Source organism: Lissotriton helveticus, chromosome 9 (genome assembly GCF_964261635.1).
Source record: "Lissotriton helveticus chromosome 9, aLisHel1.1, whole genome shotgun sequence".
In the NCBI taxonomy this organism is placed as follows: domain Eukaryota; kingdom Metazoa; phylum Chordata; class Amphibia; order Caudata; family Salamandridae; genus Lissotriton; species Lissotriton helveticus.
This window is the reverse complement of record NC_136070.1, coordinates 106,366,513-107,519,945: the sequence shown is the minus strand read 5'-3', so window position 1 is coordinate 107,519,945 and position 1,153,433 is coordinate 106,366,513. Positions and strand designations below refer to the sequence as shown.

Below are 1,153,433 nucleotides of genomic sequence, written 5' to 3'. Positions count from 1 at the left end.
AGGGTGCTGATTATACAATCTTGAGCATTGAAAAACTAGAAAGATTACCGTTGACAATGTCAGAACGACCTGTCAGTGAATGGATAATCCACGGAATCATAAATATTCCAATCTCAACCTTCAGGTTTCAATACTGCCAAAAATATATACAGGCTGGCATGTACGAGAAATTGGGAAAGGGGTACCTTAAAACAACTTGGAACCTGCCCTATTCACATGCATGTGTCAGTAACAAAGGACAGAAAGTGTTTCTTAGTGGCAACAATTGTGCTATGTCACTAAGCGGCACGCTTCTGTGTAACGGTATTAGTTTGCACGGAGCCTGTGAAGGGAATTCATACAACCTTTCATGTCACCAGCAAGGCGCACCTGCAACTGAAATAGAACCATTCTTTCAAAGACTCTATAATGGGAGTTACATTCTTATTGTAGACCGCAGATGCTGTAGTCTTATGCCCGGGACTCCTTATCTCGTCACTACGACGGCGAAGGTCAAGTGCTGTGGATGTTCTTTGTTTCCCAGCTCCTTTCCAGACAGGGAGGCAAGGGCATGGCCCGGTCTGAAAATTACTTCTATTCGAATAGACACTTTAAGCAGAATGAAAACAGTGCTTCTTCAGACGCCTACAAGGCTCACGTCATCTAAAGAAACGTATGATCTACAAGTCGCAAGGACGACTGCAGAGATACATACATTATTATCAACTAATTCCCCCGTACATTTCGCGGAAATCCTGAGCGAAATCTTAAATATTTCTGATACCACAGGGGTCTCAAAGGTATTTAAGACAGTATTTTCGATGGCATTAACACCATTCAAAGCCATACTGGGTATTTTTCCAGACTTCGTCCATTCGATTTTTGGCGGACTTCCCCTGATCCTAGGACTAATTGCAGGAATCCTATTCCTAGTCCTTATTTTTCGTTATGGCAACCCATGTCACAGATCAAACTCTCGCGACAATGGAAGATACGATCCTAGCCATTGGATACCGGGACCGGATATCAAAAATCCTGGGACTATCCCGGCTTAGAGACCTAAACATGACTTGGTTTCTATCATTTCGACCAATGTGGCAAAGGTGTGTTTTACCTGTACTAAGGTGTCTGCTATGCGGAGGAGAATGCGTGTTAGACACCTGTCTGACGCTACAATCGGATGCGCCGGTGGATGCAGATACACTGTTGGTTCCTACCAAGGTTCACGCACTGTGCTGCCCTCAAAGGCTGCCAATTCTGATGACGGCATTCCTGGAATCTTCACCACTGCGATTGAAGAGTAGTGAAGTTCAAGATGAAAGCAGCATCGAACAGGTACGACCTTCTGTCAGCAATGCAAATCAGAATGTCAATGGAGACAATCATGCGCACGAATGCATGGTTACCCCTATTTCCGACTTAGAGGAACTTTCCCATGAAGCTGTTGACAGTTTTTTCGAAAGCCTGAATGATATGATGTTCTCTCCGGAACAGAAATAGAGACTTTTGAGTAAACTCGCACACGGCGTTCCCTGAATTCGGCCTTCAACTTAAAAATAAAGTCACATGAACAATTACAATCCAGTTCACGGACAGCAACTTTTTTCAGCAAGCACCTAAAATATTTTTCTATATATTTTTTCCCGGGACACTGATTTTCTGCTTAAAGTAAGAGACTATTCCTAGAGAACTAAGATTTCTATTTTAGATACTTTATAGACTTTATAGACTTTAGCTGCCCGCTGGTATGTTCGCAATAGATTTTATGTGATGAAATGGTTTCGACTTTTTTTCTGTATAGCCATATTAAGAGCCATTTCATGTGTATTTCTCATATACCAACAATCAATAATGCATAACAATGCGTGTTCACTTTTGCATCTAATTCATAGCTTAAGTGCATACAATATATATGACTGCAATTTTTCAGTATATTTGAAAATTTCGAAATGCATTTATGTATTTTGGGGTGGTAAGGTATACACTATACTCTATAGTATGTTGTACTATGTTATACTATGCATAGATTAGTAGATATGACCATAGATAGCGTGGAGTGGGTGTCGTGTATTTCTATAGGTTCTGAATCGATCCCCCTATTCCTGACCCTATTCTGGTTAAACTTACTAGCTAGTTAACTAACAGTCAGCCCATGAGGCAAGAAATCCCCCATGATGCAGATACCGTTATCTGACGCAGTCACACTACGGCACAGGAACGTGTTATCTGATTAGGTCATAACGCTTGAGATCTAATTAGACAAGCGACATTCCTCCAGCCCCTGATAAGGCATACGACGTTCTCATAACAAATCAAACCTATGACAACCTGGATAATCCGTGCGGCCATTGTTTTGATTTCACAGAGAACTTTAGTAAAGAATGTGCTAACGAGCAAGTCGTATGACATCTTTATTGACGTACCTATGTCCATCCTTACGTCAATCTCGGCACCTTTAAGGTATAAATATTGCCGACCTTGCCCTATGCAAACACACGCGTGGTGACAAGACGGAGCAGCCATACTTGCCGAAGCCGAGAGCAGAAGCAGACCCCGCAGGCAGCAGCCCCGCCTTCCTGACGCGCTGAGAGACGCGCTGCTATCTCAAGCCGAGAGACCCAGCACCGGCGCTTCTGGGCAGCCCTCGCAGGCAGCCTGGAATATCGAGAGCAGAGAAAGAGATACCATTCCTCATTCATCCTAAATTCCAGGTACAGAACTGAATAACCCCTCCTAGAGAATTCTTTAGTTATTCACTTGGCAAAAACAAACTTAAACTAAACTGTAACTTTCTATTCCCGCCCACGCATTAGACTTAGGTCAGGTACACGGGGTAGGCGTATTTAGAAACACCAGTTGAGTACGTTTAGTCAAATGTATATGTGTATGTAAATATATTTTAATCATTTTAAACATCATATGGCTCAGAAACCATATCAATGTTTTTACAGTATTATTTTATACTATTGCTTCTAATGTATGCACTTTACTTAACTATAAGTATTGCAATAATATCGATCCATTTCTCTTGTACGAGAAAAGAGACTGATCAATAAATAACATCTTTTATTGAACACGCCCGTCTCTTCCTTTTCTCTACATTCTGATGAGACTAAGAATGCACGTACTGACTGAGTAAAATAATTGCCTTGTGCTCACACGACTCTTGAGATTGACTCTTGATTAGGGGAGAGCAAAGTTGTCATGTTCTATGGTTGTCAGAAACTAAATCCCTTCTTGTCTAATCAGGGGAGTTAAACCTTCCTTGAACATTCGAGAAAGTTTCTAGCAAACTCTGAGCTTAGCTGGCAAACCCAAAAATTAAGTCTAGTATCGACAGTAGTAGACCTAGTTAACGTCTGGCCTAGGCCTTTACTGCTGTAGGCACTATTCCAATGCGCAGAGCCTATTGGGAAAATAGGAGCTACACTACAGGATAGAGGTTCCAGGAGGGACCCAATACCAGACACAATGGGCCTACCCGGTACAGGGGTGACCCCCTTGTGTATCTTTGGAAGGGTGTAAAAGTAGGGTGTGACTGGATCATTGGTGATTAAGAATTCTGCTTCCTTTTTGGATAGCCACTCATTGGTTTCTCCCTCTAAGACAAGACTCATAATGGTAGTCGAAAGACGTTTGGTTGGGTCTTCGTTAAGAGGTCTATAGTGGGTGCTGTTTGAAAGCTGTCTTCTGCATTCCAGGTCATATTCCACGTAGTTCTGGATGACTGTGGCGCCCCCTTTGTCTGCTTGTTTTATTACAATGGTGTTGTCATTTCCTAGGGCTTGTGAAGCCTGTCTCTCTGCCTTGGTTAGGTTGTTAAATTGATGACATAGTGGTTTGTTGCTAAGGCTGTTCAGGACAGCCCGCTCAAATGTCAGGATCTCAGGGGGGACCATCCCATCGGTGGGTGTAAATGTGGAGGGTTTCCGTAGTCCTGTATCTGTGGTGTCTTGTGCTGGTTGACCATCAAAGAAGGCTCTTAGCCGTATCTTCCTGAAGAGTTGTTTAATTTCGATCATTTCTTGAAAGCTGTCTGGGGTGGGGGTGGGGACAAATCCGAGTCCTTTCTCTAGAACTTTATTTTCCATTGGAGTCAGTTCCCTGTTTGAGAGGTTTACTGTCAGACTCTTCTTCCCCGGGTCGTGCTCCTGGTTTCCACCGTCGTCTGTGGTGTTGATTGGTCTTGCCACTGGACTCCTTTCTGTCCGCCCCGCTTTCGCCCTCTTCCTCTGCCCCAACCTCTGCCTTGAAAAGGTGGCGGGTTTGAGGGGAAGAACTGCGGTGGACCCTGTTGGTAGAAGGGGTATTGCCACCGGGGTACCATGTGTGGGGGTCCGTGGAAGACTGGTCCTTGTTGGTATCCAGGTTGCCAATTGGGATTCTGTGGGGCCCTGTTGTTCCTGGGGTTATATCCTCCACTGGAATCACTGCTGGACGAGCCACGTCGGCTAGTGGTGTCTGTATGTTCATCTGAGGAGTAACTTGTCTTTTTATTCTTGAAGCCCTCCTTTAAGTAGGGATAGACTTTTTCTTTCTCAAATTTAGAAATGTCTTTCTGCAGTTTCGCCGTTTTCTGCTTCAGGAGGTACTCATGGTGATCTGCCATTTCTTGGTTGATCTCAGCCAGTTTAGTAGTAAAGTTAGCCTTAGTGTTTTTATTAACTGTACTCCTCATTGTAGCTTCTATAGCTGTAATTTTCTCTAACAATGCCTCTGACAGCCGTTTAGAGGTTTGTACGATTAGGAAGAGGAGATCTTTGGTACATTTCCAGGATACCTGTACCCAGTCGACCTTAAACTGTTTGTCTTCCAAAAAGAGTCTAGGTATGATGTTAACAATGAGGCCCTGTGGGGCGATCTTACTCCTCAGGTATTCGGTCATCATTATGCCATGTATCGTGATCCTTATTAGTTCCTTCTTCATCTCAGTAAGTATGGCCCAGTCATCGTTAGTAGCGCCTGAGGCAGCAGCCGCCGAGAAGGTGAGTAGGGTGGGTGCCGTCCTGAGAGCCTCATCGATGGCATCATCGTCAAAACTAAGACCAGGAACATCTTCCATTGTGTCCGGAGAGTGGCTTAATTCAATGTTAACTAGAAAATCAAACCGCAGGCAGCGGAGTGAAAGGTTGGGGGGGAGCGGGGGGTTGGTTTGGTAGGGAGATTGAGCAAACCAAGGGGGGGGGGGAAGAGAAAACCCAAATGAGGGGGGCCAAAGGAGTGAAAGGTGTCACTCTTGGTAACCTAAGGATCCCGTGGGGGCTACCCACGCTAAATGTTTCAACAAAAGGGGGAATGTTAAGAAGGACAGTGTTTAGAGGGGTCCAGTGTACCTGTCCAGAGAACATGTGACACAAGGGATTGTACAGAGTTCCCCTAGTAAAGGTCTATAAAGGAGTCTCGCTCTCAGTGAAGGTGGTGGAGAGGAGGGAGCCAAAGGGTCCCTTTTCGGAACTAAGAAACCTCATACAACTGCAAGGCTGGATGACATATTTCATTCAGCCCTTTGTGATGTAGTTTGCATCATCGGCTTCCTGCTCCTGCGTCAAGCCGGCGCTGCAATGCCTGACGGGTAACACTATGTGTTACTCTCTGTCGGAGTTCTTTTGTTCCTTGCCGTGATGTTTTGGTTTGTGAGGTACAAAAAATAGGTGAAGTAGTGAGCGGAATGTGGGTTAAAATAAGTTAGGTAGTCCACTAAGAAAACTTTAATGGTGTGGCTAGCTACTTTGTTAAAAAGTGAAAAGAGGGGTATAGAGGACCAAGGTAACCATTAGTATGGCCTCATTTCAACCCTCCAACATGGTCAACATGTTTCATGCCCACAGGGGGCAATTCTTCAGGACCAAAAATTGTGCTCATATACTTAAAAAGTACCCTTGGGAGGACCTCAAGAGTACGGGTAATACAACCTTGTTAGGTCAATGCCCGGAGTTCAGCCAAAAAAGTACTGTCACACCGTCGGACCTAGGGATACAAACAGGAAACAACAGAATCGTCTTTCATTAATTGCTCAGAAACTAAGCTATTTTAATTGTCCCCGAATAAACATCAAACTAAAAAGGTAACACCCAAGCCATAGTGATTCAATCGATCGCAGGACCGTTGGGTTTGTGCAGGGCGTGTGCGAGAGAACGAGAGAGAGACTCTTTATAACCAAGTGGTCCCAGGAAGGAAATTTAATTGGGATCAAGGCGCCTTTGGTGTAATTATACAAAGACAACCAGTTAAAAAACAAACAAAATACAGGGAATGTTGATATTTACAAGAGGAATCATACAAAGAAGTAATAGCGCCTCTAGTGTCAACCGCGCATAGGTAGTTAACTTTGAACAATGTAAAGAAACTCTCCAACAAGGGGGGGAAGGGGAGGGAGAGCACAATAGAGAGTTTCTATATGCTGAGTGCATCTAAATTGTGCTTAGCAGGTGGTTTATTTCGCACTGGTGCTCGCTGTAGATATGGACTTACCAATCTCAAGGTTGTCTCTATCTGCGCGGCTGGTTCCAGTGGGGCGTGTGCTAGAGGGGTTGACCTGTAGAGGCAATCAGCATCAAAACAATATATAGGATTAACCTCTCTGACCCAACTGGATGATGAGTTGATTATAAGGGTGGACGGGGTCACTAGAGGACCGTTAAAGGTAACTTCCCGGCAGGCCATGCTGGTCGGAATGGCCGAGTCCCAGCCACAGTCCGCGGTACCGCTCGCTGCAGCCCGTCCGCGCCACCCAAGGGAGCCTCAGAACGGATGGGCGGAGAGCTGTCAGGCAGCCCCGTTTGTAGTAGGAAAGTGCCTGCGAGGTGGCGGGCCCGGGCCGCGAGGCAGGCGTGACCGCTAGACCCGGCGGGGGCTGTTACCACTGACCGCAGGCGGGCGGAGAAATCCGCCTCGAGCGGTCCCCTAGGGGGCCGTCAGAAGAGTACTGAAAAGACCCATGGGAAGGGGTCCTATAAGCTTACCTTAGCCACAGCGGGACAGTGCCGATAGAAACCTACCCCCACTCGCAGCGGCGTGTGGTGAAAACGCGAACCAGCCGGTACTGCGCAGGAGTCCACACGCCGGTTAAATGTCAGAGTGGAGAAAGTAGGGAGGGCGGGCGGCGGGGTGTGTCCCATGACGTGTGGGGCAGGGAACCATTCAGGGCCATCTCAGGGAGGAGATAGAGGTGTTGCTGCATGTAAGGGAACGTGAGCAAAGAGGTGTAGGGTTTAGGAAAAGGCACGTTTCTCATCAGTGCGAAGCCTCAGTCACCCGCTATCACCCGCCAGGTGAAACCCAGTGGGTGAGTTTGCACACGGCCCTGGGGGTGAAAAAGGAACCAATGTTGGTGGAGGCGGTGATAGTGGGCGGCCCCTCGTTTTTTTCAGGGGGGGAGAGAGAGCGGGGGTAGAGAGGGGACCCATAATAGCGCAGGGCGAGCGGTGCCCCACGTGGTAGCCTGGCCCCAATGGAGGTAAGGGGGTGACGGGCTGGGGAGAGTGTAATGAATGGAACATTGGATATAGGCACATGACCAAGCAAGTCAGTCCACGGGGCAGATACCAAGGAGGCCAAACAAGGCGGGCCCCAGCGGTTATTATTAGTTGGAAGAGTTATGGTTGTCGGTGATGCCATCGAGGGGTGCGTGGACCTAGCCCATCCATTCAAAGGGAGGTGCAAGGGTACACCAGACATGCTCATATGGGTACAGACAAGGTGTCTGCATACACTGTCTGGCAGTGACGTCAATCTTAGTCAAGGTGAGAGGGACAGGTCAGAGGGTTAGTTGGCTAGTTGATTCCAAGGGACGGAGTCATTCAATCCGCAAGAGTCTAACTGTAGACGGTGCACCCACCTCTGTTCCAGTCTATACAGGGATTGTTGACTGATGGATGGGTGGCATTCCAACACTACCCATTGCATGTTATCTGCTGAATGTCCGGCTTTCTTACAATGTTCATATAGCCTTGTGTGGGTCTTGGCACAGCGAATGTTGCTGTTGTGTTCAATTATCCTTGTTTTCACAGGGCGCATTGTCATGCCAATATATCGGAGGCCGCATGGGCAAGAGAGCATGTAAATACAACGACTGCTGTTGCAATTGATGTGTTTGGTCATACGCCACGTGAAGGATTGGGACAAAGTCAACTCTTTGCTCTGTATGGACTGAGGGCAGACAATACAGCTGCCACATCTAAAGTGGCCCACAACAGGTGGGAGGCCCCAGAGTGTATTCAAGTGGTTGGCGCTAGATTTCTTAGGTCGAGTGTGGGTAAGAGCATCTTTTAGATTAGCAGTTCTTTTGAAGGCAAAGCGTGGACGTGGAATGTCCAAGCCTGCCAAATTCAGAGTACCCCAATGCGAGTTGATGGTCTTCTTGATGAAGTTAGAGTTCTTCGTGTAAGTTGTTACACAAGTGATGACGTCATCTACTGGCTTTGGATGTGTTTCCAACAAGGCTTCCCGATTGTTATTGAGAGCTCGTTTGGCTGATTGTTTTAGAAGTCTAGTTGGATACCCCCTCTCTTGGAGTTTGTGTTGTAAGATAGAGGCCTCGCGCTGGTAGTCTGTGACTGACGTACAGTTTCTGCGGATCCGCAGGAACTGCCCGAAGGGCCGATTGTCCCTTAGGGCCCTGGTATGGTGACTCTGGTATGGAAGGAGACTGTTCCTGTCGGTCTCTTTCTTGTAGAGGGTGGTAGTAATCTCCGTAGGGTCTAGTCTGATGGTTAAGTCCAGGAAGGGTAATGATACCTCAGAGATGGTTCCTGTGAATTTCAGGTGTGGGTTTTGGAGATTAATCCATGTGAGAAAGGCCTCACAGCTCGTCCGGTCCCCTTTCCAAAGGATCAGGATGTCGTCGATGTAGCGACGCCAGAGGGACAGATGTTCAAGGAATGGGTTTGTGTTGGCTTGGTAGATGTGGTGCTCCTCGAAGGAGGCCATATAAATACAGGCCAGGCTTGGCGCAAAGGTCGAGCCCATGGAAGTACCACGGATCTGATGGAACAGTTGTGACTCGTATCTGAAAAAGTTTTCAGTTAAGGCTATACTGGCCAAAGCCATGATAAAAGAGATTGGGGTAGGTGATGTCCATTCCTCCGCCCTCAGGGCCGATTCGACTGTTTCAAGGGTAGCTTGCTGAGGGATATTAGTGTAGAGGGCTTCTACATCCAATGTCATTATGAAGTCGACATTTTCCCTCCCATCCATGTCGTCAATGAGGCGCAGGACGTCTCTTGTATCCTGAAGGAAAGAGGGAATCTTCTTAACAATGGGTTGCAGAAAAGCGTCACAGAATTGGGATAGAGGTTCCAGGAGGGACCCAATACCAGACACAATGGGCCTACCCGGTACAGGGGTGACCCCCTTGTGTATCTTTGGAAGGGTGTAAAAGTAGGGTGTGACTGGATCATTGGTGATTAAGAATTCTGCTTCCTTTTTGGATAGCCACTCATTGGTTTCTCCCTCTAAGACAAGACTCATAATGGTAGTCGAAAGACGTTTGGTTGGGTCTTCGTTAAGAGGTCTATAGTGGGTGCTGTTTGAAAGCTGTCTTCTGCATTCCAGGTCATATTCCACGTAGTTCTGGATGACTGTGGCGCCCCCTTTGTCTGCTTGTTTTATTACAATGGTGTTGTCATTTCCTAGGGCTTGTGAAGCCTGTCTCTCTGCCTTGGTTAGGTTGTTAAATTGATGACATAGTGGTTTGTTGCTAAGGCTGTTCAGGACAGCCCGCTCAAATGTCAGGATCTCAGGGGGGACCATCCCATCGGTGGGTGTAAATGTGGAGGGTTTCCATAGTCCTGTATCTGTGGTGTCTTGTGCTGGTTGACCATCAAAGAAGGCTCTTAGCCGTATCTTCCTGAAGAGTTGTTTAATTTCGATCATTTCTTGAAAGCTGTCTGGGGTGGGGGTGGGGACAAATCCGAGTCCTTTCTCTAGAACTTTATTTTCCATTGGAGTCAGTTCCCTGTTTGAGAGGTTTACTGTCAGACTCTTCTTCCCCGGGTCGTGCTCCTGGTTTCCACCGTCGTCTGTGGTGTTGATTGGTCTTGCCACTGGACTCCTTTCTGTCCGCCTCGCTTTCGCCCTCTTCCTCTGCCCCAACCTCTGCCTTGAAAAGGTGGCGGGTTTGAGGGGAAGAACTGCGGTGGACCCTGTTGGTAGAAGGGGTATTGCCACGGGGGTACCATGTGTGGGGGTCCGTGGAAGACTGGTCCTTGTTGGTATCCAGGTTGCCAATTGGGATTCTGTGGGGCCCTGTTGTTCCTGGGGTTATATCCTCCACTGGAATCACTGCTGGACGAGCCACGTCGGCTAGTGGTGTCTGTATGTTCATCTGAGGAGTAACTTGTCTTTTTATTCTTGAAGCCCTCCTTTAAGTAGGGATAGACTTTTTCTTTCTCAAATTTAGAAATGTCTTTCTGCAGTTTCGCCGTTTTCTGCTTCAGGAGGTACTCATGGTGATCTGCCATTTCTTGGTTGATCTCAGCCAGTTTAGTAGTAAAGTTAGCCTTAGTGTTTTTATTAACTGTACTCCTCATTGTAGCTTCTATAGCTGTAATTTTCTCTAACAATGCCTCTGACAGCCGTTTAGAGGTTTGTACGATTAGGAAGAGGAGATCTTTGGTACATTTCCAGGATACCTGTACCCAGTCGACCTTAAACTGTTTGTCTTCCAAAAAGAGTCTAGGTATGATGTTAACAATGAGGCCCTGTGGGGCGATCTTACTCCTCAGGTATTCGGTCATCATTATGCCATGTATCGTGATCCTTATTAGTTCCTTCTTCATCTCAGTAAGTATGGCCCAGTCATCGTTAGTAGCGCCTGAGGCAGCAGCCGCCGAGAAGGTGAGTAGGGTGGGTGCCGTCCTGAGAGCCTCATCGATGGCATCATCGTCAAAACTAAGACCAGGAACATCTTCCATTGTGTCCGGAGAGTGGCTTAATTCAATGTTAACTAGAAAATCAAACCGCAGGCAGCGGAGTGAAAGGTTGGGGGGGAGCGGGGGGTTGGTTTGGTAGGGAGATTGAGCAAACCAGGGGGGGGGGGGAAGAGAAAACCCAAATGAGGGGGGCCAAAGGAGTGAAAGGTGTCACTCTTGGTAACCTAAGGATCCCGTGGGGGCTACCCACGCTAAATGTTTCAACAAAAGGGGGAATGTTAAGAAGGACAGTGTTTAGAGGGGTCCAGTGTACCTGTCCAGAGAACATGTGACCCAAGGGATTGTACAGAGTTCCCCTAGTAAAGGTCTATAAAGGAGTCTCGCTCTCAGTGAAGGTGGTGGAGAGGAGGGAGCCAAAGGGTCCCTTTTCGGAACTAAGAAACCTCATACAACTGCAAGGCTGGATGACATATTTCATTCAGCCCTTTGTGATGTAGTTTGCATCATCGGCTTCCTGCTCCTGCGTCAAGCCGGCGCTGCAATGCCTGACGGGTAACACTATGTGTTACTCTCTGTCGGAGTTCTTTTGTTCCTTGCCGTGATGTTTTGGTTTGTGAGGTACAAAAAATAGGTGAAGTAGTGAGCGGAATGTGGGTTAAAATAAGTTAGGTAGTCCACTAAGAAAACTTTAATGGTGTGGCTAGCTACTTTGTTAAAAAGTGAAAAGAGGGGTATAGAGGACCAAGGTAACCATTAGTATGGCCTCATTTCAACCCTCCAACATGGTCAACATGTTTCATGCCCACAGGGGGCAATTCTTCAGGACCAAAAATTGTGCTCATATACTTAAAAAGTACCCTTGGGAGGACCTCAAGAGTACGGGTAATACAACCTTGTTAGGTCAATGCCCGGAGTTCAGCCAAAAAAGTACTGTCACACCGTCGGACCTAGGGATACAAACAGGAAACAACAGAATCGTCTTTCATTAATTGCTCAGAAACTAAGCTATTTTAATTGTCCCCGAATAAACATCAAACTAAAAAGGTAACACCCAAGCCATAGTGATTTAATCGATCGCAGGACCGTTGGGTTTGTGCAGGGCGTGTGCGAGAGAACGAGAGAGAGACTCTTTATAACCAAGTGGTCCCAGGAAGGAAATTTAATTGGGATCAAGGCGCCTTTGGTGTAATTATACAAAGACAACCAGTTAAAAAACAAACAAAATACAGGGAATGTTGATATTTACAAGAGGAATCATACAAAGAAGTAATAGCGCCTCTAGTGTCAACCGCGCATAGGTAGTTAACTTTGAACAATGTAAAGAAACTCTCCAACAAGGGGGGGAAGGGGAGGGAGAGCACAATAGAGAGTTTCTATATGCTGAGTGCATCTAAATTGTGCTTAGCAGGTGGTTTATTTCGCACTGGTGCTCGCTGTAGATATGGACTTACCAATCTCAAGGTTGTCTCTATCTGCGCGGCTGGTTCCAGTGGGGCGTGTGCTAGAGGGGTTGACCTGTAGAGGCAATCAGCATCAAAACAATATATAGGATTAACCTCTCTGACCCAACTGGATGATGAGTTGATTATAAGGGTGGACGGGGTCACTAGAGGACCGTTAAAGGTAACTTCCCGGCAGGCCATGCTGGTCGGAATGGCCGAGTCCCAGCCACAGTCCGCGGTACCGCTCGCTGCAGCCCGTCCGCGCCACCCAAGGGAGCCTCAGAACGGATGGGCGGAGAGCTGTCAGGCAGCCCCGTTTGTAGTAGGAAAGTGCCTGCGAGGTGGCGGGCCCGGGCCGCGAGGCAGGCGTGACCGCTAGACCCGGCGGGGGCTGTTACCACTGACCGCAGGCGGGCGGAGAAATCCGCCTCGAGCGGTCCCCTAGGGGGCCGTCAGAAGAGTACTGAAAAGACCCATGGGAAGGGGTCCTATAAGCTTACCTTAGCCACAGCGGGACAGTGCCGATAGAAACCTACCCCCACTCGCAGCGGCGTGTGGTGAAAACGCGAACCAGCCGGTACTGCGCAGGAGTCCACACGCCGGTTAAATGTCAGAGTGGAGAAAGTAGGGAGGGCGGGCGGCGGGGTGTGTCCCATGACGTGTGGGGCAGGGAACCATTCAGGGCCATCTCAGGGAGGAGATAGAGGTGTTGCTGCATGTAAGGGAACGTGAGCAAAGAGGTGTAGGGTTTAGGAAAAGGCACGTTTCTCATCAGTGCGAAGCCTCAGTCACCCGCTATCACCCGCCAGGTGAAACCCATGGCTGTCATAAAGAGGGACTAACAAGCCTACAACCAATCAGAAGACATCATTTAATACACAAGCCAATGAAAATGATGGTCATAGAGTGGTCGGAGCTTCCACTAAACTTCCAAGCTATACTGAAAACTGCATGCCTTGCAAAGCGAGCAGCGCATGCACTGCAACAACAAGACTCGACCCAAAAATGAAGTGGAAGTGCAGAGGTGGAATAAGGCTATAGTGGACCAGGGAAAGCACAGAGCTAGACCTGACAGTGGGGTAGATAGAACGGCCCTATGTAGAGCATGGGGTGGGGGGCAAGCTGGCAATGCCGCAGGTAAGGGAGGCCGCTGCCTCAAAACTCGTGCAGCCGGGAGGTGGAACACCCCTCCTAAGCTACGCCACTGCAAGCTGATTGACCCTTGAGAAAAACAAAATCCAGATATTGCTGAATTTACCTGTACCTACTATAGACTCAAAACTGTAGCAAGGATTGAATATCATCCTATTAATCCCACCGCATCCATGCAAAAGCCAAATCAAACTATGATTTTGAGCCTTCTACAAAAATTCTCTGGTCTCAAATTACTATTTCTAAAAACACAAAGGTATGGTGGTAAATGAATAAGTTGCTGTTGAATGACAATGAGTGTGTAACATATATGAATACAAACATTAAAGAGTTCTTTAAAATAAATGTGAACAATTGCCAAAAATAGAGAAAAGAGAAGAGCAGAGCACATATGGGGCTGCAAGATAAAGTTAGGTAAACCTAACATGCCTTTATGGAAACGAAATTGTGCCAAAATAAAAGCGCTTGACTATTCACGAAGGGGAATACCTAGGGAAAATTCTCGCCTGCTCAGCAAAAGCTAAAAACAATCAAAATAATATCAGAATACTTTTAATACATTTGCACATTTGCCTACTCCCTACACTTATGACCTGAAACAAATCTTCATTGGTCACTATCAACAATTTAAACGCAAGAATACACAATAGGAGAGGAAGAGATCGCCAATTATGTAGATAAGCAATTGACCCAAAAATTAGACGAAACTGACACCAGTCAAACAATCTCTCCTTTTTGAGTGCAGAAAACAATGGTGGCCAATAGAGGATTGCCAAATGACAAGGCAACTGGAGAAGATGGCATTCCATCAAATGCTTAAAACATTTGTTAAGGTATTATCGCCAATTTAAGCTAAATTGCTAAATCAGCTTCGCTAAATTGCTAAATCAGCTTCTGTCCCAAGAGACCCCTCTTCTGTCATTTCATAGATAGAAATATTGTAAACTTTTTAATGAAAGATATAAATCCTGAAGTTGTCAGTTCATGTAGACCCATTGCCCTTCTCTTCACTGACTATAAGGTACTAGAAATGAGGATTTCCAGAGTTGTATACATGTTGATAGATAAAGACAGAATGGCTTTGTGAGGGGTAGGCAACTCTAAACCAATATGGACATTTTGATGGAAGCGGCTGAGTTCTTTTCCCAAAATAAGGATATTTCAGCAGCAGTAATCACTACAGTCTATAAAGGCATTCAATCATTTTGGATGGGATGCCTTATTTATCATGTTGAACTCATTTCCATTCTTTGCTCAGTTTACTAAGCTAATTGCTAACAGCAGGTTTTACAGAAAACATTAGAGGACAGGGGTGTCCAATGTTCCCTGTCTTATATGCTTTTTTATTCAACCATCCACTGTACATGTACACCAGAGTCAGGATATCGAAAACCCAATCTACTCATTAGCTAAAATGATTCTATATGCAGAGGTTATTATAAATCGCAAATATGTTAAATATAAGAACCTTTAGGAATATTCTTTAAGAAAAACCCTCTTTTTTAACAACTCTAACATTCCTCTAATCAATTCTCACACAAGGTTGATGAATATTGCCACAAAACATCCTTTCCAAACAACTACAGCAATTTTGAGGTGGCAAGAAAGTGGATTCCATAAACTGACCTTTTGCTGAAAAACTTTGGAAACCCTGGCAATGGGTCGTACAACCAGGAGTTGTTTCCGAGAGTTGGTTTTGGATTGCTTTTTCACAGCCTTGACTACATTTGTTAACTCTTTCCGTGCTGATGACGGAACCGCTCCGTCATCAGCCGCGGTGGCGCTGTGCTGATGACGGAGCGGATCCGTCATGGCCCGCCCGACGCGCCTGCGCGGCGCTGATTTCGCGCCTGTGCAGCGCGTTCTATTAAGCGGGCGGGGCCATGAGCACAGCTCAACCGCGGCTGGTGACGGAGCGGTTCCGTCACCAGCATGGGCCCCCCGCACCCTTAGCGTTGCGGCGGAATAGCTGCCGCAGCGATGTGGTTAAAATTACATTAACTAACATTGATGATTCAGGGGAACATATCCATAAGTGGATCACTTTAGGGAAATAAAATGGTGGTTTTAGTTTTAAACTTAAATGATCCATTCACAAGGCACTATCTAATCAATCAATCATTACGTATATAGCTCTGCTTATCACCTGAGAGAGTATACAGCTGCTGTGCTGAGGTGCTAGCGAAAGAGCCAGGTCTTGAGTCTTTTCCTAAAGTGAGTCAGTGAGGGTGAAGTATGTAGGTGGAGGGAAAGGTTGCTCCAGGACTTGGTGGTGAGGTGGGAGAAGTAGCATCCCCGAGTGTGGCAGCAAAGGATGCATGGTATCTGTGGGAGGACGAGGTGAGCAGAGTGGAGGTTCCTTTGAAGTAGGCGTAAATTCTAGTGGTGATTCATGTAGGTGGGTTTAGTTTTGGGGGGCTTTCTAGGAGTGGATCAGGGTCTTGAATCGTCATTTCTTCTGGATGGGGAGCCAGTGGAGGTCTTGCAAGTGCTGGGTGAAGTGGGTTCTCTTTGGCAGGTTGAAGATCAGCCTGGCTGTTGCATTCTGGATTGCCTAGAGTCTTCTCATGAGTTTGGTGGTGGTGTCTGCATAGAGTGTGTTGTCATAGACCAGCCAGCTAGTGATGAGGGCCTGTGTCACAGTTTTCCTGGTGCTGATGAGGAGCCACTTGAAGACTTTGCAGAGCATGTGGAAAGCAAGCTGAGGAGTCAGCGTTGACCTGACATTACATAGAGAGTTTGCTGTCCTGGATGATGCTTAGGTTGCGGGCGTTGGCTTTCAGAGTAGGGGAGGGTCTGAGTGCCAATTCTTTATTCAGTTGTGGAAGGTAATCTTCGTTCTGGTGGGGTCTGCTGAGACTGAGTGGACAAGCTGGGTGTCGTCGGTGTAGGAGACGATGTTGATGTTGTGGGTTCCGTCCATGGGTGGTGTCATGTAGTTGTTGAAGAAGGATGGACTGAGGGATGGGCCTTGAGGTACACCGTAGATGGTGCGCTTGGGTTGAGAGGTGAAGGGGGGAGACAGGTTTTCCTGGTGCACCGTGTGAGAAAATATGTCATCCATTTGAGCGCGTCGTCTGTGAATCCGAACTTGCGCAGTCAGTTGATGAGTGTGTCGTGGGAGACCTGTCTCAAAGGCTGCTGAGATGTTGAGCAAAATCAGGGAGGCTGAGTCTCCTCTGTCAAGTAGGGTATGGATGTCAGACTAGAAGTACGACCTGTTTTTGCATGTGCAAACAGGTCTGCAACGTCTTTGCACATGCTAAAACCCTATAGGGACATGTACAAATGCTATTTAGCGAGTCGCAATTCATTTGCGACTCGATAAATAGCATTTGCGATTCGCAATTATGAGGAGGCGTTTCAAGGGCATCCCTTCCTAATTGCAACTCTGAGCCCTATGTATGACTGTTTTGCCACGCCAATTGCGGTTGCAAAACAGTCACAAATTACCACCTACTTCAAGTGGATGTACGACGATACATCGCAAACTAAAACAACATGTGCATTTACAACGCAGTTTTTAGTTCGCTTGTACCGTCACAACACATGTCTTTACATCGCATGGCATTAGTTCGCATTTCCTTTTAAATGATTACTAAATGCCTTTACAACGGACCCAAGTTTCCCGCATGCATTTAAAAGGCAAAATATCCCCCAAAAACTAACACACTACCCTACATAACACACAGTCCACAGTAATACCCTACAGCACAAAACAGTAAAGCACTCAAAACACGACCCTACCGCTACGCACAGTCTGTCCCCTTTACCTGAAACACTACAATACTGGACCTGCTTACACAACCCTAAACCAATACCATACACTACAACCCCCTGAGACTACCCTAAGCCCTAAAACACTAGTATATACTACAACGCCCGACACTACATGAAGCCCTAAGCCCTAAAGCCTAAAATACTTGCATACACTACAACCCCAACACTACCCTAAACCCTAAAGCCTAAAACACTAAATAACACTACAACTCCCTGAGAATACCCTATACCCCAAATCCTAAAACAATAGCATACACTACAACCTCCTGACACTACACTAAGCCTTAAAGCCTAAAATATGTGCATACACTACAACCCCCTGACAATACCCTAAGCCCTATAACCTAAAACACTAGATTACACTACAACCCCCTGAGACTATCCTAAGCCCTATAGCCTAAAACACTATATTTACCCTAAAGCCTACACTACTACCACCTGAGACTACCCTAAACCCTAATCCCCCTTACCTCTCTCTCCTCGTGGTTGTCTCTGCTCCTGTTTCCCGTGTTCCGGTCCCGTTCCCAGCATCGCCGTCTGAGCTCCGACGCCATTACATCACATGCGTTTTAAAAGCGCATGCGTTGTAATGGCCCACGTCGTAATGTGTACGCGTTGTTACGTCACATGCGTTGTAACGCATGCGATGTAACAGCATGCATAGTAACAGCCGCGTTGTAGTGGCTGTTTCCCACTTCAAGTAGGTGGTAATGCAGTCGCAAATGGGAAGGGGTCACTAGGGGTCACCTTCCCCTTTGCAAATGCATGCAAGAGTATTTTTTAAGGGAATGCAGTGGTCCCAGTGACCACTGCCTGCCATTAAAAATTAAACAAAAATGTTCCCAATTTTTTTTGTAATTGCATCCCGTTTTCCTTTAAAGAAAGGGGCTGCATTTAAAAGAAAAGCTGCTTTATTTAAAAGCAGTTCGAGACATGGTGGCCTTCTGAGCCCAGCAGGCCACCATCCCTGGGAGGCCCAGCCATTCCCAATATGAGTGCAAAATGAGAGTGCCTCATGAATATTGGTGAGCCTCGCATTTTGCAACCCTATTGGGAATCGCTAACAGTGTCCCTGACACTGTTGTACATTTGGAATTTCAACGCAAATTGTGACTCGCTATTTTTCTCAATTTGCGAGTTGAAATTCCAAATGGTCGTGCATCTGGCCCTTGCTCTGTTGCAGCAATTGGAGCGGTTTCAGTGCAGTGATTGGTTCTGAATCCTGATTAGGAAGAATTCTTTAGGTTGTTTCTCTCCAGCTGTTCGGTAAGAAGGAGGTTTGATTTGATTTAAAGAGTTTTATATAGCGCTGGCTAGACCCGGAGGTATCAGAGCGCTTTACATGAGAATCAACAATGTAACAGAAAAAGTTCAACAATTACACAATAAATCCCCAAAAAAAGAATAGGCAATACAATTAGGAGAGGAGAGAAAGGAGAGAGAGAGGTAGTGGAGGGGGCAGGGGAGGTGAGAAAGGGAAGATATGGGAAGAGACAATATGGAGAGACGAAAAGAGATCTGTCTAAGGACTGGCAGGGTAAGGTGAAGACCAAGGAGAGAATCCACGGCCCATCACACCTATAGCTAAACCAGGTAGCTCCATCAAGCATCAGACAAAAAAAAGTTCAGTCTCAATACATTGAGAGAAGGGAGAATGACAGATATAAAAAGAGGGAGGATGCGGGAGGAGACAGCAGGAGGGACGAAAGGAAGTGCAACAATGTGGTTTAACAGTATAACAGAAAAAGATCAACAATTATACCTTACAACGAACAGTCAGCAATACGTTAGAAGAGGAGAGAAAGGAGAGAGAAAAGAAGTGGGGGGTAGGTGAGGTGAGAAAGTGAGGATAAGGGAAGAGACAACCGTAGAGAAGAGAGGAAGTTTGTCTAAAGACCGACTGGGTAGGTGACGACCAAGGAGGGAATCCACGGTCCGTCTCCCCTATAGCTAAACCAGGTAGCTCCATCGGGCATCAGACAAAGTAGTTCGGTCTCAGGTGTCGAGGGAAGAGGTTCGCAGAAAAACAGGATGGGAGGGAGATACGGCAGAAAGACGAAGGAAAGTCTGCCCAAAGACCGGTGGGGTAGGTGACGGTCGAGGGGGAGTCACAAAACCCATCTCCTCTATAGCTATCAGGTAGCTCCATCGGGCTTTGGCCAAATAGCTAGGTCTCAATAAGAAACAATTTAAGGAACATGGATGGCAAAATAAATAGAGCGTAGAAGGGAGATGATAGGGAAAGTGAGAAAGGCAGGATAGTGGAAGAGACAACAAGGAGAGACTAAATGAAAACTGTCTAAAGGCCGACTGGGTAGGTGACGACCAAAGAGGGAGTCCACAGCCCATCTCCCCTATAGCTAAACCAGGTAGCTCCATCGGGCATCAGACAGAAAAGTTCAGTCTCAATAAATTGAGAGAGGAGAGAAGTAGAGATAATAAATAGAGGGAGGAAGCGGGAAGAGACCACAGAAGAGAAGAAAGGAAGTCTGGCTAAAGACCGACTGGGTAGGTGACGTCCAAAGAGGGAATCCCCGACTTGTCTCCCCTATAGCTAAACCAGGTAGCTCCATCGGGCATCAAACAGATGGACATTGGCACCAATAGGACATTGGTGGAAAATGGGAGCAGTGAGTTGAGATGGTAGATCTGGAGCTCAATGGGGTCTTCAGAGGGTTTCTTGAGGAGGGGGTCTGACCTCTGCGTGTTTCCAGGTGTTGGGAAAGGTGGCTGTGGCAATGAAGGTATAGAGAATGGTGCTGAACTGATGGTTGATTTAATCTCTTCCGAAGTTGAAAAGTAATCGGGGGCATGGTTCCGTGGGTGCTGGGAAAATGAAAAGGGAATTATCCTAACTGAAAAGCAATGGGACATTACTAACACTCTTCATTTTAGCACTCTCCGGGGTGCCGATTGCCACAGTATGCATTTTTTTCAGTAAATGGCTGTCATATTTACTACCTATTTTTCTACATAAAACTGTGACCACTCCAAATTCTTGGTGCCCTAAGTGTGCATTACAAATTCAACAAGATCGGGTGCATATTTTTAATCCATCTAATCCAGACAGATCTCATCACCAATTTTATGCTCAACCATGTTCTTTGCAGTGGTGATTGCCACATTGGATATCATCCACACCCGTATCTTTGGGCAATGTAAGAGAATCTATGCTGAAAGGACATGTGCCATGAATATTTGAACTAAATTTAGGCTTTTTGGGACTCAACAGCAAATGACTAAGTAGATATTGCCAAAACACTGCTATTATTAATATTGTTCTTTTTGTTATATCAACTCTTTTCTGTTTCGTCAATGTACTTCGACTTAATGACTTGTACTCTGCATATACTTTCTAAATTAAAACATAAAAAAGAGAATCTGCTTAACATCGTATGTCATATGGTTTCTTCCTGTAATACTGATGGAGGACCATCTGAGGGTTAAAGTTTGCAGAATGGTTACTAGAGCACCTGTATTGAAGGCCTATATCTCTTCCAGCAGTCATTAGCTCTGAAGAAAGAATCAAAATGGGCTTTCTGAGCTCCTTACAGATGTTCAAACAGCTCCAGTGGTTCCTAATTTGATTCCAGCTGTCCACTCTGCACTGATCTTGCTGATATCATGTCTGTAATTTAGATGTAAAACCACTGGATAAGTTCCCACCTCCAAATAGTATATGCCAATGTCAGCCACTCTCCAACATACCAAAGGTATTTCAGGGTAGCTCATCTTTTAAAATCTGGTAGCGGCATTATACATGAAATGAAAGTATATGAGTTAAACCAATATTGTGGCCTGATATACAAACTCATTGCATAATAGTGATAGCAAATTGAGACTTATTTGAGAAATTGCCTTATTTGAGACATGTAAACAATTTTAAGGATTAACCTATATAATAAGAGGTCAGAACTTAAAATTCTGAATCGTAGTGGGTCACAATCTAATCTACCTCATGAATACTAATGAGGTAGGTTGCAAATTGCGACTCACTAATATTGGTGGCCCGCTGTGGGCAGCAGAGACCATGTCTGTGATTGCTGTAAAACAAAGCAAACTACGGTTTTTAACCCCTTCGCTGCTAGGCCTCGCCCTTGCTAAGCCTTTTTTGGCTATTTGGGGTAATTCATGCTTAAGCCCCTGTAACTTTTTGTCCACATAAGGTATCCATGCCAACTTTTTGTCCTTTTCTTCTAACATCTTGGGGATTCTAAAGGTACCAAGGGTTGTGGACTCCCCTGGAGGGGACAGAGAAATTGGCCAAAGTACAGCAATAGTTTGTTTTTTTGGGGGAAAAATTGAAAATGAATGCTGCAGAAGAAAGCATCTGGTATTTTCCATGCAAAATGTATCAACAAAGGGTTTGTGGTGATAAAATCACTATCTTCCCAGCTTTCGGGAACAGGCAGACTTTTGTCAGAAAACTAAAATTTCTACAGAGTTTTGGCATTTTACTGGGACATAGCCTGTTTTTCCAATTTGTTGTGCTTCCAACCTATTTCCAGTTTAAGGTAGAAATGTGTGTGAAAGCAGAAATGGATCCTGGAGAAGTATACATTTCTAAAAAGTAGAAGCAATTCTGAATTAGGAAAGGGGTTATTTGTGTAGAACCTTGAAGGTTTTTCAATAGAAACTAACAATTGAAATAAAGAAATATTGAAATTGAGTTGGAAAATACAGCCATCGTGGCAAAGTTTTCACCTGTAACTTCTTCTTCATCTATGGCACATTTTTAAAGCAATACACCGTTATGTCAGCTGGGCTCTTCTGGTTGCTAGGACTTGTAGGTTCACCAAGACCGTGAGGTACCCAGAGCCAATAAGTGAGCTGCATCTTGCAATGGTTTTTCATTGTGTACCGGGTATAGAGCAATTCATTTGGTGAAATATAAAGAGTGAAAAATAGGTACCAAGGAAACCTATACATTTCCAAAATGGTAGCAAAATATAGAGTTTAGAAGCAGTGCCTATTTGCACGTCTCCAAAACTGAGGGTACCCAATGTGAATTAGAGGACATTTTTCCACATTACTTCTTTTATATACATTGTCTCACATTTGAAAGGCAGAAATGCAAAGACAGTCAATTGGTAATAACACTTGTTCTACTATTCTGTGTTCCCGCAAGTCTCCCAATAAAAATGGAACCTTACTTGTGTGGGTAGACCTAGACCTCGCAAAAGGAAATGGCCCAAAACGCAACGTGGTCACATCAATTTTTTCCAACTGACCCTTTTTTTTTAATGTGCCTAGTGGTGAATTTTGGACCCTAGCAATGCCGGAACCTAAGGAAAGCTAGCAAACATGAACATTTTTGAAAATAAGCTATCCAGGGAAATCCAGGATGGGTTGACTTGTGTAGCTCTCACTAGGTTCTGTTACCCAGAAACCTTTTGCAAAGCTAAAACTTTGTCAAAAAAACATATTTTCCTCACATTTCTGTGACGGAAAGTTCTGGAATATGCGTGGAGCAACAAATTTCCACCCACCCAGTACTACTCAAAGTTTCCTGATAAAAATGTCACCTCACTTGTGTGGGTAGGTCTAGTATCCTTGACTGAAAACGGCCCAAAAAACAACGAGGAAACCACATTTTTCCAGTGAAAACTGACCCTGAAATGTCAGGGTATGGTAAGTTTCACTAGATGACTGTCGAGCCCGGGACCGAAACAGCAGGTGCCCCCCTTGCAAAACCACATCATTTTGTGATAGATAATTTGTATCTGGAGACTGGGAGGGAATGCTGGGTGGTAGGAAATTTGTGTCAGCCCGCACAAATTTCCCACACAGAAATGTGAGAAAAATATAATTTTTAAGCTAAATTTGAGATTTGCAAGGGGTTCTGGGTAGGAAAACATTGGGGGATCGAGCAAGTCACACCTCCCTGGACTCCTCAGGGAGTCTAGTTTTCAGAAATGTCTAGGTTTGGTAGATTTCCCTAGATGCCAAACAAGCCCGGGACCAAAAATGCAGGTGACTCCCTCGCAAGTCTCCGCAGTACGTTTTGGGTCATTTCCTGTTACAGGCATTAGGCCTATCCACACAAGTAAAGTACAATTTGTATTGGAAAATGTGTTTTTTATTGACACAGTTTGAGGTTTGCAGGGGATTCTGGGTAACAGAACCTGGAGAAAAGCACAAAGGTCGCCCCATCCTGGATTCCCCTGGGTGTCTAGTTTTAAAAAATGTACAGGTTTTCTAGGTTTCCTGAGGTGCCAGCTGTGTTATGGCCAAAAATCTGCAGCTAGGCACATTGCAAAAAAAAAATATCAGTCCCTAGTGGCTTTCTGCTGCCCTGGTTGGGGGTGGATCAGGGCTAATGCCCCAATACACCCCCTCGACTGTAGCCATTTTTGGGGGGGAGTCAGGGCATTGGCATGCCCATCCTGAGCAGCCCCAACCCCTGTGTTTAAAAAAAACAGCTTAATCCCTGGCACTTGGTGGGCTATTGCTCCCATCGGGCTACCAGGGGAGGCAGAGAGACACAGGATAATTGTGTGGGGGTTGGGGGCATTGGCATGCTCATTCTGGGCAGCTCCCAACCCTGAACTTTTAAAAAACGAATCGTTGGTTCCTAGTGGGCTTTCTGGCCCAGGGGGGAAGATCAGGGGCTATTGCGCCCATCTGCCTCTTGGGGCAGAAAGACTGGCATTTTTCTTGGGGCAGCAAGACTGTGGCATTTTTTGAGGGGGGCATTGGTATGCCCATTTTAGGCAGGCCCCACACCTGTATTTTGGGGGGTATCCCTAGTGACTAGTGGGCTTCCCCCATCACCCCCCGGGTGGTCTGCTTTCGGTCAAAAAACATTGATTCCTGAGATATCGATTAGGTATTTGGAAGGTGCAGCTACAATATAACCCTTCCAGATACATAATCAGTGTTAGCTTAGCTGTCAGAAACTGGGTTACTTATTTGCAAGGGGGTATACTTATCAACTTAATTAACACAAACTTGAATACTTATCAACTTAATAAACACAATCCTGTTAGTTCCGGTGAATGAAAATCTCTGTATACCACTAGTTGCTACAACATCAGCAGCAAACAGTCATGCTTAGTTGAACAATTAGCAAACAATATTAATGTTAGGAACCCAGCACATTGAAATTCCCAAACCAACTTACAAACATCAAGATCGGTAGAATTGACAAAATCTCACAAAACGGCTAAAACCAGAAAAGGGATCTGGAAATATGGACTTTGACAATTTTAAAGCAAAAATGACAAAAAACTACCCAACGGAGTAATGGAGGTGTACAACTCTCTGCCATTCTATGTACATTGCTCAAAAATGGCCACCAGGTGCTGTTCTCCATAAGGCAAAAGTGACCAGCAAACTGTCTGTGTCACAGAGGACAGGAAGCTCAGGGAACAGAGAAACTATTTTTCAACAGTGGTACACTCCAATACATTTACTTGGCACTCTTCCCTGCTCCAAGCGTGAGACAGATTAGTTTTCCATCGCTTCTTGCTCCAGTCATGAATCCCATTATTTGTTGATGCTAGGAATGGCACTCCTGGTCTGTCCAACAGCCCCCAGATCATGTGAGCAGACTTTTAGGCGCCTTGTACCTTTCCAGCCAGGGCTTTCACAAGGTCCAGTAAGCTCATAAATGGCAGCTGGATGTTCTGCACAGGATGGGGCCCTGTTATGCCTTCTGTGTCCCTATAACAGAGAACAGGAGGCCTGTCCAATAACTCTTGTGCAACAGTTCAAGAACCTGGGTGTCAGGGGAGGTTAGGATCCCTTCAGGCTTCTTTCCCCTGCAGCCAGGCAACATTCTTTAACCTTCCCTCAGTATCTTTTTTGAGTTCAAAAAAGACTTTATTAGTCAAAAATGCAAGGTATCAGTTAGCAGTACATGAAAAATTGAGGGATAACAAACAGAAGAGGGGGGGAAACAAAGGCAATCAGGAAAAGTGATACAATAAATTCAAATACATGAGCAAATCATGGGTAATAAATATAACAAGGGTAATACAACGGTACTACATGCAATCAAGTAAAAATATGTAAAAAAACAAATGATGATGAAGAGAAAAAAGAAATGCAAAGGGTATTCAGGGCGGTGTAGGAACTTCTTGTTGGGTTGGCTGTGGACAAAATGAACGGAGAGCACAATTATCTAGATACAATGTAACAGGAAGCCATAATTCTGCACGCTTTGCAGCCATGCGAATAGGGAAAACAAAAGCAGTATCCAGCCTATGATTATTGCAAACATTATACCACCATGCCTTGAAGGAAATGTTGGATGAAGCCTTCCAATTAATAGTAATTTGTTGGAATGCAACAGCCAACAATAAGTCAACAATACGAGCATCAAGATCAACATCTGCCCAACAAGGCGAAAGGCTACCCAAGAAAATGTGAGCAGGGGAGAAGGTGATGCAAGTAATAAAAATTACATTAATTTGAGCCCAAACTTGTATCCAAAAATCATGTACAGGTTTACAAAGAAACAACATGTGGAAAAGGATGGCATTTGAGGAGGAGCAAGACCAGCAAACATCTGGAATAGTGGAAAACCTCTTATTAAGGATAAAGGGCGTGAGGAGCAGCCTATTATAAATGAAGAATAAAGACTGTGTTAGGGACGCCGCTCTAGACGACTTACGAAGCTTAGTCCATATCTTGTCCCATATGGAGATAGGCCAAGAGGTGGCGAGGTCATGCTCCCATTGCTCCTCTACCTTGGACTTGGCCTGAACTGAGTCATGGGCATGAAGGTGCTTGTAGAGAGTGGAAGCTTTGGGAGTAGTGCGTAGGAGTGAATTAAGTCGTGCAATAGGTGAGGGAGAAGAGGAAGGCGCCTGTGCCTGCAGGAGCCGGGTATACGTAGTCATCACTGCTGTTTTAAGTAAAAGATATTTAGGAGCAAAAGATGAAGGTAAATCAAAAGAGGAGCAAAGAGTCGAGAACGACATGAAGGTGGAGCCTGAAAATAATTGTGAAATCCAAACTAACCCCCTATGCCTCCAGGACTTCCAATAAAAGGGTCTGTGATGAATTAGGAGATGTGTGTTATGCCAAATGGTTGAAGACAGGAAATCAGCAATAGTAACGGGAGGGGGGGGTTTAGAGGAGAGAAGGAGTTTAGTGGTATATTTATGAATGGGAGTGGAGAGTGAAGGAGGCCTACGGGAAAAAGAGAGGTATTCAGCGAAAGAGAAGGGAGAGAGGAAAAGGCGCTCGACCTTAGCCCATAGAGGACATAGAGATGTGGGATCCTGCAACCAAAAGGAAGCTTGACGCAATAAAAAGGCTTTCTGGTAGGCTGGGAAGTCTGGAAAAATCACTCCGCCTTCAGAAGCGGGGCAAATCAGTCTAGCAAGGGACATCCTGAGTTTTTGGTTGTTCCACAAAAAGGAAGACAAGACTGTGTTGATTTTTTTAAAGAATTTGGAGGGAATGGGCAAAGGAATGTTAGAAATGGTATACAGAATTACGGGAGACAGCATCATTTTAATGGTGTCAAGGCGACCCCACCAAGATAAATAAAGAGGGTGCCATCTAGTCGCGAAATCTGATACTTTTTGAACACATTTATTAAGGCAAAGGGAGACAGTATCGGAGATGGAAGGAGTTATGTGTAGGCCCAAATACTTAACATGCGAGGGACTCCAGGTCAAATTGGAAGCACTAAAGTCAGGTTTAAAAGTGAACTTTGTGAGGGGTAGGATCTCGCATTTATCGTTGTTACGTTTATAACCCGAAATTAAGGAGTAACTCCGTACTTCCTCCAAGAAAGCTGGAATTGAATCCATGGGGTTGGAAAGAAAGAGTAGAATGTTGTCTGCATAGGCAGCAAGTTTAATATGAGAGTCCCCAGTTTGAAAACCATGAATGTTAGGATTTTGGCGAAGTTTGGAGAGAAAGAGTTCCAACGCTAAATTGAAGAGAAAAGGAAAAAGGGGGCGTCCCTGGCGAACACCCCTACCGAGATCAAAGAAAGAGGAAACCTGACCATTTGCACAAACCGCCGCTCGTGGGCTGGAATATAGGAGAGAAACCAAGGAAATGAATTTGGGACCGAAGCCAAACCAATCTAAAGTATGGAAAAGGTAAGGCCACTCAACCCTATCAAACGCCTTTTCGGCATCCAAGGCGATCGCTGCAAGAGGGTGCTGGGAACGTGAGGACTTGGATAAAATATTAAACAGTAGTCTGGTGTTGTCAGTTATATAATGACCCTTAACGAAACCGGACTGTTCCTCACCTAGGAGGTCAGGAAGTAAAAGGTCAAGTCGAGCAGCTAGAGACTTGGCAAATATCTTGTAATCAATATTTACCAGGGATATGGGTCTGTAATTCTTGCAGTATTTGGCATCTTTTCCGTCTTTGGGTATCAGGCAAATGTGGGCATCGGAAAAGGATCCAGAGGAATATCCAAGGGCAGTGAATGAGCCTAGGAGAGAGTGAAGTTTTGGAATAAGAAACTTGGAGAAATGAAGGTAAAACTCAACAGTAAAACCATCTGGCCCAGGGGCTTTGTTCAATTTAAGATGTTGAAGTGCAGTAAGTAATTCTTTTTGAGAAATATCAGATTCTAAATGAGTCAAATCAAGAGGAAAGTGTTTGGGTTTCTGGATGGTGGAGAAAAAATGTGTGAGGGAGTGGAGAGAGGGTTGGGTTTCAGAGGAGTACAAGGTCTTGTAAAAAAGGGAAAACTCAGTGAGAATATCAGCATCTTTGTACTGGAGAGCAGAATTAGCATCATAAATGGATTCAATGTTCAGCTTATCATGCTTAACCTTTAGGTAATTGGCAAGAAGTTTCCCAGCTTTGTTTATACCCCCATAGAACTTGGCACTAGACTTTAACAAATACAAAGAAGCATCTTTTGTGGATTTTTGATTAAACTTCATCTTAGCAGTGAGGAAAATTGAATTGTGCCTTGTCATGTGTGCCTACGTGTTCCCCATCCTATGTTATATGTGCATGATCGATATGCATATATCCCCCTATGATCGATTAAAGACGCAATTATAGTTGTGTCCAACGTTAGTATGCCAGTTTCCAGTTCCTGTGAAAGCAACGAGTATTAGGCCTATGTTGCCCACGTTTTACATTATGCACGTTAATTCATTGAATTGTCCCCGTTTCTAGGCCTCAAAAGGGCCCGGACACCAGATTCAAGCTCCAGTCTCCTGAACCCACTCCGAGGAGCGATGCAGCCCCCACCTGCATCCCTGACCCTTCACTTACTTCCTGCCGCGCAGCGCGGTGCCCGGCCTGGCTCTGCCTGCCTGTCTGCCAAGAATATGTTATGCCTCTAGTTATCAGTTCAGCTCTCCGTCTTCACATTCCTAAGCTAACGAACCGCATAAACAGCTTCAGCTATAGTCTAGTCTTTCTGTCTCCATGCAAGAGAATTACTGTATTAATATTCATAGAAGATTCATAGCACACGCAATACACAAAGAATATATGCATGCACCAGCCTTAGTGTCAAGTAGCCTTTGCCCTGATAACTTTTAGATTCTATCAACATGTACTCCAAACACCAGATACCAGATATGCTATAGGTACATGTCGTCCTGACATCGCAGACTTTCGCCTCCTCATCTAGTGCAGAAGTCATAGCCCCCAGTTCTCCCCGGTAACACGTCATGGCCCGTTTTCGCGCACCACTAGGTTAAAGGTTCCAGCTGCTCAGGTAGCCCCCTCTATGTATCCACCCACTTTATGACACTTCTGTGACGTTTTCATCACATGTCTACGTGCACGCCCTGTGTACGCCTTCTTTTCACGCCCATGTGTTCTTATCTTACGCTTGTCACTTGTTACGCCTACTGTATGTAATGTAATTGTGATGTTCTACTATATATACCTTGTACTGTTGATGAAACGTTGCAGCTGCCTTCTATGCCATTCTATTTCAGGCTGTCCCGATCCTGTCCCTTCCCTTATGCCTGAATAAAGCCCGTTCGACTCAGATACATCGGATCTTGCCTCTTATTTATTGAGCTATCTGTTTTATTAATGTATTCAAAAATAGTACCGGTAATTAATTATTTATTTACCACAGAAATGGCGCCCGAACAGGGACGTGCCTTTTCCCCACGCGCCGGCGATGTAACGCAGGCCCCCTGACCCTTCTACAGCCGTGACGGAACTCTACCGTGCACGTGCAGATATTTCTGCTTCAAGTCTCCCTCAGGCCCACGGAGGAGATGGAAACTGCGGTCCGGCATCCAGACGAGGCGGTGTGGAATGCGGTTCGTCCCGACCCGAGCCCAAGCCGAGAGAGCAAGGTCCGAGGTATCCGGAGGCCCACCTGTAACCGAAGACAGAGGTCCGAAGCGCATGCGTAGTAACCAGACGTCGTAGCAGTCCAGTCCAGTCCGAGGCCTTCAGTTTCTGCTTCCCGGTGAGTACCGTTGCGGGGGAAGTATCTAGACAGGTTCATTAGTTTGTTCCTGGTCCAATGGGTTTGGGTACACAGATCCAGTCCGACGTGTCCATCTAGGTGGATACGGTATGACGTGTCTCTTTATGAGACCGGTATGTTCTGTACTGTTTTAGCAGTGCATCCAGTAATTCTAGTAAGTCCGTTCTCGAGAAATTCAAGTGTTATGTTTTCAGTGTATCAGGTAGAATTCTGTTCGAACTGTTATTAATGTATTTCTATGTCGTGGTATGAGTGATTTCATTACTGTGATTATTGTGTATTGTGTTCGCAAGTATAATTCAGCCATGCCTCTGTTCTCGAAATTACGTCAGATCAGAACCAGAAAGGGGTTACTCGAAGAATCAGTTCCTGTCCCTCCTAGGGACAGTCCTGGACATTTTATGTATCACAAGCATGGTTTAAATGCCATATTATATCTAGACTTATGGGTGGATTACACCAAACATCTTGAAGAGAAATATAGAAGGCCTGTATCAGGTACATGGGATGACGAGTGCATCATACGAGTAGAAGAAGCATTATGGAAAAAGAAAGCCAGACAGTCCCAGAAAGATGCCATCGAGTTATGGCGCAAAGAATCTCATAGAAGAACCGAAAAAGAATTCAGAAAAGCAGAATTAAGTAGGGAATCCTCAGAAAAAGCCCAAGAAAGGGAATTAATTGAAGAAGGTGAACAAGTTAGAGCAGAACAGTCCGACAGACAGAGAAATGCCCTTATTAAAGGTATGTATCCTCTTCTTGCCGAGGGCTTGCCGAAGGCAACCCCGGAAGCACCCTGTAATTTACCGCCACCATTGGTCCCGATTAAGCTACGTCATAAACCGACCGCAGCTGAAATTTTTCTTTCGTCCTACTTGGACGACACAGTCCCGGAATATGCAAATCCTATTCCGCCTGCTCACGCTCAGCATCCTGTAAATAATGTAATTCCTGTTCCTCCAGCCACTGGTCCCGGGGACTCTGTTAATGTGCCCGTGCCCCCGGACCAGCCCACATTAAATGTACCCGTTTTGCCAGTCACTCTGCCAACACGTACAGTATTAACTGACGATTCCAGTTCAGGAGGAGCGGGGGGGGGTGCTCCTATCACCCCGCCTCAAGTGGCTACATACGCAGACCTCAAGAGACTTCTTACCGACTGTATATATGATCCAGTCCCAGGCGAAGATCACATGGTATTATATTCAGTACGTTTAAGACGGGTTGCCAACTTTTTGGTCACCCTGCCCGACATGAAGGATCATCTAGACAGAATATATCGTTTTGTCCGTACAGGAGAGAATCCAGGAAGTATACACGAAGCTATGGCACAAAGAAAAGCCGAGATTCAACATATGATTTTACAGTTCTTGATTAACTGTTTAATAAGAGAACAAGATTATCCTGATAAAGACAAAGACGAGATGAAAGGTCTGACTAAGTGGAGTGACAATATAGCCGAGGGAAAACACAAGACACTAGGTAGTATAGAAAGTATGTACAGGAAAATTCGTAAGGAAATTATAAGTATACACCAGAAGGAGGAAGCAAAAAGAGCAACCAAGAAAGAGAATGACTCTTCCAGTGAAGAGGTAGACAGCGAGAATCCCTCCAGAATAGCGTATGTAGGTAGAACTAGACTTTCCGACCGACATTCATGTCTAGATTACAAGAAAGTTTTTCCTCCTCCCGTACCAGAACAGTGTTCTCTTGAACAAGTATTCCAGGCCACCGACCAAATTCTGAAATCACGAATAGGTTATAGTGAGCCTAGTACCATGCATGAACAAGAACTAGCCCGATCAGCAGTACGATGGACTAGTGATTCTACCACGTTTCCAGATGAAATAGTGGCCCAAACGTTTCTGAAACTGTCCCCAGCCGAGCAGCGTCTGGTGGGTACGTATATGATCCAACACCTCATTACATTGTATGAGGGTCAGCATTCTGATCCAGGTCCTTTACATGATGTGCTGAACGAGTTACTCCAATACAGATGGAAAGGTCTAGGTACCGATTTAATTAGTGTCATACTAGAACAGCGCCACAAATACAGAACGTTCTTGAATCCACATTTTGTTCCTGTCCCACCTCCAGTAAGAAAATCATTCTACATAGACAGACAGAATCCGTTACGAGAAGTACATCCAGTTAAGGGAGAGGGGGGTGGTCTAGAACGAGTGTTTGTTTACACCCCTATCACGAAAATAGAACTTCTGGAAATGAAAAAGTTAATACCCTGTCACGATAAAGATCCAGCAGGGTTCCACCGTGAATTAAAGGACATGCTCCGTATGGGAGAATACACGTATCCTGATATCATTAAAATGTTAAAGGTCCTGTTGCCTGCGGGCATATATGAAAAACTTAAAGAAAAAGAATGGGAGGTGGGAGAGAAAAAGATAGATTGGACCGCATTAGAGACTGAAGATAACACACGAGTTCCAGGTACCGGTCTTGGGGAAAAAGCTAAAGCATTGCCCGAGTTATAGATACAAGTCTTGCCAAGATTACTAGCCACGAAAAAGGAAGACTGGGATGCCATCTCAGCCTGTAAACAGAAACAAGATGAAGACACTAGTGATTTTTGTTCTAGATTTGAGAAATGTTTCATTATTAATAGTGGTCTGAAAACAAGTAGTGAATCTTATCCACATCTTTTTGTTACCAAACTAGTCGAGAATTCAAGTCCACAAGTTAAAAATCGAGTACTGAAAGTCGAAAGTACCTGGCAGGCTAATACTCCGTCACAAATGCTCCAGATGCTCCAGTATCACCAGAACAGAATTAGGGAAGAGCAGGACCATGAAAGGAGGCATATGAAAGACACAAAAATGAAAGTACTAGTTGCACAGTCCGTTCCGCAAGACAGTCAGAAGAGGGGTCCGAATCAAACTAGTCACCCTACAGCTCTCGTTAAAGGGACATGCAATTACTGTAAACAGCCAGGTCATTATATAAACAAATGTGCAGTTCTGAAACACAACATAGCTACTGGTAAGACAAAAGAGAGACCACGTCCTCCTAGACAAGAACAAGTTTCACAGACTTCCCAGCCACCGCAGAACGCACAACAGACAGTTACAGTACCGCAGCCTATAGCTGCCACACAACACGTTACACAGCAGATGTATCAGTATGCACAGTCAGAGTATCCAGATTATCAGCCGTATTCATGAAACAGCCTAGAGAGGGAGGTTGGCTTGCCTCTCATCGAGATTCCTGTAGATCAAGAGGGTCCCTATGTACATAGTCAAGTATTAGGGAAAGACAGAAAGTTTCTGATTGATACAGGGGCAAGTAGGACTACCATCAGTCATGACGAGGTTCCAGGGGCTCCACTCTCAGGCTCTAGAAATGTTTCCCTTGGATTTTCAGGAAAGCCTATTGTTAATGAAATATCGAAACCAGTTACTCTAGAAGTTGGTCCATTGTCCCGAACTACAGACTTGTTACTAACGAAATCCTGTCCAGAGAACTTACTTGGTATAAAGACTCTGAAAGACTTAGGAGAAGTTATATGCTGCTCCCCAGAAGGGGTGCGACTGTTTCTGCGAGATTTTAAAGGTCATTATGTATTACGTGATTTTGATCCACGATTATTGAATGTACCACAGCATTTATGGGCGCAAGGTCCAACTGATGTAGGTTGTATGCACATCACACCCCATCGTGTTACCCTGAAGAAAGGTGTTGTATTACCACGAATCCGACAGTACAAATTACCATCTGAGGCTGTAGCAGCCTTATCCAAAATTATTGACGAGCTCATTGCTCAAGGAGTAGTTGTAGAAACTGACTCCAATGTATGTAATTCTCCTATCATTCCGATTCTGAAACGTACTGATCCAAATGCACCTCCAGTTTATCGATTAGTGATTGACCTTCGAGAACTTAATAAATGTATCATACCCCAGTACCCAGTAGTCCCAGATATTTCTTCCCTATTGACAGCTATTGATTCCGAAGCTACGTTCTTCACTGTTATCGATCTCAAGAACGCATTCTTTAGTGTCCCCATTCATCCAGACAGCCAATTCCTTTTCGGTTTCTGTTTAAATGGAAGAAGCTATAAATTCACACGAGCTCCTCAAGGTTTCACAGAAAGTCCTAGTATTTACAGTCAAGCGCTTAAAAGACAACTAGACAATATTCACATGCCAACTGACACTGCCCTGCTCCAGTATGTCGATGATCTATTGATCACAGCCCGTTCTGAACGTGACTGCGAGCGTGCGTCACTTACAGTCTTGTATTTCCTGGCCGAGATGGGGCACAAGGTGTCCCCGTCTAAATTGCAATTCTGTGTCCAGCAAGTGGTCTACCTAGGACACTTACTGTCCAAGAGGGGTAGGCAGTTGACACCTGACCGTATCCAGTTAATAGCACATCTTCCACAGCCCAAGACTCAGAAGGAGGTACGAGCTTTTATCGGCCTCACTTCTTATTGCAGACAATGGATTCCTCAGTATGCATTTCTAGCTAAGCCACTGATACAGTTAACGACACAGGAGGCAGCCGTATCGACTGTCCTCCCTTGGACCCAAGAACATACACTTGTTTTCAATGAGTTAAAGAAAGCCTTATGCCAAGCACCTGTTCTAGCAACACCGAACTACAGTAAGCCTTTTACACTTTTTGTCACTGAACGTGATGGTACTGCATTATCTGTTCTCACACAAGATCAAGCAGGACAATACAAGCCCTGTGCTTATTTTTCTAGCACATTAGATCCAGTGGCCCAGGCGCTGCCTGCGTGCCTCAAGTCAGTTGCAGCCACAGCTCTAGCTATCAGACAAAGTGATTCCATAGTGTTAGGACATTCCCTGACAGTACAAGTTCCACACTCCGTGGAAGTTCTTTTAAACCGAACACAGACTCAGCACTTGACAATTGCACGTTTAACAGGTTATGAACTGACACTGTTTCAGCCACATATAGAAATCAGACGCTGCAACATTTTAAATCCAGCCACACTGTTACCGTCAGTTACCCCAAATCCTGCCACACATGACTGTGTGGAAGTTGTTAACACCATGACAAAACCAAGACAAGACTTGACAGACATTGCATTACCTAATCCCGACCTGACACTTTATGTGGATGGTTCATGTATGAGAACAAGTACAGGAGAACTAGTAGCCGCGTATGCAGTGACTACTGAAACTGAAGTTATAGAAACACATCATATTGACACCCTGTCTGCTCAAGCAGCAGAGCTTGTCGCTCTGACCCAAGCCTGTATGCGAGCCAAGAACCTGAAAGTAAACATATACACAGATTCACGTTATGCATTCGGAGTCGTACACGACTTTGGAGTGCTCTGGCAAGAAAGAGGTTTTATGACTTCTCATGGAACCAAGATTCAGCATGGCCCCCTCATTCAAGCTCTGTTAGATGCAATACATTTACCGACAGCTATCGCTATCATGAAGTGCAAAGCACATACGAAAGTCACTGACATCATTTCCCAGGGTAACGACCTGGCAGATCGAACAGCCAAGCTTACAGCTCAGACTTCAGACATTCCAGTTAACCCGACACAGACAGACATTCCAGATCAGACTACTTGTATGACAGTTAAGGACCCTACACAAGACGTACTAGATATACAGTTACATGCTACTCCCGATGAAATCAAGAAATGGTCTGAACAAGGAGGGGTCCAGACAGATCAAGGATGGTTGACGAAGGGAAAAGCCACATGGTTTCTCCCCGACTCTATGGTTCAAGTCATTATTAACACCGCACATAGTCCAGCACATTTAGGAGAAAAAGCCATGTTAGACAGTATTCAGAACCTTTGGTTTAACAAGCATTTACGAGCAGCAGCCAAACAGAAAGTGCGTACCTGCATGATTTGTTGTCAGTTCAATCCAGGTAAAGGTGTCCCGGTGGAACAAGGTGGATTTCATCCTCCTGACCACCCTTTCGAAGTCCTCCAGATGGATTATATTCAGATGGAGCAATGTCGAGGTTTCAAGTATGTCCTCGTAGTTGTATGCTCTTTGTCCAGATGGACAGAAGCATATCCAGTTCCAGATGACACTGCCGCGACCACTGCCAGGCAGTTGGTTCGTGAGTATTTCCCCCGCTATGGATTACCTAGGGTCGTGTATTCAGATAACGGCCAGCCATTCTCATCCGAACTCATGAAACAAGTATCCCTTCTGTTAGGGTACCAGTGGAAGTTCCATTGTGTACGACATCCCGAAGCAGCCGGTCTCGTAGAGAGACATAATCAGACTCTGAAAATCCGCATTGCCAAAGTATGCGCAGAGAAAGGCGTAGATTGGATAGTAGCACTGCCAGTCGCCCTTTTCTATATGAGAATGGTCGCTCACTCCCGTTCAGGTCTGTCCCCTTTCGAGGTAATTTTCGGTCGTCCCCCAAACATGTGGGGTACACCTAGACCACGTACAATAACTGATGTTGACAGTAATATGCTGACAGATTACCTGGCCTCCTTGATGTCTGCACTACACTCTTGTCGTTCACAGGTTGCCGCTGCTTTTCCAGACAACACCGAAGTAAAACCGCATGAGGTCATACCAGGCGACCTCGTCCTCGTGAGAAATTTTGATCGTTCAAGTCCGCTGGAGCCCCGCTGGAAGGAGCCCCGACTTGTCCTACTAACAACAAGGACCGCCGTGAAGATTGAAGGAAGAAAAGGGTGGTTGCACTCCAGTCATGTAAAGAGATTCCATGGACTCAAACCAAAGACTGTTTTCAAGGACTGCCCCGTTCTCAAGGACTGCCCAGACACTGAATCTAAACTTCCCCTGTTAGAGAAAACTCCGCAGCAGGAGTATAAAGATAAGCTTCGGTCTAGTAAGTCAGCCAGTTTAATTGTCTAAGTCCCTCTCGGGTGAAACGGTTAGACAGGTTCCTGACATGTATGAGATAGACCCACACAGTGAGAGAGTTAGTCAAAACTCTAAGAGAATACGTTATCAAAAGAATCTTCGAAGTAGATGTATTGTTACTTTATTTTTTATGCTATTTCTGAGTCTTATGGTTACCTGCATAAGTTATGCCTTACATTTATGTTTTCCTATTAATTCACATGTACATATGTTTTCTAATGTTACAGTAGAGCACACTTTTAGTGACCTGCCTCCTCACGAGTTATCCTATCGTCTTGCCATGCGAAATAATACGTTTATCCGAATGTTACACTATTCACACCAGACCAGCAATGCCACTAATTGTTGGGTGTGTGGTCGACTCCCCCCTTTCCAGACACCGAAGGGAGTTCTGCCACTCTTTCCCTATCCATTTTCACATAATGGTTCGTGTGGAGCATGGTCCACGTTAACGTCATCCTCAAATGATATGTTTCTCCTGAATCAGACATGTTTCCCAGACAAGGAAGGTCCTTCCCATAGAACAGGGTTAGATCTAGAAAATGAAGTATATGATCTAGGTAATTATTCCTCGAATTTCATGGTTTTGAATGTTCAGTCCGAGACTACTCCAGATTTGCCTGCTATTTCAGTTCTATCAGTTAAAGGCGAATTATGTGTCAGAAAGAATGGTTCCGCACATGTAGGTCATAGTGATTGTACTACTATGGTCGAGTATAGTGACAGTGGGAAATCTATTTTCAAAGCCTCACGTCATTCTTATTTTGTATGTGGCCAGACCGCATATGTTCGTCTGCCCCTCGATTGGGATGGAACATGTTACATTGCCTTCCTACTGCCACCCGTTTTTCTAGCCCCATCCGATTATCACAGAAACACACATCTAGTACACGTTAGACATAGAAGGGAGACTGAGTCCCCAATTGTCGATCAAACTGAAACTACCTTAGAACAGTATCAAGACTTCAATAAAGGTTTCTTTTTCTTCATAGGTCCTGTTCAGAATAGTAAGTTAATACGTAGGCTAACCAGAACCCTTGAAGCAGTAGTGAATGAGACTACTTCCGCTCTAGGTAACTTAACTGAAGAGCAATCTGCTATGAGATTTGTCGTGCTCCAAAATCGTCTTGTCCTTGACGTCATACTGGCCGATAGGGGAGGAGCTTGTAGAGTCATCGGATCTAGTTGCTGCATTTTCATTCCTAATAACGCACCGTCTGTTTATTCAGCTATCACCAGACTTCATAAAATTGCCCATCAGTTACACCAGAATCCAGGCACCTGGACATGGTCCGGTTGGCTCTGGAGTATAGTATCTGCCTGGGGATGGAAAGTATTGTCATTCCTGGGTATAGCAGTAATGATCATATTCAGTTGCTGCCTCTGTTTACAATGTGGCCCTGCGATTTGCGGCTTGTGCGCTACCTCTTGTATTCCTAGTCCTAAGTCCCGTTCCAAGACAATTCGAGACGAGCAAATGATGCTCTATGAACAGATAGATGGTATCATGAATATTGATGTTTCCTGATGGAAACGTAGGGCACAAGGAGGGAATGAGGAAAATTGAATTTTGCCTTGTCATGTGTGCCTACGTGTTCCCCATCCTATGTTATATGTGCATGATCGATATGCATATATCCCCCTATGATCGATTAAAGACGCAATTATAGTTGTGTCCAACGTTAGTATGCCAGTTTCCAGTTCCTGTGAAAGCAACGAGTATTAGGCCTATGTTGCCCACGTTTTACATTATGCACGTTAATTCATTGAATTGTCCCCGTTTCTAGGCCTCAAAAGGGCCCGGACACCAGATTCAAGCTCCAGTCTCCTGAACCCACTCCGAGGAGCGATGCAGCCCCCACCTGCATCCCTGACCCTTCACTTACTTCCTGCCGCGCAGCGCGGTGCCCGGCCTGGCTCTGCCTGCCTGTCTGCCAAGAATATGTTATGCCTCTAGTTATCAGTTCAGCTCTCCGTCTTCACATTCCTAAGCTAACGAACCGCATAAACAGCTTCAGCTATAGTCTAGTCTTTCTGTCTCCATGCAAGAGAATTACTGTATTAATATTCATAGAAGATTCATAGCACACGCAATACACAAAGAATATATGCATGCACCAGCCTTAGTGTCAAGTAGCCTTTGCCCTGATAACTTTTAGATTCTATCAACATGTACTCCAAACACCAGATACCAGATATGCTATAGGTACATGTCGTCCTGACATCGCAGACTTTCGTCTCCTCATCTAGTGCAGAAGTCATAGCCCCCAGTTCTCCCCGGTAACACGTCATGGCCCGTTTTCGCGCACCACTAGGTTAAAGGTTCCAGCTGCTCAGGTAGCCCCCTGTATGTATCCACCCACTTTATGACACTTCTGTGACGTTTTCATCACATGTCTACGTGCACGCCCTGTGTACGCCTTCTTTTCACGCCCATGTGTTCTTATCTTACGCTTGTCACTTGTTACACCTACTGTATGTAATGTAATTGTGATGTTCTACTATATATACCTTGTACTGTTGATGAAACGTTGCAGCTGCCTTCTATGCCATTCTATTTCAGGCTGTCCCGATCCTGTCCCTTCCCTTATGCCTGAATAAAGCCCGTTCGACTCAGATACATCGGATCTTGCCTCTTATTTATTGAGCTATCTGTTTTATTAATGTATTCAAAAATAGTACCGGTAATTAATTATTTATTTACCACACAAGAGCAGTCAGACTGTCCTGCGAGGTAAAATAGGCATTCTCCAGTCTCTTAATGTCACTAAGGAGAGTCCCAGTAAATTTGCGAGCAGCTTTACGTTTCTTTGCCACAAAAGAAATAATGAAGTCTCGTGCTGCAGCTTTAAATGCATCCCAAATAGTGTGAGTTGGGAGAGAGGGAGTATCGTTAAGTATGAAAAATTCATCAGAGAAAGCCAAAAAACAAGCAGTAAACTTGGGATCTAAGAGGAGAGAATTGTTGAAGCGTCATCTCTTAGGGCCAGCATATTTGGGGAGTATATCTATTCCAATCAAAACCGGAGCATGATCGAGAGTAAAATCGGACCAATTTCAGTGGTATTAAGGGTCTGGGCGATATGATGGGAAACAAAAATATAGTCAATACGAGACTGGGAATGGTGTATGGGAGAGTAAAAAGTGAACTCCTTTAATGTCGGTTTGCAAAGACGCCATGCGTCAATGAGCTTATGTTGGGAAATGATTTGGGTGAAGAGCTTGTGGGATTTGTTAGGGATGTAATGGGCAGTGGAATTCCTGTCCACAAACGGGTCCAAAGGATGATTGCAATCGCCAGCAAGGATAAAGTTATCATCCATGAATCGGGTAATATGTTGGGATAGCTCGGCCCAAAAGAGAGGTTCGCCTCCAGTTGGAGCATAGACATTGAGAAAAGAGACTGGAACACCCCTGAGAGATAACTTGACAAATATTCATCTGCCGTTAACATCTGATTCCTGAGAAATAATCGTGAGGGGAAGCGATTTGCGACACAAAATAGCGACACCATTGCGCTTACCATCTCCTTGCGAGTAAAAAACCTCACCCACCCATCCCCTTTTAAGTCTTGCAGATTCAGTATCAGAGAGGTGAGTTTCCTGTAGGAAAGCTACATCAACGTTCAGCCTGGCTAAATGGGACAGAATACGCTGACGTTTGATTGGAGAATTAATACCTTTAACATTCCATGAGATTAAATTCAAAGACATGCCATAAAAAGTAAAACATAATTAACAACGTAACAAAATTGAAGAAAAAAGTAATGGGAATAAAGGAAAGAAATGCTCATCAAAATTAAAGAAGAGAAAAAAAAGAAGAGAAAATGTCAAGTAGAAAGTAAGAAAAGGAAAGGAGAGGGAGAGAAGAATAAAGAGGAGAAGGCAAAACACAAGATTGGAAAGAACAGAGATAGCTAATCGAAAGCAGGAAAGACAAAATAAAAGGGAAAAAGAGCAAGTCAAAACAAGGAACATAGGGCGAAGGTAGAGGAGAAACATACCTACAAGGAAAGAATGAGAAGGAACCGGGGGGGGGGGGGTTGGGGCCACACGGGTAAGGCAACACATCCAGGGTCAGCTCGACGAGGAACCAGGGAGACAACTTCAAATGAGGAAAGACTTCCTGTGTGGATAGAAAAGGAGAACAGGGAAGTGAACTAGAGACACAATTCAAACCTGAGTCAAAAACAACAATGAACGTCAATAAAGCTGAAACAAGTAACACTGAAGTTAATAAAAGCCCCTATAAACGAAGAGGGAACAAAATATAGAAACATTATGAAAACAGGTAGGAGTACAGCTCAACCCAGGGCTGAGGAAGAAGGCCCAGAGGTGTCCGTGGTAGAGGTATTATGAGCGTTGATAAAGCTCTGCAGACGTACTGGATCCTCATAAGTGGTGGTTCTATTGTTGTAGGTGACTATAAACAAACAGGGATGATATAAGCCGTATCTGGCACCGATCGAACGAAGATCTTCTCTCATACTCAGGAAGGCCTTCCGGCGATTCTCAGTGACTTTCGCATAATCATGGGCAAAAAATAAAGTGGAACCAGACCATGTTAATTAGGGGGAAGATTTAGCAGCTGTCAGAACCTTTAGAAGATCAGTGTACTCCAGGAAGTAAAGGATGACGCCTCTTGGTCGTTGTGAAGGGGAAGCTGATGAGGGGGGGGGGGGGCGGCCCAGTCGATGAGAACGCTGAATATTGAGACTCGTACCCTCTGGCAGTCGGAGCAATTTAGGCAAAAAAGATTTGAAAAAGGCAAGGGAGTCTGAACCCTCAAGGCCCTCCGCCAAGCCGTAAACGCGGAGATTATTTCGCCTGTTCCTATTTTCCAACTCCTCCACCTGTTTCTGAAGAGTGGACACTTGGGAAGACAAATGAGTTACTGTAGAACAGGTTTCTTGGAGAGACGTAACAGAGTGTTCAACCGTGGAAACCCTTGAATCAATCTGTGACCAGTTCTCAGTAAGCGCTTGAAGCTTGACGTTGGTTTCCTCCATGAAGGGACGCAAGGTCCTAATTTCCTCCAGGAAAGGGCAAAAAGATCTTATCTCCTCCAACAGGAGTTCCATGGAGACAGTCGAAGAAGGTTTAGGTGGTGAAGGAGGGTCTTTTTTTGGTCTCTTAACACTAGTTTTCCCGGTAGTCAGTTGAAACGGTTCCATAGCTGTGTCAGAGCCAGATGAAACAAGGGAATGCTCAAGTTTGGAGAAGGCTGAAAAGACCCTGGAATTCTTCACAAAAGAAGCCTTGGTTGAATGAGGCAAGGTTGACATGGACTTAAGCCTTCCCATATATGAGAAGGAGGATGCAACAGTCACAAAGGATATGCCAAATGTTCAAAACAATAAATAGTGTCACTTAGAAGATCTCAGGGTAGCGTGAAGCAAAGGTAGAGGGTATCCTCAAATAAAGTCAATTAGTAGAAGCACCAGCCACTCACAAGGGCCAGGCAGCTGACAAAGCGGAGCTAAAATGCACAAAGTAAGGTGCATACAACAGATCTGGACCTAGCAGAGGCAGGAATGAGCATGTGCATTAAGGCAAGTATGTAGAATTAGATGTGATAAGCCTCAGGGTGAAAAACGATGTAAAATGCAGATTGAGTATGCACATTGCACTAGAAACCAAGTGGAGCGCAGGAGGACTGAATTATGCCTGTTGAACATGACCAGGAAAGGAGAAAGGCACAAAAGTAACAGCAGCAGCGATCAGTACTTTGAAATGCAGCTAAAACTCGTCCAAAATTGACGAAAAAGCTGAGAAATCACATCATGCTGAAGAAGACAGTTGTAAATCACCTAATCGCCAGCAGGATTGAGAGTAATGCCAGTCGCTATGTGGCATGCAGTAAACGTCGTTTAATTTCCAGAAAGCCCCAGGCGCCACATCCAAATGAAAAATGAGAGAACTTACAGTGCTCAAAATGGCGGTGGAGAGCCTCTATGAGGTGGAGCCAATTGAACCTGTCAGGAGGAAGGAGAGGCTTGCGAAGGTCAGAAAATGACGTGTTTAAGAAAGTTCATGCCAAAAGAAGCAAAAATTATGCAGGAAGCGGGCTAAACCACATCAAGGGCTTCGGGCTTCAACGAACGGAGGAATGCGCAGCAAGCATCACAAAATGGCGGCCACGCTATCCTCCGAAACGGAGCAACTCACTTCGTCCAAATTCTCCGTCATGAAGTCAAGAAGAAGATTCTGGGGCGTCGCGGCAATGTCTGGAATCGCTCCGGCGGGTCAGCATATCGACCACACAGGAAAAGTTGAACTAAAAGCGGAGCATCCTGTGGAACCGCTGCAGATCCTCACCCCAGCGCTGCCATCACCGTCAGGCACCAAACCACGCCCCCCTTCCCTCAGTATCTTTTCCACATTCTGACATTTGGAGAATTCCCTATTACCAGTCTTCGCAGAATTCCCACTGAAACTGTCAGGATATGGCGCAGGATTTGCTTATCACTACGTGCCAGTTCTGCATGATGTCCTATTCCATTTCTAAGCATCTGAACATATTTATTTTCTTTTTATTTTACAGAGTTTTATATAGCGCGAACTTGACCTGAATCAGGTATCAGAGCTCTGTACATGAGCACCAGTTGCATTACATGAGGACACATTCATTTTTGTTAGGCACTGGGAGATTAAGTGATTTGTCCAGAATCACAGGATGTTCAGTGTCATTGCCGAGACTCGAACCCAGTTGCCCAGATTCAAGGTCGACCGCCCTAGCCGTTAGGCCAACTCCTCTCTCCAATATGTGTCACCGGGTGCAGAAAAGGGTATAGCATTGTGCAGACTGTGGCACCACGTGGACATAATGTTTGCATCTCAGAGTGGCATATTATGTTAAAAACCTAAATTAAGAATGACTACATGTCCAATGAAGCTAATGGAATCTCGCAAGGCTTGCTAATGGTGGTGGTGACCTTGAAAGCCTAGAATATGCATTCTTCTTGAATCACAAAATTCTTTCTCGGAAATCTTGATGTACAGTTGTTGCAGCCGGCAGTTGTTGAAAATCAAAATACCTGTAAACCTGTTCTCCTGCAAAGCTGATGGAAGTCATACTTGGACTGATGGAAGGAAATTAACGTCACACCTGCCAATAACTAGAATTGCACTTGCGTTCCACAAGAGTGATCCGATACTATTTTGGACTCCATTTTGCACCTTTTGATTTTCGTTAAGAGTCATCCTTCAGATTACAAACTCTATTTTGCACCTTCTGTCTTTACACCTTCTATTTTTACGAACTCTAGGCCTCATTTACAAGCTCAGTGCCTCGCCGGTGCGGTAGGGTGTTGAAATATCGATTACAAAAATATCGTTGACAAAAATATCGTTGGAAAAATATCGTTTACAAAAATATCGACACCCTATACCTAAACAGGTAAGTACATAAATATCGACTCAAAAATATTGTTGTAATAAATATCGTTGTAAAAAATATCGAATTTTTAAATTAATGTAAATTACATTCAATATTAAATAAATATAAGTACTATTAACAAAATAAATTACATTACTTTTATTTTTTGACTATTGAAAACAAATTAAATACACTTTTTCATTATAACTTAATAAATGTGTACATATACATATATTTAACACATTACTTTATATAACAACAATAATACATACATATAATTAAAATATAAAATATATTATTAATTAAAACATTTGATAGTGAAGGGGTAAAAATTACTATTCCCACTCCAGAGGGTGCAACAGTAGGGAAAGCGTTGGATAGCATAGGGGTTTAAATTACTATTCCCACTCCAGAGGGTGCAACAGTAGGGAAAGCGTTGGATAGCGTAGGGGTTTAAATTACTATTTCCACTCCAGAGGGGATGTATGACGTTACAACGCATACTTTTACCACGCCTACCATTACCACGCATTTTTTACAACGCCGGATCCATGACAACACATACCATTACCACGCATGTATTTACAACGCATATACCTTTACAACGCATACAATTACAACGTAAGTATTGGTAAGTATATAATATTTTTTAATATTTAATTTAATTAAAATTAATATAATGTAATTTAATGTAATTTAATTTAATTAATTTAATTTAATTTAATTTAATTTAATTAATTTAATTTAATTTAATCAATTTAATTTAATGTAATTTAAATTTAATTATATTAAATTTTTACACTGTACCCTTTTCCCAAAAACCCAAAACTGAGCCTGAGCCCAAAAAATACCCCTTTTACCCAAAAACCCTAAACTGACCCTGAACCCTAAAAATACCCCTTTACCCAAAAACTAAAAACTGACCCTGAACCCTAAAAATACCCCTTTACCCAACAACTGAAAACTGACCCTAAACCCTAAAAATACCCCTTTACCCAAAAACTGAAAACTGACCCAGAACCCTAAAAATACCCCTTTACCCAAAACCCCAAACTGACCCTGAACCCAAAAAATACCCCTTTACAAAAAAAAACAAATAATATTTTTAATAAAATAATATACTTACCAATACTTACGTTGTAATGGTATGCGTTGTAAAAGTACCTGCGTTGTAAATACATGCGTGGTAATGGTATGCGTTGTAATGGATCCTGCGTTGTAAAAAATGCGTGGTAATGGTAGGTCGTGGTAAAAGTTGCGTTGTAAAGGTTGTATACCCTCCAGAGGGTGCAACAGTAGGGAAAGCGTTGGATAGCGTAGGGGTTTAAATTACTATTCCCACTCCAGAGGGTGCAACAGTAGGGAAAGCGTTGGATAGTGTAGGGGTTAAAATTACTAAATGTATTTACAATGTTTAAAAATTAACAAATCTTTATTTTTATTTAATTAATCATTAATTAAATAATTATTCAATTAAAATGTAATTAATTCACTACTTTTTCACTTAAAAATTCAACTACACACACCTAAAATTAATTAAACAATTAACATAACTAATTTACATAATTATTAATCAATTAACGAATTGAAATTAATTAACTATTATAAATTACACTATTTATATTCAATTAACACATTCATTAATCAATTATTTTATTATATTTATAATGTTTAAAAATTAACAAATCTTTATTTTTATTTAATTAATCATTAATTAAATATTTATTCAATTAAAATGTAATTAATTCACTACTTTTTCACTTAAAAATTCAACTACACACACCTAAAATTAATTAAACAATTAACATAATTAATTTACATAATTATTAATCAATTAACTAATTGAAATTAATTAACTATTATTTATTACACTATTTATATTCAATTAACACATTAATCAATTATTTTATTATATTTAAATTACTTCCCACCCTACTCCCCTATAAACCCACAACCCGCTACGGAACTATTAACACTAAATTCAACATAAAATACGGTATTAACTAATAAAATACTACAAAAAATACTACTTTGACAACCAATACTCATTAAAAACACTTAATTACTTATTATTATTTAAAAAACGATATTTTTGTAAACGATGTTTTTGTAAACGATATTTATTACAACTATATTAATGTTAACGATATTACTTACCTGTCTGTCGATATTCTTGTCAAACTATATTTTTGTCATCGATATTTCTTCTTGTCGATATTTCTGTGACGATATTAATGTTAGTCGATATTTTTACGACGATATTCCCGCTCTGTACCCGCCGGTGCATCACTAGTCAGTAGTGTAAGAAAAAATAATTTTATAATACCCCAATTAGTTTTTTTTTTCTTATTGTGGGACATGGCAGATTTGGGATGCGGGATGGGGTGGGTCTACTCTGCTGATGGAGCAGGCAAGGGGAGGAGTGGTTTTCACTCCCTATGTGTGAAAGAATGTTTTGCCGACTGTCTCAGGCCAACCAAATATTCATGCGCACACAGCATGCTCCACACCCAGGCTGAATTACAGCCTGGGTGGAGAACATGACTAGGTACCCATTCCCCATCTAAGCACCCAACTACAGCATTCAGACTAATCACAATGCTGCATGGCAGCAATGTGATTAGCTCAGGGAAGCCTGGGTGCTTCCAGGGTCCTTCCTGTTCTGGTTGGAGGAAGGAGTGGAGCGATGCGATGAGGGGGACGTGGAGAAGCAGACAGGAGGTACATTTTTGATTTTGTATTTATCCCCTTCCTCCCACCACCCCTGCCTTCCCGCCTCACCACCCCCAATCAGTATCAGCCGCCACTGCATATTTACAAGGCCACATAAAGGGATGTATGACGTTACAACGCATACTTTTACAACGCCTACCTTTACATCGTAAGTTTTACAACGCATCCCATTACAACGCATAATGCTTTTGGGCGCTGGATAGTGAATAGTTTAATTTACAATTCCAACTCCAGTCCCCGTGGATAGTAGGGAAGGTGTTGGATAGTACATTAAACCTATTCCCTATCCTAGAGCCCCCCCCAGCGCTATGCGTTGTAATGGTTTGCATTGTAAAAGTTGCGTTGTAATGGTAGTTCGTTGTAAAAGTTTCGTTGTAAAGGCTGTATACCCACATAAAGTCACCCTGCCTGACTTTACATGGCCGTGTAAATATGGGCCCTGTTTCTTGAACTATTCTGCATGAAAGGGGTGTGTCATGGGTTTTACTGTCGGTGTTGACACGCAACATCCATGGAACCTGACACACTCCCAGATTTACAATGTTTGGTAAAGCTGGGAATGCTTCAGAATCCTATGCCTCCTCAGGAGAGGCAATGGAGTGGCAAAACAAGGAGATAAACTTTTCTTTCTCCTAGTTTCTTTCTCATTCAATGCATGCTGCATTCTACAGCATGCATAGAAAGAGGAAAATGCCATCAAAGATTGTTTTTGTGCAGAAAGGTGACCCTTCCTTCTTAAAAACAATTATCCCTGCAATGGCCACACCCATGCAACATGACGCACGGGTGCCTGCATTGGTGCACGGCTGCTGTTTGTGTGCCAGTGCAGGGGTGAGGGACAGGAATGCACCGAATCTTATAGATACGCTGCATTCCAGGCATTTTATTTTGACACACGACAACACAGCAGGAAGGCCTGCTGCGCTGCTGTTTGTAAAAAAAATTGTAAATGAGGCCCTCATTGCGCTTGTCACTCCACCAGCAATCATCTCTGGGTTTATGAACTAAATCTGCACTGTATCACATTCACAGGAATGCTATTGTTAGACAACAATGGTATAAAGATCTAAGTAGTACTGAATACATTATTATTCTAATTATGGGTGAATTATATAATATGAGTTACATGATACCGATAAATGCCTTTCATCTCATAGTTGCAAAAGAGTTATATTCGATGTAAGTCACACCACAGAGATTAATTGAAAAACAATTAAGGTACGCCTCTTTAGCAATCAATTTATATCAATCCTGAGTACTGATTGTAATTATCATAACAGCTTCCATTTCCTTACAGCTCAGAAAATTTTTTGAGTTTCACTTTTAGAGAGAAAGTGGGAAATAAAGAGAATGTTAGCAGGTATATTCGATACAGTATGTAAAGCTAAATTCTGGAGTCAACACTGCATCCAAACTTAGGGGCATATTTACAATAGAAGTGGTGGAGCGTGGAATTAGCCTATTTGGCTTAACGCCACGCTCCACCACTTCTGAAATGCAGGGCTGGACCATATTTACAAAAATATGGTGCAGCCCTGCATTTCCTCGTGCACTGGTACTAAATTTAGCTGCTAGCGCCGACACAGACAACCTTGCACAATAGTGCAAGGGTGTCTGTGTTGCGGGGGAAGATTGTTGATGTGCAGGAAGGTTTTCCTTCCGGCACATAAACAATCTTGAAATGGTGTTTTGTAACTTCTAGGAGAGCTGCTTCATGCAGCACACCTTCCTGCCCATAAGCAATCAATGTCACTTTGCTATTTCCATATTTGATACTCAATGCAGCACACATGGAAACAGCAAAAACGAGGACAAATTAAACATTTCTTCTTGTTGCGCTAGGGTAAGACCAGGTTTTCCCTGGTCTTAATTTTGTCGGTGCCAAATATTTACGCCACCCTTGTAAATATGGGACAGCATCAAATCAATGGGTGTTGCGGTGGAACGCCGATCACAACACCCATTTCCTTCCCCTTTCACGCTTGGTATAGCATGAAATGGTACCTTATTTACAAGGCAGCGTTAAGCCACTTTAAGTGGCCTAACCCGGCCTTGTAAATAAGGCAAAGCCCCTATAGCCACCAGAACGTTGTGAATAGTGAAATTGTGGGGGCAATAGAGGCTTGTAAATATGCCCCTCACTGTCTCTGTTTCTTTCTCTTGCACCCGTCCCATTTCCCAGAGTCTGATGTTGAACTGTACAGAAATAAAGTGAGGTTGACTGTGAGTTGGGCGACAATAAACTCCCATTGCTCAGGTTGGAACTGGATTGCAATGTTAGTTTATCATGACAGAAACAAATCCAACCCTATTTTGCAGCACTTCCCCTTTAATTTTACTATAAACTTATAGATGGTACTACCTCATCTCTCAGGGGCATTGTCTCCTCAGGTCTCCCTGGGGGAAACAGCCACACGTGCTCCGACATTGCAAGTGTCACCACGCTTACCTTAACCATGCGTCAGGGCGGTTAAGGCAGTGCGCAGTCTAGCTGCTGGCTGCTGCAGGGATGGAAGCATGAAGACCCCGTCAGGAAGAGAGGCATAGGATGTGGTGAGCTAAGAGGGGCTGTGCTGGAGGCTGGGGTAGTTTTCCGGGCTGTGCTGGTGGCATGTGAGGGTAGTTTTCAGGGCTTGGCTGGGAGTAGGGGTGGTTCTCGGTGCTGTCCTGGGGTACGGGGAGTTTTCAGGTCTATGCTGGGGACAGGAGGTAGTTTTCAGGGCTGTTCGGGGGTAGTTTTCAGAGCTGGGGGGAGGCCTCGCCAGGCAGAGAGGCAGGGGGCACATTGAGGTAAGTGGTGCTGTGCTGGGGGCTAGTGGGGTAGTTTATGGGATTGTGCTGTGTGCTAGGGACAGTTTTCAGGGCTGGGGTGTAGTTTTCAGTCCTAGGGGAGGGTCTGGGTAGTTTTCAGGACTTGGCCATCGGGGTTATTTTCAGGGCTTAGAGGAGGGCGGAGTAGTTATTTGGGCAGTCGGTTAGTATTTTCAAATAGGAGTTAGGGCGTTAGGCCTGAGGGCAGTGGAAGCGGATGGCGTAGTTTAAAGGACAGCGTAGGGGTTGTTCAGGTAGTGTATATTAAGGGGCAGGGTTTTAAGGCTCAGGGCAGGTGGAGGGGACTGGGATGTTGGGGTCATTTTAGGGCTTAGGGGTGGGTGGGGTCGTTTTTGGGATCCGGCGGGGTTGGGGTCGTTTTTTAAATTAGGAGTTAGGGTTTTAGGCCTAAGCACAGTGGAAGGGTTTGAGTTAGTTTTAGGGTTAGTGCGGGGGTGGGACAGGGTCGGGTAGTGTATGTTAAGGGTTAGGGTCAGTGTGGGGTGGCAAGGGATCAGGGTAGTGTATGTTAAGAGGCAGGTAGGGGGTTTGTAGCTTATGGTGGGGAGAGTGGGTGGGAGTTGTGGTGACCTTAGCCATGCATACCCCATTACCATTCATGCCTTTTACCACAAAATTGCGTGATAAAGGCATGCGTGGTAAAGGAATGAATGGTTAAGACGCATATGTGTTTTGGGTTGGATGGTAGAGGCACGCTTGGTCTCTATCATACAACCTTCCCTGGAGAAGGTGCTGGTGAAGTTCTTTGTGATACCATCTCTTGCTGGTCCTTCCAGATGAATGCTTGCAGATACGTCATTGGAGACTGCACTATAATAGTCTTCCTGGCTTTAGAATTGGCTATTGTTCTCTAGCATGCTAGTACCAGCTCACCGAATTGGGATCACATGATGTAAGGCAGACTGCGGAATTGGTTCAAACCCAGTTGACTTTCAGGCAACACAATGTACTTTTAAAAGTTACCTTTTTTTCTACTCATGCCAAAATCAACTTTCACCATTAAAGTAATATTTTGAGTAAAAAGAAAAAAGGTAGAAAGAAATTTCAACCAAGATTCTAGTATTTTCCCTAACAAAAGTGTAAAAAGTGCCTTTTATTCGTAGTTAGATCTGCCCATCTACAATGTATCTAGGCCTACACAGTGACAAACAGCTTTCAACAACACTTCTTCAATGTGTAATAAACCTCAACTTTATAGATTATGCACCCAGGCCTGTTGGCTTGCTGGGCGCACCTATCTAGTGAAGAAACCTTTCTAATGAATACATGTAGGTTTCATACATTCAAACAATTGTTTCCCCACCATTTGTTATTGAAGTGTTTTTAAAGTTACAGCCCAGTGAGTTCTCAGTGTGTTTTCTGGAGCCTTCGATTTTAGTCCTACATGTGGGTGGTGTAAAATAACTGCAGCATACATATGGGTTTTCACTTCCACACCACATGTGCTTGTCTAATACAAACTCACTGTGGCCTTCCTGAAAAGTTAAATAAACCACTTGGATGTAACCAATACTAGTGGGTATGTTTAGGGGGCAATGTATTGTGCTGTGACCCTACATGGCAGTATGGTAGTGCACAGAGTCAAAATACCAACAAAAATAAGTCCATAAAATGTGGAAAGTCTGTCGAGTTCAAGCAAGAAACAGCGGTTTTCTACAGTGGGTTGGCCTGGTTCACGAAGGTAAACTTAGAGCAAAAGTCTATGGGCCATATGTAGCAAACTCCCTTTTTGCGATTCCCAATTTACGATTTTTCACAAATCGCATATTGAGATTTGCAAAACGGTATGTAAATAAAAACTCGCAAAAATTAGCGATTCCGTAAAAATCGCTATTTCCATTGCGACATGCCAAATAGAGTTTCCTTAATCCAAAAATTCACAAAATTGCAAAATTTGCTAATCTGAGAATCGGAAACTCGGAAGACGTCAGGAAGAGCTGGTATGACATGCGCCAGCGCTCAGTCGATGAGAACGCTGAATATTGAGACTCGTACCCTCTGGCAGTCGGAGCAATTTAGGCAAAAAAGATTTGAAAAAGGCAAGGGAGTCTGAACCCTCAAGGCCCTCCGCCAAGCCGTAAACGCGGAGATTATTTCGCCTGTTCCTATTTTCCAACTCCTCCACCTGTTTCTGAAGAGTGGACACTTGGGAAGACAAATGAGTTACTGTAGAACAGGTTTCTTGGAGAGACGTAACAGAGTGTTCAACCGTGGAAACCCTTGAATCAATCTGTGACCAGTTCTCAGTAAGCGCTTGAAGCCTGACGTTGGTTTCCTCCATGAAGGGACGCAAGGTCCTAATTTCCTCCAGAAAAGGGCAAAAAGATCTTATCTCCTCCAACAGGAGTTCCATGGAGACAGTCGAAGAAGGTTTAGGTGGTGAAGGAGGGTCTTTTTTTGGTCTCTTAACATTAGTTTTCCCGGTAGTCAGTTGAAACGGTTCCATAGCTGTGTCAGAGCCAGATGAAACAAGGGAATGCTCAAGTTTGGAAAAGGCTGAAAAGACCCTGGAATTCTTCACAAAAGAAGCCTTGGTTGAATGAGGCATGGTTGACATGGACTTAAGCCTTCCCATAAATGAGAAGGAGGATGCAACAGTCACAAAGGATATGCCAAATGTTCAAAACAATAAATAGTGTCACTTAGAAGATCTCAGGGCAGCGTGAAGCAAAGGTAGAGGGTATCCTCAAATAAAGTCAATTAGTAGAAGCACCAGCCACTCACAAGGGCCAGGCAGCTGACAAAGCGGAGCTAAAATGCACAAAGTAAGGTGCATACAACAGATCTGGACCTAGCAGAGGCAGGGATGAGCATGTACATTAAGGCAAGTATGTAGAATTAGATGTGATAAGCCTCAGGGTGAAAAACGATGTAAAATGCAGATTGAGTATGCACATTGCACTAGAAACCAAGTAGAGCGCAGGAGGACTGAATTACGCCTGTTGAACATGCCCAGGAAAGGAGAAAGGCACGAAAGTAACAGCAGCAGCGATCAGTACTTTGAAATGCAGCTAAAACTCGTCCAAAATCGTCGAAAAAGCTGAAAAATCACATCATGCTGAAGAAGACAGTTGTAAATCACCTAATCACCAGCAGGATTGAGAGTAATGCCAGTCGCTATGTGGCATGCAGTAAACGTCGTTTAATTTCCAGAAAGCCCCAGGCGCCACATCCAAATGAAAAATGAGAGAACTTACAGTGCTCAAAATGGCGGTGTAGAGCCTCTATGAGGTGGAGCCAATTGAACCTGTCAGGAGGAAGGAGAGGCTTGCGAAGGTCAGAAAATGACGTGGTTAAGAAAGTTCATGCCAAAAGAAGCAAACATTATGCAGGAAGCGGGCTAAACCACATCAAGGGCTTCGGGCTTCAACGAACGGGGAATGCGCAGCAAGCATCACAAAATGGCGGCCACGCTATCCTCCGAAACGGAGCAACTCACTTCGTCCAAATTCTCCGTCATGAAGTCAAGAAGAAGATTCTGGGGCGTCGCGGCAATGTCTGGAATCGCTCCGGCGGGTCAGCATATCGACCACACAGGAAAAGTCGAACTAAAAGCGGAGCATCCTGTGGAACCGCTGCAGATCCTCACCCCAGCGCCGCCATCACCGTCAGGCGCCAAACCACGCCCCCCTTCCCTCAGTATCTTTTCCACATTCTGACATTTGGAGAATTCCCTATTACCAGTCTTCGCAGAATTCCCACTGAAACTGTCAGGATATGGTGCAGGATTTGCTTATCACTACGTGCCAGTTCTGCATGATGTCCTATTCCATTTCTAAGCATCTGAACATATTTATTTTCTTTTTATTTTACAGAGTTTTATATAGCGCGAACTTGACCTGAATCAGGTATCAGAGCTCTGTACATGAGCACCAGTTGCATTACATGAGGACACATTCATTTTTGTTAGGCACTGGGAGATTAAGTGATTTGTCCAGAATCACAGGATGTTCAGTGTCATTGCCGAGACTCGAACCCAGTTCCCCAGATTCAAGGTCGACCGCCCTAGCCGTGAGGCCAACTCCTCTCTCCAATATGTGTCACCGGGTGCAGAAAAGGGTATAGCATTGTGCAGACTGTGGCACCACGTGGACATAATTTTTGCATCTCAGAGTGGCATATTATGTTAAAAACCTAAATTAAGAATGACTACATGTCCAATGAAGCTAATGGAATCTCGCAAGGCTTGCTAATGGTGGTGGTGACCTTGAAAGCCTAGAATATGCATTCTTCTTGAATCACAAAATTCTTTCTCGGAAATCTTGATGTACAGTTGTTGCAGCCGGAAGTTGTTGAAAATCAAAATACCTGTAAACCTGTTCTCCTGCAAAGCTGATGGAAGTCATACTTGGACTGATGGAAGGAAATTAACGTCACACCTGCCAATAACTAGAATTGCACTTGCGTTCCACAAGAGTGATCCAATACTATTTTGGACTCCATTTTGCACCTTTTGATTTTCGTTAAGAGTCATCCTTCAGATTACAAACTCTATTTTGCACCTTCTGTCTTTACACCTTCTATTTTTACGAACTCTAGGCCTCATTTACAAGCTCATTGCCTCGCCGGTGCATCACTAGTAGTGTAAGAAAAAATAATTTTATAATACCCCAATTAGTTTTTTTTTTCTTATTGTGGGACATGGCAGATTTGGGATGCGGGATGGGGTGGGTCTACTCTGCTGATGGAGCAGGCAAGGGGAGGAGTGGTTTTCACTCCCTATGTGTGAAAGAATGTTTTGCCGACTGTCTCAGGCCAACCAAATATTCATGCGCACACAGCATGCTCCACACCCAGGCTGAATTACAGCCTGGGTGGAGAACATGACTAGGTACCCATTCCCCATCTAAGCACCCAACTACAGCATTCAGACTAATCACAATGCTGCATGGCAGCAATGTGATTAGCTCAGGGAAGCCTGGGTGCTTCCAGGGTCCTTCCTGTTCTGGTTGGAGGAAGGAGTGGAGCGATGCGATGAGGGGGACGTGGAGAAGCAGACAGGAGGTACATTTTTGATTTTGTATTTATCCCCTTCCTCCCACCACCCCTGCCTTCCCGCCTCACCACCCCAATCAGTATCAGCCGCCACTGCATATTTACAAGGCCACATAAAGGGATGTATGACGTTACAACGCATACTTTTACAACGCCTACCTTTACATCGTAAGTTTTACAACGCATACCATTACAACGCATAATGCTTTTGGGCGCTGGATAGTGAATAGTTTAATTTACAATTCCAATTCCAGTCCCCGTGGATAGTAGGGAAGGTGTTGGATAGTATATTAAACCTATTCCCTATCCTAGAGCCCCCCCCCAGCGCTATGCGTTGTAATGGTTTGCATTGTAAAAGTTGCGTTGTAATGGTAGTTCATTGTAAAAGTTTCGTTGTAAAGGCTGTATACCCCCATAAAGTCACCCTGCGTGACTTTACATGGCCGTGTAAATATGGGCCCTGTTTCTTGAACTATTCTGCATGAAAGGGGTGTGTCATGGGTTTTACTGTCGGTGTTGACACGCAACATCCATGGAACCTGACACACTCCCAGATTTACAATGTTTGGTAAAGCTGGGAATGCTTCAGAATCCTATGCCTCCTCAGGAGAGGCAATGGAGTGGCAAAACAAGGAGATAAACTTTTCTTTCTCCTAGTTTCTTTCTCATTCAATGCATGCTGCATTCTACAGCATGCATAGAAAGAGGAAAATGCCATCAAAGATTGTTTTTGTGCAGAAAGGTGACCCTTCCTTCTTAAAAACAATTATCCCTGCAATGGCCACACCCATGCAACATGACGCACGGGTGCCTGCATTGGTGCACGGCTGCTGTTTGTGTGCCAGTGCAGGGGTGAAGGACAGGAATGCACCGAATCTTATAGATACGCTGCATTCCAGGCATTTTATTTTGACACACGACAACACAGCAGGAAGGCCTGCTGCGCTGCTGTTTGTAAAAAGATTTGTGAATGAGGCCCTCATTGCGCTTGTCACTCCACCAGCAATCATCTCTGGGTTTATGAACTAAATCTGCACTGTATCACATTCACAGGAATGCTATTGTTAGACAACAATGGTATAAAGATCTAAGTAGTACTGAATACATTATTATTCTAATTATGGGTGAGTTATATAATATGAGTTACATGATACCGATAAATGCCTTTCATCTCATAGTTGCAAAAGAGTTATATTCGATGTAAGTCACACCACAGAGATTAATTGAAAAACAATTAAGGTACGCCTCCTTAGCAATCAATTTATATCAATCCTGAGTACTGATTGTAATTATCATAACAGCTTCCATTTCCTTAAAGCTCAGAACATTTGTTGAGTTTCACTTTTAGAGAGAAAGTGGGAAATAAAGAGAATGTTAGCAGTTATATTCGATACAGTATGTAAAGCTAAATTCTGGAGTCAACACTGCATCCGAACTTAGGGGCATATTTACAATAGAAGAGGCGGAGCGTGGCGTTAGCCTATTTGGCTTAACGCCACACTTCACCACTTCTGAAATGCAGGGCTGGACCATATTTACAAAAATATGGTGCAGCCCTGCATTTCCTCATGCACTGGTACTAAATTTTGCTGCCAGCGCCAACACAGACACCCTTGCACAATAGTGCAAGGGTGTCTGTGTTCCAGGGGAAGATTGTTTATGTGCAGGAAGGTTTCCTTCCTGCGCATAAACAATCTTGAAATGGTGTTTTGTAACTTCTATGAGAGCTGCTTCATGCAGCACACATTGAAGTTGCAAAACGTAATTTTTGTGAATGATTGTTTATGTGCAGGAATGGACACCTTCCTGCCCATAAACAATCAATGTCATTTTTCTACTTCCATATTTGATACACAAAGCAGCACACATGGAAACAGCAAAAACGAGGACAAATTAAACATTTCTTCTTGTTGCGCTAGGGTAAGGACAGGTTTTCCCTGGTCTTAATTTTGTTGGTGCCATATATTTACACCACCCTTGTAAATATAGGGCAGCATCAAAATCTATGGGTGTTGCGGTGGAACGCCCATCACAACACCCATTTCCCTCCCCTTTCATGCTTAGTATAGCATGAAAGGGTGCCTTATTTACAAGGCAGCGTTAAGCCACTTTAAGTGGCTTAACCCGGCCTTGTAAATAAGGCAAAGCCCCTATCGCCACCAGAACGTAGTGAATAGTGACATTGTGGGGGCAATAGAGGCTTGTAAATATGCCCCTCACTGTCTCCGTTTCTTTCTTTTTCACCAGTCCCATTTCCCAGAGTCTGATGTTAAACTGTACAGAAATAAAGTGAGGTTGACTGTGAGTTGGGCGACAATAAACTCCCATTGCTCAGGTTGGAACTGGATTGCAATGTTAGTTGATCATGACAGAAACAAATCCAACCCTATTTTGCAGCACTTGCCCTTTAATTTTACTATAAACTTATAGATGGTACTACCTCATCTCTCAGGAGCATTGTCTCCTCAGGACTCCCTGGGGGAAACAGCCACACGTGCTCCGACATTGCAAGTGTAACCACGCTTACCTTAACCATGCATATGCCTTAACCATGCATGTGGGCGGTTAAGGCAGTGCGCAGTCTAGCTGCTGGCTGCTGCAGGGACGGAAGCATGAAGACCCCGCCAGGAAGAGAGGCATAGGATGTGGAGAGCTAAGAGGGGCTGTTCTGGGGGCTGGGGTAGTTTTCCGGACTGTGCTGGGGGCATGTGAGGGTAGTTTTCAGGGCTCGCCTGGGGGTAGGGGTGGTTCTCGGTGCTGTCCTGGTGTAGGGGAAGTTTTCAGGGCTATGCTGGGGATAGAAGGTAGTTTTAAGGGCTGTGCGGGGGTAGTTTTCAGAGCTGGGGGGAGGCCTCGCCAGGCAGAGAGGCAGGGGGCACATTGAGGTAAGTGGAGCTGTGCTGGGGGCTGGTGGGGTAGTTTTCGGGATCGTGCTGTGTGCTAGGGACAGTTTTCAGGGCTGGGGTGTAGTTTTCAGTCCTAGGGGAGGGTCTGGGTTGTTTTCAGGACTGGGCCATCGGGGTAATTTTCAGGGCTGGGAGAGCCGGGGTTATTTTCATTCATTCGTTTAATCTTTATTTCGGTTATATATAACCATAAAAGATACAATAGATAAAAACACATTACATTTTCACGATTACTCCATAAATTCCTATATGAACAGACACAGTAGACGGGGCACGGATCATAATTTAAAAAACACAGCTCAAACTACGCCATAAAAAACCTATCTAGCCCAAAGATTACGTTATATTAAAAACATGCTGGCCAACTATTTACATGGTTAAAAATAATCATTTACATCATGTATAATTATACAAAACCATAGAGTAGTTTTATCATACAATCATAGCCCCATGAAAGTGCAAGTGCTTGACTTGGCCTAAGTTATACCCTGAAAAGCAATTGTTATTCATAATTCCTTTTATAACCTTAACCCACTTCTTTTCCTTATCAAAGATACGTTGAATAAAAATCTGCTTACAGCAAAAACTACTTTTTGCGAAGAATCAGTCCTTAAAATACGTAAAGCATTGCTGCAACTCCTGGTGCCTAGCAACCTACATAAGTGTTTGATGCAACGTCGCCTTGCAGTAGTATATGCAGCACAGAAGAATAAAATGTGCTCATCGGTTTTCCATTGCTTGCATTGTACACAGGGGGCAAAGGTCACTACCTTTTCCCGCCTTCTCATTATTCCAACTAGATGTATTTACTCCTATTTGCAAAATTCCATACCTAAAGTATAAAAATAAGGATTTTGCTAAAGGAGGTTCTATCTCATCAAAGAAGGGTTCTCGGGTGGCTACATCTTTAAAGGCTAAAAACCTCAAGGTTAATGGGCCCACAGTAACACTATTCAACAAATTGCTTGCTATAAAACTCCAATAAGTCAATTTTAAATTCTTTTTGCAAAATGGTGTAAGTTTTAAAGGGTCACTCCAATAGGAAGATAGGCCTAATTTTTGCATCCAGGACATTACGTGCTTCAACCACGGAATGTCTTTGGGACGATTCACCTTCATAATTTCCTCCAGACCAACCTTGTAATGGATTAGTTTTGGGGTAACCCAGATCATTATCCAAAACAATAGTGGTCTTAGTACAGCGCAATGGTCTGTGCGCTTAATGTCCAGATCCATAATTACAGGAAGCAAGGGTGTCCTGTTGGGGAGTTTTAAAAGCTGTCTAAAATATTTGTTTTCTTCCCGCTCAAAATGTTTGGTGCAGTTGGATCCCCAAATCTCGACCCCGTAAAGGGCTGCCGATTGGGCTTTAAATTGATATACTTCCAGTGCCGGGGACACCGCCTTTGAGGTGCTAGCTTTGTGTTTCTTTAAAATGGGGATCGAATTTTGTAGCAGCGTTAACCTACTTTTTTCTAATTGGCCTTTCCAGGCCATTTTGCTTTCCAAGATAATTAAAACTTTCAACGTATTCTAGTGGCTGGTTATTTAGGATAAGATTTTTTTTAAAAGACTTATGCGGGTTCAGCGCCATGTATTTTGTCTTTAATGAATTTATTTCGAGACCTTTTTGTATGCAATAGCTATTAAAAGCATTCACCAAGCATTGTAAACCCTTGGGCGTTTGAGAAATTAAAATCGTGTCGTCAGCAAATAATAAAGCCGGTACCGCTTCATCACCGAGGTGTGGCGAATCATGCTGACAATTTAACCCCTTCGACGCTCATGACGAGCTCAGCTCGTCATGAGGTACACCTCTCGTACGCTCATGACGAGCTCAGCTCGTCATGAACCCATAGGTTTCCGTTTGCGCTTAGCGCATAGCGGAAATATGCGCTGCACTGATGCGGGTAAAAGGAATTTGGGGATATCGTTTACATAAAGTGAGAAGAGGGTTGGGGCCAATACGCATCCCTGCCTAACCCCTCTTCTCACCGGGATTGGTTTGCTTAATTCTCCCTTTGGACCCCATCTTACTAATGCATAATTCTCAGTGTGTAACCTAATTAGTTGCTTTAATAGCTCTGTTGGTACCCCGATTTCCTTCAGAGTGACCCATAACTGGGATCGGGGAACTAAATCAAACGCAGCGCGTAAATCTATAAAGGCTATATACAGGCTACCATCCCTAAAAACTACATACTTCCAATAAATACACAAGAGCCTAAAAACTTGGTCGATGGCGCTAGTTTTTGGTCTAAACCCCGCTTGGAACTTAGTTAAAATATCCTCCTCATCCACCCAATCTAAAAGTCTATTTAAAATGTGGCGAGCATATACCTTTTGTAAAATATCAATAAGGCTGATAGGGCGATAATTGGCCGGGTTATAGCGATCACCTTTTTTAAAAATGGTCACGATCTCTGCCCCTTTCCATGTGTCCGGAATCGGAGTTCCTGCAGCTATTTAATTACATAAAAGGTTAACGTAGGAGCTCCAAACTTCCAGATCGTGTTTTTTCAAGTCGCCAGGGATCTTGTCAGGGCCCGGAGCCTTCCCGGGTTTGATGGCTGCTATTGCTTTTTCTGTCTCATCAAGGCTAAAGACCAATTCTATCCCATTGTCTATTTCCTCGTCTGGGGCATTCCTCAAGGTAAATCCATCATTACTAGTATCTTGGGAGAGATTTGAAAAGTGCTCAACCCATGTTTTCTCATCAAGAAAGGTATCCTTTATACTTTTCCCTGTCCTATTTCCCTTCGCAAATAAGCTCCAAAAAGCTACCTGGTCCTTAGCTTTTGCGGCAATATTTAAGTCCGACCATAAGTCGTTATCCCAGGGTTTTTTAGACTCTACTAGTAGTTTTTTATGTTTGAACCTACTTAAGCTAATTTCTGAAGGGCTCTTTGTTTTAATTGCCTGTATTAGCTCCAATTTGCTCCTCTGCATTCTTTGTTGAACCATGGATTGGCCATCTTATTTGGGTTTTTACTACATTCATCGTCCTATTTATATAAGGTTGTCAACAGTGGATGTAGGGCTTTTACTAGGGATTGGTGCATTTTTTGCGCAACGTCATCCCCTTTCCTTAGTTCACCAAATGAGCTGATAATTTCGGAAAAAGTATTGCATATTTTTATCATTGTGGCATCTTTGGCAAATATGTAAGGCCATTTCAATGCACGTCTATTATTGCTTATACATAATTCACCCGTTGGATGCGTAATCTCCTCCACCCATACGCCCGTAGATTTAAAAGGGTGAGGTTCAAGCGAGAGTTCTAAAGGATAGTGATCACTCTCTACTCTCTTGCCCATTTTTAGATCAATAGTAATATGCCACAGATTCATTGAGGCTATAATATTATCAATCTGACTATATGTGTTGCCTCTACAGAATGTAACAACACTAGGTCTGTCGGACGGGAGGCGCCCATTACATGTTCATAATTCCTGTCCCAACGTAACTTTCATGATTTGAGCTGCCCCTACCGTACAATTTACTTCTCTAGGAGAGTCTAGGGTGGGGATTCCATATGCCATGTCTTGATCTTAGAACAGGTCATCCATTCCTACCATGGGTTCATATTTACAGTTGAAATCCCCACCACAAATTATACTTGACCCAGGTTCAATAGTGTCAAGGAGTGCATCCAAATACCCTACGACTGGAGATTCCTTGGCACTACTATTTGGTCCATTGTATATATTAAATAGGTAAATGACCCTTTTTCCTAAGGTCATTACTTTCACTCCCAATATATCTAGGGAATCAATATCTCAGGGGGTTACTTCTGCTTCTATTGTAATACTTATCCAGATGACCAGACCGCCAAATGGCCTACCCCTACCGCTCTGGCTGGCGTTTGTACTGTATGTTTTGTAGCCTAATCTATGTGGGGTTTCTAAGGACCAGGTCTCCTGAAGTAGCACTATATCGCCCCTATCTATATATTCATTCCATGACCCATCTACTAGGTTCTTGGCAAGGCCTGCTATATTCCACGAGATCATTTTTATTGTAGGGTTATGGGTTTCGCCCTTAGCAGTGCTTGTTACCATTTGATTTGGTATATCCTCATTTTATACCCCAAAATCGTGGTCAATATTTCAGACTTGAATTTGTGCCTGGCAACCCTTGTTCTAAGCCCTGGCTTTCACCTATATTACCTGTCTCCACTACTCCCAATGGTGTCCCCATCACTTCTTTGTTCTTTGTTTTTATGGGGGAGTTGGTTATCGGCCCATTGTCTTTACTACAGCCACCCAGTCAATCCAGGTCATCCAACCCAGATAATTCTGCAAATCTGTTTGATAGCGCCACTGGGGAAATCAGGTCCCAACCGATACCGCCCTTAGACGGGTTATAAAAATAACCCAATGGGAATGTATCTATATCCGTACTACAATGCGGGTTCATCTCATGGCAGCCCAGTATTCCCCTGACTAACGGTGGTCTCCTAAAATTAATTACCACGCAGTCGCCTCTAAGGTGTTTTGGGCCGTCCCCTACCCAACCCACTCTGCGAACCATGAGTATATCGTCTGCATTAGCTGGGTGAAACCGTTTGAATTTTTCCAGCCAATATACTGTTTTGTTCCGAAGATTGACCCAAGGTTCTTTTTGGTCTCGCCTCAGAACCGGTACCCCAGTCAGTACGATCACTTAGGGGCAGGAGGCCGGGGGAAGTGTTAATACAACCTCGCTCGGGAGTAGATCTGTTCCCTTGGGACTATCTTGTTTATTGAGATGACTAGTTTTAAGACCTGTAACTAGTGATGGGGCTACACTACGGCTTGCCTGTGTGGTATGCTGTTCTTGATGCTCCTTTTCTTTTTCATACTGCCTTACCCCATCGCGGTTTAGGCCCTCCTCTCGGGCAGTATTGTTGGTCCCACTTTGGGCGCCTAAATCTGTTGGCATGGTTCTACTTCCAGTAATGTTGTTTAACCCTATGTTTTTTATGGAGGAGCTATCTTTCCCTCTGGTGATGCCTCCTCCACCATTTTTCTCAAGAGGTACCCTTATATGCTCAATCTTGTTCTCCAGGTTTTTTAGGCTTGTTTTCAAATTCTCCTCAGTTTTATCTAGCCTGTCTTTTAGGACTGTCTCCACTAAATTTTTGGTACTCAACTCTTGTTCTTTAGGGGTCTTTATTTTCGCAAGTTTTTTTATACCATCCTCGATTTCACCCATCCTAGTTTCGATGCTTGAGATCTTCGTGCTAATTGGCCCCAATACTGTAGTAAACAGGGTCTCAAGCCTTTCCCAAAAGCTTACTTCCCCCATTTCAGGATTCCCACTGCTAGAATAGCCAGAATCCCCATTTTGTGCATGCGGATTAGATGTTAATTTGCAGTAAGGATGATCAGCTTTCCCTCGCTCGTTATTTTTAGTCAGGTTTTTGCTAATATAATTCTGTTTCATTGTTGCCTTTTGCCCTCTTGTTCTTACATGAGCGCTTTCCCTTTCTCCACCCTCCCCAACTTCCCCCTCTATTAGTTCCGGGTTCGATGTTAGCAAAACATTCAGCTCTACCAGGTCATTAGATAAGGGGAAGGGTTATTTTTCTATTAATAATGGTTGTAGGGTTGGAGTTAATGACAGTCTGCCAGCCAAGGGTGGAAGTTCAAGGGGCATATTTTGTTGGGTAGAATTGGACTCTTGCGTCACAGAATTTGGGAACCCCACAAACGAGGCCAACATGGATGAGTCCAGAGAAGCAACTGTGTTGTCCAGAAATATTTGATGTGATAAACCAGGCGGGAGTGATAGGCGCCTCTCGGTGGTCTCGATTGCTGTGGCCACTACGCCTATAGTTTTCTGGAGCATCTTGTCTATAGCAGTTAGACTGGGTAAGAGGGTGTTTGGAGCTGTTTTCTGTGATTTTGCAGGGGTCTTTTTACCCATTATGCTATGGCCAGGCTACAACAATAATAATAACGTTAATAATGGCCCCAATATGTGCGTGCAGGCAAACAATGATGGTGCAGACCTTGAACAATTACCTCAGGCTTCTATTATTTCTGTGTGCTAATACACAGCCCAGAGGGATGGCCCAGCCCAGCCTTGGCCAGCCCCGGACGGCCACAGACGGCCTGCCCTTTGCCTGGGCTTAGCCCGGCTAGTCTCGCGTGCGGTCCCGCGAGGCGGGGATGACGCTGCTCTTTATGCGCCTCCCGGCGCAGTTGGCTGGTGCGCGGCTTCCGCGTGGGCTGCTGGGGGTCGAAGTCCTCTGTAACACCTTGTCCCGCTCTCCGCTCGGCGGCTGCACTCTGATGGGGAGAGTGTGCGGCAGCAGGAGGCAGGCAGGCTGGCGTGGTGACTCCGGTGAGCAGGGGTCGGAGTGTCAGGAAGAGAAAAATTGACTCACGGGCCCCAAAGGTACACAGTTCGCTTCGTGAAGGTTCCCCACTCAACAGGGGATGACGCTGTTCTTTATGCGCCTCCCGGTGCGGTTGGCTGGTGCACGGCTTCCGCGTGGGCTGCTGGGGGTTGAAGTCCCCTGTAACACCTTGTCCCTCTCTCCGCTCGGCGGCCGCACTCTGATGGGGAGAGTGTGCGGCAGCGGGAGGCGGGCAGGATGGCGTGGTGACTCCGGTGAGCTGGGGTCGGAGTGTCAGGAAGAGAAAAATGGACTCACGGGCCCCAAAGGTACACAGTTCGTTTCGTGAAGGTTCTCAGTTTTCAGGGCTTAGAGGAGGGCGGAGTAGTTATTTGGGCAGTCAGTTAGTGTTTTCAAACAGGAGTTAGGGCGTTAGGCCTGAGGGCAGTGGAAGGTGTTGGCGTAGTTTAAAGGACAGCGTGGGGGTTGCTCGGGTAGGGTATATTAAGGGGCAGGGTTTTAAGGCTCAGGGCAGGGGGAGGGGAATGGCATGTTGGGGTCATTTTAGGGCTTAGGGGTGGGTGGGGTCGTTTTTAGGGCTCGGGCGGGGTTGGGGTCGTTTTTTAAATTAGGAATTAGGGTTTTAGGCCTAGGCGCAGTGGAAGGGGTTGAGTTACTTTTAGGGTTAGTGCGGGGGTAGGAGGGGGTTGGGTAGTGCATGTTAAGGGTTAGGGTCAGTGTGGGGTGGCAAGGGATCAGGGTAGTGTATGTTAAGAGGCAGGTAGCGGGTTTGTAGATTATGGTGGGGAGAGGGGGTGGGAGTTGTGGGGAGCTTAGCCATGCATACCCCATTACCATTCATGCCTTTTACCACGAAATTGCGTGATAAAGGCATACGTGGTAAAGGTATGAATGGTTAAGACGCATTTGTGTTTTGGGTTGCATGGTAGAGGCACGCTTGGTCTCTATCATACAACCTTCCCTGGAGAAGGTGCTGGTGAAGTTCTTTGTGATACCATCTCTTGCTGGTCCTCCCAGATGAATGCTTGCAGATACGTCATTGGAGACTGCACTATAATAGTCTTCCTGGCTTTAGAATTGGCTATTGTTCTCTAGCATGCTAGTACTAGTTCACAGAATTGGGATCACATGATGGAAGGCAGACTGCGGAGTTGGTTCAAATCCAGTTGACTTTTAGGCAACACAATGTACTTTTAACAGTTACCTTTTTTTCTACTCATGCCAAAATCAACTTTCACCATTAAATTAATATTTTGAGTAAAAAGAAGAAAGGTAGAAAGAAATTTCAACCAAGATTCTTGTATTTTCCCTAACTGAAGTGTAAAAAGTGCCTTTTATTCGTAGTTAGATCTGGACATCGACAATGTATCTAGGCCTACATAGTGAGTGACAAACAGCTTTCAACAACACTTCTTCAATGTCTAATAAACCTCATCTTTATAGATTATGCACCGAGGCCTGTTGGCTTGCGGGGCGCACCTATCTAGTGAAGAAACCTTTCTAATGAATAAATGTAGGTTTCATACATTCAAACAATTGTTTCCCCACCATTTGTTATTGAAGTGTTTTTAAAGTTACAGCCCAGTGAGTTCTCAGTGTGTTTTCTGGAGCCTTCGATTTTAGTCCTACATGTGGGTGGCGTAAATAATGACTGCAGCATACATATGGGTTTTGACTTCCACACCACATTTGCTTGTCTAATACCAACTCACTGTGGCCTTCCTGAAAAGTTAAATAAACCACTTGGATGTAACCAATACTAGTGGGTATGTTTAGGGGGCAATGTATTGTGCTGTGACCCTACATGGCAGTATGGTAGTGCACAGAGTCAAAATACCAACAAAAATAAGTCCATAAAAAAGTGGAAAGTCTGTCGAGTTCAAGCAAGAAACAGCGGTTTTCTACAGTGGGTTGGCCTGGTTCACGAAGGTAAACTTAGAGCAAAAGTCTATTGGCAAACTCCCTTTTTGCGATTCCCAATTTACGATTTTTCACGAATCGCATATTGAGATTTGCAAAACGGTATGTAAATAAAAACTCGCAAAAAATTAGCGATTCCGTAAAAATCGCTATTTCCATTGCAACATGCCAAATAGAGTTTCCTTAATCCAAAAATTCACAAAATTGCGAAATTTGCAAAGCTGAGAATCGGAAACTCACGTGCAGCTTGATGACAATTGGCATCACCCACCGAAGCATGAAAGACATCAGGAAGCGCTGGTATGACATGTGCCAGCGCTCAAAGGAGAAGGTTGCTGCCAGGTTGGAGCAGGCTAAGAAGACCAGTGGTGGGACCTCTACTGCCACCGCCTCAACACCACTCGAGGAAATGGTTGAGTGGACCCTGCTTCCGTAGAGGGTTATGGGAGTGGCCGACCTGGACAGCTCCGACCCCCCGGAACGAAGACAAGTTAGAAGCATGCCTTTACACCCCTGATACCTCCCTACTTGCCCCACACACCCAGGAGAGACCCAGGGGCACTACAAAACTAAAAGTCTAGTGCAGGTACACAAGCACACACAGCAATGCATTATGGAAGATGTAGTCACATGCACCAAACAGTGGAGCATTGACACCCAGCCAGTCCCAACCAGTATGTTCACATCATGAAAGGCAAATACAGAGAGACAGGACCCATGTAGCTCAAAACAGTGAAATTTGATGCAAGTGAGGACAGAAAATTAATGTGTGCATTTATGTTCACAGCACCAGCAGAAACACAGGGAACAGTCATTGGACGCGAGGATGAATCCCCCAACCCAGAGGCGACAGGGCAAGAGGAGGAGGAGGAAATGGAGGAGGAGGGCAGCCCAGTTATCCCTCCAAAATGCAGCAGGCAGAATGCAGTGCCACCATTTCCCCTGCTGGAGGAGGAAGCCCAGGACACTGATGGCGATGTCCAACCAGTCCTGGGACAGTCAGAGCCACCACACCATGCTCGAGCATGTGCAGATCTAATACCGCCAATACCATCCAGGCGCAGGGCACGTGCATCCACCAGTGCAGCAATCCCAGGAGAGGACACAGTCTTCACAGGGCTGGAGGGCCACATGTTGGAAGTCCAGCGCCTGCAGGCAAAAAACATAAGGTCAATACAGAGGCAAATCAGGGTTGGCTTCATGGGCATGATGGGTGCCCTGGAGGCACTCTGTGCTGAACTGAGGGCGGATCGTGCTGCTAGGCGGAGGGAGATGCAGCGCCTGGACCTCTACACCAGGGCGGTCAACCACCTTTCCTCAGCGACCAATGTGCTGTCAAGACGCAGCATCAGTATGCAGCGTGTGGTGGCACACTGCAGCCAGGACGTAGCAAGGATCCTGGTACAGGTGACATGTACTGTGGATGAGCTGTGGGCAGCGCGCACTACTGGCCTGGGAGTCCTCACTCTAACAGACAAGGACGCCCAATCTGGCAGCAGCAGCATTACAACCCCCGCTCCCCCCCAGATAGGCGCCTGTAGTGTGAGTCAAAGAAGGGCTTCTGAGACAGGTGAGGAGGGCGTTGTGCACCCACAACCAGGGGCTACGGGCTGACAGCACCACAGTTGAGGTGCTCAGACTTGGATAAGGAGATGGGTACATCAACCTAGTGTACACGGACACTTGGTCCAGATTGTTCATTCGCACTGTGATCCTAACATGTGCGGGGCATCGAACAATACATTGTGTGCTACACAGGCTTTGTGCCGATATATATCCTGTAATAAAGGAAATTAAACACAGTCTCGTAATTGATATTTAGCATTGTGTCATCTTTTCTTACCTAGAAATAGTTCTGTGAGATCTCATCTCGTGTGAGGCGCCCAGCAGCTGCACCAATTACAGTGCCTGGCATGCGTCCAGGCGCTGGCCCCTCCTCATCTGATGAATCCGATTCACTGAGCTCCACTGTTATGCCTTTCCTGGTGGCGATGTTGTGCAGCATGGCACATGCTACCACTATCTTACAACAGGTATGGGGGCTGTATTGTAGTGCCCCTCCACTCTTATGTAGGCATTGAAATCTGCTTGAGTATTCTGAAAGTCCGCTCAATGGTACATCTGGTTGCTATGTGGGCACTGTTGTACCTCCGCTCCCCAGCGTTGGCAGGATTCAGGTAAGCAGTCAGTATGTATTCACGGACCGCATACGCACTGTCAACTGTGGGGTGGGAGGAATATGGTTAAACACTGTCCTGCCAATGCTGTCCTTTACTAGTGTGCCAAACTCCCCACTTGTGAGTCGACAGTGTATCCCACTGTGGTGGAAGATGAAAGTGTTGTGTGTGCTGCCTGGGTTTTTTGCGACGATGTTGGTGATAATGTGCTTGGCATTACACACCACATGTATGTTCAGGGAATGGTAGGATTTGCAATTCCTGAACACATACTCGTTCTGGGAGGGGGGGTATGGCCACATGTGTTCCATTTATGCATCCAATGACATGGGGAAATTGTGCAATTTGATAGAACTCCTGCTTGGTCTGGTCTAGTGCCTGTGGTGTGCTGGGGAAGTGGATATGGTGATGCAGCCTCTGTACCATGGCATCAAGGAAGGCATGGAAAAAGCGTGACAATGCACGCTGCCTTGTAAAGAAGGCACCCTTTCACGCTGTATTTAGTGTGAAAGGGGAGGGCAATGCATGTTGCGGTGTGTGTTCCACCACAACACCCATTGATTTTGAGGGGGCCTCCTATTTACAAGACAAGGTAAATAGGAGGAAGCCAAAATTATGACCAGGGAAATCCTGGTCTTAAACTGGCGAAACGAGGAGAAATGCTTTATTTCTCCTCTATTTCGCAGTTTTCATGCGTGCTGCCTTGTGAAGCACACATAGAAACAGCAAATTGCCTATGACTGTTTATGTGCAGGTAGGTCCCCCTTTCTGTACATAAACAATCATTTAAAAAAATGCTGTTATGCAACTTCTATGTGTGCTGCATTTCAATATTGTTTTGTGCAGGAAGGGGGGCCTTCCTGCACATAAACAATCTTCCCCTTAACCCCTTCGATGCTTGTGACGGAAACGGTTCCGTCATGAGCGACGGTTGGGCTGTGCTTATGACGGAACCGTTCCGTCACGGCCCGTCCGTTTTTTAGAACCTTCAGCACAGCGCGAAAATTCGGGCCGCGCTGAAGGTGTTAACATAGGCACCCTTGCACTATGGTGCAAGGTTGCCTGCGTTGGCCCTAGTCAGCTAAAGTTAAGGCCAACACAGGGGAAAACGCAGGAATCCACTATATTCTAGTAAATATGGTGCAGACCTGCGTTTCTAAAGTGACGAAGCTTGTGGTTAGTCCTTTTGTCTTAACGACACGCTTCGCTACTTTATTGTAAATATGCCCCCAAGTATCCAACACTCGGAGCTCACTTTACCACTCAGTTTGATAATATGTGTATGGGAAATCTGGGTGCCTATCTCTGCTAAGTAGTGAGGCTGTAGGGCTTCTGGTGTTGTTCTGCTGTAAATTTATGATGGAGGCTTCCGGGAGTTTGGGGGAGCAGACTGGGGTGCAGGAGTCCCAGCTTCACTTTTGAAAGCCGAAGTGTCAATGGGTTGGTGTCCATAATGTGGGTACTGCTTATTTGAGCACCTGGAGGTAGACCTTCGAAGTTATTACATGGGGGATCTCACAGGGAGGTTGGAAAGGAAATAGGGGAGTTGCGAACCCTTTTTTCCTCTTGGCTGCTCACTACTGTCATATTCTTCATATACTTACTTTCTGGAGCATTTCACAAATGATGTCAATAACCTTTTACTGGTCTATGTGGGTAGCACTAAAGATTCAATGCATTAGGCTAACAAACTGAAGTGGAAAAAGACTGAGAAAACTGTAGTTCACTCTGTGCTAAAAAAGATGAGCTGCTGCAGCTTTCAGCCTTAGGCGACAGAGGTGAAGCTCCCAGAGAAGTGCTGAGATCCAATATTTTACACTGCAGTCTCGTTGCAGTACTGGCAGGAGGTTCAGATAAAGAAATATTTCCAAATCTTTGAGATTCCTGACTTTGCAACTTTGAATACAACTAGTGAAAGGTGACTTTCTGCCAGAAAAGTGCTTAAAAGTACCTTCAAAAGAGGAAAACTGCATAAAGATTAGCATTAAGGACATTCAACAATGTATGGTAGAAGTAGAAAGGACAGTATTGTCAGCGTTCTCTATGATGATCAATGCCATTTTCTGCTGACACAAGAGCATTATTATAGATGTAACAAATACAAAAGGCCTTTTATCAGATTGTTGAGTTTGTTTTAGATTATTCTGTAGGGTCATAAATACTTTTAGTGTAATCTTGGGCCTTGTCTCATATTTACCAGCAGCTGTCTCAATGATTGTCAGAGTCCTAATAAAGTTTGCCGTTTGGGTGCTCCCTTTCCCGCAGGAATATGGCCGGTTTTGGATCCATTTTCGGCTATCTGATGCCCTTGCGAGGCCTTTTTCGCTGATACTGCATGGACGCTGCTGGCAATGAACTTCATTTAACCCTGTCTCACCGTCTAGAGAGGACCCAAACCCTGCAACAATGCACCAGAGCTACAGGAGAAGGAAAGGAATATTCATTTGCAACAAAGGCAACGTCTGAATCCCTTTTGAAACATTTGCCCTCTGTAAATTTAATAAATCTGCTTACTGCAGAGTTGCACAAACAGTGAAAGCACGCAAGCCATATTTTAGCCGCTGCGCGACAGCTGGACCATTAGCTGTCCCTGCCAATTGTCTTTTTGGCAGAAAAACACCCTTGCAGCTGAGTCATTGTTTGATAAACATCTAGTGCACCTGAGCTGACTAAAACTGAGAAAACATCTGACGCCTTTGGCAAGCGGAAAAAATCAAGAAGTTTCCACAGGGGGAGGAGTATGCAGCTATACGCACCACACAAAAAAAATCAGAATGAGAACACATTTTGTAAGTCAGTGGACAGCTTCACTGTGTGGACTGGTGTTAAAACATTCTGTGACATCATTGCACAAGAATTGAATTATGGCCTGTGTGACACTTATCAGTTCCAACATGATTTAGAATATTAAATAGGAACTCTTTTCAGAATTGCGATTCTCAGACTAACATGCATAGAGAACCAGGATTTCATTAAAGACACAGAGGCTAACATTATGTATACTCTTCTATTTGCCACTTCTTTTAGCAGCACCTTTAAAGAACTTCATCAAACAAGAACAATCCAGAATTAGAACTCCACTATCCTTAAATGTCAGTGTAACAGAACACTATTCCTCTTTTAAATGCAAAACTGTGAAGAAAACAAACTCCTTCCTCAATCCGAAACTTTAATATTCCCAAATGCTTACGACTGTAAATCTGAAAGAAAAAGAACATATATAATAACAACTTGTCCTCCAAAGAAAGCATCATCAAAATTATTACAATAATAATAATTCTAATTTCTATTTTCTTTCTTACTTAAAGTCTTTAAAAAAAATATTACAGAATCCTTATTATTTCTATTCCATATGGGCGAGGTGGGAGGGATAATGTTAGCCTCTGTGATTGTCTATGCATGTTAATGTGAGAATTATCATTTCATTACAAGACCATAGGCTACCATTATGCATGTGGAAATTCCTTCAACTCCGCCACCGACGTGTTCAATTGGTCTACAGTATTGTTTTGCAAATCTTACCACATTTGACCAATCAGCTGCTTTGAAAATATTTTGTAACTTACCCCCAGACCAACAAGCTTTGCTGGCCATAACATCTCTACCCAAATTGAGTTTTTATCATTCCATATTCAGCCCCACTTGTTCCATTGCCAATTTAACCCATCTAGAAATTGTTGCATTACTTACCGCATTAAATGGTTTCACATTAAGTGGAGAAGTGTGGCTCAATGGTTAGAGCAGGCAGACCTTGATGCAGAGCTCTGGCCAGGGACCAGGGTTCAATTCCCGCCTCGGCGGGTCTCCGGCTCATTAATTCCCCTGACTGGATATTCTCACCTCAGTGCCTGTTCTGATCAAGGGTCCCACACTGAAACTCTGGGCAATAGCTTGCTTAGTCTCCACAATGGCCCCAAAAGCGCTGGGATGCCTGGCTGCACCTGGGGTTGCCCAGGAGTGGACATTTCCCAGGAAAGCCAGGAAGGGTTCCTAAGTGGTATACGGACAGCGCCAGGACACCTCCGGTGGAGGTAGCTGTGCGCTTTACAAATTCCGACATTTACATAAGATATTAACAATTGTGTTCTCCATCCCTTCTATTTATCAATAATCTAGACTAATATTCTCTCAAATAGTTAACCACACACAACTTTAGACTTTCACCAAACTGTGGATAAAATATTGACGTAGACATTGTCTTTGTCCTTTTCCAAATTTAAAAAGATACTCTCTCTGGACGAAACATCCTGTTATTGACTTCTAGACTTTTAACATCCGACTCTCTTCTGCAAGACACCAAACACTTCATTGTTGCCATTTTAATGGAAAGGATTTTAGTACTGAAATATTTTTTCAATGGCCATGAGAGAAATAATTTCACATCCAACAAAAAATCATACCTTGACTTTGGAGGCCTCTTCAATCTCATGCTTTTTATAATACTACTCACCAATACATTACTACCAACTGTTTTATTCCCAACTAAAACATGGCCGGCAGAAACCACAGATCAATAACAATGTTGCATCCTGCAACTCAATTCCTTTTTAAAAAGTTTCAAAAAGAAGCTTACAACTTCTACCAGAGATGCCTATGCAGGATCTATACTCCTTTCCACGCACCAACTAACCCAGATCCTCCATATTCCTTTGTATCTATGTCTTGTACCCGGTGCCCATGTGTCCTCAAGCAATTCAGTCGCCTCTCTTGAAAGACCTTCAAAGGTTCAACACTCTACTAAACACCAAAGGATGCTCTTCTCCTTCATTCGTGAGCAGACAATCCTCTGCCATAATCAACAAGGGACTCTCACAAGTCAATTACAGCACTGCTGGAAATAACACCTGAAACACACAAAAAGGATGTACCAGAACTAACTGAGATCTCTCCTTCCTCACCTTCAGAATAACTGTCTGAACCATTGCAAAGGGTGGAACTGAATATCACTTTATATCTATTCATTTCCATTGGAATGCATCTACCGGTGGCACACCTGGGTCTGGTAACCAACTTTAATATTTGCAAATCTGAAAAGTCAATTTTGTTGCTAACACTTCCAAAGGACCCAAAACATGTTCTAATCTCCTGAAAAACATCTGACCCATTTTCTAGTCATTGAAATCGTTCACATGTCTTGAATTCCAATCTACCACCAAATTCCTTACCCCTGGAAGATATTTCCCTCTTAAGCTTATCTTGTGTCAGACAGAATAACCGAAGTGTATTCACTATTTCTAATAGGTTTTTGGACCTGCAACCTCCTAAGTGGTTTATGTAAGACACCACTGAAACATTGTCTGTCTTCATCAAAACTGTCTGACCCTGTAATATATTTCTGAAACTCCTCAGGGGATATAAACCTGATGTTAATTCCAAACCATTTATATGATAATTCTTAACTTGACCTGACCATGCACCACCTGTCTCCTGCTCTCCAAACAAGCACCCCAACCAATCAAACTGGCATCTGTCTCCAGAACAATGTCTGGTACACATTCATAAATTGTTCTCCATTCCAAGTCTCCAGATCGAGCATCCACCAATCCAGGTCTTCCTTCGCTTCCTGATTTAAAGCAATTGTGTCTCCACACCATACGCCTTGCCTCAAAGCCTCTAACTTTGCAAAGCATGATCATGCAAAGGGCCTGGAAATATAGGTTGGCTCAATGATGAAAACAGTCCTAATATTCTTGCCAAATCACTGAGTCAAATTCTCTTTCTTTACAACATGTAAAACTTCCTTCTTTATCATCTTTACTTTCCTCTCTGGTAACAACATCAACTTCCCATTTGTGTCTATCCTGAATTTCAAACTCTGAGATGGAGTCATAATGGATTTCTCCTCATTTATGATAAAACCCGAACTTTCCAAAAGTTGAATGATATCCTTCAGTTGAGATACCAGCACTTTCACATCCTGTGACATCAAAGCAATGTTGTCAAGATAAACAATCATTTGGTGACCTCTTTCTCTCAAATAAGCCACAACAGCATGCATCCCCATCATAAAGTACCTAGGTGCTGATGAAAGACCAAATGGAAGACATCGAAACTGATATAACTGTTTCCTCCATCTGAACTGAAGGAATCTCTGACTGTTTACCTCTATAGGAACTGTGAAATATGCATCCTTCAGGTCTAATTTACCAACTAGTATCGACCCTGAAGCACATCCCTTAGCAGATGGATTCCCATCATCTTCAAATGCCTCTAAAGTACAGGTCTGTTTAACACATGGTCTGGGACTACCGGCCACCCCCCGCCTTAACATGCAGATTACAATTACACATTTAGCAGACCAACAACAGAATTTCTTTGGAAGGCAGGGGGTCTCGAGCTCAAGACCCCCCGGCCGTATTTATTAAAATATGAAAACAATTAAAAAATGTAATAAAATAACATTTACATAATTATTAAATGCAAACTTCAGAACATTAGATTTACATCCATTTTAGACAGGTATGATGGGTTAACCTTAACAAATGTCTAATACAGCGTGTTTCCTAACCAAATCTAACATCCTGATATTAAATTTGCATTTCTAATAATTTCTGGTCCTACGGCAAGGTCGCTAACCGGTGTCAGATCCTTTTTTTCACCTGGAAGACTTACTAAGGAGTTTATTTTTCAAAATTTACAGTTCACAAAAAGCACAAATAACAATCAAGGTGTGGCGCAATTCACATATGCAAATCACTGCACTTCATTATATACAGTATATTTAGTCTGATGCCAATTCGGTTAGACTGGTGACTTGCATCATGGCTACCGCAGACAGATGAAAGAAACTTGGTAGATCACATTGGGGTTAGCCCTCTAGCTTTTGATAGCCCTGAATTACTGAGTCATTTTCTATTAGGGGCATAAAAATTACAGGCGTTTTTGCATTGCACTAAAAAGGTGGACTACTACAGAAGGAACAAAAGACCTAGAAAACCTCCTACGGCTACAAGGGACTGGCCCAGATCCACATTTAAAACAAATTTGACTGGAACAGTCCTCGCAGCCTGAGAGCGACATGCCCACACGGAATTTCATAATGTTGAAGGGCTCAGGAAAAGGCTGGGGCCCCTAAGTTCTTCTTGATTCAAACTCTTGTTAGAGACAATGTTTCTGTCACACTCCCATAAGGCTACTTTTTTTTGTCAAAGGTGTATTTTATTAACAGGCAACAGAAAGAAAAACACTCGCGACAATCTCGCACAACTTCCCTCACAGGGGGCAATCATGGCAGGCGGGAGAGATTTAAGATTAAAGGCGAAGACCCTCATCCAGAGGCCAGGGCTCGTATGATGAACAGTCACAGATCGTGCACTCCAGGTCCAGTGTGCCCGCAGGTGTTAGCGACACAGACCGGGTAGGCTTCGTTATCATGGATGATCGCAATCAGCAGCAGCCCCTTCGTAACAGCGTTGTGTGCCTCCCGCCACAATCGAGGAATAGTGTCCCAGAGATTCAACGAAAAAAAACTAGAAAATCCACCCCAACCCCCACCCCCCCACCTCCCCTCCCGATGATGGTAGCGTCCCTCATGCACACACAATCACACAACTAGCATTCAGATCTGGAAGAGATGTAGGGCCCGCAATGTAGGCGGGTATACCGCAGATGGAAGCCCCTTAGAGAGGAAGCGGACCAGTGGACCCCAGCGGAAGGTGAAGTTTTTAAAATCCCCAAGGAAGACCTCAGCCATGCGTTCCATGCTTAACAGTCGCCACAGCCTAGCATACCATAAAGAAATTGCTGGGGCCTCCCTCTTCTTCCAGGCCGCCGCCAGGGTAGTCTTGGCCGCCCCAAAGCACAACCATAAGATCTTCTTATCCGCACGGGTCTGATGTTCCAGCAGTGGATCTCGGAGACCCAGTAGCACATGTGCCATTGAGTCTGCCACGGGGTATCCCAGGATCTCTTTAACATAAGAGAGGATTTCCTCCCAATAGGGGCGGATAGCGGGGCAGTCCCCCCGGGCGGCCCCTTTCGTGAATGGGACCGCCCCCCCCCAAGGACCTTAAATTGCTGCTCACCGATTATGACCTTACCGCCAGATCCACATAATAAATACGACATTGATAATCTAAGAGGGAAGAAAGGCCTAAGGAAAAAGAGTCAATGCAACCGCAAGGCACACCCAGAAAACATATACATATTAACATTGCCTGTAAACGTGGGAAAAAAGGCCTAAGGGGGAAAAGTTTATTCTTAACACATGGCATAGCATTACACCGTATACCTACCAGTGTTCTTACCAGAATTCTGCTACCAGGGGATGGAGGGTGGGGAAAAATTAACGGCCCCACAGCGGGGCGAGGAGTGAGCCTGGGAAGCGCAGGCACAAAGAGGCCGCTTCCCGCGCTCCACAGGCTCTTAACCCCTCCTATGCCGTGGTCCCGCCCCCCTGACCCGGAAGCGCAAAACTGCTTCCGGGGCAAGGGCGGGGACGCGCGAACCAACCAGGACGGGCGACAAGGGGGGGGCGGGCACACATGGCTGGGCCTGCCCCCCCTTCATAAGAAACATCATCCTCCTCGCAAAAAGTTCTACCCATGCTAAGATGTTTCTCATGAATAGGGCATTCCCTGACTCCGCCAAATGGACCCCATCCCGCACATAGAACTGTTCTCCCCAAATGCAACCATGAGGTATGGTCTGTAAGACAGGAGTTCGGAATAGCTTGTCTAGTTTATTGTTGACCCTCTTTACCGAGTGATTCAACGCACTGACTGATTCCCCCCCTCCACTGCAGTGTTGGTATCAACTGTGACCATACAATAGTGCACTCCGGTAACCGTTTCGCCAGCCACCCTGCTGCTGCTATGATTTCTTCCAACAAGACCCTTCTACCCAGATCCACTAAATCATTCCCCCCCAGATGCAAGATGACCGCTGAAGGTGGTGAGGTGTGTTTCTCGAGTAGATCTGACATGTAACCCCTAAGCTGACTGAGGCGAAGCCCCCCTCTGCCATGAAAGGAGACCTTGCAACCCCCGCACTCAGCCCTCCGTCTACCCGCTCCTGCAAGGAAAATAGGGTTAGCACGTTTCACATAAGAATGGCCAACTACCCACACTACCAAAGTCTTCTTTGTGCCTTCCTGCCGTTTCCATGATGTTGATGGATGGTTGTGATGATCTTTAAGTAGTTTCCGTCCTGCGTCACAGGCCCGAGAAACTAGAAGTAAACAAGACAAAAACAGCAGGCGTCAGAAACGCGGCGACTGACCCTTACAACATGTGCAACCGCACATAACGCTTATAGGCATTGGAGGACCACCTCCCAATCCTCTTAACACTATTTGCATTCAACCCCCTAGCAGTGGCTTCCGTGGCCGCCCCTATCCGGAAAGAGTGTGTCCCAAATTCTTTGTGATTAAAACCTGCTTTGGCAATACTCATGGCTAAGACTGTCTGGAACTGAAATCTGGTCAAAGGGGTACCATCCTTATGCATTAGCAATGCTCCACTCGGCTCCCCTGTGCGCTGCTTAATTAGTGCTTCAACATGTGACACCGGGCAGCACGGGTTATTCGGTGCCCGGTGTAACACCAAACCTTGACCCCTAGCCTCTTGATCAGTCTTGGATTTCCGAATGGTAACCCGCATCGTGTCGTCCCTTATGCTGACATCACGTAGCTGAAGGCCCCCTTCCCTATCTAGCTTGTTGACTGCCACCAGTTCGCCTACCCTGAAAGCCCCGTAGAATGCCAGAGCAAACGCAGCGCAGAATAATCCCACCTCTGCCGTAGAAATGCATATGTCTGGCAGGGCGAGGAGCACCGCTGACAAACGTTCTAAACCTATCGGTTTCCTACCATCAGCGGTGGGTGCCTGCAAGCGCCGCCATCCTTTCAACCCTTTTTGAACTAGGAAACTGTTTGTAGGATCCCTGGCTCCCCTGGCGTGTGCGAAAAAGGAAACTGCTGTTTTGTGTCTGCTAGCTGCCGCCGCCGTGCGCCCTTCCTTGTGTAATGTGCTCATGTACCCATTGAAACTAGCCTCCTGATCCCACTTGCTCTCCCAATCATGACCCAGAAAGTTACAATAAGACCTTAACGCCCCTTCGTAAGCTGTCCTTGTCTTTGGCGCTAGGCTGGCTGCCACGAGGTCGTGTAGTTGGGGGCACCAATCTGCCAGAGAGTCGATGGGAAGTGAGCCGGGGATGCCTCCGCAGCCGGTAAGTGTTCCCTGAATACCTGCATCTTAAAGCGAGAAAGGGCATCAGCTGCGTTATTTAAGACCCCTGGGACATGCTTGGCCCTGAAATGTATATTCAATCTCATGCAACTAAGCACAATTTCCTTCAACAGGCGTAGTATGTACTGACATCTCGCTGCCTGCTGATTAATGCATTCCACCACGGTCATGTTATCCGACCAGAAAATCACCGATCAATTGGCCAATCGCTCGGGCCACACCTTCAACGCCACCCAGATTGGGAAGAGCTCTAGAAAACCAATGTTTGCAGTCAGCCCGCTCTCTTCCCACCAGGCGGGCCATTTTTATTCCACCCACTTCTTGCCCAGGATAGCGCCAAACCCCACACTGCCTGCAGCGTCAGTCCATAAACCTAACTCTGCTGAGGACAGCGTGGGGGCACCCCACAGCACTTTGCCGTTGAAGTCCTCCAGAAATGCAATCCATATCCGCATGTCCTGGCGAACCTCGACAGACAGCCGTGTATGATGATGCTTTTCCCGCAGTCCCTTCTTGGCTTGTGCAATTGAGCGGGAAAACGGGCGTGCCATGCGAATCTCTCTCAATGCAAAGTTTAGCTGACCCACTGTCTGCTGCAACAGTTGTAACGTGACTTTCTTTGTCTGTAAGCATAGTTCGAAGGTTGACCTGAACTTTTTGATTTTTTATGTGGGTAACCTGAAACAGCCTTCCACCGAATCCAACTCAATTCCCAAAAGCACGCATGAGCACGCAAAACTACTGCAATGCCCACGCGCACTCCTGTGAGCCCGCCGGACCCAGGAAAAGAAAATCGTCTAGGTAATGCATGACAGACTGGTGGCCCGTGGATTTTCTCAGGACCCACTCGAGGAAAGAGCTGAATTGTTCAAAGTAGGCGCATGAAATAGAGCAGCCCATGGGCATGCACATATCCATGTAGTATTTACCCTAGAAGGAGAAACCCAATAGGTGCTGATCCGCCGGATGTACTGGGAGAAGTCTAAAAGCTGACTCAATATCTGATTTGGCCATCAGTGCCCCAGGGCCCAAAATCCTCAACATATCAACTGCCTGGTCAAAAGACGCATATTTCACACTACAAATTGACTCATCAATTGCATCATTCAAAGATGAGCCCTTTGGTGCCGACAAATTGTGTATGAGCCTATACTCGCCCTTTTCTTTCTTTGGTACTACTCCTAAAGGCGAGCAAACAAAATTCTGTACAATGATGTCAGGAAAAGGACCCGCTATCCTACCTAGGCGCAGCTCCTTCTCTATTTTGTTCGCCACTACCTCGGGGTTGTTCTGAACTGACAACTGGTTCCTACACTGCGGTGTTCCGGTATAACCCCCAGCTGGAATCCGGAAACCATGCGTGAAACCGGCACACCTGCAGCACCGCCAAGAACACGGATCCAGCACAACCTGCCCACAAGAACACAACCGAACTAAAGACCCTGCAATGCATCCTCCTCAACGTCCGATCCCTCCACAAACACGCCACAGAAATCTGGGACCTCCTCGACAGCACAACCCCAGACGTAGCATTCTTCACCGAAACCTGGACCAACACCACCTCGGGACCGGACATCGCCATCGCCATCCCCCAAGGATACAAGATCTCCAGGAAGGACCGCCCCATCCACCCAGGAGGAGGAATCGCCATCGTCCACAAATCCAGCCTCAGCCTGAGCACACTCCCTGACGAGTCCACAGAACTGATGGAACACCTTCACTTCAAGATACTGGCCAGCCCCACCGCCGCCCTCCGAGGAACCCTCATCTACCGACCCCCTGGACCCCGCGGACGCTTCGCCAACTCCATCACGGACATTATCTCCCCGCAGGCCATCGCATCCACCAACTACACCCTGCTGGGAGACCTTAACTTCCACCTCGACAATCAACTGGACCCCAACACCACATCCCTCCTGGACAACCTCCACAACATTGGACTCTGCCAGATCGTGACCGAGCCCACGCACTCAGCAGGACACACCCTCGACCCCCTCTTCACTACAGGAAACTCCATCACCTTCAGCCACACCACCGAACTCCCATGGACCGACCATCGTTGCGTCCACTTCACCTTCAGAACACCCACCATCCACAGACACCAGCACCTGCTTCCACAAAGAAACTGGACCAAAATCACCGATGACCAGCTCACCTCCTCACTCAACAACTCCACCCCAACCATCGCGGAAAACGATGACCCCAACACCGCAGCCCGAACCCTGCATAGATGGATCTCGGACAGCACCAACACCATAGCCCCCCTCAAGAAAAACAACAATACCCGTGCCAAGAAAGCCAGATGGTTTACCACCGAACTTCGAGAGTCCAGGCGCACATGCCGCCGCCTCGAAAAGGCCTGGAGAAACACCAAATCCACAGAAGCCCACAACAACTTCAGAGCCGCCACCAACGCCCACCATCAACTCATCAGAGAAACGAGGAAAAAAGCGATTGAAGACAGAATCTCCACCCACGCACACAACAGCAAGGAACTCTTCAGCATCATCAAGGAGTTCGCCCAACCCACCAGCGAGTCTACCGACATCCCTCCCTCACAAGACCTCTGCGACAAACTCAGCATCTTTTTCCACCACAAAATCAAGAGCATCTACGACAACTTCGACGAAGACAACCAACACACTGAACCCTCACCAACCACCCCGACACCCGGAAACCAGCGATTGATGACTGGACACCCCTCACCACCGAAGACACACTGAAGATAATGAAGTCAATCCACTCAGGGGCCCCCATGGACCCCTGCCCCCACCACATCTTCAACAGAGCCGCCAACACCATCGCACCCATCCTCCGCCAAACCATCAACTGCTCCCTGGCGACCGCCTCATTCCCCGACGACTGGAAACACGCCGAGGTCAACCCCCTCCTAAAGAAACCCTCAGCGGACCCCCCGACCTCAAAAACTACAGACCCATCTCCCTGCTCCCGTTCCCAGCGAAAGTCATTGAGAAAGCCATCAACAGCCAACTCGCCACATTCATTGTAGAACACAACATCCTCGACTCCTCCCAATCCGGCTTCAGAAAAAACCACAGTACGGAAACCGCCCTCCTCGCCGCAACAGACGACATCCGCACCTTACTGGACAAAGGAGAAACAGTAGCCCTCATCCTCCTCGACCTATCAGCGGCGTTCGACACAGTCTCCCACCGCACCCTAATACGCAGACTCTACGATGCAGGAATCCAGGACAAGGCCCTCGACTGGATCTGCTCCTTCCTCTCCAGCAGGACGCAGCGGGTCAGACTCCCCCCTTTCCTCTCGGACCCCACACCTATCACCTGCAGAGTCCCCCAGGGCTCCTCCCTCAGCCCGACGCTCTTCAACATCTACATGGCTCCACTTGCCCCCATCGTCAGAACCTACGGACTCAACATCGTGTCATATGCAGACGACACCCAGCTCATCCTCTCCCTATCCAACGAGCCCAACACCGCCAGACGCAACTTTCGAGAAGGCATGGAAGCCGTCGCCAAATGGATGAAAAACAGCTGCCTACAACTAAACACCAACAAAACAGAAGTACTCATCATGGGCCCAAATCCCGACGCCTGGAGTGACACCTGGTGGCCCACCGCCCTCGGAAACCCTCCAACCCCCACAGACCACGCACGCAACCTGGGAATCATCCTGGACTCCGAGCTCAAAATGGACCGCCAGATCAACTCTGTCTCATCCTCCTGCTTCCACACCCTCCGCCTCCTTCGTAAGACCTTCAAATGGATCCCCCTCGAACACCGAAAGACAGTCACTCACGCCCTGGTCACCAGCAGACTCGACTACGGCAACGCACTCTACGCCGGAATAAACAAAAACCTCATCTGCAAGCTACAGAACATCCAGAACGCCGCCGCAAGACTGGTCCTCAACCTGCCAAAACACTGCCACATCTCCCAGCACCTGCGCACACTCCACTGGCTCCCCGTCGAGGCGAGAATCACCTTTAAGATGCTCACCCACGCACACAAGGCCCTCCACGGCACCGGACCAGCATACCTGAACAGCCGACTCAAATTCCACGCACCCCAAAGGACCCTACGATCAGCCCAGCTTTCCTACGCTGTGGTCCCCCGCACCAGAAAGACCAGATCGGGAGGCCGCTCCTTCTCCTTCCTCGCGGCCAAAGCATGGAACGCCCTTCCGCTCCACCTCAGACAGACAACATCGCTCCCCATCTTCACAAGAAACCTCAAAACATGGCTCTTCGACAGACCCCCTCCTTGATGGAATGGAACCTGCACCCCCCCACCCCCCCCACCCCTAGCGCCTTGAGACCCTTACGGGTGAGTAGTCGCGCTTTAACAAACTCCTGATTGATTGATTGAAACCCTCTTGCAACATCCTTGCGGAAGTGTGGTTAGGGTATCTATTGAGCCAAGGGATCATAGCCGTCACCAAAATAGGGGAATGCGCCATAAGGGGTCGCGTTCTGTTATTCTGGTTTCCTCCTCCCTCTGTTACCAGACCCATTGCCCTTTGACCGGATTGTCGTCTCGGGGTGGGAAAGGTGGCCGCATAAGTTACACGCGTGCCTGAATTTGCAAGTGCCCGGTGCTCTGTTGCACGACCGCCTATTGAAGTCCCAGCATATCCCTTTTCCACCTGTACTACCTCTAGTCTTGTTGGCCAGTTCCCCGCCTTGCGCTGGTTGAAAAGGCTGCTGAAAGGGCTGCTGGGGCTTGGGAGAATAACCTTTGTTCCAGGTAGCGCTAGTACTTGCAGCCTGCCCCTTCTCAAATTGGGAATGCCAGGAAATAGAATCAACCTTGTCCCAGGCTAATGACCTGTTGAACTCCCTCGATTTCCTGAAAGCTATGTCGTATTCCTTCCATGCGTCCCCCCCATGATTCTCATGATACATTGTAATCCTGCTCTGATAGCAGGCCATCACAGCTTGCATACCTGGGAAGCGCTCTCCAATCACTGCACTATACACCGAAAATGCCCTGATCCAATTGATGAGCGTTTCTTCCACCCTAAATTTGTACAATTGAGATCGCCATTCGCTAGGCAACATCATGTCCTTCTGTGATTTCGCATATTCCCACTCCCTGTTGTCAAGCAGCAGTGAAAAAATATTTGTCTGCCCAAATCAACTCCTTCACACTCTGAGATACATGCTGCGCTAAACACTCCGCCCTGGTAGGAATCGCGCCCTCACCCAGCACTGGCAGTGCAATTTCCTTAGCACTGTCGGTGGGTTGTGTTGCGTCCAAGGTCTTGACTGCGCCCATATCGCTCGCTGGATCTGTTTGGGGAGAAATCGGTGCACCCGGCGCGCCACTCCCGCCGCTAGCCAACAATATTTGGCCAACCATTTTTTGGGCCTCTGCCGAGGGGTCTGCTGCGGAAGGTAACACTCCCCCAATCCCCAACCAAGGAAGCACTGCCGCTATCTGAGCCGCCAATTCCGGTGGCACTGGTCCCAGAGATGGAATGACCAGTGGAACGATGGCCGGCACAGGGCCAGGCGCTGGCGCGACTGGCGGTGGTATAACCACGGGGACCGGGGCACTGGGTGGCATTTATTTATTTATTTATTTATTTTTTAAATTTCTAAAGCGCGCAAATACCTTTCGGTGTCTCGGCGCTGGAGTTTGCAGATTGCAGGGGTTCCACTGACGTCTTACTGGTTAAAGAGCCAGGTCTTGAGGTGTTTGCGAAATGAGAGTAATGATGATTGATTTTTAACAGAGGAGGGGATCTGATTCCATAGTTTTGATGCTGCCACTACAAAACGTCTGTCTCCCCAAGATACTTTTTTTGTGCATGGGATTTGGAGCTGTTGGGCCGAAGAAGAGCGTAGTTTTCGACTGGGTTTGTACAGTTTGAATGCTTTTTTGAAGAAATCAGGTCCATTATTGTTTAAGGCCTTGTGAATGATACACATGGCCTTAAACTTTATCCGGCTTCTTATTGGTAACCAGTGGAGATCACGAATTGTGGGAGAGATAGAAGCGTGCTTAGGTATACCCGTGAGAATTCTTGCAGCAGCGTTCTGGACAAGCTGTAATTTGCTCAGAACTTGCTCTTGTGCGTTAAGCAGTAGACCATTGCAATAATCCACCCTAGATAACACCAGGGAGGACATTAAGGTTTTACCTGCGGTTGGGGGAAGAAAAGGGAGCAGTTTCTTCACCATTCTCAGGGTAAAGAAGGAGGCTGACACCACCGCGTTGGCATGGCTTAAAAACGTAAGCTTATTATCAAAAAGCACGCCCAAGTTTTTCACCTTGGTTACAGGTGATGGGGGAGCTCCCAACTCCGAGGGCCACCAGACCGGAGACCAAGACGGAGTCAGTTCGCCAAAAACCATCACCTCCGTCTTGTCGGAATTTAGCTTTAAGCAATTCCGGTTCATCCATGAGCTGATGGCCTTCATGCCCTCCTGAAAGTTCGCTGCCACTGCTTCACCGTTTTTGTGTATCTCCAGGACCAGCTGTGTGTCGTCGGCATAAGATGTTAAGCCAATGCCGAACGACTTGATTACCCTCGCCAAGTCCGACACGTAGATATTAAAAAGTGTCGGACTTAGCGAGGAGCCCTGGGGAACACCACACGGGAGTGTGAAATCAGGAGAGCAGAAGCATCCCATCTTAACAGACTGTACTCGGTTGGCCAGGAAAGATGCTAGTGTTGTTCTTGCCCTGCCCTGAATGCCTAGGGCGGCGACACGGTCGATCAAGATGGTATGATCGACCGTGTCGAAGGCCGCGGATAAATCTAGGAGTATCAGGATGGCTGCACCACCCTTATCCATGATTATCCTGACCTCCTCGGCAGCTTTTATCAAGGCAGTCTCCGTCCCGTGGCCCTTCCTGAAACCGAACTGCGTGTTGTCAAGTAGACCGTTCTGGTCAATAAAGGTCGACAGCTGTTGGTTCATGACCTTTTCAATTATTTTGGAAGGGTAAGGGAGAGAGGCGATAGGGCGGTAGTTTTTTGGCTCTGAAGGATTTAGAGCGGTTTTTTTTAAAAGAGGTGTCACAATAGCTTTTTTCCAGACAAGGGGAAAAACACCTGTCTGGAATACGGAAGAACAGATGTTGCTGAGTACTGGGGCTATTAGGTTGGGTACTAATTTAAGGATACGTGGGGGACATGGGTCCAGTGGCGAGCCTGGATTCCGGAATGGTAGGGTCAATGATCGTTATATTAGTAAAATTATTAAAAATATCCAGAACCTTGGCCTGAAAAAAATCTGCCACCTTGTTACAAAATATTTGGGATGGTTCGATTGGGGGGGGGGCTGGAGGATTGGCTAAATCTTTTACCACCTGGTACAATTGTTTATTCGAATTAAGAGCACGTTCTATTTGTGTGCTGTAGAAGGTGCGTTTTTCAGCAGTAAGCAGCTTTCTGTAGCTGAGCAAGGCACTCTTATAAGTGTCTCTGTCATTGTTGTTGTAGTATTTACGCCACCGCCGCTCCAAATTTCTGCAGCGTTGTCTCTCGAGCCTAAGTGACTCCGAGAACCAAGCCGCGGAGGGTTTGGTGCGGTTTGGCTGCAATTTTTTGTATGGGGCTACCTGGTCAAGAGCCATATGTAGCCATCGTTGGTAATTCAAGGAAGCCTCCTGAGGAGCGAGTAATTCTGCCGGTGACGTAGATTCCAGGATATTTTGTAGAGCCGTGACATCAATATTTTTCCAATCTCGACTTAGGATCGGAGAGCAAGGGCCGGTGGACGAGTTCTTGGAGTAGTTGGCTGAAATAGTAAATTTGACAGCTAAGTGATCCGTCCACGTGAGTGGGAGCACTGTAGAGAATGTTATATGGGCATTATTAGTAAATACGCCATCTAGCGTGTGTCCTGCTTGATGAGTAGCCATATTAACCTGTTGTTCTAAGCCAGCTGCCAGGAAGTCAGAGATAAGAGTGTGCGAGTCCTTATCATTATCGTTCTCCAAATGAAAATTAAAATCGCCCAGTATAGTGTAGTCCTGGTTAGCAGGTACTGGCTCTAATAACTGAATAAGAGAATTCAGAAAGAGAGTGCGTGAAGTGGGTGGTCGATAGAGGAGGGTTCCTTTGAAAGTTTGTATAGGGGAGACAAAAATCGTAAAAGCAAGGGCTTCCGCAGAGTTGTAATCAAGGGGTTCAGTTTTTATGGCAAACTTGTCTCGGCATGATAGGTGCCACTGGCACACTTACTGGGGGTTGCAGGGCAGGGACCGGGACGCTCGCAGGAGGCTGAGGGATAGGCATTGGTGAGCTGGGTGCGACCGGCGGTACCTCCGGAGTTGGGCTCGGGGAGCCCCCGCCCCCACTAGCCCTGGGGGGCGACCCCCAAGCTTTCTAATTCTGGAGCGTTTGGGTGGTGTTTCAAAATCCCCCCTTGGTTTGGGAGGCACTATGGTCCGCTTAGGCCTCACTGTCGGACCTGTCTGCGCATCCATCCGGGCCCTTAATTCGGCCACCGCCTTACCTAATTTGTCCACTTTCCCCAAACGCTTGTCCATTGCTGACATTCGGCGCATCATTGTTTAAAACATCAACTCAACGTTCGAGCCCCCTGCACCCCGTCTGGCAGGCATACTGTCCTTGAAGCTACACTGAGCGATGCGCTACTTATTGGCACACTGTGCCCTGTACCTGTCCAGTCGGAGGCTCACAGGCTGGCCGTAAGCACCACACTACTGTGACCGCACACCCCAGCTAGCCTGGAATGTTTAGGGGAGCAAACTTTAGCCCAGCGGCCCGCCAGAAGCAGTGAAATGCAGGCCTGCCCATGTCCTCAGGATCCGCCGTCTACCGTGTGCTCCACAGCTACCCGGTCCGCAGCGAGTTTTGTCTGTAGCTCCTATAATGAGTAAGACAATTAAAACCGAATAGCGGCAGTTCACAAATGGAAAGTCCCGTCACACTATATAACAGTTCAGTTGATGGCCCCCCTCAATGTTGCGTTACCCCTGCCGCCTTACTCCACAAATCACTATCACGGGGATAGAGGCATCAGTATGCACATGCAAATCAGGCGTTGTAGAACGTATTAAAACATAAAGGTAAAATGAGATTTAGGAGATTTGCGCACAAACATGCCTCTGAAATTTACTACACGTAGTATGTACCTGTAAATCAAGCGTTGTAGGCGTTATTGTGCCACTAGCAACACCCTCCAACCCAGCTAAGTGCAGTGCCCGCTCATATGGAAGAAAAAACGATTATTCAAAGAATCCTACTTTGCATCTGCCCCAACTGCTTCATGTAAACTTGTGCTTCAGGGCTGCCCTGCCTCCTAACAAGCCTGTTATTCAATCCCCCCAGACAATATAACCTAGTCTGCCACCAATAGCGCACGTGCTCAATTTTAATCTTGCACAAAACCTGTGGTCACCCCTCCAATCACTGCCGAAGCCGACCCTGCTTCTCTTCACAGGTAAACACCATACAAACAACAGTTCACTGCCCGCGATATACTTCCCCACAATTTATCAGCCTTCCGCTCGCTTTGTTGGGCCGATCCTCACTACCCGAGAGCCCGTCACATACCTCGCGCCTTGTAGGCTTCGCAGACCACGATATCCTGAGTACACTCGCTCCCTGTTTTGTAAAGCGCCTTTGAGCCCGTCCACAGTACGCCATCTGCTGCTCCCGGGCCTCGGATGCAATTCACACACGCTCCTGTTCCCTCCGCTCGATGCCGCTGCTGACCGACTAATTTCTGCCACCTGCAGAACAAAAAGGAAAACTCGTGCTCCCTCGGATCGATGGGGATGCTGGCCGCCGCTCAAATTCCGCTAGACCTGCAACAAAGAAAAGAAAAATTAACGGCCCCACAGCGGGGCGAGGAGCGAGCCTGGGAAGCACGGGCACAAAGAGGCCGCTTCCCACGCTCCCCAGGCTCTTAACCCCTCCTATGCCGCGGTCCCGCCCCCCTGACCTGGAAGCGCAAAACTGCTTCCGGGGCAAGGGTGGGGACGCGCGAACCAACCAGGACGGGCGACAAGGGGGGGGGGCGTTCCCAGCCATGTGTGCATGGGGGCCGAGCGGCCCCCCCTTTCCTTTCTCAGGTTTATTACTGGTTTCAATCCTTTGTCCTTTTTTTCCACTAAAAATTACATCTTTATAAATCCTTTTAAGTGATCTCATACCAAACAAATTGCTCCTGTCTCTAACATCACATTTATTTCTAAATCTGCTATTTTCTCTTGCACCTGATTTAGACTTATTTCCTTTGGTTCCTTTACCTGACTTGGAAACTCCCCAAAACATATTTTGAAACCTTGAATTGTACTCAAGATCCAAGGATCGTTTGTTATACATTCCCATTCCGTTACATGATCTCCCAACTGTCCTCCTACACTTTTTTGGGAAGAACCAGAAAAAATCTCCGTACTCACTGTGGGTAGCAGAGGTTGCATATCCTCTTCCTTGGACACTTCTTGATCTCGCAAACCGTACCCTTTGAGGAAGAATCCCATTGACCTCTGAAAGCCTCTTCCAGACCCTCTGCTACTGCAATTATATTGGGACCTTTGAAATCCCGGCCCTTCCTAAAACACTTCCAAATACCTTTCTCATAATATTCTGTGACTTGTCTAGCGCCATGAATGTGGCTATATGTTTCCCTAAACTTTTAACCATGCCATACCAATGAGTAACTCTTTTGCATTGGCGCTGGCCTCCTTATTAGCCATATCTCCTAATTCTAATCTCCAGACCAATTTCCGACGTTCTGTCAAAGTCCAGAATTGGCATTTCCTAAAACTACCATAGCACTTTGGCTCAAATCTCGCAATAACTCTGCATCCAAATGTTCATAATTTAAATCTGCCTCTTCTGCCACATCCATAATCTTTGACAGTGGACCCAAAAGACCTAATAAACAATCATGGCATTGTTTAAGTGATCTTTCCAGGCCCTTACATGGATTTCTACCCATCTTAAAAAGAAAGGTAGTCATATCGAGATTGGGTGTATAGCATACCTTATACTCCTTGAACATTCGGCCTTTAGGACATTTCTCACATCTCTCTCCAAAGGCCCTCTTAGCCACTCTTTTATTAATTTACTCATTTAATCCAAAGGCCACCAGTCTGTGTTCTTCAATGACGTATGTTTCTTGGGCCAAACAGCTCTTCTCCCATTGGGCCTTTTATTACAGCATTTACCGAAGTAGAAGCGTCAACCTTAATGTCATTGTCTAAATCATCATCTTGATTTACTTCCAAGATGTATTCATCATACATTTCACCCATTCCCTGCATGACATTATCTTCAGAATCCTTTGTCATTTTCTTCATCTGACATTTCTTGTGTGTCGCTAAGGACAGCTTTGCTCTTTATGCTGCTTCTGACAACCACCTTTTTCATGGACTTTAATCCATCTTTACCCCTCTTATTCATCCTAAGCTTCTTACCCTTCTTACCATCTATCCTACTCTCTGCTTCCCCTGCCAATGACCAGAACTCCACTCCTGAGGCACAATCCTTCCTTTTCCTGTCCATAACCAATTCCACAACCTGTCTCATAGATGCCTTTACTTCACATGGTATTAGTATCCTTAAACTTTCTTCACTCACCCTTCCTTCCACCATATACTGTTCACCACTATTTCCTTCTGAATACATTCCCCCTTGATATTTGTATAAAATCTCTCCGCTAAACTATATCTTCAAACACAACATAAATATCCACATTTTTCTTAATAATAAATGTATTTTTCACCTTTAAATTCAACTCCTAACACTTTCTCCTAATCTCCATTCCTCCGCTCCTCCGATCATCTGTTCGTCTCACAGACTCCGAATGTCATGGAGCTCTCCATGATGCATCAGCATATTCCTTGTTTTCCCTTTTGAAATTAGCCCGATCCAAGATGGCGCCGAGATCACAGGAAATAATCTCTAGGTTTTACCTCGTATGCCACATTGCGAGTGGTTAGAAACACCTAAACCATCTTGCTTCTTTGTTTCCCTTTAAAAGGAGCGGGCGCCTACCTTGCGCTAAGCTTTGAGGCTTATTAAAGGTCCTACATGCGCCAGGCTTCCAACCTGTAAACCCCAAACACGCGCCCACATTGCATCACCGAAAAAAAGCCTTAATTAACCATATTCTGCAATGAATGAAATGGGAAGACGTACAATACTCAAACACTATGTTTAAAGAAACCTGGAAGCACTCCTCTAATTAAACAAATCTTATTTTAAACAAACTTCCTCAACCAAAAGCATTTCTATTCAACCTGTCACATGCCAGCTTCCATAAATTAGAAGCCCTTCTTACATAAATGTTTCTCACAAACTCTCACTAAACATCACAGCTCTCCATGAAGCACTTATAGATAGATGAAAGGTAACTGATCAAAAACAGCATTTAAAAGAGAAAGAGTGTTCTTTTACAGTGACTTTTTTTGGGATAGTTGAGCTCTAATTCTGGATTGTTCTTCTTTGATGGAGTTCTTTAAAGGTGCTGCTGATTGAAGTGGCAGATGAAAGAGTATGCATAATGCTATGATTACGTACGGTAATCCCCATTACTCTTAGTCCTACTCGTCCTCGACCCAGTCATCACTCATGAGGTATTCCACACGACAGGAAACAAAACAGGAAACGCTTTCTGACTCCACCCACCCTCCTCTCAGGTGCTATAATACACCCCACCACCAGAAACAAATCCTGATGTACCAAGCACCAAAGGCCTGGAAAGGGAGGGCGGGCGGGTCGTATGACTGGGTCGAGGACGAGTAGGACTAAGAGTAATGGGGATTACCGTACGTAATCATAGCATTACCTCTACGTCCCTCGTCCTCGACCCAGTCATCACTCATGAGGCATACCAAAGCAACCCCACAAAGGCCTTTGGCACACCACAAACAGAAACAGAACAGAGACCAAGGAGTGCAGCAAGACACAGTTTATTAACAAAACAGAAATAAACAGAATCAAACAGATGGGGGGATCCCCACAGCTTGCAACACACCAGAACCAAAATTAGGGCGGCCAGACAGAGCACAATTCAAGCGATAATGTCGCACAAAAGTGGACTCGGACGCCCAGGAACCCGCCCTACAGATCTCCTCAAGGGGAACCCCATGGAAGGCAGCCCAGGAAGCAGACACACCCCTGGTAGATCTCGCCTGGACCCCAGACGGGCAAGGCAAACCAGAGCCCTGGTAAGCCAACAAGATCACAGCCTTGATCCAGCGACCCAAAGTAAGACGAGAGGCAGCCTTACCCCTACCAGCCAAACCAAAGGTCACGAAGAGGGAGTCAGAAGATCGAAACCCAGCAGAACGATCAACATAAACAGACAACGCCCTTCTCACATCCAAAGAATGAAGCAAGACATCAGAAGGAGAGGAAGGAGAAGGACAGAGAGAAGGAAGAACCAACTCCTGGGAGGAATGGAAACGGGAACGAATTTTCGGCATAAAACCGGGGTCCAAGGAAAGGACCACAGCGTCGGCCAGAAACCTCAAAAAGGGGGGAGAACAACGCAAAGCCGTAAGCTCCCCCAATCTCCGAGCAGATGTAACAGCCACCAAAAAAGCAACTTTGAAAGACAGGAATTTCAACTCCACAGACTCCAAAGGCTCAAAGGGAGGGGACTGCAAGGCACCCAGAACCAAAGAGAGATCCCAAGGAGGAACCGGTGAGCGGACAGAAGGAGCAGAAAGAGAGAAACTCCTAAACAGACGGGAAACCAGCAACCCGTCCGAAGGAAGAAGAGAAGCCGGATCACGAAAGGCCCGAATAGCAGCCCACTGACCCTTCAAAGTGGACAAAGCATAGCGTTTTTGAAAACCCTCCAAAAAAAACTGCAGAATAGAAGAAACACCACAAGAGGTAGGAGACAGATCCAGGGCAACACACCAAGAAGAAAAAGAAGCCCAGTGTCTCGAATAGGAGGACAGAGTGGACTTCCGACGAGATGCCTGCATCACAGTGATGAGGTGGTCGGGCAGACCCCGGACTCCAAGAGACAACCGTACAACCTCCAGACCGCCAAGGTGAGAGGAACCAACAGGGAGGGAGACGGGGAACACAGCGGAGAGGGGTAGCGGGGCAGGATCCACGGAGGGCCCACCGCCAGACCCAGAAGCAGAGGAAACCAGGAGCGGCGAGGCCAATAAGGAAGAACAGCCACCACCTGAGCCCCCACCCGACGAACCTTCAGCAGGAAAGCAGGGATCAGAGGAAAGGGGGGGAACGCATAGAGAAACCAAGGAGGCCAAAGGACAGACAAGGCATCCACCCCCCAAGCCCCCGACTCCGGGGTCCTGGAGCAGAACAGGGGAAGCAAGGCATCGGACCGGGAGGCAAACAGGTCCAGAACCGGAGTCCCGAATCTCCGGCAGAGCAACCGGAAAATCCGAGGGGCCAGGCACAGGGAGAGAGAGGACGGGAACCCCCGACTCAAGGAATCGGCAACCACGTTGTCCACACCCCGAATGTGCACAGCAGAGAGAGCCACCAGATGACACTCGGCCCAACTCGCAATTGCACAGGCCACCAAATTCAAGGCCATAGAACGCTGCGCCGCATCTGTCTTCCAACCCCGCAGCAACAAGTTCCGACGGGCAGCCACAGAGGAACCACAAGACAGAGCAGAAGCCCGGACTGAGTCAAAGGCAAAGGCAATGTCTGAAAGGAACTCCGATTGACGTTCCATAGACTCCAGCAACTCCGGACAAGTGCCCCCCTCCTGCACAGTAGAAAACAAAGTCTTGAAGTCAGCCAACAAAGACTGCGCAACATAAGCACCATAAACACCCGACCGAAGAGCCAGGTGAGAGCCAGCATAGGATTTCTTCAGCGCAGAGTCAATTTTCTTATCAACTCCATCCTTCAGGATATTATCATCAGCCATGGAAGGCCGACCCACCAGGGAAGCAACAATAGAATCCACCTGCACCGAATCAGGCAGGGCAACCTCCGAATCCTGCAAAGGATACAGCTTAGACATGAACCTGGGCAAAGAAATATGGTCCGGGTCTTTCCACTCCTTAAGAAGGACATCCATAACAAAGGGGTGGACGGGCATGGAAGAAGACACAGGCCTCCGAAACTGCGGCAGAACAGCATCCTGGGAGGTACTGGCCACAGAGACCTCAGGGAAGCCCATATTCTCCCTAACATGACCAAGAATATCAGGCAACAGCTCCTTTGAAACGTACTTGCCCTGCAGATCCACCGCACCCAAAGCGGACTCATCAGAGGAAGCAGAGGAGGAGATATCAGAATAAAGGGGAGCAGGGGACTCCGAGCGACCCCCAGCACCCTTCTTTGAAGCCTTGAGCTCGGACAGCGTCTCCAAAATCAACAGCTTCAGCCTTTTCGAGTCACCCAGACCAGCACTCCGACCAGCAGGGGCAGAATCACCACTGTCGGAAGAGGATGACCCAACAGGAGAGACATTCTTTCTCTTCCTATGGTGTTTCCCCATTATGAACAGCAAAGACACAGCAAACCAGCAAAGCAACACAGCAACTCCACAAGTGGCACTGAAGAAAAGAAAACGAAATCCCGCCATAAATAGGAGGAAAACACTCACCCCACAGCTGCAGCCGCTTGGAAACCGAGGATGTAGAAGGAGGCGGCAGAAAAACGAGCCATCCAGGAGCACCGACGAAGGAAAAACACCCCGAGTCACCAATGCGGAAAGGAGACGATGATGTCATCGCAAGGATCCGAGCAGCCAATCCAGGAAGGAAGCCAGGGAACCCGGAGCCCACCCGGGTGCCCGCTCAAGCAAAAATGAGGCCCCGAGGACGAGAACGGTATCCCGCGTCCAGCCCCTACAATGCGGATCCAATCATAGGAAGAAACGGCCCCCGCACTGCCAAGCGAAGGGAGGGGCGGAACCGGAGCCAGGAGGTGAGCGCGCCCCGCCCGAAAGGACCGGAGAACGCGGGCAGCCAGTCCGCCACCAACCGTCCAGGAAAGCGAGTGCTCCACCACATGGCCCACACCCCAGCGACCGGCAAAGTCAGGGCGCGAGGGCAACAGCCCAAACGAGCGCGGAGACAAGGAAGAGTCCAGGATCCAGGGGCAAAAACCACGGGGACCCGAGAAGCCCCGCAACCCAGGGTCCCCGCCACGAGCGAAGTGCAGGAAGCCCAGCAGCCTGCCTCCAAAAAGGTCCCACGTAGGTCCATGAGCGCCCCCAGGGCCCAGCAAAGGAGGAACACCACAGGACAACCGAAGCAGGTAAGTGCCCGGCACTCACCCAAGCGTCACCCATCAGCATCCAACCGACAGGAAACAAAACAGGATTTGTTTCTGGTGGTGGGGTGTATTATAGCACCTGAGAGGAGGGTGGGTGGAGTCAGAAAGCGTTTCCTGTTTTGTTTCCTGTCGTGTGGAATACCTCATGAGTGATGACTGGGTCGAGGACGAGGGACGTATAGGTAATGGTAGCTCCAGGTCTTGTAATGATCATGAATCTTGCGACATAGACGGCCCTTGGTGAAGTGAATTAGTCCCACGAAGTACTGTGTTATATTTCAACATTGTATGCCAAACGTTATGTTCTATATTAAATTTTTCATTATTGCAATGTGTTTGTTATGTTCTTCTGAAGTAAAGTACCCCACCCTCTTGTTTCGGGAGAATGGTAGAATCCATGGAATGCTGGGGCAGTGGTTGGGCGGTTGGGCTGACGGAGTGGGAATTCGTTGTATGACAGAGAAAAAAAAGGACCAATAAAATTGCTGTGCTCTTACTCCAGTTTCCTGTATTACTACATACTGAGTCATGTGCGAGATGACACAGAGTACTAAACTACACCACTGCACTGAATTCAGATACGAACATAGCTGTTTTGTCAAGTATTTGGATGTACTATTCTCATATTTCTTCATTAAACATTGTAACCTTCACTCATTTGTACACATCCATTAGTTATTTGCACGGTACATGAGTAAAATGATTGAACAGATGTGTGTTAAATATACACACATTTGAATCTCAATACATTTGCACTTCATCTTAAACACAGGTCATATCCACCGTCGCAGACATGGGCACCTTTCCTCGTTTCTCTCAACCTTCTCCGCACATAGAGGAGAGCGACCCAACAAATTTACAGGGACAGGTGAGCCAGATCAGAGCCAATGGTGTGGCTTGGCACTTAGAGCCTGTGCACGAGCCGAGGCCAGAAAATATTTGCAATGTAAATAAGACAAACATCATCTAAAATATGATAGCTTCACAGCACTGCACTAAGAAGTACTTATTCAAAATAATAATTTGTTTAAATGAAGTTTGAACCATTTTGCCCTGCCCCCACCCTAGTGACAGGGCCATTAGTGAACTATGAAGCATTATACTCAGTGGGCTTTTATTCAGCTAGTATTCTGAAGTCAGGTGTTTGAAGTTGTTTTCCTGTGCAATAGTGAAGAAAAGAAAATAATTGCCTAAGCTCACACGATTTGGTTATGAAGGAAGCTGTGAATAATCCAGTTTTTCTGATTTTATTTCTTACAAATCAGCCACTACATTGGTATCTATATGTCTCCCATGTTTACCTCAATTGTTAGTGTTGTTCTTAACTCTTTCTCCCCGAGGTTAAAGCGAGAGTGGCAGTCAGAAGCAACATGGAAGCTCGGCTTGTTATTGGCTCGAGATTCCAATGGGACTCTGAGCTGAGCCAGAGCCGGGCTTCAGGCTCCAGCCTGGCTCGAGCTTTCAGCAGCTCACCCACCTCTATCCACACATTATCACATTCCAACATCACCATTCTATACACAGTCACGAAACAAACCGCAATACAAGCATAAGCTCATTCAAGACATACCCACAGTGTATGACATCACAACCCACAATTATACAACACACACACACATAGTCAGGAGGACATAACAGTGCCTTGTGGGAGAAAAGAGAACAAAGGAGAAAGGCAGCTCTGTATCCTGGGAATGTTATATTTTGTAGTGAAAACACATTTTTCTATCTTGGGACAGATTACAAAGAATGCCCTAGTTGTGCAAAGGGTCTGTGATCCTGTTTTCTGCACCTCAAGGGCACTCCAGTAATACAAAAGAAGGTGAAGATGCTTGTGCACCCTCTTCTGTAATTCAGGTTGTGCCAGTGTACATGGAATCCCAGACTTGTCTTTAGTGAGCGATTCCTCTTTACTGTGGGAGCATGGCCCGTCCTAATGAGGGAAACACTTTGCCTCTGCTCCCATGACCTATTAGGGAAACAGGGTCCTCAGGAGGCACACTGAGCACAAAAAGGTGGCACACAGTTTATGTGCCTCCTGAGGTCAGCCCTCTGGAGGGTGTAAAGGAGTCCCATGAATGCTGTAACACACTGTACCCATTTAGAGGGGGAAGTCCACTCCACATCTGAAGTGAAAGTGGGTGCCACATACACAGAGGAACACAGAGAGGCTGTTCCAATTTAGCAGGTTCCCATGTTTAACTGATGCTGTGCCCCCAGGGCAGCTCACGTTTGTGACTTCCCTGAGGGCAGCACGTTTTTTGTATTAGGGCGTGCTAGCCTATCTGCAGCCTGTGCTCCTGTTTAAATGTGCACTTTTGCACAAACATGGACAGTGCCCTGTTATATAATACAGGCCCTGGTATAGTAATGAGGAGAGAATTCTTATAGGGACCAGACGATACAGACATCAAACTGTGCTGTTTAATGCACAATGAACTCTGGGATGCCGGTGCCAGTTGAGTGGAGGCACCTCTGCAGTTAATGGAATGGTGTCACCTGAGGTAATGATATGTTTCAAACCCCACCAGTCTGTAATGAAATCAGATAAGCATGAGCTAGTTTTGCGTTTAAATGTCTATGGTTGGCTTACCTGAAAAGGTTCTTCAAATTGCTTGTTTCTGTTCATATATTTATTCACTTGTACTGTGTACCTTCCTTTTGAGTGGAAATTCTTGTTACCTCCTTGGGTAACATGATGTTGTTACTGTACAGATTGTTTAACAGCCTTCTGCATTATTAGGCAGGTCCCCACTTAAATTAGCATTTGTCACTCTTTACTGCCTCCCTGTTGCTATTCTGTTGCGAAGGGTGTGCTATCACTTCCTCACAGTGATGACATCAGAATGAGGTGTCACATCACTGTTTTAACATAAAGGAGTTGTCTAGTCACTGAGTTGTTAAGTCACATTGTAAGTTTTCATACCTTTATATCGTAAGGCTTTCACATTGCAGGTAATTCAAAAAATGAATTTGTAAAAAGTTTCTAAATTTATATATATATGGAAATGGCAACATTCTATTCGCAATAAATTTGGCGCCGATTGATGAATCTTCGTGAAATTTACAAAACTAATTCTTTGTTGAGACCAGCTCCTATGTTTACAGTTTGGGGGTGATTCGTCAAGGGGGGCAGAGAAAAAAGGGGGGCCCCAAAACGTGTTGTCTCCATAGGAAATTTTAGACAAGGCTACAGGTCGTACGGGTGAACGGAATTACCCCAAATTTGGCAGGGAGAAGTGTCTTGGTCTAGAAAGCATGCTTTTGTTTATTTGGTGTAAATTCGTTCAGTAGTTTTTGATAAATATCGAAATTTACAGATATCGATATTTGGGAATTCTGCCATCTGATTGGCTGAGGCGTTACGAGCACACGTTTGTTGCTGATTAGCTGCGAGCGGTGTGAGTGGTTGCAACTAGGAAGTGTTGGCCGCCATTTTGTGATTCCGTTGAAGCGAGTAAGGTGAAAAAAGGGGGAAAATAGGAGGGTAGGAGGACTGTAACCTCTGTGGGGTGTTTAGGGTGTGCTATAGAGGGGGTGCGAAGCAAAGTATTTACCCCTACCGGTGTGTAAGTGGTGGGCTATGGAAATTGAGTGAGGTATTGCGTAGAGTCTGATGCAGGTAAGGTGAGCTGGTGTGGGACTCGGGGATTAAAGCGTAAGCCCAAATTGTGTGTCTTATGCTGTGAAGTCATGTGCCCTGGCCGCTGCACTACAGTTGGGGAAGTAGTGTCCGGATGTGTTTATAACTACTAGGATGAACTACTGAGCCGTACTGGTATGAAAGTTCTGGGGTCCGGAAAATATGTGAGGTATTGTCTAGAGTTTCATGCAGCTAAGTTGAGCTGCTGCCGGAGTCGGGGATTAAAGCGTAAGCCCAAACTGTGTGTCATATGCTGTGAAGTCATGTGCTCTGGCCGCTGTGCCACATCTGTGCAAGTAGTGTTATCATGTAGTTATAGCTACTTGGAAGAACTTTTGTTTAGAACATTGTAGCTTGTGTATGGTGCTTATGTGGTGTTTTATAGGGAGTGAGAAGGTAAATCAATATGGTATTTATGAAGCGCAAACTACTCACCCCTATGGGTGAGTAGAGCTGGGGATCAAAGTGAGAGGTCTGTGCTGCAAAGTGAGATGGTCTGGCCGCTGCGCCACAGCTGTGTAGAGAATACATTTTGGCGAGGGTGTGGGAGTTGGCGTTATATGGCCCTAAAATAGTGTGCCTAAGTTGTAAGTTATAGGGTGGCACTAAAAAGAGCCCTTGTGTTCATTAGTTGGAGCTACATATAAGTGCGTATGCACAGCTTCAAGTTATTCAGGAAAACTCGGTTTCCCTGATCTGTGAAATGTACTCCATCACTTCTGTAGATATCCGACATATCAAAACGTATGTTGTTGTTGTATATGGACCCCATTTTTTGGTCTCTGAGGTATGCAAAGACAGCTTTGTTGACTTTGTTTCCGAGATTTTTCAATCTGAGGACTAAATTGTTTGGACTATTTCCACTTCTGTCTTTGGCATATATTGAAATATACAAAGACAGTTTGAGGCAAAATTAACATTAATTGTCCAAAGGTGTCCTTCATAAGCATTTCCAAACCTACCCTAGTCAATGTACTTAGGTCGTTTCCACCACAGTGCCCAATAATGAGGTCAGGGTGTTGGAGATGCAAACAGATTTTAACCATAAGGCAACAATTGGTGCAACTTCAATCCTCTCCGCAAAAACAACAGTTGATGGATAGAATGCAGAATAATGTCATACATTCACCCCAGTACAGAGATCTGGGCCTAAATCAATCGTTTTTTGCTCACCATGCCATTCCAGTTTGAACCCAGCCAAATGCAAATCAGTCATGACCCTGTGCCCAATGGGAACAGTCCAGCCCGAACAGCCAAGCCAGGTCCTCCCTGGACTGGAAACAAGCATCCATGGCCGGTTTCGGGCTTTCAGCCCTCATCACCCAGGATAGCTTGATTCCAATGGCATGGAGAGCACGGGACTCACGTCTGAGCATACCCGTCCCACTCGGGGTGACAAATGCAAAAACACCAGTTGATGGACAGAATGCAGAACAATGTCATACATTCACCCCAGTACAGAGATCTGGGCCTAAATCCATCGTTTTTTTGCTAACCATGCCATCCAGTTTGAACCCAGCCATATGCAAATCAGTCTTGATCCTGTGCCCCATGGGAACAGTACAACCCCAACTGCCAAACCAGGTCCTCCCTGGACTAGAAACAAGCATCCATGGCCAGTTTCGGGCTTTCAGCCCTCATCAGCCAGGATAGCTTGATTCCAGTGGCATGGAGAGCACGGGACTCACGTCTGAGCATACCCGTCTCACTCGGGGTGACATATGCAAAAACAACAGTTGATGGACAGAATGCAGAACAATGTCATACATTCACCCAAGTACAGAGATCTGGGCCAAAATCCATAGTTGTTTTGCTCACCATGCCATTCCAGTTTGAACCCAGCCATATGCAAATCAGTCTTGACCCTGTGCCCCATGTAATCACATGGGCAGTACTTACGGTGTTATAAAGTGATACACTCATAGAACTCTTGCAGTTGTACCATTACCCAGGCTTCATTTGTCTAATAGTCAGTTAGATTATGTTTGGTAGGTGCACTCTAATAGTAAATAATGTTGTCCTTAAAATCTCCTACAAACAGATGATTTTCAAAATAAATAATACACAAGTGTTGTCAGAAAAAGAGGACCTATACACTCAGTTATTTATTTAAAAAAAAGTAACCTTTATTAAAACAGAAGTAAATAGAAATGTAACTTTAATAGAACAGTATATAACAAAAAAAACGTGGGTTGGACTCCAGTGGAAGCAGCGTAGGAAACCTGCAAGACAAAAATGAAACATAAATATGTGTCTTATTTTGAAGAGTTAAAGAAAGGTAGTCCGAATGAAAGGACTATGGTGAGAATGGAAGGGAGGGGGGGTGGGTGGAAGGGAGAAGGGGAGGTGAGTCAAAAGAAGAGAGGGATGAGGAGACAGGGCCTATTGCACCCAGCCCTTAGAGTTTACCCTTCGTCACCTGTTTGTCTATGACGCTGGGGTCTGCGGGAAAGAGTGTGGTTCAGCAAGTCCTTAAACTTAAATACATGAGGCCAGAGATTATGGGGCATATTATGAAGGAAGGGCGATAAGATTATCACTACTTTAGTGACAGGAAACTGCTGCTAAAGCGGCGATAAAGGGTTTATAATATGACCTTGTAAATTCCCTTAGAAGCCCAGGTTCTGGTGTGAACCTGGGCTTCTATGGGAATTCACAAGGGCATATTATCAACACCTTATCATCGCTTTAGGTGCAATTTCCTGTCGCTAAAGTAGTGATAATGTTATCGCCTGTTCTTTGGTAATATAGTCCTACATTATTAGCTACGGGAAAATCGCTTGCATGCACCTGTGCATCCAGGGTGCTGCACCTCAACCCTTTCCCCTGCATTGTGCTCAAATGTAGGTCTTGCACACCGAGGCTTCACTGCTCACCTGCCACCACTGCTGTCCCACAACATGTTGGTGCAAGCTCCTAGTCCAGGGTATGTTGGTACGGTAGACCAGGCCTCCGGTCAGGGACGGTGTCTTGATAGCAGGGTGGAATGTGTCAGAATGCCAGGGCATCATTGTGGGGTCAGCTCCCGCTCCGCCCTTCTTGTGGCAATCAATGGAATGTCTGAAAAGGGAGAAATAAGTTTGTGGTGGAAACGTCTGGAGGTAAAGGAAGGTTTATTTCAGGCGCGATAGAAAATAGGAGTTGAGTGTATCCTTAATTTTTGAAGTACGATCAACCAACTGTTAGTGGTAAACGTGGTTCAAAGAGGAGTTGGAGTGCACAAGAATACACAAGGTTAAATAATATATGTTATGCCATCCTTCACATAGAAAGGAACAGAGCGCATGCTAGAATCATAATGTGCGTGTGTAGTGCAGTTGGGGGAGCCTGTGAACATGTACACTTAGTAAGGAGCTCATTACAGTGTCCTAAAAGCCAACGCCATATGTCTGTAGGGCAGCACTGCCCGCTGGCTCAGGCTACAATATGGTCCAGCAGGTCCTTAAAATTAGACCGAGGTGACTGAATGAGGTCAGAGATCACATCATTACGCATGGCAGCATCGCTTTTTTGCACGTGCACACTCAGAGTGATGCACCCCACCCCTCTCGCAGAGCCTCCCTCAACAGGTGTCTGTAGCAGGTGTCTGTAGGGTAGCGCTGCCCGTAGACCCAGTCCTACCTTATGGTACAGCAGGTCTTTAAAATGAGACAGAGATGTGACTGAAAGAGGTCAAAGATCACATCATAACACATGGCAATATCGCGTATTCACACGTGCGCAGTCTGGCTGATGCATCCCACCCCTCCCTCAGCAGCGTGCTGAAGAGGTGTCTGTAGGGCAGCACTGCCCGCTGGCTCAGGCCTACAGTACGGTCCAGCAGGTCTTTAAAATGAGACAGAGGTGAGACTGAATGAGGTCAGAGATCACATCAATACGCACGGCAATATAGTTTCTTCGCACCTGCACAGCCAGGCTGAAGCACCCCACCCCTCTCGCCACACCATGCTCAATTGGAGGCCCTGTGCACCCAGGACGCTCTACTTACCTGGTGTCATTATTGTGTGAGCAAACACTATGGACAGTAGTGTTCACAATTCGGATGAAGTGTTGATTGCAGGAGAGGGTACACCTCATGGACACCTTTCGTAGACTATGGGCAGTAGGGCTCACAATTTAGAACCCATGTTGATTGCCAGGATGGTGTGCACCTCATGGATCCATTTCTTTTTTTTTTATTGAGCATTGTGATATGCAAGGTGGATTCAGCATATCATTTGAGGTATGTGTGGTGTTGTCATTATCCTATTAATATGTACGCAAAGTGGGCTGGGCTTGCGTACGCCAGGCCAGCGTAGGGGTGTGAATAATTATTTCGGGGACTTGGGCATTGTTCAGTTCCTGCATGGCCAGGAAGTGTACTTATGTGTCTTTCCTTTGTAGTTTTGACCTTGCAGATTGTGCAATTTAGATTAGTGTAGCATGTGTCGGGAGGGCAGAAACTATCGTTAATGAGATGGCCTGTGGTCTAGGATGTGCAGTCTGGTCGTGGCTGATGATACTGCTTAGAGCCACCAATACCCAGGCCGAAAGGCAGCACAATAATGTGCACACATACACCAGGGGCATCGTGTAACACACATTTGTTTTTTGATGGAACGTTGGAGATGCATGGCAATCACATGTGGAAGGCTAATGTACAGAGCATGAATATTGATCAAGATGATCAATGCATGTTGTGTGTGGTATAAGATATGTGTATACAGGAAAACACTTTTCAAAAAAGCTTTCTAAGCAGAAGAGGTGTCTCTCACCAAATGCTGTAGAGAGAATGAGTAAAATGGGTGGGGTCATACAACTGTTACAATGGGAAATGTTATGAACCAATCAAATGCTTTTTTTTGAGGTCACATGGCAATCCCGCACCGAGCGCGCAAGGAGGCCGCACCCGATGCGATTTTGACAAAATATATTTATCATAATTTAAGTTTATTACAGTTTCAAATATATAAACGTTTAAAATATTTTAGATTTTCGCATGCTGTCATATACGGTTTAAAGTTATTTAGATATACTATTGAGACAAAAAAAGGGGAATGGCGTACCCGGCGCAATACTACACAACTGTGACGTAACACAGGGCCTGGCAGCGCGTAGTCATCGAATACGCAACGCGCAGCAGGCGTGACCCCATACGTACATGACTTAATGCGTGACTTGGTACTACGTACCTGTCGGATACCAAAGTAGTACCTGGGGTGACTACATGCGTATATGATGTTATATGGGACGCGGTGCCACAAACTCGTTGGATACGAAATGAGCATCTTTTACGAGTTTAGCAATATGGCAGATAGGATTTGTGTGGTAATGGAGCTTGGTACGCTACCGGTATGGGAGTGCATTTTTATACCCCAAAAAGAAAATATATTCATATTTTTTGTGGAAGATATAAAACATAACATGATTTTTAAAGTAAAAAAAAAGAAGTATAATAGAGTTCCAAAATATTTAAAAATATAATAGAAAAAATATAGGTATTATAAATATTGAAATATGAAATTAACATTTAAAAAACCTTAGAAATTCACAGAAGAAAACAGGTTTTACAGACATTATAGTTAGGAATTAGCATTTAAAAAACATTAGAAATTCACAAAAAAAACATAGGTGTTAGGGACGTTATATTTAGTTGAACTTTTGACTCATATAAGACCAGAGAAATTCGCCTGTTATAGTTAGTTGAGTTAATTATAACTTGCCACCCACAATGTACTGCTGATGATGTCACATATCACATCACTCATGACATGGTCAGTGACATCACTAATGACATCACTAATGACATCTCAAATGACATCACTGGTCAAGAAAATCTCTAATTTACTTTGAGATTTTTAGGTACAGTAAGTCAGGTGGCAGTGGACTACCTGGACCTAAGAATATATGTGGAAGAAGGCACTAAGGAAGAAGATTTAGAAGCGGCTGCATGGGAAAGTATAGCCAGGTTCACTGTGAGGGGATACAATCCCACAGCACTCAATGCCACATTACAGAGAGTGAGAAGCATCCCGAGAGTCCAATTGCTAATCAGTAAAGAGAAATCCGCAGGAGAGAAGGGTAAATTCCGGATGGTAACTCCCTACTCTGTGGATGCCAATCATTTGAAAAACATGCTAAAAAAGAATTGGCATATTCTAAAAACAGATAGCACCATATGTGATGACATTCCCCCTATCCCCTTAGTGACTTTTAAAAAAGCTAGGTCACTTCGTGGCATACTAGTAAGAAGTCACTTAAGGAAAGTCCACAAAGAGTGAGCACTCTAAAACAAATGATGAGCTTCTATCCTTGCAGTAAATGCAATGCGTGTGCCAACTGTAGGAGAGTACTATCATACACAATTCCAAATTTATCATATGTAGTACGCCCTATGCAGTTTACTGCCTGGTATGCCCCTGTGGGCTACGTTATATAGGCAGTACGGTCCACCAATTACAATTTAGAATATTGGTTCACTTAAGGGCCATTGATAAAATTGACCAAGCTTACCCTGTGGCACAGCACTTTGCAGAAAAAACACCAAAGTGACCGCAATCAGCTACAGTTTTATGGTCTGGATTACGTTCCCTCCAATGTAAGGGGGGGTGATAGAGTAAAGAGGTTACGTAGACTTGAGACATGTTATATAATAGATCTACTCACTAATTTTCCACGTGGTTTGAATAGTGGAGAGGAACTATCTGTGCATATAGGCTGAGGAACTAGATCTGAGCTGGTGATATTGGTCAGGGGACAGGGAAAGTTGTGAGCCCAGTTGCTAGAGTAGATTTAATCAGCAACTGAAAATAGTGAACTTAAGAAGCGCTAAAAGGTTTTTGATAATTGATGAAAATTATGAAATAGGTTAATATCTCACGATGTAAGATAAATGATGACAAAATATAATATAAAAGTTTTTAAATTATTTTTAATGTCTTCAAACAAGGGACAACAGCCGATCCACGGCTCAATGAAATTTAATGTACCCCAAAAGGTATACTGTACAATCGATATACGAGTGGAAGTGCTCTTTAGCAATTGTATTTACTTGCTAAAATAAGGGGTGATCATGATGAAATGTATTTTGACGCTTATGAAACAAAGTGCAAATATGATTGTAAACCGTCTTATACAGATACGAGTATGGCACAGTGAAATAATTCACTAATTAATTGCTTTATGTATTTACATAGAGGAATCAACCCGTTATAAAATGGCGCCCATGTTATTTCGTCAGCGCTAGTCCTTTTCTTGTTTTGATGTAAGTGGAAATGTTGAAAAACGTGGCGTTTCCGATGTGCCATTGACATTGAAAAAGGCACTTCCGCCGAAACACGTCTGTTGCTGGTCACTGAATAAAACTTTGTGAGCACCACCCCAAGAGTGCGATATCTTCTTTTGGATTGTAAGAAGTGGAGCAAGATATTATTTGCGGAGTCCACAGCCGCAATATCACACCTGCCTGCGAGTGCCCCGGTTTTTCGAGTGGAAACAAGGAGTGTGTACATATATATATATATACATATATATATATGATTAACAATACAATGAAAAACCTCAATATTGTTACCACTAGTAAGTTGTGGTGTCCACTTGGACGTTTGTCTTAAACCACTGTCATCACTCCCATCTGTATTTAGATCTAGGTCTCTCACAACTTGATCCAAAGTAATCGGATCTTGCTCATTCTCCGTTATAGATAACAGTAATACAGTGTCTCTGATAAATACGAAGATCAAATGCTCAGCAAATCTAGCAGGCCCTATATCCCACATAATTTAACTAAAGGAGAACAGGATGCCCTTAAATATTGAGTTCAAACAATCAAATTGTCATCAAAGAAGCGGATAAGGGTGGAAATATAGTTGTGATGGGAAAAGAAATGTATGAGGCTGAGTTGTTGGGTCAATTGGAAAATGCAGAATGTTATATAAAACTGTCAAGCACTCCGATTTGTGATATTATACGAATTGTAAATTTAGAACTTAGAGATTGGAATATCAAAGGCTTGTTGAATGATGATGAACATGCTTATCTTAAGATTGTGAAACCACGTTATCCGTGCATATACACATTGCCCAAAATTCATAAAAATGCCTCTAGACCACCAGGAAGGCCTATTGTGTCGGGCATAGGGGGACCATTGGAACGACTCTCTGAGTTCGTTGATATATTCTTACAGCCCTATGTTGCTAATTTAGCTTCCTACATCAGAGACACAGGCCATATCCTTAATATTCTGGCAGACTTTAATTGGGACAATACTATGACCTTAGTTACATTGGATGTCGTATCCCTGTATACGAATATTAAACATGAACAGGGATTAGATGCACTAAAATATTTCTTGTATAAAAGACCCATTGAAATGATGGAGCACTCTGACATGTCACGTCTTATTTTGGAACATAATGTATTTTTGTTCAACCAGGATTGGTACAGACAGAAGTGTGGAGTCGCCATGGGTTCCAGATTTGCGCCATCTCTGGCATGCCTCTTTATGGGGAGGTTCGAGATGGTGCATGTCTGGGGCCCAGGGGGTGCGAAATGGCAGGAGAACATTCTATATTACGGAAGATACATTGATGACTGTTTAATTATTTGGACAGGTGATACTGAGAAACTTAATGAATTTGTTGGCCATATGAACAACAATCAATTTAACATGTCTTTTACAATGTCATCTAGTAAGGAGAGTGTTGTCTTTCTAGACACGGAGCTATTTATTGCCAATGGTACAATTAATAGTCGTCTTTACAGAAAAAGTACCTCATGCAACACTATATGGCAGTAGTGCTCACCCCAAGGGACAGATTGATGCCATCCCATATGGGGAAATGTTTAGAGCTCGAAGAAACAACAGTAGGGATGAGGACTTCCACAATTGTATTGAGGATATGGAAGTACGCTTCCTGGAGAGAGGTTATCATAAAGATACTATTTATGCAGCCAAGAAGAGATCGTTGAAGTTAAGTAGAGGTGAAACATTGAGGCCAAAGGGTGAGAAGAAAAAAACTAACATTATCAGATTGGTAACGAATTATCATCTCTGGTCCCATAAAATCTATAACATCCTAAATAAACATTGGTACTTGTTGACGTCTGACCCAAGCATAAACACCTATATGAAGAACAAACCAAGTATTTCATATAGAAGGGGCTTAACAATACGTAGCATGATTAGCCCCATCTATCCCAAAAGTGTCAACAAAGGACCCTCATGGCTCCATACTCACAATATGGGTTCATTTAAATGTGGGCACTGCAGTATGTGCAAATTTGCAGAAAATGGTATCAAGGAATTTAAATATAATGGGCTTGCGAAATAAAAGATCTTTCAACATATTGACTGCAGCACTAAGTATGTTGTGTATGCTATTAGGTGTAAGTGCCAAAAGATCTATGTAGGAAGTACAATTAGGTGCCTTAAGGACAGAATCGCAGAACATTTCAGGGCTCTAAAAAATTAGATCTTAGATATCCATTGGCCAATCATGCTAACAGTTGTCCTAGTCAGAGGGGACATTTATCGTTTACCTTTCATGGCATAGAACATGTTTTTGGTGATAAACGAGGTGGCAATAGAGAACTCAAGGTACGCCAATGTGAGGCCAGATGGATTCTCAAATTACGTGCGGTTGAGCTGGGGTTAAATGTGGATTCTGAACTTCCATATTTTCTGGGATGTTAAATCGTACTTTTTGGCATCATTGACTCGACCTCTGCTGTTATAGGCTCTAAATATTAAGATGACTTAGGTTGCATGGTACAATAATGATGATTTTTTGAATGCATTATTATTCTCATACAATTACCCAATACACTGTTTGGATTAAGCTTACTATTGGAGATTCTTTGAAATTTTGTAATATTGGAGGGCATGAACGAACTGGTTTAGAACTTTCTCTGTCCCCATGTTTTAAAGTTTCAACCCTAAAATTGTAAATATGTACAGTATTTCCTCTTTCTCTATATGTAGTTTTTTCACTATATTCTCTTTATTTTTTCGACGATTAACTAATTTCTGATCTTTTCTTTCTCTGTTCTCTTTTTTCTTTCATTTTTTCTTTTTTTATTATATAGTTTTTCATCCTTTTTATAGTTCATTCACTGCGGGACATGCGGGCAATGTGATATGTTATTTAAGTCGCATAATATGCTATATATTGGCTATTGTTGCAAGTTATAGTCCGTTGGTTTTAAATATAACGTTACTTGATTACATATTATTCTACTTATCTTTATCAGGACGGACCTACTCCAAGATGGCGCCCGTGATTTTCGGGAGCGCCGGACTGGAGTAGTCCGTTTTCTTATCATGTGCTTTTAACATGGCGGCACGGCTGCACGCCGAACGTTTTACTGTTTTCGTGGGCGAGAGGCACTACTATACTTAAGGTGAGGAGAGCGTCTATAGATATTACATTGTCCTCAGCTTATGGTTTTTTACAGTGAGATACTTGTAGGGCATTATTTGATTGTGGACATTAGCATGACATTGATTTTTGTGCATATCCGGTAAATTAAAACGGTATGCTATTTAATATGAATTGTAAAGGGCATTAACTGGCCTGCTATGACAGACCTGAGTTCAAGTTTATTTTTAATATTCGGTAAATCAAAATAGTATATTACTAATTTGAAATGTAAAGGGTATTGACTGGCCTGCTACGACAGACCTGAGTTCGAGTTTGTTTCTAAAATTGTAAGGGAGCTATTGCTGCTGTTACCTCTGATGATAGTAACCTGGACTTGCAGGTTTTTGATTGTGTTGAGTACGATATTTGGTAGTTGTGTTTGTATATTAAGGAGTTACTTTTCTCACACAGGAGAATAATACTATTACGTGTGAAGATAATCAGATGAGGAAATTAATAATATGCTTTGTTTTGAGTTACGTTTAAGGTAAGGGATCACTGATATGTTATTTGCCCTTTTTAATGCTGGTCATCTGATTGTAAATATAGGTATAATATCATAAATATTTATTATGTTTTTTATTTTTAGTTGTGCTTACTCGCCTTAAATATTTAAAAGGAAATTATTGAAATACAGATTGTTGCTCTAGGTGAGTTTTAGAAATATGTAGTTTTACTTTACTGGCTGGGATTCACGCTGCATTGCATGTCCTATCAGATGAATGTTTGGGTCGCTCTTGGTGGTTGCTATGTAAGAGTACTTTAAATTGAATTATATTATTTCACTTCTTACTTTTTATTAACACCTTTTCTTTCGTTATTTCACTTTTACTTATGCTCTTCTTTGTTGTCTACCTCTGTGCGGCATAATGGCCCTATAGGGATATAAGGTTCATATTTGGTTTTCCACCCGGTGGAGGTTAGGCTTAGCTTCCACCATGAGTGGAGAGGCACCTGATGTTGGTTTTGTTTGTATTTTGTATTTACAGCCCTGAGGAAGTCTTTATGGTGGTGATGCGCCAAAGACGAAACATGCATGTTGGCTGTTGTGTGGACATCTAAAAAACAAGATACATTTGTGTGAAGAATATTGTCTCACGAGTTCATGTGAAGAAAAAGAACTGAAGAAGAATTAAAAAATCACGGATATTCTATTCTGGACATTTATTATTGGCTGAACTGATTAATTTCTGAAGTATTGTGAAACGATATAGGAAGGGTTATATACTTCCTGCTCAGGGGGACCTACCAAATTGAGACTTTATCATTGCAATTTTCATAAATTGCAATTTGGCAGTATAGGGTGGTGACTGTCTGGACTCCCTTAGTAGCAGATTACAAAATATTTCATAGAGTAACACCTAAACCATCAGACATTGCGCAGAAATACCTTACTGCCCTTTGGTTGGAAATCATAATAAAGAGAGAGACCAAACCTTTGAGGCGGGTAATCTCAGGAACCACAGCACCAATCACAACACCCAATACAGCGTTGGAAAGGGCAGTGGCAGCAGAAGAACATAGGCTATGCAGACGCCCACCATATACATTTAAAAGGAAAAAAAACAGTGCCAGCAAAGTAGTCCCTTGTGGGCGTGCCTGCGTTGTGCTGTGGGTGTGTGCTGGGGCGTGACAAACGCTGGGGGCGTGTGGTACGTTCCACCCTTCATACCATGTCTCACATCGTGTGATAATCCCACCCTGCTCCCTTTAAATACCCCTGCACCCCATAATCATAACCCACCCTTACTCCTTAAAATACCCCAACACCCTTAAACACTAACCCATCTTAACCCTATAAATATACCCTGTACCCCAAAATCCAAACCTATCCCTAAACCCTAAAAATACCCCTGTACCCCAAAACCCAAACCTAGCCCTGAACCCTATATATACACCCCTGTACCTCAAAACCCAAACCTACCCCTGAACCCTAACAATACCCCTGTACCCCAAAACCCAAACCTATCCCTGAACCCTAAAAATACCACTGTATACCAAAACCACCCCTGAACCCTAAAATTCCCCTGTACCCCAAAACCCAAACCTAGCCCTGAACCCTTAAAATACCCCCATACCCCAAAACCCAAACCTACCTCTGAACCCTAAAAATACCCCTGTACCCCAAAACCCAACCTACCCCTAAACCCTAAAATACCCCTGTACCCCAAAACCCAAGCCTAGCCCTGAACCCTAAAAATACCCCTGTACCCCAAAACCCAAATCTACCCCATAACCCATAAATACCCCTGTACTCCAAAACTCAAACCTACCACTGAACCCTAAAAATACCCCTATACCCCAAAACCCAAACCTAGCCCTGAACCCTAAAAATACCCCTGTACCCCAAAACCCAAAACTATATCTGAACCCTTAAAATACCTAAACACCCCAAAACATATACCTCAGTACCCCAAAACATATACCCCTATACCCATACTTACCATATCCAAACATTTTAAAAAACATGCTTTTACCATTCATGCATTTACAACGAATTGCTTTGTAAATGTATGTGTGGTAAAAGCATATAAAATGTAATGCCATGCGTTATAATGGCATTGCGGAGTCATGGTACTTTCGTAATGAAAGTATGCGGAGTGTTGGTATGCGGAAAGAAAGTTGTGGAATAATGGGTGTTTACCCTCCCCGGTAAGTACATTGGTGGCACGGCGGCCCACATCTCCAGCAACATACTCAAATTTTTTCACTACCCATTTGAAAAATGCACAGGTCTCTCTCATTGATGGTCAGCACCGACATACACTTTTAGACACACCTCCCGCCACAAGTTCTAGAATTGCGAACTTTAGAGCTGGGGAGCTACGTTCGAATCTCGGCATCAGCTCAACATCCTGTGATTCCAGGCAAATAGCTTTGTCTCCCCGTGCCTACCACAAATTAATGTGTTCTTCTGTAATGTAAATTGTGCTCATGCCATGTTGTCGAGTTTGCGCTATATAATATTGCATGGGAAAATAAAGTAGGGAAACTCGAGTTCACACACTACTGAACGCGCACTCTTAAGTGCATCAGCAGTGCACTGTGAATCGGAGCGTTTCACAGGTATGTCACATATAAGAAATGCTATCAAAACGAAATCCTACAAAACAATATACTACTGGCCGGCAGCAATTCATACCCGGACAACGTCGAGACGGTCTGCTAGTATATATATATATATATATTCAGTGAAAAAAAACATAGGTTTTAGCCACGTTATAGTTAGGAATTAGGATTTAAAAAACCTTAGAAATTCACTGAAAAAAACATAGGTTTCACACATGTTATAGTTAGTTCAGCTAACTATAACTCGCGCGCCCGCAATCCACTGCTGATGACGTCACATATTACATCACTCATGACATGGTCAGTGACATCACTCATGACATCTCAAATTACATCACTGATGGTTTCTCGCATGTCGTGGCAGCAATTCATTTATGTTGTACTTGGTACGTTTAACTATACCGCCCCAAGGGTGTCTGCGAAGTGCATTTTGGTTCTTATAGTTCTTATATAAAAAATCAATCCACAAAGTCCATACCCTTGGGGCGGGATACTTAAGCGTACCACGTATAACCTAAATGAAGCTGCCACGACATGCGAGAAACCAAGCCAGTGAACAAGGGCGGCACCACGCCCGAAACGCCTATGGACATTGGTGAAATTGAGCTGTGACAAGCAAGTTTGCCTCTCTGTAACCCAACAAAATGAAAGGATGACAACACGACGACGTGTGGCACTTTCAATTGTGGGTGCTTTTTCAGTTGGATATATTGCGGCCCATCCAGGTTGCGACAGCGCCCTACTGCAAACCCTGCGGGTCCAGCGCCATGACCTATACGGCGCATCTGGAACGTCGCGCTCCGTTTGTGTGGGAGATACGAGACAGAGCTGCGGACAGGCAAGTCACAGCAGCCCACTGTGGTAAAGGAATCCCTGTGATGCATGACACTGCGCATCCAATGTGGATAGATTTTTTATATAAGAACTATAAGAACCAAAATGCACTTCGCAGGCGCCCTTGTGGCGGGATACTTAAACATACCACGTACAATGTAAATGAATTGCTGCCGCGACATGCGAGAAACCAAGCCAGTGAACAAGGGCGGCTCCATGCCCGAAACGCGTATGGACATTGGTGAAATTGAGCTGTGACAAGCAAGTTTGCCTCTCTGTAACCCAACAAAATAAAAGGATGACAACACAACGACGTGTGGCGCTTTCAATTGTGCGTGCTTTTTCAGTTGGATATATTGCGGCCCATCCAGGTCGCGAAAGCGCCCCACTGCAAGCCCTGCGGGTCCAGCGCCATGACCTACACGGCGCATCAGGAACGTCGTGCTCCGTTTGTGTGGGAGATACAAGACAGAGCTGCGGACAGGCAAGTCACAGCAGCCCACTGTGGTGAAGGAATCCCTGTGATGCATGACACTGCGGCACCCAATGTGGATAGATTTTTTATATAAGGACCAAAATGCACTTCGCAGGCGCCCTTGGGGCGGGATACTTAAACGTACCACATACAACAGAAATGAATTGCTGCCACGACATGCGAGAAACCAAGCCAGTGAACAAGGGCGGCTCCACGCCCGAAACGCGTATGGACTTTGGTGAAATTGAGCTGTGACAAGCAAGTTTGCCTCTCTGTAACCCAGCAAAATAAAAGGATGACAACACGATGATGTGTGGCGATTTCAATTGTGGGTGCTTTTTCAGTTGGATATATATATCCGGGCTATGGGAAATGCCTGTTTTCGTTTACTTATAAATTTGCCACCGTTTGACTAATCCTCACAAAATTTTGCAAAAAGTGCTAATTTTTTACTAGTTTATTCATGGAAAGTTTTGCAGTGATCTGTGATCTGTCAAACGGGCGCAGAGAAAAAGGGTGGGTCCCAAAACTCAAAATACCCATGCATTTCCATAGACTTTTTTGTACAGTGCTACTACAAAGACTGCTGAGCGGACTTAAACCAAATGGGTCAGGAAGCTGGATCTTGCTCCAGATAGTGAGCTTTTTGCTATTTAGTGTAAATCCTTTCAGGAGTTTTTAAGAAATTAAGGACTAAACATTTCTATATTTGGATGGTTGAGTTCAAGAGACTCCCCAGAGAGTCCCTCTAACTCAGTTTGAAAAAATAGAGTAGCAAAGTAACCAATGATTAGACAACCTAGAACATGCGACTTAGGACCATCTCAGGAATGGTGGGAAGTGAGAACACTCTTTTGTTATACTCTCATACCAGTCCACAACAGGAGTAAAAAAGAGACACCGCAAGGTTAAAATATTTATTTTAACGACGTGATCTCATGCGCAGTATTTTAGTCAACATAAGCAGACATATGATTAAGAATAATACGGTCAGCATGGTTACAATTCCATCAAATACAAAAGGAGGAATCATATTACAATGATAGTGCAAACAGGTTATATAGCGCCTAGTTTTAACACCCTCCCTGTATAGGAACTATGTATTATAAACTAAAGAAGGTCTCTTGGGCTTGTTTTGGGGGACCCCATTACGTTTCCGCTCAGTAAGAGTAAATTACATCTGGATCAGCAAGGCTCTCTGCATCCCTGGAATCTTCCAAGTGTGTGAAATCATGGCAAGTGTGCTATAATAAAGGCGCCAGAATCTTACTTGGCTCGCAGCTGCCAAAATGTTGTGTCTAGAATGTGTTACACGAGCATGCTGATAAACAGGCTCACATGTTATGATAACCTTGATGGCTCAGCACTCACTGTGCAGACTAGGGGCACGATGTATGTCTAGAGATGTTGAAAAACAAACCTTTTCTCATGTGTAGACCTTCGTGAAGGCTAACGTACAAAAACAGCTATGCAGTGTTGTGTGCAAAAGCAGCAAAAGGCAAACTGGCGTTTAAACTGCCAATAAGCCATGCTAACATAACATGCACGCAAAAGTAGGCACTAAACCATACTACACCCTCCCTTGTTTGGGGAATGCACAATAACCGGGGCAAGCTTCATAGAATGCAGAGTTCAAGTTCGAATGAGACAGAACCAAGTTCAGAAATTTTGCCAAACTTCAGAATTGGGAGTAAAAATCGGAATTAAAAAGTAACCAAGTCAGTGAACCCAATCACGGGTGGCCATGATGTGAAAAAAGACCCCAAAAATTAAGAAAAACATTAAGGCATTTAAAAACAATATTCACGAGTTCAGTGCGTGTTTATGAAGCAAAAGAATAAATCTGCACTTCAATCCAACAGCGTATATGCACCATATGTTGCAACTGCCTCCAATAGGAAGTCGCTGTTATCATCCATGAACATTTCAGCCATCCAATTAAGTAATGAGAACAAACAGACATGTTCCTCAACCGCTGGAACCTCTATTTACCATCAGGGGACAACTCAGGCTTACTTCAAGATAACTGCGCGCCAGAAAGTCATTGGCCGCAGTCGAAATGTTCCAATTGCATAGAACCCCATGAGCCGCTGCGCAGGCCATAATCCCGGCACTAGAACAATCTATTTCATGAGCAACCAAGGGGCTCATTAGTAGATTAAATTCCAGGTCAGGAGACACTGTGTTGCAGAGACACAAATTCAGGGCCCATTCAAATCCACAATCCAGGCAATGGAAGACAGGCTGCATGCAAGTGAAAAATGAGAACTGGAAAGATAAACCATACGCCACACTCAGAGTCGCCAAAGGCTGCGATCTATAGTATTCTAGCATCCGGTTACGAAGCTGGAGCAGCCGGGACAGATCGTCGCGGGGCACAGAGTGTACATCTTTTTTGGAGTAAATAAATTAACAGCAGTATGCCCGTGCCTAAAGCAAGAAATAACGGGAAACCGCCAAAGACACTCGAAAAAATCGAATGAAAAAATGCAGGGATCACACCAAGTATGGTCTGGAATGAGGTCACAAGGCCAGAACTTACTAATTTAAAAAGGTGCGCCAGGCCAGTGGTCGATGAGGCATTTAGTATCGTGTGAATCAAAGCACCAAAATGCAGGGGCAGGTCTGTGTTTAATAAGGCATTCACCTTAGTCCGAGTATTCGCAACTTGAAGGAAGGACGAATGGCTCACGCGCAGATGTAAGGGGGACTTCCTTCTGGGACAAAAGAGCTCTTATTCGACTCATCTTGTTGAACTCTGCTTTCAAGGTCGGAATAGAAGGACAGATGGAAACATCGAGCCTCCCATGTGGAGGAGGAAACAAGACATTCTTACAGCAAACCACATGCTGAGGAACTGTAACGATATAAGGAATACCAGCAAGCATACCACAACAATCTTCATTATTTAATAATAAATTCCTACAGTTTGCAAGTAGTATGAAAGTCGGTGGTGCACAGACATAATATCGACTACAGAATATCGAATGGAGAAAATATCGAGGAAAAAATATCGACAATATAAAAATATTGACAAAAAAAATATCGTCATTAAAAATATCGACAAAAATAATGATAAAAAATATCGAGTACAAAAATATCGACTCAAATAAATCGACTTGACAAAATATCGATATATAGTGGAAGTTAAAAATATCGAAAATATGTAGAAAAAAAGTTTAAATAACTAATTTTAATTAATAGTAATATAAATTGTAGTTTATGTTTAGGAGCGGGATGTTGGGTTAATAGGGGATAAGGGTGGGGAGTAATTTAAAATAATTAATAAATTAATATATGTGTGTAAATTATTTATATAATTAATTAATTGCTAAATAGTTATCAATTATTATTTGAATAATGTTTAATAAAAAAATGAATAGGAAATAATTAGTAATTAATTAATATTAATTAGTTAATTAATAAAGTAATTAGTTATTATTAATTAATAATCAATCAATCAAGACATTTATAGAGCGCACTACTCACCCGTAGGGTCTCAAGGCGCTGGGAGGGGGGGGGGGGGGTGCCGTTACTGCTCGAACAGCCAGGTCTTGAGCTTCTTCCTGAAGGAGAGGTGGTCTTGGGTCATGCGCAGGTCGGACGGGAGTGAGTTCCAGGTCTTGGCAGCCAGGTAGGAGAAGGATCTTCCTCCTGTTGTCGCTCTTCGGATGCGGGGGACGGCGGCGAGGGCGTGGCTGGTTGATCTGAGGAGGCGCGTGGGAGTGTAGAAGTTGATCCGGTTGTTGAGGTAGCTCGGGCCTTGGTCGTGTAGGGCTTTGTGCGCGTGGGTGAGGAGGCGGAAGGTGATTCTCTTGTTGACCGGGAGCCAGTGCAGGTCTCTCAAGTGTCCGGAGATGTGGCTGTGTCGGGGGATGTCGAGGATGAGTCTTGCTGAGGCGTTCTGGATCCGCTGGAGTCAATTGTAGTTTATGTTTAGGAGCGGGAAGTTGGGTTAATAGGGGATAAGGGTGGGGAGTAATTGAAAATAATTAATTAATTCATATGTTTGTACATTTATTATATTATTAATTAATTGGTGAACAATTAACATTAATTATTTAATTAATTAACTTATTAATTAGTTAATAAATTATTAAAATGTGTAATATTTTTTAATTAGTAATTAATTGTTAATTTATTAATGTCTATTAGTTATTTGAATAATGTTTAATAAAAAAATTAATAGGAAATAATTAGTAATTAATTAATATTAATTAGTTAATTAATAAAGTAATTAGTTATTATTAATTAATTAATGCAATTGTAGTTTATGTTTAGGAGCGGGAAGTTGGGTTAATAGGGGATAAGGGTGGGGAGTAATTGAAAATAATTAATTAATTCATATATGTTTGTACATTTATTATATTATTAATTAATTGGTGAACAATTAACATTAATTATTTAATTAATTAACTTATTAATTAGTTAATAAATTATTACAATGTGTAATATTTTTTAATTAGTAATTAATTGTTAATTTATTAATGTCTATTAGTTAATTAATTAAGTAAATAGTTATTATTAGTTTGTTAATTAAATTGTAATTTATGTTTAGGAGCGGGATGTTGGTTTAATAGGGGATAAGTGTGGTGAGTAATTACTAATAATTATGTAATTAATATATGTTAGTTATTTTTGATTTACATAAATTAGTAAATAATAATATACATTATTTAATTAATTAATAATAATTAATTTAATTATTAATTAGTAATTAATACGTAATTAATTATTATAAAATTTGTAAATATATTAATGAGATTTTTTTGGCCTATTATTTCGAAGTTATTGTTCATTAATTATTTAGGGAATATAATTATTAATCATAACAATTTTTTTATTACAACTATTTGGATTTAATATTAAATAAATTTTTTATTATTAAATAATTAGTTATACAATATTAATACTTTTATTTTTGGTAAAGGAGTATTTGTAGGGTTCAGGGTCAGTTTAGGCTTTGTGGGTAAAGGAGTTATTATTTATTGAGGGTAATTGATCAGTTCTGGGGTAATTGTTTTTTTTATTGTGGGACAGTTTTCATGTGTTGGATAAAGGAATATGATTTGTCTTTAGTGTCAGTTGTGGTTTATTGAGGAAGGATTCTTTTCTGTGTTGTGGGTTAGTTTTTAGTCTTTAGATACAGGTTTTTGTAAAGGCTTCAGGGTTAGTTTTCTGTCCTTGGGTAAAGGGGTATTTTTAGGGTTCAGGGTCAGTTTTCTGTTCTTGCGTAAAGGGATATGTTTAGGCTTCTGGGTCAGTTTTCAGTTCTTGGGTTAAGGGTATTTTTTGTGTTCAGGGTCAGTTTTCAGTTTTTGGGTGAAGGGGTTTTTTTTGTGTTCAGGGTCAGTTTTGAGTTCTTTGGTAAAGGGATATTTTTGGGGTTCAGGGTTAGTTTTCAGTTTTTGGATAAAGGGTATTATTTTGAGTTCAGGGTCAGTTTTCAGTTTTTGGATAAAGGGCTTTTTTTAGGGTTCAGGGTCAGTTTTCAGTTTTTCCGTAAAGCTTTTTTTTTAGGGTTCAGGGTCAGTTTTCAGTTCTTCGGTAAAGGGATTTTTTTTGGGTTCAGGGTCAGTTTTCAGTTTTTGGAAAAAGGTTTTTTTTAAGGGTTCTGGGTCAGTTTTCAGTTTTTGGATAAAGGGGTTTGTTTAGGGTTCAGGGTCAGTTTTCAGTTCTAGGGTAAAGGAATATTTTTGGGGTTCAGGGTCAGTTTTCTGTTTTTGGGTGAAGGAGTTTTTTTTGTGTTCAGGGTCAGTTTTGAGTTCTTCGTTAAAGGGATATTTTTGGTGTTCAGGGTCAGTTTTCAGTTTTTGGATAAAGGGTATTATTTTGAGTTCAGGGTCAGTTTTCAGTTTTTGGATAAAGGGCTTTTTTTAGGGTTCAGGGTCAGTTTTCAGTTTTTCCGTAAAGGGTTTTTTTTAGGGTTCAGGGTCAGTTTTCAGTTCTTCGGTAAAGGGATTTTTTTTGGGTTCAGGGTCAGTTTTCAGTTTTTGGAAAAAGGGTTTTTTTAAGGGTTCTGGGTCAGTTTTCAGTTTTTGGATAAAGGGGTTTGTTTAGGGTTCAGGGTCAGTTTTCAGTTCTAGGGTAAAGGAATATTTTAGGGGTTCAGGGTCAGTTCTCAGTTTTTGGAGAAAGGGTATTTTTTTGAGTTCAGGGTCAGTTTTCAGTTTTTGGATAAAGGGCTTTTTTTGGGTTCAGGGTCAGTTTTCAGTTTTTGTGTAAAGGGTTATTTTTTAGGGTTCAGGGTCAGTTTTTCTGTTCTTCGGTAAAGGGATATTTTTTCCGTTCAGGGTCAGTTTTCAGTTTTTGGAAAATGGGTTTTTTAAAAGGTTCAGGGTCAGTTTTCTGGTTTTGGATAAAGGTTTTTTTTTAGGGTTCTGGGTCAGTTTTCTGTTCTAGGGTAAAGGAATATATTTTTGGGTTCAGGGTCAGTTTTCAGTATTTGAGTAAAGGGGTATTTTTAGGGTTCTGGGTCAGTTTTGGGTTTTTGGATAAAGGGGTCTTTTTAAAGGGTTCAGGGACAGTTTTCTGTTCTTGGGTTAAGGATTTATTTTTGGGTTCAGGGTCAGTTTTCAGTTTTTGGGTAAAGGGGTATTTTTTGGGTTAAGGGTTCCTTTGGTGTATATAAAGTGTGCTACAAAAATATTATACTAATAATTAGTAGGAAAAAGTTATACATTTTTGTTCTATTTATATATTTTTGGACTACTCAGCTACAAATATTATACAAATATATGTAAATAACATTATTTAACTATTGTACCTTTTTAAGAAATTTACAATTAACTGTCACATTATACTAAAGTAGCAATTCACATTTATACATGGTCAGTGTCCAGCAGATTACCTGATATTAGCTACACTGGAGTTGAATTGAAAGTAATCATTGGTCACTATCCAGCACCTTCCCTAATATTAGCTTGACTGGAGTAGGATTTGTAATTCATTATTGGTTAATGTCTAACATTATACATTATATTAGCTTGACTACAGTATCAATAGTAAATATTAATTGATCAGTGTACAGCACATTTCCATATAATTGTAAATTATCATGTTATTATATTACAAAAAAATGCACAATGGGTGTTTTCACAAAACTTTATTACCATTTTAATATTTATTTATGTGAACTATAATACAATCACAATCAAAAAGAAAATAACTGTTTTTGGAAATGTAGTATTTGCAGATTAACACATTAATATTTATGTACATGTTATAATTTTTTACATACATTTCTTTAACAACATTTTTTATGAACATAAATATTTTTATCAACATTAACATTGAGTAACAAGTTTTTATATAAAAATAAATAAAGAATTAGTGTTCATTCTGCTTATTCATGTTATATTTAATAATGTTAATATTATATATTAATATTATTAAATATTTTTTTTTACACTTAAATTTTTATAAAGTAACATGACAATTATTATATTTGCTGAAGATATGGAAAAACAATTTATGACATTTTTGCCTACATATTTCAGACAATGTTTGTATATCACACATAAAAATATATAATGTTGTTCAGTTTGTCACTGTAAAGGGGAATAATATGTTTATTAATAATTTCTGGTATTGGAAAAATATTAATTATGCAAGTATATACTTTTATAATACTTAGAAATTATTATTAACATTTTTAAATAATTAATAAAAAAAAGTATATTATTATTATTATTTATTAATAAACTTAAACATGTATTTTTTCTTTTCAGAAATATATATATTCAGATAAATAAATATACATTATTTCAGGGTATCATTTTTATTATAAATTGTTACAAATGTTTTATTAATAACAATAAATAAGTTATATTATTTATTATTATTAATTATTCACATTAACAATTATAATGTTTAGTTATAAACAAACACAACATTATTCCTATAAATTTACACAATTACAAATTAGTTAGATATATCATTTCAAGTGTTACATTATTTTTTAATATTATTAATATATAATAATTATTATATATTATTTAATATTAAAAATATTTTTTATTTTTTTACTGTTTAATTTTTAATGAGTCTAGTTTATTATTTTGTTAAAATAACAATGTTTATGTATTACTTTTTTATACTATAACATTGTATTTTCTATAATACCTTTTCCAAAATGGTTTAAGGGGACTACTTTTTTACCGCGTAACGTTATTGTGCTTCATTCCGGACTGGAGAAGCTCGCGGTTGGGAGTTGCTTCGTGTGGAGGGAGGTAAGGTTGATTTTACATACAATTTATAACAGAGTGGTAATGTTTGATGGTATATTCTAACTGTGGAGGGTTTGTGTGTGTATGTATGAATTGTTTAGGTAGCGTTTAGGTTAAATGTCGTAGTTAGACATGCGTCGTGTATGTTTTAGTTCTAATGTTATTTTAATTGTTAAGAAAGGTCTTCTTACATGGTTAATGTTAATTGTGAATCTATTTACTAATGTTATGGGCTATTTGTGGGTGGGTTTCGTTATGTATGTTTTTTGTAGAGGTTCCGGTTCCTCGCATGAAAACTACATGGAAGGAAGCGTGTTTTTTTGATGAGATACTAATGTATGACTTTTCTAGTTATATTTTGACGTGTATCTCCTATATTTCGTGTTTGCCAGGAGCGGTTTTTTATATTTTATAACTGTTTTTCGTGTTTTTGGAGGGTTTCGTATTGAATTGATACATTGATATGTGTGACCGTTTTTTTTAGAAGTTGTGTGTATATCACTTTAAATGTTAAAGTGTCCACACTACTGTTTTCGGATTTTCATGGAGCGTTTATTTCATTTTAACATTATTTTCGGGTTCTTGATCGTTTCTTATACTGGAATTATTATACATTGCAATGGACTGTATTTTGCTTTATTACGTTTTTTTCATCAACACAAATTGTAAGTATTTTAAGTAATTTTTTTGTTGGGTGGGAAATGTTGAACTTAATGTAATGTGTATGTGTGATGTAATTATAAATATTGCATATTTGTTCACAAATATGGTACGAACTTTTGATCCGTTTCTTAAACAAATATGTATTATTTATAATTTTAACAGACATTTTTCTATTGTTATATGTATAATTATTGTAATAAGAGATTAGTATCTATTGTAGACATTTTTATAGTAGGCTTTTTGCAATTATTGACAGGTATTCTAATCCTCTAGTTGTCGGATATAGTGTGACTTGACTTTGCAGTAGTCGGAACATTTGTTTAGTTTGTTTCGTTAGTTTTGGACCAATTTGGGTCACAGATTGTTCCATTCTTAGTTCTTGATAGCTTTGTTCTTTTTTCAAAGCTTCTACTAGGTTATGGAATGTGGGTCTGGCACTGCTTGTGGTAGCTTGGAAAGCATTATGCCACCCTTCTACACTGTTGTTTGTTTTAGCCTCTTGGTTTAAAGTGCTAAGATAGACATTCCACCAAGGGATATGGAATTTGGGTTGGCGTCGATGTCCAGATCTGTGCAACCTTCCCACCCAAGTATCTTCGAAATAGTCCAGTAATGGCGTTAGTTTATCTTCATTCCTCTTGTAATATGTGCTGTCAATTAATAAATTGTAGTGTTCTGCTACATCGGTAACAGGAACGTAGGCCAGTGCAATCAATTTTTTTATTTGATAGGCAAATGTGCTATCTGTTGAGTATAGAATACTTAAAGTGGATTTCTGGAGATGTCTCCATATGCTCTGGTTGAAATGATAGTAGCAACCCTGGATTGCTGTGTGGGGAAATGTTCTCAAAATGCTATTAATCATAGCTAATTCGAAATCAATAATTATTTTTTCTGGAAAATAATTATTGATTTCATTTTTGAGAACATTTAATATTTCTGCATAAGTGTTTTGCTGTTTGTTTGGTAGCAAACAGTAAATGAAAGGGATATTATAGTTATGGTATAAACCGTGGATGGAATATAGTTGATAAAAAGGTTTTGGGCATGGTTTAAATGTTCCATCCATCATCCATTGGGGACACTGTTGGATTTTTCGTAAATTACTTGCAGTTGCAAACATTATGATTCTGTTTGTACTGCTTTCATTGTCAAAAAGGATAAATTTGTCTTTATTGTGTGTGATGGACATTTCTGGTGAAATAATAATTTCATCAAAAGTAGTAGGGTTGGGTGGGGTTGTGCAAGTGCGTCTTTTAGTGTATGCAATTGTGCGTTTTAGGGATTCAATAGAGGGTAGTTGACCGGAAGCATGGGCTGGGACTTTTAACAGTTCTTCCTTAAGGATTTGTGTTGTTGGTTTATCACTTTGTGTGCTAGCAGTTTTTATACTTTCTAAAGCATCTCTTATTTCAATTTCTGTGACATTGGGGGGATGATTGTGTTCCCTGGTAAATAACACACTAGTTTCCTCAGTTGTAGCCCTTCCATAACATTTGTTAGAGTAATATTTTGTACATTTCCAGAAAACTTTTCTACCACTTTGTCTTTCCTGATTATAAACATAACCCATATAACATAACAGTAATTTATTTTTCTGTGACATCACAAATTCTGCACCTTCTGTCATTTAGCTTAACTTGTTCTAGGAAAGAGTAGAAAGAAACAAAATTATAAAAAATATCTTTCACTTTGTGGTGCTAACATAATTAATTATGTATTTATACTTACAGTTACTAACAGTAGTAATCAGAAATCCAGAACTGTATTTTGAAGTCTTTTCTTGTATGTATTTCTTGATTTACTGTTGGTATGAGAATATAGAAATGCTAAGTTAATGTTTACACATAACAAACGATTTTTCTAGGACAAAGCAGTTTTTATTTTAGTTTACTACTACATTTGATGTGAACGTTACATATACTTACTTGATAAAATAGTTGATTTGTAGAATTGGGTGCAGTAGATCAAGGTTATAAAGTTCTGATCTGTAGAGAAGATAGAATAAATAATTGTACAATATTATTAACAATTTTTGGAATTGTTGGTAAATGGCAAATATTTAAAAGTATACTCACTTGAAAAAAAGTAGTTTTGTTTGCTGTAGGTAGAATAGATGTATGATGTATTCTGAATATCTATTGAGAAAATATAAAAAACATAACATGGTGTTAAGAACATATATTTTGTTTGATTTCTGAGGTTTTAGGCCAATTACAATTATACTTACATTTTTTACAAGGGTGGTTTTGGCTTTTGGTATAGTTGATGTTGGATGTTATAATTGGATCTGTAGGGAAGATGTAATATGCAAGATATGTTGTTTAGAAAATATGATTTATTATATTGGGGGTTTACTAACAAAAACATATATACTTACATGTTTAATGAGTCTACTTTTATAGATTTGTAGTATAGAGATAGGAAATTCTCTGATTATCTGTGAATAAAATGTTTAAAATAGAGAATAAATCTGGTGAAATAGTGTTTAAAAAAAGCAGTTGGTGTATAACACAACATTAATGTATACTTACTATCTGATTTTCCAGGTGAAGAAATAGGAACATGTATTATGTATTTATTTGTAGTACTTTCTATCAGAAATGTAGAAGGAGATAAAAAGTAAATAAGTGCAAGAGTTAGGGGATATAAGTACATTATCACACTACTAATTTAGATTTCTACATAATGCACTGTTACTTACTTGAATAATTAGCTAGTGAGCTGGATCTTTAAAGATGTTTGGTCAGGAAGAAATCTTCAGAGTTTTGGCATCTTCTTTCTAAGAGTTAGCAGCACCAAATGGTAGAATGTATGTATCCCTTTTATAGTATGTGTATTTTGTGTGCTTTCATTTAATTGGTTGCAGGGTGAAAGGAAGGATTGTATAGGCTAGTTTGAATTTTTTTGGGTTAATTGGTATGTTTGTCGATGTGAGAATGGTGGTATGTGGTGATTTCTGCATTAAAGCCAGTTATTTGTTAAATAAAATAGATATGTAAGTGGTTAAAAATCATGAAAATGTTAGTTAAATGTGCAGAATATTTTCCAAAAGATAGAACGCATTTTATAGAATGTATAGGAAATGTAGTTAAATAGGAAGGTGATAAAAGTAACAGGTATTATATGTAAAATGTTTTTTCTATAGAGCACTGACTTTTATAGACTATTAATATGGTATTTTAGACATGAAATGTAGAGAAAGCAACTCGATATTTTTTTTTTTACGATATTTTTGTAGTCTATATTTTAGTAGTCGATATTTTTGTAGTGTTTGTGGTAATTTCATGAACAACGATATATTTGTAGTCGATATTTACTAAGGCGATATTTATGTATTCGAGATTGTTAATACTCGATATTTTGTAGTCGATATTTTAGTAGTTTGTGTAATAAGTATAGAAAATCGATATTTTAGTACTCGATAAATTTTCTACGATATTTTAGTAAGTCGATAATGTGACCGTCGATAATATTTCAGTGATCCAAAGTCGGTATAGTAGCCGGGGTGGGGGTGCCTTTCAAAACACACAGAAGATTTGGCGCCTGGACATTACAAGAACCGTGCAATTGCAGATTCCTGCAGACTAATGAGTGATCTGGTGTGGTGGTGCAATCTTCGCCATTCAAATAAACTTTCTTCCTTTCCCTCAAACACCTGTATGTGAACAAAAGATTCCAAACTTCATGAAGATAAGCACCACCTAAAGGTTCAAATCTGTCTATTGCGTAGTGTTTCATGCAGGACTCAAATTTGAAAAGGTAGAGTTATTAACCCATGGATGAGCCACACTGCCGAATTGGACTCGGCCATCGGAAAAGGTAATGGTTCTAATTTCTCAATATGCAACAGTGAAAATGTGGCATCCTTCATCAACATAAATTGTTGTTTAATAGTCAAATTAAAAGGCAGAAATAAAAAACTTGTGTTCATGTAATCACACGGCACTCAGCCATTTTTCAACGTCTGTAGAGTCCCTGCAAACTGCATAACAGAACGCAATTGATTTTGCCCATGATACAGTACGGCAACATCTTATTGCACAATATCAACCGCAGATGACACAATGTTATCCAATGTGTTAATTAGGAAGAAATGGTGTTAATGCTATTATCTACAACAGCAAGCACTTTTTCGAAATTGGCCTGATCAATAGCCCAAGCCTAGAAGCAGCTTCAATTTGGGACATTTTCCAAACCTCGTTGTAAGCAGCATATTTCCATCTTTTTGATTTGCCTGCTGCAGGACCTTTAAAAAAATCATTGAAGTTAACGGTGTCAGTGAGTTTGGATAAATTATTCAAGAAAGCTCAGCACATACCCATGTATTTAGAATGGCATGAGTAATATGGTACAATCAATAATTTTCAAATCAGAGACATTATCATTCATGGTCATGACGAATAAACTCCCAAAAGAAAAATCAAATTTGCTTCTGTTTTTCTTCCTTTATTTTATTTTGATAGATGATATTTCATTCGATTACTTAAAAACGTAATACAAAATCATAGCCGACGCGGCGCGTTTCGTCTCCACGAGACTTCTTCAAGGCTATAAAAATATACAATGATAAAACTAATGTTATACAATGTTTGTACATAGAGTAAATGTAAGGCATTTAAAAAAACATATTAGCTCAAGCATTTTTAATAGTTTGAATCATACTGGGAGATTATCCTATCTACTGATAGTTATATAAATCAACAGAATGTTATATGCTAGAAAAATAGAGCATATTTGGAGACCCATATACAACACATGTACAGTATAATACTCAACCACTCATTTAATAAGTGCAAAAAGTTCAAAGAGTTCAAAAAGTTCAAAAAGTTCAAACTGTTAAAAACACAGGGATTATTTGTGATTAGTTATTTGTATTCAAATCGATCAGTGAAAAAACATGGGAAAAGAGAAGACTTTGCCAGCAACAAGAGAGTCACTTCAAATGCGACCATTTGCTATATCATATATTTAAAAAAATTATATATATAATAAGCAGAACATAGAAATCACATGACAGTATACATGTAACATTGTGATCTTACTTGTTCAACATATAAGTAAAATTCAAAACATTACACACTCAAATTCATTTAGTTTGTTATCGAAAAAGGAAACGGGGGTCTCTTTGACCAAGTGCAATATAGAATAACAACCAAAGGGCCATAATACCTTATTTATGGTCTTTTATTCGTTCTCTTAATCGAATCCTACTTCAAGGAGCGCCCAAAGTTTAAATCACATATTCTTGTTACTGATTAAATCTGAAACAAAATTATGTGGCAGTTTATAGTTTCCCACCATTGTTACAGTTATTCAATACTAGTACACTCTATAAATGCGGGGTATGTACAACTATATTGTTCATCATTTACATACCGTGTTTGTCAAGAAACAGAGGGAATGTCCTCCCAGGGCGGTGTCGTTTACCCCCAATCTATTAAAAAGCAAAATATGATATTGCGTTATCCTAGTATAGCATGATAGTAAGTGGGCATCAACAAGCCATATATCATTCCTCACTATCTTTGATTCGTATAGATTAATACGATAATCTGATCTTATAAATCAGAAAATAAGCAAATTATTACAACAAATATAACAAATGCCGTCCATAATGCGTTGTGTTTCACTATAGCTTTGGCTTAACACACACTTTCAGACAAAACATCACTGTACACACAACCGCCATAATGACGGGTGCATTTAAAACTTAACTGCATTTTGGATAATACAGCGTTGCTACATTGGATAATGCCACTTTCGATATTGTTATAAACGTACATAAAGTTCTTTTTTTCCTTTTTTTTCCTTCTTTCAGTTTTGCTTTAGGTAGGGCATGTTAGAAACAGTCGAAACCTGATGTTCATGTTTCGAATTTTAGTAACTAGCATTTGCGTACATAGCCGCCATATTGACGTGTACGTATAAAAAAAAAGGGGTAAGAGGTCTATATTTAAAAATACCTCTATCGAGTTCTTGAACTCAGATATTCCTACACTTGTATAATGCTGTTGACGATAATAAAATTATTCACATGCAACATCTGACCGCCTAGATATCAAACAGTTTAGTCAGGTAAACCTATAAGATTAAAGAATAATGACAAGATGTGGCAGAGCAAAAAATTGAAATTGCTCGGTGAGACCTCCATTATCATTTAGTTGCTATGGTGAGCTATGGCAACTCTCGCAGTATGCGTGGCCGCCATGTTGAAACATTTACATAAAGCGAAACTGCATTGTGAATCATTGCTAAGAGATGTTAACCTTCAATATCTTAGCATAAGTATAATGGTAATGTCGATAAAAATGGTTGTTGAACCCATAATGTCTACCAGCCCAAATATCCAACAATATGGCTAGAGCCGGCATATATCGTATTTACACAGAAAAATATAACACCGGATCGAGACTTTTAAAGGCTTGATAAGACGGCAATATGTTTAAAGCTCTATTTCCATCAACTTACTGTAATGTGTAGAACGAAAGCATTCGGTACGATGTCCGAATCCGTTGAAAGTCAGGCAAGAACTATCTAATCCAAAGCAGGTGGTTTGTGAAATAGTGGCATTCAGAAACAACATATGGTTTGGGATGAGACAAGCACGATGCAAAGCCTCAGTGCCTTGCACTTGACAACTTTTAGAACCCCAAACAGATTTAAGATCAATAGTATCTTTCCACAGTTCATAGCCCTCAACAGCCAACTGGTCAATAAAGGACTTCGAATAAAGGATTTAGTGTGGGTAAGTCTAACCTTGGAAGAGGACGTCTCAGTCAACCTAAAATAAAATGCATTAGGACTTGATTGGTCAAAATCAGTAAAATAAGGAAACTTTTTCAAAAGTTTTTTCGAACTGGTGCGGGACAGTACTCCCACTGTGTGTAGTTAACCACATTTCTAAATGAATTCGTATTATGCAGAAAGTGATTGCCAAAATGCTGGTAACAGTACAAATCACCATAATTCGCAGATTCCAAATATAAATATTCAGCATCGAAAGCAGCATAGTATTTCAAATCCGAAAATAAAGCCTCTACCACCTTAACGTCCCAATCATCAGAGCGCATATTTTGTTTAAACACATTTCCCATAGAAACACGGAGTACATTGGGAACATTAATAACCTCTGTGGACCCATGTATCTGGAACTTCACAGCATCCCATACAATCCCATCTAATACGGGCCAAGCAGTTATATTCACAAATGTCTGGTCCCTCTTCATGATGTGTGAAGAGGAGTGTGGAGCCAAAGTTCCATCAATCAGTCTAATTGAAGTTCTTTCTTGAACATATTGTCCATTTATAAAATGAAAAAAATACACCACAAATCCGTTGGACATGAACAAGAAAATTACAAAAAGTGTGGTTTGACATTATCAACGGAAATGTACCTGTTCCCCTTTCGCCCAGGAAGAGGAGGTAAAATGACTGTTCTTGTACCCTGCATGCCAAGCACGGCAACTGGAGCTCGATAGGAAGGACCAAATTCTTTCTTGTTGTCGATCTTCTCTCGGACCAGTTCTCCACCTTGGGGTAGCCAGCCGACTACCGGAATCTGCAATGCAGCCTCAGATGTGGAAGGTAAGTGTTCCTTTGCAAGACTGTCTCTGGTCTTTTGTAGGTTCTGCAAAACATTAGAATGTTCATCTACGTCAAAGGATGCGGCTCCCTCCGCCATGGCTAGACCATCAAGGTCCGGCACCAACATTTTGATGCCAAAGGGCATTTCGTATGGGGTACGCCCACCCAGACACCTTCTAGGGAAATTATTTAGTGCAGGTTGAATGCTATTGAGATGGGTTAGCCAGTCTCTGCCAGCACCTTATACCTTCGCTGTTAAGGATTGCTTTAAGTCATTCACTCCAAAACACTATTACCCTCAGGACGGTATGGGGACGAAAATTTGACCTGGACCCCCAATGAAGCCATGGCATCCTTCTAGGTCTTAGAGGCGAACGCTGGACGCTGGTCCGAATGGAAGGTACCACACGCAAAAATTCCCACAAAGACACGCAAATCCATTACAACAGTTCTAGAATCAGCACTCCTTCAAGGCCATACTCAGACAGAGCGCGTGCAATAGTCAACTGCTACTAAGATGTACTTATAGGCAGTATCAGAGGAGAAAGGACCGCAGTGATCTAAATAAACACACGCAAGCGGTATATTAAATATGTACAACTGAGTTTGGGGCGGGCGTGCAGCAGAAGAAGGTTTAATTTGCTGACAAATGCCACATTGAAGGACAAATTCATGTGTCTGTTTGTACAAACCCCGCCACCAATATTGTTGTTGGAGAAGAGATACAGTAGCTGATATGCCGGCGTGCGCTGAAGCTGAAGCCGGCGGTCCTCGGAAGCTTGTTTCCGGTCCAGGGAAGAATTGGCTTGGCAGTTCGGGCTGGACTGTTCCCATGAGGCACAGGGTCAGACTGATTTGCACATAGCCATGTCTGAACTGGGGTGGCAGAGTGGGCTAAAGAACGGTGATGGATTAAACCCAGATTTTTTGACTGGGTGTGAGTGTTTGATTGATTCAAATGCCCCATCCATCACCATCCCCTTTTGTACCGCTTTTGGCCGCCATAAGTGTGGCAGGGTATGCTCAGACGTGAGTCCCTTGCTCACTTTACCACTGGATTCAAGCGAAACGGGCTGAAGACGGCTGTAATGCCAGAAACCGGTCCTTGGAAGCTTGTTTCCGGTCCAGGGAAGACATGGCTTGGCAGTTCGGGCTGGACTGTTCCCATGAGGCACAGGGTCAGACTGATTTGCACATAGCCATGTCTGAACTGGGGTGGCAGAGCGGGCTAAAGAACGGTGATGGATTAAACCCAGATTTTTTGACTGGGTGTGAGTGTTTGATTGATTCAAATGCCCCATCCATCACCATCCCCTTTTGTACCGCTGAAGCCATCCCGGCATGGGCTGCTGTAATCAAAGCCTGCCTGCAGTCCGCGTTGGGAATCAACCTATCACTAACGTCATTAATTCTCACATAAGGAACTTTATCAGGACTTAAATGATACGAGTACTTAGAAGGGAAACCCCTAGGGTAATTACCTCTCTTCTCTGTTCCGGCAATAGCTGCCAAGATGTCATCATCAATCTTACTTTTGGAACGTGTAACCGCTGCCACTTCATATGTTGCAACTGCTGTCTTCGCAGCTTTGTCCGCGAGACAGTTGCCAACAGCATGAACTCCGACACGCTGATGACGAGTATGAATTACAAAGACAAGTGGGAGCCATTCTTAAAGCTCAGCCACTCGAACCCAGATCATTTTATGTTTTATTGTGCAATCCTTGGAGTCACGATAATCATTTTGAGTCCAAAAGGGTAGATTGTCATTATAAGACTGAACACAGTATTAGAAGTCACTCACAATAGGAGTAGTCACACTGGGATCGGCGTACTCCAATGCAAGCATCAGAGCCCGAAGTTCTGACAACTGGGCGGTACAGTCCCCTAATGTCTGTGTATGCACGACATCGGACTTGAATTCACAATCCACCATAGTACCAACCACAATTGCGCTGGCCGAAGAATATGCATGCTTTGAACGGTTGCCACTTGCGCGCTTCCGTCAGTGTAAATGATACAATGGAAATCATCAAGTGAGCGCATAGTCAGAGGGGCAGGATGAACAAATTCATACTGCAAGAACTCCTGAGTCTGCAAAGAGGAATCAAAAATGAACGTGACATCCGGGGATGTCAAGGATGTGGCCCATTGTATCCACCGAGGGTGTATATCTTTGGAATTCGATACACTGGCTTTCGTCACTGCCTCCAACGCAAAATACGGAGTAACAACCAAAATGTGTTTTCCCTATGACAGAGCACGTTCCTTAAGAATCGCCATTTGCACTGCTGTCACCACAACTCAGCCACAGTGTACAAGTGTGACTTGTAAGCGATAGGGACTGTGTTACCCTCATCAAAAGTGAGCCCCTGGCACGATTCTTATCACCAGGTTGGTGTGGTTATCATGAGTAAACAAGAATTTAGATTCAAGAAGGTCAGCCTGCAAAGATTGCAAGATGGTTGAATGTTCTGGCAGCCAGCACGATTTGGAAAAAGTAGGCTGTATCAATGCATAAAGTGGTTTGATACGCTGGGCATATTCGGGAATATAGGAACGACCGAAATTCAAAAAGCCCAATAAAGATTGTAGCTTTTTCAGTGTTGTCGGAGCTCGCAAACTTGCGCATTTCTCCAGGAAGTGAGGAGCTAAACCTCGACCTTCATTGTTGAGCTTGTAACCAAGGAACAACACTGTGTACTCAGCAATGTGTGATTTTGCAAAGTTAAACTTATAGCCTATTTCCGCAAAACAGCAAAATATGCGGTCAACACTGCACAGATGCGGCCATAATTTGTCGTCAGTGAGATAAATGTCATCCACATACGAACAGGCATCTGCGTCGAGTCTATCCAGGAGAGAGACAATGCGGGTGGCAAAAACTCCTGGACTATTCTTGTAGCCCATAGCCAAACGTAGGAACTGGCTCTGTTTGCCACCACTGGTAAAAGCCGTCCATTGACTACTAAGAGGGGACAGATTGTGGGCAAAAAAACCATTGGATATGTCAAGTGTGGGTTTGAACCTTTTACACATGAGACCAACCACAGGAGAAGAACTGTGAGTATTCTGCACCGCGCAAGTACGTCAATGTGAGTTTAAGTGACGGTAATAAAAATACCAAACGGTACGAGCCATCCGGCTTGGTCACAGTAAAAAGTGAGTTATTCATCGGAGACACAGGCGTTTCAATCACACCTTGATATTCCAATTGTTCAAGGATTTCTGCAACGGAAGCCTTCGCTTTACGTCGCAGGTGGTATTTGGATTGAGGCTGTGGCATAGACTGAAAAGGAATCTCATGTCGACGGAAAATTTGTCCCATCCACAGTGAGTACGGTACAATGCCAGCGCAAGCACCTTAGCCCAATCTTCTCCAAACTGCAGAGCCTGCTCCTTCGGCACTGTGTGCGCGAAAGCGGGGAGGATCACCTCATCCCCTTGCGGAGCAGCTAAGAAAAAGGGTGGGGGCCAATCGACCTCCGCCAACAAAATATCATAGGAAGTTGTTAGATTTTCCCCCAAAAACCCTTTTATGGTATGTTCTATGTCACCTTCAATTATTAGGACAATTTCGTAAAGTCTGTCAGGGTAGCCACTCTAGTGTCAGCTGTCTCAACCACAACGAAGGTGTCAGTCGCTGTCAACTTCAGTAGTGGACACAACAACTCTCGAATGATGGTAATCTCCACCGGGCTGTCCAGCAGCAGCAGCGCCCATGTCAGATTCCGAAGCTGCGTTCTCACTATCTGTGGCATATCTAGCTGTTACCGCAGCAACTTTCTTCTTCTGAAACTAGGGCCTTTGATGCGGTGTCTCGTCCGGCTTGCCTTTTCCGTCAGCCTTGCAAGGCTGCTCACAGCTCTGTTGGGCACCTTGACCTCTGCCGCCGCCTCCTCCACCGGTGGCTGTTACCGATGTTTCCTGCAAAAAGCAAGGAGAACGTTGTTCAGGAACCTGAACACGCTTGATCACAGAGGGCATGACAGTCATTGACGGGGTGCCAAAGCACCTAGTATAGACTGCCGCAAAAATCACACCCCAAGTTGTACATTCATTTACGTCCGGCACTAAGTCTTTCTGCAAACTAATGGTGAGGATCCTGTGTTTCTCCACAGGACTAGTATTCAGGAATACTGCTTCCAGTTGGTCGAATCTCTTGGCAAGCCAAAAAGGCATCTCATCCTTATCCTGGGGACGCTTGCCCATGACCGCATTAACCATGACGGGACTAAGCCTCAGCCTGCCCCCGCCAACTGGATGCGCCGCACCACCTGGGGCCCCACCAAGGAGGTTATGGGTAATGTAATGAACCAGACCCCTAATAACTGACACTGCATAGGCATATAGGGGTCTAAGTTGCAGAGCCGTTAACGCACCCGCCTGAGGGTAAGAAGCTAAAACAGGCTAAGTAGCCTCTGGGATGGACAACAGCCCTTATCTGACCGCTGGTACAATGTACACCATTAAACCAAACGTCATGCTGCCAAGCAGAAATCGGAATTTCCACTGTCCGATATGGAGCGTACGCTGCAGGAGCATCAGCAGGGGTGTAAGAGTGAAACACACCAGTACCAGCATCTACCGCGGGAAACATGACCCATGAGAAAAACAACTCAAATGGGTACGCCCCATCAGCTGAGACCACAAAAGCCACTGCCTATCCCTCCAAAGAAACGAGGTATTCCTGCAAGTGATTCCATAGAGCCACACAACTTTGTGCTGGGATATCAACCGCAGCCATATCGATACAGCAATAGAGAAGTACAAAGCAATATAAAAAGGCACAACTGGGTAGTAATTCAAATAGAAAACCGTTTTAAAATATCAATCTTGAAGAGACCTATGAAACTATAGGTAGGTTATATTCGTCACTACTGTCAACCAGAAACAATAGTGAGAGCATTGTAGACCGATATAAGCACTACTCAAGTGTCTGACAATAAGACCACACCCGTTGACGACGCCATGTTGCAAGGATTTCTGCTCATACACAGAACTGTGCACAGAGACCTAGGACATTAGTGAATTGTGGTGTACCAGAAACTCACCTCAGTACCTAGAAAACCCCAACCAGCTAGCATCAGTGTCACATTAGTTCTTCGTCCTATACCAAATGATTAGACAACCTAGAACATGCGACTTAGGACCATCTCAGGAATGGTGGGAAGTGAGAATACTCTTTTGTTATACTCTCATACCAGTCTACAACAGGAGTAAAAAAGAGACAGGGTAAGTTTAAAATATTTATTTTAACGACGTGATCTCATGCTCAGTATTTTAGTCAACATAAGCAGACATATGATTAAGAATAATATGGTCAGCATGGTTACAAATCCATAAAATACAAAAGGAGGAATCATATTACAATGATAGTGCAAACAGGTTATATAGCACCTAGTTTTAACACCCTCCCTATATAGGAACTATCAATTATAAATTAAAGAAGGTCTCTTGGGATTGTTTTGGGGGACCCCATTACCTTTCCGCTCAGTAAGAGTAAATTACATCTGGATCAGCAAGGCTCTCTGCATCCCTGGAAACTTCCAAGTATGTGAAATCATGGCAAGTGTGCTATGATAAAGGCTCCAGAATCTTAATTGGCTCGCAGCTGCCAAAATGTTGTGTCCAGAATGTGTTACACGGACATGCCGATAAACAGGCTCACATGTTATGATAACCTTGACGGCTCAGCACTCACTGTACAGACTAGGGACACGATGTATGTCTAGAGATGTCGAAAAACAAACCTTTTCTCATGTGTAGACCTTCGTAAAGGCTAACTTACAAAAACAGCTATGCAGTGTTGTGTGCAAAAGCAGCAAAAGGCAAAATGGCGTTTAAACACCCAATAAGCCATGCTAACATAACATGCATGCAAAAGTAGGCCTTAAACCATACTACAGATCTACACTCTTTTCAGTAAATCAGATTTCCAAAGAAGAGTAAGGCTGCAGAGAGAGTTCAACGCCATTGGATGCTGGTCGACGTTGGTCCCGCTAAAAATGGATTTGCTGCTGCAGAGAAGATTGTATTGGGAGATACGCCAAGTCAGGCCAATCAGCGATGCAGATTAGCAGGTTGGTCTGGGTCTGTTCCCCTGGCTAAAATCATTGAAACATTTTCTAAGTCCCATGATTGAGGTTTGGCAGGAGAAGTACACTTTGACACAAGCCAAGAGTTTTGGGAAACGTCACCCAATATTAAATGGGTTTTTGTGACTCTTGAGGAAACCCCCTTTTTTCAAAACAAACACTAGCTAGGTGTTCCAGGACTTCAGCAACACCACTTGGGTATTAGGACTAGCAGGTTTCAGTGCAGGTCCTTTTGAAACTGATCAGCTTGACTCAGTCAGGATAGTGGGCTTCTTGCAGCTTTTGTAATACTGGAGCTTAACAGGAGGTCAGCCAACTGACCCTTGGAGTCCACATCTCAGTCCTGGTTACAAGTTGGAGCAGGTTCAGCCCTTGGGGTTCTCCAAACAGGTCACAACAGCAGCTACAGTCCTTCCTCTGTCTTCCACAGGTCCAGAGGTATTCTGAATAAGGGCCTGCCCAAGCCTGTGCTTGGGGGTGAACTCTAGCCGTTCACTGACCAACAGGGAATATGTTCCTAGCACTGTTCCCGCTAACGTGCATGCGCGCACCTCTCTTAAGGTGAGCGCGCACTTACGTATGTGCAGCGCGCACACACACAGGAAATCCCACGAAATAGTTGCGCTGCTCGCTTTTTCAAATCAATAACTTCCTGCATGCGTTGTGCCGGTGGAAGAGTCGGGGGTGCAGGTAAGGCTGGCTTTGGGGCTTGGGGCTTGCGGCTGTTGGAACTTGCTGGGCAGATTTTTGGGGTTATGTTTAAGTATTCATGCTAATCCCAGCCCCTTCAGGAGCTGTGATTAACATGAGTACTTAGACAAAAGCCCACAATCTTCTCCGCAACGCATTTTACAAACAAAAGAGTAGAGTTAAAAAGCCCAGCGTGTACTTTCAGTAAGTACACGCTGTTTTTTTTTTAACATGCTCCACTCTTTTGTTTGTAAGACGCGGCTCGGAGGAAGAAATTAATATGCCTCTGTAGACATAGCTGCCAAGGTTTCAAGAATGCTATGTGTGACATTTTCATAAAATTGTAATTATGAGTGACATATCCACAAATATGAGTGACACTTTATAGCAAGCAAATCGAGCAATGAAGACAAGGGAAACATATAAATATCAGAAATTACAACCATTTAAGCACAGGTGCTAATGTTTCAAATTGCTTATGTGTGACATTTTTATGGATTCAGTGGATTTTTGGGAAACATTCAGTGACTAAATGTGTGACACTTAAAGTGACTCTTTCTTGCAACCAAAATGATGCAATGAAGTTCATGGAAAAAGACAAAAATCGGAAATCACACTCATTTGTGCAACAAGAAAGTCGAACTCTGCAGCAGGTGCTTTTAAAGCTATTATTTAATTTGTAAATAATCAGCACCCTCCACCCCGACCTCAGCTACAGTTGCGGCTGAACCACAAGTACAAAAGGAATCTCTGTCACAAAAGCAGAAACCCACTGAGCTATCCACATAAAATACAGTTCTGTAATGGTGGCAGACTTTCTTTATATCAGGCATATTAACCCTCTACACTACTTATGGTGAGAGTGAAAACTGCCAGTAGAGAAAACTGTGACCTCTCTACTGTGGGAACATTAATCACAGGACTTATCTGTGACTTTCACTAAGCAAGTCTCTTAGTGCTGCAAAATTCAAACCTGCTGCCTCGTACTGTGAAGCAGGGATATTAAATCTTTTGAACTAATAAGTCAGCAAAACTACTATTTTAATTAGACAAAACTACTGCATTAGATGGCCCTGCATTTATAGCACAGACCAACAACTTTAGTGTGCATATTTGCAGCATGGCGCTATGCCGTGCTGGAGCCACCTCCTCATTCTCGTAATAAACATTTTAACTGTCAGCAGCAGTAAATTATTATATTAAAATGTGACTTACTAAAACCCTTGATGGAATCATCCACTTAGAGGAGCTGCTGGTGTGGCATCGCTAGTCTGTCTCTTCTTGAGAGTCAGCGAGCGAGCCGTGCTGCACTGCCTTAGCCAGTGCCAACTGCTCTCACTGTGAGACTCATCCTGTAGTGGTAAGTCCGGGTACATGTTAGGCTCTGCATGGGCAGGGCACAGCAAAAGCTCATGGCGAGGTCAGGAGGAAGTGAGCAGGTGATCGGTTCTCAAACACCGGCCTCTCCTTTAACTCTCAGCCATGCAGCAAGATGACGTGCCGCAGAACAGCCAGGAATTCCTGGGTGCCTTTCAGCCCGGCTGGCGTGCAGGAAATTGAACATCCTCCAACAGCCTGGGCCCACCGGACGCGTCTCCTCCCCAATCAAAAGTGTTTCCACGTGGGACTTGGTGGAACATCTACAGAAAGCAGGTTTAGCGCTTAGTGGTAGGGCACCTCTCATTACCTTGACTGTGCACAGACAGACCTCAACAGAAAGACTATTGTTTAACCTTCATTTTTAAAACTCAAATTAGGAAACACACAGTCCTATCTGACATCTTTAAGTATGTAGACGTGTCTCCAACTGCAGAAACGAGAGAGAGGGTGGGAGGGGGCTAAAGAGAGAGAGAGTGGAAAATAGAGGAAGGAGATAGAGGGTTACTAAGAGAGAGGGGGGATGAAATGGGGGAGAAGAAGGGGAGAGAGAAGGAGAGCTGTGAGCAAGACTGCGAGGTGAGGCTGAGAGAAAGATGTTTGAGCTAGAGGCAAAGGGATTGCAGGAGAGGGAGAGAGAAGAGGCTGACAGAGTACGAGAACGATAAAGATAGAGAGTGGGGTACAGAAAACGAGGGTGTGAGAAAATGGAAGGAAGAAGGCGAGGGAAAATGCTGAGAGAAACAGGGCGAGAACGAGGTAGAAGTTTTAACTGCAAAGTTCTGGGGTAGTAGTAGTGTCAGCCATTGTTGTGATGTAGTGCCTGGGATCGGTCTGTGTGTAGCGTGTGGTAGTAGCGGAAGGCCTTATCTTAATGTAGGGTGGGTGTGGTCTGTCTGTGTTTTGGTGCAGGGCATCAGTAGTAATGACAAATATGAGGCAGGAGTCTGAATAGTGGGATTGCACTCACAAATTTACTTGAAAATGCACCATTTGCCCACTCTTTTTTTCAAAATTTTCTCTACGCTCGCTCGTCACAGTGAAGTACGACTATTGGTTTACGCCTCACCACTTTCAAATGTCACCAGCCGACATTGACATAGATGAAGACACTCAAAACATGTTTGAGCGTAGGTAAAGACTCCCAACTCCTGCTGCCAGTGCTGGATTTTGCCTTGCATGTCCAGGCCTTGCAAGACATGGATGCCCACAACATACTGAGGGTTACAATTATGCAACAGGGGGGTGGCATTATCCCAGGGTTAGGCATCATCGAGCCATAGATGCCTGGAGCTGCCACCATTATGCTTGAGCTAGGTTTATTCAAATGGTAGGCACCATCATACCATGGATTCCCTTAACTTGCATAGAATTATCAACATTATTCCAGCTATATACTAGAAATGCGCACCGATAGTCTGGCACATGCACTCTCACTAATTGTATTAGATGTAGTTACTCTGCGAAGCTGCAGTGTGTATGGTGCAAGCTGTACCCCCTCTCCCTCGTGGTACCTACAGCATAGCATGAGGTATGGTGTTGAACATGCAGAACTTGAAATCTAGCTAGTCACTTTGTGGCTTGAGACCTATAGTGGTTGGCTGTTATTTAGGCATCTATTTTATTATTTGAGGAACTCCCTTGAAGAGGCCACCCTACTGTTCCTTGTTCTATGTTTTGTTTAAACTTATCTGCAAATAAAACATGATTGAAGATTATTCCTCTTGATGCTAATTTTTTAATTTTAGGCTGAATTTTTCTTATTTACTGTTCAAAACACCCTTAAGTTCTTACAATCAAAAGCTATGTTACTCTTCCGCTCGGGTGGTCTGTCGCAGGGTTTCTGCCATTGCAATGAACGGAAATGCAACTCTTTGATAGTTAATAGCTCACTGTTCTATATTAGGATTTAAACGTATAAACTGCCAGTAACAAAAGGGGCTGTCTGACAGAAGCAGTAAAGGAGTGACATTTGGCGCTGCCCGCGCACGCGGTCTGGTTCCTGGCGCACATAGCCATGGTTGCAGCTCACAGAGACCCTCCACTGTTGCACACAGAGGAAAATAATTAGAGGGAACATTGGTTCCATGGGGTAGCCCTTTCCACCTTTGCGGCTTTTCATGTGTGGCCTACTGCAAGCAGTCCCAGAGTGTCCCTATCTACTTAATACCAAGATTGCAGAACCCTTCTTCCTTTGTGCATAGACCCTATGGATCTCTGACATATTATAGAATGACAAAATATAGACTTACCAAAATATAGTCACCAAAATATAGAATGCCAAAATATCGAATTCCTATCTACAAACAGGTAAGTACAAAAATATCGAATCCAAAATATAATCTGTAAAAAATATAGTCAGTCAAAATATCGAATTTTTTTAAATGTCTTAAAAGTAATTTAAAATTGATGAAATAATAAATATAATTAACTAAAACATACTTAAAAATACTCAAATAACCTTAAAATTAAGATATAATTAATTTAAGTTATTAATAAAAAATGTACAATATTTTACCGTAGGATAGCAGGAGGGTAACATTTAATATTACCACTCCAGTGAGTGCAACAGTAGGGAAAGCGTTGGATAGCGTAGGGGTAAAAAATACTATTCCCACTCCAGTGAGTGCAACAGTAGGGAAAGCATTGGATAGCGTAGGGGTAAAAAATACTATTCCCACTCCAGTGAGTGCAACAGTAGGGAGAGCGCTGGATAGCGTAGGGGTAAAAATTACTATTCCCACTCCAGAGAGTGCAACAGTAGGGAAAGCGTTGGATAGCGTAGGGGTAACAAATACTATTCCCACTCCAGTGAGTGCAACAGTAGGGAAAGCGTTGGATAGCGTAGGGGTAAAAATTACTATTCCCACTCCAGAGAGTGCAACAGTAGGGAAAGCGTTGGATAGCGTAGGGGTAAAAAATACTATTTCCACTCCAGTGAGTGCAACAGTAGGGAAAGCGTTGGATAGCATAAGGGTAAAAATTACTATTCCCACTCCAGAGAGTGCAACAGTAGGGAAAGCGTTGGATAGCGGGAGGGTAAAAATTACTATTCCAACTCCAGAGCGTGCAACAGTAGGGAAAGCGTTGGATAGTGTAGGGGTAAAAATGACTATTCCCACTCCAGAGAGTGCAACAGTAGGGAAAGCGTTGGATATTGGAAGGGTAAAAATTACTATTTCCACTCCAGAGAGTACAACAGTATGGAAAGCATTGGATAGCGTAGGGGTAAAAATTACTATTCCCACTCCAGAGAGTGCAACAGTAGGGAAAGCATTGGATAGCGTAGGGGTAAAAAATACTATTCCCAATCCAGAGAGTGCAACAGTAGGGAAAGCGTTGGATAGCGGGAGTGTGAAAATTACTATTCCCACTCCAGATAGTGCAACAGTAGGGAAAGCTTTGGATAGCGTAGGGGTAAAAATTACTATTCCCACTCCAGAGAGTGCAACAGTAGGGAAAGCGTTGGATAGCGTAGGGGTAAAAAATACTATTCCCACTCCAGTGAGTTTAACAGTAGGGAAAGTAATGATTTAATATATTATTAAAAATAAATTAAATATCAATTCCAATAAAACATTAATTGAAATTAATAACCAATTTAATATTATGTAATAATTAATTAAAAGTACAACTACATATTAGTTATTAAAAAGTAATAACCTATTCATAATTATTTAACAACTAATTAATTTTCAATAACAAAAACTAATTAATAATAAAAATTAATACCAATTAAAAATTAACAGTAAATTAATTATCAGTACACAAAAAGTATTTTTTATATGCAATTAATTACAATTACATTACTTCCCACCCTATTCTCCTATAAACCCACATCCCACTACAGAAAATACATTAATACAACTATCATAATTATCAAATATTTAATTAATACAAAATATTTACCAATTAATAAAAATGAATTGCCAATTAATAGAAATTAATTACCAATTAAAAAGTAGTTAACAATACATTTAAAATCAATACCAATAAATGAAAAAAATTATTTACTTAATTACAATTAAATTACTTCCCACCCTATTCCCCTATAAACCCACAACCCGCTACAGAAAATAAATTTAGAAAATTAACATAAATAACAATTAATCAATGAATACAAATTAATTGGCAATTAATAAAAATTAATTACCAATTAAAAAATAATAATAAATTCAAAATGAATACCAATAAATAAATAAAAATATTTAATTAATTACAATTAAATTACTTCACACCCTATTCCCCTATAAACCCACAACCCGCTACAGAACTAAAAAGCAAAATGTAATTAAAAATTAATAATTGCTAAAAATTCATATTTAATTTAATATAATTAAATTACTTCCCACCCTTTTCCCCTATAAACCCACAACCCGCTACAGAATTAAATTACGCAAAAATTAAATAACATAAAATTCATTACTTAAAATACATTAAACATACATTACAAAAATTAATATACACTTTTCACACATATACTAACATACAAAACAGTTTTAAAAAATTGATATTATTAAAAAATCGATATATTTAATGCCTATATTGTATACTTCGATATTTTGACTTCTATATTTTGAAACTCGATATTACTTACCTTAAATTCGATATTTTTAACCACTATATTGTGTCCATTCGATATTTTGTCCATTCTATATTTTTACTTCGATATTATGTCCATTCTATATTTTGGAATCAATATTATGACTGTTTACCAGACCCTATGGCTGCCCTAGAGGTATGGCCAGGGAAATAAGGACACCCTCGCCTGTAGTCAATCAAACCCTTTTCTAGGAGCAGCTCCCATACCACCCAGATTGGTGCCTGCTAGCTAGGAAGACAAAAGACAGACAGGAGCAGGTGTGAGATACATTGCCAGTGACAGGGTAGGCATTCTCTAAAGATAATTAAGTTCCTGGGCATAGCCCAAATGGCCATCCTGTCAGGGGAATGTCAACCTCTCCCACTTTGTCACAGTTCTGGGAGCCAAATCAGACCTATCAAGAAGCTATTCAACTACTACAAAACAGTTGTAATTCAGGCAAGTGGGCTTCTAGAGGCTTTAGGCATGTTAATGGTAACTTTATAAAAGTTCATTTGGAAAAGAATTTTTACAAATCCACCTTTACCAATGAATTGGATTAATAATAAATATTTTTAATAAATCCAAGACTGAGCATTTTGTTTGGTTTCTAGGTACAGATAACTTGACTAACTTTAATAATATACCCCAATGTTTTCATATGAAACAGCTAACCCTGCTACAGTGAAAATAGCTTTTAGGGCATTGTCACTGTAAATACATGTTTAACATTAAAGTTTTGCTTATCCTACTCTTAGATATCTTACGGCGTGCCTTTTGGGCACTCAAGGCTAACTTAGGGATGACCTATTAATATTTAAAAAGAAGGTTTAGGCCTGTCAAAAGGGCTTATTTTGAAAGCTTGAATTCGCTGTTAATACCTGTACAGCCAAGTTATGGGTGGTGGACCAGAAGTCATTTTGCATTGCCACTTTAGTGGTGGCACAATATGTGCTGCAGTTCACTAGTGACATTTTACTAATACACCCTGTGTATACTTGATTCCATATACTAGGGACTTAAAGGTAAATTACATATGACAGTTAGGATTATGGCCAATTTCAACATGTTTTAGGGCTCAGAGCACATGCACTGGGGCCTGGTTAGCAGGGTCCCAGTGCTTAATTTCAAGGAAATCAGCAGCATCCATCCAAAGAATGGGTGTGATCATGCCTTAGACTCTTTTTCTGTCATTTTCCTTCTCCTTCTTTCCTACTTTTGCGTTTTTCTCTCTCATACTCTGGATTAGTTTGTTGAGGACAAATACGTGGAAGTTCTTAAAAATGTGTGCAGTGGATCCCACCTTACAACAAACAGCTCAAATTAAACACTAAAGTTAACATGATAGGTTTACCAAGTGTTGGTGCAAATCCCAACATGCATAGTTGTTTTATCTCACTTTTGAACTTCACGATTTTTGATGATTTTAATTTTTCTTTGGAGCATTCCTACAATAAAGATTCCACCATATTAGTGGCACTTATTGCCAACTTTGGTTTCACTCTACTGGTGGAAGTCGCTAATCATAATGCATGCCACATGATAGATGACACTTTTACCAACTCCACAAATTTTAATGTAAAGAGTATTCTCCCTCTCAGTTGGATTGACCATTACATGGTCCATTTCACTTTCCCTTTCCCTCAGATGACTGTCAGTCTGAGGGAAAGGAACCCCAGTCTACAGAAAGTGGACTAAGATTAATTCAAGAGAGCTTCAATCAGTAACCGAGCTAGACTTTCACTCGAAGTTCCTGGCTGAAACAGTATCCAACTGCCTCATGGCAGCCTTAGATATAATAGCAGCAGAAAGGTTTAAGCATCCCTATAAGAAAGAAGAGCCATCCCCATGGTTCTTCAATGAACTTAGGGGCATATTACCAAGGGCCTTATCGCCGCTTTAGCGGGAATTTTTCCCGCTAAAGCGGCGATAATTTTATCGCCCTATTACCTAGCTGTCGCTAACACCAGTTCGCGACAGCTAGTAGGAGATAGCGATCATCTTGGGGCCCACTTTGCATGTCAGCCATAATTATCGCTAATGACATGCAAAGTGGGCATGCCAAGATGTTAGCGACTGGAAACAGTCGCTAACATCGCTATCTCCTATTCCATACTTTTGAAAATATTCGCGCTAAGCGCGAATATCTCCAAAAGCTAACGCCTGCCCAGAGCAGTTCTTAGCCATGTTATCCAATGGTAGGTGGATAACATGGCTAAGAGCATTAGCTCGGTAATGCATGAATATCGCTGACTTTTCAGCGATATATTCATGCATTTCAGCCGATTTTTATCGCTTTTGAGATAAACCTTGATAATAGCAAGGTTTATCTGCTATAAAAATCGGCGGAGCTCGGCGATAATGATATTCCCGCTAACCGTGTTAAGCGATAATTATCGCTTAATCTTGGTAATATGCCCCTTAGAGACCTGAGACAGCATTGCCGGCGGCAGGAGAGGAAGTGGCGCATACATTTAGAGACTAGGAAGAGGGATAAGCATAAAATCCTACTTGCCACTTATAAGGCAGAAATTTCCCAGGCTAAATATACTTACTATACATCTCAAATTAGATTAGCCAAGAACTCTACTAAGGAGCTTTTCAAAGTGGTCAAAGGCCTAGCTAATCCCCCAAATAAGCATCAGACCATTGCCTCTCATGCATTTTATGACAATTTGGAAACGTTTTTTTAGGGACATGATTCTCAGCTGTTATTCTGAGTTCTATTCTGTTGGAACATACAAGGATGAATATCTTGAACAAGATATCTCCGTTGGTGCACCATGGCTGTTGTCTTTCCCACCTATGTCTGCATCTCAGGTGAAAGAGATCCTGGTGAGTATTAAATCTGGTTCTCCCACTGACCCGTACCCATCTAAAATCTTGCAGATGTTCACCGATGTTGTGGCCGGGTTCCTGGAAATCATTTTCAACCACATTCTGAGATCCGGCGACTTTCCCAAGTGCTGGATGAAAGCTACTATCATACCCCTTCCTAAAAAGATGAATATAGATACAGATGAGTAAAATAATTATTGACTGATCTCCCTTCTTCCCACCTCTGCGAAAATGCTTGAAAAACATCTGAACAAAGAGTTAGTTAAGTCCATTACTGACCACAATATTCTGGATCCTTCTCAAAACGGTTTTAGAAGTGGTGGAGCAAGGATTCTCAGGTATAGCGCCTTGCTTGTATTTAAGAACCTTGAATAACCTTAATTCATTAATCAACTTGTTTGTCTTACTAATTTTCCCTATATTCTGACATTTGGGGTGTCCCAGTGACGCTTGCCTATGTGTTTACTAATCCTAATACGCTTGCAACCTAAAATGTCTGCTGCTACGCGGGAATTTCTTCTGCGCATGCGTCGGTCATACCCATGTGATGTGACGTACTCGCAGTTCTGGTGGGAAACCCTTTGCACTTGCGCAGTGGAGATAAGATGGCTGCTTTGTGTTCTCACATGCCTGATGCTTGCCTCGCTGCTTTTGCTATACTGTTTGTCTTGCATTAATACTAATGCTATACTTATTATGAAATAATGGGAGTAATGTAGGGATTCATGGTATACCGTGAATTCATTTATTCTGTGTTCTAAAGCTGTTTCTATTTACTTTTCATGTATCGTAAACCTTGGGCATGAGGGACGGAAATACTCCATGTTGAACTGCCTTTCTTCGCATGACAGCTTTCCGCCAGAGGATGAACTCTTTGACATTGAACACGTGCCAAGACAGAAGTCCAAGCCAAGATGCGCCTGGGAAGAGGCACCTTCACCTAGTAGAAGATGCTGATTTGTACTAAATGTATTACATTGTAATAATTGTTAAATTCACCATTGTTATGTGTAAGGAACATGTCATGGGAACCCAAAATTCAATGGGCGGGTATGAAAGATTCAAATGAGAGGCTTGAGAAAGTCAAATCCTAGGAGGTTTGACGACCTGTCCTCTCTTTTGTCCAATCAAAATTGGGGATCCTTACACTTGCAACATTTGGGGGGTAGTACACTGACCCGAAACAGTATAACTAGCCTAGGTTAGTTAGAGAATTTGTCCGAGTTGTCCGAATAGCTGACCTGTCACTGACCCTACGCACTCAATAGCTGAACAAGAAACAGAGGTGCTGCGGAGCACTCTGTCCGACTGACTCACAGACCCAATCAGGGTTTTGAGAACCTTAAGTGCTGGCGGAGCACTTTGCTGGGGAAATCGAGAACCCAATCAGGGGTTTGACTGATAGCTGCAGAGAGGGTGTAGCGCAGGCGTTGCAACTGAACTGCGGGTGCTGGTCTTACCTTGGTGGTCCTGTCCTGATCCTAATCTGGTTTTCCTGTCCTGGGTTTCCATTCTGCACCTGCTGGCTTACTGGCGACTGCATATTCCTTGGGGTTCCTACTGTCCTTAACTGACCCGTGACCAGGGTTGGTCTCCACACTGTTCTAGGTAAATATAAATCTGTGCGGGAAATATACTTACGTCTTTTTCTTGCTCATTGAAACTGCTACAAGTCTTATTTGTGCATTTGTTCCTTTTCTTACCCTCCCTATGCTGACCAATAAAGTAAGTCTTACACTTTAGCTGTTTTATTAGCATGTTCCATTTTTCTTCCTACCAGCTGCGGTCGGTAGGGGAGTACCTGCCGGGGCGGTGATGTGGGGAGGGGGAGGGGCAGGGTGGGGGGTAGTAATCTATGGGTAATGGACGTTTACAGGTAAGTAAACATATAAATAAATCAAACGAATTTCGTTGCGTGCACTGCATTGCATTTAGGGATGCAGTGCACACAACGAAATTCGTTTGATTTATTTATATGTTTACTTATCTGTAAACGTCCATTATCCATAGATTACTACCCCCCACTCTGAGCCTCCCCCTCCCCACGTCACCGCCCCGGCAGGTACTCCCATACCGACCGCGGCTGCTTCCTACCCTTTAAGGCAATTTGTGAAATACTGTTTATGAAATATAGATGTTCCTTTTCTTGACCCGTCCTTTAGTCGAATTAAAGTGATTGCTACGAATTATTAGCATGTTCCATTTTTCCCTACCCATTTAGCTACATGATTATTTCTAAATTCCTTCAGTACAAATTAAAGCTCTTTTTTTTGCCCAACCCATCTTCTAGGGGTACTCAAACTGTGATATTCTAGCATGTTCCTTATTTTTCCCGCCCTGTAGAACACTCCATACCAAGTCTAATTTCTGAAAATCTTTATTAGCATGTTCCCTGTTTTTACCTACCCTTTAGAGTTTAAATGGTTGGCATAATTTATCTCTTGCACATTTACACGATTTTCCTGATCTTGGTTATTGATAGCTTACTCACTGTGAACTTTATGCTTTATACGTTTGATGAAGATTAGATAAAGGTTTTCAAAACTTCCTGAGTCTGTGGTCATTATAAAGAGTGCAAATATTGTAAATGTTATTGTATTTTTGGTGTCTGCTTATCTTTTGCAGCTAGCTCCCTGATCCATTGTGATCATAGGTACCCGTGACAAGGATTGGTAAGTCGGGTACATTGGAAATAAATAGGAATGAACAAGGGTTGCTGGTAGTAGAGTGTTGGTTACCCGATTAATGAATATGGTGAATTGAATTTATGGGCCCAAGTGTACATATGGTAAAATTGTTGGTCGGGTGACCTGCGCGCTCTATCAGTCACAGCACATAATCAGCTCTCATCACTGCCACTGGCATGATCAGAATGCAGGTGGACTAGGGTGGGACTGCCATCCTTGTCCTATTGTACTTGGCATCATCTGATACTGTCTCTCCCTCACATATGGTTGAACTGTTTCACCAAGTAGGGGACGGTGCAAATTGCTCCATTCCTTTCTGGTTGGAATACGTCAGATTGTAAGCTGCGGTCAGTTCAGGACCAAGGCTTTTAGTCTCCCATGTGGGACCACGGGGCTCAACACTTAATACCACACTTTTTAATCTGTATGTTTCACCTTTGGCATCCTTGGTGAGATCTTTTGGTTTGCAGGTGTGGTCTAATGCCGATGACACTCAAATTATTGTGTCTTTCACTAATACTCTCCCTGAAACGGCAGAGATGTTTAAACTCTGTGTGAGTGATGTGAGCCGCTAGAAGAAGAATATCTTCCTTAAGTTAACTGCTGACAAGACCGAAGTTAAGGTCTTTGGAGCTCAGCCTATGATGGCTGGAATCATGAGGGCCCCTTCCGGCCCCGGTGAAATCAGTTAAGAATTTTGGGGTACTAATGGACACCGTTCTTAACTTCAATCTACAAGTAAATCATATGACAAGCAGTTGCTTTCTCATCATCTGCACCCTCAGGAAGATTTTTCCTTTTATTCCTGAGGAACTTTGTAAATCAGTGGAAATCGCATTGGTCACCTCGTGGTTAGATTACTGCAATAGTATGTACCTTAATATCAACAGTTACTCTCTGAACAAGCTCCAGATGGTGCAAAATGCAGCGGCACGTCTTATGCTTAACACTCCAAAATATCTTTCAGTGAAAGAAGGCCTTCGAAGATTGAACTGGCTGCCAATCATGATGCAAGTGATTTTTAATTCGCTTAGTATAGTATACCTAGTTCTTCATGGAAAAGGATAATTGGCCATCAGGTCTGCCATTCATCTGTATCTGCTGACCAGGCACATAAGAGCAGCCTTATAAAGAAAGTTATAGTTCCCACGTTTCTAAAGGCAAGATGGGGCATTTACTCCTTTTCTGTGGCAGCTGGCAATTTATAGAATACCTTGCAAGTTACATTGCTGAGACTTTGGGGTTTATTACAATGTTGGTCAAAGTTTCCTCCGACCGACAACGTGGTGGAAACTGTACCGACAGACCGACCTCTGGTCGGCGGTCCTAACCGTCTAATTATTTCCCTATGGGAGCATATGTTACAGCTGTAAACCGGCCATAGCACAAGCTTCCATAGGGAAATGAGTGGTTGTGTTAATCCCTGGTAGGCACCTCAAGGTGCAACAAGGGGGCTCCATAGGCCCCCTAGGCCCCCAACAGGAGGCCGAAATCAGGAGGGGGTCCTGCTAAGGGCCACCACCAAACACTTTTTCCGACAGGTTTTCCAATTTGTAAAGCCCAACATTGAAAGCCTACCGGAAACCGTGCATCGTAATCCGAAAGGTGTAAAGTGGATATGGATTATGGGCCGGTTCCGAATAGATGATGGGCTCCTTGAGCCCGTCGGAAGCCAGCCGGAATGACTGGCCAGTTTAAATTCCAATCGGCTGTATTGTAATTAGCCAGTCGGAATTGAAACTTATGATTTCGATGATAAAGCCTCCGACCTATAATTGAGGTCATAATAGGCCCCTGAGTCTTAAAAACTTGTCTCTTTACGTCCTAGGTCTTATTCGCCCGGGTCTCACAGTCTATTGTAATAATTTTGTTCTTTTTAGTTTGTGCATTTCGCTTTGATAGGGTTTCAGAATCCTTTGAAGCAGCGCCTTGATACCCTTGGGCTAAGAGTGCTTAATACATCTCTCTTTCATTTCATTCTTGACATGTCATGGGGATTATTGATGTGATGTTTCCCACTCCTGCCTTATGCTTGTACTAGTGTAATGGCTATAATAGTTGACGTGTTGCAGGCTCTCTTGGCTTAATGGTGCCCACCTGGTGTAGATCATTTTAACTAAGTGTATGCATTCTTGGCATGGCGGGGATGGTTATCAGCCCTGGTGTGATGCTCACCCTGGTTTTATGTTGGTAATGCTGGGCTTTTAATAACACTAACTAATGTTGTCTGAGACCTCTGCCTATATGAGTGGCACAACTGTAACCATTCATATTGACTTTCGTCCAGCCATGTTATAACGTATTCATCCCTTTATTCTTACGTTGACACATTTAACCATTACTTATCCATGGTCGACTTCAAGTATTCATCCCTAGGCTGAAGTTCATATTCACCCACTCACTCATCCATACAACCAAAGAGACAAGCGCAACAATTATTTAACAAGCACTTATGGTTATGGTGTGGCTAGACTTACTGGCTTCGTAAAACCTCGTTTTCTTTACCATGTCCCCATAACCTGATCACTTTAAGGATAATAATTTTCTTGCTTAACAGCCAGACTTTGTGGAAATCTTGACTCCTCCTCCTGTTCTATTTCTCTTGTCTTCTCATTTCCTTCCACTCAATTATCTGAAGCAATCGTCCACCCGAATGACATTTTGCTTTAAATGATATTGATTGTACTTTTAAGTGGATACAGGCCTCTGCAGAATTTTGTTAACGTATCTAAGATTTCTGTGTCCATAATGTTGAGAAAAAGCGTGCCTTGATTACAATTTTGAACTCGATTAACTGTGGTGCTACATTGTGCTGGAATTGAAAGCAATTGGAACAAAAACGAATGTGCTTGTGATTATAAACTTTGATATGCAGCTGCCTATCGAGCTCTTATTGTTGTAAGTGAGGAAATCCTACCAATGTTCAATAATCCAAATGTAAAATTAGAGTCGCACAGAAAAGCAATATAGCTCTCAGCAGGGTAAAAACTGAAGCAGACACGCTCTCTGTAACTGCTGAATTCATTATTTATTAGATGGCTGGCAAGACGTTACAGCTACAGTACCCAGCACGTTTCAGCCAGAAGACTTCCTTGCTCATTGATAACAGAAAGAGTCTGCCACTAACTAAGGAAATATAGGCAGAAACAAAATATTGTGCACACATAGAAAAACTGACTTAAATGAGTAGTATCATCAAAAATATACACAAATACTGTTGGATTTAGCCCTTTTTGCAGGGCAACCCCCAAACTTTTTGCCTTCACCTTCTTGTACTTTGAACCCGTTTTTGTTGACGCTTTAGGGCTCTGTGCACTTTACCACTGTTAACCAGTGCTAAAGTGCTTGTGTTCTCTCCTTTAAGCATGGTAAAATTGGTTTACACTCAACTGGCCTAATTAATGTACTTGTAAGTTCCCTAGTAAAGTGGTGCTACATGTACTCAGGGGGCGTAAATGAAATTAAATGATACTAGTGGGCCCGCAGCACTTATTGTGCCACCCACTTAAGTATCTCTTTTAATCATATATCAGGCCTGCCATTGCAGCCTGTGTGTGATGTTTTAAGCAGCAATTTTGTTGCCAGGCCTATACCTTCCTTTTTTAATGCATCAAACTCACCCCTACGGTAGGTCCTATACATCCCAGAGGGCAGGTGTAATGTATTTAAAACATTTGACATGTACTGTTAAGTTTTACATATCCTGGTAGTGAAACACAGGTAAACCTTTCATGTTTAGTGTCTAAGAAATAGAAAATAAAAATTCTCTTTAATGATAAAGTCAGATTTTAAGGTACAATTTTGAAGATGCCAATTTGAGAAAGTTGGCATTTTCTTGTCCTAACCATTTGGTGTTTTCAGCCTGTTCCTAGGTTACATGACTAGGCATTGTTTGCAATTAGACTTTGGTTATTCCTCCCAGACACCCACACAATAGAGGGATTAAGTGTACCTGGATGGGCTATCAACTGGCAGGAGGGGTTCGGCAGAGCTGGGTACAGCTTCATTTGCAAACGCGTAGACTGGGCTTTGCCTTTACACAAAGGACTTGTCACCACAGCATTATCCATCAAGCTAGCTTGGAGCTCAGACAGGGGAGGCAGGAAACTTCAAGAGTTTCAAAGGGAATTCCATTTAAACCTTTCCTACTTCCAAGCAGGCACCAGATATAAATATTGGACCATCAGACCCAATGCTTCAGTACACTTCTGGACCTTCTGAATACTACAGGAGAAAGACTGCACTGCTGCTTTGCTGCCAGAAGAACTGCCACTCTGTTGCCCTGCTACTCTGCTTGCTGAGAAGGAAGACTGTACCTCCACCCTTCATCGCAGGCTGAAGTGACTCCAAGGTTTAGCCAGATGAGCTCCTGTTCTGAGCTACAGGGACATAACAAGTTGCAGACACTCTCTGCAACTGTCCAGCTGACCTGCTGCCTGGACCTGTGACTGGACCAGCTCGAGCCCTGATGGTTCCAGATCCCCAAGAGGTGGCCCTCGGGTTCTGGGCACTTGGTGTGGCATCAGTTGTACTCTCTCATCAAGAAAAGGAAACAAGCATTGGAAATGCAATAGGTCTCGGATTTATTTGAGTTAGAGCTAATGGCATTGTAAATGGCAATGTCTTTTAGCCATGTGTTATGGAGTGTATGCATGTGGTGTGTAATGGAATTATGTGGTTTGGATTGGAATTGTTCACCCTTCACACTCACAAACTGTTCACCTTGCACACTCACAAACTGTTCACCCTGCACACTCACACACTGTTCACCCTGCACGCTCACACAATGTTCACCCTGCACGCTCACACACTGCTCACCCTACACGCTCACACACTGCTCACCCTACACGCTCACACAATGTTCACCCTGCACGCTCACAGACTGTTAACCCTGCACGCTCACACACTTCTCACCCTACACACTCACATACTTCACACTCTGCACTCACACTGTCCACTCACAACTCTGCACTCGCACTCTGCACTCTGCACACTCACTCTGCACACTCACTCTGCACACTCTCTGCACACTCACTCTGCACACTCACTCTGCACTCACTACTCTGCACTCACTACTCTGCACTCACTATTCACTACTCTGCACTCACTACTCACCACTCTGCACCACCACTCTGCACTCACCACTCTACACTCACTACTCACTACTCTGCACTCACTACTTACTACTCTGCACTCACTACTCACTACTCTGCACTCACTACTCTGCACTCACTACTCACTACTCTGCACTCACTACTCACTACTCGGCACTCACTACTCACTACTCGGCACTCACTACTCGGCACTCACTACTCGGCACTCACTACTCGGCACTCACTACTCTGCACTCACTACTCTGCACTCACTACTCACTGCTCTGCACTCACTACTCACTACTCTGCACTCACTATTCACTACTCTGCACTCACTACTCACCACTCTGCACCACCACTCTGCACTCACCACTCTACACTCACTACTCACTACTCTGCACTCACTACTTACTACTCTGCACTCACTACTCACTACTCTGCACTCACTACTCTGCACTCACTACTCACTACTCTGCACTCACTACTCACTACTCGGCACTCACTACTCACTACCCGGCACTCACTACTCGGCACTCACTACTCGGCACTCACTACTCGGCACTCACTACTCTGCACTCACTACTCTGCACTCACTACTCACTGCTCTGCACTCACTACTCACTACTCTGCACTCACTACTCACTACTCTGCACTCACTACTCACTACTCTGCACTCACTACTCTGCCCTCACTACTCACTACTCTGCACTCACTACTCTGCACTAACTACTCTGTACTCACTACTCTGCACTCACTACTCACTACTCACTACTCGGCACTCACTACTCACTACTCGGCACTCACTACTCAGCACTCACTACTCTGCACTCACTACTCTGCACTCACTACTCACTGCTCTGCACTCACTACTCTGCACTCACTACTCACTACTCTGCCCTCACTACTCACTACTCTGCACTCACTACTCTGCACTAACTACTCTGTACTCACTACTCTGCACTCACTACTCACTACTCGGCACTCACCACTCTGCACTCACCACTCTGCACTCACCACTCTACACTCACTACTCACTACTCTGCACTCACTACTTACTACTCTGCACTCACTACTCTGCACTCACTACTCTGCACTCACTACTCACTAGTCACTACTCAGCACTCACTACTCTGTACTCACCACTCTGCACTCACCACTCTGCACTCACCACTCTGCACTCACCACTCACTACTCTGCACTCACTACTCTGCACTCACTACTCTGCACTCACTACTCTGCACTCACTACTCACTACTCTGCACTCACTACTCTGCACTCACTACTCTGCACTCACTACTCTGCACTCACTACTATGCACTCACTACTCTGCACTCACTACTCACCACTCTGCACTCACCACTCTGCACTCACCACTCTGCACTCACTACTCACTACTCTGCACTCACTACTCACTACTCTGCACTCTCTACTCACTACTCTGCACTCACTACTCTGCACTCACTACTCACTACTCGGCACTCATTACTCTGCACTCACTACTCTGCACTCACTACTCTGCACTCACTACTCTGCACTCACCACTCTGCACTCACCACTCACTACTCACTACTCTGCACTCACCACTCTGCACTCACCACTCTGCACTCACCACTCTGCACTCACCACTCTGCACTCACTACTCTGCACTCACCACTCACTACTCTGCACTCACTACTCTGCACTCACTACTCTGCACTCACTACTCACTACTCTGCACTCACTACTCACTACTCTGCACTCACTACTCACTACTCTGCACTCACTACTCACTACTCTGCACTCACTACTCACTACTCTGCACTCACTACTCTGCACTCACTACTCTGCACTCACTACTCTGCACTCACTACTCACTACTCACCACTCTGCACTCACCACTCTGCACTCACCACTCTGCACTCACCACTCTGCACTCACCACTCTGCACTCACTACTCACTACTCCGCACTCACTACTCACTACTCTTCACTCACTACTCACTACTCACTACTCACTACTCTGCACTCACTACTCTGCACTCACCACTCTGCACTCACCACTTTGCATTCACCACTCTGCACTCACCACTCTGCACTCACTACTCACTACTCTGCACTCACTACTCTGCACTCACTACTCTGCACTCACTACTCACTACTCACTACTCTGCACTCACTACTCACTACTCTGCACTCACTATTCTGCCCTCACTACTCTGCACTCACTACTCTGCACTCACTACTCTGCACTCACCACTCTGCACTCACTACTCACTACTCTGCACTCACTACTCTGCACTCACTACTCTGCACTCACTACTCACTACTCTGCACTCACTACTCACTACTCTGCACTCACTATTCTGCCCTCACTACTCTGCACTCACCACTCTGCACTCACCACTCTGCACTCACCACTCTGCACTCACTACTCACTACTCTGCACTCACTACTCACTACTCTGCACTCTCTACTCACTACTCTGCACTCACTACTCTGCACTCACTACTCACTACTCGGCACTCATTACTCTGCACTCACTACTCTGCACTCACTACTCTGCACTCACTACTCTGCACTCACCACTCTGCACTCACCACTCACTACTCACTACTCTGCACTCACCACTCTGCACTCACCACTCTGCACTCACCACTCTGCACTCACCACTCTGCACTCACCACTCTGCACTCACTACTCTGCACTCACCACTCACTACTCTGCACTCACTACTCTGCACTCACTACTCTGCACTCACTACTCACTACTCTGCACTCACTACTCACTACTCTGCACTCACTACTCACTTCTCTGCACTCACTACTCTGCACTCACTACTCACTACTCTGCACTCACTACTCTGCACTCACTACTCTGCACTCACTACTCTGCACTCACTACTCACTACTCACCACTCTGCACTCACCACTCTGCACTCACCACTCTGCACTCACCACTCTGCACTCACAACTCACTACTCCGCACTCACTACTCACTACTCTGCACTCACTACTCACTACTCACTACTCCGCACTCACTACTCTCACCACTCTGCACTCACCACTTTGCATTCACCACTCTGCACTCACCACTCTGCACTCACTACTCACTACTCTGCACTCACTACTCTGCACTCACTACTCTGCACTCACTACTCTGCACTCACTACTCACTACTCACTACTCTGCACTCACTACTCACTACTCTGCACTCACTACTCTGCACTAACTACTCTGTACTCACTACTCTGCACTCACTACTCACTACTCGGCACTCACCACTCTGCACTCACCACTCTGCACTCACTACTCTGCACTCACTACTATGCACTCACTACTCTGCACTCACTACTCTGCACTCACTACTCACTAGTCACTACTCAGCACTCACTACTCTGTACTCACCACTCTGCACTCACCACTCTGCACTCACCACTCTGCACTCACCACTCACTACTCTGCACTCACTACTCTGCACTCACTACTCTGCACTCACTACTCTGCACTCACTACTCACTACTCTGCACTCACTACTCTGCACTCACTACTCTGCACTCACTACTCTGCACTCACTACTCTGCACTCACTACTCACCACTCTGCACTCACCACTCTGCACTCACCACTCTGCACTCACTACTCACTACTCTGCACTCACTACTCACTACTCTGCACTCTCTACTCACTACTCTGCACTCACTACTCTGCACTCACTACTCACTACTCGGCACTCATTACTCTGCACTCACTACTCTGCACTCACTACTCTGCACTCACTACTCTGCACTCACCACTCTGCACTCACCACTCACTACTCACTACTCTGCACTCACCACTCTGCACTCACCACTCTGCACTCACCACTCTGCACTCACCACTCTGCACTCACCACTCTGCACTCACTACTCTGCACTCACCACTCACTACTCTGCACTCACTACTCTGCACTCACTACTCTGCACTCACTACTCACTACTCTGCACTCACTACTCACTACTCTGCACTCACTACTCACTACTCTGCACTCACTACTCACTACTCTGCACTCACTACTCACTACTCTGCACTCACTACTCTGCACTCACTACTCTGCACTCACTACTCACTACTCACCACTCTGCACTCACCACTCTGCACTCACCACTCTGCACTCACCACTCTGCACTCACTACTCACTACTCCGCACTCACTACTCACTACTCTTCACTCACTACTCACTACTCACTACTCTGCACTCACTACTCTGCACTCACCACTCTGCACTCACCACTTTGCATTCACCACTCTGCACTCACCACTCTGCACTCACTACTCACTACTCTGCACTCACTACTCTGCACTCACTACTCTGCACTCACTACTCACTACTCACTACTCTGCACTCACTACTCACTACTCTGCACTCACTATTCTGCCCTCACTACTCTGCACTCACTACTCTGCACTCACTACTCTGCACTCGCCACTCTGCACTCACTACTCACTACTCTGCACTCACTACTCTGCACTCACTACTCTGCACTCACTACTCACTACTCACTACTCTGCACTCACTACTCACTACTCTGCACTCACTATTCTGCCCTCACTACTCTGCACTCACCACTCTGCACTCACCACTCTGCACTCACCACTCTGCACTCACTACTCACTACTCTGCACTCACTACTCACTACTCTGCACTCTCTACTCACTACTCTGCACTCACTACTCTGCACTCACTACTCACTACTCGGCACTCATTACTCTGCACTCACTACTCTGCACTCACTACTCTGCACTCACTACTCTGCACTCACCACTCTGCACTCACCACTCACTACTCACTACTCTGCACTCACCACTCTGCACTCACCACTCTGCACTCACCACTCTGCACTCACCACTCTGCACTCACTACTCTGCACTCACCACTCACTACTCTGCACTCACTACTCTGCACTCACTACTCTGCACTCACTACTCACTACTCTGCACTCACTACTCACTACTCTGCACTCACTACTCACTTCTCTGCACTCACTACTCTGCACTCACTACTCACTACTCTGCACTCACTACTCTGCACTCACTACTCTGCACTCACTACTCTGCACTCACTACTCACTACTCACCACTCTGCACTCACCACTCTGCACTCACCACTCTGCACTCACCACTCTGCACTCACTACTCACTACTCCGCACTCACTACTCACTACTCTGCACTCACTACTCACTACTCACTACTCTGCACTCACTACTCTCACCACTCTGCACTCACCACTTTGCATTCACCACTCTGCACTCACCACTCTGCACTCACTACTCACTACTCTGCACTCACTACTCTGCACTCACTACTCTGCACTCACTACTCTGCACTCACTACTCACTACTCTGCACTCACTACTCACTACTCTGCACTCCCTATTCTGCCCTCACTACTCTGCACTCACTACTCTGCACTCACTACTCACTACTCTGAACTCACTCCTCTGCACTCACTACTCACCACTCTGCACTCACCACTCTGCACTCACCACTCTGCACTCACCACTCTGCACTCACCACTCTGCACTCACTACTCACTACTCAGCACTCACTACTCACTACTCTGCACTCACTACTCTGCACTCACTACTCTGCACTCACTACTCTGCACTCACTACTCTGCACTCACCACTCTGCACTCACTACTCACTACTCTGCACTCACTACTCTGCACTCACTACTCTGCACTCACTACTCACTACTCACTACTCTGCACTCACTACTCACTACTCTGCACTCACTATTCTGCCCTCACTACTCTGCACTCACCACTCTGCACTCACCACTCTGCACTCACCACTCTGCACTCACTACTCACTACTCTGCACTCACTACTCACTACTCTGCACTCTCTACTCACTACTCTGCACTCACTACTCTGCACTCACCACTCACTACTCGGCACTCATTACTCTGCACTCACTACTCTGCACTCACTACTCTGCACTCACTACTCTGCACTCACCACTCTGCACTCACCACTCACTACTCACTACTCTGCACTCACCACTCTGCACTCACCACTCTGCACTCACCACTCTGCACTCACCACTCTGCACTCACCACTCTGCACTCACTACTCTGCACTCACCACTCACTACTCTGCACTCACTACTCTGCACTCACTACTCTGCACTCACTACTCACTACTCTGCACTCACTACTCACTACTCTGCACTCACTACTCACTTCTCTGCACTCACTACTCTGCACTCACTACTCACTACTCTGCACTCACTACTCTGCACTCACTACTCTGCACTCACTACTCTGCACTCACTACTCACTACTCACCACTCTGCACTCACCACTCTGCACTCACCACTCTGCACTCACCACTCTGCACTCACCACTCTGCACTCACAACTCACTACTCCGCACTCACTACTCACTACTCTGCACTCACTACTCACTACTCACTACTCTGCACTCACTACTCTCACCACTCTGCACTCACCACTTTGCATTCACCACTCTGCACTCACCACTCTGCACTCACTACTCACTACTCTGCACTCACTACTCTGCACTCACTACTCTGCACTCACTACTCTGCACTCACTACTATGCACTCACTACTCTGCACTCACTACTCTGCACTCACTACTCACTAGTCACTACTCAGCACTCACTACTCTGTACTCACCACTCTGCACTCACCACTCTGCACTCACCACTCTGCACTCACCACTCACTACTCTGCACTCACTACTCTGTACTCACTACTCTGCACTCACTACTCACTACTCTGCACTCACTACTCTGCACTAACTACTCTGTACTCACTACTCTGCACTCACTACTCACTACTCGGCACTCACCACTCTGCACTCACCACTCTGCACTCACTACTCTGCACTCACTACTATGCACTCACTACTCTGCACTCACTACTCTGCACTCACTACTCACTAGTCACTACTCAGCACTCACTACTCTGTACTCACCACTCTGCACTCACCACTCTGCACTCACCACTCTGCACTCACCACTCACTACTCTGCACTCACTACTCTGCACTCACTACTCTGCACTCACTACTCTGCACTCACTACTCACTACTCTGCACTCACTACTCTGCACTCACTACTCTGCACTCACTACTCTGCACTCACTACTCTGCACTCACTACTCACCACTCTGCACTCACCACTCTGCACTCACCACTCTGCACTCACTACTCACTACTCTGCACTCACTACTCACTACTCTGCACTCTCTACTCACTACTCTGCACTCACTACTCTGCACTCACTACTCACTACTCGGCACTCATTACTCTGCACTCACTACTCTGCACTCACTACTCTGCACTCACTACTCTGCACTCACCACTCTGCACTCACCACTCACTACTCACTACTCTGCACTCACCACTCTGCACTCACCACTCTGCACTCACCACTCTGCACTCACCACTCTGCACTCACTACTCTGCACTCACCACTCACTACTCTGCACTCACTACTCTGCACTCACTACTCTGCACTCACTACTCACTACTCTGCACTCACTACTCACTACTCTGCACTCACTACTCACTACTCTGCACTCACTACTCACTACTCTGCACTCACTACTCACTACTCTGCACTCACTACTCACTACTCTGCACTCACTACTTTGCACTCACTACTCTGCACTCACTACTCTGCACTCACTACTCACTACTCACCACTCTGCACTCACCACTCTGCACTCACCACTCTGCACTCACCACTCTGCACTCACCACTCTGCACTCACTACTCACTACTCCGCACTCACTACTCACTACTCTTCACTCACTACTCACTACTCACTACTCTGCACTCACTACTCTGCACTCACCACTCTGCACTCACCACTTTGCATTCACCACTCTGCACTCACCACTCTGCACTCACTACTCACTACTCTGCACTCACTACTCTGCACTCACTACTCTGCACTCACTACTCACTACTCACTACTCTGCACTCACTACTCACTACTCTGCACTCACTATTCTGCCCTCACTACTCTGCACTCACTACTCTGCACTCACTACTCTGCACTCACCACTCTGCACTCACTACTCACTACTCTGCACTCACTACTCTGCACTCACTACTCTGCACTCACTACTCACTACTCTGCACTCACTACTCTGCACTCACTACTCTGCACTCACTACTCTGCACTCACTACTCTGCACTCACCACTCTGCACTCACTACTCACTACTCTGCACTCACTACTCACTACTCTGCACTCTCTACTCACTACTCTGCACTCACTACTCTGCACTCACTACTCACTACTCGGCACTCATTACTCTGCACTCACTACTCTGCACTCACTACTCTGCACTCACTACTCTGCACTCACCACTCTGCCCTCACCACTCACTACTCACTACTCTGCACTCACCACTCTGCACTCACCACTCTGCACTCACCACTCTGCACTCACCACTCTGCACTCACCACTCACTACTCTGCACTCACTACTCTGCACTCACTACTCTGCACTCACTACTCACTACTCTGCACTCACTACTCACTACTCTGCACTCACTACTCACTTCTCTGCACTCACTACTCTGCACTCACTACTCACTACTCTGCACTCACTACTCTGCACTCACTACTCTGCACTCACTACTCTGCACTCACTACTCACTACTCACCACTCTGCACTCACCACTCTGCACTCACCACTCTGCACTCACTACTCACTACTCCGCACTCACTACTCACTACTCTGCACTCACTACTCACTACTCACTACTCTGCACTCACTACTCACTACTCTGCACTCACTATTCTGCCCTCACTACTCTGCACTCACTACTCTGCACTCACTACTCTGCACTCACCACTCTGCACTCACTACTCACTACTCTGCACTCACTACTCTGCACTCACTACTCTGCACTCACTACTCACTACTCACTACTCTGCACTCACTACTCACTACTCTGCACTCACTATTCTGCCCTCACTACTCTGCACTCACCACTCTGCACTCACCACTCTGCACTCACCACTCTGCACTCACTACTCACTACTCTGCACTCACTACTCACTACTCTGCACTCTCTACTCACTACTCTGCACTCACTACTCTGCACTCACTACTCACTACTCGGCACTCATTACTCTGCACTCACTACTCTGCACTCACTACTCTGCACTCACTACTCTGCACTCACCACTCTGCACTCACCACTCACTACTCACTACTCTGCACTCACCACTCTGCACTCACCACTCTGCACTCACCACTCTGCACTCACCACTCTGCACTCACTACTCTGCACTCACCACTCACTACTCTGCACTCACTACTCTGCACTCACTACTCTGCACTCACTACTCACTACTCTGCACTCACTACTCACTACTCTGCACTCACTACTCACTTCTCTGCACTCACTACTCTGCACTCACTACTCACTACTCTGCACTCACTACTCTGCACTCACTACTCTGCACTCACTACTCTGCACTCACTACTCACCACTCTGCACTCACCACTCTGCACTCACCACTCTGCACTCACCACTCTGCACTCACTACTCACTACTCCGCACTCACTACTCACTACTCTGCACTCACTACTCACTACTCACTACTCTGCACTCACTACTCTCACCACTCTGCACTCACCACTTTGCATTCACCACTCTGCACTCACCACTCTGCACTCACTACTCACTACTCTGCACTCACTACTCTGCACTCACTACTCTGCACTCACTACTCTGCACTCACTACTCACTACTCTGCACTCACTACTCACTACTCTGCACTCCCTATTCTGCCCTCACTACTCTGCACTCACTACTCTGCACTCACTACTCACTACTCTGAACTCACTCCTCTGCACTCACTACTCACCACTCTGCACTCACCACTCTGCACTCACCACTCTGCACTCACCACTCTGCACTCACCACTCTGCACTCACTACTCACTACTCAGCACTCACTACTCTGCACTCACTACTCTGCACTCACTACTCTGCACTCACTACTCACTACTCTGCATTCACTACTCACTACTCTGCACTCACTACTCTGCACTCACTACTCTGCACTCACTTCTCTGCACTCACTACTCACTACTCTGCACTCACTACTCTGCACTCACTACTCTGCACTCACCACTCTTCACCACTCTGCGCTCACTACTCTGCACTCACTACTCTGCACTCACTACTCTGCACTCACTACTCTGCACTCTACACTCTGCACTCACCACTCTGCACTCACTACTCTGCACTCACCACTCTGCACTCACTACTCTGCACTCACCACGCACTCACTACTCTGCACTCACCACTCTGCACTCACCACTCTGTACTCACCACTCTGCACTCACCACTCACTCAAGTCCATGCAATTAGAGGACATAACATTCTGAACAAGCACCTACCTCTCAGTGCCCTCACTGCCTTGCGAAACTTCTGGATGCTGGCCAGGAAGAGAGCAGTGATCGGCGCGCGGTGGGGACGCTGGCGCCGTGAGCGTGGCCAGCACTTGTCGCTCCCTCTCCCATTAGGATTGCTGGGCGCGTGCCCAGCTCTTGTCTCCTTTTGTCGGCTTTGGTGGCTGACATGATTACAATAGTTCTCTGCCGAGAACGCACTTCGCGCTCACTACTCTGCACTCACTACTCACCACTCTGCACTCACCACTCTGCACTCACCACTCTGCACTCACCACTCTGCACTCACTACTCACTACTCTGCACTCACTACTCACTACTCTGCACTCACTACTCACTACTCTGCACTCACTACTCACTACTCTGCACTGACTACTCTGCACTCACTACTCTGCACTCACTACTCACTACTCTGCACTCACTACTCACTACTCTGCATTCACTACTCACTACTCTGCACTCACTACTCTGCACTCACTACTCTGCACTCACTACTCTGCACTCACTACTCACTACTCTGCACTCACTACTCTGCACTCACTACTCTGCACTCTGCACTCTGCACTCTGCACTCACCACTCTTCACCACTCTGCGCTCACTACTCTGCACTCACTACTCTGCACTCACTACTCTGCACTCACTACTCTGCACTCTACACTCTGCACTCACCACTCTGCACTCATTACTCTGCACTCACCACTCTGCACTCACTACTCTGCACTCACCACGCACTCACTACTCTGCACTCACCACTCTGCACTCACCACTCTGTACTCACCACTCTGCACTCACCACTCTGCACTCACCACTCACTCAAGTCCATGCAATTAGAGGACATAACATTCTGAACAAGCACCTACCTCTCAGTGCCCTCACTGCCTTGCGAAACTTCTGGATGCTGGCCAGGAAGAGAGCAGTGATCGGCGCGCGGTGGGGACGCTGGCGCCGTGAGCGTCCGCGCGACTGAATCCGCGCGTGGCCAGCACTTGTCGCTCCCTCTCCCATTAGGATTGCTGGGCGCGTGCCCAGCTCTTGTCTCCTTTTGTCGGCTTTGGTGGCTGACATGATTACAATAGTTCTCTGCCGAGACCTAAAAACCTGATGATTTGGCTCCTCTCAAATACAAACAGGTCAGTTCGCACCAAGATCCTACTGCCCACGTAGCCCGCCAATGCTCAATTCCAGGGGAACCCGACTCTTTGCACCACAGCACCCACCATCTATGCCTGGCAGCGTTAGATTTGCACTTCGCATTGCAGCATCAACAGCTCGCAGTGAGCGCCAACTCGAATCTCCAGCAGTGATAACCCGCAATGCCCAATTGGATCTTTGAACTACAGCAACAATTAACCTGTTCTTCACCCTACATCGACAATCCTCTCTTATAAACCATTTATTTTTCTTGTCATTTTGTAATATTATTGCCTGCTATGACAAACTACCTTACAGTCGCATGTGACGTTACACCAATACTCTGGTAACAGACAAATATATGCTTATCCCAAATGTATGCTCAAGTCTTCCTTAATATTGAAACACGAAGAGGATATAGCTTAGTGTGTTTTGCAGGAGCACCAAGGGATTTCTCAAGGCAAATGAAAAAAAAGAGTGTTCCAGTCTCGTTTTAGTAATACAATACAAATTACATGACAAGTGCTCTCACAACTGTGTGATTAAACAATGATTTACTCCAACTTACTTGTGGAGCAGCATAGCATTAGTGTCCCTTAATTTTACTAATCATTTGGTAATCAATGTGATAATAAGGCTAGTTTAATTACAATTGCTGTTTTCCATTGACCTCGCAATTATCACACTGAAGCATGTTAGAATCTTGAAATGCCTGTCTTTATATTGTTTCCTGGCTTATGTTTTGGCATCCCTTTCATTAAGGGGTGCATGCAATAGGAATGTGTCTGATAAGGTAACATTGATATTACATTTAGACTATATTGCCTATAATGCATTGTGTCAAAGATCTAGAAATCCTGATATGGCTATTCAAATAAATTAAATAAACATTGCATCAGCAGTGTGCAACTTTTATAATGTGTATAATGTTTATTTAGTTTACATGATGTTTTAGGTAAGGGAGATGATGTGTTAGTCAAGGTCCCTTCAGTTACAGTATGTAGATACTCTCAGTCATTTCTTCCATAGGAGTGAGTGGAGGCCTTAGTGCTGGGGCACACGACCGTTGCTGCCTCCGGTCTCCTGGTTTCAAATGCGACCTTAGTCTGAACGAATGTTGTACGAACTGATTTTGTACACAGATTTGTTGGGCATCCCACAGCATTGATTCAGTGCTGTAGCATGTTTTAATTGTGTTATTTTTGGCTTTTAGCACAGTGAGTGAGGTTCTGCCAAAATGTGTGCCATGCTTTGTTACACATCCTTCAGAACGATCTAAAGTTCTTGATGGCTGAACGTGTGCTTTTCTATCCTCTTACCCTTCTCATGTGGCTCCTGGCTCGCCATTCTGGAATGTTGTCATGTAGAGGAATCTGTTTTGTGAATAATTATCGATTTCTCCAACTGAAGTTCTGGCACACTTCCAGGGTAAGGTGATGTCATGGTGGCTGCTTTTGTTGCTTTTAATGCTTCGCAAATTGTGGTTCCGCATTTGTGAACTGCAACTGTTAACATTTGCTAATTTTGGATACCATTAGGTACGTACATTCCATTTTTCAATTCACATATTGCAAATCCAAAATATCGCAATTCATGAATGGCTAATTAAAACGTTCTTAGATCAGGCCATACGTTTTCCGTTATTTAATTTATGGTCAAATTACCTTGCACAAACTATTTCCATTCGCAAATGGAGGGCAAGATGGCGGCCGCTGGTTTGGCTGTGTGAGCTGGCGTTCCTCCTCACGGCGATTTCACCCGGGCATGGTTAACATCCAAGGTGACAAAGACTCGGCAAAGACTCTGGGGAGATATCCGTGTGATTACGGACTGATATGCAAAGAGTGATATTGCGGCTTATCAGCGGTCAGCGATTTCCTCACCCGCTTACCTGGTCTCTGATTCCCGTTCTGCATCAGTTTCACGGCGGCTCCGCTATGGCACCAAGGCCCACATGCATCATAGTAGATTGCATTCGCAATCGGTGTTTTTCTTAGAAAACGTCCGTTTGCGAATGCAATCTAATAGAGTGAGATGCATCATTCTCTTCTTGTTTTTTCGGTAATTAGGAATTCCTAAAGTGAAGTGCGATTTCTAAAACGAAGCGCAATGGATGCGAATCGTTTTTCTTTTGGAAAAGTCCCTATGCATCAAAGCCTGGAAGATGCGAATGGTGAAGGAATCGGTGATTGCATTTCTAAAACTAAGAAGTACTCAGACATGGTGTTATTTTTTCGCTGCCATAGGCAATCTTTTGCCGTGTGTGTTTGGGAAGTTGTAAATTAATTTGAAAGTGACAGATTGCTTTTCTCAGTCGAGTAAATGTTGTCACAGGTCATGGAAAGGGCTGATTTATTGCGACCTCTGACCTTTTGTGCAAATGATGGCACAAATGTTGTGTTCCTCTAAGAAATCATCTGTTTCACAAATATACGTGAATATTGAAATGTATGCAGGTGCAAGCTGGTGAAAATCAGTTTATGAATGTTGTGGATGTTAGAGAAACTATTTTATTTATATATGTGTGTTGTTGTCATTTGCAAAGCTGTTTTTTTTCCACATAACGTTGTACAATGATTTAGGACTCCCATATCAGCCTGCACTACTTTTTTACTACAGACCAGATGATGTGAAGGCCTTCCTGATTGCCAGTTCCACAATATAAGGCAGGGTAGTGGCTGCCTCCACTGTTGCTGCTTTTCAGAGAGCAAACAGGAGCCTTTCAGAATGGCAGCACTTTTCTTCCTTGCGCGCCGCCATAGATTGAGAATAGGTGCAGGTTTGAGGGGAAGGCAGATAGAAGAGAGAATTTTTAGACTTAGGATTACTTTGCTTGGTCAAACTGAAGACCAAATTTATGATAGGTACCGGCTTACTGGTGACTTAATAATTGATTTAATTAATGATTTGGATCCCTTGTTGCAAAGGGAGACTCGCAGGACAAAGGCTATCCCTACTCATGTTCAAGTCCTGTGTTGTCTACACCTGTTAGCGTCTGGGTCTTTTCAGGGGGTGGTAGCTATTGCTGGTGGTGTATCCCAGAGCTCCTTGTCCAGATTTTTCAACTCTTTTTTGGATGCAATGTTAAGTAGAATTGGTCATTACATAAAGTTTCCTTCTTCTCAACAAGATTTACAGAGAACTAAAGTGGATTTTTATGGTATGGCACAATTTCCTCATGTGATTGGATGTGTTGATGGGACTCATGTCCCTATTTGTCCTCCATCAGAAAATGAGTACATATACCGTAATAGGAAAAATTTTCATTCTCTGAATATTCAAGTGATATGTAACTCCAAGACCATCATAACTGACATAGTAGCTAGTTACCCAGGGAGTGCCCATGATTCCTACATTTTCAAACATAGTGCAATACATGCCAGACTTTTAGCAGGACAGTTTGGAGATGGTTATTTGCTAGGTAAATTGTTTACTCCTTTTCAAATTTATATCTTGTCCTTCTGTCACACTTACCAAGTAATACATATCTAAAGTAATTGTTGCTTTATTTTGGTTGTAGGTGATAGTGCCTATGGAGTTAGGTCATACATATTGACTCCATACCTGAACCCAGCAAGTAGAAAGGAACAACATTACAACCAGTCACATAAGTCAACGCGTAATGTAATTGAGAGGACATTTGGTGTGCTTAAATCAAGATTTCGCATACTGCATAAGACTGGTGGTAGTTTGCAGTATAATCCAAAAACATGCTGTAAAATTGTTGCAGTCTGCGCCATGCTGCACAACTTGGCAACTGAGAGAGGCATACCTTTGGAAGAAGAAGACATGTTACCACCAAATGACAATGATCCCCAGCAACCCCCAGCAAGACAACATGGACCAGAAGCTGCAGAAGGACGGATGAGGAGAGCAGAAATTACACAGAATTATTTCTGAAAAGGTACCATGCTTTATTTTAATTTGTTTTCAAAGCAAGGAAATATGTACTATGGAACCAAAGACATGTACAGAATATACAAACTAAATTTTTGTTATATGTCAGGAAAAAAACACCAGGCCTCAGTCTATTTATGAGGACCTTCATTTCAGTCAATGAGTAAATGTGAATAAAAAATAATCATGAAAAATGCCTTTAACAAAGATGTTGCTTGTGCACTACTTTTTACGCCCACGCACACCCAAAGCCTTTGCATTTTTATTTCCTTCATCCATCACCGTGTTGCATGCTTCCTTAGCAAATCTAACACTTCTTCTAGACCCACCAAAGATACCTTCTGGTGGATTAACTTTTGTCCCACCCATAGCAATATCATCCTTTGGTTGAGTTATAACAGGTATATTATCACTGTTACAAGCATGCTCTAAGGTTACCTCTCTCTCCATTCCCCTTCTTATTGCCACAAATGAAGCATTAATTTTATCATGAATTTCTGCATTTTGTTTGCAAAATTTGAACAATGAATTGGAAATTCTTGATAACAGTCTGTTCTGGCCATTTAAGGTTGTCTGTTGCCTAAGGTGCCTATGAACACTTTCCTTATGTTGCAATGTCATTACTGTGCAAATAGATTCCAATGATTTTGCTATACTGTCCATTTTTTTAACAGTAGCCTCTTGGGTGCATTTGAAATCATCAGCCATCTTCTTCATAGTGCTGTGCATGCCTGCTATGTTTTTGCACATAAACTTCATGTTTCCTTTTATAATTCTAATGTCTTTTCCTTGCAGACGCTGTATTTTTAATATTTTATCCTCAACATGACTTCCAGTGGTGGAACCCTCCTCAAACATAGACACTGTGGATGTCCTTGGACGCCTTCTGAAAAATTGGCTTTGTCTCCTTCGCCTACTAGGCCTGACATTGTTGGCTGTTGGTGTGGGCTCTGGTGTTGAGACTGCATTTCTTTGAGTACTTTCATCCTCTGATTCAGTTTGCAATAATTGGCGTACTCTTTGCCTTTCAGTTAATGTCTCCTGTGCTGTTGAGGTACTTGGCATGTTGGCATCCTCATTTATTTGAATATCTAAGTTAGTGAAATCTCTTAGATCTCGCTCTATCAATTCTTGTAGTAATTCTGTGAAATAAAAACAGATATTTTGATTTGAAAGTGCTTTGCTGTGATTAATAAAAGTATTAATTGTAGCTCATGGATGTTGTGTAAATAAATTTTGGATATTTACTAACATATCTGTTGTTATGTATTTTTTTATGAGATGTAAAACTTTTGCATGTCAAGCAGTGTTTCTCAGAAACTACATTAACCATGATGCATTACTATGACCAATCTAAATTCCCTGTCAGAAAGGCAAGTTGGCTTCTAAATGTAATGAACCAAGCATGTAAATGTTGGAACAGTCTTGCTTTTAAAGGCTTCACTATGGAACTTAATAACTATATCATTCACACACTTACATTATCAAACACATGTTAACTTACCTTCAGAGGGAGTGATGAGGTCTGAAGTGTCTATGTTTATGACTCCAACTGCCTCAGTCAGAAGTGTCCCTTCCACAAGGTCATCCAAAGGGGTTGTTGGTGTGTCTTTAGGGGGGCCCCCTCCAGTTCTGTTTGCTGATTTTATTCTTTCAGCTATCTTCTCCTTAGCGCGACTGCGCAAGTCATACCAGCGCTTTTGTAAATTGCAGATTTCCCTGTGAGCCACTCCAACTGCATTCACCTTTGACTGAATGTTGAGCCACATATTCCTTTTTACAGCATCAGGCACTTTGTGAGACAGTTTCCCAAACAACTGTTCATGCCTGTCTGTCACCTCCTCAATCAGAATTTCTAGCTCTTTGTCAGAAAATTTGACTTTTCTCTTCCTGGAGGGCCCCTCTGCCTCTTGATTTTCCATGTCCTTCCTTCTCCAAAACACACACTGCAGCAATAACCAACCTTCCTCACCAAGCTCTGAGATCAACTGCCAGAGCTACATTCAAAGGGAACATCAGGTGTCCCTGATTGCCTTCTGTGGCTCTCAGGTAATCAGACTGCATCAATTCATCAACTGTGCTGTTTTCGCATTTTGCGAAATCGCAAAATGCGATTTCGCGTTATGCGATTTCGCAAAATGCGGAAAAAAGCGCGAATCGCATTTAATTGCGACATTTTGCGAAACGCAAAAAAATCGCGAAAAAATTGATGCATACCATTTTGCGATTTCTTATTTGCAATTCCTTACAAAATGCAAATAAGAAATCGCAATCTCCCACTTTGATGCATGTGGGCCCAAAAGTCGTTTCTAAATCGGCGTTAGCTGCGAGAGCACGGTCAGCTGCAGCTGTGGCCTCATTGAACAGCAAAGAGGTCGGGAACGAGGCGTGGAGCGCTTCTAAGGATGATCGGAACGGTGGGCAGAACTGCGGACACGCTCGTAATGGCTCGAACAGGAAAAATAGCCTCAAGAAAGTACCTGCATTATTTAATCAGGCAAATATCAAATCTAAAAACAGTGTGCCCGCAGCAAGACAAGTTCTAGATGGCGTAAGGAAAAGTAATGAGGGAGAGAAAGAGGGACCACCCATACTTCTGACGTCTGTGGCAGTCTGTTCTGGCAAAGATGGTAGTGTCTCCCCCTCCGGGAAAAATTCAGAGACTTTGTTAGTGTCTGGACAGGGCCTCTTGGCAGATAAGCCGGTCTTAACTGATAAAAATGAAATTTCTAGTACTGCTGTGGAGGGATCATCGAATTGCATTATGGGAGACGTAGTTCAAGGAGAAGCAGAACAGAATGGGGCTCCATGTTCTCTGGGTCCTTGCATATCCGCTGGCAATTTAAATGCTATTCTGGCTATTGATATCACTAGCCAACTTTCTAAGGATCTTGAAATTGAGAATTTTTTTTCTCTCTCCGAGCTTACTGGATCATCGGCGGAGGCTGATGAGTATGACCTTGAATGGCTAGATGATGACAGCGAAAATGGTGATTGGCGGCAGAATGGGATTCTGAATAGCGGTCGTAGTGCCTGATATTCTAGGACAGTTCGGAAGGGGATGGCTCAAGAAGGCCGGGACCTGGCAAGTGAGGACACAGAGATACGTGGGTTTTCATTTATGGATAACTCATCAACCAATGGTGCTGATTTTACAGAGGGTAATTTTGCGGCAATAACCACCAAGCAGCCCCAAGAATCTGAGCTGCCGCCCTCTGAGATCACGCTGTCTCTTATCTATCAAACGATTCTGGTCCATCGAGAAGAAGCACGCCAGGACAGTGCCCTCACTCAGGGGGCGTGTCGCAGAGTGCAGAATTCTGTCTGCAGAGTCGCAAAAACATGTTCTGAAATAGCAGATAGAATCACCGAATAGGAGGAAAGGAATTCTAGTCTTGAGGATGTACTTGCCGCACAGAAGAGCGCCAATGATTTGATCGGGGTGCAGAAGGAGGACATCATATGGAAATTGACTGAATTGGAGAACAGAGTGAGAAGAAATAATCTCAGAATCTTAGGGGTTCCCGAAGGTTGTGAAGGGGGTGACATGAGACGATTTGTGGTGGAGCTGTTTAAGGAGGCATTCCCGGAAATTGTTCAATGGGACTGGCAGCTCGAGGTACTCCGGGCACATCGATTCCCCTTCAAACAACGGCAAAAGACTGGGGATAAACCCCGTGCGATTTTGATATGTCTTAATAACTTTTTAGCTAGGGAAAAGTTATATGATTTAGCGCGGCCGGACAGGAAAAGACACGGCAAAGGCTGCGATTTTTTTGTCCGACACGATTTTTGCCCAGCGATGGCGGAACGGAGGAGGCAGCTCCATCAGCTGATCGCCCCTTTCCATGCAAAAGGGGCTCAGGCCTTTTTGCTTTTCCCCTCAAAGTTAAAAGTTATACAGCATGGCCAAACAAAATGTTTCTCTTCTGAGATCCAGGCAAAGGAATTCCTTTCCTCAATCTAAATGAAATATGTGTCTCTTTCTTCTTTCTATCAGTGGTGTATTGGGAATGTTGCCTTGAGTTGCTTAATGTTATTTTTAGGATTAAGAAGAGTCGGTTAAGTGGCAAGCGGTAGTAGGATGGCCTATCACATGTAGGATTTTTTCTTGTAATTCTTGTTTTGGATGTATGTTGCTATCTCTGATTTTTTCTTTGTGTCTCTGCCCTTAGTCGTCTTTCCTTTTTTTTTTTTGGTATGTTAAGAAAGGGTGAAGGAACCCGTGGGGAAGTGAGACTCCAGCTCTTTTCATCACAAGGACACTAGTCCTGTTTCCACTTAAGGGTGTTGTAAGGGATGGGCTAGTGAAGGGGGATGGGTATTTGTGAGGCGGGTGGGGGCGGGTGGGGGGGTGGGGGTAGAGGGGATTGCGGCAGGGCTAAGACTAAATAGGTCTAAGAATTATATTGCAGAAATTATATTAAAGTATTGTCAAAGGAATACATGTTTTTGTTATTATAGACTAAAAAGGTCAGGGAAGGCACAATTCTGGATGATTTTGGGATGCTCAAATGGGACAGGATAAACTTGTTATAGGTACATGGAATGTATGCGGTCTCAATGATGCAAATAAGCGGGCTCTATTTTCTAAAATTTTACATCTTATGCAGTTAGACATACTATGTATTCAGGAGACGCATATACCATGGGGGAGGCGGGATTGCCTCAGGTTTCCGGGCTTTGAGGTGGTAGTATGTTCCAAACAATCTTCATCAATTAGAGGTGTAGCTATACTTATGAAGCGAGGGGTGGGGACTTGTAAAAGGGTTCTTGGAGATCGAATGGGTAGATGGGCCATAGCGGAATTGTCTATAGGTGGTAAATTATTAATGTTTAGCACAGTTTATGGCTCGAACTTAGACGATCCTGAGGTGGTCAGGTATTTAAATGTTGAATTGGCTGCCTGGCCCAGTCCACTTTTGTTTTGTGGGGACTTGAATATTAATACGTTAAGCGACGTTAATCTTGTCAAAGACTTAAACTATGTCGGTAGGAAGCCAAAAGTATTTAAAGCACTCCAGGCTCTACTTCAAGAACATGGTGTTATAGATTTATGGTTTTTGCAAATCGGAAGATGGCTATACGTATTATTCGATTCCCCACAATAAAAATGTTAGGCTAGATTATGTTTTTTTTGTCTGAGAAGCTGGCAGCGGTTTCTTCTATCTCCTCTCCCCCCCGGATCATTTCGGACCATAATCATCTGATTGCTGAATGTCCTTGGCCGTGTAATAGAAGACCTCCTAGGGATTGGACATTTGAAAGGAAATTATTATTAGAAGAGGCCTACTGCGCTCACATTAAAAAATGGTTAGTCGAATTTTTGAATGTTAATAAGGGCTCGGCAAAATACCAGATAGTCTGGGATATTCTGAAAGCGGGTTTGCGAGGGGAGACTAAAAGATTTTCTGCCTATAGGTGGAAGAGGGAGCAAGAGCTGATCAAGAGCCGTTTAAAGGAGTTAAGGGATGGGGAAATTTTACTTGCTTCAAAAATTAAACAAGGTCATGAGATTGAGTCTAGTCAACAGGACGTAGCAATCTTGAAAGCCAGGTTGTTGTAGTCCTTTGGACAGGAACTGGCCTCAAAGTATTTACAATATCGCACAGAGATGTTCGAGTTCGGGGAGAATTCGGGCAGGGTGCTCGAGCGACTCCACCAGCGTAGTGTTCAGAGTCGGGTTATAAAAATTCAAGACCAAATGGGAACAATTTATGACACTGAGGAGGGTATTATTGAAGTGTTCTTGAATTACTATACCACCTTATATACTGAGCATATTTTTAGATTGGGTATAGAAACAGCAGCTGAGGATTTTTTAGCAGTTATCGACACTTCTAAGCTGTTTCAGGAGCAGGGTGAATTTTTGGCTGCCCCTATTCAGTGGGACGAGGTGGAATTTGCTGTAAAATCCTTAGCGAATGGTAAGGCCTGCGGCCCAGATGCAGTCCCACTTGAGTTTTATAAGGTATTTTTAGCTGAGATCCGGCGGGACTTGCTTGAGGTACTTAGAGCTGCTCAGAGGGGTATAGTCCCTGAATCATGGCAGTATACTACGATAGTGCTGTTTAAAAAAAAAGGTAAACGCGAGCTGCTTCCGTCTTCTTTCCGGCTATTTCACTAATAAATAGTGATTTCCTTGCATCAGCATCAGCATCAGAATCCGTTTCACTTGGGATTTCAGTGAGAAATGCGTCCATTATTTGGATGTAGAAATCCACAGAGATCGTGATGAGTGGTATACAACTATCTTTCGAAAATCTACTGACAGGAATTCCACCCTGCATTACACCAGTTTCCACCGTTTAGGGTTAAAAAATAATCTTCCCTATGCTCAATTGCTCCGTATCAAACGGATCGTTTCCAATGACAATGAAAGCAAGAAACAAATGAAAATGACTTTGGAAAGATTGAAAGCGCGGGGGTATCCCACCCCCATATTGGATCTGGCAATTGAAAGAACTGAAAAAACCAGCAGGAATGATCTTCTGCAACTGAAACCTAAGAAACATTCTGACCGGATGGTCGTGGTTTCGAAACATTCGATGATATCCAACAAATTTCAGCATATTATTCGTAAACACTGGCCTATCTTGGCAATGGAACCTGATTTCAACGGACTTTTTAGTCAACCACCCGTGTTTGCATTTACTCGAGGCAGAAATGTTAAGGAAATCCTTAATCAACCGAAGTCCATTAGTACCACGTCCACTTACACAGGACTCAAACCTTGCTACAATTGCAGTAACTGCAACAACTGCATTACAGGTAACACCACACGTCATCCCATGAAAGGACACACGATAAAACTGCGAGTCAATGCCACCTGTAACAGTGGCAACGTCATCTACATGCTGAAATGCCCTTGTGGCAAATGTTACATTGGACATACTGAATGTAAAATCCGTGTTCGCATTTTGGAACACAAAAGTAACATACGCACCCACAACCAAAAATCTAGTGTGGCCAACCACTTCCATGAACATAGACACAGCGTGGCACAATTGAAATTTTTGATTTTAGAACAAGTCAAAGTGAACTTTTGGATCCGATTCATGTCCACTATGGTACCGGATGGGTTAAATGACCGAATGGAATTTTTATGTTATTTGTAATGTATGTATATTATCTTGCATAATTCACACTGTTGTTCTATACGCCCACATATTTTTTCTCCGACATTTTGAATTTTTGTGCTTTTTTACAGTGCATTACCCGACTGGTTATGGGTCTTAGAATTTTGGTTGCCTGCCCCTTGTAGGTTTTTCAGCCTTTCCTTACTTCACGGGTTTCAGTTTGTTTACACCTCTTTCGTTCTAACGGATAGTCCGTTTTCTACTTTCAGTCACGCAGTCTTCTGTCCATGTCTATGCTCGCTCGCATTGCACTTGACCGATCACCAGCTTTGCAGCGCCAGCTACTCCTGGTCTCTGCTCTTACTTGCGGAACCTGTTACACTCCCGTTCAAGTAAGTTACCCCTCCGGGGAACGCGTCATCTCTATGACGGGACTTGTGGCTACACGCACTGAACTCTCTCAGTTGGTACGCCGTGTAGATTTGGTGACTCACATTGTTTGAACCTCACGCTGCTAGGAAGTTTATATTAAGCACCCGATTAATCTCTGTTATGCACCCGCGACCTACAGACTTTTTCACTCGTTTGGTTATTTTTCATGGAAATTCTCTATCCACATTGATCACTTATGTCGTACTTTTTCACTCGTTTGGTAGCGGGGACTATGACTTCACCCTTGATTCTTTGGTGATTTTACTTTGGTGATTCTTTCTGAGGTACGTTGCTCTTAGGTATAGGTGTATTTTTTTATGTGAATGAAGTATCAACGCTAGATGGTATGTTTTACATTTATGAGAACTGTATATTTGAACATCATTTATTTTGGATTGTTTTTGTAGAGTATTCCCCTGAGGAAGGGCGGTGCCCGAAATGCATCGGGATGTGTTAACATCACTGAAAAACTGTTTCAAATAATGAAGATTTGATATTGAATATTCTAGTCGCTGATTGGTGAATTAACCATCGTTGGAAAATAAAATGATTTGAACATTTGGATTATTTTTCCGTATACTTCAAAATTAACTTTGAGATTTAACTAATAAGACCGGTTGGTCTTCCATGTAGTGCTCGGAGTTGCTCTCTCCTTGGTGAGAGGGCTTTGTATTAGTGCTTTATTATTAGAACACTTAAGATTAGCTGTACTCTGTCCCCAGCATTGGTGAATTTTAGGTTTGATGTATGTAATAATGAGGAAGGTAGGAATACGCGATATGAATCTGCTTTCATGTTTATAGCCATGTCACAGGTGCGCTTGTGTATAACGTCACAATGGCTGTCCTCTGAAGCTCCTACTTTTTCGCATTGGCGAGCTAGATTGCTAGCCATTCACAGGCTTGAATTCTCAGCTTTTTCCTGTAAAGGGGGGAGGAGGAGATTAACGTCATCAAAGATTTGGGCTCCGGTAGCAGAATGGATCAATTGAAATGTTATGATTTAGTCGTATGTGTCTTTCTTGGTTTATTTTTTCCCGAATTTTGATATTGGAATAATTCTGCTTTCAATACAAATGAATTCATAATTTAATGTAGGTGGCAATGAATGTCAATTGAATTTGTTTTTTTCTCTTTTTTCTCTGCATTGTAATGTTGAAAATTCCCTGTCAATAAAACTTTATAAAAAAACTCTAAAAAAAAAACGATTTCCATTCCAATCCTTAATATTTGCCATTTTACCATCCATTCAATTTAGCATATACATAACTCCTTCAATCAAGCATTGCTTTTGCAAAAATGGTTTACCTAGCTTCATCCCAATGCTCTTCTTAAGATGAAGCAATTTACTTGATCCTTAATTACATTTTATAATCTCTCCCAATTACTGATCAGATCTTGTATTTTCGACCACTTATCTAAATTGTTAAATCCACATTTTACTTTTCTAACCCAGCCGCCATGTCCATCCAGTCAATATTGTCCTCATTGTCTCATAAATAAAAAAGTATTCCTTTCTTTCTTTGAATTTTACTAAGCAAAGTTGTGTTATTCCTCACTGTCTGTGTCAATCCATTTCCATAAAGTCCTCATAATTAATTCTGCACCCTTTATTTAACTATATACACTAATGTATTGTACACCCTCTATTTGTCACCCCCTTTGCAAATATCTGCAGATCAGTCTCCTTTGAACTGGTCGTCTAGTCATTTTTAGGTCAGCCTGGGCAGCGCATGCGCTGATCTGCGAGCCATGCTGTATTGTGGTATGGAATAGAAGCACCGCCCACTCTCCACCCATATTTGTCATCGGCTTGTGTCATTGTCCTTCGTAAATTCTGGCTTCTGATTCGTTAATATACTTGTTAGTCCCTCCTTAGAACCGCCTTGTCTTCATTCGTAACCTCCAATGAGGACTGGCCCTTTGACTGTGACTGTGAGTCTGTTTTAGTCTGTAATCACTATTTTTTTTTAAGTACTTTCGCCTACTGCAGGCACGACATGCTTTCCTGCAACATTCAGCGCTCCATGCATGCTTTCACTTTCTAAGAAGCCCGGTAAAATGGCAGCCGCTTCTTTGCGTACATCTGAAATTTGAAGGAACTTGAGCTATTCGAATTATACATGACAATGTCTTTTATTTATGTGTTAATTATCAAAACATATAAATAAAAAGCATTGTTGTTTACAATGCCAATAGCTGAAAGTCCCGCAAATGCGAGAGCTATAGCATTGCAAATGATTATGTGTGCCCTCTACCATATCTTGTGGCGGTGTGCATGCTTCCAATGATCAACATTAGAAATATATTGAACTAGGTGGTTACTTCCCATCCTTCCATGCTAGTAATATACCAGGAAGACTGAAAGTAAGGTGACAAAATACAGGCATATTCAAGACCAGCTGATCTCCAATCAAAACAATCATTAGCGTTCACCCAATATATCTAATTTCCCTAGGATCAGATCAGATTGTTTGAATTCTAAAGGATGATCAAGGCCTTTCCTTCTGCATCAAACGTGCAATGACAGCATATGTGTCCTGCAGCACCCCCTGATAGCTATGTTTAGTGACACTTCTAGGTGTGTTAGACTGTGTATTCGTATTCTCACTCAACTTTATTATGTCCTTAAATACATCGCATCTATTTTTCAAGGCTTGTTACTATTTCTTTTTATTTAACCCTTTTACTGTCCTTTCTTGATGGCAATATTCGTAAATTTAGTCACAATATTTTCTTCAGAATTATGCATGTTATTAAATCTTTCAATGTACTAACAATTATTTTGTGGATCCATACTTTTAAACTCAAGCAATGAATTATTTAATTCACTTACAATTTCATTCCTCAAATTCGCCAGCCTCTTGCAGATTTCGGAGCAGATCTAGTTCATACTGTACATGCTTTCAGCAAAACACCAGTAGTTCTGGACAAACAGGATCTGCTTGACTATGAATCTACTGAGTTTTCCGTTGATTCAAGGTTTGACAAACTCTCAAAAGCATTTGAATACATAAATTTCAAGACTGCAAGTCATGGCAAACCAGCACAATCAAGGGATTTGTCAAGCGCAGCTGCTCATACGAGAGGGTCTCAAGGTGCTGAGGGTGTGTGTGGGGTGGGCAGCTCCTAGAAGTTCACGGTGATCCGCCAAAGAGCCAGGTCTTTTCAGGTACTTGGTAAGTGCTGATGTCTGTCGGAAGTGGAGAGGGAGGGTGATTCATGCCTTGGCCGCAAGGAAGGAGAAGGAACGCCCTCCTGTTCTGGTCTTCTTGATGTGCAGCACCGTAGTGAGAGAGTGGTGGGCTGATCAGAGGGATCTTTGAGGTGTGTGGAACGAGAGGTGGAGCTTCATGTAGGCATGTCTGGTGTTGTGGAGGGCTATTTGGGCGTAGGTGAGAAGTTTGAAGGTGATTCTCTTCTCTACGGGAAGCCAGTGAAGTGTCCGCTTGTGTCGGGTGATGTGGCAGAGGCGCAGTAGATTGAGAACTAGTATGGCAGAGGCATTCTGGACGTTCTGGAGTTTGCTGGTGAGGTTCTTGTTGATCCTGGCGTACAGTGCATTGCCGTAGTCTAGTTTGCTGCTGAAGAGTACATGGGTGACGGTTTTCCTGTGTTGGAGGGGAATCCAGTTGAAGGTCTTTCGTAGGACACAGAGGGTGTGGAAAGAAGAGGAGGTGACGGTGTTGACTTGTCAGTCCATTTTGAGTTCGGAGTCCAGGATGATTCCGAGGTTGCCTGCATAGTCCGTGGGGGTGGGCGGGTTCCTGAGGACAGAGAGCCACCAGGTGTTGCTCCAGGCATTTGAGTGTGGGCCCATGATAAGTAGTTCGGTCTTGTCCGTGTGTAGTTATAGGCAGCTGCTCTTCATCCACATGGTGACTGCTTCCATTCCTTCGGGAAAGATGAGTTTGGAGATGATGGGTTCATTGAATAGGGAGAGGATCATATCATTTGCATACGATACGATGTTGAGTCCGTGGGATCTGACAACGGGAGCGAGCGGGGCCATGTAGACATTGAACAGGGTGGAGTTGATGGAGGATCCTTGGGGACTGCTGCAGGTGGTTATAGTGGGATCAGAGAGGAAGGGTGGGAGTCTGACCCGCTGTGTTCTGCCAGAGAGGAATGGGCGGATCCAGCTGAGGGCCTTGTTTGAGATCCCTGCGTCATGGAGCCTGCGGACTAGGATGCGTCTGAGACTGTGTCGAAGGATGCAGAGAGGTCTAGGAAGATGAGGACCACAGTCTCTCCTCTGCCGAGGAGGGAGCGCATGTCTTCTGTTTTGGCGAGGAGGGCAGTTTCGGTGCTGTGGTTTTTCCTGAGGCCTAATTAGGAGGAGTCAAGAATGTGTTTTTCTTCTCTGAAGGAGGCGAGCTGGCTGTTGATGGCTTTTTTAATGACTTTCGTGGGGTACGGGAGTAAGGAGATCGGTTTGAAGTTCTTGAGGTCGTTGGGGTCCGCCAAGGGATTTTTCAGGAGAGGGTTGATCTTGGGGTGTTTCCAGTCATCGGTGAAAGAGGCGGTCTTGAGGGAGCAGTTGATTATTCTTTGAAGCTCGGGGCGATGGTGTTGTTGGCTCTGTGGTAGATGTGGTGGGGGCAGTGGTCCGTGGATGCCCTGAAGTGGGTGGACTTCATGGGCTTCAGGATGTCTTCAATGGTGAGGGTGATCCAGCTGTCATGCGGCGGCTATGTGATGTGAAGAATGGTGGTTGTGAGTTCCGTGTGTAGGTTGTCGTCAAAGTTGTCATAGATGATCTTGATTTTGTGATGGAAGAAGGCGCTGAGTCTGTCGCAGAGGTCCTGGGAGGGTGGGATGTCTGTTATCTCACTCTTGGGTTGAGCAAAGTGTTTGATGATTCCGAAGAGTGTCTTTCTGTTATGCGCATGGGTGGTGAATCTGTCCCAGAGTGCTTCCTTCCTTGAGTGTCTGATGAGCTTGCGGTGGCCGGTGGGGGCTGCTTTAAAGTTGTCAAGGTCTACTGTGGTTTTTGAGTTCCTCCATATCTTTTCGAGGCGTCTGCAGGTTCGTCTAGATTCTCAGAGTTCAGTGGAGAACCACCTGGCTCTCTTGGCGTGTGGGTTGGGGGTTTTCTTGAGGGGGCGATGGTGTTGGTGCAATTAGTAATCCAGTTGTGAAGGGTGCGGGCAGCAGTAGTTGGGTCGTCATTCGTAGTGGTGGGGTGGAGCTGCTGTGGGAGGAGGTGAGCTGGTTGTCTGAGATCTTGTTCCAATTCCTGCACTGGAGCCGGTGTGGACATTTGCAGGTGATATTGGTTTTGAAGGTGAAGTGGATGCAGCGATGGTCTGTCCATGGAAGTTTGGAGGTGTGGCTGAAAGACATGGAGTTTCCTGCTCTGAAGATGGGGACGAGGTTGTGTCCTGCTAAGTGCGTGGGTTCTGGTACAATCTGTTTGAGTCCGATGTTGAGGCGTTTGTCCAGGAGGGAGGTGGAGTTTGGGTCTTGGAGGTTATTGTGGTGGACGTTGAGGTCTCCCAGCAAGGTGTAGTCGGTGGAGGTGAAGGCTTGCGGGGTGATGATGTCGGTGATGGAGTCGGTGAAAGGTGCACATGGCCCGGGGAGTCTGTAGATGTGGGTGCCTCAGAGGGTAGTGGTCAGGTTGGTCTGTATCTTCAAGTGGGGGTGTTCCATCAGGTCTGTGGGCCCGTTGGTGTAGGCGCTCAGTCGGAGGTTGGACTTGTGAACGAGATTGATGCCTCCTCCAGGGCGGTTGGGGCGGTCGTTCTGGATGATCTTGTAACCTTTAGGGGTGGTGATTGCAATGTGAGGTCCAGAGGCGGCGTTCGTCTAGGTTTCTCTGAGTAATGCAATGTCAGGGTGGTGCTGTCGAGGAGGTCCTAGATTTCTGCTGCTTGTCTGTGGAGGGAGCTGATTTTGAGGAGGATGCATTGCAGGGTTTGGGGAGCGATTGAGTTTTTGCTGGTGGGTGGAGGTGGGTCCTGGATCTCGACGAAGGAGAGGGAGTGGCGGATGTGTCTAGAGGAAAAGGTCAGTGGGTGTCGATAGGTGAAGAAAGCATGCAGTTGTTGTTCTTCCCGGTGTTGAGTGCGTGGAGGGCAGAGGAGCTGTAGCGCTGGCTGGTCGGAGAACAAGGGTCCCTGCTGCTGGTCGCGTTTGGGTCACAGACTGGCGCAGACAGGTTTGCCTTTGGTGTGCCTTTGGTTTTACCAACGGCGTGCCCGCACAGCGGCCACCATTAAGTAGGGGTCATGGGGAGGGTGGGGCAGCTGGGAGGCGGGAGCAGGGAAAAAAGCATTGGCCTCCATATGCTGAGAGGAAATTATAACCCTACACTGCTTTGGGAGTTTCTTTCTGTAAAACTAACACCAATGTAGAGTGGGCCTAAACATTATGGTGACTCTCTAAAGGCATCCACCTTGCTAACTATATCAGGAAAGTGAGAATTGCTAATTATCATAAGGCCTCCATTGACCCATTGAACTGGCAGGCCACCCACCAGGGTGTAAATTAGCCCTTTGGCCCTAAAGGTAAAGGCTGAATAGTTAAGTTTTCAAGTCTTTATGACACGAAAACGTTTGCATTGATTTGCAGATCCTCATATAAGGGATTCCAGAGTCCTGGTGCTTGACAGGCAAAAGTTTAATTGAGTGGTTTACATTTTTTTGAGATTTCAAGGCGCAATCTTGATTTGCTTCTATTTTTCCCCCTCCTCAAGTGATACCCAGTTTAGCATTTCAGATTAGAAAAAAGTCTGCAGAGAAGATTGATTTGAATATATGACTGGGTCTAATATGAAGAGGCATGGTGGACAAAACAACAATGAGTTTCACTTTTTGTGTTTTTGATGAAATGCCCTAGGTGGCCAAGGGTATGCCCAGACGTGGGTCCCTTGCTCACTGTGCCACTGGAACCAAGCTACATTAGACGGAAGAAGTTGATTGAGACTGAAACCGGTCATAGGTTGCTTTTGTTGCAGTTCAGAAAGGGCCTCACTAGGCAGTTCAGGCTGTGCTGTCCCCAGTGGGTCAGGGCCAGGACCGATTTGCATATGACTGTGTCTAATCTGAGGTGGCATGGTGAACAAATGAATGATGGGATGAAATATTTATTTATGTACTTGGTATAGCACATGTCTCACTCCTGAAGGATCATCTCAGTGCTTGCGCTGTAGGCCAAAGCAGAGTGAAATTCAGAACACCTGTGTTTATAGTAGCTCCTTAAAGTCTTGGAAGTTGAGCAGCTTAGTCCAGTGATAAGGGGCTAAGTACCAAAAAAGACTAGCCACCAAACCTGGCCAATTGGATGTGATGGTTCAGCAGAAAGGCTTTGTTGGAGAATCTGTAAGTGTTAGAGGGCTGACAGTGACTGAGTCTGGAGTAGAGGAGAGCGGGAGAGAATTTGTAGAATGCTTTGTGTGTCAGACAGCATAACTTGAAGACACTGAGTTTCCTGATGGGCAACCAATGCAGTTTCTTTAATAAGGGGCAGAAGGGGTCTGTGCAGGAAGATAGCAAATAAGCTGCGCTGCTGTATTCTGCACAACCTGCAGTTGGGCCAGCAGGTTGTCATTGGCAGATACCAATAGAGCATTGCCATAGTCAAGGCGACTAATTATAAGAGCCTGGATGAGGGTTTTCCTGGTGGTAGAGGGAAGCAAGGGGAATACTTTCTTTAGTGAACTCTTTGTGGTGAAGCACGTGCCACAAGTTGAGGTAACTTCATCCCTCATGGACAGTGTGTGGATAATCTCTACTCCCAGATTCCACACCAACTTCCTAGGGAAGGGAGATGGGCTAAGATCGGGGCCACCAGTCTGCTTACCATTGCTCCAGTGATGGCCGCCACAAATAAAGGGTGTTGGGGTAGGTGGAGGGAGGTTCGAAATTTACAAATAATAGATGAACAAAAATGTACCTGGAGCCGCTGACCACCTCCAGCGTCTGTATATTACAAATCTCCACTCCACACGCTCTCACAATCTGGGCCAAAGTAGGCACCAAAACACTGAACAGAGCTGGGCTTAAACATGAGCCCTGAGGGACCCCTTTATTGATGTGTGTGATTCTTAATTTGAAAGGACTTAGACAAACATTTTGTGTGTGATTGTCAAAGAAGTCCCTAAGCCAGTGTAGCACTTTGCCATGAATGACTGCTTCATGTAGTCTGTGGATTAGAGTGGAGTCGAAGACAGTCAAATGCAGCAGAAAGATTCAGTAATACAAGCATGATTGAGGTTCCTGCATCCAAACAGATGCAGATACTGCCTGTGACTGCCAGTTTAATCCACCTTCAAACTGTATCACAAATTCACAAATTTAGAATTTTTCATATTACTCTTTTTGTGGTAAAAGTTAAATTCTCCAGTGAGAGCAGGGTACAGAAGTATCTACCTGGCCGCTCTACCTGGCCTCCAGACAGGCTTTGCTCCCCACTCATGCCAGGTGGCCAACCCACTCTGTATCTATTTCTCTGTATTTATGTTCTGATGTTATTAGTGATGTCAGTGTTACTGACAGTGTTACTTGATTTTCCAGATCCTGCCTTTATGCTGTGACTCTTTTGTTCCTGTTCCTCATCTCTTATGCTTGAAAAGCTTAGTCCAATACTCCGGGATTCCTTGTTCTAGCTTGTTACAACTTCATCTTGCTCCGCATTTGTTCCCTTACTTGTTTCCTGTGTGTATTTTGCTTGCCCTTTGAGGTAGTTGGGTTGAACTACCTTCTCATTCTGTATTCTGTATTTATAGTTTTAGCCCTATTCCCTGTTACTTTGAACCCCGCCCTGTCTTTCCAGAGCTCTCTTTCACTATTCTTACTTTTGTTCCATTCCTTATTTATGATCATCCTGTCCTGTCTAACTTGAGTCCTCTTTGTGTTCTCATTTTCTCTTGACCTCTTTCCTTTGTCCTCTCCTGTGCTTTTGTTTAAACCTTCTGTGTTATTATTAGATGGTGCCATTTAGCTCACCAAGCGCTCTTTTTCCTTAGGAACCGCCAGGCGTTTCCCCACACTTTGTGAGAATAATTCTTCTCTGACTTCAATGTGATCTCTTCAAATTACAGACAGGTCTTTCCATTCGTTTAATCTATAGTATATGTTTCCTTTGTTTTCTTTTCTGCAGGCAATATCAGTTTATGCCTGTTATTCCGTTTTGTCCCTTTTCCACTTTCAGGTGCTCGCTTTTACATGCTAAACTAAACTCCTGCTCGTGCATTCCCTTGTCCCTGCAGGAAGACTGCTCTCACTTAAGGTATTTAGGGGCATATTAACAAGGGCTTTACCTCCGCTTTTTTGCCTTAAAAAAAAACAAAAAAGCAGAGATAAAGTCATCACCCTATTTTCAAGAGGGTGCTAACATGCATAATCACATGTTAGCACCCTTTTTCCTAACGCCTCCCTTTGCATCTCTAATGAGATGCAAACTGGGCGTCACTGGGAGTAACCCAGATGGACTACTGTGTAAAATATCGCTGATGTTCACATCGAGATATTTACAAGGCAGCCCACAGGATTGTAGCACACATTAGATTTTGGCGAAAACAGCGGTTTTCTCCAAAAACTAATGTCTGCTAAAACCCTGACTTAGCTATCCCTAACATAGGTGGTGGATTATGCTGATATGACCCCAGGGTCGTATTAGCAAGGTATTCGCCATTTTGCAGGGAACATTGCTGGAAAACCAGCGATGTTCCCTGCAAAACTGCAATTTCCCTGCTATCGCTGGGATTTGTATCGCCCTAGAGAAACACATTGTTAAGAAATGCGCTACCAGGGCGATAAATACCAGCGATGGACGGCGATAAATAAAAAAGCACTAAGCGCGTTTTGCGTTATTTATCGCCGTCCCTGGATAATATGCCCCCTAAGTCGTTGTTGCGGCAGGTTTTCTCGCACCATTCTAAGCTGATTCATTATTGTGGGTTATGAGAATCCTTCACATTTCTCAAACGTACTCCTTTAATTTTCGAAGCCTATACGTCCTGCAAATTCAGCTATTTCAAAATCATCTTAAATGAATTTTGCATGGACTGTTTTAAGTAAATATATTCTCCGTCAACTTCCAGCTGCTTCAATTCATTTTGAAAAAGAAGTGATTGATAGCTGTGACCTTTAATCTCCATAGCCTCACTGCCTCCTCTTGATTTGTAGGGATGAATGTGACTTGGTACTAAGCTGTGTGCAAAGGTTAGTTTGTATTATTATGACAAGTGTGGGCTAAGCCAGATAATGCTCTCAGCAAACCCAAAAATCATACGAAAGATACTTTTCTAGGCAATTGCGTTTGCTAATTTATTTCAAAATAGTGAGGGATTAAGGCAACTGTTGCTTTCACAGCCATTTTTCGATGTTAACATCAATAGAAAAGTAATTTGTGATCTAATAGTCCAATATTATTCCTTGCATTAGATTGTTCATCTGTCAAGATGGTCATGCCTGTGTCCATGCATCCGTCCATTTAATGGCGTAAATGTATCACCGATGTTGAACCAAAAATAAACACAATATGTGCTTCCAGGTGCATTATTTACATATCTTTTGTAGCAAAGTTTAAACTTGACATCCACATTTATTTTTCAATGTAACATGTCCAAATTTACACCAACCAGCCTTAGCCCTCAAATCACCTTGCATGATATGACATTGCACTAGTAAATTGTATTAACCATCTGATATCTGTTGGATCTAAATATATTTGTTGTCAGTCTGATCCGACGGAGGTACCATTCCTGCTGTTAATATTAATCTCAGCTGAGCTCGAGCATCACATTACATGGCACCTCTTCCAACGTTGACCTGCTTTGACTTTATGATTCCAATGCAGTTTTATTACCATTGTTGTTACAGCAAACTCTGGAGTGCACTGCAAAGTATGTAATCTCTAGGTGTGCACAAAGGCCGCAGAGAAACAGCAATGCAGAGCATGGAGGCTTCTTTGGGGATCATTTTTATCTGCTAATGTCAAACTGTACAGGGGTTTCCTGGCTCCAGGTTTTTTCACAGAAAAATTGAATTCGTTTGAATTTCTTGTGGCTTATATTGGTAGATTTCCTGGACCTCACCTTTCGAGTTTGGGAAGGTTTACTCTTCACTGATCTATACAGGAAGCCAACAGAACGGAACACGTTACTTAAGTATGACTTGCACCACCCACGCAGCCTGATTGACAACCTACCATACGATTGCACCCATTAACTCCCTATATCCTGTACCCACGTGGCCCACATTCAGGTCATCTTGATGCGTGGCCCTTTGAACTGTACATCTTTGTCATGTATGCTCTCTCATGTTTGTGCCATGTTTGAATTTACTCTGATCCTGCTCGCAGGTGTGCATACCATCACGTACAATCTTCATCTCCCACACTGGATGTGTCAGGGCTCTTCGACCTTACGTTCAGCAGACATGTATTTAAAACGTCACCATAACACTTGTTGTCACATTGAGAGGCACTCTGGTGCTACCTCATAGACTGTCGGTTTGCTTATTGTAAATGAACACTGTGGGTCTCAATACCATCATCCAAATGTTGAATGTCATGTACTTCTGCTTTGATTAATTCCGCACATTTCGCTCGCGGATTTATTGTACTTTTGTTTCCAAAGATTAACTAACATTTATTGTGAACAGCTACTTATCTATTGATTGTTCAGCACGTCGTTGCTCTCCTTATATGACAAGTTCCCTGGAATCTTGTGCACACACTGCGTTTGAACTTTTAATTTACACTTTAATAGACGTCCCTTACATCGCAGCTACCGCCGTCACGGCAGACAGCATTCGGCTGCTGCCTCCTACAGTGCGCGGTACCCACGTGCACGCCTGCCGGGGTAGCGTAGCAAATCTAATTAACCAGAAGTCTGTCAGTTGATCCCGAGATTGCTGCGAATCGGTCGCACAGTGCCAGGATACCCACCTGGCGACTAGGAAAAGGATTTGATTTGTTCATTCTTAATCCGGCTGTTTCTTGAACATTCCGTTCCTGCTGCCTTAGGTAAGCCCTCAATGTGGGATCCCGGCTTGCCGGCAAATAATGAATTGAAGGCGCCACTTAAGTATAAATATTCACTTCTTTCCAGATCTTTCACGACTACCTCACTCCGCCCTTCCCGAGCTTTGCTGACTACTGCAGGTAAGACTCCCGGTGGGCCATCTCACTTAATTTGAGCTTTATTATACATTACGATGGGCATCGTTTCAGACTTGGCTTGCCCCTTCTCAAAGCAATATATGCTTACTCGTAGATTTCCCAAGACAAATCACTATCGCTTGGTTAGAGTCCTCCTGTTAACCAGAGATCCCCTGGCTGCCCTTAACTTACGAAGGACGCCAGAGGCAACTCCATCTGGGTGAATCATTGCTATACTTCGGCCATCACCCTGTCTTACCTTTAATGGAACACATATTGACACATACCTCCATTGTCTTTAGGCTGTCTCCCCCTTCCATGTCCTGATGAAGACCCGCCATGACATCCGAACAAAGCCTTGTCAGGGTTGAAACGTTGACGATTCCTTATGGTTCAGACTGATTAAGTCTCTGGTTCCAAGTCAATAAGCAACTGCTCTATTTGCCAGATAAATTGTTTTGTTCTAATACTCTGACCATCTTCATTTTTCTTCCCCGTGTAAAATTGTACATGCATTCACCTTGTATATATGATATGCACTGCACCTTTATCACTGAGCACTAAAATGTCACTATAGTACACATCACTTTGCACTGTACCCTGTTTTGACAGCCTTGTTGACAGATTGCAAAGATATATATATGAATGCCTTAATTTATGTAAATATTATCCTTTGCAAATACTTATAACTCAGTTACTTGGTCTTGTGTTCCATTATGTGTGCGTCTCTTCTAAATTCCTACTTTCTTTTGGCATTGAACGCATGATTTCATTTACTCTATATAAAGCAATTATTCTCTGATTTGATCTTTTGTTTCCAAAGGAATAGTGTATCCCCGACAGAACCATTGTTGTTTTGCACATTGGATTGCTAGACAGGCAGATACAATTTCTTCGAGAAGTTATGGCCTGGCTATATAGTCTTTAACCTGTTTGTATTTTCATAGACACCTTGTAAAAAAACACCAGATTCATACAGGACTTGACTTACACCAAACGTTTGCATGAAGCAAGAATGGGGAGCTTGGAAAATAGTTAGGGAATGGACTATCAGTTGCTCGCTTTACCCTTCAAAAATTTCTGCTCCGTGTACTGGACTGGCATAACATGATTTTATGAGAGGAAGAGAGGATGGTTTGCTTACTATTTAAGATAACTATAAAATCGGTTATTAGGAAAAGAAGCTCGTATTTACTTACTGATCCCTCATCTACATACCATTCTGAATATAAAAGCATACAAATTGAGATGGCCATATAGTCCTGCCATTCATCTGTCTCAGGAGACCGCTTACATGCCAAGAGCATGGTAAATTCTTTAGCCAGCTGGATCTGTGGTGTAAGGTGTATGTGGCAATTCCCTCTGTAAACGAGGGTGGGAGAGCCTGAAGGAAACTGCCTCCCCACACCATTATGGCTGGACCTACAATGAGGATATGGGAAATAGGGGGTGTTAGAAGTGTCATACTAAGGGTGGTCTTCCCCCCAACGTTTTGCATGTTTACCTCCACTTTTTGCTGTATCTTTTTGTTGGCCGTAAAACCCTGAGACCTTTATCACTGCCAACCAGTGCTAAAGTACACGCACTTCTCCCCTAAACATGGCGACATTGGTAAATACCTGATTGGCATATGAAGTTTACTTATAAGTCCCTTGTAAATTACTATACCATATACCCAGGACCTGTATTCTAAATGCTACTAATGGGCTGCAACACTGGTTGTGCTGCCCACACAAGTAGTCTTTCATAATTATCTCATGCCGACCATTGCAAGGACTGTGTGTAGTTTACTGCCACTTCGACATGGCATTTAAAACCACTTGCCAATCCTTAAACTCTTTTATTACGTATAGGTCACTCCTAAGGTAGGCCCTGGTTAGTGCTAAGGGCAGGGTGCTGGTATCTAAAAAGTAGGACATGTACTTTTAAGGATTACATTCCCTTGGCGTGACAACCTGCTACATTTGTTTTTCGCTACTGAGAGGCCAACTCCTCTCAGAGTCTGGCATTGGGAATTTCCATAAAACACTTTTAAGATGTAATTCCTGATTATAAAGGAGCAGCTAAAGGTTTAATATGTTTGGAATGGTAATGATAAATCCTCTTTTTAGAAAAAATCTTTTTTATTGAATTTTCAAAAAATAAACAAATAAAGAAATAATGATAACGCAATTATGATGATGAATACAATAATAAAATGATAACCAATAGCAAAAATGATAGAGAACATGCAAATCATAAGAAATACGAAGTAAATAGAAAACATCAAAAATACAAACTACTCAAGTGCCTTACCATGGGAGTCACAGTGAAGCTGTAGTGACATACAAGTGGACAATCAAGCACAGTTTCACATGAGTAATAATGGAAAATACAATACCGTACAGGTGTATCAAGCAAGTACAGTTTCACAGTATTAATAGTAGAAAATACAATCCAGTACAGGTGTAACACAGCGGATATGGCGTTCTGTAAGCATTACCTTGTGGAGGGTGTGGTTCAATTTTCATGGGGGGGGCGTATGAGAAGGAAAAGGCGTCAAGGGACTTCCATAACTACCTGTGTGATTTGCACCAGAGAGAGACGTGACATGCAACATTGTCAGCTCCTCTGAGGAATTATAACCATTCTTGCCACAACCTAAAGGAGACTTCATTGGGATTTTTCCACTTATTCAGTACAATTTTACAGGCTAAAGTGAGCATAAGATCTAACAAGTATCGGTCATTCGCATCTTTGATCTTAGGGTCCAGAGCACCTAGTAGGATATAGGAAAATTCCTTTGGGGGACAATGTTGTAAGTATTGTTTATACATTCGCAGATCTTATCCCAATATGTTTGTAGGATAGGGCAATGGAAGACCATGTGGGCAAGGTTACCAACGTGAGATTTACTATTCCAGCATGTAGGGCTTTCGCTGAGATTACGTTTAAAGATCCACTCAGGGGTCCAATATGTCCTATTTATTAGCATAAGCTTGGTTTGTGATAATATTGGGTAGATTTTTTTCGAGAAGGAAGTGATATGGTTTGGATTCCCATTTAACTTCACATTTCCTGTGAGATTTGCGAGGCCTAGGGGATAGGAGTTTGTAAATGTTAGAGACGCTGTGACCTGACCTTAGTAGCTGTAGCATCTTTGAAAGTATCTAAGGATCGGAAGGTTTAATAGAGCGCATCGTGAGGAGTGACTTTAGTTTTAGGAATTTATAAAAATCTATCGGGTTTAGCCCGTGTCGAGACTGAAGCACGGAGAAAGGTAGGAGGAGGAGCCCTGTGAATAAGGTCTTTGACTAGATTTATGCCGCTTTTAGACCAATGTTATCAATGAAGCATCCCTCCATCACCTTCATGTTTGGGTTGAGCCAGAGAGAGGTCAAGTTGGATTTGTTAGTTTTTAGTGCGGAGAAGTGTTCCAGTCGTAGTAGGGCTCTTTTAGTGTTAAGCAAAATATATTTTGAATGGGGGATGGAAGATATATCCATAGTGAGAAGAGCAGGCAAAGGCATATTGTTGATGATCGATCTTTCTATGTCCAACCAGACTGGGGTGTAGTCCGCCTGAGGTAATAGCCAGTTAGATCCCTGTTTACATAGAAACGCAATTTGATAGTTACTAAAGTTCGGAAGGCCCAGCCCACCTTTTTCTTTGGGCAATTGAAGTTTTTCATAGGTATTCTGGGTCTCTTACCTTGCCAAAGGAACGTGTTAAAATGCTTTTAGATCCTATTCAGGAAATAATTTGAGAGCGTCATTGATAGCATACTGGCTAGATAGTTAACAAGAGGAGTAATCATCGTTTTTAATGTCTCGGCTCTTCCCCACCACAATAAAAATGTTGGTGACCAGCCATCGAATAATGAAGAGATTTTCTTGAAGAGAGCATTTTCATTGGTATGAAGGGTGGTGATCAGATCTTTCTAGAAGTCTAAACCAAGGTATTTGAAGCAGTTAGGTTGCCTTAGGAGACCTGAGTTGCCAATAATTTATTTCCCGCCAAGGTTGTTCAGGATTTTTACTTCAGTCTTGTCCTTAATCAATTTATAACCAGATGCTACAGCAAATTCATCTATTGAGGACATAAATGCTGGGATATCAGCTTTCCGCATTCTCGGAAATAACTAACACGTCATCCGCATAAGCAGTTATTAGGACCGGGCAGTTGTTGAAACGTATCCCTGTGATCTGTTTATTGTTCCTAAGTTGATAGAGGAAAGGTTCAATTGCAAGGAGGAATAGGGAGGGGGTAAGCAGACAGCCCTGTTCTAATTTAAAGGAAGATGAGAGGCACCCTCCCACTCTGACCTTGGCTGAGGGGTTAAATTATAGAGCCATAACCATACGCATAAAATTCTCACCCAAATTAAATGTATCAAGTGTTGCTTTCATGACGGTCCAATCAACTTTGTCGAAAGCCTTTTTGGCATCTAAAGTAATAGCAACTGTTGGTGAGTCAGTAAGTTTGACTTTCTCAAGGACGTGCTAGAATACGAATATTATCACTAGAAAGTCTGTTTAAAAAAAACAACTTGTGAAGGGTGGATGAGTTTGGGTAAACATTTTTGGAGGCACTTAGCAAGGATCATTGCATACATTTTGCAGTCTAAATGAATTAAAGAAATCGGTGTATATTTTTTAGGGAGTGTTGGGTCCTTTCCTTCTTTGGGAATTACTGCTATGATAGCTGCTGCTGGAGTCCTATAAATCCTCTTTACTGGTAAAGTTGGATGTAACATTACTATTTTAGAAATGCCACTTTTAGAAAGTGGAAATTTTTCTAATTTTAACTTAGTTCTGTGTGCCTGCAGCCTGTCTCCAATACATATCTGAAGGGAGGGATGACAGCTACACTTTGTGCTTTCCTTCTAGACTGTCACACAAACACAGGAAGGGTGAGTTGGGCAGAGAACTCATCTGCATTCATCTGTATTCTGATAGCCCTTCTGGACAGCAAGGAGGAGAGGGAGATGACACTTACATCTGAATAGGCTATGCCCTCTCCCCACACAAAGACCTGATTACCCCCCACAGATAGCCTGACAGACAGGGATGAAATGAATGGGACATCTGCAATTCAAGGAGCTGCCTTTAAAGTCACCCCCACTTCCAAGGCACATTTGGGTATAAGTACTGGGGCGCTGACCGTACCAAAAAAGTACACTGCAGGACTTGTGAAGAACTCTGCCAGGAGTAAGGACTGCTGTGCTACAAGGATTGCCACTCTGCGTGACTGACTGATCTAAGGAACTGCTTCACTGTTGTGCTGAGTTGCTTTGCTGCTTGCTTATCTCTGCCCAGCTGAGTACTACGACTGAACCCATCTCACTTGAACATAGCATGACTCCAAGGGCTTGTTGGCTTGCCTCCTGTTTTATGAAGTCTCAGGGTCATAAAATACTTCAATCAACTCTGCTGGTGCTGCTGGACTCTGCCATTTGGGAGTCCTGCCCTGGCGTGAGGGGCCTCCTCCATCCCTGGGCCTTAGAAGTGGGGTCTTCAGCTGTATTGCTACAAAATTGATGCATCTTTGCCCTTCATAGATTTGAACCAATGCAGTAATCTTCGACGCCAATGCAGTGGCGATCCAAAGACAACTCTGAGCAGATTGACGGCAACACAGGACCTGACTGTGAGGTTCGATGACAACGCAGTTCCGATCCGAGGTCCCGACTGTGAGGCTGCCCTTTGACGCAGCAACCCAACTGCCTGAATCTGAACTGACGCATCACACTCTGTACGACACCCTGCTCTATCCAAGTTACTTTGCCAGCAGGATCTAATTGAGTCTTGTAGCCGGCCTACCCTCCATCGCGGTTGTCCTGAATTTTAAATTGACCCAATTCTAGGATGACCTCAAGTAACTTTTGTGCGCTATTGACTTCTAAGCACTATTTTTGGTCTAGTATTTAAAAATTCATAGCTCTGGTTCAACTTATTAGACTGTTGTCATTTTTGTCTTGTTTTATTCAGATAAATATTCTCTATTTTACCAATTCTGTGTGGAGTATTTTGTGGTATTTTCATTGTGTTACTATGTGTGTGTATTGCACAAATTCTTTAGACATTGCGTCTTTAGATAAGGCCAACTGCTCTGTGCCAATGTACCAGAGGGTGAGCATGGGTTATCTTTTAGTGTACATCTAGCATACCCTGACTAGGATTATGGTCCCTACTTGCACATGATGCATACCTCTGCCAACTAGAGACCCAAGTTCTAAAAGGGAGCCTGTTTGACAGGACCACTGACTTGATCATCAAGGGTGGAGATCACTGGGATCAGACACTTATTTAAGGTGTGGGTATTGACAATAAGCAGATAAAGACGAGTGTGCACTGCCACCCTCTGAACCTCGGTTTCCTCCACACTTCTGAACCAGATAGTGGATTGGGGTAAATGGAGTAGGCAGACATCACGCTGAGTGGCAATGAAAGGTATTGCTGATTGACTGGACTATCACTTGGCCATCATATTAATATGAGATACAAGGTCTTTGCGGTCCATACATAGCTGATGGCAATCTTGGAATGGTCTTGAGTCTCAACCTATTTCAGGAACATAGGTTATATTTGAAAGTAACTTTTTTTGTATATACTATATGCCCGTAGACCCAGTACTCCAGCTACAATATTTCCACACATCAGTTGTTCACCCTGTTTGGTACAAAATTGTGCTGTTTCTCTTACTAGTGCACTTGTATTTTGATTGATAATGGCAATTTCAGGGGAACAATTGTTATAATTAAGACATTTTCTGATTCATCTGTAAATGTGTCTACCTCTGTAAGAGTAGGGGCTACCTTAACACTTACCCCAAAATGCGCTGGAGTAACTAATACTGAACAAGTAAAAGAAGCACCCACTGGTCTTTGAACTTGAGGGATTTGGTGTTTATGCTGGTAGATTCATTGCTTTGCTATCCAATTTAATCTCCCACGCACACACTCCTAATGCATGGAATGACCTTCCACTCAGCATCAAAGACTCCTCCAACTTTTCTTAAATTCTGCAAGAAGCAGAAGACCTGGCTTTACAATTAACCACCCAACCCTACTTAAGCTAGGACCACACACCTGTTCAGCGCCAGGAAATCCTTATGGGTGATACTTCACTTTACAAATGCACATAACTAATACTCTCAAAAGTTACATCTCAGTGACTAAAAAGTTTGTCATTAAAAGTGCTGGAGGAAGGAATAGGTTGGGATGAGATTTTGGCATTATTAAGTTGCAAGAATCAGTCAGGTGAGTAGTCTGCTACTTCAGCTCATATATCTGAATTTCTCCTGGGGTGAGCGTGACCCCAGAGCCTTTTAGCATGGTCCTCATCAGGTGCATCAGAGACCCAGAAGGCCAGTTCTCTTTTAAGAAGTGATATTGGACAAATATAAAATAGCTGCCCCAACATCTGCTGCCATGTTTGCCATTACACTAGACATCTTAATGCAAAGGCTGATTGTGATGATGTCACCCACAGCCACGTTTAAAGCCGATACAGTGATTTCTTAAGTGAAGCAAAATCTATACTTAGTTGCATAGCTGCATTCCTGAAATTGTTTGAACATATAGAAAAAACACTTGAGACAATGGAATATTAATTACTCCTATGTCCTGAAATGGGATCGAATATGTGGGATTGTCTATAGGAAGAATGTATAATTGGAGGATAGCACCAGGAGAAGAGGTGCACATTTCTACAGAATGCCAGAAAAACTGCAAGGGAACAACATGCTAAATACATCTGCAATTCACTTTTTCACTATCTGTCATAAGGGAGGACTGTCCGGTAGCTGAACCTTATTCCTTTGAAATCAATCATCCCATCCACCCTTATCAGATACCACTGCAAGAGGACCTGGCAAATGGTGATGGGTCTCCCAGGCCCATCATCCTCATGCCATAAGAGGATACATGTTGTCCATGCTCCACGCTGAAAGCAGCCTGGGAATTGCAAGTGGAGTTGAGACTGGTAAGTACAAACACTAACTCTGTTACAAAACTATTTCACACTCTCCATTCTCTGCCACCCCTATTGCAAATCTTTACACTACTTAAAGCCTATACACACAAGTAGGCTGCCCGATGTCTCCCACAAATCACTAAATTCTTTAATAATCTACCATATACTAACTCTGGCACAACATTCTCCTTTACACAACTCATATAAGAGACAAATTCAAAGAGATGTGATCTTCCATTTGAACACCAAATCACACACTCCCATATGTATCAACCACATCTTTCAAGTTATTAATAACAATCGTATCTCTATCCACTCCGATCCACATAACACATACTGTCTCTCATGATCTGATACAATATAAACATAATAATGTGTGCTGGTACACATTGGAAGAAATTAATCCATGCTACTGAGACTACATCTTTTCCATTCTGGTTTTGGAAATCACATAACACGGCATTCCTTGATTTTTTTTTTATTATTGTACACACAAGCATGCTTTTAAGAATGCCTAAAAGGCAAGGAATGGAAAAGTGGAGTCGTAATGCAGTGTAGCCATTTTGGCTAATGTGTTGCACTCTCCTGTGATTCACACAGTCATCACATATAATTGAATAGATGGGTCCTTGAAAGGTGCTACGACTATTTATTTTTCCTAAAACAACAAATACACATCCACAGACTCATCATAGAAAGGGGAACAAAGTGATGTATATATAAGCCACTCAAAAGCACTGTAAAGTGGCCTGTGTCTGCTGACCAGGGACGCTTGGCTGTCTAACCAATAATAATAATAATAATAATAATAGTTATGTTATGTTATAAATTTCTACAGCGCACGATTACCCAGAGGTGTCTTGGCGCTAGCATACCGGGAAACCAGGCAGAAAGATTAATCAGTGAATAGCCAGGTTTTAATAGCTTTCCTGAATGGTGTCAGAGAGGGAAGACTTCTAACGCTGAACGAGAAGGAGTTCTAAAGCGTGGTAGCACCCACTATAAATCTTCTGCCACCCCAATGGGACTTGAAAACTCTCCGGGAAAGTATCACTTTTGCTCCTTGTGATCTCAAGCATCTATTTGGGGGTACCAGTGTAGTGACTGTTTTAGGAACGGATGTATGTCATCACAACGCATGCTTTTACTAAGCATGCCTTTACAGCTATTCCCTATCCTACAGCGCCCTCCAGCGCAAGTCGTTGTAATGACTTGCGTTGTAAATCCTGCTTTGTAATGGTAGTGCGTCGTAAAAGTTGCGTTGTGATGGATGTTTCCCCTTAGGAACTGAGGATCGGCCCCTTGAAGTGCCTTGTACATAATACAAAGGGTTTCGAACTTGATCCATTTTGTTATTGGCAGCCAATGCAATCTTTGGAGATGAATACCCACAGACTGGAATTTGGGAATCCCCAAAAGAAGTCTGGCCGCCGCATTCTGAATCATTTGGAGCCTTTGGAGTTGTTTAGTAGCTATGCCAAAAGTTCGTTACAGTAATCTAATCTCGAAAGGATTAGAGATGTAACCACCGTAATCCTGCTTTCTGAGGGAATCAGTGGAAGAATTTGTTGTATGGCCTTGAAGTTAAAAAAACTGGAAGATGACACAGCTTTGACTTGAGCTTCAAAGTCAAGTCTTTGATCTATGACAACACCCAGGTTTTTCACCTTGGAAACCGGGGTAGGTGCTGACCCTAGATCATCTGGCCACCATATTTGTGACCAAGACGGAGAGAATGTTCCAAATAAAATCACCTCTGTTTTCCCGGAGTTTAATTTAAGACAGTGGGAGCTCATCCAAGAGCTAACTGCTGATATGCCGTCCCTAAACCTGCTTACTGGTGGTGAGGTGTTTTTAGTGATGGTAACCACAATTTGGGTATCATCTGCGTATGACATCAGTGCCAATCCAAAAGATCTATTAAGGGATGCCAGTTCCAGATAATAAATGTTGAAAAGCGTGGGACTTAAGGAAGAGCCCTGAGGCACTCCACAGGGAAGTGTGAAAGATGAAGAGGTCAGTTTCCCCAGGTCCACCGATTCTATTCTATCCTCAAGAAAGGAGCATAGCAATGTCAAGGCCTTTCCGGAGATGCCCAATGCCTTCAAGATATTTAGCAGGGTTTTATGATCAACCGCATCGAAGGCCGGCGACAAGTCAAGCAACACCAGGGTGGCAGCACCCTCTGTGTCCATGACTGTTCTAATCTCGTCGGTGGCCTTAATCAGTGCCGTTTCGGTGCTATGCTCTGATCTGAACCCAAACTGCGTCTCATCCAATAAGTCATGTTCTAGTAGGTACGTGGTCAGTTGGATATTCATAACCATTTCTACCCGTTAAGCTGGCACTGGGAGACACGAGATGGGTCTGTAATTCCCTTGATCCAGAGCATCAAGATTAGCTTTTTTTTAAAGTTCATTTGTAGAGCGCCTGGCTACCCCAAAGGTGTGTCCCTGTGCTAGAAGCACATCATCAGGAGTGGGAAAAAAGATACCGGACTAGAGTTGGTTTAGCCATGTTTTCAGGCCTCTACAAAAGGTGGGTTCAGATTTGTCTGCACAAACAAAATCGGGTATATGTTCTAATTTTTAGCCGCTAGATAGCCCGTCCTTGCCTTTCTTATCCTAGGAATCTTAAGTAAATACGCTCTTGTTGATCTTAGCTGTTGACTAGGATTGTGCAGGGTGAGGAGGTCGTGCAGGTAGCTGGGGCCTTTCCCCTGTATGCTCCGATAACTCAATTTGGCTGTCTCACTCAACTGGAGCGCAACATCTCCACAAACAACAGATTATCAGTGGCTGGAACACTTTTGCCAGCAAATACCCATAGATTTTCTGTCAGTCAGTATGACAAATAGAGAGTAGGTTATAAAGGAGGGGTAGTACTGCACCTCCATTGTTTTATATGGCTAATATACCCAACTCTACAAGAGGGGGTTGTTGAAGTGACAGAGAATCGGCTAATTTACATATATTGAATAACAAATGCATAGTGCCCGACTGACAGTTATTTTTTCTATTTTAAATCTTAGTAATATAGCACTGTTATTTGTTCTACAAACAAAAGGAATCATTGTGAATCTACATTTTCTAAATGGCCTATACCTTGAATGTTGAAATCATGTTGTGCAGTAGGTCTTCATTGAGCGCAATGAAAAAGATAGGATTGTACAACATAACAAATATTGACATCCGAGTGCATGAGGGACTGCACACAGTGTTTTGTAGGCATAATATAAGATAGATCCTGGGTAAAGAGAGCCAGGCAACCCTGGCTTTCATGGCTCAAACACACTAGGCAATCCATGGCCTGTGAAATGCTAAATAATCTCACTTCAGTCTGCATCAATCTTTACCTCTATACCTCTCCCTCTTGCAGAGGACACAAGACCTAGTACATGCAGCAGTGACTTATCCCCATTACACACATCACTACCTTCAGAAGCCCTCTGTCTCCCTAGGCCACTAAGAATTGTGGCCACATGTGTCATAGATCTGTTGCACCCACAGTGATGACACAGCATATATAACCAAGGCATATTAAACTTGTGGTCACACACACAAGGTCACAGGGTGCTTTGTAAAAGGCTGGGGCAAGACAGGGAATCATGTGGCGAGACATTATGGGCGATGTAGGATCAGCTGGGCCTGAATATTGAACTCCTGAGGTCCCATAGCAATTTCATTAGAGCCCAGAATGAGATTCACAGAAGCCAAAATAGCCTCCTGGAGCATCACACTTTACATTCTGGGGTGGTGCAGGATTCTTTCAGAGCAGTGTCTGCAGCAGTGTCCCATTTAGCTGCTGCTTGGCATGGTCAAACAGCATTTGCTTCCAGCTTCCAGCTTGATCCCAGAAAAATCTACAGCCACCAGCTCCATAAAGAGGGTCACTCTTACCCATGGAGGCATCTGTTAACCACCCCGCCATGACACTTAAGCCACTTCTGGAGGGGTCACTCATCTGGCTTGGTTGAGGACAACATCCAAGAACCTGTAACATCCAAGAACCTGTTACCAAGAGATGTAAAAAGTGATGTTCTAATATAAGCATCTGAACTATTCACCTTATTCACATATTTTCTATTCACTCATAGACTGTTGTCTTGAAAAAGGCTCAAACAATTGCTGTCTCATTCTTAATTCCTCACTCAAAATAAACATTAACTTATTTTCAGAGAATCTGAAATATATATTTTTTCTAAAGTATTAAACAATATAATAATGGACTAAAATAAGGCGTCTAACAAACTTGTTATACAATTAATTTAATGTTAAATTAATGTGTTACGAAAACCTTCATACTTCTCTATACAGTTTTTATAATTGCCAATCATTTAATATACACACACAATATACATGTCATCCTAAAAAATAGAATTACTGTCATCTCAGTATGTATATCCAAGATATATAATTATTCTAGCTATGCTGAAGATATCAAGTCAGGGCCTGATTCACAAAGGCAAACGTATGCGTTTTTGTAGGTTTACGCTTTTCCGGTATTCACATAACTGCATTTTAATAGTAAGGTTACTGGTGTGGAGACTCCACAGATAAAAAGATAGGGCTGTCCTATCTTTTTTATGAAGAACTTTCACATGTTTTACTTAGTAAACATTAAATTTGCCAGTATCTGCCCTCTGCAGGGAAGCCTACCAAAGAACTGAAGGGGGGACTGGACCCCAATTTTGTGCTTTCAGTTACCCATGTGCTAATCATACGCTTGTTATAGGTGTCAACTGTAGCCACACAAAAAAAGAAAAATGTAAACACTATCTCGCAGAATACAAGGCATTAATAGTTGACGAACAATTACAGTACTTCACTCAAAAAATTGAACTAGCTGAAAATTTCACAATGGAGTTATTCCTGACAGTTAATAAACTGTGCACCCCACCTTGTACTAATCCATTAATGTGCAGATGGACAATGACAGTGATCCTACCATCAAGACCGTTGGATGACAGCGCAGAGCCTGCACTTTCATGGAGCTCGACGATAATGTGGTAACCCCTTGGCGTAGCTCGATGACGACGCACCAGGATCTCGACATTGACTCTTGCTCAGTCCAAGGTATTTCTTCAGCGGGACCTGTCTGGGTCCTGTATTCCGCGTGCCCTACATCGCGGTTGGCCTAAATTTTGGATTTGCACCGGTCTCAAGTAACCTTTTGACCGCTAGTAAATTCCAAGCACTGTTTTCGTATTTAATCTTTAAAAATACATATCTTGAGTTCTTTTCATTTTCATTCATTTTCAATCTTTATTTCGATCTATTTGGATCATAAACGAAATACAAACAGTATAAAATCAATTTAAATTGATGCCAAATGAGACAAAGATTAAGGAGCATTACAATAAGCCTGTTAAAATAAATTACAGTATGTTACATTTAAAAATCATCAGTACATTTCATTTATCGCGAATCTATCTCTGACTTCATCTAGCGGGTACGGGTGTGCCACATCGCTGTTAAAATTTTTGCCACCGCAAACACAATCGGGGGTGATAAATCAGTCTTTAAAATTCTGTAAGCTGGGAGTTAGTGCCTGAAACCTAGATTTTTAAGAAGAGGGATGAGCCAATATTTCCTTGATCTTTGATAAGCATTACAGAAGAATATAATATGCAAATCGTTTTCCTGATGGCATGGGCATGACGGGCACTGTTCTCTCAACGATGACTGGCCCCAACGGTTAGTGAATGCCCTGATGGGGAGTGTACCGTATCGCCACTGCATAAATAATTTTCTGGTCAAAACGGGAGTAATACCATCGAGGACTTGCTCTAGATAGTATGAGTCTTTAGATTTGATAAACAGATTTGTGAGGGATCTTGAGTTCTACTTATTGGATTGTTGTTGTTCTGGTCTTGTGTTACTCAGATAAATATTCTCTATTTCCCAAAACTGTTGTGTAGTCATTTTGTGGTGTTTCGCTGTTGTACTGTAATTTAAGTGTTGCACAAATACTTTACACATTGCCTCTTAAGTTAAGCCTTACTGCTCTGTGCCAAACTACAAAAGGGTGATCACAGGTTCTAATTTAGGGTGCGTATATGACTTACCCTGACTAGAGAGATGGTGCCTACTTTAACAGGTGCATACATCTGCCAACTAGGGACTCCATTTCTAATGTTTGTACCTTGTTGCCTAAGCTGTGATTGGCAGAGATTTTGGTTTATTAATTGCATTGCATTGGGAAGCCGGATAACACTGGGGAAGGCGCAAAATCTTGCAGATTTTTTTTTTACTCCAAGGAATTCCACTGAGTAAAACTCCACGAGTTACTGCCACCACTAGTAATTATACAAAATCAAATTATGCAAATTCTGCACAGATCTAATTTTTATTTCCGGCACAAATTTGGATTGAATTTGTTGTGCTACAACCTCAATGGCGGTACAGTTCAATCTGTACTTCTCATGTTGTGTCTTACCTGTTAGGTTTCTAGATCCAGAAAAGGTGTGTACACATCTTCATTACCTTGAGATATCCTCATCTGTCTTGCCAGGGGTGGTTGGCTATATATGAAACATAAAAGTACAATGTGTCATGTTCTGGCTTTACATATGTTAGATGGACGTGATCCAAGTGTAAAACTTGCCACATGGTAAAATACACATGTAAACTGGTTCAAGAACACATATTCTTTTTACAAAATATATAAACCTTTACTGTCAATAGTACAATTTAATTTAAAAAGAATTTAAAAAGGGTAATTTAAAACAATTTTCTAGCACAACTACTGACCCTTCCCAACTCAGCCACTCAAATACCATTAAAGAGCCCTAAGCGAGTCAAGCCAGTCTAGAAAAGTAACAACCAACTAATGTTCACAAGGCAACGAACAACAATGCAAGCGATTGACTCGGCATTAACTCAAATATTTTGCCCACTGATGATAAAAGGGAGGATAATGGCAACAAAGGTGACCAAGAGGAGGAGCAAGGCACTTCTTAAGCTCTCATGAGCAAGCAATGCCAGAAAAATGTAAGAAAGCTGAATAAAACGTTTACTCGATCATTAGAGCAGTACTCCAGTTCTATTATAGCAAATGAGGCAGGGAGAAGGAAGTCCTTCCCGATCTTCAATGCAGCAGCACCAAGGCATTCTGCCACAGGCATCTTATCAAGTGCAAACAAGGCTTCATTGCTATTCCCAGAATAATCTTCAGCTACAGCAAATCATAATCTCATTCCAACATCAATCAGCGACGCTCAGGGTGATTATCGCAATAACTCAATCGGGCTTACCTCATCAAGACCTGCCCTTGAAAGACCCGTTCCTACTTCCAGGCTAATAAATCGTATACCAGAACCCGCAAAAAGTATCACTGATGACCTGACCTTGTTTTTCAAGACCCTCACCAAACTTTGTCCATGGACTGCTCAAATCACCCAACATTTACTGATTACTTAGCCTCTGCTGAGCAACCAAGCATGAGAGAAAACCATCAAAACCCCACCTGGACCTGGGGAGCAACTGATTACTTATTTAATATTGGCAAATCAACTAGCCACCTCAAGCACGCCCACAACACTGGACTGAAAAACTCTGGAGACCAAAGAGACCGACTTCTATTGCATGTATAAAACTCAAGTAAACCATGACATTCAGGGCCGGACTGGCCGTTACGGGCACCGGGCCATCCCCCGGTGCGCCGCAAGGGTGGGGGCCAGTTTTGGGCCCCTGGGGGTCGTTTTTGCTGCAGGGCCGTTTATGCAGCATAGCTGCAAATTCGGCCCTACAACAAAATCGGCCGAAAACCGGCCCCGACAAAGAGTTTGGTCGCACCCTCAACCTCCCCCGGGGGGCCGGCCGAGCACTTTGCCGGGGCCGGTTTTGGTTCCCAGTCCGACCCTGATGACATTGTGATTGCTTAGTCACTTTCTGGAACTAAAAGAAAACCAACTCCAATTACCTAATCAGTATAAAGTTCTTAGATAGGATGAACATCACCAATACCATACCGTGAACAACTTGGGTACCTGCAGCTCTCACTTTGAGAATATGAGGGCGACGCGCTGAGTTGGAAGCATTCACATGACCCCGGTTAAAATCACCAAGTATTCATTAATTCTCAAACAATGTGAGAATGCTGTGAGAAGTCGGCCAGGCATAAGCTGTCCACTTGTTATAGTGGGCACCTTGTACCAGTCCAAACAACCCTTATTGATGATAGGTTTAAGAAAACCTTTATTGAAATCTATCCTAGTGGTAGCTATGGAGAGCAGCCTTCAGGCTAAGTCTTGAAGGAGTGTAAAGCAGCCTAGTTTACCAGGTTATAACCTCTTGAAAGACCATATGAAAGGAGAACCATACCAGGTCTATATAAAATATATGTATTTATTACTAAACACTCTCTACTAGCCTCTTTATGAGATTAGAGAACCAGATAAACAATATCAACACAAGAGAACTTCAGTAAATAGCACAATATACAATGGGCCCCAAGGGGGAGACCAAACCATATATTAGGAAAGTGGTATAAGAACCACGACTAGACTAGACACAGTGCCTATAGCACGTAGAATCGTTGGGACGCCAAGGAACCACCCAAGGTAGTGACACAGGGGACCCACGGGGGATGTGTGCAGTGTGAGAACACAGCCGCGAGCTCCGTACAATCCTATGGGAAAGTCGCGGTTGGAAAATTAAAGATTAAGAACACCTAGGAGAGGACTTTGAGCAAACCCTTTCAGATCTAGAGGTTTCTAGGGCCAGCACCCACGGGAACACTGGAGTACTCGTGTTACCTCACCCAGGGAAGCTGGGTGCATAGGTGTCAAATGGTGTCGGGAATCATCGTTGTTTTCAATGGCAATCTGCTGCAAAGTGCTGCTGCCATGATGAAGAAAAGTGTCTGGTGTGATCCAAGCCTGGATCGAAGATGTGAAGAACCTGAAAGCAGAGGGGACCGAGTCTGGGTCACTTGCCAGTGACTAGGGGCACAATAGACGAATGCCAACCGATGTTGGGTGCTTCAGGTGCGAAGAGGTGAGGCTTAACTCTGCAGCCACGGGGACCAGGAGATGTCGAGGACAACCAGGATCCAGATTCGAGCTGTCCCACAAATGATGTTGAGTGCTGGGGTGTCGGTGCTCGGATTGAACACAACAAGCCTTGGCAACAGCAACCCACGCAGGAAGAGTAAAGCTGCTGCGGTGCGGACCAGCAAGGTCCTGGGGAGCAACCAGGGAAGCCTAATCAAATTTAAAGTTGCCTTCACAGGGACCCACCAGTCGACAGACCAGGTTTTGCGAAGGGACCTTGAGAGAAAACACCATGGGCTAGCTCACGGAACACTCCTGGAGTGCAGGTCGGCAAGCTACGATGGAATTGCTGTGCAGGGTTAGGGCTACAAGTAACCCAAAGCTCAGCTTCAGAGGTTGCCTCAAAGCTGATGCTTCTGAAAATGGTCACGGTGTCCAGGGGTTCAGGTTGCACGGTCTCCCCAAGGGATACAGGCCTCAGACTTGTTGAGCACACAGATCAACCTCAGCGACCACAGGAACCCACCTCCTGTTTTGCAAAATTATTCGGAGTCCTCAGGAGCTTCGGAGATGCAAACCGGACTAATGTGTCTTTGGTGCCTGCCAAGTAGGGGAGTAATTCCTTTACTCCAAGGGAGATTATTCCGTCATCTAGCGCAGTGTCGATTGTCGAAGTACTTGTTTCTTGAGCAGAGTTTAGTCCAGGTAATATCTAAGGTCCTGTAGTCAGGGGCTCCTACTTTATACCCAAGGGAGAGGTGGGACAAACTCTGCTGACCCACCTATGGAAGGGTCAGGATAGAGGGGTGGTTGTCCAGTTTAGAGCCAGAGAAGGGGCTTGTAGCCTTAGCAACCGGTTTGAGCTGGACTATGCACAGGGACAACAAATGTGCCCCCTATGCAGACATCAAAGCACTCTTGGAGTGCACCCACCCAGCCCCAATACTCTAACACCTGTCTGGGAGGTGGTTACACCTCGCTGTGACAGGAAACCTATTGCCCAGGCCTCCCCTGCCAGAGTTTTGTCCAGCAGCAGGAGGCCAGACTTGTATCTGTGGCGCCAGCATCCATTTTGGGATGCCAGGGTCCTGTTAAGCTGGTACCGGGTGTACCGGTGTAGTCATGTTTCTCCCTCTAGGAGGGTGGAATCATACCTCCCCCACCAGGACTGGCAGGGAGGTATGATTCCAAGGTGTTTGACATCAAACACAACATGTTTCCTTGCAGCCATTCGAAAGTTAGCATTTGCCGCTATGTTATAATGCACTTAAGAGTATACGGTCTGGCTGCATCACAGGACAGCCCCAGTGGATAGATTCCGAAGGCTGCAAAGGGGCCCTGCTCATGAATGGGCACCCTTTCACACAAAAACCAGCACCCTGAATTCAGGATTGATAAGGCCTGCCAGAGGGGTGACTGATAGGTTTATACATCCAGGGTTTTCATTGTTTCAACATACTATCCCAAGTTCCTAGGATGGGGAGACCCTCTGGAGGTCTCTTCTTGGGAATTAATGTGGCCGCCGGTGGTAGAGTTAAGGTAATCCCATCGGATAGTTTAGATTACCAAGTAGTTTTGTTTAAAAGAGGGATTCAATTCCATTTGATACATTTTTATAACAAAGACTTTCAGTCAGTCCCAAATAAGAGCTTCATAAAGCTCTTTGATTTTATATCGGAACTAGATAACCATTCTAATAAAGGGGATTCTCTGGGCATTATAATGGGGGGGTATTTTAACGCCAAACTTTCGGATACACACTCTGAAAACGAATCAGCCTATTATAGACAATCATTATGTAGAGGCAGAGAATTGTCCAGGTTCTTAAGATCATATAATCTGTCTAATGTTATGGACCTGGTTAGGGGGTCAAACAGGAACAACTGTCCGACCTATAGGGGAAGGGGCTGTAGTACCACCATAGATTTTATCTTTGTATGCCCACTGATAGAAAATCAATTGGCAACTGCTGAGGTGGTACCTTCTGATTTTGGAGATCACAACCCCATCACGATAGTGATATACACAGCCCAAAGGCCAACTTTTCAAAATGAATGTGGGGCCTCAAATTTAACAGTTTCATCCGACAATTTAAGATTATACTGGAGGGGGGTCGATAATTCTGAAATTTTTAGTGAATTGGCAGGGAACAACATGCCATTGATTGAGTCCTCTCTCTCACTTGATCAATCACCAGGACAGATAGTCGGGGACTTTGGGAAGATCTGTCAGATGATTAAAACTCTCCTTTCCAAACCCCGGCCCAAAGCAGCACCCAATCCTAGATGGTTCAACAAGGACTGTTCATCAGCCAATAGGAAGCTATGTAGTGCCCTCTCAGCTACTCCAAGGTGCCCAATAGAAGTTAAACTGGCCAGGAAAAACTATACGAAGGTGATTAATGATAGGAAGAAGGAGCTTCTTATCGAGCAATGGGACAAATTATTTGAGGCCGCTGCCCAGAACAAGGGCAGTATCTTTTGGGCGGCGGTCCGGGATGTCCGTTCTATTGGTCAATCTTCATCACCCATCTGTTGTACCATAGCCAGTGAGGCATAGGTGGAACACTTTTTGGGTATCTATATCCCCCCGCCCCCATGCGCCGCAACTTTTAAACCGGGTAGCCCATCCCCCATAGACAAAAGCATTTCTGAAGTAACAGAAGCTATCAATCAGAGCTTAGGCAATAAGGCTCCGGGCCCGGACGGGCTCCCAATTGATTTAATCAAGTGGAAACCGGAATTTTGGGCCCCTTTACTCCTGAACGTTTTTAATAATTTAACCTTGACCAATACACCTGCAACCTGGGAAAGAAGCATCATAGTCCCGATTTTTAAGAAGGGAGATAGATCGCTTCCATCTAACTATAGGCCGATCTCCCTCATAGACAACACCCTCAAAATTTTAGGAAGAGTTTTATATAATAAAATCCTGGAATGGACAGAGGAAAATGCTATTTTGGACCCATGTCAGCTGGGGTTTAGGGGTAAGGTAGGAACAGTTGAACAATGCCTCAATTAGAATTTAATTCTGGGAAAATATACCATCGCAAGGAGGACCCCTATCTATATGGCTTTTATGGACTTGTCCACAGCTTTTGACCTAGTTAATAGGTCAAAGCTGTGGACCATCCTTTTGGCAGGTGGGCTGGATGAAACATTGGTAAACTTCCTAGCCCACCTACACAGAGACCTTCAGGCTCAAGTAAGGATAGGGATGGGTGGTGAGGTCTCGGGGACCATTGATATCGGCAGGGGTGTCAGACAAGGGTGCGTGTTAGCACCCCGGCTTTTTATTGTATATATAAATGGTCTTAATTCCTCCCTGAAAATGGCTACCAAGGATGTTCCATATGTTGACAAAGAGCCCATCCCGGTACTTCTCTACGCGGATGACGCGGTTCTGATAGGTTGTACCCCTAACTCCCTGCGTCTTCTTGTCCAAAGTTTTAACCACTATATGAATGAATTAGACCTCCGGTTAAATTTTAAAAAATCCTTTCTTATGAGCAGTGGGCCAGGGAAGCGCGACATGGGATCAATAACAATAGATGGTCAAAAATTGACCTCGGTAAAATCTTTTGTTTATTTATGGTTGGCCTTTGCTGTGAACAGCTCCTGGAGTGAGCATTTAGCTCATGCCAGGAGCAAGTTCTCAAAGGCCACAAACTAAATTTTAAGTTTACCCCGCCCCAAGACCATGGGTGCCCTCGCAGCAGTTCAGAAAATATATCAATTACAATGTGCCCCGGTGGCAACATATGGCGCTGAGATCTGGGGATCTGCCAATTGCTCAGCAATTCAGCTAGAAGAGAATAGGTTCTGCAGGAAATTACTGTGCACCCCTATCTCTACTCCCCAATATATATGTCACAAGGAGCTTAACATTAATTTTATAATTGATTTTATTTGAGCACGACCCACACTTATGTGGGTATTAGTGTGGAAGAACGAGGCAGCACTTTTGACACAACAGATTATAAAGGATTGTCTACAGTGCGACAAAGGCTTCGAAATACCATGGCTAAGCGGTGTCACTTCTAGTTTGCGCAGCATAAACAGAGAAAGTCTTTTCCTGGATCCAACTCTGGCTGTATCGGTGCCAAAAAACGAAATTCGGGACGCTCTTTACCAACTATATAACAACGAGCGGCTAGTGGTGGAGTCCAGGAAAACCTTTGTGCGTAACTACCTGGCCATAGAACAGTATAGTCACCCGCTCCATTTGTATTTGACCCTCCCAATGAGTCGCTGGGAAAGGAGTATCCTGTTACGATTTAGAGCAGGCACAATTAGATTTGCACTCTGTTTCCCATTGGGTTATAACAAAAATGTTAATCAAACTTTGTGCCCATGTGATGATAGGAGTGAGAAAACCACCATGCATTTTATATTTTTATGTAAATATTACCGTATATACTCTAAACAGCTGATTTATCCATATTTTAATAAGCAGAGACCAATTAGCCTGGAACCAGCATATCGCCACATGTTAGATTTAGACAACGTCGATTTGATTTTTCGCACAGGCACTTTTTTTAAAACTGCTATAAGGGCACGCAGGTCAATGTCGGGTCTTTGAGCCCCATGAAATCTGACAATTGTTCTATTTTATTAATCATATCCACTGTTATGTTGACTGCCCATGCACCAGCCACTTTCGATATATGTATATTGGTATTTTTTATCTTCTAAATATTACTTTTTCTCTAGCTATTTAGGATTTATGTATATGGAATTTTATTCTTTAATCATTGTAATGTTCTATATTATGTGCTTTTATGGTTATGATTGTATCCGAATAAAGATGATTGACTGACTAACTGACATCCAGTGATATAAGGTAGATATAGGAAACCTATATCTAAGTAAGGGGTGCATACACCACCTTACAAAGGCTGCTGTAGCAGACCTGTTGTGTCATTTTTAGTGGACACTTAGAGGTGGGATAATACATGTTGCAGCCCCTGGGATATCTCTGGGGTACCTGGGGTACCTATGCCCTGGGTATATAGGATACCATACACTAGGAATTTATAAGGGTACCCTAGAATCCAATCTGTGGTGTACCTAAAGTACATGCAATAATTTTAGAGAGGAAGCAGCTATGCTGGGGTCCTGGATAGCAGGGCCCCAGCCAGACTAAAGTCGAAAAAACAGTGAAACATCAGCAAAAAGTGGGGGTAACTATAAGAAGCAGATCCTACTCTCCTACACATGCCACAAACCCCAACGAGATAGGAGAAGTTTAAACGACCTAAACTTCATTCAAGGCCCTGAATTTAGGTTGACAAAGACACTCATCAATATGAATATCACCATGTAGAAGGACCTCGGAAAACATGCATCTGTCATTGCTCCATCTGTTGGAGCTTGTGCAATATCAATTTCTTCCTATTAGTATGGGACCCCTTAACAAGGACACTGATTGCACACCCTAAATCTGCTTCTGTAACATTTCAAGCATTCCAAGACAGCTACAATTTGGAGGGGCCAGACTAACCAATTTATAATTAATCATCAAATAGTCTGTTTGTGTGGAAATCACGGGATTATGGTCAATTTCATCTAACCACCTTTAAAATGTTTGAAATTAAGGTCAGAAAATTCAGAGCAACTATGGCATTCTGACATTAATTTATCACAATATTAGAGTTACTTGCTCAGACATGGGTCCAATTACAGACTATTTGCTAATCATTTTGTTAGAGGATCAGAGAACAGGCAACTCGTAAATATTAACATGTATCTTCATTCGACTATACTAAAGGATTGGAAAGGGTCTTTAGCTATTTTTGAAGATATTGAAGATATAGAGTAATATGGAAATTCCATCATTATCTTGACAGGGGACTTTAACAAGTGCAGAGTCATTGGATAGAGCTGAAGAGGACTCACCCGATATGGCCTTCAACATACAACCACTAAAGCATTCAAAGACTAATATGAAAAGATCCAAATGTGAAAAAATGTCCTCAAAATATTAAGCGATTGGGTTCTTAGGGCTCTGAATAGCCGACATAGCAGTGACTAACCAACAAAATTGACCATTGTAACGAACATTGAATAGATTACACTTGTCTTCATTACTCCAAATTCTATTTCTGTTGAATGTTCAAAATAATCCCTAGGAAGGAGAGCAACCATAATCCTCAACAAATGTCATTATACTTCTAAAACACAAGGCTCTATAAGCTTCCATTCAATCTGTCTGAACAGACACAATCTAACTGCAATAGGAGGCTGGTCTGGAACAGCCATCTTTCACTCAAACTACAGGGAATGGAATAACAGGCTTTTCTCAAGTCCGGCTTACATACGACGTCCTGACCAGAATGGAGCAAGGGCGACTGGTTGTCTGAGTGGGAACGGTGGTCGAAGCAACTCTCCTCTATGTGACCTCTAAGCTACTTCACTCTACTTCTCACAGAGCTTCGCCACTCCTTTTGAGAAAATCCAACTGGCTTTTTGTTGAAATGAAACAACACTATAGGAAAGCCTTGAGAAAAATATTACTTTTATCTTGTCCAATTGAGTTTGGCAACCACATGAAGCAGCTCAAACACCTATACACAGCCACTATAGAAGGGCTCAAATCTACTCAGCAAGACCAGGCCTAGATAATGAAATTTGTACTATCCTGTATAAAGACACTTGGACAAGGATCACTTTGGCCAGCAAGGAAGTAATCTCCCCTAAACTTTTCAATAAAAATGGCCTAATACAGGGTAAGAAACCATTTTTGTTTTCTCTATTCATTTCATATCTGTCCAACTATTTGATTACTTCAGATGGCTGAACTCCTAAACTGGGTGTCACAATAGACTTTAAATTAACTTTTTCTAACTATATCTACATTTTTAAAATATCCAAAAGATTTAAACGATTCTCCAACACTTACAGCAGACGAGCAATCACACCTTAGCTTCCGGCCCTGAATGCTACACTACACTACACTTCTCCCACTCCTTGTTTATGCCTCAATGGAATTTCAGCCAAACGTATTAAGAACCATAATACCATTTACATGCAAACGTTTAGGCTCTTACTTAACTTAAGGTCCTCTACATGCGATTCTTCATGTTTAACTGAACTTAAACTCTGTAAGTAGCTTGTACATGAATGCTGGAATGCACAGGATGACACATTTGAAAACATGGATCTTCCAAACGTTATCTATTGATGGCCCAAAACATGGCACCTTCAATCTCTGCGAACTTTGGGAACTTCTGGATGACCGCAACTTGCCCTCCCTGAGCCATTTATCTGCTCGCCAAAGATGCCCGTGGAGAAAGTACCTGCACCAATCTTTCCTTGAGAGCAAAGTAATAACAAGTAGAGAAGCACTGAGCTACTGTTTCTCGCTTCAGATGAATAAGCAAACTGATCTACATATCTCAACATAACCTACCTCGTGCTTGACTTCTCGACAAAACTATTACCTCATTATGGCACTATGGCACTATATTTAGTCACTGAACCACACACAAGCACAGTGACTCAGGCATCTGTGTTTTAGGATGGCTTGTTTACAACAAATTCACTTCTACATTTTTTTTTTAATCAATATTTGTAATTGATGTCAATACAGTATGTATTCATTCATTTAAGAGTATGGGAAATAGTACTGTAATAGTACTCTTGTTTGTGCCTTTATGAATCGCCCCAAAAAAATTCCAAATGCTCATTAGTAAAAGTATAAAGTGTTTCCTTCTTTCGTACAAATTTTCCTTGAGTAATCCGTTAATGGTCACATTTTGTTCCCATTTTAGATGTTCTGGAGCTAATATATAAAGGAATGTAAGTGTATGTAAAAGAGTACTAAAGGAGAACTACTTTAGATACTACATATCATCATCATCAGTGGAGGAGTGTGGCTCAATGGTTAGAGCGGCAGACCCTGATGCAGAGTTCTGGCCAGGGACCAGGGTTCGATTCCCGCTTCGGCAGGGTCTCGGGCTCAATTTCCTCGGATCTGTTAATTCTCGCCTCGGTGCCTATTCTAATCACGGGCCCCATGCTGCAACTCTGGGCAATAGCTTGCTTAGCCTCCACACCGGCCCCAACAGCGCTAAGGATGCCTGGCTTCACCCTGGGGGTGCCCAGGAGTGGACACTTCACAGGGAAAGCCAGGAGGGGTTCCACAGCAGTATGAGTATCAGCGCCAGGAAGCCGCATAGGTGACACCGCAAGGTGACCGTCTGGTGACAGTGCGCTCTATAAGTACCATGACATTTACATTTACATCATCATTGTCAAGGATATTTGTTAAGTGCAGCAATCATTTTTTATTAGGCCGACTGCAATCAATATAAAGACATGAAAGCCACAGCTAGTCATGCATACAGTTAAGGAGTAACAAGCAATGGTCATTCGTTTGATGATCACACTCCTCACCTCCCAGTTCTCCCTCTGCCCCCCAAAGGAGGTACTTCAGGAAATGGTGGCTTCAGCCATTTGGCTAAAATAAAGTCAAGTTGGCTAAAATAGAGATTATGGCTATTTGGCTAAAATAGAGATTATAGAAATGATTTGGACTGACCATAAAGCCTTAAGTTTTGAGATAGGACCAAAGAAATCACCTCCATTACTGTATTTTAAGATCGTCTTCCCTATATAATAGGGTGCAGTGCTGCTTTGACACTTTTATTTCTATTGAATGTTGTACATGACTGGGACATTTTGTCATTTATCATGAGATCCATAACATGTTCATGTGTTTTTGATGTTCATTCAGCCAGGAGAACAAGCATTAGATTAGACAGATAGACAGAGACTATCAAGTTTACAGAAACGTTGTGATGTTGGCCCTTTGGTGGAGAAGGGTCCCACCTAGAAAACGGCAGAAGCACTCCCATGTTGGGGCCAGTAAAGGCAGTAGAGCAATTACACTGGTTCCAAGTTTTCATAAATTGTCAGAATTAACAAGATGGTGCCCTGTCAATTTGCTCTATGTTTTGTCCTCTCGCTTAGTTTTTCACTAGCTGTGCATCCATCAGCTGAGCTATAGTTGGTTCACTCCTTGCTTCACATTTCTCAATACATTTACCCAAAGCAGAGATTTCGGAGTCTTACCTATGATATTTCTAAACCTCAAGAGTGTGTGGTGGTGATCACAGAGTGTTTACAGCACAAGTTCCTTCTGGATACCCCGGTGTTTCTGGGTCTCAGCACTGTTTACTATTCTGAATGACGTGGAGAATTACCTACTCACTGGGCTAAATGCTGGGGACCTGAGGAATTCATTTCCTAATGGTGTTATGCTACTCAGATATTACCCAGATGCTACCATTACCTGTATCAGTGCTGAAAGCTCCTTCTGTGATGGAAGACTGATGGACCATCTTCTCGACCTGAGTATAATTACTGAACTCTAAGGATGTTGCCGCTTTAATCTTGAAATGTTTGGCACCCCTTTCCCTTGTGGGAGGGGACCATTTCTACTGTGATAGCACTGGCCACTTTGCATCAGTCTGCTTTTTTTCAGCACATGTCATTTCAGGAGATGCTTAGCCTCCTGCTCTATCTCATTGGCACTGGGTCCTGTATGTGACACAGTTTCAATGGAAAGAGCTCAAATCAATGTCTACTTACTGCTAACGTTTCTTAAACTGAAGCGATTTGTTTATTCAATGTGATAAGCAGCTTCAATACTTTCATTTTTTCGGAAAGTTACAAAATAATATAATTTTCTGTCTGAAATGATGTGATATCAAAAATGTCATTTTTGATTGCATATGGCATTGGGAGCGGCACTACGGCTGTTACGACTTTTAAACCAAAAGGCAAAGTGTGACTACTTGATTTATCACAAAATTACTTGGCACTTGAAAACTGAAAGTCAATGATTTACATAAACTAGATGTCCCTTTCGAAGCCAAAAACATATGTTGGCCCTTTTTTTATTAATAATTTGGATTAAATATATTTTTCTCTGCTGTGCATGGTTCCCCTCGCTTGTTTGTATTTTCTATAGTTTTAAATATTATACCAACTGGGCAAATTAGTATTTTTTTGAAGAGGGGCTAATTTTGGGTTTGGGACACTGAGGTCTTAATATTTTCTGATCGAAAACATTTGAAAGCTAATACTCCGACAACATCTAGGCTAACCAATGATTGGTCATGGCAGGAGAAAATGGCTGCTTCTTCTGTCCCATGGCCTGCATTTTTGGCAGGTTTTTACCCTGAGAAAGCAGTCGCCCATGCGATACACAGTTTGTCACCGATAATGATGCCCAAGACATATCCTTTGGCAATCCTGAAAAGGCATTTACCTGCTAACTGTGCTTTGAACATCTGTTGTATAGATGTGTGATGTTTTCTTAGCCTACTGAATTGTATCTTAACTGCTTATATTTGTATTATTCATGTATTTAATCTGGGTCAATTTGGCTGTTAACAAAAAATGAACACATCTTTCAGGAAAGGCAAAGCCTTGAACACATTCATGTTTATACAATATCCTGCAGACCTATCCTTTTCCTCCAAAGGCTATGGTAAGACACTACCACTGTATTACATACCTTGAGCACAAGAAGTGCTAAGTCAAGGATTTAGCAGGGCGTCTGCAAATCATGAGGGCTCAAGCTCCTATGTATCTGTCCCATTTAGAGGTGGACAACTGCGAATTGTGCCCTTGTGGTGCCTCCAGAGTCTCCCCTCATGCCCCGTCATTGACAATGGCCCATCCACAACCAGGTTGCCCCCTTGCATGGGAATCCACGTCCTATTTAGACCAGTCATTCCAATACAATTATTCATTGCCCAGGTCCACCGTGAGGGCAATGGCAACCTAGGCAAGGAAATCAACAAAGGCCCCCAATCACAGAGAGAAAACTCTCTATACATATTGAACAGCCACGGCCCCTGGAGGGAGTTTCAGTGGGGCGGAGAGGTGGGGCGGGGGAGGGGCAGGGTGGGTGGTGCTAAAAACTGGAGTATGGATAATTGAAGGTAAGTAAACAATTACATTATTTACTGATATTGAATACTGAACAAGATGCCACAACATGACAGATTGCTTTCCTTCATTTCTGACTGAAGTGCTCCTACATGTCGGTGGGAATACTTTTATTAGAAATAAGTGCCTTTATTGGCAGTGAACCCTGCTTAGGGTGAGTAGTAAGCCACTGGGTGAGATGGAACCTGAACAGACCTAGTAGCTTGGTAAACCACTTCCAGATCTAAAAGACACCCTTTGACTACATCAAGGTTTAGAATGTTTGGTGTGATATGAAATGGTAGAGTTGTAGAGGAAATATGATACCAACATTGGCAGTGGTATTACCAGGTTTTCAGTGTTGTTCTTATTAAAGCTTCTGTCTTTTTTTATAGTTTAATTGCAGGGCTCTTCCAAAAATGTATATTTGTATTGCATCTCCTCCACGTGTTCTTTATGAAAGATTAGACAGAGTCCCTTTTCCATCATTATCACTGCTCCTTTATAAGTCAAACGACTTAATTTTCCAATAGCTGGATATTAGTGGCCATTTGCAACGACCTGACATCCTGATTGCAGGTACTCTAGGAATTTGAAGCACAGACTGCTCGAACCAAGGCAGCAGGCTAATCAGCAATTCAAGATTGAAAGAAAAAACAAAGATAGACATTTTTGCTCAGCAGTTGCCAAACGTGTGAATATTCATTAGTTATTTTGGGTCCACGTTGATCCATATACGTTTGAATAGTTAGAACCACCCCTACCATCCTCTGTGTCTGGCAAGGAGCAAACCAGTCAGATTTACATTTCAAAGAAATTTCATGCAAGCCAGAAAAAAACCTTTCTAACAGCCGAGGGCTCGGTGGATGATGATGTGGGAGGTTACAGCTTTGAACACGGATGACTTAAATTCTGATCCCGTCCCCAGCTCAACTTCTTACTATTCTGGTTTAATCTCTTAACCTAATTGTGCCCTAATTTTTTTGTTATGTGAAACGTATTCTGGTTTTGTTTTAAGTGTTCCTACACACTGATTCCTACTTACAAATCAAAGAGGCTTTATTCCACAATAAATGTAATAAAAGCAAAAATGTGCACATACAATAAAAGTATTAAAATAGAGAATAAAAGTTTCAAAACAGGAAAATCTAAAATCTTCTAGAAATATGTGCAAATTAGCATGAATAGGATCAGGCCATCCTAGTACATTGATGTATAGTAAGATCTGTGCGTTGATGTGCACAACCTATTACAATTGTCATTTCATTAATTAAACACCGGTGCTTGGCTCCAAGTGTCATTGCTGTGAAAGCTGTGGGGGGTCTAGTCACGGCCCTGAAATGTTCCCACCCGAGGCTTCATTCGCCGCCTTAGGTAGATTAGCTGGCCTCATTCAGATAGATTTACAGCCAGACACATTCACAAAACTCATAAAAATACACACACATCTGCAAAAAAACAGACATCAACATTCGCAAATCTACAAATTGCATCATCATGTTTTCTCTTTTTAATCCCCAAAACTGCAACCCCTCCCTGTATTCATTGTTCAAAAATTGCTGTGCACAGTTGCCTCTTCCAGTTTAATGAAATGTTTTCGATTCTATTTGTCATGACTTTCCTGTTTTTTTTTTTTTTTTTTTTAATATATAGCATAATCGTTTCATCTGAATAGAGCCCTGGTTCCATCCGCAGGTGGACATTGTCAGAACACAAACACGGACGATCCTGTGTAAACATCTAGCAAAGCACAGCGTTGTTTCTGCTCACTTACACTCTGTGCACATTCCCAGGGCTTCCTGGCACATTCACATAAAGGTTCCTTTGTGCAACGTTATGCTCAAATAATCTGTACAAATTTAGCAAGGTGCTTTCTACAAACATTTAACCCAATGAGTGGATTCACTTGTTTGACTTGCAGAGCTAATCACTAAAAAAAAACTGAAAGACCTTTTACAAAAAGTGTACAAAATGTGAGATAGCAGACTGTGAAAATAGGAGTTATTCAAATGTGCTGGAGTGTGAGGCAGTGTGCGCCCACCCCTCTCCTATTTGAGTTATTCAAATGTCCCTGAAAAGGAAAAGTTTCAGGAGCAAAGACTTGTTAAATTAAACAAGCATCATTCCCTTCCTCTTTCTGCTCGCGCTTACAGACAGGCACAGGATGAACTAGTCTGAGGAAGGGGAGGGTCACGAGGGCTAAATAGCAAGAAGCTCCAGAAGCAATTCACATGTGCACACTCAGCTGAGCAGATAAGGACTGTCTCTGCTTGTAGTAACAATATTTAAACAGCATATTCATTATGTCTTTAAAATGGAGGTCATCATAAACACAGAAATGGAACCAGCAACAACAGAAAACCTCCTCTGGCCCAAATGTATTGCCTACAGGGCTGAGCCTCATTCCGGTTCTCTTGGTACATACCCCCCAATCTATTCAGTAGCACCTTTACCATCATTTTGTCTTTCTCTTGATGTTGGCCTCTTTTTAGGTTTTGCCTACATGGCACTCGCGCTTCCAAAATCTCTTGGAAAAGAAAATGTGTTTAAAAACCTGCACAGGGTGTGTCAGCACCCACTTTGTAATGATAGTCCTTGCTTTCAAGAAGCTTGGCTGGCAGTAAATGAGGGACTGTTACTGCCACACTTGCTTCTAGTGAGCAACAACTATAAGTAAAAGTGCATGTTTACACACTACTTGCAGGTTTTTAAAACACAAATAAAAGGCATTGTCATTTACAATGCCAATAGCTCAAACTTGCAAATGTGAGACCTATTACATTGCAAATGCTTGTTTAACTAGTAGTTGCATTTGCAGAGTGGTGGAGAAAGGGGGTGGGGTATGCTACCAACTCACAGCAATCCCGCTCTCTGAGACGTACTGGAGGTAACAGGAGGGGTTCCTGCCCCCAAGGACCTTTAGCATTGAAGGGGACATCATCCCCAAACTAGGAGTGTGCCAGGAGGCATGTTTGCAGATTGGTGGAGAAAGGAGGTGTGGCCCCTAAAGATCTCTCAGCAATCCCACGGTGTGGGATTTAGTGAAGGTAACAAAAGAGATCGGGGGCCCCCAAGGACCCTCTGGAGCCAAGGCGACTTCATTCCCAAACCAGCAGTGCACCAAAAGGCGTGTTTGCAGAGATGAAAAAAGGGACATGGCCCGGTAGTCCTCTCAGCAATCCCGCTTTTTTGTCTCAAAGGATCTCAGCATTTAAGGGGGCTTCATCTCCCAACTAGTAGTGTGTCAGAAGGCGCATTTGCAGAGCGGTGGAAAAAGGGGGCGGGGCCGCCAACCACTTGTCAATAATTCCACTGTGTGGGACTTGCTGGAGGTAACAGGAGGGGTTTCTGTCCCCAAAGGGCCCTCAGGAGGCAAGGGGGCCTTCCTCCCACAATAAGTAGTTTGCCAAGAGTCACATTTAGAGAGTGGTGGAGAAAGGGGGCATGGCCTCCGAACACCTCACAGCAACTTCACTGAGAGTTAACTATAACTTACGCCCCTGCAATGCACTGCTTATGATCTTACATATTACAACACTCATTACATGGTCAGTGACATCACTGATGACATCTCAAATCACAATACTGACTCATCAAGTGAGTGTTAGTGTTTTTAAGAGTTTATGTGTGTTACACATATCTACTAACCTACTACAAACTTTAAATTGGAATACTAGGTGCACTACTACTGAATGATACTACTTCTAACATATATTAAGTGAGTGGCTGTGTGACTGTATGTATCCTTGTGTGTATTATTGTGTAAGTGGCTGTATGGGTATATAAGTCAGTGTGTGAGTAGCTGTGTGGAGAGTGAGATGCTGTGTGAGTGTTAGCATTGGTGAGTGAGTGGGTGTGTCAGTGGCTGTATGGGTGAGTAAGTGGCAGTTTGAGGGGCTCTATTGGTGGGTAAGTGGGTGTGAAGTGACCGTATGGGTGAGTGAGTGGGTATCTGAATGGCTGTATTAGTTATTGCCTCTGCGTGTAAGTGGCTGTATGAGAGGGTGTTTGGTTAAGTGATTTGGTGTGTGAGTGGCAATATTAGAGAGTAAGTGTTTGTGAATGGCTGTATGGGTGAGCGAGTGGATGTGAGAGTGCTTCTATGGATGTGTGAATGGGTATGTATGTGGTTGTGTGGGTGTGTGAGTGAGAGTGTGAATGTTTGTACAGTGAGTGAGTGGCTGTGTTGAGATGCTGTATGGGTGTGTGAGTTACTGTGTAGGTTAATATGTGGGTGTGTGAGTAGCTGTGTGGGTGAGTGTGCAGCTATATGAGTGAACGTATGGGTGAGTGACTGTATGAATTGTTGTAAGTGTGAGTAGATGGTTATGGGATTTACTGTATGAGTGAGAGAGTGGGCATGTGAGTGGCTCAATGGAGGAGTAAGTGGGTGTGAGTGCTGGTATGGGTCTGTGAATGGGCATATGAGTGGTTGTTTAGGAGTGGGTGTGGGTGTACAAGAGGTTGTCTTCTCACTACCTACCACTCACATATGGGATTTTAGCATCCTCGACAGCTTAGGACAATCTAAAAACATCCCAGAGCTCCTACCTCACAGTGAGGGAGTTGTAGCCCTCAGTAGGATTAGGTTTTCCCATTGGGAGGAGAAGCCCATATGATGACGCATGCCTCCTATGGTGGGTGAGGGCATTCGTCCTAAAAAGGATTGCTCCCCTTTGGGGCTTTATTGAGAGACACAGATTCACTCTTTCTTTCTTTCCAAACTAGTTTCATGCTAGCATAGACCCGAGAAGTTTTGTGTTATGATGTCACTGGCCATGCCATTAGTGATGTAATATGTGAGGTCAGAAGCAGTGAATTGCAGGGGCGTAAGTTACAGTTAACTCAGGTAAATATAACTGCTTAATTTCACTGGTCTTGGGCAAGTGAAATCTGAGCCTAACTATGACGTCCCTGTAAGGTTAGTTTTGTTAGTAAATTTCTAAGTTTTCTTTATTGTATTTCCTAACTATAACAACCCTTTATCCTTTGGTTTTTTAAGTGAATTTCTATAGTATTTTAACAAGCAGTCGCATTTGTAGAGTCGTGGAGAAAGGGAGCAGGGCCTCCAAACAGCTCTCAGGAATTCTGCTGTATATGACTTACTGGGGGTAATTGGCCCCAACTACCCTCAAGAGCCAAGAGGACTTCAACTAATAGTGTGCCAGGAGGCGCGTTTGCAGAGTGGTAGAGAAAGGGGGAATGGTCTCCAACAACCTCTCAGCAATCCTGCTCTGTGGGACTTACTGTAGGTAACAGCAAGGGTAATTGGCACCCTGGGATCCTCTGTTGTCAATGGGACTTCATCCCCCACCTAGTAGTGCACCAGGAGGTGCGTTTGCAGAGTGGTGGTAAATGGAGTTAGGCATCCAGCTACTTGCTGGTCCCTTTTAAAAAAAAAAAAGATTTATTAGGAGAGGGAGGCAATGTGAACCCCCTTCCCTGGGCTGATTTCAGCCCGAGGACCCCATCCCCTGGGCATGGCCTTTTTTGAGGGGGAGAGGCGGGACTTCAGAGACCCTATCCCCAGGGCAAGGCTTTTTTTCAAGTAATTATTTTTTATTTAAAGGGAGGGGGCCACCCGCAGTCCCTGCTGGCTCCCCGCCTCCTGTGGGAGCCGGCATTACTTTTACAGAGTGGGAGCTGCTAAAATGCAGCTTCCTCTCTGTCAAAGCAATTGTGCTCCGTTTTCATGAAGAAAGATAATTTTTAATGCTCCTGCTTGCTGAAAGTAAAGCAGGTTGCTATGGCTTGGTGGGAGCAGTAAAGCTTCTGCAAAGCCATAGCAAACAGCTAAGTAGCAGGAGCCGGCCCGAGGGGGTGGTGGCCCCCTGGGACCACCCTCCTTTGCACAACATAACCTGAGTAGGTAGTGGTCCCTGGGGCTGCGGGAACCATGTGTCCCCTGACTATAATTGTAAAGAGTTGCCCCTCGGAGGTGGCAGTCTCCAGAGCTGTAAGGGTGCTGCACGAGCACCCTGCATTAATTTAATTTTAATCCTTGGGAGGTGTCGGGAACTGTGGCTGCAGAGGGACGGTGCGGCCTCCTGCATTCATGTTTTATTTTGCCCTGAGAGGTGGCGGTCTGCGAAGTTGTGGGGGGGGCATGCAGGCCCACAACATTATTTGCAGATTTTGCCCTGGGAAAGTGGTAGTCCCCAGGGCAAGTAGGCAAAACCCACATTTGTATTGTAATCAGGCCCCAGGGAGCTGGTGGTCACCTGTGCACGGGGGACTACAATAGGCCCAGCGATTTATGTTTCGCATGTAGCCCTGGGGAATGGGGATTCCTGGGTGGGTCCGAGAGCCGACCCATTTATTAAGAAATGAGCCCCAGGGAGGTGGTGATCCCTTGTGCAATAAGCAGTTCTAGAGGGGGGCCCAGGCACCTCTCCCTTATCAGAATGCCCCCAGGACATGGCCCACCCAGGGTCCAATAACTAAATAAGCACCCAAAGAGCCCTAGGGGCTCCGGGTGTTTCTACCCTGCCCCATTTTTTTCTAAAAAAACATTCTGTGACTCAGTTCAAGCCAAGTCATAATATCTCTGCCAACACTTCCTGGTTTGAATGTTGGCCCGCCAATCAGATCTCAGCCAAGTTCGGGAGGTGTCACAGATCCTCTGCATCCCTATGTATAAGAGGTCTTCAATCTTTAGCGTGAGATGCCCAGAGGGGCTGTGGAGCCATGAGAAGGGGTGAGCATTCCTCAAGCCTCTTCAGCTGAAGGGTCATTCAGGGACTCTCCGGTGCTGTAAAAACGAAGAATTGCAGACGCCTTTCTGCCAGAGTGCTGCTTGCCTAAAAGAAATGAAAATGTGCACAACAACTTAATATGCAGATGTGAAGGCAAATCTGCAAATTTAAAGGATACTTGGGAGCCAGTTCTGGCTTTAATTGATCAAATCACTTAAAGGTTCTTTTTGCAAGGTAGTGCAAGGAGTTAGCAACTGAGCTGTGAAGTGCATGCTTTTAACAGTCATTGTATTTACATAGCACTTACTATCCCTGAAGAGGTGTTGAGAACAATTATATATGAAAAAAAGCATTTCATACAGCCTAAAATCTATATTTTGGAAGCACCACTTTATCATAAAATCTTTTGCTCATTTTGTAGCAGTCTATCTTATACTGTGTGTAATGCACTTATAAAATAGTGACTTAAATACAGTGCTTTCTGTCACATGCTGTGACCTCTTAGCACTAAACATAGGCAATTACTATTCCCCACTGCACCAATCAAGATTTAACTCTGTGGCTCTCGTGTTGCACACAGACCTTTGCAGTAAATTAACTAATGGAGGTTTCATAATGTACTATGTTGCATTTCTCACTGAGTAGCAACTATTTATTGTTCATTTAAACTGCCCGTTATTTAAGATGTAGCTACCTGATGGTGAAAGACCTAAAAAACGTACAGAATATTTTGGGGCAGAATTACAAGCCCCTTGAGCCACTTTTGCGTCACTTTTCCCATGTTAACAATTACGCAAAAGTGGCGCAAGGGCCTTGTAAATAAGCCCCTTTTGTTTTTAGCCACATCTTTGCCCCGCCCCATGTTCAGACTCTCACGGCCCTCTACCCCCCCCCCCCCCCACCACATGACTAAAGTCAACAAAAGCAGCAAACTAATATAACCAGGCATCAGTTTTTGCTAAAATAGAAGTGTCTGTTTTCATAATGTAAAAATAAAACCCTTTTCAGAAATCCAGTATGAAAGAAGATTAAGGGACCACTTTGTACCCTGGAATTAAAGAAAGCACTCCTCATTGGACATCACAGTTTATCAATAATAATTTTAAATGGGTATGTTTTAATTATGATGAATGATGTTCAGCAACCTCCTGTTCCATGCATCTGTAAATGCCAAGCTGTCAGCATCCCATGAAATATAGTATGGTGCTCCTCGGATGCCTTGCACTAAAGTTGCAGCCCGGGCATTACAATCATTATACCCAGGGCCATTGAAAACATGCGATGTGTGACCACGGCGATTTAAGCATAATTATAGATTTGCTGAATTTGCCACATATGTCATCATCTGCTGCATAACCTGCTGATTTTAACAAAAAAAAATGTTCATTACTCAAATGGTTTAAAAGTTACAAAAAAGCAGTGACGTGTTGTCATGCAGTAGAAGACCCCCTACAAAGCTGGACTGGTCACCTTTGTGTTGCATATTGCTATATTTGTCTGAGCTGCAACCACAGATTAGCCGTTTCTCTGGAGAAAAACAGGCACACCCACCACATTAGTTCAGAAAGGTGTTATCATCTGAATAAGTTTTGGCAAATTATGTTTTGTTTGTGGAAAATAAAGTACCATTGTTCATTTGTTGGTAATTCTTTTTGTAGCCTTTTTTTAACTGTTAGGCCTCTGACACAGATCCACAGTCACCCACAAACCTTTGATTTGCTAAACATTATTTAATATTATTTCCCCACCATAAAAATGATTTGCGGTGGGAATTGGGGGCATATATGGCTGTCGATAGTTGATGATGAGGAGTACCAGGTTCTAGACTTTTTTGTCAGGAGGTGGTCTTTACGCCTAAATAGTTCTGATGGGGGGCCTTGGCATCAAAATGTTGGAAGACCTCTGCCATATATACAACTGGAGATTTCTTTAAATTTTGTCACAACTGCTTAACGGATTTACACCAATTCACAAAAATGGCACTTTTTGTACCAAAATCTACCGCCCTCCAAAATTTGGTGTGAATTCCGTTCAGCAGTTCGAGCTGTACCTGTGTCTAAATTTCCTGGGGAAATGAACATGGGGAAAATGTGTTTTGGGACCCCTCCTTTTCTCGGCCCCCGCTTGAAGAATCACCCTGAAAATTTCAAGACAACAGCTGAAGTGAGTGGCAAACTAGTTTTGAAAATTTCGAGAGGATTCATCAAAGGACGCCAACATCATGGCAAACAAAAAAACGCTCTTTCTATGGAAACTGCATTCTAACTATAACTACCTACTGGTGACCACCAGTAGGTAATATACAAATAATTTAATACAAGAAGAGGAAAGAAATGAGGGGAGAGAGAATGAGGGTGGGGACGTAGGTCTACTATTTGTTCCTCCGGGCTGAAAGGAACCCCTGCAGCATCATATTATTTGTTTATACTAACTCATTACATTTTTGCACATTGTCCACTTATCTGCTTTAAGATCCCTTGGTTGCTCAGCAAATACTGCAGCATTGACAGTTCAATCCTTTGGCCCTAAACAATTTTTTTAAGGCAACTTTAGTAGCTGTAGTGTGGCTCCCTTTCTTTTTCAGCTTTTTTTTCTCCATGCAGAGTGATGGTCTTGATGGATGTTGAAGGATTTGTGGATGTTGGTGATTGGGCCCATGTGCCTTTTGCTTTCTTGTACTCTTAACAAGCATTGGCATAGCCAATAGGTCTCGCCGTTGGTACCTTATAAGTGTTTAGTTATGCAGCACAATATCCTTGGTGCAACAACAACAACTGTTGCATGGCTAAACACTTAAAAGCTCCCAAGGGCGAGACATATTGGCTATGCTAATGCTTGTTTACTCTTGGGCTTTTCTATGAAAGAATGGGAGAATGCTTTTGGACAGACCCACAAAATCAGAGATTGGCAATCCTCATGTTTATTTTGGGCGTTCAAATGTGTCAATATCTTATAACACACATGGTGTGAAATGCTTCAGCTTAAATCTCAGCTACTATATCCTCATTATTAACCTGCAATTGCCTCTCCTGAAATTATTCATATTTTCTATATTGCTATGGCAGTCAAGTTCACCATTAATATTAGGCATTAGTGTGTCAATTTAACAGAAGCCAGACTATTGCTCGCAAGCAAAGAGGATTGATTTGTTCTAAAAGAGAGCTGCAGAGTCCTCTGCTTTGAGACAGGGATGAAAACGAAACAAAATAGAGTACTCCCCTGATATCAATCTTGGTGACATTAAACAACAGCACCGCCTTTGGTAGGATACCCCGCTGCTGATTAACACATGTTAAATAAGCAACAAAGATGTGACACAATCACCATATGTGAGACTGACGTGACAGGTACACTGAAGATGAATATTTTATTGGGTGGTGGCTGGACATATAGTAATAATTACAATTCAAAAAATCAGAAAGCCGTGGACAGGGAAAATCCTGATATGTTTCCTAAGCAGCACAGCCATTGTAAGGTGTTTCTAATTGCATTGAATCTGAAAGACAGCTAAAACTTCCCCCAATCATATGTAACAAACATTGGCAAAACCACTTGTTCTGACCTTGGCAAGCGTGTAAACATATGCAATATGTAAAAAAATGGAAAAATGCAGGCGTGTCCAAGCAGCCCAGGAACACCATCAGTCACTAATATGCCCTTAGACAGCTGTACACATGTAATTAGGCGAAGTGTCATCACTCACAGTGCAAGGCAACCAAAGGATGAAGTGGGCTGATCCATTGCTCCATGCTGCATGCTGTGGTGGATGGAAGCAACATGTGATTGACGCTTGAACATACCAGTGGATAATGAGTCAAACCTCCTATATTCATACATATATATGATTTTTATTGAACACACGAGACTGGAAAGGCCCTAAAGCTGTCTCTAGGCCAGCCATAACAAACTGATGGTTTGTGGAACCATCTGGACATTTATTTAATTGTTATATATTTTTTTAAAGAAAGACTCTTTATGTGAAGAGGGTTACTTTAAGGTAGAGCAAAAGTAAAAACACACTTTTTACAGCATCCCCATACTGGAAGGTCCATAGCCACAACCCATGGAAAATATTTGGGTCGTGTATAATATTGGACTATAGCAGAGTAATGTTATGCATGAGAAAACTGATTTCTTTTTTTACGAGTGTGCATTCGTTGTCTGTGAATCACAAAAGCAATTTTGGGCTCAAAAATGAAGTCCTTTTCTTGTTTAACTTGAACGAATCATGCAAATGGGTTAATGAATTTGGCCAACGTGCTAAAATAGCAGAATTTTGTTTATGCACCTACATTCTAGGTGACCCAAAAATAATTACTTGGCTCTGCAAGCAGCAGATCCTGGTGACATTTACAGGTGGAAGATCTATGCACCGAAGCGAAACTTAAGTAGGCAAAAGTTTTGATTATTTAGCGTTTCTAGCTTAGAAGTAGGGAGGGGCATTTTGGAATTTTCCAAAGCGTTAGAACTATGAGAGTTTAAAACATCATTACCAATGCGTTTTACCACTTTGAATATACACATAACACTGCACTAAAAATGGTGGCATGCAGGTGTATGAATAATATGAGTTCTCCAAACATCCTCATATTGTGAGGAGCGAGGGAGAAAAATAAGATTGTTTGCATCGAAAATGTACACGTGGAGTAAAATGTATGAAATACAAGCAAATAGACACTTTCTTTAGCTAAACATGAGGATAGTCTGCATTCGTGAGTCTGCGACACGAGTGATGGAATTATGATGTAACACAATGTCATGTAATAATACATAATGTAATATAGAAGGTGTGACGCATTAACGGGGAAGTGAGACTGCTGTTAGATTTCTTCTCTCACTCGATCATCACCGCATACCGCCACCCACCCCTAGAAGCTTCCACGCCCAAGTTCCACACCACCCACCACGCATGTGTGGTTCAGAGGTTTTCTGCGAGCTTTGTTGCAGCGGCTGATAGGAGGGCAAGAAAATCAAAAGGAAGGGATGCTAGATGCATGAATGGAGGGGAGGAACAAAGAAAAGGGTAGGAAGGAAGGAAGGATAAAAGAAGAAATGGTGCAAGGAAAGAGTGAAAAGATTTGATGGAGTGGCAGGGGAGAATAGAGAGAAGACAAGTGCTGTTGGAAGGAAGGAAGGATACTAAGGGAGAAGGGAAGTAAAATAAGGAGAGTAAAGGGGAAGTAAGGGAGGTGCTGCTGAAAGAGGAAGGAAGAAGGGAGGGAGAAGGAAGGTAGAAATTAGGAGATAGAGAATAGAAAATAAGGTCATGATCATGTATTCACGTTTAAAATTGAATCTGCTTTTGCTGCAAAATAGACCATGTGTATAGCTGGGTGCACTTGTCTTCCAAGTTCTTCTGACATCTTCAAAAACCCCGTTCTTACCCTACCGTGGCCATAGGTTATGAGGGTCTGTGTGACCGAGAAGCCACATTGCTCCCAGACTTCACTGGGAGCCTCGCGTGGCTGAGGCCTCTAGGACTGGATGCTAGCACTTACTTCCAGGGCTGCAGCTGCAGCTGCAGGGCCGGACTGGGAACTGAAAACAGCCCTGGCAAATCTAGCAAAACCAGCCCCCGTCCGACATGTAACGAGCGAGCAAACTATTAGGGGGGTTTGGGGGGTTCTCCCCAGGACAATTTGGAAAAAGACAGACCAAAATGGTGAAATTTACAGCACATTTTTCATTGCATATTCAATTGTATCAACTTTCAAAGCACAGCAAATAGTAGATGATGACCTTAAAGAGCACCACCCAGTCATATGTACCCATAGACATTCTTACAGAGTGCACCAAAAATAGACAAGAGAAGTGAATCAGAGAGAACAAAGTAAAAGCGAGACCAGCCCCCTTATGGTGTGTAGCAAGCAAGCGCAGTGAGCAACCACTACTAGGGAGAATTTGGGAGGTTTTTCCACCAAGAAAATTTTAGAGAAAGAAAGGCCAAAACATGGCCTGCTTGCCTCACATGACCATGACGTGTTTTGCTGGAAGAATGTGGGTGAGGTGGTGTAGCATTACTCAGTTACGCATGGCTCATGGATAGCACTGAGGGTGGCATATGAATATTTAGTTTAGTGCAGCGACAGGCTGATATGGGGTCTCAGATTGACATTACCGGGAGAGTTACACAAACCATGGCTCATCTGTGTCTAACAACTGCCAGTTCTACCCTTTGGACTCCGAGCCAGGGCACTCAGAAGAAAGGGCACACCAGTCATGCTTCTACCCTAATATCTGTCCTTTATAGGCTCCCAGTTATAGAGCATAGGATTTCTTTTACTTCTTATTATTATGAATCAAACACTCTGTGGCCATTTCTGCTTTTATTCGTAAATGCTGTGCCATCAACTCCCTCTTACAGATTGTCCTCTTTCTACATGCTGTCCATTCCAGGCTGATGGAAATCTTGTCTAGGAGAGCACAGATTTTCAGGTTGAAATCCTTTAAAATCACTAGCCCTTAAACCTACGTACAATGCGCTTGGTGAGAGCTTTTACAAAAGCCTTGGAACCCGGCTTTTCGACAGAGCGTTAATCTCTCTGAATTCTGGGATTCTCTGGCATCCTGAAAACTTTCTGGTCTACGTGACCTTCAACAGTGGCCATAATGTGAAATAAGGTAACAGTGGAGTCAGAATCAGTCACATTTGCTTTATTCGAGGTAAAAACTCATAAAAGCATGATACATCTAAAACCATTAGATCCACTATATTAAGTTTAAAACATATTTAACAACCTCAAAAAATTTAAAAGGATAAAGCATTGTGACTTCAATAATATTAAAATTCATCAATAAAACCTCAAAATTCATATGGTTATAGAGCCAATACCAGCCCAAAAAGACAGGGTCAAAACATTCACTTTAGCTGGTTCAAAGAACAAAGAAGGCCTGGATGGATCTCGTCAAGCCTGCTATCGTGCAAGAGATTTCCTTCTGATGGCCCATACCCAACCCAGAAATTTAGCAACTGCCACAGAAATAGTTGGCAAGGAACTGGTGCAAATAATTCTTAGAGCCACATCACTCTCTCTCGTGCCGAGCTGTTTGCACATAGCCCTCAACCAGACACGTCGAGGGATTGAGTAGGCCCCACACACAAAAAGTAAGTGGGCGATAGTCTCGGTGCAGCTATTACAGGCTGGGCAGACATGAGAGTTACCTTCTGCCCATCTTCCAGTTAGCGATCTAATTGGAAGAGACCCCACTCTAAGTTGGAAGTAAAGCTTCCTATCCTGAGGCTTGGTTATGCTGTCCCAATAGGGCTCCAGGAATGGGGAAACTTTTACCCCCAAAAAGCGTCCCTCCAAAGAGGAGGGATCTGCGTCATTCCAGTTCCGGCGTTCTACCATTTCCCAATACCTTGTTTTTATTGTATCTTTGGCAGGAAACTGAGCCTGCTCTGGTTTCTCCCACAACTCCTTCATGCCCATGGTACCCAATGTTCTGCACAAATCCCCTAACCAACCTATTCTGTGAAATTTATCGCAGTTGATTACATCCAGGAAGCCCTTTGCGTAATGGGGGAGTTCAGGAGTGACCCAAATACGCCGCCAATATAAAATGGGTCGTAGTCTAGCCATATCTGAAATGGCTTTCCTGCCTAGCTCGCAATGCAATGGCTTCATGGGTGTACTGTTTGGGAGGCCAATGAGGTTTCGAAGGAATTTGTTTTCGGCGAGCGTTAGTGGTGCCAGATTGTCATAGCCCCGGAGCTCCGCGCCATAAAGCGCCGAGCTGACGGCTTTGGCCTCATATACTTGAAGTGCTGGCACAATAGGTTTGGTCAGAGACCTTTTATGCTCAGCACTTATAACACCAGCGTTTTGGCGGAGTTTGAGAGCCGCCATTTCTGTGTGTTTCCCCCACTTTACGCCCTTAGCTATGTGGATTCCCAAATAAACAAAGTCCGAAACCATTTCTACCTTTTGGCCATCCATGAAAAAGTTCCCTTTGAAGCTGGGATGGGGATTAAATGTCATGAGCTTCGTTTTTGCAACATTTACTTCAAGCCCACAATCAGAGCAAAAGCCCTCAAAGATATTCAAGGCACGCTGCAGGCCGCTGGGGGTTTAGATAATATAAGTGTATCGTCTGCAAATAGTAGGACTGGCGTTTTCACACCACCCAAAATCGGAGCATCTGCAGAACCAGACAACATACGCTCTACTACTCCATTAATGTAGAGGGAAAAGAGCGTCGGGGCCATGGCACAGCCTTGGCGTACACCCCGCTCTACCGGGCACTCAGCAGATACTTGCCCATATCTCCCCCACTGAATTTTAGCGTAATTTGACTCGTGCAGTCTCATCACTAGCGATAGAGTTTCTAGTGGCATACCCATCTCAGCTAGGACTTTTCATAGCAGGGGGCGAGGGGCTATGTCAAAAGCTGCACGTAGATCGATAAAGGCAGCATAGAGACTGCCCTTCGCCAACTGCACTGTCTTCCAATAAAGCAGCGTGAACCGGAAAATCTGGTCTGTTGTACTGGTCAGTTTGCGAAAACCGGCTTGGTAAGGAGATAAAACATTGTTTTCTTCCACCCAGGTCATAATTTTAGCTAGGGTCATTTTGCCTACCACCTTTTGTACCGTGTCTATTAGGCTAATGGGCCTGTAATTCCCTGGTAGAGTTTTGTCACCTTTTTTATATACAGGGATTATTACGGCCCCCAGCCAAGACTTTGGTACCGGTGCCCCTAGCGCTACAGCATTGGCCAGCTTCAGGATATACTTGCCCCTGCGTGATTTCTCATGGAGGAAGACATCCGCAGGGACCCCATCGGGTCCCGGCACCTTCCCCCGTGCGACTGAGTCCAAAGCCACTGCTACATCTGCATTGATGAAAGGTGGAGCTGGGAATACAGCAGTGGCCACAGACTCCCTGATCTTATCCTCCGGGCGGCACCTATATTGGGGCCCAAAGTAGTCCAACCAGCTACTCTGGGAGACATAGTTTGAGGGTGGTTCTGGGAGACCCCCTTTCCCCCACTTAACAATGTTCCATAATAATCTGGAATCTTTGGCAGAACTGGCAGCTTTAAGATCTTGCCAGTGCTGCTCGTCCCATTGCTTCTTGGCTATGGATACACTGGCCTTATACTTCTGTCTCACCTCCCTGACGGCGACTGGATCTTTATTCTTTATGGCAATTCCCAGAGAAGTTCTAGCCGTCCTACACGCCGCGTTGTACCAGCCCGCTGGGTGAGGACGACGTTTCTTGCCCGGCTGTAGGTGAACTACCTTATAGAAGTGGCCTTTTATCGAGCTAAAAAATTTGCAGTGCAAATTAGTAATCTTTTCCATATCCGTTCCGCTCCGTAATCCTATCTTCAGTATTTCTTCCATGGCGGAGGTGGTAAGATCCAGATCTTTGCTAATGCTTTCTAGCACCTCATTGTTCATTGCAACTTGGGACCACTTAACCCGCCTCATGTCGTTCGTTGGAACGATTTCTGCTACCGCTTCTACCACAGTATTTTGCCCCTCTAGGTCCCCCCTCCCACAGGAGATGATTAATGCATAAGGGGTTGTGGTCACTCTCCTGCCTACTGACCACCTTCATGTCTTTCATCAAATGCCAAATTGCCAAATTGCAGATAACATAGTCAATCCGGCTTTGCCAACGACCATTATCGAAGGTGTTAGCCCCTTGTCCATCACTCGCTGTCCTTCCGTTCAAACCTCTAAGCCCCCTTTCACTGCATAAAGCATTCATCTGTATTATGCCTGCTGACCATCTACTTACAGGTTTTAAATCCAGCTTAGGAATCCCCCAATCGATGTCTGCGTCCTCTGCCGAGTGCCAGTCTCCTACAGAGAGAGGCTCAAAGGTCATGTTCAAGTCCCCAGCAATTAATATATTGTTCTCGCTTGGCTAAGCGCCGATCAAATGGTCAAGTGCTGCCAAGACCTGGGATTTCCCCCCATCTGGGCCTCTTATGTACAAGTTATACATGTCTAAGGGTTCCCCCGAGGCCATACTTAGCCTAACGAGCTGTATGTCGTTATTACCCGTAGGGAACACAATTATCCTATCAAAGAGTGTCTGCCATGCCCAGATGGTGAAACCCCCTTTCGGTCTGGCCTTAGGGCCCTTGACGGCTGGGATAAAAAAATTAAGTAAACCCAGGAGAAACAGAGGCTCACAGGCCCACGTCTCTTGGAAAATACAGACATCCATTCCCGTGAGTGCATTCTGGAGCCCAATCCCGCTACATTCCACAAGACTATTCTTCCACCACAATACTGCGGAAGCTAAGGACTGGTCCCCTGGGCCATGTACACTTGGGGGATCACAACCTCCTACTATCTCCTTATTGGAGACACCAAATTCCCTCCCACCATTTAGACTAACCACTTCCACCTCTACCACAAGAGAGCCTGCCAAATCCAAGTGTTCAACCCCCTCTACCCTGCTACATGTCGTAGGGTGGTTCCTGCCTTTAGGCCCCTGTTGGACAATTGTCAGCTCTCCTGCCCCACTATGAAATAGTCAATCAATGGAGTTAAGCCTGGACCTAGGTGGCCCTTGCCCAGTCTCCCTTGGAGACGTATCTGTTGTTAACGAGAAAGGAATGAGGGGGAGCATTTTCCTCAACCGGATACCTGAATAGATTGGGGGTCTTGATCTAAATTCTATCTTGAATAAGTTCTCAGCTAGATTATCAGACACCAGGGTTATTTCTATGACATCATGTGTGGCCCCAGGGTGGCTCATTCTCCTAGCTCTAACTATGTCTTCCCTAATAATTGACTGGCACCCTCTGACATGCCTTATCCAGTGGATGGCCTTGTTTGTCAAGGAATCTGCCCCCTCCCTCATTCCATGCGTTCGCATTTGACACTTGGGCACATTAGTCATATATATTATATTCGTGGCAAAAGTACCCTCTGTGTGCGCTTTGAGCCTAGATGGCTCCATACTGTGACTTGTTAGCCCTTTAGAGGATGTTAGAGTATCGTGAAGCTGAGCCCCAGATGGCATTCCTGACCCTTTCCGTGGTTGTGGCCCTAACGGACCTCTCCCCCCAATGGGTCCCCTCTGGGTCCCCTGAGCGCTAGCACTAGACTTACTTACCACCTTAGATTCTCCCACAAGGGATTCCGATGTATTAGCAATCGAAATAGGGGAAGTGCCTGTAATGATTGTTCCCCCTTCAACGTGAGCGGTCCGGGGCGACTTACTGCTTGTAACATCGTTTTTCCCTACTGCTCGATTGGTACCTTGGAATTTAGTTGGATAGGCAGTAGTGGTCTTGGAAGAAGGCCCGTGTTGTGGACAAGGGGCACATGAATTGGTATTTGAAGCAGTGGTTAAGTTTAAAATTAATTTTTTCATGCCCTCTATCTCGTCTCTCAATAAAGAGACTAAGTTAACCAGATCACTGATAGTACTACCAATTACAGCTTGTGGAGGGGAGCTATTAATGCCACAACTAAGGGTTTTTCCTTCTGGCTCCTGTTGAATCTCTGCCAAAACTGTAAACCTGTTAGTACATAAGATTGGATCATTGGCAGTGATAGATACAATCTGGGGGTTTAACACAGTCATATCACTTAGGAGCGAGTTTACCCTTTCACCCATTGGACGGCTGTCTTGTCCAGACTGATTTAAAGCGGCCGCCCTTTGCTTGACACTGGCTCGGAACATTTCGGGAATTGTAATTGATGGACCAACCACCTCTTGTACAATGGGATTTGGACCCCCTACCACCCTCGCCACCTCAACAGTCTGTGAGAGCCTCACATCAGCAGATAAAATGTCTTGGCAGTCCTCAATGATAGTATCGATATTATCCATTATGCAGTTCAACCCCGCATGCTTAGGTGGTGCCTTTGATTTCTTCTTTTTGCTCCGTTTTTGGCGTTTAGCTGCCTCTATAGCCCCCCCATCTTCCATGAATTTGCGCTTGCCCATTTCCACTCACAGCGAAATATTTAAAACCACACAGCTAGGTAATTGTCAATAGCAACACACACTGAACCTCTGGTATTAATGTGTCACGCCCAGCTTCCTTACCAATGGCTAGACAGAGGGGGCAAAGAAGATGAAAGAGTTGTTGCCCGTCCCGTCCTCTACCGTCCACGGACGGCCACAGACGGCCCGCCCTTTGCCTGGGCTTCGCCCGGCGCACCCCGCTCGCGTCCCGCGCAGCGGGGCTCGGGTGCCTTATGAGCGCCTCCAGGCGCTGGAAACGCGTTGGCGGCCTCCGCTTGGCCGCAAAGGGTGCTGGGAGTTGTGGTACGACCTCCTCCCGGTAGCCGTAGATGGATGGCGGCGTGCGGAGGGGGGTCAGCCCGGACCAGTTGTTGACACACAGGTGAGGACGTGTGCTTACACAGAGGAATGTGCCCCCAAGGAAGATGCTCGCCCGCTTCGCCGGGCTCGGGTGCCTTATGAGCGCCTCCAGGCGCCGGAAACGAGTTGGCGGCCTCCGCTTGGCCGCAAAGGGTGCTGGGAGTTGTGGTCCGACCTCCTCCCGGTAGCCGTAGATGGATGGCGGCGTGCGGAGGGGGGTCAGCCCAGATCAGTCGTTGGCACACAGGTGAGGACGTGTGCTTACACAGAGGAATGTGCCCCCAAGGAAGATGCTCTTTCTGGTCTACATGACTTTCAACAGTGGCCATAATGTGAAATAAGGTAACAGTGGAGTCAGAATCATTCGGTGGGAGAGGCAAGTCTGTGGAGATGGTTGATTTGTGGGTACGGGTCTCATGGCCCCAACACCGCCAGCTGTCCCTCAAAAGTGTCATTTGATCTTAATACCTTTGTTAAGGCGCTGGACAAGAATGGAGCCCAGCCTCCGGTGTAGGCCTTCCAGCCTGAACAGACATAACCACTGAGTGCTCTGATGGTAACTCATTCTGAAAAGGATGCTTATAAAGCCCTGAAGAACACTGCCTTAACGTCAACTAGGTCTATTGATCGTGCGGAGACTGAACGTGAGCTTGGTGTCCTAGCTGGGTTCCATGACTGACTCTGGCTGTCTGCATTGCAAGGACAGGTGGGTGACCAAGACTGACCACACCTTGGGCCTACGGTCTTCTAACCGGAGTGTGGACAGATTATCCAAAACTCATACTTTGGGTCAAACTGCGCCAGAGGGTAGGCTTACCTGAGACCCCAGAGACCACTTCACATTTTCATGCTATCCAAAAAACCACCCTGCTGAGTTGCAATGTAAGGCTCGACCAGGAATGGTCCCTCTTTCAGCACCAGGTAGCATACTTAGCAAGAAACTGTATTTTCCAGAATAAAGAGAGGATTTGTAGTTAATAACGCCTACATTTCATGTGCATTATCTACAACTCAGCCAAGGAGATCTCTTCCTCTTCAGGACAAGAGTGGTGCGAGTGTCTGGTGTTAGGTTATTTGATTGGGAGTACATGTGGGAGGGAGACTAGTTGGGTGGGGATTTTTCTTTAAATAATAAGCGTGTTTTTTTCAGGATGGTTAAATTTTTAGCATTTATTAGAGGCAGTGACATGTGCAAGGTTCCTTTGTTTTATAGTGTAATTTGTGGATTATGTCCTGTTTTTGTCTTCACGAAAGAGTGATATGTGGTTGTTTGCAGAGAGGGCACAGCCAGACAAACTCATAGAGTGTTACTCTTGGCTTCAGTGCTTGGCTAAGTGTTGGGGTCCAGATGTAAGGTGGTCTCTGGGGTCTCAGGTAAGTCTATCCTCTGGCGCAGTTTGACCCAAAGTATGAGTTTTGGATAATCTGTCCACGCTCCAGCAAGAAGACCGTAGGCCCAAGGCGTGGTCAGTCTTGGTCAACCACATGTCCTGGCAATGCAGACAGCCAGAGTCAGTCATGGAAGCCAGCTAGGACACCAAGCTCACGTTCAGTCTCCGCACGATCACTAGACCCAGTTGACGTTAAGGCAGTGTTCTTCAGGGCATTATAAGCATCCTTTTCAAAATGAATTACCATCAGAGCACTTAGTGGTATTGTCTGTTCAGGCTGGATGGCCTACACTGGAAGCTGGGCTCCATTCTCGTCCAGCGCCTTAACAAAGGTATTGAGATCAAGTGACACTTTTGAGGGACAGCTGGTGGTGTTGGAGCCATGAGACCCGTACTTACAAATCAACCATCTCCACAGACTTGCCTCTCCCACCGAATGATTATGACTCCACTGTTACCTTATTTCACATTATGGACACTGTTGAAGGTCACGTAGACCAGAAAGTGTTCAGGATGCCAGAGAACCCCAGAATTCAGAGAGAATAATGCGCTGTCGAAAAGCCGGGTTCCAAGGCTTTTGTAAAAGCTCTCACCAAGAGCACTGTATGTAGGTTTAAGGGATATTGATTTTAAAGGATTTCAACCTGCAAATCTGTGCCCTCCTAGACAAGATTTCCTTCAGCCTGGAATGGACAGCATGTAGAAAGAGGACAATCTGTAAGAGGGAGTTAATGGCAAAGCATTTACGAATAAAAGCAGAAATGACCACAGAGTGTTTGATTCATAATATAGGAAGTAAAAGAAATCCTATGCTCTATAACTGGGAGCCTATAAAGGACAGATATCAGGGTAGAAGCATGACTGGTGTGCGCTTTCTTCTGAGTGTCCTGGCTGGGAGTCCAAAGGGTAAACTGGCAGTTGTTAGACACTGATGAGCTGTGGTTTGTGTAACTCTCCTGGTAATGTCAATTTGAGACCCCATATCAGCCTGCCACTGCACTAAACTAAATATTCATATCCCGCCCACAGTGCTATCCATGAGCCATGCGTAACTGGGTAATGCTTCACCACCTCACCCACATTTTTCCAGCAAAACATGTCATAGTCATGTGAGGCCTTTCTGTCTCCAAAATTTTCTTGCTGGGAAAACCCCTCAAACTCTCCCTAGTAGTGGTTGCTCACTGCGCTTGCTTGCTACATACCACAAGGGGGCTCGTCTTGCTTTTACTTTGTTCTCTCTGATTTACTTCTCTTGTCTATTTTTTGTGCACTCTGTAAGAATGTCAATGGGTAAGTATGACTGGGTGGGTAACCTGGTGCTCTTTAAGGTCATCATCTACTATTTGCTGTGCTTTGAAAGTTGATACAATTGAATATGTAATGAAAAATGTGCTGTCAAATTCACCATTATGGTCTGGTTTTTTTCCAAAATATTCGTGGGGGGAGAACCCCCCCCAAACCCCCTTAGTAGTGGTCCGGCTCGCTCGCTGCACGTTGGATGGGGGCTGGTTTGGCTAGATTTTCCAGGACTGCTTTCAGTTACCAGTCCGGCCCTGCATTTGCAGCTTTTTCTTTTCTGCCATGCACGCGTGGTGTCACAGAACTGCAAATAAAAACCTATATATGCGTTATCAACATGACAAAATGGAATGTGACCCTTCTGGAGTCACAGAGATCTCAGCAGCAAGTAGTGAACCCACAGAGTTACCCACCTCTCTTCAATGTGTCTTACAATGCCGTATTAAGTGTTTCCCCTTTACTTCACGCCTTTGCCATACGTACTGAGCGTCCTGCCTTCTGATTGGATGCTTGGTTCACCTACGTGCACAGAACCCTGCTGACAAAGGGGAACTCTGTCCCTTCCCCACCAGCGGAGGACAGAGGGGCAGGCTTTCATGGAGTCGCATCCCTCTCTGTTCGGGGCTCCTCTGAGCTGTCTCACACCCTCTGCTCTTGTTGAAGAGCCTGCTTTAAATCGTGCACACTCTGCTGCCACCTGTGCAGGTGGCATCTTGTACCCCCCCTCACCCAGACTCCAGGTGATGGCGTCACGTGAAATCCCTGCTGGGAGTATTCCTGCAGTGTGGGGGATCTCACGCCCTGCTTACATTCACGCCTTGAGTGGTGGAAGGACCCTGAGCCCCTCCACATGTTCTACGTGACCCCCTTTTCTTCATTCTGCCACTGCAGACAATAGTTAATGATTGTACTGGTGCACGTGCATAGCGCTACGTACTCCGGGAGAGCAACGAAGCACTATACGTTTTTTCAGTTCCTGGGCGCCCTTTTTGAAATGTGTGCCTAGAATAGAGCTAGGGGTGGTAAGTGCTAGATAGGAGAGGGGTCTGCTGAGCATTCGGTTAGAAGACCTGCTCCAAATATTGTGGCGCATGTTGGCAAATTGAAAGAAAAACTAGGACTCTGACTTCAACCCGCCTGCACTGAGGATCACATTTTCCATACTTATTTTATCACTTTAATCTCTGGGTGACCGGCGAAATACTTTGTTCTAGGCCTTTATTGAGCTCCATCTCCGATGCAGACCGGCACACCTCATCTAAAGATGTGAGCATTGGAAGCTGCACGTTGATGAGGCGGCTGAAGCCCTTTAAGCCCAATGCAAAATCAATCGGCATCGGGTGCCTGCATATAGGAAACTTTAGGCGTTGAACTCAGATTTGTAGTTACATAATCGGTGTCTGGTGACGTCACGCGCGCGCTACTCACAACAGTACCTATGGTTACCCGGTGAAAAGTATTCTTTTGGCAAGGATCATTTGTGAGAAGTACCGTTGACAATCTAGGAAAAGCCACGCAAGTACATCAATACTACACATTTCATCCAACAGAAGAGTTATGTACAGAGAACAGAACCGCGAGCAAGGATTGTATTACAGCCCACGCTAAAAGGCCGAAAAAGAAAAACGTAAAGCACGAGGCAGCTTTTAAATCACAGCTTGTCTGCTGGTGTCAGAGCGGCCGGGGCTAGAAGGTGTTCAAAGGGGTGGAAAAGAAAAGCCCTTGCGTCGAGTCACGTTTAATAGCTCGGAGATGTCAACGAGTTGCAAAATTATGGGCGCACGATGGAGTCAGGCCAAAACTAAAAGACCGAGACTTTCAGAGAGACAGCAAAATATATATGTATTTTATTAAAAAGTGGGGAACCCGAGCGTGCTGGAAGAGGTGCTCATCTTGTCATATTTCTGATGAGCCAATGTTAAAACGAACGGCACACACGGAGCAGCCTTTTTTTCTGAATTACAAAAAAAAGCACGCGAGTGGTGCACGCGTACCACAGCGAGCAATCTGTTTTCATTTATCGCGCCCGTGTCTGGGCACGGTGTTTGAAAACAGATGTGGCCTGTGCGGGTAACCGACACCAATAGGCAGTGGGCAGAGCAAAGGCAGGACATGCACCCGCCTTTGCCCAATTGCGTACTGTCTTTATTTGAAAGACACATGCAAAGCCCATTAGCCTGTGAGGAAGAAAAAAACACACGCACGAGCGTGTGGTGAGCTTGGGGCCATTTCTGAAGCCCCTTACTAAAGGTTGAGCAAGCAGCGCATGTGCTGCTCTAGGCTCGACCTAAAAACGACCTATCTTCCGAAAACCTTTAGCCACCTTGCAAATCTTTTCATACCAGAATTTATGTGCAGTATATTTCTTCTTTTCATCATCATTCATATTGACTGCACATGAATAAAAAGAACAATTTAATATACTGATTAATTAAATCAAAGTATGATGGAAAGAGTACACATTCATTTCTGCCAAGTTATGCAATGAGCACTACAATGTTATCATTTGCCAATGTCAGACCACATCTGTGTGTGTGCAAGGGAGAGGTTATTTCAGATAAATTTCGACTTCCTTGAAGGAACCAACATGGCACCACTTTTTGTTAATCTCGACACATACATCATTGAAAAAGAATTTCAAGTAACATGCACTATGTGTGTGTGTTCTATTGCCATCCAAACCAGATTCAAATCTTCTATGTGCATCAACTGTTGCTGCATCATTGGCAAGTATCTAGTAATGAGTGCAGCACACATACACCACAAGAACTGACCTTTGCTTGTTACTACAGCATCATGTGGCCTTGACTGCATTACAGAATGACTTCAAGGGCCAGGCATAATAATGGTCAATGCAATCTAATACCGCAAGATACATGGATGCGGTGTGCCTTGTGAAAGGGAAAGTGGTGGAATGCCCCATATTGAGCTTTTGATGGAGCATTCCTGTTCTCTGCCTGTGCTAGTGCACAATCTGGTGCCTAGTGATAACACATACACACTTGTGGCATGGCGCAAGTATGGATACTTTACGAAGAGCATCATTCATTTATTTGAATGGGACACATGCCTGCACAAGACCAATACTCAGAGGGTCATATTCACAAGAACGTGCGATAATTACCCCAAATGTACTTAACACAACTCTTCACATCGCAGTCTATCGTGGGAAAAAAATGCGGTGTTAACGTGGGATTCTCAACAGGGCGGTACCATGCGATAGACTCACAATAACACATCAAATGACAGCATCAGAATCAACACGACGCCGAAAAAACGCAAAACACAAACGCGAAAATAGTGCAATGAGGCCAATTTGCGATACGAAAATTAGCGATAACCAGTGACAGGCCTTCAATTCCCACGCGTCATGTGGGAAAGTGCACTATAAAAGCAACAAAAAAAGGGAGAAAAAAAGAAACTGCATAGCACCATGGATGCACCAGGACCGAATGCAGAGGACAACGCGAAACCTACAAGCCCGAAAGAACACCAGCAAGGTACCCCGGGTCAGGGATGGCCAAGGAGAAGAGGTGGATGGGTTTCAGTCTGCAGGAAAACCGGATATTTGTCATGGAGGAGATAGAACACTGACAACAACTGTTCATCACCTCCACTGTGACTTTGGCAACACATACGAAAACATGCCAGTCCATCATGGACAACGCAAATGCAGTCGGAGTGTCGAGGAGGGAATAATGTAAAAAGCCAAACCAAGCAGAACCCCCTGCCAACAGGAAGGTAGCCACGCCGACTGAAGGTGGGAGTCCTGCACCACAGGAGGAGCTGGAGGAAATGGTGGCCACAGTCATCAGTGTGGAGATGGTACAAGGAGTTGGGAGTCCGGACACAGCTCCATATGACCTGACACAGCATCAACAGGGTGAGTAATGACTAGGAACTGGGGGTACGGGGGGAGATTGGCACAATGGCAGACATGCACAATCATGTGTAGCACACAGCATACCCACAATGAGCCTGGATCATGTCCCTGATCCCCGTGGCACACTGCATCACACATACAAACACTGCAGAACAGAGGACACAACTGGGTCCGCTTGTGCTTTGAAACTGACCAATCACACCTGACATAGCAGGAAACTGTGAGATGGAAATGTACGTGTACAACCTCACATCGGTCATGTAGTCCAATGTCCACTTTCCACGCACCAAATAGTCCGCTCCTTCAAAACAGTCACAATGTACATTGTCATGGAGTCTGTATGTAAACGTGAACAATGCAACATACATGTCAACACAATGTCCAAATGCATCTCCCCTTCACATTGCAGAGGGACAACCAACACCTCCAGCAGAGCAGACCAGACAACTTATCAGTGATGCTGAAGAAGACTCCCACACCTCCGACACCGACGCCCAACAACAGTTCATGGACATCTTAGGCAATTTACCTCCAGGAGCAGGGCAACCCAGCTGCATCAACAAGACCCCACCCCCTGCACAGACCACACAGCTGGAAGCACCCACCACCATGGCTTGCTCTCAGCACCGCACCGAAGCACACATTGCATTCCAAGGCCAGGTGTCAGACTGCCAGAAGGAGGTGGCTGAACAGGTGCCGGTGGCGTTCGACCTCATGGTACCTGAACTAGACCACATATGTGGGGGTCTAAGACCCAATAGGGACCCCTTACACTCCCCAACGGAGACCCACACTGCGACAGAGACACATGCATCAGCACATTTCCTGTACTGATTCATGCCCAGAACCTCGGGATAATCTATCACATCCATACGCTGGCCTGGTATACGCCAGGCCAGCCAACTCGGCTCGCGCTTCCAGGGGGGACGTAACAAGCTGCATTTCTGTGATCTTCCCCACAGGCTGGGGTAACATGATTGCGTCCACTGTCCACTACACTCCAAACAGCAGCAGTGTATGTCGACATGGATATGTCTGTGGTCTGCGCGCTGCAGTCTGTCCATCACATACACGCGACACTTGGCACTGTGTACATTCTCATTCAATCGTCACTTGCCTCCTTCGCACATGCCTGGTTCTCACCTCTCCCCACAATCTGCTTTTGTGTGACTAGGGTGCCATGCCGTTGTTGGCTCATGTACATGGCTAGGCCAGGCTACCACAGTAAGCTGTGGTGTCGTGTCTGGTGGGTGAGCATGTTGTTTGGCACGTTGTATGTGAGTTTGTAACGTGTATTCCCAGAGTTGTGAGTTGCGTGATTGTGGAGTTGGGGTGTGTGGTCTTTTCATTTGGTACTTACCAACGAACAGTATATTTCCATAGGTGCCATCCTGGAAGCGCCGGTTGATGATGGACTGTTGGAAGATGTAGGAATCATGCACACTGCCTGGGTAATTTGCAAAGACATTGATGTAGAGTCCCTGGTGGTCCACGATTGCTGCACATTGATGGAACGTGTGCTTTCTGTTGCGGTAATTGTGTGCAGTGTCAAGGGGGCACAAGTAGGATATGTGTGCAGTCAATTGCCCTCAACACGTGCGGGAAGCCAGCTATGGGGTAGAAGCTTTGCTTGGTCTCCAGCTGTTCTTGCGTGGTGTGGGGGAAGTACAGGTACTGGGGTACCAAGCTGATGATGGCATCCAAGACAGTTGTGATGTACCTTATTGGGCCGGCTGTGAGACTCCTTCGACTCAGGCGGTTGTTGGTTGGAATGTACCAGAGGCCAACAGATGCAGCACAGTCAGCAGCTTTGTTTGAGGTGGGATGTTGGTTGTCCACTGTGTTGGTACCGTTAGCCTGTGGGCAATGATGTTCAGGATGCGGAGGATGGTTGTCCTTTTGAGCCTGTATTGGGCAATGACATCCTCTTGTGTTGAGTCTGTGGGGCTGGTGCGCTTCTGAAGGTCTCCTGTCTTGGTCTGCGCTGCCTCTGTGGTAGTCCGGGGGGAGGGGCAGGGTGGATCTGGGTGTGGTGGCGGTGGGTGTTCTGGCCCTCTTGGGGCTCCGAGCTGCATGATCAGTAGCTCCATGGCATCTGTTGTTCTTCAGGTGTGGCTCTGGCCTGGGCTCCCATTTCTGGTGCAGGTTGTCGTCCAACTTTACACCAGGCCAGAGCAGTTGTTAATTTCCTGCTGCTAACGCACCTTATTGCCTGTTTTGGGATCTTATCACCGATCTGGCTGGTCGTTGAAAATGGTGTTGTTGAGGCTTTATGCACGGGAACGCCTACTCTGCATCTCATTAGCGATAGATGCCGGGGTCATATGTGGTAATGTTTTTGGCCGCTGCTCTCGCCAGTAAACTGGTGACATGGACTGTTGGCAGCAGCTTGTGGATGAGGCGCTACATTTATCGTGACTTTGGCTGCGATACAGTGCTGATAACTCAGCAATAAATCCTTGAGAATATGCCCCAGAGTGTCTTACCCTATCTTATAGTTCTACTTAATGCAGCACATTTCAGAGATGGAAAACCATGGTGAACTGGTGTTAGGTCTCCTTGATAAGCCTCTGCAGGTAAGTTGTTCCATGTGGACAAATTTCATTGTGTAACAGACTACTTACATCGGTACATGGTAAAACATAAAAATGTATGGATGCATTATAACACCCTTGCAGCACCCATGTAACGCCTCCCTTGTGCTAACTAAATCAAGCCATCACGTTGTGCTGCAATGTATGATTCAAAGTATCAGAAATAATGGAAACAATAAATCCATCAACTTGCCATGGTCAAATATATTATAACTATTACAGGAAAGTAGTTTTAGAACTTACTATACAGAAGTTACCTATAATAGCCCTATATAAGCCTCATTAGGTTGCCCGGTCTTTGACAGCCTGTGTCAAACTACTTCTCTGAATAGATGTGACGAGGCAAAACATTAAAAACAATCATTTGCAATGCAATAGGTCTCCCATCCATTTCATAACTTAATTTCGATTTCACAAAGAAATCATAAAAGTATACATCAATATAAAACACCAACTACAATAAAACCATGGTACATATCAATAGGTCTCCCATTAGGAAAGTTTGAGCTATTGGTCTTGTAAATGACAATTTTTTTATTAATGTGTTGGTTTTGAAAATAGCTAAATTAATAGCTTTGTCATTTACAATGTCAATAGTTAATAACTGAGTGATGCTGTGGTGGTGCTGAGTGGTGCTGTGGTGGTGCTGAGTGATGCTGTGGTGGTGCTGAGTGGTGCTGTGGTGGTGCTGAGTGATGCTGTGGTGGTGCTGAGTGATGCTGTGGTGGTGCTGAGTGGTGCTGTGGTGGTGCTGAGTGGTGCTGTGGTGGCGCTGAGTGGTGCTCTGATGGTGCTGAGTGATAATGTGGTGGTGCTGAGTGATAATGTGGTGGTGCTGAGTGGTGCTGTGGTGGTGCTGAGTTGTGCTGTGGTGATGCTGGGTGGTGCTGAGTGATAATGTGGTGGTGCTGAGTGATAATGTGGTGGTGCTGAGTGATAATGTGATGGTGCTGAGTGATAATGTGGTGGTGCTGAGTGATGCTGGGGTAGCGCTGAGTGATGATGTGGTGATGCAGAGGGCAGAAAGGCACAAAAAACGAGTCTAACAGAGGGCAGAAGGGCAGAAAAACAAGGGGAAAAAATGCTGGAGGTGTAAATGTAGGTATTGGGGACAACGTAACACCAGTGGTTTTTTTAATAGAGAATTACAGTACGGGTTTGTTTTTCACAAGAAACAAAATGTATTCCTTGTGAAGAAAACAAGACTGGGAGGAGGGAAGGACAACAAGCTCTAGGCATTGCTGTGGGAAGGGAGGGAGGAGAAATGCGAGACACGGCCTGGCGGCCGTGAAAAGTGTGAAGCAGGGGGCGGGGGAGCGGATCCCTTGTACACTAACATAGATGGTGGCAACTTAGAACGTATACGAGTATAGATTGCAGGACAGGAATGGTCCAAGGGCTTTTGGGAATCTAATTTGTTGTTATTGTGGGTCCGATTCAGAAGTTTTGTGTGCATACAATCCTTATTTGTGTGAGCAAAAGTCGGTATTTTCGCAATTTAGTACTGTGTGAATACTTTTCCACAGAGCTAAGTATAGTGGCTGGGGCGCGAACATGTGTATTCCTTGGAGGGGGATGGGTTGGGTGAGGGATGTGAACACAGATGAATCAACCCACGTCCGAGTTTGAGATTTGAATCCAGTGCTCACAAATGCTGGCGGTGTAAATGTAGGTATTGGGGACAACGTAACACCACATTTTTTTTAATAGAGAATTACAGTACGGGTTTGTTTTTCACAAGAAAAAAAAACGTATTCCATGTGAAGAAAACAAGACTGGGAGGAGGGAAGGACAACAAGCTCTTGGCATTGCTGTGGGGAGGGGGGGAGGAGAAATGCGAGACACGGCCGTGAAAAGTGGGAAGCAGGGGGCGGGGGAGCGGATCTCTTTGAAGTAAAGCTCTCGGAGGCAGGCGGCTCGGGGAGCATATGGTAAGCGCGTGTACAAGCACATACACTCGACGTAATCCGCCTGGTGGTTTCAGGGCTTGGTTTGCCCTCAATACTCTCGTCCTATTATCGCTTGCGCGATTAATAGGACGAGACCTAAAAAATAACACAAAAAGATTATGGACAGAATGTTGAACATTGTCAAACATTCACCTCAGTCACAGATCAGGGTTTAATCCATTGTTATTTTGCTCACCACACCATTCCAGTTTGGACTCAGCCATTTGCAAATCAGCCTTGACCCTGTTCCCCATGGGAACACTCCATCCCAAACTGCCAGGCGAGGTCCTCTCTGGACCGGAAAACAAGCATCCTGTGACCGGTTTCAGGGCATCACCTCTCATCAGCTAAGCTCGCTTGAAACAGGTGGCCTAGCAATCAGGGGACCCAAGTCTGGGCATACCTTTCCCACTTAGGGTGATAAAAGCAAAAGGAAAAAAATGATGAACAGAATGCTGAACAATGCAAACATTCACTCCCAGTTACAAAGACTTGGGTTAACTCAATCATTTTTTTTCTCACCACGCCACACCAGGTTGGACCCGGCCATATGCAAATCAGTCTTAACCCTGTTCCTCATGAGAACAGTTCAGCCTGAACTGCCAGGACAGGTCCACCCTGGACTGTAAAAAAAAGTATCCTGGGACTGGTTTTGGAGCATCACCCTTCAACATCCAGGCTAGCTTGAAACCTGGGACATAGCGAGCACGGGACCCAGGTCTGGGCATACCCCTCCCACTTAGAATGAAAATGCAACACAAAAACATGCCTGGGGCTGAAACAAGACAGCCATTTGGTAGGAGGAGATTTGCTTCCTGGAGAAGCCAGGGAGAGGAAATGGATTAGGGATATAAAATGGACTTCAAAGGCAGGAGAACAGATGTCATAGGACCCAGGCCAGCCCCAACTTCCTTGATCCCCAGTCAGATGGGGGCCCCCTTAATTAGATTAAGGGAGGGGCTAGAAGGGGAGTGTAATGAAATGTTAGCCACACCTGTGGGCTGGGCTAGCTAGACACACACTCCAAGGAGAGAATGTATCCATTTTGTTTTTTGAAGAACTGTGTAATCTGGGTCAAAAATATGCCTCACTTAGTGCATTTTGAAAATGGTTTAGTGCTTGTAAACCCTTTGATCTTCTGAACCAGTGGGGTTGAGAATACTAAAGCTTTTTGTACATCTGGGCCTGAATGTTTTGCACTACAATATAATTACATTGGAGAATAATGTAAGGCATTTTAAGGAATCTCAGGCTCATGCCCAGAACTATTTTCCTAGCGTCAGAGGCTCTGATTTACAAAATTAGAGCCTTTGAGACACCATAATAGCCTTTGGGTGTGTACAAAACTCAAACTGCAATTTGTCAACATGTTACAGAATCACAAAATAGGCTTCTGAGTGAGTACATTCCATGCCTCGGGTTGGAAGGTGCATTTTACGATGTCCGTTCCAATTTGGATTAGTTATGGTATGACCATACCATTGATATATCACAGGCACCCTCAAAGAAGGTGGTAGCCTATTCACAAATGAAAAGGTTTTCCCAAGGAACCCCTTGCAGCCACTTTTACTCCATGCATTCTATGCACATGAGGTCCCTAGTGTGGAATGAGGTTCCTCCTGTGGAACAGATATCAGCTGCTTTGCATTTCGTCGGTCGTTTGTCAAATGAATCGTGCAGACGGAACACTTGAGTGACATGCAAGTCTTTGTATCCGAGATCAGGCCAAATTTGCAGGAGTGCTGCTTTATCTCAATGTGCATTAATTATTGCTTGGATCCAGGAACATTGCCGGAGGGAGTCTAAAGAACATCTCAACTCTTATCACACAAATGCATTACTGCGTGCTGAGCATTCTTTTGCAATAAATATTAAATGAATCTTGTTAGGGTAAACACCAACCTTTGCTTATGTTTCTTGGCTCAGTTGGGGCAGCAGGCTTCCAGGCTGGCAGTCAGACCAAGTTCAGCGTTTTTTCCTGAGTGCAATCACAGAACGAACACAAATAAATGGGTGGCAGAGCAAATGAATTACTTAAAAAAGCCTCATGTCTCCTTCTAGCTGTGTCTATTGTAGATGAATTGTACTTTGTTGCTTCCAATGTGTCCTTCACTCTTATAGAGTGACACTAGCAGTTGCTTTCCAGCACTAGATAATGACTGGTGGCAATTGTCGATTGTCAATGTATGAGGTTTCATGGAATAGTCACATCAGTCACCCTCGAATATTTCACTGGTATCAGAACTGGGGGCCTCATTTATGAAAAGTGACGCATCGCTGCGTGAAAACAGCGAAGCGTCACTTTTCACTGCGCACTCCTTGCGACACCAATGATGCGACATATTTAATGTATGACGCATCATGTCGCAAGGAGTTACAGATACGTCAGTATTTCTGACGTATCTGTAAGCGCAAAAGTGACGCATTGCTGGAGTGTTTCACAAAAGTGACGCAACTCCAGCAATGCTCCCTTTCACATGGGGCAAGCCCCATGTGAAAGGGTATGCATCAGTCTTACGCCTGCTGTGAGGCAGGCGCAAGATTTTGACGCAACGGCATCCTAAAAGTGACGCAGTGACTTCTCATAGATTTCACTGCGTCACTTCTACGACCCTTCCTTGCGTCAATACGCCCCCTTGCATACATTATACCTGGCGCAGGTATAATGTGGCGCAGGAGTTTACAAAGTGACGCATCTACCTAGATGCGTCACTTTGTAAATATGGTGCAACAAGGCACATTATTTACGGTGTTGGTGCGTCAAAAAAAGTGACGCACCGGCGGCGTAAAAGTGACGCACGGCCCTGGGTATTTAGACATTGGTCCAAATCGAATGCGTCCGAGGGATGGATATACTTGCTCTAAGGCCAGTTCCCCAGAGCCTACAGAACCGAGGAGCAAGTAGGCCTTAGCTCCCTGTTCATCATGTCCCACCCCTGATCACAACCAATGGGGACTGTTCACAAACTGAATTTTGTAGTACGTTTAATCGTACTACAATAGTACTTACTATTTGTGGCTACAAAATGCTGTTCACAAACCTACATGCGGAGACCTGGCACTCGCCTCTCCTGTCTTTTGCTCTGTGGAGCAGTGCTTAATTTGTAAAATATTAAGCGCCAGGGCTATGACCAGGAGGCCACTGCAGCTTGCACCTCCCATCGCCTTTGTCATTGCTGCCAAAACAGCTACTAACTATCTCTCTTGCATGTAAATGCAACAGTTCATATTATTCAAGGTCCCCAAAGCTAAAGGAATGGCTGGGAGGCAGGTATTAGCAATTTTGTAATTATATTGTTTTCCTAAACAACTGTTATACTGCTCATCTCTAAATTACATGAGCAGCGCCACCATGTGGCAGACTGCCCTAAGTTTGGTGTTGGCAATTAGGTGCCGGTTCCGAGCACTGGAAACCAATTAAGTGCTGGTGCTCAGCACTGGAAAGCACCGGGTCAAATTAAGCGCTGCTGTGGAGATGTCTGCCCCGATTGCGGAGGTATTCGTACATGTAAGTCTACATTTTAGTAGTAAATATGGGGGAGCAGTATGGAGTGGCCAGAAAATGGGGAATACTATTATTAAATATAAGGTGTTTAAGAAAGAGTAAGGAGGGGTTTAGGCCACACTAACAAGGGGTTTTTGAAGGGACAGAGAAAGCACATTCCTGTTCACAAACTGCATTTCTAAACGTTGTCCCAAAACAGACGTAAATTTACTCCAGCTCAGACCTTCAGTAAGTTTGCCACCACACGTGGCCAACCACTGGAAATGCAACCCCCTTATTGAGAAAATAATGGAGTCAGGTACTTAAAATAAAACCTTATAGGAATTTTTTTTACATAAATAAACTTTTTGAGCTTTTCAAAAATATATATAAACTTTAGTTAATCTTAAAAACAATGTTAATAATTAAAAAATAAGTATGATTTAGTTATAATTTTTAACACGCTTTTTTACATTTTTTAAATAAATGTAGTTTTTGTTAGCAAAAAACAGGAATTAATTCCAATATATTGTTACATACCTATTAATAAATGTTAATACAGAGTAAATAAAAAAAACTTTTATTGTGGGTGGAATTTTTTTAAATAAATCTTGAAATGAAAAATTATACATTCATTATATAACTAAATGAATAGCACACTTTTAAGATAAAAGTGCTGTAACGTTTTTATGCTGGAGGTTTAACAATATATGCGTTAGTTTCTATTAATATTTAATATAAGAATATTTTTACGAATTCTACATGAAGTTTAATAAACTTTTACACTTTTTCCTATACTTTACCCTGTGGCGGAGACCTCTGCTTATGTATCAAAAGTTACTAGTAGCAACATTATGCATGTGAATTGTGCTCTACAGTCTGATTCCAGTGGAAGGAGACATATGAGTTTACACTTTAGAGTAACTTTACACTCTAAAATGGTGAAATGCCAAAATTAGTAAAGTTACTATAAAGAGTAAGAGTACATTTACATGAGTAAATCTTCACACGTACATTTGCATTTGGAAATAGGGCCCAATGTTTTTACCTAGCTAAGCCAAAAAAAAGAAAACTTACATTTGTGCACAATGCCTTATCTAGGCCCCACCCTCTTTTGATGGTAAAAATATTAGACCTACCCAATATATCTTGCACGTGTTTTCAATCTCCCAATGGTGGATGCATTTTCCATATCCCAGTAGGTCTGACTGTAATGTTATTAGTTATATGTTTGATCTGCTAAATCGATCATTCTGTTTGTTAAGAAATTTCTTCATTTGGTGCTAGAATGACCTTGTCTTGTAGGAGCTTTATCAATAAGTGTGCTCTTAGTTTTTACCATCACTGATTCCATATAGCAGTTACCTGTGTTATCCTGCCTCACTGTGCTTCCCTTATCTGCAGCTGCCACCACAAATTACACAAATGTTTATGGTGGTGCTCTTTGGATTCTTAGGGAGGATGTGGCCTTGTTGCTATAGAAGCTGCCAAACAGAAAGCACTTGTGTTCCCTGGTGCTTTGCTATTTCACCATGGAATTCAGATAGTGTTGTGCAATAAGGTGGCAGGAGGAGAGTGAGACTCCAGTTGGTAATTCTGTTGAATTTCACACTGTGGTTCTGATGCAAGGATATTATTAATAATACAGTTGTTGCATCCTTGCAGTCCAACGAGGGGGTGCCTGCTCCCAAACAACCCAGACCATACACTGATTGGAATGTGAAAGAGCTTGTGGAGGAATGCGTAAGAGAGCACAACGTTTAAAGCACAGGTATAGATAAGGTATGATGCATATTAAAACTAATGTGACTTTTACTGAAGTTCTTCTTGAGGATGAAAAAAGGAGTTTTTCAAGCAATACCAGGAAGAACCAGAAATGCTTCATATCCATGGTGACATCAAAAATGTATTAACCAGAGAATGGAAGGAGGTGGGAATAAACGGGGTAAGGTTCTTGTCCAAGAGGTATTCTTTGCAGGGGTTTCATTAGAAGTTTTCACCAGTGGGAAAGGTGTACTTTCTTATGGATTGTCCTCCAATTATTTTTACCAGGGAGCTGCAAGTCAGATTTCTATCAGATATTACCTTTGACTCTGGGTGCTACTGCACCCGCCACAGGTTCTTCTGTAGTGAATTACATACACCTATGGATGCATTCCTGGCTGGTGGGCAGCTCTCAGAAGACCCTGGTAGTGAATTTGCAGTTTTTCTCAAACTAAGAGCCAGATTTACAAGGAACTTGACACATCTGCAAAGATGCATTAGTTCCCTTGCGCCAGTGCCAATTGTCCTTGCGCCACCATGGATGCTCTGTATTTATATTACAGTGCTCCATGGCTCAAGGATTAACAGATGCGTCAGAAATACTGACGCATCTGTTGTCACAAAAGTGACGCATTGCTGAAGATGCTCATGACAGTGATGCAACTCTAGCAATGTGCCACAACAGATAGGTGAGTCCCGTACAAAAAGCCATGCGTCATTCCTTAAGCCTGGCCTGAGCAGGCGGAGGGATTTTGGTGCAGTGAAGGCATAGAGTGATGCAGTGAAATGTCGTAAATTTCATGGCGTCAGTTCTACATGGCTTTTTGAGTGGGAACGCCTAGCCAGCATTCAATATACCTGGTGCAGGTATAATGTGACGCAGGGCTTTACAACGTGACTCATCTCCCTAGATGTTTCACATTGTAAATTGGCCACATTGCTTGCACCGCCGTCCCGTCAAAAAAATTGACGCAATGGCGGCACAAGGGGCTTGTAAATCTGTACCTACATTTTTTTGGATCACAGCTGGAAACATTAGAGTAAACGGCGGTGGAACTTCATAAACTCATGACACCCAGTAAACCCATTTTCAAGCAAGGTTTTTTTTGTAAAAGAGTGTTTGTTCCAGGTTCATCTCCCAGAGGTCAAACTCAACACTTTCAGGGTCGGAGGGCGAACCCAGCTTGGGAACTGTCTCAGAAAAAGCCCAGGGCCAGCCCACCTCCTCTCCTCCTTCCTTACCGGAGACATGAATATCTACAGGAGGGAAATTTGGAAAACCCAGTAGGTGTGCGCTTGAACAACTTTTTTCCAGTCTAGAGCAGTACACTGTCAGACATATGGGTCCTCTAAACCATCTTTTAAGAATACCTGATGCAGTTTTCAGAGACCCCGGGGGATTGCGTCCATTCAGTTGCTTTTCCTTGCTGTCCAGTGCACATATTAACCCTGCTGCAGGAAATAAAATATCTACTTATGGAGAGGGCAACTTCTTCAATACCAAAGGTGGATCAAAAGAAGAGTTGTGATTCTAGTCTTATACTTGTTCATAAGCAAATGGGAGCCTTTTGCCCTGTACGTGGTCTAAAGGACATCAGTTTCTCCATTCCTTACATCATATTTAAAATGACAATGATCCAGTCCATTCTTCTACTTATAAATCCAAGGTTTATCTGGCCAAAGATTACCTGGAGTAGGCCCCAGGGCCATCTCTCCCTGTGCTGCTGCATCAATCTGGCTCCTGCTGGCATACAAGTCGATTTTAAATTAATCAGTTCAATCCATAACTTACAATACTGGACTTCGACTCCACGTCTTGTTCTTCTCCAGGCAAATGGATCTATGCTACCGTTTTTAGAATGGAGCATAAATCAAACACATCTCAATTTGCATCATCATTACATTTAATTAGTTCAGTAAATAATGAGAGTTTAAATTAGGTTTAAAAACCTTTCTTCTTCATTACGAGTTCAAAAGATTTGTTTTGTCTTTTTATTCAATTAGTAAGTCAGAAAATTTGATTACAGGAATATCAGGAAAATCGTGATTAGAATCAATGAAAGGCATAAAATTGACAAGCCTGTTCCATAAAGGAATTGGGGGCATATGTAGGTAAACTATTTTTTTGCAATTCCGAAAATGCGATTTTCTGCTAATCGCATTTTCGGAATCTCAAAACGTGATGTAGGTAAATAATCGCAAAAAAATTGCGATCACCAAAAACTCGCAGAATTAAAAAGCGATTACTCAAATAGCGATTCCTTAATAGCGAAATCGCTAATAAGGAATCGCAAAAACGGAAAATAGCAATTCAGGTGCAGAATGATGACATCACAACCAGGAAGTGTGACTGCCCATGCTGCACCTGATTGCTAGCACCTGTGTCTGACTCATTTGCTGCATGAGAGACTGTGAAGAGGGAGTGTGCTTCTGACTCTGCATTTTCAAGAAGCTGAAATGGATTCTCAGGGGGGTGAGAAGCAGCCAGAGGAACACAGCAGAAAAAGGAAACAAAAGTTCTCTGAGAGGGAGCTTGGGGTGCTAACAGAGGAGGAAACAGTGAGACATCATGACCTTCTTTTTGGGAACAGCTCACTCCGTGTTACAGAGGGAAGGAAGAGGAGAATCTGGAATGACATACAAGAGAAAGTTAACGCGATTGGCGTAACCCACTGCTCAATTGATGATTTACGCAAGCGTTGGTATGACATGAGGCAAAGATCCAAGGAGAGAGTGACCACCAGATTAGCAGAGGCAAAATCGACTGGAGGTGGGACCTCAACTGCACCAGAGCCGACGCCCCTGGAGGAGTTGGTGGAGGGCACACTTATGCCTGAGTCTGTGACTGGCGTGGATAATCTGGACAGCTCTGAAAATACAGAAACCAGTCAAGGTAAGATGCATGCCAATACCCCCAAAACATACCCATCCCACTCACAGCCCCAAACACCCATGCCTGAGTAGAAATCCAGTACATGTCTACAAGCTCACCCAGAATTGCATTATGGGAAATGTAGTCCCATGCACTGATACTTGGTCCTGTGACACATACAAAGGGTACATAGGGAAGAGTCATACTTGCAATGTGCAAAACAGACAAGTAGTAGTCATGTGATTAGTTGCATAACAATCTTTAATGCAGAAAAAAATGACACACAACTAATGTGTGTATTTAATTTTCCAGCACCACCAACAACACAGGATACAGTGGCTGAAGGGGTGGAGACAGCTACAAATGTGAATGCGGCAGGGCAGGAGGAGCAGGGTGCATCAAGAGAAACACAACTAGCGCCACCCAAACAGTGCAAAATCGTTCCACCACTGCCACTGATGGCGTCAGAGTCAACAGATGCCGATGAGGAGTCACAGACAGGTCCAAGCCAAGTGCCAAGGCAGAACACACCACAGTCCAGTGCACAAACAGCAAACGGCAGTGGTGCAAGACGCAGGGCACGGGTCACCACCAGCAATGCCTCCTCCGAAACAGACACTGCATTTGCAGGCCTGGAGGGCAGCATGTTACGAGCACAGCGCCTGTAAGCCAAAGTCATTTTGTCAATACAGCGTCAACTAGCCACACACAATTGTCACATGGCAGAGTTGCGGCCCGGTGTGAATACCATGTCTGGAGCTATGGAGGCTCTTTGTAGGGAGATCAGGAGAAACAGGCTGGGCAGGCGCAGGGAACAACGCTGCCTAAACACCCAGCTGCACCTCTTCACTAAGGCTGTGAACCGCCAATCCACCGGCATTTCCCTGCTAGCTAGGAGATGTGTTAGCATGCAACACGAAATGGCACACTGCTGCCAGGATGTGGGGAGGGGCCTGGTGCAGGTCACGCATGCGGTTGACCGAATGCGTGCTGTAGCCACCGGTGGCATTGGGACACAGGGCAGCTTGGACACTGATGGCCAGTCAAGCAGGAGCACCCCAACTCCTTCAATTCCTAATGAAAGACCCCGGAGTGGGCGTCAGGGCAGAGCAGGGGAAGACAGCAGTGAGGCCAGTGCGCAGCCCGAACAAGGGGCAACAGGGCGTGCACGCAGGAGATGAAGGGGCAGCATGCACTTATGGCAATTTGTGAGGCAACACATGCCATATGGACTAAGTGACTCTGAACAATGATAACTGTGACATCAACATGTGCAACCAACATCATTACAGTCACACTGTGTGAAATTAGTAATCCTGCTGTTAAGGGAATAAACATATTTTTGGAGCATCATCATTTGGCATTGTGTCCTCATTTCTCACCTAGTAGTAGTTCTCTGTGATGTCATCACATCTCAGGCACCCGGCAGCTGCCCGGGCTCCACCTGCCCGTCTGCGTTGGGGAGCTGGATCCTCCTCATCTGATGTGTCAGCATCTGTCCGATCCACTGGGGTGCCCTTCTTGGTAGCGATGTTGAGTAGCATTGCGCAGGCCACCACAATTTTGCAACACATCTCAGGGCTGTACTGTAGGGTACCTCCACTCTTATGGAGGCACAGGAAACGGCTCTTTAGGATTCTGATAGTCCTCTAAATGGTGCATCTTGTGGCTCTGTGGACACTGTTGTACCTCCACTCTGCTGCTGTGGCTGGATTGAGGTAGGGTGTGAGGATGTAGTCACGCACAGGATATGCACTGTCACCTGCAGGGCAAAAGTAGGTTGATGGTAAGTACTGTACTGCCAGTTCATACCTTTCCTACTTGTGTGTGTTTGTGCCATGCAATTAACTAGCAGGTATCCCTCTCCAAACTCGCCATTTGTGAGTCTGCAATGTAAACCACAGTGTTGGAAAATGAATGAATCATGTGTACTTCCTGGGAATTTTGCAACAATATCTGTGATTACATGTTTAGCATTGCAGACTACCTGGATGTTTAAGGAATGAGAGGATGTTCTGTTTCTAAACACATACTCATTGTGTGATGGGGGACAGTGCGACATGGGTTCCGTCTACGCAGTCAATCAAATGGGTGAATTGTGCTATTTGGTAAAAATCTTGTTTGGTCTGGTCAAGTGCCTGCTGTGTGTTTGGGAATTGGATGTGGTGATGCATCCTCTGAATCATAGCATCAAGAATGCATGGAAGAAACGCGAAAGTGCACTCTGGGAGACCCCTCCTGCTTCCGCTATTACTCCCTGAAAACTCCCTGATGCTTGGAGGTGCAGTGAGCACAAAACCTGTATGTGGGTGGGAATGGTGTGTGCCCTGTATGTGGGATGCTCAAGTATGGGTGTCAGCTCCTCTATCAACTCCAGGATACTATCCGGGTGCAGCCTATTGTGCACATGGATGTCCTCCTCGGTCCGCTGGAAAAGGGTGATGCGTGCTCAGTAGATCTTCTCCTGGCGTCTCCTTCACTGTTCAGCCTCTCAGATTTGCAGCCTCCTGGCTATCACACACAGGCCAGCCATTGTTAGAAGCCCCAGTGGCATTGTGGGCCTGTTTAAATAGGTTGCACCTGGTCACCACCTGGTCAGAGCTGGTGGTATTAGAGAAGTGCAAAATTGTGAATTTCGGGAAATTGCTAATAGCAAATTTTTGCTACATCTCAAATTGTGTATTTGCAATTTGTGTAAACAATATTTGCGATTTTCGCAAATACTGAAACGCACCTTGCGAATTCGCAATTTTATTAGCAGACTCCTTGTCAGGCAAAATTGCTAATCGCTAAGTTTGCGATTTGCATTTTTGCGAGGCGAAATACTTACCTACATCCGAACACTCACTTTTGCGATCACATACACCCAGGATTCTGTGAATCACTGTGTTTGAGATCGCAAAACACCTACCTACATATGCCCCTTATTCCATATTCTATACTAAATCGGGATCTGATTTGAGGTAGAGCCCATGAAGAATGCTTGAAAAAGTGTGAGATCTGTGGAGCATTCTAGAAGTCAAACTCCTCAAAAGAGCAGTTCAGGGAAACTCTGCCGAGTCACCCGATGTGAGCAGCAGGTGCGTTAAAGGGGAAATACAGAGAAGTCACTGTCACAGGTGCCTGCAACAAAAGCTATCAGTAGTAGCATATCTCCAGACTCTAAAGAAAAGACTCTGTAATAATCCAGAAGGGTTCTCCTGAGAATGGAGAAAAGTGGCTGCAAAAGGGTCTGCAAAAAGTGGCTGCACTAACTATGAATCACGCACTAATATAAAACACAAAAACAAGTATCAATCCATTTCGATATTAGGTCATATGGAGTCAATGGGAAGCAATCATCCGATGGTTCGCAACTTTTTCCTTCCTTCCCGCACCAAAATCACAATGTCAACAAGGTACAACCTAAAAGTATTAGTTAGTTACTAAACATTTATATACCTGTTGCAGTTGTTATGAGTTCACATGAGAACTCCAGGGAGTCAAAACTAACAGCTCTCCAATGTTTCACTGTGTAACAATGTACTACTCTGCAACATCCTGAATAATTCATGAAGTTCACATCTTTAGATAAGCATGATTTGTTTAATATACTATTTGCTGTTAGAACTGTATGTGTGGTGGATAAAACTATCTAAATAAGATGAGAACATGCAGCTTAGGAAAAGAAGAAATAAATGTTAATTAAGTCAGCACATTCTACAGCGATGACACATTTAAGCAAGTCAAGTTGAGGTCATCTAATGAATACATTTGTAAATGTACCAGCATTTTTAAAACCCCTGGGCCTCATTTATGAGGCCGTGCGTCGCTTTTTCGCTGCCGGGGTGTCACTTTTTGTGATGCACCGGCAGCGTAAAAAATTTGCCTTGTTGCACCATATTTACCAAGTGACGCATCTAGGTAGATGCGTCACTTTGGAAACCCCTGCCCTACATTATACCTACGCCAGGTATAATGTATGCAGGGGGGGGGCGTTCTGACGCAACACAGGGTCATAGAAGTGACGCAATGAAATCTATAAGATTTCACTGCGCCACTTGTAGGACACAAATGCGTCAATTTCTTATGCCTGCCTCACAGCAGGCGTAAGACTGACGCAGGCCCTTTCATATGGGGCTTTCCCCATGTGAAAGGACACATTGTTGGAGTTGCGTAACTTTTGTGACACACTCCAGCAATGCGTCACTTTTGCGCCATACAGATACGTCAGAAATACTGACGTATCTGTAACTCCTTGCACAATGATGCGTCATACTGTAAATATGACTCATCATTGGTGTCGCAAGGAGGGCGCAAAGAAAAGTGACGCATCGCTGTATTCACGCAGCCATGCGTCACTTTTCATAAATGAGGCCCCATGTATTTATTAAAAAGAGAAATTAGGAAAGATAGAAAAAGGATGAAGCCTAGTCTGGTTCTTGAAATGAAATTAAGATAGAAAGGAAAGCTTAGAGGAAATAGACAAGGTACACATTAGTTTTACATGTCTTTTAAAGGCACATTTTCCTATGTGTTAGTTCTGCAAAGGGAAATCACGTTAGTGGCTAGCTAACTTTCAGCTTTATTATTGGATTTGTTTAGGCTAAATTGTCCTGCTCTATCACTCCTGTCTTCTCCTTGCTTTTCCCCTGCTTTTTGAGTGCCTTCTCCTTTTTTGCCTCATTTTCACCGCTGTCTCCTTGCTTTTCCCCCTTTTTGAGTTCCTTTCCCTTGCTTTCCTCTCATTTTCATTGGTTTATCCTTGTTTTTTCCGTTATTGCCACTAATGCCTGTGACATTTTTCCTGCCTCCGCCTAACCCCACCCATCACCTCTAGCACCTCTTCCTCCTCCCAAGACTTACTCAATTGAGGCCCTACACGGCCCCATTGAGAAGGCCGTAGGTCCAGCTTTCCCCATGCTTCTGCATTGCTCTAGCTCCTGTTTTGTCCTGGCTTTTTCCATGTTTTTGAGTGCCTTCTCCTTGCTTTCCCCTCATTTTCACTGCCTTCTCCTTGCTTTTTTTCCTTTTCCCCTGTTTTTTTGAGTGCCTTCTCCTTACTTTCCCTTCATTTTCATTGCTTTCTCCTTGTTTTTTTACGTGTGTGAGTGCCTTCCCCTCATTTAAAAAAAATAAAAATCAGTTAGCAACTCTAGCACATTGAGACCCTCAAAGGTTTTTTTGCAGCACTTTATAATTCCTTGCTTGATTGATCGATTGATGGGCAATGCCTTCTTTATTGTTCTTACTCATTCAGAATCGAAAGATACTAGTCTGCTTCTACGTGATGGACAGTATTTGTATTTTGGAGCTCTTCTGGGTTCTAACAATGCGCATGAAGTATGCCACATTGCTGAGTCTCTGGATTAATTGATCAACTGAAAGAAACCCCAACCTCATCCTTTTCAGAATCTTCAGTTCACAAGGGGAACATTCAGAACTGCCTTGGAGGCATGTGTTTCTGCACTAAGCAAGAATGGGCAAATTGATGTGCACCTGAGGTCATTATTGTGGAAAAACCTGGCAACAGCAAGGGAATGACTGAAAATTTAGGGGGAAATTGTTTTATCAGTAGTAGTAGTGCCCTGTTCATGCAGTAACCAGTAGCCCCTAGTTATTCACCTTATTCATCATTGGAGGCCATCTTCTCTGAATTACAAGACCATGGTATCTGCCCATTTCCAGGTCAGGCAACCTATAGAGTGTGTCTTCTTCCCACAAATATGCATAGAAGGATGTTTATACCTCTTCCTCCATTGATGGTACTGACAACAGACACCAACCTCCAATGCTCACGTGATGTTCTGAGGAATTACATATTTAATGCCCAGTGGTCTGTAGGAGAAGGAATTAGCAACATTCACATTGCCCGCTAGAATTTCCAGGATGATTATGAAGGTAAGGTAGCCTGTGTGCAAATGGAAAACCAGAAAGCCCATTACTATATGAACTGTCAGGCCAGGCATCCCAGTTTTCCATTGCTAACACTCTTAGCAGTCCAACAGCCTAGCATTGTCGCAGAGCATCTGTCTCTGCTTCAGGCTCCAATACTGACAGAAGGAGGCTTTGATTGGGATCGAGATGTTCTTCAGACGTTGTTTTCCTGCTTCAGCAATCATGTAAAACTGAGGGGGTTATTCACAAGAACGTGTGTTAAGCATCGCAAATTTAGCCTCACGCAACTTTGCATATCGCAGTCTATCGCGACAAAATAACACCATTTTAATGTTCAATTTCCAACACGGCGGCACCATGCGATAGTAACAGGATAACGTACCAAATGACTGCGTAAAAATCAATGCGACGCCAAAAGAATGTGAAACACGGATGCCAAAAAAGATGCGATGCCCCTGTAGCGGGAATTCCGTTCTCCTACAGAACTGTGCATAGAGATTTGGAACCTCAGTGAATTAGGGTGGCCCAAAACTCACCTTAGTACCCAAAATCCCCTTACCGAGATAGCTACAGTGTCTCATTGGTCATAACAAACTCGCAATGTTTAGACAGACCAGAACATGAACTTAGAATACCTCAGGTATCGTGGAACACATGAACACTCTTTCGTTATACAATCATTTCAAACCAGAACATGGAGTAAAAGAGGACACGTGCATATTTGAAATATTTATTTACTAATGCAGGGTTCTCAAACGCAGTATCTTATATAATACAAACAAATATATCATTAGAAACAAAGTTATCAGCATAGTTACTAGTCCATAGAAAGCAAACGGTGACAGCCTACTAAAATGCTGTAATGAATAGGAGTTAACAACACCTAATTCTCACCCTCCCTAACTAGCATGGGACATTATATCTATGAAGGTCTCTTTGGGTTTGAGCAGGGCGGGCCCATACCTCAAAATCTCAGTGGCAGAGGATCACATCATCTTCCACCAGCTCTCTGCATGCGAAGCACCATCAAGTGTGTATCGTGTGCTCTAGGCAAAGCAATATAAAACGCGCGCAAAGCCAGATTTTGGCAGCAGCTGCATTCATGTTATGTCTAAAAAGGTGCGAAGATCAGACCTCACAACAACACTGTTTCGAGTTATCCTTGGAGGCTTCAGCACTCACTGTGCAGACATATGTTACCAAACAAAGCTGATATCAGAGCAATAACATATTATTCTCATATAAATCCCAACGCTCTTCTAGGTTGAAAGCTAAAATAACAATTACGTGTCGTGTGCAAAAGCAGCAAAAGGAAAAATGGCGTTTAAACATTTAATAAGCTCATGCTAACTTAACAGTGTATATAGATAAGCAGTAACTATATGACACCCCCCCAATGATCCAAGCACGGACAAAATAAGGAATGAGAAGACCAGAACAGGGGCACATCCTGAAAGCAGAGTTCCGTAATAATAAGCTTGGTCTTAGCGGTTTAAAGGCCAAATTCAGGTGAAAAGGCATTATAGAGTTCAAGTGTAAAAAAAAAAAAAATAATTTCTCAACTCGCCAAACCCAGCACACAATCCAATAGGTCTGGGTGTGTAAAAAGAATGTGTACACAAAAGGTCCAAAAAATCCTGCAATCAGGGACATGCCATTAGCATAAGTCTGGAAAGTTTTCAGAAAAGAACTGAATATGCAAAATATGCAGCAACAGCCTCCAGAATGAAATCACTGTCATCATCCGAAAACAGTTCAGCCATCCAATTCATCAGTGGGAAAGAACATACGTGCTCCTCCAGTACCGGAGCCTCTAGCATCATCAGAGGACAACTCGGTGGGTTCTCAATATAGCTCTGTGCCAAGAAATCTTGTGCTGCCGCGAGTATGTTCCAATGACCCATTAGTCCATGCATCGCTGCCAAGGCCATAATCCTTTCGCCAGAACAAATCAACTCTTGAGTAACTACGGGACTCATCAGGTGATTATAATCGATGTCAGGAGACACCGTCTTGCAGAGACACAAATCAAGTGCCCAGTCGAAATCGCAGCTTAGGCAATGAAACACAGGCTGGACACATGTAAAATAGGAAAATTGAAACGATAATCCCAAAGCCGTGCTTAAAGTCGCAAGCGGCAGTGTGCTATAGTATTCAAGCATCCGGTTGCGAAACAGTGCCAGGCGGGGCTGAGCGGCTTCTAACACAGGACGGGCATCCATTTTTAACAAAACCAAATATCACCAGAACGCCTGCAGCCAACGCGAGCAAAACCGGAAAGCCACTAAACAGACTTGAAAATATAGAATGGAAGAAAGCAGGGATGACTCCGAATATTTTCTCGAAAGAAGTCACGAGACCACTGCTAACTATTTTAAAAAAGTGCGCCACGCCAGAAGTGGAGGAGGGATTAAAGATCTGATGAATAACCTCGCTGAAATGCAATGGCAAATCAGTATTCAATAGTGCTTGCACCTCTGTGCGCGTGTTAGCTATGTGAAGGACAAATGTTTCTCGAGCCGAACTCAGGGCCACTTCTTTTTGAGGCAAAAGGGCTCTTATTCTACTCATACCATGGAAATCTGCTTTCAAGGTTGGGAGTCGCGGCCAGACGGAAACATCTAAATTCCCATGTGTAGGAGGATACAGATCGTTTTTGCAACACACCACACGTTCTGATACTGTGACCACATAAGCGATACCTTTAATTAACCCACAACAGTCTTCGTTATTCAAAAGTAAATAACTGCTGTTTGTCAGTAATGTAAAAGTAGGAACGATTGCGGGAACTGGAGTACCTTTCAAAACACAGGCTAAATTCGTCCGGTCCTGGTTACAAGAACCGTGCAATTGGATGTGTCCACAAATTAATGAGAGATCTGGTGTTTCTGTACACTCCACCCCTTTAAGATAAACCTCTTTCTCGTCTTTCAGGCATTGATAAGTGAATGGAAGCGACCAGGCCTCATGGAGAAACGAACTACCTAGTGGTTCATATCTACCAATCGCGATATATCGCATACAATTTGTAAATTTGTACAAAGCAAATGGTAATGTAATCAAGCCGCGGATAAGCCACGTCGCAGCAGTGGCTTCTGCCACAGAGAACGGCAAAGACTCCAATCTCTCAATGTGTAACATGGAAAAAGATGCATCTCGCATTGAAAGCATGCGCTGCTTGTCAGTTAAATTAAAGGGGGCAAAGAGGGAGGACACGTTCATGTATGACCAAGGCACCTTACCAGCTTTAAGCGTCTGCAGGGTCCACGCAAATTGCATAATGGAACGCAATTTATTCTGTCCATGGTATAATACAGACACTTCATCATGCACAATATCAACAACAGAAGACACAATGTTATTCAACGTGTAAATGCGGGAAGAAAGCATGTTAATACTGTTATCTACAACTGCAAGCACTTTTTCTTAATTAGCTTGATCAATTGCTCTAAGGCAGGTAGCAGCCTAAATTTGTGACGTCTTCCAGATTTCATTGTAAATCGCATATATCCATCTTTTAGACCTACCACTAGCCGGGCCCTTAATGAAATCATTTAAATCTACATCCTCAGTGATCTTTGATAGATGCTGTTTAACCGCAGCCAAGGTAGAATGATTCAGCCAATTCTGACATAATTTGCCCTCCAAATAAGTGGTGACAGAATGGTCAGCAGCAAAGCGGGGATCAGGCCTGACTTGTGTAAAACCATCAGATAGACCCAGAAAACGACGCTGGCATGAATCAGAACTTTTGTGCCACAGCAGCCAACCTTTTGGATCCAAACTGGAAATGTTAAAGGATGCATTACGCAACAGAGCTTGCAATTCATTAATGGAAAACTGCGTAATATTATTCCAACCAGAATATTCTTCCAAATCAGGGACAGTAGGAGTATTCAATTTTTTAGAAGTAGCCAATCCAAAGCATGTAGTTTGAGAAATGGTAGAATTTAAAAACAACATATGATTCGGGATGAGACATGCACGGTGCAAAGCCTCAGTGCCTTGTACTTGCCAATTTTTAGAACCCCAAAGCGATTTAAGGTCAATGGTTTCCTTCCATAGCTCGTAGCCCTCTACAGCTAACCTGTCTAGAAAGGACTTCGAATACAACAATTTAGTATCGGTAAGTCTAACCTTGGACATGGACTTCTGTGTCATTTTAAAATAAAAAGACTCAGGATTGGACTGATTAAAGTCGGTAAAATAAATGTACTTTTTTAAGAAAGTACTCGAACTGCCTTGTACAGGGGCTGGGCAATGTTCCCACTGTGTGTAATTTACAGTACCCCTTCTGGAACTTGTTTTATGCAGATAATGGTTGCCAAAATGTTGGAAGCAAAATAATTCACCATAATTAGCAGAATCTAAATATAAATCTTCAGCATCAAAGGCAGCATAATATTTCAAATCAGAGAATAACCCCTCTACGGCCTGAACATCCCAATCGTCATAACGTATGTTTTGTTTCACTACATCTCCCATGTATACCCTGAGCACATTAGGGACATTAACAACTTCAGTAGGACCATGGATTTGAAATTTAACCGCATCCCACACAATACCATCAAGAACAGGCCAAGCAGTGATGTTGACAAAATTCAAGTCTCTCTTCAATCTGTGTGCTGAATGTGACGAGGAAATGGGGGCTAAAGTTCCATTAAGATGCCGAATGCATGTTCTTTCCTCGACATAGTGTCTATCGACAAGACCAAAAAAATAAAACACAAAACCAATTGACATAAAAAGGTAAATTGAAAAAAGTACCAGCCAAATATATGTCCAAGGGGGGATCAAAAAATGTTTTTTAAATAACGTGGCATAAATTGCAAAATGTGAGGGTTTTTTAGAATTTTGTGAATCAGTGTCAAAAGAGAATCTAGATTCTGTGGCCAAACGTGTTTGCAAATCAGGCATCGATAAGTCAGTTGGGTAAGTGTAGTCAAGTTCATCAATGTGATCAACAGGTAAAGTACTTAATAAAGGACTGGAAACAGCAGGCATCTCGAGGGCCACCTCAGGCATAGGATTAGAAGCAGTGGCCAAAACAGAATTTCTCATAATCGAAGGACAGGAGACCGCCGGAGTCATACTAAGAAGAATCGGCCACTCTGTGTATCTTGACATTGTCAATTGAAATAAACCTGTTTTCCTTACGACCTGGTAGTAGAGGTAAAATGACTGTTCTTGTGCCCTTCACGCCAAGCACAGGAACTGGAGCTCGATAGGAAGGACCAAATTCTTTCTTGTTAACGATCTTCTCTCCAACCAGTTCTCCAACTTGGGGTAGCCAGCCTACTACCGGGATCTGCAACGCATCATCCGATGTGGAGGGCAAATGTCTGCAAGACTGTCTCTGGTCTTTTGTAGATCCTGTAAAACATTGAAATGTTCATCTACGTCAAAGGTTGTGGCGTGGGCCACGCCGTCTAGACCGTCAAGGTCCGGAACAAATATCTTGATACCAAAGAGCATTTCGTATGGGGTCTGCCCACCCAGAGACCTTCTAGGAAGATTATTAAGAGCACGCTGCACGCCATTGAGGTGGGCTAGCCAGTTTCTGCCAGTGCCTATAACTCGAGCTGTCAATGATTGCATTAAGTCACGGTTCATTCGTTCCACTACACTGTTACCCTCAGGTCTGTAGGGAGACGAAAACTTGACTTGGACCCCCATCGAAGTCATGGCATCCTTATACGCCTTAGAGGCGAAAGCCGAACCCTGATTCGAATGGAAGGTACCACAGGCAAAAATCCCTACAAAGACACGCAAATCTCTTATGACAGTCCGTGAATCAGCGCTGCGATAGGGCCATACCCACACAAAGTGTGTGCATGAATCAACTGCTACTAAGATGTACTTATCAGAAGAAAAAGGACTGCAGTGATCTAAATAAACACAACCTAGTGGTTTATTAGATATGTACAACTGTGTCTGTGGCGGACGCACAGCAGTTGAAGGTTTAATCTGCTGGCAAATGTCACATTGAAGGACATAGTCTCGCGTCTGTTTGTACAGTCCCCACCACCAGAAATGATGTTGTAATTGAGCTACAGTGGCCGAGACGCCCGCATGCGCAGACGCCACACCTTCATGCGCCGCTGTAATCAAAGTAGCCCTGCGATCCGAGTTGGGAATCAAACGTTCTCCAACTTTAGGAATTTTCACAAAAGGAACCTTATCGGGACTTAAGTGGTATGTGTACTTCGAAGGGAAACCCGTAGGATGTTTACTTCCCTTCTCAGTGGCAGCAACCGCCGCCAGGATGTCATCATCAATCTTACTTTTGGACTGTGTAACTGCTGCAACCAAATATGTAGATACCGCTGAGTTCGCTGCTTCATCAGCAAGCGAGTTACCCACAGCGTGAACTCCAACACGCTGATGGCCGAGAATATGAATCACAAACACGAGTGGCAAAAGAGCTTTGAGCTCAGCCACCCAAACCCAGATCATTTTATGTTTTATTGTGCTACCCTTTGAATCACGGAAGTCATTCTGAATCCAAAAGAACAAGTTTTCATTGTAAGACTGAACACAGTAGTAAGAATCACTCACAATCAGAGTCGTCACACTAGGATCCGCGTACTCTAACGCAAGAAGAAGAGCACGAAGCTCTGCCAATTGTGTGGTGCAGTCCCCTAGAGTCTGCGTGTGCACGACTCTGGACTTGAACTCATCGTTCACCATGGCACCGACCACAATGGCGCATGCGGAAACGTAGGCGTGTTTAGAGCCATGCGCAACCTGCGCCGAACCATCAGTGTAAATGATGCAATGGAAATCCTCCAAAGGTCGCATTGCTAAAGGAGCAGGATGAACGAACTCATACTGTAAATACTCCTGCGACCGTAACGTGGCGTAAAAAATAAAATGGATGTAGAATCTAACCGCCGGAGGACGCCGACAGCCATCTTCTGTCTCGGCTCTCGTTGACCGGACAAACGGCCACGTCTCGACTCGTACAGTTTGAGCATGTATCGCGGTATTCAACCACAAAGAGCGAAGACGCATTTGAGCGTACGCCCTTGTCTGTCCCGTCGAAATACCCAGAATTGTTTACTATTACATAGGTGATTATATCGAAATCCCTCCTGACATTTCATGTTAAAGAGTCCTCAGTCAATCTGTCTGGAATACGTGCTACCGACTATCTTTCGATTGTACATGGATAATAATAAAAAAATTAAAAAAGGGAGAAATCTACTTGACGACAATCGTAACGATTGAGAAGACACAACATACTTAACATTTAGAAAGTACCACTTTGAGGAAATTATATCGATAATCTGTCCTCGCTATGATCTCGTGGAGGAACCAATTTTTAAGACATTATGACCAATTTTAATCGGCAAAGATTGTGATATTTTTAATACGGCTACATCCGACTAAAAAGTAAAATCAGGCCATCATCATCACCATATTATATATTGACATATGAAGCCAATCCTTCTTCCTTTTTAAAAATATTTGTGTCTCCTGAAGAAGGCGTTCTTCCATCGCCGAAACGCGCGTCGATACTAATGATCACGACTTTTTGATTTTAATTGATTATTTGATAATTGTATATGATTTTTTGTAATGAATTGTTTGTAATTGTACTTTGTTAAATATGAATCACGTTTTTCATTATATGTATGTCTAATTAAAGATAATACAGTTTTTTTTATAGATTTTGTCTCAATTGTTCCCTCTTTGCAATCCTGTTTCCCTCAATGTTGTTTTAAAAGCCTAGGTTTGATATACACCACTATGTTTTCCCTGTGTTAGGAATTGTAATTATTCTCTACAGGGGGTCCTTGTTCTTCACATAATATGTCAAAAATAAACGTGACATCCTGAGATGTCAAGGATGTAGCCCATTGAATCCACCGAGGGTGCAAAGCTTTAGAGTTTGGTACACTGGCTTTCGTAACTGCATCCAAGGCGGGACACGGGGTAACAACCAACATGCGTTTTCCCTGTGACAGGGCAAGTTCTTTGAGAATTGCCATCTGCACAGCCGTTAAAACTTTCTCCACAGTGGAAAATCGCATTTCAGCCGAAATGTACAAGTGTGACTTGTAAGCAATAGGTACTGTGTCTCCTTCATTAAAAGTAAGGTACATGAAACCCACCGTCCCAGGGATGATTCTTATGACCAGGTTGGTGTGGTTGTCACGAGTCAGTAAAAATTTAGAAGCGAGCAGATAAGCCTGCAAGGATTGCAAAATGGCTGAGTGTTCAGGCAGCCAGCATGATTTGGTAAAAGTTGGTTGTATCAAAGCATACAAAGGCTTGATACGCTGGGCATATTCCGGAATGTATGTTCTTCCGAAATTTAAGAAACCCAGTAAAGACTGTAATTTTTTCAGCGTTGTCGGAGCGCGCAGTTGTGCGCATTTCTCCAGGATGTGAGGAGCCAAACCTCTACCTTCATTGTTGAGCTCATAGCCCAAGAACAACACTGTGTACTCTGCAATGTGCGATTTTGCAAAGTTAAATTTGTAACCCATGTCTGCAAAGTTACAAATTATGCTGTTTACGCGACACAGATGCTCCCAAATTTCGTCGTCTGTGAGATATATGTCATCCACATACGAGCAAGCGTCTGGGTCGATTCTCTCCAAAAGAGAGACGATGCGGGCAGTAAAAATGCCAGGACTATTCTTATAGCCCATAGGTAAACGCCGAAATTGTTTATGAACACCGCCGCAAGTAAAGGAGGTCCATTGGGAACTTAGACCATCCAATCGATGGGCATAAAAACCGTTGGAAATGTCAAGCGTGGTCTTAAAACGCTTATGCACTAGACTATCCACTAGGGCAGAGCCGTGAGTATTCTGTACTGCACAGTTATGGCAATGCGAGTTTAAATGCCTGTAATCCAATACCAAACGATATGAACCATCGGGCTTGGTCACAGTAAAAAGAGGGTTATTCATTGGTGACACACATGTTTCAATCACTCCTTGATATTCCAATTGTTCAAGGATCGCCGCGACGGAAGCTTTGGCTTCACGCCGAATAGGATATTGAGGTTGAGGCTGCGGCTGAGACCGTAAAGGAATCTCGTGGATCGGGGCAATTTATCCCAACCACATTGGTTGCGGTACAGAGCCGGCGCTAGAGCCTTAGCCCACTCTTCTGCAAAATGTAGCGCATGCTCTTTCGAGACTGTGTTCGCGAAACTGGGGAGGATCACCTCCTCCCCGCGCGGCGCTGCGAGCACAAAAGGTGGGGGCCAGTCAGCCTCCGAAAGCAAAATGTCATACGTAGATGAAAGATTTTCCCAAAATACCCCTTTTACAGTACGTTGTATGTCACCTTCGATTAACAGGACAATTTCATAAAGTCTATCAGGGGGAGCAACTCTCGTATCAGCTGTTTCTATCACAACATAAATATCAGTCGCTGTCACCTTCAGTATTGGACGCAGGGCCTCTCTCACAATGGTAATCTCCGCCGCGCTGTCCAGCAAGGTCAGAGCCCATGTCAGATTCCGAAGCCGCGTTCTCACTATCTGTGGCATATCGATGCGCTGTTAAAGCCGTGACTTTCTTCTTGGCAAACTGCGGTCTCTTCGGGGTTGAGCCGTCCTGCTTTCCTGCACCGTCTTTCGGGCGGGGCTGGTCACGTCCTTGCTGACCACCCCGACCCCTTTCGCCTCCTCCACCACCGGTCGGCAAGGCCGATGAGTCCTGAAAAGAACGAAGAGAGCGTTGATCAGAAACCTGAAATCAATCAGGTGATTTAATCTTCGCGCGATCGCGCAAGTCATAAACACGCTCTGTTTGTGCGGGCAATGGAGACGCAGGACGTGACTCCTGAGACTGTTGTTGTTGTTGCTGTTGCTTTCCCTGTTTCTGTTTTTTAGGCCAATTTTGTTTTTTGGACTTGGGCTGAACTTCTGTTTCCGAATTCTGCCCTTGGGGTTGCTTTTTCTCTTTGACAGAAAAAGGTTTTAGACCCTTGCTATTGCGACCCACGGTTTTATAAGCCGCCCCAATAATCCTCGCCAACTGTCGGGGTTTATCGGCATCGGGAATCACCTCCAAAGCATTAGCTACCTGAAAGTTAACTGCATCCCCCTTGACATTAGCAAGAATGAGATCGCAAACTATATCAAAGGAGCCACACAGGCGCATACCCAATTCAACCGCAGCCTCCGGTCCGTGATCATCTTGAACACGTTAAATGATCGTAGGCAGGACAGCCATAGACGGAGTGCCATAACACCTCGCATAGACCGCCACAAACGTTTTACCCCAGGTCTCACAGTCACCGAGTTCAGGGGCCAAATCCTTTGGTAAACTTAATTGTTAAAATCCTGTGTTTGTCACCAGGAGTTGTATTAGGAAATACTGCTTCCAGCTGGTCAAATTTCTCAGCAAGCCAGAAAGGAAAACCATCCTTCTCCTGGGGACGCTTGACTATCACAGCATTGACCATCACAGGACTGAGCTTCAATCCGCCCTGTCCGGCTGGAAGCGCCGCACCCCCCGGGGGCCCACCTGGAAGATTACGGCCTATGTATTGCACTAAAGCTCAAATCACGGCAATAGAGACTACATGTAGTCTACGAATGTCAGCCAGGTCAAAATTGACGTGTAGAGGGTGAGGAGTAAATCCAGCCAAAACAGGCCAATTTGCGCCTGGAATGGACAAAGGACCTAACCTCGGAGCGGTCAAAGAATAGGGTAGGGCGCCACCAAACCAAACGCGATGCTGCCAAGTGTCAATATATATATATTCAGCCGGTACAGGTGAGGGAGTGTAAGTGTGGAACACACCTGAAGTAGCATCCACAGCCGGAAACATCAATCACGAATAAAACAGTTCGTAAGGGTAAGCTGCATCCGCACTCACCACCAAAATCACGGCCAAGCCTTCCAAGGGCACTTGATAAGTCTGCAAATGATTGCGCACCGCAATGCGACTATGTTACGGAATGTCCACTGGTTGGGCCATGACTGCACAGGAATGTAGAAAAACAAAGTAAACTTTGTAGCACCACTGGGTAGTAATTCAAAGAAACCTTTTTAGGTAGATTCAAGCTTGAAAAGGCCTATTTCAAAAATAGGTAGTTTTTTTCCGACACCACCGTTTTCCGGAAACGACAGTGAAGGAGTTAAGGATTGAATGATATACTACTCGAGTGTCATGATATAAGACCACCAACGTATGGGCGCCATGTAGTGGGAATTCCGTTCTCCTACGGAACTGTGCATAGCGATTTGGAACCTCAGTGACTTAGGGTGGCCCAAAACTCACCTTAGTACCCAAAATCCCCTTACCGAGCTAGCTACAGTGTCTCATTGGTCATAACAAACTAAACTCCCAATGTTGAGACAGACCAGAACATGAACTTAGAATACCTCAGGTATCGTGGAACACATGAACACTCTTTCGTTATACAATCATTTCAAACCAGAACATGGAGTAAAAGAGGACACATGCATATTTGAAATATTTATTTACTAATGCAGGGATCTCAAACACAGTATCTTATATAATACAAGCAAACATATTATTAGAAACAAAGTTATCAGCATAGTTACTAGTCCATAGAAAGCAAACGGTGACAGCATACTAAAATGCTGTAATGAATAGGAGTTAACAACACCTAATTCTCACCCTCCCTAACTAGCATAGGACATTATATCTATGAAGGTCTCTTTGGGTTTTAGCAGGGCGGGCCCCTACCTCAAAATCTCAGTGGCAGAGGATCACATCATCTTCCACCAGCTCTCTGCATGCAAAGCACCATCAAATGTGTATCGTGTGCTCTAGGCAAAGCAATATAAAACGCGCGCAAAGCCAGATTTTGGCAGCAGCTGCATTCATGTTATGTCTAAAAAGGTGCGAAGATCAGACCTCACAACAACACTGTGTCAAGTTATCCTTGGAGGCTTCAGCACTCACTGTGCAGACATATGTTACCAAACAAAGCTGATATCAGAGCAATAACATATTATTCTCATATAAATCACAACGCTCTTCTAGGTTGAAAGCTAAAATAACAATTACGTGTCGTGTGCAAAAGCAGCAAAAAGGAAAAATGGCGTTTAAACATTTAATAAGCTCATGCTAACTTATCAGTGTATATAGATAAGCAGTTACTATACATAAATCAACGACAACTAGCCACAGGCCTGCAATTCCCACGCGCCATGTGGAAAAATGCACTATAATAGCACAAAAAAAAAGCAAACTGCATAGCACCATGGATGGACCCGGCTGGAGTGCAGAGGACAACCCGAACCCCACAAGCCCCATGGAGGACCAGCCAGGGCAAGGAGAAGAGGATGAGGAAGACAGGGTTCAGTCCGCAGGAAGACCAGATTATCGTCACGGAAGTAATAGAACACTGCCAACAACTGTTCATCACCTCCACTGCATCATTGGCAACACAAACCAAAACATGGCAGTCCATCGTCAAAAACGTGAATCCAGTCAGAGTGTCGAGGAGGTCAAGAGTCACTGGCATGATGTGCAAAGCCAGACCAAACACAAACTTGCCACCAAAAGAAAGGCATCAAAGGCGACTGGAGGTGGGAGTCCTGCGGCACATGAGGAGCTGGATGAGTTGGGGGAAATGTGGTCACAGTCATCAGTATGGAGATGGTTCAAGGAGTTGGGGTCTGGACACAGCTCGATATGACATGACCCAACAGCAACAGGGTGAGTAACGACCAGGGACTGGGGGCATGGGGCAAGATGGGCACATTGGCACACATGCACAATCATATGTAGCACACTGCACATGCACAATTATAGTGGAACATGTCCCACGTGATGCACACAGCAGCAGCACACATAGAAACTCCAAGTAGGGCCCTGTTCACAATGTGCACAAAGGGGGCCCCTCCATATCACCAATGCCACAACCCACCCATGCACATGTGCAGAATCCAGGAAAGCAGCGGCTATGTGAGCCACACTGACAATGCAAGTGACACTGCATAACCAATAGCAAGGCTGCAGCCAAAATACAGGACATAGTGCACGATTCAACATTGAAGTGGCCAAGTGTGGATCACATCCGTAAAGGAGCAGGTCACACTCTGACACATCCATGTGTACATACAACCATTGACATCAATAACATATCTGCAGACAAACAATGCACAAGACCACAAAATCTGTCCAAGAGCACAAATAACCCATGTCGCAAACATCCCAGCCCCCGAAATGCACACAAGTCAAAAGCACACCGCCTCAAAGGGATAAGGGTCCATTAAATCAGAGCTGCAGGGGCGACTCTCCCACAATGCAGCACACACACATAGCAATCACAGCACATCAACATTGACGTCAATGTGGTACAAAGTACAACACTTACACCACAGGACAGAGGACACAACTTGTACTGTTTGTGCGTAGTAACTGGCCACTCACACTGTGAGATGATAATGTACGAGTACAACCCCACATCTGCCATGTAATCGAAATGTCCACTGTCTACCATAGCCAGCTCCTCCAAAACAGTCACAATGTACATTGCCATGAAGTCTGTATGTAAACATCTACAAAGTACTCATAAACAAATGTGTGGAGGGTCAAAGGGGAAATAATTTAATGACCTGTCAACTCGTGCCCCAACACTAGATACAAAACACAAAAGAGGAGACCAGGTCAAATAGTGGTGTGCTGTCTTGAATGGAGGGAAGGATTCACAAGAAACCCCGTGTCGGTAACTTTGTTGGTCACTCTTAGCAGAAAAAGTCCCATCAGACCACCCATTAGGCGGCATATCATCATTTGGGGATGGGCAGTTTTTCAATTTACCGCCCAATGTAATGATGCGGAAAGGGAGTGCCCAAAATGAAATAAAGTGCAGTGCTATGAATAAAGTGATGGTTGTTTAAAAATGACTACCTAGACTAAGGCATTGGCTTATCGAAGTAAGTATAGGTGTCATCATTAAAAGCACGCCTGGTAGTAGATGAGTGAAACTACATTATGGCGCTGCGTGAGATGGTCGACTAGTTTCAGCTAGATGGAAAGGTGTTCCAGCTTTCATCAGGACCTTGAATATAATACGCTACTGCAACATAATCTGAAGGGTGTACAAATATGAAAAAGCAAAAGTTGCCTCAGAATGTTTTACAAAGAAAAATGTCACCCAGAATTTGGAACCTCTTTGTCCTCAGGAGACAGGAAAAGGATGTCCTACCTGTCAAGGAAAACACAAGATACCATATATATGTGTTACCCCACCGGTGTTCACATAACCCCACAACCACCAACAAGACAGAGCCACACCTGCATGAACACTTTGCGTTCTGCATTACAAACAAGCTTATTAACTTTATCACAAAGAGGCATTTCCTCACAGTGATACTTACCCAACTTTGTGTGGGTGAAAAACCTCACCTTGCCCGGCAACCGCTCGGGGAATAGAGGCCCCGCTCTAATGTGTAAAAACAAAGGACACGCTTAATACATAGTTAAAAGGTGTCCAGCCCAATCGCTATACACAGTAACCCAATAAACGTGTGATAGACTACTGAATACTCAAAGAGCACCCAAATCTGCCATTGAACCCTTGTTGATTCTTTAAATTCAATAAATAAGAACCCCTCAAACTAGGGTAATAGTAGTGCCAATGGTGACATATATCGCACCTTCACCCATGTTATGTACAGCACTAATAGGTATCAGCAAGGAGATACTGTGTTTAGAAACCCGACCCAACAACCTATTTGGGCTACTCTGTTCAATCAGCCCTCACTGAACTAACCTGTCCGCCGGTGCCTGCGCTCGCAGTCGAGCGGAAGGGAAGGCGCCGACGGAACTGCCCGTTTGATTTTAAATATCGAGGCTACCTACTTGGTCGGCCAATCGCAGCCGATACTGGGACCAATAGGTAGGTAATCTCACCTGCGTCAAATAAAGGTGAGCCCGGGACAGTCACATCTGAAACGCCCGGCATTGGTCTCACCGCGCATGCGCAGAAGTGCTCAAGTCCAAGTTAGGGAGCACTATGTTTTTGCGCATGCGCGGTGCTGATGAATAAGTACCTGGCCTGTTGGTTTCACCGCGCATGCGCAGAAGTGCTCAAGTCCAAGTTAGGGAGCACTATGTTTTTGCGCATGCGCGGTGCTGATGAATAAGTACCTGGCCTTTTATTGATGGCGTCTTAGCCACAGGAGGCTATGTAAGTGTAAAGACTGAAAAAAACCTTGCTTTGGACATATATCCACGTGCTAAGATAGAGGAATTTGATAAAACAAGGTAGAAGAATTTAATAAAACAAGGGTCCGACTTGCGACAGGGGAGGGAGTGTGGGCAGTCGGAGTCATACATAATTAAATTGGGTGAGCTTATATGATACAAACATCAAATGGATTTGTATCTGGAAAAAAGACCCGCAACAAAAAGTTGCTCAAAATACTCATAAACAAATGTGTGGAGGGTCAAGGGGAAATAATTTAATGACCTGTCAACTCGTGCCCCAACACTAGATACAAAACACAAAAGAGGAGACCAGGTCAAATAGTGGTGTGCTGTCTTGAATGGAGGGAAGGATTCACAAGAAACCCCGTGTCGGTAACTTTGTTGGGTCACTCTTAGCAGAAAAAGTCCCATCAGACCACCCATTAGGCGGCATATCATCATTTGGGGATGGGCAGTTTTTCAATTTACCGCCCAATGTAATGATGCGGAAAGGGAGTGCCCAAAATGAAATAAAGTGCAGTGCTATGAATAAAGTGATGGTTGTTTAAAAATGACTACCTAGACTAAGGCATTGGCTTATCGAAGTAAGTATAGGTGTCATCATTAAAAGCATGCCTGGTAGTAGATGAGTGAAACTACATTATGGCGCTGCGTGAGATGGTCGACTAGTTTCAGCTAGATGGAAAGGTGTTCCAGCTTTCATCAGGACCTTGAATATAATACGCTACTGCAACATAATCTGAAGGGTGTACAAATATGAAAAAGCAAAAGTTGCCTCAGAATGTTTTACAAAGAAAAATGTCACCCAGAATTTGGAACCTCTTTGTCCTCAGGAGACAGGAAAAGGATGTCCTACCTGTCAAGGAAAACACAAGATACCATATATATGTGTTACCCCACCGGTGTTCACATAACCCCACAACCACCAACAAGACAGAGCCACACCTGCATGAACACTTTGCGTTCTGCATTACAAACAAGCTTATTAACTTTATCACAAAGAGGCATTTCCTCACAGTGATACTTACCCAACTTTGTGTGGGTGAAAAACCTCACCTTGCCCGGCAACCGCTCGGGAAATAGAGGCCCCGCTCTAATGTGTAAAAACAAAGGACACGCTTAATACATAGTTAAAAGGTGTCCAGCCCAATCGCTATACACAGTAACCCAATAAACGTGTGATAGACTACTGAATACTCAAAGAGCACCCAAATCTGCAATTGAACCCTTGTTGATTCTTTAAATTCAATAAATAAGAACCCCTCAAACTAGGGTAATAGTAGTGCCAATGGTGACATATATCGCACCTTCACCCATGTTATGTACAGCACTAATAGGTATCAGCAAGGAGATACTGTGTTTAGAAACCCGACCCAGCAACCTATTTGGGCTACTCTGTTCAATCAGCCCTCACTGAACTAACCTGTCCGTCGGTGCCTGCGCTCGCAGTCGAGCGGAAGGGAAGGCGCCGACGGAACTGCCCGTTTGATTTTAAATTTCGAGGCTACCTACTTGGTCGGCCAATCGCGGCGATACTGGGACCAATAGGTAGGTAATCTCACCTGCGTCAAATAAAGGTGAGCCCGGGACAGTCACATCTGAAACGCCCGGCATTGGTCTCACCGCGCATGCGCAGAAGTGCTCAAGTCCAAGTTAGGGAGCACTATGTTTTTGCGCATGCGCGGTGCTGATGAATAAGTACCTGGCCTGTTGGTTTCACCGCGCATGCGCAGAAGTGCTCAAGTCCAAGTTAGGGAGCACTATGTTTTTGCGCATGCGCGGTGCTGATGAATAAGTACCTGGCCTTTTATTGATGGTGTCTTAGCCACAGGAGGCTATTTAAGTGTAAAGACTGAAAAAAACCTTGCTTTGGACATATATCCACATGCTAAGATAGAGGAATTTGATAAAACAAGGTAGAAGAATTTAATAAAACAAGGGTCCGACTTGCGACAGGGGAGGGAGTGTGGGCAGTCGGAGTCATACATAATTAAATTGGGTGAGCTTATATGATACAAACATCAAATGGATTTGTATCTGGAAAAAAGACCCGCAACAAAAAGTTGCTCAAAATACTCATAAACAAATGTGTGGAGGGTCAAGGGGAAATAATTTAATGACCTGTCAACTCGTGCCCCAACACTAGATACAAAACACAAAAGAGGAGACCAGGTCAAATAGTGGTGTGCTGTCTTGAATGGAGGGAAGGATTCACAAGAAACCCCGTGTCGGTAACTTTGTTGGGTCACTCTTAGCAGAAAAAGTCCCATCAGACCACCCATTAGGCGGCATATCATCATTTGGGGATGGGCAGTTTTTCAATTTACCGCCCAATGTAATGATGCGGAAAGGGAGTGCCCAAAATGAAATAAAGTGCAGTGCTATGAATAAAGTGATGGTTGTTTAAAAATGACTACCTAGACTAAGGCATTGGCTTATCGAAGTAAGTATAGGTGTCATCATTAAAAGCACGCCTGGTAGTAGATGAGTGAAACTACATTATGGCGCTGCGTGAGATGGTCGACTAGTTTCAGCTAGATGGAAAGGTGTTCCAGCTTTCATTAGGACCTTGAAAATAATACGCTACTGCAACATAATCTGAAGGGTGTACAAATATGAAAAAGCAAAAGTTGCCTCAGAATGTTTTACAAAGAAAAATGTCACCCAGAATTTGGAACCTCTTTGTCCTCAGGAGACAGGAAAAGGATGTCCTACCTGTCAAGGAAAACACAAGATACCATATATATGTGTTACCCCACCGGTGTTCACATAACCCCACAACCACCAACAAGACAGAGCCACACCTGCATGAACACTTTGCGTTCTGCATTACAAACAAGCTTATTAACTTTATCACAAAGAGGCATTTCCTCACAGTGATACTTACCCAACTTTGTGTGGGTGAAAAACCTCACCTTGCCCGGCAACCGCTCGGGGAATAGAGGCCCCGCTCTAATGTGTAAAAACAAAGGACACGCTTAATACATAGTTAAAAGGTGTCTAGCCCAATCGCTATACACAGTAACCCAATAAACGTGTGATAGACTACTGACTACTCAAAGAGCACCCAAATCTGCCATTGAACCCTTGTTGATTCTTTAAATTCAATAAATAAGAACCCCTCAAACTAGGGTAATAGTAGTGCCAATGGTGACATATATCGCACCTTCACCCATGTTATGTACAGCACTAATAGGTATCAGCAAGGAGATACTGTGTTAAGAAACCCGACCCAGCAACCTATTTGGGCTACTCTGTTCAATCAGCCCTCACTGAACTAACCTGTCCGTCGGTGCCTGCGCTCGCAGTCGAGCGGAAGGGAAGGCGCCGACGGAACTGCCCGTTTGATTTTAAATATCGAGGCTACCTACTTGGTCGGCCAATCGCAGCCGATACTGGGACCAATAGGTAGGTAATCTCACCTGCGTCAAATAAAGGTGAGCTCGGGACAGTCACATCTGAAACGCCCGGCATTGGTCTCACCGCGCATGCGCAGAAGTGCTCAAGTCCAAGTTAGGGAGCACTATGTTTTTGCGCATGCGCGGTGCTGATGAATAAGTACCTGGCCTGTTGGTTTCACCGCGCATGCGCAGAAGTGCTCAAGTCCAAGTTAGGGAGCACTATGTTTTTGCGCATGCGCGGTGCTGATGAATAAGTACCTGGCCTTTTATTGATGGCGTCTTAGCCACAGGAGGCTATTTAAGTGTAAAGACTGAAAAAAACCTTGCTTTGGACATATATCCACGTGCTAAGATAGAGGAATTTGATAAAACAAGGTAGAAGAATTTAATAAAACAAGGGTCCGACTTGCGACAGGGGAGGGAGTGTGGGCAGTCGGAATCATACATAATTAAATTGGGTGAGCTTATATGATACAAACATCAAATGGATTTGTATCTGGAAAAAAGACCCGCAACAAAAAGTTGCTCAAAATACTCATAAACAAATGTGTGGAGGGTCAAGGGGAAATAATTTAATGACCTGTCAACTCGTGCCCCAACACTAGATACAAAACACAAAAGAGGAGACCAGGTCAAATAGTGGTGTGCTGTCTTGAATGGAGGGAAGGATTCACAAGAAACCCCGTGTCGGTAACTTTGTTGGGTCACTCTTAGCAGAAAAAGTCCCATCAGACCACCCATTAGGCGGCATATCATCATTTGGGGATGGGCAGTTTTTCAATTTACCGCCCAATGTAATGATGCGGAAAGGGAGTGCCCAAAATGAAATAAAGTGCAGTGCTATGAATAAAGTGATGGTTGTTTAAAAATGACTACCTAGACTAAGGCATTGGCTTATCGAAGTAAGTATAGGTGTCATCATTAAAAGCACGCCTGGTAGTAGATGAGTGAAACTACATTATGGCGCTGCGTGAGATGGTCGACTAGTTTCAGCTAGATGGAAAGGTGTTCCAGCTTTCATCAGGACCTTGAATATAATACGCTACTGCAACATAATCTGAAGGGTGTACAAATATGAAAAAGCAAAAGTTGCCTCAGAATGTTTTACAAAGAAAAATGTCACCCAGAATTTGGAACCTCTTTGTCCTCAGGAGACAGGAAAAGGATGTCCTACCTGTCAAGGAAAACACAAGATACCATATATATGTGTTACCCCACCGGTGTTCACATAACCCCACAACCACCAACAAGACAGAGCCACACCTGCATGAACACTTTGCGTTCTGCATTACAAACAAGCTTATTAACTTTATCACAAAGAGGCATTTCCTCACAGTGATACTTACCCTACTTTGTGTGGGTGAAAAACCTCACCTTGCCCTGCAACCGCTCGGGGAATTCAAGACAGCACACCACTATTTGACCTGGTCTCCTCTTTTTTGTTTTGTTAACATCTACAAAGTGTCAACATACATGGGACACTCTATTAACCTGCATCTCCCCTTTGCATTGCAGAGGGACAATTAACACATCCTGCAGAGCAGACCATAAATCTCATCAGTGATGATGAAGAGGACAACCTACACATATGCACAGACACCCTCCAACGGCTAATAGATAGCTTCTACACCCCATCCCCAGGAGCAGAGCAGCCCAGCTGCCTCGAGGGGACCCCACCCCCTGCACAGACATCACAGCAGGAAGCACACACTACCACAGCGGTCTCCCAGGACCCTCCGACCAAGACATGGAATTCCAACGTGGTGTTTTGGGTTGCCAGTAGGAGATGGCTGATCAGCTGTGGGTGGGTTTCGAGCTTGTGGCAGCCAAACTCTATGCCATACGTGTGTGTCAGAGTCCCACCAGGGACCACTTTCAGTCCCTAACGTACTTCCACTGTCCGCACCATGCTCTCCGACAATCCTTGGCTGACATCGCGGGGTCCATTACTCGGATACAAGAACTGTCTAGTCAGACAGGCACCAGCGATGACAGCACAGAGGTGGCACAGAGGCACAGGACAATGGAGACCTTGGAGCCGATGCAGGCTGGCAGTATGGCTGCCATGGCTGAACACCAGCAAGATGTAGCTGGGATCTTCCATGCCCTGCAGATCCTCATCTTGCCGTTGCTGCCACTGAGCCTGTCCCAGATAACTACTGCGAGAACGTCGACACACACATCTCCGACCCCTGATGTGTCAGTGGCATACAGTGATGCAGCCCTATCACCTTCGCACCCTGATGCGTCAGTGGCACACAGTGATACAGCTCTATCATCTTCGCACCCTGATGCGTCAGTGTGACGCAGTGATGCAGCCATTGCACCACCACACACTCCTGACACACCGGACACAGAAGACGTATCAGAGGAGTAAGATTTGGATGGTAATGACTGTGAGGGAGGAGGTATTTGTATTTGTACACAGAATTTATAGAGCGCAACTATCCCCCAACGGGTATCTTGTCGCTATGATACATGAGTCATCAATCAGTGGAAGGTAACAGAGTGGATTTAATGGAGAGCCCTCCGGACAGTCAAGTTCTGGGAAACAGCCATGTTTTGACCTTTTTCCTGAACTGCAAAAGATCTTGAGACTGTCTAATTTCCAAAGGGAGGTTGTTCCTGAGTTTGGCGGCAGCAAAGCTAAACGCCTTGCCTCCTGACCTAGCTTTACAGATATTAGGAGCTCTCACCAGGTGGGCTGTAGAAAAGCGAAGACACCTTGATGGAGTATACCATACAAAGGTCTCCTGAAGAGGTTTGGGTCCAAAACCATTGAGGGCCTTAGAGACCAGGCAGAGAGACTTAAACTGAACCCTCTGCATTATTGGCAACCGAAAAAGTTTGGAAAGGGCCAAAGAGCCTGATGAGCAATGTGGTTTTATCAGTGCAAGTTTAGCCGCCAAGGTTTGGACTCTTTGAAGTCAATCAACTAAGAATTTTGGGGTCTCCAATAGTAGGGCGTTACTATAGTCCAACCTGCTGAGGATGACACTTCCAACGACCAATGCTCAGGCCGTCTTTGGCAACAGTGGAAGAATCTTCCTCAAAGCTCTAATCAGGGAAAAACAAACCCCCACCAACTTTTTTACGTGTATTTCCAAGGTTAGGTTAGCATCCACCATGACTCCCCAATTACGTACTGCTTTAACCGGGAACACGGTAGAAGCAGCTGAAGAAGGCCATAACTTGTCAGGAAAGGGAGGAGGAACTTTCCCCACCGCACAGTATCGAACTTCAGTCTGATCTGAGTTGAATTGAAGTGAATTGGCTCTTAGCTGTTTCCAGCATGCAATCATGAAAATTTGCCAGAGAAGTTGACTGATTCTCCTCTAGGGAAAAGAAGAATTGGGTGTCATCAGTGTAATTCACCAATTTCACACCATGTGCCTTTATATTTCAATAAAGGGTCTCATATAAATATTGAAGAGAATAGGGCTTATCGCAGATCTCTGCCGAACCCCATGGTGGATACCGGCAAACTTAGATTGAAACAGCAGGAGTGAAACTGCCTGACACCTGTTGAATAAGTAGGACCGGAACTATTCTAGTGCCGTCCCCATCACCCCAACCTCTTCTAGCCTGGTCAGCAGAGTGTCATGGTTGACCGTGTCAAAAGCGGTAGACAGGTCAAGCAAAATGAGAATGCCCCAGTCTGCTCGCAACCGGAGATCATCTAACATGGTCACCAGAGCAGTCTCAGTTCCATGGCCAGGCCGAAAACCAAACTGTGCATCGTCAAGCCTGTAGTTGGATTCCAGGAACTGAGATAGAGTTTTGTTGACCAGACTTTTGACAATTCTATTCAGATAAGGTAAGAGGGGTATTGGTCTATAATTACCAGGGGAGGTCGGGTCGAGTGTCGCTTTTTTTAAGAGCGGAGTGACCACCACAGCCCGTTTCCAGCATGCTGGTACAACTCTCGAAGTTAGGGAGCTATTATAAATCTGATGTATAATGGGAAGGAGCTCAGAGCCCCACTCCTTCCAAATTTTAAGTGGGAGAGGGTCTAAAGGGGAACCTGATGACACACCCAAGGCAATTCTGTTAAAAATCTCCTCCGATAAAGGTTCAAAATGGTTCAAGGAGGTCAAAAAGTCTGACTCTACCTAGCTTACCTTTCCTCTGTCTCGTGGCACATTAATTTCCATGGTAAGGCCATCTCTCCTGGAGATGTTATTCACCTTCAGACCCTCAATGATGTTACATATTTTCTCCATAAAAAAAGTCGCTAAACTGTCACACAACGCTTGGGTTGGCTGGCTTTTGGATTGTGTGCATTCAGGAACAGCCATATCCTTCACTACTTTAAAAATAGTTATGCAGTGATTTTTGGGAATTTAAAATGATGGTAGCAAAATATTCTGATTTTACCAAGTTAATTCCCTTCCTATTACCCACTATTGTAGCCTTCCACAAGGATTTGTCCTCATCCAAGTAGAACTTCCTCCATTTCCTCTCTGCCTGTCGGCAGATCAATCTTAAGGATTTAAGGTGATCATTATACCAACAGGCTGACAGCCTGCCGGTCTTTTTATGATTCTTTTTGGGAGCAATCTGGTCAAGCCTAGTATTAACCCCTTGGCTGCGGGGCACGTTACCCTGCTGTGCTGGGGGGAGGAGGGGTGCGCACAGCTCCCCGGTGCTCATGACGAGCTCAACTCGTCATGAGCCACGGTTCTCGTGTGCTCATGTCGAGCTGAGCTTGTCACGACCACGCCCGTTTAATGGAACACTCAGCACAGCAGGGGAATTAGCCCCGCGTGTGAGCGTTCCACGGCTCATGACGATCTTCAGCTCGTCATGAGCACACGGGAACCTTGGCTAATGACGAGCTCAGCTCGTCATGAGCATGGGATGGGTTAATCTGGTCACAAAAGTCAGTATAGTTATCCTCCACTGACCCCCCACTACTAAAATACTTACCAAAGGAGAATACCCTCTAATCTCTACCTAAATGTCCCTACCTCCCTGGTGGCTGACCGTACCTTTCTAGGGTCCAATAACTGGAATTTGACCAAATGATGGTCCACGGTTCCATCCAGCCATAGGTTAAAATCACCCAGAATAATCAGGTTGGAGTGATTAAGGGCCATGTTACAAATAACTTCCACCAGTCCCTGCATAGAGAGTGAGCTAACCGCCCCTGGGGGTCTATAGCAAATGATGCCCGCCAGTAGCAGCCTTTAGAGTCTTTTAGTGAGAAGCCCATAAATTCGAAGCCTTCAACTTTGTCAATGTCCAATTGAACGAAGTCCAGGGCCTCTTTAAATAGAAATCTCACCCTGCCTCCTCGTCCTCTAACTCGAGGTTTATGTATAATTTTATTACTGGGAGGACAGGCCAGGCCTAGTTCTAATTCTACCTCCAATCTCGAATGTGTCCAAGTTTCAGTCATGAAAAGGACGTCTAGGCCATGCGCGTCAAGTAGCAACTGGATCTCTACATGATGTTTGGGTAGAGATCTAACATTAAGCAGCCCTTCCACCAGGGCATCTTTCTTAACAAAGTCAGCCTCCAGGCCTTCCGTTTCCTCAAAATGGGGTATACAAATCCTGTCCCTCACCGACTTACCAATCTCTCTTATTGCTTCCCTGGAGTAACTTATTAATTGATCAAAATTGCCCCCTTCATCCAAACGGGTAGTATGGCTGGCGCTGTGCGTGGCCGGTGCGCAGACGGGCACAGACGGGTTTGCCTTAGGCATGCCTGCAGTGCGCCAGTGGCGCGCCTGCTGCGCGCGTATGCTGCACGTCCACACCAACGCGCAATTTATGTAAATTATGGCCGGAAAAACTGGACTGCTGACTGACCCTCGAAAATGGTGGGCATCACGAGGTCAGTCTGCAGTCTAAGCAGTCAAAAATAATTTGGTGTCAGACTCAACAATTAAAACACGGCGTATTATTAAAACCCTTCAGAGGATTCTAAAGTTGTGCAAAGCGCCAGTAACATTTCCCCACCACTCGATAAACTCACGTAGCTGTGCTGCGCGTCCACGCCAGCGTGCTCTTTAAGTAAATTATGGTTGGAAAAACTGGACTGCTAACCCTTGAAAATGGCGGGTCCGCTCTAACAGGCAGGCACCGCGAGGTCAGTCTGCAGTCTAAGCAGTCAAAAAAAATTTGGTGTCACACTCAACAATTAAAACATGGCATATTATTAAAAGCATTTAGAGGATTCTAAAGATGTGCAAAGCACCATTAACATTCCCCCCACCACTAGTAGTATCCACCCCCATCATATTGCCTGTCCATGCCTGGTTCGGCCCAATGCATCATGCTGTGGGACAACACCTCCCACTGTCCCCCTGAACACTCTGCGACATTCACCTGGACCATGACATGGACTGCCATTTCTGCTCTTGTTACCAATGACACAGCAATAGGCAGTGGACTGAACTCTTCCTCTACCAATTCACTTTTCATTCCCAAAAGGACTCTAGTTGGCCCACCACTGGGTTACCATGTAATGTGTGTTTGGCATGGCCATGTACTGTTCCAGCTCCGGCATTCACCAGACTGTGAATAAAACATTCTAAATCACACAGATGTGTTATGTCTATGTTCACTCAATTATAGAAGTATGGATGGATGAAGGGACATTTATTGCATAAGAAGGTACAGCCTGGTAAATGACATCAATGTGCATGTTTGACCCTGAGCCCCATAGCCAATTCGATGAATGTGAAGGTGCGAACTAGCTGTGGTCTCATTGCACATGAACATCAATCTCACAACCCCCCAACATAGGCACATGTCCATGTTTTTAAATAGGGCTGTGTGTAAAAATGACAAAATCAGTAGCAGGCCAGATGTGGTGTCCACCATCACATGTGAGAACTCAATGTCTCTTCCCATACCTACTCACAAACATCTGTGTGGACACAGTATGTTTTGATGTACAACATTGCTCTACACGGTCAGAAGTTGGCACCATACTCACGTTGCTGAAGACACGTAAGTGCACAGGTCTGCCAGCAACTATCCCAAACACAATGTCTGGCTCACAGAGGTGGAGCTGTCAAAAGGGACCCACCCCCCTTGTCTAGGCATCAGTCAGTCCCTCACTGTGTACAGACAATGCTCATTGAGACACATGATTTGTCATTTTAATCACAACTTATCACAGTTGAACGCTAGTGAAGTTGCGTAGACTTTATTAGCATGTGCGTGTCAGTACAGGCAAGGCAAGGGCCACAACATGCAGACATATTTTTAGGACACTTACAGGCAGCATGGGAACATGTCAAGGTGCAAGAAATGGGGAGGCAAAAAAGAACACAAATCATTATGGATGGCAACAGTCTCAGCCCATCTTGCCTTGCTGGATGAGTCATGTGATGTTTGGCGTATGTTCATTGCCCCGTGTCAGGGGACATGACTCATAGCCCATGAGATTGGCATAGTGCTGTACCTACAGACTGCGCCGACTGTCTGCTCTGTGCACAATGAGCAGGTGAAAGGGTCCTACAGGGTCACATGTCGTACTACATTGCCATGTGTGTTTTCTCCCCCATGTCCGATTTGGGAGTGTTGCCAAACAATGTTGTGCAGCTCCGCCCATGGGTCTGCATCCCCTTGCACAGGTGTGTGTACACACACGTCATTCCATGCACATGCATTCTGAGCCAAGGCAAAAGCAGACATGTCCACTGTTTTTATGGGATATGTGAGCATCCCCTAAGATGCAACAAGGTGTGGGGACATGTGCTGTAGGTGACAATCAGATGTGGCTGCAGGAACGTAGTTACTCTTCCATGAATGTGAGCGCAGTTTCATGGACAATCTGTTCCAAGAGTACATCGATGGCGAGATCAAGTTACACCAAGGAGAGCCAATCCATTAACTGGTCTGGGCAGATGTGCTCCATCCACGCCGTTTCACCAATCCGCAACACAGATAAATAAGGGAGCGCCTCGATGTGGTCACTGCATATGAGGAACTGTGTGATCTCTCATGCACCACTGCCAGCACATACGCCAAAGATCAAGGCATCCCATGCCCGGGTATTCCGGTGACACTCCTGTTTGTGGGCCAACAGGGGGTGCACTGTCAAGTCATAATCCAATTCAGCTACAGTTGCATTGGATAGACAGACCTCCAAGGGCCACTCGAATGTGCATGTTCAACAGTAGAACCAGGGCTGGATGCAGGTGACGCAGGCAAGATGGAAACTCAGACGGAAACTGATTGGCAAAATTGCCATTTGCAGTGATCCCAACACTACAGCATTTGTACACAGTACAGTTCCACATGACAAGCGTTGTGCATGTGCCCGAGATTGCCTGCCATTGCGTTTGTTGGTCTTGTAGCACCGGCACTCCTCAGACCAGTGGCAGTTTGTTTGACGATTTTCCACAGCTCTGAGCAATGAGTCGTATGTTTGTGCAACGTTCGGACGTATGTGTTGTTTTGTACCAATGTGTCAAGGGCATCCCTTGCAGGTGCAGCTCGAGCAGGGACAAGTGTGTGTGGGGTGTGGACATGTTAGTCTTTATTAGCGCAGTTCATGGTGTGGGAGTCGTCGAGTCTGGTATGGTAGCTCATGCAGGGTTTTCCAGCCGCATTCAGGACCAAGGTCGGAGGTCCAGTTGTCCTTCCGCTTTGTGTATTGAGACAAAGGAGCTTTCATACCTAATTGTAGTCTGACTACGGCTTGCATTTTTTGCATTTCTTATATGTGATGCTGACTTTGATGCCAGGCTTTAGATTTGGGGTGCACCAATTGCAAAACACACGCAGCAGTTTGCATGTATGAATTAGCTAAGGGCTCGATTGGCCTTGCACTCCTTGTTCAGTCTCTCTCTTTTGCTCTCTTTCTTTCTTATTTTCTTTCTTTCTTTCTTTCTTTCTTTCTTTCTTTCTTTCTTTCTTTCTTTCTTTCTTTCTTTCTTTCTTTCTTTCTTTCTTTCTTTCTCTCTCTCTCTTTCTCTCTCTCTCTGTCCTTTGATTATTGCCTGACACACCTTCTCATCTTTGGTATTGTATTGCAGGCTGTGACTCACAGATTGTCCAGGGGTGCCCCACCATGACTCTCCAAAATGGATGTTTGGAGCATTATTTGATTGTGATATTTTTAATGGTGAATGAATTAATCAGATTTTCTGTACTCACTTGTATGTTGATTGTTGTAAAGGTGCGATTTCAGGCGAATGCTTTTGTTCATGATTTTGTGATGTTGATGTGCAATATCTTGGTCCGGGGGAGTTGGGAGTTACCCGGGGTAGGGCCCAGGAGGGGGATGGGGGGTGGTCCTGGGTGTGGTGGCGGTGGGTGTTGTGGTCCTCTTGGGTGTCTGAGCTGCATAATCAGTAGCTCCATGGCATCTGTTGATCTTCTGGTGTGGCTCTGGGCTGGGCTCCCTTTTCTGGTGCAGGTTGTCATCCGACTTAACCCCAGGTTAGAACAGGTGTTAAATTCCTGCTGCTACTGCGCCTTATCGTGTGTTTATGATCTTATCGCCAATCTGTCTGGTTGTTGAGAATGTTGTGATGTGGTGTTGTCGTGGCTTTTTTGCACATGAATGCCTACTCTGCATCTCATTAGCGATAGTTGCCGGGTCATCTGTGGCGATGCTTTTTGCGGCTGCTATTGCAGGTAAACTGGTGATATGGGTTGTTAACACCAGCTGATAGTTGCTTGGGGATATGCCCCTGATATGTTTAATAACTGTGTTAGGCATTGGAACAACTTTGTGTTCTGGTGCTATTCTTGCTGTGTTGATTCCTCCTCTAGAAATCCTGAAATAATTTTAGTCTTCATAAACAATGGTTTATGCTTAGGTTTGCAAATCTCAATATTACAAATGGGATGCAATCAAAGCTGAGGGGAACTGGTGTTTCCTAAAATTCCGATTTTCCTTTATTTTCTCTGAATAATTTGTTTGTGAAGAGACTAATGATTCTCTCTGCTGTGCATACTGGGATCTGGTTTTGTACATGCATTACAAAATGACACCTTTGATCTCATGTACTCCATAAAGCATTTGTCATCCAAAGCCCCTTTCCTAGTGCCCATCTGTTCAGGTAGGAGAACAGCTGATTTGAAGATTTGGTAATGTGAAGGGCGTTTTCTCAAGCACTTTCAAAATAAATGTATGCAAATTATTGTTCCATATGGACACCCTTTGGGTGCCTTGAGTTGTAGAAATGTTCCATTGGTTTCCTTATCCCATACTCTAAAAGGGACATTCCTCTTCATGACCTTTCCATATGCCCTGGCTGGTGGTAGTATTTTATTGTTTTTTCTAGGGGCAGGGTGAGATGTTCCGTTCCTCCTGCAGAATTGCAGGATTTTGCCCAAGTTCTGGCCATATTTCGCCAATTGCTGCATGGTATAATTTTTCTCCTGCTAGATTCCAAACTATGCGACAGAGATTTAGTGTCCGCAGGTATGCTTTTCTGGAAAGGGCACAAGCTGTTGCTGTCAGAGGGCTGCCATTTGAATAGATCTGCTGATGCTCGAGTAATTGTCTACTTGAGTGGCAGCAAAATCAACTTGAATAGGTGTACGCTCTTGCGCAACACATGTTGCCGTCCGCGCTGATTGTCAGTGCTGCTTGCACTACCCGAGCTAACTTGCAGTGCGAGCTGCAGATATTCCGCCCTTTGGTGGAATTCCGTGGAATCTCGTAGAGTTTTCTGTAACTCTGTGAAATTACATGGAGTTAAACTCCATGAATTCCACCCAACCCTAGCTTCAGGGTGTATTATTTTCACATAAATAGCTGGGCAACTGGCTTCTCGTTATCAAGCTCTTAAGTTTGAGGGCTGATCATGCCGCTTTTGTGTTTATATTCTTTATACTTTAAAAAGGCTTGTTCATATTATGTACACAAGCTTTGCAATAATGAACGTGATCATCACAATGTGTAAGCCCTATAAATGATTCATTCTCAATATTAGTGACCCTCTTATTAAATATATCCTTAGATAATTGTAAGCATTTAATTGATTATAAGAATAGCAGTCCTCTCCGTCCGTCTTCTTTCCCTTTTCAAGAGACTGGATGGTGCAACAGGTTTACTGTAGTTAGATAGTGGCTTCTGGCATGCATTTTCGGAGGACGGCAAGGGGTTGAGTTGCCTGAAACCCCACTGAATGCACTTTCCCCGCCTGAATAATGGGATTTAAAACATTTGTGGAATAATCTCTGATTGCAACTGGGATGCTTCCCAACTGCGAAGACTTGCCAAGACTTGAGCATAAAAGGTGCGGAGAGCCCCCAAAATAAAATACCCTTTGGCACAGATCTATGTGAATCATACTGCAGATAGTGCTTCCAAAATATTGAGCTGATTGCCTTTTTCATCCTTGTAAGAAACAAGCCTGAATACTCTGTTGAACCTTTGCTGGCCTGGCCTGCTGATGGTCCTACTTTTTTTGAAACCCCCAAATAGCCAACCTAATTAGTCAGGCCTAATTTACAAAGGTAAACTTAGAACTGAAGTCTAAGTTTAGACCTGAAGTCCAAGTTCAGTATTCACAAAGGGACTTACAAGTAGTATCTTTCTGTCAGCGGAGATTCCGTTGCAAGTCTCCAGAGGACTCGGAGACCGCATCCCACAAGGGTGATTTAAATAATGAAGGTGAGGTGGCTAGGCGGTCATCCTTCCCTGAGTCATGACTGACCCCGAGGAGTCCACTGCCAGGGCTGAAGTTTCTAAAATGGGGAGGGGGCCTCGTGGCTTCCCACCCCAGGCCATGAGAGGGCCCTGGGACCCCAACCTCGGTCCGACATTTGTCAAAATCGAGAGGATATATGTATATATATATATATATATATATATACATACAAATATATGTATATATATATATATATATATATATATATATATATATACACACACACACAAACATATATATTTCCAACAATGTGCCCTTGTGCATAGGAACACACTCAACATCACTCCACCAACAGGCTCTGATTTGCAGCCCGCCTCTCTGCACCAATTTTCATTTAGTTTTTTGCCGACGCGTTTCAGAGTAGCAAGACCCCTTCTTCATGGGCTAAATCACAGAGATCAGCATTATCTGCGCCAACCTTGGCGAAACACTCAAAAATATCAAAGCGAGCTACAAGAGACTGCATTTCCCAGAATGCCAGGGGCGAACCTGAGAGGTAAGCGGTGTGCTCCCACATCCTGTTGTCTATTTAAAGTACTCCCATGAGTCATTGAGCTGACGAGCTTGTGCATGAAGCACCTGCACGCCAGTGAGAGGTACCGGAGCTGACATAATGTTTGGCAGCCTATTCAGCAAACCCAAAATACAAGACTGAGGGCCCGATGTAGGTAATCCCAGATTACCGATTCTCAAATACCGAATCATACCGATTCGGTATTTAAGAACTGGCAATCGGGGTGTAGTTAATTTTACCGATTTAATTACCGAATCGGTAAGATTCGGTAATTACCGAATCGGTATTTACCGATTCTGTAATTGCCATTCATTCCTATGGGCCTGGAGGCCCATAGGAATAAATGTCAATTACCGAATCGGTAAATACTGATTCGTTAATTGGGGGAAACATTGAAGGGTGGCTGGGTGTCACTTTGACACCCTGTTGCACCCCTCAATTGTGCATGGGTGCACATGTTGCAGACATATATGCCCTTAGGGCATGTATGTCTGCAACATGGCACTGTTTAAAAAGCAAAAAAAAATGCTTTTTAAAGGGTTTTCATTATTTACCACCAACTTCTAGTTGGTGGTAAATTACGAATTCTTAAACCCCTGTAGCACTGATTACAGTGCTACCTACATGTCAAAATACAGATTCGGTAATTTTACCAAATCATTATTTTACCAATTCGGTAAAATTACCGAATCTGTATTTTAACATGCTCCTACATCCCAAATTCCAAATACCGGTCGGTAACGGCCGAAATCGGCCGTTACCGACCGGTATTTGCCTTCCTACATCTGGCCCTGAATTCTCTACTGATGACGGTTAATAAACCAGAAACAGGTGTCTAGAGATCAGCACTATCTGCGCCAACCTTGGCGAAACACTCAAAAAATCGGAGCGAGCTACAAGAGACTGTATTTCCCAGAATGCCAGGGGCGAACCTTGCCTGAGAGGTCAGTTGTGTGCTCCCACAACCTGTTGTCTGTTTAAAGTACTCCTGTGAGTCATTGAGCTGACGAGCTTGTGGATGAAGCACCTGAGTGCCATTGAGAAGTACCGTACCTGATATACTGTTTGGCAGCCTACTTAGCAAACTCCAAAATACAAGACTAAATTCTCTACTGGTGACGGCTAATAAACCAGAAACACATGTCTAGAGATCAGCACTATCTGTGCCAACCTTGGCGAAACACTCAAAAATATCGGCGCAAGCTACAAGAGACTGCATTTCCCAGAATACCAGGGGCAAACCTTGCCTGAGAGGTCAGCTGTGTGCTCCCACATCTTGTTTTGTTGCCTTTGAAGAAGGGATGAACTGTATCCAGAAGCGCGTCAGGCGAAAGGCTTAGGAAATTGTGCTTCCACTGAGCGTTAGTCAGCGCTGCTGTCTGCTGAAATAAATGAGGGGAAAACTTGAATGACGTATGGGCGCTTCAATTGTATGAGCAACGCATTTTTTATGTTTAGTGGTCCGCTCTTGGCCACGAAGCGGCTCCCCTGCTGACGGCGCAGGTCCGGTGTTTTAAGTTGACAACACCATGTAGGAACGACGTTGCCTCTTCAGTTTGACACCAGCAAAGCAGCGAGAACAACGCAACACTGTGAATGCAACCCGAAGGAATATTATTACTAGGAAGGGAGTGACAGTTGCTACCACTACGGTTTTTACTTACCAAGAATACAAGAACCAGAATGCCATGCGGCGCTCACACCCAAGTGGGCGGGAGTCTGATCAATTTAAGAAAGTACTTAACATGAGCTGCCGTTACTTCCCCCATGGCCTGCCTTTGAAGAAGGGATGAACTGTATCCAGAAACGCGTCAGGAGAAAGGCTTAGGAAATTGTGCTTCCACTGAGCGTTAGTCAGCGCTGCTGTCTGCTGAAATAAATGAGGGGAAAACTTGAATGACGTGTGGGCGCTTCAATTGTATGAGCAACGCATTTTTTATGTTTAGTGGTCCGCTCTTGGCCACGAAGCGGCTCCCCTGCTGACGGCGCAGGTCCGGTGTTTTAAGTTGACAACACCATGTAGGAACGACGTTGCCTCTTCAGTTTGACACCAGCAAAGCAGCGAGAACAACGCAACACTGTGAATGCAACCCGAAGGAATATTATTACTAGGAAGGGAGTGACAGTTGCTACCACTACGGTTTTTACTTACCAAGAATACAAGAACCAGAATGCCATGCGGCGCTCACACCCAAGTGGGCGGGAGTCTGATCAATTTAAGAAAGTACTTAACATGAGCTGCCATTACTTCCCCCATGGCCTGCCTTTGAAGAAGGGATGAACTGTATCCAGAAACGCGTCAGGAGAAAGGCTTAAGAAATTGTGCTTCCACTGTGCGCTCGTCAGCGCTGCTGTCTGCTAAAAAAAATGAGGTAAAAACTTGAACGACGTGTGGGCACTTCAATTGTATGAGCAACACATTTTTGAGATATATATATATATACCACTTGGGGGTTAAGAGCAGCCTGAAATAATAATTGGTACTCACCTTTGCCGTTTGGAAGAGAATAAGGTGATTAAAACATTAAACATAAGAAAACCGACCTGTCCCTTTAATTTGGAAGCATTTGGACTTGGTCCCTTCTCAATGTCTAAGAAGTTACGTTACTTAAGACTCTAAACGAACCCACTGATGCAGCTGATGGCATTTGAGGAAGAGTCATGAGACTCGAAACGCGTCATGCCTTTTAATCTTTTAATAAAAGAATCTCTCAAGTATTGCTGGTGTGGCCTGGATTACGTTGCAGATGTAGCACGTGATGTCTTGATGATATATATATATATATATATATATATATATATATATATATATTCCATTCACTTCGCTCGATGCTGCTGCATCACAGTCACTCAGCTCGAACTGTTTAAAACGAACAAGTCAGACCCATTTTCTGGTGCTAATCAGTGTTTTATTCTATCATCTTAACAAATAACACCCAGCAAGTCCGCATGACGCGTTTCGCCTCTAGCCAGAGGCTTGATCACATGATACATTGCTAAACAGTGATGACGATACTTATGGAGCTCACAGACAAAAAAGGGGGTGGCGCTAAATATCAATGTCCTTCCCTGGTTAACTCTTTAACATTTTAACTGGTCACTTTAATAAACGGTGTCTGTTTGTGTTGAATAATTGGCACAGTGCCAAATTACCACATGACATGATTATCCATGACTGTGCAATATAAATGCTGTGCAAATTTGTGCAATTATAAATTAACATTTTATATACATTGTTTGTACCGTATATAAAAAACACAAATTATAGGAAAATGCATATAGAAAAATATATACTCAATTTGTTATAATTTTCATTATATATACATTATTTACAATAAAAGACAAAGTGTATATTTTTAGAAAAAAATCCTCCGATTTCAAATTACAACCTAGCAGCAAATGTAATGTGTAAATTTCAGCAATATAAATAAAATTTTCATCGAAAAGAAACCTTTGATATACGTTATGTTTTTGAAAACCGTCATAGAAACATGTTAATGCCCATTTGATAGACACCATTTTTTTTTTTTTATATATTTCAGAATTCTTATCCATTATAATGCATCTGGGCTCCAATTCTATATTACCAATTCTCATCGTGAACCCCAAACATAAGTGCATAAAAGTGCAATACTTAACATAATAAATCGAAATTTCATTTTATAAAAGTCTTTGAAGGGTGTGAAAGGAGGTTATTAATCATTTTTGTTGTTGTAGGTTATCACAACACCATATATGTAAAAACAGCTAACCTCATCATAATGGACATTGTATAAGACATTAGAATAAGGGTGATGTTTAATAAAATGCATGGTTAAAAATCACGTCGACACACTTGTTCAGGTATATTTTTTAACTACAAAACTAGAGACATGTATATAAATCTTCACTCGCATTAAGACCTCGCGGGGCCTTACTGTCCAGTTCGATTATATACCTCATTTCTAACAGACGGAGCTTTGCATCTCTGTCTCCCCCTCTCTTGAGTGGCATTACGCAGTCAACTGCATAGTATTGTAGAACTGATGGATCACTTTTATGGAAACTCTCAAAGTGACGGGCCACCGGGTATGACTGATCTTTACCCACGATGGCCCTAATGTGCTGTAATACCCGTTTGTGTACCGGCAGGCGAGTGCTGCCCACATATTGTAACTCACAAGGGCATTGCAGCACATAGACTGCAAATTCAGTTCTACATGACATACGTTTTTTGATTAGTACTGGTTTACTAATGAATGGCACCGTATATTGGGTTTTGTTACATCCATTTTTACAGGCTTTACAAACAGCGCATTTCCTAAAACCACCACCGAGGGCACCCCAAGTGTCAGAAATTGGTTTCTCGAGGAAATTGCTGACCAATCTGTCAGACATGGATATGGATTTTCTGAATGTTATGTTGGGTTTTCTCACTACATGTTCGCCAATAACAGGATCCCCTGTTATTAAATTCCAATTTTTTTAGAAAATCCGCCGGATTTCCTTATTTTGTTTACTGTATGTTGTAACGACTCTGGGCTTAATAGTTGTCTCTTTGGTTAAACACACACTAGCTTTGTCCTTAACCGCTAATGCTTCTTCCCTTGTGATAGCTAATGATCTGTTAATTGCCCGCTGTATGGTTTTTGCAGAATAGCCTCGGGACAAAAAACGAGCCTTGCTTTCCTCCTGGGATTTTTGGCACTCTATATCTGAGCTGATTATCCACCTAATTCGCAGCATTTCCCCAAAGGGAATACTGCTAATTAGGTGGTGGGGATGCTGACTAGAAGCATGCAGTACGGTGTTCCCAGCCGTGGGTTTTCTATGCATCCTAGTGGCTACTCCAGTGTCTGTTATGTATACCTCTGTATCAAGAAACACCACTGACCTGGCATCTATATGTGACGTGAACTGTAAGTTTAAATTGTTTTTGTTCAGTTCCCCCACAAAATCATGGGCTTCTGTCAGAGACCCTCGCCATATCATAAACAGGTCGTCTATGTACCTTAAATATAAGACTACGTGTTCCTGCATCTCCACCATTAGGGTGCCACCCAAGACCTGCTCCTCCCAGAGTCCCATGTGAAGACATGCCAGACTCGGGGAGAAGCATGCCCCCATCGCGACACCTCTAACCTGCTGGTACATTTGATTGTTAAATAAAAAATAGTTCTGTTCAAGGCAAGTTTGGATCATAGATAATAGCATCCTATTGTGTGCCGAAAAGTTCATCGGTCTCTCGTTTAAATAGAATTCTACAGCTCGCATTCCGTCAGAGTGTTTAATTGATGTATACAAAGAAGTTACATCGAGTGTTATCAGTAAACAATTTGAGCTCCAGACAACATTGTTCAATTTTCTGATAAAATCAGAAGTGTCTTGTACGTATGATTTTAAACATTTCACCCACTCCTGAAGAAAGAAGTCTATGTAGCGTGATATATTCTCAGTGGAACTATTTATAGCCGATATAATTGGGTGTCCAGGTGGTGCTGTTATGTCTTTGTGCACCTTCGGTATTAAATAGAAGGTCGGAATTACCGGATGGTGTTTTTTCTAAGCATGGGCGAATTTTGCGAATTGGCAATCCGCGAAATTGCGTATTTACGGATTCGCCATCCGCAAAATCCGCGAACTCTCGCAAAATATGCGGATTTTTTTTTTTTGGGTTCGCAAGTGTTTCTGCCTTTTCGCGAGGGTTTTTTACCAGTTCGCAAACGCGAACTTACTTGTCGGGTAGCAACGGTCGCGACCATGTTGTTTCTACATCTGGTTCATCACAGCACCCTCTTTTTCACCATTGCCACCCTTTGTTTCACCACTGCCACCCTCTGGCTCACCCATGCCACCCTCTGTTTCATCACTGTAGATTATGGGGGGAAAAGCACACCTGCCCTGCCTCAACTGACATGAATGAATTAGGGGCTGATTGATTAATGTGTCACTGAATTTGAACTTCCAGTCTGGCACCTTCTTTCTTATCTGTAATTGCTTTCTGTTGCAGTCTAATTTTTTTTTAGCAGGACCTTTGGCACACTTGTAGCTATTCTCTGAGCCTGCTGTGAGGGTCAGAGCAGGGTCATAGAATAGTTGCAAGTAGGCAACTGAACTCTGGAGGGGCCCCTCAGGAAGCACTAGAGGGAATGGTTACTAATGTTAAGATTGAACTTTTGCACCTGCTGAGTGCTTTCAGTTTTGCAAAAATCATTTTTCTGCAATTTTGCGCGATTCGCGGGGCGCAAATTCGTGCGAGATCGATTTCGGAAGCCACGAATTCATGCGAATACACAATTTGTTTTTTTTGCGGCGTGTTTGTTCGCGTGATTTGTTGCGTGTTCGCAAGCTGCTTGTAGCGCAACGTTTGCGAAGTTACCCTAGCGGGCGTACATGGGCGCGGCCATCTTGTTTGAGTGACGTAATTCCGTTTCCGGGCGCTATGTGTAATCTCACAAAGTGTGCGGCTCGCTAGTACATGTTCGCGTGTGATCGCGGGGAAAATCTCGCGCGAACTTACCCACGCGGTCGTCAACGGGCGCGGCCATCTTGTTTTTCATTCATTGCTATGGTTCTGGGCATGCTTTCTGTATCCTCTGTCAATCTCTGCCATCCTTTGCTTGTTTGAAGTTTCTTTTGTTCTATTTTACTTATTATCTATCCCTCTATTTTTCTAGCTCTATATTTTTGTGTTTTCTGCTACTTTGGGTTAATTTTAAACTACTTTTTTAAACTCTTTTCTTTTCTTCTTCCCTATTCTATTTCTTCTTTATTATTTACCTTCTTTTCTGCCCAGACCATGGTAAAGGGAGCCGGGCAGCAGCCCGCGAAGGGGAAGGGTTCCGCACCCCGTGCCCGGCTCCCGTGCGGGCGTTTGAGGGGGGAGCAAGTTATAGCTCGGGAGATTTTTAGTGCGGAGGAGGTGGCCGCACTAGTCTTTCATGTCCAGCGCCGCCTCCCCTAGACCATCATGGGAGGTGGCAAGATCGCTACAGGCTATGGGATCCGGGAGCGCCGGAAGCGGTGGGAGAAGGTGTGCCGGGCCATGTTTGAACACTCTGGGGTCCGGCCCACCTACAACCAGGCCACCCACCGCTGGATGGATCTCATGGACCGGGAACGCGACTTGCTGGACGTGCTCGGCATCGAGATCCCCGGGCTTGGTGAGTAGTAGTAGCTATTTCTAGCTATTTCATCACTACTCTGTTTCTCCCGCTCTGTGTGTTATTATATTGCAAATTTTTGTTTTTTACCAAGAGCAATAATGCTGCCGATTACATTGTAGGTAAATTATATTTCAAAATCTTCTGTGCATTTCAGGTGCACTGCTCTCCTTCTCAGTAGCCTTGCTACTATGCTTATTTGTTTTCTATTTTGTGTTCATTTCATTGGCCTGAGAAATTATGTATGAGTGTAGTGTAAAGAACTGCGTAATGCTAGACACTAAGGGTCAGATTTTCAATTACCGGCGCATCCCTGCAAAGTAGCAGGGATGCGCCAGTAATTGTGCGCCACGCCACCACCACCCATGGTGCGCCGTATTTACAATGCGGCGCGCCATGGGCCCAAAATGTCACAGAAGCCTTACGCATCTGAGCCGTAAAGGTGGCGCATTCCTGGAGTTGCGTCACAACGATGGCGCAGCTCCAGCAATGCTCTAGGGTGCCCTATCTCCCCAATGCTGCGTCAAGCTGTACGTCTGCTTCAAGCAGGCGCAGGGTTTGAGTCACGCATGATTGTCCTAAAAGTGACTGATTGACATCTTGTAGATTTCCCTCAGCCACTTTTAGGATGCGTTCCTGCGCAGGAACGCCCTCCCTTGCGCCGGAACGCCCCCTGATGACGCAGGGCTTTACAACGTGATGCATCTCCCATATGCGTCACGTTGTTAATATACGCCGCACCATGGCACCTCTTTTGTTATGCCTCTCATCACAAAAGTCACGCAACAATGGAGCAAAAGAGCCGCAAGGGGCTTGTAAATCTACCCCTACAGACTCAAGTCCAGTCCTTCCTTTGTACACCTGGCAATAAGAAGAAATAGTGGTGGTGGATTGATAGTTTGAATATTTTAATGACTGGTTAATGTAGTAGGAAAGTTTTTAGTGTTGTCGCTGATCTGCAGTCACGATGGAGTTTGTCTGTCACTTCGCGTGCTGCGGACTGATGCCTGCCAGCCCTAGGCGAACCTTTTTAGTAGTTTGTTTAGTGAGTTGCATAACTTTCCAAGTCGACGGTCTGCAAAGCAAGCAATACTAATATCGTAGTAGACCACATGAGATGGGTCAATATATCCCGTTGAATAGTTGTCTATTTGCTATTTCGCCAAAAGATTTTGTTATTGTTCTTTTGAAATGTTTGATTAGGTTGACAACAATCATCCATGTTTTTGGGTCTTTCTTTCTTTTATGTTGTACATCAGCTCCCCCCAGGGGCAAGAGGACATTGGAGGAGGCTGCTGCTGCTGACAAGGCCAGGATCGGTCAGGCGAGGGCTCCTTTGCTGGCCCTGGTAAGTTTTAATTTTAATATAGAGTACCTATTTTTTTCTAGCGTTCCTCATTCGATTTTTTCTAAATCGTCTTTGATCTTTTTGTAGACTGTATCTAAATTCTTATCCTGCCTCGACTATGACTCCCTGTGGTATTACTAGATTATTCTTATTAGTCTGTCTGTGTAGCTAACTAAGATTGAACATTTGGCAAAAGGTGTAAAACGAAACTCCCATTCTAGTCAGCAATAGCTCTATGCACTGAGTGCAGTCCTCTGGGATTGTCCATAATGTATTTTCAAGTCTTCTAAATGTTTATGCTTTGACAATTACCAACAATAAAAAGGTGAATCACCACCAAGAAAGAATAAGATACTACTTTACTTTTGGTTTGGATAGGAGGACAATCCATACTACTACTGTTGCAGGGACAAATCTGTACAAACAGAACTATGGACACTAAATAGTACATTGTTTATCAATTATAATAGGCGCAGGTAGACTTTCCACATACCTCAGTGATATCAGACTTTGAAGAACCCCCAATCTCCTTACTGACTAGATAGTGTAGTGTAGTTCCTATCATCCCAATAGGCTCTGCGCATTGGAATAATACCTACAGCAGTAAAGGCCTAGGCCAGACGTTAACTAGGTCTACTACTGTCGATACTAGACTTAAAGTTTTGGGTTTTGCCAGCTAGCTCAGAGTTCACTAGAAACTTTCTCGAATGTTCAGGAAGGACTTAACTTCCCTGATTAGACAAGAAGGGATTTAGTTTCTGACAACCATAGAACATGACAACTTTGCTCTCCCCTAATCAAGAGTATATCTCGAGAGTCGTGTGAACAAAAGGCAATTTATTTTACTCAGTCAGTACGTGCATTCTTAGTCTCATCAGATTGTAGAGAAAAGGAAGAGACGGCGTGTTCAATAAAAAGGTGTTATTTATTGATCAGTCTCTTTTCTCATACAAGAGAAATGGATCGATATTATTGCAATACTTATAGCTAAGTAAAGTGCATACATTAAAAGCAATAGTATAAAATAATACTGTAAAAACATTGATATGGTTTCTAAGCCATAAGATGTTTTAAAATGAATAAAATATATTACATACACATATACATTTGACTAAACGTACTCAACTGGTGTTGCTAAATACGCCTACCCCGTGTACCTGACCTAAGCCTAATACGTGGGCGGGAATAGAAAGTTACAGTTTAAGTTAAGTTTGTTTTTGCCAAGTAAATAACTAAAGAATTCTCTGTGAGGGGTTATTCAGTTCTGTACCTGGAATCTAGGTTGAATGAGGGATGGTATCTCTCTCTCTGGTCTCGATATTCCAGGCTGCCTGCGAGGGCTACCCGGAAGCGCCGGTGCTGGATCTCTCGGCAGGAGAAATCAACGCGTCTCGTTCTCAGCGCGTCAGGAAGGCGGGGCTGTGCCAGCGGGGTCTGCTCTGCTCTGGGCTTCGGCAAGTATGGCTGCTCCGTCTCATCACCACCGCGTGTGTTTGCATAGGGCAATATCGGTAATATTTATACCTTTAAGGTGCCGAGATTGACGTAAGGATGGACATAGATACGTCAATAAGGATGTCATACGACTTGCTCGTTAGCACATTCTTTTGCTGAAGTTCTCGGTGAAATCAAAACAATGGCCGCAGGGTTTTGCCCAGGTTGTCATAGGTTTGATTTGTTATGAGAACTCCGTATGCCTTATCAGGGGCTGGAGGAATATCTCTTGTCTAATTAGATCGCAAGCGTTATGACCTAATCAGATAACACGTTCCTGTGCCGTAGTGTGACTGCGTCAGATAACGGTATCTGCATCATGGGGGTTTTCTGCCTCATGGGCTGACTGTTAGTTAACTTGTTGGTTTGTTTAACCAGAACAGGGTCAGGAATAGGGGGATCGATTCAGAACCTATAGGAATACATCACACCCACTCCACGCTAACTATGGTCATATTTACTAATCTATGCATAGTAAAACATAGTACAACATACTATAGAGTATTGTGTATACCTTACCACCCCAAAATACATAAATGCATTTTGAAATTTTCAAATATACTGAAAAGTTGCAATCATATGTATTGTATGCACTCAAGCTGTATAATAATGCTTAGGTAATCACGCATTTGTATACATTATTGCTTATTTGGTATATGAGAATATACACATGAAATGGCTCTTAATACAGAAAAAAGTTCGAGACCATTCAATCACAGAATAAAATATTTAAAATATTTATGAACATACCAGCGGGCAGCTAATGTCTATAAGCTATGTCTATAAGCTATCTAAAATTTAGAAACCTTAGTTCTTTTAGAATAGTTCTTACTTTAAGCAGAAGATAGTTTCCCGAAAAATATGAAAAAATAATTTGGGGCTGCTGAAAAATTGCTGTCCGTGAACTGGAGGGAAAATTGCTCATGTGACTTTATTTTTAAAGTTGAAGGCCGAATTCAGGGAACGCTGTGTGCGAGCTTGTTCAAAAGTCTCTATTTCTGCTCTGGTGAGAACATCATATCATTTAGGCTTTCGAAAAAACTGTCAACAGCTTCCTGGGAAAGTTCCACTAACTCGGAAATAGGTGTAATCATGCATTCGTGCGCATGATTGTTTCCATTGACATTCTGATTTGCATTGCTGACAGAAGGTCGTACCTGATCGATGCAGCTTTCATCTTGAACTTCACTACCCATCAATCGTAGTGGTGAAGCTTCCACGAATGCCGTCATCAGGATTGGTAGCCTTTGAGGGCAGCACAAAGCATGAACCTTGATCGGGCTCAACAATGTTTCTGCATCCATTGGCGCATCCGATTGTAGCGTCAGACAGGTGTCTAACACGCATTCTTCTCCGCATAGCAGACACCTTAATACAGGTAAAACACATCTTTGCCACATTGGTCGAAATGATAGAAACCAAGTCATGTTCAGGTCTCTAAGCCGGGAGAGTCCCAGGATTTTTGATATCCGGTCCCGGTATCCAATGGCTAGGATTGTTTCTTCCCTTGTCGCAAGAGTTTTGTCTGTGACATGGGTTGCCATACCGAAAAATAAGGACCAAGAATAGGATTCCTGCAATTAGTCCCAAGATCAGGGGAAGTCCGCCAAAAATCGAATGGACGAAATCTGGAAAAATACCCAGTATGGCTTTGAATGGTGTTAATGCCATCGAAAATACTGTCTTAAATACCTTTGAGACCCCATTGGTATCAGAAATATTTAAGATTTCGTTTAGTATTTCTGCGAAATGTATGGGGGAATTAGTTGATAACAATGAATGTATCTCTGCAGTCGTCCTTGCGACTTGTAGATCATACGTTTCTTTTGATGACGTGAGCCTTGTAGGCGTCTGAAGAAGCACTGTTTTCATTCTGCTTAAAGTATCTATTCGAATAGAAGTAATTTTCAAATTGGGCCATGCCCTTGCCTCCCTGTCTGGAAAGGAGCTGGGGAACAATGAGCGTCCACAGCACTTGACCTTCGCAGTCGTAGTTACTAGATAAGGAGTCCCGGGCATAAGACTACAACATCTGCGGTCTACAATTAGAATGTAACTCCCATTATAGAGTCTTTGAAAGAATGGTTCTATTTCTGTTGCAGGTGCGCCTTGCTGGTGACATGAAAGGTTGTATGAATTCCCTTCACAGGCTCCATGCAAACTAATTCCGTTACACAGAAGCGTGCCGCTTAGTGACATCGCACAATTATTGCCACTAAGAAACACTTTCTGTCCTTTATTACTGACACATGCATGTGAATAGGGCAGGTTCCATGATGTTTTAATGTACCCCTTTCCCAATTTCTCGTACATGCCAGCCTGTATATATTTTTGGCAGTATTGAAACCTGAAGGTTGAGATTGGAATATTTATTATCCCATGTATTATCCATTCACTGACAGGTCGTTCTGACATTGTCACTGGTAATCTTTCGAGTTTTTCAATGCTCAAGATTGTATATCAGCACCCTTTTGTGCCATACTGATTTGTCTATCAGTAAGGTTAAAGATTTGGAATAGTGACGTTGTGTTGATTAAACGCCAAGGCACATAGCCTGAACGCAGATTTTGTAACGTCCAGCCAAGCTGTACAATAGAGCGCAATTGTGACAGACCGTGTTGTAATAACAGTAAGTCTTGCGACAATATGTCGGTTGCTGAAGACACAATGCTGTCCAAAGAAAAAATTCTGGAGGACAGAGTCATTAACCATTGTCCACTACAGAAAGTGATTTTTCCAAATTAATACGGTCAATTTCCCGTATTCTCTCTGCTGTTTCAATTTGAGTAACCTTCCAGGCCTCATTGTATGCTGCATATACAGAGGCTGCTATGAAACGTTTTTGACGCTGTTTGCGCGGTCCCATAATGAAATCACGCAAGTCAGCACCATCAGTAAGTAGAGTTAGGTGTTGTTTAATTTCTGCCAGTGTGGAAGTTTGTAGCCATTGAAGGCATAATTTGCCCACACTGTAGGTGGTTATTATCCCTGGGTGATGTCTTTGGGGATATCTAGGGTCTGGCCTGGTCATTTTGAACCCCCGTGTTTTGTTCAGGAATCTATCTTGACAGTTATTTGTATCTGTGGGCCAGATCAACCACTGTTTCCAATCAGGATGTGTTCTGTTTTGGTTTAATGCATAATTTACGTCTATCTCTTCATCTGTAGAGCTATTGCTGAACATTGTTGGCTTTGGAATAGACGGTTTATTTAAGTCTTTGATTTTGGCTAGGCCAAGACAGGTGGATTGTTGAACAGTGTCATTTAAAAATATCATTTGTTCTGGGATCATGCAGGCTCTAAACTTAGATTCTATACCCTGTACTTGCCATTCTTTTGTACCCCAAACACTTTTCAATTCAACATTCTTGTCCCAATAATCAAAACCAAAAGTATTCATTTTTTCAAAGAATGAGTCTGAATATATCAATTTTGTGTTGGTTATCATGGTCTTTGTCCCTGTCTTGTTTGACAATTTAAAATAGAATGCTTCAGCATTACTTGTGTTAAAACCTGAAAAGTATGAATATTTGTCATAGAAGGTCCTTGAGCTTCCTTTTGGAGGGGTTGCACAATGTTCCCATTGATTATAATTTAAAACATTTCTAGGTTGTGCAGATCTATGTAAAAAATGGTTACCATAGTGGTTATAACAGTACATACTATCATAATTTGTAGAACCCTGCAAATAATCATGTTTGGTAAATTTAGCAGACATTACTAAGTCAGACATCATATTATTAATGCTTTCGAAGTCCCAATCATCAGCAAATGAGCTTGGTTTTGCAAAGCCACTCAATGAGATCTTAATTTGGTGTGGATATTTCAGGATTTCGACCGGACCATAAATTTCATAGTCAGTGTTGTCCCAGGCTACCCCACCAGGTATCGGATTGGCTGTGAAGTTGACTGAAGAAAGTTCTCTTTTCTCGATGTGTGAAGATGTGTGTGGTTTGAGGATCAAGTTGATTTTCTGACTTGCTGTGTCCATTTTTGCATATTTTCCCTCAATGAAGCGTCCCAAAGTTAGTATCATGATGAGCCAAAGTATGAGGATAAATGCACCAAAACCCACCCAAAATTCAATCCATGGAGAAATCAGATATGTTTCTTTCAATTGTTTCAAAAGTTCTTTAGCTTTATCTTTAAAGGTTTTTGATGATGGCTGTGTCTTTGATTCACTGAACCCTTCAGAGGAATCATCGAAGTTTATGAAGTAGCCGGATGCAGTTCTGTCAATTGTTCCAATTGGTTCAGGATTTCTGTTTCTTGCATTTTCACTTGGTACTTCATTATAGATTGGTGTGTCTCTGCTAAATGTTTTTATTTGGGTTTTCAGAGGTCTGAGTTCTATTGCATTGTTGCATAGTCCTTGTTGTTTTTCTGTAGGCGTTTCGAATGTGATGAGCCTCTTCGTTAGGACCTCTGTACTGGTAGCAAACCTTGGTGTTCTGCTACTTATTGGGAGTCCACTTGGCCCACTGTTTGTTATCGGCCACATGTTGTGGTTTTACCAGGTCGATGGATACAACTCGGTTCTCCTTTTTTCCAGCAAGTGGCGGTAGTACAACTGATCTTGTCCCGTTGACAGACAAGACAGGAAATGCTTTTCTGTAAGAAGGCACAAATTCCTTCTTTACCGCGATCTTTTCCCTGACTAGATCCCCGACTTTTGGAATCCAGACAGGTCTTGCTGGGACAGGTGGTGGTTCTTCAGTGGTTGTTGGCTGTTGTTTCAATTTTATGTTGCTCAGGTCTTTTCTTGTTTTGTTTAAGTCCTGCAAAATAGCCAAACGGTCTTTGATATCAAAGCTTTTTTCTTTCACCACTGAAGTCTGACTATCAATGTCAGAGATCAACATCCTAGTTCCAAATATTAATTTGTACGCACTGAATCCCTTCAGAGAATTTCTTGACAAGTTATTTAGACTACGTTGGACACTTATTAGATGTTTGACCCACCCAGCTCCCGAACCTAATATCCTTTCCGTTATAGATTGCTTTATGCCTTGGTTTTTTCTTTACACCATCCCGTATCCCTCAGGAAGGAAGTGAGAAGATTCCCGCTGTGCTATGCTCATTTGGCCATGTTTCCCATCAGGCTGGAGGGCTAGAGTGAAAACAATGGTCAAACGTAGCATGCTCTTAGCGTATATGCCATTTAGACTCGCAAATCTTTGTATAACAGTCCAGACGTCAGCCGAGTGCTGGTGATCTACATTATAAGTGTAAACTAGCCTGTATATGTTAATCGCAAGCCTTCTTTTTTACTCTTGATCTTTTCTGGAGTAAACCGACGAGGTATTAAACTGTTTCTCTCCCCACTGCGATCTCTGTTGCAGTTTGGGCAGTTTTTTACAAACATGGTGTGACGCAGGCTCATGCCTGGCCACCAGTACCGTGATTGTAATTCTTCCAGAGAATTTTTTAGTGTTAGGTGTCTGAGACCCTCGCCCATATGTGCGTCTGCGATTAACAAGTTTCTCCTGTCCATGTTTGGAATCACCCTATCCCCCACTCCAGGGATTCGAGCAAAAGGGACGGAGTTTGCATCGATTATGTATGTATAATTGAGTGAATAGTTGATCGGTAACGCTGAGCAGTCGCCTTTTGATGACGTTTTCACTGCCAGTACTGTTTCACCGTCAATGTATTTTAATGTACGCTTTTTTCGAACTACGGGAGCCGATTTAGTGGCTGCCGCTGTGGCTGTCTCAGCCAATGAATTCCCTGCAACGTGAACGCCATCACGCTGATGACTCAGTGAGTGTGTCACGTGAGTCTTTGGTAGCTCTTTTTGTAAAAGAGCTATTTGTTCCCAGAGCAGTTTCTGCTTTATTGGTGCATCTGTGTCATCTTTGTAGTCGTTTTGAATCCATGTCTGCAAATCGTTGTTATATGATTTGACGCAGTAATATGAATCGGACACTATAAGTGTCGGGAATTCGCGATCCGCATTATCTAGCGCCATTTTCAATGCTAGTATTTCAGTTTGTTGTTCTGAATTAGTTTCTACTGAGTGTGTTTTTGTTAATAGAGGTTTTAGTTTACCTCCGCGCCACACTTCTTTTGTAATCCCACATGTGGGGTTGTATGCCTGTTCTCCCCAAACGGGGGGTTGAGCATGTCCGCCTGTATAAATTACACAGGCGTAATGTCGTAAAGGCAGAATGTCGATTGGCAGAGGGAATGTTCTTTCATATTCTAGATTTTTTAATTCTTCTAGTTCTTGGAGTATGGCACAATATTCTAGAAAATTGTCAGCCAGGCTATACTTGATAATTCATATCCTAAGGACAGGACTGTCAGATGGGCAATTCTGGATTTTTTAAAGTTGAATTTGTAACCCTCTGCTGTGAACCCAAGTATTATGGTGTTCACTCTTTTCAAGTGAGTCTCCAAGTCATCATCTGTTAAGTATATGTCATCGACATAAGATAATGCTTCATCATCATATAGTTGTAGTAATTCTGTTACTCTCGCTGAGAATACCCCCGGGCTGTTCTTGTACCCCTGGGCTAACCGACAGAATTGTTTTTGAGTGCCATTTATTGAGAATGCAGTTAAATATCTGCTCTCTGGTGCTATGTTTTGACAAAAGAATCCATTAGAGATGTCTAATGTTGTTTTGTATTTTTTGCGCACTATGTTATTCATTAGTGCAGCACTATGTGAGTTTTGCACTGCAAAGGTTTTGCAACATGTGTTAAGGTGTCGGTAATCCAAAACTAGACGGTATGAATTGTCTGGTTTGGAGACCGGAAACAAAGGGTTGTTCATTTGTGAGGTGCAAGTTTCAATCACCCCCTGGTATTCTAGCTGATCTAGTATTTCATTTACCTGTTTTTTAGCTTCTTGCTTAATTGGGTACTGCCTTTGTGCAGTTGGTTGTGATTTTAACTGGATTTTGTGAGGAGGGTAGTCCTCATCCCATCCCGCGTGATTTTTATATAAAGCAGGAGCTAGAGCCACTGCCCACTTTCTAGCAAGTGTGTATTTTTTATGAATAGGAATTTGATTTGAGAAGGCAGGCATAATTATTTCTTCGCCATGAGGGCACTCCCTGACAAACTCTGGTGGCCAGTCTTTTTCAGCTAGAAGGATATCATAGCCCTTGGAGAGATTATCCCAAAATAGTCCCCTTATTTTTCTAGTCTTATCCCCCTCTATACGCAATGTTATTTCGTATATTTTGTGAGGTTTGCTAACTCTGGTGTCCGCAGTTTCCACTTGAAGATATTCATTCGTGTCCACTGTCTCCAGATGATTCATAAGGACTTTGCGAGCTATGCTCACTTCTGCTGCGCTGTCTAGCATTGTCTGAGCCCATTCTCCGTTTTTCAGTTGTGTCCTCAGTATTCTCGGCATTGTTAACTATTTTAATGCTGGCTACCTTCTTTTTTGGAAATTGTAATTTCTTTTTTAGCTGAGCAGGTTCCTTGTCTTTGGACTTGGCGTGCTCTTCTCTTTGTTCTGATCGTCCTCTTCTTTCCGATTTCTGCGAGGAAGTCTGAAAAGATTGAGAGGGACGTGTATCAATGTCTTGATATCTATCAGGCTTTTTTATATTATCCCTATTCCTAAGGTTATATCTTTTCCCAGAGAGGTCACTCTGAGGTGACCTGTGTCTTTGGTTCGGAGATTTTTCTCTTCGCCTAGGAGACCTTCCTCTGGACTGGAATTTCTTTTCTTTAGGATTGGATTGTTTGTTTCCATCCCAGTTCTTTTTTGGTGATGTAGAATTATTATTAAAAAATATTTTTTCAGGACTTTCAATTAGTTGCGGTTTTACTGGTATTCCACCTAAACTATCTCTACCTAGTTCCTCATAGGATTTTTCTATGATTCTGGCAATTTCAGCTGGTTGGTCTGCTATATCTGTCTCTTTTAACCTCTGGCGGATCGCCACGTTTGTTGCTTCACCTTTTATGTTGGCTAATAATATAGCCGAGACCTGCTTGAAGTCTTTCAGTAATTTCATACCAAGAGTTAAAGCGGGTTCTGGACCATATTCATCTTGAATTTGTTTTAGCACATCTGGTATTACCGAAATGGATGGAACACCGTGCGTTTTTGTGTAGATGGAAGCAAAGACTGTACCCCAAGTGTCACAGTCCTCAATGTGTGGTGCGATTCCCATTGGAAGACAGAAAGTCAGAATCCTGTGCTTTTCTAGCGGGGTAGTGTCTGGAAACACCGCCTCTATTTGGGTTATTTTCTGCGCTAGCCAGAATGGTATTTGTTCCCGTTTAGCCGGTACTTTACCTAGGCAGGACTGGATGTTCTGTGGTGTAATTTTATTTGTGTTCCCCTGGTGAGGGGTAAGCTGTGGGAGTTTAATCGCTGGCTGCATTGTTGAAGTCCGCATCACATACTGGACTAATTGTCTATGTATTTTTATTAATTGTTTTAGCTGTGTTAGCAAGTTAGCTGCAGACATCCCGTCGATGTCTGGATGTGGTGTGTATCCGGCTAGGACCGGCCACGTTGCTCCTGGTCTACCTAAAGGACCGAGCCTGGTGATGTGATTATTATGTTTTAGGGCGCCATCAAATAAGAGCAAATGCTCTTGAAATTTGAGTGGTACTTCCACCTCCTCGAAAGGAGTGTAATTTTCAGGAGGTTCCTCTATTTTGTAATAGTGGAAGTACTTTGTTACAGGATTTGCTGCTGGAAAATTTATCCATGAATAGTATACCTCTGTCTGCCGATATTCGTGTGCCTCAATTACGAATTTGACTGTACCACCTCTAGGTGTCAGTCCATTTTCTATAAGTTTTATGGTTATAGATTTCCTTTTGATGACCGGAATGAGTATTATATCCGGGTCTGCGTCTTGCATGGTAGCATCAGCTGCTGCGAGTTCAGTTGCTAATCTAACTGCCTCTCTTTCTTCATCACTGTCTCCCATTTTACTGACAGGATGGTTATTTTTTTGTTTGTTTGCAGATCAGGTTTCTTATGGAAACAAAGATTAGATGCACAATATTTTGGAACAGTGTATCCTTCAACGTTGACTTATACCAAGAACCATACATAGGAGTTCCCTCCTGCGAGGTCTGGCGGATATAACCTTTCACCCACTCCAGACGTCTTTGGAGTATTATGGGAAAAGGGGTCTGAGTGAGAAAGCACGACTGAGTTACTCTAAATGTCTTACGTTAGTTTTATCGCCCTTTCCAAACACGTTGGGCGCCATGTAGTGTAGTTCCTATCATCCCAATAGGCTCTGCGCATTGGAATAATACCTACAGCAGTAAAGGCCTAGGCCAGACGTTAACTAGGTCTACTACTGTCGATACTAGACTTAAAGTTTTGGGTTTTGCCAGCTAGCTCAGAGTTCACTAGAAACTTTCTCGAATGTTCAGGAAGGACTTAACTTCCCTGATTAGACAAGAAGGGATTTAGTTTCTGACAACCATAGAACATGACAACTTTGCTCTCCCCTAATCAAGAGTATATCTCGAGAGTCGTGTGAACAAAAGGCAATTTATTTTACTCAGTCAGTACGTGCATTCTTAGTCTCATCAGATTGTAGAGAAAAGGAAGAGACGGGCGTGTTCAATAAAAAGGTGTTATTTATTGATCAGTCTCTTTTCTCATACAAGAGAAATGGATCGATATTATTGCAATACTTATAGCTAAGTAAAGTGCATACATTAAAAGCAATAGTATAAAATAATACTGTAAAAACATTGATATGGTTTCTAAGCCATAAGATGTTTTAAAATGAATAAAATATATTACATACACATATACATTTGACTAAACGTACTCAACTGGTGTTGCTAAATACGCCTACCCCGTGTACCTGACCTAAGCCTAATACGTGGGCGGGAATAGAAAGTTACAGTTTAAGTTAAGTTTGTTTTTGCCAAGTAAATAACTAAAGAATTCTCTGTGAGGGGTTATTCAGTTCTGTACCTGGAATCTAGGTTGAATGAGGGATGGTATCTCTCTCTCTGGTCTCGATATTCCAGGCTGCCTGCGAGGGCTACCCGGAAGCGCCGGTGCTGGATCTCTCGGCAGGAGAAATCAACGCGTCTCGTTCTCAGCGCGTCAGGAAGGCGGGGCTGTGCCAGCGGGGTCTGCTCTGCTCTGGGCTTCGGCAAGTATGGCTGCTCCGTCTCGTCACCACCGCGTGTGTTTGCATAGGGCAATATCGGTAATATTTATACCTTTAAGGTGCCGAGATTGACGTAAGGATGGACATAGATACGTCAATAAGGATGTCATACGACTTGCTCGTTAGCACATTCTTTTGCTGAAGTTCTCGGTGAAATCAAAACAATGGCCGCAGGGTTTTGCCCAGGTTGTCATAGGTTTGATTTGTTATGAGAACTCCGTATGCCTAATCAGGGGCTGGAGGAATATCGCTTGTCTAATTAGATCGCAAGCGTTATGACCTAATCAGATAACACGTTCCTGTGCCGTAGTGTGACTGCGTCAGATAACGGTATCTGCATCATGGGGGTTTTCTGCCTCATGGGCTGACTGTTAGTTAACTTGTTGGTTTGTTTAACCAGAATAGGGTCAGGAATAGGGGGATCGATTCAGAACCTATAGGAATACATCACAATAGTGTGGCAGAGTCATTTAGCTCCCAAATTCATCGATGATTGATCCCCAATGATGATTATCCAACGCAGGACAAGAGTACGGAGTCAGAGTCCAGAAGTGTCAGAGGCACGGGCTCATGCATTGCAAATTGCAAAACCTTTTGCTCATTCACTCATGACCAAAAACCACAGAGTCTATTTAAGTTTTAAAGCTTTATTAAAAGTAAAAATATTTATTAAAATCAAGCTTGTCATAAAACATAAACGGTTGATTCAAAATGGAAAAGTGCTTATAGTGATTTATTTCACACATTTATTGTGGGCGAGCCGAGCCCTCACCTGGTTTGAACTTTAATTTTTCTTTTTGGAGCTGAATCGTTGGTCCCTCCGTTCTAGTGATGATGATTTGTTCTTAGAAGTGAAGCTTCTGTCTGTTATGAGACAAATGGTGCGTGTTAAAAAGCAAGCATTCATCAGTTGTGCCAAAAAGTGCCGCAAGACAACACCCTTCCCTGGAAAAAGGGAAATTTTTACTTTAGAGTAGACAGTCACAAATTAGCAGATTGTTTTCTGTATTCACATTTCTTCATTCCTAGACAAAATACTAGTGATTGGTGTATGTCTATGACATCTAACATTCTTAAATGTACTTTGTAGGTGGAACATCTGGTGCTGGGCCCAGCGTGGAGGTGGAGGAGGAAAGTTCTGGGGAGGAGGCGGTGCAAGTGCCGGACCGAACTGCTGTGCGGGTTGCCACGGTAGTGGCGGGCAGTGGTTAGCTCTTATATTCCTTACTTATTGAGATTGCAGACTGCATAGTGTGCTCCCCGTGAGAAAACGTAAGGTTTGTCCAGATGAGAGACATGAAGAAGAATGATTGACATATAGTTTGAATGGATGGATGCCTGGATCATGGTACTATCTGACTCTTAGATAGCATATGTGTATCTCGAGAGAGTAGACGGTCACTGGATGAACTAAGTGTTACTTTGAAGAGCATGTAACACCGCACCCGCACGTCCGTCCCAGTGTAGGAAAGGCAAGGAAAAGAAGTTGAAATTTTGTCCGAATACTACCATGAATAGTAGCAGTAGTTTGTATTGCAAGCACAGCATATATCCGGCTATTACGATGGCCACTCACTACCTCTGTTAATAAGTTTAGTAGAACTCGGTCATTCTTGTGTGGATGTATCACTGTTCACTCAATAAAAAGCAAAGCACCTAAAGTCATCCCATATGTAAGGAAATACATATCATGTGCAGTGATAGATAATCAGATTATTTATCTTCTTCATTTTCCTTTTCTAGTATCTATTCATTGGCACTATAGGGTGAAAGTTAAATTAATTAAGCAGTAGCCCTTGTAACAGAGTATTCTCAGTGCCACCCGTAATAGAAAAGTAGGAGCATCACCACCTGCATGTACTGGACTGGTACAGTAACGCAAGTCTGTCTCACTCAACATGGCGGGTGTCTGTTTTTCTTGGGTGCAAGTTGACTGCGCTGGCATTATGCCGGCTTGCAGAAGTTAACGTACCAATTTTGCTAAACAAGAGAGAAGAAGAAGAATAAGACTGGTTTACTGTCATAGTCGACTCTAATGGAGTGAGTCCATAGTGCTCGTAGAATTTATTCCTTAACCCCTTCCATGCTCATGACGGAACGGTTCCGTCATGAGCGTCGGTTGAGCTGTGCTCATGACGGAACCGTTCCGTCATGAGCCCATAGGCTCATTAGAACCTTCAGCACAGCGCGAAAATTCGCGCCGCGCTGAAGGGGTTATACTCCCACTAATGTTAGAGCTAGGATGAAGAAGTGGGAGGTTAGATAGATACTGGACACAATAGTTATTTACTGCGCTTGCAAGTTGCTACTTCTACTGTGACACAACTTTCTGCTGAATCATTTTGTGTTAATCTTAAAGAACATTGGCTACAGACTATTTTTTTCTTTCTTCATATAGATGCTCCTTCCAAACCAACAAGGAAGGAGCTGGCTGAAAGGGCCCGGCAACGGTGGCTGGAGGCCACTGTCGCCGAATATCGGTGGCTGGTGGCCCAGGAGGAGGACACGCAGAGTACGTCAACAACATCCACGGCGACACCTGCATCCTCCTCCGCGCTCCCTGGGTCAGCCAGTCAGCGCAGCCGGTCTCCAGCGGTACGGAGCTGGGGTACCGCAGCCACCCGCCACCGCCGAGCAGCAAAGAAATCGGCTGCCCCCCACAGAGGTTGCAAAAAAAGGATGCACCGCCTTTCCCTGAGGGTTTCCTACCTCGAGCAGGAGCTCCTCAACACCAAAACCCTGCTCGAGACCCTCCGCAAGGAGCATGCTGACCTGGCCCAAAAAGTCAACAGCAGCCAGTAGGAGGAGACTGGCCCTTGCCCCTTTTTTAAAGACTTCTGGGGGGTGGGAATTGGGAGTTGGGTTTTCTACTTTTTTGGACTTAGTTTTCAGGGACATTCGTTGGGTTTCGGGAGTGGGGGTGGGTTGGGTCTTGCGGGAGATTTTTTATGTTACTGGATATATAAATATACTTTAAACTTAATCTTAGCATACGTGTTTTTTACTGCTTTTGAGGCTGGTGGGTGGGGGTTTAACAGTCCTGAAACTTAAGTGGCATTTTGATTCAAGTTGTGTAAGTACTAATGGCACAAATGTTTTCAAAACTAAGTGCCTCTCACAGAATAAGTGAATTCAATAGTCCTAGGACCGTCACTCTCTCGTCTCTCCTAATACTCCATTATACTACCTCCCCCTAAACGCTTATTTTACCTGTAATTTGTGTTTGGAAATAGGGCTAGGCACAGGGCTGGCTGCACGCGAAATGGCGATTAAGGTTGGCAATCCTGGGCGGATGAAATGTCATCATTGCGGTGGTACTTGTGGTGTTACACAGTGGCAGTTGCAGCATCTGAAAAAAAAGAAAATGAAACCTTGTTTGTCCTTACCGTAGCATTAGAACGGTATGATAGAGAATATAGCAGGTGACAGTACACTAGAACAGTGCCACAATGTAGCCTAACAAATGGTAAAGTATTGAAAGTATAACTTCTACTTGCGTTGAATTTCTTTGTCATTGGCTACTATTACAAGAAATAGTACTGAAGGTGAAGGACACAGCAGCGTAATAATTTCATTTGCCACGTCTAGGAGGAGGATGTTCTTGATGACCAATCAAGTTGATGGCGCACATGAAAATCTGCTTTCATTTGCCAATAGTGACTCAGTGTCAAGCTGAGTAAGAATATATCCTCGGATTCCTTCACCAGCCTGTTGCTATGACCTTATCCTCCCCAGCAAGTGTGTGGAATTATTGCTGTCATTTAGTCACATATCAATCAAAACCACACAGCCCGGGGGAAGAGGGTTAGGGTTTTGAAAATGGATGGGAATGGGGGTTTTTGGGAAAGTTTTGTTGAGAGAAGGAAAAAAAAAGCACAGCATGGACAAACAATAATTGAAGATAAACAAATCTTTGGGTACAAAGCTAACCATGAATCTTTTAAGTGACATAAAGGAAGTGCATGCACTACTGCATGCATGGTTACTGAAAAGTAAGTAGTACTTTCGACAACCGTGAATGAAAGAATGCGACAGTACAGGGCTGCAGTAATAATTATGCGTTTTCACTTGCCTATCTCTGCACTCAGAGAAACACTTCGTACATTAAATTAGGTTTGAAAAATAGCAGAAGTAAAACCTATCCAATGGCTGTAGGGATGAATTTAGAAGCAGAGATCAAAGAAATGCAGAGTCACACTCATAGAAGTTCACAGCAATAACATTACTTAAAAGATAATTAGAAAAGAACGGATACTGTATCTGTATGTTGTTGTAGTTGTCCTGTTGAATTTGGGAAGTTGTAAGATGCATCCAACCATTCCTCTTATTAGCGGGACTCCTCCATTCCATCTGACGCTCCGTCCATCAATGTTGGTGACCAGAAGACACCCTGTCCACTGCCTGCCTGGCGGATGATGAATTGCGGCTCGCTAATGTGAAGCCTGACTTCATCCTTTTCCCATTGCACAGGCTGAAACCCGGCCTGTAATTATTGATGGAAAAACAGGAAGTGATATTAGAACACCACTGACAAATAAATATAAGGTATGTATGCTGTGTAGTGCAAAAAGTCACACTTTGAGTTTCCTAATAGACAGTAAAATATTTTTGAAAGTGCGTACTCTGTCTGAGTCTCCTTTTGATGGATAAATAAGTATGGGCGAATTAATTTAGCGGATCTTTCCCCTCAAGCTAGGTGTACTCTAAACTGTGTTTTAGAACAAAATTAGACCTTCCCAGCAGTGCTCCAAGACCCTTACTAAACCCAGTCGCAAAAATGTAGAAGACCCCCAATCAGATCTCAAAAAACGAGGCCTAGTAGAAAATGGTGACAAAACGTACTTTGAAAGTAAAGTAGGCCCAAATCCCCCCTTACCCACCGTGGATTGTATTCAAACCACTTGCAAGCAAGCAAAAGTATCCATACCCAGCATCTCTCCAAGACTCGCAAACCCCCCCATAAACAGCCCCCCGCCCAAACACATGCAATACAATACTGCTAACCCTAACGAGCCCTAAGTTAAGAATAGTGGCAAACGCTTTCTTTAACTAGGCCAAATCCCCCCTTCCCCACCATGGATTTTCTTCAAACCACTTGCAACCAAAATTACACATTCCCACGAGTGCTCTAAGACCCCAAAACTCAGTTGCAAAAATCTAGAACACCCCAAAACACATGCAATCCTGCTGCTAGTGCTAACCATAATGAGCCCTAAGTTAATGTGCAAAAACGCTTTTCCTCATGGATTTTCTCCAAAACCCTTTTATCCAGTATTAGACCTTCCCAGCAATGCCCCAAGACCCGCCAACCCACCCGCAAAAAAGCACAACACCCCCAAACAGGCAAAAAGCTAAAATGGAAAATCTCATACTTAGAATATTTTTCGGCCTTCTTTCAATTCTGTCCAAACGCGCTGTGCAGCAAGGTCATAACTCCACTTTTCCACCATGGATGTCCTGTAAAACAAATGCAATCAACACTAGACTGTTCCAGCGTTGCACCCAGACCCTAAAACCCACCCCCAAACACCAGGAACCCCCCAAACAGGCCCCAGACCCGTCAACTCACCCGCAAAGAATTAGAACACCCCCACAAATGCAGAGTCTTTCTTCATTGGGCGTAAGCCAACCATCTGCTTTGAGGGAAATAGGAGTCTGGTGGAGGAGGATAGAGGAGCATGTTCTTGTGAACTTGTGAACCTGAGGAATAGACTGCGGCACCTTCAAATCAATTATCAAATGAGTGAATACAGTTCTGCTGATGGGCTTGTTTTTGTGATTAGATGATTACATTTTTTTTTATTTAGATTTTGCAAAACAAAGAAAGACAGACACACAGGAATAAAAGTGAATAAGGACGAAAAAGAAAGTTATTGATTCATTGGCTCATTTTCAGGGCTCGGTGTCAGGGAAGAAGAGGTCGTCCTCATACTCTCGAATTCAGGCGGGAGTACGTCATCTAACAGAGAATAAATTCCCTCACCTAAGTTGGTGTCCTCCTCGTCTTCTTCCTGCGTGTATTCTCGTACTTTGTAATCTGGTGGTATGAGGTGCTGATTCATCTTGATCATTGTTAACCTCTCCACATTTTTGGGCGAGAGGCGGGTCCTTTTGCAAGTTACAATGCCACCAGCAGCACTGAAAACGCGTTCAGAAGACACGCTTGCGAGTGGGCAAGACAAATAATTTATAGCCAGGTTGCTGATCTCTGGCCACAATTCTTTTTTCCCATGCCAATACGCCAATGGGTCATCATGAAGAGAGACCTCTGTTGAGTCATTCAGATAGTCCTGCACCATCGACTCAAGGTTCTCCACGGTTCCTCCACTTTGCTTACTTTTTCCTGGGACCTTTTCAGAAGCAAACCCAAGCTCAGTTAGCCAATCCTCTTCTTCACACAATGTTACTGTTGTGTCTGGTGCAGATGATCCGGTTGCTGGTGTCTTTAACGGCTGAGAGGGAAAATCACTCAATTCTGCCACAGCCACAGATGGAGAAGGGGATTCCATTTCTTTTGACTCCGGATGGCCTGCTGATGCTGATGCTGATGTACTGCCTTTTCCTTCAATTTCCTGCCGTTCTCTTTCAAACCGAGTGGCTGACATAGCTAGCCAATGTTTGTACTTTGTAACTTCTGCATCATCAAAAGGAAAGAATACTCTGCCTGCCAGTGCCTTTTTGTACCGTGGATCCAGAATAGTAGCACAAATGTAATGCTGTTCTGTGTGGATCTTTTGAAGACGTTCATCGCAAAGTAGGCGCTCTAATAATTTCTCCGCCAAATCAAAAGCTTCTTGCTTTTCTTCATCTTTTTGAAACCTAGAAGACACCGCCTTCAGTTTGTGTTCTAGCATGCGCAACAATGGGATAGCTTTTCCCAAATTACAGTCCTCCCTGCTGACTGCACGCGTGAAGACCTAAAAAGGACGAAGCATGTCTGTCGCGCTTTGAACTAGCTTCCATTGCTCCGCATGTATCCTCAGGTCCTTCATAGCTGCACCCTGTGTAAAGAAATACTGATCGACTACCGCTCACTGCTCAAACAGACGCTCAAGCATGTAGAAGGTTGAGTTCCAACGTGTTGCCACCTCCTGGATTAGTGCTCTCACTGGCAGGTTACGATCATATAGCAGGCGCCTCAGATGCTTCCGGGCCTTAAAAGAATGGTTGAAATGTGTGCACATTCTTCGGCAGGTAGTCAGTAACTCGCGCACTGGACTTTCTTAACTCAAGAATTTTTTGACAACCAGGTTTATACAGTGCGCCAAACACGGCACTCTGAAATAGTTACCCATATCCATGGCCTTAACTACATTGGTGCCATTATCCGTGGAAACATAACCAATCTTGCGTTTTATTGGGGACAGCCATTAAACCATCTTTGTGTTAAACTCCTTCAAAATGTTTTCTCCTGTATGACTTGTCTCCATGCCAAACATGGCTAGTGTTGCATGTTTCCGAGCAGCTTTAAAAACGTTGTCCGGGTCAACACCTGCCCTTAGCTTTGCTGTAACCCCTGAAAAAGATACCCATTGTGCAGTGATGCACATGTAATCAGTGCCTGCGGAACTGGTCCACATGTCTGTTGTCAGATGTATAGTGTGAACAGCACTCTTCTTCAAACCTGCCCCAATCACCTCCAGCACATCTTCATATAGTGCTTGAACCGCAACTCTGGCAAAATAGAACCGGCTAGTAACCTTCCATTTAGGGCAGAGCGTTGCCACTAATTCAAGAAAACCAACCCCTTCCACAAAAGAAGGTCCAGCGCTAGCATTTTAGCCAGCTTAGTGTTATACAGACGCACCATTTGGTGGTTACGTTCAAATGGCGCATCTGAAAACAACATGCTTCTAATGGTGGGCTGGACCATTTTTTTACAGGAAGATGATGTCTTCTTCGACCCAGTTACGCTCGGTGATGATGAACTTTTTCGCATTGGTGTCTCACTCTCTCCCACACTCTTAGTGTGGCTCATATATCTTGCAGGGGGTGTGCTGCTTACAGGGGTACTGGGTGTGAAGTGAAGAAATGTTTGACGCTTCTTCCTCCTCGTCATCATCAGATGAAACATCAACGGATACAGTTTGTTGACTTCCAATTCGGGCTTCCTTGATCTCCTTTAGGTGCGCAAGCCATTTGAGAGTGTGCTGTCTCTTAAGATGACCTCTCTGGCCTCCGGTACCATAGTTGGTACCAAGCTTACCACGACTAACTCCAAGCTTACAAATGGTACAAATGGCTATGTTTTCCCTTGTTGGGCAAACACTAAAGAAGTCCCAAACTGCAGACTTCAAATTTCGGTGGGGGGCGGAAGAGGCGATACTGGTCAAGCTAATGCCAGATGAAGTGGAGGATGTGTGTTGCCGAACTTTACTACGTTGTGCACTTGCAGCACTACTAATTGAGGAAATGGAGGTCGAGGTGGATGGAGGTCCCTTCTGACGAGAAAATATGGAAGCGGTAGGTGGTGGTGTACTAGTAGTTAACTGCAATGGTGGTGGTCCCACTCCCATTGCCTCGTCGACAACTTCACGCTCAGCAGCTTTTCGGCCTAGGGTAAAAATGTCTGTTTGCTGCATGCCCGCAGGGGCTTCAGTGACGTTTGTGATGACTGCGTCGTCGTCGTGAGAGTCTTCACCAGCAGTAGTATACGCCACTTCTTGTTCAGCGTCATCCTCACACTCCATAACTCTGAGACTTTCGGGGACCTTCCTTTTACGCTTAGTTACCTTTGTCAGATCATGGTGTGCCTCACTCTCAGACGGCCGTGGTGGTTCCCAAGTTTCATCCATATCATCAGAAGGAAGGGGGCTTGAAGAAGATGTAGACACCATCCTTGATCTTTTACTTGCTAGGGATCTGGAAGACAATGAATGATCAGGAGGAGTGGCTTTCTCAAATGATACCTCGGCTTCAATGTCGATTTCCTGATGTGCCCCTACTTCGGGAGGAACAACTATTGTGGGCGCTTGTGCCGCTCCATGCACCTCTGCTTGCGCATCTCCTTGCGCTGCCTCTCCTTCCACATGTACTTGGGCTTGTACTACTTGCACAGGTGGTTGTTGTTGCGGCTCTGGTTGTTGAACACTCGTCAGATGAGTTACAACTACCTGTGTTGATTTGAGGGATGCTGCTACTTTCTTGCGATGAGCCAACATCACTGGTCGATGGTGATTGAACAACTATACTGGCTGCCTCTGCAGCACTCAAGGGTTTGGACTTAAGTTGGCATGGTGGTAGTGGCACTGAGCCCAATGGAGCGCGGGTGCTGCTCCCAGCTTGGTCCCCAGCAGACCCCGCTGCTGCTGCAGGCGTACTTTTTTTCCCAGAAAATGTGGCGGGCGGCACACCAGTCCCCTTGGTAAGTGGCGCCACTTGCTTCTTCTGCTCCTTTCTGGCAACTTTCTTGGTAGAGGAGCTACGGGGAACTTTTTTTGGGGCCATCTTCTTCAGATGTCAGAACCGCAGGCCACAGTTGCACGAGTTGCAGAGTTGTCTTGTCTGTGGCCACACGTGACTTCGCGTGACGTTATGCTGCTAACACCGCTGCAGGACTTCTTCCTGGCACTGGTGGTTCTCTTGTGCACCTAAAAGCAATGGAAGACAGAGGAACATCAGTTATACACCCCAAAAAATCGAAAAACACACAAAAATCAGCACAATCCCATGCCATCCATGCCCTCAATGATGTTTAAATTCAAGACACCCCACGGAAAGACTAGGCCCATGCACCACTCGCTACCCCTGGGCATAATGGATGAAAGCTAGGCAAAAAAATGGGTGCAGGCCTGAGAACACTGCCTGCCTTCAAAATGGCCCCTTGCACCCCAAGCACATGGCCAGGGCCTGCCTGTACCAGCACTCAAAATGGCCCCCACCCACAAGACCAGTCCCCATCAACACCCCAAAATAAGTTAAAACACACACAAATCACCACAATCCAATGCCATCCATGCCCTCCATGATGTTTACATTAAAGAGACCCCACAGAAAGACTCAGTCCATGCACCACTCACTACCCCTGGGCAAAAGGCCCCAACAGCAGCCCCAAAAATCGAAAAACACACAAAAATCTGCACAATCCCATGCCATCCATGCCCTCAATGATGTTTAAATTCAACAAAACAGTTGTATCATGCACCCATAACTAACCCATGTCCTACTGGATACTGTGGCTACCCACAATATATTTTATTTAATGTTCTGAAAAAGTTCCAACATTGTAGTTGCAGCAACTGTAATGCCCCAAACAAACTTACTTGTGAAAGTTGATTTCTAATCCAAAAGTGATCCAAAGAAAGTCAAAAAGGCCTCAAATCCAAATATCCAGCAGCATCCACAAAAAGTAATCCTTCCAGGTCAAGATCCAAATGAAAGTGACCAGCACATGAAGAAAGCACTGGGAGGAGCCTGCTGGACAGGAACAGGAAGTTGGAGACTGTGGGGCACTTCCTTTCTCCCACCCCCCCCCAAAATGGACTCCTTGCAAAAAAAGTGCAGGCAAATGTCAACCGTAGGAGTTATTCTGATAAAAATCATCATTTTTGGATGGTGTATGCTGCTTGCTGGTGGATTCTTGTGCCAAATTGCAAATTTTGAAATTTCGCGAGTGCGAGATTGTTGCTGCTCGCCGCATCTACGTGTTCGCAATTGCGAACTCTCGCGATGCGTGCTGTGCAAGGTGGCAAGCCGCGATGACGTAATCGTGGTCGCCAAACTCCCGCTGGATCCCGCAGCAAGATCCAAAAAGGCGCAGCACACGCAAAATATGGAGAAAAACAACTCCGCAAACGCTGAATGACGGTAAGTGAACGCCGCGCGCCGCAATATTGTATCACCAAGCAAAAAAATCCGCTGCTTGCGAATTTGCGGATTTTCGACAAATTCGCAAGAGTTCGCGGATTGCGAATTTGCCTAAAATCCTCACGTTTCTTATTTGTGCTTGTGTACAGCTGCTTAAGCTCTTTAATAACTAATTCATGGTACACATCGATATTGTCATGTGTAAGAGTCGGCTGGAAAGTTGACTTGGGTTTGAAAGGAGTATTACTTATGGCTTGGTCCTCCCTTGATGTAACTAAAGGTAAGTCCATAGATGTTTCTCCTTCCCGTTGTAAGTCCCAAATTTCATCACACACAAAGCGATCCCCCGCCTCCAACAATGAGGGACTAGTCTGCGCCCCTATCTGTTTTTTTCTCTTTGGTTGGAGAAGGAAGAATTTGCTCAGTTTCAACTTCCGTACAAAACGGTATGAGTCCATCCTTGTATCCACATAATTAAAGTTCGACGGCGGACAATAAGATAATCCCAATCCTAGGATCATTTCATCCTCAGGTGACAGGGTGATCTTGGTGAGGTTAATAATAGATTTTGCTTTTAATTCGTGGTCGTTTTCTTGTTCAGTTTGTTCCAACGACCTTTGGCTGCTTATATATATTTATATGCAATACATGCAAAAAAAGAAGAGAACTCTGGGTAGTTCCTAAGTTTAGGTGGAAGGCAGATCCTGTATAGAACATCCTCAAAAACAGCGACACTCTAAACCTGCTCACCTCAAATGTCTTCTTTTCTATCAAAGTTTTTAAGCATAGGATTAGCACAGTGCTATCCATGCAGAGATAGAAAGGGACTAAGGGCCAGATGTAGGTAGGCAAATACCGGTTGAAAACGCCCAAAATTCGATAATTTCGGCCGTTACCGACCGGTATTTGGAAAATGAGATGTAGGTGGGCATTTCACTGATTCGGTAATTTACCGAATCAGTATTTTAAGGAATCGGTAAATTACCGATTCCTTAAAATACCGAATCGGTAAATTACTGATTTTGCTATGTAGGGAGCACTCAAATGAGTGCTTTTCCCCTTTTAGGATTCGTTATTTACCACCAACTAGAAGTTGGTGGTAAATAATGAAAACCTTGGAAAAAGCATTTTTATTGCTTTTCCAACAGTGCCATGTGGCAGACATACATGCCCTTAGGGCATGTATGTCTGCAACATGTGCACCCATACACAATTGAGGGGTGCAACAGGGTGTCAAAGTGACACCCTGCCACCCTTCAATGTTTCCCCCTTTTACCGAATCGGTAAATACCGATTCGGTAATTGGCATTCATTCCTATGGGCCTGGAGGCCCATAGGAATTAATGGCAATTACCGAATCGGTATTTACCGATTCGGTAATTACCGAAACTTACCGATTTGGTAATTTTTTCGGTAAAATTACCTACATCCCATTTGCCTGTTCCTAAATACCGAATCGGTATGATTCGGTATTTAAGAATCATTAATCTGGGATTACCTACATCGGGCCCTTAAGTCTTTTGCCATATATATATTAGCTACTGGTAGTTGCCAGGGGGTAGTTATAGTTAGGACCTAGTATCCATAGGAAAAGCATTTTTTGACTTGGCTATAACTTTGCGATCGTTTGACCAATCTGCCTAAAATGTTCCTAAAAAATTTCACAGTAGGTACTATTGTTATGGAAAATTTGGGGGTGATCCGTGTAGTGGGGACTGAGAATTTTGGGTGCGAAAAAAGGTTGCATTTGTAATGTTAATTCCCTTAGGAAAGTTTAACCACACCTACAGCCGAAACCACTGAACAGACTTACACCAAATCTGGCAGGTTGGTAGATGATGGTTCAAAGAAGTAACTTTTGCCTATTTAGTGTAAATGCGTTCAGTAGTTGTAGAGCAATTTAAGTTTAAAATTGTAGTGATAGCACTGGCCACATATCTTTTGTGAAGGTTTCACAATGAATCACGAATGCATGCGCCAATGGGAATGCTCTGATTGGCTGGATGCAATCTCAGAAGAAATTTGTGGCCACCATTTTATCTATCTGGAATGGTTCATGGGGATGGAAATCTGTGTGAAAGCCCACATAAGGGGTCAGGGTAGAGATATTCTGACCGCGCAGTTGTGAAATGTGGGTGTTAGAGACACAAGTAATGTGTACAAATCACGCACGATATTCACAATCACGCAGTGACCACCAGAATGGTCCACGTGAGACGATCAATGCCATCGCTAATTTTGGTGGGAATAGAAAAAAAATCAATGAATCGTTAATATCCATTGTTATAGAGATATTGAGATGTTGATAAATGTTTTTATAGAGTTATTTATGTAATGAGTTATCTACGGTCATGGTTAGAATTATTTATATAGATATCATTTTTTAATGTGGTGGTTGCTATTGAAGTCCTGCTTTTGCTTTCTGCGTTCACGACGTACAGCGGTGATCACGATTACCGACTTCATTGCGTTCTCCAGCCTCACCACTAAATTGAAAAATAGGTTTTAGAGATGGCTATTCTAGAAACACACTAGAAAATGAGTTTGAAGTGTACAGTAATAAACCTGAGTATGTAAAATACTGTAATATGTGTGCATATATGTGTTTTAACTTTATGGAAAAGGCGCGATTATTACGGTTATTGACATCATCGCATCGTCCTAAATAACCGGGAAAATGAAAAATAGGTCTGAAAGATGGTGTTTGGTGAAACTTAGTGTAAAAATATGAGTTTAAACATGCTGTGAAAGAAGTATGTATATAGTAAAAAGTTTAGTGCAATCTTCAGAATGGATTTTTTTACATATTATTTTTGGATGTGTTGTTGGCAATTGAATGTCTGCTTTTGTTTTCCATTTTTGCAAGTGTCCACTGGTATCATGAAGTTATCGCGAAGATTGTCAAAAATGAAAGGAAAAAAACACTTTAGAAAAGAACTTCACAATATTTCGGGTAAAACGGTGGCTCTGTCAAAATCTGTTGCATTGGTTGAGTGTATATGGCTGCTATACATAAGACTGGATGCAGAGTTTCAGGTTACTTAGACACACCCTGTTGCCTTCATCTGTAAAGTGGTCTCTGAGGAATGCAGAAACAATTTTATTAACATGTTTCCTGGATTTGTCAATTTGTGGACTGAATTGATTTGACCACTTCCATTTCTGTCTGTTGCATATATTAGTACACCAAGACAGTGTGAGGGAAAAGAGATATAAGCTCTCCAAAGGTTTGTTTCATTAGGATTTCCAGTCCTACCCCATTCAATGTGCCCAGGCCATTGCCAACACAGAGCACAATCACGGGGTAAGGAGCTTGGGAATTCATAATGGATTTAACCAAAGCCAGCAACTGATGAAACTTTAACTCTCTCTGGCCAAACCAAGTAATCTGCAATGTTGCAGCCTCTGTAGCCCAATAGACATAGCTGTGGCCTACAATCCATACTCCAAGCATTTTGAAGTAAAGGAGCAATAGTAGTAAGGAGAAGGCTGGAGCTATCTGAGGTATTTTTCCAAAGTAAAAGCAGTAAAAACAGAGTTGTTGTTTTTTTATTCATTGGATGCTGTCAGCATGAAAGTGAACAAAATTAGGTAGTGTGTTGGATGCCTTAGCAAGAAGTCTTATTATTGGCCGTTGTTTAAAAAAAGAAATGAAATACAGACATGGATATGCTTTTGAATCGGTGGAGTAAAGCACACCTGCTGTATCTTATTTGGAAGCAGCACGTTCTTTCTAGAATGTGCTGTGAACTTGTGACATACTAGTTCCACTGGGTTGCAAGGTACACTGAGCTAAGACTCTATTGGGGGAAGGGTGTTAAATAGACAGAATGTTTTTTTTGTAAGTTGAGGAGTGATGACACAATGTAAGTAATAGCAAGTTTTAATTTCCAACTCAGGACTATGCAATAAACTGATGTGCAGTATTTTAATTTGAAAAAAAACTAAAGCTGATTATTGGTTTGGTCTCCCATTTCTTTCAAGATTACTCCCCAATCCTCACAACTACACTGCGAAAATCTGATGACAGGAACCTAATTTTGAAAGAGAGGGAAATGGTTAACAGATGCTAACCATTCACAAGTGGAGATGCAATAGTCTAAAATGAAAGACGTGATTTCAGTTGCTGCCTTTCTCATGATAATAGAGTGGACAGTTGAAGAGGTTTATCTTTTAGAGTTGCTTTGTATGAGAGAGGTGTACTATTCTTGTGCTTACTTTTTACAAATCTTAACAGTATCAAAACTATCCAGAAAAAGGCTAAAACAGCAATGTAATATACAAAGTCAATTCACTGGTATGTATATAACTGTTTAATTATATAAAACTGTAAATTAGAAATCAAGATGTATATGGGAGTTTGATTAAAAGGAGTATCATAGTGATGTGCAAAAATATATGAGGTGAACTGTACCCATTAGAGGTTCAATTCAAAATACTATATTATGCTTTATAAATTAAAACCATAAAACGTACACAAATCCATATAACAGTTAAAACATACAATGGATAGCATTAAAAAATGAGGGGGAAATAATCCCTTGGTGTAAAATGAGTAAAAAAAAGCAGCAATGTATACATCTGGAGCAGAGACTGAGAGGACGGAGAAAACACACTATAGGGAGTGCCTGTCAGCGTTAGGGGTTTACTAGCTCTCCATACAGATCCTGGAGCGCAATGAGGACTTAGAAAAACCTACTATAAAGGATACACATTCTGGTTTAATCAATTGTAAATAAAACTTACAAAAAACCATGCAGCAAATCCTGAGGAGACAATCTATTGCAGCCACAGAATGCTAACACCGGACCTCTGCAGCTCCCCTTAGGGACAGCAAGCGATACGTGAAAATAATCTAGTCGGATCCTTATCAATAAAAACCGTTCATGAGATGAAAATGGCCACAAGAGATAGGGCTCAATGAATGGAGTTGTTGTGAGCACCATAGGTTTGTGGACACTAGATTTTCCAATTTCGGATTCCTCTCTGCCCAACTTTTTTAAGGCAGTGAAAGTTTTTTTTTACGAATTCCACGTCCTTCGGAGTAATGGAATCAGGTTTTGTAAAAAGGTTCGGCCGCCTCAGCTCTTCAAAACATCTCTTAATATAATTTAACCATGGAATACATGTCATATGTTCAAGGCTCAAGTTTTCTCTTAAAATCTGGTGATTAGGAGCTAAATTTTTATTTAGCCAACACTAAAGCCAGAACAAGAGAGGGCGCATAGCCAAACTATCATCTATAAATGGCAACCCCAGTTCTTCATGTACCAAAAGGTTTGATGTTCCACGGGGCACTCCTAAAAGACGTTTTAAAAAAACATTCTCCTTCACCTGCAAAACATCAGTTGGTACGGAGCCCCAAATTTCGCTCCCATAGCTGGCAATGAAGGCACTTTTAGCTTGGTAATTTTTAAGAGGTTAGAGGTGAATGTTTTAGTAAGTAACAGAAACATGAATTAGTGCCTCTTTATTACATTGTGTATTTTATTGAAAAATACCAGTATAGTCTTATGGAAAGTTGCAATGACGGACTAAGAATGTTTTAAATGTATAAACATAATGTGCAGAATAGATACGTCTGTTATTTGCATTCTGGGAGTTGTAGTACTTTTAGTAACATTATTACACAGCAATAGTGTAGTGAGAAATAAAAGATGAGAACATGTTGTCTGCCTGTAAATGAATTAGAAAGAAGTAATACTCGTTAGGTATCTATTTGGAAGTGTTTGTCAATGTAGTTTTTAACTTATATGACCACTTTGCATGTGCTTAGATGGTGAGATATGGTTTTTGTGCTTGCACATAGCTATATATATGATGGGACTTTTGACTTTACTTAAAGAAGCAGAGAGGTATTTATTTTTGGAAAGATGGCTTGAAGATGTACGTCTATTAAGAAATCGCATATATGTTTACATGGTGATGAATGTTCAGTAAGAGTGATGAAAATTTCAAGTATATGGTGAGAGTAGTGCTTTTCTTCAACCATGGTTTATTTAAAATGAAAAAGGATTAATCTTGTGCTAGCTTTATTTTGAGTGTAACTTTTATTTGAGATATGCTCAATATATGTTTTAGAAGCAGAAGAAGTATTTGATAAATGAGGGACGCTATCATTAGGCTGATATTTCACTCGTACAAATCAGGAGGAATTCAGCAGTTATAGTTAGCTGAACTAACTATAACTCATGCCCCTGCAAAGCACTGCTTATGATCCAGAATATTACATCAATCATGACTTGGTTAGTGATGTCATTTGAGATGTCATCAGTGATGTCACTGACCGAGTCATAAATGAGGGAATATGTGACATCATCAGCAGTGCATTGTGGGGGTGCAAGTTATAGTTAGCTCTATTAACTATAACGTCCGAATATCTTTGGTTTTGTACGAGTGAAATGTTCAACTAACTATAACATCCCTGAAACCTAAGGTTTTTTCAGTGAATTTCAAAGGTTTTTTAATTGTTAATTTCTAACTATAATGTTGAATATACCTATTGTGTTTTCAGTATCTTTCAGTTTTTTAGTGATTTAGTTTAATAGCCTAAAAATAGTTTTTTTTGTTAATAAAATTATATATAATGTCTTCTATTTTCTCAAATAATAATTTATTTTTTTAGAAAAAAAGTGGAGTTGCGCACCCATTGCGTACCTATCTTGGTGGGTGCACGCATTCAAGGAGCCATTTTGGTAAAGTCGTGAAGAATGCCCGTTTGGTTGGCAACTGGTGCGCGGTGCCTGGCCCTGCGTAACGTCATATACGTATGAGGTGCGCGCCTCCCGTAAATATTTTATGTTTCAGAACTATATATATATATATATATATATATATATATATATATATATATATATATATATATATAGATAGATATCATAAATCAAAGAATCACGCTGGCACCGACATTCAGAGTTCCCTCTGCGACGGGTACAAGTGTGAGGAAATATATATATATATTACCTACTGGCGGTCGCCAGTAGGTATATATAGTTAGGATTTTTTCTCTATGGGTTTTTTGAAAATTCTATGTCTAATAACTTTGGCGTTTGTGGACGGAATTGGCTGAAATTTTCAGGAAAATGGCACATTTTGTTTCTGAGCAGCCCCTGAAAATTGGGGGGGGGGTTCGTCCAGGGGGGGTCGAGAAAAAAGGGGGGTCCCAAAACGTGTTTTTAACATTGAGTTTTCCATAGGGCGGTTGGCCTCACTTTTAGCCCGAACGGCTGAATGGATTTGCACGAAACTTGGCAAAATTGTAGGGACTGGTAGCCGATGTGCCTTTTGTAGGTCTCAATATATGTGCTACAGTGGATTTTGAGAAATTAACGTTTAAAAAAAGATATATATCTGTAACAGCGGACCGGGCAGCGCTCCAGGACGCGTACTTTTCGCGCAACGGAGCTTTGTGAAGCGAAGCTGATTGGTTCTCCGGCGTCTGTCAACATTCCAAACAGTCCGTAGCGGCCGCCATCTTGTCTCTCGGTAGGATCGAGAGACAAGAGGAGGCCAAAGCGAAGGGGCAAATGACCATAAGGGGGAATAGTAGATCCTCGCTGACCCCCTAGGTTTGATGTGGAGGTTTTAAAAGGGCCCCGCGGGGCAAAAAAAAAAAATAATAATAATAATCGAACGGCTGAATGGATTTGCACGAAACTTGGCAAAATTGTAGGGACTGGTAGCCCGATGTGCCTTTGCTAGGTCTCAATATATGTGCTTCAGTGGATTTTGAGAAATTAACGTTCAAAAAAAGATATATATCTGTAACAGCGCACCGCTTCGCGTACTTTTCGCGTTACGGAGCTTTGCGAAGCGAAGCTGATTGGCTCTCCGGTGTCTGTAAACATTCCAAACAGTACGTAGCGGCCGCCATCTTGTCTCTCGGTAGGATCGAGAGACAAGAGGAGGTCAAAGCGAAGGGGCAAATGACCATAAGGGGGCATAGTAGATCCTCGCTGACCCCCTAGGTTTGATGTGGAGGTTTTAAAAGGGCCCCGCGGGGCAAAAAAAAAAAATAATAATAATAATCGAACGGCTGAATGGATTTGCACGAAACTTGGTAAAACATTAGGGACTGGTAGCCCGATGTGCCTTTGCTAGGTCTCAATATATGTGCTTCAGTGCATTTTGAGAAATTAACGTTCAAAAACAAGATATATATCTGTAACAGCGCTCCGCTTCGCGGAGATAAAATTATATCTGTATTACCTAGCTGTTGCTAACACCAGTTAGCGACGGCTAGTAGGAGATAGCGACCATCTTGGGCCCCACTTTGCATGTGAGTGATATTTATCACTAATGACATGCAAAGTGGGCATGCCAAGATGTTAGCGACTGGAAACAGTCGCTAACATCGCTATCTCCTATTATCAACTTTTGGAAATATTCGAGATAAGCGCGAATATCTCCAAAAAGTAACAGCTGCCCTGAGCAGTTCTTAGCCATGTTATCCAATGGGAGGTGGATAACATGGCTAAGAGCATTAGCTCGGTAATGCATGAATATCGCTGAGTTTTCAGCGATATTAATGCATTGCGGTCGTTTTTTATCGTATTTGCGATAAACCTTGATAATAGCAAGGTTTATCTGCGATAATTTCTGACGGTAAAAAAATCTTTGCAATGCATCGTTAGGGATAAATATCGCTTAACTTTGGTAATATGCCCCAACGTCTGTTAACGTTCGATTCGAAGGAAATCAGGAAGTGTTGAAAAACATTGTCTGCGCCATCTTGTCTTTTTTCAAATGCCACACTTTTGTCATGCACGGCAGCCATTTTAGATGCCTTGACCAGACCCACTCTGTGCACGCTGTCGATCCTTAGCATGGCTCCCCACCCTCACAAGCATCTCACCCAGGCAGTGGTCACCCCCGCTCTCTGTCTTATGCATGGGTAATAAACCTCCCCCCATCTGCGCTGCTCTTCCCTGAGAATCACACCCTGTGCCCGCCCGACACCTCCCTTTCGCCCTATTCACTACCGCACCCTCTGACACTCCTTTTCCTCTGTGTCCGATTGTCCTGGCCGGTCCTAGGCTATCAGCTAGCCCTGCAGATGTAGTTTATGGCCACAGCTGTAAAGAATCACCCCTCTTCAAAGGAGTTATAGTAGATCAAGGCCCACACTCGATGAGATCCGTCACAGCAGAAGCGTTGCTATTATCTGAAAACCATCCTGTATTGTGATTGGGGAGGGGACCGAGCGTGAAGCGGAAGATTCCAGGGATGACTCTTTGTACATCAAAGTTTTTACAATTATGTGTCACATTAAAAATATATAGCACTCCGACAAAGTAGTAAGATTATAAAACTTTAATAATTTATAAATATATACAAGAAAACAAAAATAGTAATAACATATAAACATTTTTAGGGAAAAACAACGAAGTAGCGGTCGGCTGTGCGAATAGTCCCAACGCAGCACAACGTCCAGATTTCCGGCGTGGGGCGTCGCGGGGGGTGGGTCATCAGTAGCAAACTGTTGTGCGAATAGTTCCAAGGCAGCAGAACGCGCCGAAATCTAGATGACACGAAAGTGATGTCTAGTAAGTTGCCACCCAGCAAATAACGGCGTGGGGCGTCGCGGGGGGTGGGTCATCAGTAGCAAACTGTTGTGCGAATAGTTCCAAGGCAGCAGAACGATGGCACCAAGGTGATGTCCAGTAAGTTGCCGCACTGGTTTTGGTATCCTACAATGCTGCTCCGAATAACGGCGTGGGGCGCCCCGGGGGAGGCGGCGTGAACGGGCCTCTCCAGGTGGAGTGTCATCTGTTGTAGTGGGGCGCCCCTTTACCGTTTCAGTTGCCATTCCGTCCGTTTTTGGTCCACTGTGTCAAAAGCCGCAATTCAGCTGAGTTGCGCCCACTCTTGCGGTGCAGCGATAGGCGGCTGTCACAGGACTCTCAAAATGGCGGCAGGCTCTTTCCTTTTTGGGCCTGGTCCACTGAAATGGCCCTGGGACACCTTGGAAATCGGACGCTTGTCTGCTAGGTCTTGGACCCCATTCTCGAAAGCGTCCCCTCCGCCTTGAGAATTCATCAAAAGTTTTGGGGGCCCCGACTCCTGCAGGCTTCTGGTGGGGAGCGGCTGCCATGATTGCTCGCGGAATGACCACGACGGAGCTACGAGATGGTGGTGCTCTCATGCTGACGCCAGTTTAGTCTGAAACATCCAGAAACAAGGTGGGGCTTTCATCGTTTGGGAAAAAAAAAAAAGTTTTCATCCAATGAAAAGTGTTGTTTTTAGGTCATATGATCAAGCCTTCCATCATTAGGAAACCAAAAGTAAAATGAACCAATGAAAAGTTTTATAAACAAGTCACATGACCTGTTATGCGGCATAGGGTATAAAATGCGGAGAAAATACGTTGGTACGTGAGGCGGCGTCAGTAGCGGACCGATGTGCGAATAGGCCGAAGGCAATACAACGCGCCAAGATCCGGATGGCACCGAGGTGGTGTCCAGCAAGTTGCAGCACTGGTGTGGCCATCCTACAATGCTGAAAGTCGGCGTGGGGCGCCCCGTTGGCCTGTGAGATGGCGTCAGTAGCGGACCGATGTGCGAATAGGCCGAAGGCAGCACAACGCGCCAAGATCCGGATGGCACCGAGGTGGTGTCTAGTAAGTTGTCGCACTTCTGTGGCCATCCTACAATGTTGAAAGTCGGCGTGGGGCGCCCCGTTGGCCTGTGAGATGGCGTCAGTAGCGGACCGATGTGCGAATGGGGCCAAAGGCAGCGCAACAATATTTTCTGACTGACACCACAAGGCGCTGAGATGCCAAGATCCGGATGGCACGAGGTGATGTCTAAGTTGCGGACTGATGTGCGAATGGGGCCAAAGGCAGCGTAACAATATTTTTTGTATGGAAGATACCACTAGGCGTTGAGATGCCAAGATTCGGATGGCACCGAGGTGATGTCTAGCAAGTTGCTGTACTGGTGTGGTCATCCTACAATGCTGAAACTCGGCGTGGGTCGCCCCATTAGCCTGTGAGATGGCGTCAGTAGCGGACCGATGTGCGAATAGGCCGAAGGCAGCACAACGCGCCAAGATCCGGATGTCACCGTGGTGGTTTCATAGTTGAAAGGCACTTCATCTGCAGTGGGGCGCCGAGATCCGGATGGCACCGAGGTGATGTCTAGCAAGTTGCTGTACTGGTGTGGTCATTCTACAATGCTGAAAGTCGGCGTGGGGCGCCCCATTAGCCTGTGAGATGGCGTCAGTAGCGGACTGATGTGCGAATGGGGCCAAAGGCAGCGCAACAATATTTTCTGAAGAGAAGACACCAAAAGGTGCTGACATTCCAAGATCCGGATGGCACCGAGGTGGTGTCTAGCAAGCTATGCAGTTGAGTTGTGTGCGCACTTGCGGCGAATAGGTCGAAGGCAGAATAACAATGTTTTTTGAATAGAAGACACCACAAGGCGTTGAGATTCGGTTACCACCGAGGTGATGTCTAGCAAGTTGCCGCACTGGTGTGGCCATCCTACAATACTGCTCCGAATAACGGCGTGGGGTGCCCGAAGGGGGGGGGGAGCCGGCGTGAATGGGCCTTCCTAGGTGGAGGCTCGTCTGCTGTAGTGGGGCGCCCCTTTACCGTTTCAGTTGCCATTCAGCTGAGTTTCGGCTGCTCTTGATGCTACAGCGACAGGCGGCTGCAAGAGGACTCTCAAAATGGCGGCCTGTTCTTTGGATTTGGGCCTGGTCCACTAAAATGGCCCTGGGACACCTTAGAACTCGGACGCTCGATTTTTTTTCCTTTCCTGTACATGCAAAAAAAGGTAAATGCCCGGTACGTTACACGCTTCATCTGCCACGATGAACTCTCCAGAGGAACCGAAAAAAAATATAGTTGTGGTAACTATACCATGCATCGTCATATGGAGAGGTGGCACCAATTAATTATAGTGCTGCATAAAAGAGAGATTTGGAGGAGAACCCCTGACCTGCTAGTACATTCATCAAAGAAGTGGCACTGAGAGCTTCAGAGGCAAGGGAAACGGTCCCAAATATTTAGAAGAACTTTGGAAAGATTAAAATGACATGTTTAGATTGTGGCAAATTAATTTCATGTGGACAGATGAGTGTTACTCTAATAAATACAGCATATGAACATCATCATAGTCGATGGTTGGTAGAGACATTTTGACTATATCCTGGACCTGCCCGTCCTCGCCCAAAATGGCGCCGGAATAAATGGGACTCGTAACTCCTTGTTGTGTACTGGTTGCAGAACCTTGAAATCACGAGATACGTATGCAGTTTTGAAGCACATGGTGGGCGGGGACGAGAATTGATTGACTATTTCGACATCCCTATTGATATTAAGTTCTGATGTGTTATTGATTACTGTACTGTTGAAAGTTCGAATTAACGTCACCCATGGTACTTGCCCGCAAATGTATATCTAGATAATTTTATTGTAACTGGCCCTGTCGTATTTTAATTATAAAATGTACGTCCACCGATTCCGTAACTGTTAGACACCTTAGTTCTTGCAACCTAATGGCCCGCCCGTTACGTTCCTCTACAGTGTAAATGTCTATTCATCATATACGATTACAGTTTGCTCTGTGGCAGGCCCACGTGGTTATAGGCTCGTATTTGTATAATGAAATTTTCACAATAAAGGTTTTTAAAAGAAAACATGGTAGTAGTATATACATTGGTAAAGTTTTTAATAATAGTGACTGTTTTAGAATCATTAAAAGGCAAGTGAAATAAAGCAGACCAATTACATGAAGGGTAAAAGGTATAATACGAAGGAACGCAGTAAAGATAAATGGTCAAGGGCTGTTGTGTTTTCTATTCCTGCAACATAAAGTGATCGATAAGAATCTCATATTCAGGCGTATCGGCGACTAAGACAGCAGGTCGACCCTCTTTTGCTCAACGGCTCCGTCATGGGACGAAGAAACGCTCTTTTTCTCGAAAAAAGAATATATTTTACTTGCAGGACAGTTGTAAAATTTCCGGGAAAGTACATTAGCCTGGAACATTATAACATATATTTAAGAAAAAATAATGTTCGGAAGTAATGAAAAGCGTAATTTTTAGGTCATATGACCAAGCCTTTCATCATTACAATAAGAAAAGTAAAATGAACCAATGAAAAGTTTTATTAACAAGTCACATGACTTGTTATGCTTACGTTACGCGCTGCGCGCCCCGGATGACTTCCGGATGCGCTAACGCGGCACGTCATATGACGCATTACGCGACAACGCAGGTACAGAATATAGTCAAAATGTCTCCACCAACCAGCGGTCGGAACACAACCCCTTTCAGCAGGCTAAATAGTTCTGTTAAATGACAACAGAAGGGACAGGCAACAAGAACCATCAGTCAAAGAGGGGAGGGCTAGTTCTTCTCTACCGGGTTACATTGGGGCGCTACCGGAACTGATCGAATTGGTAGTCTACAGTGTTTCTGGATGTTTCAGACTGAAGCTGGGGTTAGCATGAGAGCAGCACCATTTCGTAGCTCCGTCGTGGTCATTCCGCAACCAATCATGGCAGCCGTTCTTTATCGTTATTTTGGGCGGGGTGGGTGGCGGAGCCGAGCTGTTTTGCAGCCATCATTGTGTGGAGTTCAGTTCATCTCACTAGTTTTGTATTTGTCATGAGGGGTTGTTCCTAATGTTTCTATTTTAGCGAGGTCAAAAAGAGATCCCATTAGTGGCCTACTGATTTTGCTCGATTCCTTTTCTTTTTTTTTACACGATTTTTCGTTATCTGCAAAGACTAAACAGAGTATTGCGACTCTGTGTTTGTTTGTAAATAGAGAATGAACCAAAGAGAACTAATTCTAAAACAGTAAATACTTGGATAACAATCAATCAAATGGAGAGAGAAGCAGGCACGACGGATTACAACGGGGGCAAAGGCCTGCGTTAACTACCTTTCACTATCTGCAAAGAGAGAGTACTCCTAATAGAAATGAGGGGGGGGGCACCATTCAAAGCAGATCAGTGTGCATAAACACGAAAATGTTTTCACTTACCACGTACTTGACATTCGACAGCTTATGATATTTGCTATTAAAAAACCATTGAAATTCACTGAAAAAACCATAGGTTATAGACCATATATAGTTAGGAATTAGCATTTACAAAACCTTGAAAATTCACTGAAAAAACCATAGGTTATAGACCATATATAGTTAGGAATTAGCATTTAAAAAACCTTATTTTACTCACACAAAACCATTGAAATTCCATATATAGTTAGTTGCACTAACTATATATCGCGCACCCGCAATCCACTGCTGATCATGTCACATATTACATCATTCATGACATGGTCAGTGACATCACTGATGACATCACTGATGACATCTCAAATGACATCACTGATGACATCACTGATGACATCTCATTTGACATCATTCTTGTGCTAATACGATAAACCTCTTCAGACTCTAATATAACCTTAGATACACTCAGTGTATACAGACACTCACACACTGCCACTCATCCATGGAGTTACTCACACACCCAGTCAGTCATGCAAAGAAACAATCTCACCTCCATTTCTTCAACTATACAGTTAAACACACCTTACTTATTGAAACATATACTAACACATATTTACTCTCTTATACAATCCCTGATACAAGTTCACAATGATCGATACAACCACTCACTCATTCAGTGGCTCTCATGCACAGTTATTTATATAAGCCAACTCTCACATGTACTGTGTTTTACATATGTACTTACTATGACATGTAGCATTGAGATATCCATTCACTCATCAATACACTCATGCACACAGTCAACTGCCCATGTAGCTGTTTCCACATGCACTCTTGAACTCATACACCTAGTGAATAAACTGCTCACACATCTATGCATAGAGTCACACACCTTCCAGCCACCCCCACACAAACTCAATCTCCCATAGAAATACTTGGGCAACCAATTAATAACACATATAGCCTCTCGTATAGCTAATGATCAACACATGCAGCAGTTTACAGAACAACAGACATAATGATGCACAAATTAAGACAGTTTAGTCACTAACCCATGCATTCAGTGAGACACATTTAATCACTCACTCATACAGTCAGTCACGCACCTACTAAATCCTTCATCCAGACACTTATACATCCACTCATTCTTCAATATGTAAGACATATTTTAACTTTACAGAAACATACAGTCACTGGATGTTGTCATCAGTGATGTCATCAGTGATGTCATTTGAGATGTCATCAGTGATGTCATCAGTGATGTCACTGACCATGTCATGAATGATGTAATATGTGACATGATCAGCAGTGGATTGCGGGTGCGCGATATATAGTTAGTGCAACTAACTATATATGGAATTTCAATGGTTTTGTGTGAGTAAAATAAGGTTTTTTAAATGCTAATTCCTAACTATATATGGTCTATAACCTATGTTTTTTTCAGTGAATATATATATATATATATATATATATATATATATATCTTTGATGTTTATTTGAGGGCAAGACATTATCTAAACCATTTATAAGAATAATGTATTTGTACTTGTAATAAACTTATATTATTGTTAAATATATTTTCGTGAAGTCGCACCTCGTGCGTGCTAGTTGCGCTTCGGGTGCACGACTCCCATGTAACTGTAAAAGAAAGCATTTCATTGGTTCATAAGTGTTCCCATTGTAACAATTGAAGAACCCCACCCATTTTAGTCATTCTCTCTGCAGCATCACTGGACAGACACCTCTTGTGGTTTTGCAGCTATTCTGTACCTTTTTTGGTGTTTTTTACTATTAAACTATTGAAATGGCTTTTTCAAATCCAGATCCACAACTTCCATCTGATGATGTAGATCCATTGTCTGGAAGTTTTTCACCATCCCCGATGGTGAATGCAAAGTTAATACTCGGAAGGTGAGCTGTACTCCATGTCCTCGGATTTTGTGAAGAGGAAGTGACAAAAAGTACTCATGTGAGACATCGAGTATGTACAAGCACCTGCAGACAATTCATCCGAGACATTTTGCACGAGAGCAGCTGCGACGTGCACAAGCAAACATGCAGCAAGTTGACTAGGAAGCTGATCTCAGTACTTCTGGAGCGTCAAGCACCTCATCTCGAGGTCCGGAAATTCACACCAAGTTTGCCAACTTGCAACAGCACTGCATATGTTATGTTATGTTATGTTATATGGATTTATATAGCGCACGGCTGCCCCAGCCAAGGGGCGTCCCGGCGCTTGCTGATCGTAACTAAGAGAGGCTGCTGCTGATGGAAACTGCAGGTAACATAACATAACTAGCCAAAGAGGTGGGTTTTTATGGCCTTTCTGAAGGACAGAAGATCGTTAAGTGCACGTATCTGAGCTGGGAGTTCATTCCAGAGTCTTGCTGCTAGGTATCTGAATGAGCGACCGCCCATCCGGGCAAGTTTGATGCGGGGGACAGTGACCAGGTTCTGTCCCTCCGACCGCAGGGTGCGTCGGGGAACATACGATGAAAGGAGTGGGCAGAGCATGGGGGGGAGGCAGATTTCAGAATTTTAAAAGCGAGGCACAAGGTCTTGATGCAAATGCAAAGCCATATTATGTTGTGGTGAACAATATGCGGATGCTGTTTGTTCTGTAGCAAGGCATCATTGCTGAAATTTTTTTTTATTGGAATAACTTTATAATTCCAAAAGTTAAGACTTTAGCCTGTTGCTTTTTTCAGTTTTCTAAAAACAAAATAGTTTTAAAACAACACAAAAAAATGTAAAAACAAAAAAGAGGAAAAAAAAGAGTTCTTTTCAGAACTACCTTATCTGGTTAAAAAAAGAGAAATAACTGCATGCTAATATTTGGGTGATTACATGAGTACAGCTCCGAGACACCTTCGGGTATTTGTGCGCTTTATAAATTGCATAAATAAATAAATAAATACATGTATAGGAATTAGTTGATTCAAAGGTCTGCATGTGCAGTGCACAGATAATTGGAGCACTGCATGTTTTACTACATGGGTAGTAACTGGTTGATCAGAGTACTGCAAGGAGAGTGCAGGGTGAATTTATAAGTGCTTGGGTATGGCGTAGTGATTGGATAAGTACATGGTGTTGCCTCGGTAATTGGAGGAGTGCATGGGAAGTGACAGGGAGATAGCTGGACTGCATGGGTACTACCTGGGTAATTGGAATAGTGAATCAGTAGTGTGTAGGTGGGTAGAGGTCTGCATGGGTAGTGCATGGAAAATTGTACTGGTGCATTAGTTAGTGCCTGGGTCTTTCCATGAGTACATGTATAGTGACTGGATGATTAGAGTGCTGCAAAGAGAGTACATGATGAATTTATAAGTGCTTGAGTATTGGTGGAGTAATTGGATAACTACATGGTGTGTAATGGGTGATTGGAGGAGTGCATGGGAAGTGACAGGAGGATTGTTGGACTTCATGGGTACTACCTGTGTAATTGGAGGAGTGAATCAGTAGTATGTAGGTGGTTAGAGGTCTGGATGGGTAGTGCATGGAGCATTGTAGCAGAGCAGGAGTTGGTGCCTGACTCATTGATGAGTACGTGGGAAGAGACTGGGTTGTAATGACTGTGGGAAGATTGAGGAAGTAGCATTCATCCCCGCCAAATGGCCTGTCCCTGCCTGGTTCAGCCCTATGCATCATGCCCTGGAACAACACCTACCACTGTCCCCTGAAACACTCTGCGACATTTACCTCGACCCCGACATGGACTGCTATTTTTACTCTCGTTGCAATGACACAGCAATCTGGCTGCAGACTAAACTCTTCCTCTTATGTGTAACTGTTCATTCCCCCAAGGACTGTGGTTGGCGCACCACTGGGCAAACACGTAATGTGGGCTTTGCATGACAATACACTGCTCCAGCTCCGACACACCACAGAATGTGAACAAAACATTCGGAATCTCACAGATGTGTCATGTCTATGTTCACTCAAAGTTGAAATATTAGATGAATATAGGCACAAAAAAACACCCCGGTAACTGACATCAATGCACATCTATGAGCCTGACACACATGGCCAATTGGAGGACTGTGAATGGGTGAACTAGCTGTGGTCTAATTGCACATGAACAACAATCTCACAATCCCCCAACATAGGCCCACGTACATGTTTGAAATGGAGCTGTGTGTAGAAATGTCAAAGTCGGTAGCAGGCCTGAAGCAGTGTCCCCCATCACATGTTGCAACATAACATCTGTTCGCATTACCGACTCACACACATCTGTGTAGATACTGCCTATTAAGATGGATCACATTGACCACAGAGCAGGAAGTGGGACATCATACTCACATTGCTGGGGACATGTAGGGGCACAGTTGTATCAGCAGCTGTCACAACCAAATCTCTCTTGCACAGAGGTCGGGCTGGCTAGAGGGTCTCACCCCCAATATACATGCTCTGTCAGTCCCTCCCTGTGTACTGACAATGCTCAATGAGGCACACAATGTATCATTCTCATCAACACTCATCACAGTTGGATTCTGGTGAAGTAGCGTATGTTTTTTTAGCATGTGCGTGACAGTACGGGCAGGGCAAGTGCCAGAAACTGCAGACAAATGCATCAGACAATAACAGAAAGCATAAGTACATGTTGAGGCGCACTATATGGGGATGCAAAAATGAAAACAGATCATCACGGGTGGCAACGCGCTCAGCCCACCTTGCCTTCCCGGATGACTTATGTGATGTTTGCCGTCTGCTCATTGCCCATGTCAGGGAACAAGAGTCACACCCCATGGGATCTGCATCACCTTACAAAGGTGCATACCAACACGCATAGGTACACGCACATGCATTCTGAGTCTGGGAGAATGCTGACATGTCCACTGTTGTGATGGGATATGTGACCATTTCTCCGAGATGCAACAAGGTGTTGGGACCTGTGCTCTGGGTTACAATTAGTTGTAGCTGCAGGTACGTACTCATTCCTCCATGAATGCGAGCGCAGCCTCATGTGAAATCATTTCCAGAACTACGTTGTTCTTGAGTTCAACGAACATGAGGGAGACACAATCCATTTACTGGTCCGGAAATATGTGCTGCGTGCAAGCCATTTCACCAATCCGCACCACAGCCCAATAAGGTAGCGCCTCGATGTGGTCACTGCACATGATGATTTGTGCAATCTCCCATCCACTACTGCCAGCAGATAATCCATATATCAACGCATCCCACGCATGGGAATCCCGGTTACACTCCTGTTCGTGGGCCAACAGGGGCCACAGACACAGGTCATAATCCAGTTCAGCTACTGTTGTGTTGGATAGGCAGACCTCTATTGGCCTCTCAAATGTGCATGTTCGACAGTGGAGCCAGGGCTGGACGCAGGTGACGTACGCAAGGCAGAAGCTCACACGGTAACTGATCCGCAGCACTGCCATTGGCAGAGCTCCCAACAGATGCAGCATACTTGCACTGTACAGTTCCACGTGGCAGGGGTTGTGCATGTCCCCGGGATTGCCTGCCATTATGTTTGTTGGTCTCCTAGAGCTGGCACTCGCCTGGCCGGCGTCAGTTATGTGGATGATATGCCACAGCTCTGAGCAATGTGTCCTATGTGTGTGCAAAAATTGGACTTATAAATTGCATTTATTAACAGTGTTAAGGGCATCCCATGGAGGGGTGTCTCATGCAGTGAATACTGTGTGTGGGGTGTGGACAAGTGGCTCTTTCGTTAACGCAGTTCGTCGTGTGGGAGCTGTCAAAATGTGGTATGGTATCTGTTTCCTGGGGTAACAGCCTCATTCACGACCAAGGTCCCAGGTGCAGCTGTCCGTCATTCTTGGTTCAGAAAGCCACCTTTTTTTAATGATGTAAATCCATACAGTAGTTGCTGAGAAATTGAAAAAATAAAAGTTTCAAAATAAATTTTCCATAGGAAACTTTAGCCAAGGCTACAGTCCGAACTGCTCAACGGAACGCCTTATGTATGGAGACAAAGCAGCTTTAATTCCTTATGTCGGTCTGAGTATTGCTTGCATTTTATAAATGTGATGTGGCCTTGGCACTGCTATTGATGCCAGGCCTTCGAATTATGTTGCTCCAATAGTGATAGACTCACAATATTTGGGATGGATGTCCCAAATGCCCGAGCACTGTTCCGCTCATTGTACGTTCTTTCTCTCCCTCTCTCTTTCTCTTCCTCTCTCCCTGTCTCTCTCTCTGTGCATTGATGAGGGCATGACACACCTTCTTATCTTGGATTTTGTCTTGCAGGCTGTGACTTACAGATTGTCCTGGAATGAGCCGCCATTAGTCTTCCTAATAGTTTTTTTGAGTCACATATGAATCTGATATTTTTTTGGGACTTTCAACGATGGATGAATGATTCTCCTTTTTCTGCACCCCCTGCATATTTAATTAAAGCCCCGGGGGTGCCGATCCCTGAGGCTTGTAGAGGACTCGGAGGGTCCCCAAAAATAATTTAACAAACCCTACCGGAGGTTTTTAAGCCCTTCTGCACCTAATTTACATAGACCAGGTGAGGTGGCAGTCCCCAGACCTGGGGAGGCCCAACACTCCCCCGTAATATAATTATAGAACTGCCCCCGAACCTGCCACTCCCGGGGGCACATTTGAATGAATTGGGGGAATCCACTTCATTTTTTTTTCTTCGTCCGGATTTGAGCACCCAGCGCACATTCTGAGTTAAAAAAAAAAATTGAGCATGGAGCTCCTTGCGGGACCCCCCTGAGCAGGACATGGGGGTCATGGCATTTCGACCTTGCCCCCTTGTCTTGTTTATTATGTTTGTTTCACTGTTTCCTTCTGACTTGGTTCTACCAAGTCACAAGATGGCTGCCAACACTTCCTGGTTTAGAGTGTTGGCAGCCAATCACAGTGAAGCTCGTAGTCATGACAGCCAATCACAGTCAATTGTGTGGTCGGAAGGGTGTTCGAACCCACCACTGTCCCAGATATCGAAACTTTTAGCAACTACTGAACGGATTTACACCATTTAAAAAAAATAGACGCTTTCTGAATCAGGCACTACGTTTTTTGCCAAATTTGGTGTCATTCCGTTTCGCAGTTCGAGCTGTAGCCTTGCCTAACGCTTCCTATGGAAAAATGATTTGATTTTTTCACTTTAATTTTTTTTATTTTTCTGCAACTACTGAACGAATTTACACCATTTAAAAAAAGGTCGCTTTCTGACCCAAGTTCTACCTTTTTGCCAAATTTGGTGTAATTTCGTTCAGCATTTCGGGCTGTAGCCTTTAATAACATTTCCTAAGGGAATTAACATGGAGAAAACACTTTTTGTAAACCCACTTTTTTCTCAGCCCCTGCTTGACGAATCCCCAACAAACTTTCGGGATTGGAGTTAGCCTGGATAGACCTTTTTTGGGAGAATTTCACGAAGATTCGTCAAACGACACCAACGGTATTAGCAAATCAAAAAATGCTTTTCCTATGGAAACTAGGTTCTAGCTAGAACTACCTCCGGCGATCGCCATTAGGTAATATATATATATATATATATATTACCTACTGGCGATAGCCAGTAGGTATATATAGTTAGGATTTTTTTCCTATGGGATTTTTAAAAATTCTATGTCGAATAACTTTGGCGTTTGAGGACAGAATTGGCTGAAATTTTCAGGAAAATGGAACATGTTGTTTCTGAGCAGCCCCTGAAAATTTGGGGGAGTTTCGTCAAGGGGGGGCCGAGAAAAAAGGGGGGTCCCAAAACATGTTTTTCCCATGCAATTTTCTATAGGGCGGTTGGTCTCACTTTTAGCCTGAACGGCTGAATGGATTTACACCAAACTTGGCAAAATTGTAGGGACTGGTAGCCCGATGTGCCTTTGCTATGTCTCAAGATATAGGCTCCAGTGGTTTTTACGAAAATTTACTTTGAAAAATATATATTGGGCTACATTGGGCTATATATATGTTGGAGCCCAAATGTAGCCCAATGTAGCCCAATGTAGCCCAAAGATGGCCACCAGAGACAAAAAAAAACAAATGTAGCCCAAATATCAGCCAGATGTAGCCCAACTATAGCCCAATGACAGAATGTCCCAGAGTGTTCTAAAGAACAACTAGAGTGCTAACAGTCCTACTTATTACAAAGGTATGGCACACCTGAAGCCATCTTGATTGGAATAAAGTGGTAACTCTTAAAACATTTAATTTAAAAAGGAACAAAATGAGGGGGTTCATTTTGCCATAGAAAGTATGATTAGCGAATATATGACGAAATCCCGCATACCATCAGTCCGCAAAAAAAATCCCGCATGTACTATTAGGCCGCAAATTAAAATAATGAAAACTTTTAGAACGAATATGCCTTTAGCATACACAAACAACTAAACTACCCTAAACCCTAAAACACTACCCCCAGCATGACCCTACACTACACAAACAGTACAACACTACCCTAAACCCTAAAACACTACCCCCAGCATGACCCTACACTACACAAACACTACAACACTACCCTAAACCCTAAAACACTACCCCCAGCATGACCCTACACTACGCAAACACTACAACACTACCCAAAACCCTAAAACACTACACCCCAGCATGACCCTACACTACGCAAACACTACAACACTACCCTAAACCCTAAAACACTACCCCCAGCATGACCCTACACTACACAAACACTACAACACAACCCTAAACCCTAAAACACTGCCCCCAGCATGACCCTACACTACGCAAACACTACAACACAACCCTAAACCCTAAAACACTACCCCCAGCATGACCCTACACTACGCAAACACTACAACACTACCCTAAACCCTAAAACACTACCCCCAGCATGACCCTACACTACGCAAACACTACAACACTACCCAAAACCCTAAAACACTACACCCCAGCATGACCCTACACTACGCAAACACTACAACACTACCCTAAACCCTAAAACACTACCCCCAGCATGACCCTACACTACGCAAACACTACAACACTACCCTAAACCCTAAAACACTACCCCCAGCATGACCCTACACTACGCAAACACTACAACACTACCCTAAACCCTAAAACACTACCCCCAGCATGACCCTACACTACGCAAACACTACAACACTACCCTAAACCCTAAAACACTACCCCCAGCATGACCCTACACTACGCAAACACTACAACACTACCCTAAACCCTAAAACACTACCCCCAGCATGACCCTACACTACGCAAACACTACAACACTACCCAAAACCCTAAAACACTACCCCCAGCATGACCCTACACTACGCAAACACTACAACACTACCCAAAACCCTAAAACACTACCCCACAGCATGACCCTACACTACGCAAACACTACAACACTACCCAAAACCCTAAAACACTACCCCCAGCATGACCCTACACTACGCAAACACTACAACACTACCCAAAACCCTAAAACACTACCCCCAGCATGACCCTACACTACGCAAACACTACAACACTACCCAAAACCCTAAAACACTACACCCCAGCATGACCCTACACTACGCAAACACTACCCAAAACCCTAAAACACTACACCCCAGCATGACCCTACACTACGCAAACACTACAACACTACCCAAAACCCCAAAACACTACCCCCAGCATGACCCTACACTACGCAAACACTACACTACCCAAAACCCTAAAACACTACCCCCAGCATGACCCTACACTACGCAAACACTACAACACTACCCTAAACCCTAAAATACTACACCCCAGCATGACCCTACACTACGCAAACACTACAACACTACCCAAAACCCTAAAACACTACCACCAGCATGACCCTACACTACGCAAACACTACAACACTATCCTAAACCCTAAAACACTACGCCCAGCATGACCCTACACTACGCAAACACTACAACACTACCCTAAACCCTAAAACACTAGCCCCAGCATGACCCTACACTACGCAAACACTACAACACAACCCTAAACCCTAAAACACTACCCCCAGCATGACCCTACACTACGCAAACACTACAACACTACCCTAAACCCTAAAACACTACCCCCAGCATGACCCTACACTACGCAAACACTACAACACAACCCTAAACCCTAAAACACTACCCCCAGCATGACCCTACACTAAACAACCACCACAACTCTACACTACACTAACACAACACTACACTACACAACACTACACTACACTACACAATCACTAACCCACGAAAAAATTAACACAAACCCACTTACCTCTCTCGTCATCGTGGTTTTCACAACGCAAATGCATTTACCATACATGCCTTTAAAACGTAATTCTTTGTAAAGGCATGCGCGATAAATGCACATGCGTTTTGAAAAAATGCGGGATAATGGTATGCGAGGTCAATGACCTTGCGGGATAATGGTATGCGGACTGAAAGTCTGCGGGATAAAAAATGCGGGAAAATGGCTGCAAACCATGATTAGCAGCAGACTTCCCTGGTGAGCACTAGCTTTACTACAGTGATCTAATGAGCAACTAGAGTGCTAACATTCAGAATTTATGGCAAATGTGTGACACATCTGAATGCCTTCTTGATAGAACCAAAGTAAACAAGCATTGAAAATGCAATAGATCTCGCCCTCGTTTAAGTTAAAGCCATTCTGTTTGTAATGAGGTGGCTTTTTAGCTTTGCTTTTATTAGTGTTTTTAAAACTTTCATGTAAATAACATGCATATGTATGCATATATGTATATGTATGCATGCATTTATATTTATATAGATATGCAGATTATATATGTTTATATATGTATATTACCTACTGGCGATAGCCAGTGGGTATATATAGTTAGGATTTTTTCTCTATGGGATTTCTGAAAATTCTATGTCTAATAACTTTGGCGTTTGTGGACGGAATTGGCTGAAATTTTCAGGAAAATGGCACATTTTGTTTCTGAGCAGCCCCTGAAAATTTGGGGGGGTTTCGTCAAGGGGGGGCCGAGAACAAAGGGGGGTCCCAAAACACGTTTTTCCCATTCATTTTTCCATAGGGCGGTTGGACTCACTTTTAGCTCGAACGGCTGAATAGATTTACATGAAACTTGGCAAAATTGTAGATATGGTTTGCCCGACGTGCCTTTGCTATGTCTCAATATATGTGCTCCAGTGGATTTTGAGAAATGAACGTTTAAAAAAATATATATATCTGTGACAGCGCTCCGGTTAGCGCCCCGGTTCGCGCACCTGACGCGTAACGGAACTTCGCGAAACGAAGCTGATTGGCTCTCCGGTGTCTGTCAACATTCTAAACAGTCTGGAGCGGCCGCCATTTTGTCTCTCGGTACGATCGAGAGACAAGATGTGGTGAAAAACGAAGGGGGAAATGAAGGAAAGGGGGCAAGGTAGACCACTCCTGACCCCCTAGATTGATGAGGGGGATATTAAAGTGCCGATTTTACGCCGTAGAGGCGCGTCCCGGTACGCGAACCGGGCAGCTCACCGGGCAGCTCACCGGGCAGCTAACCGGGCAGCTAACCGGCAGCGTAGCTGTCAACATTGTAAACAGTCCGGAGCGGCCGCTATCTTGTCTCTCGGTAGGTTCGAGAGACAAGATGTGGTGAAAAAAGAAGGGGGAAATGAAGGAAAGGGGGCAAGGTAAACCTTGTCCCCCGCGATTTTTCGCGGTAGAGGCGCTTCCCGGTACGCGAACCGGGCAGCTAACCGGCAGCGTAACGGGAGTCCGCCATCTTGTGTTTTTGGAGCGTCCGGTTCGCGTACCGGGTAGCGTCCCGGTAAGCGTAACAAGGGGAAAACCAAGAGAAACAGTAAAAAAATAAATTAAGGGAATAGATTTCCAGCAAACTTGGCAAAATTGTAGGGACTGTTTGTTTGATGTGCCTTTGCAAGGCCTCAAGATATGTGCACGTGTGGATTTTGTCTAATTAAGGTTAAAAAAAAAATATATATCTGTAAGCGTGCTCCGGCACGCTTACGTTACGGGTTTTGTTTGCGCTGCGCTCACTGATGACATCTCAAATGACATCACTGATGACATCACTGATGACATCTCAAATGACATCACTGATGACATCATGACACACCAATACCAGTTACTACATACGCACTCACTGATTCCTACGTCTACACACACATTCACTCATTCACCCATACAATCACTCATACATACAGTCACTCATTATTACAACACTATCATATGCACTCATACACCTAGTCAGTCCTGTGAAGAATCAATCACACTTCGATTTCCTCATCTATACAGTTAAACACAGAACACCATACTTTTCACACATATACTAACACATACTTACTCTCTTATACAATCACTGATAAAAGTACACATTGATATGCACAGAGTCACACACCTCCCAGCCAGCCACACACACACTCAGTCTTCCATACATCCACTCATTCTTCAATATGTAAAACATATTTAAACTTTACAAAAACACACAGACACTAGATGATGTCATCAGTGATGTCATTTGAGATGTCATCAGTGATGTCATCAGTGATGTCATTTGAGATGTCATCAGTGATGTCATCAGTGATGTCACTGACCATGTCATGAATGATGTAATATGTGACATCATCAGCAGTGGATTGCGGGTGCGCGATATATAGTTAGTGCAACTAACTATATATGGAATTTCATTGGTTTTATGTCAATAAAATGTCCAGCTAACTATATATGGTCTCTAACCTATGTTTTTTTCAGTGAATTTTCAAGGTTTTGTAAATGCAAATTCCTAACTATATATGGTCTATAACCTATGGTTTTTTCAGTGAATATATATATATATATATATATATATATATATATATATAATCTGACTTTGTATGCATCATACTGCTTGGCAATAAATGGCTATTTTTACAAAATAATCTGTGTGGCAGATTGCAGTCTGTTCTTGTGTATAGTCTCTTGGCACATTCACCAGCTGTAGTGATGTGGTGAAAGAGGTGAGTCAGCGCAGGACAAATAATTAGAGCTGATGCACGAACCCCACCTGGACCACTCTAGAAACCTCAGTGGCCGCAAGACTCAGCGACTGCTCTTTGTTCGTGCTGCCAAAGATTAGAGCATGCTATCGTTTGCCTTAGACTCCAAATTCCATAAAACTTTGCATCTTCTTTGCAAAGGAACTGAGACTTTCTTTCTATCATGTTTTTTATTGTTTCTAGTGCCAGGACATCCTACAAGGTAACAGTCACAAATAAATAACATAACATGTTGTATTAACCTCTATTAATTCAGAGTTATAGTATTATTTACAGAGTGTGCAACATTCAGAAATATCTTTGCAATGTTGCATGGTAAGCAGCTCTTCTCATCGTTGAATATTCTTTTGGGGGCAGTCAAGGGTGTCTCTAAATATAATGTCTGGTTCATGGGTAGCTGCAAAGTCAGAAATATTCTTTCATAATACTTTCTAGTCATTAACGTGTTCCCTTTTTTTCAGAGTTTCATTAATACTTTAAGTTTCAGCCATTGCTGTACCAATGTGAAGTGGCCAGATGTGTTTTAACTCTGCTAGTCACTGTAGTGTCCTGCTGGACATGTTCTAGTGTTCTGACTGTTTGTACCCCACACTGTACACACACCCATCACAGGCATCACTGGTCAGGTGACCCTGCAAATAAAAGCTGTCGGGCGCTCATGCCCAGGGTAAGTTCCAGTACCCAACTACAGTGTGTGTGTGTGTGTCCATAATTGGTAGCATGTGGGATCCGGGCCACACCACCACTGTCACTTACCATACTGTGCTAAAAAAACTTCTATTTAAAGGTACCCCACTCCCTTCCCCTTCTTTCATCGAAAGCTGCAAATGGGGTACTGTGCCCCTGATTCTGCCTACCATGAGGAACAGGGTAAAGAGAGCAACCAGACCTTATCAGGCACCCCTAGAACATCCCTTTCATGCCACCATAACTAGTGTCCAAAAGGTTCTGGAAGCAGACATGATTCTCCTGTTTTGGGACTGGAGCTGAGCCTCTACTCCATGAAAGTCTACAGGCTGGGTTAAAACGTGTCTTCTCTAGACCCCAATGGAGAGCAGACAGAGTCTACTGGCCACCATCATCTAAAGATGCAAGTCTTTACAACTTCAGAGTTTGTCTGCTTAATTGTATGGAGGTTAAGTTTGTCTGTTAAGTTCCATTTGAGATTGTCCCAAGAGGCTTTCAAAAGATGTGAGTGTGCAGGGAATACCCGCACCAATGTGGTGAACACCAACTCATGTGAGACAGTTTGTAAGTGCATTATTTTCCAGGTCCAATATGCACACTTATTGTACAGCTGGAAGTCCAGATGTGTGCCGAAAGTGAGAGAGCGCACCAACCATAAAGGGGCAGGGTTTTGAAGCAATCATTAAAACTAGAAGATCATAGTTATATGTGACAAGAAAGTTTTATGAACATATTAAGAAAATGAGTTAATTTACCTAAACTGCCTTATTTTACTCAAAGGGGCAGATTTTCTAAGATTATATGACGTGTACAGCAGGGTTGTGTGCTGCTTTGCATTACTTGGCGTCAAGGGTGCGTACCATGGGCGTTCCCATGCACCCGATCAAGGTGCCTGACGCTAAACTCAATTTACAAAAAAAAAGTAGACAGAGTTTAGCATCAGAAAATAGTGCACTTTTGAAGCAGGTGCTGAGAAGGAAAAAAATGTTTTTCCTTTTTTTCCAGGTTTGTGCTCCACTGTAAAGCACACATACAAATTGGGAACATGTACAAAATTAGTCTAAGCATAGTATGTTGTACTGGAGGGGTACCCACCAGTACAAAACCTATTCTAGACTCACTGAGACACCCTTGAACTATGGCGCAAAGGGGTCTCCATGGCGCATGGCAGCTGATTTGAGCACCAGCACTGGGGAAAGGGGAGGAGAGTGCCCTATTTCTGTAAATATGGCAGTCTCCTCCTCTCTCCTGTTCAGTAGAACAGCATTTGTGTCTGCTGTACTGAGCTGCTCGAGATACTTTTAAATCTGGCTCAAGGTATGGCACATGCAAACCTAGGGCTCGTAAAGCTTGAATGCATATTATTTACAGTAAATCTCATACAGATCAATGTAACATAAATGTGCCACCAACATTTGTGCCTTTAAAAGAGAAGCAGCCCTAACTTGCAGTTTATGTAGGTTGCATCTATTTCAGTCTACGAGCCCTAACATATATTTCTAATGAATGCATATAGTAATTTTCTCTTGGTTGCTGGGCACGGGTCTCCTCGACTGAGAATTGAACTCATGGATTTTAGATGCTGAAACTCCATTTGCCTGCATCTGTGTCAATCTGACGTACGGTTTATTGTCCTCTGGCAGAAATCTGCAAGGTTAGTTATAACTGGGTCTCCATCATGGAAGTGCTGTCTATCAATATTGCCTACCCAGAGGACATAAACCTGTTGAGGACAGAATGTCTAATGGGGATCTCTTAAGATGGCTCTCGAGACACTTTCATAGGAGATGGAGAAATAAATTAAACTGCTCTGTGAGATATGAAGAGGCTATAAAAACACTTATGTGTAGAACAGGGTTTGTGATGATAGTATATCTGCTTACGCAGAGCATGCAATAATGTTTATCAGCAGGATGTAAAGGCAAAAATGATGAGGGGCTTTTGGACAGGCACAGTACATCATCACTCTCTCCAATACTTGCATTACAGCTCCTTTGGAATATTCGAAGGTAATCACTTCTGCAAGACAGATGTTCCCTGCTTAAAATACAATAACGTGTTCATCTCTGTCCCACAAGCACACAACAAGCGTTAGTACTGTTTCACTGGGAATCAGTGCAAAAGGACACGGATTGCAATATGGTTGAGAAGTGGCACGAGGTTTCATTAGCTGCATTGGATTGCCTGCAATAGATGTCATTGCTCTACTAATAAACATACAGAAGTCACAGATTGGAATCAAGTTTATTTCAGCTACTGACAAAGCTTAGGTGGCCAGTGGAATCAACAGAGTCCGACTAAGATAGGGAGTAGGGTAGTACTTAATTTGTGTAGGTGCCCGAAGCTATGCTCAGAAGGCCGCGGCCAGTGGAATTAAAAGTCTGCACGCTGAATACATAGGCTGATCTTAAATCCACCTCCTTCCTCTTTAATCCACCACCAGACACTCTCTACCCCCTTATCTCACTCTTGCAGGTTCCTGCTTTCTCCCTTTTTGACGTTTTTTTCTTCCTCCCTCTTTTCGATCTGCATGTTTTCCCTCTCCTGCTCTTGGTAAATATCTCATGTGGGATAATAACAGTGGCTCCTCCTCCCTATGGGCGAGGAGCATCGCTCCACTGCTTTCAAGCAGTGCGAGAAGAGGAAACATAACATGATAATAACTTTCAGTTATTATCATGTTATGTTGTCTTTGCGGGCAGGAGGGTGGGTGGCGCTGCTCTGCTCTGCTCATGGAGCAGGACTGGGGCGGAGTGGTTTGCCCACTCAAGTGTTTAGTCAGCACACTTGGGCCACCCAAAGCAGTCGTGCGCACTTCCTGTTCACAATGCAGCCTGCATGGAGAACATGCCCACCCATACAGCACCTGGCTGAGGGCCATGTCACGGCACTCAGACCAAACAAAACGCTCAATTGGAGAGTTGTGATTGGCTTAGGGGTGGGAGCCGGCTGCCTGCTTCCTGTTCCTGGAATCGGCCTCAGGAGTGCAGGAGCACAGAAGACGCGGGACCAGGCCTCGAGGTAATTTTTTTTTAATTTCTAAAGCCTGCTTCCCCTGCGTGACACCCCTGCGACACCCCATCTAGTGAGCCATTTTGGCAGCCCCTGGATAATAAGTGCTAATTGCCAAAAATAAGTGCTGCTGGCACTCACCAGGAACCACTGGCTCAAAATAAACACTGGAGGAAAGAAGATATTACAGTGTAGTTTCCTGTGTCCCCTTTCCTGGATGAGTGTTGTTTTGCATGGTTATGTATCTGTGTTTAGAATCTTCCCTTTTGTTGATCCAACTAGCAACTGTTGAAAGGGCAAATGGGACAAGTAGGCTGATCTGGAAACATCAATAGCTCCTGATGGGATTCAGTATTCCTAAGTACTTCAACATTATGGGCCTCATTATGATGTGACTCGGAAAGCCTCTGAAATACAGGTTGGAGGCTTTCCGGAGTCCCATCGTAGATTTCAATTTTGCCCATCACATTACAATGCAGGCAGTTACAAGTGAAACCAAGCGGTCATTCCAGCTGGATACTGACGGGCTCAAGGAGCCCCACCGTAATCCCTATGGACGGTGTTTCCGCCATCGGGATCACGATGTTGGTTTTCAACAAGCTTTCCATTTTGGGCTTTCCAGCATGGAAAGCCTGTCGGAAAGCGACTTTGAGGGCCCTTAGCAGGGCCCCTTTTTCGCTGCGGCCTCCGGTTGGGGGCTGAGGGGGCACCTATGGCCCCCCTGTTCATCCCTGCACCATGTGACAGGCACCATGATGTGCCTGCCACACGGTGCAGGGATTAACAGAAACTCTAATTTCTCTATGGAAACTTGTGCTATGACCAGTTTACAGTCGCAGCACAAGCTCCCAAAGAGAAATGGGAGTATGCAAACACACCACGTGCGGTAGCATTGTTATAGCGGAGTCGGGACCGCCGACCAGACATTGGTCGGTCCAGAGACCGCATTGGTCCACCCAACATCGTAAAAAGGCCCTATATGTACCATGTTAGTACAGAAGACCCCACTCTATGTTGTACCTAATGTGGAAAGAAGACTTCTTTCTACCAATACAACAGTGATGCCAAGGAGAACTAAATGGAGTGGTAAAACAATAAATTAAGGAATCAAAATTAAAGGAAACAAGAACAAGTTTGACAAGAAAACAAGAACAAATTACAGCTATGCATAAGAAGGAAGTTGTCTCCATGTCGATGAGAATAGTGCCTGGAGCCTTCAAGGCTGCTCTGTGATCCAGTAGGTAGAAGACCTGCTGAGGAAAGTAGAGTGGAGAAGCTGTCTTGTTGAGGAGGATGGAGATCCTGGGTATGGTCAGATGAAGCAAGGAGATACCGTGAGTCCACTGAAAAGCAACTGCGGTGTTGTATAAATATGATAAACTGTTTGAAGAAGACATCTGTTCTGTTGTTCCTGGTTTGGTGCGCAGAGAAATGTAACAACAGGAACTACTGAGTGAGTAGATTTACTGTAAAGCAACTTTAACAAGAGTTAAATTCAGTTGTTGGCAATAATCAGAGGAACTGTGGAGTGTGCAGAGAAAGGAGAAAAATAGCACACAGAGAAAAAGTGCTGGAATGAGAATTTGTCGTCCAAAAGGGATGTTTCATATATTTGTCATTTTGTGGGTAAGTATTCAACAGATGGTGTGAAGGTGAGAAATGCCTTACATGTTTTGAATGGAATTCATTTCATGCTCAGGGACGAGCATCTCACAAAAGCATTTAAGCTTAGGTGTGTTCTTTACTGGGCAGCCGTGGTCGGTAGTGGGAGTTCCTGCCGGGCGGTGACGTGGGGAGGGGGAGCGGAATGTTTGGGGGTAGTAATCTATGGATTACGGAGCTTTACATGTAAGTAAACATATAAATAAATAAAACGAATTTTGTTGCACGCATTGTATTGCATTTTGGGATGCAGTGATCGCAACTAAATTAGTTTTATTCATTTATATGTTTACTTACATGTACAGCTCTGTAATCCATAGATTACTACCCCCCACCCTGCCCCTCTCTATCCCCACGTCACCACCCAGCAGGTACTCCCACTACCAACCACGGCTGTTACTGGGTCTAGAAGGTTCTCATATGATATATCAAAAGGAAAAATGATCTGCATTGTGCTGTGATGTCGTGGTCCAGGTGGCGGCACTAAGAAACTGCTGGATACTGATTTAAGCTCCATGAATGTGCAATATTGGCAAAAGGTGCTGCTGCTCTATTTGGCACCAAAGTGGGAAGAGGGAGTATAGCAGGGAGAGTTGATGACTTACCAGCTTTCAGAGATTTTCCTAATGGTTCTACCGGCCTGGACTTCCAAGGGGGTGAGAGAGCGCAAACTGACCTAAATGTATGAGTGCATCACACTTACCCGTAGTAAGCACAAATCATGAGGAGAAATGCCATGAGTGCTAATAGTATCTGAAATTATATTCTGAATGTATAGCTAATGTAGAGATTTAAGTAGAAGTGGAACTAATACAGAAATGTGTGACACTATATGATTTTATTAGATGTGATTATTTCTGAATCTATGTCGTGTAGCTGTTAAAATGTAAGATGGTAGGTGGTTAAACGCAGAATGTGGTAGGCCTCAGGGCCAGAGCTAGAAGGGAAGGGGAAGGTGTTTCTTTTCACGACATAGATTGTACTAATGTTTTGGTCATTGCATTAATGGGCCATGATTTATAGATGTGTTTACTGAATAATAGAATAAGAGTATTAACATGCTTTAATTAATGAAGAAGTTGAATGCTATAATCATTATGAGAAATATTGTAGGCCTGAAATGTTTTAACATTGATTTACACGTACATGTCTGGGCCAAGAAATGTTGCGAACCTTTTTGGAAGTCTATGAGAGTTGGGATCTTGGCTGCAGATGTCTGTCTGCAAGAGAAAAGGGGGAATCCAATTATAAATAAAATGAATAGAGGTCTGTTCAGTAGACGGCCCAGACATGGAGGAGGGTTCCGGAATGTTTAAGGGGTATCAGCGGGCCGGAGAAGAGTCTGAGAAGCAAGGTCAACTCCAACGTATGAGGCCCAACACAAAGCAGCATGGAAAAAGCCAGAAGCTACACCACGTGAGGGGCGTCTCGCGAGGGGCGTCTCAAATGTTGTTGACTGTTTTGTATTAGGGACAGCACCCTTGGGTGGAGTTAGAGCAGATACCTGAGGACCCTTTAGAGAGCGGATGGGTAGGCAGAGAGGGGTCATGACTGGAGAACTATAGGTTTTCACCAAGAGACTTAGAGTGAGTGACTTCCCTTGGGGTCATTCACTGCTGACACCTTTGTTAGGTTGGGATTTGGTTAAGTAGGGATACCATCTAGAGCAGGGTAGGGACAGCCTAACCTGTGCGTTTTCCTCCAACTTAAATGAAGGAGAGATATGCGTCAATGCTGATAGCTTTATTATTCTTAGAACTTGTGTTAGTAATTTCCGTTGCTCGTCTGAGGGCTTTCAGAGAGCACATGTATGTAGTTGGACCTGTGTATCTCGTGAATCTCATTCTGAGATGCCTGTATTTGCAGCTTATCCTATCCTTACAATAAACTTTTGAAAGCTAGAAGTTGTTTGTGATCTTTTGGAGCGGGGTCCTTTATTGGGTGAACTGGCTTGGTAACAGGGGCACTTTCTTCCTCAAAGACAGGCAACAAAGGTTCAGTCGACCAGATCGAGGTTTGGATCAATAGTGATAAGGTATCGATCAAAATCTCGCCCTTCCAGTTGGTAGCTATAGAGGATGGTTGCCTTCTTGAGGACGGTGACCTAGGCCAGGTTAGCTTACCCCAAGGCCCCTAGAAATCGATGATCGGAAGAACCGCCCGCTGAAGAAGATCCGGATGACGTGAGACAGAAAAAGCAGCAGTATCGGTCGAGAGTGAGTATAAAGGGTCATGCGTGTTAGATTGCGGTGTTTTTGTATTGTATCTATGTTGTAATGTCTGGCGGAGTTGAATGTCTGTAGAGTGACTGTGGAACAGGTTGTGAGCGCGCGCAACCGGTGGAAATCTTAAGTTCAAGGAGAGCTTAAGTGGTTCGGGTGTATCGGACACCCAGAGTAATTGTTAACTAGTGTGAAGGGGGTCATGAGGTACCATTGATCACCCGAAAGACCGAGATAGGGGGAACGTAAGAGTGAGTGCGTGAGTAACGGACGCTGGTCGGAGGTTACTGTGTGTGTAAGCAACCTATCAGAGAGACGATAGACATTTCGTCAGTTGTGTTGACAATTACATATAGACTGTGGACGTACAGTCGAGGGAAGTGACCGCTTGGTCGGAAGTAGTCATTTTTCGGTGTATGAATGGGACGCATGCATGACCGGGAGACGAGTTGAGAAAGGAGGGGTGCTGCTGCGAAGCGGAGAAAAGTGACGTCAGGAAGTGTCGCGCAGTGATTGGCTGACCGGAGAAAGACCGCGCCGTGATAGGCCAGCTAGCAAAGACGTCAGAAAGTGTCGAGACGTGATTGGCCGACCGGAGAAAGACCGCGCTGCGATAGGCCAAGTTAGCAAAGCCGCGACAGGATTGGTGGATTGTCATCAGGAAGTAAACAGAGTAGCGAGGCTGGATATTGTGCGCATAATTATGAAGTGTTTTAAATGGCTGAGAGCGGTGTTTAAAAAAGAGAAGCGGGGATCGTATGAAGGGGAAGAAGCCCCGCCGGAGGGTACGCCGGCTCGTTACATGGCAGTGAATGTTGGGTTGCATACGATCCTTTGGATATCAGAGTGGAGTAAGATTACGGAAGGAAATGAGGAACTGACGTTCCCGAAGTACGGGACGTTCAGATTAGAGGTGTTACATCGATTAAAATCAGTCATGACCTCAATGAGACCCTTGCCTAGACCGACCCAGTTTGAAGCCCTTGATGCATGGATTAGGGCAGCGCATGAAAAGAATATGAACAGACGACAAGAAAGGGTGAAACGATCGGTAAGGGCAGTGCAGGATGCCAGGTGGGATGCGGATGCTAAAAGATGGAGAGTGCATAACATGGAAGTAAATAAACTGTACCCAGTGTTAGAGGTGCCCGGAAATAAAAGCCCCCTAGAAGAAGATGATGAGAGCGAAACAGAGGATAGCCTGATAAACAGATTATTGACAGACAGGCCACCCCCGTATAATAGAGCAGGGGGAGAGGTCGAGCATAGTGAAGGAGAAAAGGGGGGCAATGCAGGAGAGCATGGACCGCTTCCCAGTTCAGAATGGGATCCTGAGGCAAAGAAAGAGCTGTCCCAGCCTAGTCAGGTGCAACAGGTAGTCGGGAGGTTTGTGGTACAAAGAGCGCCGGAAACGGAGAGCGCCACATCCTACGCATTACCAGATGCACTACAGGTACCTGTTACCATAGGTCCTATAATATCGATATATGACCAAGAAAGAGCAAGAGGGGAAGAACGGGTACGGAAGGACAGAGAAAGAGCAGGGACGGCAAGGAGGAACGATACGATTAATTCCCCAAGTCAGATGCCGATACCAAGAGAGTGGAGCACCCCGATGCACGCAGCAGGGGATCCAGGAGGGGACCCTGGGGGCCCTAGATGGCCAGTGGATCTGAGGGGATCTGGACGAAAATCCTTTCAAGAGCTAAATGAGTACATGAAGAAGTGGGATGAGGCAGTGGAGGCTCACAAGAGCATCATAGCTGCAGAAGCTGAAAGGGAAAGTCAGGACAGCAGAGCTCGGACTCACTGCGGGGCTGGGGAGAGCAGCCCGGAGTGGGACTGTAGAGAGAGAGATAGTAGGGGAGTCACCCATTGGGCCCGGAGTGGAGGTAGAACAGACCTGGAAAACGGGGGCCCCGGGAATGGGAGGGTGGCGCGCCCAATACTCAGTGAAGAGGAGAGGAGAACGATTGGGCTGAAAACGCACATAAGGGAACTGATCACTGGAATAAGGACATGGAGGGCACTAGATAAGTGGGAAGAGAGGTGGTCCAAGAAAGGGACCGTCAGGAGAAGCACGCTTGGTATGACACCAGGAGGACTGCAGGGAATAGAAGCATACCCTTTGCGTGAAGTCGCAAATGGGAACTATGTGCATGTCCCTTGGAGTAGGGGAGATTTAGCTGCTTTTACCACCTCCTTCCCCAAATTGCGGGAAAACCCAGTGGAGTGGTACAAGCAAGTTGAGAGATTTGTAAAAATCTCAAAGGTCCTATGGATAGATCTGAACACGCTGTTTGACATTGTAGTACCAGGAGATCTGTGGACAGCATGCAAGGTTAGCGCTGAGTGGCCCACAACGGAGCCAGAGAGAGATGCTAAGACTAATGGGCCGTCCGAGATTGTGATGGCAAAATTCGAGAGAGTGATGACTTGGCTGAAAGAGAAAGTGCCAATGCAAGACATAGATTGGGTCAGAATAGACCGAACCAGACAGGAACCCAAAGAGACCGTCCACGAATATTACGAGAGATTGCTGAAGGCGTTTAAACAGTATAGCGGCTTGGATGTAATGGATCCAAAAGACATAGGGCAATTCGTGTCCAAGTTCGTCCTGGGACTGAGACCGGATATTAGTTTAATGATTCAGCAACACTCGATTTGTTGGCAAAGTAAACCCCTAGACGAAATACTGAGATATGCCAGGTACTGCTGTGATGAGATAGACTCCAAGGCTAAGAAACTAAAAGAAAAGTTGATGGTGGTACAGATGCAGGCAGCAGGAAAGGGGGGACAGCAGCAACAGCAGCAAGGAACAGGTACAGGAGGAAAGAAGCAGTACAGTCAGAACAAGGGCAATGAGGAGAGTTCCACCTTTAGACCCAGAATAGACATAGCTGCCTTGAAGAAAACGACTAGGTGCCACCAGTGTAACGAGGTGGGGCATTGGAAACGCGAGTGTCCCTACAATGTAGAGATAGGAGAACAAGAGATAGAGGAGGAAGAGGTCCAGAGCGCGCCTACAAGAGGGGTGACGCCATACCAGGGAAAGGTGCTCAAAGGGGGGGGGGCTCCTCCCCGAGCCCAGTTCCCGCAACCTCCTCGAGTAGGGACTATGGGTAAGACCTATAGACAGATGCCCCTGTTTGTAGAAGGAGAAGAGTGCTATTATGTGGACCCATTAACCGGACAGAGAGTGGAAAGAGAAGACTGCACCCTCGGGGCAGCCTTGGAGGTGGACCAGAGGGGACCCTATGTCGAAGCAGAAGTAGCAGGGTGCCCTACGACATTTCTGGTGGACACAGGAGCCACTAGATCCACGATCAGATCAGCTGCAGTTCCAGACCTGCCCATGTCTGGAGAGACCATACAAGTGGTAGGGGTCGCAAACAGGAGAATAACCAGCCAATTGACAGAACCGGTACAGGTGAAAATAGGGAAGTACAGCGATGAGCACCAGTTTGTGGTTTGCGATTCAAGTCCTGTGTGTCTGCTAGGCAGAGACCTGTTGTGTAAATTGAATTGTACAATATACTGTACACCTCAGGGAGTGGAGGTATTGACCAATGATGATGACGCAGATTTCAAAGTTGCAAACTCAAGAATATGCGTGGAGCTGTACCCTACTTTGACAGTAGATGAGCTCCCCTGGGACTTGAGAGAGACAGTGGCACCAGAAGTATGGGATTTCACTGGGGAAGAGATAGGATTGGTCAAAGGGGTGGACCCAGTGAAAATTGTAGTGAAACCGCATGCTGAGTTCCCAAGAACACCCCAATATAAATTGACTCCAGAAACGATTGCAGGCATAAAACCCGTGATCGAGTCCATGATTAAACAGGGAATACTGAAAGAAATCGTGGGTAGTCCATGCAACTCCCCGATTATGGGTCTGCAGAAACCAAATGGGAAATTTCGGATAGTGCAGGACCTCCGAAAGATTAATAACATAGTCGTTTCGTGTTGTCCAGTGGTGCCGAATCCATCAGTGATACTGTTTCAGATTCCATTCCAAGCTGAGTGGTTCACTGTGATTGATCTTTGTCAGGCTTTCTTTTCGATCCCTCTGGACGAAGAAAGCCATTTTCTTTTCGCATTTAAGCTGGAAGGTCGCGTCCTAACATGGTGTCGCATTCCTCAGGGGTATACAGAGAGCCCATCGATCTTTAACCAGCTTTTGAAGAAAAATCTTGAAAGTCTAGTGCTGCCCCAGAAGTCAGTTCTGGTCCAGTACATAGACGACCTCCTCGTGGCGTCAGAAACAGAAGAAGCTTGCAGGGAGGACTCCATTGCTTTGTTAAATCACCTAGCTGCCAATGGGCACAAGGTGTCCCCGGGAAAATTGCAGTACTGCCTGACAGAAGTGCAGTACTTGGGACACAGAATAGAGAAAGGCAAACGAAAGGTGTCACCAGACTGGATAGAGGCGATCATGAAAATGAATGCGCCTAAGACACAGAGAGAGGTCAGGATGTTCCTAGGGATGGTGGGTTATTGCCGACAGTGGATCGCGAACTTTTCACTGAAAGCAAAGCCCTTGCAAAAACTGACGCACAAGGAGGTGAGCGATCCGGTACCATGGGACAAAGACTGTTTGATGGCATTCCTACAGCTGCGAGAGGACCTGTGTCGTGCTCCGGCATTGGGAATGCCTGATTACAATAAACCATTTTTGCTTTACTGTTGTGAGAGAGAAGGTTGCGCGTTGTCTGTGTTAGTCCAAATCCATGGGAATGCCCGCAGACCAGTTGCTTATTTCTCGGCTACTTTAGACCCAGTAGCCGCAGCGTTGCCCGGATGTCTCAAATCCGTTGCTGCAACGGGTGTCAGCATTGAAAAATGTGAAAATATCGTCATGGGGCACCCGTTAGAGGTGTGCGTGCCCCATTCTGTTGAACTGTTGATGACCAGGACCAAAACACAGCATCTGACCAACAGCAGGCTCACGCGCTATGAGCAAGTTATTCTTGCTGCAGAGAATGTGACCCTCAAGAGATGCTCTGTTTTGAACCCTGCCACCTTGATGCCACTCCCAAATGATATCGAGGATGATGATGAATGTACAGACCATGACTGCCTCGATGTGACTGAACTATGCACCAAACCCAGACCCGACATCGTAGATGAGCCACTGACCGACCCAGACGAAATTTTCTTTGTCGATGGCTCATGTGTAAGAGACGAAGTTGGGCAGTTGAGAGCAGCTTATGCTGTTTGTACAATTACTGGAGTTGTGGAAGCTGGGTGCCTGGAAGGAGTACACTCCGCTCAGGTAGCCGAGATTATTGCCTTGACACGTGCTTGCTTGGCAAGCAATCAAATTCGAGTCACCATATACACCGACAGCCAATATGGTTATGGGGTGGTTCATGATTACGGGCAGTTATGGTCTCAAAGAGGGTTCATGACCTCTTCAGGCTCTCCCATTCGCAATGGAGAGTTTGTGCGCCTGTTGTTAGAGGCGTTGCAATGCCCAGCAGGTATCGCAGTTGTAAAGTGCACCGCACATACCAGAAATGAGGACTTCGTTTCGAAAGGCAATAGATATGCTGATGAAGTTGCGCGGTATTGCGCGGAGCAAGGGTACTCTTTCACAGAGGTGGAAGTGGGTGGAATAAATGTAAGAACTGAATTAGCCATGATACTGGAAACTGTTGATACTTGGGATGAACTGTCAAACATGCAAGAAAATGCTCCTGATTTTGAAAAAGAAACATGGGAAAAGGCAGGATGTGTAATGGGTGAGTCCCATTTTTGGGTCTCAGCAGACGGCAGAGCAGTGTTGCCCAATGAGATGGTGAGTCCAATGGCCAGACTCATACATGGTCCCGTACACTTAGGGAGAGATGCTATGCTGAGAGTGTTTAGACAGACTTGGTACAATCCTAAGTTTAGAATAGCAGCAGAAGCAGTGTGCCAGCGTTGTGTGACCTGTCAGCAGCTGAACGTAGGGAAAAGAACACCAGTTGCACTGAGTCACATAGGAAGGTCTGGAGGTCCATTCAATCGAATGCAGATAGATTTCATTGAAATGCCAAGGTGCAACCGCCTCCGCTATGTCCTGGTGGTTGTTTGTGTATTCTCCAGATGGGTTGAGGCATACCCTACACGTAGGTGCGACACCCTCACAGTGGCCAAGTTACTGCTTAGGGAACTCATTCCGCGCTTCGGGGTGCCGGCCTCTTTGGAATCAGATAGGGGAACGCATTTTAACAGCGAGCTTGTGAAAATGATTTGTGCAGCTCTGAATATCGATCAGAAGTTGCATTGCAGTTACCGACCAGAAGCCTCAGGAATTGTGGAGCAGATCAATGGCACGATCAAAGCCCGAATTGCAAAAGTGTGCTCCTCAACGACCCTGAGTTGGCCTGACGCCCTGCCATTGGTCCTCATGAGCCTTCGTAGTACCCCAGACAGAAGAACGGGGTTGTCACCACATGAGGTGTTAATGGGGAGAGCAATGAGGCTGCCATCTGTCCCAACTACTGCACTGTTAAATATCACAGATGATATGATCCTGGACTATTGTAAGGGGCTGTCTGACGCCATTCATTCTGTGTCCCTTCAGGTGCAGGCTGCCGAGGTTCCATCGTGCCAGGGCCCGTGTCATGACCTGTATCCTGGGGACTGGGTCCTGGTGAAAAAACATGTGAGAAGAAGCTGCTTGGATATTCGTTGGCGTGGGCCCTTCCAGATCATCCTGATCACGAACACGGCTGTGAAGGTGGGAGGCCTGCCCAATTGGATCCACGCGTCACATACGCGAAGGGTTCCAGCACCTCGGGAAGAAACAGCTCCTCTCTCGGATAGACGTCCAGTAGAGGACCGAGAAGCCATAGAGGGGGCTAGCCAAGCTGTAGAGGTGCCAGCGGAAGCAGGGAACGAGTCTGACCAAGCTGAGGACGGTCAGTACAACAGCGAAACAGACGACGCTACAGAAGGAGAAAGTAGCTGGGAGTACGAGTCAGACACTGACAGGTCTGACAGAGAGCGAGAACAGACAAGAAGGAGAAGGAGTAGAAGGGCACGTGGAGAAGCTAATTGGCCGCAAAGAAGGAGCTCTAGCCTGAGGTCAACTCCAGAGGTAACCCTTCCTCCGATATCAGAAGACTCAGACCCGGAAGAAGGTGCTCAGGGCGCTGAAGCACCGGACCGAAGAAGGTCAAGAAGAGTGCGTGTGCCTAACAGAAGATACTCCACACCTGAGTGGACATATCTGGCGACAAATGTCTGTGAAACAGGAGACAGGGAGGATCCGAGCGGTGGTGGTGTCCAGTTCTGAGCCCATCGTCACCGTGGAAATACGACTGTTGGTACCCGGAGTCGAACAAGAAGGGTCACTAACATTCATGCTCCCCAGACCTCCCCGCCTCAGCAAGTTAAAACACATGTTTCTCTCAGAATTGCAATTCCCCGACTTTGGTACAACGATAACAGCACATGAAGAGCACAATCTTCGTTTGGAAATACTGAACTTTGCTATCGAAGCTTCAGGCACAAACTTGATAGTAGACTGTTAAAGGACTTTGTAAATAAAGCGAGCAGAAAAAGAAGATTACCTAGCGCCCAGGAAGCAGAGAATATTAGGGAACTTCCCTTGAGTTGATGGAGAAGGGCTAGGGTTGTCTTTATTGAACTGTTAAAGGACTTTTGCGAAGAAGGTTGTCAGCTTCCAGTTGTGTGGATTCTAAAGACAAAAGGATTAAAAAGAGACTGTAAAGGAACGAGAAGAAAAGAACTTTTTGCTAAGATAAGAGAGAGCCATATTGTCTGACGAAATGGAAGCCGGCACCCAGAACCGCAGAGCTAAATGTATAATAGGTACACTAATAGTAGGAGTGATAATATTGATAGCTTTAGTGGTAACAATTTCTTATGTAAAGGGACATGAGGAAGAGGCAAAGGTAACTGATGTGAAATCTGTAGAAACGCTTGCACCCACTGTTGCTGGTGAGAAAAGGGAAAACATTCAAGAGAAAGCGTTATTAGCTGCAGAAGCCCGCAGGTTACACGTAGATGAGTCCCAAGGAGACTTTAGGTCAAATGCTTATGCTAAACTCTTATATGAATACGTGGATGCCATGGAGGTTAAGGACTGTTACGTCTGCATGCAGTTGCCGGCGTCTGTAGATGAAGGCATTAGATATCATCACCTCCCGCTGACATATGGCATTACATGTAGCTTATTGCTTAGTATATTTTATGAGAGAGATAGTTTTGAATACTATTTCTCCAACTATGATTCAGTGTTGCCGGAAGTCCCGAATTATAAGCAGATGAACAAATGGGACTACTGGAAGAGTGAAGACAGATTGGCCAAGTTCTTCATTCCTTGGATTACCTTAGATACTTCACATGCCCGTAGAAATAACCTGACATGCAAGGTGTCAGAAGTCGAGAAGAAGTTCATAGGGCAGGTGGATGATCGTTACAGGAGACAAAAGATTTTGAAAAAATCAGGACAATGGAAAACAGATTGGACCGAGGAAGAGAAGGCACACAAAAGAAAGGGTAGTAGTGGTCCAATAGCTTTAGATAAGACACAGAGAGGAAAGCTATGTCTTCACCGAGCCAAAACGTATTATGAAAATGTATACGTGGGAGAAGTCGACTGTGAACATGCTTTCAATATAGAGTACTATACTAAAGATTTCCTGAAGGGAATGCAAGTGATTCCAAATGTGTATTTTGTATGTGGAAGAAATGCCTACGTGAGACTACCTGACAACTGGTATGGATCATGTTACCTAGCAATTGTCTTCCCCAAAATATATCATGCACAAGACTTAGTGATCATCGAGGGCAAGACATCATCGAGGGGAAGGAGAGATGTAGGAGATGCAGAAATGGTTGGAGATGTCTTTGGAGCTATGTTCCCTCTTTTGGGTCTAATCCTTAATGATGTTAAAATTAGACGACTGGCAACAGTCGTCGACAGGTTGTCTGCCAGCACTGCTCAGTCCTTAATGCTGGTAGAAGGAGAGATGCAATCGATAAGGGCTATGGTTCTTCAGAACCGTCTTGCGTTAGATGTCCTACTAGCAAAAGAGGGCGGAGTCTGTAAGGCTTTGAAGGTCCAGGAATGTTGTACTTACATTCCAGACAATTCGAAGCCCCTTGAGAAAGTTATTAGGAACATAACTGATATTCACAAAGAGATTGAAGACTTGAGTAGAGAAAATGTCTGGGAAAAGGTGGGCCACGGAATGAGTGAAGTTGGAGGGTGGATTTCCACCTTAGGCAAAAGCTTTGTGTGGTATATACTAAAACCTGTCATCATAATATTGATCTGTGGGATCATATTGTGGGGATTGGTGAGGGTATTCAAATGGTACAGAGCAAGAAGGTCAGAAAGGGCCCAAAGAGAGCAGCTGCAGAGATTGGCTGCCATACAAGATAATCAGTACAGGAGTCTGAGGGCTCTGGAAGCGCAGAGACAAGTTATGCTAGCAATAACTGCAGTTTAAATGTTAGTGATGACCCCGAGAGGTCATCAAAGGGGGGAACTGAGAGAGCGCAAACTGACCTAAATGTATGAGTGCATCACACTTACCCGTAGTAAGCACAAATCATGAGGAGAAATGCCATGAGTGCTAATAGTATCTGAAATTATATTCTGAATGTATAGCTAATGTAGAGATTTAAGTAGAAGTGGAACTAATACAGAAATGTGTGACACTATATGATTTTATTAGATGTGATTATTTCTGAATCTATGTCGTGTAGCTGTTAAAATGTAAGATGGTAGGTGGTTAAACGCAGAATGTGGTAGGCCTCAGGGCCAGAGCTAGAAGGGAAGGGGAAGGTGTTTCTTTTCACGACATAGATTGTACTAATGTTTTGGTCATTGCATTAATGGGCCATGATTTATAGATGTGTTTACTGAATAATAGAATAAGAGTATTAACATGCTTTAATTAATGAAGAAGTTGAATGCTATAATCATTATGAGAAATATTGTAGGCCTGAAATGTTTTAACATTGATTTACACGTACATGTCTGGGCCAAGAAATGTTGCGAACCTTTTTGGAAGTCTATGAGAGTTGGGATCTTGGCTGCAGATGTCTGTCTGCAAGAGAAAAGGGGGAATCCAATTATAAATAAAATGAATAGAGGTCTGTTCAGTAGACGGCCCAGACATGGAGGAGGGTTCCGGAATGTTTAAGGGGTATCAGCGGGCCGGAGAAGAGTCTGAGAAGCAAGGTCAACTCCAACGTATGAGGCCCAACACAAAGCAGCATGGAAAAAGCCAGAAGCTACACCACGTGAGGGGCGTCTCGCGAGGGGCGTCTCAAATGTTGTTGACTGTTTTGTATTAGGGACAGCACCCTTGGGTGGAGTTAGAGCAGATACCTGAGGACCCTTTAGAGAGCGGATGGGTAGGCAGAGAGGGGTCATGACTGGAGAACTATAGGTTTTCACCAAGAGACTTAGAGTGAGTGACTTCCCTTGGGGTCATTCACTGCTGACACCTTTGTTAGGTTGGGATTTGGTTAAGTAGGGATACCATCTAGAGCAGGGTAGGGACAGCCTAACCTGTGCGTTTTCCTCCAACTTAAATGAAGGAGAGATATGCGTCAATGCTGATAGCTTTATTATTCTTAGAACTTGTGTTAGTAATTTCCGTTGCTCGTCTGAGGGCTTTCAGAGAGCACATGTATGTAGTTGGACCTGTGTATCTCGTGAATCTCATTCTGAGATGCCTGTATTTGCAGCTTATCCTATCCTTACAATAAACTTTTGAAAGCTAGAAGTTGTTTGTGATCTTTTGGAGCGGGGTCCTTTATTGGGTGAACTGGCTTGGTAACAGGGGCACTTTCTTCCTCAAAGACAGGCAACAAAGGTTCAGTCGACCAGATCGAGGTTTGGATCAATAGTGATAAGGTATCGATCAAAATCTCGCCCTTCCAGGGGTCATCATCAGTGGGGACTCCTGAAATGACTGCAGCCTTGTAGTTCCTCTGCTGGGCCTCCACAGCCCCTCCCACCCCCAACACAATGCAGGACTCTACTTAAGAGTGTGGGTGCAGGGAGCATTTAGTTCTGCTGCTGCCTGGGGTATGTGTGCGTATATGGTATGTGGTGATGATGATGGTGAATATTGTGACTGTGTGCGATTGCAAAGTGTGTTCCGTAAGTTTGAGTGCAGGGCGAGCAATGCGCAGGGTGAGTAATGAGAGCCCACTGGTTGAGTAGTAAGATTGTACGAGTGAATGGTGTGCTTTTGTGAGCACAGAGTGAGTTGTGTGACTGTGGGAATGCACTGGATGAATGGTATGCCCTTGTGAGTGCTGGGTGAGCGGGATTCTGAAGTGAGTGTAGGATGAGCGAAGCAGTGTGTGCCTTTGATTGAAGGTGAGTGAAGCAATGTGTCTGTGTGAGTGCAGGCTGAGTGATGTGTCACTCTACATGAGTTAGGTTTTGCGAGTTTATTAGGCCCTTTTTTTTCAACCACCCCCCAATGTTTGATGGAAGGTTGCTCGCATGCACTTTATACTCAACTCAAACCTTTCTGCTCACCACTTTCAAAAAGTACCAGCCACCACTGGTCGATGTGTACCCCCACATAGACTTTCAAGGGGGATTTGGCAGTATTGTGCCCTGTTTGGGGGACACGAATTCTGGAGTTGTCCTTCATAATTGAAGGGGTGGGATCTCCAACCCACGGTGCAGGGTCTCAGTTCAGTCCACACACTGAGTTACCGATGCCCAATGGACCTCAGTCCTAACACGAGCCCATCAAAGTATTCTTTGCGCAGACAGTATTTCCAGGTTGCTTATCAAAAATCCCAATAAATGAGGTCAGGGACACCGTGGTAAGAAATCGGGACTTTTCGTTTAAGCATTTATTTTAAGAGTCTTGATCTTGTGCAAATAAAATTCATGATAAGGGCACAAATTGACAAGAATAAGATTGCAGTTAAAATTGTTACTATTAACGAGAAAAATACAAATATTTCAAGCATGTTTGCAAGTTAGATATTATCCTAGACCCTAATGCTGTTTCGGAACCATACACTTATTTAGGAGGCTAAAACAGTGGCTCCTAACCTTTTGACTGCTGTGTATCCTCGCCAAATCATTACTGGAATCTGGGGATTATTGAAACTGGGGACTCTCACTGAATCATTATTCAAATGCAGACATCCCAGCCTAAGCTATTTGCTTATTTGAACTGCAAAACAGTACTCATTTTCTATTAAATCCACAAACAAATTCAAAGAAAGAACAACATTTAAATTTTAATGGGAAGGTTGAAGCTTTTCAGAATTCAATTGAGGCCACTTACTGTCCATACTAAATTCTCTTTGATACATTTGATCTGGTCTCACAAATCAATATCAGGATGCTAACTCAGGGGCATATTTATGAGTGAAGTTTCATCGCTCTTGCACCACACAAAGGGGTGCAAGAGCGAAGCAAGTCCTAAATGAGATTTATGAAGCCATGCAAAGCCCTGAGTGGACCCATAAATCTGGAGTGAAGCAATGCAGTACAAATCGATGGGTTGCCTTACTCTGTGCAAGATAGGCATTCTATGGCACTGCATGGATGTTCCCATGCAACTCCTATTGTGTTTGATTCATTTCCAGATTTACTAGAATTGGTAAACTTGGGAATTTGCCAAAATGATATATCTACCTAGGGTAGCGTAACAAGGAGAAATATCTTTATTTCTCCTTGTTACTTCCTCTTTCTATGTGTGCTAAATTCTGCAGAAAACAAAGAAGGAGGACTATGCCTCTTGTGATTGTTTTTGTGCAGGAAGATGTCCCTTCCTAAACAAAACCAATCCTGCTTCAAACACTGGCACCCTTTCACCCTGGTGCAAGAGAGTCTGCATGTGTGCTACGCTCCCTAAAGGGCACCAGTGCCGGGGAAAAGGCAGGAATGCATATTAACTTGAATATGGCGCATTCCTACCCTTTCCCTGTCACACACTACAGCGCAGCAAGGTGACTTGCTGCCCTGCACTGCGTGACAAGTTCCTAAATAGGCCCCATCATTTTTAGCCTCCAATTGCCAATTCCTGTTCATTAAAAAAAATGTTTTAATGTTAAGTTTTACATTTTGCTTCTTTATTTGTTTATCCTGTATTAATTTGTTCATATTATTTAATTTTGTAAGCAGTCGCGTATCCCCGGAGTAGATGTCACGGAATCTTAGAGGTCCCCAGCCACAGGTTAAGAACCACTGGGCTAAAACATCAGATAGCATCCCTGTCTGTCAAGCATTTGATATGTATGGCAGAGCTATCTTTTGAAACAGCAAGTCTGGCTGTTTGTTATCAGAATTCTGCCACTGAAGGACAGGCTTATGCTCCAGTCAAGGGCAGGAGTCCAGCCCAGCTGCTCCCAGCTTCTGATCCAGAGTCTTGATCAGAAATCAGCAAATCGGAATGACCTCAGTCAATGATCTGTAGTGCAGAGAACTCTCCTGATCAAAGATTACAAAAAGGCTTTTTATAGGAATTTGGCCTTTAAAGGCTTATTCATAATATGAGCTTAATGCAATGGTGTTGCATGGGAGTCCTCTATATTCTGTGACATTAAATGTACATTTCATGGTTACATTTCATGGTTTGAAGTGTGTGACTGCTTTCTGTGCACATGCCCATGTACTGAGACATATTGTGGGTTCCTTTTAGATGCAGCCCTATGTTTTATTTAATGTTCATTGATGTGTTGGTATTGCTTAGACCGTTCACTTTTATGTGTTGTGTATTATGGGCATGTTTGGCATGTGTTTAAGTGGTGGCTCCTCAGTTAAGGTGGTGGAGGGTCAACCCTCTGCAGTGAGCACAGCCTGTACAAACCGAATAATAAAATGGTTATTGCCATTTTATTATTCTGTGTGCCAACTAGCATGCTAGCGCAAGCTTGATGGGAAGGGGGGGCAGACAGATTCCTTCATATTGCAAGATTACTGCTCTGTGAGCATGACAGTTTGGCCGGCTGTCTACAGCTGGCCAATCTGTCATGCGCACTTCAGAGCCTGCAATCCCAGTGCTGTACAATAGCCGAGGGTTTGCATTCACAGGCCCCCAGCCCTCAAAATGAGCGCTGGATTAGCCTGCTACACCAATCCTGGAGCTGCTGCATTGGTTGGATTCGTATGCAGAAAATAAACCACTTTCCTTCATGCTCGTCGTCGTCTAGAGAGGGGAGAGGAGAAAGGCCACATATCGGTGAGTTTTACGTTGAGCAGCGCCCACCGATTTTCACAGATGCCAGCCATCCCTGATGTAAATTATAATGGAGTGAGTTTTCATTTTGGTGTAGGGAGCTGTGCTTATGTGGGAGTTGATCTGAAATGTGTGAGTTGTGTGTCTGAATATAAAACAACGTCTTAGCAAGGTGTTGGAGCTGGCTTCAAGGCTACAGGTTTTGGTCTGTTGCAAAGGTTGCAATTTACTACTTTTTTTGTCATGACTTTTGTTTTCGAATGAGGTTTGGAGAACCATATTGTCATTGAAGGATTGCAAGGTTTTCCTCAACCCAATGCAGAGTTAAAGAGAGTCATTTCTTGTCCTTTTGATCTGTTTGTTTGTGATGGAGAGTGTGAAGATTTATTGATGGATAACTAGTGTTTGATGATTGTTTAGCTGATATGCAAGTATTTGTGGTTTTGTTTTGTAGTCATTTGTTTCTGGGAGTAGCACATCTTTTTCATTCATTAGCATGAAAGGTAAGGTGTGCAATATTCCTGTGTGGTCCCTACCCAGAATGAATGTTCTACTACATGGAATGCTGTCCCTGTCTAGAGTGTTACCTTTCCATGAATCCATGTGTGTCTGTGGGAAGGTTCAGAGAGGACATGAAGGCTAACTTGGAACCATCAGTAGTTCCTTGTGGGGTTTACTGTTATCAAAGTACTTGAACCTTATATGTGCCCTGTTACTGCAAATAAACTGCAAGAAGAGGCCCACTTTCTGCCAATGCAACATACAGACAAGTGTAAATTAATTGTGCATGTGAAGTCGATATACTTGGTGGAAATAGTGGGACTTCAGATGTTTGCAAAATTATCAGATAATTTCTTCGGAGGTTAGAACCCTGATAGTGATGTGGCCTGCCCATTATACTCTGGGGACATCGTGAGAATGGGTTGAGAGATTTATCTTAGGCATCTGGTTAAGCAGTATGTAGTCAATTATTGGGAGAGGCAATCCGAATTGTGCATGTGAAGATGTCAAAGGACTTGTACATGCAAAGTCATGCAACCATTTAAACAGGTTTGAGCTGATAGACACTGATGACCATCAAAGTCAGTCCCTGATTCTTCTGTGAAGTCTGATTCATTCATCCAGTCCCTTTCTTAATTGTGTGCCTAGCAAATGTTAGTAGCACTGCAACACTGGTTTTGCCACCCACATGAGTAGACCTGTCAGCTTGACCCAGGCCTTCCATTGCAGTGTCTGTGAGTGCAGTTTTAGACTGCCATGTCAACCTGGCATGTGCAAGCACTTGCCAGGCCCTAACCCTCTCTTTTTAGGTCTCGCCTAAGCCATCGCGTTAGCGTTGCTTTGGCAAGCTATTTAGTGGGGCTTTCAAAAGTGCTCCCAAAGTCTGCAGGCGGATCGGTACAGTGCATGTGCGCTGGGCGCTCGCACCAGTTGTCCGCCTGCAGCCTTAGGAGCACTTTTGCGGCCGCTTTGATGTTCTCAGTGAGCCGCGTGGCCACTGAGAACATCAAAGCAGCCGTGAAAGTGCTCACCATTTGCCACCCCCTCCCTTATCCCACTTCCTGCTTGTTTTGCAGGCTGTAAATCTGCATTCACAGTATGTGTCATGTGCCCCAGCAAATTGCGACCCACAGATGCCTCGCTGCAGTGTGCTATGCCAGACCCACCCAATATTGTCTAAGTCTCCCATTTCCCCAAGGACTTCTATACCCCCCGCAAACCCCCGCAAACCCCCACCACTATTCATCAGTACCATGCATGTGTAATGCCAGTCCTCCATCAGTTTTTCGGGCTTCTGTGCCCTCTGTCCCTTCACCCAGTGAACTCCACCATCTTAACAACTATAACTGTTCAAGCCCCCCCCTTCAAATCCACCAGTCAGCACAACCCCCCACAATTTCACAATATGTGCGTCCACGTGTGGCCTTTTTTCATGGTATTTTGCTTGTCTTTACCTTTCACCATGCCAATCGCCTCACTATTTCACCACGGTCTCTCGTGACTCCCCACAAGGGCACATCTCAATGTGAGAGAGCGCTGTCTATTTTCTCTGTCTTCTGACCTAGAAGATGCCCTCCTCCCCAAACAGATTCACATCAGTCCGCCCAATCTAAATATTAACCCACATAGTATTGTATTTCATGTTTTTAACATAAACTGTCAAATGTCTTTTTAATGATTTGTCTTATCATTAGATTGTGCACTGTATTACTGGAGGCCTTTCTCTTAATTTGATAGAATATTATCATTGTTTTTTTGTCTTTGCACTTTCATGGATATGCATTTTTATCTGAATAAAGTTTATATTGATTGATTGAATAACCCACATATGCACAATGTACTGCATGTCTTTATCTGTTAACTTGTGTCCTAGAGATCACGTTTGTAAATATTTGTGAAACGAGGTATGGGGAAAACCAGCTATTTATTCGCCGGGTATAACACAATTTGGTCAAATAAAGAAAATTGGATTATTATAATTAGGTTTCCACGCTAGGCATAGAGTTGTAGCCACTAAAACTCTTAGATGTAGCACAAAGAAGCGGTCTGCCTTTGTCGCGTCAAGTGCTATATTATCTTAATTGCCAGCTGATTCTGTTTTCAGTGGTGACCCTTTCTCCACGCAGCTCTTTGAAACTAAGTGGCCTCCCCTCCTCCAATTCACCAACCCCTTTCCCCACTACCACTTCCCACTCCAACTCATGCCCGGCACACCTCGGATGTGTGACACTGTGACGTGCGCTAGTGTCAGTTCTCAGCTTGTGTTTTCCATGGCTTGGCAGTCACATGTTCCCGAATATGTTGTCAGTTGCTAGGAGACTGCAGGAGGGCAGTTCTCGCCGGGATGCTGCAGACACACTGAGGTTAAAATCTCACTTTTTCACTTCCCGAACAGTTTTCGTTTCCTACTTTTGACTCCCCTTCTCCGAAACGCACGTAAACCTTACATTTGCTTTATCACGGGGCCAAATTAGATCTGTGCAGCACATGGTGCTGCCGATGTGTGCTATCATTATTGCTGCCATTGTGCAAGGTTTAAGCTGTTGCAGGACATCGGCGATCCACCCCATTACGATTTCTGGCGGGCTCTTGGCATTTAATTGATGCAGCTTGTAGTAAATAAACCTCAGACTGGGCGGAAAGTAATACAGCGTTGACACCATGTGCGTGCTTCTTAAAGGTGCACTAACCTATTCCTGGTCTTCAGAAGAACACTAAAGATAGGCAGCTGGGTGTTGAGAAAAATGCACTCCTAGGTTATTTTAGAAACAAAAATCACATTTGCGGTATTGAATGATGTTTTGAGAAAATACACGTTTGTTCACCGTTAACTGTTCAGACTTGTGCTTTTATTTATTTTGAAAAACCAAAGGTGGTGATGGACGGAGCGTTGACAATACAAACACTCACCCCAGTCAACTGATCTGAGTTTAATCCATCACCTTTCTTTAGCTCATTCCGCCACCCCAGTTCAGACATGGCCATATGCAAATCAGTCTGACCCTGTGCCTCATGGGAACAGTCCAGCCCGAACTACCAAGCTATGTCTTCCCTGGACCGGAATCAAGCTTCCCAGGACCGGTTTCTGGCATTACAGCCGTCTTCAGCCGGGCTTGCTTGACTCCAGTGGCAAAGTGAGCAAGGGACTCACGTCTGAGCATACCCTGCGAACTTAGGGCGAACAAAGAAAAACCAAAGGTGGTGATGGACGGAGCGTTGACAATACAAACACTCACCCCAGTCAACTGATCTGAGTTTAATCCATCACCGTTCTTTAGCTCACTCCGCCACCCCAGTTCAGACATGGCCATATGCAAATCAGTCTGACCCTGTGCCTCATGGGAACAGTCCAGCCCGAACTGCCAAGCCATTTCTTCCCTGGACCGGAATGAAGCTTCCCAGGACCGGTTTCTGGCATTACAGCCGTCTTCAGCCGGGCTTGCTTGACTCCAGTGGCCAAGTGAGCAAGGGACTCACGTCTGAGCATACCCTGCCAACTTAGGGCGAACAAAGAAAAACCAAAGGTGGTGATGGACGGAGCGTTGACAATAGAAACACTCACCCCAATCAACTGATCTGAGTTTAATCCATCACCGTTCTTTAACTCACTCCGCCACCCCAGTTCAGACATGGCCATATGCAAATCAGTCTGACCCTGTGCCTCATGGGAACAGTCCAGCCCGAACTGCCAAGCCATGTCTTCCCTGGACCGGAATCAAGCTTCCCAGGACCGGTTTCTGGCATTACAGCCGTCTTCAGCGGGCTTGCTTGGCTCCAGTGGCAAAGTGAGCAAGGGACTCACGTCTGAGCATACCCTGCCAACTTAGGGCGAACAAAGAAAAACCAAAGGTGGTGATGGACGGAGTGTTGACAATACAAACACTCACCCCAGTCAACTGATCTGAGTTTAATACATCACCGTTCTTTAGCTCACTCCACCACCCCAGTTCAGACATGGCCATATGCAAATCAGTCTGACCCTGTGCCTCATGGGAACAGTCCAGCCCGAACTGCCAAGCCATGTCTTCCCTGGACCGGAATCAAGCTTCCCAGGACCGGTTTCTGGCATTACAGCCGTCTTCAGCCGGGCTTGCTTGACTCCAGTGGCAAAGTGAGCAAGGGACTCACGTCTGAGCATACCCTGCCAACTTCGGGCTGCACTGTTCCCATGAGGCACAGGGTCAGACTGACTTGCATATAGCCATGTCTGAACTGGGGTGGCTGAGTGAACTAAAGAATGGTGATGGATTAAACCCAGATCAGTTGACTGGGGATGAGTGTTTGATTTGTTCAAGCGCTCCATCCATCATCCCCTTTTGTATCGCTTTGTTTGCCCTAAGTGTGGCAGGGTATGCTCAGACATGAGTCCCTTGTTCACTTGGTCACTGGATTCAAGATAGCCTGGCTGATGAGGATTATGAATCCGAAACCGGTCCCAGGATGCTTGTTTCCGGTCCAGGGAAGACATGGCTTGGCAGTTCGGGCTGCACTGTTCCCATGAGGCACAGGGTCAGACTGATTTGCATAGAGCCATGTCTGAACTGGGGTGGCTGAGTGAACTAAAGAATGGTGATGGATTAAACCCAGATCAGTTGACTGGGGGTGAGTGTTTGATTTGTTCAAGCGCTCCGTCCATCATCCCCTTTTGTATCGCTTTGTTCGCTCTAAGTGTGGCAGGGTATGCTCAGACGTGAGTCCCTTGTTCACTTGGCCACTGGATTCAAGATAGCCTGGCTGATGAGGATTATGAATTCGAAACCGGTCCCAGGATGCTTGTTTCTGGTCCAGGGAAGACATGGCTTGGCAGTTCGGGCTGCACTGTTCCCATGAGGCACAGGGTCAGACTGATTTGCATGTAGCTATGTCTGAACAGGGGTGGCTGAGTGAACTAAAGAATGTTGATGGATTAAACCCAGATCAGTTGACTGGGGGTGAGTGTTTGATTTGTTCAAGCGCTCCGTCCATCATTCCCTTTTGTATCGCTTTATTTATTTTGAGGCATAGACTTTGTCATCCTTAAACATGCACTCAGAGGACTGTTTGAGTTTTTGGTTTGCATATTTCTGTCCACTGCTCACGAATACCCACTTTAAAGCCTTCAGTGGCATGTAAATAATTTAACCGTATCAAGTTGATACCTGTTAGTATGAGAGGCCGGTTCATTTTCTCTCGTACATTGAGCGCCTAAAATGTGTGGAATTTCGGTCATGAAAAATTAATTGTATGCTTCCCAACCTGCAATTCGAGCATTTTCAGAAGAAAAATGTTTAGTGCACAGAAACTTATCTCAAATAATAAGCCAAAACCGTTTTTTTATATAGAGTTTTGTGGTTGTTGTGAGGTTGAGGGGGTTGTGCCAGGTTATAGACCTCACCAATTTTGGCGTTTTGGGCAATCGAAGGACTGAGCATGTCATTTGTTGTAGAAATGTGCAGTTTAGTTGGGAAAACCTGGGATTACAACTGGTATCCTGGTTTTGCTGTGGACTCTTTGACCCTAGATCTCATATTTTATGTTGTATGTTCTGTACCGTTTCACCCTCATTCTCACCCTCCCACGGTTGCACATTTACATTGAATAACCAGAGAAAGGCACCAGTAAATCGGTTAACCTTCTCCTCACAGAACCTGAAAAACTGTTTCAGTTTTTCAAGGACTAGTTTCTGATTGACAATGTATGCTTACGATGCAAATCTTATCTGATTGAATATTGCACAGTGTCATATATGGTGAGACCTCAAAATATACTGAGTGTATTGTTATCCTTTACCGGGCTACTGACCCCTCGCCCACACTAGGTGACATGCATCATCAATCATATGGGTTGCTTCTTACCAGCAACGGAGTTGCTCAGCGGGCTCATCCTGAGTTCTTTTCGGTTTTGTTATAGGATGACTTGGTTCTAACAGTCTCTATGCTGTTAAATTGATATCCAGTTGTGACTTCAGTGTTATTTATTATTCATTGCCACTAGTACAAAAATATATTGAGCTACAGATCGCCCTCACTCTATCTATCTGTCGCTCTCACTCTATCTATCGCCCTCACTCTATCTATCTATCACACTCACTCTATCTATCTATCTATCTATCTATCTATCTATCTATCTATCTATCTATCTATCTATCTATCTATCTATCTATCTATCTATCTATTTATCTATCGCCCTCACTCTATCTATCTATCTATCTATCTATCTATCTATCTATCTATCTATCTAACTATCTATCTATCTATCTCCCTCACTCTATCTATCGCCCTCACTCTATCTATCGCCCTCACTCTATCTATCTCCCTCACTCTATCTATCACCCTTACTCTATCTATCTATCTATCTATCTATCTATCTATCTATCTATCTATCTATCTATCTATCTATCTATCTATCTATCTATCTATCTATCTATCTATTTATCTATCGCCCTCACTCTATCTATCTATCTATCTATCTATCTATCTATCTATCTATCTATCTATCTAACTATCTATCTATCTATCTCCCTCACTCTATCTATCGCCCTCACTCTATCTATCGCCCTCACTCTATCTATCACCCTCTATCTGTCTATCTACCGCCCTCTATCAATCTATCGCCCTCACTCTATCTATCTATCTATCTATCTATCTATCTATCTATCTATCTATCTATCTATCTATCTATCTATCTATCTATCTATCTATCTATCTATCTATCTATCTATCTATCTATCTATCTATCTATCGCCCTCACTCTATCTATCTATCTATCGCCCTCATCCTATCTGTCTATCTATCTATCGCACTCACTCTATCTATCGCCCTCTATCTATCTATCTATCGACCTCACTCTATCTGTCTATCGCCCTCCCTCTATCTATCTATCTATCACCCTCCCTCTATCTATCCCCCTCACTCTATCTATCTATCTGTCTATCTATGTATCTATCGCCCTCACTCTATCTATCTATCTATCTATCTATCTATCTATCTATCTATCTATCTATCTATCTATCTATCTATCTATCTATCTATCTATCTATCTATCGCCCTCACTCTATCTATCTATCGCCCTCCCTCCCTCTATCTATCTTTCACCCTCCCTCTATCTATCACCCTCGCACTATCTATCTATCGCACTCACTCTATATATCTATTGCATCGCCGCAGCATCGCTCAGCACCACATCAGCATCACTCAAGGCCACCATTACATCACTATGCTCTACCACAGCATCACTGAACGCCACTGCATCACTCATCGCCACCACAACATCACTAGCCGCCACCACAGCATCAATCTGTGCAACCATTCAACAACTACTGGTTCAAATATGTTCTCTTAACGTTTCAAGCTTTATTAAAAATGTCACAAAAAGATGTTAATATTTCACTTCTGTTCTTGGATTTTCGTCACAATAAAATACACTGAACATAATTTTCACAAAAGTTATTTACAAAAGTTTAAGCTATTGCCATTATACATTCCAATAGCTTTTATTTAAGTATTAATTATTTTATAAAAATTAAAAGCCATTGTTATTTGTAATATCAATCCATCTAACTCATGTTAAAACAACACATATTGCATTACAAATGCTATGGTTGTCACATTAGCAAAAGTTACAACTATTGGCATTGGAAATGACAAAGCTATTAATTTCGCTATTTTCAAAACCACCACATAAATAAAAAAATGTTCATTTACAATACCAATAGCTCAAACGTTCCTAATGCGAGACTTATTGCATTGCAAATGCTTGTTTGTACATGTAAATAACCCAACGGTAGGCCCAAGGTAACCCAATGGGCAGGGTGCAGTGTATGTGAAAGATAAGACATGTACTGGTATGTTTTACATGTCCTGATGGTGAAATACTGCCAATTTCGATTTTGGTTATTGCAAGGCCTGGCTCTCCCATAGCTTATCATTGGAGGTGCCTTGTAACATCTTTCAAGTGCAACTTTCAATTGAGAAGAGATAGAAATTTGGAGTTTGGACTCATTGAACTCAGAAATTAAAGATATATCAGGTAGTGAAGATTGTTTTTAAATTGTGTGTTTTAAAATGCCACTTTTGGGCATTTTCTTGTTTAGCCATCCTGTGCCCCTGCCTGCCTGTGGAAACAACATCTGATTTAGACTGACAGGGGCTTTGTTTGTAAATTCACTCTAGACAGCCACACAAATGGAGCTGAGGTGATCTATCCTAATGGGCCGTCATCAGGCTAATGGGCCTTCCTGAGCTAGAATGGTGGGAGGAGTTGTCACTAACACCTAAATAGGGCTGTGCCTGGCCTCTCACAATGCTGTCTCCAGCCACCTGTAGTGTGTCTGGAGTCAAAGCAGGGACAGGCAGGATCTTGTTGACATCAAAGCCTTTCTTTTGAGGTTTGCCTACTTCAAGGGCCAAAGGTGTATAAGTATTAGGCTTGTAACCCCATGATTTTAGAACACTTCTGGATCAAGAGGAGGGCTAAAGCAAATAGTTGAAGAGCTGTAAGGAGGAGTACTGTGCTTTGCTGGGTTTGCTACTGCAGTTGCTGATTCTGTTTTGGAGAGGAGAATGACTGGACGTTGCTGTACATACTGCTTGAGAAGTTTATCCAAGGGCTTGTGTGTTTGTCTCTTTTTAAGAAGTCTCAGGGTCATCCAAGACCTCACATGCAGCACCCATGAACTACACTTCTGGGAGTTTTGACCTGCCTTGTGGTGCCAATTCCATTGGGGGCTGTTCTGCTGCTAAAATCTGCTTGAAGACCTTGGATTCGATGCATCGCCCATCCAGCACTTGTTTTTCGAGTGCAGTACTCCAGTGCGGGAGAAATTTCCACACTCTGCCGCTGTGCGGTTGACGAAATCGACGCAGCACATGCCCGCTGCAGAACAAACTACCACAGCCCGAGTTCAGCAGACAGTGTCTCCGAAGTCCAAGACCACTGCACCGACTCCGTCGTAGGCCCTGCTTTGCGGCTGAATACATTGACACATTATGCAACCTCGGCTGAAGAAATCGATGCAGCACCTGTTTGCCACTCCCATGTTGACCTTCAAGGCCTCCAACTTTTCCGACACATCACTCGCAGACCAGCTATCTTGGATTTTGATGCATTGCTTCCACTCACTGTCCAGATTCAACGCAGCAATGAGGAAAATTGAATTTTGCCCTGCTATGTGTCCCTACGTGTTCCCCAACATGTAATATATATATGCATGATTTCTATGCATTTTCCCTCCGTGGCCGATAATAAAGACGCATTTACAGTTGCGTCCAACGTTAGTATGTCAGTTATCCAGTCCTCGTGAAAGCAACGTGAATTAGGCTTTTAGGCCTATGTTGCCAACGTCTTTACATGGTGCACGTTAAATCATCGAGATGCACCCGTTCCTAAGGGGCTCGGACACCAGATTCAGGCCTCAAGTCTCCTGAACCGCTCCGAGAGAAGCAGCCCCGCCCGCATCCCTGACCCTTCCCTTACTTCCTGCCAAGCAGCGCGGTGCCCGGCTCGGTCTGGCCTGCCTGCCAAGAATATGTTATGCCTACAGTTATCTGTTCAGCTCCCCGGTTTCACATTCCTAGCTAACGAACAGCATAAACATATCCATCTACAGTCTAGTCTTCCTGTCTCCATGCAAGTAATTTACTGAATTAGTATCCATAGAAGATCCATAGCTCACGCAATACATGAAGAAATATATGCATGCACTAGCCTTTAGTGACAAGTAGCCTTTGCCCTGATGACTTTTAGAATCAAGCAACATGTACTCTAAACACAAGATATCAGATATGCTATAGGTACAGGTCATTCTGACATCCCAGACTTCAGTCTCCTCTACTAGTGCTAGGAGTCAGCGCCCCCCAGCTCTCCCCAGTTACACGTCATGACTCGTTTTGCGCGCACCAGTAGGTTAAAGGTTCCAGCTGCCCATGTAGCCCCCTCCATGTGTCCACCCACTTATGACACTTCTGTGACGTCTACATCACACACCTCCGTGCACGCCTTGTGCACGCCTTCTTTTCACGCCCATATGTTCTTATCTTTCGTTTGTCACTTGTTACGCCTACTGTATTCAATGCAACTGTATGGTTTTACTATATATATTGTATGATGTCAAAGAAATGTTGAATGTCCCTTCCTGAACCTTAGTAGGTGATGGAACCCGATATCCATTGGCTCGAGCCACTTAATTAAAGCCCGTATGACTCAGATACCACGGACTCTGCCTCTTATTTATTGAGCTATCCTTTTCATTTAATGCATAGAAAAATAGTACCGGTAATTTATTTATTTACCACATAATGGCTCCCGAATAGGGACGAGCCCCTTCCCCACGCGCCGGTGATGTAACGCAGGCCCCCTAACCCTTCTACAGCCGTGACGGACCCCTTCTGCGCACCTGCAGGTTTTCCTGCTTAAACTCCCTCAGGCCCACGGAGGAGACGGAGACTGCGGTCCGGCATCCAGACGAGGCGGTGAGGAAGGCGGCGAGTCCCGACCAGAGCCCAAGCCGAGAGAGCAAGGTCCGAGGTATCCTGAGGCCCACCTGTTTCCGAAGCCCGAAGCGCATGCGTAGTGCGTAGCAGTAACCAGACGTCGTAGCAGTCCAGTCCAGTCCAGTCGAGTTTCCGAGGCCTTCAGTTTTGCTTCCCGGTGAATACCATTGCTGGGAACGCATCTAGACGGGTTCATTAATTTGTGCCCGGTCCAGACGGGTTTGGGTACACAGATCCGGTCCGACGTGTTCACCTAGGTGGATACGGTATGACGTGTCTCTTTATGAGACCGGTATGTTCTGTACTGTTTTAGCAGTGCATCCAGTAATTCTGTTTTTCTAGTATAGTCTCTCGAGATTTCCAGTATTATGTTTTCGATGTATTATGTTTTCAATGTACTAGGTAGTACCTGTTCGAACTGTTTTTAATGTGTTTTGATGTCGTGGTATGAATGATTTGTTTTGCTATTTATTACTGTGTTTTATTGTGTTCAAGTTCAAGTACGTTCAAATATGCCTCTGTTTTCAAAGTTACGTCAGATAGGAACCAGAAAAGGGATACTCGAAGAATCAGTTCCTGTCCCACCTAGGGACAGTCCTGGACATTTCATGTATCATAAACATGGCTTAGATGCCATACTGTACTTAGACTTATGGGTAGACTATACCAAACATCTGGAAGAGAAATATAGATGGCCTGTTTCAGGAACCTGGGATGCCGAGTGCATCATGAGAGTAGAGGAAGCATTATGGAAAAAGAAAGCTAGACAATCTCAGAAAGATGCCATAGAATTGTGGCGTAAAGAATCGCATAAAAGAACAGAAAAAGAATTCAGGAAAGCAGAACTAAGTAGGGAATCATCAGAAAAAGCCCAATCAATCAATCAATCAGTGACACTTGTAGAGCGCGCTACATACCCGTAGGGTCTCAAGGCGCTGGGGGGGGGGGGTGCCGCTACTGCTCGAACAGCCAGGTCTTCAGCTTCTTCCTGAAGGAGAGGTGGTCTTGGGTCAGGCGCAGGTCGGTCGGGAGGGAGTTCCAGGTCTTGGCGGCCAGGTAGGAGAAGGACCTTCCTCCTGTAGTCGCTCTTCGGATGCGGGGGACGGCGGCGAGGGTGTGGTTGGCTGATCGGAGGTGGCGTTTGGGAGCGTAGAAGTTGACTCGGCTGTTGAGGTAACTCGGGCCTCGGTCGTGTAGGGCTTTGTGTGCGTGGGTGAGGAGGCGGAAGGTGATTCTTTTGTTGACGGGGAGCCAGTGAAGGTCTCTCAGATGTCCGGAGATGTGGCTGGTTCGTGGGATGTCGAGGATGAGTCTGGCTGAGGCGTTCTGGATCCGCTGGAGTCTCTTCTGGAGCTTGGCGGTGGTACCGGCGTATAGGGCGTTGCCGTAGTCCAGACGGCTGGTGACGAGGGCCTGGGTGACGGTCTTCCTGGTCTCGGTGGGGATCCACCAGAAGATCTTCCGTAGCATGCGTAGGATGTTGAAGCACGCCGAGGAGACGTTGTTAACTTGCCTGGTCATGGAGAGGGAGGAGTCCAGGATGAAGCCCAGGTTGCGTGCATGGTCTGTCGGTTTGGGTGCGGTGCCCAGGGCGGGAGGCCACCAGGAGTCGTCCCAGGCGGAGGGTGAGGAGCCCAGGATGAGGATCTCCGTCTTGTCCGAGTTCAGTTTCAGGCGGCTGATCGTCATCCACTCGGCTACCTCTTTCATCCCTTCGTGCAGGTTGGCTCTGGCGGCGGCGGGGTCGTTGGTCAGGGAGAGGATCAGCTGGGTGTCGTCGGCGTAGGAGATTATGCTGAGGTTGTGTTTGCGTACGATGGCCGCGAGGGGGCTCATGTAGACGTTGAAGAGGGTGGGGCTCAGAGATGATCCTTGGGGGACGCCGCAGATGACTTCGGAGGCCTCTGACTTGTACGGTGGTAGGCGGACTCTCTGTGTTCTTCCGTCGAGGAAGGAGATGATCCATTCCAGAGCCTTCTCCTGAATTCCGACGTTGCTGAGGCGCTGCACTAGGGTGCGGTGGCAGACAGTGTCGAATGCCGCGGAGAGGTCCAGGAGGATGAGGGCCGCTGTTTCTCCATTGTCCATCAGGGCTCGGATGTCATCGGTGGCGGCGATGAGGGCGGTCTCGGTGCTGTGGTTGGCTCGGAAGCCGGACTGTGAGGGGTCGAGGGATCCGTTCGTCTCGAGGAAGGCGGCCATCTGCTTGTTGACGGTCTTCTCGATGACTTTGGCTGGAAACGGGAGAAGCGAGATGGGGCGGTAATTCTTGAGGTCGGTGGGGTCCGCTGTTGGTTTCTTGAGTAGAGCGCTGAGTTCGGCGTGTTTCCAGCTCTCCGGGAAGATGGTGGTGTCGAAGGATGTGTTGATGATGTCTCGCAGGTGGGGTGCGATGACAGCGTCGGCCTTGTTGAAGACGTGGTGAGGGCAGGGGTCGGTCGGTGATCCGGAGTGGATGGAGTTCATTGTGCGGATGGTGTCTTCGGTGCTGATCGGGGTCCAGGCGTGGAGGATGGTGGTGGGGGGTGGTTGTTCGGTCATGGTGTGCGTTGGTTGGTTGTTGAAGCTGCTGTGTATGTCCGTGATCTTGTTGTGGAAGTATGAAGCGAGGGAGTTGCAGAGGTCTTGCGATGGGGTGACGTCGTTGTTTCCTGCGCTGGGGTTGGAAAGCTCTTTCACGATGTTGAAGAGTTCCTTGCAGTTGTGTGCGTTGTTGTCCAACCGGTCCTTAAATGCTGTTTTCTTGGCGGCGCGGATCAGCTGGTGGTGTTTCCGGGTGGCAAGTTTGTAGGAGGTCCTGTTGTCCGGTGTCGGTTCCCTTTTCCAGACTTTCTCGAGGGCTCGGCAGTTCTTCTTGGAGCTCTTGAGTTCGTTAGTGAACCATGGGGCCTTCTTGCTGCCGGGTCTGCTAGGCGGGGTCCTCAGAGGGGCGAGTTCGTCCGCGCAGTTGCTGATCCACTCCGTGAGGTTGTCGGCGGCCTGGCTGGGGTTCGCTGAGCTGGCAGGAGGGTGCTGGCTCAGGGAGGTGGCGAGCTGGTCTGCTGTGATCTTGTTCCAGCTTCTGCGGGCGGCCTGTTGCTGGTGTTGGTGGGTCGTCGTTCTCTTGAAGGTGAAGTGGACGCAACTGTGGTCCGTCCATTGAAGCTCTGTGGCGTGGCTGAACTCGATGTCTGTGCTGGAAGAGAAGACAGCGTCGAGGGTGTGTCCGGCGAGGTGGGTGGGGGTGGACACCAGTTGCTTGAGTCCAAGGTTGGCGAGGTTGTCGAGCAGGGTGGTGGTGTTGCGGTCGTTGTTGTTTTCCAGATGGAAGTTGAGGTCTCCCAGGAGGATGTAGTCAGCGGAGGGGAGGGCATGCGGGCTGACGAAGTCGGCGATGTCCTCGCTGAATTGTGTGCGTGGTCCAGGGGGTCGGTAGATCAGTGTGCCTCTGAGGGTGGTGTTCGGGTTGGTGTGGATCTGGAAATGCAGGTGTTCGGCGCTGGTCAGGGTGTTGTCGGTGCTGGTCGTGAGACGGATGGTGTTCCTGTGGATGATGGCGATGCCTCCTCCCATCTGGTTGGCGTTTCGGTCCCTCCGGACGATCTTGTAGCCCTCTGGGATGGCGATGGCGATGTCGGGAGCTGAAGAGGCGTTCATCCAGGTCTCCGTGAGGAAGGCAACGTCAGGGGCTGTGGTGTCTAGGAGGTTCCAGAGTTCGATGGCGTGTCTGTGGATGGAGCGGGTGTTGATCAGGATGCACTTGAGGTGGGTGCTGCTGGAGTTCGACTTGGCGGGTGTTGGTGCGAGGCAGGTCCGGGTGCAGGAGAACTTGCAGGCGTGGCAGCTGAAGGGTCCCTGGGTGCGTCGTGGTGTGGCTTGGTGGCACTCTGGGCGTCGGCCGGTGTTGAGTGCGCTGAGGGTGGCGGCTGAGTACGTCCTGCGGGTCGGTCCCAAGAAAGGGAATTACTAGAAGAAGGTGAACGAGTTAGAGCAGAACAGTTAGACCGACAAAGAAATGCCCTTATTAAAGGCATGTATCCCCTTCTCGCCGAGGGCCTGCCTAAAGCGACCCCGGAAGTACCCTGTAATTTACCGCCACCATTGGTCCTGACTAAGCTACGTCATAAACTGACCGCAGCTGAAATTTTCCTTTCTTCCTATTTAGACGACACTGTCCCAGAATATGCAAATCCGAATCCTACCCCGTCTGTTCAACCTCACAACCCTGTTAATAACGTAATTACTGTTCCACCAGCCACTGGTCCCGGGAATCCTTTTAATCCGCCAGTAACCCAGGACCAACCCACATTACGTATACCTACTGTACCAGTCACATTACCAGCAACGACACATCCGGTATTAGTTGATGATTCTAGCTCGGGAGGAGCAGGGGGAGGTATCCCTATCACCCCGCCTCAAGTAAAACGAATGACGCTGAGAGACGCAGCATTACAACGTACGCCAAAAATGGCTACATACGCAGCCCTCAAACAATACCTTACTGATTGTAGATATGATCCAGTGCCAGGCGAAGATCACATGATATTATATTCCGTTCGTCTACGACGAGTTGCAAGTTATTTGACTATCATGCCAGAAATGAGGGAACATTTAGACAGAATATATCATTTCATCAGAACAGGAGAAGGACCAGAAAGTATTCACGAGGCTATGGCACACAGGAAAGTCGAGACTCAAAATATGATCTTGCAGTTTTTGATAAACTGTTTAATAAGAGAACAAGACCAGCCTGGTAAAAATAAAGACGAGATGAAGGCCCTGATAAAATGGAGTGACAATATAGCAGACGGAAAACACAGTAAACAAAGTTGTATAGAAACCATGTATAGAAAGATTTGTAAAGAAATTCTAGGCATACACGAAAGGGAGAAAGCAGCAAGAGGAACCGAGAAAGAGAATGACACTTCAGACGAAGATGTAGACATAGAGAACCCAGAAAGAATAGCCTATGTAGGTAGGACGAGACCTTTTGACAGACACACCCGCATAGAATGTAAGAAAACTTTTCTTCCTCCCGTACCAGAACAGTGTTCTCTTGAGCATTTATTCCAAGCTACCGATAGAGTTCTGAAACTACGAATAGGTTACAGTGAGCTTAGTACCATGCATGAACAAGAACTAGCCCGATCAGCAGTTCAATGGACTAGTAATTCTAGCACATTTTCAGACGAAGTAGTGGCCCAAACATTTCTGAAATTATCACCAGACGAACAGCGACTGGTGGGTATGTACATGATCCAGCACCTCATTACACTGTACGAAAGTCAGCATTCTGATCCAGGTCCCCTATATAATGTATTGGACGAACTACTCCTAAACAGATGGAAAGGCCTAGGTACCGACTTGATTAATGTCATTTTAGAACAACGCCACAAATACAGAACGTTCCTGACTCCACATTTCGTTCCTGTTCCACCCCCAGTAAGGAAGACATTTTACATAGACAGACAGAATCCCTTACGAGAAGTCCATCCTGTTAAGGGAACGGGAGGTACGCTCGAACGAGTATTTGTTTACACCCCTTTAACGAAAATAGAACTACTGGAAATGAAAAAGTTAGTGCCCTGTCACGATAAAGATCCAGCAGGGTTCCACCGAGAATTAAAAGACATGCTCCGCATGGGAGAATACACGTATCCTGATATCATTAAAATGTTAAAGGTCCTGTTGCCTGCGGGCATATACGAAAAACTTAAAGAAAAAGAATGGGAGGTGGGAGAGAAAAAGATTGACTGGGCAGAATTAGAGAACGAAGATAACACACGAGTTCCTGGTACTGGTCTCGGGGAAAAAGCCAAAGCATTGCCCGAGTTGTTAATACAAGTCTTGCCAAGATTACTAACCACGAAAAAGGAAGACTGGGATGCCATCTCAGCCTGTAAACAGAAACAAGACGAAGACACTAGTGATTTTTATTCTAGATTTGAGAAATGTTTCCTTATTAATAGCGGCTTGAAAACGAGTAGTGAGTCGTATCCACATCTTTTTGTTACCAAATTAGTAGAGAATTCTTTACCACAAGTTAAAAATCGAGTACTAAAAGTCGAGAGTACCTGGCAAGCTAATACCCCGTCCCAAATGTTACAAATGTTACAGTATCACCAGAACCGAATCAGAGAAGAGCAAGAACACGAAAGGAGACGTATGAAAGACACGAACATGAAAGTACTAGTGGCACAGTCTGTTCCTGTGGATAGTCAGAAGAGGGGTACGACTCAGACCAATCATTCTGCGGCTCCCGTTAAAGGGACATGCAATTACTGTAAACAGCCAGGTCACTATATAAACGAATGTGCAGTTCTGAAACACAACATAGCTACTGGTAAGACGAAAGAGAGACCGCGTCCTCCTAGACAGGAACATGTTCCACAAAATACGCAACCACCGCAGAACGCACAACAGACAGTAACAGTACCGCAGCCTATAGCTGCCACACAACACGTTACCCAGCAGATGTACCAGTACGCACAGTCAGATTACCCAGAATATCAGCAGTATTCATGAAACAGCCTAGAGAGGGCGGTTGGCTTGCCTCTCATCGAGGTTCCTGTAGATCAAGAGGGTCCCTATGTACACAGTCAAGTATTAGGGAAAGACAGAAAATTTCTGATTGATACAGGGGCAAGTAGGACTACCATCAGTCATGACGAGGTTCCAGGGGCTCCTCTCTCAGGCTCAAGAAATGTTTCCCTGGGATTTTCAGGAAAGCCTATTGTTAACGAAATATCGAAACCAGTTTCCCTAGAAGTTGGTCCATTGTCCCGAACTACAGACTTGTTACTTACGAAGTCATGTCCAGAAAACGTACTTGGTATTAAAACATTGAAAGAACTAGGTGCAGTGATTTGTTGTTCTCCGGAAGGAGTGAGATTGTTTTTACGTGATTTTAAAGGACATTTTGTGTTAAGAGATTTTGATCCAAGATTACTGAATGTACCACAGCATTTATGGGCGCAAGGTCCAACTGATGTAGGTTGTATGCACATTACACCATATCGTGTCACTCTGAAACAAGGAGTTGTATTACCCCGAATCCGACAATACAAGTTGCCACCTGAGGCTGTAACAGCCTTATCAAAAATTATTGACGAGCTCATTGCTCAAGGAGTGGTTGTAGAAACTGACTCCAATGTATGTAATTCTCCTATCATTCCGATTCTTAAACGTACTGACCCAAATGCACCTCCAGTTTATCGACTAGTGATTGATCTTTGAGAACTTAATAAATGTATCATACCCCAGTACCCAGTGGTTCCAGACATCTCTTCCCTATTGACTGCCATTGATTCCGAAGCAGCGTTCTTTGCTGTTATCGATCTCAAGAACGCCTTCTTTAGTGTACCCATCCATCCAGACAGCCAGTTCCTTTTCGGATTCTGTTTAAATGGAAGAAGCTATAAATTTATACGTGCACCTCAAGGGTTCACAGAAAGTCCTAGTATTTACAGTCAAGCACTGAAACGACAACTAGACAGTATTCACATGCCGACTGACACTGCCCTGCTTCAGTATGTCGATGACCTATTAATCACTGCCCGTACAGAACGTGACTGCGAACGTGCGTCACTGACAGTCTTGTATTTTCTGGCAGAAATGGGGCACAAGGTGTCCCCTTCGAAACTGCAATTCTGTGTCCTGCAAGTGGTATACCTTGGACACTTGCTGTCCAAGAGGGGTAGACAGTTGACACCTGACCGTATCCAGTTAATTGCACATCTTCCACAGCCCAAGACACAGAAGGAGGTACGAGCTTTTATCGGCCTCACTTCTTACTGTAGACAATGGATCCCTCAGTACGCATATCTAGCCAAGCCACTGATACAGTTGACAACACAGGAGGCAGCGACATCGACTGTCCTCCCTTGGACCCAGGAACATACACTTGTTTTCGAAGAATTAAAGAAAGCTTTATGTCAAGCACCTGTTTTAGCGACACCAAACTACAGCAAACCTTTTACACTTTTTGTCACTGATGGTACAGCATTATCTGTTCTCACACAAGATCAAGCAGGACAACACAAGCCTTGTGCTTATTTTTCTAGCACATTAGATCCAGTAGCCCAGGCTTTGCCTGTGTGCCTCAAATCAGTTGCAGCCACAGCTTTAGCTATCAGACAAAGTGATCCCATAGTGTTAGGACACTCCCTGACAGTACAGGTTCCACACTCCGTGGAAGTTCTTTTAAACCGAACACAGACTCAGCACTTGACTATAGCTCGATTGACAGGATATGAACTGACACTGTTTCAGCCACACATAGAAATCAGACGTTGTAATATATTAAATCCTGCTACACTGTTACCCTCGATTACCCCAAACCCTGCAACACATGACTGTGTGGAAGTTATTAACACCATGACGAAGCCAAGACAAGATTTGACGGACATTGCATTACCTGACCCAGACCTGACACTTTATGTGGATGGTTCATGTATGAGAACAAGTACAGGAGAGTTAGTAGCAGCATATGCAGTGACTACTGAAACTGAAGTTATAGAAACACACTGTATTGACACCCTGTCTGCTCAAGCAGCAGAGCTCATCGCTCTGACCCAAGCCTGCATACGAGCCAAGAACCTGAAAGTAAACATATATACAGATTCACGTTATGCATTCGGAGTCGTTCACGACTTTGGAGTCCTCTGGCAAGAAAGAGATTCAGCATGGCCCCCTCATTCAAGCTCTGTTAGAAGCAATACATTTACCGACAGCTATAGCGATTATGAAGTGCAAGGCACATACGAGAGTCACTGACACCATTTCCCAGGGTAACGACCTGGCGGATCGAACAGCCAAGCTTACAGCTCAGACTCCAGACATTCCAGCTGACACAACAAAGACAGACGTTTCAGTCCTGACGACTTGCATGACAGTCAAGGATCCTACACAAGATGTACTAGACATACAGACACATGCTACTCCAGATGAAATCAAGAAATGGTCTGAACAAGGAGGGGTCCAAACAGATCAGGGATGGTTGACGAAGGGAAAAGCCACATGGTTTCTCCCCGACTCTATGGTTCAAGTCATTATTAATACAGCACATAGTCCAGCACACTTAGGAGAAAAAGCCATGTTAGACAGCATCCAGAACCTCTGGTTTAACAAGCATTTACGAGCAGCAGCGAAGCAGAAAGTGCGTACCTGCATGATCTGTTGTCAGTTCAATCCAGGTAAAGGTGTCCCCGTGGAACAAGGTGGATTCCATCCTCCTGACCACCCTTTTGAAGTCCTCCAGATGGATTATATCCAAATGGATCGATGTCGAGGATTCAAGTATGTCCTCGTAGTTGTATGCGCTTTGTCCAGATGGACAGAAGCATATCCAGTCCCAGATTATACTGCCGTGACCACTGCCAAGCAGCTGGTACGTGAGTTTTTCCCTCGATACGGTTTACCCCGTGTCGTGTATTCAGATAATGGACAGCCATTCTCGTCCGAACTCATGAAACAAGTATCACTTCTGTTAGGGTACCAGTGGAAGATCCACTGCGTACGACACCCCAAGGCAGCTGGCCTCGTCGAGCGACACAATCAAACTCTGAAAATACGAATAGCGAAGGTCTGTGCAGAAAAAGGTGTAGATTGGATGGTAGCCCTGCCGGTTGCCCTCTTTTATATGCGAATGGTCGCTCATTCCAGATCTGGTTTGTCACCATACAAAGTCGTTTTTGGTCGTCCCCCGAACCTGTGGGGTACACCTATGCCTCGTAAAATCACCGATGTTGACAGTAACATGCTGACAGATTACCTAGCTTCCTTGATGTCTGCACTACTCTCTTGTCGTTCACAGGTCGCGGCTGCCTTCCCGGACAACACCCAGGTGAAACCGCACGAGGTCGTTCCCGGAGATCTCGTTCTGGTTAGAAATTTTGATCGCTCAAGCCCTCTGGAGCCCCGCTGGAAGGAGCCAAAACTCGTTCTGATGACCACAAGGACCGCCGTAAAGCTAGAAGGAAGAAAAGGTTGGCTCCATTCCAGTCATATCAAGCGTTTCCATGGACTGTGTCCAAAGACTTTTTTTAAGGACTGCCCCGATACTGACTCTAAACTTCCCCTGTTAGAGAAAACTCCGCAGCAGGAGTATAAAGTCAAATTGAGGTCTAGTAAGTCAGACAGCGTTTAATTGTTTAAGTCCCCCTTGGGTGAAGCGGTTAGACAGGTTTCTGACATGTATAAGATAGACCCACATAGTGAGAGAGATAGACGAAACTTCAAGAAAACGAAATATTGTAAAAGTCTCCGAAGCAGATGTATCGTTACATTATTGTTTATGTTTATTCTGAGTCTTACGATCACATGTATAAGTTATATGCTACATGTATTTTTTCCTCCTCTTGGTTCACATTCACACTTTTCCTCTAATGGTACTGTAGAGCACACATTTAGTGAACTACCCCCTCACGAGTTGTCCTATCGACTTGCAATGCGCAACAATACTTTTATTCGTATGTTACACTACTCGCACCAGACCAGCAATGCCACTAATTGCTGGGTATGTGGTCGACTCCCCCCTTTTCAGACAGTGAAAGGAGTTCTGCCACTTTTTCCCTATCCGTTTTCACACAATGGTTCGTGTGGAGCATGGTTTACATTGACGTCATCTTTAGACGATAAGTGCCTTCTGAATATCGGTATGAATGAAACCTGTTTCCCAGACAAGGACGGTCTTCCCCATAGGACGGGGATAGATCTAGAAAATGAAGTATATGATCTAGGCAATTTTTCCTCTAACCTCATGGTTTTGAATGTTCAGTCCGAGACCAATCCAGACTTGCCTTCTATAACAGTTCTACCAGTAAAAGGCGAATTATGCGTTAGAAAGAATGGTTCAGTACATCTAGGACACAGTGATTGTACTACTGTGGTCGAGTACAGTGACAGTGGGAAGTCTACTTTCAAAGCCTCACCTCATTCCTATTTTATATGTGGTCAGACCGCTTATGTACGTTTGCCCCTAGATTGGGATGGAACCTGTTACATTGCATTCCTACTGCCACCAGTTTTCCTAGCCCCATCCGATTATCACCGAAATACCCATCTAGTACACGTCAGACATAGAAGGGAGATCGAGTCCCCAATTGTCGATCAGACTGAAACTGCATTGGAACAGTATACGGATTTCAATAAAGGTTTCTTTTTCTTCATAGGTCCTGTCCAGAATAGTAAATTAATACGCAGGTTAACCAGAACCCTTGAAGCAGTAGTGAATGAGACTACTTCCGCCCTAGGTAACTTAACAGAAGAGCAGTCTGCTATGAGATTTGTTGTTCTTCAGAACCGCCTTGTCCTTGACGTCATCCTGGCCAATAGGGGCGGAGCTTGTAGAGTCATCGGATCTAGTTGTTGCGTTTTCATTCCTAATAACGCACCGTCTGTGTATTCAGCAATAACAAGACTTCATAAAATAGCTCATCAGCTACACCAGAATCCAGGCACCTGGACTTGGTCCGGCTGGCTCTGGAGTGTAATATCTGCATGGGGATGGAAAGTACTGTCATTCCTGGGAGTAGTAGTAATGATCATATTCAGTTGTTGTCTCTGTTTACAATGTGGCCCAGCGATTTGCGGCTTGTGCGCTACATCTTGTATTCCACGTCCACGATCCCATTCCCAAATGAAAAAAGACGAGCAAATGATGCTGTATGAAAAGATAGATGGTCTTATGAATATTGATGTTTCCTGAAGGGAACGTAGGGAACAAGGAGGGAATGAGGAAAATTGAATTTTGCCCTGCTATGTGTCCCTACGTGTTCCCCAACATGTAATATATATATGCATGATTTCTATGCATTTTCCCTCCGTGGCCGATAATAAAGACGCATTTACAGTTGCGTCCAACGTTAGTATGTCAGTTATCCAGTCCTCGTGAAAGCAACATGAATTAGGCTTTTAGGCCTATGTTGCCAACGTCTTTACATGGTGCACGTTAAATCATCGAGATGCACCCGTTCCTAAGGCTCTACAGGGCCCGGACACCAGATTCAGGCCTCAAGTCTCCTGAACCGCTCCGAGAGAAGCAGCCCCGCCCGCATCCCTGACCCTTCCCTTACTTCCTGCCAAGCAGCGCGGTGCCCGGCTCGGTCTGGCCTGCCTGCCAAGAATATGTTATGCCTACAGTTATCTGTTCAGCTCCCCGGTTTCACATTCCTAGCTAACGAACAGCATAAACATATCCATCTACAGTCTAGTCTTCCTGTCTCCATGCAAGTAATTTACTGAATTAGTATCCATAGAAGATCCATAGCTCACGCAATACATGAAGAAATATATGCATGCACTAGCCTTTAGTGACAAGTAGCCTTTGCCCTGATGACTTTTAGAATCAAGCAACATGTACTCTAAACACAAGATATCAGATATGCTATAGGTACAGGTCGTTCTGACATCCCAGACTTCAGTCTCCTCTACTAGTGCTAGGAGTCAGCGCCCCCCAGCTCTCCCCAGTTACACGTCATGACTCGCTTTGCGCGCACCAGTAGGTTAAAGGTTCCAGCTGCCCATGTAGCCCCCTCCATGTGTCCACCCACTTATGACACTTCTGTGACGTCTACATCACACACCTCCGTGCACGCCTTGTGCACGCCTTCTTTTCACGCCCATATGTTCTTATCTTTCGTTTGTCACTTGTTACGCCTACTGTATTCAATGCAACTGTATGGTTTTACTATATATATTGTATGATGTCAAAGAAATGTTGAATGTCCCTTCCTGAACCTTAGTAGGTGATGGAACCCGATATCCATTGGCTCGAGCCACTTAATTAAAGCCCGTATGACTCAGATACCACGGACTCTGCCTCTTATTTATTGAGCTATCCTTTTCATTTAATGCATAGAAAAATAGTACCGGTAATTTATTTATTTACCACAGCACTTCTGCTCACAGCAGAACTGATTGTTCAAATGAGTAAAGGGATGCACACCGTATTTATCCTGTTTCTTTTGTTTTTCCTGTTCCTCTTGCCTTTGTTCAGATTGCGTGCAGAACGGTTATATTAGGCCTACCCCACTGCCATCTGTTAAAATGAACTGTTGAGGGATGGGGCTGCATCTAGCCCCATGAAACCAATCGCACAGCGTCATGCCTTTAAAAACCCAATGCATTTCGGGCCATTCCGTGCCCTTCCTCGGGGGTCACTACAATTAATAATAACAAAATTTACATTAGCACTATTATTCATAGATGTACACATGGTTACAATTTCTTTCCTAAAACTGCTGCTGACTGTTCTCGGATGGTACCAAACTCTTTACCTCCCTCCGACCTATTCCTCCTCCAGTCCTTCAATTTCCGTGCCGAAAGTGACAGTTGGAGACAGTTAAGGTGGAGGAAAGGGCGTGCGAGGGATATAATATAAGGGGGAAGATGCAAGACGTGAATAGGCTATGGTAGAAAAGTGCAGTAATGATGAACTCTAATTGTAACCATGTGTACATCTATGAATAATAGTGCTAATGTAAATTTTGTTATTATTAATTGTAGTGACCCCCGAGGAAGGGCACGGAATGGCCCGAAATGCATTGGGTTTTTAAAGTGAAATAAAGACTGCTTGTGATGAACAACGCATTACTCATATTCTTTTAAGAGGCCCGGATCGGCACAATCAGAATATTAGAAATTTGGAAATTGGCTAAAAATCGGTTTCTGTGGATTTGGACAAAAAACTGATGAAAATGTTTAAACAAGAAGCTTAAAGTATGGAGAAAAATATGGAATAAACACTGAAAAATGGTTAAAGAACCTTCGAATACATATGCACGCCAAGGGCGGCATGACGCTGTGCGATTGGTTTCATGGGGCTAGATGCAGCCCCATCCCTCAACAGTTCATTTTAACAGATGGCAGTGGGGTAGGCCTAATATAACCGTTCTGCACGCAATCTGAACAAAGGCAAGAGGAACAGGAAGAACAAAAGAAACAGGATAAATACGGTGTGCATCCCTTTACTCATTTGAACATTCATACTATAACCCCACCAAGGGAGTGCACCCACCGGAGAGCAACAATAAATGGAAAGAAGATGCAATAGAACATTAATACACAGAAATGGACGGAAGACCTGAGTTCATCGCAAGTGGGACCAAACTTGTACATATTAATTTATAACATGCAAAGATATATTGTGGCAACTTTTTTTCAAAAACATCATGGTAAAGAATCGAGGCACTTTTTTAATCGCGGTTTTGCATGTTGGGAAATGTAGTTTTGAAAAGGTCTAACGCACGACAGGGCGGGAGGTTTGAAATACGGTCGATTGGGAGGGAAAGCACGTGAGAGATACGATTTAAACAAGTGGGTGGGAGCAAGTAACTGATTTACAGCTCAGAGAAGTAGGCGAAGATCGCAGGTTTTAACTAACGACCACAGCAGGTATGGAGGAAAGCGGGGTGAGGGAAACATTGCTAGATTCGTAAGGCATAAGCATGGGGCATACACAGGAGTTTGGTTCCTTTAGACTCTCAATTAATTAGTGTAAGAAGGACGTAGGATACGCATGTTTAATAACCTTAACACGCTTTCACAATCCCTTAGAACAGTGGTAATTTTTTTGAGTAAACTCGAGTGCAGAAGGAGAGTTTCGGCACGGAAATTGAAGGACTGGAGGAGGAATAGGTCGGAGGGAGGTAAAGAGTTTGGTACCATCCGAGAACAGTCAGCAGCAGTTTTAGGAAAGAAAGTGACAGTTGGAGACAGTTAAGGTGGAGGAAAGGGCGTGCGAGGGATATAATATAAGGGGGAAGATGCAAGACGTGAATAGGCTATGGTAGAAAAGTGCAGTAATGATGAACTCTAATTGTAACCATGTGTACATCTATGAATAATAGTGCTAATGTAAATTTTGTTATTATTAATTGTAGTGACCCCCGAGGAAGGGCACGGAATGGCCCGAAATGCATTGGGTTTTTAAAGTGAAATAAAGACTGCTTGTGATGAACAACGCATTACTCATATTCTTTTAAGAGGCCCGGATCGGCACAATCAGAATATTAGAAATTTGGAAATTGGCTAAAAATCGGTTTCTGTGGATTTGGACAAAAAACTGATGAAAATGTTTAAACAAGAAGCTTAAAGTATGGAGAAAAATATGGAATAAACACTGAAAAATGGTTAAAGAACCTTCGAATACATATGCACGCCAAGGGCGGCATGACGCTGTGCGATTGGTTTCATGGGGCTAGATGCAGCCCCATCCCTCAACAGTTCACAGCAGAACTGACACATCACCTCCCCAGGGACCCAGGAATGAAAGCATTGCTATGTTTTCTGCTGATTCTCTCCTCTGCGGCTGTTTTGTGAACATTTTACGCATCTAAAGGTAGTTTGTGTAAAATCACCACATCGATAGAGTTCAATGGACAGAATTGCTAAATCCATCTAAAAGTGATATTTTGCATTGTGTACATTGGATTTTTATTGTTTTGTTCTTGTTTGGTTTATATAAAGATTGTTTATTTTTCTAAACTTGTTTGATATCCATTTGTAGTGTTTTTACTGTGTTACTATGTATGTAGTACAAATACTTTACACATTGCCTCTGAGATACGCATGACTGCTCGTGCCAAGCTACCAAGGGTGTGAGCAGGGGTGATCTTGGGTGTGTAGTCCCCTTATCCTGACTAGAAGGAAGGGTCCCTACTTGGACAGAGTTCAAACCTGCCAACTAGTGACCGCCATTTCTAACAGTGAGGCACAAGCTAACCCTAATTTAACCTGTGCTCAAACCTCTGGTAGCTTGGCATAGAGCAGTCAGGCGTAACATTGAGGGGACGTGCACATTATTTGTGCAACACTTCAAACATTTATGAAGTGAAAACACTACACAAAAAGGTTACCACGGCACGTTGGAAAAAAAGGATCCCACGCCAAGTTAGTCATGAATTTTTAAAGATCTAAATGTAAAATAGTGCCAAAAAGCACAAAGCACCAACCACAGCTATCTGGCCGAGTTGGGCCAGGTAAAAGTTACACCAGTCACCAGGTTAGGCCCTCAGAAGTTTACCTTCTTAATTCCATTTCTAGAGTCCTGTTTGTGATGGAGAGGACCGTAAGGAGCAGGGACAGCGTTGCTGAAGACTATTGGAGTAGCACAGACAGGCATTGCTCCATCTTCGCGTTGGTGGTCCCCTGCCAGCAGTTAATGCCTTAGTGGGAGCATCGGATGCTGTGGGTGCACTGGTATGTGTGCCGGCACACTGAGGTCCATTTCACCCAGAAGTAGTTGACGCACCACTCGACGGACATACTGGAAAAGGAGCAGGACCTTCTCGATCTGCTTGGTGTTGAGGTTGCGGGGCTCAGAAAGTAATTATTTATTTGTTGTGTTCAACAACAATAATATTTTTTTTCGAATAGTATAATGCTCTACTTTTTCTCCCCTCTCTTTCATGTTGGATTTTTCGAAATAACAGCAAAGGGTTTATCCTCTACTAAGTAAACATGTTCTATAACATTCTCATGACTATGAGTGTACAGGTTGGTAATCAATTGATACCAGCTCCCCCATTCCAATCCCTTAGCTAGGGTAGAGATAGATTTTCTCTTTGCTAAACCACCCCAGTCCTGATGATATACCATGCATCCCTCCCGAACTATTAGGGTATGAAACATGTTGACCCTCTTCATTTGCACTTACCACTAAATTGTGTTTCCTCATTGATGGAAATTTACAATTTAGAAACAGTTTTTTTCCTTACCAGGGGGACCCATGATTAAAACTCACACTCAGGTTGATCAGTAGTATTTTTAACCCACGTTTTCACTTGTTCCACACACCTGCACTCATCGTCATGATGTTCTACCGAAAGATCTCCGATCAAGAGACCTCTCGTGGGGCCCGTGCCAAAAGATCTCTGACAAAGAGATCTCTCGTGGGGCCCGTGGGGTATTGCACCACTGATCCCATGAGGAACAAAATGCCCAGTGATGAAGCACAACACCTTCACAATAGGGGTGGGAGGAATTTGCGAAATTGACTTTCCCAAATTATCGCAAAAGTGCTCAAAATTTCAGCGAGCATGCGGAACTTTCGCAAAGATGCGGAGATTGCTTTTCCCACCTGTTTGCGATGTGTTTTGGCGTGTTCGCAGGGAAATTTATCTCTAACTTGCCCATACGGTCGCTAATGGGCACGGCCATCTTGCTTGCGATGCTTATTTCCTGTTCCGGGTCGAATGACTTGTTAGCGATTGCAATCTTTCGCGGGATAGCGTGACCGGCTACCAACAATCCAACACCTCGTAGCACAAGCGAACGGATAGGAAAACTCGTCGGCGAATGCAGGGACCCGGTAAGTCGCTGTCGCGTGCGCGAGAGCCCATTTTTATAGTGCAAACAAGAAAATATTTCAGTTTTGACATTTTCGCACTCTCTACGGATCACAAAAAATGTCAAAATATCGCAAATTCCGCGAGCAGAACAAAATTCATCACCCAGGCATACTTCACAGGTGTGTGAGGGCACTAATTCCTAATAAGGAAGATCCTCCCCTCAGTACAAACTATCCACCTGTATTACATCACTCTCTTAGGAACAGCTACTCCCTTGTGTGCTACAGATGAAGGGTAGCATTGAGAAGCTCTGGACCCTAGTGTAGAACACCCTTTTTTTGGGTGGGGGGTTTGTTGGGAGGGATGTTTTGTTGTAGGTGGAGAGGGTGGGAATTGGGATGGGAAAGGGATGAATTTGAACTTTTCTTTGGACATTGGTGGGGACAAGGTGATTTGTTTGGGGAGAGGGGTGGGCCTGTTTGTTATGTTATATTGGTACAAAATAAAATAAATTAAATGAAAAAGTATTCTTCTACTTAATGCCAGAAGTGTTTTACTTTTACTTTGCACAGCTGCCTTTTTGAGCAGCCTATTTGTAATCAGGTTATAAAATGTGTGTATACCAGTTAATTATAGTTAGTTGTAACCATTTCCTATTATCAGCTGTAACAATGTTATTGAGCGCCCATTAGGTAACTATATCATTTATTGACCATTAGGGGGGTAGGACATGCTGCCATTGCCAATATTGCCTACAACAACCTAGATAACCAAAAAAAGTCAAAACCATCAACTTTAGTCTAGTATCAGGCCATCATCTGGTCATTCCACCAACATTACTAAAAATAGTGTGCAAAGTAAGAATGTTCAAGCCTGGAATAAAATTATTAGAACAGACTTGGTAGATATTTTAGACAGATCTCACTCCACAATCGTGAATTTTCGGAAAAGAGTCGCAGACATCATATATGGGGCCTGCTAAAACCATTAAAATCCACAGAAGAAAGCCCTCAGCCCCCTAGTTCTCTCCTCAGCTTAAGGAATTAAAACAATAATATAGAAGGTAGGAGAAAGTATGAAGGAAAACTATCTGAGGGAAAATAAGTCAATATATTCAAGATTATTAAATAACAGATAGTTATCGAGAATACTAAATAGTTCTTGGAGAACATTCAGCAAAAAACTCCACTAAGGAACTTTTTAAAACAGTTCAGATTCTTCCAGACCTTCATTAAATGTCACTATGGCTCCCTGTCAACTTTTCTGTGATCAATTAAGGGAATTCTTTAAAAATAAGGTGGAGGAATTTAATGGCAAATGAAAAGTTAAGGGTAGGCCCGCAGCTCAAACATCTGGGTTAACAAGTATAGCTCCTGTAGAAATCACCTATTGTAGGTTTTTTCCATTCACAAAGGAAAGAGTATTTGAACTTATTTGCCAAACAAATTCTGGGGCTCCATCAGACCCCTGCACCCCACAAATCGACCATGATATAACTGGGGTGGTTGACCATCACTCACTGTTGACCCTCACTCACTGTGCTATTTAATACCATGATGGATTCTGGTCTTTTTTCTTTAGAGTGAGAAAAGGCCTCTATCCTTCCCTTGTTAAAGAAACCCCCATTAGATCCAAAAGAGGTGAAGAATTACCGCCCTATAGTTCTCACTTATCCTTTTGGGCAAACATTGTTGAAAAGCACATAAATATAGCACTTTCTAAATCTTTTGAGAATAATGAGATATTGGATTTGCTGCAATTTGGGTTAAAGCCAAATTGCATCACCACATCTGCTGGATCTATCGGCAACCTTCAATACCATAAACCATGCAGTCATACTGTAATGTTTGATGGAAATTACAATTGGTGGTTCAGCTCTTTAGTGGTTCCACTCTTTTCTCTCAAAAAATGTCAGTTGGCCTGGAGAACTTTATATCTAAGTCCTTCTTACTGCCATGTGGGGTCCTGCAGGGTTCATTGCTGAGCCCTACACTTTTAATATTTATGTGGCGCCCTTGACAATACTGATCCTTTCCATTGGGTTCAGCCCAGTGGCACATGCAGCAGCCGCGGTGCGTCCATTGGGGCGTAGGGGCATAGCCCCACTAAGCCTGCCCTGGACGCACCGAGGCATTGTCAAATTCAATGTCTTCTAGTTGAAACAATCAATTTTATTATAGCCGGAGGCCGAGGCAGCGATAATTTATTATGGTGCGGGCCGCCCGGTCCGGACTCGGAGTGCGCAGGGGGTGGGGGCGGGTCTGCTGCTGTGAGTGAGTGACAGTCTGTATCTGACTGCAGCAGGCAGGCACTTTGCGCATGTGAAATATTGGGCTTTGACTTGCCCGAGCATGCGCAGTAGATGTGACAACAGTGTGAGGCATTACTGGCATACTAGAGGGGCCGGGGGTGCTGTTTCAGCCGGGCCCCGGGTTTTGCAAGGGCCGCCAGGTCGAGTAAACAATGTGCCCCCCAAGCAATCCTGGTGCTGCATGCAGTGCCAGGATTGGCTGGTCCACCGCTCAACATCCATTATTGGATGCCGGGCGTGGGTGGGGGCAGATGCTCAGCACTGTGGAGATCTGTGGCCAATCACTGTGTGACTTCAGCATGAAGCCAGCAGTGATTGGCCATTATGCGCCGTCGTGACGTTGTTGTGTAGGTTCTTTGACTGTTTCTGTTTCTATTCTTTCTGACTGAGTGACTAAACAGAAACTAAACTGCTGTTGCCGATGCCGATGCCGCCACGAGACTGCAGACAGAGTGTGACTAGAGCGAGCCACTGAGCCAGCAGCCGCCCCTGGTGCTGTGTTTCAGTGCTTGATGTTGCCTAGTATGGCTTCGGTACCTCCCTGTGCACAAGCAGATCTGATTCGTGCAGCATCCCCGGGACCCGCACGTGTCCGTGTTTGTCTCTACGGTGGTGTGCGGTTATTTCCTTGGTTGGAGAGTGCATTCGGTACAGCCAGATTGTGGGCAGAAAATTATGCGGCAGGGGTGAGTAAGTTATGCGGCATAAAAAGCCACATTATGCAACATAAACTGCAGGTTATGCAGCAGATGAACAAATGTGGCAGCTTTATAATTATGCGAAAATTACCGCAAAATCACATGATTCGAATGGCCCTGAATATGGGGCGTATGAGATGTCCCATATACATCTGAAGTGGAGCGGGCACGTGTGATAAGGACAGTCTGTAATGTACAGACAGGGGTGATTGATGTGTGCAGGTGCGTGTGCTAAGGACTACAGACTGTGTTTTTCACTAACCCTGGGCGTAGTTCGCGAAGTAGCGCTACGCGAAGCTACGTGAAGTGCACTTCACACTACGCGAACTTCATGTAGCACTACGCGAGCTGCGTAGTAGCATGTTCGCACTGTGCAAGATGCATTTTCAATGATTGCACAGTGCGAACAAGCATCCGGCACTGTGCAATCATTGAAAACGGCATCTTGCACAGTGCGAGCTGTAGTTTTCTGCCGCTCGAGTAGATTTTTACTCGAGCGGCAGCTTTCTCAACGCGAACTGGTAGTTTCTCATTGCGAGCGGTCGCGACCATGCACGGCCACTCGCAATGAGAAACCTGACCTACCCGCGTTGAGAGTCTCGCCGGGATGTCATTTTGCTTGCTCGCAGTCGCGAACATGATGTTGAGGACCGCGAACAAGCAAAAAATGACCGCTGCACTACGCTACGCTGCGCTATGTGTGTTCGCACTCTGCTACGTGCAGCTCGCGTAGTGCGAAGTTGCGCAAACTTCGCAAACTACGCGAGCGTAGCGAAGTGCTTCGCCCAGGGTTACTACAGCAGAGGAGGACTGTAATTGTCTTTTAGCCCCCCATCTGAATTAGTGTGTTTTAAAGTCTTCCGTTTTTTAAAACAATTTTTAAACATCTTAATTATTAGTATAATGTGACTTTCATCTCCGTTACATTAAATATACCTGTCTATAAAGATAGGCAGTGTATCTTGCTCTCTGTAACAATCTCTCCTCTGTGCAGAGCGGACTAACCAATTAGAAGCTTTTGCCTGGTTGAATTAACATATTTATATCATTCCTAAGAGTGTGTATGAAAGACAACAATTTGTGAATTTCAGAACTCGTAAGCAGTTATTTGGAGAAAAGTGGCTCAAATTCCAAAATCTATTTAAAGCTGGTATTGGCATTTGGGGAGGCCTAATCCTGGCTTTATTATTATCGGGTCGGGGCATTGCAGCCATCGCCGTGGTGTAGTGCCCGTGGAAAGGCAGTCCAGAGTGAGAACGCCTGTTGTTACATGGCCACTGGTACCGTGTCTGATTCATGGAGGTGGTCCCTGCTGGTGACCCTGCCTAAAGTGGCCATCAATGGAATCTTGTCTGTGGTCACTATTATTGCACTAGCATTCGTGGCTCGGGGTCATTTCCTCTGACCGTAAGTAGCCCCTATTGCAGAGAAGGCTGGAGACCCCAGGGCTGCTCTGGGGAGCAGAGAAGCTGTCTCCTGGAGTGTAAATGAGCGTCGGCTCTGCTGACTAACATTAAGTATTGTGCACCCCTTGCACTCCACATTGTGGAGTGCCTAGACTCGCCACAGACCGTGCTGCGCGCTATAGATCTTTGCAGTTCACCAGATTTTCCTACATTTAAAACAAACTTCTGAAACTAAAGCCTGGCTGTTCTAGTCAGTTGTGGGTTTCTGTGTTGGCGAAGCACCGTCGCAGCAGCAGACGTGGTTCTGGTTCACCGTCGTTCACCTGACCTCACCTTTGACCAGCGGAGTGGACCACACACCCCCCGGCCAACACACAACAAGAAGACAACTCTAGAGAGACTAGAGTCACGTCGTCCGACTCGTCCGTCGACACATTTGCTCTGACTAGCTTGAATGAGCATGGGTGACTGCTTGGACCCTGCCTATGCTTGCACCCGACTCGCTTTGCTGACTTGAATGATAAAATAAAGCAATAATCACGGTTCAGGGGGCTGCTCAGGCATGTGCCCCAGTGCTACTGCACTTGCTGCACCAATGGAAGCCACGACACTGCTTGGAGGCTTTTGGTCTAATGGCGACATGTAGCATTGGTGACTCTTGGGGGAGGGGTTAGAGCGGCCCCAGGGCGGTGCAGCCACGGGATGGTTGTGTCTGAAGTTGAGGCCATGTGACGTGGTTTGTTTCTGATGTGGGGCAGGCGATGACTTATCAGGAAAACGGAAGAGGGTGGGAGTGTGAGGTGAAGGGCGGGTATTTTCCAGGTCTACTGGGCAGAGGCAAATAGACCATCAGGAAGCATACTGGCTATTGCTGCGCCATTTCACGTACGAGGAGCTGTGCAGCCATTTGCCCTGCTTGCAGAAGAGTTATCAGTCTCTTGAATTGGAATACTCCGGCGATGAAACCTTTTGAAATGCAAAGCTTGCTTTGTACGATTGTTACAGTGGCTGCGCCACACAAGTACATTTTGTTTCACCTTAACACTATCATCTGTGTGGAAAGACATGCGTGATAGTCGCATGCGTTCTAATGGTAAAGGTAAGGCGTGGTTCCCAATGCTTTGTGAAGGCTGTTTCCCAACTGCTGTGCAACTTCTTCTAATCTTAGAGCTGAGATTTTCATGAAAGTCTTATAGTCTGAATTCAGCACCTGAGCGTAATAGGACGGAATGTATGAAGCTCCGTGGAATATACTGAATAAGCAGCTACCTATGTTATGCCATCTATTAATGTAATAACTGCACTTTCACAATTGCTTTATTAACCTTCCTGCTTTCTCACATTTGCTTGAAAATGCACGATTTTTCTTCTTTTTTTCAAAATTTTCTTGGGGGGGGTAACCCCCCCAAACTCCCCTTTTGGGGTTCGGGCTCGCTCGCTGCGCTCGCTACGGTGCAGTATGCTAATCACTTTGCGCCCACCACTTTCAAATGTCACTCACCGCCCCTGACATGCAGATGATACATAAATTGTTGTGTCCATCTCAAATGATGTTGACGAGACTGATCGAGGCTTTAATAACTGTATGGGCGCTATCGGAGAATGGATGAGAAAAAATAGAACGTATGTTGAACTCAAACAAACTGAGGTTCACCTCTTTGACTAGAACCCAGCTGTCTTGGATCATTTCTAGTGGCCTCCGAACATTTGGTTCTCTTCCCATTTCGGTATCCTTGGTCAGGAATCATGGAATCATTTCTTATTCGGACTTGTCCTTTAAAGCACAGATTAACAAACTTATATTTTCCTGCTTTTTCCTGTTATGAATGATGAGGTGTCTTCTTAATGGCATTGGTAGTAGAAGCAGCCTAGCCATCACAACAAGTGGGGTCCCACTCTCAACTAGTTGACCAAAAGGGTTATCCGTCACAGGCAACTAAATTGAAAGAAAAACACAGAGTTAGTGGGATATGTATTTATATCATAGCTTTACAAAGACCAAGACCAGACTAAAACCACCATGACACAACAACAAAAGGAATACCTGAAATAATAACAAAAAATCACAATAGTTGCCTCTTTTGAGTAACAGGTACCTATTTAATTAAAACTAAAGTTACAATATCCTCGAGTCAAGAGAAGCGGGCTCATAGTCAGGAGTGGAGTTGTCAAGGTTAAGCATTTACGCAACATAAATGCCTGAATGATTATGTTGATGAAATATGTTCTATATCTAAATCCCATTTATGCATGGGTGAGCTGCTATGGGATATCGCTCAGGTTATAAAAGATCCTGATGTGAGTTGGTGCGCTTTCACCACATCCGCCCCACAAAGTATGTGATTCATTTATGGTGTAAATGTATTCACCTGAAAATTATAATATAAATAAAATAATTAATTCACCTGAATAAATCACACAGCCCGGGGGAAGAGGGTTAGGGGTTTGAAGAATGGATGGGAAGGGGATTTGGAGAAAGGTGTGACAAAGACAAACACTAAACAACAATAATATGAATTATCATCAGGTTGACGATGAGCAGCAGATCAACACCAGTCTGTTGTAGAAGGAAATGAAGAAATTAATACAACACAATTTAGTTAGATCCATGGCAAACAGTCCTTCAGCTGCAGAAACACAAGTTATACATCTTAATGTTTCTGTCTTTAAAGTTCTGGTGTTAACATGGGCTTAATTCGAATAGAAGTCCATGTTCTGATGTTAACATGGGCTTCTTTTGGAATTCTCTACGGCATATCATCAAGCCCATTATTGTCGTTTTAGCAACAGTTTTCTGCCGCTAAAGCAGCGATCATTTTAATGCTGTTCCTTCATAATATGTAACTGAGTTAGTTGCACCAAAATGGACAGAGTGCTCCGGGCATTCTGACACCTTCCATCGTGGTATCAAGACACCGTCCCTGACTGGACACCTGCTGTGCCACCCTGAGAGAGGCAACCTGGAGTCGGAGCTCGCACCGGCACGTCGTTGGACACACCGGTCGTGGCAGGTGAGCATTGAAGCCTCGGTGCCCAGGAGATGCAATTGAGCACAGTGCGGGGGAAGGGACTGGGGTACAGCAGCCTGGGTGCACAGGTACAGGCAAGCGATGTTGCTGTAGATAATAATGAAATCTCTGGCCTCATTCATATTTCAGTTTCATTTTAAGGACTTGCTGGACCGTACTCTTTCTCGCGGACCCCAGAGTCCCAGACACACGGGTGACGGGAGGTGAACAGTGAGGGCTGGGTGCAGTAGGCCGATGCTCTGTCTCCTCCTTCCTCTGTTCTTTTGACTCTCCCTCCCCTTCTCCCTTCCACCCACTCACTCCCTGTCCCATTCTCACTTTCCTCCTTTCATTCTGACTACCCTTCTTTTTCTCTTGGACATGGCACACATACTTAAGTTTCTTTTTTGTCTTGCAGGTTTTGTACGCTGCTTCCAGAGGAGCCCCACCCACTTATTTCATGTTATACAGTTGTTTCTTCGAATGAAGTTGAGTTTCCATTTATTTGTGTTGTTTTAACACCATCGATGCTCATGATAAGCTGAGCTCGTCATGAGCGGTGGAACGCTCGCATGCGGGGATAATTCCCCTGCTGTGCTGAGCGTTCTACGGGAACGGGTGTGCTCATAGCGGGAGCGCGCCGTGCCTCATGACGAGCTGAGCTCGTCATGAGCATGGGGGCGCCCCACCCCCTGCCCCCCGCATGGAAGGGGTTAATAAAGGTTATTTTTTTACCAATAAATAAGTGAGTGTATGGGTCTTCTTTTTCTGACAACACTTGTCTGTAGTTTATTGTGAAAATCAGCGGCTGATAGGAGGTTATGAGTGAAAACATTGGTAATTTTGTGGTGCACCTTCCAAATATAAACCAACAGACTATTACATAAATTAAGCCTGGGTAATTGTACAACTGCAAGGTTTCTATGAGTGTATCACTTTATAACACGATGAGCACTGCCCGTGTGATTACAGAACCAATAAGGCACTTCCTAGGATCACCGAGGCTTCAGGGATTGGCGAGGCCCACCCTGCATATTTAAGTAAAGCCCCGGAGGGTGGCGATCCCCGGACTTGAGTTGGCCTCGAAGCCCCCGAGCAATTAGTAAACAATACCCAGGGAGGTGGCGATCCCCTAGGCTGCGCAACATCTCTGTGCCCTCCCGCGCCTAATTTACATGTGAGATTAATGTCCCCAGTACTGCAGAGACCCTGCAACATAATAATAGGATTGGCCCTGGAACATTACCCACCACGGGGCTCATTTAAATGAACGGGTGAGACCCCACTTCATTTTTTTCTCCATTTTTACCATCTGGAACCACTTTATTGAAGTGACACGAGGTTTTCCTCCTCTCGCTTCAATGAGCAAACAAGGATTTGCTATCACAGGGTGAAAGCCATACTCCCGCCCTGTAATAGCAAACATAAATGTCCTGAGGATGCACACCCCGGGACATTGTATGAACTACGCCTGGGGGATGGCGCTCCATAGGGCCATGATGCATTGGTTACTGCATAACTACAGAATTAGTATAAATGCATAACTGTGAAGTCATTCAGATATGGACTTCAACAAAGGCCCCAGTGTGACATCTGTCTGGGACAGGTGCCTTTTTCAAGGTCATATAACATCCATAGCGAAAATAGTGTAGTCTGAATTGATGTCCTCTCACCTCATATGTCCATAACGAAACATTTGAGAAGCACATAACCTATGTCAGGCATTCCTCATTTTATGTCAGAAATTCCTATCTCTGAGAAGATTCAGTATGTAAGGGCTGTCACTTTGTCATGTGAGAAACTTCACCCAAGTCTCAGACGCAGATCGGGATGAGCACAGCAATAAATTTCATTGCAGCAGAAAGAGCCTGAAGTAAGACTCCCAAAAGCCCTGCAAAGCATTACAATTTTGAAGCCACAAACTGGTGCCAGGATTGTGCTCTCTGGTAGAGACAATCTCCTATCTCTTGCACTCGAAATAGCTGACAATCCATTCTAAGCAGATAAAAAACTGTGTTGTCCAGGTGTGCACACCACTTACAAATCTCAGGCTTATTATTAATATTCATTCATCTGCTAGAACTTGCAGTGGCCAGAGCGTCTGACTCCGGAGTGCGGGCCACATAGTCTGATACCCTGTAGCAGCTCAGCTCAGCATCATGTGACTCTGGGCAATAGGTCACTTAAACTCCCCGATGGTCCCCCAGTGCCTGGATACCTTTAGGGGTGATAAGTTTGCACTTTACAAATGCGGAATAATTATTAATTTTATTATACATATAACTCTCCCCTATGGTAGGCCCGAGATAACCCAGAGGGCAGGGTGCAATGTATTTAAAAGGCAGGCCATGTACTTTTAAGTTTTATATGTCCTGGTACTGAAAAACTCTTAAATTCATTTTTCACTGCTGCAAGGCCTATCTCATCCATAGAATAGCATTGGGATTACCTTATTGCATTTTATATGTGTAATTTCCAATTGTAAAGAGATCGACTTTTAAAACAAGATTTAAAATCCAAACTTATGGTGAAGTCATATTTTAAATTGCAATTCTGAAAATGCCACTTTTAGAAATTCTACATTTTCTTACTTTAGCCATTTGGTTCCTGCTGCCTGTCTCTGATCACATGTCTGGGGTGGGTGACAGTCCTCCCAGACTACCACTCACAATGGGAACTTACTTGTGACTTAATGGGCCATCCTGGCAGGATGGGAGGAAGGAACCGGACCCAGATTCACTTACACCTGAATAGGATGTGTCCTGTCACCACAAAAAGGGCTGCATACCCCTCTTTAGTGAGTCTGGAGCCAGGGCAGGAAGGGAGGACCTCTGTGCACTTGAAATGCATGTTTTTGAATTATCTCCTACTTCAAAGGCCCAATGAGGTATTGGTACTGCACCTCTGCCACCACCACTTCAGTACACTGTTGGACCTGTGAAGGTCTGCTGGGCTGCCAAAAGAACTATCACTCTGCTAGACTGCTGCTTTGCTGGACTCTTGCTTTGCTGTGCTGGACTCTTGCTTTGCTGTGCTGGCCTTCTGCCCTCCTGCCTGGGTGAGAAGGACTGGACCTGCATCACCTGAACCCAGAGTGACTCCATGGGTTAGCTAGCTGCCCTCCTGATCTGAAGTCTCAGGGACATAAAAGACTTCCAACCAACCTTCTTCTGCACCTAAGACTCTGCCATCTGAGAGTATTCCCTGCCAAGTGGTGCCACCCTGTCCAGGACCCTTGGAAGTGGGCATAAGGTATATCTGCAGCATAAATGGGTGATTCTTCCACCAGCATAACCGACGCATCTCCTCGACTGTGCGGCTGATTTTCAAGCAGGACTGATGCGCTGTTGCATGGATTGGACCCATTGCAAAAGACTCAAATCACCACTGCATCGCGCATCTGGGACTTGCACATCGCCTTTGGAACTGACACTGCGTAATGCTCTACCTAGCACAAGCTCCTCGCATCTCTCATCAACTGCAACCTTGACGATGATGCTGAACCTCTGCATTGTAGCTTCACCGCTCATCTGAAACAAAGCATCTTCTCCATAGCTCCTCCCATCATCAACACAGGCCTTCCAATTGCAAGCCCCATCAGCAGGTTTCTCAAAGCTGACGTATCAGAATCTTACACCGCAGCCTCTGCGCACCTCAAAACTTATGCAGTGCCTCTGCTGTGCGTCGCATCTTTGACACGGATCCACGCAAGTACTCTGCAACCAGGATTGGTTCACTGGGCCTAACTAGATCCCTGTAGCTAGCCCACACTCCATCTCCATCAACCTGTCATTCTGGGACTTTGTCCCAGAATGACATGACCAGATATTCACATTTTTTGCTTCTAAGAACTGTCTTAGTTTATTCTTTAAAAATGAATATCTCAAGTTCTACTTGTGTCTTCCTCTGACTAAGATTGTGGTTGCTGCTTGACCAGGGCTCCCACCCCAGTCAACCAGGGGCCAAATTTTTAACAGTACTACATTTTCCACACTCCCCTCTAATATCCATGTACTACCTCTCCCACTCCATCTCCCCCTCTCCATCTGTTTCCCTCCCTCCCCACTCCCAACCTTCCCCTGCTCTTCCCCCCAAATTGATCACCTCACCTCTTTCCTCCTCCCTCCTGTCCATCCCTCATACCCCCAATCTCTCCTTCTAATCCTACTATTTTTTTGTTTCCCCCTCCTTTATCCTTCACTTGCCTCTCCTTTCTCCTCATATCCAATCCCTGATAGTGAGCTGGGATTATCTATCACAATGAGCACTCACTACACACCAAATATATCAGCCTTACCTCCAACTATCTCATACTGAAAGTTATATTAAGACTATACAGTATATCTCTTTGGTGCAACTTATCTTCACCACCATACCCTGTTGCTCGATAGATCATCTTCACTTCTCCTTTTGATTTGCCTCTGCATTGTTTTTTAACATTTTCAATAAAAATTATTAGAATTTTCTTTTTTTAAAGAACTGTTTTTAAGGGACGTGATAAGAATACCCTGCATGCAGAGGGTTATTCTGCATCCCCTAGGTTAACAACACAAAGTTCCCTGTTACCTCTGTGTTGCAGGATGCACTGGAATTCTGAAATAAATGTTGAAATTCCCTTATGTATGAGCATTTATCAGGGGAATTTGTAATACCCAATCAATCAATAAAGGATGTGTAAAGTGTGGTATATCACCTGTGATGGTCTCAAGGTGTGGAGTTGCTAGCTTCTTCGTGGAGATCTGGTTCATTCGAACAGCCAGGTCTTGAATCCTTTCCTGAATTGCTGGAGCGATGAGCCAGTCCTGAGGTGCAGGAACCAGAGCGTAGTTTCTTGAGGTGGGTGTGATGTGGATATATCTGGTGAGGAAAAGGATTAGTCTTGCTGCTGATTGTTATATTCTCTGTAGTCTCTTTAGGAGATGTGCAGTGATTCCTACATAGAGTGTGTTTCCGTAGTCCAGCCTGCCGCTTACGAGGGCCAGTGTGATGGTCCTTTGGGTGTCTATTGAGATTGATAATTATTGCCTATTCCCAGTTGTACCTGGAAAATGAAATAACATCCTAATTGTGGGTCTCACTGCACTGAAATCTGCAAGCCCCGGTATTTACTGGGCATTTCCAACCAGTAAATACCAGCAGATTTCACCTGCTGAAATTCACCCAGGGCAAATTATGGGCTTGTAATGTACTAAAAAACTCATAATTCTGATATGGCAGTGTTGGACCTGGCCCATTTTGCAGGGTCACTGCCAAATGTTTGCCTTCCTCCTCCCTTTTTTCAGTCTTCATTTTTTTTGGCTTTAGGACTCTGGACACTATACCACTGCTAATCCAGTGCTAAAGTGCATATGCTCTGTATTTAAAATACGGTAACATTGGCTTAGACACGATTGGCACATTTAATTTACTTATAAATCCCTAGTAAAGTGCACTATATGTGCCCTGGGCCCGTAAATTAAAAGCTGCTAGTAGGCCTGCAGCACTGATTTTGCCACCCAATTCGGTAGTCCCTTAAACATGGCTCAGGCCTGCCACGGATGAGTGTGTATATGCAGTTTAAACTGCCATTTTGACCTGCCAAGTTAACCTAGTTGCCATGCACAAACCTTCCCTTTTATAACATATACGTCACCCCTAAGGTAGGCCCTAGGCAGCCCTTTCCCCAGGGTGCAGTGTATTTAAAATGTAAAGAAAGTTGTGCATGCATACATATGAATGCATCCCTGTATTGAGGCACTCCGCTGGGTTCATCAAGGACTCCCAAAATAATGTTCATTAAATGTTGAAAGGTTTATATTTATTTATCCATAACATTTGATATTTTCAGCATATCATGTGTACGACACAGTCATCATGGCATCATTCTGGATGATTGTATATATTTCCTTTAACTCCAATGCATTTCGGGCTGGCAGGCCCTTTTTCAAGGAGTTCTATAACAAAATGAAGAAGATATGGCAATCAGAGCAACTAAAGTATATGGTGCGTAACAATAAGAAAAATACATATATGGTGGTCAAAGCAAAAATATTACATACTAACTACGTATTGCGTGCCAGAATATATGTGACCGCGTGAGGTGATTAGTGAATGAAAGAACATGCATGCTGAAAACTCGCTGTGAACATAAGTGATGCCAGAAAGGTGGTATAATGAAGAAAAACCAACGATCACCAGAGAATAGAAATGAAAACCGAGTCCAAGGTGGGTGAAAAACGTAAGCAGAATGTGAAGGTATAAGAGCTACTTACACCAACGATCACTAGAGAATAGAAATGAAAACCGAGTCCAAGGTGGGTGAAAAACGTAAGCAGGATGTGAAGGTATAAGAGCTACTTACAGCTACGCAGTTATAGAGAAAAATATCAGTACGCTGTGGAGGTAAACGGAATAATGTGAGAAACTGTGCAAAGTGAGACCAAAGTCTCATACCACTCATTATTTTGCGAGATAGTGCAGGGTGACTTACTGAAAAGTTAGATCAGCGTGTTCCTGTAACGGGTCTGTCGGAAACAACGTCCTACGCGAACGCCGCAAACGCGGTGATGTGTCAGTTTATGTGTTAGGTGATTAGTGAGGTTAATCACGTGTCGTTAGTAAAAATGAATGACGGACTATAGTGGCGGCCATCTTAAGTGGGTTAAGGTACGAAGGTGGACGTAGTGAACATAGAAGAATAAACATAGACATGACTGATAAAGTTGAGTATAACTGTGAAAAAGTGGCATAAACTGTGATACATGGGGGTGAAAAGGAAATGAGGATGAAACCTAGCTGGTATAAACAAAACATACATTGCAAGACGATAAATCATACTAAATGCAGGTAAACAACTTGATAAACAGGCCTCAGCAAAGAAAAGTATCAGGGGACCACATAATGTGGTTAAATTGCCTGTAGATGGTATATCTGACCATAAGTTATAGATAACAACTAAATTCAGTTCTATCATTTAACCCAAAGGTTTTCATTGATTGTAGACGATAAATCAATGTCATCTCACGTTGTAATAAAAATTTACGGTTGTCTCTGCCCTCTATTTTCCGAATGGTTTCAAGTACCATGAATTTTAGTTGAGCAACAGTATGTTTGTGTTCATTGAAATGAGCAGCAACGGTTGATTTCTCATTTTTGGTTCTTATATTAGATTTGTGCTCATTTGTGGAAGAGGTGTGGCGCCGCGGCCAGGGCGACTGACGCTGGAATCTGGGGACCACGGTTCGATCCCCGGCTCCGGCGGCAGGTTAGCCCAGCACCATGTGACTCTGGGCAATAGCTCGCTTAATCTTCCCGACGGCCCCCAGCGCCTAGAGACCCTTACGGGTGATTGTGCGCTTTACAAATGTGGACTTTACTTTACTTTACTTTGATTTTTCTCTCAGTTTTCCCCACATAGATTGTACCACAGGGGCATTTTAATGAGTAGATGAGATTAGTGGAATCACACATGGCGTTTACTTGCAACTTGATGTTATTTCCTTTCATCGGATGAGTGATGGTATTCCCTTTAATGATGTTATTGCAGTTGTTGCAGTTCATGCAAGGCCGTGTGCCTTTATTTTCAGTGATAGTCATGGGTTGTTTATCCAAAATTTCTTTGATGTTGTTACTTCGCGTATAAGCGAATATGGGAGGATCCTTGAACATGTCTTTGAAGTCAGGCTCTAGTTCCAAAATCGGCCAGTGTTTTAAGATGATTTTTTTGTACGTGGTACTCATGGTTGAAAATTCGGATGCTAGTACCATTCTGGTATCTTTTGGTTTAATGGTTTTTTTGAGAGCTTCTTGTCTGCTTATCCCTTGGACTCGTGTTTTTGCATTCTCTAAAATTGTTTTGGGATATCCTCTTTCTGAAAATCGATAGCTCATTTCGTTGATGCGTTGTTCGGCCAACAGTTCATCAGATGTGATGCGTTTGGCTCGCAACATTTGCGAGAATGGCAAGTGTCTTTTCAGTGATCCCTGGTGAAAGCTAGAGTAGTGGAGAGTGTTATTTTGGACTGTTGGTTTGCGATACAGGTCGGTTTTGAATCCATCGGGTGTTCTGGTGATAACTACATCTAAAAAATTAATGGATTCCTCGCTCATTTGCCAAGAGAGTTGAATTCTTTTGTTTTTAGTGTTCAAATCAGTAAGTGCAAGTTGCAAATTATCTTTGGAATCTTTCCACAAGATGAATAGATCGTCTATATATCTGATAAATAATTTGATTTTGCTATTCCAGTTGTTGTCTCCATAGATATGCGTCTCTTCGTATTCAAACCTAAAGCTGTGCATCCTCTTACATACCGTTTTTTTTTTAATTTTAAATGTAAGACATCTACTTTTGAGTTTTATATGACCTGGTGGTGAAAAAAAGAGCTACATTCATTTTTCACTACTACCAGGCCTATCTCTCCCATAGGTTAACTTTGGGATTGCCTTAAAACATCTTTTAAATGTCATTTCCAATTGGGAAAAGATAGAGATTCGTAGTTAGGTGTCTTTGGACTCACAATTTAAAATCACAATTCATGGTGAAGTCAGATTTTGAATTGTAAGTCTGAAAATGGCACTTTTAGAATGTTAGCATTTTCTTGGTTTAACCATTCTGGGCCTCTTCCTGTCTCTGAATACACGTCTGGGTTGGGTGACAGCTAGGCTTTTGTGCATTTCCGCTAGATAGTCAAACAAAGGGCACTGGGGTGTGACATTTGGATCCCGATGTCCCATCACCAGGTTGATGTGCCTTCCTTAGGTAGATTTGGAGGGAGGAGCTGACACTTGATGGCGTTTTTGATGTCTCTCCCACATGAAAGGCACATTTGGGTATAAGTACTGGTGCCTTGACACCACCAAATAAGAACTCCATTGGATCCAAGGACATTCTGCCTGGGAGAAGAGCTGCTTTGCTAAAGGCAGGACTGTCACTTTGCTAACTGCATTCCTGTGTTTGCCTGTTGCCTGCTGTTTGCTCTGCTGTATGAGGGACTGCCTGCAGTAATGCTGTGGTTTATGTATTGTTATGTATTCACTTTGGAATTCACTTGGGTACTTACAAGTGGTCCTCATGACTCCTGGGTGGTGGTTGAGGGTTTCAGTTCAGTTCGTTGCTGGGCTAGAGTCTAACTAACCAGTCTGGGCACTCCGAGGGTGACTTGAAGAATAAACCCTGTTATGAACTGTGGTTGTTAGCTTTGTCAATTACTTCTACTTAATAGCGACAATCGGACTCTTTTGCGGATCCCGTTGTTGCCCACCTACGCAACCTTTTCAACTTTTTCAGTGTCTGTGAGACCTGGCTGGCACTTCCTCAATCTTCACAGATTGGCTCCGTTATCGTACCTTGCCAGAGTCAGGTGCTTTTCAAAACATGCATGTGGAGTGCTTTTGTGGGTACCTGTGTTTTCTTATGACCGCTGTGCATGCATTGTATTGAGTCAGAGAGAGGCGTGAGCTGACACGGAAATCCCGACGCGCGACCCCTTTTCCAGCAATAGACACAAGTGAGGGGTGACATGGATAGCACGTGGCTATTGTGCTCTATTTCTTGAGTGATGGTGACTGTGGTCTACTACCATCTTAGTATAGTGGATAAATCCCTATTTGTAGCTTATTCTTAGGGTTTGCCTTTTGACTTTAACATGATTCAGTGCCCCTTTCATTGTCCCTGGGCCTGAAAACTTATATTAGGGGATAGATGCTTCATTCCTGACTCAATATTACCTATTAGTAGGGCTTGCCTATGTGCTTTGACAGAGCTGTACGTCTCTTTCATCTTTTTCGGGGCCTGCAAGGCCCAAACGAGAGAGACTCCACTTTCCTTTTCGCCTCGGCTGTCCGAGGCGCTTGTAGGTCAAAAGTAATATTTTAGTTATGAGCTGTTGTTCGCTGGAGAGGAACCGGTCAGAGCTGGCCCTTATCGGAAGAATGTAGACGGGGCTCGAGTTCAAGACGCAACAACAGGTGGCCTCTGTGGGAGCGTCGAGAGCTCGGGGCCTGGTACAGAAGTCTGGTGGGCGGTGGGTTACTGTCTGGAAATTTCCACGAACGAAGGGCTCTCTATATTATCGAAATGCAGCAAGGTAGAGGAGGCAGACGATCTTTGGAAGAGAGACAAGACAGATGAATCTTATCCACACAGATGATCTTTTGAAAAGGCCGAAGTTATATCAATCGGTCTGTTAGAGTAGTTGGAGTTAGTTTTATGGCTAGCATTGGCATAAATAGAATGAAGAAGTTAGTCGACAGTTGGTTCTCAGAATAGTGGAACTTATATCCGTGGAGTGAAGCTTGGAGGTGAAGACAGTTCGCGGGAGAGAGGAGAAGTTAGTGCAGATTGGACGGTGTAGAGCTGAGAGACAGAGACGAAGACCAGAGAAGGGTTCCAGTGCTTTGAAGGGGTGACGGAGGTGGAGGTGCATAGCGGTGCAGACGTGTATCCGTGAGTGCAGAGCTGAGTCTGAGATGAGCCAAGGCAAAAATGGGAGAGGGACCCAGAAGACAGCCAGAGTCGGACTACGTAATTATAAGGTGAAGTCTTTCCTGCGCAAATACATGCTAATTCTTTCTTTCCTTTTCAGGCTGTGCTTAGAATTGTTAGGTGCTAGTATGAATGCAATGTTGATTCTTATTATTTAATAAAGGGACCCCAGTTCTTAACGAACGCATTTGAATATTATTGCTATAATAAAGTTAACCTCTCTTCGAGCCAGATGCCGATGGACAGAAGGATGGGGACATTCCCTTCTGTAAACGCAGCTGTGACGGGAGGGGCTGTGAACTGAATTAAGTTGTAATGCCCCAATGTGGTGATTTGGCCACTTTTGTGTGTGAGGATTGGATCTCCTGTCCTGCATATAATAACAATAATTTATATGAGATAGATACTTCCAGTAGATATCAGATACTTAGAAAATTCCCCAAGAGAGAGAGAGCATGAGGTATTAATAGGACTGAAGAGCTGCCTCCCTAGACGCGAGGGGGTAGAGTAGTTCAGGCAGGAGCCGTGGGGCTACGAACGGAGATATAAGAGAGAGAGAGCTGCTTCCCGAGAAGCGAGGAGGTAGAGTAGTTCAGGCAGGACCCGTGGGGCTACCAATGGAAATATAGAGAGTGCTGCCTTCCGAGAAGTGAGGAGGTAGAGTGGTCCAGTCCGGATTGTCGTGGGGCCACAAGTGGGGACACTATAAATCAGCTGCCCCCAATACGAGAGGGGGTAGGTCAACCCGGGCCAGAGTGCTGTGGGGTTGTACAGGTAAGATAATAGGACATGGGATGGAATTCCGTAGTTTCTTTAGGATTTAGTAGTATGGTAGTAGTATAAAAGTGTATATACAGTGGGTTCCCCATTCCCAGGTAAGTACCCCAGGTACTGTTGTAAATAGGTACTGGGAAGGGATGAGGTTACATAATGGCTGGGTTTGTGGTATTTAGGTGAGCTGCTAACTTGGTCAGAAAATCCGGTCATTACATTTACTGACATCATTTGAAATTCAACGTGGCATCCATCTTAGTGCAGTCTGTGCCATATACACACTTGAATACTTGTTTGTTTGTTTTGTAACGGCTCATTAATTTAAATATCGCAAGCAGTTACTTCACTTCCCCATTCAGCAACTACTCTGCAAATTTTCAGCAAGTCATTCTGGTGAGCAATACAATAAAATAAAATCCTCTTAATGCATATACTGTGTTTCACCTTTGGTTTGGCACACCACAATTGAACTCATTCCTTAGGATTTTGTTCTTTCCTCTTCTTTAACATTTTGGAACTTGACTCTCTCTCATACTACATACCATGACAACCCTACAACAATTCACCCAATCGCCTCCTTTCTGAACCACGCCACGCCAGGCAAACCGTCAATCAAATGATCAGAATGACTCAGACTAGTTGGAACTCTGGTGGCAATTGATGCAGACAATTATAACCCTAAACGGAAATTTCCATTATTAATACACAGTCTTGGGTGTGCTGCACAACAGATATTCGACAACTTACCACATGTTCACATGGAACATTTATATTGAAGCTCTTCAGTGATTAAAAAAGCAGTTTTCAGAGGAACCCAACATTATGTTGGAGCATCATAATTTCTTCAAGCACAAACAGGCAGAGGGTGAAAGTGTGGAGGAATATATTGCAGAACATAGAATTGTAGCATCCACTTGTGAGTTTGATCCTAACATACATGATTCAAAAGAGAATACTAAGTTGCGGCAAACCCACACTCGAGAAGGTCATCATCTTAGCAAAAAATCAAACGCTCACTTATATCAACTAATGTTTTACATGGCGAAACTTCTGTGAGCGCTGTGACATTTAGAGATGAGCTACAGGCAGAACATTTATGTGCTGTGAACACTAACTAAAATAATTTGAAAGGTCCTCAGCGTAAACTGGGGACTATATGCTTTAAACGTAGTTCTAGGAGTAGTTTTGCAGGGTGTCCAGTTATAGGGAAATGCTGTCTTTATTGCAAAAAGATGGGCCTATTTTCAATTACTTTGTAGGCACAAAAAGAGTACAATAAGGGTCAGCTCTTTAGATACAGAAGTGGACAAATGCATTGATTCAAACAATAATGTGATGTTGACTGTGGAATGCAATTCAATATGTATATTGGTCCCACCTGTGAGGGTACGATTGATGGTTTTACATTGCAAGTTATGGTAGATTCAGGCTCTCCTATAACCATATTAAGAGGTATCACATATCATGAGCATCGCAATAAAGAATTAACACCTAGGGATGTCAATCCAAAGGCATTTGGTGAAAAAGATATAGAAAGATATAGAAATGTTAGGCTTCTTTTCGGCTTCTGTTCTGCTTAGGTAGAGAGACTATACCAAAATATCTGTAGCTATCAAAGGCAAAACCAATACTGGATAGCAGGATTTAGCTAAGATTGGCGTATTGTTAAATCCTGGGGCCGAGAATCCTATAGTTTTAGGATAACTACCTGTTGATTATGTTTGTAACCTTTGAGATCCAGTACAAGGTATTCCGAACCAGTTTAAGAATTTATTTTGTGAGGAAGTAGGCAATATAAAAGGTTTTCAACATTACATAAGACTCACACCTCATGCACAACCTGTGGTTCACAAGGTGAGATTGGTTCCTCTGAGTATAAGAGAAGAGTTAAAATGTATGCTTCAACATCTGTGTTCCCAAGGTATCATTGAATCTCGTGATTCTTCACTTTGGGTTGCACCTATTGCTGTGGAGCATAAGAGATCTGGTGAGATTAGAATCTGCGCATATATTTTAGAAGTCTTAATGCTAACATTTTTATAAACTGCTATCCTCTCCCTAAAATCCAAGGGTTGTTGGACAGCTTGGTGGGTTCTAAATCATTTTTTTTTTATTTATTTGTGGTTGGCCTACCACCAGGTGGCTCTAGCTCAAGAGATTCAAAAAGGGGGGTGGTGATGGACAGAGTATCTGAATTAAGCAGAACACTCATACCCAGTCAAAAGATCAGGGTTTGATCCATCACCGTTTTTTAGCTCACTGCACCATCCCAGTTCAGAACCTGGCTACATGCAAATTAGTCTGGCCCTGGCCCAGTGCATCATGGGAACGGGGCAGACCAAACTACCAAGCCAATTCTTTACTGGAAAAGAAAACAAGCTTCCGGGGACCGGCTTCTGGCATTGCAGCCATCTTCGGCCCGGCTTGCTTGAATCCTGATGGTGCAGTGAGCAAGGGACTCACATCTGAGTATACCCTTCCACACTTGTGGTGGCTAAAACGATTCAAAAAGGGGGGTGGTGATGGACAGAGTATCTGAATTAAGCAGAACACTCATACCCAGTCAAAAGATTAGGGCTTGATCCATCACCATTTTTTAGCTCACTGCACCATCCCAGTTCAGAACCTGGCTACATGCAAATTAGTCTGTCCCTGGCCCAGTGCATCATGGGAACAGGGCAGACCAAACTACCAAGCCAATTCTTTACTGGAAAGGAAACAAGCTTCCGGGGACCGGTTTCTGGCATTGAAGACGGCTGTAATGCCAGAAACCGGCTTCCTTCAGCAATCTGAATTACCATCCACTTCAGGTTCTACCTTGATGTCTGCTTCTGCTAACTCAGATGAGGTCAAAGTACCTACCAAATTTAAAGAATTTGTAATGTATTGATTTTGCAAATATTGATATTTTGTTCCCTGAGTTTCCCTATTGTTTTTGTTTTTAAGGGGGGAAGGTGATGTAGGAGTGCTGTTGTTTATGTACTGATATGTATACATTCTTCTGGACACGCAGAATCCCCGCATGCTCCCTATTTACTTGTGTACTTAAAAATGATCCTCGCAGCTCCTGAGTGCATTGACCTGGATGCTTGAAGTGCAACCAATGCAGAGTCCAAACGCAAACGTTTGCTCCGTACAAAGTTCTCTTTCAGCTGGCCCTCCGTGGGTCCTGTAGCCAGCCTGCCCTCCATCCCGGTCAGCCGGAGCTTTGGATTTACTCGAGTCTTGCGGTACCTCAAGTAATCTTTGAGCGCTATTTATTTCTAAGCACTGTTTTTGGATTTCATCTTTAAAAAAATCATATCCCATGTTCTACTGACTGGATCGTTTTGGTCTTGTTTTACTCAGATAAATATTCTTTAATTGTCTTAACTGGTGTTGAATCTTTTAGTGAAGTTTTCTCTGTGTTACTGTAATTAAAGTGTGCACAAATACTTTAGAAATCGCTTCTTAAGTAAAACCTGACTGCTCTGTACCAAGCTTCTAGAGAGTGAGCACAGGTTAATTTAAATTGTGTATCTAACTTCCCCTGACTAGGAATGTGGTCCTTACTTGGACAGGGAGCAAACCTCTGCCAACTAGAAACTCAATTTCTAACAGGAAGTAACAGGAGTTACAGTATGTATAGGGATTTTCTGGCGCACTCTTCATTTGCACCAAATAATGCAGACATTACTGAGACGTGGCTAGGTGGCTCGTCTGATCCTGATATTATAGAGACCATGCCCCCTGGATATTCCCTGGCCAGACTGGACAGGAAGGAGGGCAGGGGAGGGGGGATTGCTATCGCCACTAGAATGCCTTTACAGTGTTCCTTAGTGCCCCTGACTATTGATCACTCTGAAGCTGGTGCCTTTACTATCAACATAGGACCTCAAACTTCTCTCTCAGGCATCCTGGTATACAGACCCCCTGGCAGGATGTTTGATTTCATTTCCAGCCTGACGGAGGTCACTGCTCACCAAGCGATTAGGAAAAAGCGATTTTTTGTGCTTGGTGATATGAATGCTCATTTCAATGACCCGTTGGATATGGAAGCGAAGGATATTAGTTCCAATCTCCGCTCCCTACAACTAGATCTCATCAATCAGGACCCCACTCACAGACTAGGGCACCTCTTAGACCCCATTTTTGGAAACCGCTCTGGAGTACAACCCTCCACTCCGATCCCGGTTCCTTGGTCCGATCATTCCGTGATTCCGTTTCTGATTCAGACATCAGAGGCTGAGTCAAAAAAAGACTCTGAGCAGCGGTATCAGCGGCGGAAATGGAAATGTTTCTCCCAGTCTACTTTTAGTGAACTACTTACAGTAGGAGGACCTTTGGGAGGCTGTGACTGTGAAATGGCCTATAGTGAGTTACAAAACCGCATTCTAGGAGCACTTGATAAAACGGCCCCCATTCGTAGTGAGAGAAGCACCAAGAACGCGAGGAAAACTACTTTATGGTATACTCCTGAACTCCAACTATCTAAATCTGCCTGAAAGAAGTTGGAACGTGAATGGCGTGTCAGCTTCTGCCCGGTGATTAAAACACATTATAAAAAAATGCAAAGGGAGTACTACAAAGCAATACGGATCTCCAAAGCCGCACATTACAAAAATCGTTTTGGTGAGGCAGAAAACTCCTCTAAGGAACTTTTTAAAATCTTTAAGGAGATATCTGTACTCTCAAATGATAATGTGCCCTCCAATGATTCAGTGGAAACCTGCAATAACATTGCTAAGTACTTCTCCGGGAAAATTACGGACATCTATGCCAACTTTGCGGGCAATCTGACTGCTGACCCTGATCTTGGCAATAGTAGGGAGGTGTGTCTGATAGATTCAGATCTGCCCAGTTTTCTGGTACCCTCTCCGGAAATATTGGTTACTGTCTGTAAAAGTGTCAAATCAGGCTCCCCCCGTGATCCGGCCCCCCCCAAAATACTTAATGCCAGCTTAGAAGTATTGGAGCCCTTTTTCAGACACATTATCCAACTGTCTTTCTCCTCGGCCGCCCTTCCAGGAGACTGGAAGAAAGCAATAGTTCTGCCGATAAAAAAGAAACCTAATATAAGCCAGGACATACTGGAAAATCTCCGACCAATTTCCCTTTTACCCTACCTGGCGAAAGTGACTGAAAAACTTGTAAATATTCAACTTATGGATCACCTAGAGTCGAATAATATGTTTCACAGCTCTCAGTCTGGCTTTCGAAAGAACTATTCGACTGAGACTGCCCTGCTGAGAGCGACCGAAACTCTGCGGATCGGAGCTGATGAAGGTAACATAATGGCACTCATTATGCTGGACCTCAGCGCTGCGTTTGACACTGTGGCACATTCCACCTTGCTACAGTGTCTGAGCAGTGCTGGGGTTACCAAGGCGGCATTGAGATGGCTTAAAGCCTTCCTCTCGGACCGTAGTTTTCAGGTTCAGAGAGGTATGTTTCTCTCCAACAGCATAGCCTTAGAACAGGGGGTGCCTCAGGGCTCTGCCCTGAGTCCCACCCTGTTCAACCTGTATATGGCTCCGTTGGCAGCTGTGGTCCAGTCATACGGCATAGATTTAGTATCTTATGCCGATGACACGCAGCTGCTCATCTCCCTGTCACAGACGCCCACGTTAGCAGCGGCCAATTTTAAAACCTGCATGCAGGAGCTTGCTGGCTGGATGGACCAACATTGCCTGAAGCTCAATGGCTCTAAAACGGAGGTTCTAGTGATAGGGGGTAATGGGGCGAGCTGGACTCAGGAATGGTGGCCTCCTTGTCTTGGCTCTCTGCCCATCCCTTGCAAGGAGGCTAAGAACTTGGGGGTCTGGGTTGATCCCAAACTCTCTTTTGAGAGTCATGTTGACAAACTCGTGGGGAAAAGCTTTGGGGTTATGAAGACCCTAAACCGCACTCTGGACCTATTGCCTCTAGAGGCCAGACGCATCATGACCCAAGCGCTGGTCACGTCCCGCATTGACTACGCTAATGTGTTGTTACTAGGGACTACTGAGAAGAACTTAAGAAGGTTGCAGGTGCTGCAAAATACGGCAGCCCGATTAGTTCTCAGACTCCCCAAAAGAACGGCATCTAAGCCTACTTTGGCTGCCCTTCACTGGCTTCCTATAAAGAAAAGGATCCTGTTTAAAGCTCTTTTATTTTGTTATAGGATAACATCTGCAAAAGCCCCGGAATACTTGAAGGATCTAGCTATCCCTTATCTGCCCCAAAGAGCACTTCGCTCTATGGGTATGGGTCTTCTTACAGTTCCTCGTGTAAAAAGGGCCAGGATGGGAGGTCGCTCCTTCCGTGTGTTGGCAGCCAACCAATGGAACACCCTGCCAATTGAGATTAGACTAGCTAAGACTGAAACAACGTTCAGGAAGCTTTTAAAAACACATCTGTTTACCCTCTAGGTCATCTGCTTCTGCTTTTTTTCTGCTACTCTCTCCACAGCGCGGGGATATGCCGGGATGGCGTCACCAGGCGCTTTATAAACCCCTTTATTATTATTATTATTATTACATGTATAGCCAGATTTATGTCTGAGTCACGCAAAACAGTGCACAGCACAGCAAGTCACCGTGCTGCGCTGCTTGACAGGGAAAGAGCAGGAATCCCCATATGCCTATGCTGCAATCCTGTGTTTTCCCCTGTGCTGACATCGTTTTGGATGCCTGGTGCCAACACCCTTGCACCATGGTGCCGTACACAGAGAGAATATCGAGTTTTAAATGTCACAAATATCGAGTTGGAAATATTGTGATGCAGAAATATTGACAGCAAGAATATTGTTGCCAAGAATATCGATTGGAGGTAAGAAATATCTTTTTTGAAATATCGAAGTTTTACTTAGTGTTATGTATTTTAGTATGTATTTTAAAAGTAAGTGAACTATTTTTTTTTATGTGTTGCTTTTGTTTTTTAATATATGGGTTACATTTTCAGTATTTATTAATATTATTTTAATTAAATTTTGCGTTTAGAGAGTAAATTAATTTGTATCTGTTTTAATTTTTTTTAATTAATTATATTTCTTTAATTGATAATTAATTATGTTAATTATAGAGGTACATTTTTTTAAATTTAGATGCGAGTTGTCAATTGTGTGGTCTCATAGGGTAGCAAATAAAAAAGATTACATTTATGTATTAATTAATATTTTTGATTATATTTAATTTCTATTAACAATAGTTATTTGTTTGTAAATTATTTTTAAATTTAAAAAAATCTTTCTAGGTATTTGATAGATCTTTTTAACATTCTAATATGTTTTTATTTTTTGTAAATTTTGAATATTTTTACATATATCTATATTTTTTTTACCTTTTGTGTTGTAGTTGGTATTTTGTTTGTTTTTAATTTTGAACTGACTCCTGGTAATATTAATTTTTACCCCTCAGCTATCCAACACTTTCCCTACTGTTGCACTCACTGGAGTGGGAATAGTAATTTTTACCCCTCTGCTATCCAACACTTTCCCTACTGTTGCACTCATTGGACACATTGGAGTGGGACTAGTATTGTTTAGCCCACTCTATAGAGTGCACAATTTAAGTTTAAAGACGATTAAATAGTTGAATGTTTTAATTTAAAATATAATGTTTTTATTAGCTTTTATGTTATAGGTGTATGTCTGTATGTATGTATATATATATTTATTTGTACATTGTTATATATTTATCAAATGTGAAAATAAATTAATTCTATATACATATATTACATTTTATATAGATATATTTAATTTTTTTAATTAGATTTTGCGACAAATTTTTCCCTCACTTGGGATTTCCACACAAGGTCCAAGCTACCATCTTCCTTGTTCTGTCCAAACTCAATTAGTCCAATAGCCTCTACCAAGGATCACCTTTAACGACCATGAAAAGACTACAACGGATTCAGAACTCGGCTGGTAGACTACTCTTGCACATCAAACCACGAGACCACATCTACCCTGCCTTGAAAGCCCTGCATTGGTTACCGGTTGCCAGAAGATCCACGTTCAAGCTGATTTGTATCACTCACTAAGCAATACATGGAATGGGACCGCTCTTCATCAGGAATAAAATTACCAAACACATTCAACAAAGGAACCTTCGCTCTAAAGGAGCATCTCGCCTCAAAATCCCACCATACAAGAAAAAAAACATGGGTGGCACATCCTTCTCTGTTCAAGCAGCCAAACTATGGAACTCTTTACCCCCCAACATAAGGTCCACTGACAACAACCTTATCTTCAGAAAACTACTCAAGATTTGGATCTTCCCCACATAAGCACCATACGCAAACAGAAATTTACTGCATATCCCTCTGTATACAAGCATTTCTTTTTACTATAGATATGTACCTATCTTTGTGTATTACTTGTATAAACATGTAAAATAATTATGTTGTTGAGAGAAAAAATAATAATAATAAATAAATAAAAATCATCTTTGGTCTACATGTACATACGTCCATGGTGCATCTATGTACCTTCAATGTACTTAGATCTGTGTGTCTGTTACTTTTCTCCTGAAAAAGCATATCCAATGCACTATCCTATTTCTCATCCTGTGCCTCTATAAATATCTTTAATCTACATATACTTACCTCCTTTTTGTATCTATATCCTTTCAATGTAATTATGGATCTGTACATTTATCACTTTCTTCTATTTTAGCATTTCCAATGCACTACCCTATTTCTCAGCCTATACTTCGCTCAATATATCTTCTAGCCCAATCTTCTGACTCATCTCAAACTTCTTCTACTATTCCTTCCAATGCACTATCCCATCTCTCATCCTATACATCTATCAATATATCCTCTACATCCACTCTCTCATTTCTCCCAAACCAGATACCACTACTCTCACAGACTCTCTCCTATTCTACCCCTCCTTGCATCATCTGACACCTCTTTTACTATACCGATCCCCTAAAACAAACCTTTCTAAACTCTTTCCTTTAAGTCCTCACCTCCAAAACTACTTTCTACTCATCCAAAAGCCTCCTCCTATTGCTAAGACCTAAAAGAAAATTAAATAAATACATTTAAAAAAATCTTTCACTCTTTTATCTCTCCACTATCCTTTTCAATCGAAATTACCAGTCTAACATGTTCACTTATCAAATTCCATATTAAACTATAATAATATACTACCCAAATAACTGAATAACATATCCACTACTCAAATTATTTCATTTTCTTTTTTACTATACTAATTTTCAACAGTAATCCTTTATGGGTTCCGGAGTGGCGTGCTACTCGCCAGAAAAGCGATTCAACACTCATCAGGGGTAACAAGTGCTATATGCATACAAATCTTTCTTCCCCTTTTATCCTTCCGCTATCCTTCTCACTCCAAGTAACTGACTAATATCCACCACTGAAATTACTTCATATTTCACCATATTAATTCACCACTAATCCTTTGTAGGCTTCCTGAATAGCGTGCATAAACTAGCGCTATGTAATTACAAACCTTTGTCCTCCTCTATCCTTCTGCTATCATTCCAAATCCAAATAACTGACTAACCTATCCACCACTTAAAATGTACTTGCATGTTTCACTATACTAATTCAACACTAATCCTCTATGAGTCCCGGAGTAGTGTGCTACTCGCCGAAAAAGCGCTTTGACGCCTCGTCAGGGGTAGTTAAGCACTATATAAATGTAATTACAATTAAAATTACAATAACAATTTAATATTTTTAACATTATTTTTTACATATATTAAAAAATCGATATTTAGTATGATAGAGCAAGATTTCGCATATTACGCGACTTGCTTGAGTCATGAACCTCGAACTATGTATAATTCTGTAATCCAATTGTATGTCTTACTAATTTTCTTTATTTTGGATGTACGTGTATATTAGTGATGCTTGCCTATGTGTTTTACTAATACAAATAACCCTTGTACTTAAAATGGCCGTCGCTTGGGAAATTTCTACTGCGCATGCGTTAGTCACACTCATGTGACGTGACGTAGTTGCAGTTCTGGTGGGAAAATGTGCGCATGCGTATTTGCCTCTAATATGGCTGTCTGAATACTCACATGGTAAAGCTTGCGCAGATGCTCTTGTGTTATTGTCTGTTGCACTAATTCATAATCGCATAGTATATTTTAATAGTAAGAAATATAAAATAGCAACTCATGATATGTAGTGAAATCATTTATTTCTATGTTTTCATTTGTTTTCGCTTAGTTTTCATGTACCGCGATAATTGGGGGGTCTGAATGAGACGAGAACCATCTTGAAGGTCCCTTCTGCACATGTCGCGCAGCCCGGGAGAAGGCAACCTTGAGCAGTGGAACTCAGCCAGCTGGCAGACACAGTCAAGATGCTCCTGAGAAAATGACCTGCGACCCAGCAGGATTGAGTTGTCTGTACCCAAGTTGAAACATTTGTTAATATTCCATTGTATTCTAAAGATTTGTCTCATGAGAACCCCAAATTCACTAGGCGGTCCCTGAGTATGTAAATTAGAGCTTGTAGAAGTTTGTTCTGATTGGTGTGTTAACCTATCCTACGTGGGGACCAATCGAAATTGGGGATTCTGACACTTTGCAACATTGGGGGGTGGTACACTGACCCGAAAACAGTATATCTAGCCTAGGTTCAGCTAGAGAAATTGTCCGACTTGTCTGAATAGCTGACCTGTCACTGACCCAACGCACTCAATAGGTGACTGAATACAGAGCGCTGCGGAGCACTCTGTCCGAATTTGACCATAGACTCAAAGGTTTTACTAAACCTTAAGTGCTGGCGGAGCACTTTGCTGGGGAGTTCGCTAACCCAATCGGGGTTCTGACTGATAGCTGCAGAGAGGGTGGAGCGCAGGCGTTGCTTCCGAACTGCGGGTGCTGGTCGTGTCCTGGTGGTCCTGTCCTGATCCTAATCTGGTTTTCCTGTCCTGACCTGGGGTGTCCATTCTGCACCTGCTGTCCTATTGATGACTGTCCTTCCTTGGGGTATTTCCTGTCCTTAACTGATCCGTGGCCAGGGTTGGTTTTCACACCATTCTAGGTAATTATAATACTGAAAACTCTATGCTGCACCTTCTATTTTTCTGTCTTTGCTTCAATAAAGACATACCTTTGCATTCGTTAAATTTTCCATGCTTTCCGCAAACTTCTGAATGAAAAGTCAATGCATTTATTTCCATAGCATGTTCCTATGTTTCCCTACCTTTTAGAGAATATTTTCTCCAAACTGTCTATGACTATAGATGTGGTTTATAACTTTATTCCTGCAGTCTGATTGAAATAGCATTGATAGATTTATAGCATGTTCCAATGTTTCCCCTTCCTATAGATGTATAGGATTCCTAAGATTTCTACTCATTCTCATGAAATACGTCCCAATAGTGTAATTCTAGTACATGCATAAGATTGTCCATTTATAGACGTCCATTGTTGAGTTCCATTTAAATCTGCTTAGTGTATTTCCCCTTTTCTCATCGCATTGTTAGAGCTCATAAATGGTTGCTTTGATTTATTTTCACGGTTACGTGTTACTCGTTATCTTGATTATTGATTTACCTTTTGACTGTAAAGCTAATGTTTTCCGAAACTGAATCTTAGATAAACCTCTTTAAACTTTTCAGTTGTCCGTGGTCATTTTATGAATATCAAAGTTATATGAAGTTGGGTTTGTATTTTGCCTGCCTTCTTTCACAGCGAGCTCCCTGATCTATCGTGGTCATAAGTACCCGTAACGGTGGATGGTAAGTCGGGTACACTAGAATTATATAGGAAGGAACTCAGGGTTACTGGTAGTAGAGAGTGAAAGGTCACCCGATTAATGTATGTGGGTTTAATTGGAGGAAAGTACGTGGGCCTAGTACGTGTTTGGTGAAATTATTGGTCGGGTGACCCGCGATCTCTATCAGTAATTTTCTGTTAGCAGAGGTAATGGTTAGGGACTAGTTAAAGTTAGGTAGGACTAGTTAAGCTAGATAAGTTGGATGCTGCTAAAAGGTTTTTTTTTTTGTGTTTATGCTGCTAAAAGGTGAACATTGGTGACCTGATCACTCACGTGAAATGTTTGCTTTGGAAAAATTATGAAATGTTTTAAATTGTTTTTCTTATTAGTGTACTGATAAATGTACTAATCCATTCGTTAAGTAAAGCGCTATATGTTTGTTGGGAATCCCCGGGGAATTGAATAGCAAGTGGTGAAGAGAATCCACTTGTTTTGAGGTCACTGGCTCCAGGAAAGTTGGTGCAGGTTAGGCAGAACTGGAAGCACTAACTAGGGTTTTTCTGAATGTATGTTTGAATAAATGATAGCAACGAGATCACTGGCAAAACTTCTATCATGATATAACCTAGTAAGGGTCACAGCGGAAGGAGAAGCAGGTTCGTCGGGGCTTGAGTGATAGCAAAAGGGTTCGCTGGTGAAACTTTGGGCTTGGAATATATCCCGAAAAGAAGTGGATGAGTCAAAGGAGTAACAGGTTCCCTAATGCTTGAGTGAAGGATAGGCAGAAGAGATCTATCCGTAGCGTGTGAAAATTAGACAGAAGGGGACTTATTTATGAAGGCCTTGCGCCGCCGGTGAGTCACTTTTTCCCATGTAAAAATTACGCACCAGCGGCGCAAGGCCTTCATAAATCTGCCCCAAGGAGTTTACTTGCAGTGAAACAAATCGTTTCTGTCTAGACACTTGAGTACAGTGTCGAATGTGTATTCGTTGTTAAATAACCAAGCACAAGCACTTTAGAGAGAAATTAAGTTTCCGTTACCTTGTGAAGGAGGGAGTCAGTTGCGAAGCTGCTCTGACGTCACTCTGTGCCGCACTGGGATTGGTAGACGCAGCGGGTGTGTAGCGGAGCTGAAATTGTAAAGGAGGGGTGAGTGCCGAAGCGTGAGAACTTGTCTCGCGAAAAAGGCCGCGCACCCATTGGTCGAGATTATTTGAATTCGTGCATTTCATTGGTCGCACGAAAATAAAAGACGCATTGGGATTGGAAGTGAGTTTGTAAACAAAGTCACTCGTAGAAATCGTATGTGGCATACGTACAGACCACATACTAGACCCGATCCTCGACACTTAGGGTTTGAGAACGATCAGTGGAAAGGGCAAAACACCAGCATTATGTACGGAAATAAGAGAAAATTATCTCTTGTAAATAAAGTAAAGAATTATTTCAAAAAAGACAAACCGATTAGAACCAGAGAAGGTGTTGTCATTCAGCCACCGAATACTCCCGCATCTTTCATGATGTTTGATAAAGGGTACCACTCATGTGTATGGTTGGAAAACTGGGCGGAATACACAAAGGATGACGGAGTTTTGGCTTTTCCGTTAGAAGGTACATTTAACGGCAGGATTCTATTTAATTTAAGTACCCGAATGAATGATTTACATCCCAGACCTAGATTAACGCAATACGAAGCACTAGAGGAATGGGAAATTGAGGCTTTTGAAAGGGATAAGCCCCGAATGGATAAAGGGTTAACAAAATGTTATCCGAAATTAAAGCAGGAGACCCGAGACAAAAAGATGAAACAGTGGAGACAGAATATGATTGTAGAAGGACTGTTTCCAATGATGCCGATGGGTGGTCCTCCTGGGGGGGAAAAGAAAACAGAAAAATGCAAACACTGGGTGCCCATTGGAGAGTCGGATGATGAGTTGTTAGATGACATGTTTATAAGAAGTCTGCCTCCTTATAATGAAGGACACCGACCTTCTAGTGAAGGGGATAATTCTCGAAGACCTCCGCCCCAGGATGAGGCCAGATCCGCAAGTGTAGGAGGGGGTTGTCACATACCTCCCTATACCGAAAGTTTAGGACCCATAGATGCGAGAGATATATATCCAAGAATACCCGCTAGTGGAGAGGCGAGATACTCACGCGAAAGAGACTTTTTCCCTAGACCTCTCCACGAAAGTGAGGCAAGACCATCAAGCTCAGGAATGCCGTTCTTAAAACCTCCGTATGAGGAAGAAACAAGATCCCTAGGCACAGGAAGTTTGTTCCCAAAACCTAATTATGGTGAAGGGCCAAGTGAGACACATCCCACTGCCCCGAGTTATGCCCCAACTTTGACCCCGCAGATATTACACGAAAAATCCTAAAACAGGTTATTAGAGGAAAAGGAGCGAGAGGCCCTAGCAAAACAGAGAGCTGAAATAATTCAGAAAATCTCCCAGTTAAATACAAGCCCTGAAGCATTGACAATCCCGGTAACTATGGGACCAGTGGTTCCGTTGTATGGGGACCGGCAAGGGAGTCCAAAAACTCCAGTTATTACCCCAGTTATAGCACAGCCGAGACCAGAACCCTTGATCGTAGATGACCAGACAAGTGAGTGCGAGTCCGAGGTCTCGCTAATGGATCTGCCCATTAGGGACGCAGGGAAAAGGATGCAGAAAATACATAATCCTTTCAATACGAGGGAGATTCAAATGGAATCGACTTTGGGTACCAAGAGTGTCACATTAGTGACTCCAGAAGAAATTGAAAGATGGAGTCGAGAATTAGAGAAACAAGTTCCTCAGTCTCTACAAACTGAGAGTAGAAATAGAGGAACTGATGGCAGGAAATGTAGGATTAGACAGACTAAATACCTACTCTGAGGAAGAGCTGCTGTTTATTTGTAAGAGCCTTACCCGGAATGCAAGAGTACTCCATGAAAAGCTGACAGACTTTGCAGCTAGTATGGGAATAGACATTTCAAAATCAAAACCTTTGCAGAAATCGTACAGGGCAGATTTCTCAGACAAAGATTTGGAAAGCCTGAATGTGTCAGGGAAAAAGGCACAGGTCAAGGAATTATTGACTGTGTTGCAAAAATGGGGAGATGTAGAAAAATGGAAAGCCAGATGGGCCAAAAAGAAAGATGAGGCTAGATCCAAACAGGCGACTCCCGAATTTGTTCTAAAAGAAGCTGATAAGCCAGAACAGTTATACCCTATGCGTGAAGTGCCAGGTGGAAAATACGTGCACGTTCCGTGGTCCAGACAGGATATTGTGTCCTTTACCAATGACTTTCCAAAATTACGAGAAAAGCCTGTGGACTGGTACAGGCAGGTGGAAAGATTTGTAAAGGTGCAAAAATGCTTATGGAAGGACCTGGATGGGTTCTTCGATATAGTGGTTCCTGTGGATTTATGGACCGAGTGTAAGATTGCCATTGGGTGGCCTAGTGAAGAATACCCGAGGGACCCTAACACAGGGGCACCCTCTGACGAAGTGATGAAGAAATATGATCAGGTAATTTTACACCTGAAGCAAAAGGTGCCTGCGAAGGAAACTGATTGGACCAAGATAGATAGAACCACGCAGGAAAGGGATGAGACTGTGCACTCCTTCTATGAAAGACTGTTACAGGTGTTCAAAACATACAGTGGTATAGATAACATCAAGATGAAGGACATGACCCACTTCATTTACAGGTTTGTAAACGGTTTAAGACCCGAAATTTGCCAGTGGATAAAAGATAATAAAATTTGTTGGCAGTCTAAGAAAATGGATGAGGTCCTACGGTACGCAAAGTACTGTGAGGATGAGATGGCAGAAAAGCGAAAGGCTTTGAAGGAGAAGGTCATGTGGGCACAAGTAAAGTTAGCCGAACAGCAGGAAAAGCAATTGAGTAAAATGAATAAGAATACCCAAAATCAAGGCTCTGGGGGTGGAGGGAAGCCCAAAGTAAAAATGAGCAGAGAAGAAGCTAAAAAGAAATTTCCCTGCCACCAGTGCGGAGAAATCGGGCACTGGAGAGACGAGTGTCCATATTTACAGCATGATAATACCCAAACCCCTGATTTAATTCCACAGACGCAGAATGAAAAGCCAAGAAAGACCCAGCAACAGGTAAAAGCAAGTCATTTGCCCCGAGCTCCAAAACCAAATTATAAGGGAAAATCACCACAGGGTGACGACATAGAGATCTGGGGTGGCAATGAGAATAGAAATGCAGCAACTTCGCAGTTTCTGTTGAATGACACTTTTCTCTGTGATGACCAGTACTGACGGGGCCTGAGAGGGGAGGACGAGGAGTGTGTACTTGGCGCCTCCTTGCCGGTAGACCAGTCAGGGCCATACATTGACGGAAAGGTTGATGGAAATGATGTCACCTTTCTATTGGACACTGGTGCTACCCGTTCTACTGTGAGAACAGCGGACGTTCCAAACCTACCCCTCTCGGGAGAAGCAATCCAAGTAGTGGGTGTATCTAATCAATTGATTAGTACCCCAGTTACCGAGCCCATGGAGATCACAATAGGGAACTTCAAAGAAATGCATAGATTTGAAGTGTGTGATACCAGTCCAGTAAACTTACTGGGACATGATTTGTTGTGCAAAATGAACTGTACCATCTTTTGCTCACCAAAAGGCATCGAAATTCAAACTCCAGACGAGGATGGCATATATAAATTAATGTTAATCAGACCTGACTCAGAAATTAAACGAATGACTATACAAGACTTACCCGAAGAACTCCAAAAGACAGTGAAACAAGAAGTATGGGATTTTACTGGAAAAGATGTAGGATTAATGGCAAATGTAGACCCAATACAAATAGCCATGAAAGAAAATGCAGTTTACCCCAATACCAAGCCATACAAAATGAGTGCCGAAGTGAGAGCAGGAGTTGCGATTGAAATACAAAAATTGCTAGAAGCAAACATCATACAAGAAGTGATGAGTAGTCCGTGTAACTCACCCATAATTGGAATCAAGAAACCTAGTGGCAAGTGCAGAGTAGTGCAGGACCTGAGAAAGGTAAACAAAATTGTAGTTCCTTGCTGTCCAATTGTTCCAAACCCAGCAGTGATCCTGTATCAGATTCCCTGGGATGCTGAGTAGTTCACTGTGATAGACCTATGTCACGCATTCTTTTCGATCCCATTGCATCCAGACAGCAAATTTCTTTTCTCATTTGCTTTCGACAGTCACGTGTATGTTTGGAATCGTGTCCCCCAGGCGTACACAGAAAGCCCCTCTATCTTTAATCAGATTCTGAAAAAGTGCCTTGAATCTTTAGTCTTACCTGGAAAGTCTGTCTTGGTGCAATATATCGATGACCTCTTGGTGGCGTCCAAAAGTCATAGAGATTGTGTGATTGACACCATTGCTTTACAGAATCACCTAGGTGAAAAGGGACATAAAGTGGCCCCTGAAAAATTGCAGTTCTGTTCAAAGTCAGTGAAATATCTGGGGCACCAGATAGAAAAAGGCATCAGAAAAGTCACCTCAGAGAGAGTCAGAATAATTCAAAAGATGCAGTTACCCCGTACTCAGAAAGAGGTCAGAATGTTCCTTGGGGTTGTAGGTTACTGCAGGCAATGGATTGTGGGATTCGCAGTCCTGGCAAAGCCTTTGATAAAAATGACAAAGAAAGGAGCAAAGGACCCAGTGGAATGGGATGATGAAAGCTTAACAGCATTCACTAAATTACGAGATTGCCTGTGTACAGCCCCTGCTTTAGGGATGCCTGACTATCAATCAATCAATCAATCAAGGACATTTATAGAGCGCACTACTTACCCGGAGGGTCTCAAGGCGCTTGGGGGGGGGGGGTGCTGCTACTGCTCGAACAGCCAGGTCTTCAGCTTCTTCCTGAAGGAGAGGTGGTCTTGGGTCAGGCGCAGGTCGGTCGGGAGGGAGTTCCAGGTCTTGGCGGCCAGGTAGGAGAAGGACCTTCCTCCTGTTGTTGTTCTTCGGATGCGGGGGACGGCGGCGAGGGCGTGACTGGCTGAACGGAGGTGGCGTTTGGGAGCGTAGAAGTTGATGCGGTTGTTGAGGTAGCTCGGGCCTTGATCGTGTAGGGCTTTGTGTGCGTGGGTGAGGAGACGGAAGGTGATTCTCTTGTTGACGGGGAGCCAGTGCAGGTCTCTCAGATGTCCGGAGATGTGGCTGCGTCGGGGGATGTCGAGGATGAGTCTGGCTGAGGCGTTCTGGATCCGCTGGAGTCTCTTCTGGAGCTTGGCGGTGGTTCCGGCGTAGAGGGCGTTGCCGTAGTCCAGTCGGCTGGTGACGAGGGCCTGGGTGACCGTCTTCCTGGTCTCGGTGGGGATCCACCGGAAGATCTTCCGTAGCATGCGCAGGATGTTGAAGCATGACGAGGAGACGGCGTTGACTTGTCTGGTCATGGAGAGGGAGGAGTCCAGGATGAAGCCCAGGTTGCGTGCGTGGTCTGTCGGTATGGGTGCGGTGCCCAGGGCGGGGGGCCACCAGGAGTCATCCCAGGCGGAGGGCGAGGAGCCCAGGATGAGGACTTCCGTCTTGTCTGAGTTCAGTTTCAGGCTGCTGGTCGTCATCCACTCGGCTACATCTTTCATCCCTTCGTGAAGGTTGGCTCTGGCAGCGGCGGGGTCGTTGGTCAGGGAGAGGATCAGCTGGGTGTCATCGGCGTAGGAGATGATGTTCAGGTTGTGTTGGCGTGCGATGGGTGCGAGGGGGCTCATGTAGACGTTGAAGAGGGTGGGGCTCAGCGAGGATGCTTGAGGGACTTGTACGGTGGTAGACGGACTCTCTGTGTTCTTCCGTCGAGGAAGGAGATGATCCATTCCAGTGCCTTCTCCTGAAATCCGACGTTGCTGAGGCGCTGCACTAGGGTGCGGTGGCAGACAGTGTCGAATGCCGCGGAGAGGTCTAGGAGGATGAGGGCCGCTGTTTCTCCGTTGTCCATCAGGGCTCGTATGTCATCGGTGGCAGCGATGAGGGCGGTCTCGGTGCTGTGGTTGGCTCGGAAGCCCGACTGTGAGGGGTCAAGGGATCCATTCGTCTCGAGGAAGGCGGCCAGCTGTTTGTTGACGGTCTTCTCGATGACTTTGGCTGGAAACGGGAGGAGCGAGATGGGGCGGTAATTCTTGAGTTCGGTGGGGTCCGCTGTTGGTTTCTTTAGTAGAGCGCTGAGTTCGGCGTGCTTCCAGCTCTCTGGGAAGGTGGCGGTGTCGAAGGAGGTGTTGATGATGTCCCGCAGGTGGGGTGCGATGACAGCGTCGGCCTTGTTGAAGACGTGGTGAGGGCAGGGGTCGGTCGGAGATCCGGAGTGGATGGAGTTCATCATGCGGATGGTGTCATCGGTGCTGATCGGAGTCCAGGCGCGGAGGGTGGTGGTGGGCGGCGTTGTTTTGGGCGTTGTGTGCGATGGTTGAATGCTGAAGCTGTTGTGTATGTCCGCGATCTTGTTGTGGAAGTAGGAGGCGAGGGAGTTGCAGACGTCCTGCGATGGGGTGATGTCGTTGTTTCCGGCGTTGGGGTTGGAGAGCTCTTTCACGATGTTGAAGAGTTCCTTGCAGTTGTGTGCGTTGTTGTCCAGCCGGTCCTTGAATGCAGTTTTCTTGGTGGCGCGGATCAGTTGGTGGTGCTTCCGGGTGGCAAGCTTGAGGGTGGTCATGTTGTCCGGTGTTGGTTCCCTTCTCCAGACTTTCTCGAGGGCTCGGCAGTTCTTCTTGGAGCTCTTGAGTTCGTCGGTGAACCATGGGGCTTTCTTGCTGCCGGGTCTGCTGGGCGGGGTCCTCAGAGGGGCGAGTTCGTCCGCGCAGTTGCTGATCCACTTCGTGAGGTTGTCGGCGGCCTGGCTGGGGTTCGCTGAGCTGGCGGGAGGGTGCTGACTCAGGGAAGCGGCGAGCTGGTCGGCTGTGATCTTGTTCCAGCTTCTTCGGGCAACCTGTTGCTGGTGGTGGTGGATCGTCGTTCTTCTGAAGGTGAAGTGGACGCAGCTGTGGTCCGTCCAGTGGAGTCCTGTGGCGTGGCTGAAGGCGATGTCTTTGCTGGATGAGAAGACGGCGTCGAGTGTGTGTCCGGCGAGGTGGGTGGGGGTGGTCACCAGTTGCTTGAGTCCGAGGTTTGCGAGGTTTTCCAGCAGGGTGGTGGTGTTGCGGTCGTCGTTGTTCTCCAGGTGGAAGTTGAGGTCCCCGAGGAGGATGTAGTCGGCTGAGGGGAGGGCGAGCGGGCTGATGAAGTCGGCCATGTCCTCGCTGAATTGTGTGCGTGGTCCCGGGGGTCTGTAGATGAGGGTGCCGCGGAGGGTGGTCTTGGGGTTGACGTGGATCTGGAAGTGCAGGTGTTCGGCGGGTGCGATGGTATCGTCGGTGTTGGTCGTGATGCGGATGGTGTTCCTGTGAATGATGGCGATGCCTCCTCCTGTCTGGTTGACGCGGTCTCTCCGGATGATCTTGTAGCCGTCCGGGATGGCGATGGCGATGTCGGGCGCTGAGGAGGCGTTCATCCAGGTTTCCGTGAGGAAGGCGACGTCTGGGTCTGTGGTGTCGAGCAGGTTCCAGAGCTCGACGGCGTGTCTGTGGACCGAGCGGGTGTTGAGCAGGATGCACTTCAGGTGGTTGCTGCTGGTGTTCTGCTTGGTGGATGCTGGTGCAGTGCAGGTCCGGATGCAGGAGAACTTGCAGGACTGGCAGATGAAGGGTCCGTGGGTGCGTCTCGGGGTGGCTCGGTAGCATCCAGGGGTTCGGCCGGCGTTGAGTGCGTTGAGGGTGGCATCGTCGTACGTCCGGCGGGTGGGCTGGGGTCTGCGGGGGCCAGGGGTCCTGGCACTGGGCGCGGTCCAGGCGCGGACGGGCGCAGGCGGGCTTACCTTAGGCTCACCTTTGGCGCTCATTCGGTGCTCCCGCTGCGCGCGTCCGCTGCGCGGTCGCTCTGGGGGCGTCATAAGTAAGGAGCCGGGTGGGCGGGTCAGCTGGGTGGCGGGAGCGGGCCGTCCAACTATTCTAAGGAGTTTGCTCTGTTCTGTGACACACGTGACAATTGTGCATTGTCAGTCTTAACTCAGGAGCATGGGTTGACTAGACGCCCGGTGGCATATTTTTCAGCCACTTTGGATCCAGTGGCTGCTGGATTACCTGGATGTCTGAAAGCAGTAGCTGCAACTTGCACAAGTTTAGAGCAGAGTGAATCCATTGTAATGGGACATCCTGTCACTGTGTATGTTCCTCATGCAGTTGTGATTTTATTAACCCGAACTAAAACTCAGTATCTCACCCCTAGTCGGCTGACTAAATACAAGAGGATTCTCGTGGGTGCTGCAAATGTAGTCATTACTCGGTGTAATATCCTGAATCCAGCCACCCTACTCTCTGACTCAATGGTCGTAGAAGACGAGGGAGCGAATGACCATGACTGCATTGATCTGACAGAATTCAGTACTAAACCCCGCCCAGACATTAAAGAAATGCCTTTGCCTGTTAATGATGAGGAGCTGTTTGTGGATGGCTCATGTATGAGACACGAACTAGTAGGTCTAAATGCTGCTTATGCTGTGGTCATTTTAGACAGCATTAAAGAAGCTTCCTGTTTATTTGGAGTGAAGTCTGCACAAGTAGCCGAATTGATTGCATTGGTAAGAGCCTGCAAAATTGGGAAAAACAAAAGAATAACAGTATATACTGACAGTCAGTACTGTTATGGGGTCGTGCATGACTTCGGCCAATTATGGCTACAAAGAGAATTTTTGACTTCATCAGGTACACCCATTCGAAATGGAAGGGTGGTACAAGATTTACTGGAGGCAATCCAATTACCAAAAGAATTGGCAGTGGTCAAATGTGCTGCTCATAAAAAGGGCCTTGACCATGTATCTTTGGGAAATAACTTTGCTGATGAAGTGGCCAAACATTGTGCCAGAAATCGCATGTCTGTAAATGTTAAACTGGGAGGACTTGGAAACAGCTGCCAACTTATGGTGTTGAAGAGGTGCCTACTTGGGAAGAGGTGAGAGATTGGCAGCATGCTGTGCCATCGGAAGAGAAGGAGAAATGGAGGAAACTTGGTTGTCGACCGAGAAGTGAGGATGGTGTCATTGTGGGCCCCAATGGTATGCCTGTGTTGCCTAGACATCTGCTTGCTTCCATGGCCAGACTGATACATGGAGATTCACACACTGGTAGGGACGCCATGGTTCTGGTTTTCCAACAAACATGGTACAATCCGAAGTTCAGGAAGGTAGCAGAATCACTCTGCCAGAGGTGCTTGACATGTCAGCATTTCAACGCTGGCAAAAGAACAGTAGTTGAACTGGGGAAAATTGGGAAATCAGGGGGTCCCTTTGTGAGAATACAGATTGACTTCATCACCATGCCTCGTTGTGAGGGAAAAAGATATGTCCTTGTCATTGTCTGCCTGTTTTCAAAATGGGTGGAAGCCTACCCTGCCAAACAGAGTGACGCCATAACCGTAGCCAAATTGTTACTACGAGAATTGATACCTAGGTTCGGGGTTCCGGTCACAATTGAATCAGATAGAGGAAAACATTTCCAGAATGAGGTAATCGATCAGCTCTGTAAAGCATTCAGGATCACCCAAAAGCTGCACTGTGCATATCGTCCAGAGGCTTCTGGAGTAGTAGAGCAAATAAATGGCACTATAAAATCGAGATTAGCAAAGATGTGTGATTCTACTGGCATGAACTGGATAAATGCTTTACCTCTTGTTCTGATGGGACTCAGAAGTATTCCAGACCGAAAAACAGGCCTGAGCCCTCATGAAATCCTGATGGGAAGAGTGATGAGACAAGCATGGGTACCAGGATACAAACTGTTAAACATTTCTGATGATTTGGTACTTGAGTACTGCAAGCAACTAGGTGACCAAGTGCGTTCTATCTCTCGCCAGATTGGGGAAGACGCCGTCGCCAATCCAACAACTCCAGTCCACAAATTGGTTCCTGGTGACTGGGTTAGAATCAAGAAACATACTCGTTCAAGTTGCCTTGCACCGAGGTGGGGAGAAAAACGCCAAATAATACTGGTGACCACGACAGCGGTGAAGTGTGCAGGCGTTCCCAAGTGGACCCATGCCAGCCATACACAAAAGGTGATTCCAGACGAAAAAAAAGGCGCTGAAGGTTGTCCAGCTGAGGGGTCTGCAGATGTTGGTCCTGAAGTAGCTGATGACGAACAACCGAGCACCCGCCAAGACGATTGGATACCCCTAATCGACCTGACCGAAGACCCAATCAGAACAAGAGAGCGAACTTACGAAGATAGAGAGTGGAATAGAGAGGAATAGATAGGCACAGGCGAAGAGCCTCAGATTATTGAGATTCACGTCAAGTCTGAGGAAGAAGAGGAAGGTCAGACAGGGACAGAACAGGTGATTGACACACCTCCACTAACTCCTGAAATTGAAAGGGGTCAGACTAGAACTAGTGAAAAGGTTCGAGCAGAAGAAAATCAAGGGATCGAAGTGCTTGAACAGGATCAGATAGACTTAGAAGAACGTGTTCAGGACACAGAAATAGAAACATTCAAAAGCCAAAACCAAAGTTCTCCTGAACCAGGCCAGCTTAGTAACCAGGCAGAAGAAATAGATACAAGACCTGGAACTAGTCAGACAGGAAGGGAAGAAACAGAAGCAGAAGTGCCACAAACAAATGAAAATAAAAGAGCATTAGAAGAAAGCCAAATCACAGTGCCAGCTAAAAGACTCAAGAAAAAGAAACATATCGAACCAAGATATATTAAGAGACTAAGACTGAGAGTAAAAACAGTAGAAGAAAAACTTGCAGAAAGAAGGAAAAGTCCACGAAGTGCAGAGCAAGCTGGAGAAAGCTCCAAATAAAGGAGTGCTCGAATAAAAAGACTGAACGAAAAATACCAAGATCCTGAATGGACATACTTAGTGTTGGAGGAATTTGGGGATCTTGATATCTCTGACGAAAGTGACGAAGAACAGATTGTTGATCTGTCTGCCGAAGAAGACGAACTCACTTGAAGTTGCCCAGTGTAAGCTACCTGTGTAAAGTTACAAAGAGGGGTTGAAAACTTCTTCTGAGCGAAAATGTCGGATTCAAGTGTGAATGGAAGGCCTAGACGCAGTTGTTGCAAAACATGCTGCAAAATATGTATATGTAGTGTAGCTATAGTGTTAATAGTTTGGATAGGACTAACAGTTTTCATTCCATATATGATAAGCAAAAACACTAATATTGATCCTACACAGACTGTGACCACTGATACTGAAGAACTGACAACACGAAGTGTAGAAAGACGTGAAAAAGCACTCAGACAAACAAAACGAGACTTAGAAGCATCAGATGAGGAAGGACTACATTACCATGGAGTTAAGAACCGGACTCATTTAAATGTTTTCGCAAACCTGTTAGTGCATTATGTAGAAACTATGGAAATAGAAGACTGCTATGTCTGCATAAAGCTACCTACTTCTGTAGCTGAAGGCGTGACTTATCATCACCTACCCTTGACTTATGGAATCTCCTGTAGTATTTTAGCAAGCTTATTTTACAAAAGAGGACCGTTACAGTACTACTACTCTAATTAAGACGTGATATTTTCTGAACTTCCTATACGTGGAAATCTGAATCCTGTACATACCAAAAGTGACGTTACACGTTATATGGGAGAATACTTTCTGACTATAGGTACCATAGACTTAAATGAAGCACACAGAGACAACTTGACCTGTTCATTGCATGAGCAAGAAAAAATGTTTTTAAACATGGCAGAGAAAAGAAGAGAGAGTTTCCAAAGTAAGGCAAATGACAAAAGACAGAAAACTCCCGAATGGGCTGAAAACTTGGAAAGCACCTCAAATGGTGGGGCTGGTCCTGCTTTGTTGCTGGATTTCGAAAGGAAAGGGAAACTCTGTCTTCATCGCGAGAAGACTAGTTATTATAATAACATTTTCATTGGTTCCAGTCAATGTGAACACAATTACAAGGTAATTGGAGGTTGGGGTTACAAAAATGGGTCAGAACCTGTGTTTCCCCGGAATTTATTATATATGTGGAAACAAGGCTTATTTCAAATTGCCGGATCACTGGTATGGAAGCTGCTACTTTGGCATTGTCTTCCCGAAAATATACCATGTGAATGAAATTGCTGGAAGCAATGAAAACACTAATGGCTTAGTGCGTAGTAAAAGAGAAAGCGTAGGTGAAATAATGGGTAGTATTTTTAGTGCACTGATACCTGGAGTGGGAGTGGTTCTGAACACACACAGAATTTGCAAATTGTCCACAATAGTGGATGTGCTGTCTACTGACACAGCTCATGGATTTCTATTGGTCAATACCGAAATGGTTGCGATCAGATCAATGGTTTTGCAGAACAGACTTGCGCTTGATACCTTATTAGCAAAAGAGGACGGAGTATGCCGGATGCTGAAGGCGCAACATTGTTGCACTTACATACCGGATAAAAGTGTACAGATCAAAAGATATGTGAAAAACATTACTAATTTGGAAAAGGAACTCAAACCACTGGAGGTTGACAGTGCCTGGAAGAGACTGGTTGATGGTCTCTCCAATGTAGGTCATTTGTTTGCTAATTTAGGTAAAAGTTTATTGTTTAAGGTACTGATGCCAATTGGAGTGATAGGTTTCATCGTTTTCCTCATATTTGTCTGCTGCAAATGTCGCAAACACACAAAGAAATACACTGTGAATCGAAGAGGCGTGAAACGGAGTGTGGATGAGCTTGAATTGGAAAAAATGAATAATCAAATTTACAAAAAGGTGAACAATTCTCACCCCAGCAAGGATGTGAAAGAGAAATTGAATCGTCTGTTAGAAGAGATTGAGATGCACAAAGTTTGAGAAAAGTTGGCATCTGGTTCCATTTGTTTGTGATGATAGTAAATATCATCAAAGAGGGGATTGATAGAGCAAGATTTCGCATATTACGCGACTTGCTTGAGTCATGAACCTCGAATTATGTATAACTCTGTAATGCAATTTTATTTCTTACTAATTTTCTTTATTTTGGATGTACGTGTATATTAGTGACACTTGCCTATGTGTTTTACTAATACAAATAACCCTTGTACTTAAAATGGCCGTCGCTTGGGAATTTTCTACTGCGCATGCGTTAGTCACACTCACGTGACGTGACGTAGTTGCAGTTCTGGTGGGAAAATGTGCGCATGCGTATTTGCCTCTAATATGGCTGTCTGAATACTTGTATTGTATTGTATTGTATTGGGATTTATATAGCGCTCGGCTGCCCCAGCAAAGGGGCGTCCCGACGCTGCGAGCGAAACTAAAAACAGAGGGGGAATACCAGAAAAGAAGAGGTACAATTACTGAAAGAGGTGGGTTTTGATGGCTTTTCTAAAAGCCAAAAGATCCTGCATGCCACGAATAGTTTCCGGAAGGCAGCTCCAGAGCTTAGCAGCGAGTGAGCTGAAGGAACGACCGCCCATTCTGGCTAGATTGGTACGGGGAATGACCACCAGATGCTGTCCTGCTGAACGCAGTAGCCTCCCAGGGATATACTTCGTCAGGAGGGGGCACAACATCGGTGGGGAGGCGGTTTTAAGGATTTTGAAGGCGAGACAAGTGCCTTAAACTGAATCCTTTTTCCCACCGGGAGCCAGTGCAGTTTTTTCCGAACTCCCGCCACTGGGGAGTGGCGGGGAAGACCTACCAACGCTCTGGCGGCAGCATTCTGCACTCTCTGAAGTCTGACCACTTCCGCCTGATTAGCGCCCAGTAAAAGGGAGCTGGCATAATCCAGCCTTGAAAGGATAATAGCTTGGACAATAACCTGGCGGGTGTGACAGTTGAAGAACTTCAGCGTAGGTCTTAGATTTCGCAGGATGCCAAAGCAGATAGCTGCAACTTTTTTTGTATGATGAGTAAATTTCAATGCAGAGTCGACCCAAACTCCCAGATTTTTTACACAATCCTTAGGCTTAGGCGGTTGGCCTAAACTATCAGGCCACCAGTTACCGCCCCAGGCTGCGGTGTTTTTCCCCAAGAGCAGTATTTCCGTTTTTCCAGCATTGAGCTGGAGGAAATTCGCCGTCATCCAGTTGGTGATGTCAGTCAGGGTCTGCTTGAAGTGATGGGCCTCCAGACCGTTGTTACCATTGAGAGCCACCACCAACTGGGTGTCGTCTGCATAAGATACTAACGTCAGACCACTCTGTTTGGCCACTTCGGCTAGTGGTCGGACGTAAACATTGAACAGGGTGGGGCTCAGAGAAGACCCCTGAGGCACCCCCTGTCCGATGTTGTGCTCTTTTGAGATGTAAGGGGGGGTGGACACTTTAAAGGATCTATTAGCAAGGAAGTCTTTAAACCATCCCAGGGCCTTACCTATGATTCCAGCTTCCTCCAGTCTCATTAAGAGGACCTCGTGTGACACCGTATCGAAGGCAGCACTGAGATCCAACAGGATCAGTGCTGCCGTTCCGCCGGTGTCAAGAATGGTACGGAGATCCTCTGTAACACTAAGCAAGGCTGTCTCGGTGCTTTGACCGCTCTAAACCCGTGTTGAGAGTCATCCAGAATGTTATTGGTTAGGAGGAAGTTGGTGAGGATGGTGTTAACATGTGCTTCCATGATTTTAGCTGGCCAAGGAAGAAGGGAGATGGGCCGAAAATTTTCAGGAAGGGTAGGATCCAGAGTGGGCTTTTTCAAAATGGGAGATACCCATGCCTGCTTCCATTTAGGAGGGATTTTGGCCATAGAAAGAGACCGATTAATAATATTTCGTATTGGTTCCGTGATAAGCTCATTGGCTGCACAGAAGGTCTCAGGTTTTAAGGGATCGGCCGGGGAGCCAGATTTTATTTTTTTACAGATTTTATCGAAGCTCACACGTTCTAGTGCGGGAAGGGAGGACAGACAAGGTCTACTAGGGTCTAACATAACGGAAGGCTGAGGGTAGTGGGGGAAGGTCTTGTAAATTTTCTTCATTTTGTCAGTAAAAAAATTGGCCATGTTATTACATAGATCTAGAGAGGTGACAGCAGAAGTGGTGGCTTTCTTTGCAGTAAGATCTTTTACAATTTTGAAAACAGTTTTAGAGATATTAGTGCTGTTATTGATTTCAGTGGCGTAATAAGCCGCTCTCGCTCTACAGACCTGGCGATGATAGGTTTTCTGCAATATAGCATAGGCATGCTTGAGGTTGGCATCATAATTTTTCCTCCATCCTCTTTCCGCCTTTTTACACTCCTTTTTCAGCGTGGCTAAGTCTGAGTTGTACCAGGGGCTAGCCCCGTGGGCGCGGGCTTTAACCCACTTAGCTGGGACCAAGGAGTCCAAAGCTTGGATTATCCATTGGCAAAACTGATCGTACCCTAGGTCACTGTCGTCACTCAGAGGAGGAGGATTAATCCTTAAAAGGTCATAAAGCTCCTCCAGGCGGAGTTTTCTCCACGGACGCTTCTGGACTTGAGGGGTACGTGCCAATGCAAGGGCGGATTTGCAAGGGACTGTCATGATCACCAAATGGTGGTCAGTCCACACCATAGGGATAGGGGCATCGACGATCCCATTCTCAATGTTAGAGAAGATGGGATCAAGAAGGTGCCCCGCTCTATGGGTGGGGCCACTCACAAGTTGATTAAGCTGGAGGGCGGAAAGGTCCGCCAAAAAGGTGGAAATTTTAGGTTCCGTGTCCCGGTCGAAGTGTAGGTTAAGGTCGCCTAAGATCGTAAAATTGGAGGATTTAGTGATGCTAGTGCCCAGGTGATGTAGGAGCGAGTTGGTAAAAGGAGTGTCCGGGCCAGGGGGTTGTTCTGCTCGATTTTCCCGGCCCTCTTTGGAGGAAAGGTGATTGATGGTGACTTCAGTCTCTTATCATTCCAGTGCAAGGGTTAGAGTAGTGGATAGAGCCTATTTACAAGGCACTTTGACATGATTCTGTATCCTCCTCCCTAGATTAGGGCTTATACATATAGGCTAGGGGATAGATTCGCTAGTATTAGGGATAATTTGTCCTTTAGTTAGGGTATTAGTATACTTTCCATGGAGTTATGCTGAATTCGGGCCTGGTAGGCCTCAAACGGGAGAGACTCCATCTTTCTTTCTGCCCCGGCAGCTTGGGATGCTTCTAGGTCAAGTGTAATGTTTTAGTTACGAGGTGTTGTTCGCTTGGAGAGAACCGGTTCAGGCCGGCCCTTGTCGAAGGATTGTATTTTTCTTCATACCGAAAACACAACATCAGGCCGGCCGGCTGGGAACGTGTCCTTGGTACGGGGAGGTACAAGAATTTGGTAGGCGGCAGGTTACTGGCTGGAATTTTCCATGAAGAAACACGCTTCTATATTAGTGAAAGCCCGAGATAGTTGTGCAGTCAGTTTTGTAGGCGGCATCTGGCCGTTAGTAGAAAGCCTATCACTTATTCCAGGAAAGACAGACGCCATTCTAAAGGCGTAGAAGAATCGAGAAACATATACTCTCCTAGCAGACCAGCCAGGGAAGGAGAGTAGCTGATGAGAGGAAGGTCCCAGGGGCTTGGAGAAGGGTGAAGGGAACAGCGCATAGCGGTGCAGCCGTGTATCCGTGATTGCGGAGGTGTGACTTCAAGACGAACCAAAGCCCAGACGAGAAGGGAACCTAGATGACTGCTGACTGTGGACTTCATATTAATAAGGTGATGTCGACCCTTTCTTATTAGAGTGTACAGCCTAATCTTTTACTTTTCTTTGCAGGCTATGTGTTGTAGTGTGGTGTTATGTGTTTGTTTATAACGATGGGAAATAAAGTACCCCAGTTCTTAGTGAACCGACATGTGCCGTGTGTTCTTGTATGAGAGGGTAACCTCGACATGTGCCGTGTGTTCTTGTATGAGAGGGTAACCTATTCTTCTAGTCAGATGCTGCTATGTGAACAGATGCTAATCCTGATCAGGTAAGTGGTAACTGAATAAGGGAGAGAGGAGCCCCTTGAATTAACGACCATACTGCACATTATCTAAATTGGCAACCCTTGTGTGTTCGGGAATACTATGGTTCTATACCCCTGATGAATAGTAAGATCGATCCATTTGTATAATGGTAATCATAGGATAAGCTGCCGTCTGGGAAGGTTGTCTGGGTCTGTATAGGACCGCGAGATCGCCGATTCTGATACTGTTGTCTGGGTAGAGAGGTCTGGGTTCGAATGGGACCGCGAGGCCGCCGATTCTGATACTGCCGTCTGGGTAGAGAGGTCTGGGTTCGAATGGGACCGCGAGGCCGCCAATTCTGATACTGCCGTCTGGGTAGAGAGGTCTGGGTTCGAATGGGACCGCGAGGCCGCCGATTCTGATACTGCCGTCTGGGTAGAGAGGTCTGGGTTCGAATGGGACCGCGAGGCCGCCGATTCTGATACTGCCGTCTGGGTAGAGAGGTCTGGGTTCGAATGGGACCGCGAGGCCGCCGATTCTGATACTGCCGTCTGGGTAGAGAGATCTGGGTTCGAATGGGACCACGAGGCCGCCGATTCTGATACTGCCGTCTGGGTAGAGAGGTCTGGGTTCGAATGGGACCGCGAGGCCGCCGATTCTGATACTGCCGTCTGGGTAGAGAGGTCTGGGTTCGAATGGGACCGCGAGGCCGCCGATTCTGATACTGCCGTCTGGGTAGAGAGGTCTGGGTTCGTATGGGACCGCGAGATCGTTGATTATAGGAGGTGCAGGGTATGTATCTTAGGAATTCCCTGTCCTTAGGGGGTAGATACCTGTTGTGAATAGGTCCTAGGGAGGGGCAGAGGGTAACGTTCTGGCTGGGTCAGTGAGGCTCTGATGAGCTGGTTCTATCTAATCTGAGAACCCAAGCAGAACAGGGGTCTATAAATCAAGAGGCCTGTAGCGCAAAATTGAGGGTTGGCTTTAATGGAGAACCTAGCACTTTCGCTGCCCCTAATGTCAGCTTTAGTTAATTGACAGGCGAGGTACGCTTTAGCTATAAGTGCGAGTCCACCCCCTCTAGAATTTCTGTTAACGGTATATGTAGTGAACACAGTAGGGGTGGCAAGGTTGATGACCGAGTCCATGTCATCATGGAGCCACGTCTCAGTTATGAACAAGGCGTCAAGGGAATAATCCGCTAGAAGGTCATGTATGTCAAGATGATGCTTCTGCATCGGTCTGACATTGAGGTGACCCATCCTAAGCGTAGTATGTGTGGATTGAGGGGGTTTTAAGTTTGGTTCAGTAAATGTACACAACTTGGAAGGGTGGGGCAGTGGGTGCAAAATATGGGCAGGGTTCCGCCTGGTACAGGTGCAAGTCTGATGTTGTAGGTTCCATAACTCTTGCTTAGACTAGCGCATCTTACCCTGCAAATTTGCAGCCCCAAAATAGCAGGGGGTCTGGCGCCTGGCACGGCCTTAGCGCGGACGGGCGCAGACGGGCTGACTCTGGCCAGACTCCGGCGCTAGGGACGGCGCTCCCGCAAATGCGACCGCTAGCGCGGGAGACTGCTGTTTCCTTTTATGGGGACACTAGAGCGCTCCCACCGCTCTTGCCCTCACAAAGATGGCCACCGTGAAAGTAACTTCCTAGCCCTTCAAAAGCCCCAAAACGGCCGATAGAGCCGTGCAAATGCGGGGAAAATGAGTGCAGGTAGGCTAAGAGAATGCTGTCTGCAACACAGTATGGAAAATACAATTTTTAAAATCACGGTAAAAACGAGCAAAGTGACTCGTAAATAACACACAACACACTAGTACACATCAGTGCATTGCAGGTCGCGTTTTTAGGATGCTACTCGCCAAGAATCTCACGAGCACGGTCAAAAGGGCTCCTTTTATGGGGACACTAGAGCGCTCCCACCGCTCTTGCCCTCACAAAGATGGCCGCCGTGAAAGTAACTTCCTAGCCCTTCAAAAGCCCCAAAACGGCCGACAGAGCCGTGCAAATGCGGCGAAAATGAGTGCAGGTAGGGTAAGAGAATGCTGTCTGCAACACAGTATGGAAAATACAATTTTTAAAATCACGGTAAAAACGAGCAAAGTGACTCGTAAATAACACACAACACACTAGTACACATCAGTGCATTGCAGGTCGCGTTTTTAGGATGCTACTCGCCAAGAATCACATGGTAAAGCTTGCGCAGATGCTCTCGTGTTATTGTCTGTTGCAATAATTCATAATCGCATAGTATATTTTTATAGTAAGAAATATAAAATAGCAACTCATGATATGTAGTGAAATCATTTATTTCTATGTTTTAATTTGTTTTCGCTTACATTTCATGTACCGCGTTAATTGGGGGGTCTCAATGAGACGAGAACCATCTTGAAGGTCCCTTCTGCACATGTCGCGCAGCCCGGGAGAAGGCAACCTTGAGCAGTGGAACTCAGCCAGCTGGCAGACACAGTCAAGATGCTCCTGAGAAAACGACCTGCGACCCAGCAGGATTGAGTTGCCTGTACCCAAGTTGAAACATGTGTTAATATTCCATTGTATTCTAAAGATTTGTCTCATGAGAACCCCAAATTCACTAGGCGGTCCCTGAGTATGTAAATTAGAGCTTGTAGAAGTTTGTTCTGATTGGTGTGTTAACCTATCCTACGTGGGGACCAATCGAAATTGGGGATTCTGACTCTTAGCAACATTGGGGGGTGGTACACTGACCCGAAAACAGTATATCTAGCCTAGGTTCAGCTAGAGAAATTGTCCGACTTGTCTGAATAGCTGACCTGTCACTGACCCAACGCACTCAATAGGTGACTGAATACAGAGCGCTGCGGAGCACTCTGTCCGAATTTGACCATAGACTCAAAGGTTTTACTAAACCTTAAGTGCTGGCGGAGCACTTTGCTGGGGAGTTCGCTAACCCAATCGGGGTTCTGACTGATAGCTGCAGAGAGGGTGGAGCGCAGGCGTTGCTTCCGAACTGCGGGTGCTGGTCGTGTCCTGATCCTAATCTGGTTTTCCTGACCTGACCTGGGGTGTCCATTCTGCACCTGCTGTCCCATTGATGACTGTCCTTCCTTGGGGTATTTCCTGTCCTTAACTGATCCGTGGCCAGGGTTGGTTTTCACACCATTCTAGGTAATTATAATACTGAAAACTCTATACTGCACCTTCTATTTTTCTGTCTTTGCTTCAATAAAAAAAAAAAAAAAAAAAAGAATGGTATCCTGAGCACTCTTCTTAGGTGTGAATTAATACTATTACTTTTGGTCTCCCACGTCGTCGCACACAGTCATGAGCGTGCCTTGTAAACAGTAACAATTGTTGAGTTTAGGCTCGCTAAACTCCAGACGGGTTCCCAATTCACAATGAAAACGTAGTTTTCTATGGTAAGTTCATTAGCATTTTATTTCGAACATTCAAGTTTGCCATGATTCATTTGTAGATTTATACAATTTCCTTCGTTTTATAGTAACATAATCCAGTTCTTATGCTACTGCATCAATGTAAGTAATGCGCTTTTTTTACAACACCCAATGCATTTCGGGTCGAAAATACATGACCCTTCGTCAGGGGTCTGTTGAATGAAAACAAAACAGGACCAGATTAGTCACTCTCCATGCTGTCTAGATGTAAAATACATTTAACACATACCAAGCTAAATGCACAGTGAAACATTCGTCTTACAAAAAATCGTAAACTGTGTTCTCTGATAATCAAGGTCAATTGTGCTCACATCGCACTCCTCTATAATTAACAGCAAATTATAGGTCTGAACTACCTGTTGATTACGAGAGCGTTAGCATTAAACATATCAAATATCAAAAACACGCCATGTTAACACACTGAAGTAACACTCACGTTAAGCTTAGCGCGGTTGCGCTTCCCGGTGAATTCAAAACTGTTTCCTAACTGCGAAACAAGAAAGCTTCTCATAGGTTTGCTTGAATTACACGTGATCGCGGCATCAACCAATGGCGTTGAAATGCCGTGGTCATGTGATATGAGTACCATGGCTTCACAATCTGAAGGCGCCGTGAAAGGCGGCTAAAACTACATTTCCCATGGTTAGTTCACTCGATTATCGTTAGAACATACAATGATAATAACTGAAACAATGATTAAAATGCAAACGCTTAAATAAATATCAAAACAAAAGAATAAACAACAGCATCAAATATTGAAACGAACATATAATATTATACATTGATCAATAACATAAAGTGCTTGAACAATCAGAACGAGAGAATCAAGTTCACTTACACTGTCTCCAAAGCAACGATAGCTTTTTTGGATGTGAGTATTACCATTAACAATCAAGACATTAGCACCAAAGTCTTTCATAAACCCACGGATAGAAATGCATGCTTGGCATTCCAAAGTTTTCATCCAGAGCCATTGAAAAAACATTTGCCAATGTCCCAGTATATACGACTGAAGAGAATTATATCCACAGAACAAGAACTAGTTAAATCCTTTGAACAACAGACAACAAAGTACAAACTAAGAGGTTATCCACAAGATGTACTACAGCACGCTTTGATGAAAGTAGACAAAATCCAGAGAATAGATCTCTTAACACAGAGAAAGCAAAAATCTCAACAACAAAAAACCGTGTGTGTACTTAAGTATTCATCAGACTCGGCCAGAATCAAAAAATGTATCATCAAACATTGGCATTTGATACAGTTGGAACCCGAATTACAAGGATTATATGATGATCACATAACCTTTGCATATCAAAGATCAAAGAATTTAAAAGAATTGTTAAATGCACCGATTAAAGACAAAACCAAATGGAAAGGTATGATGAAATGTTTTAATTGCATCCACTGCAATAATGTCATCTGCGGTAAAACACTTACTCATCCAACTAAGGGTTTTTCAATTGCATTGCAACATTCCAGTACGTGTGATACATCTAATTGCATATACATGATCAAATGCCCATGTGGCAAAATATATATCGGCCAAACTGAGCGTAAAGTCAAAATCCGAATCACGGAACACAAAAGCAACATTAGACAATGCAATCTCAAGTCATCAGTTGCAAGCCATTGGAATGAGATGAATCATCAGATTTCGCAACTAAAATTCATGGTCATCGAGTCGATCACACAGAGCCCAGACATGGATCCGATAAAACAGAGACTGAGAGCGGAATTTTATTGGATAAAGAGACTCAATTCCACCCTGCCTTGGGGTTTAAATGATCGTATTGAGCATGCATGGGTATTATAGCATAATTCAAATCACAGCTAGTGTTTCAGCACAGTTTTGTTCCCCCAAAGAAGGTGGTAATGTATAATATTATATGTTCGTTTCAATATTTGATGCTGTTGTTTATTCTTTTGTTTTGATATTTATTTAAGCGTTTGCATTTTAATCATTGTTTCAGTTATTATCATTGTATGTTCTAACGATAATCGAGTGAACTAACCATGGGAAATGTAGTTTTAGCCGCCTTTCACGGCGCCTTCAGATTGTGAAGCCATGGTACTCATATCACATGACCACGGCATTTCAACGCCATTGGTTGATGCCGCGATCACGTGTAATTCAAGCAAACCTATGAGAAGCTTTCTTGTTTCGCAGTTAGGAAACAGTTTTGAATTCACCGGGAAGCGCAACCGCGCTAAGCTTAACGTGAGTGTTACTTCAGTGTGTTAACATGGCGTGTTTTTGATATTTGATATGTTTAATGCTAACGCTCTCGTAATCAACAGGTAGTTCAGACCTATAATTTGCTGTTAATTATAGAGGAGTGCGATGTGAGCACAATTGACCTTGATTATCAGAGAACACAGTTTACGATTTTTCGTAAGACGAATGTTTCACTGTGCATTTAGCTTGGTATGTGTTAAATGTATTTTACATCTAGACAGCATGGAGAGTGACTAATCTGGTCCTGTTTTGTTTTCATTCAACAGACCCCTGACGAAGGGTCATGTATTTTCGACCCGAAATGCATTGGGTGTTGTAAAAAAAGCGCATTACTTACATTGATGCAGTAGCATAAGAACTGGATTATGTTACTATAAAACGAAGGAAATTGTATAAATCTACAAATGAATCATGGCAAACTTGAATGTTCGAAATAAAATGCTAATGAACTTACCATAGAAAACTACGTTTTCATTGTGAATTGGGAACCCGTCTGGAGTTTAGCGAGCCTAAACTCAACAATTGTTACTTTTTGCTTCAATAAAGACATACCTTTGCATTCGTTAAATTTTCCATGCTTTCCGCAAACTTCTGAATGAAAAGTCAATTCATTTATTTTCATAGCATGTTCCTATGTTTCCCTACCTTTTAGAGAATATTTTCTCCAAACTGTCTATGAACTATAGATGTGGTTTATAACTTTATTCCTGCAGTCTGATTGAAATAACATTGATAGATTTATAGCATGTTCCAATTTTTCCCCTTCCTATAGATGTATAGGATTCCTAAGATTTCTACTCATTCTCATGAAGTACGTCCCAATACTGTAATTCTAGTACATGCATAAGATTGTCCATTTATAGACGTCCATTGTTGAGTTCCATTTAAATCTGCTTAGTGTATTTCCCCTTTTCTCATCGCATTGTTAGAGCTCATAAATGGTTGCTTCGATTTATTTTCACGGTTACGTGTTACTCGTTATCTTGCTTATTGATTTACCTTTTGACTGTAAAGCTAATGTTTTCCGAAACTGAATCTTAGATAAACCTCTTTAAACTTTTCAGTTGTCCGTGGTCATTTTATGAATATCAAAGTTATATGAAGTTGGGTTTGTATTTTGCCTGCCTTCTTTCACAGCTAGCTCCCTGATCTATCGTGGTCATAGGTACCCGTAACTGTGGATGGTAAGTCGGGTACACTAGAATTATATAGGAAGGAACCCAGGGTTACTGGTAGTAGAGAGTGAAAGGTCACCCGATTAATGTATGTGGGTTTAATTGGAGGAAAGTACGTGGGCCTAGTACGTGTTTGGTGAAATTATTGGTCGGGTGACCCGCGATCTCTATCAAGTACATCGATATTCTTTACATCAATATTTTTTCCGATATTTTTATACTTACCGTTATAAATATAGGCTGTAGATATGTTTGACATCGATATTTATGACTTGATATTTGTGTATCGGGATATTTTGGGCATCGATATTCTATCAGTGAACCCCATGGTGCAAGGGTGCCTCTGTAGAATGCAGAATTGTTTTTGTGCAGGAAGGGGCACCTTCCGGCAAAAAAAACAATCCTGAGAGGCATAATGCTCTATCTATGTTTGATGCGAAATGCAGCACACATTAAAAGAGGAAGTAACGAGGAGAAATACAAATATTTCTCTCTATTATGGCTCTCCTGGGAAGGCGTATCTTTGTGGCGCATTCCGGGTTTCCCAGTTCTGACAAATCTGCGAATACATTAAAAGCCATGGGAGTTGCGTGAAAACACCCATGCAACGCCCATGGAACGCCTCCCTAGCACAGAGTAAGCAAACACAGCGATTTGCACAGCATTGCTTTACTTGAGCTTTATGAAGCCACTCGGGCCACAGAAAGTAGCCTTGGGTGGCTTCATGCACCTAATTTTCCAGTTGTGTCAAGCATGTACCACGATGCCTGGTGCAAGTGCAATTCAACTGGGGTTATAAATACGTCCTGCAAATCATTATAGCCAAGCCAAAATTGCAAACTCATCTTTCCAAACTTGAAGTTGTACGGTGTTAGCCGCTTCCACGCTGATGACGAGCTCAGCTCGACATGAGGTACACCTCTCGTACGCTCATGACGAGCTGAGCGGGATTCCGCGATTCTCAGTGCACAGCGGGAAAACGTGTAGCGCGCATGTGGTTAAATTCAGCAGCATGAAATATTGAGATTGATATGAAGTGCAGCTGAATCTCACCGTTGTTTCTGCGCTGATTCTATCCTTCCCCTACCCTTCTCCAGCTAACTTTTTACATCATTTTTTGATGGAATGAATTTTCAGTCCTTTCACTACTAGTTGCCACTGGATACAAGACCTTCCCTCCGCCCAAGGTATGCGAAAATATTTCTAAACAGAGACATTAGCAAACAACATGCAGTGTCACAGGTAACATATGATTAACAACTTTGTTTGAGTAACACATTAATCCTCATGCTTTGCCTAGCAGTGCAGTGACTCCAGTCCATAACTGTAGGGATTTCCATATTTCACTGGCCGTCCTTCTGCCTTCATACTCTATCATGAAATTAACATTTATTTCACATCAAATATGGTCTCGCCGACAGGTTATTTCATTTGCTGTCACTTGACATTTCATTACAATTATTCATTCGGAAAGCGGCCGCCATTATGCAGCCGCGCAGGGTGGGATTCGGTAATTGTGATGAATTGAACGTAACAGGGCAGTTACATTCTGTATGCCTGATACTTTGCGCACGGTAATCACAGCTGGAACACTTTTAATCTACTGCGAAGTGTTCAGTTGCAGCTGTGCTAGCCTGCAGGGAAAAAAAACTTAAAATCTGCAGTGATGTTTTCAACAATCTGTGGACAAAAAGTCAAGCCTGTACAAATCAGCCAACATGACAATCAAAATGTAGACTTGTATTTCTCTAAATAAGAAAAAAGTGAACTATTTTTCCCGAAGCTTAGTGTATTTTTTTTTACATTTAAGATCTTATTTACATGCCCATTGCATAGCTGGTGCAGCACTTTTCTGGACAGGCCGGTGGCGCAGTATGTATGTGACTTTTCATGGCCTTGTAAATATAGCCCCGTTTCACACATTACTCTGAGAGAAAGGGGCATTCCATGAGTTTTCCTGTAGGTGTTCCCATGCAACATCCATGTAACCTGACAAATTTGCAGATTGTGAACATGGGAATGTGTCAGAATCCTACGCCTTCCCTGGCGAGGCGTAAGAGTGGTGTGATGAGGAGAAATACTTTTATGTCTTCTCGTTTTTTTTATGTGTGCTGCATTCAGCATACATAGAAGGTGCAAAAAAATCATCCCTGCAACGCAAGCACCCTTGCAACAAGGCGCAAGGGTGTCTGTGTTGGCACACGGCTGCCGTTTGTGCGCCAGTGCAGGGGAGAAGGACAGGAATGTGCCATATATTGCAGATGCGGTGCATTTCTGCCCTTTTTCTCAATGCACAGCAGGAAGGCTTGCTGCCATGCGTCAAAATATTGTAAATGAGGGCCTAAATGTTTAGAGGAATAAATGTATACAACAGATTTTGGTCACCTCTGCGTTTCCCACACACTGCCTCCTTTATGACACTGGAGTTATGCGATTTTGTGGCTGTGACGTTTCTGCGTGATTATGGATTTCTTGCATTTGCTACAAAATATGCAGATGTTAACCATATTTTTTATTGTAAATGCAATGACACACTATGCTACACAGTGGAAGGCTCTTCAAAGAAGGCTACCTTACTGTTGCTTATTGCTGTATTTCAGTGGCAAACTGGTGCTAACAAGGTGAACCTGTTGCACAAACAGTGTTACCATGTATAAAAATGACAAGATAATGGAGTAATGCTATCACAAAATGCGCCGCATTATGCTGTATAATTTGCCTTTTCTTGCCGTTTCATTTAGTAAACCCTGCCCCATAATTTGTTCCTCCCCTGCTGCACAGTTCTAGTAGCCCAGCCTTCAGTGGATACTCACATTTGGACAGGCTGATAGTTATCACTGCTACCCCTCTTCACTGTTTCAGACATTCCTCCTTCTTCTTATATGTTTGTGTGTGTGTGGTCTGTTTGGCCATAGATATAGTTAGAGAAAATCAGTAGACAGAATGAGAACAATCGGGGAATCATTTCCAATGTCTGTTGCAGATTTAGGCAGCACTTTTTAACCCCTTGGGCGCAGCCGTGATTCTGCGCCTGTGCGGCATTTCTAAAGAGTGGGCGGGATCATGACGGCCCCCAGTCGTCATCAGCACACGCCCACCGTGTTGCATGACGGACGGGGGCCGTCATCAGCATGGAAGGGGTTAAAGAAGCAAATGTTTTTCATATAATTTGGCGAGCAAATAAATGAGTTGGAGAAGATATGTCAAGGAATATTGGAAGTCCACGTGCGTCCTCAGACTCTGATCCGATTAGTGGGCGATCAATATAGTACCAGCTATATCTCATGTAATTGATCATAGATTTAGAATAATTTGCTGCTTGAACAAAGTATCTGCAATAGAAAACTGTATGGGAAATTTAGGTCACAGGGGTGGAGGGATCAAAAATACCACAGTCAAATCATCGGGCTGCAACAACATTGCATTAACAGCATCCCCTACCACTTTATAGTCAAGGGACATACATGTGGAGTAAATCTATATTTTCCTATATATACTCGATATTATGGATCAGTACTAACTTCTGTGGATATTTCTATTCTATTCTACTTAAGAGATTTATAGAGCGTATGGCTACCCATAAGGGCCTCCCAGCGCTAGCTAAATACATGGGGGCATATTTACAAGCCCCTTGCGATACTTTTGTGTCACTTTTCGCATGTTAAAAATTATGCAAAAGTGGGCAAGGGGCTTGTAAATAACCCCATGACATGTATCTTGCAGAAGCTATTCAAACAGTCTAGTCTTTAGTAGTTTCCTAAATTTCAGTTCTTATTCAGTTTGTCTTGTGTGCAGCAGAAGAGAGTTGCAAAGCCTTTGGGGCGATTTGAGCAAAAGAGCGATCTTTGGCTCTAGCTCTCATATTTCGACTGGGGGACAGACCAGGCGAGCAGCTCTTTCTCTGTTTGTTGACAATGTGATGTCAGAGCTCGTTCAGGGGACTACACAGCAGCTAGGGCTATTGGTCCCCAACTGTGGTAGTTGTGGCCACTTGACACAGGTGTCCTGGGGTCTCTTCTACTATGGCTCTGCAAAAAGGCCAAAGTACAGCCCTTTTCACACTTGACCCTCACAGTAGTGAGGGTTAACTGTCCAAGGGTTGGTAGGTAGATAGTGTGCGAGACGGTATACATCCTTTACAACGCAACTTTTACCACGCAGTGCCTTTATGACGCAACTTTTACAACGCAAACCATTAAACCGCATTGCGCTGGGGGGGCTCTAGGATAGGGAATAGGTTTAATGTACTATCCAACACCTTCCCTACTATCCACGGGGACTGGAGTTGGAATAGTAAATTAAACTATTCACTATCCTGCGCCTAAAAGCACTATGCGTTGTAAAAGTATGCGTTGTAACGTCATACATCCGTGCGAGACAAGACTGATGTATTGTCAAAGACTAGTGCTTATTCTTAAATAAAAGACAGTGATTTTTTCTTACAACACTAATAATCCTACACAGCTCAACTGCAGGGTTGTTGTTTCAGTTGAGCTCCAGTAAGGCACCATCCCTCTATTCTGGTATTCGCCCTTCCTGCTATAGCCGATAACATGATTGGTTAAGCACAGGTGCAGATTAATTCAAATGCCTCACTGATAAAATGAATAACTCAAGTCGGCGTCTTGTGTTTAATTGGTAAAAGTACTAAATCCATGCTTCAAACTAATCTGTGCATTCTAGTCTCACGTTCCTCTTGCAGGCTAGGCCCTGTTTTTACCTACTGGTTGGCTTCGCAGCTCTAACAGTGTGGCGAGTGTGGTAAAGGTACCCAGTCTCCCAATGACTGCTTCGCTTCAGCTGGGGCCGTGGCAGCAGCCTCAGATTGAAACAGGCCAATCATTATAGATAATGGGGTAACCCAACAAGTCAAAGCGGACCTGGGTACAGTACGGGAATACAAAGAGAGTCAGTGACTAATTTGCCATGAGATTAATTCAATTATAAACAGTCTGCGTTGTGTGAGATACTACAACACTAGTAATCAATAATTTCAGAACTCTTCTCATGTATGCAATCAATATCCGATTTATGAATACATGCACTGAGAAACCACACAGAAAGGAGTGCCCCAAAAACCAATATTATTTGCAAATAAGATTGGTTTTTGGGGCGCTCCTTTCTGTGTGGTTTCTCAGTGCATGTATTCATAAATAGGATATTGATTGCATACATGAGAAGGGTCCTGAAGGTATTGATTACCAGTGTTGTAGTATCTCACACAACACAGACTGTTTATAATTGAATTTATCTCATGGCAAATTAGTCACAGACTATCTTCAGATTGGAACAGGGATCTCTGGATGATGTTGACGTGGCAGGCCTGTTCAGCAGTACTCATCTTCAGCTGGAGCAACTTCTTAGATGACTAGGTGCAGGCAGGTACTGAGGTACAGCAGCGATTCAGTTCCTTTCCCTGATATCAGCAGCTGCAGTACAAGTCTTGAGGTCTCATGGGAGATTGCCCAACAATGTAGCGATGCTTGTTCTTGACAAGGCCTAAGCAAGGTTCAGAAGGGAACTGTTCAGCAAGGCCAGGGAATCCCATCACAGGACAAGTCACTCCTGGCTTCACTTTCTATGGTAGTTAACATTCTCTGGATGCTCCCCGCGACGGGAAAAGATTGGGCTTCTCCTGCAGTGTTAGTAACACTCCTTTATCAGCAGGTAGCCTGGCTTCTAGGCATTAATTTTAGGCAGATCCTCAGCTCCTCTAACAGAAACTGTAGACTTTAGGGGAGATGCCCTCCTTTCTACAAGGCTGGCTGTCAGACAGACACCATCACTGGTCACACAGCAGCTCTTCGAGTATGTTGCACAAAACTCCCTTCCTTGTCCATGAAAAACTTGGAACTGGAACCAAGCGAGGTGGTTTGGATTCCACTTATATACTCATTTTCCAGACCGGGGAAGTGCATCCACTGTCTAAAGCTTTAGAATTGATTTGGAACGGTGCTCTTTCAAATGTCATTTTTTAGTGTGTTCCAGACACAGCCTTTATGCAAAGTGATTGCTTTCACAGAAGTTTGCAGTGAAGCCACCTCTAAGAAGAAGACTCAACAAATTGAGTTAATGGTTGAACGGAATGGAAGCCCCCCTCAGGAAACAGCTACAATCCTTGTCAGAAAGATTCCTAGCTAGCAATGTTTTTTCTTTAATATGTCATTTAAGGGCCAAATGTAGGTAGCCCAATTGCAATCGCAAATGCTGAAATTCGCAGAATTTCAGCGTTTGCGATCGCAATTTGGGCAGTGTGCTATGTAGCACACAAAAAGCCACATGCAAAATAAGGAATTGCAAAATTTACGGTTCCTTATTTTGCAATTGCATTTAAGGAATTGCAAATTGCGATTCCTTAAATGCAATGTAGGATGCACCCAAGTTGTGCGAATTGTGGCTTAAGGAATCGCAAAATACCACCAACTTCAGGTTGGTGGTAAATTGCGATTTCTGTGAAAAATTCTCTTTATGGCATTTTTCAAAGTGCCACGTGGCTCACATACATGCCCTTAGGGTATGTATTTGGGCCACATGTGCACACATGTTAATTTCAGGGGTGCAACAGGGTGTCCTATTGACACCCTTGCAACCCTGAATTGCATACTCAATTTGCGATTCTCTAATTGAGAATCGCAAATTGAGAATGCCTTCCCATTCATTCCTATGGGCCTTCTAGCCCATAGGAATGAATGAGAAGGTATACCTTATTTGCGAATCTCAATTTGCGATTCGCAAATAAGATATAAGTGGGATTCACAAAAAATGTTGCTACTCCTACTTACATTGCATTTTGCGATTCTCTAATTGCGTTTCCCTAAAAATTGCAATTTGAGAATCGCATAACACAAATTACTTACATATGGCCCTAAGTTTTTTAATTTCTTATGAGTAACTTGAATCAACAGCAACAGTAATCAATCAATCATTTGTAAAGCGTACTACATACCTGTGAGGGTCTCAAGGCGCTTGGGGGGGGCGCTACTGATCGAACAGTCGGGTCTTGAGTATCCTCCTGAAGGTCAGCAGGTCTTGGGTCTGTCGTAGGCTCAGTGGGAGGGTGTTCCATGTCTTGGCGGAGAGGTGGGAGAAGGATCTTCCACAGGTGGTTGTTCTTCGGATGAGCGGGACAGTGGCGAGTGAGAGGTCGGCGGAGCGTATGTGGCGGTTGGGGGTGTAGCAGGAGAGCCTGTTGAGGTACGCTGGGCCGGTCTTGTGGAGTGCCTTGTGTGCGTGGGTGAGGAGCTTGAAGTATATCCTCTGGTTGACGGGGAGCCAGTGCAGGTTTCTCAGGTGGGGCGTGAAGTGGGCGTGGCGTGGTATGTCGAGGATCAGTCATGCCGAGGCGTTTTTGATGCATTGTAGTCGTTTGATGAGCTTGGTCGGGGCTCCCACGTAGAGAGCATTTCCGTAGTCTAGTCTGCTGCTGACGAGGGCCTAGGTGACTGTCTTTCTTGTATCTGTCGGGATCCATCTGCAGATCTTGTGGAGCATGCTCAGGGTGTTGAAGCAGGAGGAGGAGACGGCGTTGACTTGCTTGGTCCTTGAGAGCGTTGAGTCGAGGATGATTCCCAGGTTGCATGCATGGTCGGTGGGTGTCGGGGCTGCCCCCAGTGCTGGTGGCCACCAGGAGTCGTCCCAGGCTGAAGGGTTGGAGCCGAGGATGAGGACCTCCATCTTGTCCGAGTTCAGCTTCAGACGGCTGGTCTTCATCCAGTCGGCGGCGGCCTTCATTCCTTTGTGGAGGTTGGCTTTGGCGGTGATGAGGTCCTTGGTGAGGGAGAGGATCAGCTGAGTGTCGTTGGCGTAGGAGATTATGTTGAGGTCGTGCTGTCGGGCTACGTGTGCGAGCGTGGGCCATGTAAATGTTGAACAGCGTTGGGCTGAGGGAGGATCCCTGGGGTATGCCGCAGATGATCTTGGAGGCTTTGGAACGGAATGGGGGAGGAGGATGCTCTGGGTTCTGCCGGAGAGGAAGGAGGTGGTCCAATCCAGAGCCTTGTTTCAGATCTCTGCGGTGTGGAGGCGTGCGTGTAGTGTGCGGTGGCAGACGTTGTCGAAGGCGGCAGAGAGGTCTAGGAGGATGAGTGCTGTGGTCTCGCTGTTGTTCAGCAGGGTCCTGATGTCATCAGTGGCGGCGATGAGGGCAGTCTCGGTGTTGTGGTTGCTGTGGAACCCTGACTGGGAAGGGTGCAGGATTCTGTTTTCTTCGAGGTATCGGGTTAGCTTTCTGTTGACAGTAATGTGGTTTCCACATCCAAGGAGAAGGTGGTGCCTTGTTTTGGAGCAAAATATCTCTGCACAGTTGCGAGGTGGACATACAAAGCTGGAATCAACAGTGAAGCTTACACATAGAAGTACTAAGGTTCGAAGGTAAAAATCTCACTTCATTGATGACTATATTCTCTTACTTGTAAAATGCAATAGGACAAACGGAAGGGATTTCAACATTAAGAGCCAGATGTATGAAGCATTCATCAAAAAATACTGAGCGCAGTTTGAGAAGAGTATTTTTATAACTAATGTGCTAATTTGCAAATAAACCTATATGCTAATAAGTTGTTTTGCAAAATACCGATTCCTAGTGGGTCGAAATTCGACCTACCTCATGAATATTAATGAGATAATCTGCAAATTGCAAACCACTAGAATTGCATCCATCAAAGTGATGAAGACTGGCTGAGGTCAGTGGACCACCCCATTTGTGACTGCATTTAAATAGAGCAAATTGTTTTCTAAATACAACCCCATTTCCTTTTTGAGTAACATTTTTTTAAGAGTAGGCATTCGTCCCTGGGACCAATGCCCTTTCCTAGAAATGTTTTTGTCAGCATTCAGAAAGGCGTTGTGGTCGCAAAACATTAATACATCCTGTTCCGATTCTGTATTTGGAAAGGTTGCCCTAAACATTCCCCCTTCCAAAATACTGAATAGGTATTTGGTTGCAAACCCAAATTATAATTCGGTAACTTATAGAATTGCAATTTCGTTTTTCATACGTGACAAAAAGCTTTTTTGCTGTCGCAAATGGCCAGATTCTGTGAATCAGACCTTTTGTGAGCGCAAAAACTCTTCAAACATCTGGTCCCTAGTTCCTCATTGCACGTTCTACAACCACTCAGCATGGAAAATCGTGTTGAACCCTTTTATCAAATATATTCTTTATCAGCTGATTGAACTTTGTCCCGCAGTGCTCAAAGAAAAGTCTGACCTCCCTCTGAGAAGGTACCAGGGTGTGTCTTTCCTAGATACCATTCCATTGAAGGAAAATGTTCTTCAACCTGGTTCAATGGCTTTAGGAGCTTTAAGGATTTGCAGTGGCCGCTGACCACCTGTCAGAGCTTGGCAATATACTCTGGAGATTACTAAGTACTGCTTTGGACATAGACCTCCATGGGTTCCCTGAAGTTGATGCTTATAGAACACGGAGCTGAGTTTTCTCATAGTTGGAAAGTACTGAGAAGGTCACACATTCTTTAACAAGGATGATCCTCCCTGAGTGAGGAGTCATTCACTCAATGCCTCTACAGTCCTCTGGTTGCAAACTATGTCCATTTCGAGGAGCCAAGAACACTTGACGCTATACAGAGATACAGGCAGTCGCGGTCAGTGCAGGTAAGCGCAGTGGTGTTGTGTGGTAGATCAAGGCGGGGGAGAGTCGACAGATGACGGAATAGGCTGTATTTATTGATTTATTTTTACCTACACCGTCGTCTGTCGACTCCCCCCCCTCACCGCACTTACCTGCGCTGGCCGCCGCCGGAGACAGTATTATCTTCCATCACTATAGCTCACTTTTCTAAAGTTGAGCTGCTGTTGTAATATATTTTAATTGCTGCTTCAACAGTGGCAAAACAGGGGGGGCATTCAGCCCTGGGCGGCATATGTTTTTGGGGCAGGGGGCCTCCCCCAATCCCCCCGCTCGTACCTGTGGCTGTCGTGGACAGCAAAACAAATGCAGAAATCGCCAGCTTGAATCCAATCAACTACTCCATGACTCTCAATCTGGATTCAGAGCCGGATATAGCACTGAGACCACTCTTCTTGAAGTAGCAGAAACGGTCCGGGAGACTATGGATAAGGGGAACTCTGCAATGCAGGCGGCATTCGACACGGTGTCCCACAAGACCCTCCTAGACAGACTTAGACAACTGGGAGTGACTGGGACCACATTAGCTTGGTTCACCTCCTTTATAGAAGGTAGAACACAGAGAACTCAATTACATCCATACACCTCCTCCTCTCGCCCCCTGAAATGTGGAGTGCCTCAGGGTTCGGCTCTCAGCCTGACCCTTTTTAATGTCTACCTTGGCCCCCTCGCCCCTTTAGTAAAGCAACACGGTGTCGAGGTTGTTTCCTACGCTGATGGCACGCAGCTTGTGTTCTCATTCCAAGACTGCTCTGAGACCGCATTCTCTAATTTTAGGCAGTGTCTCATGGACATCTCCACATGGATGACAGCTAATTGCCTAAAGTTGAACACGGATAAAACAGAGGTACTGTTTTTTAATCAGCCCTCCCCCCTTCACCCGACCTCTGGTGGCCCGCAGAGCTCAACCCCCCCCCCCCCAGTCTCGTCTGCAAGGAATCTGGGTTTTAAACTTGACACCAACCTGTCATGCAGGGCCCAGATAAACCATGTCACCTCGTCCTGCTTTTGGAAATCGAAGGCCCTACAGAGATTCCTTCACTTCCTACCCATGGACTGCAGGAAAACAATAGTACATGCATTGATCACGTCACAGCTCAACTACGCAAACAGTCTGTACTTAGGGCTGCCAACCTACCTGTTCAGGAAACTGCAGATTGTGCAGAACTCGGCAGCAAGGCTCATCAGAAACGTCCCGCTGAGGCATCACATCTCCCCTCATCTGCGTAACCTTCATTGGCTGCCTGTCAGGAAGAGAACTGAATTCAAGGCACTGACGTTAGCTTACAGGGCACTTAATGATATCGGCCCTCAATACCTCAGGAAGAGAGTCCGCAAATACCGTCAGTCTAGAATCCTAAGATCTAACCTCCTTGAACGCCTTGTCACCCCAAGTTTCTCAAAATCCAGAACAGTTGGATGATCCTTCTCCGGCAAAACCGCAACCTTGTGGAACTCCATGCCAGAACACATCAGAAAGGCCAAATCAGAAGTCACCTTCCGAAGGCTCTGAAGACCTGGCTCTTCAGCCACCCCTAACACCCTGTGGCTCGTTTACTCCAACTCACCCTCGTCCGCACCCGACTCCGCTAGCGCCGGGACACCCCGGTTGGGGGTTGCTGCGTACTTTAGAAGACTGATTACATACATACATACAGCATCCCCTCACCCCTACATTCAGATGCCCCGGGCGGCAAATGAAGGGACCACCATGGGCGACAAAAGGGCTAGTTACGCCACTGTGCTGTGCAAAGGTGTGTGAACCTGATAAAAAGTGACTTGTTTAGGAAGAAGGATTGTGATTCCCCATTTTACAGTATGGTGATGTCAGTGGACAGAGACAAGTAACAGTACACTTTTAAGAATATTGTCTGAACCATTCCAAACGCACAGTAACCATTTTGAAACAGTGTTGTGTTTTCCTATTTTCAAGAATGCCAGGAGTTCACAATCATTTAATGACTGTGAAAACATCTGGGTGAAATGTTATTTCTGCTGAAAAAATGTGCAATATTCTCAAATGTCATGTTTTTCAACATTTATGAAATATCCCAAAATGTAGCATTAACTAATTTCGTGTAACTTATTTTTTAACAAGCATTCACCGCGTATGAAAAGTTTCGTGAGCTTCCAGTGAAAGACTGGGCTGTGACGTTTTGGAAGAAATATGTTCTGCCCCTGATCAATCCCTTGGCCCATGATGGCTGCAATTTTGGAGTAGATGTTACAAATTTCGGCAGGAAAGAAATGGAATTCCAAGTATGTCTTTCTGTTTAGTGAAGGGGAAGTTTGCTTGGCAGTGTGTGAAATTTATAGGTTTTATATTACAAACAGTGTCATTGGAAAGGCTTTAGGGGCCCTTAAAGTTGACTATGATGACATATGTCATTTTCTGATATTTTTCTATTGAGTTTTGAGGTTGTCTTCATTATTGTATTTAACTGAATTATTCTGTATGAAACGTTTAGTTTAAAAGTTCAATGCAGCAGCTTTCTGAACATTAAAGTTGGGCAAGTTAGTGGAGCAAAAGTGTCACTTGCATTTGACTGTTGTTCTAGCAGGTTTTCACGAATGTGTTAAGCTTTGTTAAGATGTCATTTTATTTATTTTATTTAATTTATTTAAAATATTTATAAAGCGCGACTGTCACCTGGCAGGTATCCTGGCGCTGATAGCTACTTCTGTGGTTTATTGACGGGGGGGGGAGCTGGAGAAGGCCAGTTATTTTATTTTATAGGGACAGGGGAAAGAGCCAAGTTTTGATACGTTTCCTGAATGGGAGGAGATGAGGGATATGGCGAATTTCGGCAGGTAGACTGTTCCATAGCTTGGCTGCAGCTACTCTGAACGATCTTCCTCCCATCCTGGCCGTCTTACATCTGGGCACTCTCGCGAGGCAAGCAGTAGTGGACCTAAGTGTTCTGGTGGGGGTATACCAGGAGAATAGACGTTGGAGGGGTCTGGGTCCTGTTCCGTGCAGTGCCTTGAAGACCAAACAAAGGGCCTTGAAGGCAATGCGTTGCCTCAAAGGCAGCCAATGTAACTCGGCCAGTGCGGCAGTGGCCGATGATCTCCTGGTCCATCCTAGAGCCAGTTTGGCTGCTGCTGACTGGACTCGTTGGAGTCTGTCCAGTAGTGTCGCCGGAGATTCAAGCAGCAGGGCGTTGCAGTAGTCAAGGCGACTAAGAATAGTACACCTGACTACTAGTGCTCTGGCCGAGGATGGGAGCAGAGGCAAGACTTTGCGCAGTGAGCGCATAAGGCCGGTGCAGGTTGCGACTGTTCTTGAGACCTGAGTCTCCATGCTCAATTGATGGTTGAGCATGACGCCCAGGTTACGGACGGTGGTAACTGGTGGGGGGTTGTTGGAGTTCTCCGGGGGCCAGAACTCAGCGGGCAAAGGGCGGGGTATGCGACTCGCAGGACAGTACATCACCTCAGTCTTTGCGGAGTTGAACTGAAGAGAGTTCTGGTGCAGCCAGCGTGCTGTGTCTCGTAGGCAGTCATGGAAGGCTTGTAGGGAGATGGAGTCTTCGCCTTCCCACGAGAGAAGGAGCTGTGTATCGTCCGCATAGTTTACTGTGGTCATGTTGTGTGACTTGATTAACGTGACCAGAGGTTTTAAGTAAACGTTAAAAAGAATCGGACTGATAGAGGAACCCTGGGGGACACCGTGAGGGACCGGGGAAAAAACCGATTGAAAAGGGGGAAGGGAGATAGCTTGTTTTCTGTCGCTGAGGTAGGAGTGAAACCAAATAAGGGCCGTGCCGTCAATCCCTGCCGCTCTCAACCGCTGGAGCAGGATTCTGTGATTGACAGTATCGAATGCGGCAGACAAGTCAAGTAAAATGAGGGCCACAGCTTGGCCCCTGTCTGCGCGCATTCGAAGCTCCTCCATGGACGTGAGCACCGCGGTTTCAGTGCCATGGGCTGGGCGAAACCCAAATTGGAATTCGTCCAAAAAATGGTGCTGCTCAAGGTAGGTTGAGAGGCATTTACTGACCCAGCGTTCGAGCACCTTCACTGGGAAGGGCAAGAGTGATATGGGACGGAAGTTGGACAGACAGTCTGGATTGAGCGTGGGTTTCTTTAGCAGCGGGGTAATAAGTGCTTGCTTCCAAGAGCGGGGAACGACGCCACAGCTCAGGGATTGGTTGCATATCAACCGAAGGGTGTGAAATAGTTGGGGGCCACAGGCTTTCCATATTTTCGGTGGCAGAGGGTCAAGGGGGGATCCGGAAGTAATGCCCTGTGCAACTGTTTCAAATTCTATTTGAGAAATAAGAGGGAAGGCCAGCAATTTGTTCGTGGGAGGACAGGATGGCCTCAGGGAATCAGGGTTAGTGGAAATGATTTCGGGAAGGGTGGAGAGAGTGGTAGGCGGGGGTGTTGCCAGGTTATTAATAATGGTCTCAATTTTATCAGTGAAAAACTGAGCAAGATTGTCACAGAGGGACTGAGGGGGGGGGATGGAGTTTTTGACGCAGTCGGGGTGTAAGATATTGTCCAAAATCTGGAATATGCTTTTTGGACTGTTGGCTGCATTAGTAATGGTGGAGCAATAGTAGTTCGCTTTACTTTCTGCAATAGCGGACTTGTAGTCACGGAGTGACTTCTTCCAAAGGATTTTATTGTTGTTACAGTATCCGTGTCTCCACTTTCTCTCAGCTTGTTTGCAGGCTGATTTAAGGGGTTTCAAAGAGTCGTTGTACCAGGGAGCCGGGGCTCTTCCTTTCGGTTTACAGAGCTTAAGAGGAGCAACAGCGTCCGTAAGAGAAGTGATTCTTGAGCTAAAGGACCTGTAGTTGTCTTCCACTGAGCTGGTAATAGCGAAACTGTCTTCCACCTCAAAGGTTCCGGTGGAGGTACTGAGTTTTTCAAGCGCTTTCCAGTTTCGGTACGAGAATTGTGGGGGTGGGTGGGATTTGATTTTGCTTGTTGTGGTATTCTTAATGTAGAATTTGATGAGCGAGTGGTCTGTCCAACTCATGGGCAGAATGTCGCCTACTTGGGTTAGACCTGGGCTCGAGAAGATAAGATCGAGTCGGTTGCCTGCGGAGTGAGTGGGGCCCTTTATCAGTTGTTGGAGGCCTACATTATCACAGGACAGCCGAAGGTTGTCTAGTCCTGCATCAAGACTGCCATTTGGCCAAAGGTTAAAGTCTCCTAGAAGTATAAGATTACTGTGAGAAGTTGCCATGTTGGTAATAGTCGTGAGGAGGGCTTGCTGTTGCGGGATAGAAAAGGCCCCAGGCGGGCGGTAGCAGACGATTACCGTGAAGGTTTCGCCTTGATGGCAGTTTATAGACAGCCCAAAAAGCTCGGTTCCAGGGGTCGGGTCTATGTCTAGGATGTTCGTTTGCCACGAGGCTTTAAAGATGACACCAACTCCGCCACCGCGGCCTTTAGGTCTGGGGAGGTGGAGGATGTTAAAGTTTAGCGGACAAGCAGCTGCTAGGTCTGTCTCACAGTTTGCATGTGTCCATGTCTCAGTTAAAAAGAGTACATCTAGATGGTGCGACTCGATAAGAAGATTAATTTCAGTGGCATGTTTAGGTAAGGATCTTACGTTCAAAAGGCCTCCTACAATTAAGTTCCGTTGTAGGAAGTCAGTTAGTGGGAAGGCCGATTCTTCAAAGGAGAGCTTACCTTCCTGCGCACACCCCCGAAGGTCGAGTAAAGCATCCCGAGTGGAGCCAGGGGATGAAGGGCTGTGCCGGGCAGGGTTTGTGGCGCTAGGCGCGTCCTCGTCGCGGACGAGCGCAGACGAGCTTGCCTTAAGCGCGCCTTCGGCGCGCAATCGGCGTGCCCGCTGCGCTCGTCCGCTGCGCTTCCGACAGTGACACATAGTAGTAGTGGTGACGGGTAGCGTAGGAGGGGGTGTGGCCAACAAGAAGTGGGCGTGGCTGTCGTCTCCCTTCGGCGTTCTATGGCGCCAAGAAACGAGTGGTTTCCGTGTCCCAGCAGCTAGTGATCAGCTGTTATGGGATCAGGTGTATTTCAGGTAGGCAAGTATTTTAAAAGCAAAACAATTCACAATCTTTAAAAAAACGAGTGAGTTACACCTCCCGGCTTTTCGCCTCAGGAGTAGCAGCAATGGAGCAGCGTTCAGCGGCAGCGCGCTCTATTTATATCTGCGGAGGGGGCGTGGCCAACAAGAAGTGGGCGTGGCTGTCGTCTCCCTTCGGCGTTCTATGGCGCCAAGAAACGAGTGGTTTCCGTGTCCCAGCAGCTAGTGATCAGCTGTTATGGGATCAGGTGTATTTCAGGTAGGCAAGTATTTTAAAAGCAAAACAATTCACAATCTTTAAAAAAACGAGTGAGTTACACCTCCCGGCTTTTCGCCTCAGGAGTAGCAGCAATGGAGCAGCGTTCAGCGGCAGCGCGCTCTATTTATATCTGCGGAGGGGGCGTGGCCAACAAGAAGTGGGCGTGGCTGTCGTCTCCCTTCGGCGTTCTATGGCGCCAAGAAACGAGTGGTTTCCGTGTCCCAGCAGCTAGTGATCAGCTGTTATGGGATCAGGTGTATTTCAGGTAGGCAAGTATTTTAAAAGCAAAACAATTCACAATCTTTAAAAAAAACGAGTGAGTTACACCTCCCGGCTTTTCGCCTCAGGAGTAGCAGCAATGGAGCAGAGTTCAGCGGCAGCGCGCTCTATTTATATCTGCGGAGGGGGCGTGGCCAACAAGAAGTGGGCGTGGCTGTCGTCTCCCTTCGGCGTTCTATGGCGCCAAGAAACGAGTGGTTTCCGTGTCCCAGCAGCTAGTGATCAGCTGTTATGGGATCAGGTGTATTTCAGGTAGGCAAGTATTTTAAAAGCAAAACAATTCACAATCTTTAAAAAAACGAGTGAGTTACACCTCCCGGCTTTTCGCCTCAGGAGTAGCAGCAATGGAGCAGCGTTCAGCGGCAGCGCGCTCTATTTATATCTGCGGAGGGGGCGTGGCCAACAAGAAGTGGGCGTGGCTGTCGTCTCCCTTCGGCGTTCTATGGCGCCAAGAAACGAGTGGTTTCCGTGTCCCAGCAGCTAGTGATCAGCTGTTATGGGATCAGGTGTATTTCAGGTAGGCAAGTATTTTAAAAGCAAAACAATTCACAATCTTTAAAAAAACGAGTGAGTTACACCTCCCGGCTTTTCGCCTCAGGAGTAGCAGCAATGGAGCAGCGTTCAGCGGCAGCGCGCTCTATTTATATCTGCGGAGGGGGCGTGGCCAACAAGAAGTGGGCGTGGCTGTCGTCTCCCTTCGGCGTTCTATGGCGCCAAGAAACGAGTGGTTTCCGTGTCCCAGCAGCTAGTGATCAGCTGTTATGGGATCAGGTGTATTTCAGGTAGGCAAGTATTTTAAAAGCAAAACAATTCACAATCTTTAAAAAAACGAGTGAGTTACACCTCCCGGCTTTTCGCCTCAGGAGTAGCAGCAATGGAGCAGCGTTCAGCGGCAGCGCGCTCTATTTATATCTGCGGAGGGGGCGTGGCCAACAAGAAGTGGGCGTGGCTGTCGTCTCCCTTCGGCGTTCTATGGCGCCAAGAAACGAGTGGTTTCCGTGTCCCAGCAGCTAGTGATCAGCTGTTATGGGATCAGGTGTATTTCAGGTAGGCAAGTATTTTAAAAGCAAAACAATTCACAATCTTTAAAAAAACGAGTGAGTTACACCTCCCGGCTTTTCGCCTCAGGAGTAGCAGCAATGGAGCAGCGTTCAGCGGCAGCGCGCTCTATTTATATCTGCGGAGGGGGCGTGGCCAACAAGAAGTGGGCGTGGCTGTTGTCTCCCTTCGGCGTTCTATGGCGCCAAGAAACGAGTGGTTTCCGTGTCCCAGCAGCTAGTGATCAGCTGTTATGGGATCAGGTGTATTTCAGGTAGGCAAGTATTTTAAAAGCAAAACAATTCACAATCTTTAAAAAACGAGTGAGTTACACCTCCCGGCTTTTCGCCTCAGGAGTAGCAGCAATGGAGCAGCGTTCAGCGGCAGCGCGCTCTATTTATATCTGCGGAGGGGGCGTGGCCAACAAGAAGTGGGCGTGGCTGTCGTCTCCCTTCGGCGTTCTATGGCGCCAAGAAACGAGTGGTTTCCGTGTCCCAGCAGCTAGTGATCAGCTGTTATGGGATCAGGTGTATTTCAGGTAGGCAAGTATTTTAAAAGCAAAACAATTCACAATCTTTAAAAAAACGAGTGAGTTACACCTCCCGGCTTTTCGCCTCAGGAGTAGCAGCAATGGAGCAGCAATGTCAGTAGTGTGTTTGGCACAGTGAGAGAGTAAAGGCATTGAAATTGCAGGTTACATTGTTTTGTCAGGGACTTTGGCTTTGCATCACCTTTGATTAGCATTTTGCACAAGAACAGATGAGGTGGTGGCTGAAGATGTTATGCTTGAGGGAGGGTGTTGTCGTTAGTTTAATGCGTAGATCTCTTTTATATGGTCAGAGAGGGATGAGGACTAACAATTACAGTGAAGGTAGTGAAGGTGGCTGCAGCGTCATTGTCCATCCATATTACCCATCTTTGTATTTGCTCTTTTGAAACTAGTCGGAAACAGACAGGACCTAAACCTAGAAACTGTCCTCATTTTAAAGAAATGACCAAAGCACAAGTCAATTTATGTCACAAAGATATGGTCATGTTGTCATATACTGGCATAGTCATCGTTGGGCCCTCATTTATAACTCGATGTTTTTATTAGTAATGTTATTAGTAATTGACCAAACATTCGTCCTCAGAACAATTTTGAAAACAAATTTAAAAAAATTAAAAAATCCTAATATGAGAATATCTAACAAAATCTTGTTTTTGGATAACCCGATGACTGATACCTTAGAAGACCCATCTGCAAGCTTGAATTATTTAGAGCCAGGATTAATCTTGGGTTCTCAACCCCAGTTTTAGGAAAGACCTTATTCGACTGATATGTTGTAAACACAGAACAGATTCACTCCCTCACGGGAATGTTGTGTTAAGTCCCAGCAGAATTCAGGTGCGGAGTACCTCGCTAATCCGTGTTTTCATTGTGTCTGTTTTTTTTTTTAGAAGTCGTCCTTGGTTTAGAACGGCCCTTATAGAAAACCATATACACGTGTTGTTCGCATTTTTAATGTGCTGGATTGTGACGTGAACAGAAGTCCATCAATGTCTTCTGTAACATAGTCTCCCAATTTTGTTAGGGTGAGCTGTGAGCACTGGCATTGCTTGAGGAACTCTGTTGTGTAGGAGACTTACCTGAATCTGTCCTCACATGCACCCGTTCCCTTAGCCTTAATGAGCATCCTACAGTGAAAGGAAAGTGTCAGAAATGTCTGAATAATGGTTCGTTTTTGGACTTGAGAACTTTGTAATTCCTTAACGCAAGCACAGTTTTTTTTATTTTTTGATTAAATGCTTTCGTTTGCCATTCGCTTTCCTGTTCTCATGGCATCATTTTTATGAGACAGTCTGCAATACGTTATTACGGACACAGTGCCCTTAAAACAGTCTCCCAAAAAAAAAAAGTACCAACAAAGCAGGAGGCCAAAAAAGCAAATTAGGACAAAAGCACAAAATCCACTAAAATCAAACCAAAATGACAACAGAAATAAATTATTTTCGACATGTTTCCTTTTTTTTTTTAATTCAAGTGCAACGGACAGTTTTTCATTGCTCCTCACATTAATATAAAAGAAAACTCTACAAAAAATGAGATTGCTGTACACATTGTTGCATTCAAAGCTGCAGCAACAGAAACAAACCTGACATTTTTAGTTTCATTTTAAAAATTAGAAAAGGGCCTAAGAATGCTTTATTTATAAACTTGGAGGCTTCCTTAAACTAGCCCGAGGTGAGTGGGCAGTTCCAGCTACCTCAGTAACTGGCACATTGGGATGGGCAGAAATGACAACCAATTAACCCATTTAGAAAATGCACGCCCACCCAAATGACTGCATTGGCCAGAACCTTACAAAGTTTGTATTGATGTTCGATGAAAGGTCATCTGAGGAAGTCCTTCAACTTTCTTTCGGTATGCACATAGTTGCGGACAACTAAAATACATTCTACCAAGTTGTCTTAAATGACTGCTGCTTACTATACCCTGTCAAATGCTCATCCTTGAAGAGATACCTTAGTGCAGCTTAAGCGGGGGTGTCCAACATATGTCCAGGAGGGCCAGATCCAGACCAGATTTTCAGGATAACCACATAACATATTTACAGACAATTAATCTAATTCACATAGTTAGTGGAGATCTGTCAAAAATGGAAGTACGTTGGACACCGGTTCGCTAAATATACACATTTCCACATACAACAGGCATTGTTCTAGATATGTTCTTTTTTCTTGCTTCCTATCACTCACAGAATATTTCACTAGTTGAGATCAACAGTAAGGAGTATGTATATATTTAAAAATAACAACAGAACCATAGACAGGTCAGACAGTGTAGGAAATTATTCATCACTGCATTAAGAAACAGTAAACCAAGATTTAAAACAAGAATTTAACAGTTCACTCAGTTATCTTTGATCTGGGTGATGAATATAAGAAAATCCAAATTTCCTCCTAGGATTACAAAGGCTTCTGTTGAGCAGTGAAGTGGGTCATATCTCATCAACAGGAAAATTCAAGGAAAATTTGTTTGAGAGAGAGCTAAAAGGAGCTTTAATACATTTTGGTTTTACTGAAATGATGCCTAGGGTAAAAGGGTTTATACCTGAGGTGAAGAGGTCCAGGGACACTCCATTGCTTTAGTAAAATATTCTTTTTGTGCCTGGAAGCGCTCCAACTGGCAGGACAGGCCCATTATGTCTCTGATGGTGGTCTCTGTGGCCTGTCCAGTGCTAGAGCTGCACCCTACTCACGGTCAGGCTGAGCAGTCACTACAAACCTGGGATGGTGTCATGTGTCCAGTATTTCACGGGATGGAGACTGCTCTTGAGAAACCCCCTGTGTGCTGTGAATAGTCTGATTGTGGGAAATTGAGTTCTGTTGCAGTTCCAGAGCAATGGCATTCTGAGGAAACTCCTTCACCTGCTTCTTGTACTCCAAGAACGTGCACGCCTTGGTGGCGATAGCAATGATGTTCTTGCCAATGAAGATGGTCGAGACTCTGCTGTCCTGAAAAAGGACCATGTTGACCGCCCGAATGAAAATAGTTACGACATTGATGGTGACGAGGCTCAAGACAGGGTACAACATCATTTTCTGTGGGGCGATGTGTTCACCTTGCATACTAATCTCACTCAAAGAAACACAAGGTAAAATCAGGAGCAGAATGTAACAGTAGAAGAACATTAGACCTTCAGCCCAGATAGGTAGGCCTGTCTTGTGGGGTTCCCACAAGTTAGCCTGGATGTCCAAAATATCTAAGAGGTCCAATGCAACCCAGAAGAGACGACCTCTCAAATCCTCTTTTTTTCTAAACGTTCTTACGTACTCCATGCTATCGAGAGCAACCAGCACCAGGTAGAGTCCTGGCACACTGATGGACAGGAGTAACGTCAATGCTTTTCTTGCAACTGTATCTAGATTTTTTTTATCTGTTTTGTAATTCTGAAAAATAAAATACAACTTGATCTCCAGGACAAATATGTAGAGAAACCATAAAATCATGGCGTATCCCCGCTTAGCAGTCTTCACTTCGGCACCCACCCAAACAGCCACATAGCGGAGCACAATCAGAAAACAGATGTCCCCCACCAGCACTATGATGCAGACTCCAATTTTCCTTGGACCTTGGTTCTGCTCCACAAGATAGGCGTCCATGAAGGCCATGCTGGTCATGATTACTATCGTCGTAAGACACACGTGACGTTTGTCTGGCGGAGGCAGCACCATCTTTAGTATCACCAGCACAGCTCACTCAATCGGCACTCACTTGCAGGCCTTCATTAGGGAGGTGCAGTCGACCTTTCTCAACTACCTCTCATCCCAAAATTGTCATGGACGAAGTGCAAACTGGGATTTCTTTCTGGGTACATAAGTGATGTGTGGAGGTATAGCGGGAAATGGTCTCCGTGAGGCTGAGAGGCCAAAAGCCACTTGTTGCTGCTAACTTAGCCCATATATGATGAGCATTTGTGTTCTTGAAGAGTCAAGCAACCCCATAAAAATAAAAGATAGTGCCACTCACTTGTTTAAACAATGTATCCTTACATTGCCTTTGCTACCGTCAACTTAGTACTGCTTTTAACTTTTTATTCAGAGTGAAATCAACACTATTTTAATAAGTTCTGAGATTTTTATCCAACACAGCAAACTTTTATAAATGCTGCCTCTCTGCTCATTAATCACTGCCATTCGCCTCTGTTACCATAATGCTGGATCAGTCAATGTAGCTAATGTGCCTTTGGGCAGTGGGCTAACTCTTGTGGTGTAGATCCTCACAAATGAACAGTAATTGCTGGTTGGTCACTCCAATGCATTCAGCGATGCAAACTCAGGGAATTAGAAAGGAATAAAAGCTCAGGAAAAGATGCATCGCTCTCTGGAAGTTGCTCACAAGAGTGAGAAAGTTGCAACCGGCTGTTGGCCTTGGGATGAACTCCAATCTTGGGGAGTTTGTTGTTGGCTCATTTTATGAGGTCACTTGTCTGAAGGAAGCCGGTGGTTTGAGTGCTGAGGGTGCATATTTATCATCTTTGACTTCTTTGCTTTTTTAGTTGGTTGAAGAGATCTAAATGAGACAGAAGCAAAAAAAAGTATAATGAGATAAGTAATTGTACATGAATTCAGAAAACAAGTTTGTCAACATTGCTTAATATTAAAGTGTGGTTAACCCCACAGTCTATCCCAGTAGATTTATCTTGAAATAAATCCAGTGGTCCAGGAGGCCCTTGAGCCACTCGTTAGAAAAGCTCCACATGTCACCTTGGTATGCCTTTCCCAATGTTTCACTACAAGGCAAGATCTCGTCATCAAACTCGGTTGGAAATTTCAAGCCAGTGGTGGAGAATGCTAACCTGAGCATTCATGGGACACTCTTACCTGCCTTACCATGGACTAGCAGAACAATGTATTACGAATGCCATCTAGACAACCCTTGAGATTCTTGCAGCGATTCCTGCAGAAAATATCACACATCACAACAACAACTCCACATCTTATTAACCAAGCCAGTAATGAATCCTGGGGTTCTATTAAAAGAACATCAGATAGTTTGTGTAAAATACAGAGGTCAATATAAACGGGATTTGAACATGGGTGTTCTCAATGATTTTAGGATTCCTTAACCCCTTCCATGCTCATGACGAGCTCAGCTCGTCATGCAGTACACTGCTCGTGTGCTTATGACGAGCTGAGCTCGTCATGAACAAGGGGATCCAGTAAATGTTAGCACAGAGGGGGAATAGCTGCAGCAGTCAAGGTGTTAATTATAACCAACAGAAGACAGTCTGTTGAGTATGGCACATCCACAAATGCTGGCAAGCTTGTGAACCATGATTACAACCATGCCTGGTAGACCTGGGGGGTAGGAGAAGGCAGCATTCCTATCTCTTTTGCTAACAGTCAGTTTAGTCTTTGGTTCATTTTTAAGACAAAATGTTACAATATTTATATGGAGCAGCTTCTCCTCTAGTAGATTTCTCCAACAATTCACCTCTGAACATAACTGGGAGTGTTGCACACTTGGGGGGACCATGGGATTGTCAGTGGGCCTTACATTGGCTTCATCTAATTTAATTAGGATATGTTGCTCTTGAAACTGTGATGCCACCTTGTCCCCAACAGGTCGGCAAAAGTTTAAATAGATATATTGGTAAGACAGCCATAGTACGCATAGGTATGTGTTGATTAAAATGGGTGCAGCATTTTGTTTTCCCTTTAAACAAATATTTCACTCACGTTAAAAAGCTACTTGAATGTGACATCACCAATGGCCAATACCACAGGCATTCAGAATTTTCTGTCACTCTGTCTTGTGTATGTTATAGCCATAAACATAATTCAGCTATCAGATCTCTATGCTTACGTTAACAATTGAATAACAGTAGAATCACATATAATGCTGTATTGCACACAAAAGTAGTTAATTTATAACTTTCTTAGAATATGCCCAGGTCGCCTAACCAGTAACCATAGGATGAAACACATGTTCCAAAGTTAAGGTCCCACTCATGTGGTATTCATTACTTTCAGTCCGTTCCTGCCACTTCTTGCAATTCCCACGAATGACCACGTGTGAGTAAAAGTTTATCAAAAATATTATTACATTTATTTAATTTTAATTGTAAAATTTCACAAACGTTCTACCTCTACTGCTTACAGCTAGAAAATGTAATACTATGGTAAAACATTCTTAAAGAAATTATGAAATACTGTCTCCATAGAAGTGTTTTACAATTTTATTCCACTGGACTTAGAGTACAACTGTGTATGAGAAAATGGCCTTTCTGGTGCCAATTTTTTTTCTCTGTGGAGAAAGCCCTTTCACCACAACCTTTCCACTACTGTGTATATTCTAAACCTACCCTGGAAAACAAATTATCTTTTTAGGAATATATTTCTGCTTGTTCCCTGGGTCAAGTGTAGGTTTGAGCATACTAGGTTATATGGATGATTGAGGATGTGCACAAATATTCAGAGCATTTCCATTCTCAAAACCCACTCCAGCACCTCACAAGGGATTTACTCACACAAAAATTTTTGTGTGAGTAAATCTTTTTGCCACTACAAAACTGAAGCCCTGATTCAGAACCTGCACTTTTGAGTACATTAGCACTTTTGACTAAGTTTGCTGCTTTTCGGTCTTCACAAACTGCACTTTTGTAGTGACTTACACTTTTGTAATAACTTCCCAATTCACAAAGGTAAACTTACACTTTTGTGTAAGTTTACTACTTTTCAGTATTCACAAAGGCAAAATTAGACTAAGAGTCTAAATTTACTACTTTTAGGTATTCTCAATGGTAAATTTAGACCAAAAGCCTAACTTAACTACTTTTCAGTATTCACAAATGTAGGTTACCACTAGATCTAGCCAAAGTGCAGACATAAAGATACTTCTCGTAAATGCCCTTCGTGAATTCCAAAAGTTGTGAATTTAGATGTTTGGTCTAGGTTAAGAGCAAACGTCTACGTTTACCTTTGTTAATTGGACCCTTAGACTTATGGTGTACGTTTATCTTTGTTAATACCGAAAAGTTGTAAAGTTAGACTTTTGGCCTAAGATTTCCTTTGTGCATACCGAAAAGTAGCAAAGTTAGACTTTTCGTCTAAGTTTACCTTTGTGAATACTGAGAAATAGTAAACTTATAGGAAAGTGTAGTTTACCTTTTTGAATTAGGCCCTTACACTTTTGTAGTAAGCCCAACAAGGCATATGGTCAACCACTGGTATTGCAACTCACTCAGATATAAAATAATGGAGGTAGGCACTTACAATTTCATACATTTATATTTCTTTCAGGTGGCAGGCACCCTGGCAAAATGACTTATTGCTTATCATTTTTTTTTTTACAAAAGCTTTTTATCGTTTGTGTTTTTTGATGAGGGACAATTGTAGCATGACCATCTCCCTAGTCCACCATCATTCTAAAATATAACCACCAGTTGTCATATCTGCGCAGTACCCCATCATTTAATAACAACTGTGATCAACAAGTTCACCATATATGCAGCTCACATCTATCACAAGAAACATGTTTAATTAACTTATGAATTCCGCTAACATAAGGTGACTCAAAATTGCTACAAAAACGCATTATTGTGCAACAAAATGTTCTTTTTGTGGCACAAAATGTCCTAATCCATGGCCCAGTATCCTGGGGGGCTATGGTTTATACATTCTACCCAGCATAAGGGCCTTAATCCCAGTTTTCATCTTGTTGTACCACCCCAGGCTGAATACAGCATACAGACAAGACAGCAAGACACAACACATCCAAAGTTGCTAAACTATTATCAAAAAGTTGCAAAAAAGGCCAGACATATAGGCCTTGCAAAGGCATGTTTTTTCCTGTTTTCTAGGAAAACATTTTTTTTAGTCCAATGCTTTCCTTCCCACACTTCGAATATGGGTGATTTTAGTGCAGTTTTCCACACCCTGGGAAATTGTGGGGCACTCTCCCACGCCTAGAGCCTGGTTCAAGACTGCGTTTGCTTAGACTGGTCATTGACATTCCATTTCTTATACCAGTAATGTTGCCTTTACTGAAAAGATCAGTATTGCCAGCTGGACTAAAATTGAGCATAAGCATGTGTTGAATGAGCCCCTGTACTCAGACAAATACTCACTATTACAAGTAGTAAAACAGGCCCACAAGATACTGAACACGATTTGAGGAATGAGCCCCACTGACTCGTTGGAAGATGCAAAAGGTAAAACAAGAAATAGTCAAAACAATGTCATACATATTGGATGGTAAAATATTACCACCCATGCTACAAAACAAGGACTTTTTCGTTGCAAACACCAGCTTCATGGCTTGGCAAAGCATATCCCTTATATGAGATTCCTGCAGGGAATGATGGTCAAAACAATGATCCCATTCCCTATTAACCCATTCATTAGTGTATCCTGGGAATCCATTAAAAGCAAGTGACAAGTGAAAATGTAGACATCAGTAAAATTCGGCCTGGATAGGGGTTTCCTAATGAATTTGTGCATTTCTTAAACCAGACCAATGGAAGACCTTCTGTGGAGCATAGCGCACTCTAAGCATAGAGATTCTGGCATGCTTGTGAATTAAGGATTACAGATGAGGCCAAAGAAGTAGAATAGGTAGCGGGGAAAGGGAGAAATGTAAAATAAAATAGTAGGGAAAGGTAGGATAAATAATGGATGAGCCTAGAATCGCATGCATCACATCTTCGATTGTGCCATTAAATCGGACATTCAACATGCATGCCAGAAATCAATTGTCTATGCTTACAGAATAAACTGTTGTTGTATGATGAACTCTCTTAACACACAGACTCTAATAACTTTGCATGTCATAATATGTTACAACAAACTTTCATGAAAATGTGTCAACAAGACATTTCTGAGAAAGAAAAATAAAGCATTGTTTACCACAATCACCTGCATCAGTTCTACAGTGAAAAATAGGATAAACACATTTAGATTTCTAGGGAAGAGATATCTAGATGTAGCAGTCACTAAGGTTTAATCCTGTGAGCCTCAGGCGACACGTGGATGTCTACAATCCACATGTTTACAGACAGGTGCCTGTAAAGTAGTGCTCAAAGGTCCAGCTCCATTCAAGGGTTACAATGACCCATGCTGCTGCTTGAACTGGTCTTTACTGCTTCAAGGCACTATCATATTTGATGTAGATTTAAAAGAAATTTGGTAGTAAAAGGCAGAACGCCATTTCCCAGGATGCTTCAGGTGAGGGTGTCAAGTACTGGAACTCCACATCGAAACAACTTCTTTCACAGCAAATGCCTTTTTGCCATCTGTACAACATTTGTGGTTAAAAGCCAGATTTTGGCACCACCATACATTACAAGATGTACTAACATAACATTTCAGCCACTGATAAAGCGTTATTGGCCATTAAAAGCCATTTTCCAAGTAGTAGGCCCAAGCCGCATGGTAGGGACTACAGAGAGAGAACATTCAATGACAAGATAGAGTGGGATGTTTTACACCGGAGGGTTCGGATCGATAGCAAATAGAAAACAAGAGCGAAGCTCGAGTTGTCTATGGTGTTTTCTCAGAACCCCAAGGTGAAAAGCATCCCTATTACTTACTTTTTACCCATCTATAATTTTATGTTATCTTTGGTCCCAAAAATCATCTGCTTCCCTTTCAACTGCTGAGCATGGGCAGGCGAGAAATGAGGAAGCCATATATAACATGCACTCAACTCTCAAAGATAAAAAAAATACCTGGTCTCCTGCCACCCTCTTTTGCCACCCTCTCTGTCATCCATCTTCCCCCTCCTAAACCTGTGCTCTATTCTCTCCATCGAGCAGGGTGCCAGCGCTGCACTGACAGGCTCAGAGAGTGTCCTGTAGGCGGCATCCAATTTACGGCTGAGGTTATAGGCTAAACAGAGCATACAGAGCTTGAGCTGTCCTTTTTAGGTCAAGCCTGGGCAACACATGCGCTGCTCTGCAAGGCATGCTGTATTAGAGTATGGGCTTGAAGCCCCGCCCACCCTCCACCCACATTTTTCATTGGCTTGTGTCATTGTCACTCCTAAACACTGGCTTCTGCTTCGTTAATAGGCTTGTTAGTCCCTCCTTAGTACTGTCTTGTCTTCATTAGTAACCTCCCATGAGGATACCCCATTTTACATGTGTTGTTGCTCTGTAGGCTTTAAATATAGCCTCCGGGCACTATTTAGTTTAATGGACACACTCTCTCCCAATGTATTCTTTTTCTTTACATAGCACAGCACACCACGCTGATAGTAGCGACTGTGCCTTTGCTTTACTTGCTGCGTCAAATGCAGCTGCATTTTTAATAACTATTTAATTAATTTTTTTCAATTGCCCCATGCCACACTTACACTTTAATGTTGGCCACGCCCCTTTCCTTAGAGGAATTGTGTCTAAGCAAAGGGGCGTGTCCACCATTAAAGTGAAAGTGTGCTATGGGGCGGTTTCACAAAAAAATGCATTTGTTTGTCAAGTTGAAAACTGTGTCGTATCCAGGCAGTGGACACACAGCATCTTTGCAGGTAGGAACGTTTTTACAAAAGAGGCTTGCTGTGCTGCCCTCTTTTTTTTACTATGGTTGCCAACGTTGATAATTGTTTTAATTTCGGCAGGTCGCCAACAAATGATTCATAATCAGGAGACGACAAGACAACCCCACGCCAGGTATTCTTGTAGAGTCTAGGCAGTTAAGCCTTACGCTTACGTTTGAAGGAGAAAATATGGAGCATGAATAACAGCAATATTGTGTTTAATAGTGTTCTAGAGAAATCATCATTGCACGTAGGAATGAAGCACAGTGCGATTCTAGAAATTCAGAAGCCCTGACGAGAGTCCTTGTACCGTGAGGATCAGGACTCGAAACGCGTTGGCAATTTTTTCACACAGGGACTTAAATCGGTTATTCGCAGACACGGAGGGAGTTGAACTGTTTCCCCCATTTGCAAAATATTGTTCCCTTTGATCGCAAAAGATGATTCTGAAGTTCTGATGAATTATACACTGTGAATATTAATTGTGAAATCGTGTAGAAAAAAAAGTTGCTTAATGTGATTTTTGTTGTTATTAGTATGTTTCTGGTTTTTCATTTCGTGTAATGTTTAATGTGTATTGTTTACTATGAATTAGATTGTTGACTGCTCTTTTGATTATTGTATGTCATTTTCTTGATATGACGACAAGTCTTTCTCTATGAATTTTCAGAAAACAAATGAATTATTCAGAAAATAAAACAGGTTAATAAAAACCTGATCAAACAAAAGTTTAAGTTGTTGATCCTTTCAGCTTAAAAAATATATGCTGAAAGCTGGTTGAAGGCTCAGGTAATCACTTTTTTCTTGTTAAATTTATAGCCCTACCTGACCATTGTGCCATCGGGCCTAACTCCCTTGTTTTTCATAAACTTTCTGAAAGTGGCATTTTCAAACACACAATTTAAAAACCACCTTTACTAGTTCAGGGAGCCTAAGCTCCATTTCTCTATCTAGTCCTAATGAAAAGTTACACTTGTAAGATGTTACAAAGGAAACGGCCCTCCAAGACAGAATCAATACCAACCACACAACATCAAAGAACACTTTGCCATCGTCAAGGAGGTTGCAAGGCCAAACAGCGAGACTACAGACAGCCTCTAAAGACCTCTCCAACAAACTTGGCACCTTCTTCCACCACAAGATCAGGCAGATATATGAAAGAAAGCTTCGACACTCAAGACCCTCCCATAACGCCCAACGCCACCACTTGTAACCACGCCGCACTGCAACAGATCCTGCTCAATTGGACTCCACTCACCACAGATGACATATTCAAGAGGATGAAGAGCATTCACTCTGGAGCCTCTCAAACTGTTGCCCATATCACATCTTAATAGAGCAGCCACCTGCATCGCCCCTGAGCTTCGCAGCACCATCAATTGCTCTATTGAGTCTGCCATCTTGCTCGGTGACAGAAAATATGCTGAGATCAACCCCCTGCTAAAGTAGCCATCCACTGACCTGACAGACCTCAAGAACTTCAGACCCATCTCCGGGCTCCCCTTCACAGACAAGGGCATCAAGAAGGCATCAACACTCAACTCTCCGAGTTTATTAAAGGGAACCATGTCCTGGACACCTCCCAATCCAGCTTCCGAAGCAACCGCAGCACCAAGACCACACTCCGATCATTTCTGGAAGTATTGGAAACCAGAAGGGATTTGTACATAAGCTTGTACCAAGGAAGGAGTTACCCAGCGAGTCACAAAGTGAGAAACATTCACTTAACAGTTAAAGATGAGGTGGTCAATGAGTTGAATAATTTGTAACCGAAGGGAATAAAAGAACCAATTGAAAGTGCTGAGTGGATGCTCCCATTGGTGGCTGTTAGAAAAGCTAATGGGTAAATAGGATTATGCATAGATTGCGTGACCTAAAGAAAAACATAGTAGTAGAGACATTTTCTCTCCCCAAAATAAATTAGTTATTAGCTGAGACAAAGTGAGTCAAGTGGCTTTCAACCATAGATCTATCCTCAGCTTTCCATCATATAGCTCTTCATCATTCCAGTAGGAATCTGACCGCATTCATCACACCCTTTGGATGTTACAGATTTATTTGTTTGTCGTTTAGGTTAGCCTTAGTGGCTGCAGTCTTCCAGAGGTAAATGTACAGACTGTGCTAGGGTTTAAAAGGAGTGATGTACTTCCAGGATGATATTTTTATGATGGGTAGGAGCAAGGAAGAGCATGATGGTAAGCCGAGGGAGATTCTAGAAATCCTGAGCAAAACGGACTTACAGCAAAGTTGAGGAAATGTAAATTCTGTAAGAGATTTGTCACTTACCTTGGGCATGAGATCAGTGATGAGGGAATTTTTTTCAAAAAAAGAAAACATAGATCCAGTGTTTTATTCTGCGTTTTTTGAAACTTTGCATAAAAAGTCCTTTGAGTTGAGGCAATTACTTACTCTATTCTGAAGTTCTTACATCGCAAGTGGCTACCCGAAGGCCTCCCATCACTCAGCAGACATCGATTGCTGGTGGCAATAGGGGGTTAATCGCTGAATACCCAGGTCTCCACGGATTTGTAGAAAGGAAGTTCAGGCTCCAATAGGCACAAAACACAAGGCATATAAATGGAATGTGGAATTACAGAATGAGTTTCAGGGTATAAAGGAAGACAAATGTACATCCTTAGCTTTGCAAGGCTTTGATCAAAATGCTCGCACCATTCTCACCACTAATACCAGTGGTACACAAGTGTCAAGGAAATGAGGAAAGTGGAGGCATTGTCAAGTTAAAAGAGGAAAGTAAAGAATTCATGTTGGTGACCTGGTGTGGATTCGGACATGGAAAAATTGTAAGGGACTGTACAAAGTGAATGAATGCTGACAATTTGAGGAAAGTTTTTAGATCTCCTTTAGGTTTGAGAGAAATGCCTGAAAGCCACCGGGTTGCTTCAGCTGTGGATATTTTAGGTCCCATTCTGGATAGTGAAGGGGTGCTGAAATATATCGCAGTATTTATGGATTTGTATTTCAACTGGTCGTACGTTTGCATTCATTCCAAAGTGGATGCAACTGTTATTATTTCATTTTTGGAAACAATTTTCTTAAAGGAAGGTATTCCTACAACATTATTACACAGTGACAATGGGCCACACTTTACGTGGAAAAGTAAAAAAATGTAATGTCCAGGAATGGAGTTGAGGCAGTGCACACAGCAGTGTACTATCCCAGAGGAATTGGCAGTATTGAAAGATTCAATCAAGTAATCATGGGAAGTATGAAAGCTGTGATTAATGCAGGCAACAATTGGGAAAAAAGAATTAGGTAAATTAATCTGCGATTACAGAATTACACCCACAGTGACGGGTTACAGTCCTTTTACATTTTTTGAGAGGACGTGAACTGTTTACCAAGGATATCAAGGCTTTGATGTGATTGGAGCTTGAAAAGAAATGGTCACTGGAGGTGGCTGAGAAAAATTGGGAACTGGCTAAAAAGACATACAAGGAGTACAATGATAAAAAGAATGAAGTAAGGGATGTTGATTTGCAAACGGATGAGAGGGTGTGTGTAAAAATGGATAGCAAGGTGTATGACTGTTCTGCTAACTTGTCGGATGGAAAGATTTGCCCTTTCAGGAAGTTGCCTCAATGTAAAAAAGGATTGTCATTAAGCAAGGAGATGAGAAGGAAGAGAGGAGAAGAAGGAAAAAACTTGTGATAATGAAAGGATCAGGATGTTGATAGAAGGTGTCTGGATTGAAGGAGAATTAGGATATTCTTGGTGGAAGGAGTCTAGAGTTGGAAGTGAGGGAGAGTAATACTATTGAGAGTGATACAAGCAACAATGACGATTGGGAAAGGTTAGAATCTATCAAAGGTGTAAGTGGCAACAGCCTTATAAGAGGCAAGTTAACTGGTTTTGACTGAGCACAGAGCCTCTCTGCCACAAGAGAACAAAGGAAAGTGTTGTATAAATATTGGGGCCAAGACCTCAGAACTTCATAATACTTCTGGACTCAAGAGGAACCTTTGCCAAGGAGAAGAGCTAGGAAAACTGAAGGAGAAGTACAGCACCTTGCTGTGTGCTGTTTGGGGTTAGCCTGCAGTGGCTGTTTCTGCCAAGGAGAGGATAAAGACTTTGTTGTGTTCTGTGTCTCCTGCTGGAAGAAGATCTCCAAGGGCTTGAAGTAGAGCTTGCCTCCTGGTCTGAAGTCTTAGGAACACAGAGACTTCACCACCAGCTCCCCTGAACTTCCTTGCTGGGAGTTTTGACCTGCCAAGAGGTGCCTGTTGCTGAGTTGGGCCTCTGGAGGTTGTTCCTGCAGTTGGGAGCTAGAAAAGAGATGCAACTACGAGAAGAGTGACATATCCACACCTATTTAATGCATCGCCAAAGAAACCGATGCAAGCACAATGCATCCGTACCTGTTTCTGATGCATCGCCGAAGAAACTGATGCAGCGCCTGCCCTCTGCTGGAGAAATCGCTGCATGACAAATCCTGTGCACTGATCTCAGAAGTCTGACACCACTGCATTGTTTACGACACATGCTCGGCTGTGCGGCTGTGAGAACCAACACATCGTGGGACTGCGGCTGGAGAGGCCATCACAGCGCTATTGCTGCCGCATTGAGAACTGCTGCATCCCCGATCCCCATGCATCGCACTGGGGCGCCAAGTCTACAGGGACACAAAGGGCGCAGTAAGAAACTGACGCATTACTATCCCGCACAGTAAGAAACCGACGCATCACATCCCCTTCAGTAAGGAACCGATACATCACATTTCCTGGGCGTAAGGAACCGACGCATCACCTTCCCTATGGCTGTTTTTTTTTTACAATTTTGACGAATCCAATGTACTTTGTGTTGAAAGTCTTGCCTCTATAGTTGGCTATGGACAGAACTGTTTCTACCTTCTAAGAAGTACATTTTGATTGCTATATTTTGGATTTTAGTCATTTTGGTCTTCTTTGGTTTAGATAAAGATTACTTATTTTTTAAACTGGAGTGGTGTCCATTCGCAGTGTTTTCACTGTGTTACTAAATGTGTGCACAAATGCTTTACACACTGCCTCTGAGATAAGCCTGTCTGAAAATCTACCAAGAGGGTGAGCAGGGGTTATTTTAGAAGTGTATCCCCCTTACCTTGACTAGGAAGAAGAGTCTCTACTTGGACAAAGGTTCAAAACATTGCCAACTAGAGACTCCCATTTATAACAACATGTTAACATGATTAGAATTATTAGTATTATTTGTTAACCTAAGAAGAAGAATTGTAAAAATGTATTAGTATAGCATTTAAAATGTTAGTTAGTTACTAAAGCGGAAGGGTGTGCGGTATCTGGTTCAGCCTAAAACCATGGGCAACAGTTACCATGGAAGTGAGGATTCCAGAATATGTTGTAATGGCAGTTGGGTGAGTGTTTAGTTGAAGGGCAGACATTACTGCTTGCTCTCCTGGAATAAATATCTAGTAATTACCACTGGCTCCTGTCATTGATGGAATGGACACCCCAGCAAGGCCCTGAAAAGTATCCAGTGCAATGTACAAGCAGCTTTAGTATTTTAATATAACACAATTACCTTCATTATGGGTGCAAAACACCTGCTGACTCACCCTCAGAGATATAGATGTACTGATTTCCAAACTATGCAGCCATTCTGAAAAGAAGGGTGATGTGACCTGAGTTTCCACTCAGTCCACTGCCGTAAGTTTATCATGACAACCACAGTCCCCATCCACACAGTGTCTTATTAACGCAAGGGAACGTTGAACTATGTGAATGTGTGTGATATGTGAAGACTGTCTCTGTATGTATTATTGTTTTAAATTATGTTGCTTTTCTTCTTCCCTTTGTGTTTTTCACTTTTGTTTAGAAGTTGTGTTGTTTAGCTGCTGTTCACAGTAACTTTTTACGTAAGGTGTCTTGGCAGGAATTTTTATATACATGAAGTGGTTGTATGAAATCCATGAAAATCTATAGCAACATGTATTAATTTATTTGGGTGTGGGTACAATATTTTTTTTATCTTAGGAAGTGTTGTTGTCCATCCTGAAACTCAGGTATGCTAGTTCCTTTTTCACAACCTTTTTTAAAATAGATTGTCTATTAACAATGCAATTGAATCAGAAAATTCTAAATTGTTCAAACTAAGGACTAAGGACTGGGGCTGGTTCCTTCACCCTCCCTGAGGAACAGTTAGGGGAAGACCTGGACTTCTGTGCCTCAGCAGGAGGAGAGAGGCACCAAAAACCAAGCAAATGAGAAAGCGGGTGTAGGGAGCCAGTGAATCAAGCTTCTTGCAATTGTTCAACAGAGCACATGCCGCTCCGTCGCATCTTCTATTAGTTTCCTCATGGAAGGCCAAGCTCTTGGAGGACACCGCAAGACACTTTACAACATACCATGAGGAGCGGGGATAAGTGGGGCCCATACTTGAAAGCCCCTGGGGGCCCCGATCACCCCGAGGGTAGACATAAGAAGACCAGGATATCCATTCCCAGGCCCTGAAGAGAAAGAAGATGGTGCGTTTATCGTTGGAATCTGGATTGCATCCCCGAACTGCAATGTGCTGGTATGCCATGCATATTTCCCACCTGTTCCCAGTCTGGGGGGCCCTCAGCCTTCCTCCCTGTGCTTTTCATGGGCAATGGGACAGTGATGCTCCTGCTGCTAATGAGAGCGAGGAACCAAATGGCTCCCACCCTGCGGGACCAACAAGGAGAATGCAGCTGCCTCCCAAGCAGCAGGGGTGTCAAGGGAGCCCTATGGACCACTGGGGCCCTAGGACTTCTCCCACAGCCCCCTATGCAGGATCTGCCTTGGAGGGCCTGTGTATGACCAGGCACCCGAAGAACAAAAGAAAAGGAAGAAAAAGATGTGTGCGTTAGGCCACACGCTTTTCAAGAAATTGTCCAGACCTCTCATTTGAAATTCCTAGTTCCACTGAAAGAGTTCTCCATAGTGCCTGGTTCCGCCACACCTCAGAAGGGTTTTCAGTAAAATGACCCTAGGTTTCCAGGGTGAATACATCTAGGACCATTTGTTCTACAGCCTGAGAGAGCAGGACTTTCTAGTGGTTGGTCCTATGGTTGCATATTCTGTGGTCTAAAGTGGCAGATGAGAGACATAGATGTGTTACTTTGTTTGGCAATGCTTTATTTAAACTGTATTGTTGACAGTGATTTTTATAAAGACTGCAATGCTTTGTTGACGAGGATGATTGCATGTAAACCTGATTACAGTGACAGAGAGATCATTTTTAGCATGTGATTCTTGGTTTTCATTGAGGTGACCCTGACAAAGCTCTTAGGCCTGCTTTATTTGGTTACACACCCCTATATTATAATGTGCTACCTGCTATAGATAGGGATGCTTGTGATTTTAGGGGGACAAGAGCCAGTAGGGATCAAATAGTATTTCAGAATGTCACTAACATTATTTCCACCCACCATATGTATATATTTGGAACTCACTGCATGGTATTTACTAGTGTGTGGGTGATAAATGTACTTTTCTTTTTTCTAACAAAAAGCACAAAAAGGACAATCTTTTATTTAGTGATGTTTTCGTTTGCCGGGGAATGCTGATTATTAGCCTACACCACCTCCCCTGAGTAGGCTTGGTCTGCTCTGCTTTGCTACCCTAAGAGAGTCTAGCTCTATAATGGAGTCCTCTGTACCCAGTGAGGGCATAATTGTGGACCTATTACTTCTGCAGGGCTCACATCCTGCACAACCATTAACCCGATTTCCTTACAGTTAGGATGTATTTGGAGCATCATTTGAGACTACCACAAATATGAATATAAGCATATCCAATTTAGCGAATACATAATTATCACCAGTTTCAGTCCATGTCCATATCATTTGGAGCTGCAGATCCTTTTAGAACATAACAGCACCTCATACCTCTAGGAGAGAGAACAGAATATGGCAGTGGAGGAGGCGAATGACCAAGGCTGTTTGCTACTGCTAGCCACCTTGCCCACCCAGTTCCTCGTCAACTTCTCAGATCTCTCACTAAGAAGAGTGTCACCTGGAGAAGTGCAACATCTAATGTAATATGCTGTACTGTTGACATTCTGTGAGGTTATGTCACACATAGCAGACTCATAAAAGGGACTTGATTTACAAACCAGATTGGATTGTACAGACTGCCCAGGAACTGGGATCAAAGGAGATGCCTATGGAAAGGCAGAAGGAAAATTAAGGATTAAAAAAGTAGAGTCTTTTCAACTGTTGACACCTGAATCAATACAAGCTGTTTACACTGGAGGCCATATGCCACCAAGCAAATCACTTTAAAACTGTAAAACCACGTGTTATACAGAGGGCATCACCTATCTTGCCCTGATGTGATGATAATTGTCTCATTTATTTGTAAGGCCAACCAGAAGACTGGCACCACTAGCTATGGCCAACAAGAAGAATGAAAGGCCTAGAATGGTCGGTAATTCCTGCTTCTTGAAATTGGTCCTGAACTACATTTGAAAACTAGCAGTGGATCACAATTAATACTCAGTAAAAGCCTCATACTGTAACACATTATGTGTTTCTTGAATCGTATATGTGGGGTGCGAGCAGTCTATAAACTCACAAGGCATCACCATGCATAATGGCAATCTGTGACAGCTTCTCATTATTAGTAGCAGAGTCCTAAAATGACATAGTGGGCAGTGGAGCTGTGCAAGTCAGTGTGACTAGAAAGGATAAAAGAAAACTGAACGGGCATGTTCTGGTGTGGTACTTTGGGTCAAACTGAAGGAGGAATATCAAGCCAAATGGCTTGTAGATGTTACTAAATAGGTCGGCAGATGTCAACATGGCTCACTGACTCAAAGTAGAAGCCATAATACTCACTGGTGGCATGGTCAGAAGCCTGAGTGGGTGGAGTGAATTTCCATTTCAGAGCAGGAGATATTGCTAGATATTTCTGGAACCTCTTGGGTCCAGGTAGGCATACCTAGAATTTATTGCAGCACACCACATTGTGGAAGGATGTCCAGGCAACCCATCCATCAGAGGACAGGCTGTAGTGGGCCTCTAGCTGAATAAATAAAAGAGTTGTGGAGGAAGGGGAGGAGGGTACGAGGACTCCCATCAGGTGAGGGAATAAAAGGACCTGTCTCCATAATTGAAATCCTCCGTAAAGTTAGTTAAATCTCTTGGGTGTTACCATCACAGGAAGCATTGGAAGTGGGAATAACCCCATAAACATGTGGAACCTTGTGGGTGCAAAAGTGAGGGTATCAAGAGATAGAGAGTACAGTGCCTGGTGCGCTTACAATATACCATTCACTCTCCCTGATGTGCCATAGAATATACAGATTTTTTTTTTTTAAATGAAGACACTTGTATATACACATAGGGCCCGATTTACTTCATTTTGTAGTATGTAAAATAATACAACGGTAGTACTAATTACTACAAAATGCAATTTACAAACCTACAAGTGTAAATCCCCACCTTTCTTTTCTATGCGGAGATCTTCACACATATTAATGTGCTACATAGTAGTAAATTTGGCAGGGGCGGGGGGGGGGCTGGCTGAAAAAGGGAACTTACTAGCTACTAAATGGAAGGGTTTTAGGGATGGTGAGGAAGAGGTTTAGGCAAGGACATAAACCCACCCACAAAAGAGTAAGCCCATTGCTACCCACAAACTGCACTTCAAGAGTCACTACAGCCAAACATGACCCAAAACAGTAGCAAATGTAGTTCAGCTCACAGCTGGAGAACATCTATGACCACACATTGCAAACCACAGAAACTATAACACCCTCCAATAGAAAAAATAGAACGATATAGGAAATACCATCTGATGATGGTGCATGGGGAAAATCGACAGTGATACACAGTTATCACAGTTGTAATAATGTACAACTGTTCAACAATACACTATAAATAAAATCTACATATATATATATCATGCATTTTTTAGTGCAAATAGTAACAAGAAAAACTGAAAATGCACACAATACCATATTCAGATATGCAACAGAAAAATCATACCTTGAGCTGGTGATATGACAATGAGAACAGTGATATCATGTAAAAACTGGTGTAGCTAAAGGAGATGTTAATGCACTATACTGCAATAATTTCAAAGTCCATGGCTCCATAGGTTATATAATGTTTCAAAAGCTTTAGTGTTTGCTGAGGTCAGAAAGCACTAAGAAAGAAAAGGCACAGAACAATACTATACAGCTCTGAAATAGACATGGATGTGAAGTTTGAAAAGAGCTAATGTTTTGAACCTTGAAATGGTTACAATTCAATTGAAGGAAAACAATTGCCCTACTGAAAATTGGATAGCTTGTGCCATTCAGTAGCCCTTACTACAGATTACAGTTTGTGATACCAAAAGTTTGCAAACATTTAAAATCAATACAGAACAAAACAAATACAGAGTAAATTCAGTAGTTGTACATTAATTATCCGTTAAGAAAAGGGGCAACAGTCAATCTCCAGACTACACTCCTCCCTATCTGGTGAGTGGTTTTAAGAGCTCGGTGATGTTTGAAAATACATTGTCATTGAGATACAACTGGATTTAGGTTTAACTATGCCAACTCCTTATTTGCTGGACTTCGAAACTGTCCTCTTCAACTAATAAAGGTCATTCAGAAATCTGCTGTCTGATTGGTACTAGTTGCCCCTCGATTTTGTCACTCCTTCTCTCTACTTCGAACACTACCCTAGTTTCCCATCTGCAAATGGATCCTCACTAAGGTACTTTGTACTGTTCTGAAATGTCTGAAAAGACTTGCACCTAGATGCTTCAACAATAAACAAATAAAGGGATAGGATCCCCTAAGAGTTTAATTTTAATTCACAGCCAATATTTTTATTATTCCTCAATTCATCAAGTGCAGGCTGGATGGTCGCAACTTTTTGGTCTGGCTGGCAAAACTTTATGATACTCTACCAGGCAATCACGGCTTGATCTTGTCTGGGTATATTTAGACACTATTCAAAGTCATGTCTATGCTCCCAAGCATTTTAAACTTTTTAATGTAGACCAAGTTATCTTCTTAACGCCACAAAACCTCTGCTAATCAAGTGCTTTATAAATGCACCAACACTAAGGTTCATCCTTCAGCAGTCCACATCTGCTCTTATGTTAGAGGAAAAGATTGGGCTTTAAGTGTGCTCCTCTAGTCTCACCTAAGCTCCCTTTGTCCGGTCCCGCGGGCAGCTGCTAAAGGAGGAGGGGTATTTGCGAGGCTAGATATCCCACAGCCGCGACCCCTCGAGGGAGTTCGGTGGGGCAGGGAGGCGGTGCGGAGGAGGGGCAGGGAGGGGCATGGTAAACAACGGAATATGGATAATTGAAGGTAAGTAAACAATTTAATAAATAAAACAAATTTCGTAGCGGGCGCTGCATCGCATTTTGCAATGCAAAGTGCGCTACGAAATTCATTTTATTTAGTAAATTGTTTACTTACCTTCAATTATCCATATTCCGTTGTTTATCACCACCCACCCCCCCACGCCCGCACCGCCTCCCTGCCCCACCGAACTCCCTCCACGGGCCGCGGCTGCTATCCCACCATGCAAAAAAAATCTTAGTTGCAGAGACCTCAACCAAAAGACATCCCAGCCTTGGACGAAGGTGGACTCTCCTTCATGGAGAGCTACAACACTTTGTGGTGAAAGCCAGAGATACCTGGAAGCCCAAAAGTATCACCATCTGGACATTGAATGTGCGTCCCTTGTACAAGACAGAGAAGACAGCCAAAAAAAAATACAACCTTGCCCTGCATGGCATCAGCAAGATTTCATGGACACACTCCAGACAGAACAGCCTGCCTTCAGGAGGAATGCTGCATTATTCAGGACATGAGGAACAGAATGGCCAACATACCCATGGAGTATCACTGATGCTAATGCCAGCAGCCAACAGAGCTCTATTTGGTTGAAAAGGTCATGGTCCCAGAAACATCACAGCAACCTTCTGAACAGAAAAAAAGAGTCTCAACATACATGTTATCCAGTGCTATGCACCTACAAATGACAGCAAAGAAGAAGATAAAAAATGTTTTTCAAACCAACTCCAGTCCATCCTAGAGAAATGACTTGAGAGAAACTTCACCATACTGATGGGGGACCTTAATTACAAGACTAGAAGCGACAACACGGGTTATGATGAAAGCACTAGGTATTCCAATTAGGCAACAGGGAGTGGTAAGGAATACACTAAGCCAACAAGCACAACCGTACAACTGGTAGTAAAGGGCAATATGAATCCATGTAACACAAAAAGACATAGGCACAGATTTACTAGCAATTTGTGCCACAGCAACATTATGCAAAATGATGGAAAGAGATGCACAGAGGTATTCTGTGCTGTGAATGTGCTCTTTATATCCCTTTACATAAAGGGGCGTCTAGGTGAAACAGCTCAAACAGCCATGTGACACAAAGCCTATTCTAGTAGCGGGCTTTACTATTTTTAAAACAAACTATACCCCGCCCCGTAAACCACCCCCTCCCCCACACCTTACCCACCTCCCGTTGAAGTAGTCATTAAGCATGGAAAATAATGTCATTATTTTCAAAAAATAAACCACATAAGTGATGAAGTGTGTAGCACATATCCAGTACATGGGGAACTTCTGGGTAAGAATACAAATCCTATGTTAGACACCATACACTCAGCTCTTCACTTGGTGCAAGGCTATGCATCATTCAAGGCAGTCTAATCAGAGCATCCATACAGTGGTTTGACAACAGCAGTCTCAGCAGATATTATTCTGCACTGTTTCCCCCCCTTACACAGTGCAGAACAGCATGTTTGGTTGCTGTGCTGGAATGATGAGTGAAGAGTACCACTGAAGTGGCAATACGAAAACGTAACTGTTCACAGTGCTACTAAACTGCAAGACTGTGGGCACACAAGCTATCAAAAAAGAAATATAAATCTGGGTGTGAATGCATAAACATATGTTCACTAGAATAGTGAGACCTCTTAGTTCGTCTGACCAACATTTTTCACTCAGTTGCCATCAATGTAGAGCAGTAGTCTGCATCCTGGCCTAAAACTGTTTCATAGGCTTCTGCTCACGTCACCATCCTGAGTCTTAGGCCTGACTTACTGTGATAACACTATTGTAGTAAAAACATGCAAGCACTATTTTGCCCTTCTAACTTGCCATGCAGTATGTACGTAAGCCCAATAGAATAAGTTAGCTATAAGCCACGGTGAAACTACACACAAACACAAATATGCACGTTCAACGTACCATTATTAAGAGGGGTGAGTTTGTGAGGAGAATAGCTCTGCTTGGTCTACAGAACTACTAGTTATGTGGCTGCTCCATGGGAATGCAGGCAACAGTATTGTCTACTGAGGCATGTTTACTTGTAAAGAGCTATGCATTCTGCATGTACCTGGCTCCATATATTATTGCTAAGGGAAATGGCAAAAGAGATTAACATAAAATTAAATTAATGGTTTGCTTTGTTCATGTCAACTATATTCTCAATACAAAATTATATTTAGTTAGGGGTTTCTCAAAGGCAAATGGCTCTCATCCACATATGTTAGACAACTTCATTGGTTATAGAAGTCACACATATTTTGAGGGGCCCTTAAATGGTTATGCCAGAAAACCTGTTTTGAACAGCAGATGCTCTTTATATGCAACCTCTCCAATGTGACCTGGATCTTTCTTTGGTCTGCGTCAGATGTGATAATCCAGCATGTTGCAAAAAGGCCATAAGCAAACGTTTATTGAAACCCTGACACATGGTGTTAATGATTCAAGATTCACTCTGCAAATCCCACTGAATACGCATCAAGAGACTGTTGAACTCCGTCCTTGCAATGGCATTTGCAAAATGCTATTAATTCAATCTCTGTTCCTTTAATGGTCACAGGCTTCAGTAGAATAAAAATGGAGGCACAATGAGAAGGGGCATTGAGAAGGGGCTCCCATGGAGCAGTGGATGTCCCCCTGTTGCCTGCGTGTTGACATTCACTAAGTTTTAGATCTGGCATCCTTGGTGTGGTACTTCCCTAACATTCTGCCTTCAATCCTTCTGTTTTGCTGAATTTGTCTTTGCTGGCTTTAGGACTCTGCACACTTTACCACTGCTAACCAATGCTAACGTGCTTGTCCTCTCTCCCTCAAACATGGTAAAATTGGCTTACACCCCATTGGCCTATTTAATGTACTTACAATTTCCTAATAAAGTGGTACTACATGTACCCCAGACCTGGAAATTAAATGCTACTAGTGGTCCTGCAACACTGATGATTGTGCCACCCACTTAAGTAGCCCTTTAAACATGTTTCAGGTCTACCAGGCCCAAACCTTCCTTTTTTATAACATCTAAGACAACCCTAGTGTAGGCTCTGAATAGCCCAGAGGGGAGGGTGCGCTGTATTTAAAATGTAGAACATATGCTTTTAAGTTTTACATGTCCTAGTAGTCAAAACTCCTACATTTATTTATCAGTACTGCAAGGCCTAATAGCTCCCTACAGGATAACATTGGAGTTCCTTATTACATTTAATAGGCTGTAACTTCCATTTGGGAGAAGATGGACAGGTCAAGTTGGTGTATAAAGAATTTTAATTAAAAGCCCACTTTAATGCTAAAGTTGGATTTTCAATCGCAATTTTTTAAAATGGCACTTTAGAAAGTTGCTATTTACTTGTCCTAACCATGTGGTGCCTGCAACCTGAACCTGGGTCACATGACTAGGAGTAGCTGGCAGTTGGTCTTTGTGTATTGCTCCCGACAGTGAGGTAAAGTGAAGATAGATGTTCATAGGATGGGCCAATCTGAGTTAACGAGGGTGTAGAGATATCACTTGCACATCACAAAGGGCTCAACACTGGTCTATTGTGAGCCTAGTGAAACAGGAAAGAGAGGAAGGGGATGACTGATACCTCAGGGGGTGAAAACCTCTAGAAGCATCCTCCACTTCAAAGTGGGCACCAGGTATAAATATTGGACCCTTAGGCCCAACTCTTTAGTACACTTCTGGACCTGGGGATTCCCCCAGGAAGAAGGACTGTTGCGCCGCTATAAGGGCTGTCACTCTACTGGGCAGTTGCTCCAAAGGACTGTCGCCCTCCTGTTCTGACCCCTGCCCTACTGTCCTTTTGCCTGGGTGAGAAGGACTGGACCTACATCTGTTGAATTCAGGACCCCAGAGTAATTCGGGTTAGTTGGTCGGCCTCCTGACTTGAGGCTCAGGGAAAAAAGCCTTCAACAACCTTGAACTCGACACCTGGACTCTGCCATCTGTTATTCATACCCTGTGAAGTGCTATACCCTGTCTTGACCTCTTGGTAGTGGGCCTGGGGGTTCCTCTGCCGACCCATTTGTGGATCCAGCAGAACCAATGTAATTTCTCTGCTGCGTGGTGCAACCCGAGCAGAACTGACACATCACCCTTGCAGTCCACAGCCTCCTTGGAACTGCTGCTATGTGACACATCCTCAACGAAGGCCCTTGGATCACAAAAATCTTGTTGACTGTAAGCTAGGCAACAGCACAAGACTCCATATCGTAATATCGCATCTTCTTTGGAACCAATAGTTCATCCTCAATGCCAGACTTTGCATTGCAAGCCCACTCGTGATGACCTGCTCGACAACGATGCATCACAGCCCCTTGGAACCGACGTGACAAGATGCATCTCAGACCCAGACCTCGCATCGCCTTTTCTGCACAACGCATCCTCGACTCAAGACTCTGCAACTTTTCGTCACCAGGATTTAAGGTACTCTTTTTCAGAGGGCCTAGATGGGCTTCTGTAGCCGGCCAGCATTGCTACATTGTCCTGGTTTAGCGAGACCAGATAGCTACAGTTGGCGCTTTGTGTTTTTTGGTGCTATTTTCATTTCAATCTTTAAAATTGCATAGTTCCAGTTCTACTGATTAGATTTTTGTTATTTTGGTCTTGATTTATTTATTAAACTTTACTCAAGTGTTCTAAATTGGTGTGGGATTTGTCTTGTGTTGTGTTTTCACTTCATTACTGTTGGAAGTGCTGCATAAATACTTAACACATTCCCTCTAAGTTAAGCCTGGCTGATTGGGTGCCAAGCTATCAAAGGGTTGAGCGCAGGTTAATTTGGGGGGTTGCTTTTGCCTCTCTCTGAAAAGGATTGTGGTTGCTGCTTGAGTAAAGAATCCACCCCCTCAACCAATAGCTGGGCCTCATGGAAAACTTCAGGTTTGCAAGAACTTGCAATGTGAACTTTTTAAGGCACAAAGCCATTTGTGGGTCCCAATGCCGTCCATACAAAGCATCTTGGGTTCTTGCACTTGCATAGCCTGCCATTTAACACAGCACAGACTTTGCAAGTGCAAAATGTTTGTTTCCCTGGCCCTTTGTTACTTACGCTTCTTAGATATGCCTACGTCATAGGCTACTCCTCCCAAAATGGCGTTTTGTGATGTGTCAGGTCCTTCTTTTATTCGTTCCTTCATTACCATGCTCTGTCTCTTCAAGACATATTGGGGCACATGCATCAACCTATTTAGTAAGTGCAAACGGTGCGAATCGGTAAATTCGGCCGTTTGCGCTTCCTAAATACGTTTTTGGGATGCATCAAACACTTTTTCAGAATTCGCATTTTTTTGCATTTCTTAAAAATGCGAATGCATTTAAGGAATCGCATTTGTGCGATTCCTTAAATGCAATGCATCAATTTAAAAAAAAATGCGAATTTTGAAATTGGAAGTGCAAATTAACACGAGGTTGACCCTTGTGTTAATTTGCGAAAATCTTTCAAAATGCAAAAAAAAGCATTTTTTACAGTCATGTTACAGACACACATGTCCTTAGGACATGTGTGTTTGAAACATGCACTTTCAAATACAGTTCAGGGGTGCAGGGGGGGGGTCCTTTGGACCCCCCCCCCCCCTGCACCCTTGGAATGCATCAACAAATTGCGAATTCGTAAATGCCTTCCCATTGACTCCTATGGGCCTTTCGGCCCGTAGGAATCAATGGGATTTGCGAAAAAGCAGTTAGGAATTCGGTATTTATTTGCGATTCGGTAAAAATTGCGATTTTTTCCGAATCACAAATAAATACCGAAAAAAATGATGCATAGCATTTTGCAATTCTTAATTTGCGATTCGGTAATTTTCGCAAATTAAGAAATGCAAAATGTATGAATGATGCATGTGCCCCAGAGTTTTCTAATAGTGGGCTTGGAGTCAACACATTACTTTCTAATGGATGGCTTCATTGGCACTCTCTCTTCCTTGCTTCTTATTGGTCAGCTGCCAAAGGCTTCCTTTCTCTTTGTTAGTGTGTCCCTCCCCTACAGCATGGATGCATCAATGGCAACCTTCTACTGCTTATCTTTTTAGCTGCTACTTTTTTATTTGTATTATTCACTGTACCATAGTGTGTCTTTTGTGCCATATTTCTCTTGCACTTATTCTCCTCTGTGTTCCTTCTGCCTGCTGACCTTCTGCTGTCCTCCGGCTTGCCCTCAGCCCCTTCATCCCATCCTCCATTGTTGTCAGCTTACCCCCAGCACCTCCTATCCTCCATTATCTGTGTTATCCCTTCCTCTGTCTGTATGTTTTCCCTCACAGGTGCCCTGCCTCCTTGTTGCTTCCTGAATACTTCCCGCCTTGCCAGCAGAAAAAAGTGTTTTTGTTTACTTTTGTTTAATTTGTACAATGGTGTACAGCAGCCACACTGCTATACAACATGGGTAAAAAAACACGTTGACAAAGTTAAAAGCTCTCTCGTGGGCGAGACCTTTTGAATTTCTCAATGCTTGTGTTCTTCTTGGTGCTCCATTAAACACAAAAGGAAGTCTATTTTCAAACAGTCCTCGCAGATGAGAAGGTAGACTCCTCGCAGAGCTGGCCATATGTTCTGGGATTGAAGACAGCAAAAAGTCAGACAAAATGTGGTGTTGGCTTTATTCAACACAATGGGCTCGATCAAAACAGGGAACATCTGAATTTGCTGCATGTGGGTGTTGGCTACATATGCACTCAGGTTAATGCACCTCACATTCGTCTCACGTCTAGGATGAAGAAAAACGTGCACTTAATGCCTGTGGAAAAATATCATTTTGATTATGATAAAAAAAATGTACTTTTAAGATCCTGCATTTCAGGTCCCCTTTTGCATGATGACCTTTATGACTTTCCTCTCTTCTCCTGCCCTTTTGCTATCTATAACCTCTTTGGGTGTTTCTCTGACTCACTTTGTGGTCTCTGGGTTGGTCCAGTGTGCTGTCTTTGAACTATTTGATGCTTCTCCTCCCATCTGCCTTTTCTCCGTCACACCATCCACTCACGCATTCCCATTGTCTCCATAGCACCTTTACTTACCATCCTTCTATCACCTACGGTCTTGCCTGCCCCATCCCTTGTACTATAATTCTGTAGATGTGACACTCACCCCACAGTTTATTTTTCTGTAAATCTCATTCCTGATGTTTTCTTTCCGTTCATTCCTCATTTTCTGTCGGCATAGTCTTCTATGCTCCCATGTGGGGGTTATCCCTGTGTATTGTGTCTTCTGAACGTCATTTACATTATTGTAAGCTTAGAGAAACAACTTCTCATTGGGTGTTCTTCACTCCGTGCTGTTTATTCCAATTGAAAATGTTTCCTATGGTCTGTTTGTCTTTTTATTTCGATCAAAGATTTGTGACAAAAGTGGTCACCGACATCTCACTCTACTGCATCTTATCTCGACATTTACATTTGAATTGATCATGCAATTGAAAGGAGGGTGACTTTTTCCAAAAATGACTTTCGAAAGCACAGTCAAGCAAAGCAGAATTGAGATGTTACTACATAGTACTCTCCACAAGTATTATATTGCACTACTTTATTCTTAGGTCTCACCTAGAAAGTGCAAATACTGTCTCTTCGAATCCTGTACTAACAGTGGGTGAAGAGACTGCCCATTTCTTACCATTGGTTTGCTTCATTGTCACTTTCATTTGCTTTCTTATTACTAGTCAGCTGCTGTAGGCTTCCTTTTGCTTTGTGTGTGTGTGTCCCTCCCCTGGAGAATGAATGCATTACTTGTGTCCTTCCACTGCTCATTGTTTTCAGGGCTATTTTTTCTTTGTGTTTAAGTACTTTACCAAATAGCGTACTTTTCTGCTGCCTTCCTTGTGCTGTTGCTTTCCTTCACCCTCCATCCCACCTTCCGTTGTTGTTACTTCACACCATCCTCCATCCCACCTTCGGTTATTGTTGCTTGCCCCACGCACCTTCCCTCCTTCCCTCATTTTTGCTTGCCCCCATCCGCTCTCTATTGTCCATGTGTTGTTACCATACCCCTGCCTCCCACATGTCCCCGCAAAAAAATGCTATGATGTGCACAGTTTTGGTTGGGTCATTGACTTTTTCACACACTTCCAAGTGTCTTCCCATTCCACCAGCAATAAAAAAAAAATTGCTAGAACGTTGGCTGTGTCCTAGCATTTTTTTTTCTTTTAGCTGAGCTTGACAGCAGCCGAGCAACTGCACAACATGAATAAACTACATTGACAAAACCCAGTAGCTCTCTCCTAGGCGAGACCTATTGGATTTGCCAATGTTTGTTTTTCATTCACCTTACACTACCGCCTAGCTATCAGGCTCGCGTTGAAATCTCACTCCTAGAAACAGAAATTGCCTGTTATAGTTGTAGATAATACGTTGGTTTTGTAGAATGCCAAGGACACAATTGGTTCTGTATGAAATCGCTAGACTATAGTGCTCTGGCATTTCAGGCAGGCTGATTCAAACAGTGACCCTCTGTTGCTTCTGTCATTAAACATATGAACCTCTGATACGTCATCCAAATGCCAGAGGCTTACAATGATAATATGACAGACGTCCTCCGTTCCCTTTTAACTTCCGGAACCTGCGAGGTGCGTTCGAGCTGTTTTGCATCCCAATTTACAAGCAGCGGCCGCCTGCAGCAAAGCTTTGAAGGAAATTTGGGCATCCCGGGGCGCTTGGCCTTGAAGTGGGCCTCCCGACAGCCGCGGCGAACAGCTGCTGCATTAATCAGCACACATTTTCCCGCTCATTTTCTGGCGCTCCCCGATCCGTGGGCTCGTGAGCAGACTTTTCTCCGACTGCATTAGACTGGGGGGTGCAAATAGGTCAGTCGGACGCCCGTGGCAGGCAGACAAACAAGGCTCGTCAGCTGTGTCGGGGTTTATCTGTGGCTGTTGGGAAAGAGGCGCACAGGTGACTTCCCCCCTCCCCCCAAAAGGTAGGTTTCAGACCGACGTGGCGCTTATCCAACAGAACGTACACCTTATTTGCAGGCCAGCTGGGCCGTTGAAACACGTGCGCGTATTGGGACGAGATGTCTACCTGGGCTGAGCTGGTGGCGTGCTGGCCAAAAGATAATACTCAGTAGCCACTAGTACAATGAAGTGATAGATGGGTGTAGGTCATGCAATGTTATTGCCGTCTCGTGCATTGCATAGAATATAGCGGTCCACCACCGAGTTTACTGTGCCCTTTTGCCACTGTGCTGGGTTATTTCCTCACAGAAAAATATCACTACTAAGAGCAGTTTACATGGTGCACCCCCTTACTCCACACACCCTCAAGCCCAGCAGAGTTCACCCAACATATTTTCCCGTACCTAGAGGAGGATGCGCTGCTCCTAAAAGTCTTTGAATTGCAGGCTTCCATCCCACGCATCAGTAACTCCCCAGGCTCAATGTGCATGTGCCAGTAGGTAAATGAAAACACTCACCAGCATCACAGGCCAAGCAGCCCAAGGCAAACAGTGGGCAGCACCTTGCTTCACCTCTGTCCTAGCCTTCCACCAAGCCCTAGGCAGACCCTTCAGGATATTGAGGCATAGATTTGCAAATTTAGTAGCACAAAAATGTAAATTTAGCGGCACAAAAATTGAAATTTAGCGCCATCATTGCGGCACTTTATTTTACTCGGAATCATTCTTTTTCAGCCTTAAATCAATTAAACTGTTTTAGCAGAGTAATCCACTTTCAAATAGGCATGTTTAAAGTGTCTGAGAGTATTTGTTTGCTATGCTAAGTCCCCGTGTCATGTAATGACTGTCAGCAAAATTTTTCTCATGTTGCTGGCAGCCAGTCAGAGATCTTGCGAGACTCTGACTTCCGCAGGGACGAGATGGCCCAAGGGGAAATAAAGATCCCAGGGCCAATCATAACTCTCTACTTTTAACCGAGAGTCTAAGACACTCTTGCAAGCCTAAATGCACCCCGCTTGGGTCCCGAAACAAGAGGGGATGCCTTGGTGCCCAACTCTGCTCCCAGCTTCCGGTCTACTCTCACCCCAGAACAAGTAAGGTAATCTTCATTGTACAGTTAATTAAAACTCAAAATTTAAACTCACAATTTAAAACATTCAAACATTAAAATAGATAAATCAGCCTAGCCTCTCTTTAAACATTAGTGATACATTAGTGATTAAGTTAGCTGGAGAAGTGTGGCTCAATGGTTAGAGTGGCAGACCCTGATGCAGAGGTCTAGCCCGGGACCAGGGTTCAATTCCGCACCTCGGTGGGTCTTGAGCTCAAAATTCCACGGACCTGATAATTCTTGCCACGGTGCCTATTCCAATCATGGAGTCCCACTCTGCAACTCTGGGCAATAGCTTGCTTAATCTCCACAACGCTAAGGATGCCTGGCCTCCACCTTGGGGGTGCCCAGGAGTGGACACCTCACAGGGAAAGCCAGGATGGGTTCCACAGTATTTGTACAAGCGCCTTGAGACCCTTGCGGGTGAGTAGTGCGCTATACAAGTATCAATTTACATTTACTTGTTGATGTTGTATTATCGACGCGAGTCCCAGCTCCATTATCTATACTGTCCTTCCAAATATATAAGTCATGGACGTAGCGGGTTATGCTTCGGATTGCCTATTCAGGCCACTTTAAAATGAACAAGAGAAAAGACATAATAAAGTGCTTGTGCTTCATGGTGCAAAACTTGGGTGAAACAGTCCCGCTTTGAGTTGGCTGTTAACGTGCTCTATAAGGTATGCTAGCTGCCTGCTATTCTGCTTTTATTCTATTCTGTGTATTAGATCCTCGTTTCCTGTTCTACTCTCACCCCAGAACAGGGTGCAGGCACCCCTACCCTGACCAGTGGCATCAAATCTTCCACTATCCCACCACCGACCCTCCTTGCAAGACTACAACATGGTTTACTGTAATTCGATTCTCTCCCACCTGCTCATGCAACTAAAACTGCACAATAAACAGCAGGTTGCACACATCATTATACTGAGTGACCCCACTCGCCATCACCTTCCACCTACCCCCACCCCCTCCTCAAGGGCACAAGTCCTAAAAAAAGAAGTGGGGGGACTAACCAAGTTAGGTAATTTCAAGTGATATCATGGCGCTTGCCACCATAGCACATGACGCCACAACGCATGTCATTGCATGTGGCATCACAGGAAGTGATCTCTCTGGAAGTGACATCCGATATTAAGACCTCACAAATATGTTTATCTGGAATATCATGAGTAAATTTGAGTGTATTATGAGATTTAACAAATTATATTTTGCTTTGGGCTTGTGCCAAAACAGTGGTTCAATCCTAACGCAAAATCTGGGCCACAAATAATAATATGTTTTTTTAAAGCCTTGCCACAAAGAAATTGGCAACAAGGAGTAGCATGGCAGTAAACCGCTTCTGCTTCATTGGTTGCAAAGTGTGCATTTTAAAATATTTTATGGGGTTAAGACATCTGCTACAGAGATGCCAAGTAAATCAAAGGGAATAGTAATAATGGTGAGATAACTCAGGAGGTTAAAGCATTTATTGGAGAGATCTGAGTTTTGTGTAGTTCCAGATTTGCATCAAAGTAGTATAGAAGGTTAATGTGTCTCCTGCAAAGCACATCACCTAACATGTAGATGAGAGAATTTTTATTTTATGTAGCCAGGTAAGTAAGTTACTTCTTAGAGCACAGAGATCCTTTTGTTCATTGCAGTTCATAAATTATAATCCTTCTAATACAGCACAGTGAGCTATGAAAGACATTTGCCTCTCTGTGGAGATGGCTATTCATGCTGTGCAGTGTGTGTCTACTGCACATGTGGTGACCTGGAGAGGAAAGACAGGCCTAGAGCGTTCTAAATGTAAACACTAGAACAAAGGGTGTTATGGCTATGATGATTCAGTACTATGAAAGGCCAGTGCTTTCCCAGACTGCCAAATATGTTTCAGTGCCATGTATATGGAAGGGCGAGATTTTGATCGATACCTTATCACTATTGATCTAAACCTCGATCTGGTCGACTGAACCTTTGTTGCCTGTCATTGAGGGAAGAAAGTGCATCTCTTACCAAGTTAGTTCACCCAATAAAGGACCTCGCTCCAAAAGATCACAAACAACTTCTAGCTTTCAAAAGTTTATTGTAAGGTTAGGATAAGCTGCAAATACAGGCATCTCAGAATGAGATTCACGAGATACACAGGTCCAACTACATACATGTGCTCTCTGAAAGCCCTCAGACGAGCAACGGAAATTACCAGCACAAGTTCTAAGAATAATAAAGCTATCAGCATTGACGCATATTGAGATCTCTCCTTCATTTAAGTTGGAGGGAAAACACACAGGTTAGGCTGTCCCTACCCTGCTCTAGATGGTATCCCTACTTAACCAAGTCTCATCCTAACAAAAGGTGTCAGCAGTGAATGACCCCCAAGGGAAGTCACTCACTCTTAGTCTCTTGGTGAAAACCTATAGTTCTCCAGTCATGACCCCTCTCTGCCTACCCATCCGCTCTCTAAAGGGTCCTCAGGCATCTGCTCTAACTCCACCCAGGGGTGCTGTCCCTAATACAAAACAGTCAACAACATTTGAGACGCCCCTCGTGAGACGCCCCTCACGTGGTGTAGCTTCTGGCTTTTTCCATGCTGCTTTGTATTGGGCCTCATACGTTGGAGTTGACCTTGCTTCTCAGACTCTTCTCCGGCCCGCTGATACCCCTTAAAACATTCCGGAACCCTCCTCCATGTCTGGGCCGTCTACTGAACAAACCTCTATTCATATTATTTATAATCGGATCCTCCCTTTTCTCTTGCAGACAGACATCTGCAGCCAAGAACCCAACTCTCATAGACTTCCAAAAAGGTTCGCAACATTTCTCGGCCCAGACCAATACGTGTAAATCAATGTTAAAACATTTCAGGCCTACAGCATTTCTCATAATGATTATAGCATTCAACTTCTTCATTAATTAAAGCATGTTAATACTCTTATTCTATTATTCAGTAAACACATCTATAAATCATGGCCCATTAATGCAATGACCAAAACATTAGTGCAATCTATGTCGTGAAAAGAAACACCTTCTAGCTCTGGCCCTGAGGCCTACCACATTCTGCGTTTAACCACATGCCATCTTACATTTTAGCAGCTACACGACATGGATTCAGGAATAATCACATCTAATAAAATCATATAGTGTCACACATTTCTGTATTAGTTCCACTTCTACTTAAATCTCTACATTAGCTATACATTCAGAATATAATTGCAGATACTACTAGCACTCATGGCATTTCTCCTCATGATTTGTGCTTACTACAGGTAAGTGTGATGCACTCATACATTTAGGTCAGTTTGCGCTCTCTCAGTTATGTTGCGTAGTTCACCCCCTACTCAGTAAAATGAAAGAAACATAGAGGGGAAAGTATCAGCTCTCGGCGGGCCAATCCAGGTCCCCATTAGGGGCCTCATTTATGAGGCCTTGCGTCAGTTTTGCACTTCTGATGCGTCACTTTTTGTGACGCATCGGCGGCGTAAAACATGCCTCCTGTTGTGCACTATTTACAAAGTGACACATCTAAGCAGATGCGTCACTTTGTAAACCCCTGCGCTAGATTATACCTGCGTCAGGTATAATGTATGCAGAGGGGGCGTTCTCCCGCAAAAAACCTCGTAATAGTGACGCAGTGAAATCTATGAGATTTCACTGCGTCACTTTTAGGACGCTGTTGCGTCAAAATCTTGCACCTGCCTCACAGCAGGCGTAAGACTGACGCAAGCCCTTTCACATGGGGCTTTCCCCATGTGAAAGGACGCATTGCTGGAGTTGCGTCACTTTTGTGACACACTCCAGCAATGCGTCACTTTTGCGCTTACAGATACGTCAGAAATACTGACGTATCTGTAACTCCTTGCGACTTGATGCGTCATACATTAAATATGACGCATCAGGAATGTCACAAGGAGTGCGCACTGAGAAGTGACGCATCGCTGCTTTCACGCAGCGATGCGTCATTTCTCATAAATGAGGCCCCCAGGCATTTAAAATCTGGCAACCGCTCCCTTAAAGCAGGCGGAGCGCAACTTCGTGAACTGAAGCACCAACAGAAATAAAGCGAAAATAATATTAAACCACCTGGGAAACGGGTGAGTCTTGCATCTTGTGTGGTGCACGCGAGCCATCATTTGAGAAATGCAACAGACGGTCAGATGGTATCTGTTACGGCCAGTCGGTCTGCGTACATTACAAGAATGTTTTCATCAGTTCGGCGGACAGTTTGAACTGTATTATAAAGCGCGACCTTTCCCCGAAGTTGTCTGAGCGCTTTACAAAAGGACCAGTTACATTATTATAAAAACAAGAACACACATGCCGAAAGACACCCAGAACATTAGAAGAGCCCTCATCTTGAAGGAGTACAAAACATGCCGCCCAGCCACCAAGCCCTGATTTTGTGGGCACTTTTGTAAAAAGCGCAGCATTTAAAAAAAAAATCTGATTCCGCGATTATTTAGCAAATTGCAAAATCACAAAATCCTGGAGGGTCTGCCTAGGGATCCTCACTCTCGCTTATGGCCGAAATAGGCAATAACAAGAATTGGTAATGCATCAGTTTCACCTCTGTAATAAATAAAGAGCTGCTTTCATCAAACATCTTCTTGAGGAAGTAAAGAGCTCCTTGACAGATAACAATGGAGTAGAGAGAATGTGGCAACAGACAGAACTGCTGACTCACGAGCTGGGGATCCCCGTTCGAGTCTCCGGCGCTGCCCAACATCCTGTGATTATATGCAAATCACTTAATCTCTCCAGGTGACAAATTGTTATCTAAATATGTTGCAATAGTAAAAGGCAACACTTTATGAAAACATAGTTCGACCAAAGCAATGTTTACAGTATTTCGGCTGCAAAAACTGATGAGAAGCAGATGAGGAACAAGCATTGGTAAATGCAGGAAAATATGAAACAGCCAATAGAAATGGAGGAAAGGTAAGTGGGAGGTACAGGAACCAATGAGAAGCCAGGAAAGAGAGAAGGCTGGATGTAAGTCCCTCTTAACTTTAAATTAAAAATGTAGATTTCTAAAGCGCAGCGCAAGCGCTGTGCAGGTGAAACCTAAAAAGTGCTACTGGCAAATCTGCCTGCTTGAAACTAACAGCTGTACTTTTTCCTACCTTCAGTGTCCCCTCTTGAAACCTGACAGGCTATACAATACCCTACCTCAACTGTCTGCTGAGTCAGCCACTCACCGTCTCGCCTCCATGAGGACAAATAGGACACCAGGTACCCTCATCTGGCTTTGAATGACAGGAATGTTCCTCAGAGGCCCTTTGGAGTCAGGTCTCACACTCACCATTGGCCTTTAAATCACACTCTCAGTGTGACCAGGAACTGGTCGAATTAATTGGAACAGACCCGTTGTCCCCGCACACGCACAAGCTGTCACTAGTGCAACAACTCTATTTACCAGAATGCAGCTTGAACCTTTGTGCCATTCAGTCTTACTTCACCATCTCAAATCCTTCTACTGAGCTTTGGACTCACCCCCTGAACTCTGCTTTCTCAGGGCAAAAACATGTTCTTTACATCTGCTGAACCAAATGGTCTGTGAGCTGACACAAAGAGGGATAAAAAGCAAAGGTCAACCATAGTGCATAAATTGTGGGAAAAGCACAACATGTGTTTACACTTATTTCCTTATGCATGGGTTTTGTGAAGTTCTAAACGCCACCAGTTGCGAACAGGAATACCCCCTACGTCTGCACGTCCTGCCATTTTCCATATTTACGCACTTTTCCACAGGTTTTTGTTTTTGTCAACAATTTGTTGCGTTCATGACCTAGTAGGACTCCTCACACTCCAGCCCTGTGTATCTCTGGACACCTCTTTGTGTGCCCGGGGCGGTGAGACCCTTCATTGCTTTACCCAGGCTGAAATCAACGGGTTGTCCCCTTATTTACTGATGTTCAAGTCCATGTCTGGGAGCTGAACGTTATCCTTTTTGGGATGCAACATCTGCACGCAAGGGTTACTGCCTACTGACCGATGAGTCCACATTCATGGACCATTCATGGATCAGGCACCTTCTTGTTCATTTTGTGTGTTTGGACAGTTTGCAAACAATAGGGCATACGTTTTGCAATATTGATCATGACCATTGGAGGGTGTAAACGTTAAATTGTTTGAAAACACTAAGGGTACGCTTATTGTGTTTATCCTCAGCTAGTCACAATTTTATTTATTCATATGGAATTGTGAATACAAGAAGGAATAATAATGCTCATCACAGAGGACAAAGACAATTTCATCCCCTATTTCATCTACTGCTGTTTCATAGTTCCAGGGCTGAGGGAATAAACATGGTTTCCCATCGCATCACGCCTTAGTCGTATGCACACAGATAGCGGCTAATTAAATGGTTTCTGGGAAGACGGGCTTTCTAGAAACCTCTATGAGCAGAGGAACTATGCCCTGGCTTTCATTGGCAGCACGTCAAGCTCAACTAACTAATCTTGAACTTCTACATTTAAGATTGAGCTTTCGTCCAGTGTGATGGATACCTCAAGTTACAATCATAAGTAGACTCTGTTGCTGATACAGGACATGGAGCTGAGAACTTCCCATTTCATCCTTACCAGAACAAGCCTGTCCTGCTGACCTTGTCTGTGGGGAAGCCCACACCTAACCCCAATGACTTCGCAGACCAAAGACTTCGCAGATGGTGACCCAGAGAATGAAGTAATTAAAACATCTGTAAACATAATATATTTCTAGTGGTATTAGTGTCCAGAAACATTGGTGTGTGTGCAAGTGGAAGGCAAATTGCAAAATTCTCTTTGTGAAAATGTCGTGTGCTAAAGGGAGGATGGCGTTACCAATCAATATTAAAGAGACAAAACATCTTCACTTTTCCTTCTTCAAGGCTTATTAGTGATGACATAAAATGTTTCCCACCAAATCAGCCCATACGGCCATCTCTTCTCATGATGTCATGATGCACCAATCTCCTGGAATGGGGGTAAGCTTGCTCTACGTACTTACTCTTTAAGAGAAACCTTACCCCGGCAGGCTGGATTAGTAAACTCTATAAAGGCACCTAAATTGATTGGCAGTTGACTGTTGCTCATTTGCCAATAACTGTTAATCTGATCTGGAGCCACACTCTATGTGGAGCCTGTGATGGATCTTTCAGAATATGGAGATGAATAATCTGTGTTTTCCGAAGGATTAAGCATCATGCCCAGCTGAAGGTCTGCTGGTCTACTCTTCTGCTGCTAATCTTGCCTCTGTGGAAGATCTTTAGCCAACCCAAGGATTACAGAGAAGCAGCCTAGAGTACAAAGAAGGTATCCCGAATCCCTCAACAGCGACTGGAGAAAGGCTGACCGATATCCATCCACTAGTGCAGTGATCTGAGTAGTGACGGGGCAGGGTCATCATGCTACCTCCTCAGGCTAATGCTTGGCTTAGGCAAGTGTGTGAAGCTTCTTTTATCTTGCCTTTTCCATGCACTCTACCAGGCATGATTTTGAGCAAAGACAAATTGATATTCTAGGTGGCTCGCTCGCAGAAGATTAGTCCTGGAGCCTCACTAAGGAAGCTACTTTCATGGCTAGGCAGATTCCGAGCATGTAGAAGGTTCCACGTTATCTTTGTTTGCCCGTGTTGCCGGGTTGTACCCCATTTGCCTTCAAATGCTGGAACTATTTATCCCCCTTCAGCATCTGTTCCGAATAGTTGTTAAACCATTGAGCTGCTGTCACTAAAATACTTCCTGCATTAAACTATGCTGCTAAACATGATTTTAACATATTAGAGCTATTTTGAGTCTCCCTACTGATATTGGGTGTTCTCTCACTTCTTCTAGCCCCAATATACAGCATGTGATTTAAAATTGTGTAGCATGGTGGGAAGTTCGAGTATGGTGGGAGGATCACTATTCACATTCTTCTCACATAAAACCACATGTCGATCACAGTCACAACACAGATTGCCAACAGTGTAGATTGATTGTAACCTGGGTACCTTAAGGTCTTAATATGTTCTTTTGTGTTTTAGTTATATAATACTTAACTCTACATTTACTATACACAGATCTTTACATATTTGAGGTTTTATTAAAGTGATATTCTTTTGAACTTGAAAAAAACCCTGCATGGAGAGTCAATCTACAATGTGACATGACTGAGATAATGATTAAATTCAGTATCTAGTCTGACTGTTACCACCAACTACTTTGAACAATCACTTGACTGCTGGACCCAAATACCTCAGAAAGTAAAGAAGGTTTACAAGGTCAACTTTCCATTGCAGACCAAATAACTTCCACCCGGGCTCATAAAGGACACCTGTGATCTTTACTCTGATATTGCTTTGTTGCTCATGGAAGCCTTGAGAAACAGTGGAAGAATGTGATGGAGGAAAGGAAGAGATGAGCAAGTCACAGCCAAACAGAGAGTATCCGTCATAAAGGAGAAATTAGTAATCCAGCATACAATTACAAAATACGAAAGTGGAGAAGGAATGAAAAGAAGTTGGCCTTTAGAGGAAAACAATTGATAAATTTAGAAGCTCAACATGAGATGAACCAAAGGAAATATTTTTCAGAAGAATAGAGTGCTGAAATGTAACCTGTAAAGAAAGAATCTCGTATATAGCTGTGCCAATATAACATGATGATTTCTCACCTGCTCAATCAATTTTCCTGGAATAAAAGAAATAAGGATCAAGTAAAAGGACCAGGAATTTATGTATGTCAGAACATAGAGCAGAAAACACCATCTTGCCCCAAAAAACTGTAGCCAAAATGTTGATTACAAAATATGGTGAAGGCAAGCATAGCTTTACTATTCTCAACCTCGAATTTATGTAATTATATATATATATATATGTATATATATATATATACATATACGTACCTTTCCCTCCCCCAACCCCAACGGGAATCCCCTTACTGAACTTGAGAGCACAGTTTTTTCTAGCAAGAGACAATGTTTAGGGACGCACAAGAGTCCCTGTGGGTTCAAAAGGGATGACTCTTTTTTTTTCTTTTCCTTTAATGTATAAACTTGTGCGGACAGAATTTGTGTTGTTGTTGGAATCTGCTGTGTAATTTGGGCGGAGGGTTGCCCTGAACTTAAAAAAGGCCACTTGGCCACTACAATGCAGGTTTTTGGCAGTGAATAACAATTAGAATAAGACCGTGGCCTTGTGGTGGGTGATCGTTTACTGGTTGTGACTGTGACCCAGTCTTAAAATGTGCTATAGAGAAGCATAAGAAAACTGTCATGCATCACTGTAAATCTAAAAAAAAACAGGAGAGTTTTTTAAGGTTTCCGACTATGACGAAATGTAATGGTGGAATATTTCTCTCACAATCAATATGAATTATGTTATCATCGTACAGATAATCTGGTGTTTATTTATCCATTTTTTCACTGTCGAGCTAGTAACCCTAAGCAGGCAGTAAATCTGTCTTTTGCACTACAAACCTAGAAACTACAAGGATAGTTTTTTTTCCATGTTTGTATGTCACAATGGTCCTTCTTTTATGTCTTGAGAATACACTTTAAAATTGTGGTCACTAGTGGTGAAATGTTGGCTTCTGAAGAAGATTGTTTGATCGAAACGCGTTGCTAGTAAAAATAATTAATTACATTCACCCTGGAGTGCGAGTCCTTATTTCCTGTCCGCGTGAGAAGAACAGGATACTTCGGAAATATATATATATATATTTCTGCTTTTGGAGGAATAAAGCACTGAAATATTTACTTCACCGTCTGTGGTCCGTTTCCTGATTAATGCCTGTGGGAGAGAGAGAGGTGCTACGCAGCCGGGAGCTGTGTGTTTATATATATATATATATATATATATATATATATATATATATATACATATATATATATAACGCTCAAAGACTTCTCCGTTTTAGAAAAAGAAAGAGCAGCACTCCGGGGAGCTACTTAAACAGCGTGCAGTTTATTTAGCACAACAAACGTTTCGGCAAAAAGCCTTCATCGGTGTCACAACCCATTCTCCTACGCACACATTTAAATAAGGTCATGTGGTAATTCATAGACAACAACAAGGGACTCGACCCTCCAGCATTACCATGAGCGCCATCTTTGAATGGTTCTCTAACATCAAAACCATACAGATTTAATCCATGGATTGGTTAAATCAAAATAGGCAGAGGGCAAAATTCAATAATACATTCCAATAATTGTACAAAAGATACAGCCGTTGATCGGCAGGGGTCCCTTGAGTGAAGAAAATAAGTAAAATTCATGACCACATACAGTAATGTGCTGGAAAATATATATAAATATGTGCAAAATGGATGTAGCCTACTTCATATATCAGCAATCAAGACGAAAATATCATATGCTATAAATCCATCATGAGTAAGTAGTATAAAGAAAAAAGTAATAAATCCTACAACACAGCAAAGCAACCGGCTAGACGTCCGTCCAGCGGGGTACGTTCGCTACATACTATATACAACTGATCACAACTGTACAAAGGAGAATGGTCATATCCATGGAATCCATCCAGTCATAAACTTGATTAATGTAGAGAGTAATCAGAGTCAGAATATATACACAAACATACAGGTACTGGGACAATATAAGAGGCGTGAGAATCTGATGCGAGACATAAAGTATATACATAATGATGATATTGAAAGAAAATACTATGCTTGAGGAATCAAGTGATCACCATAGGTATGAGGCTTGACCATGTAGTCTATACACTATATACACTATATACATTCATAGATTGACATTACTTTCAAGTATTCAGACGTGGTAGTATAGTATACGGATGATATTGAGACTAGATGGGATATCAGATGCCAATAACATTGTACTCGCATACAACCCTTCATTTCCCCAGATGGACCACCATATCTTCACCACTATTCATGCCCTTGGGGAACTTGGTAGACAGATCGATTATGTATCTAGATTCGAGGCGTCTAAGCCTTCTCAGTCTGTCTCCATCCCGTGGATTGAATGGGACATAGTCCAAGCCAAAGTAGCGTAATTTAGTTCTATCCCTTTTATGATGTTCGGCAAAATGCCTCGCTACTGGGTACGCGGGGTCCACCTTTTCGATAGCCCTCTGATGTTCAAGCACTCTCAGTTTAAGTTGGTTGATGGTACTACCAATATATCTGAGACCGCATGGGCATATCAAACAGTACACAGCATAGGTGGTGCTGCAGGTAATGAATTTATGGATTTTCTTGGTCCTACCAGCATCGGGAATGTCATATTGCAGAACCCTACGACTGTTGCTGCACGCTTTACATTTCCCGCATGGGAAAAAGCCACTCATTGTTTTCAGGGTGTTAGTATTAGTTTGAGTGGGTAGGGGTTCTAAATGACTGTGTACTAGCACATCTCCCAGAGACCTAGCTTTGCTAAAGGTCACTAGAGGATGCGGAGGCAGATCTTCTCTAAGTACTTCATCTGTAAGCAAGATGTGCCAATTTTTGCGCATCAAGCTCCTCAGTCTATCGGCACCAGCAGAGTAGGGAGTGATCATTCTAAAAACATTCCCAATGTTTTTGTCTGGCCTCCTCGCTTTCTCAGCTAATAAATCAACTCTCGGAATCATTCTCACTTTTTTCAGAGTTTGGGACAGAAGTGGCTCATCATAACCCCTGAGTCGGAAGCGGGATAGGCTTTCCGAGGCAGCCGCCTCGAAATCCTTATCTTGGGTGCTGTTTCTTTTTATCCTCAAGAGTTCACTGTACGGGATACTCTTGATGAGCTTGGGTGGATGGGCACTCCTAGCAAACAGAATGTAATTTCCTGCTGTCTCTTTGCGATATAGGGACGTTTGGACTCGACCATTCTCAATGTAAACCCGTAGGTCCAGATAGTGTGCTGCCACCCCACTAATGGTACCAGACAGGTGCACATTGTAGATGTTATCATTGAGGATATCAATATATTTTCTGTCCGTTTCCTCTCTACCCTGCCACACGATGAACAAGTCATCTATGTAGCGGTACCAATGTACCACCTTCCCGCTTTCACCCTCTTCTTCATAGCTCCTGGGCACATGCTCCTCCCACCAGCCAACGAACAGGTTCGCATAGCTGGGAGCGAAGCATGTGCCCATCGCTGTCCCAGAGGTTTGTCGATATAGACTATCTTCGAACAAAAAAATGTTGTTCGTTAAACAGAATTGCACAAATTCCATTAACATTGCATTGTGTTGTGCAAACCGAATTGGACGTTTGTTGAGATAATGTTCAACAGCAGATAGTCCATGTACATGCTCAATGATGGTGTATAGGCTGGTAATATCCATCACTAAGAATAGGTAATCGTCTTGCCAGTCCATATTGTCCACTCTCTTCAAAAAGTCCTTAGTATCTTGGACATAAGAGTCTAGTCCCAGAACCAAAGGGAAGATGTAATTGTCCACAAATTTGGACATGTTCTCTGTTAGCCCGCCGATAGATGCCACAATCGGTCGGCCGGGAGGAGTGACATTGTTCTTATGCAGTTTCGGCAAATGATAAAAAGTAGGTGTCATTGGATTACTACTTCTTAAAAAGATATGTTCGTCTTTGTCAAGCATAGAAAGGTTGTACCACTTGAGGATCAGATTATCATACTCCCTGATACTTGCATCATATAGATCTTTAGTCGTGATGACATAGTATTTTGTGTCCGAGAGTTGCCTTGTTGCTTCCTGATGATAGTACTCTCTTGTCATTAAGACGACATTACCTCCTTTGTCCGAGGGTTTTATGATTGTTTGTTTGTCGCTTAATAGTTCCTGCAAGGCTCTCTTTTGGGATTGAGTGATGTTACTGGGAATAGAGTGGGAAGCCTTTCTTTCTTTGACCAACTCCATCATCATGGCTTCCGAGAAGGCATCAATTGCTGCCTAATGTAACCTCTTGCATTCTGGTATTATTTAGATATCTTTTGTTAAAATGAATGCGCCTGGAAACATTTCATTGCATAAACCATGTTTGCATATGTGCAGAGTATAATTTGCTCATGCAGGGACACATGCAGAGTAATAATATTCTTTCTTGTACCGTTGTTGGGAGGGGGTAGATTGCATCATGACACACTCTAAGACAGTAGATCCCAGACATTTTTTAAGTAGTTTGCAGCCTTGAGTTCATTTTTAAATAAGCACAGGGTCACAGCTTTCTTTCAATGTTAAGGGAAGGCTTGTTTACTGTACATTATTATCACCAGGCTCCAGATAGCAGAACCTGATAATGAGTAGTGCTCAGTCAGATTTATGAGCCAGGAAGGATCACAGAGGATAAAAGTCCTTGTCACTTGTGAGAAGAAAATGATGTTTCTGAATGCTATTAAATGGGGAAAAATGAAAAGTTACCTTGATGATTAACTCTTCATTTTAATTATTTTCCTTTTCTAAGAGTTACATTTACTAGAAGAATGCCTTTTGCTCCCAGAGCCAGCAGACACTGTGCCATATTTATTGCTGAAAAGTAGTCATTTTGTTTTTTAAATGGTAGGAATTTTAAAGTGAAGAAATATTTTTCCATGAAACATTATTAATGTCTTTTTCCACTTCCAATTAAGCCAGATACATATTATTGGTTTGTGAAGCATGTTCATTCAATTAAAATTCCTCCTATTCAGATAAATATATTTTTTATGTTATTAATATGGCACCATGGCAACAGGTCACTAGGAGAAAGATGCTTGGTATTTGTAAATGTGACACTTCTCAATACAGTGCCTCATTTATAAGTGAAAACAACAGCAATTAATTTAAGTTGGAGAAATTTAAAGTGCAGAAAAATGTTCCATATTCTGAACATTTTTGCAGAAAATGTTTTTGCACTTTAAATTTCTCTGAGGCCACATATGTTGAAAGGTATGTCCTGTGCCACAAGTGCATACAACACAGTCTCTCAGTCATCCGTCCACATATATCCAATTCATTTGCACACATGTTCATAAATACCCAACAACTGGGCTCTCACTGACACGCATAGCAACCCTGCCATAGTGCCCCCTATTCGAAGTATGTTGTTCAAACCATAGCAACTGGCTATATGGACGATTAGGCTTAAAGTTAATTAAGCTGGGTGTAGGGGTGTCTGGTAACAATGCACAAGTTGCTTACTTTCAGTAGCTCACGATGACTGTCACTGTTCAGCAGTAGCTCTCACTACAGAGGAGGTTGGAGGCCCCTGCCCTAGGCTTTGCCTTTAATGAGTCATGCCCCTCTGAAGAATGCTAATAAATAGCATATAATACTCTGGACATGTGTGGGCATAATGTATGAGGATTGTGTGCCACCAGAACGTCACTTTTTGTGACGTTCCATGGCTCTGGAGCCCGCCCCTTATTTATGAGGCAGCACTAAGCCACTTTTTTTTGGCTTAGTGCTGCCTCATAAATATCCTTCCATTTAATTCAGTTTCCTGCGTTAAAGGGGCGTGCAATGGGTGTTGCTGGGGCGTTCCCAGCAACATTCATAGTTTTTTGACACTGCCTAAGATTTATGAGAAATCATAAATCTTAGGCAGCGCAAAAAACCTACGCCTCCCCAGGGGGTAAGGGAGGCATAACAAGGAGAAATTTCTTTATTTCTCCTCATTTTTCCGTTTTCTATGTGTGCTGCATTCTGAAGCACACACAGAAAGAGGAAAAAGCCTCTTGTGATTGTTTTCGTGCAGGAAGATTTTCTTCCTGAACAAAAATAATCACCCTTGCACCATGGTTCAAAGGTGCCTGCGTTGGGACACGGGAGGCTATTGTGCGACGGCGCAGGGGATAAGGAAAGGAATGCACTGTATCTGATAGATACGGCACATTCCTGCCCTTTTCTTTTGCCTTAGGGCAGCGCCGCACAAATGAGGCCCTGTGTTTAAATGTTAGAACGGTCACGCTATAATGCCGTACTTACCTGTGTGTGCTTACCTTCACAATTTCACAATATCTATTTGGATCTGATATTATCACAGACCAATATTAAAAACACAATATTCTTGGTAGAAACCCCTGCAGTAAGTCACAGCTGGAGAGTGTCAAGAGCAGAAAGACATAAACAAAAAGGTAAGAGATTCATCAAGAATTTGGCAAAGCACTTAGCAGCCAATTCTGATTGGTGAACTGGGACACCAGAAGAAAGTATGTTACGAGGCTAAAAAGAGGGAGTGAATGAAGGGGAAGCATTAAGACAATGAAAGAGGTATGTAAATATGGCCATGAAGGAGGTATGGTGGGGCAACCACTAGTAACTCTTAAAGTTAGGGCACTACTGGTGTACTCGGCCAGCAGAAACTCTGGTCTTCACAGCTTACTAGCCTCTGGGCCACCAGTGACATTTTTTCTGTCCTATTTATTGTGGGCCACTGCTTTTCCATGCCCGGACCCATCATGCTCTGTAAGGCAGACCTGAGAATGGAAACCAATAATTGACCTCTTCTCCAAGTGAGAAACTTCTCTGTACGTCAGGGCCATTGGGCTTTCTCTTTCAAAAGTAGACCACCTAAGTGAGGGCTTATTTCTGAAATAAACAAAACAAATGGCAAACAGAATGGAAAAGAATATGGTAGACCGCTTGGCATAAAGCACATCACCATGCCTGTAGAAGCCATAGTGCCTGTAGAAGACCTTTTATCGCAGAGATCCTCCCCAGGCAAGTAGGGATCTCTAAATATGACCAGCAAGTCATCCTACGGAGCCTCAGCTGACCTGGTGGCCTTGATGGACCCCGCTAAACTTTAAATAAATACCCTAACCTTGAAATGCTCATCCCTTAGGTCACTCAGGCCCAAACCCCTACTAGGATCTGCGGGGATGGCGTCAGCAGGGTCTGCTCTAGCAGTAATGCAATTTGAAACCTCTCAGTTGGTAGTATCAGTGTTAACATGATTTCTGCATGGGGGCGAAGATCCCAATGTAGTTTCTGAAAGAAACGAGCAGAAACCATGAGTCATTATTATACAACACGACAAGTGGGGAACATCCTTTACAACGCGGTAATGACACCGCAGTTCCATTACAACGTGGGTTCCACAACACAAGTCGTTACCACGACTTGCGCTGGAGGGCGCTCTAGGCTAACGAATAGTAGATTTACTATTCCAGCACCTTCCCTACTGTACGTAGGCTGGTGTTGGAATAGTAAATCTTACTATTCCTAAGTCCAGCACCCTACAGCGCAAGTCGTGGTAACGACTTGCGTTGTAAAACCTGCGTTGTGATGGTCTGCGGTGTTTTATACCGCGTTGTACTGTCATACATCCCAACAAGTGTTCTGATTAAATATTTTTTCATTTTTTCTGTAAGCTAGTATGCCGACTTAGCAATTCAAATTCCTGATTATTATTGATTTCAAGATTGATTTTTTAGAAAACATATTTGCTTATGTTTATTAAGTAGTATTGTATATTACTCCTCTGTATATATGAGATTTGTCTCGAAATAGACTTTATTCATGATTTACTGCAAACTCTTCTAGAAACTGTCTCTGAAGGCGACGACCCTTCCACAATACATGGAATAAATGCAAATTAAATACATCTTAAATGTTGAGATCGCGGTTTTCATGGTAGGTTTCCCCTGCTATTTAACCCTTCTTGCTGATTACAAAAACAATTCTCTAAACCCTAACAAAAGCACTTCAAATATTTTAATACCTAGACTTGTATTTTAATTTTATGCTAACTCTATACAGGTAGGAGCATTGTGCAGAATGTAATGTAAAACATCTTTTCACAAAATGCCGCCCTGACACCATGACTGTAAAAAGAACTACGTTCAATGTCACTTAACAACAGACATGAATTAGAAGCTGGCGGGTCACATACAAATGTATCATTTGATGCTTGGTTACTTTGTTTGCTCAAATATACTCTGCCATTATCAAGGGAGGATGCTTTATTTGACAATTTTGACAAAACTTAACTTTTCTCTTTTCTGGTTTTCAAAATAGACATCTGGGTGCAATTCTGTTATCCAACTTGTGTTTTCTATTGGTCTGCCTAATCAATGCCTGAATGATTGCCTGGCCTTTTTGTACTTTTAGGACATATTAGTTCTACAGTGTGCTCTATTCAGTATCTGTGTGACTGATCTTGGAAGCCAATTTCTGGAGGATGTAGTGGAGTTATGCAGTATCAATGTTATTTGCGCAGATTCTTATTAGAATCTTTTTTAACAGCCAGACCTGTTAGGTTTGACAATGCTTATTTAATTTGACTTTGCCATTGAGTTGTCAGAAATACAGTAGGGGTTGTTCATAGAAACTCCATTGTTGATCGATGTCTTACTGGTATAGTAAGAAGCCACACAGGTTATACAATCATGGTGACTTCTATTGATTGCTTCCATGTCCCTGTATCTCTGTGTCTGATTCTTTTACATCACAGAGAGCCTAAGTGACCTGAAACAGGCAGCTTCAGTAAGCAGCAGTCCCAGGAATTGATACTCAAGTAGTCCCTGAGCTCACACCTTCTTTCTGAAAAGTCAATGCCACTTTCAAACTTTCAAAAGAGTCATGCCTATCATCCCAATGAGTCACAGGAGGACTTATATGAGCTAAACAATTTGTGAGTGTAAGAAAGTGAGTTTCAGTACCCCCCCACTTTTTGCCTGATACCTGATGCTCTTTTTCCTTGGTGTGCCCTGGGTCCCTGCCAATCAGGTACCCAGGGCCGGTGTTCGTTCCCTAAAACTGTGTTAAAACTAAAACCCGATTGGCATCTCTGGCCACCTGTCAGCCCCTAGTAAATGGTACCCTAGGTACCCAGGGCATGTTGACCAGAGAAGACCCCTAGGGGCTGCAGCACTTATTGTGCCACCCTTAGAGGCCCTGTACCCTGGCACCCACACACCAGAGTGCCTAAGTACAGAACTAACCAAAGACTCGACATGGCACACATCTTAGTGTGCCATGCCCACAAACCCACTGCCTACAACAATGCACAACCTGGGCGAGGTGCTAGTCTCCTCCCCCAGGATGGGCAGGGGGAAGCTTCAAAGGCCTGCCGCCTCTGTGAGCTTCTCCAAACCATTTGCTGTACCTAGCAACTGGCCTCCACCAGTCCTGACCCCCACTCTGGCAGGAAGACTGGCGGGAAAAGCTACGTCAGGAAGGGGGCGTGCCAGCCTGTGCCAACCCCACCCCTCAGGTGGGGGAGACGAGTTGAAGCACGACCCCCGGGCTCTGGCCATCTTGAAGATGGGGAGCCCTGCCCAATCACAGCTAGGCTCCTGCCCCCCTCCCAAAAGAGAGGAGCAGGCTAGGGGGGTGTACCCACCCCAGGACAGGGACCCATTGGTCCCTGCCCTTGCCCTACCTGTAATGCCCCTAAATTTAGTATTTAGTGGCACCCTGAACCTTTTTCCAAAGATCCACATTCCTAAACAAGAATGATGAACAATTAACATGAAGACCTGCCGTGCAGCTGCTAAAAAGAGGAAGACACCAACTGACTTGGCCCTAGCCCTACCGGCCTGTCGACCCTCAAACCTGCTCCTGCTAAACCCCGGCGTCTCCAGTGGTCAGCAACCTCAAAGACCCTGGAGGACTTGACTGCCTTGTGACTCTGACTACCTGGGTCTCCCACGAGCAGTGGCACTGCTCAAAGCAAGTAACAAGCCCTGGCATCAGCCCGGAACCGCAAACCCTGCACACTCTGCACCGGCCAAGCCTGGCCTGTACCGGAGTGAATCAAGACATTGAGGACGTCCCCCCGGCGATTCTGACCTGGAATCCAGGGCCCAAGGACCCTCTTCGACAACTCCGACAACGCCTGCAGCCTCAGGACAAAGGACCACTCTGACCGGGACCAGCAGGGGGTAAGATTTCCCGACCTCAAAAGACACCCCTGCACCCGGTGCCCCACGGCCCCCTGTGCCCAACTCCTGGGTGTCTACTCATCCTCCAAGATCCCAACTTACCCCTCGAAGTGTTGGTCGCTCCAGAAGATCCACCGTCCCCGAGCCTGCAGCCTTTGTTCCCTTTTCAAGATCCTCATTAAATAACATTGAGTGCCCAACAGCTCAAAAGCACTCTGCACCCAGCCTCCCGAGTGCCCCTGGGAGTGCAACCTTTGTCCTATCCTACTTCCCCATTCGCCCTGAGCAAGTGACCAGGAGCCCAGCTCCCACAGCCGCGTGGCCTGCTAGCCGGCAGCCACCAACCGAAGGCCCCCTGCCTCTAATTGGATAACATTGGGCCTAACTACCTCTGCACCCGGCCGCCCCTGTGCCGCTGAGGGTGTACCAACTGTACCTGAGGAAAATCAGAAAAATGGTCAGGCGATTTAGTCGATGTTTCTTAAGTAATTTTGCCCGGCGTTAAACGCCTCTAATACCATACGAAGTTTATCAAATAAAGAGGCAGGCGCTGGAGACAGGAAGACAGGAAACAAGTTTTATTCCGACGGAGCAGAACACATCAGATCGGACAACAAGGTATCGTCTCTGAGGCCTGGCCTTTTATACACTGGTTTACGACATGTGACCGCTCTTTATTACAATAAAGACATTGTGAAGTAATGAAAAAGACATCCCCGGTACCCCCCAGTTCCGGCTCATTCCAACACGTGGCTACAGTAGAGGTCCTCACCCCCCATACAATAGGAGGGGGCTATCACGCAGCTGAGTGTTCCGCCGATTCCTTTGGAATGTGTGCGCCTGATCGAATCTCAGGGGGTGGGGAGGTCATGATCAATAGTAGCTCCTTTGAAGAGGGACGAGTGCATACAGTAGTGGGCAATAAACTGTATCCTCAGGCTAAGGGATGACCAGCGGTCCGTGCAGACAATCGGGCTCAGAGGAAGGGGTCATCAAAGGAGAGATATTCATGAAAGGAAGGATCGGTGTGGACAATCGAGCGTAGAGGAAGGGTTTATCAAAAGAGGGGTATTCATGGAAGGAAAGGAGGTGTTGGTCAGGCGCGGGGTGTGATTCCCAGAGACAGAGTCATGCGGAAGGGGAGGGCTCATGACTTGTGCATGTGAGAGCGGGGGCAGCCAGGGTGCATGGGGGATGCTTGCAGGGTCAGGGAAGTGCGCTGACGAGCGATCGTGAACAGGGAGACCATGGTACCTAAAATGGCTGTCGTGTATGTTCATACGTGAGTCTGAGGAATGGGCAAGATGGCGCAGATGATGTTCAGTTCACGAACTAAAATTCCACAGTCCTCCCTTTTAACATGTCTCACCAGCTTGTCAATTCGGATCTATCCCCATAAGACCACGTATTTCTATCTCATAGAGGGGACTCATTTGCTCAGTTCTAAAGTCCAAAGTCTTAGGGTACATACAGTTAGAAATGAGTGAACACAAAGGTGGCAAACATTGAATACCTAAGCAACACCCACACAGTACCACGACTGGTATCAGTATAAATGTAAACAACCTCCATCCCCAGTCCTTCAAAGTGTCCCAAAACCAGCTTCCAAGCGACCATCCTTCTTGCTCCTGGTGAACCTCTGAGGATAGTCTGTGGAGGTGTTCGATTGCTTTGTAGACTGAAGGCGAGTTATCTGGCACGTAGGTGCAACAGCTGGAGCCGATGATGCGGCATGCTCCTCCACGGTCGGCCAGAACCACATCTAGAACAAGGCGGTTTTGAAGAGCCACCAGGCGGACTGCCTGAAGCTCAGCCGTATTGTTAGCGAGGATGCCAGCCGTGATGTTAATGGTTGTTTCTACTGCCTGAGTCAGGTGTCGGATAGCGCGGCTATTTGCCATTGGGCCCCACAGAGGAACAAGTCCCTTCACCGCATCCAGGAACTGTGCTCCGGTGGAGTCGGCTTGTCCAATGTCTTCGGCGCGCTTTTGCCGGTGATGGTAGGCTGGGGCCACATATGTGGGGGGAAGAATGAAGGCGATGTAGCACGTACCCCTCCAACCTTTCGGGAGCCAAGTGTAAGCTTTGGTGCCACAAACAAAGTACATATTCGGAGAAGCAACAAAGGAGGGGGGATCAACTGAGACCAATGTTCTGGTGATGTGGCAGGAACTGTGACCCACCAGCTGTGTTCCCTGGCCTTCGAGGCACACGAGACCTGTGACATTGATGACAGACAGGGCCACAGTCAGAGTGGCAGCCGTTCGCTTCCGCAGGTAGGAGAAGGTGGGTCTAGCTGGATTGTGGAGCACTTGCATTTCAACTCGTTCTTTGGCAGGGATGTTCATATGGAAGGCGGAACCTGAGGTCACAGGACAAAAGGGGGCAGACGTCCTTCCTGTTTTGTTCAGCCAGAACCCATAGTAGAAGTGTGACACTGTTTGACCAGAAGCGGCGTTGTCCTTGTGGCTTTCCTGCAAGAGGATCAACCAGGCGAGGCAGGAGCCGTGAACTGAGAAAGAAGAAGGGATGAAGGGGATGGAGTGTCCAGTGGCATGCGGGAGCAACCCGCAGATCCAGCAGTTCGTGGCAATTGCAGCAAGGTTGTGCTGGTGCAATAGTTGCACGAAGGAATTGTTCCAGAACTCCTTACGCCTTTCTCGGAGCTGAGGCGAAAGGGAGATCAGGTGGTGCTCTTTCATGGTGGTTGGCTGTGCAGTGGTCGGCAATATCTGATGAGCGGGTGTGCTTTCCTCCAAGATCCAGAAGGAAGTCATGAGGAGGAGGCAAAGGAGGAAGACAATGAAGAAGGCGATTGTCTTTGATTTGTGCAAATTGTCAGCCTTTGGGTTCCTGTAGTGGGTATTTCCGGTTGCTTCCATCATCTTCTTATCTGGCGCTTCCATCATCTTCAAGGTGCTCGGTAATGGGCAGAACCATAGACTTTGTTTAGCTTCTCTCCGGGTAACCCGTGGTTGTTTTAGGCCACCGTTCTGAGATTTTAACTTAGTCCGTGGTCTACTTAGCCGAAGCTCCCTCCTTTTTGACACAGGAAATACCCTTCCCGGGATGGCACAGTGGGATCAGAGAATTTTGCAAGTTCAAGTGCCTCGGTATCAGGATAGCAGTTCAGTGATGGCCGGTCTTTGTTCAGGAGCTCTTCTTGGGTGTCGACGTTTTCTGTCGTGGCCAGGGTCGAGGAGACCTTCTTGCAGTGGTGTGCGTGCAGCCAGTGCCTTTTCCCCTCTACTCGAAGAGCCGTCCGAGTGGTGATCAGTACTTGCCTGGGGCCCGTCCACCGGGGTTCCAGACTCTTTGCCCGTTGAAAATTCCGGACTAAAACATAGTTTCCCGGTTGGATATCGTGACCGGGACCCCTGGAAGCATCGGGGATGGCCTGCTGCACCTGTTGATGAATGACAGACAACGTTTTAGTTAATTTGTATAAATAATCTGACAGCAGGACGTCGGGGACGTCGTGAATGGAGGTCGGTTTGGGGGCAGTCCAGAGGTTCATTGGTCACCCAAACACAACCTCGTAGGGGGTCAAGTGGTGCTTAGTGGGAGTGGAGCGCATCGATAGCAATGCCAGTGGGAGGGCATCTGGCCACTTAAGTCCTGTGGTGGCCACTATTTTTGACAGTTTCAGTTTCAGTGTAGCATTGTGTCGCTCAACTAGGCCAGCGGATTGGGGGTGGAAGACCGCATGAAACCTCTGCTTTACCCCCAGCCCCTTCAAGATTAGTTGGATAACTTCAGCTATGAAGTGGGGGCCATTGTCGCTCCATAAAATTCGACAAAGGCCGTAGCGAGGGAAAAACTCTTTCAGTAGTACTTTGGCAGTAGTCATGGCAGTGTTATCACGGGTTGGAGAGGCTTCCACCCATTTGCTGAAGGCGCATACAATGACTAATACGTACTTCAAGCCTTGGCATCTCTCCAGCTGGATGTAATCCATCTGGAGGACCTCAAAGGGGTGGTCGGGGATCCCAAACCCTCCCCGGGGTACCACAGTTCCTTTCCCAGGGTTGTGTTGTAGGCAGATAAGGCACTGCTGGACCAGGCGTTTGGCTGAGTCGGGGATTTTGTTGTTGTGCCAGACTTTGAAATGAGTTCAATCATGGGGGCAGAACCTATGTTTGCAGGGGAGTGTGCCATAGTCAGTATGGGAATCAAGTATGAGTCAGGCAGCAACCATTTGTTTGTGTCTTTTGTCCGCCAGCAGCCTTCATCGTCCTTTAGACCCACCCGTGCCCACTCAGTCAGTTCGTGAGGTGTGCTGGCCGACTGGATGTCCCTAATCGTTTCCCTAGCGTCAGTCCATTTTTCTGCTTGTGACCTGGTCACATACATGCGTGTCGTCGTCCTATTCTCAGCTGTGGTTCGGGCAGTGATGTCGGCCAGTGCGTTTCCCTGTCCAACTAAGTCCGTCACCTTCTTGTGTGCCTGGCATTTGATCACTGCTAATCGTTTGGGGAGGAGAACTGCTTCAATCAGGGCGGAGACTAGATCTCCGTGAAGGATGGGCGTGCCGTGGGACGTCAGGAATCCCCTTTCCCTCCACAAGAGCCCAAAATGATGAACCACCCCGAAGGCATACTGGCTGTCCGTGTAAATGTTCGCCGTGGTTCCTGCTGCTATGATACATGCTCGTGTGAGGGCAATTAGCTCTGCCGCCTGTGCGGATCGTTGCGTGATGCGGGCTGTTTCAACTACTGTTCGGGCTGTCGTCACCGCATAGGCAGCTGAAGTGGTGCCGTCTGGGAGTTTGATACAAGAGCCGTCTACCCATAGTTCTCCATCTGGGTCTGTAAAAGCAATGTCTCGGAGGTCAATTCTACTCCTGGTCTGTTCGTCCGTGAGGGTCACACAGTCGTGTATAGGGGGCACATCGGGGTCATTTTCAGGCAAGGGCAACAGTGTAGCAGGATTCAAAGTCGTGCATCTCTTCAGAGTGATGTGGGGTGCAAGTAGAGTCAATTCGTACCCCGTCAGTCGTGCACTAGTCAGGTGTTGAGTCTTGGTCTGGTTCAAAAGGGTGTCAACTGCGTGGGGTACTAACACCGTGAGAGAGTTCGAAAGTACAATTCCCTCACTCTGACGGATAGAGACAGCAGCGGCGGCTACTGCTCGAAGGCAGGCAGGTAAAGCTCTGGCGACTGGGTCAAGAGTGGCAGAGAAGTAGGCACAAGGGCGTTGTTTGGAGCCGATGGGCTGAGTTAGAACAGACAATGCGCATCTCTCCCTTTCGTGAGTGAAGAGGGAGAAGGGCTTGGAGTAATCTGGTGTTCCTAGGACGGGTGCCGAGCAAAGGGCATCCCGCAACTCCTTAAAGGACGCTTGGCATTCGGGGGTCCAAGGGAGTGGGAAGGGAACATCTTTGGCCAACAGGGAAAGTAGGGGTTTTATAATGAGACTGAAATTTGGTAACCATTGTCGGCAAAAAGAGGTAAGGCCCACCAATGAACGGACTTGCTTCTGTGTTTTTGGGATGGGGTGTCTAGGATGGTTTGGATTCGGTCGGGCGTAAGTTTCCTCCCTTCTTTGGACAGGAGATGGCCTAGGTATGTCACTTGAGGCTGGCAGAACTGCAGTTTCTTTTTGGAGACTTTGTGGCCATTCTCCGCAAGAAAGTGCAAGAGTTGGATAGTGGCCGTGATTGCAAGTGGAGTGGTGTCGGCCGCCAAAAGGATATCATCGACATATTGGATCAACACCACTCCATCTGGCAGCTGGACGGCGTCCAGCTGTCTTTTGAGGGCCTGTCTGTAAATGCTGGGACTTTCAGTGTAGCCCTGGAGAGCTCTACAAAATCGGTACGAACGGTTTTTTAAGGTGAAGCCGAAGAGATAACGGCTGTCTGGATGGATGGGGATAGAGAAAAATGCATTCTTGAGATCAATAAAGGTGAAGGTGGTGGCAGTGGACGGGATGAGGGTCAGAATGGTGGTGATGTCTGAGACTACGGGGTACTGTGGCACCACCACTTTGTTGACTTCTCGCAGGTCGATGATGAAGCGGTACGCTTTCTCATCTCCCTCACCTTGCTTCTTAACAATGGGTAGGATAGGGCTGTTGCAGACATTACTAACCACTTCCTCTACCACTCCTGCATCTACCAGGGACTGAATAATCGCTACCAATGCCTTCTCGCCTTCGGGCGATATCCGGTACTGTGGGAGTTTCGGGAGTATTGCGTCTGGTCGAACAGTTATGTGCACAGGGTCTATCATCATTCGTCCTACATCCGAGTCGTTTCTGGCCCATAGGTACAGGAGTAGGGTGTCGAGCAAGGATAGGTCAGCATCAGTTATAGAGTACATATGTCGTGCGGGGCGGGATCTGGACATGCTCGGGTTGTCGTACAGGATGACTCGGACTTCATCTGGGGAACACCTAATAGTAGCTCGGAAATGTTTTAGTAAATCAATACCCATAATGGCGTCAGGGGAGTTGGAGGAGAGCAGAAATGTTGTGTCAGTGGGGTTGTTTCCTAGGTCAAAGGAGATAGGTACAGACAGGGGATTAGTGGAGGGCGTTCCATCGAAACCTATCGATGTAATGTGTGAGCCAGACAAGGGTGCCCTTGGAATCAGTCGCTTTGATAATACACTACGTGTCGCTCCAGTGTCTACCAAGAATGGAGACTTTGTACCCAGGACCTTAGCGGTGACGTAAGGACCTTGCTGGTCAACACAGAGCTCGACTGGATACCTCCCTTGCCCCTGGCAGTCCTATGCGAAGTCGGGAGTGTTCTCACTGTCAGATAGTTGGTACTGGTTCTGTCGGGGACGGTCAAATGTGTTCGATCTTCCTGGTCTGTCGCTGTTGGTGTCGTTTGTGTACCCCCGCCCCTGCCCTCTAGTCCTGGGGCCATTCGTCATGTCCCTCGTTTCTTTATTTTTAATTAGTTCCAGAAGAACCGGACATTGAGACTTCCAATGCCCGAATCCTTTGCAAAATGCACACTGATTATCTTCTATGTCCCTACGTCCAGAGTAGGGAGTGGGTGTGCGGTCCTTTGGGGGTGGATTTCTAGGGGCGATTGATTGGTAGCTCCCCCTGTGTAGTTCTTTCCCGACTGCCACCCCTTGTATCTGGGCTATCATCACCCTTTCTTTCAAATCTTTCTTCTTTCTCTCGGTTGCCCTATCATTCTCATTCTTTTGGTGTTCGTAGTACTGAGCCATTTGGAGGATAGCGGCGGGTTTGGAGGCCCCCCAACTACTCTCGCTCGTTTGTAACTTTTGGGAAACCTCTCGTGACAGACCCTTTACGTAGTTTTGCACAAATAGGTGTTGTCCGGTTGCGGTTGTCATGTCTTGGCCACTGTAGTCGGAGAACACCGTTTCAAATCGGGAGAAGTATTCTGATACGTCTTCCTGGGGTTTCTGACGGCAAGCCGTGACTATTGACCAATCTACCTTTTTCTCTGGGATCAAGGTTTTTAGCTTCTGAACTATTTTGTCCGGAAGTTCCAGTATGTCTTTTATCGGTTTCCTTCCGGGCTCTCGTCGTCTATCTAGCTCACTGAGTTGATTCCAGGTATGTCCGAACAGATCTGTGTGATCGGCTTTCCGGATTTGCTTCCACACATCAGCCGGCAGACATAACCCGAAAAACAAATCAATGTCTGCTAGAGTCATTATCGTTGAGCCCAAGGCTGTGCCTAATTCGGTGTAAAATGCTGTCGGGTTCTTCCTTAAATCAGGCAGGGTTTGCCTAAAGGTTAAAATATCTTGTCGATCCCATGGTTGGTAAACCCAATTGTACACAACCCTCCCTTTTGCATCTGCGTGGTTGATATCGTCGTTTGTTCCCTGACCTCTTGGGGGAACCCAGTAGGGGGCGGCTTCTCTAATAGGCATCATAGTGTTGGCTACTTCTAATGGGGACTCAGCCGTTTCAGGGACTGTGATCTTAACCTCCGGTTTCTGTTCCGTGAGGTGGCGGAAGACTTCAAGCGTTTGCATGAAGAGGTCCGTCACATCGCGTTCAGTCCCATCTCCAACATCGACCTTTCTATATAGAGCCGTCAGCTTAGCAAGACCCTTATTTTGATACCTATGCTCATATGCGTTCAGGGTGTGGTAGCTGAACCGTAAAATAAAATGCCGTCTGTGGCTACCGGCATGTGAATTGTGCATATCCATCGTATATTCTTCGCTCTCCTTCCGTTCTACCAGTGTCTTTGCTATCTTGTCAATCCCATCCCGCTCGTCTTTGCTCAACCTATTTGGTCTGGCTGTTGGCTGCTTGCTAGTCTCGAGTTCATCTGATGTTGTTACCAATGTGGCCGGTGCGAAGGCCGTAAGAGCCGGGCACTAGCGCTAGGGTCACCCTCGCCCGCACTCAGAACTGGTAGGTGCTGTGCTAGAGGCTGGCAGGGGGCATAAGGAGGGGGCATGTAGATAATCGGAGGACCTAGCAGTAACTCGTCATTTGCCCGTTGTTTGGAGGGCATCTCCGGGTAGAGCGTAGAGGGGGTCCTAACAGGGCATTGGCCTGCCGACCCTGATTCTTGCGTTTGTCTAACTTCCTCTCTCCTTCTTATTTCTTCATCTAGTTCCTTAGCGGCCAGGTGGGCTGCCTTTCGTAACTCTTTCCCTATTTTTGCTTCTTCTCTTTTCCTTCGTTGCTCTGCTTCTTTGCGCCACATGCCGATACTATCGAGCATGGTGGGCGTTGCCTTATTTGTTCTAACAGCTGCTTCTAACGTTTTTATTTTATAATCATCAAAGGAACCGGTCAGTGGCCACTGACTTTCGGGGTCCTTTTTTGTATAATTATGCCATAACTTACTATAAGCTATAGCGACTAGTCCTTGCTTAGTGAACATGTCCTTATTAGGGGTGCCTTCCAATGGAGCTGGATGGTTCATCTCTAATAAGCGGTCCGGGTTGTACCAACTACCAATCAGTGGGGAGAAGACAGGCATGACAGATTACAACGGGGGACAAAGGTCCGCACTACCTATCTTTCACTATTTGCAAAGACTAGACAGAATATTGCTATTCTACGTTATTTGCAAGCAGAGAACCTCAAAAGAACTATACTCCAAACAATCTATGTTCGGAAAATCAATCAGTGGGGAGAAAAATAGGTACGGCAGATTACAATGGGGGACAAAAGTCTGCGTTACCTACCCTTCACTATCCGCAAAGGGAGATAGAATATTCCTATTCCTCCCCGTTTGCAGGCAGCGAATATCTCAAAGAGCGACAAAGCAAATACTAGTATTTCAATCAATCAAACAATTAATCAAATCGCAATTCGTCGTGTGTCACGACCTTACCCGGACCGCATGGACAGTTTCTCGTCTTCCGCTTCCAGCGCCCAATCGTTCTCTACTCTCTGTTGCTACCGCGGCACTCCTGATGGTTCCCAGTCAGGACCGTAGATCACTCGGGAGAGGTCTGCTCGGAACCAGTGAAGTTCGGATGATCGGCTGTCAGACGAGGGTCTATCGGACAGGAGCTCTCCCGATCGTTGCAGTCGTTCACTCTGTCGTCGGGACCTCTCCCACTGGATCCACGTGTCGCTGATGGGCCCCACGCTTGGGACGCCAATTGAGGAAAATCAGAAAAATGGTCAGGCGATTTAGTCGATGTTTCTTAAGTAATTTTGCCCGGCGTTAAACGCCTCTAATACCATACGAAGTTTATCAAATAAAGAGGCAGGCGCTGGAGACAGGAAGACAGGAAACAAGTTTTATTCCGACGGAGCAGAACACATCAGATCGGACAACAAGGTATCGTCTCGAGGTGCTCTCTAACAGCCTCTCTGAGGCCTGGCCTTTTATACACTGGTTTACGACATGTGACCGCTCTTTATTACAATAAAGACATTGTGAAGTAATGAAAAAGACATCCCCGGTACCCCCCAGTTCCGGCTCATTCCAACACGTGGCTACAGTAGAGGTCCTCACCCCCCATACAATAGGAGGGGGCTATCACGCAGCTGAGTGTTCCGCCGATTCCTTTGGAATGTGTGCGTCTGATCGAATCTCAGGGGGTGGGGAGGTCATGATCAATAGTAGCTCCTTTGAAGAGGGGCGAGTGCATACAGTAGTGGGCAATAAACTGTATCCTCAGGCTAAGGGATGACCAGCGGTCCGTGCAGACAATCGGGCTCAGAGGAAGGGGTCATCAAAGGAGAGATATTCATGAAAGGAAGGATCGGTGTGGACAATCGAGCGTAGAGGAAGGGTTTATCAAAAGAGGGGTATTCATGGAAGGAAAGGAGGTGTTGGTCAGGCGCGGGGTGTGAATCCCAGAGACAGAGTCATGCGGAAGGGGAGGGTTCATGACTTGTGCATGTGAGAGCGGGGGCAGCCAGGGTGCATGGGGGATGCTTGCAGGGTCAGGGAAGTGCGCTGACGAGCGATCGTGAACAGGGAGACCATGGTACCTAAAATGGCTGTCGTGTATGTTCATACGTGAGTCTGAGGAATGGGCAAGATGGCGCAGATGATGTTCAGTTCACGAACTAAAATTCCACATACCTACCTGACCCTGGGAGACCCCTGAGTTTATGCCCGGAACCTTAACTTCACCAGTCGAGTACTCACCTGAAAACGGATGACTCACTTTCCTGCCATAGGATAACATTGACTGGTTTGACTCGAAATTTCTTCTGTGTGAAGTTTTGAAACTTTAAAATATTTATCTAAAAATCAGCCGAATAACGAATTCCGAATTACTCACCTGTGATCAGGAGAGAAGCCAGTACTGTACCTTGTAGCCCAGTACTGAATCACAAAAGTAATCACAACTGTGTTTGCTAGTAATCTAAATTTCTGCCATAGGAAACCATTGACTGTTTTTCTGTGAAAATTCTTTTAAGTGTGAAGTTTTGAAATGTTAAAATATTCATCTAAAATCAGCCAAATATCGAAATCCGAAGTACTCACCTGTAATCAAGAGAGAAGCCAGTGCTGTATCTTTTAGCCCAGTACTGAACCGCAAAAGTAATCTCCCCGTTACTAGTAATCTAAATTTCGTCCATAGGAAACCATTGACTGTTTTTCTATGAAATTTCTTCTGTCTACTTTTGAAAAGTACGAATATTCCTTAAAAATCGGACCAACTATTAAAATGTAATTACTTACCTGTCTTAGGTAGAGACCCCAGTGCTGAACCTAGGAGTCCCGTACTGGATTACACAAGTAACGAGAATGTACTTTACCTGTGCTTTGAATTTCCTTCCATTGGATAACATTGCTGGTTTTTCACTGAAAAGTTCCTGTCAACCTTTAAAATACCTTTATATTCTTTAAAAATCATTGCAATAACTAAAACGTTTTTACTAAACTGTTTTCAGCTTAGACCCCAGGACTGAATCTAGGATCCAGTTCTGAAGTTACAAAAGTAATCTATAAAGTAATCAGCTGCATTTATGTAGAAAAACCTATTGAGCTCAATGTTAAATTGTGTTTAGAATTTTGTTGCCTACTGCAGCCATTGTATCTATTGTGTTCCCAAAGTTTATTGCCTCTTTGCAAAGTAATTACATGAGAGTACTCATATCGAGAAAAGTATATTTTGATACCTGTTGGTTCTAAAAATAAAACCACTATATCTTTGGATATAAACACAATTGGCCTAGAGTTCAGTTCTTGAGTGTGTGAAACCTTTTGCTGACTGAGTGTGTACAACAAATGCTTTACACTGCCTTACTGCTCGACCAAGCTACCACTTTGGAGAGTAAGGCCACGCCTTGCTTTAACCTCTGTTATACTCTATACTCTATACACACTGTACCTTATTCTGGTCCAGTATATATAGAGCCACTTTCTCACAGTAAACCACAGAAAAGCTGCACAATGCAGCAAATGAAGTGAATAAAGAAACAACAGCCAGGACTTGAATGGGACAGATGGAATGTGGGTGATATCAGTCACAGACAGTATCACACATGTTAGAAATTGGGCTTATAGTTGGATGAGGTATGCACCCTGTCAAAGCAAGAACCACAATCCTATTCATGGTAAGAGTAGTACACACTAAGGGGCAGATTTATGTAGGACTTGCGCCACGTTTACGCCGCCGTTGCGTCACGCAACAGCGCGGAAACGTGGCGCATCCCTGCGACCTATTTACAATGTGACGCATCTAGGCAGATGCGTCACATTGTAAAGCCCTGCGCCACATGAAACCTGCTGTCAAAGGGTGGGCGTTCCCTCGTAGGAAAGCCCCGTAAAACTGACGCAGTGAAATCTACAAGATTTCACTGAGCCAGTTTTATGACGCTGCTGGGTCAAATCCTTACGCCTGCTTGAAGCAGGCGTAAGGAGTGACGCACCACGTTATGTATGGGTGGCCTCTGTACATTGCAGGAGTTGAGTCGCACTTGCGACGCTACACCAGCAATGCGCCACCCGTACACCACAAGATGCGTCACGCATCTGCCCTTCCTTGCACCATGGTGCGCCGCATTGTAAATGCGGCGCATCTGTGGTGCCGCAAGGAGGGAATTGCGTGACGCATCAGTTCTGGCGCATCCCTGCTGATTTGCAGAGATGCGCCAGAACTCATAAATCTGCCCCATTACGTATAAAAGCCCTCACCCTCTGGCAGCTTGGCACAGAGCAGTCAGGCTAAATTAAAGAGGCAATGTGTAAAGTATTTGTGCACACACACAGTAACACAATGAAAACACCACAAAAGTATTTTACACCAGTTTGAAGAAATAGCCAGTATTTTGTCTGAGTAAAACAAGACCATAGTGATAAAAATCCAACATACACTAGCTCAGTTATGGATTTTTTCAAGATTAAATCAAAATGGAGTGCTTAGAAGTCAATAGCTCAAACTGGGGCTATCTGGTCATGCTTGACTGGGGCAAATTCAAAGCTTCTGTCCGACTGGGATGGAGCGCAGGCTGGATACAGGAGTAATGCAGACCAACTGACAGTAACTTGGGCATATCAATCCTCGGGTACGATGAGTTGAAAAATGGAGGTGATATGTTGCTGTCACAGGCAATTTGCCAGTTCCGAAGTCGGGAAACGTCATAGATGCGTCGATGTCAAGAGACCATTCATCGGTTCCGAGGTGTTGATGTCGTACCACTGGGCTGTAGGAGATGCATTGGCGTGAAGTTGCGCAGGGCCAGGAATGCATCAGATTCAGGGAAGGGTTGTCCGGGACTCACTCAGCAGCAGTGATTCAGAAGCACTGCGTTGGACAAGTCGGGCCGCATTATAAGTTGAGGTTGTTGCGTTGTGCACTCAGTGATCAGTGTCCACGGCTTTGGTGCAGGCAGTGGTGATGTGTCAATATCGCAGGGAATGCGCTGGTCTGAACCACGCTTCTATGACAAAGCATTGGTTTCTTTGTTTGCAGTACCAAACACTCCCTTCCAAGGGCCCACGACTGGATTTTGCACCACTTGGCAGAGCATGACTCACAACAGAGGTGCCCACGTGTTGGTAGCAAGATGCGGGTGAAGTTTTTGATATCCCCGAGACTTCAGTAACAGAAGGTAAACCCAAGTAGCCCCTGGAGATCCATCAGAGATGCAGGATACAGAGAGTCAAGTCCTGTCTTCTCACTCCCAGGCAAGAATCCACAGACAGCAGGCCAACACAGCAAAGCAAGCGGCAAAGCAGAGTCTCTCCTGGCAGAACAACAACTTTTCTTTCTGGTAGAATATCCCCAGTTCCAGAAGTGTTCTGAGTATATTGTGTCAAAGGTCCAGTACCTATGCCCATTTTAACCTTTGAAGTAGGGAGATTTCAAAGAAATGTATTTGCAGGACTCAAGAACCCTGCCCTTCCTTGCCCTAGCTCCAGACACACTACAGCTGCAACTCTTCGTGTGGGGACAAGCACACCCCCATTCCGTTGCAAGTGCCAGCTCATCCCTCTCCCTCTAGCTTAGGAAGACCTATCATCCTGGTGATGGGCCATCAGGAAATGCGGAGCACACCTCAGCTCCCTTTTTTGTGTGACTGTCTAGACGGCTTGCACAAAGCTCAGCGTTCAACCAACCCAGATGTGTATTCCAGTGACAGGGCGGAGGAAAAGAATGCTTAAACTTTCTAAAAGTGACATTTTCAGACCGGCAATTTAAAAACCAAATTTCACGATATGTTTTTAAATTGTGAGTCCATAGACACCAAACTACCTAATGGTGAGAAAGGCCTTGCTGTAGTGAAAAACGAATTTAGCAGTCTTTCACTACCAGGACATGTAAATCTCCAAAGTGCATGTCTTACCTTTTAAATACACTGCACCCTGCCAACTGGGCTACCTTTGGGCCAACCCTATTGACTTATTTGTTATAAAAGAGAAGTTTTGGGCCTGGCAAGTAGGTGAGATTGACAGGTCGAAATGGCTGTTTAAAACTGCACACACAGGCTCTGCAGTGGCAGGTCTGAGACAGGTTTGAAGGGCTACTCGTGGGTTACACAATCACTGTTGCAGGAACACTAGTAGAATTTGATTTACAGGCCCTGGGAACATGTAGTGCAGTGTACTAGGGACTTATCAGTAAATCAAAAAAGCCAATCATGGAGAAACCATATGCCATTACATTTTTGACACAGCGCACATGCACTTTAGCACTGGGTAGCAGTGAACAAGTACACAGAGTCCTAAAGCCAGCAAAAATGACATGTGGCGGCCCATGCAGCCCCATCTGCCCCGAGGACCGCCACCTCCCCAGGGTTAAATTGAAAACTAATATGTGGGGGGGCCTCAGACCCCCATGCAGCCCTGGGACCACCACCTCCCCAGGGCTAATTCACTGAACTGCAGGGGGCCACATGGCCCCCCACAGCCCCGGGGACCCCCTCCTCCCCAGGGAAACTGTATACTAAATCATATACGGGGGCTGTGCTGCCATATTGGTCTTTGAGACCGCCACCCCCAGGGTCGGCTCCAGCAGTTTCCCGGGGTGCCCACCACTGGGACCTTGCAGTTTGCTATGGCTTGGTGGGAAGCCATAGCAAACTCTGCTCTGTTTCATGGAAGTGTGAGAGCAGTAAAAATGCTCTCACTTCCATGAAGCGGAGCAGAATTGTTTTGGAGGTGGGGAGCCAATAGGGACCTTGGGGTCTTTGAGACTCCCACCGCAGTCCTCAACATGGTGATCATGCCCCGGGGGATGGGGGCTATATTGGCCCAGGGAGGGGGCCACGCATGACCTCTTCCCCATTTGAAACAAAAAATGATGAAGGCCTGGCCCCGGGGTTAAGGTCCCCGGGGCCGAAATAGGCCTGGGGAGGGGGGCCACATGGCTCCCCTTTTAAAAAATAAAAAAAATAAAAGCCTGGCCCCAGGGAATGGGGTCGAGAGGCCAAAATTGGCCTTATGAGGGGGCCGTGCGGCCCCCCTCCTATTTAAAAATAAAAATAAAATAAAGGGCAGTCCCCAAGGAATGGCATCCCAGTGGCCAAAATTGTAAAAAAATAAAAATTACAGGGAAAAGCCAGGCCCTGGGGGTTGGCGTCCCCAGGCCGTAATCAACCCCACCTCCAATTTACGAAAAAAGACTGGACCTAGAGGAAGGGATCCATGGAGCCGAAATCGGCTCAGGGAAGTGAGGCTACGCAGCCCCATTCCCTAAAAAAAATATTTAATAAAAAAAAAAAACTCCAGCAGGTCACCGGAGGCCATGCCCACTCTGCAAACGCTCATCTTGGTGCAGTGGTGGTTGGAGAAAGAAATCCCCTTGAATGCTGAGGATCTTTGGGGGCCAGCAAGTCTTTTGTTACCTCCAGTAAGTCCCAGAGAGCGGGATTTCTGAGAGGAGTTTAAGGCCAGGACCCCTTTCTCCACCACTCTGCAAACACGGCTCCTGGCATGCTTCTGGTTGGGAAATAAATTCCACTTTACTCCTGAGGGCCTCAGGTCTAAAGTGGACTACTTCCCCCAACATGTAGTTCCTCAGGAGGCAAGTTTGCAGAGTGGTGGAGAAAGGGGGCACGGCCTCTGACGACCTCTCAGCAATCTAGCTGTGTGGGTATTACTGGAGGTGGCAGGAGAGGTAGTTGGCCCCCAAGGACAAGAGACAAAGGGACACCATCCCCCAAATAGTAGTAAGCCAGAAGGTGCGTTTGCAGAGTGGGTGAGAATGGGGTCATGGCCACCGAACATCTCTCAGCAAGCCCACTTTGTGGGACTTACTGGAGTTAACAGGAGGTATAGCTAGCCCCCAAGGATCCCTTGGAGCCAAGGGGACTTCATCCCTCTACTAGCCAGGAGCCATGTTTGCATAGTGGTGGAGGAGGGGGGGTGGTGTCCCACAACCTCCTAGCAATCCTGCTGTGTGGGACTTACTGTAGGTAATAGATAGGGTAGTTGGCCCCCAACTACGTCCTTGAGGGCCAACTACCCCTCCTGTTACCTCCAGGAAGCCTCACACAGCGGGATTGCTAAGAGGTCTTTGGAGGCCATGCCCCCTTTCTCCACCACTCTGTAAACGCAACTCCACTTGTGGTGCTCTACTGGTTGGGAGATGAAGCCCTCTGTACTCCTGAGGGACCTTAGGGGCCAAGAAGACCTCTTGCTACCTCCTGTAAGTCAGACACAGCGGAATTCCTGAGAGCTGATCGGAGGCCCAGCCCTCTTTCTCCACCACTCTGCAAATGCAATTACTAGTTAAAAAACCTTAGAAATTCACTGAAATAAACAAAGTTACAGGGACGGTATCATTTGGAGTTCACTTTTAAAATACCTTAGAAATTCACTGGAAAAAACAATGGTTACAGGGTTGTTATAACTAGCATATAGAATTAAAAAAACCTTAGAAATGCAGTGAAAAAAACAAAGGTTACAGGGACGTTATAGTTAGAGTAAGATTTCACTCGTACAAAACCATGAGTGGGCGTACAAGAGGTTTTATGGGGGTGTGAGTAGGTGTGTTAGTGGTTCTGTGGATGATGTATTCAGTGATGTCATTTGAGATGTCCTCAGTGATGTCACTGACCATGTCATGAGTGATCTAATATGTGAAGTCATAGCAGTGTATTGCTGAGGCGTAAATTATAGTTTCAGTGAATATATATATATATAAGGTGAGATCTGAGTGGCTATTAGCACTTCAACCAGAAAGTGATGCAGCCATCTTGGGACTAATAGACATGATGGCACCCCATTGAAATGCATTGTAGTAAACTGCAGGTTTTGAGGGTCACAAAAAGGAGAGCGTATAAAGAGTTATAATTACAATATAGATCACTTGTTGCTAAGGTAAATTTACCCTGTGAAAAAACTTTCTGCTGGGATTTCAAGAATCATGTTTGAGAGAAAATAGTTTTCTCATGATTTTCTCATAGAGGTTATAGAAGGTGCTCCAGAAGCTAAAATTATATTTTCTGTAAATTCCCACTTTTTCTCAGCAATGTGAGAATGAAGTCTTACAGCCTCCCCGAGTGCTCCAAATAAGAATTAGAGTGCTAAAGTCTTATTTATGACAAAAGTATGGCAGCCCTGAAAGCCATCTTGATTGAATCAACTGGTAAAACTTAAAACATTTAATTTAGAAAGGAACACAATGAGGGGATTATTTTTGTCATAAAAATTAAGGTTAGTGTTGTAGAAAGAAAAGTTAGGAAACTTTTTAAGTGAGTTCTAAATATCTTCATCTATTTCATTAAAACATTCTGACATGTAGACTAAAACATACACTTTCAACACCAGCAGCAGAATGCCAGTTAACTCCCCGGTGATCAGCAGTTTACTCAGTGGGGCTTGTTACATTGGAAATAAGTATGGCATAAAAGGTAAGGCTGAGTTTTACACGGAGAGTGCATGAAGCAAGAAAATCCTGTTTGACATAAGGAGGGTTCTTGGTGGATCGTCCGTTTAACCTACTGAGCTAGTATACCCTCAGCCTAGTGCCATTAAAATAACATTCTAATGCACAGCACCTTTAATTATTTATGATACCCTTATGGCCCACCTTCAGATTTTTGACTGTAAACTGTGGGCCCCAGATCCAGCTATCGGCAGGGATGACTTTTCCTTCCATTATTCAGAAGTCCATAAGTATACATGCCTGTGTTAAATAGTAATCAATTTTTGGGGGGAGTTTTATATAGCATCAACACAGAAAGGAGCAAAGGGGGAACAAAAGTCAGGCCTCCCGTCACTCAACACATGATCAACAGTCAAGACCTGACTTAATGGACAGATCCCCTAAAATCCCAGACACTAGAGGGGTCTATAAAGTTTCCCTAACGACTCCCCCAATGGTGCGTTTTAATACCGCTACTTCAAGTGTCTATATGTCCAAATTTTAAACATAAAGTCAGTATACTGCAGTTGTGGAATTCCCAACAAGATTTGAATAGAAATAAACAGAAAAAATGTGAGACTGGGGAGAAAGCACCTCACAGTAGTAACACCAATGGGGGCTTGCTAGTTGGTACTCGCTAGCACACCCACTTATCATCATCGGTTGCTTTCTCACCATGAAAAGGAAAAGTGTTCCAACATGAATTTTCACAGAAGTGAAGGAAAGAAACAGTGAAAGAAAATGGAGTATGCACTGTTAGTGCTAATGTCACACAAGTGTCCTACTGGTCCCCGTGAAAAGGGAAATGAAATGAAATTCCCAACATGAAAAATGAGGTCCTACTCACTGGCTAAAATGAAGCTTTATTCAGTGCTGTGAGCATCCTCAGTTAAAAAATGGTTCAACTCAGACCATTATTATGTCCAAAGTGCCTAATTTTTTATTTAGCTCAAACTTGACCTGACTATCAGGTATCAGAGTGCTTTACATGAGGACCAGTTGCCTTACACAAGGACACATTAATTTTTGTTAGGCACGGGGAGATTAGGTGATTAGCCCAGAATTATAGAATGTTGAGGGTCATTTCCGAGACTCAAAACCGGTTCCCCAGATTTGAGATTGACCGCCCTAGCCATTAGACCACATCTTCTCTTCATCCTCAACAAAGCTCCGAGACATTTAGTGTGAGATATGCAACCAGTTGCACGTGTGCCAAATTATTCAGTGTGTTTTTCCTAATAATAACTGGGCTGTGTTATTTTCCCTCATGGCATATTGCCAAGTTTACTATTGACACAATACTTGCCAGGAGAAACCTCTCAGACTTGAGAAGTGCTTTGATTTTTCAAAATAAATATTGTTGCTCATTAAAGGAAAGCCATATCATCTTCCTCTCTGGTGCAATATAATCTGCTGTTCTCTCTTGGGACCAGTCTCCTCTTTCTGACAACGTTAAGCCTTTCGTCTGCATTGCCCTAGCATACTCTTCTTCTCACTACCATCATACAATTCAATGTCGTTTTATAATATTATTATGACACAGGTGACAATCAAAGTACTGTGCTTTAATCATGCTGGAACACTTCTGAGCCACAATAACACATTTAAATTACCTAGTGTGCATTCTGAGATTGATAATTATCAGGCAGCCTCTTCAGTGATTGGATGTTACACTGTGCTGCTGTCAAGTCTCAAAAGTAAACAAATAATACAAAAGCATCTCCTCACGAACCACCGGATATTGTTTCTCAGGTAGTTTTTTATAGCATATAACCCAAGTGTGGATGTGAGGAAATGTATATTGTATAGGAGCAGCCGAACCTGCAGGTCTTTATTTACCATGTGCAGTAGGTGTTCTCATATATGGTTTTATGTGGAGGCACAAAACAACCGACAATTTTAATAAGTGACTCTGAAATGAAATATCACTAGCCCCTTATATTAAATAGAACAATTTCATATTTTGGTGTACCTCATGTCTCTATCAAGACCTGTGACAGAAAAGTTATGTTACAAAAAGCTTCTCATGCGCCAAATGGTAAAGTCAAGCATCAGGTGACAGAGCACCCCCTTTACTCCCCACCCTACCCCCAACACGTAAACGTGTGCTTTGTGACGCCCCTTAAAGGTGCAAGGTTGAAAGAGCACCCCACAAGGATATTAAAACAACCCAAAGGAGTGTCACACCCTTCCCCCCAGAGCAGCCAGGAGGGGGGACCTCTTTGATAAATTAAGGGCAGTTGGCATTACTGATCCTGCAGATAATCCCATTAGGCCTGACCTTCTCCAGTAAATTCCCCTCCTTCACTGTGTGTTGTAATTCTGCGGCTTCTTCTCACTGAGGTAGATGGGTATGTGGCCTATTGTGCTGTAGTTTATGCAAAGAGCGTTCGTTTGTGGGCAGTTGTGAAAAGGGGGTCCCGCCTTCAGTCACAAAAGTTCTATTCGCTGTAGTTTGAGTTTGGAGACGACATCTGAAGCACCAAACTTGAAAAGCTGCAGCCTGGACCAGTTGGCGTCACAAGGGTTGGTGTCACCCGGTGCGGGTAACTCATGGTGTCACCCCTCACGACTTACCGCATGGACCTCCTCCGCTCCGAGTCTGCAAGTGGACACAGATGGCAAATAACGGGACCATACGGAATCCTTAGTAACGTTTGTAAATGTAGTTCCTATATTTACAAAGGCCTTAGAAGAAAATTTTTATTCAACAAGGTCGGAGGTAAAAGATTGTAAGAAGTTAAGAACTAAGAATTACATAGAAAATATGTTACTGTCTTTTTTATTTTTATTTTAACATTAAACTTAAAATGTTACTGTTACAGGAGATAAGGTTGTAACCGTTCTGCATTGGGTTTGCACAATCAGCAACTGCCAGAATAGTATGCAACAGTACAAATTACAATGTCACATAACATAAAATTGGCTCCTCCTACATGGCAGAGGTATTTTGCCCTACCAGGTTTCACTACAGTGCATTGAGGCTGCAACCTAGGAAGAGCATGGTGGTTCTCCTGGCAGAAATATTTTTTGTCACCTATCTGGGTGGTGTAAAAAATATAGACTGTGCCCCTCATACGATATTTGACTTTCCATGCCACAGGACACTATAGGCTGTTTACAATGGATGTAGGTAAGTTAAATACGCCACATGGGGAGTTCTAGTATACAGCATGCCTTAGAGACGAATCATACACTTTACTACTGTTTAGTAGTGACAAAGTGCACAGAGTCTCAAAGCCATCAAAACTAGGGTCCAGAAAAAGGCAAACAATCTGGGGTGACCATGCAGTAAACAAAGATTATCTACAGAAACGTGCTGGAATACCCATTTTTGGTTGATTGTTAGCAATATAGATCTGTGTAAAGAGAACTGCTTTTAATATTCTCTATGCGAGATAGATACTTTAAGAAGTACCATCATTGCCTTCCTTATTATGGATTGCTGACTTTTAATGGCGCCAATATTTGAGGTGCAAAATATGGCCACATAAACCTAGGTAAGGCATACATTTCTCCCTGTCATAAATTACAGGCACACTCGAGTACTAGCCAAGCTCATCCAAAAACTCATTCAGGAAGATGGCTGACAGGTTTAACACCTTCCCTGCTGGGCACATTCCCCCGCTGTGCCGGGGGGGGGGGCGCGCACAGCGCCTCCGTGCTTATGGCGAGCTCAGCTTTTCATGCAGCACAGTGCTAGTGTGCTCATGACATAGCAAATGACCTTCTAAAAAATACATATACATATATGTATATATATATATTTTTATGTATACCTATCTTCATATATTATAATATATATGTAGGGTTTCACTTACCTGATGTATACTTACAATTTTATTGTAAAGGCATACGTGGATGCATGGTAAAGGCATATATGTGGTAAGGACCTGCATACTAAAGGCAATGCATTCTAAATGCATTGCGTGACAAAGAATGCACGGTAAAGGCATTGTGTGGTAAAGGCGGCTTTGTTAAAGGCTGTTTCCCATCTCATACACGGGAACAGTATGAGACAAATGGGTTTCAATGGGAGCTGGTAAAAGACATTTCTGGTTCTTGTCACAGCTTCCCAAATGGTTCTGTGTCAGAAAGATTTGAATCATTGTGTAAAAGAGGAGGCACCTTCAGAAAGGATTTGTTATAAGTCACTGGGAACTCTGTGTAAACCAAGGTAGCTGGTTTTACACGGAAATTTCCACAGAATGCTCTGCTCTAAATACACTTTGACCAACTCTTTTCCTATTGTTTGCTTCTATATGCTAGAGCAGCGTGTCAGAGAAAAATATAGGCTCAGATTTGCCAACGCTTTGTGATGTCACAAAGTGACACAAACTGACATGTTGGTATTTACTTTCAAGTGCAAAAGGTATTTTGTGCTGAGCCCTTTTCTTAATACAAAGAGTGTTTTCTGCTTCTTTTTGTCACTTTGCATCAAGGGGGTGTTATTTGAGTATTACTTGGGCAGGTCTGTGAATACGCAGCTTGAGCTACTAAGCCAGTCAGTCCGACAGGGCCAGCTGCTGAACTTTCAAGAGAGTGGGGCGGCTGGTGAACTTTCAAGAGAGTGTGAAGTAGAACCAATAACTAAATTTGCTTCCATGAGGGATCATAGCCAATGCGTGAGAAGCTTCTTGAGACCAGATATTTGCTAAGAATTCTGGAACTTGTAGTCCCAATTTTATAATGGGCTAATTTATAAGCCTATAAGTTCAAGAATGCAAGTAAAAAACCTGAACTGGATGAGCTGCTCAGTCATGGGCCTTGAGAAATTGAGTCATTCATTTGGTCACGTCCTTATCCTGCTTGCAGATGTAATTAGGGAGAATGTACCATGCGCAGCACCATAAAAATGTATGGTCCTGCTCTTAAATGGGACTTCAGCACCTTTTTTCTTATGCACATTGTTACTCTCTCCTCCCCAACCCTCACTTCAGTTTCACATCACACTCCGCCTCAGAGGGACAATAAAAACAAAGGCATGCAGCTCCCACTAACACTGCAGTGTGGTACACAGACATTGGACGGAGTATTGTGCATACCCCTAAACTGCATCAGGGAGGAAAAGGTGGGAGGGAATATCAAGCTCCTCTGCCTATTCCAGCTGAGCAAGAAAACAAACTGCAGACTGCAAGGGAGTTTAGTCAAAGGAACATCTGTTCACAACACCATGTTCACCAGTGCCGGCTTCAGCACTGGTGGAGCCCGATGCAACAGTCTTTTTGGGTGCGGTCCTCTCCTGTGACTTCCTGCTACATGGATTCCCTCACTGCCACCCTCCACTAAGCTATCCACATAAAATGCAGTTCTCTCATCTTCATGGTACAGGTTCTTTGCCGCAGGCACATTAACCCTCTATGCTACTAGAAAACTCCATCTCCCTCCTGCAGGAACATTATTCACCAGCCTTATCATGGCATGGTTATTGTTGCTTGAAAACGGATGGACACATAAGGAACTCTGCAGTGGGTGACTTTAAACCCATAAGTTATTTCTAAGGACAACACCAGAGCTCAACACCAGTCGCGGTAAAGCCGGGCCTGATGTTCACTCACCATAACGTTAAATGATTAAAACAAATGTATACAGACATGAACACTTCTCAGACTAATCAAAGGTCTGTGAAGCTGCAGCACATTTGTCCAGTGTGAAAATGTGTATGTAACAGTTTTTAAATGGTTTATCTTTGTGGTGAGTGAACATGGTGCAGCAATGCATCCAAGAATAGCAGAAAACACACAAGAATGCTCTCAACTCTGTAACTCTTCCGCTGGGGCCCATTAGGGACCCATTTCAGGGCCTGGTAATTTTTGGTTTTTTCTTTGCCCAAACGTTCCTCATACAATTTGCAGCAGCTCTATGCTCCAATCTGCTTCTCCGCAGCCTCGTGTGCATCTGACATATTTCCAATCCCAACTTCTTTCAGGACATGGTGGAGCCACAGAGGTTTGTTCAAACCCCACCCTATGACGAGTTTGGATATGGGTGGGGTTTGCACTGGTACACAGTGCAGCCTAGCTGATTGACAAACAGCCTCGGGAAACCCAGGGCTTAAGCTTAAAGTGCTCAGGCTGTCTTCAATAAGCCAGGCTGCACTGCATCACAGGGGGTAGTGGTCCTGCAGCCATACGAGGAACAAGGCTGAAAAGTAGTAAGTCCTGTAAATCCTGTGACGGCAGGCACCTGCCCCTAGCGCGGGTGTCTTTCCAAAGAGCCTGCTTTTGTCTGACCTCGCACAGGGCGACGGTCAGAAGCTCTGAACAATTCAGTACCTTCACATTTTTTAAAATACGTAAGAGGTGAGAATTAAGGCAGAGGAGGAGGACGCATCCCTTTTTCCCTAATAAAGCAACCTCCTCTGTAGTCCAGGCTTTGCTTAAAAAAATGAATGCTTCTCTGCAGCAAGCGTTAACAAGGGGAAATGTTTTCATATCTCAAAAAAACAGCAGTGCACAACACACATCCAATTCTTGGGATCCGTCGGAGTTTGACTAAACCCGGGAAGTTGTAGTGGATGAATTCACATCTAGTACAAAGCCTAGGCTAGACAGCGCACACACAGCTCTAGTGTAGGTAGTACCAGGAGATTTTGCTAGATTCCCATACCATTCATAACTATCTTTGACAGCTCTATTGAATCCCCATTCTAAAAAGAATTCTGTGCAAATCAGCATGTACCGTCCACAAAATCTACCACAACCAGAACCACAAATTCATGTTTCAGAAATGTGTGAAGAAAAACCAAAGTGGATGATGGGCGGAGTGTTGAACATTGCAAGCACTCACCCCCAGTCAACTGATCTGGGTTTAATCCATCATCATTCTTTAGCTCACTCCGCCACCCCAGTTCAGACAGGGCCATATGCAAATCAGTCGGACCCTGTGCCTCATGGGAACAGTCCAGCCCGAACTGCCAAGCCATGTCTTTCCTGGACTGGAAACAATTCATCCTGGGACTGGTTTCTGGCTAATCAGCCATCATCAGCCAGGCTAGCTAGAATCCAGTGGCAAAGTGAGCAAGGGACCCACATCTGGGCATACCCTGCCAACTTAGGGCGAACAAAGCAAAACCAAAGGGGATGATGGACCGAGTGTTGAACATTGCAAGCATTCACCTCAGAAATGTGTGAAGCAGTGTCTAGTGTGCAGACTTCATTTGGGCATTCAGTTGATAGTTGTACCACTCTCTACTTGCCTGAGGAAATGGGGTAGAAGAACAATTTGATCATAGAGAGCTATTTTCTGGAACATATTTCCCTTGAATTTATAGGTTGAGCCAATATTGATTAAATTCGGAAAAAGTGTAAAAACATTCTTAGCATACAACCTTGAGTCAAGATAGCTTCTACAGCTGCAAGGATCTCTGCATATGAGTGTGCCTTGCACTTTACAAATACCCATAAATAAATGAAATAGAAAATAGAAACTACCTGCTGTTTCATGTTCTCCTTCTTGCATTTCTTAATCTCCAGTCTGGCAATGTCTTGGCTATTTGAAGTGCTTTCCACTTAAGCTGTTTTATTTGTAAGCCACATTGATGTAGCGCAAAATTCATTATAATCAGACAAGTAGAACGCATCTGCATATAATCCTTTATCGTGTAAACCCAAGTGTTAGGACCTTGTAATATAATAACGTAAATGTTATGTATTTAGGCCATTATATAGAATATGTTAAGCATTTATGTGGAATAATCAAAGGTAACCAGCAGAAAACACTAACAGAAGCACTCGTGTTGTGCAGCTGCCAATCATTCATTATTAAGTGTACTTATTATTCATGTAATTTTATATGTAGGTAGGAATTAATCAAATGCCCCTTATTTTCTATGTAATTTCATAAAGCTCATGCTCCATTTCTCCTATGTTAGCAGAATCTTGTAGTCCCTGAAAAATGTTTTCCCGGAAGCTCTCATATTGGAATTAACAGTTTGAATTTCCTGTGCATGGTGGATTTTGTTCTTTCGAACGTTTGTGTTGCAGGTGGAAGAAGCGCCCTTGTTTGTTAGAAAAATGTCTTTTTTTAGGAGTGGGGCATGGAGAGAAGAGTATACATTGGGAGTTGATGCCGATAAGGAGAACTGTTGTATTTTCTCACCAGAGAAGGCCTGGGAATCTAGGTCATCTTGTTGCTGCTCGGGATCATCACCGTCCTGTAGAAAACTACCTATGACAATGTGGTGTGATGAGATGGCGTGACCCGAAAGGAGTAATGGGAAGATACCTGTAATATTGGAATGATGCAAGTAGGGAAAGAGCCCCACTTCTTCTCTGCCTTTAGAGAGAAAGCATCTCAGAACAAGCTCTGTCTCAATAGCGTCATGCTACCTGACCCACTGGTGTGGAGAGACTTCTAAGGAAGACTCCAAATGCTGACACCTTTACCTATCCTGCCCCAAAGGATGCTTAAATAGGGATATTATGTTAGTGTTAGTGTAGGAATAGATTAATGCTTTATATCCATCAACCCTTGAGACAGGGGAACTTGGGCTTGTGCTTTTTGATTCTCCGCATCCTATTTCTTGAATTAATTGTTTTGTGCATGTTGCAACCACTCAACTTTATTCACAGATTTCGCTTTATGTTGATTCCCATGTATTTCTACACCCTTGTCTTGAGGTGTCTTTATGTCCAGTTATTTTTGGCTTTGTAATAAATCAACTAACCTTACTTGGTGGTCTGTGGTTACTATGGGTCTAGAGAAACTGCAATTGAATTGATTGACATTGTTAACGCTTTCATGCTGAGAAATAGTACCATTGACCTAGGGTTCTATAACAGATCTGGAACATACGGGCCCAAATACTGCAGTGATGTTGTTAAACTTCTTCAAGCCCCCAATGAGACATGATGGAGCAATCTAAGATGCATTTCAGGGGAAACACTCCAGTGGATTTCCATTCCAATACGGGGCCAGGGAGTTAACTTTATAAGTCTATATGTGTTGGCTGTGTTCAGGAGTTTTACATATTGACATCTTGTGGACCTCACCATCTTTGGATTAAGAACTGGACAATTCATTTCCCTTACATCACTGTGGTTAAGCATCTTTGGGGTTAGGATCGATGACACACCTAAGGATGGATCAAAAATTGAAGAAAGATAACAGGAGCCTCACGTCAACCAGCTTGAAGACACAAGTTTACCACACAGAATCTCACACAAAGTATCTCACACACCATTCAACTCTTCCCACATAGGACATATTATAACTAAACATACTGCAACAAAACATACAAGCATGGCTGTAATTGGTTCTCATAGTTTGGGTGTTACAATACCACACTAGCAGAAGTTACACACTTTACAAACCCTAAAGAGCATAACATAACACATGGCGGCTAAGTTCCTTGAACCGCAACTTTGAGAACTCAAATTTCCTTAAGTTTTGCAGAGTGCTTGGTACAAATGCATTCGGTATTCATTGAATATTCACATGTATGTGAAAACCTAGCTTTTATTTGGCAAATTGTTAGGGCTGTTTATTTGAAAACTAATCTGACTGATTTGCTTTGTGTGACTGTGGCAGCCCTAGTATATATGGAGTCAAAAGCACAGTCCATGGGGAACCAATGAAGCACGTCTTCCACTTCTTTCCCCATGCCTAAACCTAACATACATATGCACGCTGTGACACCAGTGCCAGTTTAGTTGTATATTTGTGAAGCACACAATTTGTTTATTTGCGGTTCATAAAATTTCCAAACTTCTCTAAATAAACCAAACTTTCAAAACTTATAGTGCTCACAATTTGATATAATCACGTTCTGCCCACTCATCAGCATGCCGATTTCGGCAGAGATCAGCACATATAAAGTGCACATTACAAAAACAGCACATACCAAGGTCTCCAATTGATTTCACTCTTTGACAGCACTAAAACCTTTGTAATTGCTCCACTATCCTCTTAAAACCCTTTTAAGAATATTACGTGAGCGGCAGCGATTCCCTAAAGGTATAATGGATTAACTAAAAATTGCATACATGTCAGTCATCATCAGTGACCTGATTTTTAGCGGAAGAGCCACAAACGGGGAACTCATACACTAAAGTGTGCTATAGCAATTTCAAGCTTGCAACCCACCATCCACATACACACTGTCTCTCAATTCCTCACCAGTACTTGAATAGGGTAAGTAAGCAGACTTTATAGTAGATTGCAATCCATACCAGACTTCTTCAAAAGAACTATTGAGCAGCTATTTTAATGTTCACTATTAATCCATGCTTAACTGAGCTTTTTTTTATTTCACCTTTCTTTATTCAGGTTTACCATAGAAGGAAAATAAATAACAGGATATACCAAACAGTACAATACAGTGGCATCCCACCAAAACCATTAGACGCATGGGTGCACTAGATATATAACACAACATCACAGCAACACCATGGCCCGGAGCATCTAATACAGGCAGGCAAGCCAGGGACTAAGAGAGGATGGGGGAGAGGGGAACCGGCATGCCTAGGGGGAAAACTGGCAGAGGCAAGGGGGGGAGTGAAAGAGAAGAGGGATAATGAAGTGAGGGAATGGAGGAAGGAGGAGGAATGGGGAGAGCGGAAAAGGGAGAGAGACAAGAGGGAGGCAGATGAAGGCAGATGAAGAGGGAAGGACATGAGGGGGAGGGCCCAAGGAGGTGGGGGAGAGAGCGGGGGCTCAGAGGGTGGTCCTTGGCAATAGCAGCGGACCAGGCCTGAGGAGCCACTGTAGCGCAGCAGACTCAGTCACCGGACAGCCGTCGCCGATCGCTTAATGCTCGTCGTCCCTTACGAAGGGTGCCCAGGTTTGGAAGAAGATCTCCACCTTGAGGTTGCAAATGAAAGAAATGAGGGGTAGGGCTCAAGGAGGTGGGAGAGAGAGCAGGGTACCAGAAGGAGTCCCTAGGCAATGGCAGCGGATCAGGGAGCGAAGGAACGACTTGAAAGGGCGGGACCAGACCTGAGGAGCCACAATAGCGCAGCAGACTCACTTAACGCCCGTCATTCCTTAGGATGGGTGTCTAGGTTTGATAGAAGATCTGCACCTGTAGGATTAAAATTACTCATTAGAGGCTGCTTGGTACATGGCTTCTCGTGTATGGTGGGACGATGGGAGCGCCAGCGCCGAAGGACTAAGTTCTTCCACATTGCAAGTGCTGGATGGAAAAGCTGTCCCTCATGTCGGTACTGGGTTCAGGAGTCTAAGAGGTCGTGGAGTAGGATCGAGCTAGAAGCACAGGGATAATCATGATCTTACTCAGAGTGACACCGACCGCCCCCAGAAGGGCTGGGTAGTGGGGCCGTTGCAGAGTTTGTGGACCAGGTAACACTGACTACTTTCACAACACCAGCAGTTGGAGTGGGGCAGGAGCCCCACAGTCTGTAACTTCTTCAGGGTCCTCTGCCAGTCATGCAGGGATTTGAAGAGCCAAAATTTCAGCCATGCTTCGCTGGCTCTGGAACCGAGCATCTCCAGCAGTTCCGCCCAGTCCTTCGCCTCATACTCCAAATGTAGGCAAGATTGCCATCTGGTATACAGGAACTCCAGCAGGGGGTAAGTAATATCGATGACAAGCCAGGAGGCTGTAAAAGTCAGGAATCACTCCCCGAAATTGTCCCCATGCCTTGAGATAGCAAACTTCTGGTGAAGGCGGGAGGGACCAGGGTTGTGGGCCTAAGCAGTGGGTGAGGATGTGATGCAACAGGAGTTATGGGCAGTACTTGCGAGGTGGGAGGCCGTACTTCTTGCGCAGTGCTGCAAAGGATGGGCAATCATGTGGTGGAGTGTGTGGATCCCAGCATTCCCCAACGCACCCAGGTTAAGCAGTTCTTCACTGATCCGAAGGCCGGAATTGCCCCATGAGGGCACATGGTGGGGCAGGCGAGCATCCACTGAGAAAAGGAGGTGGGCTCTCAGCAAAGATTTAGCCATTGCCTAAAGCTTCAGGTTCTTTGTGCCAGATGCAGAGGCCTCATACCGATAGACAGGGCCGAGCCCCAGAGAGAACTCCAGGATGGTGCACTCATTCGTGACCCATAGCGGTGGGTCCGGATACTCAGCAGGGTTTCCATCCTGACCACCTGCGTCCTGCCCGCCAAAGAGAGACCGGGATGGGACCACTTATTGTAATCAATTTGCTGCATGCCAGCAGTGGCTAAAGATTGTCTGCCACCATCCCGTCCAAGACCTGGTTGACGTAGATTCCCAGATATTTAAGATGGGAAAACACGGCTGCACAAGTGCTGTCTCGCGAAATTGGCAGATCTTTGCTCTTACCCCAGTTTATGTATTATCCTGTGAGGGCCGTGAAGTCAGATATGATGTCTGGCAGGTGCAGGAGCAAACGAGGGATGTCTGAGAGCATAAGCAAGATGTCATCCACTTAGAGGTATAAGGTAGACACCCCGAGGGATAGGGATGCCTGTTATGCATCCAAGGACCCCATGGTGAGAAGGAAGAGAAGGGACAACAACAAGCAGCCCTGCCAGGTCCCTCAGTGGACCAGGAAGGACTCAGAGAGAAAACCCCTGCAGTTGGCCTGAGTAGTAGTGGAGTAATAGAGCCACCAGACCTTAGCAACAAAATCTTCACAGAGGCCGAACCTCTGGTGTTTCACAAAGAGGAACCCCCATTCGATTCTGTCAAATACTTTCTCAGCATCTAAGGCATGCCTTAGCAGACCATATGTGTGAGCCAGGTGCAGAGGTGTTTCTGAGATGACTGCCTGAGGTCAAACCCCATCTGTGAGTGGTGAATCAGTGTCAGGATCCGCAAGCTTGGGGAGTATCTCAAACAGAGCTTTCGAGATAGAGGTGAGAGATCCACCTCCCGAAAAGTCTCATAGAGGGAATTCACAAGCTCCTCAACCACCCGCTTTCAAAACTCTTCCTCTGTTGACTTTGTGGTAGGGGAGGTTAGAGATGGCCTGTGCTATTTCTGCAATGCTGATCTCCCCTCAGAGTAGGTCTTTGCCCGACTTTTTAAGGCAGGGGAGGTGCATGCCTTCAAAAAAGGCGGACAGGGTCCGTTGCCACTTCCAGAGTGTACACGTCTCAGTAGAAAGCTGCAGGCTCATTCACAATGTTCTGCGAGTGGCTGATGATGGTGCCTTCAGCTGACTTGATGGCACTAATGAGCCACCAGCAACCGCCCTGCCTTCTCATCTTATTCGTAGTGCCGGACCTTCAACTGTAGCCCATACCTTGTCTTGGCAGTGTAAAGTGCACTCAAGCCTATATTGACCTTTTTAAGATGGCACAGGAGGGGACCAAGGGGTTAGTGCTGTAGAGGCGGGTGAGAGATGCAACGCCGTCCTCCAGGAACTTCTGCTGTGCCACCCTATGTTTGTGGGCGAAGGCAGCATTTTTAATTTTTCATTAATTGGCCCTGAATTGTCACCTTGGAGGCCACCCACAGGGTGGATGGCGAGGTGACGGACCCCTTGTTGTCCTCCAAGTAGGAGAAAGTGTGGGACTGCAGCTACATTTTGCCCAGGGGAGAGCAATAGCGTGAGATATTAAGACACCATGATTTATGGCCTGGGGTGTACTGTCCCAGGTCCAGGGAGAAGAGAATCGGGGAATGGTCAGATGGTCCAAAAGTGCACCCTCAAGGAATTGTGTGTTCCATAAAACAGCAACCACTGGTTGTGTGGCTAAAAAGTAATTGAGACGGGATTGAGTAACATGCACCAGTGAGAATAAAAGTGAACTCCCTTTCCACTGGACACGAGAGTCGCCAGATGTTTACAAGACCATTATCTGCAATTATGTCACCTAGATGAGCCCGGTCCGGGTAATTGCCCACATTGAGCAGGCCTCTGTGATACAAAACTGCATTGTGGGCCAGGTTCCAGTCACCCCATGAGCCATTGAGTGGCATAAATTTCCGTAAGGAGGTGGTTGAGCTGCACGGAAAAACTGACCTTTGTGCCTCTTCAGCACATATACAGACCCTGTACACAGCATTCTATCACCAAGATGGGGCTTGACAAACACATAAAGGCCGTCCAGGTCTATCCACATCCTGAGGATGGTAAGGGGCAAGGATTTACACTGGAGATTCACTACGCTGCAATTCCAAGGCTGTCTGGTCCCGTCAGCTACTGGCGGGGGGCGGCTGTTGTAGATCACTCTCCCTACCAAGTCTCAATGCAATTATTCCACCTCCTTGGGAGAGAGGTGAGTCTCCTGGAGAAGGGCAACGCCGACTCGCTTTGACTTGCTTGGATTGGAGGTACGCCAGTACCTTCTTGCGCTTGATAAAATGGATGAGACCATTCACATTCTTGGAGATTGCATGCTGGGGCTTGGGGGGGCAGAGTGTACTGGCAGCCATCTAGGAGCAGAAGTGTTAAGGTGGGAAGAAGTATGAGGGGAAGGGGTGGAGAAGGGAGGGTGAGTTGCACAATAGGGCAAAAGAGGACAGGAAAAGAAGAGAAGATAAAGAGGAGACCAGAAGGGAGAAGGGAGTGGGGAAGGGGATAAAGAGGAGTCGAGGGGGAGAGGGAGACACCACAGGTAGATGGGAAGGTAGGTGGGGGGATAAGAGTGGGAGTACCCCTCCCACGGAAAAGGGGAGACTGAGGAGGGAGGGTGGGGAAGGCAGGGAAGGAGAAGAGGGGCCGAAGAAGAAGCCCTAAGTGGAGGGCAGGGAAGTATAAAAGGTTACAAGGGAAGAGGAAGGAATTTGAGACAAACCTACGTCCGACGCCTCAGTGAAGTCTAGGAACCTTAACCACTTGGCTGCTAAGGGGTATGCATGTAGGTCCATTGACTTTCCATTGAAATCAATGGGAACTACATGACGAGTTACCCTTGTCATTAGCACTGAAGGGGTTAAACTGCAGACTCAAATGTAGGGTCCCATGTAGTGCAGGAGGCCCTGGGGTATAGGGGAAATCCAGCAGAAACATCAGAGGAGCCACAGCAACCAATGGGAGGTGAGTTTGGAAAGAGACCACTGAAGCCAGGGAGGGAAGGAAGCAGATGTGTAGTGTAGTTCCTATTATCCCAATAGGCTCTGCGCATTGGAATAATACCTTCAATAGTATAGGCCTAGACCAGACGTTAACTAGGTCTTCTACTGTCGATATTAGACTTAAAGTTTTGGGTTTGCCAGCTAGCTCAGAGTTCACTAGAAACTTTCTCGAATAGGCAAGGAGGAGTTGAACCTCCCTGGATAGACAAGAAGGGATTTAGTTTCTGACAGCCATAGAACATGACAACTTTGCTCTCCCCTAATCAAGAGTGTATCTCTAGAGTCGTGTGAAAACAAAAGACAACTTATTTTACTCAGTCAGTACGTGCATTCTTAGTCTCACCAGATTGTAGAGAAAAGGAAGAGACGGGCGTGTTCAATAAAAGATGGTATTTATTGATCAGTCTCTTTTCTCATACAAGAGAAATGGATCGATATTATCGCAATACTTATGGTTAAGTAAAGTGCATACAATAAAAGCAGAAGTATAAAATAATACTGTAAAAACATTTATATGGTTTCTAAGCCATAAGGTGTCTTAAAATGGATAAAATAGATACATACACATATACATTTGACTAATCGTACTCAACTGGTGTTTCTAACTACGCCTACCCCGGTGTACCTGACCTAAGCCTAATACGTGGGCGGGAATAGAAAGTAGCAGTTTAAGTTAAGTTTGTTTTGCCAAGTGACTGACTCAAGAATTCTCTGCAAGGGGTTATTCAGTTCTGTACCTGAAATCTAGGATGGTTGAGGGATGGTATCTCTCGTCTCTGGTCTCGATATTCCAAGCTGCCTGCGAGGGCTGCTCGGAAGCGCCGGAGCTGGATTTCTCGGCAGGAGAAAGCAGCGTCTCGTTCTCAGCGCGTCACGAAGGCGGGGCTGCGCCAGCGGGGTCTGCTCTGCTCTGGGCTTCGGCAAGTCTGGCTGCTCCGATCTCGTCACCACCGCGTGTGTTTGCTTAAGGCAATACCGGTAATATTTATACCTGTAAGGTGCCGAGATTGACGTAAGGATGGACATAGATACGTCAATAAGGATGTCATACGACTTGGTCGTTAGCACATTCTTTTGCTGAAGTTCTCGATGAAATCAAAACAATGGCCGCAGGGTTTTTCCCAGGTTGTCATAGGTTTGATTTGTTTTGAGAACTCCGTATGCCTTATCAGGGGCTGGAGGAATATCGCTTGTCTAATTAGATGGCAAGCGTTATGACCTAATCAGATAACACGTTCCTGTGCCGTGGTGTGGCTTAATCAGATAACGGTTTCTGCATCATGGGATGGCTGCTAGTTAACTTGTTAACCAGAACAGGGTCAGGAATAGGGGGATCGATACAGAACCTATAGGAATACATCACAGATGAAGACACAGGGCAGGCAGAAAGGTGTTCCCAATCCAGGCCTGCAGGGATGAAAAGGGGAGAAAACAGAGAGGGCAGGAGAATGGTACAGCTGTGAAGCCAGTAGCTTGGGTGTCCCGGGGTCAAGAAGTGGCAGAACACAGTCAGGAGTAGCACATGAGGGAGAGACGCAATAGTCTATCACGAAATGCAGGTAGATGGCATGGAATACAACAAATGAGCCTAGGCTAGGCAGGGGTGGGTAACAAGCTACACCTTCACCAGCAACAATCAACAATGCATACAAAACCGCATCAAAGTCAATAAGCAGAAAAACATTAGCACAGGAGACAGTCACTCTGACAAAATGGCAATACTCATCTATACATCCGGAGGGCATTGAAGGCACAGGTAGGCAGAAGTTGAAACGGGTTGGAACCTCAGTCCACTTCCAAACCGGGTTTCAGCAGGGAGTGGGACTTCTCACACACTTGGTCCTTTGTAAGCTCTGCCACCGTCCGAATAGCTTTGTTCTTGCGAATCTGGGACCTGCTTGAGTGGTTCTTCAGTCTGTCCTCATGGTGACCCCTCCAAGGGACTCTGGTATTAACTCACCAAGCGGAGGGCATCCACTGGCTGAATAACCATCGACAACTCTGCAGATGCAGTGTCCATCCCCTGGTCCAGGAGGCCCTCCAGAAGGATGCAAATCCACCGGATCAAGGAAGTCCTTGGATATGCTGTTCTTTGTGATTCACATGTGCCCTGGCTTGAGGAGGTTGAACTTGATTGCACAGTTGGGGTCACAGGGCAAGTTTGCTGATTCTCTTTTCATGGCCTTAGGAGTCAGGGCAATTTCCACTGTACTGCAATAGGAAAGCTCTCGCGCCCTTCCTACCCATGCTAGGAAGTGGTGCTTGCTTGATTGGTTTTGGTGTTGTACTTGTTAGTGCCCTATAAAAAGATACACCACATACCCAGGGCAGGCACTGCACTGGCCAATGGTGGGATGCAGCACTGATTGTGCCACACACCAGAATAACCTTTCAAACATGTATCAAGCCTGCCATTGAGGCCTGTGTGTGCCTAGTTGTGTCTATGCTCAGTTTGGCATTCAAACTCATTAGCCAACCCTGAGTGCCACTAGAGTACCCATAGAGTAATCCCTGAGGGTTGGAGCAAGTGGTAGGTGAAAGAAAGGGCAGGCACACATTGGTGTTCCCTACCCAGGTAGTGAAGAATCCCATGTGGGTTTTACCTACCTAGGAGGTCGGCTCTTGCCATAGGACAACACCAGGGTTTTGCGGATTCTATTTTAGTGTCTTTAGGGCTCTGGGCACTTTCCATCTGTAAATACAGTGCGAAAGTGCACATGTCCTTTCTACACACGTTAGGAAGTGGTGCTTACCTGATGTGTTTAAAACATGTCTCAAGCCTGATATTGCAGGCCTGTGTGTGCACTTGCACCTATGTTTTTTAAACATGTTTCAAGCCTGCCATTGCAGGCCTCTGTGTGCACAATTGCACTTATGCTGAGGTTGGCCTTTCTTAACCACGGACTAGTCCTAAGTGGACCACACACCACTACTAGGATATCCTGGGGTACGTCTTAAGGGGTGAAGCAAGTGGTACGCAGGTACTCATGTGTGTTCTCTGCCAAGATAGTGAAGAATAACCATGTATGTTTTCGCAACCTATGAGGTTTGCTCTCCCCACTTTTTAACATGGAGAATGGTTGAAATTACTTCAAGCTGCAGTAGTGGCTTACACTGAAGCAACCTCATAATGTTTACTGTCATTGGATTCACAATGTCAAACCCTCTCCTGTGGTAAAGAGGGATTTGTCATTAATTGTTTAGAAATGCCACTTGTAGAATGTGGGCATTTATCTGCTCTGAAACTATTTGTGTGCCTTTTAGTTGGACTCCATTGCAAACTGGAGGCTGGGGAAGCACATCTGTGCATTCCCCAGAGACAGATATAAACATTAGGCATGCAACTGGAACAACAGACAACTGTCATTTGAGGGCTTGGCTGGATAGATCGGAAGGAGAGATTTTCACACTTGGCCTCCGGGAAGCCAGATCATTGCCCCACTAAAGATTAAGATCTGCATTCCATGGCCCCATGGCAGACAGGACTGAAATTTACATGCAACATTTTTGGTTCAAAGGGAAATTCTCTGAACCACCCCCCATTTCAAAGGCACACTACATTCTATGTGCACAAGGAGGATTACTGCCATTGGAAGGTACAATACACCTTTTCTGAGAGTTGCTGGCCTAGGCTGACTACCTGCTGCTGTGTGGCACCCTGAAGAGTGTTCTCCAGGAGCTTGTTGGCTTGCCCCCAGTTCTCTTGTAGGGGGGACCTTCCATGAGGGACCCACACCATCTACTTGTGACACGAGGAGATCAGTGCCCTCCTAATTGCCCACATCTTCTTCTGAATCTCAACTGGTAGCGCTGCATGAGCGTGGAACTAAGTATTGTGCCTGGAGAATAGACTGACTTGTGCAGAGCCCCAAAGGTACTGCCTGCATCTAAGGAGGGTGGCCCCTGCATTGTGGGGCCTCAACACGCATGAGCATCTTCTTGGTGGTGAGTGGATTCACTGGTTGCGGAACCCCACGTGGGCCGAGTCATTGATCATGCCGCATCGCTCTTGTGTGACATGCAGACTGCATGCTTATTGCATGCGGTATCTGATTCACAGGTTGCGACCTTCAGAGGTGATGGCGCACCCTAGTACTGCCTCATTCTACCTCATGCGGAACTGCTGAAATTGTGCCTATGTGTGTGACTGGAATTGTCTGGTGCGACCCTTATCAACGCTTACCAGGCATTGTGCCTCATTTACAGGGAGGTACAGAATTTGTAGCTCCTCGTTGGGTGGGATCAGAATTATCTGGTGTGACCCATACTCATCGCACACCAGACATTGTGCCACATTTCCAGAGAACTACGGAATTTGCAGCTCTTCGTTGTGTGTGACAGAAATTGTCTGATTCGGCCATATCAACACAAACCTGATTTTGTGCCTCATTTCCAGGGAGGTATGGAATTTGCAACTCTTCGCTGTGTGTAACTGCAATTGTTTGGTGCAATCCATATCAACGCGCACCAGACGTTGTGCCTCATTTCCAGGGAGGTACTGAGTTTGCGACTCTTCATCGTGTGTCCCTGAACTATCTGGTGTGACTCGTATCAACGTGCTCCAGACATTGCACCTCATTTTCAGAGAGGTGTGGAGGAGCAGATTCGTGTTCTGTGGTGCCCAGATTACCGGGGTGCTGCTTTGATCGAAGTGTGTCTGATGAGGTGCCACCTACTTCTAAGAGGCTATCCTGCTTCATCCCCCATTCATCAATTGTTCCTTTAGTGCCTTTCATAGTGGCAGACCAAATGCTCTGTCCTCACCCGGCCCGACGACATCATTTTGCTTGATAGTTTTGCCTGGATCGGGCCTAGGTGGTGAGAGTAATTGACTGGGCTAAGGAATGCTTCCAAGAGAGGTTGGAAGTGGTTCAAGAGACTGCGTGACCCCTCCCCCCTATGCTTTGCACAACTGAGCTGGTGCCAGTAGGCACAGTGTGGAATCCTTTGTTTGGAAACAGAATTTAAAAAACTTTAAAATTCACTGATAAAAACAAAGGATATAGGGATGTTATAGTTAGGCTCAGTGGAATTCAGCAGTTAGAGTTACCTGAGCTAACTATAACTTACACCCTCGCAATGCACTGCTTATGACCTCACTTATTACATCATTCATTACATGGTCATTGACATCACTGATTACATCATTCATGACATCTTCCTCAGAACCACTCACACCACCATGCAACCTCTCATACACCCACTCACGCACCCACACAACCACTCACATACCCATACCACTACTGACACCCACACCTACTCACTCATATAGCCACTCACAGAACCACTCACTCACCCATACAGCCACTCATACAGCTACTCAGAGACCCATGCAGCCACTTACACACCCACAAAACAACTCGCACACCCACTCACAGACCCATACAGCCACTCACTCACTCACACATCCATACCACCACTCACATACCCATTCACATACCCATATAGTCACTCACACAACCACTGACCCATCCATACTGCCACTCACTCATCCACACAGCTACTAACAGAGCTACACACTCACCAATGCAGCCACTAACACATCCATTCACTCATCCACAAAACCACTAACATACCCATTCACACATCTATACAGTCACTCATTTATCCACTCACTCATCTAAACAGTCACTCACACAAAAACTTACTGTGCCACTCACACACCAGTCACTTACCCATATACCCAGGCAAACAGCCACTCACTTACCCATACATCCACTTACACACCCAGTCACTCACCCACAGAACTTTCACACAGCCACTCAGTCACCCAAAGAGCCACATACACATCCACTCATCCACTCATAGAGCCACCCACACAGCCACCACAGTCACAGATAAAGCCACTCACACACACACTCACCGACCCATACAGTCACTCACACAGTTACTCATTCGCTGATACAGCTACTCACACACCCACATATTTACCCATACAGTCACTCAAACACCCGCTCACACACCCATACAGCCACTCCCAGACTGATATAGTCACAGTCCCCTTCAACTGACATATATTATAAACAGTATCACTCATTAGCTGTACAAAAAGAATAGTAATATAACTTATGCATTAGCTTAGTACATATCTTTAACTTTCAGAAACATTTACGAAACACTTACACTCACTGGATGAAGTCATGAGTGATGTCATTTGAGATCTCATCAATGATTTCATCAGTGACGGCACAGACCATGTCATGAGTGATCTAATATGTGAGGTCATAAGCAGGGGGAGTAAGGTATAGTTTGCTCAGGTAACTATAACTGCTGAATTTCACTGGTGTGTATGAGTGACATCTAAGCCTAACTATAAAGGCCCTGTTACTTTTGTGTTCTTTTAGTGAATATGTAGTAAGTACTGTAAACTTGAATTACTTCAAGTCGGTCAGCTCGTTGAACGCACATACACAATGCACTTCTCCGTGACAAAAAAAAATGCTTCTTTTGTCTAAACCGCCAAGTGAAAGGTATGGACTGTGCGTGTACTTCATGGCCACAGAGACTGCTTCTGTGAGTAGGCCAAGGGAGAAACAAGCATTAGCAAGGCCAATATGTCTCACCTATGTAAGAGCTATTGGCTTTGCCAGTGTATTATAGCCATGTTGTACACCAGTGTTGCTGCTGTTCAGCATGGCTGAATGTTAGTGGTGTAGAGTAGAGAGGAGTTTGGAGTAGAGTCGAGTGGAGTGGAGTGTCGTGCAGTGCAGTGTTGTAGATTGGAGTGGAGCAGAGTGGAGTGGTCTAGATTGGAGGGGCCTGTAGAGAAGCAGCATAGAGTGGAGGGACATATAAAGCTGTGGGGTACAGTGGAGAAGACTGGATTAGAGTAGAGTGGAGTGGGATGTTGTAGAGTGTTGTACAGAGAAGTATCATAGAGTTGAGGGTTGTTGAGTGGCGTAGAGTGGAGCGTCATAGAGTGGAGTTGTGTAGACTTGCCTAGATCGAAGGGGCTAAGAGTGGCATTGAGTGGCGGAGAGCAGAGTGGCATAGAGTGGAATGGCATAGAGTGGAGTGGCATACAATGGAGTGGCATACAGTGGAGTGGCATTGAGTGGGGTTTTGTAGAGTGGACTGTCATAGAGTGGACTGTCATAGAGTGGACTACATAAAGTTCACTGCATAGAGTGGCCTACAGTGAAATGGCATAGAGTAGTGTAGAGTGGATAGAGTTGAGTGTCGTAGAGTGTCAAGAAGTGGAATGGTAAAGGGTGTTGTAGAGTGGAGCATGGTAGAGAGAAGTGGCATAGAGTGGAGTGACATTGAGTGGAGTGGCATAAAGTGGAGTGGCATAGAGTGGAGTGGAGTAGAGTGGAGTAGAGTGGAGTGGAGTGGAGTAAAGTGGTATAGAGTGGAGTAGAGTAGAGTGGCGGCAACTAGAGTGGAGCAGAATGGTTTACAGTAGAGTAGAGTGGTACAGGATAAAATAGAGTGTCATAGAGTGGAGTATCATATGGTGGAGTGGCATAGAATGTTGTAGAGTGGAGTGAAGTGAAGAGGCATAGAGAGTAGTTGTATAGCTTAGATGAGACTAGAGTTTTGTAGAGGGTCATGGAGTGTTTCAGAGTTGGGTGGTGTAGAGTGGATAGAGTGTCTTCGAGCAGAGTTGGGTGGCGTTGAGTATGCATGGCGGGGTAGTGCACGGCCATTACAGAAAACACATTTTACAGTGCAAACAAGAAAATTTGGGAAGATTGCATCGTCTAGTCCATAGATTTGTTTTGATCGTATTAAAATATTTGTTTCCACCACACTTCAAAATTACAAAAAGGGCTTCATTTGTGCTTTTCTCATTCTGATATATTCTGAAATATTTGCACAGTTCATTTACAGACATTTAAATGTTGTTGTGTGCTAGAAAAAACATAACATCCTACAACCTTTCCTCCAGCACAATTCCAGTTCTAAGCAGGGTAGTCACATAAATCCTCTCGCTTTGAAGTCAGAGAAGAAAAGTAAACACTAATCTCCCTTATAAAACAGACCCTGACATTTGACCTCTGCCTTTGAATGCACAGCAAATGTGACAGGATAAGAAAATGATTAAAGGTCAGTTAACAGAACACAAGCACTTGTGGAAGAATACAGTAAACAGGAAAAGCTCCAGGAGAGGGACAGAAATATTTGGACACCCTAAAACAAATAAAGCCAGCCAATAGAAAGCAAGCAAATTTGTGTTAAAAACCACAAAGCAAATGGTAAGCAATGGGCGCAATGTTTTCCCAGGGACGTTCTCAGAATGTCCCAAGAAGTCAGCCCAAACCAGAGGGATGCGCTGTCTGCTAGGTTTTAATCTAAAAGCACAAATCCTAGAAAATTGAGCTATACATAAAACGAAAGTGTCTTTAAATCAACTCCGTCCATCTTCTTTCAACCGCTGGGTATGTGAGGTCAAGCCTGGTAGCATTACTGGCCTCTTCATTAAATTAAAAAGAAATACAACATGCATACACTCGCGCTCTCAGGCACTGACAACGGAGACATAGTGGCCTAGCTGAACTCTGTAAAGATTTCCCAAGTGGTACTGCCTGTAAAATGCTGGGGGAGCCGGGGTAGAGTCAGTCATGCGTCTGACACAATTGATTCCCGCCCAAGCCTCCAGACCTCTGGGATTCAGTGAGTACATCTGTCTAGCAGCTGCACAGCCGTCTCATGCTCACAGCTTCATTGACGCTTGAAGACTCATCGATACACCACTGCACACAGGACATCGCCAAGAAACTCATGCTGACCGCAGCTCAAGAACAGAGGGCTCTGCAACTGCTTATTCAATCTGAGCAAATACACCACAAAAGAACACATTCAAGCACTGGAGGGCCTGCGTTGGGCATCGGAGTGCTTACCGTACATTGGTGTCTATATTCATCATACCCATTCGCTCCTTTATGAAGGAAATGTAGGGAGTGCGTTGAGGGGCATCAGAGGCAGTATAGGGTTTTGGCATACCCTTCCGCTGTCAGTAGCCAGACGAATAGCGTTGTTAAAGATGGGGGCCCTCCCGCGGCTGCTTTACTTCTTTCGCACACTATCGGTGTGGATTCCGACTTCCTTCTACAGGATGCTACGGTCGATGGTAATAGGGTTCATCTGGGGATCCGGCAGGAGACGTGTGGCATTGAACACCTTGCTCAGATCACGGGAGGAAGGAGGATTGGCAGGACCAGATTTCGAGTGGTACTACCTGGCGGCGCAGCTGCAGTGGCTCAGGCAGGTGGTGGCACGGGAATTTAGAGGTCCAGACGGTCCACAGGGCAGAATTATTCAGCGCCATGTCCTGTCCGAGGAGCGCACCCTTCGTCAATGCTGGCTGCGTAGCCAGAAACGGGCGGGAATCGCCGTCCCGTATGCCCCGGAGATCCCTCTGGGCATGTGCACTGCCATCCCGCATGGCGGGGATTGGTCGGCACTGGCCGGCTGGGAAGAACGTGCGGTCCACATGACAGGGGACCTGTATAGAGATGGTATTTTGCTGCCATTTCACGAGCTGCAGAGCGCCTTTGATTTGCAGAGGGGTGACTTTTTATTGCATACGGCTTTAGTGTCGGGAATCCAGAAACATTGGAAGATGGGTCTGGTGGAACCCCCCACGTCATTAGGCTACCAATACGTCACGATGGCCGCTGGCACTTTCAAGGCTATCACCTGCTTATACAGGAGACTGGCATTGGAGGGACTGCCACCGCTGGATGGGTTGAAGGTGCGCTGGGAGGATGATGGATCAAGCCCTGATCTTTTGACTGGGTAGGAGTATTCTGCTTAATTTAGATACTTTGTCCATCACCACCCCCTTATATGAATCGTTTTAGCCACCACAAGTGTGGAAGGGTATGCTCAGACATGAGTCCCTTGCTCACTGCACCACCAGGATTCAAGCAAGCCGGGCCGAAGACGGCTGTAATGCCAGAAACCCGTCCCCGGAAGCTTGTCTCCTTTCCAGTGAAGAATTGGCTTGGTAGTTTGGTCTGCCCTGTTCCCATGAGGCATGGGGTCAGACTAATTTGCATATAGCCAGGTTCTGAACTGGGGTGATGCAGTGAGCTAAAAAACCATCAAGCCCTGATCTTTTGACTGGGTAGGAGTATTCTGCTTAATTCAGATACTCTGTCCATCACCACCCCCTTATGGGAGGAGGACCTGGTCCGGCCGATACCGGAGGCGACCTGGCCGCAGCTCGTGCGGAGGGCCTGGAAGGTCACACGCAATGTCCGGTTCAGTTGGTCCAATATTTTACGCTACACAGGGCTTATTTGACGTCGGTCAAAATTCAACAGGTCTTTGGGGGAGCTCATTCAATGTGCCCTCGATGTAACGCGGACGGAGCTGACTTTCGTCATATGTTTTGGTCCTGCGCAGGGCTAGGTGCATACTGGACCGATGTTATGACATGTCTGAATGGGGTCACGGGGCGTCAGATTGAAGTAAGCATGGGGACTTGCCTTTTACTTTGGTTTCCGCACACGCCTGCCACAAAAATCACAAGCAAATTCTTCGACCTGGGGCTGATTATGGCCAAAAGAGAGCTCACCATGCACTGGAAGTCCAGGGGGGGGCCAGCTTTCTGAGATGGCGAGGGAGCTCCCAACAATGGGCGAGTAGCGAAGGGACTCTTAGACTACAATTAGCCAGACGCACTTCTAATGACAAAGCGCTGGATGCGGCCAGGGCATGGGGCGCGCTGGTGGCGGACCTTCAGTTAACGGTGGAGGCTGATGAGGGAGATGGGGCGGATGCGCCGGCGAGTCAGACACTAGAGACTGGGGTGGGGAACACGGGGGTACACACGGGAGATGGGACCAATTAGACCCTAGAACCCCATTGCGTGTGCTGGTTTCCGCGTTTTGGGCCGGAAGGGAACGAAGAACCCGATAGGGACACATGGACTGCTTTGCACACTTACCTGGGCTTGCCGGACTCCTGAGGGATGTCACTGTGAATGTCCTCGGAAGGAGTTGGGTGTTGCAGCACAAGGGTTTATGCCTATCCGTAGGAGGGAAAGTGGAAGGCACACTGACATGGGGGGGTGGGGGTACAGAGGGAGATGGGAGGGGGACTTAAATAGGGATGTGGGATACGGAATAATGTTGATTTCCATCCTGAACAACGGACTCCCGATGGTGGTGGTCCTCCTATGCTGAATGTTTGTTGGATGATTGAAGAAAAGTTAATAAAAATCTGTTAAAAACAAAAAAAAAGAACACATTCAATCACCCCTACTCATGCACAGGTGACATGGTTTAGAGGTCTTGTTGTGACATCTGGCTCGGCCCTGGAGAGGTCCTGGAACAGTGTGGATGCGCGCCCTAATTAACTATCACACAGGCTCGCAAAAACAGCAAATATACAGAAGCCTTTGGGACCATCTAGCTGCCATATAACTCATGAACCCCCTATTCTCGAAAAAAATTGAGATTCCGTAATCCCTTTGAAACCCAAACGGCTTCCAAAGCCACAAAAATGTAATGTGTGCTCCACACGAGAGACAAGACAATCTATGGTGTCATTAGCATAGCTAGGATGCCAGGGGCCATGGGGCAAGCAAGGAAAATGGCTCATCTGACTCCTATTGGGATAGTAAGGTCCAGCACAGTACTGGGTGCAACGGGCACCTCAGGACTCTGAGCCCGGGTACACTGCTCCTGCTGCACCAGTGGTAGCTGTGCCCCTGTCTGGTGACGGCGTGGGACTTGGAGTGAAGCAGGGAAGCAGGGATCCTCGGGTGAGCAGCACAGCCTGTCCTGAAGGTAGAACACTATGACTGACAGAAATTGCAAAACAAGGGACTCAGCAGCGCCATCTTGAAAAAGGTCTTTTCATACCTGTGGTGTGTGCCCCGAGATCACATCTATAAAGTACGGGGGGAATGTGTATGAATTGCAGAAAGAAAGCAAGTGGAAAGGTGAGGTGGAAAGAAGAGAAGAAAGGGGGAGGACAGATTGGAAGGAAAAGTATAGACGGAAAGTAAAGAAGTGACGCCAGAACTAGGGAGCTGGAAGTTATGAATGATGGTCATATACAAATAAAAGGTGGACGACTGCTTGAAAGCTCGAGCCAGATGGTCGGCTCTGGCTCATCTCGGTCTCTACTTGGACCCTCGAGCCCAACACGAGCCAAGCCCAGCATTATCATTCCCTCTTAGAGGGGTCAGCTGTCAGAGGCTGTGAAAGTGGGACACCCCTGCGCCGCACGGCCACCAGCTGCTGCGTGTGCCCCTCAGCCCGTCCCAGCCTCGCTGCCTGCCTCGCTGCCGGCCGACTCGGTTGTCATTTGTTTTGTTTTTGTTTTGACCGTCATTTGTGCTTGCTAAATTGTTTCCTTGTTTCCTTGCCCGTGTTAGCGTTTTCTTCTGTTTTTTCTGTATTTTTCTTTTTCTCAGCCTGTGTCCTTCCTGATTGCCCGCCTACCCTCGCCGCCCTCCGTCTTCCCGCCCCGCTTCCCGCCACCACCGCAAGCCCCGCCCCTTTTTTCTTTCTGTTCCCTCCCCGCTCCCGCCTCCCAGCTGCTCCGCCCACCCGCGCACTTGGCCTTTATATGGCGACCGTGCGACACAGGTGAGTGTGACCCACTTGTGGGACACCCCTGCGCCGCACGGCCACCAGCTGCTGCGTGTGCCCCTCAGCCCGTCCCAGCCTCGCTGCCTGCCTCGCTGCCGGCCGACTCGGTTGTCATTTGTTTTGTTTTTGTTTTGACCGTCATTTGTGCTTGCTAAATTGTTTCCTTGTTTCCTTGCCCGTGTTAGCGTTTTCTTCTGTTTTTTCTGTATTTTTCTTTTTCTCAGCCTGTGTCCTTCCTGATTGCCCGCCTACCCTCGCCGCCCTCCGTCTTCCCGCCCCGCTTCCCGCCACCACCGCAAGCCCCGCCCCTTTTTTCTTTCTGTTCCCTCCCCGCTCCCGCCTCCCAGCTGCTCCGCCCACCCGCGCACTTGGCCTTTATATGGCGACCGTGCGACACAGGTGAGTGTGACCCACTTGTGGGACACCCCTGCGCCGCACGGCCACCAGCTGCTGCGTGTGCCCCTCAGCCCGTCCCAGCCTCGCTGCCTGCCTCGCTGCCGGCCGACTCGGTTGTCATTTGTTTTGTTTTTGTTTTGACCGTCATTTGTGCTTGCTAAATTGTTTCCTTGTTTCCTTGCCCGTGTTAGCGTTTTCTTCTGTTTTTTCTGTATTTTTCTTTTTCTCAGCCTGTGTCCTTCCTGATTGCCCGCCTACCCTCGCCGCCCTCCGTCTTCCCGCCCCGCTTCCCGCCACCACCGCAAGCCCCGCCCCTTTTTTCTTTCTGTTCCCTCCCCGCTCCCGCCTCCCAGCTGCTCCGCCCACCCGCGCACTTCGCCTTTATATGGCGACCGCGCGAACGCGCAGCGGTCACGCGCAGCGGGCGCGCCGATTGTGCGCCGAAGGCGCGCCAAAGGTAAGCCCGTCTGCGCCCGTCCGCGACCGGATCGCGACCAGCGCCAGGACCCCTGGCCCCCGAAGACCCCGACCGACCCGCCTGACATACTCCGCCGCCACCCTCATCGCTCTCAACTCCGGCCGACTCCCAGAATGCCATCAAGCCACCCCAAGACGTACCCACGGACCCTTCAGCTGCCACGCCTGCAAGTTCTCCTGCATCCGGACCTGCCCCGCACCAGCACCCGCCAAGTCGAACACCAGCAGCACCCACCTCAAGTGCATCCTGCTCAACACCCGCTCCGTCCACAGACACGCCGTGGAACTCTGGAACCTCCTAGACGCCACAGCCCCTGACGTTGCCTTCCTCACGGAGACCTGGATGAACGCCTCCTCAGCTCCAGACATCGCCATCGCCATCCCAGAGGGCTACAAGATCGTCCGGAGGGACCGAAACGCCAACCAGATGGGAGGAGGCATCGCCATCATCCACAGAAGCACCATCCGTCTCACGACCAGCACCGACAACACCCTGACCAGCGCCGAACACCTGCATTTCCAGATCCACACCAACCCGAACAACACCCTCAGAGGCACCCTGATCTACCGACCCCCTGGACCACGCACGCAATTCAGCGAGGACATCGCCGACTTCGTCAGCCCGCATGCCCTCCCCTCCGCTGACTACATCCTCCTGGGAGACCTCAACTTCCATCTGGAGAACAACAACGACCGCAACACCAGCACCCTGCTCGACAACCTCGCCAACCTGGGACTCAAGCAACTGGTGTCCACCCCCACCCACCGCGCCGAACACACACTCGACGCCGTCTTCTCATCCAGCACAGACATCGACTTCAACCACACCACAGAGCTTCAATGGACGGACCACAGCTGCGTCCACTTCACCTTCAAGAGAACGACGACCCACCAACACCAGCAACAGGCCGCCCGCAGAAGCTGGAACAAGATCACAGCAGACCAGCTCGCCACCTCCCTGAGCCAGCACCCCCCTGCCAGCTCAGCGAACCCCAGCCAGGCCGCCGACAACCTCACGAAGTGGATCAGCAACTGCGCGGACGAACTCGCCCCACTGAGGACCCCGCCTAGCAGACACGGCAGCAAGAAGGCCCCATGGTTCACCGACGAACTCAAGAGCTCCAAGAAGAACTGCCGAGCCCTGGAGAAAGTCTGGAAAAGGGAACCGACACCGAACAACAGGACCTCCTACAAACTTGCCACCCGGAAACACCACCAGCTGATCCGCGCCGCCAAGAAAACAGCATTCAAGGACCGGCTGGACATCAACGCACACAACTGCAAGGAACTCTTCAACATCGTGAAAGAGCTTTCCAACCCCAGCGCAGGAAACAACGACATCACCCCATCGCAAGACCTCTGCAACTCCCTCGCTTCATACTTCCACAACAAGATCACGGACATACACAGCAGCTTCAACAACCAACCAACGCACACCATGACCGAACAACCACCCCCCACCACCACCCTCCACGCCTGGACCCCGATCAGCACCGAAGACACCATCCGCACGATGAACTCCATCCACTCCGGATCACCGGCCGACCCCTGCCCTCACCACGTCTTCAACAAGGCCGACGCTGTCATCGCACCCCACCTGCGAGACATCATCAACACATCCTTCGACACCGCCACCTTCCCTGAGAGCTGGAAGCACGCCGAACTCAGCGCCCTACTCAAGAAACCAACAGCGGACCCCACCGACCTCAAGAATTACCGCCCCATCTCGCTCCTCCCGTTTCCAGCCAAAGTCATCGAGAAGACCGTCAACAAGCAGATGGCCGCCTTCCTCGAGACGAACGGATCCCTCGACCCCTCACAGTCCGGCTTCCGAGCCAACCACAGCACCGAGACCGCCCTCATCGCCGCCACCGATGACATCCGAGCCCTGATGGACAATGGAGAAACAGCGGCCCTCATCCTCCTAGACCTCTCCGCGGCATTCGACACTGTCTGCCACCGCACCCTAGTGCAGCGCCTCAGCGACGTCGGAATTCAGGAGAAGGCACTGGAATGGATCATCTCCTTCCTCGACGGAAGAACAAAGAGAGTCCGCCTGCCACCGTACAAGTCAGAGGCCTCCGAAGTCATCTGCGGCGTCCCCCAAGGATCATCTCTGAGCCCCACCCTCTTCAACGTCTACATGAGCCCCCTCGCGGCCATCGTACGCAAACACAACCTCAGCATAATCTCCTACGCCGACGACACCCAGCTGATCCTCTCCCTGACCAACGACCCCGCCGCCGCCAGAGCCAACCTGCACGAAGGGATGAAAGAGGTAGCCGAGTGGATGACGACCAGCCGCCTGAAACTGAACTCAGACAAGACGGAGGTCCTCATCCTGGGCTCTTCACCCTCCGCCTGGGACGACTCCTGGTGGCCACCCGCCCTGGGCACCGCACCCAAACCGACAGACCACGCACGCAACCTGGGATTCATCCTGGACTCCTCCCTCTCCATGACCAGACAAGTCAACGCCGTCTCCTCGTCGTGCTTCAACATCCTGCGCATGCTACGAAAGATCTTCTGGTGGATCCCCACCGAGACCAGGAAGACCGTCACCCAGGCCCTCGTCACCAGCTGTCTGGACTACGGCAACGCCCTATACGCCGGTACCACCGCCAAGCTCCAGAAGAGACTCCAGCGGATCCAGAACGCCTCAGCCAGACTCATCCTCGACATCCCACGAACCAGCCACATCTCCGGACATCTGAGAGACCTTCACTGGCTCCCCGTCAACAAAAGAATCACCTTCCGCCTCCTCACCCACGCACACAAAGCTCTACACGATCGAGGCCCGAGCTACCTCAACAGCCGAGTCAACTTCTACGCTCCCAAACGCCACCTCCGATCAGCCAACCACGCCCTCGCCGCCGTCCCCCGCATCCGAAGAGCGACTACAGGAGGAAGGTCCTTCTCCTACCTGGCCGCCAAGACCTGGAACTCCCTCCCGACCGACCTGCGCCTGACCCAAGACCACCTCTCCTTCAGGAAGAAGCTGAAGACCTGGCTGTTCGAGCAGTAGCGGCACCCCCCCCCCCCCAGCGCCTTGAGACCCTACGGGTATGTAGCGCGCTTTATAAGTGTCACTGATTGATTGATTGAAAGTCCACATTCTGTTAAAACTGGGGCATTGCTTTTTGGTATCTCTGACCAATAGACAATGCGTCCGGGCTAGTGTGCAAACCATTATTAGTTTAGAACTCTAAAAACGCGATCACCAAGCCCAAAGACTCTCTTTCACAGCAAGGAAACTACACGCTGGTGGCACCTGGTGCGACAATTATTTCTGGCACCCCCTACACCCCGGATTCTCTCACTACTGCTGGACAAAAGTACCCCTCATCTCTCCAATCATATGTTATTGCTAAACACAGTGCTCCCCCCCCTCCCTGAAGTCAGCACCCCCTCCACAGGTCAGCGCCCAGTGCGGCTGCACCAGTCGTACTGCCCTAAAGCCGGCCCTGGCGGGGAGCAAGGGTAGGCAGGGATACAACCTTTGCTAAGAAGGCCCCACAGTGGGAGGAGGAGGGAGGCGTTCAGTGGGGTACTGAAAGGGAATTTTTTTATTTATATGCAAAAGCTGCAAAATTAGAGGTGAGAGGCCGTGTGGGTTGAGGGCGAGAGGTTGAAGGAAAGCACTTAGCGGGACAGAAAATGAGGGCGATTAGGGGAAGGGACGAAACAGCAAATATTGATTAGCCAAGCCGGTTTTAGAACAATGTATTGTGAGTTACCCAAAAAAATTCTTGGTTCCTATGCTGATTTGGCTCAGCTTGTATTTCGGCTCTTTGGCATAGATGGATCAAAGGAAAATCTTGTCGCAAAGGGGCAGATTCTCAGAATCTGCCCCTTTGCGACCGGTATTTTTGCATTTGGGATGCACCATCCCAAATGCAAAAATCGCAAATTGAGAATTCGCTAAATTGCGATTACTTGCTTTTAAGGAATCTCAAATTGAGATTCCTTACATGCAATGCATTAAAGTTTAAAAAAATAGCGATTTCGCTAATAGGGCACGCAAATTACCATGAAGTACAACTTCATAGTAATTTGCAAAAACTTTGAAAAATGAACTAAAGTGCATTTTTCAAAGTTTCATGTTGCGCACACACTTGCCCTAAGGGCATGTGTGTGCGCAACATATGTGCACAGATCAATTTCAGGGGTGCAACAGGGTGTCCTTTGGACACCCCTGCACCCTTGAAATCGCATTCTCATTTTGCGATTTGCTAATTGCGATTCGCAAATTGAAAATTCTTCCCATTCATTCCTATGGGCCTCTAGGCCCATAGGAATGAATGGGGAGGTATTCCTTAATTGCGACTCGCAATTTGCGAATCACAATTAAGGAATTTTAGGAAATCTCTATTTTTAAAGTGATTTCTTCTTGCATACCATTTTGCTATTCCTTATTAGCGATTCCTTATTTTTCGCTAATAAGGAATCGCCAAATGGATGCTTGATGCATCTGGGGGTTAGAGCCTAACTGGACCCTTAGCTCGGCTCTGGCTCCATTAATTGTCTGTCTCGCCAACCTCTAAGGCGGCCTGAAACTGCTATGTCCAACAGCTTGCGGTAGCTGCTCACTGTGGTGCCCCAGTGAGGCTCTGGGGGAGGGGTGCATGCATGGACGTCATTTAGGGGTCGCTACTGTGACCTCTGGCTTGCCTCTTGTGACCCCTGGCATTGCCTTTGTGACCCCTGGCCTCAAAGGTGGCGAAATCAGTGCCAGGCACACAGGGGCAGCTTCACTTTCCTTGTTTTTGGTCAATTCTTTATTACACAACTGGTGAATAATATTTTATTATTCCCAATTATTGTAAGAAAGAAGGAATTGCAATTTGCTGGCATTTGAACCTCTCTGGCAGCCGAGGTAAGAAAAAAAAGATTTTTAATGTACGTTGTGTGCACTCTTGCGGGTGAGAGTGTGCTTATGTGAGAGTCAACAAGTGTATGTGTAAGTGTGTAGGTGGAGAGGTGTGTTGCAGCGGCCAGGGCAGCTGACTTTGGATCACAGGGTTCATGGTTTGATCCCTGGCCCCGGCGGCAGCTCAGCTCAGCACCATGTGACTCTGGGCAATAGCTCACATCATTTCCATGACTGCCCCCAGCACCTTGAGACCCGTAAGGGTGAGTAGTTCGCGATTTACAAATACAGATTAAAATAATATATACATATGTGCATGTGTAAGCATGCACCTGAGTGAAAGTAAAGGTTAAATGGTGTGTGATGTCACCTCCGCGACCCCTGGCATTTTGGTGAATTGACGTTCATGGGTGAATGCCTGCTCCGGCTGTTGATGAAGAAGATGGCATATACAAGTCTGACCATGAAAAGGTGGTGGGGGGATGTGAGCAGACAGCTAAGGGGAGGGGCTTACCATCAGCGCGTGGACCGTCTCGGCTTCCAGTCCACGCGCTGCCCCGGCCCAGCTCCTGGCGACTGAATGAAGCCCTCAACGACGCTCATGCCCCCTACCTGAAGCGGAAGGTGTGGGGCACCTGCGGGGCTACTCCGATTGCCCCTGGTGCCGCTGAAACGGCTAGATCTGCGAGGAGACGCAAGGAGAGGACGGCAGCGGGCAAAATGGCGGACGGAGCCCTGATGAGAGCGCCGATGACTTCAACCCTCAGTGGGAGGTACGCTTAACGGGCGAAATTTAAGGGACGCAGTGGCTGCCTCTAGTTGAGGATAATCTCGGGGGGCCTCTGTAGCAGCAAGACACCGGGGGCGGCCCCCGTCACAATCTGCCTTCCCACGCCTGCCTGACCTTAAAATGGCGGCCGGGTGTGACCCACAACTACCGATCGGCGCCTCTACTTGACCATCTGGCCCCAGCGCTTACTGCCTCTCCCATAACAAAAGCTGCATCTGTTGCCACGATATGGCGGTGCGGCGGAGTAGCTGTAAGTGACTCCGCAAGCTCTCTCTGTGTCTCATGCCTGCGGGGGTGAGCCCTCTTCAAGGATCCTTGGCGGTGACTTGAGCGGAGTGCTCTGCTTCTCCCACTCGCCTGCACCCCAGCGTCACACCATGCCCCAACAAGCCCCAGCTTTGTACCGGCCAGCATGACTCAACAATGGTGGTGGTTGAGGAACCAGCCAGCGAGATGTGCGAGGCGAGAGTGGCGAGGAGCGCCACGAGATCCGTGACAAACGTGGTGTCAGCGAGGAGACTACCACACTGATGTCACACTGCTCCACGATCTACCTGACATTTACAGTGCCTTAATGTGAGGTGCCCACCCGACGACAACAACCCACCATGCCATGGCGCCTGTGGTCTTTCTTCTCATCTCCCACCTGGGCAACATGCTGCTGATGGGTGACGGGCAGCCGTACCACACCACCACCTTCTCTCCTGGACTTTTTTACTTTTTGTTTTGTCCTGGCTGCCTTTTTGCTGCTGATTTCGGACACTTTTCTATGGACTCTGACCCTCCATCCATTCCCTCGTCCTTTAACCCTTTTCCCCGTTGATGATCCTCAAATGTTTCTTCCCTTTTCTGCTTTGCCTTTTCTCCATACCCTTGCATCCCTTTTTAAATATAGGTTTTTTAAATGAATCCCAATTTTTTTAAAGGAAACAGGTCTGTGGTTAAAAAAAACTAACAGTTAGTTTGAGGGTACAAGTGTGTTTCCCTGACACTATCTACTACCCAACAAACTTCTTTTTAACATTTACAAATTTACCTTTTTCAATTCAGTTACTGGTACCACCCCAACTCTGCAGCTTTTCAATATTCTGCAATCAGATTACGGATGCAAAACATTGATACATTGCATTGGTTTGCAAATCACAATTTGGAAGGGATGCCATAAGCAGCCCATTTCAAATGGCAATTTGTTATGCATTTCTAAACTCATTTTGCGACTCAGTAACCATTTCATGCAAAACAGGTTTAGTACAAAAATACATTTTCAGGTTGCAAGCCCTGTGATTTTCCCTATTGCAGGCTTTGTGATCACAAAATGAGTTTGTGCTTCAGGATAAACAGAATAAAGTTGTGGGGTGGAGTGCATTTTGTGACCTGAAAGCATAACTCCGCACTAAAAGATGACCCTCAACCAAAGATGGTCTGGAAACCATAATCAGTCCTAGCAAAAATGTTCAAAGCATCTGTTGCACTGCAGGAGGCCGCCAACGGAATGCACCCACAGGGGCCTGCTTGGGTCTTGGTAGCCCCCTCTGCTCTGCAATCAGCCCTGCATTCTGGAGTACACTGGGAACATGCCAGAGTGGCAAAATGGCCAGCCCTCAACCTCTAAACATGGCCTGGATTGAATTCCCCGTTTCGCCTTTCTTCTCATTCTTTTCCTGATGGTGCAGTTTCAAAGACCACAACACTAACTGCATAATTTGCTCATCCATTGATTTGTTTTACTATCTCAATTGGAAAATTACCTCCTGAAGTTTCTTGAAAGCACATTGTCCTGATCCTGCGGCAAGCCGCAATCGACTGATAATGCTGGTCTGTCTGGGTTTCCCTGTCCAGACACATAATGCATTGGCTTGAAAGATCCCCGAGTCACTTTTTCAATAAGCAACAAACATCATGGAACAGCACTGTCAAATGGCTTCTTTTCTCCCATTTTCTTCGGCCTTAATGAGTGCTTTCAGACTTCCAAGGCAGAATAATTTAGGCTGAGACGGCAGTCATCGACAAAGGACTGGTAGAGAGGAAATGATTAGCTTATCTTATTCACTCGCAAGCAAATGATGGAACTTTAATTCTAAAGTCCCAACTGATATGTAGTCACATATTTTTGCCTCATTAAAAACTGGTAACTGTGTGTCTGCAACAAGTAAAAAATAGGCAAAACACACCAAAATGGATCAAAATCTGCCCAGTTTTTTCATTACAAATAAAAGGTGTACCTGTGTCCCTAGCAAGTTTTTTTTTTTTTGCAGAGTTTTATATAGCGCGAACTAGACCAGAACTGAATCAAGTATCAGAGCGCTTTACATAGCACCAGTTACGTTACATGAGGACACGCATTCATTTTAGGCACGGGGAGATTAAGTGATTTGCCCAGAATCACAGGAGGTTTTTGGCGTCGTTACCGAGACTCGAACCCAGATCCTCAGGTCCGAGGTTGAGCGCCCTAGCCGTTAGGCCAACCCCTCAACCCCAGTTAATAACCATAAGTAACTATCCCCCAGATGCATCAAGCATCCATTTTGCGATTCCTTATTAGCGAAAAATAAGGAATCGCTAATAAGGAATAGCAAAATGCTATGCAAGAAGAAATTACTTAAAAAATAGCGGTTTCTTTAAATTTCTTAATTGCGACTCGCAAATTGCGAGTCACAATTAAGGAATACCTCCCCATTCATTCCTATGGGCCTAGAGGCCCATAGGAATGAATGGGAAGACATTCTCAATTTGCGAATCGCAATTAGCGAATTGCAAATTAAGAATGCGATTTCAAGGGTGCAGGGGTGTCCAAAGGACACCCTGTTGCACCCCCTGAAATTGATCGTTGCACATATGTTGCGCACACGCATGCCCTTAGGGCATGTGTGTGCGCAACATGAAACTTTGAAAAATGCACTTTAGTGTATTTTTCAAAGTTTTTGCAAATTACCATGAAGATCAACTTCATGGTAATTTGCGAGCCCTATTAGCGAAATCGCTATTTTTCAAACTTTAATGCATTGCATTTATGGAATCTCAATTTGAGATTCCTTAAATGCAAGTAATCGCAAATTTGCGATTTCTTAGTTTGCGATTTTTGCTTTTGGGATGATGCATCCCAAATGCAAAAATACCGGTCGCAAAGGGGCAGATTCTGAGAATCTGCCCCTTTGCGAGCGGATTTTACCTTCATGAATCTATGCCAATAGTTCCAAATGTGTGTTTTGAATAACATGTCAAAACATATCTAGCAAGAAATAGTCAAGTCGAAACCTCGAGCAGCTTGTTGCTTCCATAACTGGCATACTGAAGACAGCAGCCCAAATACCTTAAGTGTCGACATTTAGAATATTCAGGCAGGCAACGTTTGTCTCCAACCAGATATATACATCTCTCCAGACATGAAAACGCTCCTCTGCCTCCCAGAAAAGCAGCAAACAACACAGACAATTATTTGCCCTGCAAACAAAGCTTAAAGTGGTAGGTGATACGAATAGCTACAATGCTGAACCTCCAAGTACACCCAAAGCAGAGCCTTTTAATGCATTGAAAGCTTAGCACCAAAATCAAGACATGCACCCATTCAGATCACTCCACTCAAACAACCTTAACCTCCTCGTGGTTCTCATGGTTCCTAAAATAAAATGCCAGCAAGAGGAGACAGGTGTTTGTGGATAGACTGCACCTTTAGAACAACCTATCTCTGCTAAAATTCAACTCCAGCACATAGGCAATTCCAACATTCTACTTGAATTCAGGAAAAATAAATTGCAAACCGCCTACCCTAACCGATAGATCCCCTCGCTTGTCTCCTGAATCCCTTTGCTACATCGGGCTTGTGGTATATAAATAAATAATACCGGATCTAGGTTTGACTAGGCATAACAATAACAGATAGCTCAATAAATAAGAGTCAAGATTCGAGGTAGTAGGAGTTTGCAGGTTTATTACAGCATAAAGGACAGGAACAGGACAACCTGCATAGGAATAGGATGGCAGAGCCCGGCAGCTGCCGGGGCTGGATCTGGGATGAGCGCGCTAACATTTAATAACAATACACGATCATATATACTAAAACAGTTGCATTACAATACATACGATAGGCGGAGCAGTGGGTGTGGTCAATAGCAGTCGCGAAAGATAAGGGTGAAAGTAGGTGTAACAGAGGCGTATACATAGACATGTGATGTAAACGTAACAGAATATGTCATGAATGGGGCGGAAACATGGAGGGGGCTACCTAAGGAGCCGGGACCTCTGACCTAATGGTGCGCGCAAACTGACAATGACGTGTTACTAGGAGAAGCTGGGGGCTATGAACTCTGTGCTAGGAGCAGAGACTGAAGTCTGGAGAGTCAGGGCGACATGTACCTAAACAGTATCTAGTATCTGATGTTTAGAGAACATGTTGATATAAACTAAGAGTCAGGAGGGGAGAGGCTAACGGACTCCAAGACTGGAGCATGCATTATTCTACATGTAGTGCGTGATGAAGAATATTAAATGACCATTAAATGCAGTATTTCTCTTACATGGAGACGTAAAGGCTAGACAATGACGGAAACTATTGATACGATTCAGTAGCTTAGGAATGCAGAGAAGGAGGACTAACTGATAACTGGAATCATAACATACTCTTGGCAGACTCAGAGGCAGAGCCAGGCTGAACCGGGCACTGCAAGGCAGGAAGTAAGTGAAGGGTCAGGAACACAGGTGGGGGCTGTATCGCTCCTCAGCGAGGGCTTCAGGAGACAGAAGCTGAATCTGGTGTCCAGGCCCTTTTGAGGCCTAGAAACGGGGACTCTACAATGGAATAACGTGCACACTGAGAAACGTGGCAACGTAACTTTACATAGGCCTAATACTCGTAGCATTCACGAGAACTGGAAACTGACATACTAGAGATGGACACAACTGTAATTGCGTCATTAATCGAACATGGGGAATACATATGCATATTAATCATGCACACATAACATATGATGGAGGACGCATAGGGACACAGAACATGGCAAAATTTACTTTTCCACATTCCCTCCTTGTCACTACGTTTCCATCAGGAAACATCAATATTCATGATACCATCTATCATTTCATACAGTATCATTTGCTCGTCTCGAATTTTCTTGGAACTGGATTTAGGACGGGACTTGGGACTAGGAATACAAGAGGTAGCACAAATGCCGCAAATCGCAGGGCCACATTGTATACAGAGGCAGCAACTGAATATGATCGCTACTGCAATACCTAGAAAGGACAAGACTTTCCATCCCCAAGCGGAAATTATATTCCAGAACCAACCGGACCATGTCCAGGTGCCTGGGTCTTGGTGTAACAGATGGGCAATTTTATGGAGTCTGGTTATAGCTGAATAAACAGACGGCGCGTTATTTGGAATGAAAATGGCGCAACTAGATCCGATGACTCTACAGGCCCCGCCCCTATCGGCCAGTATGACGTCAAGGACGAGACGATTCTGTAAAACGACAAATCTCATAGCAGATTGCTCTTCAGTTAAGTTACCTAGGGCAGAGGCAGTCTCATTAACTACTGCTTCAAGGGTTCTGGTTAACCTACGAATTAGCTTACTATTCTGGATAGGTCCTATAAAGAAGAAGAAACCTCTATTGAAATCTGTATACTGTTCTAGAGCAGTTTCAGTATAATCGACAATGGGGGACTCCCTTCTATGTCTAATGTGTACTAGATGTGTGTTTCTATGATAATCAGATGGGGCTAGGAAAACAGGTGGCAGTAGGAAGGCAATGTAACAGGTTCCCTCCCAATTGAGGGGCAGACGAACATATGCGGTCTGACCACAAATAAAATAAGAATGACTTGAAGCTTTGAAAATAAATTTCCCACTGTCACTATATTTGACAATAGTAGTACAATCGCTATGTCCTACATGTACGGAACCATTATTTCTAACACATAATTCGCCTTTGACTGGTAGTACTGAAATAGCAGGTAAGTCTGGAGTGGAATCAGACTGAACATTCAGGACCATGAAATTCGAAGAATAATTACCTAAATTGTAAACTTCGTTTTCTAGATCTAACCCTGTTCTGTGGGGAAGACCTTGCTTGTCTGGGAAACATGTACTGTTAAGAAAAGACATATCTGTTGAAGATGACGTTAACGTGGACCATGCTCCACACGAACCATTATGTGAAAATGGATAAGGAAAGAGTGGCAGAACTCCCTTCGGTGTCTGGAAAGGGGGGAGTCGACCACACACCCAACAATTAGTGGTATTGCTGGTCTGGTGTGAATAATGTAAAATGCGGATAAAAGAATTGTTACGCATAGCGAGGCGGTAAGAGAGTTCATGAGGAGGCAGATCACTAAACGTGTGCTCTACTGTAGCATTAGAGGACTTATTTACATGAGAAACTGGAAAATACAGATAAAACGCATAACTGGTGCAGGAAATCATAATACTGAGAAATAATATGAAACATAGAAAAACGATACATCGGATTGAGTTTTGACTAACTCTCTCACTATGGGGGTCTATTTTATACATGTCAGAAACCGGTCTAACCGTTTCACCTAGGGGAGGACTTAGACAATCAAACTGGCTGACTTATTTTACTAGACCTTAATTTCTTCTTATACTCCTGTTGCGGAGTTTTCTCTAACAGGGAGGGTGCAGTATCATTGTCTTTTGCGGGACAGTCCTTAAGAATAGTACTTTGGCAGTCCTTTAAATCCTCGGAAATGTTCTTTGAAATTGGTTTCAATCCATAAAACCTTTTGATATGCGAAAGATGCACCCAGCCTTTGCGTCCCTCCAACTTCACGGCTGTGCGGGTGGCCAGGAGGACCTGTCGGGGCTCTTTCCAGCGAGGCTCCAGCAGACTTGAACGATCGAAATTTCGCACTAGGACCATGGATCCGGGAACGATTTCATGCGGTGCCACCTCGGTATTGTCTGGAAATGCGGCGGCAACCTGTGAACGACAAGAGTTGAGGGCAGACATCAAGGAAGCTAGGTAATCTGTCAGCATATTACTTGAAACATCGGTAATACTTCGGGGTCTAGGAGTACCCCACATGTTAGGGGGGCGGCCGAAAACGACCTCATACGGGGACAGACCTGATCTGGAATGTGCGACCATGCGCATATAGAACAGGGCGACCGGCAGAGCTATGAGCCAGTCCACACCTTTCTCTTGACAAACTTTTGCAATTCGAATTTTCAGGGTCTGATTATGTCTCTCTACGAGACCGGCTGCTTCAGGATGGCGTACACAATGGAACTTCCACTGGTACCCTAACAAAAGGGACACGTGTTTCATGAGTTCGGATGAGAATGGCTGGCCGTTGTCAGAATATACGACCCTAGGGAGTCCGTAACGGGGGAAGAACTCACGAACCAACTGCTTGGCAGTGGTCGTGGCTGTGTAGTCTGGAACTGGATATGCCTCCGTCCACCTGGACAAAGCGCATACAACTACAAGGACATACTTGAAACCTCGACATCGCTCCATCTGAATATAATCCATCTGGAGGACTTCAAAAGGGTGGTCAGGGGGCTGGAATCCACCTTGTTCCACCGGGACACTTTTACCTGGATTAAACTGACAACATATCATACAGGTACGGACTTTCTGCTTGGCTGCAGCTCGTAAATGCTTGTTGAACCAAATGTTCTGGATACTGTCTAACATTGCTTTTTCTCCTAAATGTGCTGGACTATGTGCGGTATTAATAATGACTTGAACCATGGAGTCGGGGAGAAACCATGTGGCTTTACCCTTCATTAACCATCCTTGATCTGTCTGGACCCCTCCTTGTTCGGACCATTTCTTGATTTCATCGGGAGTAGCATGTAACTGGATATCTATGACATCTTGAGTAGGGTCTTTAACTGTCATACATGTAGTCGGATCTGGAGTGTGTGTCGGTGTCTTATTAACTGGAATGTCTGGTGTTTGAGCTGTAAGCTTGGCTGTGCGATCTGCTAGATCATTACCTTGAGAAATAGTGTCAGTAACTTTCGTATGTGCTTTGCACTTCATGATAGCAATGGATGTCGGTAAATGTATGGCATCTAACAGAGCCTGAATAAGGAGACCATGCTGAATCTTGGTTCCATGAGAAGTCATGAAACCTCTCTCCTGCCAGAGCACTCCGAAGTCGTGTACAACTCCAAATGCGTAACGTGAATCGGTGTAAACATTAACTTTCAGGTTCTTGGCGTGTATGCAGGCTTGAGTCAGAGCAACTAGCTCTGCTGCTTGAGCAGACAGGGTGTCAATACGGTGTGTCTCTATAACTTCGGTGTCGGTAGTCACTGCATACGCGGCGACTAGTTATCCTGTACTTGTTCTCATACATGAACCATCCACATAAAGCGTCAGGTCGGGATCATGTCTTGGCTTTGTCATGATGTTAACAACTTCCACACAGTCGTGTGTGGCAGAATTCGAAGTAACTGATGGTAACAATGTAGCAGGATTTAAAACGTTGCAGCGTCTGATTTCTATGTGTGGCTGGAACAGTGTCAGTTCATAACCTGTTAAACGTGCAATTGTCAAGTGCTGAGTTTGTGTTCGGTTTAAAAGAACTTCCACGGAGTGTGGAACTTGTACTGTCAGGGAGTGTCCTAATACTATGGAATCACTTTGTCTGATAGCAAGTGCTGTGGCTGCAACTGACTTAAGGCACGCAGGCAGAGCCTGGGCTACAGGATCTAATGTGCTCGAAAAATAAGCACAGGGCTTGTATTGTCCTGCTTGATCTTGTGTGAGGACAGATAATGCTGTACCTTCGCGTTCTGTGACGAAAAGTGTAAAAGACTTACTGTAGTTCGGTGTTGCTAGAACTGGGGCTTGACATAGGGCTTTCTTTAACTCATTAAAACTAAGTGTATGTTCAGATGTCCAAGGGAGAACAGTCGATACGGCTGCCTCCTGTGTCGTTAACTGTATCAGTGGTTTAGCTAGAAATGCATACTGAGGAATCCATTGTCTGCAATAAGAAGTAAGGCCAATAAAAGCACGTACCTCCTTCTGGGTCTTGGGCTGAGGAAGACTTGCTATTAACTGAATACGATCTGGTGTCAACTGCCTACCCCTCTTGGACAGTAAGTGTCCTAAGTAGACCACTTGCTGGACACAGAATTGAAGCTTCGAAGGGGACACCTTGTGTCCCATCTCGGCTAGGAAATACAAGACTGTAAGTGAGGCTCGCTCGCAAGCACGTTCAGAACGGGCTGTGATCAGTAGATCATCGACATACTGGAGCAGGGCAGTGTCAGTTGGCATGTGAATGTTGTCTAGTTGTCTCTTGAGTGCTTGACTGTAAATACTAGGACTTTCTGTGAAACCTTGAGGAGCGCGCGTGAACATATAGCTCCTTCCATTTAAACAAAATCCGACAAGAAACTGGCTGTCTGGATGAATGGGGACACTGAAAAATGCGTTCTTGAGGTCTATGACAGTAAAAAATGAAGCTTCTGAATCAATGGCTGTCAATAGGGAAGAGATATCTGGGACAACTGGGTACTGGGGAATAATACATTTATTAAGTTCTCGAAGGTCAATCACTAAACGATATACTGGAGGTGCATTTGGATCAGTACGTTTCATGACAGGAATGATCGGAGAATTACATACATTGGAGTCAGTTTCTACAACTACTCCTTGAGCGATGAGCTCGTCAATAATTTTGGATAAGGCTGCTACAGCCTCAGGTGGCAATCTGTACTGCCTGATTCGTGGTAACACTACACCTGGCTTGAGAGTCACACGATGGGGTGTGATTTGCATATAACCAACATCAGTTGGACCTTGCGCCCATAGATGCTGCGGAACATTGGACAATCTGGGATCAAAATCTCGTAATACATAGTGACCCTTGAAGTCGCGTAGGAACAATCGTATTCCCTCTGGGGAACAGCATATAACTGCACCTAGCTCTTTCAGTGTTTTAATGCCTAATAGATTCTCTGGACATGACTTAGTAAGTAACAGATCAGTAGTGCGGGACAATGGACCTACTTCTAGAGTAACTGGCTTTGATATTTCATTTACAATAGGTTTTCCTGAAAATCCAAGGGAAACATTTCTAGAGCCTGAGAGCGGAGCCCCTGGAACTTCGGCGTGACTTATAGTGGTCCTACTTGCCCCTGTATCAATCAGAAACTTTCTATCTTTCCCTAATACTTGACTATGAACATAGGGACCTTCTTGATCTACAGGTATCTCGATGAGAGGCAAGCCTACCTCCCTCTCTAGGCTGTTTCATGAATATGGCTGATACTCTGGATACTCAGACTGTGCATACTGGTACATCTGCTGTGTAACATGTTGTGTTGCAGCGATAGGCTGCGGTGCTGTAACTGTCTGTGGTGCATTCTGTGGCTGAGAAGTCTGTGAAACTTGTTCTTGTCTAGGCGGACGTCGTCTTTCTTTAGTCTTACCGGTAGCTATGTTGTGTTTCAGAACTGCACACTCGTTTATAAAATGACCTGGCTGTTTACAATAATTGCAGTTTCCTTTAACGGGAGCTGCAGGATGACTGGCTTGATTTGGTCCCCTCTTCTGACTGTCTTGAGGAACAGATTGTGCAACTAGTACTTTCATTTTCGTGTCTTTCATACGTTTTCTCTCGTGATCTTGCTCTTCTCTGATTCTATTCTGGTGATATTGAAGCATCTGTAACATCTGGGACGGGGTATTAGCTTGCCAGGTACTTTCGACTTTCAAAACTCGATTCTTAACTTGTGGACTTGAATTCTCGACTAATTTAGTAACAAAAAGATGAGGGTATGATTCGCTACTTGTCTTGAGGCCACTGTTTATAATAAAACATTTTTCAAATCTAGAGTAAAAATCACTAGTGTCTTCGTCTTGTTTCTGTTTACATGCTGAGATTGCATCCCAGTCTTCCTTTTTAGTTGCTAATAGTCTGGGCAAAACTTGTATTAACAGTTCAGGTAATTCTTTACATTTATCTCCAAGACCGGTACCTGGTACTCGTGCCTTATCTTCGGCTTCTAGAACTGCCCAATCGATCTTTTTCTCTCCCACCTCCCATTCTTTTTCCTTGAGTTTCTCGTATACCCCTGCGGGCAATAAGACTTTTAACATTTTAATAATATCTGGATACGTGTATTCTCCCATACGGAGCATGTCTTTTAATTCTCGGTGGAACCCTGCTGGATCTTTGTCATGACAGGGAATTAATTTTTTCATCTCTAAGAGTTCCATCTTTGTGATAGGGGTGTAAACAAACACTCGTTGCATTTCACCACCCTCTGTCTTAACTGGATGCACTTCTCGTAACGGATTCTGTCTGTCTATGTAAAAGGGTTTACTTTCTGGAGGTGAGACATGAACAAAATGCGGGTTCAGAAACGTTCTGTATTTGTGGCGCTGTTCTAGAATGACACTAATCAAATCGGTACCTAAACCTTTCCATCTATACTGGAGTAACTCATTCAGGACATCGTGTAACGGACCTGGATCAGAATGTTGACCCTCATACAGAGTAATGAGGTGCTGGATCATATACATACCCACCAGTCGTTGCTCGGCTGGGGGCAATTTCAGGAACATTTGTGCCACTATTTCGTCTGGAAAAGTGGTAGAATCAGTAATCCATCGGACTGCTGATCGGGCTAGTTCTTGTTCATGCATAGTACTTAATTCACTGTAACCGGTTCGTGATTTCAGAATATGGTCGGTAGCTTGAAATACTTGTTCTAGAGAACCTTGTTCTGATGCTGGATGGTGAAAAACTGGCTTGTATTCTAGACGTGAATGGCGATCTGGAAATCTAGATTTTCCTACATACGCTATTCTGGCGGGATTCTCGTCCTCTACCTCTTCAGTATCAGAGTTACTTTCTTTCTCGCTTACTTGTGCTTCTTTGCGTTGTTCGTGTATCCTTATTATTTCTTTACGAATCTTCTTGTACATACTCTCTATACTACTGATGGTCTTATGCTTACCCTCGGCTATATTATCACTCCACCTTGTCAGGATTTTCATTTCGGCCTGATCTTTAGTCGGGGAATCTTGTTCTCTTATTAGACAATTAATCAGGAACTTTAATAACATGAGCTGGATCTCAGCTTTCCTTTGAGACATGACTTCACTAATACTTTCTGGATCATCCCCTGTACGGATGAAACGATATATTCTGTCTAGATCTTCCTTCATATTCGGTAAAGTGACTAGATACTCGGTCACCTTTCTCACGCGTAATGAATATAAAACCATATTATCCTCGCCTGGGACTGGATCATAGCCACATTCGGTAAGGGCTTTTCTTATTTCTGCAACAGACTGATATCTGGGCGTACGCTGTGACGCTTGTGCATGTAATTCGGCTAACGTTAAACGCTTGTGTGGCGGCGGGGTTCCTGGAGGACCTCCCCCTGCGGCCCCTAAACTAGAGTCGTCTACTGATGCTCTTCGTCCTGGCAGAGTGGGAAATGGAAATGCAGGCTGGACTTGTATGGCGGGCTGGACCGGGGGTACCGTAACAGGTACTCCGGTGTCTGGAGGAGCGGGAAGTGCCTGATTTACAGGGACTGGCGGAGCAGGAACAGGATTTGCATATTCTGGGACTGTGTCGTCCAAATAGGACGAAATGAAAATATCAGCTGCGGTCGGTTTGTGACGTAGCTTGGTCGGAACTAGTGGTGGCGGGAAATTACTGGATGCCTCTGGGGTCGCTTTTGGCAAGCCCTCGGCAAGAAGAGGATACATACCCTTAATAAGAGCATGCCTCTGTCTGTCTGACTGTTCGGTTTTAACTCGTTCACCAATCTCGATTAGTTCCCTTTCCTGGGCTCGTTCCAAGGATTCTCTACTTAGTTCTGACTTTCTGATTTCTTTTTCGGTTCTTTTATGAGATTCTTTGCGCCATAACTCGATGGCATCTTTCTGTGACTGTCTGGCTTTCTTTTTCCATAATGCTTCTTCTACTCTCATGATGCACTCGGCATCCCATGTACCCGATACGGGCCATTTATACTTTTCTTCTAACTGTTTGGTATACTCTACCCATAAATCTAGATATAGTATGGCACTTATGCCATGCTTTTGATACATAAAATGACCTGGACTGTCCCTAGGCGGGACAGGAACTGCTTCTTCTAGCAGACCCTTTCTAGTTTTTAACTGACGTAATCTCGAAAAGAGGGACATTGCAAACTTGAATCTGAACACAATACAATACACGAGGAACAATAACAATTGAGAAAACAATTCAGGCATACCACGACATTGAAAATACATTGAATAACATTATGAAGCAACAGTTCGGACAGAATACTACCTGGAACACTGAGAACAGAAACACATGAATTTCTCGAGAACGGAACAGACTAGAATTACTGGATGCGCTGCTGAAACAGCACGGAACATACCGGTCCCATAAAGGGACGCATCAAGACCCGTATCCACCTAGGTGAACACTTCGTTTCAGATCTGCGTACCCAGACCCATCGGACCAGAGACAATTTAGATTGACCCTGTCTAGATACTACCCCAGCAACGGTACTCACCGGGCAGAAAGAACGGAAGGCCTCGGACTGGACTGGACTGCTTCGACGCCGGACGGACGAACTTCGGACTTCTGTTACGGGTGGGCCTCCGGATACCTCGGACCTTGGACTCTCGGCTTGGGCTCTGGTCGGGACTCGCCGCGTTCCTCCACCGTCTCGTCTGGATGCTGGACCGCCTACTCCGTCTCCTCCGTGGGCCTGAGGGATACTTAAAGCAGAAATATCTGCCGGTGCGCAGAAGAGTTCCGTCACGACTGCAGAGGGTCAGGGGGTCGGCGTGGCTTCACCGACGCGTGGGGAAAGGGCAAGTCCCTATTCGGGCGCCATTATGTGGTATATAAATAAATAATACCAGATCTAGGTTTGACTAGGCATAACAATAACAGATAGCTCAATAAATAAGAGTCAAGATTCAAGGTAGTAGGAGTTTGCAGGTTTATTACAGCATAAAGGACAGGAACAGGACAACCTGCATAGGAATAGGATGGCAGAGCCCGGCAGCTGCCGGGGCTGGATCTGGGATGAGCGCGCTAACATTTAATAACAATACACGATCATATATACTAAAACAGTTGCATTACAATACATACGATAGGCGGAGCAGTGGGTGTGGTCAATAGCAGTCGCGAAAGATAAGGGTGAAAGTAGGTGTAACAGAGGCGTATACATAGACATCTGATGTAAACGTAACAGAATATGTCATGAATGGGGCGGAAACATGGAGGGGGCTACCTAAGGAGCCGGGACCTCTGACCTAATGGTGCGCGCAAACTGACAATGACGTGTTACTAGGAGAAGCTGGGGGCTATGAACTCTGTGCTAGGAGCAGAGACTGAAGTCTGGAGAGTCAGGGCGACATGTACCTAAACAGTATCTAGTATCTGATGTTTAGAGAACATGTTGATATAAACTAAGAGTCAGGAGGGGAGAGGCTAACGGACTCCAAGACTGGAGCATGCATTATTCTACATGTAGTGCGTGATGAAGAATATTAAATGACCATTAAATGCAGTATTTCTCTTACATGGAGACGTAAAGGCTAGACAATGACGGAAACTATTGATACGATTCAGTAGCTTAGGAATGCAGAGAAGGAGGACTAACTGATAACTGGAATCATAACATACTCTTGGCAGACTCAGAGGCAGAGCCAGGCTGAACCGGGCACTGCAAGGCAGGAAGTAAGTGAAGGGTCAGGAACACAGGTGGGGGCTGTATCGCTCCTCAGCGAGGGCTTCAGGAGACAGAAGCTGAATCTGGTGTCCAGGCCCTTTTGAGGCCTAGAAACGGGGACTTTACAATGGAATAACGTGCACACTGAGAAACGTGGCAACGTAACTTTACATAGGCCTAATACTCGTAGCATTCACGAGAACTGGAAACTGACATACTAGAGATGGACACAACTGTAATTGCGTCATTAATCGAACATGGGGAATACATATGCATATTAATCATGCACACATAACATATGATGGAGGACGCGTAGGGACACAGAACATGGCAAAATTTACTTTTCCACAGGCTGCTAATTCTATAAGAGCACTTGGGAGCAAAGGTACATTTTTCACCTGGACCCAACATTTCACTCAAGCACACATAGGTTCACTCTAAAACTTGTCTGCCCACGGGGACGATACCCACATACAAGAGCCACAAAGGAGTTTTGTAATTTATCCGAATGATCTTAGCTTACCCATAGATGTGGTTGCCCCTTTCAAACTTACATGTTAATGCCTGTCCTCTCTGACTCTCACTTAAATGCATATAGTATTTATCCTATTCACAGTCATAAATACAATATGTGAACTCCAAGAGGGCCCTGAATGTTTTAACATGATAGTCATTGCTATTATAGTTGTCTATCATCCACAGAGGGTCCATTTCATTAATATCATTCAATATTACCTTTGAAAAGAGCCTATACTTTACAAGACTATGTAAAGAAAATGTGTAAATGGCAACTCTCCAACCACTAATTGGAAACCAAGGGCCAGATGTAGGTATCCAAATAGCGGTCGGTAACGGCCGAAAATACCTATTTTCGGCCGTTATCGACCGGTGTTTGGATACTGAGATGTAGGGCATTAAAAAATACAGATTCGGTAATTTTACCGAATCAGTAATTTTACCGAATCGGTAAAATTACCGAATCTGTATTTTGAAATGTAGGTAGCACTATTAGTTGGTGGTAAATAAAGAATTCCCATGTAAATGCAAATATTTGCATTTACACCTGTGCCATGTGACAGACATACATGCCCTTAGGGCATGTATGTGTGCCACATGGCACACAAGCACTAATCAGGGGTGCAATAGGGTGTCAAAGTGACACCCTGCCACCCTTGACTTTTTCGGTATTTACCGAATCGATAATTACCGATTCGGTAATTGACATTCATTCCTATGGGCCTCCAGGCCCATAGAAATGAATGGCAAATACTGAATCAGTAATAACCGATTCTGTAAATACCGAATCTTACCGATTCTGTATTTTTTACCTGATTATTATCTACATCCTAAATACCGATTCTGAAATACCGAATCAATAAAATTCGGTATTTTAGAATCAGTATTTTCAGATTACCTACATCTAGCCTCAAGTGCCTTTCAGAACACAACTTTCCACCATTTCCAGTCACACAGCTCACATACATAGAAATACATTAGAAATCCCCCACTAAACTGCTTTGTGTTCCAGCCAACAGGCACCACAAGATGAAAGCACTCCCTGCTTCCATCTTGTGATGAGTGCTGGCTGTAAGCCATGCATGGTCTAATCCTGCATCATCTACAACTGAGAGAGGAGCAGGACACTGACACCCTGCAAGCCCCCTCCTGCCTCCAGGGCATTCATTACTGCTTATGTGCAAGATACTGGGTTTGGGTGCTACCGTAAAGGGCACACATCTAAGAGCAAACATATTGAGGAAACTAAAGGGGCAGAGCTTGTCCTGAAGATTAACTGGAAGGAATACTTGGTGCTCTCCCTGCCTACAATTACAATCTCTATGAAAAAGGTGAAAAATATGCCTCACAATGGTTTGTCTACTAAAGTTTTGCATCAGTCTTTTTTCAAACAAAATATGCTCAAGCTCTACCTCGGAAATTCTTGAGGACTTTCCTATTGACTCCATTTTGTGTTAAAAAAAGGCGTGTAAAATATATTTAATATTTTTTTCATTTCTTTTGTATTTATTAAGCACAAGCCAATACAAAAATTAGATACCAGTCTATCAAGAAGGCATGTGCTTGATCAAAACATTTTACAAATATTTTTAAAGACTAAATTGGTGGACATGAGCAAAATATAGATTGCAACAACATTCCAGGTCTTGGATACAGCTAAAGATGATGGCTATTTGTAATTTCCTGACCTGTGGGAAATCTGGCTGGGTAATAGACCACTTCTTAAGCTCAACTTTCCAGAGAAATTGTGAGAGCTCAGCTAAAATGTATGAGACCATTAGTTGTTCGCTGAACAGTCCAAAATCTTACCCACAATAAATATCAAAGTTTAAAATTGGGAAACTACAAAAGACGCTATTAGGTAACGCAGTTTTCAGATTTGAAGACAAACAGGTCATATTTTGACCATGGTTTCCTTAATTTCCTGTTACAGGCAAACCTTTTTTTCTTTTTATTTATCCATCTAAGGGCAACCACTGCAACAAAATGCAGAAGCAAATAATGTTATGTGTTTACTTCAGATTTTCATCTTTAAATCTGCCCACAGGAACATTGTGTTCTCTGCCATTTAAATCCAGGGACATTCAACATATGCAATCTTCTGCTAAAATGTTTTCCACTCACTTCGTAATAGTAGTAGAAAGCCTTCCAAAACTAATTAAGAAAAGACTAAAAGACTGCTTTTGCAAGAAATTCTCTTCACAGAATAAAATCTCAGGGGAGCAAGTTTGCCAAGCACACCTAGAATTTGGCAAACACATTAATTCTCGTCTGTGTATTTCTCCTGCAGTTCCACGTCTAAGCTCCCGAACAGCTCGATGCAAGATAACTTTCCTATTTATTAATTTTAGGAAAGGAAAAGGGAAAGAATTAATACATGTAGTTTTTGGTGCACATGACTAAATGCACCTTATTGGGTAGCACAGTAAGAGAACAAGTAGATACACCAACTGAAAAAAACATGCACTAACTTGTATTGACCCACGGGTACCTAGCACATGCCCACTCTCAGTGGAAGCTTTCAAGCGGTCTCTTCAGGTGGCAACAGGAATGTTCACGCTAAGTTCTTCTTGAAAAAGTCACCTCCTTCATTGTATTATTTATTTAATTCTTGAAAAATATATATAGCATGTAGAATGCTATAGGTATATGTTATATACAATGTACATACACGGTGTTAGGATTCCAATGTGCGCCTCAGACCGTAATCATCCTGCCGAGTGTCAATACGGATGGAAACAACTACATGTCCCAAGATGCTTAGCGTCTGTTGAGGGGCGGTTCTATATAGGAGGAAACTTCCTGTTGCTCTTGTCAGATATTTTGGATTCAGCCGACCTGATCATAGCTCTCCTGGTGTCCGTGTCGGACCTTTCTTGTCGATTCCTATAATCAAGGAAAAGCTTTCTTTCTTAATCGTGGGGATACGCGGAGCTAGCGTAACCGGCAATTCGGCCGGTTGTAAAAAGCCTCTGCGGTTCCTCCGTTGGCGAGCCGTTTACCCCGGCTCAGTGGAAGAATACAGGCTTACTCGAATAGGGAGGAGCTGTTTACCAGATGTTCTTTGCCCTCTGTTGGTGAGCCTACTTGCATCGGCTCGTGCGTAGGACGGAGTTTGATTTGTGTGGAGTTGATCTCCACAATCATGTTTATGTGCCATATTGCCCTCCGTTGGTGAGCCTCTTTGCATCGGCTCGTGCGGATGACGAAATCTCGTGTTTCAAATCCTTATTTTTACCGTGCATGGTAAGTCGGTCCTCTGTTGGCTGAGCCTGCGTCTTGCGGCTCGTGCAGAGGATCATTTGGATCTCGCTTACATATAAGCAGTGCTCTTCAGGACCAATTAATCTTTGGCGAAGAGTATTTGGTGTGACAAGTACAGCCCAACGTTACCAAGAGAAACTTACCGTGGGACAACTCAGGTACTGTACTGCTCATATCTACTGGGTGACATAACCCGTTTATGTACCTTATTGTGTCTATCATGTACAATGAACCCAGGGGTCGTAACGATACAGCTCAAGACTCTCCCTCATTTCCCCTCATTATGAAGAGTTATGGGGTATGTACAATTGCATAGTAAATCATCCTTCCACTAAATAATTGCAGAATTGTAGAGTAAGGCTGTTCTTCTTCTGTATTGCAGGGGAGGGGAAGTAGCACCGTTCGTATCCTTCCAGGGCTTTGATTATGGTGAAGAGGTGTATCTTCTATATTACAGATCGTTTAATTTCCTTTACAGGTAGATGGGAACAGCATTTGTTTGTTGAGTTTGAATGAGACAGAAGTTATAGCAAATGGTACCAACATTATTGTCATTTGTCTTGTTCTGCCCTCACCTGATCCTTCCTTAACCGACGGCTAATGCAGCATTCTGGGTTAGGTTAGATCTGGAGGTGGCCTTGTTTTAACATCACGCTGATCCCCAGGATGGAGACGATAACAGAATATCCGACCCAAGAAATAACATCCTCCTGGTCAGCGGTTGTTGAAATGGCCACTCTAGATGATGTGCTAGCTGCTCTCGTGTAAGTACAATCAGAGTTGCTTTCCTCTAGGCAGGAGACAACAGAATTGCGTAATTGATTGGATACCATCCAGAGGAATCCATTTAATTCAGGGGCCTCAAGTACCACCCCACCTAGTCCGGTGGTGGTAGAAATGCCTGTTATCATCCCTCTAGCTAACCCTGAACGCTTTAAAGGGGATGCCGGCTCGGTGCAGGTCTTTCTCACGCAGGTCATGCTGCATTTTTCTTGTAAGCCTCGATCGTTTCCAACCAACCAGGCTAAGGTTGCGTTCCTTATATCCTACTTAGCAGGGGACACAGCACAGTGGGCGGTCCCACTGATCCAGAGAGACGACCCTCTCATGCATTATTGGGAAGCCTTTAGAGAGGAATTCGCGAAGGTTTTCGATAGAAGGGCTGATTCATATACTGCTGATAGAGAGCTGTTGGAGCTCCGACAAGGCAATCAAGACATCCTGACCTATCTGAATTCTTTCAGGCGGCGTGTTACTGAGTCAAAATGGCCTGAGGTAAAGCAAGCATCCTTGTTTCATCAGCGTTTGAATGAAGATATGAAGGACATCATAGCGCAGATTGATCGCCAGCCAGTCATGTGTGAGGACTTAATTAATCTGGTTTTGCGCTTGGACCATAGATTAAGGGAACGCAAAGGAGACCACAAGACTAAGGGTAGAACGGTTCCTTCGTATGGGCTTTCGAAGGCCATAGACAATAACCATGCCACTGGCCAGGAACCCATAAATATAGGGGCGGTTAGAGCCGCTTTCACTACTACAGAGAAAGAGCTGCGTCGTAAAAACGGGCTCTGCTTATATTGCGGCAAGAAAGGGCATTTCGTTAGAGAATGCCCTGTTAAACCCAAGATGTCTAGGTTCCGCCCTAATAGAGGGGCATCAGCAGCGACGGACAAACCGTCGGAAAACTAGAGGGCTCTAATGTGAACAAAGGGGTTCCTTGGAGTCAGGTTTGCATCCCTTCATTGTTGAAGAGTGTCAAGGGGGCGCAGCATTTGTTTATTGAAATCCTGTTATACATACAGGATAAGTGGATTACTATGCATGCTATGGTGGACTCAGGGGCCACAGGTATGTTCATGGATATGACGGAGGCAAAGAGAGTAGGGATCCCTGTGATTCCCAGAGACACCTGTGAAGAGATATATACGGTAGATGGGAGGAAACTGGACATAGGCCCTATAGGTTATCATACTGGTGAGACGGAAATGCTGTTTGGGTGTCATAAGGAATGGATCACGTTTAGCATTATCAAGGCACCCCAATATGGTATCATTTTAGGTATCCCTTGGTTGAAACGTCACAATCCTGAAATAGATTGGGGTACGGGCATCATCACAATGAATTCCTCTTATTGTTGGGAAAATTGTTACGAGGTCAGCAAGAGACCTTCTTCCGCTTTGGCTTGCGGAGAGTATGTGGCCACGGCTGCAGAAAAGGAAGTACATTTGCCCGAGTCATACGGGGAATACAAAGGTGTCTTTCATGAAGTTCAAGCGGAAGTGCTCCCACCACATAGGCAGTATGACTGTCAAATAAACTTGGTCCCTGGGGCTGTTATTCCGAGTGGACGGCTGTACGGATTGACTGAACCAGAGAAGGTGCATCTGAGGGCCTATCTGGAAAAGCTACTAGAATTGGGATTCATTCGTCCCTCCAAATCCCCGGCAGCCTCCCCTCTTTTCTTCATTCCCAAGGCAAACGGGGAATTGAGGGCATGTGTGGACTTTAGGGCCCTAAACGCTGTGACGGTGAAGAACAGATATCCCCTTCCCTTGATCAATGTGATACTAGAGCAGGTAAAGAAAGCCACCATCTACACCAAGTTGGATCTAAAAGGCGCATATCATTTGGTAAGAATGAGAAAAGTGTCAATACGGATGGAAACAACTACATGTCCCAAGATGCTTTACGCCTGTTGAGGGGCGGTTCTATATAGGAGGAACCTTCCTGTTCCTCTTGTTGGATATTTTGGTTTCAGCCGACCTGATCATAGCTCTCCTGGTGTCCATGTCGGACCTTTCTTGTCCATTCCTATAATCGAGGAAAAGCTTTCTTTCTTAATCGTGGGTATACGCGGAGCTAGCGTAACCGGCAATTCGGCCGGTTGTAAAGAGCCTCAGCGGTTCCTCCATTGGCGAGCCGTTTACCCCGGCTCATGCGGAGGAATACAGGCTTACTCGAATAGGGAGGAGCTGTTTACCAGATGTTCTTTGCCCTCCGTTGGTGAGCCTACTTGCATCGGCTCGTGCGGAGGACGGAGTTTGATTTGTGTGGAGTTGATCGTCACGATCGTGTTTATGTGCTACATTGCCCTCCGTTGGTGAGCCTTTTTGCATCGGCTCGTGCGGAGGACGAAATCTCATCTTTCAAATCTTTATTTTTACCGTGCATGGTAAGTCGGTCCTCTGTTGGCTGAGCCAGCGTCTTGCGGCTCGTGCAGAGGATCATTTGGATCTCGCTTACATATAAGCAGTGCTTTTCAGGATCAATTAATCTTTGGCGAAGAGTATTTGGTGTGACAAGTACAGCCCAACGTTACCAAGAGAAACTTACCGTGGGACAACTCAGGTAATGTACTGCTCATATCTACTGGGTGACGTAAACCGTTTATGTACCTTATTGTGTCTATCATGTACAATAAACCCAGGGGTCGTAAGGATACAGCTCAAGACTCTACTTCATTTCCCCTCATTATGAAGAGTTATGGGGTATGTACAATTGCATAGTAAATCATCCTTCCACTAAATAATTGCAGAATTGTAGAGTAAGGCTGCTCTTTTTGTGTATTGCAGGGGAAGGGAAGTAGCACCGTTCTTATCCTTCCAGGGCTCCGATTATGGCGAAGAGGTGTATCTTCTATATTACAGATCGTTTAATTTCCCTTACAGGTAGATGGGAACAGCATTTATTTGTTGAGTTTGAGTGAGACAGAAGTTATAGCAACTGGTACCAACGTTATTGTCATTTGTCTTTCAGATCTCCCTCCCTGCTGTTCCCTTCCTTCCCTGCCCCTTTTTCTGCCCTCACCTGATCCTTCCTTAACCCACGGCTAATACAGCATTCTGGCTTAGGTTAGATCTGGAGGTGGCCTTGTGTTAACAACACGCTGATCCCGAGGATTGAGAGGATAACACACGGTATATATAAAGTTCATGTATATATAGTAACTAGAGATATCAGCTAGACAAATAGAGATTCACATTAATTAAAGAGAAAATGAACACGTCCCATTCAAGATATTAACAAAATCAGAAAGAGGTTCACTAAATCTCCTCCCTTACATCAGTGTAAGGTCTTACTGAGTCCAGAGCGACTTAAGAAACCATCTCCACCTCTATTGTTCTATCTGCAGAGTGGTTTACTAATACTTAGATTTTGGTGCCTTAATAGTGAAATGTCTACAATTTTGATATTATGTCTTGAACTCCATAAATTCACTTAGAAATAAACCCCATGCTTTAAGCTCAATGATGTTGTCAGTGCATCTAATTTACTCTTCGACAGTTAAAGAGTAGAATCCTGAAAAAATACAAGAAGTTGCCTAGAAGCATTTTTAAGACATAAAGGGGCCGATTCCGATTCGGGAAAAACCGCTCCGAACAGCCGTTCGGAGCGTCATTCCCGTACGAATCGTACCCTACAACGTGCCCCGTACGTACGACGAAGTACGATTCGTACCAGGAGCCGTAATCCGTACGAGTCGTACAGAGACCGTACGACTCTAATCTCCATACGATTCTCCCTCGGAACCCGCTGTACGCGACATCTGTACGGTTCGCGGCTCGTTTTTACAACCCAGCAAGTACGATATGTGTCGGGTACGCACCGTACGACCCTTTTTCTATGGGAGCTGAAAACAGCCGTAAAAGCAGAGTTTGCGCCAAAACAGGTACAGAACGCCCCCCCCCGGGTACGGTTTGTACCCCCCATGATCGCAGGGGTACGGTGCATACCCCTGCGATCATGGGGTGTATGCACCGTACCCCATGTACGATGGGTGTACGCACCGTACCCCATGTACGATGGGTACACCCAGCGTACATGGGGTACGGTGCATACATCTCATGATCGCAGGGGTACGCACTGTACCCCTGCAATCATGGGGGGTATGCACCGTACCCCTGCGATCATGGGGTGTACGGACCGTATGGTGTGTATGTGTTTGTGTGCTTTTCTGTACGACTCGCCCTTACCTGACGTGGACCGTACGAATCGCGTCCTCATACCCCGTTCCGGATTGTACTCGTCGGGTCGTACGGCATGTGTACGAGTCGTACGGCATGTGTACGAGTCGTACGGTTCACGGTTTCAGCCTTGCAATACGTACGGATTGCGACGATTCGGACAGATTCACGGAATACGGATCGTACTATGCGACTTGGATGGACGGGTACGATTCGTACAGAGAGGGCTCAGGATACAAATCGTACAGACGTTTTTTTATCGGAATCGACCCCAAAGAGTATTCTTTTTGATAGTAGAATTCCCAACGTAGGTCTAATATGGCTACCTATATGTTTTCCTTTCAAGTTCATTATATGCACTATTACATTATTGGGTCGTTCTACACATCTTGCTGGGTTTCGGCCACCCTTGACCTATGTTGAACACCCCTTCTTTAATGTCTTGCTGTACAGTTAAATAGTTAAAGAACAGGCTCCATATAAAAAGCAATGTGTGTCTGTGTAAATTTCTTTTCTCAGTGGTGATTACCCCTTCTATCTAACTGGTAAGGAGCTTCTCAGACATAGTTCCCCTGGTCGATAATGCAAGAAGATCACTTTGCCAAGAAGTGAAGATGTGATACAATATTTTACCAAAGATCCGATCACCCAACACAAATGTCCTTTGTTGTACTTGATCTCTGCCCTCTGACCAACAAAGAATGCAATATCGCAAAATGAACAGCAACATGTGATATGTATCACATACGGCTCTACTCATGGGTTTGTGCCTTGCTCTGTACCTATTTTTGGGGGGTGGGTGTTGTTGCAACATTTATGATATCCGAGCTTTGTCTAACTATTTGTGTGGGTATAAATATTTTTTGCCAAGTTGTCATGTTTTTATGGTCTGTCTTTCTATGCAGTATTGCCGTTTAAACAATTGCTAGAGGGCCACATGCATGAAAGTATCATTTTGTGATTACCAATTAGAGATTTTTAATAAATCGCTATTTGGTAATCGCAAAATGTAATGTAACAAAGCAGACAGGAATGTAGATTCCCTAATTGCAATTTCCCTAATGGCAGTTTCTTAAAAATAGCAAATACAATTAGGAAATCGCTATTTGTATTTGCAACTCCATTTGTTCCTACAGGCCTCAAGGCCCATAGGTGAGAATGGTCTCACATTACCTAAATGGCAATGACCCAATTGGTTATTGCAAATTAGGTTATGCAAAGTCAAGTGTGCCAGGGGGCCTTAAACCCCTGAAGCACCCCGAACAAAACAATGTGCACATGTAAGAGACACACACATGCCCTTGGGGCATGTGTGCGCCGCATGGCAATTTGAAAAATGCAGTTCTTTGCATTTTCAAAAGTTTCCATATTGTTACCATCAACTTCAAGTTGATGATAATAACGTTTCCTAAATTCACAGTTCGCATTTTGGAAAGGCTTCTTACATGTGCATTAGGGAATCGCAAATTCCAAGTCCTTATTTGCATTCGCAATTTAGGTAATTGCTAAAAATTGCGATTTCCTAAATTTTGAATGGCAGAGCCTTTCATACGTAGGGAAGGGCCATTTTGCATTCGCAAACAGCTGAATTTTGCGATTCGCACTGATTGCGAATGCAAAATAGCTTGATAAATGTAGCCCAAAACCTTTTAAAAAATAAAAAATCTTCACTCTCACTTTATAGCTGAAAGAAATTGGTAGTATTAGTTGAGGAAGGTGAGAACGTACTTCAAATATTATTCACAATCCTTGTCACAGTGAACAACAAAGTGACTAAATAAACCTCTGCTTAAGCATCTGGTAGCTTGGCACAAAGCAGATCAAGCTTAACTTAGTGACAATTGTTATGTATTTGTGCCACACTCAAACACTAATAAAGTCAAAACAAAACACAGGGCAAATCCCAAAATAATTTAAAAAAACCTAGAGTATGTTCTAATAAAATAATAATAATAAAATAACAACACCAACACAACAAAAATCCAATAAGTAGAACTGAAGATATACATTTTAAAAGTTTGAATTAAAAATAGGACCAGAAAGCACAAAGAAGAAATAGTCAGTCATGGTTATATGGTCGCTAAACCAGGTCAAAGTCAAAAGTTAAGTTACATTCAGATGGAGCATGGGTTGAATATAGGGACCAGGTTAATCCCAGTGGAAATTTTCCATACTTGGTTTAGAAAATGTTCTGACTTTTTGGAGAAAATCAGTCATCAACGAGTCATCGGCAAGTTGCTAACTGGATCCAAAGTGGGGCTGGATGAATGCAGGTTGCTAAGAGCGGGATTCCAGTGTAGTTGCAGACAAAGGTGGGAAAACTACGAGTGAGTGATGTTCAAGGTCCATCCCAACGAAGGAGACCTTGACTTTGGAAGGTTGCTGCTCAGCGTCAGTCATGATGAGACCCTCTATTTTGGACTAAGTAACTTTTCTGGAATTCCGATCTCCTTCAGCGAGGCAGACCAGCAAGTTGAATCCAACTAGCAATTCCATGTTGACAAGTTCGGCTTGACCGCAGTTCTGGTCTTCTGCCAACTCTGTGAAGAAATCTTTTTTAAAAAGTTTCTAAGTCCATGCTTTTGCAGTTTAGTCAGGAGGAGTACTCTCTAACACCAGAGAAGAGTCCAGACCTGAGAGGCACCACTTTGGGGTTAGGATTCACTCTACCAGAGAACAGCAGTAGGGTCCAGGTCAGGTCTTGCTGTAAATGATCTGCTGGGCAGTTGCAGCAAGAAAGGCCTCTAAAATCTTGTTCTGTCCCTGAAGCTCAAACAGGAGGTCAGTAAACTGACCCTTGGAGTCAATTTTGGGGTCATGGGTTGGAGGCAAGTAGGTCCAGTCTTCCTTCAGGATTCAAAAAGCAGGGTAGTCCTTCTTCTAATCTCCAAAGGTCCAGGAGTGCATTGATGAGATGTCTGGGGCTGCCACTTTTACACCCAGTGTTCACCTGTGGTAATGGGCATTACCTTTGTCCACCACCATAACCAATTCTGTTCAGTTCTTCTCCTCCCTATGGGTTTGGTGCCAGCCTGACTAAAAAGAAAAAGGAGAGGCAGGCCTAGGTGTGAGTTATTTATGTCAGTGACAGGAAGTCATGAAGGGGCTGGGCACAGCCCTCAGACTAACATGTGATGCTCATGCAGTGATGGGGTTTAACCACCAGGCCATCCGGCTCAGGAGAAGAACACCCCACCCCACACCCAAGACCCTTTGTAAACTGTCTGGGAGTAACCCACATTTCACACAAGGGGAACCATTCACAAGCAGGGGATCATGGACACTGGCAGAAATGCCCTTTTTGCTTAGTTATAGAAATGACAGCTTTTCAATAGTGTCATTTATAAAATAGTAATATAAAATCCGGTTTGACCAATTTAATTTTAAATTACTATTAAAATGAGTCCTTGAATATGGTTCTAGCTGCTCCCAAATGGCAGCTATGCATTATAAATTGTTATACTGTAACCCAATGTTTTCACATTTCGGGACATCCTAAGGGGTGACTTATAGGTATTAAAAAGGAAGGTTTAGGCCTGGCAAAAGACTTGCTTTGCCAGGTTGAAATGGCTGTTGTTAAACTTCACATGGATCACTCACAAAATATCGGAAATAGAAACATTGTGAGGACATAATATCATGTCAAAAATATCAAAGACCAAAATACTGAGAAGGTAAATGAAAATAGGTATAGATTTACTATTCTTGTTTCCACTTCTACGTAGCTTGAAGATATATATCTTGTCAAGGTACATATGTGTGGAGCTACATATAGTACAACTTTGCTAACATATAGAAACTTTCCTTCACGATATTAGTGTCCGCAATATTCTTGACACATTATTTTGGTACACGATATATCTGTTTCCAATATTCCGTCTAAATACCACTTCTCACTTAGGCTGCAATACCACATCTCACTTAGACTGCAATGGCAGCTCTGAGCCATGTTTTGCAGTGCTACTTTAGTGGGTGGCACAATGAGTGCTGATTTAATTGACAGGTCCTGGGTACATGTAGTACCATATATAGAGACTTATAAGTAAATTGAATAATACAATCAGGTGTATACCTATTTTGCCATGTTTAATAGGGAGAGCTGAAGCATGTTACTACTAGTTAGCAGGAGTAAAGTGTGCAGGGTCCCACGGCCAACAAATACTAATTCATTTAAAGAAGGCAAACAAATCTGGGGGAATACCACACAAAAGATGATAATTTCCAACAATAACATAGAAGTATAACTACTTACATACATGATGAACATATGTCCTTGGTATGATATCGCACAAGTCAGCCAGAATGTTAGAAGTTCCTACTGTGGCTTGATCTGTTGTAATAGCATGTAAGTCTGTTTAAACATAGAGCAATAGTTGGACCAGTTAAGGATTAGCTGTATTCAACAATGTATATGACTTTGATAGTCAGGTTCACATCTCATTATTGCATGATTCTTAGTGACACAAAAGCAACTTACCCAATTAATGTTCTTGGGATAAAGTGCAGATTCTGTAACTTCAGCTATGTAACAGATCAGTGCGCCCCTGATCCGATCTCTGGATTTTGATCTTGTTGGACATGGCCCTTGTAGGGGATTTCCCTAAAATGTTTTGTGTTTTTTCCTCCTGGATTTTGCTTAGGACTCTGGGCGCTTCCAACTTTAATGCAGTGTGAAAGAGCACGCACCCTTCCTACACATGCTAGTAAGTGGTGCTTGCTTTATTGGTTTAGGTGTTGTACCTGTGAGTGTCCTGAAAAAAGGTGCACCACATACCCAGGGGAGGTACTGCACTGGCTAATAGAGGGATTAAGTGTTGATTGTGCCACCCACCAGAATAGCATTTCAAACATGTATCAAGCCTGTCCTTGCAGGCATGTGGGGGCGCAGATGTGCTTATGCTCAGGTTGGCATTTCTAACTCATTAGCCAACCCTGAGTGGGACTTCCACAACCACTAGAGCACCCCTAGGGTAAGCCTAGAGAGCCAGTGCAAATGATAGGTGAAAGGCAGGGCAGGTACACAGGGGTGTTCCATGCCCAGGCAATAAAGTACTCCCATGTGTTTTTTCTCTTTCTAGTAGGTCAGCTCTTCCCATAGGAAAAGACCAGGGTTTTGCTGATTCGCTTTTAGCCGCCGTAGGGCTCTGGGCACTTTCCCATTGTAAATGCAGTGTGAAATTGCATGCACCTTTTCTACACATCTTAGGAAGTGGTGCTTACCTGATGTTTTTAAACATGTCTCAAGCCTGCCATTGCAGGAATGTGTGTGCACACTTGCACCTATGAGGTATTTAAATATGCCTCAAGCTTGCCGTTGCAGGCCTATGTGTGCGCATGTGCACTTATACTCAGGTTGGCCTTTCTAAACCTCTGACCACTTCTAAGGGGACCTTTCACTACCACTAGAGCACCCCTAGGGTAAGGTTTGAGGGGTGAAGCAAGTGGTAGGTGAAAGGCAGGACAGAGACACTTGTGTTCCTGCCCAGGTAGTGAAGAATACCCATGAGTGTTTTCACTACATTTGAGGTTTGCTTTTCCCATAGGTTAACATGAGGGAATGTTTGAAATTACTTTGAGCTGCAATAGTGACTTACAGTGGAACAGCCTCAGCACATTTCCTTAAATTGGATTTACAATCACAAACCCTCTCCTGTGGTATAGGTGGATTTGTCATTAATAGCTTTGAAATGCCACTTCTGAAGAGTGTGCATTTCTCTGCTCTTAAACTCTTTGGGCCCGATGTAGGTAATCCCAGATTACCGATTCTTAAATACCGAATCATACCGATTCGGTATTTAAGAACTGGCAATCGGGATGTAGGTAATTTTACCGAATGAATTACCGAATCGGTATGATTCGGTAATTAATGAATCTGTATTTACCGATTCTGTAATTGGCATTGATTCCTATGGTCCTTGAGGCCCATAGGAATCAATGTCAATTACTCAGTCAAAATGCAGAATTTGCAAAGGGGACAGGGTGTCACTTTGACACCCTGTTGCACCCCTGATTCTGGCTTGTGTGCCATGTGGCACCCATACATGCCCTAAGGGCATGTATGGGTGCCACATGGCACAGGTGTACATGCACAGATGTGCATGTACACAGGAATTCGTTATTTACCATGACATAGTATGTCATGGTAAATAACGAATTCTTAAGGGCCGGTGGCACTGTATTCAGTGCCACCTACATCACAAATGTGAGATTCGGTATATTTACCGATTCGGTAATTGACAAAATCTGTAAATTTACAGATTCTGTAAATATTCCGAATCGGTAAATTTAAGGCCCCCTACATCTCAATCACCAAATACCGGTCGGTAACGGACGAAATCGGCCGTTACCGACCGGTATTTGGTGACCTACATCTGGCCCTTTGTGTGCCTTTTAGTTTGACTCTAGCCCACACTGGAGGCTAGGGAAGCACATCTGTGCATTGACCAATGGCAGCCATAATCACTGGGCATGTAACTGGAATGACAGACCTCTGCCATTTGAGGGCCTCACTAGAGAGATGGAAGGGAGAGGTTTTGACACTTGGCTTCTGGGAAGCAAGACCATGGCTCCACTAAAGATTAAGATATGCATTCCACAGCCTCGTGGCAGACAGGACTGAAATTTAGGGAAGACATTTGTGGTTCAAAAGGAGCCCTCTCACCTGCCCCTCACCTCAAAGGCACACTTCACTATAACTACTGGTGCTGTACTTCAGCAGGGGAGAGATACACTTGTGGGTATGCAGGACTGGATATCCTGGAACTGCATGGTGCACACTGCCAGAGGACTCTGTTGTGCACAAGGAGAATTTCTGCCATTGGAAGTGACGGTGCACCCTTCCTAAATTGTGGCTGGCTTGGACCGTCTACCTATGGCTGTGTGGCACCCTGAAGAGTGCTCTCTAAGGCTAGCCCCCCTGGTCCCTTGTGGAGTTCTCAGGGACATCAAAGACCTCCCACAAGGGACCCACTCAATCTACATGTGACACTTGGAGAGCGGTGCCCTCTTAAGTGCCTACATCATCTGCTGAATCCTAATCGGTAGCTCGGTATGAGTGTGGAACTAAGTATTGTGACTGGAAACCGGATTGCCTTGTGCATAGCCCCTAAAGTATTGCTCTCATCTAAGGACTGTGGCCCCTGCATAAGCATCTTGTTGGTGGTGAGCAGATTCACCGGTTGTGGCACCCTGCTTGCCCCACTTCGTCGATCGCGCCAAATCTCTCTTGTGCAACACGTCAACAGCATGCCCATTGTATGCTTTTTTTCTAATTCACAGGTTGTGACCATGGGAGGGAGGGCGTATACTTAGAGGTGCCTCCTTCTACCTCATGCGGCACTGCTAAACTTGTGCCTGTGTGTGTGACTGGAATTGTCTGGTGAGGCCATTTTCAACATGCACCAGGCATAGTGCCTCATTCCCAGGGAGGTACGGAATTTGCAATTCTACTTTGTGTGTGACCGGTATGGTTTGGTGCGACTTGGAACAATGCACTCCAGACGTTGTGTCTCATTTCCAGGGAGGTTCTGAGTTTGCAACTCTTCATTGTGTGTGACCAAAATTGTCTGGCGTGACTGGTATAAACTCGCTCTAGACGTTGTGCTTTATTTCCAGGGAGATGCGGAGTCGCAGATTTGTGTTCCATTGTTCCCTGATTGCCTGGGTGCTTCTTTAATCGATGTGTCTGACTGGGTGCCTCCTTCATCCGAGAGGCTCCCTGCTTCAACCCCCATTAATCGATTTTTTTTGTGCACTCAATGTGGTGGATCAATCAATCAATCAATCAATCAATCAATCAATCAATCATATCATATGTAAAGGGCACTACTCACCCGTGAGGGTCTCAAGGCACTGGGGTGGGGAATCCTGCTACTGCTCGAGATCAATTGCCCTCTCCTCACCCAGCCCCAATAACGTTGTGTTGCCAGCTAGTATTGCCCGGATCAGGCCTAGGTGGTGAGAGTAATTGACTGGGCTGATGAATGCTTCTGAGAGCGATCGGAAGCAGGTCAAGAGATTGCATGCCCCCCCACTGCTTTGCTAAACTGGGCTGGTGCCATAAGGCAAATTGTGGAATACTTTGATTGAACGGCTATCGCCCTCAGCCTGCTTCTGCTCTGCTTCTGCTCTGCATTCTGTGGGTGAACTTCACGAGTGGAGGCCAAACCCCCATTTGTCTAATGGTGCCTAATTAGCCCTGCTACCTACCCCCACATTCTTTCCGGGGACCCTGACTAAGCTTGACTCCGGCCGCATTTGGCCTAGTATCAGGGGGAGTTTTTTAACCCCTTCCATGCTCATGACGAGCTCGTGTGCTCATGACGAGCTGAGCTCGTCATGAACACACGGATTTAAAGGAGTTCAGCACCAAGGGAGAATTGCTGTAGCATTGAAGGTGTTAATCTCCAACCAGTTGGTGTAGGGTAGTTGTGCTTAGCTGAAAGAAGGAGGAGGGCTTGGGCCATGGGGGTCTGCATTTGTATTATCAACTGACCTGCCAGATATCAGTGGCACCACATTACAGTGCTGTGTGTTTGTGTATGACTGCGCACCATACAGACCTGCCTGATATCCGTTACACTGCATAGCAGTGCTGAGTGAGTGTGTTGGAGTGACTGCAAGAGGACCGCCTGATATTAATTACACTGCACTGTGGAGTTGCTTTGCAGGTTGATTCCTTGCCAAAAGAATATTATGTTTGACAATGATTTTTACCCGTACGGACTTGGCCCACGGTGCTGTTTAAAAGTGTTGTAAGTAGCTGTGTGTACACATCTCTGATATCATTGTGATCTGAGGTGCACCCTATAACTGTATCGTATTGAACTGTTATAACTGTCAGGTGGGGCTAGTTCTGACAGCGTCTTGCACTGCATAAGGTTGCTGGGGAGGGGAAAGCAGGATCTTTTCCAAGTGTGCATACTAATGATGTCAGTTTAACATGGTTAGGCTTAGTACTGCAAGCAATATTTCCAAAACCGATTTATGCCCAGAAATACATGATATTCATGTTGTGTTTACTAAAGTATGTGTTGAATACAAACTTTATTTATATACACAACATGTGAAGTCTCTATTGTGATGCACAGTTTACTTATTGTGTGAGTGCTGTGCCAATACGTTATAGATTGCCTCTGTGATAAGCTTGACTGCTTAGTGCGAAGATACCCACGGGTGAGTGCAGGTTATAAAGTTAGTGTAATCACCTAGCCCTGATGTCAGTGGTAGGCTCTGCCTGTCTAGGGCACTGCTTCAGCAGCAAGAAAGTGCCAGTTCCAACTGATCTCTAAAGAAAAACATTTTTTTGTTTTGTTGTACATGAGAAAGGATATAATTTTCTTCAAAGTATACTATTTCCTGATTGCTTTTGGTCACACCACCCCCACATATAATCCTATAGTACACTTACAATTCATCGATCATACCCTCTTAAATAACACCTCCCAAAGCTTGAAGTTAAGCTGTATTGAGTTCACTGTGGAATAATTAATAATATTCATTTAATCATTCACTAGTGGATACAATCAGTAGCTATGTTGCTGTGGTTCCAATCTGTACATGATCTTCAGACAATAGTAACACAGTATTATTCTATGTTGTAAATTGGCTTTCAGTAGCAAACTGCATATTATATACTGTATCTTTTACTGAATCTGTTTCCATGTGCCTAAATATGTGAACAACAGATTATTACAACGGCTAACACCCCCAGTGAAATTTTAGTGTTAGAACTACAAAAGTTTTCTTTGTAAAGGTGTCTGTTCATGTGCTCGAAATCCTTTATAATGGTATAAGAATTTATGACCCAGAAGACATGCAGCAAAATGTTATCATAATATGGAGGTGCCCTTGGGAAACTCAATGCTATATAGGCATTTACCGTCATTGATGAAATAAAATGACTATAATATTATACACTTCAATGCTGGCTGTCAGTCAGTCAGATAACTTTATTCGATTTGACAGAGCAAATCATAAAAGAACAATGAAACAGGTGAAAATATAAAAACATTTCATAAAATTGCCATTCGATCACACAGAAAACGAACCAGTTCGAGAAAGATAAAAAAAGCTTTTCATTGGATAATATATATCCATATCTCCAGGTAGATTTTTACTCTAAGGTTGAGTCAAGACGATATCTACCAGACAACCAAGGGAGATCTAGAAAACAATTCATTTCTTTCTATGATACTTCATCTTCAGGTACAGACAGTGACACAAGTGGTAATTATACCCGTCCCAATAGGAATCGCAATTGGAATCCCAACCAACAACAGCAAAATCAATCACCAAATCCTTTTTTATCGAGAGGCCAGACACGCCCCAGGGGCAGGGTGAGATACACGATCCCCTGGGAGATGAAAACACGACGACAACACTACAAAAACTAGGAGTGTCATCAATTTTTAACCTCTCTCAAAAGGTTCTTACCCCAGAAGAAGAAAGTATTTTAGCTAAGGGACTGTCGTTTGTTCCTTCCAAAAGGACAGACTTCGTGAAAATAAAGTCCGAATTCATTGAATTCTGTAGAAAACTGAGACTCACCTTATTCTTCAGTGACAATCCCATCCAAAACACTGTTGAAGTAACGGGTCTAAGAAATAAATCGACCTTTTGCCCACCTGCCAGTAAGATCCCGAAAGACCTGGTGATCTTCGAAAAAAGTGTTCTGTCTGCAATCTCGGCGATGGAACAGGAAAGAAAATTTGTCAAATTTAATACCACCAAAAATCAGATGACTGCACTCAATAATTTAAGAAATGACACCTCTATTATAATTAAGCAAGCTGACAAGGGCGGGGCTATAGTGGTATGGGATGCCAATGACTATACTATTGAAGTCATGAGGCAACTGGAGGATTCCAGTTGCTACCGAAAAATAGGTAGAGACCCGACGATAGACCTGCAGAATGAACTGTTTGCTTTAATACAAGAAGGTTTCGAACAAGGGTTTGTGGGACCAAAAGAACTTGAATACCTGCAAATCAAACATCCAAAAATTCCAATGTTCTACATACTTCCTAAGATTCACAAAAATCAAGACAATCCGCCAGGCAGACCCATCGTGGCAGGATGTGGTTCTCTGCTTGAGCCGATTTCGAAGTACGTAGACTCCTTCCTCAAAGAATTTATGAGTCAGGTAGTTTCCTACTTACAGGATACTACAGATTTTATTAATAAACTTGAGACAGTGAATTTTCGTGAAGAGACGGACACTTTGGTCACCTTAGACGTGACGTCTCTATACACTCAGATTCCACAAGATGAGGCAGTGGCGGTGCTCTCATTCTTTTTAGATTCGAGACCCAGACCCACGCGAGTACCCACTAAATTCCTGGTAGATCTTGCATCATTCGCACTAAGAAAAAATTACTTTTGCTTTAATAAGGAATTTTATTATCAAGTCAAAGGGGTGGCCATGGGCTGCCCATTTGCGCCGGAGCTAGCAGTACTTTTTATGTCCATGTACGAAAACACCTATGTACACAACAATAACCCGTTTGGCCACCACATTGAGACGTGGCTGCGATTTATTGACGATGTGTTCCTGGTTTGGACAGGAGACAGTAACACCTTGTCGACGTTCCATCAATGGTTGAACTCAAGGACACCGGACATACAATTTAGCCTCTCCCAGTCAGCCATCAAAATTCCATTCTTGGATGTAGAAGTCTTTCCCAAATCAGGCAAACTCGCTACCACTTTATTTGTTAAACACACTGACCGGAACAACGCTTTACTATTTGACAGTAACCACCCTAGAAGTCTCAAGGAAAATCTGCCCTACGGACAGTTTCTGTGTGTCTGCAGAAACTGCACGTATAATGAGGATTACCACCATCATGCAGACAATTTGGTGTCCAAACTGTGTGATAGAGGCTACCCTAGAAAGCTAGTAAAAAACTGCATGAAGAGGGCAAGATGGACACCCAGAGAAACACTCCTGGAACGCAAGAAGAAACCAGAGTTGAAACGCCAAGTGTGCGTCACCACCTTTTGCCCAAATGCCAATCAGTTAAAACGGGTCATTAGACAAAATTGGCACCTGGTAAAGAACCTGGATACCAGCCTAAAAGAACCCCCACTATTTGCTTTTAAGAAAGAGAATAGTGTAGCCAATCACATAGTGCGAGCAGCTATGCCAATTTAAACACAACCGACACTACGCCAAATGATGGGTATGCCCCCAGTGACAGGACACCATAAATGCGGGACTTGTCTCTGCTGTGAAACTACACTGGAAGGGTCATTGTTCCAGCACAATGGAATTTCATGGAAGCACGAGGCTTTCAGTAACTGCAAATCGAAATTTGTAGTATATGGTATAAAATGTCCTTGTGAACGCCTCTACATCGGCAAAACAAACCAAGAAGTAAGACAGCGCATTTCGCAACATAAATCAAGACCGAAAAGAAAAGTGGAAAATGCCCCCCTAGTATACCATTGGACAAGAATGCAACACCAAATCAGCAACTTAAGGTGGACAGTCTTATCCAAGGTTGAAAATGACCCCCGCGGAGGAGACTTGAACCTTAAACTTTCTAAAAAAGAGGCCTTCCTTATAGTCAAGTTCGATACTGCAATATCAGGCCTTAATGAACTGAGTGAAATCTACAAACTATAAGATCATTACTGCATCTAACTGGTAGTGTCCCTATTCATGTAATGTCCCGTGGTTTATGTCATGTTTATACCTTGACGTAGAGATCAGACTCTGTCTCCCATGGTTGGTGCACTTATGATCCACTCTATGCAGTGGACCCGTTCTCCACTTCCGTTTGTAAATAGTACTGATTTTTGTTCTGTAACATCTTTGGGTTTGCTTCAGATCCTGATACATCTCGAGCTTTCTCCAATCCCCACTACTCCGGGAGTTGTGTAAGTCCCTCCTCTATTTCTGACCGTCTCCGAGCGTGGTGATTACTTGACACTCCCCTTCTGGGTGGGACTTACAATCTGGCCCGCTATATAACTATACCTCCCTGATTCTGCTTCCCGACGCATGTGCGAGTGAATAGTGCCGATTAGAACGCCACCGGTCCGTGTGACCGCCGAAACTATAAGTAAGTCCTTAGACTATATTGAGTGTTAGTCTCAGCCGTCGTGCCCTTAGAGTCATAGATACTCTTGTTGTTTTCATAGATCATTACTAGACTACCGGCGAGTTGATGCCTGCCGCTCGATTGCGCAACTAAGTGAGGGTCACATTCTAACGCTGTACCCGCCTAGGTAAGAACTGGTTTCTCTTCGATTCTTGGCAGCATAATAATTTTTTCCAAGACTTTGTGCCTCACAGGGCTTCCCTTGTTTTGTTCTAGTGAGTTGGCTACAATGCCCCGCCTGCGCTGTCATTAGTTGAACCCCGTATGCACACACCGCATGTTTGTTGCACTCTGGTAAGACGACCCTGGGCTCTGTAACTAACCTCATTGTGGATTTTACACGTTTCAAACATGTGACGGTGAAATATTTCTTCCACTATAGTATGGATTTTTCCAACCCCTGCTGGTGGACTAGTGGATCTGTCTTCCGTTTGGGTACCCAAACTCTGAAGACTGGTAAGAATCGCCAACCTTGCCAAATTTAGATAGTACATCCATTAGTGCATCTTGTTGCACATTGATTTGTTCAATTTTATATGTTGCAGAATAGAAACGGTAGACTGAAACCTTGTGCCCTGTAACCCAACATATCGACAGTAGGGGTGAGACTCTTATGACATTTTTGATTCATTCACCTTAAAGCTAAGGTTGAACAACAGCTTACAATTTTACTTTTCCAAGCAGGCAGCCCTCTTCGCTGTGATGCTCAAAATAATCCCCTGACAGTTTGATCTGAATTGAAAACACCCTTCCAGTACTATACATTTTGAACAGGTGAGTATGATGACACACCGTGAGCGCAGTCTCGTTAGCTCTCTGTTTCAGCCCTTCTGACTTCCCCATGTATATCCTGATTAGGATTATTCTTTAAATTCCCAGGTTTAGGCTAAATCTTGAAAAAGCCTCTGCTCTCATTACACGTCTAGGACTCTCAACGTTTGGTAAGCCGATGTAGGGACTGTTGGATCGGTGGGCGGGTCTCTCTGTATGTTGTCCATAGTTGAACAAAATTTTTTGTCTAATATGCGTCACTCACGTTTGTCCCATTCCTTCACAGATACTACAATAGGCCCTGAAGAGAATCCCCGACGACTTCTGTGGGATTCGAAACGCGTAGGCCCTGCCACATTTGGTCTGCGCCAGCATCTAGGCTCCCAAGTAGTTGAGCCTTGAGCTTGAATGTGTACATTACCTTGCAGTAGTAACCACAAGGAGCTTTATTTTGTTTTATTAGAGACATAGGAATGCACTAAAGAAAAACTGTGTACTTCATTAGTATTGAAAAGACGTGCAGACCGTGGCCCCTTTCTCTAGTCACCTTGTATATATATTGTATTATATTCACTGTTCTTTTGACTGTGTGAATGTGTTTTGGTTGGTTGTGATATGTCTGTGATCCTGAATGTATGATTTTATGTAGAATTATACATCTATGTCCCACGTGTGTTTTTAGAAAAAAAAAATTCTGTACTGTGTATCAAAATTGTGTAATATATTTCTTCAAAAATGTTCAAATAAAAAAGCTATTGATTAGCAATTCCCATTCTCGAATTTCTGTTCTGGATTTGGATGAATATTGGTTATTGAAATCATTCACATCAGTATTGGCACTTCTGTTCTGTTTTATAATTACTGTGGCTCAGCCTTACTGATTAGAGCCAGCCTCTAGTTGTTTCTTGCTTCCAGAAGACATGCAGCAAAATGTTATCATAATATGGAGGTGCCCTTGGGAAACTCAATGCTATATAGGCATTTACCTTCACTGATGAAATAAAATGACTATAATATTATACACTTCAATGCTGGCTGTCAGTCAGCCAGATAACTTTATTCGATTTGACAGAGCAAATCATAAAAGAACAATGAAACAGGTGAAAATATAAAAACATTTCATAAAATTGCCATTCAAAATCATAAATCATAAATGAGCGTGAAGCACCCCCATGAAACAAAACAGCACACATTGGAATTCTCCAAAAACTGCAAATACAGTAAAGCTGGCTTAGCTTGCTTAGAATTCAAAGGCAAAAGAAGGGGCGGATGTACTTGTCGTAAATTCGCCCACCTAGGACAAACCAGAATAATATGCCAAGTGGCATGCGCAGCAATCATGTCACATATACTGATCATGGGGTCAGAGGGCTTATGCCATCCTCTTATAAGTTGACGGAACATATTTAGTGGAAATACGTTATCAATTTTCTATGAGCGATTTGTATATCCAATGTGTGGTATGGTTCTATAATACTCGGGAAGGACATGATTGTGTGGTGTTACAGCTACTTTTAGTCTGTGCACCTTTATCCCTTTCCTTTTTATTGTGCGCCAGAAAGGCCCCCTTGACCATGGCGATGTCTGCATTGGAAATAGACCCTGGATCACTATACAGTTGAGGTTGACCCAGATCACCCAACATAGACTTAATGTACCTGAACCATGGTATGTGTAAACAATGGTCCATGCAGAGACAGTCCCTTAAATCTTCCTATTCAGCTCTATGTCACTTTTTAGCCAGACTGAAAACCACAAAAGCTTAAGGTCTATGGACACTGGGTTGGTCCTTCCTCCCAAGATGAAAAGGGTCAGTTGGGGAGGTAAACGTTTCTCATTCTTGGCAGCCAAATTATGCAACTCCCTCCCCGTCTCGCTCCGACTTCAGCCCTCTCGTATCATCTTCAGGAAAGCTATCAAAACCTGGCTTTTCATACAATGCTAATGTCAGTGCAGCTTCCAGATCACTCTACTCAGCGCCAAGACGCCTCGACATAAGTGCGCTCTACAAATACCCTCAGTCAGTCAGTCAGGAGGCATTCTTATAAGATCCTCTATAAAACCAACACCCAGCTCCTCATGTACAGTCTCTGAAGGAACACTCTGGGGCATCCTTGAAATCCTCCTAAAACATTTCTTCTCTGCTGTTTGCATCAGGAAACAAGACTTACCCCCATATCTCCGTCCCAAATGATACAGTGGGCACACACTTTGCTTTATAAAGGAATAAAATAGACTTGACATGACTATAGCCTAAACGGCTGGAGAAAGCATCAATTCTGTGGGCTACCCTGTTAAGTGATTAAACGCGCACACTCATCGAGGAGCTCCAACTCAATTTATGATCTATCAAAATGCCAAGATAGCACAATTTGTCCACTTTGCCAATATGATGATCCTTAATTATGTATGACCTAGTTTTAGCTTTTTTCGGGCCTCGGGTCATCATGAATGATTTAGCATAATTAATTTTTAGCCCTAGGTCATCCATCAAATCATAAAAATGATCTAATAAAAGCTGTAAACTGTTCTTCCGCACACAGCAAAGCTGGTACCAGTTTTCTTTCCCACCGTAGGTACATGTGTTCCAGAACCACTCAATAAAAACGGCTCTAGTCGGTTAATATATAGAATAAAAAGCATCGGAGACAATATGCAACCATGTTGAACTCCCCTACCTAGTTTAACGTGGATTGTGCATTGTCCCATGGACCTTATCTAACAGAGCCTTGAAGCCCCAATAGCAAATTATGCAAAAATCCTATGAGGACGTTGTCCACCCCCATGTCCCTCTGCGCAGCCCACAGTTTTCATCTAACCACTGTATCAAATGCTAAGCTGAGGTCTGTGAAGGCCAGATGAATGCCCTCCCTCCATCAACAGTATATTTGCTAATTAGTAAAAATAAATTTAGGTTGTGTTCCACTGTGTCTCGTTCTGCTCTAAAGCAGTATTGAGTTTCAGATAAAATGTCTTGATTATCTGCCCATTCCTATTAATATGATGAGCAAGACACAGCCCGCTACTTTCACTTCGGTGTCTATCAATGACATCATTTGATAGCGCGCTGGGTCTGCTTGATTCACCGTTTTAATAATAGGGATAATTACTGATTGTTTCCATGAATTAGTAATTAGACTATGTGCAACTCTGTTAAGGTGCAAGGTGATTATTGGGGCCCAGAGGTCAATGCATGATTTAAAAATATCCTCTGGGACACCATCCGGTGCGGGAGCTTTCCCGGCTAGTAGCGCATTATGCCTTCCCTTACTTCAGCCAGCTCAAAATGTAATGTATGCTCTCTGTCATTAGGTCCCGTTCAAAAGGTGTCACCAACTTCCATTGATATTTTCAAAGTGGTCAACCAACTTTTGACCTAGAATAGTCTGGCTGAGACCTGGTACTGGAATCGCATTGAAAAGTCGCTACTTGCCAAAAAGCAGAACTATCTCACTACAAGCTTAAGTTCTTCTCAAGCTTCTGTTTTGAGAGCACCCAACCTGTTCCTACACGCCAATGCAGATAGCCCTCTGGCCTCCTTAACTGCTTCTTTAGACCTAGGTTTCAGATGGAGGGCCAATTTAAGTTCTTTATACGCCTTGGTAAAGCTCTTGTCGAACCATTTCGCATCACCTCCATAAGATATTTCTGGTCAGAGCACTCTTTACCACATTGCAAATATGAGAAAAGGAATTCATAAAGACTTGGTCAGGAGAGTCTACTTGCAGACGTACTTCAAAATCCCTTTTACATCTCAACACCAAATTCTGCAAAAACTTATCAGGAATAACCTTAGCCCAGCATCTTACATGCTGCTTAGGGAGCAGGGTTTCTTTATATGTACTAATGCTCTTATCCTTAAAATCATACCAGCCAACTCAGCTATAAGAGGATTATGAACACAAAAAATATTCCATACTGCTTTAAACTTAATAAGGGAGAGGCATGAACAAGCAGATACAAAGATAACATCAATAGTTTAGTTAATACCTCAACCCTTAAATATAGGAACTATGTCTGAGGAATCATAGTCTTCTTTTGTCAAAAGATTGATATCAAATTCTGCTAACATATTATTTAAATTATCCCCCTGATGAGTATGGTTAAAATGAATCTGCTGACATTGTGTTCTATTTGACTTACATGGCGCACATGCATGTAAACTAAAATCACCTATTACATCAATTATGGGTGACAACGACCAAGCTAAAAATGTCACTTCCCAAAGATTCCTTAACTCTGCTTCCAGTTCTACTTAAGTCAGTGGTAAGTTATAAATATTTATTACCAACACTCTCACTCTATATGGGACTTCATGTATTTTGTATGTTTTGCTGCTATCTTAAACGAGAGTTTTGCACTTGGGCACTTTACTTGATTCTGCTATATAGCAATATATCTGAAAGTTGGTGATGTCTTGGGAAATAATGCATTTGTGCACACTGCCATGCAAGTATTGCTGCTGTTGCTAATGAAATGGAAAACATAACAACGTTTTTATCTTATTTTTAATGTTATTTTATCATCATGACCATGTACGTGATTATGTGTGTACTTTTATGGATAATGAAGATTATTGACTATTGACTATTGACTATTGACTATATGGGAAGGATAGGAGAACATTCAATACGTTTCTTGAAATAAAGGGGACCAGTTCCAAATCACATTCCTGCCCTAGGCTCAGAAATGTTTTCAGTCCCCCTTTTGCACATCTGTGAGGGGAAACTTTGGCTTTAAACCCAAATGCTGTATACCCATCTAAATAGAAAGCACGTCAGGATTCCAAGGCACACTATTCCGCAGGTCTAGCTAAACTCAATGCCCTGGGCATCAGCCAACAGGGTTATTATCCCTGCTGCATTCCAACTGATTACACCCAATTTATTCTGTGACAGTCCAGGGGTCCCCCATAGTGACCTGCCACTACTTAAATAATTAATTCCTACTGCAGATTTTAGGGTTCACACTTTCTCCTATATCCGTACTGGGAGCACCAACCTTCCCCTGAAAAGTCAGCCTACATCTGCTAAACCTCAAACCGGTTACGGGTAGGATTGTTGAACAGACTGTGTCGACCCAACTATTTCGCAGTCTTATTAAGTAATTCTTTGTGTGTCTCCTTTTGAACTTTTTTTCAGACCAAGAACCCTCGTGAAGATTATAACATATGGGCAGGGGGTAAGCCTATAACTAGTTGATGTTCCTCCTCCATACCCCCTCCTCCAGCATTATCCCTTTGGCTTCTCCCTCGCAGGTTATTAGAAGGTTCCCCTCATCCTGACCTCCATTGCAACCGACAGCATCGATTTCTTGGATTGGGTCACTGGTTTGGGTTGGCCTAATATTAGGGCCACAATTGATCAGCCTGGTAAGGGGTGTGTAATAGAGGTAGGTAATTGGCTGAACCACGGCATTTCGAGATTGCAAGCCTGAACTGCTGGACTTTCCTGCATCAACCCTTTCTGCCAGAGCAACTGTCCAGCTCTGGAGCTTCCCTTATCTTCTTAATAGCACAATCTATAGAATCGAATGCCGAAAAGTATTGGCATCAATTCAGCCCACAAGTGTTCAGTCCCTTTAGCCAAAACCTCGTTAACCTGGCTTCTTATGTCCCATTTCGCCTGATTCTCCTTATCTACCTCACACTCCTCTGTCAGCCTCGGATAAGCCACCTAGGTCATAATTCAGCCACTTTCCCTCACAGGGGGGCTGAGAGTGCCGGGACACCCTTTTATTTACGGTGCATCTGGATGAGCACTTACTGTGTTTGGCCTCCATCAGAGGTTGAGGGCTCTCAGGTGGGCAGACACTTGGTGCCAAAATCAGAATCTCTGATGGATCAGAGAGGCCAAAAGTGATTGATCAGGGTCATTCAGCAGAGTATCTCAAGAGGGCAAGAAAATTACTATTAAAGCTCGACCCAACCGTTGCTGTAAGTGACAGCCTCCTTTCTGTATGTTCAATGTAATTGTTAATCACAGCCCTAGCTCTTTGTAACATTTTATCAAGTGAGGTGGGTACGGGGGGGTATCACCTCATTTGGTCCCCTTCCCAATTTCCTCTTGCCCATAAGTCCAGTCTTTTCCACGCTCTTTGCTAAAATGGTCAGAGACAAACAACAACTCTCGCAAGAAAATCAGCACGCCAAGAGGGGTCTCCCAGCCAGTCTCCTCTGGTCTCTGACTGGTTCAGATGGACCCACTCTTGACCATGGCTTTGCCTGGGAAAGCCTGTGCACATCTCGCACTGCGGGACCTGGGCTGGCCTCCTCCTCAGCCCTGCAGAATCCTGGGACACTGACTCCCTTTACTGCTGGGACACTGACTCCCTTTGACAACTTCCCTCGCTGCGGGACATGGTGTGGAACTTTATAGTGATAGCAGTGATGCACTGATATTGATAGCACGAGTAAGAGGCACCATTTCCTGAGTTTATTCGTAAGCACTGGTTTCAAAATGAACACATTAGTGATATCACCAAAGGAGCAAACTTCCATTTAAGCTTGCTAAGGAAAATAAAACCGTTACTTCCCCACAACAACCTTAAGACCGCAGTCCAAGCATTAGTGATCTCTAAGCTGGATTATGGTAGTGCAACCCTTTGTGGACTTCAGAGAGTGAAGATGGCTCCACTTAAGGCCTCTGTCAATTCCGCTGCAAGGCTCCTTACAGTCTTCAAACGTTATCATCATATCTCGCCCGAGTTAAAAGCTCCTAATTGGCTGCCGTATGAAGCAAGGATACATCTGATAATTGCCTGCCTGACCCACAAAGGTCTACACTTCAACACCCCACTATATCTTGCACAAAATATGAGCTCTCAGGAGACTCCAGATTCTCTAGAGGCTCCAGCACCTTACTACTTAAACCACAGAAATTCCATAAAAAGAAAACTTACAATCGAGCATTCTCAGGTATTGCACCTAGAATTTGGAACTTCTTACCACCAGAAATAAGACTGAATAATTCCGCAGCTTCCTTCAAAAGGGAAGTCAAACAGATTCTGATGAAGAAATTATTGGGCTTGCACCCTAGCCCACCTGAGAACGTGCTACATTAGTAGGGGTGGGCGGAATTTGCGTAGTCGTGCTACGCAAAGCTCCGCGAAATGGTAAAAAATCTGCGAGCACGCAGAGTTCCGTGAACCTGCGGAATTGCTTGTTCCGCCTGTTCGCAATGCTTTTTTCCTGTTCACTAATGCTGTTTGCGTGCTCGTGGGGGAAATATCTTGCAAACACGCATTTTGAAAGTGCAAAAATGCAAAACGTTCCGTGTAGCCGCGGATCGTGGAATTTTTGGCAATTCCGCATTCTCCCCGGAACGCAAAATTTCCAAAATTCGGCAAATTCCGCAAGTGGAATTAACCCCTCAGGCCTATATATTACCCTTGTCTCGAGTGAACTGCAAAGATTGGTATTATCTGTTTTGCCCTGTCCTGTTCGGTTGTGATATTAATTATTGCTCCCTTTTTAAGAAAGTCAAAGGGTTCCCCTGAAGAAATCACTGTTCAGACCTTCAGTCTTAACCAAGAATTTGCTCTCTTACGCGTCTTTTTTTTTTTTTTTTTAAATGTTTTACTGTTGTGACCAATGTCCTTTTCTGGTCCTTTCTGCGCTACTGTTGTATATTTCTTGTACTCTTGTAACTATCCTTCTCTAAAGGGCTCTGATACCCCCTGTGGTCTTGTCCGTGCTATATACAACTCTTTAAATAAAAATAAATACAATGTACTTATTACAAATCCAGTGTTGATTGCACCGCAGGTGGAAATATATATACTAATACATTTTTGTACTTGAAAGAGTGGTTAAATGAACATGCATGTTTTCAAATTAGGGGTGACATATACGCAAAATATTGAGGAATATATGATTTAGTTTGTACTTTTGGATAAGGCATTACAATGGTGACTTACTAAGACATATGTTGTTTATAGTGATTGAATATGTAACTATAGAAGGGGACCTTGCGAACACACACAAGGCAGGCACTATAAGGTAAGCTGAGGGATCTGTGCAGGCTGCTGTTGGGTGGTTAGTCTTTTGGCATGCACTAGTAATACAGCTTTAATAAAGATTGTAGGAATTGAATTGCCATATACCGGAGTATTTGGACATTATACACAGCCTTGCAGGGACACTGGATTAGGTGAGCTCTTGTACGAAGACCGTTGGACTATGTAATTTGTAACCTATTACACTGTTTGAGTGAATCTAAACTTGCATCTTCTGTGGTAATAAGTTTGGTCATTAGCACTTGTGCCTAATTTTGTTCAAGCAGAATACGTGACGAGTACTATCTGTCTTGATAGATCACGCCAACAATTTCTGTACACATGGTGATAGGGTCAGTGTTACCCATGTGATGGCTCTCTGACCACACATTATTTAGGTACTTTTCCCTAAAACATGTATGTTTGTCATTATAGCCCAGAGAAAGTCTGCTGCCAAATCGGCTGCAAAGACAAAAGATATGATGCCAGTGAACTGAAGGCAGTGAACTGAGAAATGCTTTTTTTTTTAGAGTTTTATATAGCGCGAACTTGACCCGAATAGGGTATCAGAGTGCTTTACCTATCACCAGTTGCATTACATGACGGCACATTGAAACGAATAAAGGCTTTTGAAACAAAGAACTCAACGTTGATTCATTTTGAAGTGCTCAGATATCTTTAGTTTGTAAGGTAGTGTATGTTATAGTGAGGTGAATATGTCAGTAACGACATTAATGTTTTGAACTAGAAATTCACCAGTAATATTAGAGCTAACTATGACTTGCATCTCCTCCATGCACTGCTTAACACTTCGGATATTACATCATTCATGACATGTTCTATGACATCATTTGTGATATCAATGATGGCATTTCAAATGACATTTTAGATCACAACATTGATGACATCAATGATGACATCATCCAAGCCTCTTTCGTACGCATTACTCTATAAACTAGTATGACATTAGAGTACTGAAAGTAAGTAGCTCAGAATATTTTAAAGCATCATTAATGCCATCACAGATACAACTCCCTTAGCTGTAGCAAGCATGTATTATGTGCAACATTGACACTATACCATACAGTTCATGAGTAGCTTTGTTCACATTAACTATCAACCACAGATATATGGGAAACCCTCATTGCACATGGTGTTCAATATGTATACAGCTATTCAGAGAAAGCCAAGTTACTCAAGACACTCAAAGTCTGTTCCAAAAGTAATGCCCTACTACAGACAGCTTTTACCTGTATCAAACTTATATGAGTAGAAAAGTGGGTAGTGTAAACAGTGTTTACTCTATGGAGGGAGTTTATTCTGTACCACACTGTTTGCAGACAGTGAAGACCTCAAGAGAAATACACCATAGACTATTAAAAAGTATCTATGAAGAACAGTGCGCACTCTATGCAACACTTGTCACTTAAAATAAACAAGCTCTGTAGGTGCTAAAGATTATACTAGTTGCAGCCTTGATACCGTGGGGAAAACTCTGCAGAAAGACCATCTTTTGAATCACAAGAAGCACATGTGCATAGGTTAGTACCCAGTTCACGCAGTCTTCAATGTTATCTGGAAACTGTCAAGCTGAGACAATTCTGCCTACTAAGTCAAGGCAGCTTACAATGCTTAGTATGTTTTGCGTGGAAATTTTGCCTTGTTCATAACATTGTCTGCCAAAAACTGTGTGTGGAACATGCTGATCACGAGTAGTTAACACTCACCTGCAGACAGAGTTACCCTTCAATGCAAAGATTTATAACATGTTAAATACCTCTGCACACTTATGATGCATTAAGAGCAAATGTATTTTGTTAACATTTACACTCATTAACTGAACACAGGCTGCCAAAAGTTAGGTAGAAAAGTAATATGGTAGTTACCCGTCACTATGTAAACTATAAAACGAACTAACACACTCATTGGATGATGCCATCAGTGATGTCATGAGTGATGTCATAGAACATGTCATGTTTGATATAATATGTGAGGTCATAAACTCGCTTACAAAAGCCCTCCACAACATTGGACCAGTATACCTAAACGACTGCCGACCCTTCCACGCACCCAATAGACATATCCGATCAGCTGACCTCTCTCTGGTCACCATCCCACACATCTACATGACTAGAATGGGAGGGAAGTCCTTCTCCTACCTCGGAGCCAAGGCCTGGAACAACCTCCCCATCCGGCAACCCACCACACTGCCCCAGTTCAGGCAAGACCTCAAGACCAGGCTTTTCGGATGTCCCCAGCATGCTACGGAGTCGCCCTCCCCATAGCACCTTGAGACCCTCGCGGGTGAGTATCTGTGCTTTATAAACCCCTGATTGATTGATAAGAAGTGCACAGCAGGGGTACAAGTTATAGTTAGCTCTGATAAATCAAATTGGTAAAAATGTTGTCTTTTTTTTAGTTAATGTTGTCACTGACATATCCACTTTACTATAACGTTACTTTAACCTTTTATTTTTCAGTGAATTTGTAAGCAATGGTTGTTTTTACAGAATGACAGATCTTTTTATCAAATCTAATGATAGTGTTACTTTAACCTCGCTGTTTCAGTGCATTTCTATTTTTTTTGTTGAGGTAAAGTAATATTTTATTATCATATGTAAAGCCATACCCCGCCGCTCATGGCAGCTCGGCCCTGCAGCAAAACCCTCCCTCAGGCAGCAAACCCCACACTGCACTCGACCTTTGGACAGGAAGGAGCTGAAGTGAATATGCATTGAAAAGATTTGTGAAGATTTGTCTAACCACGTCAAAGTTAATAGCAGAGCTAACTATAACTTGCATACCCGCCGTGCACTGCTTATGACCTCACATATTATATATTATTATCCAAATTTGGCTTTCTAAAGGTCATCATGTGGTATTACATCCTTGGTAAAGGCATGCGTAGTGATGGTATGCATGGTAATATCGTAAAACCAATCCGATTAAGGAAAGCAATAGCGAATAAGCACATAAGCAAGTGAGCTCTCATATCCTCACCAATTAAGTCAATCAGATTAGATTTGGAGGTCATTATACCAATTTCAGGGAGATTAGTTGTGCCTATCTATCATAACAAAGATGAATAATAAAGCAATCATACAGTTTCCTGTGAGACTCGTTGGAACTGGGATGGCTACTTGCAGTTGATTATGATGTTTTTTGAGGGGGTGGGGTTGACAACAAATTTCCATTAGATAAACTCCAGTAACTCTTAGTTAGACTGATTGAAAAGAGTACATGCTAAGATGGTACTATGTAGGCTTTCTGAGACCCGCTATGTAAAGGGGATTACATGTACGTCTTCCATAAACATGTTTAGCAGACATATGTAATTTGAGTTGGCCTGTGATAAAATAAGTAAACCAATAGTAAACTGGTTAGGCATGGCATGCTGCACCAAGTGAACACATCTTATCTACATTGCAACAATTGATGAAGAAAGACCCAGACCTTCGACAAAAAATTGGACAATTGCAATTGTGGAACGTGAGCAATGTGGGTGCTTTTCTTAATGTGCCAGGGATTACATTACAACAGCCCTGATGTGTTCGCCAACCAAAATGTTCTCACATTCCCTGGACAAAGTGAAAGACTAACCAGTCCCATTCTCATGATGTAAATGTGACTGAGACACTGCAGGGAATACATTGTGATCACAGTGTGTCTCCGGGTTAAGTAGTGGCTTCCAGCCCATGTATCAGGTGTCTCATCTTAGTTTTGGAAAAGAAATTGTTGATAAACTTTGGTTATGGTCATTCGGCTAATAATAATGGAATCATCAACAGTAAAAGTAATAATAAAAGTAACCACAATAGTAACAGTAATAGTAAAATTAAAAATGTGGTGGTGCCCTACTCATGCTGCTGGAAGGCCATACACAAATGCTTATATCATCTTAATGATGATATCTTGTGTTTATTAAAGAACATAAAAGAGATATAAATAAGGTGGTTGTGGAAAGATAAATCAGGTATTCACATACCTCAGTTCTCAAGATAGTGCTGCATTTACATGCAAATCAGTGGGGCATGATGCCATCATATCTATTAGAGTTTTAGGGCCAGCATTTCTTTTAAACTGAGCTTATAAATTCTTGTGTATTGCACGTATGCAAGTCTTCCCTTGCCTTCACTAAATAGGGAGGGGGTAAAGTAAGGTAAGGTTAGATGAGCTAAAACGACAAATGCTAAAGTCTGCACTTATGCTTTGTGTAATGCTGAACCACCGATGTTTCTGTTTTGTGATTATTAGAAATGGGGGGCACTAGTTGGCACAGCTAGGTACCGTTGACCAAATAGGGGCCCTTGCTTCTAGAACAGTGTAACGGGGAAACACACTGTAGATAACCCCTGCTCACCCCCTCGGTAGCTTTGTACGAGCAGACAGGCTTATCCCCAAGGCATTGTGTAAATTATTTGCACCAACATCCACAGTAACACAGTAAAACACCACAAATGGATACCACACAGGTTGTTATAAAACATAGTTATCTTTATATAAGTTAGGCAAGACCAAAACGACAAAATTCCACATACACAATTAGCTCTTCTTTAGAAATGTCTTTGGTAACGTTCTTTTTAAGAAAAAGACAATAAACTTGTAGATGAGCTACTCCTTTAAAACGATGTAAAAACAGTTCCAAACGTATGAAAGGTTACTTTGAAAAAGGCTGTTTGCTTTAAGGCGTGCTGTTCTGAATATTAGGCACTTGTCCTTGGTGCACGGGCCCCTCTTACCCTTTGATCGGTTTTAGGCAAATTACTGACTCCGTGGTCAGTTGCGGTAAAAGGGTGCCCCCAACTGTGTTGTCACTAAGCACTGATCAACTATGGACACAAAACCTCTAATCTGACCTATTAGTCTTTCAAGAGAGAATTAATCAAAACCTTTTAACAGGGATGCAACATCAATAAAAGATATTCAAATAGACATAATATTCTTTAGTGTTTCATTTATTTTCATTTTCAAAATTTAGGATAGAAAAAACGTTTTTTAACATTATTTGATATTTTTTAACATAAGACAAATAAATAGTTCAGTACTAGAAAATCATTGTTTATAGTCAAATGAATTATTTTGAACCCCACATAAGAACCGAACAGTGCTGCCTATCTTTCTATCACTCATACTACATCATTCACTCAAGTTACATACATACTCTTATTAGTGGCTAAATACAATAAAAAACAACAGAAAACAACAATACATCTGAGAACCTCATTTGATCTTTTATCATTAAATATCCATATCTTTTTCTCTTGCTGAGTTCAATTTATATGTTGTTTTTCCATTTAGTTCTTCTTCTTTTTATGTTTCTTTATGCAAGGGTCCCAGATGTATAGGGCCTACGTATGTTTCGGTGATCTATATAATTTGCATCACCTTCTTCAGGGCCAGAAAAGTACATACACATACATGTAATAAAAATGGGGGGGGGGGGTTCTTCACATTTGATAAAGTGAAAGAGGCGGTTTGCAAAATGTGATTCGCAGAAAGGCGATCTCATATGTATATAGCTCTAGACCAAGTCCTGTTAGTTGTTTTAGATCGTGTCTGTATAACAGCATGCAATCATCACTTTTAAGTCTGGTGGGGAGCAGGGTGGATATATGGTCAAAGTTCTCATATACAGACTAAGTCCTTAAAACACTTAAAAAAATTATAAGTGCTTAATGTCCTTCTTCTTCAAATAGTCGTAAGACTAGGTATAGCTTTGCTTAGTTTGTATTATCCTGTGCCATAATTCCAGTGCGACTTGTAAAAACCGAACTGCTCCCTCGAACATCTCTGCACTGATGACTCCGTTCTCAGATTTGGTAAAAGTATGCCCCCACTGCGTTTACAACAGAAATGCTGACTCCGTTGTCAGATTTGGCAAAAATATGCTCCCACTGCGTTTACAACAGAAATGCTGACTCCGTTGTCAGCCACTATGTGAGAATGCCCCCAGCTGCTCTCTGAGCCCACAGGAATGAGGTAAAGTAAGGCCCTCCGGTATCGGAGCAGTTCTCAACCCGCCCCAGGCAGTGCCACTCGCAGCCATTCAGATTACACTCTGAACGTTACCAGGGGAGGTTGGTTTCTTCCTCTCTCATGCTCGCTGACGACATCCGGCTGGAGAGTCCTGAATGCTAGGCAAAGCATAGCACCGGTGTGGATCCCAGCGGGCCAGCGGCAGTGAAAACACACAGCACTCTGGGGCAAAGCAGACTCCCTACATGTCTTCGGCTGCGTGCACACCACATTAAAGAGACGATCCTGGGGGCAGATCACGGGCAGGCAATGCGTGTCCCACGAAGGGCACCAGCATCGTCCTGACACACACAGCTGTTGTAGAGGCGGTATAAAAAAACTAAGCACTGTTCAGTAAGTGTGAGCCTCACGATATTTGAAAACTCTTTATATCCCTGTGTGTCAGCAACAGGAGGCCAGCTCTCCTCAGGCCCTTGGAGACTTGTTCTTCTTTCAGGACACAACACACAGCAAAGTCCTTCTTGTAAGCAGGGGGGACACATCACACAGCACAGTCCCTTGACCTCTCCTTAGTAGAAACAGCAAAGTGCAGGCCAGCCCCAGACACACAGCAAGGGCAGTCCTCCTCAGTCTCTACAGCTGATCTTCCTTGGCATAGGTTCCTCTTGAACACGAAGTAGTCTGATTTACAGGGGTTTCAGTTCCTACATTTATACCCAAAATGTCTTTGTTCTTTATGTGTAAGGGGGTCCTGGAACAAGTCCAAACCAGTTCTGCGTGCACTATGCCAGTGCACAACTTCTTCCTTTGTGAAGGTAGGCCAGGGTCTTCAGACGCACCGCAGGAGGTGGAGCACGTCTTTTGTGGAAAGCAAGCACAGCCCTAGTCAGGGACAGATACTACTAATCCCACCACTCCAAATGCAGATTGGCCTATTCAGCTCAGGCTGACTCATCCAGCCTCCTGGAGCCACTCCAGTCCCTGTCACCCCAAAACCAGACAGCCAATCCACAACCAGGCAGAGGCACACAGAAAGATTGAACAAGAAAATAGCCACTTTCTAAAAGTGCTGTTTTCAAATACAGAATTTAAAATCCATCTTTACTAAAAGACGTGTTATCAAATTCTGAGTTCAGGGATACCAGACTCCAATTTTCTATCTCACTCCTATGGGAAGATATGCAGGTAAACATGTTACACAGCTTTCCCCATTCTGTCCTATAGGCAAGATAGCGTTTCAATAGTGACAAACTAAATTGGCAGTATTTCACTATCAGAACATGGTACACACATCAATAGATGTCCTACCGTTCACGTACACTGCACCCTGCTCAGGAGGGTACTTTGGCCCTGCTATAAAGGTGTCCTACGTGCACAGAAAGGGATGGGTATGTCCTGGCAAGTGGGTGCACTTGTTTGGGTGACATGGCAGTTAACAAATTGCGTGCAGGCACTGTGGTGGCAGGCCTGAGACCTCTTTTTAGGGCTACTCATGTGGGGGGCAAAATCAGTACTGCAGGCCCACTTGTAGCATTTGACTTACCTGCCCTGGCACACTTAGGGCACTTTACTGGGGACCTACTAGCAAATCAAATATGCCAATCAGGGAGAACCAATCATATTCACAATTTACACAGGGGGCACTTGCACTTTGACACTGATCAGCAGAGGCAAAGTGCCCAAAGCATCTAAGCCAGCAAAAACGAAATCCAGCATACCATCAAAAACACAGGGGTCGAGGCAAAAAGTTAGGGAAAACCATGTCAAGGATGCCAGGTCTAACAGTGATGTGTTTATGAATTCAGGGAGTTTCTGGCAAAATGTTCGAGTAATTGATCTCCTGGGTTCTTTGGAATTCCTGGTGTGCAAGTCTGCTATTAAAACTACTTCAGTATATGTGGTGGGGGGAAGGAAGGTGAATGAAAGGTAAGGTATGTCAATGTGAGGTAAGTTATTCCAGCACTCAGCACAAATTCTATTTGGTGCGCATGGTTCGTGATTTGATTTCATTATTTTATGCAGTTTCCAGCAAGCGTATGTGACTTCTAGGAAATTCTAATGGTCGAATTGGAACTGGCATCCAATTTCTCATCCCTGCTGAATATTTGTTATAGGTTCTTGTTCCAAGGCTTGATGTTACGTAATCACCATGAGTACTATGTCGGTAGCTATGGATTCAGTCATATCACTATTAAATGTACTATTTAATTACCAGGATTCACAACAAGATGTTTTGCATGAGGAAAGTTGTTCTTCTATGTCCTCTCATTAATCTTAAGTGCTTGCTTCATAAACTCAGTCTGTACATCTTCAATAGTACATTGTTCTATTCACTTGTTTACAAATAATCTTCAGGTTCCATTGCCATGCTAAAAGCTATTAAATGTTTCATGGTGCCAAGCATTTGCTCCTTGATGTTCACATTTTCTGTGCAAAATATCTTCCACTGACAAAGAGTTTTTGTAAGTCTGAAGGTCATAGTGACTGATGAAGATGTCTATTGATTTTTCTAAAGACTCTCTGATGGCAGGTAGACCTTTATAAATAAAAAGGTTGCTCTGTAATTTTCCCTTGAGTTGTGTTTCTTCATCATGGTGGGCAGAAGTAAGTTTCCATTCATTTTATAGCAACTGAGGAAGCGAAGACTCTTGCATAATTGCACTTCAATGATTTTTATGTGATTAAATTGAAAGGAACTAAGATTGCACAAGAAGTGAGTTTTATTTGTTTATATTCGTTGAATAAAATATGTATCGGGTAAAGGCAGGTTTTAGTAATTTACTGGAGGAATGGGATCAGTAAAGATGTGTACTTTTATTTTATCACACCATCACGAATAATGTTGAAATTAAATGTGTTGCATCCTGTTCAATGTTGTTAATAACCACTGCCACACATTTGTATTCAGTGCAAAGTAAGCAATTATAGTATAAATATTTCTACTACAGAATTATGAGGCGTCCTCTGTGTTCATGTTTGTGGGCATCTGGGAGCACAAATAGCCAGGACGTTGGGTTGCCTGGTAATTGATGTTGAATTGTGTGAATGAACAGTGTTCGTGGTAAGTGTTCATGGTAATAACTTACAGAAATAAAACGCAAACTGCAGCGAGTAAAAAAACTCAGCCGCGAGACTACTCTGCCGAGTTCCCAAAACGGTTTCTACGTCCAGGTCTTTGACCGATCTCCACTGGCTTTCAGTGGAGAATCGAGTCAAGTTCAAAGCCCTCACGTACATGTACCGCATTAAGCATGCTAAGGCCCCCGACTACGTACAACGGCTGACCGCCCCTTATGTCCCCTCCCGCACTCTCAGATCCTCTACACAAGAAAAATTCAGAGTGCCGAGAGTTAGACTGTCTCCTATGGGAGGGCTTTCTTTCTCCTACCGTGGCCCCATTTTGTGGAATGCAATTCCATTGTCCCTCCGCTTACAATCTGATTTTCTGTCTTACCGCAGATCCCTTAAAACTTGGCTCTTCAGCCAATAGGCCCTTCTTCCCTCCGTTGTTCTCTGTCGGCGCCGGGAAGCCCCTTGGGGTAGCTGCACGCTGTTATATACATTTAAATAAATAAATAACTTACATCCAGGAGTCCTCTGAATGATTGCCTCCACTTCCGGAACACATTTGTTAGTTGTTTTATTTTATGTGGATTCTTTCACATTTTTGGGATTGTTCATTGCCCTACTTTCTTAGAAGGTGCAATTTTCTCTCATTTCTGCTACTAGGTTTTATGATAGTTTTTTTATTATGGGACAGTTCTTTAATGGCACACCCAATTCAATGACAACAAAAGCATGTTTACAGTTTTGGATTTTAGCCAAAGTTGAAGGGGCATGGTGGCAATCACAAACAAAGGATGGTGGGGAAGGTAGAGGGAGTGTGGGCAGGGGAGGGGCTGTGTGGGGAGGTTTTAATAATAATTTTTTAAAAATTGAACTTATCTTAAGCTGCCGGCTGTCTCCTTTGTTGCGCCTCCGTGAGCTCTTCCTGGTCCCAGGCTCCCAGCATACACTGAGACAAGACTTCTTGTGCAACCCCCACGTCCTCTCAATGAGAGCAGCCGGGAGTATTGGCTTCAGTGGGCTAAAAAGACACTCTGCTCAGGACAGGGAGTCTGTGCAGTTTCTCGAGCCTGGCTGTACAATACAGCCATACTGGAGAAACCTAAGTGTGCATGTGTGTTTGGCCGGCCTGACATGGCTGGCCAAACGCACACGAGCACTTAGAAGTACAGATAGGACTCCTCCTCCCCCATCCCATGCCCTGTCCCTGCCTCGCCCTGCACACGCTGGCTCAGAGCCGGAAAATGAAAAATAAAATGATGTTATACCATCATTTTTTTATTCACCTGCTGGCTCTGAGCCAGCGGGCCGATGCTTCTCCGCCATTGTGGAGGAGCCGCCCCTGTGGAGGGGTACACTATAAGGATTTTGTGTAGCTGCTGTATTCCTGATCTGAGCAACAGACAGTTCACTAACAGGTCAAAGCAGTACAAAACAAGCGCAACACAAAGATCAGTAGCTGCAGGGTAATCAAGCACTCGAGGATCTGAAAACATGACCTTGGATACATTCCAAGACACTGGCCTCCTGGGCCCATCCACTGGTCACCTCCCAAAAAGAAACCCACTGCCCCCTCTGCCCTTGTGCATTAACATTAGTGGGGCGTCTGCTTCACAACACCGACACCATCAATCCTTTTCTGCCTGATAAGAGCACTTGTCCAATACAATTAGGTAGTGATTGGCAGCTTGAGCCTGTAATACACTGAGGCTGCCTGCAGGAAGTAGGTTGCTGTATTCCTGCCTTTTATTGGGAGTCGGGCTGCAGGGGCCAGTGCTAATGGGAAGATTATGCAATATGCAAAGTGAATGTGTCTATAAATATGCTTTTAAATGTTAGAAACTGGAGAATATTTTGTGGCTTGTTAGAAGATTTTGAAAGGATTCCTAGAAGTATATGTTGCAAAGTTTTTGGTCAAAGACTGCACTGAATACACTGCAGTAATTTCAGAGGTGCAATCTCTGTTAATTGTTGTGCTCTTACATTTTTTGAGGTAGGGTGGTCTCAAATTAGTTGCATGGCAGAACTAACTAAGCACTTTGATTCCATGTTACAGGTTTTTCATTGTACAAGTTACACTAAAGGATTCATGTTTATGTTTCCTACTTTGCCCAAATGCAGCTCAGTTTGGCGGGTGAACGCCCAACCATAGGGCTTAAAATTTGTGCGAGGCCTTTCCTCCAGATCTTAGCTTATTTGGTGTTTTTTTACAATTGTTTTCCTAGCCCTCTTCTGCTCTTGCACTGCTGGAAAGTACCAAAAACACCAATTTTAGTCTTGACTGTCTTGGTGTGGTGAGGTGGAGCAGACACAGCTTATTCTAGGAGGTAGATATGGGTTTAGGAATTTAAGAATTTTGTGTCCAATCTAATAACTTGAAATAAAGTTCAATATTCAAAAAGGATCTGTATGTCTTTCTTAAAATGATAGATCAATAAATCAGTAAAAATTACAATCACCAAAGAAAAACTAAATGCACTAGTACCTGTAGCACCGAGATACTGCAACATTCAATGTTATAGCTATAAGGAAATACCTCTATTTTGCATGATCACCCCCAACGTTTTGGACTGATGCTGCTGGTCTTTTAACTCAGAGTGCTAACCAGACCTCAGTGCCAGTACTCTGACCTATAAAGGTATACATTTGATTGGCTTAACCTTATTAGTGTAATTCTACTTACCTATAAGTCCCTAGTATATGGTACCGGAGTACCCAGGATCTATACGTTAAACTGCCCCACCACAGCTGCAGCACTTATTGTGCCACCCTGGATGTGACAATGTGAAAACAAGTATTTGAGCCTGCAACTGAAAACTGGCAAGGCCGTTATTAAAATGATAACTTGACATTTGCCACTTAAACTAATTACAAAGGCCATATCTCCCCGTTTACTATATATATGTTACCCCTACAGCAGGCCTAATGACTCCTCAGGTAGGGTGCTGTATATTAAAAAGTTGGACATGTATTCTTCCATTATCTAACAGTAAAAATCTCAACTTGTTGTGTTTACTGCGGGAAAACTAGTAACCCCATTGGCGAGTGCAGGGTTACACACTGACAAATCAGCGGTGCTAATTTCTGAATGGGACTACTAAAGTTGGTACTTCAGGGTATCCAAATAATTGTTACATTAAAGCCGACTTGATGCCCAAGTGGAATTTAAGGTAATTTTTAACAAAGTTGCCGATCTGTTGCCCAAGTTTTCCAGTGGTCGTTAACAGAAGCAGGCTACAAGGCAGCCTTTTGCCCACCTGAGGAGAAATGTAGACTCCTCAGAGCAGGAACAATAATGCCTGAAGTTGGAAGAAGTGTTACTTCTCCCTGGAAGGAAGCCACACAGGGTGTGCGCCCAAAAGGTGAGCTTTAAAGGGATTCTGCCTTCCAACGGCAAATAGTGGACACACACGAGAGGGGCTACTCTTCTGTTCAGGTAAATGTGTTGACCTTGAGGGCAGGGAGTGGAGCCCAGTTGTCAAACTATTTTTTTATAGGTGTTTAGCCCTCAGGTAGCCACACCTCCAGGGTAGGCTACCAAGCTTCACATGCTGAGAGATGATTCAGCTATCTGGGGAGTGGGCAGAATAGTGCAGTCTGGTATAGTTAGATGCCACACATTGCAGGAAGTAACCAATGCTTTCCAAGAGGGCACTTTCCGATCATACACATGACAGCCCTGGTACCAAGACCTCAGATCGCACCTGAACTGGAGAGAGTAACAGAAAAGACTGCCCTGCTGCTCCCTGGACCCGGCAAGAGAGTCTGCACCACCCTCTGGACTTCACCTTCTGATCCTTGGGCTAGAAAAAATAGAACTGTGCCTGTGGTGCCTGACTCATGGAAAAGTTGCTCCCTAGCCCCAAACAGAAGAGGTGATCTTGTCGAGTCAGTTGGGTGACTTCCTGTTACAGCACCAGGGCCACAAAAGCTGAAGAAGCCCATCTTGGCAAGCCAGTAGCCACAATCGCCTGGTCACCACTGACCACCGCCTTGCAGCTGGGGAGACCTGATGTTCAAATCTCGCACCAACGTCTGATGGACCAGGGAGATTTTCCGGAGTGCAGTTTGACAAGACAGACCCGCGTTCATCAAAAGGGAACTGCTCGTTTCGCTGTGACTGGAGACCAGTAGTCCAGTGTCAACTGGAGTTTTGCTAGAACAAAGAGGAAATATAGAGACATGAACCCAGTGGCCAGAGTCACTCCACCAGGATTGTGAACTGAGGAGTAGTCCCAGGAAGACCCTATTTGACCGCACAGCACCCTCAGAATCTTTCAGCATCCTGTATCCCTTGCATCCGGACCACTCTGCTAAAGTCTATGGTGGTTCACCCACAGAAACTGTAACAGGACCTGAGATTGCTTTTGGTGACAAGTTAATTGTCCTAAAACTCCTACTGGCCCCTTGACCTTCCGTCTGCTGTAGTTGGTCATCGAAAGAGGGGTAAAGTATCCAAGCACAACACTTTAAAAGTTTTACAAAGTTTCCAAAGGTTGCAGTTACCAATCCTGATGGAATTTGCAGGTATTTTCGATTTACTTAAAAATGTATACTTCTGGAAACCTCATATCAATTTTGTACATTTTGTTATGTAAAAATTCATAAAAATACATTGGTGTTGCATTTTCATCCGTGTGTCGTTTTCATATTCCGCTGTTTTGGTGATTCTATATGCTTTACACTTGTTTTTTAGTTTAAGTATGACTGCTCAAAGCCACAGCTACCATGGGTGGAGCAAAGGTTTAACAAATGATCCTGACAGGACCTACATCAGTATCGTGCATGTACTACACAGTGAGGTCACACAACCACAGCAAATAATACACCACTTTCCTCACAATAGCTCCTGGACATCTAGGCACTGCAAATGCAGTAGTATCAATAACCTAAGTTAAAAACATAGAAACACTGCTTGCAATCAGCAATCTCTATGTAATGTCCCTTCGGCACAGCACTGCTCACAAGTATACGGAAACCATCTCTAAATCACATCTGTTTATCCGGGAAGAAATATAAAGTCTCACTCTTTGCTCCACAGTAAATGTATCAATGAATGTAAACATTTTATAATCTACTCCTTTGATCAGGGAGTAACACACAGATACCTTTGATTAGGGAATAGCACACGGGTCCATGCTTCCAGAGAGTAACATTTACAACAGCTTTATCTCAAGTGCGCATGTTTCAAAATTGTAGCAGGTACAGTTGCAACTGGGCTCAAAGGCCTGAGGGGCCTTCTGCACTCACATTCTGACTGTATTTTAAGACCTAAGTGGAGAAAGGTGGGCACATTTTACATGGTTGCATTATGGCCACTGCTCCGTTACTAGGCCTGTTTTGTTTGCACTCAAATCTTGGCGGGGGCGTTCAGCACTCAGGGATAAAGCTGAGGAGGCTGATTTTGGGATGGGCTTTAGGAATTTGGGTTAAAAACACTGGGATGACCAACCTTAGGAGACTTACAGCCAGATTCATCAAGCCAAAATCAGCTCGCAAAGGGCCAGATTCTGAGAATCTGGCCCTTTGCGAGCGCTATTTTTGTATTTGGGATTCATCATCCCAAATGCAAAAATCGCAATGTTAGAAATCGCTAAATTGCGAATTATTGCATTTAAGGAATCTCAATTTGAGATTCCTTAAATGCAATTCATGAATCATTTTAAAATTGCGAATTCGCAATCTGGGGCCGCTATTTACCGCAAAGTCTAACTACGTGGTAAATAGCAAAAACTTCAGTGCATTTTTCTAAGTTGTATGTTACACACACACATGTCCTTTGGACATGTGTGTGCGCTACACCAGTGTACCTTACCATTTCAGGGGTGCTACAGGGTGTCCTTTGGACACCCTGGCACCCTTGAAATCGCTTCCTTATTTGCGATTCGCTAATTGCTAATCGCAAATAAGGAATGACACCCCATTCATTCCTATGGGCCTTTAGGCCCATAGGAATGAATGGGAAAGCCATTCCTTATTTGCGATTAGCAATTACCGAATCGCAAATAAGGAAGCAGTAGAAATCGCAAAAAATATTGCGATTTCTACATGCATCCCATTTTGCGAGTCTTTAATAGCGATTCCTTAAAAATCGCTATTAAGGACTCGCAAAACGGGACTTTGATGAATCTGGGGGTTTATCTCAGAACGGGCATGTTGCTATTACAAAGGTTTGGATCGCCTGTCCACCCAACAAAGTGTTTGTTGGGTGGGCAGGCGACCGGTTGCAAAAGGGCTTACATTAGTCCAATACTAGATATGCTGACCCGGAGAGGGAGATGCACTGAAGACTCTAAAGATGTTCCTTTTCCATCTCCGCCCAAATACTGCACCATAAATTTAGTTTGCCAAAGGCCAAACAACAAAAGGGTTGTTCAAATGCGGATGGGGAGGGGCAGATGGCTCACCAAGCTGGCATCGTCCTTCAGGGCATATCTCTACCATGCTAGAGTTCTTGTCACACTGCACGCCCTAGTGAGACAATCACCCGGCCTTGGGCTCGAATTGTGTCTTCATGCAAGTCCACACAGCACGTCTCTCACAGATGGTTCTTATGTCTGGCCTGGTGCATATGATGACATTTATTTTTTTCTATCCTCAGAATATTCCTCTGTGGCAAAAGAAACAATCAAGACGATCACTCCTTCAATTTTGAAAGTGAAGATTGGAAACTTGCGTCATAAACTGAATCCAACATGTATTTTGAAATCTCCACCTACTTAAACAAAGCTGTTGGACTTTGGCCCTTAGGGCAGGTTCACCCCAAGACTTTTTGCTTGAAATGGTGACCTGGAGATGGTGATTTTGGGATTCTGCGCACTTTCACTGTGTCCCAGTGGAAAGTGCGTGCGCACTCTGAGTGCATGTGCTGAGCTAGGCCTGCCCGCCCATAGGAATGCATGGGGAATGTATGTGTCCCTGGTAGTTCCTGATGCGTGGGGTGTACAGGCTTGAGTCTGGTATGTGTGAACTCGTGTGAGTGAATGCTGCGCAACGGTGTATGCAGCATGTATGTGTCTAGTAGCGAAGCGCCATTTCTAGACATGGCTGTACGTGTGCTGTGAGGGTGCTGGCGTGTGATTGGCTGGAGCTGGCTGGCATGCCAGGCTCCAGGAAGTCTGGATGGGTCTGCCCGGTGGTGAGTGGGAGATTAGCATGAGTGATGTGTGGGAGGAGTGTACCTGTGTCCTGGATGGGCTGGGTTTTCCCCACACAATGCTGGCTCCGCCCCCCTGTGGTGTGTCTAATGACCCAAGCCCTGCCAGTGAATAGAGAGGGTGGTTGAGGTAAACAGAGTACTCAAGAACCAGCTGCGACTGGTTCCGCCCCCACTCTACACCCTTGAACAAAGGAATGCACTGTATAAAAATGGGGCTGTGTCCCCACTGAAGTTGTTCTCTTCCAGGATCCTGAGGGGGCTGTTGCTGCTGCTGGGCCAGAGGACCGCCACTTGGGGTGTCTCCCTGCCTGGAGACCCAGTGTGCTGGCTCTGGGCCCAGCCTTGCCCCCCGTGCCTTGCTGAAGGACCTTTTTTTACTGGACTTTGTTGTCCTATAGCGTCTGGGGGCGCTGTACTGGATTGATAGCGCTGGGAGCGCTTTGCTTTCCCCTTCTAGCGCTTACGAGCGCTTTATTTTGCATTTAGCGCTGAGGGGCGCTTTACTTTTGGAAAGCAGGTGCCCACCCTGCGTGTTGTGGTGTGTTTGCGGCTGCCCACGCCGCACCTGTGGCCGTTTTTATTGTCCAGAGCGAGTGCCTACCTCGCGTTATTTTAAAAATGCCGTTCTGCTCGTGAAAAATCACCGCCGCAGCCCTGGTGCGCGGAGAAGCCGAGGAGACGCCGAAAGAACCACCGCTGACGTCACCCGGGAGCCGCGCTGCCATTGGTTCAGGCTGCGGGAGGCTCGCCGGGCGACCTGTGCGGTGATTGGGCAGAGGAGTGAGGAAGAAACCAGGAAGCGGACGGGAGGCCACCCCGCGCTCCTGCCGAGAAGAGGAAGGAACCGTCCTCCGGCGAGGCTCTCCCGAGGAGAGAGCCCTGCCACCGCCCCCAGAGGAGCCCAGCAGAGAGGAGCCGACGCCACGAGGAGCCGCCGCCTCAGACAGCCGGTGAGTGCGGGCGGGCTCCGGGTCGCTCCTATGCCCAGAGGAGTGCAGTGGGCAGGTTGGTGTGCTTAGGGCGGCCCCGTTGGCAGCGGGCCGCTCCCATGACCTCGGGGGCATCCCTAGATTGAGCCTGAGAGGTTCTTGGGCCCAATTATTGATTCTGAGTCCCCCGAGCGGGACTCCAACGAGTGGGGCATATATTGCTTTAGAGCCCACGAGGCTCCATCCCCGCAATTTGTTGCAGAGCCCAGAGAGAGGCTCGGTGCCAGTTCTTTTTGCTCAGAGCCCGGAGGGGCTTAGGGGGCACAAGTGATTTCTGTGGAGCTTGCGAGGCTCAGAGGCAAGTTGTATTCACGAGCCCCAGAGGCTCAGAGGGCATTTGGTGTCTGTGGGGGAGTGGCCCCAGAAGGCCCCACCTTGCCCCCACCTTGTTGTGAGCCCGGAGAGAAGGCTCGAGGCGCCAGATTGGTTTGCGAGCCAGAGAGGCTCAGGGGCCATTTATTTCACGAGCCCAGAGAGGCTCAGGAGACAGTCAGTGGGGCAGAGCCTAGAGAGGCTCCCACGTTGGCCCCATCCTCATCTCCAGCTGCCCAGCACTTCGTGGGCAGCTGCCACGTTTAGGCCCTGACATTGGGACACATGGACAGTCACAGGTGGTGACTTGTGAGATTGGCGCAATTGTTATTGCTTACACCTCTGAATGTATTGTGATGCATCATGTGTTTTCCCCCTTACACCTCTGAATGAATGTTATGCATTGCATCATGTGTTTTCCTCTTACACCCCTACAGGTATTGTAATACATAGGTGGTTGTTTTCTCCCTAGTACAGGTGGTGCTAGTGAGGTCCTGGTTACCAGTAATTACTGGTTGTGTGCTATTTTGTGCTATATTCTAGGTACTAAGTGCTATTTCTGAAAGTGCTATTTCTGATTCCTGACAGTGGTCCAGGTGGCCCTGTCTTGTAAATATCCCCCTGTAAATTCTGCCCGTGCCTCTGGCACATTGTAAAGTGTGTGTTTTATCTAATGTGTTTTTGGTGTAATACAAAGGCTATTTTTATATAACCTTGTGTGGAGTTTCCTTTGTGGTGGGCCTTTGGGTGTTGTTGCTGGGGTGCGTGCGCAAATACTTAGCCTACATCGCCTCCAAGTTTAGCCTTGCTGCTCGCGCCACGTTACCTAGAGGGTGAGTAGGGGTTATCTTGGCGTGTAACTCCCTTGCCCTGACTTGGGTGTGGTGGTCTCTGACTGACTTTGGCGAAAGCCCTGGCCAGCCGGGGATCCCACTTCCAACATTAAAGCCTACGCGAGAAAGAATAAATAAAAATACATTTGGTTTCCTGGGTAAGATCTTAAAACTAGAAACACTTGGTGTTGTCAATTAGCTCGAAATCAACTGAAACGTACTTTGGGTAGATTATTTTGATCAATTCCGAAACGGCAGCTAATTCTACACATATGTTACAAATTATACACATTGGGGCAGATTTAAAAGCCCCTTGCGCCACTTTTGCGTCACTTTTCCCATGTTAAAAGTGACGCAAAAGTGGCGCAAGGGGCTTGTAAATTTGCCCCATTGTGTTTTTGAGTGAATTCAGAAATCGCACGCTGTCCCTGCTCCTTTCTACAAAATTTAAGTTTATGTCTCAAAACTCTTGTGAGTGCTCACTGAATTATTTATTTGCATACAAAAACTACTTAAACTACGTAAGCCTTGAAAATTCTAAAATTATAGTTATAACTAACATTTTAAACTTTTCGCTACACCCAAAACTTGATATAACTTGTGCACCTCCATGCAGACTAATTGAACTATAACTCGCACCATCTGTTTTATACCCTTTCATATTACATAACTTATAGTATGTTACCTAATAGCAATCATACAACACTCATGCCACCTCAAATAACACAGTTTATGAGAACACTGTGCCTAGTAGCAAGACAAGGTATAGTAGAGTGGAGTGCCATTCAGAGGAGTAACATGTCATAAGGCGGAGTGGCTGTCGTGGAGTGGTGTGATATGTCGTACAGTAGAGTGAAGTGGCATGTCATACTGTTGGGTGTCATAGAGTGTCTAGAATGGGGGTGCAAAAAGTGGAGTGGCATAGAATGGAGTGACATGTCGCAGAGTGGAGGGGCCTGTCAAAAAGTCAAGTGGCCTGTCGTAAAGTCAAGTTGCGTGTCGTAGAGTGGACTGGAGTGGCATGTCCAAGAGTGGAGTGGTGTATTGTACAATGGAGTGATGTGAAGTGTCTTACAGTAAAGTGTCGTGTCGTGTCGTGGAGTGGATGGAAGTGGTATTTCGTAGAGGGGAGTGGAATGTCGTAATGTGGATAGTGTGTCATAGAGTGGTATAGAGAGGAGGGGCATAGAGTGCAGTAGAGTGTTGTAGAGTGGAGTGGTGTAGAATGGAGAGCCGTGTCTTAGATTGGTGTGTCATAGAGGGTGTTAAAATGGATGGAAATAGAGTAGAGAGGAATAGAGTGGAGTGGCATGTTGTACAGTGGAGTGGCTTGTAATAGAGTGGAGTGGCATGTTGTACAGTAGAGTGCTGTGGAGTGTCATACAGTGGAGTTGCATGTCCCAGAGTGGAGTGGTGTGCCTTAGAGAGCAGTGGAGTGGTGTGTCATAGAGTGGGGTAGAATTGAGAAGCATTGAATGGAGTAAAGTGTTGTAGAGTGGAGTGGAGTGGTGTAGAGTGGAGTTGAGTGGAGTGACATGTTACAGAGTGGCGTTTCATAGAGTGTCCTAGAGCAAAGGGCCATAGAGTACATACAATGGAGTGCCACATCGTAGAGTGGAATGAAATGTTGTAGAGTGGTGTGGTATGGCGTGTTGTAGAGTGGAGTATTGTACAGTGGAGTGATGTGTTTTAGAGTGGAGTGGTGTGTTGTAGAAGAGAGTGGAGTGGCGACCTAGAGTTGGGTTTCGTAGAGTATCTTAGAGAGGGAAGGGTGTAGAGTGGAGTTCTGTAGAGTGCAGTGTAATGTCCTTGATAGGAGTGGCCTGCCATAGAGTGGAGTGGTAGGTCATAGAGTGGAGTAGGCTAACATAGAGAGGAGTGCCATGGAGTGTTTATAGTGGAGTGTCGTGGCGTGAAGTGGTGTGGCTTGGTGTTGCATGTTGTATAGTAGAATGGAGTGGTGTACAGTGGACTGGCGTGTCGTAGAACAGAGTGGAATGGTGTCATAAAGTGGCCTATAGTAGAGTTTCTTAGGGCTGAGGGGCGTGGAGTAGAGTGGCAAATATTGTAGTGTCATGTCATAGAGTTGAGTGGAGTGCCGTGTCACAGAGTTTGGTATCATAGAGTGTCTAGAAGAGTGGAGTTGCACAGAGTGCAGTGGTATGTCATAGAGTGGAGTGGCCTGTCATACAGCGAAGTGGTGTGTCCTAGAGTGGAGTGGCATGTCGTAGAGTGGAGTGGTGTGTCGTAGAGTGGGGTGGTGTGGAGTGTGGTATACTGTGGTGCAGTGTCGTGGAGTGTAGTGGCATGTGGTAGAGGGGAGTAGCGTATCGTACAGTGGAGTAGAGTGGGACAGAGTGGAAGGTCATAGAGTGGAGTAGAGTGTTGTAGAGTAGAATGGTGTAGACTGCAGTGGCATGTCGTTGAGTAGAGTGGAGTAGCGTGTCACAGAGTTTGGTGTTGCATAGTGTCTTAGAGTGGAGTTGTGTAGAGGGCAGTGGAATGTTGCAGAGTTGAGTGGCCTGTCGTACAGTGGAGTAACATGTCGTGCAGTGGAGTCTTGTACTGCAGAGTGGAGTGGCAGGTCATACAATAATAATAATAAAAAAATAATTTATAAAGAGCATGGCTACTTCAACAGAGGGTCCAAGGGCTGATACGGTCTACCTACTGAGGAAAACAGAAAATCTAAAAGGAAACCAGGGATTACATAAAAAGCCATGTGTTAGGATTTTTACAGAATAAAATCTTCTTCAATGGAGTGGCGTGTCATAAGGTGGAGTGGTGTGTTATAGAGTGGAGTGATGTTGAGTTTCGTAGAGTGAAGTGTTGTACAGTGGAGTGACATGTCATATTTATTTATTTATTTACTTCATAAAGTGCCTGAATCACCCCTGAAGGGGTATGTCCGCGCTGTAGGAAACATAGCAGTGGCATGTTGGAGAGTAGAATGGAGTAGCATACAGTGGAATGACGTGTCACAGAGTAGAGTGGAGTGTCATAAAGTGGCCTGTCCTGGACGGTAAACACACATTACAACGCATTTTTTACAACGCACTACCATTACAACGGAACTTTTACAACGCAAATACCATTACAACGCATTTATTTACAACGCATGTTTTTACAACGCAGGTACTTTTACAACGCATACCATTACAACGTAAGTATTGGTAAGTATATAATTATATTTAAAATGTTATATGTTAGGTTTTTTTTAAAGGGGTATTTTTAGGGTTTAGGGTCAGTTTTGGGTTTTTGGGTAAAGGGGTATTTTTAGGGTTTAGGGTCAGTTTTGGGTTTTTGGGTAAAGGGGTATTTTTAGGGTTCAGGGTCAGTTTTAGGTTTTTGGGTAAAGGGGTATTTTTAGGGTTCAGGGTCAGTTATGGGTTTTTGGGTAATGGGGTATTTTTAGGGTTCAGGGTCAGTTTTGGGTTTTTGGGTAAAGGGGTATTTTTAGGGTTCAGGGTCAGTTTTCAGTTTTTGGGTAAAGGGGTATTTTTAGGGTTCAGGGTCAGTTTTCAGTTTTTGGGTAAAGGGGTATTTTTAGGGTTCAGGGTCAGTTTTCAGTTTTTTGGTAAAGGGGTATTTTTAGGGTTCAGGGTCAGTTTTCAGTTTTTGGGTAAAGGGGTATTTTTAGGGTTCAGGGTCAGTTTTCAGTTTTTGGGTAAAGGGGTATTTTTAGGGTTCAGGGTCAGTTTTCAGTTTTTGGGTAAAGGGGTATTTTTAGGGTTTAGGGTCAGTTTTCAGTTTTTGGGTAAAGGGGTATTTTTAGGGTTTAGGGTCAGTTTTGGGTTTTTGGGTAAAGGGGTATTTTTAGGGTTCAGGGTCAGTTTTGGGTTTTTGGGTAAAGGGGTATTTTTAGGGTTCAGGGTCAGTTTTGGGTTTTTGGGTAAAGGGGTACAGGGTAAAAATAAAATAAAATTAAATTTAAATTAAATTAATTAAATGAAATTAAATTAAATTAAATTAAATTAAATACAATTACATTACATTATATTAATTTTAAATAATATACAATTAAAAAAAAAATATATACTTACCAATACTTACGTTGTAATGGTATGCGTTGTAAAGGTACCTGCGTTGTAAAAAAATGCGTTGTAAATACATGCGTGGTAATAGTATTGGCGTTGTAAAAGTCCCGTTGTAACGGTATGCGTTGTAAAAACATGCGTTTTAACGTCATATATCCGTCCTGGACTGTCTGAGAGTGGAGTGGTGTACAGTGGAGTGGCATAGAGTGTCATAGCATGCGTAGAGGGGAGTGGTTTGTTGTACAGTGGAGTGGCGTGTCATAGAGTGGAGTGGGATGAAATGGTGTACAGTGTAGTGGCGAGTTGTAGAGTGGAGTGTAAGAGTGGAGTAGCATGTCATAGAGTTGAGTGGTTATGTCATAGCTTTGAAACAAGAGGGGTGTCATAGAGTGTCATAGAGTGTATTAGACTGGCGTACAGTGGATGGGCATAGAGTGGACCAGTGTTGTAGATTGGAGCAGCGGTAGAGTGGAGTGGCTTGGTGTAGAGTGGAGTGGCATGTCATAGAGTGGTGTGTAGTGGAGTGTCTTAGAGTGGAAGGGCGTAAAGTGGAGTGGCATGTCATAGAGTGGTGAGACTTGTCGTACAGTGACGTGGTTTGTCAGAGAATGGAGTGGCATGTTGTACAGTGGAAGGCAAGTCATAGAGTGGAGTGCTTCTGTCATATATAATTTTTCTATTACATTTTAATAGGTACTCCAGTACTTTCTAGATAATTTTATGAAAGCAATGTGGTACATCGTAAACCTTTTAAAAGAGCTAAATCGATAAAAAATACTTTCTCCTTACTCTACAGAGTTTGCTAAAATGCCTCATGTCTTCCAATAGCTTATAAAACAGTAGTAAGCTATATTTCACATGAACAAGCACAAAGGGTCCTATTACGATACCGACCGGCATCCTGTGACAAACGGGACTGCCTGACAAAGAGTCAGAGGTCCCGCATTCTGAATCATGATGCGATCACCTTCACGGCGCTCGTAAAGTGGATGTTTACTATTGCAGCTTGTGCTGCAGGCCGCAGCAGAAGCAGCAATAGTAAACATCCACTTTTTAAACACCCCTGCACCGTTTGGCACAACAGGTGCACCTCAGGCCTCATAATGGAGGCCGCAGTGGGACAGAGCCCTGCTAGGGACCCACAAAGTCCGTTTTTGTCTGCCTTTCTATGGGGGTCGGTCCACCATGGAAAGGCTGATCGAAAGGGACATTGGAACTCCTACGGGGTGCCCTTATTTTAGACTATACATTCTGGCCACTGGGCTGACTAAAGCACTACACAAGAGTGCATGTGTTTTCCATCTGTCTCCCTAGTGTGCTTCTCTTCCCCTCTCCGCACTCCTCTTTCCCGCCACTGAGCTTCTCTCATGTAACTCTCTGAGGTGTTATTGACCTTGTGTGCTTTCTCCCGCATTGCTTTCTGTCACCCTGAGTTGCTTCTATGCCCCCATTGTTTCTGTCCCCTAAGTTGATTCCTCACCTACCAGCATTAAAGTGTGGTGCGCATACCTACAAAATGACGTGGGTGGTCGCATCATAGTTTTTTTCCCCTTTAGCCATGCTGCACGGAATCTGGTATGCACCACAACATAACTACTGACCAGTGGCAAATCCATTAAGCCCCAAAGGATGAGACCTTTGCCAATGCTCCTCTCTTTCATTGTCCTCGCCTCCACCCACCCCTCTCCTTCCCCATCCTTTTATTAGGTCACTTTTCTTTCGCACATGTCTTTCTCTCCTCTTTTAATTTTGTTCTCTACTTTCTTCTTTTCCTCCCTTCCCCAGAGAAATTTCAATCCTATTGGCTTTGCAGTACTTGTTTCTTTATAATTTTCATTCATAGAAGTATCATGTGTTTTGCTAATAATCCTTTTACTAAAAATAAAATGAACAGAAATGGTGTAGAACGGCAAGATTATTACTTACAAGCAGGTCATTGTGGAAGAGTCTAATACTACAATGAAGGTCACCAATACCTCTGGGCAGGAGTACTCTAACAGTAACTGAACCAAAAAACTAACGTTTCTCAGAAAATATATCATTTTTTTTTCCCTGGTGCCCTCTCATATTTACTGACTCACTCAGTGCAAAGTGTGTAGCTAGCTTTTTAAAATCATGTATAAAATATCGCTGTAATTTTTGATTAACGCAGTTTTAATTTCTCTAACTTTCTCATAGTGTGTCATTGAATTTTACTTTGTAAGAATATCCTATGCAAAATCTGTTTTTAAAATTCTCCGTGTATTGATTTCTCCGCTGTCCTTTTAAAATGTTTTTCATTGTATTATTTACTGTTATATGCACTTTTTATGGTTACAAAAAATAAGGTAATCGAATAAAAGTTTTATGACTGACTGACTACTGACTCACTCTGAGTTCCAGGGGACGACCAAATTTCAAGATTAGAGATGAGCAAACATTGGCCTACCTTTTGGGGATGTGTTGTGCACAGACCCTTCTAGCTGGAGACAAACACAGATGTGATGTTGTGATAGTATGTTTACCTCTTTTATTAAGTGTATAGGGGTAGTCATATGTACAATTATAGGGCCAAAATGCTACAGGGTTGTTTATAGACTCTAGATAATAAAGAATGAGTCGAAGGCCCAGTAATCAGAAAATTCAAATGCCATTTTTCGACCCATATTCCAGCTTACGCTATTTGTTTTTTGAATGTACCTGTAAAAACCGAATGCTATGCAATCTATATAATAGGTCAAAAGGATCTAGCCGCACAGTGTAAGAAATTTGGGGGGCCTCCTTATGAGCTAGTTTGCAACGATATTCTACCACGCAACATGGTGCAAGAGTGATGCCAACCTTACATGTGATTTATAAAGCCACACAAGGCTACTTTGGGTGGTCCTGAGAGGCTCCATAAATCTGGAGTAAGGCAACGCAGCACAAATCGAAGCGTTGTGCTACTCTGTCCTGGGAAGGCTGTCCATGGGCGTGAGTGTTCCCATGCAACGCCAATGGTTTTTGATGCATTCCTATATTTAACAGATCTGGTAGACATAGGAAAGCACCAAATGATACGTCTTCTTAAGTGAGGCATAACAAATATATTTATTTCTCCCCTTTACTTCCTTTTTCTGTGTGTGCCATGGAAAGAGGAATATACCTCTCAGCTTTGTTTTTGTGGAGGATGGTGTACCTTCCTGCACAAAAACAATCCTGCGTGCAACGCAGGCACCCTTGCACCATGGAGAAAGGGGGCCTGCATTGGCACTAGGCTGCAAAAAGAGCGCTAGCGCAGGGAACAGGCAGGAATGCGCTGTACTGCCTTCAATACACTGCATTCCTGCCCTTTCGCCTGTCACGCAGCAAGGCGACTTGTTGCGCTGCACTGCGTATCATTCTCGTAAACCGGCCCCTTGTTCATTATGGAAAATTGGAATTTCCCTCTATACAACTCATAGAAACGTGTGTTTAGGCCTTTGTGTTTTTTCTATGTATATCACAGATTTAACCCCTTGACTGCGGCGGCTATTCCGCCGCAGTGCTAAGGGGGCGGGGTGGCCGCGCGGCGGCCGCATGCTGGTGACGGAACCGCTCCGCCACCAGCCGCGGTTGAGCTGTGCTGATGACGGAGCGGTTCCGTCATGGCCCTGCCCGCTCAATAGAACGCCCAGCGCAGGCGCGGAATCTGCGCCGCGCAGGCGCGGCGGCCGGGCCATGACGGAACCGCTCCGTCACCAGCACAGCGTCACCGCAGCTGATGACGGAGCAGTTCCGTCATCAGCATGCAAAGCGTTAAAGAAGGTAAGAAAGAGTACATGAACTCAACTGCACTCCTAGGACAGTAGGAAAGGCTGCGCTGAACACAATAAAAGCATTTATTAATTAAGAGGCGCTGTCACCTCGCAGTGGCAAGTGGAGTCTGTGAAGGCTTTATTTACGGTAGCTCGCTGCACCTTCGTGATGCGCAGAGCGGTTCAGGGCGCTCGGTTCAGCAGACAGCCACAGATGAAAGTCCCTTTCAGACACACCGTATGTCTGAGCCGGCCGCGGCTGCCGGGAGGAGATGTGCAGATACCGCCGTCTCCCTGGGAAGGACGGCCTTTGTTTCCATTCCAAGCGAGCTCTTGCTTCCTGTGATGGGCTGCGCTGGCTGAGCGAAGAGACGAGCGCCTGCTTTAATGCGCGTACCGTGTGTAAAATGAATTGAAATAATCCGATATTTTTCCTGTTTAGAGCTTGAATTTCAGACAGTGCAGTTCATAAACATTAAGCAGAGTTTGTCTCTTTCTGTTTCTGAACTGTGCTGGCTAAAATACTGCATTAACTCAGACACATATTTGGTTAAATTAGTTCACTTCACATAGTGCTTAACATGGAAAAGAATATGTGATGGGCACAAAGTTTTGTTCAGAGGCTCAGGTATTTTTGAAGATCAGGGTGCTGAATACCAAGGCTGCAGAGTCTTAATTCCTGTCAAGCCTCTGTAATCCCTCAACAGACACTTCTTCAGTGGCGGCTGATCCCTTTTAGAAGTAGAGGGGCGATCAGACGGACACTCCAGAATGCCCTCAGACGCAAACCCAAAGCTCTCAGTCGTGGTCTGTTATTAACAGTGTTTGTAACGGGCCAAGATTAAGAGCTCTGGAGTTAAGGCTGAAGGCAGTGAGTGTTTCTCACACTGCCTGGCAATGTGTGAAAATCAATTAAACATCACAATAAATAAAAATAAAAAATAAACTCACTTACCGAATACAGGGGCATATTACCAAGCCTGGCGAAATGACATTATCGCCGCTTTAGCGGCCGTTTTCGGCCGCTAAGCGGCGATAATATCATCGCCCTATTAGCAAGCTGTTGCTAACTGATGTTAGCGACAGCTTTTAGGCGATAGTGAGCGGTTTGGGGCCCACTTTGCATGTCAGCGATGTTTATCGCTAATGACATGCAAAGTGGGCGTACCCAACCTGTTAGCGACTGAAAGCAGTCGCTAACGTCGCTATCGCCTATTAGCAAGGCAGGCGCAGCGATGGAAATATTCCCGCTATCCCCAAAAACTAACGCCTGCTCTGACCAGTTCTTAGCCATGTTATCCAATGGGAGGTGGATAACATGGCTAAGAGCATTTCGTCGCTAATGCGTGAATATCGCTGTATTCTTAGAGATATTCACGCATTCCGCCTGATTTTTATCGCTTTTGAGATAAACCTTGCTAATAGCAAGTTATCTCAGCGATAAAAAACGGTGATGCGCGGCGATAAAAATATTGCCGCTAACCCTACTTAGCGATAAATATTGCTATTTGTTGGTAATGTGCCCCTCAGTCCTCTCCAGTCTGCAGTTTGGCAGTAAGGGGTCTCTGAGCCAACTCCCCTAACTAATCCAGATGCGGCTCTGATGCTGTTAACCAGCAGGAGAGCAGCGCTAGGATTGGCTGGAGCGGGCTGGCTCAGCGCTCCTACAGGCACTGGAGGCCTGTGCCTGCTCTCCACCCAGATTTCTAACACAGCTCTGGTGGAGGTGTTGCAAGGCATGCGCACTTTAAACTTTAGGTGTGCACCATTCCTCATCCCCTGCTGCCAGTCAGGGGTGCTGGCTCCACCCCCACACTTAGATCAGGCTGCACTGAAAAATACAACTGTAATAAAATCATTTAATTACTTTTTTATTTTTTCATGTTTGCTGCGGTGGCAGCAGGGAGGACGATACTTCTGCACCTTAGTGGACACATCACTGCTGCACTTCCTGCCTCTTTATGTTACACTCAAAAGTTCCTTTTTTAATCCCTTCTTCCTCCCTTTGTCATGTTTTTTTCAGTTTTTCGCTTCGTCCTTCCCCCTTATGTTCTCGTTCTGGGTCAAACCTGACAGTGCTTAATTTGAGTCGGTGCTGGCCACTGGCCCTCTTTTTTGAGAACCGGCAATTATTCTTCCAAATCAGGCACTTTCTGAGTGCAAGAGAGTGAAAACACACGTACTAGAAGAAAGACAGAAGAGAAGGACAGGACAACATCAGAGACCTGTAGGAGTAAGATAAAGGGACATGTAATACCTATCAGTGCATTAAAGAAGCCTCAGTTGGATTCAGGACTTGACAGTTGTGGTCTTTGGCATGATGACATTTATAAGTGCCTGTTGAGGGCATCTGAGCAGTGCTTTGGGCACCAGCACTCAATATTTTTTTTAATTAGGCACCAATTCAAAATAAGGAAAAATCATGGTACATCCCAAAAATGAAGTGCACTGTGACTCACCAGCAACCACCGGCGAAGTATTGTTGCAGACACACTAAAACAAGCACCCAGCTCTGCACAGTCAGCGCAGCCAATCATGACATCGTCCGAGGTGGATCTGTGCATCCTTGGAGTGTACCGAGTGTTCTCAATGCTAATGGTATCACTTTGTTAGTTATGTTTTTGTAACACGGTGCATGGGGCTGTCCTGTGCACAGAGTTTCTGGCGACTATAAACTAGCAGTATTGTCTGGAATTCGTTCAAGAGCACCATAGCTACAAAAAAAAAAATGGTTGCTCAATGCTCCTGTCACTAGGCGTCTGTTATTGTTATTTGCTTCTGAGCTTGTGTTCTTTGTTATGGATATCTCGGTCTAGGGTTCTCAGTCTAAATACACCGTTGCCACAATAACCAATCGCCTTGAGACTGCTGATCCTACCGGACGCTCAAGGTGCCACTGAATATTACATGGTTTTACCTACTACCTTAAACAGGATTGGAAGTTTTACGTTTTTAATAGTTTTTTCATACATTTTGGGCCTTGAACACTCGACAGAATGTGCTCAGTGTGTGTGAGTGGTGGGAACTGACATTCAATTATGTGGACCATGAATTATTTTTCATCCTCAGACATTGACCCAGAGTAGAGAAAAAAGGAAGGAAAGGAAGAAACGAGGAAGAAGAAGAGATAGAAACACAGAAAGTAAGAATGCAAAGTAACATACAGATAGGAAGTGTAGGGTGCTGTAAGAAAGATGCATGATGTAGAATCAAGACTAGGCAAACTTGGTATTCAACAATCCTGACATTCAGCAGCACTGCCAGTGGGCACCTGACAAAAGGTTGGTCCCTGTATTTTATTACTAATTAAAAAACATTTACAGCCCATAACTCAGTGCTACTTCTCAAAGTTTCTGAGGGATTTAATGCCCCCTTACATTTTTTGGTTGTCTACGATACTGCCCCTCCCGCCCCACTCCTTGTAACTTTTCTTTATCCCTTTGCATGCTGATGACGGAACCGCTCCGTCATCAGCTGCGGTGGCGCTGTGCTGATGACGGAGCGGTTCTGTCATGGCCCTGCCGCCTCGCCTGCGTGGCGCGGATTCCGCGCCTGCGCTGGGTGTTCTATTGAGCGGGCGGGGCCATGACGGAACCGCTCCGTCATCAGCACAGCTCAACCGCGGCTGGTGACGGTGCGGTTCCGTCACCAGCATGCGGCCGCCGCGTGGCCGCCCCGCCCCCTTAGCACTGCGGCGGAATAGCCGCCGCAGTGAAGGGGTTAAATTCAGGCCCTCACTTTGACTGTGAGTTCAAACATAGCCAGCGTCTACAACTGTCTACCCACTTGTTGGGAAACTTTGATAAACTTTAGAGTAACTTTAAAATAGGCCTTGGATGTTGTCTGATAGATACCATGACTCTACATTTCATGCACATCAGCAGTCTCCTGTTTTTGTACATATACATGGCTTACTCTTTGTGCAAAATCCAGAAACCACTGTTTGATGTATTAAATAGTCTTTTGATATCCCTGGTATGGGCCGGGGTGGGGGGGTCGAGGGCAGAGTTTAGTTAGAATTGATCAAGCAGGAATTGAATGCGAGGGCCTGGGGTTGCCTGATCTTCGGCTATACTACTTAGCGGGTCTTTTACAATACGCGGCCCAATGGTGCATGGAGGAACGTACGGTAGGCAAGGAACTATTGGGTGACTGGAATCAGGGGACATAAGTACTGAGATACCTCATGATGGGGTCCAAGACCCCAAAAAATACCCATTATGTAGTGCGGTGTCAGGCTGGTTCTCCGCAGGGTGCCATATGCTACAGCGCTTCTGCTTCGGTGGTTGAAGGGGTTCCAAGACATCCAGGATAAGATGGATATGTCCAAGTGGTATGATGGAGTATGTGAAAGGGCTGGGGGTCTATATCAGAACAGGACCTTCCTCACTTTCGAGGAGGCACAAAACTGTTTCCAGATACCGGCAACCCATTTCCTAGAGTATGCTAAGGTTTCCGGAACTGTCAGGGAGATATAGACCACATTCCCGGACGAGCCGTAGGAGTCACATATACTAGCGACACTCCTAGATCCGGGCTCCAGTCGTGGCCTGATCTCATGCATATAATTAGCAATGAAGGAAGACCGGATGGCCCACATGTCTGCAGTTAAGGGGAGGTGGGATGAGGACCTGCCCACTCCGCTGACAGATTGGGAATGGAAGAAAGCACTAGCACAGGTGGCCGATGCCACTAGTAACGCTAGGTTTAAATGAATTAAATGTCACTATCTATATCATACATATGTAACACCACAGCATAGAGCGCGGTTCACACTGGGAGCCACACCAGACTGCCCGAGATGTGGCACTGACCCTGCCACCTTTTTACATATGACGTGGAATTGTGTACGTTTACAACCATACCGGAACCAGATGGTACAGTCCCTCCGTGCAGCAACAGCAATAAGAATAGAGATGTCCATAAAACAGTGCCTATTGGGAGACCACCCAACCCCAAAAAAGGAAACACAGATTAGACAACAGTTCTTACTGCTGGGTCTGGTACCTTCGAAAAGAAGGGTCGCGATACACTCGACTAAGTCCGCACCACCAAAACTCTGTAAATGGAAGGCTGACATGCGTGAGTGGGGGGTGGTGGAAAAGTGCCGCCTATGGGTGGCGAGAATGGATGAAAACTTTGAAAGTTATCTGCTTGAATGGGGACAAATGTTAACAGCAGTGACAGTTACAGAACTCCAACTAAATGACAACACAATGCCGACGCAATCATCTGTGGCTAACCCACAGGTATTCAGCACTGAAGATAGCGACAACTCCTCCACGCACAAACAATTTTAAATCAGGTACATCATCCAACCTGAATGCCTAAATAATGACTAAACAGAATAGCTGCCAGCTTCCTGGAGGGAATCGGGGTGGGCAGGAAAAGTCCATGTTCTCATATGTTCACAGGGGCTTATCATGCAGATCCTGTGGTTAATTTGTAAAAATATAAGTGCCGGGGCTCTCGCCAGGTGGAAGCTTGCAACAGCCCATTTCTCATGTTAGAGCTGTCTAAAATAGAACAACCACGAAAGTGGGGAGAGTATGTGGTGTAATGGCCAGAGCTGCCGACTTGGCAGCGGGTGCTCGAGTCTCGGGTCGGCTCAACATCCTCTTTCTGGGCAAATCAGTCCACCTCCTTGTGCATAAATGTTCTTAACTGGTGCCCATGAAAAGAAACGGTGCTGAGCACAAAAAAACACCAGCTCAAATTAAGGAATTACCAAAGGCAAGAAAGTTGCTTCCTCTAAGAATGCACATTGTCAGTGCGCACCTTGATGCTGTCCTGCCCACCAATGTAACCATCAGAACACCCTCATCTGTTATCTCAGCTAAACTGCAACTGAAGAGCACTGCACACAGAGAACAACACCGTTCTCATTATTTCCCGTATTTTAGGGTTGCCAGCTTAACTCTACCGTTTCAGATCCTACACTCAGAACATTTAGTGCTAGAAATGCTGCGTTGTCTTCAATCTATTTTACTGTCCGCGCACTTAAAGCTTGTTGCTCATTTTTTCCTACACAAAGAATATGCCTCTGGCTAACCAATCGTGCTTACTGACTTTTTTGATAACTGTGGCTTATTGACTGTTGACAAATGTGGCATACTAGTGCTTAAGGCCTGACCTGCTCCATAGTGCTAGACAGGTTATCAAAGGAAGCTAGGGCTCACCAGTGTATGCATACTAATAAACTTACATGCATATGCATTATGTTTTTCTACACTGCATGGCTACTCACGGTGGTGAAGTTCACAACGCCACATTCGTCATTGCGGTACTGGCAGCAGAGCAGCATGATCTCCATGTTGTGGCCAGTGTGCATGCTGGAAGAAGTCCCACATGCTCAAGTACTTGTCGATATGGGGGGGTTGTCGGGCAAGGCCTAGGGCCTGTAAGTTATCACCGTAGCTCTCCTCATCCCTTAAGCCCAGGAGCTGGCCAGCCCACAGCATGTCATTTTTGGTGACGGCCGAGGAACCGGTTGTAGTTGCAGATGGCGATGGCGGGATGATCATCACAGTGCTCTCTTTCTCGTCCAGGGTGGTGACGTGGTGGAACTCGGAGTAGTTCTGCGGCTCTTGTTGCTTTTAAGCAGCAAGTAAATTCAATATATAAAAATGAAACCTGTATTAATTGCGCGCGCCGGCACTCATGTATATTCACTTCTCCTGGACGTTAAAACGTTTATTGACAATCGTGCACACTTCCAGCATGCCATGCCCCAGCCTATCCAAATGGCTGCCCTTGGCCATACTTCAACGGAAATTAAACAATGTTCCATAAAACGAATACGCAATATCCTGATGTGACATCACTAACGTGATGACGACGACGCTCTTGCAGTATGCATGGACCAGGGTGGGACTTCCTATGAGGACATACCAGGCAGCATACCAGGCAGCAGCCACAGAAGAGGAGCATAAATTAATTTTAATAATTACTGGGCCATTGATCTGCCGCAGGAAAATAATCATTTAGACCCGGCCCGGTGAAATAAATGCCGGTGCTGAGCAACGTAAAGCACCGGCACAAATTAAGCACTGTGCAGCTCACTAAATCGAAAAGATGTTACTAATATCCAGTATATAGATAGGTCGTGAATGAGGATGCAGGTTATTTTACAATATGATATTGTAAGGACATGTACGACATATTTTGTGGTGTATTATGAAGCAGCGCTATCAATAAAAGTAGTTGACAAAAACACATACATGGCTTACAACAATAATTACTCAATGTAAACTAGGTTTCTATCTAGGCACATTACTTTCTGATTTGTTGACACAAAGCAAGGTTGTCCTTGTTTTGACTTTAACTATATTCAACACATCTTTATTGTACCTCCTGTAATGTTGTGTGAGTTAGCAATGACAGAACCCTTGTGGCTCCTGATAGACTCAGTAGATCTGTGACGTAAGCGTTAGAGCGTAGCAAAATGAATGCAGGTTTAGAATGTTGAGTTTGTGGTTACATGCAGATGAAAAAAGACGTGTTACACTAAGCTCTGTGTGTGGCGTAGTCATTGGCGAGTACCCAGGTAGGGGAAGATGCTACACCTTTCAGAGTTACTGTATGGTTGCTTACGTTTTTTTTATTATCACCTTGGAATCCCTATTCCAGCTACATAGTTGTGCCAACTCTGATTTGCAAAATTAATAAATACGATTCGTTATTTTATTTATTCGCGCCCTATCTTGAGTTAGTCCTTTTGAGCGTTTTTCATGTTTTTTTGTGTGTAGGTTTTATGGACGTTACTATCTCTATGTCAATAGCAATTACACTTTGTGTAATATTGGAAATTTCCAGAATTCTAAGCGCAATATATCATCCACTTTTTGTATTAGAGTGCTATGCACACTGTTCTGAGATTCTAACCCATGGAGTTTGTGATATATAAAAGAATTAATAATTCAAAAATAAAAACGATCAATATTACTTGAGTGGCAGTGAAGGCAAGCGATTCGTAATGACCCTTGCATAGAGTCAAATAGGCACTACAGGGAAAGGTAAGCAAGTATTAAACAAGTGTATAGGTTTGGCTTTGAAATACTGCATGCACATTAAGAGATGCACACATAACGCATAAATCCATGAGCACATTCGTCAACATAAATGGGTGCCCTGACTTTTTCAATTTCCTTTTCTATCTAACACACTCACAAGACTGCCCACCCTATTCAAACACATAAGGTAACACTAATGTATAGTAAGGGGGGGAGGGGTAAACGGGCTAAAATTGTAATTGTGATTGGTTATCCCTGATTGGCATATTTGTATTACCAGGAAGTCCCTAGTAAAGTGCACTGAGTGTGCCAGGGCAGGTGATTCAAATGCTACTAGTGGGCCTGCAGCACTGATTGTGCCACCCACATGAGTAGCCCTAACATGGTGTCTCAGGCCTGCCACCGGAGTGCCTGTGCGCAGTCTGAGAACTGCCATGTCAAACTGGCCAGTGTCCCCACTGACCAGGCCTAACCCTTCCCTTTCTGTACAGCTTGGACACCCCTAAGGAAGTCCAGGGTACCCCCCTGGGCAGGGTGCAGTGTATGTGAAAGGTACAGAATGTATCAATGTGGGTGACATGCTCTGGTAGTGATTTACAGCCATTTTCGTTTTTCACTATTGAAAGGCTATCTTGCACATAGGCTATAATGGGGTATGCTGAGTATAAGTGTTTAACTGCATATCTTCCCATAGGAGCAAGATAGGACAGAAAGGTCTGATATCCCCGAATTCAGAATTTAATAACACATCTTTTAGGAAGGATGGTTTTTAAATCCTGTGTTTGAGAACAGCACTTTTAGAAAGTGGCTGTTCTTTTGTCTGACCTTTCTGTGTGCCTTGGCCTGTTTGTGAATTGACTGTCTGGTTTGTGAGTGACAGTGGCTGGGTGGCTCCCAGAGGCTGAATGAGTCATCCCTGAGCTGAATAGCTCCATCTGCATCTAGAGTGTTGGGAGGGGGTAGCACTTGGGCCTGAATAGGGCTGTGCCTGTCTTCCACAATGCTGGCTCCACCTCCTGCTGGGCGGCTAACGGCCCTGCCCCTCTCTCTGAAAGGAAAGAAGAAGCCAGAAAAACAAAGTGCTCAAGGACTGGCCAGAACTGGTTCTGTCTCAGCCAAAGCCTCTCTGCCCCCAGAGAACAAAGAAAGACTGGTATAATAAGGGACACCCAGACTACAGAAAATTAGATCATGATGGAATCAAGAAGGAACCTCTGCCAAGGAGAAAGCTGGAAGACTGAAGAAAAGGGACTGTCCTGCTGTGTGCTTGTGGGCTGACATGCAGTTGCTTTGCTGCCAAGGAGAGGGGAAGGACTTTGTTGTTTCTTTGTCCCCTTGCTTGAAGAGATCTCCAAGGGCCTGAAGTGAGCTGGCCTCCCGTTAAGAAGTCCCAGGAACAAAAGGACTTCACCCTCAGCTTCCCCTGAACTCTGCTGAGAGAGTTCTGCCCTTCCTGAGTGCTGAATCTGACTTAGGGGCATCTGGAAGTTGTGGCCTGCTGTTTGGGAAGCTGCAGAACCACAAACTAAGACAATCTGCAAGTTTTCACGCATCGCTTGCTTGCGGAGCGCATCCCCGACAGAGCGAGGAAATTCCCGCTGCCGCAAAGGCTGAGATCGTCGCAGCGCCTGTTGCCGCTGCAAGAGCTGACACATCCTCCGCTTGCGGAACGCACCGGTCCGGTGCGGGAAGATTACTGTCGCTGCAAACATCGTCGCAGAGCCTGTCATCACTGGGTGAGATCGCCGCACCGCCTGCTTGCGGACCGCATCATGTCGCTGCGAACATCTTTGCAGAGCTATCGCATCGAGGGGCCATGAGAGGAGATCAACGCTGCGCCGCGCATCGCCGCCGCTCCTGAGATCGTCGCCGCCCCGAAGATCGTCGCTTCGTGCCTTTGCGAGACGCTTACTACGGAACCTACGCACCGGAATCCATACAAGGTATCGCCTCCCTCCCCATACAGACCGGATTCGTCGCAACACGTCTGCTGCGTCCAGCGGGGCTGTCGCATCGCCTCCCCAGGGTCTCAGGAGTGACGCATCGCTTGTTTTCCACCGTACCAGCTTCTGTACTGTTGGCTAAACGTGACTCATCTGTGGATTATTTTGACGCAAACCTTAAGAACTCTTTGAAAATCTCTTGAACTGTGTATGTTGGATTTTTTGTTGTTTTGGTCTTCTTTAGGTTAGAATAAATACGTTTATTTTTCTAAACTGTTGTGGAGTCCATTTGTGATTTTTTCACTGTGTTACTGAGTGTTGGTACAAATACTTTACACATTGCCTTTGATAAGCCTGACTGCTCGTGCCAAGCTACCAAGGGGGTGACAGGGGTTATCTAAAGAGTGTATCCTCCTTACCCTGACTAGAAGCAAGGGTCCCTATTTGGACAGTGGTACCTACCTCTTCCAACTAGAGACCCCCAGATCTAACAACCATGAAATATGACAACTTTCCTTGTGAATAAAACCGATACCACTAGTTTTCAGGGAGGAGGATTACAATTTGCTGATGCTGATATAAGCACAGGATATTATGCAACACTACATACACAGAAAAATGTCTTGCCTTGCTGCGCAGTCTAAAAGGGTATGATCACATACCAGCTATATGGTAGAAGGAAAGTTTGAGAAACACAAACAAAAATTACCACTAATCTAGATTACTCCGAGTCCAACTCTTCCTCGTCACAGTTTTAAGTGTGGCTTGCCACGATTAGAGAGAATTGCCTACCCAAACCCCGTGGTTCTTAACCTTTTAAGGACTCTGGACCCCCACATATTCATTGCTGAACCAAGGACCCCAAGCCTAAGCATTTTCGATGATTTGAACAGCAAAACAATACAGAAAAATACAGATACAAGCCTTCATCAAACAAATACACAAATGATGAAATATTTTATTCAATTCATAAACACATTTTAAAAATAAAACATTTCAATTTTAATGGGAAGAATGTAGCTTTTCTAAATTCTATTATGGCCACTCATCATCAATACTATATGCACTTGCACTGTTCCAAAGAATCAATTTGACAACATTAACTTAATTTGTAGCCTCCAATTTAAAATTCCTTCACGTTTGAAAATGTTAAGTTTCATATTTTGCTTCTTAATTTATATACACTTTATTAATCTGTTAATAATATTTCATTTCCTAAGCACTCCGGACCCCTCTGCTCCTCCCTTTTCCGTCTAAAATCGGACTGTTGCTCAGTCCTGATCTTCAATGATGACTCACACCGAAAGACTTGAAGACCTACTATTATTACTTTTTAAAGAAACTTCCTCCCTTAGAGGAAGGGATTGAGGGTCACCCTATAATCAGTAGTTCTGTTTTTCCTCCCCATTGTGGGGCAGATGTATGCCCATCAGTTGCAGAGAGTTCACAGGGACATGTCATATCTGTCCCTGGCATATCTTTATAGCACAGTGGGTCCTGTTCTACTGGCTCAAAGCCATGGTGCAGCACACCTTCTCACAATTGGCTTTGTGTTACCGGACTTCGAAGCATCAACATTTCTTGCTCTCTAGTGGTTTCTTAATCAGGACAATCTGCTCAGTGAAGATTGCTAAATGTCTCACAGTTTCACTGGTAGGCATGTAATGAGAGATGCCAGTGTAATGGAATAGGAAATGGTCTTGGCGCTGCCGTTCTCACATGGTCTGGCATCGTGTCAAAGGCAAAAAGAACCTATTTGAACTGGAAGAAAACCTATCAATCATTCTGGCTTTATCTTCCTCTGCACCCTACCTGGGGGTCAAGTGTGACTAGCAAGGACAGATAATTCTGTGACAAAGATTTTAATCCAATCTCTCTACATGACAGTTCATTGAATATGTGAGTGTTATCTCTGGCTGATAATTCCTTTCTAGGGGTGGTGGATCTTTGGACCATCCACCTCTGTTGGGCATTCCCTTTCTTGACAGATTTAATCTTATTTGTGAGGGTTTGCATTAGCGCTGGTTTTACCTTGATGATTTTTGTTTGCAGACCAATTCCCACTGCTCTTTGCCAGAATAAAGAACCACAGAGTGAAAGGTATGGATGCAAATGTGTCCCCCCTCACCCATCTATCTTCTCCACGCTTTCCCTCTATTTCCACTTCTATAGAAAGTTCTCCTCAGACTCAAGAAAAAATCAATTAATATTTTTTGCTGCTCCAGACTGGCCAAGACAATGTTGATCTCCACTCCTGACCTGCCACTGGCTCAGAACTGTCTTTTATTATGTGTTCCATTTCTCCCTCAGATGGCTGGTCCTTTTGCCAACTTCTCCAAGCAACTTCTCGGACACCATTAGCTGATGGCGTTGAAGATGAGAGGATAGAAGAGTGCAATCAGGTGGTGTCCCAAGAAGTGGCATTAGTTATCTACTCCTTCTGCTAACCTTAAAACACCAAATCATAGACTTGGCCTAGGGTTCTTATGTCCAGTGCTGTTTTTTTGCATTTAACCATTCATATCTCCTGCAAACCTTGGCTGGTCCTAGAGTTTAATGGAATGGCCGTAAGTTAGGGTTTTCTGTCCATAGACCGCACAGTCAGCTGTCTGTGGTGTGGGCTATTTGGGCTCCAAGGGGGAAATTTCTGCTGTTGAGTCCCAGGCTTCCAACTTTTGTTGACATCTGAACATTCCTGCCCCAACATTCCTACACTGTTTCATCTTGGAATCTTCCCCTTGTTCTCAAAGCACTTCAGGAATTTCACTTTGAGCTTGATCATGTCAGCTTTTTGAAATTGCCTTAGGCAGTAGATGTAATATGTATGGTATCAAATTCTTTTTGGATGATCTGATTTTGTTTTCATCCTCTAAGCTTCTTCCTATGACTCTTTCTGATACTAATTTAAACAAAATATTGTACCTCCCTGTTGTGGTCCCCAGCACTCAGATCAGGAATACAGGCTTCTTTTATTGATGCTCATTGACACTTGGGAGTTCTTCTTCAGGTTACCAATGCTATCCTATCCTAAGATGCTTCCTTGGGTACAAAGGACAGATACCTTCTCCTACCTGGCAAAATGTATTTTTTAGTAGAAGACTTGCAGCTGAAAGATGCATCGCTTGAAGGTAGGGGTTGAAATTCTGGAAAGGCTCTCATCCTTCTGAAGGTCAATAAAATGAGTACCTTTAAGATGGCTAATAGTAGCATCTTTAGCATTAACATGTAATGCTTCGAACATTAAAAGCATTAGCAGTTCCTATGCAACACCACCTTTTTATATTAAATATTACTCCTTCCCCGTTAGTTATGTCACTAACTCTTTAGTTACACTCAGGAAAACTTTACTCCAACTCCTTCAGGCTTGGACCTCTCTATTAGGCATAAGAACTACACTACTGTAAGGTCAAGGCAGAGGTCAGATGAATTTCAATCATGAGCTGAATGCTCAGAATTCTTTGGACTTCTTTTTAATGCATTGCAGTCGTCAGGTTTGTGTCTCTTTGTGTCTGCTCATTAAATGTGCAGTCAACCATTTCCATTTGCTTTTCCTTCAATACCTCCCTGACTACTACATCCTCATAGATATGCACTATCATGAGGAAGTGTAGGTTTCAGTGTAACAAAGGCTACTGGTAAGTAATGGTGGCATTTCTCAATAAACATTTATCAAAAGGGTCTTTGTGTCTTTTCTACAAATTTACTGGTCTAGCACCGAGTGCATGGCCGATAAGTCTGGGCAACGTATGATGTGTATTAAAGGTAGCACCTACAATTGACTGATCTGCCTGTGTGACAACCCAAAGAATAATATTTACCTTACGCAGTGGATTGCCAATTAAAATGGAAAGGTGGTCATCACTGCAGCTGCTTGTATTCTACCTGTGCGTGGTTTTAGACAAGGAAACAGAATTTTTGGAATATTCTAAGGGCATGTTCCAGGATATTGTTTCCACCATTCTATTCTGGACCACTTCTGGCTGGTCATATTGACCCCACCAATGTATTCCTCCAAATCATATAGACAGCTGCTGTTCTCAGAGGTCTGAAGTCTGCCCAGAAACATAGCCCAACCGCTGTACCAGCTTCAAACATGACGGATGTTACTATGGATAGCCTGATACAAGAATTGACTAATTATGCCACAGAAGTGAAATTGATCTGAAGGGACATCACATAATTTCAGAAAAGGCTGGATGCCTCAGAAAGGAAATTGCAGGTGATGACCACCAGTTTGAGATCCTAAAAAGACCTAGGGTAGGAAATCTGCAACATGCAATAGAAACTAGTGGGCCGGACAACTAAAGCAGAAGCAACACGTATTTCATGGTTATCCCAGAGGGGCTTTAGCATTCAGACATAATGCTGTTTTTGATGACGTTCATATAGGAATTGTTGCAATCTAAATTTCCTCTGCTCTTTGAGTTTCAGAGGGCCCACAGGATTCAATCTAGATGGAGCCAAAATTAGGAAGAGCTGTTACTCATAATAGCCTGGTCTATTAGGCACCGAAGGCTAAACAGGTCATCTTGATAGCAAAAAAGCAAAATGTCTCATAGCAAAAAATCTAAATACAAAACCTTTATTTCTGAAGAATTTTTGCAGACAACAGAGGCTATTTGGAATATGAACCCAGTTGAAGAAATGGGATATCAGATATGGTTTGACAGCTATAAAGTTGGTCATGATTGACAGCAAGAACAAGGAGCATGCTATTGTGGGGCGGGAAGGCGTGAACGATCTGTACATCATGCAGGCAAGTCAAGTGGTTGGGCTGGGCAATGGTGGATGCTTGACCATCACTGGACTGCAATTATGTTTTGTTCAGGGGAGTGGGTGAGGCTGAGTAGGGGAGGGTGATGAGAATGGGGGCCACTGACAATGCCCCTTTTTATGTAGATGAGCTCTATAGTAATCAGATCTTACTACTTCGCACATTCCTAACCCCAGCACACAAAGTGCTGCAGGCTAATACAAGCACCACTACTAGACGAGATGTCACATAATATGGACATACTTCTTATGTGCTGAGCCTTGCAAAGCCCTGAGCGCCCTTCGGGGTTAAATCTGACAGAAAACCAATTTGCTCCATGGCATCCTTCTGGAAGGGAGTTTCTTGGCCCATCAAGGACCGCTCAGGCTTGAAGAGGTTATGTCTCCATTATGTGTCGTTCAGAAATACTGTATCCTTCTGAAGCACCTCCCAAATATAGAATTGCAGTGCAAAGCTGATTTAGGCAATTAAAAATGAGTAATCTTGGCATGAGGGCTAGTAGACAAGTGGCTGCCACATATGTGCAAATAAATATTAAACAGACTGATGCAGATGGCAAGGCAGAGCCAGATGTCCCACGTTACTTTATATGAAGCTTTTTATCGACTTCTATTTTATGCATAGCTAGGTAAGGGCTACATCCCTAATATCAACTCGATCTGTGGCTGCAGAATCTGTAAATCTCCCCATCAATCGAGTCAGGATGCTTGCACTGCTGGGAAGATACCATGCACTCTGCCTCCTTCTTCTTCCTTCTAGGCTCCCTGCCCCCCTCTTCTGAGCCCTACCTCTGCTTTTTTAGGTTTTGCCTGCAAGTGCGCACGTAGTGCGCATGCGCTAAAAAACCTTATGAGTCTTATGTGGGATCGATGACCCGCCCCCGGCTCCCATTGGCTAGCTCCATAAATGGAGGCTAGCCATTGGGAGCCGGATCTGTCCGTCAAGGCCGGACCAGATTCGGGGGCGTTCCCGCGTTTTTTTCCCTGGGCGTGGTTCCGTTCGTCTTGGAGGCGGCCTCTCCTCTACCGGGCCGGATTACACTGCTGCAGCCGTCGGAGTTGGTAAATGTGCGGTGGGGGGAGTTTCGTTTGGGTTTGTTTTCTTGAGTCCATGCCGACCGCCGCCAGAAGAAGTCCAGGTGAGTGTTATTTTATTTTATTTATTGCCTTCCCGCCCCCCTCCCGCTGTCCGTGTGTTCCCGTCCCCCCCCCGTGCCGAGGGGTTTCCCAGAGACCGGAGTGTTTCCCAACTTAGGGCTCGCACTGCACGGATGGTGCGCGCTGAGTCCTCGAGGCCGCTTTCTCACATCACTGGCGCATTGGGCTAAAGGTATATTATGTTTCATTGTATGTGCTTTCAGATTGCGTTGCTCGTTCCCAACTGCCGGTGACCGGGACACAGCCCTGGTAACTTCCTTTTTTTTGTGCAAGGCATTTACACTGTAAGTATTCCAGATACCCTAATGATTTGGCATGGAGAACAAAAAAAACCTCTAGAACATCATGTTTGGATGACTTCAAATGATCTCTTGTGTTCGTTTCTGTGGAATCACCGAGGCTTGATGAACACTAAGTGAATCTGATGCATAAACGCAGCTTCTACCTCGATTCTGATGAGTGCCAGATGTGGGGCGCATGTGATGTGTGTGTCTTTGTGATCAGGCAAAATCCATTGCTGTTTTTAACCTACCGTAGCGCTGTCATGTTGATTGCCCCCACTCAAGGGCTGCTGCAACGGGGTTTGACTGCAAGGGGCTGGATCTTTTCAAAGGTGGGGTGCTTTGGTCGTGCTGGAGGCAGCAATAGGGTGAGAGAAAGGTGGGGGTCGGGCTCATTAAAAGCTACATCTCAGAATATACACTCAGAAAGAAAAACAGCAAAGCGCACACTGCAAAAATAGAAATCATGCAAAGCACCAAGTGCTTGTTCTCACACTGGAACAAAAGCAGTGATTTAATTCACTTTTAAAATAGATAGGAAGTCGGGTGGGCTAGATTTCTTCTTTTATTTCACTGAATGCACAGTTTTTTAGTGGCTGGTGTCTTTCTATGGACTTTGCCTTGCATTCGTAACAAAGTTAGGCAAAATGGATCATTTGCAGGCCTGGTGAATTAACATTATTACGTGTCTGTTGATTCGATCTTGAATGTAGAGCAACATTTATTTGAAAATGTTACTTTAAGAAAAGGTAACTCCTCAGACTTCTGTAGGCAGTAGTGCTTCATTCAAATAAGCACACACACTACTATCGAAGTGACAGATTTTGTATGTACATGTCCTCCATTTACACTCACGATTACAAAAAGTTACTTTCCGTGAATTGCTTCGAATAAGTCAGAAGCGGCCCATGGTCTTCCGGTGAGGTCGTCAGACACCCCAGACTGAGAATGAAGAGAAACGGAAACACAACTTCTCTAATGCACCCCAGGTGTGTGAATGTGTGAGAGCCGCCCATGGTAAATGGAAGACCAGAGCTGTAAATACTGATGGGAACCAGGAGATGGTATAACAGAAGCACATTACGAACGTCGGCTTCTAATCCTGGTTACAGAATCAAAACTGGTGGAATGTGATGGTCGTAAAGTGCACTTACGCACCGGCCTCCAAGGCAGAACGGTGGCTTTCACACATTCAAGATCAGGGGTGGGGTTCTAGGCGTTCTTTTGTGTGGCAACCTGAAAAAGTATTTTACACCCACAAACTTACTCCTGTCAAAGCAGGGAAAAGTTCATTTTCATAGTGTGGCAGCCTGATTTACACCCACAAACCTACTCCTGTCAAAGGCAGGGACACCTTCATTTTTTTTAATTAAAAAAAAATTTTTTTTTGCAGAGTTTTATATAGCGCGAACTAGACCCGAACCAAATCGGGTATCAGAGCGCTTTACATAGCACCAGTTACGTTACATGAGGACACACATTCATTTTTGTTTGGGACGGGGAGATTAAGTGATTTGCCCAGAATCACAGGATGTTTGGCGTTGTTACCGAGACTCGAACCCAGGTCCGTTGGGAGGGGGCACGCAGATATTTAATAAAGGAATTAGCCCCTGGCCTCACGTGTCTCATCTCCAGATGCAAAGCACAGACCAGAATCAGGCAGCCGGCACTGTACTGACTGAGCCTTTCCGGCACGGTGTGTTAGATAAAATGAACCTACCTACTACACTGTAACTGGGGGTACTGGCAGGGACCGCATGAGCATGTGAGGTGCAATAGGTGTGCGCTGGTATGACCGTAACTCCATGTCAGTGGAGGCGGGAGCCTGGCACCCCGCCCCCCGCTTTATAGTGCTATAAGCAGTCCAGTCTCTGCGTAAGCAAACCAAGTATTTCACATCACTTAGAGCGCTCAGCAGAGAAGCCAAAGAGACAATGAGCAAATAGTCAGAACCCTTTTACAGTCCGGATTATTTCATACGCTCAGCAACAAGGCCAAAAGGTGTGCTGTTTTAACATTAAGCACCTAATGTTTATTAACTGCGAAACGTTTTAACCACTCACGATTGTGTGCCTGGTCGGTATTACGCCCTATCACGTTTGTGAATGTGTATATATTTTGCAATGTGACCTATGTACTAATAGATATTTATTACTGTGTTTGGTACTGTGTACAGACAGAAATGAAGCTGAAACTTGAGGACCTATAATAACAGAGTTGCATTTCTGGTCTGCTTGTTTTCTGGCTTAATTGTAACTCCACAAACCCTTTCATATCTCATCGGCTTTTCCCATCCTCTCACTCATTGTGTTTGTGTTTAGAATTTGTATTTGGCATCCTATCCCTGACGAGGCCCTGAAGTGCTTGCAAGTGAGAGGCTCCTCCATTTGTTGTGCATTGTTAGTAGAGTGTAGGTTTACTGTGTAGCTTTCATGGGATGCATTCTGTGTTGTGTGTATGGTGATAGAGGCGTGCTGCAATCATATGGCAGCAAAATTGTGGCTCCACTTATGCATGGAGTGAAGCTGAAGTGTGAGGGAGAGATAGTAATGTGATGTCCTCTTGTGTTTTTCACATTGTTCTTAGAGATCTTTTTACTGACGTTTGCAGAAACATTATGTTTCAAGTTCCATATTCAATCACATAAATTCCTAGACCCCTCTCCCTCCAGAAAAGACCACAGGGTTGATACAGTGATCAGTTATCCAGTATTTGTTTATGCATAATACAGTCTCATTAGACTTGCTGCATTTGTTTTCCTCCTTACTAGGAATTGTTCATTTGTCTCTCCTGTTCAGTCAATTTCTGTGTCACAAAAATGTAACCAATGTTCATATTTTTATGAGCTGCCCCTGCCCTTATTCATTGGAAGATGAAGAACCCTGCACATATCTAAACTTACCTTATATGTTTCAATTTCTAAGGGCGGATACACTTCGCCAGGCCTGTGTGATATGTCACTTTACTAGGACTAATGCTAGTTGGGATTCAACCATTACAACGCGGTCTTTACACCTCGCTACCAGGAGGCGGCCTGGGGCCCCGCTGGTAGTGAACTGTGGGGGAACCAAGACCCCCGTGATAGCAGTACTTAGCGGATTACGGCGGGCGGGAGGGGCACTCCACGCAGCAGTTGTGACTGCTCCCCATAACATTTGTAATATGGGCAATTCAAGTCACCATAACATTTGTAATATGGGCAATTCAAGTCACCAAGGAGCATTGTGACCTTCTAGGGGAAAGAGTCCGAAAGCGGGTTACTTAAAAAGGTCTTGGAACTGCAGGTGTCTTGCAATATCATTTTAATGTATAGCTGGGAAAGAATATATTCTTTATAATGAACAGTTGCAGAATAACTCTCTCCAAAGCTGTATGGAACTCTGAGGGCCTGATGTACATTGCCAGACAGTGTGTGGGGCTTGCAGTGTGTGTAGGGCTTGCAGAGTGTGTGGGGGCTTGCGGCGTGTGGGGGGGCTCTCAGTGTGTGTGGGGGGCTCTCAGTGTGTGGGGGGCGCTCTCAGTGTGTGGGGGGGCTCTCAGTGTGTGGGGGGGCTCTCAGTGTGTGGGGGGGGCTCTCAGTGAGTGGGGAGGGCTCGCAGTGTGTGGGGGGCTCCCAGTGTGTGGGGCTCGCAGTATGTGGGGGGCTCGCAGTGTGTGGGGGGGCTCTGTGTGGGTGTGTGTGGGGGGGCTTTGTGTGGCTGTGTGTGTGGGGGGCTCTGTGTGGGTGTGTGTGGGGGGGGCTCTGAGTGTGTGTTGGGGGGGCTCTCTGTGGGTGTTTGTGTGTGTCATTTGCGAGAGATAAAGCTAGTGGCATTGTAAATGACAATGCCATTTATTTATAAAAAAAAAAAACATAAATAAAAATAATGTCAAGAGCAATGCCAATAGCTCAAACTTTAACAAAGGCAAAACCATTGCATTGTAAATGCTTGTTCTCCTTCCAGACAGGACAATGGAGAGGTGTGGCGCCGCGGCCAGGGTGACTGATGCTAGAATCTGGGGATCATGGTTCGATCCCCAGCTCTGGCGGCAGGCTAGTCCAGCACCATGTGACTCTGGGCAATAGCTTGCTTAATCTTCTCGACGGCCTCCAGCGCCTAGAGAAGACCCTAACGGGTGATTGTTCGCGCTTTACAAATGTGTAATTTTATTAATGCTCTTTTACGCTATAACTTTGACACGCTTGGTCTGTACCCCACACCAAAAATATGCAGGTGTTCTCGCTGGATCCCTCACAACTAACACCCACATTTCAGGGGAAATTGGGGTACTAGAGAAACCGCCCTTCCCCCTTACAGTGTACAGGACGATTCACTCCTCACTTTCTGACATAGCCAGACCTCAGTGGCTAAAATCTAAGAGCCTGATTTAGAACAGATGATTGCAGGAAATTCTCAAATTTTTGGGAAGAAGTGGTAAATCCGCCAGTAAGGAATGTTACAGTTTCAAGACATTCTCTCCTTCCCCTCACTCCTGAGTAGTGTTGCATGATGCCAGGGAGATCCCGCTGGAAAAGCTGTACTTTACTGCAGAAGCAACTGCCCACTTCTGCTTGGATTACCACTTTATCCACTAATTAGAGGAATTTTCCTTAACACCTAACTCTTAAGTGGGCCTTGAGTGTTATTTCAGCCATATGTTTGCCTCTTTAATAAATGTTGCTATGCATTACGTTTGCCCAGTATCTTCTCTAGTAAATACTTACATTGAAAGAGTCATCCTCTGGCCTGTCCATCAATGTTGGGCTGACAATTTACACATCCTTAGCATACTTCCCATTCCTTCCCCCAGTGCTTAATTTGTAAACAAATAAGTGCCAGGGCCTTCGTGATTGGGGCCACCGCAGTTTGCACCACACATTTCCAGTGCCAGCGTTGCCAATAACAGAAAGTGCACAACTACTAACCATCACACTGCTACAAGTGTGAGAATTCAGACTGTTCAAGGCCCCCACGCTTTAAAGATGGTTTGGGTGGCTTGTATTAGTTGTTTTAAATATGCATTGAATAATTAAATAACTGTTTTCCTGCTCATCTTTAAATGAGCAGCTGTTCCAAGTGCCGGTGCTGGCAATTTAGTGCAGGTGTCGAGCACCGGAAAGCATCGGCTCAAATTAAGCACTGCTTCTGTTCTCCCACCCCCCCTCCCCAGTCCTTCCTAAAAGAAGTGTCCAGTCATGAGCTGTCCTTTCACGTTCTTACATTCAGGGGAGGATATAACCGCTGGCGGGGGCTTTATGGTAGGCCCTTGCTGCTAAGATAGCCCAACATCCTTTGTCAGCCCAAAAAATGGTCTTATAACTATGTGATCAGGATCTCGCCAGAAACAATAGTCCAATCATCCAATTGGCAGATGTGTTCAGGGAAATAATCATCATCTCCACTCCCAGTAAAGCAGGCAGTCAGTGATGATGAAGATTCAACATATGCTTCACAATTTCAGATTTCCGACCCAGAGAACATATCCTACCATCGGAAATGTAAGTCCAAGATCATCCAATAATATGCAACAATGCACATGTTGAACTTCGGACCTCAACAGCGTATTTAAAAACAGGGTAGCCAGTGAAAAAGAATGCTCCCCATTGAAACACTGGATGCTAGCTCCAGAGTGTGGCTGTGATTTACTGAGTGTGGTGCAGAAAACTACTCCCAGCTTCTTTTTGGAGTGCAACTCCCCTGCTGAAGGGCAGAGGGCTGTTTTTTTCCGTAAATTAACATTATTGTTGCAAGCCTGGCTCCTGAGGTACGAACTAAAATTGGCCATGCTGATGAGCAGTGTTGCAAAACACCAAAGTACTGCCATTGGAAAAATTGAGATTTCCTTCATAAAGCAACTGCTCACTTCTGCTTCCCTTTTTCAATCACATTAGGCACCAAACCGTCCAGTCTGGCCTAATTTTCAAACAACTCAGCTCTGATCCTAATTCTTATGTAAATGAGTTTTGTGATGCAAGCAATATGTGGAAAAAGGAGCTTCACGTTACTGTCCTGGCATTCCACATGGCAATTTTAGACCTGTGAGAGAACATTTTATAACTAGGCTTTTCTGCAGAAATGCAATGTGAAAACATGTTTATATTACAATTGGGGAATGTTTGACAAGCATCTCATATGGATAATGCTGGCCCCAGTGCTTAATTTGAGCCAGTGGTTTCCGGTGCTTGGCACCGGCACTCAATTGTCAACACTGGCTCTTATAGAGCAACCTCAACCCAAAGGTATTGGAGCGCTTATCATGAGCACCAGTTCAGGACACATTCGTTTTTTGTAGGCATGGGGAGAACTTGGATGCTAATGACAAGGGTAACTCGTCATGGAGTGCCCATTCATTTCAATGGAAATTACATTGAAGAGCCAGAGGTGGCCTTAGCATCCAAGTGGTTAAGTACTTTGCTCAGAATCACAGGAATTGGAACCTATGCCGATAGTCGAACCTGGTTCCCCAGCTACAAAATCTGCAGCTTTGGACATTATGCCACATCCTCTCCCTACCTTGGGTTTCATGATTGGTAGTTAGCTCTGTTATAGGCAGCAGTAATAGGAGCAAGGGCTGGTGCGAAGTGACTTCTGACGAGAGGCTTGACACTTATTTTTCAAAAATGAACTGCTGGCTCGCCATTAGGGTGCAGAGTTAAAGGTAAAGAGATGGGTTTCAGTTTTTTGTGGTGGTAAAGAGGTGTCTTTAGGGGCCGTGGAATACAGATCCCCATTAACCTATAAATAATGGGACAAGGAAGATTACCCCAGGAGTCATGAAGATTACCAGTAATTAATCCATCCATCCACAATTGTTTTGAGTGCTCTACTGTTTACAGCAGAACTTTGGCTCCGGGTCTCTAAGAGAGTTATTTCAGACCCTTGTCTTAGCAGTATGTGGGCTGAGAATAAAGTAGTGTACGTTTTGATACTACAATATCTTTCCATCACCTTATCTCATGGTGGATATCAGGAACTAAATTATTATATCCTAAATCACCTGCAGTTTAAATTCAATTCAAAGAATGACGTTGTTGAGAAAACGTTTGCATCCTCTCACTATGAAAACATAGAATGAAAAATTGTACCTATGAAGACCTAGGAGAGAATTGTTGTGTGATTTACTATCATATCATATCATATCATATCATATCATATCATATCATATTATATCATCAGCATTTGTAAAGAGCTTCGTTACACCAACGGTGGGTCCCCGCGCTGAGCAGAAACTCAGAAATTACACAAGATAGGTAGGAGAGCCCTAGCTGTAATGTTTCACGGTCTATTCAGGTTTATAGGTGGGAAAAAAACAAGTTTTCAGCAGATTCACATGGCTCTTTCCTCAAATCCATTGGTAATGAATTCCAATTACCAGTGTAGTACTACTGCATTGCTAAATGTCAATAAATATATATATATTGGTTCAGTTTAGGGAATTTGGGATGAGATGGGAAGGCAAACAACTGTGCTTGAGGTCAGAGAAAGCACAAGTAAGGGAGCTGGAGAATCTGAATGTTGCGGCTGGCTTAAAATCGAAGACACAAGGGGTTCACTTCACAACACCATGCTAATAAAAGTTGACGGCTCCCATAGTGTTGCATACATATTTGGGTAACATTTTTGATCTCCAGGAGTTCACAAAACATGTCCGGCAAATACCCCAAAAGCTTTAAGTTTTTGAATGTTTACCAACTTTTGCCTCTGAAACCACTAAAATTCCCACAAACCCACCTCCTAAGAAACAGATTTGCCCAGACAGAAATTACACCCCACTGGTGGGATTGTGATGTGAGCAATTTCTATTTATGATGATACAGTCCCACCATTCCTGAATCTCACGGTCCTGAAATCGTGGGTGCAAATAGATTTATGCACCAGGCCCATCGTTTGTAATGATCTTTTCTGCACATAAGTATTGACTCATCCTTGAAACTGTCTGTGATCTGCAACAACTTACATTTGCTTTTTGTTCCCCGTCGACTTAAACATCATTGACTAAAGGAAATCAGTGCTTTACGCAGTATGCAGCGGAAATGCAGTGTAAGATAACTTTTATGTGGTCAGTTCAACAGTTCAAGAAGTCTTTATTCGATTAGTTCATCATAAAAGACATAAAATACATAAAATACAGTATATACATATAAAACCTATAAAACAAGTATTAAATCATTTATAACTAATCAGCTTCTTGTACAAATATAAGAAGTTTTTACAAAGGGACTCTGATACAACCATAGGTCAGCAGGTTACAGAAAACTATACAGTCACCATTTGGTTATATTTAATAAGCCTATATCTAAGCGCCCAGGCCCACCCAAGGAATTTAGCAACCCTCACAACAATAAGGCACTCCAAGTTGGTTTTTAACAGTCTAGTAGCTTCCACAGACGATCTTGTACCTAAGTGTCTACAAACCGGTCTTAACCATTTAGCTCTGGGGGCAGAATATAGAGGGCACACATACAAAAAGTGATTCAGACTTTCCCCGGTACCTTGACACCTGGGACAACACCCCGACCTTTCTGTTCCCCACTTTTTGGTAAACTCCCCAATGGGAAGCGAACCGCATCTGAATTGAAAAAATAATTTGCGGTCCAGGGGTTTAGATATGGTATCCCAGTACCATTCAAGCTTGGGCGCATCCTTGTGTACAATAAACAGACCAGTGAGGTTGCTTGAGCTCGTTTTCAGGTACATGTTATGAGTCACCCAATCCCAGTAACATTTTTTGAGTTCCTTTTTAGAGGGGAAAATGGCTGACTCAGGCGAGGACCAAAGATCTCCAAGACCCAAAGCTAGTAAAATGGCCTTGAGGTCTCTGAACCATCCGATGTTTGTGGCTCCAGGGCTATTTTTGACCTCCAAGCATGCGGCAGCATAATGATGAAGTTCTGGGGTTGTCCACAGACGGCGCCAGAAAGTTAGTGGACGGAGTCTAGCTTGGTCCACCACCGAATGGCACCCCAGGTCGTAAAGAAGGGGAGTTAGTGGGGTCGACTGTGGCAATCCTGTAGACATTCTCAAAAACTTATTTTGAGCATGTTTCAATGGATCCAAATTGCTGCCACCCCATAGTTCCGCACCATACAGGACTGCAGATAGAACCTTACCACCATAGATCTTAATAAGCGGGGAAATCGGCCTCGTAAATGACCCTTTGTGTTCCTTAATCAGTGCCCCGCCCAGCTGTTGGTGTTTCAGGGTCATGAGCTCGATCTGATGGGTCCAGCTCAAGGTGTCACTAAAAGTAACTCCCAGGTAGGTGAAGTGCTTGGTTTGCTCCAGGGGGATATCCCCCATGGAGACCCTGGCGGTTATTTGTTTATGCCCCCTTAAAACCATAAATTTGGTTTTCGACACGTTCACCTCCAGCTCATGTTCGCTGCAGAACCTCTCAAACCTAGACAGAGCCTTTTGCAGACCCTGTCTGGTACGTGAAACCAAGAGAGTATCGTCAGCGAACATGAGCAGGGGGATTCGCATGCCCGCCAAACTTGGAGCATCCGTGGAAAAGTTGTCAAAATATTTAGTGACCCCGTTGATATATAGGGAAAACAAGGTTGGTGCCATAACACAACCCTGTCTGACGCCTTTAGCCACAGGAAAGTTCTCCGTCACCTCACCCGGTTTGCCCCAGCGCACATAAGCAAATGTCTGAGCATGGAGGTTCACTATGATACGAACCAATATGGGGGGCATACCCATATCCAATAGGGATTTCCATAAGCCTGCCCTCGGGACCAGGTCAAACGCTGACCTAAGATCCACGAAGGCCGCATACAGGTTGCCCTTACCCAGGATAACTGTCTTCCAGTGTAAAAGCATAAATCGGAAAGCCTGGTCCAAGGTGCTCACATGGGAACGGAACCCAGCTTGAAGAGGGGTGAGAATATCATACTCCTCTATCCATGCCTGGATCCTAGTGAGCACAAGACGGGTTATGATCTTCTGTACCGCGTCTATTAGACTGATCGGCCGGTAGTTGGATGGAACCGACCGATCGCCCTTCTTGAAGATAGGCAGTATTTCAGCACCAGCCCAAGACTCGGGTACTCTGGCGTCCGCTGCCAATGCATTTACCAAACGCACCAGGTATGGAACCCAGAGATCATGATCCTCCAGAAAAATATCCGCTGTGATACAGTCTGGACCAGGCGCTTTTCCCCTAGGGATGGCTTTCAGAACTGCTTCGACTTCATTAGCCGAAAACACTAGAGTGTCAAAAGATAATGGCCAGCTAATGGGTGCATACGCAGTATTGCCACATCTAAATTGTTCCACAAAGTGGGACACCCATTTTTGTGGTTCAACAGATGCGGGGCATGGGCGATCATCCTGTGAACTACCCCACCTGAGGAGGTGCCAGAACTGCTGTAGGTTCCTAGAGCCACAGGCCTCAGCTAGAGTTGTCCATCGCTCATCGTCCCACTCGGCTTTGGCCTGACGTTTGGCTTTATTAAAAGCCTTCCTACTTTCTGTAATTAGGGCAGGGTTCTTTGATTTTAAAGCCTTAAACAGATCTGCGTGGGACTTTCTGCAGACTTCATTAAACCAATTTAATGGTTTCCTGCCCTTCCCTTTCCCTTTGTTAGCAACATACTTAACGAACAAAGATTTTAGGGACAGAAACAAACTGGCATGTATGGTTGAAAAATCTGAGTTCTGTACATCACACCTTTCAATTTCAACCAGAGTGTTTGAGACAAGAGCTCTAATCTTTTTGCGTGCTTCCACGTATACCGAAACCTTTGGCCAGCGCACCCTCCTCATATCATTCGTGAGTACTACCGCCTCCTGAACAGGATTAGGCTGACTCGAGCCCGTCCCTACAAAACTAAAATCCTTCAGTTCTGCCAACAAGGGTTCGTGGTCACTTTCTTGGCGCGGTTTAACAGTCATATCTAAAACCACCTGCCACATTTTCATATCAACTAAAATGTAGTCAATACGACTACTGTGCCTACCATTTAAAAAGGTGTGATTACCCATCCTGTCCGAGCTGGTTCGACCATTGAGTGCTCGGAGCCCCCAGTTCAAACACAGACCTTTGATATATGTGGCTGCTTGAGACCATTTAATTATCGGGGGAATTTCAAGTTGTGGGATCCCCCAGTTCTGATCCTCTGCTTCAGTTAGTAAACCATCATCATGACTTAGTGGTTCAAAGCAGGTGTTAAGGTCACCCATCACCACTACATGTCCGAAATTAACATTAGAACTTAAAAAGTCGTCTAAACAAGTAAGGGTGTGCGAAACTCTCCCACCCGTCACTCCCCTCGCATAAACATTGATCAACATTATAACCAGCCCACTACATGTTTGAATGCTAACTATCAGTAAATCAGGACAATCAATAAAAATTTCTTTGACAGTTACACCTTCGGCTTGCCGAACCCATGTTGTGAGGCCACCCATAGCCCGGCCTCTCGGACCTTTGGTCGCAGGTTTGTAAAAGTTCAAAAAACCTTGGAGATACACTGGGGAGATTGCCCAAGTCTCCTGCAAACACCAAATATCTCCTTGAGAAATGAACTCCACCCAATCAGGAATACATGTGCAAGATTCTAACCCTGCAATGTTCCAACAACCCATGACTGTACCCTTATTGTGCATTAACTCACACGGATTAGTGGTCTCAGGGGGGTGGGAATCATTAGACAGGGGGGCGGTTGCTTCAGGCACAGAGGCAACCAGGCTCGTACCTGACAACAACAAACCCCCAGGCCCGGCCTGAGGACAAGGCTCTGAGTTTACACCCACTGTAGTAACGCTCTCTGAGATAAAAGGGGTTAATGCTATTTCCTGTGCGCCTATCTCCACTCGGTTGGCCGTGTCCCCCTTATTGCAGTTACAGGGTTGTATGAATAAACTTCCATCAATGAGTGGTAAATTGAACAGATCAACCCCCCCTCCCATATAATCCGAGTTAGATACATCATCCCTTATCAACACTACTGGTCAATCATTAGTTGATAACCCTGATAGGGGATCATAAAGGTTCCTCAGCGGTATATTCCAGTGGTCCTTGGGGTTCAGACTAGATGGATTATGATAAGCTGGATAAAAGCTAGGGAGCTGTTGGGCCTGAGGAAAGACATGGATTGGGGGAGCTATGGGATACAGAGTATTATTTGAAGCAGGATAGTTCGGTATGACTGGTGGGCCAGGTGGTTGAATTTTAATATTAGCCCACCCTGGTGTTTGCGGGGGGCAGTTGTAGTTAGATTGGTTGTAGGAACAATACCGTTCCTCGGGGTTAATTTGGGGTCCATGGAAACTAGTTGTAAAATTGGACCATTTGAGGAGGCTTTTGGTGCTTTTAACATGGGGTTGTTGTTCAATTGGGTTAATCAGGGTCTCGGGATAAAAATAACTAAGATCCTGGTACAAACCCCTCCCTCGTGTTTTCCTACATACCAATCTGAGATATGGGAAACTACTCTGTTGTCCCTAAAGTTAATGATGACTATATCTCCCTCTATGTCTTTTGGGCGAACCCCCACCCATTGGCATCTTCTGACCGAGACAATATCCCCATTAAGATGTGCAGGAAGTGGTCTATTTGTCTTTAGCCAAAAGATGACTTTATTTTTTAGGCTTTCATAATTTTCCCGATCCCCTTCCGAGACTGGTGGCACGCCCGTCATTACAATAACAAAATTCATGGAATCCGGTGGTAAGTCCACATTATGCCTCCTTGGTGGGGGTTTAGAGGGTTTAACATTTAAGGGAGCCGATTTACCCTCCCCTTTCTTAGGTTGTTGCACTGTTCCCTGTAGAGGGGGTTTAGTAACGACAACCCTGGGATTCGCGTTTGCCGAGCTAGGTGGTCTTGGGGGTTTAACAGCTACAGCAGTTGCTTTATTTAAGTTTATCTTACCTGCCGTGTTTGAAGAACTTTGTGGGTTAGTGGGTACCCCATTGCCCTTAGCTGAGGTAGAGGGTTGTGTTAACTCCGAGGACACCAATAGTCGATCCAATTTGTCACTCAAAATCCCAACACGCTCCAGCAACGGTATCATGTAAGATTTAATGAGCTTCTCTATGAAGACACAAGACGCCTCACTAAACCCTTCAGTAACTAAGGCATGAGTAGGCGAATTTTGTGGTTCTAGCGCCGGTAACTCTACATGAGGGGGGATTAGTTGGTCAGGGATTACAATCGGTGGGGGTGATAAGACTATCTGACGATTTTGACCTTTCCTTTTTACCCCACCCTTTCTCCTTCTTTTTCTCGGTGGGGAACGCACCACCCTCTTTACCTCATCAGACTTAGTAACAGCGTCACCCACACTCCTCAAGGGTATGTTCACACCGGGTTCTACACAGACCAGTGAGGAGTTGGGCAACGTGAGACAGGGCCCAAGGTCCCTGGGTTGGCTATCTGGAATGTTTGCATCAACAAAGCTCGAGTGATCAATGGGAGTACAAGCTAACTGAACACCACTAGTTGCACTAATACAAGGGGGCGAAATGATAGGAAACCTAAAAATACTGGGGATTTGGTCGATATCTGTACCATCATCCTCAAAGGAACTCAGCCCTCGGGCATCCGTGGCCTGGGTAAGGTTTGAGTCTGAGGGAAAGGGCAAATGGCTTCTCTTCAGTTTCTCAATAGAGCGTCGTCGATCAGCTCTTCTCTCAGCAAGGAGGAGATCCCTATCTACATCCTTGGTGGTTTTTTTGAAGAATTTATCAAGAGGGCCAAGTGGAAAAGTGCCCACACCAGGGGGGGCTGAGTGGCTCATATCGATGGAGACACAACAGGATATATTACTACCCGATGATATTGTCTTATTACGATATAAGCAACGGCACAACAATGGGCAACCAACAATAAGATAAATAATTAAAATAACATCAACTTTAAAAAGGAAATGTCAGTACCCTGGCCCAGCCCGGCCTCCAGCGGCCCCGGACGGCCACAGACGGTCCCGCCCTTGTCCCGGGCTTCTCCCGCGCGCTCTCCCGCGCTGCGGGAGTACTGGTGGCTAATATAGGGTATGCACACAATAGGTGGAAGGGGTAGGAGGGGTCGGGGAGAGCGGCCCAGGTGTTGCTGCTCCGGGCTGGCGGGCGCTCCTGGGAATTGCAGTCCCTGGTGAGCACACGCACTCGCTCGCAGCCCCGTGAAAACACTTCCCTCGGCTTTCCCTTCAAAAGGCTGCAGACAAGAACTCCACACGCTGCGGGACCCGCAGAGCGGGTTCCGCGAGAAGTAGGTCTGATGGCAGGTCAGTCCTGAACGGGTAAATGAAGATTCTGCAAGGCGTCCCACTCGCCGTCTCAAATGATGTTGTTTATGAGGGCTCGGTGGAAGGGTAGGAGGGGTCGGGGAGAGCGGCCCAGGTGTTGCTGCTCCGGGCTGGCAGGCGCTCCTGGGAAATGCAGTCCCTGGTGAGCACACGCACTCGCTCGCAGCCCCGTGAAAACACTTCCCTCGGCTTTCCCTTCAAAAGGCTGCAGACAAGAACTCCACACGCTGCGGGACCCGCGGAGCGGGTTCCGCGAGAAGTAGGTCTGATGGCAGGTCAGTCCTGAACGGGTAAATGAAGATTCTGCAAGGCGTCCCACTCGCCGTCTCAAATGATGTTGTTTATGAGGGCTCGGTGGAAGGGTAGGAGGGGTCGGGGAGAGCGGCCCAGGTGTGGCTGCTCCGGGCTGGCGGGCGCTCCTGGGAATTGCAGTCCCTGGTGAGCACACGCACTCGCTCGCAGCCCCGTGAAAACACTTCCCTCGGCTTTCCCTTCAAAAGGCTGCAGACAAGAACTCCACACGCTGCGGGACCCGCGGAGCGGGTTCCGCGAGAAGTAGGTCTGATGGCAGGTCAGTCCTGAACGGGTAAATGAAGATTCTGCAAGGCGTCCCCCTTTGCAACTCTTTTTATCGTACTTTGTGAGCACTAGGAGCACTGATCACCTTTGCTTCTAATTAAAAGTAAATTATACTCTTTCCACTTGTACGGTTATAGTTGTTTCTGTTGAAAAACATGTGATGCTTGTCAGCTCATAAATATAATTGTGCAAACATAAAAAAAAAACACTAAGAACCCCATGTGGCTTATCTGCTGTTATGTGTGAGAGGCAAGCGTGCGCTATGGCTGCTGTTCTGTGTTTGAACTCTGCTATGGTGTGGGGTTTTTTCTGTACACGAGGGAAGCTTGCACATCAGATTAGCAATACTTCACATGATCTAAGCGCAAGGGAAGCTGACTATGCTGCTGCTATATTGTGTTATTTGTTTTTGGAAAGCTTGCCCTGCTCCTGTTTTAGTGCAGCGGTCAGCACTGTGCCAGATATGTTAGTAGTAGGGGACGTTTACGCTGTTAGTGATCCGTTGTACTTGTTTTATGTGCTAATTTGCGCTAACCAATTGTTACTGTTCTGGGTCAGTGAAGCTCCACAAAACCTTTCGCTATAGGACCTAAAAACGTGACGCAGTCACTACTTATGTTTTTTGTTAGTGCATCTCATTTAAGGTCCCGAACACGCCAGTCTGCGTGTTCTCGATAATCGAAGCTGCTTAAATGTTGAAGTGATCACCCCGCAGCAGTCATTACAAACCCACCTTTGAGTCTCCACCGAAAGCAACAGCAGTGTCCCTTTTCTAAGCAACTCTCGGTCTAGGTTTTTGGCGGCTTCAATATATGCCTTTCTGCGCTGGCCGCACTGCACATGGATGTGGAAAAAGCTCACTGACTAACTAACCTCCTCCTCAGGGCTCCTGTGCGTAGCGCTGCGAAGAAGCGGACAGTCATTCAGGCACTGGCGTCTACGTCACAAGGGGGCGCTCTAAGCGCGTGAGTTGGGTCCTCTGTCAGAAAGTCCGCAGCACAACAAGAAACTACTCCGATCGATCCATGTATTCTCTATGGTAGTGTCCGACCTCTTCAAACCGCAAAGGTAACTTCCGGGGCACTAGAAGCAGACACTTCCGGAAAAGGTGGTCTTTATCTGTTTATATTTATATTTGTCTGACAACTGAACTGTGGAGGTGATTAGTCTCAGATGCATTTGGGTCCAATTGCCTGTTACCTGGATGCCGTGATGTAACTTGATGGCTATGCTCATTCTTTCACATATAAATGCATGAGCTTACCTGTGCTGCAAAGGACATGACACCGGCCCAAGTACTTGCTTTACAAAAAAGCTTTTTATTAAAATAGGCAGCAGCGTCACTGAATAACAGGAAACATTGGCGCTCCCATCATAGGTGTTATTATTATAGACTAGTGGAAAACTGGAAAATAGAATTAGAATAGTCTTCCCTAGCCTCAAGCCCGGTGTTAGAAAGTTAATTATTGGTGGGTGTTAAGTATGCAGCTACCACTAGCAATAAGGCCACCAACGCAATATAAGGTCCAGACATAATAAATGATTCCCTTGCTCAACCCTTGGTAGCTTTCAACGAGCAGGCAGGCTTAACTTGGGAGACAGGTGTGTGAAGCATTTAAAAACACCAATACATAAAATAAGTAACACACAACACAAAATAAAAATTCAAAACAAATTTGTAATAATAGAAAATAATGATATTATTAAAATGACACCAAAACAATAAACATCCAGCTTAGGAAACCGGAGATATGATTTTTTTTAAAAACATATAGCACTAACTTGGGACGTCTGGTCAGACTTGACTGAGACAAAGTCAAATTGTGAGACTGACCGCGAAGGAGCCCTGGTCAGATACACTATCTAGGAATCCCAGGGCATAATTTAACCTTTTGCACTTAGAAACTTTTCTGAAAGGATTTTCTCTTGTCATAGACCGAGGCTCCTCTTCAGGCTGGGATTCGATTTGACGACTGTGGCTTGTCTCAGCGCAAGGTATTAGTGAAATCCTGGAAGAGTTAAGCTTTCAGTGGGATGAGCCTGAATATCAGGCCAGGTCACGGTTCAATGGTGGAGGCCTGACTGTCATTGATGGGTCAGTCACCTTATTAAGCTTTTTCCAAAAGTTGCTCCAAACCTCTGGAACTTCTTCCTCAACTTCTTTGTGAGGGTTGAAAGTGTCCAAAACATAAATCCAAGGGTCTAGAAACTCTGAGATGGTCCTTTTAAGTTTAGGACTATAACTTTCACAATGCGCCTGGCCAAATTCTTAAACGTCGACTCAACGCACTCCAGGCTGGGGACTTCTTGGGGGAGACGGTGCAAGGAAGCTATGTATTCCTGTTGCTTTCAGGGAGTTTACTCCTTAATCCTTTCTCAAGCAAGGCACAGCCCTCAGTACTGTAGTTAAAAGTGTGCAGCAGGCGCAGTCCTTCAGAGTTAACCTCTCTCTCTATGGAGGCAACTTATAACCTCATCAAAACAATTTGGCTAAGCCTGTTAAGGGCTGGCCAGTCAGGAGAGACTGCTGGACTGCTGGATTTTGGCCCAGAGAAAAGAAAGTTCTGTTACTTATTTTCTGTATTGTTTGATTTATCATTACCAATCTTTGAAGTCCTTAAAATAATATTTTAGCTTACTTCAGCCAATACTTACACTGTATTTCAGTATCCTTATGTTACCCTATGAAGCTAAAGGTGTTATAAAGGGGAAAAACGCAATTGGTAATTTTTCCCTCACCAGGGCATATAAACCATGTTTTAAAATGCCCCTGCTTACAGGGCACCCTACCCTGGAGGCACCTAGGGTGCACCCTATGGGGGTGACATATGTAAAAATAGGGTGGTTTAATACTTTGGAAGTACCTTCAAATCCAAATTCTAATTTGCACATAATTTCAATGTAAAAGCAACTTGCAAAGTAGGGTTGACTTTTAAACTTAGAGCATGCAACACAACAGTGCACACTTAAGCGCCTCAAAGCTGCTGGGCCTCTAAACCTGGAAGCACTACCATGTACAAGGGACCTACAGGTAGGTTGTCAGCGTGAATTGTAATTACATCTAATCATCATATACCTTTTTAATCAGAGCACTGGCCTGTGCCTGGTTAGCAGAGCCCAGGTCGCACACAGAGTCATTTACCACCAGTATCAGTCAAAAAATGGGGATGATAAGGGCAAAACGGATTACTACTCACACCTGTGTAAAATAGAAACAAGATTTTTCACATTAGGGCCGAGATTTATTAAAAGTTCACACAACGCAGGACATCCATAAAATAGCTGTGTTGCATGAACTGAAGAGATCAGAATGGATCCATGTTGAATAAGGAGTGGCACACTTCGGGTCTCTCCATGCTTTGGCCCACTTTGTGCAGCCATGTCACAATGCAAATGCAAAAACAACAGTTGACAGAATGCAGAACAATGCCATACATTCACTCCAGTACAGAGATCTGGGCCTAAATCCATTGGTTTTTTGCTCACCATGCCATTCCAGTTTGAACCCAGCCATGTGCAAATTAGTCTTGACCCTGTACCCCATGGGAACAGTCCAGCCCGAACTGCCAAGCCAGGTCCTCCCTGGACTGGAAACAAGCATCCTAGGACCGGTTTCGGGCTTTCAGCCCTCATCAGCCAGGAATTGCTTGATTCCACTGGCATGGAGAGCAGGGGACTCACGTCTGAGCATACCCGTCCCACTCGGGGTGACAAATGCAAAAACAACAGTTGATGGACAGAATGCAGAACAATGTCATACATTCACCCCAGTACAGAGATCTGGGCCTAAATCCATCGTTTTTTTGCTCACCATACCATTCCAGTTTGAACCCAGCCATATGCAAATCAGTCTTGACCCTGTGCCCCATGGGAACAGTCCAGCCCGAACTGCCAAGCCAGGTCCTTCCTGGACTGTAAACAAGCATCCCATGATCGGTTCCGGGCTTTCAGACCTCATCAGCCAGGATAGCTTGATTCCAGTGGCATGGAGAGCCAACATCCCCTTTGGTATCGCTATGTCACAATGCAGGCACCATTGTGTCATGTGCAAGGGTCTTTGCATTGTGGTTTGTATACTTTCTGTGCAGGAAGGGGGGATCCCTTCTTGCACAAAAACTATGCTATAAGACTCTTTCGTCCTTGTATGTGTGCTTCAGAATGCAGCATACATGCAGAGAGTCAAAAGAAGGACCAATAGAGATATTTCTCCTTGTTACGCCAGCCTCAGGTATGTAAAGGATTTTGGCGTAAGTCCATATCTACAATTATTTGTGAATATGAATTTCACACCTCCCTGATTGCGCTAACTTGTGTCACGTTTTGTTCCAAACTAATGTGAATTGCTATTTGCAATGGTTTGTAAATGCCAAACAGGATTTTGTGTCAGGTCTGCATTAAAAAGTAAAGCCAACCCAATGAAAAACCTTTGTAAAACTGGGCCACGATTTTCTTGGAATTTCTTCCCTCTGTACTGGGTCATGCACCTGAAATGCATCATTTAGAACTGTAACACTAGAAGTACAAAACAGCCCTCCAAACAAGCCTAAAGTTAGGACGCTGGTGCAAGTGCTGTAGAATGTGTTCATCCACAGTTAAAAGGAAATGAAGCATGAAGAGGGAAGTACAAGAGCACTGGCTGGGAGGTGATTCAATCCTGAAGCAGAACTGAGATACATGGGACTGATTTCAGAGGCTGACTTCTGAAGGTAGTTCTTCCCCGCCAGCGCCTGCTAATCCCTTCATCCTTTCTGATCCCACAAGGGATGGAACAAAAAGCAAGAGTGCTCAAGAATGCAAGGCACCACCTCACTAGTACAAAGAGTGACATGAGAGAAGAGAAGCAATATCCTGATGATCCAGCAAAATGACATCTTGACCTTTCTGCACGTCATACTGTGGTTTAGATTGAGATCTTAACAGTGACTGTATCTAAGCTGCCTGTGAAGCCAGCCTGGCGCTGCTGATTTTAAAATAGCATCACTGAGGACCAGATATTTAAAGTAGATGAAGGATGCATGTCACGGGGCAAAAGGCTCTCCCTGCGTAGCGAAGATGGGGTGAGGTGCGCTCTACTGGTTCAAGCACTGATGTGCTCAGAGTTAGCAGTTCTCAATTAAATCCACAGCGTACAACAGACAGTACTAGGAGGATGCTTGAAGCAACCAGCAACTAACTTACTGCGCTCTTCACATCATGTTCAGAAAAAAAGACTGAATACTTTATCAAAGAATACTATAATGGACAATGTGATGATTGAAGCACCAGGAAGAGACAAGGTGCTCCGTTGGACTGTTTACGGTTGATAGAACAATCGAATGGCCAACTACTGAGAGTGCTCACAGCAGGAGTTTGACATTCTACTCATCCTCTTCAGCGGGTATGAGACACATGAGCTGATTGAGGTCTAAAAGAATTGGGTGCCCAACATTGGTGCTGTGACAGAGTGTCTAGCCCTGAAGAACTTGCCGCAATTTATAAGGCAGAGAAACATGTTGGCAGTGGGTATTGGTATGCGAGGTTAGCTACCGACCTGTTTTAATTTGACAGATTACACCAAAAAAATAAGAATAAAGGTGTTATAGAGGTGTGTCTGCCAATTTTAATATCACTTTTTGTCACTAGTGGATGGTGATTCTAGACCATTCCACTGCACTTCACTACTTTTCCTTGTTTGGACACTTTCTTTGTTCTTTCTTATCTGGGACATAAAATGCCCGCATATGATGAGAAAAGGGGCCTAATCTGGTGAGTACCTGCCAGTTACCCTGATGGTGGTGCGCCCGTGAGGGGTCATTTTGTCCTCCACACTTTTTTCACCGCTACATAGAATAAGTGAGTTCCTACCACTTTTGTGGTTCTTGTTGATTGTCTATTGAAAATGGTTATATTTTGAATAAAAGGCATTGAACAGTGCATACAACCATATATAAAACATAGAGCATAATGGGTTTATTGCAGTAGAGGAAATAGATGGGAGGTATTTCCTTGGAAACTCTGATATTAGGTTTGCCTAAGAGATAGGGTTCGTGTTGTGTTGATGTTCATTGAGTGGAGGGCAACCCTGTATCTCTTTTTTCCCCTCTTCCCTCCTTTTTGGAATAGAAATAAAATAAACAGTGAAAAATCAGTATGAAAGATACCTATGTATTGATAAAATGGGAAAAAAATATAGGGTTCAGAAACAGTAGCTCTTTGCACATCTCTGAAATTGTGGGTACCCGTACTTGCGTGTGAATTATAGGACATTTTTCAAAGTGACTTCTTTTTTACAAATTGTAAATGCATCGAAAGTCAATAGGTAATAACAGTTGCTCTACAATTCTGTGTTCCCCTAAGTCTTCCCATAAAAATGGTACCTCACTTGTGTGGGTAGTCCTAGTGTCCGCGACAGGAAATGGCCCAAAACGCAACGTGCACACTCCACATTTTTACAGTGAAAACAGACCCTTTTTTTGCAAAGTTCATAGCTGTGGATTTTGAACACTAGCTTACCCGGCACCTAGGGAAACCTAGCAAACCTATACAAAAATAGACACCCAGAGGAATCCAGGAGGGGGTGACTTGAGTGGCTCTCACCAGGTTCTGTTACCCAGAATCCCTTGTAAACCTCAAACTTTGTAAAAAAAAAAAAACATTTTTCTCAAATTTTGGTGATGGAAAGTTCTGGAATTTGCATGAATCCACAAAATTCCTCCTAACCCGCATTTCCCAAAGTCTTGGTACCTCACTTGTGTGGGTGGGCCTAGTGCCCGCTACAGGAAACGTCCCAAAACGCAACATGGACACACCACATTTTTACACTGAAGTGGGACGGGTATGCTCAGACGTGAGTCCCGTGCTCTCCAGGCCACTGGAATCAAGCTATCCTGGCTGATAACGACTGTTAGCCAGAAACCGGTCCTAGTATGCTTGGTTCCGGTCCAGGAAAGACATGGCTTGGCAGTTCGGCTGGACTGTTCCCATGAGGCACAGGGTCAAGACTGATTTGCATATGGCCATGTCTGAACTGGGGTGGTCTGGTGAGAAAAATAACGATGGATTAAACCCAGATCTGTGACTGGGGGTGAATGTTCTGCCATTGTGCAACATTCCGTCCATCAATTGTTGTTTTTACACTGAAAACTGTCCATTTGTGCCTAGCTGTGGATTTTGAAACCTAGCTCTGCCAGCACCTAGGAAAACCTAGCAAACCTATACATTTTTTAAACCTAGACACACAGGGAAATCTAGGGTATGGTGACTTGTCTGGCTCTCACCAGGTTCTGTTTCCCAGAATCCCTTGCAAACCTCAAACTTTGTAAAAAAAAACCACACATTTTCATCACGTTTTGGTGATGGAAAGTTCTGGAATCTGTGTGGATCCTTGAAATTTCACCCTCCCCGCATTCCCCAAAGTCTTCCAATAAAAATGTTACCTCTCTTGTGTGTGTAGGCCTTGTGCCCACGACAGAAAACGGCCCAAAACGCATTGTGGACACAGTATTTTTACAGTGAAAACTGACCTTTTTTTTGCAAAGTGCCTAGCTGTAGATTTTGAACCCTAGCTCTATCGGCACCTAGGGAAACCTAGCAAACCTATAAATTTTTGTAAACTAGACACCCAAGGGAAACCAGGATGGAGTGATTTGTTTGGCTCTCACTAGGTTCTGTTACCCACAATCCCTTGCAAACCTCAAACTTTGTAAAAAAACAAACAAACTTCCCATATTTCTGTGAGGGAAAGTTCTGGAATCTGCCTGGGTCCACAAAATTCAACCCACCTGCATTCTCCAAAGTCAACTGAAAAGAATGGTACCTCACTCGTGCGGGTAGGTCAAGGACCCGCGACAGGCAAGGGCCCTAAATGTATTGTGAAGATTTCAAAATTACCTATCATAAAGGTTTGCAGGGGATTCTGGGTAGGGAACCGTTAGGAGATGCATGCAAACCATACCTCACTTGTTTTTCCCAGGGTGTCTAGTTTCCAGAAATGTGTGGGTTTGGTAGGTTTCCCAAGTTGGCCGCTGAGCCTGGGGCCAAAAACCAGATGCCCTGGGGAGTCCAGGGAGGTATGGTTTGCATGGATCCCCCAATGTTCCTACCGGGGATCCCCTGCAAACCTTTAGGCAAAACAAAAAAAATCGCCTGCTGCTGTTATTATCACCTGTGCTGGCAAACCAGAAAACTGCCTCACGCAATGCTTACACATCGGATGTCTTCTGTGCATGCAGCACACACGCAATATTGTTTGGAAAAAGTAAGGTATTTCCATTTTAGAACCATGAAGGTGTTATTTTCGGATTCAAAGTTTGGTCTGCATAACTTAGTAGATTGGTCTTTGCACCCCAAAATATGGATATTTGCACTGATTTTCCCACGTTACACCCCTTTCTTGGCCCCTTGATGCAAATTGCAAGGCACATTTTCTATAACTTTGTACGAATTTGCTTGGCTTGTTTTTGCTACATTGCACCGGCACAAACCTTTAATAGATCTTGGCCTAGGCTTTTTGTTTTTTATTTTTGCGATGAAACATTCATTTCATATAATGTGGTATGTGGCATATAATCGGGACTAGCACCAGCCACATAGAGTATGTATGAAGCCACCAAGCGCTATGTACTTAATAATGGCACATGTAAAGTATATGTACAAATTAACGGGCATTTACGTGTGTGCACGTACAAGTATTGGCAAAATGTAATAACAAAGTACTGATGGAGCAAAAAGTACATGACCAAGTTCTCTAGGATTAAGTAAGTCACTGTTCTATGGTGTATCTATTTTTAACAGCTTTTAGAAGGCACACAAATGCAGACTCACAGAAATCAAACAGAGAACTGAGCAAAGAAGTATGATTATTTTATCAAGTTTGTATCTACACGCTTTAACACTGTACCTACATTACTTGGCTATACCACCCAAGTGTTTAAAGTATATCTAATATAGGAAAATCACTGTTTGTGTTTCAGCATGTGTGCTTGTGTTTGTCATTGTAAATATGCATAAACGTGGCACTTTGTAACAACTTGTTCATCTGAGCCTCTGAGGAAGAAAATTCAGAGACTGAGGTGACTGGGAAATGATTGACATTTAGGAAAATGCATTTTAAACTTGAGGCTCAGATTTTCCTACATTTTGCGCTGGGTTTGCATTACAAATTGTCGCAAACCACTGCAAAAGTATTTTTTAATCTTTACTTTCCAGCAAAACTCTTGTTTTGCACTGGAAACGATCTAAAAGTAACGCAAACGTGAAGCACTTCAATTACTCAGTGTCAAGGGGTTGTTACATGGGTGGCACATGGTCGTTGCCATGAAACCATTTTTGCCGCAAACACCTATCTATCAAAAATTTGAGACAGTGCTTTGCATCAAATATGAAAGCAGGTGTTAAAAGGAGAAATGTTTTCATTTCTCCTTTCGCCTTTGCATGTGTGCTGCACTGTACAGCACACATTCAAAGTAGGACACATTTTAAAGCTGTCTAGGCATAGTATTTTGTACTCGAAGGGTAATCCTCCAGTACAAAACCAATGCTAGACCCACGCATGCAGCCTTGCACTATGGCGCAAAGGTGTGTGAATTGTACTTTGCAGCTAAATTCTGTGCTAGGGAGTGGGGAGGAGAGAGCCATATCTCTGTCGATATGGCGCTCTCCTGCTCTCTCCTTCTCACGCAATGCAGCTTTTTTGCCTGCTGCGGTGCATCGCTTGAAAGTTTTGTAAGTCTGGCCCTGAGTATCTGGGCTCACCAGGTCTGTGCTACAGCGAGCACATATCAGCACCTCCTTCCACCGTACGTGGTTGTGAGCTAGAAGGACGCTCTAGAGAAAGGTTTATGTACCTATTTTCATATTTTTAAATTGCACAGCTCTACCCAAGATGGTGTAAATGCGCCCTACAGACTAACAATTAATACAGATACACACTCTTTATAATGAGTTTGAAAGTGTAAACTAGTTAAAGTACATTGAGTCAAGAAAGGGAACACCAGATTGATATTAGGGATGGAGATTGGATGACATTAAACATAGTACTCATACAATTAAATGCACTGTCACATTAGGGACAGTGGGCAAGGGAAATTTAAAGGAATAACTGGGGCAGGGGGAGATATAGATGTTCACATAAAAGTCCAGTTGAACAAATTAATTTTTACTAAACTGAATGAGATCAACTTGCTACCTACCGTACTACAGCAGACATATTCGCAGGATAGAAGCTGAGAATGCTTATGGCACAGTCTGATGAAAATGATTTCCCTAGATTTCAAATGTTAGATTGTCTCCACTTCTGTTTTTCTTACATCTTGAGATTTTCAAAGCAAAGACAAGGTGTGATGGGTTTTGTAGATGTACTGCCTTGTACCTTACAAAAGCTAATTTGTAATCCATAAGGGCTTCTATAGGAAGTTAGTGAAGATCTTTGTACTGAAGGGATTCGTTATCAAAATCTTTCTTTCCAGACATCAATTTGGTCCTTCTGTGTGGCACAGCTTTAAAAGCTATCAGTGACGCTTTGGCAGTCCTAAAAGGGCAGCATATCGGAAAACCAGCAAAAACTGACACACAAAGTGGAGCCGGGTCTTTAGGAAACCAAAGCACTGAAAACGTTTTTGCTTTGCACACAATACAGAGCAGCTAGAGTGCTTTTTAGAGACTGATCAATACGTGCACTCATGGAAAAAGGCCCATCTATCCAAAAGCCAAACGATTTTCCGTTGGTGGAGGGATTTTGGGTGAAGCCATTAGTGTTGAATTTGAAGAGTCATGTTTTATTTAAGTTAGATTTGAGTTGGCTGCAAAGTAGGAATGTTTTTTACCAACTTGAGCGCCTGCTTTGTAAGGTCTGGCTTGACAGTGCGGCTGACAACAATTATCAAACAATTATCTGAGAATCACCTGGAAAGGAGCTTTGGCTCCACCCCCACTTTGGGGGCTAGAAGGACATGTTTTGATTGGGCATATGATCGTGCTTCCACAAAAAAAGTGCTTGTTCTTCAGGCACCTCTGATCATTTTATCTATTTATCCAGCTGCCTGAGATTGAGAGCAGTCCTTAACCTACATGGAGTTTTAGGTCTAGCTATTCGGTGCAACTGTCACCTGTAATCAACACAAATTAGCTTTCAGAGTTCTACTGAGAAAGTAGCTTAGGCTTCACTCATATGATGGTTCCTCTGAACACAGGATTTGATTAGACTGAATGTGTGTGCTAGCTAGCTAGGCAATTTGGTGCTGGTTACCCGATCTGACAAACCATATGTATAGCAGATATGTACTGTCAGAGCCCTTGCTAAGACTAATTAGGAGACATACAGCCAGATTCATCAACGGAAAATCGGCTCGCAAAGGGCATTTGGCCCATAGGAATGAATTGGGAGTCATTCCTTATTTGCGATTAGCAATTAGCGAATCGCAAATAAGGAAGATGTAGAAATCGCTATTAAATTTGCGATTTCTACATGCATCCCGTTTTGCGAGTCTTTAATAGCGATTCCTTAATAATCGCTATTAAGGACTCGCAAAAGAGGAGCATGATGAATCTGGGGGATAGTATTTTGTTCTGCCAAGTGTAATTTTGTGTATTATGTAATTTGATTATGATTGTGTGTCTGATGTTTGTCTTGTAGGAAAGCTGCAGGCTTGATTGGTTCACTAGTAAAACATATTTCCATAGCCATAGGTCTGATCTGTTTATTATGAAAACTTATAATAAACACATTAGGTGTGATATATTGATTGTGAATAGGATGTGTTAAAATCAACAGGCATTTAAAGGTAGATTGTTATTTCTCTACATTAAAGCTGACAGTTAGGTATTAACTTCCTTTGTGCGTAATGATTTTGGTGCTGGTTACTTCCTCTGACAAACCCCAGGGGGAGAAGTGTTGCACTGTAATAATTCTCTCTAGAATCTCTTCTCAGATGTCTGCAAGGGCCTTGTAATTAAAAATGTGTTAAATAATATATACATGCATATCCTATAGAAGCATAGAGGGCCTTTGGGTCAGTGTCAGTGTCACTGCTCTCCCCCACGCAGCTCCACCAAAAAGGATCTGACCTTGAGGCCCTCCAGGTAGGTGTTTGAGGCACTCCCCCACTCGCAGCCACCTGCCTTTGCCTCATCTCTAGTGGTCAAGTGGAAGAGCACCCTGCTTTCTGTTATTTTGCTCCGTCCTGTTGTCCTTGCTGTCTGCCTTTTTTTGTCTTCCTCTTTGGGTGCCTTTTTCTCTGTTTCTATGCCCTTTCACTTGTCTGCCTCTTTGTCATTGCCTTTTTCCCTTTTTTTCATTTTGCCTTTTTCTCTTTTGCCTCTTCCCTTTTTTCGCCCTGCTCACCCCCGCCCTGTCTTCCCGCACTCCCCTCAGCTGCTGTCCCCAGCGACCCCTTCCCCCCAGCGTGTCACTCCCACCTCCAAGCTTATCACCCACCCAACCTTTACTTAACGGCGCCTGCTGCGTGGCAAGAAGAGCAAGTCCCTTGACCTCCTTGGTCAGTGTCACTGCTCTTCCCGCACAGCTCCACTGTTAAGGCTTTGACCTTGAGTTCCTCTGGGTAGGTGTTTGAGCTCTCATCCACCCACAGGCTCCTGCCTGCACCTCATCCCTGGTGGGCTTGTGGAAGAGCACCCTGCTCTTATGCTATTCCACTCTGTCCTGTTGATCTTGCGTCTCGCTGTCTACCCTATCACCTGTCTGCCTCTTTTGTGTGCCTTATTCTCTGTTTCTCTGCCCTTTCACTTGTCTGCCTCTTTTTCATTGTCTTTCTTTTCTATTTGCCATTTTTTTGACTCTTTCTCTTTTTGCCTTTTTTGCCTTTTTCTCTTTTGCCACATCCCTTTTTTCAACCTGCTTGCTCTTCCTGCGCTCCCCGTCGCTGCTGCCCCCACAGCCCCCAGCGTGTTGCTCCCGCCTCCCAGCTGATTGCCCGCCCGACCCCTTCTTAATAGTGGTGACTGGTGCACCGAAGGCACGCCAAAGGCTAGCCCGTCTGCACTTGCCCGTTACCTGACCGGACCATGACCCGACCGTGACCAACGCCAGGGAGCCTGGTCTCTCGACCCTCACCACTACGACCCCAACACTCTCCTCGCACTCAACAACAATTGTCAGCTCTCAACGACAAATAACACCCAAGGCCTGATCTCCTGCTGACACTGCCACTGCACCTTCACTCACCTCCAGACCACAGCAGCAACCCCAGCCCACCAGAAGTCACTGCACACAAACCACTTAACTGAATCCTCCTCAACATACGCTCCCTGCAAAGACATGCCGTAGAAATCTTGGACGTCCTCAACACTCACATGCCCAACATCGCCTTCCTCACGGAGATCTGGACCAATGCCAGCTCCGAGCCTGACATCGCAACTGCCATTCCCAACAGATACAAGATCCAGAGAAAAGACTCCTCCAACTGCCCAGGAGGAGGCCTTGCCATCGTACACAAACCCTCCATCTGATTGACAACAACCAACTGAGGCAACGCCTCACCCCCCCATGGAAAGCATCCTCTTCCAGATCCAGCCCAATCCCAGAACGATGCTCCATGGAACACTCACAGACCACCGGACCCTGCGCCCCCTTCCCCAACCTCATCGCTGACCTCATCACGCCCCACGCCCTCATCTCCACAGACTAAATACTACTCGGAGACCTGAACTCCCACCTGTACAACCACAGCGACCGCAACACCACCACCCTCCTAGAGAACCTCAACAACATATGACTAAAGCAACTTTTTTCCACCCTCACCCACACAGCAGGACACACATTTGACCCTTTCTTGCTGGATGAAACAACATTTTCTTCAGCCACTCCACGGAACTGCTTTGGACCGACCTCCACTGCATCCATTTGTCCTTTTCGAAACCCACTGCACACAAGCACATGAGGCGCCTCCCATGCAGGTACTGGAACAAAGTCTAGGTAGAACACCTCACCTCTGCCCTCACCTGCACTCCACCCCCAAATACAACAGATGCAAACACAGCATCAAACAACCTCCACCAATGGCTCGGCAACTGTGCCAACACTCTCGCTCCCTTTCAGAACACCAAGAGGCAACACAGCAAGAATGCCAATTGGTTCACCATGCTACTCCAATAATCCAAGCACTCTTGCTGAGGACTGGAAAAGATGTGGAGAAAAAGCAAAACCCTGGCAGCACACTTTGCCTACAAAACAGCCATCACAGCACACTACCAACTCATCAAATCCACAAAGAAGAACTTCCTCCAAGACAGAATCCTCTCCAACACCCACAAGGAACTCTATGCACTCATACAGGAATTCGCCAAACCCAACAGCAAAACAACAGACGTCCCTCCCTCTCAAGACCTCTGCAACAGACCTCAAGACAACTTTGAAGACCAAGATCCCTGAACCGTCACAACCCCACTACCAGCAATGCCACTTCACTGATTGTTCTCAACTGGACCCTCTCATGACAGAAGACACCATAAAGAGCATCCACTCCGGAGCACCCTCTGATCCCTGCAAGCCCCACATCTTTCACAAGGCCAACACTGCCATCGCACCCGAGCTACGTCAAACCATCAACTGCTCCCTCGGGACAGCCACATTCCACGACAACTAGAAGCACGCCAAAATCAACCTCCTCCTAAAGAAGCCCTCTGCAAATCCGATGGACCTCAAGAACTTCAGGCCCATCTCACTGCTTCCATTTGCAGCATTGAAAAGGCCATCAACACCCCGCTATTACACTTCATAGAAACCAACAACATCCTAGATACCTCTCAATCCGGAATCAACAGCAACCACAGCATCGAGACCGTCAACCTCGCCACCAACGACAACATCCGCGCCCTCCTAAATCAACGCCATATGGTAGCCCTCGTCCTCCTGGACCTATCAGCAGCCTTCGACTCGTCTCCCACTACACACTAACCACAAGGCTCCAGGATGCCGGCACCCAAGGAAAGGCCTTAGACTGGTTACGATCATTCCTCTCAGGTAGAACACAGAGAATAAGAGAGATCAGATGCGGAGTACCCCAAAGATTCTCCTTCAGCCCCACCCTCTTCAATGTCTACATGGCCCCCTAGCAACCATCGTCCAAAACCATGGGCTCAACATCATATCCTACACCGATGACACCCAGCTCATTCTCTCCCTCACCAAGGAACTCGACAGCACCAGGCACAACTTCCAAGAAGGAATGAAAGTCATTGCAACCTGGATGAACAGCTGCCTGAAACTCAACTTGAAGAAAACAGAAGGCCACAACCTCGGCCCTACCCCTCTGCATGGGACAACACCTGATGGCCCCCGCCCTCGGAAACCTATGCCAACGGACCATGTACACAACCTTGTCATCATACTGGACTCATCACTCACCATGAATCGCCAGATCAACGCCGTCTCCTCCGTAATGCTTCAACACCCTACGCATACTATGCAAAATGTTCAAGGGGATCCCCCCACTCCAGGAAAACCGTCACTCACACACTCATCACCAGCAGACATAGAATACAGTAACATACTCTATGCCGGAATCTACAAAAAACTCCTCATCAAATTCCAGACCATCCAGAACGCCAGAGCCAGACTACTCCTTGATATACCACAGCACAACCACATCACCCAACACCACCGTGACTTTCACTGGCTCCCTGTCGAAAGAAGAATAACCCTCAAGTTGCTCATGCACGCCTACGAGGCTCTCCACAACACCGGACCCCAAAACCTAGGTGACAGAATCTCCTTCTACACCCCCAAGAGAAACCTCTGCTCAGCCGACCTCTCCCTTGTAAGTATCCCTCGCATCTACAGGAACAGAGCAGGTGGCCACTTCCTCTAAACCCGGAGATTAGTATATAATGCTGTTGTACATAGCCGCCCATTGTTTTACTATTACAGGATGCCAAAACCTTTCTAAATGCGTTGGTCATGCTGGACATTTAAAACAATGATAGTCTAGTTACAATACCTTTGCAAGACAGACATCCAATGCTGTGCTTAGTTTTGTTATTGCTCGCATATGCCCACCACGTATAGAAGGCAGCATGTTTGCTTTTTTCTACTCGTAGTCTCTTAATTTATCTGTGGACTGATGAAAGGATGCATGAGTGCAAAGATGAGAGACAGAGTGATTGTATGATGACTTATTGAGTGTCTGCACTAGTAAGTGACACCAAAGTCACTTTCATTCATAAGCCAAACCTAAGGGTATTGCCAATGCTTGTTTTTCCAGCAGCCTGCATTATGAACCTTTTTGATGATCTGTAGAGTTGTAATTCCTTTTCCTGATTTTGAGGTGTCTTGTTTCATTTCCTGTGGTTGCGTAGCAAAAAAGTCTGCTTTCTACACATGCTCCCTTATCTCACATACTAATTGTTCAGGTTCTTGTTTCCTGTGTTTCCCTTGTGCAGCATTATGCTTTATCTTTGAATAACTATAGCTCAAAGTCTGATCTTTTTTTTTCTGATTTTTCTTTTGCCCTATATCTTGCATTTCTGTCTTGTTTCTGTTAGGCCTTTATGCAAAAACTCACTTGGCAGTGACAAATTCTTCTACATCAGGCTAAGTTTCCTTTGTATGTTATCTCTGATCTGTACAGTCTTGAGAGCATGTACAATATTCTGTGTGCCCAGTTCTAGTCCCCACGTGCCAGCAAGACCCTAAGGGCCTCATTACGATGTTGGGTGAAGTTTCATCTGCCTGACTTTGCCTCAGTCAAGGGATCGACCGACACCTGGTCAGCAGTCCCGACCGACTAATTAGGATGCGACCAAATACTGTTCTGTTGGATTCCTATACTTTACAATGGGAGCATCCTCCCATTGTAAAATGTGAGGTGCAGTTCATCTGGAGACCCCGTGGCAGGCAAGGTGCAGGGATAAACAAGGGGGCACCTCTGATGCCTCCTCGGCCTCCAACCGCAGGACGCGCACCAAAGGGGGCCCTACTGAGGGCCCCTAAAATTGAGTTCCGCCAGCCTTTCTATGTCGAAAAGGCTGGCACAGAAATGTTGTGTAAACCCGACATCGTAATCCCTTGGGCGGAAAGAGGCGCACTTGGGATTACTGGCCACATTCCACCTGGCGGACGGGCTCTCCGGCCCATCAGATGCCAGTCGGAATGACCATTCGCATTCCTTTCCGACCGACTCCATCGTAATGGTCAGTCGGAAAGGAATCTGACTGGCACATCACGATGCGGTTGGAACAACTCTGACTGATGCTCAGAGCTGTTTCCGACTGCATCGTAATTCTGCCCTAAGAGCTCTGGTGCCTGCTGGAAACAATATGTTCTTGATCTCTGGATTCGTATTTATAATGTCTGTAAGTCAATAACTGATTTCTTGTTTTGATTTTCTCCTTTATTTAATACAATCTATACTCTTCTCTAGGAAAATATAGTTCCTGTCCTTTTACAATGTCTGTTCCCTCCTGTTTTCGTTCTGTGCTTGATTTTATTTTAAAATCAGTCCCCTCTTTACTGCAACTCTGTATCTATTCATAATGTAACCTCATATTTGGTCTTCATTCAGATAAGATAAGTGAAAGACTTCAGACCTCATTACATTTTACTGGGAACTGTGCCGCTCAGAGGCCTGACCTCTGCCCCTCTCGTGGCGCACCACCTAGCAGACAGTTCAGTTCACAAAAGCATTATTCAATTTATATCAAAACATAAAAGCACACATAAAATTACAAACAAATGATAAAGCAAGAATAAAAATGATTAACTTAATATAAAACACAAGCAGATAAAATGTCTACATATATTTAAACCGGCATAGCAGTCCATCGCCCCCCTACGTGATGTAGTACATGGGGCATAACTTTTTATGCGGTGTCAAGATTATGTCTGACGCAGGTGGACGTTCGGATGTAACTAGAAAATATACTGGGTATATTTAAATATAAACACATTCCCTTCCCGACAATTCTCCTGCGTTTGACTACAGAGACAAAAAATCTATAGATGGTATGGCACACAATGTCAAACGGCAGCAACAGTAAATGCTCTAATGCCGCTTTACATTTCCGTGTGTATAAACTTTACAATAAAGGTCTCAGAATGCGGGTTCTTTGTTCTCTATATAACTCACAAAAGAAGAACAAATGAAGTTGTAACTGCATTGCTACTGAATTACAACTAACTCCCAGTTTCCTCTAATGAACAGCTTGGTATGTAGCTTCTCTTGTTACTAGGCTAAGTGTTACCTCGTGTATTGTCTGTCTCTGTCATCCATCCCTGACAGTGGAGGACAGTCAGTGCTTGATTTGTAAAACATTAAGGCCCCGATTATGACTTTCAGGGGAGCGGAGGCACGGCTGTGCAAACCAGCAGAGCGATGGCGTAGTAGTGCAAACCACTGCGCCACTGCCCTGCTATAGGTTGCCAATGCCCTACTGCCAGATTACGACTTCTAGGGAGTCGGGAAGGTTCCTCGTTTAAAGCCCACTGTGCCTTTGAAAAAGGCAAAGCAATAGGACCGCATTACAAGGTTCCTGCATGGCATAGACTTGAGAGTCCATGCTGTGCAGGGACCTATGTGCGTGCACACAGGGGGGCACATTATGTGCATCAACATATAACAGGATTGTCCTAATTGAATCCACAGACAAGAACCTGGAACTACTAGACAACCTTTTCCCCAAGTTCAAAGAGCACCTTTCCAAGCCCAGGACCTCCACCCATATCTCCTCCAGCACTATCACTCCTGACATCTCAGCCCTCACCCACAACCCCCCTAACCTCGCTCAACATCAGAACGACACACACCTCACCTCTACCTCCAACACCCTAGTCAATCACCCACCTGCTGCTACCACCACACATCCCTCAATCACAGTCACAAATCTCTCCCCCTCACACACTAATCGCCCCCCTAATTTCAACACTTGAACCCCCACACATGCCACTCCCACTACTCTCTCCCCTGACAACACAGCTCCCACCCACAATCCCGCTAACCTAGATCAGCACCAGAATGACACGCATAATGACAATTCCCACCCTCTGTCCCTCCCTACTCTCAGTCCCCACTAGCACCCGCTAATTAACCACACAGAGCACACCACATCTATTATTATAACTCCCCCTCCCCACAACAGGACCATCTCCAACACCATTTCCCCCTCCCCCCACTCTCAGCCCTCACTACCCCTCAGGCTCCCCCATCACCACCAACATACACTCCACCTCCACCCCGCTCTCTCCGCCTGCCACCAAAGCCCTCCTCTACGCCACCAACCTCCTCCGCACTTCATCCACTCCCATCGCCCCCATACCCTCTCTCCTCCCTAACACCAACTCGTACGCCGGCACCACGGAGCCCTGCATGAACACCAACCCACCCCCCCACTCGCATGCTAATGCACAGGTCAGCCACTCACCCATGACTTCCTCCCCCAGCACTAACACCTATCCCACGCTGGACAAGATTATGTCCTCCCTCCTCCAGCTCAAAGAAGACTTTCACACCATCAAAGAAGACATTCACACCATCAAAGAGCTACTCATCACACCCCCCAGACACACCCCACTCACCAACACCCGCCCTCTCAACTGGCTCCCCACCCGTCCCGATGACGCTCCCAAGCTACACCCCTCACACAGGACCGCGATCCATGCCCACAATCGCAACAACCGCACCCGCCGCCCACATTGGACGGCGATCCCTGCCCACAATCGCAACAACCACCCCTGTCGCACATGCACCCCTCTTTCGGATCTCGACATTCTCACCCTCCTCCGCTCCTACGACCCAGCTCCCCTAAATCACACAACCGCCACGCACCTCCCCATTCCCACGATACACTCAAAACCCCGTAGACCCCCCACACTAAACAACAGAATCTCCGTCCCGAATAACCTTAGAAAAGTCCCCCTCTCTCTAGTACCCTCTACCTCCCCTGACACACCCCGTCTCAAATGCACTCTCCTCAACTGTAGATCGGCTTCTAGACACTCCTCCGCCATCGCCGATCTCATCCTATCATTGGACCTGTTGAAAATGGCAATGTATATGTACATAAGCGGCGTTCATTTGTGTTCACTGTACCCCTTGTTGTAAGCAGAACGGATATCGCTAAACACTGACTGTGTTATCCCGCCAGCATAGACCGATGCACACACGTACACGACAGCCATTTTAGACACCATGGCCTCTCTGCCCATCTGTTCCCGGCACCCCTCCCCGCGCGCACTGCTCATGCATCGGCCACAAGACCCTCTCCCTCTGCGTGACCCTGCTCTAGAAGTAGCACTCCTGCTTGACCCACACCCCCCCCATTTCCTCCCAAGAACACCCTTCCCCTCAGCTGACAACCACCCCCGGCTGCACTTGGCCTCTCGACCCGGTCCCAAGTCCTAAGACCAAGCCTCGTGGATGTACATCCCCCTTTTCCCTGCCCAGCATAACAAAACCGTGATACACCAGCCGAAGTGCACGATCTTATCGCCTGCCCAACCTTTGACCTGATCATCCCCTCCTGCCCTCGTGTCCTGTAGGAATGTCCGGCTGAGAGATCACAATCTCTCTTGTTACATTCAGGAGGGGAGGATGACATCTGAGCGACTGGTATGGGAATAGGCCTGAAGCTGGGATTCCAAGCATGCCTTTTCTTACTTCAAAGCGTCTTTATTGTAATAAGGAATGTTTGTGCATCATAAACATGTGTATAAAAGACGAAGCCTCAGAGAACTTGTTAGAGCACCTCCTGAAGACACTATGCGAGTGTCCGAAATGACAGGCTCTCCTCATGAGAAATAAAACTCTATTCTTGTTTTCCTGCTTCCAGCGCCCGTCTCTTTATTTGGTAATTGTTCAAGATGGGAACTAAGAGGCGTCCTGCGCCAGCAGCCTGGGCATCAGGTGCGTTATGGGCTGACTTTTCCACAATTGGCGTCCCAAAGCGGGGTCCATCAGCGACATGAGGTCCGGTAAGAGAGGTCCAGACGATGGGGTGAACATCTAAACGATTGGAGTATACCTGCCTTGAGAGGGCCCTCGTCCGGCTGCCGATTGAATGAACTTCACCGATTCCGAACGGACCTCTCTCAAGTGACCTACTGTCCTGACTGGAATCCCACAGGAATGCTGCGGTAAAAACATGGAGAAAAAGAACGATTGGGCGCTGGAAAAAGGAAGGCGAAGAATTGCCCACATGGTCCGGTCCGGGTAAGATTAAGTAGGACGTCTTTACGTCCGATTGGTAGGATGGCTTTATCCATCTGATTGATTGATTGTATTTGAAGTATTGGTTCTCTTTGAGACATTTTCTATTTGCAAACAGCGATGAATAGGAACGTTCCTCTCTCTTTGCAAATAGTAAAGGATAGGTAATGCAGACGTTTGTCCCCCATTGTAATCGGTCATGCCTATTTTTCTCCCCACTGATTGTTTGATTATCGATTTTTATCGATTATTGCTCTTTGAGATATTCTCTGTCTACAAACAGGGAAGAATAGAAATATTCTGCCCCCCTTTGCAGATAGTGAAGGATAGGTAATGCAGACTTTTGTCCCCGTTGTAATCCGTCATGCCTGTTTTTCTCCCCATTGATTGATTGATTGTCTGGACATTTATTGTTCAAGGAATAGTTCTCTTGAGGTATTGTCTGTTCGCAAATAACGTAGAAAGGAAATATTCTGTCTAATATTTGCAAGTAGTGAAGGGTAGGTAATGCGGACCTTTGTCCCCCGTTGTAATCTCTCGGGCCTATCTACTCCCCACTGATTGGTAAAACTAGTTCCACCCGGACCATTTATTAGAGGTAGGTCATCTGGCTTGATCAGAGGGCACCCCTAATAAAAAGGACATATGCAATAATAATGAAGTAATCACCGTATCCTGTTAACAGAAACTTTAGCATGAAACACGATAGGAATAAAAAGGGAAGAAAGAAATAAGAAAGCAAAATCAGTAGGCCACTGATGAGTTTTTGATTTCGCTGCAAATAGAAAAACGTTAGAAAAAAGCTCACGATAAAACACGTGATTTCGCTAGAAATAAGAAACGTTAGAAATAAGCCCGTAATAAGAAACATGACAATGGTGAGAGAAGCTAAGCTTGACATCACGGCAGCCACGAGGCAACAAGGCTTCGTCACCCCTCACTGCTCCAAACATGTCTGCCCCACTGCCTGCCACGCCCCAATAACGGTAACATGAGATAGATACAAGTCAACAGATACCTACCCCCATTCTGGAAACTCCCGAAATGCAGCAGGTTCACGGCTACGCCCATCCGGAAGACGAGATCTTCGGCAAGTGTAGGGCGGGTCCTGCTGCCAGCCGTCGGCCGGAGGTCATCGAGTAAGGTGGGCCCGAAGAAGAGCCGAGGCCGACAGGGTCCGGCCGTCCCCACTTCTTCAATAATGGCTGCGACAACACTGGGGGGGGGATGTCTTGCTCGTGCCACCGACCCCCCCCTCGCATCTGCTGGTCCAGCCACGGCTTGGTAGAAGCTCCCCGGTCGGCCCTGAAGCGGCGCCTTGCAGGCCAATGGGGGGGGGATGTCTTGCCTATGCCTCCGACCCCCCCCTCTCTCATCGCCTGGTCCGGCCATCATGTATATTAGCACCGAGGAAAACGCCGTGGGGTGCGCTGGGAGGGAGAGGCGGCGCGAACGAGCCTCTCCCACCTCCCCAGGTGGAGGCCCCCAGAGGCACCCCCAACGCTCCACTCACCCGACAGGGGTTCGCCCACTCGTAAAATGGCGGACGATCCTGCTGGAGCGGGCCCGGGGTGAAGAGATGGCCCGGTTGCTTGTTGATTAAGAAACGAGTCCCACCATCATAAAAGTTCTCCTCGACCTTGAAGATTCTATAGGAGCCGCGGGGGTCCCCAACCCCCGCAGATACCCCCGATGGGGAATGACTGCCATGATTGCCCGCGGAACGATGAAAATGTAGCCGCGGGACGTCGGCACTCCCATGCTGACGCCAGCCTCAATTTGAATGACTAAAATCCTGCAGACTACAGTTCGGATCAGTTCCGGTGAAAAAAAACCAGTATGACCCGGTAGGAAAAAATGTTGCCTCCCTCCCCCTCTTTTTTGACTGATGGTTCATACTGCCGATCCCTTTCTGTTGCCCTTTAACGGAACTTTTTGGACTGCCGAAAGAGGCTCTGGGCCAACCACGAGTTGGTGGAGATTTTGACTATGCCTGGATCTGCCTGGCTGCACCCAAAATGGCGCTGGTACAAATGAAACTTTCAACTCCTTGTTGTACCCCGATTGCTCAACCTTGGTGTCATGAAATATGTATACAGTTTAAAAAAAAAAAAAAAAACAATGAATTGATATGGGATGGGTACTGATTATGTGTTCGGACAATGAATTGAAGTGAGATAGGTGCTGATTGAACATTCGGACAATGAATTGTTGTTAAGTTTGGCGCATCATGATTATTGAAAGTTCGAATTTCAACACTTATGATACTTGCTCACACTGAAGTTTCGATATGATTTTATTGCACTTGTCGCACTTTTATTATGAAATCAACGACCACCGACTCCATTAGGTTTTCCACTAATAAGTATCCCCACATGTACAGTTCTGGCCGGCCCACGGGGTTGTAGGCTCGTATTTATGCACCGACATTTTTTATTAAAGATTTTTGGAGAAAACGTACGTAGTTGTCACGTGTAAATTGGTAAGTTTCGAATAAATGACCACTGTTTCCGATATAACTGAATTACAGGTGAAATGGCTCAGCTCGATTAGTTAAGGGTTAAAAAGTATAGTACGCAGAAATATTGCAAATATGAATGGTCCAGGTTCTTGTTGTATGTATTTTGCACATTCTTGTACAACCTAAAGCAACCGCTAAAAGATCCTGGTATTTAGCCTATACTTTATATGCCACCTGTATCAGGAAGATTGTGCTAAAAATGCCCCTAAGTCGCCCCGAAGGAGTGCCACCTGGCCTCCCTGCATACGATCCATAATACCACACTTGGGTGACCTATGCTATCCACCGGCTTCCGATAATCATCTCTCCCACACTAAAAGGTCCACCTGGGCTCAAACGCCAAACTGGCAAGGACTGCGTTCTGTGGAGATAGGCCGAGTATGTAGTAAGTAAAAGCCTTTTCGGGTTTATGCGCGCTAATATGTTTCTAAATGCTGCCCCCGCCCCCCTTCTTTTTCCCTCTTTCTGCAGGCCACATTGGAACGTCGATTAACATACGAAGAAGAAAATGGTGATCTAGCGGACGAAGAGATGGGAAAAAGGGGTTCGATTATGGTGCCTACACACGATGAGCGAACAATGCCCTAAACTTAGTGCTTGGGAGGACAGCCTGAAGCGAAAAATACAAAATGTGACTTCGCTTGGCACCCCGAATAATACAACCAAAAATGACGTGCACTTCTGATTAAGCATTCTACACTTAACTAAATAGGGAAAGTTTAAAAAAATATTCTGAGGTGAGGTTTACTCTAGTACCCTCCGCTTGGAGGACTAGGAATGTTGTCAGTGTTTGGAAATTACTACATCCTTTCCGCACCCTCATGGACCGGAAACTCAAAGCTGCCCTATTGTTCCCCCAACTGACACCCACTGTTGCCTCAGCCTGAAAACACATTGGCCCGACCAGGTTAGTTCTTGACCGGTTGCCAAAGGCGTAAGCGTGTACAACCACAAAGACCAGTAAAGGCAGCCGACAATAAAAGAAAAGAAAAAGGGTAAAAAGAGATTAGATGCTAAGGATGCGCAGCATACAGGAAGAGATCATTATGGCCAATAACGGTTATATGTCTTGTCTTGGATTTTTGTATATAATACGTGTACTGTCTCCCTCACCTGAGTATGTGTGTACGTAATGTATGGATCTACGTCATCCCTCTGCCTGTGTTTCCGTATTACTTAACCCCTGTTGTTCTGTGTTGTGTGTGCACTGAATGGCCCATTATTGTACACGTCTCTCTCTCTCTCTCTCTCTTTCTCTCTCCGTGTCATACGTGTACAGAATGGACCATTTAGAGTGCGCTCTCTCTCTCTCTCTCTCTCTCTCTCTCTCTCTCTCTCTCTCTCTCTCCCCCCTCTCTCTCTCTCTCTCTCTCTCCCCCCTCTCTCTCTCTCTCTCTCTCTCTCTCTCTCTCTCCTCTCTCTCTCTCTCTCTCTCTCTCTCTCTCCCTCTCTCTCTCTCTCTAAAGTCCCCCTGTTCCCTCCTTCCTTGTATGGTAACGATTGTGCCCCCCCGGCACAAACGTAATTGGGCCTCCTCGAACACAAAGGTGTTCGGCAAAATTGACAGGAACTAAAACGATTGTGACTTGCCATATTACTACCTCTCCTTTCTGCAAAACGATAGAACCCGAGTTGGTAATGAAGGAAAGGACAGGTAAGACGACTGATGTCCCCTAATCTGGCCTTTTTATAGGGGGACTATAACGTCAATGGTCTTCTGTTTTTCAGTTCGTCAGAAATGCAATTCCCAATGCCCAGATTACCTCACCCCTCTGCACTTAAGTGCGGATGTCCAAAGCGTCCCCGCTTCCCCCGATTAACCCCAGCTTCATGTCAGCTACCCTCGAAGCGTAATTGATGACCTTGATTAACGGTCACTCCCCAAGAAAAGCATGTTTTACATCTGCCCCCCTCCCCCTTCTTCATGACGATAACGCCCCTGCTTGCCAGAGTTAGCCGACCCCAAAGGGAAATGTAAGATTGTCGGTACTTGGGTTAAAAAAAAAAAAAAAAAAAGGCGAGTCTCTACATAAGGACTCGATTTTGAGTTTGATATAATACACTGTGTATAAAAGTCCAATTTCTCTCCACATACATCACGAATGAGCGCCAAACAGGTTTATGAATTCAATGATAATGCCCTCCTACATACTCCATAAGTGATGACTTCTGACTGTGACCGATGAACTTATCCCCCACCTACTTAGGAGTGGGGACGGAATTGAAATATATAAATGTCTTCTCCTGCCAGTTTTTCTAAAACTTGTTTTGTATCCATTCAAAGATACAAGCACCGGAGGAGAGGAGCTGGACGTGACGCACAGCCTGGCCACAGATCATGAAGCACGTGTGACAGCGACCAAAGGTGGAGTCACAGAGCAACGAGACGCGGGACGAGGCACCACTCTCAAACTCGGCAGACTAAGGAATGAAGGGCTGCCTTGAAGCCCTCGGTTTGCTGACCCACTCGTGCCTGAAGTCCCCATCCCTTTTTGAGCCCGACTGATGGGCCTGCCTGCTCGTCGTCCTTTGCTCCTTTGGTCCCTTTGGTGTGCTCAGAGATCTGATCCCACTCCTCCCTCTCTTCCCTTGATTATTCAACAACATCACCCTTTTCGCATAACTTTTGACTACAGAATAAGGTTTTTGCCACGAAAGAAGAAAGACTCGCAGGTGCCCAGCATGAGGCACCCCTAAGAAGATCAGTTAGGAAACAGGACTGTGATCTAACAGCAGAGGACTGATCGCACCCTGCAACGCGTAAGGATGAATACGAGCTGGACCTATAGCTCCACCGCCGGTGCTCAACAGCGCCAACGAAAGAAGACGGACTCTGTTAAAAAGACATTGTGACGAAGACCCCCCCTTCCTGAACTTTCTACTCACCCCCTTGACTAATTGCTTTATCAAACTGAATTCCTCCCTCAACCATTTTGTATTGCTTTCAAAAATGTTTCATCGGTCACTCATGTATTTAGTTTTCCAAAAGTCTCTTATTGCACTGATAAGACCCGAAGGTATCAGAGTACTTTTACTGTATGTTGATGTCACCGGAGAGAAAGTCTGAACTTGATTCTATAATGTTTCGGAACATTTTTCCTGATTGACTCCAACTAAGTATTATGCCGATCTCTAGACTTGTATGAATAACCCAACAAATGTAAAATCATATGTACCGCATTCCGCCAATCGTATCGACTGTTTAGAACTGAACTAGCTTATGTAAAAAAGCGGCGACTGTTGAAAATGGCAATGTATATGTACATAAGCAGCGTTCATTTGTGTTCACTGTACCCCTTGTTGTAAGCAGAACGGATATCGCTAAACACCGACTGTGTTATCCCGCCAGCATAGACCCATGCACACACGTACACGACAGCCATTTTAGACACCATGGCCTCTCTGCCCATCTGTTCCCGGCACCCCTCCCCGCGCGCACTGCTCATGCATCGGCCACAAGACCCTCTCCCTCTGCGTGACCCTGCTCTAGAAGTAGCACTCCTGCTTGACCCACACCCCCCCATTTCCTCCCAAGAACACCCTTCCCCTCAGCTGACAACCCCCCCGGCTGCACTTGGCCTCTCGACCCGGTCCCAAGTTCTAAGACCAAGCCTCGTGGATGTACATCCCCCTTTTCCCTGCCCAGCATAACAAAACCGTGATACACCAGCCGAAGTGCACGATCTTATTGCCTGCCCAACCTTTGACCTGATCATCCCCTCCTGCCCTCGTGTCCTGTAGGAATATCCGGCTGAGAGATCACAATCTCTCTTGTTACATTCAGGAGGGGAGGATGACATCTGAGCGACTGGTATGGGAATAGGCCTGAAGCTGGGATTCCAAGCATGCCTTTTCTTACTTCAAAGCGTCTTTATTGTAATAAGGAATGTTTGTGCATCATAAACATGTGTATAAAAGACGAAGCCTCAGAGAACTTGTTAGAGCACCTCCTGAAGACACTATGCGAGTGTCCGAAATGACAGGCTCTCCTCATGAGAAATAAAACTCTATTCTTGTTTTCCTGCTTCCAGCGCCCGTCTCTTTATTTGGTAATTGTTCAAGATGGGAACTAAGAGGCGTCCTGCGCCAGCAGCCTGGGCATCAGGTCCGTTATGGGCTGACTTTTCCACAATTGGCGTCCCAACGCGGGGTCCATCAGCGACATGAGGTCCGGTAAGAGAGGTCCAGACGATGGGGTGAACATCTAAACGATTGGAGTATACCTGCCTTGAGAGGGCCCTCGTCCGGCTGTCGATTGAATGAACTTCACCGATTCCGAACGGACCTCTCTCAAGTGACCTACTGTCCTGACTGGAATCCCACAGGAATGCTGCGGTAAAAACATGGAGAAAAAGAACGATTGGGCGCTGGAAAAAGGAAGGCGAAGAATTGCCCACACGGTCCGGTCCGGGTAAGATTAAGTAGGACGTCTTTACGTCCGATTGGTAGGATGGCTTTATCCATCTGATTGATTGATTGATTGTATTTGAAGTATTGGTTCTCTTTGAGACATTTTCTATTTGCAAACAGCGATGAATAGGAACGTTCCTCTCTCTTTGCAAATAGTAAAGGATAGGTAATGCAGACGTTTGTCCCCCATTGTAATCCGTCATGCCTATTTTTCTCCCCACTGATTGTTTGATTATCGATTTTTATCGATTATTGCTCTTTGAGATATTCTCTGTCTACAAACAGGGAAGAATAGAAATATTCTGCCCCCCTTTGCAGATAGTGAAGGATAGGTAATGCAGACTTTTGTCCCCGTTGTAATCCGTCATGCCTGTTTTTCTCCCCATTGATTGATTGATTGTCTGGACATTTATTGTTCAAGGAATAGTTCTCTTGAGGTATTGTCTGTTCGCAAATAACGTAGAAAGGAAATATTCTGTCTAATATTTGCAAGTAGTGAAGGGTAGGTAATGCGGACCTTTGTCCCCCGTTGTAATCTCTCGGGCCTATCTACTCCCCACTGATTGGTAAAACTAGTTCCACCCGGACCATTTATTAGAGGTAGGTCATCTGGCTTGATCAGAGGGCACCCCTAATAAAAAGGACATATGCAATAATAATGAAGTAATCACCGTATCCTGTTAACAGAAACTTTAGCATGAAACACGATAGGAATAAAAAGGGAAGAAAGAAATAAGAAAGCAAAATCAGTAGGCCACTGATGAGTTTTTGATTTCGCTGCAAATAGGAAAACGTTAGAAAAAAGCTCACGATAAAACACGTGATTTCGCTAGAAATAAGAAACGTTAGAAATAAGCCCGTAATAAGAAACATGACAATGGTGAGAGAAGCTAAGCTTGACATCACGGCAGCCACGAGGCAACAAGGCTTCGTCACCCCTCACTGCTCCAAACATGTCTGCCCCACTGCCTGCCACGCCCCAATAACGGTAACATGAGATAGATACAAGTCAACAGATACCTACCCCCATTCTGGAAACTCCCGAAATGCAGCAGGTTCACGGCTACGCCCATCCGGAAGACGAGATCTTCGGCAAGTGTAGGGCGGGTCCTGCTGCCAGCCGTCGGCCGGAGGTCATCGAGTAAGGTGGGCCCGAAGAAGAGCCGAGGCCGACAGGGTCCGGCCGTCCCCACTTCTTCAATAATGGCTGCGACAACACTGGGGGGGGGATGTCTTGCTCGTGCCACCGACCCCCCCCTCGCATCTGCTGGTCCAGCCACGGCTTGGTAGAAGCTCCCCGGTCGGCCCTGAAGCGGCGCCTTGCAGGCCAATGGGGGGGGGATGTCTTGCCTATGCCTCCGACCCCCCCCTCTCTCATCGCCTGGTCCGGCCATCATGTATATTAGCACCGAGGAAAACGCCGTGGGGTGCGCTGGGAGGGAGAGGCGGCGCGAACGAGCCTCTCCCACCTCCCCAGGTGGAGGCCCCCAGAGGCACCCCCAACGCTCCACTCACCCGACAGGGGTTCGCCCACTCGTAAAATGGCGGACGATCCTGCTGGAGCGGGCCCGGGGTGAAGAGATGGCCCGGTTGCTTGTTGATTAAGAAACGAGTCCCACCATCATAAAAGTTCTCCTCGACCTTGAAGATTCTATAGGAGCCACGGGGGTCCCCGACCCCCGCAGATACCCCCGATGGGGAATGACTGCCATGATTGCCCGCGGAACGATGAAAATGTAGCCGCGGGACGTCGGCACTCCCATGCTGACGCCAGCCTCAATTTGAATGACTAAAATCCTGCAGACTACAGTTCGGATCAGTTCCGGTGAAAAAAAACCAGTATGACCCGGTAGGAAAAAATGTTGCCTCCCTCCCCCTCTTTTTTGACTGATGGTTCATACTGCCGATCCCTTTCTGTTGCCCTTTAACGGAACTTTTTGGACTGCCGAAAGAGGCTCTGGGCCAACCACGAGTTGGTGGAGATTTTGACTATGCCTGGATCTGCCTGGCTGCACCCAAAATGGCGCTGGTACAAATGAAACTTTCAACTCCTTGTTGTACCCCGATTGCTCAACCTTGGTGTCATGAAATATGTATACAGTTTAAAAAAAAAAAAAAAACAATTATTTGATATGGGATGGGTACTGATTATGTAGTCGGACAATGAATTGAAGTGAGATAGGTGCTGATTGAACATTCGGACAATGAATTGTTGTTAAGTTTGGCGCATCATGATTATTGAAAGTTCGAATTTCAACACTTATGATACTTGCTCACACTGAAGTTTCGATATGATTTTATTGCACTTGTCGCACTTTTATTATGAAATCAACGACCACCGACTCCATTAGGTTTTCCACTAATAAGTATCCCCACATGTACAGTTCTGGCCGGCCCACGGGGTTGTAGGCTCGTATTTATGCACCGACATTTTTTATTAAAGATTTTTGGAGAAAACGTACGTAGTTGTCACGTGTAAATTGGTAAGTTTCGAATAAATGACCACTGTTTCCGATATAACTGAATTACAGGTGAAATGGCTCAGCTCGATTAGTTAAGGGTTAAAAAGTATAGTACGCAGAAATATTGCAAATATGAATGGTCCAGGTTCTTGTTGTATGTATTTTGCACATTCTTGTACAACCTAAAGCAACCGCTAAAAGATCCTGGTATTTAGCCTATACTTTATATGCCACCTGTATCAGGAAGATTGTGCTAAAAATGCCCCTAAGTCGCCCCGAAGGAGTGCCACCTGGCCTCCCTGCATACGATCCATAATACCACACTTGGGTGACCTATGCTATCCACCGGCTTCCGATAATCATCTCTCCCACACTAAAAGGTCCACCTGGGCTCAAACGCCAAACTGGCAAGGACTGCGTTCTGTGGAGATAGGCCGAGTATGTAGTAAGTAAAAGCCTTTTCGGGTTTATGCGCGCTAATATGTTTCTAAATGCTGCCCCCGCCCCCCTTCTTTTTCCCTCTTTCTGCAGGCCACATTGGAACGTCGATTAACATACGAAGAAGAAAATGGTGATCTAGCGGACGAAGAGATGGGAAAAAGGGGTTCGATTATGGTGCCTACACACGATGAGCGAACAATGCCCTAAACTTAGTGCTTGGGAGGACAGCCTGAAGCGAAAAATACAAAATGTGACTTCGCTTGGCACCCCGAATAATACAACCAAAAATGACGTGCACTTCTGATTAAGCATTCTACACTTAACTAAATAGGGAAAGTTAAAAAAAATATTCTGAGGTGAGGTTTACTCTAGTACCCTCCGCTTGGAGGACTAGGAATGTTGTCAGTGTTTGGAAATTACTACATCCTTTCCGCACCCTCATGGACCGGAAACTCAAAGCTGCCCTATTGTTCCCCCAACTGACACCCACTGTTGCCTCAGCCTGAAAACACATTAGCCCGACCAGGTTAGTTCTTGACCGGTTGCCAAAGGCGTAAGCGTGTACAACCACAAAGACCAGTAAAGGCAGCCGACAATAAAAGAAAAGAAAAAGGGTAAAAAGAGATTAGATGCTAAGGATGCGCAGCATACAGGAAGAGATCATTATGGCCAATAACGGTTATATGTCTTGTCTTGGATTTTTGTATATAATACGTGTACTGTCTCCCTCACCTGAGTATGTGTGTACGTAATGTATGGATCTACGTCATCCCTCTGCCTGTGTTTCCGTATTACTTAACCCCTGTTGTTCTGTGTTGTGTGTGCACTGAATGGCCCATTATTGTACACGTCTCTCTCTCTCTCTCTCTCTCTCTCTCTTTCTCTCTCCGTGTCATACGTGTACAGAATGGACCATTTAGAGTGCGCTCTCTCTCTCTCTCTCTCTCTCTCTCTCTCTCTCTCTCCCTCTCTCTCTCTCTCTCTCTCTCTCTCTCTCTCTCTCCCTCTCTCTCTCTCTCTAAAGTCCCCCTGTTCCCTCCTTCCTTGTATGGTAACGATTGTGCCCCCCCGGCACAAACGTAATTGGGCCTCCTCGAACACAAAGGTGTTCGACAAAATTGACAGGAACTAAAACGATTGTGACTTGCCATATTACTACCTCTCCTTTCTGCAAAACGATAGAACCCGAGTTGGTAATGAAGGAAAGGACAGGTAAGACGACTGATGTCCCCTAATCTGGCCTTTTTATAGGGGGACTATAACGTCAATGGTCTTCTGTTTTTCAGTTCGTCAGAAATGCAATTCCCAATGCCCAGATTACCTCACCCCTCTGCACTTAAGTGCGGATGTCCAAAGCGTCCCCGCTTCCCCCGATTAACCCCAGCTTCATGTCAGCTACCCTCGAAGCGTAATTGATGACCTTGATTAACGGTCACTCCCCAAGAAAAGCATGTTTTACATCTGCCCCCCCTCCCCCTTCTTCATGACGATAACGCCCTGCTTGCCAGAGTTAGCCGACCCCAAAGGGAAATGTAAGATTGTCGGTACTTGGGTTAAAAGAAAAATAAATAAAAAGGCGAGTCTCTACATAAGGACTCGATTTTGAGTTTGATATAATACACTGTGTATAAAAGTCCAATTTCTCTCCACATACATCACGAATGAGCGCCAAACAGGTTTATGAATTCAATGATAATGCCCTCCTACATACTCCATAAGTGATGACTTCTGACTGTGACCGATGAACTTATCCCCCACCTACTTAGGAGTGGGGACGGAATTGAAATATATAAATGTCTTCTCCTGCCAGTTTTTCTAAAACTTGTTTTGTATCCATTCAAAGATACAAGCACCGGAGGAGAGGAGCTGGACGTGACGCACAGCCTGGCCACAGATCATGAAGCACGTGTGACAGCGACCAAAGGTGGAGTCACAGAGCAACGAGACGCGGGACGAGGCACCACTCTCAAACTCGGCAGACTAAGGAATGAAGGGCTGCCTTGAAGCCCTCGGTTTGCTGACCCACTCGTGCCTGAAGTCCCCGTCCCTTTTTGAGCCCGACTGATGGGCCTGCCTGCTCGTCGTCCTTTGCTCCTTTGGTCCCTTTGGTGTGCTCAGAGATGTGATCCCACTCCTCCCTCTCTTCCCTTGATTATTCAACAACATCACCCTTTTCGCATAACTTTTGACTACAGAATAAGGTTTTTGCCACGAAAGAAGAAAGACTCGCAGGTGCCCAGCATGAGGCACCCCTAAGAAGATCAGTTAGGAAACAGGACTGTGATCTAACAGCAGAGGACTGATCGCACCCTGCAACGCGTAAGGATGAATACGAGCTGGACCTATAGCTCCACCGCCGGTGCTCAACAGCGCCAACGAAAGAAGACGGACTCTGTTAAAAAGACATTGTGACGAAGACCCCCCCTTCCTGAACTTTCTACTCACCCCCTTGACTAATTGCTTTATCAAACTGAATTCCTCCCTCAACCATTTTGTATTGCTTTCAAAAATGTTTCATCGGTCACTCATGTATTTAGTTTTCCAAAAGTCTCTTATTGCACTGATAAGACCCGAAGGTATCAGAGTACTTTTACTGTATGTTGATGTCACCGGAGAGAAAGTCTGAACTTGATTCTATAATGTTTCGGAACATTTTTCCTGATTGACTCCAACTAAGTATTATGCCGATCTCTAGACTTGTATGAATAACCCAACAAATGTAAAATCATATGTACCGCATTCCGCCAATCGTATCGACTGTTTAGAACTGAACTAGCTTATGTAAAAAAGCGGCGACTGTTGAAAATGGCAATGTATATGTACATAAGCGGCGTTCATTTGTGTTCACTGTACCCCTTGTTGTAAGCAGAACGGATATCGCTAAACACCGATTGTGTTATCCCGCCAGCATAGACCCATGCACACACGTACACGACAGCCATTTTAGACACCATGGCCTCTCTGCCCATCTGTTCCCGGCACCCCTCCCTGCGCGCACTGCTCATGCATCGGCCACAAGACCCTCTCCCTCTGCGTGACCCTGCTCTAGAAGTAGCACTCCTGCTTGACCCACACCCCCCCATTTCCTCCCAAGAACACCCTTCCCCTCAGCTGACAACCCCCCGGCTGCACTTGGCCTCTCGACCCGGTCCCAAGTCCTAAGACCAAGCCTCGTGGATGTACATCCCCCTTTTCCCTGCCCAGCATAACAAAACCGTGATACACCAGCCGAAGTGCACGATCTTATCGCCTGCCCAACCTTTGACCTGATCATCCCCTCCTGCCCTCGTGTCCTGTAGGAATGTCCGGCTGAGAGATCACAATCTCTCTTGTTACATTCAGGAGGGGAGGATGACATCTGAGCGACTGGTATGGGAATAGGCCTGAAGCTGGGATTCCAAGCATGCCTTTTCCTACTTCAAAGCGTCTTTATTGTAATAAGGAATGTTTGTGCATCATAAACATGTGTATAAAAGACGAAGCCTCAGAGAACTTGTTAGAGCACCTCCTGAAGACACTATGCGAGTGTCCGAAATGACAGGCTCTCCTCATGAGAAATAAAACTCTATTCTTGTTTTCCTGCTTCCAGCGCCCGTCTCTTTATTTGGTAATTGTTCAAGATGGGAACTAAGAGGCGTCCTGCGCCAGCAGCCTGGGCATCAGGTGCGTTATGGGCTGACTTTTCCACAGACCTTGACCTAATCATCTTGACTGAAACCTGGCTAACTGAATCTTCTACACCTATAATGGACATTCTGGTTCCCCCCAACTACCACATCATTAGGCTTGACAGGTCTGGCAAGATAGGTGGTGGAATTGCATGCATATACAGGAACAACCTCTCTGTTCTGAAAGTCTCTGCACCTTCCCTACCCTCCTCAACTTCCTGCGAATACATTTGCCTCGATATTATCAGTGAAGGCAAACCGATATGCTCTCTTCACGGCATTTACCACCCACCCAGAGACAACTTCACCTTCGCCCAACAAATCATGGACATGATTTCAACTAACGCCGGACGACAGCTCACCCAAATATACCTTGGTGACTTCAACCTCCACTGGAACGATCACAATGATGCGGTGGTAAATAGTCTCAAAAATGTCCTCAAAGCCCTGGACCTCACACAATTATGCAACAGCCCGACCCATGAGAAAGGTTCTATCCTCGACCTCATCATCGCCAAAGAGGACGCTATTCAACTTGAATCTATCCAACCCTGTGACTGGTCAGACCATCATATCGCCACATTCTTTATCAATGAAAAAATCAAACTCAACACGACTCAATCCTCCAGACCAATAATATGGAAAAGAGACCTGAAAAAACTCAACCCAGACTCCCTACACCGAACAGCCGCGACCTACTGCTCCCTCCTACGGGCGCTACAGATGTCCAATCTTTGACTGACCACTATCTCAACGCCATGACGTCAATAATTAATGAGGCTGCTCCCATGCAGCTAAAAAGATTCTCCGCTAAAATATCCAATCCATGGTACGACGGGAGTCTCAATGAAGATAGACGAGCCATGCGAATGGCAGAGCGCACCTGGAGAACAGCTCCCTCTGCACTGCACCTGAAAACCCTGAAGAAAAAGAGAAACGCCTACTTCAGGAAAATAAAGCGCTCAAAAGCAAACTTCTTCAGCCTCCAGCTTGACCAAGCAAAAAACCGACCAAGAAAACTGTTTGAGCTAATCAGAACACAAGCCAAGGAACAACCCCAACCTATCAGCTCTTTGGACAAAGCACCCTCCTGTGAAGACTTCGCTGCTTTCTTTACCCAAAAAACTGACAACATAAAGAGTGATCTCAGCATTGACGCAAGCCTCTACACCACTTCCAACTGCATAACACCCACCGAACTAAAAAACAATGCTACATGGTCATCCTTTGACACCTACTCCGAAGAAGAAATAGGCAAACTGCTCAGCACCTTGAAACCGTCCAATCACCTCACGGATCCCCTCCCTGACAATGCTGTCAAAGACTTCACCCCATGGCTCCTTCCACTGTGGACTAAAATTATCAACAGCTCGCTCCAACAAGGATTCATCCCTGACTCCCTCAAAGTTGGACAAGTCACACCTTTACTAAAGAAACCTACTGCCGACCCATCCGACCTAAACAACTACCGTCCCATTACCAATATTCCCACTCTCGCCAAACTATTGGAAAAATGCGCACAACTACAGCTGACTAAACACATTGATCAGTTTGATCTCCTCAACGCTCATCAATCAGGCTTCCGAGCAGGACACAGTACTGAAACTGCTATGACCCACATAATTGATGACGCTCTACAAATGCTAGATCAAAATGATGCCTGCCTCCTCATCCTTCTTGATCTCTCATCAGCATTCGACACTGTTAAACATGAGAACTTACTCGAACTTTTGAACACAAGAATGGGTCTATCTGGGACTGTTCTCAAGTGGTTCACCTCCTTCTTACACAACAGGTCGCAGAAATTCAAGAGTAACAACCTGATGTCCTCGCCAATACCTGTTTCGTTAGGTGTCCCCCAAGGATCCTCCCTATCACCAACTTTGTTCAACCTAGTTATGGAACCCCTCACCACCTTGCTACAAGCATCCAATGTACTTTTTCACATGTACGCAGATGACACCCAATTATATCTCAAACTACAATCTCCCAATGACATTTTACTCCTGAACTCAACGATCAGAAGCACCCAATCTTGGCTTGCAAATAATCATCTCAAACTCAATGCTCTGAAAACAGAGTTCCTTTTGATCTCACCTCCCGCGAAGATCTCTACCACTCAAACGTGGCTTAAACAGCTAACTGCACTCAATGTCCTACCCACCATCGTGGACTCAGAAAAATCTCTAGGCATAACTCTCGACTCCAATCTCAACATGCAGCATCATATCAGCAAGGCTACTAAGGGTGCGAACTTCAAAATCAATACCCTGAGGAAACTTAAACCCTTCCTACCAGCCAAAGACTTCCAAACCGCAGTACAAGGCCTAGTAATCCCGCGAATTGAATACGGCAGCATCGCCCTCTGCGGTCTCCCGTTTACCACTACTGCACCCCTAAGAGCCTCTCTAAACGCTGCAGCGAGACTCATCACTGGGTCAAAAAAACACTCGCATATCTCCCCTGACTTGAAATCCCTGAACTGGCTGCCTTTTGAAGGCAGAATACATCTGAAAATCGCCTGCATGACACACAAGGCTGTACACCTGAGCTCTCCCGGATACCTCACTCAGAAGCTGTCAATCTCTGGCGGCTCTAGATACACTAGAGGCACAAACAATCTACTGCTAAAACCTCGAAGATTCAGGAAGGAAAAAACGTATAAGCGCTCTTTCTCAGGAATGGCACCCAGGATCTGGAACTCACTCCCTCCTGAAACAAGGCTCATCTCCTCAATCACACTTTTTAAGAAAGAAGTAAAAGCTCTTCTCATGGCCAAATACACTTGAGCTTTTAACTTGGATCTGTAAAGTATCTGCACCGATCTATATTACCCAGCTCGATCCCGACGACTATGTGTTTTTCCTGTATTATTCTGCTAGATCCCTACGAATATGTGTTGTACCTGTATTATTGTTTCACTTACCTGGCTATTTACTTGCATTATTGATTTACCTGTACTATTATGCTCCCTCACGTATTCATTCTCTTGTTTGGTATTCCCTGCTTTGTAAAGCGCTCTGATATCTGCAAAGATCTTGTTCGCGCTATATAAAACTTTCAAAATAAATAAAATAAAAATAAATAAACATGTGGTTGAGGCACAGGGGAGTCCTGGAGGGCCCCCTTTGTTTCCTCTCCTCCAAGGGTTACATGGAGAAATAGCCTCCCTGTAAACCCTGGATGAGAGGAAACTTGTAATATGCTTGGCAGAAACTTGGCGGACCGGCCAGGCATATTGTGGCCTCTGACCACTGCTCCAATGCCAGGGAACAGTAGTTACCTGGCAGAGCCGGTGGCCCCTGGGCAGTCTGACCATCCAACTCCTAATGGGGGGATTGGACCGCGAGTGCGGTGGTGCCTGGATCCGCCACCGTCGCACAACCAGGAGTCTGACGGTGCTGGGACTGCCAAACTCGTATTAGGGCCCTAAGTACTATAGGACTTCTTGGTAGGCCACTGCAACCTGCACCTCGCATAAGCCCTGCTAGCGCTGCCAAATAAAGTGACAAAATAACACTTAACCATGGCGCACCCACAAGTGTGACAATTCAGACTATTTTAGGCCACATAAAGCTAAAATATTCACATGAGAGGCTCGTATTATTGATTTTGAATGCGATTTTACTTAATAAACACGGTTATTGTGCTCAACTCAATATTAAACAGACAGCGCCACCATTTGGCGGACTGCCACGATAGCTGGTTCTGACAATTAACTGCTAGCGCTGAGCACCGGAAACCACCAGCTCAAATTAAGCACTGAGGACAATGTGGCATGAAGATCACAGCAGGAGGAGTTGGGAGCGAGAGGTCAATCTGATCATTGACTTCTAGTGATGATCAGATGATCAAGTGCATCAGTTGTAAAATGTATGGTTGTATTATAACAAATACCAGGTGTTCTTTATCAAGCTGTAAAACTAAGTTTTGCATCAAAAAAGGATATTTGAAAACACTATACAAGCTTCAGGCAAACTATAGCTTTAGAAAATGTTGATTCCTGAAGAGTAGTTTTCCAAAGTTAACAAACCTTTTTTTGCTGTTAACCTTTCATGCAGAAATAGTGTTTGTGGGAGACTTTTCAAACAAAGTCTTTATTACTGGAGAAATCGCTCACAAAATACAATGCTCATCTTATCACCCACAAAAACTACTCTTCGTGGGAGTTTCCAGTGTAATTTATCTCCAAACGTTGTCAACTTTATAAAGTTTCCAACGTTTTTAAAAACTCCACAGATTTATTTCAACCATAAATAGTACCTGAAACTAATAACAAAAGACTAAAAGCACAAAGTAAGACCTATAGATCTTGATTATAAATCTAATCATATAATAATTAGCTTTTCCTTTTAAATCATGTCGTGGTCATACATCTACATTTAATTTATAAAAAAAGACATATCTTTCAGTCGATGTGCCATTTTGAATAGGTTACAAAAGACGCAGCAGCACTCAGACATAAATATACATTTAATTAAAACAAATATCTGAAAATGGTAGGGACTCCAGGTGGTAAGGGTACCTGCTTTCTTCAAGGCAATGGACCCATAATAATGCTGCTGATGGTTGGTATGGGGATCACAATGAGGGCACATTCTGAACACTTCCTAATAGCCTCCTATGCTATTGGTGGTCCACTATGCACATTGCAATATTCATCAAGCTAGTTTAGTATGCTTTGTGAGGAGCTGTGGTATGATTTATGGCTATGAATAAGGAGCACTTAAAACTGTAATCTTGGAGATAGTACATAAGGATTGATTTTTGCTTTGGACTAACTGGATCGAGGATGGAAACCTTGACTTTGTCCTTAAGTTCGAATTGAACTTGGTGTACATGGAGCTTTGAAATTAACTTGAAAATGTCTTGGTTAGAGCACGTTCTGGGATCAATTTCTATTTACACTCCGATAAAATCTAAAAAGAGACAAATCACACCATGCTATTGATTGTTGTCACGAACTCTGAAATAAGATTAAGTTTGGCACACAAGGACAACGGAACTTGTGACCTTAAGAATTTTGAAGGGCCACAATAAATCAGTGCCTTTTAATTTTTAAACTTCACAAACTGTTCATCATAAACAGTACTTTTTTATATCAATACAATACATAAAATGAAAAAGTGGATATTTTCTTTGAATGTTTATTTCTGAGGGGGGTACAGTGAAAGACAAAGTTATCCGAGAGGGGCACAAATTTAACTAGGATTGCTTATAGCCCCCTTGTCCTCTACTCACCACCAGCTACAGGAAATTGAAGATGTTGCCTCATGCAATATTGTTGAGGACTGGGTCACAGTGAATAAAGAAATATTAAACATGTTTATGTGAGTGCAAAGTAAGTGTGTCTTACTGGGCACCCTCTGTGATCTTACGGTCAAAGGTGGTTCATAATAATGTATATAGAAATACTGTGTCCTTAATAGTGTTTTAAAAAATATCCCTTTGGGTGTATATGTTACATTGCTAACTCGAATACAGCAAACATTTTGTAGATGATATTCCGACAAAAAAAGTTTTGGTTTTGCATTGTGTGGGGGTTGTTTGTTTATTTGATAGTGTATGTGTTTATGACTATGCGCATGTGTGAGTGCAAACAAATGTGCGCAAAATATTCAGTGCTAGTCTGTACAGTACGAGGAAGTTTTAGAAGACAAAATGAAGAGCTGACTTATTTAACAAATACTAGAAAAAACACATATTCCAAAAACCTTAAGAATGTTTGATCTTTTAATTATTTTCATACAAAAAAATCACTAGACAGTTCCCTTGTCAACCCATGCTGGCATGAGGCCTAGACCAGAAGGAAATAGCTTTTATTGACCGCAGCGCGCACGCATACTTTGCTTTACTGCTGAGCTTTTAATCTTTTAATTCACTTGAACGATCGCGCTGCTGATCTTGAATACAGGCGCTTGCTTCTTACCTTTGCTACCTTGGGGGTGATAATTAGTATTAGATTCTGACCTCGCACAATAATTGTTCCTCACCCAGCATTTTGTGGGAATCAGGGCGATCTAGGTCTCGTTGTTCACCGCGTCACGGCGATTCAGGCCGCCATCTTGGGTGGGGGAAATCAGGTGGGTGCCGATTTACGGGCGCCATCTTTGTTGTGGGGCTAGAGGTTCCCTCGTAGGACTCCTGCGTTTACGGCTATTTTAGATGTATAGTTTTCAAGCGTGCAGCGCTGGCGCGCAGCGAACGTGCCGATGGCGCGCCGGAGGTGCCCCAGAGGTAAGCCCGTTTGCGCCCGATCGCGCACAGGTCGCAACCAGCGCCGGCAATGCTGATTCTTCTGCCTGTACCCGCCTAGTATATTCTAGAGATGAGCTCACTCGACTCGATCATCGCTCTAATCTGAGCGGTCAATCTGATTCCACTGCCAGTCGCTCGGAGACGCTGTCCTGCGGCTTGCTTAATGTTAGATCTCTTAGCAAGCATCATGTGGAAATTGCACTCCTCATCGAACTACATGAGCTTGATGTGCTATTCCTGACGGAGACCTGGACCAGAGCTGACAGTGTGGTGGAACTGGGCCTAGCCTGTCCCCCGGGTTATAAAATTAGGCATAACCCCCGTGTAGGGAATAGAGGTGGTGGTATAGGTTTCATTTTCAGGGACACACTGGACCTTTCTCAGTTGGAGATTAAGGAAGTCCCGGGTTTTGAACTGATAGGCTTTTCCTTAAAAGGTCAAGGAGGAGTCTTGCACTCAGGGCTGTTGTGTTACAGACCTCCTGGCAACGCTTTGTCAGCCTTACCTGAGCTGGTTGATCTCATTTATGATCTCTCCAATACTCATGCTAGGCTACTAGTTCTGGGGGATTTCAACTTGTGGCCTAATGGGCCCTCGGATTCATCTTATAGAGACCTGTGCCAGGCCTGCTGCAATATACACCTACAGCAGCAGGTGCTCTCCCAGACTCATTTAAAGGGTCATGTTCTAGATTTAGTTTTTGCGGATGATAATCAGGTTATGATTAGGGACATAATTCCCCAATGTTGGACGGACCATGCTCTTATTCTTTTCACCCTACTCCTTCCTGCTGACACTTTGAAGAGTGGCAACATGGGAGCTACTGCCAAACCTAATAGGCAATGGTCCAGGCTTTTGAAACATTCTAGCCTACCAATCCAGCTATCAGGGGGATTTACCTTGGGAGGAAATGTGGAAGAGAGCTATGCGAGCCTCTGCCAACAAATCACAGATTCTTTGGATAAAGTGGCCCCCTTGGTATTCCAAAGACCTCCTCCAGATGAAACTACGGGGTAAGCAGGAAAGAGCCTGGAGGAAACAGTATCTCGAGCCTGACAAAGTCTTCTTCAAACAGGCACACTTCTGGAATACAAAGCGCAAATCAAGTGCGCCAAAGCCAAGTTTCTTGAGGAGACGTTGACGCAGGCAGTGAATAAGTCTCAGACCCTGTTTAAAATCGTTAAGAACCTCTCTCATCCTGCCTGTGCCACTAATAACATCCGGTCTCCCAGTCCTTATGTGACTCCTTGGCAATGGCCTTTGAGGATAAGATTGCCACTATTTTGAGCAGCCTTTGTGATCCAGCTACTCCTCGCTCTCAGCCTCTGTCTGACTCGGCACCTTTATCTATCTCTGGGGCCTATGAGGAAGCCGGGAGGCAGGTACGGCTGGATAGTTTTCCTTCCCCTTCCTATGAGGATTTCTGCCTCTTGGCTAAAGGCGTGTCCTCGGGAACTCCCATGGACCCGTTGCCTCACAGACTTTGGAAGGAGTTCCATGAGGAACTCTTTCCCCCTCTCTATGCTATCTGCTGCAAGTCCCTTGGGACCGCCATGGTTCCCGAATGCTGGAAATAGGCTGTGGTCTCCCCTCTTCTGAAGAAGGCAACGTTGGACCCTACATGTTCGGCAAATTATCGGCCAATTTCGCTGCTTCCCTTTCCCATTAAGATCCTGGAGAAATTGGTTACCAAACATCTGTCCAGCTTCCTGGAAACCAATATCTGTCAGGACGTGGCCCAGTTTGGCTTCAGGCCAGCTCATGGCACTGAGTCCGCATTAGTGGTCGTCCTGGATGATCTTCGCTCGCGAGTCGACTCTGGTCGGGCGGCCTTTTTAGTGCTGCTCGATATGTCGGCCGCGTTTGATACAGTCAGTCACGCTATCCTCATTAGTAGACTGGAGGAAATCGGGGTGGCCGGCCTGGCTAGGGACTGGCTGGTTTCCTATCTTTATGATAGACACCAGGTAGTGGCCTTGCCGCCTTATAGATCTGGCATTAAAAAAGTGGGGCAAGGGGTGCCTCAGGGGTCGGCTATTACCCCTATTTTATTTAATCTTTATCTCCGCCCTCTGGTCAGGCTGATCAAATCCTTTGGTATTTCGGTCATCAATTATGCTGATGACACTCAGCTTATTTTTTCCTTTGAAGGTAGTGAAGCCGTGTCTCAGGAGACTTTCCATCGCTGCATGACAGCCACTGCGGACTGGCTGCGTCGAAACTCTCTTCAGTTTAACAGCTCTAAAACCGAGGTGCTGCATTGTTCCATGGATCGTACCCCTCGTCCTCTGCCGGCGGACTTTTGGCCCACTTCCTCCAAGGGTACAGTTGCGGCGGCAGAGTCTGCCCGTAACCTGGGAGTTATGTTTGGACCAAATTTACAGCTGGACGCGTTTGTAAATAAAACAGTCGCCACATGCATGATGCTGCTTCGCACGCTGCGCTAGATCCTTCCCATGCTTCCGGTTCAAGCCACACCAGAGGTAGTGCGCAGTATCATTTTAAGCAGGCTTGATTACTGCAACGCACTACTTCTGGGCGCTCCTGGCACCTTGATTGCTAAGCTGCAGCGAATACAGAACATGGCAGCCAAGTTGGCCCTTTCTCGGTTACGCTCTGCCTCCTCCTCCTCCTCTTAGCGCTAATAGATCTCCACTGGTTGTCTATCCACCAGCGCATTTGTTTTAAAGCTTCTTGCATAGTTTTTAGGGCCCTTCATGGTCAGGGGCCTGTCCCGCTGCAAGAGCTTTTTTCTTGGTACATGCCAGCCAGACCTCTGCGATCTTCGTTGGCATGTTTGGCGGCAGTCCCTAGAATTCAGAGGATTCGGATGGGAGGTCGTTCCTTTGGATTTACTGCGGCCAAACTTTGGAACTCCTTACCTTTGTTCTTAAGGAGCGCTGGGGAACTTAGCTCCTTTAAAAAAGGATTGAAATCCCACCTTTTTCCTAGGGCAGTTTAACATCGTGAGAGTGTAACATCGTGTATGGTCTAGAAGAGTCAAAGCGCAAGGATACCCTTTGGGTGACAGTCAGCGCTATAAAAATATGCGATACTACTACTACTACAAGTAAACAGAAGCAAATATTGTGAAAAGCAACAGTTTTACCTTTCTTCCGCGTAATGTTTCTTGGTGCTGTACAATTGATGTCTTTGTTTTGGACTATAGACACTATATATCCAACGAGTTTGAGAACATCAGCTTCCAAGATGTTAGAGTAGTGGAGATCCCGGATCATCACCTGCCAGTACAACTTGAAGCGGCCATTGAAAGCTGGATGGGAAATGAAGAACACCTCGGTGTAAATTTATATCAAGCCATGAATTTGAGTGACTTAAGAGCCTAAACTCATCCAAAGAGAATTTTCTGCATAATCAGTGTATGAACTCCAACCATGAAATAGGACTCACACCTGACCACGATCAAGTTTTAATTATTCTAGTCATTCATTTTGCTAGGTGCTCATTTATTGAATGTAAATCAATGGATCCTTTATCCATTAAAAACCTTTGCATTGATAAATACAAGATCATTACATGTTAGAAACTAAGGGCCAGATGCATTAATACATTCATTGCAAAAACTGGACCAGTATGGAATTTTGCAAACTGACTTGTACACCAAAAGTTCGGTTCTCAAAATTCCAAATCGGAGTGAGTGAAAATCTGGCTTACCTTATTAATATTCATGAGGTATGCCTCAAATTGCGACTCAGCAAGGGTCAGCAGAGCACCATGCCTGTTATTGACTTAAAATAAAAAACACTACTTTTTTTTTAAGCAGCCAGTTTTTAAAACTTTTTTATTTTGAACAGCTGCCTACTCAGATGAAACCTTTTTCAACATTCAGCAACGTGGGAGGGATCCAAAGTGCACTTAAATACATTGTGACCAGAATTCCAGTTGCAAACCATTGATACACAGAATATACTGATTCGCAATTGGAAGAGACTCTTACCACACACCACTTCCAAATTGGAAATCGGTATCCATCTGCAACCTGTTTGACGAGTTGGCAAATGTTTACTGACTCCTAAAATTGGATTTTGTGCATTAGGAAACTCTATTTGGCAGTCGCAAAAGCTCTGAAAAGGCTAAAAGAACTGTAGTGCAGCCAACCATTGTCTGGCATGACTAACACTGACTAGACCTATATGTTTTTCTGCAGCATTAAACTGCTAGGAAATACATCAATTTCCATGTATTCCTGCTCATCTCTTACATCAAGATACAGTGTTTCGAATAGCAAATTCAAAAATTAGCAACTCTGTCAGCAGGCCAGTGCCTCTGAGAAGAAGGGTTGTAGCACTCACATGCCAGGCTCTGCTTGTCTGACTACCGGAGTCCTCCAGGTGTCTTAGTTATCCTGTCTGTCCTGTCATGAAACCTGCTGTTTCACAGTAGATCTGACAATAGACTGTATACACTCACACATAGGAAGCCATTATGAGCTGCACAGTACTGGAAGGGTGCAAGCTCTACAGCGTAATTAGTGTTATTTTACAGTAACATCCCACAAGTGTGGTGCAATTACAAGCTAAACCCCTTGTCTCGCGGAATAACCTGTGGACACAAAATTACCGTGTGGTATTTCTGGGGTTTTTGTGGTAAGTTATGCTTATTGCTTTCATGAATCCTGTCTATGTAATTTGTGTTATATGTTCTAGAATGTGGAGTCTTCTTGGCATTTCTGGTCAAGCTCCTGTTCTAGCCAGTCGTGGGTCCATTTACTAAGAATAAACTTTCTTTTAGATTTTATATACATTTCTTTGCATTCTTTAATATTGCCACACTACATTATTTGGCGACGATCCTGTGGCTACCTGCTTACTTTTAAGAAGTTACCCCTTAGAATAAACTTTCTTTTGGATTTTATATACATTTCTTTGTATTCTTTATTATTGCCACACTACAATTACCCACCCTATATTGAGGGTTTTAAGGCACACATTTAGCACCTGATGTCAGCAGCAGGTGGTAAATGTATGCAATGGTTTCTGTATAGGGCAGGGGTGCAGGTAGGCGCTAGGGACAGTATGGAAAGGAAGAAATAGTTCTGGCAAGGGCAACTATACCCTTGACTGAGAAAAAGGGTGGATGTGGCAAGGTTTTGGCGCCTGGCTGCTCTTGCTACTAAAGCCTCAAGCGATTTCTGCAGCCCAAATGTCCATCCTTTTAAATCAGGTCCTGTGTCAGTGGTGTAACAACACCCCCGCAGTCCCTGCGGTGTGGGGTGGGCCAGAGCTTTGGGGACCCTCTCTGGCAGGCTCCTGGACTGGGATCTTCGGACTGGGACAGCGTGGGAGGGGCCGGCATGTACTTTCCAGGGGAGCCCCCTCAGGTTTAGTTATGCCACTGTCCTGTACTCCAACACCAGGCAAAAACGGGTGTAAGAACACCCGGCAGTCATGAGCAGGCAGAGTGGAATTCTGTACAGGCATCTTCTAAGTCCAGATCAGGGCCATAATGGGGGACATGTAAGATTGACAAAACAATGCTCATAACATGCAGCGGCAGTCTGGCCTTTTGGGAAATCCTTAATATATCACGTCAGTTCACTGAAGACATATTACAGCTTTCACTGATATCAATCCAATAAAACATCAAATGCCTTTCATGACAGAAATACTAAAAGTATCAATGTTATTTCAACATTGCCTGCGACTGTATTCCATATTGTATCAATAAATCAAATATGAACTGTTTATATCTCTCCGGCACGTGCCCGACACACAGCACCACCTGCCTTTTGTGTATCTCTTTCAGCCCTAGATAAATGTGGCTCAGGCAGCTGGAGCTCCTGTGCGCTCGTGCCAAGGGCCAGGCAACTAATCATATTTATTGGCTTGTTTGTGGCTTGTTTGCTGATTGTGTTTTTGGGAGGACAGTGACAGGTCTGGCAGGTCATCATGAGTGTTAGGAGTATCCTGGGGCTCAACATGAAACAGATACTTGGCCCAGGAGATGATGGAGTCAAAAGGAAGCACGTGCACTGTGCAGACTCAGCAAAGGCACAGCATCTTTTCTGACCAGTGCATCCCAGACAGGCTACCCAGTTGTCTTACGTGATCGACAATATGAAGCATGCTGCCTGCAATCCCTTACATGAGTCTGTCCACTCTGGATTACCGAGATTGCCTACTTAGGCCCTAATTACGAGTATAGGCGGTATGTATTGTACCTGCTAAATAACGATAGCAATGGGTAGTTTATTTATCGAGGGCGATAAATACCACCTATTACAGGTTGTTGGGGAATAACATCCGGAATGTGGTGTTTAATGCACGAAATATGCAGGATATAGTAAATACTGTATGGGTTTCCCACGTTAAATTTTGGCAGATTTAAACTGCTGAAATGTATAAAGTTTGAGTTATGTAATCCATCCGATAATTATAGAATGTAATACAACTAATAACAACTCATAATTCCAACCCGTGCATATACGGGAATTCACCGTCAAACTCATAATCAGGCCATTAGTAAGCGTTTGCAGTCTCACTGTCATTTCAATAGGTAGAGTGCACTTGTAAAAACCTAGATCACGTATGAGTGGCTATCGATATTTATGGTTTATCTACTATGTGATTTTTCATATGCAAGCTTGACAAATCTAAATAGATAACGATAAGAAACCTTTGAACGATTCACATAAGTGGTCTCTTGCTTCCCTTGTAGGAATATGTAGATTTTAGTGTTGTCAGTCCTATAGGAGCTCTCTCCTCTACCTGTGCCAGAAAGTTCCAGCTGAGTAAGGGAGTCATTGTTATGTCCTATGAGCTAAATGAACTGACACTTATGAGTTCATTTTTTATTAGGAGAAAAGTGGAAATATAGGAGAGGAAGGTCATACGTTGTTGATTTCACTAGCCTTTCACTAGTATATGTGAGCAAAAGTTTTTTTTTTTACTAATCTTCAAGGCATTATGGGTAGGAGGAAAATGGTGAATCATTAATGCAACCACTCTATGGATTTCCCAGAGGCCTCAATTTATGCAAGAGTTGCATTTGCGTGGGGGTGGAATAAATTGCAAAAAATGTTCTCTCACGAAATAGCCGCAATCATCACGAAAAGTGGGAACAATTATGCATATTATGCAAAATACACTTGGTATTTTCCATGAAAAGTGAATTAAGAGCCTAAACTCACCCACAAGAATGTTCTGCATAGTCAGTGTATGAACTCCAACCCTGATATAGGAGTCATACCTATATCAGGTACAACGGTGATAAAAGTTTAATTATTCTAGTCATTTATGTTCCTAGTTACTCATTCATTGAATGTAATTAAATAAATACTTTATCCTTTAAGAACCAATGGCTTTATAATGATAAATATCAGATTACATGTTAGCAACTAGGGGCTAGATGTATTAATACATCCACTGCAAAAACTGGGCGCAATTTCTGACTGTATTTTTGTGACCTCTATGGAATTTTACAAACTGACCTTTACAGCAAGAGGTCGGTTCTCAAAATTCCAAATCGTAGTGGATGACAATATGGCTTACCTCATTATTATTCATGAGGTATCCATCAAATTGTAACTTGGCAAGGGTCAGCAGAGCACCATGCCTCTTATTGACTTAGAATAAAAGAGCATACTTTTTTTTAAAGGGAGGAGGCAAAAGACATTTTATTTTTTTAAAGCAGTCAGTTTAAAAAAAAAAAGAATTATTTTCAACCGCTGCCTACTCCCAGAAACCTGTTTCAACATTTACAAAAGAGAAGTGATTCAAAGTGCACATTTCAATCCTTTGTGACCAGAATTCCAGTTGCAAACCACTGATAAAATGAATGTACTCATTTGTAATTTAGAAGAGACACTTACAACACACTACTTCCAAATTGCGAAGTGGTATCCATTTAACAAGTTGGTACATGTTGACTGACTCCTAAAGTGAGATTTTGTGCATTAGAAAAATCTATTGTGCAGTCGCAAAAGCTCTTAGAAGGATAGAAGAACTGTAATAGAGCCAGCATTTGTCAGTCATATGACTAACACTGCCTAGACCTATTTGTTTTTCTGCGGCATTAAACTGCAGGTAAATACACCAATTTCCATGTATTCCTGCCTATCTTTTACATCAAGGTACAGTGTTCAGAATGGCAACTATAAAAATGGGCAACTTTGTCAGAAGGCCAGTACCTCTGAAAAGAAGGGCTGTAGCAGTCACATGCCAGGCTCTGCTTGTCTGCCCACCTGAGTGCTCCTGGCGCCTTAGTTATCCTGTCTGTCCTGTCATGCAACCTGCTGTTTCACAGAGGATCTGACAATAGACTGTATACACTCACAGAGAGTAAACCATTATGGCCTGCACAGTACTGGAAGGGTGCAAACCCTACAGATGTAATTACTGTTATTTTACAGTAACACCCCCCGCGGCGGTTGGCACAGGTAAACAGGGTGGAGCGGGGTAGGGGGCGGGATCGGGCTGGGAGGAGGGTGAAGTCGACCGACAATGGACTAGGTATAACTAAATAAATAAATAATACCTATTCCATTGTCTGTCGACTCCCTGCCCCACCCCACTGCGCTTACATGTGCCGGCCTCCACTGAACACCCCGCGTGTGCTGTGCAATTACAAGTTAAACCCCTTGTTTTGCAGAATAACTGTGTGGACACGAAATTACTGTCTGGTATTACCCACTCTTTATTGAGGGTTTTAAGGCACACATTTAGCCCCTGGTGTCAGAAGCAGGTGGTAAACGTATGCAATGGCTTCTGTGTAGGGCAGGGTGGCAGGTAAGGGTTAGGGACAGTTTGGAAAGGAAGAAATTGTTCTGGCAGGGGCGGCCATACGATTGACAGAGAAAACGTTGGGTGTGGCATGGTTCTGGAACCTGGTTGTTGTTGCAAATAAAGCCTCAAGCTATTTCAGGAGCCCAGATTCCCATCCCTTTAACCCCTTGCATGCTCGTGACGGAACCATTCCGTCACGAACGATGGTGGTGCTGTGCTGGTGACGGACTGCTTCCGTCACGGCACAGCCGCCGCGTCTGCGCGGCGCTGATTTCGCACCTGCGCTGAGCATTCTATTAGGCGGGCGGGGCCGTGACGGAACCATTCCGACACAAGCACTGCGCCACCGCGCCTCGTGACTGAGTGGTTCTGTCACGAGCATGGCGGTGCCGCGCGGCCCCCCTCCCCCCTAGCGCCACGGCGGAATTACCGCCGCGGCCAAGGGGTTAAATCAGGTCCCGTGGCAGTGGCGTAACAAAAGCCCCCCGTAGATGTGCGGTGTGGGGAGGGGGCTGAGCCCTGAGCTCGGAGGGCCCCCTCTGGCACTGGCAGGCCCCTGGCCTGAGATCTTCGGACTGCATGTACTTTGCAGGGGGGCTCTCAAGTTTCGTTAGGCCCCTGTCCTGTGTGCCAAAACCAGGATAAAACGGGTGCAAGAACATCCGGAGAGTCATGAGCAGGCAAAGTGGGGTTCAACACAGAAATCCTCTAAACCCAGATCAGGATCATAATGTGGGGCCTTTAAGTTTGACAAAACAATGCTTATAACAAGTAGAGGCAGTCTGACGTAGTGGGAAATCCTTAATACATCACGTCAGTTCACTGGAGTCAGGTTACAGCTTTCATTGATGTCAATCCAATAAAACTCCAAATGCCGTCCATGACAGACATACAGAAACTACCAATGTTATTTCCACATTGCCTGCAACTGTATTCCATATTGTATCAATAAATCAAATATGAACTGTTTATATCTCTCCAGTACGTGCCCGACACACAGCACCACCTGCCTTTTTGTGTATCTCTTTCAGCCCTAGATAAATGTGGCTCCGGCAGCTGGGGCTCCTGTGCGCTCGCGCCAAGGGCCAGGCAACTAATCATATTTATTGGCTTGTTTGTGGCTTGTTTGCTGATTGTGTTTTTGGGAGGACAGTGACAGGTCTGGCAGGTCATCATGAGTGTTAGGAGTATCCTGGGGCTAAACATGAAACAGATACTTGGCCCAGGAGATGATGGCGTCAAAAGGAAGCACGTGCAATGTGCAGATTCAGCAATGACACAGCATCTTTTCTGACCACTGCACACAGGCAGGCTATCCAATTGTTATTATATGATTAACAATATGGAGTCTCTCCACTTGGAATTACCGAGATTGCTTACTTAGGCCCCCTAATTACGAGCATAGGTGGTATTTATTGTACATGCTTAATAACGGTAGCATGGGGTAGGTTATTTATCGAGGTGATAAATACCACTTATTTCAGTTTGTTGGGGAATAACATGTGGATTTTGGTGTTTAATGCACTAAAGTATGCATGATACAGTAAATACGGTATGGTTTTCCCCCTGTTACATTTTGGCAGGTTTAACCTGCTGAAATGTAACGAAGATGGAGATATTTAACGCATCCAATAATTATAGAATGTGTTATATGCCTAACAGCTTGTATATTTCCAAACAATGTGTGAACAGGAATTCACCGCCCAACTCATAATCAGGCCATTGGTTGTCATTTGCAGTCTCACTGTCAGTTCACTAGGTGGAGTGCGCTTGTAAAAACCTAGATCACATATGAGTCTCTATAGATATGTATGGTTTATCTACTGTGTGATTTTTCACATGCAAGTATGCACATCAAAATCAATAACAATATGAAACTTTTGAACGATTAATATAATCTGCACTTCTAAGAATATGTACATTTTAGTGTTGTTAGACCTATAGGAGCTCCCTACTCTACGTGTGCCAGAAAGTTTCAACTATGTAACGGAGTAATTTTCATGACCTATGAGCTAAATGAACTGACACTTATGAGTTCATTTTTTATTAGGAAAAAAGTGGAAATACAGGAGAGGACAATGGCAGCTCCTCCGCTATAGCAGAGGACCGTCACGCTGCCTGCTGCGGGTGAAGCAGGCACACACATTAAAAAAATGGTAAAAAGTTCTATTTTTTTAATGTTTCCCAGGCTCACGCTGTTGAAGCGCGAGGGCCGGGGGCCCGGGTGATTAGTGTAATTGCACTATTTCTTTAGCCCCAGCTGACCAAACTCACATGCGCACTTCAGAGCCTGCAATTCCAAGGCTGAAAAACAGCCTAGGGACTGCAGCCGCATCCCCCAGCCTCAAAATGAATGCTGGGCTAGCCTGCTCCAGCCAGGATTGGTTTGTTTCACATTGTACAAGAGAGGAAGTCCTTCCCAGTCATTGCTGATGGAGGAGAGCGCCAGGAAGAGAGAGACAGCAGCCTGACCAGGGCCGGACTGGGAACTACAAACGGCCCTGGCAAAGTGCTCGGCTGGCTCCCCCTCCCCACTCGGGGGTGTTGGAGGTGCCGCCGAGCTCTTTGCCGGGGCCGGTTTTCAGCCAATTTTGTTACAGGGACGATTTTGCAGCTATGAAAAACCGGCCCCCACCCGTGTGGCGCACCGGGGGAATGCCCGGTGCCCGCTACCTCCAGTCCGGCCCTGAGCCAGACCCACCAGCAAAGGCAACATGTATATGGTGAGTTTTTTGGGCATTACGCCCCATCATATTTAAATGTTGCCTGCTGCTGCCGGGTGAGGACGATCATAAGTTGTAGATTTCAGTAGCTTTTGTATCTGGTATTTGTAAAGGGCAAACTAATCATACGTAGTGGTCTGAAAGCACTGGGGGCCATCGGGGAGAGTAAGTGAGCTATTGCCCAGAGTAACAGGGTGCTGAGCTGAACTGCTGGCGGCGCCGGGGATCGAACCGTGAGTCCTCTGCTCGTGAGTCAGCCGCTCTGGCCCCTGCACCATACCTTTTCACTATTATATGTAAGCAAAAGTGTTTTTTTAGTAATCTTCAAGGCATTATTGGTAGGAAATGTGTGAATCATTTAGGCAACAACTCTATGGATGTCTCAGATGCCTTAATTTTCTGCAAGAATTGAATTTGTTTGGGTGCTGCGTAAAGGTAGAATATTGGAAAGGATGGAATATTGTTTCAAATATTTTCTGTCACGTAAATCATCACGAAAAGTAAGAACAATTATGAATATTATGCATAATACTCTTGGTATCTTCCATGAAAATTTAATGTGAAGGCATGTCTCACATACAAAGTTAGGCAAGATGCCAACAGGAGGCTAGTTTGAGCAGGAAATGTCTCTAGGCCGCATCACAAATCAATTTTACAGTTACCGCAGGACATTTTCTGATTGCACTGGTTTCCCAATGGTGACATTTTCATGAAATATCATGACTGCAAACCTGGAACAAACTGAGTATAAGTCATGTAACGTGGATTTAGTGAATATTGCAAGAATTTGGCCAAATAATTAAAAGTTAACCCAGGCCTAAAGCTGGGCTGCACCATGCCAAACACTGCAGCACAGTTAATGCACTTAAAATACATATCTGTAGTGTCAGCTTTCCTAGCTCTGGATCTCTATCAACGCAGGTAAGCCAGATATCGTCTCCATTATCAGAAGCTTTGACATATCGTGTGGTACGTCAATCAGCACTACTACCGGCAGTAGATGTGCATTTTTTCTTAGATGTAAATCTGAGCACATTGTGTTTGCCGAAAATATATTGCAGATTGTTGTGAATGAGAGGACCCAGTTTTCTATATCGTTCCCAACTTCTTAAAGCTATTTTTACAATTGAATGCAAATTACTTTGTGAGGAGTGAATTATTAATATAAATAAATGAATCAAATTACATGCATTTTAATTAAAAAAATGGCAAACTCTCGAGATATATTTAAGAAAGATGCAAAATCAACACAAATCGCATCACATTCTAATCCCAGAGCTGATTTACTAACATTTTAAGCAGATTTTGCATTGCAAAAGTGATGCAAACCTGTGCAAAATATATATTCGGAATTTACCAGTGCAAAACTTGCTTTTTTGAGCTGGAACGTTGCCTGAAAGTAACACAAAGCAGCAGTTTGGCCTGCTGTGAACTACTTTGCGTCAGAGGGGCATTCCAATGGTGGTGCAAGGGAGTTCCCATGCATCTACCCATGGTTTTTGATGTAAAGCTCTATCTACTAAGAATTCAATACCATACTGATATCTCCAAACATTTCTCACGTTTGCATGTGTACAGTGTACATCCAAAGTGGAAAAAGTTTTAAACTTTCTCTAGACATCGTATTTTCGTCTGGAAAGATACCCCCCCTAGTACAAAATCTATGCTACACATGATGCAGACACCTTTGCACTATGGTGCAATGGTGTGTGGGTAGCTATAAACACCCTAATTGTGCACCAGATTTAGGGAGAGAGCAGGAATGTGCCATATCTCAATAGATGTTACATTTTCCTGCTCTCTGTCACACAAGCAGCACAGCATTTCATGACATCTCTGTAAATCTGTCCCTAGATATTCTGATAATCAGACAAGGGTAAACTGGGATGTCAGTGAGGATCGACGCTACCAAGATTTGCCTTTGGAACCCCTGAGCCTTTACCTTCTATAGTTTGCAATCCTTTACTGCAGCAAATCAAAGTCTGTTGCAACACTAGCTGTGAGTCAAGAGGGCCTACTTGGAAAACGTCTGAAAGAGTGTGATTTCAACCTGACTGAAGAAGTAGCATTTTACATGAAGATTATAAAAAAGTTTCTTTAACACTAAATGTGTCATATAATCACATGTTGTTAGAAATGGGGGTCTCTAGTTGGCAGTGGTTTGTACTCTGTCAAGTAGGGACCCTTCCTTCTAGTCAGGATTAGGGAGTTACACACCTAGATAACCCCTGTTCACCCCCTTGGTAGCTTGGCACCAGCAGACAGGCTCATGTCAGAAGCAATATGTAAATTATTTGTACATAACACATGTAGTAACATAGTGAAAACACTACAAATGGACACCTCACCAGCTTAGAAAAATAAAGTGTTTTTATCTAAACCAAACAAAACGAGAAAAAACCCAACATACACAACTCAAAATATTACTACAAGCAATTCTGTGCATAGGAAACTATGGATGTGTGATTTTTAGACAAAGTGCCTCAAAAACTTCAAAATATACAAGGCAAAATGAGGAAAGAAGCGTTGGAAAACACAGCAAGGAGTAATTTCCTAAGTCTTCAGTTCTTTGCAGCAGGAGCAGCCTCCAAGGGGATTTTGTACCACAAGGCAGCCTAGAACTCCCAGCAGTGGAGTTCAAGGATGCTGCAGGTGAAGTCTTTGTGTCCCTGAAACTTCTTAACAGGAGGCAATCTCTACTTTAAGCCCTTGAAGAATCTTCTTAAGCAGGATACCACAGCAAGGCAAAGGGACAGTCCTTTCCACTGCCAACAGACAGAAGCAGCAGCTACAGGCCAACCCAGCAAAAGGGCAGTGCTCCTCCTGGCAGCTCTTCGGCGCTTCTTCTTGGCAGGGTCATCTTAGTCTAGAACTAATCAAAATCTGGATGTTGCAAAGTCATCCTGTGCCCTGGGCACCCCTCAACCTTTTGCTGTCTGGTACTGGTGGTAACTGACTCTCATTGGCCATGGGCTCTGCCTAACCAGGGCCAGGGCCAGTGCTATGCTGAAAGAGACACATTTAGAATGCAGTGAAAACACCTACATACACTAGGGTACACTATGGGTTGTGGTACCCCTGCCATTGGCATGACCTACCCTATAAGGCCCTAGTACATAATGGGGCAGGGGATTGAAACTACCTCTCAGTCCCTAGTAAATAATAGGGCATGGCAGTTTAGAGGCCAGCAGCCCTTTATGTACTTGCATGTGTGCACTGCTGAAGCCTGAGGTCAGTTTAAAAGTGGCGCTATGTTGCAGGACTGCTTTTAAAAAGTAAATTGTGTCCAGACTCGACTTTGGTTTTTGGGGCACTTAACAATGGTTGACATACAATATTTGGGCATATTAGTTACCCCCAGCGTCTCCCCTAGGTGTCCCAGGGGTGGGGGATCAGGTATTTATAAGGAGAGCCCTTATAAAATGAATTTTATATGCACAGGGTTAAGTGAAATTGCACATTTTACTCCCCACATTGTGATAAAGTGCTGCCCAAAATCGTCTTTGGTGGTAGGAGCACTGTGCAGGGAGGATTTGCAATATTTTTACATATTCAGAACCCCTAAAGTCTCCCCTAGCTGTTCCTGGGGTGGGGGGCCTGTAGATATTTTGTAGAGTACTTATAAAATATGTTTTTATAAGCCCTGGTGCTGGAAAAATGACCCAAGTCCTTTCTCCTGCTGCAAATCCACTGCCACATAGGTTAACATTGCAGGAAGTTATTAACTGATAACTCTTGATAGGAGAAGGCTAAAAGTGCCATTCAAAGACTTCCCAGAATAGTATTAATAAACTAAACAATATGATATTGCTGAATTTCTCCTAAAATGTACAAATAAGAACAGGGCCGGACTGGAAACAGCAACCAGCCCTGGCAGGTTGCTTCTCGACCTGCCCTGGGAGAGGGTGGGCTGTTTGCCGTGCAGCACCAATCCAGCTTTTCTTGCAGAGGGGCAATTTTGCAGCACTGCTTCAAAACCGGCACCCTGTAAGAAAAGCTGCCCCAAGCAGCCACAAAACTGGCCCCCACTGCGCTGACCTACCAGGGAAATTCACGTTGCCAGCTATGGACAGTCCGGCCTTGTATAAGAAGTTATAAGACTTTCTTGTTTGTAAGTCCAGATTCAGCCTTCCAGTGGTCTGTCCTGATTGGTCAGTGGATTAAGAGGATTAGCCAGTCTGCTTTGAAGAGGTGATAAAGAGCCCCTGGGGTTGACCAGCTCTGCAGGGAGAGCAGTGTTCTGTTACACAGGAATGCCAGAGCAGGGGGAGGAGTCGTAAACAATTTACTGCATGGGAACAGGAAGACATCAGTGTCATTTACAACTCTACTCTTTTGAACCCAGCCAGAGCTAGGATTAGGAAAGGAATGAGTAGATGCAAGGGGGAGAGACTATGACGTTTAACCACCCTAGGGGTGTGTTTAGCTCGCTCTTCTCTCCCTGCTGAAATCAGCTAGTATGAATTTGGAAGAATTGGTGCACTCTGGGACAAAATAGTGCCACACTCTGCAGGTAGTGGTCAGACCTTTGGGTGGTACCCTGCAGCCCATTGGACAGGAGTGACCTCCTGCTTGACCCAGAGAACTTGGAATAAGTATCTGAGAGGGGCAGAGCCTCTTAGATCTGCTTCTTGAAATGTAAGAAAGCAAGACGGGCCATGATGTGAATTTCCTAAGGCCTGCACTCTGAAAACTGCACCTTCTGCACCATCTGAAACTACAGCCTGTCGACTATCCTGTTGTAAAAGGACTAAAGAGTGGACTCCCTGCAAGCTACAGGTTAACAGAGCTCACCTGGAACATCACCACCAAGGATCCTCAACCTGGAGAACTACCAGTGGATTTGTAAGGGTTTTGTCCAAGTGGATTGTGGGAACTGAAGTCCTCAACTTTCAAGGACCATCTTGGAGATTCCAGACCCTTGGAGGGAGTTTGAGACACTGTGGGACCCTTTGGGGGAATTCAGGAAGAAGTTCCAGAAGATAGGAGAACTTTGGAGCCACTTTGGAAAAAAGCTCCATAAGAGGACCGACTCAACCTGGCCAGCCAAGCCACCTGCCTTCAACCGCAAGTCGGCCTGCAGTTCAGGTTTGTCCCTCTGAAAAGCTCCGTAGGTCTTACTTCCAAATTTTGACCGGAAGGAGTCAATGTCTGAGGCCGGCGAACCCTCACCGAATACAGCCTTGCGAAGAGCATCGAGGGACCCCATGAGAAAAAGCTCCGTAAAAGTTTCTAAGTCCGAATGAAGAAAAGGTGACCAGGAGCAACCGTGACAGCCAAGCCGCCTGCCTTCAACTGCGTGTCGGCCTGGATCCTTGGTTCGCTCCGCTGGAACGCTCCAGAGGTCGCACTACCATAAGTTTGACTGGGAGCTCGTCACAAGGCAATCCCGCGAACTCTCGCTGAATCCTGACTGGCTGAGAGCTTCGAGGGACCCTAGGAAGAAAAGATCCAGAAAAGTTTCGAAGTCAGAAGGTAGAAACTTTGACCGAGACTTAGCGCTTGGGGTAGCAACCCAAGGCTGCATCACGGTCGGGCTGAAACTTTGACTTTGACCCGATCTATCGCGACCAGATGACCTAACAAGGCATTAGAGGTTTCTATGTGCTAGAAATTGCTAAATATTTGAAAATTCATATCTCCGGTTCCCAACATTGGATTTTTGTCATTTTGGTTTAATTTTAAAGATAGAAATACTTCCTATGTTTATAAATTGGGATTAGATTTTTATTCAGCACTGTGTCTTAATTGTTTACTGAAAAGGTGTTTTAAAATTCTTTACATACCTGTCTTTGAAGTTAAGCCTGCCTGCTAGCAACCAAGCTACAATGGGTTGATCATATTAATAATTTTCTTAGCCCTGTTTTGAGCCCTATACTATGTTAGTGGCCTTATTGCCACTGGTAGATATACATTTGCCCCTACTAGTAATCCACTTTCCAACACTGGGGTTTTATTTCTAATACTTATACCCCTTTTTTCCCCTTTAAAGTCTTCGTAAGAAATTCTCTCTTGCTTAGCAAAAGCCAGTTTTGTCCTCCCTGGCCAGCCATACTACAGGGGGTGGAGACAGCATTGTGAAAGGCAGCAACAGCCAATTCAACTGTTAGTGACAACTCCACCCACTAGCGCAGGAAGGCTCATCAGCATATGCAGGGCACACCTCTATTCCCTTTGTGTGAAAGTTTGGAGTGAATGCACAAACAAGCTCCTGCCAGTCTAAACCAGACGTTGATTCCACCGGCAGGCAGAGGCACAGGATGGTTAAACAAGAAAATGGCCACTTTCTAAAGTGCCATTTTTAAAAACACAATTTAAAAACCAACTTTACTAAAAGATGTGCTAATAAATTCAGAGCTCAGGGAGCCCAAACTCCAAATCTCTAGCTGTTTCCAATTAAAAGTTAAACTTATAAAATGTTACAAGGAAGCTCCAATGGTAGCCTTTGGGAGAGCTAGGACTTGCAATAGTGAAAAACTAAATTGGCAGTATTTTAATATCAAGCTATATAAAATACACCCAGACATGTTCCACCTTACATATACACTGCGCCCGGCCCGTGGGGGAACCTTTGGCCTTCCTTTAAGTAGATTTACATGGAGGAAAAGGGAAGGTTAGGGACTGTCAAGTAGATGCACTTGCCAGGTCAACATGGCAGTTAAACACTGTGCATACAGATACTGCAGTGGCAGGTCTGAGACACATTTGATAGGCTACTTGTGTGGGTGGCACATTTAGTGCTGTAGTCCCACTAGCCTGGCTGATGAGGGGTGATCCTCCGAAACCGGTCCCAGTCCCAGTCCAAAGAGAATTTGGCTTGGCAGTTCGGGCTGGACTGTCCCCAAGAGGAACAGGGTCAACACTGATTTGCATGTGGCTGGGCCAAAACTGGGGTGGCGTGGTGAGTAAAAGAACGATGGATTAAACCCAGATCTCTGTGACAGGGGGTGAATGTTTGCATTGTCCATCATTTCTTCCCTTTGCATTTGCAGGCCCACTAATAGCATTTGATTTACAGGCTCTGAGCACACACAGTGCATTTTACAAGGGGCTTACCAGTAAACCGAATATACAAATCCTGTATAACTAATTAAAATCATAATTTCCACAGAGAGCATATGCGCTTTAGCACAGATCAGCAGTGGAAATGTGCCTAGAGTTCCAAAGCCAACAAAAACAGGTCAGAAAAAATAAGAGGCAAGAAGTTTAGAAAGCAGCACACATAGAAAGAGCAAAATATAAGGAGAAATTAATAATTTCTCTCTATCGCCATCCAGGTTTTACCTGGCCTTAGTTTTTGGCGCTGTCCTATCCTTGTAAATAGGGGCAGCATCAAAAAGCAATGGGTGTTGCAGCAGAACGCCCACTGCAACATCCATTGCACGCTCTTTTCACACTAAGTGAAGCGTGAAAAGGGTTCTTTTTAGATCTCGCCTAGCGTTACAGCACGCATGCGCTAAACGCTTTGGCAAGATATATTGTAGATGAGGGGTCTCGGATTTGAACTGAGCCTTTTTGGTTGTCACCCTTTCCTCTTTTCCTCTGGCCCATCCGGACTGGATCGTCTGCTTCAAGGCTGTCATGAAGCAATTTTGTTATCTTTAGGGGGCCATCTGTTTTCACTCAGCCACGTGTTCATTTTTGCATCGCGCTTTCACTTAAAGTGAAAGTGAAAGCGCAATACAAATATAAACAAGCGGCTGCCTCCCGCAATGGCGAGCACTTGTTTGTTTCCTTGCTGTATAATTCCCCGCCTCTATGCATGCTAGAAAGCATTTTGTTGTACCGCGGTTCCGCTTAAACTACTATCGGACTCTCGAAAACTTTAGCTATGTGACAACATAGTCCAGATAATTGTTAATCACTCCAGTAATTTCAATGACAACAGCGAGAGATAACCGAAAAAATATTAGACCGAATACATAAATATACCGATGCAACTAATGGTCACCAGATGCCACCCTTTGCACAGTAATCCGGCACCCACCGCCCGCTCCCAGGCTATGCTGCTCCGGGCCTCCTGTTCTGTCCGGCTGCAGCCTAGTCTAGTGCTGCTTTTGTTTAACCCACAGCACATTGCATTCTGTACCATATCTTTTTGTTCTTTAAGAAATGGTTAGCAGGACTTGATCAAGTTATCTGTATCAGAGTCATCTCAGGATGTACAAACATGTGATATTATTAAAGGTTAAGACAAGCAGCCAAGCTCAGGGGTTGCAGGCCGGTACTCAAACTATTGAACCGTTTGGGTTTCACCAACACTGGTAGACAACACAAGAGATGGCCCAACCCGTTCCAGGGAACAGGGCTCTTAAGACCAATAAGCAAAGAAAAAGATCACATACACTTCCACTCTAGTCTCATACACTCAAAAGGCTCTATGTTGCCCCTGTTTGCCAAAAGTCGGCCAATACTACTCTTAAATGGCAAACAAATTAAACCCCAAACTGAAATGTAATGCTTGCACAGTTTTTAATAAAAAGATAATAACGTTTTCCTCCTATCATATATCTGTTAAAAATCTCGGATATTCCATAGATATGCACAAAACAATAAATTAAAAATCACAATTTATACGATACAGTGTCTTATGTCAACATATTAAAATACAAGAAACAAAGACCCAGAAAAAGTACAGTCATTATCATCTGTTAAAAATCCATATGATCCAAATACAATACATTATACGTAGGAAGCCTTTAGTAAAAAGATGTTTTTCTTATCTAAATGTCCCTTGTTTTTTTGGGACTCTTGGTTGGTGAATGCGTCAGCACGTTTCGGTGGTATAACAGCTTGTAAACAAAAGTCACCTTCTTCAGGACAAAAAAATGGTAAAGGGTCACTTTTCTCCACGTTATAGATATTATATCTATACAAAAAGGAAACAGATATCAATCAGGATGTCAGATATACATATGCCTCCACCACCTGATGGACGGTGGACATTGTGCCATACTCTAAATCAGGCTCAAAGCCACAAATCTTCAGTATCACATAACCATGGCCTTATGTGAAAAGCGGTACACAGTTGATCAATATATGCATTCTATTAACAGAGCAGGGAATTTTAACTTTAAACAAGCATTTACAAATGAAATAAGTTTCTCCTTATCCTGAAAGCCCCGGCACTGGCAAATAAATATCTATCCTACTCCTTGAAGGGAAGTTTTGCTAATCATATACAACACTAGACTACATGTTGCATATGTGTATTTGTACTGGATCCTCTTTTCTCTTAGACTGCTGTACAGAATTCACATTCGTGCCTTGGCTCAACCATACCATAGCTACCCAAAAGATGCCTGGAGGAACCACCATTAAGCATTATTAGGGTGGGCATGTATACCTGTCAAGCGTAATTGATTACCGCCATATGCAGCAGCTAGGGACGGCATTATAAAAGGTGTGGATGCATGCATCTCCACCTTTGTTTCATGGATGCCCATAATATGGTAAGATGTGACACCATACTTTCAGAGCCACTGTATGTCAAGCATGTTCATCGTTCTCTCAGGAAGAGCATCATGCCAGAGGCAGACACTATCCTACCATGAATACCCGCAATATGTCAGAAATTACCAGTATGATGTTTCGGCCAGCATTTTTCAAGCATTTGTCATAGATGCCTAACCATTGCCAAAAATGACCCTATTATGTCAGGACCAGCATTTTATCAGATATCGTCATGCCATGTATACCTGCAAGTTAGCAATGGGATTCACGGAATTAAAATCTGTAAAAATGCTTCTATATAGAATCTAGTACCTACGAATGTATGTTCATTTGGCAGACTTTTCACAGTTCTTAGCTGTGGACCATGGCGGCTAGAAAGGTGTTTCTCAGGGGGATGCAAGTTGTGGCATTCGGGAGGATAAGAATCATACATAGAAGGGTGTTACCATACTTTTTCCACCCTATTCACAGACATCGATTAACAATCAAGCAATATTACAGATAGTGTATAAAAGTTGTCAGAACACTTCGCACTACACAGGGGGAGGTGGTAAGACAAGGGATTTACCCAAAAGTAAAAATATATTTCTAACAGCATATTTTCACCATGAATTGTATGTAGCAGTGGGAGTACTGGAGCTGTATGAAAGGAAACGTCAGACTTGAAATAATGCACGTCCCTAAAAAAGGTTTTTGGTAGTCTGCCAGAAGTCAACTACCTGTTAAATCTTAGGAGTTACCCTGAGGGATGTCTGATTTAAAAATAATAAAAGAAATTCACTTTCATAGGCTTATGACTACATTTGCAGTACATTTCAGACATTTTACAAATCTAGAGGGGATTTTCTTTGAAATTCCATCGAAGCTGTGAGATTCAGAATGTCCTACTCTAGAATAGTTCTAATTCTCTTTTAAGTTACAGATTTCTCACATGCGTAAATTTAACATTACATGTGTACAAATATATATGTGCATGTCTGTAACTACTATGTGTAAGAAGATGGCTTTGTATAAACTATACCAAAGTAAGGTATAGTGTGCACAGAGTACAGGGTGTCCCCACAGGTATAGCAGAGGCTAAATTAGACAAGTAGTAACAGCTCTCTTTGTGGTAGTGTGACCGAGCAGTTAGGCTTATCATGAGGGTGTGCTAAGCATTTATTGTATTCACTCAATCAAGGCTGATGGCACATACTCGGAGACAGAATCCAAATCAATTAAGGAAGTATGAAAAAGTAAACTTATATTTTATTTTCTAGAACCAAGCAGGACTTGGCACAGGCAAGTAGGAAATACTTTCAAATGCAAAGCTGTACACAGAAATGCAATTGAGGATTGTATTAGACTCGATTACAGATTTTTATTATTTATTTATTTATTTATTTAATGTTTTCTATAGCGCGAACATGACCCAGTGTAGGGTATCAGAGCGCTTTACAGTAGCGTATCATCAAAAAGAGTACATTAGTGGAAAAACCAGAACATAAGAGGACAAAACCAGTCATTACAGATTCACACTTCAGTATAGCATATCAACATATATACAGTCAATATTTGAGTGACCAAGGCACATCTAACTACTTTTAACAAAGTTCAAAATACAGTAAGATTACTTGTGATTTCTCTTAGAATACTTTTCATTTACTTTAAGTATTTGAGGGGATATGCTGAGATATCATACACTGTAGCTTGTCACATACAGGTAAGTATGACAATTCTTAAGTTGAAGCTGTTACTTTCTTTTCAAATAAAACAGTAGGTATACACATTTTTTAGGAACAAAACTTGTAACATTGGTTCCCATGGGAAAAGTGTGTTATTGGTTTACAGGTAAGTAAATGTCTTTTGGGGGTTAGGACCAATGTTCTCCAAGGTCCAATTAGGCACTCAATTTGCACCATCAGTGACACTTTGGCGACCGGGTGCAGAGTCCAGAGGCCCAATGTTAGCCAATGGGGCTAGGTGACACTAGTTGGGGGCTACTCATGGGTAGGCCACACAGTCTTGGGAGCCAAGCTCCTATGGTTAAGGTCAGGTCAAAGGGGGTCCCAGGTGGGCACCAAGTCCACACCACCAGTGGCGCAGGGGCGACCGGGTGCAGTGTGCTGAGGTGGGTAGGGAGCCCAATGCGATTCAATGGAGGTTGCCGGTTTTGGTTTTTGGCTGCAGGCTGCAGGCTCGGTCTAGGAAGTCTTCTGGGAGGAACCAACAGCTGGGCAGGTAAGTTGCAGTCCTCGGGGACATAGGTGCAGCTCAGGTTCTCTTCTCCCGGGTGCAGGTCAGCAAGATACAGCAAGGCCTTTTGAGGTCAGATTTCACCTTACTGGGCCACTTGTGCTTAGGAGGGTCCCTGTGCAGAGGCAGCAGGCGATGTTGGGGAGTCCTAGAGGGGTCAATGCACAGTAGCCTCAGAATCAGGACCACTGGGGGAAATCTCTGGGGCAGGTGGGCCACTTGCACTCGGGCCATAGGCGACAGGTACAGTGGTGGGTCCATGTGTTGAATTAATTTGCCCTCAGCAGGTCTGTCTTGGGAGTTTCTTTTGAACAGAGCTGCTGTTTGCAGGTGATACGGTCTTTGTTGAGGGCAGTCAGTCTCCCAGGGGTTCTGGAGGTCACTGGCTGCAGGACAAGTTCACTTTTGGCACAGAATCTTTCAAAACTGCAGATGGGCTGGTAGGGTTGGGGCCAAGACAGTTCTTCACTATAGTCTCCTCTGCTGTGTGAATTCTTCTGTCCTTCTTCTTGGTAGGTTGCAGGAATATAGAGAGGCAAGGTTCAGGATATCCCAAAATACTAAATTCAGGGGCATTAAAGGGGTGTGTAAGTCAGGACTTATTAGTCCAGTGGAAGGCGGCAATGAGCCTCTCTCTAATTGGCTGGGTCCCCTCATCTTCAATATGGAGGGGACTGAGATGTGTTTTTCACCTCACCTCCACCATCTGAGGGGTGGGGTCAGCAAAGGTGGGCACATCTCTCTTCCTATCTTGATTTACCCATTGATTCTCCCACTCAAAGTGGGGGTCAGCACCGATAGGAGTCAGTTGCTGGGGACAGCAAAAGGCAGGAACAGCTTACAAAGGTAGCAAGCCTTTTACAGTTCCCCTTCATGGACTCAGTCCATCCTGGGGCAGGAGGGATGACATCTCTGCCCAGGATGGGCTCTGTCTATGGACTCAGAGGTCAAAGGGCCCTCTACCCAGGGGTCCAGAAACCTGTCTGGTGGTGGCAAATGGCGAGTAGCCATTCAGGAACCACACCAGGTGTCTGTGAGATGCTCTCTGAGTGCATTTTACATTAAATCCATCATTGGCATTAGTGTCGGTTTAATATGCTGAGAGGTTTGCTATCAAACTTCCCAAGTTTCAATAAAGCCATAATAGAGCTGTGGAGTTCGTAATGACCAACTCCCAGACCATATACTATTCATGGGCTAACTGCACTTACAATTTCTAAGAATGGACTTAGACACTGTAGAAGTACAACTGTACCCGCACCTGGGGCTAGTGCACCTTCTTAGAGGGGTGACTTACCTAGGCCCCAGGCAGTTGGTTGCAGGCATGCCACACAGGGAGGTGAGACATGTCAACTGTTCACTTTTCTCTGCACCAAAACACGCAACATGCAATGGCAGTGTGTGGGTGTGAAGGCACAGGGCATCTAAGAGTGGCACAATAGGTGCTGCAGCCCTTAGAGGCCTTCCCTTGGCACAGTGCCCTTGGTACCCATGGTACCTTTTACAAGGGGTTTACTAGTGGCCAGAGATGTGCCAATTGTGGGTACAAAGGTACAATTTTTGGGAAAGAACACAGGCCATGGGAACCGGATTGGGAGGTATCCAGGGCACATGAAGTCAAAGTGCATCAGAAACCTAGGGGGAGGGGGGTTAGTGCAACATAAACCTACTTACCTACACAATGCAAAAGTGCCATTAGACTTTTGTTTTTATCCACACACAAATGTATTTTGTCCCCTGACAAAAATAATCCCCAGATCCTATCCATGGTGGAACGCATTACTTTGTGACTGTAGACCTACTTTCCAAGACATGCCTGACTTTTACTATATATTTCCCTAAATGTAATAATACAACTTACTGTCACAGGTAAATTCACATTTGTGATATGATACATGAATTTACACGTAGTTTGCAGCCTTAAGCTTAGCATAGGCATTAAAAAGAGTTTGAGAATCCTATCTCTGATGAACAGATTTCCGAGAACGGAAAATAAGTTAGTGAATTAGGCCCTCAGTTACTGGGGCCTTAACCTATTGAGTTGCTTCCTGGCCGAGATGCCCAGATATGAATCTACACGAATGGAGAGTGTCAGACGGATCCCCAGGAGACTTCCCTAACCAAGAGAAAAAGTAATTAGTTTATGCAGATGGCTGAAAAAATAGACATCATCTTGCTTATTATCTTTAATTATTTAAGTGGCTGTTGCGTTTCATTTTCTGAAATCTAATGATGCTGCCATAACCCACGGAATAACATATGGCACATGGAGAACTTAATGGAAAGTGTGTTTTTAATTGGCATGATTTGCAGCCTGCCATTAGGAAACAGGAAATGTATTAAATGGATGTCTTCGGATTGCTCGTTGTGCAGCAGGGAATGAGTGAGCTCTTCTGGTGTGCTTTGCTGCATGAATATTATGAGGGGGACTCATTTGTGAGGATGCTGTATTTACTTTGTCTGGGTGGTTTGCCTGCACTAAGGAATATTGAGCATGGTAGTGGTATCAGAATATTGCAGACAAAATATAGAGCACAGAACATCTAAGGTAATTGCATGTATAGGAAGTATGGACTTATTCTTCTTAACTCCACATCTATGCACCCTGAAGATATATATTGTCAATATATATATATATATATATATAGTTTTTTTTTTACTGCTCCAAGTTTCACCATGTCCGCGAACTCACGTGTGGGTGCTCTCCGCGGGTGGTGCGCCCGCATCTATTGCAGCTCCATTCCTCACGCAAATTTCATAAGCATAAAGAAAAGCACTCTTGGGGGCGAGTCCAATACTTTATTACCGTCTCACGGTGACCAGACGCGTTTCGGCAGTCGCCTTTCTCGATGATGATGTAGAGTGCACGAAACAGCCCTCTTTTAGGTCTATTACTTTAATTAACATGGAGATGGACATTTACAACAAAAAATGGCAGACATGTTGGAATGTGCAAATTGATAGTTATAATACATTAAACCTTACATGAACATGCATTGTATGATAACAAATGTGATTGCCGAACCATATGATCTATACAGGTTCAATTTCAGACTGTTTGATAGTCATTACAGAAACGGCGGTCGTGTTGATGTAAAGGGACTACAGTTCCCAGAACACCCGCGCGCCACCGAGCAGGAAAATTATATTCCCACATCCAGCCCTCTAATGGGCCATTTGGCATGTCACTTATCGTGCCCTGTATGGGCCTATTCCTCCAACAATGACATAATGCACATATCCACATTAGACTCTCCCCAACATTCAACACCTAAGTCAATTTTTTAACCGATATCGGATTAAGATTGAATATTCAATTAATATATAGACAAATTCCATCGTAAATATGGTGGAATTTGTCTATATATTAATTGAATATTCAATCTTACATCAACGCGACCGCCGTTTCTGTAATGACTATCAAACAGTCTGAAATTGAACCTGTATAGATCATATGGTTCGACAATCGCATTTCTTATCATACAATGCATGTTCATGTAAGGTTGAATGTATTATAACTATCAATTTGCACATTCCAACATGTCTGCCATTTTTGTTGTAAATGTTTATCTCCATGTTAATTAAAGTAATAGACATAAAAGAGGGCCGTTTCGTGCACGCCGCATCACCATCGAGAAAGGCGACTGCCGAAACGCGTCTGGTCACCGTGAGTCTATAATAAAGTATTGGACTCTCCCCCGAGAGTGCTTTTCTTTATGCTTATGAAATTTGCGTGAGGAATGGAGCTGCAATATATATAGAGTTAGGTATAGAAAATCTCTGCTTGCTTACTTTTCTATATTTTGGTCTTGATATTCTGGTCAGGTTATTTGAAGCCATCTAGATTCCCACATTGATATTTCAGGGGCGCACCCTGTGAAATTGGGTCAGGACTCATGTAGATGCCTGCTGTGCCTGTCTCTTGAGGATGACATTCAGCCGATGCTAGATTTTCAGGCTTGTATGAGCACTGTTCCAATCATAAGTGCCAGACTAGAAGTCATGTTTTCAACAAAGATCTATAAATGTGCCTGTTGTTAAATGTGTTAATGAGCTTCAAGGAATTAGGATGACTATGAGGGAGTCATCAACAGTATGATGAGTAGCTAGAAAAGGGGGCACTTTAGAAAAAAACAGCAAAGAAGTGATAGCTGGAGGGCCTGAAATTGTGTATTTCTACAAATTAATAGGGGACCCTCAACATTTCATAATTAAAATAGCCACAAAAACGGTGTAATCCAAACACCTTTGGTGCCCCTTGTCCCACCCTGGTTAACCCTAATTTCAAGGATCATGAAGGCAGTGGTAGGTACATAAAGTACATGGATAACCCAGAATATTAAAATTATTGTGGTGAATACCTGATCGGTATTGACTGGGCAGAAAAAAAACGCTGCCTAGAGTAAAAAATAAACCATATGCTGGATAGTTGTAATGATGTATGTGGTTGGAAAAGAAGTTTATCCATAGAGTAGCCTGAGAGGTATTAGGGCCAAGGTGTGAGGTTCAGTTGGGTATGGGCCGTAGAGATGTGGTCTGGAGACTGGCCTCAGAACTGGCTGCTTCTGAGAAGTGTGATCAGTAGCATGATCTGTAGATTTGTGTAGGAGAAAAGTGTTATAGGAATTGCCTACAAGAACGTTGCTCAAGATAATGCATGTGGAATCTGGATAGTGGCCCAGAGGAGATGCATGAACTAGAATTAGTGAGGCATCGTAGCTTGGCTTAGGGGAAGAGGTTCCCGGAGTGTAATATTGTCTGGGGAGGAGTCTGAGAATTTGAATTGACTGAAGATTGGTCAGGGAGCTATATGCAATGAGAAGCAGCAAATGTGGTCTGGTGTGGGTCTCAGTGTGACCTGGGGTTTGGCATGGGTTTAGTGTTAGTTGAGGAGGGGCCTGGAGGATGTGTGGTGTGGTGATGGGCTGTAACTATTGTGGACTTGTGAATGGGCTGTGAGAAGAGCAACCTGCAGAAGTAGAACTGGAAATCTTGGTAGATGCTTTCATTTGTGTCAATAACCAAATTAGTTGAATTTGTTTTCTTGGGTTGAAAATGATAGAGGGCTAATCAACCTCCAAAACTGTGTAGTCACTAAGGGGGTGTGCCTAATGGTGCAGATATCCTGCTTAGTTAAAGAAAGCTAGAAATAACACATGGGCACACATCGAGGCTCAAACTGTGTTGTTCAATTACTGTGATGTGAAAGAATCTTGTTCAATGTTAACAGTTTGCTTATGAAATATACTCCAGGCAGATTAAATCTGTATACATTAATAGGTACTATGGTTTCGCTAGAAATTTATTAATTTACTGATACTTAGATTGTTTCATTTACAATATCATGAAACGGAAACTGTAATAATTTCTATATAAAAAGATGACTTCAGTTCTAACACAGATGGGTGATTTTGAAAGTCGTGTGTTGTTTACATAGGAATTGACTAGATACTGGTCCTAAGAAATCAGTTGATACTGATGTGTCCTGCATTTTCTTATAACTATTTAATCAATACAGCCATGCATATATGTGGCTATATCCCTTTTAAAATTGTGATCCAGTCTCAACTTCCCAGGTTTGATTCTCACTGAGTCACTAAACACTTCCACAAAGGGAACTAAGGGATGCCCTAAAAATCCCTATATTCAAGGCTTTACATATATTCTCTGCAACAGTGAGGACACTTGATTCCCTACTTGTTAGTGCACTACATTTTTGCTAAACTTGCTTGGCTCAGAATTTATGTGCCAGCTTCTGTTCCATACACTTTAGCTCCTCCCTATTACTACACATTGCTTACTTTGAGCTGGTGGTTGCAGGTGAGGACTATGGGATTGAATGTTGAGGACTGGAACTTACTTTTCCTTGTAAGACTTTCACCCAGAACAAGTGAGAGAAAAACACAAAAAGGAGAACAAGCTGAAGAAAAAGACAGAAAAACAGTGACAAAGGAAGAAAGCAGGGATAAAAAAAAAACCAACATGCAGGAGCAGTGCATAATTTGTAAAAACAAAAACAAAAATAAGAGGTGTCAGGGCTATCATACAGAGACTACTGAAGCTTGCACCACCCGTTGTCCCCTCCAGTGCAGCCAGTGCTTTTAACAACAGAACTATTATCCATCGCACTCCTACAGGTAGGACAATTCAGTTGCCAATAGTTATAAGGAGAGCTGGGGCAGCATGTATTAGTTGTTTTTAGTGTTTATTGAGTTAATAAATAACTTTTGTTTTTCTCATCTCCAAATTCACAAACAGCGCCATCATGTGGCAAGCTGTCATCAGTGCCGATGTTTACAATTAAGCACTGGAAACCACAGGCTTAGCATTCTGCAGGGGTGAGATACAGAGGTAGGGCATGTCTGGTACTGGGTTAAAAAGGCATAAGGTGGAATTAGTACTACACAGGCTTGATGATATGCACCGACCCTTGATAGCACCTCCACAGGCTTCTGAGCAAATCTTTGGGACCTGGGACTTATTATTTAACAAACTAAGCTTTATTGCTACACCAAGAAAAAACATGGAATGTGAAGCCATCTGGTACATTTTGTGGATCATTTGTTGATAACAAGCGGTTATAAAATATTAGTAAACTGAAATGCGTCTTATTTCTCTGCTCAGGTCAATGACTCTTTGCCATTGTTTAAGAGAAGATTAAGAGATGTGTTTCACATTATCACAATTTCTATCTTTGTCAGGCAATATGTTAAATTCATCAGTTGTGAAAGTCTCATTAGAAATCAAAAATCAACAAGTAATCAATAAATCACAATAAAGTGCATTAACCATGTTCCATAATGGAAAGTAAATCCTTATATTAAGAATGAGAAGGAAAAGGTGTCAGTCTCAGAGAACCATAAATAGTTCTGATATTGAGAGAAATCATAAAGCATGAAGCTTCAGCATTAAAAGTTAGCTCAATAAATCAATATCGATCCTTTCTCATTAAGAGAAGTTATAGAAACTCAGTAGAGTCTTAAAGCATCGTAGACCACGTGTAAATGGATATGGATGTGTGTGGTGGGGAGAGCTAAAGAAGGGTGTCTCTACTCTAAGAAAAAACACTATTATAGACAGACAAAAATATTGTTTCAATCTTCATGTAGCTTCTTCTCTCTTCTGTCGACCAATTAGCTTCCGATACCCGCTTGGAAATGCATTCACTCCCAGTTTTCTGTCAGGAAAACAGTGTTCTGTAGACAGTAACTTCTGATACTGCAACTATGTCTCATCAGCTCTTAGTTCCTCACAATTCATTCTCCCATTCAAGTCCACATACCCACATTAGAAACTTAATTTCAAACCTAAATAACAAGTTTATTCATGAGCTAACAATGGTCTATTTGGAAGTTGAAACATCTATATAAATGAAAAGAATCAATTTTGCACAGTAACATTCACTGTAAAGTCAAGTCTGTTTAAAAGATCAAGATCAAGTTTAAATGCTGAATTTACAATTTCTTAGCTCTATTATCTTTAATATGACCATGTCCCAGCGTTTTAGGCCTAGTGTGCTTAAGTATGATTGCCTAGTGCCATTTAGCATTATTTTTGTTTTTAACTCTTTAGCTTTGCAGATTATTTAGCATTATTTCTCAATGTTTTTAAAAAAACTTCTCCAAAAGTAACCAACCATTACAGGGCAGCTCTCATGTCCCACTGCCTTCCATAGAACTCACCAGGCATAGAGTTCCTGCAGAACCCCGCATGCTTCTGGAAGGTAGATGGCAACATTAACTCTCCAATATCATAAACCACAGCACCTTTCTTTCAGTGACAACATGAAGAAAAGCAGACTATCTTTTCACATGTTTTAATGCACCTTTCATGATCGCTTGTTGCGAACTTGTAGTGAGAACTGGTTGCTCTTGCGCACTATTTGCTCGAAGAGCTAAAAACTCAACCTTATTGACATCCTGCTTTCCCCAGGGTGACTTGCCTCAGGCACTTTACTCCTCGGCTTGGCTCACATTTTCTTTCCTGCCAGACAAGATCTTTGTCATTTCTGCATGGATAGGATCACTCTGTACAATCCACTGATTTCTAGCATCACTGCCCGTTCTGCAAAGAGGTGAATCTCATTTGTATTGCACTGCATTGGCTCTCATTTTGGAAATTATGGAGGTGAAAAAGACCTACGCCTTAGTCTGCGGGCAGAGTATGGAAAAACAATCCCATAAAATATAGGGGCATATTATCAAGGGCCTTATCGCCGCTTTAGCGGGACTTTTTCCCGCTAAAGCGGCGATGATTTCATCGACCTATTAGCAAGCTGTCGCTAACAGCAGTTAGCGACAGTTTGCAAGCGATAGCGAACGGTTTGGGGCCCGCTTTGCATGTCATCGATATTTATCGCTAATGACATGCAAAGTGGGCGTACCCAACCAGTTAGCGACTGAAAGCAGTCGCTAACATCGCTATCGCCTATTATCAACGTAGGCACAGCGATAAAAAAATTTGCGCTAAGCGCAAATATCGCCCAAATCTAACGCCTGCTCAGACCACTTCTTAACCTATATATCCAATGGGAGTTGGATATTCAGGTTAAGACCCTATTGGCGTTAATGCCTGAATATCGCTAGTATTTCCAACAATATTCACGCATTGAGCCACTATCGCCGGATATTTGATCGCATTTGAGATAATCGTTGCTAATAGCACGTTATCTCTGCGATAAAATACGGCGATGCGCGGCGATAAAAAAATATCGCTAAGCTCATTTAGCGATAAATATCGCTAGTTGTTGGTAATATGCCCCATAATTTCCAGTGCTGATTAACGTGAGAAGGTCAAACACTTTACAACCACCTGTGCCTCTCTGGCAAAATATATAACTAATTAAAAAAACAAATGCAAAAGAAAATAATCTATTCAGAAGAACTGATATCTAAAATCTTCTGGTTTCTAGGTCTAAACTCTTTTTCCTGCTTTTCCAGTTAGGTCTTTGGCCCCTTCTCTCTTTTATTGTAGAAAATATGGCACTGTAGCAACCCAACATGTAAAGCACATCTTATTTCCATTTTTCTTGTTAAATTATATTGCATTACACCATATACATATGCCATTGGGAAATCAACTTTACATGTTTTCAGTTTCTTTTTTTACAGTTATTTTTACTGCAAATATCTGTACTTTCACGTGGTAAGAGTTAGCACTTTCGTTAGATAGCTGTTGCTAACCCGTAAAATAGGTCAGCAAGATAAGTGCTCGCTGCTGTGATCTACTGGTGCTGTGATCTACTGGGGTCACAGATTTGAATTCCAGGAGGAACTGAACCATCCATTTGTTTTGATATTACAGAAATAAATGATATAGAAAACATGTGTTTCTATTATTCATACTCGTAGCATTAGGGCCCGCGTACATAAGTTGCCCTGGAACTTTCACTGCCTTTGTTGCAAAACCAAAAACTCTTAAAATGTGTTTATGCTATTACGGAAAAGGCCACATCGTCTCTTCTATATTGCTCAGCCAGAAATCAACTGCAGTCCTCTCCCCTATAGGTGTGCACCATTTGGATGGGAGGGCTTCTTCAAAATAATTAGGAACTACCTGTTTCCCTGATGCTTGTCCTTCTTCTGGGAAAGGTGACTCAACTAATATCCTCCTATGTGAAAAGTGCAATACCCGCAACACACTGTGCGGCATATTACCAACAACTAGCGATCATTTTTGTCTCTAACTTGTTTAGAGACAAAAATTATCGCCGCACATCGGCGATTTTTATCGCAGATAAACCTTGCTATTAGCAAGGTTTATCGCAAATGCGATAAAAAACGGCCGCAATGCATGAATATCGCTGAAAAGTCAGCGATATTCATGCATTATCGAGCAAATGCTCTTAGCCATGTTATCCACCTCCCATTGGATAACATGGTGAAGAACTGCTCAGGGCAGGTGTTAGCTTTTGGAGATATTCGCGCTTAGCGCGAATATCTCCAAAAGTTGGTAATAGGAGATAGCGATGTTAGCGACTGTTTCCAGTCGCTAACATCTTGGCACGCCCACTTTGCATGTCATTAGTGATAAATATCACTGACATGCAAAGCGGGGCCCAAGATGGTTGCTATCTCCTATTAGCTGTCACTAACTGGTGTTAGCGACAGCTTGGTAATAGGGAGATCATTTTATCTCCGCTTTCTTGGCTTTTAAAGCCAAAAAAGCGGAGATAAACCCCCTTGATAATATGCCCCTGTGTTTTTGCACTCTCTTCTACCAGTAGGCTCTGGGTAATTCCAGTTACAGTATACCAAATACTTCCAAAGAAAAGGGGCAGTGTCTTAGTGTTTTTGTATGTTATTTTAAGGATACTAGGGAGGTACATCGACTTCAGCGCTTACAATAGAGTACAAGGGTCTCCTAGGTTAATGCAGTGTCGAAATTAAGGAGCTATAAATAATTACAATTTAGTGTAGTGAGGATAGTGCTTAACAGGCGGGGAAAATCCTTTACATCGCAACTTTTATCCCGCACTACCATTACAACGCAACCATTACAACGGAAGTCATTACAACGACTTGCGCTGGAGGGCGCTGTAGGATAGGGAATAGCTTAATTTTCTATCCAACACCTTCCCTACTATCCACAGGGACTGGAGTTGGAATAGAAAATTAAACTATTCCACTAACCAACGCCCCCCAACGCAAGTCTTGTAACGACTTGCGTTGTAAAAACTGCGTTTTAATGGCACGCGTGGTAAAAGCATGCGTTGTGATGTCATACAACCTTAACAGGCACTACACCACCCATATGGCTGGCATATTTTAGCAGCAGATCTCTCAATAGACCTCCTCTTTTCCATGCGAGTGGTTCAAGAGTTTACAAACATCTGCATTTGTCGAATTAGATACTTCCACAGCTCACGGCGGTCACATGGTGAGGGGTGAAAAGCTTCAAAGGTCTGGATAATCAGGGTGGAGCAATCTTTCCTCTCCCCAACGCAAAGTAGAAGTCCTTGTCTACATGCTGAGGATGTCCACCTGCATGAAGGTGCTGTGGAATGAAACAGCGTGGATACCATCCAGACAAGAATCTAACAAGAATATTTCACAAGAAGAAAGTGAGGGATGTTTCTGTCTTCTGTGAGCAGCACTTATCCTCCTTCTTCCAAAGGTAATTTTTCTAGAAAAGGAATTGCTCAGAAACAATGAATGCTAGTCTTATTGGCAAGTTACCCTTCATGGTTCACAAGCCTTTCACCATCCTCTACTGTACTATTGTTCATGAAGTGTTATTCCAATGACAACTGTTCAACATATTCACAAACATTACATTCATCGTTCAAAGTCAAATAAATACGAAGATGCCTCCAGTGCCGGAACCTCTGGAGCTAATACATAAGGAGCCCTGGGAAAAGACTGGTGTAAAAAACACGTTTTATGTGTCACATGGATTTTCCCTGGAAATGTATACGCACACGTCTACGGTCCAAATTATGGGCTTGGACAATTCCACATGATTTTTTTGGTACCCTAATTGAGCTACATATTGAAAATTGGGATGAGGTCCTGACAGTGTCAAATAATGAAGCTATTACTAAATATATGCCCGCCTAGAACAATAGTTCTCCATATCCGATGTCATGATGTGTACGGTGCAGGTTCACCACAGTAAAACTTAAGTTATGAAGGCCCAGTCATTGCTAGAAAATAGCTTTTGAATGGATACATTCCAGAGTTTTTCAGAGAGTATCAGGATTGGGGAATGTAAGTGTCAGATAATCTGACCAGGAAATTACATCTATCTTCCCGGTGGACAGGGCAACATCTGTAATGATAGCTTTGCTTCGTATTGGGAAACAACCATTACAATGGAGCTGTTTCCACGCATGTGTTACAACGCATGATCCATTACAACTTGTAGCCTTTACTATGCATTTTATTACTATGCATATGCTTTCACCACACGTGACTTCACTAGGAATTTTGTTGTAAATGTATGTATGGTAAAGGCATATGTGTTGTAGTAAGGACATATGCATGGAAACAGCCGTGTTGGTAGACAATCCACATCATAGAGGAAATGAATAGACTCTTCTATTTACTCACAATGACGTGCAAAGCCCCTCAGACGAGCAGGGATTGGGCCTGGGGCGGGGGAAACTATTTTAGGAGTTGGGGTTAAAGAAGGGCTGGGGGACTCAGGGATAGTATTTTAGGGATTAGGGTAGGGGAAGGGCTGGGGAATGGGAAGCGCAGGGGTAGTTATTCAGGGTTTAGGGTAGGGGAAGGCCTGTGGGTCAGGAGGGATCGCGCAGGGGTACGGTTTTAGTGTTCAGGGTATGGTGAGGGCAGGATCCTGGGGTGGGCGCATAGGGGTGAGTTTTAGGGTTTAGGGCAGGGGAAGGGCTGGCGTTCAGAGGGGTTGCACAGGTGTAGGGTTTTAGGGTCTAGGGCAGGAGAAGGGTATTTTTTTCATAAGGATTTGGAGCCGGGGTGGGGTGGGGTGCACCAAGGACCCTGATTAGCAATTAGGGTAGGGGTCAGGGAAACATGCCACAAATATGAAAATTCATTGCAAAGGCATGTGTTGGTTAGGCATATTCATTGAAATAACATGCATGGTAAGGGTTTGCGTTGTAATGACATTCATGTTGTAATGCATGCGTGGTAAAGGCATGCGTTACAACAGAATGCAATATAACGCCATACATCCTACTTATTCTACTATTGAGAAAGGTAAGAGTGATGCACTATAAAATGCTCACTCTGCCAAAATCCTTGCCATTGTATACACTGGCTTGAGAGGTCTTTGGGTTCAGTATCCTAATTACCTAGTTAGAGGTAAACTGGAAGGTGATTTTATCGGTAACATCAAGTGTGAGAGGAGGAATCATGTTAGACCTAGGAATGGTTCGAATAGCATTAGGATGAGGGCTGTAATAATGTGCTTTTGGTGTTCTATCCATTGCACCTCATCTGGATTTATAACAAATCTTTTTTCTGAGTCACACACTGAAGCAGACATGTTTTTTTGTTTTTTTTTAAATAAAAAGATTTCATATCAATGTTTGACAGAAGTGAGCAGTAAGTGAAATCAAAACATATACCATTATATTTAAAATATGTGACATTGTAATAGTGTGGAGTGGTATGAAGCTTGTTGGGAGGTATGTTTTATTCTGTTGAACTTTACTTTAAAAAGAAATGAGAGGGTGGTCAGTATACAACTCCCCCGCGGGTGCCACTAGGCAATCCGAGGCTATGCTCTATGCTGGCCTCAGACGGAGTTTAAGCTGACGAGGTCGAGGACCTAACCCCTTGAGAATAAAGATGGGAAATGTGATTGTGGGTCAACCCTTGAGAGCACAATCTACAGTCTGGGGGGTCATTAATGATTAGGGGCCAGGGCCAGCTTTAGGGCAGTGCGACTGGTGCGGTCGCACTGGACGCTGACCTGCCTAGGGGGTGGTGGGATCATGGTGGGGGGTTGGGTTTAGCAATAACGTGTGACTGTAGAGATGAGACGCACTTTTGCCCTGTGGTAGTGAGGGAATCCGAGGAGACGGTCAAGGGGTGTAGGGGGCGCTAAAAATCATTATCGTGCTGGGCGCCACCAGCACTAAAGCCAGCCCTATTAGGGGCTCCACTAACCCATGCCAAAAACCAAAACATATGTGCACCTTTGGAGACAAAATAATGCATTGTGGGGATGATACAGCTGCACACTCTGTTAAGGACTTTTATTTTGTGAAAAATGCCCAGTTCTCATATTCGAGTCGCCTGCTGTCATTGTTACACAAAATGCATTGATTTGAACTGAAATGTGTTCCCTGGCTAGAATTCCTACAAAGGGGACTAAGCGAAACAGTTAATTCTTACGTTCTCCTATATCTATAGAAATATACCTCCTAATTTAAAATTTGTGTTTGCCTAAACAATAAATTTTTCACGTTTACAATCAGTTATTTCCCCTGCAGATAATCTATGGTGATCAATGTTTAGTGAACAGACGGCCAGATTCATCAATGTACCGTTTTGCGAGTCCTTAATAGCGATTAAGGATATTAAGGAATCACTATTATAGACTCGCAAAACGGGATTCATGTAGAAATCGCAAAATAAATTGTGATTTCTACAGCTTCCTTATTTGCGATTAGCAAATTGCTAATCGCAAATAAGGAATAACTCCCCACTCATTTCTATGGTCCTTAAGGCCCAAAGGATAAGGAATAACTCCCCATTCATTCCTATGGGCCTAAAGGCCCATAGGAATGAATGGGGAGGTATTCCTTATTTGCGATTAGGAATTTGCTAATCGCAAATAAGGATGCGATTTCAAGGGTGCCAGGGGTGTCCAAAGGACACCCTGTAGCACCCCTGAAATGAAAATGTAGACTGATGTTGCGCACACACATGTCCAAAGGACATGTGTGTGTGTAACATACAACTTAGAAAAATGCACTAAAGTGCATTTTTCTAAGTTTTCGCTATTTACCACGAAGTGAAACTTCGCGGTAAATAGCGGCCAAAAATTGCGAATTCGCAATTCTGAAATGGTTCATGAATAGCATTTAAGGAATCTCTAATTGAGATTCCTTAAATGCAATCGCAATTTGATAAATCAAAATTATTTGCGATTTTTCAAATTGCGAGTTCATGAACCATTGATGAATTTCAAATGCCATTTTTGCGGGCGCAAACGGCCGAATTTTGCGATTCGCACCGTTTGCGCTCGCAAAAATGCTTGATGAATCTACCTGTATGTTATTCACTGTATATACATATATGGAAATTGATTGAGTGTGCAAAAAACATAAGGGCAGATTTACTAGAACTGACACATCTCTGCATATTAGCAAAGATGAGTCAGTTAATTTGCGTCACGCAAAAAAGTCCTTGCGCCACCATGGATGCGTTGCATTTACAATGTAGCACACCGTGGCACAAGGATTGACAGATGCACAACGCATCTTTTGGCGTAAAGGCAACGCATTGCAGGAGTCGTGCCGAAAGCACGGCGCAACTCCAGCAATGCCTATTCCTGTTATGCTGCATCTCTCCTTATGCCTGCTTCAAACAGGCGTAAGCTTTTGACGCAGTGACATCATAGAAGTGACGCAGTGAAATCTAGTAAGTTTCACTGCGTCATTTATATGAGTTTTTCTTGCCTCAGATCGCCCACCCTGCATACATTATACCTGACACAGGTATAATGTGGTGCAGGGCTTTACAACCTCATGCATCTCCCTAGATGGTTTATGTTGTAAATGTGCCCCATCGTGCCGCATTGTTTATGTCGCAAAAGTGACGTGACGGCGGGCATAAGTGTTGCGAGGGGATTGTTAATCTGCCCCATTAAGTGGCTTTTCTGCACTCGCATCTGTTGCCAATGCCCCTCCAGTTAGCATGACAATGTAGATTGTCTCAGACAGTGAAGTGACGGTCGCCAGAGGCAACCATCCTGCAAGAGAGATAGGTAATGCACCGTATTTGATAGACAAGAGGAATAATATTGGATCCCAAGAGAACAATCTCTCGTCTTGCTAACATTTATATATGAAGGTCAAGTTTTGGGCAGTCCAAATGTGCGGTAATGCTAGGTCACAATTCCCTCTAGGAAATACAATTCAATAAAATACGAATAAAACAGACGCCTAAAGCTTCTTAAATTCAATTCGTGCAAATGTGCACATTTTGCCACAGGTTTGGCTCATCGCCAACAATTAACAAACAAGGCAAAACCAACTCATTTAAATTGATTCTAATGCAAATTATTTTTTTCAAAAAGGAATAAAATTTTTAAAAACAATGGATTTGAAACACGATTCTGAGAAAAATAAATCTAAATTAAATGGAAATACTTTCCAAATTCATTCTTAGGTAAATTAATTAATTTTTCAGACTTGAGCAGAACCTACAGTTTTTCAGAATTTGTGCTAGTAGATATAACAGTCATATTTTTAGAACTACAAGAAAAAGTAACTCATATTTTCAAACAGTGGAGTAGTCAATACTTAGCAATTAGCAGCTTATGTAGTAAAGAAATATCTCAACTATTACATCTAAGAGAAGTCAGGTCCATATTTTCACAACTATTATCTATATCATACCAAAGGCAAAAAACAATAATGCTGGAGGCTGTAGAGGCTAAATTGGGATAACAGAATGTGGACAGCCATTTTGAAAGGCAAAAGCCAGCTACGTAAACGCGTGGAGCAATTGGAAAAAGAGGAGAATCAGCACGATCACCCAAGAACTTCGTTGTCGCACTCGTACGTTTGAATAGGCCCTTGAAATAAAAAAATCATTTGACTTTATGAATTTGGGTGCACTTGATAGCAAATTTGTTTCAACCATTTCATTATCATTATTTGTAGCCCTTGCAGATGTGTAGTTTGATGCCAAAAATGTAAACATACCCAACTGGATTTAGTTGGAACTACAGGATAATTTTAAAACTAGAATTTCTAGTTGAGACCCATCATTATTGGATAATATTCCTTTCCTCCTCCCCTTTACACTTCTTCTTCCCTTGTCCCTTCCTGCATTTCTGTTCCCCTCAGTCTTTTCCTTCAGGTAAACTTCTTCTTTAAATTGCATGTCCCTTCCAGACTCTTCACACTTTCCATCACTCACCCCATCCTCCACTGCTCCCTCCCTCCTTCAAACTCTCTCTCTCTCTACACATATAACAGCAAGGGATAAAGAAGGTACACAAGGTCTGGGTGACGTAAAGCACTTTCATGATGAGGGATTATTTCAGTTTCCGATGAAAGTTCTTGATAGAATTAGCATACCATACCAGTCTCCTATGCTGGTAAAATATAACTTTCATTAATTACCACATCTTGCTACAGCCGACCACTGAATGCCAGAGGTTAAACTGCAGACAGAAGACATTAGAAGGTTGACACCCTGTGTGAAGTTGATGCAGCCTGCATTTGGTTTTGATATTACATGGATGCGGTGCTTTTTGTATTGCTAATGTTTGTCAGTCGGGATTTTTAGAGTTTCACTGAGTACCGCCCACAAAATATAAACAGTTAATAGGTCAATTAATGCAGGGCCTTCGTCCTCATTAAGGGCTGCCATTGGAAGTATCTGCTAGCCATGATTGTGCCGCAACACCAGACCTTACAACCCTAATCTACACTTTTTGGCCATTTGGGATCTAAAACTCTGGCAATTTCAGGTAAAAAATTGTTTAGATTTCTCTGGGTGTTTAATTTGATTTACTTAGGGATTAGTAATGTGGAATTGTAAGTTTCTCTTTGTAGAGAAATAAAAGCTGGAAAATAGACATGGAACTGACTGTATGAAATTCTGTATCCTTCACTGTGTGAACTGGATCAGTGGAAAGGCTTTAGTACATGAGTGGTAGAAACTGGTAATCAGTGCCTGACTGAAATTTCCATAGTATGTGAAAATAAAAAAAGAGTTGACATGAGAAATGTTGTGAGATCTGAATCAGGTAATGTGTCAATCATGGTCCGCTAGTCCACCAACTCTAGCATGGATCTCAGTAGAAGTTCCACCTTCTTTAATCAGTGGGAAGACGGGATTGTTAGGGTTCCAATGGCAATGATTGGATGATTCTCAGCTCCAGGTTCAAGATGCTTTGACGCCCAACATTGCACTGAAACGTGAGTCCCAGTGGCACCCGCTAGATTTCGCTTCTTCTCTTGATGCCACCAGAAATAAAAAATGCCACCTAGTGCCCTCTTCTTTATTACAGTACCATCAGTAACCATGGAGATGCAGAGATCTTGGGGAGGAAATTTTGAAAATCAGTAGTGGCTGAAGACATTTTTCCAGCTCAATCTGCGCACAACATTTTTGTACCACTAGCGCCAAGAGGCCAGTGGTATTTGTGCACTATAGAAGTGATATTAACATTAACTTAATCTCTCTCATTCTAGATTCTCTCTTGGCCACAGCCCATAGGACAACAGACCTAGGCCCTCTTAACATTAGCTCTGGACACCCAGTTTTCCACTTCAACCATTCAAGGAGCCTTTTGCTCATGCAAGAATTGAGATGGAGCATTATCTCTTTAGGACCATGCATAATTTACTCTGAACAGGAAGATAGTAAATTCACTTACAGCGTATTTCATAGGTGGAAGGACTGGTTTTATTCGACTGGCCCTGCTCAAAGGTGTTCTCTGGGTTTCCGATCCATGCCATGTAATCTAGATATCCACATGAGGAGCTATTTTATTTATTTATTTATTTCATTTGTAAAGCTGGCTGACAGTGCGTCACCTAGCAGGCATCCTGGTGCTAGCAAACTCAAAGTGCAGAATAAAAAAGTGTGCCCCAATGCCAACAGCCAACTAAGTCTTGGGAAACAACCACTTTTTAATCCCCTTCCAAAGGAAGGAAATCACTGACTTGTCTGAGCTACAAATGGAGGTCATTCCAAAGCTTAGCGGCTGCTACAACAAAGGATCTACCACCTGACCTAACTCTCCTGAATCTAGGTATCTTGACCCGTCTCGCCAATGAAGAACGAAGACTTCTTACAGGAACATACCACTCAAACTTTCTTTGCATTGAGACAGGCCCCAGCCCATGATTAAACTGAACTCTCTGTCTCAATGGGAGCCAGTGCAGCTCTGCCAAGGCTGAGGAGGAAGAGGACCTTCTGGGCCAACCCTGGGCTAACTTGTCTGCAGTTGACTGAATCCTCTTCAGTCTATCCAGCAGCAATTTCGGGGACTCAAGCAGCAAGGCATCACAATAGTCTAGTCTGCTAAGGATAGTGCTAAGTGCTACTAACGCACGCGCATGAGGGGGTAGCAGAGGGAAGATTTTTCGCAATGATCTAATAATGGCTAAACAACAGGTCACCGTTTTTGTAACCTGAGCCTCCATAGTAAGTTTGTTGTCAAATATAACGCACAGGTTACGGACCGTCTTCACTGGCTGAACAACGGTCGAGGTGTCGGCGGGCCAGAAATTACAAGGCATCACAGAGGGAGCCCTGTCCCTTGAGCAATAGAGCACCTCAGTCTTACCCGCATTAAATTGCAGCGAGTTTGCCTTCAGCCAGAGCGCTGTATCATGAAGGCAATTATGAAACACTTCCAGAGAGGTCGACTGATCTCCCTCAAGGGAGAGGATCAGCTGTGTGTCATCAGCTTAATTTACGATGTAAATATTATGTTCTTCGATGACCGCAATCAGGGGTTTCATATAGATATTAAATAAAATGGGGCTGATAGCCGAGCCCTGTGGTACGCCATGCAAGATATTGGTATAGGCAGATTGATAAGGGAAGAGGGACACTGCTTGCTGTCTATCCAGTAGGAGAGACTGGAACCACCCCAAAGCACAGCCCGTCACCCCCATCTCTCTCAGTCTTCTCAGCAAGATCCCATGGTTACCCGTATTATCGAAGGCGGCAGACAGGTCAAACAGAATAAGCACAGCTGTCTGACCCCTGTCTGCCCGCATCAGAAGCTCGTCCATCACGGTCACCAAGGCCATCTCTATGCCATGGGCCGGCCGAAAAAGAAACTGAACCTCCTCCAGTAAATTATGTTTTTCCAAATGCTTAGACAGAGTGCAGCTCACCACTCGTTCCACAATTTTGGCCTGAAAAGGTAGAAGCACGATGGGCCTATATTTCTTAGGGCACTCCGGGTCAAGAGAGGGCTTCTTTAGCAGGGGTGTCACCAGTACTGGTTACCACTGGGACGGTATCACCAGTACTGGTTACCACTGGGACGGTACCACTCCGTTAGAAAGAGACTGATTACAAATCAAACGGAGGGTGGGAAACAACTCTTCCTTAAACTCTTTCCAAATTTTGTGTGGCACAGGATCAAGAGGAGACCCAGAGGGAATATCACATGCTAACCTTTTAAAGCCCTCCACTGCCAGAGGCACAAACTCAGATATGTAATTAACGGCCACATATTCGGAGATGGTACCAAAAGCCTCTGAGTCATTCTCCGCCATATCATCAGTGCCCATAGTCTCTGTAATTACAGCCCCAGATTGTTGATGAACCCCTCCCAGATCATCAATAATGGTTTTATTTTATCGCCAGGTTCTCACAGAGTTCTTGAGAGGGGGTATCAAATTCTTTGAACAGGCTGGGCTGGTCAAGCTATTCAAGATGTTAAAAATACTTCTGGAGCTATTAGGGGCTTTAAGAATCACAGTGGAGAAATATTCCGCCTTGGCCCTGTTAATCTCCTTCTTTTAGCCCACAATCTTAGATTTCCATGTGTGCTTATCCTCATCCTTAAAGCCTCGTCTCCACCTCCTCTCTGCATGCTTACATTCTAGTTTCATGTTTTTTAGACCATCATTAAACCAAGGGGCCGAATGTCTATACCTTCTTCAGTGATTTTTTAAAGGGGCTAGTAAATCCAAGACCAAAGTAATCTTCGTACAGAGAGATGCATAATTCTCCTCTACATATTTAAAGAGAAGCAATCCTCTACCTGGAACAGCGGGACATGGCCCCTCTTACGCAGAAGAGCCTTCCAGTCTCTACTCACATATTCGCACCTAGATTTGGTTGCCTGGATATTGTAAGAAGCAGAGTTCACAAAAAATGTAATCAAGAAATGGTCTGTCCAGTCCATAGGCAACATTTCCCCAATAATAGGATGATTGGCCTCTGAAAAAATTAAGTCAAATAGGTGCCCACCCTTATGAGTGACCTTAGACACCTGCTGGAATAGGCCAAGGCCCTCACAAGACTGGAGAACATTGGCATAGCCTGACTCAAGGGATCCATTTAGCCAAAGATTAAAATCACCCAGAATCACCAATCTGCGGTGAGTGGCGGCCATATTAGTGAGAGTCTCCAGCAATAGTTGCTGCTGCAGCACACTAAAGACCCCAGGGGGTCTATAGCAGATAATCCCAGTTAAAGTCTGACCATGGTCATTCCTAATGACAAAGCCAAGTAATTTGAATCCTACGACCACATCTATGTCAATGGTGACCAGATTCAAGGTATCTTTATAAATGACCCCAACCCCGCCACGCCTCCCACTCAATCTCAGTTTATGACAGATTTTGTAGCCGGGTGGACAGGCCCAGCCGGGGTCAACCTCGCAATCAGGATAGGTCCAGGTCTCTGTCATGAACAAAACATCAAGTTCATGAAATTCTAGCATCAGCTGAATTTCCACATTGTGCTTAAGCAGCGATCTGACATTTAAAAGCCCACAAGATAAAAGACCTTTATCAAGAAAGTCAGACAATGGAAAGGCAGACTCAGCAAAGCAAAGAACCCCCCTATCTTTTCCCACCTCATCAATGTGGTGAAGCTCTTCACTGGAGTAGTTTAACGGGCAACACCCCCTGTCAGGTCCCAGGCAAGCAGAAAAAGGGGCAGTATGGCTGGCGCTGAGCGCGTCCTTGGCGTGGACAGGCGCAGACGGCTTGCCTTTGGCGCGTCTTCTGCGAGCTCGCGCCAGCATCGATTTTTATATAGCCCAGGCAAGAAAGACTGGACTGCTAACTCCAAGATGGCAGGTACGCTCACACGGACGTACCCCGCGAATCAAGGAGAGCAGGAAAATCCTAGCGGGAGGGAGGGAAATGAGCGGAGTGACACCCTGAGCAACCCTAATGTAGGTAAGGAGGATTAAAAACAAATTTTAAAAAAGTAGGACCACCGTAGCCAATCCCTGTAGCACACAGATGCCAAAGCCTCTGAGCAGTCAATCGAACCCTGCACTCTTGCATCAGCATTGATTTTTATACAGCCCAGGCAAGAAAGACTAGACCGCTAACTCCAAGATCGCGGGTCCGCTCACACTGACGGACCCCGCGAATCAAGGAGAGCGGGAAAATCCTGGTGTATGGGAGGGAAATGAGCGGAGTCACACCCTGATCACCCCTTATGTAGGTAAGGAGGATTAAAAACAAATATAAAACAAAGTAGAACCGCCATAGCCAATCCCTGCAGCACACAGGTGACAAAGCCTCTGAGCAGTCAATCGAACGCGCTAACGGTGCTAGTGATGACATTAAAGTTAAATAGTAGTAATTTACATAGTTATTAACATGATGCTTTGGCAAGGATGGGACCTCATGGAACAATCCTGGAAAATCCTTCATATCAATACAACCACCTGATTGTAGGCCAGCATTGGCCAAGTCACAGAAATATGCGAGGCCATATCATCAGCAGTGGTCTTCAACCAGAAGAAGATCAGGTTTGGAAAATGGTTTGTGATGAGCATGGAGATGGAACAGGCTGCATCTTACAATCACATGGAGTATACTTAATGGAAATAAGGGACCTGAATCTATTCAGAATAGAGTACAGACTAACAATACCATATTAACTTGTATATTTATTAACATTTTGTGTAACAAAGTGAACCATCTAAAGTAGCTCTGTTGTGCTGCATTGAACAAGGAGGAGAAAACTGTACAGAGCCACATCTAAAAAATTATGGTGCTACTTCCCTCTTCCCCAACATTGGAGCACAAACTGTCTGCCAAACACCATGCCCATACCTTTGCACCACATTGCAAAGGTGTATGCTTGCTGTCAAACATAGGTTTTGTACTACAAGGGTACTCTTCCACTGTACAAAATACTATACTTAGACATACTTTCAAACTTTTCCCACATTGCATGTAAATGCCACATGATGTGTTTGCTGTAGAGTGGAGCACACAAGTAATGTGGGAAAAAATAATGAGAAATATTAACGGTATTTGTATTACATTGAGGGCTATATTTCACCACAAAAAAAGCTTACAAAGGAAAGTAAGTAATTCATCAACATTTTGTGTTGATGAGCGTCACTTATAGTGACATTGGGCTGGAGCAAAGTTTTGAGAAATCTCCATCTACGTTTAGGGCAAACTTTCCAGCAGTTGTACACAAAGTGATAAGGGTCAATCGTATGGTAATGGTGCATTTTCGCTCTATTTATTATTATTATTATTATTATTATTATTAAAACCATTTATTAAGCGCCTGGTTACCCAAAACAGTGTGTCCCCGCGCTGAACACTACACAAAAAGCTAAGAGGACAAAGCTGAGGGGGACATAGGAGGAGCTGAAGAGGCACATAGGTTAGGCCTGAGGGAAGAGAAAAGTTTTAAGCTTTCTTCGAAACATACTCTCGGAGGGCTCCATCCGGAGACCAAGCGGGAGCTCGTTCCAACATTTAGCCGCTAAAAATCTGAACGAGTGTCCGCCCATTCTGGCTTTAGTAATTTTCGGAAGTTTAAAGATCATCCTGCCGACTGATCTAAGATCTCTAGTGGGGCGATGTATCGACAGTAAATTTTGAAGATAGGCTGGGCCTTTGCCTTGAGCTATACGATGAGCGTAACAGAGGGACTTAAATTTGATACGCTCCCTTATCGGAAGCCAGTGTAGTTTGGATAGAGCAGATTTACCTGATGCTTTGCGAGGAAGTTTGAGTACTAGGCGAGTTGCGGCATTCTGTGCACATTGAAGTTGATGCAATCCTTTTTGGCTCAGACCTAGAAGCAAAACATTTCCGAAGTCAAAGTGGGGAGTTACCACGGCATGGACAATGGTCTTTCTCGAGTTCATAGGTAGGAGGTCCCGAATTTTAGGCAGGACCTTTACTTTTATTAACTCTAGTATTCAGGCCTTATTTGCTTTCTAACCAATAATTGGCTGGCAAGGGCCAGTTTTTATCATATGTCCTAGACTCTGAAGTGCAAGTTAGGGCACTATCAAGGAGTAACCCTGGGTGAAGCACTACGCTACGCTTGCGTAGTTTGTGAAGTTTGCGCTAGTTCGCACTATGCGAATTGCACATAGCACAGTGCAAACTCACTTAGCGTAGTGCTGTGGTCATTTTGTGCTTGCTCACGGTCCTCAACAGAAAGTTGCCGACCGCGAGCGAGCAAAATGACATCCTGGCGAGACTTTTTCCTCGTTCGCGATCAGCAACATCAAGTTGCCGATCGCGAGCATGGAAAATACACATCCCTGCGAGATTCTCAATGCAGGGAGGTCAGGTTTCTCATTGTGAGTGATTGCCTATGCTTGCGACAGATTGCGATGAGAAACTACCAGTCTGCGTTGAGAAAGCTGCCGCTCGAGTAGAAATCTACTCGAGCGGCAGAAAACAACCGCTTTCTGTGTGCAAGATGCGGTTTGCACTGATTGCACAGTGCGGACAAGCATCCGGCACTGTGCAATCATTGCAAACAGCATTTTGCACAGTGCTCTACACAGTTCTGGTAGCTCGCTTAGTGCTAAGTGCACTTCACGTAGCTACACATAGTGCTAGTATGCGAACTACGCCCAGGGTTATCAAGGAATTACTATTGAACCAAATATGGGCGTTGTACATTGCACAGACATGTGATATACTTGTAGACAATTCAGTTCAATTCAGTTGTTTTTATATATTGCATGGCTACCCAACCGGTCCTCCCATCACTAGTTGAAACAACCTCACAGAGCTACCGTAATGAACCCATTGACAGAAACCCAATCTTCAGAAACGGTGTGTTTTTAAACCTATTCTGAAACATAGTTTCACTTGCTGACTACTAAGGGGGGCAGGAAGGGAGTTCCAAAGCACAGATACAAGGTAAACCTATTGCTCTTTTGGTCATAGGAACTGACAGGAGTTCCTGATTACTGGAATGCAGACATCTCCCTGGAATATACTGGAGGAGTGAATTCTGGATGATGCGGGGGCCTTTTCCACGGTTGGCCCGATGCACAATGCATAGAGTTTGGTGGTTGGAGAGTGGGATTGCCCTGCTCTCACACTGCCAAACCTATGTTTAAACCGGGCCCCTGATTAGTAGTTTTCTCCTATCTTGCAGGCAGTTCTTTGGCGTTCCCACGGCGGTGCCTATGAAATAGACAGCTTAATGGGAACGTCAAAATCAGTGCCTGCATGGTATGGACTGCTGCAGTCCATGCCGTGCAGGTACTAGTGTGCTTTCACACACGAGGGCACAACATGTGGCCTCCTGCATGCAACCCATGGCACAGAGGCACAAGGGGACCCTACAGGGCCCCCTTTGTTTCCTCACTGCATACTTTTCATGGTAATGAGAAAACATGTGATATGCTTGGTGGGGTCGCCGTGGGCCTTCCAAGCATATTGCAGTCTCAAGAGTGCTGTGCAACCACCAGGGTTGCAAGGGTTCCAGGGGGTCATTATAAGGCAGTCGGAAGATCGCCAATGTCGCACACGCATGAGCCTGGTAGCCCAAGGACCACCAGACTTGTATTAAGCCCCTTAAACAGAACTCTGCTTTGGACAGACAGTCAGGGTAGGGCTGCTAGAGTGTGCTTTGCTGATTGGTGCTTGAGATTGTTTAGCAGGATTCTCAAAGAGACGTTCTGTACCACTTGCAGCCTTTTTATCACATATTTAGGACTGCCTAAACTGAGGGAGTTACCATAGTCTAGACGTGAAATTATTAGAATCTGTACCACTACTCTTCTTGTTAATACCAGTAATATCTGTAAAACTTTCCTGAGTGACCTCAGAATGGAAAAACCGGAACCTGTTTCTCCATTGTAAGCATGTCGTCTATCCGGACACCTAGACGTTTTACTGCTTTGGCTGGTCCTGGTAGCTTGTCAAGTTGTTCTGGTCAGGACAGTTCCTGCCACATTGAGCTATTATTGCTTCCCACCACTACCTCTGCATTGTCGCCATTCAGTTTCAGACTGCTTGCAGACATCCAGTCCGTGACCTCCCTAAGACATGAGTTCGGTTGGGTGGCGGTATGGCTAAAATTTGGTGTGACTGCCATGTTGATCTGATTATCATCTGCATACAACACTAATGTGAGACCAGAATACCATACAATACTACTAGTGAAAGTACATGCCAATTAAAAAGTGTGGGGTTCGGTGTGAATCCCTGTGGGACTCCACACTGCAGAGAATTCATAGAAGAAGAAAATGGACCTTTGCACAATTGGAAACTCCTATTACCCAGGAAGGCTTCCAGCCACTTGATAGCATCCCGAGTTATGCCAACTTCTGCTAATCTTGCAGGCGGAATTGAAGGTTTTATCCTAAAATGATTGAATTTACATTCAGAGAAGAAATTCAGAGAAAACCAAACTGCTATTAAAAATTAGGTTACAGACCCAAATGAGCGCTCATACTTATGGGTTCAGTTTACACAATTTTAAGCTTGAAGATAATAGGCCAATATGTAGCGCTCAGTTATCGTATTGGAAGTTTAAAGACAAATTTGGTGCAAGTAAATGTGTTAGTCAATAATTTATGAGTTTTTTTAAATTTCAATCCATGAATTTAATTTCATTGACTGATAACGTATAATGCAAGCAGTGATGTGAAGAGTTTATAAACGTGCAAATACCTTAAATGTGCCCTGCTGCTGCGGTACTAGTATCTATCCATCTGCAGCTAACGCTAACAAATACCCAACAAGCAATCAACTCGCATCAAGCAACACACATCTGTTAGGAAGAAGAGAATACCAGAACCTAAACAAAAAACAAAGCAGCTGAAAGACCCAAAGCCAACGTTCTCTACCTGGCTTTGTAAAATTATTATATACCATAAGCTCATACAGATCCTGCCATGCACTGGTCTGGTGGCGGGTCATAGGTTTTTGATTGAGGTCATTGTTTAGAGATTATGGTACATGCAGAGCCACAAATGCAATGATTCTGTCATTTTCGCTCTCAGAATGTCAGATTCCTTTGTACCTGATGTGGCAATAAAAAGTTTAAAGAGGTGGTATCTCAGGCAGTAACTCTTATACTTTATTGATATTGAAAATCGAACAAGAATGGAAAGGTATGATTGTTAGAAAAGGCAGGTACAATTACAAACATTTCATTTTCTCTACCACAAGGCCATAATTTTTATTTCTGAAGATTTAATCTATCAATTGTTTGAATATGATTGTAATGTTTTTTATTAATTGTGCACACATTACATTTTAATATGGGAAGCATGAATATATGTTCTTGCAATGATTGGTGTCTGGCAGGAATCTTTGATGTATTACATATATGTGCTTCTCCTGCCAATGCAGACTAGTTTCAGGACTTTAAAGTTATTCAAAGAATGTGACAAGCCTGCTCAATGTAGCATCACAGCTATTATGTGGGATAGCGGGAGTATTTACTTCTCGCATCAGTATGCAAAATTGAATTTGTTAATATTTCAATGCAAGCTAAAGTTAGAGCTTAAATATGACATCAGAGTGCTTGATAATAGGATGATAGGCTTTCAGTGCACGTCTCCTACTCAAAGAGGGATGTCAGGCTTCTGTCACTTTCCACAGTACATGCAACCTTTCAAATTGCCTGAGAAAATGGAGCGAATCCCAGGAGAGTGATTAGTTACCAGAGAAGGAAATCCCCAGATCAACATCAAGAAGTAACAGCGCAGGAAGTGATGTTGGAGGCCACTTATCCTCCTGCCTAGAGAGTGTTCAAATTGTATCATCACATGAGCACATTCATGCAAAGTGACTGTAGAAAATGTGGCAAGGCAAATCTAGCCTGCCCTTTTTCTTATTTGTTGAACATCTGAAAGACTGTATTAATTAAATAGAGAAAATTCAGAGCTCGCTAATTCCTTGCCGGGATTGGTCTTTGCTACTTTTTTGTGTTGGTACTAATGACGAACATGGAGCAGGGAGACTGTCAGGCAGGCTCAGCATCCAAACCTTTAAAAGGTGTGCGGATTACTGAAAGAGCTGACAGAGAAGTGATCAGCAAAAATTCTAGGTCGCCATCTTCTGAATCTCTCCACCAAGAGAAAGAAAAGCAAGCTGCAGCCCCCATGGGATAGAAGGAGACAAAGAAATAAGCCCTGCCTTATTCAGGGGCGGAAGTAGTAGGTAGGTGAGGGGGTATTACACATAAAGAATCTAGGAATTCAGCAAAGGGAATTAACAGTTGGGGTAATGTGTTACCCAGAATTCTCCAAGTTTCCAAGTTCTAGTAATTTGGTACTGCTTTATGCCTCATAAATGTTCCCAAATGTAGATGTGACTTGAACTATGCTACTGAAAATAGGTGTGGCTACTAGTGGTGGGAGACCCTTGACTTCCTACTCTGTGGGCAAGGACTGCTTGGCCTGAATAGGATCAAGCCTAGGCCAGTAACACCTTATGTTTTCACCATCAAAGCACATGTGTTGCAGCAAGTGGAGACACATAGAAAAGTCTATGGCTTAAAGAAGACTCTGACAGACTCCACAGGATGGTGGCCCTGAGGTGTACTGATAAAGAAAAGGATGCAAGGCAGGGGTGGCTCCTCCATTGCCTCTCAAAGCTCCAAAGTTGAAAAATAAAATGGTGAATTATTACCCTTTTATTTTTTATCGTCACATCTTGTATCAAGCATCAGGACGGGGCGGGGTCTGCTGAGTGAAAGCATGGAGGAGTGGTGGGCACAGGGCTGCTTTTGCACTGTTAAAGTGTGCATGTCCTTTGGCTGGCCGGTTTGTGACAGCTAGCCACATGTGCACACTTTAAACCTCTCAACACAGCAGTCTTAAGACAGCTAGGTTGAGAACAAGTGCAGACATCCAGTTTTCCCAGGAGCGCAGACTGAGGCCGCTCGCACCTATCAGGGCCCTGCTCACATGCTAGTTAACAGCACGTGAGAAGGCCAGGACTCACTGAGGGAGTTTGCTGGGGCCTGCACTGCAGTCCCTGCAGAAGAGGTTGGAGAGACAGGAGGTTTTATCAGTCCCCTACCACAGTAGATGCCAGCCGCCACTAATTCAAAGTCTAAGAGAAATCTGACAGAAGTCAGGAGAAGCCAGTCAAGGTCCCTACCTGTGTTTCCGATTTCGTAGAGACAATATAGGACAACAGCCAGAAACAGGTCTAATGGAATGAGAACAATACTCCTGCAGTTATCTGTAATGGAGTAAATAAAGACTGTTGGCTTCTGGATTTTTAGGTCAATTCCAATGTCCTCACACACCTCTCCATTCACTCGACCCCAGACGCAACAACAACTGTCAGCTCTCGACGCAGAGCAACAGTTAGGGCCCAATCTTCTGCCGACACTGCCGTCGCACCTTCACCCATCTCCGGACCCAGGCAGCTACCCCCAACCCACTGGACACCACCGCACACAAGCCATTGAGCTGCATCCTCCTCAACGTATGCTCCCTGCAGAGACACTCAGTAGAAACCTGGGACCCCCTCAACACTCGCCCGACATCGCTTTGTTCACTGAGACTTGGACCAACGCCAGCTCCTCACCCGAATCGCAACCGCCATATCTGACGGCTACAAGGTAGGTACATTTACTCACCCTGCTTCATCACTGAGTCCATTCGCTTATCTTCATGGATGGGTCATAATAGGTATTACCTGCTATACCTTTCAGTGGAGACAGTTTTGACTCCTACGGGGTATAGAGGAAGGACTCGTTCTTTACAATGTCCTATCTGCGCTTGTGCTGACTCTTCCCTTCGTGCCCGGAATGTCAGGGCACGAAGGGCAGTGTCAGCATACCCATACATGAAAATGAGCGTATGGGCTCAGTGATGAAGCAGGGTGAGTCAATTTACCTACTCTCCATAAGCTACCTCGAAGGTAGTTTACTTTGATTTGGTCCTGAAGAAGGCTCACTGACCTGTGAGGGCTAGCAAGGGCTGAAAAGTGTCGACCTATTAAGACCTACAATGAGGCGCAATGGGACACTGACACTTCCATCACAGCGCCACCAATTTACCATTTTAATCTTGCCCAATCCTTGGCAATTAACCCCTTGGCCGAGGCGGTAATTCTGCCGCGGCGCTAGGGGCTAAGGGGGGCCACGCGGCGCCGCCAAGCTCGTGACGGAACCACTCCGTCACGAGCCGCGGTAGCGCTGTGCTTGTGGTTCCGTCACAGCCCGCTCAATAGAACGAGTCGCGCAGGCACGAAATCAGTGCCGCGCAGGCGCGGCGGCCGGGCCGTGACGGAACCATTCCGTCACCAGCACAGCACCACCGTGGCTCGTGACGTAATGGTTCCGTCACGCGCATGCAAGGTGTTAAAATATTTAACCGAGGACAGGAGGTCATTTTAACCTCACTCTTCACAACACACCTTCGCACTTACTTTTCACAACTGTTGAAAAACCAAACGGTCTACCTCCAGGTAGAGGATAAGGAGATCACTTGGAGAACCGAACATTCAAGTGATAAAAGACCCAATAATGATACTACTTACTTAACAACAGAGCGAAGAATCAAGATATACCGCACTGTATGCTTAATGTGAATGAGGGTCTTCACCATACAAGAACCCTAGACCGTGGTAAGAACAGTACATGTGATTAATTCTACTTTGATTTGTGACTAAATCCAATGGAAGCTGAATGAATCTCTGCTTCTTCCTTGCTTCTCTGATTAAACAATGGTAAATATTTGAGAGCCACAGAAACAATGCGTTATTTCAGAGTCTGATGAATGATGGAACAAGCCCAGTGTCACCTCCAACAGCTCCAGCACATACAACATGCATCAATGTGGTATGATTGCTGCTCTTTCTCCTTCAGCAGAGCCACATCAAGTTGGAAAATCCTTCCCTAGCTTCCTGTAGGCCATGCATTGGTGACCTTGCCTTTTCTGTCATGCCCCCTTCTGTTGGAAAATGGCCTTCTCTGAAGGGTCACTCCAAAAGTGTTGCCTTTCTCCTCCAATTTTTCGGACCTCTTTTTTGTTAACTTCAGGACTCTGAGTACTTTACCACTGCTAATCAGTGCTAAAGTGCATGTACCTACTCGTCTAAACATGGTATAATTGATGTACACCTGTTTAGCATATTTGATTTACTTGTAAGGCCCTTGTAAAGTGATATACCATATACCCAGGGCCTGCAAATTCAATGCTACTAGTGGACCTATAGCACTAGTTGTGTCACCTGCAGAAGAGGCCTTTCAAACCTGTCTCAGGCCTGCCACTTGGACTTTGCATTTAAAACTACTTGCCAGACTTGAAACGTCCCTTTTATTACACATAAGGTACCCTAACGTAGACTCTAGGTAGCCGTAAGGGCAGGGTGCTGTGTTAATGAACGGTAGGACATGTGCTGGTATGTTTTGCATGTCCTGATAGTGACAAACAGCCTATTATGTTTTTCACTACTGTGAGGCCTACCCCTCTTATAGGTCAGCATTTTAATTCCTTAATTCACTTTTAAGCTGTAATTTTTGATGAGAGAGTAGTGGCTTTTTCCTAGTAATGACAAATCGTTCTTACTGATGAAGTTTGATTTAACATTATTATTTTAGAAATGCCACTTTTAGAAAGTGAACATTTCTCTGTGCTTATAGCTTTGTGTGCTTTGTAACACGTCTCAAATACACTTCTGGGTTGGGCGACAGCTACACTTTTTGCATTTCGTCTAGACAGCCACAAACACAAGAAAGTGAGGCTCGTCTGCATTCTGAGCACTCCTCTCCTCTGCATTCATCTGCATTTTGATGGGTCTTCCTAGGCTATGAAGAATGAGAGGCGCTGACACCTGCACTTTAATGGGTAGTGTCCTGTCCACACACAAAGCACTGATTTACCTCCCCTCTGGTCTGTCATATGGAAATGGATTGAAAGGGATCCTTGTGCACTTCAAAGAGTTGTTTTGAAGTCACCCCCTACATCAAAGGTACTTTTGGGTATACTCTGATCTCTCTACAATCAGACACTTCTGGATCTTGAACTGAATCTCTGTCAGAAAGACTGCTGTGCTGCTTAAAGGACTCAACCGGACTGCTTTCCTGGTAGGACTACTTTTATGCTTGTTGCCCTGCTGTCTGCTGTTCACTGATACAGTTATAAGTACTCTGCCTTCCCTCCAAGTGATCGCAAAGGGCTTGCTGGCTTGCCTTCTATTCTTCTGAAGAATCAGGGAAACAAAAGACTTCCAAGTCATCATCTATAGCTCCAGGGCCTGTCCTTAACTTTCTTCTGACCCGCAAGAAGCACCTCTACAGTCGTGGGCCCTTCTAAACATTTTTGGGGCCCTGAAATCAAGCTTTTGAGCTATTTGCAAATGGGACATTTCGCTCTTGGACTGTTCGCTTGAAGGATCAGTGCAAGTCACCGCAGCACTGTCCCCACACACAGCAAGCATTGGCACCTGCGAGAATGAGGCCCCATCTGCTATCCGCTATGCTCGCCTGACTCTTCGTGCCTGCAGGATTATCTCTAGTGACGGTCTACTTGCTCCTTGCGACCATCTTCCACGCGAGTAGGGCTCCTGACTCTGCGTGAGAAGGTTAAACTACAGTGGGACCTGTTTGTAACTGTATCTGACAAGCTCTCGATCATAATTGGGTTGAACATTGGATTTACCCTGGTCCAGCGCAACGAACCGTAAGTAACCTTTTAGGCCTATTGACTTCTAAGCACTGCTTTTGGTTTAGTCTTTAAAAATGAATATCTTGGCTTTTACTTGTTTGATCTTTGTTGTTTTGGTCTCATTTTGTTCAGATATGCATTCCCTATTTTTCGAAACCAGTTTAGAGTCTTTTTGTGGTGTACTCATTTGTGTGTGTTGCACAAATACTTTTCACATTGCATTTGAAGATAAGTCTGAATGATCTGTACCAAGCTACCAGAGAGTGAGCACATGTTATCTTATGGTGTATCTAGCTTACCCTGACTAAAGTAGTGGTTTCTGCCGGTCCTGGGTGCATACCTCAGCCAACCAGTTATCCCATTTCTAACATCCTCTTTATGGGATGCTCTGCTTTTTAAACCTTATCATGGATTCTGACAGTTATTGATAATACAACTCCAGTTTAAGACATTCAATAATGATTATCACTCAACTGGCTGAACATACACTTCCAATAAAGCCTCTTATAAAACTAGTTATTCAAGAGGAAGTTTATCCTACTGATGAACACAGAATGAAAGATCACTGAAAAGTTCTCAGCAATGATCCTGTTGGGTATGGCAACCCCCTCCCAATGAGGAGCAGAACCCAATGATGAAGCATGTCATCTAGTTGCGCAAGGGTTACTGTATCCTGAAAAGGGATTTCCCAAGTAAGGATTACCTTAGTGCTCATGAGCAGATTGTGGCTTTCCAGACAAAGCCTGCCTTCATGGAATGTCAAACTTGAATTTGTTTAATAAAAATACCAGCCTCTAGATTTCTTTTAAGTAGCCGGTGTAGTGCCAATGAAGGTGCAGTGTTGGTCTCTTTCAGGAAGTGAATATCACAAGAGTGGCTAACAAAGCAGACTAGACTGACCCATTCCTTTTCTCAAGATCTCAGCTTACCAAATTAGGGTCCAGATGTATTGAGTGTTTAAATGGCCGCACACACTCGGATGTATGACGGTACAATGCGTGGTATTACCAGGCGTACCGTTACAACGCGTCTTTTACAACGCAAGTCCTTACAACGACTTGCGCTGTAGGGGTGCCGACTTAGGAATAGTTAAATTTACTATTCTAACACCTGCCTACGTACAGTAGGGAAGGTGTTGGAATAGTAAATCTACTATTCCTTATCCTTGAGCGCCCTCCAGCACAAGTCGTGGTTATGACTTGCGTTGTAAAAGACGCGTTGTAACGCTACTGCGGGGTAACATCCGCTTTGTAAAGGATGTTCCCCCACACACTCCAATTCAGCATTTGCAGCTGTTAAAATGCTTTTTCTTGTGCACTAATCGAGCCAGAAACGTTGTTGTGACTACCAATATGGGATTCCTAATGGATACCAATTTGGTATCAGTAAGGGGCATGCTGAAAATGCCTCATTCAAATACTGAATTGGTATCTAATGTATTTAATGTATTAATGTTTTGTGGCCAAACTCCTGTTGCAAAACATTGATATTTTATCAACTAATCAAATTAAATTTTAACACAATATCCAAAGAAAAAAGTTTTCTTGGGACTACTTTCCCTTTGTAAATGCAAAAGAAAGTTTGTCTAAAGGTAGGCAGGGGCACAGTGGTTCAGTGATCCTGCCAACCCTTAAATAAACAAAAGAAAACCAACTTTTGATTTTAACACAGTCCCATCTCCTTAAAGGCAAAGGAGTTGCTTTAAAAAACATAGTTCACTTTATTAAAAAGCAATCAAAGACTTGGGGCCAGATGTAGGTAATTCCGATTTACCTACTCTTAAATACCGAATCATACCCATTCGGCATTTAAGAGTAGGTAAATTGGAAGTAGGTAGATGTAGGTAATTTTTCTTTTACTTTTACAATTACCGATTCTGTAAGAATCGGTATTTACCGATCCGGTAAATACCGAATCGGTATTTCCCATTGATTCCTGTGGGCCTTGAAGCCCTTAGGAATCAATGGGAAATACCGATTTGGTATTTACCGAATCGGTAAATACCGAATCCTGGCAGGGGGAACGGGGTGTCACTTTGACACCCTGTAGCATCCCAATTGCAGGCTTGTGTGCCATGTGGCACACAGACATGCCCTAAGGGCATGTCTGTGTGTCACATTGCATAGGTGTACATGCACAGATGTGCATGTACACTGGAATTCGATATTTTACCGCCCAATAGGATTGGGTGGTAAATACCGACTCCTAAAGGGTCTGTGGCACTCTTTGAAGTGCCACCTATATATTGATTTGCAGAATCAGTATATTTACCGATTCGGTATTTTACAGAAAATGTAAATTTACCGTATCGGTAAATATACCGATTCTGTAAATAAAATGCCCCCTACATCTCCATTTGCAAATACCGGTCGGTAACGGCCGAAATCGACCGTTACCGACCGGTATTTGCCGACCTACATCTGGCCCATAGTGTCTGCTGACTCAGCAAGCCATCATCAATGTGATGGCCTCCAATCATAGTGAGTCGCAATTTGCAACTTAACTCATCAATATTCATAAAGTGGTTAGATTCTGACCCACCACAATTTGAAATTTTTAGAACCGACCTATTATTGAAAATAGTAGTCACATATTTCAACCAATATATTGTGACCAGTATATAGTGCACCTGGCTCATTATTTCCTCAAATTGCCAGGGCCCCACAAGGATCTATTCAACCACCATACCCTTTCAACTTCTGTATGGAACCACCAACTACAATAATGCATGCAAAACATATTTTATACATCAATATGTAGACAACACACAGCTATATTTAAAGGTCTCAAACCCAGCCAGCGTAGCCTATTAGTTCTCCCTTGAGAAACTAACAAACAGTGTGCTTTCTTTCTCTATGAAAGGGAAATGGACAACAACAAAATATAAACTCCACCAGCGATGGATCAGCTCAATACATAAGTGGTTCAAAACTGTACATCTTTCAGGTATATTACCTTCTCTGGCTCATTAGTCAAATGTATTGGCTTTATCGTAGACCAATATCTCATATTAACAGATCAGATCACCAAGCTGACTACGGTCTTCTCTTATAAATTCCCCCTGCTTAGAAAGCTAAAATCATACATACCAAGTCATACTTCAATCAGCTGTACATTCCCTTGTTCAAGTCCATTTTGATGGCTGAAATGCAATCTTATCAGGTCTACCCAAATGTATGTTGGCACCACTTAAACTCATCCAACATGCAACTGCATGCCTGGTAATGGGAGCCAGAGAATCAGGTCACATCACAACCATTTTAAGACACCTGCATCGGTTCCCTGCATCAAGAACCAGTTTCAAGATAGCTTGCTTTGCTCATAAAGCAACCCACACTGGCCTACCATTCTCTCTGAATGACAAACCTCAGCTCGCTGGAGGAACACCTGAAGAAGAAGTTATTTAATTATCGGAATCCCTAAAGCCAGAAAGGTCAAAACATTTCAACAGGTTTTCTGTAGCTTAACATTCATGGTATGAAATTCCATCCCTGATCCAATTGCACTGAATACAGATTCCCTACCATTCCAAAACTCACTCATTCAGAATGTACCTAGTTAATTAAATAAATATGTGTATTCTCTTCTACCCTTTCTATTTAATGTACATTATACTTTATTTGCTTGAACTCTTTTCTGTAATGCCCTCTGCTGTTAACCTGCTAAACAGTTTAGTGAGTGCATGCTGTCCACCTCCCTGCCCACAGCTTCAGAGCTAGTGGCACACTGCTTGTCCTGACAATTACAGTAATCTACTGACAAACCTCCAGACCTGAGCTGGCCACATAAAACAGTGTAGGAGCAGCTACTAAAATGCTATCCCACAAGTAAGTCCAGATGGACTGTTCTTTTGTGCTGCAGCACCAGCCATGCCACTGTTCCTTGGATGCTGAATTTAATGGGCGGATCCATCTGGTTTGTTGTTCCTGTCACGTGCTCCAAGAAGATGTCAAGCTCCAGAAGGAATGCAGCACTGAGGTCTAGCTAGTGATGCACAACCCTGAAAGTCAAGAATACATTGAGACTCAGGCAGTCTTGATTTACATTCACTCAAAATGGGCATGGTTGGAAGTGTATATGAGTGGCAGTACATGGGATCACCACAATGTGCCCTCCTTATTTTGTCTCTCCTCCCAAAATAGCTTTAGGTATTTTGGGGGTCAGCTCATCTAGCACATCCCAGAATAAAACCTAAAAATGGATCTTTGTGACAAATGCATCTGAGTCATTGCTATTTCAGAGGTTTCTACCAACAGGATTTTGTTTAGATGGTAAGTGCATTGACATCCTGCCCTCTCTCCACATGGCTTATGACAGCAATAGGGGTAGCAGGAGGGAGTTTGTAATCATGCCGACATTTGTAAGTTCTGGGAGGAAATCATAGAATGGTCATCCAATACAGCCAAGTAACATTCCCTGCAGCTGGGAGCCCTGCCAAGCATGGATGCGACCTTAGGCTACAGAGCTACATGAGTGGCACCGGGTTAACACAACAGATACTTCTTTGCTACTCCTTTCCTCGCTGTCTAATATTCTGCCTGTGTCCTGAGCTGCAGAGAAAGGAGATTGCTTATAGCACAACAGAAAACATATATGCAGTTGCCAAGTGGGGCCCTCATGGCACTGGGTAAAATCCCCAGTCTTCTTTTTTTATTTTTTATTTGCTAGCTTAGTGACTCAAAGAACATTTTGTGATGTAGCAAAGTTTGGGACTCTCACCCCTAAGCAGAATGGCTTGTAGAATTTGCCCTTAGTAACAGAGCGAGAGGCTGCTGGCCTAACAGCCGATGAGATGTCATGTCAGCCTTGTCAAAGGAAAAAATACAGAGAGGAAAGAGGGTGATAAGAGCGAGAAACAGTACAAGATGGCGCTGGACTTGTGATTAGCAGTCATTTGAATGCAAGGCATTTATTAAGCAATTTGTATTGCGCATACTCAACCCGAAGGTGTCAAGGCATGACTTTGGAAGAAAGGTAATAACGTTTGAGGTGAAACTGGAAGATGATTTGCTACATCCTGGGACCGAGTTTTTCTTTAACAATATTTTTCGCTTGAAAGCGACGGATTTTAGTAAGTCCTGTGAAGAGGAAAGTTAATGGACTAGGAGTGCAGTACAGAAAAGCCTGGGGATCAGAAAGCAGGTACCAGCCCGGGAACGATTATCCTCAAAGGTGTGTGACCATGATTCGATGAGAAGGACAACTGAATCATGTAATACAACCCACGCTTTGTGTCCTGACCTCTGCGAGAAGTGCAGAGTGAAGCTGATGCTGGGGAGGGAAGAGGAAGGCAGAGACTCGTAGCTAAGTAAAAGAAAGACTGGCACATGAAAGGGTACCGTGTACCGGATACAAATCCCGTCCAGTCCCCGCGGATAACTGCAGGCATATCAGTGGCGGCTCCTCTGCTACGGCGGAGGGGTATGGCCCCTCCTTGCCTGCTGCCTCAAAACGGCAGGAAGGGAAAAATAAAATGATAATAAATACGTTTTATTATTGTTTTATTTTTCCTTTCCTGCTGAGTCTTGGGGTGCATAGGGATGATAGGCTGCAGGAGGAGTGGTAAGTGTACTGTGATCAGTGCGCATGACGGTTTGGCGAGCAATCTCAGACCTGCCAATCCGTCATGTGTACTGAAGCTGTCTCCACCCCGAGCTGTGCTGCTGGGTTGGAGGCAGCAGGCGCAGGCTCCCAGTCCAGCTGGGAGTGCAAACTTAGAGCGCTAAGGACAATGCTGATGCTACTTCCAGCAGCATGAGAACAGCATCAGGATTGGCCGCAGTGGAGACTGGGAGCCTGTACCTTCAAAGGAGAGGTCAAAAGAGCGCCAACGCGGCCAGACGCAGGTAAGTTATTTTTTGTATGTATCCTGTCGTGTGTTGTCCGTCATCGCCCAACCCTTCCTCCATCCCCTCATGCCCCACCACTCTTCAACAACACCAGCTGCCATTGCATATCACCGAAGGCCTGACTCACCCTAGTGCAAATATGAGGCATTGATGTAGAGCCTAAAGTAAAGTTGATGTTTCTACCTAATGATCTAATAAAATAATGATGATGACAAATGATAAACAAATGATGCAACAGCAGCAACGACAAGAACAACAATGAAAACTATGCCAATAGCACCAACACAAATGACTACAACGACAAAAATAACAAAAAAAACAACAACAGTTTTTGTAATGTTTATATTATTATTGTACATGGGGGAAAGTACTTCTACGATATATAGGGACGCTATTGCAAATCTACCGTCAGTTCTGTGAGAAAATAGAGGAACATTCCAAATTTCAGGTTCCTCTACAAGGTCAGAGTTCTCAGAGGTGAGGTCTAATATCATGTTTTGGGTCTGGCAAAATCTTAAGAAAAACATTTGCACATGCGCTTTCAATCACAGTTTTTCACCTATGGTGCTGTTGAATTGTCATTCATATTTTGCTTCCGCCCACCATAGCATGCAGCATGGCACAATGGCTCAGCCCATTTTGGCCATTGGTTCCTTTCTGGGACAGTGATAACATTCCGCTCAAGCACAATGTGGCCACAAACACAGGAAATACTACACTTTAATATAAGGGCTAATGGGATAAACTTTGCTTCAGTTTTTATGACTTTTTTCTTATTTTGTTTCAAGAATAGAAGAGGAAAAGGAGAGGAAGAAGAAGGCAAAGACAAAGAAGAATAAAAATAAGTAGCAGGAGAACAAGAAGAAGTACAAAATAAAAAAAACAAGCATTTGCAATGCAATCGGTTCCAGATTTGCTAGAGTTAGAACTATCGATGCGGTGTATGACAATGTCTTTTACAGATGTGTTATGGTTTGTATGTATGTGGTGTGTAGTGGAGTTATGGAATTCTTAGTTGTAGAATTGAGTGATGTGGAATTTTGTGGTGTGGAGTGGAATGGACATATGGACAGCTGTGGAGGAGTAGATCAGCCTGCCAACTTCCTGCAGACTCAGTTGACTGGCACCAACCATCGGGTGGCTTAAAGCGCTTTAGAAATGTTTTTTTTTTTATTTAAACCAAAAAGACACTTGTGGGCAGTACACTGATGGAGCAAGAGTAAGACACAGACGATATAGGAAAAATGCCTCGGGTGGCTTAAAGCGCTTTAGAAAGGTGTTTTTTTTTATTTAAACCAAAAAGACACTTGTGGGCAGTACACTGATGGAGCAAGAGTAAGACACAGACGATATAGGAAAAATGCCTACACCTTTTACACTCGAGTATACTATTTATACTTAAGTATTTTTATTTGGAAACATTAAATGCTGTAAATAAATGTGCAATATCACCCCCATCACATTTCTTTTATCAGCATAGCACATGATCTTAAAGGACTGCCCGATGACATGAGAAAGCTAATCTGCACTGCAGAGTAGTGAAACTGCAATAATGGCTGCCTATGTAGTCTATACAACGCCATTATGTGATGGGTGGGTTGGCGAGCTTGTGTTGCTAAGTAGCCCCATATTGTGTGCTGCCTTCAGTGAGTACTAGGACTTTAGCAACACGAATAGCAAATAGCACTGTAAGACTTATAAGTTCACTTTTTTATCAATGCACGTATGTGGGGCCACACAATTTAAAAGACAGAAATATGTAAAGTTAAGGGCAAGCAACAGTAGGTACCACACTTTAAAGCATTATTTAATATTGATTGAGTTGCTCTTCAATCAGCAATATCAATAATTTGTAGAGAAATATAATACCATTATTGTGGGCAGCTGCAAAAGAGAGTTCAATTATATGTTTCAAAATATACAATTTGTGTTTTTTGGTTATATATTGGCATAATTCAGCTTAAAGTAGTTCGCTGCCAGCATTTAATCATTGTGAACCACTGACTGAGGCTAACTGAAGTATAACCAGAGCCACTGGAATTATGCAACGGCAAAGGGCTAAATTATGCAGCAGGATTGACTGAAATAGCCAGCAAGAAAAAGCTAATTATGCGGCATAATGTGGTACTTCCTGTGATAGTGTTTATTATTTTCTAATTTGTACACTAGTTAACAGTGTTTGGATATAGGTAGCACATCATTAGTGCTTATTTATCTCCAAAATATAGTAATAACCAACAGAAAGGCAACTAGTAAATATTTGCAAAGGGCATTCCACTGTGCAGCAACATGGTTTGCTGTGTGTTTAGTAACTTTTGAGCCATTTAGGCTAGAAACATGTTTTTTCTGTTCAAATCTGTAGAATATATAGTAGATGATAGATTATGTAACTAATGCAGCAGATCTTTAATTATACAAAAAATGCGTGCCCTCACAAACGCCCAATTTCAGTGGGCCTGAGTATAGCTGACAAACCCCCGGTTTTCTATAAGCATTGTCATTTGATGTTTGGGGATATAAACTTGGGCAGGTCTTAAAATATCCCTTGGACCCTATACTCTCGGTCAGACATTTTACAGTGGTGAGGCGCAAACTAATTTTCAAGTGCGGGCCCCAGGCCACTCAGGCCGGCAGCGACCCCCCCCCCCCACCCACATACACAACACTCAAAGAAATATATTCACACACGCATACACACAAACACATCCATTCACAACACTCTCCACCAAACATTCATGCATACACGCACGCTTGCACCAAACACTTTAAAATAAAAGAAAAACACACACTCTTACCTTGCTCCCGGTCCGCGCCACCTCTGGGCTCTGCTCCCCACTCGTCACAGGCTCACAGCGCCCCTGGCCAATCCTGGCGCCAGGGGCACAGGTACCTTCTCGCCCGCAGCACGCCCATTAGGGCTCCTGATGGGCATGCGCAACGCCGCAAAAACACAAGTGCACATGCGTGGGCACGGGTAAAAAATTCACCCTCCGTCCCCACGCATGCATACTTGTGTTGCCGCCTGTACAATGTCAATCAATCAACATGACGCCCGCCCGGGCGTCTGACGTCATGTTGATTCATTGACATGATTGTCATGAGGGAGCTGCGGGCGGCGTCGGGCAGGGGGGCTACGCCCCCACGCCCCAATGGACGAACCGCACCTGCTCTCGGTGGTGTTTTGGGTGTAGCTGACATACGGCAGTGCAGGACAAACAATAGTGCTATGCTCACCGCCACTGCGCCTTGTTATCAAAGTGCAGGTGGCCCCTGGAGGGGATGCTCAGGGATGGAGAGAGGGAGGATTACCTTTGTCAGTACCTGTGAAACTGCTGCCACTCAGAATCACAGTGGACTGATTGGAACACATAATATTCAAGTTGTTTACTCACTTTAAATGGTGAAACATTACTATGGCAGTTGTGTGTGCAAGTCATTCTGCTCTTTACGGGGCCACTGTTACACATATGCTGCAGTCCCTAGAGCAATGTGTTCAACTTGGGCTCAGCAGCTGGAGTCTCCCAATAGGGGAGCTTTCTCCTTGTTGCGTCACTGAGCAGCAAACCTAAAGGCCAGCTCTCGGTGAGTGGGCAGGCAGGAAGCCTGTTGAAGGCATAGGAAGCTTCCTTCAAAATAGAGGCTTGGCATGGCTGGAGACATAGATAAGATCAGACATGCACCAGAGTTGTATTCCATATAGAAAAGATGTGTGTGGCTTATTGAGAGCCTCCCCTCAAATCCCATGGTTCCCAATCTGAGCACTATAGACTGTGCAGTCATTTCGGGACTCACTACTGGAGGTTTGACCAGCACGTGCAAATCCAGCGCCACACCCGAGTACTGAGCACTGCAGAGACCAGTGATTAGAGGCAGGCCCGGACTGACTACGGGGCGTTTTGGAATGCTGCCGAGCTGGGGGCTGATTTCACTGCAGTGGGGACTGATTTTGTTCATGGAGACCTGCGTGTGCTTCGAAATAATTAAAGCAAAACGAATTTTGTTCAGTACACGCAGGTCCCGATCAACAAAATCAGCCCCCAGCTCAGCAGCATTCCAAAATACCTGGTAGCCAGTCCATCCCTGAACGAAATTCGTTTTGCTTTAATTATTTCAAAGCACACGCAGGTCTCCATGAACAAAATCAGCCCCTCCGCAGTGACATCAGTCCCCAGCTCGGCAGCATTACAAAACGCCCGGTAGTCGGTCCGGGCCTGATTAGAGGGTGGGCGTAGTTGAAAGGTAACAGCAAGACACTCAACACTTAACCACTCAGGGAGCTCAAAACAACAGGACACAGTCAGCCAATACAGAAGATACAGAGACATGTAAAGGGCAATGTCCAAAGCCAAATTATACATTGTTCCACATTATCCTGACAACCCCAGCCATCAGCAGGTAATGCAGACAAATTGACAGGCCGTATCTGAATAGCATGTAATGGAAATAATAATTGTATAGATGCGGTAAGGCAAGAACACCTGCTCTTGAGGTGGGAGCTCTAAATTGTGTGACATAAAGGGGCCAATGCGGGAATACGGGGCTAATGACTAATTCGCGTATGCTTCAGAGTTGAGAATGTGCTGGTTTATTGTCTTTGCACAGATTCTGTTAAATGTTATCTAAGAATTGAGGAGAAATGACACCTAATTCACAAATGCTTTTTGAAGTTACGAGGCAGGACAGAAGTGAATGCCTGCTTGTGCCCCGGGGGAACTGCAGGGTGCGTGCTCGATCGGAGCTATGAATGCTTCTTTTAAAGCTTTTTCCTGGTGCTTGTATAGTCTTTCAAAGCACCATATAAAAAATTTAAATGCTACTTAAATAAAGAACACTTTCGGTCGAGTTTGCACTAAATACAAATGTCAAGGCAAGTAGAAATAGTACCTCATTCACAGCGCGAGCAGTGGAGGGACACTAATTAAGGTTAATTAATCAGTACATGAGCGATACTCCACACAAGCCACAGGAAGTGACGTATCGCAAGTTGTGCCAAATTAAATGGCAGCAAAGGAGAGAGATTACACTGTCAACAAATGGTGAGTGTGGCTGGGCTAAAAGTTCCTTTTGAGGTTTTTTTCCCAAACACAATAGATCATCGCTATAGCAACAGCGCATGCTCGATGCCTAGGCTCGACCTAACAAAGAATAGGAAGAAAAATTAGAAATGCAAGGGTATATATTATTGGTCATTATAGTCCAACTCAATAATCCTAGTTTTAACAACTAACAAGATAGAGGTAAAATCAATCTGTCGGCCTTATAGACTTTTGCGTTGATGTCACAATTACTGATTATTTCCTTTGGAAAATTGACGTGTGACATCATTCGGAGACATAGTTGGCTGACTTGTTAAGTGACACATGCACTCAAGCCACCAAACAATGGACCTAATTTGCAAACTTTTGACACACTGCATCAAAAGAAAAGGGCAGGAATGGGCAGTATGTACAAGATATGGTGCATTCCTGTCCTTCGCTCCTGCTCCGCCTCACAAACAGCAGCGGTGAGGCAACAAAGACGTCCTGTGTCAATTGCAACGGTGCCTGCATTGCGGGGTTGACTGCTTTTGTGCAGAAAGGGACACTTTCCTGCACAAAAACAATCGTTGATGGCATTTCCCTCTTCTATGCATGCTGCAGCATGCATAGAAAGAGGAAAAAATTAGGAGAAATAAAGCTATTTCTCCTTGTTGCACCACTCCTACACCTCCCCAGGGATCTGAAGCATTCCCAGGTTTACGATTCCTCGTAAATCTGGGGATGCTTCAGATTCCATGGGTGTTAGGAGGGAATACCCACAGCAGCACCCATGGAAAGCCCCTTTCATGCAGTGCTCTGCGTGAAATGGACACATAACCCATGAAAAGGCATGTAAAGAAGCTTTATGTGGCTTTGTAAATATGGTGTGGCACATTGTGTCACAGGAGCGTCAGAAAAGTAACACTCCGTCGGCGCAAAAGTGATGGTAGGGCCTCGTAAATTAGGTCCTATGGCTCCAGTTTTGTTATGCTCAAGCACAGATGGCATATGCAGTGGTTCAGTTACAAAGACTGGTGCAATAGCCCACTGAAGCAATCACGAGGCTTAGGCTACATTTTGAATAAAGAATTGACTCGAGCTGCAATGCAGCCCTTTCCCAAAGCAATGATGCCAGTCAGGTTTTCCAGCTAGTAAAAATCTGGGGCCAGATGTAGGTAATCCAGATTTACAGATTCTAAAATACCGAATTTTACCGATTCGGTATTTTAGAATCGGTAAATTGGATGTAGGTAACCATCGGTATTTTTTACCGAATCGGTAATTGCCATTCATTCCTATGGGCCTGGAGGCCCATTCTAAGTTATTTGAAAGTTAAATGCACATATTTATTTAACACCTGTTATTGCAGAGGGATGCTGGTGTGATGCAAGTTATAAGGAGGGTTTCCAAGGGAAGGGTGAGCATGTATCATGGTTGGGATAACTGAACACCTTCACCTGTGCTTCAGAAGGAGGTCGGATTGGCTGAGGACAGAGATGGGCTGCACTTCAGTCCATTCACAACTGATTTTACATGCCTGATTTTAGTGTCCTGCACTCAGGTACTCTACCCAGGAATAGCACTCCAGACAGCCCATAATTAGGTCATATGTGAGTTAAACCAGTATCAGAAATTGCATTCTGGTGGATGACATAATTCCAGCAGGGATGTTTTTCATGGAGATATGAGACATATTTATATATTCTCCCGGGATGTCATGTTGCACTATCATATACATGCAGCTCTGTAAAGAGTCCTTCTAAACTTCTTAACTTGATCCTGGAGTGATTTTGCAATACTGAGCACTGAGAGGTAAGAAGCAAATTCATTGCCTTTTAACCTGTGGTCGTTATATCTTGTATCTACTGAGGAATTCAATTTGTTGCAATCACTTTCTCAAGTTTTGGAATTACTTCACCATCAGACATTGATTAGATTAATTCAATGTCTGTGTACTTGCTATAGTTATTACCTTCTTCAAGGAGATGTTAACTGTCTGGTAAACTTTCAAAGCCTAAAAGTAGGTGTGACTTCAACAGTGAAGGAATGACCTCAGCTGCAATGGGTGCAGGTGGCTTATTTGACCACATTACTTGACAGAGCAGGCAGTCACCCACTAGTGTCCCTACTTGCTGCGGTACATAAATGATGTGAAACTAGACATTTTTAGTGGATCCGCATTTAAACTTTAGTAGCGCCCCAGCATCTGCATTCTGTACGAAGTCCAAATGCGATTTTCTCTGAGTAGTTGCCCTTGTGGGTAACGTAACATTGTGAGCTGCTTGCAGCATGGTCCTGGCTTCAGCTGTGATATTATTGCCTTTGCAGGGAAGGGAATGTTGCCATTGTTTTTTGCATTCTTCACATTTTCTTTTTTCGTCAGTAAGAGTACCACTCCTACTTCATAAAGGCACAGAGAGGTGCATACCCATGTGTCTCTGGCTTGTGCAGCTTCTTTCTTGGTTGTCTTTCAAGGAAAATTCAAAACGTTGTCAGAGGTGTTCCTCTGCCTGGTTGTTCCACCACAAATGATTGTTCCTGGAGCAGCAGTACCACTTGTCCTTGCGTGGTGGTAGTTTAGGTGCAAACGTAGAGAAAAGTGCCACTACTGGTTTATAATCAATTCATACACAAGACTGATTGTCGTATATATGAAAATGACGGCTTTCCCACTATAAATTCCTTTTCGATATAAGAATAGCATTAGGTCATGCTAGTAAGTGTACAGCTGGCAGATGAGACTGGTGCCCAGTGGTAATTTTTCTGCTGCTGGACAAGGACTGGTTCTACGCCAGTAGAGCTAACGTCAACACATAATTCAGTTGTCCTGGATGGTTTACAGAATTCGATGGATGCTGAAAGGCAATTCTTTTTGTTCTGAAAAGCAGCTCAGTGTTCTTAAAACCATGTCCAACATCTTCATTATGTCTCTCACTGGTTTTGCAAGCAGTGTTGGATTCTGTATAAAACACCCGGAGATGGTCACCTTCCCCAAAAACAGCAGACTTTGGAGAGGGTTTGTGGTTGGGGTGCAATTCTGATATCCCCGTATTTCTAGGGTTTCGTCGCAATACCTAAATATCAGTGTTTTGATTTTTGACATAAAAAATGTGTGCTTACTGCGATGAAACATCAGTCAATTTTCTTCAACGCTTTGAGGCGTTACTGAGTTTGCTTGAAGGTGGTTGCATACACCAAAATGTCATCATTGACCTTTATTTCGCCTGACAGTCTGGCCAGTAATTCGCATACACAATTTCAGAAGCACTTGATAGGCCAAACTTTAGGCTCTTGTATCTAGTCTCCACGCATTACAACAAGGGTGTTTGGATATGCATTGATTTTCCATTGATGATTGATTTTCCCATATGCCAAACAGTCTTTTCTGAACAGGATGGTTCAATCATAATGGAACTGCAGTAGACACATTCCCAGGAGAACATTCTGATGGACATTTTCTTCATTGTATTACTCAACTCGCCTTGCTGTGTTGACTGTTTTAGTCTTGATAACATGGATCGGTAGCAGGACCTGCATATGAGAAGACCTATGTCTCCGATAGTTCATGAGAATGCACTAGGATGAGTAAAGCAATTAATGTTATTTTAGGCTCAATTTTTCAAGTTCAGTCTTCTTGGGAGCATATTTCTACTTTGATCTTCCAGTTTCCCCATGCTAAATAGGCCACTGAGACATGCGCAGAATGCACCAGTGGGACCTCGTTTGGCTTCTTTTTAAATGAAACATTTCTAATCAGGGTTTGAATCTGTTCCACATTGTCTATTTGGCGAAGGCAAAGCAGCATTGAAGTCACCTGCTTGACTAGTGGTAGGGAGAGTTAGGTTATGAACAATTACTGACCTTCTTCTCCTGCCACACATCCACGGCACGTGCAGGTATGAGCAGTGAGGCCGGGTGGAGGCTATTTCGACAGACGACGACAAGGGAACAATAATTATTTATTTAATTTCCCCTCGTGGTTGTCTATTGAATCCCCACCCAACCCGGACCCACCTCTCCACCGCTCCTACCTGCATGGGCCGCGGCTCCTGCCACATGTACCAAGATTATGTAAGATGAGGGAATGCACACCCTGTTTTTAAACCACGTTTTTTCCATTTCACATTTATCAATCCTTCGGCGTGATTGCGTGCAGATTGGTTGGAAGGCATGCCCTACTGCCACTAGTTACGAAAACTTTGAGAGATGAGGGACTGCGTAGCCCCAAAACCAAATGCACAGCTCCGTGCCGCTATTTTAGCGTGCACCTCTTATTTGAACAACTATTCACTTTAATCTGTATTATTCCAAATTCTTAACCATATTTAAACTCTTGTGTTTCCAATTTTAATTAGCTCCATTTCATCCAGAGGTCCAACACTCGGGGTATAATGCCAATTTACAAGTTTCTTATATTCAAACTGTGCCTATCCAGGCCTTTTAGAAAGAATATGATTGATGCAAAAAGTCCATCGCAAACAGTCTTTAGTGTTTCATGTAAAAATACCCAATGCATTTCGGGCTGCCATGTGCCCTTCTTCGGGGGTCACTACAAGTAAATCATAACACGAGTGAATTAGTAACAATTCTCTTACTGCATGAACAACGCTGCAACATCATTTCACAATTTCATTCCCTTCGTTTCTTTTAAAAAAACATCATCACAACCTGCATAGTCTCACTAGGTCTCCCTCTCAGTTATTCAAGCATCCCGTTCCGTGCCTTCATGTTCAGGGTGTAATCCAAATTTCCCAAACACGCTGTTTATTAAATAAATAAATTAGTCCCGATGGTACTCCCACCCCTCCAATTTCTAACCTACTGTGCTCATGACACCACCGAGGCACCGAGATCTAGACTGCAGGTATTTTTAGGATGCGCGTAAGAGGGATTTTGAGCTGGAAATGGGATAATGCCAGAATGAAAATAAACGAAGCAGCGCACGTGTTCACGAACCAACGGACTTGATGATGATAATAAGGAGGGGATTTCCTTAGAAAAACATCGGTGGTGTCATGAGCACAGTAGGTTAGAAACTGGAGGGGTGGGAGTACCATCGGGACTAATTTATTTATTTAATAAACAGCGTGTTTGGGAAATTTGGATTACACCCTGAACATGAAGGCACGGAACGGGATGCTTGAATAACTGAGAGGGAGACCTAGTGAGACTATGCAGGTTGTGATGATGTTTTTTTAAAAGAAACGAAGGGAATGAGATTGTGAAATGATGTTGCAGCGTTGTTCATGCAGTAAGAGAATTGTTACTAATTCACTCGTGTTATGATTTACTTGTAGTGACCCCCGAAGAAGGGCACATGGCAGCCCGAAATGCATTGGGTATTTTTACATGAAACATTAAAGACTGTTTGCGATGGACTTTTTGCATCAATCATATTCTTTCTAAAAGGCCTGGATAGGCACAGTTTGAATATAAGAAACTTGTAAATTGGCATTATACCCCGAGTGTTGGACCTCTGGATGAAATGGAGCTAATTAAAGTTGGAAACACAAGAGTTTAAATATGGTTAAGAATTTGGAATAATACAGATTAAAGTGAATAGTTGTTCAAATAAGAGGTGCACGTTAAAATAGCGGCACGGAGCTGTGCATTTGGTTTTGGGGCTACGCAGTCCCTCATCTCTCACATGTACCAAGATGGCAGGGACGGTACCTTTGGTCAACAAAAGATAGTTTTGAAGCTTGGCAAGGTACAACTTCCACCTTGCGGTTATTTATGAGGAGTCAAAAGGCATTGTAGATGATGCTCTGTTTTGTAAGATGATTATCACAGTTTTATGTACTCACTGCACACTTGGATTTTTTGTTAGTGCAAAAAGTCTTGAGCTATGTATCAATGACAGCAAAAACATCCTGTACATGTATGTCAGCTGTGGACAGTAGAAAAAATGACTGTGTGTTGAGGTGCCCTATGTCTCCAGGGACAAAGGTGCTTAGGGATGGACAGAAGAAGAGGGAGGAAGGAGTCTTCCACAAACTAAAAAGAAGAGTCATATTTTTGGGCATGAATTACCAGCAGCAGGATCACTGAGGAGGTAAGGCCACCTCCTTCACAGCTTCTGCGCTAGGGGAAGGTTGAAGTTGCTCGAGCCTGAAGAGCAGATAGATGCAGTCAAACTGTGTACAAAGAAGGACGAAACTTCTAGGTTCTGAGGTGCATGTGTAGGCAGCAAGAACTGTAAACAGCCGAACAACAGCCGATGTTGTTGCCTTCATTTTTCATTGTTTAGCAGGCTCCACAGAATGGACACCACAAGGGGATGGGCGAGGCCATGGAGGCAGGTCGTGATTTGAACCAGTGTATCAGCAGGACCTTGCTGTGCACTAACAAGAGGGCAAGGAAAGTGGTATAGGTCCTCGCACCACTATGAAGCTCCAGTGGATTGTTCACTTACCCTAGTGCAAGCACCGTAATGGGTGTGCAAAGACAGTGAAGCAAAGCTGCTCATTGTGTCACATTACCAGTTGTACCACCTGCAAGAGATTGGGTCCTGGCCTGATATGTTTTGCTATTATTGCAGGAGGACGTATGCATAGGAAGTGTAGTGGGTTGAGTCATAGGCTCAGGGTGAGTAGGTGCGTTATCGTGAAGTAAGGGGGTATGGGACAATAAAAGATGCAATGGTGAGGCCACTCACAGGAATGGATGCAACAGGCATTCTCAGCCCCTGTATTTGGTAAACCTGTGACACCATGTAGGTTAAGCGAATATTCTATATTGACTGATGGATGTTTCACACACTAACACGTCCCAAAAAAGCATGCATGGAAATGTCTACATTGCAGCTCAAGCTCATTCTTCAGTACCCCGACCCTCAGCCAAGGCAAAGGCGGAGTATTCCATTCTCCACCCCTACCAGACCATATTCATTCTACCCTACGCCCCCAACTCTCCACTTTCTTTCCTCCTACCCCATAATTCACAGGAGTCATTGTAGAAATATACTACTTGCCTACCTCAGGTGGTAAATGTCTGCATTAAATCTCCCCAGAATCAGGATTATATTTAGGAATTCCATGCAGTAAATACTGGTCAGCACAGATATTCCTCAGTGCGAGAGGCTCTCTCGTAACTGCAGAAATTCTGAGTAGACACTCTACTGATGAGCGTATTTCTGGCCACCTGGAAACTCCAAACATAATTCTCCATTACTTGTAATTGCTGCCATATTTGTATAGTATGTGTAAGAATCTACATGTAGGGGGCACTGAGGGAAAGTGAACAATTACTCAGTTCTCAAAATCAAACAATAAACAGCAAAACTATCCATTATGTTAGGTAGGTCTCACCAGTTCAGACACTTAAGCCTAGGTTATAGATTCCCTAAATGTTTATAGGAAGCAGACATACCCAGTAAGTTACACCAAACTTTAAGGTCCAGGCAGATAGCAGTAGTGATTATAGGGCTATAAAATGCTTTATCGATAAAGAAGTTGAAAGATGTCAGTGTGAGTCAAGAAATAATAGCTATATGTGGTACCAAAGAGACTGCATCTGTAATAAATGTACTAAACTCTAACAAGGATTATCATTCATATATCACCTTAAATGTATTATGAAAATGCAATTTAGCCTCAAATAGGAACCTTTCGTATTCAGAATAGTAAAGTTTTTCTTAAGTATTAGCTTGCCATGTCTTTGCTCTCTCATTCCAGCATTTTATTTAAGGTTAATGAACAGTATTCCTCTAAACAGAACCTTACATTGCCTGTAAATAGCCCTATTTCCCCTTATACCTCCTTAGATTTGTAGTCAGTACATGGACATTCTCCCTAAATATCAGTTTCTCTTTGTCATCAGGATCTTGGATGCACTACAGCCGCATAGATAAATGCTCCCCCACCAGCCCACACCTCATGATCACTAATAAGTATTGCCCACCATAAGGCAAGAGTAGACACCATAAGCCGGTCGTGGCCACTATTGCACTAGGTACTGACACAATAGCTATTGCCACCATAATGCAGGTGTATCAAAGTATGCCAAGAACATTACTTATATGAGCTGTAGCCACAAATGGGCTATGCCACCATTATACCCAGGAGAACCACAATATGCCAGTACTGTTGGGGGTCACAGTATATCACAGCCACCATTATCACAAGCATAGCCATATAGTTGCAGATGCCACCTTTATGACAAGAATGGCCACAGTATGCCAGTGCCAACATATTGCCAGGGGTGAACCCCGTTTATGGCAAGATGGCCATATTACGCCAGGGCTACCATAATGTTATGTGGTCACAATATACCAGTCCTACCATTACTCCAGGTGTACTCATTTGATATCAAACAAATCCATCATACAAAAGTGGGCAGCCACTGTTATGCCAGGGCCACCATAATGCTAATTAAGACCATATTATGTCAGAGTCTTAATTACAAAAGATGTAGTGTGTCCTTCAAGCTGCTAATGTGCCAATGCATGCACATTACATCTGGGCGACCATAAAGTCAACACATTAATGATTTGCAACACTTACAGTGATGCCAGGTGTAGCCACAATATGCCTGCCAGGTTTGTCAATATATCAGAAATGGCAGTTATTGGGCCAGGGCCCCCATAATGTCTTGGCTGTGAAAAATCTGAAAAGCCAAGACTTATGTCTGATGGGGTCACCATATTTCAGGCTTAGCCAAAATTATACCAGGGGAGGCTCCTTAATTATTGGGAAGCTACACCCCAGGCACAGACAAAAAAGATGCACATGTCCATACTCACTTACACAGGCAGAGACAAGCTCAAACTGGCATGAAAACATCCACACAAGGACGCTCATACACATATACATGTATGCATCACACAAACACACCGCTAGTCATACTTGCATCTGGCCTGCAGCCTGGAAGACAGTGGGCATCTTGTCAAGCCCTGTAGTGCCAACTACACAGATTGGTGCAATGCCTCTCTGTGGGACAGAAGACAGAAAACCTCCATCTCCTCTTACTGGCAAAGCATCATATTCTCAGAGTGGGGAGTTGGGGACCTGGGGGCTGGCTAAGGCTTGGTCAGAGAACAGGGCAGGAAAAATGCTAACCCTGAGCTCTGGCAAAATGATCTTATCCGGCTGTGTGCAGTGCCTCACAAGCACCATGCGCATGTCATACTGAAAGCACCCCACTATCATGCATAATGTATGTGACCACTAATGATATCTATAATAGAACTTCCATCAGCAGTTTTCAAAAAAGCGACTAGCGCTGTCCACATCATTGCGCTTTTTTAAAAGACCTTTCAGCTGTGCTACAGTGCAACTTGGCTAAATACTTTGACAAAGCCAATAGCGTGCATAGGCGAGACTTATTGGCTTTGCCAATGATTCTTTTTGAAGAGCTGCTGACTGAGCAGCTCTCTCCTGCTCCACATCAAAGTGCATTCTAAAAACACTCAAATTTAATTATCTCAAACAGGCCATACCTTCACGTACATAACATTATATCATAACTACCAGAAAGCAGGCTGTGTTAAAAAAAAAACACAATGTTAAGTGCTTTGGCAACCTCATCCATAAACAAAACCCATTGCAAAGATCTCTTGCAGGACAAAGCTCATTCTACTTTCACATTCACTAACACAAAACAGACAATAAACAAACATCTACCAAGCTTACGCATCCAAACCACCAAGGCTACTGCATAACAGAAGAACAAGTCTCCTAGGAAAAGGGAGACAGTACTAGAGAAGGTATTTGATGCCATATTAATTGTAGAGGTGCTATAAAATGCTGGTAAAATAATATCACCTAATAAATGTTCATGCAGTCATTGCTCTTTCAGGCATGCGCTTACAGCAGACAGACATGCAGAAAGACAATACACTCTGCAATAACTGTAAATCTTGCATACTATAGGGAGTGTGTTAAACAAGTTTACCAAGGAAACCTGGATATGGGAACACCAGATCAGCTATAATTGTGCAGAGTGGTGGAGCAGCATAATTGTGGCTCCACCCTTTCATGACTGATTGAGCCTCATATATATTGACTTAATTCCTCATATATCCATATGATTTGATATCATTTATGAAGTGCATTTATCAAGTGAACTCGACATTTGTGTGTGTGTGTGTGTGTGTGTGTGTGTGTGTGTATGTGGGCATATTAACGTTTTCCTTTATAGTAACAAGGAATTGCAGTTCTTATATATATCTGCATATGTGTGGTTTGAATAACATGGTTATTCTTCATGTATTTATGAACTTATTTAAATAACATTTTGCATCCATTATATAAAGGAAAATGTACTTATTCGATTAGCCTTTTTTTCATTTATAATGTGACTGTCCACGTATCTGTAATCATGCAGGTACAACACTTATTGGAATGCTTGCTTTACGAAAATTAAACAAAGGCCTTAAGCATTTGGATTGCACAACGTTTTAACCTTCAATGTGAATATCTTCTTTGGGTGCAATGTTCTTCTCTCCTCTGCAAAGAAAAGCACATTTGTGGTTGAGATAGGGAAGCCCTAAAGGTGCAGTCTTGGCAAGGATGATAAGACTAACCAATGAAGGAACGACTACTGTCTGTGTGGAATGAGGAGATGGGATTCAAGAACGTTCCTAATGTGTGATCAAAGAAGGGAGTCACGAATGTAGCTGCCAAAAAGTATTGTTTGAGGGTGGACAGTAATAGTACTTTTGATGTGGAATTCTGATAGGTTCTTTCTGTGGGTATATTTACGTAACCGTTCTTTCTCTTTTTAAGATTCTTTGCAAACCAGGATTGGCACAGACCTCTATGTGCTATCTCTGTTGTGTGTCTTTATGCTATGCAATATTCTTTAGTTGGAGAACCTCTACTGAAGTCCTGCTATGCTGACACCTTTCTACTTTATTGGATCTAATTAGAGTTCTAGATTGGGTGTTTCCTTCTAAAAGTGATTAATGTAGGTTAGTTAATGAGAATTAATATTTCCTCATGCATCACAGGCAGGAGGATGGAAACATTCTATCTGACCATCAAACCGTATTTCTTATCTTTTGTACTGAATCCCTCTTTAGCTTCCTACTATTGAGAATAAACTTTCTGCCCCGATTTAGCTTTCCATTGATAATCCTGTACTATTATACTATGTTTTTGAGACTGATGTATTTTACCTTGGCTCTACATTTTTTTTATAAATCTATACTTAGTCCCACTTAGTGACACTGAACTTCACTGTGTGACCAAGTGTGTTACACTGTAATTGTAAATCGAAATTGGCCCTAACCTTTTTTGTCCCACAGGCACTCAAGAATGTTCCATCATAGGGGGTGTGTAAAGGGGGCCTCAGTAATGTGTTTTCTCCACATAGGAATTCAATTCGCATAATGTATAATTGAGGCCTGAAATTCATGCTAACTTTGGTTTTCTTATCCTCAGATCATGGCTCCAGTGTAAATGCAACGCGCTATGGTAGTGTTCATAATGTGGTTTCATTATGCGATTTCTTGAGTTGGTATACTTGAACACAAAAGGTCTTCCTATTTAAATATATTTGTTTAAGATTAACTATCAAATCATATACTCAATGTCATAAATGGTGTACACCTAACATTTTGAAAACAAGAGCAACATATGGGCAATACCAATAGATACACAAGGATCTAATAGGTGCATTAATGGAGCTATGTCTGCATCAGCTAGTGGTAGTTGAGCCACTAAAAAGCCTGAGCCAGGCTCGAGCTTGAAGCCTGGCTCTGGCTCACCTCGAGGTCCTGTTAGAACCGAAAGCGAGCTGAGCTTAAACATGGCTTCTACCTGCCTCCCTCCATGTACCCAGGATGTGGCCTTGAGTCCACAGCTGGCGACTTTGGAACGGGGAGAACTTTGTTCCAGTCTCAGCATGTGATTCCAGGCAAATCAAATAATCTCCTCAGCCCTATAAGCAATGAATGGTGAACTTGTGTAATGTAACTGCTGATTATGTAAAGTGTTTCAATACTTTTGGTTCAAGTTTATCCATACTAATATAATAAAGAGAGAGCCCTAACCTTTCAGGCGGGTAATCTCAGGAACCACAGCACCAATCACAACACCCAATACAGCGTTGGAAAGGGCAGTTGCAGCAGAAGGACATAGGCTATGCAGACGCCCACCATATACATTTAAAAGGTAAAAGAACCATGCCAGCAAAGTAGTCCCTTGTGGGCGGGTCTGCGTTGTGCTGTGGGCGTGTGCTGGGGGCGTGACAAACGGTGGGGGCGTGTGGTACGTTCTGCCCTTCATGCCATGTCTCATATTGTGTGCTAATCCCACCCTGCTCCCTTTAAATACCCCTGCACCCCATATTCATAACCCACCCTTACTCCTTAAAATACCCCAACACCCTTAAACACTAACCCATCTTAATCCTATAAATATACCCTGTACCCCAAAACCCAAACCGATCCCTAAACCCTAAATATACCCCTGTACTCCAAAACCCAAACCTAGCCCTGAACCCTATAAATACCCCTGTACCTCAAAACCCAAACCTACCCCATAACCCTAAAAATACCACTATACCCCAAAACCCAAACCTACCCCTGAACCCTAAAATACCCCTGTACCCCAAACCCCAAACCTAGCCCTGAACCCTTAAAATACCACTGTACCCCAAAACCCAAACCTACCCCTGAACCCTAAAAATACCCCTGTACCCTAAAACCAAACCTAGCCCTGAACCCTAAAAATAACCCTGTACCCCAAAACCCAAACCTACCCCTGAACCCAAAAATACCCCTGTAACCCAAAACCCAAACCTACCCCTGAACCCTAAAAATACCCCTATACCCCAAAACCCAAACCTAGCCCTGAACCCTAAAAATACCCCTGTACCCCAAAACCCATACCTATCACTAAACCCTAAAACTACCCCTGTATGCCATAACCCAAAACTATATCTGAACCCTTAAAATACCCAAACACCCCAACACATACACCTCAGTACCCCAAAACATATACCCCTATACCCATACTTACCTTATCCAAACATAAAAAACATGCTTTTACCATTCATGCATTTACAACGAATTTGGTTGTAAATGTATGCGTGGTAAAAGCATATAAAATGTAATGCCATGCGTTATAATGGCATTGCGGAGTCATGGTACTCTCGTAATAAAAGTATGCGGAGTGATGGTATGCGGAAAGAAAGTTGCGGAATAATGGGTGTTTACCCGCCCCCGGTAAGTACATTGGTGGCACGGTGGCCCACATCTCCAGCAACATACTCATATTTTTTCACCACCCATTTGAAAAATGCACAGGTCTCTCTCGTTGATGGCCAGCATCGACATTCACTTTTAGACACACCTCCCGCCACAAGTTCTAGAATTGCGAACTTTAGAGCTGGGGAGCTACGTTTGAATCTCGGCATCAGCTCAACATCCTGTAATTCCAGGCAAATCGCTTTGTCTCCCGTGCCTACTACAAATGAATGTGTTCTTCTGTAATGTAAATTGTGCTCATGCCATGTTGTCGAGTTCGCGCTATATAATATTGCAAGGAAAAATAAAGTAGGGAAACTCGAGTTCACACACTATTGAACGCGCACTCTTAAGTGCATCAGCAGTGCACTGTGAATCGGAGCGTTTCACAAGCCTGTCACAGATAAGAAATGCTATCAAAACGAAATCCTACAAAACAATATACTACTGGCCGGCAGCAATTCATACCCGGACAACGTAGGGACGGGCTGCTAGTGGTATATAAAAAGTGAACAAAGAGGTCAAATGAAAGCCTTAACATAAGGAAAGACATATAGACACCCATTTACTGGCTGATTTACTCAAAATGAAACTAGAAAACCTAGATATATCACAGCTTCCCCATTTAAAATGTGTGATATTATTTCTTCACTATTGCGTATGCAGACACTTTCAGATATGTGAGTTCAAATACCAGTTATACAAAAACCTATTGTGGTTGATTTAATAGACTATAATGTTCCTCTCTAATAATCTGAGCCACAGGCATGGTTAAATGACAATTATTCTGCCTCTCAGTTCACTAATAGTTCATGTTTAAAAACTGTCACTTTTAATAAAGTACTTCTCAGTGCAGTGCTATAATGTGACACACAAATGTCAAAGCTTCCACATGTTAAAGAAATTAACTTTTTTGAATTTGGAACAAGTTTTATCATATTTTACCTGATATTTGGTGTATAATTTACATAGCAAACATTTTCAGGGCTCGGCTCGTGCACGGGGTCCAGACCTTTCGCTCAGCTCTTAATTTGTTGCCTCACACACCTCTAGTATCAGCTCTTAATAATAATAATAATAATAATAATAGGAAGGTTTGTAAAGCGCCTGGTTACGCACACCGGCGTGTCCCTGCGCTATGGTAAGTGGCAACAGCACAGTCACAGCAGCCCAGAGAGGCAATCTACTGACCAAATAGGTGGGTTTTCAACTTTCCCCTAAATCTGGACTCGGACGGTTCCAGGCGCAGTTCCAGCGGGAGCTTGTTCCAGATTCTGGGTGCAAGAAACCGGAAAGACCTACCCCCATGCGTGCCTTTTTCACTTTGGGGGTTATCAGTAGCCCAGAGCCAGAGGATCTCAAGGCTCGGGCTGGCCCGTAGCGAGTAATAAGGTCCTGTAATGGTTTAGGTGCTTTACCGCCCATAATGCGGTGGCACGTGCACAGAGCCTTAAACTCAATTCTACTTCTCACCAGAAGCCAGTGAAGTGCCTGTAACGCGACCTTCGAGGCGGATCTTCTGGGCAGCCTCAAGACCAAGCGAGCCGCGGCATTTTGTAACACCTGTAGGCGGTCAAGGCTCTTGCTAGTGGCACCCAGGTAGAGAAGATTGCCATAATCCAATCGTGCGGTGACAAGGGCATGCACCAACGTCCTACTGGCCTCCGTAGGGAGGAGCTCAAGAACCTTCCGTAGGCCTTTCAGGACGCCAAAGCACACCCCCACCACCCGGCTGATCTGGGGCACAAATGTTAGTTCAGCATCGAGCCATACACCCAGATTTTTGGCTTCCTGACATGGTGTTGGAGCCGACCCTAAACAGGAAGGCCACCATGCCGATGACCAAACCGACGGGCCCCCCCCACCACGAGCACTTCGTCTTGCTGCCATTCAGCCTCAGGCAGTTGGTCGACATCCAGGAGGCAAGCTCCTGCATGCATGCTCTGAACCTGTCCGCAGCAAGATCGGGCGCACGCGATAGGGAGATGACCAGCTGCGTGTCATCGGCATAGGACACAATGCGCAGCCCATGGCTCTCAGCTACAGTTGCTACTCGGGAGACATATAAATTAAATAGAGTTGGGCTCAGGGACGAACCCTGTGGTACGCCCTGACCCAAGTTGACCGTTCTAGAGTAATAGTCCCCCTGTCTGACCTAAAAAACCTAGTCCGCCAGGAAGGATTGGATCCATTTCAGTGCACCACCCGAGATCCCACCTTCGTTCAGACACTGTAGCAAGGTGACATGTGCTACAGTGTCAAATGCTGCACTTAAATCCAGGAGGATCAGGGCCACAGTTTGGCCCTCATCCACCCCCTGCCTGATGGTCTCGACCGCCATGAGTAGAGCCGACTCCTTAGAGTGTCGGGATCTGAATCCGAACTGAGTAGCGTGAAGGTGGCTCGCTTCCTCCACATATTCCATCAGCTGGGTATTCACGACTTTTTCCGCCACTTTCGCCATATAGGGTAGTAATGAGATGGGGCGAAGGTTCTCCAATTTCTCAAAGCTGATATTCGGCTTCTTTTGAAGGGGGAGAACTACCGCCTGCTTCCACCCCATAGGCACCGTGTGAGTACCAAAGGATACATCCAGCAGATGTCTAATATGATTCAGGATCGTGAGGCTTTCAGCCAGCTGCTTGGGCGAAGCAGGATCCCTAGGGGAGCCTGACTTTATCGATCTGCAGACCTGTATTAATGCCTCTGGGGAGGGGGTAGTAAAATTCTCAAGAGCGTATCGTCCCCTAACTCCCCCAACCGCTTCTACAAACTCAGACCCATTTTTGGTTTGTCTCGGAAAGGATGAGTACATTTTAGCAACTTTTTCAGCAAAGAATTCCGCAATCCGATTGCATGAGTCTACTGAGCAATCCACAGGCGCAGCGGCGAACTTGGTTACTGAGATAGTTTTGTAAATTTTAAACAATTCCTTTGTGGAGTTATCCACGTCCCTAATCCTCTTTGCATAGTAAGCTGCCTTTGCCTTTCTAATCAGCCCATGGTAGGCCCTCCTCTTAGCTAAATACTCCTGTTTAGCCTGGGTCAAGAAGGCCACCCTCCACTGTCTCTCAGAGCGTTTGCATTGTGCCTTAGCTAGACGCAGTTCATCGTTATACCAAGGAGCCGTTCTCTGTGTGCGGCGCCCAGCATTGGTCAAACAGAGAGGGGCAGTACAGTCCAGTGCCTCTGTTATACGCTTATCCAGATTACTACTAGCCGTTTCCACATCTGATCCGCCCGGCCTCCCTCCCTTAGTGAGTGCTTCCTCAAACCTAGCCTGAGAACATTTCTTGAAGAGCAGGCAGCTCTGCAGACCAGGATGTGGGTGCTGTGGCTGATTTGAAAGGAGGCGATGTACGGGGGCACTACTGCTCATGGCTCAGTCTCATTGACAGAGCTGAGTGGGGTCCACAATGCCTCTGTTCTGGCCTGTATCATACAATGGTATGGCCAATGCTGAGATGTCCAAAGACATCTCAAGGTGAATGTTTACCCTGCACTGCATCAGTGAATGCTTTCCAAACTATGAGATACCCACACAGGGCACCCAAAATGCATCTTCAACCCAACATGTTCAAGGTAATGCTACCTCAGTGTGGGGACATCCATCGAGCTCTAACAGGGCATGAATATCCCAACTCCTGTAACTCACTCAATGTATCTCTGTCCTGATCTGAATAATGCAGCAGTGTACCAGAACTGAGACATGCTCAGAGCTCATGACAAAACCCCTCTATCCTGATTTGCAGTTGTCATACTAGTGCTGAGATATAGGCAGAGATCTCGAAACACACCTTTATCTGTACCTACATGATGTACTGCCCATCAGCGGCAGCTTATTCAGCGAGCTCTAACAATGGCTGTGTATTTTGATGAGCACTAGGCACCATTCTCACACTACTGAGGCAATCACAGATGTCTCACAAGCTATATCTGTCGTCTTTTCACTTTTAGCAGGATAGTTCAGGTAGTCAAGGCACCAAATGAGGGTTCTTCATCTGGCCAAGTCCCCTGATGCAGAAATCGTTATAATCTACAGGTCCAGAAGTTTTAATCCTGAATGGGTTACAATCATCAATTCATCCCTCTGAGGTCAATACAAACTGGAGCATTTAGTTGGTAGTATTAACAACTCTTACTTAGCATGATAAATAGTTTAAACATTATAACAATCATTTATACTCTGTCTACATGTTCAAGCACATCTATAAATCTCTGTGTATAATCTTAAAGTCATCCAATACCCCCATCCCCCAGAAATTGTTCCCTTTTTGGCCAAAGTAGTAATAACTATATATCTGGCTTGATAGCACCACTATCTGCAAAACATATCATAAAGTGTATTTGTAAAGTGCACATTCACCCAGAAGGGTATCTTTGTGCTGAACAAAACAAGTTTATTGTTACACAACACAATGGTACTTATTTTATTGACCTCAGAAGGATGAAAGGCTGAGGGAACCTGCTGGGATGTGAACCTGTGACCATGCCATCTAACACAAGCCCCGCCAGTGGACACATTAATCCAGTAAGCCACCACACCACTAAGCCATCAGACCCAGGCAAAGACATAGTGTTACCACTTCTTTAAATTACACATAGAGCTTACTTTGGCTCCACCCAGCAGAGTATAACCCTTTCGATGCACTCTGTTGGTTGATTGGTGTATCATGCCACTTTGCAAGAAATGTTTCCACTGGAATGCACAATACACTATTTTAACTCTGAAAAGTGCACTCAACAATCACTTTGTCAGATTCAGGCCCTTATTTATGAGGGCCTGAGCGCCATTGCGTCACTTTTTGAGACGCTATGGCAGCGTAAAAAATGTGCCACACTGCGCCCTCTTTACAAAGTGACACATCTAGGCAGATGAGTCACTTTGTAAACCCCTGCGCTACATTATACTTGTGTCCGGTATAATGTATGCAGGGCGGGCATGCCCACGTGAAAAAGGCTCGTAGAAATGGCGCAGTGAAATCTATGAGATTTTTACGGCGCCACTTTTATGACTTGACTTTGTCACAATCCGTACGCCTGCTTGAAGCAGGCGCAAGGAGTGGCGCTGTACCTTTTACATGGGACTCGCCCATATTAATGACCCCATTGCTGGAGTTGAGTCTGTTTACAGACACACTCCAGCAATGCATCATTACTGCGCAACCAGATATGTCAGGATTCCTGACGTATCTGGTCAATCCTTGCGACATGGAGCGGCGTACTGTAAATACAGCGCATCCATGGTGTCGCAAGGATGGCGCTAAGAAAAGTGTTGCATCGCTGTTTTTGCCCAACGATGCAACACTTTTCATAAATGAGGCCCTGGATTCTTTGTCTTGTGTATCCATTCCATACTGAAAGCAATCAATGTTTTTTAGGTTTCGTAACCTGGCGAGGGGCGAAGCCCCTCCCAGATCGAAATCTGTTGTTTTTAATAGTGAGGTTAGGACAGCCTCTGTTTCCAATTGGCTAGCTCCATAAATGGAGGCTAGCCATTGGGAGGCAGAGGCTGTCAATCGCGTTTTCTCTCAAAAACGCGATTCGGGGGCGTTTCTGGTGCTTTTTTTAAGCCCCGCCCCTTTGTCCCGGGCCGCGCTGCCATTGGCTGCCGGCCCGGGACACCCCCGTGACGTCATTCCAGGGCCGCGCTGTGATTGGCTGCCGGCCGGGACACCCCCGTGACGTCAGCCAATCACAGCGCGGCCCGGGACCTGACTCGTTTCCACTGTGTGTTGGCATCTCTTCTCTTCTCGAACTTTACTGTTCAGGGCTGCCCCATAAGGCTGTCAATCAGTCTCTGTGTGACTTTATCAAACACGAAATACTGGTCAGCTATTTTTCGGGCTGATCAGATGTAGCCAAGTTCTACTGCTGCAAATAAAGTTTCGCTGCGGAGAGACAGAGGCATGAATGGTTTGTCTGGAGTTTCAAGAACTTACCACAGTTCTAAAGATTTCACTGCAAAACCGCAAACTTCCTCCTCAATCAGAGCCCGCCAGTGCATTAGCAGCACCGCGCGTTCCCACACATCCCCCCCGCCCCCCATTTAAAAGCACATCCCTCCTTCTAACGTTACCGTAAACGAAGTCTGTTTATTGGTTTTACATATCCATAATTCACGTTCGCAACATTCAATAATTAATATTTTAATAACATGGGAGGCGAAGGGCATCCCGTGTCAGTGGAGGCGGCAGTTCCCGTCGGCCACCGCCAGAGGCCGCCTTGGTGCCGGCGAGCCCTGGGATACACATCCGGCTGAGCCCGGGCGAGCGTCCTTCAGTGGCACACACGCACAATTGGGAATTGGAGACGACTCGCAAGCACTTGTTCCCATAACAGCCTGCACCGGCTGAGCAGAGTTTCCTGAACTGCCGGCTCCGGCCTGGGAATTGAACCAACCTGTGCGTCGCAGAGGCGTAAATATATGTAACTAGTGCGCGTGAAGGCAACAAGCCAAGCGCTTCGGCCGCTGGAGGAGGACGTGCAGCCGGGCCCCCAAAAACCCTGGGTGGGAGAGATGTGCCAGCAGCCGGGCATGTTTGTGTCGGTATTCTGAGGCGGTCAGCAGAGGACACCGGAAGAGAGGGCTTCCCGTGCTAACAGGGTCGACTGGAAGGGCAGAAACCGTCGCTGTTTTCATAAGATTATTGTTTCCAGTTTACATCGGATCGGACTCACCAACAAGTCGTAAATCTGTGTTTTTCAATCCGATCGCGCACAGCCCCGGGATTTTGGTGTCTGGAGGGGCCCTGGCTGGCTTCAACCTTGAAAAATATGTCAACAGCCCCTGCGCATCACCCCCCACAGGCGCCCACCCCGGAGCGGTAAGTCTGCAGTTTTGGGGCAGGGTGCGTATAGCGTGACAGCTGTTTGACCATTACATTTAAGCCGCGTTGCTAATTCCCAGACCCCGACCCCTGGCCCCCCAGACCCCGACCCTTCAGCCCCCCAGACCCCGACCCTTGGCCCCCCAGACCCTGACCCCTAGCCCCCCAGCTCCCGAACCTTGGCCCCCCAGACCCCGACCCTTGGCCCCCCAGACCCCGACCCTTGGCCCGCCAAGACCCCCAGACCCCGACCCTTGGCCCCCCAGACCCCGACCCTTGGCCCCCCAGACCCCGACCCTTGGCCCCCCCAGACCCCGACCCTTGGCCCCCCAGACCCTGACCCCCCAGCCCCCGACCCCTGGCCCCCCAGCCCCCGACCCTTGGCCCCCCAGACCCCGACCCCTGGCCCCCCAGACCCCGACCCTTCAGCCCCCCAGACCCCGACCCTTCAGCCCCCCAGACCCCGACCCTTCAGCCCCCCAGACCCCGACCCTTGGCCCCCCAGACCCCGACCCTTGGCCCCCCAGACCCTGACCCCTAGCCCCCCAGACCCCGACCCCTAGCCCCCCAGACCCCGACCCTTGGCCCCCCAGACCCCGACCCTTGGCCCCCCAGACCCTGAATCGGCACTTCATAAAACAATCCAAAGCCATTTATTTAAAAAATAAAACGGAGTGATTTATTTGTCCCGGTGTTTCTCTTCCACAGCGCGGGTGCGAAAGAAGGGGTTTGTGGCCAGAATTAGAGAGGCGGAGAAAAGAAAACACCTGAGCAGCCGACAAGAGACTTGAACAACGAGTCAAGGAGAGGATCTGAGGGGAGGGGGCCTGGAGCAGCAAAGATGCCCCCTCCCCCCTTTCAGGCATGGAGACATCCCCGCCCCCCCCCCCCAGACATTTTCTTTCTTTGAGTTCCCCTGGCGCTGGCTGGACCCGGGGGTGTCAGGGCGCTTTACATGAGGATCCGCAATATTACAACATTGCATCAGTTACAAGAAAATATTTCCGGAGGCGATGAAAGGAGGGGGGGGGGGGGGTGAAGAGATCTCGTCCTCAGCCGGTGTCGCCTCTGCTCGCCTCAAGTCCTTTCTTTCCGCCTCGTTTTACAACGGACGCATTTTCAATCTGCGATACACAAAGCCGTGGCTGTGGCTTATGTATTTTATGCAGCCAACAACCATTGCCAAAGCCAATAGTCCTTGCTTGTTGTAAGTGTCCTGCTCCGGGTTCTATTCTATATCTGATGCAACGACAGAAGCAGCAACATAGGAGTTGACGCGTTTTTAAGCAAAACCCTGAATTCCATCTTCTGCGCCCCTCAGAGACCCCCAGTGTTTCCATTTCACGTACACCCCCGGCCCCCCTGCCCTCTGCTTGGCGAGCTGCGGGCCTGGGGGGTTGGGATTGTTTTCATTTCAAGCCGGTGCTTCGCTGAGGGAACGAACCCCAAGAAGGCAGGTCACCGAAAAAGAATCTGGGGCGAGCATTGAAACAACCCCTCATTTCCCCAAAGCGGGCGTGGCTTTTAATGCATCCAAAACATATTTAGAGTGAAAACCGTCCTACAAATGCGCATCATAATCCCACCCCAAAAGCACCGCCCCCCCATCACTGTCCGCGTCACACCCCGGAGGGCTCCCTCCAGCATCTACGGATCTCTGCCGCAGGTGCCTGAACCCCCTGAGCTATCTCACATACAGCCGCTCGGAGCAGCGCTCCTCGCACAGGCCGTTCACGGGTTCAACGCTCGCTGCTGACACGTGCAGTGCTCCCCCCCATCTACAGATCTCTGCTGCAGGCGCCTCAACCCCCTGAGCTATCTCACATTCAGCTGCTCACGGGTTCAACACTCGCTGCTGACACAAGCAGTGCTCCCTGCCATCTACAGATCTCTGCTGCAGGCGCCTCAACCCCCTGAGCTATCTCACATTCAGCTGCTCACGGGTTCAACACTCGCTGCTGACACGAGCAGTGCTCCCCGCCATCTACAGATCTCTGCTGCAGGCGCCTCAACCCCCTGAGCTATCTCACATTCAGCTGCTCACGGGTTCAACACTCGCTGCTGACACAAGCAGTGCTCCCTGCCATCTACAGATCTCTGCTGCAGGCGCCTCAACCCCCTGAGCTATCTCACATTCAGCCGCTCGGAGCAGCGCTCCTCGCACAGGCCGCTCACGGGTTCAACGCTCGCTGCTGACACGTGCAGTCATCAGCATGTCCCGAGCTCGAACCCCTCCTTACAATGCAGCCCCCCCCCCACGAAGACACGGGCATTATTTACTGCATTTTAAATGCAAGTTGATTTTTCATTAATTCTTTAACTGAATCCCGTGTTTTTCTTTACTTCCTTTCTATCTTTAATGTTCAATTCGTGGCGCTAGTTTGCGCGCTGATCTTCCACTGTGCGTGCACCCCCCCCACCCCCGCGTCCCCCCTCTCCTGGCCTGATGACCCCATCAGAGGCGCTACTTACGATGAAAGTACTCCGTTCAGGGCTTCTGGGCGCTGAGAGGCTTCGTTCAGGGCTTCTGGGCGCTGAGCCTGACATGAACACGGACACACTCGAGGCGCTACTGAGGGATCAATTCCGAGGGCAGCGGAGCCGCCACCTATGTACCTGCCTCATTTGCATAATTAATGCCAGGTGAGTCACTCTGAAAGGCCCAGTTTGAACTCTTTCTCGTGCTTCCATTGGCTGGGCCTGCACTGTCATCACTTCCTGCACTGAAGGATTGTATTTTTTTGTGCCTTTAAAAGCAGCAGCTGCAGCCTTCGCGAATTAGTTGTTTGAAACGGTTGTGGGGGTTTATGATGTGATGGGAATTCTTTTTTAGGTTTCGTAACCTGGCGAGGGGCGAAGCCCCTCCCAGATCGAAATCTGTTGTTTTTAATAGTGAGGTTAGGACAGCCTCTGTTTCCAATTGGCTAGCTCCATAAATGGAGGCTAGCGAAAACGCGATTCGGGGGCGTTTCTGGTGCTTTTTTTAAGCCCCGCCCCTTTGTCCCGGGCCGCGCTGCCATTGGCTGCCGGCCCGGGACACCCCCGTGACGTCATTCCAGGGCCGCGCTGTGATTGGCTGCCGGCCGGGACACCCCCGTGACGTCAGCCAATCACAGCGCGGCCCGGGACCTGACTCGTTTCCACTGTGTGTTGGCATCTCTTCTCTTCTCGAACTTTACTGTTCAGGGCTGCCCCATAAGGCTGTCAATCAGTCTCTGTGTGACTTTATCAAACGCGAAATACTGGTCAGCTATTTTTCGGGCTGATCAGATGTAGCCAAGTTCTACTGCTGCAAATAAAGTTTTGCTGCGGAGAGACAGAGGCATGAATGGTTTGTCTGGAGTTTCAAGAACTTACCACAGTTCTAAAGATTTCACTGCAAAACCGCAAACTTCCTCCTCAATCAGAGCCCGCCAGTGCATTAGCAGCACCGCGCGTTCCCACACATCCCCCCCGCCCCCCATTTAAAAGCACATCCCTCCTTCTAACGTTACCGTAAACGAAGTCTGTTTATTGGTTTTACATATCCATAATTCACGTTCGCAACATTCAATAATTAATATTTTAATAACATGGGAGGCGAGCATCCCGTGTCAGTGGAGGCGGCAGTTCCCGTCGGCCACCGCCAGAGGCCGCCTTGGTGCCGGCGAGCCCTGGGATACACATCCGGCTGAGCCCGGGCGAGCGTCCTTCAGTGGCACACACGCACAATTGGGAATTGGAGACGACTCGCAAGCACTTGTTCCCATAACAGCCTGCACCGGCTGAGCAGAGTTTCCTGAACTGCCGGCTCCGGCCTGGGAATTGAACCAACCTGTGCGTCGCAGAGGCGTAAATATATGTAACTAGTGCGCGTGAAGGCAACAAGCCAAGCGCTTCGGCCGCTGGAGGAGGACGTGCAGCCGGGCCCCCAAAAACCCTGGGTGGGAGAGATGTGCCAGCAGCCGGGCATGTTTGTGTCGGTATTCTGAGGCGGTCAGCAGAGGACACCGGAAGAGAGGGCTTCCCGTGCTAACAGGGTCGACTGGAAGGGCAGAAACCGTCGCTGTTTTCATAAGATTATTGTTTCCAGTTTACATCGGATCGGACTCACCAACAAGTCGTAAATCTGTGTTTTTCAATCCGATCGCGCACAGCCCCGGGATTTTGGTGTCTGGAGGGGCCCTGGCTGGCTTCAACCTTGAAAAATATGTCAACAGCCCCTGCGCATCACCCCCCACAGGCGCCCACCCCGGAGCGGTAAGTCTGCAGTTTTGGGGCAGGGTGCGTATAGCGTGACAGCTGTTTGACCATTACATTTAAGCCGCGTTGCTAATTCTTCTGCAATAATGCGATTTATGTGGACAGGAAATGGATGTCCGCGTCAGGCTGTGGGCACAGAGGGGAAATTAGGTTGATATGGGTGGCATAAAGTAAAGGCCCGATTGGCAAGCACTTGAAAGGTAATTACTAAACGTGGTGTTCACGTACAAAATAGATTCCAGCTCCAAAAACCCATCCCCGGAGTCCAGCCCTCCCTGCCCATGCCATAGGAGTGTCACACTTGTGGCTGCATGGAATTCCTTACATATGTCTGCTTGTGGGTGGGGAGTTCAAAGATTGTCCCTGTAGCTGCATCCTTGATTGACGTAGAGTGTCACCTGCCCCGGTTTTAATTGGGACACGCCCACCTGTTTCCAATGCCACCACCCTATTCAAAATTCCGGTTGGCTTGTTTTTAAATCTTGAGTCCAAAATGTGATTTGAAAAATCACTGAAAGGCGCGCTCATTTAACATGAAACTGAGTCAGTTTCTTCGGAAATTATTGTACTTGTACGAAAAAATAAATAAGATTGAATAATAACATGAGAGACTTCTCATTCCTCTACTTATGATATACTGGATATTAGAACTTTTTTCTGGACTCGCATTACAATTTTTTAATTTTTTAATTATGTTTATGCAGTATGTTTAATTGACTAATCACATTATGGATCATCGTTCATCATGTATTAGCGTTCATAGTCAAACTTGAAATGTGCAACTAATTACCGTTATGCCGTAAATTAAGTACCATTCACAGTCTTACATAATTAATGCACATTCACCCACCTCTGCTCAAGCTATATGTGTCGCATGCGCTTAGCCATGACCGCATGAATTAACCTTTTACTTTTCATGAGCGTTTGTTTACCTACAGACGCCTTATCTCATGACCCGACCACTATTATGAACTTTCACGAAAGTTTTGTTTACTTCCAGACGTCCGTTCACGTGACCTTGCATGAACCTATCCTATCACTTGTTGCATCCGCACTACGGGTCTTTCTCCGTGCATTTAAGTTTATTTATTTTCCAACCTATCACATTCACATCTTAATCCTTGATATTTTCTCCATAACCAGTAATGTTTTTACGTTTTCGTGATTATTTTACCTTAACTTGAACTCCGTTTATCTGACACCCGCTATTGCCGATCACGTGACCCACCCACATACCTATAACAAGCTCTCACATTGGTCTTTCCCTAAACCCGACCGGCTCCGCGTTTGGAACCTGGAATTCACTACACGTTACTTCTCCGGTAAGTCTCGAAAGAACCGCTGCATTTAACCCTGCCGTATACTTTAGCATATTATCTTTACCTCCACAGTTATATTTGTTATTTACGCTTGTTCTACCCTCGAGTGCGTTACATGCACACCATACACTTTGATTGTAACATATTCCACGCATATATTAGAATGTCTCAGCTGACTTACAGATGGTCTTATTTAGTAAACTGATGCAATACTAAGTTTGCAATGTTATTTTTGTAATTATTTTCATATGATGACCCACCGTTAATGTATTGACATACTCTTGCTGTATAAGATTTAATGGTTCTTTTTCTGACAGCTAAGGCCCTGTATGTTTACATTTCAGTCCCCTGACGAAGGGTTATTCCCACTAACCCGAAATGCATTGGGCAAACATGAAGTAATGTTATGAATATTCACGATGGATATAATTTTCAATTATGATTGGATGATGAAATATCCTTTTGGAATGACAATAAATTCTTAATCAAGAACCCAAGGATTATTCAATCTTATTAATTTTTTCGTACAAGTACAATAATTTCCGAAGAAACGGACTCAGTTTCATGTTAAATGAGCGCGCCCTTTCAGTGATTTTTCAAATCACATTTTGGACTCATTTCATAAGGCACTATCAGGCATAGTGTGACAAGGAAACGCGCCCAAATTGTTTTCTATTCAAACAAATTAACCGTGTGCAAGGAGATACTTTAACCAGATTGTTTTTAAATCTTGCCTTCCCGCCCCCTCCTCCCCGTCCCTGTGTGCCCGTTCCCTCCCCTTTCACTGAAAGTGCCGTGTGTCTGTTCCCGCCCCCCCTCCCGCTGTCCGTGTCTTGGCTCCCGCTCCCCGTGTCTCGGCTCCCGCCCCCCTCCCGCTCCCCGTGTCTCGGCACCAGAGTCCGAAACTACCACTGCTTCATTGTCTTAGCAGTGCACTAAAAAGCTGCAACGTCTGAGCGATATTCCGTTAACACTCATTGGTTAGGATCTCGGCGTCACTTCCGGTAGGTGAGGCCGCATTTCCGGCCGCCATTTCGGGCTGCGCTAGGGGGCGGTGGCGCCATGTCCGGGCACTTCGATGCAGAGGACCGCAATGCTTGGTACTGGGGGCGACAGACCCGGGTCGAGGCAGTGGCCCTTTTGCAAGGCCAGTGCCACAGGACGTTCCTGGTCCGCGACTCGGCCACAATCCCCGGGGACTATGTGCTCTCTGTGTTCGAAAACTCACGAGTGTCCCACTACATCATCAACAGGGGGAGTAAGTGCTGCTGGGAATGAAGGGAACGGTTCGTGGAGTCTCTGGGCGCCTTTCGGCAGCAGCTGCATGAGCCCTATCAATTCTAATGCAACTTTATATACATTTACATAAGGAGTGAGCTCTGGTGGTTGGAACTAGAATGGAAAGTTTGATTGGGAGGGGGCAGCTACTCTAGACGCGTGGACGGTATAATTACTGATTTTTGTACCTGGGCCCATTTATCGCCTTAAAATTGCAAGGTACAATACTGATTAAGTCGCCAAAAATGACTTTAAAAATCCTTATGGCCACCTAAGTCCACGCTGCAGGTCCCGTTTATATTTTACTTCATCCTAGAGAATTTGTGTGTTCCAGATGTTTGTATTTTTTCGTGCAATATATGGCACATATAGGGTATACAATGAACTGAGTCACCTGTAGGTCCCTGGGTGAGTTCAACTTGTGGGTGTTCATATCTGGGGTACACAGATCTCTGCAGTTTTAAGGTAGTGCGAACTCCCCAGAGTGCAAGAGAAACGAGCGTATTCAGCCTACATGCTTATTCGGTTATCTTTATAATAATTTCCTGTGAAAGGGGTGTGCACAGGTGTAAAATATTGACAGCGCCGAAGGAAGATAATTGTGATAGGTGTGTGTTCGTGAGAGAGTAAAACAAAGGGGAGCGATGAGAGGCAAACAAGTGAATGTACGAGTATTGTAAAAAGGAGGATATTTTGTATGAGAAAGTACAGATATGCGATTTCAAAACAATGAGCGAAAAGTGTCTTACAGTGAGAGCGTTCTGGACAATGAGCGAAAAGTGTCTTACAGTGAGAGCGTTCTGGTCTAGTATAGCAGAAGGTTTTATTCTAGCCTTCTGCCTAGGGCTATAGTGTATGTTGAAGGCCCTGATCTGCATAGTGTGTGGACCACAAAACACCCTTCTGGTAGGATAGAACTGCTGATTCTTCACTTTTATGGTGTTCGTCTGAAACTATTAATGCCACTTTAGCGGTTCCCAAATTAGTTCCTTTCATTTTTGCCATGGGACATTCTGACGCACGCACTCCACCTGTGACTTCTGCGGTCAAAGGCCGCCTAATCATGTTAGTATTTACTCCTGACTTTAATTGCCCATTGTCCACCTCTTTCCCGAACCTACTGTAGGTTTTTATTATTGATTTGTGCTGCTCTTTCACAATTTTTTCATTCATGTTTTACTTTTAAGAAGCACGCCGCAACCAGGGTGTGTGTTAGCTGCTCATTTCAGCGCCCCGCGTCTCTGCTGGGTAGAGATATATATCATCCGACCCACATTTCTTTTCCGTCGAGGGGGTGCTCCCTCTTTTCCCAACTGTATGTCCTCGCTTGCTCAGTGTAATCCCGTTGTGTATAGTGCACACAGTGAATTCTCCAGCAGTGAAGAGTATGCAGCTTTAATTCTGCATGCTTATTACATTTACCTATTTTGTGTCTATAAGCCTAGATTGTTGGCTGGAATAAAACAGATTTGTATCTCAGACCATTTGTATACGGTCAAAATGCTGCATTTTTATCGCTTTCCCGTAGGGAGATATTTAGACAGAACATTTATAGTAAGAATGCGAGTTGAAATAACATAGTCGCAGCCACATATGTTACACGTTGTTAAAATACACGATTCCACTTAACAATGTCGTGGCTGTGGTCCAGCCTTCAGCCAGCATTTTGTTGCATGGTGAAATAAGTCCGTTTTGACAAGCAGCGTTCCTTATTGTTAATATTATAATTAACTTCGAATGTAGTAATTTAAAAAGTATATTTTACATGCAGGAATGCATTTTAATATAATTATTTGCATACAGTGACACTTTCTTCAGGGAGTTCTGAAATTAAGGTATTCGAACAAAAATTGGAAGAACCGAACAAGCATTGACAACGCCAGTAGAATCCAGTTTAAAAGACCATGTCATTTGGCTTTACTATTGCTTGTTCTGAAAGTGTTCTTGATATGAAAATCTGTCTGTGCAAGGTTTGCTCCCCCCCCCCAGTTCTTACTGTGTGCCTTTCTCCATTTAATCAAGCTTTGTGTACTTGCTGTGTAACCTAAATACCCTTTCCCACGCGCACCCATTTCACATTGCTTGGATGCAATGGTACCTTTGTGCTGTGTAAGTATCAAGTCGTGATTATTGCAAATAACATTTCCCCACTTCTGAGACATAACCTGCACTTTCTGTGACGAGAGTACCAGCACAATATAAGGTCTGTATATGAGGCATTAAGGACAATTTAGGACAGATAAGGGAAAATGCTGTTCAGGTGGAAGAGGGAAGCCAGGTAATGGAAGGGGATATGTGGAGGATTGAGGGAGGGCATGGTCACAGATAGCAAGGTGAAAACAGGATAGGTCCAATTGTTAGTAAGAGAAATACAAATTGGATTAGTTTGCTCCTGGTCCAGTAGGCTACACGGAGAGATGATGAGAGAATAACCTAAATAGCGAGACAAGTGATTTGTCTTAAGGCGCTGGTTAGTTCAGGTACGTCAGGAAGAAGGTTCATGGTTCTTTCCATGCTACATTTTATTGGTGATCCAGTGTGATTGAATACTTTTCATCTGTCTCCCTCTTGGTCCACCTAATTAATCATACATATTTCAAGAAGGGTGATCGTGAAGAACCTCGCTGTTAAAGCCCATCTCCCATATTGAGTCCTCTGACTATTTTCTTGGCAGTTATTTTTTATAGGAATAGAACTTGGACAAATGAACACAATATTCTTAGTTCTTGTATGTTCCTTGCCTGTTCTTCTATATTTGAAAACACCAACGATCTCACCCGCTGTCTACACATGAGGGATCCCGAGTGTGTGCGTGTGTGACTGCTCCATTGTGTGTGTATGTGACTGCTCCAGTGTGTGTGTGTGTATGTGACTGCTCCAGTGTGTGTGTGTGTGTGTATGTGACTGCTCCAGAGTGTGTGTGTGTGTATATGTGACTGCTCCAGAATGTGTGTGTGTGTTTGTGACTGCTCCAGAATGTGTGTGTGTGTTTGTGACTGCTCCAGTGTGTGTGTGTATGCGACTGCTCCAGTGTGTGTGTGTGTATGTGACTGCTTGCGTGTGTGGGTGACTGCTCCAGTGGGTGTGTGTATGTGACTGCTCTGGTTGTGTGTGTGTGGGGGGGGCTCTGGGTGTGTGGGGGGCTCTGGGTGTGGCTGGCTCTGGGTGTGTGTGGCTGGCTCTGGGTGTATGTGGCTGGCTCTGGGTGTGTGTGTGTGGCTCTGTGTGTGTGTGTGGGTGGTAGTAATTGCTGTCTGCTGAGCTCATCCGTAGGGTACAATAGTTCTCACATTTGCGAGAGATTAAGCTATTGGCAATGTAAATGACTGCCATTTATTTATCTGTTTTCAAAACCAACACATAAATACAAATTTTGTCATTTACAATGCCAATAGCTGTAACTTCTCCAAAGGCGAAACCGTTGCATTGTAAATGCTTGTTTTACCAGCATTCGCAAACCCAATAGTTAAAGTGCTACATAACACTATTTATGAATGTCTGCGTTTGCCCCATTTTGTACATTAAAGCAAGGCCGAATGCTTTTGCCAAAGCTTATTAAATTGAAAATCGGCATATCAAAACAATAGAGCAGCCTTAGCCCATGCCATTTCAGACTTCAATTGTTATTTGTGAACTGTGAGAAACACACATTATAAAGTAAAGTGTACCCACTTTCAACCAAACATCTGACATCACTGAGTCGACAGCTGTACCAGGTGAGAGGGACCTCTAAAACCGTGAGTAGTGGAGCATATGCGAGCCGCTCAAGAGGTTTTAATTTTTTTACGCCTCTACACAGCCCCACCTCGACCCACAGGTACCGGATAGCTTTACATGAGCACCAGCTTTATTACACAAATACACATGTAACTTTTGCAGGCAGGGGAGATTACGTGATTTGCCCAGAATCACCGGATGTTGAATCTGCGCCGAGACTCAAACCCGATTCCCCAGCTCTAAAGTCGGCAGCTCTGATTGCTATGTCACATCATGTGTGCATGCGTTCAATGCTGCTGGTAATATAGTCAGGTCCTCTTGCAAGCCCCCCAGGCCACATCCCAGGGAGGCCACAGGTAGGTGCGAGGGACCGTGCCAGCACTGACAGGTTCCAATCGATGACAAGGAGAACCGCTCGCCCCTAACGCGCGTCGGAAGCATCGCAAGGTTAAATATAGCCGTCCACAGACGTCATTGGACTCCGCTCTCGAGCGATTGCATTTGAAACCGAGTTGCAAACGAGCTGTCGGCGGGACTGATCATCCTGCAGGAGATCTGGAACACGCTGCCAAGAGCAAGATAAACATTTGCATTCTTGCGATTCACTGCGTGCATGCATGCCTAATGATGCCGCGCGCCGAGCGGACGAATCCAATAGCCTCGCCGTTCAGGGGTTCGACAGCCAGACGGAGAGGCAGGGCCTACAACCAACACAGATGGACAGCCATGAGAAGTACAAGGCGCGATAAACAGCTCTTTACCGTATTGATCCAATTAACTTTTTTTCTGTGAGCATCCGTTTGCCAAAGTGTCTGGTGTAGCAGATGCAATATTACAAACCCCATGACCCCACCTCGCCCCCATGAAATAATGGAGTTGACCACTTAACTGCCTATTACTTTTTGCTGACGACTGGTTAGTATAAGGACATACAGCCTGATTCATCAAGCTAAATTGCACTTGCAAAGGGCAAGATTCTCAGAATCTTGCCTTTTGCGAGTGCAATTTTTGCATTTGAGATTCATCATCCCAAATGCAAAATTCGCTATTAAAGAATTCGCACATTTGCGAAGATTTGCAATTAAGGAATCTCTATTTGAGATTCCTTAAATGCAATTCATGAATCATTTTAAAATTGCGAAATTGCAATGTTGGGCCGCTATTTACCGAGAGGTCAAACCTCGTGGTAAATAGCAAAAACTTAGAAAAATGCATTTAAATGCATTTTTCTAAGTTGCATGTTACACACACACATGTCCTTTGGACATGTGTGTGCGCAACACCAATGTAGATTACATTTCAGGGGTGCTACAGGGTGTCCTTTGGACACCCCTGCACCCTTGAAATCGCATCCTTATTTGCGATTAGCTAATAGCTAATCGCAAATAAGGAATAACTCCCCATGCATTCCTATGGGCCTGTAGGCCCATAAGAATGAATGGGGAGTTATTCCTTATGTACATGTACATGTAGGAATCGCAATATTTTTTGCTATTCCTACATGAATCCCGTTTTGCAAGTCCTTAATAGCGATTCCTTATGAATCGCTATTAGGGGCTCGCAAAACGGGAGATTGATGAATCAGGCTGATAGAGTGGGAACTACAGGAAATAAACAGGATTCTAACAGCCTGATTCATGTAGGTAAATTGCACTCGCAAAGGGCCAGATTCTCAGAATCTGGCCCTTTGCGAGTGCGATTTTTGCATTTGGTATTCATGATACCAAATGCAAAAATCGCTATGTAAGAATTCGCATATTTGCGTGGAATGGCATTTAAGGAATCTCTAATAGAGATTCCTCAAATGCTATTCATGACACAAAACAAAATAGCGATTTTGGACTTTTGGGGCCGCTATTTACCGACAGGTCAGACCTGTCGGTAAATAGCAAAAACTCAGAAAAATGCTTTTAAAAGCATTTTTCAAAGTTACATGTAGCACACACACATGTCCTTTGGACATGTGTGTGCGCAACACCTGTCCAAAAGTGCATTTTAGGGGTGCTACAGGGTGTCCTTTGGACACCCCTGGCACCCTTAAAATCGCTATCTTAGTTGCGAGTAGCAAATTGCTACTCGCAAATCCCCATTCATTCCTATGGGCCTCTTGGCCCATAGGAATGAATGGGGAGTATTTGCGAGTAGCAAATTGCTACTCGCAAATAAAGAACATGTAGGAATCGCTATTTAAGTAGCAATTCCTACATGAATGCCGTTTTGCGTGTCCTCAATAGCGAATCGCTATGATTCGCTATTAGGGACACGCAAAACGGCCCGTACATGAATCAGGCTGTTAGTTCCTAATTCAAGGTTGGGAGGTAATTCCAATTCGGCTGGTAAATGGGTCTACAAGATTTAAAGGATAACCACCCTTCTGATTTTTTTATCAGAGCCCAGTCTGGCAAAACATGTGTGGGGACAATGGCCTCAAATGATGGAAGACATGTGGGAATCAAGGTACAAACATTGATTTCTGTGTTTATTTCCCATTCTTAATTCAAAAACGTGCAATGGTGTGGTCAGGGCTTTTAAGTGGGATGAAAAAACTGCGGGGGTCTTTCTAAGGGGCGTGGCCAATTTAAGGGCTTGGTTTAAACATGTACGCTAAAAAATATGTGCTTGGCATAGTGTGCTGCACAACTAGTATTTTGCTACTTCTGTCAGTGCACACAGATATATAATCAGGGCCGGACCGGCCGTGGCGGGCACCGGTCAATACCCCGCTGCACCGCAAGGGTGGGGGCCGGTTTTGGGCCCTTGGGGGCTGTTTTTGTTATAGGGCCGTTTATGCAACATAGCTGCAAAATCAGCCCTCTAACAAAATCCTCCGAAAACCGGCCCCGGCAAAGAGCTCAGACCTCCCCCCGGGGGGGCCGGCCGAGCACTTTGCCGGGACCGGTTGTGGTTCCCAGTTCGGCCCTGTATATAATACAAGTAACAATACACCTACAATAAACCAGGACTGTTGACTTTGTCAGTGGTTGTTAGTTGAGTATGCTAAATAAGCAGTAACTATGGCTTCTTTGTGTATAATATTGAAATTGCTTCAGTTGTGAAGTTATGAGATGGTGAAAGAACTATGACCTTATATCAGAGGCAGTGAAGGGTGGTACTGCTGCGGAGTTAAACAACACATTTCCACTGTGAGGATGAGGGCAAAAAGGAACAGCCCGATAGAGACCTATCTTGGCAACTGCTTTTTAGAACTGCTGGTACGGTGTACCGGCAGGACCCGGAACACTTAAAGCCCTGGGTGTGATAATACCACACCGGGTAATTGCCACTGCAGAGTAACTGAATTCCCCTGAGTGTAGTATCACCACATGAGGAGTACCAAGGACCTTTAAATGATGGGCTTTTTTACTGTCTCTTCAGGTTGCTGCCTTTTGAGAATTGATACTAGAGGTAGCAAGGGCAGGGCCGGGAGTTCCAAAGAGCAAGCAAGAGTAGCAGATATTATCCTTCTCTACCCTTACTTTAAAATCCTTTAATAAAGATCACCATGGCCGGACTGCCCAATTATATGGAGTTGGTATTGTGGATGAGCGAGAAGGGATTACAGAGGAAATCACAATCTGCAAAAATTATTTTGCACCTCTTTTTATTGCTTACATAGAAAGTCAAAGATGACCCTTCCATCTCGATCAAGAGATGTTCAGCTGCAGTTCTCGAGGATAGAATTCATGCCATGTTTTCAGGATATCCACAGAGCATAACATGGATGGCACACAAATTAGCAGGCACAATCGCCGTCTTTAAGGACCATGGTTTACTGTAGGGCTCTCCAGTGGTCCACAGAAACCACAGCAATGCCACATTTTTAGGATTACAACTATGTCAATGTTTCCAATTGTGAATTAGTGTACGTAAATTTACGTGTATCCAGAAAATAAAACCTGCCATGTCCCTGGGCCTCATGTTCTAATATTGGCACACTGAATAGCAGGAAACACTAAAAGAGGAGAGGTGTGCTAATTGCGCTCTACCCAAGCTTCCATGGATCTTGGTTTCGATAGGTACAGATGAGCTACAGGCTGTCTCGATCCGCCTTGATCTCCCTTGAGGTAGCATGAGTGAGCTTAAGGTTTAACCCTGTAAAAGAAACACGGATCCAACGGCGGACTCCAAGTTCCGCACAAGCCTCAGTGTAATCGCCCAAAGTGTAGTCTAAGTATCAGTTGAATGCATGGTGTGCACAATTTGCTCCTGCATCCGCCGTTGAGGGATGCACCCCGCCCGCTCAGGAAACAAAACTGGAAACACAATGGAGCAGTGCATTACCAGGGTCTAGTGTCATCTAATAATGAAGCATGATCAGTTCCTTCATAGGTACCATCTTTATTTAAATATATTTAAATATATCCAAATGAAAAGGTAACAAACATCAACCAACGCGTTTCGTTCAGGAGGTGAACTTCGTCAGGGCAAAATGTATATGGTAAATAGAGTCACTAGGTGTAACATATGGTCCAATAACCTTGAAGTTGTAGGAATCATTGAAGTACCATATGGGCCTCCATAATAAGGGCCACCAGTGAGAAACCTGCAGTAGCGGTCTAAGCATGTCAGCACTTCTTGAGAAGTGCTGACACGCTTTGACCGATGCTGCAAGTTTCTCACTGGCTGATGCGGGAGGGGCCTTAGAGGCCATGGAGTTCCCACGTGTCCCCCAACAAACCCTTACATTGTGGCCCCTCCTGGATGGGTACAGAGGTACTCACAACATAAAAAAGTATCTGGCTCCAACAAAGGGAGGCAGCTCGGACAATAGAGGCCCTGGGGTGATCTCAGGCCTCCCCAACAGACTACCATTGTGGATGCCATGGGTGGGCACCAGGGCACCCGCTTAATTTAGAAAAATGCCTGCACCTGCTGCGTTCTGGCTGGGTACCCCGAAGCCTCCAAATAAAATAAAACATGTGGGTGTCCTGGGTGGGCACCAAAACATCCAGAACAAAAATGTAAACACAAAAAATGAATTAATGAGCGCAGGAGGAGCTTAAATATTATCCACTGCTCCATGAATGACTGCCCCATATGCACTGCAATGGCTTTTTATTTTTATCTTTTTTGATTTGGTGCTGTCCTTACAAGAGACAGAAGCACCAACAAGCATATGTTCAATGCTGTAGAGACTATTAAGGAGTGTAGCAACCTACCCAGCAACATCAAAAAAATATTACGTCTCTGGGATCATTAAATCTATGACCCAAGGAGAACTTACCATACTTATTTATGCTTACATTTGTTTTTATTTGTTGCATGTAAACAAGCAATGATTATCAGAAGAGCTATGATGACTCAATAGTTCAGCTTTACCATAACAAGTGGCAACTTTTCAATAACTTCCCCTTAAACCCCCACCCAACACACCTCCCTCCCCTTCTCACCCCGAGGGTGCTCATCAAACCTAAAACCATGAAAGTGTCCAGATGCTAGCAAGAATCCATGTAGGCGGGTTACCAGAGTTGCTCATTCTGCAGGTCCATTGAATCAGTTTAACCTAAGGTATCTGGGGCAGGTCAGTTCTGTAAACTCTTGAGAAAGGAGCATGAGATATGGTTGCCACATATCCCTTTATGAGTTCCCTTGCTGTGTATGTATCAAACAGAGCCTCTCCATACCCAGCACATGCCAAATACGGTGTAACCAATTCTGCTGGGTCGGTAACTTATCCGTTCGCCAGAGAGCTAGTATAGACTGGTGCACCGCTTCCAGTGCAAGGGCTATATGCTGACAAGTTCGAAATTTAGGGATACGTAAGTGGTTGGGGGTGTCCCAATATAGTATATGTGGGGATTCTGGGTAACTGTGTATCAAAATGGGTATCTGTGTTGGTCTAGATAAAGTTCCAGAATTGTGTTAGTATAGTGCACGCCCATAGGACGTGTAACAAGGTTCTAGGAGAGTCACAATGCCTCCAGCACCTATCACAGCATTCCAGGTTACCTCTATGCAATCAAACAGGGGTCAGTTACCAATAAGTGGCGGTTTTCTTTGCTGACTCAATGCTTGAGGTGTTTTGTGGCTGTGTGTGGCGTTCAGTAACAAACATCCTTCCATTTCTGGGGGAAAAACTGTCTGCCGAGTTCGGATTCCCACCTGACCTGCGCTGGGGATTTTGGCCTGGTCTCATCGTGTAGCATTATTTCCTATAATTCAGTAATGAGGCGCTTATTGGAATCTTTGCTAAGAAGCCAGCATTCGAATTTCCCCAGGTGCCATTACACGGCCTCCCTGATTACCAGTTGCATCAGCCAATCTGAGGCTGTTTGCCCGCCCACACGAAATGGTGAAGCGCACCTTACAGAGTATGTAGCGACCCTGCCGGGGGCTGTAAGGAGAAAGTTTGGAAGATCTAAAGAATCTTGGGAAGAATCATCATTTTTAGGGCAGCAATACGTCCCAGCAGAGAGAGGGGATATAGCTGCCACTGTGCAAGATCAGCCTTCACCCTCCTAGTCAGGCCTTGGTAATTAAGATTCATGACCCTGCCGCTAGTTCGAGCCAGCTGAATGCCCAAGTAAAAGATAAATCCCAATGCACGCGGTATCGAGTGGCTCTGAGTCAAATAGGCTTTGACGTTTGGCGAGTCTGTGAAATCCAAGGCCTGTGATTTAGCAAGATTCCTATGGAATGCCGAGGCCTACCTGAATTGTTTCACCTTGTCCAGGAAGCTGGGCAGCGCTTTTGAGGATCATAAAGGGACACAATAATGTCATCAACGTATAATGTAATGACATGCTCCTCACCCCCGAAGCGCACCCTTGTGATGTTTTAGTTATCCTACACACACTGGGAGAAGGGCTCCATTTAGAGTGGAAATAGTAAGGGTGACAAGGGACAGCCCTGCCACGTGCCTCTGCATATTGGAAATGAGGCAGAGCTTCTCCCATTGCCTCTAACAGAAGCATTAGGAGCTCCGTACTTGCTGAGATACCAGAAACAGAGCCCACCTAGGTCAAAGTTTCCCAGAGTCTCAGCTAAATAGGGCCAGTGACTCGGTCGGAAGCCTTTTCCACATCGATGGAGAACAGCATAACTTCTCTCTGGGACTGATTGGCCTTATCAATAAGATGTAAAATTCGTTTTACCATACTTATTTAAAGCACTCCTCTATTCTCTTCAGATGGAGTAAAAGGTTCTCATATGGTTATTTTTCTAATTGCATTTTGTGGGCTGAAAAATGTTGAAAGAAAGACTCAGAGACATGTTTGCTTTATTTAAATATATATATATATATATATGTCTCTGAGTCTTTCTTTTAAAAAATTTCAGCCCACAAAATGCAATACAAAAACTATATTGAAAGACTCACATTTTTTTATTAAAACTCTAATAAAATTTTTTATTATCAAACATTGCATTGTGTGAATTACTTAAATGTACATTAGATTCAAATATTGGTGAGTTTTGGAGAAAGATGATAGATCAGCTTGATATATATTGATATGCTCACCCCTTGGGCTAGCCGATAGGCTCACTTTTTATATTTTGGTGTTGTGACTCGTTGACAAAGCCAGTATGTCTACCTAATGCCAGGACCTGCAAGGTCAACCGCACGCTGCACATGCCAGAAGGCTGGGCATGGCATGGGGTTGCTTGCCTGCGAGGGGCTGGATGCAGGGCCTCACAGCAGGCAAACCTCACAACCAACCCCACACCGTGCATGTCCTTTGGCTTTAGTTAGCTTTACGTATGGTAATAAAATATTACTTTCCATTTAAAAAACCCTAGAAATTCACTGAAAAAAACCATAGGTTATAGTCATGTCATAGTTACAAAGTGTAAATATATCTTATTTTACATTGAAAAAAAGCCTTAGAAATTCATTGATAAAAACAAATATGAAAGTAACAATATAGTTAGGTGAAAATTGTTATGACCATGTAGTGTTTCAAACTAAAAAAAGACACAGACATTTGCCAGTTATAGTTATTGCTAGTAATTATAACTTGTGTCTGAAAGGAACTATAACTCGTGCCCTTGCCATGAACTGCTAATTACCCCACGTATTACATCACTCATGACATGATCTGTGACATCACTGGTAACCTCACTGCAACAATGAAAAGATATAATTGATGACAAGACTATGCATGGTGAGGGCGCGAGTTATAGTTACTTTAGGCTATGAGTTATAGAACTGGAGATAACTAACTACCCCTGGCAATTTCAATCTTTTTTTAGTTTAAACGTTAAGTTCTCATTGAAATTTTCACCTAACTTTACCTTTGCTGTAACCTTCGTTTTTTTCAGTGAATATAGATTCAGATAGATAGATAGTCACACCACTGAGGTAGCTATCATTAATGGCCCAATGCACTAGCCTTTTACATGCACATGTACATTGTTGATTCTAGGAATTTCTGAACTTTGCAAATTATAAATAATATTTAAAATAGTTTCATTTTGAAAGTGTCTACAAGTAAATAATAATACATTGGTAATATCCTTGTTTGTTCATTTACTTTCCTTCCCCAAAGATATTTTATTAGTTGATACATTTTTAAAGTTTAAAAGATGGAATCCTTATTAAATTTGCATAAACTTTCCTCTTCCTGAAAATAAAAAATGAGTGCCAGTTTTGATGGGCAATAGCAAGTATGTAGAAAATAAATGTAGTATTATATGGAGCTCTTCAATAGCATCACTTATCAAGGAACAGGTGCCAGTTAATGTCTGTTACAATCCCTTCTAAGGGCAAATGGACTATAAATGGTCTGAAAAAAAATGGAATTGCATCGCAAGGCAGATTTAATTAAAAGTATCAAAGGGAGAATGGCCTTCAAAAGAAATGTAACAATGTCTGTGATCTTACACTTCATTGAAAATCACTAATGGTCTCAGCTAAAAGGGGTTGTGAAACAGAGGACCAGGGTCAAGCATAAAAAGCTTACTGCAATAATAGATGCTACGCAGAAGGTTTATATTATTGGGTTATTCATCAATCTGGGATGCCCTACAGTATCTTAACTCCGAATCTCAAGATCCATATTACTTTTAAGTCGATCCATCAAAATCAGTTGTGATTCCCAGTGCATAAAAAGGCTTTGCCATTAGTATTGCAATTTAGGATTATGGCAGGCTGACTGGTTTGTGAGTTAAAAGTGTGGGTTCTTCCTTTGCGGACACACCTGCTGCAGTTATGTGGAAGTTTAATGTACAGTCCCCGGCTGGCATCCACCGCACAAGCAAGTTTGTTTAATGTGCCTGCTTAAGGTTTCCATAATATTCTACACTACAGGACTCAATTTCAGGTCAATTATAAGTGTCCAGTGTTCCCACACTTGATTTTCAAGTAGTGGAATGCTGTACCCAATTTTATCAGCCAGAAATTCTAGCTGGTAAAATTGCTCTGGGAATGGACTGCAAAAACAGGTTTACCAACTCCCTGCTCCCCAACTGATACCATTCCAAGGAAATGGAAGTATGTAATGCTCCATCCTGCCAGGCCACATTCTCTCCTTCCATCAGCCATTCTCCTGATCCTCTCTCTCTACCCCTTGCCCTCCATCCCTGCCCGGCCCTCTTCACACATTTACCACATGCTTGTAGCAGGCAGTAAATGTGCGTGCTTATGCCTAAGGAATTAGGAAGTCTGTTCAGAATGGTGCCTGATAAAACTGGGTCTGCGCAGTTATTCCTCATTCAATGGGCATTCATTCATAAAATTCAGCTTTAGGTCAGGTGCAGAAATACGACCGGAATCATAAAACCTGGCCACTAAATCTGCTCCACTCTTAAGTTTAAAGAAAATGTTATTATATGTTAGATGCAAAAACAGCATTAATTAAAGAGCAAGAACATTAGAAAAACTGGTTGATAATTACATAATATTCATAAAAGAAACAGAAAGTAGAGAGGGGGAAAAAAGAGAGAGGGAAAGGGGGAGTTAAGGTAAAAAAGAGTAAGAAACTTAGCAATCAAATACAATAACAGTTAACTAAGCAATCCTCTAATAGGAATTTGTATTATGAATACAGAAAATAAAATAGAACAGCAAATCAAACAAAGAAATATGCATATCAAGGTGGTTTGGAAATTTCTTCAATACGTGGAGAATGTAAAGGGAGGGATTAAGCGGAGAGATCCAAAAAATTAGTAATCGGTAACCATAAAAGATCCCTTTTAATAGCAAGAGTAATAGGATAAACATAAACTCTGTCTAATCTGTGATTATAACAAATGCCATACCACCAAGCTTGGAAGGAGACATTTGAGGCATCTTTCCAGGATTTAGTGATCTGTTGGAATGCAACAGCTATAAGCAAGTCAACAATGGTTGTATTAGTAGTAGAATGAGACCATATGTCAGAGAGACTACCTAGAAATATGTATGACAAGGTAAAGGGAAAATGTGTAGAGAAAATCTTATTAATCTGATGCCAAACTTTGAACCAGAATGTATGAATGAGAGGGCAAGTGAATAACATATGCTTGAGGTCTGCATCAGCGGTTGAACAGGACCAACACGTGGAAGGAATAGAGGAGTCTATTGCATGTAGTTTAGCAGGAGTAATCAAAAGTCTATTGTAAATAAAAATAATGTCTGAGTAGTATTGGCCGCTCTAGAAGATTTCCTTATTTTAGACCAAATTTTGTGCCAAGTCAAGATGGAAAAAGAGTCATTTAAGTCCGATTCCCAGTCAAGTTCAGTCTTAGATTCATCTCTAGTGATAGAAAACTCTCGTATTGTTTTGTAAATTTGAGAAGCAGATGAAGAGGAATGTAAAAAAAGAGAGAAAATCTTCCCGCTCTTAATGGGACCTTATTGTCAGTCAGAGCCAGCTAATCTGTTATCTGATTGGCACAATTTGAGGTCTTTTAACACATCAAAAAGGGTGCAAATAACATTATTAACGTTATTCTCAACTTGATGAGCACCAAGGTGTAAATAGTGTACACAAGCACACCAGGTAATATGCTCTTTGTGCCAGGATGTGTTTGCAGTTAGCTTTGTGAAGGGGGCTGAAAGACCCCTTCAAGTAGATTACACAACAATGAACACTTTGTGATCTAACCCAAGATTATAGTGTGGGAACGTTGATGTGGGAGGAGATATTCATAGTAATAATGATGCTGGAAATTCCTAAGGGAGTGGAAAAGAATAAAAATTATGGGCCTCATTTACAATGAGGCTGCGCCAACAGAGCATCAATTTTTGCCACACTTCAGTGACGCTGTGTCCTGCTCCATATTTACCAGCGTGGCATAGCGTGGCCTTGTAAACATGGTTTCCTATAAGGCAGTTTTCTGCATTAAAGGGGCATGCAATGGGTGTTGCTGTGGGCATTCCCAGCAACACCCATGTCTTTTTGACGCTGCCCCAGTTTTAGGAGGAATTATAATTCTGATGCAGTGACAAAAACGTTGGAGGCGTAAGGGAGGCGCTTTGAGGTGAAATAACTTTATTTCTTCTCGTTTTTCATTTTTCTACATATGCTGCATTCTGCAGCACAAATAAAACAAGCAAATAGCCTCTTGAGATTGTTTTTGTGCAGGAAGGTTGGCCTTCCTGGACAAAAACAGACATCGCTGCAATGCAGGCACCCTTGCACCACAGCGCAAAGGTGGCTGCGTTGGCTCATGGTGGCCCATTGTGCGCCAGCGCAGGGGAAAAGGACAGGATTGCGCTGTGTCAGATAGATACCGCGCATTCCTGTCCAATTCTTTTGCCGTAGGGCAGAACAGCAGGAACCCTACGGCAAAATCTTGTAAATAAGGCCCTAAAAAAACAGTGAAATTGCCACATATATCTTGACCACTGATTAAAGACCAAATCTCTTTTGGACAGTGTTTACCACTACCAGGCACACATAGCAATATCAACTAGCAGCAATGAAATGAATGCTAAGGTCTCAAAGCGAGTGATTCTGATTCCTTATAACACAAGGTTTGCAACGCAGTCCAGGTGAGCAAATTCCACCCTTTCCAGTACTAAATGATAGCTCAGGAAAAGAAAATGCAAAATGTACTATTAACAGCTATATCACAAATACTGCGTATGAAAGTAACCGTATTGTCAGGGGAGGAGTTGCAGGAGTGCCATCCCCGCCTAATTTCCTCCACAGGGGAAGAAAAAAATGCAAATGTGCAAATGCACATTTTGGTGTGATTTACTCATTCATATTTTGTACAAGGTAAGAGGAATATCTTGAAATGTATGCAAGCTTCTGAATATCTATTCCCGTCGCAGATTTTTTTATGCGCAGTCTTGAGATTCCTAAAAGCAAAAATCTACTCCAAATGTAGGAGTCAACATTTAACCTTTGGCACACCTGGGGTTTGTGCATCATCTCATATTCTTGGACATACTAAGGTATAATCAATTTCACCTACTTGTAACATGTATTGAAGTAATGGGCACAGTACATACCGATTTTCCCAGATGAATTTGTAAAGACATCTGATTACATACACCAAACACCACTATCCAATAAAACAGAACATACAACCAACAGCACACACAAAATAGCAAATTATCCACAACCACATCTAACAGCTGCCAGGCTGTTAAAGTTTCTGAAATCTGACTGCTCTACGAGCCATACTAACGATTGCCATACGAATCTTTATAACATAACATTAATCCTGGAAAATAATTGACATATGCAATATTTCTATGTACATAATATATTTTACATTCCTCATAAGGAAGTGATAGCATGTACCATGCTGGCTATCAGAAAAACTGAATAAGATTCATACATTTTGGATCACATGAGGATTCTTCATCCAGTGTTTAAATGTTAAACATTCCGACAAACGAATTCTCAAAACTGGGAGTTGGCATAGCGCATGCAAATTTCTGTAACATAATTAAGTGAAATTACAGCAAAATTAAGCAAGATTGTGTGGAATTATGTCCAAAATGGAGCCAAGGATGCATTGTGTGCTAAAGAACAAACAACAGCAGCCAGCAGTCACTCATGCCTGCTAAATTCATTGCTCCTGTGCCCCTGCTCCAGGATCTTTGTGCGGAATTACTCAAAATGATGCGAATGGGCATAATCGTAAAATATTCCAAAATTTTGCATCAAAAGAGTAATGCCAAATTAACTACATGAGTCAAACTGCTCTGTGTAAGTAAATTTCGCCCAGCATTAGTAAATCCACTTTTAATGGGTAGTGAGATTGTCGTCAGACTGCTAACAAACCATATCTAATTGGAAGAGATCCAGTTTGATTAGCCTGTTGTGATGAACCTTTTTCTCTTTCAGTTGTACATGATTACTGGATCTCATTGCTCTGGATTTGGCATTTCTTTGTATGGAGGCTGCTTCTAAAGGGATAACACTGTGTTCCAGTGATGTTGATTGGGTCAGCGGATGAGCATATGCTGTGGGCGAAGTATCTTATAGCACAAATACACTAAGGGAAGCAAGTGCTTGGTAACAGGGACTTCTTGATTTTGGAATATAAATATACTTTGCAGGTTAAGTCAAATATGGTCATTCTAATAATACTACCAATACCAGTACTACTACACCAGCTATCACTGCTATTACTATTAATACTACTGCTGTTGCCAGTACTACTCCCACTGCTTCTACTACTATTACTACTACTACTATTGCTACTAGTATTACTACTGCTGCTACTGCTATCACTACTACTGCAGTTAATACTAACAATACCAATAATAATACCAACCATAAATATAAGCTAGCACCCAGGGCAAGGCAAGTATCTTTCCACTTTTACAATTTTGCGCCCCTATTATCATTGTATGGCCCTAAAAAAGCCCATAAGAATTTTTTACCTGGAGCAACTGCCCCTGCAACCCCACCACGCTACACTACTGACAATAATACAAAAAAAAACATCAACAATGTAGACAACACTATTATTATCATTGTTGTTATCATTACTGTTAGTAAATATATAAGTAGTAGTACAATTAGTATTAATATACGTAACATTAAAGGCAATAAGAATTATAGTTAAATCTAGGAGAATGCTGACAGTATGCTGTTTTTATTGTCTTTATAATCATCATGATCATCATTAGTATCATCATCATAATGGCAAAAGTGTGACTAACTACTGTTGTAACTATTATTATATGTGATGTGTGAATAACTACTGTTCTTTCACGACTATTATTATTATTTGTATCATTATTTTTTTATACATATAATGATTTCTAAGGTTTAATTTTAGGATATCTAGTCTGAATGCAACGCCTTGGATCACTGTACTTGATTGTCCTCAGGGATGTGCCTGACATTTATAGTCATTAAGTGAGATGAAACACGTTGAAGGTTACACAGGTTGCAATTATATGAGGGAGGCTTTAATGAAGTAAGGATGTTTTAGCTTTACCCATGTTTAGTGATTAGTCTAGGTCCAATAGTGTATCAAGGCAATCAATAGTCATTCGGGGAAATTAATAGTGTGACTCATGTGTGTCCATTGTAAAATACATGACAGAGATAGAGTGTTCCATGTGTTGGTGCCCTTGCTAGTTGATGCATGCCACACTATGTAGGTGAGGGTTGCATGTCCTGTGTGACATACCACCTACCCTCTCATGCTTATAGGTAAAACAGGAGAATACACATGTGAAGTAGACAATCATCAGGACCCACCAGTTTGGGTTAATTGATGCAACAGGAATTGGTCCACTATGGGGGTTAGCTAAACAGAGAGCCACCTCTTAGGCAACTAACCCAACATTAGCTATGCCATACTGTGATCACAGCACCAGTGATATCCCTTGATAATACAGCTCCTTGCTGGGTATGGGTGGGTAGCTCTAGTATATTGTCACAGGGATTCTGCTCATACACAGAACTGTGCATAGAGACTTGGAACCTTAGTGAATTAGGGTGTGCCAAAACTCACCTTAGTAGCCAAAATCCCCAACCAGACTTGCAATCAGTGTCTCATTGGTTCTTCCATACCCCCAATGATTAGACAACCCAGAACATGAAACTTAGAACAGCTCAGGAAACGTGGAACACATGAACACTCTTTCGTTATACTCTCATACCAGTCCAAAACGGGGAGTAAATGAAGACACGTGCAAGTTTGAAATATTTAGTTCTAATGCCGTGTTCTCAGGCGTAGTATCTTAGCTAATACAAGCAGACATATTATAAGCAACAAGGTTATCAGCATAGTTACTATTCCATAAAATACAAAGGGAGAAAGCATGTTAAAAGGCTAAATGGAAAAGGGCTAGATTGCACCTAAATCTTACCCTCCCTTGCCTATAAGAAAGCGCTGAATTCTAGCGCATTTTACTGTAACCTTACCTCTGAGGCGGAAGCCGGAGGAATTTCTCGCTGTATTTTAAAATTGTGCTTTTGTGTTGAGACATATTTTAAAACTTTGTTTCCTGCCCTGAGCTCTCTGCTGGGCTGCTTGCCACACAGGTTCCCACTTTCAGCGGACTTAGCGCTGCTTCGTGGAGTTTGTTGGTGACAGCCGCCATCGCCAGTCGCGAGGCCACGCCCACCTGACAGGCCACGCCCACCCCTCCTCTCCTCAAATGTGTTTTCCACGCAAGCGCAGCGGGAGCGCCGTTTGCGCGCCGAAGGCGCGCCTAAGGCAAGCCCGTCTGCGCCCGTCATCGCCAGACCATCGCCTCTCGCCAGTCCCCCTGCTCAATCCGTACCACACAAACTATGGTATGATAGAAAGTCCCTCCTCGCACTGAAACCAGACTCAAGGTGCGATAAACTCGAAGGTTGCCTTGGACAAACAGGTCTGTACTGCAAGCCCTGCAGGTATCTGATACCCTCACCCGGGCTAGCCAGCCACAGTACTACTGCTGATAAGCAACACACCCTTACCATCTTTCAACTTAATGTTAGATCCCTTGTGAAACACCACGCCAATGTGTTCACCCTTATAACAGAGGAACGCCCAGACATTATGTTTATTTGCGAAACCTGGCTTCACGACGACCACAACAGCATCCTAAATCTCTCGTTGCCCGAGGGCTTCTCTATAAAGACCATCAATAGAGATTCCAGGGGGGGGGGGGATAGCTGTTATTTACAGATTGTCATACAACTGCACCTTTGAAAAGGAAGCCATCTGGGGTTGTGAAAGCGCACGTTTCAAAATCTCCACTAGTCCCCAGTTCACCTTATCCGGCCTTTATATCTACCGGCCCCCCGGCCCCACTGCCAGGTTCATTGAGGAACTCCTAGATGTCGCTCACACTCTAGTGATATCCTCTCCCAATTTTACCATCCTGGGAGATCTAAATTTACATTTTGACTCCCTGATCGATCCTACCATTAAGAACCTTCAGGCAGATCTCTCAGCTCTTCAGCTAAACCCACTCATCCAAACCCCCACACACTCTGCCGGGCATTTATTGGACCCGGTTTTCTCCAATCTCGCAGATGCCTCGGCTGTCCCCCCTAAACCCATGGGGTGGACTGACCACTTTCTTATCAAATTCTCCCTGAAGGTCAGAGACTTGATGGTGAAAAACACCACCAGTTCCCGATACAAGAGGCCTTGGCATAAACTGGCACCTAGCGATCTTACTAGTAAACTAGGCAACCTTCATCTCAACCTTGCAGACGGAGATATTAACTCTGCCTACGCGGCCTTTCAAAAATGGATCAATTTAGGACTAGATTCCTTAATCCCAACAAAATGGACTAAAACCCGTAATACTCCATCTAACCCATGGTACAATGAAAATCTTCTAACCATGCGGAAAGACTGTAAAAGAGCTGAACGCCAGTGGAGAAAAGAATATAAGGACACCGACAAAGCTGCCTACTTGCAAAAATTGAGGTCGTACCACAAGGTGGTTCGCACCACCCGTGCCTCCTTTTATGCGGAAACAATCAGTTCAAGTGCGAACCCCTCAAAAACTATCTTTGAACTGGTTCAAAAACTTAAAGATAGTTCTAATCCTGCCCCTGGTATTACCTCCGCACAACAATGCGATGAACTTGCCACCTTCTTTACAGAAAAAGTAAAGAAAATCTATACATCCTTTCCTCAGAACCTTCCGGACACTTCCAAACCACGTGAGTTTTTGCCAGACAGTCCCAGTCTGTCCCTCATCCCCAGCTTAACCCATGATGAACTTGCCAAACTGTGTATTAAAGTTAAATCTGGCTCTCCCACAGACGCCATGAGACCCGCCAAATTCCTAGAATCTCTCGAGTTTTTCCTTCCTTCTCTAACTACCCTACTTAACCTATCATTCTCCTCAGCGGTGGTTCCCACATGTTGGAAACAGGCTTGGGTCTCTCCAATCATAAAAAAACCCACCCTAGACCCATCAAAACCTGAAAATTTTAGACCTATTTCAATACTTCCATGGGCCTCAAAATTGGCAGAAGCCCATGTGAACAAGGTTCTAGCCAACTACATGATGCAACATCAAATCCTAGACCCCTCTCAGAACGGCTTCAGGCCAGGATTCAGCACTGAATCCGCCCTGCTGACCACCATTGAACATCTACGGGACATCCTGGACGCCGGTCAAAGTGCTGCGCTGATTCTGCTCGACCTTAGCGCAGCCTTTGATACGGTCTCCCATTCTATTCTGCTAAAACGTCTCGAAGCCATAGGTATCAAAGATCTTGCCTTAGAGTGGTTCCGATCGTTTCTGACAGATAGATCTTTCCGGGTCTCTGCCCCCCCGTTTATTTCCCAGTCTCATTCCATAGAGCAAGGCGTCCCCCAGGGATCGGCGCTCAGCCCGTCCCTGTTCAATCTTTATGTCCAGCCTCTCGCTGAAATAGCAAAAGAATGGGAATTGACACTGGTGTCGTACGCTGACGACATCCAGCTGGTCATCTCCCTGACTGAGGGCCCCTCGACCTCAGCGACGAGATTTAAGAACGGATTAGAAGCAGTCGCACACTGGATGTCTTACAACTGCCTCCAGTTGAACGCAGGCAAGACAGAGGTGTTGCTCCTAGGCAAAAATCCCAACTACTGGACTGAACACTGGTGGCCGCCCGCACTGGGCTCCATCCCCCCCCCAAAACCGTGGTAAAAAACCTTGGTGTCTGGGTGGACGCATCTCTTAACTTCCAGACCCACACAAAGAAACTAGCTGCCACCTGTGTGGGCCTGTTGAGGAGCCTTCATCCGATTCTTGGTTTCTTTGACCACCATACGCGCCAACTGATAGTCCAGTCTACCATTTTGGCTCGACTGGACTACGCCAATGTCCTTTTTCTTGGCCTTAACAAAGCCGAGATGGCACGGTTACAACGCATACAAAACTCTGCTGCCAGGGCAGTTGTAGGCCTGCCACGTAGGTGTTCTGCAAGAAACACCATCCAGAAACTTCACTGGCTGCGTATGGAAGCCCGAGTTCAGTTTAAAGCCCTTACTACTGTTTTTAAAATTCTCAAGACTGACTGTCCTGGTCTCCTGCGTCCACTCTTAGAGCCTTATATACCTCAGCGAGCTCTACGCTCCGTGGGTCAAAACTTGGTTGTTACCCCACGTATAAGGCTAAGCAGAATGGGCGGTCGCTCTTTCAGAGTCCTAGGGGCAAAGCTCTGGAACTCTCTGCCACCTCATATCCGCTCTATGACCAACCTGCTGGCTTTTCGCAAAGCGATCAAAACTCTTCTATTTTCCCCATCCTAATCTCCTCCAGTTTTCCCTTTCCTCCCTCTCCCTCAGGTTATTGTTATGGTTCAGCGCCGGGACGCCTCTTTGCTGGGGCAGCTGTTCGCGCTTAATAAAACGTTATAAGTAAGAAGAAGTATATTATTTTATATCTATAGAATGTCTCTTGGGATTACAAGGGCGGCCCCATACCTCTGGTCCTAGTAGAAAGGGATTACATCATTCTCTACACCAGCTCTCTGCATGCAAATATTCTCCAAAGTGTGTTCGAGCATGCCTGCGCAGTGCATTATTAAACGCGCCAAAATCAGAGGTGGCCACAGCTGTACACATGTTATGTCTAGAACGTGCGCTGATGAGACTGAACAACAACCACTGTGTTGAAATAACCTTGAAGGCCTCGGCACTTACTGTTCAGACAAAGCTTACCAAGCAAGGCTGCTAATATTGAAAAACATATTCTTCTCGTGTGAAGCAAAACATTATGCTAGACTCTAAACATTTATAATAATGTGTGCCGTGTGCAAAGGCAGCAGAAAGGAAAAATGGCGTTTAATCTTCTAATAAACTCATGCCAACTTAACACAGTGTAAATGCAAGGCTCATCCCCATGACAATATGAGCGTGTCTAATATTGTGTGTGGTTGAGCCTGATTCCACCTGCTTCACAGTTTCACCCAACAAGTTGTCATGTTGGCTAGATATTTTCACTTTGTATAAATTAGGAAAGGAAGAGCTGTTCGTTGTTTAGACCAGGTTATGTTATTTTATCATTGCTTTCTGTAGGATGACTGAAAAGAGATGGACTTGAATTTGTTCTCATTTTTCCATTCCTGCTGTAGACCTCAACAGCTTCTGCTCTGGTTGTTTAGGGTCATGTTGTAAAACCAAGGTTGGAGATGCAGAGTCCAACACTGTGCGCAAGACTGTCAAACAATAGATAATATGATAAAATGCTTAAAAACAAGTAAACTGCCAGTGTTATATGCAATAAAATACTGCATCTTCTTAGGAGACAACGTTGGGAGGAGAGGATGACAGGAGCTAGAAATCAGTGGGAAGTGAAAGAGGACAGGCAGAGTGCCCACCACATTATGTAAAAGTGCTAATCCTTCTCTTTTTCATGTGAATGTGTCCATAATGACTTCTCCTGATCTCCCTCCAGAGAATTTCACAGAGAAGATGAACTGGGGTCTAACGTGTGTACACCTTGTGTATGACCCTTCGTCCAGTGGTGTCTCGGAGTACAGGGTTATCAGACCCCATGCAATAGTCTCTCAAAAGTACCACAACCTCATGCTGCACACACTGCTCACCCAGTGGACTGGTCTAAAATCCAAAATATTCTGAGTTATTGATTGGGTGGCTGATCTGGTAAGGCCCACAGTCTTGTCCAAATAGGTGCTTCGGTCAGGGACTCCAGAACATGTATAGAAATGAAGGGGCCATACTCTGCCATTCCAAGGAAACAGTAACACATTTACAGTGGCTTGATCTTCCACTCGTACTGTTGATTTAACAAATAATGGTAAAACGTGGCTTTAAAAACGTATGTTGCGCATAGACAGCATACAGCCACATTTCAAGGTCTGTCCTCTCTTTCGTATAGAAGCTCACTCACCTGTTGCTAGGGCATCTTCTCACATCTGCGTGATGGAAGCTTTTCTGCTGTGCCTGCCTTCAACAGCCAATGCCTGGGCTCATCCGATGTAAGCTAAAGGAATAGAAGTTTAGAGTTTGTGAGGAGTCTGTGATGCTATAATCCTAAAAGACAGTCAGTTATGGAGAATGCTTGAAAGACAACGAGAATGCTACACACCATTTGTGCCTAGAAAGAAATCAGATTATAATTAGCAGAAGGCACATGCCATGATCTTGGTTAGGTGGAATTTAGTGAGGAAAGCCCAAAGTACATTGTTTGTGTTACCTTGTTTTCCATGGCTAAAGAGAATTGAGAGATCAGCGAGGTAAATATATGGTGCTAACAAACTAATAGTTTGTATTCCTTGATTTATTCAGGAAGCATATATGGGCAGTAATAGATTCAGGTTGCCAGCAAACATATTATTGGAAAGTGGATTATTAGTAGTGCTAAAAATATATGTACCACTGGCAATAAGGGTACTAGCACAGTCTAGGCTCAGAACAGTTCGTAAACAAGTATACCCATGCTCAAACCTTGGTAGCTTGGTTGCGAACAATCATTTTAGAGACAGGAATGTAAAGCAATTAAACACACCAATTCAGTAAATAACTAAGACAAAACACAAACTAAAAATCCAACACCAATTTGTAAGAATAAAAAATATTTGTATCTCTAAATTGACACCTAAACGAAAAAATCCATGGTAGGGAACCGGCGATATGAGTTTGTAATGATTTTGCACTATATAGCACATGGAAACCTATAGTGCCTATTGGGACATCTAGTCACGTTAGACCAAGACAAAGTCAAAGTTTCAGGCTGACAGTGATGGAGCCCTTCACGGCTACCCCTGTGGTAGACCTTGGTCAAAGTTTTTACCTTCTGACCTAGAAACATTTCTGAAGCTTTTTCTCCCAGGGTCCCTCAAAGCTCTCTACTAGTCCGGATTTGATGAGGGTTCACCGGCTTGCCTTGCGATGAGCTCCCAGTCAAACCTATGCAATCATACCTCTGGAGCTTTCCAGCAGGATGTCCTGAGTTCCAGGTCGGCTCGCGGTTGAAGATGGGCGGCTTGGCTCTCGGGGTTGGTCGCGGTCAACTCTTCTACCTTCGGACTTAGAAACATTTACTGCGATTTTTCTTGCGGGGTCCCTTGATGCTCTTCACCAGGCCGGATTCAGTGAGTGTTCACCGGGTGTTTCCTCCAGCACCCGGTCAAACTCTTGAAGATGGACCTTCAGAGCTTTTCAGCGGGAGGAACCAGGAGGGCAGGCCGTATCACGGTTGAGGGTCGCCGACTTGGCTGGCCATGTTGAGTCGGAACACGTATGGAGCTTTTTTCCAATGTTGCTCCAAACTTCTTCAAACTTCTGGAACTTCTTCCTAAAGTTCCTTTGAGGATCCCAAAGTGTCCGAAACTTACTCCAAGGAACTGGAAGCTCCAAGACGGTCCTTAAAAGTTTTTGACTTCAGTTCCCACAATCTACTTAGACACAACCCTTTCAAATACACTGGAAGCACTCCAGGCTGGGGATTCTTGGTGGTGATGGTCCAGATGAGCTCTGTTAACCTGTAGCGTACAGGAAGTCTGCTTGTTTCAGGTTTGATCACAGGGCTGTAGTGACAGATTGTGCAGCAGAAGCAGTCAGTCTGAGTGAAGAGTCTGGTTGGTGCAAATCAAACTTACAGCATGGACCTTTCTTCTTCTGTAGTTTGATGCAGCAGATCGGAGAGGCCCTGCCCCTCTTAAATACTTATTCAGTGTTCTCTGGGGTCAAACAGGATGACACCCCTGCCCAATGAGGTGAAGGGCACCACCCCAGAGCATGACCGTTTGCTCCAAAGTGTCACCCAGAGAGCACTGGTTCTACAAACTTCACCATGGCTGAAGTCTCGGCAGAGAGGCAAGAGCTGGCTAAACCAACATCCAGGATGGCTCATCTCCATACTCTCCCTCACCCTGGCATCTGCACATTCCTTTCTTTTTTTTTTTTTTTTTTAAAAACCTTTATTAAGTCAAACAGATCAATACAGGCACTGGCCTACAACCACTGGGGCCGGCCGCAAAAATCAGGAGCGAAACAAGAGCAGTGTAAATGTTTACGATAAAATAGAAGCACGCTATAGTCATAGTACGTGGTCGTAGCACAGCGAACACAAGGATAATAAAGGTTTCATTTTACAATACGGAGAAGGAGGCAACAGCTATATCAACAGAGGCATTACACTACACAATAGTCAAAAAGAGACGGGAGGGGTGTATCCCCTCAAGCAATCAGAAATGCAATGATAAGCAATAAGGCCAAAAATACCCTATGCCCGCCGAAAGCAGGCCAGGAGTAAAGATCGAACAATGGCAAGCAAAATAGCAAAAACATCATGTGGAAAACCCACCCGCACAAGACAGAAAGAAAGGACAAGTGCAGATGCCGAACAGAAAAAGGATGTAACTAGAAGAAATAGCCAACCCCCTAAGATGAAGAGGAAAAAGGGACCATAGAACAAAACAAACTAAAATAACAAAACAACACCCGCCACCCTACATCACCGTAATGGCTATGGCCTACCCCACTAACAGCGTGCCTGTCGCCCCAGAGTCACCCTAAAGGAGAAGGAAGGAGAAAAAGAAAAAGACAAGAGAGAAAAAGAGCGAGGAGAGGAGCCAGCGATGCAGACACTAAGTCCCCCCCACTCCCGCAATCAAAATCGTAGAGACAAAGGCCATAGGAAATACAAAGAGCAGCGAGTGCACTAAACGCAATCAGCAACAGCCCCACAAAACGTGTCCATAAATCACCAGTAACCGGCAAGACGTCCCTCCAAGACCCAAGCGAGGTCACCCCTGGCCACTTCTGTAAATAGTAGAACTGCTAAACAGTCTTGCAGTCAGGAGACAGGTCGATACTAAAAGTTCAATCCGTCCAGGCGGGTAAGGCAGCGCCGCCGCACCACATCGTCCCAGCCACCAAGGAACAACCAGGGATGCGCGGCGGCAGCCAGATTGCAGCAATACACCGACCACCAACAAGTCCAAGTCCAATAACAGGTCTGCCAAGCACAGGAAGGAAAGTAACAGATGCGGGAAGCACCGCAGCACAGGGACCAGATCCATTCGCACCCTCGAAACTGTAGATTCATCCGGGGAACCTGACACAGCAACAGAAGGAGAGTCAGCAACACCAACTCGGGGGGAAGCCACCACGCCACAAAATGGCGGATCAGAAATGGCAGCGATCCGTACCTCCAAATCCCGGGAGTCCCGGAGCAGAGCAATCCGTAGGGAAGCCAGTGCAACCATCACGTGACTGTACGTAAGCGGCTCTCCATACCGCCGAAGTCCAGGGGTCTCAAAATCAGTGGTGTCTCCGTCCCCGGGAGGGGTACACTCCAAGGCGCCATCCGCCATCTTAACCATTCCGTTCTCCGCCACTTCCCCTCCACCTCCAAGGCCAGCCCGGCCACCGGAGGCAACAGGTCCCACGGCTGATCGGCAGCAGTTGACGTCCGGTGCGGAAAAGAGAGTCACCAAAAGGCCTGGCGTGCTCCCCGCAGCTCTCCGGGAGCCAACCGCTGGTTCCCAGATGGGACTATTAACATGAGCGGGCGTCACACCCAAGGGGAACCAGACGGTACGGCTGCTCTCTGGCTCATCGACGGCTCAGGCATATGGGGCGACCCACTATTGGGAGTGGGTCAGCACCACCTCTCACGGCTCGTGGCTCTCAGGCTCCCACCGACCGGATTCTCACCCAAACCAGGGCCGCCAACACTACGAACACCGTCGGGCAATCTCGGCAATTGAGGTCCCGGCGTCAGCGCCACGGAGGCCGGCAAACAGGCGAGGGCAGTTCTCAGGATTCACTGCACGGTGGAGCCCCGAAACTTAATGATAAGTGAGCGTCTGTCTCGAACAACGTAGATCAAAAAGCCTCGTTCAGGATGATCAGCAGGATAGGCGGGCGGGGAGGAAGGGACCTCAGAGCAAAGCGTTCATGCGACTGTTCCGATCGCCATCTTGGCTCCTCCCTCCACATTCCTTTCTTAAGCCTGCCAGATGGCTGGGATGATAGGTTATGGGTGTAACTGGATCTGGCTTCTTTTGCCTGTGCCCTCCTTCCTTTCAAAATCATGGTTTCCGACCCCTCCCCCTTGCTCTGGCATTCCTATGCAGCAGAACCCTCTCCTTCCAGAATGGCTTTTCACCCTACGTGCCACTTATCACCTCATCAAAACAGCCTTGCTAATCCACTTAACTCTGTCCAATCAGAGCAGACCACTAGAAGGCTGAATGTTGGCTTACAGACAAGAAAGTCATAACTTATTTTCTGTCCATTGACGGATAAATTCAATAACAGCATGTTGTTGGTTTTATCAATAGCATTCTCTTAAGTCCTTGATAGATATTTTTCTGCAAAGCCTAACGTTAGTTATTAATTATTAACTGAATGGCATGTTAACCTATGTGGCTAGGGATCTACAATGGGGAAGATAAACTGGACAATTTCCCCAACACCAGATCTTATAAAACATCTTTTATAAGGACCCAGCCTATATCTACTGAACCCCCAACCCTGGAACACTTAGGGGTGACTTCAGGGGTTCGGAATATGTAAATATATTGCAGATCCTCACTCCACAGTGCTCCTTGCACAAAGCCCATTTTGAGAAGCTAGAATGAGGGAAGTGAAGGTACAATTTTACTAACCCCAGGGCATATAAAACCTATTTTATAAGGGTCCTCCTTATAAGTACCTGACCAGCCCGCCACTGATGGGACACCTAGGGGAGACCTTGGGGGTACCTAATATGCCAAAATATTGTAGTTTAGTAATTGTTAAGTGCCCCAAACACCAAAGTAGTTTTTGGGTACCATTTACATTTTAAATGCAGTACTGCAACACAGGGCTGTTTTTAAACTGACCTCAGGCATCAGCAGTGCATACATGCAAGTGCAAAGGGGATGCTGGTCTCTAATCTGCCATGCCCTATTATATACTAGGGACTTAAAGGTAGTTATGATCCCACTGCCCCATTGTGTACTAGGGCCTTGTAGCGGAGTTCATCCTCAGACTATTCTAGTCTATCAGCTGGCTTAGAAAGTGGACACTAAAACACTAAATGACAACAAAGGCCTGCTGTCCACCAGTCTAAAACTTGTTATGTAATAGGGGTCCTCTAACCCATAGTTTACCATAGTGTATGTAGGTTTTTTCACTGTATTCTACATGTGCTTTCAGCATAGCACTCGCCCTGGGCCTCGTTAGGCAGAGCCTAGGGACAGTTAGTTCCCACCTGTACCAGTCAGCAAAAAATGGGGGTGCCCAGGGCACAAGATGACTTTGCAACACATATCTTTTTATGGGAAAGAGATATAATATATGTATGTTGAAAGACAAGTGAATGGTTACATATTGTGGGCTCTCTGTGGGTGCTGTGTGTCCCATATTGTTCTTAGTCAATATGTTTATTTAATTTTCTCTAGCCAATTATTAGGGCTTATCCATTTTTTTAAATTGTTCCTCGAAGCTGAATTGGAGAGCTACATCTCTGTACAGAGTGAACCTGTTTTGAAATGACTGTTCATTTCATCCCAAATTGGCGGACCAGGCCTGGACTCCTAACCATCAAATCTGCAGCAATTGAGCTAACATAGCGGTTTGAATCCTGCACCCATTGGACGGAGCCCACACACAGGTAGAAATGCAGCTGAATGAATTCTGTGGGACTAGCTGAAGCATTTGAAGAGCTTTATGGACTTGATATTGCAGTGAATGCAGGAAAAGGAGTGTTCAGGTGGGAGTCTAGGCATCTTAGAATGGAGGAGGATTCTGGGGGAGGACAGACCATTAGCAATGTGAGTTATTTGACAGAAATCTCAGAAAACGCCAACACATGCATGATGTGTGGCTGTTCTGTGATGTGCACTAGTTGGGGTCTCTTAGTGTTTTCCAACATTATGATAAAAAGAGCACCACTGAAAAATCTAAATACTACTATCTGAACTGAAAACAACGTTTGTGTTCATTCTACGACTATGACATTAGAAATGTATTTGAAAAGAAATAGCACCAAAGATCCCTAAGAGACAGTTTCCGCACACATATTATGTACAAGTATGCCATTTACAATGACCCAACCGAAACAAAATTAGGATACCATTACATCAGAAATTGCATCATTTCACCAAACCAAAGGCTAGCACAAGTTCTCGTTGACTCACTTATCATAATAAAGGATGAGATGTCACTTGGCAACTGATGATCCAAGTCTGACAAAACCTCAACCCTGCTGAAGGTTGTTACAAAGTGACAATTGGCACAGCATTCAATAAAAGCAAGGCCAAGGTCTCTCTTGCAACACAGGAGTCAGAATAGTTACAGAACTTCTGTTGCCAAGGTCTCCACAGTGATTGCAAGCAGCAACCTAAAAAGGGGATATTGTGTTGACATGTTGTGTATGTTGTTTGTATGCTGTCACTACTGTGTTGTATTGATGTGCTGTTGTATTATTGAGCTGTGTTTTATTATTGCACCGTCATGTATTGGTTTGATGCATTTTGGCCAGCCAGGTCTGGTGACTTAGGGCCAGATGTATCAAGATACACTTTTGCGCATCTCAAATAGCGATTTTTAAGGAATCGCTATTTGAGAATTGCAAAATGGTATGTATGTAGAAATTCGATATTATTTAGTGATTTCTTAAAATTCCTTAATTGCGATTAGCAAATTGCTAATCGCAATTAAGGAAAAATTTCCCATTCCAGGAGGCCCATAGGAATGAATGTGAAATTATTCGCAATTTGCTAATCGCAAATTGAGAATACTTTCAAGGGTGCAGGGGTGTCCAAAGGACACCCTGTTGCACCCCTGAAATAAGCATGGGTGCACATGTGGTGCACATACATGCCCTGAGGGCATGTATGTGCATCACATGGCACTTTGAAAAATGCAAACATGGGCATTTTTCAAGAAATTCGCAAATTACCACCAACTTGAAGTTGGTGGTAATTTGGGACAATTAGTGACAATTAGCAATTTTGTTTTGCATCATACATTGCATTTAAGGAATCGCAAAATTGTGCGATTCCTTAAATGCAATCGCAAAATAAGGAATCGCAAAATTGCGATTCCTTATTTTGCACTGAAATTTGCTACATATGAGTTCGCAAATTTCGACGTTTGCGAACCCATTTGAGCTTCATACATCTGTCCCTTAGTGGACTAATGCATCCACTGTAGGGGCTTGTGTTTGACCTTATGGTCAGTTCAAATCCCAGGGGTACACTCATCCTTCTGAGTTCAATAAAAATTAGTACCATTGAGTTTGGTGACAACATACATCTGTTATTCAGTGCCAAGATGCCCTTCTGGATAAATGTGCAGTTTACAAATACACGTGTTATGGTATTTTGTCGGTTTGTTGCATTATGTTCTATATTTTTTGTTTTGTTATTGTTGGATTTTTGTGCTGTTACTGTGTTGGAGTGGTTGTGCTCTATTGCTTTTATTGTTTCTGACTTGTAAATAGGGTGCTGTTGTGATTCTGTATTTCAATTGAAGATTATTTGCAGAATGATGGGCAAATATTTTTGTTACCCATTAGCATCGCCCATAACGACTTTCATAATGTGAATGGAAAATGTTTGCATCAAGCCTTAGGTACTGCCACTGAAATGTAATAACCAGCTGAAACTGATTGATGACCAGGCACCCAGTTTCAGGTTAGAAGTTAAAACATTCACTTTAAAGGTTCCGTACTGAGATTGCAACCTCCTACTAGCCCTGTTGATACCACAGCATGGTTTGAATGAGTTACAATATCCACAGTGAAGTCACATTACGCTATGGAGCATATTTGCAATGCCCCTACGGTGCTTTTATGCCGCCTGAGCATCACTTTTATGTCGCTCTGGAGGTGTAGTAGGCAGGTTCATACTTACAAGGCCACACAAAGCCACCCTGCGTGGCTTTTCATGGCCTTGTACATATGGAACTAGTCAATGTCTACTCTACAACCTCCATGGCTTTTGACACTGTTCCAGATTTACAATGTAGCGTAAATCTGGGGCAGTGCCAATACTAATGCCTTCCCAAAGGAGATGTAACAAGGAGACATTTTTGCATTTCTCCTAGTTCTTTCCTATTTCCACATGTGCTGCATTGTGCAGCATACAAAGAACAAGGAGAGGGCCTCCTAGCACCAGCGCAGGCAATCTTGCACCATGGTGCAAGGGTGCCGTTGTTGTGCAGGAAGGAACACCTTCCTGCACAAAAACAATCATCAATGGTGTTTTGCTCCTTCTATATTCTGCAAAAACAACAATTGATGGACAGAATGCAGAACAATGTCATACATTCACCCCAGTACAGAGATCTGGGCCTAAATCCATCGTTTTTTTGCACTCCACACCACCCCAGGTCAGACATGGCCATATGCAAATCAGCCTTGACCCTGTGCCTCATGGGAACAGTCCAGCCCGAACTGCCAAGCCATGTCTTTCCTGGACCCGAATCACGCATCCAAGGACCGGTTTCTGGCTATCAGCCGTCATCAGCCTGGATAGCTTGACTCCAGTGGTGTGGAGAGCATGGGACTCACGTCTGAGCACACCCATCCCACTCGGGGTGACAAATGCAAAAACAACAATTCTTTATTCTGCAGCACACATAGGTAGAACAAACAACGAGGAGAAATGAAAGTTTTTCTCCTCATTGTGCCATATGTTTTTTTGGCACTGCCACACATTTACAGATCCTTGTAAATATAGAGCAGTGTCAAAAATCAATGGCTGTTGCATGGGAACGCCCACAGTAACACCCTTTGTACGTCCCTTTGCCGCAGAAAAATGCATCAAGGAGGACCATATTTACAAGGTGGCATTAAGCCATGCAAAGTGGCTTAGCGCTGCCCTGTAAATATGGAGCTGGGCACAGCGCCTCCTGATTGTCACAAAAAGTGACGCTCAGGCGGCGATATGCCCTTTCTAAATATTCCCCAGAGTGTCAGAGGATAACCAGGACTCACAACTTCTGAATCTGAGCCTGTTCCTTGCTGCTCCTTCTACTGGAGAGGTGTTTTTCTGATGCAAGAATCACTTTTCCCCGCCCTGTATGCCGACACTGCATGGCTGCTCTGGGAAGAGTCATTGATTCATACCAGATTACTGTCGGAAATCTCACACACTGTACTTTGCACGGTAATCCTTCACAACCAAAGGACTGAGATACCGTGCCAAAAATAAAGGCATGAAAGAGGCTTGACGAGTACGAGGCTGCGGAAGAAATAATCACCTCTGCAGTGCACTTCAAGTCTTGGCTTGGACAGGGTTGGCAGGCAGAAATATCCCGCAGTACCAATGTCCATCACATCAAGCAGGGACTGGAAAGAAACTCAGCATTTATTGAAGAGAAGCAGAAACAGTCAACAGTGGACACGCTAACCACTCGAGCGCTGCTGGTATTGTGCTCCTGAGAGCAAGGAGTCTGGTGTGATGCTGACGTTGAATTATCCAGAGAACATCTATGCATAGATTCCAGAATTGCAACATCTGGCTCTGCGAGATTCAGCTGCACCCACACTCTGCTGGCCTGCAACCACAGTAAAATCTGCAATTAAATGATCAGGCTATTCTAGACTATCAGCTCACTTGGAAAGTGAACACCAAATGACAATAAAGGCCTGCTGTCCACCAGTCTGAAACTTGTTATTTAATAATGGTTCCCCACTCAGTCAGGATGTTACTGAGCTTCTCTTACTGCTTAGTTTTTTTAAGTTACTCACTGTGATGTCGTCCCTCACTGCCTAAATGTAAATGGACAATTTGTTTAAGTATGATCGCCAAAAGATCCACATGACTCTGTTCAATTTACATTAATTAAACTTATAAAGGAGATCACCTTTGAGAAAATGTTCCATCACAATTGGACTTAGCATTGACTACCAGGCAATGGATTGCTGTGCACTGTGGAGAGGAGACAGATAAAGATGCTTTCACTGCATATAGAGTGTGGTGTTGTGGGGTGTCTGCAAGATGGGCCATTTGCTAAAAGTATGTTTGGCTTGAAAATAAGGCTTATGTGGCAAGCAGTTACCGCTAGATAATTGTCACTAAAATAGTTGTTAATGTTAAATCACAGCACTAGGAAAATTGGGATAGACATAAGGTCGTACTGAAGCTTGTTCTCTTGAGCACTTTAGCTTGACATATGAATTAGATAATATAATGGTGCTTCTGATTGGCTCATGTAGCTCTCTCCATAGGATCTTTTATCCAAGTGCATAGTTCTAAACTTTCTCTTTGATAAGTTTATTAGTTAATTTTTTATTTCGGACTGTTAAGCCTCCTACTTAAACCAGTTAACTCAGGGGTTCTAGTAGTGTAATTATTAAATATTCACCATTTCGTACAGGTGCGCTGGCATGTTCATAAACTTTCTCTATGGTGTTTCTGAGTCACTAGCTCCATGTTCACTAACTAGTACAAAAAATCCTATAGCTTATATTTATGACAGAGTTTAGTGTAAATTTCAGGGCAGTCTCCCCCAACAACAACTTGGGGAACTGAATACCCCATCTTACATGAAGAGTATCTTCCCTTATGGATATTCATTTAGCACAAAATGTCTGTTTGATAATTACACACGTTCACTAACGTCTTTGAGAACAGTAGGTTTCATGATAGTCTATTTTTCAAGAAATAAAAAGCTCCTATGGTGAGTTAAAAAATTGCTCAGTCCTGAGAAATTATGGAGGGATGTCGCAGGGCTGTATGACATTACAACGTGTTGTTATAGCGCACATGTTTTTACTTTGCAAGTTCTGCCACGCTAACCATTTCCAAGCGCTTACATTTGGTCATATTAAAAATGTGTCTACCATGCAAAGAACTAGCATACAGACATTTACCATGCCTACCATGACATCGATTTTTTTCCCGATATTGGTTTTATTTGCAATTTTCATATGTAGTGCTCTTTAAAGCACCAATGTTTGAAAACTCAATTAATGCAAGTATGAATGATATTGTGATACATACACACACATTGTTATCAATTAAATAATTGGTTGAATTGCAACCAATATGCCTACAATCTGTAATTGAATATTTTTTTACGTGCAACAAGTTATCTAAAATGTTTGTATATTACGCAACTCAACCTCCCTCCCGCTGTCTTTGCTGTAAAGGTATTGAATTTGTTTTAGAATGTAAATTAAACTTACCTTTTGTACATTGTGTTTATTTTGTGAGCAGGAATGTACTACCCCTACGGTCAATTTAATACTCAGGTATCAATAAAAGTACCTGAGTATTATCACAGTTACCCACCTGTTGCTCCTAAACTCTCTGCATACCATCCCAATATTAGTTTGTTATTTACAAGTAATTCTCGAGCAAAACCATACTTAACCACACAGTGCCCCTAACCCCCCTGCATTCTGTTCTGAGAATATATTATCGTTATTACGACATATATTACTATTAAGTTAAGTAATACATTAATATTGTTGTTTACTTATTTAACAGTAACCGGGACCCCCATGCGCGCCCCGCACTAGGGCGCGAACTGACCTTGTGTGACCCCCCCTCTTCTCTCCACAGCCCCCGCATTCCTCAATATGGACTGGACAAGAAAGATACAGTTGTGACGAAGATGAAGACGGGCCCTTTAACTGGACCGAAGGTGTGATGGAGGAGGAGGAGCCGGGTCTTCGGATAAAAGGCGAGTCCGATAAGCAACAGGTGTGTTACTACACCGGAGGAGTGGTCAGTGAGGAGCAGGGCGGAGTGGCGGGAAGCAGCGAGGACGAGCGGAGAAGTGGAGGACGGGAGAGCGGCGAGGAGGAGTGGAGCAGCAGAGGACGAGGAGACGGGAAGAAGGACTGGAGCGACAGCGTACGGTGGATTAGCGAAGTCTGCCTAGCGGAGGAGGAGGAAACCCCGACCCCGGACCGGAGAGTATATCCGAACGCTGGGTATCCCACGGACATCCAAGAGCAGACGGGAGGACAAGACGGGAGAGCAGAGGATGAAAAGGACACGCCCGGAGGCCAACACCACGATCCTCCCAGCCGTACGCCAGGAGGGGTACGGCTATCACAGGTGCGTGACCGCTTCCTGGGTTGGTTTAAAAAGAGAGCACGACGCCCAACTTAGTTAGTGATAAGTCCCCTAGTACGAACCCGGGTTACCTACACAATCACATCCCCTCCATGTTGCCGTAAGGTTGTGTCCCCGACTGGTGTAAATAGCACTGGGTGTTTCCCCACGGCCCCTACCTTGTGAAATATTGAAAGCCTCTCCTGTCAATCTGATACCCGCCTCTCTTCTGTTTCCCCTTTTCTGTGCCGGCGAGGGTGGACAGCACGGAGCCTCCGGAGCCCCGGAGAAGGAGGAGCCCCGTCCGCAGAAAGGAGGAGGGAGTACTCCGCAAGACCCGAAGAGAGCGGAGCAGATCTCCCCGCAGAGGAGCGGTCCGAAAGACCTGTACAGTTTCCTTGTATGAGCAAATAAATACTGGCATAACAAAGACACGACTCCTGCCTTTTCCTATTCCCGCCGTTACATTAACATAATGGTTTCTCAAAGGATAACACTGCAACCTACTGATTTTGTTGTAAACAAAAGTGCGTGGTAAATGGAGTACTGTTAAAATGAGTGATACAGTCTTGTGGGGTTACGACTAGTGTGTCAACAGTTATTTTGTTGTGAAAAATGTGTGGTAAATGTATTGCAATGTTAAACTTTCGGATTAAAGGTGTTTCTCATCTTTTTCAGTTTTGTCTACAGACAGCTTTAGTTATCAAAGATCTAATGTCATCAAATTTTCAAATCTATAAGAAATGGTACAGTGCCATAGTGGTCGTTGGGCCAGTCCCCTTCTGTCAATGGTTTTCATTTGTTTTACATGGGTTGCCATTGCTTAAATGGGCTGTTCTATAAGACCATGTCAGCTTGTGGATAGTTATATTGTTCCTTTTTTGTAGCAGTTAGAATTTTGTGATGTGCACTCAAGCAGTCCTTTCATTATACCGCAGATACAACAGCACATGTTAGTTTGATGCATTTTGTTTTTGACTTGGTGGCATTTTCATGGCAGATTTTTTTCTTTTTTTTAAGGAAGTGAAGTCTGTTTAGATGTCTTAGTTTGACATAAACACACAGAGCCCTATTATGTTGTCGGATGAGTTTCCTCCGCCCGACATCCACTCGGTCATGGGACCGACCGACACCTGGTTGGCGGTTTCAACCGACAAATTAGGATGCGACAGAACACTGTTCGATCGCACTCCAATACTTTACAATGGGAATATGTATTCTACCTGGAATGCATCTTCCGATTGTAAAATAGGAGAAATAGGAGATGCAGTTAATTCCTGCACCTCATGGCAGGCACCTCACGGTGCCTATGACGGGGTGCAGGAATCAACTGGGGGCAACATAGATGCCCCATTGGCCTCCAACCGGAGGCTGTAAACCCCTGGGGGCCCTGCTGGGTGCCCCCAAAGTCAAATTCAACAGCCTATCTGTGTCAGAAAGGCCAGCACAGAAAGTCTGCCGAAACCCAACATCGTAATCCCAAGGACAGAAATAGCCACTCTTGGGATTACAGACAACATTCCGACTGAGGGACGGACTCTCCGAGCCCATTGGAAGCCAGACGGAATAACCGGTTGGATTCCTTTCTGACTCACTCTATTGGAATGAAGCGGGTAGAAAGGAATCCGACCAGCAAATTACGATGCTGTATGAAAGGCTCCAACTGACTGTCGGAGCCTTTTCCGAAAGCATCGTAATAGGCCCCATAGTGGCACTCACTAATCGACCTGAGTGTTCGTTTGCATTGATTTGCTGTCATGATAAAGTATTAATGGTTTTACTTATTTCTTTTCACGAAGTAAAGCCATGCATGCACGCAGGTTTCTTAAAGATGCAACTTAAATGTGTCCTTTTGTAAAAACAAACACTAGTGTGCAAAATATCAATGTAAATGCATGCCTTTTAGGTTTACTTCATACAACACAAATGTAGTCTTTCTAAACACTTTCTTTTAGGGCAAAGCTTAAACTTCGAATGCAATTTTACTTCATTATGGTATTTTCTTTCTAGCACAGCTTAGACACACACAAAAGAACACAACTATTATATACACTTCCCCTACCAAAAGGCCAGACCTATTGGCTTTATTATTTTTTGTTCAAAATGAGCAGCGGATCATCTAGCAGGAATTGCATAAAACTGCTCGCCATCAGAGATCTAAGGTATGAAAAAATCAGATATTGGCTTGGAAGGGCGAGATTTTGATCGATACCCTATCACTATTGATCCAAACCTCGATCTGGTCGACTGAACCTTTGTTGCCTGTCTTTGAGGAAGAAAGTGCCCCTGTTACCAAACCAGTTCACCCAATAAAGGACCCTGCTCCAAAAGATCACAAACAACTTCTAGCTTTCAAAAGTTTATTGTAAGGATAGGATAAGCTGCAAATACAGGCATCTCAGAATGAGATTCACGAGATACACAGGTCCAACTACATACATGTGCTCTCTGAAAGCCCTCAGACGAGCAACGGAAATTACTAACACAAGTTCTAAGAATAATAAAGCTATCAGCATTGACGCATATCTCTCCTTCATTTAAGTTGGAGGAAAACGCACAGGTTAGGCTGTCCCTACCCTGCTCTAGATGGTATCCCTACTTAACCAAATCCCAACCTAACAAAGGTGTCAGCAGTGAATGACCCCCAAGGGAAGTCACTCACTCTAAGTCTCTTGATGAAAACCTATAGTTCTCCAGTCATGACCCCTCTCTGCCTACCCATCCGCTCTCTAAAGGGTCCTCAGGTATCTGCTCTAACTCCACCCAGGGGTGCTGTCCCTAATACAAAACAGTCAACAACATTTGAGACGCCCCTCGCGAGACGCCTCTCACGTGGTGTAGCTTCTGGCTTTTTCCATGCTGCTTGGTGTTGGGCCTCATACGTTGGAGTTGACCTTGCTTCTCAGACTCTTCTCCGGCCCGCTGATACCCCTTAAACATTCCGGAACCCTCCTCCATGTCTGGGCCGTCTACTGAACAGACCTCTATTCATTTTATTTATAATTGGATTCCCCCTTTTCTCTTGCAGACAGACATCTGCAGCCAAGATCCCAACTCTCATAGACTTCCAAAAAGGTTCGCAACATTTCTTGGCCCAGACATGTACGTGTAAATCAATGTTAAAACATTTCAGGCCTACAGCATTTCTCATAATAATTATAGCATTCAACTTCTTCATTAATTAAAGCATGTTAATACTCTTATTCTATTATTCAATAAACACATCTATAAATCATGGCCCATTAATGCAATGACCAAAACATTAGTACAATCTATGTCGTGAAAAGAAACACCTTCCCTTTTTAGCTCTGGCCCTGAGGCCTACCACATTCTGCGTTTAACCACATACCATCTTACATTTTAACAGCTACACGACATGGATTCAGAAATAATCACATCTAATAAAATCATATAGTGTCACACATTTCTGTATTAGTTCCACTTCTACTTAAATCTCTACGTTAGCTATACATTCAGAATATAATTTCAGATACTATTAGCACTCATGGCATTTCTCCTCATGATTTGTGCTTACTACAGGTAAGTGTGATGCACTCATACATTTAGGTCAGTTTGCGCTCTCTCAGTTCCCCCCTTTGATGACCTCTCGGGGTCATCACTAACATTTAAACTGTAGTTATTGCTAGCATAACTTGTCTCTGCGCTTCCAGAGCCCTCAGACTCCTGTACTGATTATCTTGTATGGCAGCCAATCTCTGCAGCTGCTCTCTTTGGGCCCTTTCTGACCTTCTTGCTCTGTACCATTTGAATACCCTCACCAATCCCCACAATATGATCCCACAGATCAATATTATGATGATAGGTTTCAGTATATACCACACAAAGCTTTTGCCTAAGGTGGAAATCCACCCTCCAACTTTACTCATTCCGTGACCCACCTTTTCCCAGACATTTTCTCTACTCAAGTCTTCGATCTCCTTGTGAATATCAGTTATGTTCCTAATAACTTTCTCAAGGGGCTTCGAATTGTCTGGAATGTAAGTACAACATTCCTGAACCTTCAAAGCCTTACAGACTCCGCCCTCTTTTGCTAGTAGGACATCTAACGCAAGACGGTTCTGAAGAACCATAGCCCTTATCGATTGCATCTCTCCTTCTACCAGCATTAAGGACTGAGCAGTGCTGGCAGACAACCTGTCGACGACTGTTGCCAGTCGTCTAATTTTAACATCATTAAGGATTAGACCCAAAAGAGGGAACATAGCTCCAAAGACATCTCCAACCATTTCTGCATCTCCTACATCTCTCCTTCCCCTCGATGATGTCTTGCCCTCAATGATCACAAAGTCTTGTGCATGATATATTTTGGGGAAGACAATTGCTAGGTAACATGATCCATACCAGTTGTCAGGTAGTCTCACGTAGGCATTTCTTCCACATACAAAATACACATTTGGAATCACTTGCATTCCTTTCAGGAAATCTTTAGTATAGTACTCTATATTGAAAGCATGTTCACAGTCGACTTCTCCCACGTATACATTTTCATAATACGTTTTGGCTCGGTGAAGACATAGCTTTCCTCTCTGCGTCTTATCTAAAGCTATTGGACCACTACTACCCTTTCTCTTGTGTGCCTTCTCTTCCTCGGTCCAATCTGTTTTCCATTGTCCTGATTTTTTCAAAATCTTTTGTCTCCTGTAACGATCATCCACCTGCCCTATGAACTTCTTCTCGACTTCTGACACCTTGCATGTCAGGTTATTTCTACGGGCATGTGAAGTATCTAAGGTAATCCAAGGAATGAAGAACTTGGCCAGTCTGTCTTCACTCTTCCAGTAATCCCATTTGTTCATCTGCTTATAATTTGGGACTTCTGGCAACACTGAATCATAGTTGGAGAAATAGTATTCAAAACTATCTCTCTCATAAAATATACTAAGCAATAAGCTACATGTAATGCCATATGTCAGCGGGAGGTGATGATATCTAATGCCTTCATCTACAGACGCCGGCAACTGCATGCAGACGTAACAGTCCTTAACCTCCATGGCATCCACGTATTCATATAAGAGTTTAGCATAAGCATTTGACCTAAAGTCTCCTTGGGACTCATCTACGTGTAACCTGCGGGCTTCTGCAGCTAATAACGCTTTCTCTTGAGTGTTTTCCCTTTTCTCACCAGCAACAGTAGGTGTAAGCGTTTCTACAGATTTCACATCAGTTACCTTTGCCTCTTCCTCATGTCCCTTTACATAAGAAATTGTTACCACTAAAGCTATTAATATTATCACTCCTACTATTAGTGTACCTATTATACATTTAGCTCTGCGGTTCTGGGTGCCGGCTTCCATTTCGTCAGACAATATAGCTCTCTCTTATCTTAGCACAAAGTTCTTTTCTTCTCGTTCCTTTACAGTCTCTTTTTAATCCTTTTGTCTTTAGAATCCACACAACTGGAAGCTGACAACCTTCTTCGCAAAAGTCCTTTAACAGTTCAATAAAGACAACCCTAGCCCTTCTCCATCAACTCAAGGGAAGTTCCCTAAAATTCTCTGCTTCCTGGGCGCTAGGTAATCTTCTTTTTCTGCTTGCTTTATTTACAAAGTCCTTTAACAGTCTACTATCAGGTTTGTGCCTGCAGCTTCGATAGCAAAGTTCAGTATTTCCAAACGAAGATTGTGCTCTTCATGTGCTGTTATCGTTGTACCAAAGTCGGGGAATTGCAATTCTGAGAGAAACATGTGTTTTAACTTGCTGAGGCGGGGAGGTCTGGGGAGCATGAATGTTAGTGACCCTTCTTGTTCGACTCCGGGTACCAACAGTCGTATTTCCACGGTGACGATGGGCTCAGAACTGGACACCACCACCGCTCGAATCCTCCCTGTCTCCTGTTTCACAGACATTTGTCGCCAGATATGTCCACTCAGGTGTGGAGTATCTTCTGTTAGGCACACGCACTCTTCTTGACCTTCTTCGGTCCGGTGCTTCAGCGCCCTGAGCACCTTCTTCCGGGTCTGAGTCTTCTGATATCGGAGGAAGGGTTACCTCTGGAGTTGACCTCAGGCTAGAGCTCCTTCTTTGCGGCCAATTAGCTTCTCCACGTGCCCTTCTACTCCTTCTCCTTCTTGTCTGTTCTCGCTCTCTGTCAGACCTGTCAGTGTCTGACTCGTACTCCCAGCTACTTTCTCCTTCTGTAGCGTCTTCTGTTTCGCTGTTGTACTGACCGTCCTCAGCTTGGTCAGACTCGTTCCCTGCTTCCACTGGCACCTCTACAGCTTGGCTAGCCCCCTCTATGGCTTCTCGGTCCTCTGCTGGGCGTCTATCCGAGAGAGGAGCTGTTTCTTCCCGAGGTGCTGGAACCCTTCGCGTATGTGACGCGTGGATCCAATTGGGCAGGCCTCCCACCTTCACAGCCGTGTTCGTGATCAGGATGATCTGGAAAGGCCCACGCCAACGAATATCCAAGCAGCTTCTTCTCACATGTTTTTTCACCAGGACCCAGTCCCCAGGGTACAGGTCATGGCACGGGCCCTGGCACGATGGAACCTCGGCAGCCTGCACCTGAAGGGACACAGACCGAATGGCGTCAGACAGCCCCTTACAATAGTCCAGGATCATATCATCTGTGATATTTAACAGTGCAGTAGTTGGGACAGATGGCAGCCTCATTGCTCTCCCCATTAACACCTCATGTGGTGACAACCCCGTTCTTCTGTCTGGGGTACTACGAAGGCTCATGAGGACCAATGGCAGGGCGTCAGGCCAACTCAGGGTCGTTGAGGAGCACACTTTGGCAATTCGAGCTTTGATCGTGCCATTGATCTGCTCCACAATTCCTGAGGCTTCTGGTCGGTAACTGCAATGCAACTTCTGATCGATATTCAGAGCTGCACAAATCATCTTCACAAGCTCGCTGTTAAAATGCGTTCCCCTATCTGATTCCAAAAAGGCCGGCACCCCGAAGCGCGGAATGAGTTCCCTAAGCAGTAACTTAGCCACTGTGAGGGTGTCGCACCTACGTGTAGGGTATGCCTCAACCCATCTGGAGAATACACAAACAACCACCAGGACATAGCGGAGGCGGTTGCACCTTGGCATTTCAATGAAATCTATCTGCATTCGATTGAATGGACCTCCAGACCTTCCTATGTGACTCAGTGTAACTGGTGTTCTTTTTCCTACGTTCAGCTGCTGACAGGTCACACAACGCTGGCACACTGCTTCTGCTGCTATTCTAAACTTAGGATTGTACCAAGTCTGTCTAAACACTCTCAGCATAGCATCTCTCCCTAAGTGTACGGGACCATGTATGAGTCTGGCCATTGGACTCACCATCTCATTGGGCAACACTGCTCTGCCGTCTGCTGAGACCCAAAAATGGGACTCACCCATTACACATCCTGCCTTTTCCCATGTTTCTTTTTCAGAATCAGGAGCATTTTCTTGCATGTTTGACAGTTCATCCCAAGTATCAACAGTTTCCAATATCATGGCTAATTCAGTTCTTACATTTATTCCACCCACTTCCACCTCTGTGAAAGAGTACCCTTGCTCCGCGCAATACCGCGCAACTTCATCAGCATATCTATTGCCTTTCGAAACGAAGTCCTCATTTCTGGTATGTGCGGTGCACTTTACAACTGCGATACCTGCTGGGCATTGCAACGCCTCTAACAACAGGCGCACAAACTCTCCATTGCGAATGGGAGAGCCTGAAGAGGTCATGAACCCTCTTTGAGACCATAACTGCCCGTAATCATGAACCACCCCATAACCATATTGGCTGTCGGTGTATATGGTGACTCGAATTTGATTGCTTGCCAAGCAAGCACGTGTCAAGGCAATAATCTCGGCTACCTGAGCGGAGTGTACTCCTTCCAGGCACCCAGCTTCCACAACTCCAGTAATTGTACAAACAGCATAAGCTGCTCTCAACTGCCCAACTTCGTCTCTTACACATGAGCCATCGACAAAGAAAATTTCGTCTGGGTCGGTCAGTGGCTCATCTACGATGTCGGGTCTGGGTTTGGTGCATAGTTCAGTCACATCGAGGCAGTCATGGTCTGTACATTCATCATCATCCTCGATATCATTTGGGAGTGGCATCAAGGTGGCAGGGTTCAAAACAGAGCATCTCTTGAGGGTCACATTCTCTGCAGCAAGAATAACTTGCACATAGCGCGTGAGCCTGCTGTTGGTCAGATGCTGTGTTTTGGTCCTGGTCATCAACAGTTCAACAGAATGGGGCACGCACACCTCTAACGGGTGCCCCATGACGATATTTTCACATCTTTCAATGCTGACACCCGTTGCAGCAACGGATTTGAGACATCCGGGCAACGCTGCGGCTACTGGGTCTAAAGTAGCCGAGAAATAAGCAACTGGTCTACGGGCATTCCCATGGATTTGGACTAACACAGACAACGCGCAACCTTCTCTCTCACAACAGTAAAGAAAAAATGGTTTATTGTAATCAGGCATTCCCAATGCCGGAGCACGACACAGGTCCTCTCGCAGCTGTAAGAATGCCATCAAACAGTCTTTGTCCCATGGTACCGGGTCGCTCACCTCCTTGTGCGTCAGTTTTTGCAAGGGCTTTGCTTTCAGTGAAAAGTTCGCGATCCACTGTCGGCAATAACCCACCATCCCTAGGAACATCCTGACCTCTCTCTGTGTCTTAGGCGCATTCATTTTCATGATCGCCTCTATCCTGTCTGGTGACACCTTTCGTTTGCCTTTCTCTATTCTGTGTCCCAAGTACTGCACTTCTGTCAGGCAGTACTGCAATTTTCCCGGGGACACCTTGTGCCCATTGGCAGCTAGGTGATTTAACAAAGCAATAGAGTCCTCCCTGCAAGCTTCTTCTGTTTCTGACGCCACGAGGAGGTCGTCTATGTACTGGACCAGAACTGACTTCTGGGGCAGCACTAGACTTTCAAGATTTTTCTTCAAAAGCTGGTTAAAGATCGATGGGCTCTCTGTATACCCCTGAGGGATACGACACCATGTTAGGACGCGATTTTCCAGCTTAAATGCGAAAAGAAAATGGCTTTCTTCGTCCAGAGGGATCGAAAAGAAAGCCTGACAAAGATCGATCACAGTGAACCACTCAGCTTGGAATGGAATCTGAAACAGTATCACTGATGGATTCGGTACCACTGGACAACACGAAACGACTATGTTATTAATCTTTCGAAGGTCTTGTACTATCCGAAATTTCCCATTTGGTTTCTGCAGACCCATAATCGGGGAGTTGCATGGACTACCCACGATTTCTTTCAGTATTCCCTGTTTAATCATGGACTCGATCACGGGTTTTATGCCTGCAATCGTTTCTGGAGTCAATTTATATTGGGGTGTTCTTGGGAACTCAGCATGCGGTTTCACTACAATTTTCACTGGGTCCACCCCTTTGACCAATCCAATCTCTTCCCCAGTGAAATCCCATACTTCTGGTGCCACTGTCTCTCTCAAGTCCCAGGGGAGCTCATCTACTGTCAAAGTAGGGTACAGCTCCACGCATATTCTTGAGTTTGCAACTTTGAAATCTGCGTCATCATCATTGGTCAATACCTCCACTCCCTGAGGTGTACAGTATATTGTACAATTCAATTTACACAACAGGTCTCTCCCTAGCAGACACACAGGACTTGAATCGCAAACCACAAACTGGTGCTCATCGCTGTACTTCCCTATTTTCACCTGTACCGGTTCTGTCAATTGGCTGGTTATTCTCCTGTTTGCGACCCCTACCACTTGTATGGTCTCTCCAGACATGGGCAGGTCTGGAACTGCAGCTGATCTGATTGTGGATCTAGTGGCTCCTGTGTCCACCAGAAATGTCGTAGGGCACCCTGCTACTTCTGCTTCGACATAGGGTCCCCTCTGGTCCACCTCCAAGGCTGCCCCGAGGGTGCAGTCTTCTCTTTCCACTCTCTGTCCGGTTAATGGGTCCACATAATAGCACTCTTCTCCTTCTACAAACAGGGGCATCTGTCTATAGGTCTTACCCATAGTCCCTACTCGAGGAGGTTGCGGGAACTGGGCTCGGGGAGGAGCCCCCGCCCCTTTGAGCACCTTTCCCTGGTATGGCGTCACCCCTCTTGTAGGCGCGCTCTGGACCTCTTCCTCCTCTATCTCTTGTTCTCCTATCTCTACATTGTAGGGACACTCGCGTTTCCAATGCCCCACCTCGTTACACTGGTGGCACCTAGTCGTTTTCTTCAAGGCAGCTATGTCTATTCTGGGTCTAAAGGTGGAACTCTCCTCATTGCCCTTGTTCTGACTGTACTGCTTCTTTCCTCCTGTACCTGTTCCTTGCTGCTGTTGCTGTTGTCCCCCCTTCCCTGCTGCCTGCATCTGTACCACCATCAACTTTTCTTTTAGTTTCTTAGCCTTGGAGTCTATCTCATCACAGCAGTACCTGGCATATCTCAGTATTTCGTCTAGGGGTTTACTTTGCCAACAAATCGAGTGTTGCTGAATCATTAAACTAATATCCGGTCTCAGTCCCAGGACGAACTTGGACACGAATTGCCCTATGTCTTTTGGATCCATTACATCCAAGCCGCTATACTGTTTAAACGCCTTCAGCAATCTCTCGTAATATTCGTGGACGGTCTCTTTGGGTTCCTGTCTGGTTCGGTCTATTCTGACCCAATCTATGTCTTGCATTGGCACTTTCTCTTTCAGCCAAGTCATCACTCTCTCGAATTTTGCCATCACAATCTCGGACGGCCCATTAGTCTTAGCATCTCTCTCTGGCTCCGTTGTGGGCCACTCAGCGCTAACCTTGCATGCTGTCCACAGATCTCCTGGTACTACAATGTCAAACAGCGTGTTCAGATCTATCCATAGGACCTTTGAGATTTTTACAAATCTCTCGACTTGCTTGTACCACTCCACTGGGTTTTCCCGCAATTTGGGGAAGGAGGTGGTAAAAGCAGCTAAATCTCCCCTACTCCAAGGGACATGCACATAGTTCCCATTTGCGACTTCACGCAAAGGGTATGCTTCTATTCCCTGCAGCCTTCCTGGTGTCATACCAAGCGTGCTTCTCCTGCCGGTCCCTTTCTTGGACCACCTCTCTTCCCACTTATCTAGAGCCCTCCATGTCCTTATTCCAGTAATCAGTTCCCTTATGTGCGTTTTCAGCCCAATCGTTCTCCTCTCATCTAGGTCTCGATCTGTATAATGTAGCCTGTGGTTACCCTGTAATGCTTTGGTTCTTGACAGGTCCACCATATATTTGCCTGCTAGTTCGACTAACTTCTCATGGATTGCTCTCGCTTTTCGAGTAATGTCCTTTGCCATATACAGTATTTCATCTTGCTCATACATTTCCATTCTTTCTAAAGGCAGGGTACCATCTATCATGTCATCCAGGTCTGACCTTAAGCTGGCGACATCAAGTCTCTTGGCTTTTATCTCAGCTCGCAATATGTCTTTCGAAGGGGGCTCACTAGTCTCCCTACCATCCCAACTTCGAGCTCTACGTTTGGGCTCGGGAGAGTTAATGAGTGCCTTCCCTTGCTCCCATCTCTCCAGGTCCCATGCTCGGCCATCCGATCTTGGAAGGTGATGGAACACGGGCCTGTTACCCCCACTCTTGCTCTGCCCACTCTCTTCTTCTTCTCTCCTTTCACCGTACGCCTCTCTGTTATTTTCCCTCTGGTCGCTACTCTCTCTTTGCCTCGTATCGCTCAGTATCCGATACGATCCTTCCTGGTTCCCCATATTCCCTGGGCTGCGCTCATTTCCGTCATCACAGGGACTATGGTGCGACCTCTCACAACTCCCATTCAGTTCTCTGGTGCCGGGCACACAGTGTGGACACTTAAAGCTGTTTCTGTACTCTTGCGCTCTCCTCTCCTCTTCACTGAGTATTGGGCGCGCCACCCTCCCATTCCCGGGGCCCCCGTTTTCCAGGTCTGTTCTACCTCCACTCCGGGCCCAATGGGTGACTCCCCTACTATCTCTCTCTCTACAGTCCCACTCCGGGCTACTCTCCCCAGCCCCGCAGTGAGTCCGTGCTCTGCTGTCCTGACTTTCCCTTTCAGCTTCTGCAGCTATGATGCTCTTGTGAGCCTCCACTGCCTCATCCCACTTCTTCATGTACTCATTTAGCTCTTGAAAGGATTTTCGTCCAGATCCCCTCAGATCCACTGGCCATCTAGGGCCCCCGGGATCCCCTCCTGGGTCCCCTGCTGTGTGCATCGGGGTGCTCCACTCTCTTGGTATCGGCATCTGACTTGGGGAATTAATCGTATCGTTCCTCCTTGCCGTCCCTGCTCTTTCTCGGTCCTTCCGTACCCGTTCTTTCCCTCTTGCTCTCTCCTGGTCATATATCGATATTATAGGACCTATGGTAACAGGTACCTGTAGTGCATCTGGTAATGCGTAGGATGTGGCGCTCTCCGTTTCCGGCGCTCTTTGTACCACAAACCTCCCGACTACCTGTTGCACCTGACTAGGCTGGGACAGCTCTTTCTTTGCCTCAGGATCCCACTCTGAACTGGGAAGCGGTCCATGCTCTCCTGCATTGCCCCCCTTTTCTCCTTCACTATGCTCGACCTCTCCCCCTGCTCTATTATACGGGGGTGGCCTGTCTGTCAATAATCTGTTTATCAGGCTATCCTCTGTTTCGCTCTCATCATCTTCTTCTAGGGGGCTTTTATTTCCGGGCACCTCTAACACTGGGTACAGTTTATTTACTTCCATGTTATGCACTCTCCATCTTTTAGCATCCGCATCCCACCTGGCATCCTGCACTGCCCTTACCGATCGTTTCACCCTTTCTTGTCGTCTGTTCATATTCTTTTCATGCGCTGCCCTAATCCATGCATCAAGAGCTTCAAACTGGGTCGGTCTAGGCAAGGGTCTCATTGAGGTCATGACTGATTTTAATCGATGTAACACCTCTAATCTGAACGTCCCGTACTTCGGGAACGTCAGTTCCTCATTTCCTTCCGTAATCTTACTCCACTCTGATATCCAAAGGATCGTATGCAACCCAACATTTACTGCCATGTAACGAGCCGGCGTACCCTCCGGCGGGGCTTCTTCCCCTTCATACGATCCCCGCTTCTCTTTTTTAAACACCGCTCTCAGCCATTTAAAACACTTCATAATTATGCGCACAATATCCAGCCTCGCTACTCTGTTTACTTCCTGATGACAATCCACCAATCCTGTCGCGGCTTTGCTAACTTGGCCTATCGCAGCGCGGTCTTTCTCCGGTCGGCCAATCACGCCGCGACACTTTCTGACGTCTTTGCTAGCTGGCCTATCACGGCGCGGTCTTTCTCCGGTCAGCCAATCACTGCGCGACACTTTCTGACGTCTTTTTTTCTCCGCTTCGCAGCAGCACCCCTCCTTTCTCAACTCGTCTCCCGGTCATGCATGCGTCCCATTCATACACCGAAAAATGACTACTTCCGACCAAGCGGTCACGTCCCTCGACTGTACGTCCACAGTCTATATGTAATTGTCAACACAACTGACGAAATGTCTATCGTCTCTCTGATAGGTTGCTTACACACACAGTAACCTCCGACCAGCGTCCGTTACTCACGCACTCACTCTTACGTTCCCCCTATCTCGGTCTTTCGGGTGATCAATGGTACCTCATGACCCCCTTCACACTAGTTAACAATTACTCTGGGTGTCCGATACACCCGAACCACTTAAGCTCTCACTTAAGATTTCCACCGGTTGCGCGCGCTCACAACCTGTTCCACAGTCACTCTACAGACATTCGACTCCGCCAAACATTACAACATAGATACAATACAAAAACACCGCAATCTAACACGCATGACCCTTTATACTCACTCTCGACCGATACTGCTGCTTTTTCTGTCTCACGTCATCCGGATCTTCTTCGGCGGGCGGTTCTTCCGATCATCGATTTCTAGGGGCCTTGGGGTAAGCTAACCTGGCCTAGGTCACCGTCCTCAAGAAGGCAACCATCCTCTATAGCTACCAACTGGAAGGGCGAGATTTTGATCGATACCCTATCACTATTGATCCAAACCTCGATCTGGTCGACTGAACCTTTGTTGCCTGTCTTTGAGGAAGAAAGTGCCCCTGTTACCAAACCAGTTCACCCAATAAAGGACCCTGCTCCAAAAGATCACAAACAACTTCTAGCTTTCAAAAGTTTATTGTAAGGATAGGATAAGCTGCAAATACAGGCATCTCAGAATGAGATTCACGAGATACACAGGTCCAACTACATACATGTGCTCTCTGAAAGCCCTCAGACGAGCAACGGAAATTACTAACACAAGTTCTAAGAATAATAAAGCTATCAGCATTGACGCATATCTCTCCTTCATTTAAGTTGGAGGAAAACGCACAGGTTAGGCTGTCCCTACCCTGCTCTAGATGGTATCCCTACTTAACCAAATCCCAACCTAACAAAGGTGTCAGCAGTGAATGACCCCCAAGGGAAGTCACTCACTCTAAGTCTCTTGATGAAAACCTATAGTTCTCCAGTCATGACCCCTCTCTGCCTACCCATCCGCTCTCTAAAGGGTCCTCAGGTATCTGCTCTAACTCCACCCAGGGGTGCTGTCCCTAATACAAAACAGTCAACAACATTTGAGACGCCCCTCGCGAGACGCCTCTCACGTGGTGTAGCTTCTGGCTTTTTCCATGCTGCTTGGTGTTGGGCCTCATACGTTGGAGTTGACCTTGCTTCTCAGACTCTTCTCCGGCCCGCTGATACCCCTTAAACATTCCGGAACCCTCCTCCATGTCTGGGCCGTCTACTGAACAGACCTCTATTCATTTTATTTATAATTGGATTCCCCCTTTTCTCTTGCAGACAGACATCTGCAGCCAAGATCCCAACTCTCATAGACTTCCAAAAAGGTTCGCAACATTTCTTGGCCCAGACATGTACGTGTAAATCAATGTTAAAACATTTCAGGCCTACAGCATTTCTCATAATAATTATAGCATTCAACTTCTTCATTAATTAAAGCATGTTAATACTCTTATTCTATTATTCAATAAACACATCTATAAATCATGGCCCATTAATGCAATGACCAAAACATTAGTACAATCTATGTCGTGAAAAGAAACACCTTCCCTTTTTAGCTCTGGCCCTGAGGCCTACCACATTCTGCGTTTAACCACATACCATCTTACATTTTAACAGCTACACGACATGGATTCAGAAATAATCACATCTAATAAAATCATATAGTGTCACACATTTCTGTATTAGTTCCACTTCTACTTAAATCTCTACGTTAGCTATACATTCAGAATATAATTTCAGATACTATTAGCACTCATGGCATTTCTCCTCATGATTTGTGCTTACTACAGGTAAGTGTGATGCACTCATACATTTAGGTCAGTTTGCGCTCTCTCAGCTCATGTAATGCTATTTTGTTTGTCTGAATCTTAAGGCATTGGAATAAGTGATTAATACATTTTTGGTGTTATGAAAAACACCACGGAGAAATATATTATTTTCTATTGAAAAGGATGTCAATTAAAAATTAAAGTTGCAATAAATAAAGGTCCTAAAAAAGCAGAGTATCAAATGTTATTTTTTTCTTTTTACCAGAGTGAAGACAAGATCTTGATTTCAACCTAATAAAACCTGATTTAGCAATAGCTATATTTATTGACTAAAAAAGCACAGCTCTCCATTACAGCTAATTGTTACAAATGATTACAAATGATTTTGAGAAGCTAACATATCTGGCAGTCATTCAGTTAAACCAAATCCTAAATTGCTTAAATAAAATCTTAAATTATTGATCAAGAGTGGTCATATTTATAAATAACTAGGTTACTGCTGTGTGAGGTAAAAGAGCAGGAACAATTGGAAGATGTATCAGGATTAACTCTTCCGAAGAGTCCCTCATTGGTGAATGCTTGAAAAGGAATGAGTTTCTTAATTTTCAGAAGATGCATGCAAAGGTGCTTCAGAGGGGGTAACAAGAACTTGGGATGCAATGACCCAGGTTTGCAGAGTTTTTTTTTTAATTGCTGCTAAATGATTCTTCTGGGAAGAATGACACAGCATATATGCACAATTAAGTGAAATTAAATTAACACATGCCCCGTGCTGAAGTTCAGAAGGGTAATTGAGCAATAAAGGATTTTATCTTGTCTCATTTGAAGTGCTTTTAAAGACAGAGGTCAAATGCCAAGCGATATCTATTGAAACAATGTTGCTAATTATTTTAACATGGAGATTGGTGTTGTCTTTTCTTTCTCTGACTGCAAAGTGAGAGCATTTTGTTAATCAAGTTATGTGACAATCTTGCTGGAGTATAGAGTCAGAAATAGAAAGGTACAGAATGTCTACTTTCTTCTAACACCCACAATTAAAACATGTAAATGAACTCTGCACCTATTTAAAAATGTATCAGCAGTTAGGTCAGCAGAAAAGACGCACATGTTTGAATGGAATCAAATATTTTAATCGATTAAAACAAATTAAGACACTTTACTTGGTGATGCAGAAAATGATAAACATTTGCTGAAACCCAACACATTATCTTTCATTTGAATCCTGTATAGTTGTTATCAGTAAAACCGCATATCTTTACACATGCAGTTGCAATTTCAATGGAAAAATGTGCTGTCTGTACAGGCAGTGTGCTACCATGCCAGGGCTGAGTATGATATTTACAGCAGTGTGTCCTATAATGCATGACTGGCTACATACTACACCTTTATCACTGTCCTGGTGAATAGGCGTGGCTCATCTACTACACTTGTTCTTTGTGTGACACTTAGGTTTATAACAATCCCTTCAATAATCCAACATTAATGGCAGCACCCCACTCTGAAAATTATTCCAGTACCACTGCTTTGTTGTGCATGACCCCTTTTCACTCAAGTAGGTACAAAGTGGAATCATGAGTGGAAGTAACATCCAGGGCCTACTTACATGCCCGCCAGAGGGCATCACTATGGGGGGTGGAGCTCTGAAAGACTACAAGTTGTCTTATGTTCGCTCATATGAAATTCCTGGGTTCAAGAATGTAAGGCCCAGTTTATCTGTATTTGGCAACACATGGCTGGAGCTGCAGGTACTGGCACCGCCGAGCCCCTGCTGGCCCCAGCTGCCACCACATATGCAGCATGCAAAGCTCCCTCCCAGCTCCCTCACATCCCACTGATACCCTCCTTGCCCAGTGACTAGCACTATCCCCACTGTTCTTAGTTACCACTTGCTCATAGCAAGCAGTATATGGGAGCAGAAAAGGTCTTCCATTGGCTGCACAATAGTGGTTGTTAATGCAGATATTGACCCAGGTCAGTGTGTTATCGCCCATCTCATTATGGTGCCTCCTGTCACTGACATTGAGTAGTACATACACAAGTGCAGAATCGAGCATCCTAACACTGAACGGATGTCATTGTTCTTATGCAGCTCATGTGCATCATTGGCAGAAAGGCTGCAGATCATGGAGAGGACAGACCGGACTCTCAGTCACGATGTGCACAAACTCACAAACCTGGGTTTCAGAGCTGAAAAGTTTTTGTCAAAGCAACGTTCGTCAGAGCAACTATGTCCTCGAATGGCTTCACTGTTTCCTATTGGCATCACTTACTCACTAATTAATTTTTGCAAGGTTTTAAATTTGAATTATTTCCACCTTGATAAGTGTTCATCAAGTTAAATCTTAATTTTGCCCTGAATAAGTCTGGACCTCTTCGATGTTAATTCGTTGTTGTTTTAATATCTGAATTCACCAACTTTTTTTTATTTACAGATATCCAAGGGGCGCTGATCCTAGCTATATTCTGCTTTGTTATATCTGTTTTCTTTATCCATCCTCTTCTCCCATTCAACTGCAAGTTCTTCCCTGGCTGTCTCAGTACAGCCCGGGTATCAGAAAGAGATGGTTGCATCAGCATCATTCCCTCCTGGTTGCATAAGTATCTTTTGCCAGCAGTGTCTAAATCTCATGCCTTAACTTGTAGGATTTATGAGTTACGTTTATGCACGTATGCACATAAGACCCCTGGGTGGATGTTGGACAATGTATTGCACATATCAACTATAAAGTATTGAGTGTGGGCTCGAGCACTAATGATAAACTGGTGTCAACCAAGTACACCACATGGGGGGTAAGAGCAAACTGCAGTGATAGACTGTGGAAGCGAGAGAACACATTAACTCTACATAACTGGTCTTCTGCCTCTGCCAACCCCAAAACCAACCAAAGCCTTTGGTCACTTGAACCGCACTTTGTGAAGCAACGTGGTCAATGATACAACCTCAAAGAGGTGGGGCATCCCTTGGAAAAGACCCCAAAACTCTTATACTGCATCTCCCAACAGGTCAACTGGTATTTCCCCAATGGGCAGTATATGCGCACACAGCAGCATCAGTGGATACATTATGATGCCAAAACGCTGGGGTCTAATGTCAAATGTAATGTTCTTTATGTTGTCTTTGGATACTGACCGAGTACAAAATGTGCCTCATGCTAGTTCGGTACCCGGATACACTGAGCCTCCAATCTGTGATGGAAGTCAACATAAACATGCTGGTGAGTCACACCTGACACATCAAACACAGCATAGACACCAGAGTGAGTGAAGATTGAATTGCATGCCTTTGGACAAGAGCTCCCAGGCCCCTTTCTTCTTCCCGCTGTGCGCCCTCCCGCTCCCGCACCCCAGCACGTGCTGCACACTTATGCCTTCCTCAATTACCTGCTGTCTTTGAGATAGGGATGCTGTCTACCTTCTGCACCAAAGCTGACAGGAGTTGAAAGAAACTAATTATCCATCAAACAGACTTTGTGACCCCATTTTTTCCAAGGACCACTAAAGAAGAAGAGCAAGGCCTACATGTTTGCAGGCAGGTAGCAAAAACGTGTTCCTGTTCGCGTCTCTTTAAGGGAGGCAAGCAAGTCTGCTTTTTCACGGTGATGGAAAAATTAATAGGTTTGCAGCGTTTTCCTTATTAATTTGAATAGATACCATAATATTTATTCATTGCGATTTCCAGAAAAGTTACATTGCCCAAAGTTGTCTGTATTCAGCACAGTAATGCCAACTAATTCATATTATTTGCAGTGATATAGATAGTGTAATTATCATAATAGCAGGAATGTAAAAATGCTCCTTACCTATTTTGTTATAGACAGAGGAGGCAGGTTTCATATAGAAATTTAACCTAATTTAGAGAAGGTTACAGTGTTTTTTTCCACCATAAAACAGGTCGCCTCTGACCATTCCAGCTGACCACACACCTAAGGTTAAGTTCACTGAACCTGCTGTTCTACAGTAAAACATGGTACTACATGGTAAAACAGACTACAAGCCGCACAAGCTTTATGGGGTAAGAGCTCTACACACCCTTGCCTCCCCACTCAGGACTTCCATTCCAGCTGGCCTCCACTAGGAACCATTCAGGTACCACCAACCAGAAGCACTTCAGAAGCCACCTCTACCACTCTGCCTATGGGCTTCAATGTTCCTGGCCAATGACCTCCAATAAACTTCAAAAACCATTAATTCACCTATCCAATAAAATAAATAATTACAGAGTGCACCAGAATTATCCTGATTTCCATTCACATACTCGCAGCCAAGCTGTTTGCTAAGGCTGGTTTCGGACGATTTAGTTATATTGCCGACCCCCGGTAACAAAAACGGCCTTCCAGGGACTGGGAAAATGCCCATTGCCCGCTACGGCCGGTCCAGCCCCGTATGGAAGACTTCGAGTCCTCATCATTTATGTTACGCCACTGAATACACACAAGACACTCTGGAAAGTTGGAAACAGACATAGAGGCCTGTTGTAACACCACATTTGGCTGCATAGGACAGGAAGGAAGCTTTAGTTATCTCCAAAATATTATGCTTTTCTGTCCTCTCTGACATCTGAGCCATTGCCAAAACACTGAAGGCCTGATTCACAAAGGGGAATGAGCACATTTGTGTACGTTTGTTCTTTTTCAGTATTCACAAAACTGCATTTTAATAGTAAGTTTACTAGTGAGGGGACTCTGCAGTCAGGGTGGAGAACTCAGCACATAAAAAGATAGGTCTGTCCTTTAATATGCCGGCAGCCCTTTTCTGACGAATAAAAGAGGTAAGTGTGAATATAGAAAACGCTCTCACTCAGCATCCAAAAACGTAAAAATTAACCACACCTTCCGGTGATCTGGTACAGTCATTTTCATTTCAGCAGGTATTCCATCATGACGCATTTTGGCTCACCCAGGCCCTTGATCACATGACTCATGTCAGAGAGGTGGAGATTTGTTTCTAAATAGAATGCCCACTGGCTGCATAGGTAAAGCCCAGCATGATACCAGAGTGGATGACAGAAATTTGTAATATTCAGAGGAGGTCTGTTCCGGTAGGCGGTGAGCCTGCTTTAACATCCTGAAACACGGAATGACAAAGCCTTTGTTGTGCTTCATGGAGCACACGAGATACTGACATTATTGTACAGAATATGAAACTGATTTCTTGATGCACAGAGGTGATGTTCATGTTTTAAATGACTCCCATGAAGCGTTGAAGATACAACAAAGCCTTTAGAAATCGAATTAAGTGAACAGAGGACACTAATTTGAGCACAGTAGTGCAATGGATTATGGGCATTGTATTGCTCTGAACGAAGTGGAGATGTGAAAATTACTTGTAAAGGAATGAACATATTAGGCTAGTGTGTTTTTATATATAATTGGACTGTGAGAAACATCTGATAATATTTACACGAATGCAATTGAATACATTGCTGTACAAAAGGGGGTGGTGATGTTGAATACATTGCTGGGATAACTCTATTGTATTTTAGGCCACACGTGCACTCATCTCCACTTTTGCTTCAAATCATGTCCACTTGTAGTCTTTCCTTACTGTTTATGTGCCTTCCTGTCTTATAAAGGTAACTTGCCACTCCCAAATGTCATGTGATCAAGTCCCTGGAAGGGACAAAACACATTGGAGCATATTCGCAAGGAACAATCGCCGCGTACTTGGCACTTTATCGCAGCCAAAGTTGCAATCAAACTAACGCCCCATTCACAAGCTGGTGCTAACAGCCCATATTACCAGTTTACCTGCGATAGCAGCTGTAAAAAAACATCGCCACAGATGACGTCGGCAACTATCGCTAATGAGATGCAGAGTAGGCATTCCCGTGCCAAAAGCCATGACAACACCACTCCGCAACATTCTCAACGACCAGCCAGATTGGTGATAACAACCAAAACAGGCGATAAGTTGCGTTAGCAGCAGGGATTTAACACCTGCTCTAACCTGGTGTAAAGTCGGACGACAGCCTGCACCAGGAAAGGGAGCAGAGCCCACAGCCACACCTGAAGGCAAACAGAGGCCATGGAGCTACTGATCATGCAGCTCCGAACCCCACAGGGCCACAACACCCACCGCCACCCCCCCCGGACAATGACAGAGGCAGCGCAGACACAGACAGTGGACCTTCAGAAAACGCACCAGTCTCACAGACTTAACACCAGAGTATGTCATTGCCCACTACAGGCTCAAAAGGATAACCGTCCTCCGCATCCTGAACATCATTGCCCACAGGCTGACGGTACCAACACAGCAGGCAACATCCCACCTCTGACAAAGCTGCTGGCCGGGGCTTCACCTGTTGGCCTCTGGTACCTTCCAACTAACAACCACCAGAGTCGCCGAAGTCTCACAGCCAGCCCTATCAATGTTCCTCAAACCTGTCCTGGATGCCATCATCAGGTTGGTATCCCAGTACCTATACTTCCCCCACACTGTGCAGGAACTGCTGGAGACCAAGCAAGGCTTGTGTGCCATAGCTGGATTCCCGCACGTGTTGGCGGCAATCGACTGCACACATGTACTACTCGTTCCCTCTTCCAACATTGCACATAATTACTGCGACAGAAAGCACACGCATTCCATCAATGTGCAGGCAATATTGGACCACCGGAGACTCTTCACCAACGTTGTCGCCAACTACCCAGACAATGTGCATGATTCCTACAACTTCCGACAGTCCATCATCAACTGGCACTTCCAGGATGGCACCTACAGAAATGCACTGCTCGATGGTAAGTACCAAATGAACACACCACACAACTCAAATTCACAATCATGCAATTCGCAACTCTGGGTATGCACACGTTACAAACTCACATACAACATGTCAAACAACATGCACACCCACCAGACACGGCAGCACAACTTACTGTGGGAACCTGGGCTAGCCACGTACATGAGCCAAAAATGGCATGGCACCCCAGCCACACAATAGCAGAATGTGGGGAGAGGTGGGAACCAGGCATGTGCGAAGGAGGCAACTGACCTATGAATGAGAATGTACACAATGCCAAGTGTGGCGTGGATGGGTGGACAAACTGCAGTATGCAGACAACAGACATATCCATGTCGACACACACTGCTGGTGTTTGGAGTGTAGTGGACAGTGGAAGCAACCATGTCACCCCAGTCAGTATGGGAGATCATGGAAATGTAGCTTGTGACATCCCCCCTGTAAGCTTGTGTGGTGTGCTGGCCCGGCGTACTCCAGGCCAGCGTTGGGGTGCGAATAAAAAGCACATAACTCTGGGCGTGGTTCTCTTCAGGAATGCCCAACATATCTGCCAGGGCGGCGCCTCTCACCCCGCCGCGAGCAGTTGTGCCTGCGATCCCATGCGCCTGCTGCACACCGTGCCGCTGGTCCCGAAACCTGTCTTGCCCGCCCCTGCGCACCCAGGCCTCACTGCTCACCAACCGACAACGACGTGTGTCACGGAGGGCCCACCACATGCCGGTGCAAGCTCCAAGGCCCTGACCATGGCAGCCTCATCAGACCATCACGGCCTCCACGACACAGGCCCGCAGTACTCCTTTCTTGTTGACGTACTCCACCACCTGACACAGCGTACCTGTAGGTCGCACATTTGGAACTGAGTCTTGATTTCTTCATGGCAGTGTTCATGTCACAGTACGCAAGGGGATGAGTAAGAGGAAGACGCGCCTCAGTCCGGACGAGCAAAGGGTCTTCGTTACGGAGGTGATGGGACACTACCAACTACTGCACTGGTGCCACTAACTGTGCAACAGAGGCCTACGACACATGGCTGTGAGCCACTGCTGACCTCTGACTCCGGCACATACAGGGGTGGAGTAGGTCACACAATTGGAACTGAGTCCTGCTCTCTTCATGGCAGAGTTCATGTCATTGTACCAGCCTCATCCCAGACTGCATACTCTTCCAGCTCTGGTGTCACTAAGTATGTGCCCCGAAATACATGGCCACTGTCTGGTTGAACTTTGGTGGCATCTGAGTCCATGGGCTGGGGGTTGTCTACATCATCATGTAGCTGATACTGATATGGTGGTATAGAGGAGTCTGTAGCATTCAACTCTGCCATTTGCCTGTTTCTGCTTGCTTCTGCTCTCTGCATCATGCCCAGGAGGACTCCTTCCACTGTCCCCCGCAACTCTCCACGACATTCACCTTGAACACTGACGAGGACTCACGCAGCTCGCGTGGCCCCACCTCAGTGCAGCGCTAGTCACTGTCCCGTGCTGGTGTGCCTGCATGCCCTTGGAATGCGGGCTCGGCCGAAGGGTTACATGAGGGTGGGCATGCATGCTCGGGTACAGGGATCACACATGCCAACTGTTGTGTGTTGCTATTAGCGCAGCATGCGCCAAATGTCTAACCACAACCGCATGGCAAGTTCAGCCAGGCAGGTGCTCTTCATCTGTGTCAGTTCTGTCCTTACAATGGGCCAACACATACGTGGCCAGCCACCTTCAGCGCACATCATCACTGTGTCGTGATGAGGCTTGTGGACATGCGCAGACAGGCATGACAATGCTGTGCCGTAGGGGTGCAAGTGATGCAACCGTGCTGCGCACACGGGTGACTATGCTCGGGGGGAGGGAGGAGCAGCAGTGAGGCTACGTAATACACATTGATGGAGCTCATTTGCAACAGGCAGTTAATTTCATACAGGAATCCCTATCTCACACATATCATGAACCAATGAACCAGTGAGCCTGCCAACACATCACACACTGTGTAGTCTTGACTCATGTCTCTCTGCACTGTCACAGGTGACCAAGGATATGCACTTTGCGCATGGATGATGACACCCCTCGGAGCCCCGAACACACAGGCTCAGAGGCACTACAATTTGGCCCACAAACTTACCAGGTGCATCATGGAGCGCACATTTGGCGTGTTGAAGTCACATTTCAGGTACCTGGACGTCACAGGTGGAAGGCTTCTGTACAGCCCAGACATCTTGTGCAAGATGATCGTTGCATTTTGTGTGTTGCACAACATATGTGTATGCAGCAATGCCCCATGGATACGAGTGTCAGATGCTCCGGACGATGATGATGAAGATGAGGCAGGAGGGCCACACCCCAATGCAGCCACAGCAGGAATTGCCCGTAACAACACCATCATTGACAATTTCTTCTCATGTTGATGTCACATTGTGACGGTCCTTAGAAATCATGGGACAGTACAAAATGACCACAGGCACAGCATGTGCAAATAAAGCATTCTAAAAAATATTCCCGACGTGCATGTCACTCACCTGTACAGGCACATCACTCAGACAAGTATGAGTGCGACATGTAGTGCTAGCAATTTTGGGAATTGGTAATGGATGGTGGGTGTGTCACCTCTGTGCAGTGAGGCTGTTTAGGGTGCCACAAATTCAAAATGCCCGTTTTCTGTGTCACAGATAGTACGGAATCCCACTCTTCGGTGTTTCACATGTGTCCCAATTCATTCAATTTTTGCTGTCATTTATGGACTACAAGTGACAACAGGGCTTCTTATGGGCTCTGATATGTGCCGCCATGATGCAGGGATGCACCCTGTGACTCAAGTCCCACGACATGGACAACATGTACGTAAGGGGGAGTCACTGCCCCTACATTAGTCCATACTTTCATTATTGTTTTGTCATGGACATGGAACCTCTGTGTGCAGGGGGTGTTTGTCCCTCTGCAATGTGAAGAGTAGATGCTGTTTCACAGTGTGTCCCATGTATGTTTCTGCATGTCACTGTACATTGTGACTGTTTGTGAGGGAATGCCTATCCAATGGTCATTGGTTCTACGTCGCGGCTGTGGGGTTGTGCTCGTATGTTGTAATCTCACCGTATTTTTCACTCTGCTTTTATGGGGCATTTTACCGCATAAAATACACTAAAGGGGGTCTAAGGGAAATTTAACGACCTAAATGCTACATCCCTTAAGACTACTGAACACCAACTAACAAGTAGCATAAAGTCAAAAGAACCCTAACACGTGAGGGTTGAGTGAATGCATGTGCTGATAGCAAAATCAATCATGGGGCACCTTCAAGTTTGTTACAGTGTTCCCATCAGAGTCCATCCTGTACCGCCCTACATCATTTGGGAAGGCTACCATAGGTACACAAGGAGAGACCCAGTGTCCGATTTGGCACAGCGTAAGCCTGATGGTAAGAAATTGCCCAATGAGATATATCTGACAGGTAGGGATCAGGATGTGACTACTAAGCAGTGCTGAATAATAAAGAAAATAAAGAATTTTTCAAAAGGTGGTAGTTAAAAAATGGGTCGAAGAAGGAAAATGAATTTATTGACAACCTTCTGCTCCCACTCTCTAAAAACAGTGCAAGAGGTAGTGTCAAACAAATAACTACCTAGACAGTTCACATGGTCAGGGTCGACATGTTTCTGCAGCTTTACCTGTGCCCCGGGGTCACTTACTGCTTCGTCAGGACCTATGTTGCTACTGCTTAATTAGTGCATGGTAAACAAGAAAAATCAAATGAATTAAATGTCACCTTCGATTCTCCTGGTGAGAGGACCGTTGGATTTCACACAACAGCACATGCATAAAAAGAAAAAGAGAACATGCCAATTAGCAACACTCTCTGGCGAGGCGTCAGTCTATACAGTATCTCGCTAACAATGATGAATAATTCATTGCTTGTAGCACTTATCTTGTTCTTACAAATATTCACAAGAGAGCCAAGTTTTCACTCGTATAAAAACACTCACCCTATTTTAAGGAGAATGTTGCCCCACCTCACCCGGCATTAGCTCAGGTACTGCGGAGCCCCGCTCTGTGCAAACAACAAACACACACAATGAACCAGTTAAAAGGAAGTACTCTCTGGCCAAAGCAAGCCACTCAACATCACATGGTTCTAAGAGATCTTACTTCGTATCTAATAACTCACCTAACCGTCGGTACTCCAGACGTCCAACTGGGCTGTCTGTGGGAGGTACCGGCGGTGTCAGTAAGCGGGCTTTTATAAGTCTCAATTTACATACCGGGTGGTGGACGCTGCGCTCGTTACCAGGAGCGTCGTCTGTCCATTTCCGGATATTCTGTGTTCTTTCCCCATTGGTCGGCGCGGCGCGATGACACTCATGCGTCGCGCTCAGACTCATGGGTAATGTAGTTTTACCGTGGCCCGTTTTGACTGTAGTCACGGACTACTCGATCTCCGTTCTAGGGTTCACAGATGATTTGATTACAGTTATGGGGTGAAGACATCACTCTACATGGTATGCGAACCTCTGAAAATTTAGAGGAAACGTTTAAAACGAGTGTTTGTAAAAAGTTATTGAAGAACGATAATTCCCTACAAGTGCTCCCAAATCTACCGTCTCAATCTAGACAACAGCGCCTCACTCATCTAAATTTGTATTGCGCTTTATCATTTATCCAATGCACTACATGCTGGTTACAGTGTACATTCAAGAGGGCCACCTGGTGTCACGTGACCTTTGTTAGTGGAATCTAATGGGCAATGTAATCCCGCTCTAAGCGTTTACCCATAGCGAACGTCTACCTCTCGTGTCATTTGCCACTCTGACTACTGCTAGAACACTACTTGATCGTATCTAACGTCAGTGGGTAATCACGCCCCTCTGGCATGAAGTCATCAAATAGGCTATGTGTAGAAGAGTTATTGTGATTCCGTCACATGACACTCATGACAACGGGAAGACTCATTAATGAGGTAATGAAAGTGCATTTTTCGGATATATAGCTCATGGATGTCAAGGCACTGATTTTAGATGCTGTTAACTTCAGAGTGACATCCAAGGAATATCTTCATTCAGTCCTTGCCTATCTGTCCCCAATTTGTAAACCCATCTCTGTTCACGTCGGAACAGGAAACTCTTTATGTCTGTGATGTGGGTCGGTATCAATGGTTGCTCTATCACAGTCCAATGCAGATCAGACGGAGTATGCTTAGTTAATAAAAAATGATTCGTCAGTCTGGTTGACTGTCTAGAGCATCGGATGGAGCTTTTGTGTTCACAAATACGTGTCTTAATTTTGCGGGTGGTCATGCCCACGTATCTCTTATTGCAAGGGCAGCTTATTAAGTACACCAAATTGGAGCTGTTGCAATTTGTGAATCTACGTTGCTCCCACGGTCTGTCGGTCCCTATGTCGATGCTTTGTGATCTAGTTGTATTGGGACAGGCTGCGCAATTCCCACAGGGATGGTGTCCTGTGGCCGCAGGCATGTTCCACAATGTGCCAAGAGCTCGTGGTAACTCTCCTTTGGGACGCGTGTGGACCAGTCTATCCTTTAGATTTTGCCCTCTTTTGAAGGCGAACAACGGAGCTGGGATGGTATCACCTCCAGTATTGAGAATACTCCAGCTTTTTTTATGATTCTCTGAATTTCGTTGGACTGTGTGGTAAAAGTGCTCACACAAGTCATCCGATTGTGATGAGGTTTAGGTGGTAAAACTTCCAGTAACCCCTCGCGGTTGTTATTGGAGGCTCTCTTTTTTGATCTCCTGACCAGGTGTTTAGGATAATGTTTCTGGCCAAGATCTTTTTCAAGGCATACGGCATGGTGTTCAAAACGATCTTTGGTGGAACAGTTTCTTTGTATGCGCAAGAATTGCCCATATGGCAAATTATCCCGAAGAGATTTCGGATGACAGCTGTTATAGTCTAGTAATGAATTTCTTGACATCGGTTTGCGATATAACTCTGAAGACAAACCGGTGGCTGAAGGCGTTATCAAAATGTCAAGGAACGCTAATTTGGATCTACTGTGCTCCATCGTGAAGCGTAGAAAACAATTCCTCCTATTGAGCCACTCATGAAATGTTGTTAATTCCTCTTCACTCCCTCTCCAGACCACCAAAATATCATCAATATACCGCTTCCACAGACACACCTTGTCTGTGAAAGGGTTGGTGTCTGAGAAGATGTTGTCTGTTTCAAATTTATGAACATACAAATTCGCTAACGACGGAGCAAAAATGCTGCCCATGCTCGTCCCACTGACTTGGAGATAGAGCGAATCTTCGAATTGGAAAAAAATTTCCGTCATGGCTATAGTTGCCAGAGTCATTATGAGCCTGACTGGGGTGATGGAATCAAGATCTCTCTCCAACAGGAGTGCTTCAATTACTTCTAATGTCTCTCTCTGTGGGATTGAGGTGTACAAACTCTCCACATCAAAAGATACTAGGATGTCAGTTCTATCATCAAATTCGATGTCTCTCAACAGTCTTAGTACATCCTTAGTATCCTTGAGATAAGTAGGCATTTCACTCACCATTGGTTTTAAAAACACATCAACAAATGTTGACAGGGGCTCTAAGAGAGAGCCAATCCCCGAAATGATGGGGCGACCAGGAGGTGGACGCTGGGGCTTGTGTATTTTTGGTAAGTGGTAGAAGTAGGGAATTCTTGGGTTCGTAGTGCATAGGAACTGCCCTTCTTTAGCTGTAATCCAGCCCTCACTGAGGGCCTCCTCCACTATAAGTGCTATTTGTTTAGTCAATCTTACAGTGGGGTCTGAGGTCAGCTTTTGATATGCCCTAGTATCCTCTAGTTGGCGAAGACACTCACGCCTATAGGCATCGGAGTCAAGTAGTACAGTTGCCCCACCTTTATCGGCCGGTTTAATGACCAAGGACGGATTGTTGGCTAGATTGGTAATTGCATCTTGTTCTCTGCGTGAGAAGTTCTGGAAAGGTCTATGTTCTTTCCGAAAAAGTTCTTTTAGATCTTGGTCTACAGCTTCTTCAAAAGTGATGACTTTAGCTGGAATCCCCATAGTAGTAGGATTGAAAGTAGAGTTTTTTTTTAACCCAGTGTTTCTGATTGTCGCAGTCGTTTGAGTTGTAGCTTGTTGTTTATGCGCAAAAAGGTAGTGTAGTCTTATCTTTCGATAGAACTTACCCATTTCAATTTGGGTAATGAAGGGATCACTCCTATTAGTGGAGACAAAGCCTAAGCCCTTGTTCAGAGCTTTCTCTTCTGTCTCTGTGAGTTGATGCGAGCTTAGATTTATCACGATGTTTGACCGCTCGATGTCCCCGCTTGATCCTGACCCACTACCTTCCCGCTCCTCAGTCCCATCGCTTGAGGCGGTGGTTGTGGCAGATTCCAGCGCACATGGCCTTGTTGCGCTGGCCGTTGGCGTCCTCGTCCTCTCCGGCCAGACCCTAAAAAAGGCTGCTGACCATATGTTTGAAAGGATTGATGTGGATCGTACAACCCCATCATAGGAGGATAAGCTGGAGGTCCCCATGGTGAGGGTTGCCACCAAGGTGGTGGTGGTGGTCCAAACTGTTGACCATAGCCTCTCCAACTCCTCCTATTGTTACCTCTACCCCTCTGTTTCTTAGAGGAGTCTCCCTGTTGAGGGGTGTCGGAATCGCTCGAGTCGTTATCTGAGCCAGAGGAGCCATAATTGGAACTTGCTTTTTGGTTATTTTTATTGTATGTAGGGGGAGAGTAGTCATCACTTGTGTAAGGGTAGACTTTACTAGTACTGAAATTCGCCAGATCTTTTTTGAATTTCTCTAACTTCGTGAACAGAGTTGAATCCCGGAAATCTTTACTAGTTTTATTTCCTTCTTCCTGTTTCTTCGAGAAAACTTTGCCAGAGGATATCGTAGCTCTTATTTGTCCTTCTAGGGTCTGTATCTCAACCAGAATGTTATCTGCTGTTTTTTTGGCCGTCTTGATAATCAAGACTAGCCAGTCGCGTGTGCATCGCCACGCTATGAGATACCAGTCCCTCAGGAAGTCTTTATCATCTAAGAATAGGCGGGGTACGTTGTTAACTATCAACCCACTCGGTGCGCAATTGCTACGCAAATATTCTGCCATTATGGTGCCATGCACACATACCCTGGCTTGGTTCTTTTTAAGCACGAGAACTTTCGTCCATCCTTCATCGGTGTTAGCTTGTGTGGCTGGTACCAGATCCACTATACTGGGATTCTCTAGTAATATGCTCTGTATTTCGTCTTCATCAAAGGCCAAGCCCAAATTCATAGCCATATTTAAAGAGTCACGGTGTCTCTAGGCCTACTGCCTCAGCCAAACTCGTACCTCAACTTCCACTGAGTCTATGTGCGTGTGTATATAAAACCGTGAGTATGCATGAAATTACATGTACGCACTATCTTAAAGAAAAGAAAATTACTGACCCGCAGCCGTGCGGCTGCTCTAACTACAAAATACACTAAAGGGGGTGTAAGGGAAATTTAACGACCTAAATGCTACATCCCTTAAGACTACTGAACACCAACTAACAAGTAGCATAAAGTCAAAAGAACCCTAACACGTGAGGGTTGAGTAAATGCATGTGCTGATAGCAAAATCAATCATGGGGCACCTTCAAGTTTGTTACAGTGTTCCCATCAGAGTCCATCCTGTACCGCCCTACATCATTTGGGAAGGCTACCATAGGTACACAAGGAGAGACCCAGTGTCCGATTTGGCACAGCGTAAGCCTGATGGTAAGAAATTGCCCAATGAGATATATCTGACAGGTAGGGATCAGGATGTGACTACTAAGCAGTGCTGAATAATAAAGAAAATAAAGAATTTTTCAAAAGGTGGTGGTTAAAAAATGGGTCGAAGAAGGAAAATGAATTTATTGACAACCTTCTGCTCCCACTCTCTAAAAACAGTGCAAGAGGTAGTGTCAAACAAATAACTACCTAGACAGTTCACATGGTCAGGGTCGACATGTTTCTGCAGCTTTACCTGTGCCCCGGGGTCACTTACTGCTTCGTCAGGACCTATGTTGCTACTGCTTAATTAGTGCACAGTAGATCCAAATTAGCGTTCCTTGACATTTTGATAACTTCTTCAGCCACCGGTTTGTCTTCAGAGTTATATCGCAAACCGATGTCAAGAAATTCATTACTAGACTATAACAGCTGTCATCCGAAATCTCTTCGGGATAATTTGCCATATGGGCAATTCTTGCGCATACAAAGAAACTGTTCCACCAAAGATCGTTTTGAACACCATGCCGTATGCCTTGAAAAAGATCTTGGCCAGAAACATTATCCTAAACACCTGGTCAGGAGATCAAAAAAGAGAGCCTCCAATAACAACCGCGAGGGGTTACTGGAAGTTTTACCACCTAAACCTCATCACAATCGGATGACTTGTGTGAGCACTTTTACCACACAGTCCAACGAAATTCAGAGAATCATAAAAAAACGCTGGAGTATTCTCAATACTGGAGGTGATACCATCCCAGCTCCGTTGTTCGCCTTCAAAAGAGGGCAAAATCTAAAGGATAGACTGGTCCACACGCGTCCCAAAGGAGAGTTACCACGAGCTCTTGGCACATTGTGGAACATGCCTGCGGCCACAGGACACCATCCCTGTGGGAATTACGCAGCCTGTCCCAATACAACTAGATCACAAAGCATCGACATAGGGACCGACAGACCGTGGGAGCAACGTAGATTCACAAATTGCAACAGCTCCAATTTGTTGTACTTAATAAGCTGCCCTTGCAATAAGAGATACGTGGGCATGACCACCCGCAAAATTAAGACACGTATTTGTGAACACAAAAGCTCCATCCGATGCTCTAGACAGTCAACCAGACTGACGAATCATTTTTTATTAACTAAGCATACTCCGTCTGATCTGCATTGGACTGTGATAGAGCAACCATTGATACCGACCCACATCACAGACATAAAGAGTTTCCTGTTCCGACGTGAACAGAGATGGGTTTACAAATTGGGGACAGATAGGCAAGGACTGAATGAAGATATTCCTTGGATGTCACTCTGAAGTTAACAGCATCTAAAATCAGTGCCTTGACATCCATGAGCTATATATCCGAAAAATGCACTTTCATTACCTCATTAATGAGTCTTCCCGTTGTCATGAGTGTCATGTGACGGAATCACAATAACTCTTCTACACATAGCCTATTTGATGACTTCATGCCAGAGGGGCGTGATTACCCACTGACGTTAGATACGATCAAGTAGTGTTCTAGCAGTAGTCAGAGTGGCAAATGACACGAGAGGTAGACGTTCGCTATGGGTAAACGCTTAGAGCGGGATTACATTGCCCATTAGATTCCACTAACAAAGGTCACGTGACACCAGGTGGCCCTCTTGAATGTACACTGTAACCAGCATGTAGTGCATTGGATAAATGATAAAGCGCAATACAAATTTAGATGAGTGAGGCGCTGTTGTCTAGATTGAGACAGTAGATTTGGGAGCACTTGTAGGGAATTATCGTTCTTCAATAACTTTTTACAAACACTCGTTTTAAACGTTTCCTCTAAATTTTCAGAGGTTCGCATACCATGTAGAGTGATGTCTTCACCCCATAACTGTAATCAAATCATCTGTGAACCCTAGAACGGAGATCGAGTAGTCCGTGACTACAGTCAAAACGGGCCACGGTAAAACTACATTACCCATGAGTCTGAGCGCGACGCATGAGTGTCATCGCGCCGCGCCGACCAATGGGGAAAGAACACAGAATATCCGGAAATGGACAGACGACGCTCCTGGTAACGAGCGCAGCGTCCACCACCCGGTATGTAAATTGAGACTTATAAAAGCCTGCTTACTGACACCGCCGGTACCTCCCACAGACAGCCCAGTTGGACGTCTGGAGTACCGACGGTTAGGTGAGTTATTAGATACGAAGTAAGATCTCTTAGAACCATGTGATGTTGAGTGGCTTGCTTTGGCCAGAGAGTACTTCCTTTTAACTGGTTCATTGTGTGTGTTTGTTGTTTGCACAGAGCGGGGCTCCGCAGTACCTGAGCTAATGCCGGGTGAGGTGGGGCAACATTCTCCTTAAAATAGGGTGACTGTTTTTATACGAGTGAAAACTTGGCTCTCTTGTGAATATTTGTAAGAACAAGATAAGTGCTACAAGCAATGAATTATTCATCATTGTTAGCGAGATACTGTATAGACTGACGCCTCGCCAGAGAGTGTTGCTAATTGGCATGTTCTCTTTTTCTTTATGCATGTGCTGTTGTGTGAAATCCAACGGTCCTCTCACCAGGAGAATCGAAGGTGACATTTAATTCATTTGATTTTTCTTGTTTACCATGCACTAATTAAGCAGTAGCAACATAGGTCCTGACGAAGCAGTAAGTGACCCCGGGGCACAGGTAAAGCTGCAGAAACATGTCGACCCTGACCATGTGAACTGTCTAGGTAGTTATTTGTTTGACACTACCTCTTGCACTGTTTTTAGAGAGTGGGAGCAGAAGGTTGTCAATAAATTCATTTTCCTTCTTCGACCCATTTTTTAACCACCACCTTTTGAAAAATTCTTTATTTTCTTTATTATTCAGCACTGCTTAGTAGTCACATCCTGATCCCTACCTGTCAGATATATCTCATTGGGCAATTTCTTACCATCAGGCTTACGCTGTGCCAAATCGGACACTGGGTCTCTCCTTGTGTACCTATGGTAGCCTTCCCAAATGATGTAGGGCGGTACAGGATGGACTCTGATGGGAACACTGTAACAAACTTGAAGGTGCCCCATGATTGATTTTGCTATCAGCACATGCATTCACTCAACCCTCACGTGTTAGGGTTCTTTTGACTTTATGCTACTTGTTAGTTGGTGTTCAGTAGTCTTAAGGGATGTAGCATTTAGGTCGTTAAATTTCCCTTAGACCCCCTTTAGTGTATTTTGTAGTTAGAGCAGCCGCACGGCTGCGGGTCAGTAATTTTCTTTTCTTTAAGATAGTGCGTACATGTAATTTCATGCATACTCACGGTTTTATATACACACGCACATAGACTCAGTGGAAGTTGAGGTACGAGTTTGGCTGAGGCAGTAGGCCTAGAGACACCGTGACTCTTTAAATATGGCTATGAATTTGGGCTTGGCCTTTGATGAAGACGAAATACAGAGCATATTACTAGAGAATCCCAGTATAGTGGATCTGGTACCAGCCACACAAGCTAACACCGATGAAGGATGGACGAAAGTTCTCGTGCTTAAAAAGAACCAAGCCAGGGTATGTGTGCATGGCACCATAATGGCAGAATATTTGCGTAGCAATTGCGCACCGAGTGGGTTGATAGTTAACAACGTACCCCGCCTATTCTTAGATGATAAAGACTTCCTGAGGGACTGGTATCTCATAGCGTGGCGATGCACACGCGACTGGCTAGTCTTGATTATCAAGACGGCCAAAAAAACAGCAGATAACATTCTGGTTGAGATACAGACCCTAGAAGGACAAATAAGAGCTACGATATCCTCTGGCAAAGTTTTCTCGAAGAAACAGGAAGAAGGAAATAAAACTAGTAAAGATTTCCGGGATTCAACTCTGTTCACGAAGTTAGAGAAATTCAAAAAAGATCTGGCGAATTTCAGTACTAGTAAAGTCTACCCTTACACAAGTGATGACTACTCTCCCCCTACATACAATAAAAATAACCAAAAAGCAAGTTCCAATTATGGCTCCTCTGGCTCAGATAACGACTCGAGCGATTCCGACACCCCTCAACAGGGAGACTCCTCTAAGAAACAGAGGGGTAGAGGTAACAATAGGAGGAGTTGGAGAGGCTATGGTCAACAGTTTGGACCACCACCACCACCTTGGTGGAACCCTCACCATGGGGACCTCCAGCTTATCCTCCTATGATGGGGTTGTACGATCCACATCAATCCTTTCAAACATATGGTCAGCAGCCTTTTTTAGGGTCTGGCCGGAGAGGACGAGGACGCCAACGGCCAGCGCAACAAGGCCATGTGCGCTGGAATCTGCCACAACCACCGCCTCAAGCGATGGGACTGAGGAGCGGGAAGGTAGTGGGTCAGGATCAAGCGGGGACATCGAGCGGTCAAACATCGTGATAAATCTAAGCTCGCATCAACTCACAGAGACAGAAGAGAAAGCTCTGAACAAGGGCTTAGGCTTTGTCTCCACTAATAGGAGTGATCCCTTCATTACCCAAATTGAAATGGGTAAGTTCTATCGAAAGATAAGACTACACTACCTTTTTGCGCATAAACAACAAGCTACAACTCAAACGACTACGACAATCAGAAACACTGGGTTAAAAAAAACCTCTACTTTCAATCCTACTACTATGGGGATTCCAGCTAAAGTCATCACTTTTGAAGAAGCTGTAGACCAAGATCTAAAAGAACTTTTTCGGAAAGAACATAGACCTTTCCAGAACTTCTCACGTAGAGAACAAGATGCAATTACCAATCTAGCCAACAATCCGGCCTTGGTCATTAAACCGGCCGATAAAGGTGGGGCAACTGTACTACTTGACTCCGATGCCTATAGGCGTGAGTGTCTTCGCCAACTAGAGGATACTAGGGCATATCAAAAGCTGACCTCAGACCCCACTGTAAGATTGACTAAACAAATAGCACATATAGTGGAGGAGGCCCTCAGTGAGGGCTGGATTACAGCTAAAGAAGGGCAGTTCCTATGCACTACGAACCCAAGAATTCCCTACTTCTACCACTTACCAAAAATACACAAGCCCCAGCGTCCACCTCCTGGTCGCCCCATCATTTCGGGGATTGGCTCTCTCTTAGAGCCCCTGTCAACATTTGTTGATGTGTTTTTAAAACCAATGGTGAGTGAAATGCCTACTTATCTCAAGGATACTAAGGATGTACTAAGACTGTTGAGAGACATCGAATTTGATGATAGAACTGACATCCTAGTATCTTTTGATGTGGAGAGTTTGTACACCTCAATCCCACAGAGAGAGACATTAGAAGTAATTGAAGCACTCCTGTTGGAGAGAGATCTTGATTCCATCACCCCAGTCAGGCTCATAATGACTCTGGCAACTATAGCCATGACGGAAATTTTTTTCCAATTCGAAGATTCGCTCTATCTCCAAGTCAGTGGGACGAGCATGGGCAGCATTTTTGCTCCGTCGTTAGCGAATTTGTATGTTCATAAATTTGAAACAGACAACATCTTCTCAGACACCAACCCTTTCACAGACAAGGTGTGTCTGTGGAAGCGGTATATTGATGATATTTTGGTGGTCTGGAGAGGGAGTGAAGAGGAATTAACAACATTTCATGAGTGGCTCAATAGGAGGAATTGTTTTCTACGCTTCACGATGGAGCACAGTAGATCCAAATTAGCGTTCCTTGACATTTTGATAACGCCTTCAGCCACCGGTTTGTCTTCAGAGTTATATCGCAAACCGATGTCAAGAAATTCATTACTAGACTATAACAGCTGTCATCCGAAATCTCTTCGGGATAATTTGCCATATGGGCAATTCTTGCGCATACAAAGAAACTGTTCCACCAAAGATCGTTTTGAACACCATGCCGTATGCCTTGAAAAAGATCTTGGCCAGAAACATTATCCTAAACACCTGGTCAGGAGATCAAAAAAGAGAGCCTCCAATAACAACCGCGAGGGGTTACTGGAAGTTTTACCACCTAAACCTTATCACAATCGGATGACTTGTGTGAGCACTTTTACCACACAGTCCAACGAAATTCAGAGAATCATAAAAAAACGCTGGAGTATTCTCAATACTGGAGGTGATACCATCCCAGCTCCGTTGTTCGCCTTCAAAAGAGGGCAAAATCTAAAGGATAGACTGGTCCACACGCGTCCCAAAGGAGAGTTACCACGAGCTCTTGGCACATTGTGGAACATGCCTGCGGCCACAGGACACCATCCCTGTGGGAATTGCGCAGCCTGTCCCAATACAACTAGATCACAAAGCATCGACATAGGGACCGACAGACCGTGGGAGCAACGTAGATTCACAAATTGCAACAGCTCCAATTTGGTGTACTTAATAAGCTGCCCTTGCAATAAGAGATACGTGGGCATGACCACCCGCAAAATTAAGACACGTATTTGTGAACACAAAAGCTCCATCCGATGCTCTAGACAGTCAACCAGACTGACGAATCATTTTTTATTAACTAAGCATACTCCGTCTGATCTGCATTGGACTGTGATAGAGCAACCATTGATACCGACCCACATCACAGACATAAAGAGTTTCCTGTTCCGACGTGAACAGAGATGGGTTTACAAATTGGGGACAGATAGGCAAGGACTGAATGAAGATATTCCTTGGATGTCACTCTGAAGTTAACAGCATCTAAAATCAGTGCCTTGACATCCATGAGCTATATATCCGAAAAATGCACTTTCATTACCTCATTAATGAGTCTTCCCGTTGTCATGAGTGTCATGTGACGGAATCACAATAACTCTTCTACACATAGCCTATTTGATGACTTCATGCCAGAGGGGCGTGATTACCCACTGACGTTAGATACGATCAAGTAGTGTTCTAGCAGTAGTCAGAGTGGCAAATGACACGAGAGGTAGACGTTCGCTATGGGTAAACGCTTAGAGCGGGATTACATTGCCCATTAGATTCCACTAACAAAGGTCACGTGACACCAGGTGGCCCTCTTGAATGTACACTGTAACCAGCATGTAGTGCATTGGATAAATGATAAAGCGCAATACAAATTTAGATGAGTGAGGCGCTGTTGTCTAGATTGAGACGGTAGATTTGGGAGCACTTGTAGGGAATTATCGTTCTTCAATAACTTTTTACAAACACTCGTTTTAAACGTTTCCTCTAAATTTTCAGAGGTTCGCATACCATGTAGAGTGATGTCTTCACCCCATAACTGTAATCAAATCATCTGTGAACCCTAGAACGGAGATCGAGTAGTCCGTGACTACAGTCAAAACGGGCCACGGTAAAACTACATTACCCATGAGTCTGAGCGCGACGCATGAGTGTCATCGCGCCGCGCCGACCAATGGGGAAAGAACACAGAATATCCGGAAATGGACAGACGACGCTCCTGGTAACGAGCGCAGCGTCCACCACCCGGTATGTAAATTGAGACTTATAAAAGCCCGCTTACTGACACCGCCGGTACCTCCCACAGACAGCCCAGTTGGACGTCTGGAGTACCGACGGTTAGGTGAGTTATTAGATACGAAGTAAGATCTCTTAGAACCATGTGATGTTGAGTGGCTTGCTTTGGCCAGAGAGTACTTCCTTTTAACTGGTTCATTGTGTGTGTTTGTTGTTTGCACAGAGCGGGGCTCCGCAGTACCTGAGCTAATGCCGGGTGAGGTGGGGCAACATTCTCCTTAAAATAGGGTGAGTGTTTTTATACGAGTGAAAACTTGGCTCTCTTGTGAATATTTGTAAGAACAAGATAAGTGCTACAAGCAATGAATTATTCATCATTGTTAGCGAGATACTGTATAGACTGACGCCTCGCCAGAGAGTGTTGCTAATTGGCATGTTCTCTTTTTCTTTTTATGCATGTGCTGTTGTGTGAAATCCAACGGTCCTCTCACCAGGAGAATCGAAGGTGACATTTAATTCATTTGATTTTTCTTGTTTACCATGCACTAATTAAGCAGTAGCAACATAGGTCCTGACGAAGCAGTAAGTGACCCCGGGGCACAGGTAAAGCTGCAGAAACATGTCGACCCTGACCATGTGAACTGTCTAGGTAGTTATTTGTTTGACACTACCTCTTGCACTGTTTTTAGAGAGTGGGAGCAGAAGGTTGTCAATAAATTCATTTTCCTTCTTCGACCCATTTTTTAACCACCACCTTTTGAAAAATTCTTTATTTTCTTTATTATTCAGCACTGCTTAGTAGTCACATCCTGATCCCTACCTGTCAGATATATCTCATTGGGCAATTTCTTACCATCAGGCTTACGCTGTGCCAAATCGGACACTGGGTCTCTCCTTGTGTACCTATGGTAGCCTTCCCAAATGATGTAGGGCGGTACAGGATGGACTCTGATGGGAACACTGTAACAAACTTGAAGGTGCCCCATGATTGATTTTGCTATCAGCACATGCATTCACTCAACCCTCACGTGTTAGGGTTCTTTTGACTTCATGCTACTTGTTAGTTGGTGTTCAGCATTTTACCGCATGCCACTTGGGAATCACACGCCTGTCGCTGGTTATCGCTGATGTTTGTATCACGATTGGCCTCGTCACTACTATTTTCTCTTTCGTGTTTCGCTTTTTTGCGGCGTCGCGTTGACTTTGATGCAGACATTTGACGCGTTGTCGTGGGCCTATCGCATAGTACCTCTGTGTTGTGAATACTGAGTTAACACAGCATTGTTTTCCCGCAATAGACTGCGATATGAAGAGTTGCGTTAAGCTAATTTTGCAGTAATTATCACACGTTCTTGAGCATATCCCCCATCATGTTGGAATATCTGCTGAAAAAATGCCTGTACCAAATTTCCAGAAGGTGTGGCTCATTTTTACGCTTTTAGATGCTGAGAGCGTTTTCTTTTGGGACATATTATGCAGTGATGCGTGCACACGAGCCCCAGCCACAAGGAAGGGCATTTCTAAAGCGTCAGAGGTGGATATATATATATATATAAATAAATATATATATATATATATATTATTTTTTTTTTTTTTCAGCACAGGTCCTCCACCGCCGTCGCTCCACAACGTCCCGGGTGCTCAAAGCCAGCGCTGGGGAGCCTTTCTGTGCCTTTACCTGGGATCACTGTAGCAGCGGAGCGTGACATTTCGTCTCTTCCGGCCACTTCCCCACGCATTATGGACGGTGTCACTTGGGACAAGGATATGTTATCAATAACATTGGATGTTGTAAATCTATACACGTGTATTGACCATGAAAAAGGGATAAGTGCCACGAAGTGGTTCCTGGACAGGAAACATGAAAAGTTTCGGGCACATAGTGAAATGCTTGTGTGTATGATGAGATTTTGTCTCTATAACAATTTCTTTTTGTTTTCAGGCCAGCTGTACAAGCAAATCAGGGGTACATCTATGGGCTTGTGCTTCTCTCCCAGCTATGCAAATCTATTCGTAGGCTGGTGGGAGAAGCACGAGGCCTGGGGAGGCGATAATGAGATCTGGATTGAGAGAATTTTGATGTGGATGAGATACATCGATGATCTCTTTATTGTTTGGCCCGGAGATAGAACCTCGGCTGAGGAGTTTGTATCCGCGCTCAACAAGAATGACCTTGACTTAAAATTCACGAGTACCATCAGTGATAGTAGCGTATGTTATCTAGATTTAGAGGTATTTGTGGAGAATAACAATCTCCATACTAGACTTTATAGGAAACCTACAGCGGGGAATGCCGTGTTACACGCGGCAAGCCACCACCCTAGAAGTCTAATCAGTAATGTCTAATCGGAGAATGTCTGCGCCTCAAAAGGAACTGCTCAGTCGAAACAGACTTTAGAGATGTCCAAAAAGATGCTTACTAGGGCATCCCTCATAGAGGGAGCCCTCCTGAACGTAATTGATGGCAACAGCGGCAGAATGGATTTGAGAGTTATATCAGACATTGCAATGGGCCACTGAGAATATATGATGTTGCATATCTTTTTCTCTTGTTTACAGAAATCTGTGATCAGCATAAAGCTCTGTGGTTTGTCATGAACTTCCTCATCAGGTATTACATCTGTGTTTCTTTTTTTTTGGGTACCAAGCATGCATCCCTTGTATGTGCATTTGCTCTACTGAGAGCCTAGTGTAGCTCTGCACGTTTGTACCCCGAGCTAGAAAACAATTGAATGCTTCCTGTTGGCACTGAGTCAAATCTGTATCTAGGCTTCAGATACGGCGTATCCGTAGGAGTTCACCATACGGTATGCTGTGTATTAAGTGGCGAGGGTGAGAACTGCTGGCGTGGAGAGTCTTTTTTATGTGTAATTTATTCTGGATTCTCCCCTCAGTAATCTGTACATTTAAATACTCCATGCTTGTGTCACTGATTTCTACTGTAAACCGTACATTTTGTTCATTGTCATTAATTGAAGTCACAAAATCATTAGTTGCCTCCTTAGTACCCTCCCATATTATACAGACATCATCGATGTATCGCCAAAAATGTCTCACATGTGCATCAAATACCTCTTTGTTGTGTTGCCGGAGGACATGCTCCTCCCACCAGCCCATATTTAGACATGCGTAGCTGGGGGAGAAGCATGCCCCCATAGCCACCCCTCTTAGCTGCTGGTATACCTCCTTATTAAAAAGGAAAACATTGTTATTAAGACATATGTCAATCATTTTCAAAATCATGCAATTATGTTCATACAGATGAATTGATCTGTTCTCAAGAAAGTGTTTCACTGCAATTAGACCATTTGTATGGTGAATACTTGTGTAAAGTGATGTAATGTCCATTACAATCAACAAAAAATCCTGATGCCATTCTAACTCACTGATTTTCCTAAGAAAGTCACCATTGTCTTTTATGAACGAAGGTAACTTAATTACATGATCTTGCAGAAAATGGTCCACATACTTGGATATGGACTCCATAATGCTCTTTCTCGGTGAGATGATGGGCCTCCCAGGGACAGGTGAAAATGCTTTGTGTACTTTGGGTATAAAGTAAAGGACAGGAGTGATAGGATGGTCTACTTTTAAAAACTTGAATTCATTATTGGATAACAATCCTTGTCTTTCCACTGAGAAAGATGTTGGAACACTCTGTCCTTTACTGACCGTAGATCTTGTCTTGAGACTTTTTTGTAACAATTCAACTCAGATAAATGTCTATTGGCCTCCGCTAGATATTGATTTTTTGGCCATAAAACAATGTTCCCTCCTTTGTCAGCTTTGTTCACTATAATATCATGATTATCACTTAATTTGTTCATGAGGGCAAAATATCGACCTTGTATATGTTTTCTCCGATGCTTATTTCGATTGGTGGTGATGTTCAACTGTTTTAATTCTTCCACCACTATGTCACTAAAGACATCTATGGCGTATTTAGGTATTAGTGGAAGAAAGGTCGATTTTAAACCCCAAGGGGATTTACTATTCAACTCAATGATGTATTTAGTCTCTAGCGCTCTGAGGATGCCCTCTCTATCACCACCTCTTCTCAGTGGGCCTACTGCATCAATTGCAAAGTACCTAAGGAGTGCACTGTTGTTATTGTGACTCTCTTTAAAGTGCCTTGCAACTGGGTACGTGGTATCATTCGTGTTGATAGCTCTGATGTGCTGGAGCACCCTCTTGTGGACCTGCAGCTTAGTGCTCCCCACATATTGCAGGCCACATGGGCACTCCAGCACATACACCACGTACTCACTTTTGCAAGTTAGCTGCTTTAAGATTTTCCGGGGCGTGTCTGAGAACGGAACGGTGTATTCTGTTTTACTTACACCATGCAAGCAAGCTTTACAGCTGGAGCATTTCCTAAAGCCCTTGCTGCCAGACAGCCAATTTGTCGTCGATATCACCTCAGGACTGGATTTAACTAACGCGTCCTGTAAGGAGTGTGCTTTCCTATAAGTGATAGTGGGTTTCCTTGGCATGTGTTCTCCAATCACCGGATCAAATCTTATGAGATCCCAGTGTTTATTGACAATTTTTCTTAAGGCCCCAAGCTGCCTGTTGTAGGTCCAAATTAATCTGGTGGGTTGTTTATCACCACCAATGGTGGGTTTCAAGGTTTTCTTGTGAATGAGGGCAGTATCTCTGGATATAGCATTTGCTTTAATAATAGCAGCATTGATAATGCTATCACTATATCCCCTAGCCAGGAACCTGTGCTTGCTAGCCTCTTGTACCTGTTTGCATTGGTTTTCTGTACTGCAAACCCGCCTGATTCTGAGCATTTCCCCGTAGGGGATGCTCCTAATCAGGTGGGGAGGATGATGGCTCTTAGCGTGCAGTACAGTATTACCTGCAGTAGGCTTCCTGTACATGGTTGTTTCCAACTGACCATCAATCACTTCAATTGTGACATCCAGAAAGTGGGCTTTGCTGCAACTTACTTCTGAGGTAAAAGCCAGATTGTAATTGTTACAATTTAGTTCCTCGATGAACTGAATAGCTTCTGTCTCTGTTCCCTGCCAAATTAAAAAAACATCATCGATGTATCTGTACCATCGTATGATATTTTTCATGCAGATATCATAATGTTCACCAAAGAGGACCTGTCTCTCCCAGTAGCCCATGTGCAGACAGGCATAACTGGGAGAAAAACAGGCCCCCATGGCGACACCTCTCACTTGTTGATAATGCTGTTTGTGGAACATAAAGTAATTATTGTGAAGACAGAAACTAATCATAGAAACAAGCATTTTGTTACGTTCTAACAATTCAATCGGTCTCTGCCCCAGGTAAAATTGAATCGCCCGTATTCCATCCACATGAACTATGCTGGTATATAGTGATGTAACATCTAATGTTACCAGCAAATATTCAGAACTCCATTCTACCTCTTTGATTTTTCTTAAGAAGTCACTCGAGTCCTGAATGTAGGATGGAAGCCCACAGACATATTCCTGCAGGAAGGAATCCACATAAATTGTAGTGTTTTCTAACAAACCCCCGCAAGCTGATATTATGGGTCTCCCTGGAGGCTTGGTAGCATCTTTGTGGACTTTGGGGATCAGATACAGGACTGGGGTGACCGGGTGGTCATTTTTCAAGAATTTCGGTTCATTCATGCTGATGAGACCTGATGAACGCCATCCCATCAGCATGGAATAAAACTCACCCTGAGCTTTCCTGACCATCCCCACATCACAGTGCTTGTAGCAATTATCATCATTAAGTTGCCGGAGTGCTTCCTCCAGGTATAAACTCCTTGGCCACAACACGACATTCCCACCCTTGTCTGATTGACGGACAATCATGTTGCCATCTTTCTGGATTTTCCTCACGAGGTCAGAGTATATTTGATTCTGCCTGTTTTTGTACTTGTTGATTTTAAGTGTTTCAACATGTAAATCTTTAATCTCCTTAATCGCCGCTTCGTGAAAAATGTCAATGTTGTCAAAAGCCATGAGTGGTGTGAAAGTTGACCGTGGTTTGAATTTAGATTGGCAAGATAAATTGGTAATGGGAATGTCTTGTGTACTTTGAGAAATTGTTTGTTCTAACCTCAGTTCCTCCAAGTCTTGTAACAGAGGTGCATCATTAACAGAAACTCCCATTCCAACTGATGTGTTACTAGGTCTCTCATGCCCCTTGCGAGTTTTGCTGCCAGAAAAATGTTTTCTTAGTTTCAACTTACGTACAAATTTATACAAATCTATACGTGTTTTTGCATAATTGAAATCACTCGGTGGGCAAAATGAGAGGCCCATCGACAAAATGCGCAAATCAGAGTCTGATAATTTCGTTGGGGTAAGATTTAATACAGAGAGACCATTGTCCACAGCTGTTGTGCCACTCATTATTTTTTGGTGTTCCATCCCTTCTTTTGTTTTTTCCATTTTGGTTTTGCGCCTTGTGTTAGCTTTTCTTCGCTCTCTGCGCCTGTGGTTGAGGATTTTGCTTTTGATTGAGGCTTGACCCTGGGACGGAGAGTGTCGCGTCTGTCCTGCCGAACACAGTCCAGTTCCTGTGCCAGGGTAAGCCGGGTAAACCCCAACTGAGATCTATTTGCACCAGCCTCAGATTCTGACCCACTGTCCATATTTGAACTTAATTCAGCATTCGATGAACTCTGGGATAGCCTGGAGGACATGGTAATATGATTGTCGGAGGACACTTGAGACAAACTGGGTTTTGCTGCTTTAATCGCATCGTATTTCCGCGCAAACGTGAAAATGCGTCCCTTTAGATAATCATTTTTGTCTCTTTGAAACTTATATTGTTTCCTCTTGATGATAATGTCCTCCTCCTTTTGAACACGTAACATCATTTCCTCTCTTAATTTGGTGCATTCCGTTATTAAATCCGCACCCAATTTGTCTATCTCCTCATTGAGTTCCGCAATTAATGCTTGGATTTTCTTACGGTCAGATTCTGCATATCGAATCAAGATATCCACAAGTTTGCGGGAGGAATCAAGGTTGCATTCAGCCCACTCCCTTAACATCTCCGGGTCTGGTTGTTCGTAGCTGGGAGCCAACATAATTCTCAATCCCCGTGGGATTCGGTTCACTTCCAAATATCGGCTCAATGAGCGGTGTTCCCACCATTTGGACTGCTCACGTTTAGTGAGCTTCTCCAACAATTTAAATTTGTCACGAACAACTGAACCTGCGCCTGTTGTATATATATATAAAATCTTTTTTTTGCATATATATATATATCCCTGAACTTATGTTAGTGATGTGAATTGTAAAATAACCTCGACAAAATAACCTTTTCCATCTCGAGCTCATGCACTAGTGCTCACATTACAGAAGATTAGTGTCTGGTTTTTGGCAATCTGCGTTAACTCGTTGTGTGTTCAGGACGGTCCCCGGCCGTCGTACGTCACAGTAGGCATGTGCTCAGGATGGCCGGGCGCTGTCCGAACGCCGTCGATTCTCCAGCGCAGCGCAAATTCCATGCCTGTGTGGAAGAATTAATTAGTGGGCGGAGTTCGGACAGCCCCTGGCCGTCCTCCGCACACGCCTACCATGAAGTAGGACGGCCGGGGGCAGTCCTGAGCACACAAGGGGTTACGACCCGTAATTAAATCCCCATACCGTGGCGGAATTTGCGCCGCAGGGAAGGTGTTAAATAAATAAAAACACAACTAATTTGCTGTTTGCCATTATAACAATAGTGGGTTTATTCACAGTGAGGTTTCTCTTAGTTTATTGTTCAGCGTCTGTAAAGACTGATTAAAATAATACAAAATGTGCATTATTTTACAGTGTTTCTGGAAATCAAAAGTTCTAGGCTCAGCAAAGCTAACTCACCCTTCTAGCATTTTGAGCATACCATTAAATTGAATAATAGTAGCGTTTAATGTTTAACGTGCTTTGAAGTGACGGAAGATCAGTGCTATATTAATGACAGTTTAATATTTGCTAACGAACGCAAGCAGCCCCTCTCACCTTATCAGTGGTGGAAAGAAGAAGAGATAAATTGTCCTGTGTTTGATTCGTTAGTTCTACACTTCAATGCATTTTAATTGGCCACTGGATTGGCCAATCAGGAGGCCAGAATCGTTTTGTTCTGGTCTTGTACTTGGCAGGGCATGAATTGACAACAGAAGGGGAATGGGTAGGTAGGGCAGAAACGCCCCTCTACGTTTTTCACCTTTGGGCTAAAATACTCTCCTGCCATAAACACATTCTCTGCCTTCCGCACAGCCTTCAGCACAAACAGTACAGGTTCAAGCAGGGTCAAGTCTGTATATCACCCTTGAATAAACGAATCATGGTACTTGTAAAGAGCATGCACATCAGAGAAACCTTGGCACAAGGAGCACACTTTTAAGTCCTAATGAAGAGCAAATTGTATTTTACCTAAAATTTGTATTTATTTAAAATAATAAATTATATTCGCTCTGTCTTTTTTTTGTGGACCGCTAATACACTCATAACATAGAGCAGTTGAGTGGGTGGCTGGCGCAGAAACCTGTTTACAACTAGTAGGTCAAATATATGACAGGTGGTAGAGACACTTCAGTATCAATAAATTGCCATATTCATAATTCATTGTACACCAAGAGGCAAATGCACTTGTGGTGTGTACTGTATAAACTAAGGTTATTATCAGAATGACATATTCACTGGAATGTTAGAAGTGGTTCAGCCAATCAGATTTTCTGGAAGACAGTCAATAACTAGCAGTAAGAGACCAGCAGGTGAGATTCTCACACAAGACAATTGATTTTTTGAGGGACAGGACCAGGAGGTGAAGACGTAAGTGGCACGCCGTTACAGACTGTGAAGTCAGTGAATTACTCTACTCATGCCCCTTACACGGCTCATGCACCTCACCTGTGGCCCAAACCTGTTAGATGGGCCAGGTCTAATAACCTTAATTGTGAAATGTACTGTTTCTATGGCCTTCAATGTTGTAACAGCATAATAATACTGCTTATCACCACCACCACATCATCATCATCATCATCATAATAATAATACATGAATCAGTCTCCTTATCGTCCTCGTGTTCCCTCATCTGGGGCCCAAGCCTAGCAAATTGGTCAGGGCTAATAATGTTAAAAGTGTAATTTACTGGTTACTGCTTCCATGGCCTGCAATGTTGTAACAATTAATATAATACAACTACTACTGCTACAAATACCACTACTGATACTACCATGACTACTAATTATAATACTAACAATAATATTAAAAACAACATGTATTTTGATTAAGAAGACTTAATAATAATGATAATAATAATAATGAAAAGAAACGTCATAGCAATTAATATACTACTACTACTAATGCTACTACACATAATAATAATACTAGAAACAACATTATTAGTAGTAGTAGTAGTACTAATAGTTATAGTAGTAGTAGTAATAATACACAAAAATAAATGTTATAACAGTTAATACTACTTCTACTGCTACTAGTACTACTACTGCTACACAAAATAATATTATTAACAACAACATTATTATTATTATTAGTAGTAGTAATGATAATAATAATAATTATTATTAATATTATAATAATTGTAATGAAAAGAAATGTTATACCAGTTTTTAAACTACTTCTACTACAACTAGTACTGTACTACAACTGCTACACATACTAATAATATTAATAACAACATTATTATTATTAGTAGTAGTACTAATAGTTGCAGTAGTAGGAGTAATAATGAAAATAACTGTTATAACAGTTAATATACTACTGCCAGTAGTACTACTAATACTACTACACATAATAATATTCCTATCAAAAAATGATTACTATTATTAGCAGTAGTAGTAGTACTAATAGCTGTATTACTAGTAGTAGTAGTAATAATAATAATGAAAATAAACGTTATAGCAGTTGATATACTACATCTACTACCAGTACTACTACTACTACTACTACCACTACCACACATAATAATATATTAATATCAACAACAAAATAGTAGTAGTAGTAGTAGTACCAATAGTTTCAATACTAATAGTAGTATTAGTAGCAGTAGTAATATTAATAATCATCATAATAATGAATGAATTAATCTAATTACCCTCCTCACGTGCGTAAATTGTGGCCCAAGCCTATAGGATGTGTCAGGGCGAGTAATGCTAGTAGTGTAATTTATGGGCTCCATGGCCAGCAATGTTATAACAGTTATATTACAATTGTACTAGTACTAAAAATAATAATAATAGTAATAATGTTACTATCATCATTCTTAATACGACAACATCAAAGGCCATGTAATTTGAAAGCACAAATGAAAATGGCAGAGGTTAACGAGAAGGTAAGGCATGGAAGAGGGGGAAGAATTCATGAAGGCAGTAACGATTTCAAGCTAGAAGCAGGGCAGGTGCACATGGGAACAGGGGTGTAACACAGGCCCCCACAGCCCATGCGGTGCGGGGGGGGCCCTAGCTCCAAGGCCCCCCCTCGGCACTGCACTCTGGCCGGAGAGCTCCTGATTGAGCCCGGAGGGAGCCCCCCGAAGTACCGTGCAGGGAGGCCCCCTCACTTTTCGTTACGCCAGTGCATGGGATACTGACATTGCTCAGCACAGTTCTCTTTCTGCCGCTGAAAAGCTGTAGTTTCAGTAAAAAAGTGCTGTCTCGCTTTGGAAGCAAAATGTTCACAGAGAGCGAACAATCCGCTGGGAAACAGAGCTGCAAAACTCCTCTGCTGTGCGAAAGGTCAAAATATACAACCTTTTCATTCTGGAATCATCACGTGTGTTGTAGGGAATGAAGATATTTGTTGGACCAAGAAAACAAGTGAAAGAGGCATGAGAGCCGCAGCCGCTGGGAACATCTGCGCACAGCAGGGAGGGCGCTGGCTGGGCTCCAGAGGCACTCTCATCTGCTTCCCTCATCTCCACCCTCCTCCATGGCAGAACAAGCATTTCAGTTCTTCCTGACACTGCAAAACCTGTCAGACCTCAGGGAGGAAGCTAAAGCTGAACTGAGCAAGGAGAGGAGGAGAGGAGAGACGAGGCGGGAGGTATGCTGTTAACCCCATCCTCACAGTCATGTAAAATCAGAGGCTTTGCCCAAGGTACACTCTCAAAGTTCTCAAGTCCAGATGTACTAGCCTCTCACCTGAGACCGTTCTCCCCTTTGTGCGCTGTACCTGTCTACCATGGGCCGGGAACAGACACCAGGTTTCCTCAGACCCGCCTCCTGGTCCCTTATCCACTTCTTCCGATTGACCTTCAACTCTCCTCTCTCAGAGTAGCTCAAACTCTTAAGTAGCCCATCATCATGTTATATGACAGCTGCATCTCTATCCTCTTCCTTCCATTGATTATTTGTCTTGCTTTCCTGTTTTAGGGCTGGCTACAGACAGACAGCCTTATCGGCTTGCCGGAGCTCATGTCAACACAACATATAACATACAATATTGGTTAGGTGGGCCTGCATCAAGCATCAGTGGGATGTCTAGCACTTTCTGGTATCAGCTCATGACATTTTAGGGATGGTTACTTTTTGCATTTAAAGTCTGCATATTTGATTACCAAAATCATAGCTCTTTTTGGTGATATTCCACACTTTCTAGTGACTATCTACCAGCACAAATCATATTGTACTAATGTGCTCCCGCCATGCCATAGCAAACTGCAATGTCCCGGGTTGGGCATCCTGGGACATTGTTGGAGACGGCCCCGGCGGTGACAGTCCCCAGGGCCATCTAGGGCTCCAGGAGGGGGGCCGCTTGGCCCCCCTCCCATATTAAAATGGTCTCCAGGGAGGCAGTGGTCCCCAGGGCCGGGGTCTGCATGGACCACCTTCATTAATGTATTGGTGCCTCTAGGAGGTGGCGGTTCCTGGGGCAGGGGAAGATGCCCTATGGCCTGCGCTTCATTACTCAATAGAACAGTGTGCCCTGTGGAGGTGGCAGTCCCCTGGGCAGGGGTGATACGTGAGGCCCCCATTAAATATTGAGATTAGCCCCAGGGAAGTGACAGTCCCTGGGGCGGGGGCAGGTGATGTTCCCCATAGTGTTTTAATTAGCCCCGGGGAGGTAGTGGTCCCTGTGGCAGGGGGGGGTTTCACGAGACCCCCACATAAAAGGAAATAGCCCTGGGAAGTAGCTGTCCCTGGGGCTGCCGGCAGGTTCAGAGGGCCAACCTGGTTTCATAATGAAAATTGCCCTGGGGAGGTGGCATTCCCCGAGGTTTGCATATGCCCTAGGATAGGGCCCCATGCACCCCTCTCCAATATTTATTTTAAGCCCCAAGGACCAGGTGCTTGCTTTGTTCTAAAATGTTGCCAGGGATTTGCATATCCACAGCAAAATAAAAAATAAATATGCTTTTTACCCCCCGGCTGGGGTCAGGGTATTGCTATCCTGACATTTTGTCTTTTTTTAAACTTTTTGTCTGGGGCTTAGCTTCAAGTTGAGTCCCAAGATGGCTGCCAACACCTGGTTGAAGTGTTGACAGCCAATCAAATTTTAGTAGGATTCACAAGTCCACTGCAAGGACTCACATCCCCAGATATCTTTATTATTTAAGTATAGATATCTCAAAAACTACTCAACGGATTTACACCAAATCACACAAGTCACGCTTTCTGGACCAACATATACATATGCATACATACATATACATACATACAGCATGATGACAAAATAGAGTGTCAACCAGTTATTCAGTTATGTATTACATTGAAAGACCTCACCATTCTTTAGGAAGCATTCAAGAGCTGTGACTTAGAAAAACTACCCTGCACTTGAAGCTGTCCTTAAGGCCTGGATGGGGAAATGAACAGTACATTTTTAACTTAAGTGTGAACATGACGCATATATAAAATCATCACAAGTGATTCATGGCATTTTCTCTCAGTGCTGAATATCAAAATAAAACTTAACAGCAGGTGACAAATTACTAAAACTAAGAAAATCTAGATACACATGCAAGGGCGGGAAACAGGATTTCATTTTCTTGAGGTGTGTGTTTTTATACTTGCTATTTACTGTACTCCTCCGCAGTTATTGCTTTCTCCATATTGCTTGGCACAGCATGAAACAAAATTACAGCCAATATTCCCTGATAAAATGATAAAAGTGGCTGTCGCTCCTGCCTCGTCTAATTTTATATATTTATATCCTAGTTTATATTTGTATATATACTTTGATTCTATTATCTGCTGCACAAGAAGCAGAACCTGCAAATCTACACTAAGCAAGAAAATGATAAGTAGCAGTGTGTTTCAGCACAAAATTATTAGATATCCTATTCATGGCAAAAAATGTCAGTGCAAATGAGTGTTTCCTGAGAGATGAAACCATGAAGAATGCAGGGAAGAATTTACCCCACTATACTATATCCATGGTGGAAGAATTTAAGTTAGGTTTTTTCCTCTGGATATAGCTCTTGCTCCAGAAATTAGAGGTCATAAACCAACTTTAGATCAGGTGACCCCTTGGCCCCATATCACAAGTGGGCAGTAAAAGTTTGATTCCAGTGAAAACCAGCAGGGAACCAAATTACAATAATAGGCAGTTTACATCAAGTATTTATGGGATGCGATAAACTCCACATCAACAACATTTTCTCCAGGCCCATTTTTGCAAACATGCTAAAATGTACTGGGAAACAATCCCCAGTAATTTACATCTATATATATATCTAACAATAAATTATGTAAAGATAGATAGATAGATAGACAGATAGATAGATAGATAGATAGATAGATAGATAGATAGATAGATAGATAGATAGATAGATAGATAGATAGATAGATAGATAGATAGATAGATAGATAGATAGATAGATAGATACCCCCGCGCCGCACGGCCACCAGCTGTAGCGTCTGCGGTCCTCCCCCGCTGCTGTCCTCAGCCTCGCTGAGCCCGCCGCGACGACCCCGCCCCCGCCATTGTAACGCGATTGTGCTTGCCTCTGTGTGTTTTGTTTTAATCTGTTTTGTACATCCTACTGTACTGTCCCCCAGGTTGTTGTTTAAATTGCCTGTTTCCCTATTGCTGCTCTGTGCCATTTTCCTCGCTGTCCCTGTGCCCCCCGCCCGCTCCCCGCTTCCCGCCGCCTGCGTGCAGCCACGCCCACTTTTCCCTCTGTGCGCTCCCCGATCCCGCCTCCCAGCTGCTCCTCCCTCCCTCACACTTGGCCATAAATGCCGACCGTGCGTACGCGCAGCGTTGACGCGCAGCGGGGGTGCCAACTGTGCGCCGAAGGCGCGCCAAAGGTAAGCCCGTCTGCGCCCGTCCGCGCCTGGACCACGCCCAGTGCCAGGACCCCTGGCACCCACCGGCGGAAGACGACCCGTCGGACCTACGACGCCACCGAACTCATCGCACTCAACACCGGCGTGATCCCTGGATGCTACCGAGCCACTCCGAGGCGCAGCCACGGACCCTTCAGCTGCCACTCCTGCAAGTTCTCCTGCATCCGGACCTGCACCGCACCCGCACCCACCAAGCCGAGAACCAGCAGCAACCACCTGAAGTGCATCCTGCTCAACACCCGCTCCGTCCACAGACACGCCGTCGAGCTTTGGAACCTTCTCGACACAACATCACCAGACGTCGCCTTCCTCACGGAAACATGGATGAACGCCTCCTCAGCGCCCGACATCGCCATCGCCATTCCAGACGGCTACAAGATCATCCGGAGGGACCGCGGAAACCAGACCGGAGGAGGCATCGCCATCATCCACAGGAACACCATCCGCATCACGAGCAACTCCGACGACAACCTCACAACCGCCGAACACCTGCACGTCCAGATCCACACCGACCCCAAGACCACCCTCAGAGGCACCCTCATCTACAGACCCCCGGGACCACGCACACAATTCAGCGAAGACATCGCCGACTTCATCAGCCCACGCGCTCTCCCCTCCGCTGACTACATCCTCCTCGGGGACCTCAACTTCCACCTGGAGAACAACAACGACCGCAACACCACCACCCTGCTGGACAACATCGCCACCCTCGGTCTCAAGCAGCTGGTGACCACCCCCACCCACTACGCCGGACACACACTCGACCCCGTCTTCTCCTCCAGCAAGGACATCTCCTTCAGCCACGCCACCGGACTCCACTGGACGGACCACAGCTGCGTCCACTTCAGCTACAAAAAGAACACGATACACCACCACCAGCAACAGGTTGCACGCAGAAGATGGAACAAGATCACAGCCGACCAGCTCGCCACTTCCCTGAGCCAGGACCCCCCCGCAAGCTCAGCGAACCCCAGCCAGGCCGCCAACAACCTCACGAAGTGGATCAGCAACTGCGCAGACGACCTCGCCCCACTGAGGACCCCGCCCAGCACACACGGCAGCAAGAAAGCACCCTGGTTCACCGACAAACTCAAGAGCTCGAAGAGGATCTGCCGAGCCCTCGAGAGAGCCTGGCGCAGAGACCCAACACCAGACAACATGACCACCCTCAAGCTCGCCACTCGAAAACACCACCAACTGATCCACACCACCAAGCAAACCGCATTCAAGGAACGACTGGACAACAACGCCCACAACAGTAAGGAACTCTTCAACATCGTCAAAGAGCTCTCCAACCCCAGCGCCGGAAACAACGACATCACCCCATCACAAGACCTCTGCAACTCCCTCGCCTCCTACTTCCACAACAAGATCGCGGACATACACAACAGCTTCAGCACAGAGCCGACGCACCCCACGACGGCACCTGCACCCCCCACCACCACCCTCCGCGCCTGGACCCCGATCAACACCGAGGAAACCCTACGCACGATGAACTCCATCCACTCCGGATCTCCAACCGACCCCTGCCCTCACCACGTCTTCAACAAGGCCGACTCCATCATCGCACCCCACCTGTGGGACATCATCAACACCTCCTTCGACACAGCGACCTTCCCGGAGAGCTGGAAGCATGCCGAACTCAGCGCTCTACTGAAGAAACCATCAGCGGACCCCACCGAACTCAAAAACTACCGCCCCATCTCGCTCCTCCCGTTTCCGGCCAAAGTCATCGAGCAGACCGTCAACAAGCAGCTGGCCACCTTCCTCGAGACGAATGGATCCCTCGACCACTCGCAGTCCGGCTTCCGGGCCAACCACAGCACCGAGACCGCCCTCATCGCTGCCACTGATGACATCCGAGCCCTGCTCGACAACGGGGAAACAGCGGCCCTCATCCTCCTGGACCTTTCCGCGGCTTTCGACACTGTCTGCCACCGCACCCTAGAGCAGCGCCTCAGCAACGTCGGAATCCAAGAGAAGGCACTAGATTGGATCATCTCCTTCCTCGCCGGTAGGACCCAGAGAGTCCGCCTCCCCCCGTTCAGATCAGAAGCCACCGAAGTCATCTGCGGTGTTCCTCAAGGCTCCTCGCTCAGCCCCACCCTCTTCAATGTCTACATGAGCCCCCTTGCGGCCATCGCACGCCAACACAACCTCAACATCATCACTTACGCCGATGACACCCAGCTGATCCTCTCCCTCACCAACGACCCCGCCACCGCCAGAGCCAGCCTACAAGAGGGGATGAAAGACGTAGCCGAGTGGATGAAGAACAGCCGCCTGAAACTGAACTGAGACAAGACGGAAGTCCTCATCCTGGGACCTTCGCCCTCCGCCTGGGACGACTCCTGGTGGCCCCCCGCCCTGGGCAGCGCACCCAAACCAACAGACCAAGCACGCAACCTGGGCTTCATCCTGGACTCCTCCCTCTCCATGACCAGACAAGTCAACGCCGTCTCCTCGTCATGCTTCAACATCCTGCACATGCTACGCAAGATCTTCCGGTGGATCCCCACCGAGACCAGGAAGACGGTCACCCAGGCCCTCGTCACCAGCCGACTGGACTACGGCAACTCCCTCGACGCCGGAACCACTGCCAGACTCCAGAAGAGACTCCAGCGAATCCAGAACGCCTCAGCAAGACTCATCCTGGACATCCCCCGACACAGCCACATTTCCGGACACCTGAGAGACCTGCACTGGCTCCCAGTCAACAAGAGAATCACGTTCCGACTCCTCGCCCACGCACACAAAGCCCTACACAACCAAGGCCCAAGATACCTCAACAGTCGCCTCAACTTCTACACTCCCACATGCCAGCTCCGATCCACCAACCACGCCCTCGCCGCCGTCCCCCGCATCCGAAGAGCCACCACAGGAGGAAGATCCTTCTCCTACCTCGCAGCCAAGATGTGGAACTCCCTCCCGACCCACCTCCGGTTGACCCAAGACCACCTCGCCTTCAGGAAGCCGCTCAAGACCTGGCTGTTCGAACAGTAGCGGACCCCCCCTCCCAAAGCGCCTTGAGACCCTCCGGGTGAGTAGCGCGCTATATAAATGCTGTGATAGATAGATAGATAGATAGATAGATAGATAGATAGATAGATAGATAGATAGATAGATAGATAGATAGATAGATAGATAGATAGATAGATAGATAGATACTTGCCCTGGGTCTCCCTAGATGAACCCACATCACCCCCTACCTCAGGGAACTTCACTGGCTCCATATACAGAAAAGATTCTGGTTTAAGCTTCTGACCCATGCATACAAAGACCTACACAACTGTGGACCCGGTTACTTGAACCACTGCCTTAACATCCATCAGCCCACTAGACACCTTTCTCTAACCCTCACCCCCACATCTAATGTAGCAGATGCGGAGGTCACTCCTTCCTCTACCTAGTAGGGAAGACATAGAATGAGTTACTCTTTCATCTACGGGCCTCCCTATCTCTTTCAGAGTTTCAAAAGTCCCTGAAGACCTGACTAATCAACTGGACCCTGCAAGTGCCTGGATACCCTCATGGGTGACAAGAAGCACTCTACAAACCTGCTGTGCCTTACTGCCTCGCCGCCGGCCTCGCGGCCGCCTTGCGTCACCCCTTGTGTTTGCTCCAGCTGTTTTTGACGTAATTTGTGCTTGTTTTTTTGTGGTATTGTATTTTGCTGTGCTTACGTTTTTTTCCTCCTGTTCTCGATCTGTTTCCCCCCCATCTGTGCCTGTAGTATTGTAATTTGTTGTTAACTCGGCTCCTTCCCCTTTTCCCGCCGTCCTCGCCGCTCTCCCTCCCCGCTTCCCGCCACCGCCATTTGACCCGCCCCTTTCTCTTCTGTTCCCTCCCCGCTCCCGCCTCCCAGCTGCTCCGCCCACCCGCGCACTTGGCCTTATATGGCGACCGTGCGACGCAGGTGAGTGTGACCCACTTGTGGGACACCCCCGCGCCGCACGGCCACCAGCTGCTGCGTGTGCGCCTCTGCTCTGCTGTGCCTTACTGCCTCGCCGCCGGCCTCGCGGCCGCCTTGCGTCTCCCCTTGTGTTTGCTCCAGCTGTTTTTGACGTAATTTGTGCTTGTTTTTTTGTGGTATTGTATTTTGCTGTGCTTACGTTTTTTTCCTCCTGTTCTCGATCTGTTTCCCCACCCATCTGTGCCTGTAGTATTGTAATTTGTTGTTAACTCGGCTCCTTCCCCTTTTCCCGCCGTCCTCGCCGCTCTCCCTCCCCGCTTCCCGCCACCGCCATTTGACCCGCCCCTTTCTCTTCTGTTCCCTCCCCGCTCCCGCCTCCCAGCTGCTCCGCCCACCCGCGCACTTCGCCTTATATGGCGACCGTGCGAACGCGCAGCGTTGACGCGCAGCGGGCGCGCCGATTGTGCGCCGAAGGCGCGCCAAAGGTAAGCCCGTCTGCGCCCGTCCGCGCCTGGACCGCGCCCAGTGCCAGGACCCCTGGCCCCCACCGACGGAAGCCGACCCGACGCACCTACAACGCCGCCGATCTCATCGCACTCAACACCGGCCGCATCCCAGGTTGTCATCGAGCCGCCCCGAAGCACACCCACGGACCCTTCAGCTGCCACGCCTGCAAGTTCACCTGCATCCGGACTCACCCTGCACCAGCACTCCCCAAGCCAAACATCAGCAGCAACCACCTCAAGTGCATCCTGCTCAACACCCGCTCCGTCCACAGACACGCCGTAGAACTCTGGAACCTCCTCGACACCACCGCCCCTGACGTCGCCTTCCTCACAGAGACCTGGATGAACGCCTCCTCAGCCCCAGACATCGCCATCGCCATCCCAGAGGGCTACAAGATCATCCGGAGGGACCGCACCGCCAACCAGACGGGAGGAGGCATCGCCATCATCCACAGGGACACCATCCGCATCACGACCAACACCGACGACACCCTAACCACCGCTGAACACATGCACTTCCAGATCCACACCGACCCGAAGACCACCCTCAGAGGCACCCTGATCTACCGACCCCCGGGACCACGCACACAATTCAGCGAGGACATCGCCGACTTCGTCAGCCCGCATGCCCTCCCCTCCGCCGACTACATCCTCCTGGGGGACCTCAACTTCCACCTGGAGAACAACAGCGACCGCAACACCATCAGCCTGCTCGACAACCTCGCCAACCTCGGACTCAAGCAACTGGTGACCTCCCCCACCCACCTCGCCGGACACACACTCGACGCCGTCTTCTCATCCAGCAAAGACATCGCCTTCAGCCACGCAACAGGACTCCACTGGACGGACCACAGCTGCGTCCACTTCACCTTCAAAAGAACGACGATCCACCACCACCAGCAACAGGTTGCCCGAAGAAGCTGGAACAAGATCACAGCCGACCAGCTCACCGCTTCCCTGAGCCAGCACCCTCCCGCCAGCTCAGCGAACCCCAGCCAGGCCGCCGACAACCTCACGAAGTGGATCAACAACTGCGCAGACGAACTCGCCCCTCTGAGAACCCCACCCAGCGGACCCTGCAGCAGAAAAACACCATGGTTCACCGACGAACTCAAGAGCTCCAAGAAGAACTGTCGAGCCCTCGAGAAAGTCTGGAGAAGGGAACCAACCACGGACAACATGACCACCCTCAAGCTCGCCACCCGGAAACACCACCAACTGATCCGCGCCACCAAGAAAAATACATACAAGGACCGGCTGGACAACAACGCACACAACTGCAAGGAACTCTTCAACATCGTGAAAGAGCTCTCCAACCCCAACGCCGGAAACAATGACATCACCCCGTCGCAAGACCTCTGCAACTCCCTCGCATCCTACTTCCACAACAAGATCGCGGACATACACAACAGCTTCAGCAACCAACCAACGCAAGCCACAACCACAACAACGCCACCCACCACCACCCTCCGCACCTGGACTCCGATCAGCACCGAAGACACCATCCGCACAATGAACTCCATCCACTCCGGATCTCCGACTGACCCCTGCCCTCACCACGTCTTCAACAAGGCCGACGCTGTCATCGCACCCCACCTGCGGGACATCATCAACACCTCCTTTGACACCGCCACCTTCCCTGAGAGCTGGAAGCACGCCGAACTCAGCGCTCTTCTCAAGAAACCCACAGCAGACCCCACCGACCTCAAGAACTACCGTCCCATCTCGCTCCTCCCGTTCCCGGCCAAAGTCATCGAGAAGACCGTCAACAAACAGCTGGCCGCCTTCCTCGAGACGAATGGATCCCTCGACCCCTCACAGTCTGGCTTCCGAGTGAACCACAGCACCGAGACCGCCCTCATAGCTACCACCGATGACATACGAACTCTGATGGACAACGGAGAAACAGCGGCCCTCATCCTCCTGGACCTCTCCGCGGCTTTCGACACTGTCTGCCACCGCACCCTAGTACAGCGCCTCGACAACATCGGAATCCAGGACAAGGCACTGGAATGGATCACCTCCTTCCTCGACGGAAGAAAACAGAGAGTCCGCCTACCACCGTACAAGTCAGAGGCCACCAAAGTCATCTGCGGCGTCCCTCAAGGATCCTCACTGAGCCCCACCCTCTTCAACGTCTACATGAGCCCCCTCGCGGCCATCGCACGCCAACACAACCTCAACATAATCTCCTAAGCCGACGACACCCAGCTGATCCTCTCCCTGACCAACGACCCCACCACCGCCAGAGCCAACCTGCACGAAGGGATGAGAGATGTAGCCGAATGGATGACGACCAGCCGCCTGAAACTGAACTCGGACAAGACGGAGGTCCTCATCCTGGGCTCCTCGCCCTCCGCCTGGGACGACTCCTGGTGGCCCCCCGCCCTGGGCACCGCACCCAAACCGACGGACCACGCACGCAACCTGGGCTTCATCCTGGACTCCTCCCTCTCCATGACCAGACAAGTAAACGCCGTCTCCTCGTCCTGCTTCAACATCCTGCGCATGCTACGTAAGATCTTCCGGTGGATTCCCACCGAGACGAGGAAGACGGTCACCCAGGCCCTCGTCACCAGCCGACTGGACTACGGCAACGCCCTCTACGCCGGAACCATTGCCAAGCTCCAGAAGAGACTCCAGCGGATCCAGAACGCCTCGGCCAGACTCATCCTCGACATCCCCCGACGCAGCCACATCTCCGGACACCTGAGAGATCTGCATTGGCTCCCGGTCAACAAGAGAATCACCTTCCGGCTCCTCACCCACGCGCACAAAGCCCTACACGACCAAGGCCCGAGCTACCTCAACAACTGGATCAACTTCTACACTCCCAAGCGCCTCCTCAGATCAACCAGCCACGCCCTCGCCGCCGTCCCCCGCATCCGAAGAGCGACAACAGGAGGAAGGTCCTTCTCCTACCTGGCTGCCAAGACCTGGAACTCACTCCCGACCGACCTGCGCCTGACCCAAGACCACCTCTCCTTCAGGAAGAAGCTCAAGACCTGGCTGTTCGAGCAGTAACGGCACCCCCCCCCCATCCCAGCGCCTTGAGACCCTACGGGTGAGTAGTGCGCTTTATAAATGACTTGACTTGACTTGATTGATTGATTGATTGATTAATTCCGACAGTAGATAGATAGATAAATGGATGGATGGATGAATGAATGGATGGACGGGTGGACGGACAGACGGATGGACAGACGGATGGATGGACGGATGGATGGATGGATGGATGATGGGTGGATGGGTGGATGGATGGATTCAACTTACTCTGGGAATGTTTGCTTTCAATATGGTACTTTACTTTTCGAATTTCGGTAATGCTTATCTTTCAATTTATTATAGTATGACACTATGCCGATTTGTAATATGCATTTCTATTTCAGAATTCGTTTTTTTAGCACAGCTCTTTGCATGTTTAATTTCTGTATTTTATAAGCTTGTTTGACATCAGAATTAGCCATTGTGGATATTTTACAGTATGAATCTATGACGATCGAATTTCAATACGTCACTATGTTGGAGTTCAGCATTTGGGTAAGCTAGTTCAATAGCAGTATATTTTGTGAGTCTATAAATATTTCGGGATATTAAGTTTCATTAATTTAGGATGTCTTTAAACTTGCAAATTTCAATCGGTCTTTCATTTTGAGGTGACATTACGCTGACTACTTCTGACATCTGTGACTTGATGCTTGATTTCTAGTTGATACTAAGCTGGTCTGTTTTCAGGATGGCACCATGATCGTTTGAGTGCAGTAGGACACTGTGATTGCCCGTGGCTTGATTTTAATAAGCCCTCACTTCTGAGTTGCTGAAGTGAATGCGAGGTCGGCGCACTAGAGGTAAAAGGGCACGTCAAAGGGAAGGATTTTGATTGTTTCATTATCAGAAAGTATTGGCTCACCCACAGATTCGACTGCATCCTTTGTAGTGTTGTGGGCCACCAGGCCCACATGCGAGCAAAGGACAACACAGACACAGTAGGATAGTACTGGAACTGGCCTCGAGCATGTGCACCCGGGCCCTTTTATTAGCAGGGTCACGTCACCTGTGATGCTTGTGATGGATGGGTGTGGGGTTCATGTGTGTCCAGCCCTTGAGGGAGTGGCTGGAAATACCAGTGCCTACTGAGACACTAGAACGTGTCCAGCAGGACACTACATTCTTCTCAACATGTTGTGGATTACGAATTCTATGTTGTGGAAGGATGATGGTGTCGAACACCAGGTTGTAATGCCAGCCAGAAACTTATATGCTCATTGCTGACATCTGCTATGAACTGCAGGTCACTTAACAGTCGTAATTACGGACAGCAGTGCTGCATTTGTAACAAAATGAAGTGCCAGGGCCCATGGCATTATGCACTGCTGCACATGCACCCTTCAACTGTAGAAGCAAATACTAGTTTTAACAAGTAAGAGATGTTAAGTAGTTGAATGCTCGATTAATGAACTTTGTTTAAAAATACAGACACAGTACTGCCTTGTGGTAGATTTTCATAAATGCTTGATTACGATTAGAAACAAGCCGGGTCCAAGCACCAGCAAACACTGGCACAAATTAAGATTGTCTGGCAGCCTTTCATTTTGAGGTAGGTAAACAGAGTCACCTTACACTGTGTAATAGTAACAAGTATTCTCACAAATTGCAGCACTTAGAAGCAGCAGACGTGTGATATGAAGCACTCTGTACAAGACAAGTTAGTATCAGCATTCTATGTATGGACTAGCTTGGATAGTCTAGGCTTTAAATACCCTGTGTCCTTCCACCTATTGCATGTGTCCTTATTTCTTAATCTCTTTCGGATTAAAAACATAGACCACAGCAGAACATCACTACACGAGCCTCTATCGGTTCTTATCACCACTTCTACAACTTACAAACTCTTACTCCACTGAGTGACTTCAATCCCTGTCCTAACATTCCTACGAAACATCGATTCTAGATAGCACTGCCATGGCAAATCTGGTCGATGGTCAGATCCCCTTTTGAGGGTAATAGTCAGAGCAAAGGACGGGCAAATACATTTAAATATACCGGTCCATTGCCACGAAGACATCACTCTGAAGTTTATTTAGAAGCCAGTTCCTCGAAGGTAGCTTCAACTTGAACTAATGTGAGCTTAATATTGGTATTATTATTATTATTATTAGTAGTAGTAGTAGTAGTAGCAGAAGTTCTAATACTACTACTAGCATTAGCAGTACTATCATGAATATTATTGTTAACAGCCATAACATTCATCATCATCATCATCATCATATGATACTAATTCAAATATCTAATATATTGGACCTATCATACAGAAGTTGAACCCACCTTTGAGCCCGCCGTTCATAATCTGCTTACGAGCTTGGTGTCCAGTGCCTTCTTCCTTGTTAGTAAATAATAAATGTAAACTGCAAAAACAACTTGTGCGCAAAAGCAAAGCAAGATGGTGTATACATAAAAGCCATTAGGATTCTTTACAAGTAGCTGAGATTTGAAGCTAAGCATTCCTTCCTATCTGTGAGGTGTCAATCAGGTAAAAATCATACCAAACTCTTTAACACGTTTCGCCCCTTCTCTGGTATTATGAAAGGACCTTCTCAACAATTCTGTTAGGCCCACATGCATCAAGCATTTTTGCAGTCGCAGACGGTGCGATTCCTTAAAATCGGCCGTTTGCGAATGCAAAAGTGCTTGTTGGGATGCATCATGCCATTTTAGAAGTCGCATCTTTTTTACGATTTCTAAAATTGCATTAGCATTTAAGAAATCGCAATTGTGCGATTTCTTAAATGCTATGCATCATTATAGAAAAATATGCTTTTTTTAAAATTGGAAGTGCAAATTACCACGAAGTTCAACTTCGTGGTAAATTGCGAAATTGATTAAATATGCACAAAAATGCATTTTTTAAACTGTAAAGTTACACACACACATGTCCTTAGGACATGTGTGTATGTAACTTATGCTGAAAAGTACATTTCAGGGGTGCATGGGGGGGTCCTTTGGACCCCCCCCTGCACCCATGAAATTTTCTAAGTGCCACTCGCAATTTCCATTGACTCCTATGGGCCTTTTGGCCCATAGGAATCAATGGAAATTGCGAAAATGTAGTTAAGAAATCGGTATTTCTTTGGGATTCCGTAAAAAATGCGATTTTTACCGAATCCCACAAGAATACCGAAAATATTGATGCATATCATTTTGCATTTCTTAATTTGCGATTCCTTATTTTTCGCAAATTAAGAAATGCAAAAAGACACAATGATGCATGTGGGCCTTAATGTATTATGACCTCAGTTTTTATTTAAGGAATGTGATTACTAACAGGTTGGTCCAATGTCAGAATCGCATTCTTCGTCATCATCTTCAATAGAACACCCTTTCTAGGTCTGGGTAGACAACACTGCTATCTAGCGACCTAGTGTTGACAATATTTTCAACCATATATAGAGTGGATTTTGGATCCTCCCTGAGGAATACTTCTCTCTAACCTCCTGGCATTGACTATTTGGTGTATCATTCGACCACCTATATTGTGCTTACGCCCTAATGCATGAGTGACTATTTTCAAACTCAAAAGTACACTGAATCATCAAACATTAAACTTCCTATCTCATAGGCGCTTTGTATAGAAGGTGATTGTGTTTTTTTATTGTTTAGCCGGGGTTCAAAATGCAGCCAGACCTATTGGCATTTGCAGTGCATGTTTTCATAAAGAGGCAATGACATTTTTATCTGACTGCACTTTTTTCATATTTTAAAATGTCAAGTTTATGTTTCAGTGCTCATTCTAAAGAAATCTTTATGGGATCCTAAATAGTTTTCTATCAATCCATTTCCAATCTACCAGTGTGTTCTAATTTTTTAGACACTGTGGTTGCTAAACTGTTCTAGATAGATCTGGATGCCAATATGTGTCACTCCATCCAGTGAAGCTCCAGACAGAGACACAGTACCAAGACCATCGTCACATGAGTGTGGTGTGTTTTGCTCAAGATTTGTATGGTGGGAGGAGAACTGTGCTTGCCCCTGTAGACCTCTCAGTCTTGTTTCTAAGGTGGATAATTTCATTCTCAAAAACCTAAGGTCACTGAAGACTAGAATGCTCCTCTTTAATTCACATCTCTTCTTGATATGCAAGCCTCATCTATTCCACACAGACATTTTAATTTCTAAGGCCTCTAATTTGACTTGCACTTTCTCGAGATGCTATGCTTGATTTTTCTGCGATTGCATGCTTGCTTAATTTGAGTCTAATACTACGCTTGATTTCAGCATGAAACAGGCCTTGGTTTATTCCAATGTGATACTATACTTTGTGCAAGACATGTTTGGTTTGATTTCAGTGTGCAACCATGATTGTTTGGTGTCAGTATGACAAGACTTGAAGTTGTATTTCAGTACAATGCGCATTGCCTACTTATTTTACATGTTACACCACACATGATTCAAGTTTGAAAGTACTGTAGTACTGCATGTGTAATTTCAGTTTGACACTATACTTGATTTTTATTCAATTAGAGTAAGCCACTGTGCTTGTTCCTAGTGTGATGTTCTGCTTGTTTAATTTCCCGAGAAAGCAATACAACCCCCTGGCAGCTCTCATTGTTCTGGGGTTTTCAGATCCCAGAACATCTAACTAGTTTTTGGGGTTTAGACCACGCCCACAAAGACCAGGACAGGCGCTGCAGGGCAGAGGCACAGACAGGCCCAGCCTGATCCCTCAGAAGCCACTGGAAAGCAGGCAATTTGCTCCCAGAGTGACCACTGCGCCTTCGACGAGGCCTGGTCACCCCTCCTGCCTCCCACGCCTGCCGCTGTCTCCTGCCTGACTCCTGCCTGCTGAAAGCGTGACCCAGCCGCCGCTGGGCTGCCCGGATCACCCCCCTGCTGCCACGCTTGGAGTGCCCGCCGCCCAGGGTTCCCGCCGCTGCCCCCTGCGGACCCGCCCACCACCAGCCCATTCGCCGCCCAGCTGACCCGCCCTCCCAGGCTCCTTACTTATGACGCCCCCAGAGCGACCGCGCAGCGGACGCGTGCAGCGGGAGCACCAAATGAGCGCCGAAGGTGCGCCAAAGGTAAGCCCGTCTGCGCCCGTCCGGGCCTGGACCGCGCCCAGTGCCAGGACCCCTGGCTCCCGCAGACACCAGCCCACCCGCCGGACCTACGACGCCACCGAACTCTACGCACTCAACGCCAGCCGAATCCCGGGATGCTATCGAGCCACCCCGAGACGCACTCACGGACCCTTCTGCTGCCACTCCGGCAAGTACACCTGCATCCGGACCTGCACTACTCCAGCACCGACTAAGACCAAACGGGCAACAGCAGCAACCACCTGAAGTGCATCCTGCTCAACGCCCGCTCCGTCCACAGACACGCCGTCGAGCTCTGGAACCTGCTCGACACCACAGCCCCAGACGTCGCCTTCCTCACGGAAACCTGGATGAACCCCTCCTCAGCGCCCGACATCGCCATCGCCATCCCAGACGGCTACAAGATCATCCGGAGGGACCGCATCAACCAGACTGGAGGAGGCATCGCCATCATCCACAAGAACACCATCCGCATCACGACCAACACCGACGACACCCTCGCACCCGCCGAGCACCTTCACTTCCAGGTCCACATCAACCCCTAGACCACCCTCAGAGGCACCCTCATCTACAGACCCCCGGGACCACGCACACAATTCAGCGAAGACATCGCCGACTTCATCAGCCCGCACGCCCTCCCCTCCGCTGACTACATCCTCCTCGGGGACCTCAACTCCACCTGGAGAACAACAACGACCGCAACACCACCACCCTGCTGGACAACCTTGCAAACCTCGGACTCAGCAGCTGGTGACCACCCCCACCCACTACGCCGGACACACACTCGACCCCGTCTTCTCATCCAGCAAGGACATCGCCTTCAGCCACGCCACCGGACTCCACTGGACAGACCACAGCTGCATCCACTTCAGCTTCAGAAGGACCATGACTCACCACCACCAGCAACAGGTTGCACGCAGAAGCTGGAACAAGATCACAACCGACCAGCTCGCGACCTCCCTGAGCAAGAACCCACCCACCAGCGCAACGAACCCCAGCCAAGCGGCCACCAACCTCACGAAGTGGATCAGCGACTGCGCATACGACCTCGCCCCCCTGAGGACCCAGCCCAGAAAACCCTGCAGCAAGAGAGCCCCATGGTTCACCGACGAACTCAAGAGCTCCAAGAAGAACTGCCGAGCCCTCGAGAGAGCCTGGCGCAGAGACCCAACACCAGACAACATGACTGCCCTCAATCTCGCCACCCGAAAACACCACCAACTGATCCACGCCACCAAGAAAACTGCATTCAAGGAACGACTGGACAACAACGCACACAACAGCAAGGAACTTTTCAACATCGTTAAAGAGCTCTCCAACCCCAACGCCGGAAACAACGACATCACCCCTTCGCAAGACCTCTGCAACTCCCTCGCCGCCCACTTCCACAACAAGATCTCGGTAATACACAACAGCTTCAGCACTCAACCGACGCACGCCACGACCCAACCACCGCCCCCCACCACCACCCTCCGCGCCTGGACCCCGATCAGCACCGAAGACATCGTCCGCACGATGAACTCCATCCACTCCGGATCTCCGACCGACCCCTGCCCTCACCACGTCTTCAACAAGGCCGACGCTGTCATCGCACCCCACCTGCGGGACATCATCAACACCTCCTTCGCCACCGCCACCTTCCCAGAGAGCTGGAAGCACGCCGAACTCAGCGCTCTACTAAAGAAGCCTTCAGCCGACCCCACCGACCTCAAGAACTACCGCCCCATCTCGCTGCTCCCGTTCCCTGCAAAAGTCATCGAGAAGATCGTCAACAAGCAGCTTGCCGCCTTCCTCGAGACAAACGGATCCCTCGACCTCTCGCAGTCTGGCTTCCGGGCCAATCACAGCACCGAGACCGCCCTGATCGCAGCCACCGATGACATCCGAGCCCTGCTCGACAACGGAGAAACGGCGGCCCTCATCCTCCTGGACCTCTCCGCGGCCTTCGACACTGTCTGCCACCGTACACTAGTGCAGCGCCTCAGCAACGTCGGAATCCAGGAGAAGGCACTAGAGTGGATCACCTCCTTCCTCGCCGGAAGGACACAGAGAGTCCGCCTCCCCCCGTTCAGATCAGAAGCCACCGAAGTCATCTGCGGCGTCCCTCGAGGCTCCTCGCTCAGCTCAACCCTCTTCAACGTCTACATGAGCCCCCTCGCTAACATCGCACGCAAGCACAACCTCAACATCATCTCCTACGCCGACGACACCCAGCTGATCCTCTCCCTCACCAACGACCCCACCACCGCCAGAGCCAACCTTCACGAAGGGATGAAAGAGGTAGCCGAATGGATGAAGAACAGCCGCCTGAAGCTGAACTCAGACAAGACGGAAGTCCTCATCCTGGGATCCTCACCCTCCGCCTGGGACGACTCCTGGAGGCCCCCCGCCCTAGGCAGCGCACCCAAACCAACAGACCACGCACGCAACCTGGGCTTCATCCTGGACTCCTCCCTCTCTATGACCAGACAAGTCAACGCTGTCTCCTCGTCGTGCTTCAACATCCTGCGCATGCTACGTAAGATCTTCCGGTGGATCCCCACCGAGACCAGGAAGACGGTCACCCAGGCCCTCGTCACCAGCCGTCTGGACTACGGCAACTCCCTCTATGCCGGAACCACCGCCAAACTCCAGAAAAGACTCCAGCGGATCCAGAACGCCTCAGCACGACTCATCCTGTACATCCCCCGTCGCAGCCACATCTCCGGACACCTGAGAGACCTGCACTGGCTCCCGGTCAACAAGAGAATCACCTTCCGTCTCCTCACCCACGCACACAAAGCCCTACACAACCAAGGCCCAGGATACCTCAACAGCCGCCTCAACTTCTACGCTCCCAAACGCCAGTTTCGATCGACCAGCCACGCCCTCGCCGCCGTCCCCCGCATCCGAAGAGCCACCACAGGGGGACGGTCCTTCTCCTACCTCGCCGCCAAGACTTGGAACTCCCTCCCGACCCACCTCCGCCTGACCCATGTCCACCTCGCCTTCAGGAAGCAACTCAAGACCTGGCTGTTCGAACAGTAGCGGAGCCCCCTCCCCTAGCGCCTTGAGACCATCTGGGTGAGTAGTGCGCTATATAAATGCTATGATTGATTGATTGATTGACAGCCTCTCCACCCCCAAATCCCCTATATAAATCCACAACTACAAATGCCCCGCCCCTCCTCACCGCCACCTGCTTAGAACAAGTGATACATACATCGGTTAAGAACACAGAATCTGTGCAAACCTGCACAAAAGAATCTGCTAGTTACAGAAGGTTATTTATAGACAGTGGGTGGGAAACTCCGCACCTGGGGAAGTTCGAAGAGTTTTGCTCTCTCCGTACCATGGAGCATGGAGTTTCAGAAACACAGCGCAGCTGGCAGAGTTTTTTCTTGCATTCAGCTCGCCAACATTAAGTTGGGGAGTGAGAAAATCAAGTGCTAGGCAGCCTCCTGACAAGACATCTCAAGACGAGCGTTCGAGGTGTGTCTCAACAGCTCCTGCAGAGAAAGCTACCGCTCGTGATGAAAAAGCTGCCTCTCAAGTAGAAAATCTACTTGAGCGGAAGAAAGAAACAGCACCCTCCAGTACGCAGAGTGGTACCGTGCATGCAGATTTTACAGTGCAGGACAAGCTCCTGGTGCTAAAACGCAGCACGAGAAGCACAACGTACTGAACTCCGCTGCTAGTGGAACTACGCAAAATCTCACAAAGTTTTTAGATAACTCCACAGAATTCTACGGAGTGAAACTCCATGAGTTCCGCCCACCCCTAGTTATTCCCTATTCTAGGGACTTTAACTTGTGATCCATTTTAGCTCATGTGTAGGCAATACTGGGAATCGTGGGCGGAGGACCATGGCGGTCGGGTAAACGCGACCGCTGCCTCTCACCTCTCCGTTTGTACCGCGAAGCACTTCCAGCCCGGACCCAGGACGGCACCCTAGGTGTAGCACTCGTGACGGTCGTGCCACTCACTCAGTCCGTTTCTAGCTGCCAAAAGTTGACCAGAAGAGAGGGCAACAAGCCCTGGAATCTCTTTCCGCCATTCCATCCTTGCAGCAGCCCTTCTGCCGCGGCGACCAGTGGTTGCTACTTGCTCTACAGCTCCGCCGGGATTCGCGGGCATCAGCACAGCTCCACTTCCAGGTCACTGGGGGCAGCTTCAGAACAAGTCCCCGGGCACGTGCACCATTACATTTACCGGAGTTCCAGGCACCCCAGCCTAAGTGCCCTAAAATGACCCCCCATATTGCTACAAGGGGTAAGGGACATAAAACAACAAAGGCTGACAAGGCAGAACAGACCTCAGATGTGCCACCGAAGCTTCCAGGTACTTTTAGATATACTCTGAGGAATTCAAGGGTAGATTTCTCGTTAGGTCCACCCAGGGAGGAGGAAATAGTAATATCGCCCCCAAACATTTCTCCTATTAAGGTACCGGCACATAATGGTATAACATCTCCCAGTCTAATTTCTCATAAATTAACCTCAGCATCTAAAGGGACATTTTATGAGCATAAGCAGAAAAAGAAAAATGAAAAAACACAGGCAGCCCCATATGATCCACCTATTAGGAAAACACAAATTACTCCCTCATTAAGATCTTATTTTAAGGTTCAAGAAAGGGAGGAAAAGGAGGGGCGACCTACACCACCTTCCACTCACAATACCCCTCTTCAAGTAACCCCCTGCAAGGAAATGGCACACTCACTTAAAGAACAGAGCAAACATATGGGGCAGGGGGGAGTCCCTCTCTCTAATAAATTCCAAGTGCTTGGGGAGAACTTATTAGATCCTGAGATCAGACTAGGAGAGGACTCTGTGGCTCCAGCTTGGGAGACAACAATCGAAATCATGGAAGCAGGGAGTATATCGCAAGATACAGGGGATCTTTTGCGTGCTCTCTCGGAAGAAATAAAAAATAGGTCCACGCTTTCGGATGGAAATCAAAGCAAAGATATGTGATGTTTGTGAAAGCCTGGAAAGTAAACTTACAAACCTTTCAGAAAGTATAGGAAGCTTAGAAGTTGCCTTAGAGACGGTACAGGAGGAAACTCAGATATTTCAAAACAAATAGCAGAGCAAAAAGCGAGCGAGAGACTGCTACAGGAGAAGGTCGAGGTGTTAGAGAATCATTCCAGGAGGAACAACTTAAGGATCCTAAATATCCCTGAAGGGAAAGAAGAGGGAGACCTAAAAGAATGTGTTATAGCTCTGAGATGAGAGTTAATACCTTCTGCTAAGACTTTCGACTTGCACCAAGATATACAACGGGTGCATAGGGATCCGTTCAGGACGAATCCCAACATATCTAAGCCAAGGAAAATACGAGTAAATTTTAACACCTACATGATAAAAGAGAATCTGCTTGCTGAAGGTTTAAAAGTGGGCATTTACACAAAAGACGATTGGTCTTTTAGAATCCGATCAGACCTAGCCAGGGAGACTCAGAATCAACAGTGGGAACTAGGGAAACGCATCCAGGAGTTGAAAGCTTTAGGTGCTACGGTTCAACTAAAATTCCCTGCCACATTAAAAATAATGTGGAACAACAAGATGTTCAACATAAAGGATCCAGTTAAAGTTGTAAACCTAATAGAAAAAATGAAAAGTTAAAGGGCTAGGAGTAGAAGATAAATGAATAAATCATGATTAATACGGAGAGGTGAGGGCAAAGGGCAAATCAGAATGCCCTATTTGGTTAAAGGGAGGGTTCCTCGGGGGAGGGGGGAGAGTCAATGCACATGCGCTAATGTATATAATTCACAGGGTGGGGAGCAGTGGGAAAAAAAGAAGAAAAAAAAAGAGGTCCGTATATGCAGCAAAAAACACATTGTGATCAAAGCATGCCAAGGATTTGTGCCCCTTTTAGAAAATTAAAATGATTAATAATAATACTACCCTCAGCCTTAAGATATTAAGTTAGAATGTGAATGGGTTAAGGGTGCCAGCTAGAAGAAGAAGAATTTTGCTCTTCTTAAAACAATCAAAAAATGATATTATTATGCTTCACCTTCGGAAAATGGAGTGGGAAGAGATAGTCAAAGGTCAGAGCTGGATTAATCAGTATGCATGCACAAATCAAAATTGTAATGTAAAAGGGGTGGTTATCTTAATAAAGAATTCAGCACAAGCCAACATACTAGAAGTCATTGCAGACCCTAGGGGAGATGGTTGATAGTGATCCTGAACATCAGTTCTATAAAATACTCGTTGATCACATATTATGGACCAAATGTTGATGACTCCTCCCCACTAAATGATTTAATTCAAGTTCTGTTAGAAAATGTAACTACTATTATAATGGCCGGCGATTTTAATGCACTATTGGACCCGGTCTTAGATAAATCCTCCACACGTCCCACGGTAAATACACCGAAAATGACCCAGACGATAAAAAATGTAATGAAGACTATGGGTTTGATAGATCCGTGGAGGAATATGGCGGGCAACAACAAGGTTTTACCTTCCATGACAGAAAACATGGGCATGCGTCCTGCATCGATTATCTCTTGATCGACATCAGGTTGGGAAATAAGGTTGCGATAGTCACACACCAACCTGACCATCTGTCGGATCACTCTGCAGTGAGACTTGTTTTACCTTTAGATAGCCCCGCTTCAAGTATGAGATGGACTCTAGACAGATCCATCTTAGAGGACCAGAATATAATTACGAGCTTGAAAAAGGACACTCTAGAGTTTTTCTCTATAAACAAAAACTCTGCACAGCCAGGTACAATTTGGGACACTTACAAGGCCTATCTGTGAGGGAAACGAATAAGCCATGCCGCACAGAAGAGGAGGGAAGCCAACATAAAAATAACAGAGCAAAAGAAGTTAATGTCCGATGGACTCATTAACCTTAATAACGCAACTATTGAAGAAGAGGTCACCAAATTCCAAAAGCAGATCGGTGAAGCAAATAAAAGCTCTCTCAAACCATCTAGATGAGATTTTATTACAGAAATGGAATGCTAGCCAACTGGCACACTACGAGTACGGGGAGGAGTGTGGGAAGCTACTCGCGTGGAAGGCAAGACAGGGACTAAGCAGAAATAATGTCAAAGAAATCACAGTGGAAGAAACAGGGGAACTTTCTTAATGTGATCAAGACATAGGGAAAGCCTTCATTGACTTCTTTGAAAACTTCTATAAGGAAGACTGCCCGTTGACAAAATTTCAGATTGAGACCTGGTTAAGCTTAGACACCGCCCCTAAACTTTCAACAGACAGACAACATTATCTTAATAGTGAAATAACCCCAGACGAAGTTCGTAAAGCCATTAAAGACTCAATGAGGGGGAAAGCCCCAGGCCCAGACGACATTCCATCAGAGATTTATTAACGTCTTAGCAGAAGAAATAACTCCAGAGTTAACTTTGCTGTTTAATTACATCTATATAGGCAGCAACACTATTCCTGCTACGTGGAATTACGCCATAATCACTCTGATTTTAAAACCAAATAAAAACCCCACAGTTTGTGAATCCTACAGACCTATTTCATTATTAAACAACGATTATAAGTTATTCACAAACATCCTGGCCAAAAGATTGGGGGCAGCCATAGGTGAATTAATTAACGTTTCTCAAAAAGGGTTCATGACAGGAAGATATTTACATGAGCTGGTCCATGACTTGGTCGGCGTGATTGATTTAGCAAATGCCCAACAACACCCGTTAGCTATAATGATGGTGGATGCCGCTAAGGCTTTCGACTGTGTAAGTTGGCCGTATTTATATGAAGTCTTAAAGTTTAGCGGCGTGGGGGAACATTTCTTGCATGTTATTCAAAATATATATAGGTCTCCAAAGCAAGAATCCTAGTCAATGGTAAATTAACTCCTGTAATGGAGATAGGTAGAGGCACCAGGCAGGGTTGCCCCCTTTCACCATTATTGTTCAACTTATATATTGAACCATTGGCCAGGAGAATAAGAAGGGAACAACAAATCACTCTTTTTCAATATCAAGATTAGGTCAAGAAAGAGGCTCTGTACGCCGACGACCTCATGATATTCACACAAGACCTTGTAGGGCCTACACTATCATTATGGATATGCTTACAGACTTTGGGAAAGTGTCTAATTACTTAATGAGAATAAATCTGAGATAATGGCATGGAACACCCCCTTAGACACAACATTGAAAAAGCTAGAGAAGACTGAAATCAGATACTTAGGTATACAAATCACTAAAGATATAGATATTATGGCAAAGACTAACTGGACAATAATCGCTACAGAAACATGCAAACTCCTTAAACTCTGGTCCCATCTTCCTTTATCGATTATAGGTAGAACTAATTTAAAAAAAAAGATGTTGCTTCCTAAATATACTTTTCTGTACAACGCGCTCCCCCTGCCCGTCTGCGCCCGTCCGCGTTAAGGACGCGCGGGCCGTGGCTGGACTCTGCGAGTTATTTTTAGCATGACTTATCGATATTCTAGTCATGCCCTTTGTCAGATTAGACGTAATCTGCCTAGTTGCTCGCACTCGTCTCACCATCCTCTGAGTGGTCCCCATACCTGCCCATGTGGTCGGTGGGAACTTTCGGCACCAGTGATGGCTCCTAGTCAGGCATTATTACATCGGAGGAAGGAACTTCCTCCTCCTAATGCCATTAAAATCTGGCACCATAATGTTAGATCCCTCCCAAAACATCACCGAGATATTTTTGAGCTTATCTCGCTAGAAGGCCCTGATGTCTTCTTTATGACGGAGACCTGGCTAGGAGATGAAGATTCAGCCATTATCAATCTGGCCCTTCCCCCGGGTTATGCAATCTATACACTAAACCATAAGGGGAGAGGAGGAGGCATAGCTGTGGCCTTTAAAACTTGCTATGCCTGTATCTGGAAGCCCATGGACCTGGCTGGCGCCGAGTGCGCCCATTTCTCCATCAGCATCGGTCAGACCCAAACATTGTTGGGCCTCTTGATATACCGTCCCCCGGGAAGGGACTGCGCTTTCAGGAAAGCTCTCCCTGAGCTGGTCAGCTCTCTGTCTTTGTTCTCCTCCAATATCACCATCATCGGCGATCTTAACATCCACTTCGATGCCACGGAGTCACCAATGGTCAGAGGTCTGCTTGACGATCTTGAAGCAGTACAACTGCTCCAACTGGTCCGTCATCCCACCCATGAGGGAGGTCATATTCTTGACCCGGTTCTTCCAAATCTTCAACTGGCCGAAGTCTCTCCCCCCAGACCTATGGGTTGGAGCGACCATCACCTCATTGAGCTTTTTGTTACAATGGCAACACGTTCTACAGGGAAGCCCGATAAAACAACTTTCAGGCGACCCTGGAAAAAGCTCAAACTGGAGGACTTCCATCGTCTTATGGCCATTTCACCTCTGGTTCTTATGGATGACGTCGCAACGGGGTATAACGCCCTGTGCGATTGGATCGTTCAAGCGCTTGATGCACTTATCCCGGCCAGTTGGAGTAGAAACCGTTCTTTTCAGCCTACTCCCTGGTATTCGGAGACGCTTAGGAGGGCCAAAGCCATCTGCCGTCGAGCCGAAAGAGCATGGAGGAAGAACTATGACAGTGATCTGAAGGTGCGTTATCTTGCTGAGGTAAGGGTGTATCACAGAGCTGTCTGCCGGGCTCGAGCTGACTATTATGCTTTGGAGTTCCAGGCGAGTTCCAATCCATCCAAACTGGTTTTTAAAGTCTTGAAGGAGCTCACATTGAACAGACTTCCTAGCACGGAGATTTGCTCCCTTGCTCAGTGTGAGTCGTTAGCCAGCTTCTTTGTGGAAAAAGTAAATGCTATCTACCGCTCTTTTCCCAAAGTCGATCCTGACAGTACGTCTTTTACACTTCGTACCTCACAGTGCTTGGCCTCGTTCCTTTTACCTTCAGAACAGGAGTTCAGTCTCCTTGCGGCCAAGGTTAAGTCTGGTTCACCAGATGACCCTCTGAGACCAGTCCAGTTTTTGGACTCTGCGTCTGTTATCCTTCCTCCTATTCGACATCTTGTGGATCAATCCCTTACCACCGGGGTGGTCCCACCCAGCTGGAAGGCCGCCTGTGTCATGCCCATCATAAAAAGCCTGGTCTGGATCCGCTTAAACCGGAGAGTTATAGACCTATCTCCCTCCTTCCATGGGTGACAAAGATCACAGAGGCTCACGTAAACAACATTCTAACAAAACATCTGACCTCTGCACACCTACTGGATCCAACACAGAATGGTTTTAGATCTGGGCATAGTACAGAGACGGCACTCCTTTATATGGTTGAACATCTCCGCTCTGTACTAGATGCAGGTCAAACGGCGGCACTGGTCTTGTTAGACCTTAGTGCCGCCTTCGACACTGTTTCCCATGCCATTCTTATTCAAAGGCTTGGTGAGGCGGGCATATCTGGCAAGGCGCTGGATTGGTTCCAATCGTTTCTCTCGGATAGATCCTTTCAGGTAGTGGTTCCACCTTTCAGATCTAAGTCTCATGCCATCACCCAAGGAGTTCCGCAGGGATCGGCGTTGAGCCCCACTCTCTTCCACTTATATGTACAACCTTTGGCGGTAGTTGCGAAGAGTTGGGGTCTCACAATGGTATCATACGCCGATGATACCCAGTTGGCGGTGGTCCTCAATGGGGACCCTGATCCATTGGCATCTAACTTCGCGGATGGTTTGAGGGCTGTTGCCAGTTGGCTTACAGCCAATTGTTTACAGCTTAACGCCCTCAAAACCGAAGTGATGGTAATAGGGAACCGCCCTGATCTGTGGGGTGCGAGTTGGTGGCCTAATGAATTGGGTCTCCCCCCAAAACCCGTTACCGAGCTAAAAAACCTCGGTGTGTGGCTAGACTCTAAACTAACCTTCGCATGTCATACTAAGAAGGTAGCATCCATGTGCTTCGGCATCCTGCGGGGTTTGAGGCCTATCCTCAAATTTTTCGATGCCCCCACACGCCAGATGGTGATCCAAGCTAGTGTTTTATCGAGGCTGGATTATGCTAGCTCGCTGTTTTTAGGCGCCAACCAGGCGGAGATTATGCGACTCCAACGGGTACAGAATGCGGCCGCCAGGGTTCTGGTGGGCCTACCTCGCTTCTGTTCAGCCTGCAGTACAATCTCTAAACTGCATTGGTTACCAGTAATTAGACGCATAGAGTTTAAGACCCTTTGTTTTGCGTTCAAAATTCTTATTACTGAGACTCCCACCATCCTCCAGCATCTTTTGACTCTGTACATCCCTTCATGCAGTCTGCGCTCTGCAGGTCAGAAACTAGCTCTTGTCCCACGTTTCCAAAAATGTAGATTAGGTGGTCGATCGTTTACAGTGCTGGCTTCCAAGCTCTGGAACGCGCTTCCTGTCCACATTCGATCTCTAGAAGATCTTTTTTCATTCAGGAAAGCAGTTAAAACCTATCTTTTCCCATTGCCCTATTAAAAGCCAGCTTATTTCCTAGTTGTTGTCTGTTGTGTTACCTGTTTGATATAGCGCCGGGACGACCCTTTGCTGGGGCAGCAGCGCGCTCAAAAAAATTGATTAACATAACATAACATAACATATGTTAAGCCCAAATGGATGAGGATTGTACAGGGCAAGATAAGCAGTTTCATTTGGAATAATAAAGCCATCCGAATCTCCTAGAAACAGTTGCGGAAAAAGAAATGCGATGGAGGGCTAAACTTGCCAGAACTTCAGATATATTGTTGGGCCTTTCACTTAAAACCTTTTAAAGCATTATTATCGGACAACTATCATCCAAAGAGGTCTTGTTATGGAGCTCTAACTGGGGACTTGGCAGACCAGAGCTCTGGTTTTCCTTTCAAGGTTTGACATCCCAAATACTTTAAAAAGATGCGCCTTAGGGTTCTGATCACAGCATGTAGACTATGGTCACAGGTCAGAAGACTTCTTGGAATTCCTTATTACTGTCAGCTGGCCTCAATTCGGAATTCCCCTGGAACTCCAGCATGCCTTTTAGACTCACTGTCATTGCCTCTTATTCAATCTGGGATAGAAAAATGGGGCCAACTGTTAGGGGGAAAGCACACTATCTCTTGGTACCACCTTGCTCAGGAAACAAACAACATGCTATCAAGGTTTAAATATGTACAACTAACACGTTGGGCCCGTGATCAACCATACGCAGAACAGGCCATGGACTGGGTTAAAAAAATCTGCCATAATAACACACAAAAAAAAGAGATCTGAACCTGGTACTGGATGCTGATAGAGGCAGAAGACGGCCCCAACACTCTACTAAAAGAAATATGGAAGAGAGATCTCTCGCAGGCCGATATACCATCTCTGTGGCAAGTATCAATGGCTACTCTATGGTACTTTGTCAGGTATGCTCCATTAAGAAAGAACCACTTGTATACCTCCTACAGGGTATATTGGTCGCCTCTGAAGATATCCAAACTAGGAGAAGGGAACGAGCTTTGTCCAAAGTGTGACAACGACAAGGCCGACACACATACATATTTTTTGACAATGCCCGGGAATTACACGCTTTTGGCAAGAAGTGGGTAAGATACTGTCAACGCTATTGAAAAGAACAATTGAGGTATGCCTACCAGTTATTGTTTTTGGGGCTTTTGTGGTAAATAAATAAATAATACCTCTCTTTTTGACTAGACATATATCATAACAGATAGCTCAATAAATAAGAGTCAAGATTCGAGGTAGTAGGAGTTTTGCAGGTTTAATACAGCATAAGGACAGGAACAGGACAACCTGCATAGGAATAGGATGGCAGGGCCCAGCAGCTGCTGGGGCTGGATCTGGGATGAGCGCGCTAGCTTTTAATAACAATATAAGAGCATATATACATAACGCAAACACATAGCATTACATTGCAGTAGGCGTAGCAGTGGGTGGAGCAGAAGGCGTGACGCGTAGCAGTCGCGAAAGATAAGGGCGAAAGTAGGTGTAACTGGGCGTATACATAGACATGTGATGCAAACGTAACAGAATATGTCATGAATGGGGCGGAAACCATGGAGGGGGCTACCTAAGGAGCCGGGACCTCTAACCTGATGGTGCGCGCAAACTAGCAATGACGTATCACTAGGAGAAACTGGGGGCTATGAACTCTGTGCTAGGAGCAGAGACTGAAGTCTGGAGAGTCAGGGCGACATGTACCTAAACAGTATCTAGTATCTGATGTTTAGAGAACATGTTGATATAAACTAGAAGTCAGGAGAGGAAAGGCTAACTTGATTCTAAGACTGGACCATGCATTATTCTACATGTAGTGCGTGATGAAGAATATTAAATGACCATTAAATGCAGTATTTCTCTAACGTGGAGACGTGAAGGCTAGACAATGACGGAAACTATTGATGCAGTTCAGTAGCTTAGGAATGCAGAGAAGGAGGACTGAACTGATAACTGGAATCATAACATATTCTTGGCAGACTCAGAGACTGAGCCAGGCTGGGCCGGGCACTGCAAGGCAGGAAGTAAGTGAAGGGTCGAGGATACAGGTGGGGGCTGTATCGCTCCTCAGCGAGGTTTCAGGAGACAGGAGCTGAATCTGGTGTCCAGGCCCTTTTGAGGCCTAGAAACGGGGACTTTATAATAGAATAACGTGCACACTGAGAAACGTGGCAACGTAGCTTTACATAGGCCTGATATTCGTAGTATTCACGAGGACTGGAAACTGGCATACTAGAGGTGGACACAACTGTAATTGCGTCATTAATCGAACATGGGGAATGCATATGCATATTTAATCATGCACACATAACATATGATGGATGACATGTAGGGACACAGAACATGGCAAAATTTACTTTTCCACATTCCCTCCTTGTCACTACGTTTCCATCAGGAAACATCAATATTCATGATACCATCTATCATTTCATACAGTATCATTTGCTCGTCTCGAATTATCCTGGAACGGGATTTAGAACGGGGCTTGGGACTAGGAATACAAGAGGTAGCACAAATGCCGCAAATCGCAGGGCCACATTGTATACAGAGGCAGCAGCTGAATATGATCGCTACTGCAATACCTAGGAAGGACAATATTTTCCATCCCCATGAGGAAATTATATTCCAGAACCAACCGGACCATGTCCAGGTGCCTGGATCTTGGTGTATCAGATGGGCAATTTTATGGAGTCTGGTTATAGCTGAATAAACAGACGGCGCGTTATTTGGAATGAAAATGCAGCAACTAGATCCGATGACTCTACAGGCCCCGCCCCTATCGGCCAGTATGACGTCAAGGACGAGACGATTCTGTAAAACGACAAATCTCATAGCAGATTGCTCTTCGGTTAAGTTACCTAGAGCAGAGGCAGTCTCATTTACTACAGCTTCAAGGGTTCTGGTTAACCTACGGATTAGCTTACTATTCTGGATAGGTCCTATAAAGAAAAAGAAACCTCTATTGAAATCTGTATACTGTTCTAGAGCAGTTTCAGTATAATCGACAATTGGGGACTCCCTTCTATGTCAATGTGTACTAGATGTGTATTTCTATGATAATCAGGTGGGGCTAGGAAAACAGGTGGCAGTAGGAAGGCAATGTAACAGGTTCCCTCCCAATCGAGGGGCAGACGAACATATGCGGTTTGACCACAAATAAAATAAGAATGACGTGAAGCTTTAAAGATAGATTTCCATCACTATGTCCTACGTGTATGGAACCCTTATTTCGGACACATAATTCGCCTTTGACTGGTAGTACTGAAATAGCAGGTAAGTCTGGAGTAGTATCAGACTGAACATTCAGGACCATAAAATTCGACGAATAATTACCTAAATTATACACTTCATTTTCTAGATCTAACCCTGTTCTGTGGGGAAGACCTTGCTTGTCTGGAAAACATGTACTGTTAAGAAAAGACATATCTGTTGAGGATGACGTTAACGTGGACCATGCTCCACACGAACCATTATGTGAAAAAGGATAAGGAAAAAGTGGCAGAACTCCCTTCGGTGTCTGGAAAGGGGGGAGTCGACCACACACCCAACAATTAGTGGCATTGCTGGTCTGGTGTGAGTAATGTAACATGCGGATGAATGAGTTATTTCGCATGGCGAGGCGGTAAGAGAGTTCATGGGGAGGCAGATCACTAAACGTGTGCTCTACTGTAGCATTAGCAGACTTATTTACATGAAGAACTGGGAAATACAAGAAAAATGCATAACTGGTGCAGGAAATCATAATGCTGAGAAACAATATGAAACATAGAAAAACGATACATCGGATTGAGTTTTGACTAACTCTCTCACTATGGGGGTCTATTTTATACATGTCAGAAACAGTCTAACCGTTTCACCTAGGGGAGGACTTAGACAATCAAACTGACTGACTTATTTTACTAGACCGGAGTTTTAGCTTATACTCCTGTTGCGGAGTTTTCTCTAACAGGGGAGGGGTTGTAGCAATGTCTTTTGCGGGACAGTCCTTGAGAACAATATTTTGGCAATCCTTCAAATCCTGGGAAATGTTCTTTAAGACGGGTTTCAGTCCATTAAAAAGTTTGACATGAGAAAGGTGCACCCAGCCTTTGCGTCCTTCCAACTTCACGGCTGTACGGGTGGTGAGGAGGACCTGTCGGGGCTCTTTCCAGCGAGGCTCCAGCGGACTTGATCTGTCAAAGTTGCGGACCATCACCATGGATCCTGGAACGATTTCGTGCGGTGCCACCTCGGTGTTGTCTGGAAATGCGGCAGCAACCTGTGAACGACATGAGTTGAGGGCAGACATCAAGGAAGCTAGGTAATCTGTCAGCATATTACTTGAAACATCGGTAATACTTCGGGGTCTAGGAGTACCCCACATGTTAGGGGGGCGGCCGAATACGACCTCATACGGGGACAGACCTGATCTGGAATGTGCGACCATGCGCATATAAAATAAAGCGACTGGTAGAGCTACTAGCCAGTCCACACCCTTTTCTTTACACACTTTGGCAATTCGGATTTTCAGAGTCTGGTTATGTCTCTCTACGAGACCGGCTGCTTCAGGGTGGCGTACACAATGAAACTTCCACTGGTACCCTAGCAAAAGGGAAACATGCTTCATGAGTTCGGATGAGAATGGCTGGCCGTTATCAGAATATACGACTCTAGGGAGTCCATAACGGGGGAAGAACTCACGAACCAACTGCTTGGCAGTGGTCGCGGCTGTGTAATCTGGGACTGGATATGCTTCTGTCCACCTGGACAAAGCGCATACAACTACAAGGACATACTTGAAACCTCGACATCGCTCCATCTGAATGTAATCCATCTGGAGGACTTCAAAAGGGTGGTCAGGGGGCTGGAATCCACCTTGTTCCACCGGGACACTTTTACCTGGATTAAACTGACAACATATCATACAGGTACGGACTTTCTGCTTGGCTGCAGCTCGTAAATGCTTGTTAAACCAAATGTTCTGGATACTGTCTAACATGGCTTTTTCTCCTAAATGTGCTGGACTATGTGCGGTATTAATAATGACTTGAACCATAGAGTCGGGGAGAAACCATGTGGCTTTACCCTTTGTTACCCATCCTTGATCTGTCTGGACCCCTCCTTGTTCGGACCATTTCTTGATTTCTTCGGGAGTAGCATGTAACTGGATATCTATGACATCTTGTGTAGGGTCCTTAACTGTCATACATGTAGTCGGATCTGGAGTGTGTGTCTGTGTCGGATTAACTTGAATGTCTGGAGTCTGTGCTGTAAGCTTGGCTGTGCGATCTGCTAGATCATTACCTTGGGAAATAATGTCAGTAACTTTCGTATGTGCTTTGCACTTCATGATAGCGATAGATGTCGGTAAATGTATTGCGTCTAACAGAGCTTGAATAAGGAGACCATGCTGAATCTTGGTTCCATGAGAAGTCATGAAACCTCTCTCCTGCCAGAGCACTCCGAAGTCGTGTACGACTCCAAATGCGTAGCGTGAATCTGTGTAAACATTAACTTTCAAGTTCTTGGCGTGTATACAGGCTTGTGTCAGAGCAACTAGCTCTGCTGCTTGAGCGGACAGGGTGTCAATACGGTGTGTTTCAATAACTTCAGTGTCAGTAGTCACTGCATACGCGGCGACTAGTTCTCCTGTACTAGTTCTCATACATGAACCATCCACATAAAGTGTCAGGTCGGGGTCTGGTAACGGAGTATCTGTCAGATCTTGTCTTGGCTTTGTCGTAATGTTAACTACTTCCACGCAATCATGTGTGGCTGGATTTGAATTAACTGATGGTAACAGTGTAGCAGGATTTAGGATGTTGCAGCGTCTGATTTCTATGTGTGGCTGGAACAGTGTCAATTCATAACCTGTTAAACGTGCAATTGTCAAGTGTTGAGTTTGTGTTCGGTTTAAAAGAACTTCCACAGAATGTGGAACTTGTACTGTCAAGGTATGTCCTAAGACTATGGAATCGCTTTGTCTGATAGCTAGGGCTGTGGCTGCAACTGACTTGAGGCACGCAGGCAGAGCCTGGGCTACAGGATCTAATGTGCTCGAAAAATAAGCACAAGGCTTGTATTGCCCTGCTTGATCTTGGGTGAGAACAGATAATGCTGTACCTTCGCGTTCAGTAACGAAAAGTGTAAAAGGCTTACTGTAGTTTGGTGTCGCTAGAACTGGAGCTTGGCATAAAGCTTTCTTTAACTCATTGAAACTAAGTGTATGTTCAGATGTCCAAGGGAGGACAGTCGATACGGCTGCCTCCTGTGTCGTTAACTGTATCAGTGGTTTGGCTAGAAATGCATACTGGGGAATCCATTGTCTGCAGTAAGAAGTGAGGCCGATAAAAGCACGTACCTCCTTCTGGGTCTTGGGCTGAGGAAGACTCGCTATTAACTGGATACGGTCTGGTGTCAACTGCCTACCCCTCTTGGACAGCAAGTGTCCTAAGTAGACCACTTGCTGGACACAGAATTGAAGCTTAGAAGGGGACACCTTGTGCCCCATCTCGGCTAGTAAATACAAAACTGTAAGGGATGCTCGCTCGCAAGCACGTTCAGAACGGGCTGTGATCAGTAGATCATCGACATACTGGAGCAGGGCAGTGTCAGTTGGCATGTGAATGTTGTCTAGTTGTCTCTTAAGTGCTTGACTGTACATACTAGGACTTTCTGTGAAACCTTGAGGAGCTCGTGTAAACATATAGCTCCTTCCATTTAAACAAAATCCGAAAAGGAACTGGCTGTCTGGATGAATAGGAACACTGAAAAATGCGTTCTTGAGGTCTATGACAGTGAAGAACGTGGCTTCGGAGTCAATGGCCGTTAATAGGGAAGAGATGTCTGGGACAACTGGGTACTGCGGAATAATACATTTATTAAGCTCTCGTAGATCAATCACTAATCGATATACTGGGGGTGCATTTGGATCAGTACGTTTCATGACTGGAATGATCGGAGAATTACATACATTGGAGTCAGTTTCTACAACCACTCCTTGAGCCATGAGCTCGTCAATGATTTTGGATAAGGCTGCTACAGCCTCAGGTGGCAATCTGTACTGTCTGATTCGTGGTAACACTACACCTGGCTTGAGAGTCACACGATAGGGTGTGATTTGCATATAACCTACATCAGTTGGACCTTGCGCCCATAGATGCTGCGGAACATTAGACAGTCTTGAATCAAAATCTCGTAATACATAGTGACCCTTAAAGTCACGTAGGAACAATCGTATTCCCTCTGGGGAACAGCATATAACTGCACCTAACTCTTTCAGTGTCTTAATGCCTAATAGGTTTTCTGGACATGACTTAGTAAGTAACAGATCAGTAGTGCGGGACAATGGACCTACTTCTAGAGTAACTGGCTTTGAAATCTCATTTACGATAGGTTTTCCTGAAAATCCAAGGGAAACATTTCTTGAGCCTGAGAGCGGAGCCCCTGGAACTTCGGCGTGACTAATTGTGGTCCTACTTGCCCCTGTATCAATCAAAAACTTTCTGTCTTTCCCTAATACTTGACTGTGAACATAGGGACCTTCTTGATCTACAGGTATCTCGATGAGAGGCAAGCCTACCTCCCTCTCTAGGCTGTTTCATGAATACTGCTGGTACTCTGGATACTCAGACTGTGCATACTGGTACATCTGCGATGTAACGTGCTGTGTTGCAGCAATAGGCTGCGGAGCTGTAACTGTCTGTGGTGCATTCTGTGGCTGAGGAATCTGTGAAACTTGTTCTTGTCTAGGCGGACGTGGTCTTTCTTTAGTCTTACCAGTAGCTATGTTGTGTTTCAGAACTGCACACTCATTTATAAAATGACCTGGCTGTTTACAATAATTGCAATTCCCTTTAACGGGAGCTGCAGGATGACTGGCTTGATTCGGACCCCTCTTCTGACTGTCTTGAGGAACAGATTGTGCAACTAGTACTTTCATTTTCGTGTCTTTCATACGTTTTCTCTCGTGTTCTTGTTCTTCTCTGATTCTATTCTGGTGGTATTGAAGCATCTGCAACATCTGGGACGGGGTATTAGCTTGCCAGGTACTTTCGACTTTTAGAACTCGATTTTTAATTTGTGGGCTTGAATTCTCGACTAATTTAGTAACAAAAAGGTGAGGGTATGACTCACTACTTGTCTTGAGGCCACTGTTGATACTGAAACATTTTTCAAATCTAGAATAAAAATCACTAATATCCTCATCTTGCTTTTGTTTACAGGCTGAGATTGCATCCCAGTCTTCTTTTCTCGTTGTCAATAATCTGGGTAAAACTTGAATCAATAATTCCGGTAATTCTTTACATTTATCTCCAAGACCGGTACCTGGTACTCGTGCCTTATCTTCGGCTTCTAGAACTGCCCAATCGATCTTTTTCTCTCCCACCTCCCATTCTTTTTCCTTGAGCTTTTCATACACCCCTGCGGGCAGCAGAACCTTTAACATTTTAATTATATCTGGGTATGTGTATTCTCCCATACGGAGCATGTCTTTTAATTCTCTATGGAACCCTGCTGGATCTTTGTCATGACAGGGAATTAATTTCTTCATCTCGAGGAGTTCCATCTTTGTAATTGGAGTGTAAACAAACACTCGTTCTAGTTCGCCACCCGTTCCTCTGACTGGGTGGACTTCTCGTAACGGATTCTGTCTCTCCATGTAAAATGGTTTACTTTCTGGAGGTGAGACATGAACAAAATGCGGGTTCAAAAACGTTCTATATTTGTGACGCTGTTCTAGAATGACACTAATTAAATCGGTACCTAGACCTTTCCATCTATACTGGAGTAACTCGTTCAGGATATCATGTAACGGACCTGGATCAGAGTGCTGACCCTCATACAATGTAATGAGGTGCTGAATCATATACATACCCACCAGTCGTTGCTCGGCTGGGGGCATTTTCAGAAACATTTGTGCCACTATTTCGTCTGGAAAAGTGATAGAATCAGTAATCCATCGGACTGCTGATCGGGCTAGTTCTTGTTCATGCATGGTACTTAACTCACTGTAACCGATTCGTGATTTCAGAATGTGATCGGTAGCTTGGAATACTTGTTCTAGTGAACCTTGTTCTGGTGCTGGAGAATGAAAAATAGACTTGTGTTCTAGGCGTAAATGGCGATCTGGAAATCTAGATTTTCCTACATACGCTATTCTGGCGGGATTCTCGTCCTCTACCTCTTCAGTATCAGAGTTACTTTCTTTCTCGCTTACTTGTGCTGCTTTACGTTGTTCGTGTATCTTTATTATTTCTCTACGGATTTTCTTGTACATACTCTCCATAGCACCGACGGTCTTGTGCTTACCCTCGGCTATATTATCACTCCACCTTGTCAGGGTTCTCATTTCAGCCGGATCTTTAGACGGGTAATCTTGTTCTCTTATTAGACAATTGATCAGAAACTTTAATATCATGAGCTGGATCTCGGCTTTCCTTTGAGACATGGCCTCGCTAATACTTTCTGGATCATCCCCTGTACGGATGAAACGATATATTCTGTCTAGATCTTCTTTCATATTCGGTAAGGTGACTAGATACTCGGCCACCTTTCTTACGCGGAATGAATATAAAACCATATTATCCTCGCCTGGGACTGGATCATAGCCGCATTCGGCAAGGGATTTTCTTATTTCTGCTACAGTCTGATGTCTGGGCGTACGCTGTGACGCTTGTGCATGTAATTCGGCTGTCGTTAAACGCTTGTGTGGCGGCGGGGTTTGAGGAATACCTCCCCCTGCGGCCCCTAAACTAGAGTCGTCTACTGAGGCTCTTCGTCCTGGCAGAGTGGGAAATGGAAATGCAGGCTGGACTTGTATGGCGGGCTGGACCGGGGGTACCGTAACAGGTACTCCGTTGTCTGGGGGAGCGGGAAGTGCCTGATTTACAGGGACTGGCGGAGTAGGAACAGGATTTGCATATTCTGGGACTGTGTCGTCCAAATAGGACGAAATAAAAATATCAGCTGCGGTCTGTTTGTGACGTAGCTTGGTCGGAACTAATGGTGGCGGGAAATTACTGGATGCCTCTGGGGTCGCTTTTGGCAAGCCCTCGGCAAGAAGAGGATACATACCCCTAATAAGGGCATGCCTCTGTCTGTCTGACTGTTCGGCTTTGACTTGTTCACCTATCTCGATTAGTTCTTTTTCTTGTGCTCGTTCTAAGGATTCTCTACTTAATTCTGACTTTCTGATTTCCTTTTCAGTTCTTTTATGAGCTTCTTTGCGCCATAACTCGATGGCATCTTTCTGTGACTGTCTGACTTTCTTTTTCCATAATGCCTCTTCTACTCGCATGATGCACTCGGCATCCCATGTACCCGATACGGGCCATCTATACTTTTCTTCTAACTGTTTGGTATACTCTACCCATAAATCTAGATACAATATGGCGCTTATGCCATGCTTCTGATACATAAAATGACCTGGACTGTCCCTCGGCGGAACAGGAACTGCTTCTTCTAACAAACCCTTTCTAGTTCTTAGCTGACGTAATCTCGAAAAGAGAGACATTGTAAACTTGAATCGGAACACAATACAATACACGAGGAACAATAACAACTGGGAAAACAATTCAGGCATACCACGACATTGGAAATACATTGAACAACATCATAACATAACAGTTCGGACAGAATATTACCTGGAATACTGAGAACAGAAACACAAGAATTTCTCGAGAACGGAACAGACTAGAGTTACTGGATGCACTGCTGAAACAGTACGGAACATACCGGTCCCATAAAGGGACGCATCAAGACCCGTATCCACCTAGGTGAACACTTCGTTTGTGAGTCTGTGTACCACCAACCCACGGACCAGAGTCAATTTAGATTGACCCTGTCTAGATACTACCCCAGTAATGGTACTCACCGGGCAGCAAGAACGGAAGGCCTCGGACTGGACTGGACTGCTACGACGACGGACGACGAACTTCGGACTTCAGTTACGGGTGGGCCTCCGGATACCTCGGACCTTGGACTCTTGGCTTGGGCTCTGGTCGGGACTCGCCGCGTTCCTCCACCGTCTCGTTTGGATGCTGGACCGCCTCCTCCGTCTCCTCCGTGGGCCTGAGGGATACTTGAAGCAGAAATATCTGCCGGTGCGCAGAAGAGTTCCGTCACGACTGCAGAGGGTCAGGGGGTCGGCGTGGCTTCACCGACGCGTGGGGAAAGGGCAAGTCCCTGTTCGGGCGCCATTATGTGGTAAATAAATAAATAATACCTCTCTTTTTGACTAGACATATATCATAACAGATAGCTCAATAAATAAGAGTCAAGATTCGAGGTAGTAGGAGTTTTGCAGGTTTAATACAGCATAAGGACAGGAACAGGACAACCTGCATAGGAATAGGATGGCAGGGCCCAGCAGCTGCTGGGGCTGGATCTGGGATGAGCGCGCTAGCTTTTAATAACAATATAAGAGCATATATACATAACGCAAACACATAGCATTACATTGCAGTAGGCGTAGCAGTGGGTGGAGCAGAAGGCGTGACGCGTAGCAGTCGCGAAAGATAAGGGCGAAAGTAGGTGTAACTGGGCGTATACATAGACATGTGATGCAAACGTAACAGAATATGTCATGAATGGGGCGGAAACCATGGAGGGGGCTACCTAAGGAGCCGGGACCTCTAACCTGATGGTGCGCGCAAACTAGCAATGACGTATCACTAGGAGAAACTGGGGGCTATGAACTCTGTGCTAGGAGCAGAGACTGAAGTCTGGAGAGTCAGGGCGACATGTACCTAAACAGTATCTAGTATCTGATGTTTAGAGAACATGTTGATATAAACTAGAAGTCAGGAGAGGAAAGGCTAACTTGATTCTAAGACTGGACCATGCATTATTCTACATGTAGTGCGTGATGAAGAATATTAAATGACCATTAAATGCAGTATTTCTCTAACGTGGAGACGTGAAGGCTAGACAATGACGGAAACTATTGATGCAGTTCAGTAGCTTAGGAATGCAGAGAAGGAGGACTGAACTGATAACTGGAATCATAACATATTCTTGGCAGACTCAGAGACTGAGCCAGGCTGGGCCGGGCACTGCAAGGCAGGAAGTAAGTGAAGGGTCGAGGATACAGGTGGGGGCTGTATCGCTCCTCAGCGAGGTTTCAGGAGACAGGAGCTGAATCTGGTGTCCAGGCCCTTTTGAGGCCTAGAAACGGGGACTTTATAATAGAATAACGTGCACACTGAGAAACGTGGCAACGTAGCTTTACATAGGCCTGATATTCGTAGTATTCACGAGGACTGGAAACTGGCATACTAGAGGTGGACACAACTGTAATTGCGTCATTAATCGAACATGGGGAATGCATATGCATATTTAATCATGCACACATAACATATGATGGATGACATGTAGGGACACAGAACATGGCAAAATTTACTTTTCCACACTTTAGAAGATAATGACCTTGTGGGGAGAGCAAGAAAACTCCAAGAGCAACTTTTACTCACTTTAATAATTATAGCACGTAGGGAAATTTGTATTAAGTGGGTCTCAAAATTACCTCCGACCTGTGCTGAATGGTTAGCAACCGCAGAACGTATAAGCAACTTTGACCGGCTTAGTGGCTCATCAAATAGAATTAAAACTTGGGAGTCATTAGTTATATATATAGGAAGACTAGCACACACATAGTCATGGTAAGATTGGGGTCCAGTGATTAAGACACTCGCCTCCAGAAAGATCTTAGAAGGGTGACCCTTATATCTTTCGCAATGGAGCAGAAGGTACATCAGGAGTAAATCTGTCTTGCAGGATGCGGGCACGGGAGAGTTGGTACCATTTAACACCTGATCACATACCTTGCAAGATGTCATATATGAGGACCTTAAAAAAAATAATACTGGGAATCATTCATTCCAGAGGTATCTACTTGCAGAACTAACGACTAACCTCATGGAGGCCTTATTTTTTTGCATATGAGTATGACACTGTGCTTGAGTGACTCCAGCATGACGTTGTGCTTTGATTTCAAGGTTTATCACCTTGAATTCAGCTCAATTGTAGTGACTCGTTTCAGTTTGACGCAAAAGGCCCTAGAATGTTATTCTTGTGTAATAACAGGTGATCATCTAACTTTGTCTTACACCACAGCAGAACTACAGCTAGTAAGAAGCAGCATTGGGCTAATTCAAGATGAATCGTTCAAAATGAAGGCAATCATCAATTCATCAAAGAAACCGCAGCCGATCATACATTATTCAATGATGTTTTCTCTCGAGATAATTGCATAAATGGGACATTTCTTGCCTTCTGCTCCCAGATTACACAGGCCCTGAAATACTCAATCCTCAGGGGAAATCAAATTCTCAGAGACTAATTATCTCAACTCTTTTTACGTATGAGTTTATACAGCACCTGTTACCCGAACAAAAAATATAATCATAACCTTTCATTCACCAAACAGCAATTTCTCTTCTTCAAATCCTCCATCAATCCTGGCGACGCACGCCTTATTAAAGCCTAATAGCTAATAAAAACTCTCCAGCTAGTGTTTAATGCAATTTCAGCTTCCGTGAGCGGCCCCTGATGGAAAAAGACCGGACTGAGTCTGCACGAATAAAGTCTCAGACAGCCGGCCCATTAAAATCTGTTAGACTTCCGGTGCAGGAGCATGGGCCAATTACCTTTCATTATAGTGGCGCGTTCTTTTACACACCCCAGTTCTCACAGCAAGGCCATGTTATAAAGTTGCCTGCGCATTACAAGGCTTATTTATGAGATTCCTACGTCACTTTTGCACCAAGTAAAATGGTACAGGCGTGACACAGGCTCTCAATCCAAATTAACCACTTGCACGCTAGCGGTTTTCCCGCTGTGCGCTGGAATTTCAAAATCACCATGTTGAGTGACGAGTTCACCTTGTCATCCGCACAGGGTAGGTAATGCTGATGACGAGCTGAGCTCGTCATCAGCATGGAAGGGGTTAAGAAGCCGCGAAAAGCCAACCCGCTTGGCTTTGAGTAGCTTCATAAATAATAAGTGAGGTGACCTACCACGAATCGATGCCTGGGAGGCGTTCTTTCGGCATTGCAGTGGTTGTTCCCACACAATACCCATGGAATTTGATCTGCCCCAGATTTATAAAAACATGCAAACCTGGGGAAGTGACAAATCTGTAAGCTTCCAAGGTGAGGCGCAATGATGAGTAATATTTTTATTTCTCTTAATTTTATTTATCTTTCTATGTGTGCTGCATTTTGAAGCACACATAAAAACAGGAAAACACCTCAGAAGATTGTTTTTGTGCAGTAAGGTGCCCCTCCCTGCAAAAAAAATCTGGCTGACAACAAAGGTTGGTGCTAGGCTGCCAAAACGGCTCCAGTACAGGGAGAAAGGAAAGGAATGCACTGTATTGCTTAACCCGTTGTGTGCTTATGACGAGCTCAGCTCGTCATGAGGCACGGTTGAGCTGCACTCCTGACGAGCTGAGCTCGTCACGGCCGTTGGAATGTTCGCACACGGGGATAATTTCCCCGCTGTGCTGAACGTTTCAAAACGGGTGTGGTCATGACGAGCTCAGCTCCGCTGTGCCTCATGATGAGCTGAGCTCGTCATAAGCACAGCGGCACCGCGCGCGGCCCCCTTTCCCCCGCACAGTGGGGGGGAAAACACCGCGCAGCGAAGGGATTAAATACGGTGCATTCCTGCCCTTTACTTTGGCGTAGAGCACCAGAGCAAGGTGACTTGCTGCTCTGCTTTATACCAAAATCCCATAAATTAGCCCTTACGTGTATAGCCCTGTATATCAATAGACCTGCCTTTTAAAATACTGCAATCAATTATTTTTCCATCAGATGCTAGAGCAAGGGAAGAGACATCTTCCATTTTAAACAGTTGGAGCCAGGGGCGCAACTTGACTCAGAGTAAAATGGGGAAGGGGACATGGGGGTGACGGGTGGATAATGCTTTAATCAAAGCGGTCATAGCCATTTTTGAGACTTGGGTCACAATGACTAGCTGAGGCTCTCTTTACTGTTGTGGTGTGCTATGCAATTTGGGCAGCAATATAACACGAAGAATGTTGAAGATGTATGGAATTCCAGTTTCCATCGTGTATTCATTCTTTTGATATGCGTGGCAAGTACCACAGCCTGAAGCAACATATTATTTGTAAAGACATTGGTGATATCTTCACAACAAGCACCAAAACTAAGCATAAAGTGTGATTATCCATAGCATAAAAAGTAGTTATCTAGCGGATTCAGCTGCTACAGCTGTCAGGCCATTTGTTAACCCTGGCAGAGTCTTTGGTATTACTGCTTTTGGGGTTTATCAAGGCATTTGCTGGATTAGAAATTAAACATAGCTCTAAATGTTCTGTTTTGAGAGGTCAAATAGAGGGTGTTGAGGGGCTCAAGGTGAGTCAAAGGATTAAACCTAAACATAAACATTAAGCATCTATTGCCATTTATACTTTAGTCATTTGAAGTCCATGACTGCACAGAACCACCAACTTAGAATGCATCACAAGCATGAACATTACTGCAGGAGCATAACAAATAGTAATGTTTTCTGAAAATATTTAGAAAGCGCAAATAGAGGAAATGCTACTGCCTTAAATCTGTGGAAATTCTACAAAATGTTTTTACAGATAGTGTGGAGCATATATTTAATTACAAACCTTGAGCAGGAGAAAAATTATTATGAAATGTGACTTATTGCAGTAATGCACAGTAGCAGCAGCACAACAATGTACTTTTAGAAACAAGTGTAGCTGACTTCTTAGAGCAGTGATGAGGTTAAATCACAACTGAGAAAAAGGCTTCTGATAGACAAAAGTGATTTGCATGGTCCCTAATGTGAATCTAATCGGATTACTCCTAACTCTTAAACAACTTCTAAAGACTTAAAATCTCCAAAGCATATGGCCTCTGTCCTCCCAGATCAGATCTTTCTCCACCACTTCTTCAGCAGTGGGTTCACAGGGAAATGTAACTATTAGTAGGATTCTCTCGAGAAGTCGAACTTTATTTATTGTGGATCAACTGGGCAGTTCCTGCCTCAGGGGGACTCTATCTGACCTACCTTAGTATTTCTTCAAGATTTACAAGGTCTGTCAGCATACTATTCTTCTCACCATCACCCCAACAGTTCAAGACCGCCCTTCACTCTGCTAACCCCTTCTGCCACCCATTACTTCTAGTTTTTGGGACTGCATAACTGTTGGTAGATGCTTAAAGCTTTTTACCCATAAAAAACTGCTGCCTTTCTGGTGGGAGGCCAACATCCTAGATAATGCCACTTCGCACACAAGGCTTTTTCTCTCTGCCTTGTGTCCTTTGTTTCTCTCTGATTGCCAATGTTCTATTTTCTCTCCCTCTGTGCTTAAAAACTCAAAACAATCAAATGATGGCTTAAAAAGCTATACAGACACGCCAATATCATCTTAACACAAACAGAGACAAAAAAGGTAAAAAAAACTTCTGAAGACAACCAGAGATGACAATTAAAGTTCTTTTGCGCTACTATTCATTGTTTTTCACTTTCAAACACTGTTTCTCTCTCTCTGGGTATCTATCTCACAGTCTGTTAGACCTGACATCATTGGCGTGAGTCTCCCTTCCATTTTTGACGGATTGCCTCCTCTGTTTTGACATTTTTTTGCTGGTTGTATGTTTTGGGCCCTGTGCCACTGCTAATCAGTGCCACAGTGCAAGTGCTCCCTATGTTAAATTGATATACTGATTGGATTCCATGATTGGCTTATTTGATCTACTGTTAGCCCCTAGTACAGTGCACCATGTGTGCCCAGGGCTTGTAGAACAAATGTTGCTGGTGGGCTTGCAGCACTGGTTGTGCCACCCACAGAAGCAGCTTGTAAAGTGTGTCTCAGGCCTGCCATCGCTAGGCCTGTGTGTAGTCTGTGGCTACCATGTCGACTTGGCCAAGTGCACCCACTTGCCAGTCCCTAAACCTTCCCTTTACTTCATATTAGACACTCCTATGGTAGGCCCAAGGGCAGGGTGCATTGTAAGTATAAAGTAGGACATGCTCTGATGTGTGTAGCATGTTCTAGTAGTGAATTACAGCCATTTTCGTTTTTCACTATTGAAGGCTACCTGTTCTCATAGATTAGAATGGCAGTGAAGATTGTTACATCCCTACAACCTTAACTGACTCAGGGAACATGGTAGAAGTTCGAGTTTAATATGCCTGAACTCATAATAATAAAATACATCTTTTAGTAAAGTTTATTTTATTATTCTGTGTTTGCAAATACCACTTTTAGAAAGTAGGTATTTGCTTGCCTAACCATTTGAGCCCGCCTCTGCTGACTTGTGTATTCCTTGTCTGGGTCTGTGTGTGACAGGGCTGGGGAAATTCCAGGAGACAGTCTGGGACAGCCCAGTGGTAAATAGGGAGATTTACCTCCAGATGGGAGGGGGAGAGTGCACCTGGGACCTGAATAGGGCTGGGCCTTCCCTCAACAATGCTGGCTCCACCCCCTGTGGCTTGTCTGATGTCTCTGCCCTGCACAGTGAAAGGAGAAGGGGAATCTTGTCAACAGAGTACTCCAGAGCTGCATCTTCCCTCCCCTGTGCTGGCTCCACCTCCTGTGGGGCGTCTGATGTTTCTGCCCTGCACAGTGAAAGGAAGAGAAGAGTCATGTAAACACAGTGCTCAGGAACTGGTTTGAACTAGGCAGAGGCCTCTCTGCCTTCAGAGAAAAAAGGATTTTTTGGTATAAATATTGGGACCCAGTCCCACAGACTTTAGATAATTTCTGGAACAAGAAACCTTTCTGCCAAGGAGAAGAACCAAGGAAGCTGCAGGAGTTTGGACTGCCCCTCTGCCCGTGTGCTGTTTGCTGGGTTTGCCTGCAGTGGTTGCTTCATTGCCAAGGGAAAGGAGAAGGAACTTTGTAAGGACTTTCATCTACAGAATATTCTCCAAGGGCTTGAACTGTGCTTGCCTTCTGCTGAAGTCTCAGGGCCAAAAGACTTCACCTCCAGCTCCCTCCTGAATTTCCTTGCTGGGGATTCTGACTCCAGTCACTTGCGTGCCGCTGGGAGCTCGAAGCGCGACGCATCGAGTAGAAGCGTGGTGCCGCTGCAGCTGAAATCATCGCAACGCCGGAGAAGCGAGAGTTCGTCGCATCTCCCTGGAAGCATGTGTTCATCGAAGCTGACTGCTGTCGCATCGCCGGAGAAGCGCGACGCTTCGAGAGAGCTGTCATCGCATCACCGGAGAAGCGCATCGCAGGGCCTGTCGCGGCTCCAAAGTACAGAGTCGTCGCAAGGCTGCCAGGGCGTCATCGCATCGTCATTGCATCGCCACATCAAGGGCGCCATCTTCTCACATCGCAACTGGATCATCGCATCGGCATCGCATCGCATCAAGGCGCCATCTTGCGCACCGCAACAGGACGAGAATCTACGCACCACCTCCGCACCGGTAAGGCTCACGACGAGTCCCCTACTCTGCACAAGCATTGAGGAAGGACACAACCGTTCCCTTGGGTCACGGAACTGACGCATCTCCCCTTCTGCGAGCCTTTTGTTCACTTTGCGTGCCGCATCCCAGAGCTTTGTTGAGAACTTTGTCGCATTTACCATCAACTTGAATTAAGAGACTTTTATCATCTTTTAAGTAACCTTTAGTATAGTATTGTGGATTTTTGTCGTTTGTGGTCTTGTGTTTAAGTCTATATAAAGAATACCTATTTTTATAAAACCTGTGTTGTGTCCATCTGTAGTGCTATCACTGTATTACTGTGTATATTCACAAATGCTTAACACACTGCCTCTGAGATAAGCCTGTCTGCTCGTGCCAAGCTACCAAGGGGGTGAGCAGGGGTTATTAAGGAGAGTAATCCCCTTGTCCTGACTTAGAAGTAAGGGTCCCTATTTGGACAAAGGTGATATCCATTGCCAACTAGAGACCCCCAGATCTAACACAGTCTTACATTTTGTCCAGGTTTTTGTTGCTAACTTTTGATCTCGCTTTCTAGAATTCTTTTCAATCTCTCTCTTTCTCTTATTCCCTTTCTCATCCCCTCATCCTTCTCTGAGTTCATCCTCTGCTTGCCATCCTGCTACCAGTTAGAACCTCCTCTTCCTTTTTCCTTTTCCCATGAGCCACTGGTCTCACTGGTCTACTCATTCTTCCTTCTTCGGATCCACTGAAGTGACTTTCTTTCACGTTCTCTAAGCCATTCTCATCCCATCACTATCTGCATTCTTAACAACTTCAAGATTTTTTCATCCTCCACCACAGTCACTTATAATCATCTCCCCCTGACTTTCCTCCCTTCCTCTTCTCCCCCCCAAAATATTTTTGATCGCTTCATCAATTTACTGTCTGCTTTCTCTCCCAGTCTTCCATCACGGGCCCTGCTGGGCTTGTTACAAAACATCCCTAAGGAAGATGTCTCTCAGGTGAGCTTCAAGTGCTATTTGCATTGAATAGATGTGTCACAAAGGCAGAAATGTGGACAACCCAGATGGAGTGGATGCATATTCCCGGAAGATCACCATGCCCCCTGCCAGCAGTCTAGTCACAGCGCTATGTTATTTGTTTGGTTGAGCTCAGGAGCCACAATGGCCATCAGTGGGCTGGCTATCTCTTTAGCAATGCTGCTCCAAAAGCTTTTGATTTAGAATGTGTTTGAAGTGGTCAAGGGCTAACATTTTATTGGAATGGTCTTCAAACATTTTTATGCCGAACCTCCCAGGAGTTAACTTGCCCACTGTGTCCCAACATGCTAGAATATTTAACAGTGAACATTGAATACTAGAGGTGTTTGATATTAGAAGTTAAGGGTTAAATGTTTGGTATAAAATCAAAGTAGTAGAACAAATGTGTAGACAGGAGAAGTCAGAAATCTCCTTTAGGAAACTACTGAAAATCCATCTATTTGTGTGACTCACATATCCTTATCCAGTGCAAAGGTCTTTACAATTATTGGGAGGCAAGTTGGGTAGCCATGCACTATATGAATCCTGGAAAATAAATAAATAAATGTGGTACATTGATCCACTCCACCCTCCAAACATGAAATGTTACTTCAAAGATAGTAGCAGCATTGCACATTTCAACAAACACACTAAACTGGAACAGCATAGGTACCATTTATGCATGAGTTTCTCCCACACAAAATATGTACATCCTTGGCAACAGCAATACATGCTTGCCTCACAGACAGAACAAGCAAACCATGGGCACCAGAAAGATTAGCATAAAGGCTTTTTGACTTCAACAGTGTATAAAGGCTTGTGTGAGGGGCAAAGCTGTGTTATGTGGATCAACCCGGTATTGTGTTTGAAGTAGGTTAAAAGGGTAACTGGAGAAATCTGCTTCGAAGTTTCCAGCAATATATGCAGAAGGGGGGAAAGTGCAAGCATGATGTTTTGGGTCAGTGGATCCTGCTGATACCACAATCATCCCCCAGAACTCCTCTGTCTTCCATCAGTGCTGATCCCCAGATTGTGTAATTTTATTATTCTGGCCACTAGGAGACCGACAGCCAGCTGGGAAGTGTGAGAGAAAATCCCATCATATGAAATCAGTTGGTACTTAGTCAAAGTGGTAAAGACAGCCAAAGTGGGAAGGTTATCAGGCTCACAGAAAGCCACAAGGTAGGAGTTTAACCCCTTCGACGCTCATGACGAGCTGGGCTCGTCATGCAGTAGCCTCCTGCTACGCTCATGACGAGCCCAGCTCGTCATGTAAAGTGGTATCTGCGGATTCCCAGCACAGGAGAAAAATCCCCATAGCGTTCAAGGTGTTAAACACCTAGCTCATAGCAGATGGTAAATTCTCTACAATCAGCACACATTTCTCACTGTGTGTGAAAAGTGAAACAGAGTCCAGAAAATGTAAAAGACCAGGATGTCACTTCAGGCACACTTGCACCAGAAATGCCGGGATACAAACTCCATTATATCCTTGCAACCTCTGTTATTTAAAGAAATATATGATGTTGTGTTTTACAACAGTGATTACTACAGCAGATTTTGCAAACAGCAGAAAAGGGTGGGATGCAATGCTTGAATGAATCTCAATTCAATTGGTAATTACTCAGTACCACATTCTAGTGCATTATCTTTTACCCACCATCCCACCTCAGGCAGAAACAAGCAAATTAGCTTTGGTCCTCCCCCAATAGGAATATTCAAGCACTAACTGCCAGGCCTGGACCCCTCTGAGGTTTTTCCCCATTTGGCTTGGTCAGTTGTTTGGTTGAGTCCTATGACGTAGTTAGCACAGGACTCAGGTCTGAGCACACCCGCCTTTCTTAAAGTGTGGCGCTAAAGAAAGCAAAAAAGCAATGGGGAGGAATGCTTGAATTAGGGCCTGATTAAGAGCATGGCAGATGGATTACTCCATCACAATGGTGACGAATATACCGTCCTCCAAAATATAAATCCCATTATATCCTAAGGGATTTATATTTCTGTGGATGGAATATCCGTCACCGTTGTGACGGAGTAACCCGGAGGCCCTTATTCTCTGCAACTGGTAACTAACTACTTGAGCTAGCATTACAGTCAATAGTGTTTTTTTACCCACCAGGCCACCTCTGACATGAACAAGCCATATGCAAATAAGTGTTGGTCCTGTTCCAATTTTGGCATCACTATAAATGATGTGTTTGATCTTTATCCCAGTGATATCCATTTTATCAGCTTCAGAAAAATGAAAAGTTGGACACCTCTGATTGAATTTAAAATCTCTTCTGGTTACACGTAGATGTCTTCAGATGGCACACAAATAGCACACATATCACATAATTACACCCAGCTGCCCATAATCAGCAGTACGATGGATTATAGATTAACTCTTTTTTAAATGATGTCAAAGCGGGATCTTTCTTTTTTACACTTTACATTTAAATAGTGCTGCACAATATTACCTGGTTTCAGAGCACCAAGAAATAAACAAAAAAACTATTAAAATATATGTTATCATTCAAGACACTGGGCCAATTGTATAGACTTTTCTTTGGAAGGCAAAATTCTTCCGGCATAACACTGTCTTTAATCACCATGTGATGGGTAATTCTTCTGGCTCATATGGTGAAGTGGAAGTATTGCTGGTTACCTGTGCTGTTTATTTGTTGGTGGGTGATGGTGTTATAATGGCACTTGTGACCTCTGCTGACTTCCATCTGTCCACATTAAACAGGATAGGTCATGAGTTTTTGTTATGGAATTGAAACAATCATGTCATATAATGTAAGAAAGTTAGCAGTGATTATGGAAAGCAATAAGAACCCTCAGGACCTGATTCACAAAGGTAAACTTACAATTTTGTGCAGGTTTACTATTTTTTTCCATTCAAAAACTATGATTTAATAGGTTTGTTACTGCAGAGATTCCACAGTCGGGGTGGTTAAACTACTATAAACTCGTAGTTTGTGACTAGCGAAAACAAATTCGTAAAAAAACGTGTGCATTTACCTTTGTGAATCAGTTCTGGCTGCTGCTTGTAACACCTGAAGTCAGCATTGCAAGGAATAATTTATATGTGGCTGAGGGAGAGGCCAACAGCATTAGCACATCCACCATAATTGAAATGAATACATGTTGTTACGCAAACTGTGCTTGTGCTAATGTTAGTCAATGTAAGACTCAAATTCATAATGCAAACTTTGCTTGTAGCAATCTTTCAGCACACAGTCATCTTTTCACTTCTGTCTCTCTCTACACATAGAACATTGATGCACTAGTACCCTTTTATATAATGTTTGAGATGTAATGTCTCTTTCCCAGCCACAGAATGATGTTTCCTTACTTTAGAACTCTGTAACACACTGCTTTACTTTATTGAGAGTGATTGTTTCCAGGGCTTCATCTTGTGAATTTCATGAGAACTTGACCTTGTACAATAAGTGGCAATACTTCTACCAACTATTGAAGTGCCTGAAGAGGACCAGGGATGGGAAATGCATTATGTGCAATTGTAGGACAGTACTCAATATGATTTCAGAAAATGTATTTTTCTTTCTTTGACATGATTGGTTAAATTCGTGTGATTCTATTATTATTGTATTTATCTATGGATTTTATTTTACTTTGTATTATAAAAGAAGCCTGTTTTTTTATAGTGTTCAGCTCACGTTCCGTTCTGACCTCTAATTTATGACATATTATTTGAGCTGATCTATACTTTGTTTTGCTATTTGACTATTTCCATCTTAATCTGAGCTTCATTCTCCTTTTTGATTTAAATGACTAATTGACTGCCTTCTTATTATCCCTGTAACATTTAATCATTTAATAAACCCCTATGGTTATAACTATATTATTTGTGCAGTGTTCATTGTAAGCCTATTGTGCCTTACTTTAGTTATTGAATTGGTACTTAATATCGAAATAAATTGTGGGACAGGTCCAGTTGAGGAGTAGTGAAATCCTTAGGAGATTAACACCAATCTCGTCCCTTTAGAATATTAATAGAAAAAAGCACTTACCTGGATAATACAGGCACTTTAGTTTTTAGTGGTATGGTACATCATTTTTAGAACAGAATACACATTTCATCTATATTTGGGCTTGGGGATAAATGCATACACATGTGGGTGATTCACTAAAGCATTTATGAGTACAGGAAGTGCTGCTGCAAGAGTAGTCTTTTACTTACGCTTACTTACCTTTGTATATCAACCCCAAAATGTGTATATAGATTAACCCTATGTCCTCTTCTTAGGTCTGTCCACGACCCTCATGGAGATAACGTGTGCCCTGGGACACAAGCAACCCCATCATCATACGAAACCGTTCTGTTTCAATACATGAATAGCCTTATGCAATTGCCGCAAATTGCCATTTTTTTTATGACATCTCATGCATTGTGTCAGCAGTGGCAGCTCCTCAACTAAGGCAGAGGAGCATCGCCCCACTGCTCAAGAGGAAAACTAAAATTATAATAATGGATCGTTATTATCATTTTAGTTTTCCTATTGTAGTCAGTGGCTCTCGGGTGGGGTGGGGCTGGTCAGAGCAGGGAGAGCAGCGGTCTGCACACCCTAAGTGAGCAAGACTGCTTGGCCGGCCCTCATGGGCCAGCCAAACGGGCCAGTCACTAACTTTGCATCTTCCCCACCAGGATGTAATGCACAGCCTGGTGAAGAATAAACCCAGCCTCCCATTCCCCGTCTCAAAACAGATTCATGGCGCTCAGACCAATCATAACACGATTGGCTCAGGAGACCGGAGGCAGGAAGAAGAGGATGGACGAGAGGCAGCCGCCGAAGGGCGTACCAAGGTTAGTGGTTTTTTTCCCCTTTTTTCGTCCCTCCACCCCGCCGCGCCCTTCCACCGGCATCTGGTAGCAGCCGCTACTGCATGTCAGTTGATATCCAATGTGTTTCAGCCACCATGGCCTTCATCACAGATACTCTTACATTACCAAATTCCCTTGAAAAATATACACAGTGCTAAACATCAAAGACAAACAATGCCTGTTGCAATCGAACCCCTCTTGAAACATGGATCATTCAATGTTTTAAGCATACTTCTAGCTATTTATATGAAATTCTTGGCGAATAATGTCCCCGGCGGTATATTACAAAATGCAAATTATATAAATGTATGCATTTAATAGATGAACATAGTTTATTCTGTTATACACATTTATTTGATTATACTTGTCACAGTCCTACAGTGTCATGTATCTTAAATTGGAAATTTCAATGTTATAAGAATGCCCCTAAATTTGAGTTTACAGAATAACCTCCAGGTTAAGTGTTTAAATACAGTTTCCAGACTGTGGGTGCGACCATTCAGGAAAATCAAATTCCAATTAATTGCGTATAGTAAACAGCGGTTTGTCCAAAGGGCATGGTTTTGGTCCAATTCCTGCACCCAATCCTCCAGGGACCCCCACATCTACATTCAAAAAATAATTGACCCCTAACTACCACCTTAAAGGCCTCCCATTTAGTGAGAACCGAGTAGGTGGTACCGGTATTAAGTGCAAAATAACTAGCTATCGTTGTTTCCAGTGAGCTTCAGAAGAGGGGGTCCTCCAGAGCCGCGGTCTGCAGGCACCAGGCCTGCAGACCGCAGGAGGGGGTTGCGCCGCCCAGGCCAGGTGCATCACCAAGGGATTATGATCCGAGTGCATCCGACCAAGATAATCAGTCATCTGTATCAAGGGGAGGAGGGCTGCGGATGCAAGTATACGTTCCTGCCTGATGTCCAAAAGAGCCCAGTTACCCAGACAGGTTTTTAAAAGGTGAGCATTAGAGGAAGCTATAGTACTAGTGAGAGGAGGGAAGGAGCGGTCACAGGAGACAACAAGTACTGTGTTAAAATCACTGCCCAGGAGCCACGGGACATCCCTCCACCGGAGCAGAATCTCTGAGAGCTCATTCAGAAAGATACCCTGTGCTATATTGGGGGCAATTGGGTGCTTATAAGGAACCTAGTAAAATCGGATGGCCATTCAGTCTGCCACTTATCAGGACGTAGCGCCCCATCGGGTCTGTCAGGACTTCATTGTCCTCCCATGGAACTCCTGCCTTAAACCATATCATCACCCCTGTAGCTATGGATGAGTAGTTGCTACTGTATACTTGGCCATGCCATAGTCGGCGTAAGCGGGTGGCTTCAACAGCTGTCAGGTGCGTCTCTGGTAAGAGCGCAACACTCGTCTTGTGATGCTGCAAATAGGTGTAAATGGTGTATTGCTTAGAAGGTGTTTGGATACCCCGGACATTACAGGTTCTGACGATAAGGTCTGTCATCGGGACAAGTGAGAATAGTGGGCCCTGCCTGTGTGCTGTGGGGCCCCGTTTGCGGTGGACCTCCTCGGATGGGAAGGACGCAGAGGCAGCAGGTCTGTAGGGGTGGCAACTAATACAGGGGGAGAAAAATAATAACTTGGAGTTGTAGGAAACCAGGGAACAGGGAATGAGTGGAACCCCAACATGAGGAACTGCCCAAACAATTACGCCAAATCATGGCAACTGAACTAGTGTTGTGTAGGACTTCGGGAGGAAAAATGGACCAGTGAGAGAGAGGGGTCAATGAAAGACTGTCCCCTTCAATTATTCCAAGAGAGCAGGTGAAAAAGCATCACAAAGTACTAAAAGAAAAACATGCCCTGAAGCAGGGTGATGGTCTGATATGAACACAAATTAAATGTTGAATAATGCCATCTGCAGTTTGCGGGGTGACACCTCGGAGTGGGGGAAAGTCCGCATCTAAGGATCATTCCAGTGTGGATTCGGAAGCTCTGGACCTGGGTGGAAAGACAGCAGAGTCAATCGGGGACGGGGATCTAGCGTGCTGGAGGGCCGCCATTGCCTGCAGGGCCCCTTGACATTCCAATCTGATTTGGCCTGGACTAAGTATGGCCACTGTAGGTCCCATGCTCCTGGCTTTTCTCCCCTGCGTCTACCCCCACGGGGGTGCTAAGGAGGTCGGGACTCATCAGACGATTTGGGTGCCGTCGCCAACCCCTGTTCCTCAAGCCAGTCCCATGTCTCCAAAGGGGAGTCAAAGTACTTCGTATTGCCATCTCTGATAACTCGCAGGTGGGCCGGGAAGAGTAAGGAGTAACAGAGGTCCAGATGACAGAGCTGTTTCTTTACTGCAGTGAAGGTGTCTTGTCTCCGTTGTACCTGAGCAGTATAATCAGGAAAGAGAGAGTAGGTGACATTTTGTACCTTAGCGCCGGGGTGTTTTCCCAGCTCCCGTAGAATAGCGTCTGTCTCTGAAGTTCATGACTCAAAATAGGAAGGGGCAATGGCGAGCCCCAGGAAGGAGCCTGCAAGCAGATATTCTGTGGGCCCGTTCCACTGTGAATTGTGAGGAGAGCGATCTGGGGGGCATGAGCTCTTTCATCCAGGTTTCCGTAAAGGTCATCCACCTTCTCCACCAGAGTGCAAACCTGGTCCAGTAGATCGCAGATTGCAGAGGAGCAATTCTGGGATTGGGATTGGAGGTCTGCTAACGCGGCCTCTGCGTCATGAACCCGGTCTGAAAGTTTGTGTTGGTCGGCCCAGAGGAGCATGCAGACTGACGTGATAGTGTCCATTCGGCCTGCCAAGGAGGTGCAGGTCAAGTCCAGGGCGCTGCCTATGCGTTCAACAGCCACCAGTACAGAGTCTAGTTTGGTGGCAATGTCAGGAAGATTCATCTCAGCTGTTGATCCAGGGGTCATGAGTAATGTCCCAGCCTGGCCCCCAAGGGGCACATCGCAAGGGGTGTTGTTACGGAGGCTGCCCATGACGATTTGCTGAGCGCTTCTCATAGGGAGTGAGGCTAGAAAATCAACCCTCCATGGTCTCCCCAGTGTAGAGGCCCCGTCGGTGACTAGGATCAGTCTCTCCACAATGTGGTCTCGCTCAAACCAATGATGGGTCCCACCGTGGGTTCAGTGACTACGGGGTCCCTCCAGGCGACAAGACTCTCCCCACAGGGGCCACAGCAGAGGCAACAGACAGAGAAAAGGAAGAAAGCACCCCCTCTTCGCAGATATGTGGTGTTACAGCCCCCACTCTGGCTTCAGGAAAGATCACCGAGAGCCGTCGTCGGTAGTCGAAGAAGAGTAACTTCTATGGCAGTTCTGCGCAGAACGTACACGCCTGCACGGCGTTGTCCTGGTCGATAGCACGCAAAGTGTGGTTAGGTGAGATGCCCTAGGCTTGGCCAAACCCCAGTGACTTTCACCTACAAGATGGGCCCCACCGCTGGCTCTACAAAACCTTTCGCCACAGTGGTCACCTCCGTCAGAGGTGGGAGAATGTGAGGGACTCATAGGGATAACGTGGGCTCGGGCCCACTGCCCCTCAGCTCACCATCAGACGTATGTCATGTATGCTGGATGTGTCGAGGCGCATTCCCATCCCCACTCCGAGGCTCCAAAACACAGGAGAGGGCCACAGTGAACAGCATAGTGGGCAAACCACCACTCAGGTGGAAGGAGCACACAACACCAGCAGATCCTCAATGTCGATGTGGAGAGAGCTGGACCCTCTTGCGGTGTCTGCAGCTGTTTCAGGTGAGGGGCCTTAGGTCCGACCGACCCACATGGCCATCCTCCTCATGGCAGCCGTCGCGACTCTCCCAGACAGTTCATAGGAGGTCCTGGGCCCGACCGACCCCGATGCCCTCACTAAGGGGAAGATGATCCGGCTCGCCAGCCTGCCTGGACTGCTAGGGCACACAACATACTCCAGTAGGGACCCTAGGCCTGACCAACCCTCGTGGCTCCCCACCTCAGACGAGACAATTCGGCCACTGGTCCGACAGGCTCGCCCTCCCATGTGCTGTGCTCCGGTGGGGGCCCTAAGCCCGACCGACCCCAGTGGCCGCCCACCGCAGGAGCGGATATCGCCGCAGCTGTTCAGGAGCTCACCCACAGTGGTCGTGTGGCTGTCACCGCGCTGTAGCCAGGCAGGGTCCCTAGGTACGATCGACCCCTGTAGCCCCGGGCACCGGGCAGATGCCGCCAATATATCTATAGGGCCTACCTTTGCAGCGGAGCCTTCTCCAGGCGTCCCCAGGCAGTAGATAGCAGCAGTCTCAGCAGCGGCGGCCCAGCGCCGCGTGACAGGCACTCCCCGCTAGCAGTCCGGAGCCACCTCTACCACCATTCAGGAGATCTACAAGTGGCGCCGCAATTGCCGCAGATCCACCAAATCGGGGGCAGCAGCGAGCGGCAATCCCGAAATGATCACTGGGACCACTACATCCGAAGTTCAGGGTGCTGGGCTGCCTCACAGTGGTTGACCATACGGCCGGGACCGGGCTCCCACTACACAGCAGGCCGCACCAGCCAGGGCCACCACGAGCCATCTTCAGGGTCTGGACGTAAACCTCGCCGGGCATGGTAGGTGTGCATAGGCATGGAGGGTGTGCATCAAGACAGAAAAATCTGCCCTTCTGCCAGGATTCCCAGGATAAAGAGGGGATTCAGTGTGGAGCATTAGTGAGAGGCATCCGCCATCTTTGGCACCTGGCCACGCCCCCCAACTATCCAAAATATCTTTTACTTGGTTTTTCATCTCATGGCGAATCACAAACACCATTTTTCTACCATTTGAGTATCCTGCCAACTTATTTCCTTGATGTAATCAACATGTTTTATTTAAACTAAGATGAAAAGAACGTACTTACAAAAATTAGAATCTGTAGTTATAAAAACAATACATGCAACATCCCTTAAATATTTTCTTAAGTTAACATTACATAACAAGCGCTCTCAACTAAAAAGAAGGTAGTTATCTCTCCAGGAGCAACAATCAAAAGAGGAGGAGTTCTCTGTGAAGGATCTATTTATGGACTATGGTGTTCATAGTTCTAGAGTTATGTTATTGTTATAAGATTCTTGGAAGGTGCTGCAGGAGGGGAATTAAAGGAAGTGATGCATAATGGTAGCCTCCGGTCTGAAATTAAATTAACTGACAGGCTGCTTCTGCTGTTGGAAGTACATGCTTCACTCTGAATGTCAGACTTTACGCTCACATGGCTGAAGAAAACAGAGTGAACCTACAGATAATGTGCTCTAGTTCAGTCAAAATCACTTTATTTGGGTAATTAAAACCATAAAAGCATACTACAAAAATTTATTTTCAAACAACAAGGCAAAAACAGAAATCAAAGTATAAAAAACATGCATCTTGCACCTAATAAACAAATTCGCCCACCCAATTTCCTTCAGAACATGTAGATTTTATAATTACTATTGTAATGATTACATTACAATAGTAATTAATAAATAAGTTCTGCCTGGCTTGCTTTCACTTAGGTAACCTTGTGGCAGTGTGTGTCTGAAAGCCAGGCACTTTTCACGGACATATGTGCTAAGTGCGCATGTGCCCACCTCTACAGTAATGTTGGATTAAACCAGGGCTTACCGTGTTCTAGCCCTGGTTTGCTGATCTTCAGGCTCTCATGGGAACAACCATTATGACGCACTGCAAGCATCACTTTTTAAGGTAACCACGGATGTGGTGAGTTTCATCCCTGTCCTGCCCGGGGCTGGGTATCAATCACTGAGGGCTTGGGTGGAAGAGGCAGCCAGTGTGGGAGGGAGGAGGGTGGATCAGGCCTTCACCTTGTGTCCATGCAGTAAAAAAATACACTGCACAGGTGTGAATGCACAATGTATCTGTGTACTGTCACTTTCTCCTTTGTCAGAGAATTGAAGTTTGAGAAGCCTGGTTGACGCCAAGCCTCCTTTCAAGGGTAAGTCACCTCTCCTGTCCTGCCAGCCTTTTTCCAGGCATTTAGTCTCTCACATGACCTTTGCTACCTCCAGCAGAGGTCATAACATAATACAGAGAAGTAAAATGATCTAATTAAAATAAATAAATTGGCCTGGTCAGCGCGAGAAACAGATGCATTATTCCATTTAAATAGAATTGGCGTGTGTATTGTGTAGTAAGATATGACGCGTAAGTAAGTGGCTGAGGTTTTTAACTCGTTGTGTTCAAGGTCACTAAGCTTGAGCCCATCTACTACTACGAGTCTGTGAGGTAGTGTCGTGATTTAGGTGAGCACGACCTGTCCAGTATAGATTTGTGGCTGACGCAGTATATTGAGCTTGGTATGAGAGAATGCAACGTGTTTGAAATACGTGCAAAGAAAGCTTTATGTTTATGTACATGTAGTGGGATTTGCTATCAGGTTAAGTGTGTCTTTGTGTGAGTTTCGGGCTAGCATGGTGCATATACATTTGAATTTATTCGATGTGCAGGTTCCTGTTGGTCACGGTTGCAGGGTTTCAGCTCCACCATTCAACACGTCACCATGCACAAACAGTTGAGTAGCCAAAAGAAGACTGCAAGGTAAAAGTAACATCTTACGGTTGTCTTGCTCGCACAATAAAAATATAAACAATCTGATCATTTTCAAAACAGTATTTATACTGCTGTGCCCTTGGATGCTAATGACAAGGGTAACTCGTCATGGAGTTTCCATTGATTTCAATGGAAATTACATTGAAATCCTCGACGAGCACTAGCATCCAAGTGGTTTAATAAGAAAATAATGTACTTTAACATTGGATTTCGGCATCTCTGTAAATTGATATCAACAGCATGGCTATTGGTTGTTATGCACTGTTGAAAGCATGCTCAAAACTATATGTGAATGAGAGGTGAAAAATCAGCTGCAATTCCAAAGTACTTCTTTATTGGTTCAAAAGCTTCAGAAACCTTTTGTTTCTAGTATTGCAGAATGTGGCTCAGGACCTTTTGATGGCAAGTCATGTGGTGTGTACATTTGATTTCTCTGTTTACACACAGCTGCAAGCCTGTGTGTTTCGGCTTCAGTGTGCGTACATCTTGTCTTGCCCACAGGTATCCACATTAGTAATTTTGCTTCATACCATCATATTTTGCACAGGCCGCGTGAGGACAATGCAGGCAATATATCACAGCAGCCTTGTCTTCTCACTCCCCTCTTTGTGCTCAATATGACCGCTAAACGTTGTATGCACAATGATACAAACTGCGGAAGACAGGGGGAATCGGAAGGGCACAACCGTCCCATTTAAAATGCTTCAGCCGCAGTGTAAGGCAGGGAGGGAAACCGAGGGATGTCAGACAACTAAAGTAAGCCTTCTTGCCAGTTTGCCGGCTTCCCAGAAAGAAATGTAAATGTGCGCAACTGGTCAATCTGCAAATGTAAAGGGTGTCTGGCAGGTATTGACTTTAATTGATGGAATAAATTGAAGCCTCCTAATCAACTTCATTCTTTTTGCGGGGTATTGTAAGGTGGTACCAGGTAAACTGTAAAGTGTGTGCTTTTAAAAGACTGTTAGACATTTTTTTTATTACATACTTTGCAAAAAAATCTATATTTTGGTACCAACTTTTTAATAAAACATTTTTGTGCATTCTGTAGCAGTCTATTTTATACTGTGTGTAATGCAAGTTTAAAATAATGACTTGCATGGTCACAGTGCTTACTGTCGCAGACTGGAACCTTGTACCACTAAACATATACAAGTCACTATTCTCCACAGCACCAACCTGAACCCCTCTTATGCTGATCAGGCTCACTCGCTACGCTCATTCGCCACAGTGCACTCATCTCATTCTTTGCGCCTCCCTACTTTTAAATGTCACCAGCCGTCACTGGTGTACTGCAGAACACCTTGGGAGGCGTAAGGGTTTGGTGCATTCCCAGGTTTATATGGTCTTGTAAAACTGGGGAAGCATAAAAATCCATGGGTGTTGCATGGGAAAACCCATCACAACGACCATGGAGGCCTCCTGAGTGCAGAAGAAGGCAAGGCAGCGATTTGTCCAGTCATGCCTTACTCCATATCTATGAGGTCATTCAAAGCCATGCAAAATGATTTCAAAGTTTGCTTCGCTGGAGTGTCACAAAAAGTGGGTCCTAAATATGTCCCTGTGTCCTTCAATATGAGGGCCAGTTGTTGTCCTATTCCTATGCTGACTTTTGTTTTCATAGGAATCAGAATTACTTGTTTTGTAGTAGTTATCATATGCCTCACAATTTTCCTCAGGTAAATTTACTCATGTGAAACCTGCCTAATTTTACCTGGCTAAAACTGGTTAAGACGTGATATTTATATACATTTTAATATTCACCCTAAAGGGAATAAATCAAATACCACCTTTGAGGCTAATAGGAGGTCGCTTTTACATCATGGATAGTCTTCTTTTATTCAAAGAATGTATAACAATTTTTGATAGCTTTTAATATTGACATCATAATAATTAATCTCTTTAATGAGTCTTTCTTGATAATTCTAGAAGATCCCAGTAGCCGGATCACTTTCTCCACTATAAATTGTGAGTATCGCTCACTGAAGTGCGGTTGCACCGGTGAGTAAAAGATTGATTGTAGCGATGTATGATATATGAGAGCAGTATGTCGGATATGTGAAGCAGGGATACCCTTAATTGTTGAATAATTGGAGCACTTATAAATAGAATTAGAGCATTCATCATGATCATTATACATATATATCTAAATGCTTGTATATTAAAACTGCTGTGAACAGATATAGATATATATATGAACCAGTGGTAGGTTGGAATGTAATAATAAGATTGTTGTTGTTTATTTTTTCACTCACATTAAGTGAAATTTAGAGCCATGTTTAGAATTATTTGTAAGGATGAAATCTATTAAGAAGATCATCATGTTTTGTTTGTATCTCATACTACGTGAGATTAAAGCCGGCTGAGAAGAAAATATCTTTACTCGTCCTGATGAAGGTGGTCCTATTGAGAATGTACCACTGAAACGCATTGACGCCCAGCTTTGTTGTTAAATTTGGATCATTCAGCAGTCAAACAGAGACAGTGAATCAAGACCCATGCCCTCTGCTGTTCATAATTGATCCAAATTAACGTTTATATGACAAAGTTTATTGTCTATGTTCATTCTCCTTCAGGGATATTGTAATCATTGAGAATTGTGTTGTTTGATGTATGTGTTTTGTTAAAGTGTTTTTAATATACTGTCATGATATAAATTGTGCGAATAGACGGGTTTTTATCGATTAAAATACATATATATTTTGTATAATTTAGTGTTATATAAGTGCTTTAATACATCCAGAGTGAAGAATGATGCTTGTTGGTGGGTTGAGTGTTTTTGTGACATGAATGGTACAAGATAGGTCTTGACCAAAGGGAATCTTTTTTTTAACTTTATGGTTATTGGGAGCTCCATCCTTTTGTTGTATAGAGCCCCCTCTCCTTGATTTCAAGGTGGTTATAATGTGCCTCACAATATCCCTCAGGTAAAATTCCTCAGGTGAAACCTGCAGAAATTTACCTGGCTATTATGCCTTATCAATACCTGCCCATGTGGATTTTGGTGTCCATAGTACCAAAATCCTCATGTTATGCATCACTGTATAGGGCATAACTTGTAAAAGGTGATAAATATCACACATTTCAAATTCTGAAACCCTGTGCTATCAGATTCTTGGTGCCATACAGGAAAACGTGCCACACGCATGTGTAAAGAATAGAATAAAATACGCTCAGCAAGCACATTTGGCCTTTTAAAAAAAAAAGTCATCACATCCAGACCGGTTGTGGGACACTGCAGAGTAGCAGATGGACGACTGACTCACTGCTTTTTAAAAATAGGAATGCAATAAAACAGTGTCTACCAGACGTCAAGGAAGCGTACTTATACGCCATAAATTAAAGCTTTGCTTGGTTCTGATAAGCCTTTGAAGGATAAAGAGAAGGATTTAAGATTTCTTAAAAACATAACATAACCCCCTCCACTATTTGAGACTCATTTTTTTTACCAATATGGTCCTGAGGAAGGTGGTTGTAAAGCCTCTCCACTGAAACATTGGTTGACCACGGTTGTTCATTTAGGAAATCCTTTTCAAGACAACATATCAGTGGAAAGTTTTCAGATTAATTCAAACCACATAATTATGCAAGAATTGTATGTTGCCTACAAAATAATAGGATTTCCCCACGCAATGGTATTTCCTTGTGTATGAGTGCTAGTGTGTGTGAGACTGTTTGCTTGGTGAGAGTGATTGCTTGATGGTTCATAGTTGAGTTATTGTTGATTTTTGCAAATGTAATTAATTGGCTCCTGTATGTTAGGTTTGACTTGTGTTATACAATACTATGCTGACAAAGAAATTGGTGATCTTGTATTTGTGCAATGTTATTGGTTGTTTATCTGTTCACATATACATTGCGTAACATATGTACAAATTTGCTAACAATGAACTGAAATAAACAAAAATTACAGAAAACTACTTTACATAAAAAACATTTCATGTATAAAAAGTTATAAATAAAATGGATTTTTGAATAATTTGCTGTGTATGATACATGGGCTGGGGATCTGTCTAATGTTTGAGCCCTTAGGAGGCAGAACATAAAGAGGTATAGGTCTGACAAGAGTTCTCTTTTATAGTAATCAGATTTTGCCATGGACATGCACCTGCGTGAGAGAGACCGAGGGAAATACTTTGTAGATTGTGAAAATTCAAAATATTGTCAGGTTGAATTGAATTCTATTTAAAAAACTTCAATGCATTTTCACTGAGTTCTTCCGGTCCATGCAATGAAGAGCAATGTGGTCTCCAGCAGGTGGGGGAAAATCGGCAGTGACTCTGTTATGACTATAGCTTGGCTACATATTAACCACTTCGGCGCTCATGACGAGCTCAGCTCGTCATGAGTGACGACGCTCGTACGCTCATGACGAGCTGAGCTCGTCATGTAACGCGGCTTTTAAAAAAACGCAGCGCACAGTGGGAAAACCGCTAGCGCGCATGCGGTTAAATCACAAGCGTTTAAGGGTCTGATTTAGATCATGGTGGACGGTTTACTCCATCACAATGGTGACAGACATCCTGTCCTACGAAATATAGATCCCATTGAACCCTATGGGATTCATATTTTAGCATACAGGATTTCCAATTATTAGTGCCAATTTTTCTCTGTTCTCTCGATGTCAGCAAAGAAACATTTAGAATTTATATTTAGGCATTAAACACATTTACTCTGTATTGTGCTAAAAGTGGAACAGGTAGCAAACGTCCTATTTCCATGTGAGCAGATTTTAATAAAACTAGGTATTTCTGGAAGCAGTTTATCATTTCTCTTACTGTGTTCCCCTGAACTCCTGCTAAAATATTTTTTCTATCAGACATTCCTGAACTTAAATAGTTTCCTTAAATGTATCTTGTTTTCCATCATTGTATCCAGTTTCAATTACTAAGCCTTCCCTAATGGCTGCAGTCAGGCACAGTGAGAGTTTGTTTCCGATTGGGACAAAGCCTTTTGAATCATGTTTCTGGGGTGTCTTGTTTGATAATGATGTCCCTTCATTAAGATTCCAAACCAGGTCTTCCTTTTGAGGGAACAAACCAGGCTTGTTAACATTCAAAGGTCCGCGTGTGGAAGGGACGGATACGCGTCTCGCAGGGGCCCGCTGATGGGAGATTCCATCGCTGTGGTTACAGGCACAGGCGGAGTCTGAGCTCATTAAGGTTTGTATCTCAACAGAAGAGGTTGAAGGCTCATGCGTACCTGCAGTAACACTCTGATTATTACTTATGTCCTCATTACAAGTTTAGGGCTAAACTAGAATTTGTACACGGATTGAAATTACAATGTATGTGATAATTATCACACCTCTTAGAGTTTTCCACTGATAGGTCCTGGTAGTTCAGACCTTCATAACTATATGGATGGGTGGTGGGGTAGCGGAGGAAGGGAAAATGCAAAACATGGACTTTGGTGATCTAAATACCAACTCATCAAATTATATCTCATTTTCAAAGTAGAACACTCGAATTAGGCAGTATTTAACGCTTCCAGTAAATACTTCAGTCTGAGGTAAACAAATTTACCGAATATGGTAAATACATCTCCCTTTTCTGTTCAACTTGTAATGGGGGCCAAAAGGATTAATTACCGTAAAGGTACCTGGCAAGCTAATGGTTTATTTACAGCCATATAGCATTGATAGGAACGTTCAGTAATCAGGTTAGCGCACATCCGTAACACTGCAGCAGATTTAGAGTGCTATTCAGGGTTATCGCAATACAGAACTATTCTGCTGAACTTACCTCAAAATAACTTTAAAAAAATGTTGTTAAACGTGATACAGCAATTGCCATATTTACAACGCAACCCACTGGAGCTAATATAAATTGTGTGCAGTTCAGGGTCCATTCTTCATTTCCGAAAAGGGAACATTATTACAACAATAGGGTACAACCACTGGACCATAAAGGCGCATATCAGTGCATTCGGAGATCATTGAAATCAGTAAAAAAAAAATTAATTTATTTTGCACAGGTGCCGTATACTCAGGGGATGTAAAAGTATTTTTCAGGTTGGTAAAGTGTGGCTGTTTAATCCTGTATGTCACATTAGTCCCATGGTGCTGTCATGGTGTTGTACATTTCAGTCTACTTGTAGTCTTTTGTGGATTTGGTGTATGGTAGCAGGTGAGCAGCAGGTCAATGTAAGGGAAGTGGGATGCATGCAAGATTGTAGAAGGTTTTAGAATGTGCCAGTCATAAGTAATATCCAGAATCATGAGATAATTTCACTTAGGATAATGGATATGCAGTGCTTTAAATGTAAATATAGAAGTGTTGGTGCTCACTATGCAGGGTACCTGTTTTTTACTGAGAAGTGCTGTTACTCTCCTATTAAATGAATTGAAGCAGTGCTGAGAAGTACAGGTACTTTCCCTTTCAAATTAAAGAAGTGTAGGTGCGCAGTACCGGACAATACCTCTCCATTTAAAGCACTGTGTATATGCGTAGAGCTTGAACTAAGATGAGGACATTTCCTGAGTTGTGTCCTTCATGAGACTCTCAAACCTTGAAAGAAGAGGTCTCCAGGGATAAGCTTACCTACCCCAGAAGAGTGAGCCTGTTTGTGAGATGTAGAACAAGGGATATTATGCACAGAGCATTTGGTGCTTAAGACAAGGTCTTTTGAAAGTCAAGCATGTCATTATCTGTAGCCCTTAGATTTGCCCTAAAGTTCAGTGCCTGTGCTCCCACTTCCTTCCTCCAGTATTGAAACCTATTGTTATGCAACTTGCAGGTGGATTGGAATTACCATACTCTGCAATACAACAACACAAGGCGCTGGTGTGACTATCATTAGGCGTGCTACCTTTGTAGAGAGGACATTTTATCTAGAATTGCAGTGTCATAAGACCAAGCTCTTTGATACTGGGCTACAGGAGACAGAGGGATCAACACTACACCAAACCCCGCCCTCAAAAAAAGAATGACATCCGAGTCAAAACTTTCATCAACCCAGGAACCAAAAAGGATAACATTGGCAGTACTGGAAAAGTTGTTGATGCATAACCAACACTATGGATCAGAGTTCTCTCACTCTCTGTGAGCAGACCTGGAATTGGTTGCTCGGTCTGCATTGTATAAAGCTTTCCAAATAGGTGTACTTAGCACTGAGGATGGGTTTGTAGAAAGTAAATTATGGCATGGTGGAAGGGCTAGGCGGCTTGTACTTTTTTTACAGGAAGCACGTAATATTTATGAGTTGTTGGCATTCTTCCGACTGGCATTCCAGAAAAGGAACACATTGTACTTCTTTCAAATCAACGACACCATCAATCGTAAGGAGCACATAATTCAATTTAATGTTTTGAGTTTTGAGCACGCAGCAGCACAGGAAAATGGCTGCCCAGCCATCAACAATGAATCTGCCAGAACACATACACTAGCCTTATTATGTAAAACAGATAATTTACTAACGGGGTAAAGAAGACTGTTCTAGAAGATCTTTGAAGCAATTTAGAAAATGTAAGTGGAAATACAACTTTCTAATGAAAAACATAAATCACTCTTTGGGTCAAGCACCATAGGGCATAAAGTGGAGAAAGAAAGAAGAAGGAAGAAGAAAGAGAGAGGGATAGATAAAAACAACTCTACTTAATGTACGTGCAGCAGAAAAGTGTAAAGATGAGTGACAGGCAATGTGAGAAAGTAAGAGAAGAAGCATTCCACTTGTTGTGCCTGCAGAAGTAAAATAGGTGTAAAGATGACTGAGAGGCAAATGTGAGAGAGAAAGAGAAGAAACAACTCTTCTTGATGCATGTGTAAAAGTAACATAGGCATAGAGATGAGCAAGAGGGACATGTGAAGGAGGAGGAGAAGAGACAACTCTACTTGCTGCATGTGCAGAAGTAACATAGGAGTAGAGATGAGCAAGAGGGACAAGCGAAGGAGTAAGAAAAGAGACAACTCTACTTGATGCACGTTCAGAAGTAACATAGGAGTAGAGATGAGCAAGAGGGACATGCGAAGGAGGAAGAGAAGGAACAACTCTACTTGATGCACGTGCAGAAGTAACATAGGAGTAGAGATTAGCAAGAGGGACATGCGAAGGAGGTAGAGAAGGAACAACTCTGCTTTATGCACGTGCAGAAGTAACATAGGAGTAGAGATGAGCAAGAGGGACATGCGAAGGAGGAAGAGAAGGAACAACTCTACTTGATGCACGTGCAGAAGTAACATAGGAGTAGAGATTAGCAAGAGGGACATGCGAAGGAGTAAGAAAAGAGATAATTCTACTTGATGCACGTGCAGAAGTAACATAGGAGTAGAGATGAGCAAGAGGGACATGCGAAGGAGGAAGAGAAGAAACAACTCTTCTTGATGCATGTGTAAAAGTAACATAGGAGTAGAGATGAGCAAGAGGGACATGCGAAGGAGGAAGAGAAGGAACAACTCTACTTGATGCACGTGCAGAAGTAACATAGGAGTAAAGATGAGCAAGAGGGACATGCGAAAGAGTAAGAAAAGAGATAATTCTACTTGATGCACGTGCAGAAGTAACATGGGCATGAAGATGAGCGAGAGGGACCTGCGAGGGAGGAAGAGATGAGACAACTCTTCTAGATGCATGTGCAGAAGTAACATAGGCGTAAAGATGAGCAAGAGGGACATGCGTTGGAGGAAGAGAAGAAACACCCTACAAGATCTACGTGAAGAAGTAACATAGAAGTAAAGATGAGCAAGAGGGACGTGTGAGAGGAAATGAAGAACAATTCTACTTGATGTACGTGCAGAAGTAACATATGTGTAAAGATGAGTGACAGGCAAATGCGAGGGAAGAAGAGATGAGACAACTCTTCTTGATTCACCCGCAGAAGTAACATAGGCACAGAGATGAGAGAGAGGGACATGAGATGGAGGAGGAGAAGAGACAACTCTACTTGATGCCCGTGCAGACGTTAACATAGGGGCATAGATGAGCGAGAGAAACATATGAGAAAGGAAAAGAAGAAACTACTCTACTTGATGCACGTGCTGAAGTAACATACATGTAGCAATGAGAAAGAGGGGCATGTGAGGTAGGAAGAGAAGAGACAACTCTACTTGACGCACGTGCAGAAGTAACATAGACATAGAGATGAGCAAGGGAATTGTGAGGGAGGAAGAGAAGAGATAACTCTAATAGATACACACATTGAACTAACATAGGCATAAAGATAAGTGAGAGGGACATGTGAGCAAGCAAGAGAAGAAGCAACTCTAGTTGATACATGTGCAGAAGTAACACAGGTGTAAACATGAGCGAGAGGGGCATATGAGAGAGGAAGAGAAGAAACAACTCTGCTTGACGCAGGTTCAATAGTAACAGCTGTACGGATGAGTGAGAGGCAAATGTGAGCGGAGCAATGTTTAAACAAACATGCAGCAGTAATGTGTTAAAGATAAACGAGAGGCAATTGTGAGAAAGGTACAGAAGAAACAACTCTACTTGATGCACAAGCAGAAGTAAAAGGTGTAAAGATGAGTGAGTGGAGCATGTGAGAGAAGAAGAAAAGAAGCAACTCCATTATTAGAAGCTGTAAATATGAATTAGAGGCATAAGCCACATAATTGTAAAGGTGAGTGAGGCAAATGTTAGAGGAACCGAAGGCCAAATTGCTCATCCAACACATGCAGAAGGAGCAGATGTGTTAAGCTGAGGAATGATTATAAATCCAAATAACTAGGGAATATAATAAAGGAGCTCGGAAACAGGATATGCTAAAAATGTTGTAGTGCCAGATGAAATAAAGGACGTCTCTGGGAATTTTGGGTTTCTAGACTATGCCCAGTTTTTGTATTCCTTCACCTCCTTTTCTTTTAGTCTTCATGTAGGTGTCCATTTATTCTTCATTTTTCCTATCTTCCTTTCTCTGAAACTCTCTGAATCAGTTTAACAAAACTTTGCTGAAGTGCATCTTGAGGTTGCTACAGATAAAGTATCTTCAGATACACTCCAAAGGCAGTAAAATGGATAGGGCTAGGCTGAAATGCAACAGGGGGGTCTCCTAATTTGCTCAAGTGGACATTTTTGGGAATTTAAACCCAGTGTTTTGAAGACAGATGTACAAAGAATGCAGTTGGTAAAAGCTGTTGCAAATTGTGCACCAACTTTTACCGAATATGTTCCGTTTTTGCTAGCCACATGTACCTGATTTGTAATGGGTCACTATCTCATGAATATTAATGAGGTTGGTCACAAATTGCAACCCACTATGAATTGCTGCCACCACAGGGATGATGGCCTGCTGGGGTTAGCAGATCTCCATGTCTGTGATTGCTTTTCAATAAAGCAATCTTTTTTTTAAATGCAGTCCATTTTCCTTAAAGTAAAACAGGATGACTTTAAAAATAAAACATATTTTAAAGTAACATTTTTTAAGATTAGGCAGTGGTCCATGTGACCAGGGGTCCGATGTAGGTAAATGACATTTACCGATTCGTAAATACCGAATTTTACCGATTCTGTATTTACAAATCGGTAAATGCTATGTAGGTATTTTTACCGATTTTTTTACCGAATCTGTAACATTCGGTAATTACCGAATCGGTATATACCTATTCGGTAATTGCCATTGATTCCTATGGGCCTTGAGGCCCATAGGAACCAATGTCAATTACCGAATCGGTAAATACCGATTCGGTAAAATTACCGAATTTACAAGGGGGACAGGGTGTCACTTTGACACCCTGTTGCACCCCTGATTCAGGCTTGTGTGCCCTGAGGGCATGTATGTGTGTCACATGGCACAGGTGTATATGCACAGATGTGCATGTACACAGGAATTCGTTATTTACCATGCAATAGCATTACATGGTAAATAACGAATTCTTAGGGGCCTGTGGCACTGTTTCCAGTGCCACCTACATATAGATTTAGCGATTCAGTAAATTTACCGATTCGGTATTTTACAGAATCGGTAAATTTACTGAATCGGTAAATTTACCGATTCTGTACAATATAGGCCCCCTACATCTCAATCACCAAATACCGGTCAGTAACGGCCGAAATCGGCCGTTACCGACCGGTATTTGGTGACCTACATCTGGCCCCTAGTCTTAAAACATCTTTTTCTCAACATTCATATTTGCAAATGCTGATATCAGTCGTAAAATATTAATACATCCCACCACGATTTGGTAGTTCAAAAGGGCAACCTAAACAAGCCTCTTCCGAGCACCGAATTGGTATGAGTCACAAACCCAAATTAGGATTCACACACATGATACCAAATCGCAATTTGCATTTCTTATTTCCCCAAATTACTTTTTTTCACAAATGTATCGATTCTGCGAATCAAGACATTTGCGAATGCAAAAAGGCTTGATTCAACCCCTTGGTTCTGGCCAGTTTATTTAGCATGTCACTGTTTAAAAGTGGGTAGGATCAACCAGTATTTATAACTATATGTGTAACAATAAAATGAAAAAAAATATTGAACATTGGATCTGCTTAGACGTGTCCAAAGAATAAAATGTCCTATTTTTTAAAATAATGTATTTGTCAATCAACACCAGTGCTGGCAATTCCCCACAATGCAGTCTTGATTATAAAAAAATACATTATCGAGGAATGCTTCATATGACCAAGAAGTAGCTCGGCCATCTACATAATTCAGGAAACACATATTTTTGCTTTATAGACAAACATCCTTTGGATATCTCCCTGCCCATTAGGTGTACATAAATCCCAACTATATTATACAAACTTCTTCAAGGGCTGTATAAGGATTCTATTTTCTGTGCTGTGCTGAGTAGAAAGGACCTATGCCTTTCTTTTTGGTTTTTTGAGCGCATACAGTTACTTTGAGTTAGTGGATGTTTTGCTGCCAGCACAACGTTTCCTATTGCTGTGTGATTACTTTGGGGATCCAATGTATAACTCGCACTGAGGTACTATGCTTGCAGGAAATTATTTTCTCTTTGGTCAAGTTAAAGTTGGGATCCAGTGATAGAGGTACATTAGTGAATATATTACTTTGCAAGGTACACTTGCCACATTTAATTTGCAAGTAAATGCGTGCACTATATTCTGCGAGTGATTTTGCTAGCGACTGGTCTTTAGAAGTATGCAGAAAGTGAGCCTACCTCAATACTTAATTTGCGCCGGTGGTTTCCAGTGGTCAGCACCAGCACTTAATTGGCAACACCTGCGCTTGTGACAGTCTGCCACAAAGTGGTGCTTTATGGCTAATTTAGAGATGACCACAACCACAGGTAATTATTAATTCAATATGCATTAAACATGACTGTTACCTGCCGCACAGCCCTTCTTACAGCTTTGGAGGCCTGACATAGTTCGAACTGTAACACTTGTAGGAGTTTGATGGTTACTACTTGTGTTGTTACTATCATTGGCAGGATGGCAGGGGCAATGTGTGGTGTAAACTGCAGTAGCCTCCTCACAGGAGCCTGGCACTTATTTTTTTACAAATAAAGCACTGGCCTACCTCACAACCTGTACACAAATTATACACAAGGGGGCAAACCATTCTGATCAAAAGGCTTGAGAGATTAGTTGAGCACCTGCTTCTTGTGACAATCATTATCCCAAAAGTGATATGAAGCCTTTGGAAAAAAATAACACAAATGGTTTGTCTGCTAAATTTGTTGCTCAGATTTCGAAACTGCTGGTGTTCGGGATTTCCAACACAATGACCCAGATTAACATTTTTTTCATGCAACACTGAGCAGCAACCACATTTGCTGTGTTGTATTGTGCAAAGGGGAAACCCCACTACAGAGCCATATTAACTAAGATTGGCCTGCAGCTCTGCTGTTGTACTATGAAGGCTGATTTGAACAATCCACTGCCTCACACCTGATGCACAAGCGAGGGTGCACTTTCTACCTTAGGATTTCTACAGGAAGCATACATTCCCAGTACAAACTCCTATGTCTAGACACACATATAAGGATCACAGGCATGTTGAATCAACAAGATTGACTGGACAGAATATCGAGGACAAAATATTGAAAATAAAATATTGATATGTTATGTTATGTTATAGATGATTTGTGGTGTGCACTGAGAGTCCTGGCGCGTAGGAAGACTGAGGCTGTAAAAAGAAGAATGAAGGTGCTTAAGAAGGCTGGTTAGAAAGGTGGGTTTTGAGCAGTTTCTTAAAGATGCGGAGGTCCTGAGTATGACGCAGATTGTCTGGAAGGTTGTTTCAGAGATTGGGGGCTTTTGCCGAAAGAGACTGGCCCCCCAACCTAATGCGACGGAAGCGTGGCACGACCATCCGACGATGAGAGGCCGAACGAAGTGTGCGGCTGGGTGTATAGAAAGCAAAACGCTTCCGAATGTAGGAGGGTCCATGGTCATGCAGTGCTTTATGAGCTAGGGTAAGGACCTTGAACTGAACCCTCTGGGCCACGGGGAGCCAGTGCAGATCACGCAGATGTGTTCTCGCACTAGATCTCTTAGAGAAGTTGAATATGAGCCTGGCCGCCACATTCTGAATCAGATGAAGTTTAATCAGCAGATAGCCGGGGATGCCGATGAAGAGGGCGTTGGCGTAATCCAGCCTAGAGAGGATGAGGGCACGCGCAACCATTTCCTTGGCCGGCATAGGAAGCAGAGGGAAGAATTTTCTCAGGGACTTCAGGGTAGCAAAGCACACGCCGTTAAGTTTATTTATGTGTTCGGAGAACCGGAGCTCTTGTCCGAACAGCACACCTAGGCTCTTTGCTGGGCCACCCTCATGGGAGGGTTGTGGAAAGTCAGGGGGCCATAAGGTTTCTCTAAAAAATGGGGGAAACTGATCGTACAGCAGTACCTCAGATTTTTGCCCATTACACTTGAGTTGGGCCGAGCCAGCCAGGTGAATACAGCTGACAGACACCTATGAGCGATGCCTACATCTAAATCAGGGCCATTCCAGGTGAATAATTGTTGGGTATCATCCACGTATGCCATAATTTTCGTGCCCAACTCCTCAGCCAGAAAGATCAGGGGGGTCCAATAGACATTGAAGAGCAGAGGACTCAGGGTCGAACCCTGAGGGACTCCGGTTGCTAGTTTCCTGTCAGTGGATGAGAAGGGGGGCATCCACACCTGCTGGGAGCAATCGTCTAGATAGGATTTAAGCCAGGCCCACACTGACCCCATAATACCAATGGAAGATAGACGGGCAAGCAAAAGCTCATGAGGCACCACATCGAAGGCGGCAGAGAGGTCAAGCAAAATCAAGGCTGCTCTGCCGCCCCCGTCCAGGCACTCTCTAATGGCCTCCGCCATTTCAACTAGCGCAGTTTCGGTGCTATATGCTTACCTGAACCCTGATTGAGCGGGATGTAGAACCCCTGTCATTTCTACAAAAGTCTCCAGCTGGCGGAAGACCACTTTTTCACATACTTTGGCCAAGGCTGGCAGTAAGGAAATCAGGCAGTAGTTGGAAAAAACGGACGGGTCCGCAGTGGGTTTTTTGAGAAGAGGAAGAAGTTTGGCCTGTTTCCAGTGTGCCGGAACCCTGGCCGACACAAGGGAGAGATTGATAATGGCAGCGACTTCCAAGTGCACCTTCTCTGCCACTTCTGCTAAAATTCTTGCAGAGCACGGGTCCGACGGGGAGCCATATTTGAGGGATTTCAAGATGGCAAGATGTCGGATCCCTTCGCAGATGAAAACTGAGGGAGCCCTGACCTGAGAGGCTAGGAAAGCAAGAGGGGAGTGACAGAGGGGAGCAGCTGGGCTGCCGAGGAAGAGCCCAGGCTGTCCTGAATGGACAGTATTTTACTAATAAAAAATGACGACAGCTCTTCACACCACTGAGTGGAAACTGGGAATATGTAAGTAAGTCTAGATTTTGTATACTTGACTCCACATCAAAGTAATATAGAAAAAACAATGGTCCTAAACCTATATGTAGAGCAACCACAGCCAGTCTGCTCTATTGTACTCCAGTTGCTTAGTACCACGAGATAAACCTACACCACGGTTAAAGAAAATACTTTCAATTTTTGATTTTCAATTTTTGGCAGTTCATTTTATACACAATATATCATTTCAGAATAGATAAAAACAGAATGGTTTCCCAAAAGAGCGTGCAAAGAAAAGCGTGATAAGGAGTGTGAGACAGATAAACAGAAAGGAAAATTCACAATAGTGATCAGAAAATATTCACATTATTTGACAAGCAATACCGGACCTATAATTTGCCGTATTGAGTACCTGGCCAAACCTTTTTAACTTTTTGTAATCAAAACATTATTGCATCCAGACATATAAGTCCTACGGTTTTTGCACTATATACAAAGTTTTTAAATAGTTGGTCCAAGGTTATATGAAGGTAGCGTCGACGTTTCGACTCGTCTTATGCCCAAACGGTGATTTGGACCTGGGGATTGCGAGTCTTCATCAGGACTGGAAAAACATCCAGGGAAAGCAGTCTCCCTGACCTACAAAACAATTATGAATAATAGATCGAACACACTAGCGGGCCTTCGAGAAAAATGGGAGCATGAAGTGAGTGAGATGGATGAGGTAGATTGGGGGGTACTGATGCACCCTAGATAAGTAGCAATCAAGTCACGCCTACGCCTAATCCAATTTAAGATCTTACACAGACTATATTACGACAGAGTAAGGCTCTGTAAAATGGGGAGGGTGTCGGACCCCAGCTGCTTACACTGCAGACATAAGAACGGGACTTTCTTACACATAATTTGGTCATGCCCAAACATACAGGTCTAATGGAGTGCGATCACCACGGAATTGAGTAAAATATTGGAGACAGACATACCACTAGATCCGAAGCTGGCTCTGCTGGGAATGACCAATGACATAGATCTGGCCCGCCCACTGCTAATCTTTTTGGTGCTAGCCTTAGTAGTGGCTAAGAGAGACATAGCTAGGAAATGGGGAGCATCTGACACGCCTCAGCTAGGGGAATGGAGGAGGGGACTGGACACCTACATGGCAGCGGAGAGGGTCACATATAAAGCGAGAGGCTGTTCGAGGAAATTCCGTAAAGTATGGAGTAAATGGAGACGTTATCATGGTCTAGACGGGGGTCTTTGAAGGGGCTAAAGCAACCACGAGACAGCCAGCAGGGGTGGGGAAAAATACAAGAACCAAAAAGATGGGTGGGAAATACGGGGAGAACTCTTACGGATGAACAATCGGGCTGTGATGATGGGACTTTACACTTTGACGGAAGAGGGCGAGATGTGGGGTGAGGGACGCGGGGTTGCTACCTGATGATGACATGCATGTTCTATGTATTGCCTTATGACAAAACAATAAAAATGTTTTTAAAAAAAAAAATATCCACACAAATGGCACTGTTGACTGCTGCCCCGGTAATGTCTCTTGAAGAACCCCTGCTCTGATACACCTCAGTGGCCCTCTCCGTAGAACTGAAGCGCTTTACCCCTGTGCATTCTAAATTCTCTGCCTGCCACCTGATAATCCTCTTTTAGGTCTACTATTTACTTTCTGGTGTGGCCACCCTCCACCAGTCACTGCCAAGATTCTCTTTTACCTTTTTCTTGTTTCTTTTACTACAAGTATATTAGCTAAAACTGCATGTATTCCTTCTTTATGGGGACTCTTCTGTATGCCACACAGATACCATGAAGTCCAGCAATGAGGCTGCTGACTCAACATCTATGAGCCTTGAAAATATATGTAACAACACTAAAATTATGAATGACATGCTTGAATTAATTTTAGCCACAAGCAATTGCTTGGGCAGCATCCCAATCCATCATTTTTCAGCCACCATGCCACATTAATTTGGCCCCAGCCACATTCAAATCAGTATTGACCCTGCTCCTTATGGGAACAGCAAGATGATGAATGGAATGCTTGAATTATTCTCAGCCACTGATAATTGCTCACCCACATCTACAGTGCCACTGGAAACAACATTTACTCAGAGAGGGTTAAAGAAAAGACCACCAGTTAACATTTACTCCAAAGTAGCAGTGCATGGTGTCACAACGTTCTGCATGTATGCCCTTATGCTCCGCTCAGCAGCTTCATTGCTGTGTGGCATACAGAAGAGTCCCCCTAAAGAAGGAATACATGCAGTTTTAGCTAATATAACTAAACGAGAAAAGAAACAAGAAAAAGGTAAAAGAGAACCTTGGCAGTGACTGGTGGCGGGCGGCCACCCTAGAAAGGAAATAGGAGACCTAAAAGAGGATTATCAGGTGGCAGGCAGAGAATTCTGAATGCACAGGGTTAAAGCTCTTCAGCTCTCCGGAGAGGGCTACTAAGGTGTATCAGAGCGGGGGTTCTTCAAGAGACATTACCGGGTAGCAGTCCAAGACAGTGCAGTTTGTGGCGATATTGGTACAGGTCTGCTATGTCGGGACCCCATTGGTAGCATGCTTGGGAAACTGTCTCAGTTGCCTTCTGCCGAACCTACAGCACGAGTCGTCAGCCCACCCCATTGTTAGCCTAACCACCAGCACTGTGGTGAACTCATCCCACACCAATACAAGCTGTACAATGGCCCAGTCAGTAAAACATGGGGCCATCCTCCAAGGTCGACACAGGGATGGTATGGCCCTGCATCTAAATGGAACCCTCCACCCCCGTGCCCCGATCCTTAGCCAACTGCAAGCTCTCCAGCATATATCCCCACGTTTCCAAATCACTCTCTGAATTCTCATCATTTGGGGTGATGTTAGAGACGCACCTTTGTTGTGTCAAGATTTCCACCACTGAGATATCTTTCTAGCACTGTTTGTTACAGCAACTACGCAAGTTTCTACGGTTGTATATTGAAATATTAACTACAGAAACTCATGATGCAAAAATAGTATAGCCAAAATATTGAAGATCAAAATATCGTATATAAGTACAGTTATCCTTCTTAACTCCACATCAATGTTTGTTTAGTGTATCTTTATCTATCCATCTATCTATCTATCTATCTATCTATCTATCTATCTATCTATCATCTATCTATCTATCTATCTATCTATCTATCTATCTATCTATCTATCACTGATGACATCATCCAGTGACTGTGAGTGTTTTAACCCCTTCCATGGTGGTGACGAACCCCAGCCGTCACGCTCCACGGTGCTCGTGTGCTGATGACGGCTGGGGTTCGTCACGGCCCCGCCCTGTTCGTTCGGCGGCCGCACACTGGGGGAATCGCGGCCGCACGGAAGGGGTTAATAAAGTTTATGAGAGGTAAATATATATACCAAGGTGTATTGGTGAATCAGTGGATGTATGTGTTTTACTCGTACAAAGCCAGTAAAATTCCGCAGTTATAGTTAGCTGACCTAACTATAACCCCCCCCCCGTATTGCACTGCTTATGACTCACATATTACATCACTCCTGACATGGTCAGTGGCATCACTCATGACATCTCAAATGACTTCATTGATGACATCACTCATGACATAATCCAGTGACTGTGTTTTTAAAAAGTTTATGAATGTTAAATATATATACCAAGGTGTAGTGGTGAATCAGTGGATGTATGAGTGGCTGTATGGATGATTCAGTGGGTGTGTGACTGGCTGTATAAGTGAGTGATTAGGTGTCTCAGTGAATGTATGGGTGTGTGAATGTTTATATCAGTCTGTTAGTTGGTGTCTAAGTGGCTATATGTGTGTGTGAGTGGGTACGTGATTGGCTGTATGGGTGATGGATTTGTTGTCTCAGTACATGTGTGGGTGTCTGAGTATCAGTGTTGGTGGATGATGGTGTGTATGACCACCTGTATGGATGAGTGAGCAATTGAGTCAGTGGCTTTATGGGTTAGTGAGTGTGTGTGTGAAAGGCTGTATGGGTGAGTGAGTGTGTGTATGGCTGTTTGGGTGAGTGGATGTGTCAGGGGTATATGGGTGAGTAACTCAACACAAAGGTATTGGACCGCTTTACATGAGCACCAGTTACGCTACACAAGGACATATTCATTTTTTAATTTTTTGGGTAGGCATGCAGAAATTAAGTGATTTGCCCAGAATCACAGGATGTGAAGTCGACCCCGAGGCTCAAACCTTGGTTTCCCAGCTCCAAGGTCGGCAGTCTAGCCATGAGACCACATCCTCTCCCAATGTATGGAATGTAAGGTATGTGAAAGGCAGTATAGGTGAGTGATGGGGTATATGAGTGACTGTATGGGTGATTGTGCACATGTGAGAGTGGCTGTATGGGTGAGTGTGTGCTTGTGTCAGTGACTGTATAGGTGAATGAGTAGGTGTTAGTATCTGAATGAGTGAGTGAGTGTGTGTGTAACTGTATTGGTGAGTAAGTGGCTGTGTGACTGCATGAGTGAGTGAGTAGGTGTGTGCAAGGCTCTATCAGTGACTGACTCAGTGTGTGAGTGACTGTATGGTTGTACAAGGGGATATGCCAGTGGCTGTATTAGTAAGTGAGTGGGTGTATGAGTGGCTGTATGGGTGAGTGAATGGATGTGTGTGTAGATCTATGAATCAGTGAGTGGGTGTGTAAGTACTGATATGGGGCTGTGAATGGGCTTCTGAAGGGTTGTGTGGGAGTGGGTGCATTAGTGATTTTGTGGATGATGTCATTAGTGATGGCATTAGTGATGTCACTGACCATATCATGAGTAATGTAATATGTAAGGTCATAAGCAGTGCATTGCAGGGGGACACGTTATAGTTAGCTCAGTTAACTATAACTGCTGAATTTCACTGGTTTCGTACAAGTGAAACCTGATCATAACTGTAACGTCACTGTAACCTTTGTTTTTTTCAGTGAATTTCTATGGTATTTTCATAGTAATGGCATTTGCAGAGTGTTGGAGAAATGGGGTGGGGCCTCTGACCAGCTCTCAGAAATTCCGCTGTGTGGGACTTACTGGAGGTAACAGGAGGGGCTGTTCACCTACAAGGACCCTCAGCATCCAAGATGACTTCATTCCCCAACCAGTAGTGCATCAGGAGATGCATCTGCAGAGTGGTGGTGAAATGGTGAAGTGGCATCTGAAGACCTCTTAACAATCCCGCTGTGTGGGACTTACTAGAGGTAATAGGAGGGGCTCTTCGTCCCCAAGGCTTGGCTACAGAGGGTTGTTAGGGGCCAACAAGACCTCCTGTTACCTCCAGTAAGGCCCACACAGCGGGATTGCTAAGAGGTCTTCATAGGCCATCCCCCCTTTCTTCACCACTCTGCAAACACACCTCCTGGCACACTGCTGGCTGGGTGATGAAGTCCCCTTGGCTTCACAGGGTACTTAGGGGCCAACTACCCCTCCTGTTACCTCCATGAAAGTCTCAAACAGCGGGATTGCTGAGAGGTCTTTGGAGGCCACGCCCCCTTTCCCCACCACTCTGCAAATGCATCTCCTGGCACATTACTATTCAGGGGATGAATTCCGCTTTACTCTTGAGTGTCCTTCGGGGCCAACTACTCCTTCTGTTACCTCCAGTAAGCCCCACAAAGCTGGATTGCTAAGAGGTTGTTGGAGGCCATGCCCCCTTTCTCCACCACTCTGCAATTGCACCTCCTGCTGTACTACTGGTTGGGGGAAGAAATCAACTTTAGTCCTGAGGCCCTCAGGAGTAAAGTGGAATCTATCACCCAACCAGTAGGGTGCCAGGAGGCCTGTTTGCAGAGTGGTGGAGAAATGGGGCAGGCCTCCTGACTTGCTCAAGGAATTTTTTTTAAGAAAGGGGACATGTGGCCTTCCTCCTCAGACTAATTTTGGGCCCAGGGACCCCATTCCTGGGGCCCAGCTTTTTAAAAATAAATTAATGGGAGGAGGGCTGTGCGGTGTCCCAAACGGCCCTCTGCATTCTGTCTATTTAAAACCTCAGTGAGGTGGAGGCCCCCGGGGCTGTGGGGGAGTAGTGTGGGCCACTGGCATTATATCTACTAAATTCCTGGGCAGGTGGCAGATCCCAGGGCTGCAGGGGGGTCCATGCAGCCCACATATTATTTTTCAATTAAAGTCCCTCGAAAGTGGTGGTCCCTAGGGCTGGGGTGGGTCCATGAGGCCTCCATTCATAACATTTTAACCCCCACGGGAGGTGGTGGTCTCCAGGCTTGCAGGGGAGGCCATAAGTGCCACCTCGGCATTTTTTTAAGAGAGAAGGCCTGGGGAGGTGGTGGTCCCTGGTGCATTAATAATCCCCAGGAGGGGGGCCTGTGTGCCTCCCTCCTATATCTGCATAATGCCCCCGGGACCTGGCTCAACTGGGGATCGATAATGAACAAAGCACAGGAGCCCACACTCCATTCTTTTTAAAAAGTTTGGCTAGATCCACGGATCCTACAAAATTATTTTGTAAAAGATTTTTTTTGCACTGCGGGGTCCCAGTGAGACCACCCCCAAGAGGCTTAGGGGTCAGGGTGTTTCTACACTGCCGCATTTTCTTTTTAAAAAAAAGTTTTTATGGGACTCGGTTCAACCGAGTCCCAAGATGGCTGCCAACACTTCCTGATTGTAGTGCTGGTAGCCAATCAGATTTCAGTAGGGTTTCTGTAGGATTTTGGGCTCCCAGATAGCTATATTTATTTTTAACTTTAATATCTCTGGAACTACTATATGGATCTACACCGAATCACAAAAAGAATGCTCTCTGGACCAACAACAAGCTTTCTGGCACATTTGGTGAAATTACGTTTGGAGGTTCAGGCAGCAGTTATGTTAAAAAAATTAAAAATCCCCTTAGACATAACATGTGGAAAACTCTTTTTGGGACACCCCCTTTTTCTCATCCCTCGCTTGACAGATCACCACCAAACTTTCAACACAGCAGCTGACCCAAAAAGGGGAAATTTATTGAAAATTCGTGAAGATTCGCCAAGCAGCGCCAAAGTTATTGGCAAAATAAAAAATGCTATCTATCTCTCTATCTCTCTATCCATCTATCTATCTATCTATCTATCTATCTATCTATCTATCTATCTATCTATCTATCTATCTATCTATCTCGCTATTGGAAAAATCCAAAGGCTGAAGTAACATTCTAGTTTGGTGTGATAAGGGTTCTGTTTTTTTTTTCCCATGAAAAATTCCAAGGTTAATGTAACGTTTTGGCAATTTTAACATTTTTAACTAAAACAAACACTGAAATTCAGCAGTTAGAGTTGGCAGCGCTAACTATACCTTGCACCCTCACCAGGCCCTGCTTATAAACTGACATATGACATCATTCATGACATGTTCTATGACGTAATTTATGATGCCACTGATGACATATCAAATAACATCATTGATGCCCTCACTGCTGTGCGCAGCTTGGGGTTGGGCAGGTCCTGAAGCCTGTTGACACCTGTCTCTTAGAAGACAAGAGTGCATAGTAGCGTGTGGGGTGGGATTCTCTGCTCAGACCTCTCTTTTGGATTATGGGTGCGCGTAGTAGGGTGTCAGGATAGACTACCCTCTCCTTTCACACCTCTCTCTGATATGACGGGAGTGCATAGTAGTGTGTGGGGATGGACTGGCCTCTCCTTTCACACAAGTCTCTCAGATGACAGGTGTGTGTAGTAGAGTGTATGGAGAGTGACAGTCACCACCTTTGAGACATCTCTCTCAAATGACAGGTGCGTGTAGTAGGGTGTGTGAATGGACTGTCCTCTCCTTTCAGACCCTTTTCTTAGATAACAGGTGTGCACAGTAGACTGTGGGGAGTGACTGGCCTGTCCTTTTAGACCCCTCTTTCAAATGATGAGTGTGCATAGTACAGTGCAGGGAGGGACTGGCCTCTCCTTTCAGACCCCTCTCTCAGGTGACAGGTGTGTGTAATAGGGTGTGAGGAGGGACTGTGTTCTCCTTTCGGACCCCTCACTTAGATAATGGGTGTGCATAGTAATATGATGGGTGTGCATAGTAATGTGAGGGGAGAGACTAGCCTCTCAGCTGAGACCTCTATTTTGGATGATGGGTGTGCATAGTATGGTTCAGAGAGGGGCTGGCCTCTCTCTTGAATCTATGACAGAATATTGAGGGTCAGAATATCGAGGGACAAAATATCGACGCTGGAATATCGAAGGCAAGTATATCGACACCCTATCTACAACATGGTAAGTACAAAAATATCGAAACTAAAATATCGATGTTAAAAATATCGTAATTAAAAATATCGGTTTTTTTGTAAAATAAAAAAAGTTAAATTAAGTTAATAATACTTATATATAATTTAAACGTATTTAAAAATATGTTATAATGTTTAAAATGAATAAATAATACATATTTAATATTAAACATTTAATTAAAATTAAACATACACTATTTAATATATATTTAATAAATAATAATATATATATATATTTTTGATTAATTAAAAATTATTAACAAATACTATAAATTACAAATACATCAACACTCATAAAATAATAACATAAATATTAATAAATAATTATATTTAATAAATTAAAACAATTAAATATACTTTCAATATTTTTAAAATTAATTAGATACAACATTATGTAACATATTAAATACATAAATAAATATAAATAATATTGGATAGCGTAAGGGTAAAAATTACTATTCAAACTCCAGAGGGTGCAACATTAGGGAAAGCGTTGGATAGCGTAAGAGTAAACATTACTATTCCAACTCCAAAGGATTCAACAGTAGGGAAAGCGTTGGATAGTGTAGGGGGAAAAATTACTAGTCCCTCTCCAGAGAGTGCAACAGTAGGGAAAGCGTTGGATAGCGAGTGGGTAAAAATTACTATTCCCACTCCAGTGAGTGCATCAGTAGGGAAAGCGTTGGATAGCGTATGGGTAAAAAATACTATTCCAACTCCAGAGGGTGCAACAGTAAAAAAAGCGTTGGATAGCGTAAAAAGAAAATTTACTATTCCAACTCCAAAGGGTGCAACAGTAGGGAAAGCGTTGGATAGCGTAGGTGGAAAAATTACTATTCCAACTCCAGAGGGTGCAACAGTAGGGAAAACGTTGGATAGCGTAGGGGGAAAAATTACTATTCCTACTCCAGAGAATGCAGCAGTAGGGAAAGCGTTGGATAGCGTAGGGAGAAAAATTACTATTCCAACTTCAGAGGGTGCAACAGTAAAAAAAGCGTTGGATAGCGTAAAAAGAAAAATTACTATTCCAACTCCAAAAGGTGCAACAGTAGGGAAAGCGTTGGATAGCGTAGGTGGACAAATTACTATTCCAACTCCAGAGGGTGCAACAGTAGTGAAAACGTTGGATAGCGTAAGGGTAAAAATTACTATTCCAACTCCAGAGGGTGCAACAGTAGGGAAATCATTGGATAGCGTAGGGGTAAAATTACTATTCCAACTCCAAAGACTGCAACAGTAGGGAAAGAGTTGGATAGCATAGGGGGAATAATTACTATTCCCACTCCAGAGAGTGCAACAGTAGGGAAAGCGTTGGATAGCGTACAGGTAAAAATTACTATTCCAACTCCAGAGGGTGCAACAGTAAGGAAAGCGTTGGATAGCGTAGGGGGAAAATTTACTATTCAAACTCCAAAGGGTGCAACAGCAGGGAAAGCGTTGGATAGCGTAGGTTGAAAAATTACTATTCCAACTCCAGAGGGTGCAACAGTAGGTAAAACATTGGATAGCGTAGGGGGAAAAATTACTATTCCCACTCAAGTGAGTGCAACAGTAGGGAAAGCGTTGGATAGCGTACGGGTAAAAATTAATATTCCAACTCCAGAGGGTACAACAGTAGGGAAAACGTTGGATAGCGTACGGGTAAAAATTACTATTCCAACTCCAGAGGGTGTAACAGTAGGGAAATCGTTGGATAGCGTAGGTGTAAAATTACTATTCCAACTCCAAAGAGTGCAACAGTAGGGAAAGTGTTGGATAGCGTAGGGAGAAAAATTACTATTCCCACTCCAATGAGTGCAACATTAGCGAAAAGATTGGATAGCGTAAGGGTAAAAATTACTATTCCAACTCCAGAGGGTGCAACAGTAGGGAAATCATTGGATAGCGTAGGGGTAAAATTACTATTCCAACTCCAAAGACTGCAACAGTAGGGAAAGAGTTGGATAGCATAGGGGGAATAATTACTATTCCCACTCCAGAGAGTGCAACAGTAGGGAAAGCGTTGGATAGCGTACAGGTAAAAATTACTATTCCAACTCCAGAGGGTGCAACAGTAAGGAAAGCGTTGGATAGCGTAGGGGGAAAATTTACTATTCAAACTCCAAAGGGTGCAACAGCAGGGAAAGCGTTGGATAGCGTAGGTTGAAAAATTACTATTCCAACTCCAGAGGGTGCAACAGTAGGTAAAACATTGGATAGCGTAGGGGGAAAAATTACTATTCCCACTCAAGTGAGTGCAACAGTAGGGAAAGCGTTGGATAGCGTACGGGTAAAAATTAATATTCCAACTCCAGAGGGTACAACAGTAGGGAAAACGTTGGATAGCGTACGGGTAAAAATTACTATTCCAACTCCAGAGGGTGCAACAGTAGGGAAATCGTTGGATAGCGTAGGTGTAAAATTACTATTCCAACTCCAAAGAGTGCAACAGTAGGGAAAGTGATGGATAGCATAGGGGGAAAAATAACTATTCCAACTCCAGAGGGTTCGACAGTAGGGAAAGCTTTGGATAGCGTAGTGGGAAAAATTACTATTCCAACTCCAAAGGGTGCAACAGTAGGGAAAGTGTTTAATAGCGTAGAATTTTATTTTAACATACTTATAATTCATGTTTATATTTGAAATAATGTATAATTAATTTTTCAAATACATCAACATCAATAAAAAACTATTAATAATTAATAAAACCAATAACAATTGAATAATTAATCGACAATAAATTAACAACAAACACCAATAAATAATAATTATTAAATATTACTCACCAAATAATAAATATAAAAAATTTAACTATTTATCATAAAAATAATATATATTTTTTAAATTTAAATCACAATTAAATAACAATAAAGAAACAATATACAAAATAAAAAAATAAAAAATGTTTACCAATTAATTGATGAATTTTTCTACTGATTAAAATATAATTACAAATTACAAATATGAATTGCCAATTAAAAAAAATATTTATTTATTCAAATAATTAATTGCCATTTAATAATTAAATAATACATTAGTTATCCATAACAAAAAATGTATAAATAATTAAATATTTACAATTAAATTACTTCCCACCCAAAACCTCTATAAACCCACAGCACGCTCCAGTACTAAAACATAACATTTAGTAAAAATTAACATTAATTACCAATTAAATAATTAATTTATCAATTAAAATAATTAATTGCCAATTAATAATTAAATAAAAAATTATTTATACATAAAAAAATCATTAATTATTTACAATTAAATTACTACCCACCCTATTCCCCTATAAACCCACAACCCGCTCCGGTACTAAAACATATAATTTACTTAAAAATTAATTTTTTAATATATAAAAATAATACACATATAATATAAATTAATTAAAATATTTAACAGAAACATATAACACATACATAATAAAAAACATAAAAATAATACAAATATCGATATTAGTGACATCGAATTTAGTTACATCGATATATATGCTATCGATATTACTAACTTCGATATTACTTACATCGATATAAATAAATTCGATATTACTTACCTTAGGGTCGATATTCTGTCCTACGATATTCTTGACATCGATATTCTGTACCTTCGAAATTTCAAACACGATATTTTGGTAGGTCGAAATTTAAAACTCGATATTTTGACTGTGTACCCTCTCTCTTCAGACACCTCTCTTAGATGACGGGTGTGTATAGTAGGATGCAGGGAGGGATTGGCCTCTCCTTTCAGACCCCTCACTCAGATGACAGGTGTGCATTCTAGAGTGTGGGAAGGGACTGGCCTCTGCTTTTAGCAGAGACCGCTCTCTTGATTGACGGGTGTGCATAGTAGGGTGTGAGGAGAGACTGGCCTGACTGTTGAGACCGCTCTCTTGGATGATGGGAGTGTGTAGTACAATATGGAGAGAGACTAGCCTCACCACTGACACCTCTGTCTGGGCTAATGGCTGTGCATAGTTTGGTGTGGGGAAGGACTGGTCTCTCCATTAAGACCTCTCATCAGAATGACAGTTGGGTGAAGTAGGGTGTGTGGAGGGATTAGCCTCCCTGCTGAGAACCCTCTTGGATGTCGGGTGTGCATAGTAGGGTGTGCCCTTTACTTTTAGTCTTCTTTCCTGGATACTAGGTGTATGCCATAGGGTATGTAAAGGGACTAGCCTCTGTGCTGAAAACATGCTTAATTTAAGCCAGTGGTTTCCCGTGCTCAGCACTGGGGCTTAATTATCAACACCAGTGCTTTTCATGAGCACCAGTTAAGGATATTTATGATAGCGTGGGGATATTAAGTGATTTGCCCAGATTCAGAGGATGTTGAGCCGACGCTGAGACTCGAACCTGGTTGCCCAGCTCCGAAGTCTGCAGCTCTGGCCATTACACCACATTCTTTCCCCACTTTCATGGTTAGTAGTTGATTCTGTTTTAGGCTGCACTAACAGGAGAAAGGAGCTGGTGCAAGCTGCCTCCTGACAATAGCCATGGCACTTATTTTTTTTTACAAATTAACCACTGACTGAACCCCTCTCTTGAATGACAGATGTGCACAGTAGAGTACTGGGAGGGACTGGCCTGTTGCTCAGACCTCTCTCGGATGATGAGTGTGCATAGTAGTGTGTGGGGATGGACTAGCCTCTGCAATGAGACCTCTCTTTTGTATGACCGATGTGCGTAGCAGTGTGTGGGGAGGGACTGGGCTCTCCGCTGAGAACCCTCTCTTGGACGATGGGTGTGAATAGGAGGGTGTGGGAAGAGCCTTAACCAACAACCTCAACACTGAAGCACATAGGAGCTTATCATCTCCATTGCAGTGGGACTCCATATTTTGATTAGAGAGACTGAGACTTCTTGGCACATTGGCTGGTGGTTTCTGCTGCATGATTATACACTTTATTCACAACCTGAATTTTGTTTACAGGACATAGTACCACAGTAATACTACTCATGTACTACAAAATGAAATTCACACACCTAAGTGTGTAGACCTTGCTTACATCTATCCTATCTTTTCTATGCAGAGATTGCTGCTATGAGCACAGAGATCTCCACACATATAGATGCACGTGTAATAAATATGAAACCAATGCATATAAATAGGGGGAGGGGGTTAAGTAGGGGGAAAAAGTGGTTTATAGAGGGACATCCAAGTACAAAAAACATCTACTGACTCAAGATTATGCCCAATGCTATTCACAAACTGCACTTCTAATGTTACCACTGCCAAAGAGGTCCCACAATAGTTGTATATGTACGTCAGCCTAGTCTTTGAGTACATTCAGCACCACACATGGCTTCTCACATGTACTGCAATAAACTCCCATAGAATATAATGGAGGCAGGGACCTAAAATACCTAAAATACCATCCCATAGAAAACCATGTTTAAATAAATAAAATTACTTTGACTTTTAAAACAAATATGTAGTTTTTTAATTGGATCATGCAAAAGGGATTAGAATGAAGGGGTATGCTACACAAAGTACTTTTAAATTGTACCTGGAATATAATTTAAGCACAGGATTCCCATCATACCTTACATTTGTCAGTATTAACTCCCATCGCTTCGTTCTGGCACGCCTGAGGCTGGGTATAGTCCACCATCTGGTGGCCTTCCCTACTGTAAAGAAGCCGGGGTCTTGCCCGTGCCCATGCGATGGGAAATCGAAACAGAGTATCTGCCACTTTTTACTACTTTGTAACTTTTATACTGGTTTTAGAAAGTTTTACCTAAAGCAACTATTTTTAGAATATAGTACGTGTGACATAAGAGCTGCAATGCATCTGTTGTTTGACCTGTCGTCCCCAAATGTGTGTTACCGTGTAGCCACCTATGTTCTTAAATGCATCGGGCACAGGAAATCAATCATTATATGATCTCTGTTGGGAAAGACACCTATTGACCAACTGTGAGCTACTGCCAAACCTTTTGCATTTCTCTTATACATGAACTTTGGTTATTATTATGTTTTTAGATCCGGGTATCGATTGTTCCCTCGGTTCTGTACCTCTCTGGACTTATACTTTTTAAACTTTTTGTACATAATTGCTGCTAAAATACGTAAGAGATTTTATAGACATTGCACTTTAGTTACCCTTGCATATTTTTGCACATACTATTGCACTTTATGCCCAGCTTAGGCCTCTCTTCGACTTGTACTACCTCACTTGGCATGTTTTGCACTAGACTTTAAAATTGCTGCTAAATACAACGTTCAATTTTTGCATATTTTGCACATACTATTGCACTTTATGCCCAGCATAGGCCTTTTGTCTAGTACCATCTTACTTGCATGCTCTGCATCAAACGTTTAAAACGGCTGCTACATATAAGTGATTATTCTACGGTATATTAATGTGATATGCTTTGCACTAATTTGCTAAATTGCTGCTAAATACTATGTCCAATTTTTGCATTTTGCACATATTACTGCACTTTACGTCCAGCATAGGCTTCTTGTTTAGTACTATCCCACTTGGCATGCCTTGCACCTTACGTTTAAATTGACGCTACATTTAGTGATTATTTTCTATTTTAGGTTTTTAACTTGATTGGCTGAATTAATGTAATTGTTTTAGCAAGTTTCATCATTCTTTAATCTTTTATAAAAGTGACTTCAATTGTATCCATGAATGTTGCTATATGGTTGTACTTGTACAAACCGAATAAAGCATTTTGAAACTACAAACTACAAATTGTATTATACATAAAAAGATTTGAAAAATAATCATATATATATATATATATATATATTCACTGAAAAAACCATAGGTTATAGACCATATATAGTTAGGAATTAGCATTTAGAAAACCTTATTTTACTCACACAAAACCATTGAAATTCCATATATAGTTAGTTGCACTAACTATATATCGCGCACCCGCAATCCACTGCTGATGATGTCACATATTACATCATTCATGACATGGTCAGTGACATCACTGATGACATCACTGATGACATCTCAAATGACATCACTGATGACATCACTGATGACATCTCATTTGACATCATTCTTGTGCTAATACGATAAACCTCTTCAGACTCTAATATAACCTTAGATACACTCAGTGTATACAGACACTCACACACTGTCACTCATCCATGGAGTTACTCACACACCTAGTCAGTCATGCAAAGAAACAATCTCACCTCCATTTCCTCAACTATACAGTTATACACACCTTACTTATTCAAACATATACTAACACATATTTACTCTCTTATACAATCCCTGATACAAGTTCACAATGATCCATACAGCCACTCACACATTCAGTGGCTCTCATGCACAGTTATTTATATATGCCAACTCTCACATGTACTGTGTTTTACATATGTACTTACTATGACATGTAGCATTGAGATATCCATTCACTCATCAATACACTCATGCACACAGTCAACCGCCCATGTAGCTTTTTCCACATGCACTCTTGAACTCATACACCTAGTGAATCAACTGCTCACACATCTATGCACAGAGTCACACACCTCCCAGCCACCCCCACACAAACTCAATCTCCCATAGAAATACTTGGGCAACCAATTAATAACACATATAGCCTCTCGTATAGCTAATGATCAACACATGCAGCAGTTTACATCACAACAGACATAATGATGCACAAATTAAGACAGTTTAGTCACTAACCCATGCATTCAGTGAGACACATTTAATCACTCACTCATACAGTCAGTCACGCACCTACTAAATCCTTCATCCAGACACTTATACATCCACTCATTCTTCAATATCTAAGACATATTTTAACTTTACAGAAACATACAGTCACTGGATGTTGTCATCAGTGATGTCATTTGAGATGTCATCAGTGATGTCATCAGTGATGTCACTGACCATGTCATGAATGATGTAATATGTGACATCATCAGCAGTGGATTGCGGGTGCGCGATATATAGTTAGTGCAACTAACTATATATGGAATTTCAATGGTTTTGTGTGAGTAAAATAAGGTTTTCTAAATGCTAATTCCTAACTATATATGGTCTATAACCTATGGTTTTTTCAGTGAATTTTCAAGGTTTTGTAAATGCTAATTCCTAACTATATATGGTCTATAACCTATGGTTTTTTCTGTGAATTTCATTGGTTTTTTAACAGCTAATATCTGTAGCTGTAAAATGTATTCTTCTTTAAATCCAAAAATATATTTTATATGTTTATGAATAATTTTTTTTTTAAATATTTTTTTTTCTTCGTTCCCGCTTCGCGAATCGGGAAGCTTCCCGTTAGCTGACCTTGATGCCGCGAAATAGACCGCGAGCCGGTAAACGTTTCTTTACCGCAAGTGCCGCGTTAGAAAACAACATCGTGACGCCTCCCGTCCGCATGACGTTTCACGTTGTCGCGTGATACGTCATATGACGTGCTACATTAGCGAACTGGTACGCGAAGCGAGTCGCAAAGCGCAGGTTTCTGGAAGCAAACCGGGAGGCCCTGCAAAGCGCTTAACGTAAACACAGCAAGTCATGTGACTTGGTAATAACACTTTTCATTGGTTCATTTCACTTTTGGTTTCCTAATGATGTAAGACTAGGTCATATAATCTAAAATGAACACTTTTGATTGGTTGAGAACTCTTGTTTTTCCCAAATGATGAAAATCCCTCCTTCTTTCCTCACTCTGACTTTCATCATTGTGAGAGAAAGACCCTTTGTGATCACTGAGCAATGGCTTCTTTAGTAGCTTCAGCTGGTGCTTCCCCACCACCTCCACCACATCCAAGGAAGAGTGGACCACCTGCTCAAGTTGTAATTCAACAAGAAGAAGAAGAAGAGGAACAGGAGGACGAGCACGAAGAGAGGCAGTTTTTGCCTGAGCAGCCCAGGACGTCTCACCGGAAAGAAAACTTCATTTGGCAATTTTTTAAAATTCCCAAAGGTCAGAAAAAAGTAAATGCAAGATACGTAACTTGCCTTATATGTCAAGATAGACTGTCCAGAGGGACCGACAAAAAATACAGTTTCGGAAACTACACAATGCATCGCCATATGACTAGGTGGCATCCTAACAACTACAGTGCTGCACAGTTTCGGAACGACCTAGATAATCTCCCTATTATGGCCAGAAGATCTGTTGTACCGGAAGTAACGGGACCAGAGGGCAGGGAGATGGTGCCAAATATACAAATGAGATTTGGTGATGTAAAACACACCTGCGCATTTTGCGATGGATTCATTTCCTACGGAGAAAAAAGCATCACTCTGATCAACAGAGCTATTGACTATCATATGCAAGTTTGTCCGAAACGCGCAAAATAATAAATACTTCTTTTTTTTGTTTTGTTGCTCCTGTTGAGCCCTTTACAATGAATCGTTTTCATTGCCCCCTCCAAGAAAACCCCAAAAAAATATAAAACTGTTCCGAAAAATTCAAAAACAGTAAAAAAATGTTCAGAAAAATAAAAAAAAAAGTTCTTTTCAGAACTACCTCCCCGTTATTAAAAAATTGGTACAATATTTGGAACTGTGCCAACCTCTATTTCTCTTAGTTCGCTTCCTAGTTCGCTCGCTGGTACGCGAACTGGAAGCGAACCAAAAACAGTAAGTATAAGGGAAGGAAACACACACTTATGTTAAAAGAAAGACAGCTATAGGGGAGTAAACTAGAGATACCATTACCCGTAATCCACTGCTGATGATGTCACATATTACATCATTCATGACATGCTCAGTGACATCATCAGCAGAGGATTGCGGGTTTTTTGGCAACATGCCTTATCCACGGTTTAATAACGCTGCCTTTTGCTTTATATAAGTTTTCAAATTGTATGAAATATATACCAATAGGTCGTTATGAACCTTTAGGTAGTGCTTTTCTTCATGAGGTCTGGTCGCTTCCATACACATACAGATGTTTCAAAGATGATCAAGAAGTTTATCTGAATGGAGAGGAATGCACTGAGACGCCAGATCATTCACTAATGTGTAGGCACATACAGTTACACGATTCATGCAACAAACACCGACCAAATATGGCTTGCGTGTTGCAAGGCACGCCAGTTCCTGCTATCATCCCCACGTTCAAGTTGTTGGAAAATGGTAGTTATTTGATGCTCAATAATGAAGATTGTTCTGAGTTAATTAAAAGTATTCCTTTTATCGTAACAGTAAGTGAACGGGTTATTTGCTGCAGAAATGTTCTATTTCCTCCCACACATGAACATAGGGAGTTTTCAATCTGGCCACAAATACCAACCTTGGGACACGTTTCAACGGCATGGCAAGAATAAGAGCTCTTTTGTCTCAGAGAGAGGTGGCCTTGAGTTCGGCCCGTGAAACTTTCGTACTTCACATAGCGAACACCCGTACACAGGTTTGCCTTTCAATTTCAGCAACATGTTTCCGACTATCTTTAACGCATCCTCCACAAAATCCCTGGCACACTTTTTTAAAGTTGTTACCAGTGGTCTCGTGACTTCATTTGAGAAAATCTTTGGAGTCATCCCTGCTTCCTTTCATTGTATTTTCTGCACTCTGGTTCGTGGATTGGCATTTTTACTTGCATTACCAGCGGACGCTCTTGTGCTTTTTTACATTTTTAAATATGGATGTCCCTCCTATGCAACCTCCGACCCTGCAGCTGCTGACACTGTTCCGCAATCGCATGCTAGAATATTATGGCACAATGCCGTTGGCGATATTAAGCACGGCATATGGATTATCTTTTCGGTTCTCCTACTTCACCTGTGTCCAGCCTGTATTTCACTGCCTGACCTGTGATTTCGATTGGGCCATTGATTTGTGTCTCTGCGGACCGGTTTCTCCTGACGTCGACTTTAATCAGCTGATGACTCCTATCATTACTCACGAGTTGGTTTGTCCTGGCGAAAGGATTATGGCTGTGGCATTGATGCATGGACTACTTGGTCCCTGGAATTTACTGGCGGCAGCACAGTCTTTCTTGGAACAGAGCTTTCTTGAAAACCCACCGAGCTGTCCTCTGATGGTGATAGAGGATCCGGTGCTGGGAGAGCACGTATGTTCTTTTCCGCTTTTAAATTGGATGGCTGAACTGTTTTCGGATGAAGACGGTGACTTCCTATTGGAGGCTGTTGCAGCTTATTTTGCATACACAGTTATGTCATAGACCTTTTTCATGTTTGATATGCTGAGTACTAGCATTTCATTGACAATTCATTGACTTATTTGTCAAGTTTTTATTATTTACCTTGCCTATTGGCTTAAGACTCGATAAAGTACTTGGCTGTTTTATTTTTCTTTAGCATTAAATTTTCCTAGTTTTTAATGCTTTACCTTGCGGACCGTCCACATATAAACTTGCAATCTGCTCTCATGAGATGGCACTTCTATTATCTTATTCAGTTCGTTTCCGGATCATGAGGAGGTGTCATCTAGGTCCTGGATATCTTTACACCGTGTTAAGTTAGCATGGGCTCATTACCGGTTTAAACGCCATTTTTCCTTTTTTGCAACTTCTGCACACGACACTTAGTTGTTGCTTTAGCTTTCCACCTAGTAGTTCATCGTGGTTTACATGAGAATAATATGTTATTGGTCTACTATCTGCTTTACTTGTTAAACTATATCTGTACAGCGAGTGCTAAAGTTTCAAGAACAACACGATACAGAATTGTTATGAGGTCTGATCTCCACGACTTCATACTCATAACATAAGTGCAACTTCTGCCAATTCTGGGCATGAGGCGGGTTTTATATTGCTTTGCCGAACACACATACACAACAGTTGATGCGGTTCACATGAAGAGAGAGCTGGTGTATGCTGATGTGATTCCTTCAAATCTAAGACACTAAAGTATGGGCACGCCCTAAACCAACACAAAGAGACCTTCTTAGCAAATAATATAATATGTGTATTAGGGAGGGTGAGATATAAGCAGCCGCGGGCCGTGGAGGGAGTTACGATGGGGCAGGGAGGCGGGGAGGGGGAGAAGCAGGGTGGAGCCCTCTCTACCTTGCCCCTCCCCCTCCCCGCCTCCCTGCCCCACCGTAACTCCCTCCACGGCCCGCGGCTGCTTATAAGTGTTGCTAACTCTTATTCATTTACAGCATGTTAACATACTGTCACCATTCGCTTTTTATGTACTAGTAACTATGCTGGTAATTTTGCTACTGATAATATGTGTACTTGTATTCTCCACCCTGCTTCTCCCCCTCCCCGCCTCCCTGCCTCACCGTAACTCCCTCCACGGCCCGCGGCTGCTTATAAGTGTTGCTAACTCTTATTCATTTACAGCATGTTAACATACTATCACCATTCACTTTTTATGAACTAGTAACTATGCTGGTAATTTTGCTACTGATAATATGTGTACTTTTATTATCTAAGGTACTACGCCTGAGAAGACGGCATTAGTAAATAAACATTTCAAATACACATCTGTTCTTCTTAACTCCATGTTCTGGTTTCTAAGAAATCTATAACGACCGACTGTTCATGAGTTCCACGTATCCTGAGGTACTATAAGTTCATATTCTGGATTGTCTAAACATTGAGAGTTTGTTATATCCAATGTGACACTGTACCTAGCTTGCTAAATAGTTTTTGATTACTAACGTGAGTTTTGGGACACCCTAATTCGCCGAGGTTCCAATCCTCTGTCCACAGTTCTGTGTGAGAACAGAAACCCTGCGACAGGGGCACCCCCGACCCTTGCTGGAGCTTCATCACACTTGCGATACAACTCCAGCAATGCATTCGCCGAGGTTCCAATCCTCTGTCCACAGTTCTGTGTGAGAACAGAAACCCTGCGACAGGGGCACCCCCGACCCTTGCTGGAGCTTCATCACACTTGCGATACAACTCCAGCAATGCGCCACCTTTACGGCACAGATACATCACGCATCTGTGCTGTTTTTGCCCCATGATGCGCCGCATTGTAAATGCAGCACACCATAGGTGACGGAACAGCGGCACAGAATGACTAACACATCCCTGGTGATGCGCCAGTCATCATAAATGTATCCCTATGCTTCTTATCTTGTTAGAGATGAACCGCCATATGTATCATCAAAGTTATTTGCATTTCCTAAATAGCGAACTTTAAGGAATAAATAGCGATTCTTTACCATTCCTAGTTTGCGATGAGCTATTTGCTAATTAGCCGAATGTAGCCCAATGAAGCCCAATGTAGCCCAATGTAGCCCAAAGATGGCCGCCAGACACACAAAAAAACAAATGTAGCCCAAATATCAGCCAGATGTAGTCCAACTATAGCCCAGTGACAGAATGACCAATCAGCTTCGCAAACCTCCGTTACGCGAAGCGGAGCGCTGTTACAGATATATATCTTTTTTTGAACGTTAATTTCTCAAAATCCACTGGAGCACATATATTGAGACCTAGCAAAGGCACATCGGGCTACCAGTCCCTAATATTTTGCCAAGTTTCGTGCAAATCCATTCAGCCGTTCGGGCTAAAAGTGAGGCCAACCGCCCTATGGAAAACTCAATGTTAAAAACACGTTTTGGGACCCCCCTTTTTTCTCGGCCCCCACTGGACGAACCCCCCCAAATTTTCAAGGGCTGCTCAGAAACAAATTGTGCCATTTTCCTGAAAATTTCAGCCAATTCCGTCCACAAACGCCAAAGTTATTAGACATAGAATTTTCAAAAAACCCATAGAGAAAAAATCCTAACTATATATACCTACTGGCGACCGCCAGTAGGTAATATATATATATATATATATATATATAATACATAAAGTTCTATTAATACTAAAATTATAATAAACTTCAAAACGTTTTCTATTTTAGTATTTTAAAAAAAGATTCTAAACATAACATTTAATACATTTTATTACATATTAAATTAATGAAAATGTAATGTAATGGTATTTTTTAAAGGATTTTTCTGAAATATCATTTTTAAATTAATTAAATATATTATAAATAATTTAATATTCAATCACAGTTAAATTCATGTGCTGTAACATTTTACTTTTTAATTCTAGGTTTGAAATAATAAATACAACTTTTTTTTAATTATATAAATTTTAATAAATGTTCTTGTATTTTACCATAGGTATATGTCTGCTCTCGGGACGGGGTCTTAGGCGTATGTACGAAAATTTACATGTTGAAACTTTAAGGTTAATAAAACGTATAAAGTGCGCTGCTACCCTAAAGTGTCCTGGCGCTGAAAGAGCTGCCTACTTGGTTACTGGTAGAATGACCAATTCAGGGAAAAAACTGGTTTTCAGCCCTTTTCTAAAAGAGCTCGGTTGCAATTCTGAGATGGAGGGGACGGCCGTTCCATGCTTTAGCCGCACAAAAGAAGAAACTCCTGCCCTCCCAACTGTTTTTTTTAACTCGCTGAATTTTTATTAGGGTTGCGTCGGGGGAGCGCAATGCTCTGCCGGGAACATACCATTGGAGGTGTTGTCTCATGTAGGCCGGGCCAGAACCCTTAAGGGCCTTAAAGACCGTACAAAGGGCCTTAAATTCCACACGTTGTTTCACGGTAAGCCAGTGGAGGCTCCGAAGTCCCTTCATCACTGAAACAAACCTTGGTTTGCCCAAAAGGAACCTGGCTGCTGCATTTTGCATGACCTGAAGTCGGCTTAGGTGTCTTTTTTTAATGTTAAGATAAAGGCCGTTACAATAATCAAGTTGAGATGAAATGAGAGCAGTGACTACTGTCCTGAGGCTATCCTCCAGAAGAAGAAATGTAATTTTCCTCATGATCCTGAGAAGATGGCAACAAGAAGAGACCACTCGGCTGATCTGATCCCCAAAGGAGAGTTTAGAGTCCACGATCACTCCCAAGTTCTTCCCCTTGACGGTAGGGACTGGGGGCGGACCCATGATTTCAGGCCACCAGTCGGGTGACCAAAGGTTCAAGAGGTTACCGAAGAAGATCACCTCAGTTTTCCCAGTATTTAGCTTGAGGCAGTTTGCTGATATCCAGCTTGCTATGGCTTGCATGCAATCGTGGCAGTCTCGACCTATCTCAGCCTCTTTGCCCTTCTGTACTGACAACACTATTTGTGTGTCATCGGCGTAGGAGGTCAGCTGGAGCCAAAAATATCGTATAAGGGTGCCAAAGGGGATACGTATACATTGAATAATGTAGGGCGGAGCGCTGACCCCCGTGGAACCCTGCAGGGCAGGGAGAAAGGCCTAGATCGTTCATTGCCCAGGTCCACTGTTTGGGTTCTATTGGTGAGAAAAGATTTTAAAAGGGCGTGGGCTTGCCTTGAACCCCCTCTTTCGACTAACCGGTCCAACAACACTTCGTGGTGGACCGTGTCGAAGGCCGCCGACAAATCCAACATAATCACAATTGCGGCACCTCCCTGATATAGTGCCTATCGGATTTCTTCAGTGGATTTAATCAAGGCCAACTCTGTGCTGTGTTCAGCACAGAAGCCAAATTGCGTTGGGTCCAGTAGGCCATTGGTCTTGAGAAAGGAGCTTAGTTGAAAATGTATTTCCTTTTCAATCACCTTAGCCGACAGCAGAAGGCGGGAGATGGGTCTGTAGTTGTTTGGATCTTTCGGGCCTAGGCTGGCTTTCTTCAGGAGTGGAAGAAGTGAAGCCTTCTTCCAAGCCTTGGGAAACAAACCAGACTTCAATATAGTATTGAAGACCAGGGCGAGGTCCAGACCAATAGTATTCGGGACGAGTTTGACCATTGATACGGGGCATGGGCCTAGAGGGGAGCCGGATTGGATAGCAGACAGGAGCTTGGTAGCGTCTTGAGCCTCCAATGTAGCGCAGCTGTCTAGAATGGGGATTGACTTGGTGTTGTGATAGTGGTGGTATTGGTGGTGGTGGTATTGGTGTTGGTGGTGGTCTTGGTGGTGGGGTATTGGTGGTTGTGGTGGTATTGGTGGAGGTTTTGGTGGTATTGGTGGTATTGATGGTGGTGGTGGTATTGGTGGTGGTATTGCTGGTGGTATTGGTTGTGGTATTGGTATTGGTGGTGGCGGTATTGGTGGTGGTGGTGGTATTGGTGGTGCTATTGGTAGTGGTGGTGGTATTGGTGGTGGTAGTGGTGGTAGTGTTGGTGGTGGTATTGGTGGTGGTATTGGTGGTGGTGGTATTAGTGGTGGATTTGGTGGTGGTATTTGTGGTGGTATTGGTGTTTTAATTAGTTTCAGTAGAAAACCACAATAAAACATGCATCTTTTGAACAATTTAGGCACGATTTTTGCAAAGCATCGTGCATTTATTTTCCGCTCAGCAATGATTAAAACCACAACATTTGTAAAGCTGCTGTACCTCGTTTCAAGAGAAAATTTGAAACATCTTGACTCAAATGTTATCACGCACAATAAGAAACTAAAAATGTTACTGGATTTTGTGATTCCGGAACCCGATTGAAGGCCACGCGTTGTGACAATGAATGGGCTCTGCAGACTGGTTTCTCTTGGCAACATTGGCACTGCTGCTAGAAATGCACATTCTTGAGAAGTTACAATCGGCAGAGGAACGCAGCATATCAAAAAGGACTACAATCTGAAGAAACTAAGTTCTGCCAAAGCCAATAGGTCTAGCTTGCATTTCGAGGTCTGGCTGTAATGTTAAAAAATAAGTCAGCTGAAGGGAAATAAAAAAAATAAAAAACAATTGTTTGTCTGCACCTACACCCTTGCTGCTTCAGAAATGTTGCTCCCCTGCTCTGACTGCAAGTGGTGTCCAGCCTCACAATAGCTTACCCACCAATTATGCCTTATGCAGGAAGTCCATTTTGTAAAAGTGCAAGTTGGGTGTACATTAAACACAGATAAAGGGGCATTAAGAGAATGGGCCAAGATTCTGCATTTGTACTCTACACTTTCACGAAAGAATGCCCTTGTAAATAAGGTAGAAAGTGTCTCATATTGCCGGCGCTCCCTCACCTTCCACTGAAAATCAACACATTTTGTGGGTCACCTGTGTGACACCCCTAGTGCAAAAAAGAGGTTTATAGTTAGTGGGCAGGGATGGGTGGGCTTCTGACACTGACGCAGCCAAAAGGCCAATCTGTACAACCACCATTAATAAGTCTCATCAGGCCCTCCTACCACTGCCGGACTTCATTCCTTGGCAATAAGAGGAAAACTGAAATTTTGAAGATTTTATGGCTATTATATTCTCAACCACCGCAAGGAAACTTTTTATTCAGTGGAGGTTTGGTACACTGCCCCTTAAAGTCTTCACAAGTAAATGGACAATGTTGGGCGATAAAATCTGTCCTGGGTGCAGTACGACCGAGGAGGACGAACTACATGTGCTGTTCTTTTGCCCTGCCTACAATAGACCAAGAAAGTACTGGCTAGCGCCACTGTGTAGGAATTTGGGCTTTAGAAATCATTTACAATCGTACAGAATCCTAACAACAAGTACCCTGCACTATATTGTTTTTGCGGTAGCCAAGTATTTAATGGCCATGTGGCAGATAAGGGGAAAAGTACTAAAAGGAAAACCTTCTAACACTGTGTAAATGAGTCGTAGTTAAAGGGGTCCTCAGCTTCTCAGACTTTTATAGGCACTGAATCAACTAATCCTTCGCTTCCTTGTCTTGTTTTTACATTGTATGTTTTATGTGTTTTAAATGTTTTAATGTATCTTTTATGGTCTCAAATGGCCGAAATAAAGAATTTTTGGATTGGATTGGATTGGTATTGGTGTAATGGTGGTATTGGTGATGGTATTGGAGGTGGTATTGGTAGTGGTGGTGGTATTGGTGTTGGTAGTGGTGGTGGTGGTAGTGTTGGTGGTGGTGGTATTAGTGGTGGATTTGGTGGTGGTATTGGTGGTGGTATTGGTGGTGGTGGTATTAGTGGTGGATTTGGTGGTGGTATTTGTGGTGGTATTGGTGGTAATGGTGGTATTGGTGATGGTAGTGGTATTTGTGGTGGTATTGGTAGTGGTGGCGGTATTGGTTTTGATGGTATTGGTATTGGTGGTGGTGGTATAGGATTGGTGGTATTGGTGGTGGTGGTATTGGTGGTGGTGGTATTGGTGGTTGAGGTGGTATTGGTGATGGTGGTGGTATTGATGGTGTGTTATTTGTGTTCGTATTGGTGGTGGTATTGATGGGGGTGGTATTGGTGGTGTTGGTATTGGTGGTGGTGGTATCAGTGGTATTGGTGGTGGTGGGATTGGTGATGGTGGGATTGGTGGTGGAGGGATTGGTGGTGGTGGTATTGGTGGTGGGATTGGTATTGGTGGAGGTGGTGGTGGTATTGCTGGTGGTATTTGTACTGGTATTTGTGGTAGTATTGGTATTGGTGGTGGTATTGGTCATGGTAGGGGTGGTATTGGTGGTGGTGTTTGTGGTGGTGCTATTGGTATAGGTGGTGGTGGTATTGTTGGTAGTGTTGGTATTGGTGGTGTTTTGGTGGTGGTGGTATAGGTGGTGGTAGAGGTATTGGTGGTGGTGGTTTTGGTGGTAGTGGTATTGGTGGTGGTAGTGGTGGTGGTGGTATTGGTGGTGGTGGTATTGGTGGTGGTATTGGTGGTGGTGGTATCCGTGGTATTGGTGGTGGTGGTATTGGTGGTGGTGGTATTGGTATTGTGGAGGTGGTGGTGGTATTGCTGGTGGTATTTGTACCGGTATTTGTGGTGGTATTGGTATTGGTGGTGGTATTGGTCATGGTAGGGTTGTTATTGGTGGTGGTATTTGTGGTGGTGATATTGGTATTGGTGGTGATGGTATTGGTGGTGGTGGTATTGTTGGTAGTGGTGGTGTTTTGGTGGGGGTGGTGTACGTGGTGGTAGTGGTATTGTGGTGGTGGTTTTGGTGGTAGTGGTATTGGTGGTGGTGATATTGTGGTGGTGGTATTGGTGGTGGTGATATTGGTGTTGGTGGTATATGTGGTGGTATTGGTGGTGGTGGTATTGGTGGTGGTGGTATTGGTGGTGGTATTGGTGGTAGTATTGGTGGTGGTGGTGGTGGTGGCATTGGTGGTATTGGTGGTGGTGGTATTGGTATTGATGGTGGTGGTATTGGTAGTGTTGGTGGTTGTGGTATTGGTGGTGGTGGTATTGGTATTGGCGGTGGTGGTATTGGGGGTATTGGTGGTAGTATTAGTATTGGCTGTGGTATTTGTATTGGTGGTGGTGGTATTGGTGGTGGTGGTATTGGTGGTGGTATTGGTGGTAGTATTGGTGGTGGTGGTGGTGGTGGCATTGGTGGTATTGGTGGTGGTGGTATTGGTATTGATGGTGGTGGTATTGGTAGTGTTAGTGGTTGTGGTATTGGTGGTGGTGGCATTGGTATTGGCGGTGGTGGTATTGGGGGTATTGGTGGTGGTATTAGTATTGGCTGTGGTATTTGTATTGATGGTGGTGGTATTGGTGGTGGTGGTGGTGGTAGTGGTCTTGGTGGTGGTATTGGTGGTATTGGCAGGGGTATTGGTGGTGGTGGTATTGGTGTTGGCATAGGTGGTAGTGGTATTGGTGGAGGTGGTGGTATTGGTGGTGGTAGTATTGGTGGTATTGGTGGTGGTGTTGCTGTTAATAAAACAGGCATTTGAAAACAACCGGGCAGGTGGGTTTAGTACAGAGTACATGTAACACAGATGTGCTGTTGTCAGCTTCAGCCCATTAGCACAGGATTATGAGCTATCTGGAATTCACATGTCTTAATTCGCTAATCATTTCTAAATCCACTTTACTTAGGGGGTTGAAACAGACATGAGATAATGCTTGGCTAAATTGATTGAAAGCAGGCGCCTGTGTTACTGGGGCGGCAAAGCTCCTTAAAAAAACACAAGCAGTTTCAGCAAAAGCAGCACATGTCTGGCACGCAGGAAGAGAAACTCAATAAAGTAAATAGTGCTTACAGACTAAATACCAGGTCCTGTGTAACAATTGAAGTAAAAGGGCCAGTTGCCATGGGAGGGTACAAATCGAGACAAGGCAGTACTAAGGAGGGACTAAGAAGCCTATTAATAAATCAGAAGGTGGCATTTTTGAAAGACAATGACATAGGCCAAAGAAAAATATGGGAGGTGAGTGGGTGCGGCTTCTCTCCCATACTCTACTACAGCAGTCTCACAGAGCGAGCAGCGCATGTGTGCTGCCACTAGGCTCGACCTAAAAAGAGGGAGAAGCTTCACCAGTTATCTACCGCTGAACTTTTTGTCTGCAACACTTCTGGGGAAGAATAGAGCGGAAGGGGCAAAGGTTTTACCCACACTACTAAGATACCCATTTCCTTCTACCCTCTTCACACTTGAATGTGGGCCTCTACAAAAGGACCTCAGAAAGGCTCTGTGCAGCCCGCATAGCTACTTGGACTATATTTAAACTCCCCCTTATGTATCCTCAAATAAGTTTGATCCAATACATGCTTGACAGAGGTCTTGGCTAACTACTTGAAGTTGCCGAACCCTATACCATTATAATGTTTATTTTTCCAACAGATAATCTATGGATGCTCATGTTAGTACATTTGTGTGGACTTTTACAAAAGATGCTGTGCAGTGAGAAAACAGAAAAGCAGTTATCACGTTTTTAATATTTTAAAAAACAATATATTTTATTTCCAGTATTTTATGTTTTTTATATAAACAAATTGATTGGAATGCCCTCAAGCCAGACTTGAGGGATAAAGCAAGATATATGAGTTTCAGAACCAAACAGAGCAACATGTTGAGTAGGATTGGGTAGGGTTCACCACTGAAGAGCATGAATCATGAGTCAAATGAACCATTTTGCGAATGCCACATGGTGTGTTACAATGTACTAAATCCACTTTGGTAGCTACAAAGACTCGCAAAATGTTTTAGGGAGCCCATAGCTTCGCAATTAGGAAGGGGTGTAAAAGGACGTTTCCTTCCTCATTGTAATTCAGGAAGGCATGTATCAATGGTTTGTGACATTAAGGTGAAGATTTTTATTAAAACCACAAAATAAATAACTAATAGCTAAATACCTCAACAAATAAAGTCCACTTTGCTAACACAAATTCACACCACCCTATTTTTTTGACCCAGGATTGGGGAAATATTGAGAATTTGTCATTTTGCCCACCTAAATTCAAGTTGGGTGTCAAAATGTTTTGTGAAAATGGCTCATACTGGCTCTATGTTAAAAAATGGTTTACCTTTATATTTCTCAGCTTACTTCATCTGTTGGCTAGATTTTTCGTTTCACTATATTTTATCTTGCATGTTGAAACTTTGAGGTGATTCATTGTACTAGCTGTGCTGCCAAATAAACACGTCAGAACCATTACATTCAGATCTTTCTAAGGGCGCGAAAATTGCAGGACTTCTGAGTGGTGGGAGGTTGGCCCCTCCCCCGACCCCACCTCTAGTCTCAGCAGAGAAATCAAAGTCCTGTTTGATGCTGATTGCACGAAGCCCAAAGACTGCTTCAGCTCAGACATAACAGATGTCTGAAAATATTCTTTTAATAGCTGAGGAATCGACAGGTCGTCTGCATACATAGAAGGAGCCTCATTAAATCTGTTCTGTGGAGGGAAGAGAGGTGGGCGTACTGCATCATAGCAGAAGAACGAGAGAGGCTCCACGCGCCTAATGCCTCCTCTCCCAAGTTATAAAAAAAACACCCCACTGCCTCCTTAAACATAAGGCTGATTAGGCGCCTCTCCAGTAACTGCATCTGTCAGGGGGGTGTCTTACAACCTGTATATATTTATTTGACTGTTCTTTTCTGGTGCTGTCTTTTCTTCAGAGTATATTCATCAGTGTATTTTCCCTTCAGACATTTAAAAGGAAACAGCAAAAGTGATTTCTTACTCAAATTGAACTGAAATTGAATATTTTTTCAACAATTCGCTAGTTTCATTCACCAGGAAATATTTTTTTACGTTGCTTTGTCTTGGGTATCTTTTTGGAAGTTACATATAAGGCATTTACACTCTCTCCCACTGTTTGATCAGGCATTCCCTCACTTGGATCATGGCCAAATGATGCCAGTGCACTAGGCAACTCCTACAAATTAGAGGCAGTTTCTGGGAGCTATGAAGATATTATCTTCACACCCTCTTTGGGATATGCGGGACAGATTCCTTCTGCTAAAAGCAGCCATGATAAAAATGTGGAGGTGGGTGGTGGTAATAATATTGTTCACAATTTTATCTGCCATGCTCTAAAAGGTGGTCACAATAGCTGCCAGTAATGGTATGGCCATCACTGCTGCTAACAATATGTTTACTGGGGTGCTCTCCTGTCCTAGATGGAAAGTGCCTCTCACAATATTCATTTTTGGTTCATATGCGGTTTCATCTACACAGTATTTGTTAAGCTGAGCCCAGGCTCTATGGTTTGTCTACTTCAGGTGTAGATTGAGAGCCAGTTTCTCAGTTCTCTGAGGGCTTCAATGGATATTGGGCAGTATATGTGGTTGGTACTGTTATTCCAAGTCCAAGATTGTATGGTGTTATTGCAATACAGTTAGGTAACCAAATAACTTCTTTTCTACACATGATTTTCCAAAAATAGGTTTGGTGAGCAGTGAACGATTATGCCTAGAGGTTGCCATAGTTTTATCTCTTTACAGTACGAAAGAGTAATCAAACAAAATAAACTCAAACAGCAAGATATGGTTTAAAAAAGCAAATATGTATTGTATAATTAAATGGGGTTCAAAAATTGTTGAACAACAAAGCAATCCTGGAATTACTAACTCTGTGGGGGGCCGAAAAATGAATCAAGGAGCTGGTGTATCAATTCGAGGATGCAAACCATTTAATTCATTATGCTTCATACACAGATTCTACCACCACCCAAAACAACGCTGCCTAGCTCATCCATGTCATGTCAGCTTTCGTGGTAACTTCATTCAGAGTACATACTGCAGCTGAAAATTCCAACAGTACATTCAACTTGTATCAGTGTCGATCAGCTACTCTTAACCCTACGACAGATTTTTAAGCTGCCAACCTTCAGGAAAGCCTAGAAAAGCTCCTCCTTCTGTGAACTCCTGAATTCAACTCCATCCGATGTTGCAGCTAAAACCCTTAAGGCATCAAGGAGCTACACAGTGTTAGTTTGCATTATAAATTCCAAATCAAATAATCAAACCAGCTGTTGCTGTAAAGACTGTATGTCAGAATATAATTTACAAAATTGCATCTCAAAAATATTGTGTCCTGATTATAGTTCACAAAAACATTGCTCCACTGAGTAGCTTTTTAATTATTGACTCCAGTGGGACGATATTTGGGTCCCAATATCCCTGTCAGGTAGTATTTTGTTAATATAGTTTGGTATAGCAAGTTTTGAACACACTGACTGGTTCATGACCTAGGCATTATTTAGTGAAGCAAATAATATAGGAATCTGTCATATCACAAAATGCATATTCACAGAAGGTTACACAACTTTCTGCCTCATTGAAATTTATGAGGCAGGAGGCATTTAGCAACTTCCATCAAATGACTCTGAATGAACAGTTGGAGGCCTCCAAGGTACAGTAGATCTCCAGGCCAGCATTTGCGCCATTTCTTCATGTGAAAATAGTTTTTGCAAGCAGATCCTGATAAAGAGGGAGAATGCAGTGGTTACCCGTGACCACCCCCTCCTCCCCTCAAGGCCACCCAACACCATTTATAAAGAGAAAGGTGTCCGACGTGTGCTAGGTGTAGATGGCATTTTACCTTTGTGTATTTCTCCCAAACAGCCACACAATTGAGGGAATGGTTTTTGGTAGGATGGGCCATCCAAGCCAGATGGGGCGAGGAGCTGTGCCCAGCCCCACTTACATTTCAAAGCCACTGCCTCAGAACACAGACAAATTGCTTCACACTAGGCCATTGTGACTCTAGACAACATCCTGGGACTGGAGCAGGGAGGCAGGAAATTCCAGATGCTTCCGTTGGGGGAAAACTCTAGATGTTTCTTCTACTTCAAATCTGGCACCAAGTACACTTAAAATAGGGCCCACAGACCCACCTTGAGTACACACCCAGACCTGTGAATACGACAGAAGATGGGTTGTCCTGCTGCCAGAGCCTGCCTTGCTGCCTGAGGCCTTCCCTCCTATCTAAGACGGAAGACTGGACCTGCTCCCTTCATCCTAGGCTACCTGAAGTGACTACAAGAGTCATCTGGTTGATCTCCTGTTAAAAGTTAAAGAGACATAACAACCTCCAGAGGCCTCCCTTCAACTGCCCAGCTGAGTTGCTGCATTGGACCTGCCTGGATGTGCTACTGGACCTGCCTGAGCTCTGCTGGAATCTGGTGAAGTGAGTTCCTTATCCAAAAGAGGTGTTTCCCAGATTCAGGACACTTGGGGGCGAATTCTCATGGCGGGCGAACTTGGTCCGCCCGCCATAGCCACGGGAAATGGGAGCATCCGCAATGCATGCGATGGTCTCGCACATACAATTAGGATGCGCCCGCCACACCGGCGGGCGCATCCCGCATTTTTAAAATTGAGGCGGGCGGTGCTGAATGCACCGTCCACCGCAATGCCAAAAATGCAAGTTGTGCATTTGAATGCACAACGTGACAGGCACTGCACGGTGCCTACCACGTTGTACATGCAAATGCAGGGAAGTACCTTAGGTACCTCCCCATGGGCACCCCCCAAAATACCTGGGGGCCCGCTACAGGCCCCCAATGGCAAGGACCACATGCCTTTTCCATGGCGGCGTTGCCGCCACAGAAAGTCAAATCCCCGCCTGTGTCCTAATATGGATGGCGGTGTCTACCAGACACCGCCACCATATTAAAACCTTTTCCTCCCAGTTGACGGTCTTTCTGTCCGCCGGCGTGCCCCTCGCCATATTACTATGGCAGGAGGAAATGGCATGCGGGCGGGAGAGAATGTCAGGCGGATCGCCACCGCGATCCGCCCGACATTCTAGTGGGCCCCTTGGTGTGGCTACTTTGATTTCTTCCTGGAAGACAAAGTAGACATCCTGAAGTTTTGACCACTGTCACTCACTACCAAGGGTGACTGTTACCAATCTAAAAGGTTGGCAAATCTACACATAAAAACAAAAGGGTCAAAAGGAGCACAATCCTAAATACATGTAAAACGAATGACGTATTAATCACAAAATTTATATAGAAGAAATGGCAAAGTCCAGTTCATAGCATCAATGAATCTTCTTTTTTGAAAAGGATACAAAAGCAAAAAAAGTCCATGTATGCTTATTATTCCGTTTATTCAAAAGGTTTCATAGAAGATAATCAGAGCATCAACAGAAACAGCCAACACGTGTTTCGTCGGTACAACAAATCCGTACCATGACTTTTTCAAGGCTAGATGGATGAGCTTATTGCTTATGAAACAGAATTCGAGATATCTTGTCTTGGACCTATAATGTATTGTATATGAGCACTGAAAAGTAGTCTTCAAGGTAAAGATTTTTTGAAGTAGATAATATAGCTCTCTTGCAGGAGGACGGTTCCAACCCAGCCAATGAGAGCCACTGGACGGTCATTCTGTAGTGGTCGTAATCCACCCGACAAGTAAGTAACACAACAGTCCCCAGTAGACGAATGGCATCAAAGAAAGCAAGTCCTGGAATCAATAATAGATGGCCAAGCCTCAAGGTGTCTAAGGGCTGTGTACGAGCATGGAGGTCTGCATGATAACGCGACCAAAAAGTCCTGAAGTTTTGGGCTGTTTGTAACTGTGAACAGACCAGTTTTACGTCAGCCCATGCTGACCTCCACTGTGAAGCGATGACTGACAATGCAAGACCTGCATTTTGCGTTAAAACATAAATAACCCTCTGTGACCACCAACACGAACCTCCAGCGACAGCAAGCAGAATTTTCACACAATTGTGACAACCATCTCGCAACCTCTTTCACTGCAAACTGGACTCTTTGCGCTGGACTTTGAGGAGGTAACTTTTTCAGCTGGCAAGCTGTGTTTTGTGCTTTTTGGTGGTATACCTACCTTAAATCTTTAGAATTGCATAGCTCCTGTTTTACTGATTGGAGTTGGAGTTCTATCATTCTGGTGTCAAATTATTTATCACATTTTAATCTACTTTTCCAAATTAGTGTTGGATTTTCCATATGTTGTGTTTTCACTTTATTACAATTGGCGTGCTGCATAAGTTCTTTAAACATTGCCTCTAATTTAAACCTGATTGTTTTTGCACTAAGCTGCCAGGGCGTTAAGAACAGGTTAATTTTGTGACTGTTCTTGGTGCACCCTGACAAGGTTTGTAGCTGTTGCTTTAGCAGAGTTTCACCCCCCTTAACCAGCACCCCAATTTCTCACAGTAGGTTTTTGTGTTTTCCTAGTTATACGCATACATGGGCAGTCCTTCATAGTGAACAATAGTGCAAATGGAAATTCCCTCACAGTAGTGTAATTACACTTTCTATTTCTGTTTTATCCATGAGTACATATTTCACACTTCCTCTACACGCCCAATAATTTTGAAGGTTTTTCCTTCTGATCAAGAAACACACAATAACCCACACTCAAACTGAGGTGGGACATGTGAGTGTGGACAAGTGGGACAGCCATCCATTTCAGGCAACTGTGCTTTTAATGCTGACCTGTAAACCTGCCAAATGTCTTCACATATACATGAGTAGAGCAAGACAAGAAAACAAAATAAATCCTGGTAAAAATGTTCCAACCTGCGCCAAATTTTGACTTGAATGTGGCCAGGAGGCATAGCTGGGTGATGCTATCCAATTCATCTCTGAAAGCAGCCTCTCTAGCCTGCAGCCCTACAGGAAAGGGGCAGAAAAGGCAGAATCAGGGGCGGCTCTAGGCGGCCCTGGGCAGGGAGCATAGGTAGGTGATCCCGGAAGAGGAGGTCCGGGCCGGGCGGAGCCCCCCAGAGCTCAGGAACCAGGAGGAACGCAGACCAGTGAAGAGGGGGGGGGATCGGGGTCAGGGTGTTTGGAAATGGAACAGAGCCGGAGGCCGCCAAATCCCTGCCAGGGGCCGCCACGCAAATATGTATCTATCCTCAGAGGATTCTTATATTGTAAATGTACAGGAATTTATATAGCGCAAATCACCGAGCAGTTTCTAAGCGCTTGCTTAGGGAACCCGTCCTGGTATTCTCCTGTGAGATAACCCCGGCATGGTATCCGAAAGGTGAAAGCCAGGCATCCCGCCGCGAGGGGCCGTTGTGGAGATTAAGCAAGCTATTGCCCAGAGTCGCAGAGTGTGAACCCGTGAATCGCGTAGGCACCGGAGCGAGAATTGTCGAGTCCATGGACATTTTAGGACTCAAGACCCCGCCGAGCCGGGAATTGAACCCTGGTCCCGGGCTGACCTCTGCTTCCAGGTCTGCCTCCTCTAATCAGTGAGCCACACTTCTCCACTGGAGGATATATATTGGCGTGGAGGCCCCTGGGGTTTGGTAGCCCTGTGCAGGTGCACAGCTTGCACATGCCTAAGGCCGCCGCTGGCAGAATTGCCAGTCTAGTCTTACAGATGATTGGTTTCGTTATTGAAATGTGGCACTGTTCATGGATGCCAATCGTGAAACTAGTTTTATTTCATTTACACATTTCCAGTTACATACGATAATTAACCTTGTGACCGCATGTTTTTGACTCTAAGACAACAACTGGTGTTAATATTCGCAGGGGAATGGCACTTGATTTAGGGACCTCAGAAGGATATAAGTATGAATTGGCTCTGCTAGAATTCATGACGCGTAGGTTGCAGAAGTGAGAAGCAACTATAACATAACATGTGTGTTGCTAAATGCACCACCATCGTGCAGGGGCGGCTTTAGGGCAGTGCGACTGGTGTGGCTGCACTGGGCGCTGACCTATGGAGGGGGCGCTGACCTCAGGGAGGGCGGTGTGTTTAGCAATCACTTATGATTGGAGAGATGAGGGGTACTTTTGCCTGGTGGTAGTGAGAGAATCCGAGGAGAAGGTCATGGGGTGTGGGGGCTGCAAAAATGATTGCTGCGGCGGGCGCCATCAGCGCTAAAGCTGGCCCTACTTTAGTGTTACCCAAGTCAATAGTACTAATTTTTTCGACCTCAGTAAGGATAAAAGGTACCTGAGTGTACCTGCCGGGATTTGAACCTGTGGCCATGAGGTCGCACACGGGCACCTCAGTGGGCACATTAATCCACTGAGCCACCAGCCCAGATGAACACATGACTAAGTTATGTTCCTAGTCAGAAGTACAAAAAGCAAGATCTGACATCGTGTTAATGGGAGACAAGTTTTTTGACATCAAGAGATTTGGCTAAACAAATAAGCATGTCTGAGGGAGTTCCAATAGCCCTTTCTGACGTCCAGCAGTTTTGGGGTGTTTTGAGTGAGAGATTTGTCATTTGAAATGAACTTATTAAAGATCTTTCATTGAACGAGCCTGTCACATCACGTGATTCCACGTTCCATTTAGATTCTGCGTCGGTACATTTGGCTAATGTGGATAGCCTGCAAAGCTGGCAGGGATGCAGGTTTGCTAAAACAATGCTAAATAACGGATGTTAGATAGCAGTCTTGATCATTAACCTTCAGAGATACCAAGGTCCATTTTAGGATTCTAATCTAAAGCCTACTAAATTTACTAGATCTGGTGTCCTTTATTTTGTTTAGAAGCTCAGTATGAATGGTGAGAAAAAGTGCATCATTCATTGTACCATTTTGTATCTCATGTTATACAAATAGAGCAAAAAACATTTCTCCAGGGAATGTGACAGAAAGGTTTTTCTATAGGGGGGAAATCTAGAAAGTGTATTGTGAAATAATATGCTACAAATGCACTGTTGATTAATAAAGTAAGTGAGGCAATGAAAATGTCAATAAGAAATTGTGTTGCAAAAAACAGCCTCTCCTTAAAAATAAACTATATGATAAACCATAGACTTATAATTCCCATTTGGAGAAAATATATTTTATAGGGTAGCCATTTTATGTATCTAGCAATAATAATGTAAAATCAGTTAGCTCCATACTTTTCTGTGGTTGCAAACAACATTTGCTTCATTCTGTATTACTTAAACAGCAAAACTTGATTTGCTGCTTTTTTTTTGCAACAGAACAATGTTTCTATCACGTCACCACCCCTCCCTTGCCTCCACCCCCACCTCGAGTTATGTGAATGAGATTCTAGCACGGGCGTGGATGCAGCAAAATGCCTGGGGCCTCATTTATGAAAAGTGACGCATCGTTGCGTGAAAACAGCGATGCGTCACTTTTCACTGCACCCTCCTTGCGACACCAATGATGCGTCATATTAACAGTATGACGAATCATGTCGCAAGGAGTTACAGATACGTCAGTATTTCTGACGTATCTGTAGGCGCAAAAGTGACGCATTGCTGGAGTGTGTCACAAAAGTGACACAACTCCAGCAATGTGTCCTTTCACATGGGGCAAGCCCCATGTGAAAGGGCCTGCGTCAGTCTTACGTCTGCTGTGAGGCAGGCGTAAGATTTTGACGCAACAGCGTCCTAGAAGTGACGCAGTGAAATCTCATAGATTTCACTGCGTCACTTCTACGAGGCGTTTTGCGGGGGAACGCCCCCCTGCATACATTATACCTGACGCAGGTATAATGTAGCACAGGGGTTTACAAAGTGACGCATCTGCTTAGATGCGTCACTTTGTAAATAGTGCGCAACAGGAGGCATGTTTTACGCTGCCGATGCGTCACAAAAAGTGACGCATCGTAAGCGCAAAATTGACGCAAGGCCTCATAAATGAGGCCCCAGGGATCTCAAGATTGAAATATTAATTCACCCATTGACCCTACATGACGTCACATGGTTTATCCTTATCTCACCCTGGGCCCTTCAATAGGCTTTTGTTGCTCAGGATCCGGGGGGGTGGATAAGGAGTGGAAACTACAGAAATAATGCAAGACTCTCACAGCCCTGTTAAATGTCTTATTCCAGCTGCTGCTCTTATGACCTAGCACGAGCATCACTTCTTCTGGATCAACATTTCACAGTTCCCTTATTTCAGAAGCATCCAATCTCGTGCACCATGGAGATATATCTGCCACAAAAACAAAAAAACTTTACTCATGCAAAAGTAATGAGTGAAAAGCCTTTCAACAAGAACACAGAAAACATAAAAGGAGAAAAATGTCTTCCACATTGAAGCGTCCGCCAATCTAAAGGCACGTTTTGGGCCAAAAGTCAAATATTCAAAAGAATATAAAAAACAAAAAGTAGCGCCCAAGGGCAAGGGTAGCGCTGTCTAATTTCTCTTAGAAGTAGGAATGCGATGTGATTGACACGCAGCAGTAATGGGGAGAAAATATAGGGAATTCAGCCTTGAAAGTTGTTTCTGGCGGATGACTCATTCCTTTTGTGAAGAGAACACTATAGTTAATCATTTATTATTATTTTTGCAGGAAATCTGGCCCTGTAAAATGCTGCTAAATCCGGCGATGCAGAAGGTTTACACAGTATCTCTCGCCTTAGGGATAAATCCGGTGTATTTCTTTTCTCCGTGGCCATTTTTTTCCTACCGCTTCCATTCTGCAACATTTACAGCTGACCTCAATTGATTTCTCCACAATATTTCATGTTTGAGTTTCACCAGACCTTATTTGTTCATGATCTACACTACACAGAGAGTTGACCTCCGTTTAACCTCACACAATTGACAGGCTCCTCTTTCAATCGCAAACTGTATTACAACCCAGGCTGCTTTGGACTCCTATTCTGTTTAAAGTAATACAGGCAGGGGAGGGAGACTTATTTTATGTGTATATGTATGTATGTCTTTATGTATGTATGTGTGTATGTATGTATGTATTTATGTATGTTTTAGAATTAGGGGTCTCTTGTTGTCAATGGTTTGCACCTTTTTCCAAAAAGGGTCCCTTTATCCTAGTCAGGGTAAGGGGGATACACTTCTAAAATCACCCCTGCTCACCCCCTTGGTCGCTTGGCATGTGCAGACAGGCTTATCACAGAGGCAGGGTGTAAAGCATTTGTGCACACATACATTAATACAGTGAAAACACTACAAATGGACACCACACCAGTTTAAAAAAAAATAAGTAATCTTTATCTAAACCAAACAAGATCAAATAGACAAAAATCCAACATACTGTTATCAAGATATGACTATTAAAAATGTAAAAATAGTTCTGTTCATAGCAAACAATAGATGCATCACTTTCCACACAAAGTACCTTGGATGCGTCAAAATCATGAGCAAAAACAGCCGCAGGGAAGGTGATGCATCGGTTCTTTACGCACAGAGAAGGTGATTCGTCGGTTCCTTGCTCCAGGGGCGGTAATGCGTTGGTTCCTTACTTTCATGCAGGGGAGGTGATGCATTGGTTCCTTACTGAAGAGAAAGTGATGCATCAGTTTCTTACTGTGTGGGGAGGTGATGTGTCAGTTTTCCCAGCTGCGGTCAGGCGCGGTGTCGGTTTCTTCTGCGGCATGTTTCTATTTTCCCAGCAGCAGGAACAACCTACAGAGGCCCAACACAGGAACAGGCACCTCTTGGCAAGCCAGAACTCCCAGCAAGAAAGTTCAGGGGAGCTAGTGGTGAAGTCTTTTGTGTCCCTGAAACTTCAGAGCAGGCACCAAGCTCTACTTCGAGCCCTTGGAGATCTTCCTCAAGCAGGATACACAGCATACCGCAAAGTTTTTGTCTTCTCCTTGGGAAGTGAGTGCAGGGCAATCCCAGACAGCACACAGTAGTAATTCTCCATCAGCATTCCCAGCTCTTCTCTTTGGCAGAGGTACCTCTTGAGTCAAGAAGTATTCTAAAGTTTTGGGGCCTGGGCCCCAATATTTATACTCAATTTCTCTTTGTTTTATTGTGGCAGAGAAGCTCTGTGCTCAGTCAGAACCAGTTCTGTCCAGCCTCCTGGCAGGAGGTGGAGACAGCATTGTGTAATGCAGACCTGGCTCATTCATGTGCAAAGAAATCTCCTCCCCCAACTCTAAATGCAGCTCAGGTCTATTCAGCCCAGCCCTCACTCATTCAGGAAATGCAGGACACACCTCAACCCCTTCCCCCCAGTGAATGTCTACAGTGAATGCACATCCCCAGCCCCTGTCACTTCAAAGCCAGACAGTCAATCCACAAACCAGCAGAGGCACACGGAATGGCTAAGCAAGAAAATACCCACTTTCTAAAAGTGGTATTTTCAAACACACAATATAAAAATCATCTTTACTTACAGATGCATTTTTTTATTTTGAGTTCAGACATACTAAACTCAATCTTTCCATCTTGTCCAAATAGGAAGTTATACCTATAATATATTAGAAATACACTCCCATTCTATCCCGTGGGACAGATAGCCTTCTAATAGTGAAAAGCGGAATACACTGTATTTCACAATCAGGACATGTCACACACATCAGTACATGTCCTACCTTTCATATACACTGCACCATGCCCCCAGGGTCTCACTCACAGTAAGCTTTGTTTAAAATGGTTTTGACCTGTGACCACAAGTACCAACCTTTTAAAATAAGGTATGCTGCTATTGGACTGAGGTAACCAACTCTCTGTTACTTATGAATGTACATTTGTGTGCAAGCACAGGAAAGAGGACTATTGTCTGACTCAGCCTGGTATCCACGCACGGGTCGCACTGTCATAAATAGGGGCTGGAATAAATTACTTATAACTTGCTAAGGCATTATAACTTAATTGGGAATCTAAAAAAAAATGTTGCCATTATTTTTGTCTGATGTGTAAATGTGAAATGTTTTAACTGTTTTTGCACTTTAGTTACAAAGTACCTAAAATGCAAGTTTTTTTGTCAAAATGTTTTTATTGTATTTTTGTAAGGGTATCAACCCATACAGCACAAGATGGCATCACTGTAAGCCAAGATCATCATATAGCCATAGAAGAACACAGCATGTCCACAAGGACATAAAATTGGTAGGAGAGAATACTGCTTTACGAATCTCCTTACAATACATCTCTAATTATCAGCATGTGCCCTTTTTACCCGTCGGAGGAAAAGAAAGAACAAAGACAAAGAAAAGAAATTACAAACTTGTATGACTCATTCCGCTTGTCTAGATCTGGCGTAGGAAAATGAGTAATAATCGTTCTCCTAGCAGGGGGCTGGGTAGATGGAGGTACCAAGAGGGAGCAGCTCTGCTGGGCAGGAGATAATACCCGATGAACCTCCAGTGTCTCTAGCGGGTCTGCCGTAGGGGCAGAGTCTGGCTATGTCTGGAAGAGGTGGAGAGCCCATAGTCGGGTTTGACAAGTGAAGAGACGAAGACCTTCCGTCATGAACTCCATCAAGGTGCCCCCAAATATAGTCAAACCTTTCGGCGAGTCCGCCATAATATCAGTCATACGTTCAATGACCAGGGCCTGCCATAGCTGGGAACTTGGAGAGGGAGGGTTCTCCGGACTCTTCCACGCCACAGCCTCCACCACATTGGCTGCCCCCAAGTACAACCACATAATGGATCGGTCCCCCAGAGTTTGATGTTTCAGGGTAGGGGCGTGCAGCCCAACAGGATATCCTCCGGTGATTCTAACATCGGGTACCCCAGTATCAGTATCTTATATGTGACAGGATTTCCTTCCAGAAGGGTTGAATGGAGGGGCACTCCAACCATATGTGGTGGAAGTCTCCCAACATCCCACAAACCCGCAGCATCTGTCTGATGTGTTTGGACACAGTATGTGCAGCATCTTGGGGTATGGATACCAGTTGTACAAAATCTTGTAAAAAGCTTCCCTTCAGGTCATGGAGCAAATATACTAAGAAATATCTTTATAGATTGTAACTCATTGTTTTTCTATTAAGGAAATATCTACGTAGTTTCCCAGAAGGACATGTGCCGGGGTGGCGGTGAGGGTCCAGTTGTAAGTAGGAGAATATAGAAAAATTATATGCAGCCCCTGGCCCTTCCCCCATTCCGCACAAAATTCTCAATCGGAAATTAGTCCCTGGTGGCTGCAAGCGGTATGTGGGGCTGCAGCAACCAGTGTGTTAACTGGATATAGTGGAATTCCTCTGATTGCAGTAACTTGAAAGTGCAGCAGCAGCTTTCACAAAGGTGCTCACTTCCCCTCCCAGAAACATGTCTGAGGTCATCAAACAACCTCCCCCCTCCACTTGTCAAAGGGGCCCTTGGAGAAAGCTGGGGGGAATGTAGGGTTGAAATGAATTGGTGTGTATGGGTAGGGGAATGTCGTTAGAGCCTGCGACTTAGTGATGATATCCCACACTGCAAGGGTAGTGGCTGTGAGTATGCTAAAATAGGCATCCTTTGGTCTGTCCTGTTTAGGCTTCCATGGTAGATCCCATATGGTTCTGCCCACCACTGCCCTGTGCATATGGAGACAATGTTTGTCTGACGCTTTAAGGGATCATTCGTAATGGCTCTGAGCTGGGCTGCCCTGTAATAAAGAGAAAAAGCTGGAAGTCCCCCTGCTAGTCGTGGTCTGGTCAATAGTCGGTGGGATAAGCGGGCCCTGCCAAACAATTTGTGTGACCATAGACTTCAGCTCCAATAGAACTCTCTGTCTATCATGATTGGGAGTCCCTGGAACAGATACTATATCCGGGGCAGTACCATCATCCTAATCGTATGTATGCAGCCAGTCCAGGTGATGTAAGATGTCGCCCATCTCTTGAAGTCTGCCTTAAGCTGTCGTGTAAGAGGAGGGAAGTTGGCTTTATATATATAATAATAATAATAATAATGAATAATAATAATAATAATAATAATGATAATAATAATAATAATAATAATAATAATCATAATATATAGGTCAGTTATCTTGGAGTGAATTTGGTGCCTAGATAGGTAATTTCCTTTTTGATGCATTGGAAGGGTGACACGGCTGCAATGTCGTCCATCTACGTTGTGGGCATTGAAAGGTTAAGTACGAAGGATTTCAAGAGATTAACTTTAAAGCCCACCACCTGTTCAAAGCCTCGGAGTTCAGACTGCAGAGCTGCAAGTAAGGTGCGTGGAGCTCTAATAGGGAGCAAAACATTGTCTGTGAACAGTGAAATGTTATGTTCATCCGAAATGGATGCCCTGGATCTCTGAGGTGGCCATTATTTGTCTTGCTAAAAGTTCTATGCAGAACGCAAACAACATAGGCAAGAGGGGGCATCCCTGCCTCGTACCCTCGTTAGGTTGAATAAATCCAATGCCACACCATTAACCAGCACCAGGGGTCTAGGTCCATGATAATTAGCCTTCACCATTCCCAAAAAGCGATCCCCAAAGCCAAATCGGCGCTTAGTGCTCATCAGAAAAGGCCAATCCACGCGATCAAAGGCTTTCTCTGCATCCAGAGAAAGCAAAACTGCCAGGGATTTTTTTATGTACATTATCCATTAAATCGATTATCTGACGGCCCTTGATAAATCCCGATTGGTCGGGGTGGATCAAGTCTAGGAGAATCACCTCCAATCTGTTAGCTAGTACTTTTGAGCACAGTTTGGCATCCACATTTAGGAGCACTATTGGTCTGTATGAGGCGCAAAGGTGTGAATTTTCCCAGCTTTGGGGATGACTGTAATTAGTGCTTCACCCATCGATTGGGACACCTGCTAGGAGACCACAACTTCATTGAAATGATTGGTCGAGTGGGGCGTCAGATCGTCTCCTAACGTTCTATAGAATTGGTCATTTAAGCAGTTGGGCCCCGGGCTTTGTGGGGTTTCAAGGAGTCTATCGCTTTTTGGACTTCTTCTCTTGTGATGGGCTGACTAAGGGTCTCATTGGTGGGGGGGAACCTGCGTCAACACAAGTGGATCCAGATACTGAGATTGGTTGCACTCATCCAATGATTCTGCTGTATACAGACGTTGTAGAAATCTCGGAAGGCCCGAGCCTTCCCCTCCTCACTATAGTGGCACCCTCCCACCCCATCTTAAATCTGTCCAATGTATTCCTTCTCCTGTTTGGCCCATAGTTGAGGTGCCAATAGGGAACCAATTTTGTTATTACACTCATATCCTCGTGATTGGAGGTGTAGAAGGGTGTTTTCTGCCCTATTAGTTTAAATTGCGTGGAATTTCCCTTTCAGAGCCGTTACCTTTCTGTGAGCCTGGTAGGGTAGGTGCAGCCTTGTGAGCCCTCTCAGCCTGTAAGAGTTCCCCCTCGTGTGTTAACCTTTATTTATTTATTTATTTATTTATTTATACAACTTATATAGCGTGCAAATACCCTAGGGTGTCTCGGCGCTGCTGGATCTAAAGCTCAGGAGGGGTTCTGATTTATTATTGAGTAAAAAGCCATGTTTTTAGCAGTTTCCAAAAAATCATTAAGGATGGACTAATTTTTATATATAGAATTCCAGAGTCTAGATACAGATACTATGAATCGTCTATCACCCCAGTTCACTTTTTCTGTTCGCGGAACTGAAAGCAGGAGAGCTGCAGATGAACGTAGAGTTCTTTTAGGCAAGTATGTGCACAAAGCTTTTTTTTTAAATTCTGGGCCTATATTATTCATAGCTTTATACGCAATACAGAGCGCCTTAAACTTAATGCGACTCCTGACCGGGAGCCAGTGGAGTTGGCGAACAATAGGGGTAATGGAAGAAAATGTTGGTGTGTCAGTCAAAGATTCTGGCGGCTGCATTCTGAATTAACTGCATTTTATTCAGCACTTGTTCTTGGGCGTTTAATAACAAACCATTGCAGTAATCAATTTTAGAAAGTACTAAAGTACACATTAGGGTCTTGCCTGCGCCAGAAGGAAGAAAAGGTAATACTTTCTTGACCATCCTCAGAGTGTAAAAAGATGAAGAGACTACTGCATTAGCGTGGTTCAAAAAGGATAACTTATTGTCAAATAGTACCCCTAAGTTCCTGACTTTGGTAACAGGTTTTGGGGGGGCTCCTAGGTCCGATGGCCACCAGACTGGGGACCAAGACGGGGTCAGTTTTCGAAAGACCATGACCTCCGTCTTGTCAGAATTTAATTTTAAACAATTGTGATCCATCCAGGAACTGATAGCCATCATGCCTTCCTGAAAATTAGCCGCAACTGTTCCTCCGTTGTTATGGATGGCCAGTACCAACTGGGTGTCATCTGCATATGATGTCACCCCTATTCCATATGATTTAATGACCCTCGCCAAGTCCGACACATAGATGTTAAATAGTGTCGGACTTAGCGAGGATCCCTGGGAGACACCCCATGGTAAGGTAAAAACGGGGGAGTAGAAACTACCCAGTTTAACAGACTGAATGCGGCCAGACAGAAAGGAAGTCAGAAGAGATTTGGCTTTACCCTGGATGCCAATGTGGGCTACACGGTCGATCAAGATGTTGTGATCGACCGTGTCGAAGGCCGCAGACAAGTCCAATAAAATCAGGACTGCTGCACCTCCCTGATCCAAAATCAATCTGACTTCATCTGCTGCTTTAATCAGTGCTGTTTTCGTCCCATGCCCTTTCCTAAACCCAAATTGAGTTTCATCAAGAAGATTATTTTGATCAATGTGATCCGTCAGTTGACAATTCATAATCTTCTCAAATATTTTAGAGGGAAAGGGAAGAGATGCAATCGGTCGGTAACTTTTGGGTTCTAAAAGATCCAAATCTGATTTTTTCAGTAATGGTTTTATGATCGCTTTCTTCCAAATTGACGGGTAAGAGCCCGACAGGAACATGGAATTACAAATATTTGTAAGAGTTGGGGCGATCAGATTAATCACTGGTTTAAGAATCCTCTAACTGCAGTTGAGAAATTTGCTTAAATTCATTAAAAGTTCTATTAGAACCAATGGGATCGGTGCTCATTTTGGCCGCAAAATTAGAAAAAATATCATTTACCTTGAGTTTAAAGAAATCTGCTAGGTCATTACACAAGTTTTGGGACGGTTCTGTAGTAATACTTGCTGGTGGAATGGATAATTTTGTGACAACTTGATAAAGTTGTTCAGTAGAATTTTTAGCTAATTCTATTTGCTCAAGATAGAATTTTCGTTTTTCTATCATTAGAAGCTTTCTGTAATCACTCAAGGCTTTTTTATATAGATCTTTATCGTTGTTATCGTAGTCTCGGCGCCAGCGCCTTTCTAAATTTCTACAGTGTTGCCTCTCTAGCCTAAGGGTTTCTGTGAACCAAGGGGCAGAAGGTATGTTACGATTGGGTAGCATTTTTTTTGAAGGTGCTAGCGTAGTAAAAGCGTTGTTGAGCCAGATGTTATAATTCTCTGAAGCTACATTGGGATCTGTTATTTCCTTTGGTTGAGTAGAAGCCAAAGTTGATAATAGAATAGAACCGTCTATGTTATTCCAGTCTCGGAATTGGACATAAGAACGATTAGTAATCTGTGAATTTTTATAATTTCTAGTTGCAATTGTAAACATTACCGCTGCGTGATCTGTCCATATTAACGGTTTCACTGAAGACAGAATGACATTAGAATTATTAGTAAATATACCATCAAGGGTATGTCCCGCCTGATGGGTGGAAGGAGTAATCATTAGTTTAAGACCCGCCGAGGCGAGATCCGAGATAAGGGCTGAAGAATCCCTATCATTGTTAGCTTCTAAATGTAAATTAAAATCTCCTAATATTGTATAGTCAGTGTTAGCTGCTATGGGTTCTAGTAAAGTATTAATAGATGCCAAGAATGGAGAACGAAGAGTCGGTGGACGATAAAGAAGAATACCTTTAAAAGATTGCACAGGGGAAAGCATAATAGAGAAATTTACTGCTTCAGCAGAAGCAATGTCGATGGATTCTATCCTTGTTTCAAGGTTTTTTCTATATACAATGGCCATACCACCGCCTTTCTTCCCTGAGGATCTATCCTGCCTGACTACATGGTATCCATCCGGAACAGCTATACAGAAATCTGGCCCAGAAGCTTGGTCCGCCCAGGTTTCGGTAATGAAAAGAATATCTATATTGTGACTGGTTATTAGGTCATTAATCTCCTCTTTGTGCTTGATAAGAGAACGGGCGTTGATGAGTGCACAGTAAGTATGTTTGGTCTTTAATTTTTCTGGGAGTGTAGAATGCGTATTTTGAAGAGGAAGCGTTAGTTTAAATGGACAATTTAAGCATTGAGAGGACTGTAGATTAAAAAGAGAGTCAGAATGAAAATGAGAGCAATGAGAACCACCCCTGGTGTTTCTTAGGTCTCTTAGTTGGATGCTGGAATAAGTAAGTACCTCATTTCCGTAGTGAGATGAAGAGGGGCCAGGAGTAATGGCGCCAGGCGCGTTCTTAGCGCGGACGGGCGCAGACGGGTACCCCTTGGCGCGGCTTCGGCGCTCAGACGGCGCGCCCGCTGCGCGCGTCCGCTGCGCGTCCGAGGAGCCATCTCTCTTTCTGTAGTCTGTTGCTGCTGCAGTGTGATGGCTAGGGAGATATACTTGCCTCGCATTACTGACTTAAATACATCCCAAGTCTTTAAATTCGAAGTCTCCTTGAGGTCGTTAGTCAAAAAGTAATCTTTTATCGTCTTCCGGAGTTTGATCCGCAGGACAGGTCCCTCCCGCATACTCCTCCTTAACCTATCAGCTCGGCCCGCCTCTATCCTGCTATATGCTCTCGGGAATAGGACACAGCCGCCATCTCCTTCTCACTAGCCCACTCCGACTTCAGTTCAGGAAACCAATTTTCCTTCTCGGCCTGGTCATTGAGGATGCCTGGGAAGGTGTCTGCTGTGATCCGCATGCCTTCCGCCTACATCTCAGGTGGCCCAGCCTCGAATTTAGTACTGAAATGCTACTACTTAGGGGGCAAGGCCAGGAGCCTACACAGAATGCGTGCACACAGCCATGATGGTTGGCCACGTCCCCAAAATGTAAGTTTTAGTTGACCATACATAGAGTAGCCACTGACATAACTTTTTCTATGTTTTCCAGGAGTCTCAAAATCATATTCTGTCTCGGTATAGTCCTATATATATTTGTTTATGTTTTTTGCCATTGAAAGGGTGTAGAGGTGATGCTGCATCTCTGGCTTGACTAGCGGCCTAGCGGCCTTGAAACCAAGGAGAGGGGCTCATAGAGTCCGAATGGGACAGAGCACCGATAACTATGTAGTTAAAAAGATTTACCCTTTGGACTGCAGAACAATTAATTAAATAAAATGCACATTCACCACATGCGCATACTTAGAACAACTCCAAAAGGGGGTACAGTCTATAGTAAAAAAGTATTTTATTTGTTATAATAACAGAATATATTAAAAAAATACTAACATAACAGACCACAAATCATTGTAACACAATGTTAAAAATCAATGCCTAAGTTATCACAATTAAAATTCATAATTCTCACATAAAGTATACAACATCATGTTGCCGTAGCAAAACAGTGGAAGTATTATGCCTAATAAAGTAAAGTAAAGTAAAGTCCACATTTGTAAAGCGCACAATCACCCGTAAGGGTCTCTAGGCGCTGGGGGCCGTCGGGAAGATTAAGCGAGCTATTGCCCAGAGTCACATGGTGCTGGGCTAACCTGCCGCCGGAGCCGGGGATCGAACCGTGGTCCCCAGATTCCAGCGTCAGTCGCCCTGGCCGCGGCGCCACACATCTCCCTAATGGAAGGAAAGAAAACTAGAGGCGGCCTCCGTCCACCTTTACTCACTTAATCTAGATATAACTATAGACAGGGCAAGGGGCAATACAATTTGACCTCTTTGCGCCTTGTCCTGTTTTAGATTTAACAAAATCAGTGTGCGTCGACGCGTTTCAGTGGAGACAAATAAATAAGTCCACCTTCTTCAGGACAAGAAAACGATATTTCCTTCCAACTGTGTTCCACTATAAATATCTTCACGTGAGTCTTTCTTTTATTGACCCATGTAATACATCTTTTAAAAAAAACAAGGGACAAATGTGTACCAAATGCGGCTGGCAACCTTATGAATTAGTTGTGACCTCACAGAGGATATGTCCCTTCAAACGAAATTGACCTCTCTCTGTACTGTATTTCAATAATTCATAAGTTCAGTGCACTATCCACCTTACAGATAGCCATTTGATCACGCACTTTTCAGGAGTTTCAATGTGTATATCATTCACTTTATTATAGAAAAAGTGGCAGCTGTATTAAGTTTAAAAAGCCCGGTTTCTTTACGTGCACACAAGGCTGTATTGCTCTTGTTCGTCACTCGCCTCTGTCGGGATCTGGCGTTGCGTATCAAATTGCCGCCAGGTAAACCTGACTAGCGGCTCCAACCTTCTAGAACTCTCCACCTCAGTTTTTAAACACCTTCTCTTGGGAAAAAACTTTGACAAGAGCTGAACCACCGAAAAGGAAGGCAATGGACTAGTTTGCTGAACAACCACTGTCTGGAGTGGAATAACAGTCTGGACTGGTAAACTTGGACTTTGGTGGGTCCTGATTCCAGCTTGTGACACTACCTTCTTCACTCATTCTGGGGGCCGTAGAGGGTGAACTTGTAGGGATCTATGAGGGAAGGTCAACAGATGTCACAGTTGTGACCCCTATCTTACCCCTTTTGACACTTGGAACTGCCTTTGTGACCGTTGGCCTCAGAGATGGCAAAATCAGTGCCAGGAAAACAGGGGCAACTCGCCCTTATGGCTGTTGGTCAGGCTCCACTCTCTTTGGTTTGTGCCATTTTGTGTTCACTGATAGTGAATAATATTAGATCTGTCACTATTGGTGTAATAGCCATGCTATACAGTAGCACTGATGCTTTGCTGTGTGTCTTAAACTAATTTGAAAAAGCTCTATGACACAGTCATGGCTAAAGCACATAAAAAAAGATTTGCTCTAGATACATCATAGTCCTTTAAAAAAAAAATGTTTTAGCCATGCTAAAAAGATAAATTAATGGACAGAATGTGAACAATGTCAAACATTCACCCCAGTACAGAGATCTAAGGGCCTTCATTGTTTTTTTGCTCCCCGTGCCATCCCAGTTTAAACCCAAATCATATGCAGAGCAGTCTTGACCCTGCTCTCCATGGGAACGGTCCAGCCCAAACTACCAGGCCAGGTTCCCTGGATTGGAAACAAGCATCCTGCAACCGGTTTCAGGGTATCACCCCTCCTTAGCCAGACGAGCTTGACTCCAGTGGCATGGAGAGCACGGGACCCACGTCTGTGCATTCCTGTCCCACTTGAAGTGACAAAAGCAAAAAGAACAATTGATGGACAGAATACAGAACAATATCAAGCATTCATCCCAGTACAGAGATCGGGCCTAAATCTATAATTTTTTTGCTCCCCATGCGGTTGCACTTTAAACCCATCCATATGCAAATCAGCCTTGACCATGTTCCCCATGGGAACAGTCCAGGCTGAACTGCCAGGCCAGTTCCTCCCTGGACCGGAAAAAAGCATCCTGGGACTAGTTCCGGGGTATCACCCATCATCAGCCAGGCTACCTTGACTCCGGAGGCATGGAGAGGAGGGGACCCACGTCTGGGCATACCCATCCCACTTAGGGTGACAAATGCAAAAGAACAATTGATGGACAGAATGCTGAACAATGCCAAACATTGACCCAGTACAGAGATCTGGGCCTAAATCCATTGTTGTTGTGCTCCCATGCATTTCCAGTTTAAACCAAGCCATATGCAATCAGTCTTGACCCTGCTCCCCCTGGGAACACTCCAGCCCTTTTGCACATTGTGCACCGCTACACTTCACATCTCAGTCCCGATGCCGGCGTTTCCTACTTCAACTGCACGGAGTTCGACCTGCAAAGCATCTGACTTCAAGGGCTCGACGACTCCTGCACCTGCATCCAGAACCAATGCCTGCTGACCCAGGCTCTTCACAACCCATCGCAAAGTCTCCGACAACCTATATTTCTAAAGGTTCTGTTTTGAGGGTCTTCCCGACACCGTAGTTTGCCCGCGATGCCGCAGTAAGCCAGAACTGTTGAATTTGTGTGTTCACAACACTGTTATAGCCCCGGAGAGAGCTATTGACTTCAAGAAACTGTTTTTAAAGTCTATTTGTGCCTAGTGATATTTTAGAATAACTGTATGTTGGATTCTTGTTGGGTTTGGTCTCATTTTACACAGGTAAATATTGGCTACTTTTACTAAAACTGGTGTGGTATCCTTTTGGAGTGTTTTCACGGTTTTATTTATGTTATGTGCAAATGCTTTACACACTGCCTCTGAGGTAAGCCTGACTGCTTGTGCAAAGCTACCAAAGGGGTAGCAGGGGTTATTTTAGAAGTGTAATTCCCTTATCCTGACTAGGAAGAAGGGTTCCTCCTTGGACAGGAACAACCTGCCAACTTGAGAACCTCATTTTTAACAGCAGGGTGAGAGGGAAAGAGGGCAGTGAGGTGCAGAGAGTGATGGTATGAAAGATCAAAGTCAGTAAGAGTATCTCAAAGGTTTGTGATACAAATGATACATAGCTTTAGATGTTTGACTATGAATCTCACCACCCATCAGTGAAATCATCAACCTACATAGATTATTTGAACAAAACCTAAGATATATGAAAGTATATGGATTTCTCAGTTTTGGTTCTATCAATATCTAAACACTTACAAAATACATCCATATTTATAAAAGAAAGTGAAAGTGTATTGCATTATGTTAAGTTATCTGTATTTTTATAGCATGCTGATCACCCGCGAGGCTATCCAGGCACTTGTGGTAGGCGTGTGAGGCTTGCTCAGAAGGCTTACTCAAAGAACCAGGTATTTAGCTTCATGCTGAATTCAAGAAGGGAAGTTGGGGCTCGGATGTGTTGAGAGAGATTTTTCTTAGGCTTTAGGAGCCAAGTATGAGAAGGCACAGCCCCCGGTTTGCTTTTGCCTATGTGTAGAATATGTGCTAGTGTGAGTCCGGTAGAGCGTAGGTGTCTGGAAGGTTGGTGAAAATAAATGTGGCTGTTCAGGTAGGCAGGGCCTATGTGCTGGAGTTCTTTGTAGGCGAGGGTAAGACGCTTGAAGTTTGCATGCTAATGTATCAAGAGCCAGTGGAGTTCCTTAAGGTAAGGTGGGATGTGGACTCTGCTTGGGAGGTTGAGGACAAGTTTGCCTGCTGAATTCTGGATTGCCTTTTTTTAAGCTAGTTTGTTATTCCTGCATATAGGGCGTTCCAGTAGTGCAGGATGCTGGTGATAAGGGTGTGTCATCTGCGTTTATGAGGATGTTTATAAAAAAGTCAGTTCCCCGCCTGCCAGTAGAGTCATGTATGAAGAGCGTCTGGCTGAGTGCGGAGCCCTGCAGGACTTCAGAAATTAGTTCCTGTGCTTCAGAGGCATAGAGTGGCATGTTGATGGTTTGTGTTCTTCCAGTGAGGAAGGTGCAAATCCACTCAATGGTGTGGCCCTGATGGCCCACCTCACGGAGTCGTAGGACCAGAATGGGATCAGAGATGGTGTTGAAGTTGTTGATAGGTAAAGCAGGACCTATCAACAGGTAGTTCTACCCCCATTAAGGATGATCTGGATGTCTGTTGCTGTTATGAGTTTGGTTATGTTCTATGATTGAGTCTACATCCTGATTATATGGCATTAAGAAGCTTATGGTTGGTGATGTGGTTGAAGAGACATTTATTGATGGCTTTTCCAGGACCTTTGCTGGGTAAGGAGGGATATCGTTTGGTAGTTGGTGAGTTTGATTGGGATTGCTGAGGGCTTCTTTAGGAGGGCATTAATAACGGCATGATTCCTTGGTTCCTTAAAGTTGGCAGTGTTGATGTATGTGTTGCGGATGGGGGTGAGGGCCTCGCTGATGGGGGTCACTCCTTTGACAAAGGAGTGATGGAGGAAAGGTTACGCGGTACAAGGGGTTTCCAGAGTGTATGGTCTTCAGGATTGCTATAGTTTCGTCTGTGTTGATGGTGTCCCATGTAGTCATTGTGCTTTCTTCGTTTATAGTCGGGAAACTTCTGGTGAGAATGAAGGGGTCCGGTTGTGGGGCGAATTTGCTTTACTATATATGGTTGTGATCGTTCTGCAGGAGCAGTTTGAGATGTTGTTAAATAGGTTTCGAGTTGGGCTAATGTTTCCAGCAGCTGCAGTAGGTGTGGTGAAATTCTTTAAGTCTGCAAAGATTTCTTTGCTGCCATTGGACCTGGCATCCATTTGTTTAGCTAGGGCCTTCCTCTTAGTTTATTGGATTAGGATGTGGTATTTTATCCAGGGTGGCTTTGAAAGTATCTTTTTCTACTGCTACTTGGCTTGTTCTCCATTTTCATTCCAATTGCCTGTAATGTCGTTTGATCATTCTAAGGTCTTGCGTGTACCAGATGGTTTGTGCTGTGCGGCTTCAGCTGTGGGGGGCCAGGGTGTCAATGCAGTTCGTGATCCACTTGTTGAAATTTGCAATGTTGTATACTAGGTGGCCCGTGGGTTCTGATTTGTTCTTGTGGAGCTCAGAGGCCCAATCCACTTGTGCTACTTCTGCTAGGTTGTTCCATTGTTGTTTCAGATTCTTCCGTGTTGGTGGAGGTTATTTGGGAAGCTGACTATGTTATGGTTGGTCCAGGTGATGAACCTGGGTGTGATTGTGGTGTTGTTGAAGGATGTGAAGACTGGGTCTAGGATGTGTCTGGTAGGCTAGGGGGTCCCTGATGCATTGGATTAGTCTCAGATTGCCTAGGCTTTCTATTGGTGCGGCTGAGTTAGGGTCAGTCTAGTCGTGATGGATATTTAGGTCTCTCAGGAGGATACCTGCATAGGAACTAAGGACTAGTGGTGTGATGAAATCAAAAATGTTGCTCATTAAATTGGCTTGGAGGCCTGGGGGCCGCTAGACCAGGGTTCAGCCTGGGGTGAGGTTAGCTGTGATCAGTATTTTACAGCTGAGATGCTCAATATAGTTTGTTCTGGCTTGTGTGAAGGTGGTGGAGCTTAAAGTGTCCTTACAAATCATGGTGATTGCTCCTCTGGTCTTGTTTGAAATTTTTGTCTGTCGAATCAATCTTGTAGCCAGCAGGGATGGCGGCTGTGATGTTCATGTAGAGGATTTTGTCAGCTATGTTTCTGTGAGGAAAAAGAGGTCCCGGGCATCATCCAGATTGCCTTGGTGTGCTTGCTGAGCAATCAGGTGTTAAGGAGCATGCATGATACTGGTGTTGGGGATGTGTTTGTTTGTTGGCAGGTGCTCATGTGGGTGTGTTGTTTTGTGTGTGGTGGATGTGTTCTTTAGGGTGTTGGAGCTCTGGGTATGGTGGTGCAAGTGAAATGGCATGTCAGCAGAGTACAGTAGCATGGTTTAGAGACATGAAGGATAGCGGTGCGGTAGCCATGGGTCAGTGGAGGACCAAGTTTCCTGGTGCTGGGCGTGGTCCAGGCACAGATTGGCATAGATGGGTGTGCCTTTAGCGTGCCACTGGCGCATCTGTGCAACAGCCAGCATTACGTAGGTCCTGGGAGTGGAGAGGATTGCAGGGTGTGATAGGGTGGCTGTGGAGGAGCGTGTGAAGAAGCAAGAGGCATGAGGTCAGGGAAGGAGGGAGGGGTGAAGAGAGGCAGGAAAGAAGCCTGGGAAATGCCACCCAGAGGCAGAGAAAGTGGGTACAAACAACAAAAGCAGAGAAGCACATCTCTGATAGGATAATAAAGAGTGAAAAAGAAAAGGCGCAAATGGTTCTAAATAAGTGAGAGCAAAAGCACAAAAAGAAAGCGAGTGAAGGGAAAAGCAGCACAACAAGGGTGAAAAAGAGAGATTGAAAGACTGCACCACACATCATCAGAAAAGAGTGAGGGGATAAGCACAAAAAGGTCAGCGAGACTGAGTGAGAGGAAAGTGGCACAAAAAGGTCACAAAGGCGTGAATGGAAAAGCGGCACAAAAAAGATTGAACAGAGAGAGTGAAAGAAGGCACAAATGGAAACAAAAGAGGAAAAGCACAAACATGTCACAGATGGTGGCAGAGGGACATATGGGTGGGAGACAGATTGAGAGAGAGAGTGGGAGAGAAATGAGGTGAGTGCCTTGAGAAGCTGGAGTCAGGTCCACAAGGGTCTTGCCCAGGCAGAGGACTGGTCGCAGGTAAGTCGGATGGGTGGAGGGGCTGTGCATATGCACCTGCTTAATACAATGAGATTGAGTCATATAGATGGACTAAAATGAATGGTAAATGTAATGAATACATTCATAATAAATTCAACCATCAAACAGTGAAAATTAATTTGGGACTTCCAGAAATTCTTCTCAAAACTTATACCTAGATATGTATGTCCTATAATACGTTCCAATCATTCAACACTTACAAAGCAATAATATTTGTCAATCTTTGGTCCAACTTTTGAGACCAGGTCCATCTTAAGGGAGAGGTAGCCGGGGCTGTTTACACATTGTTTCAATGCCAAAATCAGTCACTGCAACATGTATTTATACACTACAAAAGCAGACAGTGGCAGATTTTGTGATAGATTGAAGACAAGACAGGAATCGTGAGCCAGCATTAGTGGGTGCTGTTTGCTCGGCTGCCTACAAATCTTTCCACAATCAATTTTTAGGTCTCGCTGAGTCAGCATGCAAGTGCTGCTCGGAGAGACATTTAGTAGCTGCTTCAAAAAGTGATACTTTGCCGGCCACCAGCTTGCTAGAAAGTGCAAAAGTGCGCGCGACGTGCACAGCACTTTTTTCCGTCGCGCACGCATTCACGTAATAGCAAGCTGGTGGCCGGCAAGGTAGCACTTGCGGTGACGTCGTGCTCACCACTCACGTTTTTTTTTGTATTTCATCTTTGCGATCGTGTTGACTTTCGCGACGTTTGTATTCCATAGTGCATCAAAAAGAAAACATAAATTGAAACGTTCAATCAAATGAACAGCACCCCCTGCCGGATGGACGATTAACCCAAGTGCCAGCATCAAAGTCCCAATGTACCCACAGAGCATCCGTAGTCATGCCAAGAAACGTCACCCATTTCAGCAAGCCAAATTGTGTCGTACATGGACATGTTGCTTTTCGGTTCTATTCCTCCATGTATTTCTAGACGGACAGGCTTATTGCTGAAATGTTCCCTCTTTCCTCTCACCTGGTACCGTTTCCCAGATCCTCCAGCACGTATGCCAAGATGGGTTGGTCCATTGTTTCAAGTGCCGTGCCGCAGCCATTTTTGCCACTGACGACAGCTGATGTTCTAATTTCCAGGACTAGACATTCATTAACCTCTTCCTATCCTGCCCGGCGGAGACCCAAGATAATCGTAGCTGTGCTCTTTCCTGTCGAGAAACTATCATATCTTTAATGGTGAGTGGCACCTTCTTTTCAGTATGTGCTCAGGAGTAGTCATGTCAACTATATGTGGAGCTCCTTACACATGCCTCCACAATCCCTCCAACATTTTTCTTCTGTTTCAAAGTTTATTTTATTCAGCTTGTCGGGTGTTGCCACCCCCTACTTCACGATTATCAGCGCTGACTCCGTACGATGCACTGTCTGATATGCTATTTGTGTCATCTCTCAATGACGTATCCCCATTCCTTCTCACATTGTCTCTGTTCAGATCTCTACTTTACTTTAAGATGTATTTCCACTCATTGGACTGGAAGGGTGCAAGAAGTATGTTGTACACACTTGAGACCCATCCCTTTGGCCTCTAGTTAATTGCCAGTAATTTCTCTTACTGTACATTTTGCCATGACGGTACTAAGCTTTGCCAGCAGTCTCTGGAAATGGCGGCTGGTTATGTTTGAAAATAGTGAGGCATAATACTTGTGCCACATTTTAAAGAGCGAAGCAAGTGAGTATTAGTATTTTTTTGCAAAGGTTTTTGAAAATATTTTTTTTAATAGTTTATTTTTTAATTGGGTCAATAGGTGCATTTTAGAGCACATTTTTCATATACATTTGCTAAAAAGCCATGCACTGTGAAAGCGCAATCACAAAATATTTGAGTAATTTCGCGGTGTGCCAATGCCCCCTGACATTCCCTGAAGGTTCACCTAATTATTTTTCCCCTAAGTTTCTGGTGTCCTCCATATGTCAGAAATTACCTGCAGTATTGCCAAGACCAGCATTTTGTCATGGATGTCATCTTACTCCAAAAATTTCCTTCGATATACCAGTGCCTGGATTTTGCTATTGATACATGCTTATATATCATGGGTACCGTTATGTCAAAAATTACCTCCAGTTTTTCATAACCAGCGCTTTGTTATAGTTTCCAGGCACCCCATATGCCAGGGTTATCCTGCCTTATTCCAAGTATTAACTCCATTTCGCCAGGGCTTACATTTGTCCATTGGTGCCACCATATGCCAATAATATTCTCCCACATGCCAGGGCCTTCATTTTGCCATGAGTGCCCTCTCTTTTACCAAGAATAGGCTGCAACATTCCATCGCCAACTTGTTAACATCAGTTCCTCCATAAGCCATTCTTTCTCTTGCTCACTCACATGCTATCACTCGTACTCACTCATTCAGTCCATCTCACTCTGTCACTCACTTTTGCTCAAACATACGTCCTCTTCCTCTACTCACACACTCCTTCTCACTCATGCTTACTCTCACTCATTTGTACTAATTTATTCACACTCACTCACTCATTCTTGCTCATACTCGCGTTCTCACTTACACATGCACAGAACAGTAGTAAAAATGCTTTTTGCACACCTTGCTTTCTCTGCTGATGACCCTTCCATGAAAGCAGCAAGGCAGTAATCTTGTGTTGCAAAAGAGGAGCCAGACAGAGGAGAAGGGGCAAGATAACCAAGAGAAAGGCCGACTTCACTCCCTTTCCCTATTTATGATCAAGGTGGAAGCACAGACCTTTCATATGATAGGACAGGCATTGAGATCCCGCCACTGCTGCTCTGTGCAGATCGTAATTTGGCACAGGGATATGCCAATAACACTCTGATAGCCACATTTTAGCCAATATGCTCTGTTGCTTGAGGCATGATGTGCAGTATATCTTAAAAGAATATATGGATTCTGCTTGTTCTTATTATTATTGCATTCTGTTACCACTGCTGTCTGAGCCTTCTTTCTGTAAGATTGGTAATCGTCTGCATACACTCTTGCACACACCCATTCACTCACCCATCCATACCTGCACTCACCTATTCAGCAATTCATCCTAAAATAACACTTTATTTGTTCGCCCAATCATACACTGACCCATCCTCATAAGCATACACATCATTTCACTAATGAATGCAGATGCACCGTCCTGTAACAAGCCAGATCTCATGGTTTTGCCAATGCTTATTTAATTTTGCTAGCCGTTTGTTAATACATCGATTTCAGGGCAGTGGTTAGACACTCGGTGTGCAGTCCCCTGTAGTTTGCAAGTGGTGGGCTTTCCCTCTGCATGAAAGGAGAAGATCTGGCCTTGTGAGGTTCCACCTAACAATCAGTGTAAACTGTATCATTTTTATTATGTTTGGCATGTCTATAGTAATATTTTTATCATCTCACTGTACAGAAGTTGACATCTGATGAGTTTCTTTATTTACGGGTTGGCATAGTAATATTCTTTTTGTTTGTTAGAGAAGCATTTATTTTGAAACTCTGTTTAGGTTTCACCTACAGACAGCTTTGGCTATGTGTTGTTGGACAATTTGTAGTGTACAAAACCTCTTGTACCACTCTACCCCTCTTGTACCCCTCTACCCCTCTTGTACCCCTCTACCCCTCTACTCTTCTACCCCTCTACCCTTTTTCTACCCCTCTTCTACCCCTCTAACCCTCGTCTACTCTTCTACCCCTCAACCCCCTTCTACCCCCTTCTACCCCTCTTCTACTAACTGTAACTAGCAAAGACACTGTGTCATGGCATTTTCACTCTGCACCAACACAGCATCCCTCTGCACCATCACAGCATCACTCAGTGCAACAGCAGCATCACTTAGCGCCACCACGGCATCACTCAGCGCCACCACAGCATCACTCAGCGCCACCACAGCATCACTCAGCGCCACCACAGCATGACTCAGCACCACAACAGCATCGCTCAGCACCACAACAGCATCACTCAGTGCCAACCTCAGCATCACTCAGTGCCACCACAGCATCACTCAGCGCCACCACAGCATCACTCAGCGTCACTGTTACTCTGTGGCTGTTCATCTCTTGAGTGGTCGTGTTCGCCTCCGTATTTGTGTGACCGCTCCTCTCTATGGCTGTGACTCTGCACTGCACCTGTGTGTGCTGTCCGGTAATACAGATTGTGTGCCTGCAGTTGTATATCTTTTGTGCCTTGCATTTCACGTATGCATGTGTGTGTCTCTGCTCAGCACGTGTGTGTGTACCTGCGATTCCCAGCGTGATCTTGCTTTTGCGTAGCTTCCATTTCCGGTGTGTAGCTGTGCTTCTGTGACGTCCCCATGGCATTTGTTTGTTTGTGTCTGTGATCCCCTGTATGTATCCGCAGTGTTTTCATGACTCACTGTGTGGGGTTGTGTGCCTGTGATTTTGTCTTTAGATGTGTTACTCTCTGGGTAGCAGCGTGTCTAATGTATCGCCCTGTGTGCTTGTCTGTGTTTGCAGTTGTATGGCTGTGCCTTCCTGATTAATGCTAGCTGCCTGTCGTCCTGTGGTTTAATGCCACACCTCCTCCCTCGTGTAATAAAATACTTGTACGGCTCCTCAAAATGTCATGTTTTCACAATTATGCATACAATTGTCAGCTCTAATAATATTAACAATGTAAACATTACAGTAATGTTCATTTATCCATCAACACTCGTTCTCTGGTTAAACACCAGCTGGACATCTTCATGTTGCTAACCTCAGAAAAACCAGATGTTCTGCTGGTTATCGAAACCTGGCTTACTCAGGAGTCTACGCCAGACATCTTAGCGGCTCTCCCCTCGGATTATTATATCCTGACTGTTAATCAACCCTTAGGGAAGACGGGCGGGGGTGTTGCGGCCATTATACATAAAAACCAAAAGTTTGCCACTATGATCTCCCTTGAATTGCCAGAGGTAGAGAACCTGGTCATCACACTGAGCACTAACACTGGGTCTTATGCATTGTTGCTTATCTATCGCCCCCCCCCAGCCCATGCTCTCCTTCTCACTTACTTTAAGTGAGCAAATGGACAACCTCGTCATGAAACACGCTAGGCTCTTACTTATCGGTGATTTGAACTACTGGTTCAATTACGACCTTGGCGGGCCACATGCGGTTGAACTCTCCGAATTGCTTTCCAACTTAAATCTGTCCCAGCACTTATCTTCCCCTACTCTTATAAAAGGGCATACCCTGGACCAAATTTGGACCCATAACCTCACTCTGTCAGTCCCCATCGATCTCTCCCTGCATTTGATCTGATCACCATTTGATCGAATTTACGGCCACTTTTAGTGGCAGGACTAAGACCCCCATGGTGGCGGGAGGCGTGTCAAGAAAGTGGCGAACCCTTGATAAACTGGGTTTCATTAACACCTTAGCCAGCTCCATACCTATTTTTAACCCCAATGTTAATGTCATGGAAAAGGTCATTGCGGGCTGGCTAGTGTCGGCCAGTGACATACATGCCCCTCTTACCAAATTTTCTCGTGCTAGATACTCTGATGCCCACAAATGGTTCACCAGCGAATTAAAAGATCAAAAACTCAAGCTCCGTCAATCAGGGAGGAAATGGAGGCTTCGCTATTCCAGCGTAGATAGACAGCAGTACCTGCTAGCTCGCAATGATTATAAAAAACTGTATTGACAGCTAAAGCGGCCTATTTTTCCACAAGAATACTGAATCTAAGGAAATTTTCAAGATTGTGAACAACCTGAGTAGTGATGAGAGAATTTTACCTAGCCAGGCTCCCACCCAAGAGCTGTGTAACTCTCTAAATAACTTCTTTTTGGATAAAATCACTGTCATCAAGGCTAGTATCCCGACCACTGTCAACATGAAACCACTGGATGACATCTCCAGAAACCCATTTTGCCTGAACCACTTTACAGCCAAATGTCCTAATACATTATTAGATCTCATAACCCGTGTTAAATCCGGGTCCCCCAATGACTGCTGCCCACCTCCTGTCCTTAGGGACACTTTCTCTGCACTTCCTCATAGTATTCTCCCTTTCCTGAATGAGTCCCTCAGTAAGGGGGAGGTACCTAGTGCTTTCAAAAATGCTATGGTATTTTAAAAAAAACCAGGGGCTGACCCCATGAACCCCTCAAACTATCGCCCTATTTCCCTTCTCCCTTTTTTGGCCAAGATCATGGAGGCCCAAGTGGCCAGGTGCCTCTCTAACTTTATCGAACAATCAGAATACTTAGAGCCAAATCAAGCTGGCTTCCGGCCGGCGCACTCAACGGAATCAGTAATCCTTGCGGTACTTGATACATTGAGAGCTCAGGCTGACATGGGGACCCCCCAGGCTCTGGTGCTCCTGGACCTGTCGGCTGCTTTCGACACGGTCAACCATAACATCTTGTTGAACCGTGTCGAACAAGCAGGTATACAAGGACCTGCTTACAACTGGATCAAGTATTTTCTTGTAGGCAGAACTCAAGCAGTACACCTTGGCCCTTTTACTGCCCCCAAAGTGTCCACTTCTTGTGGGGTTCCGCAGGGTTCTTCCCTCTCCCCTCTGTTGTTCAATCTTTACCTTAGGCCCCTGATCCACTCATTAAAAAACAGAAAGGTAACCATCTTTAACTACGCCGACGACCTCCAGCTTGTTTTTCCTCTGGACTCTCCTAATTCCGCTGCGGAATTCAAAACTACTATGCTCCATATTAGCGTTGAATGGACCGTAACCATCTGAAGCTCAACCCGGGCAAGACAGAACTTGTGTTGCCCGGGAAAAGCGATGTCTGTTGGGGCCCGCACTTCTGGCCAAGCGAATTAGGCCCCTCTACCCCTTCCCCCTCTGGGAAAAGTTATGGGGTCATTATAAATGCAGATCTCTCCCTCAGAGGACAAGAGGGTGCAGTGATCTCTACTAGTCTCTTCCAATTGCAAAAAATCAGGAAGATCGCTCATTTGCTGACCCACCCAGCCCTTGTACAGGTGGTGTTAGAGTTGGTTCTCTCAAGCCTTGGTTTTTCAAACTCTCTCTATGTTGGTCTGCCGCTGTTTCTGCTTAATCGTCTACAAATAGTTCAGAATCAGGCGGCAAGACTAATCTGCACACAGCCAAGATGGCAATCGGCAAGGCCTTGTCTGCAAAAACTTCACTGGCTGCCTGTGGCACAACGGGCTATGTTTAAAATGGGTTGTCTTGCCTTCAAGGCGCTGCATTGCAAGAGCCCTACGTTCATCAATGACATGGTCAAAAAGCATGTCCCTACGCGCAATTTACGATCAGCCCATCTACACCTACTGACCATCCCAGCCATCAAACTCAAGCGGCAGGGAGGCTGTAGGTTTTCCTACCTTGCCCCTAAACTTTGGAATTCTCTCCCATTGACAACCAGGAGCTGTGATACCCTCTTGGGTTTTAGAAGGGCCTTGAAAACACGATTGTTTGAGCAAGCCTACTAATAGTCCGTCGCAACAATATTACACAGGACCAGCGCCATGAAACCTTTGGTGACCGTGCGCTTTAAAAGCTTTTGTTAACATTAACATTAACATCAAACAAGTCATTGATAGCATGCTACTGGCAGCCTGGGCACCCTGAAGTCCACAGTATCCACGGGGAGCTTCTGTATCAGAAATAAGGCATGGACTTCGGGGTTGCTTGGATCATTCCCCCCCCCAAACATACAATAGCAGTGGACAATGCTTACCTCACGTTTTACCATCAAAATTACATCCACACACTAAATACAAAAAATATTTTTTGCTCAGTCAATGACTTCTGCAGTCCACAGCACTGGCTGTTTGCCCTTCCACATCCCCGTCAGTGAAAAACATAGGCAGACACACGGACTCTGTCCTGTCACACTTCAACCCCCCACGTTCACAAGGTAGAGGGAAGCGCTTTTGTCAACCACACGCAAATGAGTTAGCAGAAATGCTTCTCTGTCCTTGGATAGGACCTAAGAACAATCACTCTCTGTACATCAGCTATATGCTAAATCACTGGCCCTTCTAGTTGTCTCTTAAAATAAAATGAGTGTTCAAACCAACTACCATCTCAGTATTCTGTATGTATGCCGACTGGAGCTTACATTTTACAACTACCGGTATGATTTGTTCAGGCATCCCCAAAACAAGGCTTTGCATTACTGCCGCGCAGCCAATTTAATATTCACTTCATCCACACGCCTTTGGTCTAGACCCCTACCAGCATCCCCCTTCTACTTTTTTTTTGTACCGTACTACATACATCTTCTTCGGCTCAACACACAGCGACCACCTATCCTATCTCCAAAGTCTTCTACTCACACCCCCTCCCACTCTCGTTTCAATATCTCTTCACTATCCTGAGGCTTTTTCTTGGTCCTGTTGTTCAGTGTTGCCCCTTCCTGCCCGCTCGTCCCTTCAGTGCCCCCACCCCAAGCGGTACTCTGCCCCCTCCCCGCCTCTCACTACAGTTCAAAACCGCTCTAGCAACCGCGCTCTCTCGCACCTCGTCTCCAGGGGGCATTATCACGTCGCTCTGAAGTCACAAACAATACGTTTTGCCATCTTGAAGAGGTCAAAAAACTGTCGGCCAGATAGCGGCTGCGTGAAAAATAAGCTCAACTCCCGCTGAAATATATCATCAAACAAACCCCTGCCCATTGAACGACAACGATGTCTTCATGTGTTCAATGTTGTAATAAGAAGACTTTTGAATTGAGAGGCTTAGTCTCATTTAATATGCAAATTGTTGTATTGAATCTGTTTACTTCGTTTGATTTCACTTATTATGTTACTTTTTGTGTCGAATCTGCCAACTTCCTTTGCTTTCTGGATCTTTCTGAGCCGAGCGCTAAAATATATAGAGGTAAGTTTTTTTTTCTTTTGTTTGACTTTTGGTTTTTTGGTACAGTATATCTCTTTTCAATATTAGTGTTGGGATCTTTGTGGCCTTTTTGAATTTTGATCTATTTTTAAAATTGTATAATGTCCACGTGTTTAGGATCTCAAGCTAATTTTTTTAGTTTTTACGTTTTTTTGATGTTTCATTCGCGGACAGTAGCAGATATGAACACACAGTGCAGTTACAAATAGTTAAGTGTTATTTATAAAATATATTACGAAAGTGCTTATTGTATGCTTTGTATATGCGTTTACAAATGGATTATGCTTATTATTATACTTTTAATTTGGGTTTCAGCATAACTAGTATTTGTGATAAACAAGCATGTACCTTTTTCAGTGGGGGAACTTTTTGTTAGGGGTATGTATCATGGCGCATGTAGCATTGAGAATCAATGTAGCACTTTGCTTTTGTAGGCATTACGTTGCAGCTTGAAGTAGGGGCACCCACTAGATGTGTTTTTATGTAGCGTTATTTTTTAAAAATATATTTTATTTAGCACTGATTCAGGTAGTGTATCTTAATGATGTTTACAATACTGAACATATTTAGAAACAAAACTACACAAACAACCACAGACACACACAACTCCACCCAAGCACACACACACACAACCACACATAAACACAACCACACACACACACAACCACAACCACACACACAACCACACAAACAACGACACACACAACAACACACAACCACACACACAACCACACACAACCACACCCACGCACACCGAAATACACATTCGCACACACACCCGCACCCACACCCACAACCACACACACACACAACCACACAAACAACCACACACACAACAACAACCACACACAACCACACACACAACCACACACACAACCACACACAACCACACACACACACAACCACACACACAATCACACACACACAACCACACACAACCAAACACACAACCACATACACAACTACACCAAGCATTGGCATAGCAAACAGGTTTCGCCTTTGGGACCTTATAAGTGTTTAGCCATGCAACAGTTGATGTGGTTGCCCAAAGGATATTATGCTGCATAAATACATACTTAGAAGGTCCCAAAAGCGGGAACTATTGGCTATGCCAATGCTTGGTGTGATTGTGTGTGTGTAGTTTGTGCTATATAAAAAAAGAAAAACACAATTGCAATGCAATAGGTCTCACATTACTGAATCTTTGAGCTGCTAGTGTTGCATTATTATTAGCAATGCCAATAGCTCAAACTTTTATAATGCAAGACCTATTGCATTGCAAATGTTTGTTCTATTTTGAAGCAGGTGCAGATGCTGCAGGGAAACCACAGAAGGGCCAGAGATTACATTTTTCACCAGGACCTCTGACAAGTCTGTTCAAGAACTGCAAGATTGTTAATAACCAAATGATGTTTAGTCCCAAAGGACCTTATAATCAGAATAAATTAAATAGTTGTATTACTCTGATTAAGTACAAATGCACTTGCTACAATGCACCCTTGTTTTAGATTATTTTACACTAACAGCCCATCCTGACGTTGTCCGGGTATGAATTACTGCCGGCCAGTAGTACATTGTTTTGTAGGATTTTGTTTTGATAGCATTTCTTATCTGTGACAGACCTGTGAAACGCTCCGATTCACGGTGCACTGCTGATGCACTTAAGAGTGCGCTTTCAGTAGTGTGTGAACTCGAGTTTCCCTACTTTATTTTTCCTTGCAATATTATATAGCGCAAACTCGACAACATGGCATGTGCACAATTTACATTACAGAAGAACACATTCATTTGTGGTAGGCACGGGGAGACATAGCGATTTACCTGGAATCAAAGGATGTTGAGCTGATGCGGAGATTCGAACGTAGCTCCCCAACTCTAAAGTTCGCAATTCTAGAACTTGTGGCGGGAGGTGTGTCTAATAGTGTATGTCGGTGCTGGTCATCAATGAGAGAGACCTGTGCATTTTTCAAATCGGTGGTGAAAAAATATGAGTATGTTGCTGGAGATGTGGGCCGCCGTGCCACCAATGTACTTACCGGGGGAGGGTAAACACCAATTATTCCTCAACTTTCTTTCCGCATACCATCACTCCGCATACTTTCATTACAAAAGTACCATGACTCCGCAATGCCATTATAACGCATGGCATTACATTTTATATGCTTTTACCACGCATACATTTACAAAGATATTCGTTGTAAATGCATGAATGGTAAAAGCATGTTTTTTTTTAAATGTTTGGATAAGGTAAGTATGGGTATAGGGGTATATGTTTTGGGGTACTGAGGTATATGTTTTGGGGTGTTTGGGTATTTTAAGGTTTCAGATATAGTTTTGGGTTATGGGGTACAGGGGTAGTTTTAGGGTTGAGGGATAGGAATGGGTTTTGGGGTACAGGGGTATTTTTAGGGTTCAGGGCTAGGTTTGGGTTTTGGGGTATAGGGGTATTTTTAGGGTTCAGGGGTAGGTTTGGATTTTGGGGTACAGGGGTATTTTAAGGGTTCAGGGCTAGGTTTGGGTTTTGGGGTACAGGGGTATTTTTAGGGTTCAGAGCTAGGTTTGGGTTTTGGGATACAGGGGTATTTTAGGGTTCAGGGGTAGGTTTGGGTTTTGGGGTACAGGGTTATTTTTATGGTTCAGGGCTAGGTTTGGGTTTAGGGGTACAGGGGTATTTTTAGGGTTCAGGGGTAGGTTTGGGTTTTGGGTTACAGGGGTATTTTAAGGGTTCAGGGCTAGGTTTGGGTTTTGGGGTACAGGGGTATTTTAGGGTTCAGGGGTAGGTTTGGGTTTTGGGGTACAGGGGTATTTTTAGGGTTCAGGGGTAGGTTTGGGTTTTGGGGTACAGGGGTATTTTAAGGGTTCAGGGCTAGGTTTGGGTTTTGGGGTACAGGGGTATTTTAGGGTTCAGGGGTAGTTTTGGGTTTTGGGGTACAGGGATATTTTTAGGGTTCAGGGGTAGGTTTGGGTTTTGGGGTACAGGGGTATTTTTAGGGTTCAGGGGTAGGTTTGGGTTTTGAGGTACAGGGGTATTTATAGGGTTCAGGGCTAGGTTTGGGTTTTGGGGTACAGGGGTATTTTTAAGGTTTAGGGATAGGTTTGAGTTTTGAGGTACACGGTATATTTATAGGGTTAAGATGGGTTAGTGTTTAAAGGTGTTGGGGTATTTTAAGGAGTAAGGGTGGGTTATGATTATGGGGTGCAGGGGTATTTAAAGGGAGCAGGGTGGACACCCGGAGCTGGAATGTACAGAATCTGGGAAGAAAAATCTATGAAATATTGGGCACAACACTTGCTTTTTTTTCCCGTAATCCTGCCCGCCGCACAGACCCACGCCCCCAGCACACGCCCACAGCACACAATATGAGACATGGAATGAAGGACGGAACGTACCACACGCCCCCAGTGTTTGTCACGCCCCCAGCACACGCCCACAGCACAACGCAGACACGCCCTCAAGGGACTACTTTGCTGGCACGGTTCTTTTACCTTTTAAATGTATATTGTGGGCGTCTGCATAGCCAATGTCTTTCTGCTGCAACTGCCCTTTACAACGCTGTATTGGGTGTTGTAATTGGTACTTTGGTTCCTGAGATTACCCGCCTCAAAGGTTTGGGCTCTCTCTTTATTATATTAGTATGGATATGGATAGTAATACATTGGGAGTAGCTACCCTCAATGTTCTGCCTAATTAATGCCAACAAATCCAATCCCATAAAGTATTGTGTGCAACCAAGTCAGACACTAGTGAAGTGTCTGTGAAGCCTTCAACACTACTGACCAACTCATCTTGAACAATAACCTTCTCATGGTGTATTTAGATGATATGAGCTTGAACATTAGTAAATTCATTGTGAATGAGAGAAGTCAAGTCATTGCCATGGCTCTTTATCAGTCCTCCGCTGAGCTCATAACACATGAGGTGTCCAAGGACCTTTCTGAGTCATGCTTCTATTTAACCCCTTGGCCGCGGGGGTAATTCCCCCGCTGTGCTGGGGGGGGGATGGAAGCGCGCACAGCGCCCCGGTGCTCGTGACGAGCTCAGCTCGTCATGAGCCACGGTAATCGTGTGCTCATGACGAGCTGAGCTCGTCACGGCCACACCCGTTTCTTTGGAACGCTCAACACAGCTGGGGAATTAGCCCTGCGTGCGAGCGTTGAAGCCGTTAGGGCGATCTCAGCTCGTCATGAGCACACGGCAACCATGGCTCATGACGAGCTGGGCTTTTCATGAGCATGGGAGGGGTTAAATGTTTTGTGTGCACCCTTCATTACATTATGAACGTTTTGAAGAAACCATTACACTTTTAATGCCATGAATACTATGGGTGAAAAATGCTGCAGTCTTCACCCCTAGGGATATAAGAAAAGAGGGGTTATACCTGCAACCTGCACTGCTTAAAACTGATGGTGCATAACCAGATCCGTATTAGTGTAGGTGCTCGGGGAGGCAATTGATAACCATGTATGGTGTGTATGCGGCAAGCTGTTTATTTCAGAGATCAATGAGCATGATAGTGACCAGTGAGGAGACAGGAGTGGTTCACTGATAGTGGCTATTTGAAGTCCTCATTTGCAGCTTTACAGAAAATACATGGGGGCATATTACCAACGTTAAGCAATATTTATCGCTAACGATGCTTAGCAACTAATTTTTTAACGCTAAGCATCGTCAGAAATTATTGCAGATAAACCTTGCTATTATCAAGGTTTATCGCAAATGCGATAAAAAACGGCCGCAATGCATGAATATCGCTGAAAAGTCAGCGATATTCATGCATTACCGAGCTAATGCTCTTAGCCATGTTATCCACCTCCCATTGGATAACATGGCTAAAACTGCTCAGGGCAGGTGTTAGTTTTTGGAGATATTCGCGCTAATATCTCCAAAAGTTGGTAATAGGAGATAGCGATGTTAGCGACTGTTTCCAGTCGCTAACATCTTGGCACGCCCACTTTGCATGTCATTAGTGATAAATATCACTGACATGAAAAGTGGGGCCCAAGATGGTCGCTATCTCCTACTAGCTGTCGCTAACTGGTGTTAGCGACAGCTAGGTAATAGGGAGATAATTTTATCTCCGCTTTCTTGGCTTTTAAAGCCAAAAAAGCGGAGATAAACCCCCTTGATAATATGCCCCATGCTTCCCCTCTCTCCAATGAGCCTTTTGGTAGGAGGACTCAAGGTGGCTCTGGCCTCCTTGAGGAGTCTTCAGTCCTCTGGGATTGATAGTGTTTTTCAAGGATCCATGGATCTGCAGCAGATCTCATAAATGTCTCTGACAGCAGGGAACCAACTTTTTCCAACTTCCGGGTCACTGCCTTCTTCTTTCTTTGTGATCATGGACCCCAGATCACATGTTCTTGTGTCCCAGCCACCTTCAGTGGCAGGATTAGAGTGTGAGCCTTTAGAATGTAAATGTTGGTGTTGTTTTCTAGATTAAGCAAGTCAAGAGGCATACGGATATTCTCCCAATGCCTGATACAACAAACGGATCACTGACAGAATATTGGTACAAAAATATTGTCCGAACAGAATATTGAGTCAAAAATATCAAGCTAACCAAGGAGCAGGTAATGTGTAGCTGCCTTCATGCACGAGAAGTTGCAGAAAAGTGTGAGATAGTTACAACTGTCTTTAATGATACCTACCTTTTTATTCGTTAGGACACTTCCGCTTCATCCGAATGCGTGGATGGGAAAACTCTGGTTTGAAGTGTTCTCTGGATTCAAGGTTTCTCAATTGTTCTTACTCTTGCATGAATCAATTTTCAGATCTTAGCAGCATATCCTAAGAAGGAGCTTCCCAGTGGGATCTGGCTTGGAGATCGGTATGCAGTTTATGCTGAAGGAAGAGTGGACCAGGGCTTTGAATGGGTCAACGTGCAATGGTCATTGCCTTTTACGGCAATGCACCTAACTACAGGCAGCCAGTGTGAAAATACTGTAACTTTTCAACAAAATGTACACTTCGCTTACACATTTTTATGATTGGATTAAGTGAAATGCGCAATGCAATGTGTGTTTAAGCTGTAGATTTGATGTAAACATTTAAGCAGTTTATGTGTGTGCTCCAAAAGTTCATTGGACAGATTGTGGGTTTCAAATCTGATATGCGTTTTAAGATGTGATTTTAAATTTTCGCTTACGCTGGGTTTGCGACATAGGGCTCTATTTTGCTAATCACTCTTCCATAACAACCAGCTATCTACCTTGAACATATTAATAGATGGATTCAAAGATAATAGGCTTATGCCGCATCTAACTTATTGACAAAAGGCCAGTTGAGAAAAGTTGGCACTTTATATACGCCTTGTAAAAAAGATGTTGTCTGGCTCCAGATTCTGTCTTGAGCTTTTTCATTGTCTCCACAGTTCTATGACACCACCACTCCCCAAAATTAGGTCACACATTGTTGTTTGAAGCTTTCGGATTTTCAGTGGGAAGACTGTAATGTTCTGACAAGTATGACAGCTTGTCAGAGTTCTGCAAAGCATCATTTGACATGAACAGGCTGGGTCAGCTAGAATTTCAAATGGAAAATCTTTTGAACAGGTAATTGTTCAAGTTTAATAGAGCACAAAAGAATAGTTCAATCAATCGCTCAATTACATTTTATACAGCCTTACAAAACGTATGGCAACCAAGTCCTGTGGGAAAGTGCCCCTTTTTGACATGGTAACCCCTATTTTCGTACTGGTATTTGATGCAATATTGGCAGAAAGTGCACTAGGTTCCAACTAACTAGGACCCCTAATTAGCAAAACCTTTAGCACACCATGTAAGCCCCTAGTAAATGATACCCCTGGTACCCAGAGCATGGGGTACTAAAGAGGGTCCTTACGGGCTGCAGCTTGTATTGTGCCACCCTGAGGGACCCCTCACCAATCCCATGCAGACTGACAGTGCAGGCTGTGTGTCGGTGCAGTCAAAAGTGAAACTACATACACTACATGCAGTATAGGTACGTCACCCCTACAGAAACCCTGACAGCCCTAAGGCATAGTACACTATACTACATGTGTGGGCATAACTGCATGAGCTGATATGCCCCTGTGCTGACAAGTACAATCACTGCCAGTACAAGTGACCAGGGAAGCCATTTTTAGTACATGTGCTGGACACTGGTCAAAAACGAGTTCCCCAGCTACATGGTGGCTTCACTGAAATCCAAGACGTTTGATATCAAACATCTTGCATTAATAACCATCATTGATTCCAGTGATGGATTTATTCATGCATGCACCCAGAGGTCCCCTTACAGGTGCCCCCTGAAATCCTACCAATTAATAGTGTGCTAGCTGACTGATTCTGACCAGCCTGCCACCACAGATGAGTTTCTGACTCCCAGGGGTGAGGGCCTATGCTCTCAGGAGGTCAGGAATAAAGCCTGCCCTGGTAGCAGGTGTTTACTCCCCCTTCCAACAGGATGCCCTCTAAATTAGCCTTCCAAGGCAGGAAGCTTCAGAGAGCCCACCACCTTCAGTATGCAAATCTGGCTACCCTCAGAGGGCTCTGATCAGGGCCCATTTGGTGTCACAACAAGTGGGAAAATTATCAGTCAGGGAGGCAAGTCCATCCTCAGGTTGGTTCTACCTCCTAAGGTGGCCTTCCTGATGTAGATACAACATTTAAAAGTCTGCCATCTTGGTGATAGCAGAATTAAGAACTCTGGGGGTATGTCCACTTCCATCAACTTTGTTCACCATCAGTCACTTTTTTCACCTATAATTGAAATTGAAATGGAATGAAGTAATTCCGGTGTTTTAATGTGACTTTGCTCTTTCATATAAACATTTTGAATTATATTTGTTGTCAGAGAGTTCTTCTCTTTTTATTTGTTATATTTTGTTATGAGCTAATCTAGCCTTTACGTAAAAGCAATTTACTCACCCGACAGAACCATTTTTACATTCCTCCAAGGTCACTCTGAACGGTCATCTCCAGATGAGTTATTTGAAAATACATCCAATGCATTAGACTACTGGTTAGACCAGGAACCTCCGCTTACACCGGAGGAGGAGGAAATAGCCAGAACTGCGACCCTGTGGGTCTCTCAATATAAGATATATGACAATGATCTCATAGCCCAGCTTTTTTTAGCATTACCACGCTCACATCAAAGATTAGCAAGTCTCTACATGGTACAACATCTCATCACACTCAATGACACTCATTTTAAACATGATCCAAGACTCGAAGATTTTCTGTCTGACTGCGCTGATAACATGTTCCTCCACAATAGTTCAGTTTTTCTCAACACATTTATAGATTTTAGACAGAAATACCAGAAAAAGACTGAATATAAATCTTTCAATAATACGTGTGGATCAACTAATAGACTCCCTCAAACACGCCAGTTTCCCATGAGAGAGGTCCACCCCAGAGCTGACACAAATGGAGCGCTACACCGCGTCTTCATTTATGTACCCTTGACAAAACTTGAGTTACTAAGGATGAAAGAGATGGTTCCCTCCCACTCAAAGGATCCTGCTGGATTCTTTAAGGAATTAGGAGATGTATTAATGATGGGAACATATACTCTTTCTGATATCACAGCAATTCTGAAATTATTGTTGCCATCAGGTATATATGACAAACTAAGAGAAAAAGATTGGGAAGTAGCAGGTGAACACATTAGATGGACTGAACTTCAGAATGACGAAAATACTAGAGTAGCAGGTCAAGGTATAGGAGACAGACTAAAAGCACTTCCTGGCACTATTTTAAAGGTGCTACCACAGTTACTAACAGTGAAAAAGGAGGACTGGGATGCCATTTCCTCCTGCAAACAGAAACATGGTGGAGACATAGGAGATTATTACACTAGACTTGAAAAGTGTTTTGCGGTAAATAGCGGCCTTACGCCGACAAGTGAAGCTTACCCGCATCTGTTTGTTTCCAAATTAGTAGATAACGCCTTGCCAGCCATTAAGGACAGAGTACTAAAAGTAGAAAGTACCTGGCAAGCACATACACCTCCACAGGTGTTACAAATGCTACAATATCACCAGAATCGCATTAGGGATGAAGAAGAAAATGATAAGAAACGCATGAAAGACACAAAGATGAAAGCATTAGTAGCCCAAACTGCACCCCAGCGTCAACAGACACCAAGTAGCCAGACAAATATAAAAAGCACTTGTAATTATTGCAAAAAGATGGGACACTTCGTTAAAGATTGCCCTGTCTTAAAGCACAATTTGGCTACTGGTAAGACCCAGCCACGCCCATATCAGCCAAAACAGAATGGTTCCCTAGACAGTTCAACACCTTCAGTTCCACTGACAACACAAATGGCCCAAATGAATATTATAGACAGCGCCTACACTGAATATTACCCAGATTTCTCATGATGTTGCCCAGAGAGAGAAGATGACAAACTGCCCCTAATCCCCATTGCAGTAGATCAGACAGGTCCATTTATAGAGGTCCGACTTCTTGGGGAGGATGGGAAATTTCTACTAGACACTGGGGCCAGTAAAACAACAATAAGCCATCAAGAGGTCCCAGAGGCTCCTCTCTCGGGTTCAAAAAGTATTTCTCTGGGTTTCTCGGGACAACCTGTGACAAACGTCACGTCAAAGCCACTGCCCTTGCAGGTTGGTCCCCTCACGACAACTACAGATCTTATATTGACAAAATCATGTCCAGAAAACTTGCTTGGTATAAAAACATTGAAAGAATTAGGAGCTGTCATTGTTTGCTCACCTACATATGTCAGACTACTTCTGCGAGATTTCAAGGGCCACTACACAAGTAGAGAATTAGATGAGCGTTTGAAAGATTTGCCAAACACCCTGTGGGCCACTGATTCCACCACAGTAGGATGTATGGAAATAACACCTCACAAGGTTACACTGAAAGAGGGAGCCCAACTACCACGCATAAGGCAATACAAAATTCCACCTCAGGCTGAACAAGCATTAATGTTAATTATTCAGGACCTAATACAGTCAGGTGTGATTAAGGAAACAACTTCTAACATTTGCAATTCCCCTGTTTTACCAGTCCATAAAAAAGAGGAACCAGGAACACCACCTGTCTACAGACTAGTGGTGGATTTGAGAGAGCTAAATAAATGTGTCATTCCACAACACCCTGTGGTTCCAGACATCTCCACCCTACTCACAGCCATAGATGCGGAAGCAACGCATTTTTCAGTCATTGACTTGAAAAACGCATTCTTTAGCATACCTATTCACCCAGACAGTCAATACCTTTTTGGCTTCTCCTTACAAGGACGAAGTTTCCAATTCACAAGAGCTCCTCAAGGTTTCACAGAGAGTCCAAGCGTATATAGCCAAGCATTAAAAAGACAACTAGATACTGTTCAAATGCCCACGGATACAGCCATACTACAATATGTTGATGATATCCTCATTACGGCCAGATCTGACACAGCATGTGCTGAAGCATCACTACTAGTACTAGAATTCCTAGCTGCAAATGGCCATAAAGTTTCACCTGGTAAGCTCCAATTTTGTTTACAGCAAGTGGCATACTTAGGGCACTTGCTGTCAAAGGAGGGTAGGCAGCTTACACAGGAACGCATCCAGCTCATACTACAAATACCACAACCAACAACACAGAAACAAGTTCGAGCCTTTGTTGGTCTCAACTCATATTGTAGACAGTGGATCCCACAATTTTCACTCATTTCTAAACCATTAGTGCAGCTGACAACACTCGAAGCTGGCGCTACTCCACAATTATCCTGGACAGATGAACACACGCAAGCCTTTCAGTCTCTTAAAAAAGCTATGTGTCAAGCCCCAGTGCTGGCAACACCTAATTACACCAAAGATTTTACATTATTTGTAACAGAAAACTCAGGTACAGCACTATCAGTTCTGACCCAACTTCAAGCAGACAAACATAAACCATGTGGTTATTTTTCAAGCACATTAGATCCAGTAGCACAAGCATTGCCTGCATGTCTAAAATCAGTAGCAGCTACTGCACAAGCTATTAGACAAAGCGATTCTATTGTATTGGGACATCATCTGATAGTTCAGGTCCCACACGCTGTAGAACTTCTGTTAAACAGAACACAAACACAGCATCTGACAATAGCCAGACTCACCGGATATGAGATGACACTTTTTCAGCCACACATTGAGATTAGACGCTGCTTCACGATTGTATTGACATAATTGATTTAGTGACCAAACCAAGACCAGATTTACAAGATACTCCCCTTGCTAAGGCAGAAATGACACTCTTTGTTGATGGTTCATGTATGAGACTATCCACAGGAGAATTAGCAGCAGCCTATGCCGTCACAAATGGTACAGACACTTTAGAAGCACACAAGATAGAGATACTGTCGGCACAGGCAGCAGAACTCATAGCCCTAACACGAGCATGTCACTTAGCAAAAGGAAAGTCAGTTAACATCTACACTGATTCACAATATGCCTTTGGAGTTGTACACAACTTCGGTACATTGTGGAGAGAGAGAGGATTTCTCACATCACATGGGTCCAGAATACAGCATGCTACACTCATCACTGCCCTCTTAGAGGCCAGTCAGTTACCAGAGAAAATCGCAGTGCTAAAATGTAAAGCGCACACAAAAGGAACAGATGAAATATCAAAAGGAAATGATTCTGCACACAGTGCAGCCAAGTTAGCAGCAAACACAGAATTAAGTATACCACACCGCCAATATACAATACGAGACCCCTTTTCTGACATCCAGGATGTCCAAAATCATGCCACACCACAGGAACTGCTAGAATGGAAGGAAAAAGGAGGGGTACTTACAGATCAAGGCTGGATGACACCTGAAAGAGCAGTATGGTTTCTACCAGATGCCATGGTACAGGTTATGGTAAACACCATACATGGACCAGCGCATCTGGGAGAAAAAGCAATGTTAGACAGCATACAGAATATATGGCACAACAAACATTTGAGAACTGCAGCCAAACAAAAAGTTAAAACGTGCATGATTTGTAATCAGTTCAACCCAGGAAAAGGCACAAAGGATTCCAACCCCCTGACCATCCATTTGAAGTTCTCCAGATGGACTATATCCAGATGGAGAGATGTAGAGGTCACAAGTATGTACTAGTTGTAGTGTGTGCTCTGACCAGATGGACAGAAGCCTATCCCGTCCCAGATTACACTGCAACGACAACTGCTAAACAATTAGTTAGAGAGTTTTTCCCGAGGTATGGGTTGCCCCGTGTCATCTACTCAGATAACGGCCAACCTTTTTCCTCTGAACTCATGAAGCAAGTGTCTCTTCTGTTAGGGTACACTTGGAAGTTTCACTGTGTAAGACATCCTCAGGCAGCAGGTCTAGTAGAAAGACACAACCAAACTTTGAAGACAAAATTGGCCAAGATATGCACTGACAAAGGCGTGGACTGGATGGTGGCCTTACCGGTTGCCCTCTTTTACATGCGTATGGTAGCCCATTCCAGAACTGGCTTATCTCCATATGAAGTGGTCTTTGGCAGACCACCAAATATGTGGGGTACGCCAAGGCCTAAAAGAATAACTGATATTGACAGTACTATGCTGACTGACTACCTGGCTTCCTTGATGTCTGCACTCCAATCTTGTCGTTCTCAGGTTGCTGCCACCTTCCCTGACAAAACCAACCCGGAAGAACACGCCATCCGACCCGGGGACTGGGTCCTCGTGAGGAACTTTGACCGGACCAGCCCCCTCCAGCCCAGGTGGAAGAAGCCAAGACTCGTACTACTAACAACACGGACAGCAGTGAAGGTCGAGGGCAGGAAGGGCTGGCTCCATGCAAGCCACTGCCGGAAACATTTTGGACAAAAAGACACTGTTGCTGATGGCCCTGCCAATCCCACTGACATTGTGACTGAACAATCTTTATTGCCTTTGGAACTAACCCCACAACAAGATTACAAATCAAAGTTAAGGTCTGCCATTCGGACTCTGGCTAATTAAGTCCATTGGGCGTCGGAGCCAGTGGTGAAGCGGTTGGAGCATGGGAATGGATTCTAACACCTTGACTATGTGGGAGAAAGAAAAAAATGAACTCTAGAAAAAGACATAATGGTCCTACTATATGTTTGACAGTATTATTTTTCCTCATGGCAGTTATGACGTGTCTTGGTTGGATTCTCCACACTGTTTTTCCTCCAACACAACACACCTCTCATACACCCAACAGCACTCAGGAACACACCTACCACGACCTACCCCCTCATGAACAAGCCCATAGACTAGCCTTGCGAAACAATACCTTCATACAGATGCTACACCACACTCAGCAGGCCAGTAATAGCACCAATTATTGGATATGTGGCCGCATCCCACCTCATCAGAAAAAGGGAGGGATGCCTCTTTTTCCTTTCCCATACTCTTATAATGGAACTTGTGAAGCCTGGTTCGCCCTAATAACAGCTGACGATACTACCCCCACCTCCTTCCCTGACGGAAATAATTCATGCAAGAATGGGTGGCCTTGGGGGGATTTAAACAAGGTACTCAATACTGCCTGTTACCCTAATAAGGAGGGAGATCCTCAGGCGACAGGTACAGTCATAGAAAGTGAAGAATACAAGCAAGGAAACATGACCATGTCCTACAAGATGTTAAATACCAAACCTAAAAAGAATGCTGGTCCCCCTTCCATCTCGGTCTCACCAGTAAAAGGACACCTGTGCATCCAGAAAAATGGCTTGTTCCATTAGGACACAGTGACTGTCATACCACTATAAGTTTTGAAGACAGAGGAAAGTCCTCATTCCTAGCATCTCGCCATACTTATTTCATCTGTGGCCAAACGGCCTATGTGCAGCTGCCCTTGAACTGGGGGGGAACTTGCTATATAGCATTCCTGTTACCCCCTGTCTTTGTGGCCCCATCCACTTACCAACGAGACCTCCTAGTGCCCCATGTCAGATCGTCCTGGGGATGGCAACTGCTGTCAGCAGCAGGTATAATATTACTGATAATAACTGGATGCTGCCTTTGCATCCAATGTGGTCCTGCCCTGTGCGGTCTATGCGCTGAAAAATGCATTCCTAAACCACTTGTCCAGCAGAGAGAAAGGGAAAGAATCATGTTACAAGAATGTATAAATGATCTCATGCAAATTGAGATATAATGTAGGTACACTCTGGGGCAAGGAGGGAATGTGGAAATAAAATTGACAATTGTGCCCCATCATTTCCCTGTTTCTGCCTGACAGCCATTTTTCTCAGACAAACACCCATTTTGTGTGTGACATGCTCTCAGCAAACTTGTCTGAAAACTGTCCTTCACATCCCCATTGAATCTTGCACAACCCTCTGCTCCTTGTGGTTGAGCCAATTCCAAGAAGCCTGTCTGTGTGCCCTCCCCCAGTTGTGCCAGAGACTCAGCCACATCCTGTCCATTGTTGGTAACTCAGCCTGTCACACCAACTGCCCTGTGACCACCCCCAACTGAAAGAGGAAGCACGAGGTTAGGCCCTGAAACCACACCAACTAATAGAGGAAGCACAAGGTTGTACACTGTGAACACACACATTTCTGTGGTTCTGCCAATTCTGGGAACCAGCAGCAGATAGTTCCTGTTCTTAACTGTAAGACACCCTGCACCTGGCATCTTAGTTCATTGACCACCCCTTCCTGTGTTTCAGCCAATTCCCAGAACCAGCAGATAGTTCCTGTTTTAAGAAATAGTTACTGCAAGCCAGAGAGCATATGGTCTCTGTTTTACACAAGATAGTTCCTCTTTTTGACATGAAGCATGAGCACAAACCCCAAGTGAGGAAGCCTCCCCCTTCCAACTGTCAGACTATTTCACATCGCAAGTCCCCTCACGAAGCCTAAGACACGCCCCCATTTCTTCACAATCTGCCCCTCTTGCTGATTTTTGTTCCTCTATCTGCCATGACATGTTTGTTCCTCTATTTTGCCTCATGACCAAGACTGTATAAATGTCCTGCTGTTGAAAATAAAACCCCCACTTCAAGAGAGGGACTTGAGAGATTGCTCCTGTGCCCGCTTGGCGCTGGAAGCGCTCCCCTTAACTCGAGTTATTGGTCTCCTCCTCCTTCATTTTAGCACCACGGACTCGTCGCTTTGCATTGACAAGAAATTATGATTTATTAAGCATGGAAATTCAGAAATGAGGTAATAAGTAAATTTAATTTACCACACTATCTAAAACTCTGGCCAGGGCTTGACAAAACAAGTACTTCTCACTGGAGAACTAATTTTACCCTAATCGAAAATAGGATAGAAATAACATAAATACATACATTAGTCGTGTATCATTATACATGACCATTCATTGTAATTGAGAATCTACAAACCATCTTGTCATATTGGGGGGATTAATATTTCTGCATTTCCCAGCTTTTTAATGTGTTGTTCTAGAATTCATACCAAATGACCCCCATGTGAACAATACTGCCATGTTCCAGTTCTTTGCTTTCCTTCAACAACCTAATGCATCTTTGAAATGGTCGCCATGGTTCTTTTGAGCTGAAACAATTGAACTAACACACGTGAAAAGAATGACCACCCAGGACAGGAACCTGGCGTCCCCAATGACAAGAAGCCATCTGGAAGCCTTAGATATATATCCACATTTCCTCCTCTGGCTGAATTCACAGAACTATAATATCTCTGGAAACACAACTCTGTTAACCTTATATTAACAAATGTTTGATGTTTGGATCTTACATTCACATTGAAGAGGTATCTATTAAGAATAAATTATTTTTATATTTTTCCCAAAATATTTTCTAAATTTCATTGCCTTTGCACATTTTTTTGGGGGTGGGCTTGATTGTTTTTACTCGGAAATTATTTGTCACTTTTGCCTTTGTAGAACTACTCTCGTTATACTTTTAGAGATGTTTCCTCCTTTCCCACTATGGATACTTAATTGACCTTGACAGTAGTTAATCTCTGACCCTATGCAAGATTGGAATGGACTAGCCAAATGTTTGTCATTATTTCCTGTCTCCTTTTTGGGTTGAGCATAAGCGTTCGACCTCTTGTATACTTTTTAGGTCAAGCGTAAGTGTACGGCCTCTTGTATACTTTAGTATGGCCAAATGCCATTCCATGCTTCTCATTTGTTTGTTTCAATGTCCTTTAAAAATCCTTGCTTACTAGCGGCCAGTCCTGCCTCTTTGTCCCTCCTTTTTGCTCCAAGGAGCAGGGACTTAGTACAATATCATTACACTGTGTTCTGTTGATCTGCTTGTGGGGGGGACTATTTAATTAAGTTTTCAACCTCTTGTTACACTCTGAGTGCTCAGACGTAACTGCTTAAATTTGATTGCAGCATTCATGTCTTGTCCTTTCAGTCTGAAGCTAGTAGTAGCCAGCCATGCTTTCTAGCTACTGCAGCTCTAAATCATGTAAAAAGTTAAACCAAAACTTAAACACAGCTTAAAATTATACTTTAATATGCATGCTGCTTGTGTTTTTTCCTCCTGTCCAGGACTTGTGCTTGGCTGCTGGATGACAAGTAGGACATTTTTCCTCATCAGTTTTGCACTGAGGTCAAAATGTTTCCTTCTGGAAAAATGTCCCCTTTAAAATGTGTGTTTGAATGTATTACATTAAATAAAAGCAGAACAAGAACACAGGGCCAGCACACGGGCTGTGTGATGGCACTTGATACTGATTTCAGAGTGGCAATGTTTCCAAGCCTCCTGCAATTTCCAGACAATAAACATGTCAAGATAACTCCAGTGATTGATGTTCTTGCTGGAGAGATCAGAGTTGTCTAGTTGCAAGGTAGCCAGAGGGTTAATATGCCAGCTGTGAAGAAAGTGTACCATGCATATTACAAAGTGCATAAAATGTAAATAGGTCAATCGGTTACTGCTCTTCTGTTACTTGCAGCTTATAAATTAAAATCCTAACAGAACAGAGAATTTATAACTGTCATCAAAGAACTGCATGCACTGCAAAGTAAAGATTAGAGGAGATATTAAAGTTGCAAAAAGGGTTCATCTGAATGGAAGTTGATTCTTTTTATTTAGGAGAACCAGTGGTAGAAGTGGGAGGGAACGGAAGGGCACGGCGTGCCCCTACTTCTAAAAATTATTTCAGTCTGTTCCCCTACTTCTTACTTTCAAAAAAGCATCCCGGGAGGGCAAGAATAGTCCGACTTAAAAACAATAACTTTTTTCATTAGATTCCAGGGGTTGCTCGCACTTCTCTGTGAACTCCAGAGGCTGCAGCAGCGCCGCCCTCCCTGAGCTTGCACAGACCGAGGGCAGGCCCATTGTCATTCCGTTGAGGCAGATTATCCCCTTTTGAATGACAATGTGCCCGCCCACTGCCTTTAGCATATCAAGTGACAGTGAGATCGGAGTTGGTGATTAGAGGGGAGCTTTCCCCAAACCGAGTACTGTGGGGAACTTGACACCTTGTGTAATTTGTTAATGTTGTACACAGAGTGAATTGGGCAGGAGCAGTGACCGGACAGAAGAGGCAACTGGAAAGGAGAGGTAATGGGGCAGGAGAGGTGACCGGGCAGGAGAAGTAACGGATAGGAGAAGTGACGGGGCAGCAGAGTTGATGTGTCAGGAACAGTGACGGGACAGGAGAGGTGACAGGAAAGGAGAGGTGACGGGGCAGGAGAGGTGACGGGGCAGGAGAGGTGACGGGGCAGGAGAGGTGACGTAGCAGTAGAAGTAATGGGGAAGGAGTGGTGATTAGGCATGAGCATGAGTGGTAACCAGGCAGGAGCAGTGAACGGGGCAGGAGCAGTGAACGGGGCAGGAGCAGTGAACGGGACAGGAGCAGTGAATGGGACAGTGACGGGACAGGAGAAGTGACGGGACAGGAGTGCTGACTGGACAGGAGCAGTAAATGGGCAGGAGCAGTGAACGGGGCAGGAAAAGTGACGGGGCGGGAAAAGAGACGGGGTAGGAAATATGACGAGGCAGGAAAAGTGACGGGTCAGGAGCAGTGATGGGGCAGGAGTGGCAACAGGAAAGGAGAGGTGACGGGGCAGGAGCGGTGACTGGGCAGGAGAGGTGATGGGGCAGGAGAGGTGATGAAGCAGTAGAAGTAATGGGTCAGGGGCGGTGATTAGGCATGAGCAGGAGTGGTAACGGGGCAGGAGCAGTGAACGGGGCAGGAGCAGTGAACGGGGCAGGAGCAGTGAACGGGACAGGAAAAGGGACAGGGCAGGAGAGGCGACAGGGCAGGAGAGGCGACAGGGCAGGAGAGGCGACAGGGCAGGAGAGACGCCAGGGAAGGAGAGGTGCCAGGGAAGGAGAGGTGACCGGGCAGGAGAAGTGATGGGGCAGGAGAGGTGACGGGGCAGGAGAAGTGACGGGGCAGGAGAGGTGACGGGGCAGAAGCAGTGATTAGGCATGAGCAGGAGCAGTGACCGGGCAGGAGCGGTGAACAGGGCAGGAGCGGTGAGCAGGGCAGGAGCGGTGAACAGGGCAGGAGCGGTGAACAGGGCAGGAGAAGTGACGGGCCAGGAGAAGGGAGGGGGCAGGGGAATTGATGAAGCAGGAGTGTTGATCGAGCATGAGCAGGAGTACTGACTGGACAGGAGCATTGAAAGGGCAGGAGCAGGCGTTTCCCAGGGCGACTTGAAGGGTAGGGGCCAGTTTAGTTTGGGGGGACCGATTTTGTACAAGTGCAGGAGTTTTAAAAACACTGCAAAGTTATTTGTATATTCAGCAGGTTTCAGTCAACAATACAAGTGCCAAGATAACTTTGGTGATCAATGTACCTGCTGGAGAGAGATGGGAGCATCTTTTGTCTAGTGGCTGTTTTACTCATCTAAGGTAGTGCAGAGGGGTAATATGCCTGCTGAAAAGAACATGTACCATGCATATCAAAGAGCAATATGTTATGTGCATAGTTCAGTGGGTACTGCTTTGTGTTCTCTTCCTGAATGAAAGGACACTTGAATACATATGGCCTGGCAGTTCGGGCTGGACTGTTCCCATTGGGCGCAGAATCTAGACTGATTTGCATATGGATGGGTCCAAACTGGAATGGCATGGTGAGCAAAAAACGATGGATTTAAGCCCAGATCTCTGAACTGGGGTGAATGTATAACATTGTTCAGCATTTTGTCCATCAATTGTTATTTTTGCATTTGTCACCCCGAGTGGGACAGGTATGCTCAGACATGAGTCCCGTGCTCTCCATGCCACTGGAATCAACCTATCCTGGCTGATGAGGGCTGAAAGCCCGAAACCTGTCCTAGGATGCTTGTTTCCAGTCCAGGGAGGACCTGGCCTGGCAGTTCGGGCTGGACTGTTCCCATTGGGTGCAGGATCAAGACTGATTTGCATATGGCTGGGTCTAAACTGGAATGGCATGGTGAGAAAAGAAACAATGGATTTAGGCCCAGATCTCTGTACTGGGGCGAATGTATGATATTGTTATACATTCCTTCCACCATTTGTTCTTTTTGCTATATTATGATTGAGCAGCTAGCTGGCTGACATGATTATGAAGGAGCCTTTGTGGGTTTCCGTGAGTCTAGATTCTCCTGTAGAGTCCCTTTCTCTTCTGAGCCATGCTTAACTCATGTGTACAGGAAGAGCCCTGTATTCATGACCTCAATGTTTGAGACAAAAAAATAATCATGGATTTCTGAACAATGAGAGTAAAAGCATTAAGGTAACATGTTGTTCCTGCTTATATTTCACACGCTTTACATAAACCAGTATTCCCTATGAGTGTTTGATTTTTCCTGAATTAAACCTCAAATAAACATGTTTATCCAATGTTTTAATTAAATAACGTTATAAGCTGTAACTGGTCAGTAAAATGCTAAACGTACAAAAAATTGGTATTTTTGCTATTTCTAGCCACACCCCTGACTCTGCCCACTGATTCAATCTTCGGTTATTCCCGCCCCCTCATTCTCCACCCACAGTTCCCCTACTTTTTTTCCCCCACTTCGACCACTGAAGAGAACCCCCAACTATGGTATTCTATTCTTAATTCTGAGTTTGTGCTTCTCAGGCCCAGGCACTCTTTAGCAATGCTGCCTACCAATATTCGTGACTTGTGACTCCTACACCCTGTAGACCTCTGTGGTATGTAACATTTCCTTTACACTCATTTATACACTTATGATTGTCTCTGTGTCATTTGTGTGTGATACAAAGTGCTCTAACACCCTACACTGGTTTGTGTGGCACTTTATAACTAATTAAATGCATCTGAACATTAGTGGTTATGGAGCCTTAAGGGACACTGTTAAAGAGTGGTGGTGAGGGAATCGCATCACTCAGCCTTACCTCAACATCACCTGAGCACTGTCTCAGCATCAACACAGCACCACCTCCTCATCAGTGCATCACCAACTCAGCATCAGCGCAACACCACCTTACCATCAACACTGCACAGCAATATCTCAGCATCAGTGCACCATCACCAACACAGCCCCACCTCAGCATCAACGCACCACTGCCTCAGCACAGCATCAACTCAACATCACTCAGCACCACCTGGTCACCAGGTCAGCACCGATATCAGAGACAGTGCAGCACCACCACCTCAGCATCACTCAGCACCACCTAAGCATCAGAACAGCACATCATCATCAACACAGCACTACCTCCTCATCAGTGATCCACCACCACTTCAGAAATAACTCAGCATCAGTGCAGCACCAGTGCAGCACCATCTCCTCATTAGCGCAGCACCATTTAAACACCACCACCCCAGCATCAGCACAGCCCCATCTCAGCACCAGCACAGCACTACCTCCGGATCAGCCAGCACCATCTTGGCATTAGCACAGCACTACCTCCTCAGTGCACCACCAACTCAGCACCAGCGCAGGACCACATTAACTTTAGCACAGCACTATCTCTGTATAAGCACAGCACAATCTCTGCATGAGTGCGCCACTACCAGCGCAGCAGGAACTTAGGACCCATGCTGCAACACTTCAGCATCAGCGCAGCACCAACTCAGCATCACTCGGCACCTCCTCAGCACCAGCGCAGCACCACCACCTCAGCATAACTGAACAGCACTCATTTTCACTCAGCACCGCCTCAATATCACTCAGCACCACCTCAATATCACTCAGCACCACCTCCTCATCAGTGCACCACCAACTCAGCATAACTCAGCACCACTCATCAACACTCAGCACCACCACCGCATCACTCAGCACCACCTCAATATCCCTCAGCATCACCTAAATATCACTTAGCACCACCCCAACACCACTCAACACCACCTCCATATCACTCGGCACCATCTCAATATCACTCAGCATCACCTCAATATCACTCATTGCCACCTCCTCATCGGTGCACCACCAACTCAGCATTCGCACAGCACCACCTCTGCATTTGCATTGCACCATATCGACAACAGTGCATCACCACTTCAGCACAACACCACATCAGCATCACTTAGTTCCAACTGAGCAGCAGCTCAGCACCACCCGAGCACCAGTGTAGCAGCACCACCTCAGAATTAGCACAGCACTATCTCCACATCAGTGCATCACCACCAGATCAAAGCAGCCTCACCTTAGCAGCAACTATGTGCCAATGCAGTACAACTTCAACATCAGCGCAGCATTACCTCAGCACAGCACCAACTCATTACCCAGCATCACCTGAGAACCAGCTCAGCACCACCTCAGGCCCAGCACAGCACCAGCACCTCAGCCTCACTCAGCGCCACCTCAGCCCTACTCAGCACCACCTCAGCATCGTTCAGCACCACCTCTTCATCACTTCAGCAGTTCACCACCAACACAGCAACCAGCGCAGCACAACATAAACTTCAGCACAGCACCATTCCTGTATCAGCGCACCACCACCACCTCAGCAGCAAATCAGCACCCAATATCAGCAGAGCATCCCCTCAACACAGCACCACTTCAGCACCAGCATTGCACCACCACCTCAGCATGACTCAGTGCCACAGTGCCACTCAGCACCACCCCAGCATCACTCAGCACCACCTCAGTAACATTCAGTATCACCTTCTCACCAGCACACAAGTAACTCAGCATCACTTAGCAATACCTGAGTTTCATTCAGCATCACCTAAGCATCACATCTGTACTAGCACACCACCACTTCAGTATTACCCAGCACCACCTCAGTCTGCCCTCAGAATCTGGCATCTGTTAGTTCTCTTCTAGTGCACGTCCTCTGCTCATGTTGTAATTCAGGTAGTATTTCTCAATCTCCACCCTCCTATTGCTTATGTCCCTGCATAACAAAAAAAGCTATAATAAACAAGCATTACAACCGGAAGGAGGAGATTGCCAGCATTGCAAGGACAAAAAAACTAGAAGACATTTTTTGATAATTCTTTTTTTAAAACAGTCATTCAATTGTACCCAATGTCTTCTTTAAACTCCACTATATAACACTCCACAACACAAAATACCACTACACATACTTGCACTCCATTACACACAATCTCTCACCACATAATTCCAATACACTCAAAAATAGATAATTATGATCCACATAATACAACTGTACACAATACCACATAACTCCACTACACAAATCCACACCACACAGTTTCACACCACACAACCTTACAACGAACAAGTCCAATCCAACCCACATAATTGGTACACACCACATACATCCACTCCAATCCATAACACATTTACATTTACAAAGCCGATAGCTCCAACTCTTTCCTTTTTTTTAACTCATAGATTTGATGCTTAGCTCCCATCTATTGCTGTCACCAAAAATGCAAAGCTATACACAAGTTTCCATGACACGCAATTCAGCTCCACACATTTCCAACCCACACCCCATAATTTAACACCAAACCACAGAATACTACTCAACAACACAATGACACAACACCACATACATCCAATCCACACCACACAATTCTACATTGAGCCCGAAACTGCATACCGCATAATTAAACTGCACAAGTTACCACTCCACACAATCCCACTACACATAATGCCACTAAAATTGCTAACCATATATTTCCACAGCAACCCATGCCACATAATGCTAGTACACAAATCCACTCCACACCACACAACTCCACTCCACGCAATTACACAACTAACTAATCCAACCCACAGTTCCACTACACACCACATACACATACTCCATAACACATACGTAAAATACAGCCATTTAGAATGCCAATAGCTTCAACACAAACAAATGTGAGACCAATTGCATTTCCAATGCTTGTTTAAAGATGCTGTTATGATGTTTTCGTGTGCAATTCTGGCAGTACAGCTGCATATAACATGAGCACTCTGATGGGTGATGACTTATGCCTGGCACATTCATAAAAGGAAATGGTAAAAACATCATGGCACATCTGAAATGTTAATTTTTTTCTAGTAAAGGAGTCATGTCATCAAGTTTGTTTTTTGATTTGACATATTTATTGCACGAATACTGTTAGCACATATATGTGGGCAGTCTGTTTCAATTTCTTTTTGTTTTACCTTTGTGGCATGAACTTGTAATAAAGTATGTAAACAAAGAAAGGAACCCTTGCACCAGAATGCTAAGTGCAGACTTTGTATTAGCTTTGCCAGTGTTTGTTGTATACTGTAAAGTAATTGCTGTTTTCTTTTTTGCCTCTGTTTGTTATTGAGCGCTCCATACGCCCCAGCATGGTTCGTGTTTTATAACATTTTAAACAAATGAACAACTATAGAGCAACGGTGAGCACCCCAACTAGAAAACTTTATTTTGCTTTAGAATGGTGAACATCTTTGCACTGCTTTTTATGGTGAGAAGGAAAGCCCAGGTAGCAGCAGATATCTGGCCATGTGGTAGCAAAATGGCTGGCATTGCTACATCAGTAAGAACAGATATGTAGCTATCGATTTTGAATGTGTTTTTCTGTTAACTTAATGAGGAATTGGAGCAAACAGATGTTACCCTAGTTATGGTAGCATAGCAGCACTTAAAAAATGAGCCACAGCTGTTTTCTCCGTTCCTCGTTAAAGGCACAAAAAAACTGATACATATTTCTCACACTGCACAATGAGGACCACAGATTTCAATGTCTCTTGACGTGTGACATTTTGTGCAAGGCAAAACGCAATATGTGGCAGGAAAGATCGCGCCTAGTAGAAAAGAGTGCACAATGATAGTGAAATGGTGATTTTTTTTTATCCTCGACGAATGGGTGTGCAGTCAATGGGAGAAAATTATTCACATCGCTGGAGAGTAAAGTAAATAAAATAAATCAGAATAATTGAGTTCACTGGATAAACACTCGTCAGGAAAAAATGTCACAACATGAAAACACGAGTGACTTAGATCCATTGGCAAAAAAAAAAACAACCAGAAATAGACAATTGAAAATAAACATCACCATTTTGGCTGTTGTTTTCATAAGGGTTACATTGTCAATTCCTACATCAACATCACACTTATAAATCACACCCCAATTCTATTTTTATCCAATGTACCTCCCAAACAGTGGCTCCTCAAAACAGGGGATTTGCTTACTTAAAAAAATGACTGGTGCAAAAAGGAACCAAATGCTATTTTGGACGTTTTTATTTTTACTTGAATAATGCGGAATGGAGAAAACTAAGTTTGATGCAGTACATACTCTATAAAGAGTTTGCACCCTGTCTGACAAGCATTGGCAAACCCAATAGGTCTGGTACTGGCGGTCAGACTGTTGAATTTGTCAATTCCTGTTTGGTCATTGTTTTTGCAAATCTTTATTGCAGAGGGGCCCTTGTCAATCAAAATACATATTGTAGTATTCAGTGTGTTCCCATTCTTTGTACGTCTGAGTTGGTGTCTGGAGTGCTGAGAATGAATACTATAATACAGAATGCTGGTGTGTGCGGTGGAGTGCAAGCAAGGAGGCAAGGACACTTGTTGGGAGACTGGAGCCCTGACAGGACCTACCTGCTGTTGCTGTGACCTAAGGGCCAAACGTGAAATAAAGAACTTGCGTCGCAACTGAATGTCTTCAGACTCTTGTGTAAAGACCCTATCTTCCAACTGTAACATTTTTGGGAATGACTTGTTAAAGGACCTGCCTGAAACTGCATTTAACTTTGGTGGAAGTTGGGAGCCCTTTCTGGCAGTGGAGGAGGCCTGTTATGAGGAGGAAGACGGTCATGTAAACACGGAGAACTTGTCTGGGAATGTCCATTCTCCAATCTACCGTCAAGTGATGCCAACTGGGCAAGAGGAGCCTAGTGAGGAGAGTAGACAATGTCTGGCAAGGGCCTGAAATATGTTGAAATAAACAAATCCATCAGATCATAGGTAGTAAGTCTCCTGGATCATTGAATCCGTGAGTTATATGCTCTCCAGCTGGAGTGCAGGGACCATTAAAAAAAACCACACTCAGAGACTTGTCAGTGGTTTAAAAAAAAATGCTTTATTGAAAATAATTTTTGACAAGAAATATTAGTAAACATTGGAATGTGTGAATTTATAATATATATATTTGATTTGAGTTATTTGTGACTTTTTAACAAAGCCAATAGCTCTGCTGAATATGTTCATGTACTGACCCCTTGATAAAGCCAATAGGCCCACTTATTAGATTTTGGCGTTCCGACCCTTTTACAAAGCCTGTAGGTCAGACATTCTTAAAATGACACCCTTTATATTGTTTCATGGCATAGCCCAGCACCCAACCCCCATGGCATGCACTGAGATAGACATCTTAATTTAAATAAGATAGAGATATAGAAAAAAAGACATTATAGTTAGGGTTTGTCATAATAATTTATTTTACAAAAAAAGCCTAAAAATCCACTTAAAAACCTATTTTTAAGTGAGAATGTCAGTTAAAAAATACAATTTTAAACAAAAAAAAGATTGAAGTTCACCAATTATAGTTATCTCAATTACCTATAACCTGTACCTTAAAGTTAATATAATCTGCACCCTTTTTCGGGGTGGGAGCCCAAATATTCAGTTCTGTCTTGTACGTCCACAATACAAAAGCAGCAAAATGGAGGAAATAGATGTGTTCTGTTTTTTTCTTCTTTTGTTTTATGTCAACATAAACTGCATGTAGACCGGTCTAACTGCTGTGCCTCTTTTTTTTAAAGAAAGAGTCCAATTGAATCTTGGGGCCCTATGACGTTGTAAGGCAGAGTTTCCTCTCCCCGATTTTGTCTCAGTCATGGGACAGATCGACACCCAGCCAGCAGTCACAACCGACTAATTAGGATGCAACCGAACACTGCATTCCTAAACTTTACAATGGGAGCATGTATTCCATCCGGAATGCATGCTCCCATTGTAAAATAGGGGGGCAACCCCTTAGCCGTCAAGGGGGCTCTGCTGAAGGCCCCCAAAGTTGAGTTCTGACAGCTTTTCTGTGTTGGAAAGGCCGGCACTGATGAAACCCGACATTGTAATACCAAAGGCGGAAAGAGCTTTCCTTGGGATTACAGGCCACTCACTTTTCGGGATACTTTCCGACTGCCTCCATTTTAATGCGGTGGTCAGAAAGGAATCTGACCGGCATATTATGATGCAGTCGGAAAGACTCCGACCGATAGTCAGAGCCTTTTCTGACCACATCGTAATAAGGCCCTCTGTACAAGACTCAACTGAACTCTTTCTTTAAAAGAAAAAGTCATTTTTGTAAGATGTTAGCATGAAACCTATTCTTTGTGCCTCTACACTTTCTAAAGGTTCTTTTCTTTTATATTGTCAAAGCTAATTTGTTTCCCTTTGACAATGCTTGTTTAAAGCAAGTAGTGGCTTTGTCAGTGCTTGCGGAATGTGTCCCAAGCCCTGGAAAAATCAATGGCAGCATGCAGCCATCTTAGTTTGTTATGCTCTATGCATCCAAGACGGGGGTCATTAAATGTAGATGGAATGTGACATCCATCTTCTAACAATAACAGGTCCCAAGATGACCGCCATATTGTGTATATACGTTATGTGGCAGCCACCTTGGAAGTATTGAAAGTAATGTTCTGAGATGGCCTTTAGACGATGTACATTTTTCAAGTGTTTGTGATGAAATATTAAAATCAATAACAGGCACTAAAAGTTTCAGGGGAAGTGGAAGGAGAGATAGACACCTCATGGGGGCAGAGACAGGCAGGAACAGGGAAGTGGTAGCTGCAGAGAAAGAGAGAGGAGAGAGAGAGAGAGAGAGAGAGAGACTGAGTTGCCGCAATGATCAGTGTCAGTGGAAGGCGAGGGTGGTGGTCGGGGATAAAGTGAGAAACTGAGACAGTGGGAGAAATATAAAGATCACTGGGGAGATGAGAGTGGGGGAAGATAAAGAAAGAATAGTGAGAAGTGAGTGCAAGGGAACTTGAGAGAGAGAGAGAGAGAGAGAGAGAGAGAAAGACTGAGAAAGAGGGACTGAGAAAGAGAAAAGACAAACACTGCGTTTGAGTGCAAAAGCTGAAACGCCTGAGATACATACAGATAGAAAGAGAGTGCCACAACATCAATAGTGGAAGGATTAATTTATCCACTCAAAAAGAAGGTAGCTCCAGGGAAAAGACAAACACAAAAATATGGAGAAAATCCATCGAATTAGGAGCAGATAATCAAAATAGATAAGTTAATATTCAATCAACTGCAAGGTCCAGAACAAAAGCCTGCTCTAACCATATATGCTTGCAGTTCAGTCCGCTGTTTGCATATATCCATACTAATATTATAAAGAGAGAGACCAGACCTTTGAGGCGGGTAAGCTCCGTAACCACTGCGCCAACCGGAACACCGCATACAGCATTGGAAAGGTCAGGGTAAGCAGATGGACATAGGCTATATAACAGCAAAACATATACTTTAGAAGGGCAAAGTACGTTGTTAGACAAAGTAGTCCCTTGGAGGTAGCACCAGCTCTGAGGTGGGCATGTGGGTGGGCGTGTGCGTTTAGCATTCACCATTGTAACGTCTGAGACACCTGCAGCATGAGAATAGCGTTGTATCACCGTGAGAAAAGCGTTCAAGCACGTCGTCAGGTGTGTTCTGCGAGGGTGGGCGTGTGCGTTAACCATTCAGCATTGTAACCCATGGAGACGCCTACAGCCTGAGAACAGCGTCCTATCACAGTGAGATTAGCGGTCGTGCACGTCGTGAGGTGTGCATGCCGTTCAGCGTTGTTGTGGGCGTGTGCATTCTGAGACGCATGCTGCATTGTAAAGCGGGGGGTAGCGTGCGGTAAGGTTTGCCGTCGGACGTTGCCGCCATGTGTGGCGTATCTGTGCACCATGCCGTCTTTGGTGAGTACGTCAAGCGACCAACTTTGTGCACTGTCTATACCTATTTCAACCATAGCAGACATTCTTTTTTATACACATGTATTCGAAACACATCTGACTGTGGCTTAATAAAATAAGACCTGCTGAAACCACGCAATTTTGGTGTCCGTTTCCCATTTTCCCGGCGAGTCCAGCTGGAGCGCAGGAGAAGGTTTGGGACAACACGAGCTCAATATATATATATATATATATATCCTGCACTGTGTGATATATATATATATATACTCCAGGATACTCCATTCAAGAAGGCCACTGGAAGACAATACTTCACATGATTTATTGGCGGCATGCAGGCAACCAACTTCGACAGGAAAACACATCTCAAAGTGAATGCCAAACGCGTTTCGGGAAAGGCAAAATCTCTTCTTCAGTGGCATGTTGGTTATATATATATATATATTGACGAGTTTGGTTTTTCACACATAGAGCCTTCGACCAAGACAGGAACAAGTACAGAACAAACATCAATCACAAAGAGCAGAAGGAGGAAAAACAGACGATGGCGGAGACATGGCACAAAGAACAAAACCAACATAGAGTAGGAACAGACGGAGATAACAGACTAAACAGGGACAACAAACACAGTAATTAATTTAACAAACATGGCGTTAACACATGAAGAGGAAAAAACACTTGCCCTGGGGCTAACTTTCTGCAGGGAAACAAACTTTGATTATACCCAGACTAGAATAGACCTGTACCATTTCACGCGCAAACTAAAATTATGTAAATATTTCTTCAATATGAAAGAAAGGACCAATGAAGGAACATTGGAGCCAATGGCATGGGCAGCATCCAACTCCCTGAGTGTGCCAGACATGAACTTTCTCAAGGACATGACAGAATTAGAAGTTGGAGATGAAACAGGCACATTCACTAACAGCCAAACAGCAGTGGATTCGGATATCAATATCTTTGCCACGTTGAGAACACGGTTCCGGCCAAAATCAGTATTCAATCCGCCAATGCCAAAGGATAATATTGATATACTTGCTGACAAAGTAATTCAAGACTTGAAAGAACTAGCTCAAACAAGCAGCAATGATTTCAACAAAAATGAACACAAACAAAGGACCAAGTTCTCCAAGGTCATACAAAAAATCAAACAACGCCCTGACATTGTGGTGAGGTGCTGTGACAAAGGGGGCAACGTGGTACTCTGGCCACTTGAAATGTATACCAAGAGAGGCCATGTCTCAACTTCAATATAAAGACTGCTATATTCGCATTAGCACAACTAACATTATCAACATCAAGGAAAGATACCACACATGCCTTTACGAATGGAGAGGGAAAGGTCTGATCACAAGACAAGAGCTAGATTTCCTGTAAAACGACTATCCTGTGACACAGCAACTTTACCTAATCCCCAAGGTCCATAAGAACGTTTAGTGTCCACCGGGCAGACCAATCATATCAGCTATTGGTAGTCTGTTTGAGAACACGAGTAAATTCATTGATTACTTTCTCCAACCTTTTGTCCAGGCGTTACCTGCATATACAAGAGACACCCGAGATTTTCTATCACACATTTTTGACTGTAACTGGTGTAATGAATATGTATTTGTAACTCTAGACGTTCAGAGCCTGTACACAAGTATAAGGCACAGAGACGGCCTAAATGGTCTTAAACACTTTCTGGGCACGAGGGAAATAAAGTTTTACCAACATACCCTGATGCTTCTACACATGGCCGAATGGTGTTTGGAGAACAACACGTTCATATTTGACAAGCTACTGTACAAACAGACACAGGGCACAGCCATGGGTACTTGCTTCGCCCCCAGCTATGCAAATTGGCATATGGGCTGGTGGGAGGAGCAAGTACTCATGAGGACATACTAGACTGAAATGACCAGCAATGTGGTTTTATACCAGCGCTACATAGACGATATCTTTATTCTATGGCATGGCTCGGAACAAAGTGCCCTAGAGTTTACAAACAACATTAACAATAATGCTTTAAACCTCAAATTCACCTGCACCACCAGTACAGAATCCATAGTGTTTCTTGACCTTGAATTGTACCATGACAACACAAAAATACACACGAGAACTTTCAGGAAAAAAACATCAGGGAATGCCATCCTCCACGCCCAAAGTTTTCACCCTACCAGCCTCATTGAGAGTATCCCATATGCAGAATGTTTAAGAATGAGAAGAAATTGTAGCGCTCAGAAAGATCTGCAAGTATCGACAGAAAATCTATGTCTGAGACTAAGAAAAAGAGGCTACAAGGTACAATAAATACCACTCAAATCTCCTTAGGATATTGTACAGGCACTGGCCTTTAGTCCATTGCGATCCCACCTTTGGCCCGACTTGTGCCAAGTTGCCACAGCTAACCCTTAGACGAGCTAAATTGATGCAACAGGAATTAGTAACCAATGCACCCACACAGGACAGAGGTAACAATTGATTAAAAGCCCAGAAAGGTTTCTTCAAATGCACTAAGTGCAAAGCCTGCAGACATGGGACAAACACCAAAACGGTGATCACCCCTCTCAGGAAAACCCCGCTAGAAATCAAGGACCACTACATCTGCTAGACAGATTATGCAGTGTACGTTCTGCAGTGCACATGTAACAAAATGTACGTGGGTAGCACCATTCATCCTGTACACGTGAGGATACTACAACACCTTAGGGCCATCGCAAACGATGACCCAACATTTCCTGTGGCCCGCCACATCAACACACAACACAATGGCAGAGCGGAGGACCTAACACATTTTGTTATGGATAGTGTAAAAAAGAACATCAGAGGGGGGAACAGACAGTTGACACTAAGACGGCTTGAATCAAGATACATAATCTTGTTTGATTGTAAAATCCCACATGGCATGAATGCTGATGAGCGTACATCTCTAAATATCAAGAAATAACAGCACGGAGATAGTCACTCCTGCCTCCTTGTAACCCGAACCCAATCCTTTCAACATCTGATTCACAACTGTATATACTTCTATTACAATGTACTCATTGAGGCACATGCATATTTTTTCTTCTTTTTCATCTTTCAGAACGTTTTTGTTATAGAAACATTGTTTCCGAGTTCACCCTTATGTACATTTATGTATGAATCCATTTAATTACGGGGATACAGTAAAACTGGTTCTTAAGGCTAATAACCCAGCAGCAAACACCGCACCAAGGCCCACTTGGCCAACACATGCGTGCCACTACAAATTTGACCCGACCGTCCCTCGTGAGATTGTCTGCATATGCAAACACGCATCAGCATCACATTTTTAAATGCACAGAATACCATGAACAAACGTAGTTGACAGGTGGGATAAATATACAATCGCATGAGATGTACACAACAGACCTGACAGGCAACACACCTGCTTCGGGTCCTTAGACACACAACATCGGAGAAGGATGCGCATGCACAACACATGAACCATAACAACTTGAATGGGGTGTTTTGTTTCTGTCAACTAATGTGAGTTTCGCTGCCCCAGAAACTGCGACTTTTTTTAAATTAACTAGTTACCGCTTTTTGTAAATATACATATTGTGATATCATTTTGCGTGAATTCTAAGACAGTCACATTATATAAGTTTGTTCACAGAGCATGGTGCATGACTTGCAAATGTGTCATGAACTCTTCTATGTCTTTAACTCCCCACCCAGTTGTCATGATGACTCAATGCTCCTGTGTGTCACGAGTTTTACATGATATAATGCTAACTCACTGTAGAGAATCCAGATGCAGTGAGCAAGGTGGACTCGTCCATCGAAACGTGTCTGGCTGTACCGCATGTAATAAATACTTTACTTTGATCTACATCCCACGGAGTCGGTGCCTGGTTTTTGATTTCGAAAGCAGGGTTGGAAAAGATATATATATATCAGCATTTCCTGCCGTACTTATTACAAAGGACCTGCCCCAGTGGGCGGGACCATCCCTGTGGATTTTTAGCGGCTAAGCCCAGCCACGAGGTAAGCCCACCGCATGAAAAGCGGGACCGTGATGAAACCATGGCGGCGTCATCAGCATAACGGGAGGCGGTGATCGACATTGCAGCTGATGAAATGCGTCAGTGTTTGAAACTTGAACTTCATCATCCCCCTGGGGTAACACATATATATTTATTGCCTGCACATCGAATAGACTCACAGGAGTTTGAATTTACCCTGCACTATGAGGACCAAAAGGCCACAGGGATAGTCCCGCCCACTGGGGCAGGTCCTTTGTAATAAGTACGGCAGGAAATGCTGTTGGGTGTCGACAAGAACAATGCCACTGAGGAAGGGAACTTAATTCCTGAAACGCGTCTGGCTGCATACCTGATGAACTTTTTGTTACATGCCTGCTTGCAAGCTGCAATTAAATAAATCGAATATAACCACGTACCTGCTGGCTTCTCTCTCTGGGTCTAACTCAGTTTGTGGATTTTTAGCGGCTAAGCCCAGCCGCGAGGGAAGCCCTCCGCATGAAAAGCGGGCCCGTGATGAAACCATGGCGGCGTCATCAGCATAACGGGAGGCGGTGATCGACATTGCAGCTGATGAAATGCGGCAGTGTTTGAAACTCAAACTTCATCATCCCACTGTGGTAACACATATATATTTATTGCCTGCATACCGAATAGACTCACAGGAGTTTGAATTTATCCTGCACTACGAGGACCAAAAGGCCAGAGGGATGGTCCCGCCCACTGTGGCAGGTCCTTTGTAATAAGAACGGCAGGAAATGCTGTTGGGTGTCGACAAGAACAATGCCACTGAGGAAGGGAACTTCATTCCTGAAACGCGTCTGGCTGCATACCTGATGAACTTTTTGTTACATGCCTGCTTGCAAGCTGCAATGAAATAAATCGAATATAACCACGTACCTGCTGGCCTCTCTCTCTGGGTCTAACTCAGTTTGTGGATTTTTAGCGGCTAAGCCCAGCCGCAAAGGGAGCCCACCGCATGAAAAGCGGGCCCGTGATGAAACCATGGCGGCGTCATCAGCATAACCGGAGGCGGTGATCGACATTGCAGCTGATGAAATGCGGCAGTGTTTGAAACTCAAACTTTATCATCCCACCGGGGTAACACATATATATTTATTGCCTGCACACCGAATAGACTCACAGGAGTTTGAATTTATCCTGCACTACGAGGACCAAAAGGCCACAGGGATGGTCCCGCCCACTGGGGTAGGTCCTTTGTAATAAGTACGGCAGGAAATGCTGTTGGGTGTCAACAAGAACAATGACACTGAGGAAGGGAACTTCATTCCTGAAACGCGTCTGGCTGCATACCTGATGAACTTTTTGTTACATGGCTGCTTGCAAGCTGCAATGAAATAAATCGCATATAACCACGTACCTGCTGGCTTCTCTCTTTGAGTCTAACTCAGTTTGTGGATTTTTAGCGGCTAAGCCCAGCCGCGAGGGAAGCCCTCCGCATGAAAAGCGGGCCCGTGATGAAACCATGGCAGCGTCATCAGCATAACGGGAGGCGGTGATCGACATTGCAGCTGATGAAATGCGGCAGTGTTTGAAACTCAAACTTCATCATCCCACTGTGGTAACACATATATATTTATTGCCTGCACACCGAATAGACTCACAGGAGTTTGAATTTATCCTGCACTACGAGGACCAAAAGGCCACAGGGATGGTCCCGCCCACTGGGGCAGGTCCTTTGTAATAAGTACGGCAGGAAATGCTGTTGGGTGTCGACAAGTACAATGCCACTGAGGAAGGGAACTTCATTCCTGAAACGCGTCTGGCTGCATACCTGATGAACTTTTTGTTACATGCCTGCTTGCGAGCTGCAATGAAATAAATCGAATATAACCACCTACCTGCTGGCTTCTCTCTCTGGGTCTAACTCAGTTTGTGGATTTTTAGCAGCTAAGCCCAGCCGCGAGGGAAGCCCACCGCATGAAAAGCGGGCGCGTGATGAAACCATGGCGGCGTCATCAGCATAACGGGAGGCGGTGATCGACATTGCAGCTGATGAAATGCGGCAGTGTTTGAAACTCAAACTTCATCATCCCACTGGGGTAACACATATATATTTATTGCCTGCACACCAAATAGACTCACAGGAGTTTGAATTTATCCTGCACTACGAGGACCAAAACGCCACAGGGATGGTCCCGCCCACTGGGGTAGGTCCTTTATAATAAGTACGGCAGGAAATGCTGTTGGGTTTCAACAAGAACAATGCCACTGAGGAAGGGAACTTCATTCCTGAAACGCGTCTGGCTGCATACCTGATGAACTTTTTGTTACATGCCTGCTTGCAAGCTGCAATGAAATAAATTGAATATAACCACGTACCTGCTGGCTTCTCTCTCTGGGGCTAACTCAGCTTGTGGATATATATCGCAGGCAGCAAAAGGGTTCTTTCCTATGTTATCAAGGACACTGGTAAGAAAATGTATATAAACAAATTCATTACCTGCAGTACCCAATACGCAGTATATTGCCTACAGTGCCCGTGTGGCTTACGCTACATTGGGAGCACAATTAAAGAAATCAAGCTCAGAATACTCGAGCATATGAGAGCCATCGACAAAGTTGATCAGGTATATCCGGTGGCTCGCCACTTTGCAGAGGCCCACAATCGAGACAGGAATAAACTCCAGTACTTTGGCCTAGACGTTGTACCACCCAATATACGTGGTGGTGATCGCCTACGCAGACTAAGGAGACTGGAGTCTCGATATATTATAGACCTTTCCACGAAACATCCCAAAGGTCTTAATAGTGGGGAGGAGATGGCTTTCCATCTAGGGAAATAGTTCAGGAGGCAGGACAAGAACAACAGTCTGGTATAATCCCAAGGTGATGGTTTATTTCATAATACTGTAATTAGACCTGTTACTATCACTTTGGGTTATTATATTTGAGTACTACTGTATATAGTAGCTCTGGAGAACTCCAATATTCTGAAACTCCTAAAAAACTTTAAAAACTGGAATATTTCCACAAGCATGTATGATCCAAGTCATATAGACATAACGGTGTGAGAGACCATTTACACTATATGAACCATAGCACCTAATCTGATTAACAACATTTGCATGCGTATTTACTGATCATGAACTTGGCATGTCATTGTGTGCTATAGAGCTATACAATGCTTAATAGGACTTGGATCGATGATAACATGCACACCATGAGAGGCTCTCATGGAATGGTTATTCTTCCACTGTATTTATATTTGGAGTGGGATTTTCATTTACGATGATATATGTATATATGTATATATAAGAGAGCATTTCATTACATCCTTTTGTAGATTGATTTGTAGAAGGAAATGCGAATTGCTGCTTACCCCTAAAACGAAATGTGGATGGTAGCTTATATGTATCTTTACATGATTATTTCCATATGAACTTTGCTGCTGCACGTAACGCACTTCACTGTAAATATTGTTCACTCCACTTGAAAGTTTCTTTGCATTTGAATGATCAATTGTATATTCTTTAATTTTGGCTATGTACACTTCGATCAATTTTCTCATGAGGGGACACCAGCCGATCCACGGCTAAATGTCTTTGTCTAATCCAAGACTGAAAATATATGATACACCATGCTGCGAATTAAGAGGCAGCCCATTTGAGGGCTTGAGTAACTTTGTTGCATTATTGCGTTGAGTGATGTTAACTAGCGTCACGATAAATCACCACTCAAAGATGGCCGACACTATTCTGGGCATGGTGTGAGTCCCCTCTCGATGTCGACGCCACTAGATGTGTGGGAGTGAACTGAAATGTAATGTTTAAAACTATGTCGAGTTTCATTACAGTGCATCACACACTGACGAAGGCAGACCGCCGAAACGCGTCTGTGTGCACCCCCTCCGCTGAATAAAATCAAGCGTGTTTGTTAACTCTACCCTCGAGTGCTGTGTCGTCCTTTCTGGGAGTATCTGAAGGGACTTTGAGCGATATATATATATATATATATATATATATATATATATATATATATATATATATATATATATATATATATATATATATATATATATATATATATATATATATATATATATATATATATATATATATATATATATATATATATATATATATCTTTGCTAATAATTTAGAGTGTGATTTAGTAAGTTTAAACTTTCTTTTTCGTTATCTTCCGTATAAAAAAGGGAAAAGCCTATCAGACGTGGCAGTGCACGAGAGATCCGTTTAAGGGAAATTATCATTCACATGCCCAGCAAGCTTCGATAAAGGAAGTACTTCAAAACACTTTAAATTAAGGACACTTTTGACTTTGTAGCACATTACTTGATGTGTGAAGAGGAGCTGAGGGCCCTTCTCCAACGCATACTAAAACCCTATTCCACTGAGAGCATGGCTCATGTGCCAAATGTGCCCATCTAATTATTAGAACAAAGCCCACGAGGACTAATGAAGGTCTCTTCGTCAGACAAAAATGTTTGCTTTTGAAAGCCTCATCTGTAATGCTAATGTCCTCCTGGCATTTTCTACAAGCCCCATGTGTAGGATTACTTTAACAAATAGAACAGAAAACAATCCCTTCCTGCAAGAGCCTCTGCTGTGCCAGATCAGGAAACGCCGGTGTACTATAGGGGCCCATGACCTGCAAATTAAGGAAATACTCCTGACATTGACACTAGCGCTTGGATACCCTACTGGCTGAGATGAGTGTTCTACAAATAGCAATGACATAACATAAAACCACTGACATGGCAGGAATCAGAAAGTCCTTCACTGACAGTTTTTTTATCCTACACAAGATCTCTGAGTCTCATTATTCCTCTATGCCCTTCAGGGAAGCTAAAAGATATTCGACAAAGAGCAGACTTTTACAAACTTTAGCCCTTCCACTCTCTGACAAACCTATGGTCTATGCTCAAGGTTCTCCTCCTCATCACAAATAAACAGATGGTCTCTTAAAGTTAAGTTATTCTTCAAGTAGCACTTGACTAATCACCAACCTAAGAAAGTTGAACAACATCTCAACAAAGTTCAATCACATTTACCCTACCTTCAAACAACAGAACGGGCTCCCTGCCAGAATTCACATTCAATTTTGTTGTGTGCTCTATAAGGTAATGCCCATGAATAAACAAGACTATCTTGGTTGGAAATTGGGTTTCTGGATGGTAGAGTTATGCACCCTGTCCAAGGAGGAATGACAGTCCTTGTCAGGGTAAGTCACAAACAAACCCTAATTTAATCCTGTGCTCATCCCCTGGTGGCTTGGTACAGAGCAGTCTGGCTTAACTTAAGAGGAAATATGTAAACTATTTGTACAACACTTCAAACAGTAAAACAGTGAAAACCCCACACAAAAAGGTATAACACCTGGTTAGAAAATAGAGCTTAATTTAATAAACAACACAAGCCTAAAACAACAAACATCCAACAAGTAGAACTGTGGTTATAACATTTTAAAGAATAACATGAAGTGTAGTGCTTGAAGGCATAAAGTGCCAACCGAGGCTATCTGGTTGTGCTAGATTGGGGCAAATCCAAAAGTTCAGACCGACCATGATGGAGTACCGATTGGATACCGGACCATCCCTGGCCCACTGAAAAGTACTTTGGTTGCATCATCGACGAACATGAGATGCCGGGTGCATCGTGTCGGGTCACAGAGGAAAGCGATGCGTCAGTGCTGAGCCACCACACAACGGTAGTGATTCATAGGGAATGAAGTTGATGCACTGCGGAGTCGGAGATGTACTGGAGTCAACCCCCGCAACAGTGGTGATGTGTCTGAGGTGGAGGAGATGCTCCAGCTCTGAGTCATTTGAGTTAATGGCGATGTGTGGATTCTGCTGGAGCAGCTCTTTAAACTCACTTCCAATACTGGATTGACACCAGTTGGCAGGGCAGACTCACAGATGCAGAGTTCCAGTGCTGAGGTGAGGTGGAAGTATTTTATGTCCAAGAGACTTCAAAGCCCCTGGAGTCACTCTGGTTCTGGGTTAAAGTGATGTGAGTCTGGTCCTTCTCACACAGGTAAGGAGGGCAGCAGGTCAGCACAGCAAGAAAGCAGTGCTTCCAGAGCAGCAGTCCAGCAGAGTGGCAGTCATTCAGCAACACAGCAATCCTTCTTCCAGACAGAGTATCCACAGTTCCAGAAGTGTACCGAAGTAGTAGGGCCTGAAATTCAGTCCTTATACCCACTGGTGTCTTTGAAGTGGGGGAGACTTCAAAGAAGGGCTTTAAAGTGCACAGAGGTCCTTCCTTCCTGCACTGTCTCCAGACTCCCTACAGGGGCTTATGCAGTATTTTGTGTGGGGACAGGACACAGCCTATTTAGGTGTAAATTTGAGGCTGTGCACAGCTCCACCCTCCCACTTTTGCCAAGGATAGCCCATCAGGATGTGGTTGGCCCATCAAGTTACACCTAAGCTCTTTGGGGCAGATTTACATGCCCTTTGCGCTGCCAGTATGTCACTTTTTGTGACGCACTGGCAGTGCATTTCCCTGTCCCATATTTACAAGGACAGGAAATGCCACCCTCCGTGGCTGTTCCTGTCCTTGTAAATATGGCCCGTTTACACGCAGCACTTTGCATGAAAGGGGCATTCCATGGGTGTTGCTGTGGGTGTTCCCACACAACACCCATGGAACCTGACACACCTCCAGATTTATGAGGAATCGTAAATCTGGAAAGGCGTGTGAATGCTACGTCTCCTTAGGGGAGGCCTAGGGAGGCGCAACAAGGAGAAATGTATTCATTTCTCCTCGTTTTTGTTTCCTGTTTCTATGCGTGCTGCATTCTGCAGCACACATACAAAGAGGAAATCACCTTTAATGATTGTTTTTGTTCAGGAACAGTTCCCTTCCTGCACATAAACAATCATTGAAACAATGCTGTTTTTTAACTACTATGTGTGCTAATGCAGCACACATATAAGTTGAAAAACGGCATTACAGATTGTTTTTGTGGAGGAAGGGAACCCTTCCTGAACAAAAACAATCTCCCCAGTCCCCATAACGCGGTCATCCTTGCACCATGGTCCATGGGTGCCTGCGTCAGTGCATGGCAGCAGTTTGCACGCCAGCGCAGGGGGAAGCACAGAGATGCTACATATTGTTGTAAATATGTCGCATCACTGTGCTTTCCAAACTAACGCAGCACGTCACAGCAAAATGACTTGCTGCATTAGTTTATTGTAAATCTGCCCCTTGTGTGGTTGTTTATGGGGAATGCACAAAACCGTACTGTTACCCACCCCATATGTGGATTGGAGACAGGCTGCAGGCACACAGGGGTAAGAGCAGTAAAATGCCATCTTTCTTAAAGTTTATAGTAAAGAGACAGCGGTTCTTATAGACACGATGAATGATAATGGAATAATGAACGCACAATGGCAATACATTTGTAAGGAAGGGGATAATGCAAGAGGGAAAATAAACTACTACACATTCAATGTTTATATTTGCAACAGAAAAAAAAGATATTGATATGTGAATATATCATTTTTTAAAAAAGATTTTTAACAGTTTTAATATTTTGTGCAGTGCATCCCCAAGTGAAACAAGGAACCAGTGAACAATTATGTACAGTGATTTAGTGAGAAACGGTTTCCATATGTACAAGAAAAGAGCCAATAGATATAAAACAGGAAAGATGTCTGATAACACCAGCTATTTGAGGTCTTTTTGTACTCGTGTCAACGGCGTTTCAACCCCTTGGTGGATGTGGGGTTTCTTCAGGACAGTTGGTATTGGGGATATCTGCACAAAAACGCATAGTGTTAGGTTGCAGGCAAGTATTGGGGCTCAAGAGGGTACAAACGTGAAAGGCAGGGACAGTATGGTACCTGAATTATGGGAACAGCCCAGGTAAATGTGTGATCTCCAGTGTTTGTGGAAAAATAATCAAAAGGCACTCACGTGAGTACCCAGCCGGGTGCTGCGTGGCTTGTAAGGGGGAGAAACAACAATCTGGTAAGTTCTATATTATATAACAATGTCCATTGTCAATAAAGTTTATTACAAAAAAGCTCTCACCTCACGATCATGAGGTGTGGGCTGCCTGCTGCGAATGCTCCACGATGAAGTGTGCCTTAAAGGCTTGATAGTAATGACACAAGATGGTGTCTTTATTCTAAAACAAGAGTGAGCGTGATTTAGTGCTAGATAAGGCTTTAAAGAATTGCAGGAAACTGGTGACACTTACTTGGATATTAGCGAGGTCTCGTACAATGAGGTATTGGCGTATGGCCGAGTCAGACTCTATCCGGTTCGATGACTGTGTGTATGTGCCCCGAGTCCTTCTTTTAACCATGGCTATAATCGCGGTCGTCATAATTTTTTGGCATGACAAAATTGTGACGACCGTGATTATAGCGGTTTCCGAAGCACACACGGGCTTCCAAGTAACGCTGACAAATGTTACCATAGCTACGTGGTTTGACCGCGGAAGTCTCGCTGCTTACTCCACCACCGCGAGACTTCGCGAACAAACGCGGAAGCCAGCAAACTAACGAGTGCGACCATAGAAGCATAGCTCTGAGCAGCAGATTGAGCCACACCTCACTTACGGCTGCTCTACAGCACCCCTCATGGTTAAAAGAAGGACTCGGGGCACATACAAACGGTCATCGAACCGGATAGAGACTGACTCGGCCATTCGCCAATACCTCATTGTAGGAGACCTCGCTAATATCCAAGTAAGTGTCACCAGTACTTCGGTTTTGTGCAGTTTCCTGCAATTCTTTAAAGCCTTATCTAGCACTAAAAGCTAAAACTAAACTAAACTAAACTAAAATGCAAAAAATACCCCTGTACCTCAAAACCCAAACCTACCCCTAAACTCTAAAAATACCCCTGTACCCCAAAACCAAAACCTACCCCTGAACCCTATAAATACCCCTGTACCTCAAAGACTCAAACCTACCCCTGAACTCTAAAAATAGCCCTGTACCCCAAACCCCAAACCTAGCCCTGAACCCTAAAAATACCACTCTACCCCAAAACCCAAACCTACCCCATAACCCTAAAATACCCCTGTACCCCAAAACCCAAACCTAGCCCTGAACCCTTAAAATAGCCCTGTACCCCAAAACCCAAACCTACCCCTGAACCCTGAAAATACCCCTGTACCCCAAAACCCAAACCTAGCCCTGAACCCTAAAAATACCCCTGTAACCCAAAACCCAAACTTAACCCTGAACCCTTTAAAATACCCCTGTACCCCAAACCCCAAACCTACACCTGAACCCTAAAAATACCCCTATACCCCAAAATCCAAATCTAGCCCGAACCCTAAAAATACCCCTGTACCCCAAAACCCACACCTATCCCTAAACCCTAAAAATAACCCTTTACCCCAAAACCCAAACCTACCCCTGAACCCTAAAATACACCTCTACCCCAAAACCCAAACCTAGCCCTGAACCCTAAAAATACCCCTGTACCCCAAAACCCACACCTATCCCTAAACCCTAAAAATAACCCTGTACCCCAAAACTATATCTGAACCCTTAAAATACCCTAACACCCCAAAACATATACCTCAGTACCCCAAAACATATACCCCTATACCCATACTTACCTTATCCAAACATTAAAAAAAAAACATGCTTTTACCATTCATGCATTTACAACGAATTTTGTTGTAAATGTATGCATGGTAAAAGCATATAAAATGTAATACCATGCGTTATAATGGCATTGCAAAGTCATGGTACTTTCGTAATGAAAGTATGCGGAGTGATGGTATGTGGAAAGAAAGTTGCGGAATAATGGGTGTTTACCCTCCCCCCGCTAAGTACATTGGTGGCACTGCGGCCCACACCTCCAGCAACATACTCATATTTTTTCACCACCGATTTGAAAAATGCACAGGTCTTTCTCATTGATGGCCAGCACCGACATACACTTTTAGACACACCTCCCGCCACAAGTTCTAGAATTGCGAACTTTAGAGCTGGGGAGCTACGTTCGAATCTCGGCATCAGGTCAACATCCTGTGATTCCAGGCAAATCGCGTTGTCTCCCCGTGCCTACCACAAATGAATGTGTTCTTCTGTAATGTAAATTGTGCTCATGCCATGTTGTCGAGTTTGCGCTATATAATATTGCAAGGAACAATAAAGTAGGGAAACTCGAGTTCACACACTACTGAACGCGCACTCTTAAGTGCATCAGCAGTGCACTGTGAATCAGAGCGTTTCACAGGCCTGTCACAGATTAGAATTGCTATCAAAACGAAATTCTACAAAACAATATACTACTGGCCGGCAGCAATTCATACCCGGACAACTTCGGGACAGGCTGCTAGTATGTAATAAAAGGGAAGTGTAATACTTGGCAAGGGGCTATAAATGCAGAGTCAACATGGCAATATAAACTGCACACACAGGCTCTGGCAGGCTTGGGACATGTTTAAATTGCTACTTGTGTGGGTGGCACAATCAGTGCTGAAGGTACACTAGTAGCATTTAATTTACAGGCCTTGGGCATGTGTAGTGCACTTTACTAAAGACTTATATATAAATTAAATATGCCAATTGTGGATAAGTCAATCAAATCATGTTGAGGGGAGAGAGCATGTGCACTTTAGCACTGGATAGCAGTGGTAAAGTGGTCAGAGTCATAAAGCTAACAAAATCACGGTCCGAAAAAGAAGAGGAGGAAGGCATAAAGTTTGGGGTCACCTTTCAGTGATTGCCATTTTCCAACACTAGGCATATCAATGAAGCTGGTTTATAATGGTGAAACTTGTGCATGTAAGCCTAAGGCACAGTATTCGATCAAAGCTGTTCATTGTCTTGTGCAAAATTAGCATTAACATCTGTATGTGGGAAAATTAATTGAGACATTTTTAATCTATGGTGAGGAACACAAACATGTGACACATCATCACTTTTGCAGGAACAGAACCGGGGCACAACACTTAGGACCAGAGCATCGCCATTGGTACTGACGCACAGGAATCACAGCATCGCCGCCACTGCAGTGAGAGACGATCAACTCATCCCCTCTACCAGCGCATCATCTTCATTACATGGAGAAAATCTGTGCATCGTCTTGACTGCGGAATCGACACAAATGCATCACTTGGCTGCACCCCTCATCTTGCTGTTGCTCCCAGGATACAGGTACTTTCGTTAAGCATGCCTTGCGTGGTTCCTGTACCCGGCCCGTGTTCCATTGGGGTCAGCTTCAACTCTTTACTTTGCCCCGGTCCAGTGCGACTTAGTGTTTCTGCGCAATTTGTTTATTTTACTCTTCAAAACATCATATCTTGACTTATACTTACGGGATATTCGTCATTTTAGTCTGTTTTATTTATTTATAAAATCATAATCTATTTTTCTAAACTGATGTGGAGCCTTTTGTGGTCTTTTCACTGTGTAACTGAATGAACACTTTATACATTGCCTCTTAACCCCGTCACTGCAGGGGTAATTCCCCCCACGGTGCAGGGGGGGGTCTGCGGCGCCGCTGTGCTCGTGATGAGCCCAGCTCGTCATGACTCACAGTGGAGCTGTGCTCATGACGAGCTGGGCACAGACCCGCCCACTGATTAATTCTCCCGCACAGGTGGGGAATTAACCGCGCGTGGGCGTGCCGCGGCAGGTATGACGAGCTCAGCTCGTCATGAGCACAGCTCCACTGTGACTCATGACAATCTGAGCTCGTCATCAGCATGGGAGGGGTTAAGTTAGGTCTACCTACTCTGTGGCTGCCATAGGTTCTCACATTGTGTTCCCTAGAATTAGGCCTATCATTGCTCAAAGAACAGGACCACAAACTTTTACAGGAACCGAGTCCTGAAGCATGGACCTGCCCTCAGCTCTAGCTGCACCATCACAAACTGATGATATGTGTGTTGTGGCAACAGTTGAGGATCCCCAAGTAAGATCAATAAGGGTGTTGACAAGAGAAGGTAACTTTCCCAAGGGGCTCGGCAAAGCTATATCCGAAGCATCTTTCCTAGATTCTGTCTTAGCAATTTCCTTCCCTAGAACAAGAAAATTGTGTTCCAGAACAGAGCTGCAATGAAGGATTCTGTATTCACATGGTACTGTCCAGAAGAAGAGTGGTTCCGCATTGAAGGTGGAGAAAGCGGTGGAAGATTGTCCACACATCTCCTCAAGATCTGCTACCAGGGCATTTAAAACCCATAAAACGTATTTACGTGCACATAGTGTGTACAAGTTCTCTAGAAGGAAATATTTTTTGTGTAAAACTTTCAAAGCAAATACTACAACGTATACTTTCAAGGTAGTGTTACATAAAATGTTTGTCAGCTAATGATAAAGCATCGACCCCCGGACCAATCATACTCCCTGATGCTGCGAATATGATTTCCAAAGGGAAAGGGGTCCCTAGGAGGCTCTATCCCATTTGCGAACCAGTACCACTTATTTTGAGTTGCAAATGCTTAATGGTTTGCATCGCAATACACTGATACAATGCATATCAATTTTTATTTTGGAAGAAAGACCCCTTTTATGCCCCTTCCAAATTGCGATCAGTATGGGTCAAAAACTAATTTTGTGAGTCCGAAAATCATTCCAAATCGTAAAATTGGGTGTGTACAGTTAAAACTGCCATTTTTCTGTTACAAAACCAATGATTTTGCAGAGTTTAAACATGCAAAATATCTTTTGACTCCAGGACCAAAGTGTGAACTTTGTAACCTAAAACAAGGCACAAATGGAAAGTAGCTTTCTCTGTCATCAAAAATGTAAAATCTACATTTATTAATTTATGCATATATGTGTGGTGTTTTGTAGAGCTTCAACATGTCACCTTTAAACAGTTTTAAAGTACTCAGCCTCACGGTATAAATGAAAATCACCACACTATGGCAGCAAGTCAGCATGTACCCAATCTGCCTATTAAATCTTTGAGTTTTAATTTTAGTAATTTGTGCAAAGTTATAAGGTATCTTCCAAGCGGGCGTGACATCAAGATGCTATGTATTTAAAAAGGACCAGCAATAACTTAAAGGGGCGCCTGTTTTAAAGAAGTAACTTAAAAAAATAATTTGCCAAATCAAACGTACACAAGAGCACTTTATCAAGATTGAAGCGGCCAGGTACTAAATTGAAACTGCAGTGGCTGCTCCAAAAACATATTAAACAAATAGGACAAGGAGGTGCGAGGAGCAATAGAGAAGTGTGGGGGTGGCCTGGCATGAAAGCAGTCAGGCTTCACTCATGGGTAAACTATTTTTCCAGCAGTCAAACACTAATAATGAAAAAACACAATAAAAAAAAAATCCCACACCAATTTGGAAGAATAGACAAAAATGTAATAAATAAAAAGACATCAAAGTGAATGAAATTCAATCAGTAAAATCTTAGTTATGAATTTTTACATTTTCCATGTGAAATAGTGCCTAAAAGATAAAACCATTAACTATAAGTATCTGTTTACGCAAGACCATGGCAAAGTCAAAAGTTCAGGCTGATCGTGATGGAGCACGGGTTGGATACACAAGGTGGATTGGGCCCTTTCCTTCAGACTTAGAATACATTTTGAAGAAAGGTAATTGAAAAGGTAAAGTTCAGCAGGGCAAAGTTGCTGGCGGCATCCAAGGAGGTGGCCTCATCGCCAACAAGCCGCTAGATAGGGTTGCAGTGAAGATTTCTACTTTTGGATTTTGCCACTTTTAGGGAAATCGAAAATCTCCAGTGGGGCAAAGCTGCAGGCTTAACGTGACAAGGGCTCCACAAAGCTGTATGCCTTCACCGAGAGGTTCTAATGAACAGGATTTGCTGCTGCTGAAATAAATGTACTGGAAACTACCATGAAGTCAGGTTGACAGGCCATGCACTTTGTGGGGAGTGCGAGCAGATAGGCCCTGATTTTCTATCGGTTCTCAGCACACTTTATGGTAAAAGCATTTTAAGTCCCAATTTTATCGGTTAGGTAGGAGAAGCACCTTCAAAACTACTACCAAGGGTCCAGGTCTTAGGATGGTTAGGACACCAGCAGATGTAGCGTTCTAGGTCTCTGGAGCTTATTATATCCATGTAGCTCACACAGGAGACCAGCCAACTAGACCTTGGAGTTACTCTGGTAGTCCTGGGCTCAAGCAGCAACGCACACTTCTAGAAGCAGGGCATTCCTCTGGGGAGCAATTCAGGCCTTAAGCAGTAGGGCAGTCCTCTAAAGAACAAGACCGGCTGTTAAAAACAGAGCAGTCCTCTGGGGATCCAGGAAGTCTTCTGAAGTGTTTCACAGGTCCAGGAATGTACTGTAGAAATGTTCTAAGGAGCCAATATTAATTTCAGGCGCCAGCTTTTGAAGGTGGGGATTCTTCTAGGCTACCACAACATCTCTTTATGGAAAATTCTTCCCTGTCTTTTCAAGGCTCCAAGACATCTGGGATAACAATAAACTAGTTCAGATTCCTTTGTGTGAATTCTGGAAGCAGCCCTTTGAAATGTAATTGGGTCAGGGGAGAGCTCTGTATGCTGCAATACAGACAGTATTGCCCATCCTGCCTATACCCAGTCCCCTTTGTTTCAGTGTCTGGGAGGAATGCACAGAACTTAGTTACAGAGCCATTCACATTCATGTGACTCAGGACAGTGCCAGAGGCACAAAAATGGTTAGTACAGGGAAAAGAGCAACTTTCTAAAACTGGATTTTTCAAAATTGTGATTTAAAATACGATTTTACCATTAAAGAGGATTTTAGAGTACAATTCATTTGAGCCTAAAACAAGATATTCCTACTGGCTCCCAATCCAACGTTAGCAATGATTAAATGTAATACGGGAACCCAATGTTATTCTATGAGAGAGGTAAGCTTTCCACTAGTGAAAAACACATTTAGGAGATTTTTCACTAGCAGGAAATGAAAAACTTAAAAACACATGCCCTACTTTTTATATACAAAGCTCTCTTCTCTATGGGCTCTTTAGAGCCTACCTAAGAGGTGTCTATATATATATTTCCTCCAATAGCTATCCCTCTTCTAGAACACATCCTAGGATACAGGCTGCAACCTTTAACCACCGTAGGATTTTGCCTTCAGTTTCAGAGACTACACCCCGTAAGTAAAGTTTTTGACAAGAACAAACCTTGTTTGTGTATCTGGCCCAAGCCCCATTGTGCTCAGTCTGAAGTTGCACCTAGATCCTGGTCTATTGCAGCTATCGACGATCAGTGGCAATTAGTGCTTTTTCCTTAAATGTTTTAAAATTCATATCTCTGTGTTAGACCGGTCATCCTTTGTGTGGTCTTGCCCCCAACTTTTTGACTTTTACCTCCCATTTTTGCTACATCATTTTGTTGGTGTTAGGACTCTGCACACTTTACCACTGCTAACCAGTGCTAGAGTGCATGTGCTTCTCCCCTAAATTTGGTAATATTGGTATATACGCAATTGGCATATTTAGCCTACTTGTAAGTCACTTGTAAAGTGGTATACCATATACTGAGGGCTTGTAATATCAATTTTACAAGTGGGCCTGCAAAACGTATTGTGCCACCCATACATGTAGCCTTTTCAAACCTGTGTCAGGCCGGCCATTGCAGGGCATGTGTCTGCTGTTTACTGCCACTACGACTTAGCTTTTAAAGCCCCTTGCCAAGCCTCAACTCCTCTTTTGGGTGCACATCAGTCCCCCTAAGGTAGGCCCTATGTGACCCTAAAACAGGGTGCTGTGTACCTAAAAGGAAGGACATATTCTTTTGTGCTTTACATGCACTGGCAGGGATGAACAACTAAATTAATTTTTCATCGCTATGAGGTCTACTCCTGTCATAGGCTAACTGTTAGAAATGGGGGTCTCTAGTTACTCCATTCCCCAACAATGCGACAAACTTGCACCTCGATGTGATGGGATGATCCAGTAGGATGTGTGAACTCTTGCAGCCGCACTGCAGGCCTTGCTTTAAAATCGATGCGAAGGTCTCTGACTTCTGAGATCGGAGCACTTGATGAGGTGTGCAGCGATTTCTCGAGCCACGGCAGGTGCTGCGATGGCTTCTTCAGAGATACGTTGGAAACTGGTGCGGATGCGTCTCGCTTTTCCTTGTTGCATCGATTTTCCAGCTCCCTGCGGAAAACAGTTCTCTAGTGGCCCAAAACAACAGCAGGTCAGAACTCACAGCAGGGCAGTTGAGCAGAGCTGGTGGTGATAAGTCTTTGTGTCCCAGTGACTTCCGAACAGGAGGCAAGCTCAGTTTCAAGCCCTCAGAGATCTTTTCTTCAAGCAGGTGACAAAGCAATCAGCAAAGCTATTTTCTCCTTTCCTTGGTAGCAAGCAGCCACTGCAGGCCAACCCTAGACAGAAAACAGCACAGGGGCTGTTTTCCTCCTCAGGTTATCCGGCTCTTCTCCTTGACAAAGGTTCTCTTGATTTACCAGAAGTGATCTAAAAGTCTGGAGTCTGGTACCCACTTTTTATACACACAAATCATTTGTTCTCTGAAGGCAGAAAGTGTTTGTACCCAGCCAAAAGCAGTTCTGTCCTCACTGGTGCAGCTCTCTGGCAGGAGATGGAGACAGCATCGTTGAAGGTAGACCAGGCCCAGTAAGGTGAAAAGGAAATCTCCTCCCCCTACTCTAAATGTACCCCAGGTATATTCAGCCCTGACTCTTTCAGACTCTTTGGAACCACTGCAAATCCCCAGCCCCTGTCACCCAAAAGCCAGACATGCAATACACAAACCTATCAGAAGCACACTGGATGGTTAGGCAAGAAAATACCTACTTTCTAAAAGTGGTATTTTCAAACACAGAATGTAAAAATCACCCCCGCTAAAGGATGCATTTTAACATTTTAAGTTCAGGCATACTAAACTTTATTTTTCTACCTGGCTCCAAGGGTCAGTTATGTTTATAAGATGTTATAAACAAACTCCCCATTCTGTCCCATGGGAACAGGTAGTCTTGCAAAAATGAAAAACAATATTGGCAGTAATTCACTATCAGGACATGCCACACACACCAGGGCATGTCCTACCTTTTACATACATTGCACCCTGCCCACAGGGGTACCTCTGGCCTACCTTAGGGGTGACTAACATGTAGAAAAGGGAAGGTTTAGGGACTGGTAAGTGTGCACACTTGCCAAGTCGACATGGCAGTCCCAGACTGCACGCAGGCTTTGCAATGGCAGGCCTGATGTAACTCGGGCCTGCAATTGCAGAGCCTATGTGTTACGAGCTGCTTCTGCGGGGGGGCATTCAGCACTGCAAGCCCACTAGCAGCATTTGATTTACAGGCCCTGGGCACACACAGTGCACTATACTAGGGTCTGACAAGTAAATCAAATATGCCAATCATGGAATCAATAGTCCATAACAACAATTTACAAAAGGAGCACTTGCACTTTGGCACTGAACAGTAGTGGCAAAGTGCCCAAAGCATCTAAACCAGCAAAACAGAGTCCAACGCACAGTAAGAACACAGGAGGCAACAGCAAAAATGGAAGGGAGACCCACGTCAATGGTGCCAGGTCTAACACTCACATTGAGAATCCCCCTCTACCTCTTTGAGTGGTAATCCCTGATCAGAAATGAGTAGCTTTATCATGTTTGGTATGGTTGGAATAATAATGATACATTCTCCTTAATGGAAATGTTGGATTTATGGCTTCCATTTTAGAAATGCCACTTTGGTACAGTGATAAACCACAAAATTGACAATACTGACTAGTTAGTTATATATACTGAATTTCTTTCATGACCACTCTATTCAATGATAGTGATCTCCATTTATTTTTTCGTCATTAGTCATATGACTTTGAAAGTCATCATACACAGAAGCTTATTACGAACAATTCACACATACACAACACATTTAACCCATACAACATACATGCACAAAAACATTACATAAAAAATTGAATACACACATAAAACAAAACAGTACAACTGAAATTCACAGTTCTGAATTAAAATTGCCCAAACAGGAGAATTTGATAGCTTCTGAAACTGAAAAGAATTTCCATACTCCTAGATTAATGGGCCAAGCAACCTAGCAATGCACTGCTCTTGTAACCAGGGATTTATATATCAATCACCAGGTATTTAGATATCAATATCAATATTCTTATCGCTCTAATTACAACTCTACTTTTATCTGCTTGTAAATTGCACTGATGTCGACACGTTTTGAACCCGTAACTCTATTTGCAGGTTCTCTTCAGGACTCAGAACTGATAACCAATAAAAAGGAAGAGAACAAAATCAATTTCACTACATTACAACTCATCCAGGTGTTCATACATATTGTATCTCAATACATATGATTACAAAAAACTTTGTACCTTGGATTCAGGAAAGTGGACATTTCTCTGCCCTAACTTTGCTCTGTGTGCCTGCCGCCTGCCTTCAATCCACGCCTCACCTGGGTGATAGCTACACTTTGTGCATATTCTATAGACTGGAGATACATTGACATCCTTCTACATACTGATAGCCTTCTAGGGCAGGGAGAGAGGGAGGTGGTTCACACTTACATCCGATAGGTTGTGGCCTGCCCTGACACAAAGGACTGATTTACCCCCTATTGGTAGTCTGGAGCAAGGGCTGGGTTGAAAGGGATCCTTGTGCACTTAAGAAGACACTTTTAAAGTCACCCCCACATCAAAGGCACTTTTGAGTGCAAGCATCAGAGCTCTGGCCCTACCAAATTAGTGTACTACTGGACCTGGAAGAACCTAAGCTGGAGTAAAGGCTGCCGTGCTGAAGGATTGCTATCTTGCTGTGCTGTTTCAAGGAAGTGCTGCCCTGCCTGTGTGAGCGTCTCTGCCCTGCTGCAAGGACTACTATATCCCCAGAGGAACTCCAAGGGCTTGTTGGCTTTCCCCTGTTCTTTCCTGAGGTCTCAGAAGCATATAAAAGCTCACACATGGCTTCCTTCCATCTCAGCGTACCATTCATCAATCACTTACACTACGTGCCATGAGAGCACTCTTGACGACTGTCTGGGACCGAAGCACAGAATGAAATTACTCTGCCTACCCCGCCTGGTGAGAGGTGAGCCATTTCTCTCAGGATATTCCTGGCCAGCGATGCCAAGCCTTCCTGCCCTCCATCTGACTGCCGTGAGCTTCTCTGACTATTTTGTGGGAACTGCTGGGAAAGGCCCCTTGACTTGTTGTCAAGGTTCCTCCGGCACCTGCAGCTAGCAGGGTATTCTGTCATTTTGGCCCACTGCTGCCATGGTGTGTACTTAACTACTGTCCCAACGTTAGTGCACAGTGCACCTCACCATTGGGAGGCATACATCTTCTTTGTGCAATGAAACCAACTACTTTTTTGTTCCAGACTGAGGCCACAGCTGTGTGCAGTTGACTAATTAACTTGGACCCGAGCTGTCCCAATGTCAGTGCGCGGTGCACATCACCATTGGGGAGACACAGAGGTGTAGTTAACTAATTAACTTGGATCAGAATGGTCCCAGAGTTGGACCTTACTTTCACCTTTATCTGGGCTGTTAGACCAAAGTGGAGGCATCCTGGCATCCCCATTCCATGCCCCTTGGGGTTAGGGCTATGAACTTTGGCAGCATGACCCCCAGTGAAACTGTACTGGTCTCCAGAGAAAGTCGTCGGTTCTTGGGGATGTAAATGATGAACTCTCTATAAAAATACTGTAAAGGCTCTAAATGAGGCTCGCTGGATTTGAAGCACTGCTTTTGCCTGAATACTGATATCATTGCATGTCTCTTGAGTCATTGTTTGGATTGTTGTCTTTCTTGTCATATTTTATCTACATAAAGATTACATATTTTTATTATTCGGTGTGGAGCCGTTGTGTGGTGTATTCAATGGGTTGCTGGGTGCATTTTGCACAAATACTTAACACATTGCCTTTTAGGAAAAGCATGCCTGCTCTGTGCCAAGCTACCAGAGGGTGAGTACAGGTTATCCTGATGTGTTTCTGACTTGCCTTGACTAGAGTTGTGGGTTCTGCTTGACTTAGGTGCCTAGCCTAGCCAACCCGAAGCCCCATTTCTAACACTCTGGATGTCCTAATTAAACCTTTGTCATTTGACATAAATTTGTTTATTAAATACTACTCACTTTTTTTTTAAATTGGAGCAGGATTTTTTTGTTTTGTTGTTTTTTGTCTTTGTAATTGGTTGGGTGCTTTTAAATGCTTCACACATGTTCTCTAAGTATATGTGCTCTAAATTAAGTCTGCCTACTCTGTGTTATTCCTACCAGGGATTAATCTCAGGTTTAAATTATTGAAACTTTATCCTGGACCCAACATATAAGTGACTTTATTCCTTGTAGTGAACTACCATCCACCCAAATAAATAAATATCTTTCTTACAGCTGCTTTAAAGCTACACTCCATAGCACCCCTCCACAGCGGTAGCTCAGGGCAGCTTTACAGTTGCTGTCTTTAACATGGCTCCATTAACCAGCTCTGCAGGGCTAACTCATATCTAGTTTACAGCAACACTTCATAGCATGGGTCCACAGTGCTTTCTTACTTCCACTTTACAACACCACTCTATAACACTACCCCACAGCGCTAATTCACAGCCACCTTACAGCAACATTTTAAAACACCACTCCAAAGCTCGAACTCATAGCTGCTTAACAGCATCATATCGTAACACCGTTGAACAGTACCTCACAACTGCTTTACAGCAGCACTCCATAACATCACAACACAACACTAATTCACACCAGTTTGGATAGCCTGCTGGCATTTCGAAAGGCTACTAAAACATAACTTTTCCCCGTGGTCTAGACTCTAACCTCTATGTTTCCACTGCTTTCAGCGCGGGTCGCCTCTTTGCTGAGGCAGCTGTGCGCTATGTAAGTCAAGCTACCATAACATAACATAACATAACATAACATAACATAACATAACATAACAACGGCTTTACAGCAACTCTCCAAAGCACCACGCCATTTCACTAAACCACAGTGCTAACTCATATCCAATTTACACAACTCTCCATGACACATCTTTATTACTCTGATTCTTAACACCGCTCTACAACGTTAACTCATTGTAGCTGCAACACGCTATAACATCACTCCACAGCGCTAACTCACAGCCGCTTTACAGCAACACACGATACCACTGCTCCACAGTGCTAACTCACAGCTACTTTGCATCAACACTCTATAGCCCAATTCCACTCCATAACAAAGCTCCACTCAGCTAACTCACAGCCACTTTAAAGGAAGACTCCATAGTAAAGTTCCATAACACCGGTCCATAACACTGCTCTAGAGTGCTAACTCCCAGCCACTTTACAGCAAGACTCCATAAAAAAGCTCCATAACACCTCTCCATAAAACTGCTCCAGAGTGCTAATTCACAGACACTTTAGAGCAGCACTCCATAACACTTCTACAGAACACCACTCTACAACACCGCTCCATAACACTGCTCCAGAGTGCTAATTCACAGACACTTTACAGCAGCACTCCATAACACCTCTACAGAACACCACTCTACACCACCGCTCCAAAACACTGCTCCAGAGTGCTAACTCACAGCCACTTTAAAGCAACACTCCATAACTCTTCTCTAGAACACCACTCGACAACACCGCCCCATAATACTGCGCCATAACACATCCCCACAACGTTAACTCACAACTCTTTACAACAACAATCCATAATACTTCTCTATAACACCTCTCCACAGTGGTAACTCACAGTCACTTTACAACAACACTCTTAACATGGCTCCACAACGCTTTCTCACAGCCGCTTTACAGCAATACTCCACAGCACTACTCCATAAAAACTCTCCATACAATTGCCAGATAGCACAACTTCACAGCCGTGTTATATAGCAGCACTTCATTGGGTAGGTAATTTCCAAAGGACCACTCATAGATTAACTCCCCTGGAATATTTCCTGGTGTCACACCACTGAGGCACTCTATACCACCATCCAAGACCACTCCAAGAGGTCATCACCTATCATCTCCATTGCATTCTTCCACTATTAGGCCGCTCCCCTAGCCAATCATATTATTCAATGTCGTAAGGTATTTCTATCGAGTTACTCAATTGGATCCCTCTAGGAGACCAATTTATGCGGTCATTCAATAGGGTCATACTCTGAAAACTCTATTCTGGAACATTTACATTTCACAATCTGTGTAAAAGGCAGTGCTACCCACATTAATATATACCAATTCCAATTCCAAAAATTCTTTATTTCGGCCTCATGGGCCATAAAAGATGCAGTAAAAATACATATAAATAAAACACAATATATACAATAAAAACCAACTGGACCTGCAGTGTTAGAAAATACAAGGTAATATGAATTAACCAGACATTTTCTTCCTAATTATCCATGCTGCCATTAAGAATTTGGAAACCGCAAACACAATGTGGCCCAGGGTATTGGTTTTCATAACCCTGTAGGCCTGTAAATAGTTCCTGAAGCCCAGGTTCCGACATAGAGGGGCTAACCAGCGCCTCCTCGGGCTCCGATAGACGTGGCAACAGAACATTATGTGCAAATCGTCTTCATCATTAGCTTTACAGCATGGGCAGAGCTTGTCACCCCCTAGCGACCATTTATGGGTAAAAACTTTAGTAGGAAGCGTGCCAAACCTCCATTGCAGGAACAATTTCCTCGCCAAGAGAGGATAGATAAAATCCATAAAAGATTCAAAGACATAAGAATTTTTGGATAATATAAAACGTCCCGTCAAGGTGCCGCTGTCATAAGCATTGTCCATATCAGCAAGGCTTTTGTTCTTGCAAAGCTGTGCGAGGGTTTTGCGCGAAATCCTTCTACAGCCCAGAGCTGGATCATCCCATAGGTCTGACAATTTCAGGCTGGACAATTCCGACTTGATGAATGCCAGCCAAGGGATCTTACCATTAACATCCAGCCTCATGACGTGTATAAGGTCCTGCCTATAGTGATGCGGTTCCTCGGTGGTCCATATCCGATGCCAGAACTTCACAGGTTTCGACCGTAGGTCCTCTGCAATTGACGGAAGGCCCAGGTCGAGTCTTAGGGGGAGGAGTGGTGTGCCTTGCGGGAGAGCAAGTAAGCGTCTAAGGAAACAATTTTCCACCCCTGCCATGACCTTCCCAGCTTTATGTCCCCACAGCTCACTGCCGTACGAGGCAGCTGCCTTCGCCTGGGTCCTATACGTTTCCAGGGCCGGACTAACAGGCTTGAAGGTGGACTTATTGGACACCCTCAAGAGTGCGCCCGATAGCTGGGAGAGTTTCAACCTAGATCTTGCTACCTGGGAGTCCCATGTCAGATTTTCTTGAAGTGAAACCCCCAGATATATAAAGGTAGAGACCCTTTCAAGGCTAGTTTCCCCCAGTTTTGGATTGGGTCTGGTTTTGGTGGGGGGGTTGAAGATCATGAACTTAGTTTTTTCCGTGTTCACCTCCAACCCATGTTGTCGACAGAAATGGCCAAAACCATCCACAATCCTCTGGATCCCCATAGGGGATTTGGAAAGAAGGAGGGTATCATCGGCAAACATTATTGCCGGAACCCTCCTTCCTGCCAAAACCGGGGCGTCATTGTCCCCAACAGCGTCAAGATGTTGAATGACGCTGTTAATGTACAGACAGAACAGTGTCGGAGCCAAAACACAGCCCTGTCTGACACCTCGGCGGACCGGGAATTTACCCGAGGGCTTACCATCCCTCCCACACCTCACTAGCGCAAAGTTGTTCTCATGCAGCCTAATGATGATTCTAAGGAGGTGGGGGGGCACTCCTAGCCTCTGCAGAACCTCCCATAACTTCCCCCTCGGGACCAGGTCGAAGGCTGACCTCAGGTCCACGAAGACCATGTACAGTCGACCTCCCTCTAGCGTGACCGTCTTCCAATACAGGAGAAGGAGGCGAAAAATTTGGTCCATGGTCGACGTGTTCTTCCTGAAGCCAGCCTGGAGGGGGCTCATGATATCATTGTCCTCGACCCAGTCTAGGAGATGGTCCAGGATGAGGCGCGCAAAGAGCTTTTGGGGCACATCTATAAGGCTTATAGGCCTGTAATTAGAGGGGAGCAGAGTAGAACCCTTCTTGTGGATGGGCACAATCTCTGCCCCCAACCACGACCCAGGGATCGCCATACCTCCAAGAATGGCATTGAAGAGAATGAGAAGGTATGGGCCCCAGATGTCCGGGTGGTGCCTAAATAGATCCCCGGGTAGCCTATCCAGGCCTGGCGCCTTCCCCACTGCTAAGCGTTCAAGGGCAAGCTCCACTTCCCCCAGGGATAGTTCCATTCCAGACTCCTGAGAACCCAAGGGCAGTTGCAGATCTGCGGCCGGGCAGGAACTAGTATCTTGGTAAAGAGCCCCAAAGTGGGCCTCCCAGACCGCGGGGGCTATATTGGGCTCAGTCGCTTTACTGAGTTCCCCTGACCCATTGTTTACTAGGGCCCAGAATTTCCGGGAGTCCCTGACTTTTAGGGCATCATACAGATCCTGCCAGTGATTCCAGTCCCACTCGGTCCTTGCAGTCGCCAGCACTGATTTATAGTGCTTCCTAAGGTCACGTACATTGGCCTTGTCTGACCCCTTTTTTATTGCTGCAATGAGCTCAGATTTTGCTGCCCTGCAATCTGGGGTGTACCAGGAGGGAACAGGGGTCCTTTTCTTTCGGATTGGGACCTCCGGATGGAATACCTCGGCCAGGTCCCTCACTAAATCCTGGTGAATGTTTCCCAGTTTCTCATGGTAATCTGGGGTTCTTCGTTCGTTCAAGAGAGCATCCACCTCCATAAAGCTGGGGAGTGCCAGCTCATATAATTTCTTGATGGACTCTTCCGAGCTCACCAGCTTTCCCCACTTGACCCGGCGCCTGTTTGTGGTGAGGGACAAATCCCCCAGATCATCCCCTTGGCCAACTGGGGATGGGTCCGTCATGGGCAGAGGGCACAGGATATTTAGGCAAAGGGCATTGTGATCGCTGTCTGACCTCTTAATTACCCTAAAGTCAAGCACTTTAGGCCAGAGTGTAATGTCCACCATGATGTAATCTAGCCTCGACTCATGGCCCCTCCTGTTGAAAGTGCACACTGAGGGGGTATCGGAGGGGGTACGACCATTACACGCCCTCAGTGCGCAATTCAGGTTAAGGGACATGAGTTGTAATGCTAGAGGGGACCAGGCTTTAGGGTGAGGAGAAGATGAGGGTGGAACCCCCCAGTGGTCATCCTCGGCCGTAAGGACACCATCCAGTAGACCTTCCAGAGGTTCAAAGTGGCAATTGAAGTCTCCTCCAAGCACCACCTTGAGGTCACCCGGAAGTTGGCCCAAGAAGGAGGCCAGATCACTTAGGGTAGGTGATTCGTTTGGCGAGGCCACTGGGCGCGAGTAGACGTTGACAATGGCCCACGGAGTTTTTCCAGGCCAAGTGAGCCGCACACACTGGATGTCCTGCGAACACGTGTGAACCTGCTCCGCCTGGCACCCAATGTGACTCGCAATCCAGATTGCCAAGCCACCAGATGGCCTCCCCCTCCCAGCCCATTTGGCAGGGATTTCGAATACATCAAACCCTCTCCTGGATTGAGCGGCCCTCGCCCAAGTCTCCTGAAAGAGGAGTATGTCACACCCACCTACCAGGCAATCCCATTCAGGAGAGCCTTCCTTGTTCGCGATTCCTGCCACATTCCAGGATAGGATTCTCAAACCTGGATCAAGTGGCAGGGTGCCCTGAGCTCCAGCAGGAGGTTGCGTGGGTTAATATATACCTATGAAAAGGTGAACATGCGGTCTTTCATCCAAGGAGTTCTTGTGGTTCCAGTGACTCCATGAAGTCTTTTTCTTCTTAGTTGACTCAAAGTTTTTGTTCTTAAGGCCTAGATGTATCAAGCCTTTTGCGAATCGGAAAGGCCGAAATTCGCAGAATTTCGGCCTTTGCGAGTCGCAAACGGTCTTTTTGCATTTTTTGGCATGCATCCAAAATTCGCAAAATAAAGAATCGCAAAAATTTGCGATTACTTAAATGCTATGTATGTAGCATTTTTAAATTGCGAATTTTGGTTTAGAAATCGCAAATTAACACCAACTTGTAGTTGATGTTAATTTGCGAATTCTTTTAAAAATGCACAATTTGGCATTATTTAAGGTGGCATGTGACGCACACACAAGCCCATAGGGCATATATGTGCGCCATATGCACACACATGTACATTTCAGGGGTGCAGCAGGGTGTCTTTGAGACACCCCTGCACCCTTGAAATAATTCTCAAATTGCGATTAGCAAATTGCGAATTCGCAATTTGAGAATTATTTCACAATCATTCCAATGGGCCTCCTTGCATGGGAAATTATTCCTTATTTGCGAATTCGCAAAATGCGAATTCGCAAATAAGGAAGATTAAGGAATCGCAAAAAATTTGCGATTTTTTACATACATTCCATTTTGCGAATTCTAAATAGCGATTCCTTAAAAATCGCTATTTAGGAATCGCAAAATGGAATCTTGATACCTCTGCCCCTAAATGTCGATCTGCGAACCTATATAAATATTTTACATGTTAAAATGCTGTTTTATGAGGGGCACACGCCTTCAAATATTTGTTTCCCGTTCATTGGTAGAACAACCAGCAGGCTGTGTCAGTTTACAGAAAGAGACACAGAGTTTGATACACATTTTTAACAGCTTAACTTGTATTATGGTATTTTTCAGAGAAAGAAGATAGGTCTAGCTCACTTGTTTGAGAAATTGACAACATCAGCACTTTTAACAAGCCCCATATCTGCGTTAATGTCTGACCCAAGGTTTGTAACACCTCATTTACCCTAGCTGACATTCTGAAACCCCCAATTCATAGATGACAAAGGAATGTGCACAAATAAATGGAACTTTGCCCAAGCTCACATTGTTCATAACCCATGACATGCAGTCAAACTTGTTCAATGTCCTACAAGCAGGTCCCATCATTTTGCCTTCAGGGTGCCGCAGTGAGTTGCATGCTCACTGCTGAAACATGCGATGACCGGCAGGTCAAGCTTTAATCCGAGGGCGGTCAACTCCCCTATGTCCTGCCAAGGTGAGAATTAGAGTGCCATTAAACTGGTTAACTGTATTACCTGTTAATTACAGTGTTAAGAAACAGCAGTAATACTGTATGAAGCGCTTTCAAAACAAGTTCTTACTACTAGGTTACAGTAGAGCTGACAATGTCAGAAAAGGACGTCTCCTCCCCAGTACCGCACATTTCGTCTCAGTACCTTTGAATCCGGTGCAGTACCAGTGGTGAAGAGAGAGCCTCGTTTGCAGACGCCGGTGGTTGGCTTTAATCGATGCACGCGCTGTGCTTTCTTTTTTTCATCTCTTGCAAAGTCAGATTAATTTACGCCCCAGTGAACCCGACACGAGGTTCCTCGCGGTGGCCACGGAGAGTAATGAACGCGCATCTCTGATTGCATTTCTCCTCCATCACGGTCAGCCCCGTGTCTCTCTCCTGCCAAAGGTTAGACAAAGGAAAGATGGCGGTCTTTGATCCCTACATCATCTGTCTCGCGCGCAGGATGGCCTCGCGCCTCTTTCAAGCAGATGGGCTCTCGGCTAAGTGTAGGACGATCATGCGTGGCCTCCAAGCCGTACGTCTGTCTATTGTGTCCGGGGTGGCACTGCACGTCATGCGGTCCATGGAATGCTCTGTCCTCTTCGGGGTGGCACTGAGCTTCCTGGGTCCATACAACGCTCTATCCTCATTAGGATGGTAGGCGCTTCTTCTACGCCATTCACGTCTTCAGGATGGCACTGTGATTCCTTCTACCCATGCAGTGCTCTATCCTCTTTATGGTGGCACTGCGCTTCCTGCAGTCTCAGACTCTCTATACTCTTCATGGTGGCACTGCGCTTCCTGCAGTCTCAGACTCTCTATACTCTTCATGGTGGCACTGCGCTTCCTGCAGTCTCAGACTCTCTATACTCTTCATGGTGGCACTGCGCTTCCTGCAGTCTCAGACTCTCTATACTCTTTATGGTGGCACTGCGCTTCCTGCAGTCTCAGACTCTCTATACTCTTCATGGTGGCACTGCGCTTCCTGCAGTCTCAGACTCTCTATACTCTTCATGGTGGCACTGCGCTTCCTGCAGTCTCAGACTCTCTATACTCTTCATGGTGGCACTGCGCTTCCTGCAGTCTCAGACTCTCTATACTCTTTATGGTGGCACTGCGCTTCCTGCAGTCTCAGACTCTCTATACTCTTCATGGTGGCACTGCGCTTCCTGCAGTCTCAGACTCTCTATACTCTTCATGGTGGCACTGCGCTTCCTGCAGTCTCAGACTCTCTATACTCTTCATGGTGGCACTGCGCTTCCTGCAGTCTCAGACTCTCTATACTCTTCATGGTGGCACTGCGCTTCCTGCAGTCTCAGACTCTCTATACTCTTCATGGTGGCACTGCGCTTCCTGCAGTCTCAGACTCTCTATACTCTTCATGGTGGCACTGCGCTTCCTGCAGTCTCAGACTCTCTATACTCTTCATGGTGGCACTGCGCTTCCTGCAGTCTCAGACTCTCTATACTCTTCATGGTGGCACTGCGCTTCCTGCAGTCTCAGACTCTCTATACTCTTCATGGTGGCACTGCGCTTCCTGCAGTCTCAGACTCTCTATACTCTTTATGGTGGCACTGCGCTTCCTGCAGTCTCAGACTCTCTATACTCTTCATGGTGGCACTGCGCTTCCTGCAGTCTCAGACTCTCTATACTCTTTATGGTGGCACTGCGCTTCCTGCAGTCTCAGACTCTCTATACTCTTCATGGTGGCACTGCGCTTCCTGCAGTCTCAGACTCTCTATACTCTTCATGGTGGCACTGCGCTTCCTGCAGTCTCAGACTCTCTATACTCTTCATGGTGGCACTGCGCTTCCTGCAGTCTCAGACTCTCTATACTCTTCATGGTGGCACTGCGCTTCCTGCAGTCTCAGACTCTCTATACTCTTCATGGTGGCACTGCGCTTCCTGCAGTCTCAGACTCTCTATACTCTTCATGGTGGCACTGCGCTTCCTGCAGTCTCAGACTCTCTATACTCTTCATGGTGGCACTGCGCTTCCTGCAGTCTCAGACTCTCTATACTCTTCATGGTGGCACTGCGCTTCCTGCAGTCTCAGACTCTCTATACTCTTTATGGTGGCACTGCGCTTCCTGCAGTCTCAGACTCTCTATACTCTTCATGGTGGCACTGCGCTTCCTGCAGTCTCAGACTCTCTATACTCTTCATGGTGGCACTGCGCTTCCTGCAGTCTCAGACTCTCTATACTCTTCATGGTGGCACTGCGCTTCCTGCAGTCTCAGACTCTCTATACTCTTCATGGTGGCACTGCGCTTCCTGCAGTCTCAGACTCTCTATACTCTTCATGGTGGCACTGCGCTTCCTGCAGTCTCAGACTCTCTATACTCTTCATGGTGGCACTGCGCTTCCTGCAGTCTCAGACTCTCTATACTCTTCATGGTGGCACTGCGCTTCCTGCAGTCTCAAACTCTCTATCCTCTTTAGGATGGCACTGCCCTTCCTGCAGTCCATACAGCGCTCTATCCTCTTTAGGATGGCACTGCCCTTCCTGCAGTCCATACAGCGCTCTATCCTCTTTAGGATGGCACTGCGCTTCCTTCTCTTCATGCAGTGCTCTATCCTCTTCATGGTGGCAGTGCGCTTCCTGCAGTCCATACAGCGCTTTATCCTCTTCAGGGTGGCACTGCGCTTCCTTCTCTTCATGCAGTGCTCTATCCTCTTCAGGGTGGCACTGCGCTTCCTTCTCTTCATGCAGTGCTCTATCCGCTTCAGGATGGCACTGTGCTTCTTTTTGTCCATACAACGCTTTATCCTCTTCAGGATGACACTGTGCTTCCTCCTGTCCATGCAGCTCTCTCTCCTCTTCAGGATTGCACTGCGTTTCCTTTAGTTCAGGCATCTCTCTACTGTCTTCAAAATGACACTGCACCTCCTGCAGTCCATGCAGCTCTCTATCCACTTTAGAATGGCACCGCGCCTCCTGGAGTCCATGCAGGTCTCTATCCTCTTCAGGATGGCATGTACTTCCTGCATTCATGAGGTACTCTATCCTATTCAGAGTGGCACTGTGCTTCCTGCAGTTTATGCAGGTCTCAGACTCTCTATCCGATTCAGGAAGGCACTGTGATTCCTTCTGTCCATGCATCACTCTATTCTATTCAGGGTAGCACTGTGCTTCCTGCAGTCCATGCAGATCTTAGACTCTCTATCCTATTCAGGCTGGCACTGCTTTTCCTGCATTCATGAAGTGCTCTCTCCTCTTCAGGATTGCACTGTGCTTCCTTTGGTTCAGGCATCTCTCTACTGTCTTCAGGATGGCACTGTGCCTCCTGCAGTCCATGCACGTCTTTATCCTCTTCAGAATAGCACTGGGCTTCCTGCGGTCCATGCATTTCTCTATCATCCTGAGCATGGCATCGCGCTTCCTGCGGTCCATGCAGGTCTCTATCCTCTTCAGGATGGCACCGCGCTTCCTGCGGTCCATGCAGGTCTCTATCCCCTTCAGGGTGGCACTGAGCTTCCTGTGGTCCTTGCAGCGCTCTATCCTATTCAGGATGGCAATCGAGCTTTCTGCAGTCCATGCAGCTCTCTATCGTCTTCACGATGGCATGTACTTCCTGCATTCATGCAGTACTCTATCCTATTCAGGTTGGCACTGTGCTTCCTGCAGTTTATGCAGGTCTCAGACTCTCTATCCCCTTCAGGGTGGTACTGAGCTTCCTGCGGTCCATGCAGCACTCTATCCTATTCAGGGTGGCATGTACTTCCTGCATTAATGCAGCACTCTATCCTATTCAGAAAGGCACTGTGCTTCCTGCAGTCCAATCAGGTCTCAGACACTCTATCCCCTTCAGGGTGGCACTGCGCTTCCTGTGGTCCTTGCAGCGCTCTATCCTATTCAGGATGGCAATCGAGCTTTCTGCAGTCCATGCAGCTCTCTATCCTCTTCAGGATGGCATGTACTTCCTGCATTCATGCAGTGCTCTATCCTAATCAGGTTGGCACTGTTCTTCCTACAGTTTATGCAGGTCTCAGACTCTCTATCTCTTTCAGGGTGGCACTGCTCTTCCTGCATTCCTTGCAGCGCTCTATCCTCTTCAGAAAGGCACTGTGTTTTCTGCAGTCTGTGCAGGGCTCTATGTACTTCAGGATGGAACTGACTGCATGTCCTCTAGTCAGTGGAGGTCTCTATGGTTCCCTTCCGTCCATACTGCTCTTTATCCTCTTCGGGATGGTGGGCGCACCCAGCATGCCAACCAGATCTCTATCCTCTTTAGGATGGCATGTACTTCCTGCAGTCATGCAGCGCTCTGTCCTCTTTATGGTGGCACTGTGCTTCCTGCAGTCAATGCAAGTCTCTATCCTCTTCAGGGTGACACTGCACTTCCTGCAGTCCATGCATGTCTCTATTCTTTTCAGGATGGCACTGTGCTTTCTTCTGTCTATGCAGTGCTCTATCCGCTTCAGGGTGGCACTGCGCTTCCTGCAGTCTATACAAGTCTCATACTCTCTACCCTCTTCAGGCTGGCACTGTGCTTCTTCCACTCCATCCAGCACTCTTTCTGCAATTGACATGAATCTCTGCTGACTCGTCCTCCTTCTTTGCACCATGAAGAATGCAGTGGTGCTTCTTTCGAACCAGCGAACCTTCATGACTGCCCTATACAAATGACGCTGGGTGATTTCGTCAATCTAGGCATCTCTTGAATGCAACCTTAATGGCCATACCCTTATTTCCACCAGTGCAACTTCTACTCTCTGTGCAGGAGTGTGAGTTGGCATGGTGAGCCCTTCAAACTATTCATCATGGGCCTCTTGCGTTCCTGCTCAGAGGGGATGAGGCTTAGCTGTTTGGGATGGACTGTTCCTTTTGGAGCTAGACTAGGTTGATTTGTATCTGTTTAGTCCGTGTTTGCAGCATCACAATGAGCAAAATAAATGATGGACTGGAATGAGGCCCAATTTAATTATCAGTGGCTAAAATTGAATACATGCACTCCGCCTATCACTTTTTCTCTCCCGTCTATATGCAGGATGGTATAGAGCTTCTTTTAAACCATGCCACTTTGATGAAAAGCAGCGAGACTCCCAAGACTTTCGATGCCGCTTGGTGCAAACCACCTCTTAATTCACCTTAAGATTAGCGATCAAAATAACGAGGCAGGCACTGGAACTTGGAAGGCGAAGAACAAGTTTATTGCTCTAGAGGAGAACACATCACTTCAGACACCGGGGCTATCGTCAGGAGGTGCTCTAACTGCATCTCATTTTGGCTCTTCCTTTTATACAGATTTTACACAATACATTGTTGTCATGTCAGCCCACCTTTGTTATATCAACATGTTTATACAAGATTTGAGTCCCCGCTCTGAGCGTGTTGTCATACAAGCCCCACTGTTATTCTCCTCCCACCCTGGTCAAACAGACAATATTATGGTATAACAGGGCCTTGCTTCAGTGTCTAAAACATGTGAAACCAGCCAGATCTAAGAGTCTGTTCCGCTGATAAAATAGGTCCCATTGTTGGTGAAAACAAGTCTTGCTGTTTGCGGTGCAATAAACCATGTCTGCAAGGGTCATCTTAGTATCTGAACTCTTTGGTTAATACACAAGTGTGGAGAGGGGAGAAGAATGCAAAAGTTCATAAGTTCATTAGTTATCGAGGACAGGAAGAGGTGGTTGTGTAGCCAAAGGGTGCTAAGGGTTGTTGTGGCAATAGAATGTCTCTTTGAAGATACCATCAAAGGCATGCCTGTTAGTTATGGCCTCAGCACACATACCAGGTTTGGTCAGAGGGCCAGATGGGTGCTAGTGAGGGCAGGGTGAGAAAGAGGTGATCATCAGAATACAAAATGGCTGCGGTTGATCAAAATGACTGCGGCTTGTGTTAACAAAAGAACTTTCGCCAGACAAGATGGCGCAGGTAATGTTCATAATTGTCGTTTTGCTTTTAACAACTTTCTCCTGCATTCAGGATGGCCACATAGTTCTTTGTCATCATCATGCTCTCTCTGTCTTAAGGACCAGAAATTCTCTCCTCCAGTATGCAGGTTGGCACTCATGGCCAGACTGAGGACCTGAGTGTGGTGACTCCGGCAGTGCAATGGACTGTTGTACTCCGTCCCCTTGACAAAGTCTCCGCACTCCAAATTTAGAGATGTCCGTTGCCCCCTCCCCTTTTAACGTATATGTACGGCACTGGTGGATCGGGTTCTCAAGGCCTAAAGAGGCCCTGGGAGGGAGGCCACGCAGCCCCCCTCCCATTTAATTTAATAAAACGAAAAGGCCCTGTGGGCAGTGGTCCCTAGGGTGTAAAGGGGCTTGGAAAGGGTGGCCGTGTAGCCCTATTCCCCTTTTACCTTATCTGTATGGCCTGGAAAATGGGGTCCTTAGGGCCTAAAGATGCTCAGGGAGGAGGGCTACATGGCCCTCTGCCATTTTTACTTATATCGAGTGCCCTGGGAGCTGGTGTCCCCAGGATCTTAAGAGGCTCGGGGAGCTGGGCCATATGGCCCCCTCCCCTTTTAACTATATACAAGCCTTGGGGTTAAGGTCCCAAGGCCTAAATAGGTTCAGGGAGGGGGGCTGCACGCCCCCTTCTCCTTCTAACTTATATGTATGGCCCTGGGGGATAGGGTATCCAGGGCCTAAAGAGGCTCTGGGAGGGGGCTGTGTGGCCCCCCCCTTCCCGTTCATAAAAACCCAGAGGCTGATATGGCTTGTGGATTGGGACAAGCCTCTAAAAAACATAAGGCCCTGGAGTCTCCTGGGCATATTGAGCTTAATTTGGCTCAGCTTCTCCTTTAAAAAACACAAGGCCCTGCGGTCAACTCTTTGCCGTGGATGGCCAAAGGCTTTACCTATTGTAATAAAATATTATTTTACGTTAAAAAAAACAGAAATTCACTGAAAAAACTAAAGGTTAAAGTAACTTTATAGTTAGATGCGATAAAAAGATATTTTCTGTTGTAAAAAAGAACCTTAGAAATTGACTAAAAAAAAGTGTACAAGAGTGGCATACGTAGGAGGAAGCGCCAAAAGGAAGACCAGGTAAATCCTGGTCTTAAGTTGGCGAAACGAGGAGAAATGCATTATTTCTCTTAGATTTTGCTTTTTCCTTGTGTGTTGCCTTGTGCAGCACACATGGAAAAAGCAAAATGCCATTGTTTGTTTATGTACAGGAAGGTGTACATTCCTGTATATAAACAATGCTTACAAACAAAACAAAAATTGTCACTTTAACGTGTGCTGCATGAATCAGCACACATGACAGTGTGGCGTTTTAGGATTGTTTATGTGCAGGAAGGAACACCTTCCTACACATAAACAATCCTCCTCCGCACTCAGACACCCTTACACTATGGTGCAAAGGTGCTTGCGTTGGAGCTAAGTTGCTAAACTTAGCACCATCGCAGTCGGAAAGGGAAGGCTGCACCACATTCTTGTGAATATGGTGCAGCCTAGCGTTTCGGAAGTGGTGGAGCATGGCGTTAAGCCAAGGAGGCTAACGCCAAGCTCCGCCACCTCCCTGTACATATCCCCCCAAATATTTTTGACATCTTTTTGAGCTTTGTGTTAACCGCAGCTCTGCCGCAGTGTCACAAAGTAAATTTTCCCTGTCCCCGAATCCGCAGAAAAGGTTTTAATAGTCCTCTAGCTTCAGATGTATGAATGCTGTCCTCAAGCAACCCTGTTTTATGCACATTTCTTATGGGTGCGCTGTGGTGTCTTTCCTGGCATCAAAGCTAGGGCTGACATCAGACGCTACTAAAAGGTATTCATTTAAAACTCCCAGCGTTGGCTGAATTTCCTATGTTCTGTATGCTACAGTGTTCTGTATCTTTCACACTCCTCTGCTGTCAGATCAAAGGACTTGTAAGGGAGTTGATGAGGCAAGGCTGGTGAGTGCTCAAAGGCCTCCTGTGCAGAGGGATGGGCTGGTGCTGTCTACAATTGGGGTTTCGTACAGAGTCTGCAACGGTAAGTCCTGGATCAGTCGCTTTGTAAACTGTGTGATCCTCAACAGCGCATTTGTTTCTTCAGCTCATCTGCTCGCAGTCACGTGACTGCGATCAGGATAGGAAATGCGATACCAATGAGTAGTTATTGAGGCATACGTCTGGAATTAGTGTAAAAGATTTTGCACTCTTTTTATGTGTGTTTCCAGGGCAAACACACTGCAGCTGTAAGTATAAAGGAGAGGTAGACTGGAAATTCAAATCTTGCTTAAACTTCCATGCATACTCCTGCAGATTTCTGTGGATTTCCCGAAGGATGGAAATCTTTCCATATAATAGGGTAAGCCTTCAAGATACACAACTTGTTATTGTCAATTGTACTTTCTGTGTTTGTTTTACTGACTGAGTACCGGCAATCCTGTGGCCTTTTAAATTTCTCCTGATGTTTGACTACTAAAAAAACTTTCCTGACAGCCAAAATTTTTGGTTTTTAATTTTTGTCGTGAAACCCTAAGCTCAATTAAATGTCTTGTGTGAGGTAAGTGGTAGGCCTCACTCCAGAGAATATGCAATTCATCTGAGCGCCCTGCATGCCTCAGGGCGGGAATAGCCTTTGATTCTTAGTCTCTAAGATAATACTCTTTCTATAAAATGTCTTTATTAGAGGAAGGAGGGGATGGAATTGTTTAACCCTTATCAATGGACATTGGTCAAGTCTATGGCAGCTGCTTCAAAGACACTTGCTGCTCCCTCTTTTGGAAAACAACGGTGTTTTTGAAGCTGAAGATACCAATAAGAAAACAATGAAAACCAAACAGATAGAATTATTGGGTAAAAAAAAAACATATAGTGTGAAACTCAGCTGTCTGGAGGTATTGGGGGACAGAACATGAAGCTAGGCCTTCAGAAAGGCTGTACAGGTAAACATAAGCGCCAAAATTAATATGCTGGGGTAGTCTGAGGGGGAACAGTCCCTGTTACATTGAGCCCAACCAGTCAAGGAGCTTAAGGGTCTCCAAGTGCAGCAGATATCAGTAATGTGTCTGAAAACATATGTGCATCCATTGTTACACTCTAGGAAACAAGTCTGGAGAAACTTGCTTGTGAGGCATACAGTTGGAAAGAAAGATATTTGGGGGGTTCATTACATCATAGGAAATATGTCTCACACGGCCCTCAAAAAAGCACAGAGAGGTGTCTCCATATTGTATCAGAATGTACCTTTCCAGACGGTTTGGGCATGTGAATTTAAACAAGTTAATCTTGGAGCATTTATTGGTTGATGAATTGTGCTAGATGAGGGCTTGTGCATCCAGAACTCCGGTTATGAGATAGTCGGCTGTTTGCACGATGAGTTGTTCTGAACGACTTGAAGGAAGGGTGGTTCCCATGGGTTTATTCTGCAAAGATGGATCGAGAATTGTTGAGCTGAATCCCCTGGTCCATTCTTTGCTGAACCATCACAAAGTCTAACACTAGTCTGTATGGTTCTAAATAATGGGCAGAAGGCTGATATAATGATCATAAAGAGTTGAGGACAGGCGGGTAAGGCTTTGTGAATTGTCCGTGTGATAGCTTGCATCAGAGTACTGAGACCAGAAGACTGGACAGGATCATCTCCAGCTTGCAATTGAACTGACCTGACGAGTGACTGTCAATTCTCTCTAGTGTTGCGCTCTGCTAACTTTTTAGTAGAGCCCCAATCGCTGCCGCTACAACTTTTCATAGGCAGTACAAGCCTGTCTGGTGACTGATACTTCCCAAACCTAACCAGATATCCAGAAACTCAAACTAACATGTGACATACTCCGTCCCAATCTTACTAACCTTCTTAAGTTACACTGGATATGTGACTAGAAGTGGTGCTACACTTATCTAATATTGGTGTCAATCTGCTCAAGTCTACCTTTCAGTGATAATGACCTGACATATCGCTGACTCTGCTCATAACTCTATCAGATTTTCTGAGAAAATGGCTTGACATATGACTGATATTCCCCCAGTCACGGTTTACTGCATTGTAAAACAACGTTTTATGCTTCAAGTATATTTGAGTAAATGCTTGCTGTGAACATGCATATCATATAGGAAGAAGTGAGATGTCTGAAGATTGTATTGAAATTAGGTCGCTTGAAATTTTACAAGGGAGCAAACAAATAGTGCTTGCTCTTTGGCTTCTATGCGAGGTTTAAGGTCAAGGTTTTCATCAGAAACTTGTAATACTTCTAAAATAGAACAGAAGTCCTTTCAGAAAGTATTAGACCTGCTAGCTGGCACGTGATTAGCATTTCAAACCTCTATCTCCCTCTCTTCAGGACTGCTCTGTACTATGATCTGTAGCTCTCAGATTGCACAGTTGTTTAGGGCAGAGGGAATGCAGTGGCTCTGATAAAACAGGATTTGTGAGCATTTGGAGGCCATCTGGACAGGAGGAAGGATCCGTTCCCTACAGGACTACGTTTGCATTTAGAGTTTGTATTCAGGAAGTATGTTTCTATATGTTATTTCTATAGTGCAAACCTAGCCAAAAGGCAGCAGACGCCATTGTTGCGTGGATTAGGATCAACGCATTGCTCCAGTTGCATGGACAAGAACCAAAGCATCACTAATGTTGCGTGGACCAGAAACGGCATTGCTTCTGCTGTGTGGACCGGCCCAGAATCCTCACCTTCAGAACCACCACTGCACAACGCTCTGCCTGGTGCAATGCGTTGCATCCCCGATGAAGGCTTCCTCGACAACGAATATCCGTATCGCAGCTCTTTGATCCTCGGAGCTGACGCATTGCGCTGCTGCATGGATCACTAATGGCGCATCACCACCACTGTGAGGAGCAACACCAATGCATCACTTCAGCTGCACCCTGCTTCTTCGACGCCTATGTGATCCAGCGGGCTATAGAAAATATGTCATAAACAACGTTACCCAACTTCATAACCTATTAACAAATTCTACACTAAATCATGGACCCATTTATAAACCTGACATATTCGGGCCTACTGAATCAGGTGGTCAGATTAAACCTATATACACCCAATTTACAAACTATATACAATATTATACATTTGCAGAATGAATATTGTCATAATGACACATCCTTACTATTTAAACGACCACCATTGGCGACGTGATCTAGCTAATAGTAACCTACACTTCTGAATAATCAAGACCAGCTTGTTTGTCAAAAGTAAGATTTTATTTACTAAATTATGGTATTTCAAATTGTAGTTTTATAAATGTAATTTTATTAGCATTAAAGTAAGCATGTTTGTAAAGAATCATGAAAAAGCAGTTTAAGCAATTAAATCAAAGTTTAAGAGAATTATTAAAAGTTTAGCATTTCTAAAACCTAAGTCCCTAGCTAAGCTAAATAATAGAAATTAAAGTAAAGTTCTTTGAGGATTCTTACGTGCTCCACGCAAAGTCCGTCAGCACTTCGCCCTCATCGGAAAGTCAGAAAGCAGCAGCCAGCCCATCCCTAGGGGCATGACTTTTTATACCTTTCTACGCTAACTAAACTACGCAAAGGAAAGTTTTCAGAAATCTTCGACGTCCCATTGGCTGAGAGTGACAAGTGACATGTCACCCACATTTCAAATATTCCATTAAGTCATTTTTCTTAGAGACCATTGTCTCTTCCGAATGCAACCAGGAGCTTCCTAGGTTTGCAACATTTGTATAAAATTGTTCTCGCTGCGTCCATTGACTTCCGCGGATGCCAAGTTAAGACTGACAAAATGTTCTTTTTCGACCTTGGCCACGTCCGACAGAATGATGACAGCACATCAGTTTTTGCTTTGTGAATGCAGCTTTTGACGAACACTTTAATTCTGAATGGGCGTCTCGTGACTTTTGCAGAATCAACTCGAGCAAACTAGGCCCAAAAGCAGGCAACTTAAGCTTTCTAGTATAAAACAAACACAAGAAAAGTATTAATGTAAGAAATAATGTAGATTCTGTATCCACCCCAGGATTCACTAATTAATTAACCCACCCGATTAGTCAAATGTTACCTAGCAAATGCAAACAAATAAAGCAGCGTTTATATCTACCAGTCTTCATTACTCCATGAGACTTATGTGCACCTAGAATAGTAGAAATGACATCACGTAGACAAGGAAAAGCAAAATAAGCACATGCTTCTTTTAATTTTGCAGCAGTTAGTAATGACAAAAACGAAAACAATAATTTATTTTATTATTTTGCACGAACAAAAAGATGCAACAATTATGCACATTTATGAGCACACATGTTAGTTCCCCCCATGTGTAAAGTTTAATCTAAGTTGTATTAGCACGACATATCACAAATCATTAATATTATTATTCATGTTATGGAAATATGACTTCGCGAGTTTAAACAAAATTTTGTTTTCTATCTCGCTCCATCAACTCCCTCATCTGGTGATTAACAAATCACCACACCAGCACCCAAAATTTTGTAATTTCAACTTCCGAGAAAATGATTCAAATTCATTTATGTCAGTAAATTCTAAAAACCAGTATCTGCAAAATCCTCACAATTTGCAAAACGTTCTCTATGTAATTCCTGTAACTCAATCTCCCTTTCTTCTTCTTTTCTAAGCTTATAGATCCTTTTCTTTTCTTTCAACTGTTTCTTTCTTTTATGCAACAAACAACCTATTTTGGTCAAAATAAAAATGAATATTATTATAATCAAAGGTGCCAAAATCTTGCCAAGAATTGAACTCCCAATGTCATGAAACCAGTTTTTAATTGCTTGGAATCTTTTAGAAAGTTTCCCTGTAAAATCTTCTTCTTCTAAAGGAATTATCTCGGAATGCATTTGTGTAATGTTCTTAATGTACATTTCAATATTCTTACTTTCATCAGGTATATACGTACAACAATGTTGTACATGTAAAATGCCACAGACTCCTCCCTCTTTTGCTAGGATTATGTCTAAAGCAAGGCGATCTTGAATTACCATGGATCTAATTGCAATAACTTCAACATTCACTAATTGGAATCCATCAGCAGTATCAGTTGATAATCTATCAACTATAGTGGACAATTTTCTGATTCTCCCCGCATTTAGGGTTATACCAACAAAAGGTATCACTGCTTGAAAAATATCTCCCAGAACTTCAGTAAAAGTTTCTCTTTTAACTCTATTTACATAATTATGAATTTTAAACAATCCTTCTGAATCTCTGTCAACATGAAACACTTTAGGAAAAACAATTCCCACATAACAAGTTCCATACCAGTGGTCTGGAAGGTTGTAGTAGGCTTTGTCACCACAAACAAAATAAATCCCAGGAAAGATTGGATCCTTTCCACCTTTGAATCCCCAACCTCCCAAAATCTGATAAGTATCTTCACAGTTACTTGCACCAACAAAATAATTATCACAAAGTGTATTATCTCTTCTAATGCAAAGCTTTCCACTAACTGGTTTGTCTATGTGAATTGCAACATTTTCAAGCATTTTGCTATTTAACTTTTCATCCTCTTTCTGCCAGAAGTTGGACTTTGTCTGCTTGACTAATTCATTCCTTTTATAAATTGCTCTTCTCTCCTCAACCATATTCAAAAACTTCTTTCCTTCAGCACTTAATTTGCAAGTTAGATTATTCTTATAAGCATACTCATATGTAAGTTCATTAGTAACAAGGAAAAATTCTCTCATTTGTTTTGCCTTCTTATGCTTGTTTAAAACATTTTCAATCTTAATATTTGCAAAAATCTCGTCAAAATCTGAATAATAATATTCTAAGCGTCCAGTTTGATAAAACAAGCTAGTTAACACGCTACATGTTATACCATAAGTGAGAGGAAGCATATTATATGTTACTCCCTCAGAAACAGAAGCAGGTAACTTAACGCAGACGTAGCAGTCTTTTGCATCCATTACCTTAACATATTCACTCAAAAGCTTTGTGAATGTATTGCTTGAAAAATCACTAATTGATTTATCTTGATGAATGTTAGGCTGATGATCAATAACTTTTGCAGATGTACTATGTTTAGTTTGACTAACCAAAGCTTTGCTTGTTTTATTAACATTGTGTAATTCTCTATTCATCTCTAAAGGGATAATCACAGCTAAAATCAACCAGAGCAGAATTAAAATGAGCAGACACACCAGAGTCATCTTACAGCATCTCTTAAAAACAGAACACTTTGAAGTGCTCTCCTTAACATAAGGCATTTTTGGTTATTTTAGCCTCAAAATAAAACAAAATAAAACAAAAATAAAAATTTAAAAAATCTAAATTTATATTTACACCCCCCTTTTAAAATATATATATATATTTTTTTTTTTTAAAACCCTAAACAAGATTTCTTAGACCTTATGTCATACATAAGTTTTCTTCAACTAAACAGTTTTTCTTCGACCTTGTGTCAACTAACAAATTTTCTTCAGCCTTTTGCCAATTTAATATTGCTGTATTTCAATCATCGTCACTAATTTCTTGGATATCGTTTTCTTCTTCACTACTATCATATATGTCAATAACAGGTGGAATTACTAAATAAGTCCACTCAGGAGACTTGTATTTCTGGTTTGGTCTCACTATTCTTTTTCCTTTTCTCGACACTACTTCAATTTTCCTTCCAACTCCAACTTCCTTTCCAGGACTCTTTTGACTACTGATTTCTTCAACTTGCTCTTTTGGTTTCTTATTTAACCTGACTCTCAATCTTCCACCAGGCCAGTAGTCTGCTTTTCTCACGTACTTTTCTTTTGGTTCAGAATTACTCGATTCTGACTTCCAAGTCCTTTTCTTTCTGTTTCCACTTTCTACGTCACTTTCTTCAGTTTCGTAGTCCGAAATTTCAATTGACTCAGGAACTTCTCTATTCGGCAATTTCACTCCTTCAGGAACTTCACTTTGTTTTCCATCACTGGTACTCGGTAATTCGTCTTCCTCCTCTTCTTCAATTACCCCCAACTTCCCAGATTTTGGATTTCTGTTCCTTACTCCAGAGCTTGCTCTCTGCCTTTCGATACTCTCCTGGTCTGAAACTTCTTTCTGTTTTGCTTCTTTGTCTTCAATGGAGACAACCGAATCCTCAGTTGTCTTTCCCTTTAACAGATTCTCTTCACCTTCAGAATCTATTTCAATGATTTCCAAGTCTTTTCTTGTCAAATTTCCATTCACCGGCACAGCTTCCAAATGTCGACTTTCTTGTCGATCTTCAGAATCTGGATTTACTTCGCCTTCTGTTTTGTCTTCTGCTTCAGAATCAGAATCATCTGTGGTATCACTTTCAACATCAGAACTCTCAGGAGTCGGTACTGGAATAGTATGACTAGGATGAATCCAGCGTTTCAATCCTCTGCACTTTACAGCATTGGTAGTGACCAAAATTATTTGCCTAGGCTTCTGCCATCTAGGAGGCAGACAATTTCTTCTCCGATGTACTTTTGTTCTGACCCAATCGCCAGGTCTCAGATCATGTGTCAAAACTTTTTCATTTGATTGTGCTTCAGTTCCCACCTGATTAGACACAGAAGTTACCATATCAGATAACCTTTTACAGTAATCCAAAATAGCACTGTCATTTATGCTCAACAGTTTGCCTACAGGTACAAAAGCCTGCCTCATAACTCTGCCCATCAAAATTTCATGAGGACTCAAACCTGTCTTTTTATCTGGTGTACTTCTTAATGACATCAAAACAAGTGGAAGAGCATCAGTCCACTTTACACCTGTTTCAAGACACATTTTTCCAATTCTGTTTTTAATTGTTCCATTAATTTGTTCAACCACCCCAGATGCCTCTGGTCTGTATGCACAGTGTATTTTCTGCTCAATGCTCAAAGCTTCGCAAATTAATTTCATCAGTTTGTTATCAAAATGGCTTCCTCCATCACTCTCAATAGTGACTGGAAAACCGTACCTTGGGATGATTTCTCTGAGCATCAGTTTTGCCACTGTAATTGAATCACAATGTCGTGTAGGGAAAGCCTCTACCCATCTTGAAAATAAACAAACAATTACAAGCACATATTTCAAACAATTGTGTAAGGGCATTTCGATGAAATCCATTTGTAACCTGGTAAAGGGACCACCCTCTCGACCAATTATTCCTGTCCCCACCACTGATTTTCTGTTTGGATTCATTTGTTGGCATGACAAACACCTTTGACAAAAAGATTCTGCAATTGTTCTGAACTTAGTGTTGAACCATGTTTCTCTGAAAAGTCTAACCATAGAATCTCTTCCAAGATGTGCTGGACCATGATATAATCTGGCCATGTCAGCAATCAAGCAATTTGGTAAGACCACCCTACCATATTTGTAAACCCACACTCCATCTTCTTCACGTGGTCTACAATCTGATCTTAACCACTGATCTTTCTCATCATCATCTGCTTCGTTTTGTAAATCTCTAATCTCATGCCATGTTTCTACAACTGTTGTTAGCATTAATGAATTTGAATCAGTTTCTTTACTCCTTTCCCGATTGTATGCATAACCTTTTCTTGCACAGAATTTAGCCGTTTCATCAGCAAAGGCATTGCCCTTGGAGATATAATCAACTCCTTTAGTGTGCGCTGCACATTTGACAATGGCGATTTCTTTTGGTAATTGTATTGCTTCAATCAATCTCTTAATAAAAACTGCATTTTTAATCGGAGACCCTGCTGATGTCATGTATCCTCTCTGTGACCAGAGTTGTCCATAATCATGCACAACTCCATACCCATACTGACTATCAGTAATGATGGTAACTCTTATATCTTTTGATATTTCACATGCACGAATCAAAGCAATCAATTCAGCCACTTGTGCTGAACGAACTCCTTCAAGACATGATGCTTCTTCGACATCTTTAACTGTACAAACTGAATATGAAGCTTTCAAGACACCTCCTTCGGATCTTAAGCATGAGCCATCTACAAAGTAGACAAAATCCGATTCAGACAAAGGTCTGTCTTTGATGTCTTTTCTTGGTTTTGTGCAGAATTCCATGACATCTAAACATTCATGTTCTGTTTCAATGTCATCAACAATCTCAGAATCAGGCAGTAATGTAGAAGGATTCAGATTTAAACATCTTGAAATCGAAACATTATCTGCCCCTAGTATGATTTTCTCATACTTTGTCAATCTGCTACTTGTTAAATGCTGTGTCTTACCTCTTGTCAGCAATATTTCTACAGAATGAGGTACAAAGACTTTCACAGGAAATCCCATAATGATCCCTTCACTTTGTTCAAGACTAATACTTGTAGCTGCAACTGCTTTTAAGCAACCTGGTAATGCTTTTGCAATGGGATCAAGAACTGCAGAGAAGTATGCAATAGGTTTCTTTAGATTTCCATGTCTCTGAATCAACACAGATAATGCACATCCTTCTCTCTCACTGCAATACAGTTCAAAATCTTTCTCATAATTTGGCATACCTAAAGCAGGAGCTTGGCATAAACTCTTTTTCAGGTTTTCAAAAGATTCCATCTCAGCATCATTGAGAATAATTGGATCTTTTACATCTGACTTTGTCAGTCTTTGTAGTGGTTTTGCAATTACTGAAAATCAACTTATCCATTGTCGACAGTAACCAACCATTCCCAAGAACATTCTGACTTGTCTCTGTGTTCTTGGAGGCAACATTGCTTGAATCATTTTTATTCTCTCAATTGTTACTTGTCTTTTTCCCTTTGCAATTCTGTGACCAAGATATTTTACTTCTTGTTTGCAAAACTGTAGTTTCGCTGGGGACACTTTATGTCCCTCTTCTGCAAGGTGATTTAACAGAATTATTGTGTCTGTTACACAATTTTCTCTTGTCTTAGCAGCTATCAACAAATCATCAATATACTGCACTAACGTAGACCTACCAGGTAAGTCTAGGTTTTCTAATGATCTTTTTAACAGTTCATTAAAGATTGAAGGACTCTCTGTATAGCCCTGAGGGATTCTGCACCATCCGAGGGTCGTACCTTGAAATCTGAAAGCAAAGATCTCATAACTGTCTGGATGTAAAGGAACCGTAAAGAAAGCATTGCAAAGATCAATGACTGTGTACCATTCAGCATCATGTGGGATTTGGTACAGAATTACTGCTGGATTTGGAACCACAGGACAACATGGAACGACAATTTGATTAACCTTTCTCAAATCCTGTACGATTCTAAATGTTCCATTTGCCTTTTTAACTCCCATAATTGGTGAATTACAAGGACTACTCTCCATTTCCTTTAATACGCCCTGTTTAATGAAATTCTCAATAATTGGTGTAATCCCTTCAATTGTTTCTGCTTTCATTTTATACTGTGGAATGTTTGGAAATTCTATTCCCTGTTTCAAAGTAATTTTTACTGGATCAATCCTTTTCATTAGACCCATTTCTTTCCCATTAAAATCCCATATCTCAGATTTCACTGTTTCTCTGAGCTCTTCAGGTAAATCTTTCTTTTCCATTGCAGGAAACAATTTCGTTTCCTCTGCTTCCATCATCATCATTGTCATTCTGTACAAACCATCTTCCTCCATTGTTTGTAACTCAACTCCATCAGGAGAACAATATATTCGACAATTCATTTTACATAGGATGTCTCTGCCCAATAAATTCACTGGACTACTATTGCAAACCACAAATCTGTGTTTGTCTCTGTAATTTCCAATTTCAACTGGAACTGGATCAGTTAGGTCAGTTTTAATTTGCTGATTACTTACTCCAACAACTTGGATGGTATCCCCAGAGAGAGGTAGGTTTTCAATTTCCACTGATCTAACAGTAGAACGGGTAGCACCAGTGTCCACTAGAAAAGTGATGTCTACATCATTAACTTTCCCGTTTACAATAGGACCAGACTGGTCAACCTCAAGAGTGGCTCCAACAACACACTCTTCCTCCTCTCCCGGGCACCGTCAGCAATAATCATCAGAATCACTGTCCTGACTTTCTGCTAATAAAAACTGTTGTGAAGCATTTTGCATTTGAACTCTTTGCTGTTTTTGCTGCCTTTGTGGTTTTATTACCTGTTCACTTCCCTGAAATCCCACGTTTGGATTATATTTTTGAACTCCCCCACAATTTGGAAAAGGTGGTTGTGGCAATTGATCTTGACGATTATTCACCTGTTGCTGTTGCTGTTGCTGCAACTGTTGCTGAATGTTTAACTCGTTTAAACCTTGTTGTATCTGTAGCTGTCGCTGCAGGTCAACACCATTCTGCATCTGTGGATTCAATAAGGGATTCTTTAAGTTTTTAGGAGGATGAGGACACTCGTCCCTCCAATGTCCAATTTCGCCACAATTAAAACAAGGTAATCTTTGTTTCAACTCCTCTATCTTTGGGCTAAATTTCTTTGGGAAATTATTACCTTTAAACTTTCCTTGTATCTGGTTTGTATTTCCAGTTTGAACAAAATTGGTGTTCTTATTACCCATGCTGGCAATCTGTTGCTCAGCTACTTTTACCTGAGCCCACATTGCTTTTTCCTTGAGCTTCTTCTGTCTTACCTCTAATTCATCGCTGCAATATTTTGCTTTTCTCAGAATATCATCCACAGAAAGTGATTGCCATCCTACAATGCTATTTCTGATCATGTCTCCTATTTCAGGTTTTAGTCCATAAACGAATCTGTAGACAAAATGACTCATATCTTTCTCATCTAGTTTTTCATAACCACTGTATTGTTTAAAGATTAACAATAGTCTTTCATAAAAAGAATGAACTGATTCTTTTGTTTCCTGCTCTGTCCTTTCTATTTTAACCCAATCAACTTCTTTGGGTGGAATTTTGTTTTTCATCCAAACAATTACTTTTTCATAAAAATCCATTACAAGTGGATTTGGAGCACCTGTTTCTTTGATTCGTTCAGGTTCTGTTTTTGGCCAACTAATTGATATTTTACATTCTGTCCAAAGATCTGATGGAACGACAATGTCGAAAAATCCATCTAAATCAATCCACAGAACTTTTGACACTTTGATAAATCTATCGACTTGCCTGTACCACTCAACTGGTTTCTCCCTCAATTTCGGAAAATCATTTGTAAATAACAGAATGTCCTGTCTCGACCAAGGGACATGAACATATCCTCCACCTGCAATCTCTCTCATTGGAAATTGTTTTGACAATTTTTCCAATCTTTCATCTTCCTTCTTTTTCGTCCATTTCACTCTCCACTTATTCAGTTCTCCTAGCTTTTTGATATAAACAATTAAATCTTTTATATGTACTATTCTTCCCATTGAGTTCAAACTCTCAATGTCACTTTCTGAAAAGTCTAATCTGTAATGTTTTGCAAAATTCTTTTGTTTACTCACATCGATTTCAAGTTCCGCTGCTAGATCCTCTAGTTGATCATATTTATTTTTCGTTTTCCATTGAATGCTTTTACAAATGAACAGTAGTTCATCATCTCGATAGTAATTTAAACTATCTGGACCAATTGTTCCAATTATTAATTCTTCGATATTTGCTTTTAATTTAGCCACATCAAGTTTTGGTGTGGTTACCCTGACTTCAGGACTCCCTATATCTGAAACAGCACCCATTGGTGTTTTTGGAGATAAATCCTCATTAAAGGTTAAATCAGGCATTCTCGATCTAGAAGAGTTTATTTCAGATAAATCTGAATAAAATTTTTCAGCAACCCTTTGAATTTCGGCATTTAAAGGAATATTTAAACCTGTTTTGCTTAATTCTTTTTGGTCAAATACAGGCTGAACAGGACCAATCGTTACTGGAACTGTCACAGCTTCCATGCCTTTTGTCATTCTCCTAATTAATTCTTCTTTAGATCTTAAATATTCAGCAGAATCGACATCTTCAATATTTCTTGCCTCTCTGTTATAATCTTTAGGAGCTTCTCTTGTCCTTGGAGCCATTGTAAAATGTCTACCTTCATTTCGAGCATTATCAAATTCTGGTCTTCTAGGAGTTTCAATGATTTCACAATTATTTGGATAAAGTTTTGGAGCTTCATTAATTGGAGGTGCACTCGGTGAAGTTTCTGTAGAAACCACCGGAGTAGACCATGATCTAGGAGGTCTCAAGGGCTGTTTCTTTCTAGCTGTAGTATATATTTCTTCCATAACTGCATCTTCAGATTCACTTTCCATAGATTTCCCTGTAGGAGTACCCATTACCATTTCCTGAATTAAATATAATCCTTCACTCATGTTTCCCTGTCTCCACATTCGCAACCTGTCTTCATGAGTATCTCTTCTCCAAGGTGGATTTTTAGAAGGTCTTTTAATTCCACTAGCTTCTCTTTGTAACTGATACATCTCATCTTCCCACTCAACTAAAGCTTCAAATTGAGTTGGTCTCGGTTTTGGAACAAGAGCATTCATTTTCTCTCGTAAATTTCTCAAGACTTTTACATTAAATGAACCATCATCAGGCCAAGTTAAAACACCGTCGTTCTTAGTATAGCGTTTCCAACTATCAAACCATAAGACAGTATGATATCCATATTCACCTTCCATGTACGCTGCAGGTGTTTTATACTTATGAAGTAGTTTACCACCTCGCGTTTCGATTTTCTTGTCAGGTGAAAATAAATTCTTAAATTTCTGAAATAATGTCGGCTTTTTCTCAACATGTTTAAAATGATAACTCATTTTTAAGAGTTAAATATAATTCACAAAATCGTTCGTAAATTATTTCCGGGATGTTCCGCAAAACAACCAATCCGTGCGCGAAACACACCAACAAGCCAATGACAGTTGAGCTACGTCACTATTCTGCTCAACCAATAAATTTGGAGTTTTCCTAAAGAACCAATTAGCTTACGGACCATCAGAGACTCAAGAGCCAATCAGAGTACAGTTTGTGACGTAGGTCACCCAATCCCAGCGCGGCTCTGTGACGTACACAGCAGCTGCGGTTTCTCGTTTCTCACTCCTGGCGCTTACCCCTCCTTCACAAAATCTTTTCACAGCGCCATTTTAAGAACACTTTTCAGTGTAAATTAATTCTTAACAATGACAATAAGGACTCATCTGTTTGTTTCACTATTTAGGATAGTTTACATACATTCAAGTATCCACACTTCGGAATAGACGGCGCTATTCACACTAAGGATAATTTTCAATTGTCAGCAGAGTAACCCTTACCCCACCCTTCTAACACGTATAATTATGAACTCGCTTTGCTCTGAACGCACCGCGAAGTGACAGTTCTAAGAGTTCCACTTGAACATAAAATACAAATCAAACTCGCACTTTCACACGGAAAATTCCCTAATTTCGAACACACATGAAATCCGTACAGGACTCTCACCTGTTTATAGAAATCATGCACCGTTAGCAAAATAACGACGTTATCTGTACAGGGCTCTCACCTGTTTTTAGATATAAAACATGTACCCGTACAGGACTCTAACCTGTTTATAGATAATCATGCACCGACGCTACCTTACCCTTCACTCAAGCTCGGATATAACGAATACTTTTATCACAGTGAGTTTTATGGAAGGCGCTTTGTCCCTATTCTCATGCTGCTCTAATTTCTTAGAAAACCCTCACTATACAAGATTCACACCTAGCCCTAACACTGTGCTGCACGGCGACAACACTGTATTGCACGGCGACAATACTTCTGGTACACGGCGATACCACTTGTGATACTCGGCGATATCACTACAAACAGAACAAATGATTTGCGTGACTAATTTCTCGCCACACAATCTATACCGGTATAGCTTACAGATAGCACGAATAACGGACTCAACAAGTGTTAAAACATCGATCCTATTTCCATACCATAATCTTAGTAACCCTTAGCAACCAACATATTACCTTGGTTACCCTTAGCAACCATCAATTTCTGCTACCAGAGAATTGATCCAGCGGGCTATAGAAAATATGTCATAAACAACGTTACCCAACTTCATAACCTATTAACAAATTCTACACTAAATCATGGACCCATTTATAAACCTGACATATTCGGGCCTACTGAATCAGGTGGTCAGATTAAACCTATATACACCCAATTTACAAACTATATACAATATTATACATTTGCAGAATGAATATTGTCATAATGACACATCCTTACTATTTAAACGACCACCATTGGCGACGTGATCTAGCTAATAGTAACCTACACTTCTGAATAATCAAGACCAGCTTGTTTGTCAAAAGTAAGATTTTATTTACTAAATTATGGTATTTCAAATTGTAGTTTTATAAATGTAATTTTATTAGCATTAAAGTAAGCATGTTTGTAAAGAATCATGAAAAAGCAGTTTAAGCAATTAAATCAAAGTTTAAGAGAATTATTAAAAGTTTAGCATTTCTAAAACCTAAGTCCCTAGCTAAGCTAAATAATAGAAATTAAAGTAAAGTTCTTTGAGGATTCTTACGTGCTCCACGCAAAGTCCGTCAGCACTTCGCCCTCATCGGAAAGTCAGAAAGCAGCAGCCAGCCCATCCCTAGGGGCATGACTTTTTATACCTTTCTACGCTAACTAAACTACGCAAAGGAAAGTTTTCAGAAATCTTCGACGTCCCATTGGCTGAGAGTGACAAGTGACATGTCACCCACATTTCAAATATTCCATTAAGTCATTTTTCTTAGAGACCATTGTCTCTTCCGAATGCAACCAGGAGCTTCCTAGGTTTGCAACATTTGTATAAAATTGTTCTCGCTGCGTCCATTGACTTCCGCGGATGCCAAGTTAAGACTGACAAAATGTTCTTTTTCGACCTTGGCCACGTCCGACAGAATGATGACAGCACATCAGTTTTTGCTTTGTGAATGCAGCTTTTGACGAACACTTTAATTCTGAATGGGCGTCTCGTGACTTTTGCAGAATCAACTCGAGCAAACTAGGCCCAAAAGCAGGCAACTTAAGCTTTCTAGTATAAAACAAACACAAGAAAAGTATTAATGTAAGAAATAATGTAGATTCTGTATCCACCCCAGGATTCACTAATTAATTAACCCACCCGATTAGTCAAATGTTACCTAGCAAATGCAAACAAATAAAGCAGCGTTTATATCTACCAGTCTTCATTACTCCATGAGACTTATGTGCACCTAGAATAGTAGAAATGACATCACGTAGACAAGGAAAAGCAAAATAAGCACATGCTTCTTTTAATTTTGCAGCAGTTAGTAATGACAAAAACGAAAACAATAATTTATTTTATTATTTTGCACGAACAAAAAGATGCAACAATTATGCACATTTATGAGCACACATGTTAGTTCCCCCCATGTGTAAAGTTTAATCTAAGTTGTATTAGCACGACATATCACAAATCATTAATATTATTATTCATGTTATGGAAATATGACTTCGCGAGTTTAAACAAAATTTTGTTTTCTATCTCGCTCCATCAACTCCCAGCCAGGATTATGGTTCTTTTATTCAACGGGTCTCACTGGGTCCCTGGTTCAGGCCGAACTCCATTGCAGTCTGCCTGAACTTTTGCCTTTGTCCCGGGCCGGCACAACCAGATATCCTAAGTAAGAGCTTATTGCTTCTAAGTGCTATTTTACAGTTTATTCTTTTAAAAAATCATATCTCAAGCTCTGCGTATTGGATTTTTGCTGTTTTGGTCTTATTATATGTATTAAAATACGTTCTATTTCTCTACTCTAACCACTGTGAAATAATTTTGTGTGGATTTGTCACTGTTTTACTGTTTGAAGTGTTGCACAAATACTTTACACATTGCCTCTAAAGATAAGCCTGACTTCTCTGTGCCAAGGTACCATAGGGTGAAAACAGGTTAATTTAGGGTTTGCCTGCCTCTTACCCTGACTAGGATTATGGTTGCTACTTGACTGAGGCTCATACCTCAGTCAACCTACAACCCAATTTCTAACACTTAGGTCTTCTAGAAGTTGTTTGTCATTTGCATATAATCGTCATGTAAGACCTTTCATATTAATCAGCTGGGAGAATGGGCAGAGGAATAAGTTGAAAAGGAGTGTTGCTCATTGGGGATCCTTGGAGATCATATACCCCTATGGTTTATTCTGAGATATACCAATCTAGTTTTATTGCTGCTTTTGTTCTTGTAAGAAACAATTAAACCATGCCCATGCTTTTCCCGTAATATTAAAGTTACATTTCAGGTGGTTTAACAGTGTTAAGTGGTTCCAGCCGAGAAGTCCAATAGGATGAGAGTCATATGGTGATTTTGGTCTACTAAGTATAGCGCTTTTTCTCTGATGCTCATCACTGTGGTTTCAGCACTTCTTAGCAGATGGATTCTAAATTGTGTGTCGACAAGCAGATTGTTGGATTCTATGTAGCTCTGGAGTTGGTTGGCTATCTCTGCTTCAATGATCATCAACAGGAAACGGGGGTGTCACGAGGGGTCAGTAGTTGTTTGGAGAGGAGGCATCTAGGTTTGGTTTTCTGTACATGTTTAATCAGGTTTAAAATAATGGTGTATTTTGAGTGTTGTGGATTTTCTAGGGAAGGATTAGACATGCATGTGGTACCTTCAGCTAAGGCTGCAATGTTTGCTTTTATTAATTTGGCAGGCCATGCATCTAGTATTGATCCCTATGGTCTCATTTTTTATACTCTCATAATGATGTATTTGGGCGGGATTAGCTTGAAAGAATTGAAATTCCAGTGGAAGTTATATTTGGTGTAATATGATGTACAGGATTGTTTTTCTGATTCCTTGTGAGTTTTTACAATCATCTTGCATTTAAAGTAAAATTGGCATGTGATATGGTCAGAATTGTTTGAGATGTTTAATTGATAAGGGGAAATGTAATATGATAAACATAGAGCATCTGGAAAAATGCTTTTATAGTTTTTTGTAGAAATATTCGAGAATGTGGTGGTTCACTTGGGAAGTGGAGGTTGTAATAGAGAAACTTATTAGTGTATGGTCGATCCAAGATACTGGAGTAATGGAGAGATTTAAACGGGATGGATTGTAATTTAGGTTGAGGCCAATTAGGTGCAGGGCTCAGTGGATTGGGCCTTTGGAATGTTGGGTGAAGCTGAAGGTGTGGATTAGTGAAAGTAAGTCTTTTGTAAGCAAATTATCTTTGTCCATTTGAATTTTGAAGCCACCCATTTTTAGAATTGTGCTAGCAGTATCTTGTAGATTTTCACTCACGCTGTGAAATTTTTACAGAAAGATAGAAAAGCGTTTTTGTGGTTGATAGTGAACTCTTATGATAACTGAGAAGTTTAATGTTGTAGTGCATTTCACTGAGAGATATTCAAAAGATCATAAAGGAGGTCCTAGAATATCTATGAACTTGAAAATCAAGGAAACGTGTAAGGAACTAGAGAGAATAAGGGTAGAGAGGGAGTAAAAGTGTAGAAAAGTGAAAAAGTACCCAGTACAGTGTACAAGGAGGGGAAGAAAGTGGCAAACAGGAAGGGCAAGTGAAGATATAACTGGATAAAGGTAAAAAAACATTAGATGAAGCAAAAGAGGTAATCTTAAACTTGGCATATAATGTAATATAAGGTAAACTTCCTGTGCTTGTTTTAGGTGAAGGTGTTCTGGGTAGTGGGCTTGATTTTGACAGTATGAACCGAAGGTGGCTAATGGAGGTACCACTTGCACCCTGTCACAAACACAAGAATGCTTCATAGCATATCCATGGATGCTGCATATAGAAGCTCTTAAATTTAACTGCAATAAAAACTCCACCATTGTTTCTCACACAGGATCAGAGTTAATTATTCCGAATTGTTCTGCTTCCTGCAGATTTGTGTTGTCTTTTTGAAAAACCTACCTAGCAGGGAAAAGGCATGTATTTGTTGATTTTCCTGGTAACACTACTTAAGATTGTTAAGATTTTCGGCAGCTAACAATTGTACTTTAGCAAACCAGAAGGTAGAGAGTCTGCGGCCCTGTTCCTAAAATATTGCATACATTGTGTTAAAATAAAAAAAATAGTTAAGCTCACAGATGTGTTTTTTCTTTTTAGCTTAGCTAATATTTTCAATTTGTTATAGATCCTGAAATTCCATTGAATCTGGTACCACTTAAAACCAGTGTTACTGCTTCTTTTGCATTTCTGGGTGCCAGATGATAAGCTGAGAATGAAGTGAGGAATTATCATGCTACAATGTTTAGCCTGGGCAGAGTTTCAGTTAGACAGTAGTAATTGTTGTGATTTTGGTAATTCCGCATTACTCTTTGACACAGAATTACCAATCATAACGTGATTACGCGTAATTAAGCGTCATTTGGGGGAAATAATCCTACTGCAAGAGCACATTTAGCCAGCTCGAGCAGGCACTTGCACTCCCTTTTCTTTGTCTGTTGAATTTAGTGCTATTCTTTAGCGCAAAATGCATCCTTGCATCAATTTTGGACACAAGGAGGAATTTGGGGGGAAATCCTATGGCAAGTGCACATTTAGCAAGCGTGAAAGGTTGTTCTCACTGGTTATTCATGTTCTCTTGCATTTTGAGTTATTTCTTCGCGCAAAATGCAGCCTTGCATCTATTTTGGACCTGAGGGGGCATTTTTGAAGTAAGAAAAAGAGCTAAATGAAGAATAGCTTTTCTCACAAAATTCCACGTAATCTGGCAGAATTTTGGGATAATTCCACATGATTATGCAACAGAAATTACACGAGCTGTGCACACTTAATAATGTTACTGAATTTTGGCTGACTAGCTAATCAAGTTTGTCATTGTCTAGAGGGTACAGTTGTTTGCCACATCACTAACTACAATGCAGGATTGTAATACTTATTTGGATTGGCAACAATAAAAACACATGCCCTACATTTACGGGGTGAGGGGCATGATTGTAAATTATCAGTATGATGGATCTGACAAAACATTACACAGTGACATTGTGGATGGTAAATTATCTCCCTATGTCCATGTCCTTTTCAGGCAATGGTTACTGAAGGTGTCGTGGATTTAAACTTTCCTCTTTCATTGAGTCATAGTTTTTATAAATCCACTAGCAGCCCGTCCCGACGTTGTCCGGGTATGAATTGCTGCCGGCCAGTAGTGTATTGTTTTGTAGGATTTCGTTTTGATAGCATTTCTTATCTGTGACAGGCCTGTGAAACGCTCCGATTCACAGTGCACTGCTGATGCACTTAAGAGTGCGCATTCAGTAGTGTGTGAACTCGAGTTTCCCTACTTTATTTTTCCTTGCAATATTATATAGCGCGAACTCGCCAACATGGCATGAGCATAATTTACATTATAGAAGAACACATTCATTTGTGGTAGGCACGGGGAGACAAAGCGATTTGCCTGGAATCACAGGATGTTGAGCTGATGCCGAGATTCGAAAGTATCTCCCCATCTCTAAAGTTCGCAATTCTAGAACTTGTGGTGGGAGGTGTGTCTAAAAGTGTATGTCGGTGCTGGCCATCAATGAGAGAGACCTGTGCATTTTTCAAATGGGTGGTGAAAAAATATGAGTATGTTCCTGGAGATGTGGGCCGCCGTGCCACCAATGTACTTACCGGGGGAGGGTAAACACCCATTATTCCGCAACTTTCTTTCCGCATACCATCACTCCGCATACTTTCAATACGAAAGTACTATGACTCCGCAATGCCATTATAACGCATGGCATTGCATTTTATATGCTTTTACCATGCATACATTTACAACGAAATTCGTTGTAAATGCATGAATGGTAAAAGCATGTTTTTTTTTTTCATGTTTGGATAAGGTGAGTATGGGTATAGGGGTATATGTTTTGGAGTACTGCGGTATATGTTTTGGGGTGTTTGGGTATTTTAAGGGTTCAGATATAGTTTTGGGTTATGGGGTACAGGGGTAGTTTTAGGGTTTAGGGATAGGTATGGGTTTTGGGGTATAGGGGTATTTTTAGGGTTCAGGGCTAGGTTTGGGTTTTGGGGTATAGGGGTATTTTTAGGGTTCAGGGGTAGGTTTGGGTTTTGGGGTACAGGGGTATTTTAAGGGTTCGGGCTAGGTTTGAGTTTTGGGGTACAGGGGTATTTTAGAGTTCAGGGGTAGGTTTGGGTGTTGGGGTATAGGGTTATTTTTAGGGTTCAGGGCTAGGTTTGGGTTTTGGGGTACTGGGGTATTTTTAGGGTTCAGGGGTAGGTTTGGGTTTTGGGGTAAAGGGGCATTTTAAGGGTTGAGGGCTAGGTTTGGGTTTTGGGGTACAGGGGTATGTTTAGGGATAGGTTTGGGTTTTGGGGTATAGGGTATATTTATAGGGTTAAGATGGGTTAGTGTTTAAGGGTGTTGGGGTATTTTAAGGAGTAAAGGTGGGTTATGATTATGGGGTGTAGGTGTATTTAAAGGGAGCAGGGTGGGATTAGACACAATATGAGACATGGCATGAAGGGCGGAACGTACCACACGCCACCAGCGTTTGTCACGCCCCCAGCACACGCCCACAGCACAATGCAGACACGCCCACAAGGGACTACTTTGCTGGCATGGTTCTTTTACCTTTTAAATGTATATGGTGGGCGTCTGCATAGCCTATGTCCTTCTGCTGCAACTGCCCTTTCCAACGCTGTATTGGGTGTTGTGATTGGTGCTGTGGTTCCTGAGATTACTCGCCTCAAATGTTTGGGCTCTCTCTTTATTATATTAGTATAGATTTTGGTACAATTTTTCGTCCATCGCATTGTAGTTGTTATTTTGGCCACTTTAGATTATATCAGAATAACACTGGGCTCGCTGGGTCTTGCTCCCATGGTACTTTTAGATCCACATCTCATCCCACTGTACTCTCAAGTCTAAGAGAAATTGGAGTGGAGAAATTGGTGATTGCTCTCTTTATGGTAGAGCATGTTCAATGGTCACTTTGCCACCTTATCACTCGAAGGTTTGTGTGCAGCATGGTAGTGTGCCTCGGGGCTCTGGCCACACTATTTTTCCCCTGGCTCCTCTCAGATGCTCATGTAGATGCTCATGTAGGTTTCAGTTTTACTGCTACATAGATGACACTTAATTAAATCGTAGAGTGTAGTCTGTGATTCTCTGCAACAATTATTTATGCACTGGGGAACCTTTAGATGTTGTGGTGAGAATTACAAATGTAGTTCATTCTTTCATACATTACATGAGAAGCAGACATTCTCATGATCCAGCAATGTAACTCTCAGTCCTCCTACCACCTGGCAACACAGAATGCTTATTACAAAATATTATGGAGTCAAGGATGGAGGTTCCAACTGGAAAGGAAATGCCACTGACATTAGCCTATTGTAATGATTGTGGAAGTCACTGTATAAGCAAGAGAAAGTGTGTCCTGCATGACCACTGGAAGCTAATACTGATTTGTTATTACATCCCTAGCAGTGGCAGAGCAAACACCACCTACATGCACCTACATGTAGACCAAACTTTACTAATATAATTGTGGATGTTGTGTGGAAGGGGCAATATTTGTTCTTCAGAATCCATCAGAGTATGAAGGATCCTGTGCATTTCAAACACCCGAGGGAAGGAGGTCACAGAGATCCCCTTCCTTGTAAAGGGGACCATACACTCCACTTTGAACAGTGAAGGCATTTTTGCCCAGCAGTCCAGTGGACAAGCTGGCAGTCAAATAGTCTGTTTAGACATTTTTAGGTTTCGCCTGGTGATCCGTAGAATTTTTCTCTTTTTGCCCACGTCATGCGGCGGTGGGCGGGTTTTTTTTTTTTCTTCGTCATCCTTCGTCACACCAGCCGGACGGCTCTCCCTGTGAGGACGCAGACCCGACCCGCTCCCTACTCCGAGCCGACTCCCGGAGGTACGTTTTTTAATTTTCCTACACGTTATGACCGGCCCCACTTGTAAATGCTTGTTGCTCATTCTGCCTCTCCGACCTGGTTTTGATGGTCACTTTTTGAGCAGCAGGAAACCACAAAGGAGCCCGGCGATCCATTAGGGGCTCTTTGTCCTTGATTGCACGGCGCTTCGCTGGCTGATTAGCCCCTGACTGCCGCGAGGCCGGCGCCAGGATTGCATAGAGCATTATCCTGAAAATAGAGCAGCCTCGCTCGCACCGAGCAAGTCATTAGCAGCGGGGGTCCGTCCGCCGAGTCACCGAGGAGCAATCGCTTAGTTACCGTCAGCTGATATTCGTGGCTGCCTGCCCAGCTGAGGGGACTTCTGCACTCGATCTGCCACCGCCGACCCCCGGCCGCCTGGGGAACTTGCGCCCTCGGGCCCAAGAGGCCGCCTGGTCTGGTGGCACGAGGGTCACGCGAGGTGTGGTGCTAGCGAACTGGATCCACATACACCCTTCACTGTTCACTCCTACAATCTGGCCTAAACCTTACCCTTTGGAGAGTGACACCCCACCATGCCTGCTTGAATTGCTAATGTGAGCGCGAGGCATGCTGAGAAACCTCCACATAACAGGAAGTTCTTAAACATACCTTTCAGTATCTTATTGTGCAATTTTGGCACTAATCGCCCTCCTCTCAATGCTAGAATGTACTTCAAGTTGGAAGGTCTTTGACGGGTCCTTATTGTCATAAAAAAGAGGGTCCGGATTCAGTAATTGCCTCCCTTTGTTATGTTTCTGTGTTCTGAACACATATATGTAGAGAATATACATGCTGCATTTTTATGTGGCGTGGCGCCAGCCTAGAAAACAGCCTTGTAAGCAGCTTGCCTCCTGTTAGACAACACGTGTAGGCTATGCTACCTGTTGTTATCGCTGCACGGGCCACACCGCTGCGCCTGTGTTATCTGCTCAGCTAGGATTTCCTGGCAGGGAATGATAAATATTATGTAGTCCTCGAACTCCAAGGCGGTGGTAACTAGACTTAATCTCATTCCCTCTTACAAACTCCAGAAAAACGTCCATGTGTTATGAAATATTAATCTGGCCTTCACTTCTGTTCTTTCATATGATAGGTCTGAGAGCGGAAACGTATCTGGAGTGGGGGGGGGGCTCGCAGTGTGTGAGGGGGCTCTGTGTGGGTGTGTGGGGGGCTCGCAGTGTGTGGGGGGCTCTGTGTGGGTGTGTGGGGGGCTCTGTGTGGGTGTGTGGCGGGGGCTCTGTGTGGGTGTGGGGGGGCTCTGTGTGGGTGTGTGCGGGGGCTCTGTGTGGGGGGGGCTCTGTGTGGGTGTGTGTGTGGGGGGCTCTGTGTGTGTGTAGGGGAGCTCTGTGTGGGGGGCTCTCTGTGGGTGTGTGTGTGTGGCATTTGCGAGAGATTAAGCTATTGGCATTGTAAATGACAATGCCATTTATTTATCTGTTTTCAAAACCAACACATAAATAATGTTCAAAACCAACACAAAAAATGTTGTCATTTAAAATGCCAATAGCTCTAACTTTTGCAAAGGCGAAACCGTTGCATTGTAAATGCTTGTTCTTACTTGCACTGGCTTACAGAGATAACTTCATGTATTTCACCTACGTCAAGGCTTTGAAATACCAGAAGATTTACTTCCAGCTTTGAAAGCCTATAATCATTTTGTATTGGGGTTTCTCATCTTTACCATATTAAAATTGGTTTACATCATACCTCTTCATTGAAGCCAGTGACCAATGCCTCATTTCCTTACTGCACTTCCTCAAAAGTGACCAGCTACTCCCCTTTTAATTCTATGTCCCTGTTCATGCACTGTCCCTCAACTTTCTTTCCACATCCCAGTTCACTTCCCTTGTACATACTTGTAAACACGTTAAAGTTAAAGGATAGTCACGTAATTTCAGGAATTTCATGTTATGCTTGATAAATCATGCCATTACTCCCTTTTTGCATAATTACGTACCATTTGTAGTAAAAACGTACTGCGAACACATGAGTACAACAGAACATGAGTGGCTATTGTTTGCGGTATATTGTTTAAATTCACCCACAACCAAAATTGACGTGGGGATGCATGTCCCACTAATATACAGCGTGGCCTTGACTGCAGTCCAATTATGAGGGATACGAACTAATAAAATCCTACCCAGCAGCACTGGGCTTGTTTACTCAACATGCTGAGTGGCAAGAAAAAGAGGCCACTTACATTTTGAGGTACTCTCTTTACTTTCAGAAGCTCGAGGATTCCAATAACCATTAGACCTCTTCCGTAACTTTGAAAAATAGCAGAATTGTAAACAATGTTATGATATTCCTACATAACTAACTTTTGCCATAACTAATGGCCTGAGGAATTGCTCTTGAGCACAAAGACAATTAGCAGGCACGCAGCATGACGGCATCAGCATTAAGGCGCTAATGATGTGTCGCCATCCATACAACTCAAAACACATAGCAATGTTAACTTACATATATAAGGAATTGGGAAATACATTTACATAAAAACCTCACAGCTGTAACACTTATGCATGACTAAATTATTAAAACTGGGCTCTTATGGCTAACGTGCTACCTATTCACAAAGTGCTTCAGTGTCTCGAAGAAGGTGGCAAGCGCTATCTAAGTACTCATAACACCCATAGCAAGCTTTTGCCTAAAAAACAGAGGAATAGAAAGCACCCTTCACATAAAACAGAGTACATTTCTCTTGGAGCACCTTTGTCCATTAAACTCTCAATCAGGAACAAGACAACCTCTTTTTCAGTTGTGCAAACGGTGTGCTTTTTTATTCGACTGGGTAGAATAATATTTATTCCAGCATGGACCAGCGCCCGGAATGTGGCCCGAGGACTCTCATTTACTACTTTAAAATGGACTACAGCAGCCAAGGTTTGGATTGAATCGGCATATCACGAGGTTAAATGCTTAAAACACACATTTGATTCCAATTTGATAGTTCCAACCAACATTACCGCACTCAGAGTCACATGCAAGAAGATGGAAGGACACACCATATGATCCTACCTGAAGGCATGAGAAAAACCTGGATGGACTTATAAAGTGTAAACCTAACTACATAGCAATAGAAAAGTGTACAGAGGTTGTGGTTACAGCACAGGGGAGCCGGTTTAGGGTGGGACAAGTAAAGGCGAGCAGGAAGCAAATGGGTGTGCGTTCAATGCTGCTGGTCACTGAGTGGTTTTATGTTCTTTCTGCTTTCCTTGCCTGCCTTCGAGTCTGTCCTCTGGGAGCAATAAGCCTGGTGTGTGTCGTTTGCTAATGTGTGTGATTGATCGCTGCTCCCACTGAGACCCTGCAGTGCTGGCCTTCATGCACTTCACTGGATGGGTGCTCTTGATTACAGCTGTGCAGAGGGGGCCTTTATGACTCTGGCTTCTGTTGGACGCTGATATGAGGGTCTGGCTTGTATGGTGGTGGACAGGCATGAAGGGTAGCAGATTGTATCGAGACACTTTGTGTTACGTCCACGTGAGGAGTGATGACACGAGGGATGGCTCTGCTGTAGTGCTTTTCCCTCACAGGCTGAGCTGATGTGTCAATAGAGTAAAAACATCAAAAGAAGTGCACTTGATACTTTTTTCGTACTATTACAAACATTCACCTAATACATCCAGCATTTAAAAACCTTCTTATTACAACATCAGTCTCTTTGTCGTGTTACACGTTCAGGACCATTTTCCCTTCTTCACACCTATGATTCTGCGCTCTTTGTAAAAAGAGGCCACTGCTTAAACCTCATACATACACAAAATAGGAAAGGAGATCATAAAGTTACAAGTCTCTCTTATTTATCTTCCCAAGACTGAAAGAGTTGGCCTATGCCCATCATATAAGGACTAAATATCCCCAACAATATATAAGGTGAGGCACAAAGGAGTTTTGAACTTTGATGATGACAGCGCTGCTCAAATGCCTTCAAAAGGGCAAACTCTGCAGGGGCCTGCAGTATCCCTTTCATGTAACATTGGGGTCATTTATTTCTTATAGTTTGTAGTCCTCGTGTGGGTGTGTTTGAGGTCGTGGCACATTTGTCACTTTCTAACTTCTGGTGAAATGTGGTACTTGTAAGCTATCAATGTCTAGTGCGGGAAATGCTAGTATGATGCTACTTGTTTCAGTTTCACTTCAGAAGTAAGGGACCTGTAGATATTATCAGTACATAGACTTCGACCTAGTGTCAATGCTGCAAAGAGGGCCCTCATACATCAGAATCCTGGGACAGAGAGCACTTCCTTTTGACACTTTAATTAAGGGTGGATTTTGCAGGTGTACTTACTTTAACATGGAAATACAATGTATTGAGCAGCAGTAATTTCAGCAAGTGATTCTGCTTTGTTTCAAAACCCAAATGTGAGTTTCAGGGATGTGGATAATGTCCTACTCTAAATTATAGGACTCTTGGTGCAAAGTTGAATACAAACTGCACTTTACGGCCAGAGCCTCTAATAAAAGAAATGTAAAAACTCAGATTACACTTCTCAGAGCAGTGTGTATGTTGTGTTTTTATTTTACATTATGGAGCAGAATTAGAACTTGGATGTGGAGAAAAACCCTGATTCTTGCAGCAGGTGAGACACAGTACATTGCAGGACTTCCATCGATTGTATGACTATGGTGCTCACTCAGCAGTGAGCTAAGCTGTAACCGTAGTTTCTGTTAATTTTCTGACTCCGTGCAACAGGACTGGTCACTGAATACCTGTTCTAAATTATTACAGGCACCTAGTGACATTGCTTTCCCATTACAATCAACGTCTGAGGTAAGGACTTGCTGTAATAAGAAAATAAGGAGCATGAGTAGATATATATAATTACATTTAAGCATGCATTGTGCCTGCATAATACATGTCATGGGAGACTGCAATGCCTGCATAAAATCCTCTAGATAATAGGCCTATTAAGGATTACTTGTGAAATGACTACTTATGAGTAATAAGAAAATGACATTTAATAATGGATTAGACTGGAGCTGTGATATCGCAATTCCTGCAGTATAAAAAAGAGCTCACTGAACTGAACACCCAAAGGCTTTTAATTAAAGGAATTACTACCTTTTCGTGTCTTTTTCTTCCAAACCTCCCCTAAAATTCAAAAGCCTTTGCTTAAAAGTTGGCATTGTTTATTAAGTGATTTATTTAGTCCACTACTGGAGGGGAGTGCAAGAGAGGTGAAATATATGTGCTTGTTACCACACAAATAAAGCATAGAGCCAACTTATAAACTGACTAATGTTAGTCTGCGTAAGAGATCTGCATACAAATTAAAGGTAAATACTCTGTGTTTATTTCCTCAGCACAGATTACAGATTCTGGACATGATTTAGAGTTTGGTGATTAGCAGTGGCGTAGCAAGGGGGGATGCAGCGGTCAGGCCCGGGTGTCACAAGTTTGGGGGGCGGCAGCCTCCCTCCAACCCCCCGCTCTTACCTGCGGCTGTCGCAGGGAAGCCGCTTCAAGAATCGCCAGCATCACCCCTCGCTCTTTCATATGGCCGCCGTGGGGCGGAAAACGCAGGGGCCGCCATGGATAGCCGAAGGGCTAGCTACGCCACTGGTTATTAGCGGGAAACACAGGGGCTGCCACGGACAGCCAAAGGGCTAGTTATGCTACTAATGATTGGTGGCGGCGGCAGCAAAAGTAGGGGCCATCACGGATGGCGGAAGGGCTAGCCGCGCCACTGGTGATTAGCAGCAAACACAGGGGCCGCCATGGACGGCTAAAGGGCTAGCTACGCTACTAATGATTGGTGGCGGGGGCAGCAAAAGTAGGTGCCATCATGGATGGCGGTCGGGCAAGCCGTGCCACTGGTGATTAGCGGCAAACACAGGGGCCGCCACGGGCAGCCAAAGGGCTAGCTACGCTACTAATGATTGGTGGCGGCGGCAGCAAAAGTAGGGGCCATCACGGATGGCGGAAGGGCTAGCTGCGCCACTGGTGATTAGACAAAATCCTCCGATTCATGATAGAGGGCTACACCTGGATAATCTACTGGTGGATTTTCCTCCATTACAGGAAAGAATGTTGTTAGAAATTCCACTAATGGATACTCTCCTGACTTTTGAACTCCCTTTAGAACATTTATGGCTTTCAGTTGCCACACACCTCTAAATCAGATTTTATTATTTTCTGTGGGCATTGGGGTTGATCAAGACACCAAATGCTGAAGGGTATAAGGGCTGTTTCACAAGGTGCATGTGATAAAGAATACAATTCTGCAAGCTCACAGTTTGCGACCTTATAAAGCTGCTCAGTTTTCAGCTTCGTTCCACTGTATGCTCATGAAGTCCTCGATTAATTGTGATATTCCAATAACATACAGTGGGGGTACTTAGTGCCATATATTTCATCCTAGGTATGTTAGCCAATTAAGAAGGGTAAATTTGCTTCACTAACAAGTGACTGAGTTGGAAATTTCTGTACCCTTAAAAGTTAAACAGGGTTGAGTTTTAAAAAAAAAGAAAATGTTTTTGAATTTTTTTTTAAGACTGGGCATTGGTTCCATGGGCCACTTCCCATGATTTTTTGACAATTCACAAATGAGTTTGCAAATGGGTTACCGCTATCTTTCAGTAATTGGAACAATATTAATGTTTTGCGCTCATATTTTGGTTGCAAAGCATTAATGTATATCATAAAAAATCACTATTTGAAGACACACCCTAGATCCTCCCCTCGTTCTAAACAGCAATTCCTAACAGTTTCCTAAACTCAATAAGCGTTTCAGTAACATGTCACTGAACCACTAAATGGGTTTAGTACATTCGAAGAAAACATTTTCCTGTTGCAAACTCTGCAATTGACCAAATCACGGGGTTTGCAACCAGGAAATGCGTTCACACATCTGGCCCCTTGCATACACACATCTGGCCCCTGATTTCTATGGCAGGATCTCTCCATGTTTTTCATGAGCAGCTAAACTCCAGTTCAAGCCTGACTCCTTGATGTTTAAATGGCATCAAAATCTTACCCCACCTACCTCAAAAGCAGAATGTATATGTATGCATGTGAGTGTACGATATATAAGACGATCAAATGCTACGTGTGATCCCATCCGTCCTCCGTACCGCCAAAGGTGTCAGAATCATATCAGTTAAAGTACAGTAGTAGTAGTAGTAGTAGCAGTCGTAGTAGTAGTAGTAGTAGTTAAAGTATCTGTTTAGGTGGGCAGGATAGCTCTGAGTTGAGCTATTTTCTGCTGGAAAATGCAGTTGATCAGAAGATCACGGGTTGGAATGGTGGCAGGGTAGACACAGCCATCCATCCTTCCTACATCCATATTTTGAGTACCAAAAACTGTTTTTTTTAATTACTGCAGTTTGCTCCTTCAGGTGACCCAGCAGTCTTCTTCACTTATTGTCTTTAGAAATTACCAAATGCCTAATTACTTTCATGTTAATATGTAAATGCTACCAAGATACTCTACACTATGGTGTGTATTTTCTAAACGTTTTTAATCAATCAATAGATCAACATCTTATCCGTCCTATATGCTAAAAAGTCTGCATTACCAATAATTTATTACATCAGTATTGAGGTCACAGTTTTTTGCCACTGAAAGGACATGCTAATGATACTCAGAAACATACGGATTTTAGTGATGAACATGATATATTTTCTTTCATTTTCTGATTATTTTCTTGCTATTGTGCAACAGAAGGACACATATTTACTTTAGCCGTTCACTAACAAACGATTGGGCTTAAAATCACAGCGGTGTTCCTCTTTGCTCTTGGCTTTCATCTTACTATGAAAAAAATACTGCTCAGAGTACAGTGTTTGAGTTAACAAAGTTCCAGATGGAAAGGTTTACATTGACTTAATATTACGCCTGATAATAATTACAGCTTAATAATCAGTTCAGTTTCCTGGAGAAAAGCCTAGCACAGTGCCATTATCAATCCCACGGCTATCTCGGATGAAATCCTTCTGTGTATATCTTAATGTGAGTTCCAATCTGCTCATGGTGGGAATGCACACAACTGGAGTCGAATGGTCTAGAATGCCCCATTGACTCCTCACACTACTACTACAGCGGCACGTACCTCTCGTCCCATGTTTGGGATCTCTAAACTAGGACAACCACCTCTGGACAGTCCCTATGTCTCACCATGTGAACTTCAACAACTGCAAAAGGCTTCCAACTCAGATAGCCACAGCTATTCACTACAAATCCCAGAATGCAATGGTTAGGCTCAATGTTTTGACTTTTACAGGTCGCTATTTGGGTCTGCAAATGTTATAGGCAAACGCTTCCACATGTCAAACTAAAATACACTTTTTTGAATTTTGAAGAGACTTTACCATATTTGTACATGGTATTTGCTGCATCATTTACTTGCCAAATATGTTGATGGTTTGGCCCAGGTTATGGCTTTCAGACATAAACTAGAACTTTGGCTAGGCTCTTTTCTCCTTATTTGTTTCATGCCTTACTCACCTATATTCACTACACCACATACATGTAAACAGATTACAGTGGTACTGGCACGTGTCTGGGATCTGCCCACTGCAATCACAGGGCCTGACTGACCTGATAACCCGGAGGAAGAAGTGATTCAATGATGAGCCAAGTGCAATCCCTCCTTTCCTGCAAGGGGGGGGGGGGGAGGGGGCAGTGGCTCATAAATTACAACAACACATTAGCCTCCAGTGTACTTAATTCCTGGTCCTTCAGGGGTGTTTGATTCATAACATGAGGTTTCATAGGCACGCACACAGCAATGCAGAGGCAGAGAGAAAAGCACTTACTCTGCTGTCTGAGCGCGCGCCAGTCCTGCTAAGGCGCGCAGCTGGGGACTTCTTCTAAATGGAAGCTTTTTTTCCGGAAGTACCGTCGAGGCAGGAAGCACGCCCAGCCGCCACAACGTCGGTTTCAAAATCCACCAAGTGACTGCAACCAAAAAACAAATACACACAATTAAATCCAGACACAGTTGGACGCCTGTCATGAAAAGAAAGAGATGTTAGAAGAAGGTTCCATTGATAAATGTATCTTTTCTAGTGGCCTTTTTTGCTCTTTCTCTGAAAAAAGTGGCAGTCTAAGAACGCAGAGTTGGTGTTCATAAAGGTTTAATTAGCATAAAAAGTGAGGTATTTTTCATTATTGATGCCATTTATACAAGGCACTATATTCGAGAGCCCTTTTGTCATCATTATGGGCGATTTATAGGAAATAATTCTCCACATTTCAGAGGGATGGAAAAAATACTACACAGTATGAGCATGAGTGGTTAACATAGGTGCAGCTAAATTGTGTGCAAGCCAGATTTTTGTGATTAGCTCTAGGTAAACGAGACCGGTAAATTGAATACAAATGTATATGTTGAAATCCTAAACATTTGGCTAGGATCTGGCCCTTCTGCATCTCAATGACACCTGTAGGGCTATTTAGGCACTACTTATAATGTTGCAGCTTATACTATGTGGTAAGGAGGCTAGATGGAATTATTTTGAGTGGGATATTATGTATATAGTGGCACCATTAATCACACCCTCGTTCATGTAAAAGAATATGTCTTAACACCTTCGCTGTGGCGACAATTACGCCGCAGCGCTAGGGGGGAGGGGGGCCGCGCGGCGCTCCCATGCTCGTGACGGAACTGCTCTGTCACGAGCCTCGGGTGCTCTGTGCTTGTGACGGAGCGGTTCCGTCACGGCCCGCCCGCTCAATAGAACGCGCCGCGCAGGCGCCAAATCAGCGCAGCGCAGGCGCGCCCAGCCGGCCGTGATGGAACCGCTCCGCCACCAGCACAGCGCGACCGAGGCTGGTGACAGAGCGGTTCCGTCACCAGCATGGAAGAGGTTAAATGAATGTGATGCCTATGATAATCTCATTCAATAAGATAATGAGCCTATAGTTGGCACTCCTAAATGATTTGAAGAGAAAGGAGCTCAAATCAAGGGGCTCAAGAATTTAGTCATGAATAATTGAAATATGGAAGCATTCCTTAACTGTCCTAATGTTCAAAACAGACATGGAAAGCTGGATATGATGGTATAGCTGTTAGACTGAAAAACTGTTCACTTTGGGATAGAAAACTGAAAATTGGTAGAGACATTCACCTTTGTACTAATAGTAATCATAAACGAGCAAGACCCCATGTGGATCTTGCCTATGATGTCATATAGTCTAATTAAGATCCAAGATGGGCAAGAAATATAAAAAATAATTTTAAATCTTCCAATTTGCGTCACATTTGGCAGATAGGTTTATATGTACATGTCAGAGCATGTCATGTGCATGCCCACGTTGGATCTAGACTGCCACACCAAAAATGTAGAACTAAAATGGCCAACACAATCATGTAGAAAACTATCAAATTGAAATCTGCTATAAATCCGATTTAAATATTCATAATTATTGACATGTATCAACATGTATTAATAAGTATTATATATTGCTATGTACCTTTCTTTTTCTTCAGCTTCAACATTTCTTCTGTAATGCCTGAAGATGAGTAGCATGTTGAAACAATACCTAATTGCAATACCCACAACCAGTGGCCAAGCGGTCTAGCACAATGAGGTTGTGGCACCAAATTGATCCATCTGTGTGATCTGTGACAGTGGTTCCTGTCAATTCTGAAAATGTCCACTAGGCCGGTGGACATTTATAAATTTGGCAGGCGGTACCTTCATCAGGGTGATTGATACATTTACTCCGATTCCCTGGCAGAGAAACAGGAAGTCTGCCAATATTTAAATAGGGGACCTAGTGTGTTTTGCTGACTATAACCTTAAGCAATTTCAGTGAGCACGAGACCTGGAAGGGCTGTGGCTTGTATCTGGTATGCAAGAGAACTTCACTACGGCAAGCAAAAAAAAGATTGATATGAGGGATCATCTAGACAAGTAGCTAACAGTCTTCCCCATACTGGGTAGAGGGTGAAAAGAAAGTTAGAAAATAGGATTGGGGTGTCCATTAGTGGTGTAGAGAGGCTGCTTACAGATTCTACCCACTGAAAGGCCTAACATGGAGATGCAAGCAATGAAGGCTTTGCATCAGTGAGTTGTGTACTTGTTGTGTAATGACTAGAATCCTAGTAGAGGCATTCAAACCGAGGTGATCATTTGAAAATGGTGACAAGGAAGACAAAGCAGAAGGGAGTTATGGGTGGCAAATACAGGATACATCCAATGGCAGTGTATGAGAGAATGAATTAATAATCCCTGTTCAATTCTGTTACAGTGAGAGGTGTGGAGAAAAACGATTGCCTCAACTTGCAATACTGGTTATCAATGGATTGGGCTTTATAAGTTTACCATATTTTTAGGAGCCTTGAGCTGAAATATCCAGTAAACATATGTGACTATGCTGCCATAAAAACTAAAGGCCTAATTCACAAAGGTAATTTACACTTTTGAGTAAGTTTACTACGTTTTAGCTAGTCACGATATCCAAGAGTACATTTACTACAAAAGTATAACTTACATGTCTCCACCAAATTGAAGGGCCTGCGACTATTCACAAATGTAACTTACACTTTTGAGCACTTTACATGTGCAATTGACTCTTACACTTTAACATACACTCAGATTCTATGAATAGCCAAAAACTTGTAAAATTACTTGAAAGTTTAAATTACTCAAAAGCGTAAATTACCTTTGTGAATCAGACCCAAGCTGTGATTAAAAAGAGGTTTGCAAACGCACATTGAATTTGCGACACCAGGAGCCATGGATATTAGTTATGGTTAGGCAGGGTTGGCAGCAGCTACTCCTGGCTTGCTCTTTATCGTGCTTGACACTTCCCTTGCTACCCCTAATGACAAGGGCTATGGTGGCAGCACGTGGAACAGAAGGTAAACATGAATTCACCTGTGCAGTTTGCTTTCTGTAGTTCTTCTACTTACCATCCCCTAACTTCTCAGCCAGTATCAAATAAAAAGCTGTTGAAGGGGTAAGCAGTGGGGAACAGATTAAGTCTCTACTAGTGGTCAAAGAGCGTATGATCTCTAGTGTTATCTCTAGTGTTTTGATGAATTCAAGTCCATGATAAACACATGACCCAAAGTGGGGAATCATTAAGACACATTCAACGGAATTCAACTCAAAGGGCAGTTCTTACAACACTGGTGAATTCATTTTTTGTTTAGAAAGTTATATTTGAATATCCACAGTGATTCTACAGCACAAGACTTGAGTAACGTACTGCAGTGTACTTTAAATGAGACTGATACCTTTGCATTTCACCTGCCTCCCCACCATGGCCCGGTTAGAATCTTCACAGCCTATTTATGACCTGCATCAACAGTACTTATTGGTACCCAGGATACCATTAGGCAGTAGGCACACAACACAGCTCCGAACCATGGCATAATCTAACAGTGTCTCACTGCAGAGGCCCATCCATGTTAAGCTATATTCATGCACCCATGCTACAACCTGATGCAAAAAAATATTGCATCATAACTACATACTTGAATTGGGATGTATATGTAGAACACCTTACTCAAGCTGAGCAAAGACAGCCGACCACCTAATGCAAAGAAACTTAGAACAGTCCTTCATCACACCCATCCACACTCCTTCACCGCACTAAGCCATACATTCAAGCGACTACAAAGATCTTCCAGGATTGCCACATTTTACTTTCACACTAACTCAAATAAAAAAACAACTCTAAACTAAAAATTGAACAAACTATCATCTAGCCTCACACATCCTAATATTAGTAAACTACGTACAAAATTAACTGATGTCACTTCAAGTCCACATGAAAGGGCAACCACATTGGCAATGCCCTATAATGTCATGTTGTAAGTGCTAAATAAGTGGCAATTAACATAATATTCCCTAACATATTTCTTCCTACCTCATCAGAACACATTAGTCACAAACACTTTAACCACGGAGTGCACTACTCAGCCTCAAGCCATATAGTTGACTAACGACTTGTCACCTTAGTAGCCCATTAATATATTCTAGGGCCATTTTCTTGATGCATTTCTTGCAGCTCTGACATAGGAACACTCTCTGTAACCAGCGTCTTCTGCTTATCCATTCTGGTACTGCGCCTGCTCTTCTCTCTTTTCCTTTTATCTTCTGCTCACATGAAAGGTTGAAAGATTTAGCAAGTGACCTTTCATACATTTAAATCATTTTCACAGAGTGGGCATGTGAAGTACTCGTGGAATAAGTTATTTTTCCTGCAGATGTGGCCCTAGTGCAGATGACATCAACATCCTCTTTTTCAGCTGCACCCTGAGGAAAACCACCTTGCGTGGACCCATTTTTACATCTGATGGTGACAAATTTGGGTAGATTCATTCTTTCTTCTGCCTTAATAAATCAAGATTTGTTTAGATACTACATTTGTATGGAATGTGTGGATGGTAATAGGTTAGAATGATTGTGTAAGTATGAGTGGTATTGTATTTATTGCATTTTTACAGTCCAGGTTTCTTCTCTTTTTCTCGTTTTGTAATAATTTTGTGATATTTGCCAAAATATGTATTTTGTACAAGAAAGTGTATACTTTAAAAAAAGATAAAAATATTTTTCAAGCAATGAAAATTACCAAATATAATGATGAATTTATAAACAAAAGAATGATGAAATAAAATATCAAAAGAAATGAAACTCATTAGTTTTGATGTTATTGTTGTGCATGACTGAAGTAAATGTATGCAAACTAGGCTATTGATGAAAAGTATATAGGTCTTGAGGGAATTTCGCTAGTACTTGTTATTTTTTCCCCTCTTTTCCTTGACCTGAAAGTAACATTAGAGGGCTCCCCTCCTTTATGTATCCGAAAACCAGCTCTCTCCACCATCACTCTTTCTTCTGGTGGTGTGGACTCACCTCTCTCATTATCCTGATGGCTTCCTGCCTGGTCTAACATATCAGCCACCATGCTCACCTTCGTCACAGTATGCACTATGTGTCACAAGGCAATCACACATCACAAGAAACATATGGTTAAGATACGAGACATAATAACCTCAGGGAAGCAACATTTGAGACCTCACTGTAAACAGTAATGTTTTTCACACAATGCACTGTTTATGACCTCACACAACATATGTCATCATCAATGGTGCATATTGTGACGTCATCTGTAATATTAAAACTACCATACCGAGCATGAGATGCTGTCACAGAGACTATATAGACAGAAACAACTTCAGTTCAACTTATCAGATGGCCTTATACTGGCTGCATGAACACTAAAGACTTTTGTGCAGCCATTTTGTCACTTTTTGTGACGCACCAGAGGCGTATAAAATGTGCCACGTTGCACCCCATTTACAAAGTGACATATCTAGGCAGATGCAACACTTTGTATACCCCTGCACCACATTATACCTGCGCCAGTTATAATGTATGCAAGGTGGGCGTTACTCCGCAAAAAGCCTTGTAGAAGTTGCGCATTGAAATCTATAAGATTTCAGTGCACCACTTCTAGGATGCTACTACGTCACTATCTTATGCCTGCCTAATAGCAGGTGTAAGACTTACGAAGGCCCTTTCAAATGGGGCTTGCCCCATGTGAAAGGAACATTACTGGAGTTGTGTCACGACACAACTCCAGCTATGCATCAGTTTTGCGACCACAGATATGTCAGTAATACTGACAGATCTGTAATTCCTTACGTCATGATGCGTCATACAGTAAATATAATACATTGATGGTGTCGCAAGGAGGGTGCACTGAGAAGAGTCGCATCGCTGCTTTGTCGCAGTGATGCCACACTTCTCATAAATAAGGCCCTGCGTAGGCACAGAATGCGAGCAGATGTTCATGCAGAGATTAGAAAGAAAAGACAGACAGCTGTAGCTATGTCCAGAAGTTAAAGATAACGTTAAAGGCGTTAAATGGTAAAATGGTAAAAGGGAAGCATGGGGAGTCTTGCATTTACAGAGCTTATATAAAGGAGTGCAGGGAAGGTACATTTTTTCAAAGGTCATTCTTTGCTGATGGTAATGTTGGGCATTGACATCAGTTTAGCTCTATTCGTTACTTTCTAGAAAGAAAAAAACATTTCTATCTTTCTTGTAGTTTGGCAGTGGAGATGGCCTCACACTGTAGAATGGTCATAAAGATAAGTTAATGGATGAAATATATCCTCTCTACAATATATCTTGGCTAAGCTATCCACAATTTTCTCCAGTTCAATGTCAAATTTGAAATTGCTGCAGCTATTAGTATGTCAAACTGATTTTCCTGTACTTGGAGAATTATTACCATTGATTTTAAATGCATTTATGAATGAGATATGGTCTTTCATCTGATGAATGTCTGATATTACTTTCCATATCTCATGCAAACAAAAGTGTAACCTAATGCAGTCACATAGCATGTATAAAAATATGTCTTTGTTTTGATTTCATTACAAACCAAGGCTGTAGATGTTGAGTTTCATCTTATACCCCCATACGCTCCGGTGCCACAGAAAGGTATTGGCCTGAGAATCCGATGGTACTGGCCTGTTGGAAAAGCTAGTAGCTAACTAGAAGTGGTACAGACTGCACCCTAATTTTTTGATTACACACTGTTTAAAGGAAACACTGTCACAATTTGAGTACAATTGTGCTTTAATTGACTTTGAAATTAGGTGTTGGTCAGGACTCCTTGGGCCATATTATCAAGAAAGGGTGATACATTATCGCCGCTTTTATCGGCAGGAAACTGCAGCTAAAGCGGCAATAATGGGCTTGATGATATGCCCTTGTCAATTCCCATAGAAGCCCAGGTTAACACCAGAACCTGGGCTTCTATGGGAATTCACAAGGGCATATTATCAAGCCCATTATCGCCGCTTGGTTCTTAATTGCAGGTTACACTCCCTGTTCAGACTGAGTTGCTAGCCCAGAAATCTGTTTAGGTTTATGATTTGTTTGGGCTGGCAGGAGTGCTAACGCAGCAGGAACCAGTTTTGGGTAGCAGAATATTGCAGGCTCCTCAATGTTTATGAAGGCTTCTTAAACACAAAAGCAAGTATCACAACAGTGGTCTATCAGCAACGGTTTTAATTTCTTTCATTGAGCTATTGATTAATGCTGAATGAATATTGCATTATTTTTCAACAACTTGCAGCCCAATAATTCATCAATAGTGTGAAACATTGTTTGGCAATTTGGCACTATCTGAAGAAATGATTCCTCGTGTTATTACAACCATATGCTAATACTTCTGACTCCTCAAATTTCAACTGTGCCATCAGTGACACAACTATCGTAATTCCCAATACAATGGTAACACTCAAAATAAAAACAAATGAGACTTTTGTCAGATCTTGGTGGGCAGCCGCAAAAAGGAATCCAAGACCTCATTTACAAGGCCCTTGCGCCACTGGTGCATCCCTTTTTTTTACGCACCTGCAGCGCAATGGGCTTGCCCATATTTACAAGGCCATTTAAAGTCACCTTGTGTGACTTTTCATGACCTTGTAAAAATGGGCTCTTTCATTTTGCATTACTCTACGTGTAAGGGCATTCCATGGGTATTGCTTTTATTTCTCCTCGTTTTTTCCTCTTTCTATGTGTGATGCATTCTGCAGCACATACAGAAAGAGGACAATTGCATCAATTACATTTTTTTGTTTATGATATTTTTTGGGGAGTTTTATATAGAGCAAACTATACCCAAAGGTATCAGAGTGCATTACATGAGTACCAGTAACAGACAGATACATTCATTTTTGCTAGGCCCGGGGAGATTAAGTGATCTGCCCAGAATCACAGGATGTTGAGCATCGCAGTCAAGATTCACACCTGGTTTCCCAGCTCTGAGGTCGACTGCTCTAGCCGTTAGCCACATCCTCTCACTGAAGAGAGTCCCCAAGAGGAAGGTGTCCCTTAATGCACAAAAACAATCATCCCCGCAGCACAGGTACCCATGCAACATGACGCAAGGCTGTCTGCAGAGGAGCATGGCAGCCAGTCATGCGCCAGCGAAGAGGAAAGCACATGGACGCATCATATTATTGTTAATACGACTCATCCCTGTGCTTTTAGAATGAACCAGCTTGGTGCAGCAAATTGGCTTGAGGCACAGTGGCGCTTCATTTTTAAGTCAATTAGGCCCCCAGTGCCTTGTTAGGTACATAGAGATTCAATTATAGCTCCTGGATTTACCCCCTAATGGTTATGGCACAAAGCAATAATACTTCCTCGGAGAAATGAAATAAAGTATCTAGGCAGTATCAAATGTAAGAAACCACCCAGTAAAAATGCCAAACCCTTTTATAAAAATAAGAAAATCGCAATGACGTAACTACAAGAATTGGCTACATGAATGAGAAGATACACATTTTTGAAAAAAACAAATCATTAAATGGCTACTGGAAACAATTGGGTCATAAACGTTGGTGTTAGCTTATGTGCTAGGTTCATATGGTGACCAGAGGCCACTCTTGCACCAACAATGAAAATGCATTTACTAAGAACCATGAGAATGCTAGAGTAAAAGGGACAGACAGAGAGATGTCTCAGTACTTTTCTACTGCAGACACAGATGGCATAGTCTTCCTCTACTGTTCTTCTCCAAGTCCAGTTGGGTTCAGAGGTGCAGCTGGTGAGAGTTCTAAAAAATTTTAGAACTTGAACACGGTTTGGTATAGGGCCATAACCTATCACTGATGAATTCTCACCCCAGCTAGTATCTTATCTTTGCTGCCCTTGACTTGAGGTATGATTATCCAAGAAAGCAATATCCTGGATGCTTTCAAAGATGGAAGGATCAAAGGTCCACTTTGAGAATCTCCCTCAGTCCTCTAAAGAGTGAGCATGAGAAAAGGAGAGCTTCAATTCTCCACCAAAATAATTTTTTGGTTTATATAGCGCTAGCAAGACCCGGGGGTATCAGAGCACTTTACAAGAAGTGATCAAAGGTTACTTCAACATACTTGTGTGGACATCTCTGGGTCAAACGCAGTCAAAGGGAGTAAACACAGAATGGCAATAAAATTGCGAGCAGACCAGAGAGATACATAACAGTACAGCATTAAGATAATGACACTTGTGCCAAAGTAGGGACAGGGCTAGGTCTCAGACTGGTGCTGGGAGACAGGAGTGAGGCTCGTTGTAACAAAGATGAGCTTCAAAGACCAAGTCTCACCAGAACCTTGTTGAGTGTAAATGTGTAAATAAACACACACATTTGACACACTACCAGGTTTCTTGCCTATTATTGTTAAATTATATGAGTTTTCACCACCGCTCATAGTCCTAGTTAAGTATAAGTAAATGCTTGCTTCCCCAAGCCTTTCTGCAAGAGTTCAGACAGCAGGCCATCTGCTCCTCAAAGTAATTTGCTTTGGTGAGAAACACTTTTTACCTCTAAGCTGGGGAAATCTAATTAGTGTCACTCGGGGTGCATGAAGGGAGGTAGTTCAGTTGTGTCAGAGCCAGTTTTGGGGACTCTTGTCTTTAGATAGAATTGATGAATTTTGATACCAACATCATGCAGGCATACTTACTGAGAATCTGAAAGAATTTTTGATTCATTATATAATTAAAATAAATTTTCTCTTTCCTTTCCCTCAAGTCATCTTTGGAAACAATAACTAGCTTTAATCATAAAGTTGACTCTTATGATATGGAAAGTCTGCTTCAGCCTTTAGCATATTTCAATTTAATTACTGGTAAGCCATTAATATCTCATGTTGTCATTGTTCACTTCTACCCATTTTGCACCCAAGTCTCAAATGGTCTAAGGCTTTACCAACGACGGACTTAGCAAATGTTAAAAACAGACCGTTAAACTTGTCAAAAACTATATATTTTGCAATGTGCTTACTAATGCAATGACCGTCCTGAAGTCTTCCTTTTAAAGTCACTTCAGTTAGTGGCCTGGCACCTGACTGCAGCCTATACATGACTTCTGATTTTTCTTCCTTTAGTGCAATATCTCCATCAATGTATTAAAGCAATATTTCAGAGTTGCTGATTGGATGTAACTGTTTGCTACCATGTGTGTTATGTTATGTTACCGCAAATTTATAACGCGCTCAGTGACCCGGAAGTGTCCCGGCGCGATAGACCAGTGCAGGGGTGAGCAGGAGGGAAAGTAGAAGCTACGCCATCTAATTAAAAAGTAAGGTTTTCAATTGCTACCTAAATATCCTCAGATCATAATTATTTCTAATCTGAAAGGGCAAGCGGTCCAGGCCCTGGCTGCCCTTACGGAAAGGGAGGTCCCTCCCGTTCTGGCAAGGCGGTAGCGAGGGACGGCAACAAAGCATTGACCTGTTGACCGAAGAAGCCTGGGTGGCATTTAGAAGTTAAAGCCCCTCCTAAGATAGCAGGGCCCAGACTTGTAAAGGGCACTATGAGTGATAGTTAGTGCCTTAAACAAAATGCGCTTGTCAACAGGAAGCCAAAGCATGTCGCGTAAAGACTGCTTAATACCATAGCCGCGTGGAATGCCTAACAGCATTTGAGCGGCCGCATTCTGAACGGTCTGGAGCTTTTTTATCTGGTAGCAAGGAAGGCCAATATAAAGGGAATTGGCGTAGTCAAGGCATGACAAAATAAGAGCGCGGGTCACCATTTCTTTGGCCACTTTTGGCAGGAGCGGCAAGAATTTCTTATGAAGCTTCAATGTGCCAAAGCACACTCCTGCCAGCTTATTGATCTGAGCACGAAATCCAAGATCTTCGCTAAACCAAACTCCCAGGTTTTTTGCTGGACTACCCTGGGTTGTAAGTTTAGAGAAGCCCACTGGCCACAAATCATCTCGAAAATTTGGCGGGAAGGTCCCATAGAGAAGGACCTCTGATTTTTCCTCATTACATTTAAGATGAGCCTGGGACAGCTAATTAAAGACTTCCATCAGGCAGTTTCTAGCTGATTCCACAGAAGTCTCATCTTTCTTCCAAATGAAAAGCAGCTGGGTGTCATCAGCGTAAGCTATAATTTTGGCACCCAATCCTTCCGCCAGATATATCAATGGGGTCATATATACGTTAAAAAGCAAAGGGCTCAATGTGGAGCCCTGGGAGACACCTGTAATAATTCTTCTGGGAGTGGATGAGAAGGGCGGGACCCACACTTGTTGAGATCTTTTGTCCAAGAAGGATTCTATCCAGTCCCAAACACGTGGCCTGAAATTCCAATATTAGACAGGCGAGCTGCAGAACACATACATTTACTAAGAGTTGCATAGCAGACTCCTAGTACCCAGAGCCACGATACGGCAGTGAGGCAAGTCCCATGAAAAATCCTAGATCATCAAACAAAACAGTATAATTCGCTACTGCCTTTAAAACTTACACAATATTGAACTTAAAAAAGGACAGTGTTCAAAAGACACACAAAACAAATACACTGCTAATGTCATCTGCAAAATGTCAGGAGAAGAAACGGGAGAAAGATGATGCATGATCATTAAATAACCTGCACCAAGAATATAGAGGTAGCTCTAGGGATAATAGACACATAAAAAGCTAATTTAATAACTGCAAAATGTAATTCACAGCACTTCAGAAAACAACAACTGCAGCTCTGAACGTGTGGTAACAAACATCCTTTAGCAATAAACAAGATTTATTTCCTGAAAACACATGAGACGCTTTTGAAACTGTAGTCAACAACAGCATACACTTATTGTTGTGCTACCCAAAGGAAAAGAGAATGATAACTGCATAAAGTATATAGAAAATACTCTTCTTTGACTACTTAGAATTATAAAATATCCGAAAAAGCTTCAAAATGCGCATTAAATAGCATTATAGGACAACACCTTCCATCAGTACCCATTAGAAAATACATTCAAATTTTATTTAACTATGGACATGTTTTAGTGGCTCCGGCCATAAAATCTCTCTTAACAAACATGTATAGACTACCACCTTGATTAATGGAACAGAGAATCATAAACATCAGCCAATACTGGGAACAGCGCTTGCCTGAACCACGCATGTGAGTGGTTAAGGCAGTCAGCGCTCCAGATGCAGGGTGGATGGGCGGGGAGAGGAACAGGAAGGATCGGGAGAGCAAGGGCCGGGATGCCGCTTGGTAAGTGGGGCTGGGGGGTAGTTTTTTGCTGGGGGCCGGTTTTATGGCTCAGGTGGGGGTAGTTTTTAGAGCCTGGGGACAAGTTTTATGGACTGAGGGTCAGTTTAAGGCTCAGTGTGGGAGGACGGGGGTCGGGTAGTTTTTTAAGCAGGGGACGGAGTTTAGGGCTTGGGGGGACTAGGGTTAGTTATTAGGGCTGGAGTGTGTGGATTGCAGGGTTGGGGTATTGGGTTTTTAGGCTCGGGGGGATATGGTTTGATCTTTACCAATCATCTCCCTTTACCAATCATGCCTTTACAACAAAATCCATTGTAAAGGCATACGTTGTAAAGGCATGCGTGGTAAAGGCGCTGTGGTGGTTCAAACCGGGTTATTTAGGCATGTGTGGTTAAGGCATGCATTGTTGTATCATGCAACCACCAATACTATCTCATTCATCTGAATTGTGGGGCATGCCATATTATAGATCAATGTAGCTACAACAGGAAAAGGTAGCAATTGAAAAGATAGAGAAAGGACTCCGGCTTTCTTGATAAACCAGTCCACGTTGGAAAAATCAACTCCCAATCTAAGAACACAACTCAATAAAATTGTGATATGCATTTAAAGCTCAATTGGTGTGCATTTGTCTCTCAATCACTGCACGGGAGAACGATATTCTCAATTTCAAAATTCAGATTAAGGAAATACAGGTTGCATGGCTGGCAAAAATGTATGTATGTTAATGGGTGACACTCACATGATGTTGCAGGGATTCTGCTCAGGAAAAGAACTAAGCTTGGGACCATAGAACATCAGTATGTAGGGTACTGAGTCATCATACCACAGCATTATCTATGAGCCCGAGTCCAACTAGTTATAGTGCTTCACTTGCCCTCCTCAACTTTCCAGAGAGACAAGTGATTTGGCATGCCAGAACACAACCTTCTTGACCCTCTCAGGGATCATGGTAACCGGACACACCCTTTCTCTCTCTTACGTGTACTTGTCCACAATAAGATAAGAAAGAGACATGAAGAAAGCTTACAATGTTTATCTAAACTATCGTGCTCTAAGATGTAATAATTGCACCACAATTAGAAAACAAATACATATCAATATTATCATCAGCATGGTTAATAAACCGGACACCTTGAAAAGTCCTGTCATGTAATCTGACACATCTGCCTAACCCCTCACATACTATTGAAGCAAATTGGTCATATAGTATATATCTCTGGGTTTAGTGGTGGACTCCTTAGCTTAACATAATTAAGTGGATATTCTACATCCCAGCTGACGGCTCACTCTCATCTCAGGACATTCACTCTGTGTGTGTTTTTTCAGAACCCCTGTCCTCAGTTATAGGACAAGATATGTGCATTCAAACACCGCATCTACATACCTTTATTATGTCTAGGTGCTAGTGTCTGACCAGAGAGAATAACAAGGAGCAATGTTGTTTTAACTTGTCTGGCTGTTCAGACTGAATCCTCGGAAAAGAATGAAATACAAAAACGTGCTAGTTCCGTGTGAAAAATACAATGTGGCACAAAGGCAATTGTGATATTTAGCAACATGTGCAAAACCAAAGTGGCCTATAACATGCATGATTAAATTAAGATAGGGAGAATGACAAAGGGCCATATGAGAAACACACTGCAATGTCACGCAAGCTATGGTATCTCCAATGGAAAGCAAACATGGCTTTAAAGCCATTTACAGCAAAAGGACACTGACTAACTCTGTTCACTTAAAAAGAGCACAAATCCCAGCATCCGAAAAAGTAAACATACACCCTCACCAAGTATAAAGAAAGTAGGCAAAAGTTTCAGGAAATATACCTGCATCTATATAAAAAAAAGTAAACCATTGCTCAAGCAATTAAGAACCTGCTTAATAGTCTTAAATTCCCATCTCTTTCTCATGAAGGCAAAGATGATTTAGAAAATGCAATAACTTTGAAAGAAGTAAAATAATTATCAAGAAAATGCAGAAAGAGTAACTGACCTTAGCAGGATTGTGAGAAGCGTACATGAATAATTTTTCTCCAAATCATACAGAGTACTTTCTCAAACACTTGCACTCTAAGAGGATCTTTGCTCAAACTGACCTACATTTTATCCCAAAAACAAGGAATGAAAACACTAATGTATCCAACTACAGATCAATTTCCCTCATAAATTATAACTTTGAAATGCATGTTAGAGCTCCATCTGATAGTCTCTTTTGTTATAGTCCTTCCTGGCTACATCTACATAAAGCAGTTTTTAAACAGATTTTCTTCTGACACCACTAGATTAGACATCAAAATATCTTTATTTGCACAACACATAAAATCACCCATCGGCATACTTTTATCAAATGCAGAAAATGCTTTTGATTATATTTCTCGACTAAAGAAATGTGGATCTTTTCAAAGTACCCACTGTTAATCAATGCATCCTATTTCAATCCAAAAATCCGTACACTGTTTATACTAACCTTGTCACCACCATTGAAATTAAAATGATGCTATGCCAAGGGTTTCCACTTACATCTATTCTATTCCACATGTACGTTGAACTATTGATTACTTATTTTCTTATTAACCTGTAATATTAGTGTATTCAAAATATCAACCACTTACATATCTCTAAGGTAATCATGATCAGGTAAGTGTAGATTTACTATTATTAACTCCACATTTGCTTACCTCGATGATCTGTGCATCTTGTCAAGGTTACGAAGGTGTGGATTTAAGGAGAGTACATTTATACTTCAATAGATATACTTACATTCACAATATATTGGAACATTAAATTATTGCTGGTTGATATCAAAATTGATGTTGTGGTAGATCACTTCTATTTCCTCTTTTGTCAGAATCACTTTTGAACCATCTACAAATATCAACAGTAAACAAGAAAATTGAGTGGAAGAGCCTGCAGATGTAGGTTTATTGACTCTGCAGATGACATAACCATAATCCTCTTTTTATTTCAACTTAGAGGTCACATCACCAAACTACAATACAACAGAAGTATTGATTTGTTTCAGGCTCCTAATTAAATAAAATGACACAGAATTGTTCCCCACAAGTAGGTCATCTATAATGCATGACATTAATACCAAATTGTTACTTTAATACTTTGCTTGTTAAGCATGACTCTGACAATCTTTTTTAACTTGCTGCTTGAAGTCATTAGAAAATATCATCCCAACTATTTGAAAGGTGTAAACAATAGCAATAAGATTTAACAATCCATCTATCTATCTATTTTAGAAACAAAAACCCTGCCTAATTTTAATAAGTGAAGTAATATTTTTTACAATGAATGAAAGAGTTGCAACATTTTATTGCAGTCTTCATATTAAGCCTCAAAATGGGGTACTTCTATTATAGCTTGGATGATGAACATGTCTAGAAATATTGAAGGATCTGCTCATTAGAAGGCACCAAGGGGCATATTATCAAGGAACGGCGTTAAAATTATCGCCGCTTTAGCGGCAGGAAACTGCCGATAAACTACGATAATGGGCTTGATAATATGCTGTAGAGAATTCCAATAGAAGCCCATGTTCACACCAGAAAATGAGCTTCTATTGGAATTCTCAAGGGCATATTATCAATCCCATCATCACCACTTTAGCGTCACTTTCCTGCCACTAAAGCGGCGATAATTTTAATACCGTTCCTTGATAATGTGCTCCAGGGTCATTATAATAACACATTTTGAATGATGACCCTGAGCCTCAAAATAATTAATGAGGAGGAAATAATGTACTCTAAATAGTACATGGCTCTTAGCAAGTTTCTAGTTATTTAGTTTTGCATTCTAGTTCAAATACATGTTTGGATGAGTTTTGCATGTTCCTATTCCTATGGTGAAAATTCAAAGGCATAACCTGCAAATGCTTTGGGAATTCTAAAAAGCTTTAAATCTGCATACATTTTATTTAGTAAACCTTAGGGTGCAAATGTATGACTTTTTCTAATAACAGGATCTCTGCCCTTCAGGGTCATTTAGCAGACAAAGATGTCCCTTGAGAGGTAATGTTCAGGTCTTCAAAGTCAGTCTTCAAAGTGAGCCACTTTCCCACCATTGACATTCAGAGCTGAACACCAAGATAGGAGAGATTTCTGTCGCGAGGTCCAAAGTGACTGTATGGTAGCATGCATTGGTGGCTACTCATTTCCAATAGCCTGCATACATACAATTTGGACTGCATTCCATTCCAAAGGTTCTTTATTGCTGTGCAGCAACCGGTTGCTTTCAGTAATACAAGCATTCCATCCATTATTGTTTGTGCTAACTGAGGCTCCTACGTAAGGCATGCCCACAAGATGATTCTAAGCTTGTCAGGCTTTAAGACTCAAGTTGCACCTCATTGAGGAGGACCAACTAGGCCAAAACAGGGGCGACACAGCTTAGCAGTTAAAGCTGAACTGCTCATTTTATGCTATAGTCGAGCCTGATTTGCATATGGGAGGTCGCATCTGCAATGGCAAAGATGAGCTAAGAAATTATGGTAGTATTTGCTCACATCATAAATGATATGATACCACTTAGCAGATGTAAGTAAACTATTACCAGCATGCCAGAGAACTGCAAGTAAATTGTGCCCTCGGCCTGGCTGACCCCTCGCTCCCCGCCTGCTGCCTGCCACTTACCTGCTGCCTGCTGCCGATCCATCCCGGCGCCCCAGCCGCCGCAGGGCCGCCCGCCTGATCGCCGATCCAGCCCGGCGCCCCAGCCGCCGCAGGGCCGGCCGCCTGGATTTCGCGCCGGTTTTGACGCGACCCCGCCCCCCCGCCTACTGATAGGCCCACGCGCTCCCCGCCTGCCGCCTGACCCGCCCTCCAGGATCCCTTCTTAAGGGGACCCCGACCCCACTCTTGCAGCGACCACTGTGCCCTCGGCCTGGTTGCCCCCTCGCTCCCCGCCTGCTGCCTGCCACTTACCTGCTGCCTGATCGCCGATCCAGCCCGGCGCCCCAGCCGCCGCAGGGCCGGCCGCCTGGATTTCGCGCCGGTTTTGACGCGACCCCGCCCCCCCGCCTACCGATAGGCCCACGCGCTCCCCGCCTCCCGCCTGACCCGCCCTCCAGGATCCCTTCTTAAGGGGACCCCGACCCCACTCTTGCAGCGACCACTGTGCCCTCGGCCTGGTTGCCCCCTCGCTCCCCGCCTGCTGCCTGCCACTTACCTGCTGCCTGATCGCCGATCCAGCCCGGCGCCCCAGCTGCCGCAGGGCCGGCCGCCTGGATTTCGCGCCGGTTTTGACGCGACCCCGCCCCCCCGCCTACCGATAGGCCCACGCGCTCCCCGCCTCCCGCCTGACCCGCCCTCCAGGATCCCTTCTTATGACGCCCCCTCAGCGACCGCGCAGCGGACGCGCGCAGCGGGAGCACCGACTGAGCGCCGAAGGTGCGCCAAAGGTAAGCCCGTCTGCGCCCGTCCGCGCCTGGCCCGCGCCCAGCGCCAGGACCCCTGGCCTCCGCAGACCCCAGCCCACCCGCCGGACGTACGACGCCGCCACCCTCATCGCACTCAACGACGGACAAGCCCCGGGATGCTACCGTGCCACCCCGAGACGCACCCACGGACCCTTCATCTGCCAGTCCTGCAAGTTCACCTGCATCCGGACCTGCCTCGCACCAGCACCCGCCAAGACGAACACCAGCACCAACCACCTGAAGTGCATCCTGCTCAACACCCGCTCAGTCCACAGACACGCCATCGAACTCTGGAACCTCATCGACACCACAGCACCAGACGTTGCCTTCCTCACGGAGACCTGGATGAACGCCTCTTCAGCTCCCGACATCGCCATCGCCATCCCAGAGGGCTACAAGATCACCCGGAGGGACCGCACTGCCAACCAGATAGGAGGAGGCATCGCCATCATCCACAGGGACACCATCCGCATCACGACCAGCACAGACGACATCCTGACCACCGCCGAACACCTACACTTCCAGATCCACACCGACCCGAAGACCACCCTCAGAGGCACCCTGATCTACCGACCCCCTGGACCACGCACACGATTCAGCGAGGACATCGCCGACTTCGTCAGCCCGCATGCCCTCCCCTCCGCTGACTACATCCTCCTGGGGGACATCAACTTCCACCTGGAGAACAACAACGACCGCAACACCACCACCCTGCTGGACAACCTCGCCAACCTCGGACTCAAGCAGCTGGTGACCACCCCCACCCACCTCGCCGGACACACACTCGACGCCGTCTTCTCATCCAGCAAAGACATCACCTTCAGCCACGCCACTGGACTCCACTGGACGGACCACAGCTGCGTCCACTTCACCTTCAGAAGAACGACGACCCACCACCACCAGCAACAGGTTGCCCGAAGAAGCTGGAGCAAGATCACAGCCGACCAGCTCGCCGCTGCCCTGAGCCAGCACCCTCCCGCCAGCTCAGCGAACCCCAGCCAGGCCGCCGACAACCTCACGAAGTGGATCAGCAACTGCGCGGACGTACTCGCCCCACTGAAGACCCCGCCCAGCAGACCCGGCAGCAAGAAGGCCCCATGGTTCACCGACGAACTCAAGAGCTCCAATAAGAACTGCCGAGCCCTCGAGAAAGCCTGGAGAAGGGAGCCAACACCGGACAACATGACCACCCTCAAGCTTGCCACCCGGAAGCACCACCAGCTGATCCGCGACACCAAGAAAACTGCATTCAAGGACCGACTGGACAACAACGCACACAACTGCAAGGAACTCTTCAACATCGTGAAAGAGCTCTCCAACCCCAACGCCGGAAACAACGACATCACCCCATCGCAAGAACTCTGCAACTCCCTCGCCTCCTACTTCCACAACAAGATCGCGGACATACACAACAGCTTCAACACCCAACCGACGAACGCCACGCCCGACTCAACCGAACCACCGCCCCCCACCACCACCCTCCGCGCCTGGACTCCTATCAGCACCGAAGACACCGTCCGCACGATGAACTCCATCCACTCCGGATCTCCGACCGACCCTTGCCCTCACCACGTCTTCAACAAGGCCGACGCTGTCATCGCACCCCACCTGCGGGACATCATCAACACCTCATTCGACACCGCCACCTTCCCTGAGAGCTGGAAGCACGCCGAACTCAGCGCTCTACTCAAGAAACCAACAGCGGACCCCACCGAACTGAAGAATTACCGCCCCATCTCGCTCCTCCCGTTTCCAGCCAAAGTCATCGAGAAGACCGTCAACAAGCAGCTGGCCGCCTTCCTTGAGACGAACGGATCCCTCGACCCCTCACAGTCTGGCTTCCGAGCCAACCACAGCACCGAGACCGCCCTCATCGCTGCCACCGATGACATCCGAACCCTGATGGATAACGGAGAAACAGCGGCGCTCATCCTCCTAGACCTCTCCGCGGCCTTCGACACCGTCTGCCACCGCACCCTAGTGCAGCGCCTCTACGACGTCGGAATCCAGGAGAAGGCACTGGAATGGATCATCTCCTTCCTCGACGGAAGAACCCAGAGAGTCCGCCTACCTCCGTACAAATCAAAGGCCACCGAAGTCATCTGTGGCGTACCCCAAGGATCCTCGCTGAGCCCAACCCTCTTCAACGTCTACATGAGCCCCCTCGCGGCCATCGCACGCCAACACAACCTGAACATCATCTCCTACGCCGACGATACCCAGCTGATCCTCTCCCTTACCAACGACCCCGCCGCCGCCAGAGCCAACCTCCACGAAGGAATGAAAGAAGTAGCCGAGTGGATGTCGACCAGCCGCCTGAAGCTGAACTCGGACAAGACGGAAGTCCTCATCCTGGGATCCTCGCCCTCCGCCTGGGACGACTCCTGGTGGCCCCCCGCCCTGGGAACTGCACCCAAACCGACAGACCACGCACGCAACCTGGGCTTCATCCTGGACTCCTCCCTCTCCATGACCAAGCAAGTCAACGCAGTCTCCTCGTTGTGCTTCAACATCCTGCGCATGCTACGGAAAATCTTCCGGTGGATCCCCACCGAGACCAGGAAGACTGTCACCCAGGCCCTCGTCACCAGCCGACTGGACTACGGCAACGCCCTCTACGCCGGAACCACCGCCAAGCTCCAGAAGAGACTCCAACGGATCCAGAACGCCTCAGCCAGACTCATCCTCGACATCCCACGACACAGCCACATCTCCGGACACCTAAGAGACCTGCACTGGCTCCCGGTCAACAAGAGAATCACCTTCCGTCTCCTCACCCACGCACACAAAGCCCTACACGATCAAGGCCCGAGCTACCTCAACAACCGCATCAACTTCTACGCTCCCAAACGACACCTCCGATCAGCCAGTCACGCCCTCGCCGCCGTCCCCCGCATCCGAAGAACGACAACAGGAGAAAGGTCCTTCTCCTACCTGGCTGCCAAGACCTGGAACTCCCTCCCGACCGACCTGCGCCTGACCCAAGACCACCTCGCCTTCAGGAAGAAGCTCAAGACCTGGCTGTTCGGGCAGTAGCAGCACCCCCCCCTAGCGCCTTGAGACCCTCCGGGTAAGTAGAGCGCTCTATAAATGTCTATGATTGATTGATTGATTGATTGATTGCTGTATGCAAAACAATACAAATGTAATAGTGTTAAAACCATTGGTCTGCTAGTGAATTGAAATATTTACTGTACAGAAAGATGAAAACAAGGATGTAAAACACAAAAAAGAGCTGCCTTAATCACCATGTTCTGTGTCACAGCCAAATTATGCACTTTCTTCCTTATAAGCTACACATAAATTGCTTTCTTCAACAACTTATCAAGATGAACTTGTCAGCACAGCCTCCAGAATTAGTGGGAGACTAATTCACAAAGCCATTTTCTTAACTAAGCTAAACCTAGGCGTGTGTTAGGAGAGTACAATGGTGTTTCTTATTAAAAAAGGTGGAACTTATTTTAGTTTTAACAAAATTGCTCAGAGGGGGAGAACAGTGATCATTCCATGGGCTCAAATGCCTTGGAAATTTGGAGAACAAATTGAGTGGGCCTATTGCAAATATGTGCAAGGTGCAAGCTGGATACCATTGGAGATTTACTCCTGTCAGGGTCAGGAGTGAATCTGAATCAAGGGGTATTCAGGGTGAGAATGGGGACAGACCATTCCTAGGTGGGATGTAGGAGGAAGGATTTTCTATTGGGAAATATTTTTCCCTAATAGAAAAAAAGATTTAAGTGCAATTGCACTTTTAAATTGCAATGACACTGGCACAACTATCTATACAATGTAGTTTTATAAAAGCATAACAAGTAACGTGTATGAGTAACATGGAATTTGTAAATTCATCCCACAACAGCACCTAGGAATATATGATAGTCGTTCATTGCCAGGAGCTGCTGTGGCACCTGTTTTAAACTACATGATAGTTTTGATCTTAACACAGGATAAAACCCCATGAGTACATTTTTTGTACAATTTAGAGGATCAGGCTTTACATCTGCATATTCCACTCAATTGCACGCAACCCTGGGAATACACGGTTAATCCTGAACACTCCATCTCCTTGTACCTTTGGTTTTGATCTCCAACGGGCTGCCCCACACCACTTGAAGTCAACAGAGAAAGTGAAAGAGAAAAATACAGGATCCTCAAGTCACTTGATCATTTGATTGAGATAAGTTAAAGCAGACTTGGTTTGCCTAAGACTAATATTAATAGTTTCAACATCCACCTTATCAATCACTATGGTCTTCTCTGACTCTCAGTCACCTAAATTTGTAAAGGATACTTTTAGACAATATGCAACACAGAAGATACTGAATAAATCTTCAAGTGTTTGTTTACGCCCATGCACAGGAGAGTACCTACCTACTGGAGGTTGTACTGATACCAAGTAATTCGAAATTTCATAATAATATTTATCAGTTTTTTACAGATTCGTCTTAAAAAAGTAAGATGTTCATCCTTTTGAAACTTCTAAAATACACTCCCTCTTAAATGTGCTACTTATAAATAGGGTTAGGCAAAACAAATATTTAGAATGGGAGACAGATTGTAAAACTATTTGGCCACTTCAATTATGAAGATGTATTGTATGTGCTGCTAGTAGTACCCAAACTATGTATCGCCTATGTAATAGATTATTTTGTACTCCTATAACACCTTTGAAGTTCAATAACTATTTCTGAGCTTTTTTGGTCATGCCCCTCTACCATTGACATTTTCACTCATGTGGCTTTTTATTAATTTGCTGTTGCTCAGTTTTTTTCTTTATGTGTGATAGACTGTCTACACATGATATTTGATTAGGATGAATGGCCACTCTACCCATAAAAGGAAAATATATTATATAATGACTGATGCAACTACTTACATTTAACTTTACACTGGAAAAAAGGGATACTAAATCAGTCTATATATTATGGTGGGGTCAAGGTTGTTTTAATCACAAACTTGCTGGGACTTCCCTGCAACAAAATAGGAATAGGGCTGCCTATTGTTGAATGCGCAAGAATAATATGTGAAATGATAAAGGTCAAGCATCTTTGTAATGTGTTTTCTGCAAAACTGTTCTTTGTTTAATAGATAGTCATCAATTTCTATGGTTATAATTTGTTTCTTTGCTTCATTGCTCTTTCAATTAATATTTTTAGGGTATACACCTAATTATTTTATACATAACCATTAAATTCTATTTGAACACTCTTGTTCTCCTCTTCCATTCCCATCACTATTCCTTATCTTTCTTTTTTAGATAAAAGTTTTTTTTAAATTATCTTGTTACTAGCTGTTGTAGATGTATTTTAGTAGTATTGGCAAATGCCCCACATACTTTGTCATTGTTATTGTTACCTGTGATTTGTATAGTGACTACTACCACAGGTATGGCTTTGCAGCTCATTTTTCTTTTCCAATTGGTTGCCTGCACTGTCCAGATTGTTGCATGCCTTACTCAAATGGCAGCAGACCAAAATCTTCTTGACATGTCCAAAATGTTACTTGCTGCAGATTGCGTGCCCTGTCTAAATAGTTGCAGGCCAGACCCAACTTGCCATATCCAAAACACTGCTGGCTGGAGCCTACATGCCTTCCCCACATTATTGTATGGTGGAGCTAAACTGCCTTTGCCATATTGTTAATTGCTATCAGCCACAGCCTGCAAGTCTTGTCTGAAATGGTGAAGACTAGATCCTGCATGCCTTGACTGCCTGAATTGTTAAAGGCTGGACCTTGATTAACGTGTTAGGTTAGTTGCAAGCCAAAACATGCATGAATAATTGTGCAGTGAGGTGAGTATGTAAGGGGGCTCTAAGAAGTGTGGATTCACTTAGGTGTGTTTAGTGATAATTACTGGTCTGCACCAATCTTCCTGGAGTAATACAATGATCTAGCTATGGAAAGACTTTCTAGGAGCACTCCAATCCAGTTACTGCACAAGGGTCCCCAGATACTACATAAACTTCACAAATACATATAAATACTCCTCACTATGTCAAATAAAGCATTACTTTATTGGGCATTGTGTGACTTCTCCATTCTATTCCCCTCAGAAAACATGTACCATACTTTATAGGTCAGAAGGGGACTCTCTAGATTGTTTGATAAGATATCCATTTTAATATCCGTCAACCTACCTAGTAGTAAAATTAATTGGGTTTTCAGCCTATCCCATGCATTTGGCAGAGTTGACCGAGGCACTCTTTGGAACAAATTGAAAGCCTGGAGTATTCCACATGGCTTGTTACATTTATTGATTAAACGC

At 44.3% G+C, this 1,153,433-nt stretch overlaps 1 protein-coding gene across 2 annotated transcripts; it reads right to left on the bottom strand.

Annotated features, from left to right (window-relative positions):
• Nucleotides 1–472,340: 472,340 nt before the first annotated feature.
• Nucleotides 472,341–1,129,649, bottom strand: TMEM121 (transmembrane protein 121). 2 transcript variants are annotated; one of them, XM_078662004.1, is made up of 3 exons: nucleotides 1,129,538–1,129,649; nucleotides 833,444–833,536; nucleotides 472,341–475,344 (listed from the first exon to the last, which is right to left on the bottom strand). In XM_078662004.1, exon 3 carries the CDS (start codon nucleotides 474,504–474,506, stop codon nucleotides 473,568–473,570), a length of 939 nt encoding a protein of 312 aa, XP_078518130.1. In that variant the 5' UTR covers nucleotides 474,507–475,344; nucleotides 833,444–833,536; nucleotides 1,129,538–1,129,649; the 3' UTR covers nucleotides 472,341–473,567. The 2 variants fall into 2 exon arrangements, with proteins under 2 accessions (XP_078518130.1, XP_078518129.1); XM_078662003.1 differs by lacking the exons at nucleotides 833,444–833,536; nucleotides 1,129,538–1,129,649 and adding an exon at nucleotides 719,521–719,659.
• Between the last annotated feature and the right edge of the window lie 23,784 nt (nucleotides 1,129,650–1,153,433).

Excerpts from the sequence above, each read along its gene's own strand:
- TMEM121 (XM_078662004.1), bottom strand. The coding sequence starts at position 474,506 with ATGGTGCTGCCTCCGCCAGACAAACGTCACGTGTGTCTTACGACGATA.